This window comes from Cygnus atratus, chromosome 1 (assembly GCF_013377495.2).
Source record: "Cygnus atratus isolate AKBS03 ecotype Queensland, Australia chromosome 1, CAtr_DNAZoo_HiC_assembly, whole genome shotgun sequence".
Taxonomy (NCBI): Eukaryota; Metazoa; Chordata; class Aves; order Anseriformes; family Anatidae; genus Cygnus; species Cygnus atratus.
This window is the reverse complement of record NC_066362.1, coordinates 126815469-127921235: the sequence shown is the minus strand read 5'-3', so window position 1 is coordinate 127921235 and position 1105767 is coordinate 126815469. Positions and strand designations below refer to the sequence as shown.

Here is a 1105767-nt window from a genome sequence, read left to right as displayed (position 1 = left end):
GCTGCTGGGCTCTGCTCACAGAAGCCACCCCTGCAGCTGTCCTGCTACCAAAACCTTGCCACATAAACCCAATACAGAGGTAAATATAAAGCCTGATAGCCATAAGGTAAAATTTACAGGGATTGATGGAGTTATAAAGGAATGCCCTACAGCAAAAGTCACCTTATGGCTCGCAGGTGAAAAGAAATTGACCCATGCTAAAATGTTGGTCAGTGATGCTAATACCAATATTTTAGGGTTTGATATGTAGTGTGGCAGAACATGGGAACTGACTCCCTGATGGATCAGTCTGGTGTTTCATGGGATGAAGTGAATGGGAAATAACGTGGTTTGAAGAGGATAAACCTAAATCTATGATTTTTTTTAGAGATTTCTATACCTCTACTCCCATCAAAAATTACTAACGTAAAGCAGTACCCTGTGCTAGCAGCTTCTCATTTGAGCAGTGACAGGGTGGTACCAGACTTGGAAAAAAAAAAAAAAAAAAGGTATTATTGCTTGTGTACATTCCCTTTACAGTTATCCTGTTTGGCCAGTGAAAAAGCCAAATGGACAGTGGTGGCTTATGATTGATTACAGGTGATTGATTGTCAACAATGCACCATTTACTGCCACTATGCCAAATATTGTGGAATTGGTAACCCAAATTGAGAGAGCATCACATCCACGGGTGGCAGCTTTAGTTGTTACATACATGTTTTCCTTGATTCCTCTCCAGGAACGTGATAAGGCTCAATTCATTCTTGCTTGGAAAGGATACAGTATGCCTTCGAATAGGCTGCCTCAGGGATACAAATACTCCCCTACTATTGCTCACAATGCCTTGGCAAAGGGTTTAACAGAAAGCCCCACCCTGCCAGGCATCATAATATATTGATACATTGATGACATATTGATAGGGGAGAAAAAATGCAGAAGGAGTCAGACATGCAATGGAAGCTCTATGAGAAAAATTGATAGTTTGGGGATTAGACATTCCTCCGTCAAAATGTCAAGAGCTCAAGTTCTTGGGAGGCTGGTGGATTAAAGGAGCCATTTCTATTTCTCCAGCCACCATGAGGAAGATAGAGCATGGGCATGAAAATAGAGCATGAGTCCTTCTAGCACAAAGGAGTTACAGCAAGTTCGGGAGCTTTAGGTTACTGGCGTAAACTTATCACTGTTTTTGCTATCACTGTCTGTCCCTTATACAATGTCCTTAGAAAAGGGAAGTCATGGGTCTGGGATAAACAGCATGAGGATGCATCAGAGTTATTAATAAAAGAACCGAGTTTCTTTTCCTTTTATTCTGAAGTTCGTTTTCTTTTTATTTACTGAGGTTCTTTACTTTTCTTTACTGAGGTTCCTTTTCATTTTATTTCAACAGCTAGGTCTCTGACACCCAACCAACCCTATCCACACAGAATGCCATTCAGTGAGCATGGTTCCCGCTGTGATCTCTGGCAAAAGGGACCAGAAGAACTGGAGAGACTACTAGAGTCTAGCTCCCACTCTTTCAATGACACCGAAATGAGATATTCAGATCTTGAAAACGACTCCCTGTCCATAGTGTGAGTGGTGAAACAGGCAAAACAGATAAGAAGAGAACAGAGTGTGATTGTTTAGGGTCCTTGCCATCTCCTAGATGCAGTCCACAAGGGTACGGTACCACCTGCAGCACTACCCAGAAACACACAGTCTGTGCATGGTATGCCTGTCTGGAAGGTATCAGTGAAATTCTGCCTATGGCAGATGTTAAGGTATCTATGGTATCTAAGGTATCAATGTTAAGGTATCTAAATTGCAGAAAGACATCAACAGTACTTTCCTATTCCATACCCTGCCAAACAAGCCATCTGCCAGACAAGTGCTGAGACCTGTACCTGGAGAGGAGAAATCTCGTGTACTAGTAGATGCTGGAAGCCAGGTGGCTGGAAGTGATGTTTGCAGGAAAGGTACTGGGGATCCTGGTAGACCCCATCCCTGGGGTTGTTCAAGGCAAGGTTGGACGTGGTGCTTAGGGACATGGTTCAGTGGGTGATATTGGCAGTAGGGGGTTGGTAGGACCAGGTGATCTTGGAGGTCTTTTCCAACCTGAATGATTCTATGATTCTGTGTTAAAGTGATGAGAGGCTAGAACCTGAGCTGGAAAACATCACGTGGAGCATGTGGAACAAGGTAGATAAGGCTGTAATTTGCAAGGTCCTGCAGTTTTGCCACCTAACCTAACCCATAACAGTGGCTTAAAAGCAAGCTGGAGAGGGACTCTGTCAGGGAGTGAAGCAATGGAACAAGGAATAATGGCTTTGAACAAATGGAGGGGAGATTTCGATTAGATGTTATGTGAGGAGGAAATTGTTCACCCAGAGCACAAAGCACACATGGAAATTAGGGCTGAAGATGCACCTTGCTTCTGTTCGTTTGCGTAAATTAATTTTAATTACCTAAAAACCAGTGTTAACAATGAACCCAGGGCTCGGGATGGGAGGTGGAGGGCAGTCGCTGTGGCTGAGGGGCAGCCTTGCTCTCTGGCAGGCCAAATGGCCCGGCGGAGCCAGCCCCAGAAAAGGAGCTCTCAGCCCCCCAACCCTCCTCCTTCTTCCATGTGAGGGCATCTTCCAGGCCGCTCCCAACACAGCCACCTTTGGCCACGCGTGGGCCACTCCATCACAGAGGCTTGCTGAGGTCACAGTGGCCACCACTGCCGCGCCTTTGCTGCGGGCCCTATAAAACAGGAGCCCTGCAGCTGGCCCACCATTCGCTGAGCTGCTAGGCCCTCTGACAGCCAACTTGTGTGGCACGAAGGAGAGCCAAAGCAGCAAGGCGAGCAGCAGGCCTCCTCGGTGTGAGAGGACAGCGATGCAGTCCAAGGAAGCACCGAGAAGGAGTGCACCCAACAAGAAGGAGACGTGTCAAGGGCAGAGGGATAGCGCCTGCGGCACAAAAGACACCAGTGCCCAAGGGACCTCTGGCGCACAGCCCACAGACACTTACAGGCGGTACCACTGGCACCACAACGAAGCAGGGAACAGGCCGCCCCCTCAGCCATACGGTGACAGGGGGCCTGGGCCTTCCCAATACCGCAACGGTGGCGTGGGGTGAAGGCAGGAGCATCAGCCAGACAGCCGCGGGGAGGAGAGGCATGCCTATCATCCAGAATGCAGTGTGAGACCCAGCCGTGGCCGTAACCCAGGCGGCAGTGTCAAACCCATGCATGAAAATCACCCAGAGAGTGGCATGGGAACTCGGCGTGGGACTGGGCAACCCCCTGGCTCGGCACCCTGGCCGGAAAGCATTCCAGATGGAAGGCATCCCGTGTGGGCAGTCCCGGGCAAGGACTGGCTTGTCCTTCTGCCAAACACTGTGAAGCCCATGGAGATGGATGCACCAAAAGATGTGGAGGAACCAATGGAATTGGATCCACCTCGGCCAGACCAGACCCGCGACTACCCCGGCATGCCTCTGCTCCCTGCCATCAGAGCGCACCAACAGCGTCGTAGGAGTGCCCGGCAAGCTCCCTACTCGTCGCGCAGGCTCCATCCCCAGCATTAGCTTGGAGCCACCAAACACCACAGACATCCCGCATGGTCACCTGCAGGATGTCCGGGCAATAAAGAACCGTGTTGCCAATTCTCAGGGGTTGTGTGAGTGCTTCCTTCCCATCCCCCAGCCCTTGTGCAAGAGGTGGCATACCTTCTGCACAGAGCCTCGAGGAAGAGCACAAGAGAGGACCCAGCTTCCTTCGGGCTGCTGCGCTGGGGTGACAGGAGGAGTCCCCGAGGGCCACCATGCGCCTTTAACGTTTGTGAAAATAGACTGAGGGGTGACAATAGTAGTGTGTAAGCGATTACGGGTGGCTAATTTCTTATCTTAGGAGTGAGTTTCTATATCTGAGTAATCGGTAACAACAGACATGGAGAAGGCTGAGGTACTCGGTAACTGTTTTGCCTCCGTCTGCACTGGTAGATGGGCTTCCCAAGTCTTTCATTTCCCTGAACCCATAGATGAAGGCTGGGGAATCAAAGTCCCACCCACTGTCAGTAAAGAGCAGGTTCGAGACCACCTGATGAACCTAAACAGGTACAGGTCTATGGGACCTGATGACATGAATCCCAGGGTCCTGAGGGAACTGGCTGATGGAGTCGCCAAGCCTCTGTCCATCCTAGTTGAAAAGTCCTGGCATTTGGGCAATGTCCTTGGTGAGTGGAAAAATGGAAACATCATGCCCCTACTCTTCAACAATTAAAACAAAGAGTTGAACAAAGAGCACTACTTTTTTTGCCTCTGTGAATCTTCAACAAGTTTGATGCCCATTTTGTTTGCTTCTTCATGTCACGTATCTTTAGTCCTAATGCTGAGATAACAGGAAGAGAAACAGCACTGCCGTGGTGACGTAGCTTTGTCACTTTGCTCCATTGTTTCTTCTGGTGCTTACAGACACACATTTCCGTCCATAGCAATTCTGGTGTTTCTGTTACATGTGTTTACACCCTGTAATGGCAAACAGGTTTTTCCACTGTTCACTGTAAAGATACTCACTCAGTAACTCAGTACATCTCAGCATGTTAGAGTACTGAGAATCCTGGGGGAGTTTGAGGAAAGGTTGGACATGGTCCTTTGGGACATGGTTTAGTGGGTGACATTGGTGGTGGGGGGATGGTTGGACCGGATGATCTTGAAGATCTTTTCCATCCTTAACGATTCTATGGTTCTGTGAAACCTTGGTGCTGCATCCAAGTGTGTCTTACCTCAAAGGACATTTGAGCACATTTGACATTGATCATCACTGTACAATGAAGTCAAATGAAGGTCGTTTTCATGCCTAGACACTTTCCTTTGACCCAAGGTTACTGCTCCTGCTTTCCAATCTCTATTCCTCCTAATATCACAAAGAAGAAAGTGGGGGAATGTCTTGCATTCCTTGCCAGATACAAAGCTTCTATGAAGAAGCAATGCTTTGTTTATTTATTTATTTATTACTCTAACTGCAAGGGAAAAAAAAAAAAGACATTCAAGTACAAAGTCCTTTCAGCAGGTTACTTGGGGTGCAAAACCACTTTAACAATTATTAACACAAGTTTTCCAAACACTTATGTATGCCAAACTGTTTCTTCTTGCTGCATATATTCAGAGCTGCAGATGTACTATGTCAGGCCGTTTATAGAATAAAATCAACCTTTCTTTTTAACCTTTTTTCAAGTTGTACATTTTTAGTGTCTGTGAATAAATGTTGACATCAACCTTTTAAAATTTGTCTTTTATTATTTTCTCCTTTGATTAAGCACTTTAGGCTTTGACACTTTTTCAGTTATTACAGGTTATTGACAAGCTCGAAACAACATTTGTTATCACTGAGAATAAACAATATTCATTTCAAATTCCAGTGAATTGCAATCACAAGACTGAAATCATCAATATGAAAGAGATCTATCTCTAACAATAATCACTCTCTCTCTCTCTCTCTCCCTCTCTCTCTCTCTTTCTTTTTTCTTTCTTTTCTTTTCCCCTCAATTTCTTTCCCTGTTGGAAAATATTTTTCTTCTATCTGGAATATGGCAGTTGTCCTCCTGGCTTGAACCTGCCTAGTATAGCTCTGTCTCCAGTAAATGTATCTAGCCAAATAATGGAGGTCTGCATTGCCAAAGGGAATAGTTTTTCTTTTATGGCTCTTACAAGCGATTGGTTTATTTGATTAGGTTTATTAAAGTGGCTTGCAACCAGTTAACAGTCACTAAAATTATGTAGCACTTCAAAAATGTTGGTGCAGCAATTAATTTGGTGATCATCTGCAAAATTTAGCTCTGGATTTCTTCCATTTAGCCTTGCAAAATTATAGTTTAGGACTTGGATGCTAATTTCAGTAAAGTAAGAGCTGCAACAATATATATTGTTATTGACCAAATCTTTGTTGTTGTCCTTCTGCCAGAGGTGAATACAACCACACTTTCCACGTCCTTGAATCAGTAAAGGAAAATGGTCCTTCAGCCAGTTTGATGTGAAATCTAGTAGTCTAGTAACCAAACTTAAATCGCTGTGAGAAGCAGTTGATGCCAAGCTTTCAGATTGTGTATGGTATTGGCTTACGAACACTTAAACATTACTTGCAAGAGGCTTGGAAAAGATGAGTGGGGCTGGACAAAGAGGAGAGTAAGGAATGACATCATCTTAAATCACTGCAACTGTTTCTTAAATGAAAAAGCACAAAAGCCCTAGAATTCCAGTTTGCCATCACAGTAATTGTTGTACCCCTGCTTTTTGTTGTCCTTTACAAATCCCTTGGAAGAGCTAATGAGAGCATTCAGCATAAATTGGCTGCTTGCTCACATTTGTTCCAGAGAAATGGCAATCAGTCACTGCTGAGATGGTTTAAGAAAAGTTTTGGCTTTGCCACTGCATAAAAATACTTTTACTTTTTACTGCATAAAAGATACTATTCGATTTTTGCCTTGCAATGCAGCTTCCAAAATGCTGAATCACAAAATGTGTGTGAAAGAACGCAAGGGTAGAAGTTCACGGATCCCCAGATTTAACGGGTGCTATTTTTTCCACTATAAACTGTCAATTGTTCTCAATGAGAGGTAACAGAATGTGTAATGAATTGCAATAGACAAAATGCTAAGGACGTGAAACACCTTCACAGAAATGTAGATAGGAGCAAAAACATTCACCAGCAAAAAGGCACCAGACCAAAGAAATATGAGCCTGAGTAAAAGAAGAGGTGCCATACTTCCCGTGCAGCAGTATGTATGTACAGCATAAAATCCACAGACAAATCCGAGGAGGAAAACTTTTCCCCAAGAAACAGCAGTTATCTTCCACTGTATTTTTAGCATGGGAACATTGCCGGACAGCCTCACTCAGCAGCCTGCCCTAACAATCTGAAAGCCCAAGGAATGACTTTGCACTCGTGCTTGTACTAAGAAAGCTGCAGGAAGCTTTCCACCCTTGCTTAGCGCAGTCAGTGGCACTAAGAGCTGTATTTGTCGGCAGCTTTGCGTTGCTCTCCGTATCATGTCCAATATCCTTGCTCCTGAGGTTTCTGTTGGCAGCGCTGCCCATGCTAAAGCTGCAAACAACAGCGCAGCTGAATCACCATGAGCAAAATTCTGTGCTATGCACAAAGCTCAAGAGGACTCAAAATAGCAGTGATGCACTGCCATCAAATGTGTCTGAAAGTAAAAGAGAGATAATTAAAGCTGACCAAAAGCTGCCTTGTGTGAACAGCTATGCTTCTTGCTTATGGCTGGGATAGATAGTACAGGTCACTTTACAATACAATAGCTTTGTGTAAAAGGCTGCAGCTATTTGGAACACGCACAAGCACACACCTTCAAGGGTGGAAACAGGAAAAAATATTCAGTGAGAGACTTTTAGTGGTACTATTTTATATCCTCTCCCTAAGGGCTTCTAGTGACACGGGATTATTCTGAAATGATGTGTGGAAGAATGCCCTTTTCTGCACTAGTTTGTTCCTCTTTACTGATGGGTGCTACAACATTACAAGGCATCCATAATTCTGCAGTGGCTGTCGTCCACACGTGGAGTAATTGTGAAGACCTGTTCTGAGGATTCTCATCCTGATTTAATCCCGACCTGTTTGCAGGTTCCCAGGTCGGAAGGAGGTAGCTCGCTGTTACTTCCCAACGAGCTCCCCCAGACTCCCTATTTCGTTAATTCATAAATATCCTGATACACCTTTCCTCCTTACATCTCCCTCCCAGCAGACCCTCGCCAAAAGGCTGTTCCACTTCTGTTGGCAATTCAGGGCCGTTCTTTGCTGTGAGCCTTTTCCTATCTTTTCTCTCTGTAATTTATTAAATTCATCACCGACTGCCTGATTAAAACATCTGCCTGCTCCCTTATGCCTACCAGCAGTAACTTTTCTGTGCTGTATGAGCTTTAGGAGCCTGCCTGAGAGCTGTAATGTGTGCCTAGGTGCAAGCAGGCAGGCATTCTGGAGGAGAGCAGCAGGCTCTTATCTCACTTCAGATCACAGGATCACAGAATGGCTTGGGTTGGAAGGGGCCTCAAAGATCACCCAGTTCCAACCCCCCTGCCATGGGCAGGGATGCCACCCGTTAGATCAGGTTGCTCAGGGCAACCTCAGGATCTGGCCAGACCCTCGTCCTTCCTGGGCTATGTATAATATGCATAATCTGTTAATCTGTTCTTGTTAGCTGGCCATGGGGTGTTTGCAATCTACATACCCGCTGATGTCTTTTCTTTGGCTGCAGTGCTTTCCAGAGCATTCAGCCCAAGTGATTTTTGTATGGAAATGATCTAAAGGGCAATAATAAATAAAAAGTTGCAAAATGATACTGACACTGATATCCAGCTGTCATTATCTGGGGTCTCAGGTGGAATCTATTTTGCCTTCCTGCCAAAAACCTCTCACTGCCCTTGACAGGAGGCAATTTTATTTAATGAAGACACCCATACGTTGGGATAAAGGTGTCAAGTGAATTATTCATGAGCTCCTTTATCTTCAAAGCATTCCAGCTGCTTTATCTCACTGTAAAATTGTAAAAGAAAATTAAAGTTTTCTTGTTGGAGTGCAGCTGTTGCTTTGAAAAGCATCTGTTTACCAACTAAAATTGTGAGACAGTATCATCCTCAGCTTCTGCTGTCAGGCAGCAGAAGTACAAGACCAGCAGAACCGGGCAAACATACAGCAGAGGGAAACAAGCCTAACTGCTCATCAGTGCTGCGAGGAAATCTATATTCAGATATTTTTAGGTGCCTCATTTTCTGCAATTAATGTCTTGAGCAGTACTGAAAAAAATAAAGGAGTGGCTGAGCTTTTCCCCCCTCTTTATTCCCCTTTCTTTAACATATGGCTGTTCTTTGCTGTGAAGTATTTCATCACAGACCAGGACTGTCGTTAGCACAGTACGTTGACACGTATCTTTACTCACGAGGAACCCAATATAGTCAGCACGGCTATACACGAACACAACAGTCGTTGCATTTTATCTAATTTCAGAGCTGAGATGCACATGCACAGATTCAATTACAGAGGCTAATTCACTGCAGCAACTGTTGGCCTTATTACTACTTCTCTGGCTACACGGTTACTTGGATTTGCACAGATTAGCAAAAGGGCTGCAAAAGAAAAGGTTATGATTTTTTTCCTTGATGGTATTTTATTGCTGTTGAAGTAAAAATCAACTGTAGTGAGAAATATGGTTAAAAAATCCATATCTTTAGAAGTGGGAGCAGACTACATAGAAGCAGCTTGCTGAACTTATTATAGCACTCTAGAGGTTTGTCAGAGCAGGCACGCTGCGAGCTTTTGCCCTTTATTTCACCCACTATATCTTTTGACCTTGTGTAGGGAGCTCTGGTGCAAAGGACAAGTCACCGTGATTTAGTTTCACCTCTTCTATTTTGCAATCGTATCGCTAAGTATTTTCTCATAATCATTTAATCATAAAGAAAGCCTGTGCACATTTTTACAGAGGGGTTAATGTCACGTCAGCAATCAGAGTGCCACACTTCAGGGAGGCTCTTCAGAGACTGCATACACCGTACGCTTTACATCCCTGCAAGAGAAACTGGAGTTAATTGCTTGTGCTGCTAGTCCGCTCATTTACAGCTGTGGTACACATATCCAACCCTGCAACGCTCAGTGCTGAGTGAGTTTGGAAGAGAAATATCACAAACCACTCCCCCAGCTCTCCCTGACCTGCCCTAACTGCTTGGGCTCCACTCAAGCCAAACTCTGGCTTGTTCAGCCCCCCGTGCTACTCAACATCACCTCTTCCAAGGCTTGGAACTACACTACACAATATAATTATCTTGTTCACTGCTAGAAGGTGTCCTTATTCAGAAATTAGTAAGGTCGTGTCTCCCCAGTAGCAGATGATCTGCTAGGTTCCATCACTATTTAGCAAATATAGCTGAACTTTATAGAATTAATTTTTACCTTGCATTTATATTATGGCCTCTGTGCCCATAACAGGACAGAAATAACATCGTATAGGCCATCTTACTTGTGACATTTCCTAATTTTGTGGTGCTTTATTTTTTTATCTCAGTATTTATTTTTGTGTAGGACGTTTTGTCTAGAACAGTCCTAATACATGCCATCTATCCTCAGATACCATCTTCAGTTACCAAACCAAAGTAACATTTAAAAATGTGATTATAATCTTAAAGGCTCAAGCGTAGAGATAAGAACATACATAATCATAAAAAAATTACTCTCTTCAGTGCAGAAGTGGATTGCAATTATTCCTAATTAATTCTGGTGCTGCTGAGATCAGTATCTGGTTTAATATAGATGCCTTGCCAACTGGATGCTAATTTCTTCCTTCTGAGTGTGAAGTTTTTTCTCTCAGTTTTAATTTGACTGATAACATAAGATTTCCTATGGCAGCTACAGTGTTTTTTTACCCTTGTTACATCTGACACTAAATTTCACAGTTGATCAGGAGAAGCTACAAGCAAATGCTTCCTTCAAGTCTTCAGAACAGAAGGATGCTCTCAGCCACTGCTGGGAGGGCAGAGACAGACTAAGGCAATATTCACACTGGGGAAAGTTTGTGGTGTTCCCTCACCCCCCCTGTGGGCACCCAAACCTCCAGACGAGATAAGTGTGGGAAAACCACACTTCATAAACCCTGCTTCTCACAAAATTATTATTTTTAGTTAGGAATGCCAATAACCCAATTACTTTTCATCTGCATCTCTCTGTTGAGTTTTCTCAGAATAAGATATTAGGATTTTTCTGAATCTGTAGGATCATCAAGGATTACTAGAGCTGACTTTTAAAACAACCACAGAATATAGTCTGTCCTTCTTGAGAACATCAGCAGCTATGACATTTCTCATGTGGTTTTAGTTTGTAAGTACTCCAAGCAGCAGACTGCCTCTGAACATCTGTTCACTCAATGTCCCAGAGAGATTGGTTTTGAACTGCAGATTTCAAGCATCCCTCATATTACTATGCAAGACCATCACTGCTCCTCTTGCTGAGATGTTTTTACTGTGGATAACTTAGAAAAAATATATTGGTCTGAAAACTGATAAATTTTTTGAATTTTGAAGGATTTTGCAATACTCATACCCAGTCATCCAGCTTAGCTATTCCTTTTAGCTTTCTCTTTTCTTTTTATTTAATTTTCTTTCCATGGCATTTCCTGTAACTGGTCGAGCTCTTTGACTTTTTAGATGTTGATGGCTTTTCATTTAGGTCCCCGCTCAGGATTCACTCTGCCATTAAAGCTTCAATGACAATTTACTAGAGTAGAAAATTATACTCTAATGTTTGAGATTGGGCCTCATCTGGCACACTCATTTATTGCAAATCTTTACAGTGCTGTCTATCTTACAGTAAATTCATAGGCCATTATCTTGCACGTGCTCAGCTTTTCAACTGTGGGCAGCCCTGTGGAAATTCAGTATTCTTTCATGGATTTTAAAGTTAAGGAAGTACAAACAGATCTGGCCCTCAAGGTATGGAGTTCCCTGACTGTGTGTACATAGCAAGAATTGGCACTAGAAAGTAGTAAAATTACCCCCAAAGCTCAGTATACCCACATTCTGGTTTTGACTGTGGATCTTCATAATTTATAAACTTTTTCATATTGTTTTATCCCAATGTTACAAGTTAATTAATGTGACACAGATGGCATAAGCATTTCTAGGTATGAGCAAACTCTTCTGTAACTGTACTGGGATACAGACTTCAAAGAAAAATTACCTTGTATACACTGAATGATCAAAATGAAAAATTATCAACAAAGAAAAAAAGAAAAAAAAAGAAAGAAACCACCCCATAACTCTGAGCAAATCTTACTCCTCCAAATCAATTACTCTTTGAGCAAATACACTACAATCTTTAAATTATGAGTTCTTCCCTTAAACTAACCATAGTTTTAGAGAGGTCGAGGCTTGTTAAATGTATATTATTTAAACGATGTGGAAAGTACAATGATGTTCAAAAGTATGACTGCTCAGAAACGCTTGCTAGAAAAAGAGAGTGGATATTCACTATGAGCCCAGGGACCCTACTAATAAGGGCTTCAGGGCTTCACTTCTCAGCACTTCTACTTCAGAACGGTTCTTTTGTGGCTTCCTCAGACTCCTTTATGGTTCCTGCAAGTCTACTGGGCACGGACACTGCTTAACTGGTCCACATGTTAAAGCCAAACCACCAGACATCCCAAGGAGTTTTAATTTAAAATGTCAACGTTTTGTAAAACCTTCCATCTCTAGCTATGTGCAGAGCTCTTTTAGGGCAGAAGAGTCCCGAGTTTCACTGCAGTGCTCTTGCACAGGAACAGCGGGGCTTGCAATATCATTTACGAGTACAATTGGAGCATTGTTGTAGGAAATGTTTGTAAAACGTCTAGCTGACCAAGTGCAAGAGAGTAGCTACACATCCTGTGGCCGAGCTCCAATTGTTTTTTCTAATATTAGGGCCAGGAATGGCTGATTTACCACACCCCAACGAGCAAACAGGAAAGGCTGCATCCATCGCTTTGTTCTGCAGCCGTGCGTGATGAGGGGAGGCGCAGGATACGTCCCGGCGGCACAGCAGGCAGCCCCGCGCTGCGCAGTGCCCTGCTCCACCAGCGCACCTGAGCTTCCCAGCTCGCTGCAGCCCCAGGGCCGGCTAACCCAGGGGAACAGCAGTGAGCTTACACCCTGCCTGTGATTCTCTGCATAGGCATCTTTTGAGACAGAGCTTCTTTCTTTCTTCTTTTTGTCCGGCTGATCTCCACTGTGGCAGATCTGCTGCAGTTTAGAGCTGAATATTACGAGGTGGCATCAGCCATAGGCTCCAAAGGATACCCGCAGGCACTGGAGCAGGATTTCCTAGTCCAAGGGGCTGAATCCTCTGACAGAAGTGGAGTGAAGAGAGTCCTCTACAGCTACAAAGAGGGGGAAGAGGAAGGGAAATGACATGAAGGTTCACATGTAGCTTGCAGAGGGAGGTATACAGCAAGGGGAGATAGGGGTGACAGTGGTAAGTCACTGGAGAGGAGGATGAGGAAGGGATGATAGCAAAGGTCCCAGGTCACCCACAGCCAGGGCAGGGAACTGTGAGATCATTGAATCACAGAATCACTCAGGCTGGAAAAGACCTCTAAGATCATCTGGTCCAACGTGTAACCTAGTACTGACAAGTCCACCACTAAAGAATGATACTAAGTTCTACATCTACACATTTCCTGAAGACCTCAAGGGATGGTGACTCAACCACTTCCCTGGGCAGCCTGTCCCAATGCCCCACAACCCTTTCAGTAAAGAAACTTCTCCTAATATCCAACCTTAACCTCCCCAGGTGCAACTTGAGGCTGTTTCCCCTCATCTTATCACATGGTGTTTGGTAGAAAAGCCTGATCCCCACCTCACTACAACCTCTTTTAAGGTAATTGTAAAGTGAAATAAGGTCTCCCCTGAGCATTATTTTCTCCAAGCTCAACAACCCCAGCTCTTTCAGCCGCTACTCGTAAGACTTGTTCTCTAGACACTTCACCAGCTTCTCTGTCCTAGACCCTTCCCCAGATCGACCCTTTGTTTTCTAGACCCTTCACCAGATCAACAACCCAAAGGAGGCGGATGAAACAGGGTGGGGGCAGCTTGGGAGAAGCCCTTTCCTTCTTTTACTGGAGAGATGCTTCTAAACCTTGTCCCTTTTACTGTGCTGTTGACTATTCTCCCACCTAAAGTTCTCCTCGAGGGCGTTGTGCCCCCGTGCTTCTCCTGTGCAGTCCACTCCTGATGCATGGCCACACGACATAGTGCTGAGCAACACTGCAAATCCTGTGGCTGGCACCAACCCACTGGTGTGTCACCGTGGCCCGGCCCAGTGCTGTTCACAGGTGATGGTTTGGACTCCAGAAAAGCAACTTTGCCATCGTCCTTCACCTGAGCTTGTCAGCCTAGGCATGGGCAGCTGTACCACTCTGATTTGGGAGCTGGCTGCTGTCTGGGGTCTCTGAACTTGGCTGTATGGCAGAGCCTGGTTGTCTGCACAAAATTACTTCTGAGCCATGTAATCAGATTCTGCATTTCTACAACTCATTTCCTGTTAGTCGCTGTCATCACACCTCAGGTCACCCCAGAGTTCATGTCAGGAATAATCTGACCGCTAGTCCCTCACTGTGTTTATTTGCTCCCCATTACCCTTTCAGAGCATCTGAATGCCCTACAAACCTCGACTGTACCTCACAAGACTGCTGTAAGGCTAAAAAATAATTTCTTTGCACTACTAATGAAGAACGTTTGCAGGATTGTGTGGCAAAAATAACAAAGATAGGAAGGGTACCAGGTTTTTGTGAATCTCACTAAGATAAAATCCTTAGTCACAAGATTGTAATTTATCTTCCTTACCTGCACCTTCCCTCTTCACCATGAGGAGATTTAATATCTAACCTCTATACTGAATATCACCTGTCAACTGCCTGCAATTCTTACATCGGGGAAAAATGAAGAATACATATGAATTGTGAAGGAAATTGTAACAATATTTAGTCTTTGCTACTCAGTACTAGCAATGAGAACACAATTAAAAAATTAAAAAATAAGATTTTCTATAAAAACCAACACAGAGTTGGCTCAATGACATAAAATGTATGTACCTATGCACAGACTAGCCTATATTTTGAACCCAATCCTATTCCTATTTTAAATCCTGGCTTTAGATACCTGAATAGAAAATCTGTAAAGGATTTTCGGCACAAGGAATGTCAAGGAGTACCAGTCCTTTCTTTTCTCGTACCGCTGTAAATGAAGAATAATTTCAGCAAAGCTGTTGCAGCTGCAGCAAAGGTGAGTGAGGAAGCTGGCTGGCAGTACTCTGATGAGCTGACCAGCTAGCTGTGCTCCCTCCTGAAGTCTGGAAGCAGGGAACAAACCTTGAAGAGGGGTCTGGGAAGATCTTCTTGCCCTCCCTTGTGAGAGCCTTCAACGGGAGAACAGTCCATGGGGATGTGCTGCAAACTGCTTTGTGCTCCGCCTTCACTGTGGCCAGGGTCAAGCTCCCAGATCCATGTGGGATCTCCTGTGTGCAGCTCTGCAGCTCTGCCTTTTGCACGGGAGAGGGGCAATGATTTACCTCTGTGGTACCTTCCCCTACTTGCAGATTGCTGACCATGAACGGGCAGGAGATGAAAGCTGTTTGGGCTAGCAGGGGCTGTACGAGCCCAGCTGTGGTCTGTGCTGTCTATCCTGTGCTGCCTCTGTGCCTTTGTGGCTCTGACGGTCAGAGGCTGTCCCTGCTGCAGAAAATGACAAGAATTTCTCCTGTACTGCTGAGAAGCAATGCCAGATCCAAACTAAGGCAACTCGGGACTCTCAGGTTTCTTTCCTTCCAAAGCGATGTCCCAAGTACCTGTCTGGAGCTAGGCAGGGAGACGAGCTTCTCACACGATGTGGTAGCGGCTCTGCAACCAGGCTGCAGCTGGCGTGTCTCTAAGCAGTGCTGGCTGAGCTGTACCGAGGGCACTGAGCACTTACTTGGCCAGCCCTGCACCAGACACAGCCGCACGGCTCCTGGCACTGTCTGCAGGCAAACCCTGCCTTGCAGGCTGGGTTAGGAGAGGTAAAGAGGCCACGGTGCAGTGCTGCGAAGGAGGGAGCTGCAGCTGTGGCTGCTGGTGGCTGCGGGCCAGCTGCGCGTTTCTCTCTCTCTCTGCATGCGAGGTCTGGGAGCTAGAGTTTGCTATCACGTTGCAGGCTGGGTTTCAGTTACGGCAGCTTTTGCATAACAAGCGACGCAGTGAAAGTCCACCCTTTCTCAAGCTGGTGCTGGACAAAAAGATGTGTCATGTGCAGGTTGCAAGTGTTATGGCACGCTGCGTGTTCCTGCAGAAAATGCCTGTGATGGTACTGCAATTGCAATGACATTGCTGTAGCTGTATTTGGCCTGGGAAAATTAGTAGTAAATATAATTTATTGTTGCTGTTATCTCTGCTATCAGTGGTGATAGAAGAATCTGTAGCACTTTGCAGCTGTTTTGTTTGTGCTTTATATCAAGTTGATGAATTAACTAGAGGACAAGGCTGACTATTTTCTCTGTTAAAATGTAACCATGAAAATGGCATAAGGGCATCCTATTTTCCTAAAGGAAACTCGTTTAGGTCAAAACTGCATATGAAGCATGAGACCGCAGTAGCAGCATTGAAAGCCCTTTTTGGACATCAGGCTATCTCGTAACTGAACACTTCTTAGAGGCTTTTTTTCCAAGTCTTAATGCAAAGTTTTTGAGAGGCAAATTAGCTGAAAAACACACAGAAAAGTGAATGTGCTGTGTGTTTTTTTATTTAATTGTTACCTCTTCAATTGGAAAATACACATTTGCTTTGCATTAGTGGCTCCATTGCAATGAGTAATGTCTCTCTGCCTTTCTGTGGTGACTATGCACTTAGGAGCGTGGTTGCCAGTAGCAGTTCATTAGACTTAACAGGCGAGGGAATGTTAGCCACCTCACCAAGCACTAAGAAATTTTCTTTAATTATTATCTATGTTCTCGTTATCGCCCTTCTGCGTGACACACATTTCCCTCCTTGTCCATGAGAACGCAGTTAACTTTCAGGCTGTGCTGCAGGACCCCTCTTTTAACTCATGTCTGTGGGAGAAGACAGTCATGTGTCCTTACCAATCTATGTTTTTCTGCACGCGACTTCCAGGATCGTGCAGATCTTCCTCAAGCAGCATTTCTTGGCTCAGGATTTCAGGCGTGCTGATGATAAGATCTTTAGGAAGTGTTGTCCTGCTATGTGGTAAAGTTTAGTGTATTCTGGTTGAAACCAGATGCACTGATTGCTGCCGAAGGCTCCGTGAATTTCCTAAATTAAAGCACAAATGATAGAGGAACCACATTTTAGTATTCGGTGTGTTGAGTGACCTTTTCCATCTATGGAACATAAAAGGAAGTGGATAATCTTTCAAAATAAAATTAAAAATATAGCAAATGAGCACCTAAAATATTATGTTTTTCAGTTTTACGTGAAGCCAGTATTTTAAGAGAAAAAAACTACCAAGGACTTTGATGAAAATTAATGGAAATGAACCTGTAGTTTCCTGGAAAGTTACTTAAAAAGCAGTATACGTATACTATTTTTTGCCCTGATCTTATAAAGATTATGCATGGGCCTAGCCTTATGCCACTGAAGCTCATACTACATGTGTGTTTGTACAAATACTTTGTATGAAGACTATTCTAAACACAGCTAGTTGTGATATCATTGTAAGCTTTCAAAACTTTCTTGTAACTAAGAAACTGTACATACCAGTAAATCAAAACAATGTAAGTATTTATTATTTAGTGGAAAAAAAATAATGCCACTTACGTAAACCAGATAGAAATTTGATTTATCAATGTATGTTTTAAAGCTGTGTGTGGTCGTCTTTTCCTCTCTTCCTCCCTACCGAAATAATAAATATGGGGATATTTGTCAAATATTTTGACTTCAGTTGTTATTCTCTATTATGGATTCAGCTGTTTACAGAAAAAAAAAAAAAGAAAAGAAAAAAACCAACTGTCACAAACTGTATCTTCCACAGTCTGCTCAGAGGAGGCAGTTTTCACCTATGATGCCATCCGATTTTTGAAAACAATGAATAGGTCAGAGCTAGGAAATAGCCACTCTTTCTTAGGTGTTTTTCATGCACTAGAGGCATCAACAAGCTGGAAGACAAGGAACCAAATTTTGCAGCTCACTGAACATTTCTCCTGTTTTTCCTGGAGATGGAACATCTTCGTGCAAGCAGCAACGTGAATAATGAAGGACCTGTACTCTCAGCAAGAGTATTTGCACGCTAAATTGCTAGATGGATCTACGAGGTTGTCAACTGCATTCCAAGCATGCTTGATGCCCTGGGTATGAAACCTGTGCAACCAGCTACTTGTCACCAAAGCCTTTTCTCCTTTTCCAGAGAAAACAAATAAAAAATCCCTAACATGCTATTAGTAGCCGGGGGTGTGATTCACTCAGACTAGTTTGGGGGAATCTAGGTGACAGTTTTCCAGCCAAACATTTGCCTGTGTTTCTGAAGCTTCGCCCAGTGATACGCGGGGTGTTGTCACTGTCAACAGGACGCAGCTGTCAGCTGGGCCTCGTGCCTTTCGGGCCAGGGCAAGCTTAACACGGTCTGAACCCTATGATAATCGAAATAATGTACACGTTCTAGTGACTGGTCTTTGGGTTGTACTGCTCAAAAATAAAATAATAAAAAAATAATATAGATATATACATACATATATATATATTCCCAGGATCCCCTAAATACTACCATATTAGAAGGGATTTTTTACTTTTAATTACATATTACATGTTCTACTATATATGACTATCTATGCTGATGATTTCATTATGAAAAAAAAATTACCTATCATACATATTGGTACAATTCCTATTAGCAAATCTTTGGAAGGAACATTCCTTTTTTTTTTTTTTTTTCCAATAACACTTTCATCTCCCTCCCACACTTGATCAAGGAATTGTTTGTAGGACTGCTGCTGGCTGTTTTTAGAATAAGTCACTGCGTTGTTATTTGGGTGGGAGAGGCAGGGAGGAAAGGAGGACCACACACAGATCTAAAGCATACTTTGATAAGTCGGATTTCAATCCAGTTTACATTACTGCCATTATTTTTTTTTTCCAGCAAACAATAAATACTTACATTGTTTTGATTTACTGATAGGTAGAGGTTGTTAGTTGCAAGAAACATTTGTAGCCTATAATGACATCGCAACTTCCCTGTAAACAGGAAGGTTTAAACCATCTTCCTACGGTACTTGCACGGCTTCTGTTACCACTGGGTGCCTCTCAGCCTGAACTAATGTACCCTCACAAGAACTTTAGACATGCGATGTCTGTCAATACCAGCGTAGAGAGAGGAGGATGAGGCCACTATCGAAATGTTGTACCAGCAGACTACCACGTCCCACAGGCAAATACTTCCACTGCCATTACACATTGCACGCACTCAGCACACACGCATGGCTTCTCGGGGTGCCCCAGTTCTTGCAATCAGTGTCCAGCAGACCTGAAGGTGGGCTCAGTCCCACGGGATGCTCAGCTCGCACCTGGCACCAAGGGATGGCACCGTCCCCTCCGCTGTGTGCAGAGAGGAGCAGTGCTGGTTGCCCTGCCTCCTTCTTCAGCTCGCGGGGGTTTGGTCCTTTGGAGTCTCGGAGGTTATGGTAGCAGGGCAGGCTGGTTTTGTACACAGACTCTCTGTCTGTTTTGGTGAGAGTGGGTGACACGTAAAGAGTAATGTAAGTTGTGCAGGTCAAGAAAGAAGAGAAAATTGTCCAAAGGAAAAAAAAAATGGCTATAAGGCTGTGTTTGTGTTTGCAGCGTGGCTGGTAAGAGAAACTAGGGGGCAATGGGCATTTCCAGTATCTCCCTGCCATGCCCACTGTAGAAAAACTTAGAAAAACTGAGGCCAACACATCAACAAATGTCAAGTGGTGCCTGGTGGGGCATTGGAGAAGGGAGAATTTGTTAGGATAAGACATTAGCAGCACAAGTACTGAGCTGGTCAATTTTCAGCAAGCATCTTCAGTCACAGGAAAATGCAAAATTAGCAGAAGATGTTGACAGCTTTTTTTTTTTTTTTCCTGTCAGAATAACATCTCTCTTGTTCAAGTTCAGCTGTAAGACAGCTGTAGTTCCACAAGCTAATCTGAAGATATTATCCTATTTTCACAAGAGCCGTATAATTAAATATGCCTATGGTTAGGTAAAGATGACCCATGTCATCTCCATGGTGCAGGTACCTTTTCCTGACCAGTACCTTGTACCCGACTGAAGGCACAGAGAGGGTGAGCAACATCTTAGGGCTTTCCAGAACTGGGCAGTCCTGGTGCAGCTCACTCTGCTCTGCAGCGCCTTCTGGAGAGGACTCGTGTAATTTTTCTGAGTTTTCCAAGTCAGGCTTCAAGATTCACTTTCTGAGATACAACCACCCTCCTCCCAAACCGTATGTCTTACAATGACAAAATACCACGGCAATCCTCTGTCCCTAAAGGAACAAAGCTTTCTCCACCTATGGTCCCCTCACCCTCTATCTTTTATCAGGATCACCAGCTGTGTCCCCGCAGTAACTGCAAATCCCAGCCCGTGCGGCATTGTGAACAGTGAGAAGACCGGCACGTGTGTTCGTTCTGGATTAGAGGAATTAAAGGTTCCCCTGTTCTGTGTAGGGGAGAAGGAAGCACGGTTATATTCGTTGTGGAGAGGATAAAGTAATTTTGAAAGGAAACAGTAGTTCTTGTTTACGAAGACACTGGTGATGTGCTAGCAAGTCGGATTTTTTTTGGCTTTACAGACAAATTAATCGATAACAACTTTAACTGAAGTAACCCTAACCTAATATTTTCCAGTCATAACACTATATGATTTTTTTTAATTATAATTTTTTCAAGAATGAATAGTAACCGAGCACATAAAAACTAAAACGCGCTTATTTCCTAAACATTTTGTATTTCAGGAGCACATCTAACGACATTAGCCGCGTGTTGCCAACGGAAAAAGAGCGTGACTGGATACGGGTCCATCTGGTTTCTCGGGGGCCAGGCCTCTTGTCAGCACCAGAGCCTCCACGAAGAGAAATGCTCGCCCTTCGGCGGGTTGCTGGCACTCACGAAGGCAATCTTCAGTGAAAGCCATGGGTTGGTTACCTTATGCCTTGAACTACCTCATCTGCTGAAATGGCAGGAGAAGAGGCAAGCCTGACAAGCAACATAACCCCACAGGCAGCCTCTCTGCTGGGATTTTGTGACCTGCCGGGCTTTTAGGGAGGTGCTTCGCCTACAACAGAACCATTCATGGTGCTGCAGAGGAGCGGTTGGTCCAGTGTAGGAACCATGAAGATGATTAAGGGGCTGGAGCATCTGTCCTGTGAGGAAAGACTAAGCAAGCTGGGCCTGTGTAGCCTAGAGGAGATTGAGAGAGGATCTGATCGACCTCTATAAATACCTGAGGGGACAATGTAAAGTGGATGGGGCCAAACTCTTCTCAGTGGTGGCCAGCGATAGCACAAGGGGTAGCGGGTATAAATTGAACCACAGGAGGTTTCATCGCCATATGAGGAAGAACTTTACAGTTTGGGTGACAGAGCACTGGGGCAGGCTGCCCAAGAGGTTGTGGAGTTTCCTCTGGAGATACTCAAAACCTGCCTGGATGCGATTCCGTGTAACGTGCTCTGGGTGACCCTGCTTGAGCAGGGGGGTTGGACTAGGTGATCTCTGGAGGTCCCGCCCAACCTCAGCCAGCCTGTGATTCTGTGAGTAGTAAAGAGAAACCTCGTCTCTGTAAACGAGGGGCTCTTTGCCCTCGAAATTAAAGTGAAGAAAGGTAGATAGAGAACATAGTGGTGTTTATTTTCTCTTAGTCTCTCAGCAGTGGCTCACAGAGTCTCAGTTTTGAGAGCACCACAGCACTGCCCGGTGCCGGGTCGCCCACGCAGCCTTACTTCGGGCAGCGGGCGGTGCTCCCAGCGGCACCACCGCCGCCCCTCCGCCCGGCTGCTGGGGGCAACGACACCGCGTCCGGAGCCCTGCGGCAATCGTCGGAGCACACCCGCTGGCCGCGGGGGCTCCCCCGGCGGTGAGGCGAGGGCCGCACCTTCCCCGCCGCAGCACCGCCTCCCGCCCGCCGCCCCGCCTCCCCCGGCGGCTCGGGCCCCGCCGCCCCGCCGAGCGGCTCTGCCCGCGCCGCGCCGCCCCGACATGGAGCCGGGGCCGCCGGGGGGCCCCGCCGCCTCCGCCGCCGGGCTGCCGTTGAGCGAGAGCGAGCAGCAGCGCTACTCCGAGCTCTTCTCGCGCTGCTGCCCGCCCCCCGAGGCGGCCGCCGGGGGCAGCAGCGTGGGCGAGCTGTTCCGGGCCTCGCAGCTGCCCCCGGACACGCTGCACCAGGTGGGTCGGGTCGGGTCGGGTCGGGGGGCCCCGGGCGGCCGGGGGGCGAGCGGGGCACGGGGCGGCCCCCCAGGGCCAGGCGGCGGCACGGTGCGGAGCCCGGCGCTGCGGGAGGAGGGCACGGCGGCCGCCTGGCGGCTCCGGGGCTGCGGCTCCGGGTCGGTTTGCTTCATTTCGTTTTATTTCATTTCGTTTCGTTTCATTTTATTCTATTTTATTTTGTTTTATTGCTTTATTATTTTATTTTATTATTTATTATTTTTTCTTATCTTCAGTCAAGCTGTTGCTGCTGCAAATATCCACCTTTCTCTCCCCGCTGCCCAGGTGCGTGTGCGTTAGGGGTGGGCGCTGCACCCTTCGCCCCCAGCTTGAGTCCCAGGGGCACACGCAATTCTGTGCGCAGCCCCCCACGCCTGCATGCAGCCTCCCAGTTAGGGCAGCTCGGTAATGCCATTAGCTGCCTCCCAAGAGCCGCCCGGTATCAAAAGGACAGCAGCATCGGCGGGGCTGTGGATGGCACGCAGCGTGTGGAAGTCTTGCCCTCACTTTGATTTTCGAGGGGTGTTTCAGTGCAGCTGGACACCAAGCGACAGGGTCGCATCGGTACGCCCGTACTTGAATGCGTTCAGGTAGGAAGCGGGAGGCTCTCGCCCGGTGTGAGCAGCGGAGCCCCGGCAGCAATTCCCCACGGAGGTGATGGGGCTCCCACGAAACCCTCCCCAGCTGCGAGGAGCAGCCAGGGCCACTCTGTTCCCTGTTACCCCGAAGGAGTGAGCTTCTGCTTTTCCCCGCCTGCAGGTGGGTGATTTGACCCACAGATGGAAATTTTCAAGCAGAAAAAATCATGTCAAAGTGGCGCTGAAGTGTGGTTATAGCTGGCCTGAGGGAACAGGACTCCTCCTCCACTCTTTTTCCTGACTGTCAGGTCATCTCTCAACAACTTTATATTGTATAAATCCTTATTACCTAGGTGTTTCTGAATGAAAAAGGTGATATTTCAAGGATGCTTTTCCCCTGTTACTTGCACTGTTTACCAGACATGCAAACCGCAGCTGACCAGGCACCACGGTGCTTTGTTTGCAGTCACGCTGTGGCCTTCGACCTGCAGGGGAGTTCAGTGGGGAAGGCAAAGGTATTGCATAGATCCAGCACCAAGAGCAGGTCCTGGCAAAGAGGAAGAAGAAGGTATCTAATTTCAAATAACAATGTACTGAAGAAGCGTATTAAAGCCCTATTAGTAAATTTGTGTGACTTTGGTATTAGTCACTTCATTTTCCAAAGAGTTACAGAAAAAAAACTCTTAGTTTTACTATGTAGATCCTTATCCTATCATTTAAGTGAATTTGGTTGTCATATTATCACAGTCTGTTCTGGGGGTTTCTTTGGAGACTCTTTGGATTATAACGTGTGACTTAAGCCTGGAAATGTTTCAGTATTCTTTTTTTTTCTTCTTTTTTTAATATTTTAGATTATTTCCAGATATATTTATGATGTAAGGAGAATGTTACTGGGAAACTGGTAATTGGCTTCAGGAATCTTCAGGATAATAAGGCCTGTGGGATCTGGGGTTGTTTCTCTTCTTCCTTCCTGCCCTGCCCCTCTTGTTTATATGGCACTAATCACGGTGAAGCTGTGGTCTGTGGCTGGAGCTCCTATCCACCAAGCCCACTGCTGTCAGGTATTCTTACTAACGTTTACTGGAACTGAAGAAAAAAATGAATTGCCATAATGAAAAAAAAATGGAAGCGTGGATCTTCAGATATGGGCAAAAACACAACGTTGTTTTTTTCTGAGATATATGCTGATACTTTGTCTTTTGTTATCCTCCAAAAATGAAATTTCATAGTTTTTGGTTTTTTTTTAAAAAAGTACCATTCTAACAATTGTGGAAACAAGGCACAGCAGTTCATGGTAGCTGTTTTCTGCTAGTGCTGGGAACACCCGTTTTAGGCAGAGGCAACTCGTTTGGGTTAAGATAACATGTTTTCTTTGAAATGACTGTTGACCATGAAAGTTTTCTCAAAACAAAACATATCCTTTCAAAATCCCCATCTGTCACAATTAGTGCTTCGTAAGCTGGCATCTCTACAGAGCCATCAAGAAGTGGTCGTGCTGCGTGTTATCATGTCGGAAATGTGGAGATTTGGATTGGAAAATGGCTCTGGATTTCGAGTGAGCTGAGCCCGCACAGTGCAGAAGGTACTGAGCACTATTCCCCGGCCCTTACGTGGGCTACAGCAGGAGGTGGCCGTGGACCATTTTGTAAGCTATGCGTGACTTAAGCATTTTTTTCCTCAAGGTACTCATGAGGAGTGGTTTTACTGTCCGGGTGTGCTTCCAGAACTGGCATTTGGACGCACAGCAAAGTGCTGAACCTGTGCTGTTGCCTTCAAGGTTTTGTGCTTATGTAGTAAGTGGGATAAACCTGTGAGAAAAAGAGAGCCTTTCGTTACACAGTGTTTGATGGAGATTTCTTGTTGGTCGGGAGGATGCTCACAGGGGCTATGGGAAATCTCCTTCCACCTTCCCTGAATGCAGTGTCAGGGCTTGCAGTCCCAACAAAGGTCCTGTGAGTGCAGCGAGGCAGGAGCACTGCTGTTGAATATGGCAATTCCTGTGGGAAAAACAAGGACGTGTGCTCCCAGACAGCGAAGAGGCATGGTTTTGTTTGTTTGAAGGTTCATTGGCTCGATCCAGAAGGTAATTTAGATGAAATAGGCTAGGTAGCAGAGAGCAGGTAACTCAGAGTACATGCCAGAAGAGGAAATGCTGGTTTAAATAGGAAAAAATCCAAGAGCGGCCAGGTCAGAAGGAGCAGATGGTGTGCACCCAAGAGCCCTGAGTCTTGCTAAGAATGAAGTGCTTGAACACAGACTCATTAGACACAGACTCGTTAAAATCAGCTATTCTGCAGGACCATAGAGTACAGCAGAGACTGTAGCAATTTAACTTGCTTTAGAGAAGGGACCAAGGAGCGAACTCAGCAGGAGTTATTTCAGTTCTGGAAAAACGGTTGGAGTTATAACTGGAATTAAAAATGTAAGACGCTTGACAGGACTGGGAAGGGCACAGCAGGGACAGGGCAGTGTGATTTTTGTGGGCCGTGTAATTGTACAGACTCGCAGCTTGGCAGAGGCTGGCAGGGACCTCTGGAGGTCACTGGGTCCAGCCCCTTGCTCAGGCAGGGACACCCAGAGCAGGCTGTCCAGAACCACATCCATACCTCCCTGTGTACTGGAAGCCTTTGAGTGTGCTGAAAGGCAGCACCACGAAGGTTTTATTTAGACTTGCGCAGAGCCTGGGGCAAATCTTTCACCAGGGTCTTTTAAAATAACTCTGTGAAATGTGTACAGTCTCTTGCCTGAAAGATCCATGCTAGGATTGTTTATTTTTAATTTTTATGTCAGGGGAGGAAGGAACAACCTAGTCATGTGCCATGCTGTTACATAGGCTCAGAAATAGAGGAAACTGAATGGCATCAGCCACATATAAATTTAGTGTTGGTCCAGTTGGAAGGGATGTTCCCTATGTTTTGACTCATAATAAAAGGAAAAAGAACTGAATTTGTGCAAAGAAAAAACATGCATGAAAAATAAATGTTTGCACGATTGCATCTCAGGCAGGAGGCACCACTGATGACCACGAGGAGGTGACAGCAAGATTCGCATGCCTGCAAGGGAAAACTCTCTCTTGGGATAAGGGATAAGTCTCTCTGTACTTACCCCTGTGCCACAAGTGGCAGCAGTGGCCATTTTGCCTTGTCTCTTCTGGGGCAATCAGGCATGATCCAATTTTAAAGCTAGCTGTGGGTGAGGACAGCCTCTGCTTATTGACTCCGTGATCCCAAAGTACATTCGTTAAGTATGCCAAGTACCAATGGACTGATGTGTGCATGGATTTCAGATAAAAGAGCGCTTTATACAGTTATTACCCACTGGTCTGCAAAGAAGAGGTGCCTAGTGGTAATTTTGCAGTTTGCCAGTATTACTGTGGATCTCTGAAGATTTTGACTAAGAAAGGGAACAGGAGGATGGGGCTCAAGTTTTACACTGAACTCCTTATCTTTTAGATTAGTTTTTCACGTATTTAATTAATTCTCACTTGGTTGTGTGATGGTATCTTTAATTCCTGGTTTTACAAACCTTAATCTTACTTGCGGACTTGCAATATCAGCACAGAGATCCAATTTTATTAAGAAAATGCATTCTTTCCTCTACAAACGAACAGACTGAGTTATTTTGAGCTCCGAGGATGACAAGTACTAATTGTATGACTCTGGAGCTACACAGACACTGCATTTTTTTAGTTGGACCTCTCCTTCCAGTTCTGTGTGAATAGGGAATTCAGACCAGCAGTCTTGCTTTTCCTCTGCATGGTCCATGAGTTATTTTGGTGACTTGTCTCTATAGTTACACTGAATTGTTTAACCGTCCTGTTGTGTTCAAAAGCAGAAGTGTGAATAGATTAAAAAAAAAAAAAAGTTGCTAAGCTTCTATTTCATTGGAAAAGTGCCAGTAAAGGGTTGGCTTTTCTATCATTTATTTTTCATAAGCATAAATTACTACCTGCACGATAGCTGGGGCAGCGTTAGCTTAAAAACGGTTTTTCTAGGCGGAAAAGAATAAGAACTGATGGCAGTTAAAAGATGAGCTTTTTGAGTGAGGAAAGTCTGGAGTTATTGTTACTTCACAAAAGGTAAAATTCACTCTGTTGTGCCCCTGTACAGAATTTGGCATTAAGCTGTTCTCAGTGCTGGAAATACGATTGAGCTGAACGATGAACAGCAAGCACATCGAAGAAGTTGTGTTAGCTAGGAGGGCACATGGAGAAATTAAATCCAGCTGACATCTTTGAGTCAGGAAGAAACAAAAGGGAGGTACAATTTTGTGTAAGTGATAGAGCAAGAAAAGAAAACTGACATTTCAATATCAGTACTTCTGGCCACAATCCCCCAAACTGTCATTGCCTTTCTAGAGTCACAAGCAGACCTATAGTTATGTAAGAACATCCAAAATCCAGATGTAAAAAATGTAGTAGTAGTATTAAAAAAAAAATAAAATCTAAATTGTACCAAGGTAAAGGGCAAAATTTCACCTGAAGCAGTCTTAACAATATATTCCATTAAGAAACATTCAGAATTCCTGGTACATCTTTAAACTGTTGTTTGACAGTTGAAACTGTCACTTAGCAGTCACTGCTTACTGCTTAGTTTAGAGTGCCTTAGTGTTGAGATGCACAGTAAAAAAAATTGTGGATGCTGGTCCTTCTCAAGTGTGTTTCAAGTCACGCTGTAAAACCAGAGACTTCTGAACCTGCTCGGCATAGACTTCCCGCTGAGGGTCAGAAATAGCGTGGTCAAGACCTGTAGCCTTCATTAATTGACCTTCATTACAACTAAGTATGGATTCATTATTTTATTTTCCAGTATGATAATACTTTGCTCCGCCAGTGATTTAAAATAACTGTGCAAGAGGGATGGAGGAAAAAGGTCCATTGGAATAAAAATGAGTAACTTTCATTCTATATGAGAGAGAGCTGCAGAATAAAGTAATGATGATGATGATTTTTATTTTTTTTAAATGCGTGGTTTTGTCATGGTACTTGTGTAAGTGCAGTGGGTTCACTAAACAGTTGAATATAACCTCTTACTTTTGTGCATTTATCTGCAGCAACGTGCTGTCAGTATTCTGATGTTTGCATGTGGACTGACTTGATGTTCACAATCTGTGTTACAACGGAGATGTTATACAGATAACTCACCTGCTTCAGTGGGGAAATATAGTGCAGACACCCCCATAAAACAGGGTTGGTGTAAACTCAAAGCATGAATTTAGCTGAGCTGAAAAACTTAGCAAAGACTGATTCATGAATGACAGAGCAAGCATTTCTGTGACAAAAAAAAATCATGATAAATAACCTATTTAAATTTAAAATATGATGAATTGAGAAATATGTTTGATATAATATATGTAAAGCAAGTTTCTTTGATGTATTAACATCTGAACATACTGACAGTGTAGTAAAATAAAAAATTAATAAGCAAAACATGCTAGTTCAATTGTTTGTCCGCAGAAGTTGAGCGGATGAGCTAGTGGATAATTAACTACAAAAGGTTGCTGGAGTAGAAAACCAACCGTGGACAATACTAACCTCCTCTTCCTGAACAGAAGGAAGACGTTCTTTTTTTTTTTCCAGTGTATTTCAGCAACATTATTTAGTGACCACCGCATACAAGCTGCAAACTCTGTTGGGAAGAACTTGGTTGTTTTCATGCAGTTCAGATACGATAATGAGGTGGAAGCATGTGGGAGGATGAGATCCATTAGTGCTGTGATTTGTAGGACGCAGTGACCAGAAATAATCAGCTACAGCACTAACTGCAAATTACACTTAATTTATTCAGGAAAATATTTAAAACAGAAAACATGTTTTTGTAAACTTACAAGTGTTTGTAAACATAAGAAATGTATAGTTTTTCTAGCAGATGAAAATAGTCTGCTTATTCTTAAATGAATTCCAGTTTTCATTTAGATTTATCTTTGCGTAAATCACAGGTGGATTGTACCTACGCAGGTAGGTGTATCTCTTATCAAAGAACATAAAAAATCAAATTACTTGTGAAATAAAAATTAAGATGCATAGTAAGCTATGTAGCGGCTTAAATTTGATTAAATATACTACTTATTGATAAAAACAAAAATGTTATCATACATTAAAAACAAAAAAAATAATTATGCCCTAGTGTCCCCTTGCCTAGGCGAGGGCTGGCAGGTGCTGTGGGGATGGCAGCCATGTCTGAGCAAGCTGGCCCTGCATCGCACCTCGAACTGGATGCAGTGCCGTGCTAGCCTAAAACCACTCTGTAAACGGCATGATGTGCTTTAACTGAGGGGCAGGGAGTTAGAGTAGGTCAGTGGATGGCGTTAACAACTTTCTGAGTGCATCCAGCCAGGCAGGCCTGTTCGTGAGTGGGAGGAAGGCCCGAGGTTGACTTGGCGGTGGTGAGGCCCGCAGTTGGGCGTGAGGTCTCGCCAGCTGGATCGAGGCCTGCTTATACTACCCCAAGTTACACGCTGCTTGTTAAATGGTCTGTTGACCCTAGATGAGTCATTCAGTGGTCTTCCTAATGAATATAAATTACTCTGCACAGCTGCAAGAGTGCCTTGCATGGAGCAAGGTGGCTAGGGATTGCCTTTTAAAAAAGGGTCTTGAGAAGCTTCGAACAGCCTGGCTTCCAAAGCATGTTTTTAGCTGGTGTGTTCTTCTGCTCCTTTATTTTTCCTTCCAATGCCCTGAGCAGTCTCCCCCATCCAAAAAACCTGCAGATGGTTCTTCCAGTATCTCCTGTTTGTATCTGCATAGTCCTGTAATCTTCTTGTGCAACTCAGCCGGTCCTCTTCTGCACCAGGAGATGGCAAAGAACTAGTCTTTTGAGCAGGGTCGTACTTGAAATGCTGGATCCAGAACTTAAAATTCCCATTGGCATGGTGGCACTGAAAATTTAGAGTCTGCTAATGGGAAACACGTGGCTGAGCCTGAATTTAAGCTGTCTGTACATGGCCTGTAGTGTCTCCTTGCTCAGTACTTTATGAATCATGAAGCTGAGTTCTACCTTCAATAGCAAATGTCTGTAGTGTTGCTGTATTATTATTATTATAATAAATTTCAAGTGGTTTTGGCATCAGCCTTTCAGATTATTATTATTATTTTTCCCTCTTCTGAAAGCCTCTCTTTCCATACCAGGGAACATTAGATCAGCTTTGGCATAGGTAACGTCTTACATTTCATGCGTTCTTTACTTTCGGCATAGTTTACACAATGATGGCCTATGGAAAGCCAATATGATGCTCTTTCAGAATAAAACAATGTGTCTAGTCTTCTGCAAAACAAGATGAGAACTCTGGGCTAACAAATACATTCAGAATTATTTTGTTACCAACAGTAACAGCAGTGGAGCAGTAAAAGGTGAAGAACTTAGAAGTTTCAAAGGCCAAAAATAAAAGTAAATGGGGAGGGAGGCAAAAACAACTCAATAGTGTGATTTATGTATACATTTATTTTGCTTTCCCTCCTCTTGGAATAACTACTGCCCTTATAAGAACATCTTTCTGTTTTAATAGATGTAGGCTGCCTTTCCTTTACTATCTACGGGTAGAAATGCAAATACAAGCCATGATATTAAGTGTGCTATAAAATGCTCTCATACTGTGCATGAGCAGTGGAGATGATGTAATCTTTGACTCTGTGCAGTGTTCTTGCTATGGAGTCCTGTGTTCTTTAGCAGAATTGAGGATGAACACTTGGTTTAGACACAAACAAGTAAGTTCTTGCTGACTGAATGATGCATTTCAACACATGAAGTGCAAGCATGTTGTTTGAAATTATGATAATTTTAGGTTTTAGTTTAGTGATGTGGAAGAGAGAAATTTAAGCTGCTTTTCCAAGTGATGTGTTGATTCAAACTGTAGGTAAATAAGGTATAAGGTCAAGAAAGGGCAGGAAAGGTCATCTGAACGCACTATATGCAATGAAGTTATCAGCTGAAATGGTATGCCTTCAGTTAAGTCTTTTGACAACTTTTCAGTCATATAAAAACAATGCATACATTTCAATGAGAGAAGATTTTAATTTTTGTGGTATGGGTTAAGATAAATGCACAACTGAAGAGAGTAGTGTTTAGATATTTGCTGCGTTCCTTTAAAAAGTACCTGCTGTAAGCACTAGGGAAGTGAACGCAGGAAATGTGCCAAATGTGATAAAACGGGATTGGTGCAGGGAGCATCAAGATATATTCTAGCTGCCAGGCTAGAAAATCACATCACAGCAAATTCAGAAGAAAAAGGCTTACTCTAGGAAAAAAAAAAATGATTATGATGGGAGATCATAACGGGAGATAACAGGCTTTACGTGGTTTCTCTTTGTGTCAAAAATGCATCACAGAGTCTCTGTTTTCCTCTATATTAGTAGAGTCTCATTTTATCTGCGAAGTGGAATAAAACCCAGAGTTACATTTTCATGGAAAAAGACAGAATTTCTTCTTTCTGAAGCAAAGTTAAACGTGAGAAATGTTCACAAAAGGAGTTGATTTGGAAATGTTTAAAAACCTATAATTTACTGAACTAAATCAAAGCACATTGTTTTGAACTGCTTAGGTGTTAAAGCACTGTGGCATCTTAAATGGGTAAGTTTTGGGAAGAAAATCATTTACGTACATCATCTCTTGGTCCTTCCTGTTGGTTAGACTAGTTCTGCTGTTAGGTGGAGCTGCGGTGGTGACCAAGCAGCTCCTGGATGTGATCTGCTGAGGAACTGTGAGAGCAAGGGTGTGAACCGTCAAAACTACAGCTTCCACAAGATTCTGTGGTACTTTTATATTAATGCATCCTGGAACAAAATATTTCAAGCAGAAACTTGAAAAGCTCATTGGAATTTGAATGTTCTTTCAGGATGAAACTCAATATTTTGCAGTATTTTCAATTAGTAAAGTTCAAGATGACTAGATCTGGTGGTTGCCACCTATCTGGAGAGTATTTATCCATTTGTCATCACTACTTGAATATTAACTGTTGTGATTTTTAGCAACTTGAAGCACTTTTTACCACTGCCTTCAGAATGTCCCATCTCTCTTCTTGTTTTGCTGATACTGTTTTAATTATAAAGGGAGGAGGACTAGGAGGCACCAAATATCAGATCTTCAGTGCAGAGTTGTCCATAACTGATTCTCATTCTGAAAAGTGAGAAGCAAAAAGCTTAAGTTTCTGAAGAACAAGTTTTCTCTATTATTGCTGAAGTTTTGGAAGACCTAAATAATGGTAGCTGCTAGAAATGTTCTCCTTTTTAGCTGTGAGGATGTGTCGCATGTAGACAGTAATGTTCCTTGCTGTCTAATCTTCTCTTCTTTAAACTCTGAATTCAGCATTAATGGTAAAAAGGCATCCTGAAAATTCTTCTTCGGACACAAAATACACTAATTCCATTCTTAAACAGTGGAAGAAACAAAAACTGAATGCAAGGCATTTCCAGTGATAGTATTTTTCTCTAAATCATAGTGGCGTGGCTGCTCGGTTACTGGCCTGGTTCCTTTCTGGTGTGGTAACTGCAAGTCTGATGCCTTCGAACAGCTTTTTGTGCTGCTGATAGTTTGATCTCTTACGTTTTTGGTAGGAAGCTTAAAGAACAGGTAGACTGAAACTAGTTTCCCATTATAAGAAAGTAAGTGGAGACGTTGCCCAAGTACGAGAGTGCTAGGACGTGGAAGGACAGCAGTGAATCTCCTTCAAAGCTGCGGCTGTGAAAGAGGCTGGAGAGGAGGGAGGCTTGGAAGAATCAGCCAGGTGCACACTGAGGAATATCTGGTTTGGGAGGAGATCAGAAGGCAAAAATAAATAAATCCCAATTTCATTGTTAACTGCTGTTCTCTGTTGTTGAATAATGAAAGGCAGAGACCAGGAAGCTGCTTGTTTCTGGTTTTTATTAGATGCTGTAGATACCATGGTGATGAGCAGGTTATAAATATAAATGTTGGCTGCAGATAGAACATGAAACAGACTGGAACCTGGTGACCTTTAAAAAGGGGGTAACATAAGGTTTAAAATTATGCTGATGTCTGAAGCTTCCTATGGAGTCCTTGAGAATTGCCATAAAAAGCCTATCAGTAGTTTAAAAATAAAAAATAAAAGGCAAAAAAAAAAATCACACATCTGAAATCTTATCCTGTTTACGTTAATGCAATCTCATGCGATGGCACCAGAGTTAGAAACAAAGAGACCCTCAGCTTTCTGTTTTCCACACCCTGTGTGTTATACCACTGTAACAAAAAGCATGCTTGTATTTTTTTTTTTGCACTTGTAAACCTGCTGCTACCCATGCTTGAGTGGGGAATTTTTAAAAGAACAGCACTAAATTCTTATTTTGGAGATACGTTGTACTTGTAAAATAATACATCTGTGAAGTCATGCCTTTCCAAAAGTGTTTTGAGTGTTTTGAGAGGAAGGAACCTGAATGGGAGCCTGGATGTCACTCTTCCAGCACCTGGCACTGTGCAGTGCAACTGGTCAGGGCAAATATTGTCTCAGGACAAGAAGGAGCAGCACCAGGCAATACTGATGTCAGCAGGAAAATAATTCTTAATGTTATTTACATTGAGTTATCCGTCGCTTATTTTTCTTCTCTCTCTCTGTTCTCAGCTGTATTATGGTAATTATACCTTTTATTTGAACTAGTCTAAATCTGGACCCTCCTTGAGGAGGTTATTCTCCGAAGTTTTGTTTCTCTTTAGAAAATACTTATTAACTGTTTTTTTAAAGACTGCATTATTTACTGTATACATATTTGATTGCAGGGGATGTGTGTGAGGAAAGACTCTTAAGTTCAGTCTAGCAAGGCACTTTGTGTCAGTATAACCACTAAATTTAAGCCCTACGGCAAAACTGATACTGAAGGAGAGGTCTTAAAGTGAAAATCTCTTAGTAGGAGAAACATCCAAAAGAGCAAAAGTAGAGAGTAAGTGTGTTAAGCTCTATCTTTTCAATTTCCTATATAAAGTATTTGGCAGTGTTTAAGTGCAAATGTTAGTAACAACCAAATTAATACTGAGACAAATACAGCAATATTTGGGTCCTTCTAGTAACCTTCTAGCCACTGAAGTGTAAGGTAAGTTTCAAAATAGGAGAGTGTTTAACATATTTTACTGAGGAACAATGTGGCAAGGGCTGTAGATGTAAAATACTTTTAAAGTAATGTATTAGAAGTGCTATCTAGTTTTCCATGATCTGGATTGATCTGTATAGGGGTTCTAAACCGGGATATAGGAATTCTGGTGAAATATGGTGCTTTAAATAGTTGTAGGACCATCCTGTGGTCAAATTGGCTAAAACAGTGTTTCTACAGTTTCCACAGCACTTTCTAGTTGTGTGACATAATCAGTATGTGATTCTACAGAGCTCAGAGAAGCACTAAGTTTGTCTGAAGAAATTGTCATTTGAGCCAATGATAAATATTTGAATAATTTTGCTTTCTTTCCTGATGGCTGTTGCAAGACAACACTTCTTCCAAGCAACACTGTACAGCAATTTTCTTTTGTAGAAGAACACTAAGGCATTTCAAAAACAGGTCACTGTTGCTATAAAATGGGCAAGACAATAGTTTTATAATGAAAGAGCATACCAGAGTTGTGTAGTTCCAAGGAAAAGTAGTTTTGTATCATTAACTAATAATACACGTTATCATAGTGAACCACTTCCCCACATTAAAGCTTAATGGATTTTAATCTAAAATGACTTTTTCTTCCCATGAAATATGAAATATAAATTGTTTATTTTGGCTTGCTGATGATGTTTCTGTTCTGTTAGACACGTGCCTGTCTGTGCTGTTTATACCTTGTTATATTTCGCTCTGTTGACTTAGCCTTTCCTTGCGGTCCACCTGGGAGAATTGCTACAAGCATCGTACTGGAAGTATTCCTCTGCAGTAGGAATGCTCAGATCTTTTCTTCACGGCAAGAGTAGTTCGTTTATTACCAAGGTTGTGAGCAGAATATGAAAGTTATTTATATCCTTGTGTGTACACCCATCGGTCTCATTAGATACCAAGGTAGACTGTCAGCATTTCACATCTGTTTTTTAACTGCTTAAATGGCTGATGACGCATTTGAGTTTCTGAACGTGTAACATACACTGTGGGGAAAGCATCTTTCCTCTGGTTCTCCACAAGGATCTTGCTTAACATGCCACCCAGCTCTTTATGCAACACGGGGTTTCATCTGCTGCTGAGAGTGACCTACCAGCTAATGGTCTTTCTGTTACCGTTGTCGTTACCCACGGGCACGTCTTCCTGAAAGGTCTTGCCATTTCCTATGTAACTGCATGGTTTCAGCTCAAAAACGATCACAGAAATAACTTACAGTTTCCTTTATTGCTGCTTATTCCACTTCACCTTTCTTAATGTAATCTAAAATTTGCCAATTTCCCATGTCATGGGTTCGGGTTATTTTGCTGCTCATGGGAGACTTTTGCTTGGACCCGATCGATGTAGATATGAATAGTAGTTTGGGCATGAGCTAAAAGAAGGGTTGCAGAATAGCGATTTAAAAGCCGCCGTGCTGATGAGTAGAGAGGGGCAAAAGGGGATGGCAAGTCTCTCCGTGTCTGCTCGGGGATGCTATTTTGGTGCCTCTCTCTGCCCCTCCATCCCTCCCCGCGCCGCTCCACCTGTGCTGCTCTTTGTTCCCCTCCGCTCCAGCTGGCGACCTACAGGAGCCAAGAGGGCTGCTGCTTCAGCGCTTCTCTGCATCTGCCAGGAAATAAATAAAGAGCGGGAAGAGAAACGGAAGGGATGCGTTCTTGCTCTTTTTGTCGGCTCTGCTTAGGGCTTGTTTTAATTGTACGTCTTGCAAAAATGTATCACTGTGAGAAAATTTCCTTGGGACTGGAGCTGGATCCTGTCGCTGCCTTGGCTTCCTTAGTTTTTTGGCATTAAGAAAAATGCGAGGGCTTCAACAGTGATGCATTGAAGCTGGATTCTCGTTTTTACCACTGTTAAATACACCATTGCTACTGAGAGGTTTGATGCAGTCCCCTAAAGGCTTGCCAGGGGTTGTGCTTTGTTTGCATACACCCCTCAGTCAAGCAGCGCTCTGTAAGGTGTCCTACGTGTGCAGGTGGGCTGCCCAAATTTGATCTTGATGTTGTTTTGGGAGTTGTTTGCTTTCAGTTTTATAAATTCCCTCTAACTCTCTTTCTGGAAGCTGAATATTATGTGGTGTCACTATTCCTGCTCCTTTTGTGCCTATGTTTTCTCCTGGTGTTTCCAGCCTTCTGGAATCTGCCTGGGCATTGGAGAGAGTGCGCCCATTGCTTTCTTGTTGTACGTGGACTCGGGGTTCCCTGGTACCCCCAGTGATGTCTCATCCCGTGGCTGGGGTTCAGATGAACAGGGGGATTGTGTGAGACACAACAAGCAGGTGAACCTTTCACGTGTATGACATGCCATCTCAGCATGTCGCAATTAAAAGCTACTTCTGAATTAAATACCTAGATTCAACACCCTATGCTCTTTCCTGTTTTTTTGTTTTATTTTGTTTTGTTTTTTCCTCCCAAAGGAAACATTGATTTCTCCAGCCCTTTTTTCGGCACCCCTAGATCATTCATCAGCAACTTCTCTAGTGGTTTCCCTTCAGGAAGTTTCACTTCTTGTGGTGCAAGAGCTGACTTCATGGCACTATCTGCTGTGTAGGACAGGCTGGCTGCCTGAATTTCCTTGGCAGTGAGCTTGTCGTAATGCATAATATGTCTTGTCATGGGTATATCTCGTTATTTATTTCTATATGTCTTTCATTTTCCCTTAAGAGCATCAAGTCACCTTTTGAAAGCATTTACATTTTTTGATATATGTTTCATTTTTTTGTAATTATGTATAGAAATGAGTAATAGATTTTCTTTAACTTCCTACTATGTCTCTGCTGTCTGTTTTTTTCCTAACATATAAGGAAAGTTTGCCTTATTTTCCAGATTTCATTACAGAAATGTTTAGGTATAAGTGTTGCAGGGAAATGCTTCCTTGCAGAGAAAATATATAACTATTCCCAATGGAATTTAAAAATAACAAACAACTTACTAAATTTTGGAAAGGAATGTTTAACAAAATCTAATAATGAACCGAATTTTGCCTGACCATGTACGTTTTGACTTCGTAAATGTGTTTGAGGTTTTAAACTACACAAAATATTTGTGACGTGGTTTGTTTGAAGGACTGTTGGGAATTCAAGATAATTTCTGAAACAATATATTATCATTAATGTTCTATATGTTCTTGGGGTTTTGATGAATATTACTCAATATACATGCTTTTGCTTAAGATTAACAAGTCTTTACATTTTATGAAAAATCAAAGCAATGTGTTAGTCAACAACACCATAAGATCCATGTTGTTGGTCTCTTTGAAAGCTGTCATATATCCTGTGCTCAACCAGCTTGCCCAGCCTAGAGCGAGCTCCATGCATGCTCTGAAGGCACCGGTGCTGACCCTATCTTCCTTATTCCTCAGAACCACCTCTTGCTCAAGGGGGTAGTTCATGAAGGATTCATGAAGATGTTGATGTCCCTAAGAACAGATTAATTGCATCCAGACAGGCTTGAAGTTGTAGTTCCTACAGATGCATTGAGACAGTAGATTGTACGGTGCTTGGGAACATGGTTCAGTGGGGGACATTGGTAGTAGGGTGATGGTTGGACCAGATGGTATTGAAGGTCTTTTCTAACCTTAATGATTCTATGATTGCCTAGTGTGTTTGCCAGTATCTTTCTTTTTTTTTTTTTCTATTCTAGTTTTTAAAAACATCATTCCTAGTGCCATGACTTTGTCCTGTGGTCACAAACACTCTTTGCCCCTGAAACCAACCTTGGCCGAGGACCAGAAAAAATGGCATATTTATCAGAGGCCAGTTTTCAATTTTGTTGGAAATACTGGCACCGCCCTGTAATAACTAGACCTTTTCTGGTGGAATGAATTCACAGTAAATGTCCTGTTGAGTAGGAAATGTTTCTTATTCATTCCTTGAAAAATGAGCCATGGGGGCAAGCTAAGTTGGATGGTGGCCATTTTACACTCCTGTCAAAACTTACAGAAGACCAGCAACTAACCCGAAAACAATTTTATTGTAGAATGCTTAATAACAAGATTTAAAACACACACAAAAAAACAGAGTTTAACTTTTTTTATCATCTGTTTTGTTCCTCTGAGACTTTTATTCTTGAAGTTTCATTTGACTCCAACTTGTTCAATGTGTCTATTATTTTTATGTGATGTGCTCTCATCTGTAGGCTGTGTTGTAGATTTGGACTTAAGTGGAATGCAAATATCTTGCACAGGAATCCCAAGTCGAATCCTTCCCAAAGTTTTTGTAGAAAATCAATTTCCTGTGAGGAGTGTCAAGATTTTTTATGCTTAATACTCCACGGAAATGCCTCCAATTTTTTTTTTTTTTTACCAAGCTGTAAAAAATCCGGTATTGTTATGCAATACAAATTTTGTGCTTTTGATGTGCTGTAAATTCAATTACATACCTTGTTAAAATTTCTTATATAAAAGTGTGAGGACAAAAGTATTTGTATTCTTTCAGTTTGAGTTAATTCCTTTTGACATTGAAGTGTGGAGCCAAAAATTTTCAGTGTTGTGAGAATCATTATGAAGAAAGCAATTCTGAGGGATTTAAAAAATATGAGAGGCTATGGTATGGTGCCCAAATACTGTGATGTTAAAAAGAAAGGTACAAAATACAATATTCCATTGTAGACTAGTTTATTTGTATCCTTTTCACGTGACTTTGTGAACCAGAATTTTTCCATGTATCTGAATCTGGAAGCATGAAATGGGCAGGTCAACCAATAGGTTTCTATATGGGTGTGGCTATTTCAAGGAATTGCAGATTTTTTTTGGAAAAATCAATTTTTTTTTAATGGTTCCAAATGTGTCATATTGTTTTGGTGGCATTTTGCTTGCTTTTGCTTCTCAATGGAGCATTTGCAATTGTCACAATTTTTCCATGATCACTTGCCTAGGAAGATAGAAGTAAACAGTAGATTAATGTATTTCTCACCATTTAGGAAAAAAAGGTAGCACAGTTTGTCTTCATTTGTCAGAATTAAAATCATCCTGGTTTTGTGCATACCTCAAGATCTGCACACAGTCATACAATTCTTCAAAGTTGTACTTTGTCCATCAATAACAAATAATTTTTGTGTTAATAAGGTATGAACAGTGCACAGATTCAGAATCATTTGACACATCTATACTAAATGGAGTTTAGAAACTGTAATGAATTTATTCTTTCACTTGTACCTGTTGTCCTGCCATACAAGTTGAGAATAGAGTTTTTTTCATTTTTTTTTCCCCAAATACAACTTAACCAACCAGAAGCTTTTCAAGAATTTAGGAAACTTGTATTTTTATTGTGTCATACTCAGTGGCGTGTTTAATTTTCTTGTTTCTAGTTAAAGGGAAATTGTTTTAATTCAGAACTAACATAGTAGCAGAGATTATTTTTTAAAAAAACATTTACCTTAATACATAATTTCCTATAAATCTGGGAGTCAGATAAAAAGTTGTTTCAAAATGTGCACAGTGTTTTGTTTTCAGAAGAAAAAGTACTCATGAGGAAAAGTGTGGAGTTGTTTTCTGCTCAAAACAATTGTTTCCAGAGGCTGAAAATGGTTCATTTGTGTATTATATAATAATTTTCTTAGAAAGTGAGTGTGACTAAAAGCTGGGGGAGGAACTCCATTTTGCAGTACTCAGCAGTCAGCCCACCACTGTGGTGAGAAGTGTGGTACGGATGGATGGGCTTCTTTGGTTACATCAGGGATGGGTCATATAGGAGTGCAGGTGTAAAACTGGCATTTCTCGCCTGCCCCATGCAAGTTCCAGTAATTTGTAAGGCAACAAAGAAATGTCTTCCATCATGTCTTCTTCCCCTCATTCCTGCCCTTGGCCTACCCCCTAAAACCAGTGATGAAATGTAATCTAGATTTATTTTAAGTACTCACACATGTGGAGAAATCACTCCCGCTTCTTGACTGAAGACCCAGTTTCAACAGCAAAATAAAACTAAACCACAGTTGAGAGAATTCAAGTGAAGAAACGAAGCAATTTTGTTTTCAAGTTGTTTCTATATTTAAACTTACTTTCTGTAAGTGGATAGGAATAGTAATAACTGAAAGTTAACCTTCCAGTGCAAAATCAAGCTTAGGACATAGCAAGCTTGATTTTCTGTAATAACACTCTTGCCGTGCAGCAAAAGGCAGGTAGAGCAATGCTTACTAGGTAGCACCAGAGGGAATGGAAGTGTCAGAAACAGGACTTTCCACGCAATCTTGCTCCCCGTGCTTAACAAAGTAGCTGTTGTTAAGTCTGCTAAGCCAACAGATTCCTGTGCAAAAGCATTGAGGGAATTAAAAGCTTAATCAGCCCCTGTGCTCTCAGGAGTTCAAATGGTTTAGACATGGAAAATAGGGGAAAGAGTGTATATTTGTTAAGTACGAATGCCTTTGCTTATTCTCAGTCAGGCTCCAAACTAAGAAAGCAGTTAAGAAACTTAGGGGTTTCCAGCCCATGAGCATTCCTAGTGAATTCACATGGGGCTATTTCATGCGGATCTCAGAGAGAGAAATCCTTTGAATTGTACAGCTCTTATGTAAGAAAAGAATTTCCAGCTTGGCCATACGGAGTACGCTGTTACTAAAATATAAATTTATTAAGTCTTCTGTGGCTTCGCCTTTTTAAAGTTGCGACACTTTGGCCCACTTTTGTGAACATGTTTTGGGGCTTTAATTGCATGGTAAACCATTTGTTTCACACGATTCCTTTACATTTAGTGCAGAAATTTTGTACAAAGTGTAAGGCAGAGGCTTATGAGAAGGAAAAGAGGCTGCTGCCTGTAAGATGCGGATTGGCACACAACACGGGTTTTGATATCCAGCTTTCATTTGTTTTAAGCAACAATTCACCTGAGGGTTTCAGTCTTAAATGTAAAACTTACCAATATTAAATAACAGGAAAGAAACCAAAGCAATTAAAAGGAAAAAATGGTTGATAAATAGTTTATTTGCTGTCCTGGTGCATATGCTTAATTTTCAATGCTGAAAGAAAGAAATGCTAAAAATGAACAGATACTTGGAAAAGCTGCCTGCGATAAGCTTTTACAAATCCTTTTTATTGTAGTATGTAGTAATGTGTACAGATGTCTTTTTGTTTTTCTAGATTAATTCCAGAAAGTCCTGTGAAAGAGTCATAAGAGCCTCACAGCTGATGTTTTTTAATACCCTGGCTGCTGCAATGTTTCACCCTAATAACACAGGTCTATTAAAATAAGCATGCTGTTAGTGGTTGGATTAAGACCAAACAAACTAGAAACTCTGAGCAATTTAGCATTTCACATGTTTTGTGAACCACTTCTGCGTGCACAGCCACACCGAGAGCTGTGGAATGGGTGCCAGCATGGCCCTGGTTTGTCGCGTCCGTTTGTCTGTCCGTTGTGGGAGGTAGGTGGTGTGAGAAGTAGCCACACGTCCCCGGTGCATCCCCACGGAGTTCCTCTTGAAGGACGGGCAGGCTTGCAGATAAACACTGGCTCGTGCACCCTGTGTGAAATGGGACCTAGGTCACATACAGCAGTTCTCAGATCCCTAGAAAATGTGAATAGGGAACTGAAAGGCAGGGACTGAAGCCTTCATTTACTTAACATTTTGACATTTTTTGTGCTATTTGTGAATGCGTAGCGGGAGGAAGCGCAGGCGTAGGAATTATTTTTGAAAGGATTGCAATATTTTTGGAGAAATCAAGTCAAAATCTTTCCTAAAATTGGTGTTGGGGCAGAGGGAGAGGTTTCCACTACTTGAAGAAAATGGATAAGGTTTTATTGGATATTTTCTTTTTGCATTTCAGACGGTATTTCTCCTGCAGTGATCACTAGTGCCTTAGGAGCTCCAAAAATCACCATGTGATACCAGCCACAGATCACTCTCCACCTCAGCCATCTGTTCACAGCCAAATAAATCATCACTCTTTTCTCTACCCGATGTGTTAAATCATTCTTTATTCTACTTTGCGCCATCAGCATTTGCTGAAAGTTGTGGGGAGGACTTAGAGGTTAAATGGAGATTTGCATCTGGCCACTGGGCTGCTCCCCTCAGCTGTGTAAGGCTGCGCGGATCTGTGTGGGGACGGGCCACTGTGAGCGGGCTTGCACTATTTGGTCGAGGTCTTAGAAATCCAAAGCACTTTTTGGCGGTCTGTCTCACAAGTGCAAGTTGAGCTGTTGTTATCTTTATCCCAAGGTAGGAGAGGGGCTCAGCAGGGTGTCTACAGTGGTGACGTGTGGTGGATTGCGCAGCATCAGCAATGGAGAAGTCAGCTAGGCCCGGGGCAGCTCTTGGCTTTCCCGAGGGAGCCCGCCTCGGCTGCTCACACAAACTGCCACCATCCTGGTGGCTAGAAAATCCTTTTACAGAATCTCACTCCAGAGTTACCTCTCTCTCAGTGATTTATGCCTGTTTCAGTCGAGTGCAACACTCTTAATAATGTCTCAATTAATTTTAAATTGCACAAATCTTCTGGCTGCTACCAAGAAGGAAAGGCTTGGAAAACAAGCTTCATCAATTGCTCCCTCTGGGACTTCAGAATAGACATAATTTAAAGCACTCCATGTGACTTTTTTCCTCCTTTTTTAATGTACAGAAATTCATTTTTTGAGTGGTTTTGGATTTTGTAAAAAAAAGGTAGATTAGTTTTGCTAAATAGTTTTCTGAATCTGTTAACTCATGTTACTAAAATTTAATGTTGGATAATAATCTCTTAGTGTAATGCTATGAAGATTTTGCAAGAATGCTGTGATTCTTAAGTGGTGTATTGTTTGTTTTTGCATGTCACGATATTTGGATCCTACAGTTGCCCTAGGCCATTAAAGATGAGGGAGGAAAGTCAAGTGGAAATAAGCATAAAGGCGTTGTTGGGCTGATTGTTTAGGTGCTCATCTGTATTGTGCTGGCCAAAGTTGAAAATATCTGGTGCTAAAAGGTGGGTGATACAAGTTATATGTTACACATCTATGTGTAAGAAGTGCTTTATTCATATTTTTCTTTATTGGAACGAAGGCACGCTGAAGACAAACAGATACAGAGGGATTAACTTGCATTCTGTTTTGTAGGAATATCTTGCTGTGCACTGAATCGTACATGGGAGGGGACATCCTGTTTTGATCCCCGTGCCAGGTTTTCTACACAGAACCTCTAACCTGGGGCTGATGCTGGGGGAGCCAGCAGGAGCTGTGGCAGTGCAGGCAGGTTTTCGGGGGTAGCTGGAGCTAATGGTGGCAATGCAACTTATCTGCGGTGCGGCTGCGGAAAATTCAGATTTCGGTTCAGTTTCGGTTGGCCACCTCTGCTTATTTTTAAAGACCGCTTCCATTCCTTTGGCTAGTTGTTGAAGGATGCTCTCTTTCTGTTTTTAAAGGGCTTGTCCCGAGTGTGTTGGGAAAGAAAAGCAATCCCTTTTTTTTTTTTTTAAGAGCAGCATTGAGCAACGCTTGCTTTAACTCTGTTTAAAAGTAAAATAAAGGCAAAAGCAGCTAAATGTTGTAAGAAAAAATCACCACAAAACCAAGATAAAAACAAACAAAATATTTATACTGCTCTAGAACTCTGGATTTCACACCTGAAATATATATAATGGTTGTTGCTTCCTGTTTGAGGTGTTACTGGAGGAAACCTGAAGGATGGAGCAGCATACTGGAGCAGATGCAGCTGTATAGTCGGCAGCATTACTGCCACTTGTGGATGGAAAGAGCTCAGCCAAAATGGGGTAAAAATCTGGCAGTGGCAGAGGGAAGGGTTGTGAGTGCTGCCTCGGACAGTGGTGTGAATGCTGACTCCAAGCTTTGCCTGTGGCTTTTTCATTTCCCTGACCACCTCACTCGTCGAGGTAAAATCCTGTATGATAGATCTCAAACAGCAGAAGTTCATTTGTATGCAGAAACCTTCAAACCAAAATTTGTCTTCACAGACATTGTACTGTAACTAGCCTGACACTGAAATACAAAAATGTAAACTTTGGACATTTTTCTATAATCTTTCCAACTAACTTCAGTTGGTTCTGCTGTCACCTGCAAGTGGTGCTTCCCCCAGGAGTCCTGTGAGCTGAATTGTGGCCCGGTGAGGCTTGTATCCAAGTGGCTCGGCTAGGTGCAGAGGGAATGCCAAGTGCATTGCCTCATTATCACCTGAGATTAAGGACTGATTTACTTGTTATTCAGCTGAGAGGTGTGGCTGGGAGCACCAGGACGGTGGTGGGGCTGGAGGGTTGCATCCCATCAAGGAGTAGGAGTGCACTGGCTGAGAAGAAAAGGCCATTTGCTTTCCAAAATAAGTCGGGAAATGTTTTTGCCTGGATCTGTAAAGATAACGGTAATTGCCATGAGGTATGCTGTTGACTGCCCTTGGTATACTTTCAGCTGTGAAAAAAGCATCCAAATGGAACAGATCGTAAAGTTATTCTGGCACAGCATCTGAGAGCGGAACTCTTGAGATATTTCTTTGTTGTAGTTGCAAAGAAACATGGAAATAATAAGGCAGCTGTTGGGGGGGCAAGTGAAGCATACTGTGGTCCTGCCTGTGGACGGTTGTGTAGGTCTCTTGGTTGTGATAGCACACAAAAATTAAATTAGCTTTGTTTGCCTGGATTTGCCCGTAGTAACATGATGCCCTCTGACAGAGGGCCTTTAAATGTTGCCGCCAAATGAGAAAATAAAAGGGAGATCTAACAGAGGAGTTCCGTATACTGGGTGTCTTTGCCTTAGCTTTATCAATAGAGGTATCAAAGGACCTACGAGAGCAGTTAATGGGACTGGATGATCCTTATGGGTCCCTTCCAACTCAGGATATTTTATAATTCTATGATTAATTTTTGTACATCCAAAAAGATTACGTGCCTTCCTGCCCATTATCTTCACTTGATTTTTGGGATTTATCTAGGAAGTGTTTCCATTATTTTGCTCATGTGCTGGAAGAAGCTCAGAATTTGAGAGGATATTTTGGTGGTCTGTTCAGAAAATGTGAAATGTCTGCAGGAGGCATTTCCTTAGGCTCAGTTCAAAGCTTTTCAGTTTTTCAGCAGCTGCAAGTTACAGTTGTGCATTAGGTGAGCTTGGCTAGTTGCTTCACTGGTGGCAGGGAGGCATTTTCACAAACTGAGTGTTACTTACACTGAGGCTTTTTATGATGTTATTTCAACCTGAGAACAAAATGGAATTGCATTGCTAAGCTTTGCAGGGCAGCTTATTTACTGAAGTGTAAGCTGCAACAAAGAACTGATGTTAGATCCTTTGGAGAGGAAGGTAAATCCTGTCTAAAAACACGTTATGGTGAAACGGTAAAAATGAAGCGGATGTTTCTGTAATACACATTTGTATTGTATGACTAATACTCATGCATGTGACTGAATTTTGACTTCAGCAAACAAAATCACTTCAACCCAAATCAGTGGGGATTTTTTCTCTGAAAAAACAATCATTGACTTCTCAGTTTGTGGAGCGTTATTAAGAGACTGAAATTTGACAAAAGGTAGGATAAGGATTGTCTGTGCGAATAACACACTGCAAAGGTCAGTCAAATGTTTTTTTGTATAGTTGAGGAGTCTTGCATTACAAATGACTGTATGCTCCATTATCAAATTTCAGCAATTTCAATTTCTTTTATATGTTTTAATCCATATCTGAACTGCAGAAATGGAGAGACCACTCTTCCTGTATAAAAAAAGGTTGGACAGATTGCAGAAATTTTTCCTATTACATTTGGATTGTTAAGACCATGCTTCAAGTTAAATTCAGTTTCAGTTGTGTACATATATAGAGTGTTTTTGAGTTTTTTTTAGCCGTATTGAAATACATTGGAGTTCATAATAATTGCCATTCTAGATAATGAATTCAAGTTTTCAATGATTGCTATATTTTAAATCAGTGAAAATGTACTCTTAAGATGAAAATATGCTAATGAAAATGATGTTTATGCAAAAGTCTCTGCAGTGTTAACAACTTGGTTGATGAAGTGGTCAAAAATTATAAAAATTCAAGGAAATGCTACCTGTACCTAAAAACGTGTCCTTGTTAAAAATAATGTCCTTTAATGTTCATGTGATTGTCCTGTTTTTTCATTCCAAAAAGGCACCGTTGTAGCTCCTTTGCAAAACGTGGCAATTCTACTTGAGCTCAAGTGCAACTCTCCATTCACTCTCACCACTAGTAAGAATTGTATGCTATTTTCGGGTCAGCCTCCAGAAAATGAAAGTTTTACAAACTAATGCGTATTTCAGTTGGGCCAGTGCCAGTGCTGGCCCAAGTCCCGTGTGGGTAGTTACATCCTGCCTCCGTCAAGTTCCCTTGGTGCGTTTCGTTGCTCACGGGTACGGGGGTTATTACAATCACATCTCGGCTGAGTGAGCAAGAGTTGGAGGGTCTGAGCTCCACTCTCTTGTGTCCTGAGCCTTCTCGGGGTTATTTCTGTAGATAAGTTTTTGGAAGAGAAGAGGTGAGCAGGAAAATGAACAGAAGTCCTTGGAGTGACTAGTGCCTTATTTATAACGTATACAGTGTACGTTATTAAACATCTGCAGGATGGGATCCATGAAATTCATGTCTCACGTCCAGGAGAATGAAACATTCCTGGCAGTGACTTGTATCAGAAGAAATTTGGATAAGCTCTGTGGAAGCTTCCTGCAATCTACTTGTTTGGATGGGGTGGTGTGACAGCTCTCTACTTGTCATCATGCTTGGGATGTTACCCTTATTCCCTCATTTCCGCAGTAAGATTTGAAAAGCAGATAAAGCATCTGTAACCAAATTCTGCATACTCTGCAGATTTCCAGGGGATTTTGGGATTTAATAGTGATTTTAGCAAGGCTATGTGTACAGCATCTCAGGGAGTGGCTTGATGAATATGTGCATTTCCATAGCCAAATGCTGAGGAACAATTGCCTACAAAAAACGTGAAACAGTTCAGTGAGTAAGTGGAATCATACTTTAACAAAGATCCATACTGCTTTTTGGTATGCTTATGATAAGTTCTTAAATCCACAGTAACCAGTTTTCAGGCTCTTTATTTTTGTGTTCCAGTGTAATAAGCATTATTAAAATTTCACATATCCTATACAAATTTATTGGCACAAGCTGTATTTATTGACCTGGATCGATGCTTATATGAATTTGATACAAGCTAGTAAATATGAAGTACAGCTTCAACACTTCTAGATGGATGAATGCTGTTCTCAGATACAGTATTCATTTGCCAAATGGGAGGAAGAAAAATGCAAGGAGGTTTTGAAAAGTATTTGCTTCATCTCTTTCACCCCTGCAGGCTTTCTACACGCTCCTAGAGGCATGTGTTTAGTGAGGATGATGGTAGATTTTCCTTTCAAAGAGAAGACAGAATGAAGTATCAGCAAATAAGCATAGCAGCCTCTGACCTCATTCTGCTATTGTGAAAAGCATTTTGTTTACGTGGCATCCAGATTTCTCAGGAACGGTGATTCTTAAACTTCCCAGTAAGAGTGGCATCAGATGAAAGCTTTTTCTTTTTCCACATCACACACAGATAAAGCAAAAAGATTGATTAGTTTTTGTACATTAAAATCCAAAGGTTGAGCAGAGGAGACTGGATTTCGTTCAGGTGCAGATCTGTGCTTGTAAGTGTTAGGCTGCTTCAGCAGCCTTTATTCCCAGGCAGTTTTTCTAGCCAATGCTGAAGTCTTTTGATTAACAATGCTGACTCACATGTCCTGGTAGCTGCACAGCTCAAATCAATACTTTCTGTAACTTGCAGTGTGCTGGCATTGCCACTCCTGCTATTTGAAAAGAAGAATTGTGAGATTTGTGCTCTTCCATTTCTCCAGGTGTCTGTAGCTGATGTATGATACAAGATAGGGGATTCCATAGACCCTTGCATTGACCAAGTTAACATGAGACTTAGAGTACTTCGAAAATGTTTTTAGTGTTCACATGTGATGCTGTCTGTGGGTGCATGTGCGTGTGTGCACAAACGTGCACTGCGCCATAAACTTTGCAGTTCTTGGGGTCGGCGTCAGTTGTTCTGCCTGGGGCTGCCTGGCAAGTGCTTTGCCCGTCCTGAGGGAAGAGCTGGCCCTGCAGAAGCACCCAGGTGAAGCGGTGCGTGGAGCACTTGTGCGTGCAGATGCGTGTGCTTCTGCCTCGTGCCAGCATGGGGGGGTCTGGGGAAGCTCTGGTGGGGCTGTCGGCTCGTTGTACATAACAGATGTGGTTGCTTCCTGCTGCTTTTACAACTGTGGTAACTGCAGTGGCTAAGCTGTAGTAGCTTATCAGTAGCTTGCCTTACAACTTCAGCTTAAAGGACACTGTAATTTTAAACTAGGGTCACACAGAGCTTAAACAGTGAGATTTTGTAGTTAGGTCTTCAAAAGTGCCCTATGTATGTGTTATCTTGTGTGCCATAAAGTAAGCCATTTCCATCTCCTTTCATTTTAGGTGCCAGAACCCTGTTTGCTCAGAATAGCCAAATTTTGGTGAGCATCCCAGGTGCTGTTTAAGAGTCTAAACCAGCTAAAGCATCCATTTTTAAAAGACAAGTGTGGTTACAGAAGTACTGCGGAAGCAGAGGAGCAGGGCTAACAACCCAGTCCATGGCAGAGCCCCTTCCTCTGGGTGGCTGGAAGATGCTCAAGCATGTTTCTGCTGCCTTGCTGGGCAGCAGCCCTCCTGTGTCCACGACGTGCTGTTTCTTACTTCGCTTTAAATAATGAAGAGACACGTAGCCGTGGGCTCCAGGCAGTGGTACAGGTATTTGAACAATGATCCATTCAGAAAGAAATACCTGTTTAAGAATGCAGCAAGACCTGTCTGCGACCAGCAGATCAAAGAATCTGTAAACAGAAAATTAAAAAAAAAAAAAAAAAAAAAAAAGGAGCGAAGTGGGTCAGACACATGATACGATTTTGAGATAAGGTGTTGATAAGGTACTGCTGCAAATATTTGTCTTTGGAAGAGTTATCAGGGGGCAGCTGGTGTGGAGGGCTGAGCCTGGAGCTGCATCAGCACAGCTGGTCATCCTGTAGGCAAAGTGGTTGCTTATTTTCTTTTTCTTTCAGAGGACATGCGTTCAGCTTATACGCATTCCTCTCAGAGCAGCACTGCGCTCACAGGGGCTTTCTCCTTCCTGGGCTGGGTTTACCCACAAATGACAGGCGGTGAAGTGACCACGGCAGATTGTGACAAGGGAGCAGAACAGACAAGAACTGGGTGCCAGCAAGATACAGAGGATGACATAGCATTGTTAATGGTGAGGTAAAAAAGCAAAAATCCCAGCTTTACCTTTGCTGACAGGTGAAAGCCTTTCCCTTGATGCTGGAGGACGACCACTTCAGCCTGCCCACCTGCTCTAGGGTTACTGAATAGCTGTCACTGATTTTACCTCTTTCCCTACGTAGAGCAAACAAACTTCAGTTCTAGGCTCATGCTCAGTTCCTGAAGTTTAGCTCTTGCAATCTAAGTTAGACCTACCCAGGGTGTTTGAGAGGTCAGTGCTCTTGGAGGCTGTGGTGGAAACTTGTTTGGAGAGAACTGGGGAGGGCTGGAACAATGTCAGATTGTGCTGGGAAAAGCAGCTTCACGTGGGATGTCTTCAAGGAGCAATTACAAAAATAACACTCGCTGTCAGCCGATAGAGCAGAGCAGTGAGTGGATAGTAAATACAAAAATCCGCTTTTTGTTCCAGCGTTTCAAGATGTAAAGCCTTTCTAATAGTTCACATGGAGAACAGTAATTTAAAACAGCCAGTCTTCCAAACAGCTCAATAGCTGTGTCTTAAATTTTAATGTTGATAAGTCAGAGATTTTTTTATTTATTGTTATTTTAAAGAGAAGAGGGAAGAAATGTTATTTATTTTTACAACTGTAGAAGAACTTCTGGCCCATCAGAAGGGTGTGCAGGCGTATAGATCTCGATCTTTCTCCCCATCGTTCATGGTTGCGTGATAGGGAAGGTGGTGTGATTCGTGTACAGAACATGTGTTTTAAGGCTTTTTGCTGAAATGCCATTGAATATACAGGCATTGTTCCAGGACTGACTTAGAACGAGCACAAGGTTAGGCACTGTGGCTCTCCATCCTTCTCTGAGAAATGTTTTCATGTGCTGTGTGCAATGAGCTTTTTTTCTTGATTGGCAAGTGACCCGTGAATTTGTTCCATTTAAGCAGTTGCACCTTGCAGAAGTTTAAACTCAGTTTTAGTCCACTCAGCATCATGCTCTTGCCTCAAAAAGCATTTAATAGATCGGTCGTTGACTAATTCTGTTTATCACCCTGAGGTTAGATTTGGCAAGACACAGCAGTAACCCGCCACCATGAAAAAGCATTTCCAACATGTTCCGCATTAAACTTTTCTTCCATATTCAGCTGTCACTGGGGGATTGCAGTTTTCTGCTGAAGAATCTAAAAAAAAAAAAGGCAATGAAAAGTGACTGTCGATAGTTCTGTATTAAGATCCCATGCGGTATCAAGGTACGCAATTTATTTTGTTTTACATCTGTGTCTGTTTGGCAGTCTGTGAATAGAAAATCCCAGTTCTTTCCTTGCCCTCTCACTGAAAACAACGTAACCTAAACTGACAACAGGAGAGGATAAAAAGAATTTGTTTTTAAATATCAGTTGAAGGAAAGCAGTACTGATGTTTCCCTGTCTTACAGGGGATATTTTCATAAATCTTAGTTCCAAAGTACTCTGTTTTATTTCAGAGAGAGTCTAGTCTGCAAAAAATGCCATCTTGCATTGTCATGTACAGTGCCTTTAATTCAGGTGGATCTTGGAGAGTCTTAATAGCATATTGCACAAACTAGCTTAACTTCAGGAATGCATGTCACTAAATGTGATCTGCCCATCAAGAGACTATGTGCACTGACCCTGCAAAAGGTAAAGTCAGGAAAAAAAAAAAAACAAAAAAAAAACAGTATTCACTTTAAGCTGCTATGGGAATTTAAGCAGCATATTCTGAGGATTTAATTTTGGGTGAAGGCCACCTACCGCTGCTGCTGCTGCAGAGAGGCTGCTCCAGCCCGCAGCTCTAAGCAGGGTCCTCGTTTAGCTGGTGTGAGCTGCTGGCTGGAAGGGAGCGAGCATCCCTCTGCCTTAGCTGCCTGGGGACACTAATAAGAGCAAATGCCTGTACCTACAATTAATTTATGTGAATAGCTACAATTACTTGTGTCATAAATGGGGCTACTGTGGCAGCTTCCATCTGTTGCTCCAGGCCATTAGCAAGAGATCAGGGTTTAGTTGCAGAAATAACACAGAGGAGGTTGTGCCTACAAAACATTTTTCTCCTGTTACCACCAAAGAGTGAAATTACAAAGAGGCAATTTCAGGCAGATAGTTTGAAAAAACATGATATTTTTTACAGATGGTGTATCCTTGATAAAAATAATAATTATTATTTTTATTTTAAGTCTGCTTTATCAGAACGAAATGCCTCTGTATCAGGAGGGAGCAGATCATTTGCAACATCCAGCAGCCTTAATATTTCAAAGTACAGGAACACGGGTGCAGAAGTGAGTCTTAGCAGCTTCTTTTCGGGCAGCTCCCAGCATTGCTGATCCCCGCCCTGAAGCCCCGCTTGCTGCTCAGCGTTGCCTCTTGCTGGTAAGAGTGCCCCAGTAACTCATGGCAAGCTGATAGCATGGGTTTGGGTCCTGCTGCAGGATCCTGGCTCCCACCCGGATGTAAAATAAGCAGTAGGGCCAGCTACAGGGAGAAAATTAAAAAAAAAAAAAAAAAAAAATCAAGAGTGGCTTCAGGAAAAAAAAAATGCGTAGAGGAAAAGGAATGGCACATTCTGCTGGTTAACTGAAGCTGTTCTTGTCCAGAGAACCAACCTCCCTTTTCTTCAAGCAGTCAAAGAAAGCTGCTTGATGCATCTCGTGATCGAGGAATGAAGCCGTGCATCTCAGAAACTCTCAGGAAGAGAAGAAACCCAGAGCTCATTCAGCCACAGCAGAAGCCGCATCCAGAGATGCCTTTGCTTGAAGATAATTTTCTTTGATTATTAAGAATTGCCATTTCCCCCCCCAGCTGGGAGGCATTGCTGATCCGTGCTCATTCATAGGAAAACAACTTGGGGCTTTCCTCAGTGTCTGAGGGCAGCGGGGAGGGGCTTGGTCTGACTGTAGTGCCTGATGAAGTCTGCCTGTGATCGCCTCGGAGCTCCAGGCACGGCAGGGAATAGCGCCTGTGCTGCAAGCCTGCTGGCAGCTGCTGCTCGTGTAGCTGGTGTCTGAGCATGTAGAAGTGGAGCTGCGTGCTTCACGGAGGAGGTGGCCAAACTCTGGTCAAGGATGTGTGGTAACGGAGCTTCAGCACCAAGACTCTGTTAATTTTTCCCAAAGCGTGTTTTGCTGAAGTGATGGGATGGGGAATTTCCCGTTGCATTTATGTTCTGGTTACAGCAGTTGTCTGAGCTGTTTTAAGGACTAATTTTAAGTAGGATTTTCTATGAGTGCCGTAGCTTCTGCAGTGAAAACGTGAGATGAGATCACTTCACCTGCTGTTAGAATCAGATGTAGTATGAAAGCATACAAACCATTTTAGGATAGCACTGCTCCCCAGCAATGCTCCTAAAAATGGTAATAAATAACAACTTATCCCTGATGTTCTAAGGGGACTGTGATCAAACAGCAATATCCCGAATTGGAACAAATACTTTTACTAGATAACTTTAAATACAACACGCGTTTTGCGTTTGTAAGGACTTTTTGCTTTGCTTGTTTACACAGAGCTGCTTGCGTTCCCTGAAAAAGTGAAATGCGTTTTACCAGCAGCGCGTCTCTTCTCTCCTAGATTACGGAAGTTTGTGGAGCCAAGCGCGTGGGTTATTTTGGTCCTGCTCAATTTTACATTGCTTTGAAGTTAATTGCGGCAGCACAGTCGGGGTTCCCAGTACGGATTGAGAGCATTAAGAATGGTAAGTAGTAAATTTTGCTTGCAGCACTTTGCACTTGTTTTTTTTTGCTTTCTTTAATGCTTGCAAGCTCTCTGTGCTGGTAAACTTTCCTTCTAGCTCGTCTGTGAAACCACTGTATTTTGTGGAACAGAGGAAAAGCAGAAGGCAGTGTTACTTTCTGGAAGTAACTGGTAGAAAACTGCACGGAATGACACGTGGCAGAGCTGAGATTAGAATCGTAGAATCATAGAATATCCCAAGTTGGAAGGGACCCGCAAGGATCATCGAGTCCAGCTCCTACAGCCCCTCTCAAAAGGCATTGCCAAGCAGTGGCTGGTCAGTGGTGTGGATGCATCTCCCTGCCACCTTTGGCCTCTGATCTTGACGGCTGTCTGCTGCGGGGGCTGATAGCTGCTTGGGTGGAGGGGTGCTTTGGGAGCCATGCTAAAATAATGCTTCCTGTCATTAGATAGGGAAACGTATGGTAGGTGTAATTTAAAGCAGCTTTGTTCTCCACAAAGAATGACAATGATAGTAGACGTACAGAAAGAAGAAGCCTCATAGTTGGGGCACTGCTGCTGGCACAGCTTCAGCTCAGCTGCCCCTGCTGAGGGCAGTGAGTTGCAAAGGGTTTGCCCCTTCCTGGGTGAAAGCACCCACAGGTGAAAGCATCTGCAGCCCCATGTGTGCCAAGCCCCTCATCCCAGCTGTCAGTGAGGCGAAGGGGTCAGATCCTGGCATGGCGGGACCGGGGCTTAGACCACATCAGGGTTTGTCCATCTGTTTTCCTTGCAGATGGCTTGTCTGTGATGTCTTGCATTGCACATCTTTCTAAGGATGCCACTGTTAGTCTGAGAAAAATTAAGCTAAATTAGAAACCTGAACTGAAGTGAGATTTACTGTGTGCGTTTTACAAGGTACAGCAGCTGTGCATCATCCACCAGTCTGAGCAAGCAAGGGTCCTTGTATTGGTATCCTGCTTACTTACTCGGCCTGAAACACTTCCAGTGCTAATTACATCTTCCCTTGAAATATATTGATGCTTTCAGAGTGGGATGAGAAACATGCAGCAAATCTAAATTGATTTCTTTTTCTTCGTGGTAGCAGTTGTAGGTGTAAATGATTACAGAGGTGATGTACGGCTTAATTTTGAAGGCTACGCTCTGTTAATTCTATCTGTATTGATCTTTGGGGGTGACTATGTACAAAAACAGATAATGATTTATAATGAATATTCCCTCCCTCAAACTAGTCAAAATTGTCCTAAAGATACATTTGCTTAAAAGTATCCCTCTTCTGCTCTGCAAAGGAGAAGCAAAATGGGACCTTTTGACACAGCCGTCTCACCAGGCCCTGACACGGTCTCTGAGCCCTACCATTTATAACTTGCTCCTTGTATGATGGCAGCACTGAGAATACTGTCATCCTGACCTAATGAATTCATCAGTCCCACAGTTTCTATGAGAAGCTATTCTTTTTACTACAGGCAACGTTTTCAAGGCAGGAAATGAGTTTACTGCTTACTTTAATAATGTGCATAAGGCTTATTTCTTTCTCTATGCATTAAGAGATAATCTGTAAGGCTAGCAAATGTGGCTTTGTGTACCATTCACATCTTTATTAAGACCTAAAATAATTACAGGAGTTCCACATTTATAAATATTACAAAATATAAATAGTGCTCTTTCACAGATAAACTTCACTGGTTTTACAGTACGGTGCTGCTTCAAGGACTGTTAATGTTCTGAACTCCCAACTGAATTTTTCTCTCTTTTAATGAAGAATTGCCTCTGCCACGGTTCGTGGCGCTGAAAAATGACGGTGACGTACGCTATGGGACTCCAGCAGAGCTCCATGGAGTTAAGTTTCAGGTTCCACATGCAACTCTGGAAAAAAACTCCTACAAGAGAACAGATGAAGGGGACAAACAGGTAACAGCCCTGTCTCCTTCAGGCCAGTGTGTCATTGTGCTTTCTCCTTTTGGGTCCGGCCCTGGAAGTGATGACACTCACGTGAGCTTACGCAGTTTTGCAGCACAGTACTAAAGATGGGCTCCTTACGTGAAAAATAATCCCCATTGGGACTGTGCTCTTGTTTTGAAGATCTCATACCAGTCACATCCCTGAAGGGAATTTCTTTATATGAGCGTGTTTAAAACTCATCCCTGTAGTCTTCTGTGTAAGTTCGTGCAGTGTTGTAGTCCTCCCTAGTGCAGTGCTATGTCTTGGAGAGTACAAGGGGAGGGGGGGGCAAGTAGAAATCTGTCTGCTCAAGGGGGAATAAACAGGAAAGCGAGCGATTTCTCATGGCAAGCGTGATCATTAGTCGCTCCAGAAACACTTAGCTGGAGAAGAGGTGCTGAAAGGGGGAGAGCTGGTCATGAGCCACTGTTTCTGGGTGGGATAAGGCCACCGTGCTTCCCTCCTTACTAATCTCCCCCAGGGGCAGTCCAGAAGAAACCTCTTTTTCTCTTGTCCTCAGTGAAACACCGTCCCAGCTTCTCGTGCTCTCAACTGCTAGTGTAACAAGGTTGGCCAAGGGAGGTTTGTGTTCCTTGCATTTGGGAGAGTTGAGAGCACTCGTTCAAAGACATGCAACTTCACAGAGCGAGCAGTATTTGCATAATTTTCCCTAGGCATAATGCCTTCTCTTCGGGTGCTGCGTGGGGTCACACCGTGGGTGCCCCATGGCAGACGTGTCACCTCCTTGCACTGTTCACACACGTATGTGACACAGCGTGACAGTGTTGTGTCAGCCTGGGTGATGGCATTCCCAGCTGGAGGTTAACCAGCAGCAACAAGCTGCTGCAAGATGCACAGCTGATGTAGCAGGATGAGGAAGAGGAGCGTGTACGTCTCCTGCCTGCGTGCATTGACACTGAAGCAGAGCACTGCCCTCAAACCTCTGGCTCCATCTGGGTTGTCTTTGTTGTGTTGCATTTTCCTTTAATACAGTAAACTGCTTCAGGATCGCATCCTCTGAAACACTTTCTGTAAGTCAAGAGAGAGTGAGCGCTCTAGGATAGATACCCAGGAACGCCTACAAATCCACCAGATGCTTAAAATACCAATTCAGAGATTTATTTTATATTTTTGGTACGTGTTTTAGTACAAAGAATGCTCTCTCAGAAATAATGCCTTCAGATTAACTAAACGTGTTATGTAAATCCAAAGATACCCACTCACATTAAGCCTTCTGCACTCACTCCTTCAGGCATATTTGGAAGTAGGATATCTTAAGCTGTTTGTTGTAAAGCTTCACTATGCCATTACCATGCTTTATCCCTAGAAGGCTTAATACCAAATTCTGTCTTTACCCTCTTTTGTTTTTTTAATGAGAGTTTTCTCGGATATAGAGAGCCGGAGGGAATCGCAGTGTTTTCCTCTTCTTTGTCCATCAAGTTGCATGTGTTTGGATTGTGGTGCAGAATTACTTGGTTGTTTTGTTGTCATCTCAGAGTTCCTTTCTGCATTGATTTGTTTTTGAAACAGGAACCCAAGTCTCCACCGATGTCTCCAATCTGTTCACCTCCTGCTTCTCCGTCTACGTACCAGAGAATACCCTTAACTTACGGATATGGTAAATCAAGAAGTGGGCTGGAGCAGCAGCATGGAGGTAGGGTAAAAGTTGGAATGTGCACACTGTATTCAATTATGCTTTTTTCTCTCTTTTTTTTTTTTTTTTTGTAGAAGCATCAAAATTTCAAATGGAACTAACAATCAGCCCAGTGATTTTAAAATTTAATTATATCCGAGTTTTGGAAAATGATCCAATCATGTCATTTTATTTTGCCTAAAAGCTTTTCTTTGATTGTTCACTCCTGTCTTCCTGTTTGCTTTCTGGTAAATTAGTTAGATTTATGTGTCACTGCTCACAGATAAATGCTAATACCCAGTCTCTGACAAGACTACGTGCAGTGTATCTCAATGATTGAGAGTTTGTGAGTATTTTCAGAGCGTATGATGCTTTTGGTATAGTTAGAGGGGAAGAAAAACCCACTCCTGATTTCAGTAGCTGCTCTATTACTATTTGAATTTACAATGAACCTTCCTTTGCAGGAAAGGGTAATAATCTCTCCAGTTTCATAACGGAAATAACAATAGGACATGAATATAAAAACAGTCCCACAGTGTAACATAGACAAAACAGATAAAAATAAAGCACTACAATGATGCTGTGTCCTTGATCTTACTGCCTTTAAAGTAGGTGGCAAAATGTTCTTGTTTTAGTCAGAGGGTAGTGGGGCAGAAGCCAGTTTTTACAAAGGCTTGAGGAGCTCCTGTTAATAGTAGGGTGCCTGTGCTCTCCTAATTCTAACATCTGATGACCAAAGCAGTGAAGATAGCAGGCACTGGTATATAGCACTCCTCTGTCAAAGGGACCAGAAGGAGTGCTGCCAGTTAGTGTGTTTGTAGTGAGCAAGGAGTAGAGTGTTCTAGTCCTTTAGCAATTGTCTTCATTTACAAATGAGTGGAAAAAACAGAGCTAATATTTAGAAACTCATTACAGCCATGGTAAGAATGTGTTCAACACTATCAAATGGCCTTCACGTGAAAATCATATTAGTGCAGAGTTGCAGGCATTCATTTGTTGGTTAGCTAAACTACCATTCATTCAGAGACAGGATTTTTTTTCCCATCCCACTCTTAGCATAGCTGAGTGATGGCTGACTTCTGAAAAAAGCAATATTAGTGAGATTGTCTTCTGATATGACATGTTCTGCTCTAGTAAATAAGACCTGCAGCGGACAGCATACACCCTGAAGACCAGTGCACTAGGAATGAGGATGCCATTGGGAACAGCTGCCCATATTTACCTTTAGTGTGCTCTGCTGTTTTCTGGGATTTTTTTCAGGCTCTGTCAGTGACTTGCTTTTTTTGAGAGAGTAGGGATAGGGTGTCTCTGAATTTGCATGCGGTGGTAACTTCAGTGAAGTTTCTCATGGAATTGACAGCTGTGTAGTGCATAGACAGCAGCCTCCAATGCAGGCATCAACTTCTTATAAAATTAATCATGCAGCTGCTTGAGGTGGTAAAATCTTGGAGGTGTAGAACACTATTCTTACTTTGCAGAAAGCACTGGAAATTAAAATAAGGGCATAGAATTTTTCAGCTCAGACCCAGACTTCTTCTTTCCAGAAGAAGTTCTTCAGCCAAACGTGTTCTCAGTGGAAGTAACTGAATAACACATTATGACCTGTGCTGTACCAAGTGCCAGGCTAGATGACCTACTGATTCCTTCTGGCCTTTAACATTAAGAACCTTCCAGTTTCCTGATGAGTATGCAAAAGGCTAGGCTTGAAAACACCACCACTTGCGTATGTGTCTGAGGTGATAGCTTCACAGAACTCATCTTGCTAGACTTATTTTGTACTGAAAGCATGATTCTGAAACTGGGACAAAGTGTCTCTAAGGTCAGCCTTTTGCACTGCAACTATGGCTATATACCAGTGGATTTTACTGTTTTTCTTGATAATTTTTATGTTTTTCTTGCTAGCAAACACACAGCAGTGTGACCTTGCACTTTAATCTCCTCTTGAAGTGCTTCTGTATATTTTCCAACTTCCTTCCTGTGTTTTTTTTCTTTTTCTTCTGAAATTAGAACTTGTACAGGAATAAAAATAGATACCAGGATAAGACCACTTAGGAAAGCGAGGGCTTTCAGGATGTAATTTTTAAGGTCTTCCTGAGCTCAAAAATGCCTAGATTTCCTGGGTTGTCTTCTCATCAAGATTCCTTTAAATGCTGTCTATCTAATGCAGACTGTCTTTGTTGTGGTACATTTTAAATGTGCTGGCAGCAGAAGTTTTCACTCTGTAAAAGTTTGCAAGTGAGTTGCCTTTGTGTTTGCATACTTGACCTGTTTCTAAAACATTGTTCTTAAATGTGCCGTTATGTCACTGCTTACTATATTTACTGCAGTAGAATGCAAGTGACTTGACTTAACAATCACTCCTTCTTTTGCTACTTTTCTTTACTAACTTTACTCCAAATAATGAGGAGTGGTGAGTCACGTTTTTTGATTTTCAACAGAAATTAGGGAGGGGGAGGAGAAGAGTATATGGAAGATTAATATATAGAAGATTTGTGATTTACGGTTAGATAGCGTTGTCAAAGCATGTTTTTTTTACATCTCAGTTGAACTGTTTCTTGCTTCTTGTAATGCCTTCTGCTATATAAGGCTGTAAGTATATAAAATGTATAAAGATATAAATGGGCTACATAGATATTTCCACATTATGAACAATACTTTCTGTTATCTAATAATATATAATGACAATTCTAATCAGTAATGTCTGAAGAAGAATGATGTAACATGAAAGACAAGCGTGTGGCTGGAATTTTGTTGTTAAAGACAAAATCTACTTCGATACTATGATACTGTGGGGTCACTGATGCTTGACCTTGCAGTATTTAATTTTTTGCTTTAGCCTAGTAGAACCTTTTGGATTATTTTCTCATTTTTATACTTACTTTAAATGTCTGTAGCTCCTTATGAAGTCAGACACACTACTCACCAGCAAGATGGATCATCATCAGGGAATTATGGAGCCAAACCTGCACACGCATGTTCAACTCTTGGTCGGGTAATGAATTACATGTGTTTTTTTCTTCAGCAATGTTACTTCTAAAATTGTAGATAAATTAAAACAAAAAACAAACAAACAAAAAAGGCAAAAGAATTCTCCATGGTATTTTTAGACAAGAAACTGAAGTGTACCTTTTAGTATATGACAGATAAAAAAGCAAAGATGATAGGAAGAAGAAATTTAAATGGATAGTATAATTAAATTGCTGAAGTTAAGTAAAATGAGAAGCAGCAAATAGCACAGATAGGAAGACTGGACTGAGAATCTTCAGTTCAAAAGTTAAAAAAAAAAAAAAAAAATAAAAAATGTTGAGGTTATCCTAGCAAAAGTAAAACATTTTCATTTGAAATATATGAGGTTTCATTGAGGTTCTTGCTTGATTTAGAATGTCATCTGTAACACATACACGGAATTTATGGTCTAATATTTTGTGTATTACATTTTTTACCTCAGTTTATAAGATCGTGTCTCAAACAGAATAAATAAATTTCTGGCCATTTGTTTGCTTTTATGAGATGAGTCCTGTGTTCTCCTGCTGACTGTCAAAGCATATCTTTCTAGTGTTCCAGTATGCCTGCTGTGCATTTATTTTGCAAACAGGTAGTTTACCCTAAGGAGGGTCAGAGTTCTCCTAAGGGAGAGCTTTTCCTAAATAAATATGACTCAGGGGCTCCGTACTTTTTCCGTTATGCGCAGCATCCCACACCCGTATTAAAATGTCACCTGAGCCTCAGGAAAAGTTCTACAGATAATGTCACATAATTTGTGCTAACTTGAAATGAAATTGAGTGCATTCGTGCAGTACTTTGAAATGAAAATTAATTTACAACTTCACGATGTTGCCTGTTTCAGGGATCTTTTGATGTATTTCAGAACTGGTGTTTTGCTTTGATTCTTAAGAAATTGAGAGATGGATGTCAGAGAAAGGGTTTTGGAGTTGGCTGGAGCCTGGTTATTGTTTGTTCTTGCCCCCCTTCCTCTTTAAGAGTGCTGTCATCGAGGCCTAAAGCATCTTAAACACCAAGTTATTACAGTTTAACAAAGACACTAATTATATTGACAGACCTCTTCTAGGCACCACCACCAAGCTACCAAACGTAGCAGACTCCCTTAAACGAGTCATTCAGAAAAGCACATAAATAAATGAATAAAATGTCCTCCTCTAGAATATTCTTTTTCCCAAACTTTTTTTTTTTTTTTTTTTTTTTTTTTTTTTTTTTTACTGAAAATGTGGGAAGTGACAGCAAGTCAAGGAGATCCCTTGGGCCTTGCAAGTCTGTTTGAGCAAAAACGTGTGCTGAGTTGCTGAGTTACCTGGGTGAGCTACAGATCCAGAAGCAGTCTAGCTCCGTAGTTACAGCATCTCTCCTACTACGTAGTTCCTTAGCAAAGCTAAGTATGTCAGGCACCGTGTTGCATATATATAGCTGTAGGCCCTTTTTTTGGTCCCATTTTAGGTATACGGTTAGGTCAGCGTTCAAAATAAAGAGACAGTAATTGACATGGCCAATTCTGCTTCTCATCATTCTAAAAGATGAGTCTGCTACCAGAACAGCATGAATCTGGTCCGTTGAGGTTTCCAGAGTCCAGTCTGGCCCTTCTGGCTGGTGCCAGGGGCCCTCTTCTCAGTCTCTTTCAGTGGAGCGGGAGCAGCCAGATAGCAGTGCCCATTACTCAGATGACCCTTGGAGGATAACTGAGGAGCAGCGAGACTACTATGTCAACCAGTTCAGGTCCCTGCAGCCTGACCTGAACTCCTTTATTTCAGGTAATTTTTACCAAAAATGACCGTGTCAAGTAGAGGAATCAGGCTGAGAGACATAAAGTATTAAGTAGATAATTATTTTATTTTCCCTAGAGTGTATTTGTGAATGAGAGTTGATTGTGTTTTATTTTCGAAGGCAGGCAACTAAAAGAACAAACCAATTCTATGGGTATTATGTTTGTTTTTTTCCTAAATATGGACGTTAATTCTTTCAGAAGTGGTTCTGTTTTAAAAGCTGACCATTTGAAAATGCATCACACGTACTTCAATTTCGCAGATACGCTTTAATATTGCAGATCTTTTTCCCTTTCATGTCAGTCCCTGCAAGTTTACCCTGCCATCTGAGAATCAGGCCAAGTTTGTTTTTTTCCTCTCCCTCGTGCATCATGCTCAGAAATCCCAATGCTGCTTTTTGTTACACATCTGCAGTCCTGTTGTCCTCTTACACAGGTGTAATTGTTGGCAGTTAAAAAAAAAAAGGCAGCAGTAATAATGCAGATCAGGTTTTTGCCCTCGGTTAAGCTGACTGCAGAGCTTAGGGGAAAATGACATGAAAAATTGTGACCTCACACTAAAACAAAGTGGTTATCTATTTCCAGTACATGATTTGAAACTGCTGAGAGAACGAGCACTGCTTAGACTTGAGGCAACACTGAACTGGTCCTGATTTTGGGAAAATGCTTACTTGAAAGGAAAAGTGTTGCGGTTCAGTAAAAATTAAAATGAACTCTTATTCTAAGCGACTGTATTCGTAGATCAAACCTGCAGTGTGTATTGAGCTGAAAAAACCCTAGGCTTGGGCTTACTTTCCCAACAGAGAAGTGCAGCATCCGTGTGATGAAAGTTAAGCATGTGTTTAACTCTCCTGGGTGGTTAAACCTGAGTGTTTATGGCTTTGGGGGACTGAGATTTTGACCTCCAGGTGGTTAAAAGCAAATGCTGGAGAGCATACACATGGTGAAAGTGTTGTAAGAGCGTACTGAAATTGCATTTTCATTCTGAATGGGAGGATCAGGCTACCTGGGAGAGGCATCCCCACAGGTACTGACAGTCTGGCAAGGAAGAAGTCGCAGGGTTTACATTTTACCGAGTCCTGCTACATATTGCTGCTCTTCAGTAGCATCTGGGATTCAAGAGGCTCAGATGCAGCCAAAGGTTTAAAGGAATACCTGATGTTGACATAAATTAGTGCTTCAGCAGTTCGGTACCTCAGTTAAGTCTCTTTTGTATAATTTGCTTGAGAGAGGAAATGGTTCAACAACACTGTATTTCTTTACACCCCTATATAGGTCTGTGACTGTGTCTGTGTATATTCATATAGAGCCTTTCAGGGAGCTTTGCATTTTCCTTTATATTGTGTGAGACTCTCAGGCAGTCCTTGCACATCCAGAATTACTTTTTATGAATGATAAATTCGAGCTTCACACAACATCCTAAAATAATTAAACTGTACAAGTCCTTGCTGCAGGGTGATACAAGCGCTAGAAGTTTGTCCAGGCTTAGGAAGTTATTTAAGAAATCCATGATATGAAAATCCATCAGAAGTTACTGTATATTTCAATCCTACTGCTGGTCAGAGGCTGGGGGGATATTCTGGAGCTGCATTTTTATGTGGCTTTGTCACAGTCTCGTACTCCTCTCTTGGCATCTGACATAGGAGAGGACATGCTGCACTAGATGAATTTTGTACCTGTCCTTGTTACAGCCTTCCTCACGCACTGCAGTGGGCGATCTGACCTGAATGCACGAAGGAGAGAGGGGTGTCGACCTAGAATCTGTGTTACCTTACATTATGTAAAATATTGCCATACATTTTATAAGCCTATAACCTGGCAGGGCTTCCAGGACAAGGGGAACGTGTGCCGCCTCGGTAGCCTGTGTGGACAGGATGGTGAAATAGTGCGTTTGTTAGCTAGGAGAAGCATGACTCTGCCACACATGTGGCTTCTGGGTGAAGCAGAGCCATTTGTGTCCGTTATTTCATCACTGGTGTCATGGCAATGTGCTGGTTAGAATCACTTGTACTGAGGCCTGCTCTCCTTTATTTATTTTTCCCGTTCAGAGGGAATGGGGAAATGAGGTCAACAGCTCTGTCTGACTTTGTCACTTATTCACCAAGAGACAAATGGTCCAACAGCTCTATTAGGTTGCAGTTAATCTGAGCGTCTGTTGAACATAAAGTAACCAGCTGCTTCTGGTGAAGCAGCCCTGGCCAAATGTAAGTAATTGGAGATTTAATTTCAAACAGTTGATAAGGCACAGTTTCCCAACAGGTTCCGTGGCAAAGAATTTCTTCACAAAATCAAAGCTGCCCATCCCAGAGCTTTCTCACATCTGGTAAGTACTGTAATAGCGTTTGGGATGTGTATCCTGTTTTTCAAAAGATACCTAATTCAAGAGTTCTTGTTAAATTTTAAAAAGTGTCTTCAGTTGTAATTATTGCTCTTATCTCCAGAATCACTTTCAGGCCCAAGCAGCAGGGTGCTCATTGATCTTCCTGACACGCTTGTTTTCTGTAGAGATGTTCGCCTTCTCAGCAGGACGGGGAAGGTTTGAACAGCTACGTAACTGAGAGCTGTTCTTAAGTGTGTTGTAAGCAACATCATTAGCTCAACAAACCGACATTTTTCATGAAATGATGTGGAGGAAAAGCACATTTGAAGTGTTTTAGATGTGGTGTTGGCTTTATGTTTCTGGCTGTGTTTTGTCAGATGAGGCCTAATTAATACCTAATTTTTAGTAAGTGCAACTACATAATTCATCAGTGCTTTTCTAATGAACCAGTACACTTACTTTTAATGAACTTATTTAGAAATGATTGCAGATGGAACTGTACATGATAAAATTTGACAATAATTCTATTACATTTTCATAAACAACATGGTGCTTTGTAATTCAGCATCATCCTTCCATATAGATAGGAAAAGCAAACAGTTTAAAATGTTGATTAAAAATACTGATAGAGTTTTTACTTTTATATATGCTTTTATGAGGATAGATGTGAGGAAAAGCTTGCAAGAGCCTAAACATCTGTTGGGGTCAAAGAATATGTCTGGAATCTTTTCAAAGCGGATTGTCAGTCATGAAATAATAATAAAAAAAACCCAAACAAACAACTGAAGAAGCATTATACTGGGGGAAGTGAATATTGGAATTTAAATGAAAGATTATATACAAAGAATGGAGTAACCCGATATGTAACAAAACACTCTATTTGTGTTGCTGACATAAGTGGTTCTCTGCAAAAAAATAATCAAAGAAAAGTACTATTTTCTAGTAGATGATTATAATTTCGTAATGATAAAATTTATCAGGTCATGTCACTGTGTTAAACACATGAGATGTTTCAGACTTTGCCACTATAACCTCAACAGCTTGAAAAATGCTGATTACTTTCAAAGAGTAGGAAGTTACGTGTTTATTTATTTTAGTCACTGTGCTAATATAATAGTAAGGCAATAGTTATTTCTGGCAGAGGAGTTGATTTATAAAATTGAATTCTTGAGTATGAGTATCTGAAGTCCAGTTTTCTTGTTTGAGAAGAATGCGAGAATTAAAGAGACAACAGATTTAATTAACAAGCAGTCAACACTAACATTTGAACATGTCAAGAACATTAATTTACCTCTATTCTTGAGGCTAGTCAATGTTGCTAATTAAACATTTGCTGAAGTCCACTTTTAACTTTGTCTGCTTGAATTGGCTTAAGATCCTGCGTAGGTTAGCTAAAACTTCTTTCAACCATTGGAAAGTTAATTTCGTCCTTAGAAACATAGGGTATGTATTTCATGTTATAACATACACATAGCATTATATTGTATGGCAAGATGTATGACAAAAATACACCATTTTAAAAAAGAAAAGCTGCAAATCAGTATTAGAAAATTAGCTTCATTTTCCTCAAGACTCAAAAATAGACACTCCCATGTGGGTGGGAGTTGTAGTAGCTATGATCAAGTAGAAATAATAGAGGTGGTTGTCCTTTATCAAAATAGCTGTCCTCAAAAAGCTTCGTTTCTGTGTCTCCTGTGACTGCGTGAGCATGTTTCCCTGAGGCAGAGGCTGGGGAAATGTGCGGCTGTCGTCCCTGCAGGGAGCTGAGCGACGTGGATTGCGATGGGGCGCTGACGCTCCCTGAGTTTTGTGCTGCTTTCCACCTGGTGGTTGCGAGGAAGAACGGTTACCAGCTGCCCGAGACGCTGCCCGACACGCTGCTGCCAGATTACCTCCAAGCAGGTAATACCCCTGCTGCAGGCTGTGGTCTTGTGGCTGTCTCAGAAACTCAACATGCCTCTAAAACAGGCTTCGTTTTCCATGTCGCAGGTAGAGCTGAGTTCATTGCTTAATGGCTCCCCAGTTGCTTTTTAAAGCACAAGGTTTTAATTCTGTTTATGAGGCGATTGCTGAAGAGGGAATTCGTGAAAGCACAAAATGGAGATGCGAAATGTACCAGTTGTCTGCCTCTTAATGCCTGTCGCTCTGCTCCCGTGTGCTTCAGGTGCCATTACAGCTAAACTGGCAGATGATTACCTGTAGCAAGAGGTGTATGGCTTTTAACTCTTGGTGATTTTCCCTTATGTATCTGTCTTTAGAAGATGTGCTGGAAATAGTGCTGGACTGCTTTGGAACTTACTGTGCTAATATATGTGTTGGATGCAGTCACCGGTTGTACCAAAGGGTGACTTTTGTTGTAACTCATGTTATGTGAACCGCAGCTTCTGCTATAAATAATTTGCACTAATGACAGAGGGATTACAACGGTTTGTGTAGAACGAGGATAAATTAATCCAAAATACAACATACCTCAGTAAAAAAGTGCAGCGAGAGACATGCCCTTTCGTTTCTTCTCTTCAGTTATGTCTCTTATAATTATAAATGAACGTTGAAATATATACTGTTCCATCTGAAAAATGTGCATGACTTTCTAGGGCAAGGAGGATTAATCACAGATGATAATTATAGTGCTAAGGGATAATATTTAAGACCTAATAACATCTCCATTAAATTTGATGACATTGAATGTATTAAAAGGCAGGAAAAGAGCAAATCAAGCTGCAGTTAGGAAAATTAAATGTTCGCCCTGTATCAGATTTGTGAAATAATTTCTGATGGAGTCCATGTTCCTTCATATCCAAGGGGAGAAGCTTCTGTAAAACCTGCACCTTCAAGTCTTCATCACTTTTACTCTCTCTAATTATGACATTCTCATGTCATAATTACAGCTACCCTTTTCCCTCCAGGACCACCACTTTGCTTGCTAGCCTCACTCCTGATCTCATCATAAAATAGCTTGTAAGCTTCTTCATGCAGGTTCTTGTTGGCATGTCTTCACATTAAGCATTTTTGGGTAACCCTGCAATGGAAGTAACTATCTACGGTGGTATCAAATCATTACATCAGTGGAAGGAAGGTGGTAAGCTGTGGTTGTTCTCTGGGAGTCCTCTTTTCATAGAATCACAGAATTGTAGGGGTTGGAAGGGACCTCAGGAGATCATCAGGTCCAACCCCCCTGCCAAAGCAGGTTCCCTAGAGCAGGTTGCCCAGGGAGGCGTCCAGACGGGTCTTGAATATCTCCAGAGAGGGAGACTCCACAACCTCCCTGGGCAGCCTGTTCCAGTGCTCCATCACCCTCACCGTGAAGAATTTCTTTCGCGTGTTGGTGCGGAACTTCCTGTGCTCCATTTTGTGGCCATTGCCCCTTGTCCTGTCCCCACAAACCACTGAAAAAAGGTTGGCCATATCCCTTTTTCTGCCACACTTAAGATATTTATAAACATTGATGAGATCCCCTCTCAGTCTTCTTTTCTCAAGGCTGAACAGACCCAGGTCTGTCAGCCTTTCCTTTCCTTTTCCATAATTTATGCCTTTTAGCACTGAGCCCTTATCACTTCTGTAGATGATTATTGTTTCATGTGTTGGACACAACCAAGCATTTCAGACCGATTTATGTGAAAGAGTGGAAAGGACTATTTGTTCCAGGCACACTAAATACCACGGGTAATAAGCTAATGCTGTTAGTTTGAGGGTCTGAAAATGTCTCACAGTATTTTGCTGCCTATTCAGAAATCTTAAGACTTGCATAATAAAAAGTGCAACATCTCAACACATTGTAGCACAGTGAATCACAAGAAAGAATACAGACCTGTTTGTATCAACTTCTGAAATAAAAGCATCGATAAATAAGCAAGTCATCATATACTTACCTAAAATGTCAAAAGATATATTTGTTTGTTTGTTTTCATGTTTTCATAGTTTTTATTTCTCTGAAACTTAAATTTTAGTTGGCTGGTTAGAAACATGATAAAGATTTCTGGAAACTGTTTTTAATTAGGTTGTATGAAGTTCAGAATAAAACAGGCTGTTTCATTCCTGGTTTGATTGGAGCAAAATATTCACATCTGATAAGACTGTTAAAGCTTCAAATAAAGTGGCTTGGAGCATAAGACTTTAGAACAAATTAATCTTGCTAGTTTTATGGCTTGTTCTATAAACAAGTGCAAGGCTAAATTCTGTCCTGGCACAGCTCCACTGACAATTTGACCCACCACCTTCTTTTCTGAAAGTTTTTATTAAAACAAATTAAAGAAAATCCGTAAAACTATTTGCCCTGTATGTAACCCACTGTATTTTAAATTAAGACAGATTTGCAAGAGCTTAATTTGTTCGGCTGAACTAGATGCTACCCAGAGACTAGGAATTTGACCTGAGAACTGGTTATTCTGCCTTTCAATATATTGATCTTAAAGAAAAAGGGTTTTCCAGCTTTTTAAACAGATTCATGTGAGAATTAGTAGTCTTGTGGTGGTACCAGCGGAAGGAGTTGAGCCTACAGATTAGAAGTGTGGTTCTTGTGAATATCGCTGCGAAAAGTTGCAGGGTTGATTTTTTTTTTTTTTTTTTTTCCTGCTCTCAGTGCTGTTTAGCCAAGGAATACTGAAGATGATATATACTGCAGCAGTGACTGTCATTAGTACATTTGTACATAGTACAGTGTGCTTGCTTTTTACTGGCCTTCAATGTTAGCATGTAATGTAGATTCTACTATACTTTTCAGTATTTAAAATACCAAAAATTAGAGTTGAACGTTTGGTAAGTACCTTTAACCTTACTAAGAGAGCAGGATATAAACTATAAGGCCAACTAAGTTGATACCTTCTACAACAGAAATTATACTTGTTAACACTTTCAAGACATTGTGTTTTTCAGTATTCAAGATGGAAAGATTTTCTTCATACTTTTGTCATCTGTCGTTAATATATCAGTTCTGATGTGTAGAAATGAAGGGCAAAATGATGTCAGGTTTTTAAGAAGAGTGTATTAACCAAATACTTGTCATGGCTCTGGCTGATTTTTTTTTTCTTTCCTTCTTTTTCTGGGTTTTCCTTTCTCCTCTAGCTTCTTTGAAGCCTCTACGTGACTGCGCACTGTTTGATTCTTACTCTGAGTCATTGCCAGGCAGCCAACAGACTCGGGACTTCAGCCGTACGGAGGTGAGGTGTGAGGAAGGCAGCTACCTGCAGAGCACGGTGCAATAGGACAGCCTCACAGTTGCTGTGGTATGCATAGCATGTGTAGCAGCAGAGCTGTGAGTCTTCAAGAGGACTTCTAGAGTGTCTAAGTTTAGCGTTAAGCCATCTTACACTCCTCTCTCAGCCATTCCCTGCGTGTATGGAAAGGGCAGGCAGATTTTTTCGAAAGAGGTTCCCACAGAATGCAGTTTGCAGTAGTCATCAATGGACTTCAGCCTGTCTTGATGCTGGAGTCTGTGTGGGGAAATAAAGCTTCACTGTTGGTGTCCTGCCGGGCAGTATTTGGCCCTCCTGTGCTGGGATCCAGCAGTGCAGAGCAGAACCCATGATGGAGGGGGACTGTTCTGGCACAAGGGAAATGCTTAGGGGAGATTTCTCATGAGTCTGAACGGGTAAGAAATATTAGTTTTCAGGTGCAGACCTTGTTCTAGGTCTCCTGACAGCTTTTGAGTCTTTCTTCCATTTCCAGAGCTCCATTTACACACATGCAGATGAAAACTGTCTTGGCTTATCCTGGTTCCTTCCACCTTCCTTCTATGGGGACTGAAACTATCCCCAGTTTTATGCAGTGTGGACATGCATAGTTCAGGTCTAGGTGGTTCAGTCCCCATTTTCATGTCCAGCCTTCTAATAGCCTAAGGAACAAGCATCTAAGGGTGTAGGTAGCAATTGTAAGGAGCTGGAAAGGGTGTTTTGAGGGAGGAATGGGGAAAGATTCCTAGAGATCCATTGTAAACAGCATCACAATGGATGTCAGCCTTGTAATGAAAGACTACTGCAAGCAAAACTAAGTTTACGAGAAGAGTTTATTATTGAGGTTAAAAAGTGAGGCTTTAAAGATTCTGTATGTTGAGCTGTTGTGGTTTAGCCCGGCTGGCAGCCAAACACCACACAGCCGTTCGCTCACCCTCCCCCCTCCCTCTCCGGGATGGGGGAGAGAAACGGGAAAGTGAAGCCTGTGAGTTGAGATAAGGACAGTTTATTAAGACAGGGAAAATAATAACAATAATAATAATAATAATAATAATAATAGTAATAATGTGTACAAAGTGATGCACAATGCAATTGCTCACCACCCGTTGACCGATGCCCAGCCTATCCCCGAGCAGCCGGCCCCCCCACCCCGGCTAGCCACCCCTATATATTGTTCAGCATGACGTCAGATGGTATGGAATACCCCTTTGGCCAGTTTGGGTCAGCTGTCCTGGGTCTGTCCCCTCCCAGCTCCTGCTGCACCCCCAGCCTGCTCGCTAGCAGGACAGAGCGAGAAGCTGAAAGGTCCTTGGCTTGGTGTAAGCATTGCTCTACAACAATTAAAACATCAGCATGTTATCAGCGCTCTTCTCATCCTAATCCAAAACATAGCACCCTGCCAGCTACTAGGAGGAAAATTAACTCTGTCCTACCTGAAACCAGGACATGAGCTAACCATGGCCACTGAGTTGTGCATGGATATTGCAACTCTGAATATACACGCCAAGGGATTTAAGGGTTTAGCATTTAAGGCAGTGAATCAAGTGGCAGGCTGACTGCAAGAATGGGCTTTCAGCTCAGAATTGTTAAGGCTCTGAAAACTGCTGTGCATTGCTGTCGCAATTGAATACAAGGTCCTTCTGATGCTGCTGCCAAGTTTAAAAAAAAAAAAAAAAAAAGTTGTGGTGTGTCATGCCAGCTCAGCAAGGCGTTTCTCCAGTTATTTCATCCCTGTGCCTGGTTCTGGGGTGTTACCAGATCAGAACCCAGATCCCCTGTCAACAAATTTAACTTGTCTGATAGCACCGCCAGGCAGGCTCTCCTGAACTGCACTTCTAACGCATCTGACTGTTAGGTATGCTTGGTAATATTGCCGTCAGTGCTTTTAACATCCACTCTGTCTTCTGGAACTGTTAAAATACGCGTGGGTCTCCCCAGTGCGTTTGCTGATTATTGCTTTTATACGGCAGCTCAACTAAAGCACAGCAGTTGTATTTGATTTTGAAGGCAGTGCTATTATCCTGGTATTCTGTGGTCTAGGGTGTCCTCGTTCCAGTTAGGATGCTGGCTTCATAAAACATCACCCAGATACGCAAAGTAGTCTTTTGTTAGTGCAGAGTTGTGAGGAAGTTTGTTCTTCAGTAGCGCAACCCTTGGGACTGCGAGATTACAGTGTTCATGTGTGTATTTCAGAGAGCTCAGAAATCTTGCTTTCAGAGTCATCTTGTGTTTCTTAGTTATAAGATGTCATTTCAGTAACCTAACCAGTACAATTCCATGATCTTATTAAATGGCCACTTTTTAGGCTCTGCTTGTTTGTGGTCCTTGAATGTATGTGCAGAGTAAGGATAAATCTAATAGGAGATCATCTCCTAAGCAGTTAAATTTTATCTTTTTTTGCTTTTTAGATTTTTCTGCTGCAGTGGAGATGATAATAGTAGGAATATTATAGTAATAATTAAATATCTGCAGAGGGTATACAGCACAAAATATTAAACAACAACAACAACAAAACAAATCTTCCATTTTGCATTTAATTTTTCACTTGATTTCCAAAATTAAGGGCTTTCAAACCTCCTGTGCCTTATCTCTGCTCTCCCCTTCTTAAGACATTCTGTCCATAAATGCCAATAACTTGCAGATTACTGTGCTGCATTTACAGTCAGATAATGTTCTTTGGGGGAACAGCTGGGTGTTCTACTCTTTCTGTTCTGCAAAACCAATTTTTTTATGGGTAGGTTGAAAATAAAGAAGAAACTGTAACATGATTGCCTGTTGGCTGAGAATAGATAGTGTTACCAGAGGTATCACAATTGTTTGCCTGTCTTTGCTCCGTTTCTTCGCTGACTGGGACCTAGAGGTGTTAGGCAAAGCTCTCAATTAGTCTGTTGCAGGGCCTTGCTATTTTGGTCCTTTGTTATCCAAAATTAGTGGAGCACAAAATCTCATCTCAAACCTGAGTTGAGAATGATTTTGACTTGATTTTTGTTGCTGTTGTTCAGCTGATGTTTCTATAATCAGAATAAATGCTCTGAAAGAGTTTCATTTGGAAGGTCAGTGATTCACCTCCCATTCATCTCACTCTGTGGGAAGCGCAGTAATTCACTGTTGCAATTTAATTTGTAGCTTGGCTATTTGAGGAAATGCAGTTTAGATACCTGATCACTCCATTAGAAATACTGTATTATCAATGCAGTCGGTTATGCATTATCTCTGTGCCTTTGTGTCTTTCCATGTCTCATCAATTCAGACTGTTTAATTTAATTTCAGAAGACCATTTTTGCTGTGACGGCTGAACTACAGTACTACAGTACAATGGAGACAATTCCTGAATATATCTGTAAAGAAATTAATGGCAGGAGACAGGTCACCAAGTAGTAGGCTTTGTTAAACTTAAAAAACACACGAATACTGGTAATGGTATGCTCAAGAATGACAAGAGTGACTGCTTTTTGTTAACTAGAGTTTTGTCTTTTCATTTTTTTTCTCAAGTTTTTTGTCTCCCACTCTGATTCTGGTCTTTTTTTTTTCTTTTTTTGGCTCCTTCCCACAAGCCTTCTCACTGCCAAATGCTTAAAGATAAGACACAAGATTTCTCACTATATGCATAAAATGACTGTCTGGGGTTGCTCTAAACTCTCTCAGAAATGTCATACTCACAGTTCATTTAAATTTGTGAGTCATTCCATCGATTCAAGCATGCAGTGAATTAGGTCTTTAGTCTTGACACTCTTTTCTTAACAACTGATGAAACCAAGACAGAAAATAGCGTCACGTCTAATCTACTCTCATGGTATAGCAACACCAAGAGTTGCTATTTATTGTGTGCTTGAAACATAAATCCTTAATGTCAAAAGATGAGTCTGAATCATAATAGGATCCGGCAATTTTGAGACATTCAAATCTGAATTGCTTCTGTGCCTCTTCCTCCCAGCATTTTTTCTTTTTGTTTGATCAGCTTGAAGTAGTCTGTGGAGAGCCACCTGGTCCAGAACCCGTGGTTCTCTCAGATGCAGCAAGCTCTGTAGCTAAGCCAGTTGGTGACCTTTTTGTTTTCCTTCCCTGTAGCCTTGATTGTAATATATAGTGTCGTGGCTAACTAGGAATGTTAAGTATTTTGCTCAAACATTTTCATGGTCCAAAAGCTATGGGTCAAAAGCATTAGAGAATCCCCCGTGCAACTTTATGAAACAAATCTCATAGCCCTTTACTCTGGACTTGGCCCTGACCTGAGGTTTTTTGAAAATGTCTGGAAATTCTATGTTTCTGAACTTTTTTTTTTTTTGAAGGCCCATTGGAAAAAAACAAAACAAAACAAACCAGCATTGCTTAACATTTAGAGAAGCTTGAGGTTTCTGATGTTTGATTTATAGTTGTTTTGGCCACAGAATTGTTCTTACAGATAATGGTAGTAGAATTTGTTCCTGTTTCCTCCTTGGTAAGCTATGCAGCAGAGGTTACAAGAACCACAAATGCTTATATTATAAGTTGCTGCTGAAATAAAGAACAGTTAAGGAGTAAGACTGGTGCGAAGTTCCCCATTTTCCCATCAGAGGCCTGAATGGGACTGCTAATGAATGCTGACATGCTGATGAAGTTTTTTTTGCCATTTCTGTGAATGCATGCAGAAAAGAAGAGGGTAGTCCAAGTCAGCTACCTCACCCAGCAGACTTTAGATGCAGAACTACTGACAGTGCAGTACAGCTTGAGCTTTCACTGAAGAGAGTGTTCCCATGGAGGGAGGCTATTGTGTGAAGAGGCTGGAGAAGGTTTCTTCAACCCTAGTTACAGGTGTTATGCCCAGAGAAAAAAAACAACACAGAATGTCATTACTCTGTTTTGGGAAGTCTCTCTTTGCATATAGCCCTTAGATCTTTGTGATTCATTGTTGAATTGCTTCTTTAACTAATTTCAGGAGTGAAACTGGTGTACCTTTAAAAGCAGAGAGGTATAGTTGTCTTTTTAAAGCTCTTCTGTGCTTCTTTTTAAAGCTCTTCTGTGCTTCTTTATCGAATAAAGCAAGTCTTGGTACAGGAGAGAATATCACTTTTATTTGTGTAGGTCTGTGTTCTCAACTATTTGACTGTGGAAATGTGTGGGTCTGCTATGTCAATCACTATAATAATCAATCTTCTGTCTTTAAGAAGACATCAGCTGAAGAGGTGCCTGATAACTCTGCCCTGTTACAAGATACAAAGAAAGATGACAAACAAGGTATTCAAATAAATCATGTTTTTTTTCTTTTTAGCTTTTTTTTGGTGATAATTAGTAATTCCATATTTCATCTGATAGAAGAAACGGTATGTTTAATTTCTAAGCTAGCTGTATGTTGCTGTAGGTTTAAAGAGACAACTATTGACAGCAGCTGAGTTGAAGAAAAATATATGGATGGGTTTGCTTCAAAATTAGTTTTATCACATGTGGATGATATGAAATACACCTTCTAAAAGAGGCTTAGTCCAAAAGCAAGTAATATTTTTACTTCATATTTCAACAAAGTTTTAATTGTCATTATCAGGAATTTTGTAAGAATAAAAGCTAGGTTGTGCCAAATTTTGGATTTCCCTTTTTTCATCAAATAGCAACATTTCAAAACTAGTTTTTATTCCAAATTAAAAAAAAAAAAAGAAAAAAAAAAAGGAACCACCAACAACCCTATATTTTCTTGCAAAACAAGTTTTGGACAAACAGGACTGAAAATACTTGATTCATTTATGCCACTTGAAATAAGGGAACAGCAAGCCACGTGTAATTGAAGTGATCTTTTTGTTTTTGCACTCAGCAGCTACTAGGGCTCCCAGAATTAGCACTGGATCATAGCACGGTCATTGCCTTTTATATTCTCCTTTCACTGACCTTTCAGGTTCTCACTTGTTGTCCCTGTCCCTCAGCTGTGGGACTAAAACAGTTGCGGGTATTTTCTTGTCTGATTCCCAGAAATGTGGATTATACATTCATAAAATAATAATAATAATAATTAAAAAAGGGGGTTGGGATAGATCTTGACCTCCCCATCTGTCCCCATGATAAGGAGCTGTGAGACCTGGTAGTCCACATTCCTTCCAGTTACAGGTGTGACCAAGTTTGGCAGATTCCCAGTGTCCCTGGGTCAAAGAAAGGTTGTCAGAGTTGATGGGTGTTTGTAAGACGTTTGGGTAAGTCAGCGTATTCCACAAAAATCGTGTTTTGTTGATAAGATGTGTTTTGTTGTAAATCATAAAGTGTGAGAGCAGGACTTGAACCATGAAGGTTATTGCTTTCAAATGCCGAGGGAAGATTCACTTTTTACTTGAGGAATTTGTTTTCTTCCCTGTTTAGGTGAAGAACTCGTGCTTTGTTCTGGGTAGGTGACACGTTAAATCAGATGGGAAGCTGCTTTGGTGCATGCAGTCCTTCACGGCTGAGGATCTGCTGTATTTGTGACAGAGATTCCTGCCTTTTCAGCCAAAGAACAAATGCTCTCGTTCTACCACTTATTGCTATTCTGGCAAATGAAGAGCAGATTGCTGTCCTGGCTGAGAAGAAGTTCCCAGACATCAAGAATCTGTAGTTGAGGACTGTAGAAGCAAATTTCCCTGCATTTTCAAAATGATACAAGTAAATTAGCTTCACTCTGTGAGCTAGTGCTGTTAAGTGGGGGAGATAGTGCAAATAGAACTGAATCCAAGAACCAGACTTTTCCCACATATGTTTTATTTGATAAAGGCAGATGAAGATGAGAGATTTCATTCTGAGTGGTCATTTATTAGTGTATTACACTGCATTAAAAGATGCTACAAGGACGTCTTAAGAAAGTAATTAATAAATAATGCATAGACATGGATGGAAGGGGAGTAAGCACAAAGCATTGTGATTTCCTGAATTTTAACCCTGGCTCTATCAGTGCCATTTTACATCCCCTGGAGCAAGCTGGTGAGGCTTCAACTGCTAAAAGCTGTCGTCTCTATTTTGCCCTGGGTTTCGAGGTTTGTAAGTTCAGAGAGATGCGTCCCAGCTCTGCCAGGTTGTGCTTGCTGTGCAGGATTGTTGCGTTGCTGAAATACAGCTCCTTTCTTTTATGCATTCAAACCCCCAAATTCTCAAAATTAGGAATTATTTGGCAACTTGGGTATAGGCCTTTCTGTTCTTGACTTTTGTGCTCCTAAGAGTAGTTACTGCTTTTAGGTGTTTGGTGTTTTGAAGGTATTTTGCTACCATTGGCTTCTTTTCGTGTATGTTTGGCTTTATTAGACGTTACAACCGATTTTGTTTTAGATGTTGCTTTCTCAGAGCTGATGTCTACAGATATTACCTGCACATATTAAAAGAATTTTTTTGTTTGTTTTAATAAGCTCTTAAAGTAAGCACCGCTGTCAAGACAATACCAAAGGATTTTCAGCACTTGACTGTGAAAACAGGTAAGAAGAAAACAATTCACTTGTTACTGCCATTAGAATTTCAATCAAATGTTTCTATGTCACAGTGAACCTAAATTAGTGTATTTTGATATAATTTTTTGAGATCCTTTTGCTCTTGTAATATTATACTACTGAAATTAGCTTTTACCTCATAATGACTACAGCTTGCACAAGTAATCTTAGGTAGTACTTCAGGATGTCAAAAGGTTCTCTTGTTTTCTTTCCCTTGTTTTTACTGTATGCATGTTCTTTGTGTGTGGGAAATATTTATGACATAGCAGTTTGAAAGGACTGCGAATTTTGTTTTTCTGTGCTACAAATGAAATGTAATAGCATCTTGTTGATAAAAGGTCTTCTCCAGTATTAAACAAGTATGTAATATTTTGGGAACTGTTCTGAAGTGGCTTGTTACTTTGAAAAGAGATCAGCTTTTGCGCTTTCCATCAAGGAGTTTAAGGGTAGATAGCCTTTCGGAAACACGGATCTTGTGGCATATACAGCATTGACACATCCTTTTGATTCAAGGGTGTTTCTCTTGTGAAACCACCTATGGTTTTTCTTTCTTCAACTCCAACATACCCTCCTTGTTCCTATCATACTGGAAAAATGTATTTCTGGAATGTCATATGTGAAAATTACTTAGCTCTTCCAGAAACATTCCGTGTATTCAGTTCAGTTCATCAGGTCTCCCTGGCCCTCCTCTCTGTTAACCTCTTTCCTAAAGTGGTAAGAGTGTTGGCAAGGTCCCAGGGAAGCTAAAATCTGGACCTGCTTTCTTTTCTTTTGTGTAAATGTTTTTACTCATGAAGATATCCTTGATTAAGAAAACTGACCCCAAATGTCTGTCACAGCAGTTTTGCCTTATAGCTCGATTTATTCATGGCTGCTCAACAGCTGCATGCCTCATTTCCCAACCTTTTTTTTTTTTTCCTGGCTTCTTCCCAAACACTTGGCAGCTACCAGATGTCCTATCTTCAGCTCCTATTCTTGAACAACTGCTGCTTCTCCTACAGCCAGCAAGCCACACGCACTCTCAGACACACACTCGCCTCTAAAGGGGAAAGGGGGGCCAGTGACACTTTCAGTTCTGTTCTCCCCCATCTCTGCCCCCTACGTTTTGCCCAGGAGCACCCCAAACAGTTTTATTTTCACTTCAGTATTTCCATCTTAGGTATGCTTAGGGAAATATATAGTCACCTGCACATCACCTTTACCACTATTTTTGTTTTTCTCCATGTCCTTCATCTCCTTGTAAGGGAGCTCTTCTGGGTGCCAACGTGATCCTTTATCAATGCTGCTAGGCTTGCATACCAAGGGAAGCAGTGGCAGATTTCCACCCCATTGCCCTGACTCCTGTTGCTCTGGGAGTTTCACCTGTGCAGTCCTGCACATTAAGGATCTGATCAAGCACATTCTGAGGTTGCACAGTAAGACCGATGTTAAAAGTCAAAATATTTATCTATCCAGTGTGCTAGATAAAGCACAACAACCGAGTACTTATTTCAGAATCAGTCATCATTCTGAAATGTCATCATAATTATTAAACTTAAGGATGCAGATTCAGTTGGGATGAAGCAAGAGAAAATTTACATCCTTCGTTTGGGCTATTTATGTTAATTCAGGAAAGATGATACTGCTGCGGTTCATTAAGGAAAAGTTTTCTTTGCCATCAGACTAGAAATTTGAAGTCAGTAAAATCTTCACATACTCAACATCTCTGCAAATCTGTCTATCTTATTTAGGCTCCTAAGTGTAAGATCATTGTTGGCCTTAGACTTTTAAGGAATTAAGAGCCAAATTTGTGATCATTTAAATTTTACATTTCTGCATAGGCCACTAATAAGAGATAAAAGGTGAGTCACTACAGGTGATTTAAACTGGGGAATTTTTTTTTTTTCTTTTCCTTATCAGTGCAGCATGCTTGCACCTTTTAGAGCACAATTTTCTACTCAAGTTTACATCCTGTAAAGCAGGGAGGCACCCGTTGTGTATAGTCCATTAGGCTACAGCCAGAAGTTACGGAGTCATCATCCTTGGGAACGTTACAATGAACACGTACTGGGAGAGGGGGTGGGAGCAATTAAACACCTAAACTGGGAACCTTCACACTCTCCTGTGGTGTGAATGAATAAGTAAGTTCATCATCATATATGATTTTAATTGGTCCAGACGAGGCTGTTCAGTTCATCAGGCTTTGCCAGGAATAATACAAACTTCTAAATACTAACTATACTCAATTTACTCAACAGCTTTAATTCTTTATCAGTTTCATGTAACTTAAGCTTCTCTATTCATAGCAATAGAAATAGGGAAAACATGTGAACTGGCTAAATATTTTTGTATCATCTTGAATGCTTATGTTGTGCATATGTGTAAACCTCCACCTCGCACATGAACCATGCACAGAGTGCACCAAAATATCTGCACGCCGTACAGAAATGCTGCCACAATTCTTGTTTGCATGCCCTAGTAATGAACTACCTGTTTTATAATAGTATTATATTTCATTTTATTAAAGGTTCACACTAAGGCTAGGTCTGGGTATTGTGTAACTGTAGACTCAAATTTCCTGATTTTCAAAAGCTTAAAAGAAAATCCTTGGCAGTAATATTATATTGCCATATTTTTTTTTATTAGTAGTCATTTCAGGTCTCTCTCTTCCTTTTGTGTTTTCCTGTGTACCTCAACAAGATGTCCTCAGAGAGTTCTCATTCAGTTCAAAGAGTTCAATTTTACCTGTAGTTTTTTTGTTGTTGTTGTTTTTTGTTTTGTTTTTTAGAAGAAAGGCTTTCTAAAAGAAGTATGAACAGAATCACTGTCTCCCTAAAAAAAGAAAAACTTGATGGTTCTTAAGTATGGCTTAGCTTGGAGAGATTTTATACTTCCTGTTTCTAAATGACATTTATTTAATAATTGTGCATGTAATTTAATAATCAGCAATTCAGCATTGGAAAAATTGGGTCATATGGCTGTAGGGAAGCAGTTTCTAAAGTTGTGCTCTCTGGGAGTCTGACACAGGGAGGGGGATTATCACCACTGCATATTTTAATAGTAATTCCCTCTTTCTTCCTTAGTTGCTTTACTAAGTTTGTTGCACAGAACTCTGGAATGACTGTGGGCCAGTTTGCTGGTGACAATAATCTACTAGAACTTGGTTTATGAGTGTTTTTTGTTGGTTTTTCTTTTTTCTTTTTTTTTTTTTGCATCACTGTAGTACTGCATGACCCTGAAAGCATATTTCCTTTATGAAGGAATAGCGTGTGGCTCTAGACGTGTCATATGCTATTTCTTGCGTTCTGTATGTCTCAAGCCTCTTGTGTAGGGTCTATGCAGTGACACAATACAAGCCATTAAAACGTCAGTATTTGCCAGCTGCTACCACAGGTAGCTCCTGCTCTGTTTGGGGGAATCTGCTGTATTCTCATGTAGTGCTGTACAGCGACTTTGTGTGTGCATTGGGATCACTTATGCTGCTGCAATACTTTGAGGGTATCTCAGTGGGCTGAATTTGAAAGCAATCACAGAGATATATTTTGTCAAGGTTATTTTATGTTAGCGAGGAGAGTAACAGTTCTCTGGTGACCAGCGACAGGACCCGAGGGAACAGCACGAAGCTGCGACAGGGGCAGTTCAGGCTGGGTGTCAGGAAAAGGCTCTTCGCCAAGAGGGTGGTCAAGCACTGGAACAGGCTCCCCAGGGCAGTGGTCACAGCACCAAGCCTGACTCACTTCAAGAAGCATTCATTTGGACATTTTTTTTTTTTTTTGGTGGTCCTTTGGGGACCCAAGAGTTGGACTCGATGATGCTTGTGGGTCCCTTCCAACTCAGGATGTTCTACGGTTCTATGAACAGCCAAGTCTGTGTAAAGCAAGGAACAGCTTCGAGGAATAACCCAGAGAAGGTGATTCAGTACTGTTGTTTTCCTATCACATAAAACCCAGTGGAGGTGGCAGGGTATTCAGAATTCACCCGCATAAAGTAATCATTTTTTTACATTGATAGAAATGTTTTTGGCCAACACTTAGCCTGTAAAACTTTCTACCTTAAAATATCATTCCTCCCCAATGTCAAAGTAACCTCAACCTGATGTGTTAAAAATTTTTATGGGTGGCAAGAACATGGACTTTTACACTAGTTAGTTGAAGTATTTAGGAAGGACATAAACCTTTGTGCTTGGGGATGTAGGACAACAAATAGATGTTTGCACCAGGAGAAAGGTGTTTTCTATGGACAGCTTATGCTATTTCTGTGTTGCTTGCCAGCACTTCTTTGTCAAGACAGCATCAGACCTATTGCTTTCCCTGCTTTGTGTTAATCAAAGTAGAAGGTGAGGTTCTGACTATGCTTTCAAATTCTTAGGACGTTTACATACTACAGAAAGAAAGGGGAAGGAGAAGTGAAAACTAATCTCCATTGCTCATGTGGGATGAGCAAGCTCTCACATCCACATTTGCCACACTCCCAGTTTTAATAAACACTGATCCCACAGCTCTTATTTAGCATGATTTGTCTTAGCAGGTGATTTTTCTTCTCTCTTTCAGCTCCTCAGGAACCTAATGCACTTAAAGCCAGACCCAGATCCAGGTACCACTTTCATTTCTGTTTCGGGATAAGACGTACGTTCCTCTGATGTTAGACTTGATAACTGGTGTTGCAATGTTTTACTGGTGCCGTGCTGGAAGTACCGCTCGGATCTGAGAGATTTACCAGGCGGGATCTGTAAGCTCTGGATGCCCCAGGAACACTGCCTAGCACCCTGTGGTCTCGGGTCACAAGGCGCTGGCACTTCTCTCCATCTGCCCATCCCGGCTGCCTCCTCAGGGTGGTGTTGCTGTTGAAATCGGGGCAGTGGCTGTGTATGGAGGGAGATGCCTCACGCTCCCGCTGCAGCAGCAGCAGCTCAGCTCTCAGGTGTGGGTGAGTGCATCCTTTTGTCAGCGTGCGTGTGCGTGACTGTGGCTAGTTGGTTGTGGTGGAAGAGGCTTACGGACTCACACTGCTACGCGAGGGAAATGGCACCTGCTGAATTTGGGTATTTTAAAGAAGAGGGAGACCTGTGCAAGAAAATACTGTGTATAAAATAATTATGTATTGGTTTGGGTTCTTCTGTTGTACAGCCATATCATTCATTCACCTTAAAGCTTTTATTTTTTTTTTGAGCTGGTCAGGGGAGCTTGATTCCTTTTCTTAGGCAATGAGAGTATAGCAAGAGCTCCCTCCCTCTAAGCTTGTCAAAGGCTGCTAATGAGAGAGGATGAGCAATCCGCATAATGAATGAAGGTAGAAATCCTCTGTTCTTAGGACCCACATCCAGAAAGGCTGAACTGCCTTGTCTGTCATGTTTCTGCTGCTAGCCAAAGCTTTTTTGTCATCACACTGTTTTAAATTCTCTTGCTGTGTTACAGAATCGTGAAGTATGCAAAAAGTATGTAAAAATATTTTATGTAAGACACATACAAATATATTTTAAGCAAAAAAAAATGCATAAAATAGCAAGCATTGTTTAAACATTTGAAAAAAGTCACTTGAATGTGACTACCGTGTCACACATGACAGTCTCACATGTGACTATATCTCACTGCGTCAATGCAGAAGTTGGGGCTAAAGTTCCCTAGGCACATCCTTGCATCCAGACCTTCAGCCTGGCACAGCCCGGAGGGCTCTACAGCCTCAGGGCTGTCTGTCTTCATGCGTGCCTCACCACCAGAGGCTACGATTCGAGTCTCTTACAGCTCCCAGCTCAGGAGGCTGGCTCTCTAGCATGAGCTGTGCAGACTCTTAGCTGCTGACTCTTAGGTGCCCAGGTCTGCCTGTTGTAAGCAGTGATTCAGTGTCACAGAGCTCTGTGTTGGCACTGCTGCAGCAGGCATATTTTTATCTCGTAGCCACTGTCTTATTCTTTCTTTAAAAAAAAAAATGTATCAAACTGTTAGGTTGTGCAATTGTAAGGCAAGTAAAATATATACCACATATTATGGAAAATAAAAGTTTAAGAAAGTAAAAAAAAAAAAAAAGGCAAACAAAAAACATCAAAAAACATTTCCATTTATTTCAGAGGGGTTGGGTTAGGTCTTAAATGGTAGGGCCGTGGAATTCAAAGCTCTACCAAGACCGAAAAATTCAGCATCAGCCGAGGTTTTTGTGTCACATGTAAATTTTGAAGCAATTGCAGCTTTCACTCCTGTATTTATTAAAGTTTACATCAGAAATATAGGATCAGCATTGCCAAATGTCTGTCCCGCTAAATAGCTGTGTTCTAACAACAGCCTGCTTGGCAAGAAAAGACCCGTTTCCCATTAGTGGGAGTTATTTCTGTTCTCCTCGAATGTGTTTTTGGTCTTGCCTGTCATGCATAATGTATTACAGTAAGTATAACATCTCACGTTGTCAATGTTCATTTTGAACAAAGCTCTTGGTCTTGCAGAAAAAGCTGGTAACTGCAACAGCTGAAAAATATTGGACACTATTCAGCAAAATCAGAATTCTTAGCAAATGCGCTGCACTGGGATTAGCATGATATGGACTTACCTGGAGCGGCCTAGAAAGGTGTACTGACATATGTACTTGAGCAGTATGGGCTGCTTTGGATTCACTCCGTTTTTCTTGTTTTGTTTTTTTTTTTTGATTTTGGCGACAGTTTGCTCTGAAAAATTTACTCTGGTAGTTAGAATATTACAGTTTACAAAATGTGTACTTGCAAGAGGCAAGTTGAAGCTGTACCTCTATATACACTACCCTCAAGGTTGTGAAAGGCAAGCAACACAAGCTGTAAAGAGAATTATTTTTTACCCACGTTTATTCAAAATAGTTGCTGCAATTATCCTAGTGGCAGATAAAGTTACACGAGAAAAGCCTGAAACTGTGGTATAAAAGGCCTTAAAAAACATTAGCCTTGTAAGTGTGACCCGTTCATTTCCCCATATGCTTAGTTCCCTCTGTTGCCAAATAAATCTGCCTTGTTATAAGGGGAACTTTTAGTCAGTAGGGTGAGGGATTTCCACCATGAACTTGAGTTCTGGTCAGTGTATTTTTAGATACTATTCACTGTAGTTGTTTAAGATGAATTTCTGAAATAAAGTGTTTTCTGCTTTTATATCTTTTCTTCCTTAGGTCTTATTCTAGCACATCAATAGAAGATGCCATGAAAAAGGGAGAAGAGCCCCCTACTCCACCTCCAAGGCCACAGAAATCACATTCCAGAGCTTCCTCTTTGGATCTGAACAAAATATTTCAACAAAACACACAAGGTAAAGTTTGCTTTCTTTCCTTCTTTTGAGACCATTTTAGGTTAGTTGCATATTTGGCAAATCGATCTGTTTGCACGAATACTTGACAATATGTGCATATGCTTGTCTGTGCTATAGACAGTAATATACTGTGGAACAGAAGAAGTTGCACTTTATTGCATTACATCACCAGTGAGGAGAAAAATCACTCTGTTGCCATAATTAAGGTGATTATAATGTTTTCTGGCACGATAACAGGAAGCCTAACATATGGTAGTCTGTCATCGCTGACTGTTTATAACTAGTCTTGCTGTTTAAACAGTTCTCATCAGTAACTACAATACATTTGATTTTTATTACTATTTAATTTTTTGTAGTTCAGAAGCAGAAAGAAAACCCTGAATGCTTAAACTGGGAGAAAGTGTAATTTGTCGTGCGCAAACGTTTTCGATGTTAAAGTCTTCCATATGCATGGGGGCAATCAGAAACCATTCTTTGACTAAAAAGAAAGGGAAATTTCTTTTGACATGGGTACATGTTAAGGGGAGAGAAAGATACAGAATACTAGCTGGAGGGAAATGAAGGAAAACCATTCTCCAGTGCTTTAGTGTTGGAGCGTTGCTTTTGTGTTGCACAGCGAGTGGTGGAAAGAGGAGCTGTTTGTTCAGGATAGCAGGCACCCAGCATTGCTGTGCTCTGCCAGTGTCCTTGAACCAGGCCAGAGGTTTATGCAGCGCACACCAATCATCTGATTCAAGGACTAGGTTAAACATGGTCATGTTTATGCTTCAGAGGAACGCCAAGGTCTGACTGTGTCAAGGAATGTTTTAACTGGGTTCTCTTATGTGGTTGTTGGAGTTGAAAGAGTTTCACCTCTTGCTTTATAAGACATTCTTTTGTGCAAACACCAGGCAGAATTCAAGAGTCCTGTTATATGTGCTGAACCCTGAAACTCACTAGGAATAAACAAATTTTGTTTTTTCCTTACACAGAGAAGCAATTCTCAATCTTTGACTGTGGTTCCTGTGCAGGGATCTATTGCCCCCAATTTTGATTCCACCAACATCAAAAAGAAAACAAATAGAGCCAAGTACACATTTCCTAAGGCAGCAAATCTTCTCAGAATCCAGATAAAAAGCATAACTGGAAAGAAATAAACTTGGATTTAAGTTTCTCTTGGAACACGAATGAAAGGAGAATGTAAATTTTCTAAGAAATCATTCTGTGAATGAAAAGTAACATCTTGCTTTGAAATGGATCTTCTTGAAAGTCACCATTACTTTTGATGTAAAGTAAATTCTTCTGGGCAACTTAGCAAACTGAAAGTGTTATAAAATATGTGTGACAGAGAAAGGATAATTCATCGATACATTTTGTAGGACTTCATCACTGGAAATGGGACAAGTAATAGGGGATAGGCAATTGCTCATTTGGGAACCAGGAAAAGAGAAAAGAAAGTACTTTCATTACCCTAAAACTATTCATCATACTCAGTTCAAAATTACAGATATTCATAGCTGGAATGAGAATTGGCTCTAGGTTGACAAAACCTGAAATACTATGTGCTACCAAATTGCAGAAATGTGAAAGGTCTCCCAGAGGTTCAGCTTCCTTCTTTGCCTGCAGGGTGTTGGCCTACAATTTTCTTTCTCTTGAATGTGCCCTGGTGGAAATGCTAAATGTTTGGGGTGGCCTTCTTTCAGTCTCTTCTAATGGAGCTCTTCTGTTTTGTATCAAAAATGTAAATACTCATTGTGGAAGAATAAGGAGAAATTTGTAGCCTTAGAGGATTTAAGGAAGAATTTCTTAAACAATTTGTAGCCTTCCACTAATAAGGGTTCCAGTCCAAAGTCTGCATCATCAGAAGGAGGAGGAATTAAATCAAGCCATCCCAGCACCACCAGGTACCATGGTGCATTTACCTTGCTTTTGTTTCATTAAAAATGTCTGCATTGGAAGTGCTATTTTCAGGTCTTTATTCTACGAAGAAACGTGAGCATGCTCTTTTCCATCACTAAGCCCTGAATGTTTGTTATTATCAATAGGATGTTACAGAATAAGACTTTCTGCAGCTGCTTTATTTTCTTCTACTTCTCTTGTTTTCACCACCTCCTTTTTTTTTTTCATTCTTTCCCTATTGGACTTGCTTTTCATTAGAAGTTCCAGTCTTATCATTTTGTGTATTCAGATACCTTTGTCACCTAAAGACAGTTCTTCCTTGTGGGGTGGTCATTGTTTAATAACCAAATGCTCTAATGAGGTGCTATTTCTAAAAAGAGAGTTTGCAAGAGAGCAGAGAAATTGAGAGCTGTCACCTTAAACCAAAGAGCCCTGGAAAAGCAAGTGAGTGTGCATGCTCGTGTCAAGTAAATTGCTGACACTTGTATAATAACGAGCTGTATTCTTATTTCTGCTGACAGTATAAAGCATGAATTTAGAATAGTTTCCATCTGCAATCAGAAGATACAATTATATAGATCATGTGGTGGCAATGTACTATTTAGGTTTCTTGGTGATTGGGATAATATACCCTGGCATAAATATCAAACCTGATGAGTGTCTATCTGCAGGCTAGTTAATCACCTTCTTTCCTAATGTACTCTTGACTGATTTTTTGCTTTGTTTTCTATCTGCTTTCCTTCCTTCCTAGGTTTTAAAAAATAGTCTCATTGTTAAAGCTGGGCCACAAAAATTAGCAGCGGCCATCCCTTCTAGCACCTCTAGTACCACTGTGTTGCCTAGTGTCAGTACAGAAAAACAGACAGTACAATTAGCCATTTTAACAGCTTTCAGGGTACATCCTATGTGATTAGAATAATTCCATTCTGGTACACTGTTTTTTGTCCTATTAATTCTTGTTCAGAAATAATCACAATTGTGTGAGTTTGGTGAATAATCTGCTCTGGCAAGAGTGCTCAGTAGTATTAAGTTCTGCTTTCAGTTCCTCATTGGTCATGTTGATCTACAAGTATGATGTCTTTAATTGTAAAGTCATCAGTGGTTTGGAGCATTTTTGGGTGTATTTCATTTTTAAAGGGCAGAAGAAGAAAAATCTCTTTTCTTCAGGTAAATTCGGCCAATGACTGTGGCAGATCCCTGTTCTGTTTGTGTTTTGCTTGATTTACTGCATGTGCTATATCATGCTTGCCACCCATATTATGATAACCTAAAAAAGAACTAACTTTTCAAATTTCCCATAGTTATTGAACTGCTCTAGACAGGCATTTTAGTAGTATACACGAGAGTATTGTTATTCTATCTGTGTGTGTGGATGTGGGTGTGCAAAAAAGAAAAAGTGTGTGTGTGTGTATATATATATATATATATATGTATATATCTAATGCCTTCTATTTGTGTTCATTGAGGCCATAGGTCAAGATAACACTAATTTTGGAAGACAACGTATGCGTGGCAAGCTATAGGAGTGTATTTTATCATTTACTGAGGTGGTTTTTCTCAGTTGTGACCTGAAGAATAATTCCGCAGGTGATATGGCATAGTTGAGAAAACATGTATGGTAGAATGACCTTATTTTACATTAAAGAAACCTCAGGAAGTTCAACATTAGGGTTATTAATTACTGGCATCAGTGAAGCATCATGCCTATTGCCAACTGCTTTTTCTCCCCCAAACTGTCCTGGGATACCCCTGGTTTTTGCTTAGCTTTGAAAGATGATGCATGTTTTCTCAAGCCTTGCACAAACAAGTTGCCACAGTGAAAGTTTCATTGTCTTGAGGCAGACTATTTCTAAAACCCCACTAGTCCCTGGAGAGTTTTTCCCACAGTATCCATGAACGAGGCTGTTAGTGAATTTAACTAGGGGAAAATCACTGCATACCAGCCCATCCTGTGAGTGCATGAGAATTTCTGTTAAGACTCATTAAGAGAGGGAAATTTTCTGTTTTTTTTTTTTATGCTGTAGTCTCTGTGTTAGCATCTGACAAAAATTTAGCACAGCTAGATTCTCAGTATATTTCTTCTTGTTGAATATATGATCTCTGGCAGTTGTCCTATGTACACATGAAGAAAATATTTGGCTGGGTTTTATGCATTCCTGGAAAGACAACAGCAAGTTTTAAGTACAAAAAAAAAAGTCAGTTTAAATACGTGCGTGAACTGGTTTACATCTTCATTTCTCCTCTAGCCTGCTGTCTAGCCAGATACAAGCCGACAGCTCCTAGCGTGAGCACTGAGAGCCTGTGGCCGACAAAGCTTTTCTGCACTGTTCACAGACGTGTTTGCAGAATTAGCTCCTCTCGGGGCTCCTTGGGCTCCCTGCTGCCAGTCCCACCGATGGGGTGAGGGAGCAGGCACTGGGGGAGCCAGCATTGCTGCAGCATGGTGCCTGCGGGGTCTGCCACACAGCCACGCTTCGCCCTCTCCGGCAGCAGAAAGCCAGGGTCTGCCTCGGGGTATGAGGGGCTGGGGCAAGTCCCAGCTTTACGATTAAAACCAAAAAATGCACCCACTGTCTTCGGGCGTTTTGCTCAATTACATTTTCTGCCCATGACAACTACTAAAGAATTTAATTCTAGGCGGTGACAGCAGTCTGGGGCTTGTTAGGTTGATACTGATGCCTCTGAAATAGAATTAAATATATCAAGTGTAGAAGACATTTTATTTCCCACTTAGTTCCATTCCTGAATTTCATAACTTCTTTTAATTAACAGTTCTGTAGAACAAAAGATACGTGTTTGGAAAAGAGGATTTGCTTTGATGAAACAAAATAGTTGTCATAGGCAGCGTAGTTTCATGTTGATGTGGAAGCAGACTGAACGTCTCTGTAATTCTTCAAAACAGCCCTGTAACTATTTACAAATGAATTCTAGACTGAATCTTTTCAGCGCTCGTCTGCTTATGAACCTCATCTCCTGCTGAGGCTGCCCCTGCAGTGAGGAACACGTGCAGCACAGGCACCGTTTCATATGCGGGCGTGTAAGCAAACACTCGGTGTAACTTGGGTTCGCTCCACGGGGGATGTGGGTTTCAGCCTGTAACACAGGGCTAGTACATTTATTTCTTTCTCTCTCTCACCATGTGAGGTGTTAAGTACCACATGTACTTTGTAAAGAGGGAATACTCTAATGTATGAAAAAAAAAGTCCTTTTTTTGATACCTTTGAAGAGCAAGGGTCTTCTCTCTGATGCTTCCATTACTTCATCGAGTGCTCCTTATTTCATTCAACTAGCACAACCTTTCCTTGAATGTATGGCCTTGGGGTGTTTATTTGCCAAGTGTGGAGATTTCTGAAGAGCAGGAATCTGTTGAGATGTTTTTCATATTTGCCCAACCACAGACAACTTTTGTTTATTTCTGTATGGTTTTAGTCCAGGTATCAAATAAAATAGTTCTGTAATTGTGTAGGAGAGAGGATGTGGAGAACTGTAATGCTGCTGCACTGTTATATACATTTTTATGGAAACTGATCCAAATACTTACCCAAATACTGTTTTCAGCTGTTTGCAGCTACATCATATTTGTAGCTCAGGGAGCAAATGCAGGTGACTTTCTCTTTTGGGCACATGGAACTGGGTACTAAAACACCTGCCAAAGTTAACCTAGGTAGGTATGGTTATTGCATTATCTTCTGTATTATTTACGCTTATTGGTATTTTCTAAGAAATATATGTATGTGTTGAGGTTAGCTATCTGTAAGTCTTAGCTACCAAATACAAGCTTTTAAGGAATTACGGAGTCATGTTGTTTGTGTTACCATAAATACCAATTTCCCAATTAACTTCTTGGTTCAAAGTTGAAGTGACAAGAGGAATCTAGAATAATAATGCACTTTTTAATGCTGAATTTAAATCACAGTGAATTTCATTAAGTAATTATTTGTCATGAGTCCTTCCTCTCATCAAGCTTGTATTGCTCTCTATTTAGTAAAATCCAACTACTTTATTAAATAATAAATATAATAATAAATATAAATTATTTAAATATTAAATAATGAATAGGACAGAATTTTATTCATGCTGTGGCATTGTGCTATCTTGCATATTACTGTCTTGTGTTTGTTAATCAGTCCAAAAGATTAAATTAGGAAGGTGACAATTCTGGACGACCTTTATTTTAGCAGAGCAATAATGCCTACGATCATCTGCATAACGTTCCCTTTTGCTGAATATTGTTTGCACAGTATACAAGAGTTCTAATGTCAGCTTTATAGAGTTAAGAGTGCAGAGTCCAGTTAACATGTTCAGTTGTAAGGGTTGTAACAATTAAAATTTAAATTAAAAAAATGTCTTTTACACTTAAACCAAAGCATAGAGAAGCCAAAATTGAGCTGATAATCATAATACTTTTTCTCAGCCACTGAACCACTGCAAAGAAAATATTGTGAAATGCTTTCTTAACATAAATTTTGCCTTTTTTTTTAAAGCAGAGAATAGCTTTTTCATTCTGTCACTGAAGCTTCTGTTTCCTTGCAGTCTTGTTCCCTTTAAGAATATATGTGTCACTGAACTAAGCTTATTCTGAATAAAATATGAAAGCTGTCCTCTGATTTGCATGGGAGAGTTTTATGCCTTTCAGCCTTTTAGAATTTTTTATGAAGGATATATGTGTTTACAGCTATGTAGCTAATTTCTTTGTCCAGATGGACAAGGACATAATCAAGATTGAACGGGCTGAAGAAAATAGTGAGGACATAAATGGATGAATGGTTATTAAATGATAGGAATCTGATGGGGTAACTTATTTCAGCATCTCTAGGTATTTAAATTTCTACGTTTATCTCTAAGGGCTTAGTCCAGAGAGTACTTGTGTGCAAAATGGGGTAAATCTTGCTGGCCTTTCAAGTCTGTTTCTTGACAATTTGTGAAAATTGAACTTCTTCTACATGACATTCTCAATTTTTCTAATCGTAGCACTTGCATTGCTAGGATTGAGGAGTGGTTTGTGCTGTTTTTATTCTGTTGCAGGTTATCAAAAATGTGAAATATTTTTATCAAATTCTAATCCCCAAAACTCTTTTCTAGTGAAAGTTGCTAAAGTTGAAAAGTTCTTGACTGCCCTACCAGCCCCAGTGACCTTGGCTGACCTATTTTCATGGTCCTGTTTGGTGTACTATATCCCATGAAAAAAAAAAAAAGGTTAGTCCATCCTAGAAGAGCTGGAGGTCTAGGTTAAACAGTTTTGCAGGAAAGGATCTCTTGTTTCTCTTGTGGAAAAGGGGGGCAAGTTGCATCCCTTGCGAGGAAGACTGCAGATGCAGATACTGCCAAAAGTCTGGAGGGATGGGGATGGCGGGCAGCAGCCCATTGCTTTTCCCGGCTCCCATGCGCCAGAGTTGGTCTCTGTTGGACATGGTCACAGCCAGCAAGTGCAGGTGATGCCTCTCTGGGAGCACCCAGAAGTCCCACTGGTAACCCTCGGGGTGAGAAACTCAGTCAGCATGGATCTGTCAGAGCTCGGTGGAGGGACTCTGCCTCCCTGTGGGTGGAGAATGAAGCTAAACGTGACGGGAGAGAGCAAAATCACAAATAGTTCTGCTCGTGGAACGGGGGAGGGAGATGCAGTGTCCAGACAGAAACACACAGAAAAGGAAAGGGCAGAGAAAAGAGTAACCAGAAAGTGAAATGGTTTAGGGAAGATGAGGGACTGGAAGTTAAAAATACAGAGCTTGTGGATATATGACAAAACAGAAGACGGGACAGGTGTTTAAAAAAAAAAATCTGCTTTACAGTGAAAACATGCTAAATTGCATAGATTGGGCATTAAAGAAAAAAGGCATCACAAAAACAAACAAAAAACACAAAAATCAAAAACCTTTAGTGGTGTCTTTCTTGTTTAATGTGGAAGTGGCCATCAAACCTGTAAGGACACCAGTCTCCTACATGAAGTTGCACACCCGAGAGTCCATAGTGCAGGAGCAACAGTGCTTCATGGCTGGCTCTCTCTCTTTCTAATCACCTGGAAAGTACTTAGAAAGTTTTGCATGCAACTGAGGTACAAGTGATGTTCAGTGTGTTTAGCACGTGAAACAGCTGTAGCAGGAGCGTGTCTGTGACAGTATGTGTGGGGATCACTGGCTGTGGAAAACAAAGCTTTGTTGCTGAGCAGTTTCCCCAAACTAACTGATAAGAGAGGTTTTATCAGTCAAGCTGCATGCCCCATCTCCAATTCTGGCATTGGCGATGCTTTCTACAATCTTTCTACAAACATGATAACAAAATTACTATTAGGAATCTAATTTTTTTTTTTCATTGCTGTTACACTCTGAAGATACGTTAGTGAGAATTATTAAAACAGATGCCTGGACTAAAGAAGGTATTTTGCATCACTTTACTAGGATCCTTCACTAAATTTACATTCCTGGCTACAGCTCTAAGATATCTTCTTTTTCCCTGTATCAGCTTTCTAAAAGCATATTAGTGAGAATTAATAAATCAGAGCTGTTGAAGAAGTTATTTCACAATTGCAGTGCTGAAGTAAAGGAATGTAAATAAATGAAGGGTTGCAGAGAAGGATCCGAGTAGTCAAATTTCAGTGAACAAGAGGAAAGTTTATAAGACAGGTAAACAGGAATTGGATTTCAAGCATAGACACAGAACTTTCTTCTGTGACCTGCCTTTGGCAACAGAAAAGGAAAAAGTATCCCAAACAAACTAGCCTCAGAGTGGAAGGCCAAAATAGCCAGCTTCCCAAAGTACCTAAGGCACTCAAGCAACTGGTGAGAACCCTTTCTTTTTCAGTATAATACGAGTAATTCATGCTTTTGGCCTATGTTTTTGGAAGTGCTTCTATATTGCAGATCATGCTTCTTCACAAAATTAATTGGTCGTTCTTCTGTTAAACCGGATTTGGGAACTCAGCACTCTGAAGCAGCGTAAACTGGTGTTAACCTGTGATGCAGCCAATCTCTCTCCCTCAATCCAGCAACGGTAGTCATATTGTGGGCTGACCAGTAGCATCCACTTGAAAACTACGATTGGTCTTTTTCCACTACCATAGGTAACAAAAGTGCTGAGGATTTGTCTTGTCCACCAGGGAGGCTGGAGGCAGAGTGGCGTGGCTGGATAGGATGGCATGGCCTCTTCTTAGGATGTGGAATTACATCCTGATGTTTGCTTGAAAATGTTTATCTAGCTTCAGATTGGAAAACCTGCTTTTTTATCTAGTGTGGTGTCCTGCTAGTGCTATTAGACCTTCGCAATTGCCAAAATAGGGCAGGAAAATGGTCCTGGCAGCTTGCCGTGCTGATAGTCCACCATCAAGTGTAAACACACTAAGCAAAGAGCCGTGGTTATTGTCCGGAAAGCCTTATCGCTGCCTTTGTGGGAGTAGCTAGGGCATGAAAATGCTATCACTTTCAGTAGTACATGCGATGCAGACACTGGATGTACTTGGATCTATTTTACTGGTACCTGAACAGTCCTTCCACTGTGCTATCTTTAAGATTTGGTTTACGTTGCTCACTCTGGCGTGAATACCACCAAGCTGCACAGTAATGAGGCGACCTGTGCGAGAACCTGGACTGTGAATGCCCACCCTTCAGTGAGGAAAACCTGTGGGTATCTCTTGCTCCCTACACCACTGAGTGGTATGCTCACCCAGCACAATTCCCTGCTTTTCTGTCATTGCTTATTTTATTTGATGCGAGGAGGCGTTTCAAAAACCTGGTGAAATGGGGCTTGTGCATCTCGCTCACAGCTTCCAGGCCTTTTTGATCCCATCACCGCTGGTGGAATTGGCATGGGGAGCACAGCTTCTGTGGGGGCCCTGCTGCTTTCGGAGCAGCTGAAAGGAAGGATTACCACATTTTCCTGGTATAAGTTGTAGGGCAATACATAAGGACAGCAAGAAACCAAGCGTGGATAACTGTATGAAGGGAAATTACTCCGTCTTACCCTGTGATCCCTTTGTGCATGCCCACATCCCCCCCGTTCTCTCTGCTTTTGTGCAGGGTGTGAAGATGCCTTCAAAGAGCGATGGTGTGCAGCTTACCCAAACTCTGGGGCATGCACCTGAAAATATGACATCTGTCTGCTGCTCAATCCCAAGTCACTTTGCTTTCATTTCGGGAACAGACCTCCCCCTGTATTTATTTTTGCTTTCAAAGCTATTGTGGTACCATCACTAACAGCAAGAACCAATCTGTGCAGGGCGGTCTCCCAGGAGGGGAGGCATTATGAAGTAGCCTAATAGTACAAGTCACCTGCTGATAACACACAAAAATGTATGAGTGTCTCTGAACATTGCCCTTTTTTAGGGTAGTGATACTAGAGAAGGTTGAAGCCTGTACCGTCTGTCAGTAATTCTTTTTTTCATTGCCCTGTTGGGAAAAAGTGACTTTTTTTTTTTTTATAAGTTGTTATTAGTCCTCAAAAGTCAACCAACTTGATCTTGTCTAGCAGTTGTGCTCACGTAAGCATGATTTCCTTCTAACAACAGGCCAAAGATGTTCTGCAACAGCAGGAATTTCATGAATATTTCATGAGTAGCTTAAGTTAGAATTTGCAGGATTAAAAAGAGGAAACTGGGTCAAATGCTCGTGGTGTAAGCATCTAACTTCTTTAATGCTAAATTAATGTATGGCCTATTTTGAAAGCTGATGATTTTTTTTTTTAATTTGACCATCTTACAGAAAAAAATATTTTTCCCTTTGGAATTTTGTTGGGAACAAATCCCAGGAGTCTTTTGGGGCTTCATGGTGTGGGGCTTTGCAACCACATCAGGATGTGCTTTTCCAGCCAAACCAGCACCTTACTGCGTAAAGAATTCCCTGCTGCTTTTCTAGGTGTACCAGTGCGTTGGAAGAGCTGGGGAGCAGGACAGTAGGTGCCATATCTCTAGAGCAGTGCTCAAGTTTGAGCCATTTCTCAATGGGCACAGCTTCTGTAGTACTGCTTTTGAGGGCCTGCTGAAGCGTAAGCCAGCAAATACGAAAAGAAGGGCTCTGGAGGGGGCTGCGTATGTGCAGCAGGGCCAGAGCAGCGGCTGGTGTCGGTGCCTGGGGCTTTGCCTTTCAGACCCTCATGCTTGTGGCTGCAGCACACTCCATAGCATCATGCTTGGGCTCAGCAGGAGGTCTGCGTGGCTCGTGCTCCTGGCCTCAGCCACAACACTGAAGCTGCTGAGCGAGCAGAGATCATCTCCTTGCAGCAACAACCACTGGTGGTGGCAGGAAGGTGAGGTGCCCGCAGATACTTCCAGCGAGCATTGCAGCGAGGCTCCCCCAAGTTTTCCTGAAGATAAACATATCTCATTGAGTACATGTGCTTGTCTGCTGTTGAAGCGTGCAGCTGATTGACATACAGAGCACTTGTGTTTGAGTTAGATTGTGTTTTCAAATATTGTTATTAGCTGTAATTGCCAAAGCCAGTGCTCAGATAAATGAAATAACAATCTGAAGTTCCGTAGAAGAAGGGAAGCCTTCATAGTCCACTGTTCAATTCTGAAGATTAGTTGCATGGAAAAGATGGAGAATGTCGTGGAGAGGACATCGTGCTAGTATTGAAGTGACCTTATAAACGGAGCTAATTAACACAAGGGAGAGGATTGCAATCACTCAAATATTTTTTTTTTCAGATTTCTCATATGCCTGTAAGTATGTTAATGGCTCCCTTAACCTAGGTTGGGTTTTAATTGTCTGCTCTTTGGCACTGTCTGCAGTGATACTAGGCTTCATTCTGATTCAAGAGGTGATGATACAGAAGATGTAAAAAACAACATTATAAGCCTCTTTGGAGCTGTATATCTGTATAGTCAATACGACTGTTCTCAATAATTTCACCCACACATTTTTACTCTCATGTTGCTGACTTAATGGTTAATATTTTTTGTCTTTGAATTTTCAACCATGAAGAGATTTTTAGGCTTGGTGTATAAAATATGTAAATGGCTAAGCTGTAACAAGGCTCATAATGGTCTTTGTGGCTTTCTAAAATATGCATAGGAATAAAAAGTGTATAAATGTAATTGCTTAGCATTATTGTGGTAAAAGGCATTTCTAAGTTTAATATTGCATTTTTTGGGCTATACAAATAACCAACAGTGCAACTTGGACTATCTCATCTCTTTAGCAGTACAAGTGCTGAGCACTCAATGCGACAGGAACCTAGGAAGGGTAACCCACCTAAGGAGTCCTATCAGTCCTTGTTGATGTCTCCGTATTAGCCTTGCCCTCTTCTCTGCAGCTGCCTTTGGAAAACCTCATCTCTCCTGTAGTTGTGTCCCATGATTGGGTTTAGGTATTTTAAAGAAACAGAGAAGTACAGCAGCGGGACCTATGTGATTGTTACCCTCCCTTTATGCTAGCTCAAGATAAAAGATGAAGTTATGTTATGCTAAAGGGGCCTGAACTGACTATTAGGGTTTGTCTTCGTCCCCTTATTTCTCTTCTTCCCTCCAAAATACCACCAGTGAGTAGTAACATGCAGACACAACACATAAAGAAAGTGATTTCTTTGGTGTTTGTTTAGGCTTTTGTATTTCTAATACCAAGGCAGATTTTTTTCTTTACAGGCTGTGCTCTATTATGTAGTGTGTTGTATCTGGAGTGAACTGAGGACCACAAAAATGATCAGAGGGCTGGAACACCTCTCCTACAAAGAAAGGCTGAGAGCTGGGGTTGTTCAGCCTGGAGAAGAGAAGGCTCCAGGGAGACCTTATTTTGGCCTTCCAATAAGTAAAGGGGGGTTATAAGAAAGATGGGGAGAGACTTTTTAGTAGGGTCGGTAGTGATAGAACAAGGAGTAATGGCTGTAACCTTAAAAGAGAGTGGATTTACATTAGATTTAAGGAAGAAATTCTTTAATATGATGGTGGTGAGGCACTGGAAGAGGCTGCCCGGAGAAGCTGTGGATGCCCCGTCCCTGGAGGTGTTCAAGGCCAGGCTGGATGGGGCTTTGGGCAGCCTGGTCTGGTGGGAGGTGTCCCTGCCCAGGGCAGGGGCATTGGAACTGGGCGATCTTTAAGGACCCCGCCAGCCCAAACTGTTCTGCGATTCTATGATTTTAATATCTATATTAAATACTAAGCCCTACTTTCTTAAAAAAAGGCAATGATGTTAAGGAAAAAAGAACAAAGTACTAAGGATAAGTATATGCCCTTTCTGTTGTTAACTAGAATTGGATTGCTTTAGCTACAGCTTTTGTGGCTGACTGGCTTCCATCTCTGCTTTTTATCATAACATTGTGGTTTTTTACAGCAATTAAATCACTGCTCATTTTATGGAATGGTAAGCACTGGAGAAAGTTATTTCAAACAGAGTTTGCTCAATAAAGATCAAGTATGGTTTCTGTTATTAAAATGTTGAATACTGCCTCATCACAATGAATTATCATGGAAATAAAATCTGGTTTTATTTGTAATTAAGTGAATGTGTTTGTTTTTCTTTCTCCCTGTTCAGCTGTGAGGTCTGGCTGGCTGCCCCCACCGCCACCTGCACTGCCCCCTCGACCTTCTGTATCTCAGGTACGGGCAGAGTTTGAACATTTTGCTGTGCATTATTTGCTTAGTTGTGTTGCTGGCGTGGACATCATAGCCATTCTTACTTCCAAGTTAGTGCAACTCCACAGTTTGCTCTGCAGTTCTGTACATGTCCTTCATCGGTCTGTCAAGCCAGCGTGTTGTAGTGTCAAATTACAGGCTAATTAAATCTCTTTGTAGTGGAGCTGACATGCACCCACTAGACAAAGCTGTAAATTGAAAGCTAGTAAGGCTGGTCTACTAATAAGAGTTTGATGCCTGAAAGGCATGGGCTTGATACCTGCTATTTGCTTCTCAAACATCAAATGCTCGGAGGGCATCTGTTAAGGGAGCTATAGCATGTAAGAGCTTCACCCATGGGTCTGAAAAACAATGCTGAGAGGAATTCAGTCCCGTGCTAGTTATGTTATTAAGTTTGAAACCATTACTGGTGCATTTCTTTTGTTTTGCTTTCTAGGTGATTTTTGTTTGTATTTAGAGCATCAGACAATCACAGCCCAATGCAAATTGATGAACTTGTGCATGTCTGCATCCAGATACTGCTTCATATTTTAGGCAGTGTTATGTTGTTGGCTCTGTTAAGTCTTAGGCAGCAGTATGCTTCACATATTACTCCTTTAGGTGAGGTGTTTAATAGAAGACAGGGCCATGGCGGAGCTAACAGCCCATTACATGTAAAAACTTGGCAAGGCACTTTCTTTGGGCCAGAAACAGTCATCACATGAGTTTTGGAACTACTCACACGAGACTGCTGGTGAACACCTCCTGCTGCACTGTGCTTATGATGGAAATGATAAAGGCCTTGCTGCTACCCCCAGCTGTACCAGCAGCTCATTACTCTCTTCCTTGCCCTAGCCCCTTTTAGCTGAGCACAGCTAGTTTTTGCCTTGAGGACTGCAGGGCACTCTGGTTGGAACTTGCGTGCTTCCCCCAAGACAGTGTGGCATAGCCATACTGCTAATACGACGTGCTCCTCAGTGCACCCATCACATTTCTGCTTTGTCTGGTATTCCCTGGAGAGCATCCTGAACCAACTGCTTGTATCCTACACTGTGTCACCTGTGGTACAGGACCTTTCTCGATCCACTTCTCTCCAATACAAAAGTCTGGTTTCTGAATAAATAAACAAATAAATAGAGCAGTTTACATGTCTAGTCATTATTGAATATATAGCTGGTGCTTTGCTTACATGCATCGCTTACATTTACTCATTTCTGATGACTTAAAAAGGTACTTAATCAAATATCTCCTCAAAATATTCTTGTTTTGACCCAGCAAAACTATACATAAAGCCAGTTCTTGAAAATGTAATAAACTTCATGTTTGTTACATCCTGCTTTATTTATCTCTAAATGTTCCTTTCTGTGACAAAAGTAATAGAAAGTAGGAAAGTATGTGTGGTGGGGTCATAATTCAGTTTAGCTGACCCTTACAAATAGCATGTAAGCAATAGTAAGCATATGGATTACATTAGTCCAATGGGGCCCTTGGTTTAAAGAGCATGAAGTAGGAGGGAAGATCTGCTTTCAAAACAGAGGATCAAAATCTGAAGAAAAACCATGATGCTGAAATTACACATTCAGCTTTTCCTGTTTCTGAATTTACCAAACTCTTCTTGAATTTCTATTTTAACTTACTTTTCAACAGTGTTATTGAAAATCCTATTTTATTGCCTTAACATTTTGTTATATGCCTGCAGCTAGGTACTGCCAATGATAAATAAAGCTTGGAAATGAAGCAAGGCCCACATACTTCAGGGGCTGTGCACCATTTATTTATGTTTGTGGTGTGGTTGTTTTGGCTCAGGTTTGGAAATTAGTTGATGGAAGAGGAGAGGGAAACAATTTTTTCTGAGGACTACAGTTTTGTATGGATGGTTGAGGAGCAGCATGGACCTGTTGGCTCTTCAGAGCAAGATTAAAGGGCTCATGGGATGTGCAAGCCGAAGTGTATAAAAGAGAGGTACCAAGGGATAGGTAGTACATTTCAATGGAGCAGAAGACTTCCCGTGAGCTTAATCAATAGCAATAGAGAAATGGCGTCTTGACTTTGGTCAATGGTTGTTGTTTTTAGTAAAATTTGTTTCAACTTTTCAGAAGGCATTATTTTTCCTGTCAGACTCTCTGAGGTAATCAAGCTCAGCAAGTTACTGAAACACTGGTTAGTCACAGCGTGCCAAATGTCTCCAGTCATATCAAAACCTTCTTAAATTATGTCTGCATCCAGCTCTGCCTCCACAGCGCAGCCAGCTGAATAATGGGGGGGAAGGGCTGGATCACTGGGTGAGAGTAGCACAAGCAGAAGCTTAGAGATACTAGTGTTGTGGCATTGACTCTGTAGCTCAGTGGGTACACAAACTTACTGTGAGAGGCTCGGATCTTGTGATCCTGTGATAAATTGACCAGTTCACAGGGAAATAGCAGCGGGGCTGGCTTCGCTGGTCTGGGTTGCTGCTGCCAGCCCACACTGTTTCACACCTTTGCTAAGGTGTGAAACACCACAAACTATACCCAGGTTATCCTGAGACCTTTCACCAGACATTTCTTTAAGGGAGAGAGCTTTCCTCTGAAGTCCCTGAGGTGACTGCATAAGATTAATAAATAAAGATGGGTAAAAGACAAGTTTACGTAGTGTGGAGAGGTACTGCAACAGATCATTATACCTGATTTATGATCTTCTAATTCAAATTCCAACTCATATCTCTCTGCTCTGCAAGCTGTTTTGAATTGATGTTTCCAGTATGATGTTGTGAAATGTGGTATGAAATGCTTTATTAGAATCCTCGATTCATGTTGCTTTTCTATTGGGGGAAAAAAAATCAGGTTTTGCCTAAATTCTGTGAAGGACACTTGGAACGACCTTGTATGGAAGCAGGCTCATACAAAGGCTAGAGTTTTGTTTTGGTTAATACCTTATTCTGAAGTGTTTTCCTTTTACTACTGTGTATGTGCCTGTGTGTAACTTAACTGACACCTTCTGTAATCCCTAGTAGCACGTCTTACACTTAGCAAATCTGTAGTAGCTGCTTGGTTTTCAGAATAATTTTATTTGTATCAGTTTTCCTTCATCTTCAGATTATAAACAATATGCTGCAAGCTATTGAACAGCCTTTGAACACTGGCAATGTCCTATACCTACCTCTCTTGTTCACTTCCCATGGCATGCTATAGTTATGGCTTTTCTGGTCTTGTTTTTTTGAGGCACAAATTTTCAGGGGTTTTGGACTCTCCAGGTGATGGTATGTAAACCAGACAACCTACAGCTTGTTGAAATATCCTATATATATATATATATATTTTTTTTTTTTCCTGGGCTTGTAGGGGACTGGATTCAGTGGCCCCGGACTTGATCCTGTGTTCCTAACTTAATGGAACACAAGTCATCAATTAAACACAAGTCATCGAGGAGAAATGAAATAAGTGGTCCCAGAACTTTTGTGCTGATCCAGGGTGTACACAGAATATCAGTGTAACTTTTAGAGGTGCTAAGAATTGTGATAGGAAGCCAGCAGCACACATGGCTGATTTTCAGTGGCACAAATTTCAAACAGGAAATAACTTTGGGTGCTCATGAATAACATTCCTCTGGAGCTGAGCTGGAACCGAACATGTGTATGCACATCTCGTATAAGCCTCTATTATTATTTTTTTTCTAATGGAAAACAAAATAATACTTTTTACTGTTGGCTTTTAAGCCTACAGAAGCCATTTATTGCTGCTGCTTACTATGGAAGATTTAGTGACATATTTACGTTAATAGGAATTATGGATGAACACTGAAGAGCAAATATAGGTTTAGGATTTTTTCCAACATAGCTCACTATCTGCAACGTTGCCCAGTTAGATCAACACTCCTTTATTTGAGTTACTCTATTTCAGTACCTTCCTGTCCTTTAATGGGGTATCCTGCTTGTGCTATATAAGGGGATTTGAAAACAGCGGGACTGGAAGAAAACCCTGTATATCTTGGCTGAAAAATCTGATGTTCTTAGTCTTTTTTCACAGCGTCTAAATTTTAAGCCTGTTGGTTTTGTAAATTAGCGCTGATTTGTGCTGGATTTTTATTTCCTAGAGACCTTGGAACCTGTTTTCCCCACTGGTTCCATGCTGGTAGTTTTGATGGGCACTGAAAACAATTACAGACTAAGGCAAAGTGGTCAAGTGAAGTTGGAGTAGATAGGCAGTTGTTAGGATAGTCAAATTGAAGTATCCTGATCACTTTGCAGCTCTGAAGATTAAAATCTCCCTGTGTTATATGAGCTCAGAGTTAAGCTGTCAGTTTAGTGGCCATTGTTAGCATTAGTTATTATTTATTTGGTGAAATCACGGAAACAAAGTGCTGTGAGGGATGATAGGTGGGTCACCCTTCCCAGTTACAAGCACCTGGCTCTGTTGGAAAGCTGAGATAATATTCTTCTTAATATATCGAATGTTCCGCTCTCAAAGTGTTACTTGATACTTCATAATTCCTTGAAGCCCTTTGGCCATTCATCATCAAGACTCGCAAGTGAAAACTGGGACCCAGTTCAAGAAATGTGTCTGTAACAGCAAATTAAGCGTGCCCATGCTGATCTGCGGCACCGAGGCTGAGGGGTGGGGAGGGGAGAGGCTCCCATCCATCCTGCTGAGACTTCTCGTTCTCCTGCGTGCGATGGCCACGTGCCGGCTCCGTGCTGGGAGCTGGTCCTGAGATCTCCCCTCTGCCAAAGTCTAACTTTGCCTAATTAAAATTGGGAGTCCTGACAGGCTGATCTGGGTATATCCCCCTTGGGTCTTGAATTTTTTCCCCCCTCTTTGACTGGAACAACCCATATTGCTGGTTCCCAGGTTGCCTCGTATTGTCTTAGCTTTTTGTATGGCATCTGGGTAAAGCCTGAGTTGTATAGAGGATGAGAGAGGGTTTGGTGAGAGGGTTCAGGATTGTTTGGAGAAAATGTTCAGCCAACTGAAGTGCCTTCTTACTGCAAAATTATGTGAGGAATTTCAAGTGCTGGCAGGACACCTGGACCTTTATGGGAAGGAACTTTTTTGTTATAGAAGAAAGAAAGAAAAAAAGGATTTTGCTTTTGGCAGCCTGCAATTCATGTACATGATTGTATTCTCCCAGGCAACCATATTATATTAAACCAAAGGAATACTCTTTTAGCTTGCATTTACAACTGCTGTGCAAGAAAATGGTGGGGGGTTTTGATCATCTTTGCAGTTTTGGCCGCAGATTAACATATGTTGTATAATCGGTGCATTAGGTACTGAAGAAGCCTCTAAATAATAAAACTGAAAGTCTTCTGTAACATGAAAGACTTTGCCATCTGCCGCTTAATATAATACAAACGGATTATCCTCTTTTGTCGTGAAAATTATATATTAAGTCTGAAACGGCCAGACAAAGTAAATTATGGTTTAAGAAGTGGTTGAAACTAGCACAGTTAGAATTGAATTTGGGGAGTAGTTGATGGATGCCATAAAATCCTTTCTAAAGAGGTTTCTGGGAGAGCGGAAGTAGGGCAAGTATCTTAATTAAAACGTGTTGTAGTAATTTTTGAACGTGGATTCACATTTATTGTAAAAACAACAACAAAACAAGCCAAGAATCCAGTGCCTGTATCTGTAGTGGAAGGCACATACCTCCTTTCTAGCTTATGTTAATCTGGTTTTGTAGAAGTGGAGTATTAAAACAGATTGCTAATGCTTCCATCTGGGTCCTATTCTTTCCTTGCGAATGGGCTGAATGCTGCAGCAATTTGTTTGTATTTACTGCCTTTTTCCTAAACCTTATCGCCAGCCCTCAGATAGCTCAGGGAGAGAAAAAGCTTATCAAAACTTCAGAGCTGCACAGTGCTGAGGAAGCAGTCAGCACACTGAGACCCTGGCAGCTTGTTGCATTTGCATCCCTATGGGTTTTCTCTCTGTCTTATCGTTTTCAGTTTCTGTAACAAGCAATAAAAAGAATTGATGATTCAGTGTTGGGTAGACTAGACTCACAAAAACTGGAATTGAGACATCTTGACTTCTTCGGAATTGCCATTAAGCACAAAAATAAAAATGTTTAGAAAGAGGAAAAATACCTCTTAAATGAACTTACGTAGAGATGATAGAAGATTGCAGTGAGCGCATACTGAGCGTTAAACATATTTAGTATCCTACTTTTTTATACAGATAAGCTCTTCTCAATACTTTCTGCAAAGCTAAGTAGCGGCACTGTATAGGTAATTATTATGGGCTATTCCAATGAATGCACACTGATAATTTCATTTCTGTGAGTGGTGCTATTGACTACAATGGAACTATTTCCATGTGTAAAGTTAGCCTGGAGCATAAGCGTAGATGAGTCTGAATTGTGGGGAAGACTGAACATATACTTAACTCTTGCTAAAAGGCACTCAGGTAACAAAAATACGAAAGCTCCATGAAGACTTTCTATTCTGGGAGACCGGTTATGGATTGTCTTGAGAAGCGGGTATGAAGTCTACATATAACCCAGCCTTGTTAAGCAAAAGAAACGGAAATGTAAGCAAAAAACAGTTTTAAAATAATGCTTTCTCTTACAGTTATGAAAATCTTTCATCTGATGCTTTCAAAGCACTTAGTGCTTAAGTGAGCATTACATACTCTTTTAGAAAGGTCCTGTTAAGTATTGTCACATGGAGCAGTTAGAAGACTATGAATGGCTGCTCCAGGATCAGACCATGAGGTAGTGAACATTTGCAATTCCTAATACTCACCCTAATGATGAGGAGTTGTCCGTCCTAATGCTCAATATCGGTCATAGGCCATGGCTTGGTCTCTGGCTGAGGCCATTCTACAGAGACTTTGTTGACCATTTTAATCTTCTGCTAGAAAGAATGAGGAGGATAAGACTTAGAAAATGCAAGAATGGGGGAATATATGAGTGGGGGAAAAGGAGATACAACCTATTAATATCTGGATGTTGGTCTTTGCAAAGGGAAGCTCTTCAGGAGATTTGGAAGAAGACTCTGTGTTGCTCTTTTCTGTGATCACATACTCTTCTTCCCATAATCGAGATATTCTCAGGCCTGGTCTGGAAATTATCTTTTGCATTACTGGTATTGCACACGAGTGGGATTTTCTTTACCCAGCTGCTATAACCCTGGATGTGGACCCAGCCATATCAACACTTCCTATGTCAGCAGCTTGCTCCATTCTGTGGCCATGAGTGAGACACTTCCATCTGAGCACCTTCACCCTATTGTAACTGAATTTTCCCTTGGAAGACCATATTCCATAAGCAGTATAATCTCTCTGGGTAGACAAGACTTTAGAAACCTGAATTATTTAATGCACCGCTGAAGAATTTTAAACAATAATGTAACAGTGAGAAGTTTCCAAGACATGGAAAAACTTTAAGGCATTCATTACTGTGATGGAGGGAGGCAGTTTATTGCTGTGTTTCTGAATGAGAAATGAATTGCCCAAATACTATATTAAGCATGGTATAAAAACAGCAAAAAAATAAAGGGAACCCACCTTAATGGATCCTGATGGATCACCTTTTCCTTACACCCTACTATAAGAGCTCAGATTGGAGTATCTTGGAACCAGTCTCACTTGACCTGTCACCAGAAGGCTACAGAGACTGGCTTTCACCCTGTGTCCAAATCAGTGAAGGAGAGGAAATCTGTGAGGAATCCCTCGCCAAAACAAAAACCAGGAGTTAGATGCCATTGTCAGTGCCATGTTTTGTCCAAAATTGTTGGACTGTTTCCCTGCAGAGGACTAAGCTTCCTCCTTTGGAATATTCTCTGTCTTCTCTCAGTAGTCAGTGAGGCAGGAGTTAACACTCTGCAAGGAGAAAGTTCAGGCTCCCAAATCTTGTATTGCAGTTGGAAATCTCCCATGTCTGCTTGGAGGACTTTCTCCTTTAAAATGTGTGTGGGGAAGAACCAGCTTGCAAACATATTTGTAAAGCATCTCAAACCTCGCCTAGGGGACTTTGTTGGGTTGTTGAATCAGCAAACCTTCTTTGCATTGGTGCAAGTTGCAGTTACACAAAATATTTCTGCCTGGGTTAAGTGGTGTCAGTCTCTGAACAAAATCCACTGCAGCAGCATAATGATATTTTTTATGCTCAGACACTTGTGTCAGAGGCCCATCACTTTGAGGGCTGGGGACTTTTCCATAGGTGGGAGCTCAGCTCTGCCAGCCAGTCATTAATGTGTGGACCCAGCTTCTGCGTGACCAGCAAACGAGACGCTCCAAAGCACTGAGGCTTACCTTGCCCAGCACCTGCTGTCTGCACACCTCGCGGGGCAGGATCAGTCTGCAGGCTCTGAATAATATGGACAGCTATTTTTTGGTGTTCTCGAAGCCAAACACTCAGAAATGGCCTGTTCCACGTGCCACTAGGTGGCACTTGAGGGACGTGGCAGTCGCTTGGTTTTATTCATTATGCATGAGCTGCATCACCAGAACTAGTTCTTTTTTAAAATTTTTTGGTCAAATGTACTTATGTATTTATTTTTACCATCTGCCTTCTCCAGCCAGCCCCTGCCCTGCTGCCTGCTGAGCTTTGCACACCAGCCTGCGTGCAGTCCTCGTGCCAGCCCGGTGGTCCAGCCACTGCTCTGCAGACCAGGAGCTGCCAGAGCTGCTAGGCTGACAGCCACATCGCAGCACTCAGCTGCTGAAAAAAATATAGATGTTGTATCGTTGGGAACTGCCTTATCAAACAGCTGAAAATTTTGAAAACTTGCCCTTTTGGCATCAGTACTCCAATTTATATTTGCTCTCACCAGAACAAAAAGTTTACTCTTTTTTTCTCCTTTCAGCTTTCTGCAGGTTAAAATAATGTTCTCCTGCAGTGAGGCCAATTTTTAAAATCAGTTTTTCTGCAGCAGTTTTTGCTTTTTTTCACTTTTTTTTTTTCCCTCCAGGTCCTTTATCTTATTCTAACTTTAATTTTCATTCATATTTGCAATTGACATTGTAGAGTACATCTCTGTTTAGTTACTTCTACACTGCTTGAACAGTTGGTTTTTGAAAGCTGCATTTTATCTACACATGAAAGGAGACCAAACCTCTGTTATTTTTTTCCATGCTGTAGAATAAAGCGCTGTATTCTTGCTTCTGATGCAAGGTTTAATATAGACTCCAATAAGAGTGTGAGCACCAGAAGCTGCCTGTCTGGCCAGGTTAGGGGGATGTCTGGTGCCCCCAGTCCAAGGAAGGTCATTCAGAGCTGGTTCTCACATGTCCTTGTCATCGCACTGCGTTTTGCAGCAAAGCTATACCATGAGGGCTTCATAGTGTACATATTACACGGCTCTCTGAAAGACTGTGTTTACTCTTGCTGCCCCTAAATGAGTGATTTATCAAAGTGATGTGATTTGGGACCAAATTTATTGTGTGGCTCTGTTGGGTATTTGAGCTTTGCTATCCCCAAATCATTCATGAAAGCCCCATAGATCTTCCCCTGCTGCTGTTAACAGTGCTCAGACCCTTGATTTCTTTCAGATATATAAAAAGTGGTTGTACAAATCAGAGAGGTTATGGGCTATTCACATTACTGATAAAGAAATGCTATGTTACATTAAATGCATTTTTAAAGGTCTTTGATTTGTGTAGACAGAAAAAAAAAAGATTGCTTTTTCCATTTTACTCTCCTATTTGTACCAGAAATCAACAGATATAAAAGAAGCTCTTCAATCCGTGAAAAAAGGTTTGCAGAATTGAAATGTTAGTATCTAATAGCTATTTGAAATCCAAATACTTAAGATATTAATATTCAAATGCTACTGGAAAGTCACAGTGTGTTTATTTTTATTATACCATCAGATAACACTACAGATGTAGCACACTTGGAAGAGGGGGAGAGATCTTGTCAGCCAAGACACATTTTCCTCCTCTCCAGATGAATTTCACATGCATTTAAAAAAAAAAAAAAAAAAATCACAAATCTCACTCCTCTGTGTAAAAGTTCAACATTGTACAGTTGAAGAGGAGCAGTAACCTGACAGAACTGCTTTTCCCCTGCAGCCTTCTGTAGAGCTCTTACTGGTTTTGTTACAAAAGAAATGGAAGTGCTATGGGGGGGGGGGGGGGGGAAGTCCTTCCTTTTAAAATATACCAAGTTGTGTCCATTCTGTCATTTTTTAACCTGTGGTTAAGCCCTGTGAAACTTGTGACCACTCCACAACTTGATGTGTCTAGGCAGAAGCCTCCTGGCAAGAGCAAATTTGGTTCTTCAGTGTGTGACAGGTTATTATTTTGGCTAAAATCTTGGCCCCTTTAAAGTCTGAGGTTTGCCTTGAAATTTTTATTTTTAAACCCAAGCTTTCACCTGGGTAGAAGCGAGCCTTTTTTGAGGAGCGAGCAGGATGGCAGGCTGCCTGTCCTGCCTGGGGGCCGTTGTCAGCTTGGCTCCGACTTGACAGGAGCTGGGAAAGAGGAGAGGAGGCAGCCTGCGAGTGCCAAGTGCCCTCAGCCTCCCTGCTGCTGCCTGCTTTCCCCGTCTTCAAAAGGCAGCTGATGCTTTCTAGACAGAAAACAGCCGTGCCCTGCTTACACCGTGTTTGCTGTAGCATGCCCGGGGACAGGCAGCTCCGAACCCCGGTGCCCTCCCGTAGCAGATGTGCTGTGCCGCGTCCTGCTGGGGCAAATCAAAAGGTGCTGGAGGATCTCAGGACAAGATCCTCCAAGGCAAAGCCAAGGGTTAGCCCTCTCTGCTGATTTTCTCTTGTGTCAGATGTGCCAGGGGGAGGGTGTTGTGGTTTGCTGAAGTGTAGACCTGTGTTTTGAGTGTTCTGCTTGGTTTCTGTTCGAAACAGAAGGGGGAAAGAAGGGAAGAAGATTGTTTGGCTTCTTTTATGACCTGTATTTTGAGTACCTTTACTGGAATTTTTGGTATAATTCATACTTTCTCACTCCAGCCTTGCCAGCTTCAAAGACAGAGGCTTATTCCAATGAATTTTCATCAGTTTCAGGAGATGATAAGGTGACAGGGCGCAACCAAGGTCTTTCCAGTTTTATCCACCCCACCTTGCTTTTTTTCTTAGAGCGCTTAGGCCGTAAGGATAGCTCTAGAAGAAACTCTGGTTACCAGGTCGTTTATATTCGGAGACGTGATTCCTAACTTTTCACAGAAAAACTTTTCTCTTGTTTTCCTAGCACAATAAAATGCAAGAAAATAGTTTCATTAAAAGTCTCGAAAACACATCTGTCATCCATTCAGCTGTCATCCTAGACCTCTATTTCTCCTACTGTTGAATTGTTAAAGTAACCTTTCTTTTGTGTATAATGTTTCCTATCATTGATGTTATTGTATGTGACTGCTAGTCACTTTCTGGGTGTCGCAGTGACTGATTTGTTGTTACAGACAGAGCAGGTATCCGAGGTTGAATTACACCCTCAGATGAATAGACCCCCGTCACAGGCAGAAGAAAACAGCTCAGCAAAAAAGGTGAGACCTGCATATGTTGTGCCATTGTTGAGTGATTTGCCCTCATCAACAAATGTAGTTGTTTCAAGTTTTAAAGCAATTAAACCGGGGGTTAGAGTTACGTTTTTACACGTTTGCTTTCTCGGGAGGTCAAGACGCTAGAGAGAACTGGGATGGTGCGTGACATCAGCTCCAATAAATCATTAAGAAGGCTTTTAGTACACACACATCAATGCATGTGCTTTAAGAAAGGCAGCTTACCATTTGTTTCAAATCAACAGGGGCCTTAAGGGACACAAAAAAAGAGTTTGATTGTACTTGACCCCTGTCTCACTGTAATCCTTCCAAGTTGTGATGCGGTTCTTACTTCCAGTTATTAAGGGTTTGGTTTTGATGTAAACACACCTGTTTGCTATGAGGTCAGGATCTGCTTCTAAATGTACATAGAATGGGGGAGATTTGCTCAAAACATTTGCTTAAGATGTATGATTTCTGACTTCTTTCTGTGTGAACACATACTTTGTATGCAGCAATCACTGAAGGTGCAGTGGCACTCTTCACAGAGCCTGGCTTATGGATAGAGCGGCCCTGGCAATGTCTGTGAGTGTTTCCCTGCTCCATGGCAAGGTTGTTGGCACAGTGCTGACTCCCTTTTGAAGGGCTGGTGCAACAACAGCCAGCCAAAGAGGGGTCTGTTTTTAGGTATTGGGTATTTCTTCCAGTACTGTGCTTGAAATGGAAGAGGGATTACTCCTATGGATTTTGTAGTGTTTTGGCAGTTTAAGTTCAACTGGGATTGCGCATTTGGAATCCCACCAGTTTGTAGGTGTTGAATGCATACACAAGTACCTTACCTGCATTGTGAGTTTGCAGGGAGCTGTAGGCTTTCAGAACACAGTATTATCTGAGACCTATGCAGTGCTGATGTCCTGATTAAAAACAATTTAAAATATTAGAAGGTCTTTTAAAGTCATGGCAGAAGTGTTTTTAATGTCTAAACCCCTTGTCTCCTTATAATTCTAATTCCTCTAATAATTTTAATCCTTCTAATTCTAACCGTTGATGGTCTTCAGTTTTTTTCATACTGTGTCAGTCATAGTAGCCTCTTCTGCTGAGTCAGGCTGTTTACTACAGTTCTTTTTCTTACGATTGCTCGGTCATTAAATGCTTCCTTGTTTAATTTTTTTCTTGTTTTATTAACAGTTGGCCAAAATAGTGACCCAGTAGTACAAATAGTCTGACCCAGTAACATACACTCTGCAAGTGATAGTAAAATTTGATCTCCGGTCTTGACTGTGACACTAAATGTGTAACCTTTGTCATATCACTTCAGTGTTTCGAGTCTTAACTTTCCCATTCATGAAATGGGGCAGTAATAGTTCTGTCACTTGTAGAAGAGACCTAATAAAATGCACTGAAAGTCACGCATTTATATTTCAGTATTAAAACAGATATAAAACATTAAAACCACTTCACATTGCAAAAGGAAGGATGTCTTAATTTAAAAGAATGAAAACACTTCTTCATTAAAGGCATTAAGACTTTTTGTTTTACCTGCAGACCAGACTCTCTTTTCGACGTAACTTATCAAGAGAAATAACCAAACTTCTACACTTTCAACATGTTAATTTTGCATGGGTGATTTTAAACGTGTGTCTTTCTAAGCTTGTTTCTGTGTTGCTTCATGTTAGAGAGTAGGGGATGAGAAGAGAGGGGCTGTGTGCCAGGCGGGTAAGGGACTGAGGTAGAAGCTGTGATGCAAGTGATTGATCCTTACCAACTGTGATAATAATTAAAAATAAGTCTTACTGTGGTCCTAATGTTTCTGAGCCAACTGGGGGCTAGTACATCCGTTCATATTCCTTCCTCAAGTGCAGACCTATACAATCCAGTTCTGAGGAGCCTGTCATCCAGGTGAAGACAAAATGCTAACCTAATTGTTTCATTCGTTAAGGGGTTGTAGGAGTTATTGTTTCTTCGAACAAAGTCAAAAACCCGCGAGACTATTACCAAATTTAAATTAAGCCCTGTACCACTTTAAATTATGAAACCTTAGGCCAGATGTCAGCAATTTCTGTGTCACAAGCACTCCCCAGCCTAGTGACTGGACACATATGGCCTGACTTAACTTTGCTGTGCTTCTCCCTTGCAGGAGGTTGTTCTCGTTCAGCCGCCCTCCAAACCCGCCCGCAGGAAGCTTCGGACGGAGGCGCAGGGGCTGGAGACCCCCGAGCTTTCTCCCACTATAAACGTGACTTCTTCCTTGCCAGCAGTCAAGCCTCACCTCCCAGTCCAAAAGTAAACAACTTGTACCACGCGTGCCAAACTGCACCATGAAATCTGATGTGGCAGGGTTTGCTCTTTGCATAATTCTGTGCTTAATAGTTCTGGTTTTGGGAATACTTCACAAGATGCAGGTCTCTGAAATCTACATCTGTCCAGTCCAATGCAGGATAAGTTCATAGTGACGATAAGTCAGTAAACCTCTTGAAAAGGTACTGCTTTGTCCTGCCTCTGCACCTAGTAGACATGTCTGAAGAGCAAGCCTTGCTGTTCAATTAGCATCTCTATCACCACTCCTTTTAGCTCTGTGGGTGTGTGTTTTTGCACAAATCTTTGCACAAATCTTCTGGAATTTTGCTCATTCGTTTGGATAGATAGAACCAATTCAATGCCCAGGAAACTGAGTCATGAAATGCTTGATATTGGTCATACCCATGTGATATTTCTTCATCACAAGGAAGGTTAGGAATGAGCTTGCCACTGGTATAAGCCATAGACCACTTGTGACAATCCAATAATTGCCAAACCCAACATGTGTTGTTTGTTCTCATAAATACAGCTGTTGAAGCTGTCAGCATCAAAGACCTGTAGGATTTCGGTATATGTTTATTTAATAGCAGTGCTGAAGGGGCTGTACAAATAGTAAGTGAAGGTACTGGAAGCTCTTTTGGGTCTATACATCTCCCTCAGCCGAAACAATGTGCAAACATTATAGCCTGCCTTCACCCAAAGCCTTGCAAAGACATCTGGTTCAATCTGAAACAAAACCAAGATGCCCAAATCAGTTGGGCAGTTCTTGGCAAACTGTTTGTCAACAGACTGAATCTTGGCTGCATAAATGGAGATTAGAATAAATCATAAGACTCCTATGATGCCCTTAAAGTGCTATTTTATGCTTTGGGAGTGCATATTCCATAGTGGTTCAAAGAACAGATAATAGCATTTGTTAACATCTCAACTTAATCCTGTCTTGTCTGTATCTTTCCTGAAATGTTTAAATGACCATGGGGTTGTAATTCCTTGTTTGTTTGCTTTTTTTTTTCCCTGTAATTATTACTTTATAGTCTATGGAGTGTGGTTTGAAGCAAAAACTGACAGTTCACTGGAAGATAATAGCATAAAGACCAGACTATGTTGTGAAGCAGACTCTCGCAAAGATCAGTGTCGTCAGCTCTGTTAAGAGAAAGAGCTAATGGGGACTGTGTACCATTATGGACCTTATTTGAATAGGACATCTGGTTTAGGTTAAATTTGTCACTAAATAGCTTTTGATGCCTCACGTAAAACTTTAAAATAATGTATGTGAAAAAGGGCTTGGATATCCAGCCAGTATTTTCTATATTTTTTTCCTTTTATTCTCTCGCTACCTCTGTCTCTTAGAGCAGTTGGTCCTTATGTACTAAGTTGGCACTTTTTGTACCCATCTGCCTGACTGCAGTTTCCTCCACACCAATCACCATGGGCTGTGGAGTCATAATAATAAGAGATAAATCTTTTATTTAAGCAGCAAAAGAGATGAGGCAATTTCATAAGTCATTTGCCTGTTTGTGTTTGTGACATCAGGTGGTTTCAGTGAAAGTGACTGTTTTGAAAAAGAAAATTAATCTTTTTTTTTTTAAGTGAAGCAATATCAGAATCAGCAGTGCCTTGAAAAATCTGAGACAGCATTTTCATGCAGATGTCGTTTCTTTCTGAATAGAATGATTTTTATATTTTCTTTTAGCCACTCCTGAATTTTAAATTCTACAAGTGTCTGAAAACAGCTGAAGGACAGATACTGCAATAAGTACAGCTATGCAAGGATTATTCTTAAGCTGAATCCAACTGCAGTGATTTTAAAATCATTGAGACAGCCTAAAATGTTTCTGTCATTCAGATTAACAAGCATGGCCATTTTACTTTCAAATAGCCCACCTGATTCAGTCATCTTATTTTAGTGTTAGGTTTTTCCTTTCATAAATGTGTAGTTTGTACCTTGTCTTTGAAATGTAGTCCAGTGCGTATAGAGTATAGATGCACAAAATGGGTGGCTGGTCTTCTGGCATCAGCCACCATTGAGGCTCTTAATTGAAATGTTTTGTATTTATCTGTCTGGCAGACCGTCTTCCAAGCAGAAAAGGGCTATTCAGACTGCTATACGAAAAAACAAAGAAGCCAATGCTGTGCTCGCCAGGTTGAACAGTGAGCTCCAGCAGCAGCTGAAGGTAAGGAACACACTGAAAATCAGTGACAAAGCTCCCTGCAGTCAGTTTCTGGAAGAGAATAACTACACTGTATGTGTGGCTAGAATGAGAAAAGTTACAACCTGTGTGTGTACAGCTCCATTGGCAAGTCTGAAGGAGGAATCTTGTCTTTCTGAAAAGTTTGGGTAATCTGATGGTATCACCCGGTGCAGAAGAGCAACTCAAGGTGTAGCTTTCTTGTCTGCTGATCAGTTGTGCTACATAGCTGTCTTCTGGTGTACATGGACTGGCTAAGCCATGCTCTTTTTGTGAACATCTAATATTGATTTTTAGTGTTGTCTGTTGACTTGTCTTTAAACACGTTCTCAAGGAGCTACTTTCTTATAAATACCAGTTCTGTTTTTGTGTTGTCTCAGTTCAAAGATAGTACCAACTTCAGCTTTTCATCTGCTACAGCTTTTTCTTCCTAGCATATTATGAACACGCTTGTCTGAAAAGGGAGGTGAACCCTCAGTTGCACTTTTTCTCCAGTCAAGATGAAAGTCTGTTTATGTTCAACTTAATATATATTATTTTTTAACTAGCTTTCAGGGATCTCCGAAGAGTAATGCAGAGTGGATGCTCTGTTCTGAAATCATTGCAAAATATAGGACAGTGATTGGAATAAGCATGGAGATGAAAGCTTTTGATGACAGCACATTGCCATCATTAGTTAGTTCAGTGTAGCTATAGTCTGATTTTCTTCCATATGCTATCTTCAGTGTGCTTAATTTCCAGTCCCTTCACAAAATAGACCTCTGGTATTCCCTGCATTTTACCTGCAGGACCATGGAAAGATGGAGAGATTTAAGTTCATAGAAGAGCAGAAAACTGAACTTGTCCTTCAGGTCGTATTGCTGCCTGGAAACTTTCTGCTGAAGCAGGGCCTTGTTCTTACAGAAACCAGCAGACATTATGGGCATGTCTCAGGCTCCGTGAGCTTGCCCTGACACGGGGGGAGCACAGGGTGGAGGCCTGCCCGCTGCTGAGGGCACCGAAGGCTTGGGGAATCAGCCCAGCTCTTCGATGGGACATCAGCAGGAGCCAGGCCTCAGAGCAGGGGCAGCCTCAAGACCAGGAGAGGCTTTCCCCAAATCCCAGATCCCCAAAGCCGTTACAGTCAGTTTCTGCCCCAGGCTGATGTTCTCCCTGCCAGGGCTGCCAAAGAGGCAGACTGCAAAGCCCATTTCATCTCAGAGTGGCCAGATCTTGTACATTTGCAAATGAAAGAGTTTGGTTGTAGGAACCAAAAATTCTCAGAAAGTAGTTTTGAGGGAAATGCGATTTGAAAATAAACTGGTTAGTTTTCTTTGGTAAAAGTGCTGAATTCCAGCTGTTTCTCTGCATCCCAAGCCATTCCACTGGCTGATGTAGGACCGCTCCTCTCTGTGATTGCCTGAGCAAGTAGTTGAACCTCCATGTCGCCCTGCTACAGAGACTGCTGTGGGGGGTGGCTGTGTGGTAATGTTTCAGGACAGCAAGGAGAGTTACTGAAACAGCAGAGCCCCAAGCCCCTGGGCAGCTCAGCACCAGTGGTTTGCCCTTCAGTGGTGCAGTGTGGTGCGTGCAAGTGCCAAAAAAGTTAGGGCACATCTCTCTGCATCCTCCAGGAGGTCCACAAGGAGCGAATTGCCTTGGAAACGCAGCTGGAGCAGCTACGTCCCGTAACCGTCTTGTGACCCCCGGCGGGGCGTGCAGCAGCAGCAGAGCTCATGCATCAAGAGCCTTGCTACGACTGTGGCGCGGAGCAGCTGCGCAGAGCATCTGCCGAGGTGACTGCAGTGAGGTGACAGGCTTGTCGCGTCTCCTCTGCACCCTACCATGCCTGCTTGCCTTTGCAGATGAAGAAGGTACAGAAAGCAAATACCAAACTGTCGGATATTTCTGCCTGGGAGGGGGGTGTCTGCCCTCTTCCCTCCCTTTTCCCAGCCTGACATGTAAATGCGGTCTACCACTGAAATGAGTAACCTAAGAGTATTTTATTTATGTAAAAAATTCCCGATTTATACATATTCTTGCAACACTTCCTGGCCTGGTTCTTGAGAGGTACATCATTCCAGAAGTCTTGCTTAAATTTAAAACTCATCCTTTGAGATGGGTTCCTGGTTGATACCGATTCCTGTAAGATGGTAGAGACCTGTGGATTGAACGTACAAGAGGAGTAAAAGTCACCAGACATACAGTCTCTATCAGCAATCACGTGTAAGATAATTATTTTCTTAGCACTGTTTATTATTCAATCACGGATGTATTTTAATGTTAGAGAACTTGTATTTTATAAGTCACATATCATAAGAGAGAACAGTAAAAAATATTAAAATTGTATTATTTTGGAAATTACAAAAAAAATACTGTTTTTGAGCTATAACTCTTTCCTATCACCAATGTTTGATCACTTGCTTGCGATTGCCAGTGTCTCTGCATAACTTTTTTTTTTAAACCAACAGCATATTTCTAACAAGGTGTTAAAAATGCATTCCAGGCATTTTTGTAAAAGCCGTTCTAAGTATATTTATATTAGTCTGCTTTGTTGTCTTAATGGCTGCTGATTTGTGTTAAGGATGTGTACAAGAACTGTATTTCCAATAGAAGCAAGATAGCAAAACTGCTACATATGAAGTTATAAAACGTTTGAAGGAAATAATTGCCTTCTAAAGCATGCTTTCATTAAGGTTCCTTTGCACCTCACTGGAGATGACATTGATAGGATGAAGCTGCTAATGCTCATCTGTTTTTCCAAGTGAAGAAGCACAAATTATTATTATTATTATTTTTTTTTTTACCTGGGTCTGGTCCAAAGCCAACTGAACTCTGTGGGATTTTTTTCCGTGGAGGCAGTGGTCATTGGCTTCGGTCTCAGTTCTTGCAATGGAAGCTGTCTAAGCAACGTTGCTTTATTTCTTGGGCCAATACTGTTATGCTGGACAACCTCAGACATACTATCACCCCTGCTCCCTTCATGGGTATGATGGTTGCTTCACTGCTGGGAAAGTTCACCTACTTGTTATCCATCTTAAACATGATGCTGCATGTTTCGTATCCCATTGTATCCTGTTGCTCAATGACCTGAGTATACACCTTGCAAAAACTGTGCAGCAGGGTTTTTTGTTGTTGTTTTTTGATTATTTTTACCATTTTTTGTCTGATGCCTCCTCACAGTAGCTTTAGGACGTCTCTGGGGTAGAGAGGAAGGAGAAATAGGTTTAAAATAGCTAGTTGGCCTCCATTCAGGCTGTGTCATGGCATGGCTGCAGTGAGGTATCAGAGGACGTGGAAGCAGCCAAAAGTTTTGTTGGGAGATAAGTAAGAATGACATCAACAGGAATGTTTAAAGTGTTGAGGAAACGGGTTACTTTCGCTGAAAGGGATATGGATGTGGGATATGGATCCAGAGGTCTAAAGGTGAAAAGAAGCATTTGCAGAATTGTTAACAAAAATCTGTTTTTGTAATGCACTGCTTTCAATTCATCTAAATGTCGCTGTGTGAACGAGCAACAGCCATTTCTCTGGATTTGGAACTTTTTTTTGTGTGACTGTTGGCGTAGCTGGAGTCAGATGATCATTCTTCATCAATGACAAAATGTGAAAGCTGCAAACTTCCAGGAAGCTGCAGAAGAGCTACTGTCCTTGTGCTATCAGTGGTGCTGGTCAGAAGTTATCGTCATTTATTTCATATGTTCTTAACACTGAGTCGTTCCTGAGTTTTTAAGGATGTTAAGTGCTCTTTCTCTCTTTGCTTTTTAGTTCTTGCATTGTCATTTGGTTAATAAACATCTGCTACTCAATTGGAAATAATCATCTGGCACCTTTTGTTTTTTCTATGTGATTTTTAAGGAATGCTTTTCAATGATTACAAAGAAATATGCATGTTGTGATTTTAAGGCAGAGTGACTTTCTTATGTTTGATGGAAGACCACACTAGAGGAAGACCCTGTTTATTTCACTCAGGTTATTCATTGAATAGATGGCGTTCAAAGAAAGAGTGGAAAAGTCTGTTCTGTGTGTCCTTTTCAGATGTTTCCTTTTTAAGGTACAGGTGTTCGTTCAACCTAAAATACCTGGTTACCAACAAAGAAATGCTTAGTTGTTAGTCTACCACTGGAGTTAATAAATTTAAAATGTAACTATCACTGAGGTTGCACTTTGAGGGGTGTAATCAAATTCCATACTTAGCTTCAAGGCCTAGAAAGTGAGTTAATTTGTAATCTGTTTGGTGTATTATTGGCTATGATGATGATACTAAATCAAGACATTCAAGGAGAAGTGCTGTGTTATACATATCCTGCATGAAATTGTTCTTCTGTATGTCTCAGTACTTAAGCATTTGTGCATATCCCATCCAAAATGATAAAGTGTCTGCTCTTGGGAAGCGGTTACCATTTTGAGAAGGAGAGGAGAAAGCATAAGGAAGCTCTGTTTCTGGCAGATGCTCCATGTGGCCGTGTACATGGCTACTATTAACAGAGCTGACAGGTCAAAATTCACATCTAAATCCAGTATTTAGAGATTTTGTCCAAAAAAAAAAAAAATCATTGGGAAAAAAATGTGGGTACAGAGAAATCATCACTTCTTGATGATTCTTTTCACTCTTGAAGAGACTTTACTTTGTGGAACTTCAGATGGGAGCAACTAGGTTGCTTCTAGACCTGAGGCAGAACATCTGGCAGAAGGAGATTCCTCAAAGTTTAGGGCACTTTTGTGGGCTCAGGGAGACTGATCAACTTTAAGCCCCTGACGTGCCTGGCCCAGAACAGCAACTAAGACCTGGGAGCCCAACCAGGAAGCAAGAACAGTATCCCATGCACCAAGTCTTGCTTTCCTTGATTCACAGTTTCTGCAAGCATTTGTGCAGAGCAGAGCATCTCCAGCAAGGAATAGTAACTGGGGACAGAAGCTAGAACATGGCTTCCTCGTGTCTGAGAGGATGTGCTGACCGTGAGCCTGGTGTCCCTTTCTAAGTCTTCGCTTTCCTGCAGCTATTTGTTTGGACAATTAAACAGTTTTGTCCACAAGACAAGACTAGGCAGAGCAGGGTCTTAAGCAGGCCCTTGCTTACAGCCCAGATAAGGATTTTCCACGGTATGAGACTGTGTATGTATATGTGTGCACTCACATATCTTCCTTTTGGTCATGTATTTCTTTATAGATCTCTTCATGTTTGTTACATCTGATACCTTTCTATCAGAGATTTGTTTCAATATGTGGTAGTTCAGTGCTGAAAGAAGAAAAATGCCCAGCTAAGTGCAGTGAATGGTTGCCTTTGTAGATCAAGCCATCTTTACTTGAGCCTTTAAATATAAACAATAACCTAGTAAGTAAGTGAGGTGAGCAGTTTCTATTTGCTCAAACAAACGGCCTGTGAACAAACATTAATCCTTAACAATCAATGTCCTTCTCTGAGTTATTAAATTAATACTAGATGCAGAGGAAACGTTATCACCTCTTCCCAGAGAGTTTTCCATTCTCTCTTCCAGAGAGTTCTGCTGATTTGGCAGAAATGTGAATGATGTAGTGGATCCAGCCCTGTCGTTAAGTCAGCAAATACCCTTCTTAACTTATCAGATTGTCTCCAAAGTGTTCCTATGTACGAGGCAGTGGTTTTGCTGCTGGGAATTCTGCAGCCACACTGGGGAGAGGAACTCATTCAGCTTTCATCCAGGCATACACTGCTTGATGCTGTCAGGGCTAACCAGCCAGGGCAATGACGACTCGCGCCCTAAAATGGCCCCACCGGGATGGCTGGGGTCAGAATTCTTCACAGGAAGCATTTAGGATGGACATGATATGGAAACCACCTTTTGCTGGTACGTAGCTGCTTTCCTCCCACCTGGGCTTCCAGGACAGGAGAAAGACAGTTGAGAAGTTTCTAGCCAGGGGTTGAGGGGTGTCAGTTTTCCAGCACCATCAGCCCTTTGGCCCTCAGCGCGCACAGTCCTTGACAAGAAAATATGCGGTGTTACGAAAGTCAGACGGGAAAGAGGCCCTAGTGAAGACATATTTTATTGACTAAAGAGTAAAAGTATTTTTTCAGCAAACAAAAATCCAAATGATGTAGTACCTCTGAGAAGAAATGTATTTTGAAGCTTTTTCCAGTTATCTTCTTGATATAATGTGCTATGGACACACGCATTATGTTTTACTCTGTTATTGATTTTTTTGATGTAAAAATCGTATTGCGAGCATTATCATTGTTAATCTAAAAAAATACCCTGAGGCTATTATATATTTGAATTTTAACTTATAAAGTAGATAGCCAGATTTAAGCAATTTGTTTTCACAGCTGCAGAACATCCATGTGGTAAGCTGCAAAATGTATAGTGCTCTATACTATGCCCATCTAATTTTGGAAAATGTATGTGATATGGAACTGGGTGCTACATTAAAATAAAAACGTCCAATAACTTCAAATTCTCTCGCTTTTGTGGTTTTTATTTAGGATGTCGATTGTGCAGATCTGACAGGAGGATAGTAAGTGTGACTCACTATGGAAAAAATACGGGGTTGAGATGGCTGACCTTCAACTATGAAAGATGAAATCACTTAGGCTGGGATTGTGTGTACGTGAGAGAGAGACGAATAGAGACTTATTTAAAGTGAAATCACATTTCCGTAGGTTTCAGTTAAGTTAATACTTCATCTTTACTTTGTCAGGCCTCACTTTGTCGGAATTCAGGCTTAGCTCCACGATAAACCTGAAGAGGTACACCCTTCTCTAACCTAGATGGCATAAGCACAAAGGAAGAGTCCTTCCCATGGGCACCCCAAACCCTTGGCCTGGAGGTGCCCAAGCAGGAACAGTGAGAGGACCCAAGTTGTTGTCCACCAGCACCCCAGTGATCATTGTTTTCTGTCCCCGAGGCTGCCAGGTGGGTCCCAAGGGTGGCCCATCAACTACGAGAGCTGAAACTAAATCGGGAAAAGAAAAGCATTTGAAGAGCTGGCCTTTATGGGCAGGGAGCTGGAGGGGATCGTGCGTTTCTACTCTCTAACTAGCGTTATTTTCAAGAATTACGTCCCAGCTATCCAAAGAGCAGGGCTTTAAAAGAGGAAATAATTAGTGATAAATTAATTTTTACAGCATTAAGCCATGACAAGAGATGATTTATTGCCCTGGAAGTATGTCTCTAGTGCACGTGAGGCACAAGGCCAAGGCACTAAAAACTTGTAAATATCCTGTAGGGAGCTATTCAGCATTGGCAGCAGGATGGATTTAGATGGCTTTTCCATTCTTAATTTTTACAATTGTATGGTACTCTGGGGTGCCTTCATGCAATTCTAGGTTGACTCTTCATGTTTGGATTCATGTTTCCAATAATCTTAAAAAATGAAAGATGCATCTTCCTGCTCTAGAAAAATAATTCTTAGTGGAAATGGGAAAGAAAAGATATATAAGAAGCTCAAAGACCTTTTTTATCCTTTCACTGTTTTTAAGGCAACACTGCCTCACAAGTGTGCGTGATGAGACTATATGCTCACACGGATTCTGTGGCAAAACAGAATAAAGGAAAATTAACAAATGAACAGACCCCTTGGGTATCTGTAGCCCGTAGCTGGGTCAGAGCTCTTTCATCACTCCTCCTGTTTCACCTTCCCTGCCAGCCTCCCGGGCACCACATACCCTCAAACAAATGCACTCCGGAGCAGGAGGCCTTGGGTATGTGAGACCAGGTTGCAGTACGCTCGCGAGTCCCCGGTATTCCCACAGCACACACCATTTTGGGCACGTCTGGAAGCAGTGGCATTAGCTGAGTCCCAGCTGTGTTAATCCAGTAGATATTCTGGTAAGTGCCACATCTGTATTCCCAGTTAAATTCCAAATTGATTTACATTTATTGATTGGTAAATTAAGTAGCACAAGCTAGGAGGAATGTCTTATCAGAGGACATTTTGAGGATGCTTTATGCATCAGAAATGTGATGGGCTAGACAAGATCAAGGATAGATATTGCATCTGGCCCGTTTTTCATGGGAGTGAGGGAGGGGGTTCCTTAGACTGCTTCCACACATCACAGGAAATGTCGATTTGACTTCGTGTCCTTGGTTTGTGTAAAGAACTAGCTCATCACTGTGCTGTTTTTCAATGAAACATGCAAAAGAGAAAATGTGCAGGTAACTTCTCTCTGCCACAGGCCCTCCACCAGGACCTTGCCCCATGGAGAAGAGCAGTAGTGGAGCAGGGACAGCGCATCCAGCCCTGTGACGGCACAGCATGAAGGGTCTGGCAAGAAGAAAACAGGAAACGGAAGCAGTAGGCTCAGTCCCTGATACTGGTGGGAGCAGGGTGAAGGGAAAACATCACTTGGGAGCAGGTGAAATAATCGTGCTTCCGAGGTAGTGGAGAAGTCGCTGCTTCTCCACCACCTTGCTCCAGCCCCACACAGCAGAGTAACATACTTAAAAAGCTCTGCTGAGCACCTCACCATCAGGAGGCTTACGTGTAGGACTGCCACTTGATGTACAAGTCATTTTGTTCCAGGGTCACTTAAAGGATTAAGCAGTTCGTGCTGTCTGTCACAGAGTTAGGGTACATTTAGTCAGTGATAACGCCTTTGGCAGACTGATACAAAGCATGCATGAGCTGGGTAGACTGGGCAGAGCACAGACACAGGCTGCTTCTGCCCCAGCCCCCAGCCCAGGAGGCTCGGCCTGCTCTCCTTTAGCTGGGTTATGGCTTTGCTCTGGTTTGGTGATGCAGGGAGGTGGCCAAGGCTGCAGGTGGTGGAGCACAGGGCACTTCATGATGTGTCAGCAGGGTGCAGTTCATCCGGGTGTCTCGCTGTGGCCTGCCAGCTCTGCAGGCCATCTATTGAAACCCTCTGTGGAAACCTGCGCTCAGCGCGGGCTCTGAGCACAGAAACCCAGGGCTGCTTGACAGAATTTGGGAAAAGTTAGGGGAATAATATCTGAGAGTCACACCCATGCTAACACAGACCATGCAGAGCTGTTGCTCCAGATGTCACTGCGTGGGGCAGTGCCGAAAAGCGCTGGAGGAAAAGGGGAGGGCCCTGAGGCTGGCAGCAGCGTTTCAGGACGCAGATTCCTGGAGACTGCAGCTGTGGCTGACAGACCGGGATCTCTTATGGCATCCCTGGCACCTAAATGCACGATCTGCTGCAGGCAGGACGACATGGGCATCCCTTCTCACCGCAGCATTTCCATCTTCTCTAAATGGACACAGGGGTGTACCTGTGATACACTCTCAGCAGTAGAAGCTTCATGCAAACTTTATTTACATAATGTATTTTATTTTAAGTTTCTGCTTTGCTTTCCATTTGCCATTGATTATTCAATATGCATTTTTTATCACTTCCTGTGTTATTTTTCTCCAGTATAGACACAGGAATTCCCATCTGTTCTGTCTTTTTCCAGACGTTTCTTTGTCTCCGCTTATTTTTGCTGCCTGTCCCTGGAATTTTTTTCTCCTTCTTTATATTGTTTTTTTGAAATAGGGTAACCAAAACCGAAGCCAGTTCGTGGTTACCTCATCTCTAAAGCAGTGACTCTAAATTACTGCATCATGACACCCAGTTGTTTTTGCCTGTTTTGTTTAGTTTAGTTTTGTTTGTTTTTCCCTATCTGTCAGCCCTGCAAACATCAGCTGGCATCCTGGAGGGGCGGTATCATCACAGCGGATTGCGAATTTGTTAATAACACTGTACAATCCAGTAAACGGTGGTGTGAATCTCTGGCTTTCAATCTTCTCTCAATGCTTGCATTGAGCCTGAGGCACCATTTGAAAGTAATAACTATTTTTAAGCAATCAGACGTGTGTGTGAGGCTCCCTGTCCCATGGCAGGTATGCTCTGTAACCATGCATTTCTCAGTGAGCTGCATGGAAAAGTTTCTGCATGAGCTGGAAAGGAAACCTCAGGCCTTGGCGGACTGAGAGCCCATATCTTACTGAAAAGCAGTGCTAAAAAATGTGCGTCTTCAGACAGATAAAAATTGTCCTCTGACCTCATGTGCTTTGATTTCCGCTCGTTCAGATAACAGCATTGCCTGTGAGCATCTCCTGAGAGTGCAAATCCCAGCCTCCGGACCTGCTCTGCAGCTTATGGTAATGGTAACTCTGAGCCTGGGCTCAGGAAACTCGCAGGGAGAAGGACAATTTTTCATGTAATTTTACATCCTGAGGTGTTTCATTAGCAGTCTTAACTGTTTAGTCTCAAGAAGAAGAAGAAGCAGGATCAAAGGCAGGAGAGGAATGAGAGATCAAAATTAGTTCTAATCAAATGAATAAACATCTCAATTTTTATTTCCATTAAATAGGTGTATTTATTGCTCCTCTGAATTTTGCAAAGCCTCTTGAGACTTGCTCTCATTTTTGCACTCAGAAATCACTGCATATTTTGCCTTATGTAGCTGTCATTTATCATTAGGGAAGAAGTAACAATTCAGGCCTCGAATATAGCTTTTTTTTCTAAAAGAAATCAGGTTGATTGTTCATTGACCGCCATATAATCCTCTGATCTGTTAGACAGATACAAGTTATTTACGTCAATCCTCAACCTAGACGGATGTGTTAGTAGCTGTTATTTTTTTTGCCAATAGTTTTATTATGTATGTTTTAATACAATAGGAAGTGGGTGACAAACTGAGGAATGTGAATTTGCTCGCCATGTATGTAACTTTGCTGTAAGCCGTTGCTGAAGGTTTAAAGCAGTAATTCTGCAGGTCACACTGCAGTACTCAGGAAGACTGGTCTGTTTGCGTTGTGCAAGTTGAGTGAAACGTAAAAGTAAATTACATTTTAGAAGTTCTCTAGGGACCTAAGAAATTAGTAGGAAAAGCAACTTCATGTTAAAGGATTTGATTTTTACTTGCACTGTGTCATGTTGGGACAAGGTGTTAAAGCCTCAGTGATTCAAATTTATGAATCCAGCTTTCAAAATCACAAGGTGGGCTTCAAGAGTGAGAACTAAAAATGAAATGGGACGTTTGTTTAATGTGCCTTCTGGCTCCTGAATCTTTAATCCTTATCCAGGGCCCCTTTCTAATGCTTGACCACTGATTTTTCGTAATTAAATCGAAGCTTATTTTTATCTAGTCCAGCAGCTGGAGCTTTAAGGTATACAATCAATACTCTGAGAGAGCAGATAGGTAGCAGTGGAGCTCAGCTGCTGATACACGTGTAACAGCACTGCTGCAGCCCTACAGGGTTGTATCTCCTCTGTAAGTAATAGCCACACAGAAACCCTCAAGCAGCATCAGTATTATCCTTTTCATTCCCAAGAACAAATAAAACTTTCAGGGAATGCTTCATTATTTGGTATAATTTTTATTTATTCTCAATCAAAATATTCTAAGTATCCAAACCACTAATACTTATTCAAAACTTTGGTATCAAGCTCAGAGTGTGAAAGCTGTCAGAGCAGCATAGCTAGAAGAGGAGTTCCCATTGCTATAAGGAATAAGAGTGTTTCCAGCTTCTCCTCTAGACCTCCTTCCACAGGTTGAGGGTGTAGTAATTGTAACCTCCACAGACCTACCATAAAGGAGAAAATATACACAGGCTGTATTTTCCTCTGGTTCCAAAGCTTACTGTCTTTGTGAAGAGTGCCAGAGTGTTTCAGACTGTTAGGCAGGTGCCCAGTGCCAGGACAAGGGGCACTGGGCACAAACTGGAACACGTCAGGCAGCACTTCTGTGCTGTGCAGGTGGCAGAGCCCTGTCACAGGCTGCCCAGAGAGCTGTGGGGTCTCCTCCTTGGAGATCTCCAAAAGCCGCCTGGGCCTGGCCCTGGGCAGCCTGCTCTGGGTGTCCCTGCTTGGGCGGGGCTTGGAGCAGGTGAGCCCAGAGGGCCCTGCCAGCCTCAGCCACGCTGTGATTAGCACAAGGTCTAATCTATCTATTAGCACAAGGTCTTACTTATCTGAGTGTTTCTACAGGGAAACATTCATAAAACTGAATTCTTGTTTCTGTGTCCTGGAGATACTGGAGGACAGTGGTCTTTGTTCCGAAAGCACTCTGGGGGCAGACAAATCACAGCCTGTTTCTGACAAAGCCAGCCTGTTGCTTAAGCAATTTTTCCACCATCAAAAATCTCCCTCAGCCCAACAATGTTGGCCAGTACCACCAGCCTTCCTCAAAGTAAACAAGCCTGACCTCAGCACATAACCCACTTTCTTGAGTACTGTCATTTTAGAGAGGCTGAATTATTTAATCAGCAGTGACCTAATAACATGCATGTGGCAAGTGCATTAGGGCTCAGTGGACTAATGAAGTATGGACAGTCCTGGCTCAAAAGTCTGGGAGATGAATTGGGAAGCTAATACAGGATGAGCTAGTCAAAGAGATTATTTTCTCTCATGAACAATAGGGAGAGCAACACAAAGCTGTCTAAAATCCTGCCTTCCTAGAAATCTAGTCCTTTAAGCTTGTGAAATGGATTCTGTGGCCCTTCTTCTCTGTAACTGGCTGGGAAGGAGATTAGCAGACCTGGACTCGATCCAGGATTTCCATGAAGACAACTTTTAGGGAAGTGATTGTCCCCCTGCATTCTGCTCTGGTGAGGCTGCACCTTGAGTGTTGTGTTCAGCTTTGGGCCCCTCACTACATGAAGGACATTGAGGCCCTGGAGTGTGCCCAGAGCAGGGCTACGAAGCTGGTGAAGGGCCTGGAGCACAAGTCCTGTGAGGAGCGGCTGAGGGAACTGGGGTTGTTTAGGCTGGGGAAGAGGAGGCTCCGGGGAGACCTCATTGCTCTCTACAACTCCCTGAAAGGAAGGTGTGGGGAGCTGGGGGTCGGCCTCTTCTCACAGGTAACTAGTGATAGGACTAGAGGGAATGGCCTCAAGTTGCACCAGGGGAGGTTCAGGTTGGAAATGAGGAGACATTTCTTCACAGAAAGGGTTGTGAGGCATTGGAACAGGCTGCCCAGGGGAGTAGTTGAGTCACCATCCCTGGAGGTATTCAAAAGACATATAGATGTGGTGCTTAGGGACATGCTTTAGCGGTAGATTTGGCAATGCTAGGCTAATGGCTGGACTAGATGATCTTAGAGATCTTTTCCAGCCTAAATAATTCTATGGTTCTAACGGGAAAACCTTGCCTGCTGTGAGTGGGGGCAGGTGCTGCTCCTAACAAGGCAGCATCCTGCACAATGCATGATAGGGTAAGCCTATGACAGGTTTGTAAAAAAATGTATTAATGGAATGGGTTACAGTTGCATTAATAAAATATTATCCCGAGGAAATAATCTGATTAATTCTGAGAGCAAAAAGTGCTTGAGGCTGTCTTTACTGTCACGGCGTTTATTTGCCACTGATTTTGCAGACGACAGTCTGGCTCTCAGATGCCTGCCCCCAGAGAGGAAAGACTGTCCCAGCATCGGGACACCAGCCAAGTAAATCCATATTCAAACCTTTCTCTGCCACAGTCTTTTCTGTGGCCCCGGGAAGCTGTCAGAGGCGGGATTAATCTTGCTTAATTCCACCTAGGTAAGAGTTAAAGCTCCAATGTTGTCTGGGCTCCTTCTGCATTAAGGGGCAGAGATGAGCACTTCTGGAGGCCTGTTCCTGCTGTGCCACAGTGCTGGTGAGCTCAGTGCTGGGAGCAGGAGGCTCTTGGCACCTCTCTATGGTCCCAGTGGCACTTGTGCTTTAACCCAACTTGAGGCAGAGCTGCCAGACAGCTCAAAGAATGGAAATGCCTTGACACCAGCCTGGCAAAAGTTGGATCTTTTTAACCCAAAGCCATCCCTTCCTTTGCTTTGCTGTGAGGTCATTAGTGCTAGAGGCGGGGGGAATGGGAAAATCCCCATACACTGAATCACCAGCACATATTGGGAATGCCTGTGCCAAGCTCACTGCAGGTGAGGGATGCCACCGAAACCACCAACAGCAGCACCATCACCACCGGTTTGCAAATTCTGGCCCAGTGGCATCATCACCTCTGCATCTGGTGGAGGTGGGCACAGAAGAGGAATGCCCTGGCTGCAAGCTTTATGCATGAAACAAAATGCAGGTGGGTGCCTGATTACAGTACAGATGGTCTCTGCTGTACTGAATGCATGGTCTAACCCAGCCATTTGGGTGGAGCCACAGCTGCTCTTGCTCAGCACCCCAGCACCCTTCAGTTTTGAAAGGTACTATCAAAGGTAAGGGAAATGAGGAGGCTGTAAGGCTGCCACTATCCTATTCCACTTCTCTTCCCCAAAAAGAAGCTTGCAAACTTTCTAAGGTCATGGTATATGGTGCTCCAGCAGCAAACATAAGGAGAAGTTGCATCTGAGAACATGCTCATGTTTTGCAGTCATGTTGAGGGTTCAACTTGTCCAACATGATGGGGAGAGGAAGATCCACATGCACACACATGCTTCCACATGTACACTGCCTTCTTGCAACACTTTGTTGGGGCTCATTCTTATTCTAGCAAGTAAGCAAGGCTCTAAGCAAGGCTCTAAGCAAGGCTCTAGCATTAAGCATTTTAACCAACAGCCTTCACACAACAGAAACTACACACGCCCTGTTTAAAATCCCGTATTGGGGGTGTGGTTTGTGCTTACATGGCAAGGTTTTTGTAGCAGAGGGCTGCACGGGTGGCCTCTGTGAGCAGAGCCCAGCAGCTGCCCCGTGTCAGACCAGAGCCAGCTCCAGCCGGCTCCACAAGGGACCCGCTGCTGGCCAGAGTCGAGCCAGGGAGCAATGCTGGGTGGGCCTCTGGGAGAGCAGATTTAAGGAAAGGGAAAAAAAACTGCTGTGTGACAGCAGCTGGGAGAGTGAGGAGTGAAAACCAGCCCTGCAGACCCCCAGGTGAAGAAGGTCAGTGAAGAAGGAGGCCCTAGGTCAGAGCTGCAGCCCGTGGAGGAGCCCCCGGTGGAGCAGGTGGATGTGGCCTGGAGGAGGCTGCGGCCCATGGAGAGCCCCCGCAGGAGCAGGCCCCGGGCCGGAGCTGCAGCCCGTGGAGAGGAGCCCACGCAGGAGCAGGGGGTCTGCGGGGAGCTGCCGCCCGTGGGGGACCCGTGCTGGAGCAGTTTGCTCCTGGGGGATGGGTGGACCCTGTGGTATGGAGCCATGTGGGAGCAGTGCTTGAAGAGCTGCTGCCTGTGGGCAGCCCCCGCTGCTGGGAAGGATGGCATCCCGTGGGAGGGACCCCACGTGGAACAGGGGTAGAGAGTGACCGTGAGGGAGCGGCGGAGACGAAGTGCTAGACAGACTGACTGCAGCCCTCATTCCCTCATTCCCCTGCTGGGGGGAAGAAGGTAGAAGAGGGTGGATGGGGGGAAGGTGTTTTTAGTTTTCTTTTAGTTTCTCACTTCTCTAGCTTGTTAGTAATAGGCAATAAATTACATTAATCTGCCTATGCTGAGTCTGTTTTGCCCATGATGGTAATCGGTGAGTGATTTCCTTGGCTGTATCTCAACCCATGAGGTTTTTTTTTTTTCGTATTTTCTCCCCCAGTCCTTCTGAGGAGTGTCAGTGAGGGAGCAGCATGGTAGAGCCGAGCTGCCCATCGGTGTGAAACCACCACAGGCCATGCTGGCACAGGGCCACCCTGTCTGCATGCCCTAGGTTGGTGGGACACTGCGGTGTTTGGGAGGGGGCTGCCTCCCACCCTGCAGTGACGTCCCCAGCACGGCTCCAGCACACAAACCGAGGAGCCCATAGTGTCCCCTGTGCCAGATGCAACAGCCAAATACCTTCTTCTGCAAACAGCGTCATCAACTGCAACAGGCCCTAGCTGTGAAGGGAATTAAGGGTGCTTGGCTGCCTTAACACAGCGCACAACCCCCCACCCAGCCCTGCAGAGAGATTTACAGCAGCCCAGGGCACCAGGCCACCCATCACAGAGCAGCCCTCTCCCGATGCATTTCTGCAGAAGCAGAGTAATGTGGCGTGGTGTCACCACAGCACAGCACTGTGACTCACCGCCGCGGCGGCGGATCTGGTCCGCGTGTGCACTTAATCCAGCCCAGCCTGTTTCTCACATCGAGTTGTTTTGAGAGTTTGGGAAAGTTTGCTTTACTCTTGGTTTTTCCTTTTTGCACAGTTCATTCCATCTGGGCCTAAAAGGCAAAGCACTGAAATGTTGCAATAACAGCTGTGCTTGCAAGCTTTCTGTCCCAGCTGATAATTAAATGCAGAATATCTCAAGGAAAAATCATATCTGGAGAAGACAAGCCCAGCTGTTGAAAAAAAAAATGTATATATATACATATATATATATTGAAATGAACCTCAGAATCTGTCGGTATTTGTGCAAACCCAAGTCAGTTCTGCTCTTTTCAAGTTAAAGATCTAGCTGGGATGATGAAGGACACTGCCTATTGTTTAAACCTCCTGGTGCCTAACTCTTGCACGAACTCGTGCCTGAGTTTAAAAACTATTGGCAGCAAAACAGAGTGTCTGCAGCCACGGCTGTTGCTCCTAGCACCCATCGTTTGGAAAGACCAATTACTGATTCTAGACACTCAATTATAGATTACGCCTATCATGTATAAGTCTGTTATGCAGCATACAGGGCACTGGGAAAAATGTGAGCAGATCAGAGCAGCTGGATTGAACAACTGTATTTTTCTCCTGTTTGATTCTAAATTTTTTTTGTTTGTTTGTTTTAATTTGTCTATGGACTGCAATGCGAGGAGCAGCAATACCTTCTCACACTGAGTTTGGGTTTGTACAGTGCAGCCCTCCTGGGAGCACCAGTGAGGGACAGTTCATAGCAGTCACCTTATTTGGGTACATTTCCTCTGGAAAGTGCAGTTCTGATGGATCTGTGTCTCACTCTTGGTTTCCATTTTGCTGCTGGGTATAGCTCTGGAGATCCTCCAGGAGCCTGGGATGGCCTTGGACCGTGTCTCTTGCAAGACCACCTGGTTTTCTGTGGTGACACCTCTGCATTTCAGCTGAAAAAAAGTGACTTGGGTTTGGGGTGGGCAGCCTGGGGTCCAGGCAAGGTGTCAGGCTGACAGGGGGATGCAGAGCCCCCAGGGAGCCCCCTGGGCAGCACCAAGCACAGTGGGTCCAGACAGTGCTGCCACACAGAGGTTCTCCAGCTTCTCACCTGTAGGTGAAATGAGCACACCAAAGCATTTTCAGCAACAGGTCTTTCTCCTTTTTCAGCCTATAAAATCTTGATCTATTAATCTTTTCCTTCAGGTTTAAGAGTAAGGGATGGGAAAACGATGGTTTGAGGGGAGAAATGACAAGCACTTGTTCCCAGGGGTGGGGAAGGCCTTTTGAAAGGGAAGCTGCACATCAGTGCTTCACTGGAAGGTGCTGTGTTGTACACGTACATGTACACGTCCTGGAGAAGTACACTTTAAAAATCAATAAAAAGCTTCTTTAAAAACAAAAAGTTGTTGCAAACAGGGAAGGTGATGTGTAAACACACATGTAGTTCATGGCTATCTCATTCTTCACATATTTAGCCATTTACTTCAATATTAAAATCATAGAATCATAGCATCACAGAATGATTTGGGTTGGAAGGGAACTTAAAAATCACCCAGTTCCAACCCCCCTGCCATGGGTAGGGACACCTTCCACCAGACCAGGTTGCCCAAAACCCCCTTCAGCCTGGCCTTGAACACCTCCAGGGATGGGGCATCCACAGCTTCTCTGGGCAGCCTGTGCCAGTGCCTCACCACCCTCTGAGTAAAGAATTTCTTCCAAATATCTAATCTAAATCTACCCTCTTTCAGTTTAAAGCCATTCCCCCTTGTCCTATCACTGCACTCCCTGACCAAGAGTCCCTCCCCAGCTTTCCTGTAGCCCCCTTTAGGTACTGGAAGGCCACTGTAAGGTCTCCCTGCAGCTTTCTCTTCTCCAGGCTGAACAACCCCAACTCCCTTAGCCTGTCTTCACACGAGAGGTGCTCCAGATCCTTGATCATCCTCATGGCCCTCCTCTGGACTCATTCTAATACATCCATGTCCTTCTTGTGCTGGGGGCCCCAGAGCTGAATGCAGTGCTCCAGGTGGGGTCTCACAAAAGCAGAGCAGAGGGGGAGAATCACCTCCCTCGCCTTGCTGGCCATGATTCTTTTGATGCAGCCCAAGGTACAGCTGGCTTTCTGGGCAGCAAGCGCACATTGCCGGCTCATGTCGAGTTTCTCATCAATCAACACCCTCAGGTCCTTTTCATCAGCTGCTCACAATCTTTTCTCCACCCAGCCTGTATTTGTGGTTGGTATTGCCCTGACCCAGATGCACGACCTTGCACTTGGCCTTGTTGAACCTCATGAGGTTCGCATAGGTCCAGCTCTCAAACATGTCAAGGTCCCTCTGGATGGCATCCCTTCCCTCTTGCGTGTTGACCACACCACACAGCTTGGTGTCATCAGCAAACTTGCTGACGGTGCACTCGATCCCGTTTTTCCTGTCGCTGACAAAGATGTTAAACAGCACCAGTTGCAGTACCTGCAGTTCCCTGAGGAACACCACTCGTCACTGATCTCCACATGGACATTGACCCATTGACTGCAACTCTTTGAGTGCGACCATCCAGACAGTTCCTTACCCACTGAGTTGTCCATCTGTCAAATCCACATCTCTCCAGTTTAGAGACAAGGATATCATCGGGGACAGTGTCATACGCTTTGTACAAGTCCGGGTAGATGATGTCAGTTGTTCTTCCCCTATCTTTATAGGCATTAATGCTGTAACCCCATCACAGAAGGCCAGCAGATTTTTCAGGCACAATCTGCCCTTAGTGAAGCCACATTGGCTGTCACCAGTCACCTCCTTATTTACCAAGTGCCATAGCACAGTTTCCAGGAAGATCTGCTCCACAATCTTGCTGCGCACAGAGGTGAGACTGACTGGCCTGCAGTTCCCCAGGTCTCCCTTTTTTCCCTTTTTGAAAATGGGGGTTGTGTTTCCCCTTTTCCAGTCAGCAGGAACATCACTGGACTGCCATGACTTCTCAAATATGATGGAGAGAGGCTTAGCAACTACATCCACCAGTTCCGTCAGGACCCGTGGATGTATCTCATCAGGATACATCCTGCTCAGCACTAATTAGAAAAAGAAGTATCTGCCGTTTGTAGTTGTGAAAGGAATTTTAAAATATGTGGATCAAGTGCAAACTGCCACTGTATTTTCTTCAAAGGTCTACAGAAGTCTTTAAACCACAGTTTTGAGAGAGGCAATTAACTCCTTAACCTAAAGATGGGCATTGACACACAGTGTTGTTAATGGTTCCCTTGCTAATCACTTCTGTGGTCTTAATCAGCTGGCACACGCATTCCTCGACTCCAGAGGGCTTCTCAGACAGCCAAAAGTAATGACCCTCCTCTAACTCAACCCCTACAACACTTCCTTAATACTTTCCATGTTGCACATATTTTCTTAATATACAAAGCTGTAGTATATAGGATTTGTGGGGGCAGCATAAAATTAATATAAAAACAAATAACTCTGAATCTACCATGCTTATTTTATTACTTTGGTTTGTATTTTATATATTAAAATCCCCACACACACACCTTTTTTTTTTTTTTTTTAATGAGCTGGTTGACAAATTCCCAAGCTGTTATGTGGGAACTCTGCAGAACTTGAGGGATTTGATGGAAAACTTCCACCAAATTGTAGTTCTGGTGAATGACCCTCTCAAGATAGAGAGCCAAATTCCCTTTTCATTTATTAACTGTGGATGACAGGTGACTTTAGCAAGAACCTCAGAACATTACCACCTCCAATCACTTCATCTTCTCAGTGCGGCTCCAGGTGGTCAGGGGTCTCCAGACCTAAACTGGTCCCCCTCCCAGTACTTAGCTTCTGTCTGTCCTGGTTCCCATAAGGAAAAGAGGTCCCTGGGTGGCAGATGCTGTCCTGTATCAGAGTTACTGCTATGGGAGGTTTGATGTGAAAACACTTTCACTGCAGCTGGTGGATGTCTCCATTAGCCAGCCCTGCAGGGTTTGGGTGCTGAGACCGGAGGATGATTGGCATTTTGTGAGGTAAACACAGGGATTTAATCAAGAAGTAGCTGCTGTCACAAATGCTGGCCTAGCTTTCAGCACCAGTGGTGATGATTGGTGTGTAATGTCAGCTCAAGAGGAGAGGCCATAACTTTCTGGAGGAAAAAAAAGGCCAAACGGACATGAATGAGAAATGTTCTGCACACCGCTTAATCCTCCTTGATTTAGTGCTGACTGGGGGACTAGGAAAGCTACACTTTGTGTCTAAATTCAAATAAAAGATAATTGATGCTGTTTCTTCCAAAAATGCAAACCATGACTGTTTAAAAACATTAGAAAAATCCCCAGAAGATGAAACTACAGATAATTTCAAACTAAGATTTAAAGAAATAATAGATTCATTCAGTCTAGTTGTACCAGAAGTGGCCTATGACTTTAGCTCCTTCCATTTTGCCTGCTCAGTACAACGCACCTTAAGGAATTTGAATTTGAGAGGCCTGAAGCTTTGGAAATAAACGGTTTTTGGTTTGTCTACATGGACAGATATGGAGGGTGAAATCCAGGTTTTAGGCTCTTCAGCAGTTTTATGGCTATTCCCTTTCCCTCAGCCTATTGGCACATCCCCATCTCACTCTACTATATTCCCTCATCCCCTTGTTGCTATTTAGGTATCCCCAAAGGTCATGATTTTAAAAACCTGTCTTTTCCCCAGTCATACATATTTAAAGGATAGTCAGGTTTTGTTTGTCACTTATTCTTGATGCTCTTTTCTGGAGTTATTTTCATGTCCCCCAGTGGGCCACTGCCACTTCCCAGTTCACCTGTCCACTTCCTGCTGACCCTGATGGATTTTCTGTAACTACCTGAGTTGTATGTATATGGCACAGAGGATGACTCAAGATGCTTCATCCTTTTTCCTTATTAAAATTATAAATCCAATAAATCCATAGGGAGATTTTACATTTGAGATGGAACCTATTTTAACGGAAAACTTAGAAAGACTTGAAGACTATGAATTGTAGATGCTCAAAAAAAAAAAAGGATAAAAAAGAGAAAAAAAGAGAAAAACATAAAAAAGAGGAAAAAAGAAAAATGAAGAGAAAAGAGAAGAGAAGAGAAGAGAAGAGAAGAGAAGAGAAGAGAAGAGAAGAGAAGAGAAGAGAAGAGAAGAGAGGAGAGGAGAGGAGAGGAGAGGAGAGGAGAGGAGAGGAGAGGAGAGGAGAGGAGAAGAGGAGAGGAGAGGAGAGGAGAAGAGAAGAGAAGAGAAGAGAAGAGAAGAGAAGAGAAGAGAAGAGAAGAGAAGAGAAGAGAAGAGAAGAGAAGAGAAGAGAAGAGAAGAGAAGAGAAGAGAAGAGAAGAGAAGAGAAAAATATGAAAGGAAATTGGCAATGAATCTTAGTTGATGGCGTCCTGTCAATTACATCAGAACCAAGACTAAGAAGGAAAAGGTTTTCCGTAATCTAAGACAGCACTGGATCTGAATCCACAGACTCAGGTTTTGGCAGTGTTTGAAACGTCAGCCTGCATCCTGTTCCTTGTTTCATCTACACCCCTTACGTCCGTTTTGCACAGACAGAAACAAAGTTCACATCTGCATTCCCCAGCCTCCACTGTCTGCCTCGCAAACCTGCATGGCAAGTGGTGCCCCACAATGAACAAATGAGCCAGAACGTGCACATGCTTGGAGCCGAAGGCAGCTCCCGACCTCCAGAGCTTTCAAACTAGGGCTAACCATGCTGCATATCATGCTCTGACAGAGCTTGAGAGAGATGGTGTGAGTGGCTTGCTAGGAAGGCAGGTGTCACTGATGCTGTGTGGCTGTCTACTGAAGGCAGTCTCAGGAGCAGGGTGGTGCCTTCCCAGCCATGGGCTTGCTGTGTGTGTCACCAGCTTGGGGGCCTCTGACAGCAGGTGTCCTCTGCAGCCCTCTACATTGCTGTCTTTTCCTTTGACTGACTCTTTAATGCCCCCGATGAACACTGAAGTGTCTTGCTTGACTGTACTGTTTCTCATGGTTCTCATTCTTCCTTCCACTGAAGGCACCTTCCTCATGTTAGTCATATCCTGGAAATTGGAGGGGTATTTTGGGTGCTTGGGAGGCAAGGCTGAGCTGACATTTTCTAAATGTCTCCTTCAATAACTGCCTCTCCCATAGTAGGACTTCCTGCCCAAAAGATAAATGAGCCCTGAGATGGGATTACGGGACACAGGAACAAAAATAAGTATGCCAGCAGCCTCCATCTGCTTTAAAAACACACACACTTCTACAAATCTCCATCATCTCAGGGGTCTCCTAGCTTCTCTGACAACAAGTTCATGCTCTGAAACTAAGAAACTCTGCTCTATTGGGTAAATTTCCATGTTTTCAAGTGCAACTCTCTCAACCAAACCTTGGCAGAAGGTTTATATGTAATCTGCTATATATATTATATATATATGTATATATAAATATGTATATATATATATATACAAAATCTTCTCCTGAGATGTCTGTCATTGTAGTACCTGAATGTCCAGCAGTACTGCAGGTGATTTAAGCTGTATCCCATTGGATTTAACAGATGGGAAAGTGAGGCTCCTGCAGGCTGCAGCCAACCCTGCAGTCAGGTGCAGGTCAGCCCACAGTGGCTGCCAGCCCTGGCTGGGTACCCTCCTGGCACCCCTGTCCCATGGTGGGAGGCAGCCTGGGTGCCCTCAATGGGGACAGGTACCCAGGGCATCCATCGATGGGACAGGTGATGCAAGAGGTGGTTGGGTCAGAGGTTGGAGGTTCACTGGCCTCATCACCCTGTTGCTCTGGTTTTAGCTGGGCAAAATGCACTTGTGGTTTTGGAGGAAATGAGAGAAATTTATCACCCAGAAATGATCTTGGCTACATTATTTCTTGCTGGAAGAGGTCATTCGGCAAGATCAACATAGCCGACATAATTGGTTCCAATTTCTTTAAACATGCTGCCCTGTATAATGAGAATAATGGAGGCCTTTTGCTGCCAGGTTGTTGAGTCACAAATCTGAAAGAAAGAAACCCAAAATAAATAAATTACAGAGAGGTTTAAGCTGGCTACTTTGGACCCGTTTTTCAACAGGTCTTGCTGGAAGCATATTCAGTATTAAGATTCTGTGGGTATCCTCCATAATAGCGTTTGGCTCTCAAGTGGAGTTCAGTGTTCAAAGTTCAAGGAATAGCTTGGATTTGGGCTTATCCTTTGACATATTGTCAGCAATAGTTAATTTTCGCAACACCCGCAGCCTCTGCAGTTGTGTGAAGCACGCGAGCTCATACTGTCCTTAAATTGAACTGGCAGCTCTAGCAGCCCAGTGTTATTCACAGCGCCAGCTCAGATAAACCTCTCCAGCTTCCTTGCGGGCAGTCCCTCTTCCAAAAAGTGCAAACCTCTACAGTCTACACAAGAATGTGAGGCACAAACCACTACACTGTGACTTAAATAGGCCTCCCCCAGCCCTCTGCTTCTTCTCAGATCCTTTATCAGAGGACGAATGTGGGGTTGAACTGTCTTGGCCAAACAACTCAGTGGTGTTTGTTGAGTATTTGTTGAGAAAAACCTGACAGGTCTGTGAATATCCACAGAGATACTCAGATATGACCTTTCATGCGATTTCCATACGTTTGCAGAACCTTCCCCCGCAGCCCTCCTCCAGCCGCCAGTGGGGAACCTGCACTCGCCTCACTCATGCCAGTCCCCCAGTAGCTGGTTTGGGATCACACTCCTCTCCTGCCCCATGGCTGGGATTAGAAGACCCCTCTTGCTCCAGCAGGTGATGCTGGGAGCCCACTCGCTCCAGGAGCTTGGACAAAGCCATGCTCACACACACACAGGTCTCACCAGGAGCTGGCATGTAGGCCTCGCAGCACACATACACAAGGGAGGGAGAGTGCAACTACACAGAGAGAGAATTAAGAATAGATTTAGTAAGAAAAATAAGATTGCAGAGACTGCAGTGATCAAGTACAGGGGTCAGACAGACAAGCGTACTGACTGGGCCCTGGTTTACAGCTGACCAGCCCTTTTCTATGCTTTTCTACCTAGCCTGCCTCTTTGTTCTTCCTGCTCCACCTTCCCCATTACATTCTCTGCAGGCAAGAAGCTCTGAAGTTTCTGCACCTTCCCAGTCCCGGACACCTGGTCCACAGTCTCACCGTCTGCAAAGCCCAGGCTGATATTCTTGGAAGTGGCATCTGTAGCTTGCTAGCTCATCAGTTATTGTGACCGGGATAAGTTTGTTTCTTATCCTTGTCTCCGTGTTTGATTTGTCAAGTCTGTGCCTCAGCATTTTGCTTATGGCTCCCCCTTCTCTACTTCCTATCATCTTAAGGATGATGGGAAGAGGGAAGGACATAATTTGGGAGAGAGAAGGAGGATGCTTAGAAGGGTCACCAGGAGGAGAGCACTGGGGTGGCTCCTGGCCACTGTGCACAGGGACTCCCCGGGGGCTTGTTGGGTTTGTGAGCCAGCCCCCAGGGTGGTTTCTAAGGCTGGGATGAGGGCGCAGCCACTCTGGGGAGGGCCTTGGGCTGGGCACAGAGGTGCCCCAGCGAGGGCAAGTGCCCAGAGGCTTCAGGGATGTGGCAGGCACCTGTGGCCCCAGGAGACGCTGCTGCCCCACAGGGGATGGGGCCTGGGAGAGCGTACTGTGGTGCCACCTGCCTTCTCAGCACCCCTGCCCGGGGCAAAGCCCAGCCCAGGGCTGCTCATGGGGAGAGCTTTGCAGGATGGTCCCCACGCCACCTCTGGCCAGGGCTCACGGCCCTGTTGGACACCTGACAGCTGCGCACAAACACTTGCCTGGGATGACCTGTGGCCCTGTACGTGCAGCGCTCACAAACCCTGCCCTTGCTGCCTCCAAGCTCCATTGCCCCCTCTCCTACCTACCCTCGCGTCTCTCTGGCTCCTGTCCCTTCTCCCCCAGCCACAGTTCCCTCGCACCCAACCCTGCTGAGCCCCCTTCTCTCCCATCTCCTCCAGACCATGGCTATCGGTATAATTCACCTCCTGTCAGTGCTGGGCCTCCTTCAGCTCACTCTCAAGGTTAGGGACCAGCCCGACAAGGTCACCCAAGACCTCATTCAAGAATGAGAGAAGATGCTGAGGGAAGAGATGCCGTGGCTGCTGCAGGAGGTCGAAGAAGGAAGTGAGCTGGAGAGTGGGAACAGCACACTGTTCGTGTTCCTCGCTGTGTGCCACCACTGGCAGTTCTGGGCACTTGCTGAAGTGCTTCTGATACTGTTTGGGATGTACTGGCTGCCCAGGCAGAGAAAAGCTGACGCCAATGGAGACACTGACCCATGGAGCTCAAGCAGTGAGGATGGGGTTGTAGGAGAGGAAATGGAAGAGGATGATGAAGTTGAGGAAGAGTTGACTGTGGAAGAGGAGGAGTGGGAAGAAGTGCACCTCAACAACCAACATGATCTGGGTCTGCTTGTGGGCAGCTCAGGGAGTCTTTGCTGCCGAAGCTGTTTATGATGTGGAACATTATGGAAGAGATGGCAGGGGCAAACTGCATCAGCAAACTCCCTTCAGAGAACCACTTTCATGATGGAGCTGCAGGCAGAGATGGGGTTGGTTGCAACTCTGTTTGAGAACAACCTGTCTGTTTCACCCCTCAGTTACACCAATGCCAAATTTAATGGTTCTCCTCATGTGTCTTCACGCTTCCACTGAGGAATACCGACAAAGATTAGATGCATAGATGCGTAGGAATAGTCAAAATAGCTAAGGTTGTTTGTTACAAGATGTTTTCCATATAGATTAGTCACCTCAATAGAAATAGATTTGTAGTTTATAAGGACCACCTGGCAGCTGGGTTTCAGGACTCTAGCAAACCTGTGGAGAGTCTCACCCGATCCTTCTGAAGATGCTGCTCCCAGGAGTCCTGCAGCAGAGGCTCCCATTACCACCACTGCCATCAGGACAGGAACTGCCCGCGCTGCTAGGGGAGTGGATCCCCTCTAGGAGCATTAGTGTATAGAAAATGCCAATAAATATTTGATTGGTTGAACAAACACTGTCCCTGAGTGTCTTCTGAGTGTCTAGGAGAAACTTTGTTGGGGGACGCTAGCCTTTGGTTCCATCTCTTCTCTGTAATAAAGAGATGATCTCTGGGCTTGGTTGTATGTTAGCAGTGGTTACATTTCTGAGTAGTCATTTGACAACAGCAGGATTTCTGCAGCCTGCTGTTAGGTGAGGTAAGTGCAAAGCGCACCGCTGCCTCTTGCAGCCGCTGCTGCTCAGGAGTGCTGCTGCCCAGCTGCAGGGGCTCAGCGCAGTGCCTGGGGATCCGTGGTCTCTGCCCAAGCTCGGGACTGGGGCTGCAGCTTTCCCCTTACAGGTTCAAGCAGTAACAAAGCTGAGCACGTATCCCCAAGATGCACAAGACACACACAGGCAGAGACAGAATCACAGAATCACAGAATCGTCTAGGTTGGAAGAGACCTCCAAGATCACCTAGTCCAACCTCTGACCTAACACTAACAAGTCCTCCACTAAACCATATCACTAAGTTCAACATCTAAACGTCTCTTAAAGACCTCCAGGGATGGTGACTCAACCACTTCCCTGGGCAGTCCATTCCAATGCCTAACAACCCTTTCAGTAAAGAAGTTCTTCCTAATATCCAACCTAAACCTCCCCTGGCACAACTTTAGCCCATTCCCCCTCGTCCTGTCACCGGGCACGTGGGAGAACAGACCAACCCCCACCTCGCTACAGCCTCCTTTAAGGTACCTGTAGAGAGCAATAAGGTCGCCCCTGAGCCTCCTCTTCTCCAGGCTGAACAATCCCAGCTCCCTCAGCCGCTCCTCATAAGACTTGTTCTCCAGACCCCTCACCAGCTTCATCACCCTTCTCTGGACTTTCTCAAGCACCTCCATGTCCTTCTTGTAGCGAGGTGCCCAAAACTGAACACAGTACTCGAGGTGCGGCCTCACCAGAGCCGAGTACAGGGGGACAATCACCTCCCTAGACCTGCTGGCCACACTGCTTCTTATACAAGCCAGGATGCTGTTGGCCTTCTTGGCCACCTGAGCACACTGCTGGCTCATATTCAGCTGACTATCAACCAGTACTCCCAGGTCCTTCTCTGCCAGGCAGCTTTCCAACCACTCCTCTCCCAGCCTGTAGCTCTGCTTGGGGTCGTTGCGCCCCAGGTGCAGGACCTGGCACTTGGCCTTGTTGAACCTCATACAGTTGGCCTCAGCCCATCGGTCCAGCCTATCCAGATCCTCCTGCAGAGCCTTCCTACCCTTGAGCAGATCGACACACGCACCTAACTTGGTGTCATCTGCAAACTTACTGAGGGCGCACTCAATCCCCTCATCCAGATCATCGATAAAGATATTAAAGAGGACTGGCCCCAGTACTGAGCCCGACTGGCCTCCAACTGGATTTGGCTCCATTCACCACAACTCTTTGGGCCCGGCTATCCAGACAGTTTTTAACCCAACGAAGCGTACGCCAGTCCAAGCCACGAGCAGCCAGTTTCTTGAGGAGAATGTTGTGGGAAATGGTATCAAAAGCCTTACTGAAGTCAAGGTAGACCACATCCACAGCCTTTCCCTCATCCACCAAGTGTGTCACTTTGTCATAGAAGGAGATCAGGTTCGTCAAGCAGGACCTGCCTTTCATAAACCCATGCTGACTGGGCCTGATCGCCTGGTTGCCCTTCAAGTGCCGCGTGATGACACTCAAGATAATCTGCTCCATGAGCTTCCCTGGCACTGAGGTCAAACTAACAGGCCTATAGTTCCCCGGGTCTACCCTCCGGCCCTTCTCGTAGATGGGCGTCACGTTTGCTAGCCGCCAGTCGACTGGGACCTCCCCTGATAGCCAGGACTGCCAATAAATGATGGAAAGCGGCTTGGCCAGCTCCTCCGCCAGTTCTCTCAGTACCCTCGGGTGGATCCCATCCGGCCCCATTGACTTGCGTACATCCAAGTGCTGTAGCAGGTCGCCAACCATTTCCTCGTGGATAGTGAGGACCACATCCTGCTCCCCATCCCCTTCCACCAGCTCAGGGTACTGGGTATCCAGAGAACAACTGGTTTTGCCGCTAAAGACTGAGGCAAAGAAGGCATTAAGCACCTCAGCCTTTTCCTCATCTTTTGTAACTAAGTTTCCCCCCACATCCAGTAAAGGATGGAGATTCTCCTTAGTCCTCCTTTTTGTGTTGATGTATTTGTAAAAACATTTTCTGTTATCTTTAACAGCAGTAGCCAGATTGAGCTGCAGCCTTTCTAATTTTGTCCCTGCACAGCCTCGCAACATCCTTATAGTCCTCCTGAGTAGCCCGCCCTCTTCTCCAAAGATTATAAACCCTCCTTTTTCTCCTAAGCTCGAGCCACAACTCTCTGTTCAGCCAGGCCAGTCTTCTTCCGCACCGGCTCATCTTTGGGCACGTAGGGACAGACCGCTCCTGAGCCATTAAGATTTCCTTCTTGAAGAGTGCCCAGCCTTCCTGGACTGCTCTGCCCTTCAGAACCTCCTCCCAAGGGACTCTGCCAACCAGTGTCCTGAACAGCTCAAAGTCTGCCCTCCGTAAGTCCAAGACAGCGGTTTTACTGGTCCCCTTCCTGACTTCACCAAGAATAGAGAACTCTACCATTTCATGGTCACTCTGCCCAAGACAGCTCCCGACCACCACATCTCCCACCAGTCCGTCACTGTGAACAGAAGGTCTAGTGGGGCACCTCCCCGGTAGGCTCTCTAACCAGCTGCGTCAGGAAGCTATCTTCCACACTCTCCAGAAACTTCCTAGACTGCTTTCTGTGGGCTGTGTTGTGCTTCCAGGATATGTCCGGGAAGTTGAAGTCCCCCACAAGAACAAGCGCTGACGATTTCACAACTTCTGCCAGCTGCCTGTAGAAGGGCCCTAAGATGGCCGCTCACACAAGCTGTTCCAGCCCAGAGCTGCCTTCAAAAGGCCTCACATGAAGCACAGAGCTGAGACGATTTCTTCCACTCCAGCTGGTAGAGACAGACATTCACTGGTGCAGGCACACAGACAGAGCACTCTCGGGTTTCACAAACACACACAGATTCAGGATTTGCTCAAATACCAGCACAGCCCCCCTGTCCACCCAGCACCCCTGCCTGGATGCCAGGCCCCTTACCCACTTAACAGGTCTTCTGCTTGCTGGCTGGTCCAGCCTGGATTTTACTAGGGAATACACACACACACTCCACACTCACTAGGCTGGGGAAGTTACAAACACTCACTCCCCTCTGGCAGTAGTGCCAGGGCGGGAAGGGGGGAAAAAAACACATCCAGCCCATCTCTCTGCCATCATGGGTTAGTTTTCACTGCACGTCCTCCAGCAAACACAGCACGAGATGACCTAATTTAGATTCAAGGTGAAACTTTCCTGTCTGTACAAGAAAATTTTGCTGTTTTCACAGCAAAATGGCAATGCTGCCTTGCAGTGGAAACACAGATTGCACCCATGGCTGACAGCTCATGTGCTGCACAGCCATGGTCCACCTTTCCCAGTGCCAGCTCCAGCCCCAGGATCCCCTGCTGGCTGCTCTGAATGCCTTTGCCAGCTGCTCAGACTATTTCAGGTGAGGAAGCTTTAAGCAATAAAGCTTTGATTCCCGGTCCAGGAGTTCTCACAGCACTATGGATGGTGAAAGGGACAACAGACATCCCCCTAGGCCCAAACTGTGTCCACCACATGTCTCTGCTTCATCTTTGTGAAGTTTTTCATTTGGTGTGGGAGCAGAATTGGGTCCCTTGCTCTGTTTATTGCACAGCTGCACAAATGTGGGTTTAATTGACCCCACTGGCTTCAGCTGTGTGTTCATCTTCAGGTGCCAAAACCCAGTCTTGTAGCTGCTTCAGGGCACCTTCACTGGCCTCTGTGAGGTGCTGTGGGGACCTCATGCACTCACAATGAGTGGCACCCATGCTTTTACTGTAGGGGCACTTACTCTTTCCAAACATTTGAAGCCACAAGGAGTAGTATTTTGAGGTATGCACATACACCCTCAGTACCCCCAGCTGCCCCAAGTTCTTCCAGCCATGAAAGCTTCCTTACCCTTCTCATCATCCTCCTTGGACAGTAGGAACAGGGATGGAGCCTTGCCCTGCACTGCCCAGGAGAGCTCTGGGAATCAACCGCCCCTTCTCAGGCACTTTGGACCAGAAACAAGCAGGATCATGGCTGAGGATTAATCCCAGGAGGGGTGCAGGGAGCTGTGATCCCCTCCTGCAGCACCCCACGGGGAGCTCTCCCACAGCAGGCCACCACTGATAAGGAAAACTGGGGCACGCTCAAGTCAGAAAGCTGTTGCTGGGCTCAGACCAATGCATTGAGGGAAACAGCAAATGTTCCCAGACCACATAAATAAGCCATCACTGCGAGCAAAGACAACTGAAAAAACAGGCAGATTTTAAAAAATTGTCTAAAAATAGTGGAGCGAAGATTAGCAGCACAAGAATCAGCTCAGAAACATCAGGCCGCTCCTAGGCTTATTCCTGGAAGACAAATAAGAAGTTCTTAAAGGAGAACTGCAAAGATGCTGAAAATACATACAACCATCCCTACACATTTGTTGGGCCTGAAAAATGGGAAAGCGCTGCATTCACAGCGAGGCACAGTGGCTACCTGGGAAGTCTTAACGTTTTTAATGAATGCCATGAAGAATTTTATTATCATGGAAAGGAATATAATCACTTTCTCAATAAAAAATCTCCTTAGTCAGTAACTGCTGCCTAGCACGGAGAGGCAATTCAGCCTGCTTTATCTGTCATTACGCAAGACATATGGCAGGAACAAGAACAACCCCATATTGCCTTTCATATTAGGAAAGCGTTCCCACTAATAACAGGTTTGTCTTTGTAATGTGTGTGTAGGAATGAAATAATTTGAGCTATGTGGTTTTTATGAGACACTCTAGAGACAGCAGTCAGTAGAGATCTCTGACCAGCTCCTCCCCTTGCCTTCCTCAGGCCCAGCTTAGGAATTTCACAGCCATCCAGTTCATTCCTGTTGCATTTTCTCCTGCATTACCACCCCTGCTCCTCTTTTTGTTTTGAAAGCATCATTCATTAACTATTTAATACTTTATTAAACCAACCTGGCTCATGAATGCATATTTTCTTTCTCTTAGTTTTCCTTACTTTTTATAGTGTACATGTTAAAACTTGAATCCCTTGTTGTGGGAGTGTAGTACTAGTTTAATATCAATACTGTTGCAGGAGCTTGATAGCAGAGCAACCTTTTGTCTCCTGAGTAGTGAAGCTTCCAATCTGACCCCTCTCTTGAGGCTGCTGTCTGAGTCCTCTCGATGATGGTCTGAAGCACCATGTTTACCATGAGAGCCTTCAGAAGCTTTCCCCCTGCAGCTGCAGAAGTGACTCAGCTGCTCAGACACCATTGCCATCTGACCTCTCCCTGGTTGTTTGAGTCTTGGTTGATGGGTGAGCTGAATTAGCAGCTAGCTCTTCTCCATCACCGGGATGGCTCTGCCCTCCTCCAGATCCCCATCCACACCACAGGCTCCCCACCTCACTGACTCTCTAGGTGCCAGCTCTGGTTCTTGTCTGATTGCAAGATAAGCCAATTTGTCCCACTAAAACAGCGGAGCCATGAGTTATTAATTCCACTCTAGGTGTCTTGTGAAACTATACCCTCTAGCTAAAAGCACAGCTGAGCATTAAGCTATATCTGGGCACGGTTCTCACCATAACAAGAAGGACTATACAACCTTTCACTTCTTAAAATTGGAATGATAGATTCTGGAAGGTGTGGAAAAACATGTCAGCAGTGACTCTGAAACCATCTGCATTTGGACAGCTGCTAGACTGTGTGATCTCTAAGGACCAACTTCTGTGTCCTTTCTCAGTGGGGCTCACATTAGCATGCATTTCACTGGGAGAGCTTGGGCAGATACAGCAAAATTACCAGCCTCTTGCCACCCAACCACTTCTCCTGCTGGTTTGCTCTGTAGCTTCGGATAGCTCAGCGCCTTCAGGACTTCTGCATCCCCAGTGATGGATCTACAATCTCCTGTGCACGAGGATGCTCCACAAGATATTTTCTAAAGCAGGTTGGGCACAATGCAGATGGCGAATGTTTAAGAGGGAGATGTTCCAGTCCTTTCTCTTTTTGGGGTAGCTCCTGTTGTCTCTTAACACATCTTTAATTCCCAGGAGCAAAATGTCCTGAGCTCTAGGACCTACTAGTAAGACAGCATAGTAGATAAAAGGTCTTGGAAAGCCTAAGCAGTGGTCACAGGGCTAAGTATGTGGCTTGGAGTTTGTTCCTGGGAAGATACAGAACTACTTTTCTAAAGCACTTTAAAGATGAAGCACACTTTATCATGACGTATTCTCATTATATAATGAGCTGTTCCATCAACAAAGCAGCAATGACATCTGCCATAGATTGTTATCACTCTCCCCATGTCGGTATCAAAGAAGGGGGAGTCAGTTTAGAGAGCCCGTGCTGGGTGTGCTGCTCTGGCAGCACCACTGCCTTCCCTCACCATGCTGGGCAAGCCTCCCTGTGCCTCCGTGTCTGTGGGGACTGGAGTTACCTGCAGCTTGTCTGCATGGTGGCATGAGACAGGACTCATTAGTGTTCGCAAAGTACTCAGACACCTGGATGAAAGAGAGATATAAATGCTCAGCTTCTTTATTTGAAGACCCAGATCAAAGACCCAAGAGCAGCCTTGCTTTACCACTGTATGTACACCTGAAAGAAACATCCAAGTGGAGATCAAGTAGTAAAAACAATGACAGTAAAAACAATAATGAGTGCACGAAGAAAAAGTTCACAGCTGTTCAGCTGGAACACAATGAAACAAGGAAAAACAAAAAACAACCACTTTTTTTTTTTTTCGAGAGGTATTTTTTTTTCTCTGACACTCTTTACCCTTTTGTTGCAGATTTTTAAAACAAAACAAACACCCCCCAGGACATATAACTTAAAAAAAAAAGAAAAAAGAAAGAAACGAGGAAAGAGAAGAGATCTTTGTTCCTCTCTGTAATAACTGCAGCTTTAGGAGGAAGAAGGTTCTGCATAAGAAGTTAATGACTGAAAAATAAATTCCTGGTAGTTAAGGAAGGGGCCAAGCACAGATCTGTCTCTGCCTCTATCCTCTGCCAGTCTGACAGCCATCAGAGCTTGTTAGGCCTAAAGCCACCAATAAATTTTCCTGCTTCCCAGCAGCATACTGTAGTCTTCATGCCACAGTGTCTCAGGTAAGCTCTTTCACATGGTATTATGCACTTACTGACATGTTTTATATATCCCCTCTGGTTAGTATGCACACACATTCCTGCAAGGTTAAGAAAGGGCATTCAGCTACGGAGAAGGGAGAGGACTCAGAGCAACAGGACATGTTTATCCAGGGAGGGTGGCGAAGCAGTGCGAGCATCTCAGGGGAGAAGCGGGCACTGGGTGGGGGTCTGCACCCCAACTTCTGAACACAGGTGACCCTCCGTCTGGGCCTGGGATGCAGCCCAGTCATGGGGGAAGCCCTCGGTTTCCACATACAGCACCATCCGTCAGTGTGACACTGAGTGATCGAGTTTCGTCCCTTGTGAGGTACCTCAAGACAGATGTCATGAGCCACTGCCTGGGAACTGGCCACCTAAGGAGAGGGGAGCGGCGATGGGAGCTGCTAATCTTGTAGGATGGGAGCTGTAAATCAGAGCTGGGTGCCAGCAGAAGGGATTTTTCCCTTGGAGAAGCAGAGAGTTACCATCTTGTCTTGTAACCAAGCCTATTTCAGACTATTTCTGTGCTTACAGTGGAAATACCAAAAGGCTGTGACTGGGTGGGTTTGGGAAGATGTGTTAAAGAGCTGTGCAGGAGAGTGAGCCATAGAGGCAGACAGGTAAATAGAAGTGAAAGGCAGAGGTCACGAAATGTAATGGAATCACTCAGCAAATCTAGAAAACTTGTTTTGATTAAGTTTATAAGGAAAGACTTAAAGAAAGGGGAGGAAAAGAGACCACCAACATAGCAAACACAAGTTGAGTTAATGGAAAGAAATGAGGTTTTACCATTTTAGCAAACATTGGTGGGGATGGGATTGAAGAAACCCCCTGAATCCAAACTCCCCCCCCCCCATTAGGAAGCTGATCAAGCTCCAGATTTCCCTGCTGGCCTCAGCTCCTCTGAAGGGCCAACCCAAAACCCTGGAGATGAACACAGGGAACATGAGGAACATCAGGAGCAGATCCAGCTCTATGTGGCTTTGGCTTGTTTCCCAGCAGACACAGTAAAACGGAGGAGAAATCAAACCTATGGAGGCTGGAAAGGGTTGAGACACCAGTGGGGCTCCTCTCATCTAGCCGTAGCCGTCTCAAAGTGGCTGTCTGGGCTCTCTTTATTGTGTCTGGAGCCACAAATGCCTCCAAAGGCTGACTGACCCCAACATCTTGGGGTACATTTATGCTGTTGAATCACGTCCCTTCCCAATTTGCTGTTGGGCCCCAGTACATTCATCTCCCATACTGCCCATACAGTAATCCGTGATGGGACCCCTCTCTACAATGAGTTTCAAGAGGAATGCTGGCCACTGCTGACAGGACAGTTCACTTCAGCATCTGCAGAGACATTCCCATGACCCTGTCAGGGGTTAGGTGGCAGACCTAATACTCTCAAACACCTCCACACAGTCTCTAGGTTCACAGCACCTAGCCTTTGCATCCTGTCGTAAGAGCAATGTCACAATAGCTTGATATTTCTCCGTCCATGGAACAAAAAGGGGACCTCAGCCAAGTTGTCATGCATTGCCTGCTGCAGAGGTGGCCAAGCTGCTCCAAGGGTAACATGCCCTGCACGGTGTGAGTGACTGCATTGCTTGGCAGTCTGTAATAGCTTCTGCTGAATTATCCCTTTACATGACCATCCTTCCACTGACTATAGAGAGAGGATGGATGGCTCCCTCAGAGCAAACACCCTACCTGACGGTGAACGTTAGGTGGTACCACTAGTACCCAAAATGATGATGAGTCATCTATGGGCAGCCACACTGACACCATTGCAATGCTCCTTAATGGAGTAGTATTTCTGTGATTCTTAAAATAACTCTGCCTCTGAAACTAACATCACCTATAGGGTGTCTGGCCTTGGTATTGCAGTAAGTCTGGTGCTCCATCTGAGGAACATCTCTTGCAGAGGCACTAATACAGGCTGGAATTTCAGAACTTCCTGGAAGATGTGTGTTTTTTAAGAATTCAACCCAATAAAATCCTTTCACAAGCAATGGCATCAAAACAGAGTGATGAAGCAAAGGAAGTGCATGAAAAGAGGGCTGGCTAATCTGCCATTTCTCTAACTGAAAGGCTGCTGCTTTTTCGTGTGTGATGTTGAGATCCTACCAGACACTGATAAATTCCAAGTGACAGAAGGGGAAAATGTCCTCTAAGGGTTTCCTGTACCATACAAGACTAAATAGGCCATGTCTACAGGAGGGGAAGGGCATCCCTTGCAGTGAGCAGTGCTGTTCAATCACTGAGCACCCAAGCCTTATGATGTGTGGGGCACATCAAGGCTTGGGGAACTGCAATATTTCTAGGGGCATTCTTCATACTCACCTTACCTGGCCTTTCGAACAGAGCTCAGTGGAAAGTGTGCATAGCTTAATGAGAAAACTGTTGTGATGCGGAATAAATTCCAGACACACATATAAATCTCACCCCCTGTAAGCCTACCCCTGCTTGCTATTCCCCATCCTTCTGCTAAACCAGCTAAAATCAGAGAGATGCTATATTTCAGGAAAAAATAAGGTAGCATAATTATGTCTGTTACCATATGAAGCATGCTATTCAGGAAGTTACAGTGCAATAATTTACTGTAAAAACATGAGATACAAGTGCCCTCAATAATTATGTATATTACCTTATCCTAAACTAAATTTGTCAAGTGTGAGGTAGTTTCCACCTCCCCGCTTGAAGGTAAACTTCCTCATTTTAACTGTGGGGTAACAAGTTCCCCCCAAAGGCCATGGTTATGGTACCATTTTCCTTCTGCATAGCTCTGCTCATAGCTCTCATGCCAAGAGCTAAGGATGCTGCTGGTCCTGCTCCTTTCCTGGGAGAAAGAGAGACCAGTACCAGCAACAGGTTATTGGGGTCACAGTCATTTATAAAATCTATTTTCAGAGAAGACTGTTACTGAAAAAGTGCATGATATCTTGCTGAAACACAGTATTTTTTAGTTTTAAAAACTGTATTTTTCTTTGAAATGGTATTTTTCACATCTCCCTCCATGTTTATTTCCTTCTCAACTTATATCCCTTTCTAGTTGTGGTGCCTTTCACTTAGGAGCATGTTTCTAATAGTACACCATTTGTTCTTATGCTTGAGCAGACCCTGTGTAAATGTACCAAAAGAGCATACTGTCCATATGCAAGACCCGGAACAATGTCCTTTGGCTTTCAAGTCCTAGCAGCACTTGAACCAGCCTCTCCCATGCCCCCAAACCTCTGTTTTTCAGGGTATTTAGCCAGAGATAGAAGAGCCACATTTCTTCTTTTACATGCTTATTATTTTCCTTCAAGTGAATATGAATGAAAATGAAACAGATCTGATAAGCTCTCTGTGAGCAGGATACAGATAACCTCTGAATGAAAGAATGCTGATAAAAAATGGTATTTTAAGACAATAGCAATTTTTCTTTTATAGTATCAGATCTCCTTTTATGTGCTTTCCACCGACATTTAAGTAGATGAATTTTCCTAACATATTTTTTGCCAGAAAATAAATCTGTAAAATGAAAGTCATGTGAAAACACATCTGAGAGTGATCACCTGGTGAGTCTCACTGGCAAGGCTGGTGGGACAAGACTGAAACTTCTTTTATGGTCTTGGAATTGGTTGGTCTGAGAGAATAAATATGACTGATATGACCAATTATACAGATTGCATTTCAGGTAATAGCCAATTTGTAAATAGTCCCATAGTTCCTGTCTGACTCATGAATGAGAAAATAGTTGAACTGCAAAAAATAAAATTGTGGTTTTCCAGATTCTCTTCCCAGTTCTGTCTGACAGCTCAGAGAAGAAAGCGTTGGGCTCAATTGCAAATAGATGACACAGACTTCAAGTGCAGAGCTTCTGAGTGTGGCCTGGAGTGCTGATAACTGATTTTCATGGAGCAGTATTTTCACTGTTCAACAGTTTGATCTGTTATCCTTTTTGGACTGACCTCTCATTCTTTACATTTTCAGATAGTGTCTCTTAGTGAGGAATTCCTCACCCATGAATACAAAAATACAAAAATGTAAATGGCTACCAGATGAGGAGCAGATGAAGGGCTCCTGAGGATCTATTGCCAACTATTCTCATCTCTGTGATAGGGATCTAGTCAACATAAGCATGTAGCTTGCATCTACATTTTTGGCACCTAATGAAATAGTCTTCTTTAAAGTAACCACCTCATTTCCCTAGGGAGTCGTACATGCCTTTGAAGGCCTCCCAAGAAGATATGCTTTACAGAACAGAAGCACCTAGGTTTCTCTGTATCAGGTGAATAGGAAACTTTGCCTTTTAAGGTGGGAATCACCTATCTTACATTTACTCCTATAATGCATCAGCTTCTAGCCCAGCTAGATGAAAATGGCAATCTACAGACACTGAAAAGGGATGCGAAATTCCAAAGGACAATATTTATCTACTCTGTGAGACGCCTATTGGGCAGTGGCCAGACCATCTCTTGGACATGCCTCTCAGTCCACATTGACCAGGCAGCTCCTTTGGAAATGGCCTTAGAGGAGGCCAAAGCTGCAGGCAAAAGTCATGGATTTTCATCTATGAAGCCTGCAGCTCTCGCTAAGTGTTCATTGAAGTAATAGCATGTTTAAGATATTGCATGTATGTGCAGACATACAAAACTTTGTCGTATGCAACATTGGTTTTAAATATGTCAAAATTCAGCTGCTGAAAGGAACACACTAATACCATAATGCTCAAATGCAGTAGGATCTGTTTTTTTCTTTCACAGCCAAATACTCAAAATACTCAAAAGCGCTAATAGAAATAAGGGGGGATGGGCGGTGGTGTAAGCATTACTGTCTTTTATGCATATAGTTGTCTATTTAAATGCATATTTATATATTTATAGGACAAGGCACAGCAAAATATGCACAGATGCAGACACACACACACACACATTCATATTGCTGAAATTACATATTAAGTCTGGAGATTATACCAGAAATAGAACCCAGATCTCCTGATGCAAAATCTTTTGCTGTAACCACTAGAGAATAGGTCCCCCTAGCCTTAAAGGCTGTCAGATTAAAACGTAAGAGGAAAAGAATCAGAGGAACTTCAAATCAAAGCATGAAATTGAAAATCTGTCAAGATCCGTAAAAAGAAAATTCTCTCCAAAGGAAAATTCTGACACGATCACATTTTCTCATGAAATTGGAGCTGGAAACAAGGTCATTCTGGGAAAAAGAAAAAAAGAAAAAAAGAAAAAAAGAAAGAAAGAAAAAAAAAAGCACTCAGCATCAGCCACTTCAGTAAGAGAGTCTGAAGGGTTTTGACAAGTACTGTGTCTAAGCCAAAAAACCCCAGGGCTAGATCTTCTACAAAAATCAGAAAACTTAAAGGGACATTGTCAAAGTTGGTAGACCAAACATTTGAGCTACTTTAAACTCAGAGTAATATAGAAGGGTTCATACTTTTCTTTATTAAAAGGAACAGGCGAAAGGTATTTTTGAAGAGTATGGTGACAGAGTTTGCTTACTTATTTTTTAACTAAGGATAACAGGCTTTGCAACATTTTTTGCTGGATTTTAAAGCACACATTGTAGGTTGAAAGACTAATTTCTAATTAAAACTTATGCATTCTCTTTCCTTTGCTCATAAGAAGAAAGCTATGGATAAAATCCAGTGGAAAAAAGTGAGTTAAAATGGGACACAGAGAGGGGGTAGGGGAAAAATATGTTTATTTTTAAGTGCAGCATGGCATCATTCTGTTATAAAAATCTGGCACAAACTGATTTTCTGAAGTGCTGAGAACCTACAGCTCTTTTGAATTCAACAGGGGATCACAGCACTCAGCAGACTCCCTAGGAAATCAGGCCACATTACTTCAGCTTTCCAAAATTTAAGCCTGCGAAAATTACTTCACATGTCCTGTTTGGCATAGGTGGTTGTTCTAGCTGGAGTTAATGGGACACTTCATCGTTGTTCAGTTGGCATATGTGCAGAAGATTAGCAGCTAGGTACATACCTCAGATAGCACAGATGCAATCCATCTCACTGAAGGCCAATAAAGGCTGTAGCCTGAGCCAGTCACACCAGGCCCCAGTTAATGGAGGGTGCAGGTGCTGCTCAGGCACAGTTCATCCTTCCCAAACCCAGTACACAAACTAAAGCACGGCAGCATTCAGGAGCCTGTGTGTGCAGCACAAACAGCAGCGGGATGTTGCAGTGGCTGTTGCTGACTTGCATTAATATCACTCCGGCTTTTGATGCATTTGCTTCTGAGGCTCAGCAGTTCTGGGTGGAAAGAGAGGAGTGGTGGGAAGGGAGGGCAAAACAGGTTAGTATCTTGTGGCCAACCACAGCTGGTTTTCTGTGTTACTGGCCATGTCTGTTCACCAGGGCCAAGGGTCAACATCACATAAAGAACAGTCTGAGAGGTGGGTCTGTGGGAACCTCATGAGGTTCAAGGCCAAGTGCAAGGTCCTGCACCTGGGCCAGGGCAATCCCAAGCACAAATACAGGCTGGGTGGAGAATGGATTGAGAGCAGCCCTGATGCAAAGCACCTGGGGGTGGTGGTTGATGAGAAGCTCAACGTGAGCCAGCAATGTGTACTTGCAGCCCAGAAAGCCAACTGTATCCTGGGCTGCATCAAAAGCAGTGTGGCCAGCAGGGTGAGGGAGGTGATTCTCCCCCTCTGCTCTGCTTTTGTGAGACCCCACCTGGAGCACTGCGTGCAGCTCTGGGGCCCCCAGCACAAGAAGGATGTGGACCTGTTGGAGGGAGTCCAGAGGAGGGTCATGAGGATGATCAGAGGGCTCTGTCACCTTTTGTACAAAGACAGGCTGAGGGAGAGGCGAAGCCTTGTTCAGCCTGGAAAAGAGAAGGCTCCAGGAGGCCTTACAGTGGCCTTCCAGTACCTAAAGGGGGCTACAGGAAAGCTGGGGAGGGACTCTTGGTCAGGGACTGTAGTGATAGGACAAGGAGTAATGGCTTTAAACTGAAAGAGGGTAGGTTTAGATTAGATATTTGGAAGAAATTCTTCCCTCAGAGGGTGGTGAGGCACTGGGAGAGGTTGCCCAGAGAAGCTGTGGATGCCCCATCCCTGGAGGTGTTCAAGGCCAGGCTGGATGGGACTTTGGGCAGCCTGGTCTGGTGGGAGGTGTCCCTGCCCATGGCATGGGGGTTGGAATTAGATGAGCTTTAAGTTCCCTTCCAACCCAAACCATTCTGTGATCTAAAAGTGTGTGAGATGTTCAGTTCTGATATGAGATGTAAAGGTGGGCAGAAATGGATGCAGATTTAAACCTGGAGCGAAATGGGGACATATAGATTTCTATGGAGTTATAGCTAAGGACTTCAGGACATACACACTTTTTGAGGTGAGTATGTCCCTTTGATGGCTTGCTCCCCAGTCCCTGTAGGGAGAGATGTTCATTCTTAGGAATCAATCTGTATATAATAAAAAAAACACTGACCCCACTCCTTCAGGTACTGTGTTTCAGTGGGCTGCCTGGCTGGCCCATATCATTGTTTTTAATAACAGTAACGTGATAAGCAGCAGCTCAGGCAAGTGGTGTTCTGCTTGTGCATGAAGACATAAACTCTGACAGATCTGACATTTAATTGCATACATTGTGTAAAACTAGGAGACAGCACTAATCTCTCATAACTCTCCCCTTTTAAATTATGCATAAAGATCATGTTGTCTCTGCTCTAGGTTGTTTCCCCCTGAAGAAACTAATCTCATAGTGAGCTGCCCCCATTCAAAGGGACCCTCCAGCAAAACCCAGGGATGAGTCAGCTTTTCAGGCAGCAGAAACAACTTTGTTCCCTGCAAGTGGCTGAGGAAGTACTTAAACTTTCACTCAAAATTAGTGCAGCTTGGTTCTTTTTACACTCATTTTTTCCTACAGCTGATGAATCCTCACAATTGGCTTCATAATGTCATTTGGACTTTCACACTTCTGCAGTTCACTCTGGTTCAGCTCTGATTTCCAGTTGAGTCTGATGGTCTGTATCATCCTGTTTGCCATAGGGATTGGCAGTGTCCCAATGTCAGTGCAGGGGGTTTATCATTCATCTTACCGGAGCTTTCATTTTCTTACAGAAGAAAAATAGTTTGAAACAAACGAACAACACTCCCCTATGCAGGGACAGCAAGTCCCCAGTAGTCAGGGTTGGTAAATGTAGATAGGGAGGCAAGGTTTAGGTGAAGCTGAAGGGGATGATAGGAAGTGTTTTAATTTTTGCCAGGACATTCTTATTTCTTTACCTGCCAAAAGCAAAAGTGTGACACACAAAGCTATCTGTGATTGTCTAATCTGATTTGTTTTACTGTTGAGGTTTTAGCGGAGGGACCTGGGGAGAAGGAATGTGTCTCAGAAACTAATCCTTTTCTGAGGACTGAAAATACACCCTCAGGTTTTGTGTGGACGGTCACAAGAATAAGTTAATGAGGCCTTCATGGAGGTCAGCCCAAGTTCAGAACCTGTTTCAGTCTGTTCATTTGACATTGGGAAGGAGATGAACTTGGTGGTTTGGTGGAGTCGTCTGGAATATGCTGTGACTATGTCCTCAAGTATGGGGAGACTCTCAGGAGAGAGCTATTTCTGAGTTTAGTCACTTTCTCAGTTTCTCCTGTCCACACAGCTGCAGTCTGTCCCCAAACAGACTGTGCTCATTGAAAGCATCACTTACAAATGAGCATGCTAACATCCACTTAAATTATTATTCCCAGTTTTTAACTTTGAATAGCTGAACCTGGATTCCCTGTGTCTAAATCATGCTCCTCCTTCTCCCTAAGACAGTGCAGGAGCAGCTCCTTGGGTCTCTTTAATATTTCTGCTTGATGAGAATAACTTAGTTTCTTGCCAGATGCTGAAGATGCTACCATCATCCATTTCTACTCTATAACTGGAAGGCAAGCATACAGATCTCCTCCTTTTCAAAGCAATTGTTCATATTCTTTGTCCATCCACCTCTTGGTTGGATTTATATGGGGAAAAAAAAAAAAAAAAAGGTGATCCAGCTGTAACCAGTGTTGCTTGTTTTTCTAAAGAGCTTGGACCAAGGGATCTCTCATGCACATTTCACCTAATGGGTTTTTAACAGGTTGTTTGCAGGGAAAATTTATTTGCTCCATGAGTATTTGAGGGCCATGCTTGGTCAGTCCTAGTCCCTGCCATGAGTCTTCTTTCCCACCTGGGTGACCTCTGCATTTACAGATAACCATGATTTCCACCTTGAACAATTTTCTTTCCTCTGTGAAGAGTAAATGGTTTGCTATGGACCAAATTTTCCCAAGTATGATTCCATCTTTAGAGGCACTGATCAAGGCATAGCTCACAATCCACACAGCGTATCCCAAATACTTGTCTTTGTCATGAAAAATAGTGAAGAAAGACAGTAAGAGTATAGAGCTGTGCTTAAAGCCACAGGGGGTGCAAAGAAACCTGAATTTCCTAAAGCTGAACATGTTAGGATATACTTCAGTTATATGATGTCACACCTCAACAATATTTAGAGCAATCCTACCTATGGCCTTTAGTTCAGGTCCATTTCCAAAAGAAAGATGTAAAACAGGTAGCAAAGGCAGCACTTGAACTTCAGAAAGGCCTTGAATGAAGTTGACAGAGACAGCAAGAGGAAAATCATGTTAAACATTTGAGAATTAGTTAATGTAATACAAAACTGAATCTATTATTATTCCCCTCCTCATTTGTCATTGGAAAAATCTGCAGGAGAATGGGATCTCTGTCTCTTAGGTGACCCTTTACTGCCAGTGCAGAGCCACAATGCTCGGCGCCGTGTTTCTGCAGTGCTGTGAGCCCTATGGGACTCAGCTCGTGTTTTGACTCCAAGCTGATGGGAGAACAGTAGTGGCACTGTATGTGGTGTCATCTTCTCCTCTGTGAGCAGAAGAACCCTTTATGACATTATAATTATTTCTTAGTAATTAAGATCATACCCCAGACATGAGAGAGACACAGGGGAGAAGAGCAAACCTACCTTAGGAAGTTGGGTTTTAAAAAGCATTTTGGCTTCTGAAGAATTTAAGATTTTACTGTGGTGGTAGGGATCCCTGTCTAGGAAATTTAAATCTGCTGACAATAGCCCTGCATTTCTTTGCTCTCAGGGGAGGGACTGAGAAGCTGTTTATGGGCCTTATGTGATCTGTGAATTGTGATCTGATTGTAATCTATTTCTTTGAAGAATTACACCATAATCCACATGTTGGTCTTGACCTGGTAATCAATGTTCAGTCTTTAATCATTGGAGCTACTGATTGTGAGTGGGAGCAGAGCTTGCTGACATTTTTAGGCAAAATTTCTGTAGTAATAGATTTGCCAACATTAACTGGGTATGAATATCCTTTTTAAAACATTATGTACTAACAGAGAACACATTCAGAAACCACAAATCATTCTATGTTTTCCTGTTCTGAACCAAAATATGATAACATCTCTATAAACATTTGCTGGGGTAAAGGGAGATCTGGCCCTCAGCTCACCAGTAGGGTTCCTCCATCCAGAATCATAGCTTGGATCCTGTAGAGTGGGGATGTGAGATTAGGGATCGCAAAAAGAGCTTCAGCCTCCCACTGTGGTCAGCCAACAGAATTTGTCACCTGGTTTCATTTTCTGCCTGTCCAAAAAATGTCTTCAGGCATTCAGACTTGCAGACACAGAGGCTGTTGGCCTTGGAGCAGGTTCACTTATTTGGTACACAGCCTCCGTGGTGTGCCCGCACTTCATTTGTCTGCAGGAAAAACTGCAGTTCAGATATGAGGGTTACTGGGAGCCTCATTAGCGTCCCATAGGAAAATTGAGCTGGCTCAAAGGTGTATTTTTTGGCATTCTCTGCTACAATGTTGATCACAAGATAACATCCCACTTGGTGCCCTCATTTGCAAGTCAGAGCACTCCCAACAGGATGCAGATGGGTAGTTGGTTCTGCCGTGTGCTGGCCCACCACAACCCATAGTTGGGGTTGAGTAGCTCCCGCAGAACCACTTCCTAGATGCACGGAGGGAGGTGGTGTAGGCTGGAGAGAGCCCACAGAGTTTAGCTGCCAAGGCTTTTTACTTCTCTGTCCTTCAAACAATAATTGCAGTCATTGAGAACAAAGTAAAGGCTGTGTATGTCCCAAAATGTTAATGAATGTTAACACCATAAGCAGTCAAATGCTCCTTTCATGGGCTCCGGAAAAAAAAAAAAAAGTGAAAACACTTTAGATTTTTCATCTTAAATTGTCACAGATTGAGGCCAAAACTGTGCCATTTGTTTTTGTGTGGGTAGATTTCTGCAAATGTCAGGCAGTGAGGAGGTTTCTGCACAGATGTAGGGCTGAGCTGGATGAGACCACTCAAGAGATCCCAACCGCCAGTTCCACCGTAGGACCTCAAGCACAGGCTCTGTACAGGGAGCAGTTCCTTTAAGTTGAGGAGGTTGTTCACAGTACAGGAGTTCAAACATGGGTGTAAACCTCTGTGTGACCAGGTCTGAGGTTATTATCTGTGCAAATGTGGCTGGCACATTGTAACTAGCAACTGTTAAGGAAAGGGTTTGTAGGTACAATCACAGCCTTAGCACCGAGGATTACGCAAGAAAACAGAGACATTGGGGGAATTATTTTCCTTTTATTGTATTTCCCAGTGCAAGTATTATGAAAGGACTCCACATGCATTTTTTCATCGTTTTCCCACAGTCATTTAGAATAATCTCTTGGAAGCATCAAACCGAAACTTCATTCCTTCAGGAAAAAATTGCCCACTCATGCATTTGTTTTGTTATGTTCAGTTTTTCATGTGAGCTTAGGCAGTGCCACCAAATGGAATTCATATCTGACCTTGGGAAAGCCAGAGTTTATTTGGGGAAATTGCATACAAAGAGTTAAATGAGTTGCACTGAGCAGATACCGAAAACAGGCAGTGAGATGCTAAGTCTGGCAGTTACAGCAAGTCCTCTACATCAGACTAAAGCCTGCGAGATACGTTTTAAAATCGCCCAGGGGAAAAAAACAAAACGCATGCTCTTCTAATATGGGTCAGAAACACTAATTAGCTGGAATTGTTTCTCATGATCTGTAACTCAGCAGCTCTCCTTCAGCCTCCTTGTTAGAGAATCTGCATAAAAATAGCAACAAACAGCCTCAGAATCCTTCTGAACACACATTGGGCTTAAATTCATCTCCCATGGTGCTTCCCTGTGACAGCGGCGATGGCAGTGACGATTAGATAGGGCTGGCACTTCACACCGTGTGTCACTCCTCATTATCCGATGAGAGCCCCTGCGAGAGGCAGGTGCCGGGGAGCGGAAGATTAGGTGCGGTGCGTGTAATCAGGCTAAATCCTCCGCTACCTCTGCAGAGCGATAACAAAACGCAAGCGGCTCTCTCTCCTCCGCAAACCCTTCCCTGATTTCTCCAGGCTCATCAGCCTGCAGGTTTAATTGCCTCAGTCATGGCTACAAAACTGCATGGCAGAGACCAGCACTTCCAGGTTGAGGGTGGTTCTGGACTGCAGTCTTGTACTTCTTATGGTTTCTGTGCTCCAAGGAGCACATGCAGTCCTAATTACACATCTTTAAACCAACGCACAGAACTCTCCCTCCCTCCCTTCCATGCAGATGCTAAAGCTTTTCTTCCTCAGTTTCAGTAGATCCTCTTTAATTCCCTCTAATGGCTTTCACACTCACCACAAATAAGCAAGCGAATTTTGCAAGTGAATGCACATAATGAAAAAGCAAGGTGTAAGGCTCTGCAACACGAACTGGATTTTGACACTTGCTGCATTACTTTTTGTACTTCTTAGTGTGCCAGTCAACGTTTGACAGCATGGTTGTTAGAAATGGAGCTCCAGTAATGAGATCTGGTGGGCCTTGTGGAAAAAAGACAACCATTTTTTGGTGCCAATTATGAACGAGAACTACTTGGGCTTTCTGCACGCTTTCAGAGACAAATTGCTCCTCAGATCTGAAACAAGAGCGCTGGCTTGTTGGGAGAGAGCCAGGCCATGCTGGGTGAGAAACAGACACCTGGCTACATGAAGCGATTCATGCGCACTGGCCACAGGGAAGAAAATACATAGCTGGCTGTGTGGAGGAGCCAGCTAGGACTTACAGGCTTCCCAGGCTATCCCAGATAGGGGCTGTCTGGGATCAGCCCTTGTGCTGGAGATACACATGGGAAGCATTAAAGGAGGCAAAACGGGCAACTATGCACTACACATGAGAAATTATGGACCATGGAAAAGTGAAATGTTAAAAACAAATCTTTCCATGCTTGCCAGCAGTCAGTTTCCTGTTACAACTGGCAAAATGGCAGGCATGATGAATGGAAATGTCTGTATTTCTCTTGAGGGCTAGGACACTAATGAGAGGTAACAGCAGCAAAAAATCCTGTCTACTTAAGCAAATAGCCTGAGGATGGTGAGGGAGGACTGTGGTGGCATAAAGGAAAGGCAGAGGACAGTATTCTGATGGTGGCCACGGTCTACAATTGTGGGCACCCCTGCTCGGTCCTGCCAACAAGGTCACTTGGCACCTTCCCACACCACAGACCGTACAACTCAGTTGTGGTGGGATGAAGCACCTGTAGGGAAGACTCTTGCACTGCTGGAAGATGCACTCTAAGTTCCCTTTGACTTTTTTTGTGATACCAAGAGTATATCAGTAAGACTCATATTGTTACTGCTTGGATAGATGGATGTAAAATCAACCCCCCTTGAAATATAGGGATGCTTCTGTCACACGAGGAAGAACAAGCCAGGGAGTGGCCTATGAAGGAGGCCTGGGTTCCAGCCCAGGTTGCATCTCCCTTAAACTGCTTTAAAAGAGTAGCCTTGTGTTTTGCAGAGTCAACTACAGCTGCCTTCACTGTGTGCTGAGTCAGGCCTGTGTGGAGAAATAGCATTTTCCACCTTGGAGAGGTAAACGACTACATTCAGCACTGTGCTAGGCCTTGGGAGAAAGAAGGAGTTTTTATGCTACTCTGACTTGCCTCATGTCCAATCCTGTGGGCTCCAAGGAGCATCTCTCCCTCCCCAGCAGGAGTCTGTGGCGTTGCACTAGCTGGGAGGCAGGCACTATTTGGCAACTGTTGATGCAAATATTTCCCAGACCCTTTGGGAAAACATTTAGTCACACAAAAATCCCAGTTGGTTGCTTCATACTTAAACTGCTGCCCTGTGCAGCTGAAAAGTTAATTTGGGAAAAAAATGGCAGAATGACAGAGTAAGGAAAATATGGCTAAATGACCTTAATTTTATTTTTAACAATTGATGCCTCTGGTGGATGTAGCAATAGTGGACATACCCCTCATTTAGTACTCTACCATTTGATCTTTGTAGTCATGAAGCATGTGTTTCTGTGTACTGAACATCCGAACAGAAAACAACAACAACAACAACAACAAAAAAGTCCACTGCTGACTGTTTGCTGAGGAATGGGGCTTGAGCAGGAAGGATGCATCAAGAGAAAAGTATGTTTTTGTAGGTGGCAATTTCTCCTTCTTTGTTTTCTAGCATGTAAATAGTCATTTCTACCCTGTGCCTGTTTGCTTCTTTGCATGAAAATTGTAACCATGATGAGTATTTTTACTGTAGTGCTAATTGCAACTGTCCTACAAAAAGAATATTTGTTGTTTGGCATCTATTAAATTCCATTGGTTTTCCAGTTTTGCAACCTGACCCATAAGCTGAACACCGCTGAGCTCTGCTGAACCCCTGACAAGAACACGACCAATTATTGCGTCCTTCTCGGGGTGGGAATCTGCCTCTTCTGCGTGTGCAGCCACTGTGATACCAACATAACCTGAGCTATTGGAAACTACAGCCGGTAAGAAGAGCTACTTCTGCTGTTACTGATCAAGCTGAAACCTAACTGCTGACCCTGGGAGGTGTTATCGCTTCACTTTCCTGAAATGTCACATGCAAACAGGTAGGTTCTTCTGATGACCAGACAGGTAGTCTTGTCTATGAAGTACAGTTCACCATCGTTACAGAAAAGAAGAGTGGCAAAAGCAGGCCTACAGATGCTCCACTGTACAAATTATCATGTAAAACCTATTTTCTACTATTAGGGGATGTAAAACACAGATAATCACTACCTAGATTGTATTTCACTGCCACATCATGACCCTAAAGGTGAATGTTTTTCATGGACAAATAGTAGAGATGTTCAAAAGCCAGAGTACCAGAAAGGTAATGATAGTTTTGCCTACATAGGTTGCTAAATCTACTCTCCAGATCTTAAAAATACTGCAGACATATGTACATGTTTGGGCATTCACAACCTGAAATCTTTCTGCTGTTCTGGTGATTGTGTAGGCCCTCCACAAGGTTCTTGTGGGTAGAAAAAGCGTTCAAGTCTTGAGCACAAATCATGCTGTGTTCACATGAAAGTCACTTTTAGAAGCTGTATGGATACACAAAACCTCTTCCCACAAACAGATGTTTGGATCTTAGACAATGAGTTGTGGCTCAGCATTCATTCTCATTACATGAGCATGGAAATCCCAGAGAAACTGGGATCTGGCCACCCTCATTAGCATCCTGGCATGCCCGCTGGAAGCATAGTGCCTGTGAGTTTCTAGTGGCCTCTTAAATAGCTGCAGAAGATGAAAATGTAATATTACACATACAATAGGGCAGTGGAAAAAGTACACTTTACAGAAATTTTCTAAAAAGGTTCTCAAGACTTGTGTGTGAAGTGGTTACAAAAGTGTAACAACCATCAAGGCTACCACTTCTCAGGTAAGACAGTGTGGATTGGCTAAGTTCAGTATAGTGCTCTGCTTACCAGATAGGTAAAAGTTGCTGTTAGCACTAGCATACCATACAATAGGCTGTATGGTGCAGGCCTCACTTTATGTGCACAAAAACTGAAAGCCAGGTGAAGAACTGCAAGGCCTGACCAAGGAGATGCTCCTGATGTGCTTATCAGAGACAGCCCTACAGGTATTTGGCTGGCCCATGAATGGAGAGGATTTAGAAGTTAAAGTAAAGTTTAGTTCATCAGTCAAGCTGAGAACAGGCACGTATCTGTGCCTTTCTTTATTCTGTCCTTTATTTTAGAACAAACAAATACAGACAGGCTGTGTTCTTTGGAGGACTCTGACACAAGGACCACCTTCAAATCTTCCTTGCTGTCTGAGGGACAGGTAGGGAGGGAAGAGATGGACAACATGGCATTGGTGTATGAGTGAAAAATTAGCTGTGGAAATCACTGTCTTCAGGACTGATTTGAAGCACTGACTGGCTGTGCAAAATTATCGTGCTGCATAAGCTGATGACAGCGTTGATAAATCCAGCAAAGTGTCACCATGTGAAGGGAGAATTCAAACCTGACCCATGTGTTGCAGTGCTCTCTCTGTGTTACCCAGCTTCCCTTCACAGATGGCTGAGGGGGTTTCATAACCACCAGTTGTTTGTATATTTGGGGGTTTCTTGTAGTTGCTATGGTAATACTTTAAATTTGCATCCTGAAACTTACCTTGTTCTAACCTGCACATTGTCTAGACAGCCCTTGCTGCAGGAGAGAAATTATACGTGCTGTAGAAACTGCAGACTGGATGCCTGGCTTTTTTATAGAACCAGGCAAACAGAAAGTACTCGTCCTACTTTCTAGTCAGTAAGCTGAAATTCTTCATGTTTAATTATAAATCAAATAATTGACTACAAAGCTATTGTGGTATGGCCTTCCATGCTGTTGATGGTTTTAATTGCAAACTGTTACATGACGTGCTTCAGTAACAAAGGAAGAGCCCTAAAGTAGTGGAGAAAATGTCCTACTTTGCCTCTATTTTTACAGTCAGGATGAAGGAAACTTTCTGGCATGCCATTTCTCTCCATGATGGACATGAACAAAGGAGCTGGAGGCCACACAAGATGGCAGCCAGGACCAGGCCAGTGGTGCATTTGCACAATGTTCCTGGGGTCAGCCAGGAACTTGCTGCAGCCCATTTCTGCTGCCCCTTTTTCAGGGCCTTCAGAAGGTCACAATCCCCCTTTCTAATCCCCAGACTGCAGCTTGCGTGGCTCACCCTGGAGCTGGGGACGAGGCAGACCACAGTGTGTGCACTGAGGGCCTTCCTTATATGAGGCGGCACCCCTGACTGCTGGTCACGGAGGAGAGGGTGATGCTGAAGCTCCTAAACTCCTCAGTACCCATGGTGCCACTCATTGCATGAAGAGTCAGACATAGCAGGGGCTGTAAGGGGAATCTCCACAGGTGTCAGAGGCTCTCCTTCTCTCAGGTGCCAGGCCCAGGGCTGATACACTTTGACTCCTCTGGGAAAACTGGGCACCTGCTTCTGCTCCACCACACAATTGCCTCTTGTTCTCCCACTGTGCACCTCACTGAAGTGCAACATCTCCCCAGTAACCTTCTTGTAGATACTGGAACGTATCTCTGAAACCATCTTTTCTCTGGTCTGAACAAGTCCATGTTCCCCAGCAGCACGTTATGTGGCAAAAGCTCCAGCCAGGTGGCCCTCTGCTGAGCTTCAACCACCTCATTGATGAGTTTCCTGTATCAGGCCCCAACGCTAGACACACTACTTCAGATATTGTCTAATAGTGATGAGTAGGTGGAGATAATTACTTTTCTTGGTCTACTGGCTACATTCCTGTTGATACAGCTCAAAATGCTTTCTTCTTCCCAGATACTACTGGTCCAGGCATTTACTGTTCCCTGCGATTACTCCATGAGGTGAGGGCTGCCCTGAGTCCCACAGCCCTCTCTTTTTGGTGGAGGGCAGAGGCAAAGCCACAAAGGAGGGATCTATTTGCCATCTGCAGTTGTCGAATGGAGCCAGGCTACTCTCAGAGGAACACAGGGAAAGGAAAAGAGGCAATGGGCAGGGACTGCAGCAAGGAAAATTTTTATCAGTTACAAGGAAAAAATTATCACAAGGAGGGTGACTGAACACTGGAACAGGCTGCCCAGAGAAGTGGATTGTCTATCCTTGGATACACTTAAAACTGAACTCCTGAGGTCCCCTTTAACATGAAATTTTGGTAAATTTTATAACTGGAAAATTATTTGCAGAACAGAATATAGGTGTTTTCATTGAATTGTGTCTCTTCAGCAGTGAGAAAGGGGACCCTTGTGCAAAACTGTGCCAGGCAGCAGTGCCTCTGTCAGGTCCTCCAGTGGTCCTGGCTGCTCCTTTCCACTTATCCATCCATTTCTTTACCATCCCCACCAACAACCCACCAGGCTGCAAAAGATTATCTAGAAAAAGATATTGAGAAGGTGCTTGTGGTATCTTGAGAACGTGGAAATGAGAAAGATGAATGAGATTTTCCTTTAGCAGAGTAACCTGAAACAGGAACGATCTTTACCTGGGCTACAGCCAGGACCCTCCACATGCTTGGAGCAGGGTGAAAAAAGCTGAAAAGCAGGGTGAAAAAAGGGTCCTGAGCACTTTGGTGCCCAAAAAGGAGGAAGGGGAAGAGGTAGGGCAGTGCTGTCAAAAGTATCTCATAGGTAAAAGGCAGTGCTGGGGTAAATACCTGCTGAAAGTAAGGAGAGGTACACCTTCAATAGGCTGGGAGAAGCAGGTAGGGGAGTCCTAATCCTGTGTGTTGTGTGGCCAGAGCTGCTTAGGGACTTGCTAGTGGGAGAGAGAAGCTGCAAGTCTCTCCAAGTAAATTTTTTTTTCCCCTCTAGTGCCCAACTCTGCTCATCCCTGTGAATCTGTCCCTGCCTGGAAGACTGTCTCAGAAGCAGCTGTAAACTTAGTTGCTTCCTTCTCCTTAGAAAAGAAATATTGAAACCTACAGCCAAGATGGACTGAAAAATGCTCTCCCTTTCACCCACAGACAGGAAGATCTGGAGCCTTTGTTAAACACAGAGACTGAGCAGGGCCAATTACCTGCAGTGACAAACAGTGTTACAGTGAGTCTTCGGGCAGAATAAATATAAAATCGTCCAAGTCAGCTATGACATCTTTCAGGCATATTTAGTCATTGAAGCTGAATATCCCCAGCTGTGTTAAACTGTTAAGCTGTTGAGTTTCCGTTCGCAAGCCACTGACAAAAAGTAAACTGCAATAGTCTTGCTGTGCCTGCTCTTGCCTAGCGTTGCTGAGGGAAATGAAACTTAAAGCCAGGACTGATTCAAGTTTCTTGGAAAAACACCCATGTCCTTCATACCAGTGCTGTGTTCCAGTACCTTCCTGCTAGCGAAGTTTTTCTGTAGCAGCTTCCAGGGCGGTGAACCTGTGTGCTGAAATCCTTAAACAGGGACAAGTGAAAGTGTCACTTGGAGTCCCTCTTGAACCTTGCTCTGCTACATGCACTGATGTGGCTGTGTACAACTGATCACCTCCCTGCTCAGGGAACCTTTTTGGTCTTGCAGTGGCACCTCTCTTCCAGGATCCCAGCAGGGCTGCCCAGCTGCTGGGTGTGTGGCAGAGCTCCTGTCCCCCAGGGAAGGAGGGCAGTCATACTTTGGCCTTGTACAGCCACTGCTGGAGTGAGAGCCCTGCTTGGAGAAGTTGGTTCCAGCACAGCAGCGGATTTTTCTTTTCTGGACGTATTTCCCTGCAGCCCCAGGAGCAAACGATGCTGGCCGCTGTATTGTGTGAAGCACTGTTGCTGTGATCTGTATAAATAATTACAGAAACCTTTGTTTATTAATCTCTGATTAAAATCCTAAGTAATTTAGATACAAATTAACTGCTTCACTTATGATCCTGGCTAATGGCCAGGCTGGCCCTTAGTGTGTCAGAACTGGCTATTGTCCATGGCAGCTTTGTTGCTGTAGGGCCTCCAGTCCCCTGGCAAACCTTGCTGAAGACCCCTCAGCTGAATGCTCAACCTCCGCAAGGTGCAGAGACAGCCCGAGACAGCCAGGGGTAGGAGATGATGGCTCCCTGGCAGGGAGGGGCTGAGTGAAACCTCTCCCTGTTCAGGTGTGCACCAGGCACCCTCTGCCCCAACAAAATCCCCATGTGCAAGTGCTGAAGCCCACACGTTTTCAGCACGTGTATCTGAGAAGCTGCAGACCAGATTTCAAATGGCTGGTTATATATTTCCCTCTCCTTTCCAGGTCTGGTGACAGCTGGAAAGAGTTGATGCTGGAAAGTAAGGCAGACCTGTGATGGTTGTTGCCATGTTTCTGCACTGCCTGTAGAGCATCGCTCCTGCTGGCCCACTGCAACAACTCCATTTGTTATTCTGCTATTTGAAATAATGACTTTTGTAAAATTATCTTCAAATTCTTGATTTAGTAAATTATTTTCCTTTTTTTTTTTTTTCCAATGTGAAACAACCTTGTTTTTTTTTTTTTTTTTAATGTACATACATATACAAGCAAAAAAGCATTGAAAAGGCCATCTTTCCTGTTGTTGTTAAGGAGACTGTACCTTCCCTACACATCCCACCAGCAGCGTGATGTTTCTGCTGGTGTCCAGCCAACGAGCACCTGCAGACCGCTGAGGTTGTGTCCCGAGCAGTGCTCTCCCCCAGGGGTGCAGCAGCAGAGCCAAAAACGCTGTGCTGCTTGGATGGCAGGGCGAGCGCCGGCTTTGGAAGCCAAGTACTGTTTTTCGTTGCAGATTGCAATCTCTAACAGACTAATTCCTAATTAGTGACCTGTGGTACAGACATGGGAAGGCGCTGTAAGGAACAACCACTCCTGAGACCAGCAGTGCTGATGAAGCACGCTCCCCTGCAGACACCTGAGGTGCAAACCCTTCAGTGCCTAACGGGGACTTTGGACCTGGAGAAAGGGTCCATGCACCCAGTGACCTGCCTGTTCTTCCAAGGCTGGTCAGTAGCTCTAATAAAAGATGTTTGTCTCCCCACAAACTTCAAGCCCTTAAAGACAGAACAACAATCCTGTTAAGGGCTTGGTTGTTTTGCTATTTAGCGTAATAAGTATTTTAAAAAGCAAAACTTTCCTGAATTTTTTATGAAAATGTAATGGTGGGAAGTAGCGATCAGAAACACAGACTTCCACAAATCACACTGCAAAAATCGCATTAAGTCTTCTAATAAATGAGCTTGACTGTTCACAAATTCGTTCATACACTGGAGCGCTTTCCATGAAACCCCCCTGCTGGGCTCTTAAAAGCAAATTTACAGAATTTCTGAGTGTTTGGATTTGATCCAAATTGTGCTATTGAGATATAATGCTCCAAAAAAAAAAAATCCACTGCTATTTTATCTTACGCTGATAATATGATCTAATTTGATTGTTATTTTTTTCCCTTAATTGCATGAAGTGAATTAGCCTGGCTAAAAGGGAGTTGAAAGTAGATCATCGAAACCGACTAAAGCAGGTACCCCTTAAGAAAATAAGCTCTTAATTCCCTAGGCAATTCCAAAGCTGGGAAGGAAATACAGTAATACTTTGTGAGGGTTGAGCCTGTGAATAAAAACATGGCTTTTTTTTTTTTTTTTTTTCCCCTCTCACATGGGCACTGAACTGGGAAGTTCCTGCTTAAAATTGTGTCACCAAACCTGGGAGCAGTTTGGAAAGGCTATTTCCAGGGCTGAATTCCTTGATTCCCCACCCTTAGCCAAGGTCAGAGCCGTTCTTGGGAGCTACATGGCAGCTTGGAAATAATCAAGTTACGCTGAATAAATCTTTCAAAAATGCTTTATGTGGAAATATATGAGGAAAGGATACCTTCCTTTCTAAGATGTTTGCTTGTGTATTAAATACTTTCCACTGTCTCAGGAGAGCCCAGCAAGCGCACACAACCCAATGCATATAGTTTGTCAAAGCTTAATGAACTGTTTAGTGGATGTTCTTTGTGGCTTTGTGGGGATTAGGCTAGCAACCACACTTGTGCTTCAAGGTGAAATGAATCAGTCTCCACAGGCAACCTGACTTCCAGAGTGTTTTCATAGGAAAGTCTCTCTCAAAAATTTTTGTTCTCTTCTTTCACCTTCTTTCCGCTCACCCTCCTCTACCTTGTGCATATGTGCACTGTTGGCACAGCTATCCTTTTTTTTTTTTTCAAGGAGTTTCACAATGTAGAGAAGCAGGAGTGCACTTGGCAACAAAAATATTTCCTGTAGGGACCTCTCCTGTCCACCGGGCAGTCATTGCCCAGTGACAATGGTCCAGTGACCTCTGGTGTGCAACTCCCCTCCCCTCCAAAAAAAAAGAAAAAACAAAGAAAAACAAACAAATCCAGAAGAGATGATTTCCTGGGGGGGGAGGGAAGTGTCCTCTATGTGAAGGAAGGGAGCTCAAGCACAGAACACACATCTTGTAGAAATTATTCATTTTCCTCAGAGGTAGGGAGCTGCACTTCCACTGAAACTTTTGGAAGAAAACTCAGACTGTACGTGTACACAGAGATAAATCTTCTACCCTCTTCTATCCATTTGACAGCATCCATAGTGCAGCTTCACACACCCCATGCGCACCTTTGCTTTGGCTGCTGGAAAACTGGTCCGCGTGTGGATACACTTTCTGAAAATGTCCCACTGCTGTCTCCATTCCTTTCTCCAGTTGTCCTGTCTGTCACCAGAGCTGTGCTGGTGCTGGACACAAAGACGGCACCTTCAGGGAAAGGTCCTGAGTGCATCATCTCCTTGAAGCAGGACAGGTCTGAGATGGGTTAGGATTTTTATTTCTTTGTATGAATTTTCTTATGGCTTGTTTCTCTGGGCAGAAATGCATGGTATGGAGCAGCGCTGCAGTTGAGGGAGTGAAGTGCGGAGTGCGTGTTCTCCAGATGCTCCATTCTCTAACCAGAACAATGGGAGATTAAATGCTCTTGCTCTCCAAGACTGGGCTTGGTCAAATCCCTCTGGGTTAGCAGGAGAGGAGTGAAGACACGAGCATTTGTGATGCCAGGGTGGTTGAGTAGGTGTTTATGCAGAAGTGCTATGGCAATGAGTCCATTGGCATTTGAGTCCATGTGGCAACAGTTCCCCAGCAAGCTGCGTCTGGAAGGAACGGCAGGGCAAGGACCGACACAGTTTGTGGTGTCACCACCTGTCTTGTTGACCATCCCTTCTTTGTGCTGAGCCATCAGGTGACCATCTGTCTGTGGAGAGCAGTCTTCGTGTGCTGAGGCATGATGCTCAAAGAGAAAAAAAAGCAAGCACCTGTAGAGCTACATACTCCTCTGTACTGAAAGGAGCAGACACGGTATCATAATGCTTAAGAACCATATTTTACTGTGTTTATCTCAGAATGGTATTAGCCCAAGTGTGTGCTCATACCCTAGTAACAGAGAAGTAGCTTCTGCACTATTTGCAGCATAAGCTACATACCATAGAAGAAAGCTGCAGGGCATCTGGATAATCTTTTTATCTGCTCATACCTTCGGTACCCAACACGCCCGTTCCAAAACAGCTACCACCTCTGAAGCAGCAGGATGCTGTGGCATCCATAGCCTCTCCCTTCTGTTCCACTTGAAAGGGATTTTAGATGGGTGAGACCAAGGCACTCACTACAAATCACCTCTAGGGTTTCGTTGGCTACGGTATGGTTCTCTCCAATTCCCTCCCTTGTTGTTTCAAACGCCCTGTGATCTGTGTGGTCTGACCCAAACCTCCAAACCACAGGAACAAATTTGGGGGAGAGTACAAGTCCCTGGCTGTTCTGCATGTCTCCAGAATCTCCTTTTTGTGTACTTTTGTAATTATGATTCCGTGCTGTGCTCAAGTCTCACCCATTGTACTTCTCATCAATGTATGTAACCAAGTTTCCTGCTTTCCATTTCTTACAGCAATCATCTTTATTATTATTATTATTATTATTATTATTATTATTATTATTATTATTTAGTGAATGCTGATTATGCTCCAAGTTAGTCAAGGCAGAGATGCCTTTGAATTTGCTGAGATGTGTGACTCTGGATGCCCAAGAGGAACAAGCTCTTAAAAGTCTGAAAGGCTTCCAGTGCCCATCATGTTCTCAAAAAGCTGCAGGATTGCACCAAACTTTGAAGCATTGGGAATCATTAGTGACGGCCTTAAACTCCAGCATACGCACATGCCAAAGGCCCCTGGCTGTAATACATGCCACAGGATATATTACACTCCACACGCCATAAATCTTACAAACTGGGTTTTGAAATGACTGTGAAAGATAGTCTTGCCCAGCATTTCTCAGAGTCTCTCATCCATGCCTCTGCTCAGTCCCCTGGCAGGTTTTTTTGTTTTGTTTTGTTTTGTTTTTGCTTGTCAGGCAACTGTAGCTCCATCAGGGCAGCTCGTGTGATTCAGAGCACCTTGACAGATTCCTGCAGGTCTGATCCCTTCCCTGCCCAGGAGCAGGACCAGCTTGTACCAAAGCCATTCACAACAGATGTTTGCCTAAGCTGTTATTCAAAAACAAACAAAGAAACAAACCAAAAAAAAAAAAGGAGATATAACAGTTTCCCCAGCTGATCTATCTAGTGGTTAATCAACCTTACATTAGATTTTTTGTGTTTATCCTAAATCTCCTTTGCGACTATCTTAGCCCATTATTTCCCATCCTGTCATCAGTGAACATGGAGAACAGAATTATTCCCTCATATTTGCAGATAACTTTGATGTATTTAAATATTGTTATTGTCTCCCTTCAGTCTTGACTTCTCTAGACTAAACAACCCTATTTCCTTCAGTCTTACTTCATAAATCATGTTTTCTAGATCTCTGATTGGTTTTGCTACTTTGGAGAACTGGATTTGGGCCATCATTTTTTTTTTCTTCTTTTTCTTAAAAAAAAATAAATGTATGAAACTAAACAAAATATTCCAGCTGAGGCCTTAACAGCCCCAAGCAGACCTAAGGTGTGCCAAACAGCTTATAACTGGTGCTCCTGGTGCTGTACCCCGGTACGATGCTTGCAGTCCCAGCAGCAGCAGGACATTGTTGGCTTCTTGTGCCAAATGGGGTGACCCCCCGGCTCTCAGCACGAGGCACAGGTTGTGGTACATCATCTTCCAGCCCTGTGCTGATCTCTTGTCTCCTCTCCCATGCTGTTGCCTCTTGCCACAGGGGCTTGACTCTTTGAAGCAAGGACCAGCCTTCTGTTCTCTCCCTGGGCAGTGCCTGGCATGACGGAGTCTTGATCCGTGATTAAAGATCCTGAATGTAATGGCTAATAGAAATAATGCTGTCTCTACAGCCGAGACACTCCTGTTTGTGGCAAAATGGGAAAGGAGTGGGTTTTATGGGTGTGTTAAACTTTCCTTTTGTGGCTCTAAAAACTGTAATTGAAGGTGGCTTTTAAAAATGAGCTGCTATTTTGTTAGGAAAACACTCTTTTGCTGAGGAGAATGGTGCATTCTTCTCTGTAAAAATGTCACATTTTCACCTGGGGCATATTCATGGAAATTAAAACTTTGCTTCTTGTTGTAAATCTTTATAAATTTCCATAAATTTGCCGTAGGTGAAAATGTGACATTTTTACAGAAAAAGAATACTCCAGTTTTGCTGAGAAATGCAAAAAGGCCTTTCTTAAAAAATAGAAAAATAAAAAATAAGGCAATGGCAACCTTCCACTTCTGAAAATATCTATCCCTTTTATTGGAAAAGAAAAAAAAAAAAAAGAAATGAAGCTCAGCTCTTGCAGGGCTGTATTCCCCACCTTCTGATCTGCCTCTGTCACTAACCACTGTGCTCAAAGGTGCAGAGAGGAACTTTGCTGTGCGTTTAATTTAAAAATGCACTTCAGAAAAATGACTTCTTTTTGTGGTGCGAATGGGTAACTTTACCATTAAAGTGTCAGCTTTGCTGGCACTAATATTGTTATATATTCAACGATTGTCACAAACCAGCTACTGCAACCCTGGTTCTTTCAGCACTTCCACTAAAATTGCTTCAAGATATAATCATGAAAGAAGCCATCAAATAATGTCATTTTGTAATAAAAACAAAATAAAATAAGAGGGCAGTGCTTTCTGTTAGCTTTTTTTCCTGTTCAGTCATTGATTATTCAGCGTGTCCCAGACACAGTACAGTCAACTGAAACTTTGTTTACGAAGTGGAAAAAGGAGAAGGAGGGGACTTGCAGGCCTGGGTTGAATGGGCCTGGACATCACTTAGAGAGAACATAGTGTCCCTTGTCACACCATTTTTCATGCCTCCCTATGGCAAAGCAGAAGAATCACAGAATCACAGAATTGCAGGGGTTGGAAGGGACCTCAAGAGATCATCGGGTCCAACCCCCCTGCCAAAGCAGGTTCCCTAGAGCAGGTTGCCCAGGGAGGCGTCCAGACGGGTCTTGAATATCTCCAGAGAGGGAGACTCCACAACCTCCCTGGGCAGCCTGTTCCAGTGCTCCGTCACCCTCACCGCGAAGAAGTTCTTTCGTGTGTTGGTGTGGAACTTCCTGTGCTCCATTTTGTGGCCATTGCCCCTTGTCCTGTCCCCACAAACCACTGAAAAGAGGTTGGCCAAATCCCACTGTCTCCTACACTTAAGACATTTGTAAACATTGATAAGATTAAAAAAAGTGGAAAAAGCTTGCACTTGAACTTGCTGTCCTGTAGCTGGAGAGCTAGAGAACCAGAGGGAGGGTATTTGCTGTCTGAAGTCCAGCAGCTCGACTGTGAAGCTTCTGCTTGATGTATGTGCCTGTGACTTTAGCAGAAGTCGCTGTGTGCCTAAGCTCTTGTTATTGCCCGCTCAGTTGTAAGGAAATGAGAAATTGATGCTAATGCCAAAAAAGGGGTCACTGAAGTATAAAAAGGAAAAATCCCAGCCAGCAATCCACACTCCCCAGAAAACATGGCACCCTATGTTCCCAAACTGGCAAAGTCCAAAAAGCTTTATGAAAACTGGTATTTGATTTGGCAAGTAGGTTCACCCTTACTCAGTGCAAAGCCATAAAATGAATCAGTAAAAAAATACTCTTTTATAGCAGAGTTGTCTCCTCCCCCTAAGAGTTAATAGACAAATAAGCTCGATAATTACTGGTACTCTGCATAATAAGTGCTGGTATCTGTTCAGGGAAGAGCTCTGCCTCTAACCCTTCCTCCCTCATGCAACTCGCCCCCTATAGCATGGGTGTGAGCATGTGGGGTGTCTCCCATAGCCCATCTGCTGCCCAGCACATACGACCACTTCTGCAGGGGCCATGCCATGAGGCTGTGAAGCCAGTGGAGTCCAGTAGCCTGTGTGGCCCAGCACAGAAGGACTTGTGCTTGCAAACCGTGGTCACAGGATGGCCACAGGGAGTGGGGACCAGCAGTTTCCCTCCCTGCTCACATCACCCACCTCTGGTGCCAGGACTGAGACACGTGCTGGGTTAGCACTGACTCCGCTCCCCATGAAAATTTTCTGCACTCACTGCAGTGGTAGGGCAAGAAGAAAAGCTCAGCTCAGCCCTTTGCAGTTAAAGAGTTAGCTATACTTTGCATTGATTATTGGCAGGATTTTCGTGATGACCTTCCAAATCAAACTAAGATAAATCAATAGAATTTGGGTGCCAGAAGAAGGCAAACATTTTTGAGGACTTGGATATTAGTTTCTAAGCCAGCTACTGGTGTTGCACATTCACTGGTGGCTAAACAGAAACAGTAGGTCTGGAAACCCAGGAGAATGAAATATTTACAGCCCATAGCCATGGCGTCCCCATAGGAACCAAGGGAGCAGCAAAGACAAGTTTTCAGTGTTTTCAGCACTGTGCTGCGTTGCCATGCCTGGAGAACTAGCTGATAGGGTATAAAACCCTTCTCCGTGCTGCGTAGCCACCTTTCCTCCCCATGGCTTGAGGGGTTGCACCACCAGCCTGTTACGGATCTTGACTTTCCTAGTGTAGATGGATGAAGCCATGGAGAAAAATGCATTATTATTTTACTTACATAGTTTAAACTTCCCAGTACCAAATGCCCTAGGAGTCTTTGCAATTAATCTTACTACACAAGAACAGTGACCACCCAGCAGTGTTACAGATAAATCTGTTCGGCAGCGTGCACACTCAGCCTGCCAACAGTAGTAAATAAATGCTTGTAAGTGAACTCCAGCAGTAAATCAGAGATTAAAAAAAAAACAACAAAACTTTTCTGGAATATGTCCTCAACCCCTCCCCAAAATTACCTCTAATGAATGGCTTCCACCAGATACCACAGCAGCAGGTTCCAGGATCCCAGGATCCAATCCAGCCCTTGCCAATGAGGAGATCTTGCCTTGAGCTCCCTGAAGGACTTCCCCAGTCCCATGGAGAACAGCTCAAGGGCTTTCCTGGGTCCCCCAGTAGCTTCTTCATCCCTTTCTGCATAGGAGAAAGCCTTTTGATGTTGGTCTTGGCCTCAGCCATGAGCTGAGTTGGAAGTCTGGGTGGGATTCACTGTTATCACAGTGTTGCCTTTGGCAGTCCAACATTCCCTGCAAGGATTGATGTCTCTCCCTGATGATTTGGCATCAGATCCCTCATCTCAAGTGTCATTATGTTCATCTTCTTGGGGTAAATGGGCTCAGGTCCAGCAGTAAACATACAAAGTAAAACAAGAGGCATGCCGAACATTTTGTATTATCATAATTGTTTTAAAATAATTTATTTACCTGGAAAGGCTTAGCTCATACTCAGCATCTGGTTTTTGGTCAGCTCCTGCTTCTTTTTTTTTTTCTTTTTAAACCAGTGTTCCAGCTGAGTAGACAGAGGAACACACCAAGACCATACAAATTGCCAAAGGTCACACAGAAAATCTCTGGCTCACACAGGATTTATAGGGAGATTTGCCCTGGCTTCAGTCAGCAATTCATGTTGTCTCTGTTTGGGTTTGCTCTGACTCTAGGGGTTCCTGATTCAGCCTTGCCAGTTCATAAGACTTTCTCATGAGTCTATTAATATTTGTGGCCTCTCAGAAAGCCGACTAATTGTTCAAGAATTTCAGACTTGTATGAATTAAGCTTCTAGCTGTGGTGACAGCAGAGCAAAAATAACTTAGAACAAAAGAAGACTGCTGTATCTTCTCAAGGCCTAGAAACTGGAGTAAAGTTGCCTTTCTTTTAAAAACACATAATTTTCTAGCCTGATTCCTGAGCTTTGGAAGCCAGCTTTGTATTTTGTGACTGCTTGGAGCTCCCTTCCTGTCAAATTACTGATACTTCTAGACTTCCGTATATCTTTTATCCCAAGTGTTGTTTTAATCCTTTTCCCCCTCCCTTTGACATTCAATTCAAGAATGTTGCTCTACTTTTCTTTTTCAACTTCTGCTCAATCTTGGATTTTATTTCTGTAGATATATTTTTTTTTAAATAGGGAAAAGGGTGTTCTGTTTTGAGGTTTATCTAATTTTATTTCTACTCAAAGGGCTCCATATATCTCCTTCAATAACAGAATTCAGAAAACTCTTAGCCCCAGACCAAGATGTCACGATATTCAGACATCTTAGGTACTTGCTAATCCCTTGCCATATATGAGATATACAACTGCTCAAAACTTCTGAAAGTGAGAGAGTGAACACGATGCACAGGACCAGACTTCTGGATAATCTGGCAAGCCAGGCAGCTTCAGCTATCAGTACGATGGAGATCCCCATGGAAAGACATAAGTTTTTGACAAAGATAAGGGGATAGAGTTTAAATTGAATCTTACCAGGAACAGTTATTTCTGGTTTTAATCAGGGCTGCACTGAGTTAGATATAGATTTCAGCTCAGTGTCTATGCAAAATATACCGGCAGGCCTGAAACTGCCCATTTGCCCTGTGAAAATTGCATAATAACCTTCCATCCCCCTTCCTACATAGATGCAGATCTTAACATCCCTGCAGTGTTAACTGCCTAGTACAGCATGTAATTATATACAGAGAATTATCCCGACACTATGATTAGCCAAATGCATTCATATGCATGTGAATTACTCTTTGTGCTGACACGGTGAAAGGCTGGAGGCCGCATTTTTCTGGAGGGGATGGAGAGAAATGTGCTTGTGTGGTCCTCCAGGGGTGCCCTGCTAATGGGAAACGTACTTCTTGCATCTCATCTGCCTGCAGCAGGGAGAGCCTCTGGAGCTGGAGACGTGCTCTGGGTGTGAGCCCCCTGAGCACCACCAGCTCTCAGAGCTGTGCAGGCTGCATGCTATGCTGCTGTTAAGGAGGCGGTGAATTATTTTCTCTTCTTGTGCCCAGCAATCTCCCTGTGAGGGTCCTCAGGCCTGGCAATGGACAAAATTGATGCAAATGGGAGGGACTGAGCTTACCAAGTGTGCTCCGTGGGTGGCACATCAGCTGCTGAAGAGAGAAATGCCAGTGTGGAAAGTCCTGAAACTCACCTGATGCACCCATGAGGCTTCACTTGTGGCACAGGGGAAGGGTGCACTTCCTTGCCTCCCACAGCTTCAGCTTCCTACTTGTCCACTTAACCAGGATGGAAAGGGAGAGGCTTTCCAAATGCAATTTTATCCTCTTCCTGCTGCACAGCTCTTAAGGAGGAGTTGGCATGGAGAGCTGTGATGCCCAGGAGATGACACAGGCCAGTCCTTCTAATAGTCCATAGGACACTGGAAAAGGCAACTGCTTTCTACCAAGGGTCCAAAGCTGTTTTTCAGGGCTGGTGGCTGCTGCTTGTGTGACTTCTGTCTCCTTTTTAACTTGGTCACCATGGGGCCATGCAGCTCTGGTTGGATTTCTGCTAGGTGGCACATGCTAGGAAGGAGAGGTGAGCCTTGCAGGTCTGTTCTGGGGTCTTACTCACAAGGGAAATATAGGACATGCACCTATTTCAGAGCACGATGGTTGTCTCTCACTTGGTTTTTAAATCCTGGGGATGGTCATTAGGGGGGCATAATAAGTCTGAAGCTAAATGAAGTTGATACAGCTCAGTGCCACCATGAGCATGGAAAGCTGCAGTCGCGCTGCAGGGCTTTCTATGGCAGGAAGGATACTTCTGGGCATGCATCGGTGCTCATTCTGCAGGAGCTTTACAACTTCAGGTGGTTGAGTATGGGCAAGCCCGAGGAACCAAGCCTGCCTTCATTATAGTGGTGAAAGTCTGCAATAATTCTGAGTAAGCTGCACAGCTACTACAAATTTCCCCCATAAGTGTTTCTTCCTGGGTCGTTTCCTTTATGTGGTAGTGAGGCTAGGGGTTCACAGTTAACTGTTATTAAAATATTAAGTATAATTTTCTTCTATATTATCTCTCTGGAAAGAATGTGCAGGAGATGGCACGCCATGTGAAATGTAAATACAGGTATTCCAGGGCAAACAGCTTCTCTCAGAATATGGTGATCCCTGAATTATGTGCCTGGGGGTTATGTCTTTGATTTAAAAGCTTTTTCTTCTTTTATTATTTTTTTCCCCCTGGTCCAGCCTTGCTAATTAGCAGACTAATCACCGGCAGCCAGCTACTACAGGCTGGAGCAGAAAAGAGGAAGTTTTTAAGCTGCAGCCAGATCAGCCAGATCTGTGTAACTTTCTTGGTTTGGAAAAAATTCAGATGCAAGCAAAGGTGCTGAGCATACAAATGCTGATCCGTATCTATCGATGCAGGCACGTGAGAGAGCTTTGCAGCCAAATCAAACAAATGCTCGCAGAATGAAAGCATTCCTTGTGTGCCAGTTCCCTCACTGCGCTCTCATCCAGTTCTGGCCAAGGAGCCTCATCACAACACCAGCCACAAAGGACTGGGCATACCGGGGAGGCACCTCCATCAGTGATGCCAGCATGTGACCAGTGGTGTCCACAGCTGTGCGGGGTGGTGGGTGTCTCAAATTGCCTGGGGGTGCCACCACCGGTGCCACACGGGGTCTCCTGCTGGGCTGGCAGCCCTGCTTGCTGTGGAGTTGCTCCTGTGCTCTGCCATGGCACACCGTACCTACCTTGCTCTCTCCACCTTGCTTTTCTGCAGATGGTACTGGGGGAAGCCATGGGAGGGTATGCAGGGTAGGGAATTAATGTTTCCTTGCTTCACAGCTCTTGGCCAACCTTCCTGGCCACTTCTTCCTCACCTTCTGGATGCTTTCTGGCTCAGACAGGAGTTTCTTGATTCTTACTCCAAGGATAAATCATCCACAACTAAGTACAAGCGGTGTTAAAAGAACTGAGAAGCTATGGAGTGTTCTGGAAATATAGATGAATGTTTTCAGCATGAAAAGAAGTATATTAGTATTGTTTACACTATTAATACAGTCTTATGTCCTCTAAATTACTTTTTAAAGTGGTGTGGTTACTTCCCTAGGACTTTCCTATGTATGTGGTGAAAAACAGGTGATTTTGTTGAGTTAATTTAATGTTGGGTTTATCTGAGTTATATGCAAGGACATCACAACTACACTTGAAAATACCAGATGGGTTAGTGTTTTGCACTTGTAGCAACTTTTGATGAGTTGATATTTCCAAAAGAACAAGCTGTTCCACTTCATTTTTGTACATTAAACACTGAAAGGAAATGGGTGTCTCCAGTGTACCCTAGGTCCACCATACCAAGAGCTCCTCTTACAATGACAGTGAAAGAACAAGCACAATTCCACTCTTGCTTTCACCATGAACTCCCATGGGCTTCACTTTTGCAGGTAAAAATACTTTGAAGAGCATCCACTTTCCTATGGGCCCACTGTGGCAGAGGGAGATCAGCACACTCCTTCCTCTGGCCCTTGGAGAGGCCAAGGTAGAAGAGCAGCACGGAGACAGGCTCCTCACCCCACACCTGTCTGTCCCCTGGATGCCATAGGGTCACCTTCCACAAGATTAGGTTGCCCAATTCCCATCCAACCTGGCCTTGAACACCTCCAGGGATGGGGCATCCACAGCTTCTCTGGGCAACCTGTTCCAGTGCCTCACCACCCTCTGATGAAGAATTTCTTCTGAATATCTAATCTAAACCTACCCTCTTTCAGTTTAAAGCCATTATCACTTGTCCTATCACTACATCCCCTGACAAAGAGTCCCTCCCCGGCTTCCCTGTAGCCCCCTTTAGGTACTGGAAAGCCACTACAAGGTCTCCCTGGAGCCTTCTCTTCTTCAGGCTGAACAACCCCAACTTTCTCAGCCTGTCTTCACAGGAGAGGTGCTCCTGCACTCTGATCATCCTTGTGGCCCTCCTCTGGACACACTGTAATAGGTCCATGTCCTCCTTGTGCTGGGGATCCCAGAGCTGAACACAGTGCTCCAGGTGGGGTCTCTCAAGAAGGTTTATGAAGGCTCTTTTCCAGGAAAGACAGTGAGGCTTATAGCAGGAGTTTTGTTAGTAGCAGAAATTTGCTTGCTTTAGTGGCCCATCAGAGACAGCTTTTAAAGGAAAGTGGCACCCAGGAAACCACTGCAGATGTGAGCCAAGATACCAGAAGGAAGGTATTGCCTGCATGCCCTCTGAGCACCAGCCCTCCAGGAGTGATGTTTCTGTGCACATGAAGAAATTCTGCTTTAGTTTTGAGGAGATGACTCTCAAATCCTCAGAGGGTTGTACAGCATGGGATTGAATCCAGCATAAGAACTGAAGCCACATGTGAGAGAAAAATACAGTGAAACATGATGGAAGATCGTTTAGGAACCAATGAAGTCCTCAGCAAATCATCGAAAACACAAAATTCGCCTGAGTACTTTTCCTTGTGTCTGCTGCTGGTCTTCACCACAGTGCTGAGCTCTCACACCTCTGCCTGATTCCTATCCAGGAGTTTCAGTCTACCGGAAAAGAAGAGCTCCCTAATGCCCAGGATAGCATTTGAAAGTTGATTGCTTGCCATCCAAATGTAAAACAGCCACTAAGTCTCAGATCCTGAGTTTTCTATTAGCCTCTGGCCATTTTATTCCTTCCCTTAAAACAAACAGGCTGTGTCACTGACCTTAGTCAAACCCACACTGAAGCCTGATCTGACTTTATTTACACGTTAAGTAAAAATGATGGCATTCGTTCATAAGATTTCAACTGCATCTTTCATATCAGGAACAAGCATAATCACAACATCTACAACATCTTATAAATCAGTCTCCTCTCCAACAGTCTTTCCACCCTATTGCCATAGACAAATGGAGCAAATTCATGGACCGCAGTTATATAAACAAATGTTAAAGGTAGGAGGCTGGGTTGAGGGCATCCTAAATACATGAGCTGCAGATGCTGGGAGTGTGAAGGGAAAATGGGCAGGCCTGGATGCTCTTCTCGACTGGCACTTCCAAATGTTGAAGGCAACACTTGGACAGGTGAATGGCTGTGTGGGTCTGAACCCACTGGTCTTCACATACGCTCATTTCTTTGCTGCTGGGCTGTTGAAGGTGTAGCTAACAGACACGATGCAGCCCTGCGCAGATACCCAGACTGCCAGGTACGTGTCACTCATGTAGCCAAGACAGTATGTGCTCTGCTACCCGCATTATTTGCACAGGTGGAGTAGCATGCGATCATACACCTTCTGGTACCCAAGCTGGCTTCCACAGAAAGCAAAGATGAAAGCAGCCCTTCTACTGCTTAGCTGCAGCTCCACTTGCCCGCAGCACCCACTACCACAGCTGCCCAGCTCTCTGGGATACAATCTGTAGGTCAGCACAGCCCAGAAAAGCAGTGCAGAAGTGAGGTCTCCAGCTCTGCAGGCTAGGTAGTGTGTCAGGTCCCATGATAGACCCATGGCCCTAGAATAAACACATAACTTTTATTTTTCTGATTGGAGTGTGTAGGCAATAAACCTGCCACTTGGCCAAATGCCTGAAAGAGTCTGCCTATGCTCAAAAACAGGACAAAGCTTCAAAATGTAAAGGTGCTGCCCTGCAAAAACGCACTGCACTCATGGTCCTGTGTCTAACAGCACCCTGCTAGCTCCAATGCTCTTCCTAAGACATTGTTTCTTGAATTCCTCAGAGTCAGTTCTCAGACAAATCTTTCTGTGCCATGAGTCCATCTTCAGCAGCCCATGACTTACCTCTCCAACTAATCTGCCGTCCCACTGCTGGTAGGGCTTGCAAAAGCTACAAAAGATCTAGTCAGCCAAGGCAGACTCAGCTGCAGATAATCAACCCAATCCTGTTTAGCAGCAGGCTGGCACTGAGGAATGTGAGCACTTTCATGGCCCTGCTCCCCAGTGGGATTTGCTTTTCCCTGGAGATTTTGCCCCTGGCTGAAGCCCCACTTCCTCTTGCTATTCAGTTGCTCGAGCAGGCAAAAGAAGCCCCTGCCCACCTACCTAGAAGTTTCCCTCTGTGAACTGAGATTAAAGAAAACCCTCACTTTCCAATCCTTTCTGGCATAACCCAACACAGAGTGTGACCAAAGTTGGCAGGGTTCCCACTCCTGCAATTCAGTGATCGTTCAAGAATTAATTAGGCAATAAAGTAGAGGAGATTCAGCTCATTTGATCTAACAGTTTGCCAGGGAATGGTGGCTATGGCTTCATCTGATATACATACCATATAACTCAAATACTGATTCCATATAGTCTCCAAAAATACATTAAAACCAGCTGTGAAATACAGTGCTGCCATAAACTAAATTGAAGAGAAAAACTCTTTTGAAACTTTAGCCTTGAAAAGCATTAAGAGATCATCAGGTCTGCTTTAAATAAGACTATTTATGTGAACTGTCAGAAGTGTAAGCTGTATATAATCAGAAGTCAAGAAGCTAGGACATCAGAGAGACCTCTGAGCTGCCCGCATCTTGATGGGAACAGACACAGAGATGCCCACTGCCCAACTGCAGAATAAGCTCACCAGTAAAATTGTTAGGAAAGCAATTTTAAAAGAAGTTCAGTCGACTTGCTGGAGCAATTTCCCGATCCCACTGTAATAACTCCTTGCAAGGACAACACTGTTGCAGACTAAGGCTATTCAGAGATGTCTTTTCCAGTATAACAGGGTGAAAATTCTTCATGGTGAAAATTGTTGTTGCTCTGTTAACCACAGGAGCTAAAAGGCTCTTTGTCTTCCCCCAAGCAGATTCTCACAGATGCAGAAATTTCTACCCCTCGCTGCATCCCAAATTCTGAGTTATCCAGGAGCTGCTGCCTCTCCCGTCTGCTTCCATTTGACATTTCTAACAGGTAGCACTTCCCAAAGGTTGGTTTTATCACATTGTTCTTCTGGAGAGGACAACCGGACATCTTTCAATTGTTTTGCAAATCATACTTCTGTAAATAAATCAATAACCTTAAAAATTCCCCTGGAAAGTGGCAAGAGCTGGGCAGGCTGGAAACCAGTAAACAGAGATGCTGATCAGTGTTACACACCCCACCGCCACAGCAATTGACCTTAGTTGCAGTTCTTGAGCTCTGTCTTGGTGACAGTGGTGTGGCATATTTTATTATGTTTCGAAGGACTCCACAGTCTCAGGAATGCACTATGCACTCACAGAAGATGGGATTCTCCTTTAAGATGCATGAAGATGTTCAGTATAAACGATGGATAACTTCTTAGGGCTGAGCTGAATCAACAACATACGTTTATTATCTGGTTTATATTTCCATGTTGTTCAGCTTCTTTGTGAGACTACAGGGAAATGTTAACAAATTAATTGCATCCACTGCTAAAAGGGACTGTAAGAGCTGTTCTCAATCATCTGCTTTATACTGATAGTGTGTGTAGGAGGTTGTGTTTTTTACTGCCAGCTATCATTTGTACTACCATAGCACCTAAGAGCCTCAGAAGTGTAGTGAGCTCCATTGCAGAGATGCCATGAAGATGGAAAAAAACAGACCATCACAGTCTCAAAAACCCCTCTGAGGTGTTAATCCCTGAACTTAAAGTAAAAAACAATGTAACTCAGCCATTCTCACCTCTTTAAAACTTTCACCTTTTCTTTCTAGATGAAATTACAACTCAGAAACTTTTTGTTTCTCATCTTCTGTCCCTTTAAGTTTTATCTGCAAGACACTAGATAAAGTTAAGCCTAAAACTGAATATGTATCTTTTTACTTCAGCTCAAACCACATTGTTGGCATGATGGTGTTACCCTGATAGCATTGTGACATGGGGTACTTTGCATATATTGGGATCCCTACCCTGCTAATTAGCCATCAACTAGATAAGCTTCAAGGGGAGGATTTTTCCAAAGGGTCTGGAATGCAGGCAGCAGATAAAGAGATAATATCCTAGTGAGGTATAAAACAAACCAAATATGGTGTTCCAGACTATGATGCAGCTCTGTCAAATTGGAGCACACGATATAACCAGTATATTAAAAATGTAAATGTAGCAAATTGTTCAATTATCAGACAACCCTGCTGCAAAGGCCCTTCTCATTTTTCAGCTAGGTGGTGTGAGTGCAGTTTCCCCCTGTGGGTGCACAGGTTGCTGCTGTTAACAGGACTGAGTCAGTGCTCCATGCCTAGAGAGTGGTTTTCAACCTCATAATCCACAGACCCATGGAAGTCCTTAGGCTGCTTCCAGAGGCTCTGGGAAGAGGGTTATTAACAGGCTCCCACCAGCTCACCAGTGGTCCTCACATCGATTAGAAAATGTTTGGGGAGGCATGTTTCTTCACCTCTTCCCCTAAGCAAAATGAAGCCAAGCCTTCCTGTCCAAAGTATTGTTTCAGCTTCTGAAGATGGCTCAATGAAGTCAGCGTAAGAAGGCCCTGTATTTACCCAGGCAGACTGCTACCTGCCGTGAGGAGAGGCCCAGCTTTTCTCATTTCACCCTCCCTGGTAGAACATATTGTCAGGACTCAGTAATACAAACTCAAGTTTTCTGCATTTGCTGGCAATGGTTCATGGTTTCTTCTGCTCATTATTGCTTATAGCAGAAAGTGGAACATGAGGCAGTGATGTTGCCCCTTACAAGGGAAAAACTGAGAATCCAAAGTGATCTCATGACTCCAAACAGAATCAGATGATAAGCCTGGGAAGCTTACCCGGCTATAATGCTGCCTTGTACCAATCAACAGCTCAGGATTAGTAGGATTAAAGTAAATCTTGTTTCTGGCCTTCCATGTCTGAATTTCTGTTTGGCATGTGGTCAACAAAGCAACCGCCTTTTGCAAGGTAGTGTGACAAATTTATTTTTCCGTAAACATTATGGAAAAAAAAATGTTCTTGAAAAGTCTGTGAAGTGCTCTGTATTATCTGTGGAGATGGTACTAAAATTGGAGCAGAACACAGTGTTCAACTCTCATTTTATAACAGAGCACAACAGAAGCACATCGTGAAGTCACACACATCTGTTCAGGTGAGGAAGGAGAAGCATTTTCTTTTCTCTATCATATACATCTCCTCCTTACACCACACCCAAGTCCTCCAGATGAAATACTTTGTATTATTTTTAATGTTCCCTTTTATACCCTGAGTATGTAATCACAGGTGAGCATTGGCTGACACACTTCAATTGTTAGCCAGGTGCAATGGAGAAAGGAGGTTCAAGGACACGAAAGGATGCAGGTAACACAGAAGTGAAAGAACTGGTATTTTGCAGTTGCAAAGATGCTGAGATTGCAAGCTTTAAACAAAGCCTGAGGTTTGAGCATGAGCATGCTAAGGTTTTGAATGATCTTTGCCAGCAATTTTCCTCTTAAACAGAGACTCCATTTCTAAAAATGGCAGTTTAAAATCTGATTCTTCATTGTATTAACTTCTCAGAATGGGGTGACATTTCTGAAGGATCTCTCTGTTTTCCAGAAACTCTGATCTCTCTTGTGCTTGCGGCTAATAATTGGCTCCTGCTCGGGTACCAAAAGGAGGCATGCCCCATGTGTGGACATGTCCGAACCAGCGTGGTGCAAATGGCTGAGCTCAGTCCCAGCTCAGGAACAAATGAACTGCATTTCTCCTGCTCTCCAGGCTTCTGCTCTGCACCATGGGGCTGCTGACTTTGATAAATACTAATGGCTAAAAGATACACAAAACATTTGTAGTGGGGAGGAGATGCCAGATCTGCATTTTGGATGCAGACCTAATTTGGTAGGACTATTTGAAGCATCCAGTATCTAATACCTGAAACCAACAGACCTTTTAACCTCTTCTCAGTGAAGTTCACTCAGGAAAATTAACAGTGTTAGGGGTCTTTGACCAGTAAAAGGCTGAAGTCTGTAACCCCTAGAGGCAGGGATTAACATCTTCAGATTGGGAATTATGCCTTGAACACCTCCTAACTTCTTTGCTCAGTGCCGGGGGGAGGGGAAGCTACTTGCTCCCTGGTTTATGGCCTGAAAGTTTCTGGGTTAGAATGTTAGGCATTAAAAATGACAGAGCTCCACTGGCGTCACTCCGATTTACAAGAGTGAAGGATCTGCCCCAGCGTGTACGGTGATTTTCTTCAATTAAAACTATGTCTTTAAGAGTAGGTGCCTGTATGTAGGGTCTGCCTGTAACTGTCCCCTGTGGCCCCACAGCTGCTGCTGCTGCTGTCTTCTGGCAGCAAAGAGGAATAACAGCTTTTTTATCTGAACACCACCAGGTATAAAGATCACGCTGGCAACAAACAATGTATCGTGTAACAGCAGGGATCTTCTAAAGGAGTGTTTTCAGTTTTACAGGAGTTTTCAGTCCAGAATGGAAGCATTAGTGCAGGTCCAGTAAGAAATATGATACCAGGAGTGAATCACAGTAAACATCTTTTAAAGGGTGAAGCTCTGGGCTTAAGTGATCTTTGTGGAGATACAGGCCTACGTTAATGTTACCAAAGCAGAGTTAATGGGCCAGGCAGTCAGCTGGTGCAAAGGGAGCCCCACTCAGTAGAAAGGCAGGAGTTGCGATTTCATTTATTGCTCATCATTATTAAGTGACTCATCCACTAAGCCACCAGGGGCATGTCACTTTCCCTCCAGAGCTTGTGGCTGGCTACCAGCTACTAATGTCAAAGGATTAATAACAGGGATAATACAGGGACCTCAGAAAACCGTTGGGTACGGATTGGCCTGATGTCCCCAAAGCCATCAGGGCTGCACCGTGACACACGGGTGTGCACCCTGGAGTGGGCACTCACTTCTCACTGCACAGCTGCATTAGGCTCCTGCTTTTCTTAGGAAGGTGTTAAGCCCAGGAAGACTGGAGAACAAGGGGGCAGGTGCATGCATCGAAATGCACAGCCCATTTCCCAAAGCCTTCCCTTCTTCCCCTGGGACATCCTTTGGTGGAAGGACCTGGGACTTGTGGAGGCCTCGTCAAGCTTCACCCTGGGGTTCCTCTGCTTTTCCATTTCTACAAAAAGTGAAGGCCAAGTTTGGGTTGAAAAGGCTTAACAGCCATGAAAAGTGATACCCAGGGCTTACAGGTTTCTAAATGGCATCCTGCTGGAGGAAGGGACCATTAACCCTGCCTGCTAACTCCTTGGCCTGTGATCAGAGCACCTGGCCAAACCTGGGCTGAGCTTCCCCCTTCTTGTTTCACTTGTTTGTTATGCATATAGAGTGTTAATTGCCTGATAATTTACTTCCTATGGCCCACACACTTTGTCTTCTCACAGGATTCAGCTTTGACAGCTGACGTGAACCCCTCCGATCTAATTCCAGTACATTCACACGAGCTGTATGGATTATTCCCGGCATTTTTAGGATGTGTTTGAACTTCCATAGAAGAAAAATCAGAGGCTATTCTCCAACAGTGACCCCACTGGAGAGTAAGCCTTAACCTTTGTTCTCTCATCTAAGGTATTAAATTAATTATGGAGAGCAAGATAAGTAGCTCTCAAGAACAATTTGTGCTTTAGTAACTCATTTCATGTAACCTAAGACCTCATGCTTGATCAGTGATGTTGCAGTGAATTTTTAATGTGTTCTGCGCATGGATTTTTTCTGAATTGCCACTTCAGTTTGATTTTACTTTACAATGCTCAGTGTTGTATGCTTGTCAAGGCAGACTTTGCAGGAGTGGAATTCTGCGCCTAGTTTTGAAATGGAAACAATATTGTTGAGACATTTTGCCTGTGGTAAGATTTTCAGTATTGTGACAAATGTTGAGATAGTAACAAATGTAAGTAAAGCTGTAGGAACAAGGTTAAAACATGCTTTCTTTCCTCGTGCTGCTCCTTGCTCTTGATTGATTATCAAGGCTTTTTTTTTTTTTTTTCTTTTTTAGGAGTAAGGGATTAGATACAATTCCAAAAGCAGTATAGGTGCATATCTGAATATCCTGGGTCCTGCAGCACTCATCTGGACATCATTGTCCTGACACATCCTCCACGCAGCAACCTCATTGCAACATCATTGCCCGGGCCTGGATGGGAGCCCAGTGTGGTTAGCATGGACTATGCCATAAAGAACCAGAGGGAGTGCTCTTGGTTCTTATTCAGACACTCAGAACATTTTTATTTGCCTGTACAGGGTTGGCTGCTGCTAAGATAGGTGCAAAACAGTAAATATTCCTAATTAATCCATGGTAAAAAAATGCACACATCATGTGGAAACTGACATCAATAACAGATGCAATAGCAGCTATGGAGAAATCCACATAAACCTCTTAGCCGATACTTCAAATACAATGGTCAGGTACAAAGTTGTTGACCTCATTCTTACAGGTGGAGCATCCAACCAAACTGCCATCCCAGTTAATGGAAAGGAAGGTGTTTTCCTTTTAATCATAATGGGTAATGAATAGATGCTGTAGTGCCTTCAGAAACAGTTTTCACTCAGCAGAAATCATACATGATGATTCAGTATTCCCTCCTGTAAACTGGTTATCCTGCTCACTCTTCCTACCTAGCTAGATCGATTAAAGTCAGCAAGGTATTTTATAAGCACTGCGGCTTTTATAGTCTACTATGGCCACTCTTTTTTTCTGATGTTTCCCCCCATATACCTTATGCTCCCTCAAAAATTTTCTGGGGTCATTATTCATCTGCTATCCAGATGAGAAGAGCATGAGACTCCAGGAAGTTCACTCTAAACCCTAATATTGTTCCTCTAATACAGAAGATGGTGAGAATAGTGTGAGCATATCTTTCTGCAGAAGGGAGATATTGGGGCCCAGATTCATTCCACCTGACTCTTGATGTTGGTTTGTAACTGAAATGTCCAGGTTTGGAAGCCAGTGCCTATAAAAAACAGGGACAGATGCAGGGATTTTAGAGCATGGTTCAGGTTTTAGCAAGATGGTTAACTCATTGACCCTCAAAATTAAATAAAGATTACAGGGGTTGTATATACTTTGCTTGTTATTTGTAATCACCATTAAGAGCCTCACCTTTGGGTAGGAGTGCCCCCAGAGTACCCACCAACCTGTGCTTTTTTCTGCAGCCTCTCTCCCCAGTCCTTATCCCCACCTGCCCTGAAGGGCCTCTGCCCACAGGAAATAGTCTGTGTTGGGGGGTGATCCTGCAGTATGCCCATCATTTTATAATCACTTATGGGGAGACAAATCTGTGAAGGTGGAATGAGGACTAAAAGAAGTTACACGGCTCTGCTCAGATGCCTTGCACTCAAGATGTAGCCTTTATATTTCCAGAAATGTTTATTTGACTTACTAACTTCAGAGTTATTTTTCTTTGAACAATAAATATTCCATAACACCCAAAACGTTTTAAACCTCTCTTCTGGCAACAATTTAAACTTGCTGAGCTCTCTTGGTATCTGAATGGTATTATATTGGATTAAACCTTTCAGAGGTTCTTTTGACACATCTGCATAAATGTCAATAGAACTAGAGCAAGAAGGGACAAGAAGAGAAGCTTTTGAAAATCAAGATACTTGTGTAATGTCTTAAATGTGGACCTAGATGGCTTTTGTGCCTGCATTATTATTTATTTTTGATACATAGTTGTATAATGTTTGTGATGCTTGTTTCATAATGCTTCATTAATCATAGTTGATGCCATCAGCAAAACTCCACCTCCTGCTCAAGCTCCAGTAATGCTAGTTCAGAGAGCTTTAATTAAAAATATTTAATGGAAAATACCAAGCTGAAGCCAAACAGACTGTCTACCCTGGCCAAAATACTTACCTTGCCTGTTCACCTCTGCGTTTGCGGGTGGCTCTAATAACATTTGAAACTGTGTCAGGTTTTCTGATATTAGGCCTCATCACTGTATATTTGATGCTGTGTATGTGGAAAAAAACATAATTCAGAGAATTAACTTGTATTAAGGTAAGCTGCCTCTTACAAGCAAATGTGAGTGTCCATATATCGTACTCAAGATCTCAAAAACACTTTAAATTGCTTTCTTTGGGACAGTTGCAAAGTGCTCAGTAAAGGGGTATGTTTTACTCTGTCCGCATATGAGTTATGTCTCATAATGTACACAAACGTGGGTCTCTATCATTGATGGTAGGGTTCATGGACTAATGTCCCCTGGCCTCTTTCCTACAAACTGTGAACTTCAGTTGCGCCATGGTTTAAATTTCATAGAGCTGTATGCCTTTGCATTGAAATTGTAAGAAAAGTCAGTCTGAATATATCAGAAAAGCAATAGCAACAGAACAACTTTTTGGATGCTAGAAAACAGGAGTAAGTCTCCTGGAAGATTTTGCTGCTATTCCATCATCCCTTATTGATTCGGGTGCTCCTTTTCAGGTTGCTAACTACTAAGGGCATTTTATGTCCTGTTATTTGACTTCAAGCAATTGGTTGCCATGGAAACAGTAAGACACAGCTTTGGGCATCTTTGGGGCCAAATTCTAGGTGAAAGTCTCAGTGGGAAAATTGTCATTGTGAGATAGCTGGGTTTTAAATCAAAGCCAAAGGATCTCAGCTTAACAAAGGACTTGAAGTGAGATGTGACTGGTCTTGTCTCTCTTGATAACCAGGGACTTGTAACTAATGGAGGAACTGGGATTAGCCATGGAAAAGGCAGGGAAAAAAAAAAAAAAAAAAAAAAAAAAAGGGACCTTGTAAAGAAGACCTTAAAAGAGAGCGTATGTCAAAGCATCACCAAACTGATGTAAGCAGGAAAGTGGTGGGGAGCAAAGTTTGCACAGTTATGGTGCGCTGTTAGCACAGTTGTTATCTGTATGCAGATGTTGCATTGGCTTTTCTGGTTAGCGCCTCTGGTGTTACTGATAATAGCAGCAATAAAGGCTTTTTTTCTTTTTTTTTTTTTTCTTAAAATAAGAAATTACTTAACAGACTAGCTTTCTCAGTAAAGGAGATATACAGCTTTGCACAGGTTAGAGTGTCCTCTTTAAATGCTGCTACATTTCAGTGCATGTATGAGGAATCAGAGAGTTTACTCAGGCTGGCTTGAACAGATGGAACCTTAAGTCTAGTTGGGAGGTTTTTGAGCATTACCAAAACGCTTTTAATACCTCTCGTTTCTGCACCTGCAGGAAATACTGTGTCATCTGCCAAAACCCAAATTTCAAGGATTAGCTAATAACATTTTCTTTGAAAAAGAGAGCTGATTCTTAACCAGTATTGTGAGTCTTTGAAGTCTCTGTAATCTATTTTCACCATCCGCTTTTAATGAGCCTTTGAATGTTACTCTGCAATTTCTTTCTTCTTTTCTTTTTTTTTTTTTTTTAATTTGTTGGGGGAAGGGGATACACACTCACTTTTCTCCAAAGAATTTTAAAAATTCATTATTGCAAATAACTTTCACAGTGCCAGAAGACTAAGTTATGCAGTATCCTTTGAGTGCATATAGGGTAAATAAATCATAGCTTTGCTGGATTCTCCATCCTAGAAGTCAATGAGATGTAGAAGAAAATCCCAGTTAACTCATATCTGATTTGGGTCTCTTTTCTCACCATGTAGGACAGCTATCAGTGGTATTTCTTCCAGTTCTTCTTGAAATCCTATGCTCTGCACTACTCCGTATTCTTTAAGTAGTGACTACCAGTATGCCCATGCAGTAATGCAGAATGTTTTGTAAACATTCAAGTGTTTACAGAGTTAGCAAATCTAACCATAAACCAGTTAGTTTTGTAGCAGGTCAGGAGCTCAAAAGTGATTTTTGTTGTTGGCTTTTGCAGGGGCCTTTACCGCTAGCGAGCTCCCGGATCTCCACACCATGCTTCACCTCTGGCTGTGAGTGCAGACATATTTAGGCTTGTGTAACGTGAATGTCCACTGACCTTCCCTTGCGTGTCGGCTTGTGCAGTGGGTGTACTGGTGCTGGTGGACACCTCACCTCCACACCGTGGGAAGGCCTCTGTGTCTGATCCCTTCTGGCCTCCTCTGAGGTGCAGCTAGGGCAGCTCAGCAGGTGGAGGGGGAAGGATATGGTGGCTGGGGATTCGGCCTCTTGAACAAACTCTGCAGTCACACGCCGGGACGTGGGCCTGGCCCCGCAGTTGCTCCCGGACGGCTCGGCGTGGTTCTGCAGGCTGTTTTGACTGGCAGCCCAGGTCTCCCTCTCCGTTTGTGTGCGACCACAACCACAGGCTTGCTGTCGATGCCTCCAGACACGGGAGAGCAGGCCCCGGCCTGCGCGACTTCTTCGTTAGTGCTGCTCGAAGCCATAATTATATCATACAAGAGGGTTTTCCTCTTGCCAGCAGACAGAGTTAATGTACAAAATCTGAAGTAGTAATTTTAGGTATATTGCAGCTCAACTGTAAACAGGATAGGGCTGATTTTTTTTTTTCCTCTACACAAAGAACAGAGCCCATTAGGCAGAGTACGGAAGGAGTAGACATAAATGTGGGTAACTGTATAATAGCCCTGTTTATCCCTAAAATAAATGTAGACTTTAATGACATTCCATTATTTAACGTGTTTCTGTATCTCTCTCAAACCCAAAAATTATCTTTTCAGTTCCTCTACCATATTTTTCTCGTTTAAGAGCAGATGACTAATTATGCTTCTATAAACTTTGTTTGCCTTTGAAACGGTAATCACTTACTCTGTCAGACTTTTCCTATTATGGTGCATTTTTGGAGCACTTAAAGTATTACTTGTTAGCTAAACAAAACAGGGAGCTGATTTGACTGGCCATGACGAGACCGCAAGTTGTCTCAGACTAAGAAGGATTTATGTCAGAGGATGCTTCTTCAGGAAAGTCAGGCCAGTGCTGGGCACCGCCGTGTGTCAGAGCTGCTCAGCCTGCCGAAGAGCACAAACCATGAGCCCTGCTCTGCTGCAGGAGTTAAAACAGCATCGTTTGGGTTGCCTTCCCACTCTGCTGGTGGAGGGTTGGAAGGCCTGCCAAGCCACTGCACGTAAAGCTACTCTTTTTGCCTCCGTTGTGGACAAAGAGGTGGAAGAAGGAATTAGCCCACCTACTAAGCTATTATTTATCTTTTGTTATTTTGATTTCTTTCAGAATCAAAGAGTTACTCCTGGCAGACAAACTTTTATGCATAATGGAAATCATACAGATGGAAAGAGTACGTGCAGGGCAGCATGAGGTTTTGAATTTACTTGCCCCAGTGGTCTTCAAATCTGATCTGCTCCCCCCCCCCTTTTTTTTTTTTTTGACTCCTGGAATATCGACTTTCTGAAACATGGCTTGCAAACCCCAGGCCAGATCTTGAAACACCCCAGACAGGCTCTACAGCAGTAGTCTCTGAAGGTTAAGTGAGCTTGATCCACTCCCAGACGTCCTGTGCTGGAATCCAAACCAGAGAGAGCCCAGTGATGACCAGAGAGCTTTCCTAAAACCTCTGGATGATGGCTGACACAGGGCTTTGCAAGCAAACCTGTGACATGGACCTACCCGGCTCAAAAATGCAAAGCTAGCTTACTCATGCAGTGCAGCTACCCGAGCAGCACCCAGGGCTGGGTGAGATAACATCGTGCCACAACACAGAAAGAGGCAGGTGAGTCGAACACCCACCCCATCAACACTCAAGTTCTTCCCTCAGGGAGAAGCAGAGGGAAGCACAGAGGCACCAGCCTGACCTGGCCTTTCCCAGTGCAGCCTCCTCTTCACCTCCTCACCATGAGCATGAGGGGTGGATCTGGCCTTTTACTGGTCTGGTTTAGGTGACAAAAGCTGTGAGATGGTGGGTTTTTTGTTTGTTTGTTTGATTGGTTTGGTTTGTTTTCTTTCTTTTTTTTTTCTCTCTCTCTTTTTTTTTTTTTTCCTAAGGAAGAGTTTGAAACAAAGAGAGGGATAAACATCAGAGTACAGAAACTTGAAATTACTTCCACATTTAGACCACATGATAGAGAGCTAGAACACATTCAGCATGTAATCAGCATGTGCCAAATTATTTTGGGAAGTGTAAAAACGCGTGTTGTTAATATTGAGGAAATGATCATTGGTGGATGATGGGGTTTTCACCTTCTGTTCCCAATAAATCTTCCTTTTTCTACATCGGTGTTGCTCCTCTTGCTCTGATATAGGCAAAGTGTCAGCTGAGGTCAGCTGAGTCCTGAATCAAGATTGCAGACTGGACCTGATGTGCACAAACTGCCTGATGCCAGCAGGCGAAATTAAAGAGAACAGTGAAAATACCCACCATGTGCAGGTTAAACCCCCACTGCTAACAAATCAAGTGTAATTAAGGAGTCAGGGCAATGTAGAGGGTGGATGGATCTCACACTGCAAGGAAAACATCTTCTTTCTCCCTTATGCTTCCCTTCAGTGAATTATGTGTCTTTGTAACAAATACAGATTATTTTGTCTGCCTCTTTTCTTATCAGGGTTTCTTTAAGGCAGAACCATCTTTGTTACCTTTTTGTCATCCTGAATGCTCCCACTTGTTCCTATCGAGATCAAATTAACCACTCCCTCTGCATATCCCACAGTCAGGCTGAAGACAGAGGCAATTTTGCCCCACACTTCCCACAGCAGACCTGTCCTATATAAACTAGAGCCTGACATGAGTTTGAGAGCTTTGCCATCTGAAGACATACCTGCCAGCCATTTCCTAAAACATGGAGACACCACCCGTGTGTTAGAGCCCACCTTTCCTGAAGTCCAGCTCAGAGCAGAGGCTGCTGCCAAGGCACGGTCACTCTGCTGTGCTGTCCTCTCCTAAGGAGTCTAGGGCAAGCATCCCAAGTGTCCTGTGCACAGCTCTCCTTCTCTGAGCCAACAAACACAGAAGCAGTATTCTCTTGGATAACGGCGTGGATACTTACACTCATCATATTATAGTAGTTGGAACTGTTTAATGTTTTTTGGGGGACCCTGAAGTTTACCAGAAATTCACAGCCTCTTTTTGATTTCTTCTTGGATTTATTGCACATTCTTAACCATTATTATTTGTAAAGGCATAAATGATAATGGCATTTATTCAACTTTTTTTTTTTTTTTTTATTTTCTCCTTGATATCTCTCAGTGCTAGGAGCCAATACCCCTTTCCAAGATGTATGGATGTGAAACTAATATTGATATCACAGGAAACTGCAGCATTTGCTGTTCAGAGGGGTGTTCCATTGAGTTTTTTTCCTGACTCGCAATGCCAGGTAGTACTGATGGAAAGCACTCAGTAGATGTGCACTTAACATGAACTTGCTAGGGAGATAGGGAAGTTTCCTTATTAAAACAGACATTTCTTAGTAATAAAACTCAATTATCATGTCAGCCTTGACTTAAGGCACATTTTAAAGAAAGTATCAATTTAATAATCACTCTTCAGTTTGAAATGTCATCCCTACTCTGATTACAAGTAAACTCTGTAACAACTGTAATTAAGAGAGTTTGAAGAAAGGGAGTTAACTTTCAGGTTTTAATTGTTTTGCCTGCACAGCATGACTTGCAGCACCTTGTGGAGCCCAATTACTCATTTTGCTACAGGTACACACGCTCCTGCAGGCCCTGCATTTTTCCTACTTAAAACAGTGACTAAAGCGGTGGGGTCATAGTTTAAGAGTGAAGCGGTTTATGGTAATATAAATATTAACAAATACCAGAAAAAGCAGTAGCAAGATGAATTCAAAATGCAAGCTGGTGACAGACGTGTGTGGCTGGAGAAATCCAATGGGACAGGAAAGAGAGATTAACACCAAGAAACGCTCACTGTTCTCATGTCTGTACACCTCCTCGGGAAGAGGGAGGAAGGTCAGGAAACAGGTTTACTGAGATTCATGGAATTATTCTTCTCAAAGAGCAGTGAGAAGAAAGGGTGCCCAGGCCTGGTGGACAAGAGAAAATTCAGTGTCTGCACAGCATTAGTGTACTTGGGAGTATTGTGAGAGATCGTGGGGGCAAGGATGAACAGGGACTATTCCTACCTGCCCGCACCTGTTCATGTAGCAGCTCCTGGAAGAGGTTCATGGTCTCTCACCTACTGTGACAACACTTGTATAGTTGTTTGGGCCAATAAAGTCATATGGAAGTGGGAACTAGAAGTGAGGAGAAATGTGCCTTAGTACATCAGCGGTGTTGCCTTCAAAGGCCAGATGACATTGAAGGAGGAAATCACCTTGCTGTCCAGAACAGAAGAGTGTTTTGGCAAATGCAGTACATGCTGCTTGAAGCTGAGTTACCAGCATTTTGCCTGACTAAGCCATTCAAACCCAGCGAGCCTCTTCAGGAGAAGTATTTCGCAGCTAAAATCCTGTTTTGGACACGGTCTTAACATGTTTGTGCTGAAATGAACTGGCAGGGCTGTGAGTCCTAAATGAGCAGGTCCAGACTCACAGCAGACTGCCCTGACTGTGCTGCTTTCCTGGCTAATGGGCTTTTATTGTTAATGTGGCCTTGGTGTGATCAATGGACGTTGCTATCCCGTCTAAGAGAGTTTCTGAACGAGGATACTTCTTGCTAGCCTGAGTGGGTACGGGTTTGGTAATGTGCTGCCTGTGACATCTTTGCTGGGAATAAATATGTGGTACACTTAGGGGGCCTAGCATCGGCGATTACAGATGCCACATTATGGTCAAAAGGCCACAACTTCATTAATATGATGCCTAAAGGCATCCTCCTGACAGCCGTGGAAAGAGGAGGAAATGACAATAGCCTGGAGCACTCATCAGCCTCTCCTCCCTTTTTGGCACTGCAGAGCAAGGCGTACTGCAGCAGGCCAGAGCAATCCTGCCAAACTGGGCGAGATTGCCTAATCCCACCTCCCTGTCTCCTGCACTGCATCAGGGAACCACTGATTCTTTCCAACCTGTCAGTGGTCTCCTGCTCTCCATCTCCATCAGCACGACTATCCCATGGCTGGCGTCACTGTAAAATCACCTCAGCAAGGATGTCAGCAACAAATGAAAACTGGGGGGGGGGGGGGCGGTGAACATGGCTGTAGTATGGGGCTAGGGGCTGTGAAGTTGCACAGCAGCTGCTGTGTTTTATGACCAGGGGCCTGCCCACCACCAGCAGCACTGGTCAGAGGTCAAGGAGGAACTTTTCTTGTACCCTTTTCACCCGCTCTTCCACCCCCACAATGTATGTGTCTCTGAAGCAAACCACCACGCAATCTTTCCCTGCTATGAGTGAAGCCAATGCCATCCACAGCAGCATCCCAACCTAAATTCACTGCAACCAGGGCAGCGAATACTGCTCGCACGCATGCAGGAAAGTAGTTCAGTCCAACAGAAGGCTTTTCCTGCAATAAATAAAGAAATGAGGAACTGCCGCACAAACTTATCTTTGTTTATGGCTGGTACTCTTTCTGACACGTCTCGATCTCTGAGGTCTGCAAGTGTGTCTTAAAATCTACTGATGCAGAAGGTTGGCCCAGGTTGGCAGGTTCATAAATGAACGCTTCGGGGAATATTCCTGAAATTTAACTTCAGCCTAGGAAGCTCTGCTACCTGGGCTTCCCCTGCAGGCAGGGCAGCAGGACAGGCTCATCTGAGGAGACTTCAGAGCTGAGGTAAATGTTCAAAATCCATCATGGGGGAGTTTTCCCCTCTCCTTTGGCTACGGAGAGAGCCTCCAGAGACCCATCCCCTGAAGCTCAGTGTAGCCTTTGGGACTACTCCCCTCTATTCCTACCCCTATTATTGAGCAGACACACCAAGAGCACCTGCTGAATTTGGGGTTGTGCTACCTGGTATCACCGAAGGAAAAGATTTCATAGTGTGTGACTGGGGAGGGGCACTACCTGACACCACAACACCTGCAGTGGTAGACAGAAGCTGCGTTCCCGCCAAAGGAAACGAGGAGGCTAAGAGAGCTCTTGTCCCTCCCGAGCTAGCCAGATGACAGTAGCAACCAGGAGGCTGTAGCAAGGCACAGAAGTCCTGCCTCTTTCAGCTTCCACCTTTTACGAATGTCCCAATCCAGTGGCTCATTGGGATACCTGAGAGCAATGTGGGATAAGCGACTGACAGCCGCTTCCCTAAATGCCGGTTTTTATCCCCACCCGGTGAGGGCTATAATGCTGCTTCCAGGACCACTCCTGTGGTCCTTTTCTTGTGATCCCACACCACTTTGGGTGGCTGCTGCCCTTTCTGTAGCATTAAAACGTAGCCGCCCTCCTCCCTATCCCATTTATGAATCTCAAGTGAAATATGAAAACACCTTTCAGCGGATTATAACTGATGCACTACGACTCCCACAGGTGGGAAGAGCAGTACAGTCCGTGCTCCGTTACCAGGGATAAATGCCACAATCCCGGGGAAGAAACTCTAGGCACAGCGTCAGGGCACACGAACCGCCCTTATGCCCATGTCAGAAGCCAGCAGCGGGTCCAGCAAACTCGGTCGGCTCAGATTTGTCTCTGCAAGTGCGTGCTGCTGGGCTGGCGGTGACTGCAGCTCGGGCTGCTTGACCACAGGTAATTGCACGCCGGCTGCGCGTGGTCACGTAATGCGTCCTGCACCACGGTAAGGATTCAAGGGTGCAAGGGTGACAAGTCCGGGTCAAGCGGGCAACCTGACCCTTCCTGACCGTGGAGCGCGGCTGCTGTGGTTGTTCCCCTACGGCATCTTTTCCCGCAGCATCCCCTCTGCGCGTTTGCCACCTATCACGCAGGATTTGGTATCTCCGCATCACACGGCGATTTGACATCCCGCCCGCTCGCTGGGCACTTCTGGCTTTCGGCACCCCTCTCAAGCACCCCGGGGGGCTCCACCAGCACCCCCTCGCCCTCGGCGGGCGGCAGGGGGGTGCCTGCCGATCTCCCCCAGCCCGGGACCCCCCCGGCAGTGCTGCCTGGGGGGCAGCAGGCTGCCCGCACCTCCCAGCTCGGTCCCTCCAGCGCCTCCCCGCGGCCGGCGCGGCCCCCCCCGGCCCCGAGCCCGGCGCCGGCCCCCGCCCCGCCGCCTCCTCGCTCCTCCTCGCAGCCGCGGGATTCCTCCGGCTGCGTTTTTGGGGCCGCCCCTTCGCACCCGGCGGCGGAGCGGGACGGCGCGGCGCGGCGCGGCGCGGGACGGCGCTGCGGGAGAGCGGCGGCGGCGAAGCGGGGCGAGGCGGGGGGGGCTCTGCCCGGCTCCCCTTGGCGGCGGGTGCCCGGCGGCCGCCCGCAGCCCGGGAGCCCCGCGCGGGGCCGCGGCCAGGCGATGGGCGGCGGGCGCTGAGCGCACGGCGGGGCGCGGAGCGGGGCAGAGCGCGGCGGCGAGGAGGGCGGCGATCCCCGGCCGGGGCCGCTCGGCCATGCCCTTCGCCAAGAGGACGGTGGAGCCGCAGAGGCTGTGCCGGGCGGACGAGAGCCGGGGAGCCCCGGCGGAGCCCCGGGAGCCGGGGGCGGCGGGCGAGGAGGCGGCGGCGGCGGTGCTGATGGTGCTGGACCTGTGCGCCGTCAGCAACGTGGCCCTGTCGCGGATCCTCCGGCAGCTCTCCGACGTGGCCCGGCACGCCTGCACCCTCTTCCAGGAGGTCGAGGCTGACATCCAGGGCACCCACCGCCGCGTCCGGGCGCTGCACGGCCGCATCGCCGGCCTCCAGGGGGCCGTGCGCGGCCTCGACCCCAAGCAGGAGGCAGTGCGTAAGTAGCGCGGCTCGGCTCGGCTCGGCTCGGCTCGCAGGGAGCCCCGTGGAAAGGGGGCTGCCCGCCGGGGAGAGGCTCCCGTCGGCCGGGGAGGGGGCGCGGATGGGGCGCAGGCGGCCGGGGGGGGGGTCTGCTGCGCCCCCCTTTGCTGGCCGGACCCCCGTCCCCGAGGGGGATGCCTGCCCCTTCGGAGTGAGTCCGGCTTCCCGGTCGAAACCCTGAGGGCCGAAGCAGAAACGGCCACCCCGCTAAGCAGCAGTGACCAAAGCACCTCGCCTCTCTGCGGCTTGCCATGTAAAATAAGGAAGTTTGGTTAATGACTTCTGTCTGTTCAAAGAGTGGCCCTGAACAGCCGGAGAGGGAGGGAGGGGACGAGAAAGATGAGGGCGATCCGCCGCTTCTGTTATGAGCAAGGAGGGCTTGGATCCTGCTGCTTCTCCACCCGGGCTATAAAAGCGGTGACAGGCTGCGTAGTGCTAGCAGCTGCTGATTTCTGCTGAACATTGCTCGTGTTTACAGCAGCGTAATGGTTTTGTGCTCTCACTGACGCAGACGCTTCCCAAGCGCTTGCGAATGCCTGCTTTCCGTAGGTAGGGCTGTGTACTGGAGGTCCGGAGCGGCACAGATCGGTGCTGGTCCTGCCCTCCTAATATCTGGCTTTGAAAAAGCAATGGCTTCAAAGGGGATTTTGGCTCAGTTTTTTGCCTTCTGCTACTCCCCTCAACGTCCTACGTATCTCCGGTGGGTATAGGGAGGGGGGTTTACACCGGGGTAAGCGAGAGCGTGCCCTCTTCTAGGTGGTTTTAATGAACGTGCCATTTAAAAAATCGTGTTCTGTGTTTCCTCCCTACGGAGCGGTGTGGAAGAGAAGTAACTCTTCTAGGATCAGAGAAGCTGTACTGATTAACGAAACCGAGCCTTAAGTATTCGGAGCTGTTTAAACTAGATCCTTGGCAGCTGCGCGGTGACTTTGCTGATGATATGTTAACATACATCAACTACAGGTCAGCCCGATGGAGGCTTTCTGTGGTTTCAGGACTAGCGTGCAGTCAGAGGAGAGGGCTGGGCTGTGATTGGAAACTGCGGTGAGCAGGAGGGCTGGCCGGTGTGGTGAGGGAACTGTCTGAGGAAATGAAACTCCTCGTATCACATTCGCATCTGCAAGTCTTTGGAGCCGAGTAGCTGCGCGCACATACTAATGTAAGCGAGAGCAGAGCTTAGCCCGGCTAATCCATACAGCTATTTTTCTTTGTGGGTTGTGCAAGTGCGGCTTGTTTTCAGATCACGGTGCAAACCCGTGGTATTACAGCACAGCTATGTCATGCGCTTAATTGGAGAGCCTGGCTTTTCCCCTGTGATGATAAACGCAGAGTCCACGTCTCTGCTCATTTTCTGTTTTCCTTTAAATCCTTCACTTTTGGTCATGATCTCCCGCGGTCTGGCTGCTGCTTCTCCTCTCCCCTGCATGCAGCACAGTGTGCAGTGCAGTGCCGCTGCTCTTGCTGCAGATATCCCTCCGGCTGGCTAGCCAGGGGCTCCTGCACAGCGCTGCTGTGTGCCGCTGCCCATCCTCCCGTAGGTGTGCGTCCTGCCTCCAGCTGTACAGCTGCTCGCAGGCACATCGCCCGGTCCTTATCGCGCTGTGCTGCACGTGCTCGAAGCCTGACAAGTCTCCTCACCCACCCGGTGGGCACGGCTGCTCAACTTGCCACACGCTCCAGCTGCTTTTGTTCCCCACCCAGTGTTGGACCAAGACAGCTGCACTTGCATAGTGCTGCAGCTGAACATCGCAGCTGGGAACCTGGAGCTGAGCTGCACCGTGCTGCAAGTCTTCTCCTCGCATCCTCCAAATCCGTACACGTCCACAGCAGCTCCTCCGTTTGGCCTGCAGTCTGCTCTGCGCTCCCAAGGGCCCGACAGAGGTGCCTGGCAGGAAGCTGCCCATCCTTGCCGTGGCGTGTAACGAGAGCATGCTTTCTCCTTCCGAGGCTGACACCTCCTCCTTCATTGTTACTTTCAGCAAAACTATGCTAATGTTTGTTTTAAGCATGAAGTGCCTACACATTTCATTCCTGGCAGCATTTCACTCCAGTCACAGGACCCATTTGTTCTCTTCAAAGCAGCAGAGCAAGCTCAGGTCTGCCTTACCTTACCAGCCCCACACGAAGGCATGCTGACTTCCACATCCAGCAGCAAACGTGGGGACGGTGAGGTGGCTTCTGGGCTGCCTTTTGGTTGTCCAGTCTGAGTACCACATCTAAGACTAACTTGGAACCGACTGGAGATTTGGGCTCACACCACATGGAGCAAGGTTGTGGTAGGCACCCGTGTCCTGTCTGTAATGGTGCCACTGAACTTGCTGTGTATCATGAGCTTGGAGGTGCCGGTCTGCTCAGCGTATTTACTGAGGTGCTGCATATTGGCGTGTTAGAGTAACAGCAGCACGGCCCAAATGTACGTTTGTTAAGTTCTCGGTTACAAACTACTGGGCTATCTCGCCACAGTGAGACGTTCTTGGCGTTATAACGCCGACTGCAGCACAGTGATTTGAGAGTAATGCTACCAGACGTGCCCTAGATACTGAGCCGTGACATTTGAAGGCCTTTTTCTCCACGCCTCGTAAGCCAGCTGGATTCCAAGTTTCCCTTGTGATGAAGGGACAGTCTGGGGGAGGAAAAGGAAACGATGGGCCAGATCCATCTTGGCAGCTAATGGAGCCAGTGGTTACAGAGGGGATTCCTTAGCCCGATCCAGTCAGTGGCAGTAACAGACATGATACCAAGGGGAAGGAGGTCAGGAAAGGAGCTCTCTTGAAAATAGCATATTGTACAATTTCATGTAATAATGGCATATTTTACATCAGAAAGTACGTATTGTTGCATTCAAATAAAACACTGGTGTTGGGTCCAGGGAATATTAACAGAAAATTGAAATGAATTAATAACGGCGTTTTTCTCGTAATCTTCATCACCGTGGCTGTTGTTTTCCTGAGGACTTACCATTTTCAGCTTTGTTGCTATTGAAGTGGTAAAGATTTGCAAGACTGGGTATGCTTTGCTTTAAGAAAACTGCTTGAAGTGCTTTGCTGAGCTGCTGTTGGAGGGATTTACCTATGTGTTTACTCTTTTGGTTCTGGCACCGTTTGGAAAGTGTGATTGGACATCTTGTTAGGCACAATAAAAGGCAGATTCTGGGCAGTCACAAGCAGGTCATCTTCAAAAACTCCGGGTTCCTCGCCCCTGCCTTCCCAGATGCTGCTGGTCCTTTCGTCTTTCTTACAAGCCTCTGGCCAGCTAGCATCTTGCAAATATGAATCCTTTCCCACCCTCTGACTGGAAGAGAAACAAGGGTGAGAAATGTTTTCCTGCTCAGCTCCTGAACTAACTGCTTTGCCCTTCTGCCACTCTAAGTACTTTGCTGCTTTTCATCACGATCAGCTCCAGGGTCTGCTTCTAAAGCGGAACCATGTGGGAATAACATGACTGTTGTCAGTCTTGCTGTTGCTTCGAGTTTTCTTATTAACGGCAAGAGAAATGAGCAGTGTGATATTCGTTTCATAATCGTGGTAACGCAGAACCGTAGAAGTGCTGGATTCGTGTGTATACTTGGGACTGAGTGCCTCTGTCTGCACTTGTGAGAGATGATTCCTCCAGATCTGGCAGTCTGAGTGGAATAGAGTGCTTCTCAGAAGCTGATGATGTAAGCTATCTTGCTTTCTGAGTAATCGATAGTGACTGGGCAGCAGATTTTCAAGCCCTGGTTAACAAGATCGTGTTTGCACCCTGGCATCCCAGAGAATTCCATGCATTCCAGGCTTTTTTTCTGAAAGCATCAGTGTGTTATCAGAAGCAAATCTTTCTGAAGGCTGTATCCTTTCCAGCAATTGCCTGTTGTATCTTCATTGCACCACTTTTCCATTCCCGATTTTCCTATGTGCTCACATTTAGTAATACAGCTGTTTAGGAGTGTGGGCATCCCCTGTGTCCCTCAGAGGTCCCCACACATCTGCGGTGAGCTCCCCGATACTTTTCTCTTCTTTACAGCATTGCGATAAAAAGGACAGCTGTGAATTGGTTCTTTATCATTTTAGGCTCTGCATTAATTTATTCTATTTCATTGAAGTCAGTTTCTGGGAACAGCCTGCCTAGTTTCACTTTTGCTTTTGGTATGTTTCTTTGGGATTTTTAGATTGTTGTGATGGTGGTGGTGTTTGTTTGTTTATTTTATTTTTTACACACCCATATAATGCTCCTCTGTTTGGGTTTTGAGCACTGCAGGGAAATGTTTAATCAGTTGTAAGGTTCTGATTTGCTTTCTGCTGCAGTTCTACCATTTCTACAAAAAAATATGTTGGATCCAAAGCTCGGCAGATAATGCCTCTCCTCCTCCTTGGCTTAATGCACTGAAACCTCATTTGCTGCTGAACCTAGAAACCTGCACCCTGGTTCCATCATAAGGCCACCCCAGGCTAACTGCTGGTGGTCACACTTGCAGAGATCTTCAGGAGGGTGCACAAGACTTTAAGAGTAGGTGCCCCATTGAAAGAAAAAAGAAGCGAGTGAAGCTTGGGTAGGTACGTGCTGCACTTTATTCCAGCTTCGCAAAATCCCAGGGAATTCAAAGTGCAGTTTCCATTGTATGGATTTCCTATTGTGCTGAGGCACAACTGTAGACCCCCACAGGTTGGATACATTTACACAAAAGCGTCTCTGGTACTGCTGGAAACAAATGAGAACAGATTTCTAGTTTCCTTTAAGCCTGTATTGTAGTGCTTTATAGTGCATAAGTGTATCTCTGTGTAAGGGTTGCTACACTTTCAGAAGCATGCACTACTGTGGTTTGGGGACATGAAGCACGAGAATGTATTCACAGCTCTCTTTGTACATCGAAATCATATTCACTGGCAAATCTTCACTGGGTGCATAATAAAACTTCAGAAGAAAAACAGAATTGTACGATGGATGTAGTATCAATTGCCTTCAGCTTTGTGTCCTGCACCCATCCAAATGGAATGACACAGCCTCTTCGTTTGCCTTTTGAAATTGGAGGAGGGCTTTTTTCTTTTTTCTTTTCTTTTTTTTTGCACCAGGTGTGTTTTTTGTTTTGGGGATTTTTGTTGGTGCCTTTTTTTTTTTCTTTTTTCTTTTTTTAGGTTTTGTGCTTGCTGTCGCTTATTTGCTTGTTTTACAGAGCTCTACTGTCTGGTGCACTTGACTGTACTTTTCCCATTAATGCAAATAACCCGGGTTGTGGGTGTGGGAAAGTTGGATAATTTCCTGAGTGCTTGGCTTCTTCTAAATGCAGAGGGCTGGTGTCAAGTTAGCAGAGTCTGCAGGAGTGGGAGGCCAAACCATTGGTTTTCCTGTTTACCTTTTACTACTGTCAGAACAACAAAGAAATGTAGGAAGAAAAACCTGCTAACTTAAGCATCCCATTTGTACCTTGCCCATGACATTAGATAGAGCGCAGTTCAGTTGGGAAAAAGATTCCTTATCTTTGTTTACAGAGTAGTGATAGAAAACCTTTTACACAAGAGCACGTAAGGAGCCTGGGGTTGAGAGATTTTTCTCATCCATTTAGTACGTGATAGAACATAAGGGGAGGAAATTTGTCAGGTCTCTTTGGCAGAGACATAGTGCTTTCGAAGCTGTTGTCACCTTCAGTCACGTTGACTGGTGTAAAGCAGACTCTGGCATCTTTGCAGATAAAAGCAGAGTATAAAACCCTTTGTCCTCTTGAGGTCAGTGGGACCATCAGTGGAAAGGCTCCGAGAGCTCAGTGCTCAGGTAGACTCGCTAACCTTTATCTGGCACAACCTGGTAACAGATGAATAGCAGACGGCTGTGGTTTTCCTCTGAAGCCATTCCCTGTTAAACAGATGTAAATCTTCAGGAATTTTGCTGAATTGCATTTACTTGGTCTTCTGCTGGCGTGGTATAGAAGGCCTTTACCTTTCTGTAGTTCCTTTCCATCCCACAAACAAAACTTAAACTGATGTAAGAGATTTGAAATGTTTGAGGACTTCGTTGCTGGATGGAGAGCCTTCTGGACAAAAGACCTGATATCCAGTTATAGCCAAAGCTGGAATTCCACCTCACTGCAGCCATGTAGCTGCACAGTATCGTAGCCATTAATGGAACTTCCTTCTGGCTCATACTCACACACCAGACAAGGGTCTCTTGGGTGTTTATCAAAATCCTGGTGGAAATAACTTGACTCCTTTAAGACCAACGAGGTCTCATTTACCCAGGAGTAGGACTGCAGAGAAAATGGAACCAGGCCGGTAAGACGCTTGCACTTACTGTGGATCTGATGACATAGGACGAATACTTCCCACAGCCCCTATAAAACTCTCTGCGTCTGTTTCGGATCTTTTATAGTCTAATGTATATGGAGATGTGAGTGAGACGAGTGTTCCGGTGAAATCAGCAGAGGCGTTCCCACTTTCGGTTGGTTCCCCTGCTGATACGGAGGAGATCTGGAGATTAAGAAACAAGCAGGCTCTGATAACTTACTGAGGACATGGGAAGGTCATTCACCTCCTTATTCACATACATAAAAGGTGGTGGTTTCCCTTTATGACAGATGAAGGGCCTGGAGTGTTTCCAAAAACCCTATTGTGTAATTCTCAAATGTCCTTGGATTGAGGGAACGATTTGCAGGAAGCAAGTGTAAATACCTGGTATAACGGTGCCACTCAACTGCTCTTCTGCTTCAGCAGGGTAGCACCGGCTGTTGGAAGGGCCCCTAATCTGACACATTTCCTTCACACACGCCTAGGTGTATCGCACCCAAATCAGAGACCCACAAGGGAACTCCTGGAAGCAACGTTACGATGCCCAAAGTGGGGAAAAAAATACGACCAGCTCATGGGAATAATACACACACATTTTAAAAGCATCGCCGCGCAGCTGTGTGGTCTTCTGAATCAGAGAGCTGGGATTTTCAAAAGCTGCTCTTTCCAATCACTTGGCATCTCCATGTAATCGGAATCTGACATCAGACTCTCCACTGGAGCTACTCGAGCTATTAGGCTGTGAAGAGCAGAAGCTCTCTGTGTTACTGAGGGGGGGGGGGAAGGGAGAGAGTTTTTTCACTTCCTTTGATGTATTAGCATCAAGAGAGGGAGTCTTAGCTTCATTCCTAATTGCTTCTCGTCTTTGAATTTATATACCAATATGTAAGTAACTGCAAAGGGAGATAGCGGAATTTATAAAAAGTTCAAAAAGGCAAGGCTTAGAGCATGATTAAAATAAAAGATAGCGTACAGTGCGTGCTGTTTTCAGCTGAAGCATCTCCCCAGAATACTTTCCATTTCCATTTTCATTATATCTAACTGCTTCTAATGCACTGCTTAGTTTAACAACTGGCATGTTTTTAGGGTAGATTTTATACAAGATATACACCCACTGTGTTCTTAACTAGAGACTTTAAATTGCAGTATCTGTATTGGACAATCTTTTCTTATACCTTCTTGGCTGAAGGCAGGAAGAAAGCAATAGTGATGGGAACCTAATTAAGCCCATGGTTTAATTACACCAGGAGTTGTGTGCTTGAAATGCTGCTAGATTCAATGAGTGCTGCATGGCACTGCCATGCTAAGTCCCAGCAGAGAAAGGCTTTTTTTTATTATTATTATTTTTAATGGGATCACTGTAATTCTTACAAAGCCACTGTGGTTTTCCCTTTCTTTTCAGCCACGGAGGCGGTTGGACTTTGAGCTGTAGCCACTCGGGCTGAGTCCCTGAGAAAGTTCGGAGGAGCTGTCTTGCTAGCGTGTGCATGTGATTAAGGAGAATGAGCATGGGGCGGTGTGTTTGTGCTATAAATATGCATAGCTCGCTCGGGCCTCCGCAGCTTTTCCCCTGCCTTCTCAAAGTTTTTTTGTTAGCTTGCTGATGTTTGAAAAGACCTTTAAGCTGGCCTGGAGGGAGGGCACGTTGAGGGGAGAAGGTGCTGATCCTTCTCCTCGGAGCTGTGAATCAGGTCATCTTGGGGAATGAATTATGTGGGGTGCATTGAAAAATTCCTCTCTTGGCACAGGCTTTGGATTGCTTTGAAGGCAAAACTGGTTTCTCTATGGATGCTCTGTTTTGCCTGCGTGTTTTGGTTTTGTTTTCAAAAAAGCTACTACCGAGCATTGTTCTCTCCAATTTGTGACCGCCTTTGATTGCAGAAATGAGATCTTCCTGATGGTGATCAGGATAGGCAGCAGTAACTTGCTGTGATGCTAAGAGGCACACTTTTTGTAACATGGTACGCATTTCACTGTGGCTGGTATTTAGTGAGATATGATAAGGGATGAATTAATTTTAAGCGAAGTGAGAGACTAATTATGATTAAACACTTTCCATGCAAATCAAAATGGGTCCAAGGAGAAGGTACTGCCCAACTCCATTTCCCTCATTGAACCTGAAGTCTTGGTCTCCCCAGCAGATTGCATGAAGTCTTGCACACAGCACGTCAAAGCTGCATTTTTCCTGTAGGATGGATTATTCTGACAACACAGTTTTTAGCCTGGTTTCTTACTGAAACAAGAATTAAGGGATAGCACACTCCGTGAGTGTGTAACAGGGGAGGAGGTGGGCATACCTATGTATCTCACGGCAGCCATTCAGAAATTTTGTATCTGTTATTCAGCTACAAGCTCAGCTACATTGCCACGGGGTAGGAATCATACAAGGGGCTGCCAGGTAAAGGAGAGAACGGAAGTGCTGCTGCATTTGAAGGATGGGCTTGTTCTTTATTAGACACCTGAAAATCCACAGGGAAAGAGTCCACTATAAATGCTCCAACCCGAATTAAAAAAAAAAAAAAAAGTGCTCCAGTTGGAGCTCAAATTTTCTTCAATGTGAAAGTCAGTCCTCTGCACAACATAAAAGCTGGAGAAAACCAGGCTTCATTAGTTCCGCTGCTTGCAAAACTGCTTGTTCGTGTTCCTCTTTCCCCTCTAGAATTACTGATTATTTCTTTCCAATTTTAGTCTTTTTTTTTTTTTTTTCTTTAAGGGGGACACACACGACTTATGCCTTGAATGACTTTCCTTTTGGGCCATCCTATATTTTGCTCCTTTTTTTCATGATGGTTTCATTAAGGACGCACCTGTGCCTTCACTGTTTACCTCCGTCTTAACAGTAAAGACAACCCCCTCTCACTGTGAGAACGAGCAGTATTAATTTTTATGGCTGTGGTTTGTTCTCTATTGATTATCTTTAATGTGGTGCTGTCTTGTTCAGTTAATAAACTACTGATAATCTGCTAATATTTAATTAACCACCATCCCCCAAACATAACCTGCTTTTAATAGACATTATAAATGCATTCATTGTGGCTAGCACATTAAAATCACTGTTTTAAGTTCCTTTACTTTGAAATTGCACTCTAGCTGAAGTATATTCTGTGGCAATCATCTTGTCGTTACTCTGCTAATAGCCTAAAATAAGTATCACTACTTCATGATTTCAGCAATATTTTTTGGCCGCTGTTATAGCTCCCACAGGCTTGATGCAGCTTGGTGCCCAGGCAGAGGACAGATAAGCTGTGTTCTGGACAAAATCCTCTAATGGAGAACTAGTAGGCTCACCTGAAGATCTGCTGTTAGCTCTCCATCACTGTGAGGAAGCGGCAGCTCAGCTGGTGTGAATTGGTACCCAGAGCTTGTGAGCCATCCCTCTGGAGCAAGAGTGGCAAAGCAATGCTTGGCACGCGGATCGCAGAATCACAGAATGGCTTGGGCTGGCAAGGACCTTAAAGACCATCCAGTTCCAGCCCCCTGCCCTGGGCAGGGACACCTCCCACCAGACCAGGTTGCCCAAAGCCCCATCCAGCCTGGCCTTGAACACCTCCAGAGATGGGGCATCCACAACCTCTCTGGGCAGCCTCTCCCAGTGCCTCACCACTCTCTGAGTGGGGCTGGGCAGCTTGCGTGGGGCATGGGGCTACCCAGGCATCAAAATTTCTGCTGTCTGCCAGCTGTGCCACCCATCCCTGGGCAGCAAGTCGGCAGGGACACGGTAAGACAGCTGTACTGTACAGAGAGATGCGCAGTTGCCAGCCATGAGAGGAGAGTGAGACAGGCCAGGCATGTGAGTCTGTTTCTCAAAACTCTGAGCCCCCATCAGGCAACACTTATTTACTGTGCAGGTGGCAGAGCCCTGGCACAGGCTGCCCAGGGAGGCTGTGGGGTCTCCTCCATGGAGATCTCCAAAAGCCTCCTGGAGATGGTCCTGGGCAGCCTGCTCTGGGTGTCCCTGCTTGGGCAGGGCTTGGAGCAGGTGAGCCAAGAGGGCCCTGCCAGCCTCAGCCACGCTGTGAGTCTGTAACTGAGCTGCAGGACCTGTGCTCAGGGTCCCTGTTGATGCTTGGCTGCCTGTTTAAAGTATAGATACAACACAGGCTATTTACCCAGATTGCACTGTAGGCATTTTTAGGGCCCTCTGTGAATACATGCAAAATTTACAGGGCAACTCTGTATCAGATCCAATGATAAAATCATCTGCCTACAGGTACAGGGTGGAAATGAGCAGCAGCCCTGTTCGAGGAGTGTTGGGTCTGCAAGTGAGCAAATACATTACAGCTACCTTCCACATCTATAACGTGGCTATTCATTTGTGAAATTGTCCAAGTGGAACTTAACACAAATTATTAATGTAGATTAGAAGTATTTTTCATTTATCTGCTTGTTCCTAGGTGCTGTGCTGAAGAACCCATCAGAATGGCAATTCGTTAAAGGAAATGAGAGGGAAGTGCAAAATATTGCAGCTCAGAGAGATTATTTTTTTCCTTTCTGGAATTTGACTTGCTGATTGGCCGTAGGTCTGACCTGACAAGCAGCATCTTGGACTGAGACTAAAAGATTCTGTTGCCATAAAATGAACCAGTGTGCAGACCTTTCCTAACAATAGTTGCAACTGAAAAGGTTTGGACAGCATTTTCTTCCTCAAAATTCTGTGTGTCACTGGAAGAGAAACACTGTTTTAACTATCTGTATACACAGAGGTAAAGGAGGAAGATGAGTGGAAAATATGGGCAAGATAACATTGGTCACTGAGCTTAGAAAAGCTTAATAGAGGGGAGAAGAATTTTTACAGCTGTATCAGCAGTGATGTGCTGAAAACATGGGGAAAATATTCAGTATTATAGCCCTTATTACAAAGTTAATAGTCAAAGGTAACTGATGTGTCTCATTCTTTGCCTTTTTGACTTTGTGTCCAAAAGCAGCTTGTGGTGGAGGTCACTTTCTTCCCTTCCTGTCCCTCTCACACTGGAAGATTAATCTAGCCTTGAGAGGTTGTTGTGTTATTAATGCAAATTCTTCATCTGGATCTAATGGGTGATCCTGCCACAGAAATAGCGTACATCTTGCCTGGGGATGTGGGAATGATGCTGTTTTTTTGTTCTTATTATTCTGACTTGCAGAAGTGAAGCCTTTGCTTTCGAATCAATTGCCCCTGCTATATTACAGCGAGGATTGAAAAATGAAAATGTAGAAAACCTCAGCCTAGTTCATGAAATTAATTCTTCCAAGAGAACAGATGGGAAAGTGAAAAGTAAAGTGATGCAAGTCTACAGCGTAGTTTGCAGATTCACCGAAGGAATGTTGTATACTCATATTTACCGTTTCATAGAAATGTCTCCTCTGTTCCCTTTTGAGACAGTCCAACCTTGGGCCTGTTTAAATACATCTCTGTAGAAGTTGGCACATGCTGACCTTGTTTGCTGCAGTCTGTTCTTCTGCAGCTTCTTGATTCTAGTGGCATGAGCCAGATGGACAGATCCCTAGAGCTGAATGCTGGATAACATAATTAAATGCTCTAGTACTGGAGGCTGGAGCTGGCTGAGTCAAACTTTGGCCAACACTTCAATACTTCCTAGTCCAAGATGTATCTGCTGTGTCAAAGTAGCTTTTGTTTTTTCTTTCAGACCATAGTACTTGGGTATGAGGATGTTAAATTATATACCAAGAACATTTTCATCTGTGTGACACAGAGCTCTCTCTACTACTTTGTGTCCTGATGGCACCACAGGAACATTTTACAACCTTGTAGAGCTATGTGAAAGCCTACCTGAATTTTTTTTTCAAATCTGTCCAGACATTTTTCTGCTGCATTTTGGAGCTGTGTATGTCAGTTGTGTCACCTGAACCCCACTCCCTGGAAGCCCCATGCTTGTGCTCTCCTGCCCAAGCACCCTGTGGGCACCAGGATGTGACTCTGCAGGTCTCATTGTGAGGTTGGGGTCTGAGGAGCCTGATTTCATACTGATGGGGAGACCAGGTCAGAGGTCTGTCTGGTGTCCTGAACCCTTTTTCCTTCCTGCTTTCCTATGCCATTTATAGCAAGGGAAATGTCTCCCACCTCCCATTTCTTGACATGCCACTTCACAGCTTCGGGGGCGCTGAGCAGCTGGTGTTTCTTACTGGCTTCATCTTTGCAACCCAGCTGCTTTCTGAGGCAACAAGCTCCCCTGCACAATGTTCATGGGCAGCGGTGTTGCCCTACCTGGGTACAGTTCAGCCTCCAAAGGTGCTGTGCCAGCGAGGTTGCATGGGAGGCGAGTTGGCAGCAGGGCAGCGCGGGTGAGGAAGTTGTCTGCCCTCCTGAAAAGACCACTCACTGAAGCTGTGTTTGCAGGAGCTGCATGACACAACACGGGTTGTTTAAAATAGCTCGGATATTTCTGGCCTCTGCTTAGAACGGGTCTGAATCTGGAGATCACGCTCCTCTTGAAAAAGCTTCATCAGAAGGAGGTTGTTTGTCTGTTGGTCCCTAAGTACCCTCCTCGTCTGTTCCCTCAGTTTCTGTTGAAGAAACATTAAAGTTAGGGCAATAATTAATTTTTCCATGATGGTACTGTGGCTTGTGTTGTGTATTTGTAGCAGGGAGATAATTACCAAAAAAAAAAAAAAAAAGGAAGAAAGAAGGAGATTGTTAGAGCAGTTGCATGAACCCTAGAAGAGCCAGCTCAGGCGACCAGCGCCTCCCCTCTGCTTTTGCTGCCAGGGCAGTTTTCCATCACTCTAAACATTAGGCAATCCATCCCATTGTAAGGTGGGTTCGTCTCTTGCTCTTCAACAGAGAAAGTTTATAGATCTCATCCTTAGATGAGTTCCTTAACTTACGTTAAACACTGTAGGGTGAAGCGTGAGTACTGCCATGGGCTCTGTAGGCCTCAGTTCTTCAGCTCTGTGGCAGGCCCATCCCTTCTCCTCAGGGGTGATATCATGCAAGGAATGAGGATGAGTTGGGCTGGGCTTTCTGGTGGTGGTTGCTGTACAGGTACCCAGGCTCGCTTTGTCAACAGTGAGAAATTTGCGGGGCTGAGAATTTTCCACATCAAGAGTGCTTCGCTCCTTCATGGACAAACATTTCCAGCTGGTGATGCCATTCTACCTAGTGAAGGTAATACCTCTAGGTGGGGTATTCCATTCCTCCTTCAGTAAGCAGGATTTCTTGTTGCTGAGAGCCACATATTTTTCCTCTTGAGGATCAACCTGAAATTGGACTGAAGTTTTTGCAGTTACCAATCTTTCTTTTGAGGCTTGGATCATAGACAGTGAGCTTTCTTACGTTACAGACAGCATGTCCTGGTTAATTACAGTCATGTAAAGATGAGGTTGTACCGTGGGAATTGGTTTAATTAAAAAACGGTGCTGGGAAGTTTAGTAAATGTCTGATGTGTTCTATCTGGCTGCCGAGTGCTAACGCTGCAGTTCTCTTCAGGTGCGCTCTCAACTTCAGTCAGAAAGAGCCAACTGAGCTTGACATCTGCTCTAATGAAAGGGGAGGATGGATTTTCATTATCTGTCCAACCAGGCTGGTGTCTGGCACTGCACTTTTCACAGCTTGGGCTTGTGCGTGGGCTTTGGGAGAAGGTTTGTGCAGGTAGTAGTGTCAGAGGAAAACTCGCAGTGCGGTATCTAAGGCTTTCCCTGTGTAGTGGAAAAATCATCATCGTGCATGTGAAGTATGGACTTGGAAGAACTTTGTGTAGGTGATCTTATTTTGATTCTTCTCCCCCTAGACCCATTGCCTTCCCACTCACATATACTGAAGTCTGTCATCTATTAACTTGAGCCTTTCTAATAATCGCAGATAATATACAACAAAACCAATAATAAAGCGCATGCATATACAATTTCTCTGATCTGTAGGAGCCACAAGATCTCCTAGACATGCTTTTTGTTAATACTGGCTTGTGAGAGACCTAGCACTCCATGATGCCCATCTGTTAGCAGCATGTTTAAATGTGATTAATGTGAAAGTTGCAAGAATTGCAGATAGCTTTTGCTAGTCTACAACAGAGTCTGTCATTGCTAATATTTCACAGTATTAAGAGCTTAACATAGTAAATCTAATGTTATGGAGAGCTGTAGCTTTGCTTTGGTACCATCACCTTACTGCATTATTAAGCTAATTTTTCCTTTTCTTCTGTAGTTCATAAGCACAGTAGAGGCAGTGTAGGTACCATTCACCAGCAGAAGAATATTTAAATGATCATGTATCTATGAAGGCTCTCAAGAAAAAGATGCTACAGCATAAAAGGACTCAGGAACATTGAATTTGTCTGGGATTCCTGAGCAGTGCTGGCCAGGGTGGGTTGCATTAGGTGTCAGCTCTCCCCCAAAATCCTTGAAGAGGCTGGGGAAGTCACAAGCGACGTCTTGCCACGATAATTCTTTTCCATGACCAGGTAGAAATTAGAAATCATTTTGGCTTACCCAGCCATGACAGCAGGTGTGCCTCCCCAGTAGTGCTGATGGTGCTTAATCAGAACTGCTGTGTCTTTAACAGAGAGCGAGGGCAGGGTGAGCAGTGTTGTGGAAGGAGCCGGGACTGCCTGCTGGAGCAGGCTGACACTGCGGGAAACAAATAGGGGAGGACACAGGGAAGGAAAATTGCTTTCTTCATATAGCTGCTTGTGTTGGAAAGGATCAAAGAAACCATAATGAGTCAGTATCTTTCTTTCTTTCTTCCCCCCCCCCCTTTTTTTTTTAAAGAAAATTTCAGAAGAATGATTCAATTAAATAGTCGTTTACTCAAGATCTGCAGGTGGCTTGTAAAGTGTAATTAAATCCTCCTTACCTTTTAAACCCGGATCTACAGCTTTGTTCATTTTGGTGGGGGGGTGTGTGGAGTTCCCCATTCTTGGATTCACAGTGGGAGGCTGGTAGAGGGGAGGGCTTGTTATAAAACTAACCATTTTGTGACATGATTACAAGGTGCTTTTGGTTCCAGCAGGGACAGCAATAGTGCTTTGGTCCAGGCATTTCAAAACCGCTTTTAATCCGTAAGATCATCAGGCGCTGTAGGACAAATTGAGACCTGCCTTTTGCTGAAGCACCCCCTGACTCCATCACACACAGCTTCTTCGCAGCAGCCAAGCGGCTTGTCCACATCCAGTCATTGCAGAGACCCAAAATCAGATCAGATCAGATAGAGTGCTTTCAGAGGGGTAGTTCCAAAGTGTACAGTCCCAGAGATCAGACCGGACTGTACGGGATTTTCTAGTTCTTTTGTGTACCCCTCTATAATCCAGTCTTTGAAGCATTTATGAGCTCAAGGTGCCATGATTAGAAGCTTCAAGCACCATTCTTTTTCATTTAGCCTCTAAGAGGATAGGCACCAATTCCACTGCTCTGAGCTGTTATGAAGACTTGCAGAGAAGACAGACCCCATTTGCCTTTTGTAGGCTGTCAGTCAGACCAAGCTCAGTGAAGGGGCTTTCTCCCTTGCATGGTAACACACATCATTGAGAAGATGAAACCGTTCAGTTCTGGACCCTGAGGGCTGCTGTGGCACACCCTGGGCCTGTGGTTTTGAGTTCTGCTCCTGCCCTGTGCTGTGGGTTGGAGAGTGACATCCAGTGTCCTCACTCTCCTCAATGGGAGTTCATGTACCAAGGGCTTCAAGTAGTGAGCTGATATGAGGAGCATGCAGCAAGTTATCAGTCTGGGACCCTGCTTTGCTCTGCCCCCTCCCCTCAGCTCTTTGCAAGATTTGGCTGGTGCTCCACAAGAAATCCCAGCAGCTTCCAGGAAGGTATTTCAAAGCTTTGCAAAGCTGTGTGTGATAGTGTAAGATCTGTTTACAGGAGTCATTATGGATCACCCTGTACTTGTCTTGCTGGGGTATCCCTGGAAAAGGCTACTTTCACATGATTTGGGGGAATCTTGGAGACAAGGGAGAAAAGGAAAGGGGCATTCAGCTGCACCTTGAATGTTCACTTAGTTTTCAGCTCACTTTTTCAGCTGTGAACATGTCTCCACATTTTAGGAAAGATGATTCAGTAAACAAGTGCATGTGTGTTTGTCTTCAATGCCTGCCTACTCAGGCAAGGGAAGCACAATTTAGCTGCTAGTTAGTGCTGATGTATCAGAATTGGCAAACACTGAACACTCCTGCTACTGGATCTGCCCCAGTTGCTTGATGTGCAGCGATGAATGGATGAACATTCACCAATGCTGTTGCACAAACAACCAAGTTAATAAAAAGCAGCTGATTATGTCACTGCACACTGTAGAAACTCCAGAGCAGCACTGAGAGTATTTAAAAACAGATGTTCTTATCTGGGAGCTCTTAGAAAGGTAGAGCAATGATGTTTAAAGAAAAAGCAGCACACAACAAAACTCAGCAGAATAGGCACAAAACTACATCCATACCTTGTCCTGAAATGATTCAACGGGGAGGACTTTTGTAAGAATTTTTGTCTTGGAGCCTTAGCCTGGGTCTGAGTTTGAGAGTGAACTTAGCTTTGAATTGTGTCACTGATAATTGGAGCCGCGCTGGCATTCTCCAGCAAGAGAATTAACTCAGAGGGAAAAGCTTTTTTTTTTTTTTTTTTTTTTTTTTTTTTTTTTTTAAGGGGACACACTGGAAAGAAATAGCAGTTGGAAAGAGAATGCTCTGTGAAAACTGGAATTATACAAACCAGCTGTCTGGCCTCACATAAAATTATATCGGCCCTTTGTACCTCCGCGTAAGTGGTATTTAACCCTTGCTATCATTACTGCGTACCGCCGAGACGGATGAACTTCCTCAGCTGATGCCTGAGCGGGGCCTGGGAACAAAGCACAGGCTGACGAGATTGTAAGAGGACGCTGGGCTGTCAGCAAGGCCAACCGTTAGTTCATTATTCAGGCAGACAAAGCTTTGTGCCCTCATGAATCACTTCTGTGTTTTTTTCTTTCTTCCCCTCTCGGAGGTAGCTCACAAAAAGAAGCAGGCACGTAGAGCAGTCACAGAAAGCTGGGTTATTGTCTCCATTAACGTTTTTCTGCCCTCTGGAGGCAAAAGCTGTCCTGTTGCATATGGTCTGGGTTGCACCAAGGCTCCCTGCTCCCCAGGGGCTGGTGTGGGGCAGCGTGCGCGGCCTCCTCTGCACATCTCCCCGCACAGCCCCTCCAGTAGCTGTGAAATGCCTGGGAACGATGGGCAGTTTGGGACCCCCCCCAGCCTTCCTGTTGCTGAAGGGGGCATGAACACTTCCAGAGAGGTGTTCCAGGGCTATGGGGGCAGCCATGTGGTGATGCAAGGGGTTCTTGCTGTAGTGGTGGTGGGAGCAGCCCCCCGTCCGCTGCTGCTGCACGCCTCGGCTCTTGCAGTCTGAAGCAGCACAGGGCTCTGGGGGGATAAGGATAATTCTTCCTGTTCTTCTGTTGAAATGGGGAAGATGTACTCAGGGAAAATAGTTTTGATCAGAAAAGCCATGGCTGGTACCAGATGGCTCAAGCAAAAAGTGCAAGAAGTAGTGTAGTAGAAAGTAGTAACAACTGCCCACACATGAAGCTTTATCCCAGAGAAGGCAGGATTGGTTTCGACAGGTCCCCTGAATCATCAGCATTTCTAGCTCTTCTGTGTAGTTTTTTTCACTCCGTATGTTGTCATTGCACATGCTACTATTAATTGAGCTTGCTTTTTCTTTCCTTTTTTTTTTTTTAATTCTTTTTAAATTCTTGTCCTCAGTGACGAAATGTAGCCAGCAGCTCCACAGGTTACCTGTGTATTGCCTGGGAACTCTCTGGAATTGGTTTCATTTCTCTGAATACCCACTTGTTCTTGCATTACAAAGCTGGATAATTAAAGAATCCCAGAATTCTTTGTCTGTGCTATTCATTACTTTGTGTACCTCTTTCATGTGCCCTTATATCTAAATTAAACACATCAGACCTCTTCAGTCTCTCTCCATCTGTAGATCTTTTCATGCCACTAATTATTTTTATAAGCTGTTTCTGGGACTCCTCTTTTATTTCTCTGTATCTTTCACCACTCGAATGAGGCTGCAGGCAGCCGTCTCCTTATGTGCATGCATTCTCTGAGTGTGTTTCTCTTCAGTTTCTCTCTCTGCCCTCCCTGTTTCTCTGGGCTCAATGCTTCAGCCTTTCCTAATTGTGCCGTCTAATCCCGATGACTTCAGCCATTGTAAGTGAAGACTACAGAATCCTTCATTTATATGTATTAATCTGACAAATGACTAAAGCTAAAGGCTTGAGCATCTTGGTTAGCTGCCATCTTCATTTGCTAATCGTTAACACAGTTGAAAGACCTTCTTCTTTATTAAAACACAAAGTATGGTCTTTAAAGAACAGTGTTTTGCAAGACGAGAAAGCTGTGTTTGTTTTGAAAAGAAGATTTATTGGGATGATATAATTCAGCTTGCGCTATCTCACCTGTTTTTCCTCAGGGAGACCATCAATCTTTATTAACATTTCTTAATCAAAAGATAAAAATGATAGACAAATTCCAAAATGGGATGAAAATGCTAACAAGAGCTGAAAGAGCAATCCCTTCCTTTTAATACCTGCTGAAACTGAATTCAAAGAGGAGCTAGTTTGCCACAGATGTGTGGGATGAGAGCAGTTTTGTGGCTCCAGCTCTGTTTAACAGTAGAACGGACAGAAAGCACAGCAGTGCATGGGTCCCATCTGGAAGGATTTATCATCTGAACTCCTAATGCTAGGCTTGCAATCTTTTTGCAGTCACATGAAATAACTTTGGGTGATGTCCTGGGCCTGCCTGGGTCCAGTTTCTCTCCTTACTTTACCATTGCCTTCCCTGAGCAGTCTCTGCACAGCTGATGCTTTTCTTTTCCATCAGGCTCAAAAATTTTCTCTCAAAATGGGCTGATAGAAAAGCTGCCCAGTGCAGCTTTTAAACAGGGAGAAGAGAAGACCTTGAAATGCTTTCAAGGAAAAATGAAGCTTGCCAAGTGCTTGAGGGATGAAGGTTTCAGAGAGAAGCTGTTATGCAGACCCCCAGCTATTGTTGCGGGGACATTTGCTGAAGCAGCACCACTTGGGCCTGTAGTGTTGGAGTTTGCTCTTATTTCGAGAGAACACTCCAGCAGGAGTCATACACAAATGTTTAACGGCTCTCTGTGGCTACCTGAGATCTCTCCTCACCCCAGAAAACAGCCTGTGATACTTGCCCTCTGTGGGAGAAAAATACTTCCTCCGTGCATAAGTGAAGAAAAAGGTTGTTTTCAGTAGACCATGCACTCGTGCTTCCCTTTGTGTCTTACAGACAGTAAAGTGGCAAATGGGACTGAAAACAACAACAACAACAATAACAACAACAAAAGATTGTTTCAGAAATTCTTTTTTTCTTTTTCCATTTCCATAAAACATAGCCTTGTGATCCCAGCAAGACAGAGAGCTGGGGAGATAGGGAAGCGTTCACTTTGTCTGACTGCGGTCTTTAACAGAGTTTGATCAGTGCAATCTTAGTTGTGATGTCTAAAATCCATAGATATATATAGGCATGTTATGTGTCCATCCGTCCATAAGTTTAAAGTGTTATATCTTCAGTTAATAGACTTATTCACACATTTTAATTCCTCTTTAAAGATTCTTTGCAGCCATTGGTATTTTACTGCGTATGGAAAAAAAGGGCAAACCCCAAGCTTTTTCTCATTTTCAGATAAAGGGTAGTACTACTGTGATCCAGTGATTGATTTTCTTGCCTGTCTCACTAGCCATGAATCAGTCCACAGCTCTTCAGCACTGAACAACGCTGGGTCAGGGTTGAAACCGCGGACTGTGTCAGAGAATCAGGGCAGGAAAACACATTTTATGGTTTGTTTTTCCTGTTTGATCTAATGCAGTGCATTGCACATGTTGGAACTAAACAGAATAAGCTTTGTAACCTCTAGTGCATGGCATTAATTTATTTTGCAAATAGGCTTTGATTAACAAGGTATAGGTGCTGTTGACGTTTGGTCACTGGAAACAGTGATTTTTTTTTAAAATGCCTAGTAAATGGTAATGTGCAAGAGTACTTATTTTTAACACAGAAACTAGAAAGTTAATGCTCATAAAGCAAATGAGACCCTGAGCCCTGGAAGAGCCAACTTGTGTGGGGCAGTGGCAGCACACCTGGAATTTGTGCAGTGCAATGTAACTGTTCTCTGAGCAGAGCAGCAGACAGGCTTGGGCCACATCTTTCCTAGAGAAGCAGTTGTGGCTTGCTGGTTTGAGAGTAGCCACCTCCAAGGTAGTCAGAAATGACATTTCTTCCTAGGTTGAATCTCCCAAATGTCTTCTTGTGTTCATGACCACCCAGTATGCCTGGGAGTAAATGAAAAACACACATAGCCATATGCTTTAAGCTTGATTTTCTTCCTTTGCCATGTCTTTGTGGCAACGTTTTTAACTTTATTTACTAGTTTGCGTCTTTATCAAAGAGAAATCAGCTGTTTTTAGCAATAGAAATTTTGTTTCAGAGATGTTCACCAGTATTGCATTCTGGTCCAACACCAGGAGCTAGATTGTGGTGGTTTTTGTTTTGTGTGTGTGTGTGTACTGTTGTTGTTTTTTGTTTGTTTGTTTTTGTTTTTCCTGTGGGAAGTCACAAAATATTCCTGTTCTTCAGACGTGGATGTTGTCCCAGGGTAGTGGGTGAAGGAGGCTGTGTCCTGGGCCAGGCTTTGGTGCTGTGGATTCTCTTGCCCATGCAAAGCCCCTGTGAAATCGGAGGAGTTTCTGCTGACAGTTGGAGGGATCCTAAGGTGAGGAATGGGGCAAAGCACAGCAATCTGGATCAGCCTGTTCTTCTCTAGGCCTCTTACTCTGGGACGACAGAACCTCCAGTGCCTATGGGCCACTGTGATCACACAGAGCTGATGTATAACATGTTTCCCAGGAAAGAAACAACTGTAAATAAAATGTTCAAAGGGAAATAAGAGAAAGAGGGAGATTGGAATGGACACAGAAGTCTCAGAGAGGGCAGGTGCCTTGTTTTAAACAGGGGATGCACATTTTTACATAGAGCCCTTCTTTCAGAGAAGTCTTAAAATAGTGTTGGTCTTTACGCGGCACTACTTAAGGTTTAATTAGGTTCCCATTCTAGTCCCTGGGTCTGAAGGGAGATGGAAGGGGTATTCAAACTCTGAAGGATATGATTAGAAATTGGACTAGTCTGAGGAGGGAATAAAGTCTGCCTTCCTCTCTTTGTCTCTCTCTGGAGTACAACAGCTGGTTGGGGAAATTTACTTCTCATGATTGAGTGACCTGATTTTGTCTCCCACTTGCACACCACAGCCTCTTATAAGAAAACGGCTAGTCTTAAATTCATACATAATTGCACAGCAGGGAGGCAGAGTTTAAAAATGCAGATTCTTGGGTATTAAGCACCAGAAATCTGTTTTGAACCCTTGAACTCCCTTTGTTGTTTAAATGGCCACCTACAGAACCAGGCTGTGGAGAGCAGCAGAAACACAGTAGCTTCTTTTATGTGGAAAAAAGTATCTTCCCCCACCCCTCCTCTTTTCCCCTCCATTCTGAAATGAATGTATACTCTATCCTTATAGCAGAGGGCACTAATTATGGAACTTGACTATGTACGTCTAGGCTATACAAAAGCAGTAAATGAGGGTATATTCTGCTAATCAGTGCTACTGAACTTGGGCACAGTGTTATCTTTCTCTTCTTGAGAAACTGGGTTACTTGTTTCATCTTACTTATTTTCTTATGAGCTTGGTATGCACAAGCCTCCTCCTATCTGTATCAAAGGGCCTAATATTTACATCTTTACCCTCAGACGTTTGAAATACAAACTCTTGCTACAAATTCAGCAACTTAGCAGAACATGGAATATATGCACCCTACTGTTGCTGTCCTCTACATTAATTATATTAAGTGCTGTAAATGTAAATATGCTGTGAATATGGTTTTATGGAGCCTGCATTTGTATTTTATTATACTTCCCAAAGTCTTAATATAAAGGGCAATGTTTGACAAACATGCTGTGAGGAACCCACATGAATATCAGCAAGAAAATTAAAACAATGTGGGATAATTTATTTCATGCAAATGACTCCTAAACCTTCAGTTTTGCAATTTTGCATTTTTCATATTAAAAAATAATATATATATAACGATATAATATATATAGTTTATATGTATATAACCTAAGTTCAAACAAATCACCCTAACTGTGTGTTGAAAAACAAATTTTGTGGAATGGATGATTTTAAGATAAAAATGCTTTAACCCTTGAAGACGCTTGGCTTATTGTATACCTGTGCTTCAGAGTTATCTTCTTTTACTCCGCTTAAGCTATGGTAAGATAAAAACAAAAATACCCACACTGGGAGGTTTAACTATTTTGCTGTTGTGTTATTGTCCCCATGCTGATGCAGAACTGGGTAAAGTGGTATTCTAGCTCTGCTGGGGATTTCTTTAAGTGTGACCTGCCTTTTGAAACATTTGGGGATATACTGCAGGGTGAAAGTGTCTGTCTTGACTTGACAAGTAGACAAAAGTGATGTTAATGATGTTAACATGGCAACTTGTTACAGGACACAGTTATGAATTGCTGGTTTAGAGCCTGAATGGCCTGAACTGAGACCGTGTGTCCCACAGCAGAACAGCCACCAGCTGGGAGTCAGTCACCAGCATGTGTGGATTTCTCATTTTGATGAATGTTCATCCAGTTTAGGGTTAAGAATATCAAACTAACTGGTTCTGTAGTATTTCCCAGTACTGCTGGGTAATACCTTGTTACATCCTCCAAACTTATCGAAGGGACCATCTTACTTTTTACGCCAAGGGCAGTGCTGCTAGATGTGGAATTCCTAGCTCCAAAAGTCTGTGTCTTGGAGAAAGCCTGAATACTCTGGCTTTGGAAAGCATGGTTTGAGAGCACTGTGTGATTTCTGTCCAGCTTGGAGCAGGCTGGTACTTATCTTACATCAAGCTCCCACACTTGACTTCTGCTTGCTGCTTCCTAGCAGCCAGGCCCGTATTTCATATATATTTAAGTAGCATCCTGTGATTGACCATACTTACCAGGAGCAGCTGGGTCTGATGGAAGGGGATTGCTGTGATGCAGCTGGGGCTATGCCACATAAAAAGGAGACTTCTAGTGAGAGGTGGGTTTGCTCAGTGGCAGGCTGCCGAGTGACAGCTGAGGTTGGGGGTACTTCTCCCAACAAGTGACCTACTTTCTGAGGTGCATCTCCTTTTACGTGACTTGACCCAGGGCTTTCCCACACACTGGGAAGGAAGATGCTTGAGAGGTCCCCTATTGGGTGGGCATAGTGAACCAGTATAGCCAACCTACAGCCTGCAGCACAGTCCAAAATGTTTCTATGCCCATGATATGTCCTCCCATTGTGCTTTTTGTTTGTTTGGTTTTTTTTTGTTTATTTTTTGGTTTTAATATTTTTTCTTGTTTTCTTTTGCAAACAGAGAAATGTTTTTGTACCAACTCTGAAGCATTAAGAGAGATTGCTTTACAGCCAAAAAGAAACACGTGATCCTACTGATTACCTGTTCCATATTGAAATTAGAGTTTGTTTGTTTTCTGACCCTTTGTCACTGTATTATGCGCGTAAGAAGTGGACAGCCTAGGTGTTGGTTGTGGCCTCTGAAAGATGAGAATGAATTAAACATTGAAGCTAAGGGTACTCTATAAGGTCTTCATTGCTTTTAAGTGAAAGCTGTGCAAGAGCAAAATGCTGTACTTTCTGGTAAGTCTAGTATGCAAATGAAGCAAAAGCATTTTGTGCTCATCTAGTCTACTACAAGGTTGTTGTCCTTGAATGCAGCTAACAGTTATTTTATTAACCTTTTTGGCTTTGTGCTAGCATAGGCTGTTGAGAGATGTTGTTGTTAGCTATTTGGAAAAGAACACTGATGGAAGGGGACCTTGTAAAACGGTAGATGAACTGTCGCCCTTGGTTCATGGTTTGCTGACAGCATGTGGGCAGTGTTGCCAACTTCTGTGACTTTATTGACCATCTTTAGAGTGCCAAAAACTGGAGTCATATGTTCATTTGAGCATCAGCTCTCTCTGTTTAGAAAGAAGAAAGTTACTAGCCTGTTTAGTTGTAAACATTAGTATTTTGAACTCTAGAAGTTCACAGCCTGAAGTTAAATGAAAAGGACCAAACTACCATTAAAAAACAACACACACAGCCCTGATACTTGTATCTGATTGTTGTGTATGCAGACTTTGTTTTAGGAGCCAAGAACATTTGACTACTGATCTTTGAATACTTGGAGTTGGCATTAACGGACAGAGATTAGTGTATGCTCTCCCTTTTAAGGCGAACTTACTTGGAACTGATCTCAGCACCTTAAAATAAACCCAAAACATAAATAAATGCTAGGTTGTCTGTCTGGAGGACTTCCTGATAGGCATATCATTATGTTTTCTGCTAGTACAACAAAGAGGCAGTTTCCCATCCTACTCAAAGGGTTATTGCTGCTGCATTCATTGTGTGCTTCCACATTTTTTCTTTTTCTTTTCTATTTCGTCAGAGGGGATTTTGGTAGGTTTTGCTGTTTAATCTGGAAGCGGTACTGATGTCTGGCACTGATAGTACCTTCTATTATTGCAAAAAAAAAAAAAGTGAAAAATTTTAGAAGAGTAACAGTTAAAAATGGTTGAATTTTTATATTTTTCTTTCAAAATTGGACAATGCATATGAGACCACTTAGATATTTTTCTCATGACATTCCTCCTGCTAACTCGTTTTTTTTTTCTTTCTTTTGCAAAACACCCTTCCTTAAATCTTGTAAACTCATAAGCTGGTGAGTAGACTAACTTAAAATCACTCATCTTTTTGTGAGTTAGGGGCTGGTTTTCACAGATATAACTCTGCATGAAAACACAACTCATGTTGTTCAAGTCTCTATCTGAATGTATTTTAATAAGGGCATTGGAACACCACCATCACCAATACTGTTGTCTGTGTACAGACTAATATAATCGATGCCTTAAGGATTAGACTTGTAAATAGATATGTTTGGGTATGTCCTTAAATCTGTCTAGTTTTGTATAAACCATTTTCTTTGATTTAATGAATCTCAAGGCTTGTGAGCTTGGCTTCAGGCTTCAAAATACAAAAGGCTTTTTGCACAGTGGTTGATAGTAAAAGGACAATAACCATTTTGGATTCAGTTGTAGACCTCTGTTTCTTGGCATTAATAACATTAATTTTATTCTACTTTTGTGACACATGTGAAGTTAATCAAACAAAGTGTGTTTTGCACCCCCATCTCAAAATGAGGTTGCTAAAACGGGGTTTTGTTGAGTCTGACTGAAAACCCTTAAAACCAGTAGGAGGCCCACTGATGTCAAGAGTTGTTGGAACAGGATGAAAATGGAAGACAGAAACCTGAGGAGACATGAAGGGAAAGAGGCCCCACCAGCCCAGGCCCAGGCCCCCGCATCAGCCCCAGGGCCACCAGCCCCTGCCCCAGTGAAACTCCATCAGGGCCAGGCTCCAGCTCCCCACAGCCCTGCCCTGCCCTGCCATGGCCCCTGCCCTGCCAGGCCCACCCATGGGCCTATGCCTCGGCCCGGCCTCAGCCTGTCCCTGTCCTCAGGGAGGTGCTTGGAGCACCAGGGCTGCACCGTGCCTACAGCTGCCTGGCTCAGGGGATCTCGGTACCAGCTGCCCCAACACGTTAAAGGAGCACCGATTTGGGACTGTTAAAATTTGGGGTTGGTTTCACCTGACCTTGCAAGCAGGGAAGGCAGTATGCTGTTTCTTGCTGCAAAAGCAAGGGCCTTTTTTTTTTGTCTTTCCCAAACTGCTAACTGCAATTGTTTATATTTTACAATATTATTACTCCTGTTATGAGCTGCCTAAGGCAGCCACATCAAAGTACTGCAGAGCGTGTGTGGTGCCAGCTCAAATAATAGCAACAAACCCTGGTCTCTCAAACCTTGGTTTGATTTCATTGTTTAAATAGGAAATGAGCTAGTGTGATCCCTCTGTCTGCAAGGTTCTTTGACTACAGATCATTGTTCTGGCACTCAAATCCCTATTTTAATTAGAAAAGAAGGAAATACTTTGAGCGGATGCTTAGATAAAAGCTGTGAATGATATTTATCACTCTTAAGGAGTTTTCTTTCAATTTAAGACCTCACAGCAAAATCTGCTGTGAGGACTTTCTCTCTTTCACTTCTATTTCAAATGTTTGTGTCTCTTGTTGGCTCTAAGGCAGCTGAAGTGATTGCACTGTTGCCCCAGCGTCTGCCAAATGCCCTGGGTGAAGTTCTGGCCTCACAGATGTCTGCCTGTCCAGGGGAGCTTTGTCATCGATTTCGGCGAGGCCACAGTTTTGGGCGTTGTCTGCACAGACAGATTTAAGGAGTGGTCCCCCATGGGAGACTTTTATCATTGGGTGGCTTGGGTCTCTCATAACCAGCTTTGGATGTGGTGGGTGTAGAGCTGCCAATGGACGTCATCTTCTCTGTCCTGAGGCTCCTGCGGCCACCACTAACCAGGGTTGTGAGGAAAGATTTCAGTGCCTGCTGCCTCCACTGATGCATCCAAACTGAAGCAATTTGCTTAACACTTCCAATGGCAGGAGGTACCATATTTAGGTCCTGATGATATGTAAGCATGCTGATTTTGGAAGTATAGGTTTTGAAGTCTAATTCTTCATGAAGACTGTTTGTGCTTTGGCCTGGTTGCCACCACTGTCCAAAGTATGATTAACTTGAGGGCTGTGATTTGTGGCTTTTCTTTTCCTTATGTTTTTTTTTCTCAGTTCTGCCTTTTGAAAAGATAATGTTTGTTGTCCTATAGCTTGGTGGCTGGCAGCAGCCTTTAAAACGTGTGTACATGAAAAGGATAAGTATCCACCACAGTCTTCAATACCTTCCTTCCAGAGTCTCAGCCAGTTCCTGGTGGGAATCTGTCTCAGCACAAGTAGTCCCAGGACTACTGGGAGTGTGCGTTAAAATCATCCCCTTGATTGTTCTATTTTAGAAACTTACATTTCCACTGGGCAAAATGGATAATCTGTAAATGCACCAATTTTGTTACACCACTAATATGGAAGTCCATCACAGCTGACCTTCTCTTGAGTCAGGCTTCTTGTATTTGCATTTCAAGTATCTGAGTTTCAAAGCGAGGCTTATTTGTAGTCTCTATTATTAAGGACTGTGCTTGCATGGACCTTACCTCCTTCACTGGTTTCAATGTATTCTGCTAACTGTGCCTTCTTGCTTTGAAAGCTGTGAAGTCAGGACATTAAATAAGAGTAAACTTGAAAAAATAACTCCTGTATAAGTAAGAAAGCCCTCACATTTATGGATTTTTAGAATGTTCTTTCAGGCCAAACCACTAGAAGTAATCAAGCAGCTGTGCATGAATGTGTTAGAAAACTAACTGAAGATGATCTAGCTTCTTGTTAAGAGTTTTATCTATGTTGGTGAAAAATTATGTTTTCCACTTGGTCTCACACTATTCTTTAAAACTGAATGCTTGGCAAACTTCTTTGTATTGTAAAATGTTGTATAGCTTTCATTTTCATTATAAGTATGTACATGTTTAACTAAGGAAAATAAGTCAGAGAATGAAAAGATACAGGGTGAAGTTTTCTTCCTTCACGAACATCAGCATAGTCTGGAAGTGGTAATTTCACAAAGAACAGGAAGATGTGTAGTAAGTGGGGAAAAAGAATTGGGCAATTAGAAAGGAATATTTTATTACTGAAAACTCCATTATTTTTTGAGTTCCTATAAAAACATGAGATGTGAAGGATAGAAAACAAACAAAAAATTAATACATTTAGAGGTCACAATGACAAGTATATGAAAAATGGATCATGAGAACTAATTTTTTTTAATGTTATCTTATTATAAAATAATACTAATAAAATTATTTGCGGGGGGGGGGGAACATTGAACTTAGAGCAATGTAAAATCTGGACTGTTAAGCAGAACCCTGATGTGGCCAAGGAAAACAGAAGAATTGGGTACAGCAGAAAGATGTTAAGGACATAAAATCAAACTAGCAAGTAAGTTCACAACTAGATGAGGTGGGTCCTTGAGCAACTGGGGAACTCCTCACCTCAACTTTTTGAGATATTAAGATAAATGATAAATGGAATCAAAAGCACCTGTATCCACTAGTGGAAGGGAGGTCTATAGAGCAGTGTTAAATAAAGAGGAATTGCCTCTGGCCCAGGAGATCCCACAGGATATCCCACAGGATCACAGCATATTGCTCGAAGTGGCGTGCTCTGAAGAAAAGTTGTGTCATTTTCTTGTATGTTGCCTTGGCCAACTGCTGTTGCTGGTTTTTATATTTTTATAACTCAAACAGTTAATAGGAGGGCAGAAGATGACATGCAATGAACTATGCTTAATCACTTAGACCTCCAGTTTAACATTTTGTTTACCCAGCTCTTTTGGAGTTGAGAAGATCTTGGAGAATGTAATTTACTGAACTGTAATTAAGATCAGTTTTCTAGCCTTGCTTCTGAGTCTGGCCCAGAAGCTATAAACCTGTGGTTTCTAGGGGGTAGTGAAACCACAAAAAATGAGTGAGTGGTGCTAATAAAGAATAAATCAAAGTATTGACTTAGTTATAATAATTATTGCAATTGCTAGAATAAGGTAAATGCAGTGCCCAGCCAAACCTTGTGCTCCTGAAGTCGGTTTCATAGCTTTCACTGACTTTCACTTAATTTTCAGTAAAGCACATGACAGTATTCCTCAAAACTTGCATGGAACTAATTTTAATTTACCTGGGCTTATGCACTGCTTAGCTGATTGAATGAAATGGCAGCATTTCCTGACATTGAAGTCTTACTACAGTAGGGAATGTGCAGTTCACATTAAAGCATCCAGAGCCTACAGCTCTGTGTGTGTGTGTGTATGTGTATGCATGCACACATGCAGGCTGGGGACACTCACCCAGAGCTCCAAGCCAGGTTTGCAGCTGAAGCTTGCCCTTGATCAAGGGAGGAGGGTGATAAGGGGATACTTCATTGCAGCCTTTTAGTCCCTAAAGGAGGCCTACAAGAAAGCAGGAGAGGGACTCTTTGTCAGGGAGTGTAGGGATAGGACAAGTGATAATGGCTTTAAACTAAAAGAGGGTGAATTTAGTTTAGATATAAGGAAGAAATTCTTTACTCAGAGGGTGGTGAGGCACTGGCACAGGCTGCCCAGAGAAGCCATGGATGCCCCATCCCTGGAGGTGTTCAAGGCCAGGCTGGATGGGGCTTTGGGCAGCCTGGTCTGGTGGGAGGTGTCCCTGACCATGGCAGGGGGGTTGGAACCAGATGGTTTTTAAGGTCCCTTCCAACCCAAACCATTCTATGAAATTCCGTGGTATTCTTTTGTATCTCTTCTCATCTCTCCTTTCCAAGACTTCCTCACATTTGTTTTGTTTCAAAGCTAAATAACAAAAGGCTACGTCCTTCCTGGTAAAATGTCTTTCCCATTCTTCTGTTTATCCTTTCTTTATGTCTTACTGAGCATTTCCAGTGTTCGCTTACAGTGATGGCCTGGGAGTGTGATTAAATCATGATTTACTAAACCCTGCCAAACCTAAAGTAAAATATGTTTAACATACTCCAGCTGTTCATCATACATAATCCTTGATTTATTTTTATTTTTTTAAATATTGAGCTGGTGTCCTGTAAAAACACTCCTGGGAAAGCTGCTCATTTGCTCCTATGCCAGTGAGAGCCTCTTTACTTGCTCAAGAAGCAATATCTTACTCTTGATGCCTTGGTTCTGCTGGGTAACAAGCACCAGCCAGTAGTTTCCCAAAATACAGAGTGCTTCCAGGATGGAATGGCAAACTCGGTGTTGTTACATAGCAAAGCTCATGACAAGCACAGAATGAGACCTGTGATGCTATTGTGATGGTGTGCAGGCTGTCTGGCTCCAGAAACAGAGGACGGGAAAAGTGTTCATTAATTGCAGTGCATGTAGGTCACTTTATCATTCCTTAGAAGTTAGGAAATGCTTCTATTGAGACAAAGCATTAGATTTCTCTTCTGTTATTTTCCACCATCCTTTTCTGTATTTTGAGCCTGTGCTATTAGAATTTGAGTTGTGGGAGCTCCAGGTACATGCAAAAAGCCAGGCCTCTGTTTTTCATATTGACTTATTTGCTGCATTCCTTAGCTATGTGTCTGCCTGTGTGTTTCCCACATATGGAATGCCAGGTGATTGCTTCCTTGCTGCCCCCCAAAACTAGCCGTGCCCATCATGAAGACTGCAAGACAAGCAGGCAAACATCCATGCTTGTAGCATCAATCTGTCAGGTGGCTTTGGCAGAGGTACAAATTGCGATGGTGCGAATGAGGGGCTGCTGCAAGGTCTTTGCGGGATTTGGAGGCAGACCCTTTGGGTATTTGGACTTTGGACCAAGTTCTCCCTGAGTGATGGAGGATTTCATGGATTTCCTTAGGGGAGCCCTTCCTGAAGTTCTCCTCTCCATGATTCTCCTCCTGAGACTGTTGCTGCCAATAATTGTTAAAACCAAACTTCGGGCCCATTGGGTCTCTTGACAAAGACAGCACTAACTGAGCAATGAGGTAAGCAGGAATCCAAGAGGGGCTGAGCAGGAGGGAGCGTTATCCAGACTCTTTTCAAGGGTGTGCATGTTGCTGAAAGGTGATAGATAGCCTCTGTTCTGCCTTGACCATCGTGAAGTCCTGATTTTGTTTCTAAATGCAAGTTCCACAAAAATACAAACCTGGGTGAAGCCAGCCACATCTGTGAACAACATCTGAAGATGCTCTGTCTAGTTATTCGGGGTATATTTTTAAGAAATGAAGCTCATTTTAAAAATGTATGTTTAACATTTGGGAAGGGGTCCTATGTCATCTGAGTAAGATTTCCAATTGATCATAAGATAATAGAAATCCCAAACATTCAAACAGCACACCATCTACCACTGGAGCCTGTTTACATATACTCAAGTGCAGTATCTATCCAAGTGCTGCATAGAGATTTCTTTTTTTTTTTTTTTTTTTTAATTACTCAAAGCACGAATGATTAATTTGAGGGAGAATCTCTGCTGGAGTAAAATAAGGACCTGCTTTTTATCATCGTGTGCAGCTTTAATGGGAAGTGAAGTCTGGGATCTGAATTACTTGATGGTCAGCTAGACGGTTTTGCTTTCAACAGCTGAAGAACTTCAAGCAGAGCGAGGAGAGAAGAACACAAACCCGAGCACGGGATGCGAGCCTCTTGCCAGCTGACTTTAGTAAAAACAGCGAGTACCTCATGATGGAAACAACCTTCCTTAGCTCGCAAGTCAGGGGGCTGGTGACGTGCTTGTTCGGTGCAGGTTGGTGAGTGGGAACGTTTTCACTAGGTTAATCTGTGCTTAAGCTGTCTCCTAACCAGGTGGCACAAAAACAGAGCGTGCCTATGCAGGTTAGGAGTACGGTAGTGTCTTGGGGCTCTGGCGAGTGGGCTTTACTCCCTGGCAGAGGTTCACGGCGTCAGTGCTGTAGTGCCATTGGCTTCAGTAGGTCAGGAGCGTGAGTGGCCCCTCACTTGGCTGCTCACCACGGCCGTTGTGACTGCTTTTGCTATTAGAGTAGAAGAGCGATTTTTTTCCACGGTTACAGTACAGCTAGGCTTTAATGTTCTTGCTGATTACCACTGACCCAAAAAGTCTGCCTAGCATGCCTTTTATATGGAGTGTATGTCGGTGAAGCTTAAAGTCTCTTCTCCTCCCCTCGGCTTCACTCCGCAGTCATGTCTTTCAGACAGCTGAAATGCCACAGCTCATTCATCGGGCTTTGTAGCGAAATGCTTGATCTAATCATGTCTGAATATTTTAAAAGGTTTTCGATAAGGGAAGGCTAGAAGTGTGTTTTAAAAAGGTCTGCATCCCTGAAAAGTGTGTGTGTGTATAATTTAAAACTGCCAGCTCTACCCCAGATTTGTCCCTACCAAAATACTTCCCGTTTCTCATTGTAATCATAAATCCTGTCATAGAAGTCTTTATTTCTCTGTTGCCCTTTATAGTTTTATTTGTGTTTTTAAATGTGAGTTGCTGCATTTGAAAGCCTTGGTGACAAAGCCTGTACCAGTCAATGAAACAAACTGTTCTGCCATCCCTCCTGCAAATAATTTCCATTAGCTCATGTAATTCTGTACTATGGGGTGTGCTTTGTGTATCTGTCACAGTTATGCTGCAGCTAAACAAGTTCTGCAGTTTTCTCCGGAGGGCACTTTAAGTGGGGCTTCAAGCTGTCTCTGTCCCTCTGCATCGCGTATGTGAACTATGAAAGCAAAATGGCTTTTGCTGTATTAGTGGAATGCTTTCATGCGGTCCATTATTAAGCTAGACTTCCCCGGTATAAAATTCCTTATAGCAGGGTAATTCCTGAAAATAAACAGGGTAAGAAATCTTATACTCCAACTTATGCCACAGCTACTCAGCAAAACAGATGCTGTCTGAGATAAAGGTGGGCTTGAGTTGTTCTTGGTGCCTTTCCACTATTTACATACAGAGTACTTTGGTCTGTGGAAGTCACGTATGTAATGTCACAGCAACGGGAAAAAATCTTGGCAGCCACTACTGACCATCGAGTTCCATTCAACTGCACGTGCTATAATACACAACGAAACATTACTGCCCTAAATGAAAGGAGCTAGCTATTATTTGAGCCTAGTTGGCACATTAGGTTGATAGCAATGGGAGGGAAAAGGAGTGCAGTAGAAAGGGAAGTAGAAGAGTATGAAACCTGGGGTACCCATGAAGGGAGAAAAAGAGGTGGATCCCAGTGCAGGCATATAAACAGCACATAAACCTGCAGCTGGAGCTGGGCTCTGGGAGAAGTCTCGTGTGTGCAGGGAGCTGCTGTCCTTCAGGAGGACAGGACAGCTAGAGGCCTTTTGAAATGTGTTCAGTAAAAATTAATGTCCTTGACTTCACTGAGAAGGGCAATGATTACAGGTGTGAAGAGAGGGAGCTAGGACTCTGCACACATTCGTGTCTTGGAGAAAGTAGATGCTTTTTTCTTTTTTTACTGCTTTTTCTTGAGAAGGAATGTATGTCATTATTATCTTCTTGTTGCTCTCTAAAGCAGCTATTTATGAAAGGAATATACAGGCTTTTCTCAGAATTAATTTTAAGGGGAAAAAGCCAAATACTTCCTGTCAATAAAAATCTTCATTTAGAGAAAGAATACAAAAAAAACACCACCAAAATTAAATACCTAGACTGAAAAGCCCTCCTCAAATCTCTACACATACATTTTTTTCTATATTTTTATTCCCTGCTTAAGCAAATAGGACAGTCCAGGAGGTCTCGCTTTTTTATTATTATTATTATTTTATTTTGTTATTGCAAAGCATATTGTAATAGAGAGATTACTCCCTCTCTCCCTTCTCTCCCTCCCCCAGCTGCAGAGCCTCCCTTGAGAGATAACACCAGCCAGGGAGAGGAAGAAGGAAATACGAAGAGAGTATTTAATAGATCCCCAGCTTCTCATATGCAACGGAGGTGAGAAGAGCCAGCCTCACTGGGTCAACCTGAATCACTAGCACTATTAGTGAAAGCTATTGCAGAGCTTGCAGCAGTGTGGCAAGATGCCACCATCCCTGTTGAGAGGCAGGAGACCCGGATTATGGTCTGTGCCTGGCCAATAGCCTGCTCTGTGGTGGCAAGCAGGTTGGTTCACCTCTTTCTATTTCTGCTTTTCACTTAGATCATGAAACTCTTGGGGAAGGGATAGTCTTTTCATAGGTGTTGGCTAATACCTAGGCCAAAGGGACCCTGATGTTAGTGGATAGTTTGGGCACTTAATGTAGATGAAAACAGGGAAGCAGTGAAGGACATTTAAGCTGTTTATCCATCAAGGACGCACTTGTTTGAATCAATGCTGTACCTTTTCATCTTGACTAGGCACATTCATGTTTATAGCCAGAAATCAGAGCAGAAGGAGAGGAGGATTTTAGTAAATAATTTGTCGTGCATACTTGCTGTGGCCATGTTCTTAAAGGAAAGTGAAGGTGGAGGAAAAATGCATTCAGAATATTCAAAAGAGAATAGATGAACTTAAGATGTAAAATTTCTTTCTGTCTTCATGTTAGTAGAGCTGCTAAAACACACATGATGCTCATTTTCCTGAATGCTGGCTCTGCGCAACATTTTTTTCCCCACAAAATAATGATAATAGAGAGGAGGAAAAAAAAGGAATCTAATATGCCAGTTTTTGAGCAAAGTTATATATGAGCTGTCTGGCTTGTTACCTCTGCAGTTCTGTACATTCATCTGGCCTGGGATGTTTGTGTGTCCTCACCTGACCCCTTTCCAATGCAGGTATGAGTTAAAACAGTATATTCACAGGGCCTGACCCCTGTGACAGTAGGGATCTGTGTAGGAGCACTCTGCCCTCTCCTCGGGAACTTGGCTGAGTATTTGGCTGAGGCGTTCAGCTGGTGATGACCTCAGGCACATATACATATTGCATCTCTTCTTTGCATTGGTGGGGGAACCATAATGGAGATTTAGAGCAATCTCGCATGTTATGCAAAACCACCCTCCTGAAATAAAGGTAGCTGTGAAATTAATGTCTGCAGTTCAAAAACAGGGAAAGGAATGGGATCACCGGTGCTGAAAAAGGTTTTGAACTTTTTGTCCTGCATAATAAATAATCAAAAGCATCTTTGAAGAACCTGCTAAATATTTCTAAAGAGAATAAAGAAGGGATCTGAATCATGTTCAGCCCTCACCGGTCAGGGCTTGGTAGCCATGGATGTGACATGCTGAGAGAGGCAAATAGAAATGTGTGGGAGGGGCGTCAAAATCATCAGAACTCCCAGAGGGAATCAGAGCATCTCCAGATGACCTCACCCCGATGAACCTTAATACAGTTGAGCTTTAAATTGCCTTGCAGCTTCTCTCTTGGGAAAAAAAAAAAAAAAAAAAGTTAGATGAAATCATTTTGGATGGTTTCATTATTCAGCTCTGGTGGATAAACTTCCTCTGGGCTTAATTTGAAGTGCAGGTTTCTACTATATGTAAGTCAAGGCCCTGGCTAGCGCCTATTTCCCTTTAGTTGGCCTTAAGAATTAATCCCCTTTCCTGGCTGTCTAGTGTGCTCCTCTGAGTTACTTCTTTCATTTCAGCTTTTGTTGCCGTTGTTGTGTTTGATTTCCTGCCTTGCATGGAAGAGAAGCCAAACTTTTCCTCCTTATGTCTGTACGTCGAGTCGGTTGCTGTAGATCCTTCGGTACCTGTGTGTGTGCCTGCTCATGTTCACGTGTCCTTGGCTTCTCTCTCATTCGGTAATCTCACACGATCAGAGTCAGTGAAAGATGTTCCAGGATCTCACGTGTGAATAAGACATCTCTTTGATGCTTTCTGTACCCTGCGACTGAAGAAGATTGGTGGTAATGATGTTCACGTGGCCTTACCTTGAAAGATGAAGGATTCCTCTTCTGAGGAGCGTTGGAGATCCTTTGGCTGATGTGCTGCCTTTTAACGAGGGAGTGTTTGGAAAGCACCATCTGCGAGGACACATCAGCATGCAGCGTGTCCCACAGCTTGTGCACATATAAGTGTGTCATGCAATATGCAGGAAATGCGAAGTGCCAGACCAGTATAACTTGAGAGTTGTACTGGAAGGAGATTTCTGTGCTTTGCGCCGAGGATGCATGAATGAACTAATAAATAAGTAAATACATCTGAGGAAGGAGGAGAAGGAGGGGGAAAGTCCAGTTCACTGCTTCATAAACTTCAGTGCCATGTTAACCAGTTCTGCTCCTACATCAGACCTGCTATGCTATCACAGTGCTTTAATGTTTAATTCACTTTGATTTGGACTACAGAAATATCAAGTGTTTCTGCAGGCAAACCGAGGCATCTAAGGAGCCCTGTTGGGAATAAAACTCTAGAAAGACCTTCACAGAAATTAGAGAAGGGGCACGTTATTGGTTTTTATTCTAGTCCTGCAGTTCTGCTCTGTGGCTCTGTTTTTTCCCCTCTGTTTAAATGAGTATGCGGGGCAGATTGATTTTAATATTGTGTCCTCATTTCTGTGGGTGACCTGTGGAAGCTGTCTACAGAAAAACAAGCAAATGTTTAATTTTGTGAGGGGGAGGGGAGAGGACTCAGAGGCCCTGCTGCTGTAAGAGGACATAAGCCACTGCTGCAAAACAGACAAACTGAAATCTGTTTGTCAGGAGAAAGAGCCTTGATCAGCCCTTGCCTTCCTGCTGCCTTCAGACATCCATCCAGGTCATATACGTTTCCTAAGGAATCATTAGGAAAAAATAAACAACCACTAAGTCTTGTATTAATGTGCTGTCAAATAGGTGGCCAAATATGAATGAACCATGCAGCAGAGACAGTGCAGACTCCCTCCAGTGCTGCTTCAGGGAGGCTATTGATGAGTCCAGTCCTTTCTGCATCGCTGTGACAGTGTGAAGGGTCTGAGCATTGCCAGACAGAGATGTCAGGGAGCTCGGTGCAATTAGATGCTCTGCCTTCATCCTCTGCACTGTACGAATGCTCAGTTCCCTTCTGAGGGTATGGTGTGATTTGAGGGGTGAGGGCCAAAGCTGCCTCGGTGTCACCACCTCCCTTAGGGTTTCAGCTGGTGCTCTGTGTTGGACGGAAAAGCATATTTATGCATGTGTGTTACGGGTGTGCTGAGAAGACCATTTTGCAGCAGCCATTACAGCATGTCCAAGAGCTTCGTGTTGTGCTTCACCAAACTGGTTCAGCCCACACCTAGCTATTGGGCCACTGCAATGCTAGCAGGTGGCTGCAAGGGGAGGGGAAGGGCCAGCAGCCCTCCGTGAGCAAGGGCTAGAAGCAGAAGGCAGTGGTCCTTATGGCTGACACTTGCCCCTGTACCAGGGAGGGGAAGCCCATGCCCACTGCCTCCTCCTGGAGACTTCTTTCTGCTCCTGTTGGCTGTGGGATGCCCTGAGCAGCAGCTCTGGGTCTTGCACGCATCAGGGGGCATGATCGTCTGAAAATCCTCAGGCCGTGGAAGCTGGATCAGAAAATCCTGGTATGTAGGAAGTGAAATAGAGAACCAATAACAGTGAACAGAATTACTATAATTCACCCTACTTTTTTTCCAGACTCTGTACTCAGTTATCGTGGTGGTGCTGGCAGACTGAGGAAGTAGATGTGCAAATAGCTAACTTGTAATTTGCAAGTGCAATTAGCTGGTTTTGTGAGTTCAATCACAGTAATTGCAGGAGCCTAACTTATGTGCTTCAGTGTTTTTCATCTTCAGAGCAAAGACTAATTAAACATTAATAATAACATTAACAGCAAAATTAACATATATATATTTGAGACCATGAATTATTTGCTTTACTGCAAGTCACATAGGCGTGAGGGAGACAAAATGCATGTTGAACAGAAAGAAGCTCGCTGCATTTTTTTGACTGCCCCAACACAGCTGTTTCATCACGATGCTGGTGTTGTAGCTGTGGCAGCAGGCAGCTTGAGGCATGGCTGTGTGAGGATTAGGGCTCTTTGTAACGATATCTGGAGAGCGCGTGCTGTAAGATGGCACGTAATGCGGGAAGTCATTCTCGGATTCCTGGTACGTACAACCCTGCATAAATGCACGCAGCACTTTGCAAACAGTGGAGGAAATCTAGCCCTCTTTCAGCTGTTTTTACCAGGACCAGGACAGCAATTTGGCCATGGAATGGCACAAAGACGCTAGGCCAAATGTAGCAGATGTAGGGAGGCTTTGAGGGGAAAATAGGTTCTGTGGAGATTTGGGTCATTAGGTAAAAAGGAAACTGGAAGCTGTTCCAAGTGTAGTGGGTGGTATGGAGAAAAGGCACAGAGCTGGGAGTGGGAGCATACTACAGCTGTAATAACTGAACTCAAATGTCTATTTCTGTTCACAGGCACAGAAAGTTGCTGTTACATTTCTTATCTTGCCGTATGATAGATGCATGTAATGCAGTACGAGGATGTCGGCTGTTTCTGGATGTCCTCCTGCTCTTTGCTCACCTGCACCGCAGCTTTGTCATTCTGTCGTTGCTTTGAGCAGCACAAGGAATGGATGGCTGGCCAGGAACGACATCTTGTTTCCTTCAAACAAGTGAAGGCGAAACTTGCCTCACTCGTAGTGCTGGTGGTCTGTTAGCCCCTTATCTAAGCCAGACATAAACCAGCTGTTTATTACAAGCTTCCTTCCATTTTTTAAACCTGGAAATTTAGTTTTTTCTTCTGAGCAGTGGCCACCTTTGCAGCCTTCAGGTCCTCTGTCCTCTTTAATTAGCCCTTTCTGTTCATAGTCTGTCATTTTTTTAGTGTCTGCAAAACAAGTTAAAGTCAACATCAATCAGGACAAACTGTACCTGTCACTGGGGATTTCAAGAAGTACAAACGATCCATAGTTTTTATAATGACTAAAGAAAGAAGAAATAATAAAACTCTGAGTTTCAAATGTAAAATAAAACAGCAAAGGAAAGGGAAAGAGGCAGGGAAATAGAATTCCTTAATATCATGCTACCATGGTTGAAGAAGCCGTCATGACTCAATCACAGGCTGTGATGGCTGCTTTATCAGGCGTGAACCTCCATTTGTCCTCCTTGCCGTGAAAGTGTATGAAAAATGACTCCGTGTTACTCCTAGGTGGGCTGGTGTGCTACTGAGATCAAGCACCTCTGACATACCAAAGTGCAGGAGCTGTTCCCTGACTTGGGCTTTAATGAGTTGCCAGAAATACTTGTCCAGATCTTATAGCCCAGCAGTTTAGGTCACTGTTGGGTGTGAGGAAAGCAAGGTGGAGTATGGAGAGAGGGGTGGCGCAATGAGGCAACGTTGGGTGATAGATAGCTTACGTCTCACTTGTATTTGCTTAGCCTGGCAAAAACCCTGCTCCTAATGAAAAGCTCCTTGTGAGTATGTGTACCCGGTAGACCTTAGATAAGCCAAATTGGAGAGTAAAAGGAGAAAGAGGAAGCACTTTGCAGTTCCTGCAGAAGCAGGTAAGGAGACAAGGCTTGTACCAGAGGCATCACCTTTGAAAGCCTTTTGCTATCAGGGATTTTGTACTTGGTTTTTTGTAGTTAATTGACAGAATCTTGCTCCTTTGCTTGGAGAGAGAGGAAGTGGCCCCCACTAATTGAGCTAAAGGTGTTTTGTTTTCTTTTCTTTAAACAAGGATGGGGGGAGGTGGAAAGCAAGAGAGCCCCGTGGCTGTGAGCAAAACTTGGCTGAGACCTCCACATTTTGGACAGCTGGCTTCTCATGCAATTACAAGCGTTTTGATGATGGGTTTACAGTTCCTATGTAAGTAATCCTTAGCTCTTGTTTAACAAATTCTCCAGCTGAGCCAGCAATCTGATATTTGCTGGTAGCTTATGGGAGGCCTAGGGAAAAACAACAGCAAGAAGGGAGGGCATCTTTCCCACCTTCCCCCAGTTCTGCAGGCAGCAAAGCTTCTGAAAAGGGTAAGGAGGAAGGGAGACTTGTCTTGGCTTTCCCATACTGTGCAGCTTGTGGCATGTTGCTATTTTGCATGAGGATGACATGAAAAATTGCTTGAGGTTTTTCATAAAGAAAGAACCCAGAGGGTCAGTTAATAAACTAGGCCTAGAGACATGAGAGTACAGCAAAATGGGCCATAAAGCTGTATTTCTCCTTCCTATGTGACTGCTCTGCCTGTCCCTGAAGATAGTTGCGAGCTTGGCAGCAACACTTCCACCTCCTCTTTCTCCAACAATCTCACTGCAAGGCTGAGTGCCTGCAAAAAAAAAAAGTAGTAATGAAAAAAAAAAAAATCTGCTGAAAGAGTTCAGCAGGTAGAGCAGTGACCATTGCGAATCCTGCACCTGGCCAGTGTAGGAAGGATGCTGAAGTAACAGGTTTCAGGGAGAAGCACTTGAGGCCAAGCTCCTGTTAAATCACGGGAGTGATGATTTCACCCACACATCCTTCCATTCCCTCAGGTTAATAAGGCCAATTCTGCATTTCTAAAAAGTTGTTTTTAATATTTGATAACCTGTAATGCCTGCTGATCTAGCAGGTGACATTAATTGGGAAAGTTTTTTTTAGCTGCTTCCTGAGGTCAGGCATGTATTATAATCAGAAAGCTACAAAACCCTAAAAGAAAGGCATGGGACCTTCCTCTTGGCTCTCTAAAAGTTGTTAGAGCCAAAAAGGGCACACCCTGTTCCCAAAACTTTTGATGCATGCTTCTGCAACCTAAGAGTACAATGGTTTCTTTGAAAACGTAAAGGTTTATCTAGTCGGTGTGATGCCTTTGACACAGCAGAGCTGTTTCAGGTCTGTAGTTTCAATTTTCCCTCAAGAGACCATTTGTCTGAAATGTACTATCCTCCAAAGAGCACCAACTGCCTCACAGATACCAGATACGCCCATTACAGGAGAATGCGAAGTCTTTAATAACAATTTAAAAGCACAATAGTAGTCTCTCCTCACTTAATTCATTTAAATCTCTTCACACTTTCCCCTGCAAGCCTAGCTGCTCAAGAGCCCTACAATAAAGATAAATGTATTCAAAACATTTTTTGTTGTAAGTGCAATGCATTCTGATGATTTGTGGGAAATAATCCTGGCTGGGTGGGAGGTAGAGTGGATGCCCTGGGAGACCTCCTGCTTTTATAATCCTGTACACATCACACTGTGTTTTTGTAACCTCCAAGAACTCTCTTCCAAACTACTTGCTCCCAGACTAAGATTTGTTATGTATTTATGAAGGTGCTGGCATTTACCATTCCACATCTCTATTGGGGAATGCAACAGCTTCACCTTTTTGCTCCACATCTTCTCTTCTTACTTATGTTAAATGATTCGTTTTCTCCCAAAGTACTTTCTCGTTGACCCCTTGGCCCCTTATGCTGCCCACACTTTGATAGCAGTCTTGTTGATCAACTGACTGCCTGATCCCACAAGAACTTCTGCTGGGACCGTAGAGGTGGGGCTGACACATTGTCCAGGGAGCATCCCCTCCATACTGCTCATCAAAAATACGTTTAAAAGAAAAGTGGCATTTCTGGGAAGGAAACTTGCCTTTGCAAGTCTGTTTTGATGGGGAAAATTCACTGGACACTCCATTTCTTTCTCCCGTTGAGTAGAATAGACGAGAGAGAAAAATAACATCTTGTAGTGCAGTCCCTGTGATGTTACAGTGCTGGGCTGAACTTATGGGTGAGAGAAGTTTTCAGATTCATTTATTCAGCAGATTATGAGGAAGAAAGAGGTAATCCAGTAAAAGAAGACCTGGCCAGCTTTGAGGGGGTTTTGCTGCATTGTGCCATTGACATTGCAGATCACTGTCTGGGCTTGAGTATTGCTGCATTTCCTGAGTGTCTCCTTCAAGGTGAGGCATGGCTTATTCCCATTCTGAAATCTCATTTACCACTCCTTGGATTTAATCCTTTATGCCCAAAATCTAGAGAGAGTGTTTTGGGAAGAGGCTTCATCAATCCTCTGTCCTCCTCTCCAGGTGTGCAGCTGGAGAAAAGTCAGCTATATGTACAGGTGGGATATTTATTTTTTTCTCAGAGTGTAGCAGGTACGTGGAAATGAATCTAAGGGGAAGATTCCCCTTGTAGTATAACTGCTGTGAGGAGGAAGAGCATCTGAGGAAAAGCAAGTATGATGTCCACAAATGATCTGAAAAACAGAAAAAAGATTAGGAAACGAGAGAGCTGTCACTTTAAGCTTTTGTTTTCATTAAAAGGAATGTTCTGTAGGCCTTTTGGCTTGCTGCGGGGAAGAAACTAGTGAGTAAATATTGTTGGTACGGTTTAAAGAAGGAAACCAGACAATTCCTTTCTTTCTTATGAAGAGGAATTATTTGAAAAGGAAATTTCTCCCACAAAGTAGCTTGCTTTTAGAAGTTATATTATATGGCAGGGTAAAGCACAGATTTTCCAAAATATGAGTAATTTTAGTTTAATAAACAAGTAAATCATGCAATCTTAGAAAGCTCAGGCTGGAGGGGACCTCAAAGGATCATGCCTTCCATCTCCTTGCCCCGAGGTGGATCAACTGTACCAATGTCATTCCCAGAAGGTGTTCGTTTAACGTATGTTGAAAAGCCTCTAATATTGAAGACCTCATGGTCAGCTTGTTCCAGTGCTTTGCTATTTTCAACATTCGACAGTGTCTCCCAGTATCTAACTGAAATTCTCTTCTCTGTGAAGTAAGCCTGCTGCTTATTTTTCTGTTCATTGTCAACACAGAAAATGGACTTTTCTCTGCAAAGACTTAATATATTTGAATAATGTTGTCCCATGTTCCCTGTTTCTTTAGACTAAGCAATGCCAGTTCTTTCACTTCGTACTCTCAGGGCATTTTTTTAGGCATCCCATCTTCCTGATTTCTCTTCTTTGGACTGTTCACAGAGAATGTGTCATTTGGAGAGATCACTTATTTGAGAGTCTGTAAGCAGGGGTGATGGGCAGAGCATTGGCTCTTGCTGTTTCCCTCCATATCAGAGGGTTTCAATACTAAAACTGAAAATTGGTGCAGATTGCTCTGAAATGTCAAGCTGGCAATAAGTCCAGAGAAACAGGTTCATTATATTTGACTGTATTAATCTTCCTGAAGGGAGTTGTAACATCCAGATAGTCAAAACGTAGTGTTAAAACACTGTAAGATGATTTTAAAAAGCAACAAGTTGTAACATAATAAAGCATTTGGATTATTTTTTATTTTTTTTTTAATTTCTCTTTGAAATTTTGGCTTATCTCTAACTGCATCTCCACAATGATGAGGTTTGAATTTTTGATTCCTTTTTACCTTTTCTCTCACTAAAATGATAATTGTAGCTTCCACTCCACCTGGCTCCAGGAGCTTGGACTTCAAGCAAAGCACCGTATGCAGTTAATGAAGTTACTGGATGTGGTTACTGGCTATTCTTGGAGGGTGGCCACCCTGATTAGTAATGTGGTCTCTATCACTATTTTTTTTTTTTTTTTAATATTACAGATGTATTGGAAAAATAGTTTCTGATAAAAATCCTTCAGAAACAGGCTGTAGTCTGCTGGACGTTTTTTTCCTTGCCAGTAGCTAAAAGGCAGGGCGGAGTTAGCGCTGACTGCCAATATTTGGCCAGTTCACTTCAGCTTTTCTTTCTGTCCTTTGTGGAAAAGCTTAGGGGGTAACTACAGCTTGAGCAAAGATGTTGTTCTCCACCCATATTTGGAGGGTTGTGTTGCTGTCTGTACCAAGGACTATTTCATGACAGTGCCCTGCATTGATTTGTTGTTTTTGTTTTAAAGATTATATTCTGCAGAAAACCCCTCCATCCTACTGCTGCTTTTTCTGTCCCACCAGTTGCTTCAATCTCTACTTTTACTGCTGACATTTTATATTCTTCTTGGTTTTGCCTGCTCTAGCCAACCTGATCACTCTTGTAGTTTTGTTGTTCTTTTCCCCTGCCTGCCCTCCCCCTCACTTCTGTTTTCTGCCTGTGACTTATTACAGTTTCCAGCACAGTGGGACTGGAAAGGAAGATGGAAGGATTAATCAAGAGCATCTAAATTAAAAACTATAAAATGTAAGACCCAGACTGGATGGTTAGGATATATAACCTTGCTTTCCAAGTAGCTAGCGTCAGCTGCGAAGCCTCCAATGCAATGGATGGGTGGTCTTGTCTGGATAATGAGCAGAAAAATGTGTGATTTGTACGGATTCCCCACAGTCCCATCTGGCAGCTCCTTTCTGGCAGCATTGCCGGGGATGCCACGACTGAAATGGCACACTACTGTCTTCTCACCCTGTTAAAACGCTCCCTCCCATGCAGCTCCTGTGCCTGCTGGTGGCAAGTGTCTCAGGCACTGCTCTGGATGGAGGGTTTTGCTCTTATTTTATCAAATGCACCAACTTCTCTTTGGTCCAAACAGTGTGTGTTCACGTGTGTCCCCAGGTAAGCTGTCTGTTAAAGTGATGCTGAGAGACTGAGAGAAAAGAAGGGGAAGCTCTCTCTGCCCCTTGTTCTTAATGCTACCCATGTTGGCTCAGGGGGGTGGGAAATATGCCCGCTCAGCATGCAGGAAAGCAAACAGCATTGAATAAAAGCCACTGGGGCTGTTGTCTTCTTGTCCTGCTTCTGAGGATGGGGTGGAGGCTGTCAAAGTGAGGGCTCCCAGCTGCAGCTGCGCACAGGAGAGCGTTGTAAGGAGCTCCCAAGTTACACAGGGACTGCAGTACAGACAGGGGCCAATACAAAGGCTGAGACGGGCAAAATTTGGACAATACTGCTTGCAGGGTTTGTGTGTTTGTTTACAAAGTGCTTTTGCTATGTTGGTTTGAAAGCACTAGTCTTAAAATGGCATCTCTCTGGTGTGGATATTCTTGCACTGGTGCAAAGGTGTTTCCACTGCTACAGATACTTACAGCTCAAAGGACAAATAAGTTACCGTACTATGAAATAGTTTATACTAGTGTTACTATTAATATTTTAACTAGTGTTACTGCACCTGTGCTACCACTTTATTTTTGCAGGCATTATCATCCCACCCCAACTGTAGTCAAACCATTTGAGATACTTTGGGTAGAACAAGTCTCAAAGGAACTAAAACCCAGAGGGACTGGCTTAGCTTGAACCAGCAAGGTATTTAAACTAACCCAGCTGTTTTTTGCCTGGAGCAATTGAGAGAGCTGCTTTTTTTTTTTTTCTTTTCAGGATGGAGTAGGAAGAGGGAAGAAGAACTTCTAGTAACTGTAGTAGAGTGACAAGTGGCTGAAGGCAATGGGAGAAAGCCTCTCCCATGAGCAGATGTATCCATGGGAAGTTGGCTGTTCAAAGACTGAGCCATGTCAACAGACATTCAAATGTGTACCACGCATTTATAGCTTAGCTTTTCTCAAGAAAACTGCTGCAGCATTTGTTGGGGGTGTATTGCACTCTTTTGAGCAGGGCATGAGAAAACATCCCTCTACACCATTTGTGGCCCACTCTACAAAAGTGAATACCTCTCTTCTGAGTGTTATGCTATGACCTAAACATGTACATTGATAAATAAAAGTATGCATGAGTTCCTGTGAGCATTCAGGATTTTAATGCAGTGACCAGTGAATTGCAAATGCAAGTTCTACAGTATATTTGGATTTTTGTAATGAATAAGGTTAGAACTGATGAGATGCAGCTGAGGAGCAGGCTTGAAATTTATGCTTGCTGTTAGCTCATGCAAAAAAAAAAAAAAAATCCATCAGCTCTTCACCCTTTTATATTCCTTTGTGCATATTGGCCAGCATTCCTGCTTTATTTTTATTGCCCTGGTGCTGTTACAGGGTTAACTTCAGTATCAGTTTACCAGTGGGCCATTTCAGAAGCTTTAGTAACCCTGTGCTCAGAAATAGAGGAATTGTTCTTACAGTGTTGCTATTCACCAGATTATCAGTCTGCTCCTGTGTTGAGCTGGTTGGGAAATTACCTCTTTTGGAATGAGTCATACTTTTTATAAGAGCTTTGGAAAGCCGTGGATTTTTTTCTCCTTAGCAGAGAGGTGGGTGACATGGGACTTGTGTTGCACAAATGGGCGAAGATCTCTCTGACATACTGCCGGCAAACGTTGCCCTGTTTGTCTTCTGAAGGCTGACTTTTCTAAATCTGCACATTCACCTTTTGTGCTGTTATGGGCTCCTAGAGTAAGGCATTAGTGTTAATGTTTGACTTGGATCTGTGGGAACGAATATTTATTTCAGAAAGCAAATCAAAGAAGCCCACTCATGTCTATCCATCTTCCCTCAGCTGTGAAACTAATAGGCAGTATCCTGAAAGAAAAACAGTTCTTTGAATATTAAAACCTGCTCCATCTGACCTTTGAAAGGAAATAGCTAGGAGACCCAAAGCTTTTTAAAAGCAGCCATTTGTGGGACTTTTTTTTTTTTTTTTTTAAATGAAGATCTTTTGGATACTGGCGTAGTTTGGCAAAGTTAATGTTTGGTAGGTCGAGAAGCTGAGTGCTAACTGCTTCACCTTCTGACACGTATGGAGGAGGAGGTTTGAGATACAGACCTGCGGTCTGTAGAGCCTGCTGGAGCTACACTGCTTGTCTATACAGCCCAGCATTTAGCTGCATCAGGTATCAGTAGTGCCTACCTGCCACAAACCAAGTTTTGCAGCCTGCAAAACTGCCCGAAAAGGCTGGCCGAATACCGGCACAGTCAGCTTCATCTGAGCGCCCTGGTGCTGACTGGAGTAGTGCAGGGACACAAGCCTGGTCTGCACAAACCTTGCAGAGGCGTTGGTGTGACGGAGCAGAGCGCTGTGCACTGCGCCCCGAGGAGCGCGCGGGCGGCTTTCCTCAAAGGCTGCAGGTGTCGGGCTCGGCACCCATAGGTGCCACCCCAGGGGAGCAGCAGCAGTGCCAGGAGCTGTAAAACTACTATTGAGCTGTTCGAGGAAATGTAGGAGCCTGGTTTTCAGGGCGTTACATGTTCAGCTCTAACACCGAAGTGGCCCTGCTTCCCGTGGAGTGCTGTGGCCTTTACAATTTTTAAGCAGTTTGCATGCACGCCACATTTCTTCTCTGTCCTCCACAAATGCAGCCAGGGGGTAGGCATGTGGGCATATAAACACAGGGACACACGGGCACACACACACACTGCTCGGCACGAGTGCACTTCCTGGCCCCGGTTCTCTTCTTTAACTTTCCTGTGCACAGGAGATGCATTGCACTTGGTCCATCTGTAAAAGTTCAATTAGTTTTGTCATTGATCCCTGCATGGGATCGGGCCTGATTGGCTTCACGTCTGCTTCTGAGGATGCAGGAATATGAGCCAGCCTGGGAGCTAATCTGTAAATTTTGCACAAAGATAATTCAGTTTAATGAAATGCCATCTTAAAACCGCAGGTGGGAACACTGTTGAGGGGCTGCATCCTGCCTGAGCCAAGACAATTACGGTGCTTGGTGGGTCGAGGGCTTGGGTTTAGACCATCACCAGGAGGAAGCTTCGTTCAGCTCCCATTTGGACATAAAGCAAATCAGATTAGCTGTGGACAGCAGGGTTTCCTCATAAAATATTATGCTGGTTTATCTCAGTTGTGCAGTATCCTGGTGTGGAGAATATTTTGGTTTGGTTCAGGGGGTATTGCTTTCTTTTTCTCTTTTTTCTTTTTTTTCTTTTTTTTTTCTCCTTTTTCTTTATTTTCTCCCTTTTCCTTTCTTTTTTTTTTCTTTTTTTTCCCTCTTTTTTCTCTCTCTCTCTCTTTTTTTCTTCTCTTTTTTTGAATAGGTGTCAGTTGCTATCATTTTGGTTTGTGTTTCTGAATATCCTTTTAGTGTTCCCAGTTAGTCAGTGCCACTGAACCAGGACTGTAACAGTCTTGCTCCATTAGCTGTTACTGTTTGCTGAGGAGTTAATGTAAATGAGGGCAATCAGGAGGAGAAAAGCAAAGGGAATTATGCTGTTTCTCCTGTTACAGCTATGCCTGGCACTGCATGTTTTATTGTAAGTCCAGTACTAAAGGAGATTGATAATATAAGATGAAAGGTCTGTGTGATCTCATGGCTGGTAATAATGACTGAGGGACCACTTATTTCCTCCTCCTGCTTTCCCAGTTCCAGTCCCATTGTGAATTTTTTTCACTGCAGTGCATTAAAGCCCACAGGTCTGGGCTCCTTTACAAGGCTTTTTTTGTGGTGCAGTTTCGTCTGATTGAAACCACATTTTTGTAAGTGTCAAAACCAGTTGAGCAGTTAAAAAGAAATCATAATATCGATTGGATCATATTTCCTAAGTGGATGTCACCAGCTAATGCTTTTGTTATACCATTTAGCTACACAGGATTAAGCGAGTGTTTACTATTAAGCAGTTACATGTGGGTTCTATTAATTCATGTGCTCTGGCAGTGCTTTTGACTAATATCTTGTCAAATAGGTTAGCATTTCAAAATGTCTCTAAATCACTAAACTGCAGGGACCCTTCATTTTCAAAGCAGGAGCTAGTCCACTTAACGGTCCACAGGTTAAAGTAGTGATGACATCTGTGGGACTTTCTTTTGTTCTTTAAAAAAAAGCTTTGCAAAACAAAGTACTTGTTTTTTTCCTCATTAGGCTTCCTGCAGTGTGTGACAAGGAGCACACATGGTTCACAAAAAGAGCAAAAAGAGCTAAAGGTGAAAAAGATGGCTTTTGCATCTCCTGTTGTCTTCTGGCACACATCTCTGGGAGTGAAGTGCTTCCCTTCTTCCCAAACTTTTTTTCATTCCTTCTGGAACAGGCTCCTCGTCTTTTTGTCACTCTAAATAAGCACCATTTCACCTTTGATAGGTACTGGGTTGATCTCTGCTGTCGTGGCCTGTGATGAGCCTTTGTACTTGTTGCTCTCCCACCTCTTAAGCTCTGGGGCCTGTTTTGAAAGTACTCCCATCCTCTTTGGAGCCAGTTTTGTTGGGAGGGGGGAAGAGAGGAGATGCTGTGAGGTTTCAGAGCCACGAGGTTTGAAGGACACTTGTCACCTGCCCTATTCTCTCTCCTTGCTTTCCACTGGGCTGTTTTCACAAGGGTGCTTCCAGAGGCCTCTCTTCTTGCAGCTCTTGCAGCTCTTTCCAGTGGGAAGATGACACTTCTTTGGAGAAGCAAGAGCTCGGTAGGGGCAAGGAGCAGCTCAAGCACAGCTGTCTCACAGCCCTGGGACCTGGCACCTCCGCAAGGTCAGACTGATGCACCATCTCTGCCTCTGGGTTGATGCTGCTGCCAAAAACTGTGTGGCAGCAAAAGGGCGATCAAGACACCTCTTGGTAGGGGCTGGGAGGTGCCCCTAGAGTGGATTTGGGGATGAAACAACACTGTCTCAGGAAGAAACGCAGCAGGTGAAGGACTAAACAGTAAGGCACAGGTCACTACCTGCTTTCTCAATGTAATCTCAGCTGTAAAATCATAGCAGTTACTGTTTTAAAACATGATATGCTTTCACTGAGCCCTTCCCCAGGAACATCCATGATGAGTCCTGCTTTGGCAGTTGGTTATTGCAATTGTGTTCAATCTGTTATCAAATGAACAAACCAAATATCGTCCCCCTCTAACTGCTCCATCTCCCCGACACTGCTCCAGGGAGGAGCGCTGTCTTTGGTGTAGCCACTAAAGCCACTAGTATGTGGCAGATACAGCCCGAAAAACTGCAGTGAGAGTGTCCTGATCATGCTCTGGCCTTTTCTTATTTAGCCTGTTTTTTTGTTTTGGTTTGGTTTGTTTTTTTGTGGGTGTGACGTATGAGCATGCCTTGCAGAGCCAGGACGGGGCTCATTTTCTCCTCTTGGCTAGTACTTTAAAGCAAAGTTCACACTGGAAGAGCTGCTTTTGCCTCCTGCCCAGCTCTTCTTCAGAAGGGTGCTTTTCTTTTCCCTGTCTGAATGGGTTTTTGGTAAACATGTCATGTTGCAACAGAACAAGCCAATGAAAGTCAAAACTTCCTCTTTTCCAGTCTGTAAACATTTCCTGGAACAATATGCTCAGCTTTGAAATCCTTTCCAAAGAGTATCTTACGACCTCCCTCCCTCCCTCCCTCCCTCCCTCTTTCTATGAGTCACTCGATCAGAGAAGCATTCCCTTTTTGTCTGTTCAAGCCACTTCCAGGCAACCTTGTTAAAGCAGTAAGGATTTAGTGCAAGGAGAACCACTGCCAGGCTATAGCCATTCCCCCGGGACACGCAGCTGGTTAGCTGGAGCTGGTTAGCTGCAGCTTCTTGGGAGTCTGTGGGCTCCGGTCCCAGGCTGCAGTTTCTTGGAGCAGGAAATTTTTCTTGGACACCACGTGCTGGTCAGAAGGATAAAGTTCATGGGCATAATACAGTAGGCTGCACTTTTTTTTTTTATTGCATACTCCTTCTAAAACAAATAAGTTAGCTATTCGCTCCTTCTTCCCTGTTGGTAATCCATTACATATTAGACCTTACTTCATTGTGTAGCAGAAGTTAAAACTGAAAGGGAGCTTAGATAATAGGAGGGAAATAAGCAGTGGTTTAAGCTCTCCGCTCTTACTTGCTCAGAGTGCACTTGCTGGGTCTGTGGGTTAGCCCTGTGATGGGCTCATGTCAAAAGCAAGGACCCCAGGTGCATGGAGCAAGTGGGAAGGGTGCTGTGGAGTCACTGGCTCAGAAAACCAGAGTCCGTGGGGGTGGCGAGGCGGCACTGCTGCCATGGTGCATGGGGAGCGCATCCAGGAGGGCAGCCTGGCCACGTGCTCGCTGCACGGCTGTTGGAGACATTTCTCCTGGGCTCCCCAATGGCTGTGCCTGCCCATCATTTGTCAGGGCTGGCAGAGGGGTTCAAGTTCTCCAAGGTGTCCCTGAGCCCCAAGGTACCACAGGGCCAGTGTTGGGTCAGGAGAACAGTCTCAGGCAGCGGCCCTGGTGCTCAGTTAGGTTATGGGGATACATGCTAAACCTGCAGCTGTATTAAAGGCTGCCCTTTACTGTAAAGGAATTTGAGTTTAACTTTCCCAATTTAAGGAGGTGTTGGGTGGAAAAAGAGTTAAAGCAATTACGAAGCTGTACTCTTCCACCTTTTGGAGAAGAGATCTAAGAATCTGTTAGCAGCAGCTTTGTTAAGTTGTCTGTGTCTGCATGCAGTGCTTTATCCCTGAACTATCACCATCCATATTTATTCTTGCTTAATGAGAAAGGAAGCTACTTTTTTTCCTCTCTCTTTTCCTTCTCCTTGCAGTGACTTCAACCTGACATACCGTGTAGCAGAGATGGGTGTCAGCAGGATGTATTTCTGGGGGGGCTGTGCATCTCTGGAATTTATTTCCCTGGCTTGGTCTGAGCCCAGCTTTGTGGGTATGGTGCAGAAGACATCCGTTCAAGAGCACTGTGGCTGTGCTTCCCAGACCAATTAAGGGATAGAAAGGATCTCTTTTTTTTCAAGGTGGTTGACTGGAAGATTTCCTTTCTAATGATGATTTGAAGGCTCATGGGGTTTGGCTGTATGATTAATTATGCGTGAAGATGCCTAGAGCCTCCAAGAAGGATATGATTATTATTTATTAAAGTCAGAATACCAGTAAATATAATGAGGTGGAGCTTTAAATAAGGATAGAGGAAAAAAATGGATTTTTTTTTTTCTACAAGAACACAAGCAGTTTTGCACTGCTCTGGGACTGTGTGGATGAGGGAAAGTTGAAAGGACAATTGCTGGTACAGAGCAGGAGCCTGACTTCAGGAGCCCCAATTCTTCCTGGGCAAATGTTCATGTTTGTGCATCTCTCCCACATAGTTTCCTTGTTTCTGGTCCAATATAACTGAACACCTTTTCCTGAAAGCAGCAACCTGCAGAACACTGTGGTGCTTCCAAAAGCGTTCCGAGGACGTGGAGGAGCAAAATCAAAAGGGAGGTATGTTGAGTTATTCTAGGGAATTTTACTATCAACTTCAGCCTGAAAGGTGAAAAACAAAAATAAAAACCCCACACAACTCATCTCCTATTTTCAGTCTCTTTCTTGCCATATATAACAACTAAAATCACTCCTTCATTTTCATGTGAATAACGTAAGGGGTGTGACTGAATAGCAGCTTTGAGAAAGTAATAGCACTTTGTTCTGCTTGACTATCCATCTGATATGGACTTTGCCCTCTACAAGTGTGGCTGGAGTCTGTTCCAAGAACTATGGAGTCAGAGAAGGCTTGATGTAAAAACAAATACTTGAGTGCAGGAGAGGCAGCCTGGTTGTTGTAAATGGCTTTGCCTGCCAAAAAGCTGGTAATAGCATGTTGGCCAGGCATCTTTGCTTTCCTAATTGAAACCACAGGCTTTTGATTACAAACGTTAAGAATAACACTGCCTCATCTAATTTAAACCCCCTTCTAACTTCCACAGTGTGATCTCTTGCTGGAGTGCTTGCCAGTGCCGGCTTTCATCCCCATGCCCTCTTCTTTAATACTTTGGACCACTGCATCCTCTCATCAGCTCAGTTATTCCCAGCACCCAAGTTCTCTGTGGACTGACATCTAGAGAGAGTATGACATTCACGTGAGAGGTTTTGTGCAACTTCAGGTGTGGAAAGAAGTAGTTCACTGAAAAGAAATGAATAAGTAACTAATCTAGGATTGGTGCTGTTTGGCAGTTGATAGCCTATGGCACTCTTTTTTTTAGTTTTCAAACATTGATTGTGTCAACATCATCAGAGATGCACCAATATTGTCATGTTTTGGCATTTTTGACCAGATAAAGGAGCTGTGCCATAAGCACAAAAGGTTGGTGCTAGACCAGAAGGTGCAAACAGTGGTATTTTGAAATTGGAATTGGACTGCAGACTCAGAAAATCACTGAGAAATATGTGGAATATCCAGGCTTTGCACATAGCCTGTCCCAAGACACAGTGGACAGTGGACACAAGGGAAGTCCTTAATCATTTTATATTCAGGCCGTGTTGGTTTGGAATATTCTAAAGCATCTTTTCCATCAGAAAATGCCAACTCTAAATCAGATGAGTCAGTGAAACTGGGTTGGTTACAATGTGATTTTGACAGATACCAGGCAACTTCCTGAGAAAACTTTGTCTGCAGGGCAGTGTCTGAAACCTGCCTCATTCCCTGCCAGCTCCCTGCCTAGTCAGTGGGCTCATGAGAGCCAGGACCAGGGGAATCTCAGGAATCTCTGTGTCCTTGGTAGCCTGGTCTTGCTGGCACCTGAGCTGTGGCTGCAATGAGACCCAAGCGGTAATGTGCTCTCAAGCCTGAACACAGCCTAACTCCTCTAAAACTTTGCAGCTCCCCCTTCCTTGAGCACTGCGTGTCCTCCTGCTCCCATCTGCAAGGGCTCCAGGGACCTGCAGGAAGATTTTCGAGAAATGACAATGTTAAATAGGGGTACTTCATGCCTATGCCAAGCACGGACTTTGTAGACACACTCTTGTAGGTAGGAGTGGCAAATTGTTTACCTTGGACCTACAAGTCTATATCAACAGGTTTGCAGTAGATTGAAGAGAGAGCTTTTCATATTGATTAAAATCAATGGTCCCTTGTCACCTGTGGGCAGTAAGGTACCAGTGTATGCCATGCTCGCTCTCTTTCTTTGCAAGTGCTGTGAAATAATTTCAGTAGTATTTCCACTTAGTAGAACCAGCCTGTAGCTCCCAAATATCTTCAGTTGCAGAATGTGTGGGATTAATTTCATCTAAGATAGCAATGTGGTTAACATACATTCCCCCCCTCTCCCCTCCCCAATATACCCACCCCCACAAAAAACGAGCTGGCAGAGTAGCTAAGACAGTGCCTCTTTCAGATAATGTAGATGTTTCCGCCTTCCGCTGAGTTAGCTTTTAGCTTTACCAGTTCATTTTCCTAGGCTGTTTCATATCAGAGGCTCTGCTTCTCTGAGGCAGTAAATTTTAAAGAGGCAAAATGGGGAGGGTAGTAAAAATTTCAGATTCTGAGAGCCTTTTGGCTTTCACAGTGCTCTTTGGAAATCTATGATACCCTGAGATTAGGATGTGGAAGACACATTGCACTGCTTAGTTGAGCCAACACATGCTTAACTAGTTGTAAATTCAGTTTCTCAGTGAGTAGGAGTCCATCAGCAAGGTTAGCATCCAAGTTGTCCATCTGTGCTAACTTAAGTCAATCTCTGTTCCTCTACTTTCGTTTAATCGTGTGTTTGTCAGAAGAACCAAAAGCAGAATGTCTCTGCTTCAGCTAAACCAAGGGGAAGGAATAAAACCTCTTTTTGTTTCTCCAGAGACTTCCTTTCCCCATGGGAGTCTTGAAGTTATACCAATCAACATATTTGAACTGCTGGCAGCAACAGCTGGGAGAGATGGCGTGCCAACGTGGGACTTGACATACCACCACCTTTTCTGCCGTCAGAGCTAAAAAGCTCATTTTTAACACTTTGGAACAAATAATATGTTTAAATAGCCATTAATTTGTAGCTGACACCTTCTCTCAGTGCTTCTGAAAGCCTGTGTATTTCCTTTGCAGAGTGTCATGCTGCTTCTGTTTAGAAGCTAATAATACAATTTTCATAGTCATTACACAGGCTGTTTGGCTCTGAGGTTTCCTCAGAGTCTAAGTGGTGCCAGAGCTTCTTACTTGAAGCAACAGCAAACTTTAAATGAACAAAACTTGTTGGCCACTGTGGTGATGAGGGTTGGGATAGGGAAAGTACCCGTGTTGGGTTTACGTGGCAAGATTTTGGTAGCAGAAGGGCTGCTGAGTGGCCTCTGTGAGCAGAGCCCAGCATCTGCCCCATGTCAGATCAGAGCCAGCTCCAGCCAGCTCCAAAAGGGACCCAATGCTGGCCAGAGCCAAGCCAGGGTGACGCTGGGTGGGCCTCTGGGAGAGCAGAGTTAAGGAAGGGGAAAAAACTGCTGTGTGACAGCAGCTGGGGGAGCAAGGAGAGAGAAGCAGCCCTGCAGCCCCCCAGGTCAGTGCAGCAGGAGGGCAGGAGGTGCTCCAGGCAGGCAGCAGCAGTTCCCCTGCGGGCTGTGGAGGGGCCCCTGGTGGAGCAGGCTGTCCCCCTGCAGCCCATGGGTCCCACACGGAGCAGATCTCCACGCTGCAGCCCCCCCGTGGAGGAGCCCCCGGTGGAGCAGGTGGATGTGGCCTGGAGGAGGCTGCGGCCCATGGAGAGCCCCCGCAGGAGCAGGCCCCGGGCTGGAGCTGCAGCCCGTGGAGAGGAGCCCACACTTTGTGAGTGATCTCTCTGTCCTTATCTCAACCTTTGAGCCCTTTTTTTTAAATTTTCATAATACTTTCTCCCCCTTTCCGTTTGAGGAGGGTGAGTGCGAGAGTGGCCGTGGTGGAGTTTGGCTGCCCAGCAGGGTAAAATCACCAAAATACCTACGGAAGGGCTTGAGCTTCAATTAAATATTAAAATCTGAACAGCTCAGGGTTTGGTTAGAATGGAGCCTTCTAACTACCCTGCAAAATATTTGCAGACCAAGTTAATGGTGTACAGCATGTCATTTGACTCACTTTGAATCCAAAAAGATGCTTGAAGTTATGATACGCTACAAGCCTTTGTCCACTCATAACAATTCCCCTTGCCAAAGGTACAGGAAGGAGGATTAATTGAAGAGTGACTGGCCACCATTATTTTTATGATGTCTATTGTCTGACTGACATAGGAGATATGCCTTGAATCTCAAGAGCAATAAAAACCCAATGCAGATGCAAGGACAGAGAATAAATTCTTGCAAAGTTTGCATCCCTGTCTGGTGTAGGTTGGTGCCTGTCTAGTTTGGGAGAACATGAATGCCAGCCTCACTCATGTTCGGTTAGGGTTAAGCCTTCCTTCCCCATCATCTGCTACTAGAAAAAAAATGAGCAAGGTTGCAGAAGCACACTCTCAAAAGCTAGGAAATGCCCTTGTGTCTCTGCACTATAGCAAGCTTTAATTACCAGAATAGTGGTAATTATGGCATGGAAAATTTCAGCCCAAGCACTTCGAAGTTTGAACAGAAAGCCTTAATAAGCAACTGAAAAGCTACACTGAGAAGGGTTGCTTTCTACCTCTAATAACATGCTATCGGATCCCATATGCCATATCAGATCTTAACATATCTTTGGCTCCCTCTCCATACACTCACTAATTAACATAAATGTTCCCAATCCTGCTCTCTTGGTAGCCTGGTAAGTTTTGGGGGCAGTTGTGCAGCCTGGGCTGTGGCATGGCAAGGAAAGAATGTTTTTTATATGATTTTTTCATATCTGAGACTGTGGGCTTGAGGAAAGGGAGGCTGCTCCTCATGAAGCAATAACTGGTCCCTCATATTGCCTGGCAGGGCATGGCTAATTTGACTACAGAATACATATGTGAGTTTAAGCCCTGTCTTGCTGAAATTGTGATCAAGACTGATTGAGCTTTCATTACTGAAAAAACAATCAACCTGATGATAGTCCAAACCTGACTGCAGCCCCAAACTACATCTGACAAGGGGGTGAGACATCAAATGGGAGACTTATCTGTGGATTCTTACAAATATGTATGCCTGATGTTTGCAGTCTAAAGAACACTGCTGGTGCTGTGCTGTAAGGTACAAGAATCCACTTGTCCTTGAGGCCGTCCATGGAATTTTCTGGAATAATTGTCCATCACTTTTGCAGGTTTCAAAAGTTTCCAGCCCTTGTGGAGCCTGAAGGAAATCGAGCGACCGTGAGCCGATCCTGAGTGACTGTAGAGCAAATGCTGATGAGAGCGTTGGCAGCTTTTGCTGCTGCTATTTCTAATTCCGTGGGTGGCAGGGAAACAAGCAGGAATTAGGTCAATTTAGCTCCGTTGCTGCTTGAGAAAGCGAAGAGCAGCTGCTGAGACAACCATGGGAGCTATTCCCTCTCGGAGTGCGCAGAGAAGTGGAAGCTGGGGGATGGGTTAGGACAGTGAGTGGGGATGTGAGGAGCGGGGATCAGCTGCCGGAGTTGCCTGGACTAGGAGCAGGCATTGCCTCAGGTGGAGCAGGCGTGTGTTGGCTGTACGCTCATGTAAATAGGTCTAGGGATGAAGTAACAGCAACGTCTTGCATCCTGGGAATGGAAAAGGAGGAGATGTGTTTAGTTTTTTTGCCTGCAGCTGCCCTGAAAATGCTTCCTCTTCCTTTACCCTCTTCTGTTTGTATCTGCAGTTCTGAGACAGGTCTAAAATCTGTATTTAGGGGGAAATACAGATATTGTGGTTTGGTACTGGCTAGGTCTTTGGTAATGGAAAAGATACAGAGGAGATGATTTCTAGCTAGAGCCTGTGCAAAGCAACCAGGAGGACATATTCGCTGTAGGGCATTGCGTGGATGCTGTACTGCATAAGTGAGGGCAGCTCTTTGGGAAGATGTAGGTACCCTAAACAAAACACAGCTGCATGGGGGCAAACTGCATCATGGGCTGCAATTGCTTTCTGCTTAGAGGGACTTATATTCTTTTTTCTCCTTCATTCATCCAGATGAGTTCCTTGTGTCTACAAAACCATGCCTGCAGAACTGGCTGTATCAGCAGGATCGGTGGGCGAGGAGGAGAGAATATGGCAACACAGGGAGCCCGCGGGGCTGCCGAGCTCTGCTCCAAAACCACGAATGAAGAGGGAAAGACTGCCTGTAGTAAATATAAGATTTCCCTCACTTTCCCCCTTCAGATGTAGCATCTGAAAGAAAATCCTGTCTGGATCCCTGCAGAACAGCAAACACCCACTTCGATTTGCTGTCTCCGTGGTAGCTGGCAAGGCTCCAGCCAAGCCTCCACCATATGCACAGCCCCGGAGGTAGGCTCCTGTGCTCCTGCTAGTAGCAGTAGCACAAAAGAAAGGAAGAGAACTTGCTCTTCTGTTTCATAATCCATTGACTTCCAGATGTAGCAAACTGGTAAAACAAAACACTCACAAAAAGTCTGGGTTTACAGAAGGTGAAAATCTGCCACCAGGAATGGTAATGCTGTTTTAATTATGCCAGGGCTTGAATGAAGTCTGCATCCAGGCTTTCTGTGCCACGCTCCGCGGCGCTGTGCACGCCGGCATTATTCTCTTTGTGCGTCTTGCTGGTCCCACCAGCTGCCAGGCTGCAATAAAGTTATGTCTGAGTCACTGGTTCCCAAAAGGATGACAAGTAGGTTGTGTGTCGCTGAATAGGACGATGCTGATCCTGCCAGCTTGGGTCTGGACTCGGGCCATCACTGCGTGATAGATGCGAACAAATGCCGGTAGCTGTTTAAGCGAGCTGGCTGGCTGGAGAGGGACATGGGGACAGGATGGGAGAACGAGGCAAGCAGCCGAAAAGAGGGTTGGCATGCCAATGAAACGGTTACCAGCCGTGTTTTGGCTTCCAGTAAACAGATAGGATCACTGGAAAGGCACAATGGACCTTGCTTGCAGCTGGGCTGTGCGGGAGCAGGCAGGGGGATGCCGGTTTTGGAGGCAGGGCCATGGCTGGCAGGCTGGCAGCAGCTTGTGTGGGTGATTAATCTCCGTGAGCTTTGGTCCTGTCAATGTCCTCTTGTTTAGCCTCTGCTGTCCCAGAGCACTCGGTGCCTCTCTGAGTCACCAGGTTTGTTGCCGAAATATGGAGAAGGACATTCTTGAATCTTTGATGGTTCTCTTTTTTAGTTTGCTTAGACCAGTACAACACACTTCTGGTGTTACGGGGAAATATCTAGACATATTTGTAGCCAATGGGCCAGATACAGGCTTCCACGGAGGTGAGCCTGGGCCCATGTCCACTGCCCCCTGAGCATTAATTTGTCTAACCAGCTCTGCAGGTGCCCTCCAAAGCCCACTGCTGGCAGGCCAGGAAGCCTCAGCTTAGGTGGCCCCATGTGCATGGCAGCTCCCGGTGACTGTACCACGCATGTGGTGAGGGAATGCCTGCGGCCTGGCCACGGGTCTCGGCTTCTCACAGCCGGGTGGCCTGTGCTCTTGTGATGCCTTCTGACTCCCTCCCTAGCAGCTGATGCACCTCACCCTGGAGGAGGTCTGGGCTTCGCTCTTCCAGGTGAACTGGATAATCCCCACCTTGCAGACTGCTGAGCTCTCTGCCTCAAGGGAGGAAGGGAAGAAGAAATGTTCCCTTCTCTTGCTTACTAAGTCCCCATTTGTTTGCTGTTACCACCTAGGCTACGTGTGCACCGAAGTATAATAGGGGAGAGTCTCCTGACCTGATGCTGTGTCTTTTTCTCATGGGCTAAATTTGGTTGCACGATACAAATGAAGGTGATGTCTCTGGCTGTGACATGGCTGCTTTGGTCCAGCTTGCTTTTATATCAGAAATGCATTAAAACACACGGCAATGATTTGTGGCAAATATTTGCAGAATATTATTTGATAGTCAAGTTAGTCGGTCTGGAATAATTGTTGAATCTGATGAATATTTAATTCTTAAAAATGCCACAATTTGCATAAAATATTTGCTACAAATACATTACAAGCAGAACCCTAGCTTGTAGCTCTGCTTTGGATTTGGCAAAGAAAAGGTATTTTGGTTCCGCAGACAAAAGCTATAGAGTTCAGTCCTGGCTGGTTATTTGTAATGGTTGGCCTAGGTTATGGGAACTCGTTCATTTGCTGAGTGATAAAGGAGGTGAAAGACAAAGGTCACTCTATCTCTGGGATTAGTTGGATGAATTAAAGGGCATGTGGAAACACAGCTAATTAGGATAAGGGCCACACAAATGCTACCTTCTACTTGTATGCCTCAGCACTCTGATGCAGCTCCTGCACAAAGCAGGTAAGAGAAGTAAAAATGCCATGTCCAACAAGCCACTGTGGCTGAGCACCAGTGACCAAAGGGATACAAGTAAGTGTCTTGGGGTATCTGCCTGTAAGCTAATTTCAGAATTCTGCACTGCAAGAAACATCTTCATGTCCCCTGAAAGCTTTTCCTCATGTTTTTTTCCTGAAAGCAGCGTCCTTCTCTTGCTACCTGCAGTTATTAACTCCCGTCAAGTGCAGCTGGCTATGCAGGAAAAGCGAAGGTACCGCTGCAGTAGGTGTCAAGGTTAATTTATATACTGCAAAACTGGAAGCTCTTTTAAATACTGACTGACAGGCTTACCAGCTCGAATGAACTGGTTTGCTCCAGGAGTGCCGCCAGGCAGAGGCATCTCGTTTGAAGAGCACCAGGGTATATGCAGCGCCAAAATGAATGTGGGTGGCAGAGGTGAGAGGACAACTGGGGAACTGGGGAAATGTGAGCCAGGTGGCTGGTGCTAATGGAGGGGGTGAAGCCTGTCGCGGCCCCTTGCTCCTGCCATTCTCACCTGATGGATCTGTGCCAGATCCATCACTTCAGCATTTGCAGCGGTGGTAAAGAGCTGGATACTGCCTGACAGAAGCCCTTTTGGCACACCGTGTTAAAAATCGCTGGAAGCGCCAAGAGAAACACGAGTGATGTAGCACATTCACATTTGTAATTTGTCTGCATTTGAATGAAGTATTCAGGGGAGGAACCGGGTGTGTCAGCTCAGGGCTTAGACCAGCTTTTCCTGGGAAAGAATGCTGCTTACACAAAGTCTACATATACATGGTATGTATAGACATATGCACTGTATGGAGCAGAGGAAGACATTGCCATATGCCTGTATGCCATTTACCAGTGTGTAAAAGTATTTATTTTTGATTGAAAACAAAGCAAAATGAGGTTTGCTTCTGTGCTCTGGCTGCCATCAGGCCCTCCTCATCTGCCATAAGACAACAATGGGGAGCTGTTAAGCCGTATGGAAGCAGTTGGGGAACAGATGAGGACAAGCTGGAAAATCCCAGTTGCTTGTCAGGTGTTAAGGAATGTCTGAGTAAGGGGAAATTACAAGGGACTCCCATGCCCAAAGACATGTAAGCAGTAAAAGCAGATCTGGAAGTAGATTTGGTGTAGATGAATGGAGTTGGTAATAATCTTGCAGGAAAGTGTTCTGGTTAGTAGTCTGTTAGTAACGGGAAAGTCAGTGCTTTGTGGTGAGGGAGAGCTGGATTACAAGGTTGGAAACAGAGCCTTGGCAGGGTAAACAGCAGCAGAAGTAAATAATCTCAGAATCTCACATTCAGCGAAAATTATAGGCTGGAAGGGACTTCTGGAGGTCGTCTGGTCAAGCCTCCCAGAGGCTCACAACAGAGCCGATTTCAAAGTGCTTAGCTTAATAGTTCAAGATATTGAAAGCAACCCTGGAAATGATTTCCAGAGCACGCCATTTGAAGAGGCTACAACACAACCAAAATGTGGTGGCTAATGTTATGATCTAGAGTAAATCAGTGCCCTGCCAGTCATGATTTTTTCAGTATGGGACACCAGGTGAAGTGCTGATACTAGGTTTATACTTCTGGTGGAAATGAATTTTTCCCTTCTCAAATCACATGCACAGGCTCTTAAAAGCACCAGTGCTGCTCGTGCAGTGGAAACACAAGTCCTGTGGAGCTTCTTTTCCCAAGAAACTCTCTAGAGTTTCTCCAGGCACTCCCAAATGTGGAGCCGGATTCATTCCAGGTACATGTCAGTGTGGCTCCATTGACTTCTGTGGAACTGCTGCGGCATAAAATGAAGATGAATCAAGCTTGCAGTCTTCCTTTTGAAGTATGAATGTCAGTGCTAGCCTAGAGAAATACGGTTTTCAAGCTGATATGGTTTGACACCAAATTCTACAGCAAAGATGCTGGACAGACCGATGACTGAGTTAGCTCCCCGGGGACAGCAATGAGTGATGGGCAGGCACTTATTTTCTTGCATAGAGGCGTTCGCTGTTCAGGCTTAGCAACATCCAGAACTGACTGATCTTCATGAAGGGTTGCAGTTTGGGCCCTGTGCCACGGAAATCCCTCCCTTTACTCTCTGCATTACTCATCTTCCTGAGGGCCTTTTGCTCTCAGTTGCTGCTGCTGTTTCTGGAAAGCATCCTATTGCAGAGCCTGTGGAGAGCATGCACCTTCCATCATGCAATGAAAAAGGCCAATCACAAGTTCGGGTTGTCAAGTCCACAAGCAAAACAGTCTGAAAACAGAGAAGAACGATACCTTTCCTAAATCCTTTGAGCGTGGTAAGGATTTTGTATAAACTGAAACGGGTGCAGTATTCTCAGAAGGAAAAGCGATATTCTAACGTGAAAAATAACTCTGCTCTCCCCACTGAAAGCTCTGGGGTTGTGGGCCTTCAGGCACCTCATGTTAGGGCTGTTCATATCCATCTTGGGCCTTGGTCCCTGAAGAGGGAGGTCAGTGCTCTGGTCACCAAACCCTCCAGTCACTGCTTCAGGCTCCACTTCAGAAGAGTGGTGCTGGAGGAGGGCGTTCCCCGGTCTCATGTTCTCCACTTCTCAAAACCCAAGAATGCTGAAGCACGTTTTGTCTCATGGGAGCATTCAAAACAGAGCACCCTGCTGGGTATGCTGGGTGTAACGTGTGTGTGACATGGAGATGCGACACGTGGTACTAGGAGGGCAAGCAAAACTGTCATCTCGTTTCAGGCAAGACCCTGCTTAGCCTTCAAGTAATAAATTTCATCTACTACTGGCTATGATTTGATATGTATAAGCTGTAATAACATACTGCTCAAATTAATGAAGTCCTGCTTCCAGTACTCTGGGCTAACCATAGCTTAACTCTTAAGGGCTCTACTTTGGGCTTAACTATTTGATGGGGTTGTTACGTTTCAGATTATAAACAACAACAACAGCAACCTCGTAATCATGAAAAATAAAACCACCAAGTGTTACACAGTAAATTTTCATTATGGGTTCTGTAATACTTGGTAAACATTTGTTGGAAAAGCTCATAATTCAAGCCTTTTTTAACACAAGTAACAAACAAATTATAGTAATTTTCAAAAGCATCTAGAAACAACAATTGTGAGACTATCTGAAGCTAAACAAATCCTAATGAGATGCAGTGGTACCAATAGCAAGACAGACAGGAAATCTATACAGATAATTAAGAAATTATCCACGTGGGGAAAAGTTTAACTGTCTTTTACCTTCTCATCTGTGGAAGCCAATGCATGCAACTTGTTCTTCCTTCTCAAATCTTCCCCTCCTCCAATTATTTAACAATAACATAGGAATTGCGGCAGTGTTAAGAGCCATCTGGGAATATAGCCGCGGAATCCAAGGACTGGTTGGTGCACTATCTAGCTGACTCTTCTATTGGCAGAGCTAAAGTCCTAGTACAAAATACCAGCCCCAGGGGTAAACAAACTTAGAAAAAGACTTTAAGAACATTTTTTTTCAGAAATAATGCTGTGATACATACGATGGCTAAGAGAAGCAGAATAATAAGTGCCAGCAAACTCATGAGTCTTGTCCTGATTTGGTTTGCACTGTGCCTAGAATTGGTTTTACCCACTCTGTGCTTCCATTCTTTCCTGATAGTATGAAACCCAGTGATTTTGTTATACATGTTTCACACAGATAAGACATAATCAATAAAATCTTGGCTACAGCTACCTGTAAAATAGAGGGATCTTCTGGTATATAGAAAAAGGTAAGAAAGAAAGGTTAAATGCCCTCCTGCAAATGATATTCTCAGTGAGATGTAGTGATCCTTGAAAACATAAGTGAAATACTTAATGCACACATATGAGAGAGCTTCAGTTATTATGCAGAATGTAATGCTGCTTCAGTGAGGGCCCGTCATCCCTACAGTAAGTTTATTTGAAATAAAAATGACCCAAGATAATGAAGCAATTGAAGCCCAAGAGTTGTGTCTGGGCTGCTTAGGCTAGAGCAGTTTGGGGACTGAAGAGAAAACAAAGGAATTTCCTTAATATGGGTTTAAAAAGAAAGATGGAAAAGTTCTGTGGGAACGTCTGCCATAGTCCCTCCATCTGCCATGGTGGGACCTGATACTTTTCAGATGTACATCGTTCTGCTCCTCAGAGGAAGAAGGATCTGGTAGACTGAAACAGATCCTTACAAAAGATCAGCTTTAGCTAGTAAACTCTGCTTTTTCGCATGTCCCAAGAAAAATCAGTACATTTTCTTCTGAGGGAGTGAATCCTTGGGATTCCTCTTCTTTTTCTACTGTCCCACTTTTTCCCACCACCCTTCCCCCTGCCCCTCCAAAATCAGACACTAGAAGCTGAAAGTTGTCAGATATGTAAAGATAAACTATTTCATCATTGTGTTGGTGTTAGATTCCCTCCTCCCAGCACAGAAGGGAGATCGGAGCTGCACAGTGCAATGCATATTGCTGGGATTGCACAATGACCCTAAATTGCCATTCTAATGCAAATAAAATATATGAATGATGTCACCCCTGATGAATGTAAAACTGAGCCAAGCAAATATGGAAATGCCAATAAAATGCTAAATGCCTTTTTCTAGGATAATAAAGACTTGCAAATTTGCCTTCATTTTTAGGAAGTAAGAAGGAAAAAATGCAGTGATACAAGCATATTTTATCTGAAGTGGTTCTTTATCAAATGTAATTATGCTAAGATATATCCTTATACAGCCTCACTTCAGGAGATGGAAGGCCTTTCATTTGTCATTGAGAAGCCAAAAGTAAAGAAATCAGATGGCAGTATGAAGGAATGGATGAGGAGGGATCCTGCATGAGATTTCAGGGCTTGAGTCTTTCTCAGATTTGCGGTCAAGTTCTTTGTGAGCAGCTCCTCAGGTTTATCTGGATGCATTAGATTACTTTAACTGGGCATCTCTTCATAATAAATTATTCAAAACAGTGAGTTTGGTCACCTGTCAATGACCTAGAAACTTTCTGGGCCATCTCTTCTTTAAAGAAGACTCTTCAAAGACTTCTTTAAACTATGTTAGAATAGTTAGAATAGTGAAATGCTGCTTATGCTAGCTATGGACTGCTTTTTTTTCCAGGTCTTTCCATGGTTGCCTTGCCGTGTGGATCATTTAAGCTGGGTGAGAAAGTGTGATTGTGTTATGCAAGTTGCGTTATACAAGTACCTATCTTTTTCTGCATAAAGATGGAACGTAGTGGAGGAGGACTGCTGGGAGGGCCTCAGGTTATGCTTTTTGCTGAATAAATAATCTGGTAAATCTAACACACCTTTTTTCCAGACTTTGCTCTAAATGATATATTTTCTTTATAAGAGTCGAGGGATATTCAATGGCATTTATTTTGTATGTAAAGGATAGAGTGGGGACAGGAGGGACTTTCAGAATTCTGCAGGGCTAGACATTGAGGGCTGCATTTGTCACTGCAGTTTTTAGTGGGTCCTCAGGATGCCTCCTGCTGCCTTGCTCACCTGTAATTACCACCTCCTTAGTCCAGCCTGATTTTCCACAGTAAGTCTGCAAGAGGCTGTTCAGGTCATCTCAATGTCTTCAGGTCTGTGTCGTTCCTGACAGCTGTTTGTCAGCTTCCTAAAAACCTCTGCTGACAGTGACTGCACAGTTTGCCTAGGAAATATATTGCACTCCTCTCCTACTCTTACTGCTTTTTCCTCCTTACATCTAACCCAGATGTCTGCTGCTACAACTTAATTATTCCTTAATCGCTCCCATTACTTCTTGTCCAATCCTCTCTATTCTTGGAGGAAGGTCTCTTTCTCTTTGCAGTGATCTTTCACATACTCTTGGCTTAACATTGTGAAAGTTGCATGGGATATCCTAGCTAAATCCCCAACAAATCCTTCAGCAGCATGGGGAGACAGGGCGAGCTTAAGACTTCTGGGAGGACCCTTCTGACGATGCAGGGTGTGGAAGTCATCTCTAACCACTGTCAGACTCGACCTCTTCTCCGACTGCCAAAAAGAAACACATTTTGGATCAGATTGTCATCTTGCTTATTCCAGTTTTACGCTGTAAATAGCTCAGAGAAGTGACCCCTAATATGAAAGAAAGGGTTTAAGGTGGTGAAGCTCCTTGCTGCCTGCCACCCCAGAGAACGAGGCTGCTCCTGGGAAGTGTTTGCACGCCCGGCGTTAAGCAGTAACAGCAACACCCGTATCTCTGGCTTCGGCGTTGGTGGCAAAACACTCTACTCCCCTATCTTGTGGTTTTAAGTATGTCTGGAGTTCTGCCTTCCAAAGTTTTGTGTTACGCTGTGGCTTTCAAAGAGACAACGTCCTGAAGCAGATGAAACACAGGACCCCAAGATTCATTGCATGGCTCACTGCACTGTGAACGGGACCAGCATTAGACTGATCCAAAAGTGATGTGAGCTCAGGGGCCGTGGAAGGGGTGGGAGGAGCAGGGAGGAAGGTGGGAGTCTGGGGCTGGGAGAAAATGGGACGGTTAAGCATGAACCCAAAGCTGCCACCCTGCCCTGATTAATTTAACAATAATTAAAGACTTTCAGTGGAGACCAGCGCTCTGCTGGTTCCCAGCCAAGCTCAGAAGGATGAGTTGTGCAACGGTAACTGGGCCCTATTCATCACAGGCAACGCACACAGCAATTACCACTGCTGTCTATACACTGAAGCAGACTTTTTCATTAATTGATTTACTGGGACCTTTTATCCCCTTTCTCTTTTGTTTCCTCCTTTCGCCTCTGTGTTTTTGTTTGAAGCCCTGGCTCGTTCGGCCACAATGCACAGCGGTGCCTGGCCACAGGGGACGTGTCCTTGGGATGTAGGGTGGAGCTGCCTGGTTTTGAGACACTGCTCTGCCACTGTCCCACCCCTCCCAGGCTGTTTCCCAGGGTGCTGCCTGCCAGACGGTTTTTCTTCTGAAATCCACTGTAGTAAGCAAAATGGATCAGACATCTGCTCTTTCTCCCTCCCTCCCTTCCCCACACCTCTCCTTGCACTCCTCTGTTTTCAGCGGTGATGTCGTTTGCCTCTCATTTCACGCTGGATATGGAAGAGAAATCTCATTATTTCTGACTTAGGTATTCACATGTGTCTCTCTACAACATGTCGTGCCAGTTGCCTGCTTGTTACAACATCACAAGAAGAATTCAAAGTGATGATTTATCTGCTATTGGAAATGTCTCTGGGAATGAAAGGAGATATGTGAAGGAGGGGGAGAGGCAGAGAAGAGCACAGGGGAGGCAGCACAGGGCTGCAGCTCTACAGGGCAAGACTCTAGCCTTATCTTACTTTGCTTGCTTATTTGCTGCAGGACAGGCAAAATGATCAATGGGATGTGAAATAACCAAAGATGTAATGGGCAGGAAACTTTTATATCTGTGAAGGAAAACTGTGGGAGAAAGATGCTACTAAGTCTGTCTGGTAGATGTTGAACAAAAAGAAAAAAAAAATAAAGTTTGATACTTAATCCCAGTCTTTTGTTGAAGAGTGAACAGTAGTTATATTTGAGAGCTGAAAGGCTTCCAAACACAGAGAACACCCGCCCGCTCCTTGCACACTATATTGGAATCAGATGTCTCAGTTTGATCCTCTCTGTGTTTTTTGTTTCATGTGTCTGGCTCTGAGTATCCTTCATTGCAGGACTGGGGAGTTAATGACATCTCTAGCCATGCCCTTGGCATTTCTAGCTGCACCCACAGAAAAGCAAAAGGCAGTAAAATGCTGTGGTATCCGCAAACATTGGTACTTATTTTGTGTGAGCATACAGCAGTCCAAAGGAGGGATCCTGACTCCATCAAGCAGCAGCGCAGACCAGCTGAGGCTGGAGGGCACCTCTGGAGAGCGGCAGTGCAACCGCCCAGCTCAGAGCAGGGGCAGCTCCAGCAGGATGCTCAGGGCCGTGGCCAGCCAGCTTCTCCACATCTCCAGGGCTGGAGAGTCCGCAAGCTCTCCGGGCAACCTGTTCCAGTGCGTGACCACCCTCACAGTTAAAAGAGCTTTGTTTTTTTATGATTGAGTGGAATTTCTTTCAATTTTTGGAAATACAGCTTTCCTGGTCTTTTATATATAGGTTATCTGTCAGAATGTACGTCTTCTGTGGATAATACACATAAAGAGTCATATGGGTCTTAAGCCATTCCTGGATCTGAGTTAGTGCCTAGCAAAATGGTTAAACTACTTGCCTCAGTGCTTACAGGGATGTTGTGAAAACAAACTGATGTTTATGCAGTGCTTTGAAGGTTTAAAGTGTGCGTTATTTATTTACTGTTATCCTCAGGAAAGTGATTGATAGCTTCTACTTATGCTGGTATTGACATGAAACTGTGAACAATATGTATCAGGAGAATGTCAGTTTGTCTGCCAGTGGAAAAACCAAATGGAGAGGATCCTTTGAAATGATAAAGAAATGAGACAACAAAGCTATAGAGCAACCTTAAAAACATATTGCGGTGTTAAAATCTGTACTAAATGTGCATTACGTATTATCAGCAGCCTTGCACACTGATGAACAGGGTCCAAAATGTTCAGTTTTTAACACAGGGAGCATTTTTCATTTGGAAAGAAATTACGCTCAAAAAAAACCCCATTAGTATTTTTAAATTAATAGGAGACCGGTAGTAACTCTCTGTGACATCTACTTAATAAGCTGTTGAAGTGATTTACTGATCAATAAGCACTGACATTTCGAAAAAGGAAAGGCAAACTTTGGCACTTCTTCCTGCGCTCCCCCTGCCTCCTGGCTTTGTGAGAGATAAGGATGGCATCCGTGGGAACCTTGCTCTGCTGCGAGAGGAGATACTGCTGCCGCTAAAAAAAATAATAGTAATAATAAGTATTCTCTTCGGTGTTGATTGAACAAAGTGTTTAGACTCGAGTATGAAGGATAAGGCTACTCAAGTATGGGCTTATGCTTCGGTGCCTTGTATTGCAACTGCCTTGTTGCATTTTTGCCCCCCGACTCCTGTTGCTCTGGGATGCTGCAGCACAAGGATGCCTGAAGTAGCTGATTGTTTTGTGTAACTCAGTGGGAGGGAAGCCTGCAGGAACTGGCTTTGTCTTGCTCCAAGTGAATCCAGTTTTGCCTATTCCAAGTTATGCTTCTTCTGTAATCACTCTGAGGCAGGACATTTTCCTTTTTCATTGAATTCAAACACAGATCCTTAACAACGAGGAGGATTTTTTATTAAAAAACTGGGTCTATTTGCCTGAACCCAGTGAGAGAAAGTAAAACCTGAGGACAGTGTTAGCATTTAGCAGACCGGATCTCCAGTAGGAATAAATTGGTGTAACTTGACTAGTGTCAGTGAATTACGCTGATTTCCTCTGCCTTAGAACCTGAGCCCATTTCTTTGATGGATTGGCCTGTTTTAATGTCCTCAAATGGTTCTTACTTTATTATTAGCAGAAGATACTGTGGTGAGGATGAAACACTGCCATCAAATCTGCGTACAAAGTATTCTCGTCTCTGTGTTGGCACACACGCGGGGCTGGGCAGAGTGGTGGAGCAGGGCTGGCTGTACAGCTCAGAGAGCACAATTTTGCCAATTGGCTGTTCCCTACCTGTTAGATTCATAGCTAGAGATAACGAGTAAAGACCATTCTACTCTGGGGGCACCTTCAGAAATTACTATAAGGATTAAGAGTCCCGATCACAACATATTTCTTGGCATACCCTTCAAATTATGACAGTTACCTCTACCATGGATTACAGCAGCTAGTCCTAGCTCTTCCTGAGCTTCCAGCATTAAATGTAGGACGTGGGTTCCAACACTGAGGCAAATGTTATAAAGGATGTGCTGAAAATTGGTATTTGTAGGTCACTTTAGCCAGGCAAGCATTTCAAGAAGCCCATCAAAATGTTTCAGATACGTAGAGCTACTCTTGGGAGACCAGGTGAGGCTTGAAATGCATTTTGTAATTGGCTTTCCTTGTCAGGTTTGATTGCAGGAGGCTATGATGGGGCTGGATGAGATTTGACTGGGATTTCTAGTCTGCAGAAAATGTATCGGGCAGGTCACTGCGAGCCTTCCCCTTTCTGCTGGCCTCCTGTTCGGATGGCTGGAGTGACGTGCTGCAAACCGACAGCTCGGGGACGTGCAAGCAAAATGCTCTCTGGAGTGCAGCTGCTCCATTGGGCATTGCTAAGGTAAAGTTGGAATCTGCTATGATGCCACTGGCTCTCTGCGAAGCAGTGAAGGGGAATTAATGCTTGGATACTGATTCTGCAGCTCTTGAGAGGCACCCTGGCATAACACATGCACTGTTGGCTGCTAGAGAACCTCCATTTCGTCTTTGGCTCTTTCTTCCCTTTTTCTTCTTCACTTTTCTTTCTTCCCTGTTAAGCAAAGGAAAGCCTTTGGTCTGCATTTCAGAAATTGCTGCTTGTGCTACCGTTTTGGGGATGAAAAAGGGGTATATTTCTTCCTTTCCCTCTGCTTGAATCCTTTCCCATCTCCTATTAGGTAGTCATTGTCTTTCAGGATAAATGCTCTACTTTACTGTCACCTTTGGGTTAAAATGCTAGTCAGTGTAAATGTTACTCTTCTGTCTTTTTTAAAGCCAGGCTGTATACCTATATCCTACAAATCTTTATTTGTGTGCACGGCTGAGGGGAAGGAAATCCTTGATCTCAGAGGCATTAGTGTAGAACCTACAGGACCCTGGTAGCTGTGCCCTGTATTGCACATGGCTGTGTCTGAAACTACACTGACCTGACGGATGCTTCAGCCAGCACCGAGTGTTGCTTCTCTATCTTGGAATGACAAGCAAGGACACACGGATGCTGAAATTTAACTCTTAAAGCTAGGCTCTGCCCTGTTTGAAGCAATGATCCTTTTTTTTTTTTTTTTCTAATAAACCATGTCAGTATTTTTGTTTAACGGTGCTGTTTTCTTTTGCTATGTCTCCCATATCAGGAAAAAAAAAAAAAAAACGTTATGTTTAGTGTAGCAACCCTATACATGTGTGGAATGACATCTGGCACTTTGACTTCAGTCAATAACTCTTGCAGATCACAAGCAGCAACTGGTTTGTTTGTTTGACGTAATGGTGATGAGACTTATAGAACTTTTAGTCAATAAACAGCGGTCTGCAGAAACTCATCACTATATCCACGTTTCTTCCATGCTTCATTATTACCCTTCTAACACCTAGCAAGAAACTAGTGTACTCAAATCATCAGATTCTGGTTAGCAGTAAAGTTGGGGAAATGAGGGGAAATGGCGTATTTTAGCTAAAATGTTTATTTTTTTAAGAGAGTTAGTGTTCAGAAGGCATCACACAGACTTCAGATCCAAACTGAAATGCTTTAATTTGAGCTATTTATGATGAAACAAACTTTAAAAAAATAAAACAAACAAAAAACAAACAAGTAAACAGAAATCAGACACTCACTGCTCCCACTGAAGCAGAGAAGTTCCCCGTCAGCCCAGGAGCTGCAGGAGACCCAGGCCACTGCTTGAGGAGATTTGGATGTGTGTAACATCTGTCAGGAGATTACACTAAGCCATCTCTCTCATTAGAACTGCTGTACAGATAGCTTATAAAATTTAAATATCATTTTGGTCCACTCTTTGTTTCTTCTGCTGTGGCTCCACAGACTGACAGCCTTCAGAAAGCAGCAATCAAATATTTTTTTAGCCCCACATGCCTTTATTTTGGTTGATGACATATACCTGCTTTTATTTCAACCACTCCATTACAACAGGAGGAGCACATCAGCTTTTTAAGGTGATCCTAACTGAGAGTATCATTTCTTCATTTCGCAGAGCAGTTTCCTGCAGTCTGCAGTCTTATGAGGTACTTCCCAAATGATCCAGAGAAGGGCTTTGACCATTCTTGCTCTTTGAGTCTCGAAGGTTAAGATTAGCTAAGGTTAGAAAGCTAAGGTTAGATTCTTCTATTGCTTTGGGTGTTACTGTATCTTAGTCTTTCGGATGAGATGTCAATATGGACAGGTAACGAGTCTGGGAACATTTTTGTGGGCCAGTTGCAGGACCCTTTATGGCATGTGGGTACGGTGGAGATGGACTCCGGGGCTGGAAGGAACTGCCCTGGAAGATATCGGCAGTACCTGAGATAACCTCTAAGCCTCTCATCTAGCTTCCGAGGATGAAGGGATCCAATCTGCTTTCATTACATTTTTATTATAGTTGCAATATTGTCTTCCTGATGTTATTCTTTTTTTTTTTTTTTTTTTTTGGTCAGGAATAAACACTTGCTGTTTTCTTCTTCTGTGGGCATGCATTTATGATGGCTTAAGAATCTGATTCACTGCTTACTTTCATGCTGAACAGATTAAGTAAGGTATTTACCAAACCACAGGGTTCAGAAGGGAGGTCAGTGAAACCATTTGTGTATTGTCTTCGTGCACAGTCTTTTCTAGGTAGGTCTTTATATTGATCTCTTTTAGGCTTTGGCATTCACAGCGCTCTCTCTTATTTGTTTTACTTTTTAAAAACATAATGGCTATGAAATGAAGCAGAGTACCAATATCTGACAAACAAAGAAGATGGATTTGGGGGTTCTTTTCTTTTTTTTCTCCAGCACAGGTAATTGCATGCTCTTAAACTTTATCACTGTAGATGCAAAAGTCTCACCAGGAGATCAACCAGTGATGGAGTTTGAGGTGGCTTAACCAGACCAATCTGCAAATTATTCACTGTCCTGTTGCACTGTGTAAAGCTGCTAAATACCTGCAGAGCACATGAACATCACCAGCTTTACTCAGAGAGAGGAAACATGATGTTTAAGAACAAATAAAGTACCCTCTTTCTGCCGCCCCAGGAAACATACAGAATAAACAAAAGTCCTTGAGAACTGTACAAGTAACTTTTTTGGTAAAGTAAAATATGTATGGGGGTAGAGTGCAAGATGGTCATTTCATTCACTGTGTTCTACTGATGTTTGAACAGCACAATAACCCCTATCACACCAGCCTGCTAATACTCAGTGCTGGCCTCTGGGGAAGTCCCACTGTTCTCCACCTGGTAATTTCACTTTGCATCACCCCTTCTGCTCTGTGTCACTGCTCCCTAATGGCCAAGTCAGCTCCACTCCAACTAAGCTTTGAACTTTTGCATGGGATCTGCTTTTTGCAGTGAGCCAAAGTGAAGTCTCTGGGGAAGTTTCTGTTCTTCTGGTGTTGATGGATCTGCTGAAAATCAAACTGTTCCTCCAGGCATCTCTGCCTCTTCTGATTTGGTCAGGTGGGGTTATCTGTGTTTAGGGGGGAAAAAAAAGTATAAGTATTCCATACATTTACTAGATCAAGGTTCCTGCCTGTTACCTATTATTAAATATCATATGCATTAAAAAAAAAAAAGAGAGAGAGGGAGAAAGAAAGAAAACAAAAACCACTGCAAATGTCTTTATTGAAATAATACAATTAAGGTTGCAAAATTTATGTATGGGAAATGCCAGAGCTGAGCTTGTTCATGCAACCTTGCTTCAGCCAACTTGGACGTGCCCTATGCTGCAGTCTTCATCCATATGATCAGATGTGGCCCTCTTCAATGCAGGAGGATTAACATGGATAAAGGCCTTTTGTAGTGGATATCTGGGAGGAGAGAGCGAGAGTGTCATCAACCCACCCAGCTCTAGTTTAGGCAGCTGGAGAGGATGTCCTTCTGGGCTCCTTGTGCAGCCATCAGAAAGAGGTGAGTGCTTCTGGGAGGAGAGTCCCCCCCTCCCCAGAGTTAAGGCATTGGTGTTGGGAAGGCTGCTTTCCTCCCCTCAGTGCTCCCACTGTAAATAAAAGATCCCTTACTGTGTTTCTGCCCTCCTTTCTAATCCCACCTGGTGCTGCTTTTATGCCAGTGTCGAGTAAAGCCTGTGGAGAGCACCAGTGCCATGGCCCGCTGAGGAGGCCTCAAGAGCCTTGTGCGTCTCTGCTCGGCATGGCACGGATGAGTGGGCCGTGATGGCCGTGTTTTGACCCATTTCTCACAACTACCCCACTCCCTCCAAGCTTATCTCTCCCTGAAGACATGTGTCAGGGTGCCAGGAGTGTCCGTGGCTGCCCCTGCTACAGGTGTCAGGGCAGAGGGTGGGTGAAGGCCTCAGGGCTTCCTGCACTGGAGGGAGGAGACCAGAACATTGCAGGTGAGGCCAGCAAGTGTTGTGAGAAGGCACTTTACCGAGGAAAGCAAGCAGAAAGAAAAATCCCATCTCTTTTGCTTCTGGAGGTTCAAAATGAGAAGTTAAAGCTCTGAGGGAAGGTCCAGCCATGAGCCAAACCTCCACCCAAGATCCTAATGGCTTCTAAACGAGCCCAGGTTTCAAGAGAGCGTCAGACCTGAGCAGGGAGATGAAACATGAACATGGCTCTGTGTTAACCCTTCAGTGGTGGCCAGAGCAGGTACCTGGGTCTGGCCAAGTGGTGGATTTGCTCTGTAATTTGGGACAAGCTGGTTCACCTCTCTACACTTTCCCCCACCAGGCTCTGTTGTGCTCATTTATACAGTCCCAAGCCATATGGCCCTGAAGGGCTGGGAAAGCTGCTCCAGTGGTGTTTGTGCACTGCCTGCCCCACTGAGTGTCTGGTTAAACCAGTTGCCACCACTAACCAAACAGCAAACATAGGAACAAGTAAACCTGGTACAACTGTGGAGAGAGGAGGAGGGGGACATTGAGCCTTCCTTGCTCTCTAGAAATTCTTGTTTCAGCTCATCAAGCTTCCCTGTGAATGAATCTTAATGACAGCTGAACCTTTGCATGGGCTGTATGAGCTGTTACTTAACTTGGGACTCCCAGGTCAATTTGGGCTGCAGAATTGCACTCTTGTTTTCTGGGGAAAAAAAAAAAAAAAAAAAAAAGACTCCACAGATCTTTCGGTAGCAGTTTCTGGTCACCACTGGAGCACGAAGGGGCAAAATAACACAACAGAAATATACAGACAAAGACATCTAACAGTGAAGGCCTGAATTGTGTCTTACTGTTTCTTAACCATGTCCATGGTTTTAATGCAATTAGCGTAGTCTGAGGTAACATGAATTCATTCAGCTTCTTTGCCTTCAGGACTAAATTGGTTTCTCAGGGAGATCTGTAAAACCCTTCCCTAGCCCGTTACTCTGCAACATGATATGATGTGTGTAAAGGGGAGCACAGCAACTGAGCTTAAGAGTGTAGGCTCAGCTGCACAAAAATATCTGGATGTCCAAATCCCACTAATCAGGTGTTTAAGTACATTTGTTTTCTGGGCTGAGGTGATGTCATCTAGAGAGAGGGAATTAAACAAAGAAAGGTTCCATTTTTCCCCCTCAAAGGAATAAAAGCAGTCTCCATCAGGAAAATCAGAACATTTTTTTGGGTTTATTAAATCATGCTGCCTTTTCTGGTAATGGTTTATCTCCTCTGCCATGTCTTTCAGCCTGCTTTCTTTCAGACCAGGCTTTCCAGCCAGGCTGCATCTCCCTCAATGTATCACAGACTGTGGGGAATGGCATGATGCTGCCGTGTGGCCAGAGTTATGCAGCCTAGGCAAAGAGCTTGGGTCACAGAAAGAGACTGAGGGATTGGAATTTGGACCAACAATCATGGGCCATAGTGGTGGGAAGTAGGGATTAGACTGATTTAAAGCAAGAGTTGAGCCCAATGTCTTGTTGCAGAAAAGCTGAAACTTTATTTTGGATCAAAACATCAAAACAATATCTGTCAGTCTTTCCAAATCGAAAACTTCAATTTTTACCTCAGAACTGAATTGTTTCACTTTCTGGGTGCCACAATATCTTTCGTGGAATTCTATGAAAATTGAAAAATGTCAGCCAAAAGCAGACACATTAGGATAAAACTCTGTTTTCTATTTAAAAAGGCCTGAATAGGAGAACCATGTGGTTGTTTCTTGGCATCACAGCATTTGTACAGCAGCATTGGAATGTGCATTTTGTGTATGAATACAGAAATGTTCATTTTAAAAGGTTTCTTAAAACTATGTCTTGGGACATGCAGGAGAAGGGGACGTGCCGATGTTCTGTGAAATGCTAACTGTGAATATGGGGAGAGAATAGCTGCAGTTATGCTCTCATTGCGTGGGTGTTCATGCTCGCTTTACTGTTGTAGTAAAATTAAACACACCTTTTTGTTATTCACATTAAAAAATAGGGCAGAGATATTTTTCATGCACCCTTTTATGAGTGACATAGGTGCCGATTTGCTGCAACAGATCGTTTCCCTCGCAGTTCCTTTACTGACGCCCATCACTTATACCACCTGTGCCTTAGCTGCTGCACAAGACTTCTGCCTTGTTCCCTAGGGTAAAGGTGCCTGGTTCCTGGTCTGGGAGGCACAGCCCCAGCTGGGCCCTGGCAGCAGGCAGCATCCTCAGCCCCACTCATTCCTGCTCCCCATGTGAAGGGTGGGGTGGGGAGAGAGGATGTTGTGCCACAAAGGGCAGCCTGTGCTCCCTGCCTCGTACCCAGGGGGCTGGATGGGGCAAGGGGGAACGGCTTTACTTTGCCTGCTCCTGCCCTCACTTCCTCGCAAGGAAAACAATGGCTCCATGGCTCCAGCTTTCCTTTTCCCACACCTTTTCTTCCAGCCCTGAGCAGAGGAGTGGGGAAGGTGCATCGCTTTGTACTCCCTGGGCGGTCCAGCAGGCCCCTTGTCACACTCAAGCCACAAAGAAGCAGTGAAGGAAGTGGGAAAGAACAAGAACTTGAATGCTGTATTGTAGCAAATTCAGCTGAGCTTCTATCTTGGGCTATGTTTGTTTGTTTGTTTTGACTATTTATTTGTTTACTTTTATAAATCTTTTGCTCTCACTGCTGTCTTTGGCCTTCAGCCTGCAGATTCATTTACGCAAGAATAGATGCTTCTCTGTGCTTCGTTTTTATTTTCCTTCAAAGGAAGCCAGACCTTTTTATAGACGCTTACTGTAGGGAAGCAAAAGATTTGGTGCAGACAATTCATTTTGACCATAACTCTTCCCACCTTCTCAGAGCTCTGGTGTATGCCAGGGTGATATTAACTCACCCAACCTTTATTTCCTTTACAATAAAGCTGTAGAGGCTGCCTTGGAGGGAAGAAAAAAATCCTCCTGCAACCTGCTTCACTGGGCTGGGACTGGACGAAATGAAGATTGGTGGGAAAGGCCAGCCTCCTAGCATCCCAGCCTGATGCTGCCTTTCAGCCGGCTCCTTGCCTGTTCCTATTTCTATCCCAGCCACTCGGCTCCATGCGCCCTTGCCATGTGGAATAGATAATGTGTTTCTCTCTGGTTGTCATGCCAATAGGAAACAATAAACTTTGTTCCCCACTTCTTCAAAATAGATTCATAGTTTGGAACTATATATATGTATATGCATTTATATTTCTATATATTTGGAAACAAGCAGTTGTTACTGATTAAAATTGCTATGAGGACATTTACTGATTATTTTAGATCCCACCCTGAGCACCTGTCTCATAGCAATATTTACTACTCTGTTTCTGGCTTTCACGTGAGCTTGTTAAGAGTAGTCAGATGTATAATTGATGGTGACCCATCTGTATGGTTTTGGGCTTAATCTTTCGCATCTTGCTTTACAGTGTTTCTGTCAGTCCGTTGGTTATATATCCTTCATTCTGTTCAGTGGCCTAATCTGGAAAAAGGTTTCCAATTTCTCTTCCAAAATTACTTCTGGAATGGCAGAAAGAATGTTCACAAACTACAGCTAGTTGAGCAAGTAGTCATTGTGATTATCAAAATAATTTATCAGTGGAAAGTTGAAACAGGAAAACTGTAATTAATCTCCCAGTCCTTGCAGTCAAATGACATATCCTAAATAGATCTTGGACATGAAGAAAATTTGTTGCAAACTAAAAGAGAGAATGCAAAACACACATTTTTGCTGGAAAATGCTTACTCCAACAAACCGAGCGACACAGTTAAGCAGAAGAGTGTATGACACAGCACATCATTCTGTTTTGTTAGCAATTGTCTCTTGACCTGCATAGTGTCAGTTGTCTTCTGTAGGAAACAAAGTCTTTAATTTGATCATCCCAGTAATGTCACCCAGATGTGAACTTTCCAGAGAAAGAATGTATGGATTTGGAAGGGACTCGCCTACAGCTCTAAATGAAGATGGTCTTCGTGGAGGTTTCCATAGCGAGAGCCGGAGCATGCATGGAGGAGGCTGGCAGCGTTGGCAGCACACTCCAAAAGTCAAATGTTCCTTTTCTCCATAGATGGTCAAAACTCCATTTACACCTGCAGGGAACATGGTCTGACATTGCCCAGAATAGTGTTAACTGTTTTCACACCCTGCCTAATATTAGCTTTCCCCAGAGGTCTCTGTTCGCTGCCCCTGTTGGTGATGGCATGATGGCTAGATCTAGCTAAAGGTATTTTTTGGGGACCTGGGCGTGATTAGCAGGGAGAGGGAATCCTTTTCCCAAGGTCTGCAAGCAACAAAAGCTTGGTAGACTTTTCAAAGGGCAGTTGATAGGAATTATATGGCAGGTCTCCTGGAGAGAAAGCTGCAGACAGCATGTGGACAGCCAGTTGGGAAATGCAGCTCTGGTTGACATGCAGAAGGAGAACACTGACCAGCCTTTTGGACAGGTGGCTGTGGCAGTGTGGGGCTGAGGAGAGTCTTCAGTATGACTGTTTGGCAGATGCACCCTATGCTCTTTTATTGCAAAAAACAATTAGTAACATTAATTCTACTTTGTGTTTATGCACTTACCAGTTGCTTTAGAAGGTTTACATCTTCCCGAAGAGGGGATATCTGGTCCTGGTGTCTCTCTATGAAGCACACAAACTGCAGTCTCTTTAAAAAAGTTCATCTATCTCTGTCCTGTTTTTGGCAGAGAACTGGGTCACAGAAAATAAACACCTGTCTGAGGGGTGTTTGAAGGCAGTGTCATTGGCTAAGCTGTGTTTGAAAGAATAGTAATGCATTTTAAAATAAACCACTATTTTCTACCTTGTACCTTCTTCTAAGTGCTGGATGTGTTACTGTCATTGTAGGTAGGATGGGATACTCAGGTTTGACAGAACAGTTTCTTCATCTGCTTTATTCTTTCTCCTGTTGCAATGTCCATGTTGCTATTTATACTCTCCTAAACAGCACCACTATTTGTTTCTTGTTATACCATACTAAAATGAAATAAATACTAAGAACCAATGATTGTCACTTAAATGAGAAATCGGGGTGTCAGGTAATAGAAAAAATATCAGATGAGAAAACCTGTTTCAGTCTCAATATTGCATGTTTCTATAACTAGTAACAGATATAAAAATAAAGTCGTGAAAAAAATATTTCCACGGTGGTGGATTCTCTATTAGAAGCATGCCAACATTTTCCAAAACAGTCACCTAATTTCTGCATGCTATATCTCATCCACAATAATTGCTCAAAGCTAAACTGGTGAGTGTAAATTTCTAAACCAGGGAGCACTATTTTTTTTCTCTAACAAAATGGAAGCTAATTCTGGAGTGGCTATTTTAAAATAGAGGTGGAATTTAAACGGAGAGGGTTGAGATCCTTATTTACCCACTTTTAATTAACCTTATCTTGTCATGATTCTAGTCCAAATGACATCAACTAGCTGTCAGTATTGCAGGGAAGTTACTCTGGGCTGATGTCTAACACAGAGTTGATCAGAACCTGGCCTCAGGACATCATGAGCATGTGTTTTGCTAGAGTACACATGCCCAGCAACTCTTTCCTTTGTATTTCTAACCAAAATTGCAATAAGGCCAGGTGACCTGATGGCTGGTAGCTCCTGTCCTCTGCCCACCCCATGCTCTACTAACCTGAATACCCGCAGCTGCCCCTGGGGACCTGCACACCCCGCTGCAAGGGGACTTTGGATGCAACTGTGGCAGCCCGGTGTGGGTCCATACTTGGAGGGCTCCCTGTATGCAGTGCTGGGGAGGTCGCACCTTGAATATTGTGTTCAGTTCTGGGCTTCTGACTACAAGAAGGATATTGAGCTGCTTGAGTGTGTGCAGAGAAGAGCACTGAAGCTGGTGAAGGGACTAGAAAATGAGATACGAAGAGCAGCTGAGGGAACTGGGGTTGTTTAGTCTGGATAAGAGGAGGCTGAGGGGAGACCCCATCACTCTACAATCACCAGAAAGGAGGTTGCAGTGAGGAGGGTGTCAGTTTCTTTTCACAGGTGAGAAGTGAGAGGGCATAAGGAAACCACCTCAGGTTGTGCCAGGGAACGTTTAGCCTGGGTGTGACGAAGAATTTCCTCACAGGGTGGTCAAGCATTGGAAGGGGCTGCGCAGGGAAGTAGTGGAGCCCTTGTCCCCAGAGGTGGTTAACAGACATGTGGATGTGGCACTAGAGGGCCTGGTTTAGCGATGGGACTCTGTAAGATCTAGTTAATGGCTGGACTTGGTGATCTTGAAGGTCTTGTCTAACCTAAATTATTCTATGGTTCTATGACAGGATGCCAGCACAGCTGTACGAGGCCTGCAGTGCCCAGCTGCAGTCCTCTTGGCCTGCAGAGGAGGAGGCTTTCCACATGCGGGCATGGCTGGGAGGCAGAGGAAACATGGGAGGGTGTTTGGGGCAGGCAGCAGCAGCCAGAGGACAGGCAGCGCCTGTGTCCTCTGCATTTTTTGCCACCCATGTCCTGATCCTCTCTCTTCAGTTTAACACATGCAGAGGGCCTACTCCTTCACTTGAAGCCGAGGCAGCTTCTTCTGGCAGGATGTCTGGTGGGAGTTGTTTGCAATGTCCTCCTTACGGAGAGGAGCGAAAAGTGTGCTCCAGATAAGGCTGCCAGTGCACTGCTGCCCGTCCAGTGCCCACCTCTTCTTGCCGGGCCAGTCACGAGCAATAGCTTGCTTTTTCTGTCTCACTCCCTCTCTTGGGTGGCATTCAGAGAGCAAGCAGGACACCTTTGGTTCATATCAGGAAACCTGCCTCTTTCAGGGCAGATTTCAGGGCTTAAAAGACCGAGGCCCTGGGAAGTCTTCCCTGGAAAATGAGCCCACAGATGTCTCTGGTCACCTCATTTCTCCAGCACCTCAGTCAGGGTTTCAGGGGGGTCATGCAGCAGCAGCGGCAGGTTTCTCCTCTGCTTGAGGAGATCACTGCTGGTGGGACTCGGTAACATCCCTACAGCTCACTTCTGTCTTTGTTGTAGCCTGCAGCGGGGAGGTGTCTGGGAGAACTGTTCTCAATTTAAATGGTTTGGCCCAAACAAGCTGCAGGAGGGAACGATCCTATGGGGAGGTATTTCTTTTAACCATGGCTCCAGGGTGAGGGTGTGGCAGCAGCACAGGGAATTTTGCTGTACAGTGTATGGCAGTATGCATACTTTTAGGCACCCCAAAATGGCTTGGCATACCTGCTGTTTTAAAGTGTGTCTTAATCCCAACATTCTGCTTTCCACAAAAAAAAAAAAAAAAAAAAAAAAACTGAATCCCTCTCTTCTCTTGAAACAAATCCAGGTGTCTTTTGAGCTCATGTGCAATCTTTGTTTCAGCTGCCTCTCCTAGTAACTTGTTCCACATGTTTATTACCCTTCAGCTGAAGCAGTTCTGCCTGACAACTTCCCTGTTTACTCCCAGTTGTTTTATTTGAAATGTTTGCAGTCTGGTTCAACATTCCTTCCCTTCCTTCCCCCCTGCTCCTCCACCCTGCCTGGGGTAGAAGTTACCTTGATCACTCCCTTTCATGATCACGAAAATCCTCTGTTAGGTCACCTCAAAGTATTGTCTTTTCCAGTGAGAATAAGCATAACATGCTCTCAGTTCACCCACCTAATAACTTTGGGCTTGGTAAGAGCCAAGATCTGGTTTCACTTTTTGTTGCTCTGCTCTTGCACCCTCTGAGGCAATGATATTCTTGCTGTGATATGGCAACTAATACAGAGCATCTGTTAAGCCTCCATCTCCAGAACAAACCATTGATTTCTAGTTGTTATTGCTGTATCTCTACTAACACAAGCTTGTATCCCATTTCTCTCTTTTTTTTTTCTTCATTTTTTTCTGACATTCTGCCACATATTGGTGGCTTTAATTATCTTTTTCTTTTTCCACTACATTGCTTAAAATTCTTTGCCTCTACTATTTGTCTTGTCATTATTGTACTTAGCATATACAACTTTGCCTGAGTCCTTTCTTGGGGACTAATTTATTTTGCGCTTTTTGTATTGAACTACATTTGCTGAGTGAACCAAATTCTCCTACATTGACAGTGCTTAGGCCAGATTCATTTCCTAACGTGAGAGCTAGAACACTTTAGGAAAGTGTGTGAAGATATTCTTTTCAGTATCTCACTATTGACCTCAAAGTACAAGTACAAGCTCAGTGCTGTGAACCTAAAGGGACACTAAAGCCATTGCTCATAGCTGCTGTGACATAAGACCCCTCGTCAAAGGCAGTAAAGGTCATAAGGACATTTTTGTCTGAAAGATGCCAACATGGAAACAGTATTTGAGGGAAGTGGGATGGAAGAAGCATTGTAAATCTGACCCCTCCACTCAGTAATCCTTTTCCCTATATAAAGCGCCTGCCCAACAGCTGACTATCTCTTGCTCTGCAGCCACTGTTCTGTCCTTTTACTTTGTAATCCATAACTTTTTGTTTGTCTCCATTAGTCAGCTCAGAGGCTGGACCTTGTCAAAACTTTGTTTGAAAAATCTAATCTCAGTGTGCTGTACAGCATCTGTCATGTTTTTCTTATCTGCCACGGCAGTATTATCTTCAAAGATATCCAGCAGGTTAGTTAAGCATGACCTCCTGTGTCTAAATGTATGCTGGCTGTCCTTAATCAAACTGTCTTTCCAGGTGTTCCCATGTCACATCCCTTAAAGTTTTGCTGCGCCAGATGTTAATCCTACAACTCTATAATTTCCTGGTTTGGCTCTTGACCTGTTTCAGGGGGTGGGAAAAAGAAGTCAGAGTGCCACTTTTAGCTTTAAAAAAATTCTGCCAGGCTCACGGTACTTTAATATATCTTCCTTATCCTCTCTTTTATCACTGTTCTCGCTCAGTCCCATCAATGGGCGTTGACCACTAATGGGTACTTGGACCATGTTCACCTTCTCAAATTAGTTGGTATCTCAGAGGCATGACAAGTTTTTATAACTGAGAGGATACATTGGTGCTTTGCCAGAAAACCAAAAGCCACAAGTAATGTACTCAAAATGGAGCAATGCGGTAGCTGCCCTCATTCATTAAAGGGGGAAAAGCTTAAAGAAATGACTCAGACCTCCTGCACTAAGAGGCAGTGCCTTGGGTTTTCTTCAAAGAGATGTGTTGGTACATGGCTCATTTCTTTGAACTGCAGTAGTGATGATAGTAGGAACAGCGTTGTAGATCTTTGGTACCCTTTTTTTGGCCTTGGAGAAATGATCTCCAGTGCAGAGGCTGCACTTCTTCTTGAAGAAGGTAAATTGTCCTGTATGTAATGAGTCTTCCCTCTTCCATTTGCCAGATCCTACTCCAGAAAGTCATGTCATTTCTTACTCCTCTCCTCTTATGTGCTAAAAAACTATACTCCATGAAAGGTATTTTTTCCCTCTGGTTGAGTTTCAGACTAATGGGCTGTATGGAAGAACTGAACCAAAGATCAGCTGTATCCCCATGGGTCTCCATTCCCCTTTCTTAGTAAGTAAAAGATTCAAATTTCTCAGTTCATTTCTGTGGGTGAGACATCAGGGCCAAGAGAGATAACCAGTGTGAGTAGGTGTGGAGGGGCCTTGTTCTTCCTTGTGATTCTACAGAAACAAAGAATAGAAATGAAAGAATAAAGTGGCAGATACGGAACAGGATAGGATAGGATAGAATAGAATAGTTCAGTTGAAAGAGACCTACAAAGATGATCTCATTGATAACATGCATAATAAAACATGTAAGTAAAGACAAATGTTATTCTTCAGTCCACTGATTTACAAATTCATGGCTTTTTTTTTAACACTAAATTTAAATGGTCCAATTTTAGCTCCATTAGAAATAAAAGCATACTCCTTTGTTTCTGTGCTAAAAGACATACTCTCAAGGAGGTCATGATAACAATTATCTAAACTGTGTTCCCCACTTTTAAAAATACCCAGAGCAAAGATAGCATGCCTTTACAGATCAGAGTAACTGTTGTTACCTTTATGGATTGTCCTCGTTTGCTTTTTAATTAACCTTCATACCCTTAATATTGTTATAATTAAGGGGTATTCTTTAAGATCATGGATAAGCAGAGCACATGCTAATTTCAAGTAGTTCTTAGGCACTTAGCTGAATCAAGGCCGAACTGCAGATTCTTGTTTTTCAATCTGAGAGTGAGTATGATAAATATGATTTAATCTTTGTCTAACACAAGAACAAAAGGACATGGTTAACTTTAGTATATAAGTAGTGGGAGTTTTGCTGTTGATTTCACTGCATGAGCTGGGGCTACTCATAGCGTTTAAGGAAAAGCACATGTGTAGGCTTTGGGTGACCGTTGCTGTACATAGAATGAACCTGACTGTAAATAAACCAGGTCTCTCCTTCCTCCCCTTCATTCTTGCTTACTGCTGCTTCACTGCTGCTTCACTTAGAAAGCTGGTGCTCTGCCTAAAAGTTTTGGAGGACTCTGCCTCCAGGTCAGACTCCTCGAAGCCCAAGGGGAGGCTGACATTTCCAGGAGGTTCCCAAACCCCATTAACATTTTGTTCCCTCATTTCTGGGAAGTAATTGCAGAACTTTTGAGTTTCTTTTATTAAGCCCTTGCAGACCTTTTTCCCTCAGATTTTGCATTTCTTGTTTTCAAGTACTGATCTCCTTTACAGATATGCCAAAAAAAAAAAAAAAAAAAAAAAGCAGAAGCAGAAACATGAATATGCAACTGAGAAAACTGTTTCAACAAATATTATTAACACAAACCTGCATACCAGTCTGGTTTAGTTACTATAGCAGCAGCACTAGTGAGGTATGCTCTCAGGCTGTGAGACCATAAATCAAGTGCAAAACCCTTTAGTTTTGTCCGGCAGGATCTTGTCCTGTTCTTCAATCTCCCCCTACCTGGGCTTATTGTGTAGTTCTGGTTTAGATAATGGAACATCTGAAACATAATTTATAAGAGGAAATCACTTTCCTCTCCAGCCACAGGCTGGCACTGGCCAGACTAACCGCAGAAATTCCCAATTTGATGTTTCCATCGTCTAAGAAGACAGTTTCTATTGCGAGTTACTTTCGTTCTGGTTGCTTAATAGGTGTTAGTAAATGGGGATGCCTAAAAGCATCCAACTCATTCTTTTAAAAAATGAAAAGAATAAAAAATTATATTCAAAGTTTGTTTGAAAACAATCCAGAAGAGTTTGGATTGCCTTGTCACTATTAGGCAAATATCTGGGAGAACGGGCTGCTTAGTTTTGTTAGGGGAACAACTGCGGAGTGAAATGACTGGCAAGACACAAATAATTGGTTTGGCCAGTGGCCTGATTTGGCTGGTTGGTCAGCTTGTCTGCCTTTGTTTCTTTCTCCAACAAAAATAAATGAGCTTCCCAATTCATCTTTCATTTGCAGCAGAGCAAGTCTAGCCAGTCAGTTTTCTTCCTTGATTGATCAAAAGACCCAGAACAGAAATGCAACTAAAGCATGGACAGCATTTGAAGGAAAGCTGTCAAATTATTTTTATTAAATTGATTAATTGCAGGAAATTCCAGTTTCTGACTGACACACTATACCACAGATGCTCTGCAGAGAAAGGGATCATTACGCTCTTTCAAGAAACCTACCATGTGCTGGGTTTCTTAGGTCTTTTTTTTTTTTTTTTAAATTTTTCCTGAAATGTTGACCGACGCATCTGTAGTCTTTTTGCTTTGTCTTTCTTTTTACAGGAGGGAAAAATACAGGTGAGTAGAAATTTTTGTTAATGTAACTCTCAGACTTGTTTGGCTCACAGGTATTTTATCACAATAAAATGCCAGTGGAGTGAACCAAGTCCGTGCTGTCTTTTGCTAATGGGTATGCTATCTATGCTGGGGAGACTTGCACATCTAACTATACTTCCACTGAAGGCTAAGCATGACGAGAGGACAAACCATGAACTCGGTATACAAGAACACGCCACACAGAAAATAAGCATAATGAGCTGCAGAATAATGGAATAAAATCTGCTTTCTGAATCCCCGCCATCTTCATTTGCTTTGATTTTGGATAACTGTTGAGGAGTCAATAGAGATAAATGTGTTTTTTTTTCAGACTGGCTTCATCCTGTTAAAGCCACTGGACAAAGTAGTTGCTGGTGAATGGTTTTGTTTTCAATACAGAGCAGTGTAGTCTTCACACTAAATACAAGACTGCACTAGATAGGGTTTGTGAATTAACTTCATACTGCTCTTGTTCACTCTGTCTTGCTCTTGCCATCTCCATCCCCTTCCCCATCCCCATCCATAGCCTCCCTGTGTTCATTGCACTGCAGTGAAACTCTATTTTTAATGAGACTCCCTGGTTGTGCATTGCCTTGCCTGCTCCTGCAGTGGACAGAGTGAGTCAGAAACCAGCTCACAGCAGGTAGCAACTGGACAGTGAAATGAATGAAATGAATGAACTTTAATGAAAGTGAGATTTTTTTTTTTTTTTTCTGCAGAAATGGTTCACCTGGTTTCCATGTGTCCAAACAGCTGAAATTTCTGTGTGATCTCCTGCATCGCTTTCCCTGGGCAGTTTACAGATGGCTTATCTTCCCCTTTGCATCGGCTTTAATCCCCACTGCCTGTCTACTTTGTTTACTTCCACTGCACTGTATTGTTGTTTTACCTGCGTATGCTTAAAGCACTACCTGATTTATTTTTCCATAGGATCTCTTTTATGTCGTGGGTATTACTATGGATTCAAATGGACTTGCCTTCACATCCAAATGCATACTTCTTTCTGCATGCTTTCATATTTTAGGTAAATGCTCTACTTAAACATACAATTAGTTTAATCTTTTTAGCCTTGTAATCGTTCCCATCATCTGTGGTGAAAGTTATCTGTTACATGTGAGTTTGTGAGGAGGGTAGAAGTTTGTACTTCTCACTGTGTTTGTTGTCATTAGTGCCTCTGTGTACAGCTTGAGGTTTGTGTGGTGGGATGTACATCTGTGCATGTGAGATACTTGCATCACACGTGTTTATAATTACCTTGCAATACTTTCCTGTGTTTCTGCACCAGTGGAATAAATTGCATTTACTTTGCAGCTCTGACCTTCTCACCTGCACTCTGCTCACTATAATCTTACTCTGCAGGAATTGCTTTGAACACCTCAGTTCAATAATGCTGTTTTTATACAGCACACTATTTTCTCATAAAAATAACCTACTATAAAGATACTTTTCTTTTTTCCCTTCTACCATCTCTTGCAGCCTCCACTGAGTCACAGCAAGGAATGAATGTTATGCTGATCTAAAACTTAAGTGCTACAGGCTTAGGCCTGTATTTATTAAGAGCAGATTATCTCATGAATCAGCTAGACCAGAAGATGTTTCAGCTAAGTCCTTGAAAGCTTTCGTTTACAACTGGAAAGAATAATGAAATTTTGTCACACCTAAGAAAGAAAAGGATGATGTGGTTCAGGATGGAGGATAAAAATGATTTGTGCTACTAGAGAAAAGGAAACTAAGGTAAAGGACAAGGCAAAGTGGGAGGCAAGCTGATGAGCCAGGTTGTCTCTCTTCCTTTTTCTTCCTCTTGTTCATTCATTACCACAGGGACAATGGCAAAATTGCCGTTTAGGGCCGGACTCAAACTACCTCACTTATGTGAGCATCCCCATGAGAGGCACCTACAGCTTTTATTTTCTAGAACTTTATGTCTGTTTTTTTTTTTTTCTCCTAATTATCTGTTAGGAACCCAGTCCAAGAAGTTGGAGTACAATGTAATTGCATCCAGTAAAAGATAACTTGTGCAACAGTTACTTCAGATAACTTCTATTTTAATTTGGATGTTAAAACATTTGGTTACAAGCTCATGTTGGAATGGTGTGTGTAGATCTGTCACGTAGACATTAGCAGGAAACAGTGCACATCTTGACGTGCATTCCACTTTGAACACTTGCTGGTTTTCTATGATTGAGCTAAATACTATGGTGAGTTCAATTAAAGTCATACAATGTATGATATTTTAAAATGGTTATGACTGGCACGCACAGCAATGTTTTGTGAGCATATTTTTGAGTAGAGATAGCAGCTGACGGTGGCTGTTTTGGTGCAATAAAACAGGAAGCACTGGGCAGGAGGTCTCTCATCCTCCCTCCTCCCCTCAACACTGTGAATTTAGTTTGGTGGCGCAGGAACGCAGCAGTAAAGTCACAGGTTAGATCAAGTGTGTCAGGAGTCAGCCTCCTAGTGTCTTCATGGTTTCTTTTGTGCTCCCAAAAGGTTAAGACAACTCTTCCCAGAATGCACAGGCAGGAGTTGGAGTGTGGCTAGCTTTCCACAGTGATGGAGAACCATGGGATGTGCCCTGAGCAGACCTAGAGGGGCAGGAGACAAAGCTAAGAGGACACCATGTGTTTGTTTATGCCCAATCTGGGCGGACTTAGGTCCTCCTAACTTTTGTGCTAGTTCTGCACTAAGCTCTGAAACGTGATTTGACTGAGGGTAAGTCTGATTGCCCTGGCTTTGTAATTAAGACTTAGCCCATCCGCCTCTGCCTAAGAGTAACTGCATCAAAAGCACTGCAACCAATCTGCGCACAGGACTGTTTCCAGAGGAGTGATGTGGCTCTGCTGGTTCACATTTGTTCCAAAAACAGCACTGCGTTAACTTTGTACTGGCAGGCTTCATGCAGGATCAAGTGTCATCCGTCCTCCCGCAGCTGGCGGAAGGCCAGCATAAACTCCATATCATGTGCTCCAGCTAATTCATCTTAAATGTGATTATGTGCCCTGGGCTGATCCAGATCAAATGTGTACTGAGACCAAAGAGCCAGGATTAATGGTTGTGGAGACATGACCTGAATTCAGCCAAGGAGGAGAAAGCTGCGATAGCCTGGTGGCTCGCACCTCCCCTGGGCAGCACGGAGCTGCTCGGCCTTTGGTTCCTCAGGGAGCGGGGCCAGGAGAGGGAAAGGGCCGGACTCGCTGCTCATGGTGAAGGCTTTTCATGGTGATGTTGACATTTTGTTCCTCTCCAAAGACACCTGTGTTTATTCTCCTCCTTTGAAGTATTTAATTGCACACGTGAAGAGCGATAAGGGAATTGGGAGATCTCTCTGTAAAATACTGGCTTTTGTTTTGCTTTAGTCTCTCCAGATCTGATGAGTAAGTTAGGCCTTCCCGTTGCCAGGATAAGCCTGATGCTCTCTTAAATCCTTAACTTAGGAAGCTGTGGCCCAACAGAGCTTCCATGTGCTTCTCCCTTTGACGGGGGTGGCAGGTGGGGCTGCCGATGTGCTCCCAGCACATCTCCGTGCAGGAATGCAGAACGGTCTCCCTGAACCTCCCACCCACCACACCGCAGGCATCTCTGTCAGAAAGCCCTGGCAAAGCTGCTCTCTGTTCTCCGGCCTCATGGTTCACGTTTGTCACGGGCACTGGGGATGGATCAGTCTTTGGGCGGGGGGCTGTCAGGACACTGCTTCTCCTGACAGGCCACTGCCAGGAGGACAGGAGGAGGAGGATTTGTAGGTCTGATCCCCGTAACCTCAGGGACCTTTTGACTGCAGAGCCATTGCAAGACAGAAAGTTAACATCAGGTGTTCCCCAGGCGAAAGGAAAAGCTCTGGTGTTTTTGCTGGCTTTACAAAGACTACAATGATAGGAAGCGTGCAGCGATGATCTCCTATCACCTTACAATCCAAACACAACCACCCAGGCGTCAGTGTTGTAAACTGAAGCTCTGATGGTGGCTGAAGAGAGACCAAGGATGCTTGAGCTCAGCGTGGAAAACAGGAGGCAGATTTTCAGTGAGGTACCTGTTTCAGAAACATGGTGGTGTGCTTCACCAGCCTCTGAATCTCAGGCTCTCCACCAGCCTGACCCTTTTGCCAAGAGCCCCGTGCCACCTTTAACTCCTCCTCCTTTCTTGTGTCGAGCCATCTGCAGTAAAATCCATGCTCAGGCTCCCATCTTCTGTCCAGAACTGTCCCGCTCCCCTAAAACCTACCTCTATTCTTCCCCAGTGGTGGTTCTTTCTTCTCCTTCTCGATAACCACATTGCCATCCTCTTCACATGGCTCCTTGTGTTTCACCAGTGCATGTTCAAGCCCCCATGTCCCTGGTTTACACCTAAGGGCATGCTTCTCTTCCATGCTGTCCTCTGGTTCATTTGCTCCACCAGTGCTGGTCACCTTGCCTGGAGATTTTTCATTTTTTTCATCAAACGTACTTTAGATCTGAAATCTGCAGTTGTTGTGTAAGTAAAATCTTTTCCCGGCCTTTAAGACATTTCTTAACCGTGTTTTCCACATAGAATTACGTAGCTGAGAACCACTGGATAAGAAGAGTCAGCACTTTGTAATAATATTTCAAGTATACAAATTGGAAGCATTTGCTTGCATCTTTCGTACCGTACCTTTGCATATTACTTTGGCAGACAGTGATGAAATACTTAGATCATAAACTCCCCCAGGCAGAGAGCAGGTCCTCCTGTCTGCCTTGTACCTGGCACTGGTGCAGTTATCCCATCAGCTTCTTATGGTGGTAATTGGACCTGGAAGTGGAGGGATTTTTCCCATATAAAGTTTGTGAGGTTTTGATGAAGTATTTTCCCTAACACCTCAATATTTTGCTTCTGAAACACTGCCAGGATACTTCATGAGTTTTATAGCTGATACATGCTCCAGGCTTCCACTCTGGGCTTCAGCCTGGTCTAACCAATGTCTCCCTGTGGGAAGAGGACACAGTGCATCCTGGACAGGCACCTAATGTGGGGCTGTGAAGGGTGCAGGACATGGCCCTGGGGCAACAGCACGAGCAACACATGACAATAATTCCCCAGGTTCACTGCAGCATCATTTAACACCCACACTGTATGGGGTTTAGAGCACTGAGGTTTTGCAGTAGCAAAGAGAGGTTTGGTAGGAAGTACTCCTTCAGCAGAAACCCATTTTTTGCATAGCTGTTTTCCAGAGGAGAGATTTCTATCAGTCCTTGTAATAGTATAATAGCTGAACCCTGTGCTGCTGCTGTTTTAAACTTCCAGGATCTTTAGAGTCATGTTGAAGGCTGTACATACAGCTGTAAATGTTGAGGACTGCACATCTCTTACTGTACGCAGTGGGGGTGCAAGGGTATCTTCAGGGAAAGTGCATGAGGTCTGCTTCTGTTAATTAGAAACAAAAGCAAAGGAGGTTTGGAAATTCATTCCATCTTCATATTTCAAACCTGCTTTTACTGGGAAACACCGTCTCACAGTGTTGGAGGTTGCTGGCACAAACCACCTTCCTCTCCTTTCTCTAATGCTGACAGATGAGATACGGTTTCATTTCTGAAAAAAAATACTTAAAAAACACTGAAAATAACTGTGTATGCAACTGCCAGTGGGCAAATTTAAAGTAGTGGATTGCTCTTCAGTATTAATCATGTTAATTTATGGCTAAATGCGACTCATTTGATTACTTATGAAAATCAAAGCTGAGTGTTTTTCTACACTATATATAGGGAGAGGGCAATGTGTGTGTATGTGCGTGTGTGTTCATTATCAAAAGAGGGAGTGACTTCACCAATCACATTCCTTTGCTGCCTTTTATCCTTGCAACCTATGGAACAAGAATTAATACAAAATCATTTTTCGGTGCTTTTAAACTTTTTTAATTTATTATTATTCAGGAGTGCCTGTCCCAGCAGTTGGCTTCCTTTTTCCTGGGGATTTCTCAACCCAAGATGTCTGACAGGGCTTCAGGAGGTTTCACGTTCAGCATTTTGATGATTTCCCATGTTCCATTCTTTATTTTTGGAAATTATCACAAGAATAGCTTGAACCAGTTTGACCTGTTTGTGCATCTCATAGCACAATGGGGCTCTAATTGAGGCATCTCACATTACTGAATGGGTGCCATTATTATTTGAAAGCAAGTAGGTACCTATTAGGAATATTTATTCCCTGTCTTCTATCAAGAAAGCAATTTTCTAAAGAGAGTCATGTTTTTGTCTAATTTAGGGTATTGATTACCTACTGCTTTGAAATAAAAGGAGATTTATATGCTCTGCAGCTAGATAATCTGCACAGGACTGTAATGGGTGTAAGATTGAGCCCCTAGGCTGGGAGCCAAGAAGAGAGAGGATGTTTCACAGCTTGGCTCTACCTTTCTCACATGATTCATAGGATGCTATTTAAACCTCTTTGTACCTCTGCTCACTTCTCAATTTCACAAAACTCTCTTAAGGACTTGTAATCGTTGTAATTTTGGGGACGCTGAGCTCCCTGGCTCACAGGGTCTGCAGGAACATTGGCCATGATGTGTAGACAATGTGCAGAAGAGTAGCTCTTCTTCAATGCTGTCGGCCCCAGATACTCGTAATTCATGCCTACGTCACCTGAGCTTCATTTAACTTTTTTTTTTCTTTTATATGTTTTTAAAATTTTGAATAATTTTGAAATCTTTTGAGTCTTTTTATTGATCCACAGTGGAATTAGGTAGAAAAATTTTTACAAAACATGGAAATACAAGAGTAGTGGCAAAGGAACCTGCATGCTCCATAGCCACAGTCGTAGTTTCCTAAAGCTCCCATCAAGAGGAAAAGGAGTGTTTAATACAGGGACACATTTGGTGGAATGTGTAGGCAGCAAAATGAAAAAAAAGAAAGAGCAGTTTTAAAAAAAAAAAAGCGGGGGAGTGAATTTTCATGCTTTCAAACAGATGCAGAATAAAGGGCTTGAGAGGATGGTTGCTGAAGGATTTAAAATCCCTGTCACTGTGTCAGTAGGTGTGTTTTGCTCCACTTAGGCTGAGTGAGTCTGAAGGAAGTACTGAGTAATGTTTTCCTGGTAGTGGTATTTGCAGGGATGGAGGTGAAGGAGAATAGTCAAACAGGCTGTTCCTGAAGCTGCAATACCATGTTTTGTGTTGGCGTGAGCACAGACTGTGCGTTCTGCACTTCCCCCAAAATGCCTACTCGTTGCTTAAAGATCACCTATGCTGAAAAGACGAGTTCCCCAGCTCGTAGTAGGCACAGTCAAGATCTGGTCCTACCCCTTTTTGTTTGTGTGTTGTGCACCTCGGCTTTCCCTCAGTGGAGGACAGGAGCGCAGCCTTCCGGAGAGAGAGACCAAGTGGAGAAATGAGCAAATCACTCTCCAAGCAATGGGTGATGGACATAACCGGGGTGCAAAGGGGCATGAGAAGTAGAGAAGGGCACATTTCCTTCTGCTGTATGTTTTTGTAGCCCCGCTGACTTCAGCTGATCATTGGCACCCATCCGGGACGCAGGTGTGAGGTTTTGGGGTACCCCAGCACGAGGGCAAGGTCCCGCCCGAGGGGCTCCCCACAGCCTGGCCAGTTCGTTTTAGGAAATTGAGGTGGTTGCCTGGACATGTTGGTAACCCCCAGCTTGTTGCCTGCCCGCAGCTCACTGCTGCTGCTAGCGGTTTGGACATCACACGCTGCAAACCTGTGGCCAGCATCTTCTGTGTTACTTTTAGGGAAATCACCTCTGGGGGGTTATTGTGCCGGCATAAACCTGGTCGGGGTTCTGGGAGTGATGGGGCTTTAAAATGAGATAAATGAGGATGTCGCTTGAGTTCAGCCTTTTGCAGAGTTATCGGAGATTAATGATTTATTTCAAATTCCTGACATAGTTCTCACTCTCAGATGCTGGCTGGCTGCATGTGCTAATCCTCCTGGTGGTAAGAAAATCTGGAAAATAGAAATACTAAAGTTTGAAAAGGCAGAACATAAATGAAGGTCTCCTCAAAACAATTTTCCAAACTTCTTTTTTTTTTAATTGAGATTTTAAAATTACTCCCACCCCTGCTTGAAGTGGAAGTCATGGGTTTTGGGTTGCCTGGGGCAGTTAGTGCTGCACGGCCTATGTGTTTTGATATTTCCAACCATTACTTGCTATGTGTATGCATAAGTGTGTTAATTAGGTTATATTATGAGTGTATAGATACTACGCTATATTTATGGAGTACTAATCTAACAAACACTAATCCCCAGAACACAGGAATATAGGAAAAAGTGGTACATTTTTGTACCACTGGTAAGACTGATTGAAATGATCTGCCCCCAAAGCGATGATGGAGTTGGAACTTGAACTGTTATTATTATCATTCTTCAAAACCTCTCTCCAACTGGGATTTATCTTTCTCCTCTATGCCTCTTACAATGATCTGAAACTCCCATTTGTTTTAACTTCCTTGCTTTCCCTGTCTTCACGCGTCTCCCCTTGAAAGAGCTGTCATAATCTGTTGAGTGAAAACTCAATTTTGCATAATAATGCTTGCAGACGATTGTTCTTACAGGCTTTGTGACGGGTTTCTCAAAATGCTGGGGTAATTCTTGACTGGGTCGCTTAGGTTTCACGTTTGCTTTCCTGCTCGTCACTCAGGGAGTGCACATATGCACCTTTTTGCTTTTTTTCCCCAAATATTTCCAAAATAGTATGTGGCCCCTAGCCCGCAGCAAGGTGTCAGTGTGTTTGCACCCAGTGGAGCTGCAATTTGCACGATTTGTGTCACACCAGTGTTTTGTGATTAATAACCTGCAGTTGCTGCTGATTTGGGGATGTCTTTGGAGGGGATGGGATGGGTTGCTTGTCTTTGCCACTGCTGACAGTTTAGATGTTGCAAGGGTAGGTTTTTGCCAGTGGAAGTGTGTTGGTGGTTCGATGGTATTTGTTTGGGCCGTATCTCACCTGATCAGGGGTTAGTTTTCTGCATGAGCTGTCATACCCTTCAAATGGGGATTAGCCTCACAGGGGTAAGCCTCACAGCAATACTGGAGATGCTTAATGACTTTATGTTTGTACAGTGCATAGAGTAAAACAACATACAAAAGTGTTTTTTTTTCTCCAAATTTTACAGCTCTACCCTGAAATTCCCTGCTTAATGATTAGAGCAGCTCCTGCACAGTAGAAATGTTTCCTCTGCCACGGTTACAGCAGCTCAAGTGAGTTCATAATTCATAGAGCCACGACCCACACTGGACGTGCAAAAACAGAAACAGTCTGAGGATGAAAAAGCTTTTCATTTTTTAAAAATATGATTCAAACTGTGTTTTTGCTTAAAGGACATTTGCCCTTTTTACATCCAGTGCATTGATTATATATTTCTGAAGAGCAGCTCTACCCTTTCAGTTGGAATGACCTTTATTTTATATTTAAATGCAACAGCAAAACAAGAAGGAGAAAGGAGTGATGTGAATTCTTCTTCAGAGTTCGTTCGCTCGCTCTTCTTTTGCACACGAATGCAAAATGGCAGCTGCCATGGCAGCGCAGCCAAGAGTCCCAGGTTAAAAATGCCGTCCTTACACAAGAAGCCCTGGCAGCTCTAAGCCACAAAAACCCAGCGTCTGACAAATGGAAAGGGACAAAATCGGGTCGCGGAGGCAGCGCGTGGATTTTGCCCTTGCGTTGCATCTTTGATCAGTGGGTTTCGAGTCCTGGTACAGACATGGTCCTGCCTGCCCCGTGAAGTGGGAAGGGGCAGCGAGGAGCCTGGGGGCAAGGGGGACAGAGCAGCTGCCTTTTTGGGTGCAGCGCCTGCTTTAGGAGGAGATGTGAAGAAATTCGGGCCCTGCTCAAACAGCAGGTGGGATTTCTGTAGGCACAGGTAATTAACTGCTCTGGAATTAATGCTCCTCGGTGCTACAGAAAGCGCCCTAGGATTTTAATCGAGGCTATTAGTCAGCACGCTCGTAGAGCCACGCTCAGTTCTGCAGCCTGCCCCGTGTGGCAGTGGAAGTGGTTATGGTTATGAATTCATGGAGAGCCTGCATTTCTCTTCTACCGCACCTCCAAAAGCGTGGCTGAGGAGAAACACCTCATCCCTGCCAAGGGGTGGCCTGCAGGGACATCTCCCAAGCGGGAGCAGGGAGCCCGGGTGAGCACCACAACCTGTCCTGGGGCAGCCAAGCACCCTGCTTGTGCTCTGCCCCGTGAGAGCAGAGCCGTAGGGAGGGCACTCAGACACCCCGGCTGAATAAAGCCCGCGTGTAGCTGAGGAGGAGGAATGCAAAATGGCAAGCTAGCACGCTAGGAAGCCAGCAGGCAGCTCTGCCGAGGTCTTTTCATCTTCCTGCTGATTTATGTGGTGCGGAAAGGTAAAGCGTGTTTGCGTCTTTGCAGCGCCGCGTTCCCAGGCGCCCTCACGGTGGGCCTCTGCCTGCCCGAGGTCCCTGCTGCTGCCCTCCCCACTTGCTCCACTCACTTCAGGGGATTTCTGGGCTGTTTCTGCATGAATTCTGGTGGCTGGTGCAGTCCCGGCGCTGTAACCCTGGAGTCACAGCAATGGCCGTATTTTGCATTCCTAAATTAGGGCCAGCGATTCGCCGTTTCTGTTTTCTGCCATTTTACTATTCAGCCTGGAAGTGCTAGGACATCGCCCCAAATTAAATTCGGATACACGCACACACATGCATGCAGACACGTGTGTAGCTGTACATATGCACGCTGAATTTTACACCAGCTTCGCACTGTGCACCTGAGCCATCGGTGCCCTCCTGCTCTTTGATTCTTATCGATGGGCAGCTCAGAGCTGTGCAGCTTGGGGGCAGGAAGGCTTGCGCCTGCCAAAGGAGAGGGCCCAATTCAAAATGGAAGCACAGATCAACCCCGAGGTCTATTTTTCAAGCTTAGCAGGTTTCTTGAATGAGATACGGCGATGCCAGTTGCCGTTGCAGAGTATCTTTCATGTGCCCTTACAGAAATACCTGCCTCATCTGTATGACAGGGTGGGACAGCACCTGCAGGCTTTCCTGCCAGCCAAAGACTGGTGTCAGCCCTTGGGAAGTCAGTATACTGGCCAGGGCTGAATATCATTAAATGCCTTTACAGGAAAGTCACTTAATGCCTTTTGTCTCCGAAACTCCCATTAATCTCTGCTCAGATTCCCCCCATTCCTCCTGCCACACCTGGCTTTTAAAAGCAAAACACCCTTGGTCTCCGCTAAGCATAAAGGAAGAGACATGAAAGAGGAGCTATAATTGCTTTCCTAGGAGCGTTTCTTCTTCCCCGCCCCTCTTCCTGCTGTTTGGTCACCTTTATTTTTCCTCTTTCCCCGAGGTTTGATGTCTTTGCTCATCATTTCAGCTGTCAGCAGTACACAGCGAGCGTTTCGGAGCAGGGACGCTGGGCCTGGGTTTGATCTCATTTTCAGTGATATAAATGGAGCTACTCGGGTTCTGTTGGTGTAACTGGGAGCAGAAGCTGGCCCTCCTTTTAAGTATCAGGAAAATGCCACCCACCGGTGGCATTTTATAAGGGTTTTTTACTTTCCTGGAGAGAAAGAGCGAGCCCGGTGCATTTGCTGGTTAGCACGTGTACGTGCGTGCCTTTGTCTGCCCTCCTCGCCCTCGTTTTATTCCTCTCTACTGTGTGGCATTTGGTTTAGGATTAAGCATAATTTACCTCCACCACAGTGCAAACTAATTACCAGAAAAATCATTTTTTCTAATTCTCTTTCCTTCTTTCTTTTTTTTTTTTTTTTTCCTTTTTTTTCTCCCCGTTTTGCAATCCTTTCTCAAGGATGCAGTTCCCTGCCCAGAGGTCACCTTGTCCTGCAGGAGGAGCACTTGGGGGGCTGAAACCCACCCAAGGCAGCCGGCTGTGATCTGCGGGGCACCCTCGGTAGGTAATAGGGCCGGGGCAGCTCGATGCCAGCTCCCCTGGGCTTCCCCCGCTGCGGGGAGCGTGTCGAGGCGAGGGACCGCGCATTCCAGTGGCCGAAGGGCGCTGCGCCTGGATGCGCCTTGACAGCCTGATGGCTCCTGAGAAACCACGGCAAGGCAGCACGCATTAACAGCCCCGAGTGCGCCCTGGCTCCTGCTGGCAGCGGGTTCAGCCGCAGGTTTGGGGGAAGCAGCACAGAGGCTCAGAGCTGAGCTGGGCGCCGTCAGGGAGGCTGAGGAACAAGCATGGAGAAGGTGCGGTGATGTCGGACAAGGTGTGGGTCTCACTCGTCTCTGCTGCAGCTCTTGGGTCTCACTCATCTCTGCTGCCACTCATACAGCCGTACCACAAATGGATGCTACTTGAAGGTGGAAATGCCCAAAAAGGGAGGTCAGAGGCTGACACAAGGAAATCATTTCTGGCGACTGATTTTGAGGAGGGAGTGCTCCTTGTGCTGTTCTCAAAGGCTATTTACAAACAGAAGAAATGGCAAAAATAATGTTAAAATCCCTGCTGCTTTTTGCATTTCAAGCTTCAATTTGAGCGTGAAAGAGTGGGGCCAGTTCTGGTTCTTGACCTGTACGCGCTGTGCTTAATTCTCTGTGGCAACTATGATGGATGCAAACGCGCCGCAGCTAGCGTTAAATCACAGCTAACTGTGCAGCTGCATCAGCACTGAGCTAACTGCTTGCATATTTACCCACCTTGTCAAGCAGGCTGTGCTGCATGTGCTGAGCTCTGGGCTTTCTTGTCCGTGCTGCTAGCAAGCACCCGAGCCGCTGAGATGCCCCCGTGTGCCTGTGGCCACTTACACCACAGCGGTAGCAGCTACGCTCCCAGGTGCAGGCTCTAACACCATTATTCGCAGTCGGCTCAGGATGAGCCCCAGGGACGCTGCTGCCAAGGGAACTGGTTTTGCCCTTCCCGCCGCTGCGGCTGCACGTTCCTGCCCCTGTGCTGTAATTCGTTTTTGTTAGATTAGTTTCGGCCTGGATTAGTTCTCCAGGTTCAGTTTGCTGCAGAGCTGAGCAAATGCTTGTGCCAGCACAAGGCAGAGCGGGGATGGAGAGGGACAAAATGGTGCCTTCAGTGAGAAGCAGGGCCAGGGGAACGCAACCATGAATTTGTGGCATCTTGCTCTCACTTGCTTCTCCTTGTTTGATGAAGAGATACTGCTATTGTGTCTCCTTGTTTGCTTTTAATTTCCTTCCTTGGGCTGATTATAGAAACGAATGAATTGCAATAGGTACTGTCCCTATAGGCCAAGTTACCACTGGATCAGCCCAGCGGCTTTCTGTTGCAGCATTTTGCTTCGGGGGCTTGATATGAATCACAACCAAAAGGTTTCCCCACTTTGGCAGAGCACAACTCCAGCACTCCCCACGTGTACGTGCCGTCCGTTCCCATACGTGCACCCTCCTTGCTGAGCCTGGGACGCAGTGGCTGAACCCCAGCCCTCTGCCTCTGCCCAGGGCTTGGGGCTGGCGCAGAGCAGGAGTTTTATAACATCTTGGTGGCAGTCTGTGAGACTTGGAGCAGCCCTAGCTTGCATTTATTTCCAGCAGTGCTTTTGCCTTTCATTGCGGATGCTTGCAGGTGCTCTCTGCTGCGGAGGGCAGTCAGGCAGCGCAGCACGCCGCCCCTCGGCTTCAGGTTATGCAGCGCTTTGTCTGGGGGTTCCCGGGGGGGCTTTTGCCCATTTCCTCCACTGCAGAACAAACTGAGGATGGGTTTTATTTTTCTGAGCACATCAGGTCTTCCAGCTCAGCGTGATGTTCAGCATACTGTCAGCTACCTGGGGCTGCTTGTCAAGGAGGGGTGCGGAACAAGCCGAAAGGCTGCTCTAATTTTTGCGTTATCATTCCTGTTGCAAATGTCATTATTTAATTAGGCTGTGCTGTACTTCCAGAGGAAATATTTTGAAGGGAAAGCACGGGTGTTCCTGCATATCGTTGCCTTTATTACATCTGGGCTAGCCGAAAGCAACATGCAATAAAAAAGCAGGATCGGTGGCATGGGTCCAAAGAAAGAAATGGCTTCGACAACCTAAGCCTGGCTCCATATTTGGCTGTGATGTGGTGTTCCTCTCTGTGCAGCCCTGTCCATAAAAGGGGAGCTGACCAGTTGTTTTCCAAGGAAAAGCACAATCGCCCTTCCTATAATATATGGCCTAATCCCCGCAGGATCCGTATGAAGGCAAGTTTAGGGGTTTCTAATTCACTGAACGACTGAGGCCTTTGCAGCATCGCACAGATAGCTGCTGCTTTTCCTCCTTTTTTTTCCTAGCGGGGCTTTTGGCAGTATCAAGGAAAGGAACTTTAGCTCTACGTTATTTTTTTTTAAAATAAGCCATACTTGACTCCTCCCATTTTCCAGAGGAAAGTCCCAGCCACTTGACAGATTGCTGCGGTGTTGTGGAAAGGGCTGTCAAATAAATCCCCACGTTTCCTTCTGCTGCTGGTTCATGCACCAACTACTTTCATTTGTTTGTCTTGTGGCCTTTTGTATCCATCAGCAACTTCCTTTGCCAGAGCCTCGAAACTACGCACGTCTTGCTCTGGTGCTGCAGATAGGAAAGCCCAGCATGCTTTGCTGTGTTGGCTTTGCAGTGAAGATTTATTTATTTTACCTTTTAAAAGGTGACTCTAAAGTCAGTATTATTTAAATAATACTGTCTCTAGCTGTTGCCTGTTGCTTTTTTTTATTGCCAAACTGTTTTTCATGCATTTAAAAGGACTCGTGCTTGTTGGTAACAAGGATATGAAGTGCTTTGACATGAGAAGTACCTCCTGGAGAAAGGACCAGGCTGCTCCTGTTGGACTGTATTAAAATGAACTTTTAAGTTCATTACAGGGGGTAGATCTTGCAGGGAGATGTTACAATAACCAGAAGCCTGTCGTTGCAAACTTTTACGCAAGTAATACCTAATATTTACATAGATAAGATTTAATAACGATACTCGTGGTTGGCCAAGTCCTGCCATGCGTGCCCAGGCTACGTGCAATATCCACCTGGAGAACAACTGATTGCTTTCAGGGGAGCTGTTGCATTCGCTGCCCTTGCCAGGACTAATTACTCAAATAGGCCCTTGCAGATGTGGACCTGCTGTCCATCTGACCTGACTTGCAACACTTCCCTGTGGAGCCTGGATGAAGAAGAAGGGTGCCCTGAGCTCCACCGTTGGACTCCCCCTCAAACCACTGCTGGGGCAGAGATTCAGGTGTCTGGTGGACTGCTGAGAGACCTCCAACAAGCTGTTAACATTGAGTGGGGTGAATCTCCTTCTCCTCTACCTGCTTCCAAAAATAAATGTATGCAGCAGTCCTAGAAATTTACTTGTATGGACAGAAAAAGGGCTTTAAGCCTTGCAGGATGTTCCTTGTTCACAGCCACCTGTACAAAAACATCGTAAATTTTTAGTTTTCTAACTCTGCGTTTTTCCTAAATAGGAAAGCAATTGCCAGCTCTACTTTCTGGGAGACTCATTTGTATCTGGTAGTTTTTTGCTGAATCTCGTCCTACCTTCATAGACAATATGTTTTTGTTTCAAAGGTGCCTCAGCTTGAGTGTGAAGTCCTCATATGAAGATATTCTCCAGCAGTAACAACAGTTATTTTTGTGGAAATAAAAAGATGAAAATCCCCCTAAACAGATTTTTTTTTTCTGTTTAGCCAAACAAGTATAAAGGGAAATTAAGGGGGATCTAGGTGGCTGCTATTAGACCTCGTACCCTCTCATATATTTGTACCTTTCCAAATCTCTCTGTCCATTCTAGAGTATTGTGCCTGAGTAGAGTTAAGGTTATGGCTTTTTGTTTGCCTTTGGCTTTCTTTTCTTCTGTGTTGTAACCCAAACAATTTAACAGTCCACTTAAGAGCTCGGTTTGACCCCTTATCTCTTCCCAGGTTAGATGTCAGCCGTTTAGAGAGCCCCTGAGGAATCCACCTCTCTCCACGGCAGTCAGAGCAGGTACGAAGCAGGATGTCTGCTGCTCTGCATAGTCACACGTCACCAGGGCCCGCAGCACTTAACACTTAGGCTTCTTGCAGGGCAGGAGCTCCAACTTGCAAATGTTCAACAAAAGGAGAAGCAAAAGGCATTGCTTGGCAAGAGGGTGACAGTAGGCAACAGCTGTTGCTCCTGTGCGTGATACGGTGGGTGCCATAAAACCACAAGGTACTGGTGGACCATGCTCTGCTGCTTGGGGAAGGGAGAGGAGAGTCATTCAAAAGCAGACAAGCGCTGCGGCAAAAGCAGGCAATGGAAACTGGGGACAGGAATTGCTACCCAGACACTTGAGATACCGCAGGGTGCCCCGTGGACAGGCTGCCTTTTTTCAGGCTGAAAAACTGAAGAGCTGCATTGTGAGAGGCTGTGTTTTCCTCCCCCGCTGCTCACCCCGTTATCAGCAGCGATGTGCACATTTGAGAACTGCAGTAGTGTGGAAAGCTGTGACTCTGGCATCTCCAGCACACGTGTGCTTATGTGCCAGTGAAAACCTTCTACTCGAGTGTGTAGTAATTGGAATGATTTCTGCAGTGCTCTTAGTAAACACAGGCTGGAGAAGGTCACAGAAAGGACAATATCAAAAGCTTTGGTTGAGACTGTACTTTTATTTCTGTTTATAATGACAGACTTCTCCCCTCCCTCCTGTCTCCTTCTGTAGCACCTCCTCTCCTTCCCCAGTGTCACCCCTTGCCAATGTCTAACACACTTGAGGGATATAGATGTTAATGTAATGGCTTGGTTTTGTTTGTCCTGGCAGCCAGAGAGGAATTCCACGCTTGGTGGCATGTATTTCAGAGGCACTTAATAATCTTCAGTGCCTCACATTTTCAAGCAGGGCTGCTATGAACTGCAACAACAGCCTCTGTCCAGCGCAATACCTGCGCTGCTGAACCCAGGAGAGTTTCCCAGCATCCGCGTGTGGGTGCGTGCCACAGCCGTGTCCAAACTCCACGTTGGGGCATGACCAGAGCATGCACCGTCCTTTCCCACTCTCTGCTGTGCCAGGGATCCAGGGCACGCAGGCTGGGTGGGAGCCACAGATTGCTTCAGCAGATCTCACGCTTGTCCCCTGAGGCTTGCTTTGGCATGCCCTGCTGGGCAGCCTCAATGTGAGCACTGCAGCGCATAGGGAAGGTGATGCAGAGTGGATTTGTAATGCTATACGCATGGGAACGGTGCTTGAGTGTCAGCTTCACGCTGGGGTGTGGGGATAAAAGTCAGAGAAGAAGTAAGGGATGCTCCCATGAATGGCTGTTTATATCCTAAAGATAGTGCAGGATCTGGGAACAGCGTGCACCGGCTCGAGTGAGTAAGTGGTTTGGCTGTCAGATGAAGAGCTGGGTGAGATGCCAGCACACTGGTTATAACTGATGAAGGTAGGAACTGGGAGTTTGGAATGAGGTAGGGCAAAATCCCACAGTTAGATAAAAATGCTGTGCAACAGAGCAGCATAAATCATAATTGCTAGGAAAAGCCCTGTAGGTAAAGGATGTGGGCACAGTAAAAATGCTGCAGCAGCTAAAAAACACCGTAAGGAACAATGAGTTTGAAGCTGTGGTTTCTACAAATATTCAGTAAACCATGCAGAATGAATGCTGGGCATGACTGGCCAGCTGAATCTCAGGTATGATTAGTATGGAAGATGAGTGAGGATCTGCAGAAGGACATATGTACTGTGCTAACCTTATCTGCTGAGAGCATCTCTTAAATGAAATAGGTGGAAAAGATTTAGGAAATTATTTTTTTCAGGGGAAAGGTTAGAGAAAAAAAAGTCTCTCGTAGCATCCTGTACTTAACGTGTTTTTTTCTTCTGGAGTCTGAACTGCTGTTCTTAGGGTTTATGGTACTGGTAATATATACCACTGTCACATAAAGGGTTTTGAGTGCAACAGTATTTATTCCTTCTAAGAAGACAGTACTGAACTCGTAAGCTGTGTTTCTGCCTGCCATTAGACAGGCATTCTCTCAAAAGCATGCGCAAGGTTTCTGTGTATGTCTATTTTGTTATTTTCTGGTATAAGTAGTTCTGCATGCAGCACCATATACAAATGTATTATAATTAATTATTCAGACGCCACCACCAAGTGCTCAGAGCTTTATGGAAAAAAAAAGTCATGAGCACAAGGTCCTTGCTCTACAGATTTTCTGCACAGAAAAGGGAAGGGTGGACGGCAATGTGAAGGCCAGCTCTGATAATGTAGTCTCTAAATTTAGTGTTGGAAGGCTGCATCCTCCCTTTTAATATTTTTTGAACTTTGTGTTCTTCGGCTTGTCAAAAGAAAAATGGGATAAATGTTTATCTTCCACAAATGATCTCTGGTTAGGCTTATCTTGACTATAGACTGAAAATCAAAATATAAATCATGAGCCTTTCTTATGTAAATACGCATTGTTAACATTTGTCAGACATATAGAGAAAACATTCAAAGTCCTCTCTCATCTTTATGTGGGACGAAAACAAATCACATGGGTAAGTAATGCTGAAAGGGCTAATATTCTTTGAAGCCTTTGAGCAGCATTCATATCCAAAGAAACCTGAAGGTGAACTGTCTATAAAAATAAATAAGTAAAAATGCTAGGCATACTAATGACCCAAAGCTACCATTTTATAGGAAGCTTCATATTATGATGGCAAAATACTCCTGGCAAAAAAAGATGCCAAGCGCAGTGGGGAGTGGAATTGTGGGATTTCATTTTTCTGTTGTAAGGCATGGTGCTCTCCAAGGGAAAACAAACAGAAAATGGGAAAGTTTACATTGGCCGCATCAGGAGGAGGGCAGAGGAAACCAAAATTTGCTAACAGAGGAAATATTTCAAACTATGCTCTACCCGTGGAGGACTCAGAGATTCTTTTTTGAAAGCTGTCCTTTTGTAAATATGAGGTACTTGGAATTCTCATATATTTGAACCAGCTTTGAGACACTTTTGTGACTGTTGCACTTGTCTGAGAAAGCTTAGTGAGGGCTCATGGGGGCTTTTTATTATTTTTTTCTTCTAATTTTGAGATTACCTAGCTCTCAATCACAGCTTCATAAATGTGGATGAATAGTATCATCACAATCTCAATGACCATGGTGGGAGATGACAGGACCTAGCTAAGCCAAAAAAAAAATATTTATGAACTTGGCAGTCTTGACCCTTGTTTGTTTTGAATGTGTCTGGTTTAATGAATCTCCTCTTTCTTTCTTTCTCCTTCACAGTCCAGACTGGTGGCTACATTTTTTAAAGATGCTTGAATTTTCTTGTTTTTGATATATTACATGGTAAAGTGGATCCCTTGGCTCTTCAGAACTTCATTTATCTCATGCAATTGCCATCAATCTAAAAGTGCACATAGTGGAAAAATACATAGTGAAGCTCCCGCCATCAAGCTGTGCAGTCTGAAATGAGAAGTGAGATTGTGTCTCCAGGAGAAATGGGAGGAACCCCTGCAATAGCAGGGCTGGTGGGCTTTGGTGGCAGAGGCATCACTGGGTTATTCCCAGGTAATTGTGTCAGTGGTCATGGGAGATGTCACAGATCTGTTGGTGAAGTAGTTAGAGAATATTTCACACTCATGGGCTCTGGGTGGAAGTAAGTGGCTTTTGTAGGCCTGATAGGTTGGTTAAATGCCGGTAAAACATTTCTAGCTGTCGATGATCCTCAGGGTTTTTCTTCTTTCTCAGACCCATGGGTGGTCTGTGTCTCCAGCAAGCCTAGATGCTGTGGTGTGGTGTAGTTAGAAGGAAAACTGCAGGATAAAGCAGCTCTTCTCCTCAGTCCTCTGGCCAGGCTTCATCAGCACAGTGTGAGGAGAGGCCTGCCTGTGCACTGTGATCCTGAGCTGCTCTGTGTGCACCCACGGCCTTTGGTGCTGTAGCCTTTGGATATAGAAACACAGAATGGGTTGGGTTGGAAGGGACCTTACAGACCACCTAATTACAACCCCCCTGCACTGGGCAGGGACACCTCCCACCAGACCAGGCTGCCCAAAGCCCCATCCAGCCTGGCCTTGAGCACCTCCAGGGATGGGGCATCCACAGCTTCTCTGGGCAACCTGTTCCACACCCACAGTAAAGAATTTATTCCTTATATCTAATCTAAATCTACCCTCTTTTGTTTTAAAGCCATTATTCCTTGTCTTGTCCCTACACTCCCTGACCAAGAGTCCCTCCCCAGCTTTCTTGTAGGCCCCCTTTAGGTACTGTTAGGCCACTCTGGACTCACTCTAATACTTCCTTTCTGTGCTGGGGGACCCAGAGCTGAAAGCAGGACTACAGGTAGGGTTTCATGAGAGCATAGTAGAAGGGGAGAGTCACCTCCCTTGCCCTGCTGGCCATGCTGCTTTTGATGCAGCCCAGGGTATGTTGCTGCTCTTCAGGTTTTATGTCTCCCATACGTCCTGGGAGAAGGGGCAAGATTTGTACACAGCAGAGAGAAATGACTTACCCTGAGCCATGAAGGAAAGTTTTTTGGGGAGGATTTAGTCTAATGTTTCTCTCCATCAAAACATGTAGATGTCTATTATACATTTTTTTGTAAGGATAGGTGCTATTACCATCTCCACTGTGAACTAATATTTATCTTGGTTTTGCTGGAAATTCTTGTTTCTTACCGTAAGACCCATTTTTTCCTCAGTTTCCACTCCAGCTTCAGCAGCGAGGTGACTGTTACATAGCAGTACAAGTCTGGCACAGCAGGTGCTGTATAAGTAGGCCCCTTACACTTCCCACATCACAGTGGAAATTAACAAAACTTCCCAGTCAAGATAAAGAAAAGTCTAAGTGGGCACCTGTAATACAGAACAGGTCTTTCCTGTGTGTGTTTTCAGTGCTTTTCTCTTTCCTGCTCAAGTGAAAACCAGATCCCTTTGGGCAGTCAAAACCTTTAATCTCTCCCTTCACTATTTTTTCTCTTTTTATCCTTAAAAAAAGAACCATAGTCTGCAAACGAAACCCTCATCCTCCATCACGTTTTCATATTGATTAGGAGCAATGAAGGATGAGCATACTGAGGCTGTGTGGCTGTGCTTTTATCCATCATTGCAGAAAATGCAGGGATGCTGGTGCACGGAAAGGCTCTAGATGAGTTATTAACAGCTGGGGCTTAAGAGCACACAGCTCAGTGTGCAGGACACAGGGGTGCAAGCACGTGTAAAGATGCTTGTGGGAATTTTCCTGCTTGGAGATGACTCGGTACACTGGGAATGTAGCTCCTGGGTGGCATTAGGGCTGCGCCAGTATTGTTTGCTTATTTTTGAGCCGAGACAGCCCAGATGGGCTCCCGAGGAAGCCTCCTGATGAGTCCCCGTGTGCATCTGGAGGGCTGTTTGAATGCACGTTGGTGTTTCAATGCTTTTTTGACATGAGGTCGGCGTCGCTAAACGTGTCCCTGAGTGCAGGGTGGGGAGCTGGGGGGAAAATCCGCGTCGAGCTCCGTTTGCTGCTGGGCTGGTGTCAAGAGGATTTACCTAGCTCTGGGGCCTTTTGTGTGTGGATGGTGGCTGGCTTACGAGAGACAATGGCCGTGGTGGCACTGGAGCAGGAGCAGTGAGAGCATGGACACAGCGGCTGAATGGGCCCAGCCGCCGAGCAGATGGAGGGATCAGCCTGCCAAACAAAAGCAGAGCTGCAGGCAGCACATTGCTCAAAAGCAAGGGGCAGCACAGGGGCAGCTGAGGCGGCCGAGTCAGCAGGGCGCAGCGGACGGGACGGTCTGCCCAGAGAGGGGGCTGGGGCTGGCACTGCCCTCGTACCTGCTGGGCTGTGGGTTTAGTGGTGAGCTGAGTGGGTTTGCACTGGATAGTGGGGTGCCAGGGAGGTTATGAGGGCCTGTCCTTGCTGTTGGCACTGATGCGACTCCTGTGCCTTCTTGGGCATGCTTTGGCTTGCAAGGAATTGGGGGTTTTGTTCCAAGGGTAAAATTGTCTTTGTGAATGACCAGCGTTAGTTGGAGGAGGCATCTTTTCTCGTTCAAGTGGTTGGTGTCAGGCCAAGAGTGGGGTGCAAACCTGTGCCTCATGCAGGCAAACCCCACAGATTTGTGGCAGAGGCATGCCAGCAAGGGGCCACAGAAAGCCCTCACCACCAGCCCTGCTCTGCCAATGATCTTGGAAAGCTTCAGTTACCAGAGCCATCTGTCAGTCATCTTCCTTTACACCAGGTCCACAAGAAAAAATAAAGATAAAATAAAAATACTTTGCTCATAGCTATTGGGCAAGAGACAGGAGTAGAAACGGAGAGGGAAGATACTACTGCATATCCACCAAATGGTGCTGCTCTGCCCATGCCCTGCTCAGTTCCCTTATGTGTGTCTGAAGGTAATGTGGGAACCTGGAGAAGTTAATAAATGGGTGCTCCTAGGGGCTGGGTAAGGAAGGGCCCACTCTGTAGAAGTGTGTAGGTGGATGACTCCTGAGATCTACCCTAAAGCACTGGAGCCATCATGGTGGAGAAGATCCCTTGAAATGCCAGGCATTACAGAGACAGAACAAAGGCCAGTCCTGTCATATAATGCCTATAGATGATTTTCTCTAAATATAAAATAATGATCTTCTTTTACAGGCATTAGCTTTGCAAAATGTTTCTTGCAAATCAGATTATTCTGAAGTAGCCTTGATTTTAGAATACATTTTTTCATTTAATTGGTAGAGGAAGTTATTTTTCATAGAAACATAGAATCATTTAGGTTGGAAAAGACCTCCATTTTCATTTTTATGGTAAAATTTCCCAGAGCGAGTGACTACCAAGATGTCACCCACTGTGACGGGTGTTATTATCAGAGAACTACATTTTGTTTAAATGAAGGAATGACAGTGTGATGCAATACAGAAATGAATGCACATTTAAAACAAACATGCCTTCCAAACTTTGTCCTCTAATTAACCTGACAGGTAAGATTGATTTCTTTTAGAAGTTGTGAGATTTAGGGACTATTTAGATTGGCCAGCCTGCATTCTGCAGCTGTAGGCATTTGAGTGGCCATCCAAGGGTCACCCTGGCCCCTCTGGTACCCTGAAATCAGCCCATTCTTGCCTTGTCTCTTGGTGAGGCAGCACAGCTGCTCCCTTCAGGCTTGTAGTGAGCATGGCTGCCCACTTGGATCAGCAAAGTACCAAGCACAACCTGGGAGAGCCATGTTCTCCAGACAGCTTAGACTTCACAAACACACTTTTCCCTCTTGGAACAAGGTCCTTCTCTTTGAAGACACCAAGATACCTCCTTCTGCCCTGAGTGAAGGAATAAGTCCTGTGAGGCACCAGGGTATGAACTCTGCCAGTGGAAGGGCTGTCCAGTTTTAGCTAAAGATGGCTATAAGGGAAATAGCAGCTATATAGGAAAAAGTAAGGAAAGGGATCTTCTGAGTTGCTTTGAAGACTTTCCAGGACCTCACTGCTCTAAAACCTAGGGAGCTTCTAATTTCTGGCCTAAATTTATTTTGACCAGGTTATAACTGTTTATTCTTGAGCCAGCTTCAATAACCTGTCTTTGTCTTGGCTTTTATCTCCACAATGAATTTAGAGAAGGCATGTATATAATCCCTTGGCCTTCATTTTGCCAAACTAAGGCTGAAGTCTTCTCTCCTCCTGTAAAATAGATTCACAGATGCCCAGTTCCTAGTAGTTTTTCTGTTCCAGAGCTGAGCTAGAGAGCCTTCTTGGAAATGTTGTCCCAAAAGGGCTTGGTGATTTTGTAATGCTATGACCCTTCACATTTTGTCACTTCTACTAGGCTAACTGGGAAGGTGGAGTGTGCTTATAAATGTATGTATGAATATGCAGAGTTCATGCATGCGTGCTTATTTCTGATCTGATGTTTGGGAATTGTTATACATACCACATTTTGGTTCAGATAAGGCCTTACCTATATTCACTTGAACTGCTTGACTTATTTTTTACTCCTTACTATATGAAAGGACACAAATAACTTTGTAATATCACAGAGGGCCAAATCGAAATTACACATCACAGTTCAGTACAGAAAAGGCCCCAAATGCAGCTGTGAAAATCCCACTGATCTCCTGTTTTCATCTCATGCAGAGAAATAGTTGTTGAAGTAATTTTCCCCCTGTCAGAGAAGCAAGTGAAAGGAAATGTTTCCAGGAAAGTTGGTATTTCAGAGAGACAGGGTTTCAGAGGAATTAAAAAAGGTTAGTATTTTAAAGCAGCTGGTGTTGCCAACCAACAGGCTATTTTGCCATCTAGTCTTTCTAATTTTGATTGCGAAGAGTATTGCCAGCTTGAATGATGGGGCATATGGGACTGCAGGTTTTTTTTTGAGCAGTGATGAAAAATGAGAGTAAATAAAAGAAAAATATGTTCATGAGCAAAGGGTAGCAGCCACTGAAAATGCCCCTTTATTCCAACCTCGTCCTGGAAGGTTTGTGCATCCTAACTATCTGCAGTGCCTCAGTGCTTCTGCCATACAGCTTGGCATGGGAATCCGTTTGTTTTGGTTTCAGTGGGTATTAGGCATGCTTCGTCTTAATAGTCCCTCCATTTGGAAGCTGAAAATCATCTCACCAAGCTCCAAAAGCCATTTTCTTTCAAAGGTAGTCTCCAGGGCTACCTAATGTTATTTAGCATATAAAAATGCTGCATATTTTCTCTCTGTTTTTACAATATAATGGTTTAACTAGTGGCAAGAATGCTCAAGCCAGCCCATGGCACACTTTATTGTCCAAGAGAGAAACTGGAAATATTTATGCCAAAAGAACCGGATGCTGCTGTCTGCTTGTGTTCAGGAGCTGGGCTGGTGATGCTCCCACGGAGCAAGGGGTAACAATCGCATTTGAGGGTTGGGACAGCTTATAGAGGATCTCAAAATCTGCCTTTAGATGCAGAGTTAAGTCATCTTGTCTTTGAATAGGTGAAAAAGAGGTATTAGAGTCTTACAAAAACAAGAGTGCTAGAAGGTGGGATCCTCCATTATGGCTGATCAACGGTCAGTGGAAGAATATACAGTCCAAAAGTGGGTTTTGAGCTCCTGTTATGTACCTAAGCTTAGAGCCGACTGAAACCTAGGCTGTCTTTTGGCACGGATTAGGCGAGTCTCAGGTCTGCTCTGCCATTTGCTGGCTACCCACAAGTGCAAATGGTAGTCATGTCAAACAGAGGGAAACTGGCCAAGTGAAAGGATGTTTGGGCTGTGTGCCGTTTCCCCAAATATGTTTATGACAGCTTTGCACTGTCAGACTCTTGTTAGTGACTCTAGTCCCAAATCTTCTTATAAACAGAATGCTAGCTGTTTTGAGATAACTAATCTCAGCAGAAAGGCAAACTAGGGATACTTTCTAAAGTTGTGCATCATGGGGAAGATCTTTCTGCTTCTATGTGACAGAAGTTAAGACTTGTAACGTGGCCATATAGTTCCCCCTGACGATCACATCGAACAAAGCGCTCTCATAAGAGCCCTTTCTTCTTACCTTTGATATGACCCCAAGAGCTCTCCAGTCAGCTTTTGAGTCTCTCATGTTGCCAAGGGTTTTAATAGCTTCTAGATCTAGAAGAAGAATGAGGGCATCCCAGCTGATTGATACACCATGCTCATTTCAACAGAATATGCCAGGTCCCAAGAGTCGAAGGTGTTAACATGACCTTGATGCGGGGTCGTGTTTAATGGTCAAGTGAGATTTGAGAGCTTGAGCATAGGAAACTCTGCCTGCTTGGGCGTATAGCCAACAACTTCCATTAAAGTCTCTTACTTACAAAGACTTCAGATTATCACATAATATTCACTTTATAATACTGTGTTGTTAAAGATACGGATGAAAAGGCAGGGGAGCAGCTGAAAGCATCTGAAAGGTGTTGTATGGCCAGATCTCATTTTACTTTTGAACTGCATTCTGTTTTGCTTCAGCTACAAAGCTTTAAAAGGAAAACCCTATTTGAGAACTTTGAATTGGCATTAAATGTTGTATTAAAAACCATCTTGTTGGAAGGCAAAGTCATCCAAGATAAACTGGTGTAGTTGCTGCTGCTTTTTTGGTAACAATCTATTCTTGCTTGAAAGATAAAGAGGAGAAAAAAGGCAAATACAAATGATACAAAATGCTACTTCCATTTCTGTTGCTGAGCATTCTGGCAGCACAGGGAGAAGGCTGAGCATAGCCTTATCAGTCACTCCAAGACTTGGCAAATTAGGACCAGCATAAAGCTGTTTATGACTGCTTTTAGCTAGCTTTTCAGTTATGGGCTTACTGCAAAATTGCCAGAGAAATACTGTTGACAGCTGCCTGGGCTTCTTTAAACAAAGGGAGAAAAGGGAGTTAAGAAAACAACAAGCGATAGGACAAGAGGAAACAGCCTCAATTTGCACCAGGGGAGGTTTAGGTTGAATATTAGGAAAAAAATCTTCAATGAAAGGGTTGCGAAGCATTGGAACAGACTGCACAGGGAAGTGGTTGAGTCACCATCCCTGGAGGTATTCAAAATGTAGTAGATGTAGTGCTTAGAGACCTGGTTTAGCAGTAGACTTGACAGTGCTAGGTTAACAGTTGGACCTGATGATCTTAGAGGTCTTTTCCAACCTAAATGATTCTGTGGTTCTGTGATAAGAATTGGAAGAACCTTTCCTCTCATTTTTTATCAGGGCTAGGACCAGTATTTGTTGAGCAAATTTTGGTGGGCTGTTTTTTGACTCTGAGATCTTGCCTGCTACTGGAAGGGGGTTTCTCTGGATGGGTTCAGTCCCTTCATAGAAGCTGTAGCCAGGAGATAAATTTCAAGGTTTAATCCATTAAAAAGATGTCCATCTTGGAGGATCTTTCATTTTGTCAGTATGTTGTTGTATTGATACGACCTGTAATTTAAAGTTGGCAAATGAGACTTGCCTACCCATTCTCAGTTGAAATCGAGTGGATTTCCTGAGGGTGGATGAGAAGGAAGCTTGTTCCATGGAGCTCATTGTGCCAGGCTGCCACGTTGCAAAGGAAGCCTTTTTATAATCACTAGAAAAGCTTTTACCTCAGTTCCCCCTCCCCTGCTTTTCTTAAATCACTACTACTACGAGTCAATCACCCAAGATCCATCGTAATTACAGCCACAAGAATTTGACCTCACATCTATTTTAAATTCCTGTTGGTAGGGAGCTGTTTTCAGGCACTCTTTGGATCTCTTTCTCCTCAGAAACGGGCTTTTAGACTGTCATGTGTGAGAGGAAGAGAGATGAAGATGCACGCACCATTTAATTTGATGGAACCATAATTTGGCAAAGGAAGAGTGGATATGGGCATAAACTTTGCTTACACTCTTAAGAAAAATGAAAGAAAATAAAAATTCAAAATGTATGCCCGACGCTGCACCACAGTTTCACACCTGCACCATCTCATGTATTTCTGTATATGCATTTTCAGCCATAATGTGAATCTCACAACTTGTGTCTACCAAGTCAGTTTGAATTTTAAGTTTCATTTACATGGGCTTAAGGATAAAAATTACTGTCTATCTGTCTTCTTTATGTCTCTCTGTGCACACACATCAATGGTGAAATGGATTGCAGAAATTTATGAGCAAAAATCTCATGAAAACTGGAATGGGTTACGCAATAAACTTTTAACTGTATGAATAGAAGTTTATTGGTGCTTCATTGCATCTTTCAACACTGAATTTGAGATTATGAAGCATGAATAAAAATTGTAATTGTGAAGTTTCTAAACAACAGCCGTTGGAGGTTGGTACTGAGGCTTGAGAGAATAGCTATTTGATTTTGTCGTGAAATTGAATGAACCAGTCAGAAAAACCTAATGGGATGTATTCATTCAGGAATTAATTATTGATCACCAGAACAGACCAAAACATTCCCACGTATAAAGAGAGATTATTCAGTTTAATCTGATTGCCAGTGTACTGACTATCAAAAGAAGATGAAGCCAGACTCTTCTCATTGGTATCCAGAGACAGGACAAGCTGGGCATAGGCTGAAACAGCAACAAAAAAATCCTTTTGAATGTAAGAAAAAGCTTTTCTATGGTGTGATCAAACACTGGATCAGGTTGCCAAGAAAGGCTGTGTAGTCTCTATCCATGGAGATACTCAAATCCTGAGTGGACACGGCTCTGAGCAACTTGCCACAGCTGCCCCTGCTCTGATCGGGGTTGGACTGGACATTCTCCAGAGGTGCTCTCCAGCCTTAGCTGGTTTGCGACTCTGATCCAGAGAGCTTCTGTCCCCTGTGGCTGGCCAGTGCTGTACTGGAAATTCTTTCTTCTGAAGGACTACCTGAAAACCAGTTTTCTGGTCTATGTTTTAAAGTTAGACACCTAAATCTAAACTAGTTGTCTTGGCTTCTGTTATGATCAGTAGCTTTTCATGGAAGAGCCACCTCTCCTGTGTGCTATGTGTTTAAGGTGGATGAGATACGTTGTCTTATGAAGTCCTCTAGCTCAGACTTAGAGGTCCAGATTTTACACCCCCAAAGTTGGGTTATTCCTACCGCGAGTTTCTCTCAGTGGTTGCCCAACCGTAATGTATGCAAAATGAGCAAGCACTTGTGAAATACCAACCATAAATGCACTGTGCCTGACGCATTTTCTCCATGTTCAAAGCAGGAACAGTGACACTGAGCCAGGTTTGAAAAGCATCTCAAGGAACAGGAATGGAGGAGATTCCCTGGGGGACTCTGTGCCTCTGTCCAGAGTGGTTCAGAGCAGCAAGAGTAGGCATGTAAAGAAAAAAAAAACAAACTCAGTGCTGAGAACTTGGCCCTACATTGTGCATGTTGCAGAGGCTTACCACATCTAGCTGCATGGATTGAACACCCTTTAGTAGTTGGATCATACTAGGTGTGTTCCTGAAGCAAATCTTGCAGTTTAGTATTTTTCTGAAAGAAATCCAGTTTGTGTGCTCCCAAAGCCATCTGTGATGCGAAGCAAGGCATGGCAGGTGGGGAGAGGAGGGAGATTCACTTGTAAAGCACACTGGTGATCCAAACACAAAAATGCAGGTGCACCAAATGAATGCTAGAGATCATAATTTTTAAAAAACAGCAACAAAGTGCATTATTACATGGTTAACAAAGCTATCATAAGAAAGACGATAATAGAACAAGGGGTCTTTTTATCAATACATGGTTGATTCTGCCTAAAATATAATTTCAGAGGTACTGAAAATGTTCTAGAAAATTGATTAAGTTTGATGAGTATTTTTGACAGAAAGGAGGAGGATGTGGAGCTTTAACAAAGTCAAAACATTCCATTGAAGCATTTTTCTGAACATGGAAACATGTCATCTTCAGATTTTCTAAATGAAACTTTTCAACTTTTAATTCTGAAACAGTATGTTCATTTAAATACGATCTGAATTTTGAAAAATCATAGAAGAAGAAAGGCTTTAAACTGTGCTAAGTATACCAAAACAGAGGAAAGGGTTTGGTTTCAGTATACATCGATATAGACAACATCTTTTTGTGTTACATCCTTTTTTTTTTTTTTTTTTTTTTGTCTGGGGGTGGGTGAAGAGAAAGAAAATTGGATGAACAAAAGAGGTTCATGCCAAGAGTTTAGGTTGGTCAGTATCTCGGTAATATCCATACCACTCGACAATTGCTTGTGGTGCTTATTCAGTTCTGTAAAATGCAGCAGAGAGTTTTGTAGGCAAGAATATGGTTTCTCAAAGTAAATTCTATCAATTATTTTCTGTCTTCATTTCAGAGAAAAAAATAATAAATCAGGGGATATGATATAGGAAACTCTGCCTAGCTTTGTGGCGTGGATTTAGACCATATGCTTATGTAGGTAATTGTGGCTTCTCTGCTCTTGTACAGTAGGGTTTTCCAGGGATGTCACTGCATTTAGTTGTGCCCTGTGCGTTCTCATACCATGGTTTTTACAGTTGCTTTCTGGATGTTGTTTTTCTCTCAAGGAATAAGCTGCACTGGCAGCTACAGCTCAGCCACAGACCTCTCAACCTTGAAGTTAGTTCCACTTTCATGTTAAATACGATAAAGCTAATTCCAAGTGACTGCCTATAATAAAATAGGATCGTTTTCCTTCCATCCCTTTTGTAGGTGTTGCTATTAAGTTCTTCCTGGTTAAAAACTTCACCTGCGAACAAATCCACTCCCTTCATCAGTCTGCATGTTAAAGAATTTCTGTGGGGGGGAGCTTTTCTCTAGCTCAGGTGTGCCTTTAGGCTGTTTTTCCCTTCCCGTGTCCTGCCCCCTGCCCAAAAACGGGGTGTAAGAGTTCGGTTACCACCAATGCCATGCCATGAACCCACTGCGCTGCAAGGGACCCTCCCTTTGCAGCCCTTCCCTTTGCCTTTGCCCGTGATGGGACCCAGAGCACCCCATGGCACTAGGAAAGTGGCTGTAGGGTGCAGAGAGGAGCTCCTGGCAGTTACGTTCTTCCCGTGTAGTGACACGGGTAAATTCACACATTGGCGCAACTTCTCTTGGACACACGTAAGACTTTCAGAAACACACAGAAGAGGAGATTTCCCTAAAAATGACACCAAAATGTCAAAGAAATTCACACCTGCATTTTGCTTGTCCACTGCTCATCTCATGGATCACTCGGCTTATCCAGAAATGGAGAGCCTGGGTATCTCAGCGTGGCATGTTCTGTCCTGCCACGGAGGAGAAAATACCGCAATTCACCTTCTGCTTTAATATAGGTCATGCGTGTTGCAGCAGAGCAACTGAGCAAACGTGAGCTGAACGGGTTTGGGGATAGTCCTGAGAGAAATAACAAGCAGTTTGCTTTGTTTCTACCTCACTATCTTCCCCTTTTTTTCATTCTCCTCCTCCTTCCCTCCCCTATCCTCCTTCCCAAACCCAATGAGGTACAAAACAAATGCCACTGCTGTCAGAAATGTGCTGGTGCTGGCTCTGTTGTCTGTCAGCTCCTACTCACTTCAGAGCCTACAGAGTTTAGATACTTGCTGCACACACAAAGTTCAGGGGTTTTCATCTGTCAGACCATGGCTCTCTACAATGGTGCACTTCTTTGATGCTTGCATTCCTGTCCTTACCTATTTATGTACCTGATGTATGCACAGCTACTGGGGAGCTGGAGGGAGGAGATGCACTGGCCCGCTTTAGCTTGGCTATAAGTGAGACTGGATTTTTAAGACATTGAATACTTGGAGCATACCGTATCTGTCACTATTCATACGTGAGTGTGTGTTTGTGTGGGTCTAAGCATTTATTTTTTTGAGATTTTTGACAGGCATGGCCAGTCTTGCATCAAAGCAGAACCAGAATAGTGTCAGTACAGAGCTCTGAAAGCCTGGGGAGATAAAGCTACAGGGGAAGATCTCATTTACTGGTAGAAATCAAGGAGGAGATTGCCGTATTATTCATTTAGACAACATTATAGCCATGATTTTAGGGTCTTTACTACATATATGTGTTTAACGACTTAACAGTATGGATTCATTGTTGTTGAATGTGGGACTCCCAGGGCAGCTGACTGGGGAGCAAGACATTGGGATGACCTGGAGGAAAGCAGATAGATGAAACCCAAATCCCCCATTGGTGCTCTGTGGGAATTAGTCAAAATGTTCACAGTGAGTGAAACTGAGTCAGTAATTCCTTCCCCCTGTTCAGGAAAAGATGGAAGAACGGTGCCGTGATGGTGTGGTGCTCCTCAGCGCTCACTGTGAGGACCTGGGAGGAGGAGCCCTGGGCCGGTCTGTCACCAACTCTTATCTTCACAGCACACAGCTACTTCTCCCAGGAGAAGTGCAAGCCAGTCCTGATAAAGGGGAAAAACCCAGAAGTGAGCATCAAATGTCCTCTTTCATTTCAGCTGCTCTCCAGGTTGTCATGCACCAAATTGTCTGTTTATTTGCCCCTGGAGCATTTAGTTCCAGAGTATGTGATTACGTACTACTTTTTTGGCCCTGGTTGGAGACAGCGAGTGGGTGTGTTTGTTCTGGTAGCTTTAGGGTAAGAAATAGCAAAAGAGGTACCGTCTCCTCTGTTGTCGGGAGGAAGGTGAGCACTAATTCTGTTATTACAACAGACTCTGTTATGGGGTTGCTGACTCCATGCATGGGCATGCACAAGTACGGGGAAGAACAGGGAAAGGAGTAAAAGGAAACAGAAGAGAAGTGCTGAACACGTTTAAACGTTAATTTTCAAGGCAGTCTTCTTCATTTCACAGAGGATGTTGCCAGTTGCATGTTAAGGATAATTCACCCATAAAATGGAGCCCATCTCCGGGGTGGCATCTGGTAGTCATTTCTCAGCACACCACACCGGTTTTCATGTCATTATGTTCTGGGGGAGGGGAGGGGAGGGGAAATGGCTGCGAGCTTGGTGTTTAAAGCTCTGAGAAGCGTACGATCAGCACGAGAATAATCTTCTGGCATGCAGGTAATAGCAGATGTGACACCCGGTAATGCAGCTTGCTCCTGGAGTGCTCTGAGCCACGATGGAACAATTTTCTTTAAAAACATAAGACCATAATATTTCCGGATCCTTTGGAACCAGAGTCTAGGTGAGCAGCAAAGAGGAAAGCTTAATTTTCGTATTTGGCTAGGGTAGCGTTAGGTTCCTGGTAGCAGTTTCCTCACTCCTTACCTCGTGGCTTATTCCCATAGGATGACTTGAAAGGTATGCAGTGGGGAAGGTGCTCAGCCCCACACTAATAACCACAGATGAGCACAATCTATAAAATCAGGGGCGCAGTCATTTTCTTTTCCCTTCTCCTGCCTTCTCTTAGCCAAGCCTCAATCTTTCCAATTCTGTCAGTTGAGATCATATCATTTTTTCTGCTGACTGTCCCTAGAAAGGAGGGGAACTCTTTTCTCCACTTTCCCAGAAGGCAAAGGAGAAAGACAAGAAAATGGGAAAAATAAGGCTTCTACCCAGATTTGCCTGCAAGCCTCAAGCAGACTTATAAAAGAAAAAGTGCTTTCAAAGATGGAGGAGTCCCCAGGAGAGAAGCTGCTGGTGGCATGCAGAAGGGTTCAGGGGAGCCCAGGTGGAGAGCCCCAGGTGCCTGGGACCCCCAGCTACCCCAGTGGTGCTTTTGGTGGCAGGGCAAAAGCACCCCATGTTGCTGCCATGTTCACATGTTCCAGCTGACTGCAGCATGTGCCCTGAGGCCTAACATAGCTTCCCCTATGTTTTATGATCTCATCCGGGGAATGGTGAATGTTTTCTCTTGGGGTGGGTTGTTTTTTGGGGTTGGGTTGTTTTGTGTTTTTTTTTTATTATTTTTTTTTTAATTTTTTTTTTTTTTTTGTGACAACAGGACAGTTCCTGAGAGGATCAAATTAAGCAACATCACTAATGGCATTTTTGTTTCTTCTTTATTTTCGCTCATTCCCCATTTTCTCCATGTTTATGGATAGATTTTAAACACAATATTCAGTGTCACTGAAAGCAATTCCTGAGTGCTGGGAGAACCAGCACACCACAGGAACCTTCCTGCAATTTAGAAGAGGCTGGGGAAGAAGAGAGGAGAAGAGCAGCTGTTATCATAACTGAAATAGGCTTCAGGACACAGCTGACAACTTCTGTGGAAGAAAAAGGGCCATACACAGATAAGCTTCCATAATCATGAAGAAACTAAAAGGAAGAGGTCCTGAGTCCATAGGTGAAATTCAGGAGGATTGTATCATTGCCTGTTGGCTTATTTGTTTTAAGCAAGGTTGGGTTGAGAGGGAAAAATGTGCCACAGGAACATGCTTCGATTATTTTCCACCATGACCAGTTTGCAAGTTCTTGCATATTTTTCCTATATAAGAGGGGAAAAAATCTTCAGGAGTGAGCTAATGGATATAGGATCATCAAAATGGCTGGCTGTCGTTTCATGGCTCTGACTGTAGGGAATTTCTATACACCTGTGCTTGTCTGGGTATACTTGGTACCCAGCAAAATAAACCTCTTAGCCCTGCTTCATCAAGTTGCATGGGATCAGCCACAAACACAAAGTTAATTCCAATGAAATCAGTCAAACTACTAACGTACTTAAAGGTAGGCATACACTTAAATACCTTGTTGAACAAGGGCCAGACTGCCTACATGTAAGAACAGTCAATGGCTTTCATCTTTTGGCACAGAAAATATGTTGGGGGGGAAAAAAAAGTTTCCTCCATTTTTGGAGAGCAGGTAGGAAAAGCTTCTTCCCCCCCAGAATAAATATAATCTTACATCTTTAAAGGAAATTCGTATCCATATGCAAAATACAAGAGGAATAGCTGGAGGGCAGTAACTTCTTTGCTAGTATGGTCATATCTCTTAGAGCGATTCTGTAGTAGGGAGGTGGTTATCCAGGTGCAGAGTAAATTATAAACAAAGATAACAATTCTACAACTTTTGTTTTGGTGCTGTAAATATCGGGTTACATGTTGTGTCATAGATCAGTGAAAAGAAAGTTAGGGAGCAAAGCATTCCTGCTTTTTCAGCAGTAGTGAGAGGTCTTGTGTTTCACATGGAGGAGAGAAAGAGGCATGGTTAGGGGGTTGTTTTGTTTTTATTTTTAGGTGAAACTTGGCAACCCCAACCTAAAGAAACTTCTATGGCTTTCCACATCCAGTGGTGCACAGCAGATGAGACATGGTGTCCTAAGAATCTCCTCTGGGTCGGTGAAGCCACCTGAGCTGAGTTTGTGCCAAGGGGGTGTTCAGACTGTGAGCTTAGTACATCTTTAGCCCCATCTGTCTGTGGGTAGGATCTCATTTTTCTTTGTTAACTAATTTCATGATTCATCTAGAGAGCATTTACACTTCAGAGTCTTTACACTCTCTTTGTGTCCCATTCAAACTTTTCAGGAGCTTCCATCCCTTCCATTATTTCTGGATTTTGTACCAAAGTTGTGGCTTTCTCCCTGCCTGTTGTTTCTCAACTTCTCAACCCTCTTCAGCCCCATGGGGTTCACATCCAAACTATAGAATTCCTATAGAACTTTTCAACAAATCAAGACCCCTTTTATGATTGGTTTTGTTTCAATGTATGGTGATCTACCAGTGGGGTCACCTAGAGAGTGAATGTACCTTTTTATTTCAGTCTTCAGCTGTCTGTGAAAGAAGCACTTGCTTCTTGTTTGTATAATGTCTGAATTAAAGATGAAGTAGTGGAGGTTTTATTTGTTTGGTTTTGTTTTTTTAACTAAAGAGAAGATCACTTATTTTCACTCACTTTGGTCGAGCATTGCCTATGTTTCCTTCGTGACTAAAGATGAGTGACAGGGGACTTAGCAGCCAGAGAGGGAATGGGATCAGTTTGGTGGTCCCTGTAAAACCCCAGGTTTTTATAGTGGCGTAATTTACTGTGCCAGTGATTTAATGTGGAAAGTCTTTGGGATACAGTAGCCTCCATTTATGAAGTGGCTGCTCCTGTTTATGTTAACACATGTCAGACACATCATCATGAATGATAAAATGGTTCAGAGTCCCCTCTGAAGTGTAGGCTGCCCGCTTCTCATCCGGCACTGCAGAGGTGTCTGTAGCGGCTACCTTGCTATGACATGGCACAGTTGCTCGTCTGAGATTCCTCTTTTAAATATTAATTCTTCAGTCCTTCAGCTCGGACAACTTATTCCCCCACTCCCCCAACCCCACTGTGCTTCATGGAAGCCTTCAATGTACTGCATTGTTTTCTCCATGTATGGTCTGCTCGTGGTTATTTTCCTCCTCCACCTTCCCAAACAAATAAGCCTCAGATCCCTGAATGTATTGATTTAATGACGTGACTGAACAATGATATCACTAGTGATGTCACTGATACAGATAAATAAATGCATAAAGTATGTGCTTCTGGCCAATTCAAAGATTTGCCTTGAGGAGTATGCTGTGTTGGCACAACTAAAGCAGCATTGAACCTAAACAACCCAGTGATGGAGCTATGAGTTAATATGCATCTTGTTTAGTTTGCATTGAGCTTATTGAATTTGCTGTCTATTTTGTTCATCCATCCTGGAGAGAGGGTTCTTGCAAGCAGCCTCTTCCAACATGGTGTTACCAGGAGTTCCCTTACACCTTCTTCCTTCCCTCTTTTAAAACAAGGCATTATGTTTACTCTTTTCCAGCCTCTGGGCCTTCACCCATCTACAGATTCCCAGAGATGACCACTCACGAGCTTGTTAGTCACTGTTTCCATTACAGAAGTAACTTTGGGTGGATTTCCTCGCACCCACATGATTTAAGAGCATCTATCCGTTTAAGGACTTTCCCATCTGGTCCTTCCATGGCCCAAGCTGAGATCATTCCCCTTCCTAGGCACTGGTTGTTACAGCAACCTGCACTGCTGAAGGGATTGGTGCTGCGGTGTGTGCCCCGTTTCCCTTTTCTCAAGGTTGGCTTTTTCTTTGGAGGAGAAAGCGGACGGAGGACCGCTCACTTCTCACTAGCTGTGGTATGAGCTGCCCCACAGACTGTTTATTCAGGTGGTGCCGGCTTATCATTATCAGACCTCACACTCTAACAAGACTGCGTTTCTGCGCTTTGAATTAAAGGAGTGATGACACGACAGATTAGCTTTTTCCTACTTCTCCCCTTCCATGCACCTATGCTCTTTTCCACAACATCCCTCTAATAACAATAATAATAATAGCAGAAAACAAAGCAAATCCAAAGCCCATACAGGAAGCTGCTCAGAAGTAGCATTTGTGACTTGGTGTTATTTTTTGTGTTCTGCCTGCCAAAAGCAACAGGAGTCTGCCTCAGGGATGTGAAACCATCTCGGATTTATTAGAAATGAGTATTTTTCATGGCTCCTCCCTTTTCTTCCCCTACCATTTTGATGACCAGCCAGCCCACAAAAGCTTTCCTGTAAACTCCACTCTGAGGGAATAATGTGCAACAGCTTTGGTTTCACGTAGAAGGGCAAAGGGGTGCCTTGGAAACCACTGATTTGGGCTGATTGGCTTCTGGAGAAGGGCATTCATGAGTGCACACCCTAAGAGCAGATCAGGTCCTTTCTGTGGTGGTTATTTCCTAGCTGACTAAAATATGTACGTATGTATGTGTACATATGCGTGTATGTATGTGTGTGTGTCTGTCACTACCTCCTTAGTTCCTGGTACTCACAGTGACAGCCCCAGAGTAAATGGCTTGTAGAAAACCACAAAGTCCTTGTCCTGTGTGCTCCTTGTTCAGTTCATCAGGGGCATGGGTGTTTGAAGGAGTGCATCTGGCCAATGTGACAGCAAACACGGCCATGGCTTGGCACAAAACCATGAAAGCACAAAGCATTGGAGCTGCAGTAACATCTTTGGCCTACCTGCTTGGGTTTGGGGCTGAGGGCACAGCTGGCATGTGGGTCACTATCTGCCCTCCTCACGGACACACTGGGGTGCCATGGAGCAGGCTTCCTGGGATTGCTTCTGCTTGGCTCGTTCTGCCCCTGTTGTTGGACACCCCATGTGTACCAAAGGCACATCCTCCCACATCTGAAACTCCAGGTAGACAGGTTCAAAACATGCTATGAGATTTTTCCGCACTATTTGCAGCACCGTGCCTACTCTCCCTGCAGTTTTTTAAACACTGCAGGTGGGTTTCCTTCACCAATGGTGAAGCAAAGAGCATAATCTCATAGAAAGTGCATAGTGGATATCAACAGGCAAACTTGATTATTGCTGCAGCCTTTGATGGCCTTAGATGTTTCATGAAGGTCACGGTAGGAGTCAGGATTCTTGCTAGCAAATTGGTTGCATCACTTTTTCCAATACCAGACATTCATGGACCAGAAATCTGCCAAGGGTACTACGCTTTTTGTAACACACTTTGCATTCAGATTTCTTAGCTTTATGTGGTAAATGCTCTTCCAGACCAGTGCAACCAGAAAAGCTAAAAATGTTATGTTCTCTTTCAAATAAAGCACTGACTCTCACTTAATCACCTGGCTGTGGGAACTGCTGCTCTAAGAAATTCATCACAGATCAAGTAGGCATATGTTCACACTTACACCATGTATATCTAATAGCCAAGGCCCAGAGTATTTGGCACATGGATGTCCATTTATCATCATACATACAGCCAAACTAGCTGTTTGATACAAAAAATTAGTCTAACAACAGATCAAATGAAATCTTTAGGATACACATGGGCAGAGTCCTGGTCCTGGCCTCCTGCATTTTGCCACATTTGAAAGCAAAACTGCTGAGTGTTTTTATTTTGAATGAGTCTTATTTAGCCACAGTTCCTTCTGATGTGGTGGATATCAAAGAATTCTTTTAACTTTTTAAAAGAGAGCTATTGGAAAATATATCCCCTGGTGTCTAAAAAAATAGAAGCTAAATTGAAAAAAAAATAACCTGATGTATTATGAATTGTTCAGGCCAATCTTGTTAATGCTTAGGGTCTGATTTTTGAAATATAAAATGTCATTTTAAAAGTTATTAACAGAGCTCCCCTTCTACCTCATTAGGATGATTAGTGAAACTAACTTGACTTTAGAAACAGATGAGTTTCAGTGACTGAATTTATCCTAAGAGGAAGAAACAGTAGACCTCGCATGATTTATTAACGTGGTGGTCATCCTTTATCTAGAAAGAAAAGCAGTTGGCAAACTGCAAAAATGTGGTGTTTGCCCTTTGTCATTTATCTTTAAAATCACATTATTCTGAATAGTTTCATCTTCCCTGCTCTTCTTTTCATGCTGATGTGAAGGCAGTTGCTGCTCTCTAAACCCAGAAACACGCTGTGATGTTCTGAAAATTGAGAGTGGACTCAGACAGGGGTAGGTCTTTGTCAGCTCCCCTCAGGTGAGAATGGCAGTGGGGTGCAGCCAAAAGAGGGGCGTGCTTTTCAGAGGAGGCAGTCTCGTGTGCCCCCAGGACGTGGAAGTGTGGGGGATCAGTGCAGTGCTCCCAGACCAGCCAGCTTTTCTGAACTCTCATCACACACCGGTGGCCAGACACCTTCAGTGAGAGACAGCATGAGCTTCAGCTCAAGGTTTAGGAGGATACAAAGGTTAAGTGCTTATACAATTGGTTACAGATACTTGAAATGCAGTGTTTTAAATAAATGTGTGTGTGGTGATCAGCTTGAATGTAGAGATGACCTGTGCCATCTTGTCACTTTTTCAATGGGTAGATACTTTTGAGGAGCCATAGTCAGAACAGTTCGATGTTTTTGCAGTCTGTGCTGGTTGGAACTGTAAAAGAACCATTTTTTTGATTTTACAATTGGCATTATTGTTTGTTGCTGTTTTTTTTGTTGTTTTGTTTTGTTTTGTTTTGTTCCTACAAACGCTTTGTATAGATAGTACATCAGTGAATTGTTTCAACTCAGTAGTAATCGGTGCAGCAACACAAAACTAAACCTCTGAAAAGACAGAGTAGGAAAACATCTAGATGTGAACCTAAAATGCAGTATGTGGATTTATGTTAAAATGATGATGCAAGGTATAGGCGTGCAAGAAAGGGAGAGGAAGAGGTGGTGGTGTTTGAAATGTGTCGCACTCCAAATCTGAGACTTGATGGTGCAGATCTGAACCTTTTCGTTTGGGCCCACCCTGGCTGGGCCCACCCCACTTCAGTAATGGTGCTCTTGATTGCTCCATGTTACAGTCTTTGCTAATTAATCCTGTCTCAGAGATCTGGCTCCCTGGGCAAAGGAGAGCCTGGCTGTGGGTAGCAATAACATATGGTCTCCTTGTACAAAAGGAGACAATCCCTGGAGCTGGTGAGCAGACTGTTGTGGCTGTCTGGCTCTTGGAGGAGCTGCAGGCCTGTGTGGCCAGGTCCTCCCTGTGAGCTCCTGTCTTTGGTTACCCATGCACGAAGAAACAGGCCGGTAATGGGTACCAGATGGAGGGTTGTGCGTTTAAACAAAGACACATTCTGGACAATCAGAAACAACCGAGTGGCAGTTTATACATTAAACCCTGATTTAACGACAGGACTTGCTCACTGACCTAGAAGAAGCAGGGCAGCGGGGCCTTTGGGTACTCCTGACCTAATGATTCCCCCTTGTCCCTGTTTCTGCAGTGGGATGGGGGAGTACATATGGCAAGGGTATATGTAGGAGCCTCACAGTTTGCAGAGCGCCTTCCTTTCATGTGACCAAGATCATCTAGGTATAGAGCCAGGCCACCATGTTGGTGCCCTTGTCATGCTCTTGTGTGTGTTCCTCCTTAGGCTGTGAGAGGGAGTTTTGCAATGTTCGCTCCCACCAGTGGGTCTGTGTGACAGCGTGTAGGTGTGTGTTAAACCAAACCTTGGCAGCGTGCAAGTGGTTGCTATGGCTCCTGCCATAGTGGGTAGCGCGAGTTTGGTTACAGCTAGGCGTCGTTCGTCTGTATTTCTGTAAACGAAGTTGGCTGAACAAAGGGAAGATCTGTTCTGCGCTACTGGGTGAATGTCTGTTGAGTGCAAGAATGAAACTGTCATCATCCCTGCAAGCCATAACCCTCCTGTGTATACTGAGCATCTTGTTTGACTGCGTGTACTGATATGCTTTACAGTTTGACACGTTATGTAAGTAAAAAAAATCATCAAGAGAGTGATAAGTTCCTAAACTTTCTCTCTTAAAAGCGAAACAATAGCATTTAACCTTAACTCTGTCCATTTGGATTATGGTAAAATAAACTTCCTCACGTGTTATTCTCAAACAATATAATCTGTCAGCACATGTATCAGTCTGAAAAGATAGTTTATTATTTAAAAAGCCAGTTCTGTCAGTAGGAATGGAACATGCTCATCACTTTGCAGGAGTATGTCTTCTGCTTCCATGTGTGGAAGAAAGTTTTTATTCCTCCAAATGCCAAAAAAAAGGGCGTTACCGTTTCTGTAGGGGAAAGTCAAAGGTGAGAAGAGTGAACCTCCCTGGCATGATAAAGCTTGCTCAGCCCAAAGAGGAGCAAACAGCACTGGGCGGGAAACTTCCAGCTCCTCCACACTTCCCTTTCAGTGGAATGGCTCTCTCCAGACTAACAGCAAACAGGGGCATTTTGACCCTCCAATAGTTTGTCTTCTGTTTGTTTTTGCAGGCGTTGGCACGCAGAGGGTTTCGTACATACAGCTACGCAATGAAAGTGTTCTTACCACCGTGACCGTAACAGCAGCTCACAGTGATCTGTTTCTTCTACTCAACCTCACCCTCTTCAGTAATTTTTTTGCATTTGTGTCAGAGGAGAGACAAACAGGCTTCCTTGATGGTGCACACAATGGATGTTAACCTCTGTCTTGACTGTGTTAAGCACGGAGGTTTTTCCTTTTCCTCAGGGATTGCCAAGAAATGGAGGGAAAGGGTGCTCCTGCTGGAGCTGCAGTCCCAGAGCAGCTGGCATCTGCAGCTGCATAGCTCAGGCCAGAGGACAAGGAGAAGGCATTCCTATGAAGCCAGTCTTCTCCAAGGGAAGGAAGAGGAAAATCCCACTCAGTCTGTATCCGCTAACTGCATGGGGTGAGCTATAAATAGAGCATGGTGGTAATTAACAATGTGCTATTGTGTGCCAGGGACGGGCAAACCAGAGAAAATATACTGCTACAGTATTTTTCGTAGGATAGTGTTCTTGCAGCTGTGTGACTGAGCAAACGTGCTGCAGCTAATAGCACACTGCCACAGCGTGTCACCTAGGTGCCAGCATCCCCTGGCTGAGACCGTTCGGATGATGAAAAAAATGCATGTGTGGCTCTTTCCTCTGCCCCTTCCATCTGCATGCTTTTGTCAAGGCTACGTGCCACACAAGATCAAAAGCAAAAGTTCTGCAGTGTTTTGGAAGAGATGGAGGCTGTGATACTGATGGCCCAGCTGGAAGCAGGAAGCCTTGGTTTCCCCTTTCCTCAATAGTGGAAACCTTCACTTTTTTGCCTTCTCATGTGGCCTCCTGTCACCTTTTGTTTTGTTTTGTTTTGCCTGACAATTATTCTCCCACTTCAGTCACTCATCTGCAGCTACCTACTAATGAGCTAGAAATCCCATTTCTGGCATGGACTGACAGCCTCGTGAGCCCAACACTTTCAGTTGTGATACTATTGCAGATCTTGTGGTATTTGACAGATTTCTTAAAGCTCCAGCTGGTACATTTATGTGATAAGGTGAGACTTTCACCCTTCAGTGCAGAAATGTGGCCCAGATGTGTTGCCATTACGCATGCAAACGAGGCGAAGAACCTGTGGTGCTTCCTAATGGCAGGTTTTCCAGGACTTAGTTGTGCTGTTAGCAGGACTGCCACCCCTGTCTGCTGTTCCATTCGTCCTCTCTGAGTTGAAGATGGTCTCTCTAATGAGTGTGGATTTTGGGTGGGTTGCCCAATGTGATCACTGGCTTTGCATGTCTTGCAGCCATGGTAGCTGTTCTCAGTGAGCAATCTGACCTCCCCAGTGCTCAGCTGTCTGGGGGTCCAGAAGCCCACACACATTGCCCCGGTTGTCACCATCCACTGGCTTTTCAGTACACTTACAAGTCAGCTAATTTCATGCAGTCATGGTGTTGTTGCAATGCCAGGAGACCATTTTGTAGAGAGCCTGGAAATGAACTTGAAGTGAGCGTTTACAGCCAGTGATAGCGCTTGTAAAAGCCCCAGACCTCCCCCAGCCATTTCCTTTCCTTCTCTGAGGACTGGATAAAGTGCTGAGTTTAACACTTTCCTGAAGTGGGTGGTAATCCAAATGAAATTTTGCACGAAGCAGATAATAGCTTTGAGGGGTTGTTTCCTAACTAATCCGCTTCCCTTCCAGGAAACCCGTGCAATCCCGAAGCCGAAACGCGGGCTGAGAGCAGGCGCTGTGCTTTCCGTAGCTTCATGTTGGCACTGGCGGCAGAACACATCAAGCCTGTCCCCACCGAGGGAGGTCTGTCTGAAACAAAACAAAACAACTTCTCAGATTGCTTATGAATTAGGATCATGTGAAAGGAGGCAACATAATAGCAGGGTAGAACAACTTGTCAGCTCTGCAATTAACATCAATACATACTATTCAGCTCTCTTTAGAGACACACAAACACACTTCAAACAGCCATCTCGTTAGAAAAATCATGACTCCTATACATACAGAATGAAGATTTTAGTCTGTTGAATACCTCTCACTATTATTTCTAGTTTACAAAAACAAAAGTTTTAATTATGTTTCCAATAACAACAGCATTGTTAGCAGACAGATGCTTTTCCCTTAAAAAAGAAAAAAAGAGAAAAAAATTGAAGTTTTTTTTATGGAGCTTATCTGGAACAAAGGTACACTCAGTGAAGTTGGCATCGAAATATCAGGCTCTCTACAGGTCAGGGTGACACCGTGAAGCCTTTGAAGAACACTGCAAACTTATTATCCCAACCACGTGCTGTCCATTGCTGTTTCTCAGCATTACTCGGAATAACAGATTCACAGGGTCATTTGAAAGACAGAAATCTTATGCAGGCTGCCAGCGTACACCCATAGCAGTGCAGTAACCCAGGGCCAGGGCACAGACCCGATGACTTTCACATCATCACCCATGGTGTTACACTGTTGGTAGGCCCTCCAGGCCATGCAGGGGCAATGCCTGGGTGCCGTTCAGGTACTAATGTAGCCCAGGAGCCATTCCCAGCAGTCCAAATGGTCATCAGGAAATCCTGGAAAATGTCCACTGTATGCACAGAGAGAGATGCTGAGGTGGGTACCTGTGCCTCCACGTGCAGGACTTTTTCCACCTGGCTCTTCCAAATCTGCCAGTCTGCTCCGTCAGGATGCCAGTGCCAATGCTGATGGAGAGAGGGCCCCCAGGAGGGCAGCGCAAGCTCTGCTCCTGCTGATTTATCCCTGCTGGCAGCATGGTCACAGTTGCCACGTGTGAGGTACCGATATTCTGATTAAGAGAGTAGGCAAGAAGCAAACGAGCGTCCCCCTGCTCCCTCCTCCCCATCTCGCCAGCTTTTCATCTCTCAGGTTAGGGACAATCATGTCCTCTGGCAGTTCTTTGGGAGGCAGACCCGTCTCTGCTGCTGGCACTGCGAGGACTCCCCCAGGGCAGGAACACAGCCCTGAGCTCAGCCCATCATTCCCCAGGCAGGGGACACTTGCCCACGCTGGGGCCTGATTGCACACAGCAGGTCTTGGCTTGCAACATGAGACCGAAACTGGGCCTTGTACTGCAAATAGCTGAAGATCAGAGCATCTCCAGGGAAGGGCAGGAAGGACTGATGTGCCATGCAGCCAGCTAGAGCAGACGTGCACATGGCATGGGACCAGGTGCTGGGGAAAGGATGGCATTTGGTCCTTTTTCCTGTCCCTCTTCAGCTGGGCATCACCTGCTGTAAGCTCATCCTCTATCAGCGAGGCAGGTGTCCACCTGCAGGTAGCACACAGCTGGCTTCCCACCATGTGCCCCAGGACAGCTGTGTCCCCTGTCCTCTCCACCTCAATCCCACCCACTGCTGGTGGCCCTGTGACCCCAGGGGAACAGCGAGAAACCTGCCTGGTGCTGAGCAGCCCTCCGCTAGCTGTGGCTTTCAGTAGTTTCTGGCTGTAACATGCAGGCTGGCTTCACAGCAGTGCCCAGATGTCCTAATGTCATGGCACTGCAAGGTGGTGCTAGCCAAAAAAAAAAAAAAAAGCAACAACAAAATAAACCATGGCCATCTCAGTTCTTTTGGACAATTCTTTCGTGAGGCCACACAACACCGTGTTTGCTGCACTGGAGAAGAACAAGGTGGAGAAGTAGGACTGGGCAAATCCAAGGGGAAAGAAAAGGCACCTAGAAAAGGTAGAGCGTGCCAGCTATTTGCACTCACTCCGTTTCCTCTCAGTGTTTTGGCTCAGAAGCGCTTTTTTGCAGTTTTCTCGTCTCCTTTGGCTTTTGCATGGCAAAACTGTGAAAGAGTAATTTTTTAGTTTTGTTTTGTTTTTGTAAGCTCATTGTAGTTCAGCCAATTTTTTGCTTGTACTTTAGAGCACTCACAATTTGAGGATTTATCTACCTACCATTTTTGCAGTAGAAATGGTAGCTCTGCCGGTCTTTTCACATGAGCCTTTTTCCAGCCCTGGTTCATTTAGCCATTTACCAAATTTCTTCTATTTTGACAGTATCTTTCTAATGCTGTACAATCTGTGTCAAAATTGCAAGTACAGTGAGATCATCCCTTTCTGCTTCTTGCTGTGATGTCTTTTAACACTCAGCCTCCTTTTTCATGCTGCTATATCAAAATATTTACAACCCATCTTTTGCCATCATCAGGCTGTGTGTTTTTAAATTCAGTTTCAAAATTAAGGGCAGGGAAAATTATGATCATTTCCACATTAGTCACTCCATCCAGTTTCTTTGGAGTGATGAGTGAATCAACTCCCATTCTGACTTACTGTATGGGTAAATATATGTAATTTGAGCGAATTTGGGTTGCTTGATATAATTGTTTGCTGCTGTGCTGCAATGCAAAATGCGTGGCTCTGGGAGGAAGTGCTTGCAGCAGGCGCATGCTTCTTGCCTGTGGTCCCTGCCAGTTTCTATTTTGCAGTGCCAAGTTTGATGACAGCCTGCCTTAGGATGCAAACAGGCTTGGTAAAAGGACCTGTCAGACAGTTTCCAGCGCACCGTCTCTGCCTCGTGTGTGCTGGGAGGGCTGCGTGCTACAGACCAGATTTGCTTTTAATTCCCCAGTGCTGTTCACCGAGGCGCAGCTGGGTGAGACGAGGGGACACGTCAGCAGCAAATCCCACGTTTCACCACTGCGGAGGAAGGGATCCCCTTCTGCTTGGCAGCAGCATGGGTGCCAGCTGTCCTCGGTGCTGCTGCAATCGCGGCTGTGGGATACCCAGCGAGGGCGGTGCACGTGGCGGCACCCCGAGATGGGTATTTACACCGTGGCTGCTCAGAGCAGGCCTTTTTTGAGTCTTGGCATGAGTTAGAGCTTGTATGGCAACATGAGATGAGCTCGCTGGAGAAGATGGGAGAAAAAAGGAAATAAATGTCGCTGGGTGTTGCTGTGCTGTCAGGTTGGTTCACTCCCTGTTTTGCCCTGGGGCCCTGCTCCGCTCCTCACCCGCGCTGTAGGTAAAGGCCCATCAGAAACAAGCCAAGTGTTTCTCTTGGAAGGGAAATCTGGATGTGGGTTGCGCAGGACCCCACACTGAGAACCGTCCTGAACCGGTGCGCACCATTTGGCCCCGGCATAAGGAGTGATTTTGGCGTGGAGAATTGGTGGGACCTAACGTGCTGCCAATCACCAAGGCTTCTGCGCAAGGCCAGAGCGTACAGCAGCATCCCTGGGGACATTAAAAATCATGCGTGACGAGTCACAGTGAGTCTGCTGAAGCAACTGGTTCGTTATTCAGCCACCAGCACGGAAGCCGTGGCTGCTGCCCTGCTGGTACCTGCTCGTCTGCTTTCCCGTAGGAAGCATATTCCAGCAGGTGAGGATGCAATCAAACAAAACAAGATGACTCAGGCTCATTTTGTGTTTCTCTTTCAGGTAGACCAAGTGGCTGAAACCCTGCCAAAAGTAGCAGCCCTGTCTTTTGAAAGAGGCCGCAAAAGAGATGGACTTTAAGGCATAGCTTTCATATCTGAGGGCTTTTCTAATGACTTCTTAACTAATTGACTTGACTTTGGCAGGGAGACAGCCAGCGGCTGAAAAGGATTAAAACTGTTAGAAAAGAACAGCTTTGAAGTGGCTGAAACCCTATTAAAATTTGGATGGCAGATTTCTTACAAATGGTATTTCTTAACCGCTATGACTTGGTATGGTGAATTCTTCTGCAAAACTTTAAGGAAAAAAGGGAAAGTCTGCGTGGTGGAATGGACTCAGGTTGCTGCTGCCATTCAGTTACCTGATAGCTGTAAGGTACCTTGTATAACCCATGTATCCCACGGATTTTGTTTCCAGGAGAGGGTATTTTGTGTTAGGGGAATATTTTCCTTTTATCATAATTCTGATCTAACACAGTAAGCACCATGGTGGAGCTAAATGGAATATCTTTGTCCATGGGTAAATGAAGCTTGCTCTGAGAAACAATCTGCCATAGAAATTACTCCAATTAGGGCTTTCTGCGGGGAGCAAATGGTGATCCAGTTCTGTAAGGCTGAAAGCTAGATTGTCTCAGATGATAGTCATTTAAGTAGAGGTGATGGAAATTTTCCAAACGAATGTCTTCAACTTAGAATATGCTGATTTTTTCAGATGTGAAACATTTCAACTGAATTTCTGTCAATCACCCCCTTTCCCCCGTGCTCCAATGTGACCTCTCCTGTCAGGCAGGTTTCAAAACTTTCCTGCCAGCCAGATTTTCTCCGAAACCTTATAGGCTTTCTGCCAACTTACCTGCCCAGCAACTTAGACATCTGCCTGAAACACAGCATCAGGGTGGGAAGTGCAGAGACTTTTAGGGTCTGGAGCTGCTGGACAGCCCCACTGGATCCTCTGCCCAAGGAAATGCACCTCATCGTTTCCAGCCTCCCAAGCCAGCTGGCTCCTCTCGCATCTTTGCCATCCTTGTGGAGGGAGCCTTGCTGTCAGACCCAGACCTCCAACTAGGTCTCCAAGAGCTTTGAGGCTTTCTGCTTGGTTTGGGTCCCTCCCCAGTTCACAGTCTGCGAGTTCTGTGTCCACGGTCCTGGTTTCCACCATGGTGCTACCAGAGAGCTGTGACTCCTCAGGGTCCTTAGCTCTCAAGCAGTAATCTCGGCTGTTGATGGAAATCTGGAAAACACATTGTGTCCCAAGAATGAAATAATTCTGGATTTTAGTCTCCTGAAAATGTCTGTCATTTGTCTTTTTGTTCTAAATTAAAATGAAAAAAAAAAAAAAAGAAAAAAAAAAGCTTTCCGATGTCAGAAAGTGATCATGGAGAACAAATTTGTTTTCTTGTGTTGATCTGCTTTTAGCTCTGGGTTCAGCAAGTACGTGCAGGAGCATGGCGTTAAGCCTGTGAGTAGTTCTGCTGAGACAAGTCAGGGTACATCCACTACCTTAACACCAGGCTCGTGCTGCACACTGCCCTGAACTGGGCCTGTGGGAGCCAAGTGTGTTTTCTACAGATCATCGAGTAGGTCAGAGTTTCCTCCGGGGCATTTCAAACAAAAACCTGATGGCTAATGAAAGGCAAATTGTAGTACTCTAATTTACATGGGCACTCAGCTGCAGACCTCTGACACGGTGTTCAAGGAGATCATGGCTGGAACTACTTTTAATCAATCATAACTTTTTTGGCGTGGATCTGTAAGAGGAACAACTTAGTTAATTCAGTGCAAATGAGCTTTATAGCAACCAAGTAATGAGAATAGATGTTATATAGCTATTCTTTATATAGTTATTTAGCTGCTCATGTAAAAGCATTCTCGTACCTATGTAATGCACTAGACTCTTGTGTACAATCATAATTTCAGTCTACCAGAAAATGAGAGTGCTCTGGGCTGTGCTGAGTGTACCTCTCTATAAAATACATATATTTTACAGTGTGTATGCCATTCTACATCATAGTCATGGATTCTTACTCTAGAGCAAAAGTAGAAGTTGTTCCCATAAATAATATTGTTCTTGTGGTTTCTAATCTTCTTTCAAAACTCCGTGTGCTCCCATCGCAGAAGGAGCTTGTACAGAGCTCTGGAAGCCTCCATAGGGAAGCAGATACTGTAACTGCTTATGTATGTGTCTTATACACAGTAGGTAACTAATTTGGGAAAGAAAAAGAGAAAGTGAAGGAGGAAAAGTGGAAGGAAGGAAGGAAGGAAGGAAGGAAGGAAGGAAGGAAGGAAGGAAGGAAGGAAAAGGTGGTAAGCTTAAAAAAAGCAATAACGTGTGAAAATAAAGTGTGAATTTTTTTGCTGAAACTCAAAAACACAAAGATGTATCATAGCAGATGGGAAGCTCTTCCATTTCCCCATCATTTCCATGGGTGGATGGGACTGGTGCTGACCTGCAGATCCCCTGCCATTAATTAGCCCAGCTGTAAGGCATAAATGGCTTGTGTAGCCTTTCTGTCAGTATTTTTCCTAAGGTGGTTTGTAATCTTACTATGAATAATCTAGGTGACACGGTAGCAAATTTTCTCTTACCTTCCATGTGTTAACACCCTCTTGGCTTTGGTGGCAGTGCCATGAGAAGATCCTCCTCAGCGCTGGCAAAGCCATTCTTGGGTGGGTCAGACCACTCTGGTGCAAAAGCAGAGCTGCTGCCTTCCTTTATGTGGGCGAGGCAATATTCTGTTCAAACAGACAGGGAAAACTGTGCTGCTGCAGTCTTTTTCTTGTAAACCACTTCTCATGAAGAGACTCCAGGCTGAAGCACGCACAATATTGGTACCAATGAGGGCTCTTGACAGATTTGCCAGAGTTGTGCAGGCTCATGGTAATTACAGACACATCACTCAGTGTTCAGAACATCGTGCTAACCCTCAGCCCTGTGAGTCCACTTGATTTCAGGAAGTAAAACCCCATGAAAATGACTTTGAGGGTGTGTTCCAGGCATGAGGAGGGGTCCATGGTTTTCTGTGATTAATTGCATGTTTACAGCTTTGCTGAACAAAACCTGGCTTAACTTTGTGATACGAAATATGTCTACCGAAGAGAAGCATCCAATTAATATGGCCCAATTAAAACCTTAAAAGAAATAATCTTCAGTTAACAAACACCAGATGTACTTGTCAGGGTTATTTCACTGCTGTAATATTAATCATTTATAAGCTCTGTTCATTTGAGCACTTACTTGGTACAGAATACTATTGCAAGATTGTCTTTCTGAATATTATGCCAAAAATAACCACTTCCCTGATCCTGAAACTGTTAGAACATCAGATTTTAAAAGAGGGAGAGAGAGGCTGGGAAGCAAAGCATACTTGATTATTTTTTTAATACAAAATGGCCACTTAACCTATTACACAGATTGAATAAGAGACTTTTTACAGTTTAAAAAAAAAATTAGAAATGTTCATTCCATAGCATGTTACTGCTTTGTGGGGAAAATTAAGTTATTGTTCTGTTAGAGCAGCACATGTGTGACAAGTGTAGAACTGATCTGCCAACAGAGAGATGGAGGAATTTTCCACCAAAAATGTAGACCGTAGCCAAGAAGAATAAACTAAGGAACAAAAAAATCAGAGATTTGCTGTAGTCTTTTTGCGTCCTGGACATTCATGTTATGTGGGAACAGAGTTGCTGTTTTTCATTCCAGGACACCTCAGTCCTTGAGCTTCAAAAGGTACTGCTAGGCAGAGACTTGTTCATTCACCCCAGAGAGCCCAAAGCACAAAACCGGGCCTTCAGTCAGCTCCTGAACAGTTCTTCAGATCGCCCAGGTGGGCAGCAGATGCTATAGGGCTATAATTTCTTTCAGAGACTGAACATCCCCTTGCAGCAGGCCAGCATATTTTGATGGGATGTGGTTATGTGCCAACAAGGCTCTGAAATCCCCACGCTCAGTTGCCCCTATTGCTTTGTCCATGACTCCCCAGGTCTCCATGCTGCTGTGCTGGGGGACTTTGTGGACACTGCACATAGGAAAAGGAAAAAAAAAGGTCTTTTTTTTTTTTGCCTAGCTCAGTGTATTCGACATGGCCACATCAAAGAAAGGAGGGGTATGTGCAGGTGTGTATTTTATGTCCATATTGGATTTCTGCTTGGGAGCACACAGTATTAGTAGTTACTTTGCGTTGTAACAATGCTATATAGTAGGTACAGAACAGATCTATAGATATGCAGATCTGTGTTTTGGTTTGTGATCTGTTTTCCCACTTTTCAGCAAACATTATTGCTATTGCACTGGACAGCACTGGTAGGGAAATGGGTCGAGAATGATTAATCAAACGGGAGAGGAACCTTTAAAACATTGTGTTATGTATGTGGACTTGAATGCCTTCAAAACCACAACACGGGAGAGACAATCCTCATGGAAACAGAAGGGATTTGAAAAGACAAGCTTCTCTGGGGAGCAGGAAATTATGTGGAAAAAATGAAGATTCAGGCCTGAGTGAGGATGAGTAATTGTTTCTGGAGTGCCATTAAGAAATGAAATCTACAGGGCCTCTGTGGTCAGAGAAGACACATTCTTGTCTTTCCTTATCTTGTGCCGTGACAGCTAGACTGCACAAATCCAGAGCAGACCTCCTCAAGTACTGTCTCCTTGTACTTTTAGTTTGGGCTCCCCGCCATTTCTAACAGTTTCACTTAACCACTCAGCAGCCTGAAAGCTTCCTCAGAGATGACAAATAACAGATTATCTTACCTCCTTGGGAAGCTGTTGCAAGAATAACCAAAAAAATACATTATCTAGAGTGCGATGGGTTGTTTTTCCTGTGTACTGTCTGAGTTCCTGCCTGGTGATGCTGTCCCCTTATGAATAGGTCCTTCACCCTGCTTTGTCCCATTCCCTGCTGCTGCCACCTTGATGGAGCCCAGCCCCACAAGCTTGGGGGATGAGAGCAAGTTTTGCCAAGGCCAGGACAAAGATTTTTCTTCTGCAACAGTCAGGCAGTTGCTACCCTGATAAATGCAATGTGCTCTGCATCTTGTCCCTGAGACTGGAATTCTGCTTTTGCTGTCTTCCCAGCTCCAAAGGGTGTTTGTGAAGAAACCCCACGTTATGTGACCTTTTGAGAGACATAGAAAGGTGGGGAATACAGGCAGTAAATAAAAGTGTAACACAAATGGAGAGACATCATCCCCCCATTTTGCTTAGCGCTTTCAGAACACACGTGTTGTTTTCCTCATCTGCCTCCCTCTTTTACCCCTCTACTTGCCACAGTCTTTAGAGCACTATTTTACCCATAAGGACATGTGTCCTTTAAGGTGGGAATAAGTAGTTTTTTATTATTTTATGGTTTTAAATCATGACAGTGCCTGATGCAGCAGTGTCTTTTGGGACATGGATGCCGTAATCACTTAATTCTTTTTCCAAAGTCTAAAATGACATCATCTTTAAAGATTGGGAAACAGAAGGTGTGTCAGCCTTACGGGTTAACAGTGATCACCGGAGGATGGGGAACTAAGGGGCTGAGCTCAGAAGATAGGTATTCTCACGCAGCATCTCATCAGCAAGCCAAGCCTTCCTCCAGCCTAACGCAGTGAAAGTGCATCTTTCGAGGAGGCTAAAAATACCTTGGGTGACTCTTACTCTTGCATTAGGAGGTAACCACAATGCTGAAGTGTTGTGCTGAATCAAAGTTTTAGCATATCAAACAGTAGCCTGAATTTGGTAACTGGTTTCCCCCTTGGCAGAGATGAAGGTGTTGGAAACTTTTGTAATCTCAAAGAGTAAGTTGAGAGCAAAACCTGGTACAGAGTCCTGGAGAGAAATCAGAGCCTTGAAGCTGGTGGGTGGTTACTGAATGCAGGGGGATTCCTTGCTAGACACCCAGCATGCCCGCACCACAGCCCTTCCCCGCCCTTGTGTATTTTAAGTAATTTTCTAGTGTAAGTTTATGATAATTTAATTCGTTACATTATTAATTAATTGTAGCCTGTTATTTTAGATGACTGATGGACTACTGTAAGTTCAGAATGGAGAATTTTGTTGTTCTTTATTCTAAATGCTACTTTTTCAGAGAGTCATAGACAAATATATTTTTTCCTGATGTTCTCTCCCCTCTCATTTTTTAATATTCCTAATTGTTTTGCATTAAGTGATTTTTTAAATAAACAACAAATGGCAATGGTAGGAAGCTCTGCTGCGTGCATTATGGCACAGAGAGAAATGCGTTCCTTTTCTCCCTGAACTCACGCCAGCTTTAATGGGATTCATACATACACAGACAAGGGATTGGCAGAGGTGTGTGCAGGAGCTTTGCTGAATCTGTGGGAGTATTTGTGTATGTACTTGTGTGCAAAGGAGAGGGGATGTTGAAACCTGGGAACTGTATCATCCAACAGCTCTGTAGTGACAAGTATGGTCCTGATCTCACAATTTGTTCAACAGGCACTGTGGAATCCTGGTTTGGGATCCTGTGGGACCTCCAGCCTGGTGCAGTTTTGTTTTCTCTCTTTTCTAACAAGCTGTAACAAACCGCAGTTAGTGCTACCTGTGCTGTTTGTTTTCATATTCATTTTGAAGTGAGTGTAGTGTTAATACAGATTATCAAATCGACAGCCCAGAAGTTTAGGTCTTATGGTTTACTGACGTTACAGCATGGGCTGTGGCAGTACACACTGCCCCCTTGTTTTCGTGCTTAAATATTGTAAGCTCAGCTGGAGAAGCCACATTTAAAGTGCTGTCACGAGTCATGGGTTGACTGAAGGCATCGGGAGCCCTCCACGTATCTCAAAAGGCACCCGTACGGCCCTGCTCCTTTGCTGTGCCCACACATCTGTTGTGCTTGAGGTTGAGATGAACAGGGACTGCTTACATCTTGCGAAACAATTTTCTGCAGGCTTTCTCAGGTGCAAGCAGACACCTATTCTTTGGCTCATTTATAAATATTTCTTTTACAACTGTGTGGGATAGGAAGATATGTTTTGCAAAACGAAGATTATGAAGACTCACCAGGTGAAGAAGCTGAGACTTTTGACTTGCCGCTGTGATTATTGCCATGGCTAACTCTGCATTGGTTGCCACACTCTGCTTGCTCTTCTCCTCAGGGTCCTACCAGGACAGAATTGCTCAGGCCTACGAGTTATTAAGACCTATTGGAAAGTCTTATTTTGGGAGCTTATTTGGTTTAAAAGAGAGAAAATGCTTCTGCACCTAATGCTCTGTGAAAGCCAAGGTCAGGTGGTCTTACCTCAGTACCTTCTGGTTTCTTTTGTTACATCCTTGCTGTCTGAGAAACCATTAAGTCTCTTGATTTACATCGAAATCAGAATAAACCTATGTAACCAGTCCTTTAACAATCTCATTGTGAGAGTTTCCTTCCCTTTAGATGCCAGGAAAGATGTGGTGTCTCCATACTGCCTCTCTCTTTCCCCTCATGTACTTGTTCATTGTCTCTTCTCCACATGCCGTAACACTGCTGAGCATGGGTATTGCAAGAACGTGTTTCAGCAGTTCCCTGGAAACCTAAAGTGTGCCTTGCTAATCAAAGAACAACAGAAAAGTGACAGTCAGCTGAAGCCTCAGCAAGAATGTGAAGAATACGAGTAGGAAGTCAGCCGCGAAGCCATCTTGAACTCAAATCTTGATTTGTTTTTACTTTTCTGAGAGATAGCGTTTCCATAGTTTAGATGCTTTGGGTTATTACAGCAGGATCTGTACAGTTTAAGCAATAAGACAATGTTAAAAAAGAAACAAAACTACTGAAAGACCCAACTTCCAGTCTAGCCTTCTTAGTGTTAATAAGTTTTAACATTCTAGGGGGTAATGAAGAATGCACTCCTACTGATAGGCATTGTGTAGGAAGTTTCTGATATGATACCAGTGGAATAAAAACTTTTGGGAAAGTAAGAACAGTGACAGCGAGTAGTGTTGGTGATCTGCTTCCCTGCTGACAGCAGCTGACACCGGTGAGTTTTGAACATAGCAGAAATCACGAGACTGCATGTTTTCATGTGGTAGCTACAGCGAAGCCGGTGTTTAATCCACGTTCTGACATTACTTTGTCTGGTTTTAATCTGTAAGTTGTAGCCACTGTTTTGCTTTTTGTAGTCCCTATTTCTTTTCTTTCTTCCCAAAGTGAAAAGCTTTCCTGATTATTCCACAGTTGTAAAAACACATGCTAACTCCATAATGGTAAGCCTCTAATAATAATAAAATATATGTATTTTGTGGAGAAATAAAATTCAGAGATGAAGCCAATTTAAGTAGCAGAATGCTGTGTCTCGACTGTACCTCCAGTATCACTGGTTTGCATATCTGCAGGTAACAGATTTCTTTTTTACCCAATTATAAGCATAATTGTTTTGATCAGCAAAACAACTTTTACCTAAAACCAGAAAGGTAAAAATAAATCTTTTAACTGTGCACATTGTGAGTTATTCAAAAGACCTTTTAAAATAACTTTTTATCCCGCTGTATTGTGAGAATAATAGGAAAATGATTTATACATTTAGATTTTTTTTTAATCATTTCCTTTTTCCCCTTTTTAGTATCTCAACAGCACAGGGCTCCTTCCTGCTCACGTTTTTTTTTTTTTCGTTTGCTAAGATTGTGTTTGTTTTTGTTTTTTTTCCTTCACTCAGTAATGTAGTTTCTGAAGGTCTGTGTTGTTTCCATGTGCTCCTGAACTTGCAATTCATTTTCAGACAAATAGATCCAAAGGCACATAGAAATACTAGTCTTAAAAAACAAGGTTGAGTGTGCATTATATCAAAGAGTATCCTTAGAAAGAGTAGCCAGATTGTGAGGAAGGAAATACAGCTCTGCCCTTCCCCGGTCAGCTGTGGCCACCTCTCTTCATTTACTTTTCTCTTCCACATGTACCTCCTCGGTATTACACCTCAATATTCTGTAGCTGTGAGGGGTGAAGCTGGAAGCTGCTATCTTGGGAAATGCATGAGGCAAGCAGGACCTTGTGCTAACATGATCTATGGTAACACAGGTAAGTGTCACATTAGGTTTCAGACTTGAGGGGTACATTAAAAAAAAGCTGCCCAGAGAAGCTGTGGATGCCCCATCCCTGGAGGTGCTCAAGGCCAGGCTGGATGGGGCTTTGGGCAACCTGGTCTGGTGGGAGGTGTCCCTGCCCAGGGCAGGGGGGTTGGAATTAGATGGTCTGTAAGGTCCCTTCCAACCCAAACCATTCTGTGGTTCTATGAAAAGTGGATTTTCATAGCACCAATATTACTGACCCAGGAGAGCATGGCTGTATCAACTTGGTCCTTTTAAGTTCTCAGTTTTCTTTACCGTTTTAAGGTGTAGAAACATTATTTTCCTTGTTTGCTTTTAAACTGGTTTTGTGAGAAGGTTTGGATTTTATGGGGAGTTCTGTTTTTTTTTGTCACGATAGCATTGTGGCACAATAGCATCAGGGAGCCCTGGTCATTGCCTGGATAATAAATTTGAAACCATTTTTTGAAAGGAGGACCGGTATATCAAAATGATGGTAGGTTCTCCTGGATCACAGCACATTTCCCCAGAGGCAGGCATGCATCTGATCTGTTTTTCCATTCCTCTGTCAATCAGCAGCGGTGCTTTGTTGCACTGCACCACTAAACTTCTCCTGGCAGCAGACACAGATAGCTACAGATTTCCCTTGAAGTCTGTCCAAGCCCCCTTTGGAGCAGGCACTGAGAAGGCAGGCCTACGAACGACGTATGCTGGAAATCTCTGGATTCCTTGGAAATAGAGGAAGCCTGATGCATTCCTCCAGAATTTATTAACTTTTTCTACAGCTTCACATTTCTGTAGCGGCTTGGCACTTGTGGATTTCATATTGTTATCTTTATCGACTATGGAGAACCTTTCTAGTTTTGTGGTTAACATTAATAACAGAACATAAAAATATCTGCTTCATGTTTGCAGCCTGTGAGTAAATCAAGACAGCATCCGCAGACACTCACCCGCTCTGCCCCAGCGTGCTCGGCGCCTCTTTCCCTTTGCTCCCAGCCTGGCTCCAACACCTTGCTGCAGACAGATGCTTAACTGCATGCCTGACTCCAGCCCTCAGACCTTAAACGTTCACCACAGCTCTTGGCATTTTCTCATTTTCCTGTGAACAAAGCTCGTGCTTAGTTCATCTTCTCCCAGATGGGTGAGGACATGTGTCAGGATGGAACGGGCTTGCGGCATGCTCAGGGATATGGTGTAGTCCACCTGAGAGTGCCCAGGTTCGTGTACGCAGGGTGTTTGGAGACAAGTGACTTCCATCTGCTCTGCACTGAGGGGAGCTCCTCTCCTTCCCCTGCTCTGCAGCGGTGCTGAGCCTGGGCTCTTGCCACCTGGCTGGTGCTGTGCTGTGAAATGCAACCATTCTGGGACACATCTGCTCCCCATCAGTAGAAGGGGACACTGACCACAGAAGCAATCAGTTTATCAAGGAACGTATCTGGCCAAATCCTTGGAGTACAGATGATAAGAAAGTGCGTAACATATCTCTCCATTTTTCCATCTCTCTGTATTTCCCACCACAACTCTTCATCAGTTGGCATTTCCATGAATAGTACAAGAATTACAAAGGATGCTCTTTAGTTAAAAAAAAAAAAAAGAAAAAAAAGCACTCTTGCAATTGTTCAGCATAACTCAGATTTATGAAAATTATAATTATAGCATTAAATTCTGACGTTCTAGCTGTATATTAACTCTGCAGGGAAAATTGTTTCTGGACAACTCACAGGAAACACGCGAGACTCTTAATCTCCATTCATTCCAAACGATTGCAAATCTGTGCATGCATCCTATCCTGAACAGCCACTGGTTTCTGTTGTACTTGCTTGGAGCACCAACAGATCTTAATAGCACTGCTTTTTTTCCAGAAAGGGAAATAAAATGAAGTCAAATCTTTGCAAGAAGCTCATGGCAAGTTGGGATAAAGTCTCGTACATCCACAAACGATGTTTTGAACCTTGCATTGGAGCTGTCTGTCTTCCACTCTGGCTTTTGTGTACCCGTCCTCTCCCTGAAAGGCAGGGTGTTCATTTAATGGCCAAACAACAAGCTAAAGAGGGCACGGGGTTCCTTGATGCCTATGAGATAAATGGGAGGCAATATGCTTCAAGGGAGGTCCTGCAGTGATTTACAGTGGACAGCAATTGTTTATAGGCCAACATTAGCTTTCTACTTCTCCAATAAATGTGTCGGATTGGAATGCAAGTGTGCAGTCTCAGTGTCAGCTTTATGGCCCGAGAAGCGTATGCTATTGAAAGCACAACTGATTTCTCGGTCCACTTGTGCTGGTTGCATAACTTTCTTCTTGATCAATCTTTTTCTTTGATGATCCTGCTGAGGTTTGTTGTTTTTTTTTTCTGTGCTCTCAGTTCTGATGTCCATTTATTGGTGGTGCTCAGACCAGTGCGTTTGCGGCAGAGGGAAGTATTCATAAAAGGGCTGTACAACAGCTTTCATGTCTACAAGCACTTGTCAGGGATAGCCACAGCTTGGATCTTAAGTGGCGTGAGCATGTGCATGTGTTCATGTGCATACTATTGTTTGCTTAATCTGAGTAAGAAACTACCCCAAGTCTTTATGAAAATGTTTGCCTACCAGGCAGCATAGATCATGCTGATAGCCAGGCTCCTTGTTTTTCTACACTGCTCCTGAGAAGGAAATGAAACCCTTTAACTCGTTCAGCATTGTTCTTTTCTTAGTGGTCCAGCGGCCTGTGATGCTCCTTGTTAGTGTGATACTGCTTTTGGGTGGAGGATGTGAATTTGTTTTGTGTCCCTGTACTCTGGCAGTGGCTGGCGATGCTGAAGAGGCAGTACTCTTGAAGTGATGATTCCTCCCATGTTTGGTCACTTTACTATTGGATCCTCAGCTGTGTAAGGCTGGTATGAGTGGAGATGGGGTTTGTTGAGCTGGACCTGGAATGACAGAAGGTGCAAAGGGGTACAACAGGAACAAGAGCAAGATGGACATTTGTCAGAGAAGCAAAAGCTTTTTAGAAGTTCATCAGTGAAGTGAGAGCAAGGAGCATTATGAGGAGCCTGAGAACAAGAGCAGCAAAAGTCAGCTAATGCAAAATAAATGCATAAGAAAGTTTAACCAGCAAACAAAAGGGCTGTTAAGACATCGCAGATGTGACTGATATAAGGTCCTTGACTGTTCCCAGGAACAATGTTAGTTGTCTGGGCTGGCTCCTACATACTGGTAACCCCTCTACCTGCCTGTCCAAGCTCTGCCCACGTGTGGTCAGGAGGCCTGTCTTTATAGAGAGGTTGGGAACCTGATACAAAACCCTGCCGAAACACTTGAGTGCACACACAGCTCTCCCCTCTGAGAGCAGATAAGAGCGAGGATGAAGCACACATAGCAGATGGCAGGCACGTTGCGCAGTGCATTGCAGGGAGTTCAGATGTTCTGCTGGTGGGGTCGGGTTGGAAGTGGGGTAATGCAGCAAAGATGTGAAAGACAGGTGGTACTTTTGGTGATGGATGTTTGTCCTTCCTATGCCAGTCACAGCTCTGTATTTGACTGTCTTTAGGGTTTTGATATTTTAGGATGGAGAGGATTTCCTGTGGGGAGAAGGAGCAGATGAATTCGACAGCTGCTTGAACTGGAGCATGCATTAATTTTTAAAGTGTTTAATAATTTATTATTTTCAGTCTATTTAAAAGAAAATTGTGTGCTCACAGATACACTAAAGTAGTTGGGTTGATTGTAAATGGTGAATTAGCAGAATACAAAATCTAGTATCTCTCACTTCCTGAAACACGCTGATACCTGTGTCGTTGGAACTGAGGCTGGGAGAAGGGAAGGGAAAAAAAGATATTTAAAACATTTTACAACTTGTTAATGAGACAGGATTTCCAAGTGGGGAAATTGCACAGGGTATGGGAGAGGGAAAGCCAGATTCTTTTTTATATCACTTACCTGCTGACTACATTAAATTTTTTGTAAGAAGTTGTTACTAGGGACAGCACAGACTCTTTCATGTTCACACTATTGCCGTGTCTCCCCCTGCCTTCTCACACCCAAAGCGGTGTGTTCCCTCATACTTTCTGTTTGTCACAGTCCCAAAGGAGACCAGGTTTTCCCATCAGAAGAGACAAGGGAGTTCCCTATTACACGTACATCTTCACTCAGATCCTTCATCAAGAGGACAAGGTCCTTGCGTAGGCACAATTCATTCAGAAATAGCATTCTGAGTCCAGATTTTTTAAAAGTGCTTACTCTCATCCTTGCTGCAGATCAGCAATGACTTGAGCAGGATACTGCTTGTGGCAGGGAAACTGTGGTTACAGAAGATCTCTTGGAAGAGGACTAACAAGTGAACGAAACCCAGCGAGAGAGGAAGCATCTCCTTTCCTCATGAGAAAGTTTCTAGCTTTTGGTGTACACTTGCAAGTACTGGAATGCCCCGAGGACATGCAATATTGAGGAGTTAATGTGAAGTTGTATGGCTTAATAGCTGTTCGATTTTTCTAATGTGGCAATGTAAATAAATAAATAAATAAATGGGGATTATTATCTTGGTTGTGTAAATACATAGTTAGCTGTACTAAAAATGCACATTATCAGCCTCTTTGGAATCACTGCATTCTCTCATGTAAATATGTATTTAGGGCATTTTTAAAATGCAGGTTTTTGCCCTGATTATGTAAATGTGCTTGTACACTGAAAATGCCTATATCTTGTTCACCCCCCACCCCTTGGTTTTTCTTTTTTAGAATATGTAAGTGAATTTCATGCTTAAGAAAATGAGAAAGTACTAGCACAGAATGGCTAAGAATATTTAGGGCAGGTCCTACCCAGTGATTCTCAAAGAGCCTGTCAGTCCACCTAATACAGTTGTCTCCATATTCCAGTCCTTGTTTTTTGCTGAGCAAAGAGCCTGTTCATTAAGACTGTCAAAACTACCAGACTGGAAATTACTAGGCTGACATTTTGGGCACAATCGACACATGTTCTGTACCTCATGAACTGGAATACAAAGCTTTCTTTATAGAAATATAATGTTCTTCCAGTGACAGTGCAGACAGTAACTATAAATTTCACTCCTTTACATCATCAGAGTACTTGGATTCCTTTATCTTGTCTTGAATCCTATTAGTCCCTGTTCTTCAAAATTATCCTGAGTCTGTTCCTTCCACTGATTAATCATATCAGTCAAATTGCAAGAATGGAAGGAACCAGTTTTGACACATGGGTGAAAATCATTTAATTTGTTTTAGCTGTCTAAAAGTATCTAAGATGTCCTCTAGAGACAGTGGAGAAAGACAAGTACCTCTGAAAAGAGATCTGTCCTGTCCAAAAATAGGTGGGAGGAACTCTGCTGGGGATGTGCATGTCTCCCTTGATTATGGAAAGAACTTAGATCTAACTCACCGGCAGGTAAAATAAACCCCATCACTTCTGCTCACTCAGTTTTATGGTACCTGAACTTTGTGTAAGGGCGAGGATTCCTCATGGGTGCTACGTGAGGATTCCTTTGGTGGCACATCCAAAGGTCCAGGTCTTTTGATGACCCAGACTAAGAATGACATCAGGTTGTGGAGTGTCTCCCCGGGTGCTGGGATGCCACATACACTTGGGTTTCTTTCCTGCCCTTAAGTGAGAGAGACTTTGGTACAGCTCATCACCTCCATTTCATTGCTAACCAAATGACCCTCAAGGAAAAAAATGAGGCACTGCTCCCATTCATCCCGTAGTCTGCTCCGTGCTTCTGCATACTTCTTCAGTTGTACTTGGCCTTGTTGTTAATGTGCTGTCTCCCTTTTGAACATATGGGACTGTAGAGGGAGGGAAGAAATTTATGGATGGAAGAGAAAAAGCAGAATACAGGAAACTAAGAAAATGTTTATTAAAAAATGCAAGAACCATAAATTCTGTGTTGTTTTATTTTTTAAGAAAACCTACAATAATATGTTATTTAGAGATGGGCTTTGCTGGCATGTTTATTCATTGGGGTTTTCCATCATCATTTCCATGTGGTGCATTCTGATCACTCACAGTTTTGTGGGTTTCTGTCCAAGCCTTGAACAGCAAATGTTTAATCTAGGGAACTCCCCTCCTCTTCTCTCTTCTTCCCAATAGCATGGAGTGAATTACCATAGAAGAGATAAAAATTTTGCTAATGTGGTGAAGGGGGAGGAGGGACAGTTGACTGCATTTCAAGCCCTGCAGGCAGATCTTTAACTGGCGTAAATTGTCATAGCTTCAGTGACTTCAATAGAGCTCAACAACATCCAGTGGCTGAGCATCTATCCCCCGGTTTTGGCTTCTTCTGTTGAAGGCCTGCTGTGAAGCCCAAATTAACATCCGGATGAAAGAGAGATCAAGAGAGAAAGAACAAGAGCAATGCCACAAAACCTTTTTTTTTTTTTTTTTTTTTTTTTTGCCATTTTTAACTGAAGAGCATTGAATGTTCCTTCATCGTGGAACATTTAAGTTTTCATCACAGCTGTTGCCTCTGAGAGAAGCTATTCTGCAAAATGTGACGTACCCCATTCTGGGTGGCTAGTATTTCAACCACATGCACAGGCAAGTTTTTGTTTAAAATAAGAGAATGGTGGGTGACAAAGATGCTTCCTTATCATCTGTGTTGTTTCTGATAGGACACAGACTGGCAACTGTTCCCACAAAGCTGTGGCCCACTGTCTTTCATGAGCAAATTAACGCATATTCAAAAAAAACTAGAAATAAGAAAGCTGGGTGACTGATAGAAGCAGCTTTCTGTTGGCCTTGGTGGGCGTTGGATAAGGTTAGAAGAATCTTTGTCTAGGAAGAATATTCAGGGTGATGACTTCCTGCTTTGAAGGACATTGTGGTTTCCATGGGTGTAATACCATTCCATTTGATTCCATTTGAATATCAGTATCAACCCTTGAAAATATGCTCTTCAGACAGTGCACACCTCTGCTTTAATGCACTGATGGTCTTATTTCTGGTAGCTTGAGTTGAGATACCAGCTGGAAAATCAAGCCCAATTTGGTATTCAGTTGGATTTCTTAAGAAAATTTAAATCTAACTACCACAGATATTCTTTCTTATCTTGGAAAAAGCCTCCTCTTAAAACCCTTACTGCCCAAACCAGGGAGTGTAGTATCTAGACTGTTTGATACCTGCTGGTTACTCATTGGTAAACCTTGCAATTTGAAGGGGTATATAGTGTGGTAATTATCTATGTATCCATTTAGATTCCTTTTTGAAGCCCCTGTAGAATATTTCATCATGGGAACGTAGGAATCCTAAGCTAATTTATTTAGCAGGATCACTGCTGTAGTATTGTTGAAATGGACAGAAGACTTGGTAGACTGTCTTCAGCTTTATTCTTGTAAAGCCTAATTACATTGTAGATCTCAACATCCATAATTCTGGGTCGACAATAACAGTGGGTGCCCAAAATCTCTTAAAGTGGAGTTAATAGAGTATTTCTCCAACAGGAAAATGAAGTGTTTTAAGGAGGAGGGGTAATAAAACAAGCCAGAGAAGAGAAAATATGGTTAAAATGAGTTGGACAAGTCCATGTGTGTCAGTAGTCAATGCTCAGGTTCAAGAGACATCTTGATTATCCAAAACCACTTTTTCTTACTTGATGCCTTTATAAGGATGTTTGGTGCAGTTTATGGAAATTCAGGCTGCGAGCAAATTGCTTTGAAGACATTAATTGAATGGGTCTGCAAACATTTGCCTGGAGGGAACTGACTCTTATTATTAAAGATCGTCAAAGCAAATGCAATACAGCAGGCATCATCTCGCACCTTTGCTGAAGACCCGGTGGCATCAGCTTCAGGCTGGTCACAGCAAGGCGCTCAGATCACCCCTTAGCCCCAAGATTAACATAGCCTTATGGCCAGCCACATGATATGGTGTCGGTACAGCATTTACTTCACAACCGTAGCTTTTCTATTCCTAATCTAGATCATTTTTTATTCAGTCATTATCTGTTTTCAGTGAGACCTGAATGGTATAAGAGACCGTAGAGTTTCAATGTCTCAGTCTCGAACAGATTGATCTGTAAAAGTCCCTGCTCTTAGTCATGTATCTGAACATCACAAAAACCTCCTGTAACCGATGACAACATAGCTTTGAAAGTCAGTTGACGGTGCCAAGAGTATTGGCTCCATTAGGTTCAGTGGGACGTTGGTAGTGGCTTCCAGGATGGACAGGGAGGGGGAAAGGAATGTCAGGATTTTCCCGTTGCTTTTCTTGGGAGCATTGCCTACAAGTAGTGAATCAGATAATTTATGTTTCTGACCTCTCTGTGGCTCAAGTTTAAAGATTTTCTAGGGAAAGGAATATCACAGAGTGACTGGAATGATTCAAAATCAGGATTCTTAGTTTTTACTTAAAATTCTGCCTCTGACTCACTGCACCCTAGATAGCAACTATGAATGCTTCAATGCGGGCATCTGCAAAATGGGCATATAGCCAGTGTCAGAGAGGTAAGGGTGAGGCTTAGTGAACATCTGTAGAGCAATTTGAGATTGGAGAAATGTTTTACACAGGTGGACAATGTTGTGTTGTCCAGTTCTTGCATATACATCATCTGATATCAACAGGATTTGTCAAGGAATTGGGGACCTAGGTTTTGCTGTGTTGCCCTTCATCAAGGCTGCTTCATACTTTGTCTAACCCCAAGACAGGTGACTTAAAGTCCTCTGCCCGTGCTCATGGCTAGGATTGTGGGGACTAACTGCAGCTACTTCTCAGAAATCAGGAAAGCAGTGAGAAATGCAAGTTTTCTGCAGAAATTTGGAGAACATTGTGTTACCTCCACAATGTCTAGGTGACATTCACTTATCACCTGGATCTGGAAAGGTTTTTCTGTCATTGAGTATCCCTGGTGTAAATAGCTCTGTTGCAGGGAATGTTAGCTGAGTGTCAGATTAACTAAATTGATATGTCAGTGAGAATATCATGTCAGATAAACATGGTGAATCCTCATTCTAGCTGTTATCGCACACAGTATTCACGCTGATCTGGTTGGTAGGTGCTGATTGCCCATCTGTGTTACCTGCTGGAGAATTTTTTTTGGAATGATGCCACTGCATTAGAAGTAAAACCCAAAGATGTGGCTAATGGCTGCTAACAGGTGTCTGTAAAATCTAGGAACTGAGCCAGCCTTTATAAAATCTGATGCCAACCTAATTTGCACCAAACTGTTACAGAAATCCTTCCTTGGTCTTGAGCTAGATTATTTAACTTTTGGATTTAAGCATTGTTTTTATGTTCAGTCATTACTCAGTGATTTCAGCTGGAACTGAGGGAGAAATTCCTTACATCTATTTCAGAAATGTATTTCTCATTTGGGTAAAAGATAGTAGTCCTGGGACTGTACTAGAAAGAAGCAATTCTCATGAAACCCCCAAGGATATTCTGTGCTTGCGGGTGAAGGGGAGAATGCCAGAAGGCATTAAGCAACTGCCAGAAATTTCAAGAGCTGACAGAGACTTGAACAAGAGGAGAGCTTCAAAATATTTGATCTCATTTGGACAGACTCCAAATTGCAATGTTTACCTGAGCTGGTCCTCACCATTTTCCCTCATCCTTAATAGAAAATTACTTGTAAAAGCCAGTTTTATGGAAGAGTTTGTTATGAAAAATCTAGTTCTTTGTGGGCTCAGTTCCAGCCACAGTAAATGTAACCGGGGTCCCTCAGCCTGTCAGCTAGGTCCTTCCAAGTCATAGGAAATAACTAAGTGAATGAAAATCTGGGCTGCAAACTCACAAAGAATGAGTTTGCCCTTTAGTGAGATGGGAAATAAGCACATCATTGGAAGCTCTTTGAAAGCCACTTCTCTCCCACTCTAGTCAAATCATGAAAGCATTTTGAATATTGCACAAACTCAGTGAAAAAAAAAAATGAAAAAAAAAGTTTGCAGAAACTGCAGACACTTGGCTTTCTTTAGGTCTTAGAATGATTGACAAAGCCAATGTAATGTCTGCAGTGGGTATCTGACCAGGAATAACAAGTTTTTTACTTTCAAATTATAGCCGTGAGGGTGATCTCATGCTATAATAAGGCATGCAAAGATGCTGGGTCAGATTTTGCGGCTTCCAAAATGTAGAAATAAAGATGTGAACATGAAGGGCAATGTACTCCATTGGAATTTATATAACAGAAACAAAGACATGGTGCTTTGCCAGTGTCCTAAAACTGATCACATAGACACACGGCCTTTCATTATCTTAAATTCCATTTGAAATGTTTTGCTGATTGTTTCTTTTACTCTTTTGCCCCAGAAGATTAACTCGTGTTCATGGCCCTCAAAGATGATTTTGTAAAGCTGCTAATTGCAGAGCTGAGGAAAATGGGTCACGTGGTACACTTAGCCCTTCGCTAATTGATACACAACAGCACACGCTTGTGTCCGGCTGGCTGCAAATCCAGCTCTGGCTGGCGGAGCGCTAATGGCAGCACCTACTGTAATAAGCCGATATTAGGAAAGAAAGCGAAACAACCTGCTAAAATCCCAAATGGGTGATGAAAGTTCTACATCATCCAGACCTCTTCATGTAATTGTGTAATGGCACAGACTGGCACTCAGCCTGCCAGCCTCTATTTAATTAGTAAATAAAACACTCTGCGGGCCTTGGCTGTGTCATGACACACTTATAAATCCAGCTGAGAGTTCCTGACTGCATGCAATAAACCCAACCCAAACTTTGTGGCTGATGGTAAAAGTCATCACGTGGAAGCACGTGGTAAGATGTGCTTTTATTTATTCTTTTGTTTATAACACATGGTTTAGATACTATATCTGGTGCTTCTCCATGTATTTAAGTGTTTATTTTCAATGTATTGCTTTTGATCCATTTTGGAGCTTTTGATCCATTTGGAGCTTGTAAATGTCTTGTAATGTCCACATATCAGCGCGTGACTGATAAGGAGGTCTCCTCAGGCAGCTATGCTATCCTATAGGTTATGCAGTCCCCAAAAGAGAGCTTCTGCTGAAGGCTCTGTAAGGCTGCAGAGTGGTCATCTGAAATGCTTTTTATGATGAATTCTGACAAAAAGAGTTGGCTAGAGGATATTGCCAGCCCAGCACTTGTTACTGTAACTAGTCAAAATGATGGGTTTTCTGCAATGTTTAAGCCTTTTTGTCTTTAAAAAAAATTATTTGACCTCTGCAAAAATCCTATTTTGAGTTGAGAAGATATTTAGCCTCAAACAAGTTTACATCATATTCTCCTGAACCACAAGCAAAACTGTTTTGTTTTCCCTTCCTCAAATGCTGACCCTGAAAAAATACATCACCATTCTTTTTTGTGTGTGTTCTAATCAATCTGCCCTTTTCCCTCAGTGCCCTGCTGTGCATATACTAATACAATACCTCTTCCTGCCTCGCTGCCTGTAGCGCTAGTGATAGGAAAGGTTGGTGCGACCGTCCCTCCCAGCACGGCCCCGGGCAGCACGGGAGCTGGAGAGGCCTCTGCCCAGCTCTAGACAGGGAGCCGTCCCTCTTGCCGGTGGCTGCAATACTCGATTTTCTGCAGGAGAGGTCCCTGGGCACCATGTCTATGAAAATGGCATTTCTATGACCTGGGAGATGTTCCAATCAAAGCCTGATTTTGTCAGCTGTAGAAGCGCAGGCCTAGTGTTGCTCCTTGGACTAGTAGCATCCTTCCACATCAGTTATGATGAGTTAGATTACTCTGCCAGCCCCAGGAACCTTCAGACCGCTTCCATGAGGAGTTAACGGCATGTCCCTCTGATCCTGTGTGAAGATACATTTCAGATTTTATGGTATAGTTCGAAAGAATAGTTGCCACAGAATCACTAAAGGGTTGAGGTTGGCAGGAACCTTGAGAGGTCACCTGCTCCAATTCCCCTGCTCGGCAAGGGACACCTACAACAGCCTGGACTTCGGGTGAAGCACTGGGATTGCTGCCCAACAGTAGCCCAGCAGGCCATAAGCAAGAAGTCCCTAGAGAAAGTTAGAAGCTAGTTTCAGAGGCTGTACCTACACTAGCAAGTAGCCTGCTGCAAGAGGAAAGGAGCAGAAGGTGCTGAGGACTGATGTTCACACCACGTTTAGGAGTTCTTCTGCAGGCCAACTCTAGTCTGGTATCAGGTAGCTGAATGCCCATTAGGAGCTGGAGAACATTGGGTGAACTCTTGGACACGTCTTCCAATTTAATTTCAAGGGAAACAAGTATCTAATTCAAAATCTCCATGATGTAAACCAAAATCTGACAAGTGAGAATGATTTGTAAGTTTGCTTCCAAAGCTCACACTTGATGTGAGTTAAAACAATAATATACATGCACCCAGAGAAGGCAACATCCCTTTTGGAGGTATTAATGCTGGGAGACAAGGGCAGAGAGAGCAGTCACAGACATTGCCTGTGTTTTCCCTTCTGCAGATGATTACCTTTGCGGTTTTGTTTGTTTGTTAGGTTTGGTTTTGTTTTGTTTTGTTGCTGTTGTTTTTGGTTTTGTTGTCGTTTCTAAGAGGTTATATGCATCAGAAAGTGCAAAGGTCAAAATGCTGTTTGCTTGGGAGTTCTTAGGAGTCTTACCACTGCAAATTATATCTTTGTCACCACTGTAGAACAAGGAATTCTCAAGCTATAAAAATAGACACAATGAGTTAGTACAACAAGTATGAGTTGAGGCCATACACTTTGTAGCATGCTCCTTCAAATTCACCATTGTGGGGTACAGGACATAAGAACGTCGCTGTCAGGTAACTGCCACATGCTGTGCATTGTATATAACAGAAGAGGAAGGAAAAAGGGACAGGCACACCCTTTGTGACTTTCATCTCTTAAAAAATAATTTTCCTCACTCCTGTTAATAAAAGCTCAGAAGTCTGACGTTTGGATCTCCTTAGTATTGCAGGGTTGCAGACTTAATTTTGTTTATGAACTTTCATATGTGTATACCATATAGTACATATCCTTTCTATAAGATGTGTACTGTGTATATTCTTTGAGAGGCAGATAAATAGATAACAATATACTATAGAAAGGATTGATTCATTCTTAAGTGGTTAAGAGAAGCAAACTACCTCATCTTCCCTTTGCTGCCTGCGCTTGACAAAGCACTTACAAATTTTCTCTCGTCTCTCTAGCTTAGGTCCTTCTGTCTTCCAGTGCGTGACACGCAGTCCAGTTCATTGCTGCTTGTGACTGGCCAGAAGGAATTAGGGAAGGATCTTGTCCAAATGCAGATTTGAACCTGGATCTCCAGTCCTTCCAATGCTGAATCAATGCCCGCGTTCTTCTGGTAGGAAAAAATGGAGCTTTAGCTGGAGAGACCCCTTAATTGCTGATTTAGCTGGAAGTTGGTCTTCATTGCAGGGCTGCGAATGAGACAACAGCAGCATTTTTGCATTTGAGGCTGAACTGCCCCTAGACCAGGGAAAGCTCAGCTGGCTCCTCCATCCTGTGCTTGGTTCAGGCACTTGCTTACAGGTTAACTAGTTCTTCAGCTCTTCCCAGAGAGCTGGTGTACCATTCCTAATAATAATCTGGCACCTTTGGCGTAAGTGATTCCTCACTTGGGAGAAGTAGAAACCACAAAAGCAAGATCCCAGAGGAATAGAAGCAAGGAATAATAATGAACAATGAGGCTTGGACACAGATTGTTAGCACTGAGGCTTGTATTGATTTAATGTCTTTAATTTTTAATTTGGCAGTGATTGCACTAACGTGAGCTAAAATGGGAGGATGGGGGCAGACTGCAAAAGCAAGGAAAGCAGGAAGGCTGGGGCAGTGAAGTGAAAGTGCAGTCTGTGCTCCAGGAGCCTGTGAGAGCCTTCCTTTTGCTGCCACGAGGCAAGGATGTCAGCCACAGCATTTAGGGGCAATTCAGGAACAATGTCAAAGGTTGACACAACTTAAAGAGTCTCCTTTTTTTTTTTCTTTTTTGTGTGTGTGTGTGTGTGTTTGCTGTTTTTGTTTTTCAAGCTGTATTACATTATTACAAGACACAGTGGGAATATGCTTACTCAAGGGTTGCCACAGTGGTATTTTAACTTGCATGAAAAGAGCAGTCTCTTGACAGTTGAATCCCAATGGACAGCAAATTAACTGAAAGTTAATTAATAAAACCTGTACTTCACCATTCTCATGGCAAACTGCCATTTTAGAATAGTCGTTGGAGCTGTCTGTCATTGTTGGGTTTAATCTTTCTGAGCATACTGACTGCCTTGTGATGCTGAACGGCCTTTTTCCTCATGCTCTGAGTCCCTTGCAGAATATGAGCACATCTAATGAACGTCATGGATGTCTAATGTCAGGGCAGGCCTCTTCTGTGGGCTGATTTGACTATTGCCCCAGGCAGCAGCATTGAAGGGGCAGCCTACTTAGTTGTGAGAATATATTACTCTGCGTAGCACTTCTATCATAGAATAAAATTAAATTTAACCCAAGTCTATTTCTGCCCACCTGTAGATACTGTGTGGCACTAATGGACACTGACAACTAGCTGTGGCTTTTTGGCTTGGCCAGATGTATCATTCACAGGCCTGATTTTGTGCTGTGGAAGCCAGGATGAGTTGCACCATTGCTTTTGATGAGCAAAAGGCAGATCAATGACAAGTGAAAGTGCAACATTGGCTCTGAACAGCTCAGATGGTTTCTGTGTCACTGCTCCAGTCCAGTAGTATGCTGCCAGAATTGGTACGTTACTTCAAAACCCACCAGGGTAGTCGGGGTGTTTTAGGAAGAAATGCCCTCTCTGGGACTGGAGATAATCTTAACTAAAACAGAATCACTGCTGAATTACGGGGCTGATTGTCATACTTAGGCCACTGTATCTCATGATAGCATCACTAGAGTGACAAAAATGGAAGTGGAACAGGATTCAGCCCTATGCTGCTTGAAAGCAGTTTTGCAGTTTGCTCGTCAATCTGATGGTACAGCAGCCTGCATGTAGAGCACTCTGTTTTCTCCGGTACTTTCACGGAGCTGCACTAATTATGATGTGATCCTCTTGGGTGTGTATTAGCATTAATTAAGCAAGTGCAACTTTCACATGAATAATCTTCTGTCTTCAGCAGACCCTGAGCAGAATTATCAGGTAAATGGAAGGTAAAAAGCAAAGGAGAAATCAGGAAATATAAATCTTTTAGGATGGAGATGGTTGTTGACCCTGTTGTTTTCCTTGGTACTGTCAAGATAGGGGATGATAAACGATGAATTCATTTAATTTCATTTTTAGCATCAGATTCACATCTTTGCTTCAAAAACATTCAATCCTAGAAATAGTCAATTAGCCCTGCTGAAAAAGTACACTTCCAAGCAGATGTTCTTGGCAATAATGCTCATCTGCAAAACCTGATTGTTTGATCCCTGCTGGTGGGTGATGGTGGGGAGGAAAGAAGGATGTTGAAGGGTGAAGGAGATTGTGACATAAGGAGGACGTCGAGATATGCCGAGATGACCTCTTTAGTATTTCTCCCGAGTCTGTCCTCTTTTCTGTGCTTCTTCCCTTGTCCTGCTAATGTTATACCTAACAGTAAAGAGCCAGGATCATTTATCATGCCTGTCATGTGGTGGTTTCACAGGGCTGGAGGATCCTGCTGGTAACTCCATAGAAAATGCTGCCACTTTCTACTGCATTGCTTGCAAGTATCTAGGTCATCGCATCCGTGCAATAAACCTTGGTGGGATTGTTTCCAGGCATGGTGTAAAGCATGATTAGTATAGTCTTGGAGATCTCAGTATGTGCTTGGTACATCTGTTTATCTTGCCCAGTGGAGTCTGGGCTCAGATTCTGCCTTGGGGAAATTCCTTGACAACCTTGCCAGCTGGATGCATCACAGTTATCTTATCCTCAGCCTCAGGAAAATAAAAGCTTCTTGCTGGGCTAGTGGTGCCGTGGTTATGAGCAGGGCCTCTTCTCCTTTGTGTCATCGTTGAAGAGTATCAGTCTTGTCTTGACTTTTGACCCTTCCATTTGTGTAGCAAGCTGTGTACTATGTGCACTAAAAAGTGAGTTTTTTTTTGTTTCACCGAGGGTGTCTGTGCGTGCTGTACCCTAGCTTAGCCTATGCTGACCTTGCAATAACAGCATTTGAAGCATTGTTTGTACAACTTCCTTTCAGTTGCTCCTCAGAAATGCTGCCCGCATCTTGCAGTAGGGATGCAATAACCCATTAGGTGGTTCACATGGGCCATGAGACTAGGCTGACGTTGAGATTCAGCTTCAGCTTCTTCCATCCCTGATGGTGTAAACCCCTCTAAAATTCAGACTTCTGAATACTGACTGGTTGGGAACCCCCTGGATGCACATACTTTACTCTGCCATTGTTATCTTTTAAATTGATATCAAGTTGTGCTTTTACCAAGTGGGTGATAACATGTAAGAACAACCATTCCTTTAGGCTGTGTCACTTCTTCCATACTGAGAAACACCCCAAATCCTTCTCATTTTGTGTCGGACTTATTTTTTTTTTTCAGTTTTGCAATTTATTACTTTACCTTCCTTGTCCCATCGTTTCAGATCCTGTCAGTTAATTGCATATGTTGCCCATTTTAAAGGGTATTCTGTTATTTGAATGTGTTCTACTTGCAGAATGCAGCTTAATCAAATAAGAAGCATCGGGTGCATGAAAGCTTGTCCATTTTTTCTAACTCTAGTCTATGGGACTAATTAACATTGCTTGTTCAAGCTGCTCAGCAGCACAGGCAAAAATGATTTTTGCTGCTGCAAAAGTCAAGGCAAAAAGGGGGCCAAAGCCGGGTGAAGGGTTGAGATGGAGGGATCTGCAGATCTGCTACCCCCTGGAGCCTGGAGGGCCGGAAGCAGCAACTCTAACAGCAGATGCTTCCTTCTCCCTTCTTTGGAAGTACCTCACCTGTTTTCCCCTCTGAAGCAGCAGCCACCCTGCCTTGCCAGGGCTCTGGCATGAGCAAGGTCAGTAGAAGGACTGGGGCCATTTCACTGCTGCGAGCAGCATTTTGCCCTAGGAGACTGCCTGCTTTGCCATGATCCAGAGCCAGCCTTCATCTATGAAAAGAAATTTCTCCGTGCAAACCCTCCCTCTGTTGTATCTCAGCTACAGGAGTGAACTTAACCAACACCGAAGAGACTAGATGAGAGCAGGTGTCAACCACAACTGATCTAACAGAAGAGCAAGAAAATTGTAATCAGTACTTTAAGATCATTTGAGGAAAATTCTCTATGTAAGTAGTCATGCCAAAAAGCTGGCTGTTTTATCAGTGCCCCATGTCTTTGGATATATTCTGAAGACAGAGGGTTAATATTCTGGGCACAATATAAATCATAAAACAAGATAGTTTGTTATTTGTTCGGCTTTGCAGAGATTTTTGTCTGTAGCCAAAAGAAAATGAGGGGAGAGGGGATGAGGGGGTGTATTACATATGCTAGATGGCATGCATTCAGTGCTGTAATGACGTTTAACAACTCCTTGGCCTTGGAAAACAGCCTGAGGGATGCCATGTTTAACTTCTAGCTGAATTGCAACTTCCACATGAATAGAGTAGCTGTATCTTGACTACATTATTGATTTTCTCAGGATTACTCCAGTGAAGCAAGTGAGCAAACTTAGCTGTTGTATTAGATGCTCAGCAGCAGGCAGTATGGAATGCCAGTTTTTGAAGTAGTTTGTTTGTCCTAACATTTCCTGATATGCATTGAGACACAGAAGAAGCTATGGCAGTACAGGCTAAACCACTCAAGTCCTGAGCCCCAGACACTGGACAAATGTCTCAGGCCTTTGGGGTGGCATCTGGGGAGAGTAAGAATTAATCAGTGCTTTCCAGTACTGGCACAACCAACTGGTTGAAGAGACACACAGTAAAAATGCTTTCAACTTTTAACAGTGGAAGGTTCATCCTAGTTTGATACCTGAGCATTTTTATAGCACATTGAAGCAGTTGAAGCTAATTTTTAATGACAGGGCTTTTAGAGGCAGGTGAAAGATGCTCTGCACTTGGAAAACGGTATTACTGCCCTGATGCAGGTGCCTTGCTATGAACGTAGCCATATGTCTCATGGTGTGTCATGTGATTGAAGTTTGGCTCAAATCAGGAGGGCAGTTCATATGCTCTTTTATCTATTCCCAATGCCGTATTGCTGTCACTGACTTTTTAGAGTCATCTAACTTACCGAAATCTAGAGAAACCCAAAAGAGGCCCTGGGCAAGTGGGTGAAAACCAAACAAATCCTCATTTCCATACAGATCATGTGCCTGCAATGGTATCTTACCATCAATGTCTTCACAGGGTGTTTGGGAAACCTGCTTACAATGGTGCTTCATGTTTTGCTTTGTTTTTGTTTTTGTTTTTTTTTACAGTAATATTTTAGAGCTTTTTTTTTTCTCTTCTTTAGACACTGTAAGTAAAGTGAGAGACAAAAAAGCTCTATCTGCTGTAAACTGTGATCTAAAAACTGAGGGGGCTGCTGTGGATGGCTGTTGGCAGCATGCTATAAATGTCTTTTCTGTGCTGGAGCTATTCCAGGAGCGAGGGTGCTGTCTGTGCCATCCTGCCGTTAGCCAATACCTGCCACTGCTATGCGATAAAAAAAAATACAGGGGTATTAAAGGGGTAAAAATGGGGTTCAGGACATGAGAATTAGTAGGGAAAGCTACAGTATTTAAGAGCAATCATTTTTATTGGGGCTTGTTCCCAGTTGCCTCTGTTTTCACTTTAAAAAAAATGTACATGCCTACCTAAATGCAGATACTGAAATGAAGTCCTCGAATGTAGAGCCCCACGTTAACCATGCCTGTTTCTAAACACACAGCCCCTTACTTCTTTATGTTATCTTTAATCTGGGGCTTGTTGCCATATAGTTCTCCCCAAAATGATACTTCCTCTCTTCATCATGCTTTAGCAAGAAGTGATGTGTTTTGTTGATTACAATTATTGGGTTTGGTTCTCTTTTGGAGATCAAGCAAGAATTGATCTCTGCCCTGCCAGCTCTCCCAGGTAGCACCAGTCATTATGTTGGTCCCTTCTACTGTCCCCTTCATCTTTCACCCTCTGGCTTTTCTTTCCATTGCCTGGTCATGGTTTGATGTTTGGGTGGATTACCCTGTGTTTTGGGTATCTCACTACAAAAGAACACTTTGTGTAGGCCTAGAAATTTATTCACAAGTTGGTAAAATGGGGCTCTGCCAAGTCCAGGGTTGGATTTTCAAGCGCTTCTGCCCCAGATGAGATTCACAACTGCTTTTGTTATGAACATAAAATCATACAGTGCAAATTGCCTTCTTGCACGACTTCAGCATGCAGGTTAAGCAGCATGCTGTAGCACCAGTGAAACTACATACATTGTGAAAGGTTAAGAAACACAAAGAGAATTTCTTCTTGTTACAAAACCTGCTATTTACAATCATTGCATATGGATAGTATGCATATTATTCATCATTGCAGTCAAATCTGTTCACTGAGGAGAAAAGAGAGCATTCACGTTGAATATGTTTCTCTTTCTTTTCTCGGGTTATATTTTAGCCAGGCCTTACTGGACTCATTCAAATTATAAGTAGATCAAAAATAAGATGAGCAAGAGAATGGGATCTGTAACTGTAGGATGAAGCTGACCCATCCTCAGAAATTTCCTAATATATTTTTTTTTTTTTCCAATTTGAAAGTGCTGGTTTGTTAAAAAAAAAAGACCCCCTGAAATATGTTAATTGCAATTTAACTTTATTGTATTGAATTATTTCTAAAGTGTTCCAGTAAATTTTAAAAATGGCATTCTAAAGTTCATCTTATCAAATGGTTTAATTTTCCTGTTCAAAATAATTTTCCTTTCAACACAAGCATTTTTTTTATAAAATAAAATGATGTAAGATAATTCAAACTGAACAAAGCACTTCCACTTGTTGAAATAAGAAAAAAAAATTGTGATCAAACTGAAAGGAATTCTGTTTTATTTGATGGGAAATATAGTAATGACTGGGGGGGTTGCCCAGATATACAAAACATCCCAATTGGTCTCCAGTAGGTTTTTTGACTTTTAAGACTATTTGTTCCCCTAGAAAAAAAAAAAAAAAAAAGGAGCCTGCTCTCCCTGAGCTTGAAAATAGCAGTGTCATTGACAAAATCAAAATTGTGCAGGAGGAGATCAGCAGTGAAATGCATGCACGTGGATTTTTTTCTCAAGAAGCACAGGGCACGCCACATCGCTCAGTCACAGCAGGCAGAAGAAGTTTGGGATTCCTGTTGAGATCAAGGGAAGGAAAACTTGACACCGTCAGAAAGAGATTTCAGCCACTTTGAACCAGGCGTGGCCAGCACCCTGCAAGCGCCTGGCTGGAGGAGGGGGATGCAGCCCCATTGTCTTTTCCACCCCCTTTGAGACCCCTTAACACCAACCTGACATTTCCCATTGGATTGCTACTGGAACCAAAGCTTCTCTCTAGCTCTTTTTTATTTTATTTTTTAAATTTTTGCACTCTCCTCTCCAATTTGTTTTTCACTGATGCTGGCATTTTTTTTTATTATTTTTTTAAATAAATAAATAAATGTAGCAGCCCAACTTTTTCAGGCTCTTCCCTTCTCGTCTGTGTGCAGAGGACTGCAGATCTGTGTGCGATATAATGAAGGCCTGAGGGAGAATATTAGCACTTCTGAAAAGAGCTCAGGGAATTCTGGTTTTTGCTCTGACAACTGAAGGCAGAGGAGAGTTTCCCTTTCATGTTTGTTTTCAGTACATAAAATGATTGAAAGCAGTTTCCCAAAGAGGTGGATGGGGGGGGGGGGGAGTGCTAAAAATTTTTAGCATTTCTAATTTTCTGCCTTAATTTTGCTGTGGCTGCACTCTCGGATGAATTGGTTAATGCTACAGTGGGGCAGGCCTGGCCAGCGAGGAGCCAAAGACAGGGCCACACGTCTTGTGGGCACAAGTCCGTGCATTGCCAGAGAGACCACCACCACAGGGATGGGAGAGAGGCTGCTTCGGCCAGAAGAGCACAAATTCACCAACATGGAGAGGGCAGAGGCTAGCTGTAGGCCCCATGACACATCAAAGCTAGGCCCCTGTAACACGGGCACTTCTATAATGGCTGCACATCAAGTTCACCCCGTATTTTTTTATTTATCTAAGTGGTAATATTAGTGGATGGAAGGCAAGGCAGCTTTCTGCAGCACTGCTGCTCAGTTGGTAGCGGGAAGGCAACAAAAGCAAAACCTTGTGGGCTCCACAGAGCCTGTCCAGATGCCTGTTCTCATCTGTAATATATCTCAGGCAGAAAAACGGTGTACTTTCTTTTGCCCCTTAAGGTGGCCAGCTGTGCTCGCTGGATATTTTTTTGGGGGGAAATTCATGATTGGTGTTGTTAGGATGAGGTTAAGTGGATCCTGTGCTTTGGCCATGGTTGCTTGGGCCCTCCTGGCCTGGGCTTGGCAGCACTAGGTGTGCTGTAGGCATTTACTGCAGAGGGACTCAGACCCTCTGGCTCACCCCAGGCTTCAAATCCTAATCCAAACAACATCTAATCTCCTGGCCCAGGCCAAGAAATGCACTGACAAGTCCTTCAAGAAACTTTTGGATCAAGGTAGGACCCAGCACAGAGCCCCTCTAGGTAAATATGGACCATGCCTCGAGTTTTAGTCGGGGCAGCATGGGGCTGTGTGCCTGGTCCAGATGCAGAGAGGAGCCCAGTTTCCATCTGACACCTTCCTTGACACAAAATAATTAAGACGAGGTTGCCAAGAGACCGGTGCTGTGTACCTCCCTCTTGCTTTGAGCTCTGAATTGATCCACTCGTTTCGCCTGATGCTGATCTGAATGGTGGCAGCCTGAGACCATCTATAGAAAATCCATTCTGCCAGCCTGGAACAGGGAGTTCTTCCCTCTCACTGCCTTCTGCTTTATTGGGCTCTTGACGAGAGTGCCTTGGCCTGTGTGCAATAAGTAGATGCTGCCCTGCTTTATTCAATTCCACACGCACAACATGTGTGCATCTGTCGTGCCCTGAAAATTTGGTATGTAGCGTGGAAATGTGTGGTTGTGGCTGTTTGATAAAAGAGATGGCCGAAGTCACGGTTACTCTCACTTTTCATGTCAGATTACTTGTTGAATATTAATTCAGAAGCAAGAGCTTAGCGTACTGAAATGCCTCACTGCTTTTACTATGTTCTTAATGAAAAAGGAAGAAAGATCGCGTGCGTTGACATATATATGGCACGGAGAGGACTAACAGCAGCCAGTTAATAATCTTTGTCTCCCTTGCTGCTGGCACAGGTTTAGAACAAATGCACACAAAAATGTCCCAGGCACGTGTGCTCACAGATGTCTATGCATGCAGGCATGGTTTAGCATGAAGAATCACATAAATTAGCAGGATTATAATTACTCTTTTTAATCCCTTCACTTTGAACAAACAAGCTTTAATCAGCAGACAGGAAGCCCATTTAAAACTTGAAACGTAATCCAAGGTCAGAAGCTAAGGGTCACCACCCTTGACTGTGGACCAAACAACCAGGTGTGACTGAAAATTGTGGCAAAAAGGGGACTTTTCCCTGGGGTACCCCAACAGCTCTGAGGAACACCTCAGCTGAGTAGGGGTGGGGGATTCATCCTGGAGAGCCCTCAGGGCTGGGAGGGCAGCCACAAGTGGGGGCACATCAGCACCGTGCTCCTGAGGAGCAAGGCAGGCAGCCACAGAGAAGAGGGGTGGAAAGAGGGCAGGAAGCTAATGAAAACAATTCCCCTCTCCAGGGATAATTGGGGAGGGGTTAGAGGTAATTAGTTTGTATGGGTAACAGAGGTTAATAGGGTTCTTGTTTTGTTTTTTCTCTTCTTTTGATGGAGCGTGTCAGTTGTTTAAAGCTAACAAGCTGATGAGATAAAAAGCAAATTAAATATGTGATCCAGGTGTTGCCAAAAGTTGAGGCAGAAATGTTAAAAGGAAAAGTTTACAGAGCAGTATAGAAAAAAAAAATGAAAGTAAGGTTTGCATGTAAATACCAAACAAACCAAACAGCCAACCCATCCCAAGCCTTGCATTATTTGTGACTCAGGTATTTTACTGGACAAAAAAAAAAAAAAAAAATCAAGAGTGAAAAATGTAGTTATTAAGAAAAACCCTCTTTCTGTTGTAATGCATATCTTTTTATTGATTTACTCCAAAGTACTTCCATACAGCTTTCTGCCTCATCAATAGTTCCTCATCAATAAACAAGAGGAGACTGAGAGTGCAGTGGCTTGTTCCATGAATCACACAATAGCTTTCTCTACCTGGGCAGGGTAACCCACTCTCTGATGTCCCCAGACTCCTTAACATACCTTGAAGCTATATTTAAAAGTTTCTGACTTGTACCAGATCTTGAACAGGAGCCTTCCAGAACAAGGAGCCTTCCAGAAACACTGGGCAAGTGCTCAAGATCAAAGCTCTGCTCATGCACATGGCACCACAGTGATGTGGAAAATGACCAAAATTTCCTAAAAATGCTGTGTTCATTTAAAAATCAGTAGAAAAGGACAATATTCATAGCAAACTATTCCAGCAACTCTGTCTTACTGAATCTTGCATGTGTCCCCAGGTCATAGTGACACTAACTTTTCAGCTCCTCCTTTTCACCCTGCTATCTCTATTTATTTTTATATTTACTGACCCCTGTTTTAAGCTTCTTCAGTCATCAGCTGTTTAAACTGGAACTATAGATGTAAAGACGACCAACTTTCGAGACCTTCTCCTCACAGACTTTGCCTGGGAGCCGTGGTTCACCTTCCACTCCTAATGTTATGAGGTCAGTTTAGAAGGGAAATATCCACACTAGAAATGGGAAGGGAGTTTCCACACTGCCTGTGGAATAAATAGATGATAAGCCATCTTCCTTCCTAAGGGTTTGAGCCAGTTGCAAGAGCAGAAATTGCCCTTATGAAACATGTGATTCACTGCCCTACAACCAGTGGGAGAATTGCGCCCCAGGTGTTGGAGGGAAACACACCCAGGTGGCCAGGAGAGTAGCTTGCCTAATGAAGCTACCAGTGAATGGCACAAAGCTGTTTTATCCTCTGTATCATCGGGTTCTGAGTTATTTAAGTATGCCCTGTTGGACCCTGAAATAAGGGGGAGAGTGGCAGCCTGAGGGAACCAAAGTTACTGCAAGATATTCATGGGCATACAAAGGCGCTGAGAATTGTCAACAACACTGTGGGAAGGCTTGCTAGGAAAATAGCTCTTTTCTAAGCTACACACACTGCTGTGTGCTTCTAGTTCCAAAATATTTTGCAGACAAACTACTTGGATGATTTACAGGATTCATTACACTGGAGCTTAGCATAATCTGCTACCACTTTTACTGCTGCCTGGAATATAATTTGAAAATATCCCCACAAAAAAGCAAGGAGAAGAGTGTTAGCAAATAGAAGCGCAGCGGAGTATTAGTATTAGCATGGTCACTTCTGCTGCAGTCAGTCTGCACCTGTCTTTTGCCCTGTGTTCACAGAGGGGAGCAGACTGTCAGACATATTCCAGAACAGAAGTAACCCCGAGTTCATAATATCCACACATGGCTTAACCTTTGAAAATGCAGGACTGTATCTGCCATAAAGGGTAGAGGAGAGAAGGTGGAGAGATGATGGGTAATTTGTTGCCACCAACCATCTCTTACTTTTTGTGGATTATAGAGAAATTTCTGATACCAAATGAGCAGCAACACAGAAAATGGAGGGACCAAATGTGCTAAAATACATTGCTTTGCATGGGTAAAAAAAAATAAAATTCTGTTTAATAAATGTTTATGGAACTTGTCTTGGATGCTCTAAAAATAACCTTGCTGGAGCGAGTCTCTGAGCCCCTGCAGGAAGCCCTACACATTCCTAGCATAGAATAACAGCTTAATCCTGGTTTTCACAACAAAAAGAACAATTATTTTTAGTGCATTTAAAAATAGACTTCAGCTGCCCAGTGCCTCGTCGAAGCAAGACCTGGAAGATGTGTCATTTCATGAGAGTGTGGCACAAGTTGCCAGATGCTGAACGACCACAACATCTGACAATAATATGGTGGTTCAGATGTGTTAAGAGGTGTTATGATAAAGACTCCAGGCCAGGCTTGCAGGAAAAGGATAAGGGAAAAAAAAAAAAAAAAGGGGGGGGGGCCTGAGGAACATCCTGACAGCAGTGAAGGGTGAGACAGAGGAATGGGAGCAATGCTGAGCAGAACCTTCTTGTGGCTGAGACTCCAGGCTAATCATGTTCTACGAGACTGGAGAAGAGGAGGCTCAGGGGGGATCTTATCAATGTGTATAAATAGCTGAAGGGAGGGTGCAAAGAAGACAGAGCCAGGCTCCTTTCAGTGGTGCCCAGTGCCAGGACAAGAGGCAGTGGGCACGAACTGGAGAACAGGAGGCTCCCTCTGAGCACCAGACAGCACTTCTGTGCTGTGCAGGTGATGGAGTGCTGGCACAGGCTGCCCAGAGAGGCTGTGGGGTCTCCTCCTTGGAGGTCTTCAAAAGTCGCATGGACATGGGCCTGGGCCTGGGCCTGGGCCTGGGCAGCCTGCTCTGGGTGTCCCTGCTTGGGCAGGGCTTGGAGCAGGTGAGCCCAGAGGTGCCTGCCAGCCCCAGCCATGCTGTGATTCTGAGAAGACAAACGTTGCACAGCCAGCTGGAAAGTTATAAGGGGTGTAAGAGGCTCTGGTTATGCCATGGGAGAAGCACAGTTAAAACCTGGTCCCAGTGAAATCAAAAGCTAGTCTCTCACTGACTTAGCTCACCCGCAGTTCTGCCATCTGGACTGTGACTGACAGCACTGCCTCTTGTAGGTTTTAGATGGGCCTCGAAGCACACAGACTTCATAGGCATTCTTGCTGACCATTGAAACTTGGTAGATTTCCCATCTTTCCCTTCTATTTGCCAGTTCTTGAGCAGAACTGAGGATCCTAAAGTTTTTGTGAGGAATTAAGGAGCACTGGCAGCCTTCTGCTTGTAGTCATACTAAAACTCAGGCCAGAGCCTAGACTTACTGCTGAATGCCTGACAGATACAACACCAGGTCACCTGCAGGGACCCACCACAAAAGACTGGAGTTTTACTTCCACAAGTTTGTAGCCCAATAGAGTTTGTAGCCTCAGCACTTGCTCCTTCCCCTGGGGGTTTATCTCCTGTTATCACTCTATTTTAACTCTCACGCTTGGATTCCTAGCGCAGGCCAGTTATTTGGGCTCCCTCTGTGGGCAGTGAGAAGCACAGCATTTCCAGAGGGTGTCTGTTGCCTTTACGAGATACCAATTAGCCTAATACAAGCTTCTAAGCTGGCTTTGCTGATATAAAAAAAAAAAAATGCTGTGTAACTACAGTCCAACTCTTATGTAGGGTGAGCCGTGTCATATATTTGTAGCTAGCTGTTCCCAAATATAAGTATCTCCAAGTATGCTTTAGGCAGTTACCTCACTAATGTGTACTTCCTATGCACCATTTTGCTGATCTGCTCCAAAGGGTGCAGCTGGAAGATCTCTATTTGGCTGATATACCTCGAAAGTGATGGGATAGTGCTCATCTGTCAAACAAAACTGGGAGAGAGATGAGATGCTTATCTTTCACAGACAAAACACCTGGCTGTCTGGCTTTGTGAATGCTAATTTTGCAAGCTCAAAAAAAAAAAAAAAATTAATTAATTAAAAAAAAAAAAAACTAAAATAAAAGTATTTATAGCACATTTCCATCAGCTCGTATTTCTGTTATATAGATACAACCTAAAATCCATGGAAGAAGTGATGACAAATTACCTTCTTTTTCAATGGCTCTAAATATGTTTACTTAGTATTCACTTCTGGGCTTTTTGCTTCTTCCTTTATTCCTTTTTTTTTTTTTCCCCAAGCTTTTGTAGTCACATCATTCCAACTAGACTGGGTACATAAAATCCCCCTTAATAATCTAAGTTGTCAAAACTAAGAGCATTCTGTAAAATACCAGAAGAGCCTCAAATTGAATAATGATGAAAATATTTATTTAGGTTTATTTGGTCTGTTGTTGCAAACGTGCCTTGCATGTGACTCAGCAAATGTATTCTTTGTTTTTCTTTCCTTCTGTTTTTCTTGCAGTCCTTTTCTTGTACTCCCCCAAGAAGGCAGATTTTGATACAAAGTCCCTGAAAAGTATGGTGCCTTATAAAAAAACAGGATTTTCACTTACTGGCACACAACTCCAGGCTAGCTAGTGTGGGTAAACAGAGCTTCCTTTTCACAGGGAAGCAGGTCATATGGGGAATAAAACCACCACCTTTCAGAAATGGGACATTGTCCTATACCAATTCTTTCATATTTTTTCTGGTGTTCACTTAACATGTTAATTTGAATTAATAAGGGGTTTATAGTGGTTTTGTCAGTGCAGTTTCATAGTTGCTCACACCTTCAGATGCTCTGTGCACAGCCGCGGGCTCGGTCCGTCAGCGGTGTGATGGATGGGCACTGACCGTAACGTGGGATTGGTGCCACGCTCTCCAAACGCGGCTGTTTCCTTGCATCTTCCCAAAGTAGTGCATAAACAATTACCTCCAATGTTTGGAGCTACATATCAGATGTTCGTAGGTTTAAGAGCAGGCTGGAAGGAGGAGGGCTGGAGGAACATGCTGTGGTACTCTAACAAGCGTCATTGTCAAGCCCTTCAGCTTTGAAAGGGAACATTAAGGTATCATTTACTCTCTGCCCTGGCTTCCTATGGAGCACCGCTAATGAAAGACCTCTTTGTGCATGCAGTCACTAACTACAGAGACCAGTCAAAGCCTTTGTGGACATAGCCATAAAAAAGAGCCCGTAGGCCAGAGCCGATCCTACAATTAGCTCCTGTCTGTGTGAGTGGAAGCACCTGCTCTGGCAGTAGTGCCTTTCAAAAACAGAGACTTTTAAACCTCCATCCACTCCAAGGAGCCCTTTTTCCCTTGAACAACTTGCCTGTGTTGAGGCATGTGCACATGTTATACGCCAAGATCAGCGGAAAACACAAAGACAAAATTGCAATGGGGGCAGAGACAGGCACTGCATCTTCATGCAAGTGCCTACGCACTCACGGAGGGTGATGTTTTGCAGTGTGGCCATGCAGGCTGTGCAGATGTGAATGGCAGTCCTACAAATCTGCGGTCATACCACATGAGTTTTTAAACGTGTCCTATCCTTTTCCCTTCTGTGGTAACAGATTTGTTTGAAACATCGTTCTTCTTGTTGTCTCTCCGTGCTGTAACTGGAGCTGGAGCTGTTGAAACCACCACCGGCAGTTCGTGGCAGCGCATCAGGGCTGCACCTCTCAGGCACGCTTCTCTGCATGGGTCAGTCGCCTCATTTCAGAGCTGCATTTCCCTTGGGATCCCACGCAGAGAGCTCTGCAGCTCAAGGTGTAGAAGCGCATAGAAGTGCCTGGGCAGTGGAAGAGGACGTTCGTGGTCAGCCCTCCGTTATACACGCAGCTCAATACGCATGGCGAAATGGCTAAACAAATTCTTACAGATCATACTTGCATTAAATATGAGTAAAATACATGCATGAGCCCATTTTAAAATGTCCATGCAATACACAGAAAGGTGATTGAGGGGAAATGAGTGCAAATTTACAAATGTTGTAGACCTTTCAGCTGTAGACATCTACTTTGCTATAAATCTGTTTTCATGATGAATAAATCAGTATCACATCACACTTTGCTCATGTATCTGGGTTTGCTTCAATTGTTTCTACAGCATTCCATGGGTTTTCAGATGCTTCTTACTGAATAGCGAGCTGCACGTTTAAAAAAAAAAGTCATCCTGGTAGGAAAATCAAACTTGCCAAAAGATATCTCTTCTAAAAATCAGAATTAATTTTGAATGTGTTGTCAGCTTATGAGTTATTTTGCCTTAGACTGCCAGGAGAATTTAATTTTGCAGTTTCAAGTGAAATTCCTCTAATTGAATCTGGTGCGGGCCTTATCATCAGATCATGCCATTCATGGAAGAGATTTACCCATGTGTACGAGTAAAAGCTCTGCAAACGCTCCGGACAAGCTGAATTTCAAAGTCTACAGGTTTGAGGGCTCATAACCGCCTGGGATGGTATTCACTGTCAGAAATCTGCTCAGGTGAATGCAAGCTTCACAGACCCAGAGGTTCCCCTTTTCTGCTCCGTTCCCAGACCTGTCCAGCTGTGGGGTTTGGCCCCAGTGCCCCACTGCAGCGCCAGCAGCAAGGTGTCTGTCTGTTGAGTCCCCAAATCAGGTGTTACAGTATTAATGGAAAAAATCCTCCTCATTCCCTCAAAAGAAAATAGCAGAGGCTGATTTTTGCTTTTTATAATGATGGTGTTTCAAAATGGGCTGAAGGTGGTATAAAAACCACACACTTTACCACCTGTCATTGTGGTGATTAGTTCCCAATTAAAAACTTACACCATTCCTGCAAGGTGGTCTTTCGCCTCCAATAACACATCGGTGGTGGAAGTGAGGGAGGAAAGCAGGTGTTTATTGCGGTAGTTACCTGATGCAGATGTTTGCTCAGGTCCTGCAGAGCAGCGCGAACCAGAGGGCTGGCCGCCGAGTGCTGTCAGTCAGCAGGGAGGAACTCGGGTAGCTTAGAAATGGGCTAAGTTGGTGCACACCAGCACGGAAATTAACACTCCACGAAGCTTGAAAGGTTGGAAACAACCGAGCTATGCAGTAGATGGAATTTCAAACAGCCCCTTGGAGTTTGGGAATCTATATAATCAGCATCATGAAAGAGAAACAAATATGTGCACCTTTTAAAAATGCACGACAGTGCAGATCTCACCGTAAGCCACGTTATTCTGTATTTTCATAGTCTTATGGTTATTCTCCCTCTGCTAGTTCATGTTCTTCTAAATTGTACCAGTGTATTTTCCTGAGGGCAGGCTTTGGTCTCTTCCTGCTGGAAAGTCAGGGAAAGGGGGGTGGGGAAATACTCTTGGAAGGGACTGGGTTGCAAAGGTTGATTTTAAATGTCCTGAACTTTTTTTGCTCATGAAAGAATCTCCTTGTCGGACTCAGAGGATGCTTTAAGCCCTCTGTGCTCCTTGCCTTCTTCTCTGAGCTGCTGCACCGCTGACAGAGCAAACAGGTACACCTGAAAAAGGGTTCAGAGACAGCAGTCCTGGGTATTTTTGTTTTAAAGAAGTGACCAGGTTTTGTATTTTTCAGCCTAACTTCCTTAGTTAGACAACTGAGAGGCTTTCTGACCCTACTGCAGGTAGGATTTGAAAAACTTTGACTTTAAGAAAAAGCATTCTGTGCGATTTAAATACACGGAAACTTCCAAAGACGCTGAAGGTGTCCTGCCACTGCAGTGGGTGCTCTGACATGCTCTCTACAGAAAGACTGCATCACCTGCAGAGCCCTCCTAGTGCAAACCTGTGTATGTCTTGAGAATGGCATGATGTGTGCTAGTGGGATTGCCATTTCTAACAGCTAGGCAGCTTTGTCTGTGCACAACAACCCAGCCAGCTGGCTTTCCAGAGGGGCGAGCGGCCCACGCTGAGCACCAGACAGACACAGATGCACAGGTCATGAGCTGGCCGTTCTATTTCCCCATCCCCTCTGCAGTGTTTTGTCCAACCACAACTGTTTCAGCCCCTTCTCAACCACAACTCATTGATCTGCTAGAGAGAAGCAGAAAACATATCCAGAAATGAGCATGTCATCCGCTACTGTTTGGTGAAATGCATCCCTCTGTTCTAGAGGGAATTACAGCTTCCATCTGCTCCGTAATACGAAAAACATGGGCAGGCCCCTTTGTTGCAGAGCTGCCGTGTTATCAAGCTGCACAAACTCCTGGAGATTCGTGACTGTTGACATTTGATTTGAGGAAATCAGGCTGCCACTCTGCAATTACTTCATTAGGCCCACAAATAATCAGATGAAGGGTGGTCTGAGATCTGAAAAGCTGGGCTGTTGGGACTTTGAAATACATCCAATTCTTCACAATCTCTTTCAGCTCTGTTTAGGTTAAGTACAGCATGTGTTTGAAGTTAAAAAAACGTGGAGTTCCTGTGGGGAAGTGTTTTCAATGTGCATTCAGGTAGGACGCATGTTGTCCACATGGACAAAACGCTCCGTGTCCTTCATCTTGTGCATACGATGCCTGCTGGAAACCTGAGCGTGCATCTGCACAGAGCTAGGGAGGACATGTGCTGAGCAGGTCCCAGCTGGTTCATCTTTGTGGTGTCAGGCTTGCTTTGGTGGAGTGGAAATGTTCAGCTCCATGCTGCAGTGCAGTGTATGTGGGGCTTTGATGCTCCAGGAGCACCGGTGGGACCCAGCCCAGAGCTGCAGCAGGGCACTACAGAAGATAACCAGCATGGTGGGCTGCAGGCTGTCTGATGAGACCAGCCTTTTTTGGCACCATGAACCACTTTGTTGTGCACCCGGGTAGCTTTGGGGCCATACGCTCCTCCAGGAGAGACTTCACCTCAAGTCCCTGGGTGCCACCCAGCAGATGCTGCAGGCTGGCCAGCCTCCAGGTGCTTGAGGACTGTGCAACATTTGGTTCTCTCCCGTGACACCTCTGACACGGAAAGACTGGCAGAAGTGGCACTGGGACTACGAGCCGAAGGGCTTTGCTTGTTTTAGGGGAGAGAGGAGGGTGCTGAGGGGCTGAGCAGCCTGCCCACCCACCATGTGTTTCTGCACTGAACAGGAAGGACTGGGCGCCCAAACTGCTTCAAGATCCCAACCTAGACCTTATTTTGGTTGTGTGTTTTGGCCAACAGTGGGCTTGTCAGCTGCTTCAAATCTCTTGTCAGAGATTTGAAGGGAAGCTTTATGAGGGGCTGCTCCATGCCATACGCTCCCTCCATCCATGCACATCCGTCACTGTCACTCACACGTGCCCCTCTCTACCTCTGCCAAGTCATTTGTGGCATACATTGGTTTTCTGCTGTCTGGGGCTTTGAGGCAGGAGCACTGCGCAGCAAATAAAGGAATTAGTTCTAATAAGGAAAGCCACTGTTTGGCCTAATAGCTGTACAATTAGTAATACTAAGAAGCGGATGAGGGCAGGCTTCTTGTTTGGCTGTAATCTTTTGGCATATCGTGTTTTAATTACAGACCATTCTACCATCTAGAACATTAATCATCTCTTACCGTCACTCTTCTTCATTGTTTTGTCCAAAGGGAATGCGGTCCACCTTTCTTTGTAGTTTTTTTTTTTTTTTGGTAGCTTTTTTTTTTGGCTACAAACTGGCTACATTATTTTGAAATACACTGTACTCATTACGAGAGATTTTGCTTAAGTCAAACCCCAGTAACCAGAACTAAATTATTTGCTCTTAGTTCTATACATGAAAATGAATTATTTTATATATATATATATATATATATATTTAAAACTCATTTAATTTCTTTAGCTTTGTTTCACATTCTTTGCAGTTACTCATTTCATTACTCATGGACACAGCCAACCATAAACAGATAATTTTTAGAAAATATGTCAATGAAGTGATTTCTCTAGCAATCTGAGAAGGAAGAAAGATCGTTATTTTTGGTTTTGTTAATTAAGCACTTGCTAAGAGCTCAGTACCAAGAGGGGGACTGTGTAACTGGAGAGCAGATAGGAAGAGAAATGAAACTGGTTGAAATAAGATGAGACACAGCAAGTGAAATCTTGTCTGTGAAACCAGACTGAGTTTGACTGTGTTTTTTCTATCGCTGATGTTATATGATGTATATATTTTTTCCTGAACATTTAGATGAAATTCATCATACTGCAGTACACTTTGGAGAACACGGGTACCAAGAGTCTACAATCAAACTACATATATACATATAGATATATATATATGTATTAGATGTGGTTTTGCTTTTATACAACAAAAATCAGGACATAATCTTTGTGACTGTGTGAAGTTTTTTCCTGTGCTGACTTGAGCAAAGGCTTTTAAATCTCCGTGCCTTAATTTCCATGAAAGATCAATGAATAATGCCTGCTATTGGGACAAGCAGAGATATTACCATTTGTTTTGAGATCTTTAACTTAATTTTTCTGCAGGCAAAAAATAAATGATCTCTTTGTATTTGTGTTATTCTGTATCTGGTTGGTGTGTACGCAGATGGCAAAGTCTGCCACTTCAGCCTGGCTCTGCAACTTGCTTGGCTGGCTTACTTCACCTGGCATTTTCTTTTCTTTGATATTCTATTCTATTCTATTCTATTCTATTCTATTCTATTCTATTCTCTTTTTATTTATTATTAGGAAAGCTCCTTTTTCAAACAAATTCCTAGAATCTGCAGGTGACACTGTCTTGGGAAGGATCGGAAATGCTGGTGAGAACTTGGAGCAGCGATGAACAGGGAGGCAGGCAGGCCTTGCCAGTTCTGAAAAAAAAAAAAAAAAAAAAAAAAAAAGAGCAGAAAATAACAAAGTGAGATTTGACTTGTTAAAACACAAGTTTAAGCTCTAGGGAAAAACATGAAACGTGGTTTTGATGTTTTGAAGTGGAGCAGGGTTGTGCTGAAGGAGCATGTGGGAAGGTGGGCAGCACTTCACTGACTGCCTTCAAAGAAGGCTTAAAACATAAGGTGCTATGGGGAGGCTTCGGGTCCCTGTGAAGGAGGTGGTGATTCCTGTCTTCTGCATACTTGGTCTGTAACTGGAATTTGGGGATTGGTTCTGATAACTAGATTGCTGGAAAAGTAGAGGTAGTTTGGCTGGCGCTCAGAAAAGAACAGCAAATATGGAGCTGGAAGGGAGCTAGGCTGTCTGCTGTGCTTTGCAAGAATTAAACCTGGCTTGCTTGGCATTGCCACAGCTGAGGAGGAGATGCAATTGTCTGCACCTGCAGAGCATGTGAAGACCAAGACAGGAGAAGAATTACAATAGTAAGCAGTAACTCAGTAACTGGATGAATATTGGGAACAACATCTTGATTTTTTTTTTTTATCTGTGCACGAAGTTCTGAAAGGAATGGTGAAGATAGGATTGTTGGAGTAGTTCGGATCAAACTGAAGGAAACCCATGTGCATAGAGCCTCTTAGACCATCTCTTTTTTCCTCCACTGGGAATACAAGAGCAGGATCAATGGGCAGACCCCTGTGTGGGCACACGTACAGGAGTCACAGCTTGACCCATTTCTTCTGCTCTTTGTGGCAAAACCTCCTGTCACACCTGCCATAGCCTGCATGCTATTTATGGCCACGTTTTGGACAGCAGCAGTGTCCATGTGTACACAACTGCATTCATCGTGAAATTTGGGTGGAGGGTAGAAGCCAGCTGCCTGGGGCTAGGAGGTGGTGAGGCTGCACGGGGGCAGCAAGGCAAATGAGGGGGTAGGGGACACCTCTCTGGTGCCCAGCCTCTCGGTGGTGGCCATAAGTCCTGTTGCAGCAACCTTTCTGCTGAAATAGGTGCGTGGTTTGTGAGAGTTCACACTGGTTTGGGAGCTCTGCAAGGCAGCTGGAGCAAGTCATAGTGGTGGCCAGGCCCTGCTGGTTTTGCGTTCAAAACGGGTGACTTAGCAGGAAAGCTTGATGGCATGTTACGATGAGCCAAGGCATCCAGCCTTCCTCGACTCCTCTTCCTTTAGGCAGGCAGGCCAGATAACGTAACGGCAGAACTACAGGGACGCTATAAATACTCCAGACTTTTTGCTGTTTGTTTGTGTATCTGTCAGGTTATCACAACGCAAACACGGACAGCACTGTTGGGCAAAGAGCTAACGGAGAGAAGACAGAAAATCAGACATACAAATTATTTCAGATAACACAGGAGCAACTTCTGTAGTGGGAAGTACACTGTCTGTAGCCTTAGGCTTGCATTTCAGCATGCTTGGCGTATATAACCCATAATAACATATGTGGGATAACAGCGGTGATTTCTGGGGCCAGGAATAAATTTGGGATTAAAATGAGATAAGCATCCTAGGCCAAGTCAGTTGAGAAGCCTGTCTGTTTCTCTTTATAGCATGGGTATACCAGGCACTCTCCTCTGATCTCTTACAGTATCCCACCCTTAACTATTGGGAAGGGGCGTGCATGGCAGCAGCCCTCACGGTTGCTTCGTCTCTTCATTTGGAATAGGGCATGGGCTTGGTTTTTGGGATTTTTTTTTTCTTTTCTTTCTGGAAGCTGAGCTGGCAGCTTCTTTTAGCTTATGTTTATAGCACCCCAGTGTGCTATAGCTGATGAAATATAAATGACAGAGTTGATTCTGAGGGCTGTAAAATAGGTCTGGTGGTGGAAGCGGTGAGCTTACTTCTGCTTGGTGAAAAATTTGTTGCTTTTCTAAAGGGGTCACTATTTCAGTTCTGCTGTGAGTTTTCCTCACTTAATGGCACATAGTATTTTGCACATTTGCATGGCTTTCGAGGTAAGTGCAGGAACGTACTAGTGAAACAGTGCTCCTGGTTAATGCTTCTGGTGAACAGCACTGCCAACTTTGCTTGCTCAGGCTGTGGAGGCAAGCAAGGCAAAGGTCAGAGCCCACCAAACAGGGAGGGAAGCAAGGAGTTGCACAAACACAAGGACTTACAACCAAAAGGTCTGCTGCTTGTGATACGCCGATGGCTGCAGGGGAGGCAGGCGATCCTCCTGTCCCATCACACCAGCATCACAGCGATGCTGATATGAGCACAGGTCAGCAGCTGTCAAGGCAAAATCATATTTTTCTCAAGGCGAACTGTCATCAGAAGGGGAATGCTTCTCTTTACATCCAGTTTCAGTAGCTTAGCGTGGACTTTAATTTAAAGGGTGGATCGTATTTGAAGGATTTAGCAGCTTACACCAAACCCAGCATGGGTTAATTCCCTTTGCTGCTGATTGGAAAGCCCAAGTCAATCTTTTCCTGAGACACTTGCTATATTTAGTTGGGAAATGATAAAAAATGCTATTTGAAGTGCATTCAGCTTCTTCCCCTTTCCTCCCCCAACCCCTTTCCTCCAAAATAGACTGTGAAGTATAAATAATTTGTATATTTAACCTGAATATTCCTTGTCTACTCAGGTGTGCTCGCTTTCTGTCCCTACACAAAAATTCACTAAGTGGGTTGAAAGTTGTTATTTTATTTATGTGCAGTATAAATAAGTCACACTACATGAGATGATTTGTAGTTGGCTTGAGCATGCTTTATTTTTTGTCCTCTGCTTTCTTATCAAATGTACCTTTATCACTTGAACTATTCACCTTAAGTAGTGAATTCACTTTTTGATATCTGAAGGGAAACATTTCTCCCACTGGCAGTAAAAAACACTGGCTGCTATTGTGTGCCTGCAGTTTCTTGCTTTGCCTTTGTACTTGTTGAAATGTCTGCTTTCTGATCCAAAATATGGATATTAGATTACCATTTTTCTAGTAAAGGAAGGTTGTTTACTTAATTAAACACCAGGTAATGATGACGGAGGAGACTTTTAATTTCTTTCTCATCCATGGAAACTTTTGAACAAAGCAAAATGCCTCAGGTAGTAAGATTTTTTATTTTTATTTTTTTTCCTGTGGAACCAAAACACTTTCCCTTTAGTTTGCCTACAAAGTGATGGTATTGATTTGGAAATCACAAGAAAATCTTTTTTCCTTTCAAAAAACATCTTTTGCTGAAGGAAGTTTTCAACAGGCTCCCATAGGCGCAAACATCTTGCTCACCATCCCTTGAGGAAATCTATATAAAACCGAGGATTTATGACCTATGAAAATCTTTTAGGCCAGGTGTTTTTGATGGAAATCACAGGAGATAGATCGTGCGAGTTATTCAGTAAGGTTGGGTGGCAGGATGCCTGCATCAGAGCAGCGTAAGGAGGTTGTAAATCAGATGAGAGCTGGGCTGTGTGTCAGCAGCAAGTTAGCTCGTCCATGGGAGCCCCCACTCAAGGACCTCAGCTCGTGTAGCGTGGGAGCTTTTCAGTAAGCGTTACTTGGATGCCAAGCAGAGGTTAGTCACTTGAAAGGGAAAAACAGGCAAAACACCAATTTTCAGTTTCATTTTTTCTGCAAATTTGCCTCGCGAATTTATTTTTTATCTATTGTGATGAAAAGACAAAAAAAGTTAAAAGTTTCTGTACACACAGACAAGCACTGCCCAGCTGCTTGTTCTGTGGTGTTCAACTTACCTGTGGTAATTCATCTCTTGGAGAATGGAATGGATTTGGCAGGAAGAGAAGGAGGAACAGTGCTAGTGGTGTGGAAACAGACACTTCCCTACCTGGAGCCTGAATTGAGGATCTGAGGGCCTTCCCAACAGGGATCTCTGCCAGGAAACAAGAAAGAAGGCCTGAGGAGAAGACTCCAGCTAATTTCCAAGTCTGAGATTCATCTTGCCTAATAGCTGCTCCCTGAAAGTTAGTTCCCTGGCCTAGGGTGCTCCAAGCTCACCCCGGAGTCATTAGGGTAGGCTTTCAGACACCTGCTGCTAGGTAAGCTGAATTGCACACTATGGGACAAGGTTTTCAATGGGGTTTAGTCCTGTGGGGGCATATCAACCTCCTGGGAGTTCTCAGAAGTGCTGTAACCTGTCAGCTAGGTGCTACTGAAATCACGGGTAGATGAAAATCCACCCTTCCTTTGAGAACAATTTATGTATAGCACGTTTATGTGTTTGAGTTCCATAAAACATCCATCAGGGCCCCTCAGCATGTCAATTTGAAAATCTGCTCGTGATAAAATTTTGCAAGCATCAAATTCTGTACGACACATTACCTTCTATAGCGGCTCTTGTCCAGGGTGATCTGGACGAGATCTGCCTGGAACTGCTGCCTCTGAAATGCCACCACAGCAGAAGCAGCAGTGCAGGCGCTTAACATAGGTTCCAGGGCTCGCAGCAGATACCACGTTTTAGTTCAGCAACTTCAGCATAGTTTTGGTGTTGTTTTTTTCTTCCAATTAAAATGAGAAGGGTATGTACTTCTAAGGCAGTGTGACTTGAAGAAAAAGACCGGGAGTCATTTTGTGAGACGTGTCATCAAGATCTTTAATGACCACTACTGGTTGGGACATCAGCATTTACAGCACAGCGGTTGATTCCTCCACCGAAGAAAGACTGAATCCAAAATCATTAATTTAAATTCAATGTCCCTGTCACAACCAGTAACTTAAATTAGGTATCTGAGCACGTAGTGGCAGGCACAGAAATATATTCTCCTCCATAGCCAAGTCTGAGAAGGAGCTGAACATTCACAACTCCTATTGTAGAAAATGGAAGCTAAGAGGATTAACAGCACATACCATATGCTTGATATTTAGGGCAATTTCCAAAGTCATGAGGGTTACTGCCGACTGTTGGCCATCTTACTGAAGCAAGTAGGACTCATTTCATGTGTGTATGTATGTATGTCTATAGGCAGAAGAATCTGCTGCATAGTTAATCAGTGATCCTGCATGTGAACACATGCAGATGTGAGTATAGTATTTATAAATCCCTAATTTAGTCAAAACGGTGATTTCTGAAGAGGCAGCTGTGATCAGGATGTCTAGCAACACTTGATTCAACGCCCTCTGAGTATAAAAAAATGCCATTTTCTCTCACTTCAAATTTATTTGCACTTTATTGCACTTGGATTTTCATGTGCTGTTAAGGGAAAACTCTTTCTGCCTCTGCAGTTTCCTCCCCTGATTGTCTCTTAGTTCCCGTTGCCAGATTAGCACCTTTGTTCTGGAGACAGGTACTGGTGGTTAGCAGGAGGTTTCAGCTTTGCATTGCAGATGACACGGCTGCATAATCTCCTGGCTGAGCAGCACAGTGATATGCAGTCAGCTGGAGGAGAGCTGCAAGTTTGATATTTCTTACCTGCTTTCCAAATCTCCTTCCTGACTCTGAAGAGACGTAAAGGGCGTTAAAATAAAAAGGAAACAGTTTATTCCTTTTTTTTTTTTTTTTCCTCTCTGAGTGCTGCTAAGACTGCTGGTGAGCACTACCTGAGCAGCAGCTAGCAAGTTTCTGCAGGAGTGTGTTGATGGAGCAAGTAAGGAGCAGAGGCTCTGAATAAATCATTTATGTGTGCACTGCAGACTGCGCTTCAGGGATTGGCATTAACGGTGGCACACTCTCAGACAAACAGAGGAAAAGGCTTTCACCCAACTTTTTGCTGAAACCTCAGAGGAATAAAACAGGTCAGCGGTGAATATTAAATTAACTTCTGGCCATCATCCAAAGAGATTTGGCCTAGTTAGGAAACATCAAGACGGAAGAAAGCTTTGCTTCTTCACATCCTGATTTCTCCAGGGAGGAGAGAGAAGGAGATCTGTGCACAGCATTACAAAGGCAACCTGATTTTGTAAGTCAGCCCTCCTTTCATACGTACACACTGACAGCCCCATGCAAATCTGCATTACACATGCAGGTGCCTGTCTTGCAGTGCTGCAGCAATATTTAATCCACATGCATTTTTTAACTCTTAACGTGCATAGTCTGATAAATATGGCTAGATCAACAGGGTATCTATTCAGGTTTGCAAGATGCTAAGCAAGGTGTCTCTTGTGGATTCTCCCTCCTTGGAGGTCTTCAAAAGCCACCTGGACATGGTCCTGCCCTAGGTCTCCCTGCTTGAGCAGGGGAGGTTTGGACCAGATGACCCCTAGAGGTCCCTTCCAACCTCAGCTATGCTGTGATTCAGTGAAGAAGCGCCAGAGGTGGGGTGAGAGAAAGTATTCCCCATTGTTTTTATTCCAGCACAGCATCCAACTGAGCTCAGCCCCCTTGTGCACTTGCTCTGTGGTTAATACTGCAGGCATTTATTGGGATGGGCTGAAAATAAATAGGGAAAGAGCTTCAAGAATGCAGCATCCTTGTGGTTCAGTGGTCAAACGTGATTAAAAAGAGCTGGTCAGAAAATGTTGAGGAGTGGTTGGAGGTTTTGGGTTTAGTTTAGTTTAGTTTTGTTTTGTTTTGTTTGTCTTCCTGCAAAAGTCTTCAACACAAATGTAAAAGGAACAAAACAAACATTTTCTGACACAGATCCTGTGCTAAAATTCAGGAACACCACTGTGGGATCACATGGGAGTTTTATTTCTTGTGCTTTGAGAGTCTGCACCTGCCTGGGGACCAGACTCCATGCCTGGGGTACTTGTTGTGGGCACTTTGTGCACGTCCCCCCCACCTGACAGCAACATCCCAGCTCCCGGTGGGTGGTGGCACGCGTCCTGTTGTGACCACCGTGGCACCCCCACGTTCACGCTTCCCAGGTACCCAACCGTTCCAGTCTGGGAGGATTTTCTGCTGGAAGACAAAATGCCTTACACAACCTGTATTATTGAACTGAACACAGTATTTTCTCTCAGATTGCAATTGTGATTTTTTTTTATATTTTATTTTAATTAACCTTAAATGATTGCACAAGCTCACAGCTGGCTGCACCATGGGAAGGTTTCTCCAAGGAGGGCACAGATGTGCCGAAGCACACAGCTCTCCCTCTGGGGTGCTTGCAGGGGTCTTCATTTCATCCCCATCGGTCCCCTGTGGGTAACTTCATGAGGCGCTGATGGCCACAACAGGCAGACACAGGCATGTCCAGGGCTTTCAGGCTGCTGGTGACCTCGACCAGGTTTTGCCGGTGGGCTTCCTCCCTGAGGTTGAAGGGCAAGCTGTTGAGCCACCAAACCCACAGTTATTTTCCACATCTGGTTTGATTCTCTGCAGATAAACAGCAGCCTTGCCATTAACAACAAAAACTTAATTCACTGAGGTTTGTTCAAGCGCTGAGAGCAAAAATTTTTTCTATGCAGCTTGGGGTCATTTTAAGGGAAAAACAGGGCTGGAGGTATATCGACGCTTTAAAAATTATTACTTCCTAGAGAAAATAAAATGTAAAGAACCTTTTCCTTCCATTTGTGAGGTTATTTTTATGGAAAAAACACTGGCTTTGGAAGGAAATGTTGTTTTGTGCCTGACTTGGCATCAGAGCAGGAGATTGGAATAAATGTATGGATTAATGTACCTTTTTTACTTTTTAATGAAAATGATCATTTGTAAGTCATACCTCGATAAAAACCTCTAGAAATGTTCGGTCTGCTTTTCTGTCTGTTCCGTCTCTGTACTAGGGCTTACACACAAAGCGGGGGGGACAGAGCAGCCTGCGAGTACTGCAATTATTAGTATTTTCAGGAATGTCTGTGGCTGTGTAAGCCACTGAAGGGTGGAAGGCTGCAGCCCCTATGTAGGTCACGTTCTCCAAGGCTGCTGCCTCTGTCACAGCCAGACCTGCTAGTGGCTTGGGCTGTCTTAATACATCTAAGCGACCCTGCTCTGCTTCAGTTCCCGGTGCAGTCTTGAGATACGCCATTCAGCTTTTCTGGTAATCACTGAGGAGGGTACCCTGACTAGTGAGGCTGAACATTAGCCAGTGCCTTTCTGGTAGCCCAGAAGGAGAAAAAAATACCTTATTTTATGATCACTGTTGTTATTTTAATTTTTTTTGAAATCTCTCCTAATATCCTTTTTCCCCCTTTTTTTTTTTTTTTTTTTTGGGGGGGGGGAGAATCCATTTGTCATAATCCATAATCAATACTATTATCAATGATAATATCAGGTGAACCATAAGAGGCAGTTATGATGGTTTTTATTTTAAAAAATCTATTAAGAACAAATGCAGTCCATCAGAAAATGAAAAAAATAATCCTGCATGAGAATGTTGCTGCACATTGGTAATAAAATCGTAGGTGCCATTATGTGATGGAGCAGCCTATTGAACAGTGAGTGGGTTTGGGGCAGGACTGCTGTTCAGCTAAAACAGCTTTTTGCTGTTCCGAACAGAATCATCTCTGTGTATGGAGATCAGAAATTAAGAGGCTGAAAGTATTGGGGTGGTAATTGGTGAGAAATCTGAGGAAGTATGGAGAGACACCGGTCACGTCTCCCTCTTTGTTATGGTTTCTGTGCCCGGCATTGAAATGCCGGGCCTGGTGCTCAGGTCAGCAATGACAAACCGTGGCCAGCTTCTGACACCCTTGACTCGGCAGGTGCCTGCACTAACTGGGCACAGTCTGATGGACAGCAAGAAGCACAAAGTCACGGAATGGTTTGGACTGGAAGGGACCTTACAGACCATGTAACTCCAGCCCCCTGCCCTGGGCAGGGACACCTCCCACCAGACCAGGTTGCCCAAAGCCCCATCCAGCCTGGCCTTGAGCACCTCCAGGGATGGGGCATCCACAGCTTCTCTGGGCAGCCTGTGCCAGGGCCTCACCACCCTCTGAGTGAAGAATTTTTCTGAATATCTAATCCAAACCTACCTTTTTTAGTTTAAAGCCATTATCACTTGTCCTATCCCTACACTCCCTGACCAAGAGTCCCTCCCCACCTTTCCTGGAGCCCCCTTTAGGCACTGGAAGGCCGCTGCTAAGGTCTCCCCGGGGCCTTCTCTTGTCCAGGCTGAACAACCACAACTCCCTCTGCCTTTCCCCACAAGAGAGGTGATCCAGCCGTCTGATCATCCTCATGGCCCTCCTCCGGACTCATTCAAATATGTCCATGTCCTTCTTGTGCTGGGGGCCCCAGAGCTGGATGCAGTGCTCCAGGTGGGGTCTCACAGGAGTGGAGGGGGAGAATCACCTCCCTCAGCAAGGAGATGCTGACCACAAACCATGAGGAAGCGTCTGGTTTTAACCACATCTTTGTTTTATTGTTTTTGTTGCTGCTTGTTTGTTTTGTTTTGTGTTTTGTTTATTTTTGTTTTGTTTTGTTTCTCTTTTTTGCTAGCAAATTTTGCTAGCCTCGCTTTTTCTCCCTCTCTGGCCGGGCTCACTCCTGAACCACTCCCAGCCTGAACCACCTGCGCGCCCAGGGCGGGCTGTGGGGCAGCTCGCCTGCCTGCACCGAGGGAAGTTTCAGTGTTTGTCCTTACTTCTTTGCAAGCTGGCAAGCCTGCCCCTGCATATTTCATTTTTATCATCTTTTCCTTAGCGCACGGCCGGGACATTTTTCCGCAGAGGGTGCCCAGGAGCTTTGGGCCCAGCAGCAGGGCAGCGCACAGCCCTCACTTCCCCCAGCCAGGGGGTCCCTGTCCCTGGTGGCTGCTTCTCCCTTTTCCTTCTCTCCTTGCAGACCATCAGTGGGAGCAGGGGGGGCTCTGTTTTTTTTCGTTTGTGTGTTTGTTTTGCTGTTTGAGCGACAGCACTGGTATCACCTGATCGCTTCAGTGATAAAAATCTCCAGAGGAAGGCTGTAAAAACACTTTCTGATTTGTTCGCGGCTGCTACCATGGAGAAATAGCTCCATTTGTCTGCTAAAAGTGCAGACTGGGCAGGATTTTGTTTTGTTGTCAAGTGAAAGACAAAATTAAATAAATAAATGGATAAGGCCCCAGGCAACATGCAGATTCAGTCAAACATTTTTGCATCGGATGCATGATCAGTTTAATAAGGGAGATCCAGCTAAATGCTTGAAGGGAGGAAGATTGCAGGAGAGAGGGAGAGAGCGCGAGCAGCAGCGTGAGGCATGATTTGTTGAGCTAGGCAGTTCGCTCGTTCAGCAGTTTTCTCCGTAACTTGGAGGATCGGCGGGATAGGTTTTTGTTTTGTTGTTCAACCTCGTTAGTGTCAAATCTATTGATGCCTGGTAAAGATTACACTAATGTGGAAGCCTTTGGGGTTTCCCCGTGTGTGCGCGCACGCATGCATGTGTGAATGTATTACTGGGGAATGCTGATCCTAACAGGATTAAAGGGGAGGTCAATAATGTATCATTTAACACAGGGGCCAGAGTCGGTCATCTTAAAATATTGACAGTGGATGGCATCTGAGGGCAAAAATGTCAGCCATCCGAGTGTTAATGAGTTAATCATCTGCCCCCGTCCCTGTCCCCATGTCCACTCCTCTCCCCCCCTTTTGTTTTTTTATAGTCCTGGAAATAAGGCATGTGTCCTCTTGTATTCCACACAGCTCCACAGCCAGCTCTTTTCCTTGGCCTGGTGCTATTGCTATATAGTAACACCTCCCAGTGGCACTCTGAAATATTTCACTGAAGTCAATACAGAATTCCTCCTTGACGGGTTTATGAAACAGAGCGTGAATGAAGCCTTATAAAACATCGTTTTGTTTTATGAGTATGTTCTTTATAGAAATAGTCCCATTCCCCTGATCCCCCTGAACTTTGGGGCTCTCTATTAATTAATAGTTAAAAGCAAATAAGTCTTGGCATCATGGTACATTAAAAGTTCCTCAAATACAATTATGTCTTGTGGCTCCAGAAAGCAACTTACTGATCTGGATGTTGTTGTTGATGTTAATGGATTCATGTTGAGTCTGTGTATGTAACAGTGTGCAATGCCTGCTACCAACGTCCAGGGCCTCCACAGATCTGGAATATACAACCTAAAGATGTCTCACACTCTTAAATCAGGTAAAAACAGGATTTGCAGAGATTCAGACATGGTCTAGTTATGATGAATTACCAAGTTTCCCATCATCAGCGGAGCTGCCTCCCCATACCTCTGTATTCAGTGGTCCCCATCTAGCTCAGCTTAAAACTTTCCGGTTTTAATGTCTTTCCCTGAGTTATAAGTAACACTGCTTGCAGTGTGGATGAATGTGTGTATGGTAGTGCACATGTTGGAACATCTCTGCAGACATTACTTGCTAAGCCATTGCAAGCCAGTTGTGGATGTGCCCTTAACTAGAAACAGTCTGTGAAGCCACTTTTGTTTCATTTAATAGGGACTTCTTTGATTTAGCTGAGCCCAATTCTAAATCTTTGTGTATGTGCGAAACGTATTCTAGACTAAACAAAGGTGTGAGTTTAAAAAATAAACTGAAGGGATGCAGGCTCTGGGATGGGCAGGCAGGGCTATTTTTCTTGAGCAGTTCATTTCTGATGCAGCATGTATCGGACAGGTTCTGTCCTCCTGGGGAAGTGGGGTGAATAGAGTGAACGTAGCTGCACTCTAACGATAGCTGCTCTGGAACAGCTGTCTTAGTGGACTGTATTCCAAAATAAATAGGGATTTTGGAATTGATTAATACGGTGCTTCCTGGCTAAACCTACTTTTGTTATGGAATAGTGAGTCCTCCTGGGAAATTACACAAAATGGCCAGAGAGAAATACCGTGTGCTGGTCAAATCCCCTGTATTAAAAATGGCCTTTGAAATGAGTTTGCTCCAAACCAAGCAAGAACTGCATCTCAATTTACCATGAAGGGTTTGTACCATGACTACCTACAAATTAATAATAAGTCTTTCAGTTAATTGGATTTGTGGACCAACCCTTAATCATAACAAGAGAGACCTTACTCCTCCAGTGGTGGTGCTGAAGTCATCCCCATCGCAAAAACAGTGGGATCAGTCTGCAGTAAGATAAGATTCATAAGAGACATATCAGAATTTGAACAATGAAATTAGGGGGAAAGATAGGCAAAATATGAAACATGAGGCTGCAGGGTCCTCTGTCTGGCTCAAGCCAGCAAGTGCAAAGAAATTCAGACTTGCCGTCAGCTAATGCTCCAGCACAACCCTTTGACATGACTGTGTAATGCAGCAAATCTGTTTCTCATCATCTGACGCTCCACAGAGACCTCTCGCTATGCTTAACTGAGAGCTTTGAATGTCCTTGCTTTTGTTGGCTTGTTATGAAGTCCCTCAAAAACATGGTTGATCTAATATTTTGCTCTGCTGTTGCTAACTATCTGGGTTGCTGTTGGATAGCAGAGAGTCAGTAGCAGCTGGTGTAAGAGTGGATTTTGCATTAATTCCATCACGGTAGCAGGGCAGCAGTTGTGCAGCCCCTGACAGGGCATGGGCAGGACAAAGGGAGCTCCACTTTGCCCTGCTGTTGGGACCCAGAAGTGTTTTTTAATCTCTAGCAGTTCTTCACCACAATTATTCTCGGAATCTTTTAATCCAGGTGTGGCACAAGCTTCCTCCCCAAAAAGCAGGCGTGAGATGGAGGGGCTGTAGGAGTCACCCTGGCTTTGGGACAGGCTCTGACATGATTTCTCTACAGCACAGAAAGTGCTTTTTGAGTGCGTGGTAAATTAGTTACAGTTAATGCCCTGTCTGTGCTGTACTTTCCACAAATGGCCTCTGGCCACCAACAACCCCAGCTGCCAAAGTTTTTAATCCCCAGAAGACTCTCTGGCAATTTGGACTTGGGTGATTTAATATCTTTATCGATGATCTGGATGAGGGGATCGAGTGCGCCCTCAGTAAGTTTGCAGATGACACCAAGTTAGGTGCGTGTGTCGATCTGCTCGAGGGTAGGAAGGCTCTGCAGGAGGATCTGGATAGGCTGGACCGATGGGCTGAGGCCAACTGTATGAAGTTCAACAAGGCCAAGTGCCGGGTCCTGCACCTGGGGCGCAACAATCCCAAGCAGCGCTACAGGCTGGGAGAGGAGTGGTTGGAAAGCTGCCTGGCAGAGAAGGACCTGGGAGTACTGGTTGATAGTCAGCTGAATATGAGCCAGCAGTGTGCTCAGGTGGCCAAGAAGGCCAACAGCATCCTGGCTTGTATAAGAAGCAGTGTGGCCAGCAGGTCTAGGGAGGTGATTGTCCCCCTGTACTCGGCTCTGGTGAGGCCGCACCTCGAGTACTGTGTTCAGTTTTGGGCCCCTCGCTACAAGAAGGACATTGAGGTGCTCGAGCGAGTCCAGAGAAGGGCAATGAAGCTGGTGAGGGGTCTGGAGAACAAGTCTTATGAGGGGCTGCTGAGGGAGCTGGGGTTGTTCAGCCTGGAGAAGAGGAGGCTCAGGGGCGACCTTATTGCTCTCTATAGGTACCTTAAAAGAGGCTGTAGCAAGGTGGGGGTTGGTCTATTCTCCCACGTGCCCGGTGACAGGATGAGGGGGAAGGGGCTAAAGCTGCGCCAGGGGAGGTTTAGGTTGGATATTAGGAAAAACTTCTTTACTGAAAGGGTTGTTAGGCATTGGAATGGGCTGCCCAGGGAAGTGGTTGAGTCACCATCCCTGGAGGTCTTTAAGAGACGTTTGGATGTTGAGCTTAGTGATATGGTTTAGTGCAGGACTTGTTAGTGTTAGGTCAGAGGTTGGACTCGGTGATCTTGGAGGTCTCTTCCAACCTAGGTGATTCTGTGATTCTGTGATTAATTATGAAAGACGACAGTGCTTTAAAGACTACTGGGAATGGATGGAAACTGCTGAAGCAACAAGGACATGTTTTTTTGGGAGGGGGTTGTGTGCCCAGCACTGTAAAGACACACAGGGAAGACTTCACTGAGTGTGTTGCAGACTTTGGATGGAGAATGGGGTTTCTCTGATTGCTTTCCAGTCTAACCAAGGTGCAGTCACTTGCTGGAATAATAGATGTTATGATGGTTGCGGGCAGTACATTGTTACATGTGGCAGCAGCTGTTCCAAAAACATACCAAACAGGGAAAAAAATAGCTTTAAAAGCGTTCTTCCAAGGCATGAAGATTGTGGTGGGGTAGACTTAGAGCAGGCTTCTCAACCAAGCAAATATACAAGCAGCAGGAGCCATGATGGATCCCTAACCTATGGAGCTGTTCAAATATCAGAATACCTAATATGACTGAGGCTACGGCTACTTTTTCAAAATCAGTAATGGGGACATAAACCTAATCCATCCTCTTCTGGGCATCTGTCTTTCGGTGCAGTATAATAACTGGACCACGTTAAAGGGGTTGTGGTCGTTGGTCCCCTGTTCCCCCATCATCACAGGATGGCCAGATCCTGGCACGAGGGTTGTAGGGAGTGGCTGTGAGAGCCCCACCTCACAAAGCGGCAAAAGAGATCAGCACTTACATGGGGCATCACACTGAACTTGGGCAACATCTCCATGTGGTGACCCGTGACATTATATACTATATATATATATATATATATAAAAAATATATATATATATATACATATTGACATTATATGTCAACCCGTGACATTATATACACCAAGAGGCTGTAACATCACTGTACATTGCAAGTGCTGCAGAATGTCATGCATTGCGATGCAATCACCATACAGGATTTTCTAGCTTATGCCTCGCACATATAATGAAGCCTAATGCATGATTGCAGTGACAAATGCGAGAAATTGGCTGTTACATTGCATGAGGTGACAACAGCTTTTTGCGGCCAGTACAGGGGCTGCAGCACAGAGCCCAAAAACCTGGTATGAGTGGACTAGCTGGCTGGCATAACCTGACTGCACCCATGCATCCTGCTAGAGCATATTCAGCTTTAAACTCTTCACTTGGAGGAGAAACAAAAACAAAAACAAAAACAAAAGCAGACTATTGCAAGCAGAGGGGAATTAAAATACTCTTTTCCACAGTCATTTTTGTGGACAACCTGCTCTACATGTCCCTTTTTGTGGAGGAGGGTTGGACCAGATGACCTCCAAAGGACCTTTCCAACCTCAACCATCCTGTAATTGTGTGATCATTGTAGCTTATAGTTGACAATACAGGACACTAGGGTTCAGGAAAGGTGGGTAATTGGTGCACTAGCCTTGAAGCTGCACAGCATCTCTACAAGCTACATGAGGCATCTCTAGCAGACATGCAGAAAGCAGTACAGGATGCAGAATGGGTATCTAAATCCTTCCTGGCCTCCAGCTGCTGCCCCAGGGTCCTATTTTGTATCTACCAGCCCTGTACAGATGTGTGGGATACCCTAGGGTATCTCAAATGGTACCAGACACCTTGGCTTAAGCAACTGAATCCCACCCTATGTGCTTTGCTCAAGATCGTATATAAAGCCTCTGTGAGAGCTGGGACTCGAGCCCAAATCTCTTCATGTGCTATCCAGCATCTTGATCACTGGAACATGCCCTCTCTCAAGAATGAATGTATCCATATGGTGGTGATGGTTGAATTTATTTTTGCTTTTGTCATTTTGGAACAATTTAACTAGCCAAGGGTCATAACAGAAGTTTTACAGTGGATGGCAAATGCTTCTCCACACTGTACTTCACGTAGTGGAAAGGGGTGAAAGTCCTTTCCCTTCGGCTTACTGTACTTTCTGTGTTTTTATGTCAGTCTTTGATATTATTGCATCTTCTGTGCTGTTTTTTGGAGAGAAATGCACATGCTATTTTAATACCTGTGTGCCAAATCTTACCCAACTGTGCGTCTGCCTGGGGTTATTTGTTCTGCTGTTTGAGAAAATGTCTGTGAGAGCCTAGGGTGTGAAAATCCCACCAGACAGAATGAGAGGGAGAGAAACCCCCGACTGAAGGAAAATACACAGGGACATAGGGGTTAAGCCAGGAGCCTTGTGCATGACAGAGAGCCAAACAGAAGTGTCAAGGAGACAGCCCAAAAGTTCACCTGGCACAGAGGGTGCAGGAAGGTTTTCAAACCAGACTGCTAGTGCCGTGAACTCTGGGGTGAAAAAGGTTGCTTTGTTGCGTGTTGGGAGAAATACTTGATGGTGGGGAAAGCCTGGGGTCTCAGCTGCCAGCTGGAGAACTTACTGGGCTGCTAAGGGAAGCAAGAAAATTAGAGGCCTGGGATGGAGGGAGAGGAGTAAACTGAATTTGCAAGCATGAGATCAATAGTTTGTAATACCACTTTGGCCGAGGCTTGTATCAAATAAGAAACCTGCTGAAAGCAATTATCCCAGAAAAATGGAGCTGCTCAGATTTCTGCTTTATAAGTTTCTCCGCTGATTTAATCCTCTTCCCCATCCGTTCTGCGAGTGCCGTGTCCGGCCTAGGGAGGCCCCCTTCGTTCTGCTCCTTTGGGCAGCCGCCCGCTCCCTTCCAGAAGGGCTCCTCCGGTCCCAGCGGGTCCCCGGGGGCTGGGGGGCAGAGAAGTAGGTAGTTCAGAGGAGCGGTGGCTGCGTGTGAGAGCTAATGAGGGGAAATGAACTCGTTTGTGAGAGTTGTAAACTGGAGACCCTGCGGCAAGGGGCGGGGGGCCCAGCTGGCTGCAAGGCGGCCGTAGCTGGCTGGGCCAGGCCGTGCCGGTCCACAGGGGGCTGCCTCTGGAAGAGGGTCCAGGTGGTGATAAAAAGCAAAACCCAAACTCTGTGCCCTCTGCAAACGTCCCGGCTCAGGGCTGTGACGCTGGCAGCGTGCTCTGCATCCCAGCTCTTCTTCGTGCCCTGGCCTGGCTGAGCCCCTGGAGCCGGTCTCCTCAGGAAATTAATAAGCAAACATTAAGCAGTCAAAGACACGTATGACTAAACTGTAGTTTTGTTCCTGGTCTTCTTCTGAACTCCTCCTGTTACCCACCTTCTCTTTGATCCCTAAAAAGCCAGCAATGGCTTGAAGTAAACTGTAAGTTAGGGGCACAACTCTGCTTGACGTCTGGTTGGCAGTGGAAGCCAAGTGTCACTTGTAATTTTGCGTGGGTGCAGAACAAAGATGCCTGTGACCAATCTACTGCACCGTGAGCTGGGTTTGTTTGAACAGGAAGCTTTGGTGAGAAGTGTTTTTCGAAGGAATGGGGAAGCAGATTTTAACTGCTGTCGAAGAGAAATGATTTTGCCTTCTTTAATTCCCATTCCTGGTATCTTGTGTGTCTGCCTCACGGACGCTGTGCAGGAGCCTTGCACAGCAGATGCGGTAGGTGGCTGGAGCTCCGGACCAAGAGCTGGCTCAGCTCTGCGTGTATCCATCCCACAGCAGGTATTGACCCGTGTTAAGTCAACCAAAGCAGCATTTGCAAATGCAGGAAGGGCAGAAACAGAAAAGCAGCTAAGTTGTCTGCAGCCCTACTCATTTGCAAAAAGAGAAGCCTAACCAAATTTGTCTAACCAACTTCGATCACTGTTCCCAATATCAAATCAAAAGACATTAGGTCTGTATGAGCTAATACTCTCTTTGTAGCTTTTGGCGTTGTATTTTTTCAAGGGTGCAATGACCAAGGAAGGACTGTAATAAAATAAGTCCCAGATTTATTATGAATAGGAATTTAGCCAGGTCTCTTAGATCCTAATAGGGAGAAGCTATTTTCCTATCAAATAGCAATGTAGTTGAGTAAAGAATTGAAATAAATTGTTGGGATGACTTCCAGTTGCAAACTGTTGTGACTAAGTGATGGGGGTGGGTCACTTCTCCCCATTGGCCTGGGTTTTGACTTCACGTCAGGCAGTTCCGTATCTCCCGCCTGTCTCTTCCGCGCCATTTACTTTATGCACTCCATAAACATCCTCCCTTCCCTCCCCACAGCTTCCACCCTCCCTTGTAAATATTTGATCATAAAATCTCTCCGCCTTTCTGGTTCCTTGTGTTTGTCATGTGCTTTATTCTGGCTACTGCCTTTGGTAGCTGATCCATGACAAAGGAAAAGGGGCCAAGCAGACTATCAAGCTGTCATGTTCCGTACAAGGCATTACTTTTGCCTCATTCAAAATTAAATGACACTTGGGCTTTTCCTTTGGCCCATCAGCGTTTCCACAAAATTCAGAGCTGTCTAATGAAACTCATGGAAAATATTTGCACTCTGTCATTCCCTTGCATGTTGTCATGGTGTCACATGGCCCTCTGAAAACATTTTGTTTTTTGCTTTTTAAAGACTGATCCACAAAGAGGATTACCACCAGTGCTTACTGCACTGCTGTCACACCCATACACCTCAGCCACCAGTCTGCCCAAAGAGTGTTGCATCTTCCAGACAAAGCATTTTTAGCATACAGTCAAACATTCGATGTATCAGAAACTACATGAAGTAGGAGCCCCAACATCTTTGGCCTCCCAGGCCCTGCCTGGCAGCAGGCATGCCACCATGGAAAGAGCAAGTAAACAAGCAGCAGCTGACAGACTTTTGGGCCAGGTGGGTCATGGATGGATGCTGATGTTGATACCCAATGCCCCCCAGTGCCACCCTTAGTAGGCTTTGCCTGGGTGCCACTGGCTGCCAGCAGGACAGGATTTCACCACTGAACAGTGTCCATCTGGAGGTGACTGTGGTGGCCTCTCACTGAGAATGCTTTGCCACAGACTGTCTCCATTTCCCATGACATGTTCAACTTAAGTCACCTTGTCTGTAAAAGAAGCACCTGGCTTCTAAGCTATTTTTTGAGCTAAAAGCAGCAAGCGGTCAAAGCTTGATAGAAGAGACACCTTGTCCCCCAAAGACACATGCCCAGGTGCTTTCTTCCCCTTGCTTTCAGTCTGGAAGGCCAATTTCTATAATAGATGAATTTTCTCTCATTTCCAGCATTCAGCTGGAATTCCACTGCACATTGCTCCCCAGATGTAAAAAGCAAACAGAAGGATTAAGTGTTTTAAAATACGGGAAATCGAATTACGTAGGGCTGCATGCATTGCGGAGGTCCCTTTTACATCCCACACCGCCTCTGGCCTCCTCCACCTCCAAAATCTGCCTCTGAGCACACAGCCCACACCTGGGAACAGCCCCGCTACCTTTTTTCCAGCAACACAAGCATCATGGAGATATAGCTTTTAAAGAGACATAGCCAACTACGGTAGATTGAGAAATACAGGGTTACGCAGATCTTCTCCAGGCTGTTTTCCACCCTGACCATGGCCATGGCCACCTCCTGAGCTGCCCTCTGTAGCAAAGGGACAAACTGCAGGCAGATGTTGCTGACTCCTGCACTCACAGGCAGGTGTCCTCCTGATCATACCACCAAACAGCACGCCTAGCTCACAGACAGAGTCAGGGCAAATGGTTATCGGCCCCTCCTTAGCTGACCGATGAAGAAAACGGATGCAGAGGGATAAACACAACCTTCCCACGATCCTTTTACATTCGGAGCTTGTTGACAGGAATTGGGGTGGTTCTCTTGGGGCAACAGATGGCAAACTCACTGGGGGATAATTCCGCTTTGAGTCCTGTTTTTGTGGTCATTGCTTATAGAGGTCACTAATCCTGCATCTTGGCTTCTCCCTGGGGGTTACTAAATGCCTTGGTTTGAATTTTGGGAAATCGAGCACAGTATGTAAGAGTGGTGCGTGCTAAATGTGCTAACAGGAAAATTGCGTGTCACACTTTAATATGTATCACATCTCATGCTCTGACAAGACAGGCATGTAGATGATGAATGTAATTTGTCGGTAAAATTCAGCAGAAATATCTTCAGGGTTTAACTCAATATCAAAGCAGGAAGGCAGTGCTGAAAGCATGGTACTGAAATTCAGACTCCTCCATCCTTTTCAATCAAGCAATATTAATTATTAGATAAGTAATAGTGATTTGAACCAATGCAGTCAGTACGGAGAGACAGCTCCCTGGGTTGTGGTTGTGGTTTGTGGGTAGATCATTGCTCCAAAGCACACAACAAATAGTATGAGATATTGCAGTTCTGCCCTGTTTTAACGGGTCAGAACAGGGCAGTTCTCACTAGATGGTTTGCAGGCTTTTCAGAGATGCAAGTTGTGTTAGGACAATGACATGATTACTATTTTTGGCAGTAGGTTACTTGAGTGTGACTTGTATTTCCATTCATCTTAAACTTCCAGTCCTTCCAAGCTTATTAATCTGTGCTACAACAATTGTGTCTCTGACTGTTAGAAAAGCAAAGCCCTGGCTCGCTGAAGTAGAGAGTTGCCAGGCTTAAAGCAAAATATATTAAGTCAAACATCAATATTTATGACATAATCAGTAGTTCTCCTGATACAAACAAGAAGAAAATCTTGTGAAAAGAGACAGGGAAGGCTGGAAATGATAGTGAAAGCAATGGACATAATATAGTTGCAGCATAAAACTCATATAACTCAGGACTTGGTTCTTCTGTGAACTCTGGCACAGTCACCTACGGCTTCAGACAAACAAAGCCAGTGTATAAGTATGTGCTGGTGAGGGTGAATGAGAGGATCCCCTTCTGCAATCCTTATTTTCTAGCTGGTACCAAGTAGCATGGCAGCTGAGGCATTGCTGGATTACCCAGAAATGAATGAGCCACCTATCCAACGTACCTTTATTAGGGGGTTGTGGGTGAAAAGTACATTATGAACCCAAAACACTTATACCACCACGCTTCCTATAAAACACTGCCATTCTGCTCCTGGTGGTAAAAGACCAGGCAAATATATCCATCCTTTTACATATATAGCAACATCTATAATCATTGTAAGACTTGCAAGCCACATCATAATTCTCCCAAAGCAGGGGTTGTGCACCGTGCCACCCCAGGGCAGCAAGGAAACACAGCAGGATTTAGGGATTAGCAAACAGGTTAAACATTTACCTCGTTATTTGGGGAAAGACCAGAGATTCAGCTGAAAGTTTTATTTTTTGGTTGCATGGCAATCCAAGTTTCATTTCAGATCCTTACATTCTCGTTAATAAAAATAGAAAGGATCATCATGTTCTGGTAAGTAGGAAGTTTCGTTCCTTCTCATTACTTAAATCTGACACAAGATAGCACCAGTATCGGACACCAATGCAACACTCCTGTATTGCTCTCATGGGCAGAAGGTACAACGTTGCACCCTTTGAGGAGAGGAGAACTTGCATCCATGTCTCCTGTGCTCTAGGTTAGGTGTTATGGACCCTGTGCTCCTGCAGACCAGAGGAACACTGTTTTTGCTAGGTGAAGATGATATGAAAAATCTTGAATTTATGAAAAAAATAAATTTACTGAGTTGTTATCTCGAGTCAACCCAAATAATTTTATAATTTATGTCACTCAGCTGCCAAACAACAAGAACAGAAGTCCAAAAATGTCCATCTGGTTATTACTGAGACCTTAAAGTAGTGTAAAGTGGGAATTGTAATCCTGTTATCAGGGGAGGAAGAAGAGTGGAAACCTGCGTAATCTTCAAGTACCTCTATAACACGTAGCTGCTGCTGCTCAAGACATACCTGGGACCTGGCCTTTTCTAAACAGGGTGTGAGCAGGCATGGCTCTGGTGGCCTCTGCTGGGCGCTGGTGCCTGTCTCTGGCCAGGCAGCCCCCACAGAGAGAGGCAAGGCTCCTGCTCTCATGTTGATGTGTGTACATATACATGTATGTATGTATGTGTGTGCGCGTGTGACATTTGCAGTGCTACACGAGTGCTGCCTTGAAGTGCTTGCACGAGTCCCCCAGAATACACAGAGCAGACAAATTAAACCCAGAAACTGAGGGGGAGGAAAAGTATAACCCCGTGCCCTCCTGGTATTTACAAATATACTTCCAGTTTTAAAATTTATCTGCATTAGAAACAAGACAAACTGGCCAAAGGAGCAGTAAAGCAGTTTTAAAATCTCCTCATGTGGCTGTGGAAGCTTTTACCGTGTTAGCTCCAACCTGCATGGTTGCTACAGCTGCAGAAAACCCAATAATGGCAGTACAGAATGACAAGAAAGGTCCAAAGCAGACCAGTCTGCGCTCACTGCATGCAGGTTTCTCACTTTGCTTGCTTGCCAGAGACAGGATTCAGTTGCTTGTCCTGGTTTTTGGGCTGTGTGTTCTTTTGTCTAGGAATGAGTGATGTCTGGGGATGCTGCAAGATCCGATGGCCAATGCTGCAGGGTGGGTGCCTAGCCGGTGCCAAGGCACAGCTCCGGGAAGGAGGTTGCAGGGTGAGAAGAAGGGTGGGCAGCACAAGGGACAGCTGGGATGGTGTTTGCAAGGCTCACAGCTCTCATCCAGAAGCTGAGATACCATCGTGGTGCTTGTCTGCTATGACGTGCACACGTCCGGGCTGGTGGAGCAACAGTGCTCATCTTCTACCTGATGCGCCTTAATTCTGGTCTTAGAAGTTACAGTATATAGGACATATAATTGAACATAACAAAGGCTTGGCTTATGGCAAGCAGAGGAGCTGTGCTTTGTGAGGTGCTGTTCTGAAAGGGCCCTAAGTCAATGACGTTTTAGCCTTGAAAAATGATTATTTATGATGTTTGAGAAAAATGCATGCTATTTTATGCAGCCTTTTAAGGAATGGGGAAACACAATGTTTCAGATGATCAACGTGATGCTTTCTGGTTTTATTGTAATAATCAGTGAGGGTGAGAACAGGGGTCTGTGTCCACATCAACAGGAGCCGGGAGGTGCGAGACAGGCCCTCCTGTGACCTGCTCCCCCATTCCCTCGTGGGGCTGCAGTGGGTGGCTGTTGGTACAGAGCAGTGCCCTTGGTCCGACCATCAGGGTTGAGACGGGGACAGGCCAGTGACACAACTATCAGGCACACAAGTAAACGAAGCAGGAAATAGCTCTGCGAGGGCTATGCCCCTAAGGGTAGTAAAAGCTTTTAAAAAAAGGAATGTTAAAATCAACATTGGTCTCCACAAGGGGCCTGGCGTGAAGACTTTGAGATTGAAGTTAAGTGTGTGTCTGTCATTGAGGCCACTGCCTTCTGAGGAAATGAAATCCAGCAGTAGTGAATTAAATGCAGCAAAGGTGACACGACGGGCATGTCCAAGTTGTGACAGGTTTGGGTTGGACATGAGGAAGAATTTTTTCACAGAGAGGCTGATTAGGCATTGGGATGGACTGCCCAGGGAAGTGGTGGAGTCCCCATCCCTGGAGGTGTTCAAGAGACGTGTGGACATGGCACTAAGGGACATGTTTTAGAGATGAGACTTGGTAGCGTTAGGAGATGGTTGGACTTGATGACATTGCTGAGGACAGCCAGCTCTGCTGAACGGGGAGCAGCAGGCTGGAGTGGCCTGTTTGTGGAGTACCAGTCAAGTGGATCAGAAAGGAAAACAGGCAATGAAAAAATGGCATTGAGATTTCTTCTCAGAGGCGTGCCACACTATTCTGCCTCCTCATCTTGTCTCAGGTCATCAGGACTGGTACCGGGACTTACTTTCTTCTGTCTTTCCTTGAGAAGGTTAAATAGAGGGGTGGGAAGAATATTCATACTGCTTCTGCTTGAAAGCTAACTTTTATGTAGTCCAAGTCAGCTTTGAAATTTAAACCTCCCTGGGATAATGAAACAGGAGAGGCTGAGGTCCTATTTAGGCTGATATTATTTGGCTGAGGGCAGCCTTTACTCAAGAGTAATTTGGAAAAGTGACAGACAGCCATGACCTTGATTCACTTTGTAACAGTTTGGATTAAAATGAAAGAGTATTGAAATTTATATGTTTTAGAAAATTGCAGGGACGTCATTAAAGAAGAGGACTTTCAGTTCTTCCTTTCGGTGCGTTCTGTAATGTTAAAAATAGCGGGGGACTCAGATGTGTGACATTCATCTGCTAACTTCTTCAGGTCTGCTACCAAACTTGATTGCATTTAAAGACTGGTCAAAGAAGAAAAGTGGTCCGGGACTCTCAGCTCATCTCTGAATGATTCTTAAAATGGGAAACACCCATTTAAACGACATAATACATTTGCTAAACTGTGCTCGTGGGAGGCATAGTACTAGATTAAAGAGGCTATTGGAAATCCTGAATGAGGTGCATTTGCTAAGGCAAGTGGAGAATTCATACAACATGGAGCGTATTCTACCCTATTTACTTTGGAGAAACCCCAAGGTACACTGAAATGCATACATTAAGGCAATGCTGCTGTTTGGTGCTCATTTATTTGGGCACCGATCTTCAACTCGGTCACCCAAATACTTGAAAGAATCTGCATTTGCCAAGTGAAACTGTTCATTAATATTAATGTAATAGGAGAGGAAATGATGGGAGAGGTGGGCAAGCTCCAGTTTCTTCTGGCTGGAAGAATTTTTTCCTCTTTGATTGGGAGTTTTAGGAGCCCTCGCTTATTTATGTTGGGTTCCTTCCACCCCCAGTCCTGCACTTTGCTTGCCTGTTCCTTCTTAGGAGAATGGTTTTGTTTGCTTTCCTGCAAAAACATCTCACAGTCGGGAGCGAGCATGGATCTGGTTGGGTTCGAGAGCCATTGTAACCAACTGGCAGCTTGCTAATGCTCCTGGATGCAGGTTAAACCAATGCCATCACTCGGAAGAACCAAAGTGAAGTGAGAAGGGAGTGTTCAGAGGTTTCTTCGAGGAAAAGCAATATATGCATATATATGCATTTGAACTCTAGAGAGCTGGTAGGCGTGTGAGAAGCAGATCTTGGAAAAGAAAACGGAAACACTAAACAAATTGTCTCAGTAACCAAAGAAAACCAAAAATTAAAGACTGCCTGTGGACATGTCCATTTGTCTTTTACTCTCTGATTTGTCTTCTCAGAAGAGCCATCGAAGCCCCTTCCCTCCCCCAGGGCAAGGGACCACCACAGGGCCAGCTGGTTGTTTCCCTGTGGAAAGTGCAATAGCTGAATTTTACCTGGCTATCCTCAGTGAGGATGGCACTAATTTGGTTTTCTCCTTTATATTTTTTTTCCACTTGAAATTTGTAGGGACTTTATTATATAGAAAGTAATCAAATTATTCTGGCAATTATGTGGGCAGGGAGCTCAAAAACTGAGGGTTTGGGATGTGGGGGACAGACAGTGGGTTTGCCTTTTTCCTTAATAAGCTGAACTAACCACTTCCTTCATTTAGAAGGGAAATGCAGAGATGTATCTGGTGAATTGGCATTTTCTGCCTTTTTCTCTTTTGATCTAGTATATGATGTATAATCGATGTTACTCCAGAGATGTTATTGATGCTACTGTGTGTAAATAGCATCCCCCTTTGCTAATGACTGTGATATACCTATCAGAGCAGTAAGAAAACTGAGGTTTGATTAATGAGTGGTGGCAGAGGACTCGCTCTTCTGTGTTTATCTGAAGGTTCGTACCGGAGGAGCTTCAAAGATGGCCCCGCATCCCTGTTCACCGCAGCCATCCCGCCTGAATCTGGGGCTTTTCCCTGCCTGTGCCAGGGGCAGGCTGACCGAGCTGCCATTTGGGGAAGGGACCTGCAGGGCCATGCACTCACTAAAAGATGGAGAGGGAGATTCCCTCCCGTGGAAATCCTGTCCCAGGGCCACAACACTTGGTCTTTCCTGAGTATGTAACGTCCTTCTGTGCTGGATGAGAGAAGGTGTCAGTCAGGTTTCCAGCCGTGGCTTGGTGTTTGATACAAACGTCTTAGCCAGTCTGCAGGCAAAACACTTTGCTGAAGGAGAGAAGGGGAGGGAATTGTGAATAAACCCCATGGCAGTCCTTTAACTGACATCCTTGGACTTCCCGCTACCTCCCTGTCTCCGGCACAGGTTTTCTTTGGGACCTGGCGCACCGTCATTTTCCTAATTCAGAGGGCTGCCAGGGATTTCACTGCTGAAAGACTTCTGCAGTGCCTCCCAAGCAAGGCGTTCTGGCATGCAGGGCAGCACCACCGTACGCCACGTGCATTGCATACCGCTGCGCCTTTCGGGTGGGCTCGTGTGACTTCTGTAAAGCTTTCAGAGCTCTGCACCAAACACTCGCCTGTAACCAGCCTAGCAGTGAGGGTAGAGTTGCATGCAGCCTGTTGTGTGCACACGGCGTACGAATGAGAGTGTTTGCAGATGCAGCGGTATGCTGCTACCTGAGCGGCATTTGGTACCTCTGCAGCATTGCTGGTGTGGTAAGAGACCCGGAGATGCTTGCTGATACGGTAAGAGACACGGGGATGCAGGTATGCACCGCACCTGTCTCGGTGGGTGCACGGCGGGCACCCCGAGGCACACGCTGTGCGTACGCTACTGTAGGAAGGGAAAGTAGGGTGCTGGGGACCAGGCATCCCAGGCAGCTGTGCTCGGGGCCCTGTTTTTGGAGAGAAGTGGAGTTGTTGGCGTGTGATGATGTCACGCTCAGAGGGAGGGAAAAAAATAAAAAATAAATAAAAAATTTAAAAAAAAAAAGAGGAAGAAGGGAGAGATTGCGGTCCTGACGCCAGGAGGATGCAGCACACCGAAGAGGGGCATGGCAGGGATGCTGTGCACCTGGGGGGCTCCGGGGGGGCTCCCAGCCCGTCCCGCTGGGTCCCCCGGGGGAGGCGTCGAGGCTGGGGGGGGGGAGAGGGAGGCGGCAGCACCGGTGATGTCATGGTTAACCCCTTCCTCCCGGGGCCCTCCGTGAAGTTGGAGGAAAAACCCGCAGTCCCGGCATGGCTCTCGGCCCCGAGCGGAGGGAGGCCACGGCGGTAATGCGATTTCTTTCCTTCCGCAGGGCTGCTCCCGAGGAGCCGTGTTTCGGGGCGAGCCGAGGGCATCGCGCGTCGCCCTCCCCGCGGTGCGCTCCGAGGGGTCGACTCCGGCTTTTTCGCCACGGGTTTGCCAAACGCCTTGCCGGTTTGTTTGAAGTTTTCCCAGGGTAGTTTTGAGGGTTTGGGTTTTTTCTTTTTTTTTTTTTTTTTTTTTTTTTTTTTTTGTCCGTAGCGTGAATCCGTGTCGGTGAAGGAGAGAGTTTAGCATGCAGCATTTCTGCGACTCGCCGGGGAGGGAGATGCGGAGGTTGCCAAGCTGCCTGCACGGGCAGCACTGGACTTTTAATATCACAGGTGGAGGGATGGAGGGGGGCTCGGCTGGCATTTGTGCCGGTAGTGGATGCTATTTAATGCTGCTTGGAAGAGGCAAGCAGACTTCTGGTTAACTGTATAGGTAGAAATGCAGCCTGCCTTGGTGACAGCTTCTTCTCCTTTGATTGCCAGGTTTTTATTATGAGCGCTTTAATTCTAATGAAACTGGATGGAAAATGTCAACAGAAGATGTTCTGACTGTTAGAGGCAGCGTATGCATATAGATTTCTTAGCGGTGTGCGTTAACCACTCGTGTGCTGCACCCTCCATTGCACTTGCCCTGTTGCTGGCTTTGATAGAAATTGCTGGGCTGCCAGGCTGCTCCGTGGCCAGTCGGCAGCACACGGGCTTGTTCTGCTCACCAGCTCCTGGAATCAGCGGCAGCAGGCAAGCCATTTTCAGATAAATAAGGTTTTTAAGACAGGTCCTTCAAAGGTGAAGCGGCTTTGCTGAAATGGCAGACAGGGAAGAGCATCCCCAGTTTATATTTTCAAATGTTCCTCTGCTGGTGCCGCTGGCACAGCTTGGGTTTGTGCTTGCTGTTGTTGCCGCATGGTAAGAAGGCAGAGGTTGTAATGCCGAGAGTCCAGCTGGCTGTGGAAGTTGTGTAATATTCCTCTCCGAGCTCCCATTTGCCAGTAGTAAGACTTGCTTGTCTTCTCATCCAAGAGAACATGAGCAATATCTGAGGAGGCCAGACCTTAGTTTTGCTTACGAGGAACTTGGGACATGTATGTGATAACCACATACCTCCTGCTATAGCCTATCGTGGCAATGTGTGTTTAGAGCTGGGAAGTCTGGGCTTGAGAGTGCGTAGAAGAGAAATGGGAACATCATGATACCTACCAAATATGAAATGTTCCTTCAGGAGGTTCCTGCTGATGATAAAGGCTTGGGAAATCTGTTACTGCCCTTGAGAAAGCTCTCAGTGAAGACCATCTGGGAGGAATAAGGCATTCTTTTACCAGCTATCATGAAGATGCTGGCAGCTTTCAGAAGGTCATTTTTAACTCCTCCCCCTGCAACATGCCATGGTGCAGAGGGAAAGTAAATCTGGTAACCTTTCCCTTCTGCCAGTCCTCCCAACGTGGGCCTCAGTGTTGGAATATGCAACTCGGAGCCAAAAGCCAGGCTTTCAAAATGGCATGTTTGTATCGGTCTGGTTTTCATCCAGATAGATGCTTGCTTGTTGCTGATAGGGCTTATGTGGGGGCTGTGTGCCTGGCAGGTGGAGGGAATGGATAACAGGCAGTACCAAAGTAGTCACCATGGCATATGGAGGCTTTCCACTTCTCCACTGCTAGACTGTATCTGCTGCTGTGGGTAGGCAACTTTATTTTCCTTGGATTTCAGTGTGGCACCGTTCACCAGCAGGAAAATAATGCATTTTAAAAAGGTGAGCAAAGAACTGTGCACCTGGAATAAGCATCTCATCATCATCCTCCTTTGGAGGTTCACATATTCCCCCTGCCCCATGCCTGGAGTATGCCAGGGCACTAGTTCTGGCTTGGTTGTGTCAGCTCGGTTCATCTGAGGAGAGAAATTGCAAATTCATGGCACTGGAGATTGAATTCACTACCCAAAGAAGAGGGGAGCTGCATGTGACTGCAGCTGCTGAGCCCGCTTCTGCAGACTTCCCCCTTAGGAGCCAGCTGACTTTGCATTGCAGCAGGGAAGGTTAGGAAGACCTTTCCAAGTGCAAACAGAAATAAAGCACTGGGACAGGCAGCCTACAGAGCCTGTGGGATCTCTTTCTTTGAGGCTTTTAAAGAACAAGTAAGAATAAAGTTGGGGTGGTCTAGAAATGCTTGCTCCAATTTAGAGCACTTGGCCTTACACTTTGACCTTTTTAGGACAAGTTCAGTCACACGAGTCAAAATTCACTATAGGAAACTATTCACTTCTGTGTCTGGGGGTGGGCTCCTCATAGCACCTTAGCTGTGGTTCAGGGTTGAAAAGTGGACCGGACTGTTCTTTCGTGGTTCCTTCTTGCCCTCCATTTCTGCTGCAGTACAACACAACCCCAGTGAGGTCCTGCCACCAAGGGGATGAGTCTCCATGCCCATTCAGCTGTAGAAATCTCTACTGATACAGTCAGCAAAAGCATCACTGCCACATGAGTGGACTTGACTTTTAGGAAATGGGAGCCAGTGCACAAGCGTGACTGCAAAGGTTGTAGCATCCTTCTGAACTTTGGTGAACTTTGGGTCTTATAGCTGGCAGCCGTGCTTGCTTATGACAGACTCTGGTCAAAACCACACTTGGTTTGGAGTGGTTTCTTCGGAGAGCGTTGAGGCAGTGGAGCACGAAGGAAGAAAACTTCACTTGTGTGATGTAGTTGACCACTGCCCACGAGGAAGCACTTTTTTCCTCCTGTAACTCTGGCACAGTATGACTTCCTATCTCCAAGATAATCCTTCTGTATGCATACGTGATAGAATTTACTTACTGTGACAGTTGTTCTCATCTTGTATTGTCTTCCCAGGAGAGGACAGCATAAGCTCCATGGGAGTGAGTTCAAGGTTACGGGTGTGTCAGGTACGGCTGTGTTTTATGGGGCATGCAATGGTGATTGAAGCTATAAAAGTAGATAACAAAATGGACTGAGGCTTGGTACCAAAGCCACCACAGGAGGCGAGGAAGTCCGTTTCAAGGGATGGGATCACATTGTCCTAGGAAGGGATCCTTATCAGCACTGCAGAGAAAGTACAAGTAATTCACAGTCCTTGTGAGTATGTGTGGGGGAGGAGGAAAAGAAGAACCTCCCTGTTCCAAATTTAACAATGAGTTCAACTCTGTGCGTGTGACCAAGAAACACTAAGGTCAAGCGTCTAATTGCATTGATGCCATTGCCATCCAAGTAATTATCTTTTCCCCCCTGGCATTTCAATAGGGTAAAGCTGTAGTGGTTTCGGACTGCTGGAGTCTGCTAAGTCAGAAACTAGGTAACCTCGGTGGCTTGCCTACCAGGCTGTCTCTTCTCCTCTGGGCTCTGTTGGTAGAGCAGACAGTGGCTTTATTCCTCTGGGAGGTTTTTTTCTAGGCTACATGTTTGAGTTGGGAAAAATCCTTGTAATCGCCTCAGTTCTCGGAAGTAACAAGAGTGACTCCCCACACAGCAGCATGTCTTTGGTGATAATGCTTGAAGTGACGGCGATTTCCAACTGCATCCTCATATTGTATGTAGAGGTTGGTTCTGCATCTGCTGCAGATGGGAGTGGGATCAAGTACTGTACACTACTGTAACAGCACATAGTGAAGATGGGTGATTCTGGTCCGTTGTGATACACGCGTGAATCTTAATATCTTCAGTCATTTTGGGGAATAAAAGATGTTGGCACACCTAAGTGAAGGAACAGCTATTCTGTGCCCTGCAAAGTGTGCAGACATGAGGCGTTTAGCTGGTGGCAGCTTCTATGCGTAGGACTCCACCATCGCTGCTGGAAAACAGCCCCCCTTTCATTCAGCCTCCTAACAGCCACGCTCTCGATGCCAGATCTTATTGGAATGAATCAACCTCAGAGGCTGCTTTTGAGAGTGCTTTTAAAAGCTGTCAGTTAGGTTTGAGACGAACACGAGAACAATTTGCTGAAATCTGAAGCCATTTTGTGACCCTTGCATTTTGAGAACCCTCTGGAAATAACTGTAAAACACTGTGCTGTTTTCTGCCAGTGTTTGAAGGAGGAGAAGAAGCATTGGGAGAAAAGGCTGGTTCTGTACAATTTCCCCTTCTTTCAGGAAAGACCAGTGTTTTCCTCCAGGTTTACACAAGAGTGCTGCACATCGATCACCTTGTAATGATAATAGCAGACAATGTTCATAACAGCGATAATCTTCACATACAGCTGCAGATTTCTTTTTTTCCCCTGTTTAAAAACAAAGTTCATTTGATGGCATCAGGAGTCTGTTTTTTTCACGTCCCTGCCTGTTTCCCCTGGCATAACCTCACTGCTAGCTATCGGCACCAACTTTTGCTAAGAGGAAAGGTGATGCACCAATGTCAGAGTATGCAGATTCACATTTACCCATTGTACCTCAGCTCTTGTGTACCCGACAATGTTTTTTTTAACTATTTTTTATTTTTTATTTTTTTGCACTGCACAGGCAATCAAAATTTATCTTCCAAATTAAGACTGTAATTATATTTTGATAAAGATCTGGCAATTCAGTGAGAATGAAATTTTAAGGGTTGCCGGGATACAGATGACTCCGGGTTATGGGGAAGCGTTTGCATGTGGAATACTAATCAGCCAAGGTTGTTCGGCATCCTTATCTAGACTTTTCCAATAGTGTCTGATAACGCAGGCAATCAAGTGTTTGTTTCTTTGCTATTATTCTGGCAAAGCGATTAAAGATGCAGGCTGTCTTTTATGAATGAAAAGGTGTCGTGCTCGACATGGGCCGACACAGATATGTCCCTCTGCTCGACGTGCACAAACAGTGGGTGAATGGAGTGCTGGCCGTGCCCACGCTCCTGAGCCAGCCAAAACGAGCCTCGGCTTGCTTCTCTGAAGTGAGCTGGAGGATGTGTCAGGGATCAGTGTGGAACAGGCACAAGCACCAGAGCTCGTGGCCTGGCCGGATGGCTGCAGAGGGACCGGTACCGTAGAGCAGGAGGAGGTGGACATGTAGCTGCCAAAGGGAAGGGCACAGCTCGCGTGCAGGTGCTTCTTGTGCCGGCCCAGCAGCTCGGCCTCTGCGCTGCAGGCTGATCGTGGAAGAGCTGCAGCACTTTCTATCTTTAAGCCTCTGCATGTGACAGTAATTAGTTATTACTGAAAGTTATTGCTATTCAATACTGTGGCCTGCTGACAAGGTATGGTGTGCTGTCTGCTGTGGCAGCACTTGCAGGCCTCTGTGGTCCATCCCCAGCACTGTGGGCTCTCAGCAGCCCCGAGCACTGCCCCGATTCAGCTCAGCCACCCCCAGCAGTGAGGCTGGCTGTGTGGTGCACAGCATCTCCTTGCTTGGCCTCTGTGCCAGGCTGCCTGCTTCAAAAAGCACGTGCACGTGAAGGCATGCTGATAAGGGAAAGATGCATTTTCCCTTACACTTGGTCCGCCAGAGACATTCTCTCTCAGCACCACCCCACCAAGTCCTTTTTTTTCCAATGTCTAACTCCAAATGTTGAGTCAAGCCCACAATAATTGCTACACCCTATTCAGCAGTGTTTTAGAGACTTGACTGTAGCGCATGGTTGCTTTTTTACTACAGATCAGAACAATCCTGTGACTCTATGGCTTTTTCAATTAGCTGAGAAACAGTACATCATATAACAACAAAATAAGTGTTCTGGTGGGATGTCAGCTTCACCTGACATCCTAGTTCTTTCCCAGTGGCAGGGGGAGCAGGTGCAATCCGGGAGCCTGGGGTTAATAAGCATTTTGGGAAGGCATGGTCTGTTTTGAGGTGCCGCAGCTGTAATACAAGACAAAGAAGTGAACCCCTTCTGTAATACATTGGGAGGGCTTTAAACCATGAGGTGTGCACTGCTCAAATGGCAGTCTCCTGAAATTCAACCTGCGTATGCACTGCTGTGTTATCTTTCTCATCCTGTAAAAATGCATGGATATATGTCACTGGTCTCAGACAACTCCAAAGCTGCAGGGCTGTGCCCAAACCCAAATCTTACGATTTGCTGTAAGCTTTGAGACAGGCTGGAGAAGAGTGGTTTCTATCTCAATATATGACTGACTGCTCCACTTTGCTGTCTTGGCATCACTGGGTGCCTGTTTCATATGAGGCAAAATAAAAGAAGTAAATCTGTAAGTCATACATCACTACATAAATGTACCAAAAAGGGTTTAGCCAATTTGGATGCATTTCCCTATTCAGTGACTGACTGATGTGTCAGTCTGTTTTACTGCAGCTCCATGCCCTGAGCTCACATCACTTTTCCCACAATGCAGATTTTACATTTCATTCAGTTTTTCTTCTGCTTGTTCTGAAGTGCCTTTTCATCACACCTACATCTAGTTGGGAAAGCAAGTTGGGAAAGGAAAGGGAGTGAGAGCAAAGGAAGCTAGGCTTTTACTGCAACCTTAGCAGAAGCAGTGATGCATGCAGAAGCACAGTAGCTCTGCTATATCAACTAATACATTTGGAGGGACATAACAAAATCAGTAGAGGCTAGAGCATGGTAGCTGTTTTGTTCTTTGTGGTCTCTTTTTCTACATCAGGTGGCCATGCGATATCCTCTCAGCTGAACAATGAAGGAAGGAAATTGGTGTTTCCATGGCCAAGTCAGTTTGCAGGTCCCTGATGATTTCTGATGCCAGTATCACAGCGAAGTCTCTTCAGGATTCTTGGGAACTTTTTTGGAGGCAGACAGAGCCCCCACCTTCTGGCAGCTGCTGCTTAAACAGAGGCACTGTGCAGTTGGGGATACCTCCAAGAGATGCAATAAACTTTATTTATGCTATAAATTGTCATCTGTATGCTATCAGAGTAGGATTTGGTACACAAAACATCTCTAAAGACCTTATGACCTCTGGAAAAGGCCTTCAGCTGGGCATGAGAAGTATTTACTAAGTAGGTCAAGTGGGAAAAGATCAAGGGAGGAAATTTCAGGCAACAAGACTGGGGAGTAAAAGCTGTAGTGCAGCAGCATCCCACACTTTTAAATCCCTTTCATGTAGCCAGACCCTAAAAGGTTGTTTTTCCCTCACAAAGTCCAACTGAACGTATCTAAGCCCATTTTCTTCATTACCCATTTCTGCTTGTACAAAGGTATTGGACAAAGCTTTGAAAACTGTGTGATCTTTGACTGGTATAACTGTGCCAGCCAAAGCCCCTGATAACATTTGTCAGCATAACGCATCTTTTTGATGAATATGGGGGTGTGAGGAAATAGGCTTACTGCTAAAATGCAGTTATGTCTGTGTAGCCGCAGCCACTTTGCCAGCGTAATGTGTTGCAGAAAGGCAAAAGTAATTTTAACATATCAAAACCCAATGAACCTTCATAGTTTGAGAGCAGAAAATGACCCCAGATAACACAGCTGGAGTCAGCGAGATGCTGAATTATTGCCAGAAGTGGGTGAGCTCGCGTGTGCAGTACGCCGCCTGGTGCTCCCACACACAGCTCCTGCACGCAGTCAGCTGCCTGGCTTGGAGACTTGAGGAAAGCGGAGTTTAGACATAAAACCAGGAAAACTGGAAGACTGCTGGTACGAAATTTGGGATGAAACTCTTGTCGTCAGCAGCTATGACAGTGAAACCAGCTGCTGAGAGGCGCCGGGCTGCAGGGATCTTACACTCTTTGAGTCTCCACAAGGCACTGAAGGGGAAGCAATATGAGCATCTTCTAGCCACCCCTTTAATAAATAGTTCCCTTAGTTATCATGGATGTGGCCATAGATATCAATAGCCATAGAACTGGGTTTCTTAAAAGCTTTAAAATTACTCCACTGTCCTGTAAAAGTATCTGCAAAATAAATTGTTTTCTGGGTCACAATGAGAATCCTCAAAGTTTAGATATTTTCTCCTGACAGACTGAATGAAGATTTGCTGTAGCTGTTCCATCCCAGAAATAAGTCTAAACGTTTACACAAAGTAGGAAGGGTTGTACTAAATCTTGGCAGGCTGCTCTGTCCCTTGGAAAATGAAGAAGCATTGAAGTGTTTGTAAAACGTTAGCGATGAGCAAATATTACAATGAGGAAAGGAGTCAGAATGCTAATAGAAGACAAAAAAAAGAAAACCCAAATGAAAAACACTGAGATTAATCTCTCCCTGGCTGCCATTTTCATAGCTAAGTAGTAGCTGTACCTTTTAGAAATGTTTTCTTCTGTACTATTGCATAGAATCCCATCTTTTGGATAAAATCAAAGTGTGCTAAGAATGCCAATGCCTGAACCTCAGATGTAACTCTGTGTAACCGAGAGATCGCCAAGCAGTGACCTCACCCACACTAACTATGCTCAGATTTACTGCATCCCACAGGAAATCGATACTTGCTAATATGAACAAACATGAAGATGGAATTATCAAACTGCCAAGTCAGGGAAACAATCCTGATTTTCCAGAATTAGCTGCGATTTTAAGGGAGTAGTTAGAAGAACCTCGAGTGATACTAAACCTGGCAATTGATTAGTGAATTCATGCGTCTCCCTGTGCCGTGTGGGTTGGGGTTCTGGTAGAAATCAGCCAGAGAGCCAAGCTGGCTCTTGTCTCTTTACTGAACATGGCAGGTTAATTCTGAATAATGAACCACACGATATTTATCCAGGCCAGCATTTTGGAGCTGCTTGCAAATTTCAGAGGTTTGTTGTACTGTGGCATCCTGTGGGCTGTGGGTCCAGAACCACAGGACAGGGAACACACACCACAGCTTTTCTGTCAAGGTTGAAAAGTAGGAAAGCCTACTTTTATCTGGAGGAATATAACACAAAAAAAAAAAAAAAAGTGGTTTTGGAATAGCACATGAAATGAGGGGCCTATTATTGTGTAAGTACTGTGTGTGCTAAGTGAAAAGGGTGATTTTTGCCCTTAAGACACATAGCAGAAAGAACAGAGGCAAGGTTAGAAGGTCCCTGGGAGAAGAAGAAATGGCTGTGAAGGGCAGGAGGTGATATGCCCAGGGCCAGAGCTGGGATCTGCCTGCATATCCACCTAGAGGACCAACCTGCATCTCCAAACCACAGCAACCCAGGCCACCACCATTTGAAAATGCTGCCTCAGTTCTTTCCTTTTTGCTACATACCAATTCCCGTATTTTCTTCTTCTTTTCTCTCTCTCTCTTTTTTTTCTTTTTTTTTTTTTTTTTCGTTTTTAAGCTTAGTGGCACAGATAAGAGCTTGTTTTCATATTCTCTCTAACACCCTAACAATACTTGAGATGATACGTAGAAAATAAGCAGATGGCTGCAAACTGATCTGTATTTGTATATAAAATGTCTCTGACTTAACAAAAAATATACATATTATAAAAAAAAAGTTGGCTGGGGTGGCTCCCCCTGCTCTGTTGGCAGATGCTATGGGATTTGATGGGATGTGAAGGCTGATTGCCACCTCCCCCAGACAGCATCCTGCCGGATCAGGGCTGGGCTGTATCCGTGGGTGTCATCTGCCTTTTGCTGTTCACTGCATAGAGCATTTCAGCCTCTAGTGCAGTCTGGCACCTCTTCCAGCACTTCTTTTTTTAATGCCGCTTGGAAAACCCACACAAAAGGGAGAGCAGCAAAGAGGAGAAGGCAGTAAAGTGGGAGGGAGCCAGCTAGGGCCAGACCTGATGTCCTTGTGTAGCCACAGTGTCCAGAGGCTGAGAGAGGACAGGGAAAGGACAGCAAAATTTGACTCCTGGTCCAGCTTATCATCTCACATTTCTGAGCACGGTTGTCCCCTTCTTCATAAAAATGAGTTTATTTGTTCAGTCTCTTGGGCAATACTTCACATTTTGAGTGATCACTTGAGGTGATCCCGGTCTCCTGCAAAGGCAGCATCTCTGTTCTTCGTGCCTGGCAGTGCTGGGGCACCTCAGCTGAGCACAGTCCATCTTCCTGTAGTCCTTCCAGGGTGACCAGGGCAGGACAGGCTCCTCCAGAGGACTTTGCGGAGCTCTCTGTGTCTCATTCATACTCAAAATCAGAGAGGAGCCTATCTGCTAGTTATAGAAGTACTCCAGGGAGACGAACCTCCCAAGAGGAAAGTTACTTTTGTTATTACCTTCCATTGTCTGCTTCTTTCCGCTTGGAAGTGTTGTCAGCTCTGCTCCCTGTGAACAAATCTGCGTTTCCCAAGGGTGCTTTCTCCCATGATTCACCATTCCACTCCGCACGTGATACATTAAGGTCAAACTCTGTTTTCTACTTGATGACCCCATCTTTTACTTACACTTCCTGCATGATCCTTTTAATGACAATGCTCTTTTTCCCCTCTCCTTTTTGTCTTTCCTTTTTCCTTTCTGGAAAGTGTATCCTGGCTTAATTTCTCTTCCTGTGGCTTTTAAAGCGGATTATTTCCTGCAGTTTATTTTTATTTAATTTTCATCACTGCTTGCAATTTAGAGTTTGAAAGCTTCCTGTCCAGTGTTGCAGGCCAACGTCACTCCTCAGCAGTATTCCTGATAGTTACCTCTGGATATTGGCACCTGGCATTTTTGCACTGGTTCTGGCTGGCTGCAAGGAAACATCCCCATTTCATCACACTTTCTGTTTTTATGCTTCATGTACAGTACTCAGTATATAGTCATAATAACGTGTCTGACCACACATAAAAGGCTATCATTTCATATGTACGTTAAGCTAGCAACCCTTTGCCACTCTGTGGATTTGCTATGTTAAAGCCAGTGTGTTGAAAGCTGCCTTGCACTGAGCCCAACACACACACAAGCACAGATGAGTTAAAAATGTGCGAGAATTTGCTGTTTGCTGTTATGTCCTGACTGAAAGCTCTTGACAGAGAACAGTCCAGAGCCCTGCAGCATCTGACAAATGCTGGAGCTCTTCAGCAATTGTGGCTGCTAAAAATAAATAAATAAATAAATAAATAAATAACTCAGTTAGTTCTTCTGCATAAATATGTGGCTTAACAATATAAATGTGAGTGCAAACAATAGGATATGGTTTGGACTCATAAAGCCGTATTAGCCATAACAATAAGGGATAGTCTATGTTATAATCTTTATTAACACCTTATGACCCTTTACGAGAAGTAAATGTTTAAAAATTTGTTAGCTTGAATGTTTTCAAGCTGCATTTTCTGTGCTAGTTGCCATCGGCTGTGATGTCTCAATCCAAGCTAGGGGTTAGCTGGTTAGCATGAGCTGTAGAGGCTCTGTAGCTGGCATGGTAACACGTTTGCATCCTCTGCAGAGTCGTGCAAGGGGATGTGGCTAACAGTGCTCTCCAGTTGGTTAAGTATGCAAGCTAGCATTTACCATTTGGTGATTGTTTGCCATTTTAGGCATGCAAGGACCTGAAACGCAGTAGAAAAACAGTCCAACGCCTCAGAAAAATGTTAGTACCTAAGGTGAGCAAGCTGAGAACATATTATTCAAACAATAATAACAGTGGGAAAATAGCTTATCTTGACGTAAGCTATTTGCTTTGAAGTCTAGGTGTACAATGTCACTGACAAAAGGCTGCAAGACTTGTGTAGGATCTGGTGCCCCAGGGGCTAGTTCTGAGATATGTCCTTGCTGGTGCAGCATCCCCCAGGTGCAATGGACGAGCTGTGGACCCATTTTTCCTGATGTGCCTTTGGACTATGAGGTGCTGCTGCACACACTGGAGTTTGTGCAATCATGGTGTCCCATGGATTAAAGTAGGTTTCGCATAGGGAGCCAAGGGTTTGAGGAAGGGAAGGTTGTTGCGCTCTCCCCATCTTACAAGGCTAAAAAGATTCCATCTTGAATTTCTTCAGCTTTTTGGATAAAATCTATTTGTGTGAGAAAGCATCGAAGGGGAGAGAGGAAAATCTACATTTTCAGACAGCTCTCCTTCCCTGTATGAAACAACAAAGACTGCATTTAGTATTATTTCAACAACTAAAACTCTACAAGTTGGCTAGCCATGTTACTTCTTCCCAGCTGGCTGCTCAGAGTGGCTCTCTGAACCCTTATGGCCCTGCTTGCTGTAATGTTTTACAGAACTGTCCTGTCAGAGGTGGGACTGAAGAAGGATACTGCCAGACGGTGTTGAAATAAGACCTCCCCCTTGTCGCCCTGAGCTCCTTTGTGCTAGGTGCTCTGCACACCCAGTTCAAACTCTGTTGTACAAAACTGTACGCTCAAATAAATCACTTGTGGGGTTGAGGCTAAAAAGAACATCTGAGAGGGGTGGTTGATGAATGACTTAGGTATTCGCTGAGTTGGGGAAGCCTTTTGTTGGAAGGATGCAAGAAGAGCTACCTGGCGAACTAGTTGTATCTTCAGCTTCACCTCTGGGCTAGGCCAGCCTTGGGCCATCATCAGGGTGGCATAGGAATAACCCAGTGGTGCTGCATGCATGATTGTTGCCGCCTGGGACAAGACACAAGCTGCTTTTCTTTTACGGGGAAGAAGCTTCAGTGGTGCAGCCATGACCCCAGGAGCAATTAGAGGCCTGGGAGCGAGCCATGTGTCTCAGTGCCTCTGCAGGAAGGGAGTGATGGGGCTGCAGGAGCTGCACGAATGTTTCCCCAGGGGACAAAAAAAGAGTTGCCTTGGGTCCCTCTGAGGTGATTGACTTTCTATCTTTCCCTGGATGCCTGTGAGTAATTCAGAAGAGCATGTGTGGCAACAGTAGCCTGGTATTTACTAAATATCATTGGAAGAAACTGTTGCTACTTACCTCAACTTGCAGTTAAGCAGTGCTCAGGGCATCTAGCCAAGCACACTGAAAAAGACTGATGGGGAGGAAAAAGTGTGAAACATGAGCCACCGTTTCTGCTCTTAACACATGCCTTGTTGTTCCTGAATTTTGGGGGCTTCGTTTCTCAGCCTACGTGCATTGCGAGTGGAAGGGAAGAGGGGCCCTGCTTGTTCTTTTTGTGTGTGAACTCTTCAGTCTTGGTTTTTGCTCAGGAGTAGCTTCTGACCTTGGTTCCGTCTTCCCCCCTGATATTTGCTGAAGCTAAGGGGCTTAAATATGCCAATGAGGAAAGTGTCTCTCTCCTTCTCCCTCCCAGGGAAACCTTCGTCATGGGACTTTCCCTCCCACCTCCAACATGCACTCAGGTCCCCATCACCCAGAAACCACCCTGTTTTCTAACTCTTAATCTCTCTTAATCATAATCACCTTGCTAATGACAATTATCATTATTCACAAATAATAAAGGCAGTTCATTTTTTCTGGAGGACAGATAATGAATGTTGTAAGTTTACATATGATAAATGAGATCTCAGGAACCACTAAAAATAATAATGGGGAAAACATTCTTAGAAAAACATGCTCGTACTTTTACACTAGATACAAAATGTAACCCGTGTCTTTGGTTTGGTTTTGCTGTTCACATTTCATAGTGTTTTTCTTCTATAGAGTGTGTCTCGCCCTTCCAGACCAGTGACTTCATCATTACCTGTGGGAAGCCACATCAGGGACTAATAAGATTAAGCAGTGGGGCTACCGGGCTTTATTTCTTATAGGTTATCATCTTGAATGAAGCACAGGTCAGTAGTAAACAAAAATGCTGTCACCTGCTGATGGCCGTCTGATGCCCTGTGCAGAATAAGTCGATGCCCTCAATCTGCTGTCTATGAGACAGGCGTGTGTATCACTGCACCGTCGGTGCAACTGCTGCTAAATGACACTCCTGAGAGCTGGATGGGGAAGGCACGGAGATTGATGGAGACTCACAGCTTTGATGGAAGGCAGCAGATTATAAAGATTTCAAGGAAAACAGGAATATGTTTGCTGTACTTGGAATAAGTCATCTGAATCTTATCCTCCAACATGCCGAACACACGGTATTCTGTGCTGTCATCTTCCTCCGTGCTTTTTCAAGGCTCCTGGGGTTTTACAGCAGCATAGGTTCTTCGTGTTGTGGATGATGACGTGGAAATAGGTGCTATGATGTACAGGCCTCTGGTCTTGAAAACAGAATCCTTGGCATGAATGCAAAAGGCTTGCACTGGCCCACTTTAAGTATAAATATTCAGAGAAATATGCACGGGAATCGAATGTTTTGAGTAGGGGAATAGGCAAGATGCATTAAAACTACTGCTGAAACACTGACCTCTGACAGAAGTGTGTATGGAGTAGATAGAATAGTTCATGAAGAAATGGGCTGCTGGGGAACATGAGGATGTTTTTTCACAAGATCTTGAAGGTAAACATTCACCAAGGCAGGTAGAACAGTAAATGAATTTTGTAAAGCTTTGTTCTTGAGTGCTGGCATATGAAATCAGGGTGACGGATCTGAGAGCAACATCACAGTGAACAGCACACTTCTGTGTTTTAAAAGGGAGAGCGTGATGGTGACCTGTTGGAGCAACTAGGGCAAGCTTAATAGTGATTTGGGATGAGTCAGTACAGGAGAAAAATAGCAGAGCAGTAAGAGAGAATTGCAAAGGATGTATAGAAGTCTGCTTACTGCGTGCATTGTAGAGACCATGCACCGAACTGCTGGAGACAAGAGGCTTTATCTTGCTGCGTGTCATCGAGAGTGGGAGTAATGTGAGGGGTCAACTTGTGAAGAAAGCTGTGTTGACGAGTGCTGAAAGTACGTCAGATTAAGAGAAGTGCTTTCAGCTAATTAAGAATGTGAGACTGAAAGGGATCTTGAGACATTGATTTCAGTTACACGCCACGACATGTGTGTACATAAGCACACGTATATATGTACATGTGTTTGATGCCATATCATCCCTAGAACTAACGTGCCATCTCTACCATTAGGTCCAGTAGCCTTAAACTAGTTGGATTTGGGCGATTTTTTTCATTAACACTGTTTATGCCTTTGCTATTTTACTGGCTGATTGGCTTTTTTTTTTTTTTTTCTTGTGGAGCATGGTAGCAAATGAAAATGAATGTGGACTCATCCTGAAGAGCAGTTGACCTAACGTGACCCTTAAGCTTGCCAGGCAGGGCTCGGGTGTTGTCTGCCTGCCCTGCAGGCAACACCAATGCTGCCTGTGGTATCACTCCCACTCTTTGGTTGAACCACTGAGCTGGGGTGTGAGTCACTTCCCAGCTGGGTCGCAGTTTTGAAGAAGTAGAACTGAATTAAATGTTTACTTTAATGCATACAAGTGCACAACTGAAAAAACTTTTGTCTAGTCATAAGTATTTAGCTGTTCCGGGAGTAGAGCTGGACCGTGTTAGTAGTTTTGTTTCTCGCTTACTAACCTGCTTGCCCTGATGGGTTTCGTGCTATCTGTGGCAGAATGAGGACCTTAGAAACACCATGGCTATGCATACATTATTGAGCATTTTGGATGTTTATTAATAGATAAGTGTGTTGCACTCCCTCCAGTGCTTGCTGTCACCATGCATTAGACGGGCAGTGTGCCCAGGAGTATTTCTTCACTGCAGAGCTTGGTGTGATAGGAGTGGGGGCGTACGCACAATTGCACATATTCATAGAGATGTATAATAACTAGACATGTGCACCTAGAATAAAAATGCCATTCATCTCTCCAGTCTGGCTCATGGGTGAGAAGGGCAGCTCCATTAATGAAACCCCAACAAAAACCTTCTGTCTGTGACTATATTTGCCAGTATTTTGTAGCTGAGAGCATGAAGATCTTTCTTTCCCAGCCACTCTTGGAGGCAGGGGAAAACATAGGCTGGAGAACGGGAATAAAAGGAGAGGAAGAAATCACTGGCAAGAGAAGCTTCACAGGAATGAAGCGTTAAACATATAAAATGCTGTGCATTTCTGTGAGGTTACCGTCTATCCTGCAGTGACAGCTTTGAAATACTTTGAAATAACAAGTCCCAATCTGGCCACTGTAACTTATTTGACAGAGTTAGGGAAAGCAGTTAAAAATATGTTCAAACACCGCCAGCACTGATTGAAAGCAGCAAAGCCAAGAATGGGATTAGCATGTGGCACTCTTCACATAAGTGCATATTGCTTAACAGCATAATCTTCTTACGTGTATAAGAATCACAGACTTCCCAGCCCTCTTGAATTGTGTCTGGTTTTGTGCCAGTTAACTGGATACCAGGTAAATGCAAAATTCAAGGATCTGCACATGAAAATGGCATCCAAATTGTATGCTTTCCAATATTTTCATCTTTCCGGATAAGTGAGCGCTGAATACGGATGGGGTTTTGTCCACTTGTCCATTTTTTCTCTCCTGAATAGCTGTTATTTCCATATGTGTGGCATAACAGGAGGCAGAGAAGTGTCACAGGGATGCACTAAGAAACTGTGGTTGAAACATGCAATGTTTCACCGTACCGGCAAGAAGAAAAACAATACAAAGAGCATAAGATCACGGCCTTTCTCAACAGCTTCTGCTGTCAGTGAAGTTCTGCATTTTGCCTGAGTCTGAAAAATTTGCAAATTGTCCATCCGTGAGCATAGAACAGAATAATAACTGTGCTCTTGTCATGTAGCTAAGGGCTGAACTTGTGTTGTTGTGTCTCCCCTCCTGCTTTTCCAGAGGGTGGTTGCAGCCCGTGTAGGTGCAGCTGTGCCAGCTTTGATTTCTATGCGTGAGTGCCGGTGGTGGTGCAGATGTGGTGGTCCGGGCTCCACGTCCAGGCCAGCTTCCCCCATCACATCTCAGGGCTGGTGCTGCTGACGTTTGCTCCTCACACCCATCCTGAGCTGGAGACGCACAGGGCACAAAATTCTCTGAAACAGCAATAATAGGTCCTAGTGATGCATAAGGCCATTGCAAACCATGTTTTCCACTGTGGGATCCCACCGAGAAGTAACCAAGGAGCAGACCATCCAAAATGGGTGTCAGTCACCCCGTGACTGTGGGCACACCAGGAAAGCAGGAAAAAAAGACGTGACTGAGGTTGGGGGGATCCCACCCTGTCACTGAACAAACCCCAAAGTCACACAGGAGCAATGAGGAAAAGGAAGACAGGGATTTTGGCATGCAGTTTTCTGTTTCAGTGGGAGTTGGACTCTTGTCTCCTGTCAGAAGCATGGTTACAAAGCCTTGCCAAGGCCCAGGTGCTACCTGCCTCGGCTCTCTGGTGTCCTGGAGCAGCTGGCCCTCACACCAGCAGGCCCGGAGACAGAAGGATGGGGAAACATGGTGCCAGGGCGTCTGTCCCATTCCTGTCACCTGATGTCGCCCCCAGCACAGGGGCTTCAGAAGAGAAAGCCATCACTGTCAGGAATTGTCAGGCACTTGTCCCACCTCGGAGGAGCCCCAGGCTCTGGCCACTCAGGCTGCTGTCCCCACTGGGTAGGCCCAGACACCCCCTGTACCATCCCTGGAAGCAGCAGCCACAGAAGAAGCCGCTTTGAAAGTGCTGATCTTGCTGATACTACACAAAATGTGGGACATATACAGCAGAGTAGCGACAGTAGATTTTTACCAGCCATGTAGGCTTAAGCCCCCTAGATTTTACAGCAGAGACACAAGTGCTTAGGGGAAGCATACATTCGACACATGCAGGGCTATAAATAAAACTCACATCAGACTCAGCACTTGCCTCAATGAAACATTTATGCACTAATATGCACGATGGAGTTGGATGTGTTGCCAGATTAACTGGTATTTGAGGTGAACCGGTCTCGGTCAGAATTCATTTTCTTGCAATGCTTCGCACACAAACTTGGCAGACAGTAGCTCACCTGTGCAGCCTGTGTGGAAGAGGTCATGGTTTTGCCTTTCAGAACCAAGGTGCTTTAATAAGGATGTGGCAGCTGCTGGTTTGGCTTTGCGCGTGCAGGAGCTGGCGGCGTGGTAGCTCTTGGCGATCTGTCCCTGAGCACGTAGGCTCCGTCCTCACTCGCTGCTAAAACCCCCTCCAGGCTCTGCACTTTTTCACACCCCACACCAAATCGTGTTTTCGCTTTGAACCAGGAAGCATAGGACATCATCATTTTTCCCCCCCGACACCTAATGGCAACTATAACACAGAAAAAAAATAACAGAAAGTCAAGAAACAGAAGGAGCTGAGGAGGAAGGTGAGCATCTAGAGAAGCAGACGGAGCTGGGGGGGGAAACCCCTGGATCTATCAAATAAATAGAGCAGAAATCTTTCTTGCTTGGCCTTTGTGGTGTTATTATTAGAACAACCACGCTTGAGTGCACTAAAGCTGCGCAACCTTCAAGCATCCACATGCAGCTCTGCTACGGCAGGATCCTTTTGTGCTTTGTTAAAGGAGGAGAGAGAGTGAACGAGAGGACGTGACGATGGGAAGGGTCTATAAATGATAAATATGATCAACTTTGATAAAACAGCTATTTGTGAACCCTCAAAAATCTTCTCATGAGAGCAACCATTAGTGTACGTCTGTTTGACATTGGTTGTCAGGAAACCAGCCAACGTTAATGGATCCACAAAATGTAATGGAGAATCCATTTAAATGGTCTCTTGTCGTTTTGTCATCCCACAAGACAAAAAACAATTACTTCAGCTTGGGAATGAAATGAACATGATAGTTTATATGATTCACTTGTATGTTCTAAATTGATCGAAGCGCACACTAACAATACATTAACAATCTGTATCTGATGCCTGAAATGCCACTTTTCCTATACCTATGCAGGATTCTTTTCTCATTCACTTTGTTGTCCAGCCATTAATAATTTAAAGACCGTGGCTTTACAGTTTCTGTGCTGCTTTATTTACTATGCGTGTGATGATGATACTCAGGGGCTGGAGGCGCACCCAGGCAAAGCCTTGTTAAAACAGTCTGCAGTGTAAATCACCCAGTGAAGGGAAGCGCTGGCCGAAAGAGATACCTTGCCCCCATTTTACACAACGGAGGCAAGGGGAGTCTTACCAATTAACCCAGGCTCTCAGCAGAAGCATGTGGTGAAGCTTTGACGGAAGAGGTCCTCTGCATCTCAGCCCAGTGGTCTTTGAGTGCTGAATTGCACTGCCACAGGGCTGGCTTTTGTTGTTTTAGTGGGAGCAGGAGACTCAGCTCCATGCCCAGAGTGAGATGTTCGGTGGCCTGGAAGCTCACAACCCTGGTGGCTTCAGCCCCCAGTGCCCAGCTCCCAGGGCCTGCACCCAAAAATCGGTCTGGATGCCCTTGCAAGGAGCACAGGCCAAGCAACAGCCAGTGAGGGTGAAGTAGATGCTGGCGCCTCTTTTGGCAGGCAGTCACGTCTTCTGATCTTCCTCCGTCACTTATCGGAGGGCTTTTTCCTTCTCCTGCCCCTTTCCGGGACATGGTTCCAGAGCGTCGCTGCTCTGGGGCTGGGACGCATCTTCCAGCATCCAGCCTGATGGCATTTGAGGTAGGATTATATTTCTTTGTCCCTGGGCCAGCATTGTCCTCCGCCCTGCCCAGTGATTCTCCCTCCCTCTGAGCTTCTTCCGCTGCCCCACAGGCAGAGGACATTCATCCACTCACAGCTTTTTCTCCAGCTCTCTTAGTTTCTGTTCTGGAGTGCCTAGAAAATCCACTCCAGCTTTTCAATATTTTAAAGGGCTGTTTGGTTCAGTGCATATTGTGCAATATTTCTGCCTTCTTGGTGTCAGTAGGGCACATTCTCTGGCACAGTGAATCCGAGTTCCTGCAGGAAAAGAGGATGCACAGATGTGCAGTAACAGGGATGTGCGGTAACTGGGACCTTAGCACAGGGTGCTGTGAGCTGCTCAGTGCCCTATCATTTCAACATAAGCAATGTGTTTGCTTGTTATTTTCTTTCTGGTACAGTATTTTTCACAGCTCTGCCAGGTTTGCCTGCTCTCAGAGGCTTGTTGGATGGCCAAGAGGTCGTGCTGCTTTATCTGTGATAGCAGCATGTGTCTACCACAGCAAGTGCGGGGCGGGATGGTGTTAGCTTGGTTTCATTTTTAAGTCTCACACGAGGTATGTTAATCCAGCTCCTACTCATCTTACTCGTAAAGCACTGCTGCCAAAGCCAGAGGAGCTTTCTACAAGTTAAATATTGCAGTGAAATCTATTCTACTCTAATGAAATGTCTGAACAGCTCATAAGCAGGTAAAACTTTCCGCTCACTTATTTACCTCTGTCACAGACAACTACTAGAACTGCAGTCTAGACAGGCTGTTTCTGGGAGCAGGAAGGAACTGCTTGTGCCTGCCTTTTCATTAGCCCCCAGGGTGCAATCTGCGATCATGAATATCACATATCCTGAGCGACAGGAGGAATGGGTGGGGTACCATTGCTGTCTCTCACCAGTTCTTGTCCTGAGACAAGCTTCCCAAGGAGGCGATGCAGCTGCTAGAATGGGATCAGGCCAAGTCCCTTTGTGTCTTGGTGCCTTGTCTGTAAAATAGAAATTGTGCTTGCTTACCCTCAAGGGGTATGCTACAGCCACTACCCACTCCCACCATCCCCTTACCCATTTTTGTCTCACCTCGGTGCAATTCATTGCACCGACAGCATGACCAGTTGCACGGAGTGGCAGTGCAAATATGCTGGCAATTAAGTAATACCCCATCTGCAAAAATAAACTGCAAAGCAAAGAGAGGCTGCCTGCTGGGCTCCAAGTTTGGGATGGGGTCAGTGGTGCAAGCTGTTTTTTTCTCATCAGAGAAACCTATAAATTCTGTTAACATCCTGCACGTGGCAGCAAGGTTTCTGGGTTTCTCCCCTTGTGTGCTCCATCCTTCTCCTACTCTAGATTTTAGCATTTCCTGTTCCTTTCTCCATGCAAAATACTGGCATGCCTTCAGTCTGAGTGAATGCTGTTTTGCATTAATGAAAGCAACAAAACCAGAAAGAGCAAAGCATCTCCACCAGAGGTACTGCTGCGGACGTGCTGCTGGTGCCCCTTGGCCTCCCACTCAGGGCACGTCCCTTCTGTTTTTTTGTTGTGGCACGCCGAGGGCCATGCAACAGGGGCTGCATTTGCCAGGAACTGTAGAAACAGTGTAAGAGTAGGGCTCTGATGCAAAATATGTGTCATCTAAGTGGGCAACGGGGTGGCTGGAGAAGGGACTGGTGCACAGAGTCATACCACGGAGTTACAGATTGCTGGAAGAGGGCTCTTACCCTCTTACCCAAGGAGACTGCAGCTCCTTGGCTGGGCTGGGAACCCCCTGTAGATCCCTCCACCACCCTTCCTCCCCACTGCGGTGCCCTGTAAGCAAAGCTCCTTGGCCTTACAAGTGGAGGTCTCTCAGACCTGAAATGTTTCTTGCAACTTTCAGAGGCAGCCTTTGGAGTTTTCTCTGTAGGGGAACTGAAGTTTTCCTGTCCCTCAGAAGCCCGTGTCCATCACGGGAACCTTTTCTGAGACGTGACAGCTAGAGGTGCTCAGCAGGACGGGCAGTTAATCTTGGTCGGTACGGGCTGGGAGGCAGTGAGCCAGCAACCTGTGTCAGGACTTACCCGTGTGTAACGTGATGTAGTGGAAGAGCTACACCGTGTTGGCAAGGAGGGTGGGTAAATGGGGAATCTGGTCCTCTCGCTGCCGTTGTTCAAAATCTCACCATGGGAATGTTGCTTAGTTTCTTTGCATTTTCATTTTGTTGCCTATAAAATTATCAGCCCATTAGTCCATACGTTTAACACAGACAATATGTATGCTCGCGCCTGCCTGCCTCCTTTACTGGAGGTCTGTGATCTGGCAAAAAGGCATTATCTAAATGTTAAGTGGCACAATGTCATACAGCAACACGGTGAAGATAACGGTGGTTGTTACTTGGTGGGAGGAAAGCTGTTGTAACATCCTCAGTGCTCGTTCTTGGCACTGCTGTTCCAAGCGGGAGCCTTTCCTTTTCAGCTAGACCGACACACAAGATGCTCCGAGTCTTACCGAGGTTTCTCTTTGTTTTTTCTACAGCTGTCTCCAACCTGGATGCAGAGAGCAAACTGAGCGTCTATTACCGGGCACCTTGGCATCAGCAAAGAAACATTTTCCTCCCCTCCACCAGACCACCGTGTGTGGAGGAGCTGCACCACCACGCCAAGCAGCACCTGCGAGCCCCGCGCAGAGGTAGGTGCTGGCACGTCCCCGCCAGGCAGCGCTGGGGTGTTTTGGGCACAGCCACGGGGCTGCGGGCACCGCTCTCCCCGGGGAATTAGGGGCTCAGGCTGAGAAATGGGGATGAAGAAGAAGTTCTGGCAGTGCAGAAGGGTTGTGCCCTCTATGACTTGTTTATGGTTACTGGAGGAGATCTGGGATGGGCTTTTTACACGTCCATTTTACATTCTGGTTTTACATGTTCTTCTATTAAAATTGGTATGTCTGAATTGCAAGTATGAGTGAATCGGTGCACTGACCCCAAAAGGATGGAGGTACTGAGTGAATAAGGTCACATATCTCCCTCTCAATGCTAAACACATGTTAAACAGTGCCTCGACTCCAGGGCAGATAAGATTTAACTTCTCAAAGGGTAAACCTAGAGTCCAGTGGTATCAGAGAGAGCTAATAAGCTCCACAGAAGCTAAGCTGCCCACCTGGGGTCATAAGCAAGATATGGAGCTTTGAGGAGACCTGCGATCTTCTCAGGTGGCATCTGAGAGCCTGCAGAGAGAGAGAGGGATCCCTGCCATACAGGGAATTTACTAAGTGAATTCATTGAATGGTCCTACACTGCAGGGAAGGCAAAAGATGGAAAGAACAGGAAAATTCCCAACAGGAGGCAAGAAAAAGCAGGCAAACAATCCTGTCTTTCTTCTGTGCAATAGGAAGGATAAAATTCATGCAGGGCACTTTTAAAATGTTCAGCTGCAGCCTCCTGTGTTGGAAGTGTTCTGCACCAGCAGCTATCATTGCCTTGACCATTTATTGCTGTTATTGGGTTATAATAATAATTACTCGGATCTGTGGAGCATCTTTTAGCTGGATGCAACATTCCTATCAATTCCCACATGTGAACCTCTCTGCAGAGTTTATATCAGGCCCACACTGTGGGTGCAGGATGTCCTCAGAGCACTGCAAAGAGCAATAAGGCAGGATTGCAGTCGCAGTCGTGCTCAAGTAAAGCAGAAGTTGGCTTTTCTTTTCTCAGCAGCTTTGCCTTGCAGCCGTCCCAGCACCAGGCTGGTCTCTGCCTGCCATCTGGTGGGCAGCTCAAATCCTGACACCGGTGCGGAAGGCAGCTGGCAGAAATGCCTCATCGCTTTCAAGTATCACGGCTCACTTTGGGCAATTTCCCATCCTCCGTATTTAAAGGCAGCCGTGCAGGTTCAGCAGGCAGCTTGTCATGTGCTGCTTTTTTTAATTCTCTAAATAATTGTGTATATTGGAGTGAAATTGTAATCTGAAATTTACCCTAAACATGTTTATTGTCTCTCTCCCGTTTCTTCTATTAAAATTTCTTCATTATCTCTCTATTTAACCAGGGGTAATTCAAACTAAACATGAGATCAGGAAACAGCTATCCATACTAACAAACGTGGTTGGCTGGACCATAGCTCTGTGCATTAGGTGAATCCATCATCCCCTTCCAGCAGCACTCTGAGCAAACACTAATTACCCAACTGTCACCTAAAATTACAGATGGGAAATCCATGAGCTTTCCCCCATTCACATGGAAAGTTTCATAGACCTGGGACTGATGCTGGAAGAGGGCTGGGTATTGTCAGCCCACAGTGAAGGAAGACTCCTCTGGGTCAGGAGAAGAGCAATGGTGATTTTTCCAGGATGGGCTCCTCCGTGCTGGGACACAAAGCAGCTGCAACAATGACCTTCTCGATGTCAAGGCAGGGAAGGAAGTCCTGCCTGGGACTGTGTTTCCCTCATAAAGGTATATTTTGTAGGGGCAGAGTGCAGGTGTTCATGCATCTGAACTTTTCAAGGCAACAGGATCTACAGGTTCCCACTGGGAATCAGGTGCTGTGTCCCAGTCCCTTACAAGTTAGCTCCTTTGTCCCTTGGGATAAAGAGTTTGAAATCCCACTTGGGGTGAATTCAGCTTCAGTGAACATGCTCAGGTATGTTTTATAGGCATTGCTCTTGCAGGGCCTGGGAGTCCAGAAAGTGCTTCTCCTGTTCAGTGTCAGTAAGGATCATTGGTAGTGCTCGGTGGAGAAGAGAAGGAACTTCAGCTTTGGAGTCCACATCCTATTTGTAGCTCTGTTGCACCACTAGTAGAGACATTTCTTTGTTTTTAATGCTCTGAAAGACTCATGTCCTCTTTATTCTCCTCCAAAACAGAACATCGAAGCCGAGGTGATAACAGAGAGCAAAAAGCCCCAGGGCCCATCTCTGTGGTGGCTCCCCCCTTTCCTCCCTTCCCTGCAGTCTGCACTCAGAAGAGGCAAGCGATAAAGAACCGGCACTTCCTACCAGTAAGTCTTTCCTGCATGCTACAAGTACCCCATGTGAACACATCATTAGCATTGTGGGACCCTAGGTGTGACACTGCTTCACAAGTACCCCCCCCCCCCCGCCCCGAGCATGTACAGGGACAACACAACTCGCCTTGGCATCTCATCAGTAATACAGCTCAGGTAGCAGCTTCTAGCAGCCAGCCTCAGGGTGGAAGTTTCCACTATGAAACCTCTTATTTTTCACCCCCGGCTAGCACACGTACACACTTGTTCATATGCTTCTCCACAGTCCTTCACATTCTCTGCTCCTGCATTGGGCAGCACTTCCAGAACGCTCCTGTAATTTCAGTAAGTGCTGTAATTTCAGCCCTGAATTATCATTGCCAGGAGCCAAGAGCTCAAGGGCTTTGAGTACAGACTGGAGGCTTGCATGGGTGCAGAGAGGCTCAGCAGCACGTCTCCAGCTATCAGGAGCTGCAGTTTCCACTCACGTAGGACAATGGTACCTCTGTGGTCCTGGGTGCTTGACCCATAGGTGCCAGATTGGCTAAATTCTGCTCTGGGCTAAGAGCTATTGCATTCCTCAAACCAACTGAAACACCATAGGTCCGGCTTGGGTTTGACTTGTGATGCACATGCCCAATGCCAGCCCTCGGTGTAGGGATATATGGGCATGTGCAGGCACAGGGACATTGGCATCTTCAGAGATACTGCAGCCATGAGCACATTATAAATGTATAGCTATTGAATTGTCACCTACTGAACTTAAGATTCCAAGTCTGTTCACCCTAATCCATAACATTAACCACATAGAACTACTGTAACGGTAAATGAGTCACAATGTAAAGACCCTGCTCAGGAACTTAAACTTCAGTCCACAGAAAGAGCTTTGTTTCTCATTTGTGAGCACGAAATGCATGACAAGGTTTTGATTAGGTTGACCATTCTGGCTTTTTGGCTGCTTATCTGGATAATTTCAAGGAGAGCATCACCATCGCGTTAGGCTTTGAACTGGCTAGATTTTCAGGGCTTATGAATCAACTGAAAGGAGATATTCTGATGTTAAGGGACGGCATAGAAAAGCAAGGCATAAAGGAGAAACAGGCTTACCTTCTTCTTCTCTGTAAGTTGCCATCAAAGCTAGGGCTGTTGTAGGGTCACTGAAAGGTAAAGGAGAGGTGACCCCACATTACAGATCAGAACTGGTTACGGATAATAGTTTAGACAATATACCAAACATAAAGCTCTCTTAGTTAGTATCAGATGGGGAACAAGTCATATCTTATGAAATTGCATACTCAGTGTTGAAAGGCCTGAATCTTTGCTGTGCTTGGAACCAGTGCGTTTTAGACATTACTTCCATCTGTGCAACACAAAATAATAATAAATAGTGAGCAACCCTCTGAGTCCTGTATTAGATGGTAAAATTAAGTCATGCTGAATACAGATGTTTTGGCTTTATCAGCAAGTCCACCTTTTTCTTTTCAAGAAGGAAAATATTAAGCTTTGTGCCCACCCATGCTGGGCCTTTTTTTGGAAGCTGACCAGGATCAGTGGTCCCCTGAGGAGAAGCAAACGAGAGCAGCTTGGAGGTTGCAGTCCTATGGATTTCAAGGCATCTGGAAAGGCTCTGCTTTGGGAAGTGCAAATACTCCAAGGCCAGGGTACTTCGAAGTACCTTGACCCATTTCTTAGGGAACTCCTTGTCCACGGGGCAACCATAAATCGAGAGAACAATGCAAGATGACACAACACATGAATGCTCCGTCTGGGAGAAGGCTAATCCAAGATTTTTACAAGATACTGCAACAATGAATAACTAATTGATACTGTGCCAGCCTTCATGACTTAATGATATCATTACAAGAGATAGTTGAGAGTGCTGTTATTGGCTAGCTTGCTCTTTTTGGCATAAGCTTTTTGACATCTGCAGGTGCGTACATACTTCAGGGGTGGCTGGAATTGTTTGATACCTGATGCCAGTTGATTGTATCATCTGTTCATCGATGAACTAAAGATGTTAAGTCCCACAAGAGTTTTTATTCATGGCACAGCAGTCTATTCTGAATTCAGCTGTTGTGGTGCATGGGAAAGGTGCTGGTGAAAGTGATATTAAATGACAATAGAAGCCCTTTTCTGAGTTTCCTAGAAATTAGGAAAGTGTTCAACGAGAAGCTGGGAAATTTTTAAGTTATAGGATTGACTTTTCCAAATTGGGCATCTAAGTTAAACATGTGCATTGAGGCACTGAAATAAGTGACCACTGTGGAAACTGTGAGAATTATCCGTAGTGAAAGCTACCATAAAACAGATCACCAGTCTGAGACCAGCTGAGGCCTCCAGATTCCTACATTTTGGCTGCTGTTTTTATTGCTAGCAAGTATGAGCTTTCCCAAAGATCTTACATATTGTTTAGTAAAGCTAGAGAATATCAACCTCAACAGCTAAAGATTTACTTCTAAGCATGGCTGGCTGTTTTTGCAGGAAGAAAGGTGCCAAAGTCCCGTAAATTCCAAGGAAGACCAAAAGAATTAAAGTCCAAAGTGACTGATGCCAGTGAAAATGGGTCTGGAAGGCCATTTCGAACTGTTCCATCACAAGATCACGTTGTCATGGAGCAGCAGAGAACAAGAAGCAGCTGTGTCCTGGGATCTTTTGTGTCCTAGGATCTTTTGTGTCCCTGACAAGATATGTTTGAAGGTGGCTTTATTATAGTCTACTCTTGTTACAGGAGCTGCCCTGATTTGTCCACTTAGCCCAGAGGCCAGAATGGGATCCTTCAGGAAAGTGTATAAGAACAGGGCATGATTTATGCCATTTATTGTCCCATGATTTATTCTTCCAGTTTCATGCAGAAATGAATTACAGAGTTCCAGAGCTAGAGATCCAGTACAGAATAACACCCACTAAGGAATAAGTCTGCATTGATTTTGAGACTTGTTTAATCCCCTTTTTTAGCAAATTTACAAGATTCCTCAACAAGATTCCATGATAATGACTTTAACAATCTGTATGAAAATATATCTTTTGTTTGTTTCAGTCCTGATGCCTCATAATTTCATTGCACCCCTTCTAGTTTTTAGAATGTGAGAAATAGTGAGCACTGTTCCCTGTTCACTTTCTCCATGGTTTCCCCCCTCCCCCCATTTTTGCAGACATGATTTTACTTCCCTATCCATCCCAGACATTCATTTTTCAAGCTGAAAAACTCTAGCTTGCTTAGTCTCTCTCTACACAGAGGACGTATACAACCAAACATATTTATAAGCATCATTCATTCAGGCATTTTTGGCAATGAAGAAAACAAAAAATAATCTAAGGAAAGTACAAGGAAGGTACAGACTTGGGAAAATGAGGGAAATATTCTTTACACATGTTCCCATGACAACCCTGCCTGTAGCTCTGCTGAGTGTGAAGATGCTGTGTCATTCCAGCTGCATTTCAGACTTCTCTTTCATATTCTCCACATTTTTTTCTTTCTCTGTTTTCACTAAGTGCCTCCAGTGACGCTCTGAAATCTCAGTGTTCAAGTTCAGAGTGCAGGTGTCATGGGACCACGATTTCTCAAACCCCTCATGGTGCAGCTGGTATAATAAAATAAGGGAGATCGAGCAAGGAACCCATAATATTTGGAAATTCACACTCATGGTTGCACAGGGTGCAGTGTCAGTTTGCTCATAATTACAACCTGAGCAGAAATCTAAGGGACAGGAAGCAGGAGGTTGTTTTCCAGTCAGGCTTTGCCTCTCCCTGAGACCTCAGCTAGAACAAACATGAAAAGAAAATAATGGATCAGGTAACTTATTCTATGCCCCTGCCATTTCAAAAATACTCCCTGTGGTCTACCTTGGGGTGCTTTGCATAGCACACACCTAAGTTTTAAACAATTTTGTGCTGAAGCTCTACGAAGCCTCAATAAAAAAATGAGTTAAGGGCTAGACGGGAGTTGGGCTCTGTACTTTCTGTGTCCAAATCCTGCCTGTAGCTGTTAAAAATGAAAGCCAGCTGACATTATTCATCAGAATGAACTTGTACAGCACTATTTGTGCAGTAAGTGTAATACCTACTACCCTGTATCGTGGGATTATTGTTTGCACCTTCATCTGCTGGAATGCCATGTGTGGTATGACTTCTGTCAGAAAGCACATCTTTACCTTGTCAAAACATTGAACAGTACGTTAATCATTAAAGGACTGTCAGTACTTGAACAGATCACATTTGTGATGCTCCAAAATAAAATAAAACACCCACAAGCAGATAAAACAAAAATTTGTGGAGAATGAAACATATGGAAATATAAATATTGAGAGCAGCAGGTGAGCAGGGCTGTGCTTTGCTGCAGAAATAGCAGCCAGAAGTATTCCTATTTTCAGTGTCAGCTGACTGCATAAGAAAGATGCTGTATGGGTAGGAATGTTAATTTCTGATTAAGGAGTCAGCTGTGCTCTGAAAACACTGGAAAGCTGCTAACCTTTTATTAGTATTTCTTCTCCCTTTACCAGAGCTTTAATTTTTCCAACATGCAAATCCATACCATTTCCTTGAGCTCCTGTGAGTTAATGAAGCAGCAGGCTCTCCATTTTACAGGCAGAGGAGGAGAGAGTGGGAGGGAGCTTTCACCCAGGGCCACAGAAGGAGTCAGGAGCAGGCTCATGCAAACGTAGGACAAAACACCAGTTCTCGTTTGCTCTGCGTGTTGCCTTTCCAGTACATGAATGATTGCCTTCAAATGTCAGGTCGGGATGCACTGATAATGAGTACGTATGATTTATGAGCTCACTTAGCTTGAAAGCATCCTGCATATGTTCCCTTTGCTGCTGGAAACGGACCATACACAAAGCTTGCCGACGCTGAAGCAATATGCTAATGCACTGCCCACTTTATTCATAAGGTCATCCTGGGAAGGCAGTGTCTACCACCCAGTGCTATAGAAGCCTGAAGTCGTAAACAATATTGATCCCTTGTGCTTGTCGTTGGCTGTAACTTATATGCAGCAGGAGTAAGGGATAACCCGCTGGGGAGCAGAGCCGTGCTGCCGGCCACCTCCTGCCCTCACCCCGGCTTCGCTGCTGCTGCAGGGGTTGTGACTCGGCCACCAACATTTCCTGGGAGACAACGCATCGCCCACACGGTCAAACCAGTGCTGAGGGCATGGGGAAAGGATCAACTCAGCTGTGACTCCATTAGACAAACACGCTGAGGATAAATGTGTATAGCTCTTGACAAGGCTATCGCATTCTCAAAACAGCTTTAATTATTGGAACAGAAATAAGCTCTTTTTTCCTGGTGTTACGTTTTTCGCCTCACCGTTGCACAGTGCTCAATATGTCCTGTGCTCTAACTTTGAACTCCAAGTATCTCCCGTAACACTATGCTGTAAGGCAGGCAGGCTGGATACACGACCTAGTGCACACGATGCTTCTTGCACTAGTCTTCCCTTGTATCTTGAAGATCCTAAACTGTAGGCATCTCAAAGTGCACCTCAGAGCTTTGGACGATGTAGAACAGAAGGGGGGATTAAGTGGTAATTTTGTACTGTTACTGACCCACTCATTTCCTCCTCCTGATCCCAGTTCTGGGACAACAAATGGGATGGTCTCATAAATTGCCAGGCTGGCAAGTTCGTGACAGCCGATTTGCTTCTTTGTCACTGCTCTGATGGGGTTTAGGGTTCTCGTCAGCGGAAAGGATGATTGATGTGTCCTGACTTAGGTATCTGCAAGTAACGCTAGGCTCCTCTTAAAATCAATGGGGCGAGCGTTCAGGGGTGAGTCGCCTCATCCCGATTTAGGTACGGATGAAGGTTGAGCTGAATTTCTCTGTGGCAATCTCACCTTCTGCTTGCCTATAGGGAAGCCTAGCTGACAATCTCAGGCTTGGACATCCTCACTTTTTTTGTTGCAGTGCACAGAAACCAAAGACTTTCACACCGAAGAGATGCAGAGCACTGAGAAATCAGATCACGTGCATATGCAACCAAGATTTTTACTGCAGAGCAGATTCAAGAGCACAGTGACACCTCTGCAACTGCAGTTGATGGGATAGCTCAGAAAACAGAGAGGCTCACATTTGTCAGTGACTGCAGAATAAATCCCTATTCAAGCAATTACACACCAGTTTGGTTTCAAAGCAATCTTAGCCCATTAAAGAAAAATGCCTATTTAAAGTATTCTGGCTTTGTATTTAACAGATTGATTACCACCATTGCTATTTGCCAAGCACACCCACACAAAAGAAATTCACTTTGAAAACTGCCTAACTGCAGATTTACCCATCGGACCAGAACAGCCTTGGGTATATAATAATAATTTCTTGCTTAATTATGTGTTTACTCAAGACATTTAGAGATATTCTGGTCTTCTGAGTGAATGAGAACATTTGAGGGACAGCAGCTCGCTCCCTCCCCCAGCACAGAGGTATTGAAACGTTGGGGCTGCTGCTGTATCACAGCGTGCCCAGCTGCCCAGCGGTGGGCACCGTGCCGGATCCAGCAGTAGGCGACCTTGGGACCCCATGGTCAGGTCACAGTGGAAGGTCACACCACCATGACAGCAGGAGCTGAGATTTTTGCCATTTTAGGCCTACTCCTCTATGGCATTTCTCCCGTTTCCATGGCAGGGAGAAGAAAAGACAGTACTCAGTCAACCTTTGCCTTTCCCACCTTTCATTGTTCTTCCATGTTAAGTCCCCACCCTAGGAAGTCTGTCCTGCCGTGCTTAAGCAGAGACCTGAGACCTTGGCAAGTGAAGTGAAGTCTGTGGGTACGTGTAACTAATGGGTGTTTTCCTGGAGGAGTCAGGAAGGCAGAGGAGCACATGGGGAGATAGAAAAGCCCTGATCCAACAGGACAGGTTGATGGGTAGCCAGCCCTTGTTTGTGTCTGCTGTAGCCCGTAGCTACTTTCTCCAAGGCCAGAGTCGAGCTCACACTGTTTCTCCCTTGGAGGTTTGCCCTGAGGAGCTCATGGGACAAGAGGTCCCTCCTCATCCCCTTCTTGTGCACCAACTGGGACCCTCATGAGCTTTTGTGGAGCTTCCAAGATACGTAAAAGATTTTCATGTGCTGGACGCATCACCTCAGCAGTGTTGGTCGCCATCAATCTCAACCCTCTCCAAGGCACCTCAGACACCTTCCTTGGGGAAGCTGAATTTCGAAACCTGATCCTTTTAGCTGTGGTAAATTGGCACAAAGCAGGTGACTGGAAACTTGGCCAGAAGATCAAGGATGAAATGATCCTTGTGACTCCAAAGAGCAAAGTTAACCTGTTGACGTGTTCAGGATCTCTGCACCTTTTCTTACACAAACAGAGGTGTTCATCCCACCGTAAGGGCCTTTTCCCAGCTTAGGAGAACTGGTTTTGCACAGATCTGAATGGCCCGAAAGAAACGTTAACTAGGAACAGTCTTCTTTTGAATTTTATCCCTCTGCTCTCCAATAGGGCTCACGTGCAGCTTATTTGGAGGCTTCACTCAACTTCAGTCCTGCACATGGGACCAGGGTAAAGTGAGAGGTGTTGCATATCTCGCAAAAAGGTAGGACGAGACAGAGAATTCAGCCTTTGGAGCTTCAGCATAGCCTTTTTATTATTTTGAAAGGAGACCATACAATGCAAAGTCTCTCAGACTGACGTTTGTGTTTCATTCATCACAGCGGCGTTGATGATGTTTGGGTGGAACAATGTTCATAGGACCATTTGGCAGGTCTGCTAAGTAATGCCAGGGGAGATAGCACTTGCTAGAGCTTTCCAGCGTGGTGAACAGACCTTTTTTCTTTTATCTTTTTCATTTTATTTCCTGTTTCGAAAGAAGTCATCCTTCACTCATTTGTTTTGAAAACAGGACATTGCAACAAAGTAACCAGAATTTCCACCATTAAAGGACTTCAGAGCTGCAGGGATTCAGCAAGACTTAGGACATTCTGGGCATCTCTCTTTATCCTTTCAAGCATTATAAAAAGTGACAAAAATCCAATTGGCCACTGTCATCCTGACACAATGATTGCAGCCTTGGAAATGTAATGATAATGTCAGGAAACCTTGGCAATCAACCTATTTGATAAATCATCCTCAGGACCAGCATTATTTATTTCCATTGCCTATAAATACCTCAGGCAAAAAAGTCCTTATATTACGAAATAGATCGTTTATAATGTAATTGGATAAGCACCTTGCACTGCTCCAGCTTCAGGCAGTACACAGTTTGAGTTCCCCAAATCAATACAAGACATTCTTAGGACAATTTAACTATGTCCGTAAGAGATCGAACCAATTTCCCTACAATTTCGTCTGATCTGAGTAAGCAAAATCAGCACAGACTTCACATGGGTCCAAATAACTCCGTAGGCAAAGTTGAATGAGGTGGGGCTGCATTTGTGGAGTAGTCTGTTCTGGGAAACAGACTGATCGGTTGGAAATCGAGGTGGAAATCTCAGGTTGTTTTGCCTCTGACGCTCGTTTATCCAGACAGAAATAATGTGCTTTTGCCAACAACATTTTGTCTGTGTTTTTAATTTTAATTTATTTTTTTTTCTTTTCCACATTTCACATTTATAGTTTAACAGCACCCGTTCGCCCTCCCCAGTTGAGTGTTGCCACATGACCCCCTGGAGTAGAAAGGTACTGGAAAAACAAGCAATCCTCAGCTCACAGCCCTGTCTCACTCTTCTCCCTTCCAGATCCTAACCCTGCCTCTTGCTTGCTTTTCACTTGCTAACTTTACTGCCTCTTCTGTTTCCGATGTCAGTAGGGCACAATAATGACATCTTTTTCCCTCTTTCCCTCTTCACCTGGGATCAGTTTCAGGAGCTCATGGCCACAAGGCCACCTCCTTGATCCTATCACCCCCTTTAACGGCCTGGTCCAGGACCATAGAGGTAGTGACTGCTTTTCATTTTCTTGCAATGTTTTTGCCCAATGCTTTATTTTTCCAAACGGTAAGGAATCGTTTGGGCAATGCCAGGACAAACACGTGCATTTGGATGCTCGGCAATGCTGCAGTTTGCTGAGCAGGAGCTCTGGCAGCCGGAGCCCGCGGTGGGGTCACTTCACCCGCTTTGTCCCCTGCTCCATTGTTACCCTGGCAGGAGCCAGCAGCCAGTGCAGCCTCTGTGTGTCTGCCTGCGTGTGTGCAGGGTTTGGGGTTTTTTGTTTGTTTTTTTGTTGTTGTTGTTGTTTGTTTTTTGGTTTTTTTTTTGGTTTTTTTTTTTTGCATGCATGCATCAAACTTTTGGGGGGGGAAGTTACCTAGGAAACAAAGTCTTTTGTGCTTGAAGTTTATACGAGCTATTCACGTCTGCCGGGGATCGGCACAAAAGCCGCAGAGAGAAAGAAGGCTGCAATGTTTTGCTAAAACCCTACGTGGGAAAGCGGGGCTCCCCGCGGGCGGGAGGAGGAGGACGCGCGTCCCCCCGGCCCTGGGGTGCTGCGGGGGGTGACGGCGGCCAGGTAAGTGCGCGTCCTCCCGCACCTCAGCCAGCAGCGCGGCTTTCGGATCCAGAATGCTTTTGGGGCTGGGGCGTAAGCGCTGTCTGGAGCTGGAGGCGGCTCGTTCCCTGGGGACTTGTGCGAAGCCTGGGAGGAGGAATGGCAGAGCTACAAAGGCAGGCTGGCGAGAGCACGCCGCGCTAGACTGCAGCCGGCTGGACCCCGGCACGGAGGGGAGCGCGGTGTTTTGTCTCCGCCAAAAACTGGGGAAGAAAGCTTAAAGAGCAGTTATGAGGGAGAAGCCGGGTAGCTGGGCAGCTGGGAATCCGGGACTGGGGAGAAAGCCAGCCTGAGAGGTGCTGCTCTTCGTGTTTAAAGAGGAGACAGATTGACTTCCCGGGCTAGGGGAAGAGTTGTCACGGCTTGTGGAAGAATGTTCTGATGGAAAAAGGGGGGGAACAGGGCAGAAAAAGGTGAGTGTTTCTCCCCTCTGTTCCTTCCAAACAAAATGAGAAGTTTTTGCTTTTGTTTTTGTTTTTCAAACAAAGGGACTCCAAACCACGGGTCGGTAGCTGGTACCACATGAAAACATGCTTAATTTATTTCTCTGTTACTGGGTGGAATTATAACAGCTTTGCAGGACAGGGTGCTGCTGGGGGATTTGGTTTTTCTTCACAAAGAAAACAAAGCCTCTGTGTTGCTTCCACACAGTTTACTTTTCTCTCTGTTTCTTTATCTTCCGTATCTAGTGCTTCTCGTAGCATGCCGTAAAAATTTGCATGGTTTCTAAACAATACTTTGAATTTCTTCTGGTGGCGGCCGACCTTCCCTGTGGCCAACATCCTCCTGACCCTGGCACTGCTAACACCTGCCGCTTCCAACCACATAGCTGCCGGTTTTCTGCAACTTTTTTCTGGTCACGTCCCTAGTTTGTAAAAAATGAGATGCGAGTGACTTCCCGAAGTGCGGAGGGGTCTCGTTTAAAGCTTTAGGCCTTCTGCTGCCTGTTCTCGAACGAGTGTTTCCCTGGGGCCGGTGCTCCCTGCTAGCAGCAGACCGCTGTGCTCCAAAAGCTGCAGATGCAGAAGCGCGCCCCGGTGTCACGCCGATGGTAAGCGGGTACGTGCCGGAGGCAGCAGCGTGCAAACACGGGTGTGTGCCCCTTCCGACCGGGAGGGCGTCCTGCACTGCCCCGTGAAGGTGCTGCTCCGCTTCCCACACGGCGAGGTATTTGTCCCCTGCGACCGGTGCGTTACTGCTGCTGCACCGGGGAGCAGGCAGCGCTGTGTGACTTACCCAGAGCAGCTCGTCGTTGCTCCCTGTAACTGATTGCTGATCTGTCTGCCTGCTTTGTTCCTACAGCAGCCGCGCGTGCCCGAGTGGCAGACACTGATTCTGAATGTATTCGTTTGCAGTCCCATCCACCAGAGGACGAAGATACAGATGTCATGTTAGGGCAGAGGCCGAAAAATCCAATACATAATATCCCTTCTACACTGGATAAGCAAACCAATTGGAGTAAAGCACTACCTCTCCCAACTCCAGAGGAGAAAATGAAACAAGATGCCCAAGTGATTTCTTCTTGCATTATCCCCATCAATGTCACTGGTACAAATCTCTTCTATTTCTTTTTGTATTTATTGCATGGTTCGAGGGAGGTCAAGTGCTTACTTTGTTTAATTTGTTTGAAGTCACTGGGTTTTACAGTCTGCGGGCAAAGACCCTAGCCTGAGGATTTAGTTGCTGGAAGACAGTGGGCTAAATTCATCCCTCATGCGTGGCCACTGAAGTCAGTGACGCTGCATCTAGGATTAATTTGGCCCACATTTTTCGAGTCATGTTGTACAGTGTAACGTAACGCTGGCTCCCTGTATAAACAATGTACTTTTGTTGTGTATATAACCTACAGTCTGTATTCACAAAGACCTCAAATAGCTTTTCAAATGTAGCTGACTGAAATAATGCAGAAAGCCACCAGGATTAATCATATGATTATCATGTGTAGCAGGAGAAGAGAAACTAAAGAATGTAGGCTACTATTTGCAGTGCTTTAAACATGCAAGTCATGACTGTGTAGCATGCAAACCATCGCTCTGAGATCTCTTTACATGCAGCTACGCTGAAGGTATAGTAATGGCATTTTCATTTATTTATATAACATTTGGATGCATTTTACTAGATTTATTTGAACAAGAATTGTTTATGTAAGCATCAGCTTTATCAGTTATTGAATGTGATAGATGACTTGTTTCCAAAATCAAAAATCAGGTTGTTTTTCTCTTTCTCTCTTTCTCTTTCTCTCCTTCCAGAGGGCTATGGTAAACATAAGGTTTATCTGAGTTTTCCTCAATGATATTTTGCACCAAGGTTTGATTAATGTAAGAGCATAAAGGGGGATGATTTCCACGGCTATAGAGTTGAAAATAAATAGTCAGGGAAAAAGCAGGGAGCTCTCAGCTATCCACAGAGAAAATTCTGGTATTTAATTGTGTTTTTCCAGAAACCGGGGGGTTGGCGGGGAGGTCACGTCCCCTCATGTCACATCGCTCCTGCTTGTGTCCATCAGCAGTGCCCAGCCTTCCTGCAAGACAGGCTGCCAAGCTGCCTGCGGTGCCAGGGGAAGTCTGCACGCCCCCTGCCCCACTCTGCTCCCAGGAACTTGCTGCTGACTGTCTGAGGGGCTCGGGGCTTTGGGGCTCGCTGCAGCATCCCTTCTGCCCCACCATCCACCTGGGTCTGAAGGGGCTGTGTCTGGGTGCCCCCTGCTCCAGGCTGGACACTCCCAATGGAAGACCCCACAGAAAGACATGAATGGAGTGGCACGCTTCCACGAGGCATTAAGTGATGCTCTGCCCCCACAGCACATAGGACCTTAGTTGTGTAGGCTGCCCAGCACCAGTAATGTCACACAGTCCAGAGCAGAATTACAGCGTTAGGCCTGGGACCAATGTTAACTTTTCCAGTAATAGAAATTTTTGCCTAGACTCCACCTGCCATACACTGGAACCAAATTCCCACTGATCAGTTTTACAGATCAAGAATGGTATGTAATCTTCTGGATGTTTATGTGTATCATTCTCATTAGCACTAATGGGAATAATTTGTATGCGTCACGGGGAGGACATACCCTCTGCCACTTTCCTCTAGAGATGACCCGTGCATCTGGCACACGGAGCATGTTCAGATAACTCACAATTGCTGGAAACCCAGCAATGACTCGGATTGATTTTCGTTTCAAAGAGTTTGCTTTCATTTTTCTGTTTTGTTCTTTAAGCTTCTCCCAACCCTGAGAAATGTTCACTTTTTTAAAATGACTGTTGTTGGAGTTTACAGCACTTTCCTTCCATATTAAAGAAAGTTCTTCCTCTGCTTATTCCAGGGGCATTGGTGGTTACAGGACATCTGTCTGAAGCCTCTATTTCACTGTAGTAGATTTCAAGAAGAACTTTTACAAGAAAGTTACTTTTTAACGTTTTACATTGTTATGTAGTGTAATATGTATGTGTATGTCTGTGTATAATTATGTTTTATATAATTATACGCTATTAAAATAGTTTTTATCAGGATTTTTTTTTTAATTTTGTTTACTTTGGTTTGTTCGTTTTTCTTAAGATTACAAACCACTGTACCAATGATCCCAATGTTAGTGTTTTTATGGACCTGGCACATTTTTTCCGACCTGTCCCACGTCAGCTTTAGAGAGCAGAAGCATATAGCTCTGCAAGACCACAGCCGGTCTTTTGGTGGGCCTCCTCTTAATTTTAGATTGACCACAGTGTAAAAAACAAAGTCAAAGAGACTTCCCTGTGGCAATGACATGGAAACATAAAGAAAACAAGGAATTCTTGCTCGTTCTGCATGACCATGGTTATAAATAGATGTGCATGTGAACTTGGGCTCCTAAATCCAAATTTAGGACAGTGAATGTGTGAGCTGATTCCCAGAGCGGACTCCCGTGTGTCTTGATGCAAGCTGAGTGCTTGGGAAAATCAGGCCACGTGCTGGTGCGCAATACCTGCTGCCCATTTACTTCATCCTTGGCCACGTGTAATAGTCAAGGAAACTGCTCTCTAAACTTGCATGTGGACTTTGCCCCATTTTAGCTGTCTTATTCCTTTCTGAAATGGTAGCCCTTTTGGCATATTGGTCTCCTAAGAAGCCCCCAACTATTGTAATTCGGCATTAAAATTTAAATTGTTTTCTTATGCTTAGTTGCTTAAAGTAAGTCAGGCTGTAGCTGAAAAGATTACTCCTTGCAGACAAGTAACTGTCACTGTCCCTGTGACAGATGGATAAATAGTTATAAGAAAGATGCCCTGCTACCAAGAGCTCTCAACTCTATTTTCCTTCCTTGTTTTTTCTTTTCTTTTTCTTTCTTTCTTTATTATTTTTTTTCAATCCTTATGTTACTTTTGGCAGACCAGGCTGCTGAGGGGGAGCTGGAATTAAATGTAAAACTGTGATATACTGTAATATAATTCACATAAGAGCTATATAAGGGCTCCCTTATGTTTATTCACAGGCTTAATCCAAGCTCACATACCTCCACTGTGTTCCAGCCATGAAAATTTGTTTACTATTTCTAAAGGCTAATGAGACCTATTTATGGGTTGCAGGAGTTGGTTTTGACAGAGAGGCTAGTATACGCTGCTCTCTTGTTCATTCACAATCTGTACTACAGCGGAGACGAAAGTTGAGGAGGAGGAAAACCATCTCTGGCATCCCCAGAAGAGTGCAACAAGAAATAGGTGTAGTATAAATACAACTCTTCCATAGATAGCTTTCTAACCAACTTAAATTGCAGGGATATGAGCTGGTAGCTGGCCTTCCAAAGAAATGAATCCTTGAAAGCGTAACTGGTTGTGGAGTTTGGGAATGACGTGTTTTGTTTTTTTTGATTTACTGCAGTAAGCAAAGCTATATTACTCCATATGGCCCTGACTTAAGGGGGGCCTTACCGAGTAATATAGATGTACGTGTTCAGCTCTTATCGTGTAAATGTTAATCAGTTATTTTTTTCCATTTTATTTTTGTTATATTTGCGTGCATAAAAAGTAACTAGATTAAGTGAAAGTTTTTTCTTGTATGAAGGGATCTGAAGGTAAAGAAATGACAGATGTTGCTCAGCAAAGTGATGAGCTGTGACAACTCACTCAGATATCAGTTGGATATCCGCATTAGAGACAGCTGCTGGTACCCCACTGAAAGCTTCGCTAAACATTCCTTTTCTTTGTCATGCTTGTCCTCAATTCCTTCCTTGCATTCTTTATTACCAAGGATATTTGCTTGAAATCAAGTGGCTTGCCTTGCTTCTTTTGTGGGTAAATTAGGAGCAACTCTGTTGAGGGCAAATACAGTGTAAAATTGGTCTTAACCCGAAACTAAATGAACAGGATCATTATTTCTTAATGTTCATCTGCATCTGAAGATGACTCTGATATCTCGGTCAGTTGCTGTGAAATTTGATCGGAGGCAGAAGGAATGTGTTTATCATAGGGAATAAGCAACCAGAGAACCTATGAAACAAAGATCCTGTTACTGTGCAAATATTCTTGGTAGGAAAGAAGCAGATAATGGAAATTCTGAAAAGATATATAGTCAGAATAGAATTATTTTTAGAAGTTTACGGAGTGTTTTGTCAGGCAGACACTCCTGAAAACTGCCTGTAAACCATTGCAGGGCAGTGACAAAAACTGAAAAGTTAATATTCATCTTAATATTTACCACAGCAAGATCAGCTCTGCGTGAGATCGCATTTCAGAAACAGGAGAACTGAGATCACGTTGCAGGACTAGCAGAATTTCCCACCTCACTGGGATGAGGTTTGCCTTACGTACATTTTATAGCCGAGTTAGCTTTGGTACAAAACTCAGCAAGATTAAATGCAGATATGCTTCTTGGGTTTCTCCGCGGGTCGTCTCGTGTCGGGACGCGCGAAGCTGTCTCTCACCCAGCTTTACGTGTACCCTAGATTCGGACGAGTCGCCAGTGGCGAGGGAGCGCAGCGTGATTGTGCACGCCAACCCGGACTTCTCCAGCGCCGGCAGCCGGCGGTCAGGGACCAGGGACTCGGAGTGCCAGACAGAAGAAATCCTGATCGCGGCTCCCTCCCGGCGCCGCATCCGTGCGCAGAGGGGGCAGAGCGTGGTCGCCTCCCTCTCGCACTCCGCCGGCAACATTTTGGTGCTGGCGGACAACGGGGATGCCGTCTTCGCTGCCGCCGTCAGCAACCGCATCCGTTCGCGGAGCCTCCCTCGCGAGGGTGCAAGAGCCAGCGAGGGTGACCCGGCCGCCACCACCAAGAGTTCGGCGTATGACGCAGAGCACTTCCTAGCCAGCCAGGAGAGGCTCCCAAAAAAGGGGAAGGAGATCCTGAGCAAACAGGGTTCACAAGAGCACCAGCCCCTAGGTTTAACTTGCCCTCAGCACCTGCACAGCCCTGAGCACAGCATTGGCGAGAGAGGGAGGTCGCGACTGTCAAGGATGGCAGATTCGGGAAGCTGCGAGATTTCGTCCAACTCGGACACCTTTGGGAGCCCCATTCACTCCATCTCCACAGCAGGAGTCCTGCTCAGCAGCCACATGGACCAGAAGGATGACCACCAGTCCTCCAGCGGCAACTGGAGTGGGAGCAGCTCCACATGTCCCTCTCAGACGTCCGAGACCATTCCTCCTGCTGCCTCTCCGCCGCTGACGGGCTCCTCACACTGTGACTCCGAGCTGTCCCTCAACACCGCTCCCAATGCCAACGAAGACTCGAGTGTCTTCATCACAGAGCAGTTCAGTGACCACGTGGACAAGGTCAGAGGCCACAGGGCGAGCTCCTTCACCTCTACTGTGGCAGATTTACTTGATGACCCCAACAACAGCAACACGAGTGACAGCGAGTGGAACTACCTTCACCACCACCACGACGCCTCCTGTCGCCAGGACTTCAGCCCCGAGCGCCCCAAGGCCGACAGCCTGGGATGCCCGAGCTTCACGAGCATGGCCACGTACGACAGCTTCCTAGAGAAGACCCCCTCTGACAAGGCAGACACTAGCTCACACTTCTCCGTGGATACTGAAGGATACTATACCTCCATGCACTTTGACTGTGGTCTCAAGGGTAACAAGAGCTATATTTGCAACTATGCAGCCGCAGGCTCCGAGAGCGGACAGACGGCGAGCGTGACCTCCAGCCTGGCCGACTGCGCCTGGCAGGAGTGTGTGAACCACAGGAGGCAGGGACGGCAGAGCATCTCTCTGAAGAAACCAAAGGCAAAGCCAGCCCCACCAAAACGCAGCTCGTCTTTGAGGAAATCTGAGGGCAGCATGGATCTTCCCGAGAAGAAAGAACCAAAGATTAGCAGCGGGCAGCACGTGTCGCACACCGCCAGGGAAATGAAGCTGCCGCTTGAGTTTTCCAACACGCCTTCCATAGCGGAGGGCTCTAGCCTGCCACCCAAATCCGAGCTGCCCTGGGCGAGCCAGAGCGACGGCGGCCTGAAGGACGCTCAGTTCGACGTGGCCGACATGCCGTCCTTTAAAGACGAAGGTGCTGAACAACCTCACTATGCAGACCTCTGGCTCCTGAACGACTTGAAATCTAGTGATCCTTACAGGTCTTTATCTAATTCGAGCACTGCTACGGGTACCACGGTCATAGAGTGCATCAAGTCGCCAGAGAGTTCCGAGTCCCAGACGTCGCAGTCCGGGTCACGGGCCACCACCCCATCCCTCCCTTCTGTCGACAGCGAGTTTAAGCTGGCCTCGCCGGAGAAGCTGGCGGGACTGGCCTCACCCTCCAGCGGGTACTCGAGCCAGTCGGAAACACCAACCTCCTCCTTCCCGACCGCCTTCTTCTCTGGACCCTTGTCTCCGGGGGGCAGCAAGAGAAAGCCGAAAGTACCTGAGAGGAAGTCGTCGCTGCAACAGCCGCTCTCTAAAGACGGCACCATGTCTGCAAGCAAAGACCTCGAACTCCCGATTATACCTCCAACCCATCTCGACCTAAGTGCTCTTCACAGTGTCCTGAACAAACCGTTCGCTCACCGGCACCAGCTGCACGCCTTCAACCCCAGCAAGCAGAACACGGTGGGAGAAGCCCTCAGCCCCAGCCCGCCCTCTGCCCTCGCCATCACGCCCTCCGTCCTCAAGTCCGTGCACCTCAGGGCCGTCAACAGGCCTGAAGAAGCGAAGCAGAAGGGCAGCACTCCCGACCTGCTCTGTGTCCGAGAGACTGCTCTGGTGGCAAACGATGTTTCGCCGGGCAAAATGCGGCCGCTCCTAACCAAGAAGCCAGTATCACGGCAGTACTCCACTGAGGAGGCCATCATGTCGTACATCGACTCTTCCCTGGCAGAAACTGGCCCTGGAAAACTGCCCTTAGAAAAGAGCTCCTCCTTCAGCGGGCAGAGTAATTGTGAGCAAGAAACTCTAACTTCAGCAAGTGTGGCTCTGGTTGAAATCAAACCCATGAAGGACCAAGTGCCACTGGCTGCCGAGCGCTTGCCAGACAGCGCTCTAAATCAGTCTTGTGCTGTTCCTACAGAAGGGTTTCAGAAAGGCTCGGCCATGCCCACAGGTGATTACGAAGCGGAGAAAGCTAACCGGGGAGCAGAAGTAGATGGCTGCCCCAAGCGAGCGCAGGCTCAGCCGGAGCTCTCCGGTGGCGGTGGGCAGCAGCTGGAGCCTGGTACTGCGGCTGAAAGCCCCGCTCGGGCCCAGGGAGCAGATGTCAGTGATCAGCTTAAGCACCAACTCGATTTAAGCCACCATGTGCCTGGGAATATCAGCTTTGAATCAGAGACGGCAGCGGTAAACTCGCTCGGTGAAGCGAGTTGCAAGCAGGAGAACGAGATTGCATCAGATATTCCTACCAAAAGTGCCTCCGATGCCGGCAGGGCGGATGAGACAGCGGGTGGCACAGAAGAGCCGTCGCTGAAAGGTCAGTCGTGTCCTCTGTCTGCGCTGGGTGGGGTGTGACTGGCAGTGGGGTGACAAAACTGGGTGCCCTGAGGGCTGGAGGTGTTACTCGGCATGCCTCCGCAGGCCCTGGTGAGCCCTCCTGGTCTGGCAGCGGAGCAGCCACCCAGAGATGCTGTATGCTCTCTCAGAGGGGTGTATTTCTCTGATAAATGCTTCTTCCCTTGTGCTACGTGCCAGACAGAAACAGGAGAGGGAGAAGCACTGCCCCGCTGTGCAGGGGGCTGTACTGTCACCACTGCAGAGCTGGTGCCAGTGCCTGTACCACAAGCAGGAGATCCTGCTTTTGGGCCCTAGCAGTGCCCGCCGCATGGCTCCAACATGCAACGTGCATGGTAGTTAGAGGATAAAGTCTGTGTCACCAGCATTGGCTGTTGGCTCACACACCGAGCTCATGCCTTGCCTTAGCAGCGCTGCTTCAAAACATGGCGGGGGTCTGACTCTAACCATGGCTTCTGTCCTTATCTTAGAGTCTTCTCCAAGTGACGACTCCATCGTGTCCCCACTGAGTGAAGACTCTCAGGCTGAAGCTGAGGACGTTTTCATGTCTCCCAACAAACCTCGCACTACTGAGGACCTGTTTGCAGTCATTCACAGGTAATCTAACCTTCTTGTGGTTAGGCCTTGTCCCGCCCGCTGGCAGAGGTAGCTGGTGTGGTGCTATGGGTAAGGCGTGCACAAGTATCCCAGCCAGTGATGGTACTGGAAGTCCTGAAGTCCTGCTGGTGCCTGGCCTTGCAACTATAGGAATGAGCTAACACCATCCAGAGGTGGCTTTGGGAGGGGACGAGCTCAGGTGCAAACAGGGTGTGCGGATCTGCCCACATCTGTGCCTGTGCATATGCTTCTCAGCTGATCTCGTCTTTACCTAAATTGGTTGAGGCACTGAGGTTATTTTTTTCAGTAAGCTACATCTGCTATTTTTGAAGGCCCCCCGTGACTTCAGTCAGGTTTATTTCCCAGACTTCCAGGAAAACCTCTGGTAGGGCTGACAACTGCATAATGATTGGTGATTCTGTATGAAATTCTTCATCTCGATTTCCTCTGCCCTGAGACTACCTTCTTTAGTTTATTGCATTAGTTTTCTAAAAGACAGCTTCTAAAAAGTGCTTTTTTATGGTCTCACATTGTCACCTGACACTAGGGACAGGCAGACTCTTTTAGGGATCCTTTGCAGAATGAGGACTGTCCACAGGGTTGTGGTTATAATCAGAGCTTTATTTTCACATAAATTTTTGAGCAATTGCCACAGCTTATTGTTATCTACAGTTTCTAGCAGCAAGCATAGCTTACAGTTACATAGAATTCTAGTAAATAAAGTAGCTTTCTTATTATCTAGAATTTCTGATACTTAGACTTTTTAATCACATGGACCCTCTGCAGATCAGGTCAATTCTTCATAATCAGCACATGATACAATAGTCGTAATCTAGACTCAGACTTCACCTAAAAGATGAGTCACTGAGTCCTTAGAGGAAGCAGATGATGGTGGAGACATCCCTGGCCACCTGGGGACCATGCGTTTTGCTGTCCAGCAGCAGTCCTGGTGTAAGATTTGCTGCTGCTTGACCTTATAAGCAGTACTTCACATGCTGTTACACTTCCCTGTTCCATAACAAGTCACCGCATCCTGGCAACCCAGTGCCTGGGCTTTGATAATGCTGGTGGGCAAATATTCTTATCACAGTGGATAAGTAGGAGAGAGAAAGAGGGGGAGGGTGATACCTGACTAGCCTGCTTACATATTATGGGTGTTTGCCTTATATATATGCTTTACAAATAACATCAGGCTGTTCACTCTAAGAAACACGTCTCCAAAGAAAAGTCCCCACAGTGGTTTCTGGGTGTTCCCCCCCAGCTCCTTCTTAATGAGTGAGTTGTCACACTGAAGTGATGAGAAGGCATCTCTTCAAATTTAGTGTGTTTTCTATTCAGCTGAAATTTGCGATCACAGCTGAAATTACAGATTTCTGATATTAAATGGGTTTCGATGAGTATTTGGCTAACCTGGGACTCTGTAAGCATCATTGTCTTTATAAAGAGCTGTTTGTGCATGAATTGTTTTAGAAGAGGTGGGTAAGATTGAGAGGGATTAAGGAAGCTCCAGCTAGTTTAAAAGCATGGTGAATCCGTGAAACTCCATGCTAGTGTGAAGCGTTCTTCTACAAAGATAGCATATGAAAGAATGTTCCTCTGTATTTTTACAGATCGAAAAGGAAAGTTCTTGGGAGAAAGGACTCCGGAGACCTGTCTGTCAGGAACAGATTGAGAGCTTCCTCTGGGACAAGCAGCCAGCCGCCCGCCAGCAGTACGCTGCCCACCAGCAGCGCACCGCCCACCAGCAGCGCAGGTGCTCCCATAAGCAGCCAGAGGTCCCCCGGGCTTATATACAGGAATGCCAAGAAGTCCAACACATCTAACGAGGAGTTTAAACTACTGCTTCTTAAAAAGGGCAGTCGGTCTGATTCTAGCTACAGGATGTCCGCCACAGAAATTCTGAAGAGTCCAATTCTGCCCAAGTCACCCGGAGAGCTGACAGCGGATGCTCCCCAAAGCCTGGACGAGTCTCCCCCGGTGGCGAGTCCCGATGCGCTGTCCCCCTGCTCCCCGAGGGTCAATGCAGAAGGATTCTCCTCCAAGAGCCTTCCCATGTCGGCGTCTTCGCGAGTGGGGCGCTCCCGGGCGCCACCGGCAGCCAGCAGCAGCCGGTACAGCGTGCGCTGCAGGCTGTACAACACGCCCATGCAGGCCATCTCGGAGGGAGAGACCGAGAACTCGGATGGCAGCCCCCATGATGACCGGTCTTCTCAGAGCTCAACATAGGTTGCCAGGGACTGCGGACACCACGTGGGTTGTGTAAGGATGTGAATATAAGAGGCCAACGCTGTAGCAGTCAAAGAAATAATAATAATAATAATTGCAGGGCAATATCGATGCTTAAATGTGTTTGTGTTCGTCAGATGCTGGGGAAACAGGACTACAGCTGTAGCTATTTATTACTCTACATTTTATAAAAGTAGAAAGATATGCTACGTCTATTCTGTTTTCTTTTAGCTTCATTTCATTTATCCCACTCTCATTTCTGTTGTCACTGTAGATTTCAAGGCTATACACTTTTCGTAGAGTTCAAAGAGACTTTTTGTGTTGTTTTTTTTTTTTTTTTTTCCCAGAAGTTGCCCATCTAGAAACAAATCCCTCACTGTAGTGCTTCCCTAGGGAGAAAAATAAAAAAGCAAATGCTCTTGAGGATTGGTATTTTTCTACACTAAAATGAGCTGAAACAAAATTTAGAAGAAATTAACAAAACATATGTAAATACCATATTTTTGATAGAAATTTGTAAATAGAATTATCAAAAAGTGGACACGTGGCAAACAATTTACCGCATAACAACTTTGTTTATAGAAGACAAAAGAAGTCAAATGTAATAACTGTATTCTGTGAATACCATTTTCATATCAAACATAAATTCACATGGCCACCAACAACCACTTTCGGTGCCATATAAGCCTCAAAGACGACATTTAACAGTCGAAAGGAATTCTCCACCTTAGCTAACAAAACGTAAAGGCTGACTGAGATCGGATTAAAGCAACCATTTGTCTTTCTAACGTAGCTCCCAACAAGCTAACTGAAAAGTGCAGCTGTGAGTTTCACCGTGATAATCAGCTGGGAAGGCAGGCGTGCTTCTGACACAACTAAGTCATTTCTAATACGAAGCCCCAAATGGTCCCATCTGACAGTGTCCCCTGGGCCTTCGTGCTAACAGGGATTGCTTGGGCGAGAATAGACGTGAGGAAATAGTACTTCCTTTCGTATTCCTATTAGGCTATTGGGATACATAACACAGTCATAACCTGGTAACTATAATCTTTAAACATGATTAGTTTCTGGCTCTTAAGGGAAACAAATAAATTATAAGCATGCAACAAGCGCTTTCAATTTATCAGTAAATATCTGCGATGAGTTTTCAGTGAAGCTTTCTCTTTGTGCTGATGAGATTCATGCTACCTAAATATTTACAAAAATGACACTGTGAAAATGTAGCTGGGAAATAGGTATGTGTATGCATTATTTATATTCATTGCGAATCCGGGAAGGGGAAAGCTCTGGTTCATTGTGCCAGCCACATACAGTTTGGATTTCATCTGGGTTCACCAGAAACGTGCAACAGGGTGGGGGACTGGGATGGGGTGGGAGAGGAGACAAGTCAAAGCAACTGCTTTGATACAAACGAAGGCAGGGAAATAAAAGCTGAATTACTTGAAGTTACTTGAATTTTCTTGTCTTAAAACTGAAAGGACGTGTACTTTTAAACTTAACCCACAAGTTGCTTTATGCTTTTAATTTTTAAATGAAATAAACCAGTTGTTGGCCTGATTCTCCTTTGGGCCATCGTGGTTTCCAATGATGTAGCCTGACCATGCTACTCAGAGAACAAGGCCCTCTTTGTCCAAAATTTGTGCAGTTGGTGTTGCTTGCTATAGTATATGCTTTGGAGTAGAGGAATAGAGGAAAGGTTAGTGCAGAGAAAATATTACAAGAAGGAATTTGGTGTGCAGTAGGACAGGTTGAGTAGGATGGCAGAAAGAGCGTACTTAGGTACTAAAGAAATCAACTCAAAGCTGGCTTTAAGCATAAGTAAATAATAGGGAAGTGGGATGTGTGAAATGGGTTTTTCCTTTTTTTGTGTGTGTGTGTGTGCTTTTATTCATGTAATGCATAAAGCTGAGAGTTTTAAAAGAGGGCAGATTGTGTTTTTAAGAGGAAGGTTCAACCTAAAGCGGTTATGATTTTAAAGAGTTTGAGCAAGTCAGAATGGTTTAACAAATCCTGAATGTTATTTCCCATAAGGTTTGTGTCTCATTTTGTCTAGCGTTTACCACAAGAAATATATAATTCAGGGTATCCTACCGTCCTCCTGTGTAGTCTGGTTGTGTGCAGTATGCAAGATGGAATCACTATGCATGCAGTACGTGTGTTGGGAAGAGGCATGGTAAATCAGCTAAAGGGCTTCAAAACAGGGAAGTCTAAAGTAGTTTTTAAAAAGGTAGGTGGGGCAAGGTTTGGAAATTAAAGGCTAGTCACATTAGTAGCTTAGTTAAGAAAATAAGTCTAAACACAAGTGAAATGAATGAATGGGAATGTTTTAATAGGAATTGTATAGCATATAACAAAACACTTTCTGGAGAACATGAGTAAAGGAAGTTTAGGTATTGGGCAGAAACTCCTTAGTTTGTCATCGTAAGTCATTTTCCCTAAAATTTTATCAGTTCTTTTATAACATGTTTGCCCTTAAAGGTGTTCTATGTGCTTTAAAGAATCATTCAAAACTGTTAAGAGAATACAGATGAATTGACTTTGGTGATACCACTTTTTATTACCAGTCAACAATTTCATAGGTGCCATATATAAATATATATACACACTAAAATGTTTTTTGACTTGAATTGTGAGGCAATACTTCACATACAAAATGACCAGAGAACAATCACATTGAAATATAGTCTTATTTTGTGTAAAATCTATGAGAGGCTTTCTTCCTATTTTCTGTTCAGCGGATCGAAACACAAACAAAGCCACTGTAAATCCACTGTGAAGAAGAGAGTTCATAACAAATGTGGGAGGCAGAGGAAAGGAAATGGAGGGAGACCCCTTCGGTGTTGCAGGTGTGCCTCCGAGGCACCGGAGGACAAGCTGTAGAGCAAGGGGAACATCAGACATCTTGAAACAGGGTACAGTACGTGCCTAATGGCCACCAGTGAATCATCGTTTCAACCTGTTGTTCCGTTGTTTGCACTGATGTTCTGGAGATGATTTTGGAAGTTACACAGCTGTGTGTTTTGAAAAGTAACATTTTTTTCCCCTTTTTTTCTTTCCCTTTTTTTCATGGCAGCATAGAGAAGATGGAATAGTTGTAGCAAATAAAGCATATATTTGCTTTTGCCAAAGGTCAGTGATTGAGTGCATTTGCTGCAATGGTGGCAGATATAGAGAAATACTGTAGGTTATGACTTAAAGAATTAAAAAAAAAAAATTAAGAAGGTTACAGTGTAACTATTTTGGTACTAGCACCAGTTCATGCTGGCAGAAAAGACAATGGTTTATGGACTTGCATCCATTTTGTATTTTTGTAATATTTGTAAATATGAACTTTTTAAATTGTTGCAAAGATGGTTTCTTTTGTAAAATGTTTTCAAAGTTTACATTAAATCCAAGCCTTTGTATATTTTAGAGCTGTGCAACACTTTAAGTCTTGTATTTATTTTTAGTAAAAACGGTGACAGTTTCATTGTGAACCCCTCTCAAAAAATGTGTCGGAAAAGTTTGATTACCTAGAAAGTGTGTATAGAAACTGCAAATAAACGTGACTGCAATTAAATCACACCTTCTCTTTGCTTGTAATGAAATGTAAAGTCTGATCTACTGGACTACGAGTACAGTTTTTCCAAAAGTAAGTCTCAGTGCATCGCGCCTTTCAAACCACTTGATCTTGTTTTCCCTTCAATTTAAGATTTTGTACAAACCAAGTAAGGGAAAAATCTGTATCCAATCTAAACTGTCACTCGGTTTAAGTGGAATTTAGCCCCCAAGTACAGTTTTGTCAGAATATAAAGACTGCTGGATTTGCCCAAATTCTACAGAGGACAAAAGGTTAAGCAGGAAAGAAAGGAAGCAGAGATGAAAAATAATGGAAAGACTGCTACTTTATCTTTGGCTGGAAAACAAATTGCAACACGTAAGACCCAAGGCATAAAGCATCCAGTGACTGAACCTTATCACATAAAGCAAGTAGTGGCCAAAAGGCGGGTGATAAACTATGGACATAAAATAAAGTAGCATTTGCACTTCTAAGTTTAAGTCATTTTGGTTAGTGGGAGATAGAGAAGTCTGGACACGGACGCTAGGTGGGTTAAATGTTCTAAAACTGCATACCTGCAGGAAAAGGGGAAGAGAAGAAGCTTTTGTTTTCATCTGTCATTCTGCCAGTAGCTTTGCTACCCTGTACATAGGTACCTGAAAAGCGTACATGGACAAAAGTGGAAATATGGAAGTCTAGTGCCTTAGAGTGGAGAAATCAGCCTTGGAGAACGCAGCTGAGCTATTTGAAATCGTGCCTCGCAAAGATACGAAGATTTCCCCTATGGGTGTGGTACCAGAGTGGTCTCCAAGTGGGAATCAGCTTCTATAATATTTGTTTCAACCAGATGGTCAAGCAGTTAATGGCTATGTAGATCATTTGCTGATGTATATTATGCGCCTCTCCCAATCCAGAAGTACAGATAAGCAAGAACTGCAGGACGAGCTTAGCCCACAGAGGCAGGCACAATCTGGTTTTTATCTGCTCGCTGTACACTTGTGTATTTTCTTCATGCTCAGTGGAGAGAAAATTAAACATTAGACCTCATAAAATATACCCATTGCTTTTTTATATATACAAGCTGAAATCTTTGTAACTATTTACAACATATGTGAAGTCGGTGACTTTTTTTTAAGTCTTTGCAAAATCCAGGCTTCAGCATGTACCTTTGGGTACACGTACACAGCATACCACAGTCAAGCCCATCCAGTGGTAATATAAACCAGATACTACATGGAGCATCACTGCATATACAAGCTCTTCTCAGGTTGTGCCTTCCTGCTCGGCAAAGCATCCCAGCGTGCTGTGTGGGTGTCTGTGTGGAATGTACATAAACGTGCACGGTACGACTTACGAACGGGGGGTGCTTTCTGTTTGGAAGATAATACAGCACGTGGGTGTAAGAACTTAAGACGCTACAGTGAAAATTATGGTACCTTCTCCACAGAGTGGAATTCCAAAACACATATACGCACACACCACCACCAACAAATCTACCTATACGCTTCACCCACAGTGTTTTCAGACACTTGGCAATCAGCTCAAGCATGGTATCAAGCGGGGTCCTCCTTGAGCTAGAAAATGTGAGGCATGTTCTAATTTTCATCTCTTGCTGGAGCAGGTTTAAAAAGAGAAGCATTCACCTATCATAAAAATAAATCTTGCTTCAGAGAAGGGACTAAGGCAAGAACTCTGCAGGTACTGATGTTCCTGCTCTGGGGAGTATTTCTCGCTGTTATCTTCTGCTCTGCATAACACATACACATCTGAGAAAGCGAGTACTTCCCCAAGGATCTGGTCACTGGATTGCAGCCATCCATCTTCCAGATTTGCTTTTCCCTGCCGCTTGGCTCTTCATTATGCCTAGAACAGCGCTGTGTTTTGGGGAGGCCGCACAGGAGGAATGCTGCTGGCAGAGCCAAGCTGTTCTCTCAGGCTGTGCAGCACACAGGGCTGCATTCCCACCATCCACATGGCTTTCTGCCTGCTGCGCTGTTCCAGCACTGGGCAGCAACAGGCAGAACTGTTGTTTTAGTATCACAGTTTCAAATTCAGTCGGTGAGAGGGCCAGTCCCGTCAGCGAGGGACACTCCCATTATCAAATGTCTACGATGAGGCCTTTCGAAGAGGCTGTTGCGCAAAAGCAGGCTGACAGCCCCAGGGATACACCACAATGCATACCTGCACTGAGGGAATGTTAACACTGTGGGTGGAGACACCTGAAAACATGACAGCACTTTCTCAACTCGGCAGCCACCCACAGGAGAAGGAAAGGTGGTTCCTCCAAAGGTTTTGGAGCCTTTGTTTGAATGTGAGGGCTTTTAGGTGTTTAAATGAGGTTTTTAATATCAAAACATTTCCTGGATCTCAATCTTTAATCCTGGGTATGTCAGGCATCCCCAGCTTGTGGTGTTACACAGAGTTTGATAAGTTTCATCTTCAACTCTTGTGCTGTTGGCACTGTCACCTTTGGGAGCTGGAACCTATTCTCCACCTTAATACCCCTTCACAATGGTATGTGTTCCTGCAACAAACTCCTCTCCCAGGGAAGAGGGCATCTAAGTGCTGGCTGCAGCCCTAGCGCTGATTTCCATAAACCTATTTTTGGTTGTGTTAATTACATCTCCCTCCTTTTATTTCTCTACTTGGTGACAGAAGCATGTATTTACTGTTCTGATTCTGGGATTAAACTCAGGGTGAAAGGTTGCTGATCCTGCTTGTCCCACTTGTGTTTTTAACTAGTGGCTTCTAGGTATTCTCCTGAAACTTTTATAGTGCCCAACCTTATTGGTCATAAGAATTCTTCAGTGGTTCTCCTAAGTTCTTGAACGCAGGTTATCCAGCTCTGCTGACTGACGATGTCTTCAGTTACCTCAGTATGAATGGAAGAGGTTTCATATCACGTCATCTGGATATACTCCTGAAACAGAAAACAGAGGAAGTGTATTCATGATGAACCCACATCCTCCAACATAGGCTCAAGGTCAGGATAACAAAACAGGCAAGCAGCTAAAGACAATGTTTCCCACTCAATTCACCTGCATTGGCATTTAAACTTCCCGAGTCTGAAAATCAGAAAACCACTATGAATGTTAAAGCAATTTTATCCTACAAAAGGGATAGGCATTCTCAGTGAAGTTTTCTGTTTATTCAGAAGGTAAATTCAAAAGATGCACAAAACAGCAACGGTAGTGACAGTGCTAGGAATAAAAATAGTAGCTTTCATTCATTTTTACTCTGAATAGATAGCTACATATTTTTTATTCATTTTAACAGAACTTTATCCAGATAGTACATTACTATTCTTACTATTGTCATTTCACATTAAAGTTGCAAACCATAAACTATTCCTGTGAGGAAGCAACTGCTTCCACAGCTCCCTTTTTATTCAGTCATCTTCAGCCGGAGTGAGGGGAGAGGCAGGAACTGCTCCTCCAGCCCCAAGAGAATAACAACAAAGGCCAAGGAAATGCCATTTCTTGATCAACTCATAGGTCAGTTCAGACTGTTCATGTTAAGGCACTGCTCTCCATGCCTAGCAGCAACAGCGAGGTACTCATGAAGCAGGAAAACAGGCTTTCTTGGCAACAGCACATGAACAAATAAGAGATGTCTTGCCCTCTAATAATGGTTTTGCAATAGTTTTGATTTGGTGTTAGGCTGTTTCCATCTTATTTTATTACTCAAAATCATGCATTACAAAAAAAAAAAAAAAAAAAGGCAACAAAAAACCCACACACAAGACACCAATCATCCAATGAGTTTCCTGTGGAAATTCACACTACGGTTTTCACTGAGACTGAGAAAATTGCACAAGTAACATCACTGAACCCGTGGCTTGGTCACTTGGGTAACCAGTCACATTGAATCTAGGTCAGGTGGCTCGGATCTATTACAAGCCTCCAAAGCTGGAAAAAAGAAATCATCAGATAAAAACATCTCTGAGTAAATGACATTCAAAATCTGAAGGAATTCAGTTCCTGATCACTCAAGTTTATTTATACATTTAAAAGGCTGGCACAGAACTGTAATGTTATTACCAGTATTTAGTGTTCACTCTTTAACAGTAATGTTGTCCTTTTAAAAAGTACCTCCTTCAGGTGTTCTTTAAAAGCTTACTCAACAGCAGATGCACAACCCTTACATAATTTCGTCATTATGAGCAATGACAGCAAGTGGTTTTATTACCATTTAAGAATGTTAGAGCTTCAAAACTGGATTATCTGGAGTCTGTTCCTGGGCTTCACGCTTTCACTGTTTTCTTTTTTCTTTCTTTTCTGTAGATAATTTAAGGGCTGATCCAAAGCAACGTGAATGAAATATAGACCACACCCTCTAACTACTGATGCCAAACCATAATATCCTAATATTGCAAGCTGTTTCTATGCATTTCACTTTGCAAAGCCAGCTGAACCATCAAGCAAACCCTAAACATGTAAATTTAGGCTGTCATTTCTGGTACTTTTGTCAAATCAATGCACAAAACAAGTTCTGGGATCTATGAAGACCAACGTGTAACTGGAGTTAGTCCAGAGCTTCGCTTGTCATTTGAAATATCCAGCGATATAAAATACCACGTTTTAATGAAATGAAGGCCTTTCAGAAGCAGATAAAGTAGATAAGCTTAGAGTCATTGGATCCAATTAAATCAAAATATAAGTACCAGAAAAGATGGCCAAGAAATTAATTCCAGGAAAGTTTTTGTGAAAACTGATCCAAGAAAAACAAATGCCTTGTAGATCAGGTTTTCTCACTCCTTCCGAAAGTATGATTCCGCATTCAAATGTATTAACTATTAGCTGACTCCTTTCCTTATAACAGCCTCCTGCCTACCTCCACCTGTTCCATGTTTCTTTTCAAATCCATCATTTCTTCTACATCATTAGCAAGCCACTGAAACAATATTTATATTTGTGTATCAATGTGGAATGTCTACCACAATGGCAGACAGTGGAATGTCTACCACTTTTTATCTTCAAGACAAAGTCTTCTAAAATCACATGGTGTAACTCAGAAATGTTTGGCCTCTAGTGTATCAGATAATACTTTCTAATTAACTTCACTTCCTAAAGATTGGATTCATCTTACCCCTTCCTCAAGTATCTTTCTTGTTAGCTCCTCCAAATACCGTTGTCCCACAAGAGTACAGAAATCAGATATTTGTACAAACTTTTTCAGTCTGTTTCCTTTGAATGCCAACATTTCTTTATCCTTGTCCCGAGCACTTCCTTTCCATAGTTGGCAGTATGTGTCTCAGTTTCCTATTCAGCCTCTGTGGCCTTCCAGGATATACCTCTTCCCAAATCATTCTTTTCAGCGATTCCTTCCGTATACACATATAAATTGATGCCCTATCATTAAAAACAAAAACAAAAACAAACAACAAAACACCAGAAAAACAAACGAGGAAGATAAAAGCTTATCTTGAAAACAGCTGGACTCCCTATCACTTGGGCATTCTCCTGTCACCTCAAGCTTTCTGGGAAAACAAAGCTCTTGGCTTACTCAGTGCTCTTCCAGCCCTGTACTTTAATTGAAAAGCAGCAGTAAATCTGACGTGTTTTGGTGAAGAATCGCTTGCATAAGAAACTGGATGTACCACATTGATATGATTCAAGACGGGGCTTGTAGATGATGGTCTTCCACCTAACTATCAGAGTCAAAGAGAAAACAGGCTTTTAAATCCTAGGAAGGACCAGGAAGGAATAAAGGAAGCACTGACTAATCCTTCAGATTCTCTCAAAACACTTATGAGGAAATAAGGCAAAGTCTATAAATAGTCCTTTTATATGTACATACAAGTATGTACTTACACAATATGTACAATATGTACTTACACAAGTTTTCTCAGAGATAAGCAACTAACTGCATGCTATATCGCCATTCTACCTTTCTCACCAATATGGGTAACAATTTTTAAATCTTTTCTAGTTCTTTCTGCCCGGACTCTTTCAGATGTATGCTCTAAGCTTTAAAAACAGGATGTATGCTAGAGGAAAATACATCATGCCGGATCCAAAAGCCCAGGAGAGGCAAAGCTGATGTAGCTTCACACCCACGAGTTCAACCAGTAGCGAGGCTGAAGGCATATTCCCCTGACACGCACGCAGAGCACACACACACCACAAACGTAAGCATACATGCAGCCAGCCACACAGCACACAGACAAAAACAGCCCTCACCCAAATAGACGGCACCCATGAGAAGCACTTATCCTGCTTCTCTATGCCTGAGTAGGTCGGAGGTCCACTAGTGTATCCATATATATAAATATAAGCATGTGTACTGTGGGGATCCTTCCAGCAGCAGAGCTCACACCCGTCTGCCCCGTGGATCCCAGTCTCCCCAGTTGCTGTCACCCACACGTGTGCGTCCCCGAGGCCACAGCCTTACAGCAGCTGCTGTCACAGGCCTCCCACCCCCCAGTCCCCACGCAGAGCTGGCTGGTACTCCCCTGCTCCCCAAAAGCCAGCTCCCTGACATGGCGTCACCCTCGGAGACATCCCTGGCCCCCAGACCACTTTGCCTCCTGACAGGACAGTCCTGCCTGACCTTCACTGGTGCTCACAAACTCGTTCGTGCTTTCTCTTGATGCAGCACCACAGGCACAGGGGCCCCAGCCCATGGTGTGACTCCAGCGCCCACACCCCCACACAAACAAAAGGGAGTCCCCCCAGGGAAGAACAAGAAAGGAATACATGAAGATACACTTGTTCCTCCCCTGTTCACCTAAATCTCTCTCTTCCCTTGCTGTTGGTTCCTTCCCTAATGCTAAATTGTCTTGTGCAATCCCTCCTGTGTATCCCATAGCGTATCCCATACCCCTAGGCATCAACCCACTCAGTCCAAAGCTCCTCTGGTGGCGACTCATGGGGATGGGTTTCACACCTGGCTGCTGGGGCTAGGGCTCTGATGGGACAGCCCTGGAAGGGGCCCGAGCAGGGTGCTCCACCTACTCAGGTTCCCACCTACCCTTGTGCTCCTGTACTCCAATGTGCTGGTCCAAGCACTCAGGCAGAAAGGCTGTGACCCCTGCAGTGAGGCCGCACCTCGAGTGTTGTGTTCAGCTTTGGGCCTCTCACTACAAGAAGGACATCGAGGCCCTGGAGCGTGCCCAGAGCAGGGCTACAAAGTTGGTGAAGGGCCTGGAGCACAAGTCCTGTGAGGAGCGGCTGAGGGAACTGGGGTTGTTTAGGCTGGGGAAGAGGAGGCTCAGGGGAGACATCATTGCTCTCTACAGGTACCTGAAAGGAAGGTGTGGGGAGCTGGGGGTCGGCCTCTTCTCACATGTAACTAATGATAGGGCTAGAGGGAATGGCCTCAAGTTGCACCAGGGGAGGTTCAGGTTGGAAATGAGGAGACATTTCTTCTCAGAAAGAGTGGTCAAGCATTGGAATGGGTTGCCCAGGGAGGTGGTGGAGTCACCATCCCTGGGGGTGTTCAAGGCAAGGTTGGACGTGGTGCTTAGGGACATGGTTCAGTGGGTGACATTGGTGGTAGGGGGGTGGTTGGACCAGGTGAGCTTGGAGGTCTTTTCCAACCTTAATGATTCTATGATTCTATAAAATCCCACATCTCTGTGCCTGCTAGTGATGGTATTTAGAGACGCTATCCCCTTAAGTTCAACTTCAAACAACAAATTTTAAAAAAAAAAAAAAAGTGGTTGGCATACGGAGAAAAAAGTACAGAATCATTTATGTAAGAAGGTGAGGCTGAAATTTGTGCACTTCGTCCCTCCCACGGCACTCCCATCAGAAGTCACCTCACTTTATAAGTCACAACTCTCTCGCAAAACGAGGACAACCTCTCACATCCCTCTGTGACGGGATTTCCCCAGCTTGCGAGGGTCCAGCAGGCAAACAGTCGGTGCCACCCGGGGCAGGGGACCTTCCACGGGGCCCCCCCCGCACCCCGAGGGCCAACCCGGTCGCTGTGCCCCCCCGCAGGAGCTCCGGCAGCCCCAGCAGGTCGCTGAGGGAGGCCGAGGAGAGGCAGAAGGAGGCGGCGGCGCCGGCCCCGCCCGCCCTGCTCCCGTTTGCCGGGCGCGTCGCGCAGCCGCACTGCCCGCCGGCAGCCTCCGCCGCTCGCCTCGCACAAGCCGCTTCCGTTTCCAACGCCGCATTCCGGCCACACCTGCCCGTGCCCGTGCCCGAGCCCCGGCTCGCTCCGCCGCCCCAGCGAGGCTCCCCTCCCCGCCGCCATGTCGGGTAGGTGCGGGGACGGGTGAGGGGGCGGCCGCCATGAGGGAGGGAAGGGGGGCGGGGGGTGGGGTGGGGGTGCAGGCGCGAGCCGGCGGCGCGCGGGGAACGCTCCCTCAACGTTCGCAACGGCCCCAACGCTCTCCGCCGGGCCGGCCGGGCCACGCCCACCGCGCCAGCTCCTATTGGCCGGCGGCGGCGCGGCGGGGCGCGGCTATTGGCTCTCGCTGCTGCCCGTCGTCCGCGCGGCGTTGGCGGGGGTGGGGGGGCGGTGGCGGTGAGGGGGCTCGGACGCCCCTCAGGTGGCGGCGGGGCGACGTGACGGGAGGTCCCGCACTGCCTCAGCCCTCGGGGGGTCCCCAAGGCGCTGCCGCTGTGAAAAAGCAAAAATTAGTGTGGCAGTGCTGGAGTGACCCCCCGCCCCCCCCCCCACTGTGCCTTTGGAGGCAGAGTGTGTCATGCAAGTGTATGGGCCCCCTTTGGTTAGCGTTAAAGCAGGTGTCTGACCGCTGTGTGCTTCCCCGTGCCCTCCCGGGAAATAAAGCTTGTGCAGCCTCACGTCATTTTAAGCACCTGCAACTTGCTCAGAGCCATACCCACTCAGGAGGTTCCAGCTGCCCACTTTCCATGTGTGACTTGGCTCAGGGAGCTGTTATGGCTCTCTTTTTGGTTAACTTAGGCTTTGGTCAATGCACTCTGCAATTATACAAGTGTCGGCACGAAGTAAAGGGTGCTGTTTAGATGTAGGACAGTGAGGGGGCATGGCAGTCTGCTATACTGATTAGGCAAATACACAATGTCATGTGGTGGGTGTCAGTTCAGTCTGCTTTGTCCTCAGTTTTTTCAGTCTCCTGACTGGGTTTTGCTCTAACTCAGCAATCATAAACATAAAAACTCCTCTAAATACCTTGGCAGTGGGAAAGAAGTGCCATTAATAATATTCCTCAGTTAAACATACAGTATGAGATCAAATCTTACTCAACATCAGAGGCCTCTTTGTGAGGCCTGTTTTACCCTGAGTTTTGCTTACTAGCATCTTGGTAATCTGAATGTGAAACTTAAAGCCATGGGAAACCTGGCTTCATTATTCCTTTCACCCTAATAATTGGTTTGTGTTTGCTCAATATACGATTCCATTGTCTTAGCTTGTTGCAACTTTCAGTTGCACAAATTCTGGCTCTAGCATTTTAAGTTGTTTCAGTGTTCAGAGACTTGATGAGTATCTAGTATCTTTGGAAGTCTTCTGGTGTTTCTGATCAGCTGCTATAGGTCAGGAGCTATCCAGACTAAGGACAGAATTATCAAAAGTATATTGAATTCAAGGATGCAACCTAAGGTGGATGGTACCCAGTTTTCCTGAGTGCAGTATAAAGCATCTTTATAAAACTTACTTTGTCTTACGCATATCTCCTCGTGTTGCCAGTTGCAGCTGGAGGAATTGGGATCACGTTTGCAGAACACAGAGATGCATTTAAATAAATGCTTAGGAAATGAAGAATAAACGCTGGCATACTGTGAAAAGTATGATTTAGTTCTGGTGACTTTGCCAGTAGAAGCTTTGCTATAGAGGTTGGGATGTGATTCATTACTGCCCATTGCTTACAGCCTCCTCGGCCCTTGGGTCACCTACCTCTCTGTATGGTTTAATAACTCATGATTATGTACATTCCTGTTTCTGCAATAAATGAGAGCATTCAGCAAGTAACGTCTGACTCAGTACAAGCCCCTCCTTATCCCACAGGCATATGTGGTGTATTTAATTAGTAACGTGCTCGGGAAAGGAAAAGTAGTCTGTCAGCTTGTCTTCTGACTTCAGCTGATGTATCAGTTCTGGTTGCACTTCTGAGCTCACAGCTTTAAGTATAATAGTATGCAGAAATGTGATGAGAACTGTTTTGTCTGCAATGAGACAGTGTCAATATGCAAATGTTTACTTGAAGCCGGGATAACATGATGCTGCCACTGGAAGACATTATGGCACTGTTGTCCCCGTCCTGTCCCTTGTGTTAGCTCACTCTTTTTTGTATTGGCGTTAGCATTGTGCCACAGATAGGCAGGATCTAGATAGATGTGGTCCCAGGTAATGCTAGCAGGCTCTCCTTTTGTGACTTAGTTTAAATTTGGATAAGTTTCTTGGTATGTATCTTACTTTTCATTGAGTTAGCATTGCTTTGCTTTTACGTTGAGATGTAGTTTGTAGTGCTACAGAGTTTTGTTTCTTTGTGTTTTTTTTTTTCTTTCCTTTTTGTCTCCACCAGTTCACCTTGTCTGTTATGTCCCCGCTACCTGAGAGTTCCTCTCCCAGCCTTGCACTTGGGTTCCTATCAAGTGTTGTCTTCTGGACACAGAGGAGATTGTGGGGAAGGGATCACTTCCAGACAGTTTTGTTTGAGTGATCCCTGGCAGGCAGAAGAAATCATCCCAGGAGGAGTCTAATAGTATGTTCAAAATGCATTAGAGAATTTGGAAATCTTGCCGAATACGTATTAAGGTGGTGTTAAGTAGTCATCTGCATGCTTTGACTTCTCTTTTTTTTTGACCTAGTAGGTTCATTTTTTAGGATAGCAGAACGTATACCCCTAATTTAAGCTAACTGGTTCTCCTCAGTGAAGAATTCTTTTCAGAAGCATTCAGGGATTATAGTTTTTGAAGTAAGGAGTTGTACCATATGACTTTGACAACTTGAAATTTGTTTATCCTTCAGTTTCTTTTGAGAAATGGCTGGGCTGTATTTCCCTTTGGGATGCCCCCCACTCCCAAGTGTTCACAAAACATATTCATTCAGGAAAACTGGAAAATTTATCTCACATGTTTGAAGAAGCGAAATGGAGAGCTGTGAATGGAGCCTTATACTAAGAAAAAATAGGCCATGGAAACTTCTCAGTTTTGCGTGTGGGGTCAGCCTTTCAGTAGTAACTTCCAGAATAGTGTCTCTGCAGCAGTCTTACTTGAAAGCCTTCAAAAATTTTTTATTTTTTTTTTAAATCTTGATGTTTGTATCAACATCTTTTGATTTCTAAGTTCCTTTTTTTTTTTTTTAAATTATATTGCAGTTTGGTTCTGTTCATCTTTCATTCTTACTAGTTTCACATTTTTCTGTGTTCATCTCTTTACCCCAAAGCCTATACTACTGTGCTGTGATCTGGGGATAGGTAAAGGAGTGGTAGTTCAATATTCTGGCACCCACCTGACTGCTTATATGTTGATCAAATGACACACATTCTAAAGAAGATCAGATTTTCAAGCCATAATGATTTATAAACATACTTCTCTTCAGTCACTGGAAATAAAATCTTTCTGAGGCTTGATTTTTACTTTGCTGTGTAAAAGCAATAACTTAATGTGGTTATGTAACTTCTGATGCAGAGTTAGCCGCACAGTTGGACAGTCTCGCATATAAATCATTATGAAAGCCGGGCTCAAGTTCAGTATCTTTGACTTTCTGCAAAGACCTGCTTACCTGATGATTTTGTGCAGAAGCAAAGAAGAGCTCTTGTTAAAACAATGTTGGAAAAATCCTGAATAGTGAGCATAAGCCATTTTTCGGTTAAAAGGAGCACCTCCAGTCTCGGATTTCTAACTTCATCATTTCATAGCCCTGCTCTCCAGCTGCCTTCCTGCACAGCACGATTCTTGTGAGCATCTACCCTCTGATGTAGCATATCCTAGTGCCTGGCTGAAAATAACAACTCGTGTAACTCACAGCACTCATTGAGTCTGAGCAGGAAATTAGCTGGCTGATGTTTTCTAAATTTAGAATGATTGTCACTTCAGTTTTCAAACAGAAATTCAGAAGCCTCTTAAACATATAACTTGTTGCAATCATTGGACAAAACAGCCTGTTTAGTAGGTTTTATTATAGTGTGTAATTCACAGTAAAACCTTTATTTGAAATATATAAACCTAAATATTTTCTCGATCACACTTATTTTTAATTTCTAAGTTGCTTTAAAGACTCGCTGGAAACTTCTAAATACCTATGTCATGATATTTTGTGCCAGGGGAGCTAATTAGTGCAGGGAGGTTATTAACTCCCATTGCTCCAGGAAATGCAGTTGCATCTTCATTCAAGTCACAAGAAAAAAAAAGTGTCTTAATGGGTTCACTTTACTCTCCCTTTTCTAGGAGCACAAGTTAATTACAGAGTCTGGCAGTTTGTGGTTTCTACTTGAGAGAGATAGATGCATATTTCATATTGTTCAGTGCTATATCTATACCATTACCCAGTATTGCTAGCACTTCCTAGAAGCATCAGAAATACTCAGAATTGCTTACAGGAATGAGTTTCGGTTTCTTCAAGTTTACGAGTAAATAGCTGGAGTTCTTCTGTAACAAATTTTCAAAGGTATAAAGATTGTAGTTGGATGAATGGAGTTGTCTCCATGTGTAGGAATATGTGGCTACAGTAGTGACATTAAAAAGTTGATCTCCCTTGCCTGAATAAATTATGTATTGGACTACAAGATGAGATCTACTTCCCCTGCACCCTTTTTTAGTAGCTAGTATTAACTGACAAGTATTTTAGGCAGCATAAGTGAAATATTTCTGAGCACAGACACTCTCTTTGTGATGAACGTAGGCAATTTTCAGCGAAGACATTTAACTTTGGCCACTGACCTCAGAGACAAAGTAACTAGAAAGCCTTAGGGAGAAGGAAGAAGTGGTATGAAGCAGGTGGGTCTGTTTCTTGGAGCAGTTTTCTTTACTGTTACAGAGCTGAGGTGACCGGCCATGTTGGTAAATATTAATAGAAATGGGTTGTGTGTGCTAATTTCAGTATTACTTGACTGTCCAGGTAAGAGTGCCATTCTGAAGAGGAAGTAATTTCCCTTTGAGTGCTGAGCAGTAGGTGATGAAGTTAAAAGTCCTGGATATGAAGAGGATCCTGACCACTATCTTGGTGATTAAAAGTTTTGAGAGACTAGTGCTTTTTGTGTCATTGTTTCTACATCATTGTAGAAATGTAATAATTTTTTTTTGGAAGTGGGGTGTCTTCCGTTTCTGTGTCTTCATGTTTGGTTTATGTTCATCCTCTAGTCATCCTCTAGCTCTAAACTTCTGTAGCTGCAGATTTTGGAAACTTTGTTTGGAATTCACTATGCTGTGGAGATTCTGATTTTGAAGCTTGTTGAAGAAAGGCTGGTAGAGAGCATGGAAGACTGAGCTTTGATTTTTACTGTCAACCACGTCTAGTAACACTCCTGACATCTCATCATACTCTCCTTCCTCTAGTCCAGATGGACCTGCTTTGTCTTTGCTGTGTGCTGGTTCCTCGGCATTTTCCTTATTCTATACAGCAATATTAAACTGGCCAGGAACCATTCTCTGACTTTGAGCCAAAGCAGCATATCCCAGCTCATGTCTGTTCAACTAAGCTCCTTCTTGCAGGGCTACTGGATTTTCAGCCTCATTTATTACTATAAACGTAGCTGTTGGCTGTATGGTGACTGATGAGCGTCTCTGAATATACCCTTAACTGGGTGAAGTAGTGTTTCCTAATCTGATGACAGCCAAATCCAAACCCTTCTGTGTTGTTTCTTCTGGATTGGACAGGAGTAGTGGCCAGAGTGAAGACTCTCACCTGTAGATCCAGTTTGTTTGTCACCTGTTGGGCTCTTGAGAAATTGGAGCAGAGGGAAGGGAGCAGGATTGGGAGTGAATTCTTCGTACGAGAGTAAAGAAGCAGACCACTGTTAAACTCATACAGCCCTGGTTCATCCCCAGAGCTCATCCCATTTTGTACACTGAATAGGGCAGAGATCCTGTGGAAAAGATGACATACATGTCACTGTGTATGTGCTGGCTGAATTAAGTTGTATTTTCTAATTGAGTTTAGTGCCTCACAATATGATTCCTTACATTAATTTCTTTCATCAAGGATGAATTCCTCTCCCTTCCTTGCCCTTCTCCAAATGCCAGATCTAGCTGTAATAGTTAGTCTGACACCAGGACACTTTTTTTCTTGACCCTGATATAGTTAATTGGAAAAAAAAACACACAGTACTGGAGATTTCCCATTCAGTGTTTCTGCACAGCATCTCACTGAGAGCCATTGCTTGGGTTGATCTGAATACCAAATACGCAGTTAGGATTTGTAGACTGATTTGTTTTGAGTGTATTAAATATTTCATGTTTACGGAAGTAAAATTTCAAAAACAAATTATTATGTCTTGTTGGATGCTTGAATGGAAATGGTGGAGTTTTCAGGAGTGCTTGTTACTGACCTGGAACTATTCCTGTTGGAGCTGGGCGCTGCAGGCGGAGTTAGGTGCTGAATACTTTTAGGAGTCCTGCCAACTAAGCAAGAGGAAGACATTTCCCTTCTAGCGTGTGTTAAAACCTCAGTACACGTGTTTAAGTGACCTCATATTTAAATGTTAAAGTGAAACCGTTCTAAGATTCGCCTGTGGTAGAATTGAGATAATGCTAGGCATGATAAGAGTATTACAGTTTTCATCTGATATGCAGAATAGTGTCTAGTCTTAACCTGCTTCTCTTTCTGCTTACAATAATAGATTATGACTCCATGAACGTTGAGGATGATGTTGAAGCAGTGATTATTGACAATTCTGAAACAGAAGATGGAGAAAATGGACTGTCCACACAAAGCTGCGTGTCGATGGAACAAAACTCTGAAGTAAACAGTAACGTTCACCATGTGGCTCAACTCGCGTATGGTAATTGCACTTCATTTTCTTTGGTGATCTCATAGTTAATGGCTAATTTTAATGCTGTATGTTCAGTGCTTCTGTCTTTAATGCTTTCTGTGTTACCCATCTTTAAAGCATATTATATTCCAAAGCTATAGGATTGTTTGTATAGGTTGTCTGCGTAGCATAAGGGAGGCTGAGGAGTTCGGCAGCTGGATCCTAGCACAGTCTGCAGGGGTTGCACAGTCCGTGGCCAAACAGTCCACAACTCCCTCACCGGCCCTCACATAAGGGAGGAGCACCAATAACACCAAAGAGTTGAAGCTGCCAACAACAAAGACCAGCAGGAGGAAGAGGCTTCCCCCGAAGACTGAGGTGGCCTTACAGAGCCACCTCACCCCTCCACGGACAAGAAGCATGGCCAGCAGTTCAAGGGAGGTGATTCTCTCCCTCTGCTCTGCTCTCGTGAGACCTCACCTGGAGCACTGCATCCAGCTCTGGGGCCCCCAGCACAAGAAGGACATGGATGTATTAGAACGAGTCCAGAGGAGGGCCACGAGGATGATCAGAGGGCTGGAGCACCTCTCCTATGGGGACAGGCTGAAGGAGTTGGGGTTGTGCAGCCTGGAGGAGAGAAGGCTCCAGGGAGACCTTACAGTGGCCTTTCAGTACCTAAAAGGGACTACAGGAAAGCTGGGGAGGGACTCTTTTGTCAGGGAGTTTAGGGATAGGACAAGGAATAATGGCTTTAAACTAAAAGAGGATAGATTTAGATTAGATATTTGGAAGAACTTCTTTACTCAGAGGGTGGTGGGGCCCTGGCACAGGCTGCCCAGAGAAGCTGTGGATGCCCCATCCCTGGAGGTGTTCACGGCCAGGCTGGATGGGGCCTTGGGCAGCCTGGTCTGGTGGGAGGTGTCCCTGCCCAGGGCAGGGGGTTGGAATTAGATGATCCTTAGGGTTCTTTCCAAACCAGGCCATTCTATGATTTAAAAATAGATGCCTTTTTAATTATTAATTTAGAGGTCTTTACTAATAGTGAACCCACTGAAATAATACTATGTTTAAAATAAAGGCTTCTCGTGTATACCTAGGAGCTAATTAGATAATTATTAGCAAGCAATTTGGAAAGCAAGTCATGGAAAAAAACTAATCCAAAAGATGAAGTTTCTAGATCAACTGTCAAGTGGAACACTGCTGATACTAATGTGTAATGAATGGTAGTAAGATGGTTGTTTAGGGTGGTAAACTATTAGCTCTAAGTAGCCTTCAGTGATTCTTTAATTCATTGTCTTTATTTTAGCATCTAAGATCCAGAGGCTTTCAGAAATCTTACTCAGTTTTCCATTGGCCCAGGCAAAACTCAATCATAGCTGTGAACAGCATTTTTTAAGTCCAGTAGCACTGTTGCTAAGTTAGCAAAGGAAATGTCTGTAGTTAAGTGAAGGTATTTACTACCTTTTTTTCAGCTAGTTGGCTTAATAGAGGTTCTTATCAGTATTTCTCTTCACCAAAGTCCCACACATCTTAGTTTCCCATTGTTGTTAGGTGCTACTGAAAAGCTCTAATTTCCTTGGTCTTCTACTTGACAGCAGAGTGTGCTGTAAATTTCTGTACATTTATACTTAAGAACACGTTTGGGGGAAGAAGGAAGGTTATTTACTCTGTTTTTTTTTTTTTCTTCTCTGTTTTGAAAATAAATAAAAAATCCTGCCCAGGAAACTATCACAGGCAGTTGCTGACCTTGTTTCAGGAAATGAATAACTATTTCATTATCAGCAAAGGAATCATGATGAGTGGGGATGATTGTTTTTAAAAGGTAAAAGGCGTTTTTGTAATCCTCAGGATTAGAGCTTCTGTTGTTGTAGATTGCTAGTGTTAAGTATTATCTAGTTAAAATAGGGTATAGTGGCATGTATGGCCAAAACACGACCTAAGTACCTTAACTGTTGAACTTAACCCTTTGAACTAAAATTTTCTCTATTCTTATTCAACCACCACCTTAAGTTGGTATCTTTTAGAGCAGTGCCTTTTCACCAGATCTGGTTCTGTCTGTCCAAAACTTTTCTCTTACTTTTTTGTCTCCGATCTTCTCACCTGCAGAAACTTAGCTGGCAAAGCAAGCTCAACATCATTGAGATACAGATCTAGGTCTTTATTCCTCCCAGCTTGCTTCCACAGCAGTACTATTATGCTTTTTACTTATCTACTTATGTCCACAGACTTGGTATCACTTTGGCTTTTTTTTTTTTTTTAAGGTTGTCATATTCTTAAATCTATATTTGGGGAGTTAATTGGGAAGCTGGTTAGTTTAACACACGTGTAATGAGTTTTAAATGTAATTAAACCAGTTACCTACTGTTTCTCCAGGTGAAGTGGCATTCTCCTTTGGCAGCAGAAAGTATCTGGAGTTTGAGGGAGTACATTGTGCTAGAGCATTTATCCTGCTGCCCTGCACCGCTGCTTCCAACAGATTGTCTTGCCTGTGTTGGTGTTTGTCCCACAGAGTGCTGCCACATCCCAGGCTCTCAGCTTTGGGGGTGATTAGTTCTAGGAGATGGATGCTAGCTTGGCCTGCATGGCAGGGCAGAGAGGCAGGGTGATTTGGGCAAGGAAGCATACTTTGGAGCTGAGTGGGAGAGTAGGTAGGTCTTAATTGAAGATATAAATATTAAGCAATTACATATTTTTTTATTATTCAGTTACTGTCTGTGGTTACAAAATGATGCTAACTACAGTAGTCTAGCTACCACAGATCTTGTCTATGCAGTATATGCCAGCTTTGTTACATTTGTCTGGGCCCTTCATGCAAAGATTTTTTTTTAAGTTAATGATACTGAACATATTATCACTTTTTCTACCCTGGCCCTTCCACCTCTAGTCCGTAAAACCCAAGCAGTTGTCTTTGCTTTTCGGTATTTCTCCTTCCTCGCCCCTGGCCCATGCGGATTGTTTTTCTCCCCCTTCACAGCTGAGGTGTTAGTTCTTCCTTCCAGTCAGGCTGTAAAATTAATTCTGTTTTTCAAAAGTAGTGAGAAGTAGCCTGGTAACTTTTCTCATGCAGCCCCTTATCCCTGGGAGGAACTTACTGTAAGTATCAACAGAACGAACACCCTACCATACTTTTTCGGTTTGCCCTAAGCTCCAAAACGCTACTTCACAGCAGGTAGAAAGGCAGAGGCTTCTTATGCCAGCTGAGGTTTTTTTCTCTTTATTTCTTCAAAACCTACCAAGGTCTTGCATAGCTTCTCCAGCTTTTCTCGGCTTTCAATGTCCTCTTTTCTACAAGTGCTAGCTGTATAGTGCTTGGCTCTGCCTTTATCTAACATACACAGAAATCAAGGGGAAATCGTTTCCTCTTAAGAGTGTTGCCTAGCTCTTTCCTGAAAGTTTGAGGTAGAAACCTGTAAACGATGGACAGGGGGATTTTTGCAATATGAAATGTGGAAATTATTTAATATCCTTCAAAAGGTAGGTCTGGCAATTGTGTGGGATTGAAAAGAATTAGGAGGAAAGAGTGGCAAACTGGTTGGTGGGCTGGTTATTTTATTTGTTTTGTTTTCAGGGGCTGTTATATTCTAGTGTGGTGGTAAAATCATTACTTCTTACGATTTGAGAGGTCTGGCTAAGAAGTTAATCCCAGCTAAAAGAACATTCCTTTCGATGGAAAGCTAGCGGGCTGCAGTTGGTTCCCACCCCCACTTCTGTGCGAAGTCCTGCCACTAGGCAGGCTCCACCAAGAGCCACCTCTCCCTGGTGACAATTGCTAACAATTGATAGCGTGGTTATCAGGCTGCTGAAGGAGTCCATCTCTCCCAGGCGTGGGCGTTGGGCTAGTTAGCACATAAGTGATTGTCTGGAGTCCTCCTCTTGGGCGAGGCGTGGACATCCAGGGATGGGCAGCTGGCTTCCTTAACACTGCAGTGACTCTCTTCCTCACCTCTTTTGGTGGGTCTCTGCAATTTCTTGGCAGAGAACAGGGCAGCAGAAGAGAGGGGAATGCTGTCCAAATGTCCTCTCACGGTGAGCCTCCTTAGAGCTTGCTGCTCTCTGACCCGGCTTAACTTGTTCTTTTGTTACTACGTGCTTGGAGCCTCGATATTCTCTGACCGTAGAGTAAACTGTGTTGTAGGCTGTACTAAACTGCCACGGTTGTTTGTGCTTTTAAAGAGTGGCAATGGTCTATTCTCCAGCTATATATGGTCTATAACTCCAGTAACTGGAATAATAAGCATTTAATAACATTCTAGTAAACAAATTTCAAATAACCAAGCAGTTTGAAAGTGGTGGTTGTTCTGTTTGTTTTTTCTAAAAAGTGGCTGTACATGTTTTTATAGTCCAATGTTTAAATCAATGGGAGAAACCCACTGATGTGCTTTGCTTTCTCTTCACCTTTCAGGAAGCGAAGGCTTATCAGTCCTGACTGAAGGAGTGCCATCACAAATGAGCCATTCTGCAAGCATGCAGAGAGGAAATGGTCACACGCCTGAAAAAATGGATTTTGTGTTTTTGCATAATAAAAGAAAACGGCTTGCCCCCACTCTAGTGGGACAGAGTGTGGTATGTGTAGCCAAACAGTAGCCCCTTGTTTTGAGGACAGTTTCAATGTCATTGGAAACGCCATTTTTCCTTCACTTTTCTATGCTCATTTGATGATATTTTGATGAAGTGTGGGTAGGATATATCCACAGTGTGTCTGGGAGCTTCTAGCATGGGTAAAACCTTATGCTGGGTATTGTACTTATGTATAGTAACAAGTAGTCTACACAAGAGAGCAACTTACTTTCCATGTACATGCTCTTATTTTGCAGTAAAATATTTGTGCAGTTTAGGATTAAATAGAGTTGGAACATAATGTTGAATAAGGGTTTGCACTCATGACCTGATGACAGGTTCTGATCAAAGACAGATTACATACGTTTTTATCTTGAGGCAGGTCTGAAACTTCGTTCTTGTTACCATACAGAGGATAACTCCTTAAATTTTAGGAGTTGGGTTGTCTAATGATTAACAGTGCACCTTCTCTTATAATTCTACCTCTTGTAAAGAATATAATTCCCTCTTTCACAGTTAGCCCCAAATAAATATGTCTTAAAGTTTTTTTTTCTTTATTTCTTTTTGGTGGCTTTTTTGTTGTTTGTTTTTGTTTTGTAAAAACAAAGCCTCCAGATCTATCCTGTATGGTGGACAGGAACTACTTCTATCCACTGAAGTAAAAACATTAATGTTGTCCAGGTGGTGGCACTGTTGATTTCCATCTAAAAGGACTTTTCATGCAACTCCTTTCAAGCAAGAAAATTAATTTTATTAGCTGGTGGATAGACATTTTTACAGCATTTTGGTGCAGAGTTATAACCATTGAAATAAATCAATTAGAGGAAAAAAAAAAGATTTATTTAAATTAGTGTAAAAATGTGTGTGGAGTCTCATAATTACATAAGCCTGGTTATACAGGATATGACTGTAGTTATATATTAGTAAAGTTACAATAGTAGTTATTACCTATGTAGCTGCATGAGAAAGTTCTGGCCTTAGTATAACCAAATAACAATACATATCTTTAATAGAAATTTGGAAGAGGTTTATTTTAAACACGAATACAATACCGTAAAACCAAAGATGAGGTGAGTATTCATATGACCTAACTGCAGGCACATAAATGAGATGCCTTTGTTAAATCTCACTTCCTTGGGCCCTTTTGTAGCCAGGGAGGGAATATAGCAACAACTGAAAGTGTCTAAGTAAGATTCCTGACAGGTTCTCTCTGTTGTTTATATGCAGAATTCTTTCATTTTTCAGAACATTACAAGTTCTTTATGTTATTTCCCAGATGAGAACCAGGGAAGGAGAGTATGAAGACAGTGACAGTGTCATTTATGAGTATGAACCAGATTATGAATGTGTAAGTTCACTTTCTTTTGTTAATGACTTGTAAGTACTGCTTTGGGGTTGTATATTTTGGCATAGACTAAAATGATGTTTGAAGTTGGGATTTGTTTCGTTAACGTTTTATCATAAGACTGTGTGTGTATCGCTCGCTTACACTTTTTTTTTTTTTAATATTATTTTAATGAAAAAGGGGAGTATTGTATCCGAAGCTTCCTACATTGGAGATCAGCAGAAAACTCTTATGGAGGTCCTCAGTTATTGCCAGGTATTTTTTTTCTCCTTCCCTTCCATGGCATTGAAACAATTTTAGGTAAACTTCAGGAAGATTTGAAATCTATATTTGATAAGCTAGAACTTCAGCCTTTCCAGTTGTTCACTGGCTGGCTTTCACTTAATTGCTGTATTTTCAGTGAAAATATAATCTTTCTTTGTACTCTGAACTTCTCACACCATAGCTGGCATGAATACTTCAAATCTTAAGCTTTAATACAAAAGTCATTTATTGTGAGGGGCTTTATAGTAATTGGAAAGATCTGACTGTCATACATACCCAGCCTTTGAAAGTCCCCGAGGCTTGTCAAAAATCTGCCAAAATGCTGCTAGTGTTGTTTTGGTGAGTTCTTTCCTTTTGACTTCTGAAGTCTGGCCTCCAGTTAGGCTGTGTGACACTGTTCACCACCCTCTGGTCCTGGCTGTTCAGCCGGTTCCAATCTATCTTGCTGCTCATCCAGCCCATACATCAACAGCTCGTGTATGAGACTCTTATGGTTGACAGTGTCAAAGGCCTTGCTGAAGACGAGGTAGACAATATCTGCTGCCCTCCCCTCATCCATCAGGCTGCTCATTTCATCACAGAAGCTTATCAGGTTGGTCAAGCTTGACTTCCCCATGGTGAAACAATGCTGACTGCTTTTAATTATTTTCTTGTCCTTTGTGTGCCTGGAAATGGTTTCCAGCCTTAGCTGCTCCATCACCTTCCCAGGGACTGAGGTGGGGTTGACTAGCCTGTAGTTCCTGGGGTCCTTTTTCTTACCCTTCTTGAAGACAGGAGTGACATTTACTTTCATCCAGTCATTTAGCACTTCTCCAAATTGTCACGATCGATTTAAAATTATCAAGAGTGGTCTTGCAGTGACGTCTGCCAGCTCCCTCAGCATGGATACATTCCATCAGGGCCTATGGACTTATGAATGTCCAATTTGCTTAAGTGTTCCCTGGCCTCATCCTCTTCCACCAAGGACACACCTTCCTTGCTCCAGTCTTTACCTCCAGTCTCTGGGATTCCTGAAGGCCTGTCTTGCTAGTAAAGACTGAGGCAAGGAAGGCATTCAGTGCTTCAGTCTTTTCCCTGTCCCACTATCTCATTCAGCAACGGACCCACATTTTCCCTAGACTTCCCTTTGTTACCCACGTCCTTCTAGAAGCACTTCTTGTTGTCTTTGATGACATCCTTGGCTGGATTGAATTCCATTTGGGAATTTAACTTTACAGACAGTATTGTTCTAAATATGTTTCCATTAGTGATATAAAAATCAATATTTCAGTGACTGCCTATGAGCCTTTCACCTCTGTACCTGGGAGCTTATTGTGACTTAAAATAGTATATACCTAGCTTCCTTTACTGGTTGTCAGTAGCTTTTCAATGTAAAGTGAAATGTACCAAATAATAGATGAAATGAAAACATTACACAAGCAGGAAGAACAACATGTAAATGCCAGCCATGTTAAAATAGCAGGAGTGGGCTTCTCTGAGAATTCTTTTTGCCATGATATTTACTATTGTTATTTGCATTCATGTTTAATGTGCTTAAAGAAGGTATTTATTATTTACTGATCTTGCCCAATGTTAGGGAGGGAATTTTGCCTTTAGTGGAATTTACTCGATTTCTTCAGATTTAAGTTGGGTTCTTGCGAAACAATGCTGTACATTTTAACCTGTACATTTGTTATCAGGCCATGTATGATGCCATTCAGAAACTGGATAAAAAGCTTGACCTACTACATCGAAAGGTTTCAGAAATGCAGCATACTCGTGTGAGGCCACTGTTGCTCAAACCTGTGAGTTTTAAAGAACTTGAGAACTTCATTTTTTTTTAATTTTCTCATTTCTTCTGATGTTTATTTAGAATTAAAAACCTCTCCTTTCACGAAGAGTAAAAATAGTAGCAAACTAATCGATTGCATTTCAATTAAATTGTTCTAGATTTCTTATTATATGACAGCTTCAGTCTCCTGCGTTGTTATTGACTAGTGGTCACAGAATTGCCAGTGGCCCTCATCAAATTCAGGATCCCGTAATAGGTGCTGTAAAAATCTGTTCTTGTTGGAAGGAGTGGGAAGGAATTGTGTAGGTTACATATTATTTGGTTATATTTTTGTTACTGTTTTACCAGGTGTGGTGTACTATCTCATTGGTTTCAAGAGTTAGAAGAGAGCTTATGCATCACAGAACCAACACATGCTGATTCTATTAGCAAGTTGATTTTTAGACCTTAGTGGTGTGTTGTCCTCTCCATTATTGCAGTACAGAATTGTATTTTTCTAATAAAATAACTTTCTTCAAAATTTTTAAGAGGGCACAATGCTGAGTACGTGATCTATTTTGTTTTTACATGGTTAATCTGCTGTTTAAACTAAAGAGACAGAATATTTGTATTTTAAGTACAAACGCTCTTTAAAGGAAAAACATTACAGGTGATTTTTGAAGGTCACAAAATCTGTAACGACCTTTCGTTGTCAACAATACTACAAAGCTTTTAGTGTGGCAGAGGTGATTCTGTTGTCAAGAGACGTCAAGACATCAGTAAAGCCATTTGCATTGAGTAAAACGTATGCGAGTAAACATGATGACACTTTCATGCATGTCAGTTATGAAATGGATGTTATATTTTATATGGCAGTACTTTCTTGTCCTGACAACTTGTCCTGACGGCTTGTACTGTCCAATTAACCAAAAATACAAGATTTGGGGAACAAATTGGTGTCGTTAGCAGTACTTGGACCACACGACCTCTGCTTTCTTAGCTGTCCCTTTGATCAGGTGGCAAGGCAGCTACTTTAATGTTCAAATTAAAAATAACCTGCACAGTTTTTTTAAAGAAAACTTTTATCATTATATGGTGTAAGACAGAAGCCAGCAAATGTATGCTGCCAACCATTTTCTCAGGTTCTGCTTGCATTTCTCTTTGAAACCATCAGGAATGCTGTGAATTTTTAAAACTGTGCTATTGTTATATCTGTAATGGGCTAAGGATATAAATAAGGAGAGGTTTCTGGTGAAGATACTTTTTTTTTTAATGAAATCAACTCAAATACTCAGAGAAATGAACAAACATTTAGGTAAGCCTTTCTTGAGGTTATAGATTTTTAAAGGTTGCAAGGGTGGAATATGATCAGACCTCTGTTTTTAAACAACAAAACAAAAACATATCAGCTACATTGGGTAACTCCTGATCAGTGAATTTCAAACTAGCATATATGTTTTAGGGTGCATATGTTTCTTAACAAAAGACTCCAAAAGATGGAAAGCATAGCCCATCTCTTAGTTTGTCCTTTTTAGTCACTTTGGAGTCTGCCATTATGGGCAAGATCTGGATGTTTAGTGCTTTCAGCCAGCAAATAAAGAATGAAGAGGGAGCCAGGAGAGAAGGTGAATCGGTTTTGTTTTTCCTTTATTAAAAGGAAACTAATATAGCAGTGGACAGCCCTTGAAAATTCAGCAGTCTGGGTCAATGGTTCAAAAACTCTTAATTTTATTTTGCCCATTATTATTTTTTTCCCACTAAAAATGAGCTTTCACAAAGGTGCCTTTCTCATTATATATTCTCTGTCTTTTTAGAAAGTTAAAAAAAAAAAAAAAAAAAAAAGCCAGCACTGCAGGTAGAGAAAACTTGAGAAGCACTCAAGCTGACCAGATAAACTCTTACTGTCTGAACTACAAGTGAGAATAAAAGAAAGAAGAAGAATAGACAGTGAGGCGTGAAGTGTATTGGAGTATTGTCTCCAGTGTGAGCCCCCCAGTACCATAGGGATGTGGACATAGTAAGAGTTCAACACAGGGCCATGAAAGTGGTTAAGGGACTGGAGCATCTCTCCAGTGAGGAGATGCTGAGAGAGCTGAGACTCTTCAGCCTGGAGAAGAGCAGGCTCAGGGAGGGTCTTATACTTTATTCAGGTGTATAAAAACCTGAAGGGACACGTGCAAAGAAGATGGAGCCAGGCTCCTTTCAGTGGTGCCCAGTGCCAGGACAAGGGGCACTGGGCACAAACTGGAGCCCAGAAGGCTCCCTCTGAGCACCAGGCAGCCCTTCTGTGCTGTGCGGGTGAGGAGCCCTGGCACAGGCTGCCCAGGGAGGCTGTGGGGTCTCCTCCTTGGAGATCTCCAAAAGCCGCCTGGGCCTGGCCCTGGGCAGCCTGCTCTGGGTGTCCCTGCTTGGGCAGGGCTTGGAGCAGGTGAGCCCAGAGGGCCCTGCCAGCCTCAGCCACGCTGTGAGCCTGTGAAGTCTATTGCCAATAGCATAAATACTAAAAAGTAGTCTTCCTGATTTTCGAAAGATCAGCTATATCTAATTTAACCATTTAATTGTTTTCTGAATCACATTTACAGAAACCAGTTGGATTTACATACAGAAGTTCCAGTCATTTGCCCCAAGGAAGAATAAGAGTACAAAAATCCATGGAAAGGGAATCAAGTCTTCAGTTCTCTTCACCAGGCCAGGGAATGCATAACCCAGTCATAAGGGTCGCTTTACAAAATGGCCATGTTCAGGTCAATTCCACAATAAAAAGTGTTCAACAGACTGTTCAGCTTGAACCGCAGCAGCCTGTTCTTAGGCAGAGCCCTCCACTCCCCACCATAGTTTCTACACATTCATTGCATTCACCATTCACAACAGCTAACAGCATCCCTGACCTTCCTCCACAATCAAATCTTTCAGCCAGTGTTGTGGAAAGTACTGTCAACAGTGCACCTTCCTCAGTGGCATCCTCAGTGATGCCAGCACCATCTGAGACCAGCCTGGGAAATAAAGCTGTGGTGGTGAACTACAGAAATGCATCTGGGAGTGTGAACATCAGTAAGGAACTGCCATCTTCTTCGGTCTCCATCCATCCAAGCTTTGGTGAGTTCCTTTGCAATAAACACACAGACATATAGGCTAAAAAATTGCTCTTAGTGTAGAAAATTATGCCTAAAGAAATCTCTTTATCATCATTTAACAAAAGTAAGGGAACAGAACTGGCTGCCTTTCCAAACATGCTTATTATAGAATAGTGTTTAAATCCCTTGAAAAGAAGGTCGTAGGAGTGTTTAATATGCTGGGGATCAGTTAAAAACCTCTGCACAGTGTATATACGGTTGTATAGACTAAGAAAAGCCTTTGATTTACGGTACATGCTTTGGGTTATTTTAAGACTAAGACCTTTTATTCTCTCTTAGGACTCTTGATGTAAACTATTTTTGACCTGCGTGTTATAAGTAATACATTCATACTGTGCATATTTTTTAAAAGACAAGAAATTGCAAGTAAAGTTGAAGCATGTGCCTGCATAGGTGTTGAGTATTTAGGAAACAACTTACCTGATTTGTGTGAAGAAAATACCTGTTTTGTTCTTGTGGAAAGTTTTGTGAAAAATCCTTTCTGTCCTCAAATGCTCCAGTGTTTGGTTTCTTCCAAAATACTGTATTCCACAGAAAATGAAGAGTGCTGTACATCGTTGTGATATAAAAAGCAAGCATGTATCAAATAGCACCAGTTTTTTTTTTTAATAATGTATTTCTTTGTAAATGCTCTGAGTAATGTGGAAGTCTGGGCTATGAGGTTTTGGTTGCTTTTGGTGTAAAATACAAGTTCATACAGCTGAAGAGCTACATGAGTAGTAGGTGAAATACCCAGATACCTGTCTGCGAATTTGTAAGCAATGTATGATTTAGCAGCAGTGTGTATGGTTGTGCCATTATTCATGGGTCGTCTTGAAAACATATAGTATCTGTACGTGTGCAAAAATAGACTTGTACAAACATTTTAACCTCTTATGTGTTTAATATGTTTTCTTGGGTGTTATTATTTCAGTTAGTTGTGTTAGTGTTAATGTGAAATTAAGACAGTTCTGTTAACAACTTAAAGCTGTGGCTTTATTTCTGTAAGAGTAAAGATAAGTAATATGTAGGAGAATTAGTTTTAGTGGAGAGCATATACAGAGGCTGGCGTAGAGGTTAAGAAACCGTTTGAAACACTGTTTCTTTTTAATGACTCTCTTGATTTTTATTTTTTTATAATTTATTATATTTTATTTTCTCTTTGAATGTTTTTGTTTTACAAAAGAGTATGTTGGTGACCCGGTGAGAAATGTGAAAGTTCTTGGAAACTATTTGATGAAAGCTCGGCAAAAGACTAAACCAAAGTACGCAGCTCGCTACTTAGTTCGGGTCTTGTTCCCCAAGGAGACCTTATTGTGTAGCATTATGGGAGTGAGTGCACGGGGGCGCAGAACATTGGATCCCAACAAAATTGCTGCAATAAGAGGTATACAACTTCTGAAAATGCACAGGTTTACTTCCTTCTTCAGTACTTGTCAGAGATTTTACCATATAGGTGTCCTTTTCTCTATGGTAATGATCATTATTGTCAAGCAACTGCTAAACGCAGTTGTGGATGTGCTCTGCTCTGCTGTGTCTTTTGGTTTTTGAAGTTCCTGCTTTGTGATTCTCAATGTCCATTTTTGGTCAAAATGGATAAAACAGCTCTGCTTTCTCGTAGTTCCATTTAGTTCTTGTTCATGAGTTATGCTACGTGCTTCTAAATTTTTCATTACTACTTACTTTATGTGTATGTTATGGGTTTTGTAGGTTTTTTTGTTGTTGTTTTTTTTTATGGCCGTTGTACACTCAGGACAAATGTTACCTGATGATTCTTATTCTTAAACACTCTTCTTTCTCTTAATTTCACTTTTCTTGCTTGTTTGAGAAATGGTGAACATGAGGAGGGCTTTTATTATTTTTTTTTCATGTTGTCAAGCTTTTTACCCCAAATCCTGTGGCACATATGTATGAACCTATGCATCTCCTCCTTCCTTTTTAAAGGCTGGGAGATTGCATGAACTGTATAAAGTTGTTGCAGCATCAGAATTACTCAGTCTTTTTTTTTAAGTTGGTATCTTAAGTTACATCTTTCCCTTAATTCTACCAGAAATTGCTTAATAAAAGCATTACTGTCAACACATTAAAAAGATATCTTAATGTTAATTTCATAGTGCTGCTTACCTTCAAAACTTGAGTTTACCATCTCTTTCATAAAAGCTAGAAATATGAAGTTCCTAAAAAGATCAAGCATTTCTTAGCCTTCTCTCCTTTCTAAATTAGAATACTTTTAATTACTGCTTTCTTGTCATGAAGCTTAAACAATTTTCTACATTTTATATGCAGAGTTTCTTGCAACTAACTTTCCAAACTATGATTTGAGTGAATATGGAAAAGACTGGAAAACCTGTATCACAAATGTCAATGCTATGATCCGCTGTTTACGCTCTGAAACAAAAATAAACCCAGTAAGTTGTCTCAAGGTGGTAAGTTATTAAGTACAAAATTTGTGTTTTCTTGTCAAATTAATTATTTGAACTCTAGTCATACGGTGCACTAATTGGAAATTCCATGGGTTCTGTCTTTGCCTTGCTCAGCATGGGTCTGCTGACTGCAGCACCGGTTCCATATGGGGAGTACTGGCAGCATAGTCCTTTTCCTTCCTCTATCTCTTCCAGCTCCCATGGCCAGCGTTCAGTTAATAAGATACATGTAGACATAAGATGCTAAAAGGAAAGTTCTGTAAGTCATAGAATCACAGAATGGTTTGGGCTGGAAGGGACCTTAAGGATCATCTAATTCCACCGCCCCTGCCCTGGGCAGGGACACCTCCCACCAGACCAGGCTGCCCAAAGCCCCATCCAGCCTGGCCTTGAACACCTCCAGGGATGGGGCATCCACAGCTTCTCTGGGCAACCTCTCCCAGTGCCTCACCACCCTCACAGTGAAGAATTTCTTCCTTATATCCAATCTAAACCTACCCTCTTTTAGTGTAAGGCCATTCCCCCTTGTCCTATCCCTACACTCCCTGACCAAGAGTCCCTCCCCAGCTTTCCTGTAGCCCCCTTTAGGTACTGGAAGGCCGCTGTAAGGTCTCCCTGGAGCCTTCTCTTTTCCAGGCTGAACAACCCCAGCTCCTTTAGCCCAGGAGTAGCATGAGATCTGGTTGAGAGCTTGAACATGTAGCTGCTAGCACTGTTTCACAGCCTTTCCATCAGATATATCCAGTTATGCATTTCGACTTTATATTTACTGAAGCATCTCTCCCAAAACACCTGTAACTCCATTCACCTCTGCTTCTACAAACCTTTGTGCCAAGCCATGAATATGTAGTATCTGTTTCACCTGTAGCTGTGATGATGAAGATTCAGGAATAACTACATTGTAAATACATGGAATCTAATTTATACTAGATGGGAAACGAACTGGAACACTAATTAGAAAACAGGTAGGCTTTTTCTGGTGCACATCTGAACCTCATTTACTTGTTTCAGGAGATAGCTGACGGGAAAGAAAAATTAGCCGACACTCCAGATACATCTCTTTGTGTAGATTTAAATTGTAATGAAGATAATGAAGGGAGTTCTCAAAACCCTCAGAAAATCACCATTTCCACAACTGACAGTCTGCAGAACTCAGGATGGGAAAAGTTTCCAGAACCTTTTCACACACCTTCAGTCAAGAAACTGCAGTCTTTGGAACCCATGGGTAAACTGAGAAATTGTCATCCTCTGGATTTATGCATGTTACGTTTTAAATGGTCAATGAAAAGCAGAAGGTGCTACTATAGGTGACATTGTGAAGTAAAGGGATTTGCTGAACTATGTGACTCTTCTCTTAGCCTCTTGGTGTGTAAGTCTTCTTGGGAGCAAACAAGAACACGATCTGGCTAACAGAATGTTTGCATCTACCAGTTTCCCGTGTTATGGGAAATAACACTATGTCCACTATAAGACTGGAAAGTTCAGTTGTAAGATAGTCTGCTCAGCCTTTCACTTTTCCAGGAATTGCTTCACACTTGTCCCTTTTTTGCAATATTTTTTGGATAGATACTCTAATTTAATGGAGTGAGCTCGTTCAGAATATCTACGAAATGATATTGTAATTTCAGAAGAAAAACACATCCTTCTGTAAAACTGACAATTTAAGAAAAAAATAAATCTTAAGGTAGCCTTTGCACTTAAAAAAAAAAAAAAAAAAGACAACATATAAATGCATCAGCTGGAAAGTTCATGTTCAGCATATGATGCCTGTAGAGAGCTTCAAGGAAAATGAACTGTTAGTTGCATTTGTATTATTTGATTAGAATCACTTTGGGGCTCTAGCAGATCTGCTCCTGCACCCATGATCTGTTACTACTATTCTGACCCCCAGAGAACTGCGTGGTTGGCAGTGGAGTCATGCTGAAGTAGTTGTAAAAATATTCACTGTTTTCAGTTTCCGCTTAAGGGACCTAAGCACCATTGTAATAGCGGAACTTTTATTTATTTGTGTAATTGGAATAGCATCTTCTTTACACAGGAGAGGAAAACCATTTAGAAAGCGATCATTAATGAAGGCTACATTGCTAGCATTGCTGAAAGCATATCAGAAGTGCTATTACACTGTTGTAAAACAGGCAGGTTTTTTGGCTACTGGAACATCTGTCTACAATCTGTTATATTTTAGAATTAGCTGTAGTGTTGCAGTTTTGCTCCGGTCTCTCCAACCAAGTACAGTAGTTTCAGGGGAGAATATTTTGTGTTGTAGCTTCAGTGTAATACATCCATTTTACAGGATAGTTGGTATGGAATAAGTAAAATACTTCTCTCCATGACTTTTTTTCCAGAACTACTTGGAAGTCCATGGCGCAACGTCCAGCTGCCTTTCTCGGTCATTTATGTGGCTAAGGGGAAGTCGCGGCCGGAGTTGTCAGCTCGCTACCTGATCCGTCATCTGTTCACTGAAGACGTGCTGGTGAAAAGCAACGTATACGGTAATCTTGAACGTGGCATGAGTCCACTGGACTGTAACAGGATTAATGCTCTCAGAGGTAAGAAAGAAAACCTTTGTTCAAATGATAACGGGGGAAATTAAAAAGACCGATTGACTCTGTCTTAAGAACAAACCATGCAGCTTCAGGAATTGTTCTGTGAACCTGTTTTGACAAATACTAGTACAAGTAGTGGAAAAAGTTGAGAGAAAGTAGTTAAAGTCTATTCAAACATGTTAAGGAAGTCTCCAGATCACAAACCTTGTTCTTATGGGGGAACTCAGTTTCCTTGATCCTACTTGAAAGGGTGACACAGTGGGAGATGCAAGCAGCCCCCAAGGGTTCTGAAGGGTGTCAGAGGTAATTTCTTCATACAAGTGCTGGATAGGCTAAGCAGAAGTAATACACAGCAGGTTCTGATGCTCTTCACTAACAAGGTTGGGTGTGATAATCAGTGGCAGTGTTGCCTGTAGAAACTGTGAAATAATGGACCTCAGGATCCTGAGGAGAGTTGGAAAGGTTTGAGAGCAGACCCTGTAGCTTAGGAGAGCAGGCTTTGGCTTATTTGGGAAACTCATAGGTGGGAGCTTGTGGGCCACCAAAAGGGACAGTGGAGTAGAACTCTTGTCCAGGGAGGAAACTGGGCTTATTTAGTCTGGAAAAAAGAAGGCTCCAAGGGACAGCAGTCTGCCAGAACGAGTTTACTGAGAAGAGAGCCAAGCTCTTTGCAGCATTGAATGTGGGAGGATGAGAGGCCACAGGCATAAACGGAAACGAGAGATTCAGACTGGATATGAGCAGAAGCATTTTGCCCATGAGGACAGTCAAGCACTGGAGCAGGTTGCTCTGTGAAAGTTGTTTTATCTCTGTCCTTTTTCCATGCCTCAATGGACAAATCCCTGAGCAATGCTGCCTGACCTCAGAGCTGGCCCTGCTTTGGGCAGGAGGTTGGAATAGAGGCCTCCCGAGGTTCCTCAGCCTGAGTGATCAGAAAGGAACAGATTCAAGAACCTCACCCTTCTAAGGGCTCAGAGGTCAGCTGTCCCTACTCTCTTAACAGGCTCCATTGAGGGAAAAGGTCTCAGCAAATTATTTAGTGGTTTAGAAATTACAGGTAGGATAGGGACTGCTGCCAAGTGAACAGGCAGCATTTTGAACTTGACCGGTTTGAGCTATTTGGATAACGGTTCTTTGTCGAAGTGTGTCTTTTCAAATAATGTAGAACAACCTATTCCTTTGTATGGATTTGGACAGTTTTGCCATCTCTTCAGCTTACATGAATCCAGGATGTCTTCAGGAGATTAGTATTGTTTATTCTGTTTGCAAATCCTATCCCAGAAGCCAAGAGGGGTTATGTTGTGGTTGGAATGGTAGCAGGTGTTTTGCCTTCTGCATTGTTCTCAGTTCAGCTTTAAGACTTCTGGAACAGAACCACAGCGTGGCTGAGGCTGGTAGGAACCTCCCCTGCCCAAGCAGGGACACCCAGAGCAGGCTGCCCAGGCAGCTTTTGGAGATCTCCAAAGTGGGAAACTCCACAGCCTCTCTGGGCAGCAATGATCCATGCTCCTTCCTGAGAAGGGAGCCTTCTGTTTGCTTCACTTGGTCCCTCCTGCAAGGCTGGATAAAGCAAGCAGAACTGTGACAGTGGCGGTGGAGTTAGAAAAACAATTAAACAGCAAGTGAGGAGAAGTGTGAAGCAGGTTGTAGCTGGAAAGGGTGCGTATGGTTTATTACACAGAAGAAAAGTTGGCATTATCTGTTAAGAATTTAGCATGGCCAGCATAAACAGCAGCATTGGGTGGAAGATCATCAGATTTTTGTTTGCTCTTTGCTCTGTGGCTGTTAGTAGGCGTGCAGTAAGTTCACCTCTGAGATTACAGCAATATTGCTAAATAAAATGGTATTGGGACTTGCACACTCTGGGATGATGTTTGGGCATGGCTTGAGGGACAGTACAGCAGAAACCATTCCCAGTATGGCAAGACTATACGCAAAAGTAATTTTTCCCAAACTGTTTTTTCTTCCACCACTAGCCTGAGAAAGCTTGCCACTTTAAGCATCTCCACACACTCCCATAGTATGCGCTTTTTGTGTCATGTTGTTTTGATTTTAAGCATTCAGAAGATATATTAAGGGTGTCTTAATGCTGCAGGCACACCAGATGGGCTCCACAGCAGATGCAAGGCAAAGTTCTCTGCTCTGTGCTTGCAGCCAGGCCATGTCACTTGGCTTTCGGGCCAGAGGGCAGTCCGTGGCCCAGTTTTCTTTAACGTTCTAACATAGCCTGATGGGATGGTCACATCATCTCCATGAATGCAACCCTGCAGGGCAGGAAGGGGACCAGCTTAGCTTTGCTATATTCTCAACAATTAAGACTTCTCTGTGAAAGAAAAGGCATTATTAAAAAGCTGATTTGTGGGGCATGTACAAAGGCCTGGTAGCAGGAATTTGTGTTCCGTGCTGTAGCTCTGAGGCCAGACACGCTGTCAGGGATGGAGGTGAAGGGACCCTGGCTGTTGCCTCAGCCAACAGCTGGTGTATCCTTTGGCAGTATATCTCAGGAGTATTCTCCTTTTTTCTTTCGTTCCTCCTTTATTTTTTTTCCAAGCCACTCAGAGTAGAATAAACTGCTAGAGCGCAGGTTTCTCCCTCTGCTCGTCTTTCTTTCGGCCCATGTTTTCCTGGCAAATTAGGTCTTCAGGTGGGGAACTATAGGCTAAGCAAAGCATCAGCTGCAAACGGTATTAGGCTTTTACTTGGTAGGATAAGGATATGTGAGAGCAACAGAACAAAACTGAAATAGTATCAGCTAGCTGTACCTTTCATTCTACTAAGGTAAATCTAAACATCAATCAGAGAATTAGACAAAGTATTGCTTTTGATTTGAAATTGCAGTTGAGAATTCCTTTTTGGTACCTGTTTAAAGATCTTAGGGGCTTGCTGAGAGAAAACCTAATTCAGCTAAGCTCGGAAGAGCACTCATCAGTAATAAAAACTAACAAAAGCAGTCTGTTCTTAAAACCACTCATTTTGCGTGTTGGAAGGGCAGAAAGGTGCAGCAGTCTTACCTTATTTATCCCCTTCCTATCTAAGTCAAGTATTTGTTTACTGTACTGCAACAAGATCAGTAAGGAACAACCTCTTGCTATTTTTCTGTCACCATTGTTTCTCTACAGCTGTGTTGTGTTAAACTGCTGTGTTTCGGTTTAGTGAATTTAGGTTGCAAAAGACCTTCAAGATCATCAAGTTTGATCTGATCTACCCTTCAACTCCCACATTTCAAAAAGATGGAGCTAAGACAGCTCTGAACCCATCCACCAGAAACAGGAGGATGCTTATAGTTCTTGTACATAGTTGTCAAAGATCCTCTGGAGGAGGGCTTAGTCTCGCCAAATGCTGGACTTTCTGAAATGGAGGCTGAGACTTATTTGCTTCAGCAGCAGAAGCTGAAGTTATTTAGCACTTTAAGGGGTCAAGCCCACATAAATGGTTACTCACTTTCTTTGCATGTTTCGTTTTAATGCTTAGACCTTTTGTCATTCTTAAGTATCTCAAACAAATGGGAAAAATATCTGCCTTGTAATTTTGCTCTGCAAGCCTCATGCCTATGGTGTCTTGTTTTGGTAGCATGCGCTTGTTTTGACTGAATTACATCCGAAAATAAAATTGCATAAATAATCGATAATTCACTCGTGTTTATTTTTAGACTTTCTTCAAGAGAACTACCCATCATTTGATCTAAAGGAAACTGGATATGATTGGAAGGCATGCGTGGCTGCCATAAACAGCACAATCCGCAGTCTCAGACACGACCATAAAAAGGCTACAGCTGGAATCAACCGGAGAATCTTGGCAAGGCCACCATCAAGTGAAAAGAGTCCCCCACAGAGTCCTACTTCTGTAAAGCCATGTGGAAGTGACACTATCAATCTTGCAGACTGAAGATCTCTTAGCAGCCGACTCAAATCTTCATTTAGCAGGTTCTGATAAATCCCATGTCGGCAGCAGCACTGAATATCATATTTCATGAGACCAAAGTTGGCAGTAGACTTAGGAACCCCAAGTCTTTGTAGAAGTAGCATTTGTGCTCCTCAGAAATGAATTCCACCATTTCCTGTAGCGGTTGTAATGTGCTGTCCCCTGAAAGCACTTTCTTTTCATGATTAAATGACAATGAAAGATTAATTTGATTACAAAAGATGGATTGCACATCAAGGCAGCAGAAGCAGATAGAGAAATGTGGAGAGGAAAGAATGGTCCTCTGTGGAGGAAGATTCATAGTCAGCTAAACTGTCTCCTTTTGTGTGAGGAGGGAAATTTGCTTTGACAGTTGGATATATTATGCAAAAATACCTAATGCAGAAAGGAAAACACATCTTTATTGCATCTAGCTCATTTATCTCTCTCCTTTTCCTCTTCCTATAGCAGCAGTCTTTGTTACAGGTTAAGGAAAGAGACAGACAACACTGTAAGTACCGTTGGTAACTTTTTCTTCATTCTGATTTAGCTCTACAAAAAAAAAGCATCCAGAACAAACAGCCCAACACTCGATTCTGTTTTTTCATGATGAAAATTGAAGAAAGCACTTCTTCAGGGAAGTAGTGGTTCAGTGGCACGTCTCATCCTGTCTGATGTCCCCATGGTGCAAATGGGCTGCAGCTTTCATCTAGACATCTAGAGGATTTGGATCCTGATTCAGATTTAAGAAAGAGTAATTTATAGCAGCTTTATAGCAGTGATGGTCCTTCAGTTAAGACTGTAAGGACACGTGCTGCATGCTGTTTGTTTGCAGCCAGAGATGACCAACATCAGTGGTACACCTTTCTCAAACTCACAATCATAGCTTTTAATATTCAGGCCTGTGGCTCCTGGTCTACAAAGCTAGGCATATTTGCTTTGCTGTCTGGTTAGGCTGCTGTTCTGAAGACTTGTCGTCCTGTCCTTGTTAACTTAACTCTGAAAGATGTGCAGTGATTATTCCTGCCCTTGCTTGCACAAAACTAAGATTTATTAGTGGACTGAATTATTAAGATAATAATAATAAAAATCTCATTTTGAAAATTACTGGGGTGTGGGAATCCTAAAAATACATAAATAGATGACTACATATATATCCAATTTTACATCTCAGTTTGATTTGTAAGTTGAAATTCAGCAGCAGTAACTGCACAGAAGGTAATGACTGTTTTCTTCTTTTTTTCAAATGAGCAAGTATTTGGTATGTGGTGGGTATATTCAGTATTCAGAATGTGGTGGGTTATCACTGGCTGGCTGCCGGGTGCCTGCCAAGCTGCTCTTTCACTCCCCATCCTCAACAGGACAGGGAGGGAAAATAAAATGAAGGGTCAAGGTAAGGTCAGGGAGATCACTCACCGTCATGAGCAAAGCAGACTTGATTTGGGAAGACTATTTTAATTTATTGCCAATTAAAAATAGAGTAGGATAGTGAGAAACCAAGACAAAACTGAAGCCATCTTTCTCCTTCCTCCTCTTCTCCCTTCTTCAAAGGCTCAGCTTAAGTCTTTGTTTTTCTACCTCCTCCACTCGAGCAGTGCAGGGGAACGGGCAATGGGGGCTGTGGTCAGTCCCTGAGGCTTCGTCTCCGCCGCTCCTTCACGGTCACTCCCTGCCCCTGCTCCACGTGGGGTCCCTCCCACGGGATGCCGTCCTCCACAAACTGCTCCAGCGTGGGTCCCCTATGGGCCACAGCTTCCTTCAGACCACATCCACCTGCTCCACTGTGGGCTTCTCCACGGGCTGCGTTATGGATAGTTGTGCTAGCACCTGGAGAGCACCTCCTCTCCTTTCTTCTTCTCTGACCATGTTATCTGCAGGGTTGCTTCTCTCACATTTCTCGTTCCTCTCTCTTACAGCTTCCACACAGCATTTTTTACTTTTTTTTTTTTTTTTTAATCACGTTATCACAGCCTTAGCTCTGGCCAGCAGTGGGTCCTTTTTGGAGCCAGCTGGAGCTGGCTCTGTCTGACATGAGGGCAGCTCCTTGTCTCTGCTCACAGAGGCCACCCCTGCGGCCACCATGCTACCAAAACCTTGTCACAGAAACCCGAAACAATGCCTTTCCATTACTTGTCTTTTCAGCTTTAGTTACACAGCCCTCTCACACTGGATAACTGCTGCATAAATTTGCCTTGCCATCTGCATAATCTCTGAGCTAAGTCTCACACATCCAACTTTTTCGTAGAAAATAGCTCCTCAGAAAGCTGACACAAGGAACCAGTTTCACCTCTGAAACTTTGGCTTCCAAATTTATGCCTGTGTACATAGCAGAGCAAGATTTAACTAGATCTGTCCTCTCCAAGGCAAAGGTTCCATGTGTTTTGTTGTTTTTTGTTAGCAAGAGGATAAAATAGGATACTGGTTCTCATTTTGCCTTCTATTCATAACAAACAGGCAGTTTATATTATATTATACAGTATAGAATCAGCTTTTATTGCAAGTTAGGATATGCAATGGCCTTATCAAATATGAAATTAGTACATTTCCATTGCCAGCTCCTTGCAGACATCTTTTGTAGGACTTACGAAATAGGCTGAATTTATCTCTTTTTTTTTTTTTTTTTAAATAGAGACATTGTACTGCTGTTTGTCAGTAACATAAGAACTTTGGTAACAAATTCTGCTGTTACTGTTATATACAATCTTTCTTGTAAATGCCAAGAATTTTATATTGCGTGTAGATATTACTAGTTCCAAACCTCAGAAAAAAATACAAAAATGCTTATATTTTTTCAGTAGTTATATGAAACTTTTTCACTGTCATTCACAGATTTTAATGGTAGAATGATATATTTATTGAACGACCTGTCTGGCACTGAAATCTGTTAGTGTGGTGCATTCCTCTAGCTTCCATATTGAAAGAGAGTTGAATAATTGAATAAAAGTAGAAATAGTTTTCTTGTTTCTGTTAGAAATGTATCAAATTTTGCTAACTTTTATATAATAAAATTACAGTATTTTGCTCTTCGGAAAAGTATTTTACAAATAAAACTAGCTTATAGCTCCTTGACTAAATATGTGTCTGTTAACTATTTCTTGCATCGTGGCTCTACAGTTTAGGTACAATTTCATCTGAAAAGATTCTTTTTATCTCCTTTCAAGAACCAGAGCTTTGAGAAGATCTGATTGAGGTGAGATGACTTCAAAATTTAGACTGCTTTAACTGATTGAGTAAACCAAAGAAAGCTCTTTTGGACTTGTCAGTTACAGCTTTGTGTAAGCTATGTGAAACAGCATTCCACAGAAGAGTGGGAGTTGGGTAAAATTGTTAAGAAATTCCTTTAAACTAGTGCATTTTTAGTAAATTAGGCCATACTCGCAGTGGAATCAGTTTCTGTATTACTCTCTTTTTCAAGGAATAAAATGGCAGGAAGGTAATCTGCTTCCTTGAAAGACTGAAAATTCACCTTCTGTCCTCTGTCTTTTTACAGTAGAGCTGTACTCTCCTGTACAAGTTTCCATTCTCTACACAGCAGAGCTGGGCCACTCCATTCACACATGATTCAAGTCTTGGGGTTTGAGACAATACTTCAGATAGTTCATCTGGTACTTCTGGCACCCGACTGGACAGCTCTCTAATCTGCTACTGTTTTTTGTCTAGGATGCGTCCGTGTGGGAGACGGGGCCAGGCTGGAGACTGTGACCGGGTCTCCCAGTCGGCAAGGGGAGCCAAGGGCTGGGCTCTCAGGAGCTCTGGGGTTAATGTGGTGGGGGGGATAGGCTGCTCAGGGCATCTAAATCCGCCGGGTGCCATTTGCAGCATGTGTGGAAATTGTCTCTCTCATAGACATGTTCAGCTTCAACAGTTTCAACTCGTCCCTTTGAACAATATGAATACAACTATTTTCTTCAAGCATTTATTTGGATGTTTAATGGGAGTGCTCACAAGATTTTAGAATATGATGTGGAATGGATTAAATATCTGTGCAGTTCTTTGCTTCTGCCTTGTCTATAGCTATAGCAACACAATTATTTTGTAGTTCTTGTGCAATCACTGGTTTCTTCTGTTCAAGACAAGGTACAGTAGTGTCTGCGTGAAGCGAGATGGGAGCTGCTGACTTTAAATGCCACCCGAACTGTGTAGGTATTTAGCGCTGATTTATTTTTATTTTACTTTATTTTTTTTCTGAACAGTGAGGTGACATCAATTATACTAATCCACAAAAACAACTTCTGCACTGGAAAGAGACTGTCTCGCTCCTGGGTAGTTTGAAGGGCTCTAGCACCACCTACCGAGGGCTGAAAGTTTTCTAAAGAACAGAAAACCTCCCCGACTGAAAGAAATGTTATTAACTGTTCTGAAAGAGAGCGGCTCTGATAAATTGATTTCGGTGCTGTTGCTGAACAATTAATGTTTCACTTTCAGCTGAGCTTCATTTTTTAAATCTAAATCTTGTCATTTTAAAATGATCAAATTAGATCATTTGCTTGTTCAGTGACACACGTTTTTTTAGTTAAAGATTTACAGATGCTATTAGACGTGGCACATGGGGCATCTGTTCACATACAGTGTTGTGTGAGCAGTAAAATGCAGGGGGTGATGGAACACCAGCATCAGCATCCTCTGATTCCTTAGCATTTAGTCTGCTAGCATGAACTTTCCAAGGGTGACATCTCCTTTGAAAGCCCCCATCAAGGAAGAGACTTCCAGTGGCATCAGCAGACAGGCAATTGTGTGAGGCTCTGGGAGTTCCCAAAGCTGGGCGAGGGACCACAGTTTGGCCAGGACATGTCTTTCTACTTGTAGCGTCAGGTTTCAGAAGGCAAAGTAATGATATTGTTGGCTAGAAGACTGTAAAAATATCATTGTGTGCTTAGCTTGAGATAGGAAGGGCTGCATTGCCATGACAGAGAAACAAACCAGTCCAAATGGAGGGGATTGTCAGGTGTGTGAGGTGGCTTCATCCTGAAGTACTTTGACAGGTGAAACTTGCTGAAACAACAGGCATTCCAGCTTTGGGAAGGCTCCAGACTGATGTGGCACTGAAAGCTTACTGAGAAGTGCCGAAAAGATTTGGGAAAAGGAACGGACCTAATCGGATGTGAAATTCTGAAAAACCATCTCAGTTTGGGAGCAAAGGTTGCTAACCAAAGGATGTTGTATATCTTTTGTATTGAATGCTCTCAGTTTGTTTCTATACTGCGTGGACTAGTACAGAAGAAGATGCCCAGTATTTTCTGCCTACTGCCTCCCAGTATACAGAAGGAAGTCCGTGCTTTTAGGTGGTCCAGGCCAGAATGCCCTGGCTGCAGTAAAATGGCTTGTTCAGAGTATGTGCTTCTTACGCCAGTAAATGCCTGCTAATGTCACACATTTAAACTGAGTCTAGGCAATGCTGAGTGTAGGAATCTAGATTGCTGTCTTATTCAAGTTGCTCTCTAAGGTTCTGACTCTGAAGGCTATTTGGGGGTTCGGCAACAGGACCACAGAATATCATCATCTACTCAGACCCCTGGTAGCCAGCAGAGCTTCCTACCTGCTTGGTTGTGTGAAACACCCACTCTGTACAACATTACATGACTTCCCTTCTTCTCTTCTTTTACACAGCCCATGTTTTCCCTTACTTGTGTGAACCATGAAGGCTGATGAAGAAAGGCAAGCCTGTTTCATTTAGCTTCAGTTGTCTTTCTGAGGTCTAAATCACCACTGGACAGTGCTCAGGGGTCTTGCAAATTGAAAAAGGTAGCGGAACATTTGCTCAGACCAGTCTCTCGGAATTGAGAAGAATCTGAATGATGTTGCTGTTTAAAAATGGTAACAACAAAAGCAAGGAGGTGTTTTACTCCTTCCACGAATGGTTTAGGAGCTGGATTTTGGGAGCAGTTTTTGTATCATATCCTGCTGTGGTTCTTGGAGCTCAGAGTATCAGTCTCTGCTCAGATTTGGCAATAAATATGCTGAAAAGAGACTGGTGTAGTTTTCTGATCCACAAGATAATTCCTTTCCCTTACTGGTTACACAGGCAGGAAATTTCAGAAGGAAAGGGAAAGCTATTTAAATTGACACAGAAAAAAGCCTAAATTTATATTTGAAGTTCTTGACTGTTGCATGCTACTGGTTTAGTGACTACAGGAAAGGAGTGAGTGGAGCAGTCAGGTGCTTGTGACATGAAAAAGAAGTATTTAGGCACATTTTTTTCCCCCTAATTGTCACAGAAAGGTGAAAACACTGATAATAATAATACGTTACTGCTGTGACGTTTTCTGTTTAAATGTTTCTATAGAAAATTTATTGACTGAGAAAAGTAAGAAAAATACAAAGAAGGTGTCTTTATTTAATCACAAAACAATAACAAAAAAAACTACAACATCCTGCCCCTTCCTCTAGGAGATCAAAGATAGTTTTATAGTGTAGCTGTTTTCCCTTTTTGCCACTGCTCTGAAGGAAGTGTTAGTTTTCCACTTTATGATCGTGACCTTCTTGGAAATAAATGCAATCGTTTAAAGCAGCAGCCCATTAAAATCTGTTTGTTTTCCACACTACAGAACTTTCCTTAAATTCCAGTGAGATAGTTTTCCATAAAACGTTATTTCCATCCTCCCATGTATTTAGTTTATAAGTGAGGATTATTTTTCTGCTGTGTGATCTCATGGAGGTGCTGTTTGAGCACATTTTGTCTTTTTTTTTTTTTTTTTTTTTAAAGGATGTAGCTCTACAGAGCTATGCTTTCAGTGTTAGCTGGGAGCAGAGACAAACAAAAGCAAATATATGTAAAATTATTACTTCTCTCTCTTTAGCAAGAAAGATAATTTTACATGGAGATCTTACTATTGATTGTAATTCCCTTTTCCTTTTTATAACTGTAGCAACAGTAGCAGATACCTTTCCTATAACAAGTCAGTAAGGACTGCATATTCTTTATAAAAGGAAAAACAAGCAAACAAAAGAGCCCCAACACAGCGAAACCTTTTGTACTTTTGTGGCTTTTCCCAATTTCATTTTTAACTCCGCAGCTGTCTTAAGAAAGCCTTTACTCAGAAACCACCAGCCAAAAACTAGTTTCGCTTAGTCTGGAAGCAAATCTGTTCAAGCTTTTGCTTGGCTGTGAATTTATTAACCTGGTAACTAAGCCTGTGGCCTAGTTCTGCAAACAGCATCCAAGTGTGTAACTTTTCCATCCTATTTATGACTACTCAAAGTAGGAAAGATTAACATATGGAAACACAGCTGAAGTATCAGGGTCTATGTTAGCAAATTCAAGCTTCACTCAAAAAAAAAAAATAATACTTCATCAAATGCTCACAGGGAACACATAGAGGGAATGGGTGTTGTGGGCCCTCAGACAAGCTGACAAATTCAGCCATCCCACCCGCCCCTGGGCGTTACTGGCCCCATGGCACCGGTGTGTGTAATTTACCCACTCCAGTTCGTAATTTGGCATGGGACCTTGTCCTGCACAGAAAAGTGAGTTTGCTCAAGTGCCCTGGACTCCGAACACCAAAGGTCAAGATGTGTGCCCAAATGTAAAGGCAGAAAGACTCAGAGGAGTGATAATGCCTTATATGCTGCCACAAATACCTGCTTACAGAATCTAAGAAAATGAACACAATAATAATCAGTAAATCCTAACTGCTTTGTAAAATGCTGAAACATAATCATCAGTGCTTTGGACTACAAAGATGTTTCTTGTGTCTGTCTTAACTTCTCCAAAGAAAATCCATGCAATTGAATGACAGGGAAATAACACTAACCATAAACAAAAGATACATAAACATTTGCAGAGTGGTGGGATGCTGAAACCATGACGAGAAAGCTTTCTGGGACAGTTTATTTTTGTTTCTATTTTCAACATTTAGAGCAAAGGGGGCTCCTGTGTATGAAGCCCTTCAGCACTACAGTAATTATGTAAATTCTGGCCTTTATTTGAAGGCCCGACTCAAAACCAAATAAAACCAAAGGGAATATCTGCAGACCTTTTGGGAGGTAGGTAAGATTGTTTGATGCTTAGCTACATTTTTCATTTTGTTTGGATAATAAGTGATTTTTATTTATTTATTTATTTATTTTAAGATAGAACTATTTTGATATAGCTTTTGTAATGAATGTGAGGTCTTCTGCCAGGGGAACAAATGCAAATGCATCTCGTCCCCAGCTGCAGATCGGTTGAAATGTGGAGTCCCTAACCCCTACTTGCACACTTTGAACACTTTTTTTTTTTCCCCTTTCTGCTGACAGCCTTTTAGCAGCATCCCCTCAGGAGGCTTATATTAGAAAGTGTAATATATCTTCTGTTTGGTGAATTCTAGGATGTTTAAAGAAAAAGTGCTGAAAGAAGCAGATTGCTGCTGTACACCTTGTCCTGAATCAATTTCCGAGCCCTATGTGCCTTTTTACTAGTGAAGCCCTGCCTGTCCCTATATCAGCATTGAGTTAAGTGTCCTCTGAGCTAGAACATAGACATTTCCTTTATTTTCCTAGTGCCTCTTTGCCTTTTCCTCTGTCTGCTTCCCCCTTTTCTGCCTCCACCCTGTAGCCATGACCCACTGTACTCTGTCCCCACTTTCTCCCAGAACAAACCCACCCAAATCAGCTCCAGCTTGAGTGGTTTCCCTCTGGGACATCAGCCTGATTTACCTCCTTCCCAGCTTTACAGCATACCTGGCTAGATAAAAACACTTTGTTTTTTGAACACGGAGAGATTTTTTTGTCTTTATATGCTTTATGCTAACTCAGGAAGGTCAGCTGGGAGAGCTTTTTAAGCAAATACAGCTTAGTGCATAGTGACTTAGTAATTTGTATTGTCTGGTATCTCCTGACTTGCATCAGAAATGAAAGAACAATAGCAGAGTCTTCAATTCCCTATGGGATGTTGTGGGCTTGTTTTTTTTTTTTTTTTTTCAAAAAAAGAAACATTTGTTGGTAATCTGAATGTCTTAGGAAGTTACACTGAGATCATACATTTTAGCTGAGCTTTTGTAGGCCTTCTAACTGGAGGAAATGCACCAAAAAGAACAGTTCTGTGCAAAGAGAGCAGCCCTTTTATGTCTGCAAAAGGCATTGCATTTTGCATGTGCTCTCGTGTTCTGAAGTGCATTGGGAATGTAACTGAAAATATACTGCAAAGGACTGTGTAGAAGGATACAACCTCCAAGCTCAAATCAGCTACGTAAGAGAGTTTTCTATAAGAGAGAAAATTTTATGAAGGGGAGAATAAAATACCTCCAAGCCTCTCTCTTGAAGGCAACACGAATGTTACACTACATTTGATTTTTCTATGTCTTAGCCATCTCTTCCACTAAAAAGAAAAATTGATCTAAACCTTTTCTGCAGCTAAAAACATAGTGTTTCAGACATTTGTAATAGGTACCTTCCTCACTTTAGCTTTCTTGTAGCCAAAATCTGTATCCTGATGTACTGTAGAAGGGAATTAATTTCCTTACCTTTTTTTTTTTTTTTTTTTTTTTTTACTTTTTCCTTCCTATATTTGTATGACATTTCCTGTGAGATTGTGAATCCTCTTATCTGTGTGCACCATAAAACAAATATTGGAACTGTAGGTCATTTGAAAGAAAGCCTTTTGAAGAAAGTGCTTTAATTAACATTTACTTTTATTTGCGGAGGAACCTTGAAGATCCTTTATATCCGAATATAGGTCATGGCTCACAAAGAATACCAACGATGTACTGTAAACTATGCTATTGATAAATTAGTGTCAGACTCCCAGGCATATTAAATCTGCACAATTGTGAAGCACTAATTATTTCTATTAATATCTATTACGGTAATGCATACTGACTATAACGGAGGTCTGAGCCTGCTGAGGGAGGTGAGGGACATGCAGCAGAGCCGGTCCTTGCCAGCCAGCACTCACCCCCTGAGTAGGTAAGCAGTGGGCAACAGGACGCATCACTTTCCTGCTCATAGAGGGGGGAGCTGAGGCACAAGCGCCGTGCCTTGCCCTAGGTCACTCGGGAAGCCTGTTGCAAGGCTTGGCGTGGAAACCCCACAGTCTTCATGCCCTGTACTGGTAGGAAAACAGTGTCTTGGTTGCTTTTACGGTGTTGAGAATGGGCAGGTCCTCAGCACGCTTGCTCCTACACATGGAGTTTGGAGCACCAGGGAATCCAGGCAGGAGGGAGCCCAAGATCCCTCCCTCCTCACCCGCACAGCACAGAGGCTGTGGAGGGGCTTTTAAGTGCTTGCATTGAAGACCTGAATCTTATGGGGATTTCCTTCCTCAGGTGTTGGAGATTGGAAGGGTAAAAGTAATGGAAATCTGCTAAAGACTGAAAATAATAGAATTCCTCGTATTCTCACCGTCTTCTGTAACTCCCTGGAGCACATGAATTCATTGGCAAGATAAGCCAGATACTTTATCCACTTGGCCACACAGTCTTGGTTTGTATCCAGGGGACTTTACAGGTGTAAAATTAACCACAGGAGAGCGCTTCTATTGTTCACTGACTGCAGTGCAAACATATGGAGAATTACAAGTGAAAAATAATTAGAACAATATTTGGGTACATGCCTGTTCTCTCATTTTATATGTACAACACATGTAAATCAGTCTTTCTTTTGTTTAAATATCTTAATAAGGAAAAGTGAAACTTCCTTCTTTAAAACATAGTTATCTCAGTGAAATGTTACCTTTTGGAGATAATTTGCCTTTGAGGAGAGAACAGCTGTGTTCAGAAATGCACACAAAAAGAAAGATTTTATTACTTGGCATGAACTGGAAAATACCTTGGATTGATCCTGTGAAAATACTGTGGCAGACTTCTCTAACTTGGCTCACGGCGACTTTCAATAGCATACCTCTTAGAAAAATAATCTGCATTCGACTGATACTAAAAGGTCATGGTCCATCAGCTACACTAAAATGTTTCTAAACCTGCCCCAATACATGCCTATCCAATGAACCAGGGAGACTCCTCCTGAGATTTTCTTCTATCTGGTGCAGAAAATGTATTTTAAAGTTTACCTAGATACACGATTATTCAGCAGATTGGAGAGGTTCCAGATTAAGCATGTTTTTTTTTTTTCCTAGTTAAAAAAAAAATCTGCCTAATTATATCTTCTTCCTCATGAGACAGGAACAGCTGCAAAGGTGCCATTCTGATTTCTCTGATAAATAGCCTGCATTTCATTTACTTATTAAGACCATTTAGTACTCCTGAAAGGTACCAATCTGAGAGCTGTAGAGCACCCAGTTTTTATTATTACTTTTTTTTAGTGGCCAGAACAAGTATGTCACAGGCAGCTGAGTTATTAGTTTCCCCACTGTGCCTGCCAATCTCAAAGAAGAGCAGAGGGATCCACTCAAATCTCCCCCTCATGTGCGAAGGGAGGCAGACTGACTGAAACTCGTGTAGGATCACAGGGGGAAAGAAATGAGGAGTAAAAGGGACAGCAATATGGGGAGAGAGAGGGGAGGAGTTGAATGGACGAAGAGATAAAGCGAAGCGTGAACGTGAAAGGCAAGGATGCTCATCCAAACAGGGAGAGGACCACACAGCAGCTAGATGTCTACCTCGAGCTGGCAGATCTATTCCCCTCAGGCACTAATCTGTTGTCTCAGTTTTCCCCCCAGATATTTCTTCCCCACCTGAAAAACCATGCTTTCCTTTCTGACAGCGTTGTGGTTTTGATTGAGGATCTAGAATATCATGCTGCTGTTAAGATAGATTAATACACATATATAGCACAGTATTTGTCTGCATAATGACTGTGTATTTCTGCCCCAGAGTTTGCCATCATAAATTAAAGTGCAACTGCTCCAAACTATTAGTAACCCACTATTGGCAGTTGCCTGGGGGACCGTTTCATGGCAATTTACATGTGCAAATATGGTATGTGTTATGTTCTAGTATTTCCTATTTTTTCTAAAGCAGCAAACAAAAAGACACTCACAATACAAACCACTGCCTGGTTATAAATATGAAATCCATTAGGTCAATTAGTAGCAGAAGAAGGAACATTTGGGTCCATATTTGGGGTCATTATCAAATCTGCTTCTAATGCTGATGCAGTCAGCTTAATGCAATGCCTCTCCCCCAGTCTTTGTGCATGTGCATGTGCGTATGCACACAGGCACAGAAAAAATGTAGATCAAATTGGCATGTGAAAATACGACCAGGTGAGCACTTCAGTAGCATGCAGGCACAGAAAAACAGGCACATGTGAAACTTCATGTAAAAAAAAAAAAAAAGAAAAGAAAAGAAAAAAAAGAAAAAACATCTTTTAAATGCTAGATTTGGAGACTGGCCTCCCCAAACTATTCCCTTGGCCTGACTCCCTATGGTGAACATCAGTAGGAGCAGGTTTCCAACCCAGCTGCAGCTGAATGTAGGTTTGTAGCAGCTGACAGCTCTCCCTGTAGCCTGGATTTAATTTGCAGCCCCTGTGGTGGCAGGGGATGGTGCTGGCTTGTGGGAGCAAAAACCCAGGGAGGGATCTTGCTGGTAGGGTTACCATCACACTGCAGGTGATGTGCAGGTCCACATCCAGCTGTGTGTGCATCACTGACAGCAGAAACCTGGCGCTAAACTCTCTCCTTGTCAGCTGATGTAGCTTGATGTATCAAGCCTGGTCATTTGGCTTTTACTCAGTCAGGGGATGAAAGCCCCTTCTCCCTGGCTCCTCAGCTTGGATGGGGACATGGATCCCCAGGTCTCTCCCTGTGACACCTTCCTCTGTTTCAGGCAACTTCTGGAGGGAACCCTTCGCCTGGCCACCGCCGGTTGCTTCGTTTTCCTCTTCCATTGTCTGCAGCAGGGGGAGATGGCAAAGTGTCTTAGAAACAGCAGTGCTAGAGATGATCTCAGAGCGCCGGCTGTGAGTGGAAAAAAGGCATCAGCAGGCAGTCAGATGAGGAGGAGGAAGAGAAGGAGGAGGGCTGGGCAGCCCTGGGGCATGAGCAGAGCATCAGGCTGCGCAGGCAAGTCCTGTGCCATCCCTTCTGGCCTGAAGGGCCTGTGCAAAGTTCAAGGGCTCTCCACAATGAAGCAGCTGGGCAACACCTGCAGGCGGTTTACTTAAGTCCTTACTGGCTTATTTTGGGAATCTGACTGGGTGCCAGGATGGTGGCTTCTGAGGAAGTAAATACTTAAAGACAAAATACTCAAGTGTTTTGCCTAAGCTGTGTGCGCTGGCAGGGGGACCAAATAAAACAAAGCAACGTGTGTGTCTGTTCAACAAGAGCCCATCCAGACGAGATGGGAAGGTGGAGCTGAGAGAAAAATCCTGAAGCTGGGGTGGAGGAGGCAGGGCGCCAGCGGGGCAGCTCTGCCTGGGCCTGCTGCCACCTCCATGGCCGCAGCCCAGGCCTGCGCGAGCTCAGGAGCCCAGGCTGGCCAGGCATTGCGTTGGCTCAGGGGTCCACTGCCCCACAGCATGTGGTCCTGGTGCTTTTTGACCAGAAAGGGCTGTCACGCACAAATATCAGGCACCTGCTTTCCACAAAACCCAGCTGGTGATTTGAGTGGATGGAGAAAAGGGGGGTGGTTGAGACCACCCTGAGAGTGTGCGCTGGTGGTAGCAGAGCAGCCACCCCGGTCACTACCGAGGAACAGGGAGGTGCTGGGACCAATGACAGGGCTGCAGCTGCCAGGTAACACCAGCCAAGATTAAAGCTGAAGGACCTGAATCATGGAATCATAGAATCATTAAGGTTGGAAAAGACCTCCAAGCTCACCTGGTCCAACCATCGCCCTACCACCAATGTCACCCACTGAACCATGTCCCTAAGCACCACGTCCAACCTTGCCTTGAACACCCCCAGGGACGGTGACTCCACCACCTCCCTGGGCAACCCATTCCAATGCTTGACCACTCTTTCTGAGAAGAAATGTCTCCTCATTTCCAACCTGAACCTCCCCTGGTGCAACTTGAGGCCATTCCCTCTAGCCCTATCATTAGTTATCTGTGAGAAGAGGCCGACCCCCAGCTCCCCACACCTTCCTTTCAGATAGTTGTAGAGAGCAATGATGTCTCCCCTGAGCCTCCTCTTCCCCAGCCTAAACAACCCCAGTTCCCTCAGCCGCTCCTCACAGGACTTGTGCTCCAGGCCCTTCACCAGCTTCGTAGCCCTGCTCTGGGCACGCTCCAGGGCCTCGATGTCCTTGTAGTGAGGGACACAAAGCTGAACGCAGTACTCGAATGTAAGAATGCATGGAGCCGTGTAATGGCTTTCTGCTTCCTCTTCCTCCATTATGGGCTCTCGGCTCAGAAGCAGCTACTGCAAAGGACCTGGCCTGCAGCAAAGCATCCCTGCTGGGGAAGGACAAGCTACCAAGGGATGGACAGGGAGTGCCACTGCGGCCAGCCTGCAGCACAAGGCAGCAGCTGGTTAAGATGATCCTGCCAGCTGAAAGTCTGCCTTGCCCAGTAGCCCATTTGCTGGCAAAAGAAAGTCCAGCCCTTCTAGCCATGATCTGAGAGGGAATGATACAGACAGTGGAAAGAAGCTATGTGGAGTCAGACCAGGTGTTGTTGCATCGGCTGCTGAAGAGCTCTTAGCATCAAGGCACCTATAAACATGGGATGAAAGAAATTTGGAGGAGCCACTGCCTGCCTCCCAGCTCCACAGCCTCTGGGAAAAAAACAAACAAACAAACAAAAAAGGCAGGAATGAAATGGTTATATCCAGGCAGATTTACACAAGCTTTGCTTGTTATGCTTTTCCTGGACTTTATGAAACCCAAACAAGCAAAAGCTCCCCATGGTGGTGCTGTCACATACCAAACGCCCCCTCCTGCATTTCATGGCTGTGTGAATCCTGTTTTCATTCGTAGCACTACAGTAGAATAAAGAGTCCAAAGTAAGACCAGGATGCCACTGTGTTCATCATAGTTATACATGCAGAGCGAGCTAATTAGGTGCTATAATATACAGCATATATTTTGGTCCTGTTTGAAAGTGCTGCCAGTCTAACCAGATCAGACAGACAAAATGTTGTGTGAGGGAGTGGGATTTACAGGCAGAGCAAGCAACAGGAAGGAACATATTCCTTTTGAACATTCCTTTTAAAGAAGGCTGGGGAGGGGAGAATGGTAGTTAAGTGAACTTGTGCTTTGAAAACAAAAAATATTTGCCAAAATTAAGCCCCCCTTGACCTCTTGGGGTGAGAAATACTGCAACTGCTTGAGCCTGTGTGGGACTGGAGCGAGGCTCTGCACCTCGTGCTGAGCCAGGGTCTTACAGATCCTGGGACTGCTGCCATCACCCATAAAAGCAGTCATGCAGAAGGCAGCTATCTTCTCATCTGAGATTTAAATCCCTTGTCTTTGGGGCCCAAAGCCCAATGGCAGCAGATAGGGCTTTCTGCCTGAAGACCTTTATCCTGATAACCCACCAAGTCACGACATCTGCTGGATGGGGGGACATGCTTAGCTCAGCTGGGTAGCAGCAGTGCAGGGATGTGACCACAGCTGCATGGGAGAGATGAATTCCCAGTGCAGCCCTGGCACCTCTGGTACCAACACAGCTTCGTAGCACAGCAGCTATTGCAGTGACCTTCCCCTTCTCATGCCATGTTTATAAATGTTGCCATCCAGGGCTGTGATGGAGGGGGGGTGTTGCTTAGCACTGTTTAAATCCCAGGATGGCTGCAACGAATTCCTGCCTGCAGCAAGCTTTGCACTCTGCCTGCTCTTCCTGGGAGCTGCGCTGCCCGTGCCTGACTCAGGCTGACAGATCCCCCACTCCTCCATCCCCTGGAAGCAGGGGCAGAGCCAGGAGCTGCTGCACGCTTCCTCCCTCCTCCTAGAGCCTGGTGATTGCACCCACAGTGCTTCCCTGCTTGGCCCTGTACCAGCTGCGTGTCCATGAAGGGATGCCATTAAGCTCTGACCTATTCCTGTATCATCCTGAGGTCTGGGGGTAGGAAGGGCTTCCTCTTCCTCTCCTGCTGACCCTCAAATTGCTGCCTTTTCATGACACTGCCAGCATCTATTTATTTGAAGCAGAGGTAGGAGGTTCCCCTTTCCCACTTGTTTGTTGCTAAGCCTTTTGCACTTTCATTTCAGCCGAGAGGACAAGACTGCTAAAGCATTCTCTCATCTGCTATGCCTCTCTTCAGCAATGTTATTTGCACATAAAATATATTCTGTTAAAAATGAAAGGTCAAATCAGGAAAGAATGCAGGCTGTTAAATGCGAGGTGTGAGTGTGAGAGCCTTGCTACCCATCCCCTCCTCGAGCTGGGATGCGTGTGGCAGCACCTCCTGAGGTGCAGCTCTCCCTCCAGGCCCACCAGCCACCCCTTCTTCCCTACTGCAAGTGGTATCACCTGGGAATGTCACAGCACCAGGAACACAAGCCCTGTGGCATGGGAAGGTTGTGTTATTCCCCTCGCACACAGGGGCAGAGCAATTTATCAGAATATGTTTCATCGTCTTTCTTTTTCTGTTACCGAGCCCCATTAATGTAACCACCAAAGAACAACTGCTAGCACTTCAGGGAGCTCCTGTACTAATTATTCACTCAGTCTTCAAGGAATTTGAATGGCTTTTTCTGATGTCATCATTAGTACTTGTATGTGTGTGGGGCTTGGGAAAAAGACAGTGACACCAGCACTGGGGGTAGGAAGCATGACAGTAGCAAGGCCAGTACCTGATGTGTTTGTTGCCAGCAAACACAGTTTAGATAAGGCCAGTGATTCAAGATGTCCAGTCCCTTTCAGGCACATCCATCAGACCTGATCCCAGGCCTTTGGAACAAATGGGAGAATTTCCTCCAGCCCACCTGGTTTGGGCTTTCAGGGGGCAAAATGCCAGGGTGGGCAGCTCCCCCCTGCTCAGTTCCTATGAAAGCCTGCACTGCTGAAATCATGAGTGTTACTTGCTTGGGTGCCTCCATGGGACCTGAGTTCTTTGAGAAAAGTCTTCTACAGACTGTAAGTGCCACGCACTTGAAAATGTGGCCCCTCAGTGCTGGTTGGGTAAATCACCTGCGATGTGCTTGAATTGGATGCAGAGCACAGTCACCTTTCTTGATCTAAGGAGGGTTTTCCTAAAGCTTAATCTTGAAATCTGAGGTTATGAGCTTGCTTCAGCCACCCATGCACTCTGCAACAGTCAGCAAAATATGTTCAGACTTAATGTCAACAGCTCTTGGCATAACACTCCTTTGCAGCAAAGCTGAGCAATGGGAAGAAGAGGCAAAATCTGCTCAGTTGTGATGACTCGTGTCCTGTCCTTTAGCAGTTCAGCAGAGCACAAAATACCTCTCTCTTCAATGAGAGAAGGGGGCAATGAAGCAGTTGCAGGAGCAGGAAACCAAGCTGGAATGGGGACTTCAGATCAGATGTTAGAGCACTTTGCAAATAAACCAATGCACTAGTAAGTCATTCCCACCCTCTGCCCCTCAAATCTCACTTGACTTAAAACTGAAGCCACATTTCTCCCTTCTGAAATTAGTACATTTTTACCTGGGCAAGAGTTCAGATCCTGATTCCGTAATGCTTTCCTCAGAATGTGGAAATGTATTTCTCAGTTGCACCAGCCCAAGTCATGCTGCTATTGGTGCTGCAACATTAATAAAGTGCTCCTCAGTATGAACAAATCTCCTGTGTTTTGGATACTAGGAAAAAAAAATGCTGACAGATGGTAGCTTTTATGAGAGAAACGAGGAGAGTAGAAAGCGCTTACAATGACGATGTCCTTCTGAGACCTAACTGTGTGCAGAAATGTATGCAGAAGACCTGCTGCGTCCCCTACGGGCTGACACTTGGACCCGCTGTCAGTGACACCAAATGCCTCTTCCAAGTCACCATAGTTAGTGACTACAACATCCTAATTTAGTTGTTCTTGGTCTGTATAAACTCAGTTTTTCCATCACACTTGCAATGAGTTGGCATGCCTTGCCTTTTTCCTCCATCTTAAGACAAGACAATGAAGCCACAGAGCATTCAATAGTGGTTATTTTTCTGTGGGGAGACATTGTTTCCTGAGGAAACAGTGCTTTGTTTGGGAGTAGCTTTATTAAACAAGAGGAGTATGTGGGGATTAACCCCACCTCTTACCATTTCTTGGGGCATGGTACCCAGGGTCACGCAATGGGAAAGTGGAGGTAGGATCTCTTTTCACCTAAGACGTGCATAAAAAAACTCCCATCCCCTTCCCAAAATACTGTATCAGGCAAAAGGTGTATGTAGTTCACAACTTAAACTTATACAGTGGCCAGAAGCAGAACATAGAAAAAGAGTATGCCAAAACTAACTAACTAAATAAAATAACAAATGCTAATGCAGTGTGTCCCTTGTCTTGGTATAGCTTTTCAGTCTCCACCAAGCAGTCATTGCAAAACTTCCCAAGCCAGAGGTTGTATTTGAGATTTAGTTTAATAGACTACCAACAGACTGTACCCCAGGAACTTTTCTAATCCTTTTTTTCAGTTGCTTTGAGCCATTTGTGGCAATGAGTTTCACAGCTGTAATTATGCAGTATGAAACCAGCTTCTCTATGTTGGTTTTCAAATCGGCTGCCTGATTATTTCAAGGGGTGAAACTCCTAACTCCTATGGCAAGAGCAGAAAATTGCTCCCTGCCCATCTTCCCCATGCCATCTGTGGTTATATAGCTCTCAGGCTATATACATTGCCTCCATCTCTGTTACTGCTGTAAGGGAACTGAAGGGTTGCCTTCTCTGTAGTCCTTCTTCATGAGTAAGAGGTCCCGTGCATTTGATCACCCTCTTCATCATTTTCTCTGTCTTCTGTAATTCCCCTCTACCCCTTTTGGAAAAGACTGACCATACAATAACCAAGATGTGTGTGCTCCGTTGATTTCTACAGTGGCATCGCTTACTTATTTTCCCCATAACATGTGTGGCACAATACGCAAATTATTCCACCCTACCTTAGCAATGTGTATTTCTCGGGCTGACGAAAGCTAATCTTCTGATGTAAGTGGGTAGGTAGTCTGGTCCCCAGTGCTCATTCACCCACTGGAGTCGTTCATGAAGTGGTCCTGGAAGAAGAAGTTGCAAGTTCATAATGTAGGCACGTCCTCCCTGGAAACTTGATTCGTTCTGTTAAATCACTGAGTAGGTGATCATATGGAAGCGATTCCATGTGCTACAATTCAGACTGGCTTCAAAAGCATCATTAAAAATTAGTGAAATGGGTTTGTTCTCCAGCCACAGCCCAGAGAATCTCCAGGATTTACACAGTGTTTGCAAAAGCTAAAAACCTCTGAGCTTTCTCAGGAAGGTGCTTGAAATTTCCTGAAGAATTTTAATTTTTTTCTGTTAATAAATTTAGCCTAGATCCAGCTCGGTAAAACATTAAGCATTAAACATCTGCTTAACATGAAGAACTAGTAAGAATGCTAAAAATGTGTAATCCCATTCCTATTTAGGTCTTTATTCATTGTGGCAATTAAATATGTGCATTAGTGCTCTGCTGCATCAGGAGCTAAGTACCTGCACACAATTAAACATTGTGCTGAACTGAGTCCCAAAGCCAACATTGCTGTACAGGATTTTAACCTATATTTCTGTCTACTGTGCACTTCACTTTAATGCAGGGAATATTTATTACTTTAACAGATATTCTACCTTGAAGAGGAATTTACTCTAAAATGTATGTCACAGAGTGCTGTTTTAATGATTCCAACTTGCAGAAGTATTTTGTGATAGGAATAATTTATCTCTTGATTAACTACTTCAAGGCAATTCTAGGCAGTAGCATGTTTGCAGGTTTGGCATCAAAACATTCTAGGGTTATTTATACAACAAAGTAATTCAGAGTTTCATATTGTTTTACATACATATATGTGCAATTTACTATAAAGAATATCTTAAAAAAGGATGGAAGCAGTTTTAAAACTCATCTAATCCAATCCATTGCGCTTGGAGCTATACGACTGTACAACCATGAAGATCTGCAACAATGCAAAGGCTTCAAGAGATGACACAAACACTGCTGTTCACATTGGTGCCTCCAGCTATCCCTGGTTTCTTTTGGTTTTGCATTGTGATCTTATTTAACCAAGAATGCTTCTTTCAGCAGCGGCATCTGCAGCATATTGAATATTGGAGCATACTGTGATCCATTCTGCTTTCATCCAGTTGAACTGCTGGAGTGACTAAGACGCAAAGAAGTCCCAGGACTTGCCCACGGCCACACAGTGAGTCAGTGGCCCAGCTGTTTTCAGAAAGAGAATAATTTTCCTGTCTCTTTGCTTTAACAACTTTACTGCATGGCATCCTTCATACACATTATACTATTTCTTTTTTCCAGAACAGACTAGAATGGGTCTTCATGGATACCACTTTCACTTCCAGTCACATACTTGGATGGAAAAAATCTTCTCTGCGAATTACCAATGCTATCTTTTCTTCTTGATCTATGAAGTCAGTGGAAAGAATAGGCTAAACAAGTGAATTTTCTTTGTCACTATCAAAAATATCCAAATCACTGTCAGCATTGACTCTTATTCAGCTCCATGTTCTTTCTCACTTTGCAGATCTGATGTTACCCTCTTCAGAATCTATCTGTCCCCAGGACCTGCCATTTTTTCAGATCAACCTTTAGTTTCACTAAATAATTGCAAGGCATCTGCCCATGCTTTGTCATTACCTCGTAATTTACTTCTAAAACTTTTTGCCTCTGATTTTGCTCAATTTCTTGTATGATTTTTAGTTTACCATTATTATTTCTAAGTGGAAACCAGAATGTCATTAAACTTGTGGATGTTGTGCTTTTTTCTTTTAAATTCAATTTTTTTAATGCATCCAGAATTCCACAGAGGCTATAGACTCATACCAATGCATGGCAGTGTCCTCCTTGCATGGCAAGTGCATGGTTGTCACCTAAGAAATATAGCAGCAGGACTACAAAATTCCATGCACTGGCATGCCAAAGTGTTCGTATTTAACCCAATTACCTGACTATGCCTCAGGAGACCTGAGGGTGACCACAAACATAGTAGCTGCAAATCTGCTTTTTTTCTTTTTTTTCCCCCAAAGTTCACTGGCTTCTTAGGACATATATATATATCTACATATATATATTTTCTCTCATCTTTCCTGGGTAGATTTTGACAGAATTCATCAAATACCATCAGGAGTTGGGTTCAGCTGCAGGATCTGTATATGGACTTGTGCTCTGACCCATCTTGGGTTGCTCCTTCACAGGACCACACCTCTTCCAGTAAGTGACCAGGTTGTCTTTGCTCTGTCCTTGGTTGTATTTACTCACTGACTTATCCCGTCTGTCCCAAAGACAGTAGGAAACAGATGACATTTAAATTCAAATTTTCACTTGAAGGCTCCAGCAAAGAGGTATTAAGTTATTCTGAGCTGCTCAGCCATTGCTGTTTTGGGTTACTGTGTGTGAGCCCTGTTAATACTAGTAGTGTTGCTTGCCACACAAGCCGGCAGAAATTGACTCACACAATGTGCTTTGTCTCACATGGTATTCCACATTTCTAGGCTCTCACTGGCTTCCCTGGGAATATATGAATAAACCCAATAAAAAGAAATTATACTCCTTTTTACTCCCACTCTGTTCACCAGATGTGCAAGCTCACCCTGGGCTTTGGTTGCCAGCCTGGCTCCCTTTTTTGTTTTACTGACTCACCCTCATAGTGCAGGTCCCCTCAGGGACAGATCCTGAGCTTGCTTACAGCCCTACAGGCCATGTAGGTTGCCTTCAGCTGATGCTCCACTCTCCACGATGGGCAGGTGTGGAGCTGGGGACACGGCCCTGCTCGTGGGACTCAGTCTGCAGGCCCACCGGCGATGCATAGCGTGGACCAGAGCTGGTCACCTTCCCTGACGGCTGGCAGCACTTGGCGTAGCTAGCAGAAATTAGCACCACTGAGATCATATACATTTTCATTAATCATTGTGAGCCTTAAATAAAAGCAGCGCTGCTGGCAGCTCTGATTAAGAGCTTTCCATTGATCATAAAAGCTGAAAGCTAAAATGAATTGTTTAATGTTGAAGGATTGCGATAACAGCCAAATAATTTGATTTATCACAAAATCGAGACATAAGAAGAAAGAAAATATTTCAAAATAAAAATGCTACGCTCTTTGTGGCAGACCCTGAGCTAATTTGAGGCAGGCCAGGAAAACACCCCAGCTCCCATGGCCAAGTCTGCACGGCAGCACAGGGTTGTCACAGCCCCTAAAACCTGGGTGCTGGCGCTGTGACACAGCTCGTGATGGGCACCTCAGCCAGCACTAATGTGCAGCAAGGAGGCTTGAGATACCTTACCTCTGTGCAATAATTTCATTCCTCTGTGTGTGTGTATGCTTTCAGATGCCTCCACTATAATATATATATGTATTTATTTATACAAAGCAAGAAAATGAATAGAAATATCATATACTGTGAGTGCAATTCACCCCATCTGGCTACTTTAGCCCTCTGAAAGCAGAGCACGCAGGGCAGTTATTTATATTTTATAGCCTCTAGTGTTACTGGAAGGAGAGAAAGCAGCTCCTTAGTGATTACCTACTTGAGGGCATCTGAATCACCTTCTGTAGATGCCTGTCTCTGTCCTCTGTCTAGGGAGGGAACCTAGGCTCTTAGGTTACACTGGACATGTAGTTTTTCGATTAAGCTAGACATGGATACTCCTGCGTGTACGCACAGGATGACAGGAGGTGTGAACAAGTAACACAATATCTTGTCTTTAGACCCTGCTGAGCCCCCAGAACTTGTTCACAAGAAGTAATCTGCCATTGTGGTGTGTACTGAGGGCTCCCGCAGAGTTTACCTCCCCAGGAACAAAATGCGCTTGCAAATACCTTACCAGACTCTTGCTAATGAATAAAAGCAGAGCCTCTCTTCTGATCCCTATTCTATGTTCATGCTCCTCAGCAATGTGATTTTCTTTCAGGATGTTGGACTCCTTGGAAGGGTTCTGGCCATTCATCATCAGTCCTGCAGTTTCTGGGAATAAGGGAATAGGGAAGAGGTGGACGAATCATCTGGAAGAAACGAGACATAATCCAAACTTCTCTATGACTACTTAGCTACCAAAATGGCTGCTCTGGCTCTGTTCACAGCTACGCAGCTGTCAGGTTGCTCTGCTCCAGCCAAAGCTTACTCTGTGGCCAGCCAACTACAGGCTGGGCTGTGGAGCTCTACAAGGACTTAAGACAGACCTTGCCTATGAACTGTGTGGGCTGTGCAGAAAGGACTGAGAGAAGCACAAAGAATAGCCTGCTCCTTTACTCACACGTCAAAAGACAATACTGGCCTCTGGGTGAGTATCTGGAAGTGTGTCGTCTAAATGTATGAACCAAGCATGGGGAAGTGTGACATGATCAAGAGATGTCTGTCCACCAGAACATGGCCTAGAATACAGGAAACTCACCTGCTGCATGTGTGTTAGTAGCATATCACCCTAACCTTCTTTCATTTTCAATTGTGCATGTGTACACGTGTATCTGTCTGCCTGTGAACACACATCTCAAGAAAGAGTGCATATACTACTGAAGTCTGCCACCCAAGTCATCCTCCCAGTCTCCACCTTGTTCATTCAGGACTTGTCTTGCTTCGCTTCCCATTTCAATGGCTGCACTCATTTTGGTTTCTCCATATGCATGAGCATGTAGAGATGCCAGATAGCATCAAAGATCCCCACAATAATTTCCTCCTGGAAATCTGCCAGCAAAGAATAGGGTGGACAACAGCTCTTACAATGCTGCAGTGGGATCAGTCTGTTAGTTTCTTTGTTTTCAAAGTGTAAATGAGCATGGTTCCTGTCCCTCTTTGCAGGAGGAGGAATGTGCTTGGGTCTCTTACATTGCTGGTTGCTGTGTATCAGAGCTGAAGCTTTTCCTTTAGGTTACTATTTCCCAAATGCTGTCCCTTTAAACTTTCTGGCACCAAATCACTTTTATGCCTTTGTTCACCTTGCCCGATAGATATTGACTCTTACAACATAACTATGGTTACAGCTTCTCTTTTGTTTATGGCTTTTTAGATGTTTTAGCAGGGCTGAGTCACAGGCAAATGAGCATGGGGGAAATTCCTGCTTAGAGCTAGTGACCTTGGTTGGTGTCTGTGCCTCCTCAGAGCAGCTCACCATGGATGAAGTTGCATTTGTCAATAACATAAGTAGATATTAAAACACAAAGGGACAGTTCCTTCCCCACTGTTGTTTTCTCTTCATTTCTTTGTTTGTTTTGAAGTTTGTTCTGAATTCTAACACGATATGCCCATGTGGATAGGGACATTAAAAGCAGTATCTGCTTGATGCATTCCCAATAAACAGCGGATGCCACTAATAGAGTCCCTAGCACGTTTTTGGAAAAGGAATATAGGTGGCATATGGCACAGAAGAATAATTTCATAGTAATAAGCAAAAGCCGGTTATTAGTGAGACACTTCTTTGCAGCTAATGGTGTTATAGATAATGAGGGTGGTGAGGGGGAATCTGTTCTGAGTGCTGGGAAACATCCGACTGCTACGCTCAGCAGTAACAGCGCCATCCTTAAGAAGCCATTGATCCCATGATAGACTTTGGGGGAAGGTGTCACAGCACTCAAACACGAGCTGCAGCACAGCTTTGGGACTGGGCTGTGCTGCAGTTGGCAGAGGAGCTTGCTGGCAGCTTTACAGTGAAGTTATGCCAACCTGAGCGGCAGTACAGCAAACCCCGCAAGCCGATAGCAGCCATCCGCACATGTTCATGAGCAGCAAATGTTTGGGCTTCTGCAGAGAGCAGTGATAACTTGTTACAAGAGGCTGAATTATTTTCGGGTTGTTTTGGGAGAGGGTTTTTGGTTTATTAAAAAGCAGTACCTGAAGAATTTTTTTATAGCCATTTGAAGAATATTAGCAATGATATGAGTGTTCATGATTTATTTTCCTCCATGGACAACTTTGCAAGTGTATTGCACTTTCAGCTTGCAGATAGGTCTTCCGTTCTGCATATCCCCTGATGAGAACCCTGCTTACTTTGTCAGAAAAGGAAAAAGATGGGAGAGAGGAGAGAAAGGAAGGAAGAGGCAGAGAAAGAGAGAGGGAGAGAGGGAGAGAGGGAGAAAGAGAGAGAGAGAAAGAGAGAGAGAGAGAGAAAGAAAGAAAGAAAAAAAAAAGAGAAAAAGAAAGAAAGAAAGAAAGAAAGAAAGAAAGAAAGAAAGAACAAGACAAAGAAAAAGGAGAGACAAAGAAATGAAAAAGAATGAGAGGGATGAGAGAGGCAAAGGAAGGAAGGAAGGAAGGAAGGAAGGAAGGAAGGAAGGAAGGAAGGAAGGAAGGAAGGAAGGGGAACACAATAAAATGTGGACCAAGTCAAAGAATCTGTAAAAACCCTACTGGTTGTGACCTAGATGGTAAGGAAGCAAAGGACTGGCACTTGAGGATACGTTGACACTGATCTATCATTCTGCAGATGATAGCCAATCTTCTCAAAAGTTACTAATGACATTGTGTGCCTCTGTTTCTAGCAACTCATGATCCAGACTTGCAGAGCGCTCTGTGCCTGGGGTTTGCCAAAGAGCCGCAGCTGTGCAGGTGTCCCTCCCACAGCCATTGCTTGTCTATGGACAGCCTCAGTCCCCAGAGAGGAGGGATGACGGACCTCCTCAGCAGCTGAGGGTGGTTTAATGCTTCCTGAGATTACTCACTAAGCAGCTGCTGGCCTGAACCTCTGCTGCTGGTCACACACAGGTAGAGGCCTGGCATGGCATAGGAATTTTTACATTGCTTAATACCTTTCTGCATGACCCTCAGATTACCGAGGGGCACACGAAACGATTACCAATAACGTTAATAACAACAAGAGCAGCCATCCCCCAGCAAATTGCAGCATTGCCCAGGTATTTCTGCAGAAAGCTGTTTCCAGCTGCAGGGGTGAGGGTAGCCACAGCCTCCCCAAACACACACACACTGCCCCTTGCTGCCTGTGCCACGTGCCTTTCCAGGTCTGCCAGCAGGCCCTGCTCGTGCTGGATGGCCAAAATGTGGAAGATTTAGCTCTCCCCTTCCAGAAAGTGCAGGCCAGCCAGCAAGCGTGCGTAAACACCTCTCAGAAAACCCACCCCGTGGAAGTGCTCCATCTTGCCGTGATCAATGAGCTGCAATGTGGTCAAAAGGTGAGGAGGCCCAGCCATAGCCATAGCTCGTGCATCTCAGCAAAATGGGTGGTAAAGCCCGAGAAATACACTTCTTTTTTCATTCTGTTCTTATATTTATTCTTGCTTTTGGGCCTCCCCGCCCCGTGCTAGGGCGGGGAGCCTGTGTCTGAGTGTCTCTGTGCTGGAAGGGCTGTGCTTAGACAGGGCCGGGCCGAGCAACAGGGCTTAACGGGGCAAAGGAGGGCAAACTTGAAGATGAATTGTTTCAGTGAATTCTGTACTTTTCCGAGAGTGATGTCAGGCTGCCTTTTCTGCTGAATTGTAGTAAAAATAAATACAGCTAGAATGTGTGGGCATGGTTTGGAAAAGGATTAAGGGGAAGTTTTAACATTGGTTTCAGTGAAGTGGAAATGATTTCTGATAGCCAGCTGGAACCTGGTAGAGGCACTAGGCCTAAGCTGAGAGCTCGTGCAGCTGGGGTTTCATAATACAAAATTCCTAGTCCTTTATTTATTACTTCAGAGCCAGATCCTAAAATCTTATTTATATGATTAGTCCCTCCGGGCCATATCCTTATTTCTCTTATACCAGGCTGACTCAGGAACAGAAGAGGGGATGCCTATGAGGCAAAGCCTCCTCATTAAAAGGTCCCTCCAGAATGGAAAAAATAAAACCCAGCTGTAGTAATGTCCTCCAGCCTGCAGCTAGGAGTCATGGACCAACACAGAAATAAGCTACACACCAGGCATCTCTCCTCAGCAGAACTACTACGGCCCTCCAGAGCCCTCCATTAGCTCCTTCTTCAAATGAGGGTTCAATTTAAATACCTGGTACTAATCATCCAGGTCATTAATTTTTTGGGTCCAGTTTACCTCAAAACCTGCTCCCCCTCTACACTAAGCAACACAGCAGTCATTACTAGGGAAACATTTGGCACCAAGATGTTTTGAGCACTTCAGACTGTCCCCCGCCCCCCAGAATACCCGTAATAAGGATGGGCAGGGCAGTGTGTCGCATAGTGTGGGCTCAGCTGCTTCACTGCAGACAGAGTCAACCTGGAGCAGTGTGGGCAGAAGATGCAGCATCATGTTTGGCCTGGAGACCATGGACCCTTAGCAGTGAGGTGCCACCTTTATCATGAGGGTATTTATCAGGATGCACCAGATAGGACTCAGAGCATGGAGACCCTGCCAAGTGCAGGATGATGGGCAGAGAGTAGGGAGGCACATCCACACCATACAGAGGTGTCTGAAGTCATGGAGACCTGAACTAGTCCATCCATACGGTGACAGGTTTGCCAGCTCAGATCCAGGTCCTGTCTAGGCCACTGAGCCCACAAGTCAGGGTTTATTAACTTGGGAGCAGTGGGAAGGCCAGTCCTCCAAGCTTGTTTCTGGAGCTAGGGAAGTTCCTCTTAGCCAGCATTAGTGCCCCTATATGCACCCCTCTTGTATAGATATAATCCTGTGCTTCTATCCCACAATTTTGTGTTACGTTTGGGGCTCCTTGCACCTGGTGGAGTAGACTCTGCCATATTTTGACTCCTGTGCCAGCGACTTTATCATCAGCTTCCTGCAGTAACAGCTGGAGAATGAAAAAGAGGAGGAGAAAATGCAGGAGGAGGATGAGGAGGAAGGAAGTGGCCAAGGTCTCAAGCACACAACACGAGCTGCTAGGACTCAGATGAAATTGGCCTGCTTTCTCATCTGTGTGCATGCTGTACTAATATCCCCAACAAATCAGAAGATGGGAAAAGATTCTGGGGCAAGAGCCTGCATAATCAATACAGCAGGGGCACGTCTTGCACTTACTTGGGGAAAAGAGACTCCCCAAATCAAGGCAGAAATTCCCTAGCAGAAACATTATGCTGGGGGGAATCCATCAGTTACTCCTGTTAGCACCTGCAAACCTACTTTCTAACAAAGCAGCATTCTCTCACTCCATGGAAATGCACTGCACGTCCCGCCAGGCTAATTAAATAGCAGCTCCTCCCTTAGGAACACGGGCACTGCAGCGGGCGGGCGTGAGCTCAGCCTCTGCGCTCAAAGGGCGACCATTCCCAGGTTGCTTCCCAAGGGGGAAATAAAAACTTCCAGCAACAGAGATCAGCTCCCTGATGCCAGGGCTTGGCTTGCTGTGCAAAGCAAGTCCCCATCCGCCCGCTGAGGCTTCACGGGGGCGAGGGAGCTCTGCTGGCTCCTTGGCTTGGCTTCCCAGGGCCCTGCCTAATTGACAGCCAAGGTACACCTAACACCTAGTGCTGCAGAGCACTTGTGTTTGTCAACCTGGAGGGCTTTGTACAAGATCCTGTAAAACACAGGCGAAGCATATCCAGCGCAGCATGGCTTGGTGTGCAACGGTGATGTTGTCTGCACCTGGACACCTCTGGGACCTGTTAACATTACCGAGGGGGGGATAAAAAGCACTTTGTTTCTTGACTACATTTTTGAAAACTGAGAGGACTGCTCAGGGATTTCTGAAGCTTGAGTTGATTAGCAGTTAATGATGTGTGTCCTGAAGAAAAAGTAAGATTAAATATTGTGCTCGTTTTGGAGCAGGGCATTTTAAGATTGAGATTTACAGCTACTTTGTTGGTATTTCGTGAAGTGCTTAGGTCTGCTCAACTCTTGGTTACACAGCCGCTCAGTATTTTGAACACTCGCTTTATACAGATATAACTTAAACAACCGATGATGTATTAAGGTGTGTAAGTGTGTCTGTTATAACTGCACGTTAACTTTCAGGGAATGCTATTGGAAAACTGACAACCAATGGGACAGCAGTCACTTCTTCAGCAGGCAGGAGATGCGTGCTCAAGAGCATCCCTGGGCCATCCCCATCACAGCACTGACTTCCCTGCAGTTTGCACATCGCCCCTTTCTGGGAAATGTGCTGTGCCAAAGCTTGTCCTGCTCGTTGCCTCAGCGCTCACCAGCCTCTCTTGACACCTCTCAGCCTTTAGGATGCAGTGCAGCTTTCCTGAGAGAAAATGAAACTCTTACTATTTACCTATTTTGATGCCTTCCTTCCTGAAGACCTGCTTCTGTCACGTTGCCTCCAGGAAATCCAATCCATACATTAATTGATTTAAAAGAAAGGAGAAGGAGGAGGTGGTGTTTCCTAATCTGCTAGGAGAGAAACCTATTGTGCCTTTTCTCCCATTCTAGGGGTTTGTCTCCATAACAAGATGAAGGTGTGCTTATAAAAACGTACAAGAGCAGCAAAGATGTGGTGGGACAGGCTTACAGCGTCACTGACAGGTCTCTGGAGGGCAATTGGGTTGCTGAGCAGTTCCGATTCCCATACACCATCCTTTCACTCCTCTTGTTACCCAGGCTAAGTAGATTCAATGAAGCATACATATGCCCCGTCATGCTACATTCATGCCTGTATTTTGCTGCAGAAGCATACTACAAGAACAACACCTGGCACATCACGTTTAGCAAATGGTGACAGTACAATTCATAATTCGCTATTTTTTTTCTTCACTGACTATTAGAACAGCAGTACCATGTGTTCAAAAGAGTAATTATTTACCAACATATAAAATGTATCCAGACAGGCTAAGCTGGACAAAAGCTTCTTGTCCTCTGTGGCTATTAAGAGTTTCCAATTAATTAAGTACTTGACTGATAAATGCATACAGACATATTTGAATAGGTGTCTCTTTAAAAGCAACCCTACTACCCGATGGAACCCCTAGGGAAATAATTTATAGTGCAAGTCTGTGGTGTGCTTTACAATATGCAAAATGTTTATATCACAGGCTAAAATAAAGCTAAAGCTAGAACTAGCTGAAAGAAACAAAGCAAAAAATCCTCAAAAGTTCTAACTCAGCTCACACAAAGTCTTTAGTCTTTAATACATATGAATTGTTAAAACTTGTGTTGCCAATTTCTTACACAGACACAGAAAGCAGAGTAACTGGAGTTGCTCTGTATATGTTCTCTGCTACTACTATTACTGCTGATAGGGAGTTCACACAGATTTTGTTACCAAGATAGCTGTGAAAACCTTCCGACTTTCTCTGCCCCTCTCTCACTTTCCAAATGCTAAGCTGAATTTCCGGGTTGGGAGAAGTGCTATGGTTCACATTAGGTTGGTTCTGCTTCCCGGCCTGGCTGAGCCCGCCCTGTGTGGCCAGGAGGATTAGCAGAAGTCAGTTTAAGTAATTTTTAGAGGAAATAGGATGCACTATTAAGTGAGCCTTCTGAGGCAGTTTAGCAGAAGCACAGCAGTGCTGCTGACAGGGATAACAGCCCTGCTAAAAGGTATGCCACATCTTCCAAACATGTTCGAAATACTGATGCATGCATCTCTTCTTCTTCAATTGGCAAACACCGATGGAAACCTTTAAAATAATATTTTATTTTCACTAACATCCCGTTGAAGGAAATGTGACTTAATCGAGAGTTATCTGCTAATTTGGGGGAGAAAGGTTGTTTTAATGCATTGTAAAATGATCATTTATACTGTACTTTAGTATTGGTTTTCTATAAAAGCCTAAAGGTCATGTTCCTACTTACTGTAGAACTGTCTGGTGTATATCCAGATTCACAAATAGCTAAAGAATAAAAATTCCTTCTTTGGCAGCAGGAACAAAGTATCTTAAGCAAAATCATGTGTTTGAATCTACATCCAGACATGGGTCTTACTAGTACAGGTCTGGAAATTTCTCCTGCAGTCAGATATATGTTGCAAGTCCTGTGTTTTAAAGAGAACATTGAGCTTAATTTGAATTGCTTTGTCCATGCAGCAAGATTTATAGATAGTCACAAACATGACCCTTGCATCTTTCTGACAGTAAAGTTTGAATCTATAACAATGAACTCATGGTTAATTTGATCTGGCTTTTTTGAAGCCCTTTTCTTTAAGCAGAGCTTTCTGCCTCTAGAGCTGGAGATGGGACACTTCTTCAAACATCAAACTCTTGTCATGTCTGAGCTTGAAAAGCATTTCAAATGCAAAAGAAAGTGGAATCATTTCAAATTTTATCACGAACTCCCTTCTTTCTGGGTTAAAAAATGGTTCACAACCTACTACTGACTTCCTGTGAACATGTTTATTGGCTGAAAGTTTAACCCAGTATTTTGATGGAATATCAAAACTGGGGGGTTCTTGTACCTGATCACTCTTTGTGTTGCACAAATTTCATGGGTCATATGGTAAGATATATTTTTTTTCTGATTGGATGAATAAAACATCTTATATAAGAAAAAAAACACAAACACCACTACTGAATGAGGTGCTTCTGGCACAAACAGTTGGAGGACTACTCATTCATTCTTAAAATTCATGCCACTTTCCCACACAAGAGTTGTCACATACTTGGCAGTGGTCCAAGTCCTCGTAAATAACATAAAACATAATCTAGGAATAGAAAGAACCGAACACAGGTCTTTTAGCTGCAAAACCTCTACAGATCAAATTCTGAAAAAAAAAAAAAAATTCAGCTTTTTCTGTTAACAGTATTTGCTGTAAAACAAAACCTACTTACACAGATGGCTTTATGTTAGTATTTCTGGGATTTTTTTTAACCCTTAACGCTGCATTTTCTCTTCTTTTGTAGGCTTGAGTCAGACCATCAGTGTTACGTTCATAGAGCTGTTTGTGTTCTAATTAAGCAATAAGGAGCAGGGCCTGTTCTGGGGATTAGGAGTGACTTGGAGTGTTGATGCAAAGCTGAGAGCCATTAGCAACACCTGGCTATTAATTCCCCAGGAGATGCTAGTGCCAAACTCATCATGGCTATTTCTAACGGTCCTTGCTGTTTTGTGTGTGTGTGGTTTTTTGTTTTTTTTTTAGTGGTGAAAAATGTATTTTTTACTTTTGCAAAGTACCAGGGGGCAGGCGAGATTTCTGTGGTTCATCATCTAGGAGTTGATAGGAATAAAAGGAGTATGGATGGTGTCTATCGCGCTATAGACACTGGTGTCTGTCACAAAATATTTTCCTATTTACCAGCCCACACATATAGCTCCACAACAAGTAAATATTCAAAACACAAATCAGGCGGAAGAGGTGGGGTATGTATTCAGAGCTACCAATTTCCAATAAACCAGATTTCATTAGACGAACCGAGCTGACTTCCAAAAGAGCTGTAAAAGGAACTACACTCGCTGCGTATCCATTTTTAAACCACTCCCACCGCTGTTGCTTGATAACCATATAGAATATTGATATGAGAAGCTTATCCAATTAACGTATTTATGCTTTACTCGGCTGAGAGGGAATGGGGCCTATACCCATCTAGGCACTTTTGCATTCCTGCTGGAAATATATTAACCATTCCTATCCCTCCCCCTCTCTTTCCTCCATGCTATTACAGCATCTTCATCCAACACAGCCTTGCATTGCTTCTGGGAGAACACTTTCACTACGTTCTTACAGGATATTAATGGACATTCATGTATAGTATTGCCATATGAATGTTTCAATGACCTAGATAGATGTCCATAATTTTCTTTGTGTGTAATGGGCATGAGTGTTTAATTATGACAAGCTGTGACTTTTGTAGTTTATCTCAGCCCCCCAGGGAGCCCTTGAAAATGAAATTTCCTATTCCCTGGTATGCAGGGAGTACAATTTTACAATAACCCTATACTAGGATACCATAATCCATGTTGCTTCACTGTTTTTCCTCCACTTAGTGTTTACAGAGAAGCACAGACACTGAAGCTGAAGTTTGTGTGAGAAAGTGGGTTTGTACAGAAAGCAGAAGGTTACAAATGAAAAGAAAGATTTAATGAGAAATGGGCTGCAAGACAGCAATCAGGACAATTTTTTTGCAAGTCACTTAAATTACTGGCCACACATTAATTCTGAGGTTAATTTCTTTGGTTAAACTAATCACTATTAATCAACAAAGCTGTTAATCAAATTGCTGAGAACCCAGGACCGAGTAAATTGGACAATCAGATAATTTCTTGGGCTGACCAAAGATGCAGAAAAGTTTGCATTTCCCTCAGGAAGACGAGCAAAGGGTTAACTAACTGGCATGTTGTGTCCAACTGCAACAGCATTAAACCCTGCTATGCTTTAGTTTTTTAGAAGTCTTTTTACCCATCTCCTGCTTTTCTTCCAAATGTGTGCTTTTGCCCTGCAATTGCACCCTCTCTCTTTCACATGTACACATACAGGCAAGGATGGAAAAGGCTTGCAATGGAGAGATTTCAAGTGGAAGATTGATGGCCAGCAATTGTGAGGCCAAATCACTCTCTATACTTGCTTTGCACTACATGATTTCCTGCTGTTGTTTCTAGTTACAGTAGATAATAAAAACTGTTACAAAACCCTCTTAACAAGAAAACAAAACACAGATGGCATGTTGAATGTAAAGCATCTGGGGATGGCAATCAACTGTGGCCTCAAAAGCTATTTTGTTCCATCCCAGTTTTCTTGAGAAGTGGGAAAGGGACGGCAGGAAATGCTGTGCAAGTTGCTGGAGGAGTGAGCTCTGCCAGCTACCAAGAAACTAAGCGTATGCTGGGAAGTGGCTGGATCTTCGAGGGGACAGTGGCTTTCAGGAATGCTTAGGGCTAATGCACAGTGTTATTATCCTCTTATCTCTTGAGGCCCTGGCTGGGAGAGTCATCTCTAAGACGTTCGTTCCTTAGATTGATAGCCAACTATTTGCGAACCTGCATGGATACTTCTAAAAGAAAGAAAATGTGGTTATTATGTGTGCTATAAATTCTGAAAATGGAATAATAGTCAAAGCTTAAAGAACAGATGAAACCTTAAAGAAAACTTTTAAAAGCATGCCGTTGAGAAATATATACATGCCTTGCTTCATATTTTAAGTCTTTCTCCTGCTTTGTTCTTTGGTAATACAGATAGTGAACCAAATCTGGAAATCAATTACATGGTGTATGTTTGGCATAACTTCACTGACCCCTTTTGTGTTGGCTAGCCTGCCTTTACAGCCCAGTGCCGCAGAGATCAGCCGGGTTCAGCTTCAATACAAAGGTCCCTGTAATGAATGCATTCATCTGCTCCCATGGGCCAGCCTCAGAGAATACTACCTGCTTGGGGAATATTACCCATTTGCTTGTGAGAACACGAAAACAGATAATCACAGATAACAAAACGGCTATACCCTCATCTTTGTTGGCAAGTGAAAAGCAATGGAGCGTATCTTGGAGGAGATTTACACAGAGATGTTCTGGTCTTATTCCCTGGCGTAAGCTGAGGCGGGTGGCTCAGGCTGCTACAATTTATGCTGGCTGCCGAGGCCTCCTTTTTCTAGCTGACATGAATCTCACCGAGCAAGAGAGCAGCTTCTACATTTGCTGCGTGTGGTGTCTTCAGGCCTTCAGTGTCTGGAGAGAAACAATTTACGGACAATAGGTGTCAGCGTCTGCATTTGGCCATGGATTTAGGTGACTGTTCCTCTCTGGGGGCTGCGTGTATAGACCTCGGGTGGTCCAGAGTCTATTCAGCAATCGCAATGTGAAGCAGAGTGGTCTGAAATCTGTGGGATGAACAACAGGCTTGACATTATGTATTTCTTTGTTCCCGCTGACAGAGGCTATTCCTCTCTCACCAGACATGCCCTGAATGCACCGCCACATCTAGGAGTGGCTGGCCGTGCTGCAGGGGACAACCTGATGACAAACAGGCTGTATGCAAATCACAAGGGTGGCTTTGAAGCTGGCATGGATTTTTCTTGACTAGTTTGCATATGAAAAATTCATGGCATGTATATGGCAATGCCCTGGGCTTAGCAGAAGAGTGAGTGAGTTTTACATTCTGCTGTGGACAACTGAAGCTTAACTGACTATGTGCATGTGGAATAGCATCAGCCTAGAGTTCACAAAAATGTTGGCAGCACAGTTATTTTGAAGATGGGGGTGTTAGCTTAATCGTCCATTTTACTTTCTGTGTTGTTTGTTACTCACCATTTCCCAGTGACTCAAAAATATTGGAGCTCAGCATAGCTGCTCTGGCTGTGGCTCATGTTTTACGCCCTGTTGTTTGAGCATCACGGTTATTTTCTTGAAATAAAACAAAGGATTTGAGTACTGAAGGCACTCATCATTGTTTGGTTGCACTTACCTGAAGGTGGTGCCCATTATCAAAATTGTCAATGATAGTGGCATTTCTGACAGTCACAACAGCCTCTGGTTCAGACAGTGGCCAAGCATAGGTGTCATCTGGCAGAGAGGACTTCTGAAGGACTATGTGAAAGGTCCTTACAACAGAAGTTGAGCAGTGCAATGAACTCCAGCAGGAGCCTCTGACTGCTGTTAACCATGTCTTGCATAACCCTGTTTCACTGAAGGAGCTAACCCAGATGGCCAGGTGGACTGTGGTTGAGAAAATTTGCTCCTGTTGGTTTGTGGCAGGGCTTGTACCCAATGGCAGCAATTTGAACGCTGTCTGGGACCTCTCAAAAATTGGTGATCAGCAGAAAAATGGCCTCAGGGCATTTGGTGAGGACTGTGACACATGTCCAGCACAGTTCATTAGTACCTCCCAGCCTCCCTGCTGAGATAAGGATCTCCTAAGAGATGATGCTTGCTGCCTTTCTGGGCCCCTGTATGAACTGGAAGTGTGAGGATGTGCTTTGCTGCTGACCAGTCCCTGGCATTAAGGTACAGGAGCAGCAGTTTGGCAGTCCCACAGTGATGCTGTGGAGAGGCACAGATGCGAGCTTGGGGCAGCAGACAGCAGAGTGACAAGAGTTTGGCCCATTTGTCCTCTGCAGACTCTGAATTTCCCTATGAGACATCACATGCTACGCACAGGGGCTGCTACAAGAGCAGTCATCTCCTGCAATAATGGTGGTTATAACATCCTGGGAATGCCAAACTATGGACAAGCCTCAGGACAGCCCCTCTGTGATGTCCCAGCATGTCCCATAGAGTGCATGTTGTCAGAAATGCCTTATTGTGGCTATTGGTCGACAAAATATTTCCTAGCCTGGAATCACACAAGTAAGCCCATGTGAACATGCAGGAGTTCTTACGGCATATGTGGGCATGGAAAAAGGTTAGTGAAGGCTTCATCTCACATGGAGCTGTGGGAGGTGAGATGAACACAGATCCACTGGTAATAAGCTAGGAAAGAGGTTCCAGTCTTTCTTCAGCAGGGTAAGCTTGGGTAAGAAACGGTCATCACAGTGTCCAGAGCCTGTCCACACAGTCATCGGGTGAGTGTCTTGTACAGGCCTTTCTTCTGAAGTGCAGGGCCTATAGGCACTGCTGCAATGCACAGAGCAGCCAGCCCTGGGACACGTGGCCAGTCTGCTCTTACACCTTTGCTGTGAAGTTTCTGTGTGCTTGTTCACATCAGCTACATGAGGTTGCACAGGTGTTGAGGTGTATCTGCTGTCAGACCTGCTGCATGCAGGTGGAAGGCCTTTACAAGATGGAGGTCCAAGGACCGGGCCCTCCAGGCACAGCCCTCTTACATGCCATGTCACGAGTGTGGCAGGGCTTCCTCACCAGTGGACAAGGCCAAAAAATCTTGGAGCTTATCAATGAAGATGGGAGGTGATCTCAGGAGCTGCTCCCAGGCACCAGTGCAGATGTCTGCAGACATCTCACCTCACCCACATGGAGGACAAGGGTTGAACCTGAGTCTCACTTATGCTGTTGCCTAACCCTAACCTTGGAGGTTCATTTTCTTTTCCTCCTCTGTCTATAATTCTGGACCTCTGGCACTGCCACCTCAACTCTGATGAACGTTTCAGCTACCTCTTCATTGAAGCCATATGTACAGTTTGTACCGCTCTGGTTTGCTTGGAAAGGTGGAGGTTGTTGGCAAATTCAGATACATTACTAGGGCACGTGAACCTGTGGCATTCATTCTTCCAGTCAGTATCTGAAAGTCACGCCACCTCTCCAAAGGCAGGTATTACTTTCTTCTCCTCATCCTCATTTGCTTCTGCAGGCTGCCGACCACCTGGCCTGGTCGAGGGAACTGCATGGTGCCATTAGACGCATCGCCAGCTTTTCTCTCTTATATAGTGATCTCATGGGCCCAGATCATAAAATTATAGTACTTACATGAAAAATACAAACATTGGCATGACGACAAAGTACTACATTTAGTACTGTAGACTATATGTAAGTAAACAATAACAGACCTAGAGCTTTGCAGTGTATATTTTCAGCACTCTGTCCACAAAATCAGAGATGGCAGATGGCTGGCCTCTCAGCAGGATAAGAATCAGGATTATTTGGATACCTGAGCTGTTCTTTGACATGTATTCAGTTCTGTTTATTGCTAATTTTGATAGCTTTTTAAACCTGGGGTATTTTATTTTCTTTTATGTGAATACAGGGTTCAGTCTTGACTTTGCTTTTAAAAGCTTCACATGCGTGTGCATGTGTATATTTGTGTTTGACGAGGATAACAGCATAGGCTAAGGAAGAAAATGATAGTGTGTGAACATGCATCGCCCTCCTGGCAGGGAAACAACTCGCCCCTGAGGGTCATGTCAGCCTTAGGCATTTAAAGGGTGAGATACCTGGAAATTTTGCCCCAGGTGCAGGCAGGGAAGCAGAGAGCTGAGGGCTGGCAGCACTACGCAGACCTGTCTGCTGCAGCGGGGGAGCACGTGTGGGGGCTCCCCCCTCCTCCATTTCAGGCTGTGACTGCAGCTGTAAGGAGTTATCAGCCAAACATCCTGAATATTTCATTGGGGACTACATTTTACTTAATTGAGCGGAAAATAAAAATGACATGCTCATGGAGGGTTAATATCAGTGCAGAGATGGGGAGACACGTGCTTCTTAAAAAATAAAAGCCAGCAGTCCCACTGCTACATCCAGTACTAAGTGTAAAATATTGGCATGCATTGCAATGACTGGGGCTAGACATAACTTTGAAGGTCTGTCTGATTCCCTTATAAAGTATTTAAGCCAATTCCGGCTTGAAGCTAATTCCTTTTCCCTTAATAGCTGCTCAGATAGTAGGAAGAAGGAAAAAATAAAAAATAAAAAATAAATAAAAAACACAGCACAGCTGTTTGTGTGGTAGAGATGCATGATCTTCTCCCCAGGAGATGACTGGACTCAGAGTCTGATGTGCCTCACTAACATGGGTATAGTGGCATTTGGATAGCAAAGTTGTAGGACCTATTTGGCAGTAAGACTGCACACTGCTTCACAGAATCACACAATAGCTGAGGTTGGGTGGCACCTCTGAGGATTGTCTAGTCCAACCCTCTTATTCAGATGGCTTTTTTGATACTAGGTGTGTATTTCTCATCCAGCAGGGCTGTAAGCTCTAGCAATACACGAGGTCAGAAGGAGAAAAGAAAGACAACTCCCTCTGATTTGCAAAATACATTAATTTTTCTCTCTTTCTACCAGAAGAATGAGAAGCAGACAGAGACCACTTTGTAATCTGAAAAACTTATTATGTGCCAAAGATTCCTTTAAGGATGAAAATTTAGCCAGTCCTTAAAATATTGTAAACTGTACATATTCCTAGCAAACTGTGTGCAGCAAATTATATTCAGTGAATGAAAGAGCAGAGCAGCACAGCACTGAAGACAGGGGGCAGAGCTGGCTCTGTGCTCGAGAATCTTTTGTACAGACACTGCCTCTTTTTTTTCAATTCTTCCCTGGATAATAATGTCCTACATAAGTGGCTCCTTAAGGTGCTGCTACAGTTATTCTCAAGTAATAACCAGGCATTGTATGTGATCTGTCTGAGAGCCGGCATTAAGGAAAGACCACCCTGGCCATTGGTGGTGTGGCTCTGCAAGGAGGCTGAATTAGCATTGCTGGGCGCTCAGAGTGCTTGAATACTCTGATCGCTGTCATCTTAAACTAAACGTGCCGGCACGTTTGAGCTGTGTTAATGGGGCTCTGGATTTTTTACATTTCATCTACCTTATCTGTTTAAATGTAAAATATACCTTTCATCACACCCCTGTGCACTCAGACTGCTGTGATCCATTTTCCACTCTGTGCACCCAGATGGCTTTTACAGGTGAGATTTCTCCCACTGATTTTTTTTCAGTACAGAAACGTCGCTGTTTACTTTAGGCAGTAAGAGCGCTTAGCTGGGATATTATTTTCTGCTGCAAGTTTTACTTTCCTAACCAAGGCCGAGTGACTTTCACAGACATCCTCAGCTGCTGAATCATGGCTCAGCAGCTTGGCGGCTGCCTCAGTCCTGACAAAATTTGCAGCCTGCTGCGGCTGCTCACGGAGACCTCACGGTCCTCGGGGACACCTGCAGAGCCCAGTCCTCTCCCTGTCTAAAGCATCACAGCTGGTGAGGGATAACCTCTCTCGGTGCTCAGCTCAGTCTCCTCTCCACATATCCCCAGCATTAAAGGGCCCACTGGCTGCTACCCAGCCATGTCTGAGCATCGAAGCCTGTGGGGCTTGGGGATGTGGGAAGCGTGGCAGCTCTGCCTCCCTGTAAGATGGCCCATCATCCGAAACCCAGTGGGGAGCACATCTGAGGACAGGGTGTTTGTTCTGGTTGAGTCCTTGTGTTCCATTAAGTAGTTACTGAAATGTGTGGAGCGTTCAGCTTTTTTTTGTATTGCACTCCGTAGCTGTATTAATAAAAGGTATTTACCCTTCATTATTTTCATTCTCCAGGGAGTTACTGAAGACAGGATATAATTAATCCAGATGCTCATACGAATCCAGGGAGGTTGTGTGCAACAACCACTGTCTTTACTAAAGGTAATTGCACACATTCACCACAGTCCAACCTCTGTGGCATTTTAAGAGGAGCATGTCTAATTCATGAAAGGGAAGAATTGGTTATTATCTGTATTATCTGTAGCACTCTGGCTTAATTAAGAGTGTTAAAGAAAGATAAAAGGTAGGAGAGAAATGCAGGAAGATGAAATGATTTGCCCAAGGTCACAGAATGGAGATTAGCACCTGGGTCTTTATAGTCCCTGTCTAGTGCCCAGCCCATTAGATCAGATGACCTCCCAAATCACCCTTCCCAAAGATCAAATACCTTGAATGTCCATGTAAGCCTCTCAAGGAGAAAAGCAAAAATGGCTCAATGTAGTCCGATAAAATTATATCAATGCGCAAAACATCACTGGAATTCATTAAAAAGAATTTTTATTGAGAAGCAATGTTAAAAAGGAAACATTTATGCTTTAAAGCAGTCAAGGCAATGAAAGCTTCCACCTTGCTTCGATTTGGCGCTCATATTTTTGTAAAACTAATCAATTAGATCATGCTCTTAATTTAGAGTACTGATGCTTTCAGCTACAGTTCTGAGTTAGGAACAGGCTTTCTAAGAGTCACAGCTTCTGAAATAAAAATAATTGGTTTCTGAGGAATATAAAATGCTAAGGAAGTAACCACTTGCCAACCTATTCATCTGGGAGCAGTTTAAGGAGCAACTTTTTATCTCTGGGCATCTGCAAGATAAAAAAAGATAAAGTTCATTAGCAGACAACAAGGTTACAGCTAAAAGGAAAAAAGCAAACTTCTTGGGTGTTTCAGCAAGGACGGCAGTATGAACGTGATCCCATCGGAGCAGCTCTTGTTCAAACAAGTCCCTTGGCTGTGTGTTCTGCCCTGCTCAACCCCAGTCCTCCAGGAGGCCCCTGCCCACTGAAGCAGTCAGCAGCTCTGCCTCTTCTCCACACCATTAGTAACCCTGGGTGCTGAGGTGTTGCTGGAGAGATGAGACCCAGGTCTGCGGCCAGCTCCTGTGCTGCTCTGAGAAAACATGATGAAGGGAGCAGGTGAGGGATGGAGCGCTGGTCCTGATGGCAATCTCAACATGGGCAATAACCTCTAAAAGCTATAAAAAAAACAAACAAACAAAAAAAAAACAAGCACTTATTTGCCAAATTCAAAAGGCAACAGCTAAAATTGTATCTGCATTAAGAGCAAAGTGCTCTCAAGCACTTCCAAGGAAATCCAGATGGCGATTTTCCAACAGAGAGGTTTTTCTTAGAAAATGTTGCTTTGCTGAAACAAAAGGTCTGGAGGTGAAATCTGGCATTTCTGGGATGGAATTTCTGGCCAAAACCATGGAGGGGCTCAAGAATAGCCAAAAGGCCCATTAGGGCAGTAGTCTGCAAGACTAGTCATTTCTAGCTGGTATGATGGCGCAAGCCACAGGGACAGCTGTACCACAGCCAACCTAACCTGGCTAATCCACAGAGTACCTTTAGAAACAGTAGGTGTGATTTGGTTTGAAATTGCCACATAAATCTATGTGAGATGGATTTTTAAGCTCTCATTTGTAATCGGTGATGATCTGGGGCTTGGTTCAGTTGGCTAACCATAGTGGCTGAAGCCATGTGCAATATCAGAGATTGTCTGAGACCTCCACACAAGACTGGCAGATGTGTTGTGACCCATGTCCTTCTGGGCCATCAGCCTGGGGCAGCTAGGCTGCCTCTATGGCATCTCAGCTGATAATAAACACGTTGAGATAAAAGAGTGGAGCCTCTTGCTGACTTCTGGACACCTTGATGAGGACACTTGAAGTCAGATCTCCCAGGTTTGACAGGCAGCCGTGGCACACCTTCATCTCAAAAGTCATCTCGTCAGGTGTGCCTCTCCTAGCAAGCCCCTCTGCCCACCACAGCCAGCAGCCTCGGTGCAGCTCTCTGTTGACAGAGCTGTAAAACCACATTCTGCCAGGCTTCTGGGGCTCTCCACCCCGCGTTTGTGGCCTTTGTTTCCAGCCTCTTGTCTCAGCCAAGAGAAGCGAGGCCCTGAGCTTTGGGCTTCCTTACCCCCAGCATAACCTGCAGTCTCACGTCTTTGCACCGGCAGGCTCTCTGGAGAGGGAAGTCACCTCTACACTCAGGAGGTACCGGCCTGAACCCACCAGCCACTTCTGCAGTGCATAGCTCTCTGGTGTCTCCAGCCTGAGGTGCCACGTGCCACCTCAGAGGTTAGTCCCCCTGGGGCCCACATCGAGCCTTTGGAGTCAGTAGAAAGGATCCATCAAAATTCATCAGGCTGTGGAATTCCATTGGGTTTCTAACTGACAGAAATCACACAGGACAAGATTCACGTTGCCTGATTTTAGCGGGTGTCTAGTGTAGTGTAAGTGACTGTCAAGGCACTTTGTGCCATTTGTGGAGGTAAGTGCCTCCAGGGGTTAAATCATAATGTTTCTCTCTCCCTTACAATATTTTTATGCTTAAATGGCTATCTATTTCAGGGGAGGAGGAAGAAGGCAGGCGATGGGAAAGTTCATTTGAAACAGACGTCTCATATCTAATGGGCTGGGTAAGCTAATTCCTTGCTCTGCTATAGCACGGAGCCTGTGGCTTTTCCATCTAATGCCTCACCGCCGCAATGCAAGCAAAGGCTGCCCTCGAGCCTGCTAAAGCCAAATGGCTCGGCAACACTGAACAGCCCTCACTTCACAACCCTTATTTTGTGTGATCTGGATGTGATCCTCATTAAACTTACAGCTAGCCTGACTTTAATAGGAGTCAGATTCAAGTCCTACAGCACTGCAGTACAAAACTGTAGTTCAGAGCTTACCTCTGTTTTTGAGTTCTTGGTGAAAGTCCTCTCCCTAAAAGAGTGGATTTTAAAATACAAAAGAAAGAAAGAAAAATTTGAAATTAAATGGGTCAAGTTGAACTCTCTGGGGATCACACTGACCTTGAGAAGGTGACAAAGGAATTACACATTTCCTTACACATTTTCTTGTTTGAAAGACTTGTTTTGCCACTTCTGCTCTTCCTATTATATATAAACCAAATTCCTGATGTTCATAGGGGTTCCAGTCTCAGATCCACATGCACCCAATTTTTGACACTCTCATAAGGTCTAAGGTTTCCTAACTCAACAGAAACTGGCCTATCTAAGCCTGCAGGATCTCCGCAGGAATCAGTTTTTAAACCTCTCTCTTAAAGAAAAATACACCTGAGTCAAGACATTGTAAATGATTAGAAATGGTGGTAAGTACACAATACAGAAATATTGATCTTGCTTTTCCCCAGACATGCTTGTGTGATTCTTTGCCAAAGGGTCATTGTATTCCCATGTCTCCAGATTAAGTTTCTTTTGCTTTTCTATTTCCAGCATTAATTTCTTAAAGGCATTTGAAATGGGATTTGAAGTTGGTCTGACAAGACTGTTGAATGTTTGTTCTTTGCAGGGCCCTGTAATATCATGAAGTACCTCACACGTCTAGATACCGGACAGTAAGCAGCTAATGGCATTCATCAGCCACAAATGAAGTACCAGACTCTTCCTGCAAGGGGTAGGGAGAGTAAAAGATCCTCAAGGGAAAATTTTCAGAGCTACTGAATGGGCAGCCAGACGTGCACCAACCACAAAGGAAAAAATGGAGCTACATGTTTCTTCCAGCCCTCATGTGTTTGTCTCAGACCAGGGAGATGATGGCTGATGTCTCCGCTGGTTCCTCAGTCCTCACCTTTCTGTTGGCATGGAGTGAGGTTTGCGTGCTGGATTGTGCCACCTGCCTCTGAAGGAAAACGCCAGAGAGTCTCCCATCCAAAATAGCCAAGAGCCTCAGTGTGGGAACATCTAGCTTGTGTGTAGGAAAACAGTGCTGAGATCCCCAGTCTTGCTGATCTGGAACAAGAGCTTAATAAATCCAGCTGTTCATCATCATTCATGAATGCCCTTAAAGCCAACACAGAGCTCTTCTCTGGAGCACTTGACCTAGCTTATGCCATTCCTGGACTGCCGCTAGAATGGAAGCTGATGGAATGAGGATGAAAGGCTCCAAAGTGAACACCCACCCAGTGGCCTTATGTGGCTGGGTGGCAGGCAGGGTGGATGTGCAACAGCTATGATAGGCCTGAATTTTATAGTTTTGCATGTATTTCTACATGCTATACTCATGAGCACTAGGGATACTAGGGAGATACGGGCTAAACGGTGCTCTTGAAAATGGGTTACATATCTGGCTACCAAACTTAGTTTAAATCAACAGAGAGCATTGAAGCAAGACAATGAAAATACCACAGCTGCTGGAGAGACCTGCAGTTTCTGTATGAAATGAAAACAAAATTCTTGGTAAGTGATCTGTACGTTAAGTGATACTGTTGTGGAAAACAAACAAACAAACAAAAACCCCATAACTCTTTATCTGTGACAATCCTTGTGCTGTAGGCTGTTAATATGTGAAAACAGGCCATTTTACCTTGCCTCAGCTGGGCCACTGTCGAAGGAAGGAAGGAGGGAAGGAAGGAGGGAAGGAAGGAGGGAAGGAAGGAATTGAGCTGGTTTGTTCCTTGAAAGGAAATACTGAAGGGAAGATAGGAATCTCCAGAGCGTCTTAAAATGTGTATAAACTTGCTACAGGTAGGATGTTGCTCATTTTTTCATCATGACCAAAGGCAAGACAAGAAATTATCAGTTTAAATTGCACCATGAGAGATTTAGGTTAAATGTAACGATTGTTAAGAATTGGCATGGGCTGCTGAGACTGACTGTGGAGATTTTTAGGGCTACACAAGACAAACATCTATCAGTAATGTAAGTATGTGCACTGCTGCCTGAGGACAGGAGGATGGATTAAAATTACCTGACCTCTTGAGGTTTAAACTAAGCCTACATTTATATGAGTCTACAAAATCAAAAGCAGGCAGTTTCCAAAGGAGATGTCATCTCGAACCAGCATCTCTGAGGATGCCTGCTATTCTACTGTTGCTATTGGTTGGTCATATTTTAGGCTAATTAGTTGCATCTGCAATTGTTTACACAAACTAAGCAGACATACAAAGCAGCACGTGACAGGGATTTTTTTCAGTGTAGTCTTTGTTTTAAGCCAATCAATTCATTTGGCATCTAATCTCTGTTCCCCTTCTTTCCTGGGATTAGTTTAAATATTTGAACATGTTAATAAAGAATCTGAAATAAAAGCTAGAACAGACATTTTGTTATAAATCTCTTTGTTTTGCACAAATGTACTTTGACATTTTGTCAGTTATTAAACAGCTTTTCCCAGGCACTTTATCTACCGCAGAAAAAATTACACAGAAGTGTGGAAGCCCATTGAATTCCAGGATAAAAGTCCTGCCTCAGAATGGATCTCGGAATTTTATTTCAGAAAAATGTGTTTGTTTTTTTCTTTTCTTGAACAATAAAACTTGATTATTTTGTAGCCCTTGGGTGTGCAGGGGATTTTTGCAGAAGACTGTGCAGAAATCTTTACAGAGGATACAATTTTTTAACAATTTATTTTTGTTTAATTTTTGAAGGAGTGGGTTTCTCAGGTTCAAGAGCTCTGCAGCTCAGATAATGAAAAGTAATTAAATCATAACCTGTGATTTGATAACCGTAACATTATAATCTCTAGGAAATACAAAAATGCATTTGATATGTGTTCTCACATGACTGTTCCTGGAGTGTTACTGATCCACGAACAGCATTCTTGCTAAAAAAAAAAAAAGAAATCCACAACCCCTGTGAGATGCAATGGGATATTATTGGCATTAAATTCACTGGAAAATATAGAATAATAGAATGATTGAATACTTTCTTCTGGAATTGAAGGTGCCATTTGCAAAACCAGCAGCATTTTCAGTAAGCGCTGGTCCACCAAGTGCAAAGTGTTCCACTCTCATCAGTGCCTCAGTTCCCTAGGCACCACGTGCGTACGTATCAGACCATCACGACCACAAGCACACACGAGCATTTGAAGTTCAGACACCGCTCACCCCACCCTGCTGGTAGGGCCTTTCATTTAAAGCCCTCTGAGCTCCCTCTGTCTCTTGTTGCAGCAGTGCCGAGTGCGGTCGCAGCTGAGGGCAGCCAGGCGTGGGAGCACGCACCTCAGTGCCTGCATGGGAATGTGGTGTGACCCTGGCACCCAGCCCCAGAAAGGAGCCCTTGGCCACGTGCCATGCCTGCCAGCCCCACGTGAATACTCTGGACACCCCAGGGAGTCCCCAGGGGCATGAGGTGTCCCAGTTGGGACACTAGCTTGTAATCTGGAGAGGTATTCAGCTGAGCTGCCTGCTTTGGCACATTGCTCCCTACCCTCCACTGACTGGCTCTCCACGGATGAAAATGGGATTTTAGGCACCCAGCTCCAGCACGGACACCTACTATCAGAAACCTTAATCTGGACCTGAATCCCAGTAGTGCCTCTGAAATTCCTCTGTTCCTGTGCAAGTGCTCACAGATAATCCCTATCGCTGCTGAGATCACTCCAGCAACTCCTTTGCGTGCTTCCAGCAGCACTTGTCAGACCCTGCCGTTCTGCTGACTCCAGGACATCTAAGGGATCTGAATATTCTTCAGCATTTTTTAAAATAAAGGTAGAAATTGCTTTGCTGATTTTCTTCCGAAGAATCAGGAGCCTGGTTGCAACCAGCACACAAGTAACAAAAGGAAGCCTTTTGAAATGAAAATTAAAACAAAGAGGGTTACATATGCACAGCTTTTTTCAGATTAATTCTAGCTAAGCTTCCAGGATGCCTTTCCACAATCCTCCAGCCATTTGTTTTTGCTTCCTAAAAAGATCTGTGTTGTTATTCTTCATTATTCAGCAGCCGCTGTGTTCCAGCACAGAATGGCTGTACTTCAGGTTTTGGCAGGGCCAGCCCCTTTGCTACACTTCATGCTGTTTGTGAAACGCTTTGGGAAACTTTCCACTGAAAAGCATTGTCAGAACGCGAGCCTATTATTCTTGCAGCGGGGAATAACAGGTTCGGCTGTCGGCTCGCTGTGTGAGCAGGTGCCAAAATCCTGCTGGGAAATGCTGATGGAGCTTGCTGGCTGGCTGCAGCAGCCAGGAGGTGCAGGGGGCTCTGCCCACAGGCTGCTGCACCGAGCTGCCTCCTCTCCACAGCGGGGTCGGGCACGTCTCGCCCTGCGAGTGGGAAGGTCAGCAAGCCTGAGACTGATGCCCAGCACCCAGGAACGTGGATGAATTTTGGCCTTCCCCCACGCTTTGGAGCTCAGCTTCGAAGCAAGCTGCGCGAGCCATCTGCTTGCTGCCTGCCGCAGCGCAGAGCGGTGCTTCCCTCGCCTCCACCTCTGCTTAATTGTTTGTGGCGTGCTGAGCTCATCCCGCTGCTCTGCGGGCGTGCAGGGACCTGGGGCCAGAGTGGAAAACTGGGTCGGGTGCTGCTGTGCTGGATCAGCTGGCAGACTGGTGCCTCACCACAGGGCCGGTGGCCGCTTCTGGTGGGGCACGCAGAGTGCTGCCTGGGGAGCCGGGCTCTAACAGCTGGGAGCTCGAGTGCAGCAGGCCTTGATGGGTCACAACGGCCTCCGCAAGGCAAATGTGAAGAAGGAAGGGTGACGTTGGAGCACAGCGAGGGGCGCAACCAAACTGTTCCTGGGTATGTGGAGAAAACAAGGCTTGATGCAGGAGCTCAGTGCCTGGGCCCATGGCCTGAGACAGCTGAGGTGGGGGGATGCAGAGAGCAGGGGTGGCTGGGTTGGGGTTTCTGTCCTGCCTGGGGAGGCCAAGACTGCTTCTGCCTCTCCATTTTTGTGCTTTAAGAGCCTCTGTTCTCTCCTCGTTTCCTGTGGACAGCCCCACATGGGGAGGCCATAGCCCCAGCTTGGCTCTCAAAGCCATGCTGTACCCTCTCCTTCTCTCACTGGGCTGTGGGGGCTCCTGGCTGGGACCATCCCCTGGGGACCAGCAGCCCCCCCCAGCTGCAGACACACTGTTCAGGGTGGGTAGCGATGCCACCAAAACCACCTGGGCCCCGTGGAGGTGACCTGGGGGCTCACACATTTGGTCACACTTGGCAGCAGGCCTGCAAACGCCACCATTGCCCCAGTCTGCTGTGAAATGCTGCCAGCACCTCTCCTAAGGAGTGGGGAAGGCAGAGGCCAGGTGATGTTTCCTCCTCCCACCTCATTTAATGGCCAGCAAAGCTGCTGGCTTGCTCCTGGGCCGTGCTACCCCTGCCTGTCTCCGGCAGGACATCCTGGGGAGATAGCAGGGTGGGCAGGAGGCAATGCATGGACAGCAAAGAAGAGGCAACAGCAGTGTCAGTGCGGTGCATTCTGCCACGAGCAATCACATCCTGGATTATTAGTCAGTGTTACAAGTGCTTTAACAAGGAATGCAAAAAGAAGGGAAAAAAATTATAAAAAAAAAAAAAGAAAGAAAAGAAAAAAAGATGTAGAGAGCAGTTTAAGGGATCTCCTTTAGTGTGATACCTGTGGACTCACGGCACTCTTTCCAAGGTAGGCTATTCTGGTATTAAAAAAACCCTTTCATCTTAGCAGGAAGGTTGTTATCCATCTCTCAATTCATTAATAACAGAGACTCTGCATTACCAACGTTAATGTAACCAGCCAGAAGTAAGCCTAGCAAAGGTAATAGGTATTCATTGGCCAGAGAGAGAAAATCCCACAAAATCTTTTTTCCTTATGTTAGTTGGGTCTTGATGTTTTTCAAAGGAAATACAGAATCACCCAGTAATGCCCCCAGCATGCCTCGTCTGTGCCTCAGCCACTCTCTTGCTTTTCAAGTCTCCTTCACCCGGTGGCTCACTCTCCTCTCGCCCTCCCACCCATTTGGTCACACAGATGGAGGAGCCGGCAACATTTCCACATCCTTGGCCATTTCACTTTGAGCAGCCATTTCCTCGTTTTTCTTCATGAGGAAGCACTTTCCCTGCTCTGTGCTTCCATTAAGAAAATGTACAAGCCTAATAGTTACTAAAAAGAAAGTGACTAAAGCTATTCTAATGTTTTTATGGACTCATTAAAGGTCTTACTAATTTTTCCCCGTATTGGAAAAAATCTAATTTTTTACTCGTGACATAATCAGGAGTGGCACCCAGGTTTTCAGGGGTGAAGCGTTAGCCCGTTAACCTCTCGTTCCGCTTAGAGCAATCACTCCCGTGAACTTGCTGAACTGCAAATCAACCTGGGGCTTTTAGAGGGGGCCCGTCTCCTCCCAAGGGCCGCTTTATTTCCCCTTGCACGCTGCTCACCGTGCTCACTCTATATGTGCTCTTTGCAGCCGACCTCAGACCGAGGGGCTGTGTAAGGACCCGGGCTAAGGATGCTTTCGTAAGGATGCCCTGCTGCCGGTCCCCACCCTGAGATGGCCCCGAGCCCCCCACATCTCCCACCCGAGGATGACGCGTGCTGAGCAAACTTTTAATTGCTTCGGTTACAACAGCCAGCAGCTAAAGTAAAGCCATAAAACTGCAAAAGCATAAAAGCAAGAATGCGGTGAGTGATTGATGGCATGCCGTATCTGCTCTCCACTTGCCAGAGATCCCGTGCGAGCAGGCGATATTTAGTGACACGGTAGCGGTGTGAATGTTAAGTGTGGTTATTGCACAAAGGACCCAAATTCTCCTGACAGCCAGGCATGAGTTATTTCAGAAACGTGTGGCATGTCTGTCTAATCGTGATGCATCTCTTAGCAATGATACTTCATAAATCTTCGGTTTGTAAATTCACTTCCAGTGGAGGAGAGAGGTGTCAGTCTATAATCTGTTGTCATGGAAATAGTTGGGAAGTTCGATGTGCAAAGGAAGGTAACTGGGATGGGAAATTACAAGAGCGTGCCTCTCGATTCTGCCTCGTGAGTTCTTCTGATCTGGAAATAAAGGCAGAGGCTACACTGAAGCCTAAGGCAAGTGCATTTACTTTCTGGACAGATGCATTTCCCTAGCTGGGGAAACCACATCTAACCTCACCCAAGGCATCCCAGCGAATCAGCGGCACGGCAGCACTGCGCCTGGATGTCATCTCTCAGCTGCTGATCATTACAGGCTTGTGCATTTTGTCCTGGGAATAAAATGGAGCCTGTACAGAATCCCACAAGGTGGAAAGTGAGACAAGGACAAGCAAAGATAAAATGAAGAATGGACATCAGAGGAGGTGAGCGCAGAGAAGTATATTCCACTTACACTATTATGGAGGCTTTTAATTTCCTGAGACTTTATTTGGGACAGGCAGGGACATGAGTAGAAGGCAATTGCATTGCCAGGCCTCTTATCAACCTTGAATTTCCTTGGCCTTACCTGAACAGATTATTTTTTCAATGGTTCAGTATCTAAATTACAAAATGGAAAAAAAAAATCACGCTTTGCTTCAGAATAATGTATGTTGTGTTGTTTCAGTATCTCTTGATTCAGGTGAATTTTAGAATGAAAACATCCTCTCAAAAGAATGAGCTGAAACAATTTATTGTTAAGCTGTCAAAACAAAATATCAGGAAAAAAAATATCAAGAAGCTTCTCACTCCTCCATTTTTCTCCATTTCTCCATTTAATCTAACTTTCTGCAGGGTGCTGGGGCCTCCTTGGGGGTGCTGGGGCTGAGTGCTGAGGCTACCAGGGGGCTGTCAGCACTGGCCCCCAGGGTGTTGGTGGGGCTGTTTCAGCGACCCTGCCTGAAAACAGAGCAACTTCTCGTGTTTTATTCCTGCTGGAAGAGGCGGTTTTATTTTCACTCTACTTTTCAAAGAAATGGACAGATCTGGACCAGCTGCTTTTGGGAAGGGTTTCTGGGACCCTGCACAAGCCAACAGGGGGGCTGCAGAAGATCTTGGACCCCGTTTTTGGGTACGGGGCTGAGGATGCCGGGCCAAGGGCAAACCTCTGCTTCTGAAATAGCGGGGAATTCTTTGTTGGGTTTTTCTGGCCGCAGAAAGTTTTAAGAAATACTGCCTGTGCTTCTTTCAGCTGGAGCACTTCCTGTAAAGGAGACACCTTCGTTTTGGCAATATTAATTTTTTTTTTTGAGCTGGTTACTCACAAATCAGGGACTGTGGGGAAAGCAGCTGGAGACCTGAACCACAGCTCCAGAAGGCTTCATCTTCAGGTTTCTCTCTTCCTTCGGGAGTTGCGGGCACAAGTTCGGAGGAAGAAAATGGCATTTGGGCCCTTCCTTGCAAGACGGGCAAATTCCCGCTGGTTTCTAGCCACAAGCTGAGACTGCCAGCCCCAGCACAGCCCTACAGCCCCTCCGGATAAGCCTGCCAGCGATGTGCAGGGTCACCCACGTCCCCTCGCCCCTCCGCCTCCCCACAGAGCCTGGGTGCTGACCCAGTCCTGGGCAGCACAGCTTCCCCCAGTATGGGAGCTTCTGTTATGCCCTTCCACGTTTCCACAGAAAGCTTTTGCCACGGAAATTCGCCGCAGTTCCTTTTCAGTCAAACCTTTTGTACAAGGCTTAAATAATTAATATATAGTTCTCATCAACACTTCTTTTTCACACGCTGCTTTTTTTTTTTTTTCCCTACACAGTCACTGCCATGCCATAATCAAATAACAGCCTAACTGATTGCACTCCCTCCCTCGGTGATTTATGTCTACAAGCAAATAAGGAAAGAGAATCGCTCTTGAAAAGCTGTCCTTGAAGTTCTGTTCTACAATAGTTTTCTTTTTCTTTCTCTCTTTTTTTTTTTTAGCTGGGATCAGAAAAACATAAATTGAAGTATATCTTCAAAGTGCTCTGGGGGTTGTTTGCCACATGACTCATATTGACTTTAATGGGAGTCACATGCTAGGCTCCCATGCAACACTTTGAAATGTTTAAAGTGCCACTGCTCAGCGGAAGAGTCCCGAATGAAGGGCCGCTCTTGTTTTGCCACAGCAGAGCTGGGAGCACCAAGAGGTGTGGGCACAGGCTGAGGAAAGGTCCAGGACTGAGATACGTGCATCCCCCACCACGACAAAATGCAATGGCCTTCCCTCTGTTTTGGGGGATTACACGCGCTTTGCTGATATTTCACACCAAAGCTCATTGCAGAGCCTCAAAATCATTGCTGTTAACTTGGCACCCTAAGATATTCCCAGACCTGTCTTTGGGAAAGAAGGGAGCAAGCACACAGAAAATTCCCCCACAAAGAAAAAAAGGAGTCGCCCTCCCAGATGCAAGCCTGGTTTTCTGTTTTGAGGAAGGAAACAGCAAAATCCCCTCCACTTCCCAACCCTCCACCCCTGAAACAGGTTGTGTGTCAGCCTGATGTCAGGTCAAATGGCTGAACATGATTTAGAGGGATAAAAACCATGTTAAAGCAAACTAAGAGCAGATTGTTCCCGGTGCACACATGGCTAATCCTTGCCGGAGACCAGGCAGCCTGGGCACCGCAGATACGAGAAGCTCCCCGGGTTTCTTTGAAGTACGGGCAAGTATATTAAAGTGGGAGGAAAGCACCGGCTCCTTCAGGTGGTGATTTGTGTTTATTGACTGTGATTTTTATGAGTTGGGGAAAGAGGTAGAGACACCGGAGTATGGTAGTTGAAATGTATGGGGCTGCTGTAAGAGACCGTTTCACCATCAAGGGATGGTGACAAAGCCCTTTCAGAGGAGTGTTTTTCAGCCTTTCCCAGCGCTGCTGCATAAAGAGTCCCAGCGCTAATGCTACCTTTAATGGTGCAAGTGTGAAGCTGTGAATCATCTGCACAATGGTTATAAACAGCAAGACGTCCTCAGCCACTCAGAGCCAGGACCTCACGGCATTTTAAAACACTGGCTCCAAAAAGCCTTCCGGTGCTGCTGGCAGGACGATGGAGCTGCGTGGTGGGATCAGGGACCTGCATGGTGCGACAAGGAAGGTGCAGGGCCAGCTGCTGCCGCTTGCTGTAGCTCCTGTCCCTCAGTTTGGTACCTGGGGCACTTGCCTCCCTGCAGTTAGGGAGGGAAGCAGAGGCCCTACCAAATCACAGATGGCCAATGGCTTCTGCCTGCTGCTGTCAGACCATGTTTGTGTGTGAGTTACGCATGCCTTGAGGCAGTAAAGGAAGAACATGGGATGTAAATCCCACAGCCAGTGACTTCAGTTGGGGTCTTCAGTGGTTCCAGTGCTTCTCCACTTATGCAGGGAGAAGCTGCTGGACCTGCAACGCACCCTCAGCATGAAGGTGACATCAGTTCCACAGGCTTTTTCCCTGAATAAGGCTGGTTTTCCACCTGGAAATGTGGTGTCAGTAGAATTGAGGACTCTGGGACTCCATCTTGTTTCCCAGAAAAGCTTTATTCTCATTTTGGCACCCACTGCCCATCTCCTACTAAAGTGAGCGTGTGAGCAAGGTGATGCCACGGGACAGGGATGGATGGGTGGAAGCAGCCCCAGTGCTGCAGGGCCACGGGAATCCTCACCACTCCTCCCTCTTAATGCCAAGGGACACCAGCACCTCTGCCCTGAAAAGTCAGAGAGCATCCCTTTGAAATCCCTTTCTTGCGCTGCATGCCTGCAATAAGGCAAATACAGGGCTTGAGCAGTGCACCGGGTCTTGGAGTGCCAAGGTGAGAGGGGTGGGGGGTTCCCTCTGCACAAGGACCCACAGGGTGCCGAGGCAGCATGCTGAAGCTAGGCAGGGTACCCGATGCTTTTCCTCCATATAACAACACAAATTACAGCAATTCTTGAATTTTTCATTGCTTACTGGTAGGCCAATAAGCCCTTTGCTGCAGCAGAAGCCCAGACAGAGCGTGAGGAGTTTCAGTCCTGTAGCTGAGCCTCCTGAAGGTACAGCCCAATATGGGCAGCATTTGTTTGTACGCCTGTTTTTTAATTTCTTCCTTCACATAATTTGCTGGGAAATAGTCTGCCTGACCTTGACAGCTGGCTGAAAAATTTTATTGCATGGTTTCTTGGCACATCGTGCAGATTTCATCTAAGGCAGAATGTTTCATAGGAAACATTGACTCTTTCTACCAATTTTTTTGACAGGGAAATGTTAAGACACTATGTTTTGAAAAACTGTGACCATTTGTGGTCAATGGTCAGTCTTTAAGCCATTCTAAAGCCTCTCACTTCAAGGTGATTATTTTTACAAGGGACTTTTTTTGATCGCACTCCGTTCACTACAAAGAGTACTACAAGCTGTACGATCACACTACAAAGTGATTTTTTATACTAAAATATGCAAAATACTTCAATAGTCAAAACAAAATCATCAGTGGTCTCCAAGGAAAATGGTTTGAATGTTTCAAGAAAATGTATAGGCGATTTCCAAATTTGATCTGTTTATTATGCTTTGAAATTATAACGTTATTGTGTCAAAATTTTGCTCAAATAAGAAATTTCAGTATAACAGCTCAATGAGGTCAAACAAAAATGCGGCACTGCCAGATAGTGGGGACCTTCTCTTTGCTTATTTATGTTCTTCACGGTCGTTTTATGGTGCTTGGTCTCAGGGCATCCAGCTTATCACTGCCTATGTGTGAGAAGAGTATGGGCATGGCTGGTAATGTACATTATCTCGACAGACACAGAGCCACATTTAGGAAATGAGAGTTTGTGAAAGGGACCTTGGCTCTGCAAAGAGAAGCACAGGCACCCTGCACTGCTCATTTTGTAGAATAATTGGAATAAGTAACCGTATTGAGTAAGACAGTGAAAGTGAGTAACAGTGCCATCAGTAGATAGATAAGTATTAATGGAGGGCCTGCTTCCTGGCCAAGGTAACGAGGTTGTCCCCTTCTCAGAGGGGTCTAACCAGTGGGTTACAAAGTCCTTAGCTTTCTGGATTAATGAATGTGGATGTCACCAACGAAAATGACTGTATCATGAAAGGCTGAGCTCACCCTGGAGCACCCAGAGGCCCCATGGTTGGGTCGTGGTCCTAGACACTGGGCTGCATCCTCTCAGTCAGAAGAAGGGTAGAAAGCTGCATTTCTGACATATATTGGTGGTGGCTTCCTGAAATTTTGCAGGCAGTTGGTGAATCCAGCCCTTCATCTCCTTGGATTTTGTGGCAGGGGCCAAAATCACAATGTTGTATTTTAGGCTGGTTGACCAAAATGAAAAGCTGCCTTTTCTTGTCTTTGCTTTGGTGAGGCAAAACAAGTAAAAATTATTTTAGGTTGATCTGACCCTACTTTTAGATTCTTCTTCGGGTCACCTCATGGACCACAAGGCAGTTACTCATACAGCACTTCCCTAAGCACCAAGCGTTCAGCAACATCCTGCCCTTTAAAGATGCTGCCTTTCTGCTCCCACTGAAAGTCTGCTTCGCTGTCCCAATATGAGCAGGAATCTATCATCTCCAAGCCTGCATCTTGATGACCGGTTAGTTCATTAACACTGAATAACTAGGAAAAGAAGTCATTACTCTTCTGTTGGTCGTACATAGTATCCTCCAAGGAGGTTTTTATGTGTGAGAGAAGACGTTCATTGGCTTAGTTGGGATGTTTATGACTGTCCCTTGAAAATAATAAAGCCATCAGTCAAGATGGAAAGGGGTAAGGGAGAAGGAAGAGCCAAATCACCGTAAGAGAATTTATGTGTAGATAGTTGTATATAGGTTTTCTTTTATTTTTTAAATGTTGATTGGAGAACGAAGCCCAGTAAGATATACAGCTCCGTAGCTGTACACATGTGCTGCTATAATGCAGCCATTCATTCAGAAAGGCTGGCAATGGTTAGGGTGGCAGATTTATTGTGTGTACCGCAGGTTAAGGATCATAGGTCATTTTGCAAATATCCTTTTCAGGTGTCTGTAAATTCCTGTAAAAACACATACAAAGTACAAGAACACTCAGAAGAGTTATTTTTTTATTACCTTCCTGACTCAGAGCCCAAATGAAAACAAGATAACCGTGTCCTTACTGGGAATACTGGGAGCAAGCTAACCTCCCCGGGCAGGAGCCCTCTGCTAGCCCAGGCAGCTGCGACACCTGGAGTTATCTCTTCCCAGCACTTGGGCCTCTATTTCACTTCACAAAATGCCGCGTCAGATCATAAACTTCCTCGCGGTTGAGCAAAGTCTGCTTTTAGCTCCTGTTCAGAAGATGAATCTCCACCGAGGGGTAGCATAACCAAGCTGGCCACCTTTTAAAAGGCTGCCCTGACCCCACTTCCCACTCATGCAGGGCTTAATGAGAGGCTTAACTGTATCCTGCCTTAATTTTAAATGATTTATTATCGCTTATGCAGATGATCAGACAGCAGCTAAAGTGGGGTCGCGGATGCGATTTCACCAGCCCTCCAATTCCACCAGCTTAGGACCAAAGCTGCTGCAAGAAGCCATGTGCTACCACCTCTGTCCCCAAGGAGGCAAAGCCTCGGTGCCACACTGGTTTTACGGGCTGCCCAGAGGTCCATGAAGAAGGATTAAATCTCCCCCAACCCCTCAGCCCACCATCCAGCCAAAGCACAATTCCCACCACAGTTCCCTTGGCAATTCCCAGTGGGATTCTCGCTGTGGTTCCCACCGCAACTCCTTGCAGCACCTCCGGGCTTGCCCTGGTGGCTTGTCACCAAGCACAGGGCTTATCTCAGCTTCCTGGCACCAACCAGTCCTGAGAAATGAAAGGGACCCGAATGACTTTTTTTTTTTTTTTTTTTTTTTTAACATAAGATTTGGCAGACGAGCTGGCCGGGGGCATTACTGGCATAACATGAGTGATAGTTTCTGACAGAAGGAGGTCACACAGCCCATTTCAGCCCGTCCACCTACGTGGGGGGAAGAAACATGACGAGGCAGGAACACTAAGTTCTTGTCTAAGTTTTCTGACCGTTCACTGTGCTACTGTAGATGCTTTGGCAGCCTTTCGAGCTTCATTGCATGTTAATTAGTGTAGCCGGTTAAGACGTTTTTTAACCAAAAAAAAAAAAAAAGAGAATTCTGCTGACAAGGTGCCTCAGCTCCCTTCCAATATGGTTTTTGGCTGTAATTGTGGAAAGTTTCCTTTTTCTGTGAAAACAATGTTGCCTTAACAGTTTAGTTGAACTGGCTGGTGTGGCTCTGCATTCCCCAAGAACAATGGTTTTGGTCAATTAGTTGCTTTGGCAATCAGTTTGATGAATTAATTCACATACTGAAAAACAGTCAGGTCTCTCTTGAGCACTTTAGAGACAGGTGATGCATTCTGAAAATTAGTGATTTTGTTTCTTAGCCATTCTTTTTAATTAGTCTAAATGGCATTTTTTTTTCCCTGGATGTTTGTATCTTAACTAGAGTTCATCAAACTCCATGATAAAGCCTTGCCAGACCAGAGGGAGGTATTTGTTTTATCCTGATGAAGTAGCTTCCAAGGTGCTATCAGGAGGTGTATTTGTACCCACAGGCTGCAGACTTCTCTGCACTGACACTGGTGATTTGGAAAATAACGTATGACTTAAATGCTCCTTTGCTAAGGTGAAGAGCTGCGGACATGACCCAGGGCTCATTATTCAGAGCATGCATGAAGAGAGATGGAGACCCTTAGCATGACAAAGGTGCTGTAGACATTTTTCATAATACTTCATCTACTTTTAGAGGGTTAAAAACTAATAGAAAAGCCTTCCCTCATGTCTCAGGTGCTGCTGTTTGGGATGCAGGAAAGGCTGTGCACATCCCACCTTCCTTCTGCCCCCATCCCTGAGCACCCCATGCTTGGGCAACAGAGGGAGGCAGCAAAGCAGCAGTTCCATACCACGGTCTTTTTGCTGTACTGCAAAGAAAGTTTTGAGTTTTTGTGGCGGCATTTGGTCTTAGCATTAATGGCAGTACAATTCAGAAGAGAGGAAAAAACATGTTGGTAGAGAGACCCACTTCAAGCCTCATCATTTAATACTTCATTTTCCAGTGTACTGGTAATGCTAGCATTGGAGTTACTACACTCCATTCAAAATGAATCTTTATTTTTTAAAGGAAAATCCCTGCCAAGCCCAAGTTTTGAGACATGAAACTTTGTAGCTGTTCCCACTTCTACCACAGTTGGAGGAGCATGCTACAAGGAAGATTTTGAAAGGACCTGCCCTGAGGTTCGGTTCCCGAAGTCTCACTGTGATTCAAAAATCTCCAGGCTCTTTTAGAAATCACCCTTTATTTGCTGTCCCAGTTTCTTCACTCAAGCAAAAACGTGTTTCATTCACTTCTTTGCAACAGCTCCGTGTTTAATTTGGCAAAGAGGAAAGCACGGCCCGGTTCCACTTGTCCACAAGTGATGCAGCAGTTTTTCAGCATTTGTGCCGAGCTGTGTCCTTGAATTCACTTTGTCTGATCAGCAGCCATTTCTCAGCCCGACTGTACTCCTGGCACAGCCGAGCCAGGCTGGGAATGAGCAAAGCCAATGGAAGATCATGTCTCTATCGAGCAAAATGTCTGGTCCCCTAGCTACAGGCAGGGATGTGCCAGGAACCCCAGCTCAAGTGGGAACTCTGTGCGAGGCAGTGAGGTCACCGTGACCTTCAGAAAGATTACTTCATGCATTTTTATTTCAGTAGGTGTCAACAACCGTGCTGAGATTGCTTGCGTTGTGCCACAGCCCACAAAGGGTAAGAGAAATTAGACATTTTGCACAGGCTGGGGTTTTCAATGGAAAAGTCCTGCTCGCTTTTTATTTGCTTGGCCTATTACAAGCCTGCTTTTGCTTTCATATTTATGGTCCTGTAATGAACCTCCATCTACAACCTAGCAAGACTGCTCCTTCTCTGCTACCTCTTGTATTTTGTCCAGCATGAACTGAGGCCCCCCAGGCACACGCAGCAGCCCCACCAGCCCCCAGCTTTGCCCCCGTGCTGGATGCAGCAGCCCCGGCCGAGCAGCCCAGCCGAGCATCTCCTTCCCCACTGCCCTCTGGTCGGTGGATGAGCTGCCCTGCTCTCATCTGCCCCCTTGGATCCCGAGCATTGCTGTGCAGTGGCAGCACAGGGTGACAGTGCACAAGCGCAGTCGAAGTATTTTGATGTGAAATGTAGTGCATACTCCAAAATGGATTTCTAGGAATAGCACCCGGAATGCTTCAAACAAAATCGCACGAGTCATGGTTTCTTTTGTGTCTGCGCTGTTGCATATTCATACAGCGGAATATTTCTGGCACGGGCTTTGGGGGAAAATGAATTTCAAAAACTTGCCTGAGGAGAAGTGAAAAATGAATCTCACATTTTCAGGAATGATAATTCACACTGGAATATCAATGTGGCAGGAATCAGGGGATCAGAAACAAATCTCCTATGATCTCTGCCTGGTCACAACCAGCTTGCAGCTCTTAAACACTGAACACCTGCAGAACAGTGTTTGGAATCAATCAAGCTGCTGAATTTAAGATTTGCGATATAATTCAGGCAATCGAGTATATCTGAAGGAACTGCAGTCCACTCTCTCAGTATCCACAGGTAGTAACAGAACACTCAATCCATCAGACAAATTATTCATTGTCAGGCAGCCACTCTCTTCAAATCCAAAGGGTCTGTTTTGGCTGGAAATGGTTCTCTCTGATTGCCTCCTCTCCCAATGGGTGTCTGGATTTATCCACTGCAGAATTTTTTTTTTTTTTTTTTTTTTACAATACTAAACACACATTCATTCCTCTGTATCTCCTGACTGACTTTTGGTACTAGAAATTAAATTGGGGTCATCGCGTGCAGATGCTCACGAAGCAAACTTGTACCCTCAGGCTGTAAAAAAAAAAAAAAAAAAAAAAAAAGAATGACAGCCTAAATTCAAGCCATTTGATACACAGCAGAGAGATGGATCCAGGCATCGAAGCTAGAATGGGGCATTTCCCAGCCCCGCCGTCACTGTCACAAATTGAACCTGCAGTTATTGAAAACTGGCTGGTCTATGAAATAGACCCTTGTATCAGCCCAATTTTTTGTAGTTTATGGAGCTCGGTCCCAGTTTTAGTAAGGTGCAATTTGACTCCTTTAGAGGCAAGATTGTCTGGGCAGTCAGTGCTGGGGAGTTCAAAGGCTCTGTGTTTCTGGCCAGGGATGGTGGAAAAAAAAGTAAAGAATTCAGTATTTCCACTCATCTGCTGAGAAATCAGAAGGACTTTGGCCAACACAATCTGTGTATCAGTAATATCTTTGAGAGAAAATATACATAATGTTTTCCTCTCCTTACTGTCCCTCCATCAGCCTTAAAAGACCAAAATAAAGCTGCTGCTTTGCAAAACTGCAAGCAGAGAATTGCCTGCAAGAACAGCATCTGACACAGGGAGGCTGGAGCCAGTGGAGGTTAGGGCAGGCTCAGGACAAGTGCCGTGTCCCGAGGACACGCCAATACATTGCGCCTCAGGTTTTCTTGCTTCTCTCTTTCTGCAAAAGCTGTTTGCTGTGTTTCTGAAGTGACTGTTTCTGAAGTGCTTTTTACTCAGCTGGGATAACGGTGCCCCTTTTGATACAGGCAGCTCAGATAATGTTCTGCATTGCATACCAGGCCCATTCACAGGGAAGGAAAATGTCTCTTTAATATTTTTTTTTCTGTTCCTTTTACCCCAGTTCTATGCAGTTGGTGCACAAGACTGATGTGTACTTGAAAAACAAACAAACAAAACAAACAAACAAAAAACCTCCAGTCCAAGTACCCCCTATATTCCTTTCCAATTCCTTATACTGAGACAATTAAAATAAAATTTGATTCCTTTTCCTAAAATTAACCCCAGTGACTCTTTTCCTCTTCTCATGGACTTCCCAGTTGCTAGTAGCTGTCTACCAGTCTCCCCATACATCTGTCCCATAGCTCTTTCATCCCTTGGCCTGGCCTTCCTCATGACCTTCTTGCCCAAGACATGCACCTGGGCAAAAGTTGAAGCTCTGCCCATCTGTGGGTGATGGTGATGATGATACACGGTAATACAATGAGCCAAAGCCCCCCCTGCCTCCTAATGGCTGCTCCAGAGCATATTGCCCTGTGCTGCCTTCCTTTGTTCAGTCTTAACTCGGAAAACTGGTTTTGTTGCCCCTTGCAATTTCTCAAGCTTTTGGCCAGGCTTTGTCATTGCAACTAGTGCCAGTGTCAGCCACGAGACTGGTTCCTGTGCCATCCCCATGCTCAAAGGGAGGAAGGGAAAGAGAGGAGCCGTGCAGAGACGGACTCGAATGTCCAGGCTGCACCATGGGGGAGAGCCAGCTCTGTCCAGCCTGGCCAGAAGGTCACTGCACAGCCTGTGCTCTTCTGGTCCTACCCCTTCCCTAAATGTCCCGTCTTGACAACACCTGGCCTATCGCCGTGCACGTGCCAAAGAAAGCAAAGAAAACCCTGGAGCTCTCTCTGCCTCATGGCCTTCCTGCAGCCATCAATGGCTGCTGTGTTCGTAGGGTCAGTCACACCTGGAGGTGTCGGAGGGAAAACATCCCACCTGAGGGGTCACTGTTCCTCCTGAGTGCTCCTGGCGTGTTCCTCAGCTGGAGGGGGATGCAGTGCCTCAGTGCTCTTTAGCAGTACATTTTATGATCCCCATGTTCCCAACTCCACTCATTCTCCACCCATGGCTTGCCCACCTGAAGCATGGCTGATATGCTGGTAAGCTAACGACAAGGCACACAAAGCAATAAACCCTCTGCCAAATGGCCAGCACAGGCACAGAGGAAGAAGGGTAAGAGACTGGATGCTGTTGTGGAAGAGTGAGAACAACCCAAGGGAGGTCAGGTGAAGGGGATAGGGCTGGGATGTTGGACATGCTGCTCTTCATCCTTTGCACATCCATCTGTCAGGAATATACCTCCAGTGGGAAGATGTTTTGTTTTGTTTTTTTGGAGATCCAGACCCTCCTCCCGGGTCATTGAGATCTGCAGTGCTTTCCTTGCTCTCCTTGGGCTTTAAGGGCTAGCTGGAAGCATCTTCATTGGCCTGCAGTCCAGATACCCCAGAGGGGAAATGTGCAAGTGACACCATGAGAAGAAACAAAAAATGCACTCCTTAAAACCTCAGGAACAGAAGCAGGGAAATGAGTGAACACACACATACACAGAACTTGCCAACAAAGCAGGGGTTGGTCCTCGCCACCTCCATCACTCCAAATGTTCCCCTTTGAAATTACATCCTTGTTCCCTTCACCCAACAGCAGTCTGATTTCTATGACACTAGCACTGTATTGCTTTACATTTAGGACACTGAGGTCACGGAAAGTGCTTTGTACCATGAAGAAGTTACTTCCACTTGACTGAAAGCTTTCTGCAACTGCATATTGCATTCAGTGTTTGTGGCTGCTGATCCATTATTTGTAACAGGCACAAATCCCATGCTTTGCTTTTTGTCTGGCTGAAGATTTAACCTCATTTCATCTAAAGAAAATGCGACAGTATGAAAGACTTCCAACCATTCTCTCATTTTTTATTATTATTGCTGTTATTATTGTTCTTGTTTGTTGCTGTCTGCTTGCTGTAGCTGTGACATGCAAAGCTTGTGCAGCTCACCCTGCTCAGCATGACAGAGTTATTTTCGCAGTGATGCCGTGGGAGGGGGAAGCATCTATTCTGTCTATTCTGTTTCGTTAAGAGGCAGAGCGCTTTATGACTTCTTCAGTCCAGCAGCAACAATGTGGTGCCAGGTGCTGTAGCTTATTCCCCTCTCTTCCCTTTGCCTGAAGAAGCAAAATAGCTCAGATCTGCAAAAGTCACAGGTAGGACATTAATCAAAACCCCAGCAGGGATCCAAAAGTAGTTCCTGAAGCAGGAAACTGTTAAAACAGTACACACAATCACAATTTTACCTATGTGCTCAGTAAACCTACCTATGGATGAGAACTTGAGAAAGAGGAGAAAAGCAGTATGCAATCAAACCCAATGTTAACAGCAATGGTCTGTAATCATGTATGTTCACTTGTGTTCAGTTCCTGTCTCTTTCTCTGCAAAGGCTAGGTACTAAGTGAATGAAAAATATTGCTTATATTATATGTTAATGCATATATATATGTGTAGACGTGCATTTAATTGTGCTGTGTGTATGCCCATACACAAAGCAGAGATCCTTTACAAACATGTCTTTTCTAGACGACTAAATACATTGGTGTGAGATGAAATATTTCCTTTAAACGATCATAAAATGTGTCCCTAAAATGTCACCACTTATTTTATTTTCCCAGCTTGCCCCACAGTTCACTTTAGACTGAAACTAATTTAAATTACTTTGTAGCTCCGAGCAATAAAAGGAATTTAGTAATTTGCAGTTCATTTGCCCTTGCTATTCTTGGAAACAGTGTCTGAGGTTGTCCAATTCTTTGCATTAGGAAATGTGCAGAGCCCAAGTAGCAGTCATGTCATGCCTGGCAGATTTTGCCAAGGAAACTATTGGTTTTTGCAGCTTTGAAATTCTGGGATAATTGACATGTGCTCCATTCCCACAGAATAGCTGCGATCCTCATCACTGCCCGGCTGTGGATGAGTTTAGTGAACATTGTATTTCCCGAGTGGTGGTGAAGCTAACTTAATTAGGGAAGTGCCTTTATCCCGCCCTGGACAAAGGCTGCCCTTGATGGAGCACTGCTGAGAAAACAGCTCTGAGGCAAGGGGGCTACGAATTGGATTTTGCAGAGGTGTCATCTCCTCCTTGGCCTGGAGCTTCTGGAATCAAATGGCGGGGATGACGTCCTGCAGGGAAAAAAAAAAAAAAAAAAAAAAAAAGGATAAAAGCATGAAATTTCTAACAAGAGAGGAGAAAGCTTTGGCTTAGAAATCCAACTTCAGTGCTGATGGAAGGGAGGAGATAAAAGTGTCGTATAAATGAGATCTGAACACTGATGGCTGCACACAAACAACTGGTATTGTACATAGAGCAGCAACAGAGAGAAAGCCTTTCTCTCGATATATTAGCTACTTCTGCGTGTGCCATGGGGTTCTTCTTGTCATTTCTCGTGATTATTCATTCTAAAAGCATGGGAGGGAAATGTGTACACACACAACACTATGATACTGGGGTTTGTTTCTAAATCAGAGGTCTCTTACTTAGGCTGGCTTTGTACTCTCTCAAGGTTCCCAAAATTTATCAGGAAATAAAAGCCTAATTCTGACAGCATCCACAAAATAAGTAAATGGGTTTTTTTTTCCCTTTTGCCTGAAACATATTCCAGTGTATTGTTCTCAAGTCTTAATTCTCAAGCAAAGCGCTGAGCATGCTCATCTTTCCCTTCTGTGCCAAGTTCAGGATTGAAGGATGGAGCCTGCTGACGGTGGAGATGCAGAGCACTTTGGATGTCTCATCCACACCATTACTCACAGTGACAAACACCCCAGAGCCCTCTCTGATTTCTCATTGTGAAGGGAAACCAGTTTCTCCATGGGTATTTTCATCTGTGCTTTCAATTAAATCCTTAATCTGACAGCTCTCTGTGTCCTACAGTAATGATAATCTGTGCATTAGGATTTCTGAGGGTAAGGCTTAGTCTTCTAAATCAAACATTCCCGTATCATGATAACCACACACTCAGAGAAAGGTAGGGAGCAGGAAGGAGGGAGGAAAAACATCTGTGGAATGATGTTATCTGCCAGCTTGAAGATGTTTTTCTGGAGAAAGAGGTCTACAGTAATGAAGTGCATTGCAACTTTTGCTTTTAAGATGATTGTTGGAGTAAGTAAAACCTCTGTTCTTCCTGATTTTTTTCTGGCTTGTTCTGATTTCACTCTCAAGAGCTCCCACAGGACTGGTAGTCTCTGCGCTGCTCACCAGCAGCAGTTCCTGAGTGTAAGGGATGTTCCTCAACTTACTGAAAACCATAAATTTATGCCTTCCCATGTTATAATGGTAATGGGGGGACAGAATTTCAAATAAATAAGAAATGGCCTGTGTGGATTGTTTTAATGTATTTTTCTCCTAAACAGCCCAGCAGCAACATATGGCTCTCAGTAAGACCCTGCTATTACCTGCTACAGCTTGGCAGCTGGGTTGAATGAGACAAGAAGGTCAAGAGCCTTGCAAAGCGCACAGCTTGTCAGCGTCTCAGTTTGGGGCAGAATAGACAAACTTTGGGCCCAGTTCCCTTCCTGTATTGCTCTTGGCTTCCAGGGCTTAGCCCGTGGGATGGATCCCAGCTACAGAAACTACAAACAAGATCTTGCCATGGATAGATGAAGGCTTCAGACACCAAACCTAGTAATGAGCACTGCTGTTTTCTTAATAAGCAATAAATGTACCAGCCCATGACAAGTCTGTGATAAGGATTTCGTGGGATGTTTTCCAGTTATGTGGGAAGTAAGGTTTGAAGGAACTGATAAATAATCCATTCCAACTCTCTGTATGTTGGCAGCTACTGCATCTCCAAAATTTACATCAAATCTGAAGATTCTGGTATGGGCAAAGACCCAGACCTGAGGAGCAAAACCTGCATCACCAGCAAAGGGCACCCACCGCTGATTTACCTCGAGTCCCCACAGTGGGACAGGCCAGCCTGGGTGCCATGCACCCCCTGTGGTGCTCCCAGGTCCACCAGCCTTAGGCTGTGGCTTCGGATGAGGGCCTGGTTCTCATGTCAGTCTGCTCCTGTTACACTTATTTAGTTCCTCCTGCATCTGTGAAGAAGTTCCTCCTCAGCCAGTTGTGTTTGGAGGCCTGGGCACAGACATAGTTACCTCAGTCAAGTGATGCTGGGTTAGAAATCTGAGAGGAAACCATGTGCTAGGGATGTGCTCTGAAAATAAAAGGAATGGTATCACAGCTGAGGGGGGGCATTTCTGTTATTATCTGACTCTTGTGCCTTCACACAATCACAGAATGGTTTGGGTTGGAAGGGACCTTAAAGATCACCCAGTTCCAACCCCCTGCCCTGGCCAGGGACACCTCCCACCAGACCAGGTTGCCCAAAGCCCCATCCAGCCTGGCCTTGAACACCTCCAGGGATGGGGCATCCACAGCTTCTCTGGGCAGCCTGTGCCAGGGCCTCACCACCCTCTGAGGGAAGAATTTCTTCTGAATATCTAGTCCAAACCTACCCTTTTTAGTTTAAAGCCATTCCCCCTTGTCCTATCCCTACACTCCCTAACCAAGAGTCCCTCCCCAGCTTTCCTGTAGGCCCCCTTTTGGCACTGGAAGGCCACTATTGGGTCTCCTCGAAGCCTTCTCCTGCAGGCTGAACAACCTCAACTCCCTCCGATCATCCTCATGGCCCTCCTCTGGACTTGTTCTAATACTTCCATGTCCTTCTTTTGCTGGAGGCCCCAGAGCTGGATGCAGTGCTCCAGGTGGGGTCTCACTAGAGCAGTGGAATTCACGCAAATGGACGAGTTAAACAAGTACCGCGTGGGGTCATCTACTGAGATTACAGCCCAGCTTATTCTAGTAACATGCTTTGGCAGATGGGTATCTGATCTTTATCTATGTGGTTTCTATTTGCATGGCAAAGTATCTTCCCAAGTGTGTTTTACTCAGTCCTGACACATCCTTTGACAGTAGATTTACTTTGTAGTGAAGTTCCTCTTTGCTGTCCAGTGCACATCCAGCTCATTGATTCCCACCAGAAGCAAAATGCTGAGCACCTGTTGAAAAGTTAGTGCCTAAAGCTCAGCAGGTATCAGAGATCCAAGGGGAGATCCAAGAGAAGCTGGGCAGAGACAGTAGCATGGGTGAGGGAAGAGGGGCCTGCAATGCTGACCCACCCAAGCTGCATTCCTCCCCTGGTGCACTCTGTGCAGCCTCATGGGAACAGCACTTTAAAGATTATTTTCCCCTTATGCAGATGGGGAATGGCGCAAGTGCTCCACCCTCTTCAGGCAAGTGCTGGCAGGAGCCTTCTCTGCATTTCTGATGAGTTGTGGGGCTCCTCACCCTGAAGGTCCTGGAGTTTTGCTGAGGCCAGCAGGCACACACGCTCTCACGTGTCCATGTGTTGCATTTTAAAATGTGAAGAGCACACAGTGAACAGTATACCTTGTGTTTTGAAGTGGGAATGGTGGCAGGAAATTTATCTGTTGCATTAATTCAACACCAATACAGTGATGGTGCCTAGGAGAGGAGGGTAAGATGGGGTTCGGTTTCTGATGTCCAGAAATTGTTTGCAGTGCGGGTGGCTCCAGGTGAGCCTGTTTAAGCTCCCACAGCAGCCAGCATACATCTAGCAAATACACCTGTGGGGCCCAGGGGGGTACTCAGCTGCTAAAATAGATGTAGGTGTTTCTGCACAAGTCTCTGGGGTCTGCAATGGCCTGTTGCTATCTACAAGCACCTGTAATGGTTGGAGGAGCAGCAAGCCATCCCACCAGGTGCACGCAGGCACTGTGGTCCCCAGGCTCTGTGGCATAGCTGCCAGCCCTACAGAGCATCTCTGACAGCTCTAGGGCCTGTGGGGCAGCCTCTGCCCCACACCCTGCATCCCATCTCTGGTGCCTGGTATGCACCCTGGGAATATGGTCTCAGACACCACGTTGGATTCTAAGGAGTGGGATTTCACGAGTCTATCAAGCTTCAGTTCACAGACTGCTGTCTGACCTCTATAAACAGCATTTCTGTGTCTGCATATTATAACCTACGCAAAAAATATTCACAAGGCCTTCCCTCACCAGTGGTTTCCTTGCTCAGCAGTCTGCGCTGCAGCCCAGAGACCAAGTGCTGCAATACTGTGGCTTCCGCTCACGCACTGGGGCTTCTCCTCTGCTGCTACCTGCAATATAGCAAATTTATTCTAAATTGTTAATAAAGCATTACCACGGAAAAAGCAAATCCGTTTGCTGCTTGTGCAATTTCTGCATCTACCTCAGCTGGGGAAACAAGGATAGGTGAGGGCTGCTTGTTTTTCCTGCCCTAATTAACTTCCAGATTTTAATGAAATAGTGTTTGAGCTCAGCCAGTGCAAGGTTATGAGGATTAAAAGACTTAGAAGACATTTGTGGTCTCGGTTGTTGGTGCTGTTTTATTTATTTATTTATTTGTTTAAGCTTGTTTTAATATCACTTCAGATAAAGACTGTGCTTAGGCTCTTTTTTGGCTGAGAAAGGGTGGGGAAATTGTGCTGCCTCCAGTTAAATTCACATACACTTTCTCTTTCTTGTGGTTTCCCCCTGCACCATGCTGAAATGCAGCGTTTTGTTACCTATTAAAGTGTCACTCTCAGCGATATTGTGCGGCTATTAAATTCTGCCAGATCATCTTTTGTGCACGAGAGGATGTTGACAGAGCCGCAGCCCCATCTTTCAGCTATTATCTGGTATTCAATGTCCTCCAATTAGTATGCACAATAAATCTAGTCCAAGGCCCCCCACTGCTTTATGTCATTTCTGTATTAACCTCACTGCTTCCCAATGTGTTCCTATTATTAAGCCATTTAAAGGCTTTCCTTCATTCAGTTACCAGCACTATGTCTCATTTTCCTCCTTTCATATATTTGCATACATTTCCAAGGGTTCACTTGACATGACTTCAGTTGTTGTTGTTTTTTTAATTAAAGATTATTTCCAATATACTTTCTTTACTCCATCCGTCTTATGTGTCTTATCCTCCTTATCTCTATGAGATTATAATGACTGGGTTGAGAACAGATTGATTATCGCTTCCTGTGTTCAAAAAGCCAATCATTTAAGGCTGCCTTGGTAATTTCCAGGCTAAAATTGAGTTTTGAGACACTTTTGGTCAATGAAAAATGTAAAATTGTTAATGCATTGCATTATGTGATCCCATCTGCAGTTCTTATGCTGTGAGAGGCTTTAGAGCCAGGAGCGTGCTCCCCTTGCTGTACAGCTTCAAAGGCAGGTGGGTTTTAGCTGGGTGGGAAAGTCAGAGGCAGGGCATAGAGAAGTGGAGATGGAGCAAAGGATTTCAGGACAAGGAAGGCTGAAAATCATTTGTTTAACTATATCTGTAAATGTCGTATTTTAGAAAACCACTCATGAATATATCAGAGGTTAACAGAAGGCAAGAAGGATGGAGCCAGTCTCTTTTCAGTGGTGCCCGGTGCCAGGACAAGAGGTAGTGGGCACAAACTGGAACACATCAGGCAGCACTTCTGTGCTGTGCGGGTGGCAGAGCCCTGGCACAGGCTGCCCAGAGAGCTGTGGGGTCTCCTCCTTGGAGATCTTCAAAAGCCACCTGGGCCTGGGCAGCCTGCTCTGGGTTTCCCTGCTTGGGCAGGGCTTGGAGCTGGTGAGCCCAGAGGGCCCTTCCTACCTTAGCTACCCTCTGGCTGTGTGATTTTGTGATCTCAAAAGCTCTGCTTGTGGGTCAGAGGGAACATCCTCTTGTCCCCTCCCTGCTTAGCTATCTTTCTGTGAGGCTATACACCCTTTCAAAATATTATACATTTAACAAAAGCTGAGAATAACCACAAAAAGTGAGAAATAATAGGAAAATGAATGCTGCAGCAAATTTTACAATGAGTTCTGAGCACACAAATGCAAAAACACTCAAAAACTTTAAACTAAGAGAAACTCCAAGGAAAGGTATATAACATATAAATTATGTATCTGCTTCTTGTTTTATAATTTCTGACAGAGGAACCAGGAATATTTAGAGAATTCTCCACCTGTTTCTTTGCAGGGTAGGCTGGGTACTACCCCACTGCTCTATATCTAGAATTTCAAACCACTGCATTAAGCTGTCTGGAGCTCAGTAAATACCTTTTGTTCCCCTAATCAGTAAAACACTGATTTTAGTACTGAATAAACTATTCCTAGGGTAGGGAAAGCAATGCAAAACCAGAAGAAAGCCTTTTATGTGGATTTCTACATCCTAATCTGGACCCTGACTTCATAGTCAAGGTTGAATTCCTGTATCAGGGCTGGATTATTGTATTGGAAGTACAAAGGTGCAGAGTGGTGGGCCTGGCTCTGTTTGTCCTCCCGGTTTTCAAGCATGGTAATGGTTTGTTTTAGATTTGAAATGTCTGATGCTGGTTTTCAAAGCCTCTCCTCCATCCTAGCGGTGTCTGGGGCTACCAAGGGTGGCCAGGGTGGCAGGGCTGGGAGGCGCTCCCCTTCACCACCCCAAATGGAGCACCTCGGTTGGGGATCTTACCTTCATAATAACTGTTAGGAAATGTGAAGGGCAATACTGGAATGCTGCATGTCTCTTCAGCCCCCTCCTTGTGCATGGGGCTGTGCTCACAGACTCCTCTCCAAAGCTTCAGCTTTGTTAGGCTGGCCACCCTGCACATCCACAAGAAATGGAAATGAAATAAACCTTGGTTTCCTGGTGGCTTTCCTGGCCTGGTAATCGGAGGAGCGACACAGAAGCTCATAAATCTGCGGCTGCATTGCCAACTGGAACAAAAGCTATCTCGGCTTCGGGGAGCCAAGGAGGTGCGCTGCATCAGCCGACTGTCAGTGGAAATAATCTGCTGCTCAGGGCAGACCTCATCGCTGGTTCCTCCCCATCTGCCTGCCTGCAGCACGAGCCGTGCTCTGCAGCTATTAACTGGCAATTTGGACGAGCGCAAGTGGGCAAGGTCTGACGTGACAGAGGAGAAAAAAGGAGGGAATAGACCATTGTCAGGGATTTAAGCAGCTCTCCGTTTGGAAGTCTTGCCACTTCCAAGGGGCTCCAGCCACCCTGGCTGGCTGGGCAGCTGTGCTGCAGCCGTGTTTCTGCAGAGCAGGTCCCTCTCTCTCTTCTCCAAAAGGCTGGCTGCCATGTCCTGCATGGCCCCCAGGGCATCGCTGTGCTCCATGAGCAGGGGGAGAGCAAGATTTCCCTTCCCCGACAGGTTGTGCTCCTTTTTTTTTTTCTTCTAGAAGATTAAAATAAAATAGCATTTCCACCGGTTGTGGTAATCTGTTTGAGAAGCAGATGTTTCTCAAAGGAGATGGAAGCAGCTTAATCATATCTGATGGGCTGATTCCTAATTCTTTGGCCAAGAGATGAAATTATCTTCATGTAACTTTGAGGGGGACGTGGTATTTGTCTTGATGGGCAGTCAGTGCTCTGCAGTAAGCCTCTGAGCAGGGCTGAGTCTTTGGGAGAATTTATATCCCCCAAGGGACAATGCCTCTGGTTTATCTACTTAAAAAAAAAAAAAAAAAAAAAAAAAGTCATTTCACAGAATTAATTGATTATGGAAATTGTTGAAAGTATTGCAGATATTAGGTTTGGTGACCAATGGGAGCTTACTGCGAATATTGCATGTCAACTTTTGTGACCTGCTTTTCTTCATTTTGCTGCTGGCTTCAAAGAGCATTTGACCAATGTTGAGATGTGATAAAAGCGATATGTTACAATCTCATTACAATAAAAATACATTTAAGGCTTACATTTTTACAAATAAATAAATAAATAATAATAATAATCCTATATGTATATGGAAATTCCAGTTATCTCAGAAAACCATTTTGGGGATTTATATGTTATGAATTTATTGTCCTTTTGCAGAAGCTGTGTGCGTTGCCTCCATCAAACACTGCAAGACTTGTTCTCAGCATCTCATTCTGGCAGCATAAATCCCTGTCTCTTTGGGCTGAATCCCATTTGATCCCTCCCTGTCGGACACGTGAAGTGGAACGATCTTTATTATGAAGCAGAACTTGAATAAAGTGAGAGCATTTCTTGTTTTGTAACCAACTTAAGTAGGGATGTGGGAAAACCAGATCCTGTGAAAGAGAATGTGCACCCGCCAGGCACAGCCGGGTGATGGCTCCTCTTCACACCTGGGTTTCTCCCAGCACTGTCTGAATTATCCTAGTGAAGGTGATGGAGCTGCCCACTGGCTCACCGCTGGAGTCTGCCTGGGAGCTGCTCTGAACCAGCACAACCTTTATTAATCCCTGGAAAGTAATTAGCACAGCTGGCAACTGGCTGTGCTGGAGCCCCATCCCCACTGTTCCACCACACATGAGAGCATCTCAGGTGTGGACCATATGATTAACAGCAGCTAGAGATGGCCAACAATCTTATCATTTGTGATAGAAAAGAAAATAAATCCACCTTTTCTGCCACTTTTCTGCCCTGATCCTCTGCACCCCCTGTCCACACCGGCTGCACGGCTGGAAGGCCCTCCTGTAGCCCACCATTTCAGCCACACATAGGCACCAAAGCAAGGACCGCTGTCCAAAATGATGCACTCCTCAGGGCTGAGCAAGCTGTCTGCTCTGAACTCAGCTGGGCAAGACAGAAACCTTCCTCTGTCCTTTTGTGTCTGAGACAACGGTGCCAAATCCCACAGGGGACTAAAAAAATCTTTCTTTCCTCACATGCACGGTATATTGCTTTGGCTCGAACTTTCCTCATTGAAACGCATCCCGGTATGCACATTAAAAGGAAAGGAAAAAAAAGCCCCATGCAAAATACCCTCCTGCACACACAGTCTTTCCCCGGAGAGCAGATGAGAGAAAGAGCAAACCAGATGTGACAGATGTTAGTCACGTCGCTGTGTGCACCGCTGGCAGGCTCGCAGGAGCTGTGCTGAAATGGCAGCCGGGGAGCCCACACCATATCACGGCATTAATAGGTTCTGATTCCAGGCAAAGCCACAAATGAAAATTGTTAGTTTATATGCAAGTTGTGATTGTTTTTTCCTTTTGCTGCTAGTGTCAAGGGAAATTGATTTTACAGATTATTAAGATCCTATTTATTTGCAGAAAGCCTATTTTTAAATAGCAATTAGTCATTTTATTGAGCAATCTGTGGCCATTTATATTTTTCTTGTTTGCGCTGTGCAATGTAGGACTTGCGTTTCACAATTCTCTAACTTGCAGGATATTCTGTGTGAGGGTGCATTTTGGTTTCTGCTGCTGTGTCAGGCTAATGCCACTGTTGCCATGGCGATGGCGATGTTTGAGTCTGCTTTGTCACCTTTGTCCTGCTATTTTTTTTACGCGCACGTTCGAGCTGCAGAGGCCTGAAAAGCAGGCAGAGGGTTTGCGGCGAGAGCTCAGCCCCGTCCCTTGTTCATTTATTTATTTATAATGTATAATAAAGCAGTATGGCAATTTCATAGATGAATAAAGTCAAAAGCCAGCAGAGCTCATCCGATCTTCCCGAAGCCAACCTCCCATATAAATGCCACCTAGTTATCCCTGCACAGCAGTCCATAAATCCTGGCTGCTAAATACCAAAAGGCATCCCATCTTAGTCAGAAACCACCAGAAACTATCAACGTCCTGTGCAGACTAATACAAGGTTTCAGAAAAGCTTCATGCTTTAGGAAAGCCTGACATATTTTTGTTTGAAATGACCTGCCTCCAGCTTCCAGTCTGCATCCCCTGGGCCCTGCAGCCCTGAGCCCTCCACCTCCCCATCACGCTGCCATCCCTCTCCGTCACTGCCGGGGGCTCTCAGGGGCCTGCAGCCCCTTTTCAAGGTGACTGCGTTTCCTGACCTGTCCCCTTGTCTCTACGTATTGCTCTCGGGAGCACTGAGCTCGCCTGAGTGCAGCTTCCTGTGAGGCCCAGAGAGCCTTTCAGCTTTATTTACCCTTCTGCCTTTCTTTGGATGGACGGCATGTTTTATCAGCGGTAATTTCACATTGGTTTCCACATCACTAATGAGTGTGTGTGTACCTAAGAAGCACCAACAGCACCCCCCGCACCTGATGGGATGTCTGTCTTTTCCCCATCTTGTCGCTCTGCAATGGCATTTTCTGTGTTGTAAAGTGTGTCAGACACAAAGCCAGGCAGCCTCCTCAGCCAGCTCTGTTAGGATTCCTGGGTTTCAGCTATTTTAAAACATTGATCTCTGGAGGAGTCACTGTACACTGGCCTTGACTGCCGGGGATGGAAAACACGTACTTCATCATTCCCAGCTTGGGCTTAGCACTGGTAAATCAGGCCTGAATTCTTGTATGGTTTCTATAGGAAAACTGGGGGAAATGCTTGCAGTTCACAGGGTGGCTCAGCTGTCCCGGGGGCCTGGTGCACGAACACCTCCCTGCCCTGGGGCCTTTTTATCGGGGTGCCAGCAGCAGCAAAGGGAGCACCCAGCCTTTGCTGACGGAGTGTAGTGCATCCTCCACAGGCCTGCCAAAAAACCTCCTGAACCTGCATGCTGGAAAACAACAAACAAAATCTCCCCCTCCTGCTTGTGCACCACAGCTCCTCCGGCCACGTTGTGAGGGAAGGAGCAACCCTGCTTCTGGGTGCAGGCCGAGGAGGGGCCGTGAGGGGTTTTGGCAGAGCTGCAGTTAGCCTGGAGCTCCCTGCTCCCCCTGCAGCTCCCTGCCTCTGTCAGTGTAAGGGGAGACACTTTGGGGCAGACCGTCAGCACGCAGGACATCCCACCCGCACCTATGGACCCGTGGTGCCGAGCCTATTTTGAAAATGTTTATCATTCCAGAGATCTTCACTTTAGGCAGATTGAACAAAATGGCAATTAGCCTGGAGGTGTCCAGGGGCCATCGTCTCTCTCTCATGTGCACGTGATGTGACAGAAGTGTTTTGGAAAGCAAAAAAGCGGTATTCCTCTCCCTCACTATCTCCGGGCAGCGCGGCTACGGCGACCTTTGATGTTGGCTACGTACACAACGGCGGCTCTGCTGGCACTCAGTTTTATAGCACCAATACAATATTAACTGCAGTAATTCAAGATAACCTGTAAAGATATCTTGTGCAACTGTTTAAGTCCAGAGATACAGTTTCAGCCGCTGTCTGACACCTTGTCCTAATGGGATCAAGGCCACGGTCTGCAGTCCTCCCTGCCTCTTCCTAAAATGCAGTTGGCAGTTTTTAAGCAGTGTTTGTTCCTCGAGGAGCTATAAAATCACCTTTTAAGATGGGGAAGGACACAAATCATCATGGAGTTCTGGTTGCCAGTACATTCTGTATTTTTAAAGCCTTCCAGAAATCCTAAGAGTTGAAGGAAAGCTATGGTTTCACCAGCAGTGGCCCCTGCTTTTTCAAGAAAATAGAAACCAGAGAATGATGAAAAATAAAAACCGTCACTCTAAACCATTAATGATATCACTGCACAAATGCCAAATACATCAACTGTGTTTTGTCTTTGCTGTCATTTCTGGATAAGTGCCAGGATCTTGAATATCCAAGCTATTAACGCAGCTACAGCTTTGTTGGGCACAGGCCTGCCTATATCTGAAAGTGAACAGCACAATGATAATAATAATAATAAAAGAGATCTCTTAAAACACACCAGAGAGGCTTTCCCCCAGCCCGGCTGCAGCTGCTGCAGGAGCGTTAGGGGAGGACTTGCTTCTCGGCGCTTTGCTCAGTGCGCAGGGCGCAGTTTGCAGCCCCACGGGGACAGCTGGTACACGGGTGCCTCGTGGGGACATGGGGACAGGAGGAGGTGGTGGGGACAGCCGCTGGCATCCCAGGGCAGAGCTGGCAGCGGGTTGTGCAGGCAGGGAGCTGCAGGGTGCTTCTCCCCAGTGGGTTTGCTTTGGCTGGAGGAGCACACTCCATGGCTTCGACGCAGTGTCCTGTTCTGCAGGCTGCCTTTGTGCTGGTTTTCTAGCTCCAAAAATGGGAAAGTCACACGTTTGTTATTTATTTCAGCTATTCCCCCCTTACAAATGAAATGAAAAAAGGTTGACAGTATTATTTCACCCTAGTTGCTTCCTTAACTTTGAAGTCATCCCCGCCGCGGCTCTTTTGGCCTGCAGTGGTCGGCAGCACGCAGAACAGCTACCTGACGGCAGCCAGGATGTTTCTCCTGGAGGTTAGATGTGGTGCTGTATGCTTCCCTCTGCTTTTTGTCGGTGGCATTTTATTTTATTTTTTTCAGAAGGGTAGGGATTCTTTTGCTCCTTTCTCTTCTCCTCCTCCAAAGATCGGCTGCAACTTGACCTCCTGATTGTTCATCCCCGGCGCTCTCAGGAAGGCTCTGAGTGGTAAATGAGGTTCCAAATGCAGGAAGAGATTACTGTATTTTTCTTTTCCTTTTTAAAACCTTGAATAGATGAAAATAGATGGTAATCAACAAACCTGTGGCTAGAGGAAAAATCCCTTTAACTCACATTTTACTTCAATTACATTCAGGACAAAGAAACACATTGCACCATGTGCATGAATAGATGCTTTATTATTCAAAACAAGCTTCAAAGAGCATTACGTCCCCTATAGAAAATATGCAATCAGTATTTAATTCAATGGTAGGATGCAAATTTAAATTCCCATAAGGGGAAGACTGTTAATGCCATTTAAATTGGTTGTAAATTACAGATAATACGCTTGAGACCCGAATACAGATTAGCATAGTGTTGCTTTATGAATCCAGCCCTACTTTGAACTTATTGTGTATTTATCTATGGACAATAAGACAATGAAGGCTTGTTTACACCTATATTTTATTATTTGTCTCAACACATAGGCAGGAAAAAGATCTTGTTTTTAAAATATATAAGACATTAGCTCCTGTTTGATGGGGATTGGTTGTGTGGAGATGATCGGTTGCAACCGTATCCGTTCTCCTTGTTGCCTCCTCCAGCGTTACGTGTTTCTACAGCTTTCAAATCACACAGAAATTAGCCTGGAGGAACCACCATTTCCCTATTTTATTGGCAGCTGAAGGAAAACCCTGGCAGCCTGGTGTACCCCACCAGTCGGTGTGCGTGTGGGACACCCGTCCCTTGCAGGACTCAGGGCTGCCGCTGTCTGTGCTGTGCTCAGTACCCTGGGTGTTCAGCTGAGGCCACTCGGACCCATGGCCACAGCTGTGAAGTGAGGAGCCCGGGCATGACGAGAACATTTAGGGGATTTTTTCAGCGCAAACAAAGCGCTGTGGCTACAACCTTTGCTCACCAGAATAATCATTAGAAATAAGTGATGCGCTTTAAGGCTAGGGTGTTTAAAATGAGCTGCGTGTATCACACCATGCCACATCTGTTTGCTGTTACTTTCTGCGGTGTGTTTCTTACCCATTCTTCTATTGCATTTATGTAAGACAATAACTTGTAGAACTGAGAATTTTTATTTTGTAGAAAGCAACTAACCAGTCATTGGAGAAGCAGCCTTGCAAACCACTGAATGAGCTTTTCTGGTATGGGTGTCATTAAGGTCACGCTAGCAACCTTTTCCCGGGCTGCATCTTGAGAAATTTTCAAGCATGGTTCTGCACATTCTGCAGGTCCAGCGCACATTTTTTACATCCCCATGTGCACAGGAATTACATCAGCATATTACAAATGGAGTAACAATATTTTGTGTGGCGATAGCAACACACTTGGTGGTGAATTTCTTTCAAGATGGTACTGCTTACCTAACGAGAGTCATAGAAACATGGCCATCAATTTCAAACACCATTTTACAGAGTGGCTTTTACTGTGAATGTCCATGTGGATGGATGGGTGGGTGAGAGGGTGGAGGGCCAGAACCCACCCCTTTTTATTATTTCTAATACTTTCAGCCTCATCATGGCCAATGGCCAATACAGGCTGCCCCCGGTGAGTCTGGATTTTGGCCCCTGGTCCTGGCACTGCATTGCCAGGAGCACACTTCATCTCTATTCTGGATGTGCCCATGGCTTCCAAGCACCGACCTCATTATGTTCTTCTGCCATCCTGAGGAGCTCACTGCCATCGGAAAGCTCTTTTTAAACGGGGTGTAAAGGTTCTTACCAGGCCTTGCCTTAGGCTTCTTGTACCTACACTAGCCAGCTCCCACAGCCCGTGCTGGGAAAGTACATTCCCACACCTTCCCGAGTCCTCCTGGCCCCAAAGCTGGATGTAGTGTTACAGTAATGCCCTCACAGGAAGGCAGTTTCACTCTATGCAAGGATGATACCATTTCTCTATTTCTGCTTACTTAAATGCTCTTGAAACCTGTTCATTCCTCTGGCTGAATCATTACACTGGAAGCAACATATTCAGTAATTTATTTCAAATGACTTCCAGGCCCATTTTAGCATCACCAATTTCCAGAGCACAGCCCCCTCCCCCCCACCTTACACTCCTGATCTGCTCCATTTATTTCTAAATTCATAATTGCACCTACGCAATATGAAAATGCATGTGGTTTACGTCAGCCCTCTTCACCAGAGATGCAGGGCTTTCTCTCCAGGTTAGAAGAATGGTATTAAGCAGCACTCGATCACACATAGACTCCCACAGGACTCCACTACAACCACTCTGTAGGGGATTGCCCTTCCCAGCTTCCAATATTTTTCCATCTGTCGGTTAACTAGTTTATCATTCTTTGAATGGGAGCTGCACTGGTTTTGTTTAGTGCTCTTTTTTTTCTCAAAACACAAAATATCAGGTACTTGATGACAATAGTTTTCTGCATCCTACAAACTTGTGATTCCTTGAAAAACATCCTATCATCAAGCAGATTTGACAAAACCTGTTTTCCATAAAGTGCTGTTGATTGTCATTATTTTATGCTCTCGTCTTTTAATTTTTTGCTGATTGCGTCCCCTATCAGCCTTTCCCATGACTATGCCTGGGATCAATGCCAAGATAACTGGCTTAGTGTCTCCTGCGTCATTCCATTGGCTTTCTGAAATATTGGCCCAACATTTGCTTTTAGGGCTCTCCTGCTCTTCTTCTCATTTGTTTTTTATTCCTCTCTCCCACTCCCATTTTTTAGGATTTTCCCAGAGCTTAAAGACATTTCAGAGGACTCCTCTGCTGGTTCTTATGTTACTCTTGGGTACAAGGTACTTAGGCCGACAGATTTAAAATAGTTGCAGTTTATGAGTAACCATAAGCTAGGATTTCAGGTCCATATGTAGAGGAAAAGCATGATCTTCCTGCTGAAGTTCAGACATGGATCTAGGTTTTGTCTGGGTTCTTCCAACACTTTTTTTTGCGTGAATGAGCACAAAACATTTACATTCAGTGGGCCAGCTCAGCCTTTACTTCATCCTTTTCCCAGTGATTTGCACCAGTTCAACATGGGCACAAACACATTACCAAATCAGTCTGACATTTATTACTGCACTATCAGCACTGCCAACTCAAATCTGATTGTCCTCTGATAGAAGTAATTTGGTTTTGAAATGGTCATCAGTAGCATTATAAGTGGGTCCTGGATTTTAGGATGCAAGTTTTGAAGTTTCCTGCTATCACTAAATACCAAATTTCCTAGGCTCCTCTGTAGAATGAATAAGCTAAACTAAAACCCTTTAATTAATGAGGAACGGCTATGTGTTTTCATATCAATCCCCCCACCGTGGTCAGTAGTCAGTGTCACTCCAAGGAGACAGACAGTAGAGTCACTTCCAACATCTGCTTGACGTTTACCCGGGGGGCTTGATCCTGCTCTGAAGATCTCATTGATTTCCATTGTAGGAGATAGCCAGCACTTCATAGCCTCGTGTTCCCAGGAGTATCTTTGCCCAAAATTTGGTAAGTGGAATATAGTAATTACTTAACTGTCTCTAATTAAAGCCACTTGGAAGCTAGGCTAATAGACATGCGTGCTGCTGCCATGGATAGCTCACAGACGTGACAGCGACGTGTCTCCCTCTGTCCTTCACCCCACACCACGGCCCCTCTCACCTCCTTTCATCGTGTGTAATTAGAGGAACTTCCTCCTTTGCCTTGTCGGCTGCAGATACCAATTTGCAACCTCCATTTAAGCAATGATTAAATGTCTTCAGAGCGAATGCAGGGCATGCCTCCAGCCAGTGCTGCCACCCCGTCCTTCTCATACTATGCAGAAGGTGCACGTCCCCATCTCCTCACTTATTTCCCTATGTCCATAGCTTTGGAGCGGGGCAGAGCACCCTGTAGCAAGGGCAGGCATTGAAGCAAATCCCATAGCTGCAGCAGAATGGGGCCACGCAGGCCAGAGAAGGGTTAAATCACAGCTGAAATCCTCCCTGGATGCTCTGTCTGGTAGCCTGTTTCACCATGCACAGGGCTGCCTAGCGTTTATGACTTTGAACAGAAAGCCAAGTTTGCTCTTTGAGTTTCTGTATGAAATAGTGTGATAACATATCAAGCGGCTAATGTCAAGAGACTTTGGGCTATATTCATAAATGCTTCAGTGAATCGGTAAAGACAAAATAAATTATTGCTTCAGAAGTTTCTTCATTCACCTGCTCCAGGCAAATGGGAAAAGGACAATCAATATTTCTTTTTGAAATGCCAGAAATCCTACACATATGAAATTTCTTGACAGTCCCTACATTTGCACTGGGATTTTATGAGGTTGCATCAGTTGACCTTCCCCCTTTCAGAGTTCATGCAAGCTGAAAAAAAGGAATTGTAATAAATATAGCCACAGATGGATTTAAGCACAATACCACAAACCAAGGCATATTCAGTAATCCAGAAAATGGGCCGTGTTCTAAAGGGAGTTCATTCTGAATTCCCAGTAAAGAAATTGATAACATTTCCCTTTGAAATGGAAATGAAGTGGAGTTCAGCGGGACAAAGTTTTGCTCGGTAAAAACCTCTGATTCTGAGCCAGCACTTCAACAAAGCTTCATAGATGAGAGAACAGGAAGCTTTTGTTTGTTTGTTTGTTTTCTATGGAGAGCAGCAATTTAAGGAAGAAGGAGGGAAGGAGGTGGTGGTGGTACATCCCCAGCTACCAAGCCAGCCATCATTCCTTCAAAGAGCTGCATCTCATAGCTGGCGGCATGGCCAGTCTTCATATAACAGCATGGACTTGTGTCTTCAGTGGCTTTTAGCTCTTGAAGCCATCAACCTTCTTTCTTTCTGTCTTTGCCTTTTTCCTGGCAAGCCTGTTTTCCCCTCAGCCACTTCCACACATCCCTCCGTGCATGGGAAAAACATTCAGGTTTCGCAAAGCACCCGTCTTTCCCTTTCCTTTACATTTCCCTTGAAAACATTCCTTAGCCATGATACCTACAAATCTCTCCCATCTGGGGCTAGTTAGGCAAATTCACACTGCAACTTCTGCTGTTCTGCAAGCCCTCTTCTATTTATTGTTCCCCCACTTTCTCAGCCCAATTCTGAGCCAATTCTGCTCAGCTTTTGCACCCTGCTGATGTGGATTTCATGGCAAGGGGCTCTCCATTTCACAGCTCACCTGCAAGATGCCCTGCACAGGTGCCTTAGCTGTCAGGTCACCCGGCTGGAGTCACCAAGAAAGGGCTGGCTGGGATTTTGCACACTATCTTCCTCTTCCACTCCAGTTATGGAAACAGAGCCCTGCTGCCTGCAAGCTGCAGGTGCCAGTGTGCTGTGCAGCAACACACTCGCTTTCTGAAGGCAAGCTCTCAGCAACCAAACAGTTAAATAGTCAGCTTCTTGCTAAGTTCAGTCACTCTTACACCACTCACAAACACTGCTTTGTGCCTTGAGCATTATTTGCACAACGCTAGATGCTTCATGGAAAAGCTAAAATTCAGGCAATAAAGCAAGCCCAATTTGTTTCTCGGGCATTTCAGACATCATTCTGATGTAGACACAACTCCTGCAGCCTACCCCTATTTCAAGGAAAATCTATAGGTCAAAACACTTTCAGGTGTCTTTGACAGAAATACTGTGTGTCAGTAAATAAATCCTAGTTTATGAAACCGGCTCGTCAGTACGAAGAACAGGGAAGCCATTTTCCCACCCTGTCTCATCCCTGTCCCTAAATACACAACATGCACCACATATGTGGAGGTGAGACCTATGTGATAAATTGCAGAGCAATGTGCTAAATGAATTTGTATTGCACCCCCAAGAGCCTCCCCTGCCCTCTGACTTCTCCTCCATCTCTCAGGATTTACTCTAACATTCCTCTGAACAGCCACCATTTAAAAACAGAAAAATAACCCGGAAAGCCCACCATCACCAAAAAAATCCCCAGCCACCTGGACGAGGATTTTTTTCCTTCTTCCAGACATGACAATTTCCACAGAACACGACCTGGCCGGGTGATAGGAGGAGCAAGATGTAGTCCTGGGACAGTAAGCAGTTTCTCTGTACCTAGCAACACCATGCCCCTAAGGCTTTCATCCTGCAGCCGGGCACAGGCACACGGACTGGGTGCAGAGTCCTCCCCGTTCGACGTGGCAGCCTGTCACCACAAGCATGGCGCAGGATGGGAAAGCAGAGAGTCAGACTGGGCAGGGTTCAGATTTAATCTTTGCAGAGATGGAAATGAGAGGGTCCTGTCCCTGGGCAAGAGAGCTTTCCTGTCTCCTAGTGACACTCGTTTTAGATCTGGAAGAGCTCCCGGAAAGGATTTAAGTATGAGACCTTTGTTTTTGAAAATACAGTTTTGGCTCATTTCAGAGGAGTTTTATGGTTTTCTGTGGGCATGGACAACTGGATTCATGACAAGTCCTTTTGTATCCTTTAGCAGCAAAAGGACACAGAAGCCATCATAATGTTTCTAAAAGTTTCCTAGCCCACATTTGCTCATTTTTCCCTAATATGTTCAATCTATGCAGCATCACCGTCATCTGGCATATACACATTTTATTTACATTAACGTAGCACAACCCATGTAATTTACTTGGACGAAGTCAAATTGATTCAATTTTGTGCTCTCGATTCTATTGCTAAGAGCTAATTTCCTTTACTTCATGCATTCGGGCCCGGTGCTCCCAGGATCAGAAAGTCTCAGAGGCCATGATGTACCATTTAGTGATGACCATGAAGAATTAGGTAGTAGTGAATTTGTAGCAATATATATAAATATCATACCATTTAAGCATGAACCATTATTAATTCAAAGAACCAGCAGTGAACTGTAATGTGAATCATGTGTTCTCAAACCTGCTGCAGCTTACATCATCCATTACTAGTGACCGTGCACATCAGCTGTTGTCAATTATTTCTATCCGCATTGCACATAACCCTAGTCCAGAAGGGCTTTCAACCATCACAGTGGAGGGATGCCATGTAATTTGACAGATAGTACAATTAGATGCTCAGAGTCCTGCAAGCAGCAGCTTGGAGCCCTCAGTGCTGGTGGCAGCGTGATGATGTCCATGACCTGAAGTCATGGAGGCTGGGGGAGATGCAGAAGTGTGGCTGGCCTCTGCTGGGCTTATGCCTGAATGTGTATTTTGTGTTGTCCTCACTGGTACGGACCAAAGAGGACTGGATCCATGTGATTTCCTTAGTGCTGGGGACTTTTTTGTCCTTGGAGAATGGTTGAGATTTACTTCAAACATCTTTAATAAAAGAAAATGATGATAAACCATTCTCCAGGCAAGAGTTGTAAATACCACTGTGTATATTGGCTTTTAAAATAGAGACACTAGCCAGAATATCTCAGACTGTGCAATTTAGTGTCTTTTATCATTTCATCTTCCAGTTATGGGAGGAAAAGAAGTGATGTCTGGAAGATAAATTTTACATGAGGAAGAAAACCCCATGTTTCTAATATATTTAATATTTGAATGGTGTAATAGAAAGGCCAGTCTTAATATTTTTCCAAAAGGGGACTTAAAAACACAGAACCTCCTGCTTGTTGTTTGGTCTAGCACACCTGTTTTTTTTTTTTTGTTTTGTTTTTTGTTTTTTTTAAACATATAAGATTTCATGAGATTCAAATCTTTCCCTTCTTCAACATCAGAGAGATCAAAATTGTCATAGTCTAATAATCCCAGTATTTTTTCATGATACACTGGCTGGTAACAACGGGTTAAGCTGTGGGCTATTAAACATAAACTACAGTAATGCCTAATTCACAGCTGAATGGAGGATGCAGACTCTACAAGTTTCCGAGTTTAAATTATAACAATAATTTTGACGGGTCTTCAAGATCTTGTACTGAAACAGATGTTCATACTTTACTTCCATGTGTAGCATAGCTATTGAGCAAAATTGAATGGCAGAGCAGATGCAGTCGATATGTGATGTATGTGATTTGGTGACCTTGTAGAAGCAAGGAGGAAATCAGACTTCACAACTGGTTGTGGTCTGTTTGCTGTTTGTGGAAGGTTCAGACCAAGAGGTGAAGAAAATTGGGAGGTGTCATGGTTCTGGCTGGGATAGAGTTAATTTTCTTCACAGAGGCTTGTATGATGCAGTGTTTTGGATTTTTGATGAAAATAGTGTTGATAACACACGGATGTTTTAGTTATTGCAGAGCAGCGCTTGCACAGAGCCAAGGACTTTCCTTGTGCTGCCCTGCCAGCGAAGAGGCTGGGGGTGCACCAGGAGCTGGGAGGGGACACAGCCAGGACAGCTGGCCCCCAGACTGGCCAGAGGGATGTCCCATACCTCATGGCACCATGCTCAGCAATAAAACTGGAGGGAAAGAAAGAGGAAGGAGGGAACATTTGGAGTGATGGCGTTTGTTTTCCAAAGAAAATGTTATGCAGGACGATCCCTGCTCTCCTGGAAGTGACTGAACACCTGCATGCTGATGGGAAGGAGTGAATGAATTCCCTCTTTTGCTTTGCTGGTGCACACATGGCTTTCGCTTTACCTAGCAAACTGTCCTTGTCTCACTCCATGATTTCTCACACTTTTATGTTTCTGATTCTCGCCCTCATCCCACCTGGGGACAGTGAGCAAGCGGCCATGTGGGGCTGAGCTGCCTGCCAGTTTAAACCACCACAGTCCTTTTTGGTGCCCAACATGGGGCACAAAGGGATGAGATGATGACAGATTTGACTGGAGTGTGGAGTGTGCTAGACCAAATTTATAGATGCTATAGCTGTTTAGCTGCTAATTGGCAGGCTCCTGTGCTTGTCACAAGGCTTGCTTACCTTACTGTATGTTGGAGTCATGTGATGGTTAATGGCTGCTTTTGCTTTTGCCATTTACTCTGCTCCTTATCATCTCGCTTTGCTATGCCTGGGAACATTTTGATAACAGCTATGGCCATGAGCCTGGAGCCTGGGCTGGCCGACGGCCAGGGCATCACTGCTGTTCCTGTGCTGCTGTATTGGACAGCCTGGAACTCCAGGCTGAACGCCAGTCAGAGGGACTCTGACCTGTGGATGGGCCCACATGGGAGCATGTATACCCTGCAGCATCTCTAGCCATGGATAAGGCCACTCCAGAGCAAGTGCACCATGAAGCATCTGTGGCCACAGAGAAGTCCATGCTACAGGACGTACAACTTGCTGTGTCCATGGATAAGGCCATGCCAGAATACCTCAGTGTCTGTAGCCATGGATAAGACCATGACACAGCACGTGTCTGAAGGGACCTCTAAAGGGGCTGTGGCCAATGGAAAAGGCCATTCCAGAGAAGGTACACCTCAAAGTAACTGTGGCTGTGGGTAAGTCCATGCCACAAAAGGTATACCTCTGAAGAGGCTGTGGCCCGGTAAGTCCACACCAGAACAGGTAGACCTCAAAGTGTCTGTGGCCATGGATAAGTCCATGAAACAGTAGGTAGACCTCTGAAGAGGGTGTAGCTCATGGTTAAGTCCATGCTGGAGCAGGTACACCTCCAAGGGACTGTGGTCCATGGAGAAGCTCAGGCTGCAGCAGGGGCAAGGGGAGGAATTCATTTCAATGTTAAACCGTGGCCTGGTCCAAAAGGATAAGGAGTGGAGATTGTAATGAATATGCCTTTAAACTGTTGTAACCCATGATCTGAGTTGCATTTCATAGGAAGTCCTATAGCAGGAACCACTCAGACCAACAGAGGATGAGCCTTACTAGAAGCAGTGCAAGTTCAGGAGTGACCTGAGCTGAGCTGAGCTGGCTTTGGTGTCCAGTAACTCCACACAACACACCGCCTCTCCTGTCCTGAGCAACCACCATAACACATAGAAGCTGTGGTCCAGAGACTGAGGGAATGATATCTGTGTATTAATCAAAGGATGGTGACTAATGAGGAGGTATTGGAAAGCATGGAACCTGAGCATGACATACGTGGTATGGAATAAGGGATGGATATTGCCTTGGTTTTGGCTGGAATACAGTTAATTTTCTTCATAGAGGCTTGTTTGATGTAACAGGAGATTAGACGGCAAGCAGGATAGGATGAATGAAAGAAATGTCATCTCTGCCATGCAATCTGTGTGCAAAGTGCAACTCTCAAAATGGAAACCTGCTTTTCACATGACATGTAGAAAAACAAGGAGTACAGAAGCTCTGCACTTTTCTTTCACCTAATTAAAACACGGAAATAAGCCAGCCTTAGCAAAAAAAATAGTGCGTGGCTAATTAGCCCTCACTTAGAGACAGGAAAAATTGTCACAGGGCTGGCGAACTCAGCCCCACCTGTGTGTCCTCAGGAGGCCAAGGTGTGTGGAGGCTTGGAGGGGTGAGGTAAGGCCAACCAGCAGGACGCAGGTGGTACGTGCACTGGGATGGCCAGAAATGGATGCTGCTGAGGCACTGAAATATCCTTCACTTTATGAAATACACTTCATAGCATTTGAGTGCATAAATCATCATCCCAGGAGCAATTTGTCCCTCAGATCTGCCACATAAATCATGGCGAAGTGGCAGGAGTGGGGTGTTTACTTGGCTGTGGAGCATGAAGGGGACTCAGGCCTTTAGGCCTCACAGCACTTCAGGCCAAACCCCTTTCCTTCCACCATCCTCCTGTTTAAGTGCCAGCGCCGCAGGCAGCGACTTCCTTGGCTCCCAGTCTTCTTTTTTTTTTGTAGGACCATACTCGTCCTGACTAGTCCTCTGCTGTCACTTGCCCTCCCTCTTGACCTGGTCTTGGCCTGCTGGGCCATACCTGCCCCATTAGGAGTTCTTCAATCCCATCAGAGATGCCACTTGTCCATATGGTGCAGGTGGCCCCAAAGTGCTCCAGTTCCTCATCCCTGCATCCCACCCATGGAGGTGCCTTGAAGACCTCATGGTCGAGCACTGCAGCCCAACCAGCTTGCAGTTCGAAGGGGAGCTCAGTCCTGCCAATGGAAATACGCTTTTCTGAAGATTAGTGCAAACGTTTGAATAACAGTATGGGTCAGGAATTGACAGCTTCTCCCAATGGTTTGTGTGTTTTCTGACCCCACAGCATCACTTCTGGCTACAGAGCAACCAATACAGATTGTGCTTCTGGAGCACAGGTTTACCCAAAATCAGTTTTCTGACAAAAAAGCGCTCTCCTGCAACATCATCAACATGGATTTCATGACCACACAACAGAGACAGCTGAAAAAAAAAAAAAAAAAAAAAAAAAAAAAACATCCTATAAGGTCAAACACGTTATAGGCCTCAGCAGGGTTCATTTTCCTCCACATATCTTCCAAAATAATGTTGATTGATGGCTGACAAAGCATCTCTCCCTCTCCATCTGTACCCACATTTGTGGAGGCAGGGGTCCTTGCTCACAGAGCCATTTTGGGGTCTACATGTGGCAATGCATGTGGTTTAGTCAGCCATCCTCAACACAGGTGTAAAAATCCTGATTTAAGCCTAACTATGGCAAAGTAATTATTTCTGAGCCATGATGGCAGGCAGTCCCAATTATCTCTAAATAGGATATGAGGAGTGTGGGGGGAGAAAACTTTCTGTCAGGAGAATCTAAGCTAGAAGATGCTGAGGAAACCCCAGACACCAGCAAAATAAATAGGAGGCTTTCAGGGTGGGGAATTAGGTCGTGTTATTGCTCTTCAGTTTCCAGTAAGCCCGAGTCCCATGAAGAAGACAGGCAGAGGATGTTTCTTTTTGTGCTGTGCCGTGGTGGAAAGGGCCTCACCACAGCCCCTACCTCCTCTTGATGGATCAATTCTCCCAGAGGCGGCTCTGATGCTGTTGGCAGCACCCTTGCCCTGGTGGCTGCACCCACAAATGTCGGTGCCCAGCAGGGGAGCCTGAGCACCACATTTTAGTGCTTGCCAGCCACTGAGCTGGCAGCCTTTCCTTTGCATTGCCAAAGGAGATCCTGCTCGATCCCTGCCTTGTTTACTCGGCCGGCATTTAGTGTTTTTGGGCTTCCTCCCCATCAGCAGGCGGTGCTGCCAGGCAGCTGCATCTGCAAGAGCTATATGTAAAGATATTCAATGGGATTTCAGACTCATTAATAATGTTTTACAGTGTTATCTCAAAAAATATTTACAGCTTTCCTTAAACGTTACAACTAACTTTCTGATTTTAATATACATTTGTCCCTTGGGTTTTTCACCCATTAAGATAGATTAAGTGACTATTCTAATGTACAATAGCAGATTTTGCCCTGTGGTTTAGCGGCTGGCTGTGGTTGACTGATACCCAGCCCTCTGAATCCCTGCTGAGCATCTAAGCTCTATGAGCTGCAGTGAATGCATTTAATCTACATAAAAAGAACACAAATTGCATGTTAGCCTTTTTGAGCCTAGTAATCAGTTTTACAGTTTGCTCGGTACGTTTCTCCACAGTCCTGGTGGCTCCAAGGAGGTTCCAAGGATTCTTCGTCTTTTTTTTCCCCCCACCTCACGTGAAAGAAAAGTGTTTGCATTTTGATTGTGCTTATTCCATGACCCCCATAATTTAACCATTGTTCATATTTAGTGCCTACTGGAGTCCTGCGGGGCAGCTGATAACAATAATTTGTAATAAAGCGTACGCAAGCTTGATTTTTTTTGTTCTTGTTTTCCCTAATAATGCAAAATTAAATTTGTTAATTAAAACAGATGAAATCAAATAGGATTCTGGGGCTGCAAAAATACACAGATTATCCTGGCCTCGCATTTAGGATGATTATATCATTTGGCATGTATATAGTGCTTCAAAGCAGCATAGCAGTTAATCCTTACCCTACCACCCCTCTGAAGTGTGCTGCTATTCCTCAATTTGCAGCTGAGGATGCCCAAGCAAAGAGGTTAACGCCAGAATTATCCAAAGCCTGCACAGGCACAAGTGGCTCGCTGCAGGCTCCCACAGTAGTGGGATCTTCAAAAACTGGGAGATTATGGCAGAAGGCTGGGGGGGTGTCCTGAGCCTTGGCAGGGCAGAGGATTTGCGGGTGCAGAGCCAAAGTGGGGTGCAGGGCTTGGTTGGCATGCTCAGAGCCAGAGGCACTTGGTGCGTCTTGTCATGGCAGCAGCACACATAGACGAGGTGCAAATTAAATCACACATCTGCCAGCTGTTGCCCTGCTTAGCATGTGGATGAGAAGCTCGTCCCAAAATTACTGTAATCCTGAATGCATGCGTGCTCTTTAGAACTCGGGAAAAAAACAAAGCCAAACTAAAGAGTAGAGGAAAAAAAAAACATTAAAAATTCCATTTCGACCAAGCAGGTCTCTGGTAGAACGCAGTTTCAGCTAAATATTTTGTGGGGTAATGTTGATATCAGTGTTGGCAGATGAGAAAGTATTTTAACCTTCCATCTCAGCTCGATTCCAGCTCTGGTCATTTGGACATTTTTGTGTTGCTGTTCTCATACACAAATGTACTTTGGTGTGCAAGTGAAAACAAAAAGGAAATTAAACACACCAAAACATGATGTCTTGGCAGCTCTAAAATTTATTTTGGAGGAGAGTTTCCTTTTCTGGGGCACTGCAGCACGCTGGGCTCTGTGCTTGCACATAGTGACGCTTCTCCCCCCACTCCCCCCACCCAGTGCTGCAGAGTCTCAAACTGCACAGCCCTGGTTCCTGACCAGATCTGGTGGAGATAACATGTGAGACTGCGGGCGTGCACAGGCTGGGGTTTACATTGGCTGTGGCCAGCTTTCTCGGCATGACTCACTCGCTGTAAAAGTCCCTTTCCGCGCTGCGCCAGCGGAGCTGCAGCATCAGCTGCAGGAAGAAGCAAGCAGCGAGCAGGCTGTGAGCTGTCAGAGCCCACACCGTGGTAAGCGGCCAGCCCAGACAATAAGGCTCACGTTTATCCTGTTATCGGGGAATAAAAGGTGAGCCTGAAACTGTACCTCTATAGCTAACCTGCAGCGAAGGCCCAGCAGCAGGGTGCCAGCCCTGAAAAGAGGGAGTTTGGCCACTTCAGCTGGAGATGCAAGCTGGTGATGTGTGACACTGCCCTCCCAAAGGGACCAGGCTGCCCGTTGCTGATGTACAGCATCCTACCCAGCGGGGCCGAGATGTGGGGCATCTTGCTTAAGGGGACGGCCATCAAGCAGCCCACGATGCAAGTTTGGGAGGAACACCATGAGGGGTTAGAAGAGGAAGGCTGCTGATAGCAAACAAAGCTGGTGAGGCTAGGCATGTCTCAGACATACCGGGAAGTGGCTCATGGCCTATGCCAGCCATAAAAGAAAAGGTTGTTAGGATCTTCTTCAAATTCTCCCCCAAAATACTTACCTCCATGAGACAATAAATTCTGCCAGCTCCCAACAGTGAATGATGCAGGAAGCCATGAGGATGCTGAAAACAGATTACATCTTTTTTCCTTAAGAAAATCTTCAGGACATCTGGTGGACAACTATAAAATTTTCCTATTTTACGTTTTTATTACAGTTTGAGACTGTTAAGCTAAGCATCCCGTGCTTTAAAAAGAGCAAACTTCATGCCCAAAGTATATGGAAAATGAGAAGATCTACCAAGAAGTGTAGCTCTGTTTTGGTTAGTTGTCACTTGTAACTCAGTATGTTATAAATAATGGAAGAGGGAACACTGAAACACGAGCTCCAACAATTTTCACCAAGAATCCAACAAAGGAACAGACTATCGGTGTTGACAAGAATTGTTTGGTGGAGAATGATATTGCATATTGCTGAGCCTGTGAACATCAGCTTTACATAAACTCCTTCCATATGAGACGTTAATCAGGAAGGAGAGCTGAAGAATCTGAAAACAATCAACATTTCTCATTTCCAACCCCCAGTGTTTAGTATGGGGATTTTGTGGTATTCCTGTGTGTGGAAACGCAGGGATAGTCCGGGGTAGGCATGGACTCATCAGAAGTGGAGGAAACTTCTGAGAAAATAAACGTTGTAAACAGTCCCTGAGCTGAGAAACGTGCCCCACTGAGGCTGAACCAGCTGAAAGGGTTTGCTCGGGGTAGGAACAGTGAAATAAATGCCTGAGCTAGAGCAAACCTGACCTGAATGATCCCAGGACAGGTATTTCAGTGATAGAAATTAATAAAAGAAGGACTAGAAAGTGCCAGTGCATTTACCCTTGGAGGTTTAAAAGCATAAACACATGGGGGAAGCCAGCAGCAAAAAAGGCAGAGCTGCAGATGTATTCATGTAGTTGAGATAAACAGGGATTGCTACAGTTTCTACAAATTAACTTTTTGTAATAACTGAAAGCATTCACAGAGTTAATGTAATAGCTATAAGCAAAACATGTATAAAAATACTCACATGACTATATTTCATAGGCATATAAGTATATATGAAAACATGTAAGTATGGTTTGCATACTTTTTGGACCAGAATTTGGAATGGAAGAGTAAGTTTCCAAAAAGTAAGCAATTACATGTGGCAGTTTCTAAGCAAGAGTTCAGGTTTGCATTTTGAAATGACACTTTCATTTTCATAAATGCAAAATGTATTTTGGAAAAAAAAAAAAAAAGAAATAAGGACTGGGGGCGGGTTGCCCTATTTACCTTTGTATAGAGATCTAGTGGCGGAATACGGTTTGATTGAAAAATATATGCTGTTCCCAAGGGAACTGCCGCTTGAAAGGACTCACTAGCAGTGATTAGGCTGATCACAGAGCAAATGATCATTTGCTCTCAGCTTATGCTGGTATAAAGCCAGAGAAAGTCAACTGGCTTGAAGAACCTGCGCTATGGTCACTCTGCAAGCGTCTCCTCCTTGGGTAAAAAGGACCCAAACCAAATCTCTGCGACCAGAGCATCGTCTTCAGCTCAAAGCAGCACCTGGTGGAACATGGGGCCCCTCGCCTGGAGGGGTTCCCCTGGGGCAGGAGGGGATGCACTGCCACGGGGACGTAGGTCCTCAGGAGGAATCATGCTGCTTGTTTCCAAGTGGGAATGCTTGCCGGGGAGAGGGATGCTCATGGAGGCCACTGGGACAACTAGGAGCCTGCAGAGATGCCGATGGTTTGTTTTCAAAGCCAAGCGCTGACTGCTCCCCGCGGGGGATGTCAGGAGGCATCTAGAAGCAGGGCTGCAGGTTGGTGGGGCAACTCTGGGGTGAGGACCAGCAGCACAAACATGCCAGCCGCAGTGCTCAGTGCAAAGAGGCCAGCTCAGCTGCTGCCTCGTGAGGAGCTCCTGCCGTTCCCACTCACACCAGCCTGATTCCTCATGCTGCGAGGGGCTTCCCCCGCCGCTTGCCCCCAGTCCTCCCCCCGGGGCTGGGTCTGCCCTCTGCTTGCAGCTCTAGGAGAGGGTCAGACCTTCAGCACGCACAATTAGAGAACACACCGCTACGAGCGGCGCTCCAGATTATCTATACATTTTTAATGTCCATTTTTTCCCTTCTCTAAATGCTCTCGGGGGACATTTGTGTATGTGTGTCTGTTTTTTTAACTACATTTTTTTTTCCTGAGAAATGGATCTGAAAGATTAATGCAACGCCAAGCGATTTCTTTCACTTAAACAAAGTCACTCATATAAACTTTCACTCCCCACCTACTCTGGAGGAGTGAGTATTTATACATTGAATTCTCCAGGAATACCATGACTCCAGCGTGCCTACTGCTCACCAGAAATACAAATGCAGCACATATTCTTTCAAATAACACCGTGTATTTGCAGCTTTAAGGTACTTGAAGCTAGAACAATCCCAGAATTGGTGTGTTTAATCCCCCAAGTAAGCACAGCCACAGCCACTTAGGAGAGATGCATGTGTCTGTGCTCTGCACGATGAGGCTTGGGAGCAGAAGGAGAAGAGAAAACCCCACAGTAGCTGCCCAGCTTCCATCTCCCACTCCTGGGGCTGTCACCATGTACCTCCAGGGCTGTCACCACGTACCTCCCACCACGGTCTTTCTGATCGTGCACGGCCACAAAGATGTGCCACGTGCCTCCGACGCAGGTCTTGGCAATTTTGCTGCATACCACCTACTTTCTCCTCCCAGAAGTCTAAACTAAGTTTTCCTTTCCTTGACCCTTGGCCAACACTCACTGTCCTACCATAAATAATCCCCACCTTTGTTTAAACTGTTAAACTGTAGGTATTTATTGCCTGTCATCGTATTCACCCAGACTTTTCCTCTCACTGCTAAATATGCTGGTGATCTGCAGTCCCTCTTCACCAGTCTTGCCCTCCTGTCCGTCCTTCCTCCTACCCATCCCTCCCAACCTGGCCCCACAGGCAGGGCACAGGCAATGCTCATCCCACCCCAGGTGTAGGCTACAATGTCCCCTACAAGGCTGTCTTTGGGGAACAAAGAAGAGAATTGAATGAATTCTCTCCTTGACTGCTTTTGAGCGGGTTTGTTTCGATGGCTTGGTTGATTTTTTGGGTCTGCTTGCAGCGAATGGACCGGCAAAGGAGAAACCACGAAGGGTGTCTGAAGAAGCAGTGCGTGGTTCGGCCAATTTGCAGGGAAGTCAACCCTGTCCCTCGAAGGACGGAGAAGGACAGGCGCTGCAGCGGGCAGGCTCACAGAGACCACCGGATTGTCACCATTTTCACTTGATGAGGAGCAACTGATCCCAGGCAGCCCTGCTCCCAAACAATGCTATTATACCCAGGCTGCAGGACAGTCAAATTTCATTATCCTTTCTGCAAAACATATGGAGGAAACAAAATATTGGAGGATACTCCAGTGACAGCTAATGACATTACTGAAATTACTATAAATATCATCTTTAATCTAATCAAAAACAGTATATCAAAGGCATTAAAGCTGCAGATGCTTACTGTGCCAGGGGGGAGCCAAATGAAGCCTTACAGATGTGTCATACTGTGAAGTTATATTTGCATAATAGAAAATGAATGCTGGTTGCATCTCGGGTTTCTGCTGCTTTTTAAACGGGGGGGGGGGATGTGGACATTACATTTAACGAAGATCTTTTTAGGTAGCCTAAGGTTCAGGCAGACAAAGACAAACAAAAATATAAATCAGCTGCAGGCCTGACAAAAAAATAAATAAATCCCAATGAATGGACACTTTATCCCTTGCTAATTATTACCTGGACTGCTCTATCATGTATTTAATTAGCATCATTTCTCTTGAAAGCACATTTTGCTGAACTTATGCTGACTGTGGGGTGAGAACCACCAAAGTAACATCAATCAGTTAATTAACTGGTTAGCACGTTTCTTTCTTTCTTAATTCCTGATGTTGATTTTCAGTTAGCTGCTTTTAGGGTCTGAATTTTCAGGAGTTTTTTCTCTGGGCAACCGGAGGGAGTGATGTGTGAGAGGGGCCCTATCGACATGACCTTTGTGATATTATTTTGTGATCAGAGAGAGAGGATGCTTCTGTGTCCTTGCGGGGTCTCTAGCACCGCGACGAACACTTCTGGGAAATAAGATAACAGGTGTACTTTTATTAAATGCAGACAGAATCCTGCTTACTGCTGGAAAAATGAACGGGGACAGCTCGCCTCCCACTGCTGTGCTCAGATTTCCCCTGCGGTGCTGAAAGATGCTCCTGGATTTTGGCACAGCGTTACTTCCTGAGCCTGGATATTTCCAAAATGGAAGAGCTACAACAACTTCAGGCTTCTGGGATCTTGTACCATGACACATTGACCAACCTAGCTGACCTTACTGGAGGTTGCTGCCTCTTCCTCTGCTTGGCCACCCCTGCTCAGCACTGCCTCCCTCCAAAGAGTGCATAAACCTTGGCCATGTCCTTGATGGAGCCACTCTGGCTTTGGTCTTGCTCCAAGGTCCTCTTTGGTGGGATGAGAATAGCACTTGTTTCTGGTAAAGCATCCTCAGTTGGAACACTAGTAAGGGCGTAAAGGATCAGCCAAGTGTCCCCCAGCCACCCCATGCAGCTAGGCTAGGTGGAAGGTATGGAAGTACACATGGGTACAGCAGCTGTGTGCCTTGTCTCACACCAGTCAGCTTTCTGGAAGGATTTAGGGTTGTCCTAAACAGCCAATGCTGGGAATATGTGTTGTCACAGTTAAGGCAGAGAAGGGTGAAACGCTCCCAGTAGCTCAGTGGAGGGGCAGGGGTCACCCCAGTCACAGCACTGCACTGGGAAGGACAGCAGAGCTCTGTCTTCGTCTGGTGGCTGAGGCAGGGTTTCACTAGAGTGCACATGGGATTTTACCTGGCACGGGGCCCACATGTGGTCCCTACTGGAGAAAATGGATTTTGCCCTAAAAGATTATCTGCCTGGATTTATTTATGCTGTGATTTGCATGAAGATATTCATTTTAAAATTAGTCCCCCGAAAGCACCAGAAAAAGAAAGAGGATGACTGGAAAAAGGATTTCTGTTCAGCCATAATTTAAAGTGGAAAATAATGTTTGTACTGCTGCATGCCAAATATATTAGAAGGATTTGAGATCACAGTGCAGAGTAGGTTAATGGTGGTTTCATAATCTAATCTGCTGTTGAATTCTGATTTTAGCAACCATCTCCCCTCCCCTGGCTTAGAAGGTCTTTGCATTTCCCTAAACTCCAGCAGATCCAGGGAGCTCAGAATTGAGAGCTCGGTGGTTTCGGCTCGCTGTGCTGCTAAGCGTTGAGGCTTAAGCGCAGCGAACAATTTCTGCTGCAATTACCCCCAAAACTCTCCAGATCTTCAGGGCAGCAACCAAACCCCTCACAGGGCTTTGCACCCCAGCCCCTGGGCTGCTGCCTGCAAGCTGCCATGTGTGCTGCTGCTTCTGTCCTGCCTCCCACCAGCAGCACCTACCCTCTTCCCACATGTCTCCCCTGGGCACGCCAGCGATGGCACCTTGAAGCACAGCTCCTTTTCTCCACCTTCAGTAGTGTCATAACACAAAAAAGACAAGTCCTAGAAATGTGTGCCAAATTGCATGGCTCTCCGGAGCATCCCCTTCTCCCTGGGGCATGGGGTGGGAGCAGGCAGGGGGCTCTCGGTGCCCGCTTGCCCAGGGAGAACAGCAAGCAGAGAGGGTGATGTGCTAGTGGGGACCTCAGAGGGCCACGGGCCACCCAAACCCTCAGTGAGTCAGCCCAGCCCGGCATCAAGGCCTGCAAGCTGGTTTTCCTGCACGTCTCAAGGGGAAGCTGAGCACGCCGAGCTCCCCTTTGAGCCAAGCTGTTGTGTGCTGTATTGGGTTTTTCCAGCTGCGTCAAAGGACGCGAGTGACTGTGCCTTTCAAAGGATGCTTTTAACTCCTCTTGACCGAGAACACTGACAGGCACAACGTGGATTCAGTACTTCGATGTTTGTGGGGCAAGACTGGGGAAAGCAGAGGGCAATGTCCAACTGCTGGGAGGGAATATTTAGGGAAGATGGAGAAGCAGAAGCAGCCAGCAACTGGTACGCCTAACCTACAAATGTCAGCAGCGTTACAGAGCGAGGCGGGCTAAAAATAACCTCCAATTGTCTCCCAGCTATTCCAGCAGCAGCACAGTGAAAGCGCAAGGGCTTGAGAAAAATCACCAGCGGGGGGAAGAAGGATTCTGCATGTGGCTTTTTTTAAAGGCCTCCACTTTCAGAAATTTCCGATTAAAATGGGAAGCAAATGCCAGGCTCTCCGAGGTTTACATGCAAGTTAGGCTTGTTTAATTGTATTCACCCTATTTATTTTACCTCTGAAAGGCAGCGCAGGCTGGATTCCAGCTACTGCCTGGCATGCTGGAAGTGTAAAACATGGATATCTCTGCAGAATTGCATGAGAATATACTCCCCGGTTCAGGCTTTCTAGACTCAATACTTTAGATAAGAGTACTGAATACCCCTCCCTATAATTTGCATGCTTTCTTTTTGAGTAGTCTCCCAGCTCATTTACACCCTACAAACTATTCCTTTCGCTTTTCAGTGATCACTGAAACTCAGTCTATGGCAGCATTATATTAATCCATAATAATATTTCAGAATCATTTTTAAAGCACGATCCAGAAATCTGAACATGCTTTCATTATCTCCCCCTGTCTGAAGCCCTTGCTCTACAGAAGGTGCATAAAGGCTCCAGATGCAGTACGAGCCAGAATAATGCCATCGCTGCTCCATCCCTATGCGCTGACATTTGGTATGGCAAACCAGCCAAGCCAAAAGGAGAGGACCTGGCACACACAACATTTCGAACAAACTAGTAAAAATGCTTTTGAAAGACATGAAAACCAAATACCTCTCCAATAATATACAGGATTGATGCTTACCTACAAATGTTCCTGAGATGGAACATGCTGCTGGAGAATAGGATAGCTATTTTTTTCCATCACTACTGCAGAATTATCTGGTTTAAGGTCTTAATCCCACCTGGGAATAATGACACTAATGGTTCCCTCCCCTCTGGAATGGGAGATTTTCCAAAAGCTGAAGTTTTAAACAATTAAGCCTGGGAAGCATCATTTCTGGACCTACAACATTACTCCTCCACTTTGTTATATTCCCCTTTTCTACTCTGTGAGTGGGAAAAAAAAAAAAAACACCAGTGGGGTTCATGACATATACTTGCAACTTCTCTGGACCCCAGGGGTATATGCATTTCCACAGCAAAAGCAGAGCAAGAAGGGCCAAGTGTGCCTGCAGCCTGGGAGCTGCTGCTGCTGGTGCTGCTGCTCAGGAAAGGTCAGCTGGAGATGTGCAGGAGCATGCGATGGTGTGGAGGTGCCACGGGGGGATGCTGCACTGCAGGTGGGATGGTGGCAGGGGCTGGTGTCCCTCCAGGGCCAGTTCCTCAGCTGGTGTGGAGTCGTGATAGCTGCAATGAGCTTGCACCGGTGGAGATACCAGTCTCTGTCCCTCTAACACCACCTGGGCAGGTCAGGTAAGGAGGATGTGAATGACAATAAGAGGCACATAAGGGTCTCTTCCTCATGGGGAGGTGCTGGTAGGTACCTTCATAAATTTATCTTTACCAGGATTGTATCACATTTTAATGCACCACAGCAGCACGCTTAACGCATCCAAGTCTGGCAATGCAAGGACGATGCAGAATGGGTGGCAATAAATCACACATACGGGCACACTGGACAGAAGCGTCACGGAGCGCTACGAAGCTGTTAATCAGGTGTTTGAATCCCTCCTGGATTCACTGGGATCAGCCTCAAGATGGGCTCACACCATGGGAGCACAGCTAGACTTCAGCAGACCACCCGCTTTGGGCTTCAACCATTTAACAATTCTGTCTTGCAGGAGCTCCATATGTGGCTCGAACACACCAGATGGCCCCAAGTATACAGAGTCCTGAATGCTCCAGCACCTCTCCCACCCCGCGAAGCCACTGAACAACAGGCATGTAGTAAACACAGGACTGAATCCCCTCAGACACGAGCTAGTTATGGCAACGTTGAGTGCTCTCAGTTCAAGAGATCGGTCCTCCAGCTTGTGTGGCAAATGGATTTGTTTTATTCACTTACGCCCACTTCCCCAGTTCATTTAAATTACACCTCCCTGGGAACGCTGATGGCAGGAGGCTTCGGTGACCGAGAGCCAGAGCTGTTTGTATTTATATCATTGGTCTGAATCCAACAGAGACTGATAGGGAAAGAAAATATTAGCCATCTGCCCAACGCTTGATAGCCTTTCCAGCAGTAAAGCCAAGAATGGATTAGAGATGGAGGCTGTCTGAATCTGCCTTGCTAGGGCCAGCTTTCCAGTTTGGAGAGGGGCGGCCTTGCTGAAAGGAGCCGTCGGCCTCTTGCCACCCTTAGTACCCGCTGTCAGGGAGCTCCGGCACTGCCCCTTGACAGCTTTCACCAGCACCAACTTGTTACAAACATTGAAGGAAAAATACCGAAGAGGGGGAAATGTCTGTGTATGATCTACTGCTCTTTCTCGCGATGCATCACACTGTTTATGACCTGGCAGATGCCATGCAATGTCCAGCTTACAGAGGCACAGTTGGAAGGTAGGCCTTGCCTGTTACTATATTACTGTAATGTTCTTCCTTGCCAAAACAGAGGCCTGTATTTTAATACTTCCTACTAGCAATTGCATTTTACCGCATACTAAAATCCCTCAGCTGTAAAGATAATACTTGGCACAGTTTATAGCCTTGGAGGTGTGGGTAGTTCACACACTCAATCTGTCAGCTCCAGCAGCGGAGGCACAGGAGGCAGAAGGCTGCTGCCTCTGTTCGCATGGCATTGCTTCCCTTCGAGGCCTCAGATACAGCTGCCTCACTGGCTGGGACCCTTCTGGGGATAACCAGCTACCTTCGAGTCGGCTGCCAGGGATGAGAGACCAGTGGGGCCACATCTCACCACTTAAAACCTCTCCCCTTGGTCTAAGTATAATGCCTCAAGCCTGATGCAGAGGGTGGGCATGTCTGAGAACGGAGAGGTGCTCTGCACCCTCTGGAAGGTGCTGGGCTCACAGCAGAACCCAGCAGAGGGGCTGGATGAGGAGAAGATGGTGTTCCCGCACCTGGATGGATGGCATGGCCCACCTCCTTGGCTTGGCTGGAGACCACACTGCTCACCTGGGAAGCTGCAGGAGCTAGGGGAAGGGCAGCATGACCTGTATGGGCCGGGGGTTGGTCCCTTTTCTCCCTTGACATATATCCATGCCTACATGTGTGCTGGGACAAGTCCAGCCCTTTGCAACCTGCAGATAAAGTGTATGGAAGGAGATGTGGAACCAACCGGCTGTTTGACGGCACTTGCAAGCAAAGCAAATGGTAGCGGCTGTCGGGTGGCAATGTGTCCGTCTCTGCTCGGCCAAGCTGCTGTCCCACAGCAAGCAACATCCTCTGCTTTTTTCATGCCGTTCTCGTGGCACGGCATTCGTGCTGCCTTGCTTCCATTGTGTGTCCCCGAGTGAAAGGAGACAAACACACAAACGATGGACTTGCATCGTACCAGCTACCCTTTATCATGCACAGCAGCAATAAATGCATGGAGAATTAACATGCCTCAGGACAATTTGGGCGCTGTGCAAAGGTCACTCTCTTCAGACCCTAATTGCTCAGCAAAAGTGACATTTAAATTGTATATCATTAAAATCAAAACAAATTTATTTACCCCCCTCCCTTTATTGGGATCATTTTTGCATACATCACACATTTGATATATTGCATGTTATTGAGGTCAGAATGTGTTTGCATCATAAAATGATGTCGTGTGGAATCACGATGACATGGGGTACCAGGCGCCGAGTATTACTCAGTTACTGGCTCCCTGAGCTTTGTAGGATGGTATGGTGGCTGATGTAGGAAGGACGGGTAATACTGCAAGTAAAGGGGGCAAATAATACGGTGAACTCTTCTGCACAGTAAAAAGTACGTATATATAGCAACATGTATGTGCATCTGAGTCAATTCAGAACCATTTCTTCAGTGCTAGCATTGACATACATGTGTGTATTTGTATATATCTATATATCTTCCTTTCTGGCTGAGAAGACAGCATTCAAGGCAAAATCTTCCATGCGTTAAAAATAACATTATTTTCTAGGAACCGGATAGGCTGCTCATTTAACACGTCTAATGGGCATTTTCTCTCTTGCCTGCCATTAGACTTCAAACACTGCATTTTAGCTTCATCAGCCGTAAAACTACCCTCACCATGACAGTTGTTATCAGAGCACCTCCATGTTGCCATTTGCTGTAATACGACTAGTTGAAGGCAGACAAGCTAAAAGCAAGTTTAAATGACAGAATTATCTCAGGTATCCTCAGTGTTCTCTGTTTCACTTATGTGCTTTCATTTCTCTTGTTCACCTAGTTTTTACTTACCTTTCTAATGTACTTCAGGACACTTGGAGTTGTGTACCATATAAGAGAGGCTGAAGGAGATCGAGCCTGTCTTCCTAACTGAAGATGAAACAAATCCGACCACGTGCTTCTCCAAGTGTTTAGCCCCCTTCTTCTACACAGAGGCTGTGGAGGACCAAGGAATTGTATGCTCTCCTAAAGCATGCGGAAAATGTTTATTTGCTGTTTTACAAGGCCTGAACCAAAGCCTACTGGCCTCTTTCCAGTCCATTGAATTTTTTTCTTTCTTTTTCTTTCTTTTTTTTTCTTTCTTTTTTTTTTTTTTTAATTATTATTAAAGCTGGGAGAATGCTTTTGGTGAATAATGAATTTGTCAAAAAATGCAGTGTTGAAGAAGCAACTTGCAGAATTGAGTCAAATGTGGTAAACAGATTTAGCTGGGGAAAAAAGAAAACATTCATAAAAACTGAGACACTGTTTTTCTTTGGAAATGATATATTTGTTTCACATGTGATATCTTTTTAACAGCTACAAAAAGGGGTCTAGATTGGTTAGACTCTGTAGTCAAATCTCTTATTTATTTATTTATTTATTTATTTATTTAATTTCAGACCGGCCACTAAACCAGTGCACTATATATGAGTTTCTTACTGCTTTCCAACCCATCTTCTCTGTTCATATCACTTTTGCTTGCTTCTGGCTGTCTGTCTTCATAATTTTCAGTGCTCCGCCCCAGCACTTACTCAGCTGAACAGACTATAAACTACTAATCTCCAAATTTATTGCAAGCAAAAGATGCCACGATTGGCTGGCAGCAACCCCGTACATTGTAGGTTATGCAAAATATCCCATGACAGTTGTTAGCAAACACTGGTGGGTTGCTGTGCTTTCATATATTGATCTGAAAACTCACTATAGGGAAGACTAGAGGTAAAATCTGTAACCTGTGGGAGATTTGCCAACAGGCCAAAGTATTGGTTCCTCTTCCCCATGTATAGGGAACCATGAAGAAACAAAATGGACTATGGTGTATCATCAATAATGGACCCTTCAAAGCGTAACCCTCCAATCCTTCAATGTTGCCACCCGCTAAACCTCCAGTACAGTGCTCCATGCCTCTGTGGTTGATCGGGATTCCCTCTGATGAAAGCAACTCAGGTCAGCGAGGGCTGCATTTTCCCTGCAGCAAGCAAGCCTTGGAGCTGCCTGCCTGGGTGGTTTCAACTGACTGCAGCTGGCTTCTCCTCTGGCGGCTTGCTCTCCACCAGGTTGCTGCTGGAAAGCCTGTTGGGTCTGTTTGACCTACTTGCCTCCTGCCTAGTGCCCTTCTGAGCTGCCTCATTTCCTCCCTGCAAGTGTCACAGAGGCAGCCTGAAACCTATCCATTGTGCTTCCGAGGACTTCCCACCTATTTTATCTATCATTAAAACTTAATGCAGACTTCCTTTCAGAAATAAAATAAAATAATAGGGACAGAACACTCCTTTTCCTTTAATGATGCTGTCTGATTTTACCAACCATGCCCAGACACTTGGTTTCACAGCTATGAATCAGGAACTCAAATGCCCATACCAAACATGCATGGGAGTTTCCCTGGAACATTGCTCTTTCTTCCTTTCTTTCTTCTTCTTTTTTTTTCCTGCACAGCAGGAGTGAATAGCATAATAGTGGATATTGGAAATAAACTCTTGAGCAGTGGAAGGGCCATCGTTAGCACTGACAAAAGCAGCTTTTGAGGCTGAGCCAAGATCAAATAAATGAGAACTGGTAGGAGAAGCTGTCGTGTTTATGAACAGTTTATGAATGTGAGGTTCAAGTTACCACTTTTTTTGAATCAATTAACTTTTGTGATCCTTTGTATAGATGGGCCCAAGCTGAGGGTTTCCCTTTGAGTTAAGCAGAGATACCTTTGTCCTGAATTGTTAATTAATTCTCATTGGGTAGAGCAAGAGGCTTCCCCTAATTTAATTCCGAACCGTTTAATTGCAGTCCTCACTGCCATTCCCCCCCCCTCTTTCAAAGGACTTCTACGCTCTGACTTTGACTTCCCCACTGAAAGCACCTGACGTGCCAAACCCACCCCAGGAGGACAGGGACACACTTATCTGAAAACACGGCAGGAAAGATCTGGACTGCTCTTTTCAAAGGGAGATTTGTCATGACATACCTGCCTCCAGAGCCAAAATGCGCACTGACCACAAGGACCCTACTTTCACCTTCATCGATGGAAGAATTTAATTAATCTTTCCATATTGGCAGCTGAACAATATTTCCTGAAGAGAAAAATAAACGTTAATTTCCAGAGGTAATTAGCAGGCAGTGAATGAGACTAAAGGGCTTTCATCAAAATTACCAATCAGCTCAAATTTGAAGAGATTCTCTCCTCCTCATTGCTTCTTCATCTCATTCAGCCAGTCCTGCTGAATTAGTGCCTAATAGAGTCTCAGACATATTCATATCCTGTCAAATTCCCATCCTCCCAAGGAACTGTCCCTTTCAAATGGTAATACAGAGGGCGGATGATGCGCTCTCGTTGCTATTTTGGATTTAGCAGCTGGCTGCTTGCTCCAGTGGTAGCTGTGGAAACTTAAATACGGGATGTGCGTGTGGATACGTGTATGTGTAAACACCTACTCTTCTGCAAATTATACCCTGTATCTCAAATGGCATTCTCTTAATAGCTCCTTGCAAGCTAATTCACTTTTTATAGACCACCCCGGCTGCAGGAGGAGAAAGCGCAACAGCTTTACAACAGCCAGGGGCAGCTTCTCAGCCCGGGGCTCCGTTTGGCAGCTCTTCTCTCAAACAAGTTCCTGCTCAGCAGATGACCATGGCTATCATCCATCCTGGAGCGCTGGTGGCCCTCACCAAGATGAGTTTAGGGAAGGCTCTCTTCAGGCCATCCTCCCCTTAGCCAGCTGCAGCACAGCTCTGGAGGGTTACTCATTACTGCATGGATGGCTCCAGATCTTCCCAACGCAGCTCAACACACATCCAGCGGGGTGCCTCGGGGTGGCTGGTCTCGGGATGGGTCTCCATGGAGAGAAAGTGCAAGTCCTCCCATGTCAACGCAACATAAATGGTTACCTCCTTCTGCTTTGTTAAATAAGTTGGGCCTGTGCCAATGAACCATGGGGCTTGTAGGGAGATTTCCACCACCTTCAGCTGGCCCTGGCCCTATCATCTGGAAATCCTGGGGGATCCCGTAGGGACAACAAGCAAGGAGAATTTTTATTGAAATCTTTCTGTGTTCCTTACCAGGGCCCGTCTGGAGACAGCACTAGGTGGGCACTGAGCATGACCTCTGTTAACAATATACACTACATGAAAGCTAATAATTCTGGCTAAAGCATATTCAAAATTGGATGCTGGAAGCAAAACTAATGCATTATTCACTGCTTGTTGGGAATACAAGAACACAGAGATAGACATCTGAGCCTTGGGCCTTTTCTGAGATGTACTGTACGCTGGCTTAGCGTGCTTATGGCATTACAGTGACTCTCACCGCTATAGATTTTTCATTACTAATATTATTTAAAATCTTACCCTGTGATCAAATAAAAACAAAAATGTATGCGTATTCAACTTTGCTTTCAAACTGTATACAGTGATGAGAGAGGTTTTGAATGCTGTATTCATTTCCTTGTTGTAAAATGTGCCTTTCCTCTACCTTTAAATTAAATCAGACAAATATTTGGTGAAAGCCATTGGGTGAAAAAGTGCAGAAATTAACGATTTCTTGGTAGGTAACAGAAGACAATCCTGAACAGAATCGTCAGACCACCTTCAACACAAAATGCAGACCCTGCTAACATAGTGCGTCTCAAACACAAAGACTACAAAAGAAGGACAAAAACCATGTTATTTTTACTTGCTCAAGATACGTGAATAAAACTCTTTGTTAGAGCACTTCAGCAGTCATTGCAACAGCAGCACTGTAGAAAACTGGATTGGGATTCACCTAATTGTACGTAGACCACCTGCACTATTGATACCTGACTCTGAACTAACCACCCTCTGGCCATTTTGTGGTCAACAGAGAAACACAGACACCTGGGGGAGTGATTTATCTCTTCCTAAAGTAGATGTCTAAGAAAGGTCAAATGAATTGCATCCTAAAAGTGCCTATTTCTCTCCACTGACCATAAAGGTTGAAAAGAGTGGCTAGCTCAGATGGAAATTAATACGTTGTAGGCATGAAAGCCTGTGGGTTGGTGAGGAGGTGGGGGATGTTAAAGTGCACCCCTATAGCCCTGTTGGCCAGCAAAAAAGTCTGCAGAGACCTCATCCTCCTCTTCCCGAGAGACAGACTTCCAGGTTTTTCATCAGATGAGAATTTTTTTGGCTGAGGTGTTTTGCTGTACATTAGCTCAGATGGTACCATATACCCAGACCTGCCCCATGGTATCATGTAGGACAAACAGGCAAACTTATTTTGCAGTTGCCAGTACAGAGAAGAACGTCGCACAGTTTGGGGCACCAGCAGTTCCAGCAAACAAGCTGGACTTACAGCACTGGTTGCAGAAGCAGCTTGGCTGGATCCCAGTGATAGTTTTACAAGGTATGTCTTGTCATCGGTGATAGTTTTACAAGGTATGTCTTGTCAAAACGGTTTTGAGGCCAAGAACTGATCCTAGCTGGTCTTGAAGTGAGACTGCACACTGGCTTCAGTAGCAAATCTTTTATGGGGCAAATTCTCTTTATGATTTTACCAGCATCTCTTGGGGGATTGATATAGGACCCACCTTTCCCCGGCTGGAAAATGGATCAAACTATAAAAGTAGCATAATTATGTATTACTTCTACCCAAAATTCTCACTTGTCATTATGTTCTCTGCGGTGTATCCCTTTAAAAAGCCACAGACTTACCTGTGATATCCTTGATCAGCAATAATTGCTTGATCCTGAAGCAATAATTGCTTTCAGGATAATCAAATTACAGTATGATTTCTAATGAACACTCATACATTTAATTGAAAGGAGAAATAATTGCGAGGAGCATTACCTGAAGTTGCTGTGCTTGATTTCAATATTATTGAGTTTATATTTTTCTTTGTTTGATCCCCATAAACAATGGTTAAGAAGCCAGCACTTCAGTTTCAGATGACCTCAGAAAAAGTCAATTTGTAAGAGTAAAAGCAAAAGCAAAATACTTTCAGATCCATTATCATGTGCTCTTGTTATAAAGTAATCAAAAAAATACAGCTATGTCAGGCTGACAATCACTCTCATAGTAGGTACTACGGTCACATTACAAGCAACAAAGCTGAGCTTGGTGATTTGTTATAATGTCACTAAAACCTCTTGATATATTTAGCAAGTGGTAATGGTAAAGGTTATAATTCCTTTGAGGGGCAATAGTGATGAAATAAACCACGGGGGTCAAGTGGATTATGACCTCATGAAAACTCAAATAATGGAGATGGAGCTTTATAAACTTCCTTATAATAGATAATGCCTTAAACAATTCTGAAGCTGCTCAGTGCTCAATTCAGACTTGCCACAGGCTTCCTACTGTCTATATATTATTAGAGGAAAACTGAAAATTACTTCTGTCAGTACAAACCTTCCTTGCAGCTGCTCTGAATTCCCATTTCGTGTATGACAAGCACCCTTGCAGTGCTCTGGAAGTTCACAACAGACAGTGCAGATGCGCCGGTCTACCAGTTCTCCCTACCTTCCATTTACAGCGTGGGTGCTCATACCGAATTTGTGAATCCAATTTTAAGCTTGCAATGCATCCTGGACTGTTACTTTAATAACCACACCTGGCAGCATTTATTTTGCTACTGCACAGCATTGTCATGGGATCAAAGCATTGCTACGAGATGGAGAAATAGGGGAAGATGAATGGTACAGCTGACTGTTTTACATGCTTCGCAAAAGGAAACAGTGATAGCCCATTGGTACGCTTATTAGCACAGGCAATACATAAAGTTCATGCCAAGTCACTCTATATTTCTCTTAACCACCTGACTTTGCAAGGAAGCTCACACCGAGGTTCACGAGTGCCCCTTGCCAGAGCTCCTGCTGAGATTCAGTACAGCAGGTGGAGGAACCTGACAGGCAAACGGTGACTCTCCTTATGTAGCTGAGTATGTTTTACTGCCTGAACGCTGTGAAAACAGCAAAGGGGATCATTCCCCTAGAGAATTACGTCCGGGGTCCCTTGACTAAGTCATGCACATGCGGTTTGGGCTCCTTCATCAGCCTACCCGTATGCCAACCTACCTTGTCAGAGCAACATCTTCTCTGGAGAAATTGCACAGGTAAAGCAGACATGTTGAGTTGTACCTGTTGAGATTTATACGCAAATTAATAAAAAAATGCTTTCTTGGAAGCAGAGGGAAGCATTTGAGGCTGTGCTATCTCAACTTGAAAGGCAGGGCAGAAGAGGGGGAGACAGGAAGCTGGCACAGTGCTTACCCGCTTGTGTAGCAGCATCGGTGTTGGCAGGCCTGTGAGAGCATCAGTCCGAGACGTGAACGGGGCAATCAGCCAGCACCGACAGAGGCATTTTTGATTGATTTTAAATTAAGGTCACTGTCCCCAGGCCACAGCTAGATTTGATTATTTCTGTCACGTTTTGGAAGGGTGAGAGAAACTTGTCTGCAGCCATCTCTTTGGTGACTTGATGTATAATGATGGTTTTTCCACTAAGTTTTCACGCATCCAACTTCCACAGCGTGCCGTGCATTGGTGCAGCGCTGCCACTCTCCCGCTGAGATGAGTCTCCTACGAGAGCTGGATTATGGGCAACAGGTTTACACTATGAGGAGCTTATGGCTTCAGCACCAACAGCACCTCTTCACTCTTCCTCAGGAGTGTGAGACAACAGACCTGTGATTTTGTACCTGTCTGTGTTCTGTTCTGTGGGTGATGCTGTGCATAATGATGGTGTTTAACCATCAGGAAGCTTCCAGCTTCCTTCCCAGGTCTTGATGGAAAGGCTGTACCTAATCCGGGCACTGTGTGATAGCTGACAAGCCCCAGACACTTACTGCTCTGCTCTTCCAAACAAGAACCCCTCTGAAATGCAGCTGCTTAACACTGGTTTTATTATTCAGCCCATGGGGTTGTGATCAGTTTTGGGCCCCTCGCTACAAGAAGGACATCGAGGTGCTCGAGCGAGTCCAGAGAAGGGGGACAAAGCTGGTGAGGGGTCTGGAGAACAAGGCTTACGAGGAGCGGCTGAGGGAGCTGGGGTTGTTCAGCCTGGAGAAGAGGAGGCTCGGGGGTGACCTTATCGCTCTCTACAGGTACCTTAAAGGAGGCTGTAGCAAGGTGGGGGTTGGTCTATTCTCCCACGTGCCTGGTGACAGGACGAGGGGGAAGGGGCTAAAGTTACGCCGGGGAGGTTTAGGTTGGATATTAGGAAGAACTTCTTTACTGAAAGGGTTGTTAGGCATTGGAATGGGCTGCCCAGGGAAGTGGTTGAGTCACCATCCCTGGAGGTCTTTAAGAGACGTTTAGATGTAGAGCTTAGTGATATGGTTTAGTGGAGGACTTGTTAGTGTTAGGTCAGAGGTTGGACTCGGTGATCTTGGAGGTCTCTTCCAACCTAGACGATTCTGTGATTTTGCAAGCACCACGTCCAGCCTCTCCTTGGACACCCCCAGGGACGGTGACGCCACCACCTCCCTGGGCAACGCGTCCCAGTGCCTGACCGCCCTGTCCGACCAGAAACGTCCCCCGGTTACCCCGGGCGCCATGCCGCGGGGCGTTGCGCCTCCTCAGACCAAGCAGCGGACCCGCGCTGTCAGACCCGCCTTCCCCTCCCCGCTCCCCCTCAGCGGCTAGCCCCGCCCCACCCGCGCGGAGCCCCGCCCACCCCCCGCGGAGCCCCGCCCACTCTGCCTTTAGCCCCGCCCCCCCGCGGCCGGCCCCGCCCCGCCCCTCCCCGCCCGGCCCGCGGGGGAGCGTGTCGGGACGCGGTGCCGGCGGCCGGGCCGGGCCGGGCCGGGCCGGGCGGGGCGGGCGGAGGCGGAGGCGGAGGCGGGCGGCGGCTGCGCCCTGGCCGCGGCGGCACCAGCGGGGCCGCGGGGCGCGGAGCCCGGCCGGGGGCTCCCGCAGCCTGCAGCGGCGGCCGGAGGTAGGTGCGGGGCGGCGGCGGCGGCGGGGCGGGCGGCGGCGCGGGCGCTCCGGGGGTCCCGCTCCCCGTCGTCCCCCCGCTTTGTGGCGCCCCCGGGAGCGGCGGGCGGCGGCTCCGGGCCGCGAGCATTGTTCCCGGCGGCGCCGCGGCTTTGTGCCGGGCTGCGGGGCGTCCCGGCCGGCGGTGACAGCGGGGGGCGAGCCCCCGGGGCCGGGCAGAGCCCCGCGGAGCGGTGCGCGGCGCCCGGCGGCGGGGCCGTGCCGGGGAGGAGCGGGCAGGGCTCGCCCCCGGGTCCCGCAGGTATTTTCCGTCTCAGCTCTACGAGCAAACGTTGTTATTGCATTATTATTATTATCGTTATTTTTTTTTTTTTCTCCGCGGGGACCTTCCACGTCGTTTATCGCTGGCAAATGGACTGAGCATTTGGAGCGAAGGGTTCCTCGCGAATGCGCCGCTGATCGGAGTGTCCTGGGCACGCCGTTAGCATCGGGTGGAAAATCAGCGCGATCCCTTTTTTTTTTTTTGCCTTTTTTTTTCCTCTTTTTTTTTTTTTTTTTTTTTTTTTTTTCCCTCCCCGTATGTAGATTTGGAAAAGCCTTCCCTGCCTGCCGCGACTCCGCCGGCGGCCCTGATCAATCCGCTATAAGGTACAGCGCCCGCTGCCCTGCGCAGCCCTGCGCTGCCCCATCTACGCACCCTCGCTCCGCTGTCCTTGGGGCCGCCGAGCTCTTTGGTGGCGTTTCCGCGACCAGCTCCGGCAGCCGGACTCTGGTCGAGCCGCTAAAATCCCCTTCACCTTGAGATACGGCTTTGGAGAGGGGACGACCGCTCGCATCGACTCGAGGGCGATGCTGGGCTTCTGCCCCCACCGAAACCCCAGAGGGGCTCCAGCAGCGAGAGCTGCCCGGGGCTGGCCAGGAGCTGCAGCGGGGGTGGCTTTGGCAGGGTGCCGGTGGCTTCCCACCGCAGGTACGAGCGGTGGGTCGCCTTATGGAGCAGGTAGCACCGGGCACCCCGCCGCTTCAGCGGCTGTGGAAACTCGCAGCCGAGCTGAGCAGAGCAGAGCTGAGCCTGCAGCAGCGCGAATTGCAGGGGAAAAAAAATGCACCCGCCCGTAACAAAGGCGGTTGGCTGCTCTCCTGCTTGAGGAACTCATTTCTCGAAAAAAATCCAGCTTCTGGTTCTGCTTCTGCTGCGGATTGGCAGCCGGGCTTAGGGAAAGCTTTAAAGTTGCCCTGCCTCCTCTCCCCTCCTCTCTGCCCGTGGCCCACGGGGGGCTCGGCTCACCTGGGGGGCACAGCTGGAAGCTGCCTGAGCTGGTGGCAACCAGTGTCAGCAGCCCTTGACCCTGTCCCTCTCCTAACCCAGCTGTCCTGAGCTGCTAATGCCATCACTTTGCCACCCTCGTGTCAGTGAGGATGGGCTGAGTGCCACCGGCTCTCCGGGACGGGGTCGGTCCATCGCCTGAGGTTTGGAGCATCCCCAGCGTGCCAGAGGCCTGGCATGATTTGGAAATGCAGATCGTGGCTAGAGGGTGAATCCTAGCAGTGCCACAGGGAAGTGGCCAGAAAATGGCACCTCGGGCGGCGCTGCGCAGCCAGCTGTGTGCGAGTCGACAGCGAGTCGAGGTGGGAGGGTGCAGCTCCCTTGGCGTAACAACAGGATTCTTATTTTAGCGTGGAAGACGGCCAAAGATAAGGAGTGGTTGTCATCCGGCTGCTCGGAGGACTTGCAACAAAAAAATAAGGCTTTGTAGAAATAGAAATGTTTTCGTGTAGGTAGTTTAAAAAAAGAAGAAACAACAAAAAACAGATAACCTTGCGAGTGATGGACTCGCCACATCAAGCTGGCAGTACAAGATTTCTCCCATAAAAACCAGGATGATTCTAATTAAGCCCAGACCCCCTCAAGTGACACATGGCTTTATTTATTTCAGATGTTTCTAGGTCCTAGAGATGGGGCCAAATGTGAAGAGTTTGATGTGGCAGAGAGTTTAACCCCAATTACTTCTACATAAATCACGTGATTGTTACGGTAGCCAAGTACACGTGATGGGTGCCCCAGAGCTACCGAGTCAAAAAAAGGTATATACCTACTTAAAAATTGCCATTTAAAAGCCTTTACTACAGTAATCACCTTTGCTACACCTGAGCCTACTCGTTTGCTGTGGCAGCCCTGCTTGGTCCTTCGAGAGCCTCTGAGGCTGGCGGGTGGGCTGGATCTCCGCGGGCAGGAGGATGCGCGTGCCCGCCGGCCTGCGTGCACCACAGGCAGCTGAAATGGTGGCTTTGCAGAGCCGGCAGCCAGGGAAAGGGAAGCAAAATGGGAGCTGACAAACGTTCTCCTTGCAAAACTGGGGTGGATAAATGATTTATGGGAGTGCTCGCTTTTTTTATTTTGAGCGGAAGGAGTCGGGTGAGGATGCGTGGTGCCAGCCATGAATTGCTTTGTTTTGAGGTCGGGCTGTGCTGGGTCACGCCTCCAGAAACGGCATCTACAGAGTAACAGTACAGCAAATATTTTGTAGCCTTGCTTAGACTCCATATACTATCTTTTGTTTTCCTTTTGTTCAAAGCCCTTCTTGTTAGTTGTCCCAGAAGACTCCAGATTTCCAAAAGGAGGCAGCTTTATGAGAAGTCCTAGGCTACAAAGGAGCATCGCTAACCTTTCTCAGGTCTCAGGAATTTCCATTCCTGATTTTTTCCAGTGTTGTCCATCCTTCCCAGGGCACTAAACAACTCAGTATCTTGGCTGCTTTGCAGAGGAGACGCTTCGTCAAGTGATGTAGTGCTGCCCGTTAGCTGTGGCTTTCTCTGTTTTATAAGTAGATCTATCCAGGCTGTCCTGTAATGTACAGCAGCCACGTAGTGAGGCTGTAGTATGGGCTGGGTGAGTTTACGGGATTGCATCCGTGGGATTTGGTGATATGGGAGGAGAAAGGTGGGAGCAGTGGAAGGCAGACCAGTGCATGGACAAGTGGCTTGGGGATGCTCTGCTGCTCCACGTTCAAGGGCTGGCACCGAGTGCAAGTAGCTGGAGCCTGCTATTTCTGCGATGTTTTTGTTGGGTGGTTAATAGGGTACATAGATGTTTGAAAATGCTTCTCTGAGGCTTTGCATTTACGGTTGAGTGCTCTCAAGAGGCAACCCAAGAGCCTGGAACAGGCCTCTTGTCCTTTTCACCCTCCAGAGAATGGTGCCTGTTGGCTTTGAGAAGGAGATTTTGGGATTTTACTCCCGCCTCTCTCACAGCAAGGTCAAAGATCTCAAACAAGTCCTCCCAGGACTGACCACGTCCATGGCTTCTCCTCCAAGTCTGGAGTAGGGCATTACTGAACTGAGGCAGTGTCGCAGAAGTGCTTCAATTTGTCATGTCCTTATTATCTTGCTATTACCTCTGAGCTGGCACTTGGGGGTGAACCCTAACGGGCCGAAGAGGAGAAGGAAGTTCACCTCTCCACCTCTCTGAGCCTTGGTGCGGCTGCTGAGGGCAGGCACCCCCTGGACATCCGAGGGTGTAGCTCCCCATTCAGGTAGTGCAGGCTGGCTTTGGAGAGCACTCTCTCCTCCAACACCTGTGTTTGCTTCAACCTTTTCATTATGTTTCTGCCTTTATTGTGACATGGAAACAAAGAGGCCGGAGAAACGCGGTGGCTACCAGGAGGGCCAGGAGAACAATGGCTCTCACGTGCTCTGGCAGACTGTTCCTCACAGCAAAGCCAGGTTATTTGGAGGAGTGCAGGTCTTGCATTCCAGCGAAAAATAATTCATTAACGGCCAGAGAATAATCACTTCGCTCCAAAAAGGCGCTCCAGCTGCATTGCACCAACTGTTCTTTTTCAGCCTCTGAATCCGTAATGACAGTAGTAGCTAATTTCTCTTTTCTGTGTTTTTCTAACTGCAGTGTCCTATTTTCTCCGAGTTTATTGAGAAAATAATAGAAGTCATTACATAGCTACTTGTCACCTTTCAGAGAAGAAAACTTCTCCCTGGTTGAATGGCCAAGTTAGTTATTTGGTGACTGACTGGAACAATAGCAACTTTTTGTAGCTCATCAGTTATTCATCTATGCTTAGTGAATAAACTAATTAGCTAGAGGAGCATTACTTAACGTACAGTCCGTGAATATCAGAAGATGGTGAATAAAACAGTTGCAAACAGTATAACAATTGCACGTGTGAATTCTGTTGCATGCCAGCAGAAAAGACAGAATGCAGGGTCAGGAGTGACAAAGTGAGAGATGTGTATTCATTATAAATTTTTTTTAATGTTTGATCACCTTTGAAAGCTTAAGTGACAATACTGCATGAAATGGGCCTTGTTTTCCTTTTTTTTTTTTTTAAAAAAAAAAAAAAAAAGAATTAGGTTGTACTTTGGTTGAAGGAAAGATACCGAGGAGTGTTGAACTGAATAGTGCAAAAGGTCAATGAGAATAGAAATATGGAAAGCTAAGTAAAATGTATTTTTGTGTATGCATGATGCACATCTTTCTGGTGGCTGGTGATGGATCACTTGCTGCAGAGCTGGATTCGCACAAGGCCACTGCAATGCAAACAGGAAGGGCAACACGTTGTTTTTTTTAATCAGGATTTTCCTAACCAAGCAGTCAGGCATCACCAGCAGAATAATAGATGTCCTCATCTCTGGCCTTGGTGGTGGGGCTGGAGATGGGAAGGCAGCTGTGTCCTGCAGCGAGGTGGGAAGAGGACTGCTGCCCTGCGGTGAGTCAGGCCTCACCTGGGCTGGGCCTTGCTCTCCGGGCTGCGGGACACTGAGGGAATGCCAGGAGCCAGTAGGAACTTATGTACAAAATACACCTTATTGGGTTTTGGTTTTGTTGTTTTAAATCTTGTGTACTTTTCAGGGAAGAAGAAGAGAATTACCATGCCTTGTTTGGAAGAATCTTGTTACTGTCTTGTGCAACTCTCTTTGGGGTCCTCAAAGAAAGTTATGGCAGGGACCAAGTCCTGTTTAAGATGCCTGACTTTTGGGGGGAGAACTTTCCAGAAGTCCCACTGGAAAGCAGTTGGATCACAGGGCTCCACGAGAAAGATTAACGTGGGTCTGCAGCCCTGGAGGGTCTTCTAGTGGGACAGCAAAGGCTACTCTCTACCTAGGGTAGAGCACGTGGTGCATAGATGCGTGTACATGGGCACATAGTTCCACACAAACTCATGTTAGCCTGTCCTAGAAGGACCAAAGGCAAAGAAGATCCTTGCTGTTGTAGCCTTGAGGTGCTGTTAACTCATCTCCAGTCTCTGGAGGCGGTGTGGATGGTGTTATCTTTCTCCGTTTTGGTACGGGAGGACCTCTGTGGTGAGGGTGGATTCACAAGGCTTCTGTCACAGGAGAAAATGGGTTCCTTGTTAACAGCTCCCCTGCACTGGGTGTGCAGGGTGCATTGGAAGGTGGTGTTCTGTGATGGGGCTGGTGGTGCCAAGCTCAGTATCTCATATCTCACCCAGGCATTTTACCTAAGCAGCTGTTCAGATTAATGAAGACTGCTTGGCCAAGCTCCAGTTGCGCTGGAGCTGAAGTGATGCTGGTAGGTGGAAGAAAGCGGTGGTGAGGAGTTGCATCCCCGCTCACTGAGGGAACACATCAGCCTTTGGTTTGGGTTTGCCATGTAGATCCTTAATTTATCTTTTTCAGATGCTCAATTAGCAGCTGTGGGTCCTTCCCATATGTGTCTAGCTGTGAAGCCATCGCTTGCGTTTTAGGATACGTTCTGGCTGTCACCGTAACTTCCTGTCTTCTAAAGCGGATCATTAAAATTGATGGCCCTAAGCGCTGTTAAATGTCACAGAAAAGAAAGTGAAAGCAGAGCACGGCTGCGTGCCACGATCTTCACATTCATAGCGTGCAACCACAGAGCCGACAACGTCCTGGAGCGACTTAGCACGGCCTCCCAGCCCCCATCCAAAAGGCAGCTGACCCCAAAACAGTTCAGTCAGAAGCCCAGGTGAATGTCTTTGATCAGGAACAGGCTCCCGGACATCTTAGCCATGCTGTGGTTGCTGGAGAGGCTGGTCAACACTCCTGCTTCCTGTTTGCTTTCTGGTGGAACTGAAGAGCTCTTGGCTTTGAAGCACAAAGGTCCAAATAGTTTAGGACCCGGTGCTTCTGAAACTGCTTTTCTTGGGGAGAGGTGCCATTGAACTTTGAGGAGCTGAGGTTCTAAAGTGAGCGGCCTCTCCTTTTTGAAAAGGAAGGGGGTGTTTCTATTAGAGTTTCCTGTTTGTAACTTTGGTTACAGAATACGAAGTGGTCAGAGGTGGGAGAGCTACTGTGTAGGTCAGCGTTATCTTTTTGTCTTTTCATATTTGTGTATGTGGTGCACGTATATGGATTATTTTCATATTTATATTATTTAAGCATTTTGATTTGTGCAGCCAAATTTTGCAGTTCTATTTAAGGCTGCTGTTTTAAGGAAGTCTAAGTAAGGTTTCCTGTCAGGAGTGGCTTAGATATAGCTGATCCTGCTGTGGCGCAGAAGGATGGCTCAGCCAACTTCTCAAGGTCCTTTTTGGGTCCTTTTCTATGGTTCTAGGCAGTTATCAAACAAAAAAGAAATTCACAGTAAGTTGTGCCAGTTATGCTGACATGATTTTGCTATAGCATTTAACATGGATACTTGTTTGCAAAGGAAATAATAGCTAATTGTGGCATAGTTACTGCTGCTGACTTTGACAAATGTTTCTTAAAATTACAGAGGAAAACAACTGATGTTACATTTTTAGACTAACATCATGATATGGCCATGATTAATTTTTCCAGGAGCTGTGTGGTTTTTATATCTGCTTAAGTGTATTAACATTTTAAAAGGTCAAAGGTAAGCTTTAAAATGGATGCCAAATTAAGATGGATGGCAGGAAAATGACATTTAGTTCTTGTTGCTGCATATTGTTTGAATTTGACCAAAGGCAAAAACAAAACAAAGAACAACCCTCCCCCCATCCATCCATCCAGATGGACAGACAGACACCCACCACCTGACTTCCCAGCATACCTGCCCCTGGAAAGCCTTATTGGTGTAGGCAAATCCTTACCCTGACAAAATCAGTAGTTGAATGTCTTCATTTCCAGAGAGTTGAAGTACCCCTGTGCAAAGTCTCTCATTTAACTAAAGTGAGTGGGCTCTAAATAAATCTAGCTGAAATATTTATATTGGGAAAATACAGCTCATGTGAACCATAACCATGCTATCGTTTCCTGCCCTTGCTGTGTTTGAGATGACAGTTTCACCAGGGAAGGGACTGTGCCTTCATGTGTATCCATGCAGCTCCTGGCACATGGAGTCCTTCCAAAAACAAAAACCAGATTACAGTGGGAATGGCTTTCAGTGGGACCCACAAGAGGGCACAGCTGACAGCAGGGCACAAGAGGAGCTGCTCTCCAAACACACCGGTGCTCAGCAGCCTTGATTTTTGGAGAAAAAACTTGATGGAAGGACAGGATCTGATTCATGTCCATCACTTCCACTCTTGTCCTGAAATTAGGATTAGGACCTAGGCTGCAATGCACTGTGTCTTGGGAATTACAACCACCCTGAGGGACCCAGTGCCTGTTTTTGTTATTCCCCAAGGCACGTTCACTCCCATCACTACGTGGCACTTGCTAGCCCAAGGTTATCAGAGTGGAGAAAAGGAAAAAAGGAAACCAAAATGTCTTCCCATCATTCTTCCCGCTGGTGCTGGTGGTTCGTCAGCCAGGCAGCAGCCACGGCGAGTGCTGCCTCAGCCCTGCATGCTGTCCTGGAGAGATGTGGCTGAGGTTAGGCGAAGGAATGGTCAAATCCCCTTCCCACTCCCCTTTTTTTTTTTACCCTCCCAATAATAGTAAGTATTCCTAAGCATCTGTTTCAGGGTGCTGAAAATGTTTGTCCAAGGTTCTGGCCCAAAAAAATAAGTAAAAAGGGGAAAAAATGTAAAATGTTCCAAGTGCTTTGTTCCAGTGTGAAAATGTATTTTCATTTCAGGCTGAATTGATTCCTTCAAGGCCTTGCTACCCTCTGAGTGGAGCAAACAAAACACTTCTATTTTTTCATTTTACCAAGAAAAAAAAAAATAGTTCTTCGATTGCTCAACTCAAACATTTCTTTTTTTTTTTTTTTTTTTCCTCAGCCAGCCTGGCCACCGTAGCAAACAATTTCATTATTTGCATAGCTCTAATTGCAGTGATTAAACAAACACAGCAAATGCTGACCCTTCACAGAGCCTCATCACAACCCCACGGCCGACTTAGCCTGTATTTTTTCATCAGAGAGGGAGACTGGAATGGTTTTGTGTTAGACTGAAAAGAAATTACCAACATTTTTTTTTTTAATCCAAACTGTTACACTGTCGGTTTAGAGCAAGAATAATTTCACTCAATCTCTTGCTAGCAGATTCAGGGGTATCACCACAGCGTGAACCTGATACAGTTTAAAAGAAATCAGGTTTCAAATATCTTGTTCGTGTGTTACTCCCGAGTTGCAGCCTTTGCTGCTGCTATTAGAATAACGCGTGGGATTGATATTCTGCTAGCAATACTGATGTTAACGTGAAGCACTCAGAAACAAACATATCCACTTTTATTTTTCATTGTGAAGATGTCAGGTGCCCTAATACAGGGCTAAGTAAAATCTTATCTGGCTGCAGTTCCATCAAATAGGAGCAAACAAATTTTTGGACATTTTTTAATGACATTTATTTATAGCAGGTAGAGCACAGGCGGCTGCTATTTCTCAGCATGCTGGAAGAATGTTCTCCAGATGGTGCTTACTGTTTATGCTTTTATTCAGTTCACTTGAACACAGCAGCACTCTACACAAAACATGGAAAATTGGAAAATAAAAACAATTATTTTTTTACAAAGTGCCATGTTATTTGCTGAAATGTCTTATTTGACCGATGAGAGATGCTTCAGGGCAGCACGGGGGATCACGCCTTTCACACAAACACTCACCCACATCGCCAAATGGGTAACAGGCTAGAGGGGGAGCCGCTGTTCTCCCCCAAAAGGTGGGTTCTGGCATGGCCCTGTATTTGTGCCTGTTCTGCCTCCCCTTCCCATGGGGAGGTGAGTAAATTTAGGAAAGGGGTTGTCGCCGCGCTGCTGTGGTTGTGTTTTCTCAGCCCAGGGTGGGAGAAAGGTGAGATGAAGCCGTCTCTGAGCCCTGGTTGTGCCATCATTTCCATCGGCTTCCAATCTCTGCAAAAAAAATAAAGTAATAAGGCCTTTGCTGGTCCATATGAAAGCAATAACAAAACTCAGAACTGACATCTGAAAGGACCAGCCTGGTCCATGCTTTCTGCTTGTTACCGTGGTGAAAGCGTATATCCACATACCATCCCGTGGTGGGCATGCTCTTGTGGTCTGTGTTACATGGCTCCTACAGGGCTGCTTGCACTGAACATTTTTTAGACTGGAAGTTGTAAATAAAAGAACCTGGAATCTTTTTTTTTTTTCCTTAATAATACTTGGAATGGTTTTCAATGTCTTACAAAAAAAAATGCTCAAAGTGACTTCCAACAAGCAAGAGAAAAAAAAAAAAAAGCCTGCCATCAACTATTTCTGGCTTCTGTTAACAAACAGAACAAAAACCCAACAACAGTCTCATAGCACTTCAGGACTGTTTTTCAACTAGCGACAACCCTATCCTGTTTAAACTTTCAATTTGGACACAATTATTATTTCTTTGTAAATACACGCCTTCAGTTTCCTTCAAAATACAGTTTGAAGCCAGCAATACTTTTAGTAAAATTGGACTTCAAGAAATGAATGTATAAGCTGTTGTTCAACCGGTTTTCAGGATTTCTTAGCTTAATGGTGGGGCAGTGCTGCACGGTACTTCGATTTCTCTCTTGCCTGTTACCCAAGAGACAGCCCTTTTCCAACCCGAATTCTTGCTACATCAGCTACATGCTGTTTATCTTCCCTTGCTCCCTTGGCAGTTATTATTTCTTAATGTGTTAATTGTAGTTCCTGGACCCCAGTGTGTGAGCATGTGTAATGCTCGCTGTAATGATGTGGACGCGTTCTGTAGTTCCTGGAATTGCAGAGAGAAAACGTTATATACGTCCTGGGCACAGGGCATCCAGTAAGGGAAACCAATTACAAGAATTCAAACAGCATAAAAGGAATAAAATGGGTAATTGGGAGGAGTACGCGTTGGGTCTTTTTTTTTTTTGCTTATTCAATTATGATTCTTCCTAGTGCTCTCGCTTTGTGTGATATATTTTTTTTTTAATTAAAACTTGAATTATGTCACTTGCTTTCCACCTTTTAACAATATTTCACTGTAAATTCATTCCTAATAGCAAGTAGTCAGGGGTAAGGAATGGCTTTGCTGAACGATGGGGACTGTTAATTATTAAAAAGAAACCTACGGATTTAAAACAAATTAGAACTCATTAAACCTAGGTCTGCTTCCACACAGACCAGCTGACATGAAAAAGCACATCCACGGGCATGGAAAATCTCCCTTTTTAGCTGACGCATCCCTCATAGAGGTGCGCCTGTGCTGGCAGGGGGTCTGTTTGCTATTTTGGCTCATGTCAGAGATCCCGATCTCTGACCTCAGTTCACAACCTATGGCTCTCCTGCATCGTTCCCATTTTCCTTCCAGCTCTCATGTTAGGCTCAGGGCCACCCAAGGCCATGCACAGAGCAGCCCCACCTTGCTCCTGGAGGTGCTACTGGCCACCAGCAGCTGCAGCCCCCTGGGCTGGCTGTGTGGGTGACCTGGGCCCTGAGCGGTCTGGGTTGGACTGGCTGCTCTGGGTTTAGCAAAAGGGGGAAACACAGGAAAGCTCCATTTCTCTTTCTTTCATTCTTTTGGAGAGGAGGGAGATGTTTGACTTCTACCATGGGGCACTCTTGCCATGACCATGCCAACAGAGTTTGTAGGCTATATCTACTTATTCATGTTTAGACAGGTTGGGGTGGGGTGGGTTGGATTGGGTTGGATTGTTCTGTTTTGGTTTTTGTTTGCTGTCCAAATTTGGCTGTGACCCTTCAGTTGTTTGTTCTTAGAGGCTTTCTGTGAGACCTTATAGAAAATCCCATGGGTTGAGTTCGTTGTTGGACACCATGTACATGTGTAACTACATAATGTTTTAACCTAATTTTCTGATTTTTTTTTAGAGGGAATGGGTGAGTGTGTCCACAGGAAAATTCTAGTAAGGAGAGCAAAAGGTGGCCTGTGACGAGCGTTTGGGAATTTAATTTTACATTCATGGGCATATGGAGTTTGCACCCCAGGATTTGCTGTCTTGCTGAGACATCCCCCAGCTTGTCTCTAGTGTTACTGGGAGTGACACACTCACATCGGGAGAAGCAGCACCCATCCTGCTGGCTAGAAATCAGCAATAACATTTTGACATCTGCGCAACAGTTTAAAATGAATTATTCAGCACATAGATCGTGCTGTTGGAGCAGCCAGCACATCTCTGCCCATTTACTACTGTCAGTCCTTGGTGGAGATATCACTGGTGCCAGTGGGAAGGGAGCACATGGGCTGGGGGTAGATTTTGGCCCATAGCCTGGAACAGCATTTGACAGCACCCCTGCAGAATATGATAGGAATAATCTGCTTCACCACCGGCAAAGACCCAGAGACAATGCCGGTCTGCTGCTTCTCTTGGAGTATTTTAAATAAGTGATGGAAAAAAAGGCCTTAAAAATTAAATCTTTAGTAGTTTGGGCTGCTCATGTTATGCTTTAGAGGGTGAAACCTGTGCGTAAATGTGGTGAAATTAGTGCCTTTCATGTGCCTCTCCAGAAACACCGAGCATCTCGTGCCCGCGGGGAGCAGGCCCAGAGCATGGCCCAGCAGCAGGCCCGGGCCGGCCCCCTGCTTCTCCCCAGTCAGAGGGCTGGGTTGAAGTGCTAATTCCTCTCAGCAAAGAAAATTCATGAGATTCACAGTGTAACAGCATCTCATTTGGAAAAACGATTCAAACTGCTATGAGAACACGCTTTGGGGAACTGCAGGTGGGGGGGCTGGGAGCAAGCACAGATCAGCTGAACAACAGCAGAGACCAGGGCTGCTCAAGGCAGGCGTTCAGGAGAAGAGGTGGGCATTTAGCTTGGATTTAGCTTCCTAATTCAGCACAGTCCTCTGAATTAAAGCAGTGTGTGTGTTGTGAGAGCCTGTCATCTGTTATTTCACACGATGCCTGTTCCCTGTAGCTGCATTTTAAATATAAATGCAGAACGCAGGATGGAAGCGTTCATTGCTGTGGGTTATTGGCGTTTCATCGCCTTCCCTTAAGAACTATGCTATAGCTGCCCACTGATCATTTATTCAGTAGGCAAAAATTTGGGAGCAGTGTGCAGCAAAATCATCTGCCTGTCATTGTCTATGTTCTTGTCCTTGTCTGTTGCCCATGTGCGGGTGGCAGAGCCCTGGCACAGGCTGCCCAGAGAGGCTGTGGGGTCTCGTCCTTGGAGACCTTCAAAAGCCGCCTGGGCCTGGGCCTGTGCAGCCTGCTCTGGGTGTCCCTGCTTGGGCAGGGCTTGGAGCAGGTGAGCCCAGAGGTCCCTGCCAGCCTCAGCCACGCTGTGAGCCTGTAATTCTTCAACAGGCTGACTAAAAGAACAGCTTTCCACAGTTTCTACTGTATCTTCTGTACATATGTAACAAATAATACCCTCCTGTGTAAGTAGCTGTACTTGGAAAGGAAAGACATACGTACTATCCAGGTGACTATAAAACAAATGGCTAGCGTGCATTAAAGTTCTTGTGGAGGAAGGCGTATCTATTGAGAAAAGACACTTAAGCACCTAATGAAAGTTAAGCAGATCCTTATGTCTACTGAAGTCAGTAGCATTTAAGCACTACTGTATCTTTCATGAAATAGGGACATATGTACTGATAGCAGCACAATAGCTGTAAGGCTGGAGCTAAAGGTTTTTGAATCCCTGTGTGTGTGTGTAGCTTTACTCTCAGCATCCCTGAGGGCTCTGCAGTTAACTGGCAGAAATTAAATCATGATAAATACCTTGCAGCTCTTGATACCCTGGTGCAGGTCTTCGGCTGGAGGTGGGGCGATGCATACCCATCTGCTATTTGGCACTAGTAGTCCTGCAGCCAGTGTTTCCAGAGGTGCGAGCTGGTGCTTGGTCATGCAGCCAGCACGTGGGTACGTGTGTGCCGTATTTCTGTAGTCTGTGCTAGCTTTTTGTGCATCTGCCATCACCAAAGTGCCTGCACCTTCTTGCCATCTTTGATCTACTCACCGTCACTGCGCTCCCTGGAGGCAGAGGAATATTATCCCCCCTTGGCAGAGAGCAAGAAGAGGCACAGAGAGATGTCAGGTCGGATTTTAAAAGTTATTTTCACATCCAGATACGTGGAGACACCTCGGGGGGGATTTTTCCAGACCTTGTGTCTGTGTATTACAGGCCATGTCTGCCTACGAACCCGGCTTGCTCGACCTTACGTGGGAGGTTCGTGGCGGGGGACGTGAAGGTGCATTTCCCCGCTTGAGAAACCTACCTGGCTACTGTGTGGGAGGAGGTGAGGGACAAGGGACGTGCAGAGGACCGAAAGAAAAGGCACGAGGGTAAACAGCCAAAGTAATGTATGTATGAGGGCGAGGAGCGCTGCGTGCTTTTGTCGCCACTCCATTGGAAGGATGTGTGCAGCCTGTGAGTATCCATTAATTAGTGATGCGGTTGCTCCGTGCTGGTGTCAACAAAACCTTAATAGTACATGATACCAGTCTGTGATTACTTCCTTTTTTTCACATCCCCTCGTGAAGATGCGTGTCTCTCAGTGAGTGCAGTTGTGCCCTGCGTACAATGTATGTCACTGTGGCTGATTATGTAGGAAAGGGACTGTAAAATTGTTCAGCAGCTAGTTACCTCCCATGTTGTTTTTCCTTATAAAAGTATCTTAGATATGCAGTACTTTCTTGCACACACAAAATAATCAACACTTTTCTTTCTTTTGGAGAAACATGCTAATTCTTAAAATGGCTCCTGCCCAGGCATTGCTGGCTACACTTAGTGCCTGCAGTGCGATGGGTTAGCAACAACAACAGCAAAGGCTCTCCTTCATTTCCTTTATATGCACATCGTGCAGCTTTTCAAACAGTGCATCAAACAACACCGACTGGAAATTTCCAGGCCCATTTCCTGTCTGGTGCATGCTCATAAAGCAGGATTGTCTGTACAGTACGTAGCTGCAGTACTGCAGAAAGTCAATAAAGAGCTGACCACCTCACCTCTATCAAAAGCAGTTGAGAAACCCTGCCTCATCTGCCTTATTAAAACCACACTTGACTCCTGCAGAGAGACATAGCTGGAAACCTGGAAGAGAAGGAATAAAAGGAGGCTGAGCTTGCAGTGAGTATTCTCCATCTAGGTCCTGCAGTAAGGTTAAAGAGTGTTTATTGTAAAATGAACCAAAAAGGCAGATTCATTAAAATGTTGCATAAATGTGGGCATTTTGCTGGAACTTCTGACTCTCCCACATACGGTATGACACAGAGATAAGACGATTCGTTATTGCAGCAATGAGTAGATTTAAATAGCTCCCTAATGGATTTGTATTTTCAATTTAGGGATGTATATGCATATATACGTGCACGTGTGTATGTACTTATTATTTGTAAGAAAGGGCATGTTGTAGAAATAGATATGAGAGGTAGGATTTATGCTGCAAAACGTATTTTAGTGTGCTTGAAAGGCTGCTTATTTTTTTATTCCTTATATAAGAGTAATCGATTGAATGTTTGCCAAGCTTTCAGTAGGATCCATCAGGAGACCCCACCCCCACCTTCTCAGGGCCTGCTAGCTTTTTCTCACCTTAAAATGAAAAAAAGAAAGAACTTTAACAGAAAGATCATTGCTTTAGCTTAATATTGTAAGATTTCAGAGATTGAATTTTCTGATAGTAATGAAATGAACCCTGAGTTGTGCCATGAATTTGATTGCAGCTAATTTGATTTTTCAGATGCTCAACAAAGCTAGCCCATTAGCTTTAGCCTCACATACTTTGGATTTGTACAAAGCGGTATTTATATATATATATGTATATATAATATGAAAATCTCTCTGGTAACTCAGTTGTTTGTAACAATTAGTGTCAGTAAGTAGTTACTAACTATAGCGCTGTTGTAAGCAGTATCCGGTGCGTTGCTGACCATTAATCGTGCTGTGTTTATTGCTTTCGTAGCACAGGGTTGGTTTGTCTTTTCACAAGGAAAAACAGTGCTGAACATTTCAGCAAAGAGACATACACAAGCTCTGTCCTGCAGCTTTTTCCAGTTCAGATCTTAATGAGACCAGTCATATGAATAGGAGCGACTCGTGTCAGAAAGGATTTTTTGGCCGAAATTCACAATTTCTATTTATTTGATGTGCCTCCGCAGGCTGCAGAGTGAAGTGCTCCTGTTGTCAGTGTTTGCCAAGAGGGAATAATCACGGGGTGGGGCATCCCCCAAGACGGTCCCAGTGTCTTGCCTTTTCTCTTTACACTGTTTACTCTTGTTCAGCAGTTAATAAGGTGATGGAAGATAGCCTTTTATATGTATATATATAATATATAAGCAACTTCAGATAAGAAAGTATTTGGTGATGTCAGAAAACTAATGGCATAAGGCCACAGATAACCAGGAATAGCGTTGAAGAGTTGATCGTGTCGGGGGGAAACAGAAGGAGGGTTCTGCAGCTGGGGGAGATTGGTCACTGTGGGAAAAATTAAGGAGGATGCTGTTTACAGGACGGGGGATTAAGAGGAACCAGGGAGGGAGGAGGTGAGCCGCGGGGCCACGCAAGTTGGGAGCGATGCCGAAAGTTTTCCAGGCGATGGCCAAAAGTTGAGCTGCAGAGGAGACAACTGCCATGAGCTGCTCATCGCCCAGGGAGCTGCAAAAGGTGATCCTTGATGCAAAAGGGGCTGCACTGCCACTACCTTGGGATAATTTGGAGGCGTCATGTCTGACATTTCTCAGGCAGTGCTAGCTAGAAAGGAAACAATTTTACACATCAGCAATTTCTTATGATTAATAATATTATCCTGCCTTAATTGAAAAATGGGCTGGGGCCCTTATGAAAAAAATTAAGCTGCAGGAATTAGTATCTAACCTCTTTATGATGAATGTATATTTTTACACGCTGCATATTACTGTCTGTGCTTTTAGAAATAATGCAGTGTATTGTAATAAAAAATCGTCCTGTGTTGTTTGTAGTTGCGTGGCACCGTGCTGTCTGGCTGACTTGACTTTAAGAGCCCAAATGCTCGGGTAGAGTCAGTGTGAGGATGCCGAAATCCTTTTAGAGGGAATTTATGTACAAATAGGAGAGTGATGTGCAGGCTCCGGGCTTTGCTATCAGTTGTTATTGCTGAGAGATATTCACAGGCAGCTAATGCCAGACATAGCATTAGCGATAGTCAGCGTCAGTGCCTTTGTGGAAAGTCGGTAATAAAATAAGAGAGGGCTCCTGTTTGCGTGATTTTTAAACATCAGTGAATCATTTTACACAGCAAGTCAATTGCTGCTGGGATGAGTTTGTGCAAGGGTCTTTGTGAACCACTTTCTCTACCTAAACAAAGCTGGAGAGGGAGCAAAAAAGCTGCTGCCGAAGGAGGGGAGGTCTGCTGTGCCCGGCGAGGAGCTTCAGCCGCCTTCTCCTCGGAGGACCACAGCTTCAGCAGCCCCCGGGGAGAGCGGCTCTGAAAGCACAGAAATGTGCGAGACGCAAGCGTAGCACCTCGAAGTGCAGACGCCCTAATCCCCCCACCCAGAGCTTGTAGATACTCCCATTAGCTTCAGTGCTGCCAACCCAAACACTGGAGCGTAATGAGTCAAATCTCCCTGGAAACCGTGCGGTGAAGAACCTGTGCGTCTGGAGTCACTGGTGCTGCTGTGTGTCTCCGGCAGACAGGCGCGAGAAGCTCTCCTCCTCCTCCACCTCCTCCTCCTCCTTCACGTCCTCCTCTTCCTCCTCCCTCTCCTCCTCCTCCTCCTCCTCCTCCTCCTCCCTGGGGGAGCTGCGATGGCCGCGCTGCGCAGGGAGAGCTGTAAGGAGGAGGAAAGGCCGGGCTGGGAGCGAGGTGGAGGATCGGCGGGTGCAGGATGCTCGCCTGAGGACTCAGCCAGGATCAAAGGTCTGTTTGGCTACCTTCTCCTTTGTGTTTCGGCCAGTGTCCCTGTTAACACAGACAATGGGGAAGTCTGTGTTAAAGTGCTTCCTTCCATCCCTCCGTCCTTCTCCCCCCTCCCGCCCCCGTGTTCTTCGTCCCTGGAGGAAACGCTCATCTCTGCCAAGATCCTGCCTCGCAAAAGTAAACAACGTGAAATTACAATAAAATGTTGTGATTTGCTGGGCCTGACGCTCGGGAGCTGCACAACAGAGAATTATAAAAAGGATCGTCTATAGATAGCCTCCGTGAGAGAGAAAATGTCTTTCATCTTGAGCGGGTTTCAGAACCGAGCACGAGGACAGGGTGGAAGAAGAAGAAGGGATTTCTTCCCCAAACCGTAAGGTCCTTAGGAGGTTTACAGTGCAGCATCTGTCGACGGCTCGCTGACACATCGGTGGTTGGCCGTCGCACAGTACTGCCAATATATGGGGCTCTGCCCTTGTGTGCCCATACGTGCTGTCGTTGCTTGATGTTTTAGGACCCGATAGTGCGCTGCAAGCCCCCCCAGATGAATAACATGAGCTGAAACTTGTTTCCTCCAGGGTTCTTCCAAATAGTTCAAACTGCAGCAACCCTAAATGGAGGTGTAATCCCCGGGAGATGAGCTGCCTTGGACGCTTGCCAGTTTAGCAGGCTGGGTAATCTGCACTGTCATCAAGATTTGCGGATTAGCTTTAGTGAAGCTAGTTGGCTTTGACATTTCATTAGGGAAGTTTTCGGTAGTTTTTCATCCCTGGTCTTTCTGCTGTAAAATATAGATGATGTAGTTTTGTTATCCTTACACCTTTTAACATTTGTGCAAGTCGATACCGGGACTGCAAACATCTCTTATCCACTGAGGATTTTTTAAATCATTGCTTGTTTAGGAAAGGCTAACTGGGTCAAAGGCTAATTTTGTAAAGGATCTGCTTTCCCCAGTGCTAACCAATAAATTTTCATCTGGGTAATGTAAGTTACCAAAATGTTACCTCCCAAAGAAGGGATAAAAGCAAACGCTACTTATCCTATAGCCTGCAAGTATTTCGAAAAGTGAACCAGAGTATCAGTAAAATGGCCACTCATCAAGGTCTCACAAGAACCTTAGAGGACATTTATTTAAAAATCAAAATGCTAAGTTTAGAGGAAAGAACTGTGCGTGTGAGAAGGCCGCATGTAGCAGTGACAGCGTTGTAAATTGTCTGGAGGGTTCAAGGGACCGGGGAAGGACGCTGTGTCCTGAAGTCACTTGTTCCCAGCAGAGACGTCTCCGCTGATAAGAGCCAGTTGTTGTTTGCGATGACAATGATCGAGGAGGACAAGGTAAAGGCTCACCCCGTGAGCTCCTGCAGCGTTTTTCAGAAACCAGGATGTAGCCTGCCTTATTTATCATAGCTAGAAGCGTGCCAAGGTTTTTTGCCTGCTGTAGAGCATGGGTGCTTGTCCTTGGAGCTTCTTTTGCAATCTCCCTAATGCCTTCCCAACCTGTTCTCCACAAATGCACCCACGGGTGTGATACTTTTGGGGAAGCCAGGAGGGGTTCATCACACCAGGCCTGCGAGGGGTCAGCAGGGACAGCAGGCTCCACCTTGCAGCAGGGGTCTGGGAGGAGGAGAGAGGTCCTTGTCCTTTGGCCATGCTGCCTTCTCGTTTCTGCCTTGCTCCCCTTTGCTGGTACCGGCTGGCATCCCGTGCCTTCCTGCCTGCCTGTGCTTCTGTTGCAAAGCCTCTGAAGCTGTGAGTGAAAAGTAAAATTCAGGTAAAAAATTATTTACCTTGCTCTACTCAGACTAAAAAATACAAGTAGAGTTTACATAAATGTTGGACAGAATTTTTTAGAGCTCCAGCAATTATCCATCATTTATGTCATGGTAAACTGAATGTGAAGAGACCTTTGTAGATCTGGAATAACAAGTAGTTGAATTGAACCGCTGCAGAGTATTTCTGTGAGAATTTATTTTAGTGAGAGGGGCACGTACAATCAGCAGAAATGCATCCTACATAAAGGGCTAAACACCTTGCAAATGTAGAGGTCTTGATTTGGGATAAAGCAGCATTTCCTGCAATGTGCATTCCTGCAGTCCAAAAGATGGAGAAAGAGAGTATAAGTGTGCGTGTGTGTGTGCACGTGCAGGTACATACTGTTCCTGTTGAAGGCAAACATCAATTTTGATGATCTGAATATTGATATAGCAGTTTAGAAATAGTCTGTCCAGGGAAGGTGTTTGCACTGTTGTATTTACCAGCCCAATGAAATCAGACAACCTTTCAATCCATAAATCACAGTACAGTATTTGCCAATCCAATTTCTACGGTTGCACTGAGCAAGCAACGCTATCCAAAGAACGTTATTTAATCAAAGTAATAAAACCGAAAAACTGTATTGATTCTCCTTTGGGTTTTTCAGGTTCTTGTTAATTTTGGCCTTAGAATATATGTTGATGTTTTTCAGCTTCCATTTTAGTTAGTTACTTTATTTCTAAGATTGGAGGCTTTTTGCTAAATCATGGTAACCCTTTGCTGTAAAGCTTGGGACGTTCTCCTTGGTGTTTACAGGTTGAGTGTAACACACCTTTTCTAACCATTTTTGCTGTTTTGCTGATTTGAGAATTTGAGAATTTGAAGCACAAAGTGGGTTTACGCAGGCCACATGAATTTCTGGCTTCAAGGCAACGATATGAAATTTTGAATGGCTTAGTAAAGTAGAAAAGTAAAAACCATGCATTTAAAGTTGGTTTTCAGTCATCTCAAGGTAGTTTATGGTGTAAGAACGACTCCAGTGCAATATTCTCTTCTTCCAGTAGACAAAATCCAAGGGGATTTTATGTGGGAGTGACTACAGACAGAAAGTAGCGTATTTTTTTCAGGAGCCTTAAACATTGCCTTTGATATATTTTCAGTCAGTGCAACCTCGTCTCCTGTTATTTTAGCTGACAACAGTGCCCTGGGACTCCAGTTAGACGCTTGCTGCCACTGTCCGACCACTTCCTTCAGACCTTCACACCCAGACCTTGGGGAGCCCAAGGAGGGCTGTGGAAGAGCGCGTGGGTCTGCCCGAGGAAGCCTTTTTGCCTGACCTGCCTTTTTTGTAGTGTGGCCAAGACGCCACAATTCTTCTCCAACTTTCAAAGTTATGGTAATTCATCACTTCCTCAGTTGTGGCCAGAGGTATTTTTCATCCGTCTTCGGCAGCTGTTGGAGAAAGACAGTAGACATCTCACAGTGAGGCTTGGTTCTGCAAGCTAAGGGCGTTGCATCAATCAGTGGCCCTTTATTTTCACTCCCTTTGTATCTTCCCCAGTAAACTCAAATTTCCATCCCCTCTGTTTCAGGTGTTCTTTACAGCTTCGTGCATCTTATCCCTTGTGTCAGCAGCTCTAGTTTTTTTTTTCCTCAGTTCCCCTCTTCATCTTCCCTACAGCAGTCACACTTTTTTTTTTTTGGACATTTTCCTGCCCAGAGGTCCCTGTGTAGGGCCCCGCACCATCTCACTCTTTGCAGCAGGCACCGTGTGTCCCCAGAGCTGGGTCCTCCTGGTCTCACTGTTGGTGGCAGGTCTCCATGTGCTCCCACTTCCTTCCACTGCAGCCACTCCTGGGGATAAATCATGAGGAACATCAACGGAGTGGTCTCTCCTGGGAGGATGTGCGAAGGATGAGATGAGTGGTGGTGTTTGGTGACTGCTATCAAGTGGTCCTTTGATCTGGAGACAACCCAGAGGTCCTTGCAGTTCTGCGATGCAGATGTCAGGAGCTCTTCATCTTATCCCCCTTCCCTCTCTTTCTGCCCCTTGCTTCAGTTTTTTGGGACGTGCTTCTGACCCCGTGGGCCAGGTGTCCTGGCTGCTCACTGAGGTAGCTGCGCTCCTGGAGTCCATCCAGTACGCCTCTCCGAAGCTGTTCCGCAGAAGTCCCACCACATTGAAGGCAGAGCTTCACAGCCTGTGGGGCCTAATATTAGGGCTAAATGCATTTTTCCCTCAGGATCAGCAGCAGACTTCTGAGGTGGTTGAGGAGAAGAAACTGGTCACGCTTACCTGCAAGAATCCCAAACCTGTATGCAATCCTTTTTTCCAGCCATATTTGCAAGGAAAGGGGTGCAAGTGATTTCAAATCATCTGAAGGATGATGTGGCAACCTGACCTTGTAAATGTGCTGAAAAACGGTTGTGTGCAGACACTTGTGCTCGCTGGTCAGCATGGTTGTCATCCCTGGCTTAAAAACAGCTCTTGTTTTTTCTTTGTTTTACCCCCCAAATTTACTCCCCGACGGAAGCTGTGCCTGTCGCATGTTTAAAACAGATTTTCTTCACTGTGCGTATGGAGGAAGGTAGAGGAAGTGATAAATCTCTAAAACCAGTGTGATAAAACAAATCATCTCTAAGGGCCAGACACTGAGCCTTTCCCTCACTCAGTGCCTTGGTCTGTGGCTGCCCCACCGACGGTAAGGTGACCACTGCTTCAGCGGGACGAAAGTGCCAGAAGATGGCTCTCGTCATCGGGCAGGGATGCCAGGGAGTGAAGCTGTACGTCACCAAATCCAGCGAGTGACTGGGGTGCCATCTGCCAGCGACAAATAGATTTGGGGAACTGGAGGAAGAAAATCCACCGTGGTTGGAAGAAAATAAATAACAACTTTGGGGGGGTTGAGAATTTATGGCTTTTCTTCCCGCTAATGATCTGAAGAAAATCCATCATCCTTCCTCCCCGGTTTTGACACGGGAAATACTTTGTAGTTAGTTATTTCCTGCACTCCCTGTTAGCATCAGATCGATAACAGGGTCAAACTACCAACTACACGCTCGCCCCTTTCTTTCCCCGTGCTGCTGCTGCTTGGAGCTGGGGAGCAGCTGGCTGCAGATCTCAGCGGTGCGGCTTCTGCAGCCTCATGTGTCCGTGACGCCGATGCCCTGCGAACTGCGGGACAGCGGTTCAGTTTCTCTCCTAGAAGCTCTGGGCCACCTCTGGGCAGGCACCGAAGGGCTCCAGCGGAGGCTGGAGAAGAAACAGCGGATGCTTTCTGCTTGCCATCGTCCCCCCGCTGCCGCAGACCATCTGCGAATCTCCGAGGCGTGCTCGTCTCCTGAGTCACATCCGTGTCACCCACCGGGCAGCGTGGTGCTGGGGGAGGTTGTTCTCGCATCACAGGGATATTTTTGGGCTTTCTTCTCATTGTGACCTTTCAGCCTCCTACCACATTTCCTGTGAGAATGGGAGCTTGTCCTTTCCTAAACAACGTCTTGGTTTCTTCGGGCATTTTCCAAGACAATATGCATGAAAGGCAAGCTAGGACTGCTGGAAAAACTGTTAGGTGCCTCTCCTGTCTTCTGAACATTACCTGCTTGAATATTTCTGTCCTGATAGACGGGTTTGAGAGTAGACATCAAAACAGGTTTCCTTCTCCCCCACCTTCTGTCATGACCACTGCATGGCCAAGAAATGCCACCTCTCCAGCAGTCGGGCACGCGGGCAGCCCTGCTCCCTGAATGGCAAGTGGACCACCAGCAACCACGTTCTTGATTTTAAACGATGCCATTGAAGAAAATTTCATCCTAATGTTCTAATGCTCTCAGTTCTTTTTTCTATACCTGAAATTGCCAATTAAACAAAATCATTTCTGGTGAGCCAAAAAAAAAAAAAAGTCCTAGCCCCTTTTGAATTAAATTGTAAGCAGGTCTGTTTTCCTCTTGGCTCGGTCAAAAGACTTTTATTTGATAATGTTCAGATTTTTACCCACCAAACACCATAATTCTTTTGGTTTTAATTAAAGATTTTTTTTCCTTTGCACTAGACTGATGCTAAACTGGATTCACTAAATCTTCTTATGCTGTAAGTAGCAGTGACCCAGATAAACACATTTAAAAATTCAACTACTGCAACTACACTGTGTTGCCTTTGTAATATGCAGCGAGAGAAATCTAAAATAATTCTATAAATTTACAAGGGCAGCATGCAGCTTCAAATCATTAAAAGTAGATTCATAGACTAATTTAATTCTTCTAAATTACATGCACAAATCTGCAGGAAAAAAAAAAAGCGTTACTTGGTTTGGAGTCAGATGCTTGAAAGTTACAAAGAGGCCCGTGAAAAAATTACTTTTTCCTTCTGCATCCGTCCTTTTGCAGCGTAACAGAGGCCTTTTGGAAAAGAGGGGCTCGTGTATTTATGAATAGATCCTACTGCAGCCACACAGAGCCATGAACACAGGTAACCACAAAGAGGCTGCATTGCTTTGCTTCTCAGCGCCCAAGCTCGCAGCGCTGGTGGTGTTTTGGTGTCAGGGCTGGATCCAGCCCAGCCAAGCTCACCGCCCGCCCAAAGGCATGGCCTGGGGGAGACGCCATTGACAGACATGGATCAAGACATGGATGTGAAGACATCTTCATTGACTGTATCGAGATGAGGACATCAAGACTCCTCCATTGAATGGATCAAGACATGGACATCAAGACTCCTCCATTGAATGGATCAAGACATGGACATCAAGACTCCTCCATTGACTGTATCGAGACATGGACATCAAGACTTCTCCATTGAATGAATCAAGACATGGACATCAAGACTCCTCCATTGACTGTATCGAGACATGGACATCAAGACTTCTCCATTGAATGAATCAAGACATGGACATCAAGACTCCTCCATTGACTGTATCGAGACATGGACATCAAGACTTCTCCATTGAATGAATCAAGACATGGACATCAAGACTCCTCCATTGACTGTATCGAGACATGGACGTCAAGACTTCTCCATTGAATGGATCAAGACATGGACATCAAGACTCCTCCATTGACTGTATCGAGACATGGACGTCAAGACTTCTCCATTGAATGGATCAAGACATGGACATTGCCAAAGCGCCTTGTTTGCCTAGGTTTAAGCAAACCCTTTCCAAGGCCCCAAAAATTGTGGTTCAACAGTGAGTGACAGGATGCTACGGTGGTTTCAGATGTTAATTTTGTGTGTTTTCTGCCAGATCAGGGGATGGAGGCAGCGTTGGGACAGCCGCCGGTGCCATGGCCTGCCAGCTGGCCACTCAATCCCTGCTGGTCCCCGGGTGCTGGCGGGGAGGGCTGGGGGGCGTCTCGCACCCTATAACTTGCCCAAACGCGGACGTTCACATTTCTTTTGTTTTTGTGAATTTTTAGACCACAGAGTCAGCTGTGTTTACACATGGAAGAAATATATGCTATCGGGGACAATCGGATAATAAACAGCCTTTAATTAGCACAAAAGATGCAATACGACCTAATCCCTCAGTGCCTGTTTAGACAGCCAAACCTAAACAGCAGGGTCCGTCGCCCCACCACACTGCTCTGGGGAGGCCGGGGGGAACCCCAGGCTGCTGCTGCCATCCCAGTACCCACAGCTGGGTGATGGTGAGGGGCTCAACCCAGACCAGGGACCGCATCCTGATCCGGGGATGGTTTGCAGTGGATGAAGATGCTGCCCCCTGTATTCAGTGGGTGCTCAATGGCTTGGGTTTTGAGCAGTTTTTTCTTTTTTTTTGGATTCCTCATAGGTAGATCCAGGCTGTTGAAAGCTGCAAATACAGAAAGGAAGCCAGGGAAAGGAACTTATAACTAACTGCTATAGTTGTTGGTACAAAAGTTCAGCTTTAATCACTACAAGGACAGGTAGGCTTTACTGGATGTACATCCCACTGGTTGACTTCTCTGGAGATTTCCCCCCACATTTAATTAATTTTTGGTAGCAGCATGCTCCCTTGCTTCCTCTGGTTAGCATTAAGTGATAAAACTGCAAATGTCAAATGAATCATCAGTAGCACCCATTGATTTTCCAAGCTTAATCCCAGCACAGAAGACCCTGGGGTGGCAGCGGTACCCCTCGCTGGCAGCTGCCACCCAGACAGGCTTCAGTGGGGCTGACTAGCCCCACAGCCACCCCCAGCACGCCAGACCCAGGGAGACACAATGAGCTAGGGCATGGTTTGGCCATGGAAACTCTTATTTTGTGTGTGGTTTGCTTGGCATCCCCAGAGGAAGAGCCCATGAGGATCTGTTCCTCTGCAGCACAGCATCGCCTCAGCAGGCACCAAGGTGGCCTGCAGGATGAAGACTGACAGCAAAACAATTTGCTCCAGAGCTGCACCAGTGTGCTGAGCCATCCCTGTCCCTCTGGGCGTCTTTCTGTGCTGCCTGCTGAGGCTGAGCAGCACGGCTGAACGCCAAACCTCCCAGCCAGGCTATCAGAGTGGTCCGGCGACGTTCCCAGAGGACTTACAGTCGATGATGATGGATTGCACTGATCCATTAATGCAGCGGTCTCATCTGGGAAAGATGTAATTGCCACTCCATGTCCCACCGTTTCTGTAAGTTTTTCAGCACATGTAATAGCGCACGCCGCGATGAGAAGGGCTGGTGACGAATGCTGCAGTAAATATGTCAGGGGCTCCGCGCCCCATGGCAGCACGCTCCCATCCTGCTGCCAGCCAGCCGTCAGTGAGGTGGGGAAGCGATAATCACAAAATCTGGTGTGACGTTCATTGTGATGGATGCGTTCTCCAAAGGTTTGATGGAAAAGCATGGGCAGTACCGATCTTGTTTCCTCTTGCAATGGACATCTGCAAAATAGGTTTGCGTTGGCTGGTTCCTGGTGTCAGGGAAATAATATTTACTTTTAGACCTCGATGGGAAGGGATGAAGAGGAAATCTGGGGGAGCACAGCTGCAAGGAGCAGCAAGCGGGGCGTGCACCTCCCTGGAGCCATGCTGCTGTAGTCCAGCCAGTGGAAACCTGCTGAAAATCAGTGAGGTCTTCTCATTGCACACATCCACGGAGCAGGGTGGCATCCCATGCTGGTGTTGTCTTGCATTCAGAGGGCTGGCATCTCACGCATGATGGCAGGACCGAGGGAACGGGTCATCTCTGCCTCTCCACATCAGACCAGGAAAGGCTCAGTGCAGCCACCGGGGTGAAAGGCAGCGTGTAAACGGGTGTGAAAGGGAGAGGGAACAATGCCTTTTTCCTCACATCGCAGGAATCCTATGTTTTTCTGTCTTTTAAACAAAATGCCCGTGGCTGCTCACAAATTCTTGCAAGGATGAAAATAAGGGGCTGTTTTTTCTTGAAAGTTTTTCCAAACGCGTAGTTTTAGATGGGGTGGCACAAGAACAGGGCGAGTTTGAAATCTGACGTGGGTGTGCTTTCTGCTTGAGGATCAGTGCCAGCATGATGCTGATGAAATGCTGGGGTTGGTGAAGGGGTCGGTTTGCTCCCCAAACAGCACCGTGGTACTCATGCACCTTGGCACCTGACCATGCCCCTGAGTGAGACCCTGTCCCACAGGAGGAGAGAAGCTGGTGGCTCCATGGTGGATTCCCTGTGCTAGGTCTTCTCATTTTGGGCCTGGATTCAGGTGCTGGTTTTTGACATGCAGGGCTTCGAGGCTGTGCTGCTTATGCTTTCCTGTAGAGCATGACAATATCTGTGTTGCTGATACCCATCAAAGCCACAGGTGGGAATAGGGGGTTGCCATTTTGTGGTAGCTGGGTGGCATGAGTGCCTGTACGTAGCCATGGGCACCTTCTTACCTGTGGTCTTAGGCAGGAACATTTGTACGTCACCAGTAAGGGTCAGCATGCTGTGGAGGGTTCGATTTTTACTTGGTGCTGCTTTTCTTCTGATTCTTTGTTTATTGAAGGCAGGCTGTGTGTTGGGGCAGTGAGAGGTCATGTGAAAGTCTGGCTTTTGGTTGATGTGAGTTTCCCAAGTGTCGGGATTAGCAGTTCCAACACCCACGATGTCAAACTGTAGTCACAAACTGACTTCTGTACATTCATCCCTGTGGCCTCGAGAAAGTCCAGAGAGGGCCAGGCACGTGGAGGTGCTGGGGTGGATGGGGTGCCCGTGGTGCTGCTGGCACCTCCCTTCCTTCTGAGCTGCTGGACCCGTGGAGGGTTGCTCTGGTGGGCATCGCTGGTCAGGAGGCACCTGAAGATGTTGAAACATCGTGGTGCAGTGGGGCCAGGGTTGTGTGTTTCACCTGCAGAAGAACCATAGCAGCTTAAAAATGGATTTTGATTTGATCTGGTTGGCTGAGACAGGGTGACTGGTGCATGTGGGAGTCCCCATCACATGTAGCCAGGAGTGATACGGTCACCTCAGCCAGAAGGGAGAGGCAACGGGGGCAGCCTTCGCCACGCCAGTTCTTGCTGCGGTAATGGGAAAGATCAAGTGAATGCAAGAAAAACATCTGAGCCTGGGATCGGGGAACTGCGTCAGGACAGAACAGCGAGCCGAGGGTTTCTGAGTGGGGAACAATCCTCTGCCGAGGAGCTAATGAGGCTTTGAAGTTGTTTAACTGACATCAAACTCTGAAATCCTTTGCAAGAACTGCAATGCTTTGAGGACTGTTTAATAAAGCTCTTAACTGGGAAAGGAGCAAATATTTTATCAGGCTGAGTGCTTTTTGTTGCGGGTTTGGGGGGAAGCGGGACGGGCAATTACATTTAATTGGTATCCTTCCCCTCCTGTTATCATTGGGGTATCGATTGCTGGGAAAACAGAATGCATGTTTTCTAAAATTTACTGTAAAGTAACGGCTCTCTTGTTTGTTTTGTTTAGCTCTGTGCTCTCAAAACAGCTCATTTTTCTTTGCTTTGCTGGCAAATACAATGTTTTGATTGAAAACGATACCAAATAATCAGTTAAAGGGGATATTTAATGTCAGGAAAAATTGTTTAAAATATTTTTTCCCATAGGAAAATCATGCAGTTCGCTTTTCAAGCCTAAGAAGCCTCTTAAAGCCAGCACGAGCCTCCATTCTCCCTGCGGCCTCGCTCCAAAAGCAAACACGTGGGCGCAGCGCGTGTGTAGGCACCGTGTGGGCCAAGGTATGGTGAACCTCAGGAGTTCCGGTGCAAGCGCTGTCCCATCCAGTTTATCACTTTTAATTTACAATTTTTGAGGCTGCTGCCATCTCGCCACCCCTGCAGGGTGCTGGGGGAGCAGCCAAAGGTGCGCGATGGGGCCAGGAGGCTGGGGGGAAGCAAGGCAGGACTTCCTGGCAGCAAGCATCCCCTGGGAGCACGCATCCGTCCTGTCTGGCTCCCAGGGCGCTGGCAGCGTGTGGGGCACCGAGGCGCCCACCCCAGCGCGGCGCCGCAGCCACTGATGTCCTGGACCCTGGGGAATGCGTGGCGGCGGCGTGGAAGGGGAGCTGTGGCAAAGGGATGCTCCCGCAGCCCTTCTCTGGACAGAAATGGGGACCGTGGAAGCCGCAAGAGCCTGCGAGGTCGAAGGGATGTCACCGGCCTCGGCAGCACGTGACTCAGCAGTAATTACAGCTGGCAAATTTATATTTGTCCTTCGTGTGTCAGGTTTAATGCATCAGATCGCCGTGCGCTGTCTGAGGGTGGGTTGGGCTTGCTGCAGGCTAAGCAGGCTGCTGCTGTCAGGGCGTTTCTGTAGTACGCTAAGGGGGGGGCGAAATAAACCACATCTGGAAAGGTTTTCTTCTCAGAAACTTGGTGCAAGGTCCTTCCCACCACGACAGCCTAGAGGTAGAAGGGATGTGCACTGCAATGTGCGGTGGATGTGAGAGACATGAGCAGCTGGGAATAGCAAGATCAATCTCAAATAATTTCAGAAGGGTCGTGCTTTCAAAGAGCCGGTCTGTACCCAGTCCTATACACTGTGTCACTGGTGGTCATGCTGAGAGTGGGAGGCCTTCAGCAGAGAGTTACACGTGGTTATCAGAATATCCTGCGTGGAGCAGGGGGAGGGAAAATGCACCTGGCAGTGCAGCAGTGCGCCATCTCCATTACGCTTTGGACACGCCACAGTTTTGGCTGTGCAGGGAGTTTTTTTGCAAGGCCTTTCAGTTGGGTGTAAAAATTCACTACAGGTTGAAGTTTGTCAGGCCAACGCTCTGTTCATCCCCCAGCACTTACTGTCTGTCTCGTGTATGTTGCCCTTGGGAGTGAAGGCACCAGTTTCAGGTCTGTGACAGGATTTTTTTTTTTAAATCGGCCTGATTTGTTTTAAAATGAGCAGAAAGTGAGTTCTCTCCTCCCCAGAACAGATTGTGAACTACGGGCTGTTGACAACAGCAGTGCAGTTGGCAAATCTATTACCCTCACCCAGCTCATGCGCAGGCCCGCTCGGTATTTCTCAGCTGAACTCCTTAAAAGACTGAGGCATGATCAGGCAGTCAAAGCGCTGCCTCGCAGAGCGATCACGCTTCATGCCTAAGTGGTGCATGGCCTTGTCGCGGCGCCATCCATTACAGGCCATTTTGTGCTGCCGTAATGATTTGCTTTCCCTCCGGCTCCCCCAGGGCTGAGCAGCCTGGATGGGAGCCGTGACACAAACAGGCTTGTGTCCTGGAGGGATCCATCACGCAGCGGTGGCGCTGGGGAAATAAAAGAGTACCTGTTGCAGTAGCCGCCTCGCATCCTTCTTGCTCCTCGCGCGTCTCCTGGCGTTGTCTGATGAGATGCTTTTATTTCACCTGCCCCTCGACAGCGCCCAGCTCACTGCCCGCCACAAGAAGTAAGGGGCCAGCACAGAGGCACGGGGAGCAAAGGCTGCGGGCATCATGCATCGAGCCCCTTTCTGGAGGTGACAGGGCTGTGTTTGGGGTCTGTCTGTCAGCTGGCAGGAGGACGAAGGGCCGGTTGCCTTAACAGACACCCTGCGGGGGTCTCCTCCTCTCCGAGGGGGTCACCACCAGCCTTCCCAGTGCCTCTGCACCCAGCCAACACGGCAACTCCAGCAGTGAAAGGTGGGGATGTGTTAGCGTGCTGTCGGCTGCGTTGACAACAATGGGAAGCCTTTGCTCCTGTAGGGAGGGCTGCAGTGATACAAAACAAAAGTCACGGGATGCAAGATGATTTATAGGTCCTTGCTCTGTCAGTACGTGCCCTGGTTGCCCCCTTGCTTATTTACCACAGACAGATGCAGCGAGATGGGATGGGCTTTGGCTGCTGAGGACAGGCAGGTCCAGCTTGAGGTCCTTATACAATCCAATTCTCACCCACAAACGCTAAAAACAAGCGGGCTGCGTGCATGGTCTGAGGGTGCACCAGGGCACATGGTGGCGGGGTGGCAGGGGACTGGGGCTCTCAGGAGCTGGTGCTGTGCTCCTGAAGGTCAACATTGAGGACAGGGCTTCTGGCAGGAAGATCAATGGCAGCAAGCAGTGAATTTTGGCAAAGTATTGAAGTCCAAATCTGGCCATACGTTTCTCCCCAGGCTGTTCCATTAGGTCAAGAAATCGAACCGGGCTACGTTGGAGCACCAGGACCATTGCATGAGTTGCATCTGCAGAGGCAGTGTGGAGTGCTGCGGTCCCACACAACAGCCCTGAGAAAAGTTTGCGGCACGGCCATCAGCAGGGGATAAAAAAAACATGCCAGAGTTATCGCCGCCCTTTTAATGGCATTTCTGTATAGCTAACATATCATTTCCTGTAGAGTTACACACATCATTGCCTAGTGCCATGAACTTAACTCTTATCAGCACCCCGGTGGGAAAACCCCAGATATTTACAATAGCTTTCTTTTCAGAGTTGCAAGCTTATTTTCAATTAAAACAAACAGCAAATTAAATATTAAATAGATAAGTAGGGAAAGGAAAATTAATTGATTTTCCGACACTGCGGTGGGGTAGACAGAGGAAACTTAAGGCAATTTCACTGACTTGTATTACCTCCCTTTGCATTTATTAGGTACATGAAACTAAGTTCTAAAAACTGGGTAACTCTTAATGTTTCACGCGCGGCGAAGCAGCAGTCGTCAAAGAAAAAAGCAGCACATGTTTCAGGTTGGTTTATATTAAAGGGGAAATGTGGTACAGCTCTCTCTGTTAATACCAAGGTTGGAAAACGCAGTTCAGTTAGAGTCCTTTCCACGCCGGCGTGTGTTTTTGTACCCTGTGCTCGCTGCGCATCGCGTAACAAGGGAGTCAGGGAGCCACAGGACAGCTCACTGGGCAGCTTCAAACTGTCTCTCGGCCCCACAGCTCCAATGTTGTTGGAGAACAACATTTGGCCATGCCTTAAAGTTAAAAAAAAAAAAAAAAAAGGCAACAAGGGAAAGCAGGCATCTCTTCAAGGTGTCTGATGGTGATAGATGAGCTCTTCTTTCCCTCATCTAGATATTTCCTCTGCCCTGTCGCTTTTTAAAGCAGCAATGGGGGATTTTATTATGTTTTATACTTTCATCCTCTGCGGTTATCTGTCTCTCTCTCCGTGGGTCTGTACAGCATGCTAATCCCTCAAGGCTCTTACACAGCATAATTTTCATCTTAATTTTTCTATTTCTCAATGTTAAACGGCTTTGCCAGGGGAGTAGAAGGTCATTTCCTGTCCCCACCAGATCATTCGTTTTCTGTGAAAACACAGAGATCTCATGCTTTGCAAACAAACAGAAAAAATCAGAAATAGCCAGTGTAATTTGCAAAACACTCGTCCGTGCTGCAGAATCGAGAGGACCAGTGGTGCTACTGTAAGTTGCAGAGGCTGCAGGGTTTGTGAATGGTTCTTTTGAAGAAAGAGGTTGTAGCAGAAGTATGAAATGGCTTTTTAATTCATTAACAAAACCAACAGTGTTTATTTCTTCAACTTGAATCTGGTGAGCACTCTCCTCATTGTCTTTATTTTTAGAAACGTTAGCTCTTTATTTTTCCAAACAAGACCGGCATGATTTTTTTTTTTTTTGGTACCACTACTTGTCACTTTCTGAATAAGTGATTTTATTTTTCTACTGCCTTTCTGTGCTTGGGAATCTCTGCCTGCCTGCAGTCTGTTTCAGCCAACGCTGAAAAAGGAAACAAACAAAAAACCTCAGCCCTGTACTTGTGAATATTTTCTTCAGAACATTTCATGAGATGAGAAAAATCATGAATTATTCTCCCTAAGCCAGCAGCAGCAGGGGAAAATGAATGACTCATCTGTTTACTTTTAAAAATCCTTTTTAAAAAATCAGATGTGCCTGATGATAAATTATCAGAATTTTGCTCAACCAGCCCCGGCTATTAACTCCCGACATTGCTGGAGTCTCGCGCTCGCCGTGGCATCGTGCTGCCAAGCCCAGGGATTTACAAGTCTCGGGAGAGACGCTGAGATTTCCTGCTCCCCTGCCTTGGCCATGCTTTAGCCTTTGTTCGTGGGCTTGGTTTTTTTGTCTGTCCCCGTTTCGCTTGCAGGTTCTGGTGCCGCTCCTGCAGCCATCTACATGAGTGAGTAATTTATGTGAGTAGCAGAGCCAGTGGAGCTATTCGGGTGTATTCGGACAGGGATATATCCCAAGGCCCGGGCTCCTCACACCCATTTCAGTGTCCTGCTGCCTTCCGTCTCGTCTCGCCCGAGCCGGGGCTGAGCCAGTGCGGTGGTGACAGCGTGCAGTTCGCTCTTGGGTAGCAGGATGCAATTGCGTGCAGGTGAAAAATGTAAATTTGGGGTGCTTTTGGTGCTTCCCCATGGTAACAGAGTTAAAAATGGACAAGTTTCCATGGTGATTATTACCGCAGGATGCGCTGCTCACTTCAGGAGTGGCACAGGCGGCGTGGCGGTCCTCCAGGCAAAGTCTGCAGGCGTAAATTATTTACCCTTCTAAATAAATGAATGCACAGCATCATTATTATTTTTTTTTTTTTTTGGAGTGGGGGGCAGGGTGTTCATCTTTGTAGGAAATAAGCTGCAAATTTCACTGCCATCACAAATAGGAACAATCTCTGCCCTTTTTTTCCATTGACATTTGCTTGGTTTAGATGAAAGCGTGGGCTGGCAAAGTAGATTTGAAGTCGTTTTGATTTTTATTCCCGGTGTCTTTTATTGAACTAGGCGTCTGGTTCGAGCGACTGCCCGCATTGAGCGGGGCAGGTGCTGGGTTTTGGCTGGGTTTTGCTCTGGGCTTCTTCCCATCGGGGGGAGCGCAGCCGGGCTGCTTCGTGACCCGTCGGAGGTGCCACACCGATGGCCTGACCCATGCTGGTGAATCCCTGCAGGACAAACAAGGACCCTCTGCCCACGGCGGAACATTTCGGAGCTGTGTATTTTTAGAAATGTTTGTTTTTGTGCTTTTGCTGAGTTAAAGCAGTGCGCTGTCTCTGGGCTCTGCCGTACGCTGTCATTACGTGAAGCTTTGTTTAAAACTGTAAAAACGCAGCGCCTGAGCCCTTGGGTTAGCCTGCCTGCAGGAGGGGTGGTGTCTTGACTGCAGTCAGCCCTGGAGTCCTTTTAAATTATCTGTGTTTACGGCTAAATATAAGTTCCTCAAAACTCTTTGTACAGCACTCAGGGATGTCTGTATACACAGCATCTATGTATATATTACTGTAGTGCATTGTGGAGCCGTTACCCTGAAGCGTGGAAACGTTTAACGGCCTTCCTTTGGCGACAGGGTCTTTCAAGGCAGTCGCAAATATTATGTTAAGGAGGAGATTTATGCAGTGCCTAAACCATGTTTCTGCCTCACAGGCCAAGCTATGTCGGTGCCGGTGCCCCTGGCAGCCCCGAGGCACGGTGGGTCCCGCTGACGGCGATGTGAGCGCGGCGCCTGCGGAGCCCCGAAGCCCTGCGACATGGAGGAGCTGTACAAGGAGACCCCGAACCTGCCCATGGACGTCACCAGCCCGCCGGCGGCCATGGCCAACAACAAGCTGGAGAACGGGGTGGCCCAGCTGATCACGGCCGAGGCCTGGAACATCAACTCGGCCGACCTGATGAAGAAGGCCCTGTCCCCGCTGGTGACCGTCCCCGCGCCCTCCATCCTGACACCGCCGGCCGAGTCGCAGAGCGGGGTGGCGCTGAAGGTGGCGGCCACCGTGCTGCAGCCCATCTGCCTGGGGGACAGCCCCGTCGTCCTGCCCATCCACCTGCAGGTGGCCGGCAGCGCCGCCCCGCAGATGCCGGCCGGCAACGCCACCCCCTACGTCATGACCACGCAGGGCCCCGTCCCGCTGCCCGTCCTCCTGGAGCAGCACGTCTTCCAGCACCTCAACTCGCCCCTGGTGCTGCCCCCCGGTGCCGCCTGCCCCGCCAGCCCCCTGCACGGCGGCCTCTTCCCGGGCTCCTCGGCCCCTGTCGGCCAGCCCCAGCTCCTGGACCCCAAGCCCGCTGGCCCAGGCCAGGAGCCCGTGCTGCCGCCCGTCTTTCAGACGCCGGGCTTCGCCGCCGTCCTGCAGGACCTCTTCCCCTCGGGGCAGGGCGCCCTGGGCTCGGCCCCCTGCCAGCCACCCCCTGACTACACCGCCCTCCCGCCCCAGGCCTTCAGCTCGCCCCTGTCCCCGCTGGTGCCCCCCGCCACGCTGCTGGTGCCCTACCCCGTCATCGTGCCCCTGCCCGTGCCCGTGCCCATCCCCATCCCCGTCCCTATCCCTGTGCCCCACGGCACCGAGTCCAAGGTGGCCCCCGACCCGCCCAAGCCCCCGCTCTTCACCCCGCAGCCCTGCAAGGGCACCCAGACCCCCCTGGAGAAGGAGGAGACGAAGCCCTTCGACCTCGTCCACCAGCGGGACTTCTCCCAGCTGAGCCGCCACACCGTCATCAAGATGGGCAGCGAGAACGAGGCGCTGGACCTCTCCATGAAAGGGCCGCCCGCGCCACGTGCCGGCGAGGCCGCGCCGCCACCACCGTCCCCCGAGGACGGGGCGCTGGACCTGTCCCTCGCCTCCTGCCGCAAGCCGGGGGGGCCCCAAGGGGAGGCGGCCGGCACCAGCCCCACAGCCGAGGGCAGCCCCCCGGCCCTGCCGGCCGCCCCCTTCACCCCCTCCAAAGCGCCGGAGGCCGCGGGCAAGGCGGAGGTGAGGGCGGCGGGGCCCGGGCCGGGCGAGCTCCTGCGGCCGCCGCAGAAGTGGCTGGTGGAGCCGGCGGGGCGAGCGGCCTGCGAGCCCAAGGCCGGCGGCAACAACATCGAGATCGTCAGCACCTCGCAGACAGCCAAAGTCATCGTCTCCGTCAAGGACGCCGTGCCCACCATCTTCTGCGGCAAGATCAAGGGCCTGTCGGGAGTGTCCACCAAAAACTTTTCCTTCAAAAGGGACATGCCCCAGGACTCGGTGCTGCAGTGCTACGACGTGAAGAGCCAGCCCGAGCCCCGGGACAACGCCGAGGCGCTTAGGAAACCTGTAAAGAACAGGAGCGTAAAGCTAAAGAAAATGAACTCGCCCGAAATACACATTCTTCCAATCAAGAAGCAACGGCTCGCTGCCTTTTTTCCGAGAAAGTAAATTATGGGTTTTTAGAATTTTAAGATTATTATGGAAAAAAAATAATAAAAAAGATGCACTTGGTTTTAAACTCATTTAAAACTTTAAACTATCTTTGTAAGTTATTTTTGGGGGAAGGGGGAGAGGAGCAGATGTAGAGTCCCTATAAGCTGGGTTTCTTTCCTTTTTTTTTTTTGTTATTGAATTTTGACTTTTCATGGGAAACTGAATAAAAAGCAACCTATTTTTCAAGCAGATTGCACATTTTGCAGCTTTAATGGAGTAACGGATGAGTCAGAGGGGTAAGAGCTATTTTCACTGCCATAAAGTGCTTTGATGATGTAATTCTTCATAACGGTTAGAATGGAAATTTCAAAATAAATGTTTGTACGTGCTGATCGGCTGCGCTATCTCTGTCATTTCTGAAGTGCTTTCGCCACGCGGAAGAGGTCTGGCAAAAGTCTGTAAACCGTAAAGCACTGCAGCTCACTTGTGATGGCCCTAAAATGTTAACATCGCCAGGCTACGAAAAATTATCTTGTCCCAGGGCACGGTCGGAGAGCGCTTCTGAGCAGCCAGTGACGGTGCGCCCGGACGAGCTTCGGAAAAGCCAGAGCGAGGGTTAGCGCGCGGAACAGCCCAGCGCAGGCCAAACGCCAGCTTCAGCGCCAGAGATGCAGCTTTAAAATGCTAAGTAACACTAGCAGTTATGTAAAAGAGAAAATCCTAAAATTTGGGGGAATTTGGTTGCCGCGGGGGGAAGGGTGGTGGTAAGGAAAAGTCACATAATTTTTCCCAGCCTGACTATAGATACATGGAGAAGTTGTTTATTGTTAGTTTTACAATTTTCTTTGATGGCTGAAGTCAATGCACATCCAAGAGCAGACTATGTAACTTTATTACCTGACAGTGTACAAGCCACCCACGTCAATGGAGAAATGTGAATGTACAATTCAAATAAACGTTCTGGTAGGTGACGGTTTTGCACTTTGTGTGTGGAAATCAGCTGGAGACGCCTTCTTGTACGTTGGCTGTTAAATTCAGGTGGCTCACGTCTAGAAACCCATCCCCAGGGAAGAAGGGCTGCGAGAGCAGGAGATCAATTCTGGGGGGGGGGGGGGGGACACTGCCCGTGCGTGGCTATACCTGGTGGGTAGAAAAACTCTTCATTATTATTTCAAATGCCATGGTCCCAGAACAGTGTTGTCTAAGCAAAAGGAGCAGTTGTAAACCCATCATCTGGGCAACGCAGCACACTAAGCGTGCCTTCCCTCACCCCTCAGCAGCCGAACTACTTCCAAGCCCCCTCCTGAGCAGCTTTGGGAAGGCCGTTGCAGTAGTTCTTGCAATAAGTTGGCCAAAGCAGCAGCTTCTGGCTTAGAAATCCCGTCCTCAGGCGCTGGCGTCATCCCAAAATCTGTTGAAACTTGTGAGGAAGGTGCCAATTCACTATCCAAAAAACGCCCCCGGCTTCGGAAGTCAGGAAGGGCATTCTGCTGCTCTCTTTCTGGGCTGAGGTATTGCAGCCCTCTTGCTTAATATGAAAAATCAGGAATTTTCACATGGCAGGGATGCTACACAGCATCAAACTCTGTCATACTCTCGCTTTTTAAATATTTTTAAAGCCTTTGTTTTTCCCCAAAGCTGGCAGAACCGGAGACGTTCAGAAGAGCTTAAAGCGCTGATGGATTCATTAATGTTTTGTCATCTGACAGCAGTTTTTTAAATAATTTCATTCTTAATTGAAAATGCTCTGCTACTTTGTTTTGTTCCTTCCAAGAAACTGCGCTGATGAAATGTGTCACTTCATGGCTGCTGCAGTGCGGAGGCTGAGGATTTCTAAATCCCTTGGGACGGCCATCCCCGCTGTCCCTGCCCCGCTGCCTCCGCGGGGCCGGGCTCAGGGCATCGAGATCTTCTGATAGTGGATTTTTTTTTCCAGGGCTATGCCAGGGCAGCGCCCGTCAGCGATGCTGGCTGCAGGTGCTGAGGCTTTTTGCCACAGGGGGCCTGGAGACTCCCCACTGGAAAGGTGCCCGCCGACCGGGCTGGGCTCATCCATCCACGCAGGTACCATTCGCCTCCCACCATCACTCGCGTGTGAAGCACGAGTCCTACATCCCCTCAGCACGGGGGAGAGGCAGCCACAGAACGAGGCACTTAATGACACCAAGATCGAGCACCTCCACCTCCTCCTCCTCCTCCTCGCTGCTAGCAGCGATTACAGGTTTTGTGTATCAGGCCATTAGTTTCCTCCACGGCTACACTTCAACTGCTTCTGAAACTTCTGCATGAGGAGAAGGCTGGGGAGCTGCGCTTGTGATATATGGAGCCTCCGTTTCTGGTGGCTGTTAATGGAGACGTTAATGCCTCGCGTGACGTGGAAGGGAAAGTCATTAAGCTGTAATGGCAGGAGGAGGATGTTTTACAACGATGGGTGTATGCCAGGTAGAGAGAGAGGAGCAGCACAGCCCCTCAAGGGCAACCTGTGCTGGCTCCAAGCTTCCTTTGACTGGGGCTTTGCGTGTGGGTTTTATTAGGGATGAGGGAAGAGGGGTGGGTTCCCTTCCCATCCATTTGCTCTCAGGTGAAGGAAGGTGAAGGAACCCAAAGATGCCTAATTTGAGGAGGAAGCTGCCAGCTGCACAGAACGCACCCCCGGGACACACAGCATCAGCAGCAGGAGGGAAGGCGAGCACGGGGTGCAGCAAGCACAGCACTTTCTTGGGCTGAAGGCAGCTGAGACACAAGAGCAGGGGGAGAGGCTGAACATCACGTCACACGCACAACACGGCACGCATAAACCACACGCCAGATAAACCACACTGTCCTGCACATCCCTGCAGAGGTTTGACCCGCAGGAGATCACCGAATTCATTCAATCCTTGCACACTTGAAGCTCAAATGGGAAACTTGACGGGCGCAGAGGTGGCTGCTGAGCACCCACGGGAGCGCTTCGGGCAGGCCGTGCCCCTCCGCTCGCGCAGAGGCACCTCAGGACAGCGATCTGACAACACGCCACTCGCTAGCAGCCCTGACCAAGAATCTCAGACAATGAAAATAGCATAAATCAACATTACACAATATCCTGGTACCAGATGTTTTGGTTTCTCTCTGTGCTCAAGTTTATAAAAACATGCTGAAGTGCTCGGGCAAAGGCCTTCTTGTCAGCTGGCTGGGATGGGGTCCTGTCTTCCTGCCTCCAGCCAGCCTGCCACCACTACAGTAGTGATGTGAATTTGTGAAATTTGCTTTTTTACTCACCTTTCACTTCTTTCAGTGGTTCCCCCCGTGCTTATTGAAAGTTTCATTTCTCCTAGACGATGCCACAAACTTGCTAATGCTGAAGTTTGCTGAATTCAGAGTACCCTGCGGCTGTCCTACGCACACAAACAAATCCCCTAATTCCAGTGCAGAAAACATGTTTTTCCACAGTTGTTAAAATCCTGGTATCCCACCCCTGCTAGGAAAATCCATTCTGTTGTTGAACCATCTGAAACATTTCTACACGTTTGGGGAGAAAAATTACTAACCACTAAAATATTTAGCACTGTTTCGTGGCCATATCCCCCAAGCTCTCCTGTAATAACAGCGTAAGATCTCAGTACTGAAATTACTGGGGTACTTTCAAACAAAGTGGGGAGAATTAAAAGCAAATGGCAGGATACGGGCTAATAGAGTGTTTAGAAGGGAGCTCTGCTTCCCAGGTAAAGCACTAGCTTTCACCGTAAAGAAGTCCATGTTTGCAGGAAGCACTGGTAATGCAAACCGCATCCCCGTCAGCCTGTGCCCGGCCCCCCCTTGGCTCCTGGGATTACTAATGTTCCCCAGCCCACAGCTGTCTGAGAACGGCTACATTTTCTGCATTGTTTTAATATCATCCTTCCCACCACATCCTCCTTGCCAGCGTTCCCATCCTTCTCTGCTTAAGAACCGGGGATGATGGGCAACGTTTTGTCCAAGTCTGGCACCTCACGGACCAAAGCTACCAAAGGGTGCGTCACTGCGACACGGAACAAGGAGCTCCCTCCCGCTGGATCTTAGGTACTGCGAGAAAATCCCTAGAAGTGCAAAGAAAGCCCTAGAAGTCCCATCAGTAGGCACGGGAAAGCATTTAATGGTGGGAGCTGCTGCTACAGAAGTCATTTCCCGTCTGTTGAGACCTGATCAAAGGGAAAAGAATGAAACGCCACCTGCACTCCAAGTTGTAAAGGTATCGAGTGGATTTTTCATCCTTTAAGTGAAGGATTCAAAGTAAGTACCTTGAAAGCTTGGTCCACTTCTTGGAGACATGAGAGTGTCCTTGGAGACCTGCACGGCTCAGCCACGAAGGCACGAAGCTGCCCCACTGGATGGCAAAGCCTGATGAAAGGCTGCTGTCTGCCTTTCACCACCTGGAGCACTGTCACGCATCTCTCGCTTAAAGCGTGCAACAAAGAGGATCTAGGGGCAGAAATATTCTCAGTGCATTGAATTTTGGGGGCAGATACTCTGGCCCATCTGGACTCTTGAGTAAGACCCCTTGTGCGGCAGACCATGGTACTTTGCCAGACGCCTGTGGTTTAGTGAAATGTGCCCCTTCTGAATGCCAGGTAGGTCTTTCCGAAGGGTTCGAGTAAGGGATTGTTCCATTTTACTGAAAACAAACAGCACTTTCGATGGGAAACTAGTTCGCATGCTGGAGTTAAGCAGGATGGGCACTGGGGCTCCCGTGATAGATACCAGGAATCGTGTCAATAAAACCCAGGGAGTCAGGAGAGCTACTGATCTCGTAAAGCAGATGTTGGTGTCTGGTCAGATCACTCCTACCCTGAACGCAGTCAACTAGACCTATGTGGACTACAGTGAGAGACAGTCTAGACATAATTAGGATATGAAGACATGAAGTTACATGAAATTAAACCCCATCCTGTACTCCTCTGCAGGTGTGACTTGAAAAGAAATCACATCAAGAGCAAATTTGTAGCAGCGGCTCATTCAATTAGGAAGAAGCAATGAAAGGACAGAAAGAGAGGAAGCCCCACGAATTGCGTAGGGAATGCCAAGGACTCGGCCCATGTTTTCAGATGAAATCTTCTCAAGAAATCTTTGGCATGTGATGTTACTGACAGGCCCGTGGGTTTTCCTTTAATCAAACACCACAGCACTCATGCTAAAGAGACAAATTATGATTTGCAACCGGTGAACAGCAAAACAAAGGGAGAAAACTGTCCATTTTGACACAAGATAAAATATTTCATACCCCTTCCATGGCTCAAAATGTTAACCTCTAACTCTCCTCCTTGAAATCCCAGGTCAAGTAGTCAAAAGACATTAGCTATGACTCAGCAATCAGTGCATCCAAATCTGAAACATGGTAAGCCAGTACCTCCACCTGGTTTCCTCCTTTTCCTCCAATTTTCCATTACTTCATTCTTCATATATTTTCCTTCCCATGTTTATTGCACACAATCCGTATCACTCATCCCAGCCTTCCATTTCTGTTTTCTTTCAAAACATTTAAACTTTCCCCAACCTGTTCATTTCCCGTAGCCAAACACAAACCCAAAGACAGTTTACAATTAATACACTACGATGAACGCAAAGATATATGGAAGTAATACGTTCCCTTTGGCTGAGCTGAGCACTCCTTGCTCTGGTCCCTTGCAAATATACAGAGAACACAAAGCAGCATTAAGTTAAAACAAACCAAGACAAAAAACCCACACCCACAAAAAAGCCACCACTGCCCACTGAGCCTGATTAGCAAAAGTTGTCATCTCAGGCGCAGCCCCAATACTATTTCGGTGAGTTGCTTAGGTGGTCCAAAGGCATCTCTGGGTTTGCAGTGGTGAAACAGAAGCAAAACAGATCCCCCATGGAGAAGGGAAAGCAGCTCTCTGTAGAGCAAGCAAGGGAGGGCAAGGACGGAGTGCTCCTCCTGTGAATCAGAGTCTACGCAGGACACAAAACTGGCAGCACGCGAGACTGAAGATCTTGCCTAGCCTGCGGCATGGGCACCAGAACAAGAGAAGAGTCAACTGAGTCCAAATTTAAGCTAGCTGTTGCAGCATGATGGATATGATTTAGTTCTGTGCTCCCCTTACCCCAGTTTCACGTGAATTGGATCTCCAAGGAGGCCTCCGTATTTCTTCTAGGCCTAGGAGATCCAAGTAGCCTCCTTGGGACATGCACCTCAAAGCAATGACCTATCAAGTAGCTCACCCCTAAAGCACAAGCATAAACCAAAGCTAGACTAGAACTGAGAATTTATTTAATTTTGCTCTCCCCACTACTGTGTTCATGCAAGCACATGCAATTAAAAGACAGCCTGACAAATGGAAAGCACTTTGCAGACCACACCTTGAGCAACACTGCCTCGGGTGAGAGGCCTCTGCTTCTAACAGAGCACCATCAGCATTCCCAGGCAAGGAAAGAAATCAGTAGCAACAGTACATTACGCTGGGATTATGCAGTCAAGATGCAGAGCCCTTTCCTTATTTTTCAAAACATGCAGGAGCAAGAAGCACACGCAAAGACCCTTCCCTCAAAATAAAGGCTCTCCGGTAAGAGGAAGACCTGCTTGGCTGCACTGGTTTGTGGAGATGGTAGTTGAGGGAAGAATTGTTCAGACCTGTCTGAAAACTCCACTCAGATCTCAACAGCGTTAATCGCTTGGAGGAACAGAGCACTTGCCATAACTAACGGGAAAAAAATCCACATGAGAAAATGAGAAATCTAGTAAAATCCCAGCCTTTTGCACCTGAAAAACAGACTGAGGTGCACCACCATTCACTGAGGTTTTCCCAGTGCCTTGCCAATCTGCCTCAGCTTCCACCTGGGAGGGTAGATGAGTCTTTGTCTTTCCCATTCTTGACCTCACTGCTGAGACTGCCAGCACAGGGTAATGGCAATTATCATGGTGGTTTTGTGGTGTATTCATTTCCTTCCAGCTGTCATAACTAGAAAGGAATCACTGGCAGGAGTGTGTTTCTGCCAGCTTCAAGCTGTACATCTGTTCACATTTGTCTGTTCACACAACACGGGATGCGAGCTCCCTTTCCTCCTGCACTGGCATCTGTTTGCTCACACGATTTGTCCTGGAAGGGCTTTGATTTCGGAGGCTGAAAAGTGAATCTCGGTGGATGAAAATGTCTTCACGTATTTTAACAAGAAAAGAGGTGCCGGTGTGCAGCCTTCACTATCAGCACTAAACAGTTCCATGGCAGATAATGAAAGCTGAAATAAAACTAGCAGCAGTCCATAAAGCTAAGGGGAGAAGCAGTTCAGGAAGGACTCCTTAGATTGTACAGCAGGGCTGGGAGATTCCGAAGCTGGTGGGAGCTAATTCTGATTCAGATGGGACAAATTACAGCTAATCAAAATGATCTGCTAGGACAAGGATGGATGATTCATGTAAGTGAGGGAGTTAAAAGCCTATTGGACCACTGTAATGGCATACTTTAAGCATATACAGGTCTCCCATCATCTCCACAGCCACAGCAGTAAGAATTTATTTAGGGCAAACAGTCAGAGGAGAATCTTTTAAAATATATGTGTTTGCTGTTTTAAAATTAAGAATCTCTGGGGTTTCCACTGTAAAAATGAATAAATAAATCACGACATAAAATGTCTCAAAGTTGCTGACTCAAAACACAGTGAGCTTACAACAGACTTCAGATTTTAAGATAAAGCCTCAAAATGGCTCTGCGTGATCTTAGAAACAACAGGAACACAGACGGTTTGGGAACAGGATCCCACGATCTATGGACTAGTCAGTAAGCTTTACGGAGCAAAAGATTACAATCAAGGCTTGAGAAAAAAGCAGCAACCATTTCACCAGAGAAATGGATGTGAATCAGTTTCTGCCTCCCTGCATCACTTAGGCAATTCCAAGCAAGCACTTTTTACTCACTCCAATAGTTTTACATGCAATAAAAAAAGGAAGGAGGAATATATGACCTCTGAAATTGATCTCAAGGGGTCTTTTTTCCTTTTTTTTTTTTTTTTTTTTCAAACCAAGCCAGCCTCTCTCTATATAGCTTCAATTCAGCTTAAGCAGCAATAGAAACACAAAGATGCCTGTAACTTTTAGACCAGGTTCACACATCTAATGTTGGAACTAAACATTCATTTAACTTTATTATGCGAACAGCTAATCAATCAAAGAAAAAAAAATACTGCTATCCACTTCTAAAATCCGTTTTAGTCACATGACACTGCATTAAAACAGACTGCACTCCTCAACTCCTACTTAGAACAGAGCAGATAGGGGACAGACCTAGAAACACTTTCTTCACTTTGCTTTCTCTACAACTTTCTACACAATTGTTACCTCCAGTTACTATTTGAAGTCTACAGGAGAACAAGCTTTAAAAATCATACAGTTTTAGAGCAACTGGCATAAAAGTCACTTAAGTGGTGTAGACAAAAAATGGGAAGATTTTCCATCCTTTCAGCCAACACTTACAATGCAACGTTGCTGTCTTTCATTGTCATTCCTGCAACAGTCCTACAACATGTACACAGCTACAACAAACTTGTCAGAAGTGCTGTAGCGTCAACCGTGATGTGCAATCGCCCCGCCATGCAGTGTTCTTCAATTTCCATATTGCATGAGTCTTCTGCAACAAGGGCTGTGAGAGCTGCCAGCCCTCCTGGAGCAGCTGCGTTTTAATTTTACGTAGAAGAGATCTTACCGTGCACTGATGAGTCACAGCACTGCCTCGCGAGAGACTACAAGATACAGAACCAGATAAGCAGATGAATCCCTGTTGATAGAAAAGCAACTCAGAAGAACAAAGACAATACACCATGTTGTCTTTTATACTGAATATGCACCAAAAAGATAATTCGCTATCTTTTGGGAGAACAGATGCAAAACGCCTCTGGACTGTTGTTATTTCAAAGTTCCATAACTTGCCTGTGAAGTATCTAAGGTTACCATTAATCCAATTAACATTACTTCTCAAACGCAGGCAGATCACTGCAGAGAGGCATCAAAACAACAGACTTCTCTAAAATATTAACAGTAAAACCTAAAGTATATGAAGTTTAAACCTACTGGTATTAACTGCTTTTAAAAAAATAGTTCAGGTCTTCATCTGAACGCAGGACAAACTCACTTTTTAGGAGTCTCTTCCCCTTAGTGATTTCTATGAGAATTCTGTAAACTCTAAGCAGCAATACACTATATTCAAAACTAAATAGTTGAATATATTCCTGAATAGTTATTTTGAAAGCACAGACCAACCCAAATTCAAATATTAATTGCTTCAGACAAACTATGTTGGAACAATTTTATCCTTCTGATTAAAGCTTCCTCACATCAGATGTTGTCACAAACTGCCAGGTACGTCAGCTACCCTTGCCTACGCAGATGGTGCTTACACATAAAACAAAACAGACAACAATGAACAAACTATTTTATTGCTGTTTATAGATAAGAACATCCCATTGAAAATAAAGAATGAAAAATATATTCTGCTGCAACATTCTGAACGCATGAATCTCACACTGTAGCGCATGGTGAAATCCTGGTACTGTAACTTCACAGTAATCCCTATGCACCTGGGTGCACACAAAGCCTCGAACAAATATTTATACCCATCATAGTACCATGTACAAAAAGTTCATTCCATAAAAGCCAAACAGAAATTTTAAACATCTTTGTTTCTCCTATGCCAATGGCAATTTAAAAAATTAGAGCTGTTTTCAGTTAAATTGTATGAGCAGTACTTCTTTTAAGCTAAAGAACTCTGAAATTCAGCATAAGAAAGCATTGAAGAAGTAAGGTTTGAACACTATACTCAACACGTGGAGCATTATGTTTTCCTCACAGTGTAACTGTAACTTTCATATGGTTTTACCAATAATCAAGTCAATATTTTCCGAACACAAAGAGAAAATATGCTCTTTCTCCAATCAATGCTCTGACCTTTTCTTACTATAAAGAGCGTGCTTGTATTATTCATCTAAGCATACATGCACCACAAAAGATATGCAAAACAAATCAACAGAGATAACCTTTAGTGTCAAATGTCTAATGATGGAATAATAAAAACAATCCTCGAAGCCCAAATGATTGCTAAATTAAAATTGCATTGCAGTCACTTAAACTAACAAAATTCTCGGACACTTGTAAGCTACAAAAAATGTTATTTTGCAGCAGTATCTCTGCTGAAACCTGAGGAGTATCAGAGTATTGGTACAACAAGGCATTTTCAGAAAAAGGATTCGTAAAAAATACATTTTTACTATATAGTTTCATATAAAAAGGCAATAAGAAATATAATAAAACCTACCAATTTAGGACTACATCTTCCTTAGCAAATAGTTTTCATCACTTGCACTATTACATACAGTACATTCAGTTTCCTACACAGAAAGTACATTTTCTTATCCCTGATGTACATTACAATTGGCAGTGACAACAAACTGGTTCATTATCACCACTGGTTCTTGTAGCTTACACAAACAGCACCAATTTTACCCTAAACAGGCTTATCAATTACATAGTAGCACTTCCTGAAAGGAAGTATAAGCCCAAAACATCAGAACCAAACAAGTGTTTTCAGAAATACACCAGAATACATGGCTCAGAGTTAAGTGATGAATAACCAGGAGTATTGCATAGTACAGGGATTTTGCCTGTAGGAGTAAATCCACCCTTTGATTGTTTGTCACCTTCTGACTCCAAGAATGGACAACAAATTAAACAGGTGCTAATGAATACGAAAGTAGTACATGACCAAAATTACTGGTAAAAAACAAACAAGAAATTGTACAGTTCTCTCTGGCACAGTGCAAAGTACATATTAAAGACTGAACACATATGTACAGTGTGTACGTGTATTTTCATATATATATATATAGTATGCATTTCCCTGACACATACACATGTATATATAAAAGCATGAACGCACGTATCCATGCTGAACTTAGCAAAAAGATGGAATGTTTATAACGTGGATGCATTGTTCCAGTCAAATCTGTCGGTCCCCGAACTGGCTGTTTATACAGCCAATATGATCTTCCATAAAACAGAACTAATATCACCGGCATAAATTGACAATACACCGTACATTTGTCCTTGTAACTTTCCAAAGGACTGATAATCACACTTTATAAAAGCTTATATTTGTATTAAACCCTCTTCTACACAACGCTTCCCTCCCCACACTTCCCTCCCCCCCCGAACTGTTCATATGGCTATTCCCTTTATGGAAATCTATGAAGAAAAACCTAGCTGAGTATGACTCTGCTGGAGGACCAGACACAGTATTTACTCCTGAGATGAGACCTTCTCTTTTACATTTTCCTCGCAATGCGAAAGTTTACAGCCACCCCTGTAAAAATTATTAACACCTGATGCTGTTTTTGTTTTTTCCTTTGGGATTCAGCTGTTTTGGTTCCGAATACAAATGCACTGGGGCCGAAGTCTGCAACAGAGGATAAATGTGCTTTTCAGCACTGTTACCCAACCTGCTCCCCAGCCAGCGTGACCAACAGTCCAGTCCTTCCCTGCAAACTTTTTGAAACAGTTCACAAAATACTAGTATGTAATACAGATTTTCTTCTTCCCCTCTTTATCCTAGACGTGTTTTTCACATTTTGAGAGAACCTTCAAAAAATACAGATGATTTATGCAACAAAACACTTTTAAATAAAGGTGATGGCTGTTAACCTGAGAGCTTAGTGTGATATGAACGCACACTTTGTGGTATCCCCATTGGCTAGTACTTTCCTTGTTTAAGTCTTTCAATGTGGTAGCACAACTTTAGGGCAGGCCCCAGCTTCAGTCCCATATATTTCATTATCATATCACTTCTCAGTAACAGTAGTGCCTTCCCATCAATTTCCTGCAGAAGGAAGAGAACAAACACAACAATACACAACTGCTTTAACAATCTGCATGGTAACACTGAAAAGTACATTGCATTTGTTTATACTTTAGTAAAAATGTATCTACCATTCATAAGGCAGTAACTTAGTGCAGTACTTTGATAATTACACATGGCCACTGAAGGGAAATTTATTTCAGTATTTTTACTGTAAGATTAATGTATGTGAGATGCTAAACAAAATTACAGTAAGTAAAAAAACGACCAAACAGCCTTCAAAATTAGGTACCCGCTGGGAGAAAGAAGAAAAAAAAAAAAAGAATGGGTCAAGGAAAGAAAAAAAGCTGCAAAGGAAAGTCTGTGCAGTTGGAGATTAAATGATCCGAGCACTGAGGCCTTGCACTGAACCTTGAACACAGCTGTGGGAGGGTTCTGGCGTGTGCATGCAAATAGTCACGCAGAGGAAGGGGTTACAAACCATCTGAATCTGTGAAATAAGACAGATCTACATCCAGGTTAAAGCAGACAGATTGTTAGGATCAAGACCGAGGACAACTTAGGCAGATTGCAACTGCCTGGTTGAGAAGCTGCTGAAATATAGCAGTCCCAAGCTCTTAGTAGCATTACATACCGTAGACAGGCAATTAGTTCCCTAAAACACCATAAAGAAAACCACTCTGTCTTATTTTTTTTTAAACATAAACCCAACAAAGCAACTGACATTTGGTCTTGCTATACAACTAAGAATAACTAACACATAACACAGGAAGTTCTGTAAAAAGTTACTTTGAATTTTCCTTTCAATTCAGCTTAATGTGAAATTTATCTGTTAGTAAGAGCCAGTGCAGAACAAGGGTGAAATACCACTAAAGAGAAAGCCAACCTCTTTTTGGAGGGCCACATATAAAATGAAATAATAAAGCAGCCCTTTGCTGAGCTACCTGCCATAAAAAAGCACAATGAGGAGGAAAAGGGGAGACCAAAAGCAACATAAACCAACGCTTAAGAGTTTCTCTCTCTAAATACAACATCTTGTTAGATCCTAGGAAACTCTATGCATTGCTAGCAAAACAGACAAATTAAACATTTCAATTCAACCTCTGAATTTTAGTATTAATGACCAAGTGCAAAGGTAACCAGGTAAAGCTCCTCTACTTTGGGATAATCCGTCTACAAAACAGACCGTCTTAGAGAGGTGTCACCTATGTAAGCCCCATACTGTACGTGAGAATGTCATCTTCTCCAGAGGTACCAGGGGTGAGAGGGCACCTTGGATGCTGGCCGTTAGAAGTTAGGAGTTCCAGTATCATGCTGCTTTGCATGAGCTGGAAAGCAATGGGTATTTGCTTATGTCTAGCAGGGCCGGAACACAGAGAAAACATACTGCAGGAGGAGTTTCAGGCAGAAAAACATTTTTTCAGCCTCCTTCTATTATACAAGTGAGTAGAGTCTGTTCTACCTTCACTTGCAAATACAGTGACAGAAAAGAAAGCTGTATTCTAAGAGATCAATGTGATACACAAAATCTACTAGAACAGAATGGATATGCATCATACATGTCTCCTAAAGAGTTCTGCATGTGGAGCTAGAGCCTGCGGATCAGCTTCTTTCACAAAACGCATTACTTCCTCTATTGACCAGGTGGAAGGATCCTTATTCAACATTCTTGAAGGTTCCCTCTTTAGCGAATTCAGGTCCGGTCCAGTTGTGGAACTTGCAGCTTTCAGGATAAAAATATTGTGAAAGGAGGAAGTATCACTAGTCTTTACAGGGATAACACATTTAATTTTACATAAGACATTCTTACTATTAACAACAGGCTTTTATTATTCATTCTTTGCCATATATTAAGATGAAGGACGTTTTATTTTCCTCCAAGTAATACTGTACTGTTCCATTTGTCTTTAAATACCTTATACAACTGCAGATATTTACAGCAGCGTAAACATTAGCAGTATGACATACCTAGAGGGATTACTTTTACTCCTATTTGGTTCCTGGGTCCTAAGATGCTGGTATTTGGGAATGTGGCAAACACAAGTTGAACTGTGCAGACAGAGGGACAGGAGGAAACCCCATCCCCGTATTTCAGCAATACGGTAATGGCTGATAAGTTGCATGCAAGTGAGTTACATGCAACTAGAACTGCCCAGTCTAGTTAGAGGAAAGTGCAGCAGGCAAGACCCCTCTGGCTTGCACCACCGTATTAGTTCTAATAGACTTAAGTTCTGCATTTGAAGTTACGTTAACAAGCCTGACATGCTTGGCAACAGCACATCTCAATCCATGTGCAACCTATTTTCTATGGCAAAGAACTTCCTTATTCATAACTCACGGACTTTGTATGTTAATAAAAGCTGTTATATGCTTTGGAAAGCCTAGGCATAGAGCATACCTTCAATCCTCCTCTGTATTCGATTCCTACTGACTTCATAGAAACTGCTGTTCCCAGCAGAGCTCAAGGAGAGCCGGCGCAGGACAGGGGCTGAATTTGAGGTAGCAGTTACTGGCTGAAAGGAATTTCTGTAATATGCTGTGCTCCCTGAAGAACGATATTCAGTGGAATTTCGACAGGTCGGGCTTGAAGGATTTACTGAATTAAGTGCAGAATCCATAGAGTCCTCAGAAAAGCGATGTTCTTTGGAAGTGCTGTTTTCTTCTATAGGTAATGTTTCCGCTACAGGAAAAACAACAACACATCGATCTGTTCAAAATGGACTCTGTAACTGTGTTATTTAAATCCTTGCTATGTTCTCCTGAAGATAACTATAGGTTCCAAGCCTGACAATGAATCTCCTGTGAGGTAAGCACTACTGCAGAACAGTTGCCCTTTTCCTCAAGTTATCACTGGGCTCTTACTATATAAAATAAATAAATAAATAAAGATCTAACATGTACAGTTTGAGACAGTATTCCATAAATCATTTCACATATATTTGTTAAATATTACGAACAGGGCAGGGACATAAGGATTGTTTTTTAATTTTAAATTGTCTGATGTTAGTATTAATGCATACGCAATCTCAGCAAGCATTTTCATGATCTTTTTTTTAATATAAACAAAAACTCTCATGTTAACTAACAATTGTTTAATTTGTTCTAAACAGTAGAGGGAATCACTGACTTCATGAACAAGTGGACGATTATCATCTGTAGATCCCAACATGTCCAGAGACACTGGCCATCGCTAAAAATTGAACAAATTACACGCAAAGCTACAGAAGGCAGTGAATCCCAGATACATGCACACTAACACAATACACCCTGACCACAATGCTGTATCTATGTGTAGTTAAAGACCAGTGAGCACACCACTCCATTCTCTAGCCCTCATATGACTCATCTCCATTTGCACCAGGCCAACATTTAGCCTGAGAAAGAAGTTGGAAGCATGATGTAAAAATCTGTATGAAACAAATGCTGCTTTGGCAGGAGAGCTAAGAGCTGGAAAATATAGCTAACAGGTTCACAGAAGTGTAAACCCCACACTACCATCTTGAAAATTACTCTTAGCAAAGTTATAAAACATATGCTAGTGAAGTAGCATATTCTTCGGGATAACTGGTATAATCTGCGAAAACAAGTTCCTAAAATATACTTCTTATTACTCTTCTTATATGGCAACTTTCAACCATTTGTTGGGAATATACCAGAATTAAAACTAAAGGAAGAGCATTTTTCTTAAACAAACAAGAAAGAAAAATCAACCAACCAAACCAAACCAAAATAAAAACCAAACAAAAACCAACAACACCAGACTGAGCTTCTCGAGCATGTTTAACTTGCTCCATGAGGCCTTAGGTTCTCTCCTGAAACCTGCTTAAAAGTGAAGTTTAGTGAAGAACATTAAGTGTATTTTGCAGTAATGGTCTTCACGCAACATAATCCCAAAGGGGGGCAAGGACAATTAGAGAATCAGCTCCCTGCTTAGAGAATTCAGCAAAGCAAGATCTACAAGATGATGTAACATCTTTCACTAAACTTGATAGTTGTGGCATAAAGAAGCCTCTAAGTACACAAGCCCCAAAACCACCACTGCAAACTTTATAGTTTGTTAGATCTGTATCAAAAAAGCACAGCAGCGGATACCGAGGTTTTCAAAGAAAACAAACCCCTTTACATTTGTCAGCTTGAAGTAGCTGCAGCAACTTGCCAAAATGAAACCAAAAGCCATCTTTCTATACAATTTCCAAGAGAATAACAGATGCAGTCAATGATAAGCACTACAAAACTAAAGGAAACCAAGAGAACATTAGATCAGTAGAGAACGAGAACACTAACAGGAATCTCAGTCAAAGACCAAAAGGCAGAGTTGGTATTTCAATTAGCTACAGCAAAGCAACACGAAGGTGTCTAAGGTTCAACTGAACACACAGATACAGATTTCAGAAGTCTTCAAAGGTATGATGAAATAAGGAGGCAATGGAGTATTTAAGCATGTATCAGCCAACTCCATGCAATGTCCTAAGCAGGAACACTTTTATGGTAATCAAGCAGAGGTCCCAAATATGGGATTTAAATAATTGCTTCAAGCAATCCTTTCTGTGATTTCTGAAGACACAGATTTTAAAAACTGACTGTATTACAAAATGATTTAATTGTATTTACTCCAATTATATGCCAGACTTCACTCTGATGCTACATATCCTAAAGTAAACAATCGTAAATAGGGATGGCAAAGATCGACTCTGCTTTCTTTCCCAAGATACTAGCATTTGACTTTATCTTAATGTAAACCCTCAGTCTCACACACAAGGTGGGAATGCTGGCATATTGCAGGGGGCGATCATCTTGTACAGCAGGTGTTTGTGCCTGGCAGCTACACCATCCAATCCACTTCCTTTCCATCCATCCAGCTTCTCTACAAACAAAACCCAACTGCAGTCTTGTTGAAGAAGTGGTCAACTGGTTTGACAGCTGATTCAGAATTGATGTCTGACAAACAGAGCCTTGCCAATAATGGAGCAATGAATGACGCTTTTCCTACCTCAACATTTTGACCAGATGTGTTTAACAATGGTATGGAAAGCAAACAGTTCTTTTTTTCCTGTTTCATGGGAGGTTCCACTGCAGAATGCCTGATCTGTGGACAAATTAATAAAAAGCTAATAAAAGGCCTTATGGCCTTATGTTTCAATTGTAAGGATGACAATAGAGTGTTTAGGACTGAAGGCCTTAGCAGGAATTGGACGTTTTGTTTTCTTGAAGCTCCTCTGGGAATAAGAAGTCAGTTGTTCTGCCATACATAACTGCATGATGTAATTGGCTGCAGTGCTAAGAACACTCTGTTTTCAAGGGGAGGGAGGCCGAGTTATTTCTCTTTCCTCTCTCTTATCTTTCAAAACTTTAAGAAGAAACTGTTAGTGAGCAGAAAAGACAGCAAAATCTGCAAAACATATCCCTGAGCAGATCAGAAGGAAAACGAGCTGTTTGAAAGACCCTTTCCCACAATTATTCCATTTTGCGTTCAAATGATATTTCAAAACAACTCTTTCAAGACGACTATGTCTCAATAGAGCCAGAACTTTTCAGGGGCAGATCTTTCTTGCTAACCAACCCATGACTGACCGCTATGAAATTACCTCCAGATTTTCAGCAGAGGACATTGCCCTAATGGGAAACACACAACACTAGAGAATACTTTGCCTCTTGAAACACACAGAGTACAAACTCAAACTTCTGAAACCATGGCAAAACTTTCTTTATTTTTGTTTTCAACCCAGGTAACTGCACTTTGTAATGAATTACTGATTTTAGAATGCATTTTAAGGAATATACTGACTTCATCTATAAAAGGGATCCAGTATTAAACTACTCAACAAGGCATAAAAAGCAGTATGTGCATGCTGGCTTTCTTTGAGGGAGATTTCTTACAAGAGAATACAGCTCTAAGTCAAATGCTTGTTTTGTCCAATTAAAACAACTCTATTTCAGTAGAATTAAATGCTCTACACTTCTTCCTGAAGTTACCTACAAGAAATACCTGATTTAATTGCATAGATATTGTACAACTAACCCAGTATTTCTTTAGGAAAGATACAGTTCTGCATTGACTGTTAATTTCTGTATTGTTGCTGTTACTGTACATTTATATAAAATATTTGAAATGGCAACTTATTAAACTATCACTTTGAACATTTTAATTTGATATCCTTTTCTGCTTTAACTGTAGTCCTATGACTTTCTAATCCGCACATAAAAAGAGACCCTTCTGCCCACGCTGAGGCTAATAACTACAAAATGACCCCAGAACCTCAAAAAAAAAAAAAAAAGGGAATATGAAGAAGTAAAGAGCTAGTCTCTTATCTCGCTTCAAAAAAGCCTTTGGCAATATTATCCAAATATACTGCAGCAACAGAAAGTATGTATCAGATGGGATGAGTCACATCAACAAGTTACCATGGCTTAACTAGTGAAGTAGCAAAAGCAGAATAAAACTACTCTTTCACAGATCTCTCACTGAGGTTTAAACCAGCATGCTTTACTTCACATCCGAGGCAGACTAAGAGCGGGTGCATGCTCAGTTACTGCAGCTCGGTTGTGGGGCAGGCAAAGGCACTATTTGTCCTGGAGCCAGAGCAGCCTAACAGCTAGCTGCCACGGAGAGGCTGTTCTGCTCCCCTTGCCATGGCTGCATTTTATCCAACTCTTCCCTGTGCTCATCTGAGTCCACACTGAGTCCGTCCTGAGAAGTAAACTGCACAGACTTGGCTTCAACAAAATGTTTTCTGTGCTTTGGGTCACAGGCTCAGCTTGCCACCCAGTCAGGGAGATGTGGGACCTGCTACAAGGACAAGGAGGTGAAGAAAGCAGGATCAGCACAGCTTTCAGTGGCAGCTAGCCATAACTGGAGCTTAATCATATCATCAAAATGCACCCTTACTCACCTGTTGGCTCGAGCCCAGAGTTATTAGAGTTGCTTCTAATTTATCTCCTAATGCATTTCAAGGCAATCGGTTTTCTACTAAATAGCCATACATGAAGCAGGAGGCTTCATACATCACCTATTTGCCTGAGTGACTTCATGAAAAATGCAAGCACGTTCAAGAGAAGGACTTCTTGAACTTGCAGTAGATCTTCCACACGCACAAAATCTGTGCCACTGATCAATAATTAACACACTCCTGCCCTGGCCTGTCAAGGGCTACAGACAAACTAGATACATATGCTGTACTCAGTCTTTTTTGACTGGAAGTAGTGAAATCACAAGTGACCCTCATATATAACACCAATACAACTTAATTACCTTCAGATGGATGAGCATCACTCCTGGGAAGTTTAGGGGAAAGGGGAGCAGTATATGGTGGAGAGTCCTGAGAGTATCGTTTTGCACTTCTGTTTTCAGGTATTTCTTCTTTTGCTGTGAAGAGGAAAGTCACCACCTATTTATTCTCGCATAAAACGCTCACAGGGAAAGTAAAAGGACAAAAGCAAAAACATACATCAGTCATTCACCAGGTTACAGATCAGTTTCCTATGTCACACAAACTCAGTCATTTCAATACAAACCTTCAAAGATGAAGTAACAGCTTAGTTTATATTGTCATCATCCAAACTACCTTGACCTTGGCTACTTTTCTGACAAGTGTTAAAACAAATGACTTTCATCTGACAGACTGAAACAAATACAATTTCTCCATTGGAAAAAAAAAAAAGAAGAAGAAGAAGAAGAAGATTTTATTTTCTAAAGCAGCTCCTAGAAGTCAGACTTGGCTACCAGACAGCTGTGAGGAAGCTTCATACCCAACATGAATCTTCTGAAATTGCACTGATGTCAAAGTTTTCTCAGTTACAGCTCCTGATAACCCTCGGGCTGGGATTTGTAATACCAGGCACTGCAAACCACCTGATGGGAGATCTTGTGCAAGTCGTTTCCCTCTCTCTCTACACTTCTGGTGTAGCAGACAAAGATACTGGCCTCATATAAAATATCACAAGCAGCCACCTGCAAAACCCACCTTCTCTACTAGAAGACTAGACTGTATGTTGAGGAATTTAAAATTTTGGAGCTGCCACTGAGCAAGATGAATGAAGAGGGAAGAAAAGACTTCTTACTGTTGTGGGATGAGCTGAACTGTATCACCTGTCAGAGCAAGCCCCTTCTTATAAGACAGCGAGTGTCTTTCTATAAGTTTATTTTATGATTCAAACATAAATTGAACAGATGAAATGTGAAGTTTTGAGCTTGTTCTTTTAGTAGCAACCCAGTGATACATACAACATACATATGTTTCCTGGTTTGACTGCAAGGAAGAATTTGCTGAACGAAATGATTTCTGCACATGTGGTGTGAGCTATCTCAACCTGTCAAAGCACTTGCACTCTGGAACAAATTCACTAAAAACTGAACAGTACTCATTTCAACCAATTCAAGTTATAGCAAGGCAGATTAAAAAGTTAAATTTCACGAAGTCACCACACTTCTCAAAAACAACAGTACTTGAAAATAAGATCTGCTTAATAGTACCTGGTTTGTTCCTATCATATTCCGTAGGGCTATGTGCACATCCCATGTAAGGGCTGAAGGGCTGGCTACTGAAAAGATTATCACACTGCAGACTGTGGCAGAGTTTTTCCAAGAAACGTAGGACAAACGATGCACTGTTTACAGAAGGAAGATTGATGGCATGCTTCTCCCCATCAAAGGAAGCTGTGAATAAGAAGATGATGTCAAACATCCCCCAAGCATCATGAAGTATAATAAAACACCGTCAAGTAAAGGAGAAGACTTTTAGCTTTGATTTAAACAATGCAAGACATGAGAGGAGTAAACAATCATTCTGATATTTAACAAATTTATCTCCAAAGGACTGATTCTACCTTCTGTTGGATCCATGCCACTTTAAATTTGCTCTATGGGAACTTACTTTAATAAAATAACTCTGAATTCAGCATAACAAAACTTTCAAGTCGTCCCTCATCATCGAAACCTTACGGGTAACTTCTACCGTCTGCTTTACAAAGCAGTAACCTCTGCACCACCTATTTGCAGGAGAAAACATAGAAAAGACCCATTGCAGTACTTGCTGGGAAAAAAAAAAATCAGGAAGCAAGAGAGCTTAATTTTTTTTCCCTTTTTTTTTTTTTTTTTTTTAACGTTTCTAACCAAACTGAGCTTACTTGGGGTATTATGCTGGCATCCATTGCCACTGAAATTCTGACTGCAGAAACTGTTTTGCCATTTGATGTTTTACCATTGGAGAAATCTATCCTGCTGTCAACGCTGCAGCCGTCAAGCTCCCATTTATTTCAACAGGAGCAAGGTGGCGGAGACACCACAACAACAGACTCAAAATGAGCAATTACAAGGAGATTGGACATGTGCCAACGTCTTTTATTTGTTGACCTCCCTCCTTGTCCCCCAAACATTCAGACTGATGTTGTTAATGATATTTGCCTCCTTTGTGACAGTTGGTAAGATTCTGAAAGGACTGAATATTGCAAGCATTACTGGTACATAGATAAATGATTACCATTACATTAGCTGAATCCTTTAGTTATTTCTGATTAGACAGACATTACAAGAAAACAGGAACAGACTTGTAACTTATGCTTAGGGTTGCAAAGAAGTAGCATAGACACCAGGTTTATGTATCAATTTGTCTTCTTGGGTTTTCAGCCTATCAAGCAGCTTTCTGTTTTTAGCATGAGTTTCCAAATGACAAGCAGAGCTTTAAGGGATCACGTTTTGTTGGTGGCAGATGTATTTTCAAAAAAGAACCAAAAAAAAAAGAAAAACAACACAGAAATGACAAGAAAGTCTTTATATAGAGATCTGAAGCAAGGAACATTTCCATGCTGTGTTACAAAAGAGGCAGATAACATACGGAAAAACAAAGAAAACGCCCAAGCTTTAGCATATTTTAGGCTTCCTTAGGAAATCACAAGTGTGACTTACACTGCTAACGTAAGCAAGCTTATGATTAGAGTTAATGGGAGTACACGGGCAAGCATCAACAATAATGTGCTACCTCTTGTCTGCTTTCACGACAGTGACCCAACGCAAGTGCCTAAAATTTAAGTCAGTACCACAGGGACGAACTCCGGACCCACAGCTTTCTGTAGCCCGTTCATTTTTTCCAGACTCCAATGCTCAAATGAAATCCTAATGACTCACATGTGGCTCAGACACAAGGTCCTCTACCTCCTGTTTGGGGAAGGGATCTCTGATGGCATATTTCTGCTTGCAGCTCAACCAGTTTGGAGAGCAAATGGGCTGTGAGACCTAGCACAGGCTGCTCTCCTGGTATTTACTGCAAGGTAGTACCGTCAGCTACAACCAAAATTTAAAACACTTTATAATAGCCTTACAGGTAGTCTTATATGGCCTTGGGGAAATTACTTGTTCTCCACATCTTAATCTCTCATTTTGAAAAGAAGCATTGAAAAGAACAATATTATCTTTGAGCTGTCAAGAGGATAAAGCAAGAAACATCTGAAGCCATCTGACTGCCCCAACAAGACATACCACGGGAAAAATCCACAAATAAGGATTCAGTCAGTGCAAACACAGCTCCCTCCTAGTCTAAACCCTGGGGGCAACCACAGGAACTCCAAGCAAAGGAGAGGGATCCATATCCACAGGCACAACTGTCCGCTCTGCTTGGGGACAGCATATGCTTCTTACTTCCTAGATAAATGCAAGGGCTGAAAATAAAAAGGAGTACTTCCGAGGTGCAATAACCTCGGCATTTAATGACAAGTAAACAGGGAATGGAGCTTGTTTGTGCAATCCCAGCCCATGGGATGAAAAGTCATTCTCATTTCTTTACTTTCCATTGCGTAGGCATGTTTTAAACAGAAAGCCAGGAGAAAGGCTGAGAGCTAAGCTATCAGACAAATGTGTTTGTCTGATAGTGAAGAAAATCACCCAAGAGACTGATTTAATTCTCTGCTTGAGAAGATTTATCTGAAACTCAGACTGTTTCATCCACCAAATGCCACAGTCTCTGAGCTACAAGGGGAAAAAAAAAGAGGCTGACACTACCACCATGAGTGGGCTTGTTAATCAAGCCTCTAATTTCCTTTCAGTTGCATTTGCCTGAATTGAAACCTTATGCATCAAGCTAAAATAAAATGGTTTGTGTTTCTGTTTTGAGTAAGAAAAGAGGAAAAAAATCTAAATTCAACTCCATTCAAAACAATTATTTTCTCTGGCAGCTGAACCAAAAGAACCCACTAATTATTCACACATATTCTAGAAAGATTATTTTATTCATGTCCCAGCATACAGTTTCCTCCTATGGCAGATACAATACTTGCCATTAAAGTTTCGTGAGTCCACAGATTTAGATTTCTTTGCTTACTCTCTTATGCAACAAATTATTTTTCTTGCTAGTCTTAAAAAAAAAAGAAAAAAGAAAAAAGCCTACACCAAAAACACTTTCAAACAAAAATCTACAAGAAAACACTCACAATTTCATTCTCCAATTCCTCATTTTATTCTACCACATATTTTCTGTTCTTCCTTCATGCTCACAAGCACCGTCAGTTGTAATGTGCTACATTAACCTAAGTCACATTTTGTGCTTCTCAAAATGTATCACACAAAAATTTCTGATAAAACGACACGGAGTTTTAAGTGTTTGTTCACCCAGCTTCTCAGAGACCTGCCTGACAAACTGATGGGAAGACAAGCTCAAGAACACAAGAAACTCATTGGGGTCTTGTGGCTCTGTAACAACTGAGTGAGCTGCAGGACAGTGCTTCAGGAGCAATCGACAGCCAGGTCCCTCAACTTCAGGGCTACTGAGCAGGCTTCTCTGAATCCAGGCCTTGGTAGCGAAGCCTGGTGTACAACAGCAATTCCTTCTCCTACAGAATTTCCTACAGAAACAATAAGAACTAGATAGAATTTTCAAATTTTTAATCTACTCTGTAAAGCAATTATTTGCAACTATTCCATCATAGTCCTTCTTGATGAAGGATCACAAGCAGACTACTGGCAAAGCACATCTCCGTGTATTTTGTTCAAGGAAAAATTGGATCTGAATTGGGTACAGCAAGGTATTAGTAATACACTAAACTTTCATATAGCCTGCAAAAATAAAGTAATACAGGTTTCAAAACCCCACTTACACAGTGCCATTAAACTTTTACTACACAGCAGAGAAGAAGCACCCATTTTGTGAACAAACTCAAGGGGATACATAGGCAAGGACTACTGAAGATCTGCTATATGCAGGTCAGGGTACTATGTTTTAAATATTGTTAGACGGCAACATCTTTTATGAGGATTTAATTAAACCGGTATTCCACTAATCATCTTTCACATCTGGTGTTAATGTAAGGAGATTAAAGTAATGCAAAGTCTTTTTACTACCAGTGATGGAATTATGAATTGATGTGCTAACTGCTATGCAGAATATTTCCTAGCCTAGAAAGAAAAAAATGTCAAGCAGCAGCTATTCAGTATGAGATATACGGATAATTTATCTGTAGACCTGCCATTAATATGTAGCAGAGATAAACCTATTCCTTAATAGAGGACACAGGTGTATGAACACTGACCTGAGAGACTGGGGGACGGGGGAAGGGAAGAAGCAGCAAATTTAACATGTGGAAACACTTGTCTGGAAGCTAAACAGATTAGTTGGAAACTTTTCACCCACTTGCTTAAGGCATTAAGAACACAAATACTATGTATGGATAAGATTATGCGAATGACTTGAATTAATAAATCCGATATTTCCCTTGCACTGCGCTTACTTGACACATGTTTGGCTGAAGCTGTTAAATGAGGTGCACCAGCTCTACTTATTATAAGAACCTAACTGTACAGCGTACATGGAATTTAAGTTCCCTATTGCTGAATTCTAATTTAAGAATTGTTCAGAACATCCTCGGCCCACGCTGAGATAAATCACACTCCACCAGTACTCTCTTAATAACAGAGTTCCCAAGTATATACTCTTGACTGTGCTTGTGTGTTACAAAAATGATACAAACTCACTGCAGTTACTTCAGTTCTTTTGCCCTGCCTCAGGTTCACAATTGTTGTGAAGAAACAAAAATAAAACATCTTCACATACCAGTTATCATTTCCCCTCCGTGATGGCCAGATTTCAGAAATCCAAAGACAGTTTTGGATTGGTAGGCACAATCCACACAAGCCTGTACAGCCTGCTGAAGTACCACATTGACAGGACCTGGCCCAAAGTGATCCGGAAGCTGCTGAACTTTCTTCTTATCCAGGTGAGGCCCAGAATTTCCATGCTTGTTGACATAAACACACACTGAAAAAGAACGAGCCATATTAACTATAGAGTACTTCTGCTTTAATCACAGCTGGTGCGCACAAAAGAATAGAGACACGTTTCACACGCCTGAACTGCAAGCTGTTTCTTCAGTTTGAGTCTTGATGACAAGATGTACCGTTCAGCCCAAAGTGGAACACACATACCATCATGCATGCATACTTCCTGAGCATGCAGAAAGTTCTCTCTGCATTCTGTTAAGGTTCTCCCGTCTCAGTCCCATATCCACTTCCCTCTGATCTCTACAGCCCTTCTCTACCCTGCTAAGGAAACAATGCCATCACAATCTGTGCTCTTCTTTTGACTCATCTCTATTCACACCCCAGACCCAATAAAGTAAAAACTACTGGCAGGTGCTCTGAACTACCAAAAATTCAATTCTAAAAAGCTGGTCTTACCAAATTACTTCCCTATCTTTTCTCATATCACAAACCAAACCCTATGGCATACGCCTGCCACAGATGCCCGTTCAGAAGCACCCACACAGCATTGCCACGTGCATGTATAATGGTCAGCATCCCCATCCTCAGTAGCCCCAAACCACTCATGTATGATTTCCACACTACAGCTTGGCCTTCTCTGCTAAATAAAATGAACACACTTCTCTGAAAACTGTGCAAGGTGGTTTTAAAGCTTATCACAGAAGCAAACCGGACTTTCGAAAATGCTTTTTACAGAGACTATGAAACACTGTCTTTAAAAAAGAACAACAAGGTAAAAAGATAAGGGGAAAAGACATAACTGAAGGTTTTCTTTCTTCTTCTTCTTCTTCTTTTTGGCCTTGACTATTACGTGGCCAGGATGCACCCCAGGCATTATTATAGCTTAAAGACAAAATGTCCTTCTATAGTGATTAAGCAGACAATCTAAGCATTCTGTTACACAAAAGACTGCCATATTCTCTCAACTGTAGTGCTATTTGGGCTTAGTTAAAAACATTTCACTTTTAAAAATGAAACATTTCTATGAAGTGTTTCAATGATCTTATATCTTCATGCATATCAGCTTACTCTCCAATGTCTGCATATTGGAGGAAGCATCTTCATATGGATAAAAATGATACAAATCAGTAAAAAGAGTTTTCGTGACATCTTCTCTCTGGTCTCAGTAACAACTGAATCCTGAAAGGTTTATTTTCCTAGGAAACACATAGGTATTTTCCCCTCATCCATCACTGAAGTTGGGATTGAGAAGGGCCTGACAACTTCTATTGTAAAAACAGTTTTTAAATGTCAAAAGTACCCCCAAACAAAATTATCATAATTTATGGAATTTTTAGAAAGTTCTGAAATTTCAGTTGACTACATACAAATTGCTTCATTACAGGGTTACAAGTTCCTCAATGAGTTCGCTCATTAAGTAGCTTATTTTTGTTTTGCCAACCCTGTTTAAGATACTTTTCATTGCTCTTAAGTTTGCTTGTTTTGGGAGGAGGGACGTATTCCCCCTGATTGCCTCAACTTAGTTTTAATGGAGTTGCTTTTTTAGTGTAAGGCTACAGAGAGACAAAATCTCACTTTTGTTTTATTAAAGTCAAGTGTGCATGGTACTTGAGTATCATATGGGTTTTTTAACTACATCTGCTCCCTTTTCATATATTGAGGAGTGGGACAGACATGAAAGAACCATACAGTTGTCTCTTTCAGACAGAAACAAACTAGTCTAGTTTGTACTAGTCTAGCACAAGCAAGGTCTAGTAGATCTATCAAAAGTCTCTCTGTTCCACCACTTCTTGCTGTAACGCAGGCATTTAAATACTAGTTGTGCAAAGCAACCTACAAATACCTTAAAAAAAAAGTAGGCAAGTAATTATTTGCTGTAATAAGTTTACGGTGTATTTTCCATAAAATGACGTAACTATTTTTCTTGAAATGGAAGCCATTTCACACTAAAGATGTCATTCATTTTTACTTTTACCTGTGGATATAACTGCTGCAGTTGCACCAGATAAACTAAGTCCATCTTTAAGTAACTGTGTAGTGCCACTGTCCCCATCAGGAGAAGAAAGAGGAGAAGGTGGTGCAGAAGACAGTTGTTCTGGGAAGATTTTTTTCTGTTTCAAGAAAAAAAACAGTCAAAATGTTTCATGTTTTTTAAGTAGTATACTAATTCTTTCTGCTATCAGTTATCATACTACTAGGAGCGTGTGTAGTTCCTTATTACAAAAGTACCACACACTGCAAAGACGACAAAATCCAGGAAAGGAAGCCCAGAAACTGCTCATTTGCATTTACAGCTACTCGAGTAAAGTAGTGGAAGACAATTGGCTTAAAAAGAAACCCACCTCTATCTGAGAAGGAGCAGAAAAACAATGAGTTTTTAAATATCCATTCATGACCCTTCTACATTTTAGGAATCACAGAAGAGGTGTTTTGGATTACTTTCCTGGCCATATTCTTCCAATCATCTGGGTTTATCATAACTCCAATAAATTAATTGGGCCATGTATATATTCACATATAAATCCTGATTCAAATTTAGCTGTCAGCTTTACAGTGCATCTACATTTTCCTTCAGCTTGTTTCAAATGGGCTGAAATTCTCCAGTAATCACTTTCAGGAATTGGTGTTTTACGCAAGATATCAAATAAACCAGTAGTTATAATCCAGTCACATGGGTTGCCAAAACATTCTTCTTTTCCCAAGCCAAACTTATTTGCAGCCTATCATATGACAGACAACCAGAGCTCTCTTTCCAAAGACTTGGAAATTGGTCAGTATGCCTTACCTTCCAACTGAGGAAAAGAAAATGGTGTTGTAATTTGTTTTTGGACTGGGCTTCAGAAAACAGACATACATAAGAAAGGCACTTCTAACATGCTCTGACGTGTTATGAAAATACACGGAAATAACAGAAGGAATTAACTGGAAAAAATTTCTTCACCTCTTCCTTCACCATTTATTCTTGCATGAGAACAGATTATGTCATCATTTTCTTACCTACCAAAAAGAACAGGAATGGAAGAGGTTACCCGAGGTCTTGACACTGCTGAAGGCAGCAGAGACCTGGCTACTCTGGATTGACTCTGGTGGTCTGACATTGTTCTATAGTTAAGAGAAAAATCAGTCAATTCCCTAAGAGAAGCTTCCATTTATCAGTATCCACTCTTACAAGCAATATATTTACTAAATAATACATTAAAAATCACGCAGTAAGCAATCAAAACACATACCTTCCTAAGAGCAATAGTGCTTAACCTCCGCAGAACACCTACAAAGAATAAACTGATTTCCTTCTAAAATCCACAGCACATTAAAGAAAATTTCTGTGCTCATTACAGATCAGAGAAAATATGTTTGGCTGTAGAAACTACTTGACAACATGGTACTGGAGTGAATCACCATGAACACAAGAGAGAGATTGCCAAGGTTTGGCGCTGCATTGCGAGTGAGTGGCTCAGGTCAAACACTGAACCAAACATTGATGTATTACTTGTCAGAAACTGCCTACGCATCTTAACACCGGGAAGCAGAAAGGTCTCTCATCCTTAACACTGAGAATCTCCTCCTTAACACAGAGAACAAAAATGCAGTTAGGAAGTCTGAGCTTTTGATCTGAAGCCTGACATTCCTGAAGCCTCTCCGGAGAAGGGACTCGCCAGGGGACCAGCTGGCTGTTGTCATACTGCAAAATACCAGTGGTCGAGTTGAGAGGGAAGTGGAGGGAGGCAACGGGAGCTATGTGGCATGAAAACAAAATGCAAACACCAAACTGTAAGTCAGAAGAACTACCTACCATCCACACAAACACGTAAGTGTGGTGAGGCTACTCAGCGACTTCTTACCTTGTCCTCCAGAATAAGGAAAGGACATGTTTTGGAAATACAGCATATTATGCTTGCTCAACTGAGGTTCTCATTTTGCAACCCTAAACTGAGGAGCAGCAAACTGATGTCCAAGAGCCACCTTGTTTCAGGAGGCAGGCCATGGTCCCAGCAGAGCCCAGAACATCTGCCTGGTCCAAGTTTCAATACTTGGCCCTGCACACCATCCAGCATCCACTGACTGCACAGATCTGATGTGGATGCTGCTCTTGTGGGGTCAAATATAGGGCTGTGATCCATACTCAGACCAAGGCACCTCCTTGAGAAGTACATGTTAATCAGTGAGTCTGGAAGGAATGCTTGGCATTGTTCTGCAAAGTGTACTTTAAAAAGTGATGGAAGAGATGCAAAAAGATTTCTTCTTCATTGTGACAGAATAAAAAAAAAACCATACAGTGCACGCTGGGGGTTGGGAATGGAAAACCCAACATGCATGTCATCCTCATGGAGAAGCTTAGAAAACATTTAAATAAAGGAGAAAATGACAAGACAGCTTAATATTCCTAGCTGTATAATAAAAATTAATACCTGCACAATGATAAACATAGCAGCATAACAAGCTTAAAAAGGCAGAGTCCCAGACTGCCTCTTCAGTGTAAGAGTTAAGAAGTCAAACAAATCTACAGTTCATCAGGCATAGACCAATCTCCCTAAACACACAGCCAGCTCACATCTGGAACACAACTGCAAAGTCTGAAAAATGGGTGGTTTTTTTTTGTATCTGTCTTAAAAAAACCAACTGCATTCAAATCTCTAGGCACATTATCACTTACATTTGTGTACGTATTGTGAAGTATGTAAGCTCTATGGCCCTCCATGTCAAATACACCCCACAGATACAGAACTCCCACAAAGGGATTCCCCCTCTTCACCCATACAATAACAGGTCGCTCCAAAGACTGCACATGTGTGTAACGTCTTGGCAATCCTACCATGTACTTTAGCAATAAAAACTTTCCATGGCTTCTCAAAAGGAGCTCGTTTTTAAAGTTTTTAATGCAAAAGTTACTATAGTAATATACCGAGTTAGATGGATAGCTCCAGCTCAGATCCTACAAACCTTAACTCTCAGTTCCCTGGTCCCACAGAGGACATCAGAAGTGCACAGCAGTGCCTCAGATTGGCTGCCTCAGCCCAAGGAGTGCCAGCAGTAACCCCCATCCCCATGCAAATCCCGAGAACTTCACACAGAGCAGGCGCCAAGCACAGTGCTCCACACAGACACTTCCCATCACCCAGCCCAGAAAGCCTCTCCTAAAGGTGAGATGACTCCAACTATTCTCTATTTCTTTTTCATGACAGCCAGAGGAGCACAAAACTCTTACACAGATGTGCACATCCCGCTCCACCTGAGTACCTCCTTAAGATACAAAATGTGTTCAGTGATTCTCCTTCCAGAGACCTCCAATCTCCCCTCAGATTTACAGGGAACACCCTACCCACCAGCTCAGTCTGTATGGGTGGGCACAGCTTTCTTCTCTTCAACCTCTGCCTCTGGGCAGTTTCATAAACCAAGCAAGAGAGAAAGCTAGAGACCACCCGCACCAGCTTGGATGCCTGACTGGGAGAGGAAGGCAGCAGAGAGACCACTCAGGGTTCATTTTCCAGTCCTTGGAATCATTCCTTACCCTGCTGCCATCATTTCAACGAAGTGACTGACTCCAGTTTTGTGCTAGCATCTTTTAGGTGTGCTTCAATAAAGGTATTTCACTGACACTTTACACTGACCAGCACTGATGGGATAGGTCCCACTTGTGCCATTACCCCATCCCTTCACATGCACCACCTGCAATTCTTCCTATACGCCCACAGTGACCCAGGCTGAAGGGGAAAAAAAAAAAAAGGAAAACAACAACAACAAAAAAGCAAAACTTCCACTTTTTGAAAGCTGTGGGTGGATGGGGGTGAGAAAACCAAACAAAAAGCAATGCCTCCCACCCCCCATTTGTGCTAATGCAAAGCAGGGAGCAGCAGGGTGGCAGAAACAAACTGTCTGGGGAAAGATATTGCAGGACTGCTGCTTCAGAGCCTAGCCTCCTTGACACCCTGCCGTGACTGAACAAGCCTCAGGAAACAGATTGCGCTTCCACAGCAGCTCAGGACTTGTCTAAATATGCCCGGCTGTGATCCTGCCCTTCCTCACAGTAGCAGCAGCATTCATGCTTCTCTGGGGGGGGGGGGATCAGATAAAGATGGAAGTAAAAGGGAGAGGTGTGTGGCCAGCTGAACCAGCCCACCCTGGGATCATTCGCCTGCCAGTGCTGGTGGAGGAGAACGGGGTGACAGCAGGGCCAACCTGATCGCAGCTGGTGGTGCCCGAGCATCATCCAGTCCTCGGACTCAGCTCTGAGGTGAAAAAGGCACCACATCTTTCAGGCTCACAGCTGGGGAAACACTGCCTGGAAAGAAGCTTCACGGTCCATGCAGGATCTCCAGGACAAGGGGGTAGCCAAGAGATTAATGTGGCAAATCCAGCTGTACGCTTAAGATGCCTACATTTTGCACCAAAACCCTCAATGTTCCTAACCCTCTGTTGCTAAACATGAGTCAAAAAAGTAAGCAAACTATGTATATGATTCAGTAACAAAATAACCCAGACTAAAAAGCCTAAAGGCTTCCCTGGCTCTTGGAATGTTCCTGGAAACGGCTATTCCAGAACAGTATTTTTCAACACCAACAACTCACCCATAAATTAATCTAAACCAGTACTCCTCTTCTAGAATAAAATAATCCACAGAAGCTTATCCCAAGATAATCCGGAATAGTTATTCTAGATCGTTTCTTGGAATCAACTTCTGAAGACAGTTAAAGCCCTGAAGGCTGAAGAAAAGCCAGAAAATGAAATTAAAAAAAAAAAAATCTCACTACAAAATTTTGCAATATAAAGTAAAATAGTAGATAAGGACTAACCTTTTTTCCAGGTTTTAAACTTTTTTTCCTTGTTTTAAGATTCTCAGTATGAGAGGTGCTTTTGGTCAGGGGAATATTTTTAGGAGACCTGCCCTTCTTGGGAACTGCAGACTGTCCAGGGGGTTTGCCCCGACCTGGTTTCCTGCCTCGCTGCGCTGGTACTGGAGCAGATTTCTGTGGAGACTGCATTGAACGCCGGGTCACTTTGGAAGGGGAAGATTGGATTTTTGCACTGCTCTTTGTAATGGAAACTGAGGAAAAACAAAAACAAAAGGGAAGGGGGGGAAAACCTCAAAATGAATGATGGAAAGCAACTTTTCTAATAAAGGCTTAAAAAAAAGTGTAGTGCACAATTTACATTGTAAAATAAATATACGTGGATATTTCGAACTCAAGCAGTTGGCATGGAACTATTTACCTTCTTTAAAGCCAAAGAGAAAACTCTTATACCCATTAATTTAGAGGGACTTTCCTAAGGAAAAAAAAACATTCAAATAAAAATAAAAAAGTATTAATCCACTCACCTTATAAACGCTTTCCATAATTTTCATTATAACAAGATCGAGTGCCATTCATCAAGAAGGCCTTCAAAATGCTTCTCAAGTTATACAGCCCATAATACATCCACTCTCCTCTCAGAGCACTTTCCACAATTACAAGACATGCCAACTACTTCTAGGAAGCTACAAAGCAATTTGGAGCAGTGAAGAAACCATCCAATTGAAGAGGAGAAACTGGTGATAGGCAAAGTACCACGAATAAACATTTTTCTGAAACGCCAGTTTAGAAAGTTAAGTTCACATAATTGTACCCAGCTTTTTCTACCGGGAGCCATCCAGACTTCAATTTTTATTTAGAAGTAGGACTTCCAAAATTAAAACATAAAATAACATCCATATTCGTTCATAACACTGAAGTGGTTCTCTTGAATCTCCCACTGCAGTACAAAATGGATCCAGTATGAATATGATGTGACTGCATTATAATTTGATGTGAAGCTGCAAGCTGTAATCAGATTTCTTTGAGCTAAACTTGCTAGTTAGCAATCATTTCCACCCGTCTCACCTCTCTGAAGTCCTAATGATGATTTTATTGTAACAATTCTCTTAGCAACAGACTGATTAAAACACCAGGAGGATGTCAGACAGAACCTAAGTGCATGGACACAGCATCAAGGAGATGCCCTGCACCATGCTACCTGCGGCCAGCACAAAGCAATGACAGAGCCCAGGAAGAACTACATGCTGTTTCTTGGACTGGTTGCTGGCAGACAGATGCAGAAGCTGAAAGGGAGAGGTAAGCAGAGGATGAAAATGGGAAATTTTGTGACGGCAAACCACCCTTGTTGCAGGAGGTGTGGGAAAAGAACGAGAACACACAGCATCTTTGAAAGCATTTCATGTCTTTATACCAAGATCATCTGGATTTCTAGCATGATACTGTCTTTACCACAGCCTTTTGTGGCTCGCTGATGCAGGAAAAGCTCTCCATGATCCACCCTAACTGTGAACACTGTGAGCTTCGTGTGACATAACTTAGAAGTATTACAAGTTAGGGTTCAAGTGGGCTTTGACTGTGTCAGCGACCAGTACCTGATGCAAAGGACTACTGCAGACTAAAACTGGAACACATGCAGCTTCTAAAGAGGTGTGTTGTTTTTTTTTGATTTTGGTGAATTTGTAATATTTCTCCCCCTAGACTATCGAGACTTTCTGGTAAGCAAATAAAACTCAGATATATTTGAAAAGAGATCTTGTGAATATATTTGGAGATTAAGCATCAGTTTTAACATCTAGCTACACAAGTGACAGTCACCTAAACAGCTCAGTACCTAGCTTTACAACTGTTACTTTAACTCTGAATTTTTATTTACCTGTTACAAAGTTTCTGCAATATAAAATGTCACGGTAAGATGAATTACACGCTGCAAGCAGACTCCTTATAAAATACAAGTTCTACTGACACACATTTCTAAAGCTGTAGGAGCATTTACATACATCGTGATTTGTCTGATTCAGACAAACTAATCTAATATTCCTGAATGGCAGTTCAGAAGAAATTCCTTCATTACGGCTGGTTGCAATCCTAAAACATTAAATACACACATTATATCCCTAGGCACCTGAGAAGGACCACCTTCTCGACGTGGAAAGTAATCACTTTCTGGTATTTATCTATACCAAAACTTACTTTCATATGCAATGACAGCTTAAAATAAACCAAAGAGAATTTTAACCACCTCCTGGCAACCCATTAGTCTCATGTATCTGAATTGCTGAGTGACAACTTGCATGGAGCAGTATTTCTGGAAAAGCAGACAAATATCAACTATATGCTGTACTAGACGGTACTACACGTTATGTCCTATGTTAGGCTTACATGACTGTAAAATGCAGCTATTTTTATTCAGTCATGCCACGCAATTAGGTGTTTAACAAAACGACCATAAACTTGTAAGTAAACATCGGTTTACAAATTCTTTGTGCCTCTGCTGAAATCTAGCAAACGCCTCTCTATTCTCCCATGGTAAATAAAGCCGATGTTAAAGACAGAGCTAACTGCAATGGCAACAGGTTCTACGAGCACAGGTATGAGTTTCGATCCGCTGGGCAATCCCTACTCCTCTCCAGAAGGATATTTACAGACAAAGAGCAACAATGCAAAGAGTTTAACCGCTGCAGGCAGCCCTCCTGAAACACACACAGCAAGGATTCTTAGCACAGCATCTTCCTACCTGCACACGCCAGAGGACCAAATATTAGCAGCATTAACCATTAATGGGGGGGTCAGGTCCCATTTGATATTTTGTCTTCTGACTAAGGCTGAAGCCGCTTTTTTCACTACGCGGGGACTACAACAAAGCCCACGCTGCCTGGGCAGCCTCCCTGAGATAGCAGCAAATAAGGAGGCAGCTATTTGCATTTGTTGATTTAAGGGAGGGGGGGGGGGGCAGCGGGAGACTGCTAAAGTAATTCACATATTGTCTGCAGGCCGTATTGACAGTGATCATCAGTCACCTGCTCATACTTCCTTCACCCCGGCCTTCAGAGGGAGACCAAAGGTTACGCTGGGTCAGAGAATCTGGAGGGAAATTAAAAGACATGCAAAACCTAGCTGGCAACCCACTGCCTCTGCAGACAAAGTTATCCCCACTAGACCACATGTTCCAAAAACTAAGACGTTTTAATAGTCTCATGAGGACTTGTTAAAATATATCGATGAAAAGAATAGAGAGAAAAAATGCCAAGCTCTGCTTGCAATTACTGCAGTATTTAGCTGGGATATTTACAACAGGAAAAAAAAAAAAAAAAAGCACATTTGCCTTTTCAGGATACTGCTTTGCATCACAATGGCCTTCTCATTTGCACAAACAAAATAAAGCATTTGTTTCATGCTGCTCTTCTACAAAAATATCGACTGCTCAAGTTTCAGGAGCTTGATGCGCTGCGTGGCATTCTTTCCCAAGTCTCTTATTTAGATCCAAAAAACTGTACTGCTGTCCTCAATGACGGGAGACCGGAGAGCAGCCTACATAAACATGCTTTTCCATAGTAATGTTAGCGACTAAAGGGAGTTTTCAAAGGCCACCGAGTTCTAGTTACTCTATCAAGCTAGCAAAGGCCATAGATGACTATGTTCATGCAACACACCAAGAGCTTTCATACTTCTAATGACTGCTTGTTCAAACCATTTTTTTTCCCCAAAATATCCCTCTTGTGAGAATACAGCACCTATGAACTTTGTATCCAGCACATTTAAGAGAAATGCACAAGCCAAATGTCCTGGAACCCACTCCGTAAAGATGCATTACCACCATTCGGTCTTCATCCGTGCAAGCAGATCCACTGGAGTCAACTGAGCTTATTTACATGAGAAGGATATTAAAGATTAGACGTCAGATGAGGGCCAAATGGCACATGAAGGAATGCAAAATTTAACCCCGTAACATTATCCCCAAGATCTCTTGCTAGAATAAGTCAGATACTTAAAGACAACTGAAATCTGAAGCTACTGAAAAGCTCCAGCACTTGGGAAGGGGATGGGACAGATGACAGCTCAGAAGCCTGAATTCTCATGCAATTCTAATTATTAAAATTCCCTCAAATAATCCATAGCAATGGTTTCACTCTACCTCTTTAGCTAAAGCCAAGGAAAAAAAGCTTCCGCTTTGTAATATTTAAACATTTTAAGTCTACCATTCAGTCAGTGTCGCAGAACAGCAACTACCAGAAAAGACAAGAAAGACGAAGTGAGATCGCGTGAAGCAAGGTACAGGCCCTTTTTGCCATGCACTCTGTGAACACAGCATTGCTACCTCGGGTGAACGTGCCAATTAGGACAGTAAAAACAGTAACTCAGTGCTTAAACCAGCATTTCTGTCAAGACAGAAATTATTCTGTTTGTACTGCAGTACTGTTGGTATGTCCCCACTGAGAAAGAAGCTGAATGCTGTTCTGAGAATATAAAAGCCCGGCCCTTCTCTCATCTACCAGATACAAAATAAAAATTAAAAAATGAGGCAAAGAGACTGAGCAACTTACCCTAAATCCATGTGAGAATTCCACGGTGAAAGTAATGGAAATTCACTTCTTAAATTCAAGCCCAGGGTTTTAACTATAAAATTAACCTTCTTTCGTACATTAAGTATTTATTGTGATAGTTTTGACAAACTGGGAAAGGAAGCGGAAAAGATTAGCAAGTTTTCAAAATAGCTTACTGCCATAGCTTTGTTAATAGGAGTTTGTCACAGGAAGCGTGGCAAAGCCTACCTCTACACAGCAGGTACAAGTTTTAGCATCCTGGTTCTTGATGCTGTTACTTATTCTGCCCAGTTTTTGTCATTACTGCTCCCCAGATAGCATCACCAAGATGAAAGGTGGGCCCCAAATGAGACAAAATGCCACAAGCTTCAGGGGAAGCAAAAAAGAAATGCAGAGCGCGGTTATTGATTTGTCATGACTTGTTAGGTTTCAGTGCAGGATCTGAACGAGAGCACTGGTATTCTTAACATAGCTTACGTGTACTAACACAGCATTTTGAAACAATTCACTCAGTCCCATCCACCAGTTGGACAACACAACCACTGATGACATCAATAACCAGAAGACCTCTATAAGAGGTCTTGACGTGTGCTGCAAGACAAGCAAGCAGGGCAGAAGACTGGCCTGGCTGAACAGGGAACTCTTGGAAGTAGGGCAGAGAAAGGCAATACATGACCTCTCGAAGCAAGACCTGGCTTCAGAGGGAGAATACAGAGCTGCAGTCCACATCTGCCGGGAGAAAACAAGAAAAGCCAAAGCTCAACTTGAGTCAACACTGGCCAGTGTGGTGTTAAGACAACAAAAAAGGGTTTTTCAAGTATACCAACAGCAGGAGGAGGTCAAAGGAAAACACGAGACCAACACTTGAAGCAGACAGTCACCTAACAAATAAGGGTAAGGAAAAGGCAGAGGTATTTTTGTCCTTTTTCTTGCCTCAGCATTTAACAGTAACAACAGATCTTGGGCTGCCTGGTCCTCAGAGTTGTAGGACCATGACTGTGGGAACAATGGCTTTCCATTTGTGGTCACCGAAACCGTAAGGGAACAGTTGTATCAGCTCCATGTTCTTAAGTCCATGGGGTGAGATGGGATTCACCCCAGGGTGCTGAAGGAGTTAGTGGATGCTACAGCTGGACCCCTCTCAACAATTCAGCAAAGGTCGTGGGAGTCTGGAGAGGTCTCTGCTGACTGGAAGCTAGCCAACATTATACCCATCTACAAAAAGGGCATGGGAGAGGGCCCAGGGAACTACAGACCTGTTAGTCTAACCTCAGTCCCTAGAAAACTTATGCAGAAAGCTGTCCTGGGGGACACAGAAAGGCACTTAAAGAACAAAGCTATTATCAGGCACAGTCAACATGGGTTCGCCATGGGAAAGTCCTGCCTTGGTCACTTGATCTCCTTCTGTGATAAGGTCACCCACTCGGTGGATGAGGGGAAGGCAGCAGACATAATCCTTCTGGATTTTAGTAAGGCCTTTGGTCCTGTCCATCACAGCATCCTTCTGAGCAAAGCGTCCAACTGTGAGATGAACAGGGACACACTATGCTGGGTGATGAACTGGCTCGATGGAAGAGCTCGAAGGGCCACAGTGAATGGGGCTATGTCTGGCTGGTGGTTGGGCACTAGTGGCATTCCCCAGGGCTCTGTCCTAGGGCCAGTCCTGTTCGACATTTTTATCAGTTATCTGGATGCAGGAGTGCAGTGCATCTTCAGCAAGTTTGCTGATGACTGTAAACTGGGAGGTGCTGCTGACCCCCTGGAACTCCACAGCACAGAAAGGCTGCTGAGGTCCCTGAAAGCGCCCAGAGGAGGCCAGCACAGCTGGCGGCAGGGCTGGAAGGCATGTGCTGTGAGGGGAGGCTGAGGACACTTGGGCTGCCCAGCCTGGAGGAGAGGAGGCCCAGAGGCGACCTCGCTGCTCTCCGCAGCCTCCTGAGGAGGGGAAGCGCAGGGGGAGGCGCCGGCCTCCGCTCCTGGGACCCGATGGCAGGGCACGGGCACGGCACAGAGCTGCGCCGGGGAGTTCAGGCTGGGCATCAGGAAACGTTTCTTTGCCGTGAGGGTGGTCACACACCGCAACAGGCTTTCTGGGGAGGTGGGTGCTGCCCCGTGCCCGTCAGTGCTCAAGGGGCATTTGGGCAATGCCCTCCGTGATGTGCCCTAACTGCTGGTTGGCCCTGACGTGCTCAGGCAGACGGATTAAAAGGTCTCTGAAAGCCCCTTCCAAACGAATTATTCTATTCTATTCTAAGAGCAAATAAAAAAATATATTTTCCATTTAACAAACAAAAATACATGTGCTTGGAGCACTTAAGAGTTTAAAAGGAAATTACAATTACCTTAAATAAGCATGGTAAGATAGTAAAGAAATCAGGCTTACAAATAAGGCCACAGCTTTGGGAAAGGCAAAACCTTTATTCCTTCCTAAGCGATTTCTGCCCTGTAGTGGCACCAATCAGACCTTGCTGCAAGATGCCAAGAAACATTAATACCAAATAAAAAAGTCTTAACATGTGAGAGAATGTGGCAAATCAGATTTTAGCCTGAAGCACTGAGGAGTTTTCATGTACAATTCCGAAGACAGCATAAATCTGCTTACTGTGTGTGCCTAACTACTGTGACCTGTTCATGAAAAGAAGCTGGCTGCACTGAAAGCAAAATGAAATCTCTGGCAGGATGGAATTGCACAATTTCAGCATGTTTCTTTCTTTAACGAAACTTAAGATTTACTGTGCTTATCAGATATTTTTTTTGCTACTTTAAACAATGCAGACTTTTCATAGATCTTACTGTAGCTCTCTCTAAAGCAGTTTCAATGCTTCTTTTGTTTTGTCTGCAAACACTGTAGAGTAGTACTGAAGTTTACAATGATGTTGCACATTTGTGTACAACTGCTGAAAATACAGTAATTCGGACATCATTTCATTATCAACAACAGAGAAGTGCATTTTTGGTAGCTAGCTTAAAAATCTGTACAAAGTACTGAGATCATGTCTGAAAATTAAGTAAAACTAACTAAGAAATCATCAAACAGACAAGATATATTTTAATCTCTAGGGCCTGTCCTACTCTTATCACTGCAGACAGCTTTTAGAAGGAAACCACATCATCACAGGCTGATTAGCACAGTGAAAGAAGAGCACTCTGGCAATAAATGCACGGAACTGGGAGAAAAGCAATGAGGTGACACATGGTGTGGAGGGGGAAAGAGGAGGAAAGGAAGGGGTCTAATGATAAAAGCTACACTGTTTCACTATTTTTATTTAGATTAGTGCATCATCTTCTCTTGTTCACCAGGACTCTTTCCTGTAGAGTGCAGAGATCAGTTCCTCCTTCACGACTTGTCGCATCACCTCGATCTGCCAGAGATCAAACTTCAAAAGACTGTGGTGGAGCAGAAATCAGGGATCTACAAGAACTGCTCCCTCTCCAGATGCAGTTCACATCTAACAGACAGATATACCTTTGCAATGAAATCAATCTTTGCAGGTGAAACTACTTATGTCCCACATGACTTGTCCCCACTTGTTCGTTTCTTCACTCTTATGGAAGAGGTTTTGCTTATATTATAAATAACAAGATGGGTTACCTAAACAACTGCCATTTACATGGAATGGCTAAATAGTAAAACGAATTTTCACAGAAACAGCAAACCAAAATTGCTCCAACAATCTCCAGTCATCTGCCTTCTATTTCAATCATAAGCCTCGGATACAAGCAGTTACAGTGCAATACAAAAATATTCTTAGGCATAGTAACAGCTCTCTGTTATCCAACTGAGTAAAATAAATATCAAAATGTACAGCAGTTAAATAGAAAAGCATAATATGTCCAGCCCAGAAAAAGAGTTGATAGAAAAACATCCAAAAGATATCAAAGTTTAAAAAGCCTTTTTAAAACGTATCAAAGGCAGAAGTTATATGGACCCAAGAGATGATCAAATTTCAGAACAAGCAATCACAGACAGCAATATTAAAGCAACAAGATTAAATGTTCTCTTTGCATTCATATTCCCTCCAAGGAAGCTCACATTAGTTCCCATATCAGAACCCCTCTTCACAGGGATTTCAAACAAGTTCACGACATGAAGTACCAGTAGCAGAGGTCAGAAATCAGAGACAAAACAAACAGTAGTGGGTTGGCAGGACAGAAAGCCCTTAGGATTATTAAGGAAGAAAGATGAAACGTCCAAGCTACTGATGGTGCTGTGCAAGTTTGTCCCTAAAATTGCTTCAAATCCAAAGACTTAAGCTACCTGAAATGTTAAAACGATGCTAACACTCCAGCCAGGAAGGCATGGACAGGACACCTGATGTGGGTACTGGGCAAGTTGCTAAAAACTATTGTTTTAGCCATAGAACAGAGGCAGTGAACACAAAGATAAATACAATGTGTTGGGGGAGAACCAAACATAGCTTTTGTAGAGAAAACGTCACGTCTCACAAACCCATCGTAACTTCTTTTTAAGGAGTCAGCACACAAGCAGACGATTGAAAGTCAGCAGATGCAGTCTGTGAACTTGCATTTGACAAGACTTCACATTGCAGACTTTTAAAAAAAAAAAGAACAACAACAAAAAAAGCTTTAAGAACCCTTAAGTAACAGTGGATATGAGAGAAGGTCCTTATGATCCTTCTAAAGAAATTGTTGGAAAATACCAAGCAGTGTCCAGGAATAAATGGACATTTCCACAGTCAAGAGGACTCTAGAGAAATCCTGATGAGATCTCTGCTTGGACTTGTGCTATTTGATCCGTTTATGATCAAGAACAAAGCATGAGATGGCAACAAATGCTAAACAATTATTTGAGTCAGTAAAGAAAGATATTGCAAACTGAGCAGTTGCTCAGCAGGTGAGGAAATAAAAGATGAAATTCAGAGTCAAGCAATTCAAAATGATCCAGCTTCTGTGACCAATGAAGCATTACAAAAGGGTCATCTTGGAATTAAATATTTCCATGACAGTATTAATCCATTGCTCAGCAGCAGTCCAAGATCCCAAATACAAATTTATGAATAAGAGGAATAGAAAACAAAAGAGAAACCAGAACAATGCCACGAAGTCTTAGACACCTTGTACATTTCTGGTTCCAGAGGCTCAAAAATGACAGAGCTCAAATGGAAACTGTACAGAATAACAAAGGTGATCAGTGGAATAATTTAATTCTGTGATCAATTCAGATCACATAACAAGGTAAAACAGAACAGGATTTTATAAGTTTCTAATAAGGATAGTTGTGGGAAAATAGAAAAACCATGGTGGATATGAAGAAAGCTGTTAGGGAATGGCTATTTACTGACTCTTTCTGTACAAGAACTGGAAGCCTAGGAAGCTGTTTCAGTCCAAGAGAACTAGATGGCAAAAAATTAAACTACCAGCAAGGAAAAAGGTATCTCCTCTTCCACAGAACTCCCTGCTACAGGATGCTTTAGGAGATAATAGTTCACGTCTCCAAAACATAATTGAACAGACACAACCAAACTCTTCCAGGAGGCACTCAGCATAAATTCTCTGGGGCTTGGGCAGTGCTGGGCTGTAGACTGCCAGATACTAGGAACACATCTGCAAACCTCTCTCCTGCGCGCATTTGCTTTTCTTCAGACATCTGCTTTCAGCCACTGTTGGAAAAAGCCTGCTAGAGCAGGTCCTTCACATTCATCCAGCACAGATATTATCATGCCAACTTTTTTTCACCAGCCATAGTTCACGCTGATGTTCCTGTGTGACGAGTCATCTGTAAAAGCACTTAAGTGCCCACGAGACTCAGAGAAAACAAGCTACTGCATCCTTAAAATATTAACCCTGGGCCAGCAGGTCAACCCAACATCAAGCACTGCTTTCATACCACATATTATGTAAATTACTGCTATCCTAGATATTTCTAAGAAATCCAGCTACAAAATTAGCTAAGTACAGCTTCTGCTAGTATAAACATTAAACAACTACATTTCATCCCACTAAGCACATGCCTTGCCACCCAGCCAGGTCCAACCAAGCTGAAAGGGACCAAAGACAAAGCATCAGCAAGAAGATTAAGGACTGAACATTAGAAAGTTGTTTTGGACAACTGTTTGTACCTACCTTCGTCATTTTATCTTCTATTGATCATGTCTTAGCTCTTGAGCTTATCTTTCTAAAACCAGTGCGAGTTACAGAATGCAAGGCTGAAGAGACCACATATCCTGTTTTGAATAAATTCACCAATATCTAAGAAGGCTCTGTTCAAACTGTTCTTAAAAACAACCCATGACAGAGGTCCTACATTCTCTCCGGGCATCCTAAATGGCTAAGAGAGTAAACAGCTGCAATAAAATGTTCTGTAATTTTCAGATCATCTCCCTTACTGCAGTTTCTCTCTTGCTAAGTGCTAAATCAGACCCTAAAAATGTAAGTCTCATGGCAGGAAATTGTTGTCTTAGGTAGGGATGAAACCTAAAGCATCATTTATCATTTACATACTTAGATTACAGGATATTGTTTTTGCTTGGTGACTAAAATTTGTTTTGTTTTCAGTCCTTCACTAGTGATTTACCACGTTTAAATGCTTTCAGGAAAAAAGTAGTTACAAAAAAACCTGGAATATTTCGCATAATACCAACTCTGAAATCTAAGCCACGCTCAGTCAATTTTTTTCACTCTCTACTGTGGCAATTCAAGACAGAAATACTGAACTAACCTGCAGGAAAAAAGTCTGGGCTAGAACGATACCATAATATTTCATGTGAATTCCTACAATATATTATCTGTCATACTTTCTTCCATAACAGGAGTAGTCAATGTTAATGTGACTTAATGAAGAATCCTGACAACATTATCAAATTTCTGAATTGAAATGACTTGATTACACTCTCCTTGAAGCTATTATTTACATTTTAATAAAGGACTATCATTACAGTACTTTAATGGCTCAAAAGCAATCAAATAACAGTGAAATACCTAACCTGAGAGCAAAAAATATTTCATCTAGCTACGTAAACTTGACAAATGCACGTCTGAAAAACAAGCATATGAAGAAAAATTTGGAGAAGAAACTCTTCCTGCTCTGAATGGGGAAAAAAAGGACCACACAAAGTTTTAATAAAACTGCAGTTAACCTTGGACACACTTTTAGAATTGCAAACAACAAAATCCTTAGCCTTCACCTTCCTGCTCCCCACTTCTATCATGTCTCTAAAATTCTCCAGTTTTGACTGAACTTCTGCAAGAACCTTGCCTTGGGTTTTATCAATGCTTGAAGTGTCACTGTTTTTCATAAAAAGGGAATAGAATCCAGAAAGTTACATGGCTAGGTAATTTCAGCCTCCACCAAATTTGAACACACTCAGGAAGTGTGTTTATTTTAATACCCAAACAACTGGAATATTTAATCAAATTTACTAACTAATTGTTATACAACTCTTTGATCCCTATCAAACACTAATCGGTCAAGAAGAATGTTGTACATGTTATCTCAAAACACTGCTGGGTTTCCAGCACTGAAACTGGAATAGACTAAACAATTTCATAACACTTCTTTCCAAAAGATACAACTGGAGTCAGCAAACTAAACAGTCATAAAAGTATCTTCTAAAAAATTTACATCACTTATTTACACAGTCCCTTTCCTATAAAGCCATTTTATTTCTCCATAGTTGACATAATTAACTTACCATAATAACACACCTCATTCAGGACTTCTCAAGAAAAAGTCAACCTTCTGAAGAAGCTGAGCCGTGCACTTTACAGATTGGGAACACAGACACATCAGGCCATAGTCAGTTTGGGACCCACTACATCATTTTGATCGAATGTAGGCTGTCCTCAACTCACTTTCCCCTGCCTTCTCACTGCAGATTTGTACCTGCACATCTTGGATCTGTCTGTACAGCTCCACACACCATTGCTCCCTCGCTTAAATCTGCTGCTACGGACTAAACTAGATTAGTTACTGTGACCCAGTAACTGCGGACAGTATTACAGAGAGGCAGGTGAGGACAAGGACACAGAGGAATCAAATTGCTGAGAAAGGGACTCTGAACTGATCTCAGCTAGATCTTCCATATGGTTCTTGACCAGTTGGCAAGGGACTGAGAAAAATAACAGGGAGGGATAAAGCAGGGGGAATGACTGATTTCTTCCCTTCTTGGTTCTATTCCTTTGGTACCTCCTGTGGGAGCTCTGTGATACCAGTTTGCTTGTTCCTCACCTAGCACCAGCTATGAAAGTGCTCACCATTAGAACAGCTCACTCTGGTCAACAGTATTGAAGTGTTTAACTAAAATATGGCTCCCCTCTTAAAAAACCTCTCTTTCATTCAAATCGGAAGAGAGCGACGGTAGAGGAGCCCAAATAGTTTGGCAGAAAAACCTTGCATTACAGAAATGTGACAGAGTAGGAGAGGGATTACATTCAGGATATTTCTCTTTATTCAATTTCTGACTTTCTAGGGTAGGCGGCTGTAGATTATAAAACGAGGTGGCCATTACTTAAGAGAACTCCATAACCATTAAGTACAAATATCCATAAAGGTACAAGGATGATAAAGCATTCAGAATAGGCAGCTTCGAGACAGATTTTTGTGAGTGTGAAGCAAAAACCTCCAAAATATATAGTTTAAACCTTCAATCTTCGCAGAAGCAAAGTTGCCGTAATATTCTTTTCTTTAAAAGACTATTTTACTTTATTTTCTTAGCAATCAGCTTAATGTAAAGTACTGTTGCAGAGAATATATTGGTATCGTCAAACAGGAGCATTTGTCTATAATACAAACAGCAAAACTAGTTTAGGTCCAAGACTTTTCACAAGCACACAAAAATTCAAGATTATCAAAAGCCCTTCAACAGTAGAATATTAAATAAAATGTTCCCAGAATTACTACAAACAGACAAACCTGTTTCCCAGAAACTATCCTATTAGCTTTAAAATACATCAAGAAAATTCAACAATATTTCATCCTCATCAACTGCTCGCAAATCAAGTATCCAGTCTTATCTGCATACAGCCAGCTGGTTTTTAAAATTCTGCTGTAATTGAGGGGAAAAACAATTAAGCAATATTATTAGTCATCTTACCATTGTTCCCTGGTGGTTGTAATGCATCTCCTGTCAAGCTACACCATCCAACTGGGAAAATATCTCGAGAATCACATCTGCACCAATAGTCAAATGCTCCTCTCCAGCCATCAAATGTAACAAAAACTTCATCTCCTTTCACATCTCCAATGGTTGCTGGGCAAATCAAGTATGGGTTCTTTCTATCTATAGCTTCAAGTTTCATTCCAACTTTAAAGCAGTTTGTCACAGGTTTCAGTGGTTCCTACAGAAACAAGATTGGTAGAATATTTGTGTTTGTATGACCCCTTAAAAATAAAAAACAGAAAACCTCTGTTTTTCTTCAACATTCTTATTTCTTATACTCACTACTCTCAAGAAGTTATAATAGACGTTCAAAGTAACTTACTGATGCTTCACATTTGCTTTTTCTCTTCTGTGTTATAAAAATCTAGATTCTATTCCCACAAACACAGTTGGGATAATTAGCAAAATGCCCCATGACAGCAAGGCTGTGCTGAAAGTATTTACATAAGCAATAGGTTGCACCCAATACATTATGCCTCGACAGCAAGACAGCAAAGACACTACCATGAAATCATTACATGCTAATAAGGAAGAGGAGGTTTTCAGGGAATGGGTATTTCTGGGGACTGATAACTGTCTGGTAAAAGCTTCACCTCTCAATTAGTCCATGAAAAATTCATTAGCACTGGACATTATTTATAGGTCTCTGTTAACTAAGCCTGCCTTAGACCAATTCCAAATGGACAAAAGAGAAACAGAATTAAAGTCAACGTGACCAGCAAAAGCATACCCTCACTGCCGAGCTTGTGACCCAAGGGAACCCAAATTACCACCTCAGCCTTAGGAACCTCATTCTCCAAAAATGATCTCAGACATACTGATAGGCCAGCACAGGAAGTATGATTCATCACACCCCCGAAAATTACAATAAGTTAATGTGTAACCAATGTGGCTGCAGGCCTGAAACCAACTCCTTGATTTACTGACATACTTCTAAATGTCATTCTCAGTACCAGAAATGAAGACATTCAATGTGACAGCATCACAACAAAATCACTTTAATATTACTATTGTTTTCATAAATTATTTTTCATGTTCCACAGTAGTTTACTCAAGTTATGTTCAAGAACTAGCAGTTTTTTCTACCATCAACTACATTCTGATTACATATTAAATGATGAGTAACGTGCCCAGTGAAAACATTTAACAGAACCTTTCTAAGCATTACTTTTTTCTGATGGTTCTTGTTCTCCACTAAAAAAAATTTTTCACTCCTGGGCACAATCACTATGTGAACGTGATGCTGTTAAGAAATGTGAGACGATGCATCCCATCTTAAATCCATGACACAGAAAACGAGCTAAAACAATTTTTCTGAACAACACAACATACTTTAGAAGTCTCAACTCAGGAAAAGAGATGCCATCCAACGGGCAGATCACTTCCTGTCTGGTTTCGTACCTTGCCAATCCACTTCAAAGTAGTTCTAAATAATATTCTGGCCTTCCTGTGCTGCATACAACAGGCACTATTTTGGCATCCCCGCTAAATAAATGCAACCATGGACCAATTGATGGAAACTTGTTTACCAGCGGCCCTTTTCCTCTTACCTTCTTGAAGAACGCTGCGGGTGCCATTTCAGCTCCATTTAGAGTTCTTAAGAGAAACATCGGCCAAGAAGATGCATTCATCTGGAATCCTAAGTAACAAATAAATTACTCGTATATAATATCCCTACCTTCAGTTTGTAAAATACAATGGGAAGAAAAGGATATAAAATTGGCTTTATTAATGCCTAATTCCCTGTGTTTCGGACTCGGCCAAAATGAAAGTAATCAAGAAGGAACAGACAGGGCAGGTGTTGGTGTAGAAAGCTGCACAATACATTGCCATTTTCAGCACTTGTTAATTTGTGACTTTACAATTAAATGTGTAAGACCTACCAACATGCACGTTCTAGCACAGGAGATTACCAGGTCATCCCACATAGTCCCTGGCTCAGTGGAACCTCCTCGGTACAGAAATATACCTGGCTTACTTTTCAGGGCCACTTCTCACTCTCAACTTCCTCAGATCCAGCTTCTTTCATTTACTGAAGAGAGACACTCTAATTTTTGAAGCTGTTTTAATTCTTTCACCAGACCACAGACAAGAAAAAGACCGCTTAAGTTTCTCCTCTTCCACCCGCAAAATAAATAAATAGAAATTCTTCAACGAAGAACACATAACAGGGAAGAACAAACATATAATGACTCTAATAAAAGCATGTATCATATTGAAAAACAAACTGGAAGATATTTCTACTTCAATATCCTTCATTAAACAAGTGAATAAAAAGCACAAACAGTAATCAAATTTGTTCAGCTGAACTACCTTATTCAAGGAGAACAAAGGTTTAGCTGAAAACACTCTCGTTCCTGAGAACCTTCCCTCAGAATCTACTTTCTGGTTAAAGAAACAAAACGAAAAATATCCCCGTTGCTTTCTGTGTTTTCCAAATGAATGCTTCAAAGTAATGAGTAAGGTAACAAACGCAGTGGACAGTTTTTCTACATCTTTAGTATCCTGCGTATCTGGCACATTTTTACAGGAAAATTGCAGTGATAAAAAATAGTGAGAATTGGACATTTCTCCACAAAGCAAACATTACCAAAATCTGCCAGGAACTGATGAGCTTCCTCACAACCAAATCTTGAAGATTCTGTTGGAAAAAATGTCCCTAGAAAGGTGGAATGTATTTGAATTCTTCATCAGTTAAATCATTACATCACCTAAATTGGACTGCATGGATTATATGGTTTAACAGTTCTTGAACTTGCAGCTTTAAGCTATTTTCAGTTGAATAAACAGTTTACATGTTGGAACTACCTATGCAACACCTAAATTAATACAAAGCTCACACTTGAGAAATGGCTTCATAATTTGACGACTGCTGAGCTGATTATCGCTCCTGGTTTGATACCAGAGTCTTTATGCAATCTAAACACGTGTGATTACTGAAATGCAGTATTCCTAACCAGCTAGCACAGAAAAGATACATACACAAAGACAGAGGAACTACAACTAAACAACAGTTTCAATTAACTTCACTTGGCCTGTAAGTTGTCCTGGTAAAAAACATACAAAATGTTATCTTCATCGTAATTGGTTGAGAACATTAAGCTCTCAATACCATAAAAGCTCCCCTTTGAAAAACAGAAGCTGGAAGAAGAACGCTTTCCCACCCTAATCATTTTCTCAAAAACCTTAGGTAACATGTATAATTAAACCTATGTAAAAATCAGGTAGGAGGGGCTATTTTAACTTGTGATTATGAGATAAACAGAACATTAGTATCCAGAAGGTTCCCTACTACTCAGGGAAAAAAAATAAAAAAAAAAATCAGTTGCTTAAATGTTTAACAGGAGGTAATTATACACCCAATTAGCTCCCAGCTTTGCCCAGGAACAGGATGCTGTAAAGCTGCCAAGAAGGCTTTTCCAAAAATTTATCTAGGTATGCCAGAATGCTTGATTGCTGGAATTCAGCCTATCTCTGAAAGAATCTAAGACAGGAGGGACAAAATAATGGCACTCGCATTCTTTTCTGAATAACCGTAATTGTTCTGAAGGCAGATAAGCCTACATTTCTAGATGCAGGGAAACATCTGCTTATTTGGAGCTGCACTACAAGCAGCCTGACCGAACAGGAGTAAGAAAGAGTATCCAGAGAAAGGCATCAATCCTTTCTACTGATGATCACGGAAAGTTTCTCTTTGTAATGAATTGATTGTCCCCATTATACATAACCCAGAGTTGTTTTATTCATCAGGCTAGTTTAGAAACACGTTTAAAAAAAAGCACTGTGATCCTAGACTAAAGCCGTATTTTTATTGCCATACATACACGTAAGAACAGACATACTCTTCTCTATTACTACCCTCGTTCATACTGGTATGACTGTACTCATTCTACAAGGTTGTACCAAGAACTTCAGAGAGGCTAAACTGAGTTACTTCTCAAAAAAAAAAAAAAAAATATTCCCCCCCAATCTCAAAAATTTCCAGTGTTTTCATTCAAAATCTCTACATCCACAGGAAACAAGGAAAAAATAAACCCTTTGGGGTTCAGACTCTATCTATCTATCTCAGCTAATACTTTTGCAGACTGGCTCCCAAGCTGCATTGCTTTCCTTGTGTTTCTAAAGCAGCACAACAGCACAAAAATCTACCCTGTTAATCTACGTGAAGCATCTTAATGGTTACGTGAACTGCTGCTATATCTGTTTGCCTGTTTACGAGCAAATCAAGTTTCACACTGTAATGAAATTACACCTTCTGCTATTTCTAGCAGAAGACCCAAAAGCTGTTAACAAATACGGTTGACCGGTTTCTTCAGAGGCCACTAAGAGAAAGCATACCAACCTTCTTCACTGCACCTCTGCCTTGTCACATGTCACAGTTAGAAGACACCAAAGCCAGAATCATAAGACAGGAAGACAACAGTAACCAATTCTTGGCTACAGTTCATTTTTTACATTAAGAACATTATTTCTTGCATCTTATAAACATTACAAGAGATAACAGAATAAAAGAAGTGTTGCTGTTGTGTTTTGGTTTGGTTTTGTGGGGAGGGAATTTAAAGAAATGTCGGCTATTATTTTTCCATCTTTTCAAAAGCTGAACTATTTTCAGACCAACATGAAAAATCACTTTCTTTAAAGACTTCCACACCTAGAATTTTTGGATATAACAAATAGGGTACAAGAATGTAGATCTAGATATACAGATTAATCACAGCAGAGAAAAGCGATACCACAATTACATGACCCACAGTAGTTAATCAGTTAACTCTGAGTATTCATTTTATAGCAAGGAATTCCTTCGTACAGTTCCACGTTTAATAAACTTTCACAGTAAGTTTTGACTAAGCCAAGACCATTTCTCAGTCTGGGAAGACACATAACGCTGTGGTTGGTCCATGTTGCTCATGGAAGGCAAAAGAAATTCTGCGGACTACTTCTAAGCCCAGGATTGCTGCATCCTGTGCATTGAATGTTTGTCATGCTCACAAACTACTCATGACAAACTGATCCAACCCATGTGGTCAATTTGAGCAGCTGAGAATTGCATGCAATAAGCTCGTAGCTTGCTAGAGCTCTGGAGTGCCTTTTTCCTGCCTCTGAGCAGAATGCTGCAATACTGCAGCATTAACCAACCCAGTCCCACCTTTCCCAGATCACAATTTGCTCAGACTGCTTGAGAAAACATTCCGGTTGTCCTGAACTGTATGCACCTTCTGCAGCCCAACTGAGCACTTCACACTGTGGTTAAACGCGAGCGCCTTCTAGTGGGCCACTCTGGTTTCCTGAAGAGGAAGACAGGAGTCAGCCTTCTCCAGGACTCTCAGTTCTTACGAAGGTCTACTAAAAGGAGCACGGACAACACCTAGAAAGAAAACGCCACATCCATACGTACTCACAAGGTAGGGTGTGTGCCAGGAAACATTTTTAGAATGGCCACATGACTGTATATCTCATTATTACAAATGCTGTCAGACACTGCTATATAACACTAAGGGCCTCTGCTAAAAACAAAAAGCAAACAACAAAAAAAAAGAAACACAGCAATTATTCTGCTCATTCTTATGTCAAAAGAATCCAAAAAGAAGAAAAACCTACATTTCACTTACCCTGAATTAATTTGCTCACCTCTCCTTTCCAGTTAAATAATGGTTTGATGAAATGTTAGTACCACTGAATTTGCCCAGAAAAAAAGGTAAAATCAACTACATAAAAGCATTACTCCACACATGTGGGTTCAGAAGCTTTGTTTCTTACCAAGCGGAGGCTGGAGCATGCCCCCTTTCTTTTCGCAGGTCCCAATGGGCTGTATGTCCGAGGAATCCACAAGCCTCCAGAAATCATTTTTGTTGTCACTTCCATCAAGCCGCAACCTTAGCCTGGCACCAGTGATTCCAATTACCGTGGCTATACAAACCGAGGTAACATTGCGAGGATCGTGGGCTTCCAGTTTCATACCGACTTTGAAATCATTCGTAGGTGGACTTCTGGACTACAGTAAGAGATAAAAGACATTTTTTTTATTTTCTTTAGCATTGCTAGATTTACTAGGTAAGTTCAATACACAGCTTTCATTCATACAAACATATCAGATAACTGATAAATATCAAGAAGCTTTTCAACTTTCAGCATTTAGCAGCAAATCAGAGAAGAAGCGTGGATAACCTCCCAACAGCACCACCTCAGATACTTGATGTTTCTGCTTCATAAACATGTCTGACTTTTAAAAACATCAGCACAGCCAGAAAGGGTAACAAGGGAATCCTGTTAAAAATAGGTATACAAAGATGGAGGATTAATACTTGAAGTGAATGGAAAACAAGGACCTCAAGAAACATGACAATCAACTCTTTTTAAAAAGCAGAACAAAAACCTACAAACAAGAATAACTATTTCTTTTGAATTGAAAACTAGTAATTCTCATTTCAGTAGTGTTTTGGAAATTCAAACAAAATTTGGACCCTACAGCACTAGACACTACAAAAACTTAAGTCAAGAGAGTTTCTGCATCAAAAAGAACGTATAATGCAAAGAAAGAAGACAGAAAAATGAATTAATGTTAACTGCAGTTTACAGAAAAAGGAAACAGACAGTCCTAGGCACAGAAAACTTCTGTGCTGAGATACGAACTGCAGCTTGTGCTTATTCACAGAGAACTGAATACATTCATACAAACACACAATGAAATGCCAATTTAATTAGCAGACGAGATTTTTGGGAAAAGATAATGGCACGGGGAAAAGAAATGTGATGAATGCAACTTGGTCTTTGAGCTGATCTTTATGTCACAGCTAAAGGTTAAAAAGAGAAGGAGAGTATTTTTTACTGAGCTGTTACCAGGAAAAGAGAAAAGCTCACGTAACAATACAGTTCTGCCAGAGACTGACTGGATCACAGTCTGATTACTTGCCTACTGGAGTAATGTAGGCAGTAAGATCATCTAATGATGATCAAAAACTTGTATCAACGCTAACTGGGATTGAATGATTCACCTAGTCTTGGAGAAAGATTACTCCAAATCTCACTGTTCTCTTTAGATATCTCTTCCCTTCCAGCCCGAACTTATTCATGGTAACTTTAGCCAATATTATGTTTTACCTTAAATTCTCTCTGCATCTTTGAACCTAATAACAAAATCTACGGTGTATTTCCAGAGGGCAACCTGATCATTTCGCAGTAATCTTTCATCAAGTTAAGCAAGCCAAGCACTGAGGTTTATTGTAGGAGAGGATGACTACTCCCCTGTCATCCTGGAAGACCTTTTCTGCACCTCCTCCAGGACAAAGCTGCCTCTGGACACAGACACCAAGAGCCACAGGCAGCCTTCCACATGCCATTTTAACCCAGTAACTATCCAATACAGACTAACACAACCTGAATCCTAACATGGGAGGCAGGTAGCAGGACCACAAACATGGGCATTCACGCTCACCAGATTTCTATGCTCCTTCCCCTGCCCGTCTGGTTGGGATCCACAGTAAGCATGCAGGGTGCACCTGTATGCCTGGGCTGAAGAAACTTGCTACCTGAACAAGTGTTAGCGATATTTTGTCTCCACCACATTCAATTTTTTAAAACATATCTTGCTCTACCTTTGCCATGCTGTGCAGGCGCAGTGTTCCAAACAGACCCTGATCAACAGGAGGAGCCCTGGAGGAGCCAGAGCCCCCCCAAAAAAAAACCAACACCAAAAGACAAGCAATATTCAGTGAGAGTTGAGGGTAGCATCTGCCAATGCTGCATTTAGCCAGCAGGCTGTCTGAAAGGGGAGCCTGAGCATATTAAATTTAAAGGGCAATTCAATTTCAGGATATTGCTTGTCAAGCTGTTATTTTCTACAACCATGAAAGGCAACCGAGATTGAAAATTTAGAGACTTCGTTTATTTGTTTGTAGGAAAGGTGAGCTTGTTTAAATGGTAACAATGCAAGACACTGCACTAAAAAGGTGACTCCTCCATACCAGTTCCTTACAGCAAAATAATAAAACCAGCTAGATTAAGAGCCTTGATTTAACCTCTGTTCAAACCACCAGGAGCTGAGCTTTTATATTTTAAATTGTCAACTGCTTGAAAAAGAAGTTACAGGGTGAGAGAAAAGGATGTGGAATGCTTCAAAATTGTAGGTACTAATTAAAAACAACCGAGAGCAACAGATAAAATACATTCGGAATTAAGATAAAGGCTCTAATCAATTCCCATTAGCTGTCTATGTCTGTATCTTAATTTATGGTAGATACTTTAATCTACTGCTCCCCAGGTCATTTTTAATTACTACAAAATTTAAACTTTGTAAAATTCCCACAAGTCACAATTTTTGGATATAATTGTCAAATTAAACTTCCCTCTGCTTGCTTTTTGGCTGGCCAAAACAGCGTCTTTCTTTCATTACGCAGAGTGAAAATGACATGTACAATTCATGGGTAACCCAATACAAGTCAAATTAGTCCTACACAAAGCTCAAGCGCTTTAGTTTCTAAAATATGCAAACATTAATTAGTGAGAGGAGCTAGCACTGCAATAATTAACATTGCATATCACTTTCTACTTAAAGGTCAACCTCTAGAAGAAACAGAAAGTCTGCATATGTAAATTGTTTTGAAATTTGTTAAGCACAGACATTAAAGCTCTTCTTTCCAACCCACACACTGCTTAAGCAATCCAAGTCACTCAGATTTATGTGTCTCACTTAGTGCACATTACTTAAACACCTTCATTTAAGATGTTATTCTGCTGTTCAGTTCAGACCTCTTGAGCATTAGCAGCAAAGAGAAAGATGCAACAAAAACAAAGAAAGGCTCCTGAACAGTTTTCTGCCATAGCTACACATCCCAAGGGCATATGCTCTGGTCATGACGGTCCATGGTCTGTGAATACGGCACTCACTCAGAACAACCCAGGGACACGCTGCTGTTCTCTGCCTCTACCGAGGCAGGGCTTGGGGTCTCTGCCTTTAGCTGGTATCCACTATGAAAAACACATACTGTAGAATAAATTTCTGAAGATAATAAATTTTAGGTGCTCCAGCCAATAAGAGCTATGGACACTGCTATTCTTAGCCCTCTCTCACTGAAAGCAGTATGAGAGGGGTATTTATCCTCATCTCCTGAAGGGAAAGCTGGGATTCAAGATCTAGTATGAGGAAACACTATCACCTGCTCTCCCCTCTCCCTATTCTCTGTTCCTCCAAGCAACTTGACATACACTGTGTGATCTTCCTCTCCTCCTCTGATTATTCGTTCACGTCGCTTTTTGTTTGGTCCCCATTGGAGGCCAGTTATCACAGACTGCCAGCGAACCCTAGAAGATACCTTTCTGAACAGACCCAATCCAGCAAAGTACACATGCCCAGCTTGTCACACCTATTACAGTTCTACCAACCTGAACTTCCCGATCCCCTCAGCATCTATCTGCCCAATACAGCGAAGGCATACACACTGAAACTCTTCCTACGTAATTCTCTGCAGCTAGCTCAGACGCTCCTCAACTTGGGAACATAGTGGACCACAGCTCCCCCTACAGAGAGAAAAATCCCAGCAGAGGTTGACAGTCTCCAGAAGGCTAAACAGCTGAAGGTCATGAGCTGTAGTGGGTTTACATGGCAAGGTTCTGATAGCGGGGGCTGCAGGGGTGGCTTCTGTGAGAAGAGCCCACCAGTTGCCCCATGTCAGATACGGGCCAGCTCCAGCTGGCTCCAAAGGAACCCAATGCTGCTCAGAGCTGAACCAATAAGTGATGTTGTTTGCACCTCTGGGAGAGTAGATTTAAGGAAGGGGAAAATAAACTCCTGCGCAACAGCAGCTGGGAGAGTGAGGAGTGAGAAGCAGCCCTACAGCCCCCAAGGTCAGTGCAGCAGGAGGGCAGGAGACGCTCCAGGCACAGAGCAGAAGTTCCCCTGTGGGCTGTGGAGAGGCCCCTGGTGGAGCAGGCTGTCCCCTTGCAGCCCCTGGGTCCCACATGGAGCAGATCTCCACGCTGCAGCCCATGGAGGAGCCCCCGGTGGAGCAGGTGGATGTGGCCTGGAGGAGGCTGCGGCCCATGGAGAGCCCCCACAGGAGCAGGCCCCGGGCCAGAGCTGCAGCCCGTGGAGAGGAGCCCACGCAGGAGCAGGGGGTCTGGGGGGAGCTGCCGCCCACCCGTGGGGGACCCGTGCTGGAGCAGTTTGCTCCTGGGGGATGGATGGAGCCTGTGGTACGGAGCCATGTGGGAGCAGTGCTTGAAGAGCTGCTGCCTGTGGGCAGCCCCCGCAGGCTCAGTTCGGGAAGGACGGTGTCCCGTGGGAGGGACCCCACGGGGAGCAGGGGCAGAGAGGGACCGAGAAGGAGCAGCGGAGACGAAGCGTCAGGGACTGACCGCAGCCCCCATTCCCCGTTCCCCTGCGCCGCTCAGGGGGAGGAGATAGGAGAGGGTGGATGGGGGAAAGGTGTTTTTAGTTTGTTTCTCGCTTCTCTAGCTTGTTAGTAATAGGCAATAAATTTCCCTAATCTCCCTATACCAAGTCTGTTTTGCCTGTCACAATAATTTGAGTGATCTCCCTGTCCATATCTCAACCCTTGAGCCCTTTCCATCATATTTTCTCTCCCTTTCCCTTTGAGGAGGGGGAGTGAGAGAGTGGTTGTGGTGGAGCTCAGCTGCCCAGCTGGGTAAAACCACCACATTAGCTCACACAAGACGGTAGATTTAAACTGCATCTGCAAATAGATACAAAACCATAGGACAAGGGGCAAATCAAACTCGCAACGCACAATGTGAACAGCACCCTAAACACCCTTTGTACACTCTCCTTACAACCTCTTACTGAGTGACGTACAATACTGAATTCTGATAACCTGAGACTGTAGTTAACGCTTGCATACACTTCAGTAAACTTGATCTTTTAAATTCCTATCTTTGATATGTTTAACCTTAGCCACTCTCCATATTTTGCCTAGCAGAAGTACCACTTCAGCAACCATAACTCTACACTGAGTTCAGGGGCAAATAGTTTTCTTCATTATAAGTCTAGTATTACCTTTGTATTCCATCATAGAATCACAGAATGGTTTGGGCTTGAAGGGTCCTTAAATATTGCCCAGTTCCAACCCCCCTGCCCTGGGCAGGGACACCTCCCACCAGACCAGGTTGCCCAAAGCCCCATCCAGCCTGGCCTTGAACACCTCCAGGGATGGGGCATCCACAGCTTCTCTTGGAAACCTGTGCCAGGGCCTCACCATCCACTGAGTAAAGAATTTCTTCCTTAAATCTATCCACTTTCAGTTTAGAACCATTGCCCCTTCTCCTGTCATTATAGACCCTGGTAAAAAGTCTTTCCCCATGATTTTTTTTTAATTGTATTTTTTAAAGTCCATTATCTATTACACCCTGCTCTGAAAGAGCCAAAATGTAACATATTTGAGAGATCCAGAAAAGAACTGGTGAATAAGTTCTCCTGCACATGCAAACATGTATTTTGTACATCTTGTAGCTTTTCAGAACTGAAAGGACTCTTACAGAAATGGGGCTGGAGAAAGACTCCTGTGATTATCAGCCAAATGTTAATTCTCACAGTAAACCTCTAAGATTACTGGAAAAAATAGAAGATATTTTTGAACTCTGATAAGACTATCTGTTTTCATTAACTAGTCTTCTTTTGAAGAAAAAGAGTCCAAAGCTACAACTTTAATGAAACCCTCAAAGTTTGGCTTAAGGCAGAAACCAAGAATGGAAAATCTCAGCCTCTGGCTTCTGCCAAAACTGTAAGCTACTGATAAACAGAGATCAAAAGAAGTCAAACAGAAAGTTTGCAAGCAGTCCTAACATAAAAGTTGCTTCATCATCACCCTGTAACATGGAGGCACACACACACACTTGCAAAATAGTATTTGGCATACCTGTCTGAAGCAATGTAGAGGGGCAGCTACTGATTCAGTCTCTTTCAGATAGTCATCCCAATTAAACTGTTCTGGAAGACATAAGATAAAAAAGACCATAAAGACAGTTTTTAAAGGGAACAGAAATTAAGAGAGAGGTTGGGGAAAGAGAGGGCAAAAAAACTACCCATCCAACTATCTCGTAGAATATATTTTTTTCCAAGAACAGGATTACAATAAAATGCAAACTCCACCTTTGCAAAATACACAGCTTGAAATAGCTTTCTGTAAATCCATCAGCGGAAATCACACAATTGGCAGATACCAATATAAACTTCCCACAAGTTCTTCTTTTTGTGGTCCACGCATAAAGACACAAGTAGGGATATCTAGACTTAATTCTCCACACAAAGATCTCCCAAGCATCCCTGTGCAAATCACATCAGTGGTTCCACATCTCGGTTCCCCTAACAAGCGCATGGGAACAGCAGCACTGGTATGATAACTCCAGAGGAGTGCTGAAATAATACATGGAAAAAAAACACAGACATTTTGTGTCTGATGAAGCGTATGTTGAGAACCACTATCCCCAGTCCAATAGATCAAAAGGATTAGCTCAGCCTTCCAACTGCATCTTTGTGTCTTTTCGTCTGAACTCACATAAAGGTCTATCTTTGTAAGGTAAATACTATTGTAATGTTCAGCAACAGAATCACCATATTTTTTCCAGTGTTAATATTGGCATTGCTTATGTACACAGCTGAGTGTATCCTGCATTTGATTTAATCAGTGTTACCATTTTTTGAACAAATGGAACAGCATGAAGCACTAACATCAAAGATATAAGCAAGCATTAAATCAATATAAAGCACAAGAGAAAAACTACCATGCCACAGCTAACATTTTTGTCCTTAAATCACCTAGGTGAGCTTTTTTGTTTATTTTTCTTGTTCAGGCAGCTGGCATCTTTCTGATCTTCTTGAAGAGCACATCATCACTTAACCCCAAAACAGTGCAATGATGCCACCCAGTGGCTCAAGCAGCAGTCACTTCACAAAGCATAATCCGTAGCGGCAATGGAGAAATGCATCATGTTTATCAGTAAAAACACTACTGGGCACAGCTAAACACATTCCTGCAATTTTCAGAAACAAAGAAACGATCAGAAAATGTCAGTGTTTTCAGTCACTTGCACACTGCTTCTCTGAAGGATGTTTGCCGGTTTGAACCTAGTGTTTGCCTGCGATAGTACAGCACTTAGTGAGGCACTTATATAAGGCAAGCATTTCTCTTCTCAAGCAGAAGAGAAACACCCCCCCGGGCTGCTAAGATCCTCATTTTTTGTCACAACAGACTCAAAAGGGTATGAATGATTTCTCTGTGACACCGCAGAGGGCATGCAGTTGCTAACTGTATAACAAGTCAATAACATTTCGAGAGCTGTTAATTTGGCAGACTGGAATGTATACGGGCTGGTAACAACGACGTTTTGAGAGGACACCTTTCAAGAGGAGAAACCCCATTCACCCCCTCTGAAAACATTACATCCATATGCCTGAATTTCCCAAATTATCTCAGTTGTTATATCAGGACTTGAAATCCTAGGTATTAGAACCATTTTCATCAAGCACAAATGATCTGAAGTTTACACTAGAACCACTCCACTTGTGAAGATATGCTGTAGTAAATTAAAGGTCTCAGGGATGGCACTAATTATCATTTAATTACTGCAATCACAGAAAAGGGAGATGAAAGTATGTTGGTAACATATAAGATGCATGTCTAGGAAGACAACCACATGGGAAAAAATCTCTACCAAAAAGGCTTCCCTGTATCCAACGTGCACAGGTAAAGAAACAGTTATTTTCTACATCTTTCTAACTCTAAAGCCCCTGGAAACATACAACTTCTGACAAATGAAGAAAATTTAAGAAAATGAGCTCCCAATAAATGATTTAACATGCATTCTATTCTCCCTCCCACTCAAACCTGCAGGCTGAATTAAACAGCATAAGAAAAACCTATTATGCAACAAGCACAACTCTACCGACCCATCAGCAAAGAGAAAATTAGAAAAAGGAATTTTTATGCTGAAGAACAAATAAGCATATAGTGGGAACAGGGAAAACAAAACAAACAAAAAAAATCATAGAAGGTAATTAGGACACTTGGTAAAAAAAAAAAAAGTTTGTAGCCAGCACAGGAATGCAATTCTACAACAGTGGCCCAAGACAATCAGCGTGGCCCAAGAGCCTGATTAATGAAAAAATGAAGGAAATAGGCTTATGCCATTGTTGCTTGCAATAGCACAGGCTTACAGTCAATGCCCCATGGGTCAACAGCGCTTGCTGCTCTTTCCAATCCTGCATCAATATCCTGCCTCTTTTTGACCACCTCTGCCCATCACAGAATAACTTCAGCTAGAAGGGACCCCAGGAGGCCATTAGTTTGGCTGCTCAAAGCAGGTCCTATCACAGCAAGGCTGCTGAGTTTTGAGGATCTCTGTGGGTAATCTCTAAACCCCAATTCCTGGGTTTCATCACCCTCTGTGTGAATGTTTTTTTCCTCACATGAAACAGGAACATCTCACATCCCAACAAGCAAGGACAAGACATCCTTCCACTGCACCTTGGAGGTGCATCCATCTTGGTCTTCTCCACAGCCACCTGTCAGGCAATTCAAGACAGCACGATGATCTCCCATCAGCTGCTGCTTCTTTCAGCTAAGGAAATCATTCTTCTGGTTTTGTTACCAGTTTTCTGCTTACCTCTTTTGCCCCAGCACGTTCTTGCTTTTGGTGGCCTGCCAGCTGACTTGCTCTGGTTCTTTGCCTCAGCCTTTAGCGGCAAGACCAGTTGTTCTCTAGATACCCAGTACCCTGAGCTGGTGGAATGGGATGGGGAGCAGGATGTGGCCCTCACAATCCACGAGGAAATGGTTGGCGACCTGCTACAGCACTTGGATGTACGCAAGTCAATGGGGCCAGATGGGATCCACCCGAGGGTACTGAGAGAACTGGTGGAGGAGCTGGCCAAGCCGCTTTCCATCATTTATCAGCAGTCCTGGCTATCAGGGGAGGTCCCAGTCGACTGGCAGCTAGCAAACATGATGCCCATCTACAAGAAGGGCTGGAAGGTAGACCTGGGAAAGCATAGGCCTGTTAGTTTGACCTCAGTGCCAGGGAAGCTCATGGAGCAGATTATCTTCAGTGTCATCACGTGGCACTTGCAGGGCAACCAGGCGATCAGGCCCAGTCAGCATGGGTTCATGAAAGGCAGGTCCTGCTTGACGAACCTGATCTCCTTCTATGACAAAGTGACGCACTTGGTGGATGAGGGGAAGGCTGTGGATGTGATCTACCTTGACTTCAGTAAGGCTTTTGACACCGTTTCCCACAGCGTTCTCCTCAAGAAACTGGCTGCTCGTGGCTTGGACTGGTGTACGCTTCGTTGGGTTAAAAACTGGCTGGATGGTCGGGCCCAGAGAGTTGTGGTGAATGGAGCCAAATCCAGTTGGAGGCTGGTTACTAGTGGAGTCCCCCAGGGCTCAGTGCTGGGGCCAGTTCTCTTTAATATCTTTATCGATGACCTGGATGAGGGGATCGAGTGCACCCTCAGTAAGTTTGCAGATGACACCAAGTTAGGTGCGTGTGTCGATCTGCTCGAGGGAAGGAAGGCTCTGCAGGAGGATCTTGATAGGCTGGACCGATGGGCTGAGGCCAACTCTATGAAGTTCAACAAGGCCAAGCACCGGGTCCTGCACCTGGGGCGCAACAACCCCAAGCAGCGCTACAGGCTGGGAGATGAGTGGTTGGAAAGCTGCCTGGCAGAGAAGGACCTGGGAGTACTGGTTGATAGGCAGCTGAATATGAGCCAGCAGTGTGCTCAGGTGGCCAAGAAGGCCAACAGCATCCTGGCCTGTATAAGAAGCAGTGTGGCCAGCAGGTCTAGGGAAGTGATTGTCCCCCTGTACTCAGCTCTGGTGAGGCCGCACCTCGAGTACTGTGTTCAGTTTTGGGCCCCTCGCTACAAGAAGCACAGCGAGGTGCTCAAGCGAGTCCAGAGAAGGGCGACCAAACTGGTGAGGGGTCTGGAGAACAAGGCTTATGAGGAGCGGCTGAGGGAGCTGGGGTTGTTCAGCCTGGAGAAGAGGAGGCTTGGGGGCGACCTTATCGCTCTCTACAGGTACCTTAAAGGAGGCTGTAGCGAGGTGGGGGTTGGTCTATTCTCCCACGTGCCTGGTGACAGGACGAGGGGGAATGGGCTAAAGTTGCGCCGGGGAGGTTTAGGTTGGATATTAGGAAAAACTTCTTTACTGAAAGGGTTGTTAGGCATTGGAATGGGCTGCCCAGGGAAGTGGTTGAGTCACCATCCCTGGAGGTCTTTAAGAGACGTTTAGATGTAGAGCTTAGTGATATGGTTTAGTGGAGGACTTGTTAGTGTTAGGTCAGAGGTTGGACTCGGTGATCTTGGAGGTCTCTTCCAACCTAGACGATTCTGTGATTCTGTCACTGTCTTCTTCATACTGGGGAGCTCAAAACTGAGCACAGTACTCCAGGCACAGTGTCACAAACACCAAGAAGAAGGAGCAAACCCCTTCTCTCGCCTGCTGGCTACATCTTTGCTAATTTGACCGGGCATGCAGTTGACGTTTGTCACCACAAGAGCACACTGCTGCCTCGCAGGCCATTTTGGCAGAGCTCCTTTTGAACCAGCCAGCCTCCAGCCTGTGTGGCCTTAGCCAGCCCCAGGTGCAGGTGTCTCATTGCAGGAGTTTTACAGGGTTCCCATCAGCCCAACCTGTAGTTCCCTAAGTACTCCCTTCTTGACCCCAGGCATGTGGTTTGCCTTTTTCCAGTCATCATCAAACTTCCCCGATCACTGTGGCCCCTCCAAAATGAGAGGGAAGCCCCACATCAGACAACTCCCTCAGCACCCCCACAGGCACCCCATCTGGTCCCACGGACAAGTGGACGTCCAGTTCATTGGAGTGCTCCCTATCTCTATCGTCCTCTTCCATACACAATGCTTCAGTTTAGTTCCAATCCAAGCTTTACAAATTCTAAATTGAAGATTTAAACTACGATTCAAGTGTAGCTTGTAACAGGTAGAGTTTACAGTTCTGGTTTATTTTGTTTAATACAATATTACCACAGTCTAAATTCTGTTTATACAGATGGAGCATCTTGTGCCTTCTCATCTCATCCCAAGGATCCCTTCGCATACGTCTGAGACTTTTGACACAGGGATATCTCTTTTCTAGTCTTCATCCTACCACCTCTCTTTGCCAAAGATGATGTTTCCTTTTAATTTTTGTTTACATACTCCCGCAAACACAGTAGGTAAAGTATAAGCTATTTCATATCCTCCTTTTATTCCTTCTAACCTTCCGCATGTTGGGATCATCCAGCTAGAATTTTTCTACTCCTGCCTTTCCCTACCTTATTTTTTTTTCAGCTGTTCTTCTCACACTTCTGTTTCCCATCCTCTCCAACTTTTCCTATCGCACATCCTCCTGAAAATTCTGGAGATTTGCTGGATTGTAGCCCAAAGCATTGTAAAGCATCTTTCTTCAACCAATGACCAAAATAGGTTCTTTCTTCTTCCTGGCCACCAACAAGCAACAACACAGGACAAACATTTTCATTTAATCTACCAAAAATCAGATATCTTGCATGATGTTGAGCAAGTCACTCCTCTCTAGGTGTTTGACAGGGCTGAGTCTAGATTTCGTGAGTAAATTCAGTGCTCAGAAAGTTGATGAACAGCATAGCCCCCAGTGAAAGAACACTCACGACAGAATAAAACCTGCTTGCTTAGCACTATTCCTACACAAAGCATTTTCAACATGCTGTTCTCTCCTGCAGAAGAAGGCAAGAAGTTTTATAATGACTCACGAAATATGGTTATCTTAGTCACATATGAACAGCACTTTGCTGGTGGTGGCTGTCTTATGGGGCTCCATCTGTCATGTCAGACAACCTTATTTTAAAACACAGACATGCTGAGTCCAGTCTGACTGGAGCTACTCTTACACTACTGTAGAGGGGAAACGAGACATGCTTTGAGACATGCAAAGAAGTGCATTTGTTACAGAGAAGAACACTACCACCAATAGGATCCCAAGAAATGGAAGAAAGAAGTCTGACAAATGTAACTGCACAAAGCTGTACTATGGCTGGCAGTACCAGGATATCACATCCATATGCAGGAAGTCGTCACTGCAACCACCCTTTTGCTGCATTAGTCCATCAATGTGTTCAATGATTAAACAACAGTAACTCACTCCTCGGGTTGTATGCCGGAAAGCCTCTGAACCAGGCCATTTACTGGGAGTCAGAGGGTATAGAAATGTAAGCTGAGTGAGAGTTTAAGTAATCCAATGATATTTTATCAAGAACTAAGGATTCCCAAAAATATTTTCTACTTCAGTCAACACTACTTGTGACAATTCTTGCGGCCCCAAATTCAAGCAACTACCACAAATATATGAAGAGCATATAGGGATGCTGCTGCCCTCTTACTGCACCTCACAAAGGTGCAACTGCCCGCAGACCCACATACATCCCAGCAATCCCACATATACAATGCCCCATGGCACCTGCTGAGGATACACCAGAAGTTGTCTAAATTTGACAAGAAGCTGGATCTTTTTTGGCAAGTGTGAAGTTTTCCACAGTTTGTTATCGATACACAATTGATTTGAAAACATTTTTTTTTTAATAAAATTAGAATCCAGTTAGCAACACCGAAAAGCCACCAGCAAAGCACCAGCAAATACATTAAGGAAAGTAAAGGTAACTGGGGTAGAAGAGGCATTAAATGGAGAAATACATGATTAGAACAACAGACAGATCAGTAAATGATCTAAAAAATTAGTGTTTACAGAGAGTTTTTGATTATAGTTATAACAAGTACTTTTCTTAGCTAATAAAACTATCAGACTCAAGTCAAGCAGTTTCAACCATCATTTGCTACACCAAAACAAGCTTTGCTAAGTTACACAAAAGCAATGGTATGTTTTTAACTACTCATCAGTAATAGTCAAAGACATTAGAGGAGAAAAAAAAAAGCCTCAAGAGACATTGCAATCCAAATGCATACGTTTCCTTTCAGTATACCTTAACTAATAACCTGACAGCTGCGATACCTACCACTGTTTAAAGACGGGTTGTTTGCCTGCTGATTCTTGCCATCTTTCTCTTTTTTAATATTCTTTGAATCTAAAAGAGAAGATTCCATTACATAATAAATGTAATATTCCCATCATAATGATGTCCAGCATAACACAGAATGCTTTCAAACAGTACAGAATGTGTTGTTCCAAAGACTTTCTTTCATCTATTTCAGTGCATAATCAAAAGGTAATTTATATTACAAATTTAGTCACTGTACTATTTTTCTTTTTCAAAATATATTGCAAAGTACAGCATGAAAAAGCAAAGCTTAATTACATTATATTACATTATCAAAATATATCTAGTTGTAGAAAATGTAGTACTAGCTCCACAAAAAGCAATCCTACTTTTTTTTTTTTTAAACAGCTTTACTCAATCTACACAATTTGAGATCCTCAAAACTCCTGGGTACCTTTTAAATCTTGTTCAGACCACTGCAAACTAAGAAACAAGAAAATAATAAAACCTAACAGTGTATATCTGAGCTGAAGATTTAATTCTATATTCCTTTTTTTTGAATACTCGAATCTGCCTCACTGGGGCAGGGACTGATGGCCCCAAGGCTGATGTGGGGGCTTGGGCCTGGACAGGGTAGAGGAAAGGTCCTAGGGGAGGCTGGTCAGGACCTTTAAAGCCTATTAGTGCCGAGACACCTTCCACATATAAGATAACCCAGACCCCAGAGTCGTAGAAAACAAAGAGAATTTCAGTGACTTGAGAGAGGCTACATAGGAGTAAACTGGCAACTATATAAATGCTCAAAATGTGCTGCAAATATACCACCTGCTTCTCCCAAGGCACATCTGGAATACCCTAGATCCTTTGAACTACGGGGAAAAAATGCAAAAATGCTATGTTTACTCCTTTACTTAGTCTTCTTTCTTGACTTGCATGCTCTTTGTTTTAAAAGTTTGCCTTCAGACATTGAAAGCACTTGACAGTTGTCCAAGGAAAAATCCCTGTTGGGGTCAACTTCAGATGGTCCTGCTGCAATACTTCTGGGTGGTGCCCACAAAGCTCTAAGCCAGGTCCTTGCTCAGGAGTAGGGCTTTAGCCTGCACAAGTGGACACCCTACACCTTGACAACTATCAGCGAGAACTGAAGAAGGGGTAGCACTAAAACTACACCAGTGACAATGACAAGACACAAGGACAACAGTCACTGTCTCCTCCCTACAGTTCAAAATATATTCCATTCAGCCTCTTTGGGATTGAACTGAATCCAGCCAGTGCTCTACTGGGTGGTGACAATCACTAGAAAAACCTTTCCCTATGTTCTACAAGCTTGGTTACTGAGGCTTTCAAAAAAATAAAAATAAAATGAAACGGTCATGGGACTGTCACATGATAGCTTGCAGAACAGAAGACTTCCCTATCCACTTATTTCTGAAGAGGAAATCCAACGGAGTCCCACATAGGAGGCTTATTGAAGAACAGAACTAATAACTGCTTCCTGCGAATACCCAAAGCTTGAAAGGACAGCCATGAAAGAACATCGACCCAACAGTGCCAGATTTCAAACGAGATGACAGCCTTTCATGATAAGAGAAATCAAGAACAGGTGAAAGAATGTGAAAACCCATGGCCTGCACACCAGATGAATTTTTGCTGACATCTCCCACCCAAATTATTTGTTTCCTGTATCAGGTTTAATGCCTATTCCACAAATACTATAGCAAATAAAAATGCTGAAATGGAATACGCTCAGTGACACATTTTACTTATAATCATCAATTAGAAAACTATGAGAACAAGAAGAGATGAAGACGTTAATGAAAAGAAATAGAAATTCCTTAAGATACCTCTTTCATTTGAGCTGGAGGCATCTTAATTGATAATAAACTCAAACACTACCATTTATTTTTGATGGGCAGAAAGCTATTCTTTAAAATGCTCAAGCAAAACACACCCACCACATGCAGAAGCATCCAAGAAATAAGTCTGAATAAACTAAGATTGCTTTTAAAGCCCCCCCGCCCCGAGCTTTTACGCATGCCATATTTCAATGTTGGGAAGACCACTACAAAGCTAGAGTGTTTTGTCTGAACAGATGAAAAGCCATTAACTGTAAGAATTACTGTCCTGTTTTCCCCTGAGATACCCTGAATCTACTACCACCTCCCACCACTCAGAAAGGTTTCCCTCAGTCTGCACTTCACAAAGGCTATGATACTTTGGTGCAGCGCGCCTCTTCCAATGTCATTAGTCAGGGTGGATAAGAATTTATGGTTTATTTTTAGAAGAAACATTAAGGAAAATAAGATTTATTAAAATCTGAATTTATAAATCAAAGTGCCTTTAAGTGTGCCAGTTTACATACGATATTTTGATAGCCTATACTCTGGTAAATTTAATTCCAAAAGATCACTGAAAACAAAATTAAGAAATGGAAGAGTATTATGTCAAATAATTGGACTGAGAAATATGACTCCCTCAGCAAATGACACTCAGTTTGGTCAAACTTTGACGTCTAATCTCAAAAATGAGGTCATGAATAGCTCTGCAGGTACAAACAGTATTTTCCCTTCATCTCCCTCAGCTAGCAACTCAATGATTTATTTTCCTCAAAGCTGAAAAGTGGACTTGGAAATGGGAACTTTTTTTGTATGTTAGAGATAGAAGAGATTTACTAATTCTAGAGGCTTGAAGTTCATCAGGACAAAAACAAGTCAGTTGAATTCATTATCTTTCTCTGTTCATAAAGTTCATTTATAAAGACACAAGCTTGAATTTACTTCCCAATGCAAAACACAGTATGTTTTAGATCATTTTGTCAAACCACAAAAAAATGAAATGATACTACTGTGGATCTAACTACATGCTATTCAGTTCTCAAAAAAAAAAAAAAGGCAAAGAAAGAATTGGATCCTATTTTCAAAGAAAGTGTTAAAAATACAGTAACATACCTAAGTATACATTTAAGAGCTTTTACATTCACTGTGTAAATACGTATATAGGTAGCCTATAATGCATACCGGCTAAATATCTACTTTCAAAATCCTGTAAAAGAATGTTTTCTTCTAGGTAGCTAGATTAGAATACAGCATATATTAAAATTAACATAGCGGCATATTCTATTCACAAAATAGCAGTTTTTCGACAGCACACCCCATAAACTAAAGCAGTAGATACAAAAGAAGATTAGAATAGATTATTTAACATAGTGTTTTCTCCTTACTGATTCAAAACTCCATGTGTTTATATTACTTCACCCTATCTGTAACCACAGAATTCTTCTGCTGATAAGATTACTCAAGAGACGACAGGCAAGAGTAACCACATCTATCATGCAAGAAATTAGAGACAAGGAAGAAACGAGACAAAGCTATCTTTACAGTCTCATTAATTTAAAAAAAAAAAAAAAGGCACCTTTAGAATATAATAAGGTCTGGTAAAGATGATCCTAGTGACCAATTTATATTTCCTCTTATAAACCCCCATGTTGAACTACAGCTTGTTCTCTGAGACACTTAACAAATCCCCAACATTTCTTTCTGGGATGACTTAATCCTTCAGGAAACAAGATGACTTCTTTGCCTGTATACTGGCAAGTATCATCTCTTTTGACAGTATTAGTTTTTAGAGAGGTGTGTTACATGAGAAGTCATGCATTTGTCATCTTTTAAGACTTCCTATTTGCTTGCTGTCCAGTGTGGGAAAAAAAAGTTCACAGTCATGCCTTCGAGATCTGTGCAGCTACTTCTTAGCCATCTTAAAGTCTTCAACTCCAGTTTGTGTTCAAAACTTGGCAGGAGACCACTTTTCTCAAAGAAATCCTTTGTCTCTTCCAGACAGACACGAAACACTTCTGGGTGACAGAAACATTTGCTCTTCCCATGCCATGCAGTTACTTACCCTCATATGAAGTTTGCTAAGACGAGCCCAAGACTTACCATAGGTCAGGAAGGGGCTGCCTTTGCTCCCTAGCGCACAGAGTTGTGAGCACATTTTAGCTACCCTTCACCAAACTTCAGCGCATGCAGCTGAGTATACCAAGACAGAGTGAATCTATGTCTCCTTCCCTTTCTTTCTCTGCTTCCCAGTGGGATTCTTATCTGCCCAGAACAGAGTGCTTCTTTCAGTATATCTAGACAACAGCCATGCAGAAAAACTACAAGAGAAGGGGGTAGACTTCCTCCATAAACTCTTGGTTCAACAATTAAATAGATGACTGCTGCCATTCCAGAAAATCTATTATAAAGACAATTATTTACCAAGGGAGCACTCAAGCACATAAAGCAGCTTGGGCTGAAGGTGGAAAGCTCAAGAAAAACACAAAAGTATTAGTAATCTTTTAGGAGGGAAGCCTACTCATCTGAAAGGTTTAAAAAGCAGCAGAAACCTGGTTTGAAAGAGTGGGTCTTTCTCGCTTTACATTCTCTTTGTTCCACCAACCCAAACACGCTTGTTATTTCTTCAGTCTCACTCTTTCTTTTAGCACTTAATTCGCAATTATCTTCTGCAGACATGACACAGTAGGTATCACACCTTTGTACTACACTGTGCATTTGTGGACAAATTTCTTTAAAAAGTGTACATTTTTATCTTCAAGTGCTTGTAGAAGACAGCTGCTAATACTATTTATTGCAGTAAACTTTTATTCCTTGCACTACTCAGTTATCCTCCAGATAAATTATGTGCAGTTACAAAACAAAGCACTACATTTCATTTAATACCACATCTAGACACATTGTTCAATGTTAGAGTAGTATAATGACTTCGAGGCTGTCACAGGACAAAATTGCTTTGGCTGAACTTGTATAGAACTCCAGGCTAAGCTGAATTTAGCACACTTACTCTAAAACAATGTAAACTTTGTACTTACCTGTGTTCAGTATGTATCATAACTTCTCTTCCTGAATTTCACAGTATCCTAATTGTTAAGTAATACACCACCACCACAGAAGAGACAGTTTAACAGGTTCCCTATTTTCTTTCCTCTTGGATAAAAGCTATCAGGCCTCACCTTTAGCTGCTGTTCTCCCCATGGTAACACTTCTGTGATCTCTCTCACAATAAAAAGGCTGAAGTTGAAAGACCAGTTAATTCTTCCTTTCAGCACAACAGTTTCCTGTGGAGTAATAATACAACAAGTTAGGGGGGGGTTGTTGGGGTTTGGGCTTTCTTGTTTTGGAAAAGGAGGATTTTTTTTTTTTTTTGTATTGTTGTACACTTATCTTGCTGGTAAAAAGTTGCAAGCTTTTAACAAGCTATTTGTAGAAGAGCAGCATGTAAACAATGGATATGTCAAAGTAGCAAGGGTACAGAAGAACCCAAACTTTTATTTCGTTGGTTTAGACAGTTTGTGGTATAATGATTTGCATTTTCAGTGAATTTCTAACTCAAAGAAAGATATAAAACATGTTTTTTCCTGTTTTCCCCAACAAACACTACTGAAAAATGAAGGAAAAACTCATGGATCACACGCTCCTCCTGGCTTACACACACAGAGTTTATCTTCCACCACATAACTTTAAACATCTCTGGATAAAATGCTCTTTCGGAACCACACTGGCAAGGCGAACAGAACACTGATGTAAGAAATCTACACAAAGGCACAACTGCTCACTGCTACCACTGCCCGTTACCGCTTACGGCAGAGGAGGCAGAACCCACCACGGGAATGCTAACTGCAGATAACTAGAAGTGACCCACGCTCTCGCAGGTTTTAGAAACAACTTAGTTAAACCATTGTAACACAGCAAAAACAATTTTTGTGCGCGTGCTACTGTGATTTTCTACTCCAGCGTCAATTCTTTGGAATTTCGACTGCACTCAAAACAAGTGAAACTCACTTGAGGCTTTTTACCCCTAAAGCAACAAAACAGGCAAGTTTATGATCCTTTCCCATTCACTATTCAAGTAATAATGCATAAAAATACATTCAAATTTCTGAATTATCTTCTTTGATCATTTCCTTTCAAGGAAATCCCATGATATTAAAGTTAACATCATTAACAGTTCAAAATTTATTTTTTTTTTAATTTAAATGTATGGACACTTTTTCAAAGACAAATTTTGCCAAAAGTAACGTTTTTGGAACCTGTATCTTTCCAATGCTATAAAAAGGAATGGTAGTTGAAAAGCAAGGTAGCTATTTGGAGTTTCTTGAACCTTACACTCACATGCTAAAAATTTACACATAGATATTGCATGTAACAAGAGGTGTGTCATACAGGCAAGTATTTTCCTGAAATTGTGACATTTAGTGAAATTTAGAGGAAATTGTACACCACGGTGGTAGACTGCATGACGAAAACTTTATACAGTGCTAGTCCCATGGCTAAAACAAACTAAATATGGTTTTAAAAAGGCCAGTGACTGAAGAATGCGTTTTGTGCATGTCTGCAGCGCGTGGACATGCTGGATAGTTATTACAAAAAACCTAAGTGACTGAGACTTGAAAGCAGTTATAAATAAAACTGGATACTGACATAAAATAAGCAGGTTTTGCTACACAATAGCATTCACAGCATAAGTGATCATCAGGATTAAGAAGAGAAAACCTTTTAAGCCATCAAATAAATTTGAAATACGTGATACTTTCGTAGACTCCCCCCAAAATTCAAAGCTTTTCCGCTGCAAGTAATAAATTGTGAAAGGTGATGCAGAGTCAAAGTAACTGTTTTACAGATTACTTTAAAACAGTGCATGGTTTTTATCTTTTTGTTCCAAGCACCAGATTGCACTTGGTGCAGTAATAAAGATTCCAACCCTGCAGTGATAGTCATCAAGTTTAGCACAACCGGAGCGTCTGTCAGGACATAAAAAGGATTCCAGCGTTTCATTAGCCTCTGCTCCACCAGATAGGCGGTTTTACAGCGTGCCCACTGGCCTGTTAAAAATATAAGACAAGGGAAAGCTCTGAGCGCGCTCTCTGAAACAGAGCGAACCGCTGAGCAGGAATACAATATACTGCTGTTTGGAAGAGGTGCTACTTAAAACCCGGTCACACTTACAGTACTCAGTGTACTCAGTCTCTATTAAATTAGCTGGTAGATAGCAACATTTGTCACAGTAGACATTCAAAAACAGTGTTTCTGGGCCTCTAACAACCGCTACATGATGCTGGATGACAGCAAAATGAAAACCAGTTACCTCCAGAAGACAGGGCAGGCCCAGGAACAGCTTTCCACCACCACCACCTTGCATGAGGGGCGAGCGAGGCCAGTCATGTCGCCTGGTACCTGAGGCACCTCTCACCATGGCCTCACCATCCCCAGCAGAAACAGCCAGCTAGGCCGGGGGAGAAACCTCCAGGTGCTTTTCGGCAAAATCTCACAGAGAGGATGGAGCTCGAGGCATTCTTGCATGTGCAACAGGGTGAAACAGCAGAGCGAGCAATACAGAAAGTTAAGGTTAAGAAATTAATCTAGAAGCTTAAAGAAACACAGGCAAAAATAAATAAATAAAACAAGGCCAGGAATATGCAAACAAACATAGAAATGTACTGGCAAGTCTGAAGTGTAATGGAGTGAGCATGCACAAAGCAAGAGAATGAAAACCAAAGCTTCAAAAACCAAGCTAACCATAGTGACTGACAGTCATATACAGAAAATGGCCAAAACCCACCAATTTAGGAATGGAAGTACAGAATCTATACCAGAGACCAATGAAAAACTACTTGCTGTACATTAAAAAAGCAGAAAAATGCAGGAACCTAAGGAACTGTATGATCTGTACGGTCCCTCCCAACCCAAACCATTCTGTGACAACATTAAATTCATCATTGGAATATATTCTATTTAAAGCAACAGGGAGGATTTCCACACTCATCAACTGTATTATTTACATAATTTACTTCTCAATTCATCCTGTAAACTGAGTTTCATTCCTTCTCTGATTAGCTTCCCTTGCATCAGCTACTTTAAATTAAAAATAAATAAATAAATAGACAGACAGACAGAAAGCATTCATCTGCCTTTAATTCCTTACTGAAGTTTTTATGGTTAATGCCCAAATCACTCCTGCTAGCCACCTCCCACTGTGTAAGTCTTTTGTCAGAAGGACATATATTATTAGACAAGCCTAAACCTTCACCCTTGATGCGTCGCTACTACATAGTACCAGGTGTCAGCAAACAGGATGGAAAGCATGTTTCCTGTCTAACATTGCTCTTCTAATTTTGAAAGAATTACTCAAAGGACACGTGTTGCTGCAATTCAAAGAAGGTGGTATTTTACAGAAAACGTCAGTCATTTGCTCCTTTCTCTCAACCACATCTCCATTATACTTCGCACTGTAAGCCTGGCATTCAAGCAAGCTGAATGTCCTGGAAAAAAAAGCATGCATATTTAGGGCTTCATGGTGCAAGTTCATCTTGACAGCATGCCTGGTCATAAAAACACACGGCACGGGATTATGGTGATAAGTGTAACGCTCAAAAGAAGCCTGAGCACCCAGCAGATCACGGGCTTAGGACCACCAAAAGCATTACAGTTTCCCTGTCAATGACTCCGTACCTCAGACTCTGAGGGAAGATAGAGCTGGCAATTTCAGAGCTGTCTGTCCCGACCCCTGGTGGCCCACCGGAGGGACAGAGGGCACAGAAGTGCAGGCGGTCGTCTTCCAGGCTCCATGTGAACAGTGTGCTTCGCCACCAGCACACCAGTGCCGCCGCCGTCAGAAGGCCCAGCTGTGGGGCTGGCACCACCACCCTGGCCTCTGCCACCATCCTCACTCCCTGTGTCCTTTCACAGTCCCCTGTGTCTCTTGATAGCCCCCTGCATCCCTTCACAGCCCCCGGCCCACCCCACAGCCCTGCCCTCACACAGGGCAGCCCATACCTGAGGCACCAACTCCTCTGACAGGAGAGCGCGGTCCACCGCAGTGACTGCTCCTGAGAGGGAAGTGCTGTTTTTTAACCTGCTCGTCTATTCGCCTGTCATCTTTTACATAAAAATACTACTTCACAATCTTTGCACAAGCCCTTAAGGTGCTGAAAAAGGGCAAATACACAGAATAAGGCTAAGAAGAGTACTCCTGTAACATCCGATACTTCCAAGTGCCCTTGAAAATTTCCTTCCAGGTAAGTCACCCGGTGCATAGCCTCACATATACTTCAGGACATAACAGCATATATCTCTGTATTTCTGCAACAGGAATCATCCCTAAACTAATCTTCTAGAGCACACTGTGGCACCATTATAGAAAAGTAAGATCTCACAGGCTAGGAGAAAAAAAAACCTACTTATCCCTGCACAAATACACCATAAGATGCGACACAAGCTTCATAGTCATAAAATCAGTATTATTTAGCATTACACATTTATGAGTTCAAAATAAAAAAAAAAAAAAAAAACACACTGAAAATGAGGTTTTCCTTCATTTATGCATACATAACCAGCTAGTGTTCTAACTAGAAACTTGATCTGAGTTAAAATCCCTTTGAGTTCAAATTCTCTGTACATAAATAAATACATAAATAAATAAATAGAAGTGAGAATCATTCCAGGAAAGGAAATGAAACTTCCATATTTTCATATGGCAGAACTTCTAACAACCTGAGAGATCAGAACACCTCTCTAGTAGATAAAAGCAGAGCTAGAGGAGAGAGAGGCTCTTGGAGAATTTATGGGCTTTCAGAAGAGCAAATGTTAGCTAGCCATATGTATTATTATAAAAACTAAGGCTGAGTATTTCTTAAGCTGTTAAAAGACAAGAGTAGGTAATTACGGCTTTCCAAATATCATTTTATAACAGCGTTTGCCTTAACATCAAGAAGAAACTTTCTGCACTTGCAAAATTCCTCAGAAAGTCCCCAGCAGTGCACTGCTCACTATTTATGAAGTGATTAGCATAAACAAACTTTTAAGCTGTCAGCAGTAAAACACCATTTGTAAATGTTCTGCCCTCCTTCCAGGTAAGTTTACGATCTGCTTTAGGATATGAGCAACTGTAATTACAGTGAATCGTACATTTCAAGACTACAAAATCATAAGCTCTCAATCTGCACTGTGTATATTATTCAGTACAGAGCAAGGCATTGTGTGTTTTAAAAACAAACATTAACAAGGTTTAGACCACAGATTTGTCCCGAAAATTCCTGAAGCAAAAAAATAAATACTTATAAATGAGAACAGCTGAAAAATTAGGTCTCAGAATTAAATAACATAGCTACTATCAACTGAAAACAGAAACATCTCACTTCATACACTCAACAGTTACTATTTGGACAGTAATTTTAAAAATTAAAGTTCAGAGCTGCTCTATAGCTACCAGTGGAAAATAAAAATAGCTTCTCCCCTCTACACATCCCCCCCCCCATCCTGCTTTAAAAGTTGGAAGATATGGGGTTGTAAAAACCTGAAAAAGGAAATGGTATGTGTGAAGTCAGCAGTTCAGCAAAGAGGCTGACTGGCCATTAACAGCTTTAAATATTCTTAAAACGCCAGCCTTCCCACATGAAAGGGTATTTTAACATTATATTCAAATAAATCAAAAATACAGTTCGCAGCACTTACATTTCTATCTTAAGTAAAACTGTCAGTTTTAGCAGTTTTCTAGTGCATATTTGCAGTAGCATAAGAGCTCGACAAATCGTTCAAACATTTTGGTGAATTCAACTCACCAGAACCTCTGTGCTGTTTTTCTGCTTCCCCTCTTCAAACCTGGAATAGTGTTCCTGCAAGCATTCATCATCATCATTCAACCTGGCTTTGTTCAAATGCCTAGCTCAAATTTTTTTCACGAAGCAAACTAATTAAATTATGCACAAAAAAAATTAATAAATATATATATATACACACACATGATGTATATATACACATCATCTTGCATGATGAAGACTGACTAAGAGCTAAATACCTGCATGAAATTCCCTGTACACCCAGATGCACCTCCTGTGCCTTCAGCTCAGCCTCCCCTGACACAGCAGAGAGCTCTCTATTTGTTCTGTGAGGCACCAAGCATACTTTTAGCACAGTGCAAATACAGCAGGTAAGGGAGAAAAGAAATTGCTACTGCAAACATAGTAAGAGATGCCCGGAGTCTAGGATGGAATGGGATGCCAGAGATCCCAACAGGGCTTTTCTGCACTCATCTCTGACAGACAGCAAGCAATACCAGCGGTTTTAAAAGCAGCAGTAAGACAGAGTGTGTGTACTCAGGGGAAACGGGGAGAAAGACAAGCAGAGGAGGGCTGGTGGAAAAGGGTTTTACAACCTCGTAGATAACTCAGGCTTCCTCCCATCTACATTGCCACCAAGAGCTGAAGGGACCAATCAAGCTCAGCTCAGAGAGGATCCAAGAGCCCCATGCACATATCATGGAGCTGGGAAATCCATCACGATTTCACACGATCATCTTTTTTCTGCTGCAGAAATCTGTGAAAGTACGCAATTTCTTTTCCAGTGGAGGCACGGAGAACAACCTTGTGATATTTCTGTATAGATCAGTCTTGCGAGCACCCCACACATTAGCTTATTTCAAAGCATGATGTTTGACTCTCCTTGCTCATACTCAAAGCCAGCAGCAACATACTCCTGCTGCCATCTTCTTCCAGTGCTTAAGGCACCCTCCCCTCGCTTGAGGACCCAAACAAACCAAAGGCCTCACCAGGCAGGGGTACCTGTGCTGCTGGTACTGAGGGCTCTGCTGCTTCCCCAGCTTCTTATTCCTCTAAGAAAAAAAAAAAATCCTTCTGTAACCCATCCCACCAAATAAATCATCCTGCAGGCAGATGCCACCAAAAACACATGTCCATCTATTCAGACGAACATTCATGAGTCCTGTTCGGTGCCGCCAGGCATTCCCGTGGCACACGCCGTGCTGATGGGTCCACAGAGAACAGCCTGCTCCTAAGTATTCATACGACAGGACAGCTGCAAATACTCAGCTGTAGCATTTGCTGCACTCTTTGAAAACAGAAGGCAGAAGCCCAGCGCATCGGAAACATCCAAAGCAAGCCCGTGTCTCTCTTTCCAAACTTCCTAGGACAACTTTCCACTTCTGAAATAAACAGGGTGAAACGGGGCATGATGTGGTGGGGCCACGTCTTCCCCAGCACGCCTGGGGAGCTGTGTCCCTGTTGGATGCCAGCCCCAGGACAGGGGCAGGGACAGAGCAGCCCCTTTCTGCTTCGCACGCTGCGATCCCTGGCCCCTTCCCCACCCTCAGCTTACCCTGCTGGGCACCTGAGGGCATTCAGGCAAGAACTCAAGCAGAAGAAAACAAAAATACACACAAGACACACAGTTTTCCCACTAATTATAACGCTGTTCGTTTCATGATTAGAAGCAGTACATACCTTCAGGCCTTTCCAGAAAACCACTGTCTGCCTCTTCAGTGCACTCCAGCGCAGGGCACGCGTACAGGGTTTAGCATTAGAAGTGCCATCGTGCACGCCCCAGACCTTTTAGTCTGAGCCCCGATAGATGGCAGCGACAAGTTCCGCCAAATTTAGCAGCTCTGATACCCTTTCACATTCCTCCACGTACAAGACTCGTTTTTACGAACTGCTCTTTCCAAATGGGCTTTTAGGAGCGCCCCAGGAGTTGCGCTGGCGGCACTGACCTCCTCTGCCTTAATCTCCGGCAGATTCCATACAGTACATAAATAACGGCGCGTGCTTCGCTTTATGTATGCACCTCATTAAAACGGTGCTACTCTCTTGCACGTTTTATAAACTTCAGATGCTCCCTGAGCTAATGCACGCTAGAGATGATGAAAGGCTCAGCCTCGGCTTTGCCCTGCGCTAAAAGGGCTATCGTATTACCTTGAGAAGACAACAAACTGAGATTTCCATCAAAGAAGTTCAACCCTTTCATGAAAGGCCTAGATTTCTTTGCTGTCTTAAGTGGAATTTGACCTGATTTGTGAAGCCGAAGGCCTAGAACCAAATGATTCAAAGGAGGACACCTACCTTTAATGTAATGACTTGCTTGGTTTTAGATGACGACATGCTAAATGGGGAGCCGCACAGATAATACATCACCTACAGGGAAAAAATAACACTCCAAAAACACTGCTCACACTTGAGCTGCACACAACGTTATTCTAACAAATCACAAAGAAAAAGCACTTTAAGATTAGTTTGGACATAAGATATCTAGAAAGCATCTTCCCTGTGAGGCAGAGAGGCTATTGCCTACTAAAACAAGTGGAAGAGCACTAAAATTTTGTTAAAGGTTTGAGGATTTCAGAAATACTTCCATCTTAATGGCTCTGCCAGTAATTCAGAAAAGCAGGAAGAATGCGCGTGGAAAAACACACTCAGCACACATTTAGTGGTGCACCAATCTGGATCCAAAACAATCAAATACTACCCATGCAGCAGTCACCTTTGTTAAAGCCAAGAACTATGAACCAGTTCTCAATCTGCAGTGCTGAAACGAGACAGACAAAACTCACCAGCACCAACAAAGAACTGTATATTTCTTCACACCATTCATATTTCAGATAATACTGGATTTTTTTTTGTCCTGTTCCAAGGACACAGAAACTAAAGCTGCAAGTTCCTGTGACAGCAATCCGGCAAGGAGGTAGGAGACAGCATATCCCCTCTGCTGCAAATGACCTGGCTGCTCCGTATCCATTGCGTACAAGAGAAAGCATCAGAGCAAGCCCATCAAGCAGAGATAAGGAGCCTTGTAAAGATAGCTGCTGATTTCTGAACAGCTGTGTTGCAGCTCCTGACTTTCCTCCAGATCTATCTCCTCACTGACCAAGCAGAAAGGCTGACAAGGAAGAGACACGAGTACATCTGAGGGTACTCGTACTACCACCGCTAGTGCCCTGGTTACTCTACTTGTAAATGTGCTAAAAGCAACAGGGCAGCGTGCCCCCCACCGCCAGCAGCTGTGCCACGAGTCCTTGCCCCAGCAGCAGCGGGTACACAGCCCCCTTTACCCGTCTTGCAGGACTAGAGATACGCTTAAAGAAGATTGCAGACGTGGGACGCCAGCTTCAGGCAGCGCAAGGTGGCTCACCAAGCCGGCCTGGCACGACGCTGCTGCTCCACGGCCACTGCCACCCAGGCAGGTCAGGTTGGCCAGCCGCAGCACGCAGTACGCTTGTACAAAAGATGGGACTGGCACAGGAACATATCCTTAAAAGAAGCTAGGGCTCCTCCGGGGACTTAACCAAAACTTTTTAGGGTCTTCATCCACAGCAAATGGATCGTCTTTCCACATAGCGCAGGTGAAGCTGTTTGCATGCACACGCTGCCTGTATCTCACCATTATCAGCCATCACTGTAACTTGACCGCATATAACTAATAAAAAAACATAAAAATAAACTTGACTGCATATAACTAATGTTAAAGCTGCCTACCATTACATCAAGACATCACCAAATTAGAGAAGACTTGGAACTTGAAAGAAATCCTACAAATTGTATCAGTAAAACACTGCCCTATACCAAAAACACATCATAGCAAAAAAGAAAGCATTCACCAAATCACATTAGAACAAGTATTCTAGGATTTCAAATTACACTGAGCCAAACTCTAAGTATTTGCAAAAATACCAGGGCTATGACATGCAACGCAAACACCTGTAACATTCAAGCACAAACAATTTTACCTTTAACATTTCTGTTGCTCCACATTTAAAAACAGCTCTATTAAGCCCCAACAGCTCCATACATGGTTTCCAATGTCCTAGAGGAATCGGAGTCCTGAGCCACTGACGTTGCATGTCTTACATTTTAGAGAACACTAACAGCATAGCCCTCAACATTTAAGATTTTAATCTCTGGAAGAAGCAATCAGCACTAAGATTGGGTGCCTAAGGCTACTTCTGTCAAATGGGAGTAAACAGAACTTTAAAGCCCCAGCAGATGCAGAGGTCAAGAAGTTGGTTAACAGCCTCCCTTGTGCGGACCCTTTGAAGCACTGTCCCAGTCCCTACCTGTAATTTGCTTTATATTTACACTCAGAAAACATTATAGCACACTGCATTATTTTCAAAGATTATCTGAAAATATACAAGAAAAACTGTGTATTTTACCCATTCCTGCTTGAGGCAGAGGTAGCCAGACGAATAAGAAGGTCGGCGGCAGTGTCCTGGACAGTTAACGACAAATGGCATTTCCTGTTGGCAACACTCCTTAATATCAAGCGATAATTACCAAGGACTCCATTCCTCCCCGCACACCCACTCCATCACATATGGACCGCAACAGATAAAGGGAGCAAGCACGGCTCACTCACAGCTCGCAGTCCCATTTCAGTACTAAGAAAACAATGAGACACAATTGTGAGAAAAGGACGCCCAACGTAGGTGGCGACTTCTGCCCTTTGCACATTTCCTTCACCCTTTTGTACGTCCCCTCAAGTCCAGCAGAGTCGTTTTACACACTCAACTTTTAGGCAGACTTCGGAACGAATGCATTCTCTGTACCATCAATTTCACACTAATGAAAACAAAATTATATTCGGTTGTGTAACACAAGCCCTCCCCAACACCTCTTTTGAACTCAGGCAGCTACCACAGAAAACAACGCCTTTACCTTATCAGAGTGCTGCACCGCATGCAGCAAGGACAGCACCAGCAGCCACCGCCGCCAAAAAAGAGAAAGGAGAAAGAAAAAAAGGCGTCTGCACATTCAAAGTAGCAATGTACAAAGTCTGAGGAAACATATTTTATAGGACTGTTACTGCTCCTTCCCTGAACCAAGATCCTACACCAAGATCAACACCTACCGTATGACCCAATTTTAAGAACAACCTAATCGGAGCCGGTCACGTTTGTGTATCTACACGGCTTTTAATTGCTGTGCAAGCAGTTAATAACATGAAACCAGAAGCGAGCATTTCTATTACCAGAATCTGAACAGAATTATGAACAGATTATGAAATACTTACTACCAACTAACCTGAAAGATACTACAACCATGCTGCTGCGCTACTTGCGACAATTAGAGAACTAGAACAACAACTCTGTCACAAGAGTCTCAAACAAAATCAGAAAGCATTACTTTAATACTTAAAGCTAGAACTTGTTAAAAGTTAACAGCCCTTCTAGTACTTCTACATCTAAATTTCAGTTTCACCGTACGCTCTTCCTGCTTGCATTACTGTGAAAACTCCCATAAATAAAGTACTGAAGTGTCTTTAACTTGGTTATTCTTTACATCAATTCAAGTTGCATCACCCATAAATAGTACTTACATTTTATTACACCCTAAGGGAGAAAACCGGCTCCCCCTGCCCCGACCAGGCGGCCTGGCTGTAGGCGCAGCTCCTGCCGCCGCGCTGCCAGAGCCCCCTCGAGTCTCCTGTGGGGTGCTGTGCTCTGAGCAGCAGTTGACGGGACAGCCCCAGCGCGTTCACTCTCCTATTTATTACCTGATGTTAATATGACAGCTTAAAACACAGCTAACACGGTAAATGCCTTCCTGCTGCTGCTCTTCCCACCCGCACAAGCACTGTGGTGGTTTCCGACACCGGGCGACTGTCCCACAGACAGCTTTTCTGTGCCATCTCCAAGGTGTGAGGCGCAGCAGGAGAGCTTTAAAAACCCAGAGATTTTAAGGCTGCTCTTCCTTGAATCATAAATCACAGAACATCCCAAGTTGGAAGGGACCCACAAGGATCATCGAGCCCAACTCCTACAAAAATGGCACAAACTTGCACCGAGGTGCTGTTCGCAAGCCAGGTGAAGAACGCCCCAAAAAATTACCACCAGATGAACGAGGCACTTTTTAAGGTCAGCTCACCAGACCCGGAGGAGCTGCGAGCCAGAGGCGATTTCAGGTTCAGAGCCCAGACCCGGAGGAGCTGCCAGCCACAGGCGAGGCGTGCAGCAGGAGAACCCACCAGCCGCCAGCACCTCTCCGTCCCGCCGCCCGGTGACTTCTCCCTGTCTTCTGCAGGCTAACGGGACAGCCAGAAACCAGCCTCGGGGCAAGCCCTGGGGCTCACACCGCGACAACGAGCTCCTCGGGGGCATGCAAAGCCCCCCCGAGCGCCCCGCCGACCCCCCGAGGGTCCCCGAGCGCGGCACCTCGCCGGGCAGCACGCTGCCCTCGCAGCTGGCGGCGGCGGGGAGCACCAGCACCAGCAGCACCACGAGGCCGCCCCCCGCCGCCACCGCGCCCGAGCCCCCCACGCTCCGCTCCGCGGAGGGCTCGGGGCCGCCTCCCGGGGCCCGGCCGCCGCCACTCACCGGGGCCGCGGGGCCGGGGGGGCAGCGGCGCCGCCGCCTCCCTCAAGCGGCTCCCGCCGCCGCCGGCCGCCTCACGCCGCCGCCATGTTGCGGGGGCATCGCGCATGCCCGCCAGCGGCACCGGGGGCGAGGGCCGGCCGCCGCCGCCCCCTTTCCGCCCGCAGCCGGGGGCCGGGGCTCCGGTCCTTCGCCCGGGAGGCCTCGCAGCAGGGAGGTCGCCTCCCGGGGGCCGTCCGGGGTGCGGCTGGCAGCCGACAGGCGCTGCGCCATCGGCGCTGCCCGCCCGCGCCGGGTGCCTTGCGCCTGACACCCAGCGGCGGCACCCCGGGGGGCTGCCGGAGACCCCGTCCTGAAGCAGCGGGCTGCAGGGTGCTCGCTTGCCCGGGTTATTTTTGGGGGGGGGTCGTTCCCGTTTGAGCTGCGGGTGTTTCGGTGCAGACCCCTGGAGGTGTGCGGGCAGGGGTATGACAAACGTCTCTTAACGGCGACGCAAGTTTGGGGCTTGCTTTCCGTGCCGGGGTGTTATCTTTGCTGCTCGGATCACGCGAAAGCCACATCTTAAATCCAAAACCAAACTAGGGTCTGAGAGAGAGATGCCATGAGGTTTCCTAATAATAATAATAAATAAATCCAAATCTATACCAAAGAACCCTCAAACCCTCCTGTAAAAAAGTCAAATTCATCCATCCAACACAAGTATCACGCACACATCACACGTTGCTACTGCTAACTCATTTTAACCACTCTTGGAAGCAGCAAATGTTTCAGAAACAAGGAAAACGAGCCCTTGCATTAAATTTTAATGTTTAGCATTTAGACAATGTGACAGAAATGAGAAAAATTATGCTAACACAAATGTCTAAAAATATGCAAAAGAAAGACAAAGGAATACTAAAATATGGTTACAGAAAAATCTTTGTAGCCAAGTGTGGCATGCTCATAGCCAACGTGGATTGATGATGCTTAATTTGAAATGTTTTTTCCCCCTTCTCTCATACTAAACTTTTGCAGAAAAACAAAAAATCACCTTCATTCTAGAGCTGGATACAGAAATGTGCCACATGCCCTGGAAAAAGTCCTTGGGAGAGATGTAAGAAACGAAAGCATGTTTTTAAGATACCCTTTAAACCCAAGCTGGTACTTGATACAGCATCAGAAGGATTCAGTGGTGACCACACCAATGGTTTCCAGAGCTCTCGCTGCCATGGCTGTCCACCATGAGCTGGTGCAGTCCTCTGCCTGCCTGCTCATCGTGTGCCCCAGAAGCTGAGGAAATCACGAAGTCTAACCAGCATTAATATTGCTTTTTAGACCCCTGGTGTTGGGAACTTGGGAATAAACAACAGACATAAGAATAAATGTCTGCAAGATGACAGAGCAGAATAAAATAAAACTTTTAAAGCTCCCTTGTCATCTAGGAGCCAAATTGTGTCCATAACACCTTCACAAGCGTCCCTCACCTACTAGCTACAGCTGATGCAAAACAAAGAATTTCCATACAGGATTATTAGAAAAGGAATGTTGCCTGCTTCCATTTTCCAGCAGTATGATGAGCTTGTTTCCTGATGACTCACCCATCATCTTGCATTTCCCTTTATAGGTATTAAACTGAATTATTTGGGTCACAAAGAGAGAAAAAAATTAAGTCCTCAGTGTTCTTTACAAAGAGAGATGGAATATGTGTATATATATATATGCATGCATGCATATTTTATATATACGTACATATGCACATATACATGTACATGTGGCTTCACAGGTTTTTGCAGGGAGATTCCATGATTTTAGAAATAAGCAATGACATCAGAATAGAAATGTTTCATGGAGGTAGATCCAAGTGAACACCTACAACAGTTCAACATGATGTTCTGGAAGGTTGATGCAGATAAAAAAGTTGTTTAAGAGAGCTGGCAATTCCTCACAGAAACAACATTAAGTGTGTAAGTAAGAGAACCATCAGTCCACACAGAAAAGATAAAGGCATAGTGCAAGACCAGCCTGGCTGTCATGGGCAGTTTCAGAAGCTCAGGCAGGAGTGAAGCATGCAGAAAAGAGAAGCTTTGTTGGGTTGCTCTGGAGAGCTACAACAGTAGCCCAGTCATGCAGGGGTGAAATCAGAAGGCAAAAAAATGAGATGCAATTGATAAGGGGCATCAGGAGTAACACAAAATCATTCCAAGCACATCACCAGGAATTGAAAAGATTGAGCAAACGATTACTCCAGTGTCAAGCAGAACTGGAAAGTTTTTTGACAGATGACAGCAAGAAAGCCAAGCTTCTTAGTATTTTTGCACCTATTATTGATTTTTTTAGAAATATAAGTCATTATTGATTCCTCAGAAGACAGCTGGATTTCAGACTTGACTACCAAGTGAGAAATTATTCAGACAAAATTAGCTGCTTTCCAATCAGCTGTACTGAAAGAACCAACTGATGAAATCTCTGAAACTGTCGCTGAGAATTTATAGTGGAACAGATATTTAGAGGACAGAAAAGGACAAGCATAGCGTTGAAAGGAAAGGAGGAGATAAAAGTTGTATACCAATCTGTTTAAATTCAGTGTCCAGAAAAGATACTGGAGGAAATAAACAGGCTATTTTTAAGCACCTATAAAGCAACAAGTTACAGACAACACAGCTTTTTCAACGACAAAAGACATCAAACATCTGATAACTCTTGCAACAAAGCAAGAGGAATTCTCAGTGGCAGAAAAACATTGGATGTCACATTGGATGTCGCTTTAGTAAGATTTCCGACATGGTTTCTTATGATATTCTTTAAGCAAACAAGGCATACAATGTAGGTTGGAGATATTTAGGGAGTGGTTACGAGTGGCTCACTGTCAAATTGGAAGGATGTTGATGAACTCAGCAATGGTTTAGAAAACGTGTTTACCTAACCACGGATTATACCGAATCGGGAGACTTTATTGTGCTGCAGGACAGCTGTGGGATTTAGGGGGATTTTCACACACTGACGAAAGAGTCTGTAAAAAGGACAGTACTATGCAACAGGGATAAGTGCATGGTACTGGGCTGAGGAATATAGGATCAGCTGCAGATTCTCTGCAGGAAAAAAAAAAAAAAGCTGCAATTGTGTGCAAATGAAAAGAAAAAAACAATCTGTGGTTATATGAATCACAGTCTGTACACAAGGTGCCAGTGTCAGAGTGCTACAGTGAGAATGTCAAACCACATGCAAGGATGTGAAAACTGAAGCACAGACTCCGTGTGAAACAGCCGGCTTTACACAGCCCTAGAAAGGCTCAGCAGCAGTGGTCTGTCAGGCTTTGGTAACTGTGTAGACCTGAAGAGAGCAGAAAAGACCAATCTGAATGACCAGATATGTGCTATATACTAAGGTATGTGCTACAAGAGAGATTAGGAGACAAGGCTTTAAAATAGCAAGGGAAGGAAGAAGGCAGGCTGGGGGGCTGCACAGCCCCAGACACCCCCGGGTGTCCCCCGGGGTCCCTGCCAGCAGCAAGCTTCTCAGCCTGGCAGCTTTCCTGGTGGCCATCAGGAGGATCTGCTTCCTCGGGGAAGTGGCTTCATTGCTCCAGCAACCATGCGTGTGCCAAAATAGTTTTAAGGGGAATTATAAACTGCCTTCGTGCTTTCAGAGTCCTCCCTCCTTCAAGCTGTCACAGTGTGGTTCTCCCGTGTAACTGAGTATATTACAGGTGTATGAGAAGCTGCACAGTTTCGCTCCCTAAAGAGAGCGCATTGAGACATAAACAGGTCTGACTTCCACTCTTTGTTATGTGAATTCAGTAGAAATTGTAGATGTTTTTTGTGAAGGCAAGGTGGCACTTTGTTCTTTCCTGAGAATGAATTTTACCTTTTTCTGAACAGTCTGAGAAGTCCTTCAAAGGTGACAATGACATATTCTTTTAATAACATCTTTTTTCATTTTTTTCTGTTCTGCTTGCTTGTAGGAAATGCCATCACCTCCTTCACAATTTTTAAACTGTGTAGATTAAGAACAGGAATAATTACAGATGACAAGTGTAAAGAACACTCACTGCAACTATAATAAGTAAAAAAATATATTAAAAAATCAAGCCTTCTAAAGCAATTTAGATGTTTAGCTTAGGTGTTTAGATATGCATGCCAGAACTGCAACACTGAAAGAAAAGTTGTGTTATATTCATTTGCATGGCAAACCTGAAAATAACTTTTCTGAGATACAGAAAGCTGTCAGAAATAAGTGAGAACAAGATCTTGGCCATAATGCTTTTCAAAATATTTTACTGTATTCATTAGAAATTGATTTCTAGGGGAGGGGATAAGCAGTAAGGAACCAATTTCAGATAGGATAGACTTAAGCTAGGAGTAACCTTCTGCCATCGAACAAATAGTGATTAAAATTGCTCCATCAAAGGAAAACAAATTTGCTTTCTTTGGTTTCTTATTACTTCAGGTGCATGCTTCCCACACAGTGACAAGCAAAAAAACAACAACAACAAACAAACCAAACAACCAAACAAAAAAACACTCCCAAAATACCGGGGACAAAAACCTGTAATAGATTTGTAGTACCAAAAAAGGTCAAATTTGAGGTGATGAGGGGCTCTTCTGACATCTGTCAAGTCCTCTGAAGCTTCAAGCTGTCTCTTAGTGAAATAAATAATACATAGGGCTAGACAGAAAATTGGTTTTTCTTCCAGAAGAATTTTCCATGTTTCAAGTAGTTTTTCTGTCCTGATTGACACTGAAAAATCAAAATCCCCACTGGGTCCATAAGCTGACCAAGTAAAACTGTTTCAGTAAATGGAAATGGTTTCTTTCAATGGTTCTAAGTGCCCTTATCTGACCCTCTCTTTAATGTTTTTACATAAATTACATTTGAATTGAAGTGTTGTGAATCAGAGTTCCCAAAGTTTTCAGAACTTCTAATTCAGAATGTCCTATTCTGAGAAATAAAATATCCAACCATTGTTGTTGTTTGTTTGTTTGTTTGGATCTAAGAACAACAGCAAAATCATCCCTTTACTGCAGGCAATTTCAGTGTACAAATGTTGCAGGAAGCTTTCCAATTAGTCTGAAACTCATGAATAAAATGGGAGAAGGCATTTTACAGAACAGATGTAAACATGGAGTTTGAAACAAAGCAGTAGCACCAAAAAGCAAAACTTTTATGTCTGAGTCATAATCTGGAGAGATCAGTGGTTTGTATTAGGGAGCCAAATGCAAATGCTGCAATACACATCCTAAGTCACCAGCCCTTATGCATCAATGGATATTTTAGCAATGTGCTTGACCCAAATTCAGATTTATTTTATGATAGTTGAAACCTATGGTTGGTTATCCTCATTCAGCTGAGGCGCTGCACATCACCACATGGCAGGTGGCATCCCGTGCCCCTGTTTTCTCTTATGGCAGTGGCTTTCTCCACGTGCTGGGGTCAGCATCTCTTCAGTGGCTACCGTGAGCTTCTTTGAGCAGAATATTGTGGGGCATTTGAGAGGCTGAGTTACCACAGAGACCAGCGTTGGGTTTGGCTGCAGGGTCCCTGGTTTGCCATCAGGAGGGCCAGGCCTCTGAAGGCTGCTGTGCATAGGGCTGTGAGGGAACAACCACTGACTGGTGCTCTGTAGGAACACCCCAGACTCTGGAGGGCATTGGAGCTGGGTTGCTATGTGTTTCAATAAGCACACTGAGTCCCAAACAACTGCTAATAACGCCATTGAGACACTCTCAAAGGCTTGGCTGAAAACCGCGCACACTTTAGAACAATGCATCAGGCCAGGTACGATCCAAGAGTCCACCGCAGGCACGAATACTATGACAAATGCCATTCTCCGCGTGAGCAGCGCCTATTGACGTGTCAAAGCAATGAAACCTGAGATGCTAAAGCGGTTAATCCTGTTTAGTGCCACCGTCAAGTTAGAGATCTGTCAGCATTGTGTTTTACCTCGATGACAGAGGCAGCTTGCTTGCAGCTATCTGCTGGTGAGTTCACAAAGGCAAGTGCCTTCTGCTTCCCTGAAAGACTATTCTTTGTAAATAAGATAGCTTATATCAACCACAGAAAGTGATGCTTCATTTACTCGGTTTCTCAACCATTTGTTTATTTACACGCTGAGTTTATTCAGCTTCATTAGGAACAGACACATACCCGGTGGCAGCGTGTGGCCTGCTCGGCTTCTGCAGCCCAAGCCCCCCAAGTGCCAGGTGCAGCCTTCCTATCAGCAGCCAGAAGTGAGGGTTATTTTCCCCAAAGCAACTGTTTGCATTAATAATGGACAACCGCGGATCTGTAATACATAGAGGTAATGGGCTTTCCTTTCACAGAATCACAGAATTATTCAGGTTGGAGAAGACCTCTAAGATCATCTAGTCCAACCTTTAACCTAGTACTGACAAGTCCACCACTAAACCATGCTATGAAGTTCTACATCTACACGTTTCTTGAAGACCTCCTGGGGTGGTGACTCAACCACTTCCCTGGACAGCCTAAGAGATTGCAGAAAATGCATCTCTTGAAGCATTTGCATTTGGCTCCGTAATGCAAACCACGGATCTGTAGCATTATGACCTGGCCTAAGAGGAAGAGGTGCTGAAACAGGATAAAGCAAAGGACTAGTTCTCACGGCTAAATGATACGCTCAGAGAGTTTTGAAAGAAATGGTGGAACTGCTGAAGTAAGATACACTCACTCTTAGGCAAAACAAAGAGATCCTTCTCAGGAACTTCTTTGCAAAATCATTCTCCACCTAAGGTATTTTCTCCAAATGTTTCCCAAAAAATAGTCAAATAAGCCAGTGGTTCCTAAGGCAAATTCTGCTAGACTTTGCAAGTGTCTACATAGGTAAAAGGATCATGACCAAAAATGCCTATAAGCAACATTGAAAACAACGCTGAAAGTATACAAGCACAATATAAATCAGAGGTATATATCCTATTTTGTTTAGTTTTATTCTCTCCATCTCAAAACAGTGCAAATGAAATTATTTCAAAGACAGATGATGAAATATATACATCCTCTAGAGACTCTCATACAAGGCAAGACCCTATACATGGGACTGTTTAATATAGAAATGAATGAGGGACGATGCATAAATAACAAAACAAACAAACAAAAAACAACAACAACAAAAATAAACCCCTCACAAGAAAACATAGATAATGTAATTCATATTGGCTTTTATTCTAAGCATAAGATCATACACTGAATTTGAATAGCAAGAAATTTGAAAAACTGAAATAGAATAAACCACTTACCACAACATAACATTGCTATCAAAAGTTAAGAGGACATCATAAAGGAATAGACCCATTGAGGTTAAAATAGGCCTGGCCATCTTATGACGATAATAACAGAGATAATTTTAAATAGTGAGCATCCCTTCAGGTTTTTCTTTTGAAGCTGAGTGCTGCTAAAAGGAAGAAAGAAAATTCTTTTTTTTTTGCCTGCAACAATTGCTTGTACTTTTTTTGCAATCAGTTGGGTTATCATTGTCAGAGAAAAGTCATGGGACTGCATCAACCTCTGATCTTATAAAGCACAAAAATTCCTTTGTTCCTGAAGATGAAAAACTGTCATGACCAAAAATACCAGCTGAACAAGAGGCAGGGAAGGAGAGTCATATTTCTAATGGAAACACCAGGGATGTAAAGAAAATGAGTTGTATGAGAAGTAAAAGATCAAATATCTGAATTATCTGAACTTAGCATTTTTATTCCTAGCTGTTCTTTTTTGTGAGTTTAAGTTCTTACACGCTTGGTATTAATAGCTTCATCTTTATTCTTCCACTGTCTATGTCTTTAATCTTGTGCTAGGTCTTTCTTCTTGCTCAGTTTCGTGTGAAGTTATTATCAAAATAGCTTCACAAATTAAGCTTTATTGGAAAAATTCTCATGCTTTCAAAGCAAAAGAGGCCATGAACACAGAGACTGAGCCAAACCCTTCTCAAATGAAGCCCGCTGCACTGGCACTGTGTTGTTATTGCCCAGAAGTTCATGTTCCCATCACAAGCGGAGCATTTCTGTACATGCAGTGAGGATCCTGAGCTCCTCTGCTGAGTTTTGTGGTTGGGGAGGAAAACTCTTTACATCAGGATAGTGCTGCTGCCTGGGACAGCAGCAGTGCTATGTATTAGATCTATGTATATACTCCATAATATATATATATATTTATATGTAAAGCATATCTAGAATTGGCAGAAGTTGGGAGAGATCAGAGCTGGGAATGTCTGGGAGGTAAGGGACTGCCTACTGATCAGTGCTCCCCTCTAGAGATGCAAGCTCCAGCTGAGTTTTGGGCCCACTGGACCCATACACATTTCTTTGTGTATGGGAGAGGATTTTTACCTATTATCTGTTTAAAGGACCCCAACCTCTTAAAAGGAATGTGAAGTATGAGCCCCTTAGCAGCAAGCTGGTCAGAAATGTGTCGGTCTCATCAGTCTTGCCAGCCATCTGCTTGAGACTGTCTTAGCTGGAGCTGAGCGTGTCTGAGCACAGCTTGGACATTTTTTGTGCTAGGAACTGTCTAATCCCGCCAAGAGGCAATGTGCTGAAGGGGTTCCCGCTTAATGAAGTGGAAGGTGTGATCCTATACCTGATATAGGACCTTTCCTACCTCTGTGGAACACATGGAGTTAATTTCTGAAAGTCTTCTTTCTCAGATTAGAGGTGCCAGAAGCTAAGGAAAGAAAAATGATTTACCTTCAGATAGTTCAGCTGACCTTACACATTTATCACTTTACAGGATTTCATTTTTCAATGGAGCCTATTGTTTCAACACCATTACCTCCACTTTTAACAGACAATTACAGGGCATTTATTTATATACCAGAGACACATTGCTTGGATTTTTACATTCTTTTCACCTGAAATAGTTCTGTCACAAAACAGTTGTTTGTCTCAAGCAAATATTTTTTCTTTCAAAGTTGTACTTAGGAGTACTCAAATGTCTTTTTATTTGCACAATACAAAGATCTTTTCTACAAACTGTGACAAGTGAAGAACAAGTTGTGCTAACACACTGACAAGACATGGATGACTTAGATAATGCCATACCATTGCACAGACAGACTTTGTTTGAGTATTTTTTTTCTCTCTTAGGCTAAAAATTAGCTTTCTACCAGACTGCTCTTGTGAACAAATACCAAACTACTAACGTACTACTTACATCTACTTTGTCGTAATTAAAAATAAATAAATAAATAAATAAATAAATCAGTTATTTTAGATTTCCAAAAGATTTTCCAAAACTCTCCGTTCCTCCTCATCCCCCCTGCCATCCGCCCTGTGGCAAACACCTGAATGTGTATGGTCACCTAAATCATTTGAAGATAAACCCATTTTCCCCCCTCATTTAGAAACTGGCAAGTTTCCATGTATTTCCTTCTCTTCTCCTTGTTTGTGTTCACAATGAACCATCGCAGTTCATGGCACCGCTGCTGTATTCATGCCCTCTGCCACTCTTTTAGGCATGGCCAGCTAGGCGTGGTGATGCTCTGAGCAGACATGCCACAGCAGCAACTGAGTTACTGTACATTCTTAATTCATAATGTCCAGTTGGAAGCTGTCCCTTAAATACATGTATAAAATCGAAGACGCAATGGCAGTGCAGGTAAGCCCATAGAAATCATGTGGGCTGTGATCAATTTTTCTCAGGGACCTGAGCCCACGTTGTGGGATGTTTTATGCTTCCAGATGGAAAGAGCCTACCATAGCTGTGATTTATCTAGTTGAATTTTGTACTCTGATCCAATGCAGTTACCTAAAGGAGGCATGTTGAAGGGCCAAGAAAGAGCTGTAGCACCCAAGTAGTGCATTTAGGGTCATGGGATGGGAAAAACATTATACCATGCATTGTCCCAATCCAAATGTCACTACTCTATCCAGTCTTGATCACAGGAAATTACTTTTGAAAATAGAAGAAATTCTCCAGGAGCGTTTTCATTACCTAAGAAACTGCAAACTTGTTTTATTTTAATATACATAGTCAGGAACCTTTATTTTCAATGTTTCTTGATGTTAACTCTGCAATAAAACATCCTTTACAAAGAGGTGCCCTATAATTCTTATCTGAGCCAAGTTTAATAAACTGATGTCCAAAAGATGCCCAGGGCATTTGGAGAAATGACTTCTGCAAAGAGATAACACAAAGAAGTGACAGTGTTTCTCTTCTTTTTGTTATAATTGAACTCCTGTACATCCCTTTAATGAAATCAAAGACCCTTTTGTGCACATTTGCAGTGCTTCAGTAGTTTAAGGTAGCAATGATCTAGAAATAATACAGCAGGAGCATGTTAAAAAATCCAGAAAGCTACAGTAGGTATGCAGGAAATGGGAAGGCATGCACTTAACCTTAAGGCTAAGCTACAGGCTCTTGTGAGATAGCGCGTGTTCCAGCAGAAGGAAAAAGCAGCAGACTGAATGGAAGAAAAAGGAGCTGCTGTTTTCATTTCATAGCTTTGGAAAGCCACCAATCTAGCCTTGCACATCTTAAAACAAAACAAAACAAAAAACACAACACCAAGGTTAACTGGGATTGTGCTGAAAATCAGCTCCTGAATCTGATCAAACAAGGTGAATATATTCCAGCAAAGATACATTAACAGGGAGAACAATATGATACAGCCCCAAATAGTTTTCTCTCCCTTGTGAATCAGGGCCATGGTAACATGGCCTCCAATAACACTGAATTTGAACCACATTGCTCTGAAGAACTTCCATGTAATATCAGCCCTGACATGCACAATGTTACAGGTCATGATGACCCCACCTTCAGTCTACCATCAGTCTAAGTATATGCAAACCCATAAAAAGATAGATTTCTACATGTATTATTTTTTTATATCTATCTATCATGTGCCAGAGTTTCTTTTACTGTCCCTTAGTTCTATAGGAGCATTCCAGTCACCATGACCAGAGTCTCAGCAGAAGACCATATCTATGTTTGGCTCTGTGCTTCAGTGGTGGTGCCATTTCTGAAGCTACTGTTAAGCAGCTGGGCTTCTTGCAACTCAGAGCATCATGCCCAGCATATTCAAAGAAGCCTGAAAACCCCAGACAAAGATATACATATTTAGACTTATTAATGTTGTATATAGTCCACAATGGAAACGAGTGACGAGTGGTTTTCCTCAGGAGTTTTTGTTGGTGACACGGACAGTGGGATTGAGTGCACCCTCAGCAAGTTGACCAATGACACCAAGCTGAGCAGTGCAGGTGACACACTGGATTGAAGAGACCTTGACAGGCTTGAGAGGTGGGTCTGTGTGAACCTCATGAGGTTCAACAAGGCCAAGTGCAAGGAACTGCACCTGGGTCAGGGCAAACTCAAACATGAATTTTGCCAGGTGATGAGTGGATTGAGAGCAGCCCTAACAAGAAGGACTTGGGGATGTTGGTGGATAAAAAACTGAGCATGAGCCAGAAATGTGAGCTTGCAGCCCAGAAAGCCAATTGTATCCTGGGCTGCATCAAAAGCAGCGTGGCTAGCAGGTCAAGGGAGGTGATTGTCCCCTCTGTTCCACTCTTCTGAGACCCCACCTGGAGCACTGTGTTCAGTTCCAGGGCCCTCAGCAGAAGAAGGAGATGGAAGCATTAGAACAAGTCCAGAGGAGGGCCGCAAGGATGATCAGAGGGCTGGAGCACCTCTTGTACAAAGACAGGCTCAGGGAGTTGGGGTTGTTCAGCCTGGTAAAGAGAAGGCTCCAGAGAGATCTTACAGTGGCCTTCCAGTGCCTAAAGGGGGCTACAGGAAAGCTGGGGAAGGACTTTTGGTCAAGGAGTGTGGGGTAGGACAAGGGGAAATGGCTTTAAACTAAAAGAGAGGAGATTTAAATTAAATATGACGAAAAAAGTCTTCACTGTGAGGGTGGTGAGGCACTGGGAGAGGTTGCCCAGAGAAGCTGTGGATGCCCCATCCCTGGAGGTGTTCAAGGCCAGGCTGGATGGGGCTTTGGGCAACCTGGTCTGGTGGGAGGTGTCCCAGCCCAGGGCAGGGGTGTTGGAACTAGGGGATCTTTAAGGTAATTTCCAACCCAATCTGTTCTTTGATTCTATGTTTCTATGAATCTTAACAATGGCTTAAAATCCAACATTATGCAGATTTAACGGGACATTTATTACTACATGGCGACTCACTTCTATGTGTTCAGCACCTCCTACAAACTTTCTTCTCTCCATTCCCATGTTACAGAATAAAAATATTTAAAATAAAAACATTAAAATATTTAAATAAAATATTTAACATTTTAACATATACTTGATTGGGCTACTTTAGTTCTCACAGGGGTCAAAAATCAGAAAATGCTTTAAAAATGAACTTAAAACACTTCCATTTTGGATAAAATTTCTTTGAAGGCTTAAACTATTTTTCCACATCATTGCAAAAATTTGTTGGAATACAAGAAGCTAATGTGAAATGAGTGTCCCACTGAAATTGTGGTTACAATTATTAAAAGTAAGACATGAAAGAGAGCCTCAGAAACATCAATCAGTACAAGATATTGAAGTCAAACAGCAAGAAATCTTCATGTTATAATGTCAGGAAAAAAATAGCAAGCATAAAATGAAAATTTCTTCATATTGGGTATGCTCAACAGAAAAAAAGAAGAAAAAAAATGCCCTAGAACTGTAATAATAATAATGACAGTAATAACACCAGGAACGTACGGTGCTGGAAAGGGATTAACCAAGATATATCATTATCTAGAAACATTCTAACCTCATCAAAACTGCCAGGAACAAAGATTGTAATTTGAACAATTGTAGCACAACTCTGGCAGTAATTTTTCCTTTTTATTTTTTTAGGCAAAGAACAATAACTGTGAGAATCAAACAAGCCATGTTTTAGAGACCAGTTCTGCATAAAGGTCAGAAATATCTATAGCCACTGCCTTTAGGCACGGGTGCAAAAGTCCCAAATGCAAGGCAACGTATAGTGCAGAATCCTGTTGAGCAAGTCCTCAAGAAATAGGTTTCATACATGGCTTTGGCCAAATGTTTTGCAGCTGTACACACTAAGGCAGACTGAAGCTGGATCTTCCACTAAATGAGGATGCAGTAGAAGTAATGTGAATCAGGCTGTGTTTGCAAGGTTACTTGGTATTCTCAGTGTGCTGTATGCAGTGAATCAGCAAAACAGTGGAAACCTAGAAAACCTAGGAGTATGCATATGACACTGGCATGAGGTAACCATGAAATAAATAAGGTGCAATTTATGCAAACTGCTTAGCTAAAAGCTTTGTCCAACACATGGCTTACCATGAGAAGGGCACAACCAACAGTGACTCTCAAGATTTTTGGCCCAGTATTAAACACGACCGCATATGAAGAAAAATGAAACAAAGGGAGGTTAGCTGTAGAAAAATAGCCTGATTCAACAACATTTCTGTTTTCCTGCTGTCAAGGACAAGATGGCTCAGAAACGTTCATCTACCAGCATCACTCTGGCATTTCTCCCAGAACTTTCAGGGTCCGCTTGGCAGAAAATACGTAGCTGAATATTTTTAGTGTTCTCAAGATCTCTTATCCCGTGCTTCACAGTCATCTTCTCAGAAACTTTGCTTAGGCTCAAGGTGTGCAACCATTCACAGCTTCCATATTTCAGCTTCCTCAGTGATAAGAAGGAATCACTGACCGCCTCTGGAGCTACTGCTTCACACTGCAGGCTAAGCTCAGGGATAGATAGCCTGAATCATGCATGTGTGGGTGCAAAGAGGAAGGGACACATGTCAACCCAGAGGCAGCAATCCCTATCACCTGGCTTTGAAAAGCAATTCTAGAGAGGATCACGATCAATAGAGAGCACTACCAAGAACACAGAGACCTTGAAGTACCAGGCCATGATCAGCAGTATCAAAATCAATTGTATACGTAAATGAATCTGATCTTAAAGACCCTCTAACATCTTACTGATCTTAGAGCAACACACAGACGGTACTCAGGACCGGCGTGATCTTGGATCTGTGGCCAGATTTTAAGTGAGCTTAAAATATACACCAGCTATAGCAAGTGCCTAAGGAAAGAAGAAGCCATCCACTCCCCAGTTCCTCGCCACTCTCACGTGGAGAGGGAAAGAGAGTTGGTGAGGACCCTGCATTTTTCAGAAAAGTTGGCACAAGGTCATTGCATTTTTCAGAAGAGGTGGCACTCTTCCTTCTGTGAGGGAGGTGTGACAGCAGGCATCAGCCTCAGCTCTACTGCCTTGTTTTACGGGCACAGTGACAACAGGTAAGGGTTGGAATTACAAGGTATCTATGCTAGGAAACATCCCTAGGAAATATCCCTATGGTAGATATGCTAGGGAATATCCCAAACATCTTCATCAGAGATCAAAAGAAACCCAGGAAAAGGAAGAAGTTTGTTGTGACTTTGGACTTCTCACAATAATCAGGTAAATCAGTGCATGTTCAGCTCCATGCTGTGGTGCCCTCATGTTTGTTTCCTCCTGCACTAATCATAAAGCCAGCTCACGTATCTGCATATTGCACTGCAGTCACCTCGGTATCCAGTCCTAACACTCTTTTGTCAGTGCAGCTCTTTCCATTGACTTCAACAAGTTTTGGCAGAATACTGGCTCAATATCCTCCCATCCTAGAGCTAGAAATATGTGGCTCATAAGATATTAAACATGAAATGTTCTTCCCTTTCGTTCTTTTCCCCTTTGTTTTAAATATTTTAGTTCACTGAAATAGAATGGAAAATTTCAAGCTGGAGCGAGTTCTCAGAATATATCAAGCAGTCAGAGAGTTAAGGGCCAGAATTTAAGTTTTGTGAAGAAAAACTCTAAAAATTCTATTACTTCTAACACAAGCAATAGAAAATGTACTTATGTGAACAGTTACTTTAAAATGCCTCTGCAGTTCTTAGAGTCCAAGCCTTAAATCATGAGTAGGTTTGCTCATAGTGACTGGAATTTGAAATGATCTCAAAAGTAAAGGAAGAGGGCTTACTCTAGTTTCAGTAAGACCTCTAAAAAGAAGGACAAACAGAATGAACAAGGGGACGCTGGTAAAAATTTGGAGTACCCAAAACTGTGAAGGTAGCTATAATTGTTTAGAAGATTCAGGCCATGCGTAACATAAATGTGTACAGTTTATGTAGTTAGCCATTACCAGTTAGATATAACTTATTTTGTCCTTGTGCATCTTCTGTCTAACCAAGAGATTGCCTGATCAGGTAATTAACACATCTCCGTGCTTCCTAACTAGGTGCTCTTTCTACTGCTTTGGTGTCCTTTGAGCTGAAGACAAAACACATGTAAGGAAACTCTAACGCCTTTCCTCCGTAACTCTCCCTGATACCCCAGGGATACTGCCGAAGCACAGACTGTGCCACAGGCTCCTCATTTAGAGTTGCTGCCCACCCTTGCAGGGCAGCTCGCTCCCCATCCCACGGGTACTGACACCGTGTGCCAAGCACCAGCCCAAGCCCCAAGCTTTTCAGGCTTGGCCATGTGAGCCGTGGTGGCACAGCAAGGAGGCAGTGCCCAGTGGTGCGGGCCCAGAAATGTGCTTGGAGCAGGAGATAGGCCTGAAAACAACCTCACTTTAGCTCTGCCCATCAGCCCGTACATCACTTTATATTTCCTTGTTCAGTCCTCTCTTCTGTTTGAGCTTTCTGCACTATTCATCCTGATTCCGATCCTTTTTGTGATGCTTGTTTGCACAATGTCCTGTTTGCTCTGTCACACAAAATCTCTTCCTCTGCTGCTCTCCTCCCCTGAGGATATCTTCATCCTCTTCACATGGAAGGGGGAACCCCGTTCTGGCTCAGAGGCTGTGCATCCTGCACAGCAGGGTTGGGCCCAGCACATGTGGAGATCTGCACTGGGATCCTCCTCCTCAGGAACAAAACTTGGCTGTTGGATCAGGCCTTCTCCCCACACACACCTCAGCCAAGGCTTATAAAATGGCACTTTTGCATCCTCCCGATACGTCTCTGAATGCCAATGCCATCATGTTTCCATTTAGCCTGCTTAGGGAATGAATTAAGATGCTCAACTTTTAAATCCTCTTTCTCAAAACTAGCGATAGCTGTAGCACAGAAAGTCCTCATCTGATTCTTGGGGCATGCGTCAGGCCATCACAATATGGACACTGCTTGGGGCACATCCAGCTTAGCTCCAGAATGCACCTACAGGAAAGTCAAGTGGCTTCCTTCTCAGAAGATGTTCATATGCTAGATGGTGTCGATTTTGAAGTGAGTTTACTGCCTTTGTGCCCTCCCCCAATTAAACCATACAGATGAAAAAAAAAATGGTAACAGAAAGAAAACACAAAGTTGTGTCTTTGAAGAGGAAACAGAGCAGAGAGGAACCTAGATGTGATGTTATAAGAAAGTCAGTGGCTTCCATACAGATCGTGCTTAACCACCAATTTCAAAACTGAAAAACTTTGCATACCTCAACACTAGGTAAATGATAGGACAGTGCAGCTCTTTTTATACCAGTTTGGGAGTTCTGACCATTAGGAGAACGGCCACCAAACCATGTTATTGTTCAACATGCACACGTTGTTTGACGAGTTGTTGGGTCATTATATAAAAGGTATAGTCCACAAGCCACATATCAGCCACGGTTAATTCATATGACAGGATTTATTTCCACATTTCACTGTTCAGACTGTTACAGAGGGTTTGCATGTTTTTTATTTTTTTCTTCACACCTTTCCACCTCCTCACTGCCAATTTAGGAGCTGTTAGTCTCAGTTCATAGTAATTGTGAGAAAATAAAATTCCATCTGTTTCTGTCAGGCAAAGGAAAGATAGGAAAAGGAATGAGAGAATCAACAGAAAATTCCACTTGCTAGACATCCTTTGCTGCTAGCTATTACTTTCCTAAGAGATCCCTTGCTCAGTTATATTGCACAAAGTACCTAGCACTTAGCATATGCACAATATTTTAATTTATATATGTCCTCAAATTCAGCACTTCCAAGAATATAGCACCAAGCACTATTCTTCCACTGTTCATCTAAATCCATAAATATGACTCCCATGTGGAAGCAGTGCCGTATAGAACTATTTAACTAATTAACGGACCAAAGCCCATTTTTCTCTCATTGGATTTTCAGCTACAGGCATATTTTTAATAGGAATGTGTAGGAACTCATGCCAGAATTGTTGAGCGTAGTAGCAAAATTCAGGCTTCTGTCTTTGCAATCTGTCTTTCCAATAGCTTTGGAATGGCTTAAAGGTGAACAAATAATGAGAAAGAGAGACAGGGAGAGAGGGAAAGAGACACACAGCTCAGACAGAAGCTGAGATAGATTTAGGCTAAAAAAGCCATTAGGAGTTAAATGATCTGCAAAGAGGAAAGCCTTGAAATTAAATTTCACTAGATATCAAATAGGAGATATAAGAGTGGTATGTTAGGAGAGGCTCCTTTCATGAAAATGCAAATAGCAGCAAGCTGTTTTAATTATAGGCTGTAAGTGTTGCATTCTGGGAGGCTAGAAAAAAAAATGCAGAAGAGAGCAGAACCATAAAACATTCCCATCAGTATTTTCAGGTCTTTTTCAAATCCATTCTCAGTTTAGCAACATTTTGCAGCCCCATTGCACTTTTTTCTAGCCCACTGCTAGCCTTGGATGTGTATGTGCTGACAGGATTTTTCCTGCTTGGAGCTGTCCCTGGAAGGGTGGGGGTCTCACAGCTAGAGAGGCAGGATGACATTTAGTTCAGAGCCGGGGGGAGAGCAGTCATGAGCCTCCGTTCCTGTCACGATGCAGGGACCTGTCCCCACTGCTGCCAGTGGCAGGAAGGTTAGAGCCCATAATCTGCTCCCCTGAAAGAAGGAGATGAAAGCATCCAGGTGAAGCAGTTGCAGACCACAAACCTTCACCAGCAAACGAGGCAGACTCTCCACTACAAACGGCTCTTGGTAACACAAGCAAGTCATTGGGCAATAAAAACCTGGGTTCAGTTTTATTTCTGGCATAAAACAATGCTTGCTGGCAAGAAGAGAGCATGAAGAGAACACGTTATCAAACAAGCTCTTCATAAGTGTGATAGAAATACAAGCAGTTCATCTGAATAGCAGAGAGACAATTGCCCTTGTCCTTCTCGTCTCTTCCCACCAGCAGAGGCAGTCAGGTCACGGCCAGCTCTACTTGAACACCTTGTGCATTTGCAAGCCTCCAGATACCAGCCTCTCCCCTCCTTCAGAGAGGAAAATCCCTTCACTTCCATTTTCAAATGGAGAACAAACTAAAACTAATACACAGTCTTTCAGGAATTGAATATCTGCATGCAAAACAAGTATCAGGCTGCATTAGTTGAGCATGCATTTGTTTAAAGTCTGGAAACATTTTGACGAGGGGTGCTGAGTAACAATCACATAATAACAGCCCTGTGGTGTTGAAAGGGAAAAAGATGAAACCCCTCTGCATTCAAAAACGCATTCAAGCTTCGATGATTGCATTGTGGTTGAGGCCAGCACTGCTTTCCTGAAGGTTTTTTTGCTTTCCTTCAGTAGATGTCACTACAGTACAGGATAATGCTGTGCTGCATGCTAGTTCTAGCACAGTTTGGGGGAAAAGGATAATATTAGCCTCACTAGGGAGTGGTCCACCACGGAGTACTGAAGCATTATGCCTTCACATTTTCAGCAGCACTGAGTATCAGCCCTCACATCCAATTTTTTTCTTATGCCTTTGTTACTTGATTGGGACCAAACACAAGAAACTATTTGCAGTTGAAATCGCATCAGGGAAGCTAATCTGGGACAACCATTATTCTGAACCAGAACCAGCTTGCACGCAGTTCATTCATTTTGCTTCTGTGGACTCAAATAACTACCTTCCTTCTGATGCAGCCTCCCCTCAAGTCCTTAATCCTATGCATACATTATTCTCATTCATTATTCTAATCAAGAACTCTTCTCTCTGTGTTTTTGGCTCTGACGTGAAAGCAAAATGTCTACCAGGTTAGCTTTTCATTTAATGTATTTTGCTTTTAAGATGGCTTGGCTGCTCATATAGTAAAACAAAATATTGGTTTTAAGCAGAGTACAGGGGGGTTGCTTAAAACAAGAAATCTTCAGATGTTGGCCAACAATGAAAATATTTGAAAGTGAAATATTTACGGGGTTGAAAATTTCCATTTAAAAGATATTCCTGGAAAAGCCTGTATGTCAGACATGGAAGGGCTGAAGCCTGAAAGTGAAAATAACAGTATGTGTGTGAGAAGAACCCTGGGAAATCGAGGAGGGTTTTACGAGAGGACAACCATGCCTTCAGCAAGCCCGCATGCTGTGAAAGAGACACGGCTGCTAGCAGAGGCATCAGAACGCGCTCAGGAGGCCCAAACCCCTCCTCTCGCTCACTCCTAGAAATCAAACCAGAACCACATCTCTCCCCATTTCCCCCAGCTGAACAATCAAGCCCCAAAATAGAAAGGGGAAGGCTTATTTTGGAAGCAGGCCGCGTAGCCCCAGGCTCTGGCGCAGTGGTAATGACAGAGATGGGGCTCACCAGCACTCAGGCTGGGATCGGCAGTAGAAGGCCTGCAGCTGTGGCACCCCAGCTGCTGCCTTATCATGAGGAGCAGGAGGTGCAGTCAAGCGAGACAGATTCCCTCCCAAAGCTTTGCCCCGCATGTATCCCACCTGGGGAAGCTTCCTTCCAAAATCTGGGAATATGTTTATGCAGCACTCTCTGCAGATATACATCCAAACCCCAGGTGACACCAGCATGGAGAAGAGGCAACTTTGTCTTGGTCATTTGTGTTTCATTGGAGTTCAAATCCACGTTAAGCATTGGTACGTACTTCAGCCAACCATAACTGCCTGGTGTGGTGAAACAGCGAGATTAGATTTGGTTAAGGAATGACACTGTTAACAGCTATGCCTTCTCTCAGCTAAATCAATCACCTACCACTTTATTAAACATGATTTCTTTCAGCCTCTCCGACTGCCTAATGAGCACCCTTAGCAGGAGAGAGTAGGAATCAGTAGTTCATTTCCCTCCGCCCTCCCCAGAGGAAAGCCCACACATCGAAGCAACTATTTGCAGATGATCTTTGGAAAGAAACAAAGAAAAATGTTTTGAGGGGCTATGCTTTAAAGCCACTTTCTACTGAGATGGCTAGACAGAATTTAGGACTATTATTTTTACCATCCAAGTTGGAAGATTTTGTCTTGCCTTCTGCTACGTCTTCCTTTCTTGTTCCTTCTACCTGTGACTTGTTTCGCAGCTTCAAGTTTCACACCCACACCCTTCTTTCCTCCCACTCTCTTTGTCTCTGTAAAAAAACCCCTGTCATCCATGACTTCTTCATATGTCATTGCCTTCAGCCTCACCAAGGCCTGGATCCTTTTCTCTCTCTTCTCTCTCTCTCACAGGTTTCTCTTTTCCAAGCGTTTCTCCCCTCAGCATCATTTCATGGAGGTCACATTGGACTTTTGCTCTCTCCCTGCCTGTGCTCCTCCCTAGCTAAACTGTCTTTCTCCATTTTTAGCAGCATTAAATACGACCCTTTTCTTCTTCCCCCTATCATTTTCCTGCTGCCTGCTCTCCATGCAGCAGTTCTCTTTGGTCTTGTTCTTTGATTTCAGCTCAAGACACTCTTGTTTTCACCATATCCCACATTAAGTCTGTGCTGATCCATCCGATCCCTTTGCCGAATAGCTCCAAGTCTCCCTTCTGCATTCAGGCTGCATTCCTCCTTCGGCTCACCCTATGCCAAAGCTTACTGTCTTGCATTGATTTCGTCAGCCATTTTCTCAGATCTCTGTTGCTATGTTCCTCCCTTTTAAACAGCAATCATGTATCTTTCAGCTTCATACTTAATGGTCTTCATCTCCCTTGTCCCTTGTCACTCAGTCTTTTGACAACTTCCAGGTCATAAGTATTTATTGGTGTTTGTCACTCCTCTCTTTTTCCGCATTTCTTCTTTTCCTTCTCCTTCTGCCTCAAGGACTGATGTTCATTTTCAGCCTTCCTTACTCTTCACCCTTTCTTTTTGCCTCTCTCTCACTCCAAAACAGCTAGTTCTGAGACAAGCTGTCCTTCCCCACTACACATTTTTTATCCATGTTCAGTTCTTCCAGTTTCCTAATTAAGTAATTCTCATTCTCCAGTTTGAGAACATCTGTCATCTCAAGTAGATTTTTTTCTGCCCTGAATCATCCTCCCTCTTATCCTGCTCCTGCATCTTCTTTGCTCTCCTCATTGGGATCTCAACCAATGTTGTCTTCTTTGTGAAGACATCTGCTTTCCTTCACTTCCCTTTCTGTATCTCCCTTCCTTCTGCCATGCCACGTATTAAGAATTTCTCTTTTCCAGCTCCTCTGTTTGCCTCAGTTCTTCCATCCTGAACACACTGCTCTTCACTCCTCCTTCAGTTCTCACGCTCCCACAAAAACATTTTTTTTTCTGATCCCCTTTTCTCACCAGCTATGGACTGCTCTGCTCCTCTTTTTCATATCCAAGCTAATTAAACACACATCTCCTCCACTTTCAACCAGGAACCTCTGTAAACTAGCTTTTCCCCTTAGACAAGACATAATCTGCTCTTACCTGTGTCTCTCCTCAGTTTTGAATGGAACCAAAGTTCAAAAACAGTAATCCAGCATTGAAACCTTGTATTCATTGGGTTTCTGTGACTGTCTTTTCTTTGCTTTCCCCCTGTGCATCTGTCCATTACCACTGCAGGCCACTTGGAGCTCTTTCAAGACCCACCTCCAGCATTTATGATGACTTACCACTAAGATGATTTAGTTATTATTTTGAATATTCATCTCTTCACTCCAGATCTGCCTGTTTTTATTCAAAGGAATGTCTCAGAAAAAAATGGCTCAGATTTGCTCTTCCTGGACATCACTCCAAGAACAGTATGTTTAAAACAACACCTTCGGTTGCATCTCCTTTGCAGTCACAGTGACAAATCATATCTAGCCTGCCACTTATCTGCACCTTCCACCTCCTTCTTTTTTCTCATAACCAAACTATGCCATAATCCTAACAAGGCTAACATTTCTAGTAGAAGGCTTTTTGCATTCATCTACATACCAAAAACTCACCCAAATTTTCATTATGCCGAACACTGATTGCTGCAGCATTTGTTTCCTTACCCTTGCCATGCACTGCCATAATAATGATGCATTATCATTCAGGGAGACCCCAAGGTCTAAATTGTCCTCTCTTACAACCCTTTCTTTGGTCTCTGTCTTCATAGCATCAGTGTATGTGAATGGACTTCATTTTCAAATCCATTCATGTTCTATCCCCACCATATCATCTCCCAGGCTCTTGCATCCAGCCTACCCAGGATGATACTTTCCATCTGACCGATAAAATTTCACATAGGTACATCCATGTTATCTCCCATACTTCACCCAAGTGCTTTTGCTGAGTTTCTCAGAAAGATCAAGAAAACCACTTCAGTTTTTTTTTTTTTTTTTTTTCCTTAAAAATCTCTATTTGAAATTCACCTCTGCCACCATGCCACAGATTTAGATAAGTTTAGTGAGTGAACTAACTCATCCTTTTCTGGTACTCTGTCACCTCTTACCTCTTGAAGTACAAGGCTTTGTGGGCCAGCATTATCTTCTTATTTTGGGTTTCCATGACACCCAGTCCACAAAGGAGTCAGGCCAGAAGTAGGGCTCTTAGGTACAACAGTGATGGTAACACATACTACAATAGGTGGAAATTGCAACATCTCAGCAGTGTTGATATTGTTCTGCAACCATCTATCACTGCTACATTTAAATTCATATTTCAGAACATTTTCTTCTGTATGTCAGGCTATGAAAAAATACACATTTTTAAATATATAAATAAATATACATATATAATATATAAAAATATAAAAATATATAAATATATTAAAATAGATATAAAATTTATATAAAATTTATTTATATTTATATAAAATTTATATAAATATAAATATAAATATATAAAAATATTATATAAATATATGATATATATATAAATAAAATACACAAAAATACACAATGCATTAAAAGCTAGTTATATCTTTGATTTCATTGAAGATTACATTTAACAGGACAATATCAGCCTAGGTGCAATGTTTCATATATTATTTTTTCATACAAAAAGTGTTAGGATTCTGTTTATAAATGCTGTCTGTAGCAGCATGGGCTCTCCATCAGGCTTGACTTAGGAAGATAGTAAATTCTAATTCTGCTGGAGAGGAAGGATGATTCTTCTTTCCTATGGAAACCTATTCTCATAGAAAACAGGTTATAAGAGCCACAAGTGGGGGATACTGCTTGTATAGGTGAATATGACTCACTGAAACCAGTAAGATAGTCACAAAGTAATGTTTAAATGCAACCAAGAGAGGAAGAATGAGGGAGAAGTAAGACAGAGAAGGAAAATAGAGTATTTAAGTTTAAAGAGAGAAGGTCATGCTTTGGGAAACAGTTTATGGAGAGTTCAGAGAGCTCTGAAAACAAAAGTGATTTTAAGAAAACAATCACTGGAAAATAAGAAAATATGGAAAATATGTGATCTAGCCTACTGTTTTCATCCTGACACCATTGCTAGGGACACCTGGGCATGATGGGGGGAAAGGGGTGAAATAAGATGTGATCTGTGGGACTGTAACGATGTGTGTCTGTGCCATTATTTGGAGGTGAATCAAGGACTGCAACATTGATGGGTCTAGACATACAGGAATTGCCTTCAGCACTGAAGGTGCAGACCTCTACAACAGAAAGCTGCCTTGTAGTCATGCCATCTTCCCCCTTTCTTGCTCCAACCAAATGCTGATATAAAACCATGCATTATGTTCAGGGAGGAAACACCTCGTGGGCAAAGCTACCTTCGTGCACACTGTAGGTGCCTATTACACACGGTAAGATATATTAGGGTGAATGAAATCCATTAACCATAACTGGTCGTTATTATGGAAATAAAGATGTATGGTTCTTTGAAATGTCAGATTGTCTAAATTACAGTAGGCTGGAAAGAAATATTATTTAACTTTGCTCTGTGTACTATTTTCTTGTCATTGAGAACTTATAAAAACACATTGACTTCAGACTCATAAAAGAACAACAAAAGTGTCTGATAAGAGTCACCTTATTTCATCAGCAAATACAATGCAAATGATGGTTTGCGCACATGGGTGGTTTTCATCAGGTATCAGCACTGTCATAAACACAATAAATTACAGTAAAAAGTGGACCGAGTTCAGAGTATCCAAACAAATTAAATGTCAACAGCTCATTTATTCCTCTTTGCTTCTGCAAGTCAAAACAGTCACATCCTGATCTTGTGGGTTATAATTAGGTTGAGTCCCAGCTCTGCAAAAGCAGAATGCGTATCTTGCGATCTACCCACATATGTTTAGGAAGCCAGAAGAAAGGGCAGTGGTAATGCATAAGAGGAGTATACAGCAGGTGGCTAAGCACTGTAAACCTATTTATAAACTAAGAGGCAGATTAGGTAAGTTCTAGATCACTGGTACTTTTCATAGCCTTAACAAGCCTTGTTGAACAAGACACTAAAACTATTTCTTACAGACTGGCACCATTGCTTATGTGACTTTCCCCCTACCAAAGGGCTCTGTTGGGTTTGGAAGTGCTGGGCGGGGCAGCCAGCAATTCTGCCACAGGGCTGCCCAGAAAACCCACATCCCTGCTGAATCCCCACAAACACATATAGCAGGCAGATCCTGGGGAACATCCCACTTGCCAGGTCGTTGGAGGAAGGTTGCAGCACCCACCAAACGGAGGAGGAAAAAATTAGTTTGCAGCACTTGCGTGGAAACGATTGCACGGAGGAAAAAAGCCATAACTCTTTGATCATGAGCCCAGTGTTCAAAATGAAATGATCCCATTCAAGAGCAACACTTGCAAATTACACATTTTAAAATACACATTTCAAGAAAAGCTTTGTGAAAGGATGTCAGTGCAGTTACAGCAAACTCTACCACCTGAGAATTGTGACTGTCAGCCTTTATTGCACATATTAAATATGCAATGCTGCATAGGAAATTTGTGGCAAAACACTCTTTAAATTACTGGTTGCTCAACTGAGAGCATAGCTCCTGGGAAAGCAACAGCCAGTTTGTAGAGAGTAATAATAAAAGCAGCATCACTCCCTTTTGTTGCATTGTTTTCTCTCAAGACCCTAGGAAAGAAACAATATCTATTCACTTCTTCATGGTTTCTGTTTCTTCTGTATGTAATGAAATGTCACTGCAAGCAAGAATAATGAATAATCTGCTCCTATCTGTGTGCCAATTTCTCCACTTTTTAGCTAGGCAAAACTCCCATTGATTTTTGTCTGTTTAAAGGCTCTTCTAAAATGCTCTGCTCCTCTCTTGCTCCATGCATTTATGTTTATACCTGTCGGGGCTGTATCTGCTGCCCACTTGATATCCTCATGCCTCTCCCCATATGCCCATCGATGCTTGCATCCATCACCTGGCTGTGAGTGCCAGTGGCGTGGCAGGGATGCAGCGGGTGAGCAGCCCTTTGCTGCCGAGGCTGCGTTATGTTGTTTAGCCATTGATCCCGTACGCCTGCAGCTGGTGCAGTGACCCGTGCGGGCTCCTAGAGGAGGCACGTGCCGGGCCTGGCACTTCGTGCCGTTTCCAGCAGAACGGATCAGACCGCTCCGATCTGCGCGGGATGGCCAACCGAACACGGAGCCAGCTAGTGCCTGCGGGACCAAGAAAGGAAGCCAAGGTAATCTGGCTGCCTTCTTCATGCATTTGTCTCTGGCCTTGATCACTCCACGCCCCACTCTGGAGTCCCTGAAAAAACAACACTTAGGTGGTCCAAACTTGGGCATTTTCCCCTCGTTTTTATGGGAAAAATGCCTAAAAACGGCATCTTATTATGAATGACACCCGCTTCTTATTTGTATTCAGAGTCACAAATGCTTATTTTATCCGGTAAACCATATTTTTTCTTATTTTAGTGACTTGGTGGAGTCTAGCCTAGCTTCTCACAAGAAAACCTCCATTATAGACCATGACACGTATCAGAAGAGAGGGGCTTGACCTCCACACCCATGCCTGATTTGCAAGGGTTCACCTTAGTAAATTCCACCTTTTTAGCTGTGTGAAATGAGCCTCAAGCTTTTGGAGGCAGCAAAGAAAGAGCTGTTGTGCTCTGACATTTCTGTCACAACCACAAGACGAGGGAGAACAATATTATTATGAATATTGAAGAAACCCAGAAGACAAGTGGGCTATGATATCTGATTTCCGGCATGTAAAATTACGGACTGCTGTCCTTATCAAAGCAAAGCTCAAGATGAACGTTTCTTATAAAGCGTTCTATCCTCTCTGTCACGTAGCGTATTGTGAGAAACATCCAAACCAAGGCAGATCTCGGTAAAAATAGTAACTACAACATGTCAGTGTGTGAAAATGGTTACTTGCGAGAAGCACTGTAGGAAAAGAAAATTGTTTTTGTGGAGTTTTAACAAAAAATCCATGGTGCTCGGCTCAGACTTTGCCACAGCCATGTTCCTGTCTCTGCGTTCTCACAGGAATTCGACATGCACCACGTCGCTTACAATCTGGCCTCACATTAAAATGACAAGACACACTGATAGAAAGAAAAAAAAAAAAGATGTTTTAATTGCTAGCATATGTTACCGGAAATTCAGTTAGTTATTTTTACGCGTTAAGTCATTTATCTTTGTTTGTAACCGGTAGCACCACTGCCTTCCGTCCTGGAACCAGCACAGGCAGAGGAGAATAATTAAAGACCACAAAAGCCGTTGGCGATACATGGAGTGCCAACACTGGTAGCACACTTATTACAATTTAGACAGCAGCATTATATCTTTATTTAAATTCACTTCAAGTTATCCTTATGGCTAAGGATGCTGGGATCACTCCTGCCCCTGCCCCTGCCACCAGCCCTGTTCCCAGCCCTAGCCCTGTCCCTGTCCCTTGTCCCTTGTCCCTTGTCCCTTGTCCCTTGTCTCTTGTCCCTGTCTCTTGTCCCTGTCCCTTGCCCTCTGTCCCCTGCCCTCTGTCCCCTGTCCCCTGTCCCCGGCCCCGACCCCGGCCCGGCCCCGCGGCCGTTGCTCGGCAGCCGCCAGCCAACGGAGCCTGCCGGGAAGGCTGAGGGGAGAGGCGGTGGCAGCGGTGGCAGGATGACGGCTAGCCTCCATTGGTGGAAACGAGCGAGGGCGGGGCTTGGGACCGGCTCTCCGCCTCGCTATTGGTGGAGAGAGGCGTCAGTTCGGGCGCAGGGGCGGGGCGGGGGGGCTAGCGGCTTGCGTTGAGAGGCGCTGCGCGGCGCGGCGGGGCGGGGGAGCGCGGTCAGGGGGCGGCGGCGGTGGAGCGGGTGCGAGGGGAGCGGCGGAGCCGCGGAGCCGGCGCCGATCCGGAGCGGAACCGGAGCAGATCCGGAGCGAGGTAAGGGCTCGGGTGGGGGAGCGGGCTGTCGGCTCCCAGCCTCGGCAGCCGCCGGGTGCCGGGGTAACGGCGCTCCCCGCTGCCTTTCGCCGTCGCCGGGGGCGTTGGGGTGTTTTTTCCCCCAAAATTTCGCCGTGAGGGTGTTGAACGTAACGCCCCGCCCGTTAAATGTAGCCTAAACGCCCCAGACAGCGCAGGCTGAGAGGCTGGGCTGCCTTTGTGCGTGCGCTGCCTTCACAGCGGGGAGCTGCGGTAAGGAGAGGAGGTTAAAAAAAAAAAAGGCTTTTTTTTTTTTTTAATAAAATATACCTGCCCGGAGTAGAAGCACGAAGCGCCATTTTAATAGGTGGACCGAGCGTCGGAGGTGTATCGCCTTCTGCCATCGCGCCCACGCAGCCGGGGGCAGCGTTTGGGAAATGCCTGGGCTGGCACAATTTGGGGATGGGGGAGATCCCCCCCTTAACTGGGGTGCCTCTGGGCAGGTGTGGGGCAGGGGGCACCTCTGGGAGCCCCCCTCCGAACTCCCCTCCGGGGAACGGCCTTCTTGGTCAGGATTTACCCCAAAATGCAGCATTAACTCAGAATTGTCGTGGGGTCGTGGCGATGTTCTGGTGCCTTTGGGTTTTTCTGAGATGCAGGGGAACCGCATTGCATGTGAGGGTGGGGGAAAGACCACGGAGAAAGGGGGAGCGTAAAAGCAGCAGCGATCGCTTGCTGCAAGATGCAAGTGCTACACCAGTGTCTTGCACCTAGGGCTGCTTGGATTCGTTGCTGCCAGTGCCTGGACCTGCAGCTGAAAGCAGCCGGCATCATTTAAAAACACACACGTTAAAAATATATATTACATCTCACTTCCACGTATTACATCTGATTGCAACATTATTTGAATGTCAACAACTTCGGCAAATCTGATATACAATGTTGCTTGATGTTAGGTATTTTTATTGTTTCAGCATCCAAAATCAAATCTAAAACTATAACTTTGTTTTCATTCATTCCTTTTGTCTCGCTTTGCAATCAGAGTTTTAGTGAACCTGTTAGCATTGTAGGTGTTACGTTCTGCCTCGTTTCTTAAAACTTGAGGTGTTTAAACAAAGAAATTGCAGTTCTGTTTTAACGCTCTTCATGGATCCTTCTAGTTTAGCTCAAAAATGATGAGGAGAAAATGCCCTCTGAGGTTCAGATATTGAAATGTTTATTGTAGCTCTGTGCTCTTAACAAAGCCCTTGAGAATATCAATTTCATAAGTCTTTTTCTGTAGTGAAATAGCCACAGGAAAACATTAAAAAAATGCATGGTCGCTGTGAAGAAAACGTCTTTATAAAAAGAGGTTTGGGTTAGCCTGTTGGAAACTGTTATTGGAGAGCTGGTCCAGTTAGCTGTAGTACTAGTGTGGTTTGACACTGGCAGTGGCTATTTCTGTTGTGTGGAGCAGGGCTCTGTGAGTGGGAGGTGAGCTGAGGCTGCAAGAACAAGGTGGAATAAGAGAATAATTTCTATATGTAGAAAGCTCTCTTTCCTATATGAAAAACCAGTTCTCTTCTATTATAAAAATAGCTACTTATAATGCTGCCTATATATGGACGCTCTCGAAAACCATGCGCATATAAGCGTTAGCATGCTCTCTGGAGCACACAGTGCTCACCAGTAGACATCTGGAATTACAAAACAGCGGTTTTCCTAGCTATTACTTAAATTCTGGACAAGGTATGAGCTCGTATTTATGAGATTTTTTTGGAGCATACATGCTTAATCTGAGCAGAGCATAAGCGTGGATCTGCTCTGAAAATGGCTTGGTGTGAAAGGTAAGTGAAGGCACTGTGAGCTGTGTGCTCATCATGTGAATGGAACAAGAATGGCGTGCATTTGACGTAACTTATTTTTGAGAATTTTAGAGAATATTAGCACTGCTTTCAAGAGCTAAGCCTTACAGCTCTAGGCTTTTATCTTAATTTCCGTGTCAGGAGATCAAGGCGAGAGAATGGTCAGTGATGTGCTATAGCTAAAGAATGTATGTGATATAATGAGGAACAGAGTTCATTTCCTGTTTCTGAGTTTGGTATTCTGTCTAGAAGGCCACTTTTTGTGCTCTCCCACCTCTGTTTGTTTCACCAGACAATTCAAGAGTTGTACCTTAGTGTCTTGGTGCAAAGGGATTTGTTTGTGGATAGTAATAACAGCTTTCTGCATCAGAAGCAGGAAGAATTAATTTCACGCTATAAATTAAAATGAGTATTAAAACAATACATAATGACTTTCTCTGTGTACTTATTAGAACATCAGCCCTCTTGCTGAGTCTGCCTAGTTTAATAATACTAAATATCGATGAAGGAAAAATGTTGAACTTGTGAATGTTCACAATGCTAGTGTGTCCACCTTTTAAACCTAAGCTTTTTTATTGTTGTTTAGAACATGACAATCTCAGTATATTTCTCTATCACTGTGCTAAATAAGATATTGAAATAATTCCTAATTATCTTGAAAGCACCCCGAGGGGCCAAAATAAATTTAAAAGGTTCTGCGTGCCTTAAACTTTGCTGCTGTAGGAACACTGTGTCTGCTCACAGCTGCCCACGTTTTCTTTTTTCCTCCCTTCTCTGAGGCAACCATGAGAACCTTGTAGGAATAAGCTAGCCTGCCGAGAGCTGCCATGCCTGTGTCCCTGGGTTATTTTCAGCAAGAATAACCACCTGAATGCATGGGTTTTCATGTTAGAGTTGTGCTCTACCAAGGGTTGGTACCTAAGTTATGTCTAGGTGCAGTGGAGTTGAAAATAATCTATTGCGTTGGACTTTTATTCCTCTTAAAATGCGGAAAATGTGTATGAAATAAACAGTTACAGTTAATACGTGATGACTTTCTATAATGCTTGACTGTGATACTGGAGTGTTTAGGTCTCTAGAAGCTTTTAATTCTAGCTTTAGTGCAATGAGATTTATTTTTCTGTCATTATTTCAGAAGAGATGTCGGTGTTCTAGCTTGCCTTCAGACTTGTCCTTCAAATCTGAGCAGGTCGAGCCTTCTTGTGTTGGAATTGCCCCTTAACGTCTTGAAACTTAACCCTTTAGCCGATATCTTTTAAATAATAGCATAGCTTAATTTAACATTGACATTTATTTTGGAAGAAGAAAGGTGGCACTCATGAGAAATGGTTGCCTGGCAATATTTAAAAATAAAAATAAAGCCCCCCACCAAATTTAGCCTCTGAAAAAACAAAGTGCGAATCAATTCTTAGCTGAATCACAATTATGCCAGCCACACAGAGCTCCATTATGCTGCTGAATTGTATCACTGCCCCTGTTAATCTTTTCTTACAGATGACTATGGAAATACAGCTGTTAATGGTAACACTGCTTCATTCAACTGAAGGAAGGGGAGGATGTGGCTCAGTAGAATCAAATATTTATTCAACTATTCAGTGTACAAAAAAAAATAAATCTTGGAGCTTGAATAGGAAAACAACCCCCCAGCCTTTTCTTCGTGGTTAGGTGTCAACATTGAAAAGTCCTACTGTGTTGTAGGAATTGTACGTTCTTAGAGAATTCGGAGAAATGGTTAACACTTAAAGTTTTTTTTTTGTTATTATTTTTATATTTTTTTATAGTGGAAGGTTCTTATTTAGCTTAGTTTGTTAGAGCTATGCTTTGTTTGCTCTTGCCATCTAACAGTCATTTAAAAAGCCCTTGTATTTGAGGCAGGAACCCGTGGCTCTCAAGTTCTTGGAAGTTGGCTTTGCGATGTTGATATGGGTTCATTTATTTTTATTTGGTTCCCATGGGGCTGATAATTTTGTAGGGGTACCTATCAGGCACCGAATCACCTGCGGTGCACCAGCTTTACGTTGAGCTTGGTGCTCATGAAGAGAGCAGCTGCTCGGCTGTGCAGTTGCTTGTGCAGGAGCCGGGGGCAGCTGCTGGAAGGCGCCTCAGCCTCCTCCATCCTCGAGCTCGGGGGTGACTTCGTGAGCTGGCTGCTGGCAACTGGAACGTCGGCTTGCTTATTTATCTTTCAAGCACAGAAATTTGGGAATGAACTTGAAACCTGAGGGAACGCATCTGTGTTTATAAGCTCCCTGCCTAGTGCTACGTTTCCTAATCTTAAAAAGGTCCTTTTATTTTCTGGAGGAGATCCACATCTCACGAGCTCTCTGTATTTGCCTACGTGTGCGTCAGCACCGTGCTGGTGTTGGAATAGCAGAAGGTCCAGCGTGCCCTGAGCGTTGCAGGCTCGCCGTGCCTGCTGTGCAGGGCTCTCTTTTTCTCCTCTCCTTTTCATCTGGACAATGCTTCCAAGACAGTGGTGAAGAGGGGGCTGCGCTCTGATGTGAGCCCTGTAGTGGATAAGCTTGCTGAAGGACGTTGGATATTACTCTGTGCTGGCTTTTACAACAAACTTCACTATCTGGTGAGAGTGTCTTGCATCCTGTAGCATATCGTGTTAATCGCAAGTTCATCGGAGCAGTTTTCCATGAGTAAATGTAATGTAGTTTGATTGTTCCGCAGCTTTTGAGATGCTGATGGTTTTTTGTTGTTGTTCTTTTTTCTATATATTATGTTTTGGCTATTATCTGAAATAGTAGTGAACCAAACAGCGTGGAAGGTAGGCATGTGTCACAGTCAGATCTTCTGTTCTTGTCAGAGCTCGTACACTTGTCCTCAATTTCTGCCAATGTGCTGCGTTCAGTAAAACTTTTCAGTAGCTGAAAACAAATTGCAGGAAAACTTTCCTCTTCTCTTTTTTATTTTGCACACTTGGCAGCATTTTGTTTACTCCCTGGAGTCACTTAAGCCCTCTCTACAAATATTTGTGCGCATGTCATAAGTTAAACATATGTTCAACTTCAGCTGTATTGCTTATGGAGAAGTGTATGCGGGTTTGGGGCCCGTCAGACTTGGGTTTTTATGTGACTCAAGCCAGAAGTGAAGAGATCCTGGACCTGTCAAAACATACAGCATCTCATATGTGAAAATGTTTTTAATCTCACATCTTAACTGATATGTCAAATTCATATTGTTCAGACCAGTTGATAGACATACTGGCAGCTCTTAAGTATTTTCTGTGTTGTTAGAGTATACTTTGCAGCTAAAAAGTAGGGGATGGGTACAGATTTATGGTGACTTAGAGTTTGCTTTTCATGTTAGGTACTAATAGAAATAATTTAATAAAAAAAATGTATAAAATTCCTCATCCAAAAGTTAAAGCTGTTCATTAATGAAAGAGTAAGCAGTTGTCCTAGCAGCGACGATAGATGTTAATATTTCACTTGTGAATCTCAGAGTGTGGACTTTTCTTAGCGATATCCTTTGTGATTGCCGGGTGGACGTTGACTGAAGCGAGGTTATATATTAGTAAGTATAGAGTAAAACCTTCCCTGACCTTTTTGCTGCTGTTTTTAATCTGATTGCGTGGGGTATCTTGAAGTCATAATTGACATCAAGATGGAAGAGGCCTATTTCATGTTTTTTAGTTGTTCAGCAAGCGGAATTCTTGGTGGCTTACTGTTATTTTGGCAGTGCCTTGTGCGTTACAAGGCAGCTCTCCTGTAAAACCTCCTTAATTGCACGTGCACGCAGAATCCAAGCTCTGTTTGGAAGGGAGCTCGGGAGGCTGTCTGGCTAGGCCTTCTGCTCAAAGCAGTGTTTTCGTAAATACATATATATATTCCTGAAATATCAGTAGGGAGAAGTTGTGTAAAATGTAAATTTTCTTCTCCCTTCACAACACCTTCTTCACTATGCTCTACTTGCTTTAATGACACTGCTGCATTAGCTTCCTTTGAGCACTTGGGAGGAGAGTTCCAGCCGAAAAGAAGCAAATGTGTTGGGTGCAAGAAGGTTTTTCTTTTTTTCTTTTCAACTCAGATTCCCTCCCTTCTTTTCCTTTTCTGCTGTTAATCTGCAGCATGAACAATGTTGTCATCTGCTTGTTTGCTTAACCTTGGCAAAAATGTTTCCAGTCTTCCTTGGCAGAAAAGGATAGAGTTCCAGTATCCCCAAATCCAGCCAAGTTTACGTAGTATGTTGTTGTCTACCTTTAAAAACAAAAACAACAAAACAACCAAACGAACCAAAAAAAAATCCACCTTCACCTTACCTAATCCTTGTATGAAAACACCTACACGGAGTCTATACTCGCTTCAGAAGTTTCGTGCCTTAAAAGCTTGAGCCTACCTTATGGACCTCTTCACACATTCCCGATCCATCTGTTTATCTAGCACAGCTTCTTCTCCATCTCTTCACACAGTCTTAGGCTGTTGAAATGCAAGCCGCCTTTGCAGTTCCTTTAATTGGTAGTAGGCTTTCTTTACTTTCCTACCTCTTTCCATATTTTGTAAAACATAGGATTTTGGGGTGTTTTTTTTTCTTTTCTCCTTTTTGTTGGCATTATTATTACAGAGGATTTTAAAAATTATATGTCATTATAATGTTTTTAAGCAACCATTATTTTTCTACTTAACTGTGCAATCTTGTTTGGGTGCAGCTTGTGTTTCGAGACAGTTATTTATGGAGCACGGTAGCGGTGCGTCGTGATGCACAGTCAGTGCTGTGTTGATCCGGTAAGTCTATAGGCTAAAGCTACCACTTTATGCAGTGTAACCTCTTATAAAACAGAAAACCTTGACGCGGGGAGTGGCTAGGGCTGACGGCGTGCTTTGTGGAACAGGTGGGACTTGGAAGTCTTAATTTAGTTTGAGGGAAGGGTGTTTATGCGGTCGCTCCATCTGTCCATCCATCTGTCCACTAGCTTGTCCTCCCACCCCGCCCGTAACTTCTGAGCCACTTGGTCAATTTTTAGTCAGCTTTGGGCGAGGGGCGGTGTTCTCCTACTCTGATGCAGCCATCCAGGCCTTATGGAAACAAGCAGATGGTAAGAGAAGGGAGACTGGGCAAGAAATGGACATTTTCGTTTCTGCGTGTCTGTGGTCAGACTCTACCGATGCATACTCACGTTACTTGCCAAGCTGCTGGGCAAAGCAAAGGTAATATGGAAAGCAGGAGAGATGTGAAGCTGATGTGACAGGTTATTTCGTTGTATCTATGTGGAGGATATCACGGGGGTAATTTGGGGATGTTATTCTAGGAAGCAAGGAAGGCTGTGCTCGCGGGTGGACATGGGACCCAGAGTTGTGGAGGGCCTGTTTGATGCTGCCTGACATAGGTTATGCAGAGGGAGACCTTAAGTGTTTAAGGAGTTTCTCGTCTTTTAAAGGAATTGTGGGGAGGCTGCTCAGTTAAAACCCAACACGAAGAACAGGAAAAAGGAGAGAACTGTAGGCAGAACGTCATCTGATGTACGTGGGTAAGAGGTGTGTATTCTACAAAACCGGGAGCAGAAACGTGAGCTGGATGCAGGAAGAAGAGTGGCAGCCAACCAAGAGGAACTTCAGACTTGGAACCTCGTATATAGAATGGTGTGTGTGTGTGTAACAGAGGTCCTATAGCACAACAAAATGAATTGAAATCACAGAAATATTTCCTGAAAAACTTGGAGAGCTGAAATGTCTTGTATGCTTCAGGATTTCAAGAATTCTTTGACTTCTACACAACAAATTGGTTGCTTGACTTGCTTTAGAAACTATTTATAGGTGTGTTATAAATTAAAAACAAATTTCAGTGTGAAGGTGCCAGCGTGGGATGCCCACAGCAGTAAGAAGAAAACAGTATTCTCAGAAGGTGAACCTTGACTCTGCTTTTCCTAACCAAATAGCTGTTCCTGTCATTTGGAGATCTTTAAATACTTCAATAAATGCTGTGCATATTGATGTTTAATTGTCTAAAACTTTGCGAATGAACAGCGTATTTGAAAAACATGGCCTTACTTCTGTCAGCATCATTGTTTTTTAGTTGCTTCTGCTGACTCAAATTGTGACTCAGAAAAAAACCACACGTATACTTGCAGTTGATTTGTTTGAAACTTAGGATTGTTTTAGCTATAAGTCTGGGGACTGAGATTTATTTTTTTTCTCATGGGGTAAATCAAACTTTTTTTTTCTTCCCTTGCTGGGTAAGTCAAACTTGTCTATACAAGTAACAACAACATACAGCGACTAAAATTGTGTTGCAAATGTGTATGGATGAGGGGAGATAGGAAGGTTTTTGTATTAAGGCCAAAGCCTACTCGGCTTTGATCATACAAAGAACTGAACAACCCTGGGAGGCCAGGAAGCCTGTCCTGTATTTTTCCACACCAGTAAAATGGGTGACCTTTTGTGTGACTGTTCCAGTTATATTCACTTAAAATAACGTTTGAGCTATTGTTGGCTGTTCCACTGAAAATGAAATGGCAGATCAAGCTTGTTAGCTTGCTCTTCTTCAAAGAAATTGACAATGAAGAAATGTGCTGTCCTTTCAAATAATTAGACTGCGTAAAGCTTTAATGCTAGTGAAGAAAGGTTGTTCAACTATAGAAAACGTGAATAAATTATTTTACTCTAGTGAACTTTATTTTCTCCCTTTAACATCAACAGTTACTTAATTTTTTTAAGTACTAGTTCTTACAAGCACTGTAATATCTCAGATTTTTAAAGAATTATGAAAACAGTAGTTGCAGTTCTCACTTTGTTACTGTCAAACTTTTCATGGATTTACCTTATGGTGCTTAGGATTTAGTACAACTTATTGCTCAATTCCTGAATTTTGCTTATTGGTTTTATTTGTGATTTCTTTTTACTTTTTGAAGTGCGGTGGTAGTTACAAAAGAAGAGTCGCTGCCAAAATGTGAACTTCCCTGTTCTGTGCACCTTTCCCGTCCAATAAATATACATAGCACCAGATTTGTGGAATGACTTAATAAAATATTCAAAGGCAATGGTGCAGGTCATAGAATGCATGAAAATAAGAATATGGGTTTGTACTGTAAAATCTTTGGGGTAGGGGCTGTATGATGGGATCCCAATCCTACTTAGTGCCTATGGAAGTTGCTGCAGATATAATTGTGCAGTGAGTGCTGTACAAAGAAATGGCTACTGGTTTCCTCTGCGTATTGCAAATGTGAGTAATTGAAAAGCAAATGCGGTGTTTTTCCTATCCTTAAAGCTCTGTTTGAATGCAGTACTGTGAATTAGGTAGCAGAAGTAGGGATGAAAGCGGGATGGTTTCTCTGGGTACACGTACAAGTTTCTAGTCTGCTCTGGAGCCCCGATGTGGGAGAGCTGGGCACTGTGTGTTACGGAGGAGCGTGTGCTTTCTGCTGGGTTACATGGCCAGGAAGGGTCGAGCACGAGGCTGTGGTGGAAGGCTGCCCCTGTGCACGGGGCTCCTGCTAGCACTCAGCCTTCCTGCCAGGGACAGAATTGCCCGGGCTCGCTGCGCACCACCCCTGGAAGTAGGCATGGGGCAGCAGGAGCTGCCCTAATGCTTGAGGGGATGCATCGCAACAGAGGTTTGAACCGGGGAGCTGCAGGTTGAGCTTAGTGCTCAGTGTGGGGTTTGACAGCTCTGCATCTCGCGTGTACATATTTGGGTGATGTTAATTTATGGGCTCTTTTAATCCTTTCACGGCTCATTCGTATCTCTCATGATGAAAATCCAGTCCACCTGTGAAGCTGAAGTAATTGGATTTTATTTGAGGTGAAATGATAGATGAAGATGAAAATGGACCTCTAGAATCAATTACTTTTCCGAGAAGGACGGTGAATTTTCCCCAACTGTCTTTTCCTTGTCTGATAGTCTTCACCATTTTATTGGGAACTGCAGGACAGATTAAAAGAAATTGGAGTCTTTCATATTCATTTCATATGGCAGACTGGTGGTAAAGGTTCTCTGCCGAAAACCAGAAATAAACTTGAACGCGATGTGAATTGCTTAATGTCTGCCAGTGCCTGGTAGTTATACAGAACAGATTTTCATCATGATACTACAGCAGAAGTGGCATTACAATATGCTTTAATTTAGAGTTTAAATCCAGCAGCAAAATGTCAGAAGCTGAGATTTATTCTGACATATAATATCAGTTGCACAAAAATGCTTTTGTCTGGTTGTATTTTGCAAGTGAAAGTGGAAATATATTACTGTGAGCGTGGTGTGTGGTCATGTCTAGATTCTGTGGGGCTAGTGGTAGAACAGCAAATGATGCAGGACAAATAAGTATCCGTAGGCTAGAGAAATTCCCCTAAGGCTTGCTTTAAAAAGCAATATAAGAGTACAAAAATATAAAAATACACGGCTAATGTACCAGGGCTTTAAATATAAATCAAACCTTTTTTTTTTTTTTAAATAAAAATAGATTTAAAGTTACATAAAGCCTTTTTTCATACTGCACTGAATCTAGTTTGGCTGTTAAGCAGCTCTTAGGGAGGTCTTGCTGCTGTATCCAGTACTAGTGCATGCCACTGATTCTCATATGGACCAGCTCTACGGTCATTTATGGTCCTGCAGGTGGGACTGACAGTGGTGATGTATTGATGCTCTTATTATTATTATTACAACGAGTATACCTTGTATATATGCCTTTTATTTTTGCTACTTAAGAAACAGAGATGATAATATTGTGCAAACAGCTTATTTTCTCCCAGTTGTGGTTTTTTTTTTTTTTTTTTTTTTTTTTTTTAGGAAATTGGAAGCACTCATACAAAAGCCACAGCTTATATTGAAGTTTCTGTCCTTTAAACGTGCCTCCAAAATACATGAAATGAAGAGGAATGATCCAAATGGTGTGTAGAATACTGCAACATGAAGGGGAACCTTTTAAAATCGCTTTCAAGGAAGTCTTCTTCTGGAATATGATCATACCAGATTACTTTTTCAAATAATTTCTTCAGCTTTGATAAGTCATCTTACCTTTTATCTAATTAAATGAAGTACTTACTCTTTTCAGGCATTGTTCCTTAACAATACAAAGCAAAATAATATATGTTGGGCTTGTCAGTTTTATACTTGTTATAAAGCATCTTAATGAGTTATAATAATTCCACCTGAGAAAAATAATACTGCTGTTTAATTAATAGCAAAAACAAATAATTGGGAAAGGAGAGACATAGTTAAATTACTCTTTTAAAAAAAAGTCTAAAGCAGGTGTGGAGCAATTGCACTGCAGTAACTGAGAAGTGTCTCCTTGAAGGAGAAACACAAAATACATTTACAAATTGACTTTGAGGAAAGCTGTCAGTAGCGGCGTGAGAATCCTGTGCCTGTGCTAGTGATGCGGGGTACAGCTGTGATTGCAGTGTTTAAAAAAAAAAAAAAAAAAAAAAAAAGTGGAATATAAACCAGGATATCAGCTGGACTAAATTCCAGATGAATAATAGTTATGAATCTGAGAAAATCAAAATCTCTTGCTTTCCTATTCCTTTCGGTAGAAGCTGCAAACTTCCTGAACCGTCTGAACTCACAGTGTGGTTTTCACGTTTGCTTGCCTCTGTTCTGCTGTGGTCAGGGTGGTGCCTTTGTTCTTCATATACCGCTGTTCATACACTGCTGTTTATACCCTTTTAAGATAGAGGCATGGCCAGCGTTTTCTTTGACACTTATTTGTAATGATTAGTTTAGTTGAAGATGTAATCGTTCGACAAGTCCCTTTGCAAAACAAACAGATGGGATTTCCTCGCCTCTCAATATACGGCAGTGCTGCAAGCTATCCCTGCGTTGTGCTCCTTGGTGATGAGGCACAACTTAGTTGAGCTGGAAGATGCTAACAGCACAAGTCCTTCATCTATTCTACTTAAGAAACCTGGAAATAAAGCTTAAGGAGAAATAAGTTTTGCTGGCGGGTGAGAAGGCATTTTAGGTAGATTTTGCAGCTTTGTCAATGGCCTGAGCTGGGATGCTCTGGGGACCCCCAGGAGAGTCACTGTGTCTGTCTCTGTGCATCGGAAGTTGTTTGGAGCTGCCTTTGTTTTTTTAATTAAATTACAATTTCTTGACTCAGAGCATTTGAGACTACTGAATAGGAACCAACACAAAAGGCTCCCTAGGTTGTAGGCTACGGTTAAGATGGAGTACTGAAGTAAACTGGGATCACTTTTCAATGTTAATTGCCATTTCTCCTTAGAAGTTGCAGTCATTTATCCTTTGCTGTGTTTTGTCCACTTATATTTAAAAGATGAAAGCTTAGGATGGTTCTTCTGGGTTTTTGCTTGTGATTAGTGACAAGTGACTTGTTTTTTGTATTAGAAATACAAACAGTTCAGTTGTTTTGCAATTTTGCTTCACTGTTCCAGTTGCACAGAATCTTGCAGGGTCTCGTTTCTTGTTGGAAAATACTGCTCAAATTTCGAATGGCAAACTCTTAATAATGTGTATTAATGAAGATTGCTGTTTTATGCTGCAACTTGCTTTGAACGAGTGTCCTTATTTGTAGGACTGTAGGATTTGTAGGTATGTCTTTTGGTGAACCTCCAGAATGTCTGATAAAAATCTGTTGTAGAAATGTTTTTTTTCTGTGTGACTGTTCTCCTTCAGGATTGCTGTTGTACGGGGCAGTTGTTGAACGGTGCAAATTTGGGAAGTGCATGGGGATTGCTTTACCTATTAATAATAATTATTTTAATGTGAGAATGAAGGTTGGTTACTGGCTGCATTGTTTTTTTTTATTAGGGTTTTTAGATGCTTTTCTATAGCTTAAACATTGACTTCTAGAAATGGTCAGGGGTGGAATGCTGCTTTTCTTTTTTTTTTGTAAGACTTTATCCTTGATACTGATGAATATTAACCAAAGAGCTTTGAGTTCTTTTCTAACAGCTGTATTTGCAGTGGGCATTTAATAAGTGACTGTAGTAAACATTAGGAGTTGGATCTCCTGGCTCTTTTGTACCCAAATTCACTGTGTGCAGAGAGATGAGGTGGTTTATCATCTAACCTCTCCCAGTTCGCTAGAGAGAGCAACAACCCCAGCACCACACTGAAATACAATTGGAGTCATAAATCCAGATAGCGCTCAAAAGTTTACATGTTCATCTGGTGGGTAGCTTACCGTATTTTCATGTTCTGAAAACAGAAGTATTTCTCGTGTCACTAAACAGCATGGTCGGAGGTACTTGTCCTTGTCCTATGGGAAGCGAGGTGTTAGTTGGGGGGTATCTGAGCACCTGGAAAGCTGAGCTGTCCTCTCCATCGTGTCTTCAGGAGGAAGGGGAAAACAAGTCGGTTATCTAGCATGAGTTGTTCTACTGCATGATGCGTTTTTTGTCATACATTTAACAGTTTTGTTCTAATTAGGATACAAAAAACCTCTGATCTTTATAATGTTTTTCTTCTGAAGGCTGAAGGTCTGATAGTAACTAAGTCATACTTACACAAACTTTACCTTTCAAGCTTTGTAGTTCGGTTATACTCCTGCACATGAGGAAGTCAGAAAGTATCTCTCTATTATAAAATATGCAGGTGGTGTATGGTTGGATTTAAGCAATAATTAACTAATGAGGTGATAGAATGTGGAAGTACAAGAGGGGAATCATTGCTTATGAGAATGGAGGTGGAGGGGGAGAGGTAGTATTTTTTTTCCCTGTAATACAGCTGTAAAAGTATCTTACAAATACTATAATCAGGAACAGCAGGCTAATTTTCTTTTCCGACAGTGGGAAATAACTCTAAGTGAGATCTGCATTTACGCCGCATTTTACAGACAGCTTCATCTCCTGTTCTTGAATTTTCCAGTGTGGGTTATTCTGTTCCTTAGGCTTCTACGGTTCTGCACTTTTTTGTGTGACTTCTGCAAATGTCAATTAGGGAAGGAAAAAAAGAAGTCTTGGTTGGAAAAAACCCTGGTGAAATATCAAGCTCAACACTTCTGTGTTTATTTTAGCAATAAAATTTAAAAACTTCACTCAGATGCCAGATGTGCACTGTGTCAACTTGGAATAGATAAAACTGTCACTCTGTGCTGTACATACATTCATTCAGTGGGGCAAAAAAACAACATGTGTAAACTTGACTTAATCCGTTTTTCTGTGAAGTTGAATGCCTGCCTTTGTTAAATAAATTGCACTGAATTTTGTAATGCCTAGTATCAGATTAGATGATTACTTTCTGACAAATAGTCCACTTGTGATACAGAAATACTCTGTGTTTTATAAATGTAAGGTGATCTTGAGGGAAGAAGACTTTTGTATGACGTGTAAGATTTTCATCTTTGTTTTTTTCTTACATCGCCAAATTTTTTCTCCCCAAATGTGCTTTTGAACCTCTTCAGTTGTAGTATTAAGAAAGATCATTGCCGTAAGTTTCAGAAGATGCTATGCTTTTATCAGTTGATTTAAAAAAAAAAAAAAAATAGACTGAAACTAATGAGCCACTTGTCTTTTTTCTCCTGCTGCTTTTGCGACAGTTACCTTCAGGTGATATTTGCAATACACAGTGAAATTGTAGAGAATAAAAATCTCTAGCCTTGCTTTTTTGTTTGGCTTGAAGATGTGGCTGTGATAGTTTATCCTTAATGGCTACAGTAATAAATTGCGGTACTGAACTAGAACTGTTCCCCAAAGGCTTATTTACTGCCAGGTGTCCAAGAAAACACAGGGTGGTGCAAGGCTTTGAGAAAGTAAGTCATACTTTCTGCACATGAAGTCTATCTGAAGTGAACTTGAAAAGCTGATCCTTGCTTCAGATGGGACAATTATGCATTGATCGGGTACTTTGAGAGTGTGCAAGAACTCGCTCGCCTCCAGATGACTGATATGTATATGTAAAATCAATGCTATTTTAATAGGCTCTGTTAGTGGCTATTAGATGTAGCAGAGTCTGCTTTGTTAGCCACCTCTTAAATATAGAAGTTCTGTTCTGCTGAATTTACCTTTTGCTAATATCAAAATACATTGTGGTCTTATGAAGCTACTAATCAGCAGCCTTTAACACTTTAATTCTTTTTTTTATGAAGCTGTGTTTCCTAATTGGAACTCATACACACGTATATGAGTTCTCTGTATATTCCTGTCTGTTATATGCCTGAGAATAAAAATTCAGCTACTATTTATAGGGTTGGCTTTACAGCATGAGATCACGTGGCAGTGTCTTCAGCATTAGTCTTTTATCAGTGTTTTTCTACAACTAGATCTGCATAATATTTGTTCTATAAATATGGCAGATACAAGATATAGTAAATAAAATATACACGTTTTTTAGGATCGGCTCTTTTCACGAGGTGTGGATAAGTTATTTGGTGGTGAATATTGGTTTCTGTTGTAAATGTAATGTCTGTGCTAATGGATGCAAATACACTGAAGGATCAGCGTAACAGTAGTTTGTTGCAAAGAGCCAAAAAGGGTTACTGTTGTTTGGATAGTGCAAATCTGCAAAAATTAAAGAGGCTAAAGGATTCTTTAAAGACTTAAGCAGATTAGAGATGTTCAGTTTGATTTACAAGACTTAAATGAGAGTATCTCAATATTGAAACTGTTGAATTTTAGAACAATAAGGGAAAGAAAGGGAATTCTTTTTTGTAAATTTGTTTCATGTAGAAAAAGCCTGTGCAACAATTGTGCTGTTTTCCATTTCCTTTCCCCCCTGCTTGCTCGGCTCCCCTTTTGGACTAAAAGTCCTAATTCAGCGCTGTAGCTGAATTGTTCCACTTAACAGCACTGACTATGGTAAAATGTGAATAATCGCTCATGACTACGTGCAGTCAGAAGAACACGGATAAACTGTGGCTGTAGCTATAATTTAATCACTTTGGAAATTTCTAGGTTCCTATGTTCCTTCAGACAGCACTTGAGACAATTTTCAGTGTTCAAGAAAAGCAACCTGAAACTGGGTTGCTCTGGAGCACCCTAATTGTGCTCAGCTTCACATGAGCTTCTGTAGGTGAAGAACCCTATAACCCTTTGCTGGCTCCTCGAGGATCTGAGCCTTTTCTCCTGACGTTTGAGCATCACTCAGCTTTGTGGCCTCTTATTAATGAATGCAGAATTTTTAGGAAAAAACAAAACAAAAACACGTATAGTTGAGTCATTGCTTTGTCTTTTTGCGTTAACAGTTGCAACTGTTGGTTAGCTAAGGAAGATTCGTTTTTAGCTTGTTCTGTTCCCTAAAGCTGTACTCATTTTACCACAAGCGAAGACCAATAGCATGCAAGTCCTGGAGTAACTACTGTAATCAACTGCTTTAGTCTGCTACAAGCCAATTTATAAAATTTCATTCAGCAACTTTGTGTTGAAAGGATGATAACCTGAATTTTGAGAGAAACTGATCTTTAATCTGCATTTGATAAATAATCCTTGAATTAAATTGCCCTTCTTACCACTGTCTTGCTGTCAAATGATGGCCTTTTCAGCTTATGGGCTGTGTTGGGAAATAGCTTTGATTTCTTCACAATGCACAAAACAGGACTGTGCTGAAATCTAGATAGGAGGCAGAGGTTATTTGACTTGAGCACGAGGAGGACGATAGGAGGTTTGGGGGTGTCTGTGTGGGGCAGGGTCTTTGGGAGAGTATTCAGAGGAATTGTCTTCACGTGCTTGTGCCACTCTTGTGCTATGCTGTGTTCTCTTTTGGCTGCTGTCAGAAATCAGATACTGAATTTAGTAGACCAACAATTTCAGTGTTGTAGGAAGACGGGGTTTTTAAAGGTCCCATGGCTTAGGCACGTGGTAATACTTTGTACAGACTTGTGCGACGTCACCGGTTCCACAAATCTTTGAATTAACTATGGTCAGCAGATCTTACCAGTGTTAAGGATCCACTTTTGTTTTAAAAAAACAAACAAAACTAGGAGCATCTGAAGATGCATAGAGAGGTCCCAGTAGCATTCACTCCTTGTTGTAGAGGAGCAGATCGTATGGTTCCTATGGATCCTATAGATCCTATGGGAGAAGTGCGTGTTGCTTTTTTTGAAGATGCTGCCTGTTTTCTGTGTATCTGGAGATGCCTGGCGAAGGAGGGAGTTGTGAAAGATACTGAGAATTTGGGTACCTGGACGTGTTGATTGACTCTCAGGTCTCTAGTTTGGTTCTGTATTTAGCAGATACTTTTTTTTTAGGGTTACAAATAGGATTTTTATTCTCCTCACTTAAAGTCTAAATTTGTAGTAACGAGGAATGTTATAACCAAGTCAAAAAGTTAAGATGATTCTCAAGGAAGGTGGGAGGACCAGAACTAGAAGCAGATATAGGAGGAAAAATAACCTTATCCTTCCTTGCCCATAAAATGTAGAGTAGGCAATAAATCGGTGTTTACTTTGTCTTCATGTAGATGTTTTGGAAGTACCAGTTTTACCATTGCTCGAGCTGCAAGTCCTATGTCTGGCTGTTCATTCTGTGAATCCCTGGTGAATCAGAGTTTTGCTTTAACAGGGAAGGTCTGGCTGTTCGTGTCCCTCTTCCAAGTATATAAATACTGAGTGAGGTGGCAAGATGTCATCCATTTTCTAATGGTGAGAAGTACCGTATCTACCTTCAAAAATTCCTCAAGCAATTCTAGGTAAGGAATTTGCTAACTGAAGTTGTCTAGTTAATTTTTTTATACATACTGTAATAACTGCATTACATGATGTAGATCTTCAGTATTAATGTGGAAGAAGCTGTGTGCATTAAAATTGCTTCGTTAATAGTCCTTTCATCAGCATTTAGAGGATGTCATAAGTGGATCGTATTTTATTGTGAACAGGATGGAGGAATTTGAGGCTACTGAAACTTTAGGAACCTGAGAAAGAGAGATCCTCTCTCAATCCATTCCAATGGGTTAAAGTCACGGTGATGAGAGCCGTAAGCAGGTCAGAGGTGATAGTTTCAGTGCCACTTGTGTTCAAACTATTCACCTGGGAGAGCGATGACAAATAGTGAGCACCTCTCCTGGTTTATAATGTTTTATTTGATGTAGTATTAAATGTTGTAATAGGTGCATGATATCTATACCCGAATATGGCTACTTCAGCTTTTTCTTCCCCTTGTGCCCTTCTGTGAGGAAGCTGTGTTGAATGATCTTTGATAAGCTGTGGTGATTTGGTGGCCTTTGAACTGTGTGGCGGCAGTGTAATCATAAATAGCAAATAGCGTGGGGATCAGTTTCAAAACACGGTTAAGAAATGTAACTGTTTTTCTGGAGCTTTGTCTTTGAGTGCCAGACCATCCCTGTGGGCTGAAATGAGAGAGAGATGTTAGGTATGGGAGCTTTTACGCTAGGAGTTTTCTCTAGACTCCCAGCATACTCAGTGTGGGAAGTAGGAGGGAGACAAGAAGCCAGTCGTCCGTTCTTGGTTACAGGAGGCTATCCTTTCTAATGCAGTCATCTGTAATGTAGTCAGCACTGCTACACTGCAGAAGAATCATAAATATACTCGGAGCCGGGCAAGCAATGAAAAGGCGAAAACCTGATGTTTCTTTGGGAATGAAAATAAATATTCTGATCCCTTCCAGTAACTTCTCATTGAAATCTTCTCTCTTTTTCAGTGTTTAAAATAGTAAACTCTAACAAATTTTCTGCATCTCCACAACAAATTAAAAACCTAAAATCCTGAGAGGAACATGAAACGTTGAGGCATTTTCATACGTTTAGTTCAGTTTCGTCAACGTCTGATGTGTAGATCCGAGGGTTTTTACAGCACAGTAGTCTGACTTCTGTTCCACAGTGTTTTGTCATTGCTTTTTAGACTTGACAGTATTCTCTTTGTAATGCAAAGTAGAGAACTTGAACAGCTAATAAGTCATCTGCTATTTTAAAAAAAAAAAAAAGTCACAAAGAAGGGCTAATAGGCTGGTGAGGCAAACCCTGGTAACCTAGAATGTCCTGAGCAGTCATTTTGGGCTTCAGCATCTTCAAAGAATGTTAAAGTATATCTTGTATCTCCATCTTATTTTCACAGTCAAGACAGCATAGCTCCTGTTGTTTCTTCCAGCATAGGAAGCTAGCCCAGTGAAATCATTCCATTCCAGGGGGTCTCTAAGAGGGATCATTAAGTAAAAAAAACTTATTACCTTTGTCTTAGCATTTTGGCCATGGAACTTAATTTCAAGACAAAAGTTGTAATTGCTGTTGCATCCCTGAAATTCACAGCCATTTGTGAATGTTTGCCAAAATAACTTTCTGTTGTGGTATGGGCAGCAGTATCAACTGCACTACATTATGCAACATAACAAATTGGCTTCTTTAATATAGATGACGTGGGGAATAAAGAAGCAAAGCTATTTGTTGTGGTTTTTGTTCTTTTTGTGTTTTTGTTTTATCTTTTTTCCTTTAGAAGAAGATAAAAAGAAATCCTCTGAAAATTCAGAAGACTGTTTTATGTTGAAAGATCAGCGAGTTGACCTTCAGCAGAGACAAGATGAGCAATACTGTGTTTAAGAGCTCTCTTGGTTTAGGCATGTTGGGACACTGGGTAACAATGATTAAAGAACTAATAGCTGCCTCAAAGAAGTATGAGAACATTGAAGTAGGAGTTAAGCGTGGACCAAGACACTGTAGAGAGGGGTAACGTGAACGTGTGGAGTTTTGCACTTCTTCTGTCCAATTTGAGAAATGCTTTCCTGTTTTCCGAGTAATACCATATACCATAGTCTTAAGAGAACTCCAAAAGTGTTGCAGTTGTCTTAGAGGCTGGAAGGCACCTGTGGAAATCCAAGACCTCCTGCTCAAGCCAGGTCACCTAGATCAGGTTGCCCAGGACCATGTCCAGCTGGGTTTTGAGTATCTCCAACCACAGGCAGTCCACAGCCTCTCTGGGCAACCTGCTCCAGTGGTCAGCCATCCTCACAGCGTTTCCTTAAGCTCATACTGAGCCTCCTGTGCTTCACTTGATGTCTGTTGCTTCTTGTCCTTTCAGCGGGCACCTCCAAGAGTATGGCTTCTTCTTCTTTAAATCCTCCCATAGATACTTAGGAACGAAGGTAAGATCTCCCTCTGGTCACCTGGCCAGACTCCTTCGCACCTGATGTAGGTGTGGAGAGTGGCAGTGCTTGTTGATGCATGAGACCAATCTGAGAACTAGCATTCCTCGAGTACCAACAGAACAATGCAGCAGGATACCTGTTGCAACTATACAAGCCCTCACCTTGAGATAGTGCAATTCATACTGACTCTTAGGAGTTTTGATTTAAAACTTTGACTTTTGTGGTTCTTCTAGGACCAATTTTGTGTTTTTTTTTTTTTTTTTTTTTAAATTTCAATATTGTGTTTATGGATCTTTACTAAGAAGACGTTTTCAAAAGTGAAAGTTCAAGATTCATTTAATCCTATCTGCGAAAATAGCATACGAATACTTCATAAAATCCCATAACCTGTCATCAAATGACCTTGAAAAGTTATCTGCATCTAAATGTCACTGAACCAGTTGTTACACTTCATTTGGTTTTTAAATTTGAAGGGAAAAAAGCTTCTGATCTTCAGCTTGAGGTGCACCCTGTTTATTTCGCTTGTATTCTGGAAGTGCTATGAGTGACTAAGGAGAATGTCTGAGCATTTTTTCCTCAGCTGTCAGTGGTTCACAGATGTTGCTTATGCAGTTACAAACAGTGTTGCTCAGCAGCTTATAATCTGATCACAAGGCACTACCGTATTCTTTCCAGTCTCACAAATACATGTTCAACCTGCAGCTGGTTAATTATCTCTTAAGCAGTTCCTCTGTAATTCAGTGGTAAACTCTGCTTATTTTCTGTCTGTGGGTTAAGCTTCTGAATTAACAAAATGACAAGAGGAGCATCACAATCTTATCGATGTGGTGACAATGATGAGAGCAAATGGGTTATCTTATGGCAGCATGCTCCCCAGTCTGTATTTTTAATATCGGAGGTGTGAGTTTTCCAGAGATTCTCACCATGAACAGGCAACGTTTTTGGGGGGGGAGATTACCATGGTGATCAAGTAGGTTGTGGAGCACAGTGAAGAAATACCTTTTTCCAGTTTATGAGCTGAGGAGAAAAGGAGGTTCTGGGAACCCCCACAAAGAGCAACTGACATCATGTACTTGGACTTGTGCAAAGCATTTGATACTGTGCCACATGGCAACCTTGTCTCCAAATTGGAAAGACACAGCTGTGATGATTGGACCTCTCGATGGGTCAGGAATTGGCTGGATGGTTGCACTCAAGGAGTTGCGGTCAACGACTCAGTGTCCAGGTGGAGATCAGTAATGAGCGGTGGCTCTCAGGGACCGGAACTATTTAACATCTTTGTTGGTGGCATGGACAGTGAGATCGAGTGCACCCTCAGCAAGTTTGCCGATGGCACCAGGCTGTGTGGTGCAGCTGGCATGCTGGAGGGAAGGGATGCCATCCAGAGAGACCTTGAGAGGCGGGCCTGTGTGAACCCCCTGAGGTTCAACAAGGCCAAGTGCAAGGCCCTGCTTTTGGTCCAGGGCAATCCCAAGCACAAATACAGGCTGAGTGGAGAATGGATTGAGAGCAGCCCTGAGGAGAAGGACCCTGGGAGATGTTGGTTGATGAGAAGCTCGACATGAGCCGGCAATGTGTACTTGCAGCCCAGAAAGCCAACCATATCCTCGGCTGCATCAAAAACAGCGTGGCCAGCAGGGTGAGGGAGGTGATGCTCTCATGAGACCCCACCTGGAGCCCTGTGTTCATCTCTGGGGTCCCCAGCACAAGAAGGACATGGATGTATTTGAATGAGTCCAGAGGAGGGCCCTGAAGATGATCAGTGGTCTGGAGCACCTTTCCTATGAGGGAGTTGGGGTTGTTCAGCCTGGCGAAGAGAAGGCTCCAGGGAGACCTTGTAGTGGCCTTCCAGTACCTAAAGGGGGCTACAGGAAAGCTGGGGAGGGACTCTTGGTCAGGGAGTGCAGTGATAGGACAAGGGGGAATGGCTTTAAACTAAAAGAGGGTAGGTTTAGATTAGATATAAGGAAGAAATTCTTCACTCAGAGGGTGGTGAGGCACTGAGAGAGGTTTCCAAGAGAAGCTGTGGATGCCCCATCCCTGGAGGTGTTCAAGGCCAGGCTGGATGGGGCTTTGGGCAACCTGGTCTGGTGGGAGATGTCCCTGCCCATGGTGTGGATGGGTTAGAACTAGGTGATCTTTAAGGTCCCTTCCAACCCAAACCATTTTGTGATCATCAAGTCCAACCATTAACTTAGCGCTGCCAAGTCTACCACTAAACCATGTTCATAAGCACCACATCTACATGATTTCTGTTAGTGTCTTGTCTTTTATCACAACAGTTTCCATCCATGGCTGGAATTCTAAACTTTCTAACCAAGTCCTGTTTTTTTATATACATATGCTAGTTAGCCTTCTCAGCCATTTTTCCTGTCCCTCCTAAATGCACACAGGCCATGTAGCACGAATGTAACATGAGAAAATTTCTTCACATTCAGCTGTATATTTTCCAGTGTTCTCCTCCCATTGCTACAGCAATTTGTCCAAGGACTTTTATGCTGCTATTGCAATTCACATGTTGCTAGGGAGGCTGACTTGCAAAGCACTGTTTGTAAATACAACCTGCAATGTATTTGCAGAAATCACTGTTGGTATGGTATAGTATGGATTAAAACAATGCTCTGTTTATCAGTTGTTGATGTTGATGGAGAAATAAGTAATTCTTAGTACACAACATGGCATTATGAATCTATTCAAATGTCTGTCTATTCTTGCGGTGTTCTGCTTTGTAATCCTAAAGCAGGGGTTAAAGCTGTATGAAACAGGATCATAGGGAGGGGGATTTAATACCATGTAAGTCCTTAGTACACATAGAAGCAATGAGTTAGACCTATGTGAGTCTGTGTTAGAGTTGCTGTGGGGGATGCAGTTTTTGTGAAACACATGGTATAAAACAGTGTTTGTATTGAACTGCTGTGTGATAAAGTCTGTTGTTGCTGCTCTCTACAGGCAGGCCTAGCACCTATGTTAAAAACAAGCCTCAGGATTTCGGTGAAATTTGGGTTCATGGAAAATGGTATTGCTACTAATTAATTGGTGTAAATCATCAAATGTCTTTTTCTTTTCTCTAAGGCTTCCACTTCTTAGCTTCAGTTTAACTAAGCTGCACAACAGGTTCCGTGGTCTATATTTAAACAACATTTAACTGCTAAGTGTGCTGCTCCCAAATACCATTCTTTAATCAGTTGTATTATTTCCTATTCACAAGAACACAAAGGTAGTTCCAAAATTGAATCTGGTAACTTTGTTTAAAATTACAAGTAGAAATTCTGAGTTTTATTAGGAAGATGTGTTGGCACAATTAAGCATTTCTTTGTAAGTTGTTCGTTTGCTGTTCATCGTGCTGTAATGATATTATGGTATGGTCCCTTCTGACCACATGGATATAGTGACAGATATTAAGTCTTTATAGAAATAATATGGTAAATGAACACTGAACCAAATTTTCTTGGCAAATATGTAAATCCAATTATCGATATTAATCTGCAATGTTAATCCAAGAAGCAGAATTTGCTAATTTTTCCATGGTGTTGAAATGGCAAAATAGCATCACCCAGATATGAGTTTTGAAGGTGCTGGAAAGAGCATGGCAGAGTCTCCAGTTAGAACAAAACAACACTGAACAAATACTTTAAGTATTTCTTCTCAGGCTGCGGAGTTCATTATTCTTCCTGTAATGGAAAAAATCATTTGCGTCAGCCCTTTCAGAAATAATAAACCCAAATAATAAGCTGTGATAAAAATTGATAAAACGGCTAGGGGTTTGAGGGCTTTTTATCCCAGTTATTCTAGAAAATGCCACTTCTACTAATGAGACTTGTACTCTCTCTCTCTAGGTAATCCTGCAAATGTCCTCCTGAGTAAGCAACTGGCAGTGTTCAATTTAAATTACATCCGCAGCTGTTTTAAGTCTGTATCAGTTTGCTGATCTAAGTTTGTGGTTTAAAAAAAAAGATACCCATGCAATGCCTAATGAATTGCATGCAGTACTTCAGAAGGGAGCGGTTCCCCCGCCCCCATGTGTGATCTGAACCACTTTCCCTGGATAATTGCCTTCCCTTCTGTAGCCATTGCATGTGCATGTTGAAGACCTATCATCTTCCCTTTTTTTTTCTGCTGTATTGAGCTCTTGGTTTGTTACTGTGCTTGATTTCAGCCTTTCCTGATTTCACCAGCAGCACCTCATCATTTCTGGCTGTAGGTCTCTCTCTTGATGGGGTCAAGCAGAGGCCTAGGGTAGCCATGCTGTTGCATGAACTGCTCTCTTCATATTAACTCTCTTGTTGTGTTTTGCTGACAAACTTCTGAAGCAGCAGTATCATGCAGGAAAGAAATGCAGTGGGTAACTGATACAGGCTTCCTGATAGGGTCTTAAACTTCAGGCAGAACAGAAGGCAGTTTAAAGAACTGAGAAAACAAAACCCCCACACAACAAAACAAACACATGCTGGTTCAAAGTTTGCACAAAGGTGTTTTTTTGTTTTTGTTCTTTAGCCCAGTGGCTACTCTGTTTATGATTTGCAGTTCTTAGGATGGCTTTTACTTTAAACTTCAAAGTATATACATTTAAAGCATTCTGGTGTTAGCGTAGTGGCAAATAAAACTCACACTGTCAGAGAAGAGGCCTCACCAGTTCCAAACTATACGTTATCCTACATCCATCCTTTTTGCTTCGTCTTGGGTCTCTGCTCTATGTGGAGTAACCCCTTCGCCAGTATTGTGGTTGTCAGCGTGAAACTTGTAAATTTGATAAACTGGATTCTGTAATACTAACCATAGCCTATTACATACAGATTTGGAGATAAAATGTGAGATACATTAGCTTAGAATATTAGAGGTTCCCATACATATCCACTCATATTGTTTAAGAAGAAAGTTGTGTTTTTTTTCCAAATGCAAAAAAAGACACTGAAGCTTCAAGTCTTACTTTTGGTTTTATTTTTTTTTAAGTAGACAAATCTGGAGCTACCATCTACAATTAAGGTTCCCAATGCTTCCCCTTTAAGACCCATTTTTTAAATTGTTTGTAACTTTTGCCAAATGTGTTTGGGCTGAATTTTTTTTTTCCTCCACCCTTCCTGGATGACTGCCTCAGTCTGATTATTTTATGGATTTGCATGTGGTTTAGTTCTAGCTCTTTTATTTTATTCAAGCCCTTACAGTTAATTGAGAAAGAGAGAAGCTACTTCAGAAGAAAAAATTAAAAGGTTTCTTTTAAACATCTTCAGCACTTTTACAATATTGAATAAGGAGTGGAAGGCTCACCTTCTCATGGTTATGTATTTGGTGAAGTTTTCAGAAATACGGTAAAAACTTGGCCAAGCTTCATACGGTTCTCGGAAGAAAAAAGAAAACCCACCCACCTGCTTGACACGCTTACTGCTGCTTGGAATTCAGCAGCTTACTGGATCCAAGCTTGAGCAGAGCTGGAGGAGAGTAGGAAACTCATCTGATTTGATGTGGAGACAGCTTAAAGTGTAGGATGGCTGTGTGAGGAAGGGAGGAGAAGAAATTTGATGACAAAATGGACAGATTATTAAGGATAGTGCAGAAGAGAACAAAGTTGGGAGACAAGGGTAGTAATTGGAGCCTGCTGGAATTTGGGGTTTGGCTGGGGGAGGCTGAGCAGCCTCCCTTCTGTGAAGTCTGGCAAGTGGCAGGGTTCGTCTTAACCATCTCTACTGCTGTTTCTTCTCAGGATCACACCGTGGCTGAGGCTGGCAGGGCCCTTTGGAGGTCACCTGCTCCAAGCCCTGCCCAAGCAGGGACACCCAGAGCAGGCTGCCCAGGGCAAGGCCCAGGCAGCTTTTGGAGATCTCCAAGGAGGAGACCCCACAGCTCTCTGGGCAGCCTGTGCCAGGGCTCCGTCACCCGCACAGCACAGAATTGCTGCCTGGTGTGTTCCAGTTTGTGTCCACTGCTTCTTGTCCTGGCACTGGGCACCACTGAAAAAGTTCACATTTCAGTGGGAGCAGTAGTTGCTTGGATACATGTCTGGTACAATCTGAGATTCTGGCTAGCTTTTGAACCGTACATGAGCATCATGTGAAATGATTAAATCTGCTCTTCAAGTTTCTGCACAGAGTCTGGAGAGCCTACATGAAAGTATGAACGTGTGTGGTTAGACAAATTGTTTTAAAAAAAAAAAAACAGAGTAGCTAAATAGAGTACTTGGTTAAGAAATGAGAAAATCAAGGTGTCTGTTTTCTTAATCTGTGGTTGTCTTTGTTTGCTTTTCAATAATTGTATGATCACATACCTGCATTGAGCAGGAATTCATAAAAAAAAAAAAATGGATAACTGCTTATTAAGTGAGCATTGTGCAGAGTGAGCAAAACAGTAAAGAAAAAGGTATTTACAGTATTAAAACACTCATAGGAGAGCCAAGTTCTGCGCTTTCTTATGGGCTCTGAGTGTCTCAATGACTGTATGGTATGAGCACTTGGTACTGTGCTCTGATTTTGTGTCACATGCAGAAGGGTGGGTGCTCCCATTTCACCAGACTGAAGTAAGCACAAAGTTCAAAATGCCTTTTGGTGTTGAGTATCTTATTTTAAATATCTTAGTTTTTAGTATTTAGTTGAATACCTTAGTACTTTTACTCTTCTTGAAATCCCTTGCAGCCATGTATGCTCTATGTGCTTGGAAAAACCTGCTTAAGCTATCAAAATTGGAACCCGTGGAAGAATGACAGAAGAATTTTTCCATGCTGTACAGATTTATTTCTTTATGTAACACTAGTTTTATGGAGCTTCAGTGCAGTCCATTTGGAAATAATTAAATTTATTGACTTGTTTGTCATGCACTAGAACTTCTTGAACTTAATTCCAGAAACTTCCAGGCCGTGTAACTGGCTTCTTTGTGCTGACTATCTTTGTTCATTAGAGGAGATGGCTAATTAGTGGGAGGGTGAAGATAATCTAATTTTTCTTAGTTGAATTTCAGGAAATTTGGCTGCTCTTTAATAGCTTGTTTGTATTGGGATATCTAAAAAACAGGTTTTTAAATAACTCGTCATGGATGGAAAAAAGATAAGCTTTGACTTTTTTTTTAAACTGTGTAGACTTTTTAAGAAAACAAAGTGTACCTATCTTTGCAGGGTGATTCACAATGCTTCAGTGTATTTATATCCTCAAGCAAGCTTTTAATACTGAACTCAACATAAGAATATTCTACCTCATGTATGAGAGTACTGCTCTCCCTTACTTTTGGAAGGAGGGAGGAATACAGACTCTTCATGATAGCCTACCAATCAGCATCCCAGTATACCTATACAAAAGTGTATGTCCAAAATGTAGCTTTTTGCTTGCTCCAGTCACCTTACCATTGTACCTTAATAATCTATGTTTGGTATCCATAGGTGTTTAAACAGTATAGGTTAATGATTTACCCAGATTTAAGTATGTTCTGCGGCCAGCACATTTGTAGTGGTTAAAATTAAGTTTACTCCTTTAAAAAAGTACTTACCGCTTTCTCAGTCTTTGTTCAACTGGAACATAACCATTCCATTTAAACTTTTTTTTTTTTTAATGGCAAGGTTGTATGACTCTCAGTGTTGCAGTTGCCATGCTACTGCTCTGGTAATGACGTGGTGGAGCGTTAGAGTCGCTTCCAGTAGAGGCAGAGTTGCAAGACAATCGTGAAAGACAAGACAATTGTTGCAAGACAGTCGTGAATAAAAATTGGTGATGTTGAAATATTAAATGTTGACCTGACCTGGGTTAAGAGGATGTGTGTTTGAATCCACGTGTTCTGGGTGGCTTGATCTGTGGCTTGTCTTTGCCATGAGGATGAGACCGTCATCCATCACGAGAAAGTAGCAGCCGGGCTCTGTGAAAGCTTTGGTCTGTTGGCCCAGGAAGTCCTTGCATGAAGGAGAGTTACTGATCTGGCACTCCGGGGTATGGGCAGCAGAGCTATTCCTGGGTATCCTCTTCTGCAATGCCAGCCTAAAGGGGGGCCACGACGTTGGGGGCAGAAGGGAACCTGCTCCCTATCTTAATAGTGTGAAATCATACAGATTTAAAAACAAAACAAAACAAAAACAAAAAAACACAAACAAAACACCAAAACCTACAAAACCAACAAAAACTATAGCAGCCTTATGGCAAAACAGGCCTTCATCTTTAAAAATTGGATACTAATAAGTTTGGGGATCTCTTCCATCATTGAGGAAAAGTACAGTAATTTACTTCTATTACACTAATCTGTACTATCTTACACTAATTTACTTCTATAAATTAATATATATGTATAAAAACTGTAAATGAGATGTGATGGAATTAAGGATTTGTAGTCACCTATGGATACTTGGTTTTGCTGACAATTTGGTAGGGACCATTAGTAGCTAGATTTGAGCATCTGACCACATCCTAAAACACTCTGATTGCCTCCTTAATATTTGCAGACACTTATTTTTACTAGGTTTGGTTTTTAGTTTGGTTTTAGTTTGGTTTTTAGTTTTGTTTTTTAGTTCTTTTTTAGCCTTCTGTAAACCTATAAACTCACACAAAAATGCCTAGCATACTATACAGGTTTCTATAACACATATGTAAGGAAAAACAAATGCCTTCTCAAACACTGTAAAATAATATTAAGATGTTTTAGTCTTTCAAATACATGCAAGGCTTACCAATGAGGTGTAGGCCAACTTTTGTTACCTTCTCATTGAGCGGTCAGACCCCTGTGAGCACAGCTTTTACAAACCAACAAACTCAGTTTTCTTTGTTGGTAAGATTCATAAATTTTTCTTAGATATCCTTCTTTGAATCAGGATAAGAGCTTTTTAGATGGAGATTTTTTTTTTTTCCTGTAAAGGACAGATAATTTAGTCCTATGGGTTACTTTCGATGTTACATAGAGGCTTTCGTATAATAAACCTGGAAATACTTTAACCGGATAGTATGTTAGGGAGAGGAAATCACAAAGGTGAGGACGTTAAAATAAATTGCATCACATTTATGCAAAGAATACTTAGACACCTACCTGAAGAATCTATGTTAACTAGGAATTAGTGCTAATTAATTCTAATAAACAAACTTGGAGATATCCTTGAAATGACTGGAGAAATAATGTGTGGATTTGAATAAAAATGTATAAATTGAAATCTGAGGGGACTAACCAGTAGAGGCTATGTTCTTTTCAGTATTTTCTCATTAAAATTATTGGAGTACTTAAAAATCAGGCGGCCTTGGAATGCTTCTTGCATAGATGACATCAACGAGGGTGTACTGAAGTCCAGATGGGATCTGTGCTTTTTTGCATGACCTATATTGGCCTGACAGCCATTACAGCAATCCAAGGCTGGTTATCTGTTGCTGTTGTTTCATGTATGATGAGGTTTTGGGGAGATTTGATTGAAGTGATAATAGATACTCAAAAATAAATCAGGGCATGTGTTTGCGTATGGCAGTCTTTCCCTTCTGCATTTTAATTCAGCATTGATTTTTCAGGAAGATTTTTCCTTTTCAAAAGGTGCGCTGCATACCAGTGTGTTTATTGCATACTTCTTTCCACATACAGTTGTTAATGGTTTTAACAACACTGTCAAACCTTTTGTAATAGAGATAAATGTTAAGTGCACAAAATCAATATCAGTGAAGCACCTCAATATGAAATGCTTTCTATTACAAGAAAAATAAAATCTGTTGTAGTATTGTATGACTAATACCTAAAAACAAATACCACATGTCTTGCAAAATTTCATTTGTTCTCTTAAAAGAATCTTTGTCAATGCCTTTTGCTTACGGTACCAACTGAATTTGGTTGACTGTATTTACTCTTTACAGTCACTGTTTGAGCTATGGATGAAGTTATTTTACAGCACAATTCTTAGCAGTTCTTTTAAGTAGATAAAAATATTTTTACCTTAATTGGTTTAAGTTTTTCTGGTGTGAACAATGTGGAAATACCAATAGATGATATTTCTTAAGCCCTAAAGGCTTTATGAAATCTTGACTGCAGAATTTCCAGCAGTCCGTATCTGTTGTGACTTACTCAGAAAGATTGAGCCGAGACTTGTGTGGAAAACTTGCTAGCGATGGGGGGTATTCTATCAATCTCATTTGGCTCTGTTTGATTATTCAACCTGTCTGGGCTCTAGTGTCTCCTTCTGCAATGTGTTTATGTATGGAACTCATTTAAACAGGAGAAACCGAGTAAGCAGAGGGCTTTTCAAAATGGTGATTTGGTGGGGGGATTGACAAGCGCCTTTGCTTTCTGCATTCTGGCTGGCAGACTTCGAAGGTTTCCCACTCTATCTGTGAAGTCTTAGCTGAGTGCAAAGAGGAAGGTAATAAGCCAATATGACACCGAAGGAAATAGATGGGATTCCATTTAGTTCCTTGCAGAGAAGGAAACCTTTATTTTCCTTTAGAGACTTTTCAAGAGTAATTGAGTACCCTTAGAGAAGATTTTAAAAGGAGGAGATGGAGTGAAACTTAACAGTAGTTTGTCAGACTTTGATTTACTTGGCATAGGCATTTTGTGATAGGTTGGTGTTATATTGGGAGATGAGTTCCAACAATAAAAAAAAAAAAGCAAAAACCAACAAAACAACAACAACAAAAAACAGAAACCCAAACTTTGGGTGTTGATTGAGGTTTTTACTAAATGTAAATATGTGAGTACAAGAGCGTTCAATACAGAGTCTCCCTTGAGACTTGAATAATTATCTGCTTATCCTTGCACTGTTAAATTTGTGGATGTTCTTTGGGTTTTGCGTGGATTTTTTTGTTGTTGTCATTAGCACCAAATGAGCTAAATCTGTACGGGATTCTTCTTTTGTGTCAGATTCTAGTCAGAGCACTTTGTGGTGGCATCATTCTGTCTTGTCTTGTCTTACTAGAAACACTCCACAATCCTCACAAGGATCATGAACGACGCCCTGAGCAACCTAGTCAAATGTCTTTGTGCTTTGAGCAAGAATGGACCAGACGTCTACTCTGGTCCCTTCCAACCTGAGTTATTCTGCAATCCTAGTCTGGTGCATTTTGGTCTTAATAGCTTTCTTTGCTTCTCATTTCTGGAAGCCAGTTTTGTGTGTGTCCATCCATCAGTGTCCCAGCTGGTTGTGGTTATTGGTATGTCACACATGTTCTTGAAGACAAATTCTTCTTTACAGTTTTTCTTTTGTTATTTTCCATATAACTATATACACTATATAATCTGTATATATGCCTAAATGTGTGTACGTGTATATGTGTGTGTGCATATGCATATATAAAAGACAAGTTGTGTGTTCCTGGGTGCTAATGCTTGGTTGATGTATCTAGAGCTTCTTAGATTTTTTAGTTCTGCTGTTCTGCTGTTTGACAACTTACGTGGTGTCAGGAGTTTACTACATGAAAGCTGATACTTGCAGCTTCAACTATAGGTGGTTAGGAAATTGGTGAGTGCTTCTACCATGAAGTAAATTAGATGGTATAAAGATGACAATTTTCAATTAAGGTAGCATGTTTGGGTGTAGCTGGCTTACACATGCCAAATAACCTATGAGTGTTGAAAAGTGTTCTGCTCCACATTACTCGTCAAAAGAAGTCAAGCCTTTGGCAAACATTGATTCCTTCCTTCCAGATGTAAAAAGTCTTATTCGAGTTGTCTACCATTTTTCAGGCCAGGCTAGCCATTGCAGCTGAGCATTGTGGTTGTGTGTGAGCACAGGTGCTTGCTTTACTCCTCATGAAGATGCTCCTTGCAAACTGATGGTTCTCTGGGGCAGTCTTTCTTGTATGTACACGAGCATAGAACCAGAAAGATGCTCCTGGTTTGCTGTGGCAAAGATGTGCATTGCCATATTGCTGCAATGACAATTATTACTGATTGTGCCCTAGTGATGTGGTTAGATTATACAGCATCTCTGAAGGGGCTATAATCTTACAATATATAATCTTATAGCCCCTTCAGAGATGCTGTATAAAACTCTACTGCTGTGATCTGCCTGCTGTCACGCATGGTGAGGATGGACGTGGATACACCCCGTGCTACCTGTGGAGCACCTCAGTGGGGCAGAGGTGCCATGCTTGTGCCCATGATGTCCAAAGGGCTACCTACACTAACGCTGAAGTAACTGAGTAACTGCCTTTACACAACAGTGCCTCAGTACTGCTTAGCTTTAAAGGAAAAGAAACAAAAATGAAACCAAAAAGTAAACAAACTGGCTCCCCACCTCACACCACCCAAAACCCGTGTTTCTATCTCACATCTTAAAGGACTTGTTTGGGGAGATGTTAAGATTTAAACTGGTGAGGGGTTTGGAGCACAAGTCTTATGAGGAGCGCCTGAGGGAGCTGGGATTGTTTACGCTGCAGAAGAGGAGGCTCAGGGGAGACCTCATTGCTCTCTGCAACTTCCTGAAGGGAGGTTGTGATGAGGAGGGGGTCAGTCTCTTTTCTCTCAGATAACTAATGATAGGACTCAAGGAAATGGCCAAAAGTTGCACCTGAGGAGATTTAGATTAGATATCAGGAAAAACTTTTTCTTTCAAAGAGTGGTCAGGCACTGGAACAGCCTGCCCAGGGAGGTGGTGGAGTCACCATCCCTCACGGTGTTCAAGAAGCACTTGGACAAGGTTTTACAAGATATGATTTAGTAGCTTAGTGGGTAGTGTTGGTGATAGGAGGACGGTTGGACTAGATGATCTTGTAGGTCATTTCCAACCTTGTGTTTCTGTGATTGTATGGCTCCCCTGAGCAAGGTTTCTGAAGGAGGTTTTCCACGCTGCAGCAAATCTTTTTGATAATGGGTCAGATCTCTGGTAGGGTGCCGGGACTGAGACCCCGGTGTCCAGGGAGAAAGGCGGTGGAGAGGACTGGAGCCTTGTGCTCCTCTGTCCTTCACTCTGAGGGTGACCTGGGCTGCCCCGGCCTTGCCCTCGCCTTCAGCCCACAATGAGTGGTGTGAGGCCGTGGCTTTGCATGGTGGGCTTCCCCAAGGTATCCTTACCATGAGGAATAGTGTTGTTGCTAAGCAGATCAGTCTCTTGAGAGCAGCAGGTTTTCTGTAAAGTATTCTTCAGACCTTTAAATATCATGTCAGTGCTTGAGGGGGGGGAATCTTTGTTTTAGGTTAGCATAAATCTACTGTCACACACCTTATTTTTAACCAATTAGGTTTAGAAATGATCAGGCTTCATCTATTAAAAGCGTGTTTTCCTTTCAAATTCCAGCTGATATGCTCTGTGTTCAAATAGTTTACATAAGCTAAGCTGGATAAATTTAAATCGGGTGAAGGACTACCAAAAGGACGCCAATTAAATTAGCTCTGGCTTTTTGTATGAATTATATTTGCCTAATGGGCACTTGACAGTTCTATTACTAAAATAAGTGTTGTGTTATGTGTATAATTTTTGTCTCAAATTCTTGAACTTTGAAAGTTGAAGAGTTTGCCGCTCTAATTGGATGCTTGAGACAGAATTAAATACTATTTCTCTCCTGTTAAAAAATTGTTTTACTAAACATTCATTTCAGTATATTTGAGGAAGTAAACAACAATTTACAAACAGTTTGAAGAGAGCTTGCCTGTGTGTAGTGTGTCTGGAGAAGGGATTTCCCATGTCTTCTGCAGAAGATAGAGATGCAAGCTGTATTTGATGGCATCATGCATTTAGAAAGTGATGAACAAATATGAGGAATCTTTCACTGATGCTCCTGAAACTAAGTATTGCAAGGTCCCACTGCTTCAGGTTTTGGGGTATAAATATTTGTCTTCCTAAGTATAAATATTTGTCTTCCTATAATGACATTTAACGTTTCCTATTACTAATAAAACTATATACTGGACATGAATTAACATCCCCTTTTTTAGGAGAAGTCCATCAGGACTTCTTGCTGTAGACTTGCAATAGTTGCTTCTGCTTGCAGTATGAATATCTATCAGTCTTGGATTTGATAGATTCACTAACCTTTTTCTTGTGTGATGCATGTGTTAATGTATGCTAAGGGAGTCTTTCAGAGTGCCTGAAACGAGCCATGTTTCATGCTCTATTTCTAGTGGTACTTAGCTGCTGCTCGCTTATAGGCTGGCTTAGAAATAAGATCACTGCATTGTACCGCCATTGGAGCTAAGAGTACAAAGTTATTTTATTTATGCTCTCATTTGGCGAAGAAACAAGTCTCTAATAGTTGGGAAGTGTGCTGATGGTTTTCTGTCTCCTCCCCCCCTCCCAGTTTAACTTCAAGAGCTATAATGTGTTTCTGAAGGGACTGGAGATCTTGGGGTTGGAACAAATTCAAATACTTTAAGAAGTTCTAAAGGAAGAAGAAGACAGGAGAAGGCTTGCTTTTATATGAGTAAAGGAAAAGGGATGATACCTCCTCCTCACGCCCCCAGACAAGATGAGAGTGGTATTAGATTTTGCATCTGAAAAGTCAGTTTTTAATTGCAAATTAATTAAAACGGCAGGGTAACCTGTTTTCACATCTCAGGGCATTAATGGCAGACTTCATATGTTGAGAAATTGCCTTCTCTAGTGCTGGAGACACTTGACTTTTCTTTATGATTGTCTTCATTAAAATGAATGTTGTTCTCCAATATGCTGTACAGATTTTTTGCCTGCTACTTGGGTTCCAGTAGACAGTAGCGTACCGCACACTTACATCAACATTTGTTAAATGCTTGGTTCCTTCAGTCCAAAGTATTGCTGTATTGTTGTTGCTTTATTTACAAGTGTTTTGTAGACAACTGCTCCTGAGAAGTGTATATACATCACTCCTCCAGTCCTCAGTCTGTTGGGTTTTGTTTCAGTGTTTTTTTTTTTTTTTCCTGTGCTGAAAAAGTATCACTTGTTACTCTAATGATTTAGCCTTTTTTAGCAGATGTTCCAACCGTGGAGGAAGATGTCCATCAGACTTTTCCTTCATTCAGCTTCGTTTCAGTGTAAGTTCAACTTGTGAACTTCCATTGAAAATAAGAAATAATGATCTTTTCCTTCCTTGGGCAAATTGGAATCTGCTTGAAAGGGTTGAAAAGGGAACAAGAAGTTTTGATTTGAGGAGGCCTAGATATTCGTTTCTAGAAGGTGGAGAGAATCTAGAAGGTGAAGTAATCCAATTTATTCATGTCAGTTTTCAATGAAGAAAATGGAATTGATCATTTAGCTGAAGTTCTACAGTTCTGAAGTTTTAATGAACATTTCTCTGTGTGTGTATATGTACAGATTAAAAACAAAAACCAGCAAAAAATGATTTAACTTTGTATCTCTGTGCAGCTACTTATGGGCATATATGTGAGGGGTTTTGGCCATTGATTTGCATGCAAACCAGTTATGAAATCTGACAGTCGTATTTCTAGGAACAAACAGGCCAAACTGTTGTTTTGTCAAGCTGAACTAAGCATAATCGTGTTTTCAATCAAGAAAGTGCCCCGACATAAATATAAGGCGTTCTTGTAGAGGGGCGGGAGCTGGGGGGCTTTAAATGAGGGGCTAAAGGAAACGAAGCAGTAATGTATTTAGAATGGACCGTTGTTTGGACTTGAAGATCCATGATGGCGAGAGATGTTATATTTTCTTAATGAATTTCTTGAATAAGTCTAATACATTGCACACTCCCCACAAGGAGAGCAGTGACAGTCTTCAAAAGTTAAACTGTTAATTAGTTGATCACTTTTATTCCCTCTTTTTTTCCTCTCTGTGAATCAGTATATTGGACTATTTCATCCTCTTATTTGTGAATTAATTTGTGAATTAACTGTTAGTTTGCTTCCAGATGGAGTCATTTTAAGGTGTTGTAAATTCTTCTGTGAGCAGGGTGAGCGAGTGACACTGATCGGGTAACACTTGAATAAAAATTTTGAAATTTTCTGAAGTATGAAAAATGTCTTTACTCTTTATACTTTACTGCAGACTGTCTTTCTGGAGGGGAAAAAAGAGAAAAGAATAATATGTATCCATAAGGTGGGCAATAACAAATTTTATGTACAATCTACATTACAGGCAGCTCGTTAAATTTATTCTTGTAAAACAATAAGAAAGCATGCAGGAAATATAGCCTATTTTTTACTATTATTCAGTGCTAACAATGGAGAAGAGAGGGTGGCTTCTAAAGTTGGGTACTTAATGCAAATTCATTCTCTTGCATAAGCTGCAGAGCAATAGAACATAACACTGTCATTAAAACTGACTCATAGCGTTCAACAGAAGGTGTGTTTGAAGCTTTAAAAGTGCTGAGAGAATTATTGTAGTCTAGTAAATACCTTGCAGTGGAAAAAATACTTCAGCTACAGTATGTTGCAAAACACTTGTGCAAATTCTTGAGTGTATTTTGCCTTTGTAAAGAATCTGAGCACGTGAACAGAGAAATGGAGTTGTTCTAAACTACCAAGTGTTTTCAAAAAATGAAGGCGAATGGAGCATAAAACGCATTTGACATCCATGTTTGAAATTCTAGTTCACGTATGGAGGCTCTTGCGTTGCTCGATCATCTTTTAGTTCATTCGTGTGTATGGGGCTGTCTCTTAGACATGACACAAATCCCTGTCTAGCAGTAGGTGTTCAGCTCTCTAAGTTGCTGTTTGATGGGGTTGGTTGGTTTGTTTAGAGATGCAAGTAGATGGGAATAGGAAATGAGCTTCTAGCACTGCAAGAAGCATAGATGTTAAACTTGCATTTCAGTTGGGTTAGTATGTGGTCTTAGCCACAAAGTGGTGCAATCCAAACAACATCACAGTTGCTTCTGACTTCAGGCTGAGTAAATATCACAGCCCCCATTCTACCTCGGGTAACACAGGAAATGGGAGATTGCTCTTCCACCATGAGAGAGGGACAAAGAGAAACAGGAGATTGTGCCTGCCTCACGTTGGACGAGCAAAGAGGATGTTAGTTTTAAACATGCCGTGTAATTTCCTTCCACTGTCATCTTGTCCGTTGTTCTCCTTCTTGGTGGGCAGTGGTTTCTTGGGCTCTGTGCATTAGGTCAGCACTGTGATGCTCTGTGATTACTGCCTGTAATGAGATACCTCGATACGCTACCAGTCAGTTTTAGCTTCCTGATGACCAACGCTCAGGCCTGTGTTATAGCCATTATTATGTGTGAGGCTTTGTACAGCCTGCTGCTAACTTTAGGAAAGAAACAGCTGTTGCGTCTTTGAGATTTCAGCTGTGGATTTTGTGAGCCCTCTGCCAGGGAAGCTCCTAGCAGCTCCCTGCGCTGTGTCGGACTGAGCTTGGGAAGCTCTTCCTAATCCTCTGAAAGGCATGATTTGCCCTGTATTATCTCCAGCCGCGCTTTACTTAAGTTTCTTTGACTTGCCTTTCCTTTTATAAGAAATAAATAAGAGCAATTTGCTGGGAGTAGGCTTTTGTGTCCAAATCCCCCAAATGACTTCTGTATCTCCCTTGATGCCACAAGACTATTTGTACAAGAACTAGGTACACTAGAAACATGAAAGTCAGTTATGCAAATAATGACTTTGGACGCTGCAAGTCTGCATTTTCCTGTAAGCTAATCATGTAAATTTCATCTCACGATGAACTTGTTGCTCATGCCTGAAGCATCTTCTCCTTAGATTTTTGTTTTCCTCTTTTCATTTGTTCAAGAACTTCCCCATATGCCAGCCGTTCCTTGACTTCTTCCGTGGCGCTCTGGAGTAGTTTCCCTTCCCTTCCTCCCTCACCCACCCTTCTTGCCCTTTGCCACAGGCATTGTTCCCTCTTTTTTTCCCTCCCCCATAATTAAATGTAGAAGGCTCAAAGAGAAGTGCATCGAGGATGCAGATCAGCATTACAAGCTTTTTTTTTTTTGTTTCCTTTCCTTTGGTAGGCCTGCCAACATTGTTTACTGTTTAGATGAAGCTCCCTTTTCTCAAGACCTGTTTTTCAGGTCCTCTTTTGGGTCACTTGCATATCCAGACCTGCTTTTGCTATCGTGGAAATCTCCAGTGTAAGAAGCCATCAGCATGGCAGAGAGAAGTTCGGTTTGTGCCTGTGAAGCAGTCTGCTTGGGAGAAAGGCCGGGCACCTGCCGCTTCCTGACTGCATGTAAATATTTTTTCTATTGATGCTTAATCTTCTAATCTGAATGATTCTTCACTTCAGGTTATAGTGACTACCTTGTAAATAGTCTTTTCCTTCCTTTTTTTTTTTTTTTTTTTTCAAGTGAGGTAGCTTATGACTCAATAAAAAGTTCCTGCACTTTGTTGAGAGACATTTTTGCCAGAATAATAGCTGCGGTTGTGGCATTCTTAGATTGGGCTTTTATTTTAAATACTAAACTTCTGACAGAAATACTCATTAAGCAAGTTGGTTGGAGATTATACATATATATATATATATATATATATATATATATATATAAAAATATATATGTTTTGCCGGTATATATATATGTTGGTGGGTGGGGGTAGAGAGCAAGTACAAGCAACGTTTGTGTTCAGAAAGTCTGTTTGAACGTTCATGCTTTTAATTATCAGGATAGTTAAAAGAATAAAAAGATACTTAAAGTCTTGGATAACATAATCTATTAAATGGAAATCAATGTGCTGAAGTTGAAAGTTTCAGAGAAGCTATTACATGATTTTATTTTTTAAGTCATTATGGAGGCTGGCATCAAAACAGTGTTGTTTATTAAGAAAATAAATAAATTACCACATCCTGTTTCTAAAGAGGAATCCAATTGCCTCCTAGTGTGTTTGAAGATTTTTCCTGAGTCATCTGGTGAGATTTCATTCATCTCAGGACTTGCATTTTCCCACAGCAGCTCTGCTCTGTTCATCCAAAGAAGCAGCACAGGGGTAGGGTTTCAAAGATGGCATACTTATAACTTATTTCATAACAACACCCGGAGGCCTTCAGTGTAGCAAAAAAAGGTTTCCTTATCAGAGCTTAATATCTAATTAAAGACAAGATCTAAGAATTCATCCAAGAGTTGAAAGAAACAGGAGGGAAAAGGCAAACGTTTTAATGCAAAGATTTGTAATCAGATTTTCATAATAGGGGTTTTGGAGTCCTTTAAGTTTGAGAAATAAAGTAATAATCAGAATCTCATCTGTGCTAGTGTGGAATTAGAGGCAACAAGTTTAGAAATGGCAAATTATTTTCCCCTGTAGCTTAAGTACCCAGGAGGGATGTATGTGGAGAAGTATTCTGTAAATTTTAGTTGTTTTGTCAAATGCTCTTCTTAAAGGAGCAAACCTCTCCAGTACTTCAAGCTCGCTTGCTGGGTTTGCATTCAGCCTTGCTGTGATCCACCTGGGTAAATTGTGTAGGAGAGCAGATGGTCAACCTTTTATAATTATGTTACTGGCTCCTCAGTTCCCTTTTGTCTTTACTGAATGTAGTTCTTCCCCTATTTACACATAGGAGAGCTGCCCCACACACTGTAACCTACTCATCCAAGCATGTGTCCTCCAGCCTGGAGTTCACTTGCACCATCTCAATTTGAAGCACGAGGATGGCTCAATTTATTTTATTTTTATTAATTTATTTTATTGAATTTCTAGTTACAATCACTCTAAGGTCTTAATGCAGCCTGAACCACTTTGGAAAGCAGTCTCTTGACTTGGGTTTCACTTAATTGATTTACTCATCTGTGTACATTAAACAGGCTTTTTTTCAACTCAAAGGAGTAGCACAAAACTCACTTTTCTTTTAAAACTGTGGTCTATGTTCAGTTACTCTGATAATAGATGTCATAATAAAAATTCTCTAATGTTAAACACATTCAAATCTTTTCAGTATTAATTGTACTGTTACCTCTGAAATCGGCAAAGTCAGAGCAAATCTCTTGTAAGTAGCTACTAATTCAGTATGTTTGGAAGGCAACATCTTCAAATTCAGTGGGATTTCATACAGGGATGTTTCTGTAGGCTTTGGTTTGTTGTGTTTTTTCCTTTCTGAAACAACTTGTTTTGAGGTTGATCTAGTAAGAGATTTCTTCTAATTGAAAAAGCAAACAACCCAAACCAACAAGCAGTGGCTTTACAGTTTGCCCACTGTGCGGCTTAATCGTGCCTAAGGACTTTTCTGAAATGGAATCTATAGTGAAAAGCCTTTGGGTTGTTTCTTTAAATATTTCGTGCTCATGTGCTTACATACTAATGTGACTTTAGTCACGAAATGACCTGTGTGTAGGTGTTAGGACAGTTAGGTATTGTATGGCTTCTTTTTGTTCTTTTATGGAAAACTTTTGATGGCATTCTTTGCAAGGTTAATTTTTGTAAAATATGGCTCAGTATTATTTAAATAAAATGCCTCTGACTTGCATGGAAAACACATTAAGAAGAAATGATAAATGATTTTACAGTAATTAGAGCATAAATCTGTTCTTTAGCCTGTATAGTACTTTAATATTAAATTAATAAGAAACTTTTGGGGGCTTCCTCCATCTTTTTTTTTCCTTCTATATTTTTGGTATATCCTTTAAAAGGAAAAAGTGATTTTTTTTAGGGTTTTTCTTTTTACTTCAGATAGTGAACCAGTAATCTGTATTTAATGATATGTTTGAAAATTACAAGGAAGTGCAGTCATTGTGGTTATTTTGATCTGCATTAGAATACCCACAGAATTTAGTTTCAGCATTCATTTGGTATTTATAAGTATTTTACATTCACCTTTATTTTTCTGTTCTCTTCTGAGAAAACTCCATCCCAGCCAAAACCAGCACAGAGAGGAACATCTGATTTTCGGAATGGGAATGGGAATTATTTTTAGAACAATGAATACAAAACTGGGCTGCCAGAAGGGAGATGCTGGTAAGATTGAAAGGATTTGCGTATTGCGTTAGGAAACAGACTTTAAATCACCAGCATGCTTTCTGTGTAATGTCAGAAAGTTTTGGTGGCCAGTCCAGTGAGGAATGCAGTGGGGGCTTATTTTGAGTGGCCTGCTTTTCCACGTGCGTTGTTTTTGTCTGATGAATGAGTGACTGCTGCCACTGGAGAGAGGAGGAGCCCAGCAGTGTGTTTTTTAATAGCAGGCTGCCAGAGAGCCGGGGGACGGTAGGACAGGGTGGAGGAGCTCGAGAGGCCCTTTCTTCCCCACAATACGATGTTGAACTCATACGCGGTCAGTTCTTCAGTGGAGCGACTGCCCAGTGCTTCTAACATCTTCCCTTACAGACGCTGCATTGTACTTTTCTTGGGCAGAGCTCCCTTTGCTCAAGTTTGTGTCTGAATGTGTTCAACTTTTTATTTCGTTTTGTGGTAACGGAGGAAGATTTTTATGCTCAACACTTTTTCTTCTAAGCGTGAACTTCAAACACAAATGTGGGAATAGAGTCACAAAGTGAGTCCTAATATGTAACTCTTTGAAAAGTGTAGCTTTTTTGGTAATTATTACAGATGAAAAAGCTGTGCCAGTAATATTACTTTATAGCCTGGGGATTTAAAGTCCGTGGCAGATCGTCAAAGGTAATATGGAGCTGAATAGTAAGCAACGTGACAAACGAGTGTAGGATATTACTGGAGACTGGTGCTCTGAGAGGAGAGAAGGAAAGATTAAAATAAAACAACCAACTTCTAATGAGAACAGTGCAAACGCTGTGGCAGTCTATAAAAAAAAAAAGTTCTTCCACAGGAACATATTTCATCATATTTCATTATGAGACGAGACCTTTTATGTTAATGAATAAATAAATTCATTGACCCCCTTTGCCTAACTGTTGGACACTTCCATTTGAAGCGAATGAGTAAGTGTCAGGCTCCTTGGGCCAGATGAAACTGCAGAGGCTTCGGATTTAAGAGCTTGCTGATGAGTGGTATCTCCTGAACACTGGTTGTTTTATTCAGAGCTGCTGCAGGTAAGGTGAAGAATGCCCAGCATGCGTAAGGACAAGCATAAAGTGCGTAAGAAGCTGTCACACCCACAATAGACATATTTGTTGAGGCTCTTACGAGAAGGGAAGACTAAAATGGAAGCAAAATTGTCTTTCCTGTCCTTCTGTTATGACTCATGGGAGCTGCTTTTGTGCTCAATACTCTTATAATCTGCTTATTTGTCACCATGGTCTTAGAAGCATCCTGCTCAGCACCCACTCTTCTTGAGTTGGCCACAGCTGTTAGAGCAGCTCATAAATCCCGCGTTCTAACTCTCACAAGTGGATTCAGCTCATATATTCAGATGAGCTGAACTTGTTTTTGAATCTGTACTTGCATGCACAAGGAATAGCAGTCAGAACACAATAAAACAATCGTATTTAGTATCCTTGTCTCCAACCTCATTTTTCTTTTAGGGATTTATCCAAACTGTTATCTCTAACAGTTTGGAGCTGGTTCAACACTTTTCCTAGTGTGGTGCTTGCTTTGGGATGATAGCTATGTTCAGGTTCTTTTTATTTTTTTATTTTTTTCACCAGTCTCCTGCCATGGAGGTGAAGTGTTTGCTTTTTCAGCCAGTGATGTGAAGATGACATCCCTTGATGTGTAACACATCCAGATGAGTTGGCAGTTTTCTCTGTATCAACAACATCGCCACCAACAACAGAGAAGTCAAGTTGTAATGATGATGTTAGCAATGTTAATAAAAGCTTGCTGGAGCGGAACTTTAAAAACCTCTGAGCTGGTGCAAGCAACTTTGGTGTTTTGCTTTTATATAATTTGTTCACCTTGACAGTTCTCTTAATTTTGTATTTATTTTTGCCAGCTGTGCTTAATTTTTTTACAAGCAGAGGAGGCTAGATTAAAGCTTAGAGCATTAAAAATGGCCAACTTGTTTAATTATAGGATCTTGTTGCTTTTAATCTTCAGCTCTTTATTTTTTAAACTTTCACGTTGTATCTTTTTTCCATGTTATGAAAACTGATGGCTCTTCCTCCTGTACCTTGTCCTATTAGGTCTATTGTACCTTCATGAAATGGAAAAGTGGTAGCCTTTTTCTTCCAAATGGAGGAGTTAGACTAGCAACACTGCACTAACAGTATGCCCATATTTCTTTCTATCTCCATTCTTGAAATCAGAATATTACTACCAGCTTCCTACTTAAAACTGTTCAAATGCTGAATTTATTCTTTGTAATTTGTAGCAGATGTCAGTACTCCTGACACATTCTTCTGGATCAATAAATTCAGAAAAGTTTCCCCATCTATTTTCATATCATATACATTGAATATTCTGCTATTAACACCTTGATAAGATGCTTGTAACTTAAATTATGCTTTTCCTGGAAAATCCTGAGAAATAAAACTACACCTATAATGGGGAGGAGAAGGAAGAGCTGGCGTTAGTAATGATACATCATGACTAATAGAGGCAGGTAATGCTTCCTTTCCTGTGTGCACCCTTTCTGACAGAAGACATGCCAGGGTCTGGATGAATGTGTAACCATCAGAGACAGATACTTACATGGTGTAAGTTGTTTTAAAATGGTTTGACCCCCCTGTTTTGCTAGTGAACAGATGAAAATGTTCCTAGAAACGTTTGCTCTCTAGAAAGTCTCAGCTCTATCTTCTCAGTGGGTAAAAATAATGGGTAAACAAATTTAGTTTTTGCTTTTAGGAAAGCAAGAAAGGTGTTTGCTTACTGGCAAGAAGCTTGTTTAAAAGCTAATGGATGGCTTTGAACTCGATTAGAAGTGTGCAACTGACTTCAGCTTGGTGAAAGTTGCACTCTCTGTCTAGATACAGGAAATTGAGAATATTTTAAAATCTAAACATATATATCTTGAAAATAGCTTTATTTCTCACAGATTTTGTGAAGACAGGTGTCTACCTTAGCTGTTTTTGTAAATCTCAGTAACCATCTTGGATTACTAAGATGTTTGAAATGTTTTTTTTTCTTCAAGCTACTGATGATTATGAAATAAAGAATAATATCTTTATTTAGAATTGAGGCCCTGAGGTGGATGGTTAAATGGGATATTTTTGGATGATTCTCTGGAGTTCTTAATGGTCATGAAGAGAGAGTGTATTGGGGAAGAGCTATTTTTTTTTCCATGGCTTTAATTTAAATCTGCGTTATGTAAAACTAGTTGGTGCTTATTCATTTCATGGTGTTTCATTTTGCTGGCTTGGCTGTAGGTTTTGTAGAATGCCGTGATAGCACTGAGACCATCTTGGAGACATTTTGGTATAGTTCAGGAGTCGGTGGTGTGCTGTGAATTAGGTCGCCTCAGGAAGGGGTGCAAGGAGAATGAGCTCTGCTTCTCCAGCGCCGGAGAGAGGAAGAACAGCCTCATTTCTTGGGCTGTGAGGCTTGTAATGTAGCCAGCAGGAGACTTCCTAAAACAGACCTGTGCGCTGCTCTGTGCGAAGAATGAAGCTGTGGTTGCTATTAATAAGGTTTTCCTTGCTATTTCCAGTGTTCAGCTGCTTGAAAGAATCCAGTCTGTTTTCACTAAGCTACAGAATGAAGTGACTCTTGCTGTGGAAAAAAAAATTTGAAATTACTATTTTGGTTAAAACTTAATTTCTATTTTTTTATTTTTGAGAGAGTAACTAATAATAAGACTCCTGGCAAGGTTCATGGAGTTTGGGTTCATATTACCAGATTCCCTGCAATAGTGAGGTTTTTGTTTTTTTTAAGAAGTCTTAACAAGGCCAGTGCCTTTCAGAAAGCAGAATGATCCCAGAAAGTTCAATGGGTACTGTCATGGAGCAAGTATTTTTAGCAGCAGGCAGAGGCTGAAATATTCATAGCAGTTATTTTTGGTCTTTCAGGAGCTTTTGGTGGCAAAGATCTCAACCAAGTGTACACCTCCTGTTGTGAGGTAGCTGGGGTTGTTCCTCTGAGAGAGAATGAGGAGAGCGTTACGAGTGGCTCTCCTCTGGCCTGGTTATGGGACAAAGCCGAGCTTCATGTATGTGATACACAAATAAGACCTGCTTTCCATGCCTCTCAATTACACTTAATTACACTTGAGCAGTGGAGTAGGAAGGGATGAGATGGGCCCAGCCAGCCTGGATTCACTGCTGTTGTGGGAGGGACGAGTTTGAGCTAGCACATGGCTTGAGCTGTGACACCGAGCCGGGGCACAAAGTACCTGGCTGTGGATCCTTGTTGCTGCCATGTGCCATTTCACTTCTCTTCATCAGCGGCCCGGCTCACTTCAGGATGAGCTTTCCACAAAGTGCTCTCAGAAGGGGAATGCGTGGCGGTGAGACTGGGAGTAGTGCAGAAGAGGCAGGCTGCTCAAGTGGGGTTTTCTTTTGGGAGTTCCCCAGTACGGGCATTTATATCAGCTGTCTCTCATGGTGCAGTTTGGGCGGAATCTGAGAAACCGGTTTGTGTGCTTCCTTGGGACGGTCAAAGTGCATCACTGCTGGTGTGTGGACATAGATAAGTGCGTTGACAGACTCTTACCTTTCAGGAATGGTAGGAATGCGGCCCTAGATGACATGCATCCAGGAGCAATGGTGTAAGGAGCCAGCTGCCTTCCTGCTGCTCCAAATTCCCCCTGAAAGAAAAGGGAAACTGTGTGACTGGAAGAGGAATTAGTGGCAGGAGAGGGAGGCATGCAGCACTGAATTGCGGAGTGAAAGGGTAGCTGCTCGCAAATCTAGCCTTTATTCCCAATAAAAATACCCAAAAGATCCATACTGAAGACACTTGAAGAAATCTTCTTATGTAAATAAATGTGGATCGCTAGTTAGAGGCTCAGGTAGTTTAAAGTCATTTATGAGAATTTCAGAAATTAGCAATGTGGGAAGAGGAACATGCATCGAAAGAGAAGAGGGTATTTTATAAACCAGGCAAGTTTAGAAAAAAAAAATGATTAATTAAAACAGTAAATTAATCACTGAAATAATCCATTAAGGACTGGGTAACTCTTACAAACAGCCAGCCATCCCTTTTGATTTAGAAGTCATTGCTTTATTTACAAAGTTTGTTGCCAAAATACTGGGTTGGTTAGCTCTGAAGTTGCTTTTGAAATAGTAACAACAACAACAAAATACCTTCCTTTGTCTTGCTGGGGTAAGACAAATCATTGATCTCTTTCAACTCTTGCATTGTCCTTTTTTATTATACTTGACTGGGTCAACACAAGGCTTTTGGCCAGCACCCACAGCTTACTGTAAAATAACAATGAGACTTCATCTTCGTGTAAGCCAAACCCAATGTCATTAGCCCGTGCTTGCTCATTTTACCTAATTAACTTATGTGTATTCACTTCTATCCTGCTATCTTGTTCCTTATGAGTAGTCCTGTTCTCAGATCACTGAAGTGTAGAAATCCCATATTTCCATTTCACAGTGAAACTATTAGCTTTTTTTCCCCCCTATTTTAGAATGTGGGATGTATGCCTTAAGATTAGGCGCAAAAAAGCAGTTTGAATCAGCAAAACCAAACCTGTATGTTTCATTTATTAAAACTTCTAAGATTATACAGGGGATATGATAGGACTCTAAAATGAAGAGACAGAAAATACTTTGTTGATTTCCCTGTATGTAGTTGCTTGATCTAACATCTGGCTTCTTACATGTTTGAAAAACACCGGGGGGAGGGAGGGAATGTGTGGAAAAAATTATTTGCTTTTTATTACACCTCCATTAAATAAGTCGATAGAGGAAATAATTTTCTAAAACTGATTGCTAGTCAGTCTAGCAAATAATTTCCTTGAAATTTTTTAAGCAATCAAAGGAAATAATAGCAGGATGCTTCCTGTTGTTTAGTGTCCTTTGTGCCTTATCCTTTTTGCTATTACAGAGGACAAATAATAAAGTGATTAAAACCAACTTGTTTTTGTACCTATCTGTCAATGTAAAATGAAGTGAGAACATAAGTAATTAATAGTGTATTTTTTGTTCATTGAGGTAGTTCCTATCAACATTTTGGCTTGCTTCTGTCTTGTAGAAACAAATTTTATGTAAGTTATTATTTTAATAGTCATAGTATGGGATTACAGAGCTAGCCGTTCTCAGCAGCGTGTATCATGGATTGAATGTGTAACTTCTATTGACTGTGAAAAGTGGAAGTAAACTGTCTGCTACCATTAATGTTGGACAATATTGTTTTGATATATATAAATCACTGCTATATTTTACTGAAATAAAACAAGGTACTTAGTATACTATTTCCTCTTTTTTCCCCCCCAGGAAGCTACTGACTGCCTAGAAATTAGGAAAGCGCGTAAGAAGTCCAGTTGATCAAGGTGGATTTTTTTTCCAAGAGTCTTTTCACAGTTGCCTTTTACAAGATATTTGGACGCTCCCCATTGTGCCATGTTTTGTGGCTCTTACTGTAAGAAGAATTCGTCTTGATGAAGATTCCTAACATTGGTAATGTGATGAATAAATTTGAGATCCTTGGGGTTGTAGGTGAAGGTAAGTAGTATCTTTATAAAAATTCTAATTTGTTTTTTACTGAGATAGGATTTAGTCCTTTTAATGGTAAGAAGTTTTCATTTGCAAAATATTACTTTTATGCAAATCTTAAGAAATATCAGTTTATTCTATACAGCTCCTTCTAATTTCCATCTCAGATTGAAGGAAAAGTTTGGAAGATGGAAAAAAAAAAGGGGGGGAGAAATGGGACAGTTTTGTTTAAGTTTATTGTATTAATCTCTTAAATGATACTGGATAGATGCAAATTATCCAACTTCTCTTAGTATATTTAAAAAAATAATTTCAGTGTTTTAAAACCCATTTACTTTGAAGTCTTTTTAATTTTCAGTGCACAAAAATTTGGTAAGGTGCAAGTTTAGGATGATACTGGGAACAGTATTATTTCTGCATTCTAGAGATGACTGAAGACTTGTATCTTGCTGCTTTTTTCTGATTTGATTCCTATTTTCTTTGTTTTAGGAGCCTATGGCGTTGTACTTAAATGCAGACACAAGGTAAGTAAATTGCTTTAAGTCAGAGATAAATGTTGGTGTTTGGGTGAAACAATGACTTCTCATGAGAACTGAGGTGTTGCTCTGTATTAGATATATTGCAGTTGGGCAGGACTTTCGCAGTCAGTTATTCAGATTTTTAATTGCAGTACTGTCAGAGGAAACAGCTATATATAGTACCAGAACCCATTTTTTTAGCATTTAATATTTGCCTGAAATCTGTGAAGTATCAGTAATGTTTCACTAATCTCAACTAAGAAAGTTTTCTTAAAAATAAAATTGGAGTGCAGTTTACTCTGTCTCAATTTGAATATTGAATTAATTTTCCAATACTGCCATATGAGCATGCACTCCTCTTGGGGAGGAGGGGGATCCACATGGCATTTCCACAGCTGTTGCTGGACAATTAAAACGCAGTAAGAAAGCACTGACTTCTATGCTTGTTGAATTCAATCTGGAAGAAAATGAAGTGGTTTTTTTTGTTCCTTTGATTTAAAGGAGGGGGTAGGGTGGAACGTTTTTCAGACAAAAGGGAATTCTGGCAAATTATCTATGCTATCATAACTGTTGTGTAAGTTGGATATATCTGTACTTCCTGCTCATCAGCAAGGAACTAGTTTGCTGTCTTTGGAACTGTCGTGTAGTCATAATAAAATACCTTTTACTTCCCTAAAGCAAAACATTCCAGAATCATAGAATGATTCATTTTGTAACGACCCAAGAATACATAAAAGGCTTTTTTTAATGTAGTTCGTACCTTGTTCTAGAAAACGTTAACACTGCAGAGGACCTACATTCCTGCAGTGGCTTTTATCACGTAAACAAGTCCTTTTACACAGGAAATGTAGTTATATTTGGAGTGGCTTACATTGTTGTATTGAGAATTCAGAGCTGGGGCCTTGCTATGCAACAAGGTTTACCTACACTTTTAGAACAATTTTTAGAAAGTATTTTTTTTAATCTTCTGAGATTTTTAGAATACCACATGGTAAGATAATCATCTCTTATCTTCAGTAAAACCAAAGTAGAGCTTTGTGGTTACATTCTTACCTAGTGTATATTAACAGTGGCAATAAAAAATAAAAAAATACCTGATTAAAAAGAGTGGTAAATGTTATTCTGAGTTTTGGATGTGGATACCTTGTAGTATGCCAGGTGACCAGAGAGGAATGGTTTTCCTTTAGCAGTGGGAGGTGCTTCTTCATACAGTCAGTGAAAAGACACTGAATTTCATCAAAGGATCTCATTTTTTGGATAGTTGTTGCACCATTTTTTCTGCAACTTCAAACTTAATTGAAACAACATTGGAGTTCTAAAACAGACTGGTATTTATTAAAATTTCTAGCAAGTGTGTTTGCTAAGGATTTCCAATATTTTAAGCTCACTGAATTATGATTTTCACTTACTTAAGTTCCCCTCCAGTCTCTAAAAGCAGATGAGTCTACGGGCTATCTGTTTTACTGAAAAAGAATATCAGAAAATTAAGCTTGGATATGTATCTCTTTCCCCTGGACTTACTCTGGCTGCTTGTCATCTTAACTTTTTCCTTTTATACCTTTGCAAATATTGAGAAGGACTTGTCCTGAGCTATTTTGCAAGGTACAGCACAAATACAAGTTCTGCTTGCTGCATTAAGAAAAATTGCTCGCATATAAAAGAAGAAAAACGTATTGCAAGATGATATATGTAATTGTTCTCCTTAATCAAGAACTGTTTTCATATACAAGTAGGAAAATTATGTTAAAAAATATGTAAGCATTCACGTTCCTGTGCAGCCTTAACAGAATTACCTGCAAATGCAAGGGTATGTTTTGTTTTATTTTTACTGTTTGGCTGTTGATCCACTTTGCTTAAAAATACTGTTCTTTTTTAAGTGGTTCTTCCCTGTGATCTGTCTGCAGGTAGCACAGTTAATTTTGAGTGCGCTACATAGCCTTTTCAGTGCCGCATAAGAAACCCACACTGGAACATCATCTAGTTTTTGTGCTTTCTGGATTTCTTTTTTTTTTTTTTAAGCTGTATTGTGTGTATGAGGCCATTCTTGGTCATGTTCCCTCAGCATATACTGCTTTTCTTTTTGTACCAAACTAACAATGTTTAAGAATTTGAATGCTGAAGTATTTATATTCATCTTTTACAAACAGTGGTAATATGCAAGAAGCAGATTCTCAGCGACTTGAAGTCAACTCATTTCCATTGTATTGGTGAGAGGGTAAAATTTGCATGAAATGAGGAGCTGGTCTTTAATTGCATCAATTTTGCAACATAATACAGTAGTGCTTCAATAAATATGTAGCTTTTTGTACCAGTACATTTCAGTGGCATTAATAAATGGATATAAGTTGAAGGGAATGGACTAAGGAACAAATACCTTGTCGTCATTATATGACTTTTTCCTTGATAAAGGAACATTATCAGGAAAGCTAGAGTAGCTCCTCTAGAACTGACTATGCTTACATTATTATATAGCATATTTTTATTACAGATTCTTGATTGCTACTTGTGCGTAGTGGTTATTTTTTTCTGACATTAGGCTAATACAAATAATGCTAATGCTAGGATAAAGCAGATCTGATGTTCTGAGAAGCTTTTTTATGAGAAGACATTTCATAAAGAAATACACTGAAATATATTTGAAAACACTGGAAATGCATTTTATTTTTACAAAAAAATAGTAAAATAGTCTGTCTTGGCTAATTTACTGTAAGGCTAAGATGTCTTTTCTGAAAAGAAAAGCAATTTGAACAGTTCAGCAGTGTCAGAGATCATGGCTAAGGAAAAGAGTCGTTGTTCATGTTTAAGTTTGGTTGGTATTTGTCCTTTAAATAAAACCACCATTCCCTTTTCACTATACGGTGTAAACTTGCAGCTTCATGTGGGGTTATCCTTAATAACACTCCGCCCACCCCAATAATCCTTACTAGGGACTTAAGCACAAGCGTTAGGAGAAGTCTGACATCAGTATACGGAGCTAATAGAACAACGCTCTGGCTTAAAATCAATAAAATGATGGGATGGTGCTGTAGGAAAGCTATAGGGTATCCAAAGATGAACACACTAAGAAATGAAGCTGAGGGGGAGGTTAGCTTAGATGTAGTTGTGAAAGGGGAATGTATAAATACACCAGGAGATAATAAACTGTGTATGTAGGAGAGAAAGTTGAAAATTGTAGCTGTAAGTAGGAGGAGTTTGTAGAAATGGGGTTAATACATCCTTGGACAACTGAGAAGAGTAGATGGATATGGTGTCCAGGTAGACAAGGTGATAACATTGGCCTTCATTAGTGAGACATTTTGCCATGGGGTAAGGCTGGAGAGGAAGGAGGATTCAAACTTCTGTGGTCAATTCATAGATATTAATATGGTGTGTTTAGTTTGCAAGTATTGATTCTAATTTCTGCTTTAGCTCCCTTCTGCAGAATGTGCATAATGGTTTGTTTTACCTAACCAGCGTTTTATCGGTGTTCACTTGAATTTTCACCCAGATGCAGTTCTGCAATAAATATGGTCATTTTGTTTTCAGAGCCACGACTTCATTACTGTCCAGTAAATAAGGAATAGACTGCATCTTAAGAAACAAGCACAAAACACCTAGATCCCTAAAATTGATCGCTCTAAATAAGGCAGGAGAAAAACACTGAAAACATGCCTAGGGGAGTTTGCCTCCCCCAAACCAGTGTGCTCTGGGGACAAGGCAGGAGGTCAGCTGGGTATGCAGGAAGGGATGTGGTAACGTGAATTCTCTAAAAGCCTGCTAGAATTTTATCGAGTCTCCCAGCCTTGTTCATTCTCTTGCTATGTACTGTGTGTTACCAGAGTCTTTGGAGCCTGAGGGGATGCAGTTTAATGATTTAGAAATGTAATGTCAGCTCTTCTTGCATGTACATCTCCTGCCTGGTATGATGTTTTTCTGGTCTTTCATTTTAGAAGCATATCTGGTTTTGGTTGTTGTTGTATTTGAGATATTTTTATACCTTCTTCTTTAAGGTAAACATCATTGAATTGCCTTATTAAAAACAAGTGAAAAGAAACCTTAGTTTATAGAATCACTTGGCTACTTCAGTGCATCAAAGAATAATGATGAATAACCTTTTTAGTAGGTTTAATACATACAGGCATTTTCATCTTTACCTGATCTTTAATTTTGTCCTGTTTGAGCCCTCACTAATACTGTCATTGTCTTCAGACAAATTTTGTGTGTCTCTCAGAATATCTGAAAAATATTTACATAGCTTTTTAAGAAAACTGCAGCCTAGTCATCCAAAAATATAATGGTTATGTTTATGTGACATAATCACTAAATTTCACTTGAGTACATCAGCTTTCTCCATGTCTTTTATCACTACTGAACAGTAGGGTCGCAGTTTCCTTGGTTTTCCCTTTGCTTTACCTATTAAAACCCTTTACTGTGCCATCTGCATTTACGGATTTTCAACTGGTCTGAGCTTTCACTTTTGAAATGCAGCCCAGGCATGCTGCAGGAAAGTTTCTTTGTTCCTCCAGGTAGCTCATCTCCGCTTCCACGTTGTGTGCACTACTTTTTTGTGTTGGAGCTCAGCCAGGAATTCCCTGTATACCAGTGCTGGCCAACTCGAGACAATTTTCCTAGTGTTTTGTATGTTGGAGTGGGCTTTTCCTGTGCTTTGAGGAAGTCTTCCTTGAAGAACAGCCAGCTCTCCTAGACTCCTTTACTGTTTAAGGCTGTCTAAGTAGATCCTTGAATAAGGATAAATCTTTTTCATCTTGAATAAGGGTAAAACCTTTTGAAGGTCCAAGGTTGTAATTCTACCATTTTTCTTGTTCAGTTCTTCCAGCATCTTGAATTCCCCTATATCATGGCACTTGACATCAGGGACGCTGTTCCGTTGTAATCCCAGTGAGAAAGGCACTCATGCTCTGTATAGTATCATTTAAAATGTTATTTATTAAAGCTAACCCTGCAAAGAAAGGGAGAATAATACAGGTAATCTTACATCCCATTAGATACTGGGAACCTGGAGTTGTGCAGCATCAAAGGGGCCTCCAATCAGTCTGCAGCATGCTGTGCAGACTGTGCCCGTAGAAGGGGTTATGCCATTGTCATAATTTGAGCTACCACAGGACTTCCTTACAAGAAAACAACTCTATTAATAATTTCTGCCGTCAAACAGAATGGATGTTTGTGCGAGAGCTTCTTGCTGTGCTTCTAGGTAAAGGCAAGGGCATGCAAGTGTCATAATCACAAGTACAGAGTCAGAGCTGCCCGCAGGCACCTTTTGTACGAGGAGCTGGCTGAGTTTATCCCGTGGCCAAGGGATTTATGCAGAACACCACAGACCTGGAGGCCAAGCTGTACCTGCAGCATAGCTCGGCACAGGCCTTCAGGTCTGTGTTGTTTTGCATAAATCTTGTTAGCTGTGATACAGATCACTAACTCCTTGATGTACAGTGGTCTTCTGTTCAGGATGGCTGCACGTTGTCACTGCCTCTGAGGCTGTGTACCTCAGAAACTTTCACGTTTCTGTTGGCTCGTTGATGAGTTATCAAGAAACTGCTTTCTGCATCTTCCAAAAATCTCCTTATAGCCATCCTGCATTGCCCTTTCAGCAGATGTTGGAGTGCTCAAAGCCCCCCGTTAAAACTAGAATTTCTTGTAAGGCTTCTCTTTAAAAAGCTTTTACCTATTTTGCTTTCTTGAACAGGTGTTTTGAAGCAGATGTCCACCGTAATGCCACTTGTGCTGTTCTGTCCTCTAACCCTCAGGCAAAACTCTTGGCTTTCTTGTTACACATTTCAAAGCAAATGTCCTTGCCTTCAAGCCTCTCATCTGCAAGAGTCTCCTTGCTTTCTTAGCTTGTCTTCCTGAAATATTCTGTACATCTATTCATGGCACCATGTGGCTATCCCACCACATTATGTGTAACCCTAATGGGTGATCTCACTGGGGTAACAGTTCTAGGATAACAGTGCACAGATGCAGAAATAAGAGTTGACTCCCTGTTCCTCTTGTTTCCTTTGACACTTGCATTTGTGTATAGGTACCTGAGGTCTGGTCTGGTCATGTTGCTTTCACAGAGGGAAAGAGAGAGCTCCATGCTCGTAGGAAATTTGGGGTGTATCTGGTATTTATCATAAGCATCAAATTCTGAATTTGACTGGTAGGTGTTAGAATCCCGTCTTAAACTCATGTCTGCTGATGTTATTGATGTTCTCACTGCCGACCCTTCTTCTCATGATGACAAGTTTTCCTTTAGTGACAGAATTAAAAAGTGTTCATAGAAGTTGCGTTTATCTTCAGTGTGTTGACACTACTGAAAGTCTTGCTTTGGATCTGGCTTGCAAGGCTCCTGTAGCTCTCCAGCATGTGCTAAGCCAAGTACTTGGGCTGAATAATAGTCTTCATTAGGGTTTATTGTCAACATTATTTTTTTGGTATTATCTTCTGTACAACTCTGTCTTTTAATTTGGTTTACTGTTTTGACAGTATTTCCTGTTTGGATTATTGAGAAATTAAATAATGAGTAAAAGAAAAATCTACGCTCCCCAAATGAGCGCAAATTAATGATGTCTGCATTTCTTTTTTCCCCTTAATGTTATAATCCTGTGTGTGAGGGAGGTATTAGGAGGTTTCAGCTACTCAGCTAGAGAAGAAACTAGTATTGTCTGGTATTTGAACCCCAGAAGATTAGCTGTCCTGATTTAAAAGCTTCTGGTTGTTGGTGTTCTTATTTTACTACACTTCTGTAATACTGTGATAATTCTAAAGGACTGTACCCTTGTTCAGAAATTGTATCTAGCCAGCAGAAGATGCTTAAGTTCACACCACTCCAATGCTTAGCTATGGAAAAGTTGCTTACAAATCAAGAACAAAAAGCAATATATATAGTTCTGGGAAGTAGGTCTTGTCAGGTGAACCAGATTTCTTCATTCAAATTGTGTAGAGTTGAAGGAAGCTACGTACGTATGTGACAGTTTACTTAGAAGTGAGAACTGCACAAGATTCTAATAAAATTTTCTGTATAGTTCTAGGTTTTTAAGGCTGTGTGGATTTAAGAACTGGCTGATTGACAGTTGTTTTAACGTCTCTTAGTAGGGAGCTAAGGAGAGGCATTTTTTTCATCTGTTCTTGATAGAGGACGACTGTAGGTACCATATGGCTATTCAACATTTTAATGAATAATCTGTAGGTAAATGTGAAATTACTATTGTTAAAAGTTATAGAAAACACACTGAAGTGGTAAGTAATAAAAGATAACCTTGAAAAGCATTGTGTGGTGAGTGACTCCATGCAAAGCATGTTTTAAATATTCTTTTCTTATACAATTGACTTTCAAGATTAGGATTTTTCAGTGAAATCTGAATTATGTGAGAAGCATTTTGAAGCAATCAGTTTTACTGTTTCAGAGTAAAGCTGGAAGCTGATTAATACACAGGTTTTTCTTGTTTATTACCCTGATATACCTAAGAATAATCATTTTGGGTTGGATGAGTTTAGCTTAGCTCAGCATCTTAAAAAGTGGCTTTGTTGGAGGTAAACAACAGATACTGAAGGGAAGGATGTAAGAACAGGACATGCATGTTGTGATAATCCCTACGGTATTCACAGCCTCTAATTGCTACAGTGCTACTGGGAAGTAATTATCATCAGAATATTCTAGCACAGATTATGCCAGCAGTGTTTTTTTTTTTTTTTTTTTTAACTTTGTGATGCTTAAAGCAACCCATCCTTTGTCATCTACTTGTCCATGTATAGCGTTTGAAGTGTTAACTGGTATTTCTGTATAGTGTATAAAGTATTTTGTCCTTACACGCTTTTTTACATGCCATCAATTTACAGTTGGCTATCCTTCTCTTAAAAACAGGTAAAAAGTACTCTGCCAAATCCTACTGATTTATATGTAAAATGGCAACAGTAACGGTGAAAGAATGTGATATCTTGCTGTTGCCTCTGTTTCATCCTCAAAAATTTTGCTCATCTTTGATTTTAATTACAAGTAAAATCAAAGGCAGCGTTGCTGATGTTTCCCTACTGATCAAATGTGGTTTGGCTCTGTGGAAAGGTGGTTGTTTTTAATCATGGTCGAGGGCAAACCTCTGTACAGTGTACCATTTTCTTTCAGTAATGGTAGCGTGCATATGGAGGATTGTTGCACTTAATGTTGTTCCTTAGGCTAAAGCACAACTCCCTGATGCTTTTTGTGCTGAAACTTGTGTGAAATACATACAGTGAAATTATGTCAAGCTTTTGAAGTAAATAGTGTATGCCAGTAGTAAATGTTTGTAATAGAGTTGAAGTCTGTTGTTTTGAGTTTTATGCAAAGAAAATACAGCTCTTAGGCAAGCTGTAGTGCTGCAACTCTTATCACTCTGATAACCGCTTGCTTCAACTTCACCATTAGGCAATGAATAACCTCCAGAATTACTTACAGAGTTGTTTTGAAATACTAGGTATGTAGTATTTCTTTTGAAAACTTTCCATGGCATTTGAGTGCAGCAGTGAGAGGTGAATTTGATAAGCGCTAATTCACTTCAGTAACCACTTTTCTGTACCTGTAGATAAATGGTATGTGATAAACTCTAACTTTTTGCTGTGCAGGGTAGGTGCTAATGTGGTATTGAAAGTTTCTAAAGCTTTCATTTTTTCGTTGTTGCATTGTCTATACCTGAACCCGAGCTTTTTCCATAGTCCTTCTCAGTTCCCTGTGGCGGGGCAAAACAATCAAATTAGCATTATATTGTAAATTTTAAATGCTGATATCAGTGAAAACCTGTTTTTTTTTTTTTTTTTTTTCTTTAATTGCATGGAAAATTCACATATGTACCGTTACTGCTTCAAACATCAGATAGTTGTCAGGAATAGAGGATAAAAATCAAATTGCTGAGATTCCCGGTTTGAAAAGACAGCTGGTTATCTGCCAGGCATGGAAATAAATGCCCTAGTGGCACTAGTGGAAAACAGGTGCCTTAGTGGTACTGCTGTGCATTTGCCAGTCTGTCTGTAGTCATTTCAATGGGGCGGTGCTGCGATCACGTCTGCAGTTGTTTTTTTCCCCCCTCTGAGTCTTTTATGACAGGGTACCAGGCAGCTGTGCAAAAGGGCCCTTGTATGATACTCCATTCCTTTGCCTCCACCTTGGTGCTTGTCATGTTAATGAATGCTGCTCAGATGTTCGGCAGTAGGCAGTATTCAAAATTGGCATTCCCTCTTTTTTTCCTCCCCAAAGCCTAATTTAGAAATGGGAGGTGTGGGAGAAAGATGAGAGCTTTCGGAGAAGAGAAACTAATTCGGTGTAGGAGGAGATATTAAGATTCTTGTTTTCAGGAGTGTTGAATTCAAAGCAGTACAGTGTGAGGGTGGTGTTAGCAGTGCCACAAATCGGGATGGCTTAAGTGGGACATTGTAACGTTGGGTAATGGCATTCCTACAGTGCAAAGCTGAGTGTGGAGAGACCTGATGCTGCAGATCTTCCAAACAAGAAGGGGGAGCAGGAGTAAACGTAATAATCTAACACTTTGTCCTTCAGTTACCTGCATTGTTGCAATATGAGTGGCATATAAGCCAAAGCTAAAAAGAGCAAGAGCAGTACATCTTGCCTTGGGAAGGATATGTGAAGTGTGTTGCTGCTGGCTCTTGACTTAAGTCAAAGATAAGTAATTTGTTACATTGAGAGGGAGATCAGTGTTTTTACTCACACTTCTAGCTTCTTTGTCACATTAACGGTTGTAGATTAACCTGACATCTGTGATGCTTTTTCTTTTATTTCTTAGAGGAACGGCATGTCTTTCTGATGGACTTGTACATAATGGGCTGCATGAATTCCTGCTATGGGTACTGTTTTTTTAAATGAAAGAGTATCGCTTATTATCGCAGATAACACTTTTTCTTGGAAGATCGCCAGTAAATAGATAAGCTCCTTAGTAGTAGCTGCATACTTCCATCTGCAAATGGGTTACATGTCATCACACCTGGATTAATACAGGAATCATATTCAGACATGCAGCAGCGTGTTGTGTGGCTGCCCCTAATGGTTTTAATTGCAAACAGCTTGTAGTTCTGTATCTCATTCTAATGCACGTGTCAGTGAAAACTTAAGTATGTGTCATGAACGTACAAAGCAAAACTATCCATGCAAATTTTTCAGCTTTTTGCAAGAAAGAATATATTACACTGGAAAAATTAAAGTTATGAACCTGACTGCAGTATTTCTTAAAAGCTGTATAAGAAGAAATGAGGATTTAAGGATTTAAGACCTGATGTAGGGACTTGGATCATTAGGAAACTGTTGATGCAGGCTAGGTAATTTATAGATAATGAAAATTAATGTATAGGAGAAGCAGCAACATATGGCTAATTACAGAACTACATCTGTAGTATGAAGTTGCTTGAATATTGGATTACAGTTCAGTCTTGTCATCAAATTGCAAAGTATTGTGTAGCATAAATGATGCAAAGAAGCGGAATTCTTAAATTTTAGGTTAGTTGTTAGGTTAGGTTAGTTGTTTTTTGAAGGATTCTTATGGACTTCTTAAACTTCTGTAGGACATATGAGCAGCTCTAAGAAAGCTAGGTTAATCACTGATCTGTAGACACTCTGTATTTAAATAAAGGCCAATAAAAGCACAATTCAGTTTTTGAGAAGTTCAGTATTAAATGTACTATGGTGAAGGCGGATGGATCTGGATCATCTGGCTGGTTTTCAAAATTATTCGTAGAAACCAAGTTGACCTAAAACATCACCACACAAGATAAGTGTCTTGGATGTACCAATTACATTAACTTATTTCCTTAATTGTTTTTGTGAATTTAAAGCCTTTTTCCAGGACTCCTAGTCCAAAAAAAAAAAAGGAACATTTGACAGTGAAGGTAAAACATTGACAGAAATAGCAGAAGCTTGCCCAGTATTTCACTTTATTTAGAAACTATAGGCTTTTCTGGGCACAGTTATTTTTCATCAAAAAGGATTGCAGTACGTTTTTAAATAGTAAATTGTCCTTCTGAATGTCCTGGTTAAAGTTATTTTACATAATTACTCAGTTTTCTGTGACTCCTAATTGGTGGAATGCCCTTTAAAAAATATAGGGAACTGTTCTTTTTTTGAGTAGAAATTGTTGGTTTTATTTTTGACTAGAAATACTCCTTTTAAGGTATAGCAGTATTTATTTCTCACTCAAAAACCGGATAACAATAAATGGTGAAAAAAGGATAGTATTTTCGGTTCATAACATTACAACTGTTTCAAATGTTTATGTGTAGGTAAAAATACCTGCAAAAGAACTTAATAATTGCACTTACCCTGTATGATGTTGGATCTCAGCTAAAGGCTTAAGCGATTAGACAAGCCTGGCATCGGAGTATGATGATGAAGGCATTTTGGATACAGCGGGTGGCCAGTCTGTGCTCTAGAGCAGAGGCCATGCTGTTGAGACTGCAGAGTGCTCAGTGTTTCTGTCTGGAAGGACCTAGCAGGTTTCCTTCAGCTCACAGCAGTTGTTACAGGTTTGTACAGAACTGCAAGCATTCTTTACGCTACTTGTCAGTACAGATAGCAGAAAGTAATATATGTAGATTATAAGAATACAACTGTCTAGAACACATTCTTTTGATTTGTTGTATTTAGCTGCACCTGGGCAATAAAGGTCAATTCATCTGCTCCTTACTTTTGATAAAGAAATCCAATTTTATGTTAGCATTCCTTATTCTAAAGGGTATATAATTAGGCTTCTTTTAGTTTAATTGGAGGGGGGACACAACATATGACAACTCTTGGATTTACAAAGTCTCTGTATTTTTATTATATTATCCCTGAATTACTTTTAGCTTGTATTGCTAGGTGAGACCATTCTTCACACAAGTTCATCTGAAATCCTACCACCCTACAACATAATGGCTTAACTTTGCCCTTTATGAAAAATCAGCCACTTTTTGGAATGCTATGTCCAGGTTTCAAGATGCACAGCAAAGTGAGGTATTTGTTTTTGAGTAGCTCAGGTAGCTTTTTACTGGAAGCAGATACCAACACTGCTCTTTGTTTTAAACTTGTTCGTACCTTAAAAACTGATAAAGCATCTTCCATTTCGTCCTCAATGTGAATATTAATTTGTGTAAAGTACTGCAGCATACAGATATTAGTGTAGCAAAACTAAGTGCGTATTTGACAGAAGAGGAAGGCAGTGGGAATAATTGTTCCCACTGCCACTTGTTCTTTCATGGATGTCACTCACTCATACCCCCATTATACAAGTAGAGAGGTGTGTTCCCAAGGGATTTGGGCAGTATCTCTGGTGTGCAGTATGGAGGGTGAGGGTTGCTAGCAGTCAAGTCACCGCTGCATTCCCGGAGCTCCTCTTGATGTTGATGACCAGCTAGTTCTTACATCTTTTGTACATGTTGTACTTGGAAGTTGCTCCTTGTTGTGGACTGGTCCTTAGCCTCACTCTTGCCTGTTTTGGCTGCCATAAATATTTAGTCAGTTAACCTGTTTTCTCTTGTTTGGAGTGCATTTAAAATAGATGTCTGTAACATTTCCCTTTCAGTCCAAGGAGAAAAGGGCAAGTTTATGCTGTAAGCTGCAACCTAGTTGCCATCCTCCTGTTGTTGCCTGCAGGGTCTGCTTGCAATCAACTGTGCTGCAGCCTTCTGGGCTTGGCATAATGCCTTCCTCAATTTTATGGTTGGAGCACCATCCCGGGAACAGTTTTCCTCAGCAATAAAAAATTAGTTTTGTGCAATTTCTTGTGCGTGCTGCTCTCTGCACATGTTCATGCTCTCACAATGCCATCCCCAACATCCTATTCATACATTCTGATCTGCTGCATGTCTGCAGCAGAAACAAAGTGCATGAATGTTTGTTCTCTGAAAAGTTTTGTGTTCTGTTTCCAGTTCTCAGCATAGCCTTGTGTTGCTTTATTGACCAACTAAGTATCAGTTGATCATAGCAGGAGTTGCACTCCAATCATTGTGGGTCCCTTCCAACTCGGGATATTCTATGATTCTATGATCATAAAATGCTTTGAGAGAGAAAGCTTTGTTTTAGTGCTGTCTTATCTAGTAATTTTCCAGTCCACAGATGGTCTTTATAACATTAAGATGCATTATAAAGCATATTATTTCATACATACCTAATAACAGAACGTTGTCACCAATTCCAGTGTACTGAAAATTCGTTGTAAAGCTGTTTTCTTAAACTTTGGTAGCACAAGGTTACTGTCATAATTTTCCCTTTGTAAAGAGACTTTTTTTTTGATTGCAAGGTTTTCAAGTATAACAGGAGTAGGTGTCATAATTGTAATCACGTGCAGAGATGTAGAAAGATGAAATTCTATAGGATCAAAAAAGAACTTGGTTGACTGGTTATACACCTACCTCCTTTTCTGACAGTATACATCTTGACCAGGAGGAAAGCTATCTTCTTGAAATCAATTAACATTTCCAACAGAGAAGGAGTAGTGCCATGTTTATGCACAGAAATATGTTGCAGGCAATGCCATCTGTGGAGTAAAACTGACTAGCTACTTCTACAGGATCAAATTTCCTGTGACTGTGTTAAAAATTCATCTGGGTGTTGTGTACCTTTTTTTTTTTTTTTTTTTTTTTTCCCCCTCAAAGCATCAGCTAGCTAAGAATGATGTTAAGGAATGTATACAAGATAGTATCTGGTGGAATTGCAGCCTGGGTTCTGAACCTGCTCTATCTCTGTAAGTCTTTCATGCTTCCAATGCTATGTTGCTGTAGCGAGGAGGAATCCAAACTAAGTAGGGAGCTAAGAAGAATCAGCAGGAACTTCACCAGTGACTTTTAGGAAGGCTTAAGGGAGGCCAAACAAAATCTGTTCCGCAAACACTAGCAGACTTAAAAATAAATAAATAATAATAATAAAAAAAATCTTGGGCATCTTTCTGTTCAGAAATTCTGGGATGTAGCCCTTTCCTCCTCCATATCCTTCATGCAGGTTCCTCAGATGACCAGATCTCCCAGGTGAATTCAGTATCAGAGAAGCAAATCAAGGGAGACCAGCCTGTCTATAGTATTTCTTACATTCTGTTCATCACAGATGTCAGTGAAATTGACAGTTTTTCCATTTATATTGCTTGAAGATTCTTTTGTTGCTTAACCAACATCCCTTTGATTTCACAGGTGTACATGTACAGAGCCATACAGAAGTGCGTATGTAAGCACACGTGCACATTTTTTAGTTAATGAGCTACGTCAAGAGGTTTCTTCTGCTCTGTTTTGGAAACCAATGCTAGCCCATTCCTTCTGATGCCTCAGCAGAATTTTACATGCACTAGTTAGCACACAGTTAATGCTGATCCTTTTTTATTCTCATGAGGGTGAGCAGAGGTGGATGCTTGTGCCTCAGTATGAAGTACAAATGACAATGATTCTGTTTTATTGAAGTTTTCAGCAAGAGCATACAAGTGTCAACTCAAAATATGAAGAAAATACTTCACAACTGAAGTTTTCTGATTATATTTTCTCAAATATCACTCGTGTCTACATCCTAAGGTCATGTTTCAGGAAAGTGCTGAAAAATTACCCTCACTGCCAGAGCATCATGTGCTTTTTCCCTAAACATGTTTGTTTGAAGGAAGGCATTTTTTTTAGCAGTTCTGAGCTAGAAGAAAAAGTGAAAATGAGGTACGTGTATAATTTTGAATTATTTAAATTCTTTGATAGCTCTGTTTCTACAGTAAACAATAAGATCCAGAATTTTTCAATGAGAGAGAATGCCTTCTTCTGAGATTGACTGGGATATGATCTTGCATATAATAAATCTGTAAAGGCAAATGTAGAGGAATAATTAGGTCCATGGATCTTTTGCGGTTGGATTTTTTTTTTTTTTCCCCTCTTGATTTTTGGTATAGGGTAGGTTACCAGTTAACAAGTTTGCAAGAGCTTTTTCTTTTTTGAGGAGATGGCAATAGCTGTCTATTCACGCCATACTACCTGAATGAAATCTATGTGAAGAGGCTTTTTTGGTTTTGATGATTTTAATTGGTTCTAAAGTAATTAATGGATTTGCTTGATAACATTCTTATATAATACTTATACCCAGAGCTTTGGATATTTAATCTTATAATGTAACGTAGTTTTAAAAAATAGAAACTAAAAATCAGACATCTGGAATTGTGTTGTGATGAAACCAAGTCAGAGGTAATACAAGCATGAACACCAGTCAAGAAACTACTGTTAGAGCTGTTGTTCATGCTCTACATCAGCAGAATGATTGCTGCTACATCAGTTTAGAAAGGACAGAAGGCAACCTTTATCTGAAGAAGCTTTGTCATATATATCTACAACTAGCTTAGCCTAATGCAGTGCAGCTTCAAGCTTATTTGTACAGCTTTAGTTAGCTTTTTTTTTTTAATAATCTTAAATGTTCTGTTTCTCCCTAGTCAGATATGAAGTAACAGTATTGTTTTTAAATATTAACAAGTAATTTTACAAAGTGAAAGGTTTGAATTCCATGGGGAGTAAAAGTTTCCAAAGTTTCTCCAACTGTTACTTGTTCTTCCGTGTCCATTTAGATCAATCTTACAGTGCCTTGGCATTCAGAGAAATACAGCTCTAGGACATCAATATGTAACATACATTCTGAATCCCATTTTTTTTTTATGACAACCTTTCACATAAATCTTTGAAGTCTTATTCAAGGGTCTTAACCTGTAACATCCTCCTGGAATCGTAATGTAAGAAAAGTAGTTGCTTCCAATGGGGCTGCCTTTGCCTGTTATTTAAAGCTTTATTGATCTCAGGTAATACCTTCTATTACACTGGGAAAAGGAAATAGAAAGCTTCTAGAGGAGATATTTATAGCTTTATGCATATACTCATTGGAGAACGTGTGCTGTATTGTCCAATATGCAAGTTAAAGATGATGGGTGAGCTTCAGAAATTCTGGTCTTGCTGCTAGCTGTGCCAGATTGCCTTGTGGGATGTGAGAATTGATGCTGTATGGTTGCATTGGCAATGGAGATGTTCTTACTTCGGTAGCACAGTTGGGAATACTTTATTTGTATTTCTAGCTTGTGTATCGTAAATACAATCCAGTGGTCTGTGGTGTGTAGCAGTGAAACCCAAAGACTCCTGATACAGAGGAGGTAATATATCTGAGGTTAATCACTTTATTTCTAAATGTACTGTAAAAATATGTGTGTTTGAACATGTGTGGAAAAAATAAAGCATCCAGAGACAGAAGGGTTGCAAAGTCAAGTAGCTTGGGTGGAATTAATCTCACCCACTGTTTCAGTGCGTAGGTCTTACATAAACGAGGGAGATCAGTTATGTAAATTGAGACTCCAACCCCCAAAAAGCAATTCATACCATCTGGGTAAAATTGGAAACCTTTTGGCCGAATCTTCTCTCCTTCCCGTGCTTTCACTAGCTGTGGGGAAAGCCTTGATAGCACATATTGGGTACATAACTCTTAGCAAGATAGACTGTACTTTGGAAATGTTTGAGGTTTGCTGTAGATGTATTGGGTCTTTTTAAACACAGAGCATACTTGTTCTCCGTTTAAATTTAGCTTTGGAGATTGCGTTTTCTATTTTGGACCTGAAGAAGGGCTTCAGTTTCTTTTGCGTGTATACCAGTAGTTCTAATAAAAGAACGTTACCTTTTCCCCTCAAATACTGCCTTGCTTATATATGCTGTGATAAACTTTTTTGCACATAATTTTCCAGACTTCTCAAATACAAAATTCATCATAGAACACCATATGGATACCCACGCAATTGTCACACAGCTGTCAGCTTCTAGTATTTGATATGGTGTAGCTGGTAGCCTGTTGCCTTCATCCTTTGCACATATCAGGACTCTGTGGAATGAGACTCATCTGTGGTTTCAGTGGGTTTGTAGCTATTTCTGAATTCTCACCATTCCTTTGCTTTCAGTAAAGGTGGATTCCAGTAACATTGTAGATGTTCACAGATTTATTATCTTATTTTTATACTAATTTCTGAGTCCCATTTCCTTTTCTCAGTTCTGTCTTCTAATCTGTTTTCAGTCTGCATTTTTCTGCCTGCTCTTCCTAGACTATTTAGTTGCTGTATTCCCTGGCTGTCAGATCTTCATTCTGCATTTTCTTTTACCCTCCTCTCTCCACCTGTTATTTCCACATTTGGGGATGTTGTGGTTTAACCACAGCAGGCAGCTAAGCACTGAGCCATTTCTTCACTTATCCCTAGTGGGGAGAGAATAGGAAAAAAGGTAAAACTCATGGGATGAGAAAGACAGTTTAATAGGACAGAAAAAGAGAGGAAAATTATATATACAAAACAAGTGGTGCACAATGCAATTGCTCACCACCTGCCAACTGATGCCCAGTCTGTCCCTGAGCAGCAGCCTGGCCAACCCCCCCAGTTTTATTGCTGAGCAAGCATGACACCATATGGTTTGGGATATCCCTTCAGTCATTGGGGTCAGCTGTCCTGGATGTGTCCCCTCCCAGCTCCTGGTGCAACCCCAGCCTCCTTGCTGGCAGGGCAGCACAAGAAGCTGAAAAGTACTTGCCTTACAGTAAGCTCTGCTCTGCAACAGCTAAAACATCAGTCTGTTATCAGCATTATTCTCATCCTAAATCCAAAGCACAGCACCATACCAGCCGCTACTAAGAAGACAATTATCTCAGCTGAAACCAAGACAGACATAATAAAGATGGTGAGACCTTCCCCTTTTGCCAAGTGTTATTCTTTTGTCATATTTGGGCAACCTTTCACAGTGAACATGTCTGCATGATACCTTTTTTCCTGGCTCAAAAGTGTACGTGTGTATGTGTGTGCGACATCTAAGAGATGTGTGTTAGATAGTCTTACTGGTAGGGGGTAACCTTTGTAAGAATAGATTTTAAACAAACAAAACAAAAACTTTTTAAATGTTCCTGGAGCTGGTGTGATGTTTAAACTTCTCTTTTCCTTTTTGAGATAAAAAAAGAAAAATATAGAGATAAGTCCTTGGACTCTGCAGAAACAGCCTGAAGTGAATCCACAAACTTCTTTTCTCAATTAAGCTCCAAAATTGGAATCTTAGATGTGCAGCACAGAGGTTGAAATGCTATTTTTATGAAGAAGTTTGAGTAACTGCAGTTTTTTCCTCATATATTTAGTAGTGACAGAAGTCTTCCTTGGATGCAGACTCCTTTATTTCCTCATGTACATTTAAATTACCATACACCTTGTTCAGAGGCAGCTCTGCGGTTCCTCCAGCCTCTGCAACAGTGATCAGTAAAACCAGAACGCGTAACAAGTTTGAGGTATGAATCTTGCCTGCTGTCCTTTTTTAAGAAATTTGGATTGAATTTGAATCCTAGATACTGTTCTGTAAAGAAGAGACTCTCTCAAAGGAATGCAGTTTTAAACGCTTGGCAGAGCAAAATGGCAATATTGTTAAGAGACAAGAATTTCTCCCTTATTGGCCAAAGAATGTGCAGTCTGGCTGATCCTGGAGAAGAAAAGCCTTTCTTTCTGTACAAACTTGAGTGTAAACACTTTGAGAAGAAATGAAGATGTCCGTTTAAACTGATTTCAGTATGTAGACTGGAAATTTAAAAAAATAAAATTAGCTAAATTAAAAGGGAAATAGGAAAGAACATTGATTTTGGATTTATTGGTAACATCCATCAGGCTCATAGAGAGAGTCAGAAGTGAGGAGGAATGATCAATGAAATATCAGGAAAAATAATCCTACTTTATTATGTTATTAAAACTAATTAAAAAATCAGGACAAGAGTATAGTACCAATTTGCACCTATAGAACTTGCTCTGTTATAAGACTGCCCTAGAACTTGGCTTTGATAAGAGCATAGTGTTGTCAGCAAATGTGTCTCATGATTTGTTGGGGCAGGGAAAGAGAGCAAAAAGATAGCTTTTTCTAAATGCCACAGTATTCTTAGGGAAAAAAAAAAAAAACACACACACTATAGTTGTATAGAGAAAGAAGTAGTCAAAGAACTGAGGCTAGAAATATAGGTGGCATTTCTCGCTCAAATTTATCATCCCTTTCCTAGGGAACAACACAAGAGGTATATTTAAAAAAAAAAAAAAAAAAAAACCACCAACAAATGAACAAAAAAAACCACCTCCGTGCCTGTATGGAGGTCTTTTCTGGATAGGGATGACAATGTGGTTGAGCACTTGTGGGTGAGAATTAGAGGAGAGACCAGATAGTGTGACATTATATTGGGACTTTGGTATAGACCACTTGATGGGTGCAAAGAAGTTGGCAAAGCCTTTTTTAAGCAGCTTGAGGTAGTTTCTGAATCACAGACCCTGGTTTTCATGGGGGGAACTTTTAACTTCTCTGGCATCTACTGGGAGGACAACATGGTGGGATATAAGTGGTCCAAGAAAGTTTTGGAGGGTGTTTGATGATGCCTTGATGTAGGTGCTGGAATGAGCCAGCCAGGGTATTATAATTTTCTGTAATGACCACGAGATAGTGGAACTCAACCTCATGAGTGAAGCGAGGCAGAAGGTAACAGAGTACAGACCTTGAACAGAGTATGCAAGAAACTGGTAGGTGGGGAGCTTGTGGAAGGCAGCTTAAAAGGCAAGGGAAAGCTGGCAGTCCTTTAACAACATCCTCTGAGCATAAGAACAGTCCATCCTGGTGCTTAGGAAAATAGGTAGACTGATCAGAAGGCTGACTTGGCTAAGCAGGGAGTTCATGACGGAGCTCCAGTAGAGGGGAAAAAAAAAAGTATACAGGAGGTGGAACCAAGAATAGGCTGAAAAGGAGGAATTTAGCAACATTGATTGGTGCATCTGGGTGGTGTCGGGAAAGCCAGAGCTCAGCTGAAGCTGGGATCTGCAAGGGCAGCAAGAAGAACATCGGTTGCTATGTTGGCAGAGCAAGGAAAGTATGGCCCCATTACGAAGTGGGGCTGGCAATTCAGTGACAGCAGACCCAGGTAAGTCTGAGGTGCTTGGTGCCAACTTTGCCTCTATGCTTAGTAAAAGGGTTGAGGAAGGAGATGAATTATCAGCAGTGGGTGAGGACTGAGTCAGGAATTACTTGAGATAAACCATACAGTTTCGTGGGGCCAGATGGGCAGCATCTGAAGGTGCTGAGTCCTTGCAGCAGGGCATCTCTTGATTCTTTGAAAGGCTGTGCGGTTTGAGAGAGGTGTCTGATGAAAGGAGAAACTTTATTTTAATTATTATTTTAACAGTATTCCAACTGATTTTACTCATGACTAGAAAATCCAAATGCAATTTCCATGCATTTCACAGTGTGGTTTAACCCAGCAGGCAGCTAAACACCACCGAGCAGTCTGCTCCCTCCCTCCCCAGTAGGATGAGGGGAGGGAATTGAAAAATGTAAAATGTGAGAACTCGTGGGTTGTGATAAAGACAGTTTAATGGGAAAGAAGGGGGGGGGGGGTGGAGAAAAAAGTGGTGCCAACACAATTGCTCACCACCAGCCAAATGATGCCTAGCCAGTCCCCAAGTAATTGCAGCTCACCCCTAGACAACTCCTCCCAGTTCTATAGCTGAGCATGACACCCTGTGCTATGGGACATCCCTTTGGCAAGTTTGGGTCAGCTGTCCTGGCTGTGTCCCCTCCCAGCTTCTTTTGCATCCCAGCCTGCTTGCTTGCAAGGCAGTGTGAGAAGCTGAAACATCCTTGGCTTAGTGTAAGCACTGCTCCGCAGCAGCTAAAACATTGGTGTGTTATCACCACTACGTGCATTACAAATCCAAAACATAGCACCATACCAGCTACTTTGAAAAAAGCTGGCTACCAGCCACAACCAGGACACCGTGCATACTTAAGATGAATATGGGACTTCATTTTCTTTTTGTATGCTCCCACAGGTAGTAGATGTGGAAACTTGACATGATTAAGACAGAAATTCAGGTATGCATGTGTGCACCAGTACAAGTGTCTAACTCCCGCTGTAGCAAATGGATATCTCATCAAGGAATAAAGAGTTCAATTCGTGCTACTAGGGGAGATGAAAGGTATACCCAGATACCTAGGAAATCTTAAATGCTTATGTTTAGGGTTACAGGATCTTGTCTGGAGTGACTGTTCAGCTCTGCTGATTCTAGTAGAAGTTTGTACACCTAGCTCGCATGCACATATCTGAATTCAGATGTCTTAATCTGAAACTGGATTCTGCCTGAACAGTTTCAGCCTAAGAAACCTGCTTGACAAGTCTGTCTTGGTTCACAGTAGGTGTATTTTTTACAGGTTAAAAGAAAAATGCCTGTCCAACTGTTGATAAGAATAGCCTTAATGTCTGGCCAAATACTTAAAATGTGAAAGTGCCAGATAAAAAATGTTTGGCAGAAGAAAATAGGCTGTATCACTTGCACAAGTAAAGATCTCAGAATTAAAGCTTGAACTGTGCTAAGTAAACCTCAGAAGTTTAGCCAATCACACTGTTTTGATGCTCAAAGTTGAAAAAATAAAACTAAAGAGTCAGATAAGACTTCAATATTGATGTTTGTTTCAAAAAACTTTCCAATAAGTTTACCTACTCTTGAGTTATCAGGTGCTCAAGAAAGGTTAGGCACAGTACTAAAAACAAAGAATTAAGAAAATAGTGTAATTACATCCATCCTGCTGGTCTCTGCGTGTATGGCAGCATAAAGAAAACCGTAAGGAGAGTACAGCTTGTTTTCCTGTTGTTTTTTTTCTCCTACGTCATCAAGTATTAAGATGACGTTATAAAAAGTAATTAAATACACTTGTAGTTACCCAATGCAGTGTTATGCTATTTATAAATAGCTTTATTTTTATTACCCATTTTTTTCACAATTTCCAGACTTATCAGGAAAAAAAATCAAGTAGAACTGGAAGAAGATTGGGATTTGAAACTTAAATGACTACTGATTTTTCAGTATCAGAGAAACTTTACAACTACTTACTGAATTTGGGTTCTGTTTTACATCTACGGTTGGGATTAAACAATGCTGTCAAATTGTAAAATTATAGGGATTAGTGCTTCTGTAGTGCTACAGTAGGACAAAATGAAGCCCAGATTATTTTGAAACAAAAACTACTGCAAAGTTTACCATGAAAAGAAAAAATAGCTGCATTTATAGTATTTAAAAGCTGCTTTTTTCTTCCAGATCCTTTTCATTATACTGTTGTACAGATTCTTTGGGAATACATACTTATTTTCTTGCTTGGAGAAATGTGAATAAATATGAAAACCATTTGGAAGAATAAGAGTTTCAGTGCTAACCACTATCATCAGCATAGTAGTTAGCAGAAAACACTTCCTTCAATGTTCTTTTCAGGGTAATATTTGAGGGCTGTAGGACTGCTTAAATTTTAACATGATAACCTCAGGTTCAAGAAACTGCTAATTCCCGCTGGTTATGAAAACCCAGCATTCAGCATAATGCAGAACAAGAACGCAGGGAGAATTTGCACAGGGCTGACATCAGTCGAGAGAGCGCTCGGCCCCCCAGGCTTCCCTTGGAGTCTGGGGAAGGGGGGCCCGTCGTTTCTGCACCATGTCTTTAGTCCTGCTCTCTGTGCACCTCTCCTGATCTTAGATGAAAGCTGGAGGGACTAGGCTGCAAGCCTGAGATTAGTCTTTGTAACTTGGTGGGAAGCAGAGGGGGGAAAAAAGCATGAATTGGTAGCTTTCAAGTTGTTGAAGAATATCAAATGTGTACGTTGTAATGCGCCTGGCTCAGGATTCAGGTGTGCCTCCTACTAAGTGCTCAAAGCAGAGTCAGCTACAGCAGGCTGCTCGTGATCCCACCGGGGTGGATTCTGAGGATATTTGGAGTATATCAAGCGTATTTGAAATGTCTCTAGGGATGGGGATGTTGGGGATGGATGAAGGTGCCTTCCAGCCCCACCTCCCTGCGGGCCTATGGCCGTGCTGCGCTCTAGAGAGCCTCTGCCCCCACCAGAGGTGGGCCCCTTCATCCCCCTCCAGCCTGCTGGTGCCAGCTCTCCCTGCAGGCCCCACTGTGTGAGCCTGTGGATACAGGGGGGCCGCTCCTTCGGCGTACACATTCCTCTTACGCTTGGGTGAAAAATGATGGCAGTTCATGATTCTCTTAAGTGCAATGCAGGCGTTTACTCATGGCATTTACTCGTTCAAACTGACAACACAGTTGTTTTAAGTGCTTATGAAAAACATAGATAAAGAAATCAAAAGAAACTGTTTCAATCTGCTTGCATTTAAAAGTCTCTTTCCATCGTTGTACACACTTAAAGTTTGCTGACAAACCGCTACCTAAAGGTTTCAGCCTTTCTTTTTATGCTTCCTCCCTCAGTAGAATAGCTGAGCTTTTATACCTGGTCCTACTTCGAAATTTTCTAGTGGGTCCAAACTGGTTTAAGCGTTCCCGGCTCCTCATCTTGTTCTTCTTTATCTGGGGGATGGTGTGGCCATCTTCTTTAAAATGGCCATGTTAAGTATATAAATCCTTGTTTTATTAAAAGCCTTCTCCTGCACTTAGATGGTTAGCGAATAACACTTCGCTTTCATGAGACGTAAAATGGATTTGTGCTGATTCATTCTAGATGCTTCTTTTCAAGTAAACTCTCACATGTACGTGTTGGAGAAATTCTAATCAATTTTCCAGTAAGTAAAGGCATTCTGAAAGCTCAGACGTACTGTTCTTCATTATTTACCAGGGGATCTGTTTCTTCCTTAAAAAAGAAAAAAAAAAAAAAAAAAAAAGACTTTTTGGATTAGGAAGTAATTTCCTGAAAGTCCTTCAATGCTAAGAGTGATATTTCATAGATAAACTTTTTTTTTTTCTGGTTGCTTTTTAAACTGAAAAATAGGAGAATCACATTTTTTCAAGTGAGAAATGTAAGATAAAAACTGAGAAACACTTTTCAAGAGAAATTCCCAAAGTCTTTTAGGTATCCAAGAATACATAGCACTGTCATTGTACTTAAAAGTGCCTTTTTTTTTGTTGTTGTTGAAAAAAGAAATTGAATTTATTATTTTGCACGTCTCTTTAATTTACAAAGAATATTCTAAGATAGTCACCAAGATTTTAAAAGTAATATCTGCAAAATTGCCAGCACCTGATATTAGAAGTCTCGAGAAGACATGATGCTGTCTTCTGCTCTGATAGTACTGTCTAGAGGTAGCAGTGTTTTAAGGCAGAATGCAAATGGAGTCAGAGCAGTGTCTGGAAGCTGTCCTCAGGACCTAATTTAGGTGCAGTCAGTGGTGCCTGTTACATCTCAAAGCTTGCATTATGGGTAGCTTGGCAAAAGCTTAAAAATGTAATGACAAATGTGACATTTATGATAAATCAATCAGTACTGATTAAGATGCTAATATTTTGTGTACTGGTTTGGAGAATAACTTGAAAAAATGATTTTGCTGGTTTTTTGAAGCTTCATTTTAAGCAACTCTTTAAAAAAATAAACACATTATTCTCTCGTATGATGGGCTTCTGTTTGCCTCTCTGGTGATTATTTAGTATGCTGTGGTTTTCACTGAAATCAAGATTATTGAAAGTTCTATCCTAAGCACTTAAATGTTGAACATTATCATGCTTATGCAAGTTAAAGAAAACTGGTACTACTTTGTTCAGAAAAGGCATTGGCTGTGGAATGCATTTGGCTGGTTTTTTTTTTTTTTTTCCCCCTTTCCTGGACATTCATTGAAGTCTCAAACATTGAATCAGTGAGTAAGTTTTTCTACCTAGACAGTACGTTGACTGAATATGAGAATTTTCCATGCCAAGAGCTGGATACTGAGCTATTGTCTAAGGAGGGTATGCACAAGCAGGCTGAATGTTGTATTAACTGCACTCTTCTGTCCGTGCTTCAAAAAAGCCTTGAAAAAAGGGGGAAAAAAAACACTTTTGAAAAGCAAAAAAGGTATTTTTAGAGAATTACAGTTTTCCTTTGGAGAATTGCAACTTGGCATATTTTTGAGGAGCAGAGAGCCATATCCATAAAAGAGATGAGATTTCCAATGTAAAGGGTTAATTTCCAAAGTATTAGTTTGATCTGTAAAGATCAGATTCCTACAGAAGCCTGAGTTTTCACAGTTGAATTCCCTCATTGCTCAAAGTTCTGCTTTTCTCTATATGCCTGATTCTGTTGGTCTTCTCAGGGGTTAGCAATGTGGCATCTGTTTGCTTTGTCGCTAGTGTCTGTCACTTGCTTGAAACTTCACGTAGGGCCTGTACCATTTGACAGCTCCATCATGTGTCTCCTAATCCAGTAAGCATATTCTTACCACCATACTATATACCTGCAGAATCGTTCCATATACAAAACGTATTATGTTTTTTCAATCTCATTCTTAGTTTGTGTAAGTGACAATATGTACAATTGTGGATCAACAACTATGCATTAGTTTGTTGCATAGTCTACATATGTTGCTTATATGCAGTATCATACAATGTATGGAGATTGAGTTCTTACTGCTTTCCTCCCCCCAGGAGGGATATTGCATGTGTAGCTGACAAAGCTCACAATTTTTGAAACTGTCTTTTTAAAACCTGAATTTCTCTGTAAAATTCTGTTGAAATTTGACGTCCAGTTCAGAATTACTTGTGGTGATGGTAAATGGAGAAACAGGCAAACAGGATGTTTCAGATGCATTCTTCCTTTGGAAATTAGTTTAAACTGATCAGTGAGGAGCTACTATTGTTTATATTACCTCATATAAATTATTTAATTGGTTTAGAGCACTCAACCAGGAAATGGGAAACCTGCACTGAGCTTCAATTCTCTGTTCTGCCTGACAGTACTCCCAAACCCTGCTATTTTGGAGGCGTTTCAAGTCTTGGGGACGTAAAAGAAGTTTTGACAAGCAGGTGCATCACATTAAAAACAAAAACAACAACAACAATGTACAGTAATCAGATGGTCCATTTTAACTTTGTCATGACTGCTTCATCAGTAACTGATTCCTAGAGAATACCATTTAGATATGATGGGTTCTCCAAGAATCCTAGACAAGAATGTCCCAGCTTAAGAAGGAACAGGATGTTACTAGTGTAGCTCCTCAAAGTGCCTATTATCTAGTCTCATTTTGTTCTTATTTCACTTCAAGTTACTTAAATGTAATACTCTTTTTTTTTCTGGTTGTTTTTTAAGATAGGATATTTAATTTACAGGAAATCCAATGCAAAAGGAATTAATGTTATATATAAATTCTTGATTACTTCATTATGACAATATTAATTAGTTGTATGGAATAATACAATTGTTAAGGCTTTTCAAATGAAAATTTCTTCAACATTTTAGTATTTTGAACTATCTGGATGACTTTTTTTCCAAATATGTTGCTAATGTGTCCAAAGTAATCATATTCACTATATATGTCAGGGTCAGCAGAATAGTGGCACAGAACCACATGGACTATATTTTTTTGAATGGTGCAGAACTATTGTCTGTGTGAGGCAACAACTTCTAATTCCTACATTTCTTTCAGTTGACTTAGCCATTACTTTGAGAATGAAAATACAGCATTTTAATGGCTGCCAAAACATCTACAAATTTTTATTTTCCTTCAAGTGAAATAGCAATACAATGGTAGTGGATGAATTCAGCTCATCTGCAAGGTGGTGTATGCACACTGTCTAAACATCTTACAGTCAGTAGAGTCTTTTGAGGGCAATTACAGTGCTCCTTTTCTGAACAGCCTTTCAGAGGCTTAATTAGCCAAAGTACCTAACGTTAGATACCAGAATTCAAATGAGTTAAATACGCTCACCCTCTTAGCAGTGTTCTTTCATAGTGCTCCTAACTACTACTGTTATTATTATAGTTGGAGTTAATAAATATAACAATACTGTAACTTTGTAGTTACAATAGTCCATTCAGTTTAGTTTAGACGATTTGGTTTGTAAGCTTCCTGAAGCAAAAATGTATGGGAACAGCATTTGACGTAAAAGCTATAGACAAGCCTTTCAGAATCATTCCAAACCTGAAATGCATATTACTGCCTCAGTTCTGACGTCCATTTCTTTTCTGTTCTGTAAGTTGGTTGAGCGATGTGTAGTTCTTGGACCTTTGTAGTATCTCAGCTGAATTTCTGTAATGGCCTTCGGATTAGACCAGCGTGTATGAAAGAGATTTTGGTAGCAAAAGAGCAATGCATGTCTTCTCTAAGAGCTAGTAGCATCTGCTGAACTAACCTTCTTCAATGTGAAGTACATGTAGTTTGGTCACTTAAATCAATACACAACACAGTACTTCCCAGTTTTTCTGATAGATGTTACGAGTGATGGTCAAAGGATCATTTTCTCAACGTGCAAATTATGCATACATATTATAACCTTATGTTTGTTTGGGACAAACCACAGAGTTCTCTGCCTGGTAAAGTTTACTCTATTTTTTAATACTTTCCGACCATCAGCTAAAATATGAATATGGAACCTTACTGTTTTGGGGTTTTTGTTTGTTTATTTAAATTTGCAGTACTATTGATTTTCATCTAGAGACTCTGTTCAGTATCTACAATAGTCTTTCCAGGTGTTTTTATTTTAAATGGCATCAGGTGTTTTACAGGTTCATATGTTGCGACAATTTGAAGTTAAAAATGGAATAGATGTTTGTGTTGTTCACTAACCAGTTATGCACATGTCATCAGATGTTCTAGAAGGGCTTAACTTTTTCATTGCTGTTCTCCAATACAGCCTCTGTATGCTTTTAATAGTGGGATATTGTTATATTTTTGAAAACTGTGAAGTTTGGAAAAGGTGTGTAAGGTAGATCTAGCTTCTCAAGTAACTCTGGTAGCCTACTGCCTACCTGCTCACATCCCCATATGCTGTGGCCTTAAAGCTTCTTCCCCATCATCTTACTTAAAATTTGGGTGCTGCACCATCATATGAACAGATGTAATCATTTGGCCAGATGCAGTAATCATTTGGCCAGATGCAGTCATGTTCACATGAGAAGAGAAGTGTCCCTGTTGAAGAGAAAAATGTGACCTATGATGATAACGTTTGGTGAGAACAGAGAATTACTAGAGGACAATATTTTTTTTTTCAAAGTATGGAGAATTTATCTTCCCAAAATCACATTCTCTGCAGATACATGAAATTTGGAACCCAAAAGCTTTTGGCATCCTTATATTGGATTCAGGTTACTTCAGGTCTCGTTGTAAGCCTTAGTCATGTCCTCATATATTATTTTCATTTCGGTTCACAAGGACAAGCACACACACTCATACTTTGGTCAGATAAAAGATTGTTTGACTTTCAGAATAATTAAGCAGCAAGAATCCCAGGAAGAACCACTGAAAATGTAATTGATATCTGGTACAAGGTATTTAAAGATTAATTTTGGATATTTGACTTTATTTTTCATGCTGGGGTACCTAATTGTGATGTCTGCGTACATGCATTTTTGTATTGCATTTAGCCTGATCGCTGAGATATTTACTGAGTTTTTAATCATTTTGGTTGGCATTGTCAAATTTCTCTGGATGCTTTTTTATTCTTTTTTCCTCTGATGCTTGGGGAGCAGGATGAAACCAACAGGAAAAAAAAATATAACAAATCTTGCTCATTTCACTTTGTTCACTTTTGCTTTACAGGAGACACATGAAATTGTGGCAATCAAGAAATTCAAAGACAGTGAAGGTAACCTATTCTGCTGTGTAATCTTTCATGTCAATAATACCCTGTTAATCTCTCTCCAGTTCAAATAAGAAGTCTAATATAGCAAGACATGATTTAAAATGATCATGACTTATTAGCTCCGTGACTATTCAAGGCACTTGATCCTTTATACCTGCCATGGGACTGTATTATACACTCAAACTAGAGAACTTTGAGCAACCTGATCTGGTGGGAGGTGTCCCTGCCAAAAGCAGGGGGTTGCAATTAGATGGTCTTTAAGGTCCCTTCCAACCCAAACCATTCTTTGATTCTAACTATCTTTCTTTCTTTCTATCTTTCTTTGGTGCATCTGTCTTAATATTGCTCAGATTGTGGTGCTACACCTGGCAGTATGACCTGTAGAGAGTAGGGGTGATCAGAAAATCAGTAGCAGTATGACCTTGGAGAGTAGGGGTGATCAGAAAATGGCGAAAACTTGCCTTGTAGCACTGGCTTGTGGAGTCTTTGAACTTTATCAACCCTCATTCAGGGAGGGGATCTTAAACATTAGGGGGACTTGAAGGGATAAGCAGAGGAGATGGAGAGGTGACTTAGAAGCACTGTGGTGCATGGAGGAGCTGGGGAGCTCTAAGGGGCCCATGGGAGCTGGGTGAGGAGGCAGCAGTTCTGCTCTGCTCTCCTCTTCATTCTCCATGGGGGAACTTGCTCCTTGTCCCCTTTCACAGCGGCCTCTGTGTACTCTGCAGTGTTGCTGAGTTTGCTGAGAAGGAGAAAGAGCTGACTCCTGCAAGGCTTACTGTTGCTGGCAAAGTGGATGGCAGAAGGGAGGACACATGGGCATTACTGCCAGTGCTGCACACACCTGTTCCTCACCCAGGACTAGTAAAACCAGAGATCTGCACAAAACAAGGCTGGCTTTTTGGCCTGCACATGTTCACAACGGTGAAGCCCAGTATGCTGTCATAGGCAAAACTGGTGATCAGCTGCTGAGAGCAGCTGTCTACCTTGCACACATCAAAAGTTAGCCCTAATCCCTCATGGCCTAGCACAAACAGAAGGAGAAGCTGAGTGTGAAGTAATAAAAGGAGTAATCCCAGTCACAGGTGATGTAGCTATAATCAGCCGTGCACCAAGGCTTTAGCTGAAAGCTCAACAGTCTAATAATGTAGTTTAAAGAAATAGCAGCCATTTTATTTTAGCAAACTTCCATTTTTTGGTATTGTTATGGAATTGTGGATGGCCATGGAGGTGTGGTTGGTTACAAGGACTGTAATTTTCAAAGTCAGTTAGACACAGCAAATTCAGATTTGTATCTGTCATTTCCTGCAGTACAAACTCTCACAGTGTGGGTAATTTTGCCAGATGCTTGAAGGGTGTAGCTGATGAATCTTCTGCTATTCAGAAATCGGTTTTAAATCCCCGTTAAAGAATGTAGATCATTTAATTGTGGTGGCCATCTTGACCAGGTCATGAGATTACTTCAGAATCACATTTTGTACTTCGTGTCAACTGTTGAGTACACATCAAAGACAATGAATCTCAGTATTAAGCCCCAAGCAGGATTATGATGTTAGACAGTACACCAAAAAAACAAAAACAAAAAATGCATCCTTGCCATTAGTTTTGTCTTTCCATGAGAATTACGTAATATCAGTTTACATGACTGATGACTGCTTTTCAGAGTTGTAGCTAGTTGTTTACAAGTTTCTGGAAATACGACAGAAGTTCTTTTGATAGATTTGATTCAGGCCATTTCACATCTGTCTTTTTAATATGGTGGTTCATTACAAATCTGAATGTACTGTAATTGTTTCTATTGCCATCTTTGTTTCACTGAATTTTTGCTGTTTGACATGTGCATGCTAAATGAGCTGGAAAGAGTGTGTCTAGTTTTAGAAGAAATTATGTAATCGGGCTGACGCAAGCCAACACTGAGCACTCAGTTTCAAAATGAAATGATTTAGATGGGTTTAAATTATATATATTTTTAATCAAAACATTTGTGGTGATAATATTTTCCTCTCTTCTCATGCTATTCTTGAATTTTTTTCTGTCTTCTGATGATGATTGTGTGCATTCACACGACCTGTGCTTTTTTCTCTCTGCTACAGACCTGTTTTTGCTTTTTGCTTGCTTGGAAAAGCAGTTTCTCCTCCTTTTCTCTTATTTCTGTGTCTTTGTGGTACATGACCTGCCAGTGGGATTTAGTTTTGATTTCATGCAGTCATATACCATTAAATATTCCTCTGTTGTGGATAACAGTACTAAGAGATTAAGAATCTGTCTTCTACATGTGCATGGGCAAATTCGCTGAATTAATAGATTCTAATATACTTCATTTTATTTGATGGTTCATTGGTACTATCCTCTGGAACCCAGCCAGTTCAGAGTCACTAAACTCAGTAAAGTGCTTATTCGTCAATAAGCACTCTACAAAGCTTTAGTAAAACACTGTTGTTTTTTTTAAACAACTTTCAGACAACTAAACTGTCAAAACGATAGTTGAGTACCTTGACTTAGAATCACAGATTCAAGGCTTCATTTAATCAGTATTTGCTTTTCTGCCCTCTGTGGCCACTACATTGATCTGCTTTTCTGAATTTCATTTAAAAGCCTTATGTGGAAACTTAAAGGATTTATCAATCTGTGCTTCTGCCTTAATTTGTCATGTTTTTTTGAGAATAAAATTACTTTAGAATCAAATAGATCTTTGTTGTTCAAAAACCGAAAATGTTTGCATTCTAGTGTTTCTGGTGAGAACGTAACTGTCAGTGTTTTGTGCATGCAATAATTATATGTGAGGTGGAGGATGTCTGTACAGATACATGCATATTTTTGGAAGTAGATTAGTGGTCTTCATAATGAAAAAATAAAAATGCAAATTATTGCTTCTTATGAAGCATCTTTCCTGCCACTGGAAGCCACGATGATAATGAAGGGAAGACTGTGAAGGTTACCTAATGAGAGCAGAGCCATCAGCTACCTCTCTTCCAGTGCAGAAACCAGCCAGGCAGCAGAGAGAGCCCACAGTGGAAAATAAGCCTTTTTCTCTGTAGTATCCAGAAACAGAGATTTTAATCAGGGATTCAACATAAAGATTGATAACACTTCTTACTGATTTTTTTAATAATTTTTACTCTGTCACTTTTACTTCTGCACTCTAGAAAATGAAGAAGTCAAAGAAACCACTTTACGAGAGCTTAAAATGCTTCGCACTTTGAAACAGGAGAACATAGTGGAGCTGAAGGAAGCCTTCAGAAGAAGAGGAAAATTATACCTAGTATTTGAATATGTGGAAAAAGTGAGTTGAGTTTATACTATCCTTGCCACACTTAAATCATCAGCTTAATGGAAAAGTCTTTAAAATTATTTACACATTTAAAAATGAAACCATTATAATCTATGAAGAGGAACAGCAGAAAAGCTGTAATACAATCTGAATTGTATTCACCTTTACTGTGATAAAAATGGCACTGATAACTTTATTATTGTTTTTACATCATGTGTTGGTCTTTTTTTTTAAAAAAAAAAAAAAAAAACAGTTCTTCCATACATGAACAAACATGTTCAAATTTTGTACACTGGAATACATGTAATTTGAAGAAAATTTTCCATCCAAATACTTCATTTTTAATTGTAAAGTAGATTAGCTACCATATGTTATGTGTGTAATGAATTTTTGACATATTCTTTCAGAACAAGATCATAGATTTTTGACCTTAGAATCTGTTGCAGCTTTCTCGATCCCTGCCTGATAAAAATAGGATTTTTGTTTGTATGTTTCTCCATCAAGTCCACTATCAACAGTTGCTTAGAGGTATTTGGCAAAGATCACTGTCATTATTTCCAATCCTGACCTCATTTGAAACAATTCCAAAACTTTCTTAGATTGGCCTACTATTGCCAAACATCCTGCCCTGTTTCTAGGGAGAAACAACCTAGAAGAGATTGGTTCTCCATTATTTTTTGCAACCTCTGCGATGACGGTAGACCTTACCTCTGTATCCCAACCATTTAGCATTTCTTCATGGAAATAATCAGATGGTATTTGGATACAGTAAAACTAAATGCAAGCTTAAATATATATATATATATATATATATATATATATATATGTAGCTTTCATGAGATACTGTTCCCTTGATTGAAATTTTCATTTAATGAAAATTTCCTACCAGTCCCTGCCAATGTGATGTTGCAGTACAGCTAGGTGCTAGTCCTTTTCAGTCAGTTCTCTCCTGTGTAAAGGTGCCCCTCCCTAAATACTGTCTCGTCTACCTCAGTTTACAATTTACTATGTGGTATAACTTCATTGCATAATGTGAGGTGACCTATTTTAGGCCACGGCTTGGCAGAAGTCATTTTTGTTTTTCACCAGGTTAGCAGCTCCTAATGTGGTGGATCTTAGCTGTAATGTCTGAAGCTTGACTTTTTTCACCCATATTCCTTGTGATTGTTCTAGATTTGTGTAATGTCTTTGATCACACACCAAGCAGAACATATATTTAATTTTTTATTATAGTTGAATTAGCTAAGCTCACCCTAGTAGTGGGTTGGAAGACCAGCATCAATAAAAGACATTTAATTTCTCTAACAAGAGCATATTTCAAAAAACATTAAAGATAGACATTATGTGTCTAATGCCATTTTTGTTCTAAAATTGTTTCTATACGAATGACCATCTTTACTTCCAGTTAAACTTCACTTTCCATGACTGTTTCACGTTTTCAGATGTGTTGAGTAGTTTCCACTGGTTCTTATAGATGTCTATAACACCAATCTAAAGACCAGGATGATTTCTGTATTTTCAAGTGAGAAAGAGTAGAAGGAATTAAATAAAACATGGTACAATACGCTAATATTTGTTTTAACTGGTGATGAACAGCATGTGTTCTTTAGGGAATCTTAGCACTGCAATACTCAAATCCAGATTACTTAAATTCACATTTAGTGTAATCTTCTTTATCCATTACCCTTAGTTAATGTCTTCATACAGGATTATGTCTTGCAGTGTTGATGTTACTGTTTTCATTCATACTTGTAACACTGACATTTTGACATAACTTGTCCAGAGCTATAGACCTCTGTGTGGACAAGAATCTGACAAATTAATATGGCTCCTTAACAGAAAATTCCTTTTCTGAGCTCTGAAGTGTTGCACTCAGCACATAAGTTTCAATATTTTTTCACAGACTGTAAAATTCAGAAATGTTTTCAAATATTAATAAAGTCTCCCACTTGTTTTCTATTTGTGTTTATTAAAATATATTACAAGGGAAACCTCACATTTTCTTATACAGCTAAAGAAAATGTTTATCAAAGTTAAGGTAAACTTATTTTAATTGAAAAATCTGTACAAATGCTCAAATTCATAATAAAATGAGTTGTGTAATGTAGCCAAAATGCTTATTTCCATTTCAGTTTTCATTAAATAATAGTCTATTCTGTCCTCAAGTGGGGTGCTGATGCCCATTATTCATTCAACTAAGATTTAGAGTACAAATTCCATTGTATGTCTAATTGTACAAAATTGGAGACATTTGCTAATATAATGGAAATCTGAATGTCATTTTTCAAAGAGGAAACTTACTATTATAAACAGTTTAATTTTGCATTGGTATATCTGTGAAATAGTTAATATGGGCATAGTTACTGTAGTGCAAAGATGTCTAGGGTCAATATAGCTGATAAATAACTATAGGATATTTTATAGGTTACTGTTTATGCCCCTGTGAGGCATTTTTGTGTTATCTCATTCGCATTAGCGATATTGTGTTGCTTTAGGTTGCTTTTATCTGCCCATTCACATACAGACATGGTTTGTGATTAATCATAGTTCTGCTATGTGAAAGCCATAGAACTAGCTTATTAATTTAAAAAAAAAAAGTATGTTAAAGTGTAGTAGGATATTTAGAAAATGCTCTGTTTTACTAATTTTTCATACAGCCACAGCGACTTGGTATTTCTATTTAAGCAACTTTCTGTATGTAAATGACTATTTAGAAGCTTTAGGATAATTGGTTTGATGACAGCTTTTTAAAGACTTGTGGTACATTCGTGGTTCACCTTTAAGGTTTATTGTCTTCACAAATGCTTTCTCTAGAATGAAAACAGCTTATCTATGCTTATCATTAGAATACACTCCCTGAGTGTTAAACTATTATTTTTTTCATAGTCAGAGTCAGTGGTGTATGTTGTTTTCAGAAGGCTGAAAATGAGTTGTGTTCTAGCTACTACAATATAACTTTTCGACATAATGTCTTTTAAACATTTAGAATATGCTTGAATTGCTAGAAGAAATGCCAAATGGAGTTCCACCAGAAAAAGTGAAAAGCTATATCTACCAGCTAATTAAAGCAATTCATTGGTGTCATAAGAATGATATTGTTCATAGAGGTAAGTGTGTAGCTCTCCACGTGGAAATAAGCCCCTGATTGAAATTTACGTTGTACCAAGAAAGAGATTATAGGTTGAAGTAATATGCATTTAACATAAACATAAGCAATTGCTTTATGTCAACAACAGAGAGAAAATCTCTGAATTTGGCTGAGTCTTAAGCCTGCCACCTGACTTCATATTGCTTTAAAACTAAGTTCATCTACATAAAAGCTTGCTGTCCAGTATCTTTGGTGTATGAGTAAAGGTTATATTAAATGCACAATGAAGTAAAACTGAAGTACAAACATTGCCAAAGGAAAAGGAATTTTTAAACATTTCCTGGCACTCAGTCATTTCACTTCTGAATCTGATAATAGAATAGTAGTAGAAAATTAACCCAGAACTTAAAGCTTAGTCCCCTGTGCTTTACTTCTGCTTAAGGCAGTTCCTCCCAGCTCCTATGACTTAGGCTATATATATATTTACTTTCTCTCCTAAACTTCAAGCACTTGCAGTCCATATTTTGATGTGTGACAATGTCTAGCTTTACGTAGTTTATTTAATTCGTGTTTTGCTTTGTGGCTTTGAAAGAAGAACTTTTCTTTCTAATTAATGTTTCCAACAAATTACAGTTCTCATACAATCTCATAACAACTCATGCAAAGAGTTCTCAAAAAACTCTTGTATTTGAGACAGATCAAAATGTAGGCAAAAGTCTGAAATATTTTGTAAAATACAGTTTGAACAAGTATAACATACACAGATACTACAATATGTAGATAGGAATAAGGAACAGCCTTAAAACTAGAGAACACACTTTTTCTAAAGAAATGGTAAGAAGTGCTCAATAACGGTATCATAACTGAAAATGTTGAGCACGACACACAACAGCTTACTGATTAACCGGGTAATTCAATGACATTTTTGGTACTATTTCACAATATGCAATATTCTACATGATATTTTGCTCTCCAGGAATATCTGTAAGCAGCTTTTACCTTCCAGTGTTTTGTTGGGAAACACTTTAAGAGACTTCACGTCAGAAAGTTATTTCAGCATGTTCACAGATAGAATTGCTTTAGCTTGTAATGCTTTGTTTATAATTGCAAGAATATCTCAAAATACATTATTATTAAATAATATTGTTGGCAAAGTTCAAAATTAGGAGAAATTAACAGCTGTCTTTTCTTTTTTTCTTTGTTATCTGATGCTCTAGATATCAAACCAGAGAATCTCTTAATAAGTCACAATGATGTTCTGAAGTTGTGTGACTTTGGTAAGTTCAATAGAGAGATTTCTTCTTACCTTTTTAAGGAAAATCTCTTGCAGTGGATTTTTTTGCCTTACTATTTAAAACCCTTCTAGTGGTCATTACTTACTCAGATTTGTGGCTGTTACTTAAATTTGAAAGATCTATGGGCTTAATTTGCATACTTTGGAAACACTGTTACCGTATCAGTGGAAATTCTGCAGTTGTCTCTGCCTGTATTTGATAGGGTTTTTACTAGCACTAGTACGGGCACTCAAGAAAGAACAGCACAGATGATAAACTGATTAGAAGGCTAGCAAAGCTATAGATTCATCTGGCCTGCATATTAAAAGAAAAGATGGTTCTTGTTTTTTAAAGGCAAAATATATTTTTATATACTTTTTAAACCATTGGCTTTCATGGCCTGTTAGGTGTATAGTTACAGATCAGTTTTTATACTTGTATTAATCAAAGAATCATATATCAACATATGATTAATGGCTGAAGGATAGAGTCAGAGTGGTACAGGCACTGTTAACTTTCATATTTCCTGACTTATCAATACCTGTTTAATGTCAGCTTTAAGTCTTTGAAGAATCAGCACCCAAGTACAAGACAAACTTTGCCCATGTGAGTAATCCCCAGAAGACAGCAGGGTGGCATATACGCTGTTCCAACAATCTCTATTTTTATTCTAAATGCTACATAAACACAGAATAAAATATTGTTCCCTCTAAAAAGCTTACAGTTTGGCTTGGTGAAATAAAATTCAATTCCATGCTGCTACCCAAGGGTACTTTTCATGAGAGCACTTTGAAAGCTGTCATTTCAAACCTCTGCAATTTTGAATGAAAAGAGGAACCACTGAAAAAAAATAAATAAATTGCAGTAGGTTTTTAGGAACACAGAAAAAGCATTTGTCTTTTGCAGTGCTGATTATTTCTTTCAATCCTAAGGGTATTTTTGCCTAAGCGTTCAGCACCAGCAAGTGTTCCAGGAAAAGCTTTAGAATATTTGGTCCATGTGAGTTCTTTGAACTGAGGGCATCTGACAGCACGCAGTGGTGCTGTTGGCAGTGCCTGCGGTGCCTTGGCCCTCTTTCTGGCCAGGGACCTACTGCCTGCCCCTATGCGGCCACCCTCTCCTGACAGCTTAGGCCCTTAGAGTCCCCCAGGGCTGCCGGTGCTGTGGTGGGCGGCAGGGGCCAGCAGTGTGCCCGTTGCCCCCCAGGCTTCAGCTCTGGGTGGGTCGGGGACCCATTTGCTGCCTCACACACAACTCCGCAAACAGTCAGCAGACAGCGCCTGCCTCTTGACCAGTGTGTGCTCCAGTCAGGACTAACGGTGTCGTCAGCAGGAGCAGCCCGTGGTGGTGCTCCTGTCCTCCCTCCATCTTTGTCCTCCAGAGAGCGAGGTTCACCACTAGAGCTGGCCATCAGCTCTACCAGTGCCATCAGCTAAGCGCTCTTTGTGCACCAGAACGTGTGTCAGCAGCCTTTGTGCTTTGCACTGAAGGAAAGTAGAAAGCCAAACAAGCTGTACAATCATGTTTTGGACAGCAGTTTTCTCACCAGATAGAGAAAATGAGAGTTCTGTCAGTGGAGATGTTCTGCATTGTCCATAGGCTTGCTCATGTCATACCCTTGAGGCAGATTCTCCTTCTGCTGTTGGAAAAGAAATGCAACCCAGAAGTCCTTCTGGTGCTCAGCAGAGCCTTGAGGAAGAAAATTGGAAGAACTTCTGTTGTTATTGTTCACATGGATTAGTCTGAATTTGCTTATACTTTTGGAGTCAATTTCAAATTCCAAGCAATACTTACAATTTGGGATCAATTTTAATTTTTTAGCCATGTTGCTAATTGACGTTCCTGTTAGTAGCTTAAGTTATTACTGTAAAAATAATCCGTCAGAGATATTAACCACAAGAGAGTTTCTTGCACATGTACAGATTGGGATATAAGAATGTGCCCTATAACATGATTTAACATATGTTAACTGCCTACCTAACTTCATTTCTTGGAACACAACTACTTGTCAAGTACAGTGCCACATTCCTCATGTGACAGCAACAAATGCAAGTAAAAGGTCTGTGCATCAATCCCAACGCAGACATTGCAGTAATTGGGTGTTCTGGAATAGCCCAGTGGACAAAACACTTTGAGTAGAAAAAAAAAAAAACACAATTTTTTAACGAGATAGTTCTTCATAATCCTTGTGCCATGTTCTGTACATACCGTACCAGAAAAAATGGGGTTGAATGTGGTGCTTGCCTGGACACATGTTGTGTGGGTGTCATTTCTGCCAATAGAAATGGGAAAGATAACAGCTCAAAATGCCGATTACAGCAGATGCATCTGACTTGTTAGAAATTGGTAGGCATTCTGTTTAGTATGCTTGCTGTTTCAACACCAGGGCTTCAGAATTACTTGTTTTAAAAATCTCTTGATTTCTGTATGATACATGAGCACAGAAATCATGAAACAGGGCTGGAAAAGACCTCAAGAAATTCTCTAGTTCTTCCACCTACTCAAAGAAATGATTAAGCCTGTTTGTGTCATTCCTGACAGGTTTTGCTTAGCTTATTCTTGACGATCTCAGTAATGCATGTTCCTTAGTGTTCCTAGGCACCTATTTAAGTCCTTGCATGTCATTAGGAGGTTGGACTTAGATAATCTTTGAAGGTCCCTTCCAACTGAATTATTCTATTCCTTTAATGTTAGAATTCTTTACTTTAATTTACATGTGCCTTACTTCTCTGTAAGAAACTGCCAATCTTCTGAACTCCTTTTTCCCTCACACCTTTTACCTTGACATCTACCCTCCTCTCCTATGAGTTGTTTAAAGTCCTTTCTTGAAATCTCGTTTTTATTTTTGTTGTTTGCCTTCCTTGCATTGGGATACAAGCTCTGTTGCTTTCATAGTTGCTCTCACCCAAATCACTTTCCATGTTCATGTTCTAATCTGTTTCTTCTTGCTGTTTAGAATTTGGTCTAGTCTTCTGCCTAATTACCTTCTCTTATGTTGTGTCAAAAATTGTACCCAATACCTCAGCACAGTTTGGAGGTAGGGTCAGTAAGCTAGCTCTGCCACAACAGAAAAGTAGCAGTTGTTCTGTTAGAAAGGTTTTATGCTTTCTTGAACTATCAATTTTGTCCATCATCTTTCAGCATGGTAACATAGTCAGAGCAGCAGTGTATCCATAAAGTGGTTTCTTACACACCTGACAATATATAGATGCCACTGAAGATGACACTGACTTGTTGATGCTCTGGTGCACCTGGGCTGGTGGGCTGGTGCTGTACACTACTACATGGGCTGCTGCGATGTGATCATTTGTATCATGTGGCCCCTTTATTTTTCTCCCCTCATTCAGGCTGGGGCTTCCCAGTTTTGGCTGTCCCATTTCTTCAGGATGGCTCTTGGTTATTTTCCCTCTTGTGTTTAAAAGCACAAATGAAAGATTTTTCACTGACCAGATTAATCAGATGGGTCATGTAATTTGGAACAGAAACAGGGCTGCCTAAGCAGTTCTAAATATAGCAATGTTTAGAAATTTACCCAAAAGTTAAGTTAGTTTTAGGTAATTAAAAAATCCTTTCAAGTTTTATTCTAGCAGCATCAGTAACGATCAGCAGAACTGTGGGAACATGTGAGAATTATTTTTATTTTGGGATGACTTTGAAATATCTTTTCCTCATTGTACATGCCTTTCCATTTACTAACTTTTGAAGGGAGAGGTATCTTAGAATTAACAGCTGTGACCTATGTCAAAAACAAATACGTTGTTTTCTCTAACCGCTAGTCCAATAATAGTCTTTGCACCCAAACCTTTACTCCAATTTGGAGTAAATTAGTGTAACCATAGGGAGCAGTGGGGCTGGAGTCCTTCACTAATGCTGCCAAGTGAGATACACTTTCAGAATACTAAAAGTAAATCAATAAATAAATGACAGCCTTACAAGCATAGTTGTGTGGGAAAATCGCTTTTGGCAGCTTCTGCATAAGAACTCAGGAATAAAGAAAAATGACTTGCGTTTAAGTAGCACTTACTGATTCTGAAAATGAAATTATGCTTTATACCTCTGCAAGACTTTGTACTTTTTATTCTTTCTTCATCGCTCATGCAATAATGGAAGGACTCCTAGTGGTTTCACTGAAGTGAGTTTTCGACCAAGTTTTAGTGCTACATCTTAGTAAGGAAGCATTTTGAAAATGTTGCTTCTGTATTTCAGTCCCAAAAGTTTGTTCCAGTTTGAGGTCAATTTCAACAGCAGAGACTTGCTGTTGAGATCTGTCTGAACTCTTACCTTATTATTAATTACTTGTTGGAAAAACAGTAAGATGCTTGATACTTTACCAAAAACAGTGCTATCAGCTGCCCTAGAGTACTTCTACATGAAGAATCTAGTAACGTCGTTACTGTGCTGCTCAGCTCACTTTTTATAAATGGAGGAGAACGAAAACAAAATTCAACTTATTCCTACATCTGGATTTTTCAGTATATGCACTCTTCTCACTGTTGATCTTGTTAATTGTTATACCTTAAGACAGAAGTTGAGTTTTGATACAATTGCAAATAAGTTGACAGTTTTTTGATTCTTAATAAAATGATGTGGAGGAGGAAGTTAATTTGGACTTGGTTTCTGATCCTAATCCACTGAGAGCCTTGTTATCAATATAATGCTAAAGCAGATGGGAAGCTCACACTTGTGGAGTGACGTAAATGCAGAAATAACGTCGTTTTGCTGATCTTTGGTAGAGTCCTGCCTTTTGTAGTTTGGGAGAGATTGCCCCATTTTTTGCCAAGAATAACATAGCTGCTTGACCACATGAGAAAATGGAATGCAGTGAGACTGTAGTAGTTAAGATCAATGACTAACGTGTCTACTTGTCACGCATATGGTAAGTTTCTATTATTATGAATCCTCTTCTGCAAACAGAATTTCACAGTGAAATTTAGTGGCTCAATAACATGCATGGCATACTGACAAGTAACTTTTACCAGTCTGTTCCATTATGGTGAAGTACCAAACATAATGGCAAAACGCTATAGATTTCTGAGGACAGTACACAAATAAAGTAGTCATTAAAGCAGACATTCTGACTTTCAGTGTTGTATCAATAAAAGGTTGTGTTTCAGTAGATGAGCAGTCTCTGGAGACATTCCGCGCTAAACAATTTACTTCTGTTTAAATAGATGTGACCTCTTACCTCCAAAATCATTGGGGATATGCATATTTACTTAAAATAGAATACAATCTTTTACACTTGTTTCGACAGGCTTTGCTCGTAACCTCTCTGAAGGAAGCAATGCTAACTATACAGAATACGTGGCTACCAGATGGTACCGCTCACCTGAACTGTTGCTTGGGTAAGTACAGTTTGTAGAGCAACCATGATAAATCTTGGCTGATTCTTTGCATTTTATCAAGCACCTTTTATAAAATTTGCCAGTGGAGAACTGTAGTTGATTTAAAGGGAAGATTTCTAAAGACTTCAACAAGCATAAATGAAAATGTGGGTTGGCATGAGTCATTGACATGTTCACCTGTCTTGAACTGAATAGTATTTAACTGACTAAAAGATGAAGCTGAATTGTCACAAACCTACTTCAGATGCTCCTCCCCGACGTTCCTTTCAAAAGATGTTTCTATGGTAGTCTTGTATTCTGAAGTGTTCGTTTTGTTAGCCTCATGTTGGACATTGCATAGTATTGGCAGCGCAGCTTTCACCATGTTACACTCCTAGTTCTCTTTATCCTTTAGGTCAAAACTATGGTTTGGCTCTCATTCCCAGTTGCTCTTTACCAGCACTGCTGAAATGGTAAGAGGAAGGGTACTAGCTTCTTAACTTTTTATAAGTACCACCTCTTAAGAGCACGGGAACGGGCAATTTGAAAGTTTTCAAAGTGAAGCAGGCAAAGTAGAGGGCTGGCCTGGATGAGCAGGGATCATCTTCTAGAGTTTAGGTGAAAAAGGAAAATGTATGGATGCTGGAAACAAGGTCTGGTGACATGGGATGACTACAAAGGTGCCGTTTCCTGTTGTAGGGACATAAGTCGTGGCCAGAGCTCAATTAAAATTGATGCTGGCCAAGGGCTGTGGGGGCCAATAAAAAGGGCTTTTTTTAAAATACATTAGCAACAAAAGGAGGACCAGAGAGAACACTGGTCTGTTACTTGATGAGGATGTTCACCTCACAAATAGGACTGTAGATGAAGCAGAGACATTTAATACCTTCTTCTCCTCTGTCTTTAACACTAGTGATGGGCCCTGGGACTCCCAGAGCCCTGAGTTGGAGGACCATGACTGCAGGAACAATAAACTCCCAGCCAACTCCAAACTTGTGCAGGATTTGTTGCTTCAGCTGGATGCACAAAAGTCAATGGGGCCTGATGGGATTCATACCAGGGTACTTAGAGAGCTAGTTGATGTCACCATGAGACCTCTCTCAATTATTTTTCAGTGGTTTTGGGAATCTGGGGAGGTCCCAGTCAACTGGAAGCTGGCAAATGTTGTCCCAGTTTTCAAGAAGGGCAAGAAAGAAGACCCTGGTAATTATAGGCCTGTCAGTCTCACTTCAGTGCCTGGTAAAATTATGGAGAAGATTTTTCTGGGAGTTTTTGAAAAACACTTGAAAGATAATGCAGTCATTGGTCATAGCCAACACAGAGGGGAAAGTCCTGTTTAACATAATTTCCTTTTATGACAAGATTACCTGCCTAGCTGACCAAGGGAAACCAGTTGATGGAATCTTTTTGGATTTCAGCAAAGCCTTCTGTACTGCTGCTTGCAGTATCCCTTACAAAATGTCCAACATGCAGCTAGAAAAATACATAATGCAGTGTGTGAACAACTGGCTGACAGGCTAGGCTGGGGGGTTATAGTGAATACGGTTACATTAGGCTGGCAGTCAGTCACTAGTGGGGTTCCGCAGGGCTTCATTTCAGAGACATTTCTCTTGAATGTTTTTCCAAATGATCTGTATTCAGGACTCAAATGCATACTAAGTAAGTTTGCAGATTACACAAAAATAAGAGGAGCTGTTGACTCTCTCGAGAGTAGAGAGGCCTTGCAGAGAGATCTTGACAGACTAGAGGGCTGGGCAATCACCAGCCACATGGAATCTAATGAGCAAGTGCTTGAGTCTGCATCTGGGACGGGACAACCCTGTCTGTACGGACGGACTGGGGAACAAGAGGCTGGGGAGCGGCCCTGTGAAATGGGAGACAGGGGTTCTGGTTGACAGCAAGTTAAATATGAACCAACAGTGTGCCCTGGGAGCCAGAAGGGCCAACCATACCCTGGGGACATCAGGGACAGCACTGCTAGCCCATCAAGGGAAGGGGATTGTCCCGCTCTGCTCTGCTGGTGTGGCTGCACCTCAAGTACCGTGTGCAGTTTTGGGCACCACAATATAAGAAAGACATTAAACTATCAAAGTGTGCCCAAAGGAGGGACACAAAGATGGTGAAGGGTCTAGAGGGGAAGATATATGAGGAGCAGCTCAAGTCACTTGGTTGTCATCCTGGTGTTGGATGTGAAGGCTTCCCACCCGCGGCGTGACTCAGCAGATGAGCGCAGAGGCTTTCCAGCCATCCTCACCCAGCCGTCTGCTTCCCCTGAGCTCTCCTTCCACATATCCCCCTCCCACGGAAGCCACGTCAACCCCAGGGCTCAGCCAGCTGGGGCATGGCCCGCAGGCTTCTTCCCTTTCCAAAGAAACTCCCAGGAGAGGATTCATCTGCCCTGGGCATGGGTCAGCATTTCAGGTTTTCCACACCATCCCTCAGTTTTGTCAAGATTTTTCTGTCTGCCACAGTATAAAAAGGACATAAAACTATTAGAGAGCATACAAAGGAGGGCTGCAAAGATGGTGAAGGGTCTAGAGGGGAGGACGTATGAGGAGCGGCTGAGGTCCCTTGGTTTGTTCAGCTGAGAGCAGAGTAGGCCTCATGGCGGCCTGCAGCTCCCTCACGAGGAGAGTGGAGGGGCAGGCGCTGAGCTCTGCTCTCTGGCGACAGCCACAGGACCCGAGGGAACGGCATGGAGCTGGGACAGGGGAGGGTCAGGCTGGGTGTTAGGGAAAGGTTTTGCACCCAGAGGGTGGTCGGGCACTGGGACAGGCTCCCCAGGGCAGTGGTCATGGCACTGAGCCTGCTGGAGTTCAAGGAGTGTTTGGATAATGCCCTCAGATACAGGGTTTGATAAAAAAAAATCAATTCTTTTTTGTGATGCTGTGGGGATCCAGGAGTTGGACTCGATGATGCTTGTGGGTCTCTTCCATCTCAGGATGTTCTGTGATTCTGTGATTTTATAACTGGTCGGGAAGAGTTTGAGGAAGGAGACTACATGAATCATTTTATTAAAGCATTGAGAAGTTAGTTTCATGTTGTTTGTGAAAGCAGTAGTTGCATGAGTAGCCTTATCTGGGCAGTTTAATTTCACTCTTTTATTAATCTGTAAAATTAACATTTTACTACTTCACAATGTTGAACAGATTTTCAGGTATTGCATGAACAAATTCACAGGACCTAAAAGGGCAAAAGTAGTTGGAAATGTATTTCTTGTGGTTTTTCCATTGCTATCAAGTTTACAGTGTGTTTTTCCATACTGCATGAACACTCTGATAAAATGCAATTCCTGAATGTATAACATACACATATAGGGATATTCTAGAAGTAAGGAATTGGCAGCCACAGGAGCAAACAAAGTACTGGTCACTTATATTCTTTAACCAAAACGTTGCATGCTGCTGAGAAACAGATCTTTCTTGGAACCTTTAGTTAGCACTGAACCAAAGAATAGACATTTCTTGAATATGTAAAGCATTGGATAATAAATATTCTTTCAATAAAGTCATACCAGTATTCCCAGAGCTGTGCTAAGCTTAATCAAATCGGTATGCAGTTGTGTTGTTATATGCAGAATAGTATGTTAAAGTTGCCATTAAAAACCTCAAAGCTCAGGTTTTCATATTTTGGAGAAGACAGATATAACTGAACTTCCAGCAAAGTGTGTGTGTGTACATGTGCACATATGACATACACATTCTCACAACTTGGAAAGAAAGCATCAATCATGCCCTTTTCACTTTTACAGCATTTCACACTTTGTCTATAGTCGTAATTAAGATTTAAGAGGAAAGACATGAAAAACTTGACAGACATGGTATTAGTATGACCTGCAGTTTTCAAAACTATTTGATTAACAAAGGAAATTTATCAGGAATCATGTCTGTATGTAATTGGCTAAACTTGATTGGCTTGTAGAGGAAGGGGATGGGGGTATGTGTATTTAGTTCATATGACCTCAACTTTGCTGGCGTATGTTTTTAATGCCAAGTTTTTCTGGCCTAACATGATGTCTTTTTCCTGGCAATCTTGTTCTTGTTTTGCAATCATCTTATCCATCCTCCCACCCCCTGCATTTTACCAAATCTTTATAAACATCTAATACTGGAAAGTCTTCCCAGGATTATTAAATATTTATATTTTACCAAATTTATTTTTACTTTTTCAAGTTTTAATGTGTCCCAGAGAGGTTTATCTTTTGTTATAAAGTTCAAGTACTTAAATTTCCCGAGGAAAGAAAATGCTGCCTAGTTACTCACAGAACATCCAAAATCTACTCACTTTGAAGAGCCTCAGGTAACTGTTAGTGGAGGGCTCTGTACTCCTTGATGACAAAACATTGCTAAAAGCTAGTGGATTTTAGCATACCATATTTCTAGATGATAATAAGTTTTGGAGAGTCTAAGTTGTGCCGCAGTAGACTACAGTACTCCTGATTAGTAGTTTCATACAGGAGTTACTTCATTTATCCAGCCACTTCATTCTTGCATTGCTCGCCTGTTGTGATCTGGAAGACTGATTCTGCCAGTCTTACTCTGCTGCTTCCATAAGAAATGAGTGTTTTCTGTTCGACTGCAGAGCAAATAATGGAAACTTCCTAAACTGTGATTCAGGTTACTGCATTTGTGTTAGCATGGAAAGGTAATTGTCCCCGTCTCAAAGGAGTTTTAGCCCATTTCTCAGTTGTAACCCTAGCTGATTCTCCAAGGCCCTGGTCTACAGCAGCATAGCTTTTTCCAACTTCACGTCTCACGGTGGAGAAGCGTGCCTTTTAAAGGGTTACAAATTTAAAAAGTGCTTGTTTTTCTGTTGTAAAAAGGTCAGGTTTTTTAGTTAGACTCTCACAAACTGGTTTGCTAACAGATCCTCAGTTTGTCAGTCGTCATTTCATTGTCAGTGGTCTATTCCGATGGGGGCAAACTTTGAATTTGTGACGATTCCATTTGTCTGGGTACTGCAGTGTCTCATGTCAGATTCTGAAAGGCAAACAGTTCTTGAAATGTTGGTGTCCCTTTTCAGCCTTCCTGGCTACCTTTAACTCCTGCAGTACGCATCTCAGTGGGCCTGTGATTTCACCTAGGCTATTGTCCAGCTAGAAAAGCTCTCTTGCCTTAACCTAACTAAATTATCTCAAGGGTTACAGCGTTCTCTGATCAAGTGCCCTCCCCATAAAGTGAAGTAACTAATCATGAGTGGTTGCAAGCAGGGAAAAGTCAGAGTTTTTTTCTTTAATCTAAGGGTACGCTCTCCGTAAACACCTTTATCCATCAGCATAAGGAAGGAATAAAGGGAATAGATTTAGGATAGGATTTATCAGCTGCAACTCCAGAAATAGGCAAGCCGGCTGTAACTTGAAAATATCCTGAAACAGAGGTTGAGTTGTTGGATTGCAAGTTTCAGAAAGAAGAGAATCAATGAAGTATGTTTTCAGTTTAGTGTTTCTTCCTGTCTTTATTCTTGCTTATTCTTTTTATATGCTTTTTCTTTGACCTGCGAGGAATTCCCCCCCCTCATTCTGCCCAAAACCTTGACATCCAAAATAAATTCTTGGAATAAGTTGAGTGTTTACAAAACAGTTTAAATCCATCAAGCAAGAACTTGGGCATACAGAAAATGAGGTGCTTCAGAGCACTAAAAGCCAAAAGCATGTAACGCATTAGCTGTTGCGTGATTGAGATGGGCTGCTAAAGAAGCTGACCAAGGAACAGAACCTTAGAGGGAGAATCAGAAACCGTCCAAAAGGATTCTGCTTCTTCAGCATTCATTGCCTTTAGACTTCAGGTTGCAATAGTCCCCCACCCTCTCCTCCTCATACAAACATCCATTTTCTGTATTATGATTTTCTGCCCTATGTATCTCAAAACCATCCACAAGTCTATCATTTTTCTTGACCATAATATCCTTATTGCCTGTTCTTCCCTTAAATACCCTTGTATGTAGTCTCAAGAAAAGCTGCTCTAGCCCTTTCTAGTGTAATACGCACACCATTGAGCATTGTTTCCAGCAAACTCCCTCCACCTCTTCATTGCTGACCTAGCTTCTTTTGTCAGTAACACTTTAAAATACAGGTGGGTGCCATCCAACCACCACACAACGTTGCCTGCATACAGAGACTGCCCCTCTGAATTTCTCTCCAAAGCCCCACCCGTGTGTTTGCTTCAGGAAATACTTATTTCATGATGCTTTCATTTTGTCCTCATCTGTGGTTTTCAACTGTTGAGTAGTTTCAGGAATTGCTTCAGGGGCATTCTGTTTTCTCTCTAGTTAAAATTTCACTGTATGAAGGCTGAAACAAAGATTGCTTATTGTTTCTGTCCTCTCAGTGACCAGATCCAGTGTGTCTATCAACCTGCTAAGCACAACAGAAAAAGCAATTTCTGTAATGCAGAAATACTGTACAGTCATTAACCTCTGGATAAAAGGGAAGTTAGTGCTAGTTTAACTTTGGTAACAGCATCTTGGTCAAAAAGATTATTCTTGTAAGCTTTTTATTTTTTACAAAGGTAACCAAACCCCTGGGGGTCCTTGAAAATTCCTGTCCTGTCTTTTGACATCAATATGTCAAGCAATCCAGTGTGGAAACGGAGGACTTGGTATATGAGATCACTTCTTTAATGTTAAAGTTTATTTTTCTGAGCTGTAAGGAAGCAAGGCATGGAAAATACGGCCAGTAAACTAAGACAGCTTAGTAAGAGGATGGTGCCGGTAGGTGAAAAACATTGTACTTTAACTTTACAGAGCCCCATATGGAAAGGCTGTGGATATGTGGTCTGTGGGCTGTATCCTGGGCGAGCTGAGTGACGGACAACCCTTGTTCCCTGGGGAGAGCGAGATTGACCAGCTCTTTACCATTCAGAAGGTGCTAGGCCCACTGCCAGCCGAGCAGATGAAGCTCTTCTACAGCAACCCACGCTTCCATGGCTTGCGGGTAAGAGAAAGCTTTGTTCTTTTTTTTGCTTTTAATTTACTCACATGGTATTTACACTATTGTCATTGTTGCTGTAAAGGTTCTTTTCATTTAGAGTGTGTGTTGTGTTATCAGCTACATGTGTTTCTGTGGAAGTATAGGATATTTAGATCATAAGGCATTCATAATTCAAAGTCAAATTCCAGTTATACCAGTATTGAGTTGGACAACTAAGTTCATTTTACTATTAAAAGCTGATTTAAAAAAAATAAATAAAAATCTGTTTATTTGACTTTTTTGTCTTGAAAGTTAGTATTGATACTAACTTAGCATTATAGTGCAAGCTGTGCATTATGAAGTTTAGTGGCATGGCTGTCTGTTCAGGATGTGGACAAGTTGTGACTGTTTTCTTAAAGCTACTATGATGGCAAAATTTGGGTCATGGATACTGCTGTGATGATAGAAGAGCTTTTTACTTGTATTTCTGGAGATTTGATATAAGCCACATGAGTCAGAAAGCTTGTTGTTCCCCTTTCAGGGGCTTGCCAATGCCATGTATTGACAAAGACAATAGAATAGAGAATCTGCTCAAGTTGGAACACACAATGCGGCAAAATCCCAGATGAAATATATGATAAATAGCTGTTATCTTTAATAGCACCTGGTCAGTGGTCGTGCTTGCTTTTTCTTGTAATTCAGTTTTTTGGTTTTTGTTGTCGTCGTTGTTTCCAGTAGTGAACGTTGCTTAGGTGAATTTATGATCTTGATGAATGGTACGAAATTGTTAATATAAAATCCTATAAAAAGACATACTAAGGTTTTAGGAGACCTGATCTGTGCTAAAGACTGAAGATTTGTGTTTTACTCTGTCAAAGAGAAAACGGTGAATGAGAAAAGCAAAGAGGGACACCTAACTGTCTTAAAATGTGCTCAAGTTTTATATAAATTAGGCTTAGCTGATAATGATAGGAAGAGTAGTAGTTGGCTTAAGGTGTAAGGTTAATTATTTTAGCTAGAAGGGTAGCAAAATTTCCAAGAATTTTTGATGAAGCTTGCAGACCCTCTGTCAGAAGTTTTTAAAGAACAATTAGACAAGCATTTCTTGCAAGGTCCTATATGTATTTGATGCTGTTTAGAGCAGGGCTGGACAGGATTTCCTATTTAAAAATATTATACCCCTTATCAGGAAAGCTTTAAAAACTGTAAGCAAAATAAATAACTCTCTCTTAAATACTGTTTTACAACAATTATAGTTGTGTAGTGTAATCTTATTTGGATAAATGCTTTGCAGTGTCTTAGGATGAAAATGAAGTATCTTTTGTTTTGTAGCTTTAAAATACAGTGATTCAAGAACACAGCATGGACCTAATGTAATTAGCACAGGGTTGAGAGTAATGAGTCCCTGTTCTCATCCTGGATCAATGGTTTATTGCTCGGCCTCAGCCGTGTTGCTGCCTGTTTATCCTCATCTCTGAAGTCACACTATTGATAACAACAGTGACATATGCCTTCTAATAGAAAATAGTTGTAGAATACTGAAGTGAAGCCTGAAAAATGGCTTAAACATGAAAAATACTACAAAAATGTTGGTTTGGAATATGATATCCAGTAGTTAAGGGGGAAAAATTATTCCTTGCTGTAAGACAACATTAAAAGTACAGATTTTTTTTTTTTAATAGTAATGCTTAATAGTGGAAGATTTTCTGTTACATAGCAGACAGAAGATATGCTGTGCTCATGCAAATTGTTGTGCCGTGATTATGCAAATTGTTATTTACAAGCTGGATTTTGGCACTGGCTGTTCACAAGTTAGAAACTAGCCCTTGAAGTAGAAATGTTTATCCATATGATTATCGCTAGGCTTTGTGAATCTCTACTGTAAGTACTACCCCATTGTAGCACACAATTAAAAAAAAAATCTAATTCAAACATTACAGCAACACACGTGCATTTATACAGATGCACATTTGCATACTTCATGTTTTCTTCCTACTTGTTTCCTCCGTACATAGACACACACACACACACACACACACAGAGTTTTCGTCAGTCCTGAAGATTAGAAAGTACTTAGTGATCTCTCTTCTGTCCTTTTGAGAAAGCAAACATCCATGGTATGTTGAAGACCCAAGGCAATACAGGATCAGAAAGTACTAATAGGTTCGTTCCTTTATGGAAACGTGAATGCTAATGTAGGGCTTTAATATTATTCTACAGATTAATTATAAATAACCTGGAGAATCTGAGCAAACACAGTGAATAGCAATTGCATATTACAGCTTTGCATTTCTTGGCACGTTTTCATGTTTCCGTCATCATTCCAGATGTAAAATCTGATTTAGAATGGTCATTCTACATGAAGACAAGAATATTTTGTCCTCTTGGATGGACTGAAGAGCTTGATAAGAAAGGTGAAGTGTGTTTGTTTAGGAGAATATTCTACTTAAAACAAGTTAGTGTCTGCTGAAAATCTGTTTGCTTTGTGTAAACAGTAGTAGAAGTATGAAAGGCTTGGTCCATCTAGGGTGCTATCTAAGATCAACATCGACTTGGACTTAAATAAATAAATAAATCCTTAGTCATTAGAAAACCACTTTAAAAGAAAGCAAAGTAAAAAGAAAAATACAGAGACTATTTAGGAACAAACACATTCAAATAATGTTCTTTCATTTTCCTTCAAAGCTCACATAATGTGATTTATGAAAAGTAATGCCAGTACAAACAATGGATTGCACTTCAGAGTGGTCTAACACTTACACGCATGCAGTTCATGTGCAATCCATTCTGCTTCCATATACATACTTTTTTTGAAATGGAGGTTTGTACTGATGGATTACTCTTGAAAGCATAATTTGGAGGTAGCATTTACTCTGAGGGAAGGTATGCATGTAAATGTGTGCACCTAACTGTAACAACCTCTAGATGTAAGAGTTTAAAAATGCACAAGTGAAAGTAAAGATATAAAAGTATTTAAGACTTCTTGCTTGTTGGCAGTTCAGACCAAACATTTAGTTTGCGTATGTGCTTATACTATAGAAAACATGATCGTTTATTTTCATATCTGTTGGGTTGTTTCGTTGTTGTCTTAATCACTGACATGAATTTTGTTGTTACCTTATATTTTCAGTGGTGTTAAGTATAACTAAGTATTTTATGTGGGTGTGTTTTATGTATGGCTTGAGCCCATTGGGACATATAGTGACAGCTTTTTATGCATCAGGTATGTGATTGCCAGAAGACAAGAACAGTGCATGTTCCCTGTTGTCAGTATTCTTGCTTTGATGTGTTAACTTAAGAGGACTATTTAGAAAACACACAGTTAAGATGCAGATGGGATCAAGCCAGGCTGCAACTGAAGCATATGCATACTATTAGGCAAATGCCACAACTCTGGGAACTGCTAACAAAGTATCTGGATCTCAGCTGCTTTGTTTTGGATAAACTGTGATTAATGCCAATCAGCTGGCTGGCTGTTGTTTTGTTTCATTTCATTTTTCCAGAGGCTTCTCTGGCATTCAAACGTGCAGTTTACTCTAAAATTCAGCATAAGTTGGATCCATAAGGATTTTTTAATGCCTATCTTGGAAATCGAGCCTTAATTTCTAATTCTGAAAACACTGGAATATATGTGTTTAGCATTTAAATTTGAAGTTACTTCACGGAAAGGAGTTTACCTATTTGGTTGGTGTCAGTTCAGTGCATGCCATAGTCTGGAATTGGATCTCTGGTGTCTGTTTCTTTTCAACTCATTGTACTTGACATTATGTTATAGCACACAAATATTGAGCAGATTTTCTTCCATTTGATTAAAAAGAAGAAAAGATTGTTTTTATTTCATTTGACTAGTGCCTTGTTTACAAGGCAAACAAACAACCAAAAAACACAAACAAACAATTCTGTGGGTTTTCTTTTTCTTCCCTAAATCTTTCCTGCCTGTCTTGTTGTTCTTTCCAGACAGTTAGGACTAGTTTCAAATACTGTCTTCATCTAGTTTTGTCGAGACTGTAGTTGACAAAAGATGCCCTCCAGCAGTGTGTACTACTTCTCATGATGTTGCCGTTTTTTACTGCAGCATGATCATCCTGAACCTTAAACTTCTGCATAGTTGCCGTTCTGTTTTTGTGATGTTTTCCACTTAAAAAGCATTATGGAATTGTCTCTTAATCTTTGATACTTAATTAGTACTCTATTTGTGCAAAAATATTTTTTTCTCGAACCTATTTTAAATTATTTGGGAGGGGGATATTACTTATGTTATTTCTGAATCTATTTTAAACCACCCACCTCATGTCAATCATAGTGCCACGAGCACATTTATAGATCTACGTTGATGACTTCTTGTTTGAGAGTGGTTTCTTGACTGCCCTACTAATCAAGAATACTTTCCTTGGTTGACTAGATGCATATTGTACAGGTAGTTATTTGTTTCATTGTAATGTTTTGTAATGTTTCAGAAACTGGTAACTTCTTCAATGCATATGGTTTCCATTAAGTTACGTCTTTATTCGCTGAGTAGTTTTTTTTTTTCAAATAATGTGTTCATGTATACCTTGTTTACATTCTCAGTATATTTATGCTGTATTACTTTTACAGTTTCCTGCAGTCAATCATCCACAGTCTTTAGAGAGAAGATACTTGGGAATTTTAAGTGGTGTATTGCTTGATCTTATGAAGGTAGGCAAATGTATTTATTTTCTGTCTGTAATATATAGGCAAATATGTTAGTGTGAATTTTTAGCTTTGTTTCCTATAGAGTACATCTTAAAAATACTTGTGAACTTCCTTTTGAGATATTTTGATATCACCATGGTTTATAGGGAGGCTTGATATTTCTTAGGAATCAGGAAAATATCCTCTGCAAATGCCAGGAGAGTCTGTTCAAATTTGATTGATTTGATAAGCAATATATATTCCAGACAAAAGAACCACCATCATTTGTGGCAATGTGCATTCACGGTGACAACTATTCAGATGCACAGGTTACGTTAGTAATGATGATGGGTGAGTTTTCAACCTGTAATAAATTTAGATAAATCCACAGTGAAAGAGGATTAGGCTAACCCGAGTTGTTGTTCATTTGTTAAGGGATAAGCATGAGGACGTGGACAGTTGTTAAAGACAAACTCGATGCATGGTAAACTTTTGTTTTTTAACCTGTCAGAGGCCTTAATTTGCTTGCTGTCACTCACATCTACACAGCATGTGTGTTAAGTTGCTCTTCAGTCCTGTTTTGGAACAACTCAGCTCCCCATGGCTCAACTAGGATACAGTTTCTTGCTGGCTATCAGGGGAAGCTGGTTCTCCTCAAAATCTCAAAGTGGCCAAACATTGTAAAACATTCTGCTACACATTTCTGCCATATTTCTGGGTACGCAGCACATACCCACATTCTTGTACTGCAAAAACTTCACAATGGTAAGCTGCAGTACAACCCTCCCATTATTTCAGTCACAGTAAGCTGAAAGAAAGAGCCATAGTGACAAAAATTAAGTGTAGAATCAGTCTTCTGTTTTCTAGTTCACATAAACCTTTTTTTTTTTTCCTGGTATCATATTAGCTGTAACTCAAGCTGTAGTAGCATATATCACAGAACAACAAATTCAAAATGATTCTTCAGACTATTGTTGCACATGCTGGAGGTTGCTTTTATTTTAATTTTATCCTATTTTTATATGTTATATTCCAATGTCTTTTGGGTTCTTTTGATAAAAGTTGCAAAATGAGGTATTGAATTTTAAGGAAGCATAGAATTACAAGGAATTCCATTCCATTTTTATTTAAGTAATTCCTTTCAACTTTCCTGTCCACGTTTCTCTGTACAATGTGAGAAAGGTCAGGGATCTTACAGAGGTGCTATTTCGTGTTTAACCCACATTACTTAGTTCAGAAGCTGGAGCATTGTTAAAGAATGAGCAAAAGGCTACAACAAGAGAACTGAAGAAACCTGTGGTTAAGTTGCATTCTGTAAATGCTCTACATATTTTCCTGTATACCTGTCTCTTCTCCAGACATTGGGCAGTCTGGCACATGTCCACAGTTGGTGTGTTCCTCATTATCTGCATTCCCAGGGACCTCAGGTCTGATTGCTAGATTACAGAATAACCCACACTCCAAATTATGTCAGCTAAAGCTGACATATGTATCTCTATTTAGAGAACATTTCTGGACTAGATGAATGAAGAGTCATCCATTTGATGCTGTTGCTTTGCTGTTTCTCTCCTCCCCTCTCCTTCACAAATCATGGTGTTCTGCAAGCACAGGTTTGGGAATTGGAAGCTGGTTTTGTATATGATGACTTGGGCAAAAAAAGAAGTTGAATTATCTTGTGCTTCTTCATATCATCTGTCATTCAGTTGTCTCCCTCATTCATCAGCAGACTTTTTTTTTTTCCTGAATTTCCATTTGCTGCTAGAATCCTGTAAAATCAAGAGATTCTACTTGATGTTTCTTACTTGATTTATCTGTAGCTAGACTTTGGCATTCCTAATGTCATCCTCCGTGCCAAAGCAGTGCTTTTGTATTCCTCCTTTGTATCCTGTCCTTGACCTTATACTTACATATGCTTATTTTGCATTTCTGTTCTTCAAGCAGCTCCCCATTTAGCCAAGCTGACCTTGTGTGAAATTTTGTGGTCTTCCACATAATGAGATGCTTTGTTCCTGCACTCTCAGGAAGTTTTCTTTGAAAATCAAGTGGCTCTCCAGGACGCCTTTCTTCTGATAGCAGTTTTTCAGGTTATTCTGCCCAGGAATCCCCTACAGAAGCTGAAGTCTGTGATCCTTTACTTGCATCCTAACCATAAACATCTCAGGGTTGCTACATCTCAGACTATCTTCTGTGACCAGTACTTTACCATTACTGAACAGCAGGTCAGCTAAAGTGGAGTCCAACCCCTGGTTGTTTTGCCTCTCTAGCAGCTGAATTAGGAAATTGCCACCAACATAGTTAGAAATCTCCTGGACCATCTACACAGGCTGCATGTCTGGGTAGTTGAAGTGTGCCATGAGGATGAGGACCTGTAATCAGTAGACTTCTGCTTGTTGTTGTAGGAAGAGTCATCCTCTTAGATGTGTGGTTGGTAGCACACCCCCACCATAACATCACAAATGTTGGATTTCCCCTCTAATCCTGACCCAGAGGCACATTGGATACACCTTCCTTTTCATGCTGTCACTTCGTACAGTTTAGGAACTTGTTTATATGGAGCTCTCCTCCACCTCCTTGGTTCTGAAGCCAGCCATACCCACCAGTGACCATGCCCCTGCCATCGGCCCTGTCCCTGTGACTTCTCTGTGATTCCAGTCAGGTTCACAGCCTTATGATTGCCCATGGACTTCCAGTTCTCCTTGCTTGTGGTCCAGCCTTTGCCAGAGGCAAACAGCCTCTCTTCAGACAAGGAATGTAGAAGTCACGTTTGTGTGGGCCGTTTGTATCACTGCAGTGATAAGCACCAGAAATAAAGGAGGGAAAGAAAAAATTAATCATGCAGTACAAAGCTTGGCGCCTGAGAAAAGCAGATGCTGCATAGTGTATGACTGAACTACACTGAAACGCTGAACAGTTGCTTTGTTTTTTGAGCATTTTCCATTTCAAAGGGCAGGGATCCTGTGAAGGGAAAACTATTGTGTGGTCAAGTGGCTGAGTACTATGTTAATGTGTATACAGATATGCATTTCACAGAATCACCTAGGTTGGAAGAGACCTCCAAGGTCACCGAGTCCAACCTCTGACCTAACACTAACAAGTCCTCCACTAAACCATATCACTAAGCTCTACATCTAAACGTCTTTTAAAGACCTCCAGGGATGGTGACTCAACCACTTCCCTGGGCAGCCCGTTCCAATGCCTAACAACCCTTTCAGTAAAGAAGTTTTTCCTAATATCCAACCTAAACCTCCCCGGCGCAACTTTAGCCCATTCCCCCTCGTCCTGTCACCAGGCACGTGGAAGAATAGACCAACCCCCACCTCGCTACAGCCTCCTTTAAGGTACCTGTAGAGAGCGATAAGGTCGCCCCTGAGCCTCCTCTTCTCCAGGCTGAACAACCCCAGCTCCCTCAGCCGCTCCTCGTAAGACTTGTTCTCCAGACCCCTCACCAGCTTTGTCCCCCTTCTCTGGACTCGCTTGAGCACCTCGCTGTGCTTCTTGTAGCGAGGGGCCCAAAACTGAACACAGTACTCGAGGTGCGGCCTCACCAGAGCTGAGTACAGGGGGACAATCACTTCCCTAGACCTGCTGGCCACGCTGCTTCTTATACAAGCCAGGATGCTGTTGGCCTTCTTGGCCACCTGAGCACACTGCTGGCTCATATTTAGCCATATCTGTGCATGCTTGTGCATGTATACACATACAGTTGTTCTCTAGTCAACCTATATAACCCTTAAAAAATACCAATTCTTTTTAATAGCAGTTCAAACTTTTTATCCTTGCTGACAGTCATGCATGTTCAAGTATTCCAAGATATGTTACATATGGCCCTATTCCTGCAAGGAACCTTTCAAAGTTATCAAAATAATCAACCAGCTGGTTTTTGATTTTGTTGATTAAATGTTCTCTACATGTCAGAAAGTCTCTTTGTTCAGAAACACAGCAGATCTAACAGAATTCTAAGGCAAATGTTATTCTGAGTACATTGTAAGCAGTTTAAATGATTCTTTAAAAATGTGCGGGGGCTTGAACCTTTACTGAAGTAAAAAAAAACAAAATACTCATATTTGTATATTTTAAAAAATGCTTACTTTAAAGGAGTTTTTTATATCTATAAGACGGTTCCTGTATGCTTGTTCTGTTTGTTTGTAAAGCCTGTTTCATTGTAGCATTATATTACTGGTAAATTGAATATTTTTTATTCTAAACAACAATGGTGTAAAGCATATCCTGAACAGTATGATTAAAATCCATGTATTTTGAACATCTGTAGGCATTAATAGATAAAACATACATATTTTTACATTTACCTATTTTTGTATTAAACATTTTAAGCACAAATGTGAAAGTTTATAAGTATGCTTATGTATATTCATTATGTACATATGTACATATATTATGCACATATAGAATATATATAGCATATATATACTTCATAGTAAGCAAGTCCAATGCCTTCCATCCCTTAAGCAGAGCATAATATTTTTGAAACTGTTCGTTTTGTATCATATGTATTTCAATTTAATTAATGTATTCTGGCATTTGCATCTAATCACAGATACTCTGGAGATAAAAAAAAAAAAAAAAAAAAAACTATCACAGTGTTGTTCTTTATTTTGTTATGTTTTGCTGATACAAATACAGATACTAATACAAACTTTGGGATTTGTTTTCCAAAGAACTTACTGAAGTTAGATCCAGCAGACAGATACTTGACAGAACAATGTTTGAACCATCCTTCGTTTCAAACACAAAGACTCTTGGATCGCTGTGGAAGCTCGCCTTCACGGTCAGCTAAGAGAAAACCTTACCACGTAGACAGCAACACGTTATCTAACAGGTAAATGTAGTCATGTGACCCTCATCACTGGTATTTTCTATGCCAATGAATAAGTTGCTATCATGCTTATATGGAATATCATCTTCGAGAGGCTAGTTGTTTGACAGTTTAGGCACATTGTGATTATATACTGCTCCATGTTGCTTCACTGAATAAAGAAGGTAGACAGAGTTTTATTGTATTACAGCTATTCAAGCTGAATATTTTGGTTAACTTTTTGCATCAGGCTTAATGCTTCTTGGAAAACAACAACAACAAAACACATTGCAACCTTTTCGGATTCTGTGGTTTGGAGGTGGTCCTGAAATTCCAAAGGAATGCTTTTCTATTTGGAATGCTGCCATTACTGTACCTGTGGAAATCTCTCCACGGTTTTGATATTTGAAGTTCAAAATTCACCAAAAAAGAAATATGTTTATATTCCTCATTTTAAGATTTGGGACAATGATGTTTACAACCTGTACTTTTTCTGAAATGAATACCAAAAAACTTTAGCTGCTCTTATACATATTTAGGATAGAAGTTGTACCATTAGAGCTGTGGCATCAAAAAAGAAAAGGTAGGTCCATGGGCAACTTTATGTAATAAAAAGGCTTACCTACCTGCTTAATTTAAAATTACTAGGTTCCTTATACCTCTAAGTTTTAAATCTCTGTGTACTTCTAACTAAAAAAAAATAAATAAATAGCCTGGCATTAAATTTACTTAATTTCTAGAAACTGTAATAGAGTATATAATTAGATGACTGAAAATGGGTAGCACAAAAACCTTAAGCATAAAAATACCTAACATTATCCAATTGTAATTACTAACAAGATCAACAAAAGTACAAACTCATCTGTACAGTCAGCTCTCAGTTCATCCCTGTTATCTCTCAGTAATATGTGAGTTAGATCATGGTAGAATTGATACATAAATATGTACATTCCCTCAGTTCTAAGCCAGCCTAGGTCCATCAATGTTAACAAGCATAGCCACAGCACTGCTCAGTCATGGCTGCACTGTTTGCAGGGCCACCAGAGGTCCAGAAGCAGAACTGTTTTTTTGCTGTAAAACCTGAGTTCTGCAAAAGTCAGGGTTCCAGTGGTAGACTGGGTTTGGGGTTTTGGTGTTACAGGGCTTGCTTGGCTGCATAGACCTGAGGCTCAATCCATCTGGATGTCTTTACCAGCACAATATCCTCTGTTCTCCCTGCTGCATCCACCCACCTTGGACATACATTGTGTAGCCTGGAGCACTGATTGTATAGGACTTTTTGGCATGCTCACATGCTTGATTGTTCCACTTTAACTCTGATATGCCAGATGTGTTTAAGACTCTATTTTCAGTGAATATACAGCTGATTTTCATAATGCACTGCTTATAGTAGTGATTACACACGTATTAAATCCAGTACACGTCTGAGTAATATCTTTTCTTTTTTTTGTTAGCAAAATCCTTTAATCAAAACTGTTTTTGTCTGTTAGGATATAACCAGTAAAAAACAACAATGTACTAACATTTGTGAATTTGTTACTCTAGTGGAGCTTCTGATGCCTACTTCACGGTTGTTCAATTTGCTGCAGATAAATTTTACAGTTTTAAATGGTAGCTCCCTTCTGAAATGATTATGATTTTGTTGAAGTTATTAATATATGAACATGTAGTCTGGTATATTAACGTTTCTTTATGCATTTTAATGTAGAAATCAAGCCAGCAAAAGTTCTGCTTTGCAGTCACACCACAGATCAAACAGCAAGGACATACAGACACTAGGGGTTGGCGGCCCAAGAGAAGAGGGTCTTCCAGCAAATGAAAGCTTTTTAAATGGAAACCTTTCTGGAGCTGCACATAGCCCAATGCATACAAAGAAGTCAAGCAACCAGCCTGGATCTGGTAACAAAGATCTAGCCAATAATAACATGCCACATCTTCTTAGCCCAAAGGAAACAAAGGCCAAAACAGAATTTGATTTTAACGTGGACCCCAAAAGTTCTGATGGTCCAGGCACAAAGTACATGAAGTCTAACACCAGATCTCAGCAGAACCGGCACTCGTTTATGGAAACTTCTCAAAGCAAAACTGGGACACTGCAACCCGGTGATAAGCATAGTCGCCACAGCTACATTGATACTATTCCACAGTCTTCTAAGAGTCCTTCATATCGGACAAAGTCAAAGAGCCACGGGGTTCTGACAGACTCAAAATCCGTGGGCAACCTGTCTGAGGCCAGGGCTCAGGCTGCAGAACCAAACAGCAGTCGCTATTTTCCATCCAGCTGCATGGACTTGAATTCTCCCACCAGTCCGACCGCTCCCCGACACGGTGATAACAGAACTTTGCTCAGCCCATCTGCTAGGAATAACCGCAGCGAGGGTACCCTGGACACCCGAAGACCATCGACCAGGCACTCCAAAACAATGGAGGAGTTAAAACTGCCAGATCACATGGATGGAAGCCATTCCCACTCACTGTCTGCTCCACATGAATCTTTTTCCTATGGTCTAGGTTATACCAGTCCTTTTTCTTCGCAGCAGCGCCCTCATAGACACTCGATGTATGTGAGCCGGGACAGAGTGAGGTCAAAGGGCTCAGAGGGTGGCTTAAACATAGGGCAAGGGATGGCAGCCAGAGCAAACAGCCTGCAACTGTTATCTCCACAGGTGCAGCATAAGTCACTCACAAGGTCTGTTGGCTCCTCACGAGAAGACTGTACAGAAGATACTAATAGGGTTAGTTCAAAATACCACCTGTTATGGAAGACTTACCTTCCTCGTCTTATTTTGTGTGGGAACAGTGTCCTGCTTTCTCTCTTCTATTTATTTGTTTCCATAGTTAGTTATTCATTCGTGGTGTTGTAAGACAAAGAATGTTAGGTGTTGGTTTTTTTTAAAGAAGGTTAAATATTTGGAGTGCAAAATGAGAGACCACGTTAATTGGACTGTGAATACTATTCTTTTAAGGTACTGAAATGTGAGAACAGAGAAACTGTGAAGTTAAAATTTAATTAGTTCATAGTCTGTTACATTCTCTGTCATTTTTATTGTATTATTTTTGCTTAATTAACCTTCCCATTTTTGTTTTTATTTAGCTTTTCTTCTATGTCTTTCTGTTGTGAATTCTAATCTTAATTTTTGAAGTGAGCTTTTTCACTTGCTTAATAGCATGGTGTTATTGATGAAATGGCGTAATGTACTAGAGGGATATCAAAACCTGCAGTATTTCTCCTGATTAATATGATAAATAACTGGGGTAGGCTAGAGATTTGATGTTGGAGAAGCCACCAGTAAATTGGAGTAAATTGACTTCTTAGCAGCGATATAATGATTACTGTCAATAGTTACCTTACCATGTTATATTATTTCATTAGTGTAGAGGAAGGGCCAGTTCTGGTGTTGATTTACTTTCCTTATATAATACTTATGAATTATTTAATGTCTTACACAAGATGACTGTCCCTAGATCCTTAAATTGCTATTACCATTGACCCAACATTGAAGCAAAATGGTGTGAGGTACATAGAATGACTATTTGTTTTTTAATACACATATGTGTAATAAAGTGACTTAAAAGGAGAGAAATTCTTGTTCAGATTTGTCAACAAATTGAAGGAAGTCAAAGAGCTACAAATATTATTGAAGGTCTAAAAATATGCTTTACTGTAAGAGACTAAACAAACCTCTGCCTACTTAGTTTATGTAAGAAATATGCGTAGTGGACTTAATGTAGTCTGCAAGTAGCACAGCACATAAAAAGTTTTCATGTACTGGGTGGCTCTTCAGTAAGAAAAAAAACATAAAACATTTTTCCTTTTAGTATTTATTTATTTAAAAGCACATTAAATAATTATAACATAATTATAATACATTATTTTTGTACTTAACCACATCTTCTCCATTCAGGATTATGCGTATTCATTATAAGCAGAGAAAAAAAATCTCATAAGAATAGGAGAAATACAATCTAATTTAAAGAACAATAGCTACTTAGAAAGGATTACAGCTCCATTTCAAAATGAGATTTTATTTTTTCTTTGTGGAGTCATTTTGTTCTCTCTCCTATTTCAGTTATAAGTTAAATGTTACTTATTCTTCAAGATGTTACTGTAGGAGGGCAGTAAAACCAATAGTTGACTTTTTGATAAAAGCTCATGCTGCCTTGTATTCTTCAGAGTATCAGAATCTTTTTCTGAAATATGTAGTGGATATTAATTGATAAATAATTTTAATTTTATTTCATATTACCAGATCATTCTTTGTCTTTTGACAGCTGGCTGACAAACTTTTATTTTGATTAGAAAAATCGATGTACATCCTAATGCTTATGGTTTTGTTCATTTTGGTTTACTTTGCAATGCCTAATCATTTGTAAAGAATTCACCTTTATCTTTTATGGTCAGTGTTTGTAATCTGAAGCTTTTAATTCATTGTTTTAAATTGGTATTTCAACCAGCAGGAGTCTGAAAGGAAAAATATTCTTCTGAAATGTATGGCAAGTCTATAAATTCACACCTATATTTTTTCATTTTCACTAGTTTGAATATTAAATTAACAATATTCATATGCCTTATGAAGGAATTTACACAAAAGTCATTCTTTGAGTCTTTTTTTTTTTTTGGTCACATTCTGTATTACAAATGAGAAAATTTCACTTTCTTCAGCCTTAATGAACTTTAAAATTCAGGAATAATATAAATGCTCTCAAAGAACCTTTATTATTTTCCTATTAAATTTTTCCATTCAGTTCTTCTGGTTCTCTCTACTACTGTTCTCTCTCTCTGTGCTCACATTTTGTGACATTTCTTCACTTCCCTGTTCCTAGTTTCTCTTAGCCACCACTAGGTCATTTTAAAGAAAAACATCCTTTGTTTGCTCAGTTTTAAATCTTCCTTTAAAAAAGGAAAAGAAACAAAAAACAAACAAACAAACAAACAAAAACGACTTGCCTTCAGTGTTAGGTTGGGTGCTTTTCAAGTCTTAGTTACAACACTGTTAATTTAAGGGTTCTTTTATTTTTAAGTTAAGTGTACACAAAAGGAGGTAAGGAAAAGAAATCAAGTACAAGTTGCTATTACTGTCTCATATTTATAACTTAACTGCTGCAAAACAAGACATATCTTACACAAGCAGTAACTTAATCAAACGTATCAACCTCTTGCAAATTTTAAAGAACCAATCTGTGATTTTAAAGCATTGCTTTAGTTGGATTTCTCATCTTGACAAAGTTTCAAGCGTTTTTTTGTCTTTGGCAGTGAGACCAGATCTTCATTAATGAAAGGCAAAATTGATTTTGCAAATCACTCATACTGAATTGAAATTCCAATTTTTAATTCTGGTTTGTTGTCTTTTTAAAGTCTCATCCTTCTCATTCTAGATTTAAATTCATACAGGGGTCTCAGTACAGTTTCCTGTGGGGTCTTAGAACGTTGAATTTTATCTGGTCGCTGCTGCAGAAAGAATTGCAGCATTTGGTTTATTTAAGAGTCATGTTAAGTTATATTTGGTTGCAAATTCCATACATATGAATATTTCTGAGGGTGTACTTAAATTTTTATTAAAGTACCTTCCAGGAAGCATTTTCTTCAGGAAAACAGTCTAAATTAGAGATGATTAAACTCTTTTTGCTAGGTCTGACTTACCTATTTAGTTTATAAATCTCTTAGTTCCGGGACTACCTCTTATTTTGTGTACAGTAGACTTTGTGACTGTTGGTACCTCTAGGTACTACCGTATATCATCTGATAAGAGAGAGTGCTTTGGTGTTGCAATAATCACAAATTATATGCATGTCCTGTTTACTTTTTAAAATTTGCCATTAGCAGAGTGACCAGATTCCATCAGAAACAAATTTAACAAGACCTCCAGTAAAAGATTCCTCCAGAGATGTTACAGCTGCATTTCATTCACGACGAAAATCTGAGGTCCGCATCATGCTGAAGTATTTAAAATTACAATTAAGAGGCAAAATTTGTTAATGCCATTTTTGTCATTTTGGAAAAATTGAACAAACAGCTAAAACAAATAATTACTGATTACGGGGTCTGTGATTTGAGGCTGGCAGTAATTAATGACATGAAAGGGAAATTGTGTGTAGTGAAGTTGAGAGTTTATTGCTTACTATGTTGGTTAAAACCACTTTCGTTTTAAATAGTTGACTGTTCTTTTGTTTAGGGTGGAGCATATCATGATCCACACACAGAAGATGGAGCATCTACTAAAGAAAATAGAATTCTGTATAATGACCCTGTTCCAAGAAGAGTTGGCAGCTTTTACAGAGGTAATTTTGTGGTGCATCTTTAAAATTTAAACAAGAATTTTAACATGGAATATAAATGAGGTAGTGAAAAAGCATACAGGGAACTAATGTGAACAACTAAAAAAAATTGGAAAAAGAATGTTTACCACATTTTCAGATACTAGGTTGACCTGCTAAGTTGTATGTAGTAACTATATTTGTATTCTACTTTTGCAAAAAGTATTTTTGCATATTTGCAAATGATAACTTATATTGAATGAAAAACAATCATCAGTGTAGTTCCTTACAAGTAAAAGGACATTTATATAATCCCAGGAATGTGCGCGTGTGTGTATGTATATATATATGTGCGTGTGTGTATATATATATACATATATATATGTATGTGTGTGCATATGCTTATATATGTATACACAAATAGATACTGTTTTAGTATGGTACAGAAAACATGGTGATTTGTGAGCAGATGTCTCATGGCTAAACCTGGGTAATCCTTTTGAAAAGGACAAGGATGATAAGCTAATTACTGTTCCACAGGTGCTAGGAAGCTTGTGGGGTTCCCCTGAACCTTAAGAAGTCACAATCAGCTAAAATTTGATTATGAGTCACCTAATAACCTTAAGTAGAGTCACCAATCTCCCTCTGATCCTCTTCAGGTTGATCAGTTGGCTGATGACCTGATTTAGACATGTTCAAATCTGTCATCCCTTGCAGGTGTCCCATTGCAATATACAAGCTTTAACGTTGCGCTGAAGTTTTAATTGTTGGAGCAATGCTGTTGAGTTTAAAGTTTTACAGTGTAACAGAGAATCCTTGAAGAATCCTTAATGCTGAATTGCTTTTATTAATCTTTAAAACACTCTTAAAACTGGGCACTGTGAAAGAGAGGCACCAGGGAAGAATGACCTTCCGTTAACTCGTGTGCTAATGAAACTATAGGTCTGGGGTTGTATTCAGTACTTTATTATAAAGTAGAGGTTTCTTCCTCTTTAACTACGTCTGTGAAACAACTTCATTTTAGTTCAAAGACTTAATACCACTTTTACAATGAAATAATTATATTCAAGTAATACATTAATAATAGTGTATGTAAAAGCTATTGAAAGAAAAAGTTGCCATGAAAAAGCAAATTCAGATATATATTCAGTTCTTAAGTATTGACTTCACACAGACGTTATTGGCATGTGCTTTTGTACTATAGCTTGAAAAAACTTTTCCAATTCAATTTTGATTGATAGTCTAGTGTGATCCTGAAATAATGCTGCAGCAAGTGTCTGATGAATTTTTAATCCAGTGCATATATTTCTGGCGATATTCGTACTTCTGATAACATTTTGTATTTAGGTATGTAGAACCTATTTTTGAAAATACGGTATGATTCTTTTGAAAACATATTGTATCTGATTTTGATCCTTTTATTTTTAACGAGTAATCCCTTACTCTTAGTTACATTAAAACACAAAGTAATTTTTTTCAGGGTGGGTATTAACCTTATTTTTTTTTTTTTTTTTTTTTTTTTTAAGTCCGGAGTGAAGATGAATTGTAAACTGTATTATTTCATGTCTGTAATAACAATATTCCAACCTTATATTCTGTTTCCTATTTTTAACTATCAGTCGCACTTGTGGGCCCTTATAGATAGAGGTGTTCTCAATATCCACGTTCTCAATATCCAACAGCATCTTACCCCAGTTCTGATGATGCCATCATTTTACAATATTATCTTGCAAGTATTAGAAAGCAAGTGCTTACCAAGCTGTACAAAAGCACAAACTACTTTTTTTTTTTTTTTGGTCATACAACTGTCTCTTCATTCTTTGGTTTCTATAAAAGAGGTATAGAGGAAGCAGACAACTCAAAAGATGTGATTTTTGGCAGAGCTCAGTATACAGTGTTTGCTATTTCTCTGTTCAGTTCCATCTCCACGTCCAGAGAGTACATACATAGAAAACAATGTGTCAAACAGAGCCTCTGTATTACCAGCAGACAGCAGCACGGTGGCAAACCACTCAAAGAGACAAACCACCTTTGATACCTGGTGAGTTGTTATTTATACAGATGTGTAGAGAATGGCAGGAAAAAAAGGGGGGGATTTAAGAGAAGAAGAAAAAAATTTTTTGCAAAATTTGCTATTATCTGTACATGCTTAATTGCTTCCTCTGACTATATTGACATAGCATTGCATGTTTGCAGTCCCCTTTTGAGCAACAAGAAGTACTTCATCACACCATCACATTGATTGCATTAAAAATTGTACACTTTTGTCCGGTCTTCCCTGATTCTTTTTTCTACTGTCAGTCTTTGGTTAAAGATGATAGAAAGTGCTTGTGTGCATATAGCAAGCCCATAGCTTCATTTGTGGATTCCAGAAGCATGAATTGTCAGAAAAATGTAAAAAGTTATCAAAATGCATGTTTCCATATATAAAATATGACTGTATTAATGAAGAATATAATATTCACCCTACAATGGGGACTGCTGCTCTGTTTGCTTACGCACCACAGAAGGAATTGAGTACATTCTATGGGAAAATGGACGAAGCAACATCTTAGTGGTGTATATTGATTTTAAAGGGTTTTAAAAAACATCGCATGACTCCATATAGAACATAGAATAATTAACTATAATTACGCTAGTAGAATGACAACATATGTGTAGCTTTGCAGGACTTAAAGTAAATATCTTAATTTTGTTGCTGTGAGAGCTGTACAGCTCTAAAATACTCTTAATGTTCTACTTTGATCACAATAAAGCACAGTGAATAAAAATAAGCAAATGGAGTTTCAAAGGATTGTTGGGAGGAATGGACTTGTATGCATTCTCATGATTCAACTGTACTTCGTACCACTATCTGAAACACTGCTCTCTGAAAGTGATAAAACTATGCTATTTAAAGAACTATTTCAGTGGTTTGTTGACATAATGTAATTTCATATGAACAACCTATGAATTACCTGCTTAAAAAAGAAATGGAAAGGGGGAGGGACACAAACAACTGGTTATTTCAGCTTTTGTTCAGGTTATATACCCAAGTCAGCAACAGAAGATGTTTACTCCAGAACACTTGTCTCCTGCTCTGATACACTAGAGTCTGCTTCCTGTCCTTCAGTAGCTCCGCCTACATCAGTTTAGTGGATGCTAGTTTTGGGAATCTCGTCACTTATGTAAAAAGGTGGTACTTATGTTGTAATTTGTGGCTAAAGAAGGTCTTTGTTTCCACTGTTGAACCTTGTTACATCTTTTGTTGTCCTTCATATCTGAATCTTTTTATCTGGCATATAACGTAAGCTAACTGGAATCTTGTTTTGCTTTATATATCATTTGGCAATATATTACCTTTTATAATGTGGTTAATACAAAGGAATATGTAATGTTATTTTAACTCTGAACAGAAATAATAGTATATGTTGTTAGAGCTGGTTGGGAATTTTTTGGCAAAGTATTTTTTTTTCCTTACAATGCTAAATTACTAAAACCAAAACTTTTCAAAGGAACAGACTAATATCTACTCACCTTTTATTGGAACGATTCTTCAGCTCCAGGATGGAATTCACAGTCAGAACTAGAGAGATACTCAAAATAACAAATATTTGGGGGTCAGCATTATATTTTTTCATACAAGGAACTCAAGTGCACAGCCTTTGTTCTTCGTTATTTAAACCAGAGACTTGAACAGAGATCTTAGATCTAATAAGTGAAAGACTTGAACCAGAGGTTAGAGGTTATTTCGGAGCACATTCTCTGTTTTTACCCTCAATATATTCTCTCGAAGCTGTTTTATCTTGTTGAAATAATGAAAGGACCACAAGAGATGCTGAGTACAGCCTACTGAATAAGGCTCTAGATTAACTTTGAGACAGTTAGATTTAAGTCTTTGCTCCACTTACTATACTCAAATATTTCCATAAAGTGGAGCAGCTCCTTTGAGAGAAAAACCCACAGAAGAATAAGCATTTTGTCTTGTAAAATTGAAAGAATGGCAGTGCCCTCCACATCAAATTACCTGCTATTTTGGCATGCATTCCTCTTTCTCTTTGCTTTTCCAAGTCCCTATTTTCCTGAAATGTTTCCTGCCCAGCTCTACATGTTACTCTGTGCAAGTTGTCCTGGCAATGGTCTAATGTTGTTGCAAAATTGTTCTGTGCCATAAATGCAGATTCCTGAGTGATGCAGAGTCTGTTCCTCTACTTATTTTTCTGTATAGAAGTTGTGTAAATGCTTATGAAAATGTTGAAAGCTCTAATGGAATGTGATTCTGCTTACATCATCAATTTTATGATGAAATAAATATTTGATGTCTGATGGACATACGTAACTGGTACATGACAATTCATCTCAAATTATGAGTGACATGTATTCCACCTGGACTTGCCACTACTGTAAAATATGGCTTCTCTCATACTATTGCTCTGTGTTGCCTTTCTTCTGTCAAAGATTTTGTGAATGTTTGCTAGACTGAATTGTCACAAATGTTCCCTTGTCTTTGTGTGCATTTCTTCACTCTGTCCTCACTGTCCTGCCTCTTTAAAATAAAGATGTTATAAACTCAACTTTTGTTATCAGGTTTTACTATTAAATTACTAGATCATTTCTGAACTTCAGATGATTTGAAAAAGGCAAATTTTCATCCTTCTAGAAAATCTTTGAGTTTAATTTCCTGTGAGTGACCTTGAACTTGCTCAAATTTCCATCTTTAGATACAAGAATTTTATTCTCTCACAACTTTTGTCTAAACCTGGGCAAAATTAGTAGGTAGTATGCAAGATACTTAAACCTTGTTCTGCCAATGTACCAAAATGCTGACCTGAGTTACCCTTTGGATTGCATTATTACAGTTCTAAGTATCTCCTTGGAATAAACTCCAACATGCAGAACTTCATCTTCCATCACATTGGAAGTGCTTCTTGCGTTGGTTGCTTACAAGATATGTGGGGAATTTTGGAAAGCTTGGACCATTTAAGTCCATTAAAATGTATTCATTCTATGACAGCTACCATATGTTATACTTTCCTGAAAAAAATAAGGGGAGATACATACAATATTATTTTATATATAAATATATAAACACACACTCTGTGACTCAAGAACAACAACAAAAAAAAAAACAACACAACACAAACCACCCTACTCTTAGGAGTGTCTGAGGCTTACTGTTTTATCTATCTGCTGTTAGTTTTTAGGACTCTAAAACGATACGGTATGCTATGAACATGACCCGACTGGCTTTAATTTTGCTGTTTCAATGTCAGTGTGACAATGCAGTCACACTGTAGTCCGTGGAACAAGAAGGTTGCCAATACCTGAACAAGGTAGTTGAAAGCTTGTTCAGTTGTCTGCAGCCCAACTATTCCTGCATTACAAATACGCTCCAGTTCATTTACAGATTTTTAGATTTTTTTCTAAAAATACCAATATTCGAAATTTGTAGTTTGCAAGCTTAAAAAATCAGCTGTGTGTTGCACTGGTTGAGGCTTTAGGAGTCTGCTCCACATAGCCTGAAGATGTTCACCTTCCTAGTGGTATTGCTCTCCCTTTGACGTTTCCTACCCAAGACTCTTGCATATGCATTATCATCTCCTACGTTTGCTTTTTTCATCTGTATGGCTGCATCTGAGCCTCCCTGCCAATGCATGTAGGCTCTCTTCTAGTAAACAGTGAGTGCCTCTTCCCTGGCCCTTCCCCAGTCGTCAGTAGTTTTTTTTGTACTAAAATTTGGTAGTGAAATATAATGTTATTTGCAAGGAATCCTTACGAAATTTGTAGTCATCAATATTCGGTCCAAGAAATAAGCCTAGGAAAGTACAAGTTCATGAAGCCAACTAGTTCCAAATATTTGTTGTTTACTAATGTTGAATTATACTGGGGAGGGGAGGTGTAAAATGTTTGTGTGTATATATACATATATATGCACACACACATACAAGTATGTATACGTTTTTTTTTAGTAAAGCTGTAGCCTTAAGTGATCTAGTGGTTATAGAGGCTTCTGTGTGGTATTCTATATATAAGATGGTAGATGTGGGTTTTGTTCCAGTTAATAAATCCTACTTTTTCACATGAAAAAAGATTTTCAGCTCTTAGCAATGTTCTGATTTGATCTCTTGATTTTTCAGCTTTCAGTGCCAGGCTGTTACACCTAGAAGTTTTTACTAAGGGCTTCAACTTGGAGGATTGATATTTTTATCTTAGGTAAACCATGTATTTGAGGTGCTTCACTGGTTTCAGACATTTTCTTGCCATTGTTTATGGTAACTGTATAACTGCCAAGGTGGTTGGATTTTTTTAATGTTCATTAATATTTTGAAGAAAACTTCAGATATTTCAGTAACTTCTCCTTTAGGCCAAAATCTTACTTACGTAATTGTGAGCTGTGCTGTAAAGGGAGTAAGTAGTATGGTGGCAGCTAAAGAGGATTTCTAACCAGGCTATCCCCTGAAATTAGGGGTACTGAAGAGTAGTAACTGAAGACCACAAGAAATTTCCAAAAAAGGAGCCATGTGCAGTATGAATGCATCTGTGGCAGCATGAATGCAGCATACTTCCTACTACTTTTTTTTTTTAAAGTAAATGCTGAAGCACAGCAGTTTGTTTGCCTCCATAAATACATGCAGCTACACATTGATGTATCTGCATGTGGTTGGATACCTTTCCTCCCCGGGGGCAATAAATGCTAGTGATAGTCAAAGCATTTCTTTAGTTTCTGTGTCTTTTTCCAAATGTCTCTGACCAGAATAACCAATATGATCTATATCATGTGTCCTAAGCATGCAAAAGGCACAAAAAAAGGATAAAAGTAATGGAGGAGAGGAAATTCTGCCTTTAGTTTCTGATTGATGGTGAGTTCTGTCAGTGGGGGCTCTTCTCTAGGGCTAGTCTTACTTCCTGGTGAAAGACACACAGGCTCTGGTGTAACTGCTTGCTTTCAAAAGCTGAAGCTTTATGCAAAATACCAGGACTTGGCCGTTAAATTGTAAGAATTGCCGTATGACTATACCATACAGATTTTTTCTGATAATCCTCATTTATTCCTGTACTGTCCATTGTCTGAAAACCATCTTTCAGGATGCCTAAAATATCCCGGTGTTTCATCTCGGCGATCAAAATGTTCTGCTCTATTTTTACTCAGCACAAAATCCTGGTGTTGAAACTTCCTGCTATAATGCTATATATGTTCACTCTCTTCACATAATGAGCATGTGTTTTGAAGCAGTTGCTTTTCAAGGTCAGTGCTTTTTCAGAGAACTGTACTGCAATGTGAGTCATAGGAGTTAATGACATAAACCCGTCCATGTAAAACCACTGGCTTTTGGGTAGGCAGCAATTGGAATTGAGCAGAGTTCTCAGCCCCTTACTTTTTTTTTTCTTCTGGTCATTAGAGCTATAAAGAGGAAAATATAGAACAGAATTTCACTTCTGGCCTGTCCACTCACCTGCTGTGGGGAGCAGTTTTCTTGTCCAGGTTCACTGGGATGAAGAAAAGAATTACACTTGAGTGAATCTGTCTAAAAGTGTGCAAAAATTGTCCCAAGTTTTATTCTAAAGAGTAAGTTCGCGTTTTAAAAATACAGCGTCTCCATTGAGGATTCAGTGTTGGAGCAGAAAAGCCAGAGCGAGACGTTGACAAATTTTAAAGGACGGTGCAGACAAACCATGCTGGCACTTTATGATCTGATCTGAGTCTAGTTCTTCAATAGGCAGCATAGTGTCTGGGTTGGTAATTCGCACTGAGGCCATGTTTTGGGGGTATGTTTGCAGATGAGAATGTGCAGTGGCTCCTCTGGGGAGAGGTTTGGGAGATTCTCAGCCCCTTTCACATGACTTTGAGAGTGCAAGCGGGATACTTGTTGTGCATGCTTTTCTCCAAGCTTTCTAACAAATTATGGAAGATGAAACTCCTAAAAATAATTCAGTAAATAATTCAGGAGTTGTTTTGTCTGTGTGAAGTCGCTCTTGTGAGTTGACAGAATATGTAAAGCTGTCAGTAATGTTTACTTTTGGGCTCTCCTGTGATGCTTTAAGTGAATAATACAAGACTTACTGCTGTTATGCAATGGTACTAAATCCAAGGACATGCCATGAGCAGGAATCTTTAGCAGTCCCGTATGTTTAAAATATGTGGTAGGAATTTAATATTTATACTAAACTAGAGATTTTTCCTGTATCTACTTTCAGATTTCAAATTTTCATATTGTCTATATCATTGAACATCTGAGTGTGTTTTCTGGATCTAGATTTAAGTTGAAAAAAATCTAACTTAGGAAAATTCCCACCATCTCCTCTGCCTATAAATTTTTCGTTCTCTGCACATTTCTCTTACTCAGTTATTATACTTTGTTACAGTGTTTAAATACTACATGCATTTAGTTAGAACCAGGTAGCATTCAGAGTTTGAGATGGTTTTGGGCAGAAATGGAGGAACTGACCAAACCCCATTTCAGAGTGAAGATACTCATTAATAAGGGGGACAACTGTCGTCATTCCCACCTCAATAATGTGTTTCACATTTGCTTGGAAAAAAATGTCAGCTTGGCATGTAGTAGCAGCTGAATCACCAGTTTACAGCATAGCATTTTAAGCCAGATTTAGAACCCGAAGATAACTATAGCAGGCAGCGAAGTGTTGCTACATTACAGTTGCTCCAAGAAAAACAGCTTCTCTTTGTCATCCAGAGCCCTTGGAACTGTGGCTGTCCCTCAGGTTTTCCAGCAAGACAATAGAATAATTTCATTTTTATTTTCATACAAATTAAGGCTAAAAAAAGGGCAATTAGATGATCCAGTATGACTTCACATATGTTAGTTGCCAGTAATTGTCATCCATTTTCTGGGGTTGAAGCCCAGCAGTGTATCTGGCAGAAGCGTATGCAGTCCTGATTTGAAATGTCAAAGATGGCAAATCCACTCCTTCACTAAGGAGTTTCTTCTGGTGGTTAATGATCCTCATTGTTAAAATCAGTGCCCTATTTCTAATAAGACTTCTCTGGCCTAATCATCTACCTACTTGTTCTTGTTATGTCTTTGCCCTCTGCTTTAAAGGTCTGTAATTTCTTCCTGGATAAGTACCTGTGTGCCACAATCAGGGAAACTCTAAATGTTGGGGTTGCCTTGGCTGTGTTTTTAACATTGTAGAGAGGTTGAAATCTCTGAGTCTTTTAGTGTAGGCCATTCTTTTTATCTCCGTGAAACTTCCCTTCAGCATTTCCAATTTTCAAAATAGCTTAAAGGGCACTAGAACTGCATACAGCTGTGTCTCACTGATGTCCTGCGTAAGCCATCTTTTTGCTCTTTATCAGTACTTTACATCCTTAGTTTACTGTGTACACTTAAAGTAACGTGTTGGTTATCAGCTGTAGTTAATTCTGCTGTAAACAAGATATGAGGGGGAAACAAATAAAATTCAGTCTTCAGGGAAGTCAACTGTTCCACTTTCGGGTCATCTTCTTTTGCCAGCACTGTCTCGCGCATGCATAACAAACTAACTGAAGTTTTTAAGTTGAAATGGATCCCCAGCCTCCCTGATGATAAATTTGGAACCATGTCAGCAAAGGTCAGGAGTGTCAATTGAAATTGGTTCTGTCTGGCGAACTTTGCAACTCCCGGCTCTCCGGCAAGCAATGGATAAACTGGACCAGTGCTTTTGTACCTCCTCACCAGTTGTATGTTCTCTCAGATACAATTTTCATTCTTCTAAAAAAACTTGTGTGTGAATATTTTGGTTTGAGTATTAAATTCTGGCTTAAAAAAAACATGCATGCTTACCTTTTCCCTAAGTAACTACTCACTGGTTTGACTAATCATTTTACCCTAACACTTTGTTCCTCCTATCCCATTTAATAAGACTATCTGTTATTTGTATAGTAACCATTGAACCAATGAATGTTTAAACATTAAGAATCTTTTTTCTTCAATCAATAATTTTCATTCTTTGGCATAAGGTCTCATTATTTCACAGAATTTGCATCATATCAAAATAAAATCTATCTTACAATACCTTATCTCATGTTTAGGAAAAGTCCTGAAAATCTTAGCAGTCACTCTGAACAGCTCAAGGAGAAAGAAAAGCAAGGGTTTTTCAGGGCAATAAAAAAGAAAAAGAAGAAATCTCAAACTGTAAGTATGCAGTTATTTCTAAAAGAAAATACGTTTATCAGTTTTGAATGGTACTATTTTAAAATGCTAGACTAGTACAGTATATTTATATTATTTGTGATCATACCTGCATGTATCTATTTGTTCTTTTTCTGTTTTCACTATATGACAGTCAGATACACTTTCTGTGTCTTCGTTTGCATTAAGATACTTCAACATCCCGTTTAAATGCAAGTTTTAAGCAGATGTTGTGGCAAATCCTTTTGCAGTATATGTTGATACCGTTCAAAAAGTAGCAGTTGCATTATTGTGTGTCCTCAGAGCTTGAATAATTTCAGATACCCATTAGGAGGAGATCAAACTGCTATAAAGGAGAATTCTTTAAGAACTTTTTCATGGCAGTGTCTTGATGACAGCTTCCAACTTCTTGCCGTACCCTGTGACTGGAATAAGGATGATGTGCCTTAGCCATTCTCAATGTTTTATTTTTTGTTGGGGGAAGAGGTTGCGTCTTTTATTGTATTGTGTATGCCTTTGCTATCTTTTCTGTATTTCTGCATTTACATCTAGGTTTTGGGAGAGAAAAATAACTATATTTTATCAGAGGGCAGTGGCATATTAGCATTTCACAAAGTTTTACAATGAAAGTCCCTGTAAGAACTGGGAAAACCTAAACATCATCTCATCTCAATCTTGGATGACAGTTCTGGAAACAGTAAAATACTTAAAATTACATTTGCATATCTGTTTTACAAAATTTTAAAACTGCAGGTACTTTATCTAAAATTATGGCTAGTAAAAATGTGCTCTTGTAATTCTCATCCAGGCCACCAGAAGACGGGCTTTTTATTAGTATAGTAGTATGTTACTAAAATTCATGTGCAAAATAGTGTCAAAAATAAACCTTTGTCTCTTTATGTTACTGGTTCTTTCCAGTGTGCTTCATTCTTACATTTCACTTTTCTGTGTAACAAGGTCTGGGTAGTAAAATGAAGAATTCTACCCAACTTTTTTTTTTTTATGATATCTTTTTCACTAAAATGTAACTTTATTAACTTGTTAATAATAGTTCCTTTTTTGATTTTGGTGTCATGTCAGATGTTCTCAGTGTACAAAAAAAAAAAAGATAAATTTCAGACTTGACTTGGAATTTGAAAATCAAACTGTTTTATCTAGTAGTGGGATCATCATCTCCAACAGTAGTGTATGCTGCCCTTTTCAGAGTAGCTTGCTTGAATTCCCCACGTTTCAGGTTTGGTTTTGTTTAAGAACTCAGTGCCATTGAAAAATTAGGTTGTAGTATTTCTGTAAGTGAAATTGCAGTTATGGTTTTGAAGGTTCTTGAAATGGAGTAAATTGTGCTCACTCATCATAGTTAAATAGGCTTCAGAAGAAGTTAACAGTACTGCAGGGCAAAGGGGAGTAACTAAATCAAAATATCTTCTGTCATAGAGTGAGGCGGCATGACTGGGTGTTGTTGGAGGGCTGATCTGTTGAAAACTGGGGGAGAGGAGTGTTTGTCTGCTTTTTTTGTTGTTTGTTTAATTTTCTTTGAACTGCATGGAACGTGCATGCGTGTGTTAACTAGCACACAAAAATGCACAGTGTCTTCTTTCTAGCTAGGTTTTAGGGCAGTGGCTCCTACCTCTCCTTCTGAACTTGTTCACCTCGATACCTGTTCTGAACTAAATATCTAGATTAAAACGCTGGGATTTTTTGATATCAAAATGTCCATGAAAGGATAAGCACGCCTAATTGGTTTAGGTAGCATACTGGAGCCATTGGTTTCGGTGATGCATTTTCCAAAAAAAGATGTTTTATTTGCACTGTTTCAGATTTCAGCCATTCAGACATGGTGGCAGGGAACATATTAAAAGTCCAGCTGATAGATGAGGTATCAACTACTTCCAGATTAAACTACGTGAAGAAATTAGAGACTGAGTTGAGTTGTGTTGCAATGAAAAATCCAGCACTTTCCCAACCATCAAGCACCTTGCTCTGTAGATACTGAAGACATCACTGATTACAAGCCAGGACAGATTTACGCGTACTCCTTACTCCTTTTCATACGTAAGGAGAGGGAGAGAGTGTTTGCATAACGAAAAATGCATTGGCTAGTTACACCTAGTATTTCACAGGAAGATGCATAAAATTCCTGAAATGCAATAGTGATGAAACTCTTGCATCCTCATCTACAAGCTTGCTGACATCAACTTCATTCAACCAGAGACTGAAAAACCTCTTTTCGTTTCTACTTGTAGTTGTTTGACAGGACAGTATCTAGGGACAGACTGCACACCAATGTGTGTGCAAGTGTTTGCTTCAAACACTGTTCTTTGTTCTTTGTCTGTTAGTTGAGGAAGTCTACCTAACGAATATTGGAATGTTCATTAAGATCTTCCTCCACGAATGTAAATTATTACCTGAAAATTATTTAGCTCCAAGTTTGACTTCAGTAGCAAAAGCTTTTAACAGCACTGTAGTAATAGCTCTTCAACTACAGCAATAATGTACTCATATTAAAAATCTTAACATATACCTTGTGACTATCCAAATTTTTTTCTGAGGCTTAAAATTCTTAAAGTCCTAGATGTGTGTAATTCTAGCTATGTACTCTGATACAAGCTTTCTGCAGCAAATAACAAACTAGACACAGAGAACAGTCATATTGAGAAGCATGTAATAGTACACAATAGTACACATTGTTAAGAGGGTAATAATATCACATCCATTGCTTACTACTTACATCCACTGTTATTTGGCAAGTTTCTTGTTGCTGGTGATCATTGTAAGAGTCATAAAAGATGACTTAAATTGGACTAAAGATATCTTCTTAATAATGTCATTCTCAAAATCTCCAGTAGCGCAGAACTGATACCAGTTTCTGATACTTCCTCGTGCAGAGGATTATTCTCTCTAGAGTTCTCCAGGTGTAGTTCTTTATGGGATAACAATCACTACTGTCTGCTATGGGAATTCTTTGCAATATTGTTTTTGAAGAGCTGTTTTTATCTATTCTCCTTTTTATCTCGTTTTGGAATCTTTTAGTAATGCAGCAAAAGGTTTTGAGGATTGCTAGAATCACATTTTTTTCTGCAATCTGTCACTAAGCGTTTTGGTATCCATGAGGGCTTTGTACAGTGTCAATGTCCACTATCTTCAGAGGAGCCTGAGTTTTGCAGATTGTGGCACATATTGCAAGCTATGGATCTGAAGAGATTATGTACTTTGGAAAAAACAGTTGCAAGTGACCCTTTCTCCTACTGATGCTTTGATTCCTTTTTAATTTACTGAACTTCAAACAGGAAATTCTTCTGACCATATTGTTTCTAAGCAGGCTGTGCTAATTAATGACGTTGTCTTTTGTAGCTTGGATGGAATCTAGAAGCTGGGAAAGTTGTTTGAAGACCATCTCTTCTGGTGGTGCGCCCATCGTTATATTTAGTCATACAACCGTTATAGTATAAAGCTTTCTTTTGGTAGGCAAATGGCACAGCAAGTGTCTTGGGCTTGTTTGCACCTGAGAGGAGGAGAAATCATCTTGTTCATAATTTTAATACTTAACAGTTCTGTTTGTTGTTTGTGCATCCATTGGTATGCTCTTTGATTGTCTTACAGAAATAAAAATATAACAGCCAGTGCCCTTGCAGTTGTACGTGAAGTTGTTAAAGGCATATTTTTGTCAGAACTGAAATCATTCATCTTGGAGCCCTAGCTCTTTTTAAAAGCTAAAAATAAAATACTTTTCTTTCTTCCAGAGGTAACTATCAACTGCTCATTCTAAAACCGATTGCTGCTATTACTAGTGTATCTTTGATATTTTATTTATATAAAAATAAGAAATGCCATAACATTTTAGATCATTATCGTAAGTAACAAACACTTGCCAAAATTACAAGATTTGATCCAAAGCTCAGTAAAGTCAACAAGACCTACCTGCAGTTTTCAAAAGACTTTGTACTGTACATTCCTAATGGGAGATAAGAATAGGTGATCTCTTTTTCTGTAAGAATAATGATCTCTTTTTCCATGCTGTATATGCATTGAGTTCCTTGAATTTGTTCCATACACTTTCTTCATTCAATCACTATTATATTTTCCTGAAGCAGATTATAGGATTGATACCATGTACTGTTGGAACTACAAAAATATAATCATGAGTTAATATAGTAAGGACAGATCTCCTGAATTGATATACTATGCATTTAGATTTTGTATCTTATATTACAGACAAACTCAACCAACGGGGAGAATCCAAGCATCAAGAAATCCCTCTTCCCTCTTTTTAATTCAAAGAATAATTTAAAGCATAGTTCTTCTTTGAAAAAGCTTCCTGTAGTCACTCTACCCATGGTATTAATTTTTAAGTACAGTAGCTCTGTAAAACGCTCCAGTAAACTTACTTTACTGACTACAGCAGCATGTGTTTTATTTTCATGGGATCACTTTCTCTTCATGCCAGTTAAGTATCTTGGGCCAGTTCAATAAATTCAAGTAAAGTTGGTGGTTCCGTTGAAGTAGATTATGTCTTTAAAAAAAAAAAAAGTTTTTTGACCATTTGTTATACTGAAAATGTAATATACACAGCTCCAGAGAGAAGGAGCCCTGGGACTAGGGCTAAAGGAGGAAAATAGTTGTGAAATTGCCGATGTTTAAATTTTCTCATTCTGTTTCAATCAGGAAAAAAAAAATTAAGCTGGTTTGTTTTATAGCTATATTGGAGATACATTCTGTGTGCTAACTGCTCCTTTATATATAAAATTAATTAGATATTAATGATGGATTCTCTGAAAAATAAACTTAACTCATGTTTCTAATATATTTTTGTTTGTGCTGATTGTTCATGATAAAAGGCAGCTTGCATTAAAAATAGGTTAAATTTAATTGTTCTTTTTTGCTTAAAATTCCTGAAATAAAAGTCTCTATAAGCTTTACATTGTCTTTCTGCCATAAAATTTTATGAATTTACCTCTTGTTTTTTAGTGGTGTTGAATTTTTTTATTTTTTAATTTGGTTTGGGTTATTTGTGGAGGAGCAGGAAGATGAGGAAAAGAAAATCTCTTTCTTTGTGATGGCAAAATCGGCCAGATGTGAGCTTAGAGATGATTTCGATCTGCTTCAATTAGGAACAAATTTATAGAACTGATCCTTGGTCTTAACTGCAGTATGGAATGCTTTTTAAATGAAGATGACACTCAACAATTTTTTGTTGTGTTTTTTTTTCTTTTTTTTTTTCTTGGAAGCCTTGTTTAATTGCTCTCTCTTACAGCAAATAACACTAACAGCATGTGAATGCTTCAAGGGCTAAGGGTATAGCAACTCTGCATGACCTCCGCAGCCACTTACTATGGGGAAAAATAATGAAAGGACATTGCAATTCTGCTGCAGTATTGGGCTTCACTTGCGTTGTGTAATTAACTTGGGAAAATGATTTATAGCTATTCTTAAGAAATGTATTAATAGCCCAGTATTTAATGTTTTGTTGCAGATGCCTAGCACTGATGGTCAGGATCTCTTGGCATTACAGAAAGCCATTCATTCTACTAATCACCAGAGCAGCAGGCAGAAGGATTGGCATCCTGAGAAGATGACAGAAATCCAGCCTCATGTAAGTAGCTTTATCAGTTCCCTGTATTTTAACATCACGAAGGTGTCTTGACAAGTTTTTCTCCGGTAAATAGAAAAATTGCATTTGACGTTATTTCCCATCCTCCCCAGTCCCTCCTCATTGAATGTAAAAAATCATGTATCTGCATTGCTGCATAATTCTTTGAAAATCTAGACACGAATGACAGGGAAAGGAGGTGAGACTGTATGTCCTTGTGTCAGTCGCTGAGCCTTTAGAAATGGTGGTTATGTGTTTGTTTTGGAGACAAACAACATTTCAGTGCACAGCCGCAGTAGGCACTGCAGCGCTGTGGCAGTGCCCTCAAGTGAGGGCCTACTGCTGTGTGGCTGTGCCTCAGCTGGCACAGGCTGCTGGTTATGCAGGCTGGCTCGTTGGAGCATCGCACTGCGTGAATGCAACTTTATGTTCTCCAGTTCTAAAACCAGCCTGGGGGACAGGGATTGGGAGACAGCTTCTGGGCCATGCTCTTGCCATTACAACATTGAAAACTGAAGAGGAGGGTTTGTTGCAGCTGCTGTGTTTGAGGAAGCGAGTTGTTCTGTGAGCTGTGGAATTTAATGGAGCTGTTATCCTACCAATTTGCTTACCCCAGCTCTTGCTACTCATTTCAGTAACCCCTTGTGTCTCTTCTCCTTTGGCCTGCTTTACCAGCTAAAGAAGCTGTGAGGGGCAAGAGCTGCTTACCACCCTGCTGCAGGCAAACAAAATACCAAACTGCTGAGCTCTGCCAGCCTTTATTTCAGTGCAGGTAGTTACTCAAGGTTCTCTCTAACCCCCAGTTGACATTCAGCAAATTTTTAGGTACTTCATATTTCTGATATCTGCACTTCATGAAATGTGGCTGAGGTTCTAAAGTTAATAGCAGGAGTACTGACAGATGGAGAGCTAGTGCAATTGTCTGTGCCTCTGTTTTCATAGGACATAAGGTTAAAATAACCGACGGGAACAAAAGCTTTTTTTCTGAGCTAGCCATTCCATCTTTTCAGGTAGCTGATGGATTTGAATGATAATGAGAAATCATTTTTCTCAGGTGTGTAGTCATAGCTTGGAAGGAAATATTCCAAGTGAGTACATACTAAAAGTGAAGAAGTCCTGCAAAGTTCAAGATGTTCAGTTTAGGATATGACAGTTTTGTTATAGGAAGTCTGATATGATACAATAGCAACGAGAGCAGAAGGTCAAGTCCTTTCCCCATGTCTTTTAGAGCCAGCCATTAAAATCTCTTCGCAAGCTGTTACACCTCTCCTCTTCAAACCATCCTGTCCCTGCCGAGCCTCGCTTCCAGCCCCTACCAAGCCAGCCGGCCAAAGCTGCTTTTTCTGAAGTGCGAATTCACCCCATGAGTCAAAGCTCCAGCAGCGGCAGCAGCAACGCGCGGCAAGAGCCGCAGGCAAAGGCCAGGCCAACGCTGCAGATCCCGAGCCAGCTGGAGCCCACCTGGCACGTCTCCCCCGTCAACAGGAGCGCGAGCGACGGGCCTCCCTACTCTGACCAGCCGCCCTCCAAGAGTGGGCAGAACGGGCACGCGTATAACCGAACAAACCGGTCACGGATGCCAAATCTGAACGACCTGAAAGAGACAGCCTTGTAATTGCACTCCAGGCAGTAGGCCAGCTCGCACAGAGGTCAGCGTAGGGGAGTGGTGGTGGTTCTGGTGATGGTAAGACTGTATTTTCAGCTTTATAAAGGTGTGCAATATGTACATGTGGAGCTATGTTGTTTGGCACCACAGCGAGAGTCAGGGATTATACAGTAAACCAAGTCGAATTATGAATTACTAGTCATCAGAAATGTCACTGGACGATAGGCAGAGTGTGCCATTCAGGGAGAAAAATGTATTGCCATTTTCTCTCATTTACATTCCAGCTTAGAGCACATCTCTGTCAGAAAGCTGGGAGACTTCTGGTATGTATTGGCACTTACAAGGGTGAAAACATTCATGTCTAGACCTATGCCCTTACTACATTTTTTGCTGCCTAGTTAAAACAGTGGGGTTTATGTGATAAAAGTGTATCCCCGTTAAGGGTTTAAAGTTAAATTGTATGTCTTAAATTTGTTTTTTAAACTTCCATATTTGATAGGATTTGTAATATTTATTTATGATGACCTAATATCGTACTGTTATAATCATATCTTTTATGTTATAATGTAAAGTTATTTTGAGCTGTTTGAAACATTGTGAAGCAGTGCAACAGCTACAGTAGTTTCTATAAAAAACTAATAGTAACATTTATATATTGCATCAGGAGTATTTTATTCTATATATAAATATATATATATAAATGGAAAATAACTGTCTGTTTTTTAAATATACTCATTTAAAAGAAAAGTATTGTTATGACACTATCTGCCATATTTTTATACATTTGTGATATAAAGTGCAGTATTATACTTCTAATAAAAGGAAGTTGAATGTGGATATAAATGTGACTGTAACAGTATGAATCTTGCTCAGCTATGAGAGCCCAATATTATAGGAATTACTGATAACAAACAAAAGACAACATTCAATTCCAAGCTTTATTATGGGCTATTTTGTTGGAAGTATTGGTTAAATGTAAGAGACTGCAGAACTGTACAGTAATCTAAATGTGGTATGGTCTCCCCTGCGTCCTTAGATTTCCTAATAATAATCATAGGATTTCTGCATCTACATAGAGAGATTAGAGCCCCAGAACCATTTTTTTTTCCTCTAAAGAGATAAAGTGCCCCATGACTACAAGCTAAAGCAGGTGCTCTTCCACTTAATAGTAGGGGTGAAAACCAAAGAAACATAGCATGAATTGCAAGTGAAATGCCAAACTTTGACACTTAATGCATAGCATGGCACTGCAGATCATGGTGTAAGCTTTTATGCATATGTGTATTTTACATCTTGTTTTAGCAATCTATTAAGATAAACACTGTATTTAAATTAAAAGTACTCTTGCACTTTTTCTTATATTTCAGGATGTATTTAAAACTACAAATCTGATATTTGGATATTGAGGGAGAAGGTTGCCGTGCAGCTTAATTTCTCCTTAGATCTTACTGTCCCAATATTCCCATACACAGTTCAGTGACCAGTCTCAGCAAAATACTAGATCTTGGGTTCCAGTCTCCTGTACAACATTGTTAAAACTGCCTTTACGTTGGTGAATGTCAAGTATAGCAAATATATAACCTGATTCCTCTGTTGCTACCAGTAAAATAAATGGAAGGTGAGTTGGTAGGAGTCAAAAGAGTTATGCCAGTCTAAACTTTGTGCAATAAGAGGAGAGTCAGGCCTGTAGTGTCAGAACAATACAATCTTTCCTTTTCAAACACGTTCATTCAACTCCCTCGTTACTCTGCAGCATAGTTCATTTTCTATATGGTGTCGTCAGAAGACACTTGTACCTGCAAATATGTTGTCTGTTCCGAGAAGAGATTAACCTGAATGTAAAATTGATGACTTAGCCATAGATATAGTTAACAGAAGTAGCCAGACAGTAAGAGCTGAACTTCCTACTTTGAAAACAATGCAAACTGGACGTGACGTTCGGTACCTCTTGAATCATACCAAAGTTCTAACAATGACACATTTGGCACAAACACTTTGAAAATCTTTGTCAAGTACAATATGAAAGGACGTTACAGCAGGTTTGTCCAGGGCAAAAATTAAGCCTGGTAAATTTGAAAAACTATAAAATAAAAATTCTTTGTCAATTGCCTGCAAGAAATGTGCGTATAATTTTCTATAGATATATATGGTTTATAGTATATTTATATATGCTATAACATATAGAGTATTTATATAGCATATATAAATACAGTAGACATGAAAGGATATTCAGTTTTTGATAAGTTCAGTGGGCATCCAGGAAGGATATTGTGATTTTTACTAGTTCTTACTATCAGAGTTTAGCAGTATATTTTAAAAGTCTCTCTTCGATTCACCAGTTCATCACAACTAGACTACTCCCGTTCTCTGCTTTGAAATGGGTTGATGCCACTGAAATCCCTCACAAAAGCATTGCCTGGGAGTGGGGCTCTAAGCAGTACTATGTGAATGTCTCCGAGTGAGCATTCAGACTAGACTCTTCTGTACTTTATGGATATATTTCCTTTTGCCTCTACAAGATTTGTATCTTGATAGTAAGAGCTTCCTGCTGGAGATGATGCTACTGGGCTATATGTGGCTATTCTGGTTTCTAGCAAGGAAAAATGTTTCCCAAGGTTTTTGTTTGTTTGTTTGTTTCCCTCAGTATGCATTAAGTTAAATCAGGGTAATCTCTGACTGTACATATAGCTATTTAAAGTAGTTAGCAAAGCTTCAAGAGTGACCTAAGGAATGTTCAAGTATTTATTTGGTGGCCCGTATTTACAGAAAGTTGTTTCCACTTCATACTGCATTTTCATCTCAACTTCAACGAACAGTAACAGATTTAAGTTGAATACTAAATTGTGTTGAATGTATGTAGTATTTTCTTCCTTCTGTTAGAAAGAACTTCCAGCAGCTCAGACAGCTGGTGCTGGGATAGATTGTGTATTTTTAACCTGGTCTAACTTCCGAATATTTAAAACATTGCTAATGTAATTTTGCTGAGGCTTCCAAAGGAGTCTTATTATATGGCAGAGATTTGCTGTCTCAATAAAGGAGAAGATAATTACAGAGCAAACAATTTTCTAAGTGTGAGCTTTCCTCTTCACTGGTCTTTGAGTCTCGTGCTACATGTTCTATAGATTTACTTACTATAAAGTATCTTATTTAAACAGCATTTTATTCTTTGGCAAGCTGCTTTGCCTTATTATGGCATCATTAATGATGTGAAAAGTAAAGAAACTAAGTTTCAGAAATCGATTAGTCATTTTGCAGAACTCAAGCTGCCTAAACCTGTAGATATGTTTTTACTATAGCTCTTGAGCTCTTGTTAATTGACAAAGAAGCACCTTAAGCTCATCTTAATTGAAACTGTGTGAAGCTATGTGGTTAAGCTGTCCTTTTAAACTGCCATGAAAATGCATTAACCTGAAACAACACGTGGGTTTTTTTACCAGACCTGACCACAGAGAACAGTCCCTTAGGGCTATTTAACATGTTTTGCTCTGTTATCGCAGTCCAAGATCCCTTGTTCCTCCGAGAGGTCGCCAGCACTGAGCACCAGGACAAGTTCTTGGCAGGAAGTCAGCGGTTCCAGGTTCGATCCAGTCTTTCTAAAAAGTTCCCCATCCCACAGGGCTTGGGACTTGTACCAAGCTTTCATTTCTGATACCAAGTCAGACCCACCTCAATGTACCCATATATGTACAGATAGTTGCTCTCTTAGATCAATATGAAAGCAGGCCTCAAACTTCCAAACTTAACACACACCCTCAGATCATCTTCAGGCTTGTCGCCTTTCTCTCTGCTGGACCAGCTTGTTTGGGGAGCAGAGCTGGAGTGATTCTTCAAGCAGCAGTGTCCTGCGATAGGCTTGTGGACGCCGCTGGTCATTGCAGTTGGGTCTTCTGAAGGATGAATGTTCATAATATAAAAAGCCATGTACCAACCTTTGATTTTTCTTCAAAAGCCTCTATAACTTAGCTGAGTAGACTACCGTGTTCACCCAGAAAAAGCTATGTGTTTTTAACAGTTCAGTGCTGTAATTCCTTGCAGCAAAGGGAACTCTGAAAGCAGTGCTGTCATCTATTTAGCTAAGACAAAAAACAGCTGCTTTCGAGGGGAGCCATGAGCTAGAAGTGTTCGGGGTTTTTATTCTTTTGTTGTTGTTGTTGTCTTAAAACAATTTGGTAGCAAGACATGCTTCAGAAATACCTACATGTAATTAATTCTGTATATGCTGAACACTGTCAGAGACTGGGAGAATATTTGAATCTCAGTCACACAAAGAGTATTAAAAGGATAGCCATATATAATATACTGCAAAATGTGGGGTGGCAATGAATGTTTCTTTTTTCCATTCCAGCTAGCATGAACAATACATTTATTAGTGGGATTTTATCCTCAGTCACACATCTGGGCTGTTCATGTACGTAGGCCCACCATTTGGAATAGCATAGGAGTGTCACAGAAGATGCTTGGAAAGGTGAAGTGCCCTATTAAATCATTTTAAATGACCTTTAAATCAGGACACTGTATAAGAACGGGTGCCTTTCCCCAAACAGTTCTCTCTAATGGTGTCGTGATATTAACCATTCATTAGCTGGGTTTGTAGTGAATGAGGAGAAAAGCCATTTAACTTTCTGGCCTTTGTTAAAAAGGGAGCAATTTGAGTAAACCCTTTTAATATAACACAGCTTGGAAGTTCTAGATGTCGGCTCCTTTCTCAGAGTCAAACAGCACCAGTGCGTCATTGCTTCGGGCTCATCAGGCTACTGAATGCTTGTAGACATTGCTTGGTTCAGATGTTGTAATGAAACTGAAGATCCCCCACTCTGCAATCGTGAAGCAAAGTTCATGATAGTTAAGCAAAGCAAATTTTACAGGAGATCCTCTTCATCTGAAGAGAAAACCTGTTGTAGATAGCCTGTTGTCTCAGCAGTCTTTCTTAATAGCTACTGCGTGAGGCAGGATAGATTAGGTTTGAAGTTCACTTGCTCTAAGTTGTGCTCGGATGCTTATTTGTTACCAGGAATATCATTGCATACAGTCAACTGATTGGAGCAAAAGGTGACTTTTTTTCCAAACTAACTGGAAGATGCACAGAAAGTGAGAGGATGAGCCCTCCATACTTTAATGCTGTTGTTCCAGCAGCTCAGATTGCTTCTCAGGCTCTTTTGGAATATAACCCAAAATATGTCGCCAGGTAAATGTGTCTCTTAAAACGTGGCTCAAGGGTCTGAACTTGGAATTTATGACTAAGGCTAAGAGTGACTCTACACATCTCTTGTCTTCTCTACCAGTCAATCTACCTCCTCTCTCTTGCAGAATGTGGTCGAGGTTTGGTTTGTTTGTTCCGAGTTTATTATTGACTCCAAATTTTGAACAGATGTATAAAAAGATTCTTCCTCTAGGCACTGTTAGCAGCCAAGTAATAAAATTTTGATGGGCCTTCATCTGATACACTTCTAAAACCTCCAAGCCATCTTAGCTCTCCTTCTAGAATCCTAACGCCATCCTTTGCACTGCTTTGCAGTCTTCCCTTGCTCTTCCCCATGTGGTTCTCGAATAATGCAGTTGCCTTGTTCTTTGTTCTTTCTCTAGTGCAGATTATCAGGGAGTTAGAGGCCTTATCTACTACTCCACCCTATTTGCTGTTTTATTCAAACAGCTATCCTTAGACTTGCTCAGGAGTTTCTTCATTTTTATTTTTCATTTCATCTGGGTGAGATACCGTACCTCATCGTGCCCCCACCAAAACACACTGCCTACCCGGCTTTCTGTTCCACCAGGTCTCTGTTTTACAGGGCATTGCTTCTCTGGGTCCATTGCGAGAAATGCAAGGTGGCATCTTAACTGTACAGGCGTATAAATGCTTTGTGAAGTAACTGCTTTCGTAGAGCTTTCCATTAGCAAAGTTAAAGCATGTTCATAGCGCAAGATGGAAGATGTTATTCAAGTTTCCTATAGCATATGAACCTCTTGGTGTAAACTCTTGACTTGTAAATCCAATGGCAGAGCTTTTAACTGTTTAGTAAGGCAAAACTCTAGGTGTAGCTAACTGTCTCGGCTTTCCTTTTCTTCTTACTTTTTTTTTTTTTTGGCTAGTGCACATCTTAGACTCATACTACTGAAGGATATGTGTAATCTAAAGGAGTAACATCTATATGCATTTGGTTTATATGGAACAATAAGCTAAAATTTTCCATGAAACCATAATTTGTTGGAAATTCTATGCAGGCATTTTTAAATCTGGTTAATCTGTTAAGGACTTCCAGGACTGCTTAGATCTCCACTGTGAAAATCTTGAACTCTGAATTTATTTAATTGGGGAGAAAGAAGGAAGAACTAGGTTAAGAAAAAATGGGATCTTTTTTCACAATCTGCCAATACAGACTATTCGAAAAATACCAGACTGGGGAGGTTGCTTTCAAAAATTCCAAATTTATGGATAAGATTCCCCAATGTTTTTAACAACTATTAGAAATCTAAAGCGCACAAACTTTTAAATCTGTCATGCTTTCTGTTGTGGAAGGAACGTGGTGTGGTGTTAATCCTTTTAATCCTGGAATACAAATTGATTTTAAAATGTGTTGAATATTTAAGGATGACTTCATGCAAGTTAATAAACCATTTGTAAAGTGTTTGTATACAACCCTTTGTATCATGTTGTTGGTACACCTTACCAAATTTTTTTTGGGCATGTATTCCATTCTTAACTTCTGTACAATTTCTATCGTTGCTGTAAATATTCTAAAAGAGAAAAAAAGAAAAACTGTGGTAACCTTAATTATCAGCATGGAAATGGTTAATTTTTACTGAGCACAATGTATTTTTGAATGGGCCTTCCAAAATATGTCTTTAATAAAAATGCAGATTTTGCACTAGAACACTGGCATGGCTCGGTGGCTCGTCGTGTTCCTGCCGCGCTCCCTGCACAGCGCCTCCCGGTGCATCCATCCATCGGCCGGGAGCAGAGGAGCAGGGCAGGGCAGGCGGGCAGCAGAGCTCCCGTGCCCAGCACCTTACTGCTAGGCCCTGACGCTCCCGGTCTGAGAAGCTGGCACGTGTCTGGCTGCATAACGCATTGCTCCCGCGCATAAACTGAGGCTCTGCTGGGGAACTACCTGGGTGTCAGCGATACTGGGGGGTTCCCCTTTAATGGGTTCCCCTTTAGCATGTCCTGGTCATGACTTTTTTATCACTTTGTACAGCTTCAAAAAACTTTAAATATTTCTCCATCAATCCCTCATTCTTCAGGGTAATTGGAAACAAGCTGAGGAGCAGGGAGTGTTTTAAAGCTCCCAGCCAGAAACCTAGTTGAAATCCTGTTTTCCTGGGACATGGCTCTGCCCTTAGCACCCCTCTCTGCTCTGACTCTTCTAACCATCTCATGGTAATGAACGCAGGCTCTCGGTGCCCTTGGGTGCACTACCTGCAGGGCTCCAGAGGACAGAGCGGCCACCTCCTTGAAGAAGGCCTGGTCAGGCACCTCACCGTGGCAGCCACAGTATGTTCCACGTTGGTCTCCCTTGGGACAGAGAGCAGACTGGGTGTGGGTATCTCCCTCTCTGATGGCCATTAAGGGGTAATTTCTGCAGGAATGCATTAAGAAAGAGGGCCTACTCTTTTAGGAGCTGTACAGCTGGAGTGGAGGGACAGAGCTTGTCTCTTATCACGTAACTTGGATTGGGCAAGCTTGACTACTCAGCACAGTTTCCTCACATCTCTCTGTAAGCACTCCAGTCTAAAAATTCATGTCATGAAGCTAAAAAGAGCTCTTATTCCTACTTCCTATTTCAAAACTGTTGTGTTTTACAAGTTGCAAAGCCATACATCAGTCTCCCTACCTTTGCAGGTAAACTCCTGCAGGATTTCTCACTCCTAGAAGATTGCCTTTTCATCACTGCTTTGCGTCATTTCTGGCTGTCACAGTTGCTCCTCTGGTTAACGGTGATTGGAGGCATCTGTGCCCAAAATTAAAATGACATTGCTATGCTAGGAAAAGTTCGACTTTATGAGGAAAATCTTTGCATTTGTGTAATTGTGTTTTGGCTGCTTCTATCATGCTTTAATAATGCCCTCAGTCACACTCATACTTCAATATGCTGTGTTTATGCAGAGGTGGAAGTCAAGTGCACTTCTAAAAGCGTTTTAGGACCACTTAATTAATTAAGGCTCTCAGCACCCCTCTTTTTAGATAAGAGGCAGAGGTTAAGTGAATTTCCAGAGGTCAATTAGGAAGCGAGCGGCATAGCTCGGATGAGAAGAGAAACGCCTGCTTTAGCGGGCACCATTTTGATGTTGCAGATAAAAGCCAGCAGCAGGTCCCTTTCCCGTCCAGGCTGAGAGGTGAAGTGCAGGCAAAGGACAGGGGGAGGCAGGACACAAATGAGCTGTGAAATTCAGTGTGTGCCTGTTAGTTCCACCTTATTTATCGCCGTACATTTCAGTCTGGAAAAAGGGTCTGCTGTCCTGTTTGAAACTGGGAGACTGGAAGAGTGATAGCACAGGTCCTTTCTACCTGCACAGTCTTTCCTTCCTCTGAGGCTTTATTATATCCTAATATAGGCTCAGTCATGTGGTGGCAAATATATTAGCATGGTGTCTTGGTATATAAGGGCATGCGCTTCTGCTGACCTTCCCTGCAGAGCTTGCCTGGACTGCTATGCTAGCATTAATGGAGAGCCCCATGGATTTACTGATTTCTTATTAAGAAAATGTGCCCCTCAACCTATTTGTGGATAGGCAAAACTCATTTTGGGGGAGGACAGGGGGAGAAGCATGAGTGATATGGTGACACAATAATAATCATCATTTCAGCAGGTGGGGATTGGTCTTTCCTACATCTCCGTAGACTTCATACTATTGGTATAGTAGACGAGTTTTCAGACTTGCCAGAACAGCCTATTTTTCTGACAGTTATTATTTGGCTTTATATGGGGGGGGGGGGGGGGGGGGGAGGGCAGGAAATCATGACAGAAACATCCACCCTGTGAATGAATAAAATGTGATGAATTTCACAGACATCCAAAGGCTTTTCTGATCTTTTTGGTCGTTATCTCTTTAGTTTTAGTCACATCTCATCTTTTGCCCCACACAGCAGCCATGCAACTCTCTGCCCATAGAGATCAGAAGAGGTCACAAGAGGCAGATCACCTGCAATGAACCACTCCAATTTTGCTGGTGCATGCCCCACAAAACAAACAAACAAACAAAAAAGCCTTCTACAGTAGGGTTTAGCTTTATTGCCAGGCATGGCCTAAAGCAATGCTTTATTCAAGAAAGCCCTTCCACTCGCAGGGCGGGCGTTTACACTGCAGGACCGTCGCTGCAGGACACATCACCAGCGAGATGGGGTGGCCGTACAGGCGGACACCTCCTCATTTCTGTCCCAGAGGACCACGCGGGGCTGGCGGGGCCTCAGCCACACTTGCCCAGGCACTCGAGGAGCTCCATGCGGATGGCGATGCGCACGTGCCAGCCCAGCGGGATGAGGCGGATGTAGCGGGCCACGATGGGCGGCCGCAGCAGGTTCTGCACTGAGGATGACCGGTCTGAGTTGCCATAGAAAACCTGGCAAGAGAGGCACGGGCAGGCGGTTCAGTGTGACGCTCACTGTCACCGTAGCAGGGGGATGGCCACAGGGATGGAGCCCTGCATGCCATGGGGTAAGCCCCGAGCCCCATCCACCCTGCTTCTCCCACAGCATCCCTGTCTTGAGGTGCTTTCCCCCAAGGCCCAACACTTTCATGCCACCAAGTGGCCCACCACCACTGCGAGTGGCCGACGCGCAAAGTCCACCCACCCGGTTGTTCCCGGTCTGGTCCTTGTAGTAAACCCAGTTGAGATTCTCGTCGGTGCGGTACTGCACACTGTACTTGGTCATCCACTCGTCGGCGTCGCAGCGCCCTTGCGTGAGGATCCCCGAGATCACCTTCACCTCCTTCAGGTCAATCTGCAGCCACTGCCCGTTGTCCTGGTACTTGGAGAGCCAGGCACACCTGGGGGGACACCGCCGGCCCTGCTGCACCCTGCTCCGCCACCCGGGCCACCCTGCCTGCCCCATGCTGCCTGGGGGCCGGCCCCCCGTGCCCACCCACGGGACCCCCATGTGCACAGGGAGGTATTTTCAGACTCACCCGAAGCCTTGGCCGTTGAGGCGGGCCTTGTTGGCTGTCCATGAGGAGTACCAGCCCGTGTACTGCTCGGGGTTGGAGCAGCTGATCTGGTCGGGGGTGACAGCGCCGGACTCAAAGCCCAGAGGCTTGTGGTAGGGGCACTCTGCAGAGCAAGGGAGAAAACATGCTACCATCGGGGACTGAGCTGCTCTGCCTCCTGGTTGTGTTTGCCTGGCTCTTTTGTCAACACCCTCTGTGGTTTCTTTGGACCCTCCCCTCTCTGGCCAGGATGGAGGGGATGTTCTTAAACCTGGACAACAACCCCTATGGAATTTTCTGCCCAGGGGACACAATGGCTTAATATCTCACTCCTCTTGCATGCAGTCATTAAAATGCCTAAGTCTGTACTGCTTGCAGCATTTTCGGGGGAAGGTTTTATTCAGATGTTGTGATCTCCCAATTTCCTTCTTCCTGCAAGCAGGCACAAGCAGATCCAGGATGGATCCGTGGTCCTTGATCCTGCCTCCAGGCTATTCACCTCTGCCTGGTCCTTTAGAAATGTCTGGCATGGCTTTTCTTGCTGAGCTTCAGTTCCTCCATTCATTGTCTTGATATACAGCTGTGCCTACACAGCAAAATTGCTGAGCCTGCTCCAATCATCCCTCCACAAGCATCCTCAGATCTCCTGCATTTTCTCTTATGGGGATTATCTTTGTATTTGGAGGTGGTCTGGCCTTATGGAAAATGTGCAGGTAGTTCGGTGTCAGTGAGGTGTAATGCCTGGCCCTGCTGAAGGCTCAGGGACCTCCTTGTGAGTTTTTGCCTTCAGATCTTCAGGCTACCAAGCCCAGCTCCATAGGGGAGCAGGGACACACTCATTGCATGTGTGGTGCCCTCATGCCATATCAGCATGGCTCATTTCAAGGGGAATAAAAGAGCAAGTGAAGCTCTGTGCAGCTTTGCTCATGGGTGGGTCATTTTCAAGCCTTGGCCATGGCTGACAGAGTGGTATAATGCCTCTTGGTTACAAAATGAGCAGGGTGTCAGAGCACACCCAGGGCACAGTGTGACCACTGCCTCCTCCAGCCACTGCCCCTTGGTTGGCACAATGCCCAAGCATGCCAGCAGGACGGTCGAAGTCTCATCAGCAATTTCCACCAGGCCAGTATCTTGCATGTCAATATCTCATTAACATATTTTGTTCACTTGGTCCCTCATTAATGTATTTTCCCCCAAAAACCACACAGCTGCTGTCCCGCCTTCCTCCAGGCATGGAAACACCAAGTCCATTAACAACGGCCAGTACCAGCTGCTTGAAACCTCTGCACCCACAGCACACACTTCGCATTTATATGACGTTAAAGAAAGAATCAGAAGGAAACAGATTAGCTTTCACCTTTCTGAAGGGCTGAATGTGATGTGGTGGCAGGAGTAAAACCATGCTGTGGATTTATAGCCACCTGCCTTCTTGGGGACAGTTAATCATGCCCCCACCAGCTTTTCCACCACATTAAATGAAGTTCAGTAAATAGAAGTATAGAATCACAGGATGGTTTAGGTTGGAAGAGACCTTTAAAGATCATGTAGTTCAACCCCCCCATCATGCCCAAAACCCCATCCAGCCTGGCCTTGAACACCTCCAGGGATGGGGCATCCACAGCTTCTCTTGGAAACCTCTCCCAGTGCCTCACCACTCTCTGAGTGAAGAATTTCTTCCTTATATCTAATCTAAACCTGCCCTCTTTTAGTTTAAAGCCATTACTCCTTGTCCTATCACTACACGCCCTGACAAAGAGTCCCTCCCCAGCTTTCCTGTAGCCCCCTTTAGGTGCTGTTAGGCTGCCATAAGGCCTCCCTGGAGCCTTCTCTTCTCCAGGATGAACAACCCCAACTCCCTCAGCCTGTGCCCATAGAAGAGGTGCTCCAGCCCCTTGATCATCCTCGTGGCCTTCTTCTGGACCCATGCCAACAGGCCCATGTCCTTGTTTGTGCTGGGGGCCCTGGAACTGGTTAAGTTTCTCTGTGTAAGAAACTGCTTGTAGAGAGCAGCTGAGGTGGCCCCACATGTTTACTACTTGGCAGGCTTATCTCAAAGGCAGCGTGGTTTTACTTTTAGCAACACTAATCCACAGATCACACAACCGCAATGCAATTAGCAGGTCACCTTCTGGTGCACAGTGCCATGCTGCACACAGAGACCCCCAAGCAGATGCTTGGTGCCCGCCCAGCCAAACCACCTACACCACATAATGCCTTTATTGCTGACCTGAAGGAAACTCATCGAGTGGCTGTGAGGCCATGCAGAGAGAGCACTGCTACCACGCCAGCACAGCTGATCTGTAAACCCTCCCCAGACAGCATGGTCACAGGCAAGGAGTTGTGCAACATGCATTACCCAGGAAATAGACCTTCCTTATGCAAGGAGGAAGCCTTCTATTCAGCTACAAGATGATAACTTGTGAGAGCAGTCCCTCACACCCAACCTGGCCAGGAGGTCTGGAGCCACTCTTTTCACATACATGTCCCTTCCCTCAACTGAAGCTGGATCAAACAGAGCCAAGTCTGCCGCCTACCCCTCCTTGGTGCAAGTGACAGCAGTGCAGTACCATGTTTTTGCAAGGCTTTAGACTGAGAACTGCATGCCATTAAGGTAAAAAAAAAAAAAAAAAAGCACTATTAAACAGCAAGAGTCTGCAATGTAAGAACAGGCTGGCATCCCAGAAGTAAGCACTGGTAGGGAACCACCACAAGAAGGACTTCTGAATGGGTTATCCAGCGCCACCTGCAACTCAGCATTTCCACAAGGCTTTGCAGTGCTTTGAATGTGTTGATGCTATCATTTACGCATGACACCAGGACTGCAGGAAGCAGGGGGATCCTATGTGGTTATCTGGAGTGTGTGGTAACCTGTATTTCTCCAAAATATGCTTACACACAGCTCCATGCAAAGGGATACGGTTATACGTGTAGTATATGGAAATGCAAGGGATACCTTCTGAATGGAGTGAAACTCAGAAAAGGACAGAAGGGCCGCAGGTACCTACCCACCACTTGTGGGCTTCGTGAAGATGCAGTGACAAAGATGGTTGGCAAGATGGCTGCTCCCTTCTGGCAGGAGGGATGGAGGGGAAAGGGGACATCATGCATGGTCAGGGGACAGCGTGGTGGAGGGTACATGGTCCTGCACAAGGCCAACACAGACCCGCAGAATCATGGAATATCCTGAGTTGGAAGAGACCCACAAGGATCATCGAGTCCAACTCCTGGATCCCCACAGCACCACCCAAAAATCAGACCATGTGTCTGAGAGCGCTGTCCAAACAATCCTTGAACTCCAGCAGGCTCGGTACCATGACCACATCCCTGGTGCCTGACCACCCTCTGGGTGCAGAACCTTTCCCCAACACCCAGCCTGACCCTTCCCGTCCCAGCTCCATGCCGTTCCCTCGGGTCCTGTTGCTGTCCCCAGAGAGCAGAGCTCAGCGCCTGCCCCTCCGCTCTCCTTGTGAGGGAGCTGCAGGCCGCCATGAGGCCTCCCCTCAGCCTCCTCTGCTTGGGGCTGGACAAACCAAGGGACCTCAGCTGCTTCTCATACGTCTTGCCCTCTAGACCCTTCACCATCTTTGTTGCCCTCCTTTGTATGCTCTCTAATAGTTTTATGTCCTTTTTATACTGTGGCAGACAGAAAAATCTTGACAAAACTGAGGGATGGTGTGGAAAACCTGAAATGCTGACCCATGCCCAGGGCAGATGAATCCTCTCCTGGGAGTTTCTTTGAACAGGGAAGAAGCCTGCGGGCCATGCCCCAGCTGGCTGAGCCCTGGGGTTGACGTGGCTTCTGTGGGAGTGGGATACGTGGAGGGAGAGAGAGCTCAGGGGAAGCAGACGGCTGGGTGAGGATGGCTGGAAAGCCTCTGCGCTCATCCGCTGAGTCACGCCGCGGGTGGGAAGCCTTCACATCCAACACCAGCGTGGGATAGGAACACCTGTTTTTTTCCCCCTCTCATTTCTGCAAGCTCTGCCGGCGATGTCATCTCTTCCGTCTCTTGCAAATGCATGTTTTTATTTGCTTTCCAGCCCGTCTTGGCTCCACTCAGAGTGCTTCCAGGGTAACCCACCCACCCTCGTCTTCTGGCAGAGCAGCAAGGCCAGACACTGGGTGCCGGGGTGGCCGGTCCCCACATCTCCCCTGGGGAACCAGGGGCAGCAAAACACACCTCCAGCCATGGCACGGCCTCCTGCAGGAGCTGGGAAGAGGTAGTTGCTTGTGGGCATAAGGCAGATACCTCTTTCGGTGGCACCTGGACAGAGCTGTGAATCCCTCTGGGCATCGATGTGACACAGGTGTAGACGGGAGGGTGGTTCTGTGGGTCATATGAGCTAAATCCAAAGACCAGTCTGGCACCAATAAAGCCTTTCTGGGGTAACACCTCAGAGAAAATGAGGAGCAGTTGTAGAGGAAAGAGCATGAACAGAAATCAAGGAAGTTGGGTCACTGAGGAGCTGGGCAGGGACAGCCCGGAGAAAACTGAAACATAATTATGGCCACCTATTGCTTAAAAAGATGTTGCAAAGAAAGGATAAGCCATTTTCTTTGACCCCTGGGGAGAGAAGAAGAAGTCATAGGCCAAACTGCAGCATGAGGAAGTCAACCCACGTGGTACAAGTTTCCTAAAGCAAATTCTGCACATCCATTAGCTTCCCTGGGCAGTCTGCTGGAGCACCAGTGCTGGGGGCTACAGGGACAGCAGGTACCCTCTCCAGGCCTGGGCTGCTGCTGCCCCTCCGCTGGCTCATGGTCACCCTGCACCTCCCATGGGCACAGCTCCACCAGCCCCACTGGCAGCTGGGTTTGGAGCAAGCACTGCTGTAACGTCCTCGTTACAACATAAGATGAAATGGAGGAAGCTGCTGAAGACCATAACGCAACAATTGTTGAAAGAGAGAGAGCCCATTACCTGGCATGCACTCTAAGCTGTTAGTCCTGCTGGACCACACCAAGTTAGGACCTCCTTGGCAATCGCATTTGCAAGCCTTGCTGTGCCACAGCTCCAGTCTCTCATCCTAAAGGGAAAGTAAAAAAATAAATAAATAATTAAACAATCATCAATAATGACACAAAGCTAAAAACGAGTCCAGAAGTGAGCTTAGTCACCTGTATGGTCACGTAGGGTGACATCCACAGAGAAATAAAAGGTGTCTGCATCTAAATTTTGCAACCTACTTGGCTGCTGCTGAACCACAGTGTCACCACAGACTTCAGGGCCCCCAAACCATGCCACCGAGCAAGTGCCAGCGGCCACCTCCCAGCTGGGTGCCCCCAAAAGGACACTGCAAGAGTGGCAGTGGAAGGTTGTTGCAGAGTGAGCCAGAGGAGACCCTGGCACCATATACCTTCTGGGGGTCAGATTTTACTCGCTGATGCCAACAGCTGCTCTTAAATGCTGCCTGTGAAACTCGGGTGACCTTCATGGGTACAAACCCAGATTCACTCTTTCATTGCGTGAAGAAGGCATAGGAAGAATTTCAAAATACAAAGATTTGAAAATTGCCTCCGCTAAGGGGACCAGCGCCCTGAACCTGCTAACAAACCCACAGCAGATGTGGTCCCACACCCACCCTGCGTTACTCTACCTGGCCCCTGGAGGTGCTGAGCACTTGCTGCTTCTCCTACCACCTGTGGGAGCCGAGCCAGCCGTGAGGACTTACCTCGCTGGGGGAGAGGGCCAGCACAGCTGGGGCAGGAGGCATGGAGGGAAGAAGAGAGAGAGTTCAGACATGAAGATGCTGCCCGCGAACATCAGGAAATGCAAGGAGTATTACTCCTGAACTGGGTACAAATAAAGGGAGAAAGGACTGATGAATCTAATGCCTCTCCCCAGGCTGATTGCCAGGGGAAAGCAAGAGGACATGGGTATCAACATGGGCAGGAACAGGACACTGTATGCCGATGTCATTGCTACTTCCCAATGGGTTTTCCTTTTGATGGCTTTGATGTCTCCTCTTTCTGATCAGACATGCCTGAAACATCCTGAGGAGAAATCCACATTAGCTTCAGACTCTGCTTTCCAGCTATTCCTCCTTTCCATCTTCCTGCCCTAAAGTTTTTATTTCCCGTTTTGCCCATGGAACTTGTGAGCTGACGAAGGGTGAAATCCCAGCCTGCAGCCACTGCCAGTCACTGGTGGCTTCGGAGGGGACATGACTTCCCTAGAGGAGGCTGTCATGAGAGCCCTCCCTCTGAACTGAGATGGAGGAAAACAAAATGTAAATAGGTCTTCCCAAGCAGTCTTACATGCAAGACTCCTTTTTGTTCTTTTTTTGGTTGGTTGGTTGTTTTTTTTTGAGGGGGAGAGGGGGGTGGGAGGTGCAGTGGCTGTAGAGGAAGAGCTGCTATTTTTGCAACACCTGACCTGTTTTTATCTTCTGCCCGTCCCTGAGCAATGGCTTTTTTTATACAAACCCTTTCCTTGCTGAAAGGGCTCTCCCACTTCCCCATGAAGTCCAAAGCTGACTATTTTAATAGCATTTGGGCTGGCAGAATAGTGTCCAGACAGCTATGAAAATCATTTTTAGAAGCTCCTGTGACTGCTGATACTTCATCAATACAAGTCAGATGTCAGCCCTCACGTTTCCAATACCCACGGTGAACTTCCAAGCCACTAAGAACCAAGCTATGGAGCAGGTAAGATCTTGCATACAGAAACCATGAGAATACAGCAATCTCCAAACAGAGGTTTTGTGAATAGGAAAAGAGGATCTTTTTATCAAATGAATTAGGCTCTGAATTATTCACTGAAATCTAGTTATGATTTATTCATTCACACACTGTTACTTTGCTGAGCCTAGGAAGGTCCAACTAATGCTGGTAATTTACATCTTGCATTTATACAGCAAGTTTCGTCTCAAAAGACTCACAAATGCTGTGCAATTATAATCAACTGAAATATAAACTGTATACAAAGCTCTGTTTGTTACTGAAATGCAACGGCTCCTAGGGTTTGATAGTGAGCTCGAATGTATCAAGAGCCTGAAAGAAGAGCTTATAAAGGAACAAAATGGTAAAGAAATACATAAAAACATTTTTAAATACAGAGATGGTTGCCTTTGCTTCAGTTTCCTAGGACCGTTAAGCAGACCTCCAAATGTCCCACCTGGGCAGTGTGGCCTGAGAGGCCCTGGTGTTGGGAGAGGAAAGCAGAGGGAGCGATGCCCTTGCCTGCAGTTGGCTGGAAAAAGTAGTAATTGATATATTGGTGTGTTTACAGCTGTGATGGGCCCTGTCCTACAAAGGAAATGAAGAGGAAAGCTAGCTGCCAATAGTCTAAAATGTGATGGCCAGCGTGCTTTTTTAGTGAGCGTGTTTGCCTTCAAGGAAGGTTACAAAGATAATTGGTAATTGTAGGTCGGACAGAACAAATTGCTGCAATTCGTGGAAGAGTCTAAGTCCTGCACGGCCGCCGCAGGCTGTTGTTTTAAAAGCACAGGATTGAAAAAAAAAAAAAAGAAAAAAGAAAGAAAGAAACATTAAAAAGGAAAGAGCCCTATTTACAGCCCCTGAAGTGCCCCAAGACATTTGGCAAACCATCAGTTCAGTGAAATAAAACATTATTTGTGCGCGTTCATGAGAGAGAGGGAGATACAGCTTGCCCCTTTCCTGTCCCTCCATCCCACGTGCCGTGAGACACATCCAACACACGGCTGGCCCCAAATGCTGCCGCACAGCACAGCACGTGGGGACTGGGGCTCAGTTAAGCACCTGTGCATGGATTTGGGTGCCCATCCTGGTGGACAGGATGTCTTTTCTCTGCTTCTCCCCTTCCCTCCTCTTTCTAGCAGTGCAATGTCTGGTTTAAGCCCAGATTGCAATGCTCTTCAGGGCAGGATCCCGGTGATGGCTCAGTGACCACCACAGGAGTTTCCCCAGTGAGGTTTGTGTGAGTCCTGCAATTTGCAAAGGCCAAGGTGCTTGTCTGAATGCCGGGGGTCATTGTGTGGCTGCAAACAATGAGCAGGGATTCACATCAAGTCCAGAATGGGCAGCAGGAGCGCAACAGGCTGCCATGCAATGAAGCACTGTCATTTTAGTGACAGGAACAGAAAAGTGCAGGTCTCAGAAAATCTCTGGTCATGGAGAATGTGACTAAACACAAGATAGAAAGGAGGAAGGTAAGTGTGGCCAGAAGTAACACGGGTAAAGGCTGAGCACATCTCAAGAAGGTCACCTCTGGGAAATCGTGTTGAACATCCTGACCATATTGCCACAACAGCAAGCGGTCCTTTCTAGAGTGGCTAGAATTAATGGCAGATGTACAAGGATCAGAAAGCATGTCGTAACATAAAATGGAGAATTAAAATAAAGCATAGAGCAAACATCGGTCACTCGATTTACCGGAGTAAGTCGGTAAGTTGCCTGCTCATTGCAGGCACAGTATGTGGAAAATGTTAATAACTGTTTATTGACTTGACAATTTAGGTGGCCTAGATCTTCATCTGGAAAATAACGTTACCTCTCGTTTGTGCAAGCAGCGTCTCCACTGAACAGGGCTCAGAGAGATGAGCAAAACCATTTTCTCCCTGCTTCTCCTAGTGGAGAGCACAGCCTGCACGGTGCAGCACGTTCCCTGCGTGGCTGCTCCTGCGCAGCTGCTCACCTCCTTCCCTCCTGCACGTGAGGGACATTGTACAGGGGGAAGGAAAGCATTTTAAAACATGGAGAGATGTGACTGTGGCCCCAGAAAAGCTGTCTCAGGAATAAAAGAGGAGAATGGAATGAATAGCACTGGCTTTATCACGTTTCTGGAAAGGTGCTGCTCTCTCTTGAGCACTACAACACAAGAGCCGCAGCAAGCAGTTAGGTAAGGCAACACAGAGGGCCAAGAGCAAAGAGCACCTTTATCTCCAAAGAGTGGGAAGCCTCCTCCTACGGGGGCAAATGCAGCCAGGAAAGGGCCATGATGAGCCCTTGGTGGGGGCACACTTTTCACCAGTACTACACCTTTCCGCCTGCAAAGCAGCCACGAAGCCGCACGGCATTTTGCACCCAAAGGGTCCCAAGCCCTCCGAAAAAAGAGGTGAGTTATCTTCACCTGCAGGCAGGAGCCACCCTGGAGTCTTCAGATCTGCCTCCAGCACAAGATTTGGGGTGCCACACAGGCATCATGAAACCGGGACACTCATCCAGGGGCTCCCACATGCTCAGCCTGCTTCCCCTGGTTGCTGCTCAGCGCTAGAGCCAGCGACCGCAGGCAAGAGGCACCGCAGCGCCAGCACTGCTGCAGAGGGGAGAGGGGCTCATCCGTCGCGCTCAGCTCCTCCCTCGTGCTTTAATGCTGTTACCTTTTTCCTCATGTATTTTGTTGCTCTGTTTTTTTTTCCTGTTTTCACTTGTATTTAATTTTCTTTATTTAAATGTCGTTTTAATTTGGTTTCCATTTTTGTTCATTTGTATCATGTTTCATTTAATATGTTCTGGTATTTCTCTCAAAGTTATAAAAACCTTATATAAATAAGGACAAGTATACCTATTTAATTCATAGTCATTTTGCTTTTACACCTGCTGTCTCCACAGTGTTTCTACAAATCTTTTATGTTGTGAAAATATTTGAAAAAAAAAAAATCAGAAAAAAAATCAACCTTTTCCTCTCTTCTTCTTTCAAGCAGGGCAATTATCTTTTTCCCAAAGTGTTCCTTTGAAAATTTTTGGCCTTTCCTGATCTTATTGACGTGTTTGTTCCTTCTCACTTGGCTATGCAGAGCATTGCCTGCATAGTAATTTTAGTAATTTTGCTGGATGTATCAGCTGTGCCAAAGGGTGGCACTAAAGATGTTATTTAGTGCGATCCGAAGGCGGGTTTGGGCTTTTGGTTTTTGGTTTTGATTTTCCAAAGCTGTGAAAAATATAAAGGGGTGAAAAAAAAAATGCACCCTTTCTAACTGTTGAGATGTGCCTATTCCCCGACATGTGATGAGCTGGGATGGAGCGACGTGGCACCAGCACGTCACATTCAACATGCCCCAACCGTGTTTGTGTTACCCCTGACTTGGGGTGCTACGGATGGGGCTGGCAGCTTCTGGGGTGCTGGTGCAGGATCCTGCTGCTGCTGCTGCTGCTGCTGCTGCTGTTTCGGCAGGGTCCCCAGCAAGTGGGAGCCCAGCCAAAGCGCGGGGGCCGGGGTGCTCCTCTAAGCCACTGGCTCTGCTGGAGAAAATCGCTAAGGAGCTTATGGTGGCATCGGGGCAGGTGGCTCGGGGCTGACCCCCCAGCACCTTCTCCATAGTGAGAGAGGAGGGGGCCAGAGGAGGGCCTGGGCAAAGGGTCGCTGCCCGCCGATCATGTGGAAGGGGCTGCTTGGGCCGTGGAGCACAGGAAAATATGAAAACAACACAGTAGATTAAAAAAAGCAGTAAACTAGGGAGGAAAAAAAAATACCAAAATAGTGATGCCTGGAAAGTGATCCTGCAAGTGATTTTTCACTGCAGGCTCTCTGAAAATATCCTGATGTGTGGGTGTCTATTAAAAGCAAGCTGTGCCTGGGCTTCGGAGCAAGGTACAAGCTCGTTCCAAGGGCTAATTGCAGTAATGCGCCCATCGGGAAAAAGTGCTGGAGTCAGGGTAACAACCCCCTTCCAAGAAGCTCAGGTACCAGTAACATTTCTATGTGAAATGAAGGACAGCTGAGAAATCTGGTACGAGGGCAGTGAACAACTATTTGCTAGAAGATGAAAAGGAAGACCCGTCAATTGGAGCAGGCTACATCTGAGCATACCGGGATGAAATGGAGGTACGGCTACTTGAGGAACGCTTTCCTGCCCATTGCGTTTGGTAGACCAAAATAAGTGATGGAAATAGAGGAGGACTTTAAAAATTAGACAAGGGGAAACACTGAGAATTCAACATCTATGGGTGATACATCTGTCCCACACTGACACATCATATTCCAGCTACATGTTTATGTTTGTAGATACTGCACAGCACCCAGCGAGAGCAACCTCATCCTTAAGACTTCAGAGCCTTCCTGTCAGCTTTGAATAAGTCAGAAGTTCAAACGCAATACAAAAATGATCTCCTCATTCCAAATTTGGGTTAATTAAAACAGAAGGAGACCATCACCCTGAAATTTCTGTCTTCTAGCTCCCACTTAACTATCATCGCTACTTTTCTGAAAAGTAACTTTGAGAAAGCCCCAAGATTGATAAACACTTTTCCCATTTACTTTTTAACTTCTGATTGGTTTTTATTCTTAAAGAGCCTTTGAAATTCTTTTCCAGGACAAAATACCTGAAAGAGCCTTTAAGAAAAAGCAGATCTCTATCAGCAATGTCTTACTGCTAAAGAAAATGATCGAGTTTTGATTAATCAAGAGTTTTGATTAATGAAGGACCAGTCTTTCATATGTTACTGTACCTCATTTTTCAAATCAGCATTATTATTTACTCACTGGCTCAGCTGCACTACAATTTTCTGTGCAAATTCATATTTTGACAAATTACATGGCAATTTTTTTACTCTGCAATTACTTTGTAAGACAGAGTTGTACTACTGAATATTCATAGAGCTGTAAGAACGCTGCTCACTCATGTACATAAATTACGCATCTCCTCCACAATTTTTCCTTTCCCTGAATTATTATTATGCTTCCATGAGAGTGCAGAGAGGAGCTCACCCTGTACCCCACAGCCCCCAACAGCACAAAGAGGAGTGGATGAAACAAGGAATACAAAGAGGGACATCAGAAAGCACCTCTCGGGAGGCAACGTGCATACCTTTGTACCAGAAAAGAAGAGACAGCAGGACGCTTCCCATCTTGAGCTCCATCTTTTCCTTCCTCTTTCAGGAATAGCTTCTTAGCCGGCTGCTCAGCTTTCTGGGAAGGAATGAGATTAACTTAAGCATTGCCTAAGCACCTTACGCTCCTCCATTCTCAGGATTTTATCAAGTAGCATCAAGCCAACCACACAATTATTACTGTCAAGCTGCATCCTAGAGGATGTGCCATGGGTAAACGGTAAAAAGTACTGAGGTACTGGCACTGTGAGTGTGAATCCAGCTGTGTATTTAGACATGTCCACATAAACAAGGATATGCCTACCTAGAAACCATATATACCCCCCATACAAACGCAGAGGACGTGTCTAATGCTTATAAAATATAGTCTATTATATGTAGTGAATATTGTCTGTTTTGTGCAATATGCATTAACTATCTTCCACGCCAACTATTTACCTCTACACCATCAATGCCTGTCCTAATAATTGCTGCATGTAGGAATCTGCCCTGGCCTTACTGCTCTTTCAGTCACCTAATTGCAAGGGGCTGAAAACTACAATTACTAGATCAAACAGAAATAGCACACTTTGGTTGTTTACTTGCAGAGATGTAAAAATCTGAAATAAAAAAACTAAACCTCCCTTTGCTAACAGTTCTACCTATCGTATTCTCTCGTTACTTGGTGCTGTCAACCCAGCATCAAAAACAGTTATAAATTTGGTTTAGAAGTGACTGAAAGACTCAAGGCTACCACAGATTGCTAGCGATTCCAGCAGATCTTGCACCCGTTCCTCCAATCTCTGTTAATTATGTGCAATTAGCGGTGAATTTTTAAAGGGGGCTTTTGAGAGCGATTGCTTCAGAAGCAGTTTCCTCTGTTTCAAAAGATGCCCGACTGCATGCGCAGGGAGTAGGTTATCACTGCATAACTCACGTGGGCTGTGGGTGCATTAAGCTTGGTCTGTGTTCAGTCTTCTGGTCTATGGCCATTCAAAAAACGTGGAAAAAACAAAGATGCTGATTTTTTGGAAAGAGTTCCCTGTGGCAGGATTCATCTCACCTACCTTTGGATGCCTACAAACCATGAAAGTCCTGTCCATGGGATGTCAGACCCAGCATTCCTCTGCAGTGGTGGGACAGGGGCTGCGTCCCTAGTCCCGATGCATCCCAGCCTCAGCAGGGTGTGTGGCATGGAGAGGTTGAGCCTCCTGCCAAGTGTGGGGGGGGGTCACTGCTTTGGGCCCCAAACACCAGGGCATGTCAATGCATCCATAGACACACAGTAGAGATGAGGTGAGGCCTGCAGTTATCTACACTCAGTGTTAATTACACCCTTTTTTAGGTCACCCATCCCAAGGAAGGCCAGTCCTCCTCTTGATGTCTTCTCAGCCCTCCACCTCCATCAGTTGCAGAGATGGACCTGGTCCCACCTTCACATCTACCTCGGTGGGCTGATACAAGGCTGTCCCGATCTTCCTCATGTTCCGTTCTGCATCCTCCCGTTGTGCAACCTCCCATAAATAAACCTCTTTTAGCAGGTCGGTCCTGAAGCATCCCACTCCTTGCTGGTACCCCACGCTGTAGAGCTCCACATGTGATGGGGCACAGCGGGGCAAGCAAGCAGGTGGCTTACCGCCGGACACCAGAAAGGGGATCATTTTCCTCAGGACAGGGCAGCTCCTGATTTTTTCCTCAGAGGCCTCACACTCATTCACAGCACCCCTCACAGGACAGCAGGAGCCATCAGAAGGTCCTGCCATAGGTCTTAGTTTTGTGTGAGAAATACAATAGCTCAGGGATGGTGTTCAGAAATAGCACAGTTATTATCAAAGAGCATTTCATTCAAAGGGATGTCCTCAAAGCTGGCAGATCCCCGGTTATAAAATTCCTTCCCCACAGAAAAAAAGAAAGGCAGCCTTTGTACAAAAATATGTCTGTGGCATTACAAAATATGAAATTGTTTCACGTGAAGAGTCAGAGAGACTTAAAACTGAAGTTTCTGTACTCCAGACCCTCTGTGTCTATTGCTGTTGATAGTGCTTCATTTTAATAACTGTAAATGGCAAAACCATGCTGCCACTGCAGACAGCATTGCTAAATGAATCACGTAGTTAATTCCTAGCAGCCAGACAAATATTTCCAGGTATAAAAGACAGAAAACATTTTAAAGCCAGTGCACAATACAGCACCACAAAAGGCTATATTTGTCATTTATTTATTTAAAAAAAAATAGCCTGGCATTGGTTATGATTATGGAACATAATTGTGCCTGGTACAAACAGCCCAGAGTAGGACAATCTCATTACATCCATGCTTCTAAGTAAAACAGTCAGGTCCACCCTTTCGACACATCTTCTCCAGGTCTAGCTCATGTCCTGTTGACCCTAAGAGATTTTGTATGTTTTTATGGCCCTTAGATATTTTTTCCTGCTTTCTTCCCTCAGACTGTTGGAAATAACACAAAGACCACCCTGCACCATCAGGATGTTTTTATTGCACAAAGCTGTGAGTATGGCTTGCATTTCCAGGGGTACATAATGGTGTGAAGCCCAGGCAGAAGGGGGAATCAAGCAGAGTGGAGATTGTTTGACTCAGTGACTGGGGATGTTTCCTGGAATGCATCCCTCTCCAGATGGGTGGAGGCACTATCCAGAGAGTGGCTAGTTGGCCTGCACCACAATTTTACCAGGAGCTTGCTAAAAATTAGACAGCATGGATGGCTGGAGGCCATTGGTTAACAAATGCAACCACAGCTCCACACCATTTGAGGAGCCCCATGCCAGCTTCTTAATGCAGACTTGCACTTTCTGCTAGAAGCTTTGTTTTAATGAGAAATTAATCTGCTTCTGGGCACAGCAGAGCAGTGTCTCCAGGAGCTCTCCAAAGGCACCAGCAGGTGCAGAGCCTTCCTGGCACTGGACTGCACCTGCAGCAGTGCCCTCGGGGGAGAGGCAGGAGACGAAGGTGCCTGTATGCAAGGGAAGCACAGCTCCACACGGTGATTTTGTGTTTCTCCCAAAGTCAGAGTGCCAGACAGTGAAATGAGAGCAACATGCACGAGTTCGTATGTCTGGAATCCAAGCACAGGTGCCACACGATTTCATAGTGCTAATGTGTGACTGGAGCACTTTGGTCTTAGCACAGTTAGGGAATGTACAAAATACAAATTTATACGTGTACGTGTGAATGACAGGCATCGCTCAGAAGCAGGATACAGATGTGCTGAGAGAGTGAAACTGCCAATGGTTTTGGAGCTTGAGTCAAAGCTTCAGGAGCTGTATTCCCTTGATGTATGGAGCAATGGTGATCTACACACACTGAAGATCTGTCTCTTGAAATAAAATAGTAGCTTAAGTCCTCTTCTGGAGAAAAACAAACAAACAAACAAATGAAAAGCAACAACAACAACAACAACAAACAAAACAAAACAACAAAAAAACCTTTCTCCTCAATGCAACAAAACAGATGCAGCTAGTTACTTGGTGCTGGCCAGCAGGATCTGGCACAGTCCCCTGTGACACTGGGACTGTCATTAGCAGGGTGAGCATCATGGGATCACCACCCCAATTAGACGGGACATACCTTCACTGAAGTCTTGCATACACTATATTGGAGAAGTCTAGGTGTAGCTGACTCATATTTGGACCTGGAAACAACCCTGCCATGACAGGCGTTTTACCCTTGAAGCAGGACTTAGCATGGAAGTCTCATCTCCAGCTGGGGTCTCCTCACTTCAGTGTGCTGGAGCAAAGGGATCCTCTTGCTCCTGCACAGACATCTTTTCCCCAGGCCCCAAGGAGGCACCCAGGGGTTACCATTTTCTAAAAGCTTATATGTGCAAAATGAGATGGCATGCAGTTAAGTTGCTGTGACGCAGGGTGAGAAAACAAGGTATGAGGAGCAAATGAGGAAACTGCGTTTAGTCTGGAGAAGAGGAAACTGAGGGGAGACCCCATCACTCTCTACAACCACCAGAAAGGAAGTTGCAGCGAGGAGGGTATCAGTCGCTTTTCTCAGGTGACAAGTGATAGGGCACAAGGAAATGCCCTCAAGTTGTGCCAGGGGAGGTTTAGGCTGGGTATGAGGAAGAATTTCCTCACAGTGGTCAAGCATTGGAAGGGGCTGCGCAGGGAAGTGGTGGAGCCCTTGTCCCCAGAGGTGCTTAAGAGACAGGTGGACGTGGCACTAAGCAACAGGGTTTAGTGGTGGACTTGGTAGAGTTAGGTGATGGTTGGACTTGGTAATCTAAAGGGTCTTTTCCAACCTAAATGATTATATGATTCTGAGTTAATCAGCTCCCAGTTAATAGAAGCGATGCTAGTCTCAGTACTGGGGAATGCACGCAGGGAGTTAACCGCACACAGGGAGGCAGGCCGCTGCATGGTGTGAGAAACACTCCGTAGCCAATAACTTAGGCTCAGGCGAGGATCTCAGTGAAGTAGTAATTTATTCGCGATTGCAATGGCGGGCGCCCCACAAGCAGGAGAGCGCACCTACTAGTTCCAAAACACAGTTTATATACTTTTTGATGACAGGACCCTCCCCTGTTTCCCCACTGGAGTGGGTAATCCAGGTTCACAATCTATCTGATGCTTCACAGACAATGCCTGGCCTTCAGTTGCCGGCCTGTTTTTGAGGTGGTAATGGTTTCTCCCCTTATCTGGCTTGACTTAACATAGTGATTTTCACCTGGTTGCTCTAAGGAGTCTGGTTGTCTGCATTTACGAGGTCACCTGCTGAGCTTTCTTATCACTGTAAGCATATCTCAATACCACATTCCTTCCTTCTAAACAATGTAACACTGCAAAAACAACATTTCTATTCCCACAATGGGTGTCAGCGGGGACCACAAAATGGCTCCGGGGCACTACGGCAGGCTCAGCCAGCAGATGTAAAACCTACAACTCCTGCCCTGCCAGGCAGAGGGGTGGAGGGAGCTTTGGTGTCCCAGGGGGCAGCAGCCAGGAGAAGCCACATCTCGCTGGCTTTCTCTGCGTTTTTTTTTGTTGTTGTTTTTTTTGGGGGGGGGGGGGGTGCAAGACCTGCAGCTACACTGTCTAAAATTGTTTGGACTCTTACAAAAATATGCTATTGCACAGGGCCTGCGGCAGATGTAGGGCTGTCTCTCAATGAGCCCATGCCCCTCTCTTGCTGAGGGGAGACGTGTGTCCTGTGGGGACAGGCTCTCCTGATTGAGTGGCCTTTCTGCTCCCCTCTCCATGCACCGCTTCTCCACCCCACGCAGGGCTTGCTCGTTTTAGACGGGTTTACCCGATTGCCCATTTTCACAGAGAAAAAAAAGAACAAACCGGCATTCATTGCCGTCAAGGTAACGATAATGTTGAGTGTGGGGCACGGAAAGAAAAGTGAACACCGCTGGTTCCACTGGGGCTCGAACCCAGGACCTTCTGCGTGTAAAGCAGACGTGATAACCACTACACTATGGAACCGCCACGCACGCCTTTTTCCCCGGCGCTCCTCCTATCATCGAGGCACACGCGCGCCTCCTTCCCCGCCCCCGCTTCCCCCCCCTCCGCTTCCCTCCCAGGCGGCGACAGGCGGGGCCGTTGGGCGGCTTGTGAGGGAGGGCGGGGCAGCGCAGCGCAGCCCCCGCCGCCGTTTCTTTAATATATTTTTAATTTTTTTTCCATTTTTATGTGTTTAATTGCCAGTTAATTAAAAAATTGATTAAAACAATTTAATCACAACGCGTTTTCTGGTCTTCAGATAGCTACAGAGCAGCAGCGAAGGGGGTAAATCGCTTTTAATGGCTCTCACGCCGTGAGGGAACCCCCGGTGAAGTCTTCTCTTCGCCTGTGGGCAAGCCCAGGGTGTGCGGCCGAGGAACGCAGGTAACGAGCCTGACACTGCCTCACAGCCTCACGCTGCATGCCTTGGGCACTGAGAGCACTCCCTCCCTGTGCACGCCTGCGGGACATTTTGCTTTCGGCCTGTGCAGTCACAGCATCGCTGCCATCTCACCCCCTTGGCAAAAGGCTGGCAGGCCTCCCTGCGCATCCCGCTGCTCCTTTGGTTTGCTCGGCTGCTCTCTCCTTGCAGATCAGCAGAGAGCAGAGGGCATCATAAAATCATATCAAGCTGGCACGGTGCATTTCGGTGCCCCGCAGGTCGGCCAAACGGTGGCAAAGGCGGACTGAGCTCGGTGAGAGATGCACGAACACCCCCGCTGCTTCTGGGGAGCCTGGCTGCGTGGATTCCTTGTAAATCAGTCACGGGAAAGTGCTCTGCTGCTTGCTGTGGGGTGCTTCAGCTCGCTTTTCAGTGGGGGAGGAAGGTGTAGATGATTCTCTTGCTGCAGAAGACAGCGTTTTAAATAGCGTACTGAGAGGGAAGGCAGAATCTGAAGTTTGTCAGTGGCGGTAATGCCCTTGAAGCTGTTGCATGGTGCCCGACGGATCCACCAAAGTATGATTTATCCCCTCATATGCAGCGTGGTACATACTAATGTGTGTTCTGAAAACAAGGCCGTTTGCCCTCAAAAACCCAGCTGGAGAACATCGAGGCTTTTTCTTTACAAACCAGGCAGAGGGGCTGACGTGGGTCCAGCACCCCAGCCCTGCCTCAGGAGTGCCTCATGCCTCCCTGTCCGGGCCCTGCTCTCCTCCCCCTGTAACGCTGCAGTGCCACGCGAGCACTCCTTGCTGTGCAGTTCAGTCTGTGGGGATTGTGCGTGACACTCCTTTGCAACCATTTATTTTTTTTTAGGGGAAAGATATATATATTACGTGTTGATGCAGCACAAGAAGGCCTAAGTGCTTGTTTCTGCTAAAGAGAAGCTGTTGGAGCTGCTCATGCAATTCGCTTAAACCCACCCACACACCCAGGGATGTCCAAGATTGCTTGGGTTGTGGTTTGCTGATAGACCTGCTGCAGGAGATGGCGCTTGGTCAGGGTGCAGAGCGGCACAGCTGTCCCTGAGGGTCCAGTCAGGCAGGTATTCATGCATTCCAGGGCTTCCTTGGCATTTGTCACACCACACTGAATTCAATGATTGCCTTAAACATAACATCTGTTATGTTTTACCTGGGGTTTTGCGCCACTCCAATTACTGCAGTCCTCGCTGTACCAAATCCTCACGTCCCAGAGGGAGTGAGTGACTTGTAGAGGTACAAAAGAGGGCTTCTTTTCCATGTTTACAGGACTGTGGTTAAAAATTGCAATGAGAAATTATTATTTGGCATATGCAAGGTAAATGCATTAATTTTCAGAAGCATGTGGTGCCTGTAAGCAAAACAATGTATTGTTTGTAGCTAAATAACATAGTTTCCATGACTCTTGAAATTATTAATATTTTGCTGAAGCAGCAGGTTATATACGGTTGCAATTTTTATTTTTTATTTTTATAAAATTTTATTTTTTATTTTTTTTGCCTTTTTTGTCATTAGAAGCAGTTTCACAGCAGTAACATGAAAACAGAGGTGAAGAACATGATATTTCTAGACTTTTCTGACCATCTACCATGTATGCGATGGCTGCACTTACCAGCTGGTAGGCCCCAGTCTTAAAACAAACAAACAAACAACACATAAAATAAAACCCTTTTACATAGCAGTCATTAGTGTGTGAGTCCAACAGCTCTGTGGGCCCTCCTGACCTGGAGAGCCTGACTTAACCTCGAGGGGCCCAAAGCTTGAGGCTTCAGGACGTAGGTTTTGCACTGTCTGTGCAGTGTGCACCAGACTAGCAACATGCAGATCCAGCTTTCATTAGGCAATTCTTATGCCCGTTTATTTTTCCCATTTATGCCCATTTATTTTATTTTTTTTGGTGAAATCTGAGTGGTGTAGACAGCTGTCATCTCTATAGGCTCCAAGGGGAGGCTGAGAGTAGCTTGTGGAGGAATAAAGTTGTTGAAATTATGCCATTGGGCGTTGCTTTCCAGAATAATCTGCATTCAGCTAACAATTTGGGGGAAAAAATGTGGGTTTTTTTTTGTGTGTGTGTGTGTTTGTTCATTATTATTATTATTTTGTTCTCATTTTTACAGAGGGTATCCTGGTGCTTTCATAATGTTCCTGTCTAGTTTCTTGCCCTTCAGCAGTTTGGAGGCCCTACAGTTGCATTTCTTAGCCCATGTTTCTGGTTTTGTGTGCTTTTTGCCAAGGATGATAATTTTGGTGTCTTATATCTGTCATCTTTGCACCTCAGAAATGTACATTGCAGGGGGAGATGTATTTTCCTGTTCACCCAAATTAACCTCCTTGGGCTGAATTGTGAGAACAGATTTCTGTCATCTCACTAAGACGCAGCTTAATATGGAAAAGCCAGATAAAATTATTCAGTATATTTGTTTCTCCTTTATCTCTTCTGTTCCTTCTTTCCTTCTGTTTGCGACCACGTGTCCAGATCTCTCAGTCGGGGACTTGTTCCCTGGCCAGTACTTTAAAATACCTTGTTGGATCACATAAAAATACTTTCCTGAGCTTAACAGGAACAACAGCGCAGAAGGAGCACGTTCACTCCAACTATCTTCTTCTCCCAGTCTTTTTGAAACATACTGGCTGCATCGCTTTGTAGTGGGTGTCTCTGAGAAAGAAGCCTGAAGCAGATCTTGAATTATGCATGTGGAATGCCTGCATGGAGGCTGGCTCAGGAGGTTGATTTCCAAAGCATTTGGAAAACAGAACGCATGCAGTTACTTCAAGGACTGCTTGTAAAGGGGTCTCCCGCTTTTTGCACTAGCAACGTTACTTTATTTTTTTCCTGTGCTAGACTGCTCAACAAAATATTATCAGCGTGTTGTTGCCTGCTGTCTGTTGCAGCTGTTGATGCTTGCTAAAATCCTCTTCAGCATCTTAAATGTGCGCATGATACGTGGCTGCTGAGCAAAAAAGCTCAGCACGTGTGTGACGTGTTGGTGGGACTGGTGTGTTCCCTTTGCCCCGTGTAGAAAGGAGGATGGTCTTGTTAGCTCCAGCCTTCGTCCTTGGACTTGAACGGGAAAGGCTAATTTGGAAGGCACATTTGTTTGTGTTTCCTCAAGTTGCACATTACTGTGATCCCCGTACGTAACTGGAGAGGTGCCTCGGTCCAGCAAGACTGACTCTTTATCAGGTGGCTTGGTCACATCAGACCACTGAGACAAGGGACGAGCAAATTCCATGAATACCAAGAGAAAACACGCAGGAGAGACTTTGTCCTACGGAATCTAACAGATAAAGGTTTGATTCCTCTCCCACTCATCTTGGATGAAGCATTTTCTGATGGATTTCTTGGCTACTGGAACAAACCTCATAGCCTCTCATTAGCAGAAATCTTGCTAAATGCCAGTATAGATGAATTTATCAGATACGGTAAACGTTTTATAAATGACATGTATCCCCAGAGTGCAGAGGAAAGAGGTTATGATGTATTTTTGCTTGCATGCATTTTGGCAGAACAGTGTGATCATACATAACTGATTAGCTACTGTAACTCTGATCAAGGCAAGTGCATCCTGCCAGAAAAGCAGACATCAATGCTCTTCTGGGTCATGCGGAATTATGGAGCCTGGTACGTATTTTCTTTGCTGTCTCACTTCACAGAAAAGGAATAGCTTTGAAAGTGGAAGCTTGTGTCTGGGACTGCAGAACCTCAAAGACTAGCTCAGTCAATCAAAGCAGTGCATTCACGCGGTGCCTTCAACTTTGCTGGTTTGGCAGTTTTAATATCTTTTACATGTTAAAAAATGTGTCCATTCTGTCACAGTGAGGGAACGCCTCTGTCTGTCCCACAAGATGATTTCATCCCTCTGTCCAAGTGCCTTCACAGTGGTAGTTGATGTCTTCAGAACTGCCACCAGACCGATGGCAAAAATTTCCTGAAAATCTCATGTTATAGCATTGTTAGGCCTTTGGGGCAAGCAGTGAAGATCTTGATCTGATGGTCTCTGTTCTCACAAATGTTTTGCTCCCCATCCCACCTATTTCCCTGGGGGAGCAGGACCTGGCCTTGGGGAACTCCATCGCAGGGAGAGGCTGCAGAGGAAGGGGCACTGTGATCCCCATCCTTTTGGCACTTCCTCCCACCACCGTGTGCATTGTAACCCGTGTTCCTTTTTGGACCCAGAACCCCTGCGGTAAGCCCACAGGAGTGGCTGCTGTGCTCTGCTTATCACTGCAGACCGAGGGTAAGGGTGGCGTTTAGGGCAACTGATGCTGAGGAGTGTACCGCCCAGGAGTATACTGGTGGTACCACAATACATATGTCTGCTGATACCTAATATTTTTGAGTTGTTTGGCAGTGTATGTGTTCAAATTTGTGGTGTCCCCGTGCTGCTCGTGCAAGAAGTGGCAGATTCTTCCACCAGCACTTGGACTTGGTGGCTTTGCCCTTTGTGGGCACCCGTGAAGGGACTGAGAGCCCACACTCAGCGAGGCAAGGAGGCAGGTCAGAGGTGTGGGCCCTTTGGCCAGGGATCAGGGTTTGATTTCAAATCATGCAGCAGCACGGCTTCCTGACCGCACAGGGCAGCCACGCTCACCAAACTTCTTGGCTTGTCCCATCCCTTTCCAGCAAAGGGAACGGACAAGCTGAGTCAAGAACTGAGACCCCCGAACCCCAGTCACAACCTTATGGGGAAAACATGTGCACGGAGAGCACCCAAATCACTAATGTATGGACACAGTGCCTCATGGCAGCTTCAGCTGGCAGCATTTCTTTCCTTAGGAGCTTTCATAATCATGCCAGTCACATCAGGTAACCAAATACCCAGGCAGTTGGTACGTCTTTTTTTTTTTTTTTTCCCTGTGTAGTACTAGATCTGCTAAAATGCAAATCATTGCCTCATCCTGGCAGAAAGGCCATTCCTCTTGAGAGAGGCCATGTGACTTGAGATGTGAAGCCAATAACTTCAGCCCATCCCTGTCTCTGCCTGAGATTCAGGAGGCATGGTGACAAAACAGGTCTCCAACAGCAAACAGCGCAGCTGGAGGGCTGCAGCCATCAGCTTTCACGTCGGGCTGGACGATGAAAATGTCTTTTTCCCCTGACTGCTTCTGAGGAGCAGGGCTCAAGAAATTTCCTCTCGTGAAGCTGAATAAACAGGTGGGAAGCCAGTGCGTTGCCAGCTTCAGAGCCCCTGGGAGAACCGGAGTACCTGTTCTGCTGAGCTGCACCCCTTGTTATGTAGTTCTGGTTCCAAAAAGGGACGGCTTTGTCTGTAAAAGGAAGCTTCTAAGGGTACTCATGGAAAAAAAATCTCTGTACTGCTGAAGAAGAAATAAAAAACAGGTAAATTCTTTGCGTCAGGTATATATCTTTTTTCTTAGCTCATTTTTAAGGAGCAAATTGCCTACATCCTATGTCTATGCAGTGAGTGACAGAGCTGTGTGGTACTATTTATAATTCTGCCCTGAGAAAAAGCAGTGTGCTGCAAACTATGAAGTTTGACCTGGACTGAATCAGTTATCCAGAACTTCTGAGTATTGATGAGATCAAATAGCTCTGAGGCTACCATATTTCATGTAGTTTTTGCTTTAGGGAAAAAAAATGATGATAATCTTGAACCTTGTTCTGATGCTTAACATAAACTTCATTAAAACCAATATAAATTGCATCTGAAGCATGAATTTCATTTGTAAATTGGCTCAAATTTCAACACATTTATTCTGGAGCTTTGCTTTTTAGCCTATTTCCCCTTTCAAGTAAGGAGAATGGATGTCATGGGATGTCGTCAAACTCCTGCTCGTTATCCGCCCGACAGCCGTGATTCAGATTTCCCACTTCCTCTAGGATAATAAGCTACAACTGTTGTTGAATTTTATGCTCCTGTTGGGTCTCCATTCAATATAAATAATTTCACATTGGGATTTTGAGTTTTCTCCTTGCTTCCTATAAGATTCTTCATCTAGAGGCATTTAATGTTTCTGAAAAGTGAAATGGTAGCTTCTTTTATACTTAAAGGTGATCTACACCCTATTTTTGTGCTTGTATTTGCTTAACGCCCCCCCTCCCCCAGTCTTTCTGTGCAAAACTATGAGGCTGCTTGCTTTGTTTATTTTCTACACAAAACCTGCAAATGTTTTGTGTAAATGTATCACCCTTTTGATTGTAGATTACGTGAAATGACTTCCTCCCATCATTTTCCTGCAGATTCTCTTTGGACTTGAATGCAGTTCCTGAACTGAGTGATTGTCTGAACAATCTCTGCATGTTCACACCTTGTGGATCGTGCTGTTACTTTTGCAGTGCATTTTGGGGCTCAGGAATATGAGTCCACCTTAATGAGCTGGTATGTCTTCATCCTGTTCTCTTTCAGTGAGGCTTTGCTGTTTTTCCAGTGTTGCTGCATCCATTCTGTATTGATTCCTGGCCCAAACATTAAGATCTATCAACAGCCATTGCCAGAAGTGATTCCAGCAGCTCTGTAGAGAGCTTAGCTTTGCTTCTCCGAGCAGGCTGAAGAATTTTTTTTCTGCTATGTGTTTGAAACAAATATGTTGAAACAAAAAGCCTTTCTCCTTTCTTTCTCTCACCTAATAGGAACGTCAGTTTTTCCCATGGATATAAAATAACAGAGAGCTAAACACATACAGTTTTGCTAATGTTTGATCTTACTGAGTCACCCCTTGGTTGGCCAAACTCAGTGCTGATTTACAAACTGACTGCTCTGGTGGTCCACAGCCAGGTTCTTTTTCACTGCATTAGTTGACTGTGGTGGCTTCATCCCACTTTCTGCAGAGTGAGTCTTTTAGCTAATGAATCTAAATCATTTCTAGATCCTTCACCTTGGCAATCCCAACTCTGGCAGTAAACCAGTTCTGAGGAGCTATCCTTCTAAGGGTACTGACCTGGATGTTGTGATTTTGTGCCTGGGGTTCTCTTTTCTAGGTTATTTTGCTCTTTCCTCCTTCATTCCCTCAGTAATGCACAGAAGAAAATCCATCATAAACCCATCTTTTATATTTCTCAGTACTCTGCAGTTCTCATTTCCAATGGAAAGCATCTCTAAGTGAAGCCTGTGAGTCACAGAAAATTAAAACGTTCGTAGCGAGAAGACATCAAAACAAAGCCCCTGGCATTGGAAGCATCCATCCGTCCGCCTGATCTTTATGGGGAAAACTGTCCCTATCTCACCACCTCTGCACCCATATGTACCTTGTAATGCATGTTATGGGAGCAGATGATAACTGCCTGTTAACAAGTATGGTTGAGAAACAGACAGTAGGGTAAGGAGGCACGTCGCTGGAGATAGCTATTGAAACAACTTGCAGGGCATGTAGCATAGCTATGGAAATTTCATCCAAATCAAAATAAAAGGAGGAACCTTTTGTTCTATGTTTATCAAAGGTAAGAAGTAAATGGAATAAAGAGTCGGAAGTTAAAGCCTAGTGGCTCTCATTCGTATGCCTTCTATATCCACAAGCTTGACCTAGACCTAGCTCACACTTGTCTGTAGTAGTGTGGCTTATCTAAATTTAAAAGGTGCACTAGGCTTGAAGGGACGGCTCTCTGCCCGAAGGACCTGCAGCCTGATTTCATTAAAAGTCAGCTATAAATCTTTACGAGATTTCCATTATTTTTGAGGCAGCCTGGTCTTTACGTGACTGATAAGCTGAAGGCATGATTGATTTTGGGCAGCACCTATTACATCCGTATCAAATGCTGCCGGTTCGTCGTCTCCATAAATCAGGCTCTTGGCAGCTCAGGATCTGACAGCCAGGTTTCTGAATGCTTGCTGCAGTTCAACCTTCAGTGACTCCCACCCCGAAGAAGAGCAGGATGTGCCCCTCCTGCCTAGCCTGCTGCATGTCTGTTGGCGTGGTTGGAGCGACGTTTTATTTTGCTTCAGTGGATGGGCTATGTATTCATTGCCTGTCCGATCACAAATTTGCCTTTTTGCTGAACTGAGGGAAATGTAGCAATTTCTTGGAGTTATATCTAAAAATGGGATGGATCACTGGCTTGTAGGTACTGAATTATTGTCTGCTCTTTAGTGAACACGACAGACTCTCTTAAAGGTGAATTATACAGTATCCAGAATGCTAACACAGCATTATGTCCCAAATTCTTATCCAGCTACCTTCTGTCACTGAAGCCTTTTCTGATACCTTGAGATAAAGCCCAACTTTCCATTTCACCTGGAAACACTTTGAGGAATTTTGTAATGGCAGATGATTGTTCACCAGCCACCACTGCATTGCATTGTAAATATTTTCATAGATATCACTCTAACATTTTAAACACTTGTTTTTGAACCTTCTTACCCATGGAAGGCCTTTGTGGTCTTTGCCTGGTATTTTAATACGTGTTTGCCCAGGAAGGCAGGGTTTGGCACGGAGCAGGAGCTACCTTGCACTGATGTACCTGAGGGAAAAGAAGGGGGACTTCTTCCTCTGGAGGTGCTTGGTTAGGAGCAAAGAGGAGCTTTTGCCTGGAGGAGACACTGGCTCTTTCCACAGTGGGTTGTTCCGATTGTTCATGGTCCTTTAGTCTGACCAGAAGAGCAGAAAGTGAATTCGCTGAGCCCGGGTGGAGGCTGTGCTGGAGGCTTCAATAGGTGAGGCTGTGCTGGGGTCTGGAGATGTGGGCTGGCTGCCAGGGCAGCTCTGTAGCCACCTGAGAAGCCATCAGGAAACAAGGCAGTAGGTTGAACATTGGCTATGTCCGCTTTAGGATACAGACGTTTGGGACCAAAGATGATGATTCCCCAAGCTTTGAGTGCATGGCTTCATTTACTGCTATTAGCATAAAATTTCTGTTCCTGTCTCTCTTCATTATTCCTTCACTCAAAATGATGCTCGAAGTCAAAGAATTTAGAGGTAGGAGGAGGGAAGTGTGGGGATGACTGGCAGAGAAGCCCAAGTGTTTGCAAGTAGGGTGCCATGGTCCTTCAGATGGCCTCGCTTGCCTGGGTCAGCAGGGCACTGATGGTTCTGTTTGGGGCTCACGTTCCCCGGTTGCTCAGGACGCGCTGCCCTGCCCCTGAGCTCAGGTGATCTTGCTGGAGCAAGGCTGAAATCGTAAGCTCTGGGTTGGTCTTGGTCTTCAGATCGCAGCTCAAGTCGTGACTGGCTGGTTTGAGATGGTCTAGTGAAGACTCCTCTTTCTCTGAAGAGGGCATGTGAGGAGGTGGTATTCAGGGCAGTAGCAATGGTCTGGAGAGAAAAGTCGAGCCATTGGCAGTATCAGTGCTGTATTTGGTGCTGTCAAAATCATTGCTTGGCTCAAAATTAATACAACAGCACTTTGGATTTCAGTTTTCCTTCAGAGGGAAGAAAAGCAGAGTCCATAAACCCCAAAACCTAAAGTTCTTCTTTCCTGAAATAAATATTGACTTAGAAGGTGGCAGACATCACAAAATGTAGTTTATTTATTGAAATCAGGGGTCTTTTTAGAACGTTTCTGTAGAGATGCAACAGAAAATTTGAAGTTTTATTTAAATGAAATCTGATTATGAAGCAATTTGCTATGCCACTGTTTCTCCTTGTAAAGTGGTTGGTGGTTATCATTTTATTGCATATAAATCTGTGGTGGGGATTTCTGTTCATCTAGAATCTATGAGAAAACTTTCTTCTGTCTGTAAACAAACTGATAAACAGCATTAGGACACTGAGGGATAAAGGGATAAATGGGATGCTAAGGTACCTTTTCAAATCAGTAGAGTGTTAGGAGTGCTGGGGTTTGTTCTTTTTTATGTTTTTTGGTTTTTTTTCTTGTTTGTAGTAACATCAGATGTAATTTCAAGTCCTTAATATTCCGCAGCTCCAATTTTCAAATCACAAGAATAAAAAGCAACACGCCTGTCTAGTTACTTGTCTGTAGTAGTGAGGCTTTAAATAACTATGCTTCGGACTAAGAAATCACCAGTGCACATTAACATTTCAACTAACATGTTGGGAGCAAACTGTATTCATCTCTGAGTTCATCAGAGATGAGTCTTGAGTGCAAGTTGATGGTGATCAGATCTGGGAAAAAAAAAATGGTTTAAAAAAAAAAATGGTTTATTAGTTTGGTTTTTATGGGATGTGCTGTGAAGTCATTAGTGATGAGCTGTAGGTACTTTACATTCTGTGTTGTCAAGCCCTTTTTTTTTCCTCTCCTTCCCTCCCCTTCTCTTAGCAGTGACAAGAGGAGCACAGGAGCCCTCCTCGTGGCTGAAGGACCAACATGAGCGATGCATGTAACGCTAACAGCGAGAGACACATGCTTCCTACCAGCGGTCATTAAAACCGGGCAATGGAGCACATCGTCACAGACATGGGGTGCAACGCTTCCATAGATGACAGAGCTGAAAGCAAGTCAGAAAAAGGTGAGCGCTCCCATCATCTCCACATCAGAGGTGTTCTCTCCATACCACTGGAAGAGGATGACATGATAATATTTCCCCCTAGTCCTGTTGTCAAATGTTTGTTCAGAGAAAATTATTTCCCCCCAAATTTTCTTTATTTAAAGGGGTGCATAGTTTTCAGATGCTGGCTGAGGTCAGGAGGCAACTGCAGAGCACCTATAGCATCTACGCATTGGGGTGGAAAAGATTGTTACAGAACAGAAGTTAAATTTCAGGCACGTGCTCGCTCACTCTGGCACTCACAAAGCATATAGGGTATGGGACTGAGGGGGGCTTTTTGTGGCTTTTCACAACATGGGGTTCCTGGGTAAACTGCTCCCATTTCCCTGCTGCTGGGTGACCCTGATAGTGAAACAAATGCAATGAAATAGAGCTACTACAATGAATCCCCAAACGGACCTTATGCCATGTTAAGTCTGGCCTGAAATTCTTCCTGATAGCCGTTGAGGCTGTTGGTGGGAAGTCCCCATAATACATGAATAAACATTCAATTTAAAAATTGATGTATTGGCCCCCTGCTTTTCAACGCAGCACACCTGGACTTTGCACAGGCAAGAGGGGCACGGGGTTGTCTCAGAGACCCTTGTTCTGACCCTTTGTATTCTTTTTCAAGGTTTGATGTTAAAACATTTACAGGTCTGCTGGGAGCTGCGGTACATGGCACCATGCATTGTCTTAGATTATTACACCAAACAGCACTGGTTGAAAAGGAAGGCACTGTTGGGCTGGAGTCCTAGACCCGTCCATAAAGGAAGGATGGGGTCCTACCTTTTCGGTTTTGCATGCCATGAACATATGTGCTTTGTAAGGCCACAGAAACAGGTTACTTGGGAATATTTCTGAGGGTGCAAAAACTCAGAGAGGCCATGAGGAGCTGAACTCCTTTCTCAGCCTACAACCAACACTACATGTTGGTGTGGAGCCAGGCTCTGCAATCACAAAGCTGGCTTATAACTCTGTGTGTTTGTTTCATAATGTCTTGCCCTCTCCCATTGCTGGGTGGTAGTCTTTTTGCTCTTCAGCAGTAGTCAAATTATGCAAAACCATCATTATATCTGCAGTCTGAGGCTGTACATCCTTCTAATGCATTAATAACATAAATTTAATGGCTACTTGGTGGTGTAGAGATCTTCTGCAACTGGTGATTTATTTTGCAGATGCAGTTTAGCCTAGTGTGAAAATCATGTTCAGTTTTAGTCCTGAGAATAACAATGCTGTAATAAGTACAATTTAAAAAATGAGAGGAAATATTGTTAGATTTGCAACATTAACCATATTTGTCAATATTCATCTTAAGTGCCCAGGGCCCAACCGTTAAGCAACCCAGAGGGGCTTTAATGGGGGGTTTCACGGTTCTGATGCTGGAAATCAGTTTCTGTGCTGGTGGCTCAGCTCTGTCCCCTTAGGTACTCGTCTAAACAGAAAAGATGACAGCCTTACTGTCAGGTCTGGGGTGGGGGGAATTCCAGAAAGGACAGAAAACAAGAGAGATCCCAGAGCTTATGCAGGGTAGGGAGTGTGCTCCTAATCATATAAGGATTGCACTTCATTCAAGCGGGAGGATTTTTCTGGGAGGGATAAGATGTCTGTAGGATGGGAGTCCTTGCTGATTTCGGCCTTGTCTGCACTAGAAAACTTTAGCAATTTAACTGTGCCACATAGTTGTTAATGGTAAAATAAGCAAACAACATGCTATTATGGCACCTGTAAAGATTTTTATTTAAAAAAATCTATAGTGTTATACATATTAATAGAGTCACATCTCCACAGAGGTTATTCTTTACTTGTATAAATGTCAGTTTAAGAAAAAGAATCATTCCCATTCAGAGGGTGCCACTCATCCTAGTCTTATCATCCCTGGTATGTGCGATCAGCTGAAATAATTGACAATTATAAACGGTTGTTCCTCTAGTGCAGAGCTTTTCTTTGCATGTATTTGCAGGGAAAAAAAAAAAAAGCACTAGTCTGGATTGTTGGCTATTATTCATTGCTTTGGTTTGGTTTTAGTATCAGCTGTTCATTTTAGCAACTGTAGTAAAATACCAGCGTATTAGTGTTAGGATGTAAGTGTTGTTTTTAGTTTCCTCTTCTTTCTCTTTCACGAAGTTGCAGTGCTGTGCAGCGATGGTTGTATCAAACCCTGGAGTTCTGGAGAACATCTTGGTTTTGTTCCCCTGTTTCTCCTGATCATGTCTGCTCAGAAATGAGCAGTGGTTCCTGCTAGCGTCAGGAGCTCAGAAAAATGTATTCCTTTGGTCCTTGTTCCTTCGATAGCATCGTCCTGCAGCTGCTTTGACTTGTTCCCCCAAGATCAGAAACATAAAGACTTTGTGTATGTGTGTCTTATGCTGAGCTGTTAAGGGTGAGTAGCCCTGAAGCTCCTTGAAAAGAGGTATTAGCTGCAGGCTGGAGGCAAAGGCTGTTTGTAAACAATACTGTGTACATCAATATATGTGCACAATACTGTTTGTAAACATTTTGTCCCAAGATTTGTATTTTGCTGGCTTGCTGATATAGCTGGGCAGGCAAAAACTTTCTATTAAGTGAGGTTCTTACAAACTTTGTCATTACACGAAGCTCATGTTACAGCTTGCAAAGTCTGAAGCTTTTTACTGCAGCTTGGTAAAGAAATACATTTCTTTAGTAGGCAAAATTGATCTTTCTTTCTTTCCTCACCTTCTCAAAACCCGCATACTGCCCATCAGCTGAACATGGCAGACTTCTTAGATGCGTACTATCTTCAGGAGAAAGAAATGGGGAAGGTTTCTAATAATATAGACTTGAGCAAGTCAGCTGGTTTGGAATCTGTCCCTCAAGACAGAAACAATTGATGCATCATGTATGCATTATCAAAAAACATTTTTTCAGTCTTATTTTTACAGACCTCCATCTTAATTCTGACTGTGCACAATGGACTGCATTTGTCATCTGTCTGCAAAGTTCTGCAAAGGTAATGCGTGTTTTCATTGATGATTGCACTGATCCATTGCCTTCTCTTTTGACAGCAATTAAAGCTGCTGTTCTCATCCAGAAATGGTACCGCTCTACAAGGGCCCGGCTAGAGATCAGTCGCCGCTATTCTCTGACTATCTTTCAGTCAATCGAATATGCTGATGAGCAAGATCAAGCACAGGTTTGTAATCTTCAGTTCTTCCTGTAAAAGCAGCTGTGTTATTCCCAGAGCACAAACAAAATGGATAGGAGACTGTTTCTCCCTACAAAGCTGTGTCCTGAATAATAAAACCACTTCCCTGCCTCACACGTGAACTAGTTAAGTCGTGTGTGTGTGTGTGTGTGTCAGCAAGGCAAGACATGTGCAACAGAGAAATAGAGATATCAATATCTCAGCACATCAGCCCAGGCTTCCTTCAGGGTCAGTACTGGGTATTAGGAGCTTCTAAGGCTTTGTGTTCAATCTAGCATCAGTCTAACGTGAGTTGGGTGAATAGTGGCTGTTTCCTTCTATTGACTGTAAAGGAAGTCTAGGCAAATATTCTGGATGATGGGCAAGATGAATTACACCCCAAAAAATCAGCAACATTGATGTAGTCCTGGAATTTTGTGTGTCTTCAAATAATGTCAACCTGCTGCTGTAGAGGTGATGCTATGGGAACATACAGTAGTGTCACAGATCCCTCTACATGGAAAACTGCTAATATATGACTAAGGAAAGAGAATGTTAATGCTTGTTGGATCCCCTGAACTGATCAGTATGTTTGTTCTTTTCTTTTCCTTATTCAGCTAGCCAGCTTTTTCACATTCATGCTGGAGCGCTATGCAGGTAAGGATAAAAGTCAAAGTAAAATGGAGATTCTGTTTGAAAACCTTATGTGAGAGAAGTGAATTTTCTATGTAATGTTTACAGCCTGTGGCACATGCTGGGATGAGATTTGCTTTCCCAAATATTGCTCTAAGATTTTGGTCCTGTTAAGTATTGACTCCACTCAATATCTGTGCAGTGAGTCAAGATGTCAGACAGGAATGGATCCCCGTTGTCCTTTATAAGAACACTCAGAGGTGCTCAGAGTGCTTTCTTACATGTCACTGCCACTGAGCTGTTCTCATAGTAGTCTTACTGTCCAATTTGCACAGTTTTCTATGCATGTTTTTCTTAGACTATGAGACATGATTATGCAGAAAAAGTGTGACTAGTTGGTTTAGGGGAGGTGTAATCAAACAAAGAGGTGGTTTTGTTCTTCCTTTTCCTTTATTTTTTTTCCTAAAGTAGTTTTGGACCACTTTTAAACTTAATTTATTCTAGATTTTGCTACAAAATGTGCCAGTATGTGAATGATTAAAAATGAAATAAATTCAAACTGCTGGGGATGAATGTTTATCTGAGCTTTAACTGAGATGGTTACTAACCTTTAATTTCTGAAGTGTTTGGGGATGCTTGGGCAAAACTTACTTTTAAGTCAAGCTTGACAGAAGGACAGATTGAAAGTGACTTCCTAAAGCCAGAAAACGAACACCAACTTCCTGAACAAATTGAGAAAAGATCTAATCTCAGCCCTATTAAAAAGGAGGCTGCCCCCTTCCTATTCAATTACAAGCAAATATACTTTCTTCTTCATCTGGTCCAGCCACAGAATACACCAATTAAAATTTGCACAAGACACTTTGATAGCAGGCTAAAACCATCACCAAAACCGTAAGTGGTTCAGTGTTCTAATGACAACCATTAGAAATTGTAGTCTTTCTCTCTTAAATACTTAAGAGTGCCTCTCTGTGCTCTGCAGAGAAAGAAATTGTATTTGAGCCTTGCTGCAAAGCCAAGACAGATGATACAGTTGTCCTTCCTTTGTTTTTTTTTTTCCATTATCGTCTTACTCTGCAAAAAGTCATTTAACTTCCTGGAAAGGAAGTGGCAAATTTAAAGAAAATAAAACACTGCTCCCTTCATCTACTTCTGTATGCTGATGGTGACCTCAGTTCAGCGAGGAAGAAAATTCTAGTGCTAGGTCTGGGATTTGGTACAATAGTGTTAATCTCTACTTTCATTATCATATTAAAAGGGAATTTTACAACTGCTTGTCGTAGATATGATTTATCCACCTTTTTAACCATGCCTATTGACAGAAGGAATTAACACAACTGAGGTGCCTCCAGCGACTTGCTTGGGCACAGGACGTGACTGTACAGAGCGCCCTGCCTCATATGCTGTCCGTTGCTGTCACCGCACGGGTGACCTGTTCCTTGGTCTTGCAGATATTAGCAATCATATAGGTGGTTAAGGCTGACACACATGATAAAGAATGTATTTTATGGTAAAGCTCCTCTTTGTCTTGCTTGCTTAAAATTTACATCTGTCAGGACTGAATTTGTTAAGGCTTGGTATCTGCTCCAAATACTTTATTTTGGTCTTGTTTTGTTTTGTTTTGTTTTGTTCTCCCTTTCTAATAAGCACCCTGTGTTACAGATACCAGAACCAAAAACGATACAGAACGATTGTGTAAGATACATGTTTAATACAGAGGCAGTCCAGGGTCTTCTGCACAAAGGATTTTTCTGACGTCTTGAATGAGAAATTGCATATTGAACTTGTGTTGCCTGGTTTGTGGTTAAGTTTGTCCAACAGCTGGCCGTGTGCATTCCTTACTTCAAGCTCTTGCTTGCCTGCGCCGCTGAGTGACCTTTGCAGTACTTGTGCCTACGCCAGTGATTTAAGCAAAATCTGTGCCAAATAGAGAGATTCCTTAATGAACTGCTTCCATTTCTGCTGGATCACGGTCTTAAGATGGGAGCCACTGTGAGTGTAAACATAATAAGCAGAAAGCTTTCAAATTAGCTTTGCCATTCCCAAGCATTTTCTAAAACCCACAATTCTCTGATTTTTTTATTTTTTTTTTCATCGGTGTCTGGTCGCTTAAATTAGGGTGATAGCACATTGTTCAAAAGCCTTCTCCAAGAACATAGCAAATAATATTCTTACAAGAGCATGGGTTGCCTGTTCTTCTCTGTATGTGACGATGAGAAAGCTACCTGAAGATTTTGTGATCCTTGTTTTTCATTACATTATAAACCCCTCAGGACTCCTCTATTCATCTGGGAATCTGCTTGTTCAGAATGTGTTTTTTCAGAGAAAGAAAGCAGTCACCGTGTCATTAACAAGGTAGTGCTTTTGATGTGATTGTTTGTGTTATACCCTGAAGCTCTTTTCATCCTCTCAACCTGCTTAAGATGTCAGTGCAGTTGGAGTTGCAATTGGGATATTACGTAGCTGTGTGTTGTTCTTGTTCTGCTGGCGATTAAAGGCTATTTCCCAAGGGTTGGCAGGAAGTAAGAATTAAAATGTTTTCCATCCTACACTTCTCTCCATCCATTAAAACCAAAAAAATCTGTGTACCTACTCAGCCTTTCAGTTGAGAGATCTCCAGTCAGACGAACAAAAGTGCTTTTCCAGCAAAAGGTGACCCATTTACTCACTCTTTTGTGTGCACACCAAGGGTGAGAAGGCTGCAAACGTGTTCTGGGCAAAGTGGTGGGACTCGGAGTCCAAGGCACTCCTGTCTGTGCCTCTCAGGGTCCCTGGGCCACCTCCCAGAGCCTTCCTTCGAAAAGGAACTAAGTCTTGCTCTCTGCAGCTTCGCACCCCACCACACCTTCCTTACAGCACTGACATCCTTCCGAAGCTTTTTGCACGGAGTGATTCTTGCAGTGGGGAATAAGCCACAGCCTGCAGCTTGCTGCACCAGGACCAGTGTGAAGGAACAGATGTTTGGGGCACAAAGGAAATCCTCATCCTCTTCTTGGACTCCTGGTCCGTCTGCCATTAACTTTGTGTCTTGTGCATCAGTGCCTGGAGGATGTCAGAGCACTCCTTGGGAGCTGGAGGTGCTCTCTGGGCTTTTGTGTTTGTTTAATATGGAGTATGGCCACTGGCAGCCCTGTGGGGTCTGCAAGTAGGGGCCAGCACACGCTAATCCCCAGGCTGCATTAGGACATCCATTACTGGAAGAAGTGCTGACTGCTCCCGGATGAGACATCCTGTGCAGGAAGGAGCCTTAAAATCAAGCTGAAAGACTGCCCGAGGAGATGTAAGAGCACTCTAAGGCTAATGACCACGGCCAGCTTTTGATTCTTCATCCAGAGGCAGAAAACAGGGTGTGCTTTGCAGAGTTGTGCCCTGCGGGGAAGGAGATTGGGTTTCCCAGCCTGGACACCTGCCAGAAGGGAGCAGAGGCGGTGAGGAAGGCAGGTCTGTGCTCAGAGGGGAAGGCAGGGTCGCCTGCTGCGAGCAGGACGGGGGGGACAGAGGGGGAGCAGGTGTGGGCGGGTGCCTGTGCGGCTGGAAACACTGAGAAGACTGCTGACACTGGAGGAGTCACAAGAGGAGAGCCTCTGGCCAGCACTTGGTGGGAACTCCGAACCCTGCACACCTCGTCCTTTCCTGCAGCCTGCATCCATCTGCATGGCTGCACACAGAGGGTGCTGATCAGCTCGCAGCAGAGCAGCTGATAAGAAACAGTTCTGTTTTTAAACCCTTTTTAAATCCTTTATAAAAGGATGCTTTTTATCTGCTTATTTCTTTAACATGAATTTTATGCAGGTAAAAGACAAGCTGGCCTTTATGAATCTCATAATTTATGAGGCCACGTGCAGGTTTTGGCTGCTGTGTGTTTTGAGTCACAGCCACAGGTATTCCTTCAGCAACAAATAATGTATCTTCATTTCCAGTTGCAGGGTTACAAAAACCTTACCGTCAGCCCAGCAAAAAGTGTTTCCAACAATCACCTCACGCAAGCAGCTCTGCAACAGCAACCTGCAGATCACTGTCCTTTAGGGCTCTGAGTGTCTCCGTTAGAATAAGAGATGATAAAGACAGTCTGCAAGGAGCAAACAGTGCAATCAGTTGTTCACTCAGTTGTATATCAAGGGTATGCAAGAAAATATTGGATTGAAGCAATTAGCAATGCTCCTGCTTTCTCCATCTTCAGGAAAATGAGAAGAAGCTGGCTTTGCTTACTTTCTGCCTTCCAGTGGTTTTATGGCAGCCACCCAAGAGCTGGCATTGTCTCCTCATATCAGAAGGGCGTGCTATGCAGTCAGCTGTGAAGGAACACTGCTTGGCTGCTGGCTTTTTTAATACTCAGTGAGCTGCTGGTATTTAGCCTATTTTTTTAATGTAAAAAACAAAAGCAACACAAGCACCTCTTTAAATCTGGTATTAACCGTGTAATCTTGAACTGTAAGCAGGTGACAGTCCCTGGATGATCGGGCACGACTTTTGAATCTCCTTGCCGTGTGGGGGAAGGAGAAAGCCTGTGACAGACTGAGTTCTTGTTACCTAAGAGATCACGTTGCTCCACAGCATCAGTGCAAAGTATTTTGCATCCTGACCAGAGATGCTGGTTGTTGGGACGGTGGCTTTGCCTGGTTTTGTTTGGTTGTGTTTGTTTCTGGTTTTATTTAGTATTGTGGGTCAGTCTGGGGAAACCCGGAGCTGCTCCACTGTACAAGGTAGGAGCTGGCTGCTCCAATACTGCGGCAAGGAGAGCATCAGAAACATTCACTGGTTCTGGTCACTCTGTTACAGCCCCATGTGAGACTGCTGGAGTTTCCACATTCCTGTTTTTCTTCCCTCTTGTTGCAGTTGCTGACACTTCCATCAGCCCCTGTGTTTCTCACAAGGCTGACTCATATCTAACTGAATATGAAAATATCGAGGTTCCAGACTCCTACTGCGGACCACGACTCTCGTTTCCTCTTACTCTTGCAGATGCCAATGCTCTTCTTCATGCTTTCAAGGATGGACAGGTACATTGCAACTAGGTTTTGTTCATTTGTTTTACTTGTTTTACCTCTCTGTCAGGTTGAAACCCCACAGTCAGTTGAATATAAGGCTAAACTGGTGCTCAAAGAGATATTTCTGCCTTCCTTTCCATCCCACTGCTCTTTCCTGCTAACCCTCAGTGGTCACACAGGTATGTGGTGAGCTGTCCTAGGAATCCAGTCGGTTTGGGAGCTAACCCAACAAAACCCAAAGCACCGCTTCTCAGTTCCCAGGTTTGATTCATTTTTCCCCCCATGCTTTAAAGGTGAATTCAGTTGCAGGGATTAAGCACGTCATTCCAGTGTGCAAGACCCCACTGCAATGGGGAGAGTGAATATAAAGTGTGGCCAACGTGCTAGCACAGATCTCATGAGCTCTGGCTGCCACTGCTTTACTTGGCAGGGCTTGGCTTGAACTCATGATCATTTGTGCTTAACAATATACTGTATATAAGGGATAACTTTGGGGTTATATAAGGGGTCTACCATTGCGTTTAATTTACTGAATAATGTTTTGTTTCCTCCCCTAATTTTTTGTGGAGGCTGATCTTAAAAGTAGCACAATATAAAGCTCATGATAAATGAGCCCACCCAGAATTCACCTTGCTGTGGTTGGCATTTTAGTAAGGGAATTATTATATGCAATTGGCCTTTTTTGTTTGTTTTAAAAACATTAATCTTGAAGAGTTAGTTTGTAGTTCATCCATCTGTGTTTGAATTAAATGTCTTAAAAATCACTGACTGTCCAAATTATCGTAAGAAGCATTAGCAGGGAAGACCAGAAGAGCACTTTTACAGGAGCTACATCCCTTCTGAAAGGAGCAATCTTTGAAGGCTTAATGTTCCATTCTCATAACATCTTCACAATGAGCATTAACAAGGCAACCCTTGCTGGAGTTTCCTCTCCTTGGTATTTGTGCAGTTTGCTGAAATACCATTTATGGCCTTTGTTTTTGGTTTGTTTTCTTTTTACAGTATATCCTGTTTTTTTTTTTTTTAGTTACTTTGAACAGATGACCTTAAGCAATGATTCTGAGTGCTGTATTACCCACTCTCTTACCATTTCTGTAGATGGGAAGAGTAGAAATGGTACACTAGAAATAAAATGGGAAAATACGAACAGCAAGCTCACTAAGCAAGTGCAAAGCTACCAACACTCCTAATTTCCAGTACTAAACCATGCAGCCTTAACCATATTTAAGGAAGATCTGTAGTATAAATAATCTGATAGAGCTTCCTTGGCAATATGTGTGTAGCGCTAATAAAGCAGACAGACTTTACTGCTCCTCCTAAAAAGTCTTCCTTTTCTCCCTGTTTTTTTTTTTCTTTCCATAGCTGCTTCATGCCCACTATGTACTGCAGCTGCTATGTGAAACCAGGAGGGTTCTCAAGGAGAAGCCAAATATCAACCTTGTTTCGGTTTCCTACTCCAAGGAGATAACCGTCTGTGGTAAGATGCCAAGGAAGATAACTGCTTTGGGCATTTATTATTTTTTTTAATAAATGCATAAATGGGAGCAAACCAAAAAAAAAATGTTCCTGAGTCGCACCGAGTGTATTTTTAAAAAGTCCCTCTCCTCCTCTTTCCTTTTCTTGTTAAAAGTTTCTGAATGAGTCAGTATTAGTTCAGTTAATACTTCAGTGCAGCTTAAATATTCCTGCACTTCCAGCTCTAAAGTGCCGCTAAGTACTATGATCACTGGCTGCAATTCTCAGTGCTTGCTCCTCTTACTGAGAAAAAGACTTTACCACAATAGTTTACTCACTGATGATTTTAATGAGGGTGTAATAGGAGTGGCAAATAAGACCTTTCATAGACAGCATGACTATCAAGAACAAATTGAAATGTATAATAAACCCTCATTTCTAAAGGGACCCAAGAGGATGCATCAATCTTTATGCAACGAACAAATTAGTTGCACAGAACGATATGTCACAAGGTGAAGAATTAAGAGCTCATTGCACGTCTATTTTATTATGTTTTTGTAAATTATGAGCAAAGGGATGCAGTATGCTGCCATGGCACAGGAAGCAGTAGCTGCAGAACAGAAGAGCAGTGGTGGCATTAGCTCTGACAGCCATGTCTGCGCTGTGTGTAATTGTAACGCAGTGTAGGGAAGGGCACTGCGACACGTGTGAAACAACTGACGTTTTTAAGATGTGGTTGTGCACCAACTTCAATTACCAGGAAAGGGCTTGTTTAAATAATGTTCTGTACAAACAATAATTTGTTAACCAACCAAATAAAATATCTCTCCAAACTGAGGAAGCATGGATTCATGCTTGCTCACTACAGTACATTCGTGTGAATCAAAACATCCCTCCTGTTGTTTGTAGCTCATTTGTGCTGTGCAAGCGGCATCTGAAGGGCTCCCCTTCCTGCCATTGACACTAACAGCTTTTGCAACCAGATAGATCCTCTGCAGAATATGGAATGGAGGCACATTTTTAAACCTAATAGGTCCAAAATTCTTGATGCCCTTAAAATAAGCTGTCCCTCCTTCTATTTCCTTCTAATTTCAAACAATGCAGATTGAATACTCATGTGAAGTATTTGTGTCCACACGTGTTTAAAATCTATCGCAGCCCAAAGGAGTCCTTAGAGTGACTCCAGCAGGCTCGTCATCAACCAAAAGTTGCACAGAAGACATATGGACATGGTTAGAAATGTCCCTTCTGTCTTTTCATAGAATCATAAAGGTTGGAAAAGACCTCCAAGATCATCTGGTCCAACCATCCCCCTACCACCAATAAAATTATTAAACCCATTAAATCATTTTCTTAATCATTGGTGGAGAAAGCCTGTCCTCAGGCGATTCTGTGGCTTCAGGGCGGTGAGCCACAGGTGTGGGGAGGTGACAGCGCAGGGGGGTGAGGTCCTCCTGCCTGTTCCAAAATAAACCTCAGGAAGGGACAACTCTGCTGTTCCTGTGGCTTTTGCACCGAGGTGTACAGGCATTGCCACTCCCCCCATCAGTAGTAATCAAAACCTGGCTCTGAACCAGACAGATGCTTGATTGTGCTTCATATAGTAGACTACTTGGTAAATTCAAATCTGTTAGTATTTAGAAGTCTATCAATCATATTTCTGAAATACTAATCTGTTTTCCAGGTTGATAATGTGTTTGCTCATCTTACTTCCATTTCCCTGAGCGAACCTTTACCTGTGTGACAGGTCTGATCTTCAGATCCAGCTGCAAGGACAGAAACATTATGCAAAACAATTGTGTACTCTTTAAGTGTTTTATTGCCTGGTTTTACTAGGCAGCTTCAGCATGTACGTTAACATGAAGCTGATATAATCCTAATACAAGGCAAATTATTAAGGAAAATGCAAATTACTAAAGAAGACATGGGGAAAAACTTCTTAGGACTAGTTTATATAATTCCAGTTTTATAATTCCATGTATTTGGTAACAGAGGACATATATGTTTTTGTTTCCTGTAGGAGACTTGCATGGAAATCTGGATGATCTTTTTTTGATATTTTATAAGGTAAGTGGGCAACCTGTGATATATCATTTTGACTTTTTGTTATTAAGAATGTATATTAGTCTGATAGTTTTTATCACTGTTAGAACTGTAAATGTGTGTGCACATACCACACACATAAACCCTAGAACAACTTGGATGGTGCCTTTGTCATAGCTTTTCCTTCTCCTCCTGAGGAAGAGAGGAGATGCGGAAGATTTGTCTTCTAAATGTCAAGCTGGAGCATGAACTTAAAAGGTTCTTTGCAATGTCTTCCACATCCAGCCCACATTTTCTATTCCATGCTGACTGAGGTCTAAAATCCAGAACTAACAATTCCTGATGTGACACTACACTGCAGATAGTTTCAGTCCTCAAGCAGAAAATGCAGAGGCTTTCTTTGGCCCTCCCATTGATGCCCATAAGGTGTTTTTCATTATTGTTTGTTTACAGGAAACAAAAAAGGGTGCTATCTTTTTAAAAGCTTTTGAAACCTTGGAAGCAACCATATAGTCTGCACAAAATGGAAATACCTTGGATGTCCTTGCCATATCCATAGACAGCTGCTCACTTTTCAAGTTAAAAAGCGTAACTCTCTTTTACTGAGGTGAAAACAAAAAGAGCCCCAGGCTATCTTTTTCACCATTGTATATTTAACCGAAGGTGCAGTTTTCCTATGTTTAGTTTCCCATTTATCTTTGGCATGAATCACCACCTTTCATTTAGCAGATAGTCTCTCCGATTTGAGTTTTCCGGAGGAAAGTGTATGTCTGATCCTTACACATTCTTCGGCCCTGAATGGAGACTGAAATGAGCTAAACCAGGTGTTTCAATGATGTAATTCCCCTCTGCTTCCAACGTTGTTACACTTTATCTGACATGGCTGGATGGAAACTTGGTGGTTTTGTCCAAGTGCGTACCTGAAGCCTGCTGAAGCATAATCAGGCCTCTGCGGGCCTCTGCTTTTCTTATTAACTGATTACATGTAGCCAGTCCTCGACTTGTAGTCTTTTAGCTGTTATTTTAATTATGCAATCTTCCTTTTTGGAACAGGATATTGAAACAGAATCAGAGTATGATTCAGGTTGGTTTCATATACCAGACCTGTGAGGGGAAAAATAGCTGTTCTGGAGATAACTGCTGCAGCTATCTCCGAATAATTAAGAAAAACATGTGAGTGAGGACTAAGTGCTGATTGTAGTGACTTCAGAGCCAGCCCCCCAGCTGTGGGCAGCAGTGCTCATACTTCCGGTTGCTGTTTGGCTTCAGGGTCCCTCCTTACAGCAGACTCTGTGCAGTGGGCAGATGTTTCGTCCTCATTTCCAAGCAGCTGAGGAAGTGGAGGGCGCGTGGTGGAGTCACAGTGCTGGGACAAGCCCCCAAACCTCAGGCATGGTAGGTCAAAGCACAGCCAGCAGAGCTGTGGCTCTTCAGCACGGTGCTGGGCACAACAGCACGTGTAACGCTGAGACCCAACGAGGGTGATGCTCAGAGAATCACTTTTTTTCTCAGTAGCCAATTTGTAAAGTCCATTCGGTCACTGCATTAATCTCCGTCAAATTACAGCATTTCCTGGAATTCCTTGAAACACTTGCATTTTAAAATATGTATTGCTAGGTTAGATTGTTAAATGGCTGCTACGGGTAGGAATAGCCCGGAGCTGCAGAGAATGCGAACAACAAACGGAAGTTAATTAATCACTAACCCAGCCGATACAGGAATGATGCCCAGCAGCAAGCTGCTAATCATTAGAGGGCCTTGTTCACCTCTTTGACATGTTGGGGCTACAACAGCCTTTCATTTGCTGTTGCTCTTATTAGTCGTAACCGTGGAAAAGGAAATAAAATCTTTGCATGAGCGTGGAACAGAACTACAATGCCTCATGGAAACTAGAAGTTAAACTCTCCTTTAAAAGTATGAGCTGTGGGTAAACCTTTGCAAGAGAGGCAGGGCAGAGGCTGGAGAGCATGTCAACACGTCTGTCCTTCCATGAGGACGGCGGCTGCAGCGTGGCTCTGTGCACGCCGACCATCTGCTGGGCAGTCTCCTGCCCGTGGGCTTTAAAGCAAAGCTTTGATTAATCCATCTCCTGGTCTGACACAGCCTCACTCAGGAAGCGGGGTGTGTTGCAGTGCTGCCCAGCCTCCTCAGAGTGGCTTCTGCAGTTGTCATATGGTTTTGTAGATGTTCTGTTGATCGTTCTTGTGCACACCATTTGTGATAGCAGAGGTTTCCTTTTCCTGGCAAGCGAAGAATGAAATGATATTTCCAGTACTTGTGACTGGAAATGATGAAGCTACATGTAGCTGCTGCTATGCTTTCTGTAAGCTGATGGCACCCGTTGATGTGCTGATAACTAATCTAAGAGCACGTACCAGCAATTCACAGTAGTAGCTTCTGATGTCACCATTCACAATAAAGCATTGCTCTGTATCTTCAGAAGAAAAAAAATAAAGATAAAAACTACCTGTACATGCAGTCTTCCAGGTGCACAAGCTTCCTGGTATATCTTTAACAGCACCCCTGGCAAAGTGCAAGTATGAGTATAAGTCAAGTAATGCTTTCAGGATTAAAGCAATTGGAAAAAAAAGGTTCTTCACATCTCTGTATTAAGATTTGGACTGCAGTATTTCTTAGGCGTTCTGGAAGCATAGACTGCAAACAATGTAAATATCTGAAATCCAGTTTCTTCTGTGGAAGGAAATGTAAGGACCTTCAGACTTGTGTCAGAAGATAACTTCTGGAGTTCTTGTCATCCATTCAAAATGAGTGATTCCCTTCTATTTGCAAGTGCACAACTTCCCAGCAGCAGTTGCATTAACAGAAAAGTATATTTTACTACAAGAATAATGTTCCTATTGGTCCCTTTCAATTTAATTTAATAGGTAGAGGAATGGATTAGAGACAGCATCATAAGAACCGTTAGAGAGGTCATCTCTTCTCTGATGGTTCATACAAGATGTCCGATTTGGAGATTTCTGTTCTAAGCAATGGAAATAAATGCTGTGTTTCTGAGTTCTGTATTATGCTTTTTTTTTTTTCTTCCAGGTTTTATAGCCAGGAGTTCTCATTAGAAATGATATTTCCTTTATTACAGTAGCGTAACAGTCTCCAAATGTCCTTGTTTTTGTTTCTTTCTGCAGAATGGTCTACCTTCAGAAAAAAAACCTTATGTCTTTAATGGTGATTTTGTTGACAGAGGGCGAAATTCTATGGAAATACTTATAATCCTGTTTGCATTTCTTCTTATCTACCCCAATGATGTACACTTGAATAGAGGAAACCATGAAGACTACGTCATAAACTTGAGGTAGGTTTTAGGGTGTGGAAGGGAGGGGGTATCTGATCATTCATTGGAAATGGTGGAGCTTTTGAATGCCACTGTGCCAACATCTGATCTCTAAAACAGAAGTAATGTTTTATTGGGTATGCAGGTGGAGCTTTGCATCTTCAAGATGTGTTGGGGGGAGCAAAGTACACCCTCATTACACACAGACACTCGAACAGAAGTGCTTGTCTCTGACATAATCACAGCCCATTGAAGTCAGAGGGTTCATTGGAGCTGCCTGAGTACCAGAGCAGGGGATGGATGGAAGGACTATATTTTAGTTAAATCATGGGCTTTTTCCCCAGCATAGCAACAGACTTAAGTGTGCAGTATGATGGAACCAGGAAACCAGGAGCTGAGATGTCACTTAACTTCAGACTAAGACGTCATTTCCCAAAAAAGGGGGGGGGGGAGGGAGATGGACATGATAGATGGTGGTGTCCATGGAGGTTTTGAGGGAATTTTTATACAACATTGGTTAGGTTCCTTTGAAAATTCTCTCTAATATCTAAAAGGTAAAATTGTTACGCTATTACGTTTAGATGGGAAATAGGCTGCTTAAAAATTATTTGTCTGGACGCTGTTTCTGATCCCTTATATGCACAAGAAATCAATTTAACTCAATTATTGAGATAGAAGAATGCACTTTTTAAACTGAGGTGAGACATAAATGACAGGAGGAAAAGAGGGTTGGAAAATTCCTGGCAATCACGGTAGTGCAGAAAAATGTGCAGAAAGGGCACGTAAAAACACAGTTCATTATGTTGTTCTATTTTCAGATATGGCTTCAGCAATGAAGTTTTGAACAAGTATAAGGTATGATTCTTCCTAGTTTCCCTGTATTTTCTTTGAGTCTTGCACACGTAAAATGAAAAATGTCTGAACAAAGAAACTTCAAACCAGTTTATATAGGTATAGTGCAAAATGAGTTTAGTAATGTAGTTAAAATTATTTTGAATTTTCAGTGGCATAACTGACAAAACAATTCAAAGTGGTAACATCTTGTGCTCAGCGATCTGTGGGATGAAATAAATAACATTGGTGAGGCCACTCAGCAGCACACAGAGAGGTAAATGAAGTGCTGGAGAGACTTTTGAATGGCTCTTAGAGTAAATTTCAGGTCATATTTGTCGGTGTTGCAATTTGGGGTGTCCCCTGGGTGGAACTGTTCATACAGACAGTTGCAGACACCTCAGCAAAATCTTGAATTTAGAAGCAACAGAATCTGCCTGAAAGGATCTAATCCAAGAGTACACTTTGCAGGTCCACGGGAAGGTAATTTTGTATCTTCTGCAAGATGTCTTCAGCTGGCTCCCCCTTGCCACTATAATTAATAAAAAAGTACTTATCGTACACGGAGGAATTTCAAACACCACAGATTTGGATTTCCTGAATTTACTTGAGAGAAATAAGGTAAGAGAGCGTATTCATGTGGGGGTACTCTTATTTTTTAAAAAATAATTTAGCAGTACAAATGCTAAGATCAAGTTGTTTGCATGAGGAAAGGAAATGGCTACTTTATAAGGCGAGTAAGGAAAGAAAGGTCTTGTTTTTCTTCAAAATCAATCTTTAGAAGGGGAGGTTTCAGTAGGTGTTGGGAACCAATTGTTTGGCTGCTGTAAAATGACACAGGTCTTTTGACTTTAAAATAGTTGAAAACACTTTAGATACTCCTTCCTGCGGTGATGACACATTGTTTAGAAAGTACTTTTCATACTTTCTGGCTACTTCAGAAATCAATCTAACCACATCTTTTTAGCACCACCTGTTGCCCCGGGGCTGGGCTGCTGCCATCTGCTCTGTGTGGGACGCTCACTTTGCAGTGCTCCGGTGGCAGCACATGTGGGAGAGTCCCTCCAGCAGGAGCAAACCTTGGGACCTGGCCTTGAGAAAGCAGAAACTACTGCTTTTCATAAATTTAGACAACAGAGGCATCCATATTTTTTTTCTAGAATGGTGAGCAAGTACATCTTTTTCAAATCAGTGGAAAATGGTGTGGGATTTGGTCTGGAAGATTTATACCACTAGAGATGCCTGCTTGTAAGCTGGGTGCCTAGGCTCCTTACACTCGGTGGAGATCCAGGAGATCTGGTGGAGATCCAGGTCTTACCACTGCTCAGGTGTAGGTGTCTGGTGCTGTTCCTGGAAGCACTGCCAAAGCCTGGGGGGATTCCCAGTGGCCTCTGGCTGCCTCTGCAGAAAGGCAGGTCTTCCTCACAGGTCTCCTCTGCTGCTCTCCTCCAGGTCTGGTTCGTGTCTGTGCACCTGGTGCTAATTCACAGACATGGCAGAGCACCCCAGATGGCACAAGACACCAGTGTTTAAGCAGCTGAAATGTGTTCCTTGTCACTTGTGGCTGCGCAATCCAGAGCTGCTGCTCTCACCCTCGTGATTTCTAGCACAGAAAGAAATGTTTTACCGATCAGCCAGGTGCAGCTCAGTTTGTTTCTCAAGGATGTTAAAAAGGGCGATGAATACGCCTGGTTATCTGCGCCCAGGCCCTGCTGACTGAACCAGTGCACTCCAAAATTGGGTGTCTAACTCTGGGTACAGGTGTCTCAGCCGTGAGCCAAGTCCTTCCCACGCTTTCCCCGAGGCAGGGCTGGGCGTGTTACCGATGCACTGCCTACCCGTGAGCTGCACAATTAGCAGGTCAAAGTGGCTGCCTCGGGAGAGCGTCGGTAACGAGCCGTGCCTGGGCCACAGCTCAGGGCACAGTCACTCAGGGCCGACTGATGTCTTTTAATTGGTACAGCTGGCAACTGACAGGTCTTCAGACACCAGTCAGTGCGCCGGGGAATCATTTTTTGCATCATTTTCTGTGTTAAATAGTTGCACTTTTTTGCTTGTGGTCTGAAAATGAGATGGTATGAGAAAATATCCAAAGAGAAGAAAAGATACTCCCTGGGGGAGTCCGCATGAATGGGCATTCATGGAGCCACAGCACATGACTGCAAAAAAGCAGATGTCTGCACATACTGGGGGAGGTTAAATTTATTTAACAGTGAAGGGACTGAAGTAATACCTTATGAACTTTATGGTTATCCTCCTGATAACCATATGGTCATCCTCCATTGACTTCAGCCAAATTAACCTAGCAGCATGCTATTGTATGAGAGCAGTAGTGAGTGCGGTTTGACCTCAGTATAATATACCTGTGTATTTTCAGTCTCCAGTGAAGCTGGGCACTTAAGTATCTGCCCTGAGCCCAAGTGCTGTCCTGGCTGTCCAGGTGAGACCTGGTGACTGAGCGTGGCTTGGAATGAGTGATGGCTTGTGACAGGAACATGAGAGCACTCCTGAAGAGGTGCCTGACAGATGTGAAGCACGATGTCTGCAGGTGAAAACACCTGCAGCTTCCACCAAACATGAGAGTTCAGGACATCACAAGACTTCAAGACTTTTATGGGAAGGGGGAATGGATGTGCCTTTCAGCTGGCATCTCTGTATCATTATGTTCTGCTAACTCTTCCAGTATTCTATGGGGTTTTATTGTTTGATCGGTTTTGTTTTTTATTTTCAAGTTGAAATCTTTGATGCGGCCACCAAAGCCAGAGGCAGACAGAGAGGAGCAAGCAAAGGAGGGAACTCCAGCAGCCAGACCCAGCACATGTGCTGCTAATGAGCATGTCACAAGGAAAACACGCGGCGTCTCGTCATCGGGCTCCACTGAGCTTTCCCGTCCAAATTCACAGTCAGGGCCCACCCTGAAGGAGTGGAAACAAGTAGGTGAAACCAAAGACAGATACAGAGACCCCTGCACAGCAGTGGTAGGGGCTCTGTTTAGAGGGCACGTCTGCATCCGAGGGGTCTGTGTCTGAACAACACATCATTCTGGGGAGTATACTAGTCAGCTACACATTATTTAGATGCTTTTCGTACACCTGGTAAAAAAAGGCTTGTGATCTTAAGCCTCGGAAGGAGGATTTACACAGTGTTTTCTGTTCTTAGCTGTTAGGAGGAGGAAACTGCTCTGTATGAGATGTGTTTGCATGCCCTCATGTGGTTACATCTGTTCGTACATACGTGGTTGTCAGTTTAAACAGGTCAGGCTTGGCAATCAATTGTGATTTCACGCACCTTTTTTGGCTGTGGTTTTGGCAGCTGAATGCTGATAGTGTCCAAAAAAACCCAGCTCCTGAGACCTAAAGGTTGATTACTCAGAGCAGGAAATTTTTGTCCTCTGGTCGTTAGCTTCCCCTTGAATATTAGAGGCAATACGGAGCGCATGCCATGCTGTAATTTAATAAATTGTGACAATTTGGAAAGCTTAATTTGCACAGCAATTTACAAGCTCAAAATTGAGTTGGGTGTATGTTTATTTTTCTGATCTTCCCTTCAGACAGCTGCTTTAAGGAGTAGACAGCTTTGCTTTGCCTCTAGAAATAGAGCAAATCTCTCTCAGAAAATGTAATTTCCCAAGATCTGAGCTGGAAACTAACGTAAAGTGCTGTAGTAACCCCCCCAAATCTAACACTCCCCAACAAATGGAAGTAGAATGTTTTTGCATAAACCTTTTCTAGTGAGGCTTGAACAGACACATTTTGCCCCATGTTTGGTGCTGACTAGAATTAGCACGTTTAAGCCTTGAGAATTCATCCACTGATGTCTCGATCCTGCTAAAATGCTGATAGGTAAAATCTTGTTTTGAAACATGAGCTAACCAAAGGCAATAAAGCCAAAGGCAACTCCTGCCATGTTTAGAGCAGGGACTCTCAAGCTTAGTTTAGGTAAAACCACTGACACAGGTGGCTGTCAGGTCTGCGCTGAGAAGCAGGAAATGCCTCTCACATGCATAGGCAGCTTTTGCTCTCTTCGCCCATGCACCGTTCCTGATGCACCTACCAGAGTCTGGAAACTTCAGCTGTGAAAGGAGGTACATTGCTGAAAAGATGTTTCGTCTGAAAAAGATAAGGCAAACTGTTTGTAAGAAAAGTAGAACAGAGGTCCCAGCCCAAAGGAGTGCACTATTGAAAGGAAAGAAGAAAATAGGAGGCCTGTTTGGGACCTTGTTAGCTCAGGTGTGTTTTCTCCCTGTACTGTGGGGGCTTTTGCTGTGGTCCCTAGTTGAGGCGTACGTAGCCTGTCAGTCCTTGCCTACTATCAGTCCTCACTTGTGTTTGCTCTTTCCAGGTCCTGGACATTCTCTGGAGTGATCCAAGAAAGCAAAATGGCTGCGTTCCAAACAAGCGCCGAGGAGGAGGTTGTTACTTTGGCCCTGATACCACTGCCAGGCTGCTTGAAAGGTATAATCTGAAGATGTTGATCAGGTCTCATGAATTTAAGCGGGAAGGCTACGAGCTCACTCATGGCGGGAAGGTAAGGTGCTGCCATGTAAAGCAGAGATCTCCTGTGAATTTCACAGGCACATCCACAGATTTGTCTGCAAAGTTAATTAAGAAAATGAGTGACTTCTTTAAAATGGGTTCGGGGGAATTATGTGCTAAATAAGTAGATGTTAGAACAAATTACGGAGTTCTGACAAACACAGAAGTCTCCACAGCTTCAGGGAGTGGGGACTAGCTCATTACTCATCTGAAAACAAATGAACATCAACAAAATCCCTTAGGACAGTTATGTGTAAGTACAGCGTAAGAGATGCTCGTAGGCTTTTGAAGCCTTTTAACTCATTTCTCTTCTGCCATTGCTCGCTGACATGCTGTATCAAGATGCCAGCAAGAATCCTGAAAACCAGCTCTATCTTAGAAAGACGTTTCTGCTACAGTGTGCTATCACACTGCCCTCTAAACTGTGACGGGCCAAAAACGCAAGCCTGGAGCTCTGACTTGAAAAGTGCAAGCAGTTTGGTGAATGACATCGTCACTGGTTTCTGGTTTTACATGTTGACACTTCATTTTGTAACCTGCAGGTTTTTCTAAGATCAGTTTTAGGAATCAGTGTCAAGAAGAGTTGTTCTAGCCAACCCGCTTTCTTTTTTTCCTATGATCAGGTTATCACTATATTTTCTGCCTCTAACTATTATGAAGAGGGAAGCAACCGGGGAGCATACATCCGACTGAATCCGGATCTGATTCCTCATTTTGTACAGTATCAAGTGCGTGAGTGCACAGACAAGCAGAACTACTGGGAGAGGTAAAGATGCGTCGTCATGTGTGCAGTGTGAGCACCTGCTGCAAATCTGTAGCTTCATTTTACTTGGACAGGCATCTATTTTCCTCGTTTTTCTATTTTCCCATTTAAATATTAGTACAGAAGACAAAAATGTATTTTAAGTGCTCTGACTTAGTTTCCTGAGAAATTCCCAAAGGTAATTAAGAGCTTAGAACAGACGATTGTCAGGGACTCCTAAAGAGCCTATGCCTGTCTGTCAGGTCTGCTTTAAGGCTGCAGTGTTAATCTAGAAAAATCCTGTTATGAATGGAGTCCAAAAAGTTTATCGTTACAGCTTTGCCATGCCTAGCACTGTGGTCAGATTTACTAAAGCAAAGCAGCTTAGAATTACCTGCATAAACTTGATTATCTCTTAACTTCAGCTTATTCTTCTGGGGCTTTGTTTTGTTTTTCCCCAGTGTTGCCTTTTAGGATGACCCTGATGACACTGCACATTAAAGAACAGAAGAATTTGATAATGAATGTTGAAAAGCATAAATTGCTGGAGGATTAAAATCCTTTAATGATCGGCTTTGCATTTTTTTTTTTCATCCTAGGGTGAGAACGATTGAACGTTCTGCCTTGCAAACCTTACGAGAGAAGATTTTTGCTCACAGGTCTACACTCACTGAGGCTTTCGCAAAGTATGACTGCAACAACACAGGTAATGCTACCTCTTATGTGTGCATGGGGGCCTGCTGGCCTAAGGCTGGAGGGAGGCTGGGGCTGGTTGGTGACACACTCTCATTCCTCCCAGGAGAAGATGTGTGTTAGTGGATGCTTATCCCTAGAAAGCAACTTGGAGGATGGGGTGGGAGGTTTAAGTATGAAGAAGGAAAGAATTAGAACACCTGAGCAAATAAAGAAGCTCTCTGGGCAGAGAGTTTGGGCGGGGAAATCTGACTCCAGAAGCTCAAAGGTCAACACCTTCACTCAGGAGAGTATTCGGAAGATGTCAGCCAGGGAACTGGGGTCTCAGAGGAGGGAGAACTGGTCTCCTGAGTCTGGGAGCTATTTGAGTAGGGTAGCTAGGCCACTAGTGGACACGCAGTCATGCATCAGCTGAAGAAAAGTCAGTAATAAATTGCTACATTAACCTTTTATGTAGGAGCAAGGCATTGATGACTTCTGGCACAAATACAGCTTTTCCTCATGATGGCTTCTCACCTGACTAGGTTGTCATCTGTGGCCCTAAGGTGTTGGTGCTGCTTCTCTGGCTGCCAGCCGATCAACATATTTCTGTCTTGTTGATGTTTCAGTCACATATGTCTCTCTCTGTAGGTGCAACTCAGCTCAAATCTGAAGTACTCTTCATAGAATAATGTTTTTCTCAAGAAGTTTAAAAACATGCTGATTGAATCACAAAATTGTTGCTGTTGGAAGGGACCTGTGGAAATGTTTAGTCTGACTTTGCTGCTCATTGTTAAGAATATTTTTATTCCCCAGCATTAGGAGAAAATGTTTGTGTTTTGTGACTTGTTAAACAAAGTCAGAAGGCATGCTGGTGTCTGATTTATGCTGCATCATGTACCAAATGTAACCATGAACCAACCCCTTCCGGCAGGCAAGATTTCTGTCAGTGACTGGGCAGCAGCAATGGAGTCTGTCCTCTGCCTCGAACTGCCCTGGAGGACGCTGCAGCTCCATTTAGTCAAGACAGATCCAGATGGAAAAGTTGACTACATGTCATGTTTTCACAATATGGAAATAGCTCAATCTACAGAAGAGGTAAGGAGGAAAACGCCTCGTTGCAAATCTTAGAGGAACAGCTTTTTGCAATTTGAGGCACAAGACAGTGGTTTGGCCAATCCCATAGACATCTACATCTGAACTAGTTACCTAGCTTCCTTTTATAGTCATTGGAGGGAAATAAGTACTTCTAGGGCACGAATCATCATTCCCTGCTAAGGTAGATTCTGAAAATAGGTTGGATGAATCACACGCTAGAACTGCTTCCTGCTTTCTGGTGACTCTCAAGGGCATTTAGATAAGGTAGCTGAGGAGACATGCAATGAATCCCAGAGCAGCTTTGCAAATGTGCACAGAACCAATTCTGGCACCTGTAGGATGAAGTCACAGTTGGAGATGGGCTGGAGATGTTTGACCACCTGTAGCTGAGGTCTCTTCTACAGAGTCCAGTTGTTACTGGGCGACTGCATAGTGGTTTGGTTCTTAGCTCTCGCCACCATTTTTCTAACATTGAACGTTTCATGTGAGTGCATGACATCGAGCATTTTCCCTAAATCATCAGTATCTCCACAAATAATTACTGAAGGTAGGAGGTGTGAAGGGCTCCTTCACAGGACCCCCTCACCCAGAAGTGACAGGTTTCAGCTGATTCAGGGCAAGACAAAATATCATCTCTTGGAACTCAAGCATAAGGATTTTTTCCTAGTATTTGACAAGTTAAACTGGGAAAATAGATTTGTATAGTACATATTCTGTTGGCTAAACTAATTCAAACCCAAGGTCTGAATTGTTTCCTGTGTATGATTTCAAAACCAGGTTCAGCCAGCTTTGGTTGAAACGCTGTGCAAATACAGAAAAGATCTGGAGATAATCTTTAACATCATGGACGAAGATCAGTCAGGTAAGTCTCTAACTTCACAGCACCAGCCCTAGGAAGCCTATACTACTTATCTTTCTCCACAGTTTCCTCCTTAAGGCTTCTATATATAGAGGAACCAGGGGTGATGTCATTTTTCCACTTTAGTGAAGACTAATTTCAGCAGTCAGGCTGTACCCATATAAGGGACAGTGCACAAAGCCTAATTCAAGAAAAAAATCTCACATACTCAATTTCCAGTACTGGTGTCACTTCTGGGGGCTTTTTCTCCCTTCTCTCACTCAGTATTTACTGCTTTCTTAATTCTGCTCTTGAAAGCGCTAGCTCATTGCCTGCAGTAAAAATGTACTTCAGTCATGAAATCACAAAAAATCATGCAAGCCAGGGTAGGCAGGTAACTGTCTTGCAATAAAAGCATGTGCATGCATGTACGTAGGAAGGGGAAACAGCATTATAAGAAGCAGTCTGCCATCTGTCTTCTTTAGGTTTGATTTCTTTTGATGAGTTCCGCAAGACCTGGAGAATCTTCAGTTCTCACCTGGGAATTGACGCGTACGATGCATCCATTGACAAGCTAGCCCAGAGCATAGACTACAACAAAGACGACTACATTGACTTCAGCGAATTTTTAGAGGCCTTTCATGTGGTTCACAACCGAGACAAGAAGCCAACCTAATGAAAAGGCAGAACTTCTTGCGGGTTGTCATGGAAGTTCACCTTCCTGTCATGAGTCACAAGCAGCCTGGGAACCCGATTTCCACACTGACAACCAATAAATGGTAATAAGCGTTGTGGTCACCGTGTAAGCCTGTTTAGTCCCTTCTGGATGATGTATACCTGCTAGTAATGAGACCAGAAGAGATGAAAAACCACCATATACAGTATTACTGTGTCACTGCCACATCGGTACCTTACAATTTATCTTCACTCTTGGTTTCATCTCCTCCACCAATTTTATCTGTGAATATTACCAAGGTAGCACCTACAACCTCACGGGAGGAGAAACTTTGGTACATTTCTCTCAGCAGCCCTTAGAGACCGCTGAGAAACAGTATTAATGACCACAAGGAATATATCTGTCACTCCTTGGGGATATAACAGGAACAGCAGAGGCTTTCTGTGGACTGACTATCCAGCCCAGGCGAGTTAAAAAAGAAAAAAAGGGAAAAAAACATCATATCATTAAAATAGGAAAATAGGTAGTTCTGCATTTAATCTTGCTCTTTGCATGATGCAATAAAATTAAAACATTCCAGGTCACTATGTATCCTCTTTGAAGTTTACAGACCCAACTTAAAGGGTCTTATCTGAAAGGCGTTTACACTTGCATTAGATTTGTTCTTGCCACCGGCTACTTTTGCCTACAGTTGTTGGGGTTGGGGGCCAAGAAACAGTCATAACCTGTCACTTTAATGCTGGCTAAATCCACAGCATGTTAATGTAACATACAATAGATCCTAAAATAAAGCTTTAGCTTTCACAGTAATATGTGTGCGGTGTTTTTCTGCGTTGGTAGCCTACACATACTAGAGTACAACACTTTTGTCTGAAGTCAAACTGTATTTCTCTAAAACCAGGAGATGAGTAAGAACACAAAAGTAACAAAGTTTGATACTACTGAACCCAAATAATCTTGCATACAGTTGAGCATAAATTCTTAATCAAGTAAACGGATAAATTCTGCAATTGACTCTATGAAAAGCAGCAAGATGGAAGAGCCCAGTGTCCCATGTCTCCCCCTGTATTCCCCTGCTCCAAGCCTGTGAGCCAATATTCCCATTCCTGCAGCTCGCTCCTGGACCTGACCCACTTGCATATTACACTCTGAAAGCAACACACTGATATAAAGTGCAGGCAGATCAGGAACTTTTTAAAAAAGACATTACCTTAATTCATCCTTATTAAATACAATGTATACAGAGTGCTTTCTGGGTAGTAAACAGTTCCAGCCTAACCAGTCTTTAAAATTTAATATTGAACCATGAGGTAAGTAGGTAGTTTTTAATTTAATAACAGTTTTGAAAATGCAAAGGAAAAAAAAAAAGCTATAGCACCCTTTCTAATAATTTATCCTTACAGAATACAATAGCAGTCCAAGTTTAATACAGTGCCATCATTTCTAAATCTTATTTTTAATTGATGAAATATGAAATACTTTTCCAGAAGTATTTTATAAATTTACAGATGAGTGAATAAACATGTACATACTTATTTCTATTCGCTGGAGTGGGGGGGGGTTCTCTAACAGAAAAACAAAAAGTACAGTAAAATTTTAATGGCATTGGTAACGTTAAATGTGTATTTATAGAATGTGACAGTACAGATCTGGAGCCCTCCTTTGCCACCCCCAAGAAGACAGGACAAAACAAGGGTGTGTAACAACGTGGGAGCTCAGACACATTGCCAAAACCCTGCAGCTTAGATATGCCCCTCTCACAACGTGTTCCTGAAGCCACTCTAGCGTTAAGCTGAAGGATTAAGTTGAAGGACGCTTGCCTTGATGAGAAGGGACGCCAACAGTAAGGTCGCAATGCAGCACTTCACTTAGCATACATTGAAAAGAGGCTCCTAGGGAGGCAGCGCTGCAGCCTGTGAGCAGCTGAGTCATTGAGCCAAAAGAGAAGCCTGCCCCTCAGCTGCTACAGGCAGACAGGAGCCCCCTCAACTCTGACAGAAGGAGGGGACATGGGAGGAGGGACTAACTGCAGGGCATGTGATGCCAGGGATAAAAGCCACTGGAGACTAGAACTGGAGCGGGAGACAGCCCAGCTACTTGTGTTAAACTCATTGTTTGAGCTGAAGCTCTCCCGTAACTCTCATCCCTATACAGATAGATAGATACAGATATATTTATTCCACTATGTTATGCAGGGGCTATTTAATGTCACAGCTGTGAGTGGTCCTGTGAGCAGGGACTGAATCAGGCCGTGGCGGAGTGCCCAAACTGGCCCTACAGGTGCCATCAGCCTTCAGGCCAAGCACCTGATGTGGGGCTTGGATTGTCCCCAGGCCCCTGCTTCACCCACACAGGGCGTCTTCCTACAGGCCATGGAAAGCAACCGACCCTTTTAGGGCTCCTTCCCCGAGCAAGGGGACCATGGCTAGCACCACAGAAGAGGCCTGCGCTGAGCCAGCCCCCTCCAGCCCTGTTGTCTGCCTGCTTCCACAGGACCAGGGCTGCTGCTTCCGTCCCCACGGCTGCAAACTGCTCGTGAGCAGCGCCGGACAGAGCGGAAAGACCAGGTCCCAGGTGGATCTGTTTTCCCGAAAGCCCTTGTTTCTGAAGCACATGGTGTGTCTGTGTACCTTTGCCTTCTGAAATGAGTGTGCAGGCAGTTGAGGATGGCCACATCCTCCTCTTCTGACTCCCCCGGGAAGCCAGACAGCCGAGCTGCTCCAATTAGCTGCAAAGCTGTCACGGGTTTTACCTGGGAGCACACCCTCACCACCATCAGAGCCGGCTCAATTTTGTAACAGCTTAATAACACATAGGTGGATCCTCTGCAAAGTGTGTGTGTGTGTAGGGGGGGTCTGAACAAAAGCTTATTTCCTTAATGAGTTTTGCATTAACTGTGATTCTCCAGTTGTAATAATCCTTCTGTCCGAGTAGTAGCTCAGCAGAAAGTTGCAGCTGTGCATGACCTGGAAGTAAAATGAGTTTCCCCTCCAATGACATTGTGCTTCAGCATCCCACTTCTCAGTACCACTTATATCAACTCTTCAAATCACCAAATAAATACTCTTCCAGTGCGTACACTCCATGACTCCATGTGGTAATTGATCACAGTGATTATAAATGTGTGGTAATTGAGGTCATACTGTGAATTTTAAATCAAAGACACTTGCTTAAAAGAAAAAAAAAAGAGTTAAGGGGTATCTGTTTTGCTCTAGGCTCTGAACCATTGCTTCAGAGACTTGGTGTGCTCATGCTCTTGGACTGTTATATTTACATGTTTAAACCAAAGGATTTGTTTACTGAGAAACACGCTAGGTGATCTCTCACAATGCATACAAAAATGGGGGAAAAGCATAACAAAAGAAAAAAACAAAAACAGGTACCATGCCAATAAAATGACTTCCACAGCCAGGTGTGTGCTAGTCATACCTGAACCGTACCTTTACACTAATCCCTCCACAGGTCCACAGTGCCCATGGTGGTTAACGCAGCCCTTGCCTCTCAGAGCATCCAGCGAGCAGCTCCTGGGCCCTCACACTGCCAAATTCTCCTAAATCTGAATCACCTCCTGAGGCCTCCCACACTCATTGCTCTCTTGAGCAAGTGCCCAGATGTTGCAGTAGCAGCAGCACCTCCATGGTAGCTGTGCCACCTGAAGCTTGCCTTCCCTGGACCATGGGTGCTGGCAACCAGCAAGCGAGACGGGCTTATTTCCCCTCTTTTCATCAAGGTATTTCAGATGACTGCATAAAACCACAGCAAATCGCAGCTGGTGCCTGGGGTGAAGAAAGGTTTTCCATGCCAGAAGCAGCCTACCTCTGTTTTCAGATGAAGTGGCCACAGAGCTGTTTCCCTGCATGACACGCACTTACTCTCTCTCCTTAAAGCAGCTCAAAGCAGCCACTGAAACTCATTTTCAGTGGACAGTCTCATGGCACAGGCACAAACCTGGGAGCTGTCTGGAAGGAGACTACCAGGGAGCCCATCCCTAACCACGACTGACAAATGCGCCTTTAAAGAAAAAAAAATAATCACAAAAGGAAAAAAAAAGGAGGAAAAAAAAAAGAGAGAAAAACATCAAAGCCTTCTATAAACTCACCCTGCGCTGGAAGGGTGGCAATTATGCCATTCTCAACTCCGAGGCTATTTGCAAAGGAAAGGATCAGGAGACTTGGGAAGGGTGCTCGGGTGGCTGAGGTTTATCTTTCTCCGTTCAGAGAAAAGGATTACAGGCATAAAACTGTCTGTCACCTTGGAGAAGCTGGAGTCTTGAGATTTTCGTGCGAGGCCCTGGGGATGCCGGGAAGGAAGCCACTTTGTTCAGATTAAAGAGAGAGGCAGCTTCCTGAGCAAGGCTATCATCTCAAATTAGTGGATATTGTAAGACATTTGTCTCTACTGCACTAGCCCTGCACTAACTAGGTGCAAACGAGATGAGAATCAGGGTAAACGTGTATTAAAAATACCACCTGGTTACCTCCAGTTATTCCTATTCCTCTAATTTACATTTCCCTGGATGTTTCACACTGCATTAGTGATTCACAACGACGACATACATTTACAGAGTGCAGGGAAAAATTAATGAATTCCATCACTTCCCTTGTTTGGGAGACTTTATGCCTGAGATAGAGCTCCCTCATTTTATTATGCCTTTTGATCTCCACAGAGTAATCTGTTTTCCCCTTGGCAGAGCTGTATAATTCTTGCTAATTTAATATGAATTACATTTATGCACTTTGGGCAGAATGAGCTTCATTATTTGTTATTTCTCACGCCCTCCCTTAAAAGTAGGCCCCATTCCACCTACCTGTCCCCCGCAGGCAGGCATGCACATAACATGATGACTCGCGTAAAGTGCTGAGGTAGTGTATGGCACACACACATGCAGCAACTAAACAAGAGGTTCAAGGCAGCGAAACGGGGAGAAAAAGCTTCCTAGCCTTTTCTCCCTCATGAGACACTGCTTATTGCATCACACAGCCTGTGCTAGGCAGGAAATCCTGTAAATAAATAATTATGGCTTTTGTTAGGTATGTCATAGTCCCATAGGCCCCGCTTGGAGCACTGTCGTAAAAAAAGTGGCAAATTCCTGTGGCTATGTCTTTCTCCAAGATACCACCAGTAGCTCCAAATGATTTCTGAAAAGACACACACAAAAAAAAGAAGTAGGGAACGTTAGGCATTTATCCTTATGTATTGGGGAAAAAAACCAAAAAGGTCTCATGATGATTTTACATTTGTGCTGAATGCTGAAGGCAAAGCCTCCGTTCCCTCATTAAAACCCTTACTGGGATTGTTACAGGATATACATGACTTAGTCGGATTGGCCTAAGTAAACAAAGAACATCTAGCTTCACAAATTTTGTCCTTTTTTTAAATACTTAAATATTGATGATTTTAACGCTTCACACTCTGCTTTCACAATACTGTTCTATAATTTGGTAGAGCTGCATGCAACTAGCCTGGACGTGAACTTGGTCTCTGTCTTACTGTCTGGCATGTACACAGTGTGGTCTCTGAGCTGTTCTGTTTCTGGCAGCTGTACCCGCACAGCTTTTCCTGACTTTCTGCTGATAGAGGACTGAATTCTTCTTCTCAGAGTGGCTTGTGCAGTGCTTTGATAAAGCCAAAGTTCTCTTCAATCTGCCCACTTATTTCAGAGCTTGTTAGCAGCTATGATTTTGTCCCCACTAAATCTCCCACAATTCTTAAATTAGTTTTCCAAATATATTTCCAGAAGACAGTGAGGTGATTTGGTTTTCCTTCATAGGGGCATAAGGAAAAAATCATATTCTCCACACACCAGAGAAGGATCAGGGGTAGATTTCAAACGGAAAGGCTTCCCACCACTGCCCCTTGGACGCACTCACCAGTTCCTGCAGAAAGAGGTCGTTGGCCATGTGCACTATTCGATCCACGTGGATGATTCCCCCGATGCTGTTCACCTCGATGTCAGACAGGAAGGTAAGGACGAGAATAGCTTCCACCAGGAGCTGCCGGTACTCGGGCTGGGGTACGTGGTTCAGCACCGACTCCACGTGCACAGCAAACTTGATTTCGCACGGGGTCATCTGGCGAGTGAGAGTGGAAATGGAAATTAAAAACCGACAAATCCAAAAGACCAGTTCCCCACACATCCCTCAGGCACTTAAACATACGCTCCTCTCTTCACGTGGGGGCAGCCTGACTGAGGTGAACGAGACATCTGTACGGCCTTAGAACCGACAGAAAGTTTTTGTGTCGCTAGGCCCTGATCCTGCACACAGTTATGCAACTTCCAGAGAACTGCTCCAGCCCTGCAACCCATCACACACACATTTTACTTGCACACAGGACTGCAGATACTTAGCTTGCAAATTAACTCCCTGCTTCTAATGTGCCAGTCTCCGGCATTCTGCCTTCCGAGTACCCTGCCGGCATTGCAGGTTAGTCGCAAAACTGAAATGACTGTACAGATTTAAAAATAGCCACCTGCTTAGCGTGAATGCGCTTTCACACAAGCAAATACCTATATTGTTTGTAGAGCAGCCTAATTCTCACTGGCAGAGCTGTATGGATGTCATGTGAAATGCTGACACCCTAGGAGGTTTGTGCTTATTTAGTTTGATTCCTTTAAACAGCAAAATTAGATACTGTCTAGGTCTGACAGGCTAAAAATATAAACTTATTTATCTACACAATAGGAATAAATAAAGCTCTCCATTCTGCAAAAGAAGGTTTAAATTTGGCAGAAAATTCCAGCTCTTCTCTTCAGCTGTTACCACCACCCCTCAGAAAAGAAGAAAGCCAGAGACAAATCAGGTGCAACCTGACATGAAAAAAGTCTCAGGCATGCAAGTATCTCTCTTCTGCTGAGAGACCTCTGTTCACAAGAGTTGTTTTGTTTCACATTTGTGAATTTAAAACTTGCCAGAGTGCCTAAAGGCAGAGTGGCAGTCCAATGGAGGAAAAAGAAAAGTATAAAGAAAGGTTAAGGTTATGGATTTAACGAGTGAAAGCTTTGGTGAGAAACAATCATCCTCAACTGGTGTTTACTCTTGAGGCTGTGATGCCAAAATACACTGGCTGCAGTGGCAGCATTTGAAAAAAATGGGGGGGGGAACAAGCAATGTGTCTACTTTATTCCAACAAGGCTGAGCTTTTTTGTTACTCTGCCTGAATGACTGTAACCAGCCACCTCCTTTTCAAGCAGTGCTCTGTGGGTGCAGCAAACTACTGCCATGGAAGCCTACAGAAAGCAGGAGCAGCAAAGGGGCAAACCTAACACAAAACCCACCCACTCCCAGGCCTGGCTGGCAGAAAAACTCATCTGCACAGCGCCGGTGAAGCTGGAAGGGGTGGTGGAGGGAAGATCCAGACCTCAGCTCCCTCCTGGGGTAGCAGCCACTTCTGTTTTTAAAAAAGGTCCTGCAGCATTGGCCCTGCTCTGCCTCTTACACTGTGAAACCAAATGTTCAGTCATATGGCTAGAAAATCCTCGGCGTTTTACTGTACCTCTCTGGTGGTTGAAGAAGGAAGGACGTAACCATCAATGGACAAACCATGACACTGAAACAAAAAACATTTTGACAGTGAACAGAAATTATAGTTCTTGCAAGTAAATCTGAGTGAACTCTGATCCAAGCCAATATGTAAAACCTTTCAGTTAAACAAACAAAAACACCAAAAAACCGCCACCAAATCTACCACAAAAAAGAAAACCTGTTAAAAATATTATTTCACCTTTACTCAAGAGGTTATTATGTAGCCTGCCAAATGCTAGAAATAACCTTACGTGACACTTGCATAGTGTCCTGTATTCCATTTTAGCTATTGAATGGGAGGAAAGAACTTGGAGAGCCACTACAGGAAGGGGCAGACAAAGGACCAAACCAAATCAATGAGAAACTTCTGTGGAAAGGATGTAGAAATAAAAGCTAATGCAAGAACACGACAACAAACCATGAAAATGAGAACCTTTATTTCCCATTTTCACTAAAACAACATTTAGTTAAGTGTTGCAAAACCAGGGCACCTCAACTCAAGCATGTCAGCATGTTATGGTGCTTGGAAACGGGCCACAACCAGTGGTGGAGAGGTGGTGTTAGAAATACCAAGTGGTATAAAAGAGAAGGGTGACAAAACATAAATGGTGAGAAGGCAGGCTAAGGAATGACACATCTGGGTACCTGAGGTTATAAAAAATAAAAAATAAAAAAAAGGGCACATCGAGAAGAGTGCTTTTGTGAACAGTTCATAGTGTAAGAAATATTTAAATAACTTTAAATAAGCATAATTAATTTTAATAGCCAGAAAACCATTAAATACCCCCAGCTACTACAGTAAGTCAGGACAGAAGTGATGTTCACTGTTGAACGTATGTTGAACATACTAGAAGATTCCACCAGTAAATCTAGTGGTCTTATATGACTCATCTTGGCTGATACCAGCTTCAGAATAACTGATTTTAGGACAACCAAGAGTGCTCTAAGCTGGTGATGCACATCTTTGCAAGGGTGTAGGCTTGAACAGCTCAGTTTTGCAAGCTGCCAAATGCTGTCTGTCATCCAGCAAAGGAGAACAGGTGCATCACTTTGAAGTAAACAGAAATTCTGAATTCCCCTCTTTTCCTTCCTGGAGATCTGTTTCAGTATATTTCCATACCCCTGATCTCCAAGTTGCTACACAAGCACAATAAACAAAAGCCATCAAGAATGGCATGCAGCTCGGAAGAGCCAGCAAGAGATCTCAAGACATTCTGGAAGACTGAAGTTTCGACCCTCATTCCCTGCAGCCTTTTTCAGCTGGAGCACATGAAGTGCACTGCATTACAGTGCCCCGCAGCGGCAGTGACCACAACTTGCATAAGGCCAGGAACGGTGCACAACAGTGGTGAAACAGAATTGTTCAGCCAAAATGCATCACCGGTGTTTTCAGAGAAAAACGCACTTTCAGACTGACGTGTGGAGTTGCATTAATGGAGCCTTTATATGTTTGAGAGACATGTTCCTACTAACAACTCTAGTTTCCACTGGTCTTCCAGCTGAAGACCAACTTTAACCAGCAACACAATACCTCTGAAGCACCACCTTCCCATGTTCCTATACATATTTTTTGTTTCCTGCCTTCCATAGTTGTCAACCTACCTTCTGAAGGATCTTCCACACTTTCTCATAGAAGCCAACAGGAACTCTGTTAATGGCACCATCAAGCCTCCTCCTGCGCAGCCACTGCCCTTTGCGGTCCCCCCAACTGATGTCTCTGTCGGAGCCAGTAGAAGAAGTGCTGGTGGGAGATGGTGGAGTGCTGCCCCTCTGTCAGAAACATTAAAGGTTTTGTTAGTTTCCTTCTACCATCAGAAGTGCTTCTGCTTGTGAACACATTGTTCTGTTAAAAAGCTAGATGAGGACCAGGAAAAAAAAAAAAAAACCACAGGCCAGGACATCATACAAGGTGCTGGAGCAGGACTGATCCCTCTCTCTACCTTTCATAACAAGCTTCAGTTCTCCAGCACTTCAGTCGTTTCTCAACAAAATAAGCAAGCAGTTCAACAAGGGATAAGTCAGTAAACTTCACTGCTTGGTTCAATACAAGGCACGACTGCTTTGACAAGTACAAGCTGGCTGGCAGGGCAGTGTTACTGCTCCACCAGATAGTGGAATTTACTGGCTGGTCTGATTTGGACTTCAGGCTCAGGGATGTGAGGGAATCAATGGGCCCATGATTCCAGCAAGCGAGGTCCTCCATGCAAATAGCTCCATTAATGTATGTTGATTAAAAACTGACTTTATGTGGTCATTTAGTTACCACGCCCACCTCTCTGTAAGTAGCCACCTTGTTTCCTTTATTGGTAAAATAATAGAACAATACTGACAAACTTGGAGACTAAATTAGGCAGCAAATCTTCTTCCAAGTTGTGGCACTATCAGCACATTCTCACTGTCACTTCCACACCAGGGTATGTGCAGTCTGCCTAGTCCTTGCACTTCCAGACACTGTGTTATTCTGTAGCCTCGTTCCTTTTTGCGCACCCATTACTTTCAGCCCACAGAGGACTTCACTGACAGCCCGTTCTCAAATCCCATCCTCTCTTGAGTAAGGAACTGCCTAAACAAAGTACTGGGGAAAATGCGAAATACGACCAAAAACTGCACGTTTGCAAAGGAGAGGCTCAGTGACCCCACACAGCCAAGCTCTGCAAAAAGAAAATGAAAACAAAGTCCATTTTCACTCCTGTTGGTGTCAGTGAGACACGAGTGGTGTTCCACTGATGGTCTGATGCACCCTATTCCTTTACTGCATGCTGACTCAGATAGTCAGAATTTCCTCCACACTGTTCAGCAGAGCGAGGGGATGCAGGAGGGTCAGTGCCAAAGCAGAGAAATCCATCTGCACACAGCAATTACTCTGGCTACTCAGGTGGCTCAGAGAGGCAAGGATCTCCTTCAACAGTTCTGTGCATTTGAGTCAAACACGGTTCAATTCCGCCTTTCTGCACTGGGATGTGGGAAGAGTGAGGCAGCAGCAACCTGAGAGTTGTCAGGCCAGGCCACAGGGCTAGGGGAATGTGCACCTGGGGGTGCTCTGTAATTGTGTATTTAGGGCACCTGAGTGGTGTGCCAGTGACAGCAAGTCTCCAGGCACAGAGATCCTCTCATCACAGCTGCCAGTTCAAGGTGCAGGCATAGCTGCAAGCCTTCTGTCTCCTGATGACAGATTCGGAGCCTCAGACTTTAAACTGCTGAGGTTTCTGCTGGTAAAATATTTAAACAATTATCTCTTTTCTTAACAGTGAGAGTTGAAGAAGGGCTACAATTCTCTGCCTTGAAAGAATATGACAGCCCGAGGAGACACCCAGGCCTGTAAAACCCCTGCCTCAGCAATCTGAAGCAGTACTGGTTTCATTACTGTCCAGAGACTGCCAGGAAAAATGGTACATTACATTACTTTTAAATACTGATGACACCTGTAATATAATCAAGTAACTAAATCTGCCACAGTGCTTTATCTGCTATGACTACTTAACCTTCAGAAGAACTAAGTGGATCTAAATGAGACTATTAAAAGATTACTGATGAGAACGGGCTCCCAGTGAAGATGAGCTAAATGAAGAGGTAGGGTTTTACAACAAGCTTTCACACAGAAGAAGCTGCAGGTGTTCAGAGCCGAGATTCCTGCACACGCATACACACAGAGCTGCAGGCAGTGTTTTACCGTGGAAGCGAACATGCTGCTTGACATGGAGTGGCCCTCATGAAAGAACTACAAAACAAAAACAGACACCAGCAGGTCAGACAGACGGCCACGACAGAACAGGACGCAAACAAGGTTAAGTAACCCATCTGTGCAAAGACGAGGAGCATGGAATAAGCTCAGGTACTCAGGGGAAAACCATGGCAGACTCTGGCTCCTGCAGCACTGCACTTCAGCTGACTTTGGGACAGCCACGTCCGATGGCCAGGGTCACCACGGCACGACAAACACAAACCACCTCAGTTAAGGAGCATGCTGATGTTTTTCTGCAATTCAGGGTCAGAAAAAAAAACAAAACAAAACAAACAAAAAAAAACAAGCTCCCCACTTCCATTCTCCCCTCGTTACGTCAGCTTCTTCTCTTTGCAGTGGAAGGCCATCGTGCTGCAGAAAGCCCGCAGGATGCCAGCAGGGTCGGCAGTGCTGAGCAAACAGCTGCAAAGCAAAGCTTTCACAGAACCACGGATGCACCCCTTTTCACACTGAGCACTTTTCTGTAGCTGTCCCCTCCCAAGCCATGCCCTTTAATTAGTGTTAATGGTTCAGACCTAGGCAAAGTCTTGGTTTTCAGACTCCAGAAACATCTGCAGTAAACAAGAGAGCTGCAGCTGCTCAGCACACAAGCTCTGGTGTAAAGAAATGTTGGTGCAAGTATTACAAGTGTCCTTCCTGACACAAAGCTGTGTCCTCACCCCCAACCCAGTATGACATAAAATCGGAATTTGGCAAGTTATTTAGAGAGTGCAGTGAGAGCAGGCAGGAAGCACCATGAATGGATGGGTGGGGGGAATAAAAGTAAGAACAGCCAATTCCTCATCTGTGCAAAAAGTGTTTCCATCTAATGCAAAAGCAATGCAAGGAAATACCTTTTCAACCTTAACAAACTGCACAGGGATTCAGCTCAGGCCCACCTGTGTATTTAAAATAAAATAATGCTGCCGCCTAGTGCCCAGTCCCCCTTCCTTCTGGGAAAGGCTCTCAAGTCAGACATCCGCGGTCGGCTGTAAGACCAACAGCCACGCTCAAACTGAGTTACTAAGGTCACTTTGGAGCCTGCATTAAGCACCCAGCAGCATTTTCATAGACACAACTGTACCAACGGTGGGGACAAGGCAAGCTCGGCCACAGTAACACCAAGGCACCAGCATGGCTCAAACACAGCGACCAGATCTCACGAGGCACAAACCGCACGTTTCGCAGGCACCGTTGCTTCTCTGATTGATTGTATAACAAAAACAATTATTAACTGATCTTTATGTCAGCATCAAATGCCTTATGTCGAGCTCATACAGAAATTCCACTCCTCTCCAAAAGCTTAACAAGCAAACTTGTTTCATACAATCAAGGTGAATACCACATACTTCCTTAGAAACTTAGAGATAGCCTCAGAGTAAATGCAAGACTTGCTTATTAAGCTCTCAGCAGAGAGGGTAATTTTGAAATGTTTCTTACATGAAATACTTCATTCTCATAAATGCCTTTTATCTGACCACTATCTTCCTGTTTATCTACAGCAAAATAAAATTACTAATAGAAACACAAAAAAGAGAAATCAAAAACACTTGTAGTAAAACCATCAGTCACATGAATTCAGAACACTTTGTGTGTGTTTTCTATCACATCTCTTCATATGTTCAGTTGCTGTGCTATTTAAAATATATATATATATATATATATATATATATATATATTCTAGCAGTAGTCATTCTCAATTCCTGAAGAAACAAAACAGGAAAAAAACAAACCAAGATTTCTCTTCCAAGTGTATCTTTTTTCCCAAAGGCACATAGACCATATTAGAAACCTGTGCAGAGTACAAGAATGACAACTGCATGAAAGCTTTGTACATCTGACTTTGCCTTAGCTAAAAAATTATAAAAATGCTGTTTTAAGGTTGATGCCATAAATGCATTACAGTTTGCTCAAGTTCTTCCATATCCAGCATGTGAAAAAGAACAAAAAAGGAACTACAGTTTGGGAGGAAACATCCCCTTCGTGCTTTCTATCAGCTTTAAATCAAAGGATGTTTGGAAACTTCTGTGATTTACCATGAGCTTATTCAGCATTAAAAACAGCCTCCCGAAATGCATACACAAAAATCTGACTTAACACATCTCCAAAACAGCTGCATTTTCTGATGAGCACTGACAGAAAACCCTCACCTGCTTCATCTCGCTCTTTAATTTAGTAATACCACTTCTTCCTGTTTTGGTTGCTCCAGAATGCCCCATTTCATGAATAGAAATTGCAGGGCTAGATGAAGAGGAATCCATAGGTCGCACTAGAAGAAGCAAATGGACATTTAAAAAATTATACAGGTCGGAAAACATACGGAATTGTATCTAGAAGAGGCAGATAAAAGCATGTCCTTTCACAAGCATACAATGCTCTTTTTGACAGCATCCTTTCAAATCACATCAATAGTTCAAGCCTGATTGCATCAAGCCAGGGTGTAGATCCACAGTTGGATACTGGGGCCTGATCTTCCAAGACACTGAACAATCACAGCATCAAAAGACAAGGGAGTTGCAATGAGTCTGTGAGGGCTTACGAATGAACCTGGAAACCTGCTGAAGGGCCAGCTGGGAATTCTGAGGATCACAGACACTCCTTCAAGGCAGGCTGGATACGCCCTTTTTATGGTCTTTGTTCTGGTCACATAAAATTTCTTCATTTTTAAAGTTTGCCTGATACAATCTTGATACAAAAGTGCAGGATAGTTTCCATCATGTGTGTTTTTTTTTTTATCCCTCCGCAGCTAATGTACACAAGTACTGGCAATCTATGTTTAATACATTACCGGTACTTCTGTTTTACATGCATTGAGAGTACAATCCTGCTTATATGATGATCTAACTCTATATTTACAGTACTCACTTAACATATGGACAACTTACAGCTTCTTTCCACACCAAACTCTTTTCCACTGAGAATATGATGTAGGAGATTTTTCATATCAAAGGGGCTTAGATTCATCAAACTCTCTGAAGCTTCTTCACCTAGTTTAAAAACAACCATCAACAAACATCACTATAAGCTGGTTTACAAATTGTTTTCCTAACCGAACTGCTGGCTGGCTGGAGTTCCACCACATTTATTTTTGTAGCTAATGCTTCCTTTAAAAAAAGATTAATATGTTGTCATTTCAAAGAAAATACATTTCAAGACTAAACAACAAACGCTGCATGGAGATGACTCTGTTTGCATTACTGAACAGCCTGTGCAGGCTGTGTGAAATCTCACTGAAGCTGATGATGAGAAAGCAGTTGCTCCTTCACAGAGCAAGATTGCTTGAAAAATCACTACAGCCATCTCCCAAAAGCAGATCACATAGATCTAAATTACAGAGCCAGAGTTATTCTGTAAAGAACAGCATGCAAATGGAAGGCTTGTGTTTTATTTGATTAAAGGATTGTGCTTGTAAGTGAGAGAGAAAAAGCACATACATACACATGAGCGCATATGTACACGCAGACAAGTCTCTCAAAGGAGAGCATGGAAATGGCGGCAATGAAGCTGAGAGCAGTGTGCAAAGAAATAACTAAAGGAGCACTGGAAAAAGAGGCTTTGAAGTATGAATGAAGCAGCTTCTGGTTCTCAGCTTCAGCTTTGGGGGAAATACGGTTTTCTGTGCACTCCTCATAGAGAAACAGGATTATCCCAGAAAATTACTTAGCTACATTTATCAACTTCTCCTAAGAGACAAACCTGCCGCTTCCTCAAAGGCAGGTATCCACCTAATTTTCATAGAAACATAGAATCATTTAGGTTGGAAAAGACCTCTAAAATCATCTGGTCCAACCTTTTGTCAAAGAGAGCAGCAGTGTCCAAAGCGGGGACCCTTTAAAATATGATTCATGAAGTTTTCCCCTTTGAGGTGTACTAGTACATTAGAAACAGTGATGAGCTAAGCCACAAAAATATGGTCCAGACCATGCCCCTAAATGTCAGCATTTGAGAATGTATTTTCATCACACTAATTTGACCACTTCTGATGATGGTTTCTTCTTGACTTTTGACCCCTTTGAACTCCTCTGATGTGGAAAAATCTTCAATGTTTTTTCAGATATTTCATCAGTCATTCTTCATTCAGAAGATCCTAATCCAGGGTCCTAATCCTCATTGCAATTAATAGCATTGAGTCCCTAAATACACACGCGTACAATTTGATGATCAGCACCTCAAACACTTAGTGAAAGTCAGGGGACTTAAGTACTTACTGCCTACTTCAGACTGACAACGTAGGGGGAGAGGAGAGGCAGGAATCTTTCATTAAGTGAAAAAGGGAAGTTATTTTCACAGTTATTAATTGTACATATTGAATGAAGAATTTAACACGTAAATGAAAAAACAATGACTACGGTGAAGCAGAAATAATGCCATAAGTATCTCCTATGATAAAATTACACTTACCTGAGCACTTCAGACTCCGAGCCAGCTCAGTGGCCATCACCTGAATTATCAGACCGATGCGGAGCCTGAGCATCTCCATGAAAAGACTAGGCTGTGATCGAACGTACATTGCCAAGTACATAATTATTTCCTGTAAGGACAGATCCATAAAGGCACCTATTCAAAGTGGGTCATCTTAGGTTTCCCAGTCACAGCAGGAACACTGGCATCACACTGGGCACAGCTTAAAGAACCCTTTTCTTCCCCATGTTGCTTACCTGTGTCAGGACAGCAATACTGATGTCTTGGCCACTGGCTTCATAAATAAGATCTGTGAGCTCCTCAGGTGGCAGGGGGCTGTAAGAAGGCAAACCACAGTTAGCAGTTAGCTCAGGCACTTGCTGTTGACTTCTTGAACGTGTACAGGAACCAAGTCACCCAGAAACATCTTTGCACTACAAGCTTTTCTGTCTTGGTGGCTGCAATCCTTTCTAAGGTTGAGCAACAACTTTTAAAACAAGATGATAGTAGCAGAATGGTACCAGCAAGATGCAGAAAGGCAGGCTGCTTCTACTGAGACTGAGCTCCAACTTACGTGGTAATGATTTTCTCGCGGGGTTCTGGTGGCAGGCCCACAGTAAGTTGCTTGTGGTGTGACAGGAGGTCTGTGCATGCCTATCATGATGTGACAGAAAACAAGAGACCTTTCTCTGAGTCATGCAAAAGCGATACAGCTTTTAATTCCAGAAAATTAAGCGTTTCTTTAGCAATTTTAAGTGCATTTCTATTAACTACCAGATGTGCAGATCCAGCAGAATGCTGTTAAGCAGTTGCCAAACATTCCCTGATATCAGCAGGGCTATGAGTCTACCTAGGATGAAAGCTCACACTGAAATCAGCAGCATAATGTTTATGTACTCCATTGGGGCTGGAAGATCAATAAAGGACTTTACCATAAGATAAACATTTGATTTTTATTTAAGACAAAAAATATATATATCAATGGAAAGCTTGGAAGTATTAGCTAAAAAAATGTATCCTGTATACTAGTATCTCTCTTTAAAATAAAATAAATAATAAAAAAATTACATTGCATTCCCAAATTATGTACCCTGAAATAGGTGCTTCCTCCAGTACCAGTGTTTTACTCTTCTATATGTACTTTCTACAAAAGAGGGTGTTTAATTTACCTGTTTTAGCATCCTCAAACACAGACCTCACTGACCTACGTTCCTCTGATTTCTTTAGGAGTCTATCCCTCACCGTGGAACAAAACCACTACTACAAATCACCTCTACTCTCATCCTCCCCAGTTCTTTGCCAACATCTTTGAAATTTAACATACATAGCCATGTCTGTATTGCTCATCCATAATGTCTTGAGGATAGAAAAGGTACTTAGTGAAGTACCATGCAGGATGACTATCAAAAATTGCTCCCTGCAAATATGACCATCAGTAGAACAGGTCATTCTAGGCGTTACTATCAAAGCTTTGAAAATGGCCAGGAACTAGAGAAAGAGTTATTTGGAAAAATGCAGTGCTACGTACAAACTGCTGTACTTAAAACAGCAGAGAGGAAATGTTTTTGTAATGTTCAAAATGAAATCTGTGCCCTTAAAATGGATCTTCCTTGCTAATCTTGAGTAGTCCCAGATATCCTAATGCCTCTGTACACCTGCAGCCACTCACACTACAGACTGCCTGCCCAACGGGACAGGAATTGCCTGATCATGTTTATGCATAATCTCTAGCACCATAACACACTGGTGCTCCAAAAGTGTTTATGCTACGACAATAGCAACAAGCGATTGCCAGCGACCACTACAACTTTCAAAGCACATAATTAAGCTTCTCAGACAAACAGAGATTAAACAAAGCCTTCACAATCATTTGCAGTTTGACAATCTCAATCCATTCTAACACTAGCACAGTTCTGAAAGGTAAAGATGCTGCAGTAGGATTTTAGATCAGAAAAACAACCGACGTTTACTGAAAATTGCTGCAATAGGTATGTTGTGAAGACCAGAAGAAGGCAAGCACAAGCCCCACAGGCACTTGTGCCACACATTGGTAGCCTTATCTCTGTTTCCAGGCAGGAAACTGAACCAGCACTATTTGTATTTCATACCTCTGCCAGGACTTCCACTCGCTTTTTAAGTATACCAGAAATATAACGGATTAATCCCCACTCCTGATTGAGGCCTGCCTTTCTGTAAAGCTCGTTGAGCAGGCAATGAACAGTGACGCCATATTGTCCGTTCAGCTCTGTATCCCAGTCAGGGCCTCTGCCAGAAAACAGAAGATAATTTTCATTAGAGAAAAAAACAAGCAGATTTCTAAGGGCTCCTCTATGAAGGACAGAGAGAGAAAACAGGAAACTCACAATACTGCATCGCTTAATCTTACCACACAACAAGCAGCCTGATTTTGATTGAATTGCTCATTTTGGTGACAGACTTAAGTACACGGGACATGGGGGCCCTTCACCAGAGATCTGGTGACATCTTGTGACAGCAACTCTCATATTAACTAGAACACTTACTTAGCCATAAGACCGTGACCCATAGAATTTCCCATCAGACTTCAAACTGAACATGCACGCAGACAGTTTGCTAGAGGAAAGCTCCATATGTTGCTCTTTAAGAGCAAAATTCAGCACTTTCTTCAGTACTGCTGAAGACTGCACCCATTTTTTCACACACTTCAGGGACCTCTGAGTTTTTGTGCCCCGCATCTTTCGTATCTACTAATTAGATTTCCACACTGCTTATGCCATTACTGATAAATCAAAGGAGAATTCTGGTCTTCTGGTTTTGAAATTCACTGCATTATGGAAAAAAAAAAAAGGCACTTCTTGTTGACAATGTTTTGAAGCACCACAGAATGACCTTTCAGCTCCTGTTAGAGGGACAGAGTTCACCAGAGCCCAAGAGAGATATCAGTGGTTAAACAAATCTAGAACAGGAAATTAAACGTGTTTTACGTAGTTAAACAAAAAAAATGGTAGTTTTTCAGGATCTCCTTTAATCTTTAAGAGAGGCTGCTAAACATTTTGCTTAGGAAAACAAGATCAAAGAAGAGGCCCTCACAGGAGAAAGACTAAAATAAACAAAAACGCAATCTCTGTAACACTACGGAAGACCATCTGTGATCAATAAATTTGCACCCTTAAGCTATCTTTCTGCCAGATTCTAGCTGTATTCCCCGCATAGAAAAAAAAAAAAAAGCCCAGTAAGAATATGACTCTGTTGGTCTGTATTTGCATTTTGTTCTCATCAAACCTATGTAATGAGCAGCTGTTTACTAACCCCAGTAGCTTGGGTTAAACCGTTCCCAGAAACACTTTGAAGAGCACTGAGCTTTAGCCAATGATGTACTTAAGCACGCAAGGATTAGAGGAAAAAATAGCGACTACTCATTAAAGCTGCATCTGTGCTTTAGTTAGAAAATGACAAGATTAAGTATCCCTCCACTTCCCTCCTTGTGTATAAGGATCACACCAAATCTTTGTGAACTTTATTAAGTGCCACAAATACAGCAAGGGGTGTTCTTATTCATGTAAAGGATTTATACGTTTCACTGGAGTGCTTGAGAGCCTGTATGTATGTGCAATTGTGTGCCGATCAACTTTGAAATTTGCACAACCATTTTTTTTATTTATGCAAATTATTTATGTAGTCAAGATAACTGAAAATATTCCTGTTAAAGCAAAAAGCGTTTTAACCTGTCCCCTCCAAACACAACCCTGAATACTGGCAAGCTTTTGCACAAGAATAATCAAATACTGGGGCCTTGGTCAACCTGATGGTCACCTGTGGGTGGTATCCCTGCCCATGGCAGGGGGGTTGGAACTTAAAGAGTTCTTTAAGATCTCTTTCAACCCAAGCCATTCTATAATTCTATGAAATAGCTGCGACAAACTTAAAGAAGCTGAAGTTTATATTTGGATAACTCACTTGACTATATGCAAGATATATAAGATATCTGCTTGATCATGGAGCGTTGGGCATTCGTTCAGGTGCTCAACAAGTTTCCTGCAATCCAAATCACCATGAGCATCTTTAGGTAAGTTCAAAATGTTTTCAGAGTCCTAATAACAAAGAAGGATGAAAATCAAGTAAGAGACATTGAAAAAAGTAGCAGATCAAATTCAAACTGTAGTTTTCCATTAAAGAACACAACAAACATGCAACACAACTCTGCACTTGAAATATAGACATATCATGTAGTTCTTGTCAGATTACTGCAGGCATGAAAAGGAGGCTGATCCCCAGAAACACAACACCCAGAATGGAACTTTTGTCTCTAGTTTTGGTTGACTCAACAAGAAAAGCCATTTTTTGGACAAAACAAACAAATACTTCATAAAAGAAAGAAACAAAATTATTTGCATGCTTTTCCTGTCTTTTTCTTGTCATATACTGCTACTTGCAAAGACACAGAAGCAGAATGATACTACTTTTATTTTTGGTTGAAATCATTTAAAGTTCTGTCTCTAATCAGTATATATGTGGTGCTTTAGGAATGCAGATGTTGCCGTCATAAATTTTCCAAGCTTTTGAAACTAGCATGTTAACTAGTCAGATGATGCAATACAGCAGTGAGTTCTTAGATGAAGAGAAGTTTCATTTAACAAGCTATCAGCAGTATGTATGGCCCTAAAATACCATTTCCACAGACACAGCCTATAGAGCAGAGTCCTTCAGCAGGCTGGATACAACCTCACGTAACTGCTTTCAGCCCCTGGTCACATACTAGGCGAGAACAAACGCCCAGCACAAACCCATCCTTCACGGCTTCCAGTGGTATTTGACTGGTGCCTTAGGACATCAGGGGTTGGAATTAGGTGATCTTTAAGGTCCCTTCCAACCCAAACCATTCTATGATTCTACGATCTGTCCTTTCACATACTATCCTCCTGAACAGAAACCCCTATAAGTGCCATTTCTTGAAGAATAATTCTAAAGGCTATGAATATCCTAATTTTCCCTTTGTGAGTTCAGCTAGGACCAAAGACGATGATATAAGCCTTAGCCATTAAAAACGAGCACTTATTATATTATTTTGTTTTGCACACACTATTAAAAAATTCCATGCGATAATGTCTATTTAACAAAAAACAAAAACAAACAAGCAAACAAAAAAATCCCAGCAAAAACACCACCACCACAAAGCAAACAAACAAACCAACAAACTGATGGAGTTAACTTTTCATTGCCCCAGACAGAATGGGTTGGCTGTCAAGGTAACAAAAATGACAACTAGCATATGGCTTGGCTAGTAGTGACAGGGAAGGTCACAGTATTAAGTGTTAAAAACACAAACAGCATAAAAAAATCCCACAGTTTACCTTTCTGTCAAAGGAAAGGGGAGTATCAACAAGATTCAGAGACTTCCGGTGCGTGTTCAGAACTTTAGTCGGAAGAGACATGGAAACAGCTGGAAAGCAAAGCCAACAACAACAACAACAATTAAAAATCGCCCATTTCAGTAACACGAAAAGTAAAAACACCTACATAAAGTAATTGTACTAGGAAAAAACAACAGAAACAAAAATGCTTGAAGGTTTATTAATATACACTAAAGTTAACGGAAGCCTTGCCTTAACCCTGGTTAGGGCAAGGCTTCCCTTAACCAGGGCATTGGACACTACGTACCTACATGTAAAACACTGTATGCTGGAATCCACTTACAAATTCAGTCAAGGAATTATTTGAGTGAAAGTCCTCTCATCAGTCTATCAGTAATGTAACCTTATTAGGAATACTGTCTTCCCTCTCTACACGATATATTCTTACAGATGTAGAGAGTACATCTGTATACTTACGTTTTCTGCCACTGAAACATTTCATTTCACCACAGCTTCACTAAAATAAGAATGTGTGTTTTATCTGTCTTTGTACAATGGCAAAAAAATAAGAGAATTCACTGACTTGGGTTCTAAAATTCTATCCAATCAACTAGTTTTCATAACATTAACTTTGAATCACTGCAAGTTATTTATACACACGCCATGGCATGGGATACTGTGGGAACACTACACAGCAACAACTTCAGACTCATTTTCATTTCTTGATAACTACAATACAACTTGTGTCACTAGCTTTTTCCGAATAGCAGAATTTGGAAACACTTGAGTTTACCCCTTTTAGCACCCAAAACCAGTATTAGGGAGAAATACCTGGAATCTCCAAGCCCTTTGCCTTGGCCATTATTGACAGTATCTCCTGTGTGGAATGGTTTGCACTGAACACGGGTGGTTGATTAGCAGTCTTGGAAGTTGGAGGCAGGTATGACTTCAGTGCTGTACTCTGCAGGATATCATTTATATACTGATCCAGCTCATCCTGGCTTTCTAGTGAGACATACATAAAAGAAAAGGAGCATTAAATATAAGAAAACATATACATTATCAGTGCTTTCTTTTTCATTACACACCATTCTATTCTTGTTTATACAGAAAGGCATGCAAAAATGTAAGAATATCATAAGCAAGAGACTCTTAAGCTGAAAAAAATTGAAAGAAAATAAAAATTAAACAGTTTTTGATACTTTTTAAACAGTTAAATTTCAAATTGTCTTTCCCTTTGAAAAGGATCAGAATGGTTTTTCTCTTGCTGGTAGTCCAAAGATCAGCTCTTCCATACAAACCCATATGACTCCTCACACTCTCTACCTCCCTCTAGCATCTTTCACACAAACCCAATGTGCTGATTCCTCAGACCCGGTTTTACCACAGCAGTTACCAGTCAATGCCACACCAAGAACATGGGAAGAATATACACAAACTCCTTCTCCAAACTAAGTCATGCACGTACTGTTCTCAGATTGAAGCATGAGAAACCTGAATGACTACCAACTGTGCACAAATTAGATTCTGCATAGTAGGGCAAACCCAGGCTCTAACTGACAGAACATTATAGAGGAAAAGAAAAAAAAAGTGAGAAAACTACTACCTTTTTCACAGAAATCTGCTGGATAGCCTCCATATTCACTGTCAGGGCTACAACGGCCTTCATTAGGGTCATCAAACAGTTTTACATCACAGTCTGGATCCAGAAAGCTCAGATGCGTGTGAAAAGAGGTGGTAAGAAATTCTGATAGCTTGCCTATCTTCACCCTGCAAACAGGAAAGCATGCCAGAGGGAGCTAACAGACATCATTTTGATACTGGTTAATGCTCACTGAGCTTTCAACAACTCCAAAATCTATAAGACTTAGCTGTCAAATCCACCTTTGGTAAGTATGAAGAAGTAAATAACCAATATGGAGAAAAACAAGTACAAAATATCAGTTGCGGATCCAGCTGGGTACTGCTCTATCTACTAATTGCACTTAACTGTGCCATGGTAACACTCACAGGTCTAACCCAACGCCAAATTATGCAAGGTGCTGTATGTATATATGAGGAGAGGTCCCAAAGAAAGATCTAAACTCCGAGAACCATGCAAGACATAATCAGTCTGAGAAGTCCCCAATGACAGCAGTATCTTTTCACAGAACTGCAGTGCTGCTAGAATAACAGAAAGCACATCTGATTGTCAAAGAAAGACACTGACTGAGGGAGGGCAAGCATAATGACAATAGGGAGATGCTGTGCCATCATATTAAATCACTTTTATAGGTAGATAAGTGGAATACACAATCTTACAAATCGTAATTCGTATTTAAAACAGGTCCAATAATTTTGAAAGATAATTACTTCTTAAAAACGAAAGCCCAGCCAAGACCAAGGTTTTGTATTTCCAAATTTTTAGAATAGAATAGTTTCAGTTGGAAGGGACCTACAAAGATCATCAAATCCAACTGTCAACACTACTTCGGGGCTGATCCAAAGTTAAAATATATCATTAAGAACGTTATCCAAATGACTTTTAGACATGGACATGCATGGGGCACCAATCACCTCTCTAGGAAGCCTGTTCTAGTGTCTAACTACCTTCTTGATAAGAGGTTTTGTTTTTTTTTGAAACTCACCTCATGCAGCTTCAAGCCATTTCCATGCACCCTGTTACTAGATACCAGAAAAAAAAAGACAACCACCTCCCACTCCATTTCCCCTCCTCAGGAAGCTGCAGAGGGCAATGAGGTCACTTCTTGGCCTCCTCTTTCCCAAGCTCGATAAACCCAGTGTCCTCAGCCTCTCCTCACAGGACATGCCTTCAAGCCCTTTTACCAGCTTTGGTGCCCTCCTCTGGATGCTTTCAAGGACCTTAACATCCTTTTTTTGTTGTGGAACAGAACTGCACAGAGTATTCAAGGTGAGGCAACACTAAATACAGCAGGAGAATCACCATTTTTGACCAGCTGGCTGTGCTGTGTTTAACACACCCCAAAATGGAGTTTGGCTTCTTAGCTACCAGGGCACACTGCTGGCTCATGCTGAGCCTGCTGTTGACCAGCACCCCCAGGTCCCTTTCTGCTGAACTGCTCCAAAGCCACTCAACTCCCCATGTGTACTTAGGTCCAGTATTACTCTGTCCCAACTGCAGAATCCGTCATTCTTTCTTGTTACATTTCATGCTGGAGCACTGGGACATCGTCAACAATCTAGATCCCTCTGCAAGGCCTCCTATCCCTCCAGTGGGTCAGCAGCACCTCCCTCCACAGTCATCAGCAAACTTGCTGAGGATGCACTCCACTCCTGCATCCAGATAACTGACAAAAATGTTGAACAGGACTGGCCCTAGAACAGAGCCCTGGGGAACATAACTAGTGACCAGCCACCAGCCAGATGTAGGTCCATTCACTATGGCCCTTCAAGCTCTGTTGAGCCAGTTCATCAGTGTAGCATGAACCTCTTCACCTCACAACTGCGGACTTTGTCCAAAAGGATACTGTGAGGGACAGCACCAGAAATCTTGCTAAAATCCAGAAAAACTACATCCACCACCTTCCCCTCATCCACTAAGCAGATGATCTGATTATAGAAGGATATGGAGTTAGTGAGACAGGACTTTCATTTTGTGAACCCTTGTTGGCTGGGCCCGATGACTGTGTTATCATTTCAGTGCCTTTCTGTGGCACCCAGCATAATCTTCTCCATAAGTTTTCCAGGTACTCAAGTTGAACTAACAGGTCTGTAATTTCCAGAGTCTTCTCTCATGCCATTCTTGTAAAATGGGATAGTGTTGGCTAGTTTTCAGTCAGCGGGGACCTCCCCAGATTCTCCAGACCTTCTGTAGGTAACTGAGAGGGGTCCTGCTATAACATGGGAGAGGTGTTGGAACTAGATGATCTTTGAGGTCCCTTCCAACCCAAGTCATTCTATGATTCTATGAACATCCACTAGCTCCCTCAGTACTCTGGGATGAGTCCCATCAGACCCAGTAGACTTATAAACATTCAACTGATGCAAACAGTTCCTTACAATTTCAGTATTAACAAATGGGAAGTTGCTGCTCCCCCAGCCATGGTCCTCCACTTGAAGACAGGGCAACCCAAGGCCTATCATAAACATTAAAGACTGAGGCAAAAAAAAGGCATTAAATGCCTCTGCCTTTAATCAGCTATCAATGGCAGTGAGAGATGGTGCACCTCTTGGGAAATGGATTTTTCCTACTGCATTTGAGGTCCAGCTACCATCTGACCCCCACATAACCATTAACGCTGCTCTCTGTCTCGAGTTCCAGCACGAGATCTATGCAATATCACAGGTTCAAACCTGAGGCTTGTATATGATTTAATTAAAAATTCACAGAGAGAATCATTTGGTGGTTATGGCAGTACCTTGCACCTCCAAAATAACCATCCTCTAATTTTCGTATGGTGGCAAGAACCGCTGGATGAATGTCAGTACCATCGTCAACTGAAAAAGAACAATAGAAGAGTTTGAAGCTTACCAACACATTCTTAAATTATCATGTACAAGTGGATTACCGGCTGTTCTCTACAAAGTAAACTAAATTTAAAACAGAACCCACGAGTGCTATCAATACCAGATTATTAAAAAAAATAATCAAAACAATCAAAACAATCCCAAGCCCCTCCACCCATGACAAGTTCCAACAGGCCTTCTATAGAATTTCTTTGGACAGAAATAGTATGGAGATGGTGAGGAGATGCAAGGATATTAAGGAGTAAAAGAAAAATATTACACATCATCCAAGTTCAGCATAGACTTGAGAAAGTTAAACCATACTTTTGATGTTAAAACTCAGATGTTGAAACAGTCATACCATCTGTCTCTGCTCAAACCTACCCGCATCCTACTCCCCCACAATAATTATTCTGCTTGCAATTGAGAAAATCAACTTTACCAAGCATCGTGTGGGTGATGGGAAATGTCAGGGTTGGTCTCCCTGTCATCCTCCAACAAGAAGTGAGGTAAGCCAGCTCTGTCTTGAGCATCTCCACAATCATCTGATTGTCTAGAGCCAGATAGAAGTGATGCTGGTCAGTAAACTAGAGAACAGAGAAATTTGGTATATAAGTACTTGTCAGTGCTCTCCTCTATTTTTTTTCCCAATGAAAAAAAAATGATTTTTTTGGTTGAATTAACCAAACAAGGCATGCTATTGGGAAAAAAAAAAAAAGACCCATGCTTGTGCAGAACATGCTTTTTCTTACATTTACAGGTTGACAGTGAAAAAAGGAAGCCATACAAATAAAAACTAGATGATGACCCCCATGAAGTAGAACTCTCCCAGTGATGAATTACAGTAACCTATGATATGCAAGATCAAAGTAGCATAAATGTGGGAGAAAATACAGCAGCAGCAATACAAACAATAAACAGGCTTAAGTGCATGCTGGGGACTGGAAACTAGTAACCCTATATCTCTTGGGAACAATCTAAAACACAAGCAGAATAGGAACAGCTCACAGTTACTGTGGAAAAAAAAGGTATATTAAATGTACAGTGGTAAAGGGTGGTGTTCTCTCTATAAAGGAAGGCCAAGAACCACAGTAAGAGACTATTATGGCTACATCTTAAGCTGGAAAAACAGTGAAAAGTATGTCAAATCAGCCACAACAAAAGCTAAAAGCACACAAGCATTAGGGAGGGGTTGAAAAGGGAAAAGGCTGGGATGTAAAATAAACATCAATTAGTAAGACACATAATGGACAAGGAGAAAACCTTCTGGAAACACATCAAAGGTAATAGGAAAACACAGAAACTGTGGACCTGTTAATGAACAGAGGAAGAGGATAGGAAGAGAGGACACAGACAAGCTGAAGCATTCAGTGCCACCTTTACTGACAGATGACCTGTAATACTACTTTGAAAAGAGAGACAGGAGTTCAGCCTGAGCTTGGGAAGAAAAGGTTAAAGAGCATATAAATTCGAGCTGGCAAAGACATTGTGTCTTTAGAAAGGAAGGGCCAGAATAATGTAGACCAGACAACCCCATTTCAGTGCCTGAAGTCAATTTGAGAGTGCGAAGAGAATTACAAAATGATAAAGCGAGATGGCCAAATGGTCGTATCAAAAAATAATCTCTGCAAATCAGTCTAATTTCCTTCTTTGGGAGCAACTAGATGGTACACACAAAGAAGTGGCAGACAAATCTTGACGTTTGCAAAGCCTTTCACACTAGCAAGCTGAAGAAAAAACATTTGAAAAGGTCGAACCACTTCAAAATTGCGTTCAAACAGTAGTTATAAACCATTTTCTTGAACTGAGAGGGTATCTAACTGGGGTCAGCCTTTGTCCCATCTCTAAACAATGTTTTCATTAGAGAACTGGATGAAATACAAACTATGAAACCACAAAAGCTGTGGACATTACTCAAGATCAACAAAGACGAGTTAATCGCTAACCACAGGAAGGTGAAATTAAACATAAATTCCACTCCATCAGAAACAGGGGTGGGGGGAATGTTTGCCTAAGAAGTACAACGGAAAATGTTATAGAGGTTTGTCAAATAAGGAAAGTGTGTTGCTGATGCAAAGATAAATGCCATTTTGGAAAATATTAGTAGGTATGTCCGTACTTGACACATGCCAAGGTTTCAGCTGGAATACAGGGTCCTATATATATAGCAAGATGTGGACAAAGAGATATTTAAATAGTAGTCACAACTCTGAGGAATTTTTCCCTAATTTGAAAAAGTGGATATTGGTGTGGTGGAACAACACGACATAATAACCAATCTTCTCATGCACGAAATATGTTGTATAAAGCCTGTTGTGATCAATTGACCTGGGCAAGAATAGAAACGGATCCACACTACTTGCAGTAAAACTGATGAAGTTTGGTCATTAAGCAGCACTACAGAAGCCATCTGTGGAATCCACTGAATCTATTCCACTGGAATTTAAAGATTTTAAAAATCAAACATATTTAGGAGGGTGTGAGCATTCTTCATCCTGCTCCAGTTGCACGTTTGGTGTAGATGACCCCTGGAACTTCTAGTACAAACGGTTACAATAAGGCTACAAGAAGTGTGTAGTACTTCTTTAAGTGTACAAAAAAACACAACAACAAACAATTAATTGTAGGAGGATCCAAACTTCTACCTACATTGAAAAAGCCACTAAACAGAAAACAAAGATAGAACATCGTTTTCTCAGCACTTTCTACAATGAAAAGATTATGACTTAGTGTCTTGGGGGTTATAGTATTTGGCACACTTAAGTGAAACTACATTTTCCATTTAAGAAATCAGAAGAAAGAAAATATTAATGGATCTATTTTTGAATAAATTATTTAATTAGCTAGAATGTTGGTTCAGTCAGCGGTCGGTAACAACATTGCACTATTGATTTGCTGTGGCCTTCTGAGCCAAAAGCCAAAGAAGCCAGACTCTGTATGACGGAAGAGACATTTATCAGTATGCCTACTACCTTGATCATCCAACGATCCTAAAAACCCCACAAAGCAAAGTATGTCTGCTTTATTAGCCCTGCTCTGTCTAAAGTGGAGTGACAGCACATGAAAGCAAAGTTCTTCATTAATGATTAGCCATTAAGTACACAGGGATTCCCCTGCCAGCTTTACGTGCTCACCTGAGGGGTAAAGGCAAAAATTTGATTTCTTATCACGTACAGCTTGGAGGTACCCAGCACTCCAATGTGTCGATGTGGACGTCCACTTAATTTCATGTTCTCATTCCTACCTGTAAAGAAAAGAGGAAAAAAAGTCACCTAACACTTCCTCTTTGGTTTCCCATAACAACCATTTTAGGCCAAGAGATCTACTTCATTCGTATCAGCAGGGCAAAAGATAGATAAGAGTGAGATGCTACAAACTAGTGTGTTTTGTATCAATATAAATCAAATTTTAAATCAATATAATAGCTAGGGTTCTTCAATGGCCTGATTCAAAATCAAGATTTTGGCTTCACCAACCATGGAATTAGGTCTTTCATTTGTATTCATTGCTCAGCCCACAAAATTTCACCACCAAGAACAAGAGGTATGCCCTTTCAAAAAACAGGCCATCAACATGTAACAGAAATTTCAGTGCCTTTCACTGTAGAACCTTAAAAGTTCTTGACCTTAAAAGGCTAAAGCACACCTCAATACAGAGAGGGATTTTCTTTTCATGGGGGTAATAAAACCCAATTTTCTCAGTGGGGCTTATTAGCTGACATTCTGCACTGCACCCTTTACTCCAGCACCCAGGAACTGACTTGAATCCGTCTGACACGGAGAATAAGCCAAACAACTATGTGCCTGAAAAGAAATCCCTGTGAACATTACTAAAAAAGTCACGGTTAAAAACAGTACACCAATGTGTCAAAGCAGCCTACTCACCCCCCACTAGTGAAAGAAAGCTATTTCAAACTATTACAAAATAACTGCAAACTTCAGCAAAGCCTTGCAAATGTTTCATTTGTTAGAAGTTCTTTGTAATAAAAAGACAAATTCTTTAAAAAAAATCAGCATATGGAATTTTCCTTCTTCACATAAAGGGCACAATTTCTAAGATTTATTTGAAGGCTGTTACTTTGGATGTTTCAAAGCTTCCAAAAAACTTCCTATTAAAAACAAACAAACAAAAAAAACCATAACAATGAAGAACAAACAAAAACATGAACAGTCTCATGCTCTTCTTCCACATTATCCATTAACCATATTGCCATGGGAACACGCTCCAGATAGACAGAGAAGCATGGTATAGCTCCTCTTATCCATGCTGTAAAACAAATCTACCAACGTTGATCCACCTCATCAATTTTACTTTGTAGTAACATCCATAGTTTTGAGTCATGAATTTTTGGCATGCTTGAAGTTGTAAAAGTAAGTTCAATTAGGAATACATGTAATAAATTTTCACCAAGACCCCTTTCATTCCAGCAAGGATTATAAGAAGAGCCAGTGGTGGTTGAAGGCTTATCAACAAAGAGTCAGTGCTTGCCTAACCCTTTCACAACTGGGCACAGAGAAACTTGTATTTTGGCCATTTTTCTAATGAGGCAGTTTTTTTTCCCTATTGGAGACCCTTATTTAAGACAAAAGTTGTAATCTTGATAACCTTCCTTACACAAGGAAGGTGGTTGATGTTGATAACCTTCCTTACACAAGGAAGGTGTGGGAAGGTGGGAGGTTATTTGTGGTTTTGGGGTTTTGTTTTTTGCTTTTTTGTTTGTTAGTTTTGGTTTTTAAAGTCAAATAAATTGAGACAGTAGGAAGGAAAAAAAAAAAAACACTAAAAATACGTTGTACAGCAATAGAGAGAGGCTTCCACCTACCCAACTTGGTGTAGAGATTACTCAGGATGCGAGCTGGCTGCACTCTCAGTGGATGGATATCAGCAATGCTCTGAACATTGATTCCATGGTCTTGCAATAGATTCTTAATTTGATTAGATTCTGCCAGAATAGTTACTGCATAACAGAAAACAGAAACACTAGTAAGAACCAAAGTTCTTCTCTTTTTTAACTGGCTGCCTTTATTGTCACCTCTCAGCTACTGTGTAATTGACTAAAAATGCACAAAGACCTTACTTCTTTCTTAATTTATGACTCCATGAGATCTAAGGGGATTTGAGAGATCTTTAGGTTCTCTGCTCCTCAGGACATCTTGTCTTTCTTTTCTACTCTGGATCGTAAAGTAATTCAAATTGGAAGGGACCTCACAAGGCCTCTACTCCAACCTTGTGCTCAAAGCAGGGCCAGCTATGAGGTTAGACCAGCTTGCTTGGGGCTTTATCATTTTCTTCTGATCTTTTTCAGTACCGCAAGTTTGGACTGTGCAGTCTCTTTCAGGAGACAGGGCTTTGCTCCTGCAAGTAGTTTTTCCCCTGATTTTGAAAATATTTGTTGTTTTAGTATAGCACATCATATCAGCATAGTCAGGTCAATGGCAAACAGGTGCTGTTATCTGTATAGCAGTAAATGTTACAGCGGCTGTAAAATGGCAGAGGTAGAAAAAAGAAAAAAAGCCCAAATTGGAGGAATTTACAATCCAGGGTCTGATTCTACCTCTTGTCCTGCATGAGTTTTTGCCCATGCCAACTGGGTTATTGGTTTGGGGCTAATGACTCAGTATTCTTCTTTGCATTATAAATAGTTGTCAAAGAATGCTAAAAGTAAGAGTGCATTTATATTTCTGTGAGAAATCAAGCACTTCAGAGTAAAAAGCACCACTGCTGTGATACACCAAGAGGGGGTAAACAAGCACCTGTCCAGGTCAAAATACCACCGATGAAGACTGCTTCTGCTAAATGTGCCATTCTGGAAAAGCAACCAGGCCAGACCCTGGAAAAGGCTTTATCCCTGATCAGTTGGTGTTCGCCCTCCACTTAATTACTGGGTTTGGCTGTTCCTGAACTGATGAATGAAGCTACTCCCTGAAGCAGACAAAAGGCAGCTCTACGTCTGGCTGCTTTCTGCTCTCTAGCTTGCTCCTCACCTCCAGGAACAGAGATCCACTCCACTCATTGCTCTTCTGCTTCCCCTGAAAAGGGGCTGCACAAAAACCTGACTGAACTGACCGGTCTCCTGTAAGTCCTGCTCTTTTCTGCTAGTATCTGACATGACCTTTCTTTTCAATTTAAGATTGAGTCTGCCACTCTCCAGTCCCCATTCTTAACATTTTAACAAGTATTTTTTAAGAGGTTTGTTAAAACTGATCTTCTCTTATGGAAAAAAGCAGCCAGAGAAACAACCCTCTTCTCATTCTCACAGTATCACCAAAGCATCCATGCACCATGCGAAAACCCACATCATTTTAAAACACATCTTTCTTCATTCCCATGCATACGGACTTCACTGTCACATACTCCAATTTACCCAGAATGTTTCAAAAAAAAATCCCTGACCTTGTACCACAACATCAGGTTTAAAGCCAGTGGAAAATCTTCTGTTTAAGGGATCAATTTCACCTGCAGCCAGAAATCCCTAGAATAAATACAAAAGAAAGAAAAAAGAAAGGACACTAAAAAAATTAATAAAAGGCTCTTGATGACATCTACAAGCTATCTTAACCAATTTTCATTTTTAATGGGAAAGTGGGACTTAAAGTCTGGTTTCCCCATCCCATCCCCTAAGTAGTATATTCAATAAAAACAGTCGCTGCAACATTTTTCAGAACAACAAGAAAATGGTTATGACTGACACAATCTGCATATCCTTATTTCCTATTTTAGAGCTGCAGCAAGTGAAGCAATTTGGCCAGGTCAGTGATTTTTCTGCAGCTCTGCAGAGATATTCAGTTGTTCCTTTAACAAGCCCATGACCAATACTGGACAATTCTACAGGCATTTTATGCCACGGAATAAGGCACAACCCTCTGGAGCTGAAACAGTGCAGAATCTTAGCTCTGAAGCAGCCAAGTCAGCTTGGACTTCATATTTCTCTAGCCTAACCATATATCCAGTCCATCTGGCAACTTACTCAGCTTGATAAGAAACAGACAATTTAGTATCTACCAATATATATATTAAAAAAAATAAAAAAAATAAAAAAGCTCCTGAAAGCTCAGAGTCATCCCCTCATCATCCGTGTGCATATTCTGGAAAATAGTGTCCCCTGCCTGACAATCAAATTTTACTTAAAGCCTAACCCAACTCAAAGCAAAATGAAATACAAACTCACCTACTATACAAGAAATAATTACCTCTGCTAATAAGCAGCTAAGGACGTACATTGACTGGCCCCAAAGGTGAGGCAGCTTTCCCATCGGGGCACGATCCACTGAGTGAGGATTTTCATACTCCTCGTCCACCTGACAACAAAAGCACAAACAAGAAAATTACCTTAAAGTTCTGAAGAACAATCAATAACACGGATTTGAAAATACAAAGTCTATCATCTAACCACTCTAATCTGTTATTATTATTATTACTGACATCTCTTGATTTTACTTTTGAGACTGCATGCTCTCTAAGAAAAGAACTATGCTTCCTTAATGTAGACCACCCCGATCTTCAAAGCTGGAGCTTGAATGGGGACTCTGCATGCAACTAGAGCTTTGGTGTTAGCACCTCCCCTTTCTTCTCAGCATCCCTTCGCTGCCTTCCCTCTGGCAGCTTGTAGGGAATTGTGTCTGCTTTCCAGCTCCTTGGACAATGACGCCTGAACTTCACTGATGACCATCTAGCTTCCTGAAAGTTCACATGAAGGTGCTTTCCAAAAATGAAGGCTATTCCACATTTCTTGAGTTAGCAAGAATGTTCAATGGAAAAATGAAGACATTCAGGAAAAACAAACAAACCAAAAAACAAACAAACAAAAAAAACAAACAAGACCCTGCAACAACAACTACAACAAACTGACTTGATTTTGCAGCATACAGATCTTTTGAGGGAAGGGGATAAAACCTCCTGGATAACATCTTTATCCATCTTCAAGCCATTTAAAAACATATAAATAGCAGGCAAAAACTACCCCATTTATTTGTCGTGTTCATCACATCATCATCACATCAAAATTCACAAGAAGACTGAACTCTTACACGCTTGTTCCCACTAGGCAGATAACTCAGAGCTTCAGCCTCAGATGTCTGAGCAAAACATCAGCCTTTGACATTCCTTCCCTTAACTCAGACCAAGCCAGAAGGCTCCACACCCTTAGTGCGTGAGGGCTGAGAAGTCTGGAGTGGGAGGAGAAGTGGGCAGGGAGAGATACAAAAGCAAATACCATGGAAGAGCACACAATGTTGTCTGAATTTCTGTCACAATGGGAGAAACAGGTAAAACAGTGAAAGCAAAAATGGGAAAAAGAAAAACAAAAAACAAACTCATAAAAAAAAAATCTAACAAATCCCAATTCATCTGAAACCTGCATTTATCTTAAATGCAAGCTCTAGAAGAAAAAGAGCACAAACCATTGACAGAATAGGCAGGCAGGAGAGTCTATGTTTACTTCTTCTTTGAGCTTCAGTTTGTAAATCAGCAACAGCGCTTCTTAAATATGTCTTGTTATAAGAACTTAAAAAAATTTTAGATCTGCTCTAGAACTTCCCTAGGCACTCAAGATTCCCAGCTCCAAGATTCGATCATCTGGAAGCCTAAAGTTTACCATTTCTTGGCAAGAGCCATGAGAGGTCTGTTAGTTTTTAATAACGCATAGTGGTCTTTTTTTTTTTTTTTTTTTGCATTGCTAGTGTTGATTTATCAACTAGAGGAAAATTATAGAACTGACACTGATTTTGGTATCTATACTTCAAATACAGAAGTGGATGCTTCAGTTTCACGATACCTTTTCTGGAGGGACTGCATACAGTTCAGGCATTAGAACTATTCCATTCTTTTCTCTAATAAGTATTCCTTCCAAAGCCTCTCTGTACTCTTCTACCTGGAAATATTTATAGAAGGGAGAATTGACAATACATTCAGCAAAACAGAAACAGTAAAAGTTAAAATTTCAGTAATTTTCTGTTGAAAATTAGTAATAAATAAAGAAGGGTGGTGGTAGGGTGGATCACGACTTGCTGATGGAAGAAAAGGCTTCAAATTCTCAGATATTGTTCCAGCATCTCAATATTATCAGCCTCCAAAACATGAGCACACATCTTTAACCAGCAACAAACTAATGAAGCACTAAACATACTACAACTGAGAAGTTACTGGAACAAATTCTGCATGCAATTTGATGATGATGATGCAGTGACATGGAAGACGTCAGGACGGACAATATCCATGAGGAGTGTAAGGTGTGTGAATTGTTAGCTTTCTACCAAGCACATTTGTCTATGATTTTCTGAATCCTGCTTTACAGGATTGGGAATTCAGTTTCTCTTAAAAATTCACCCTGGGGAAAAATTAAAATAGATGTAAACTGATTAAAAATACCTAAGTTAACCAAATGGAAAATCCTCTTGTTCTTGTGTTGCTAGACAACATATTACGAACAGGAATACCAGGCTGATACAGAATGAAAAACATTCAGTATTCTTTTTGCCAGATTCCTTATTTTGACCCATTTCTTAACGATCGCATTCCAAGCTTTTACTTACAGGGAAGCTGTCTTCCAGCACTACCAGAACTTGATTTTGAAGTCCTATTTCTGCTATACTTTTCTGAAGAAGTAGCTACAGTCTACAGCACAAGTTAAGGTACCCACATGTTCTGTCATGGTACACTAGTATTTTCAGTACTCTATCCACTCTTTCTGAGTCCTCAGGATGCTTATTTTCCTAACAAGTGCTGCCACTGCAACTACATGTTTCCCACAGTAACTGGAAGACTAGACACTTACCTGAGTGTCTCAAGTCTCTCACACAGCTACGTTTAAACTGTGGGAACTGAGGGCAATTGTCCATTCTGAGCACACCCTAGCACAGACCATCTGCATACCATAAAGATAATCAGGTACAGACTGCCCTAGATCACCTAACTAAATTCTGGATACTGCTTTCTGAAGAGATAGTTTATTGCCTTGACTAAAGTTTCAGTAAACTCTGACTTTTCTCCTCATGAAACAATGCCTTATCTATCCCCACCAGACTACTACTGCTTTGTTCAACAAAGCAACTCATATTTCTCGTAAATATCTCACTTGATTTATCACATCTGGTACAGAACGGTTTTTTGGTCTGAAATTGCCTCCTTTGTTTCTGATGGTATTTTATTTTTAAGGGATTATATTTAGCAATCTCCAGTCCCTCTGCATACTGGGCAATTTTAGATCACATGTATTCATTACTTCCTTCTGCACCAATCTGCAGAACTCTTGGTGTGAACACACTTAGTCCTTGTTACTTGCTGCTCTTTAAGTTATTTAGCTCCCATGACCACTGAATGCTTGACACAGCAAAGGCATGAAATAACTTAGGGAATCAGCAATTAGCTTATGAAATCAGTGAAAATGAAATGGCTCCTCATAAGGGTCTAATCCACCCCAAATCTCCCTGAATGTATGAAAGTGAATTCTTGTGAATCCCAGTAAATTCCCAGTAGTGTTTGATGCCAACAGAGCATCAAAATTGCACGAGATTCAAATAGTAACACCCATCACACCACAGCCCCAGAGCAGCATGCAAGACCAGAGGCTGCATGTCCTCACCCAGCTACTGATATCTGCAGTACGTGATTCATCTACACAAATACATAATTTGTCTACACCAATATTGCACACGGTGAAGGATCTGCCTTCTGCTGGGTTCTACTACAGGAACGGTCATTGGGACTTCCATGGAGACAACTGATAAGCAAAATAAACATAGAGCAAAGCTACAAAATACTTCTTTGCATTTCTAGTCAAAGGCATTTCCTTTTTCCTCACCTGAATTTTGTCCTCATTAAATACTCCATCAATTAGGAAGTACGTCCAGAACACCGGCCACTCACATTCAATATTCTCAAACAGCTTGAGCTCAGCAGGATCGTAGTGCAGCCTGCTTGGATCCTGGAAATTCAATCATGTTCATTTAGTCACAGTGCTAAATTAGTCACTCAAACTCCATACATAATGGAAGCCTATTTTATACAAGTAATTAAAACCAAGAAACCAATAAAAACACAGGAACCAGTTTCCACGCAGCCTCTTGATTTCTTTCTCACATTCAGTCCCAGGCTCATTTAATCTGTTTCCAGACAAATCAACCCTTCCCAGACTTAGAATCTAGGTGTCACCCAATAATTTGTCTCTGCCCTCGTTCAAAGACACCCCAGGGCACCTCAAACACATTGCTTCCCCTTAGGCACCATAAGCATGTCACTCCTTGTAGAATGATGAATTAACTTCTCTCAGTAATAAGTGGTTTTCAGACCATTAGTCTCCTTCAGACATGAGTCATTCCCAGGGCGGATGCCTGGATTACTACCAAAGATGTCACCACTAAGATGTCTTAACAATGATGCAGAACTTCACCCTTCATGTACACGAGACAAAAAAATTGTCCATAAACAAGAGATAATGTTCTTCCTAATGTCTACTGAAAATACACATCAGAAATACCTCTCTGGGTGTCTTGTAGCCATCCCGGAGAAAACGACAGCAGCCATAGCGGCCCTATAAAAACAGACAAAATTACAGAAAACTTCTCATACCATTCTTCCTCATAGACTGACATCTGTGTATAAGCAGTGTGTTTTCAATGCCACTTAGGGGTTTTCCTCCCTCTGTTCCATGCACAGACCCACCAAGTCTGGCAATCTGTTTAATTAGGATTTTCAGTTAAGAAAGGAAGTTCTGCTTCTCTTTCTCTCTGAAAAATAAAAATAAAGGAAATCCTTACCTGCAGTTTGGATATGATTTCGCTCTTGGTTACATTAACAAGGTTTATATCCTCCACTGCAAAAGCCGGGTAAGAAATAATAGAGAGAAGGCCAGCATCTATCTCCTTTGACGTGGATGCCCTCGGCAACATGGAGTAAAGTATAGACTGAGCAAAACAGGAACAAAGAGAGGGATGTAAAATAATTTGTCTTGTTCAAAAGACTACGTAAAATGCAAATGGAACATACTATTTGCAAACTGAGAAAGAATTCACTGCATAATTATTTTAGCTGAGTTAATAGGAGAACACACTTTCATGTGATCTACTATAAACAGGGTGAACAGTGCAGTCTGAAGTCATCCTCATTAAGTTTTCAGCTCAGTTAATCAACATTAAATTTAAGAATAAAAGGGAAGGGGAAAGGGACCAGGGTTTTCTCCTAGCAAAGGAAAGAGAACTAGTTTTTACCTGACAATGTTCGACTTCGTCAGGAAGAACATGAATCACTGATTTGTGCCCTCCGTGAGCTCCAAAAAGATCTAGTTCATCTATTGCTTCCAAAGCAGCCTTCAAAACAAACAAACAAACACACACACCCCCAAAGAAAAACAAACATTAAATAACTTTTAAGTCAAGTATACACCCTAGCACCTGTACTTTTCTTCAGAATGAGATTAGGTTAGAGAGGTTTGATCCACAGACATGTTTTCAACTTCAATGGGAAGCACCAAAGTATTTTAGAAAAAATAAATATTTTTGCCTTTCCACTGGAAGGATACAGGACTGATGTGCTGGTGACCCTTCTCACAATTAAAATGCAATGCAAAGCAATGGGGAGCGCTGCTTCTGTTGAGATAACACCTAAACAGTATTTAGTAATAAACGTTTCTGTCCCACAGCCCAAAATAACTCCTCCATTTAGTAGCCTTTCAATCCTCCTTCCTGCAGGGCTATTCACAGAGAAAGGCTTGCTCAACATGCCCAGGACCATCGGAGGCCGGTTCCTGGAGAAGAGAGCATTGCTATCTACCTCTCTTACTGATACCAGCACTTCCCGAGGGTAAGAGAGACGAGATGTCTGCTCTCTGCACTCCTACTGGCCAACCAGACACATCATGCCCTGTTTTGGCAGGTGAATCAGCACATCTTGTACCTCTCAGCCATAATGCGTATGCCTAGGGAAGACATTAGCAGCCCAACCACTTTGAGCATCTCTACTTTAACCTAGAAGGCTACAAAACCCTGGCTTTGCTGATGTGGGGTTTGTGGTGCTACCCAGGGACTGGGGCAGGAAGAGAGCAAGGACTGGGCTACCAGAGCCAGCTTAGCAGAGCTTCCCCCTGAAACTCCAGTTCGCAGGGCTGTGGCCACACTGAGTGCTGCTCCGTGTCCATTTGTATCCTGCAGCTTCACCCTAATGCAAATCCCTGACCAAGGGAGTAGAGCAGAGAGCAGCTTGCCTGATCTCTGCTGAGAGGCAACACAAACATCAGTTCCCTGGCTCTACAAAGGCTCTCTCTCTAGCAGACCAATAGAGCTAACAGTGTTTCTGCTATGTTTCTGCTAACCATGTCTGCTAACATGTTTCTGCTAACAGTGGTAGATTTCATTGCGGAATTTACAACCAGGACCACAAGCAGCCTTAATGGTGAACACAAGACCCTTGGATCCATTCAAGGAAACACATTCCCTGCTGTACGGCTGCCATGGATTGTGACAAAACAGGTACAAGAGACAAGCGTTAAGGGGGAGAAATCCCAAAGCATATTAAAAAAACAGGATCAACCTCTGCAGCAGGGTCGTCAGACCACAGCAACCCCCACCAGACTGTTCAAGACAAAAACCTCACACTGAGGCACCCCCACTGAAGCTGCCTTGTCACTCTTTGACTCAACCGCAGCCAACACCAGCGGCTTCTCCCTCTTGCAGCCAGCCACGCAAGATCTTGGTTACTGATAAATCATGCTGAAATGCAACTGCACCTTTGATGTTACTAATACTTGGTTTGTGTCAGTCCCCCAGACACTATGTAAAAAGAGAGTTGGAAACTACACTATACATTTATGGCCTTTAGAGCTTCATTTAATATCTCTGTGACCTTGCAATACAGAGGAACCAGAAATACTTGCTTTCTTTTATATAGATCTTTACGCATTTTTCTGCCTATTTTAGTTGTGAATAATTTCTGTGACTGACATCCTGCTGTTTTCCAGAATTTACATCTGACTCAACCTTAACATGAAAACATCCTGTATAATACTGATGGTAGATAATTAAGAAGGAGGGATAAAAAAAAAAAAAAAAAAAGAGGCCACTTCATAAGACTGCACCTCGCTGAACCTATCAGATTCATGCCTCAATGACCCTGCTAGATATTTTGCAGTCCTTGGAACAACTGTATTAAGGTCCTTCAATGCTAGCCATTATCACAAGGATTTGGCACTGAATACTCAACTCACACCCAAACAAAAATTCTTATACAATCAGTTAACAGCTGCAGGGGCCAAGAAGGCTATGCAAAGGAAGCTATCGGGTTCACTAGAGCCATTTAGAGTAACAGAACAGCCAAGAAGGAGGAGTCAGGAAGACGTTCTCACTTTGGCCATCCCTACGGAGCTTGCGTTCAGTTCAGGGATGCCCTGGTTTGTCTTATCACCACGTTCCCAAATGCCATAATCCTGCAAGAATAACATAAAAAAAAAATTGGCATGGTTACCTAGAAAACTATTTCCCTCCCTTGCCTCCACATGCACAGCCCCACCACAAAACCAGACCCTTGTATGAAACTTGTCTATTGGCCTTAAAAAATAAAATAACAAAAAATTCCCCAAGTCTCTGAAGAGCTTCCCCTCATGTTTAAAGAGCAGTACAAAGAGATATATCCCAGCAGGATGAGGTCTATAATCATGAACCACTTTCTGCACTGAACACACAAAGCCCTTTATCCTGCATGCTTCTCCCTCTACCTCTTCAACTTCATTACTTTCCAAAAACATGTTTGATAACGCTTTGCTCTTTTTAGAAAGGCCCGTAAGATGAGACATCGAGTTATTATTTATTATCAATAAAGATCTAAATAATAATTTAAGAAAATCTATTATGATGATAGAACAAATATACCTCACCCAGGCAGCAGTAAATCCCTCCACAGCCCTCCCACCACCTCCAAAGGTGCTGCTCACAAGGTAAAGTACTGACAGATTCTGACATCCTCTCATGGAAAACAAAGTCCATGTTTTCACTCACCATCAATAAATAATTTCCCACCCATATCTGAGCAGTGTTCAGATGTTTAACACTTAAATAAGTACTTACAGCAACTTTGTAGGCAGCTTCTATGTAAAAAACAAGATTCTGAATAAAAGCAACTTCATCAAGGGTGAAGATGATACGTAATCCTGATTAGAAGAGGGGAAGAAAGTAATTACACATATTAAAACAGAAATATTTACTCTTCAATGAGTTTCAAGCTTTTGCCTATTTGCTACAAAATACTGTCCACAAAAACCAATGGAAAGACTCACACTGATTTCAAAAGAAGCAGCAGCAAGCCTCAATATTTCCTGCTGATAAACTATTTCAAATGCCACCAATACACATCACCCGTTTCAAAGACCAGCCAAAAAACCACCCTCAGCAGGAGAGTGGCATTCATCCCCAGAGGGTACAGAGCAGAGAAGCCTGGGCCAGCTCTGGCTCTCAAGAACCGCGTGGCGCAACTCCAGCAGCAGCCCCACCCCACCATCTGCTTCTCGCTCTGCCAGGAGATCACCAGGATAAGAGCCTTATCCTCTCAGGAAGAGTACACATGAGAAGAGCACAAAGTAAAACAGCGCCAGCAAGAAAAGGAACACAGATAGGCCTAGTGGCACCTGACTCAATGTGGTCACTCTCGGAAGAAACCTGTTTGTTCATCAGCACAACCCATGTAGTCTTCAAACACAGCTCTTCTCTGATGTGACTCTGTGTAGCTTGTGTATTTGTATGCCAACAAACTTTTGAGGGAATGGACGCTGCCTGGGCAGTTACTGTGTGTATGTCCCGATTTCACATCCACATCTCTTCCACAGAAACATTATTTTCTGAGTAATAACTACGCAAAGATCTTTGAAGCTAGTTACAACTCTTTTCCATTTAAATGAAAGCTAGAATACAAAGACTGCAACAATAGCCAAGGCTAACATAACTTCTGCTTACCTGATGCAGTCATCTGTGCCAAGAAGAGCAGGTAAAGCGAAGTTGCATCTACTTGCAGATGTCCCCACTGGTCATCTCCAACCACCGTGGCACAAGTAGCTGAGTTATACTTGGCGTGCAGGCAGTCTTTGGTACTCTGCGTGCATTTGAACTTCTCTACCTTATCTACCTGAAAAACACCAGAGATTTTGAATATGAATAACGTTATCAAGACTTGGAGAAGAAATTCTCCAAGTAACTTCAAAACAAGCACCTTGTCTTAGGCAAGGTGAAACACAAGGTCCTAATTTTTGTTACCTCAGTTTGATAACAAACTGAGGTAACAGAGAGAGAGTGCTTTAACTTCAGACTCTAGCTAAATCCATGTCCGTTTGGGAAAAAGTAAATTTAAACCACCTTGTTGAAGTTCAAATCTCTGTTACGGGTATGCATGTTTGTGAAAATCAGTTTGCAAAGGCAAAACTGATTTGGTACAAGCCTGATCTCAAAAAGGTTCAAGTAGGATTAGTTTTGCTCAAAGAAACTACAGAACTTTAAAAAGACTTCCCATACCACCTTGTACAAGCGCACAAACACACAATCATTCTGCAGAAAAAAAAAACACACAAGGAGTATCTGCTTCAAATGAAATGCTTTGTATTTACAACACATACTAGTTCAACTCATACCTACGCCAAAAATTTTTCAATCCCCACTGGCAACAAACACACGAGTGGAAGTCAATCAAACCATTCACTGCTACTTGCCTGCAAGTCCGTGGTACTACGCTACTGCCAGATGGACGCTTTCCATACAGTAATGGCTTGGAGAGCTAAGGCTCTTCATTCTGGGCACACACATTTTCCAGAATACTTTCCTTCTCTCCCTCCACCTACAGCCCTGCATCTCACCTTGCTGCTACCCGCAGTAGATGTTGCTGGGTTATAACATACCTGTCTCATCATGCACTGCAAGAGCCCCCGCATCAGCTTCACAACGTTCTGCAGGAACAAAGCAAACCAGTGACACTTGTGCATCGCCAGCCTTATCAGATGTTACAAACATTCAAAAGTCACAAAGTTCACACTCCCTGCTAATGTCCTCCCAAAGACAGGAAATTGTATTTGACTCAAATGCTTTAAATGCCTTTTTTTTTTTTTCTTTCTTAATTTGGTTGATCCCTATCTAGGAGAATAAATCTTTTCCCACGGGTCCTCTCTAAATAGTGTAGCAACCCTCTGTGGTCTTTCTATCTGGCTAAGGAAGAGTAACGTCACATGTTGTAAGAACAGTAATAATGGTTTGTAGAGCACCAGATCCAGGTGCTCCAACTGCAAGGCATTGACACAGTAACCTGTGGAGTCTCTTCATCTCTTTATACAGCACAACAGCAAGCAGATGACTAATGTAAAGAAAGGGACTTTAGTGTGCATAAAGAGAAGTACAAGATCTAGTCTGAAATGAAGAAATCAAACCCATTTTTTTAATCCAGAAAATTATTAAGGCCTCAGAAGATGATCAGGCAAACTGAGCCAAGGTTGCTGTGTCACCACAGACCACCCTGGTTTGAGAAGTACAAATCTGCATAAAATTTATGCCTTCAAAACTACATCAGGACACTGAAACTAACACTCCCTCCCCTACCATTTAACCCACCTCTACTCTCTCTCTTCTGATACCCACTTTCCCATCTGTGGACTAAAACTAACTGTGTGAGCTACCTCCCCTTCCAGTTCCCTCCCAGTCTGGAGATCTGTGCCTTTGTTTCTGACCAAACATGTCTATACACCATGTATGACCTTCATGAGACTACACACATGCACATTTCAAAGACAGCTACTTTAAAGGGCATGTTTCTCCTTAAGGGAGAGGACAGTCTAGCAGATAAAATGATATCCTAGGATTCAAGCAACCTAAACTTGATTTTCTGCTCCAAAATATACCTCATGAGGGATCTCAAGGTTTAATCAAAGAGGCTTGTCAATCTGGGTATAACATCTCTCGGAAGCCTAGTTTTCAACAATCTGCCACGCACTGGAAGTTTGACTCCTACCAGTTTGTGTTTTGTTTATATTTTAATTCAGATGTTAGCCTGTCTGTTGTTCAGTTCTCCAAATCTTACTTCCTGGTAGGCAGCTGAAAATACAGGCCACCTTGTGGCACACAGATACTACTGCCAAGGGAACAAAACACATATTCCATGCTGGGAAAACTGTGCCAGATCCTAGACATAGCAGCAATGCAAGCACACCATTCACAACCACCACCCTAGGAAACAAGAAAACAAACAAAAACAAAACAACAGCATAGCTGGTTTATGCCAAAAACTTTGACGTACCTGCTCAAGCTCGTAGGCTTTGGCCTTATCCTCGTCCCGGTCTGCATTCTTTCGGTAAGCCATCCCGAGCCCCCACACCGCCAGAATGCTGTAGACATTGTCCCGTACCCAAGCATCCTTATGGTCTGTACCAGCTGAAAGCAGCCCTGTTACTGGATTCTAAGCAGAGTAGAAAGAGTACAGAACAAACATCATTACCTGAAATCCCATCTGTTAATATGAACTGATTCTTTCCTTATCAAAAGAGAAAGAAACAGAAACAAAAGAGAGAGCAAGGATGATTTCACACTGGTTGCACACTGTGGCTGTCACAGTTTTACAATAAAAGAGAGGCCCAGTCCTTTCCCAAACTTGCACAAGTGAAACACAAAATTTCTTTCAACACTTCAGGATGTAATTTACAACACCTAGCTGGGCACCCTCATCCACCCAGGATGATTAGCTAAGTCACTAGGTGAAATCTGAAATACACTGAGGAAATATGAACTTAAATTTTGCATATTTGGAAGGAAAACAGGGTACTGAGTTAACACTAGAAACTAAGTTTGGGATCTGTTCTTGCCTGTGGCATGACCTCAGTCTGTGGTGTGACCTCGAGGAAGTTAAAGAAATACCACTTCCCTTCTAGGAGGTAAAAAAAAGTATTTGTTTATTTAGCTACATGGTTTATGAAAGCTAAAACATGAATGCATGCAAAGTCTTTTTATACCCTCCAATGTATAGAATGGCAAATTCTGACGGTGCTTAATACCAGCGCTGCCTGAACACCAGCACACCGACCGAGCAGTCTCTTGCGTTCCAAACACTCCATTAAATTTTTCATTTAATCACTGATTCCCACCACTTCATTACCATTAATTTTTAAGACTCTGTTTGTCAGCTGTGAGTTCAAACAGAGTGGCTGGGATGGACGTAAGATCAATTGCTGCTAGTGAGATATCTGACTGCTGGCGTATCGGACACGTTTTCCTCACAGCGAAACGCCCGTGCCCACACTGCGCCTTGTCCCAGCCGTGCCGCTGGGAGCACGGGCTCAGTGCCCGCCGTCACAGCACACCAGCTCGCGTGCCAGATCTACACGTCTGGCACGCTCATGGATGCAAGGTACAAGGTCAGTCACGTATCGAGCCTATGCGACCTCAGTAGCATCTTAAACCCGTGGCGGGGGGGTTGGAAGCAGATGGTCTCTGAGGTGCCTTCCAACCCGAGCCAGTCCGTTTCTAAACGCCTCCTGCTCGTGGCCAAGCAGGTGGCTCAGGCTTGCCCTGGCTCGCTGCTCAAGCCTAGAAACCCATCTCGCAGCATCTCTCTAGGCCCTCCTGAGCTGCCTGCCTTGCTGCGACCCGGCGGCTCGCTCTGCACGCCCGAACCAGAACCGATCCGCGTCACGCATCGAGGCAGCCCAAGGTCACCCCCCGCCTCCCCTTAAGCGACTGCGGAGCCCCCCCAGCGGCTCCCCCCCGGCTCGGCACGGCTCGGCTCGGCTCGAATCCCCCGGCCGCGGCTCTGCCCTCACCTGGTGGCAGAGGATGGTCCGCTGGACCAGGCGGGCGTAGCCGTCCAGGCGCACCCCCGAGTTGCTGCGGCTCCTCATGGCCGCTCCCGGCCGCCCTCAACCCTCAGCCGCCGGCCGCGCTCGGCGCGGCGGCAGAAGGAGATGGCGGCGGCCGCGGGCGGGGCCCGGAGCCACCTCCCCTCGGCGCCCGGGGCGGGGGCAGCGCCGAGGCCCAGAGGGGCGGCACGGCTCTACCTGACCATGGAAATAGTCCTGACGGGAGAGCTGCTGGCTCTCTTGTGGCTCTCAGACAGCATTTGTGTACGAACTGCACAGCAGGAGCGAGGCAGGGCTCTCCTCACAAGTTCGTTAACTCCCTCAGTCACAGCCGTGCGGCTGTAGTTCAGTGAAGGTTTCACAATCCCAGAAGAGCAGCCAGTTCTTTCTCCCATAAATCTGCACGTTTACCGCTTCAGGGCATCACTTTTTACCATAGAAGTCAACAAAGATTGCAGACACTCAGGGAACAGGTTTGCTCTCCGAGATGGTGCCAGCTGCACACCGTGTGCTGCTGTTTACCTAAGCCTAAGCTCCAAATCTCTTGACACACGTCCTGGGCTTAGCTCCGCAGCCACAAGTTGATGCACAGTCTTCCACTCCGCTTTCTCCCAGAAAAGGGGTTGCAGCTTTCAGCAGGCTCTGAGCTGCCATGGCTACGCCGCTAGCAACGCACAAAGGAACAAGTGCCAAGAGGACATGTAGTCTGTAGGCCATCATATGGCTTAGTTGCAAAGCTTTAAGTGAACTACTGGGACCTGGAAGCCACAGAGCTGTGTTAATCACAGCATGCCAACTTGTTTAATTGCATGCGTTTTTTGCCTTTTTTTTTTTCCCCAAAATTAAAAACAAATGAAGACTCCAAGCAGTGACAGTGGATATCCTTTTTAGTATGGAATTTAATCACTGAAGCCAAACTCAGCTATGTGCTTTTGCTCACAACATTCTGATGGAAGACTTTCAGCAGACTTGAGGACAAGCATTGAGCAGACAGACACATCAGACCTTTTCTCTGCTATAAACAGATCTGCCAGAACCATGAAACATGAAATATGATGTAGGAAAAAAAAATAAATGCAAGGGCACGGTCAGCATTTTCTCCAGCTCATGTCAGACACAGACACAGACACAGATTTCTAGGTTGGAAGAGACCTCAAGATCATCGAGTCCAACCTCCGACCTAACACTAAGTACTCCACTAAACCATATCGCTAAGCTCTACATCTAAACGTCTTTTAAAGACCTCCAGGGATGGTGACTCCACCACCTCCCTGGGCAGCCCGTTCCAATGCTTAATAACCCTTTCGGTAAAGAAGTACTTCCTAACATCCAACCTAAAACTCCCCTGTCGCAACTTTCGCCCATTCCCCCTCGTCCTGTCACCAGGCACGTGGGAGAACAGACCAACCCCCACCTCACTACAGCCTCCTTTAAGGTAACTGTAGAGAGCGATAAAGTCGCCCCTGAGCCTCCTCTTCTCCAGGCTGAACAAGCCCAGCTCCCTCAGCCGCTCCTCGTAAGACTTGTTCTCCAGACCCCTCACCAGCTTGGTCGCCCTTCTCTGGACTCGCTCGAGCACGTCCATGTCCTTCCTGTAGCGAGGGGCCCAAAACTGAACACAGTACTCGAGGTGCGGCCTCACCAGAGCCGAGTACAGGGGGACAATCACTTCCCTAGACCTGCTGGCCACACTGCTTCTTATACAGGCCAGGATGCTGTTGGCCTTCTTGGCCACCTGAGCACACTGCTGGCTCATATTCAGCCGACTATCAACCAATACTCCCAGGTCCTTCTCGGCCAGGCAGCTTTCCAACCACTCATCTCACTCATATCTGAAGAATTGTAACACAATCCCATATAACGATACATTTATCTAAAAGACAAAGTTTATGTATTTTATGTGTTTACTTGCTGTAAATTTATTATTTTTTACGGTTGAAAATATAAATACAAGAACATTAAATAAATTTACAAGAAACAGTGCAAAGGCAATTCACCAATAGTTAAAGCATTCACAGAAATGCATTCCAGCTACTAGCATTCCAGTACCGTCTTTTATTAACATGCAGTTAAAACCTCGTGGATAAATACAACAAATACTTTAAGTTCGCACTTCAAAAGCATATTCAGAGTAGTCTCAGACACAGGTGACCAAAAGAACCCAGGCATTGCATATAGGACCACAAAAGGGTTTGAGTAATGAAGAGGTTCAATTGCTGGACTACAAGAGAGACCCAGAAAGGAGGTGTTTAACTGATGCATTTGGTTGAGAAGAGCATTTCCAGGGCTCCCTACTGAGTCCTCTGGGAAAGCAAAGTACTCTTTCCCCTGCAGCGTATGCCTGCCTCAAAAAATTCCCCTTCCAGGGTCCATCAGTCTGCAGTGTGGCACTAAATTTGTTCTAGCTCTTGCTCTGGCAGCATCCAACCTTTCTCCGAGAACGCACGGAGCAGAAGAAATGGCCACAGCTGCACACCTGTGTAAGAAGTAGGCACAACCAGGGCTCCCGCTAATTTCTCTTCAAAAATCTTCACGATGTTGGATGGGTTCTATTTTCGTTCAGCTGTTTCACACGAAGAGCCCAAATCCATGTTTTCCAGACAAATAACACAAAGAAAATGAAACTTTGCTTCATGAATTACTGAGCTAGGGCCTCAGGATTTGGTTTGCCAAAAAAGGAACAAAGTACAAACAGAAATACATTGTAACTGCTCAAGAGCTGCCCCTTAAAAACAGCCACACAACAAAATGAACAATTTACTGGACTACTAAATACAGCAGCTAGCATTTATTTTCTGTATTTATTTTTTTAATTCAAAAAATAACACTTTGCTACTTTATCGTTGCAGATGAGAAATGCCAGTGTGTTTAATCTCTGGAACCCACACTCAAGATAAAATATTGACCCTGCTGAAATCAATGGCAAAAGCTTCCATTGACTTACTCAAGCCACTAAGATAACTTAGCTGTATTTAATAACCTACTGGCTACTTTACTTATCAATCCCTCATTCTTGGCACTCTCCTTTGAAGACACCCAGTTTCTTACTGCTCTCTGTTGTAATAAGAGGTCGCTAAAGGTTAAAGACCAATAGTGTTTGTATTTACAGTCCTGTATCTGGTGAATGTATTTAAACCACTGTAAGTGATTTCACTTACTGAACAAATTAGCTTCTGTATCATTCTATGTTAAAGTAAATTATTTCAATTAAAGACAAATGCAAAGTACAATAAAAGTACAATAAAAATTAAAACAAAACAGCAATTTTTTTTCTATACAAAGGAATATTTAAATTTACAAGAAATAAATACAAAAGTATCACTAAGATGCTTACAGGCAGACATTTTCCTGCTTATGTACAGCGCTATAGCCTGCAACTACAACATACAAAAAGTTGAAGACAGTATAGCTAACATTTTTAAAGATATCATTTGTATGCAGAAGTTGTATTTTCCTACATTTATACAATACTACTATGCATTATAATTATATCCAGATAAACTTAGATGTAATGAAAAAAGCTCTACACAAAACTTTCCTTTAAATGTAAAAATCCTCAAAAAACCTCTAATGAAGAATCAAAATGGGAACATACCAGCTGTAATTCAACATCTGAAATACCTCGTCAAAACAGTAGCTCCCTCCCCACTTCTTTTTTTTTTTTTTTTAATTAGTAATTGTCCTTGTCAATACATTACATGCTGCCTTGAAGTTTCAGTACCATATATTAAATAAAATCAGTTTTTGGTCTTCTCACATTATGTAAAAACTGTTGAAGTAAATCTCTACTTCACACTGTAAAACAATGTTCTGTTTAAAAGGAAATCACATTTTCTCAATGAAAGTTAGGCTTCCCCTCTTTGAAGTCCTTCTGAGTGAGATACGGCTATTTTGGCTGCCTGTATCATCCTTTTCTTGGAATACAAGTTGTTTGCCTGAAAAGTCATGAAGACACACATCACCGTTCTGTACGCTGAAAGAAACACCATTCTTCTCAGTGGAAATATGGCCTGTAGAAACAAAAAAAATGCATTCCCTATCAGAAAAGTAGGAATTACATATTTTCAATAGTGAAAGTCACAATTCTGAGAACATAGACTTTGACTTCGAATAAATATCACTAGATAATATGCAAAATAATTCTAATTCTAGTTTTGCATTAACTAGTTAAAAAAAGGTTTCTTAGTTTTGCTATGTATATGAAACAAGAAACTGTTGGACTAAACATGATATTTTTTTTCCTTTGAAGCGCACTCATCTTGCAACATTTATTTCTGGAGAACAATCGGAATATGGCCTAGCTCCAAATATTTTTCTAAGCCATATTTAGATTGAGAATCTTAAACATTTGGGTAACCCTACAGTGAACATGTGTCATACCACTGCTGATTGCTGCCTACTAATGCAATGGAACACCAGCTCCACAAATGCTTGATTCTCTGGATAGAATCTCCTATGTCTAGATAATTTTGCTGTGAATTAGGATTTTTTATTGTATTTGTGCAAACACTTCCAGTTGGATTTTATTCTTTTTTATTATTATTATTTTTTCAGAAAGCATGTGAATTTAAAGGATGCGCCACGATCCTGATACCGTATGTATCAGAGGAGTAGGACTAAATTGTAAGGAATGTCAGGACAGGAAAACCCCCAAACAGAACTGGTATTTCTTCTGGGAGACAATCATTTTGTTCAACATGAAAAGTAAGTTCACAAACACCGATGCAAAACTGTCGTTTACACCAGAAAGAGCGAAATAATAATAAAAAATGTTTAATAAAAACACAAAACATCAGATTTTGCTATTTGCGTTAATATAACACTTCACAAACAAACATCATCAGAACTGGCTAACGTTAAATCTACTGAAAAGACACAACAATCAGTGCAGAAACTGCTTGCCACTTATGGTTTTGAGAACAGCAAAAGTACTGGTGAGAAACACTGAGACAGTGAAAGACGAGTCTGTTACAGGGATCAAGATCTGATCTCTAGTATACCTGGCTTCAGTTCATCAAATACCTCCAGTATCCTGGAGCAGAATCCTGCTATGGCTCTGCCTTGGACTTGGGCTTGCTGCCTTGGGCTTCTGAACAACCCTCGCAGAAGCAAGTGCTGGGCCTGTGCAGGGCCACATCACCCTGTGCAGGGCCACATTACAGGATGGCTTTTAACTAGTTCTTGTTGAGGTCTCCAGGGGGAGAAGTATGTGGTGACATTCTTCCCCTGCACTTAACCCTTCCTGCAGAAAGGATTCAGCTGCTTGAGTGACTGGCCTGAACTGCTCTTCTCTCTTCTGCTTTAGCCAGGGCCCCCAGGCACACAGCTTTAGTATCGCTCTACCCAAATAGTTCCTCTACAGCATAAGCATTCACTTCAGGCAAACTGCATACCTTTCAGCAGTTAGCCTACTCACTCAAGCACTCAAGCATATGTCAGTGTATCAGCTGCATCAAAGTCTCATTTCTAAACTTTTCTTTGGAATGAGACAGCATTTTTAAAATAAGATGTGAACATGTGTAGGTTTCTAGTTAATAAATCTTCCTAGCAGTTTAAAAATGTAATGCATATACAACTAAATCTAAACATTTCAAAATGAGAGTTTAAGGAGGTGAGCTTATAATGATGGCTGTCAAATAAAAATTACAAATTCCTTGCCAAACTACTGAGGTGCCACTGGACCTGCAAAAAGGAAACAACATCTCAACAGATTATACAAATCCTCTTAAATATAAAGTTGATGTTTAATGATTAATTTAAAAGGTCATCAAGCACTAAAACATACACAAAAGTAAAGAGGGTAATATGAGCAGAAGAGCTTTCTTAATCAACTCAAATCAGATAAAGACTGAAATGGCAGAAAATAACCACAATTGCTGACATTGTAATTGTGCATAAATACAGGTTTAGCCCCCTGCCTGACTGCCACTGATTTATTTTAGAAGCAGTGTTCTAAGCAGCTACGCGCTGATGTTAGTGCAAAATCTGAGGAGAAAAGGCTATTCAATGAACAAATTCAGAAAGGTTGTTTCTGTTCCTCAGAGAAGCAATCTGCAGGTTCAGTCATGTGATACCTATCGGGAGTTTCCCAAACATGCAAATCTGTAATAGAAAAACAGAAAACGAGGAAATATTAATATGTGATGAAAAGATGAAGTTACATAATCCCACAGGCAAGCAAAACCACATTCTGCATAGACAACCCAAATATACCATGGCAAGTCATTCAATCCTGCATCTGGATTAGCATTTCTGTGGAAGTAGCAGGGCCAAAACCATTAAGTGTTCATAACTTAGTATATTTATGACATAGGTCTCAATTTCCAGAATTGCTATTTTTGTTGTTGTTTTTTTTTTTGAGCTCATTTTTAACAATAAAAGTATTACAATATTATTTTGCAGTTCTAGCTGTGAGAGCAGGAAAATCAGGTACAGCAGATTTTTCAGAAGGTTCTGTGTTCCTACCCAGCACTGGTCAACTACCTTCTGGAGGCATTTGTCTAGCTCTTCTGAGACACAATTGCCCCATATTTAGAAGATTAAGTGTAAGGAATTGTCTCAAAGAGCTTTGCCAGGAAGATGAACTTAAATTTAGACTCTTTTTGTAGAAGTCCTACAGACGACCCAGAAGAGTCAATCAAACCATACAGGCAAGGTTTCATAAAATCCTTCTGATATAAATGGAGGATGTGGTACAGGGTTCACAGCATTCGAAACATACAGTAAAGTGGAAGAGGAGAGGAGATGGGTCATCTGAGACATCTATGTTTACAGGTGTATACAAAGTTATAACAAAATTCTTTCAGCTGCTTTGTCTGAGATACTTATGGCTCAGGCCATGCAGATTCTTACACTGGAAAGATTAATCAAGTAAATAAACTAGGACAGAACAGAAGCATGTCACATAAAATTGGCATCCCTCAATGATTTAGACCATCAACTTTGCACCTTGTTCTAAAATACTACCCAAATCAACAGCAACTTGTTATGGAAAGCCACAACAGAACCACTTAGTTGCTATAAAACCCAAGTTCTATAAAATATTTATGTTATCTTTCTTTCTGTTGAGAAAAGTAGCCAAAATGCATTTGTAGTTGTGTATAAGCACATCAAATGTTGCAGGGGCAGATATCATTCATCAGAGTAACTAACGTAGCTAGACAAAATGCTACAAGATGTGTAGGCTTTTGCACCTGAAAATCTCTCTCGTTTTGAAAGATACTACTTTTAACTAAAAATATTGCCTTGCTTTGTATTTGATGACAGTGAGAGTTACTGGATTCTTCTCTCTCAACTGGCCTGTTACACGGAAAGTATGTTAATTATTGCATTGTGTGGTATCCAAACAGAGGTTTTACAAAGGGATGGCAAAAACAAAGGAACTAATTTTACAGACTCAACATGGAAAGCTATTGAGAGCATGTCCAAATGACACTTGCTGAAGTCTTCTGATTTCTTTACAATATGCAGCTCACACATCCAAATGCACAGTGTAACACATTAATGGGGAAGCATATATGAATTCCATAGCTTTTACTCTGTACATCTGAGAGATTATAGTGTTTTTCAGTTGACTATCTGCTTTCTTCTGACAGCATGTGCCAGGAAATGAGGACAACCTAACCTTTGTGAGCATATTCTACAACTTCATACTAAACAATCTAGCTGATAGCATGACTTCTTAGCTCAACTCTTGATCAGTTGGGAAAAATACCTTAGGCACACAAATAATTTTACTTCAGAACAACTGTTTCCTGCAACAAAGGTATATTTCCGTCAGCAAAAAATATCCTTAGCACAGTGAATATAAAGAGCTATGGAGCAATTCGGCTTCAATACTTACTCTGTAGCCATGAGTGAGGCACCCCTCTCAACAGTGCTCTCTTCACTGAGGTGGTTTTACAGGTTACATTCTCCATTTCTCCTCCTCTCGTAAGCAGCTTCCATGTGAGTGTTCCATTAATGTTAGCAGGAGTTCTTCATATTATCTCCTACATCCTTTCTTTCATATTCTCAAAACATCTTCATGGGGTATCCTACATTTCTTTCTTCTTCAGTCTATGTTTATTTTTATAAGTTTTAAAATATGAACTGTTTTTAAACATTCTTGAAGCTTATTTTCATATCTTCAAGTGACAAGAAAGGTGTTAACAGCAGCTTCGGGTAAATAACAGCTTTGTAAGGAATATTACCTACCGTTTCATACATAAATCAATAGTTCCTACTGAGTAGGATAAATTGGTATTGTAAAACTTTGTGTACAGTCCCCTAAAATAGATGTGTGGTATTATTTGTGAGGATATCGGGAAATATTCCGACCCTGTATTTATAAATAATAATTGGTCAGCAATTCATTTTAAGTCAGTATGAAAGAGTATAGCACTGTATGATACATACCATTTCCATTTGTGTGCACTGAATAATCATTATTCATCAGCAAAGTTGTAGAATTAGTGGAGTTACTGTTTGATTGTAAGGAATTGGAAGAACTGGATACACCTTGATTTACAGTCTGCTTCTTCAAACCATTAGTAGCAGTTCTACTCCAGTCTACAACAGATACATGTTACAGAAAATTGTGCAACTCAGACAAGCAAAACATAAAAATATAGTTAATAATGCAACTAAATTAACATAAAAAACAAGGCTTTTCCCACTCTCCTCACAGTATTCTAAACAGATTAATATTCTCCAACAAATGTCATGTTTCTTGATGTTTACAATTTTTGTATGTAGTTCCTTTTTCCTCTTTGGCCCTTTTTAATACAACTGTCTTAGTTTTATGACTGCAGACAGATCAGAATTTTCCAGCAACTAAAGTACAGTTGATCATCTAAGTTGAAGCGTATAAACAGTATATATATAGCTTTATGAGAAGTTAACCACTGAATAACAAATAACATAAACCTATTTCTAGATTTTTTGGTTTAAAGTATGTTTCACCTTGCTTTCGTTGAAGTACTTAACAAAACTACATTTGATATAGAAGCTAGAACCAATCTTACAGGTTCCTAATGATGATCAAGTCTTCTGCAAAGACATGCCCATACACTGCAATGGAAGAGATCAACTGCAGTTAACACCTTAATGCGACAGCATGCAAGAACTGCATCGATTGCCACCTTTAAAGAGCATAATTTCAGAGGTTTTAGCATATTACAAAATACTAGGAACTTAACACTGAGTATAAGTATTAAGAAGTAAAAAAAAAAAAAAAAAAAAAGTTTCCATATTTACCAGAGTTTTCAGCCAGCCTGAATTTCCCACAACAAAGGTATCTTCTCCACTGTTTACGGACATTTTCCTTTGTTACACAATAGAAGATAAAAATGAAGAATCCTGCAAAGCAATGATTGACTTTTACAACTTCTTAATAAACAATGTTTTGTTTTTCCTTCATTTGTTTTTAATTTCTAATCAAAAGGGATGACACCTTTCTTTGGTGAAAAAGTTGAGAACTCTGAATGCTAGAGAATACTTTTCCACTGAACATAGATGAAAGGAATCACACACACAAATGCATGAAGAACAAATATAACCAAATCCACAAAGTTCAAGAAGTTTCTACTTTCAAATAGGACGGGAAAAATTCTGTGGATTCTGAAATTTACTTAGCACTTTTGGAAAAGAATTCAAAGCAATGTCAATCCAAAGCAATGTATCAGGGCACGATACAACACTGTCAGGCTACACAGCTCTCAACAAATGGCATGACATTGCCACAGCTTTTATTAGCAGATGACCTGTTACCACCAACTGTAATAGAACCAGTAATGAAAAAAAAAAATTTTAATTCTTGTATTCCTAGCTCCTGAAGCACCATTACTGAACTTTCCACAGATTCAAGGAGCTATTAATTGGACACAAAATCATTGTTATGTCATTTAGAGCATCATACAAAGAAAATAACTCATATCTAAAATATTAACAAATGGTACCCCCTTCACCACAACTTTAAAGCCTAATATTTTTGAGAAGGGATAGGGCTCATCCCTATGTCTTGCCAGCTTTGCCCTACAGACATTACCTGCTTCACATTCACTTCTACTGACACACAATGGTATGTAACTCTCCCTGCTTATAAAAGCCCGCCCTCCCACTTTAAGGAAAAGTGGCACTTGGTCTTTGCAGTTTTCCAGCTGCAACGTATCCTTGAGAACATCAGTGATAGGTTTAGAATGAATGGAAAAGAACAAGAAGGAAAACTAAATGTTCAGGCTGGCACAGACTCACAAGTATGTTATGTTCACTCTACTTTTAAGGTCAGTTAAACACGTAAATTCCTACTAGGAGAGATTACTTACATCTTTGGTAGCTTAAATAACTTCCTAACTTTGGCTTTCAGGATGAATATTTGAATGTAACTACATGTTGCTCTACTCATGGTTCTAATACCACTTTCAAATTCAGTTTTGAAGCACTGGCATAAGCTTAAAGTCAACACAATTTATGCATCCTATATTACTTTTAATTTCAGGATTTGTCCAGCATCTAAGTTAAAGCTGAGCAGAAGTGGAACTTAGCCTCACATAACAGAGTTCTTTTACCACACAGAATCTACAGTCCTGAGTTGGTTTTACACACTTCCATGTGAGACCTGTGAGGATAAGGGTTCATCCCCCCTGTTAACCAAATAATAAGGTACTCAAAAAATCAAGAAACTGATGGGAGCAGCCATAAAGGCAACCCGACTATGAGAAAAATACTGACAGAAAATGTCTGCTAAAATATCGACAGATGTCTGCCAGCCTGAGAACTACTAGCTTGAGAACTAGACCTGTGAACCAGAAGCATCCTTGAGAAGTGCAGCTGACCTCTTTGAAGGGCAGCTGAGTACCTAAGAACCAGAGACATCCTGCAGATATTAATAATAACAGCAAAACCAAGGAACTGTAACTGCAAATTATCTGGAAAGGGTGAAAAATGCTCTGGAACGAAGGTAAAACACCCTGAGAAGGTTGGAATCAGTAACTGCTACTGGCTGTTTTAGTCAAAAGAAGTCAAGTAGTCTGGGAAAAGTAAAATTGTGTCTGGAAGAATAGAAGCTGAATGAAATTAGCATCATCTATTGGCTGCTCTAACTGGTGGTGTCCTACACTCTCTTATGTCTCTGTGATATAAAAATGACTTGTTTTCCATGCGAAATGGAATTTCTCTCTCCGAGAACTTCCTGTGCACAGACTTTTCCTGCAAGATTTACTTTCTGGGGACACCTGGCTGACTCCAAACTCCATGATGAAGATCATCTTCAAAGTGAAACTCTGTCTGTTGTCACTTCTGGGATCAGTCCTGCATCTGGGATCAGTTAGATGAGCACTTGGTACAGGTAACGTTTTGAATATATATGTGTATATATATGTATGCATGCGTATATGGAACTAATTGTGAGCATATTCACTACTTTACTAGTGCTAAGTTTGTAGTAGCCTGTAGTAACCTCTCTTTTGATACACTTGCTGCTGCTATTGATTGCAGCTATATATATATATATATATATATATATATATACTGCTTTTCTGTAATAGCTTGATATATACTTACTTCATTAATCATAGCTACACTTGCTATTACACTTGCTAGAGGTGATTTACGTTAATCTGTATTAAAGTAAACAAATGTATGAAATAAAGCCTTTGTGTCCTTGTGTACTATGGAATCCTGCAAATCCACTGTCACGATCTCTATGCACCCACAGGCCAGGGAACCATTTAAGCTGTGTCCCATACTAAATAGGGGAGTGGTATATACACTGAATTGCAATTTTAATTGCTTTAGCCTCTCTGGAAAATTATTCAGCTAGTCACCTAAAATGCCATTTAAGCAGAAGTTTGTATTCAAAGTGCAACAGGACAATTCAGGTACATCCAGATAACCGTAGGCAACTACGGTACCTCATGTTTATATGAAAGCTTTTGAAGCTTCTGAAGTCTGCTTTTGGATATATCCAGTAGCATCCTGGCCTCTGCAAAGCTGCATGCCTTCTATGTACTAAAGGCTATGCTCAGGAGTTGGACCACTAACTTTACATGTTGCAGCCTTGCCTGTCTCAATGGCCCTTTGATGAATGTCACCCCTCACTCCTCTGGCTTAGAGGTAAGCAGAGAAATAACGCAGTTTTCACTACATTAATTGCATTATTATGTGAGCACTTACAGTAACTGAGTATTTACAAGTAATCTATTGACTAGAGAAAGACAGTCACTTCCAGTGGTGTCTGGTTTGCATACATTTAAATTCTAATATTTATAGGTATAAATATGGTATACATATAATTAGTAGATAGCTTTTCTGCACCTTATGGTAACATAACAGTAACATAAGATTAGAGTAAAGCAGTATCATATCAAATTTAAGTAACATCTTAAAGAATGTATCAAAATTACATTTTTGTTGCTGAATCAAGAAAGTGCCATTTTCAAATGTTTTGTTCATTATAGCATAAGCAGTGGGCTGACACACAAAATATGAACTTACCTTGCAACGTGTTAAAAATGGTAAAGAGGTAAGTAAACACATCATTTACTGTGAAGAAAGCAAATCCCCAAGTAATTCCCAACAAGAACGTGAGGCCAGCAACACTCCTGAGGTCTTGAATACTTGTTTTTCTTTGAGCACCAAGTTGTTTTTTCTTTTTAATGCGACAGAGCTGAATCAGCACAACAATGAACATGCTGATATTGATCAGGAATATCACACAAAAGTATCCCACAGCAGTAATATAGAAGGCAATTCTATTTTTAATCCAGCAGCTAGAACACAAAAATAAAGTTTGTCAGCTACTATCAGAAAAAGACATTAAGTAAAATAAGTATGAGATATAGCCATACTTTGTTGTAAATACAAACCATTTTTGTCTCTTTTTTAAAAACTTGTATGTTTTTGCCAAAGGTTAAGAGCATTCACGTAGGCAGATACTACAAAGCACACAAAATGCTGTAGAGCCATACCATTTCAAAACTCTCTCATTGCTTCCTTCCCTCCCCCACCTGTACTTTGAAGAAAAGCAATTTGGTAGGACCTTCACCCCCCAAAAAAAAGTGCCTCCTTGCAACTTACAATTCATCAGGTCTTGTTTTTGAAATCTTTCCAGTGGATATAAATCCATAATTATCTGGTGATACTGCCAACACAATGGCAACAACTACTGCTGGTAACCCTAGAAGATTATGAGAAAACACGTAAATGGAAATCTTGACAAAGACAGTACTATGATAATTTGAAATTACTATATTTATCAGTGAAATCTAGATTCTGAAATTTGCCTGTTGAATTATGTTGACGACTAGCTGTCTGAAAAAAAATAATAAAAACTGGGGCATTCAAACAAGAGCACAACTTGGAAAGAAACCAGAGTTCTCCTCAGATAACTCCAAATCTTTCTCAAGTAGGCAACAAATAGTATCACGTCAAACTGATTTAAGACATCAAATACAGCATACACAATTTTCATTCTTACACCTGTTCAAAGAAAACGATCATATTGATTTTAGTGCCTTCACTTGTGTTTACTCAAGTGGCCAGAGAGAATAATGAGGACTAGAATCTCTCTGTCCTTTAACCAGTTATATCTATTTCTACACTTTTTGTTATAAACAGTGCTATTCCAGGAATGTAATGTCTATATTTAATGGCATTTATTTTCAAAACAGAACTGATGCTATCTGTCTGGTAAATGGAAATGGAAGTAAGCACATTAAAAATTGGTTCTATTATACTTGCACAAGGAAAATCCATTATCCATTTGCATTGAGGCAGCCTAAGTTTTGCACTTTGCGATCTGAAAAAATCTGCACTTAGGGAGAAGTTCACTATCTCAAATGTGAATATGAATTTGGAATTCATACAATCTGATTTACTGATAATGAATACTTCATCACTGACAGGTCATAGCATTTAACGACTGCTTCATTTGCACTTCTGAACTGTGTCACAGTCACTGAAATACTTGGTAAGATGATGTATCTATTTAGCATCCAAAAAAAAAAATTAAATACATACATACCCCAACCAACAATGCAAAATTTAAGAATGTACTTCCGCACGTAGGTATTAAAGACTTTCACAAGGGCAAGATACATGTGGAAAGCTTCTAGGCCCATCCAGGTGAAGGAAACCAAGAGGAAATAGTGGAGAAATACAGCAATTGCAATGCATAGGCCTTGTGTATCATACAACGCAATCCATGAGTCAAGGAGGAAAGCTAGGTTGAGTAGAAGTAATGCAGCACATAGCTGGATTAAGATTTTGGAGGGGTAGTCTCTCCGGATTTTCCTAAAAAGCAAAATTAGTGAGATGACATCAATAGTCCCTGGATCCCTGGCTTACTTTCTCTCTTGTATTTGTCAGTGCACAAATGCGAAAATGTATTTTTATATTTTCATTCATATATAATGATTCTTATATTGTATTTATACATGGGACAGTGTTTTATAAAACATTTCCAAATTAATGGTCTGTATGCATAAAGTTTGTTATATTAAGATTACATAAATATGAACAACAGCTTGGATTCCTAGGTATCAGTACCATAATTTTTTTACATTTTACATCATTTTACATGTTGGGCTTCTCCTTTTTGGAGTACTTCCAAAAAACAAAATGTGAGTGTTCTTTAATGCTAGTCTAGATTAGGCTTTCTACTGGGCTCCTATATCTGTGATAGAGCCAAATAATTCTTTAATGATAGGATAGAGTAAACGGGTGACAAATCATTTCTGGAAGGATTTCCAAAACATACTGTAGAGGATTTAATAGTTAAGCCTCAATCATCTTAAGAAAATGTTCAAAAAAAAAAAAAAGTTAGCATGCCATAGTTGCATTTCATTAGAGAATACAAATGATTTCAAAATGCTATCATTCAGAAATGCTCTCTGTATGTTCTATCTTAAACACATTCCTTCACTCTTCTTCTATGATAATATACTGTAAAACACTTTAAAGTGTTACTTCATCACTTCTTACTGCATAAAGCCTCACGATTAATTCACCTAAGATTAACCCTTGAGCAAGACTGAATCAACCCCTTCCAAATTTGTACATTATTAACTGAGACAGAATCTATAACTACTGGAAAGGAGTTTGCAGTGGAGAATAAAAGCTATCATCATTGAAGAATAATGCAGCTTTGTTGAACAGGTACTTACTCGAAGGCTATGTAGGTCACAAGAGTGATAGAAAGAAAAATTGCAGAGAGGCCACAGCCTATATAGGATATAAAAGTCTGTACCAATTCTTGTGTGGGACTTAAAGGAGTATTTCCATACAAGTTCTAAAATGGAAACAAACAGAAGTTAATGTCAGAGAGCATGCTTATTAAATAAAAAACCGCATAACAACAAAAAGAAATACCTTCCCTCCTGCATTAAAAAATACATTTTTTTAATAAAAAGAACTTGTTAAAGGTTAATGAAAAACAGAAATGCCAATCTAATTGAGAAATCCCATCTGATTAAAACACCGTTTTAAATTTGATTTATACTAATTTCCCTTTTCTACAGAAAAAACAACTGCCTAAATATATAAGGTGTGGTTTAATAAGCAGTTAAGCGATTTTGACTTCAATGGAACTCATGGGCCCCAGTTCAACAAGCAGCTTAAGTACATCACTAATTTTATTGCTCTACATACTAACACTGAAGTGAATAGAACCTGATTAGTATTTAATAGATCGTATGTGCTCACTGAATCCTCATTTACTGAATATGACACATGCTTTAACATTTTCTTGAATCAGGGTAAGACTATAATTTTTGAAATACTTACCATCAAAACTGCAAAGCTTGTGAGGTGGTTGCATGAACAAACTGTTTCATTTACTCTACTTTCTTTAACAATGCAACCTTCATACGACCAGCCTCCATGTCCACCTGTTAAAGAAAAGAGCTTTGTTACTCGTTAAAGCATGTCTTTATATTATTAACATGAGTTAGCATACCTAAAACAACATGATTATCTTGGGTGATATCAAGTACTCACCATTTTTATTAAAGTCCCAAAAAACACATCTAACTGTTGAATTATCCTGTTTGGGAGTTTAAAAAAAAAAAAAAGAATAAAAAGATGTTTTACTAAACCGTGAGTTAATGATAAATATATATTTCTTTTACTTAAATGCAAAATGAATTTAAGTGTCAATGTCATTGCAGTATCTCCCTAGCAACCCCCACTGTCAGGCTTTTATCTAAAAGGTTTATGCTTTGGAGAATAAAACAGAAGCATAGGTAGGAAGGATAAAACTTCATGGATGAGTGATACAGCAAAATGACATCAAATCATTAGAGAATAAAAATTAATACCAATGATAAATAAGCAAAGATGAGTGATTTTGAAGGTCTAGTTAGAAATGAATTGTGCACACTATTAAAGCAGAACCAACTGATCTGTATTTTTGGTACAGTATTTCTTCTACAACAACTCCAGTGGAGGCAACAAAACTACACTTTGTCTGCCAAAACATAAATCCTACCTGATTAGGTCTGATATTCTGTAAAGTGACAGTAACATTTGCCTTTAAGTTTTTAATTGTGAGGTTAGCAACACTTGATGATATAACATTGCTGATTAAAGACGCGTTCTTCAAGGACGGATCCTGGAATGACAAAAAGTAATCAGATTTTAAAATCAAAGAAAACGATGCAGAGTACAGCACACACAAGTTCAGGTATTATGTGGAGTGAGTATCCAACAAAAACAATTACTTTTTAAATCGGGAAGTTTTAAAATGTGTTTTATGGGAAAAAAGTCCGCATTTGATTTTGCTCTAGTCTTGAGTTTAAAACCCTTATGAACAAAGAACGGATTAAAAAGATACCTGGAACACAGCAGTCTTTTTAAAGAAATTGAATATAATTCTAGAAGCCAAGCCCAGCTCTTCGAGAGGTAAATTTGTCAGCAATGATGAAGGAAGTGTAATTGATCCAAGATTATTTAAGTCTTGAAGTGCATTAATGCCGAGAGAGATCTGAAAAATAAATGCACAGATTATACTTGATTTCTGTCACTACAGAAAAAAAAAATTATACCTTATTTTCAGTTTAGAACTTTGAAATACGTATCTAAGGACTGCCAGGAACTCATTCCTGTTCTCTCATTCCTCTCATGTGCCAAGGAACAAATAGCATCTGCAGGCCTGAAAATAGTGCAACTTATTTCAGCTCTGCCTATCATTGAAAATACTCTGTCTTTAGCCATTTTTGTACAGGGGCAGAACATCACTGTGGTGGGTAATATTGATTTGAAAACAATGATAAGCAACAGTCTGGCTAGGTCTATGTAACTGTGTAGGGTGATTAACTTTTCGCAGCACAGAAACCTGCAAAACAAAGAATTTTTATACCCCATGTGAAAAAAGTATATAATTTGTAGATGATTTACTAAGAAATTTAGGTTTTTATACTCATGGTACCCACCTATTTCTACATTAAACATGCCCTGACCATTTTTAATTCCTTGGCTAATTTCAACTAAACTCGAAAGAAGAAAGGCAGATAAAACAGATTTTTAAGCTGTGGCTGCCAAAAAGAAAAGAATCTTACTATTCCTTGAGGTAAGCCTTACTTCTCCATTCGTTTCTGGAATTCCTGATTGATCTATCACCATATGTAGAGCTCAAGAATGACCCCAGAAGGTACTGCCTCTTGCCCAACCAGAAGGCCTAGCAAAAGTAGGCCAGAGACATGGGAGAAGCAAGCAATAGGAAAGAAATGAGAGTATCAGGCAGCAAAGAGTCGTAGTGGACATGGAAGGGTGGTACCATAAAGGGACTACGGCAGCTGACAGGGTTACAAGGTAGGGAGAGTAAAATGTCTGGAATCTAAATGAAGAATCAGGATAATGAACGCAAAGGCTGTAGGAAAAGTATAGGAGAACTAAGGGTCCTGAAGTGGGAGAAGCGGGATTTTTGTGCCAGTGCAGGAGCAAAGAACACAGGCAGACTTCACTAGTGCCTCTGCTCAGGGATTATAATTGCAATTAAGATTTAACCTTTTAAAAATGAATCCAGAAAACTCTAAGTTTTTAAGTACCTTGTTAAGTGGAACCTAGGGCTATAAAACCTCGATTCGTGTTCATCTGCTAGAAATGGCAAAAATAATCTGGATAAACTACAATTCAGATATCTCAAGAGCTAAATGATCTAGCATGGTAAAAGAATATCTGAACTTTCACCCAGTTTTCTGTACTGCATTTATATGACGAAGAGCTTTGTTTACTACAAAAACTCTAATTTTTTCTTGAAAAAATCTCTTAAGTTAAATTTGTGTTTCTTGTAGCACATTAGTCATCTTACATAGAAATATCTCAGAGTTCACAGGAGATGTGAAACAGTAGCAGAACTGAAGAGATAAATTATCTGTGTTTTCAAAGAATGTTTGTAACAGAAACAACAATGTGAACACTCCTCAGTGACCTACCAATATGGTTTAACTCTTCTGTTTAGACCAGTGGTTTCCAAACTTTTGACCGCACACCCGTTAGTAAAATTTTTTTGAGTATCCACTCCAAAATATATGTTTTTATTTATACATTACATACATGTGCTACTCCACTAATTTATTATGTGCATTGTAAAACATACACAAAAATAGAAATCAAAAAGGGATGAGATAAAGATTAAATAATAATTATTTATATATATATATGTTTCATTTATTAATGGTAGAAAAATATTTTCTTCCTGCTCCACAATGGATTCTGTGCACCCCTGCAGCACCCACATCCCACTTTGGAGACCACTGGTTCAGACAGCCACCAGTGAAATCCCAAATCAATTCCACAAAAGCATTCCCATTGCTCTGTTTTGAACTAGATGATACTTGTTGATGATTCTCTGTATTTCATTGCCAGTGCCATCAGATTTCCAGAAGATCATTACTTAGCAATTACCTGTTTTTCAGCACTACCACCTCCAAGAGTCATCTTAGACTCATGCACTACATATTGCTAGGAAAACAGAAAACAACTCAAATGTTACAATTTCGTATAATTTTCAGTTTTCCAGTATCACAGAACAGTTCCAGTACTACTAATGGTTCATGCTAGCTTAATCTGTCTCCTTCTCCAAGAGGACAGAGTGTGCCGGGATCTGTCCAGAACTTTCCATCTCTTCTCACTTAAGCCTCCATGAACTGGTGGTATTGTCCAAATTAGAATTTCCTCAACCGGGAGGGAAGGTTTTGAGTGAGACAAACTGGATCCAAACTTTCTAAGCACTTTTTTCTTGGCAAGACCAACTAGTCATGAGTGACAAATATAAGAATGTTATTATACAAGCAACATAATAGTTCTTTCCTGGCACCTGCAGTTTCCTGCAATTAATTTCCTTCTAACATACGAAGCCATCTGGCAACACTCCTTGACAAATTTCAGCACCGTCAGGGTGGGTAATTAAGTGACTCATGATTCAGGGTTCTTGAGGCAAAATTATTCAGCCAAGCAGTCTATCCATTGTAGTGTTCTGGCTGTACCCTGTAACAGCTTATTAGTTGAATGCCAGTTTCTGCTTACTGTGTCCCTTATTTACTTCATAACGGAAAACAAAAGGAAAAACTCTGGAAGACTTCAAAAAGCAAAGTCTTTTTCTCTGAAAATAACATGAACAAAAGATCCTGAAAAAATATGTTTTACATACAAACATTAAAACAAATATTTTAAACTTTAACATTTAAAAATTCATAAAATTTAGAATTATCAGTGTTCTACCTGGAGATCGGATGAGTCCTGGACAGCAAAAGACATTTGGTTGGAGCGGATGCTATTGGTTTTGACAACTGCCAGAGCCAAGGATGGGGAGGAAAAATCAGCAGACGTTGTTGAAAAGTTCAGTTTTAAGCCCATATAATCCACCAGTTTTATAATTCTGTTAAGGAAAAGAGATACTCAGTACTACCAAGCACATACCCTTAAAGTTCTCAGGCAAGCTGTGGCTGTGGAGCAGCAATCCATCCAAGCACAGTAAAAAATATGGCTTACTCTGCTCACTTACTGTGGTTTCAACACAAAAAGATACACTGTTTTCCATGGCATTATATTACAGTAGAGCGAGTAACACTATACTACTACTCCCTTTCCATGTAAGTACACTAAAGAACAAGTAACATTCTTTTGGACTATGATTCTGAAAAAATGAAACTTGCTAAAGGTAATTTACCAAGACAGTCAATACAACATACCTTTAATCTATTGCCAGAATGACCTACCTGTTAGAAATTTGGGATGATAATGGTTGAGAAGCAGTCAGGACTTTGCTAACCTCACTAACCATCCTTTCTACGTAATTTGGCTCTACTTTTCCAGCTGCTAGATCACCTTCTATTTTGGACACGATTTGCTCAGGTGTGGTGATATTGATGGCAGTATATATGGAAGTTGTGTATGTAGTAGCTGACAGTATCTTTCCTGTGACAAAAGAAGAGTTGTGAATTTGTAAGTATTGTGCTCAACAAATCAAGTAAGCCCTGAGAACCAGAAAAATTACACAGTTCTCTTGAATGAAAAACCTTACCACAAGTGTAAGGTTTATCAGCACGTTACATGAAAGAGAATGATTTTTTCTCCCTATTAGATACTTTGCAGATAGCAATATTTTAAGTCTTCAGAAAATATAGAGCAAGGTTTCAAAGGGCCACTGTTGACTCCACTTTTTTTGATTATAAAGGTCCTCTCATGAGACTATTAGTGATGTTTAATAACTTATTATTTTGGATTTTTTGGCACTGGATGCCTGAAAGTAGAATAAAATCAGGATAAAACCAGCAATTTGAGAAGAAGCTTGGGAAGATGCATAAAATCTTCATAGGAAAATACATAGTCATTAAAAATATTCCTAATCAATTAGAATATTTTAAGGAAAATCAAACTTTGATTTTCAGTATTTTAAATACTGATTTGGCAAAATCAAGTTACCTAACTGTCTCTGTGACTTTATTTTTTTCTACTAAATATAACTGTTGGGAGCTTAGCACACAGTACTTAACTACCACAGTTACCAAAAAATTATATAGTGAGGTACCACTTGTCATGGCCAGAGGCATCAGAACATGTTCTAAAATGAGTATACAGCTTTTGAAAGTTGTGTCAGGCTTGTCACAGTAATTGGAAGGTGATAGCTCAGATACATAACTAAAATCTAGTTAATAGATTTTAAAAGCAAATTCAGTACATGGCATTCAAGTTAAAAATATATATTTTATCTGTCATATTTACCTGTGCTTCCATTAGGCAGGCTACCATGGCCATCAGCAGTAGAATGAGGATGAGAAGCTGAGACAGAATGTTTGCCAGGACTAACAGTAGGGGCCAAAGTTATTGTAAAAGGAGTAAAAAGAAGAGTAGGTGCTGAAGTAATGTTTTTGTCACCAGTAATAGGTTGGGTTGAATCTGTAGCAGGAGGAATTTGTGCAACAGATTTGGTGGTAGTCTCAGTAGGTGGAATTGCTATAGGAGGTCTGGGAGGAAGCTTAGAAGAGGAAACTGCAGTAGGTTTAGTGAAACCTACAGCAGGAGAAATAATTGTGATAGGCTTGCTAAGGTATGTAGCATCAGATTTAATTGAGAGAGCAACATTAGCGATAGATTTTGTTGCAGTTGTGGAAGACAGAGCTGTAGTGATAGATTTATTAGAAGTTATAGAAGGAAAAGTTGGCCCAGTAGGTTGAGCAAGGGACTCAGAAGTGGAAAGAGTAGTGGTATCAGTGGTAGAAGACGAAGAAGCTGCAGTAGTAGATGTGGCAGAAGTCTCAGATAGAGGAGATGTGGAGAGAGTTCCCAACAAAGAAATTCCCGGGAATGGTGGGATCAGTGGTCTAACTGTGGGGCTTTGTTTTACAGAAAGCACAGTGGGGGAAAGAAAAGCATTAGATTTGAAGGAAGAGACTGCAGTCTTTTTAGGGGGAGAAGAAGAACGAAAGAAAGGAACCCATATGGGATGAGGCGGCACTTCTATAGTACTGTAAGAAAAAAAAAAGCACAGAAATGCATGTTAAATGTAACATTATTTATATTTTAAAGAAAATGAGTTAGAAAAATCTGTATGAATGATATGGACATACTATTAATAGTGCATATTTTAAAATTTATCAGATCAGGTGTCCCATGCTCTACTGACAAATACTAATTCTGTAGCATTTTGAGGGTTCATGCATTCTATTTTGCTGTAGTTGTTAACTAGCAAATCCATAAATACTACCACCCCATTTGTTGTCTGCTTTGGAGGTTACCTGACTCTGAACACAAAAGCTACCTGCGTCAGGGAGGAAAAAAAAAAAAAAAGGAAAAAGAAAGAAAGAAAGGGAGTGGTAGGGAGGAAAGGGAAAGGAGCTATACAGGAAGATGTCTGTCAGTTTGTGTTTATGGAGTCCTTCCTAGCTATTCTACAGCACCGTGGAAGTTCACTCTACTTATGTGTTACAAAGATTAAGAAATAAGCATGTCAACCTTTTTGTATTTATACTTACTACATTTTTAATTCTTCAGCAGTCAAGGAACAATACTTCAGTGATGAGCAGCAGCACTGTTCTGAGATGACAAAGAAGCATTAACCTAGTTTGTCCTGAAGCATAAAAATTGCTAATACCTTTAAGTAAGGTATTCAAATAAGTGTATGCTTTACTTTTTTTTTCTTCTTTTTTTTTTTTTAACAATAGTGCATCTCGTATAATTGGTTTTGATTTTCTTCTGAAACAACATTTGCAAAACTGATCTTGATATGTCAAAATAAATACCCCCACATTTTTGCTCAGTGCCCAAGAAGCACAGACTTCTCTTTTTAGTATGGTAAACAAACTAGAATGCAAAGGTACATGCTTTTAAACAAAGAGACAAATGGCATGAGCCACCACTCCATACTATCACAATATCACTAAGAAAACTTGACTACATTATAAACTTGTCAATTCAGGCCACCATTTCAGAAACACATTTGTGTACTCAAGCTATGTTTCAACTCATCCTTTCAAAATCTGCTCTATTGATGTACGCAGCAATTTTAAACAACATTTTTTTAAACACATACTTATCTCCCTCTCCCCACCCAAAAATCAGAAAGGCTGCATTTTTGGTGCATGTATATTGTTCAACAAAAATGTGTTTTTATTTAAAATTAAGTAAGACTTCTCTTTTATCTACTTGGAGGCCACCTGTAAAAACATGACATCTATAAAAACATCTGAAAGGGTAACTGTGATGAGACTATTTAAAGCACAACTTACCAATTTTGCTTACTTCTGCTCTGTCTCTTAAACTGCTTATATTCTCTTTCTTAGCCAGCTTTATTATGAAATTGCAGTGTATACTATAATGAGAAGAAAAAGTCTTAGACTCAAGAAACAGATATGCCTTGTCTTTACAATGCATGAAATTAATGACAAATACTAAGTCAGAGAAAGCACTTTTTTCCTAGGCTTTTTCAAACGTAAGAATATTTCCAATGTATGTAAAACACTACATCAAGCTAAAAAGAAGAATAATATATCAGTTTGTGGCAGCTTATTTTCTGTTTTCTCTGCAGACACTGTTGATTCTTAAATGGGATCCTCCCTAACCAATGCTAGCCTTTAAACAGTTGGTAATTTTGTAAAGGTAATAACAATCTCCATTTTTACTGTAGAGAAACCCCAGAGAGGAACAAGCAAGTATCCTGGATCGCTATGTTAGTGTATACAAAATCTCCATCACCCTGGGGAAAAATCTAGTGTTCTCTCTCACGACTTTAGAGGGAGCTTAAATGACTCACTTAAACACAGAACTATGCTTTTTACAATTATGTTCGATGACATGAAACCCTGTCTAAACTAGCAAACACACAGTCAGTATTCTTCATATTCAGCAAACTCAAACACATAGGTGAATGAAAAGACAACATATAAAAGAAAACGTGAAACTTCTCTCCAGCTCACAAGAATGAAGAGTACCCTAACTACTGCCAATAGATGACATGAAGGTGTGATCTGACTTTCTGTCCATTATTATTGGGGGGGTTGGGACTTTTGCTTCATCCTAAACCAGGAAGATAAACCCCAAAACTCAAGTATCTGGGGAAATGAAGTTCCAGATTCTGTTTTAGAATATAGTGTTTCCATCTTATCTGTTTAAAGCGCCATCAGTTTTTAGCTGTGCATAGCAATTAAGTTGAGAGACATAATCTACATTTCAGGGTTTACAGGATCACCTGCTGTGGAGCAGCCTTGCCATTCTGGTACTCCATGGCTTCCTGACTCTAAACTAGTTTACCTTCTCAGGCTTTCCCTATCCTGAGTATGGTTTCCCAACCTGAAGCACCTAAGCAATCACCTCAGAAACACTGCACAGCAGAATTGCATTCACAAGCTCTGGAAGTTTGGTGATCCCAAATCTCACAGCCTTAGTGGCTAAGCTGCTGTGTGACTCTGCTAATATGATGATGCAGAAGAACTATGGCAGGCAAGACCATGCTTCACCAGACTAATTAAATGAGTTTGGTTAAAAAAAAAAAAAAAACACATAAAATAAATCACTAATGCTAGGAGACTAACAGGATCAGAATTTCTTTCCTCGTTAGCCTGCATGTATTTCTCCAGCCTGTTTCTCAGACTTAACTTCCTTGACAGCTTTTCTCCTGTTACATAGCCATTCATATATATATGAGACAATATATGAGCTCTTAAATATAAAACTTTAAAAAATTAACAACAAACCTCTGGTTTTCTGCACTGCATTCCATAACAGAGGACTGTAACAACAAGGGAAAAAAGAATAAAATTGTTTTGTCAGGAGAAAGCAGGACTTATACTTAGGTAATGACATCATCAGAAATAAGACAAAAAAAGTTTTCTAAACAGTAACAATTAGTCATCTTACCTCACTTACTTCTTGCAAGGTTTTGTTGAACTCTGAAATTCTTTAAAATAAAAAGTGACAATCATGGAGGATTTCTAATTATGTTTCTAAAGACAATTATAGCAGTATTATGAAAAGAAAAAGCAATTGCCAAGGAAAAAAAATCCAGTTGATTGCTGATTTTTTAAAACTACACCAGTTCTAATATTGCAAAAACCCTTTTCAAAGGATTGAACGTGTCAATAGTTGCCTTTTATTAGTCACTTGACAAACTAAGTTTAAACCTCTGTCATCACATGTTGTAACAACAATCCACTTATTTAAAGCTTACTTAAAAGAGCAAAAGATAAATCTTAATGTTGTCTTTTGGCAAGCAAGCATTAGGAACAGAATTCTAAACTCATACTCAAAGCCACAAAAGGAAAATGAGTAAGAGATACATATTTCTTCAAAAACAAGACCTGCTGGCCAACTGTTTGTTTTTGATTTTCAGAGGGAGGTTGGGAATAGCAGTAAACACAGACATTCAAACCTCTCTGGAGAGCAGTATGAATATGAAACGTGCTAGAAAGAGAAAGGTAAGCAGACCTATGGCTGGGGACACAACCTAGGCAAAAGCTTTGATGCTTCTGGAAAGAGGAAAGAGCACATCTCAGAAAGATTGTGAAGGAAGAAGTTATACAAAACTAAAAATACAGATATGACTCCATGAATCAATAAAACCTACAGCCATGAAAGTTCACTTAGTAATTTCCTAAGAGACAGACCAAATCCCTGAAACTATGACAGACATTTATCCATGAAGAGCAAAAGCCAAACTGGCATTCTCAACAATCCATAGTTCACATCCTCAAATATTATTGTCATTACTATTATTAAGATCATCAGCATATAAACAACAAGGCACTCAGGCCTTGTTAAACCCCAAGGAAACTGAAGGACCTAAAATGAAATCAGCAAGTGTACCATTTGTTAAAACAAACTCCAGTGGTAACTAGAACAAAACTAAGACTACTCTAACCAATATGAACTTCATGTTTAAGAAAAACAGTTCACAATTCCTGAAATTTTTTAATTCTGAAGTGCAGAAATAATGCAAAGTGGAGACTCTGCTAAACGCATGAAAGGGTTGCTTGCTTCATCTTTTTCAAATACTGCAAATATTTCAATCCTTATTCAAAATTACTTACCTCAGTTCTTGTAGGGCTGCTGTTGAAATTGGAATTAAGTTTGCAACTTGATTGTTGATGGTTACATTATTAATCTGTTAGAAACAAAGATTCCACTGCTAAATAAAACAAGTGATTTTTAGCATTAAAAGAAACTTAGGTTTATTTCACACATTTTAACAGTCTGAAATTCCAAAGATAAGCAGCATGCTTTCTCATGAATACACTTCAACAGATATTTATGATAACTTTGTTGTCACAACTGAAGGAATTGGCTTATCCAGGACAGACCTAACAACATGATCTGACTTGTGAAAAATATAGGAAACATGATAGTGATTTCACACTGTCTTATGCTGGAAAAATAGGAAACTGGCTCAATCTGCAACAGAGATCTTAAGCCAGACATGGAAAAAAACTTTCTAACTGCAATGATAGCACAGCAATGGAACAAACTACACAACTGACATAAATAATAGAATCCTGGGAGTTAGAAGTCAAGAACTGAGGTGAAACACATAGTATGAGTGATCTAAATATATCTGATCTAGCCTCAGGGCTGAGGGTTATACTAAGGTTTTTCTAAAGGTCCTTTACAGACCTGCATTCTTATGCTCTGGTTTCCACCATTACCTGTTATTTTTACATTTCAAGCAGCGAGTATCTTGATGAAAACATCATCTGACATATATGGTACTTTACACCACCATAGAAATATTCTGCTAAAAAGTGAGACAGTTTCAAGAGACAAGAAACCTATTTTTTCTAATAGCTGTGAGCATAAAGTTAATACAGCAGGATGGTTTCAGGAGGCATTATTACCATGGAAATGCAACACAGTGCAGAGGTGGCTCTTGCTTTTGGGATACTCAGGCCTACCCCTGCCCAAAGTCAGTGCTCAGTGTGCTCCTGCGCAGTAGCTCTCTGTGGCGATTTTGCTGACTACCCTCAGGCTTGCAGAGGTCAGTATGCGAAATCTCAGACTGAGCGTAGACAGGGATGGGTAGAAGAAAGGTACAAGGACCACTAACAAGCTAATGTCCTTTTCTCTTCTTGTCTCTTCTTTTCTTCAGTTTTCCATTTACAACTAAATATTCTTATCCTGCTGCACAGAATGATGCCCCGTTTAGGAGAGTCTCAACATAGATTATTCTCAGGATGCAATGCAACCTAATTTGTGCCCAAACTGCTAGCACTTTGATGCCAGCCTCCTCAAGTGTCTACATTCATCTCCAAAGGAAGATTATGTATGCCTAAAATTTAGACTCATAATTAGGCAGTTCATACTTCTCTCTGCAGACTTTCCAGGGTTACCTTCCCCTTTTCAGTGGCTATACAGAGAATAATGGCCCTTGTCATAGGAACTTCACTTAGTTGGACTTCTAAAATTTAGCCACACAGCAGTTATTTAGGAGAGAGAGAAGATCCATCTCCTGCAAATATTAACTAGCACTGCAAACTGTACTTGAAGTAAAATAAAAGCATAATAAAACCATAAGAATCATGTTAGGGTATCAGCATTTTAAGTGTAGACAAAGAAACTGATTTCAACCTTCCTTACAACAAAGTTTTTAAAAGAGAGAACACTTACTATTTCTACATTCAGTGATGTGTTACTTTCTTCTCTCGCCTGAAGTTTTACCTTGCCCACATAGAACACTAAAACCAAAAGGCAAAAAAGTTGAACAAAATCAAAACTTAACATGATGCAACTTTACTTGATGTAACATAATTTGAGAATTAAAAAAAAAAACCAGTCTTTTGTTAAAATGCAAATTTTTGTTAAAATGCAAGAACACTTAAACTAGTTTCTCTGATCATTCACTATTTTTGCAACTGTTTTTCCATCTCTTCAATTACAGTTTCTACAAATGAATTAGCCTTATAGTTTCATTGTTTTCCGCATATTCATTTTTGCAGGCTATCTCTAAATTCTTCCTAGTTCTTTTTTTTTTTTCCTATACAACTCCAAATCCCGTTATGAGCATAAAATGTGAATACATTTTATACACACAGAATTACACTCAACATTGTATATACTAATAGCATACTATTCCCTTCTTTTCTCAGGTCTGTAATTCTATATATTTTGATAAGAAACCAAAGATCAAAAATCTTATAGACTGAACAGTACTTTTAAATTAAAAGGCACATTTTATATCAATTTTTAAAACGCTACACACAAACTCTCAAATTAGCAAGAAAATTTAATAGAGAGCTAGCTTTTATATAGTAACTAAAGGTTGCCTCATTACTCAGAATAGAAAATAGCTGAACATGACTTTTATAAGAAGAGTGGAAAAAGCAAATCACTGACCTGAAAAATTGCAGACAGATGATATGTTGCATAAAATGGTTTCTCCTGCTATATTTTTTTGGGAAAAAAAAAAGTCTAGTGAGTAAAAGAGTTGAACTTAAACCCAGTACTGGCAAACACACATACTTACAATCATTTCCTTGTTTAAATGTAAAGGTCTCAACATTTCATATACTGCCTAGGCTTTGCTTCTCTAAGTGAAGTCTCTCATTATCTAAGACCTGGTGTTCAAAATGAGACAGACTGGCTTTGATTAGTTGATTTTGAATAATTTTCTGTACGAGTTTCCACAGAAGATCTACACACAAGTGGTATGTGCTTTTTCTAAAAGCCAGCTTGGTGGAAAGCAACGTAGCATTTAGCCACATTAGAATATAGTTGTGCCTAAGACAATATGTAACATACTTAAATAAGTTGTTAATACATAGGTAAGACTGTGCTCTAGTGGCAATACACATCTGCTTTTTAGTAATTGTGTTGGGTGGCTATTTTCTAAACTTAATATTAGCAACTAACTCTAATGAATACAACTGAGACAGTCAAGTCCTGAACTCTCACTGCAACTTTCTAGGTGCAAGCAAGTTCTGATGTAAAGGGCTCTTTGTTGAGATTATCAAAAATAAGCTGACATTTGTAAAAACCACTGAGACAGTAAACTCTTCCTATACAATCAAGATAAAATAGAAATCAGCAGAAGTCCCTCAAATATTAGAGTATTCAAATGTTACATAGCACATTATCTGTTTCTGAGGATCCTAATACAGCTAATTATGATAGCATGAAACTAAAACTATTCCACCTGATAGAATTCAAACTACAATGCTAGAAAACGTATTCTCTCATCTAGTAGAACATGCCTTTAGTTAGTTACAATAAGCCTCTGGCTACTACAGCATTTTTTAACACTATGTATACTGCAAAGAAATAACACTGATCCAAATCAAGCGTACTGCGAACAAACAGATGGCTCTGTTGTATAAAACCAAAGTAAAGGACCAGAAAGGTATCTGCATCCAAGACAAACTCCTGCACCTGTTCACAGAAACAACGTGGCAGCTTAATTTCATTTCCTTAAACAGATGACTTAATTATGTTGAGGAACAGCAAAATGGTTCAAAATAAGCACCATAGTTTGGAATGAGAATATAGATCGGCCTCCGTTAACAGAAAAAAAATGCTGTTTTCTCTGTTGTTATCATTACCTAGTACCAAATAAGACGGGAAATTTTTCTTTCCTTTCTTTTTTAACTTTTTCTGTGGCCCAAACATTTGCCTGCTATAGCCTGATATTTCTTCAATTTTATCACCATCAACAAACAGCCATCAGGTGGTATGGACTGCAAGCTGCTGGCAATATTCAAAATATTAGAAAAAAATTATTAGCAATACATATTTGCCTTCACGTTTGTGTTGTCAGTTGTCAGTAAACTAGTAATGAAAATTGTATCAGCACTTTTATTTAAAAAAATCCCTACAGAAATAAAACATTCATAAATGACTAAATTTGTCCAAATTAATTACACAAAGAAGAATAATATTTATAAAAACCCAACACACAAACAGGAGCACCACAAAAATAAACAGTAAGGTCAGCCTGTTTATGTTTACATAGCACCTCCTAATCTTGCTCAGGATCTCGACAAGTCAACAAAATGCACAAAATCAAATACGCTACGTGAGGATAAAAAGCTGATCAGAAGTGACTACAGCTTCCAGTCCTCAATGATCATCAGATGATAACGGTTGCAAATTTCTTGCAGGTCACATTCACACAGTCAAATTATACTAGCCAGTATGGCTCCATGTCAATTATTCTACCACCTACTCTGATTCAGTGCAAACATATTTTAGTTAGTCTACGAGACTCCTATACAGAAAATAATAAAAAAAAAAACACAACTCAGCCTACTCCTATAGACTGGATCTGCCCTGAGAACATCATGCCTGGGTTCAGTCTGCTTCAATCTACTTAAAAGCACGAGAATTTAATTTTTCTCACAGTAAACATGGTTTCTGAGACTGCTTCTTTGTGCCGCTTGACACTCTGCTGCTCTGACTTACAAGATAAGCAAACCTTTCCATATGTGGCTGTCTAGGCAAGCACAAGCAATTCTAAGAAGGATAAAAGAGTATCAGCGGATCATTGGTGATCTACGAATCCTACCTGGTGTTGCGGTGGAGTAATAGTCAGTGATGTTAAGAGTTTCTGTTCAAAAGAAAAAATAAAATAAATGTTTTAAAATTAAGTTTTCACATTTTAATTTAAAAAGACCATGAAATATGGATCATAAAAAGAAGATTCCCAATTTCCACTTTAGACTCTGTCTTCCCAGAAGTGTAAATACATGACCTTTTGTAAGGGAATTAAGTTACTTTCTGCGTGGGAAAGGAAAAAGCACTGTTCTGAGTAAGATCCACCCAATCAAATATTTATATCCACCTCTGAGCCAGTTACTCTAGCCTCTCTGTTATTCCGTTGAAAAGGAGCTGCTTTTAAGGCATGATTCCCATTTGACCTACATGGGTACTTCAGTGTAAAATGAGTCACAGTATAAAAATGTCTCTTTCTCCCCATCAGCTATGAAGAATAGCAGGACATCTAGCTCAGATACAGACGTGCAGGCATCTGTACTGACACGGGATGAATCTACTCCTTCTCTTCAAATGTACACATCAGGAAAAAAGGTGTAGACTGTTGAAGGAGACGTTACTGATCCTATTTGGCAACTCACCGCAAGAACATATATCATATGTCAGTGTCTTTACGGAATGCTGTATAGATTCAAGTTTTGCAAAAGATTTTAAATACTATCACAAAATATAGAAAACATTCTATCTATGTATATATACCAAAAACCTCCATACTTGCTAGAAGTAAATATGCCCAGTTTGGGCTTCGGTAAGCAATGCAACATTTCACCTAAAAAAAGAAAGGCTAACAGCTTACTGTTAGTATAATGCACTTCAAAACCCTATTACCCGTGGAGACTTAAAATAGAGATTGGAGACAAATACAGTTTAAATATAATGTAAGAAAAGAATTTGAACTAAACAAAAACCAATTAAAAAAAAAAAGAATAGCAAACTTTTATGAATGCAACACACGTTCCGTTTCAGATACAACTACCCTCACGCTAATTCTCACCTGCAGTTTTTGCAGTATCATCTGAAGGCATCTCTGAAGGAGAAAAATTAGTAACGGTAAAAACAATAAAAATAAAAATCTAAAAATCTAAAAAAATCTAAATCTAATAAAATCTAAATCTAAAAAATCCTAAATCTAAATCTAACTAAATCAGAATAAGAGAAACATTAATAAAATCTTGCCTGATGGACTAATAGGATAGGTGATAAAAGTAACAATAGAGGATTCTGGAACAAAAAAGATAAAAGAAACAGAAAAGGTATTAATGTAATCTTTTATTTCTGTGAATTTTAGAGAAAGAAGATTAAGCATGCAACACTTCCATCAGGAACTGAATTTTAATGATCAAAGTTCAATTTGGGAACAACTTTAGAGCTCATTAAGAACTTTAATTCAAAAATCTGAGTAGGTATCTGAATACGAAAAGCTGGTAATCGAGTTCCTTCAGATAATTTCCTTTTATTGGTCTAATTCTTTTGTAAGAGGTTGATGAACTTCCCCTATTCAACTGCTCAGCCCCAAGGCCCTTTTTGTGCATTAACTAACACCACTCACAAGCAGAGATGACACACTTGGCTTGGCAAACTGCTTCTCCAAAAAAGCTATTTTTGCCAGAAACTGTATATAAATACAATGGGGGGAGGGGAATGAAGGAGAGGGGAGGAAAGTTTAATGGTTGCTCAGAAAATAAGTGGTGAGTAAGCACATTTTAAGTGTAAGCACAGCAATGTGAAGTAGTTTGAGGACCACTTTGCATCACTCCAATATGACAACTTAGCGACTTTTTAAAAACAGGTCAGAGCAGCTTCATAACAGCAAAACATTATGCTTTCAAAATTTCACTGCTGAAAGCATCACTGACATCACTAAAATCAGTATCTTAAATATAATTAAAAAACAAGTTGGCTATTCTGCATAAAGATGCTGCACATTAAGAGAAAAAGCAATCTAATTGGGAAGGGAGCTTTTCTTTTTATTTATTTCCACCAAATTACCCATTTAGAACCTTTTCAGAAGTGCCTTCTTAATTCCATACCCAAAATAAAGCTAAGTATATTTTGTTTTTAACTAACAGTCCTGAAGACAACTGATTTTCTACAGCAACTTAAAAGCCGCCAAAATATGAGAAATCTGAGTGAAAGCTGAATGCTGACTTCATCTGCATTATTTCGCTTGGTACAACAAATATTGAATTGTCTGCAGTTGTTAAAGATGAACCATTCCCAGAGAATGACTGTATCTGTAAAAGAACAAAAGTGTGTGTGTTCTTGTGTCTGTGTTACTTCTTTTCTCTGGAGCACAGTATGTCAGCATACATTAACCAAGAAGGCAATTGACTCTTCCCATGTGTATACAGCCTTTGTTTTTTCCACATTTTTTTCTATTAAAAATGCTGTGATAGATGTTCATCACCTCTGGTTCTGCAAGTTAAATGTCATACACACATCGAGGCCCTGGGCAACCTGCTCTAGTGGGTGGCATCCCTGCCCATGGCACAGGGTTGGAACTAGATGATCTTTGAAGTCCCTTCCAACCCAAACCATTCTGTGATTCTGTGATCTACTATGGTGGGAGGAGATATATGGGAGCTGGACTTCCTACAGTGTTCCCCCTCCGCAAACTGTTCACTGTTCAGGTTACTGGACAAAAGGTTCCTGATCAAGCAATTTGCACCTACATCATCCTCAGTCATCACTGACAAAATCCATGAATGATCCTATAAGTTACGCTATTTCAGTAAAAGTCAAATGAAGAAAATGAAGGGGAAAAAAAAACACTAAATGTTGGAATTCATTTACACTACAATTCTTCTGCATTACCTCACATAAAAGCAGGAAGAGCTTCATCTAATGGGAAATAACAGACACTGTAGTAGAGGAAGAGATTTATCTAATGGGAAATAACAGACACTGTAGTATAGTAAAGTCTTGATTTTCTTACCAGAAATGGTTGTTGCAGCTGATGCTCCTGAATTTGCAACTTTTGTTTAAGATGTAAAAAAAAAAAGGAAGAAAACAGAAAGAATATAGATTAGTAAATGATGTTTCAGATACACACACAACCACGCTCAGCAGCCTTTCCACGTATTATCAAAGTTAACTGCATTCACCAAAAGAGGGCGACACCTGCTTATCAAAAGAACATTTCCAGATTTGGAAAAAACAGACATAAAAATCTGATTAAATAACCTTACAAGTTTTATGAATTTAACTAGAATTCAAATAAATATTATTTATTTCCAGTAAATATTGGACAGTTTGCATTGTATAATGTTAAGAAAACAAAGATCTTTGTCCCAAGATACATGAAAATTGACAGCCTGAAAGCCACAGGCCTACCCTGAGTGTCTTGCCAATTCTGGAAATGAGAATCAAATGTATACAACAAGATCGCTGGACCTGGCTTATGAATAACTCTTCTCAGACTCTGCATAATAACACTGAGACTTGCCATTTAAATTTTATCCCATACATACCCATTCTCTTTTCTATCCAGCAACAAGCAGCATTACAAAAAAATAATTCTTTTCAAGTTTGAACCTCTGATCTTGATAGGAGCCAGCCAACTATTTATATAGCAAACACTAGCTACCAAATCTTTGATGTTGTTACAGTGAGCATTCGGATCAAAAAGAAATCAGGTAATTTGATATCTGGTTCACACAGCAACTTCAAAGCTCTTTCATTCACTGAATGATTTTTGAGGGTGCCATGGGGAAGTAAAATCACAGTTGTCACAGAAATATAATGTAAAGAGCAGCTGGCAGCAAATAGAATCACAGCATGCTTTGGGTTGGTAGGGACCTTAAAGATATCTAATTCCACCCCCCAACAGGAAACACTATTAAAAAAAATTGTACTTAAGATATTTCAACATGTTCTCCACAAACTCAAAAGCTATCCTATAAAGTTACTAACAAAACACAAATTATACTGTGAAACAAATACTGTTGTGGTAGAAAAGTAAGATACTAAAGGCCTCTGTGGAAAATCAGATTTTTTTTGGTTAAACATAATAAACACAGAGCTTCTGAAATGCTAATCCCTCACATGATTCCTTGCTTAGACTATTTCGTTTGCCTTACTAAAAACTAGTAACAGCTTCTTTCCAAAGAATAAACCTAAATATAATCTCTGCAATGGAAGGAGAATCAGAGTCATCTCAGTGACTTTTCTTGGAAAAATTACTGAAGCTATTTGCACCATGAAATACAAAATAAACAAAGAGAATGGTCTGGATAATTAATTTGCAAATATTTACGTATTCTTAATTATCTCCATGAATTAAAAAGTAACAGCAGCAGCAATTTTCCTACACACTTTCTAAAATGCTAGAACAATGAGAAAAAAATGACACAGAACTTTCATATACCTGTTATCTGTTTTCTTTCAGGCAACATAATAGCAGTTCCAATTAAAAAGGAAAAAGGTTTATAGGAGCAGAAGTTTTTATATATATTTATACACACATACAGACACAGATTTTTTAACACAACCATTTTAGATATGCTATTATGCTTGGGGTTCTTTTACAATAACTTTTTATTACTTTTTGTTTTGTGCTGTCAAAATGTTCATTGCTGTGAAAATAAATTGCTTGGAAAGTATTTGAAGTTTGTTACAGTAGAACTGAAAAGATGAGTTTGGATTTGTGCAAACAGCTTTACTGGACAGGCCAGTATTTCACCTGCCTTCAGTCAGTGTGACTAATCCTGCTGGTTTTATTTTTACAAACCAATACTCACCTGCAGGTCTGGTGGTTTCTTCTGTATCTGACAAAAGAATAAAAAGAATAGCAACAATTAGGTCATAGATCTAAGACTAGAGGATTTTGTAACAGAAAACAAAATTAAATAAAAAATACGTCCCTCCTCAAAAAAATCAACACAAACCCACAAAGTAATAAAAGGTAACAGAAGAAACCCAACATAGTCAAAACAAAGCAGAACACATTTAGCATATTAATTCTTCCTAAGAATTTCAGGGCCAGGCGTTCAAATTATGGTTTAGTCTTAATAAACCAGAACAGTGTACTAAGAACTTCAGAAAACCAAAAATTAGAAGAAATGACAGACGTTTACACTCATCACCAATGCGTGAAACTCACCTAGAGCACTTACTGTCAGTCAGTGAAGCCTTGAGACTATCATTCATTCACTAACCATTGCTACCTATTTTGGGAGGACTGAATGTAATCTTCCTATTTCCCAGTATGACCCCCCGTTTTCTAATGGGACACAACACCTATCTTCATGCAGGTAAAAAGAACTATTGAGATGGGATTTTCTCTTCCAGTCAGAGGTCAGAAACTCTACCTGACTTTTCTCTTTGTTTCCTTAGAGATCTTTCCCTAAACCTACCTTAATCTCATCAAGTAAACAGTCACTAACAAAATCATAAGAGACTATTTTTACTTAGTTAAGGAGGTCTTTGAGCTGCAGCAGGAGAATTAAAATCCCTCAACTGCCCCTGCCACTCTGTTTGGCAGACAGAAATTCCCTGCTCTAACAGAAGAAAGTGCTGAGGACAATGTCTCAGGACAGATCATGTGCTCATCCTGCTCTCATCAGGCTTAGTCCCCCCTGAAATGGCCACTTCTAAATGGCAAAGAAAGATAGGAGTGAAAATACCATGTTTTCCTTCTACACTACTCATCTATTTCCTAGTTCATTCTTACCTCAGGGATACCTTTTTCTCGCCTTTTGGAACTTGCTAACTTCCTGTCATTAAACAAAGCCTCTCACTTCAAGCTGAGAGGTTCACAAAACTATTTTGCATCCATTGGGAAATTTGTGGAGTCCGTTTTAAAGGTTGGAAGGTGAACTATTTTTTTTTTTAGTTCATCTCTTTTGTGCTTATGGAAGGCACAGATTAGTCTGTGAACTTTCCCACTGCCCCTCCACTTCTAATGTCTTCAGAAATCCTTTCAGCACATTTGCTTGAGTGAAGATGAAGTAGACCAAATGTCTGCAACCAAAAGTGTAACAGGTACACACAACTGTGCTTTCACACACACATTTTTTTGTAAAATGTGGGGAAATGAAATGCAGATCGGTTATTCACAAAACGAAATTTTCCTAATGCAGGGAGAAGCAGAGAAATAAAGCAAATAAAGCAGGGGTGGGAGAGGTGAGTAAGACAGGGATGCTTTAGTCCATACTTACTTATAAAATACACGTAATGTACTTTGAAAGCACACCTGCATCTTGATATGCATCTACATCTTGTAGATGCTCACACACCCAAGAGCTACACCACTAAGAACATCTATACAATAAGCAGGTAGACCATGCTGCCAGAGCTGAAGAGGCTCAGATGAACCTCTCCTGCATGACATCCTTATCTATAAAATGGAGAGATGTAGATTTGATGGATGGACCACTCAGAGGATAAGGAATTGGCTGCATGGTCGCATTCAAAGAATTGCTGTCAACGGCTCCATGTCCATGACCAGTGATGACGAGTGGTGTCCCACAAGGTACTCCGTTGGGACTGGCCCTATTTAGCATCTGTATCAGGAACACAGACAGGGGGTTTGAGCATACCCTTGCTGAGTTTGCAGATGACACCCAGCTGAACAGGGCAGGTGATGTGCTGGAGGGAAGGGATGCCATCCACAGGGACCCTGACAGGCTTGAGAGCTGGGCCTCTGCTAACCTCATGAGGTTCAACAAGGCCAAGTGCAACGTCCTAGACCTGGGCTGGGGCAATCTCAAACATGAATACGGGCTGGGAGGAGAATGGATGGAGAGCAGCCCTGAGGAGGAGGACTTCTGGGGTTTGGTGGACGAAATACTGAATATGAGCCATCAATGTGCGCTTGCAGCCCAGGCTAATGAACCCACCTCTTGAAGTATGAAGCATCTGACAGGACACCACAGTGTTTCTGCCCACTAAAAAAAAATAATCTACCCAGGAAATCTGACCTTAAGGTCACTCTCAGATACTTTTGAGCAGTTAGTGCAGATATACTCACTGTAGACACACTGCTTTTCCCATCTTCTATATCCCTTCAACCCATTTTGTGAATTTTGAGAGCACAAGTAGTATCCTGAGGTAGGTAAGAAACCTTGCCCAATGACACGTTTAGTACTGTAGGTTAGTCAGTAAGAAGATAGCAAATTCTAAGAACACCAAAAGCTTGTAGTCATAAATTCAGCAGTACGGGGAACAAAACAAGCTAAAGACAAGCCATGAATCTGGAGCCAGCAAACACAGCAAGTGATGGTGGCATACATAGCTGTGGAGCACTTTTTCCTGGATCAGATATCTGATCATGACTTTCTTACATCACAGCATTCACATGCTTATTGTTGTTAGAAATTATCTGTAAGAAAGAGACTTTTCACTGACCAAGGTGCAGCAGTAAGTTCACTAACCAAGTATTTGACCAGAATCACCTTTGCATACAGAAAGGTGGGAGGAGAGGCTGTCATACATGATTCAGTTCCACTTACATTTGTCAACCCTCCTCCTCTGTTGTATTGAAGAGCTAGAAAAGAATGTGAATACAGTGTATTTGGAGAAGGATTAAAGTCCAATCCAAAATATCCCTACAGTTGGCACGCAGAAAGGAAAGTAAAATAATCAAAGGTGTGCTAGCCACAAGCACACAGAACATTAATTTTCCTTGGGTTCTATGGATAAGAGCAAGAAAATCTTTACGCATGCGAGACCTGTTTTTATTTGCCTTGTGCATTTTTATGTGCAACACTGTTTATCTGCAGCAGAATAGTCTCTCTCGCACAAGAAGGGGGTGTTTCCCAAGGAAAAGGCAACTCCATTCAATGAGATAAGCACCGGTTTCTGTTCCTAACACGCATCATTAGAAGTGAAAGCAGCAAATCCCCCACCATCTTCACACCACTTAGCACTGTTCTAACATAAATAGCTGGCTAAGTCAAGATTTGTGAATCATGTCTATGTAGGCAGAGGAAACTGCTCCAGTGGTATGAAACCAGTTTAGCAACTCTTGCCATTGCTCCATACCACAGCTGTAAAAAGCTTACCCGGGAACCAGTGTTCTTTGCACGGTAACAACCTTCATTTCCCATAATTACTTCTTTAAGACAATGGGAATCAGCATAGCCTTAGCAGCTCCGGTCTGTTAGGACACTAAATGCATCAATAACAGGACTTAAGGCTAGGTCCACAAACCAACATAGCTCTGACAGCACCCAACCTGTGAGCATTAGGACCTCTGAACTTCATCTCTAAGTTAGGCATTGTAGACATCCCCAGGAGAGAGGCATTTCAGGGCAATGTTCACAACAGCCTGTAACCTGTAGTCCTTTTTGGAGATGGAGTGTCTACCTTTGGGTTACAGGCCCCAACTCTAGTTTATATATATATAACCATATATACATATATATACAGCATTCCTTAGCACGAGAGATCATAACTATCACTATACCGGCTCCTTTAGGATGGGACAGTCTCTGCATGTCCCCCTGAACTTTTTGCCAAACAATGCAAAATTCAAAAATGAATTCAGCTAAAGGGAAAGAAAGAGAGAAGAAGGCTTTGTAAACAGCGGTCAAGATGAGAAAGGTAAGATTTGGGTTCTGGTCCCTGCACCAAAGGCATGGTCACTCACAGCATGCTGTTTTTTCAGTAACTACTAGAAACAGGGTACAGACAAAGCCCTTAAAGCATGATCAGTGTAAAATCATCCACCTACAACAGGGAGAATGAAAAACATCCTTTTCTTCTCCCTGCATTAACCTATCCTATGGTCAGTACATTCCTCCTTTAAATTTTTGGAAAGGCAACACCTTCTCTGATTCACCTGTCTTCAGGCAGCCCCCTCTGCCAGGAGGAGCTCAGTTTTTTCCAGGGTAGAGGAGTGAGAAGCAGCTAGAACCTGGCTGCAGATAACATCCTGCGAGTACTAACCTACTGGCGGCTGCTTCTTGCTCACCTACCTCAGGGAAATGGTGTTGCTGCTGACTAATATTGTTGTACCTGACACTTCATGGTCTCCATTAAACTTTTGCAGAAACCACTCTCTGAGCAAACCTGAGACAGCAACTTGAGAGTTTTCGTAGGAGAAGGAGAAGAGAATCTGAACTGTCATGAACCAGAGCCTGCACCTGGACACTCACTGTGTCCTGTCTGCGCTGCACAGAAGGTAGGGGACAGAAGAGCACGAGGGGTCTACGCCTCTCAGGAAACCTGGTAAGAGAATGTAAGAGACTCTTCTTTCCCATCAGGTCCAGACGTGAAATAGGCACTGAACCCTTCCTCAGCAGCAACAGACCTGGATATCTGTAGAAGCACAGATCGTATCACTGGCAGAAACACGTACATCTACGGACTTCAGTGTTCTGGGGCCTAGATGGCAGGTTTATGAAATAAAGTACCTAGAATTTTACTTGGATTAAATGAAAAGCATGCCAAAAATGAGAACAGCTTATACCATCTCCCAGGACTATTATTCCAAGCCAAAGGCATGTCAGATCTCACAAGGAGATCACGAGCAGAATGTGAATGGAAAGGCACCATGGGGCACCTTGATGGCTAAGCAGTAACGTCTCCCCAGGCTGACACCACAGAATGGCATTAGATGACCAAGACTATGTGTTGCTGAGACGATCAGTTTTGACTTACAAATACACACAAAGATACCAGGAATTAGTAAAAATTAGATTCTCGAAACAAGAAGTGGTATCAAACTTAGTGCTCAAAGTTTTTCCACTGCAAGATTCCATTGATTCAGGCAGGGAAAATGATTTGCATTGCAAATTCTGATCAGAAATGGGAAAGCCAAAATTAAAGTTTTGGTTTTGAACGGATATATCGGATCCCCTTCTGGCTCAAAAAAAAAAAAGTAATTTAAGACATTGTACAAGGAAAAGTGAATTCAGTGCTGGATTTTTAATCCTTTCCAAACCCTCTTCTAAACATTCTCATAGGCAACAGCTCTCAGTACGTACGGCATTAGTCACCAGCACCGTGCAGCAATTACCCTCCATTTGTATTCAGTGTTACTAAGATACAGCGGTGTGGAAATGCCCCTCGTGAACTTGCTCAAGAACAAAACTGAGAAGTTTGACCAGCAAAACGTCAAAGTGCTGATGTTCTACAATCCATCTATTTACCCATTTACCCATCTATGTGCACCCAGAGTAGTACACACCATTCTCATCTTCAAATTAAATCCCTGCTTTCTATTAAGAAATTGGGTCCCATTAACATTTGATGAACTCTGCCAAATGAATCATCCTATTGTGCAAGGCATCAGTAACAGTAGCATGTAAAAATCTTCCCCAGTCATTCCACTGTAGATGTATTGACCCCTATTGACTTTCTGTGCAAAGTAGATTTTGAGACACGCTTATAGGATAAAACTAAAGGCGATCTTAATTCCACATGCTATGCCTCTCATGAGGTAAGGTCTCTCTGACTCTCAGAGGTGGCAGTATGGAAGAAATGATGGGTTATCACTGCTGGTCAGACAGAAGTGAAGGAAACAGTGAAAGTGCTTGTTCTCACTGTCACTTTGGCCAGTTCATTTTAAGAAACCTTAACAGAAAATTTAGGTGTGCTATTTTTAACTCAGCTTTGATGCTAAACAAGTTATTTTGGAAATTTGCTTACCAATACAGGTTTTATCAAGCTCTGTTTGTTTAAAGATGTACATTAGAGGCTGAGGTGAATCAAGTCACCTCTTCCCTTGTAGGCTGATTTCCAAAAAAATATTTCTTTGGTACCGCAGAAGACGGAGCCAGTGAAAACAAAGAAAGGGAAGGTCAAACATGCATTCTGTTAATAGGTACAGAGTAGAGCTGTATGTGACTCATCAAACAGGCACTCCAGAGTTATGTATTTTTCCCCGTCACATCTATTTACTTCCTTCAAGAGCTTCTAGAGATTTCTATAGCACTGTGTCCTTACAGTTCTAAAAAGAAAATGGTACTGGGGCAAATAATTTCTTTTTTTAACCTCCAGCTTTCATAACCCACTCAGTAAACACAGCAATACAGCCCGAAGTTTGATACCCAACAGGCTGCAATGCAGACTGGACAAGCGGCAGCTACGTTTCAACCTTCTGCCTGAGCAGGTAAAGCCCAGGGACTCCAGCCTGGCTTCCTGGAAAGTTGATTCTGTCATCAGAAACATAAACAGTTCACGAAATCTTTAAAAGGGATTACATGAGCCTAAGTCACACCTCCTATTGCTCATGCCTCCAAACCAGAGCTGTAGCTCACGCTGAAATTTTCCTCACCCTTGAGCATTCAAGGGCAGAAGAGTCACATGGGGCTCTGGCGACTTCCCATCAATATTACTTTGTTCCCACAAGCCTGGAAACCTCCTCCAGCAACATCAGTAACAGGTTCATCCATATGGGGAGTAAAAAGGACACATGGAAAAAAAGGAACACCACCTTAATCTTGAAGGTTGGGTAGGGCAGTTTAGAAAAATTAAAATGTCGCAATCCAACATTGAATTGTATTTATGCAAAAAATGCAACCAAAGGCAATAGACCTTGGAATCCTGTTAAATATTAGGGCACCGATCCCACAAATGAGGTGACAGCTTCACCTCCAGTGACGCTACTTTTAATTACGCCCCAAGTCACGTATCTCATTTATTCCTTGAAGTCTGTAAAAGATACCCTGCCATCTCTGTGCTCCTTGCATAAATACACAGTGTAACAGTTTGGATATTTATATTTGGGTTAAGAATGTTACTGTTTAATATGTAACTGAAATGATTAATGTTTAAACAGTAAATTTCTGCCAGTTGTCAAGTTACTACTAAAGGTGACTTGCAAATATCCCATGCAAAAAATGACAGCAACAATTGTTGCTCACAAATGACGAAAATTTCTTTGCAAGCATTTAGCGTTTTAAACTCACCCATTTTCCTGTCATCCTAAATCACCCAGAGCTTTATATTTCTTAATACCCTTTTTTTCTTGGATTATGGAAAGACTCTAGTGTTATCACTCACGTTGTCCACATTAAGGTCTGTAGCTAAACAGGTATTATTAATCAAGTAATAAGATAAATTCTTTTCCAAATTTGGCATGTGGAACAGTGAGCACCTCCCTCTTTGGCCCTCCATGAAGTACTTACACCTGCTCAGCTTGCAAAGGTCAAACACCAAGCAGAAGTGACCCCTCTTGGTCTTAGGACTTCTGGAAGAAGCAAGAGTTGCACCTTTAACTCCAACCTAAGAGTTTTCTATTGCGGGCTCCATTAACGTGACTGGCCCTCATCACAAACCGGGAAGCAGTCAGGTATGTCCTTTCTTGCATGTAAAATGCATGGCTACTGCAAAGGTAATCCGTCCACTTTTGGAAAGCAAGGTACTTTGCTAAAGTTCAGCATGTCTTTTGAGCGTTAATCATGTGTGTAAATCTTACCAGAATCAGGACTCTGGTCATTCTAAGACCTAACATGGATAAGAAGAAGCTAGGCAAATTCTTGGTACTCTGAATAATCATTATAAAAATACATAAGACCGAAAGAAAAAGGTATACAGAGTCAACAAAAGGAAAGGCAGAAAAAAGGAGGTAAAGAAACATAAGCTAGCAACATGACATTAGGTAAATCTAAACTTATTAATGGAGTGAGTCAGTGCTTATGAGACACCAAGTAGATAATGGCTCACACTGCACCAAGACCTTGAGAAATCACAGAAATCATGGTAACCCTTGACATGGTCACATTGACAACTGTTGCTTTATGTAGGCACAAAAAGCCCACTGGATCATGACAAAATTCTGAAACTTGTCCTCTGGCACAATTATAACTGCAATCAATCACTTCCTTTTCACCTCGTCTGTCTACACAGGAAGCACAGCCCTTGCCAGTTATGTTCCTTGCAGCTGCAAAATTAGATCTTCCAGAAGACTTACTATTCTTAGTCCTGCTGTTTTAACAACAGCAGACAAGTCCCACAAACCAGATAATTTTTACACAGGAAGACCGAAGAACTTTTAGAAAGAAATCCAATTGTAAGGATTGGACCTACTAGGGCCATCAATTCAAGTTGCCTTACACTATTATAGACTCCTCCTGTCAATATTTCTTTTTTGTTTAACCGTTGTACTGAAATTTACTAAGTATGTGCCTTTCACAGGCTGACTTTTTCTTGAGGGAGGGGAGGCAATTGGCAAAAATGCATCTATTCCTGACAACAGGCAAATACACTGTTAAAAGTTCACTGGATTTTTTTTTTATTTGAAAAGCTGTTATTCTTCCAAGTTACCTAGAGGAGATAAGTTAAATTTGGCAGCAGAGATTGCCTCCTGTACTGAAACAGACCTCTGCCAGCAGAATTGAAGTTCAGTTTGGCTAGGCAACAAGAGCTTTGGAAACCTTACGCAGTCACTAGAGAGCTCCAGCAGTTAGACAAAGGATTCCACAACCCCAGAAATTACTTACTCTAAAATCACTAAGCATTTGTGGCTGGGGCTGGATGTTGCCTAACCTAGATGTCCTGAGATGGTCAAGGATATTCTGCATTCGGGGCAGAATGTGCTAGAACCGGAATCAAGAAGTTTGCCCTTTCTGTGCCTCAGTGAAAAGTAACCAGACGCACCACTCTGACCAGGATTTAGTCTGCTATCTGGAAGGATCTCTCTCAGACCTTCCTTGTGCCAGCCTTTTTGTCAGGTAGCCAGAACGTTCTCCCTCTCAGTCCTAGGACTGCATTTCTTCAAACACAATAATATGAGAGCAAAAGACAGATATCCTTTCTTCAGTTCCTCTCTCAAATCACATAAACCAACAGAGAAGATGTGCAGAAATCCAGCGGAAGCATTTCATTCATTATGTGACCCGATGTTAAAGGCATCCACTGCGGGGCCTGGTTTGTCTGAGGGTTTACTTTCTCTCCCAGAAAAAGAAATCTGCACATCCTATTTTAAAGCCCTTCCTGCAATTGAAATATACCCAGTCAGGGAGTGATTTTAATATTACATAGTTAAATAGTATTTGCTGGTTTTCACAAGATGGGTAGGTACAGTTTTTAAGGACAGAGATGATGAAGACTAAAACTGGTGCCACAGTCTGACTGAAGCACCTATGCTATGTAAGAGTTTTAGGAATCAAGTGAGCTAATCACATTTAAAACTCTGAAGGTCTTGGGGGTAATACCATTTACTGTAGTTGATAAATGGGATCCTACCCAAATTTGATTTAAGTTTGTCTTTTATATCAGTAGAAAGGATAGCAAAAGCTAGAAAGAAGATTATTCTATTGCTTTTACTCCATTTCAAGTCTATTAAAACTCAATTTCTCTGACAGTAAAATTTTGTTTTGTTTTAAAGGTTTTCATGGTTCTTTTTCAGGCCAGAGAGGAATTTTGAGAATGTTATGAGAAACCATATGATAACCATATGAGAAACCATTTTAATAAAGGAAGAAATTACTGATACAGAAACAAGTAGAAATCGGAGCCTCCAGTAACCTTTAAAGATGTAGACCATACCATGTGCCAATGAAAAAGTGAAAATTTGCACTCGTTGAAGTCCTCACCCTGCAAATGTGCAAAATGAGGACAAGCAATGCTTCCCCTCTGTATTTATTCCCAGAACAGAAGGTGTATAAATGAATTAAGATGACATCGACAGAAAGCCCTAATACTCCACGGAGTTTCAGTTGGATGCATCCTGCTCTCATTGCCATTACATGGATAGCAGACAGACACAAAAGTTGGAGGAAGTTGAAAGTCTTCAAAAAGCATGGCAGCAACCCTCTAAATCTGTACGAAAGCTGTCGAGAGCTGCAGATCCCCACATGATTTTTTTAAGCATTTAGTTAGAAATTACCAGTGGACAAAGACTTTGCAAAACATGGAATAGAAATGTTAGAAACACTGAGATCAACTTTTCACAAAAACTATTTTCAAAACAGGCGTGTGATGGTACTTACCACATGGCAAAGAGTTATCCTCTTCTACTGTCTTATTATAGACCCAATCCTCCTTTCTCCAGCGCACAACACTACCATCTCTGCAGTCCTTGGCAAGTTTTATATTTGCTTTATCCCACATTCTGAACATGTACAGCTCCCCAGCCATACCCAGGTTAGGTGACGTCGCTGTACCTGGCAGCCTTGCACAGCCAAGTAAAAACTGCCCTTTTCCAGGGAGATACATTTTTCCAGGTAGTTTTTTGTTTCCTTTTTTTGTTCCATTTATGAATAACTTCACCTCCTCGTCTTCACTTTTCCACTGGGTACATATTTGATGCCAGGTATTTTCATGGAGCACTGCTGTCATATTTATTTGATTTCCAAACAACCATATCCCCAATTTACCATTATCTCCGGTAAGTCCAAGATCGTACTTATTTGCAGAGAGATTGCTGTTAGGTGTTTCTTGATTGTACACATATGCTGTCCAGGGACTACTCAAGGAATTTAGCTTGAGGTGCACACAGACAGTGAATTCTTTCAAGGAAAGCAGAGAAATTCTTGGTGACATAATCCAAGGATCTTCACATTCGGTCTTAAAGACTGCTTTGTATCGTCCTAGGAAATCCTCGTGATCTAAATAAAGAAAAGGTGATTTGTAAAATTACTTCTTTTTCAAAAGGATCTTCTATATGAATGTTATTCAACCATGTAGTACCTTTCCTAGGTATTTACCTAAGAGTTTTCAAATCACATATTATCAAACAACTTCATATCCTTCTTGTAAGTTATTTTTTGGCAGTAGGGAAGCAACAAATTTGGAGGCAGCTAATCAATCCTAGCTGCTCAAGAAGGCTTTGAGATAAAACTCATGCACAAGATGAAGTACGATCATGTAGCTCCCTAACAAGGCACTCAAAATACAAGCAGGAGGCAAAGACAGAATCACGTTCTGGTTCCTATTGCCAAGACCACACAGGTATTTTGCATTTAATAGACACTGGATAAAATATAGACACAGAGCTAGAAGAAGGGACTATAAGCCTTACTGCCTTCTCGTCTCCCAGACTTGCATGCTGCTTTTCTGAAAAATGTTGTGCTCCTTCATGCTTTAAAAACAAACAAACAAACAAAAACCACCCTGAGATATTGGCACAGCTTCAGCAGGAAAGGTAGAAAATAGCCATACTCTAGAAGAGAATGAGCTTGGGTAAATTTCAGGAAATGTGGTTTGGAGTCACTGCTTTATTTTAAATTTAATCCCATCCAGCCCCCATTCCCAGTTCTCTAACAGAGCATTTACTTGCAGAGACATCCAGCCTAAGAATCCCACATCTGCTTAGGCAGAGATGGCAACCTGGAGTTTAACCGTGAAAATACACAGAATTTTAGGTGCAGAATTTACTGGTGAAAGAATAGAATTAGAATTTACAGAATTTACTGCTGAAAGCAAAGTGTCAGGCTATGTCAACACTGGTAAAACAAGCAGTGCCGTGGAATACCTGAACTTCTAGAACCTGATCTTAATTGTTAAGCTCTTGTTGATGCCTCGTTTCCTCCTTTGTCCCACTACAGGTAAGTACAGGCTTTTGTGGCTGTAGATGTAAGCTCTCTGGAGTGGGGACTGACTCTTCATTTTTGAAAAAATGCACATTCCAGCTATACAATCATTATCATGATTGCTTGCTTTATTGTGCACCCATCAGCAATAAAATGAATCCAAACAAAAAAACCCTCCCGTGGGACGTTTGGAATTATGGGAAAACGGAACAGCGTGGCAGATGCTCAAGCGGTATAAAAGAATGCATTACTGATAGCTTTAGGAAGGCATTCATTTATCAATATACGCAGAGCTTTTATGTACCCTCCAGAAAAGGTATGTGAGTAATCATGAGTGGTCAGGCTTGGATAGCAGAGTAAGCTCGGTCAATATACAAACAAAGTTTTTTTCATTAGCTCCCCTGTGAAAAGACAAACCTTGAGGCAATTGGGATCCAGGCTTTCTTTTCAAGGAGTGTCCCATTCATAGTCCTAGCTAGCTGTCAGGGTCACTGCCTGCTCTTCTCTGATCATCTCAGCCCACCAGCTTTCCTCAGGCCAATTCTGAATCGGGAATTTGCTCAAATTTTGTCCCTCGACCCTGGGGCTGTCAAACTTCTTTTTCAATAGCAATCAAAAACAGGAAAATGTTCCTAATAGTGGCAAGTCCAGCTTGATAGATACAAGCTACCAGAAAAAGTTTGAAACACAATATTTATTGATCCATTTTCATGGAAAGTCACTGATAACTGCTCTTGTGGCATACTAGAGCTCGGAGATTCCCTTTGTGACGTTAATTAGCAGAAGCTTGTAGGCATCTTTCACAACCCTGAATCATTCCTAAAGTTCAGCATACGTCATGGTAGTGCCATGCAAGGCTAGAGACCAAGCGGACCTGAAGAACCCTGAGGTTTCAGGCCAAATTAGGTGAAATTCCTAATTAGTGGAGAGTGGATTTTTAATGGTGAGATTATACTTAGCATTGTTCTACACATCCTGGCAATGGATAAGTGAAACACACTTGTTCTAACAGCAAGCAATAGAACTACTTACCCCCTCCACCACACCCTAAAGCATGAATTCACTCATTCACTTTGGCCATTTGTCAGAGTGCATCAGGCAAAATCTGGTATGCTCAGCAAAGAACAGTTCAGCATGGAAAACTGGTTTTTAAAATGTGACTTAAAAGCTGGGATGAGGGAGATTGGGTGGGGAAAAGTGTCCCAGAAGTAGAGTTTTCTGGATACAGACTCAAACGTACCCTTTTTAGTAAAAGGCTGACTGCAATTAAAATCAATCTTTTACTTTCCAGTTTGGACAGATCATGATGAAACTGACTATATAAAGGAAGCAGAGACCTAGATGCACAGTCATATGCTAACACTTGTGACACAGGCCCCCTAAAGAAAAATACTTGCTTAACTTTTTCACTTTTAAGTAGGAATTACACTGGAGGCTTTGAAAGATTTTATGTAGCTGCTGTTCCTCATAGCGCGTATGTCAGCAATTTATTTGCATGAATCAAATGCCCTCCAAAATTCCTGTAAGCAATATTGAGTATACAAAGATGGCCAAAGAGACAGGTGAAGGAAGTCTCCTGACACAGCTTCAAAACATGAAGTCACTGTTAACAATCCAGGATCTATCTTTCAAAAATTGTAAGTCCATTTCTGAGCAGAAATGCTAATCAAAACTTGAGATATCAACAGCAGACCTGATTTTGGAAGTGAACAAATTCTGAGAGAGGCTTGATTTCATGTTAGGCATTAAATCAGGGTTTAAGTGAAAACAGTGAATTAATTACAGGGCTGCAAAATCATAGTACATTCTTTACAGGTGCTTGCACTATGAAGTTGTCAAGGGAGCCAAAGTGCAAGCCAGACATATGCAAGCAGTTTGGAGAAACGTGAGGCTTCAAAGAGGATGTGAACTTGCAGGTGACAGCATCTTTAGTGCAGGTAACCAACAGAAATGGAGCAAAATGAGATCAATCCTGCTGATGATTCTCCTACACTGCTTTGTGTCATTCAGGAAGACCGTGGTCAATCAGTACGCAAGGCCTGATGAATTAGTTTAAATGAACAAAAGAGTTTACTTAGAGAGGTCTACCTTTCACTATTTAAAGCATTTAAGAAACTGGGATGTCTGGACCACCTTGTCCCAAACAGTTTGTAAAAAAAAAAAGTGCCAAGAAGTGGTGCCAAAGCTAGAGAACTGATACTAATCTTGTTTGAATTGTTAGAGGAAAGGCTTGAAAAACTTCGTGTGGACAGTCTATCCAAAGAACGCTGAAAAAGCACGTAAAAAATCATAACCACAATCAGCAAATGCATTTCAGTGGTCCAAGTGGAACACACAGCACAGCACTAAATTAGTTAGAAATTAATTATCAAGATCATCTTAGCTAGGTCTGTTAGATATGTGGGTGGATGCAATACAAGAAGGAGATAACATTACTTCAAAGCCCTGGAAGTTCTGTTAATGATCGTTTATTTTCTCTGGTACTTTTGGGCTGTGGCCTACCCTTGACCCACAAAGCGAGGAGCTGGAATTGGCTGTCCTTTGCCAGGGACGTTCTGAGCTTACAATTAGTTCCTGTGGGTCCAGACAATACAAATCATGTTCGGAAACCCGCCCGTCGAATGTACCTTTATCACCACTGTGCAGAAAACATCGCATGGGAGAAAGAACGTTCCAAACATCTCCAGATTAAGAAAAATAAGCACAAACCACCGGATGGAGTCAAGGAAACTCCATCCAGTAGGAACTGGGGTCTGACATTTCATTGGCATTTGCTGTACTTACACACTTAACCTCTTTCAGAAACGCAAATTGTTGCATTTCACCTCTAACAGGTTGTAATAACTTCTATCTCTAGAAGAGATGGTCAACCGTAGGTAATAAGAGTTAGATCTGTAGGATTCTTTCAGTACATTAACAACTATTTTTATAGGTTTTTATATAACTATTTTTTAATGTAAGGAAAACAACTGTTTTCCTTACATTACTAATAGCTACTATACGAGTATAATTGAGCATTAGTTCAGTTGCGTCTTCCCTTCAATCTAAACAGCCATGTGCTTATGCAAATGCATAATCTGGCTTTTAACCAGTAACAATATCCATTAATTTCTGTACATGTGTTTGCCACCTGTAACACATTTGGATTGTTACAGTCCATTAAAATGACATCATAAAGATCCTGATGTATTCCATCTAGAGCTGATAACTGTTCTTAATAATAAGTTTAAAACTAAATTTTCTACATATGGGTCATTTGATTCTGCTAAACATCTTGGAAATCCAAAGCTAACATCTGTTTCCTCAAAACAAATTTTGTCCCTCCTTTTCATTCACAGTTGTATATAGTTGTATATATGGGGATAAACTACGTCATATTATCCAGTGTCCTATACATCAGAAAGAACACAGGCAGTTCTTCCCTCTTCATATTTCCTGGAGAACACAAACGTACTTTGTCACCTCAGTTGAGAAAAGAACTGAATAAAGATGCAGCTGACAATGATAACAGCCTAAAAACAAAACAAAACAACAAACAAAAAAAAGAGTATGGAACCATAAATAAACCCTTGTATCAGTTTAGGTCTTCTTGAAGGATTACTGTCTGGCAAGTCATGCCCAGGTGAAAGACAAATTCCCTCTTTGCTTGCTTCCTCAGAGCTAGTGGTTGAACTGCTAGAAACTCTGACCTTCTAGTGTACGATAACATGCACAACACAGGAGGCAGCTCTAAAACTAACCGTTAAGTAAGCGACAAAAATCTCCTCTAATTTTGTAATATTCCATGCCCAACACTAGCACGATTAATGCATTAAACACTATCAATGCAAGAAGTTTTACAAATGACATGCACTGTTTTCTGTATCAGTTGAGGTCCAGAGTAGTGAGACTTGCACCTGCCAGCCTAAAGAACAACAATAAACAGAACACAGATTTGCTGCTTCTACTGTACCTCATACACAAACATCACCATACCAGTTATTCAATTTCTACTAGAAATGACAAGAAGTATTTATTTTTCATTTACTGTTATATAAAAAGCATACACGGTCAAATTTGAATACATCATTTCTGTTACATGTTTTGGACCTTGTTATCTTTTCCATAGCCATATTCAGATCCACTGCCAGAAACAATGAGGGAGCTTTTTCATGTTCATATCTGTACTATGTACAGTGAATCTAAAAGGATCTTGACATGTTCGTGAAAGAGAAGTATAAAAGATTTAAGAGAGGCTCTGTAATGGTAACAATTCCATTTCAAAAAATTGCAGGAAAGTAATTTGTCTTGTTATCATGTATTGTATTTATATTCTTTCCTCATCCATAGACCAAAATAAGTTACTACTGATGAATTTTTGTGAAAACATATACTGTGAACTTAGGGTTTGCATATCCAAAGTGAGCACTGTTTTAGTTCTTGTTTATGACAATTATTCCCTTTGATTTCAACAGAGCAGAAACTTGCCTGTTCTGAATATATCCAAAAGTCCCACTCACCAAGACTAACATTGCTCATTTGGAATACCAACACTAGATGGATCAGGAAAAATGCGTCTTACCTTTGCCTGCTGTAGCCAGGAACAAATGAAGTAAAAGGACTGCTAGAGCAATCCTGAATCTCAATAAAATGTGCTGTATTCTGCCAACACAGCAGTGCTGTTTTCCCCAGGCAACCATTCTAGAAGGAAAAATAAATAAATAAATAAATAAATAAAGCGTAGTGACTACAAAAAACATAGGTGTGCAAGCATGATGAATGATTCCTGGTTTTCAACCCAGGAGTGCAATCTTTTCAACACTGTTATACTATTGGGCATATATTACACACAAATTCACAAACACTCTGTAGAGTACTGGCAAGTCACCAAGAATGAAATAGCTGCTTGCTGGAGGAAAAAAAAAAAAACAAAATAAAACACTCAAGCTCTAATTCTCTGAAGAATAACAAATACATCAGATCACAACTATGAGTCCTTCCACGAGTAAAGCTTTCAACATTTGAAAAGCAAACAAACAAAAAACACAAACAAAACAAACCAAAACAAACACCGAAGAAATAGGCCGAGGAGCTTTTCCAAAAGCTTTGTTAATCTCAAAAAGTATATGGAAAGCACGTCTTTGGTTCCCCACCCACAGGTTCTATTATCTGACACTTTAATAGCAAAAGTGTGAATCCCTAAGGAATACACAAGAGTTTGATTCCCCATCCTCATCTCAATGTAAAAAGTTACTGCAAAGCTCAAAAAAATTAAAAATGTCACAAGTCACTGTGTGCGGAGAGTTCCTGGAGTGTATCATCAAAACCCGATTCCTCCACATCTCTTCCAAGTGATGGCTGCCTCAGGTGAGCAGTGGGACATGGTGCTGAACCTGCCTCCTACTATAAGATACAACACTACAAAATGATACATTTTTAATCAGATCCTTGCAAAAAAGGTACATTTTCTGGATATTTTGCATGCTGAAAGAACCGTTAAGTGAAACATTCATGTGGTTTTTGAATGCATTAGCTCTTTAATGAAGAATTTTAGAGATTCATAGTACAAGTGATGCAATAGTTGATTCCTAAGATAAATGCAAGGCAGTAAACTTTACATATTTATTATATATCTTTGATGTATCAGCTTTATGGAAGATCAGAGCGTTCTGCATGACACCAGAAGTTTAATTTGGCCATCGCGAGTTTAGTGGATTTATGAGTGTATTGATTAGCACTGAACAAAGTTTGCAGTCATACTACCTGTAAGCTTTACTGCACTTTTGTACATGCTACATCAGGCTTCAATAGGTTTCCTTCTTTTTGGGAACCGTAAACTGTGAATTCCTTCAGGTGTTGTAAATTCATGCTAAGGTTGGAGCTAAAATGATTTTTTTGCAAGCTTTCAAATGAATGTAAATATTTATTAGCCTAAAATGGTTACTATGGGCTGAACACTCCAAGTAAAGTGCCTTGGGAATAAACTGAGAAATAAATGAGTGAGTGAAATTACTAGGTAATCAACACTTTGGAAATTGATTAAAATTACATGCAAATAAATTACACAAATATAACAGCGTAGCACAGAAAACAAAGTAAAGGCTTTATAAAAATTAGAAGTGTGCAACATTATTGCCAGCCAGTGTTTCCAGCGGTTACAAAGTATGTGATATTTCTAGCAGAAAAATAAGATCATACTGATTGGATTGAAGCAGACTGATCTAGATGGTGACCATAATGTTTCCATTTTGCAGATACTGGATGCCACACTTAAAACTGAAATACTCTAAGGAAATAAGTCAAATTGTGGCAATACCATGAATGACATTTGCATGGGTGCTGCAGATGTTAATAAGCAGGAAGAAAGGCTCTTGATAAAAGGAAAACAAAGATCAAGCATACTAAAACTGAGAGAAAACACGTGGTATGCTAAAATAATGGACACAGCTAATGTACACAATCCTATGCAGGAATGGACCAAACCAGACAAAAACAAACAAACAAGAAAAACAAGAAACTTCAGAGGCCAACTGGCTTTCTAAAGATTCTCAGGGAACATATCCTATCAGGCATTTCCCAAACCAGTCTTCAACTTGTCCTGAACACCTAAATATCATCTATTAATAAAGCTCTTCTGTCCCATTCGCATTGCAATTCTTCATTTCTCAGTAGTAGAAACAAGGGACACTAGAATTGGTGTTTAGTTTGTTGTCCTACCATATCATCATGAACAGATAGTTACCGAGGTAAAGAAGAGATTTCCCCGTAAAGTGAAGGGATAGATGGGCAGCTTGGCTTTGCTTGGAAGTGACCTAATTTGAGATGAGAATGGGAAGTGGGAGTAAACAGAGAAAGCACACACAGCTTTTGGTTGCGCGTTTCTTTTAACACTCATAAATTGTATCGTAGGTGGACCATCCTTGAAGTTGTCAGTCAAAAACACTTGAAACCTACAAATGTTAAAGCATGGCATTTTTTATTATCAGGTTTTAAGGATAATTAGCGTAATTCTGCTACTTAATTTACTGACTGCAGAGCCCAAAAATACTCAGCGTATAATAGTCAGCACCTACGAGTTTAGTCATTGGCGCTGGTAAGTACCGAAGCAAAGCTCTTGCCCCGTGTCCCACATAATCCTGATTCAGAATGCCACTACAGTCTCTGCACCTCTTTTCTTCCTCAAGCCTCAGGTCTGCAAAGAGATGTACATGAAATTAGATGACTAGGACAAAGGTTTACTCCCACGCCATCAAGCATGCCCTCTGTTTGGTCTGGCAGACCTCCTTAGACAATCCCATTAGTGCCTCACCCACTACATAGGACAACTGCATTCTAACCATCCAAATTTGAGGGTAGGAGCCAAGAAATCTCTTCTTCTAATTCCAGATCTGCCCTGAGTGCTCTGTAGCCCTTAGGAGTTTGAACAGACCTTACTCTAACTCAGGCATCCCACAGTGAACTTTGCTAATATTTGTCCAGTGATTAAATGAAAGGATGTAATAAATACTTTCCGCACATTTAGATTTTTATCCCCCTTGTTGGGTTTATTTTTTCTGGACACTGTTCTCACTTCCTGAGATGGGCCTGGCAAAGATAAATGAGGACACAGGCACAGCTTCTTGTTGACAGAATACAGATATATCAAGAATTCTGAAGCTATTCAAAGTTATGAATGCAAATTAATGTTCTCAGGGAAAGCTATAAAAGCCAGATAGGAGCAAAATGAATAAATATGTAAAGAGAAATCCTGACATGGTCACCGCTTGGTTGACTTTTTGCAAGACCTTCAGCATTTGTGCTAGCTCATTATTCCCACTGTCTAATGAAAATTACTACAAAAAAAGTTAGGAAATGACATTAGCGCTTCTTTCTTCTTTGCAACAGTCTTGTTCACGCACTACCAAAGAAAAAGATCCTACTAGCTTTGAGATTTTTTTTTTAAAGCAAGATGTGAAATACGATTTCACCACATCTATTGAAATGAAGATCATGCAATACATTCAAAAATGCTTGGACATCATGTTTCTATTAAACCTATTTGCATCCCCTCTTTGTACAGGGATTCTAAAGATCTTCTCTTACTAATTCTAAAAAGTATTTTCATTGTAAATATACATTTGTGAATACTATAGACAGGTGTAAGTAAAATCTTTCATTCATTCGTATAACCAAACAATTTCATTGTTCATTACAATAGATTGATAGAGTATGACTCAGTAAGCCCAGCATGAATCTGCCTAGTTTTTGCAGCAGGAAGAAAAATTTTCACTTGGAAATCAAGCAAATCTAATCAAGTGCAACAGCTCCTGGGTGTAACTACTGAACCACCCACATGTGGGAAAGAATTCTACACACAGACCACAGGTAAAAATGTTGTCATAACCTTCTGGTTGTCATTACTTTCTCACTTGCTATTCTCAAACAACAACTAAGCAACTTTTATTTACAAGGAGCTAACTGCCTGAAGTAGAAGAGAATATTCAATGACTTGCAGAAATTCAGAAAGCAGGAAATAAGAACTGAGGCATAAATCTGTTCTATCCTGTTTCCTCTCCATTAAAAGTTCTGTATTTTGACCAGCGACAGGCTTGTAGCCTTGGTACCCAGGTTTCAGACTACTTATCATAGCTTGTCATTAATTTGAAAGTGACACCAGAATTGGAGGAACTTTCCTAAAAATAAATGAATAAACACACTTTGAAAAATTAGAGGGTTGTTTTGCATGTTGTGTTACAAGTTGCAGTTCTGCATTAACATCACATTCTCCAGAACTTAAAGAGGTTACTGGAAACAGCCAGCAAGATGTCTACAGAGGAGTCTGTATTCTTACCATTCCTGTTAGCTGCCTTATGCCATGCTATTTTATTAGTTTTCTGATGGAATTGTCCTTCAACATGATGGGAGTTTTGCCTGCCTAAGAAGCACAGTTTCTGCAGGAGATGCTACTGAAATCTAACAGACTGAGCAGGACAAACACTGTGTCAGGGAGCCTGCTGCAGAAGGACAGGTAAAATGGGGCCATGAAGGTCAGTAAGCTAAGGGCAACTTAACTTAAACTAAGAGCAGGCAAAGAAAATTGCTAAAACCAAGACCCATAAGGCATTACACTGCTGTACCCAGCTTTGTACCTCTGAAAGGTAGGCAGCATTACTTGTAGTTGATGTTTTTCAAGCACTTCAGCTCACCAGTCAGTCACAGGCACGCACCTCGAAGAGGGCTCAGAGGTGCCCCAGGAAAGCAGGCGAGTACTGCGAGCCCAGTGGGAAGGCAGAGGAGATGGGGGCCGAGCCTCTGCAACCAGCCTCCAGGGTGGCTGCCTGGCGCAGCTCCACTCAGCGTGCAGCAGGAGAAACTTGGGCTCCTTTCCAAGTGACCTGTCGGGATACCCAGCCTTCCTTCAGCCACTTCTTGCCTTGTGTTAGGTTTTCAGTAGGCTTAAAGCCATGAAAATACAGCCGCCTGTGCCGTACTGTACTTCGTTAAACCAGCTTTTGAAAACGACATTCACATTTTACACTGCTTGATGAATATATCTATTTACTGGGAGTCGTTAAAATGTAATAAACTGTTAGTTCTCTCGTGCTGAGCTTTAGCCAGAGCAGGTTCTCACAGCCAATGCATAAACTGTTGGTAACAGAAACTCATGTTGGAAATTATAGCCCAAAGCAATCAGTCATTTACTTCAGACTAGGCTGCCTACCTCAGGCTGTTTTGTTCAAATCACACTTATTTCATCCATAGTCACTGGGGCCCAATTTGCCTACTTTCATAGATACCCCCTATTAAGATCTTGGATTTTAAAAAAATGAATTTACCAAATAGAAATTTCTGTTGAGGAGGAGGCTGAGAGAATTGAGGTTGTTCAGCCTGGAGAAGAGAAGGCTCTGGGAAGGCCTTACAGTGGCCTTCCAGTACCTAAAAGGGGTTACAGGAAAGCTGGGGAGGGACTCTTGGTCAGGGAGTGGAGTGATAGGACAAGGAGTAATGGCTTTAAATTACAGAGGGCAGGTTTATATTAGTTATAAGAAATTCTTCACTCAGAGGGTGGTGAGGCCCTGGCACAGGCTGCCCAGAGAAGCTGTGGATGCCCCATCCCTGGAAGTGCTCAAGGCCAGGCTGGATGGGGCCTTGGGCAGCCTGGTCTGGTGGGAGGTGTCCCTGCCCAGGGCAGGGGAGTTGGAATTAGATGGTCTTTAAGGTCCCTTCCAACCCAAACCATTCTGTGATACACTAATAATCAATGTTAATAGTCTGCCTGTTGTTTTGACAGTCTGCATTATTCAAATCTTTACCAGGTGATAAAAGGCAGAAAAGAGCCAAAGAAACATCATAGTACCCAGGTCTGAGAACTTCTTAGTGCCTTTAATTACTTTCAGAAACAGAAGACTACAGACTTCTTCCATCAACCCCTTATACTTTCCAGACTGGAACCAAAATGTAGTAAAGTTTCTATGTTATTTTTGAATTTTGGCAGAAGCAAGTTAGATGTAATAGGGAGGACACTATGTTGGAAAGTCTTATGTCACTGTGAATTTTGGCACATATAGCATCCACCAACTTAAGAGCAGAAGTAGCACCATTGATTTAAAAACGTAGTTCCAGGTGTTTTTTTTTTTTTTTTTTTTTAATGCATTTTTCCAGAAGACAGTAATAGGATTATTACTGTCTGACAATAGTTTGTTTTTCATTGATTCTCTTCAGTATTTACCAAAGGCTATAAAATCAGGCATATTGTGTTCTATGAAATCCAATCGCTTTGTTCAGAACATCAGCTTTTTCTAAAACTGCAATGGTAATGAGAAGAGACAGCTCAAGGAATCTCCAAACAAGTCCTCATGACACAAATCTTTAGTACTTTCAAATGTATTTAATCTTTTACTTTTTCATAAGTTGGCTTACAGAGTTGGCAAACTGTTTGGTTACACACTCTGGTCCTCTGTAAAACTTGTAACTCATTATTTCACTTCTTAACAGAAATACATGGGAGGAAAAACTCTTGGAGAAATCCATTCTTTTATTTAGTCTTTGCACTACTGCAGGATATTGGTATTAGAAAGATTTTATTTATTTATTTTACAAATACAAAGCTGTGTAAGCCAAAGTCTGCCCCCAGTTACACTCAGAGTTCTCCCCTTATACTTGTGTAAAAGTGTAAGCTTAATCATTACATTTTGTATAAGTGGATTCATGAGTGTAACACCCTATGGATGGCTCTCCATGATGGCACTCAGTGCCATAAAGCATTTTAGGTCCTTAATTGTCTCTTACATTAACTTGCCTCATCGTATATAGCGCAAAAATGGATCAGGGGACAACTTCAAGCAACTGCGTTGCTCTCTCTTACCCAGTGTGGCAATGTTTCATTCCCTCATATCCTGCAGATATGCAAGAGGCCTCTTTCTAGCTCGTATAAAAGTTCTGCACTCTCCAGGAAATCCTCTTCTACATTGTGTACTCCCTCAAGAGAACAGCATTATCCATGCAGTCTATTAAACCTACTAGAGCAAACGAAAAAGCCCTTCAGTGACAATACCTAAGCAGGTTTCTACTTCAAAGAGTTTACAAAGTACGGATGAAGTATGACAAGCAGAGATGTAATAAAGTAGTTAATTTGTCACAGGTCTGGTTACTTCAACTACAGGCGAGTTAAGTTTACATTTGCATTAGTAATACATTGCAGTATGGAGTACAGTATATAGGTTTCGCGGGAAAAAAAAAAGTGTTCTGCAGAGTAAAAGACTGAAAGTACAACAAAGCAGGCTAGAAAAGTTGTAAAAAAATTACAAGGCTATGTTTAAATTGGCACACAGAAAAAGATCAAAGGAATGCTAGAGATATACCTTGAGCCACACAGGTAAAAGGGATGAGGAAGAGTGTACAAAGATCTTGGCACTGAAAACAAGACAAATATAGTTTTGCAAAACCTTCATATTCAGTAACAGGACTTGAATTTGATGGAAGGAAAAGAGGGAAGGACAAAGACTTTTCTAAAGCCGGAATATTCAAGCCACTGAACAAAGCAAGCAGACCGTAAGGAGTTAAGTGAGGGCCAGGGATGACAGGAAGATGACTCTTCAGCTCATGCTTTCAACTTTCCTACTCTTAGAAAATGAAACCTGAAAGTTTCTTTCAAGTAACTGTAAGTGGGGGAAAAGAAATGAAACAGTTGTTTCTGCTGAGTTTACACACTTTCCTTCCTTACTCTCCTTGCCATGTTCTACCGGCCTGCACAACAGCATCACCCCTCAAAAAAAGTCCAATAAAGAAATGAGATTGTGATTTCATCCTGAACTTTACTTTATCGACTTAACAGGCCTCTTGGATCATGCCATTGGAGCTGTTAAAATCTCTTTGGAAGCTAAGGAGCACAATACTTGGTGAAGGGTTTTTGTTCTTTTTTTGTTTGTTTTATTCTGTTTTGTGTGGTTGTTTGTTATTTTCTTTTATGCTTTTATTTTTCTTAAAATAAATAACCATTCTCAGCCTGTTTTAATCAACAGCTCAATGGCCAAAATGCATTGTTTGTACCAAAGACAAAGCTCAACGTTTCTTAAAGATGGATGCACTGAAGCAAGTATCTTCCAGAGCCCTACTACAACTCTGCTTAGGACTATGGCATCAGTACCCTGTGCAGCGCAAGGAACTTTGGCACCTCTTTCTTCACGTGGGGTAAATATTTTGGGGTCCTCTATCAAGAGAGTCTATGAAATGGGGTTAAGCCAGAACACCTTAGGCTCCTCCTTAGGGTACCATGTAAGTCTACAGAGCTCAGAGCCCTGTGATGGTTCCCTTCGGGAACGAAAGGGAGGCAAAGTTCAGACTGGAGCCCAGGTTAGGCCAATAAAGCTGATACAAGTCAGCCAATACTAATCAACTCCTGAAGACTTGAAAGCAGTCGGACAACAGAAGTTGTTGATTTCAAAGAGACTTCAAAATGATTTAAACCAGCACCATTTCTGTCTTCAGCCCCCACTTACATACCAGCTTCGAAAATTTACTTTTGTACACTCCACATGGCTTCTTTCACCGTCACCACTTCTATAAAAATGCGATTAGCCTTCTTACAAATAAACCACCCTAACCACAATGCTGACTTGCTGAAACACAGATAAGAAAAAAAATGCAATTTTAAATTCAAGTTATATGAGTACTTGTACTATGCTATGAATAAGTAATGAAGGAACAAAGTCCCCTAGACTTCAAAACTTGATGTATTGTAGTGTATTATCAGAAACCCATTCAGTCAACTTATATCCATATAATTAATTTGGTGCAAAAGAAACAAAGATATTCAAAGTCTGGTGGGGAAGTCAAAAATTAAATGTGGAACTTGGCAACTTTCATAATCAGGCATGCCCAGAAGTCTAATAAATCCAGACAACCACAGTGATTTATTCTCTAAAAGTATAAAAGAGATTTTTAAGAGAACACCTAAAAGACTAAAACATCAGGAAAAAGATGTTGGGTTTTGTAACACGTGCACAATAACGTTTCTATAATCAGAACACCTACACTGCTCATTTTCTCACTACTTGTACTGTTTCTGAACGTGTCTTATCTTGTCAAATGTGACAGCTTCTGGCAAACCTACTGATGTATCTTCTGACCTTAAATCTTCAATGACTCTTTTAAGGAATGCCATAAATGAGAACATATACAATGCTTCCGTTGCGAGTGGCTGTTCTCTTTTGGCAACTAAGGCGTCAACAGACATACTCATGCAAACTTCAGAAAACAGAAATAATGTGATAAATTCTAATAATTTTCTCTAAATTCTATGGAGTGAAAAAGTATTTTAAGTAGATTAGAGAACTTCATAAGCTATTTCTTTTCCATACATTGTCTCATCTAGTATAAATGACTTTCTACATTTTTCTGTTAAAACGAATAAAAATATGTAAATTGTGTCCCAAACTAGTTTTTTTTTTTTTTTTTCTCTGTGATATATTGAGAACACTATTTCAACAGTCTGCAGAAGGGAACCTAGAATGGAAGAACAAGAACCACTGCGTTAATAAGGCACTAGCTGAAAAACAGCTGCTACATCAAACAGCAAACTGATTTCTAGGCTCCACCACCCACGGATAAGAGGAAAACAGAAAAGGCTGAGGCTGGAACTTAAGCTACCACATACACTTGCAAAATCTTGTGTTAGTTCCACTACATGTTACCTGAAATGAAACTGTCCTGAGGCTGATGTAAGTAACACTCAGAGCTTGCACACCTGTGGCATATACACCGTGTTCAAGTCACAGCTGGAGACAAATCCATGTAACTCACGCAGGGAGGAGGCTGAGATCCCTTTTTTTGGGTCTTTGACTTAATGGCAACTACAAAGGGTTCTTTATCCACCCTGAACAACAATAAATTTCAAAGATATTTTGGCACAAAAGGAATGCAAGACTCCTAAGCAAGTGATTCCTACTAATTACCATATAATTTATATAAGTCTGTCTTTTCACACAGCAAATATAGAGCTGCTTTAAGGAAAGAGCTCCTTTCCAAACTGCAGTTCCACCTGGAACGTATCACTGGAAAGAATAAGACCTGCATAGTCATGAGCACCTATCTGATAAACCTGAAATGTTTCACTTCGCTCTGTTCTTGTTCACAAGATGAGCAGCACCCACCAATGTTCTGCAACAAATTACTATTCTCTAAATCAACATGAGCCAGCAGTGTGCCTGGGCAGCCAGAGGGCAAACCACATTTTGGGGTGCATTACACACAGCACAGCCAGCTGGTCGAAAGAGGTGATTCTCCTGCTGTATTCAGTGTTGGTGAGGCCTCACCCTGAGTACTGTGTGCAGTTCTGGGCTCCACAGCACAGAAAGGCTGCTGAGGTCCCTGAAAGCGCCCAGAGGAGGCCAGCACAGCTGGCGGCAGGGCTGGAAGGCATGTGCTGTGAGGGGAGGCTGAGGACACTTGGGCTGCCCAGCCTGGAGGAGAGGAGGCCCAGAGGCGACCTCGCTGCTCTCCGCAGCCTCCTGAGGAGGGGAAGCGCAGGGGGAGGCGCCGGCCTCCGCTCCTGGGACCCGATGGCAGGGCACGGGCACGGCACAGAGCTGCGCCGGGGAGTTCAGGCTGGGCATCAGGAAACGTTTCTTTGCCGTGAGGGTGGTCACACACCGCAACAGGCTTCCTGGGGAGGTGGGTGCTGCCCCGTGCCCATCAGTGCTCAAGGGGCATTTGGGCAATGTCCTCCGTGATGTGCCCTAACTTTTGGTCAGCCCTGAAGTGATCAGACTAGTTGATTTCAGAAGGTCCCTTCCAACAGAACTATCCTAAAACAAATAAATCCACACATCTGAGAAAACAGCAAAGCTTTTAATTGCACCTAGCCATAACAAAACTACTGGACTTACCATTTATCAGAAAGCTCACAGCTCAGGCCAAATATAGCATGCCCTATTCATTCCAATTCTTCAGCTGAAGTCATTGAGACTAATTCTATCATCTATCCTGATTTTGGCCTTCAATTAACTAATCTAGTATTCCATTGAAAATATAAAATTCAAAACTCATACATAGCAATTGGTTTTAAAGTCATGCTCTGTTTGTCAAGGGCACTGATCATATTACATATTTAGAACTAAAAACTGTCAAAATTTAACAACAGTTATTCTCTCATGGAGTCCAAATCTTTCCTGAATCCACCAATACTCTACCGTTATTAGTGGATGACCTGACTAAAAGTATTCACTGCCCTAACTGTATAAACTGAACAATTAACTTGAGAATTGGAATTTAGTCCTTTATTTCTCTCCAACTGGCTCTAATTACAGACAATTTCTGTTGATATATTAGGAATACAGGTTTAACATTAAATTTGGATGGCACTGAAGAGAAGAAAAATCTTGCTCACAACTGCCATCTGACCTGTGGAATTACCTTAAGATATTAAAGTAAAACTAAGATACTACTAGCATTAGCTTGCTTGATTTTTAACTGCCACTGTAGAAATAATACTACTAACTTGTAGTGTAAGTTGAAAATTTCAGTGGCACTAATTCATGTCTGAGCAGAAACCCTTTACACCCAATTTCTGTCCTGCATCTTCTTTCAAAGCATTTCACATTTGAGTTTGTTTTTATTGACAAGTTATGCATGCTTCCTCAGTGAAGACAAGCACTCAGAGAACGTCCTAAGCAGAGAGATGTTTGCTGTTCTTTAGTTTAATTCAACAAACACATTTCCAGGTCACCCCCCAGAGGACCAAATCCTGCTCATTCCACTCATGTGAACATTTACAGAAGTATACTTTCCATCTTTAGGAAGAAATGGCTGAAATAAATTGAAATAAATAAATTGAAAAGCTTAAGAACAGGAAGATCAACTTGAGCAGCTGTCTTGTAATGATGATGTACACTGTTAGCCTATGCCAGCAAAAGGATGAAACGTACTTTGAGTAGAGACGTGCAATGCCAACAATCCGCACAAGTGACAGAGCTAAAGACCCACGTAATTTGCCTTGGGGCTGAATAACACTTAAACCTGCATGCCAAAGGTTGTAAACTCTCCTCTGGCCCGCGTGGAAGCTCATTCTACCATGTCTTCAGCATGACTATTACTGATCCCACGTAAGTCCAAACGAGCCCAGGCTTGCTCAGTCACACTTTTGATTTGCTGGACGGGCATGCCATCAGAGGGCTAGTGAATTAGTTTACAAACACTTCTTCAGCACCTGCAGGTAAATCAATGAAAAGCAATCAGGCGGTAAAAGCAGCAGCGTTCGGTGCTGTTATAAATACTGCCCATGAGTGACAAAACCTTTATGTTCGCAAAGCAAAGCGAAAACCGACGCAGCCAGGAAAGGACGCTACCAGCGCACTGATCATTCCTCACTCAGTCAGTCTAAATGGGCAAAAATAGACCTAAAAAAGGGCTGTTGTGCGCAACAGGTGCCTCTGAAAGCGCGACCCAGCCTAGAAACGCAGCCCCTTAGGGGGGTCTTTACCACAAACCACACTCAAACCCTACCGAGGTGCCAGCCCAAATGACCGGCTTTGGGGCTCACGCGAATGCATCGCTGGTCTCCATCTCCACCAATCTCTTCGGTGCATTAAATTTTGGGCTGGGGAGCAGGCGGGAGCCATCCTGCCACCACCTGCTAACCCTAACCCTCCCTGCACCCTCACGGCCCCAACGGCTCCCAACGTTCCCCAAACGTTCCCAATGGCCCCAACGTTCCCCAAATGTCCCCCAACGTTTCCCAAATGGCCCCCAACGATCCCCAAATGGCCCCAACTCGTCTCCCCTCAGGGCGGCGCGACCCCCACCCTCGCAGCCGCCGCTCTGCCGGTCCCGCCTCGCCCCGAGCAGCCGAGCCGAGCCGAGCCGAGCTCACCTGGCCCCGGGCGACCGCCCGTCCCGTCCCGTGTCGTGTCGTGTCGTCCTGTGGTGTGGTGTCCCGTCTTCTGGTGCCCCGTCCTGTGGCGTCCTGTCCTGTGGTGTCCTGTTCTGTGGTGTCCCGTCCCGTCCCGTCCCGCCGCGCAGCGCCGCCGCCCTGCCCGCTCGGCTCCCGGCGCTAGAGGCGCCGCGGCCGGCCCCGGCAGCTTGGGGCAGCCGCTGGACGCGGCGTGGGGGCGGAGGCAGGCGAGGGAGGTGCTGAGAGAGGCCGGGAGGGAGCCGGGGAGCCCGGCACGGCACGGCACGGCACGGCACGTAGCTTAGGGGAGGTGGCGGGGACACGCCGCGGCTCCACAGCGAGCCCCGTGAGGGGAGGACATAGATTGCCCCTCAGGTTAAACTGCGCCAAGTTCCCCGGTGGGCAGCGGCGTTAACTGTGGCGCTCCTCTTCCCTCTTCTTATTTTTGGGGTGAAGCACATGGTGAAAAGGCAGTATTCGCAGTGACTTTTTTTTTTTTTTTTTTTTTCCGACCCCTCTCACTGTAAAACTGTGCTTTCTTAAGAAGAAATTTCATGTTGCTTGAGTTCATGCCCATTGCCTCTAGTCCTGGCAGTGGGCACCACAGAGAAAAGCCTGGCTCACACTGCACGTTTTTAGGGAAAGGCTGGAGCTTTAGGCAACAACAAGTTCTTATTCAGTGTTACGGAGGAAAAGAAAGGGACAACATCTACAAACTCCATGGACAGCAGATGTTCCCGAGGATGCAGGGTGTGATAAGTCCATGTGAGGAGCAGGATTTCATAGAGACGTACATGCAAAATAGAGCTGGGGTTAGATGAAGAGGCATGTTTCATTTTGCTTGGATCTGGGGCGTTCTTCGGATGCTTTGGAGTCGGTTTCTAATGGAATTCAAGCCTGGTGCTTTGGTGGTTCTTCAAAAAGGAAAAAACAGAGGCATTTGCTTTCTGTACCTTGGTTAGTGGGATCCTTGCATGTTTAAGTACCACAGATCGTGTTTTCCTCTCTTCCTAGCTCATACCACCTGTGAGAATTATGGCTCCCTCCCTTCTGACCTGGGTGTCCGAAGTCAATAGGGAAGAGAAGAAAATTGTCCTGAAATTACTGCTAGGGGTGTGATGTATGATGATACTGTTTGTTGGTAGAAAGTAGAACCTAGTGGTTCTACATCAGTGCTCTTTTGACACATCCACAAACAGTGTGCTTTGCAAATGTGGTTTAGCAGTGTTTCAACAGAAAGGCTGGAAGGTTGAATGAGCTTGGAAACTGAAGCCCAACTTACCCCTGGGCACGTTATATGTTGTCAGTGCAGGTTTAGTAAGCTTACTGTATTGCTTATTGTGTGAATAACTACCAGTGTACAGATAAATGGCAGTCTGGCTCTGCCCATCCAACCCCCCTGACAAACAACATGATATTTTGGGTAAAATTCAACCAGCTGATGAATTTTCAGGCACTGAAAGGTAAGTGCAGGCAGAAGAATTGCCTCAAAATACCTTCTCTCCACTCAGATCAAGCTCATTTACTAGGAGAAAATACTGTGTGACTTATAAAAGACAAAAACTCTACTTAATTTGTATCTGAAATTGCTTATTTAAACTGCGTATTACATAAAACTGGGTAATGTCCAGTAACATACAGGAAAAAAAAAATTGATTTGTAATGATCTAGGACCCAGGACTATGTAAAGAACTTAATTCCCCAAATGCATTTTTATAGCTGTGCTTAACTGAAGAAGTCCCTGAAATCGATGAGCATTCACTTAGATGCCAGTACTCCAGCCCTACAGTTCTAGGACAACGTTGGGTGCCTCACTTACAAGCTGAAGACAAACTCCTATGCACTTCCCAAGAAAATGTAGACTACAGCAGGTCCAAGGCACAAACATGGATAACTAAAGTATAAAGAACTTTTCAGTCCCGTTAGTTTTTTCATGTTTTTGAGAGAACACCAAAAAAAAAAAAGGATCTCTTAATTCAGATTGCTCAATGCCTCCTTTATTGTAGGCTTGTGCAACACTGAACACTGGCTTACTAGGAACAGCAAGTGACATACGCAGGTTTGAGACAATGATACTCCCTTGGAGGGAAGCAAGCAAATCTTTTCTCCCCAGGCAAAATGATCATACTACTTACATCCTGAGTAAAGTTCCTGGAGCTGGGAGACTCTCCTGAAATTTACTCATCAAAAGGGGACTAACTTGAAAATGAGGGTAAGGATACAATGAACTGGTGTTGAGATGAGTTTGTCTATGTATCGTTGTTTGGCCACTTAAAGAAACAGTGGATTTCAAGGGTTTGACAAGTCAGGCACTTTATTTTCACCTCTGGTTAAGAGGATTAAATGTAGAAACCTCAACAGTGACTCCAACAAAGTTAAGTGGCTAAATTCCCAATAACTTCAGCATGACCAGAATCTCATATTATGCCTTCTAATTGGTTTGGCATGTATTTTAAAAAAAAATCTCTCTCTCTCTATTTATGTGTGTGTATATGTTTCCTAGTGACATAAGACATTACTGTAACACATCCTATTGCAGCATTGGTTTCATGTTTATAATTTATGTATCCAAATGGGACTTGTTCTAGCCATGTAATTCAGCTCAGGCAGTAGAAAAAAAAAAAAAACACAAATAATTGACAAGGGGAAGGGGAGAGGAGAGGTGGTGGGAGAGGTGAGCTCTGCTTCCCTTTTCATTTTTGCTGTGAATGTGGGATGCTGTTCACAGAGGTGCTTGAAGGGACAGAGTTCTCGTGTGCGTGCTTCTCCCTACTCCTTTCCCATTCCTATTGTGCAGGATTGGAGGTTGTTTTACCCTGTGAGACGTGCATGGTCAACCCCAGGAAATTCAAGTAGATTAAAAAAAAAAAAAAGAAGAAGAAAAAAGAAAAAAAGAACTAAGCATATAATTAGGGAAATGACTGTTTCAATGAATCACATTGAGGTAACACTCTTTATGTCAAATCTACTCAATTTAAAAGCAAAACAAAAAGACCTCCTGATAATTTCCACGGCTCTGGATTTTGTCTTTTTGCATTTTTTTCTTCTTTGACACATTAAAGGTTTGTATGAACACAGACTGTTCAGATGTACAAATAAACAGTTGAAATGGCTTGACTTCTCTGTTTAATGTATAAATGCAGCAAAAAAAATCACTCATATTTTGTTCTATAATCTTATGTACTAGTTTTAGCAGTCCCATAAGCTGTAGAATATTAGGTAAAAACTAGGTGTTTTTTAAACTGATGGTGATGCTGAAGATTAAGTACAATCATCTACAAACCTTTCAGTCCATTTTCTGCTTTCAGCATTGCAAAGATAAAAACCAGTGAGCAATTTTAGGATAATGAAATGATATGGACTACCTGTGATGCTAAAAGGAGTTAAACATATCAAGGGAGGAGGATCTTAAGTCTAATCTTAAAACTACACATATTTAGCACAAAGTTGAGAGCTTGTTTTATGAAAAAGAGGCTGCCTCTGTTCAAAATTTGTGCCTGGCCAACAAATGCGTATCTCACAAAAGAGTCTTTAGACTAGATAAACCTATCTAACATTCTAATAGAATAACTACTTATTAATATTCTTTTGTCAGAAAGTAGCGTATAGGCGTGGATACATTGAGCACAGTGTTTGCTGAATGTTAACTGAACCAATATGTAAAAGAAATCTCTTAGATATGTAATCATTAAATAAGGAGGTTTAGTCTATCCAGCTGTGTGATTTTACACATGTTGTCAAATACAAAGTACAACACCCAGGGTAAGGTTTTCTTTTGACCGCTGCAGTTTCTTAATAAAAAACTTAAAAAAAAACACACAATATGTAATGTCTCCTTTTCTGAAGGTCCAGGAAAGATATTAAATTAAGAATAATTGTAACTCTGTAGTTAACATCTAAGCCTCAACTCACCAAAAAAATCTGCATTTCACTAAAGAAAACATGTTTAGAGAGCTGTGTCTTGTAACATTACTGAAAAGAAATAAGCTTTATATTCACCATGATATTTGGCCTGACTGAATTTCAACATTTCAGGCCCTCCTGCTAGTGCCACGCAGCCATCTCCTATCTGACTGCATTCCAGCACAGTGTCCCGATTACATTTAGACTTCAGGTGTGACAAAAGGTGGAAGGCAATTTGCTAGGTATCAAGGTCAAAATAAAAGAGAAAACTTCAATGCTGCATTGTTCAGCAAAATTTCACGTTACACATTCAAAGAGGGAGTGGCTGTATGTAGCAGCAGTGTGACCATCCTGCTCTGCTGGGCGATCAGCCCTTTGATACTTCACCCTCTGCATATGTTTTCATGCAACACTCCATTTTGTGGATTTGAAAGCCCTCATTGTTCCCTGCTAGAGTTAAAAGTGAATGGAGCACAAACTGAAAAGCAAGAAATTCCATTTAAACATATGAAAAAAAAATGCTTGTGGCGAGGGTTATCAAACTATAGCAGGTTGTCCAGAGAGGTTGTGGAGTCTCCATCCTCAGAGACAACTCAGAAGCCCCCAGGACACAGTTCTGGGCGACCTGCTGCAGCAGCTTCTGAATGATCCCCAGAGGTGTCCTCCAGCCACCGCCGGTCTGTGGCTCTGGGGAAAGAGCAGCTGGTAACACTCTGCTTTCCCTCGGTATAAAAACACACTTCGGGCCAAGTGAAGGACAATGATCCTCAAACTGTAAAAAACGCGATGGTGATGGAAGGCTCACATACCCCAAAGCCCAGACTGAGGTGCTAATTAATATTATGGGAAAGGACAAAAAGGAGTTGCCAAGGAAAGCAATTCTGAAGAGAATACTTGGAAAGGACTGAGACCTTTCAATTCGCTATTTATGGCACTCACTCTCTTTAAATTTTACCATTTTTATTTCCATTAAACAAACGTTTTAAAGGAGTTGTAGCTTGCCCATAAAAAATCAGTCTGTGGATCTTGGCAGGCAAGTTCTCATTCTGGGAACATTTCACATATTCCTGTTTCTTTTTTTAAAACTTAATTTAAAAAAAAAAAAAAGAAAAAAAAAAAGCTGTATTAAACTCTGAAAGTTTACACTGGCTGCAGTGATTCCAAATTAATTGCTCTTGTGTAGCAAGACTTTCATCGTACCGTGAGGTGTTAAAATAAAAGCAAGGAGGTAACTATACCCTTATTGATTCCCAGGGCTATATAACTTGTAAAGCAACAGAGAAGGACTTTTTTTTTTTTTTTTTTGTCAGGGAACACTTTTCCAATCTGCAGTGCAGATCTGTTAGGTACTGGTAAAAGGATTTTAGCTTTCGTGCCAAATCCTTTCCTCCCTGACAACACTAGTTTTTCCTTTCTTGAGAGGAAAACTTACACTTGTCCTGTCTAAACGCTGTTTTTGACTTTGCTATATCCTCTAAAGTATTTGCAAATTAGCTGTAAAATCATAGAGGTAGACGGTGGCAGGCAGAGTAAAATGTGAGATGCCGTCATGTCACCAAGGAAGGGAACCTGCTTTTGATGTACAAAAGGAAAGGAGATTTTTTCCACCCAGTTTAACACTGTAATTTATTCCTCTGGTTTGCAGTGTTGAACTATATTCATACTTTGCAGCAAGTGATCAAATTGGGCAGTGGGGGGAGGCCCTGGCAAACTGCTACAATACTTTTGGAAGACCCTTCTGCCCTACTTTCAATTCCCATGATTTAACGCCAATGACCATATTCTATTTCAAACTTGTTCACTCTTCAATCTTTTAGTAGTTTGGAGGCGAGGAAAGTTGTTCCTAAAAGATCAGATAATCCACGCTGCCTCTGATTTTACACCAGCATAAATCTGTTTCATAAAGTTTCTTTTTAATCATATTAGAACTTTTGGGAGGAAAACCAGAGTATGAAAAAATTTCAGCTCAGAACATGGAGAGCCTTTCCTCTGTGGACCTGTCCGGGGTGCAGAAGCATATATATGGATGTCACAAGCTCCACTGGTAATACTGGCATTCTGTGGGAGAATAAGGGAAAGGAGAAATCTAGCTTTCTGAAGAGTTTAATGCATGTGGACTTCAAAATAAGTAATTTCTGAGGTGGAATTTCAAACGTTATTCAAGCGACGGCTTCTGGGACAGGCTGTGCATAGCTAGACAATCACCTGCAGGTCAACTACATTGCAACAACGCCTACACCTGGTTGGAAGCAGATGCTATGCATGGTAGGAGCCATCACGCAGAGGTAAGATGTGGCGATCTTTGACTGGGATGCACTGAAATCACTACTGGATTGGCTGATGACTGATGGAAAAGGGCAATGAAATGGCAGACATCCATATTGTTCACCTATAGAACAGAGGTAATATTTTGACCTTTTTCAGTATACATCAGTTGTTTTATAATAAACACCTTTTTATTTAGCCTTTTAAAATGTTAATAATGATAACAGTATGTCATTCTTGGTGGTGCCAGAAAGCTCTTTGGCTAAGTGAACCACAGTTTTAATAAACCTCAGCACTGCCATTAGTTGTAATTTGACTGACATTCTGAATGCTCTATGCAGAAAATCCACTTCTTGTTTCTACCTAGGTCAAATAATTTGCAATATTAAATATTAAACAGCCCACAATACTGGTGGATTGAGATAAAAAAAGAAGCACATAAAGCCTCAAGTGCCAGGAAATTAACGTTTTCTTTTCCCTTATGTGCCTGTCTCCTCAAATAGTTTGAAAGTCTTCTTAAAAGTTCTAGATCTTTCATGAAACTTAATTTTATTTAAAAAATAGTTTTTCCATCTGAAATGACTCCACTGAATAACGCGTTTTTATAATAGAAGCTACTACATTTTGTGTTTTGGATGAAGAAGTTTCTTTTAATTTGAAGAGTTACATTGGCTGTGGAGCTTTTCTGAACTGAATCCCTTAACAATTATTTTTTGTCTTGACTTTCCTTTTTCCAGACTCCTTTGTTACTTGCCCTGTTTTTCAGATGTTACACATATTCATCTAGACCAGAGCCTCCATGGGATAAGCAGAGTGAAACTCCATGGAGCTTAAGGTAGAAAAACCTTTTAAAGAAAACTGTCAGTCTGATTCTAGACTCTTGTATCTTTTCTACATTTTTTTTTAACTCTTGAAACCTTACTTACTCCTATTGCTTGCTTACATTACTTACTATTTCATTCTTAACCACTTTTTCCCTCTTCTTCCCTGTACTATTTTGCTGTTGTGGTGCTTGTACCTTGCTAGGCAGCTGAACTCCACCACAACCGCTCTCTCACTCCCCCTTCTCAGATGAGGAGGGGAAGAAGAAAAGGAAAGAAACAACTCATGGGTTGAGATAAGGATAATTTAATTAAAGGAAAAAAAATCATTAAGGAAAAATTATTATTAATCAAATAATTTAACTAAAGGGCAAAAAGGGAAAGGGGAAAAGGGAAAACAACAACAAACAACAACAAAATAACAACAAAAGGCTGTGTGTGGAAGTGCAGAGTAAAGAAATTACTCTCTACTTCCCACCAACGAGCGATGTTTCACCTCATCCTTGAAGTTCTCTTCTAGCTCCAAGTGCAGAGCACAGCACTGTAGGGGCTGCTGCAGGGACAGTTAACTCCATCCCAGCCAGACCCAGTACAGCTGTTCAGCTAACTGCAATAATTTGGCCAGCTGTGGAAGCTACATGATTATACTCTTCTAAATCCAGCTTTGCACCAATAGTATTCACCTTAATACTGAATTTTATCCACATGAGAATTATTGCACTGATATCAAATGGGCATTTTACTGACTATACAGGTCCTTACTCTTGTATCTCTTATAATTTGGGGAACGCTTTTCTTGTCTTTCGCAGCATCTTTAAACTCTTAAGAAAATTCTCCTTGAAGTAAGCAGTTGGATACATATATTCATATTATGAATAACATGATATTGCTGTATTGCTTTATGCTAAAGAGGAACTTCAGTCTTTCAGATTAGGTTAGCTTTATTTTACGAGTAGAGAGAACAGAAAGATACTCAGGAGGAAGCAGTGTTTGTATCTTACAGTCCACCTTGTAGTAGTGGCAAAAAAAAAATTGTGGACAAACTGTTATTATTGTCTCTTCATGTAAACTTACTGGAAGGTACAGATTTAGAGAAAACAAAGTCAGAACTTTTCATAACTTTATGCAACCCCAAATTCTGCTCCAAATTTCTTGAAGTTTGCGTTGTTTCAAAACTCTGCTTACATTTCTGTGCTTTACATCAAGTTCTTGCTCAGCCTGGTAGCTTTGAGATCAGGCAAACTGAAACACTGGAGAAGAACAATAGCACTGGACTTGCAATGCAGAATAATAAAATTGAAACTGTCAGAACCGATATGTCATTACATGATATGTTAACTCTCTCCAGTCTATTTTATTTTGCCAAGGTTCCTTCTTTATAGTCCCTCTTCTTTTTTTCCTGTGAATTATCTTTTATCACCTTCAAACCTCTCTGACACAAATTTGGATGTCACATGATTTTCTGAAATACATTACCCCCAAGATTAAATTAATATTTATCAAGGTCCTGAGTATTTATATTGTTTTAAATAACCAGATCTTAAATACAAGCAAATATATTTCAAGTATAATTTATTCGTGTTCAAAAGGCCAGGAAAATGCTTACACAGAGTTTGTGGAGTTAAATGTCTGTTTTGAGACCTCAGGTATTATTTAAGAGATTACTAGGTCTCGTGCAATATGGGTGAAATTCATTGTTTGTATTTGCTTTTTGGATGTAGAACTGGACCTAGTCCTGTCTTTTGGAAAGGAGGTACATTTGTTGCTCAGGATAGTCTTTGAATACCTTGCGTACTTTTCAGGTTCAGTGGCATCACAGTCTGATTTTGAAGCTAAGATACATGGCAAAACTGAAGAACTACATGGTTCTCCTTCATGAACAAATGAGATTTCTGCAGAAAAAAAATAAAAACCTTATACATGATTTTATTTTTATTATCTTCTCTGTATAAAAGGTCCAGTGGTGGTCCCTTGGACACTCAAACAGAGTTTTAAGTAGACATTTCTTCATGCCAATTTGTATTAATCTCTTTGTTTTGCTAAAGAACCACGAAGGTCTTAAGAGGAGTTTTGTTTAGTTTTTCTCCTTATTTGGAAATGTCCATTCAAATGTGAATGTGCCTGGAGAGATTGAGCTAGGTTTGCAGGTCAGCAAAATATCCATGGCTATGTCCACAAAGACAAAAAAAAAATAATTAAAAGGGATAAAATACCACTGTGTTCCATGTCTGGAAATAATATTGCCAACCAAAGCTGATGAACACCTGAGATCATCTTGTCAGCTGACACCTGAAGCATGCTTCAGTTAGATAGCTCTGCTGAGCTTGACATAAGTAAGGATAGTTGCTTGGAGCAGATCAGACTGGATGTTACAACAGCCTTCCTGTTTTCCAAGAATACTGTGGAAAAAATAGAATAATATAATGCAAAACTACATCAGAACATTACTTTGTACTCAGACAGTAGGAGCTAAGATTTGTTTTCAGTAATTGTGTTTCATTTTACATTCCTAGTTTTTCTTAAATTCATTGCACACAGATTCATATATGTTCTCTAGGGATCATAGACGACATTTTACACAATCTAACATTGTCAGAAGTTTCCCACTAGCAATATAAGTGTTAACCTGGTACCTTCCAGTAACTTCAGGAAAATCATCTTTGCAAAGTCTTCTGGCAATGCAGTCTTGGGCACCATGCATCTTTTTTATCTGCTAAGTTTTTATTTAGCCACATATTAGTTGTGGTTTCTTTGCTTGCTGGTAAGTACATTCTTCATTTTATTCAATGGTTTAGTACATTAAAATGTTGTCTCACAGATATATTTATTTCAAAATAATTAATCATACTGCACTAATGCTTGGCTCTTAAAAACATTAACTGGATGAGATCTTCAAAAATTTGTCTTCAAGGTTAGTCTTTCATGGCATTAAAATAATAGAAGCTGAGTATTTTATTCAAATGTATGACGTTTGGTAGGTAATTTCTGTGGTCTCTATGTTCCAAAGAATGTATTGGGCGTAGTAAGTATAAGAATGATTAATGTCACCAAGGCCAACAAGCCAGAGATCACAGTGAGCATCTGGCATGTGTTCCTCTCTGTCATATCTGCACAATTCTTGAGTTCCGTATTTTGTAGCATTGAGAAGTGACTGTGGTCCAAGCTGCAAAAATACATAAGCAGTGGCAGCATACTGTAAAAGGGAAGAGATATTGCTGCTCAAAAAAAGTAACAGAAACTGTTATAGAGCATGTGGCGGGTTGACCTGGGCCAGCTGCCAGGCACTCACCCAGCCGCTCTCTCACTCTCCTTCCTCAACAGGATGAGGGAGAAAATAAGGTGAAAAGGCTTGTGGGTTGAGAAAAAGACAGGCAGATCAGTAACAGACTCGACTCAGGCAAAATTAATTTATGGTTGGATGGTGAGAAACGTAACAAAAATACCTTAAAACATCTTTCCCAAACCCCGTCTTCCCCAGGCTCAGCTTCACTCCTTCATTCCCGACTCCTCCATTCCTGACTCCTCGATCTCCTCTGCCACAAGCAGTGAAGGGGATGGGGAGTGGGGGTTGTGGTGAGTTCATGACAGTTCTTTGCTGTTCCATCCTCCCCAAACGCTTCCCCTGTTCCAGCATGGGCTGCGGTCCTTCAGGAACTGCTCCAGCAAGGGACTTCTCCACAGGCTGGAAGTCCTTCAGAATAAACCTGATCAAGTGTGGGTCCCCCACAGGCCACAGTTCTTGTCAAGAGAAACCTGCTACAGTATGGTCTCTCCAAGGGCTGTCATGCCTTCAGGAAATAGCCACCTCCAAATCCACCTCCATGGGCTGCAGTGTGGGCATCTGCTCCACCATGGTCTTCGTGGGCTGTGGGGCAACTTCTGCTTCACCATCTGAAGCACATCCTCCCCCCTCCTTCTTCTCTGAACTTTCTGTTTGCAGGGTTGCTGTTTCTCACACAGCTTTGCCTCACTTACACTGCCATGTGGCATTTTGCCCTCTAAATACGTTATCGCAGAGGTGGCACCAGGGTGGCTGCTGGACACAGCCGTGCCCTGCGGCAGGGCCGCCGGAGCTGGCTGGAACCGGCTGTGTCCTTCAAGGCAGCCTGGGCCTCTCCTGACAGAGGCCCCCTGCAGCCCCTGCTGCCAAAACCTTGTTGTGTCAACCCAAAGCACTGCGTTCAAGTTCAGTGTTCTGCTTTTGGAACTCCATGGCTTACATCAGTTTTTAAAACGGCTCCGAATGAGAGAGGGCTGACCCCTGGACATCTCTCAGTGAGAGACGGGTACCTGGGGGTACAGAGTATCACCCTAATGCCACAAGATGTTTCTGAAACCCCAGATTTATTATGATTCACGTGGCAGTTGGACACTGTTATGACAATAAAATTCTACCATAGACTAATGAAGTATTTTCACAAATTACCTAAGTTAGAAAGCATGATTTGCACATCCTAAGTTGATCATTTTGCCAAGAAAACATTTCAAAGTCCAATAACTGCATTTTGCATGGAAAAAAAAGGCCCTTTGTTTTTCCTGAAGCCTGAAAAAAAGCCTGTTTTTCTGCAAATCTATTAAAAATGTGCTTCCCTCAATTTAGTCTACGATCTCCCGTTCCATTTCATTTAGGTTTGTTAACACTTCAGATTTCTTTTTTTGTGTACTGGCTATCTAACATTCCATTAAAACTATAACTCTAGTTTAAAAGACGCGGCTATTAAAATATAAAGATTTTATCGGATTAAGGATAATGTAGATTCTTAGGCCTGGTAACTCATCTAATCCGGGAAACAGACGTTTCAGATTTGTCTTCAAGCTATTGTTATGTGAACAGAGGGACAAAAAGAGACTTTATAGTTTAAGCGTTCCTGCATAATTAGGATTTATTCTCACAGTTGATAGCTGGAAACCAAAAATCATGAAAGTACTTATCTCAAGGTACAATAAACCTAGCAACGGGAAGTAATTTACTGGAAAAAAAAAAAAAAAAAACGGAACTTGCATCCTGGATTCTTCCTCTGAATTGTTTTCCAATATTATAGCACTTAACTCTCCACATGTAATACATGATTTATATAATGCATAACATGTAATTAGTATATGACCATATAATAATACGTCTCTGTCAGCCTGCAGTATATACTCTTAATACCTGATTCTCCTCTCAGTTTGCATTTGTAAAACTGTAAATTTAACCTGAGTTGCAAGTGTGTACTACTCCTTGTGGGAGGTATATACAGTATTTAATATCTGTGTCAATTTATGCTTATCTTTTAGGTATGCGTGTATGTGAAGAGTAAAATAGAATCAGCAACACAATTAAAAGATCTGATGTTACTTTAATTATTTGGCATTATAAAATCAAAAATTCATCAACTTTTTCTGAAATGTAAAAACAAAGTATTCAGCAAACTTGAATCGAGAAATGCCCTTGAGTGTTCTCAGCAAGTAGTTTATCTGAAAACATTTACTTTGGTATGAAAAATACTATTTTAATTTGCTTTTGAGTTAGAAAATGATTTCAGCTTAATCTGCTCTTCACCTTAGTTAGGTGCCATGACTTCTGACTGGCTCCTGTTGAGAGAAGAAGAAGAGGCATTTCCTGGAGGCACATAAATATCTCTTTGATGCACATAATTGTCATTAATTTTGTGAGAGACTGAAGAACAATGTATTTGCAAGCAAATGGGTGGAACTGGGACAGGAATAAAGATGACCCAGTTTCTTTCTAGTGACTAGCTATAGTGACTAGCTATGGTGAGCATATCTTGCTGTAATTCCAAGAGAAGGAGAAAGAATCACTTTGCAGTTCCAGCAGGTTCTGACAAGACCTTGTAAGAGACATGAGAGAGCACAAACTGTAAACGAGAAGTTACCTGAGCTAGTTGGTGTATGTGCACTAAAGAGATCTGAGCTAAAGAGATCAGTAAAGAGATCAGTATGTACAAGGCCTTGTTTCTACCTGATAGCATCAAAGAGTGAGCTGATTTCAATTTCGAAGCAGAAAATGAAGGAAAGTGCCCTGATCTAAAATCATCAGAGAAAGCAGGGGAAGAATGATTCTCACTTTGCAGACAATGAAGTGCAAGGAAGCATGATTTGCTCATGGTCTTACAGGAAATGTGTGGGAGAACAGGAGGGATTATTTGTCCCTCCTGACTCCCAGCCCTGCATCTGGGCGTAAGAACATTCTTCTTCAGTTATGGTATGTATTCCTGAGTGAAACAAGTAAGATTTCTCCAAAGAAATACTTATTTACTCTTCATTGATTAAAAATCTGCCACCACTCTATGCCAAAACTTGACGTATATCTTATTAGAAGCTTGACAGCCTTAACCAATCCCTGAATATTCCTCCCTGTCACTGAATTATTTAAGCAGTAATGAAAAAGAGAGGCTGGGAGCTAATACTATTACTTTCAGCTACAACTTTGACCAAGAGTGACAGATAATGACATTTTTGCAGATGAATAAACGAAAATTAACAGAGATACAGCTGTGAGGATTAAATAATCTATAGTCTTAATTGGATGGAGAAAACGCTCAAGAAACGTGGTGGGAACATATAATAAGCATCTTGCAGAATGATTGTCAAAGATTAACCATGTTTTTAATTACAAAGCCTGGCAATTCATCCAGGTTTAGCTTAATAATAAGTTTGATGTTTCACTTCAGATATATTACAGAATTATGTGGGTTATCCCATGTAAACAAGTTAGGTACCTCTGTCTCCCACAGGAGCAATCAGTAAGTATAAAGGATGAGGAAGTCCTCACAAAGTTTTCCATAGGGAAAGAAAGCTATGAAAGGCCATTACAATTACAGACTGTATAGAAAGCCTCTGTGGATAAATTCATTAAGAAAGGCAAACATTAATTCCCCAGGCATACCCACACCCTATTCATGGATTTTCAGGCTGGTTGCATTTGCTGCAGAGTGTAGGATCAAGAGACCTGATGATACCCCTTGAATCATAATTCTTTGTGAAAGGATGCTAGCCGTTTGTGTGTGTGTGTGGTTATCACAAACTACGGGATTTTCAGATGTGAAATTGCATTTTGAATTGTACTAATGCTATTGTTCCATAACAAATAACTGTGAAATGGCTAAATACACCTGAGCTTTCTCACCAACAGAGATTAAGAAGAAGGTGATTATCAAGAAACTCAATCCCTATATATGTGTGAAGCAAAAGTCAATGCCTGTTGCCCTGGTTTCATGACAAGGTAAGCCATTACACCACCTCCTCTGCTCTTCTCCCTTTGCCCTTCTCCACGGGTCGTTCTCCCCTTTTCACATCATGTGCTGCTTTGCACCAGCAGAGCTGTTCGTGTGCCCACTTGGTGAACCAGGGTTGCTCACAAAGGTAGTGTTAACCTCGGTTCGTGCCTCAGCCCAGGTGGTGAGGAACCACACAGGATGCTTCGCGTGAAGAGAGCAGGACAGCTCATGGCAGGAGCAGGAGCCAGAAAGGGTGGGGGTGCGGCAGGGCTGCTCCTTCCAGTGGCAGTCTGGGCCTGAAGTGCTCATGGGACTGCTGTGTCAGTTAATGCAGTCATTTCCTGTTCTAAATTTAGTTCAAAGTGGTAATGCCAGATATTGCTGTGTGGTAACTGCTAGTGAATTCCTCCCTTTTGAAATAATGAGCACCAAATGTGCAGCTAGTGAGACATTTGTTGCTATATATTCAAATTATGTTGAAGGATCGGTCACAGAAGCAGGTATGTTCTTACTAAGCCCATGACATTTCTTTTCATTTCATTTTTGATCATGAAACTGTGTTACGTCTTTCTCAGCGTGTGGTGGTTATGTCTCAATATTTAGTAATTGCGCTTTTTGTATGGAGATTCACTTTAGAAGGAACATGATGTCACCTTAAAAGAGTTGTACAAATAAACCCCTGCATTCTGTTGATGTATGTGTGAGTGGTTGGAAGGTGGCTGAATTCCTAGTCTCATCTGTGTGCCATAAATATACATCCCAAAGAAACAGTGCCTAACTTGCAAACCCTGTAAAGCACTCCTGGGTGCAGAGAAACCTTGCGATCTGCATGGGAGGAGAAATCAGGCAGAACCTGATGCCAAAATAGAACTAGTTCACTGATTTCTGGACATCCAAAAAACAGAACAACACTATTTTTGATTGTGTGAGATACTGTGCTCTAGTTCACAGGTGGCGGAAAAAAAAGAAGTGGAAAGAGAAAATGCGTATTGTTCCAGACTTCCTGTCTCAAGACATCTGGGCCCTTATTATGATTGCTTAAGTCAGTGGTTCCCAAAATGAGGTTACAAATCAGTGAAGGTTTACCAGGACATTGTAGGAAGTTAGAAAAAAATATGTATATTTAGGTTAATAGATTTAATAGTCTATATTAGATTATTAAATTAAAATATTTGTGATAAAAGCACATGGAGGTTAATCATAATCTGAGCCTGTCTTCCAGTTTGTGGACACAGACATACGAGAATGCTTACAGGAGCCAGTGGTTTCTTAGGGAGCTATTGAAAATCTTTCAGTTAATTCACAGTAAAATCACTTCACTATATATAAATGATACGGTATCCACTTCAGGGTTGTTTTTCTTTTTTCCTCTTCTTTAAGTGCCAGAATGACGGAGGGATGACTGAGACCCTTCTGATCCTTCAGCAGATACAGACTTCAGGAGCTCATCATCTGTGGGGATGACCTGAGTCCTGCTAATGCTGGTCTGTACCCAAAGAACTCTGCCCTACTGTATTTGGGCAGATTGTAATTCTGTCTGGATTTCCTTGTTGCTGAACTAAGAAGTGGTTGGTTGGGAATCTTGTGTAAAGCCTGTTTTTATCTATTTGAATCATCGCATGTTCCTGGAAAGGTAAAGAACAACCTTAGTAATGTATTTTTTCATGTATGGCCCTAGCCACACAGTATGTACACACAAAATCAAAAGCAGAAAGGATTAAAGACAAGGAGCCATTGGGAAAACAGGTTAGAGCAGATCAGAGGCAAGGAGGCTACCTGAGATAAGTAGGCTCCAGGGAAAACTTACCCTTCGCTCCCACGTTCACAGTCCACAATGTGCTGAATCTTGTGTGGGGAGAGACGATACTGCGACCTGCAGCTGTTCAAGCAGAAATGCAGTACTGGGAGGCCAGTTAGTCCTCACCAAGAAGAGTTACGTTTCCCAACTGAGGTAGTCAGCGTATGGATTGATGCCAGATGCCGGAAGACAGCAAGGTCCTACATCTGCAAGCAGATGAAAAAGGTGCGTCCTGAGGCATAATCATACTCAAGAAGTTAAGACCATGGCCTAGTGTAGCAAGCCTGAACGCTTGGTCCAACAGGTACCAGGACTAGGATAGATCTCAGTTACTAAAGTTTAAAAAAAAAGGTGTATGAAACTTCAGCATGGAGGTGTGCAAATAGCTAGAAATCCTACGCAAATGATCTATAGACAGTATCAAATGCCCTAGTTTTCTATTAAATAATAATATCTTCATGTTTTGATGACCTTCCTGTCTCCCAAATTAAGAGTTTTTAACAAGTGAATTTTGCAAGCTTTCTTTTCAATAACTGATGACAATTCCAAGGGGTATTGTGAAACTTACTTGGGATCTGAATAAAATACAAAATAGTTTATTTCCAGTGTATTCCAATTATGACATCTTCTTGGCTCAGTGGTATCTAATAGTGCCAAGATAACTTCTAACATTTTTTAAATAATTGGCTGATTTCACAATAGTATCTAAAGTCATCTGATTTTTCTTGGACAACTGCCCGTGATTTTTCTACTGACAGAATAATGACCTAACTGCACGTGTAACGTATGTTGCCTGCTTAGAAATTGTATTGAATGCCTTGCTGAAACCCACCATCTTGAATTAGTTACGGACTTGTTGGAAACTGGGGAAATTGTCTTACATACAGGATAGGTTTCCTCCCATCAGCAGAGTTCCTTTCTCCAGCAATGATAGATCTTCAGGTATTTCTATGATTATTTGTGCATACTAGTCAAGCAGGAGCACCGTCAATCTGATCCAAAGATTAAGCAGAACTGATTTTCAACCTCAGAGCCACAAGAAGGTTAAACAAGTCAAGTTCTTTAGGCATTTTCACTTGGTAAACAAGTAATTCTAGCTTCTAAATGAAACAGGCAAGGTAACTGCTGTGGTAATTTTTACAGAGGTGAGTGCCATACTCTGCTGCATACTGTCAGCTCTGCAGGCCCTGGTGTTAGGCGTATAAACAAAGATGAAATGCCTCTGAAATGCCAAGTGCCTGCTCTTGTCATTGACCAACTCACATGCAAAAAAGAGGCTGTTTTGACATCTAAATCCAGATATGGATGCCCAAATCTATTCTATCATAGGAAGTTAATTGAAAATTCTGGCCACAGTCTGCAAAGCACTTTCTGCTTGTTTGTAATTTTAGGATTTTCAGGACTTTAGGGCTGAAAGGGTTTAAACTATCCAGCCCAAAGAAGAACATTTTGGTTCCATTAACTTATCAGACACAGTTTAAAGGGAGATAAATCATGTGAGCTAGCTGAACATTGTTTAAAGCAGGCAATAAGTAGTGATGAAACCACTAGATATATTAAAGGCTTCTAATTAATTTGGACTACATTAAGAAAATCTTAAATTTTAAGCATAGTCTTCATTTTAACTTGGTTTGCTAATTCAAAGAATTCATCTAATGATTAAGAGGTTTAAAAGTCTTATTAGGCGTGTTAATTGTATTTCACTTTTTATCTAAATGCACTTTAACAAAACCGAACAATAAAAAACCCACCAACCACCGGAAAGGAAATGTTCCATAGAAAACTTGCAGTAGTTCCTCTTCTGTGTGCCATCAGCAGTTCCGTCTGACTGCTGGGGTCAGCATTGAGGGAAGCATTTAGGAACACGGGGTGATTTTGCAGAGTTTTATATGCTGTCTTATCTTCCTCTAGTCTAGAGATCATCATCACTGTCTGTAATTTACATTTTGGTCAACTGAGAGCATTGTATAATTATTTTAGAAACATTACATGTACAGCTTCTTTGTTGATTGCTGCCAAAGTTCCCAAGAACATGCAGGGAGGAAAATCACTTCATGCCTTTTTGTGATCACATCGGTGAAGTGTCAGGGAAAGTGATTATATGATTTGAAAGTTCAAAAATCCATTTGATTTAAGAAAGGGCTTAGCATGCTGCAGCTTTCTACTAAATAAAATGGTGACTGCTAAAATACTTTGCACTTTCATCAATGTCTTTCTAGCTGTTTATTTTCTAGCAAGTTACCAGCAATGTCCATTATGTACAGTAAAAATTTTGTAAAAATAATTTTCCATTTCTAAAACCAAACACATCAGTTTTGAAACATGATTAGGTTACAGAAGTAAAGCATCCCATAACTACTGAAGAAAATATTTTCGGAGACTCTGTGGTGTTTCTGGTTACATCAGGATATGTAAATAAAAGCACTGAGCCAATATCAAAATATTGAAACAAGAATATTGCCATATGAAGGAAAAACTATTACATGAGATCACAGACACTGTAATTATCAAATCATATTTACAAGCTGAATGTGCCAACTTCGGTTCTTGTTTCTCTGAAGCTATTAAAATTTCTGCGTCACATGCACAGCTGCAGAACTCCAGCCCCTCATTGATTTCGGGAGAGGGAGATTTCAGCCTCTGCACTTAACTGGATGTTTTACTCCAGAACTTCTGAAAATAAACACATAGTCAAAGTTCAGCTTTAATAATCTCAACACATCCACTTCTTTTGGAAAGGTATACGCAGGAGAAACAGTGTAAGAGCCTAGTCTCTGACATTTTTAGTGGTGGTATGTCAGCCTTTCCATTCTAAAGCCTTACTTTGAGGTGTTTATTAATAAATTGTAATGTTTGGCAGAGAAGCTTTTAACACTGAGGAGATTTTCTTTTTCTTTTTCTTTTTTTTTTTTCCCTAAATAAATAAATATTAAGCTAATACAACCATTCATCATTGCAGGACACAGACAAAGAAATTAAGTCTGTGGTTCCTATCCGCTCCAAGCTGATCGCCTAAAAAAAAAAAAAAAAGTAGTTTTAACATGTTTTAAATCTCTCTGGCCTTTCATGTGCGCTAAGATATTTAAGAGTTCGAGAAAATGGAAGAGCCCAATGACAAGACTGAAAGCTAATCGCTTTCGTAATAAGAAGTGATTCCATTCATTTGTAATGAATTAAATTGTAATGATAATATAAAATCATTAATATGTTCAACGCACATTCGCTCTTCAGAGTGAAGCAGCACCTGGAGGGTGGCCCAGAGCCCGCCTGTGCTGTCTGGGTTAGGAACATGTTTTCTTGAGCCCTGGGAGCCGCCACGGCCTCTGGGATGCATTAGGGAGTGGCGTAGCGGCGGCCCCACAGCTGCATCTCGTCCCGTTTTCCTTGGACCGCTCCGCTGCCTTCGCAAGAGCCAGCTGAGGGTGGGGTGTCCCAGGCGCTTCAAACCCTGGCCTGCCCCCGTGCTCTCCCAGCCAGAGCAGGGCTTTTCAACACCTACTTAGTGTCAGCGTGAGCTCTCCCGGGCGGGCCAGCCGAGAGGATGCCGCACACTCGCCTCTGGCTCCGGGCTCTGCTTCTGCTGCGGGGTGGCTCAGAAGGATGCTCCAGCCACCACCTGCTAGCCGGACCCGCTCACCGGCCAGCCCCTAAAAAATACGTCTGTAGGTGTTGGAGGAGCGGCTCGATGCCGTCAGCCACACACTACATGGCTGCTGCTGCTGCCGACAGCGATGTTTTGGTAGGAATTCACAGCTGGGGCGAAGGGGGAAGGAGGGAACGTCCCTGTCAGCCACAGCATGACCTCCAACCAGCCCCATGAGCGAGGAGGCTCAGCACAGGGTTTTTCTCATCCAGCCTTTCCTAGCCTCACGCAGAAGGCCTCAGGGAAGGAATGCACTGCAGTTTTGTCTGGATTTACCACAACAATCAGTTTTTGAAAAGCCGCTGAAATGGGTGTGTAAAAAAGCATCAACAGTGGACGTCAGGCTGAAGGATTCTAGACACTAGACTTTTTTTTTCCAGATATTTTTAATGGTGACAGAGGGAAAGCCACTGACCTATTTTTGCTCTCTACCTGGTCACACAAATGTGGAGCACTGTGGCCCACGCAAGCATTGTACAAGCAGGTCCTTCCGATGTTTCCTCAAGAGTGCAAGTGAAAGTGACAATTCAGGAAGAAATAGTGTAGGAAACCCAGTCCTCCAGCCTGAAAGTACCCCTAGCCTATGACATGTTTATTCTGTTGTCATATATTCAACTAGCAATTTGAAAGAAAGTAATTACCTCGTCTCCATGTTTTTAGACCAACACAAGGAAACGAAAAGACAACGCACTCTAAAGAAGTCGGGGATACACAAAACTTTATCAGGCTGGCTCCAGGAGAACCCAGAGACCTTACAGGCTTCTGTATACTTTAGGACCGGCCAATTTATTTTCCAAACATCTCTAGAAAGGGGGGGAATCATTTCACCTTGGGCAGGCTACCCAGTGTAATATATACATATACAGGTTTGTGCTATCGATGGTGTTATCATACAGCCTTAGCTTATATCTGTTCTCTCTCCTGGCCTTTCTTCACCACATTTGCTTACCTTTAATGCTTTCTTATCTGAAGTTATAGCTCAGTTGTTCCCCTGGGGCAGTGCTCATTCACCAGACAGTATTGCTAACTCCCATTAAGTACTATTTAAAGTCAAGGTAGGCGGCCATCAGCTGATACTTGAGCTGATGCTTGAACAAGGGATGTTGCTTAGCCCAGCACATTTTCGGTGGGTCACCTGCGCTGCTGGTCAGATCAGGCTGCAGCTCTCTCCCTGCCAGGCTTGCTCACACTCCCACTAAGCTAATTCAAGTGAATTGAGATAACTGCTGGACACGCAGAATACTTCTGCTGTTGTCAGATCCAGCTATGAGGTTAGTGTGCTTTTGAGGCAGGGTTTGTCGCAAAAAGATCTTCTTCCTACCTGTGAATAATTCACAAGTTCATCGCGATCACTGTAAACATATTTTGCTATCCCTAAGGTTGTGCCAAAGAGCTTAAGAAATACATTTCATTTCTTTCTTCTTTTTTTTTTTTCCAGAGTATTTTTTTTTGACTATTCACTGTTAATGGTATGTGATTAGTCACTATGTCTAAAACCTTTTTTCTAGTTGACTGCCCAGATGCCTGAGAGCTTTAAAACAGGAGAAGGAATGATGATTATCAAATCCTGAATAATTGAATAATTGACAAAATTTGTGTTCTTGGAAGAGTTTCTTGTTGCTGCTAGTGTACCTTAGAACATGTACTCTGTAAAACAAGACACCTGCTCATGCACCAGAACATATCTGAAGTTATATACCACTGATAAAGAAGTTTAAGTTACAGCTGAAGTTACTTAAATTAATATTTTTATCATTTTACTTTAGGTTAAAAAATAATTAAAAAATTGTTTTATAACACACCAATACCAATGCTCCTTGTCTTTCCATCAGAATGTGCACAGCCAGTTTGGGTGTTCCCAATTTCGACTCAATGGCTTGCTCATGTTGATTACATAATGACACATATTTCCAGAGCTATGGTTGGGTGCAGGTGCTAAGATCAAGTTCTTGGTGTTTTGATTCTCAGGAGGATCCTCAGAAAATGGAGCATCTGGGGTTACATTTATAATTATAAATCATGCAATGAGATCATCATAAGTCTCTTTGTTTTCATAATAACAGCACGTAACATTTTAAAGCAAGTAGATTGTATACTTGAAAATTCATTTAACAGGAAACATTCCAACATAAAATGTCCTAAATGTTTTTAAAACACTGCTTTTTTGTATACTTGGAGGTTGTTTTACAGTCATTTCTCCTCTTCTTTTTTTTTTTTTATAGGCAACTCCTTAATGAATTATTTCCAACACTTTCCAAAGAAAGTATATGAACTGAATTGCAAACAAAGGCAATACCTAAACTATGCACTAATGGAAAAATCTTTGTTTAATAAGTGAAATTAAAGCATGAAAAATCTGTAGCCACTTTACTATTCTCTAAAAAAACTACAATTTTTATTGGCATTACTACCTTTTTTTTCTTATTAAGGAAATGGGAGTTTGTACACAGTACTGTTTGCTCTACATGATACAACTGGAAATAATAAGCTAGTGGCTAAATATTTACTTATTACATTCTTCCCCTAAATGCTATTCACCAAGTCATGTGACTTGCAGTTTTACATAGGAAGATGATCAATGATTAACTACAGGTTATCAAATTCCCTGGATAATACCACAGAGATTTCTGCAAAAAGGGTTATATTTATTAGAGACGGGTACACACACAAAGATTATTTCCTCTTTTTTTTAGGTGAATTCCTTCTGGGTCCAACATACTGTTTTCTTCCATATTTTTTCTTCTCTACAGCATTTAGTACATACAGAAAACTGATGGTCTGTGTGACAGAATATCTAAATCACTCACAAAATCTTATTTAAAGTAAAAATACTTTCTCACAAAACCTGAATATTTCCAGTCTAGATAATTGTTTAGGCTTTCAGCATCCTGAAAAATTTCTAATTTCCTTAAGGATGGCAAGTGTTTTCCACAAGATGCTTTGTTCATCCATCAGTTTTTCTGTGAAAAAAAAAAAAAAAAAAAAAAAAGAAAGCAACCAAACAAAAGCTTTCATGAACATTTCAGGCCCTGGAGGGTAAGAACAGCTGATAAAGGGAAAGGTGTGCCTCTCTGCCTGACTCACCTCCAGCACGCAGGGACTCCTGTGTGTTCAGTCATGGCCACCTCGATCGTGTTCCTGTATGTGAAGACGGTTCTGCCCCGAGCTGCACCAGTCCTGCTGGGAGGCACGGTGGTGGTGAGGGCAACTGGAAACAGCAATGTGTCTTGGGGAAATGTTGAGGGAACGTTGGTGCAGATGAGTGACGGAGCCGCTCAGAACTGAGGAGGGATTTGCTCCTCTGTCACACGCTGGCTCCTCTGTGCCACTCCATCGGGTGGAAATACTGAATATGCTCCGCATCATGGGGCAGGGGAAAGGCCTCCCCTGAGGTAGGAAGGGAATATATAGGATTAGCCTCACCTCAAATTTTCCCTCTACTCAGCATTGGTGAGACCAAACCTGGAGTACTGTGTCCAGTTATGTGCCACCAGAACAAAAGGAGACTTGGGCACACTAGAAAGAGTACAATGTAGGGCCACCAAGATGTTCAAGGGACTGGGGCACCTCTGTGAGGAGAGGCAGAGAGAGCTGGGACTGCTCAGCCTGGAGAAGAGAAGGCTCAGGGGGAATGTCGTTAATGTCTATGAATACCTGAAGGGAGAGTGCAAAGAGGACAGAGCCAGGCTCTTTTCAGTGGTGCCCAGTGCCAGGACAAGCAGCAATGGGCACAAACTGGAGCCCAGGAGGCTCCCTCTGAGCACCAGGCAGCACTTCTATGCTGGGCGGGTGATGGAGCCCTGGCACAGGCTGCCCAGAGGGATTATGGAGTCCCTGCCCTTAGAGATCTCCAAAAGCCACCTGCACGTGGGCCTGGGCAGCCTGCTTTGGGTATACCCCCTTGAGCAGGGAAGTTGGACCAGGTGACCTGAAGAGCTCCCTGCAATCTCAACCATTATGTGATAAATAATGGCAGCCCACAGAGCATGATGAAGAGCTCAGCGTATCCTTCCTTGTACACATCCTCTTGAGAAGTTCATTTGCCATTAAGTATGTGCAGGACCAACAGTTGCACTGTGCATCTATTAGTTATCCATTCACTGTGTCAGGTACTTCATTGACCAATTTTCTCTAGTAATCTAGGAGAAAATTATCATATTTTTATTTATTTATTTTTGATGTAGTTATCTGTGGGAAAGTCAAAACTTTGATTTACTTCATTTCCTGGTCAGGGTGCATGCTTCACTCACTGATATATGTATAACTCTAAACCGCTATACCACTCCATGTACTTCATGGAATATTTTGTCTGAAGCCCAGTTAACCTCTTATTCACATAATTTCATCCTCATTTAAAAGTCAGGGCAAAAGATACAGTGGCAGGAACACATTTACACTTATACGAAGTGAAAATAAAAAACATTTCATATACCACTATAGATGCACACACATTTTAACATACCATGCTAAACTACCTCTAATCTTATTCCTAAAGAGATCACTCCACATCTGCTGTCATCACAGCAGTCTCTGTGCCACAACTGCAAATGAACTAGAGACGACAAAGGTGAGGCTGAAGCAAGTATATTGCTTCCTCAGTGATTTCTACATTGTATATTCTGTCATGTCATTTCCAGGAGAGAAAGAATACTAAAAATACCTGGAATTAAAAATAATAAGTGATAAATATAAAAGCAAATTATTTTAGAGGCCGCAGGAAGAAAACAGGAAGTCACAAAATGTCATGTAGAATTCTAGATATTTACAGAGTTAATGGACTTAAAAGATAGTACATTGTTTCCACACCACTGCTAGCGTGGAGTATTTCTTACACTACATTCTCCAATACTTTAATCCACTACTATATTAATATTTTCTATTTATGCTTATTTTTGTTAAGTGCATTATATTGATTTTGCATTTCAGCACTCCACAAAGACTCCTACCATCATTAGGGTATAAAATAAGCATGCAAGAAAACAAAGGAACATAATCCTGAGTTGAGAAGTTGCAAACTAAAGACATAATATTAATATATTAGGCACTCTATGACTTTATGTGCATGAGCAATCCCCCTGAATTTAATAAGAATCTTGGTATTTGAAATCATTTTAGCATATATAAACATTTTAAACACTCTTTTAGATTCTTTACTATATGTCTAGACTTTCTTATTCAGCAACATCCTAATATGGGACACATATATAGGCAAACAGTCAAGAAATGCTGTTTTAAGATAACCTCAATGCTGCATTATAAAGTTAAAAAAAAAAAAAGGAAAGGAAAGAAAAGAAAAGAAATTTCTCTCTCCCATACAGAAAGATATTTATCCTTGAGGTTATTGAAGCAGGGTCAGGCAACATGGAAGGAATACAGGGACACTGTTCGTGTTTGTAGGGAGAAAATTAGTGTGGCCAAAGCCCAATTACAGTTGAAGCTGGCCAGGTCTGTGGGAGACAATAAAAAGTTTTTTTTAGATATGTGAACAGAAAAAGGAGGACCAAAGAAAACATAGGTCCACTACTTGATGGGGAAGGTCACCTCACAGACAAGGACATAGGCAAAGCAGAGATGTTTAATGCCTTCTTTGCATCCATCTTCAACGCTGATGATGGGCTTCGGGACCCAGGGTGCCCTGAGCTGGAGGACCATGACGGTGGGAATGACAAACTCCCAACCTACCCTGAACACGTGCGGGATTTGCTGCTCCACCTGGATCCATACAAGTCCATGGGTCTGGGTGGGATTCATCCCGGGGTGCTTAAATAGCTGGCTGACGTCATCACGGGACCTCTCTCAATTATTTTTTAATGGTCTTGGGAATCTGGAGAGGTCCCAGTAGACTGGAAGCTGGCAAACGTTGTACCAATTTTCAACAAAGGCAAGAAAGAAGACCCTAGCAATTACAGGTCTGTCAGTCTCACGTCAGTGCCTGGTAAAATTACGGAGAAGATTATCCTTGAAGTTATTGAAGCGCACCTGGGGGACAATGCAGTCATTGATCCCAGCCAACATGGGTTCACAAGGGGTAGGTCCTGTTTAACAAATTTCCTTTTATGATAAGATCACCCATCTAGTCGATCAAGGGAAACCATCTGATGTGATCTTTTTGGACTTCAGCAAAGCTTTTGACACAGTTTCCCATAGGATCCTACTGGACAAAATGTCCAGCGTACAGCTAAACAAAAACATCATACAATGGGTGAGCAATTGGCTGTCAGGCAGGGCTCAAAGGGTTGTGGTAAATGGGGCCACATCAGGCTGGCAGATGGTCACTAGTGGGGTCCCCCAAGGCTCCATTTTAGGGCCAGTCCTCTTCAATGTTTTTATAAACGATTTGGATGTAGGACTAGAAGGTGTTTTGAGCAAATTTGCCGACGACATCAAACTTGGAGGAGTTGTGGACTCGGATGAGGGTGGAAAAGCCTTGCAGAGAGATCTGGACAGACTGGAGAGCTGGGCGATCACCAACTGCATGAAGTTTAACAAGAGCAAGTGCCGGGTCCTGCACCTGGGACGGGGCAACCCTGGCTATACGTACAGACTGGGCAATGAGAAGCTGGAGAGCAGCCCCGCAGAGAGGGATCTGGGGGTTGTGGTTGACAGCAAGTTGAATATGAGCCCGCAGTGCGCCCTGGCAGCCAGGAGGGCCAACCATATCCTGGGGTGCATCAGGCATGGCATCACTAGTTGGTCGAGGGAAGTGATTGTCCTGCTCTACTCTGCGCTGGTGCGGCCTCACCTCGAGTACTGTGTGCAGTTCTGGGCACCACAGTACAAAAAGGACGTGAAACTGTTGGAGAGTGTCCAGGGGAGGGCTACGAAGATGGTGAAGGGCCTAGAGGGGAAGACATATGAGGAACAGCTGAGGTCACTTGGCCTGTTCAGCCTGGAAAAGAGGAGGCTGAGGGGAGACATCACGGTCTACAGCTTCCTCACGAGAGGGAGTGGAAGGAAAGGCACCAATCTATTCTCTTTCGTCACCAGTGATAGCACCCACAGGAATGGTGTCAAGCTGAGGCAGGGGAAGTTTAGGCTAGACATCAGGAAGAGGTTCTTCACCGAGAGGGTTGTTGTGCACTGGAACAGGCTCCCCAGGGGAGTAGTCACTGCACCAAGCCTGTTGGAGTATAAGAAGCATTTGGACTGTGCACTTGGTCACATGGTCTAAAATTTTGGGTAGACCTGTGTTGTGCCAGGAGTTGGACTTGATGATCCTTATGGGTCCCTTCCAACTCAGGATATTCTATGATTCTATGAGTTCTTCTAGCACAAAGGAGTTACAGCAAGTTCCAGGAGCTTTAAGTTACTGGTGTAAACATATCTCTGTTTTTCCTCTCATTGTCTGTCCCTTATACAATCTGCTTAGAAAAGGGAAATCATGGGACTGGGATAAACAGCACAAGGATGCATTAGAGTTATTAATAAAGGAACTGACGTTATTTCAACAGCTAGGTCTCTGACACCCAACCAAACCTATCCACGTAGACTGTGATTCAGTGAGCATGGTTCCCATTGTGATCTCTGGCAAAAGGGACCAGAAGAACTGGAGAGACTACTAGAGTCTAGCTCCCACTCTACTCTTTCAATGACACTGAAATGAGATATTCAGAGCTTGAAAATGACTCGCTGTCCATAGTGTGAGTGGTGAAGCAAGCAAAACAGATAAGAAGAGAATAGAGTGCAATTGTTTAGGGTCCTTGCCATCTCCTAGATGCAGTCCACAAGGGTACGGTACCACCCACAGCCTTACCCAGAAACACACAGTCTGTACATGATATGCCTATCTGGAAGGTATCAGTGAAATTCTGCCAATTACAGAAGGCAGTGTTAAGGTACCCAAATTGCAGAAAAACATAAACTGTTTTACTATTCCAAACCCTGCCAAACAAGCCATCTCCGATGATGATGATGCCTCCGAGGAGGCATCTCCTCTGAGAAAAGGCAGTGACCTTAAGGGGGTGCGGTTCACCAATGCATCTGTCTTTGTGATTTTCATGCCATATGCATTATAGCTTACTTTCTTGTTGACTCTGTTTACCATGTAGGTTAGGTGGGCCCAGAGCAGAAAGGAAAACTTAGTATTACAATACCATGAATGTAGTGGTGACTGTCAGCTATGTCTCTCTTCCATTTCTGTTGAAGCCCTGTCACAATCTGACTTCACACATGCTTAGTTAAGTTTAAGTTTGCACGGAGCTTTCCCCATGCAGGTTTGTTCCACTAATGAAGAGAGGGATTTGCTTTTCTCAAAACTGAGTACTATAATTCTCCTGGCAGGACTACACACAGCAAGGTCTGACAAAGGGCATGGGAGAGGAGGAAGATGCAGAGCTGGTCCAGACATCCAAATGTACATAGCCTGTGTGACCTTGAGTCACAAAGCTAGCCCTAGTCTTATCTAGCAAGGAATTAGCTATCCTTATTACCATTTTTGGAGGCAAGAATGTTTTGTACTTCTGGAGATCAAATTCTCAAAGAATTCTTAAATTAATTCTTCAAAATATGTCTTTAAGACTGATGATACCTGCCTTCATGTTCATGTATCTTATAGAATAACAGTAAAATGTTAGAAGCCCATTTAAGACATCTTCCTGTACTTAAGAGACAGCTTTAAAGCATGTTAAGTAATTCATGTGTTTTGCAGTGACTCTTCAGCAATAATAAATTTTGATCATGATGGAAATTAAATAATCTCAGTATGGCAGGCTGGAGAAATGAGCTGACAGGAACATCGTGCAGTTCCACAAAAGCAAGTGCTGAGACCTGTACCTGGAGAGGAGAAATCTCGTGTACTGGTAGATGCTGGAAGCCAGATGGCTGGAAGTGATGTTTGCAGAAAAGGTACTGGGGATCCTGGTAGACACCGTCCCTGGGGTTGTTCAGGGAAAGGTTGGACGTGGTGCTTAGGGACATGGTTCAGTGGGTGATATTGGCAGTAGGGGGATGGTTGGACAAGATGATCTTGGAGGTCTTTTCCAACCTGAATGATTCTGTGATTCTGTGTTACACTCATGAGAGGCTAGAGCCTGAGCTGTAAAACGTCACATGGAACAAGGTAGATAAGGTTGCAATTTGCAAGGTCCTGCAGTTTTGCCACCTAACCTAACCCATAACAGTGGCCTAAAAGAAAGCTGGAGAGGGACTCTGTCAGGAAGTATAGCAATGGAACAAGGAATAATGGCTTTGAACAAATGGAGGGGAGCTTTAGATTAGATGTGATGTGAGGAAGAAATTGTTCACTCAGAGCACAAAGCGCACATGGGAATTAGGGCTGAAGATGCATCTTGCTTCTATTCTTTTCCATAAATTAATTTTAATTACTTAAAAAACAGTTTTAAAAATAAACCCAGGGCACAGGATGGGAGGTGGAGGGCAGTCCCTGTGGCTGAGGGGCAGCCTCTCTGGTAAGCCAAATGGCCCAGGGGAGACAGCCCGAGAAAAGGGGCTCTCAGCCCCCCAACCCTCCTCCTCCTTCCACGTGAGGGCATCTTCCAGGCCGCCCCCAACACAGCTGCCTTTGGCCACACATGGGCCACTCCATCACAGAGGCTTGCTGAGGTCACAGTGGCCACCACTGCCGCACCTTTGCTGTGGGCCCTATAAAACAGGACCCCTGCAGCTGGCCCACCATTCGCTGAGCTGCTAGGCCCTCTGACAGCCAACTTGTGTGGCACGAAGGAGAGCCAAAGCAGCAAGGCGAGCAGCAGGCCTCCTTGGTGTGAGGACAGCGATGCAGTCCAAGGAAGCACCGAGAAGGAGTGCACCCAACAAGAAGGAGACGTGTCAAGGGCAGAGGGATAGCGCCTGCGGCACAAAAGACACCAGTGCCCAAGGGACCTCTGGCGCACAGCCCACAGACACTTACAGGCGGTACCACTGGCACCGCAACGACGCAGGGAACAGGCCGCCCCCTCAGCCGTACAGTGACAGGGGGCCTGGGCCTTCCCAATGCCGCAACGGTGGCGTGGGGCGAAGGCAGGAGCGTCAGCTGGACAGCCGCGGGGAGGAGAGGCGTGCCTATCGTCCAGAATGCAGCGTGGCACCCAGCCATGGCCGTAAACCATACGGCAGCGTCGAACCCATGCATGAAAATCAACCGGAGAGTGGCATGGGACCTCGGCGTGGGACTGGGCGACCCCCTGGCTCGGCACCCCGGCCGGAAAGCATTCCAGATGGAAGGCATCCTGTGTGGGCAGTCCCGGGCAAGGACTGGCTTGTCCTTCTGCCAAACACTGTGGAGCCCGTGGAGATGGATGCACCAAAAGATGTGGAGGAACCAATGGAATTGGATCCACCTCGGCCAGACCAGACCCACGACTACCCCGGCATGCCTCTGCTCCCTGCCATCAGAGCGCACCAACAGCATCGTAGGAGTGCCCAGCGAGCTCCCTACTCGTCGCGCAGGCTCCATCCCCAGCACTAGCTTGGAGCCACCAAACACCACAGACATCCCGCAGGCTCACCTGCAGGATGTCCCGGCAATAAAGAACCGTGTTGCCAATTCTCAGGCGTTGTGAGAGTGCTTCCTTCCCATCCCCCAGCCCTTGTGCGAGAGGTGGCATCCCTTCTGCACAGAGCCTCGAGGAAGAGCACAAGAGAGGACCCAGCTTCCTTCGGGCTGCTGCGCTGGGGTGACAGGAGGAGTCCCCGAGGGCCACCATGCGCCTTTAACATTTGTGAAAATAGACTGAGGGGTGAAAATAGTAGTGTGTAAGTGATTATGGGTGGCTAATTTCTTATCTTAGGGGTGAGTTTCTATATCTGAGTAATTGGTAACGACAGACATGGAGAAGGCTGAGGTACTCGGCAACTGCTTTGCCTCTCTCTGCGCTGGTGGACGGGCTTCCCAAGTCTTTCATTTCCCTGAACCCATAGATGGAGGCTGGGGGATCAAAGTCCCACCCACTGTAAGTGAAGAGCGGGTTCAAGACCACCTGATGAATCTAAACAGGTACAAGTCTATGGGACCTTGTGCTAGCAAGAAGCTAGCACAAAATCTGCACATTCCTTGACTAATGTTTACATCTTTACTTAAGTGGAGCATAAAATTTGTGGATTTTTGTTTCTAAGGCAAACCAAATGTAATCCTTTCACTTTTCTTTTTCATCAATATGTAATGATAGTGCACAGATAAATCTGATCTCTAAGCTATGTGTTCTCACTATCCGATTGTGTGTTTTGGTAGAAAACCACTCAAACTTCCATCTATGTCACTCGGGGTACTACAGGCACTCAATATTTTTGCAAGAAGGTAAGTATGTTGCTTACTGCAAGATTCAAACACACAAACAAAAAACCGCAAACAAAAACCCTGCTTTTTACTTAGTACATCCAAAAGGCTTCACCTATTCTAGATAATACTGCAGATAATACTATATGAGCCCATGTTGTTTACTTGTTATTTTTTGTTTACAGCTATATGTGGTAGAATAAGAGTTATGAATTGCAGTTTTACATGTAAGCAGAAGAAAGATAAAAATCTTTTGTTTGAACCTTATCTGACATGGAAAAAAATTCTTTCACAGTCAGATTTTGAATTAAAAGAGGAGGACCCAAATGTTTTGTTTCCTTTGGCAGCAGAGATTTACAGACTAGGTTTTGTGGGATGATGGAGGTGCTGCCCCACCAGCTGCCTGCAGAAGTAGCCAGCCAACAACAATGGGCATTGGGGCCCGCATGGTCATAAGCCTTACAAATATTGGGCTGTGTTGTTATTGCTAAGACACTGGGTCACAGCTTCTCTGTCTAAATGGCATCATAGGTTATTTGGCCGAGGAAAGCACGCACTTGAACCAAGAGTGATGTCTGCTCTGGCCCAGCTGTATGAAAACATGACGGAGATCAACTTATACTCCTCCGTGTCTTCCATCCCTCGCTCATGCATGTTTCCTTCATTCATGAAAACTGAAGGGGCACTGATGCTGAAAGTGAATTATATTTCTGTTACAGTATAGATCATCTCATTGTGATGGATTCTGAGATTGCACAAAATCAATATCTATGGTCTTCTGTGAGGTATCTGCATTTTCTGGTTATGAAATAACTGCCATGGATTTACTAGTATGCTCCAGCTGTAACACCTGATTTTCTCTTACCAGTAGTTCTTCCATGATGTTTCTAGTGTAATTATCAAGACTAATAAAAGTATCTACTCTATGTGACGTTTTTAATGGTTACATCAGATGATTCTTAAAGTAGGTTACAGACAATTTAGGAACAATCGTTTGTGTGTGTAGGAGGCTATGGCATGTAGATCTACACCTGCTGGTAAAATAAGATGCTAGCTGGCTGCAGTATCCATCGTAGTGGTCTGATTTTATAGTGCAGTTTTAGGTCATCCTTGCATCAGTGTCAATGAACACTGCTGGTATTTTCATTAGGGGCACAGATAAATAGTACACTTTACCTTTAATGGTACACTTTACCTTTAATGCAAATAATATTCATTTGAAAAACGTACTATTTTAATTAAAAAACAACATGATTATGCTGTTCTATTACGTTGTAATTACTAAAGTTTTCGTTTCAATTCACATTAAATCTATACCTCTTTTATTTTGACTAAAAGCATCAGGGTCACAACCTCACAGTGACTAGCTCAATGTCTGAGCTGTTTTCCTGCAACACCTAACTTAGTACAACTTGTACAACTTACTGAAGCTGATGACAGCTTCATCAGTTTATGTAGCCAGTGACGAATAGGATTGGCACTTTGCTGGAGTTTGTTTAATCTATACTTTTCACAGGCTTTCTAGCTTCCTCAAGCATAAAAGTGGATTTTCCTTAGTTCTTCCACAGCTGTGCAAAGAATTAAGCCCCACAGATATCGCTGACAGAGTTTATGCCCCCCCATGGTGAAAAAGAGGCTCAGTCTATCAGAAAGGTGGCTTTCACTTCGGTGTTCCTTTTGTAACCGCCCGGAGGAGAGACACAAGGCTGCAGGACAAGCAGGCACTGTGCTGATCCGGGCAAGAAGTGCACATCTGAATGACTCTCTGGGTAAAGCTTACAGTTGGAAAGATCAGGCCATCCTCTGATGATGAGCAATTGTCCCTGGCATATGAATCTGTTGTACAAGCCAACAGTGAAGTCTTGTAGGCTTACATGTCTGCTGAAAAACTAAAAGTTATTTGGGGATGGAGCAGAGGAGGACTGGTTCTAGAGTTAAGTTCAAGAGTTAAGGAGTCCTCATGTCTTCATTTTTTCCCTATTTCTGCAGTCCCACCCCTAAATACAGTGAAAGGGATATCCAATCTCTTGGGTGGACTTCCCTTCTCCTGTGGTCTGTGTTTCTGGAGAATTCTCCAGTGTTCAGCAAAGTTATGTGTATTTGCAGCTCACAGGTGCATGTCCTTGCAGTGAGGTTATATTGGTGCATTGATACCTCTTCTTGGGAACTGGAACATAAAGATGTCTGCTGTTTGCTGTCTTTTCTACATAGTCCTAAACACAGAAACATAGTGTGTGTAATGATTTGTGAAAGGGTCAGATTGTTTTTGTTCTTATGTTATTAAGTTTGTAAAACTGGACTAAGAAAGCAACACCAACCAAAACAGAACAGTAACATTTACAAGGCAACTGGGAACACCTAATAAATACTAATAAGCTGGTGGACACATACAGAGTGTCAGAAATACACAGTGTACCATTTGGCCAGTAGCAACTGCTATTTAGTTTTAGAGATAGCACCTTTAAATCAATAGCTCCTTTTTAATATTTAATGTCCTCAAACCATTAGCTTGTTCTTGTGTCCCTTTTTTCATTGCTAATCAAAGCTATTGGCAATGACCTTGACATTTTTTCTAGGTTTTTAGTGGCTCAGATTTCACTTATATTAGCTATCACAGGAAGAGCTTTTTGTTGATTTAAAATTTACCTGCATTTTAAGAACTTTCACTGCACTTTGTTATTTCACCAAAAGCAATTCTGTGGTTCCCTATATGAAATATAAAGTCTAAATTAAAATGGTCTAGACTTTCTATTTTTGCTCTATGTAGTAGCCAGCTACAATCAAAGTGACTTCTTTTATACCTAATTATGTTATGCCTGCAGGATAACAAAGAAAAGAATTTCAATTTTCCATTGTAATTATCCAGAGAATTTATTGTCAGTTTGGGTTCCCAGAATGGCTTTGTAGCTTGTTTGAAAGGGCTTTTGGGACATTTTCTTATTTCAGGATTATTGTGTAATTGTGGTAGAAGGTACTCAAATTCAATGAATCTTCTGTGTTTTAACTGTGGAACATACTTTTACCTTAGTAAGTTCTTACTTTCAGTGACAGAGTTACTACATCTCAAGCACTTACCTGTGTATCGAGTACAGCATACGATAATATTCTCTATGACAAAGAAAAGCACACAGCATCTCATTATTTAAATTAAACAGGTAAGAATAAGGAGCAAAGTTCCAGAAACGAAAGCACACAGCAGTTAAATAAGCATCAATCCAACACTGGTTTTCCACACAGAGTGCTTTCCTGCTAATGGTATTTTAGCAATTATCTTATCAGTTGCTTCTAGCCGAATAGTGATTTACATAATTCTGCTTGTGTATTTAGACTAGTGTTAGACTGTATCCGTTGAAATGAACATAGCAGTTGTATTAAATAATTCATTTACTTTTCAATGAGTCACAGGAAATACTTAAACCAGTTTACTTTGTACTAGTAAAAGCATTGTACTAAAAGTTACAAAATAAGTAGGATCCAATCCAAAGCTTGTTGAAATCATTCATATCTTTCCACTAACTGCAATTGGCTGCTTATATAAATGTACAGTATTTAAAGAACAGTGATGGTTTCTCCTTCTTTAATTTCTCCCACCTGCAGTAACTCCTGCCGTTTCTCAGTATGTACCTTTCACTGCAGTTTATCACACAATCATAGGACCATGGAATATCCCGGGTTGGAAGGGACCCACATAAATCATCTGGTCCAACTCCTAGCTCCACACAGGACCACCCAAAAATCACACTATGTGTCTGAGAGCATTGCCCAAACACTTCTTGAAGTCCATCAGGCTCGGTGCCATGAACACTGCCCTGGGGAGCCTGTCCCAGTGCCCAACCACCCTGTCAGTGAAGAACATTTTCCTAACACCCAGCCTGACCCGCCCCTGACACAGGGGAGTTACTCAGATTCCTACACAGAGCCACACTGAGAGCTTGGGTAAGTGTGTTGTTAACCCTCCTCTGTGCTCCAGGCTGCATCTGTGCAAGTGAACTCCAGAGGGGTCTTTCAAAGTAAGCTTGGCTGGAGGCAAACTTGACAGATTTCCTAGAGTCATACGGTGCTTTGGCTAGGCGCTGGACAGACCAGAGGGAAACGTAGGTGCTATTTGCTTAGAGCAGAGTTGCACATATTCTATAGGAAGGCGTCTGAGAAGGATGGAGGTTGAACTCCAAGGTCATGACTTTGTCCTGCAAACCACTGCTTATAGGAGCCAACCTTGCATACGTGACTCCACTGATAGAGGCACATTAATCGCCCAGCAACATACTGAGCATTGTTAGCAACACACCTTGCAGACCAGAGCCAAAGACAAAGCAACCCATAACAGTAAATGAAAAAGTTGACACGGAAGCAGCTGTGGAGAAAATTCTAGCATACACTGGAATAAAAATTAATTATATGCATGTGAACAATCCTTTTTCATATAGAGATCTCAAGACATTTCCCACATACGGACAAATATTTTCTCGCTCTGTGGGCAGGTGGGAAAATTAACTGCAAAACTCTTAATGACTTCCCACAAGTGACAGCGAAGATGAGTGGTAGGTCTAAACAAAATTATGTTGAACTATCCTTTGAGGAATCCTTACTGCAAAATTAATGTCATTCATTTCTGTTATTTCTTCTGTTACAGCTCTTTTTTCAGAAATACACTTACCACTTCACACTGATGAACACCAACAAACATAGCTTCCCTGAAATTACTTATACAAGAAAATAACAATACAAAAACTGTGTATTACTGTCCTTTAACAAGAAGGTTTCTGTGCCCCCAGGAGTCTAGATTTGTATCTCTTTGTGCAACAGGAAGCTTCTTCTGTTATGCTATACATGAATTTCAGGAAAACTTGCGAGATTCAGATGTATGTTCTAGAATTAGGGGTACTCTACAAATGCTGTCTAATGAATCCTGTGGGTTCATTACCACCACAAAGAACTTGTCAGCCTCAAATTATTCAGTTCTTTTTTGGTTTGACATTTTACTTTGATGGCTTTGTCCCTGATTAAGCGGACTCTTGAACAGCAATCACAGCTGTTAAAATATTAAACCATCAAATTAACATCACTATCAGAACATTAAAATTACTAAGAAATTTCAAGGATTTATTATATGACTCAAATGCCCTGCATGTCAGAACGGCCTGACTTTTGGAAGTGCTTGAACACTTGATGAATTTCTTGAACATCAGGCCTTGTTTAGATCTCTCACTCTTAAAATAAGGTACTACAAATTGCAACTTGGACTTGAAAATATTAGCTCATCTTTGTAGACACACAGCTCAATGGCTTAGTTAAGTGCAAACAAAGCTTCTTTGCTGTTGACTTGAAGTGTACTTGACCGTATGCTGTAGGCTCAATTTCAGCTGTTTATTGGCATGCTAATGAAATATAAAAGAGAAAATGCCTTTGTACAGTCTGTTGCTGGTGTTGCAATTGTTTAGTAATTTTCAAAAAGCCAGAATATAGAGACAATGGTGACACTGGGCCAAGCCTGAAAAAATCAGACCTGTTCTTAGATATGTAAATTCATTTATATTCTTAGAGCCAATGCACATTATTCTCCAATTCTTCTGGAATGAGTTATTTGCTTTTGCAGTGTGGTTTTTAGTTAGGACTTCCATGTCCAAGTAATGAGGCATTTAGGTTACAATTTATATTAATATTCATTTTATAACAGAGTAAGTAATAGATTCAACAGTCATACATTCTAGATTGTTAAAGCACCATACCAGAGAATATATAAACCTGAGGGTTATATACCATGGTAATAAGCAACATGTTTATCTGTTGAACACTTAATAACATGTTGTCATAAATCTCTAATATTTTAGAGATTTATTAATTTTATATTCACAAACCTTGTACAGAAAGTGGGACTAGGTTCACACTGAAGGAACAACAAAACAAAAAGTGCTTCTAAAATATTCATGTTCTCGTGCATCAGTGTCTTCAGAAGGTGTCAAGGGATACACGCTTCTGGGTCAATTTTAGGGGTGCACTAGAACAGCAGTCCCCGAGCACCCCATGCTACGGAGTACACAAGGGACTGGAGCAGGACAGAGCACTAAGATAAGTCAAGCAGCATAGGTTGGGATGGGAGAAAAAGCATCTTTTGCCAAGTGCTCCCACAAGTCCAACTGTGAATCACAGTAACAACCAAGCTCAGACATCCAAATGGCAACTCAACTTCTCAGTGTTTTGCTGAACAGCAGAGGTCAACAGGCTCATCCTAATGCAACTTTATTTCTGAGAAAAGAGCCATCAAGGAGCAGAAAGGACATGCTATTGATACTACTGAATTGCCTCATGCTCCTGGGATGCTTCACTCTAAGTGCAGGCCAGTCCTAAGGAAGAGGCCAAACACAGAAATGTTAATGCTTTTAATTAAAAAATGGCAGCAGAATTGAGTTTATACTGTTATTTATAAACTGAATTTATTCTGTTGAATTCCAGAACTAGCATGCACCCTTCTGATGGCACCAGTGGACTTTTATTTTGACTCTTGAAGTCATCTTTTACTTCAGATATGCTGATGGAGAGGAACACAGTATTTCTGACAATTCTTATTAAGAAATCCTGCATCTGAGCTACCTCAGATTTTAGATACACTGGATCCAGACCAGGATCCTTTAGCTTGAACTCATCTCTGTTACTAATTAAATACTCAGGGGAATATTGAAGGAGCAAGTATTAAGGTTGCATTGAGTACAACAGATTATGGTAGTCTGTACAACCTTTACCCGGCTTCCTGGAGGAAGGTGTTGCGATAACGTATTTAACTACATGCTCTCAGCCTTCTAAAAATAGGTCTCCTATGTAAAATTTTCTTGCATTTATCACTGTGAGCACTTCACGAATGCAAATCTGTTTTAAAAATGTCCCTTTGTGGTAAGTAGGTCACTTTAGGTTTATATAGATGAGTGCTCAGAAAACTCAGTTCATTCATTCAAGAGTGGTTCAAGTTGGTATAACAATCAACAACTGGTATAATAATCAACAAGTATTGGTATGCAACACATTCAACCTGCAGCCGTAGCAGAGAAGTCATGACATACACTTTTTTGGGTGCCAGAGTGACATTATGGGCCAACATCTATATGCAGATATATATTCCAATATACGTTCAGCCCATTGTAGCACGGGAAGGGTTGGGTCACTGGCTTTTTCAGCACCACACATGAACTCTGTGTAGGCACATGAAGTTTATGTGGATTTAGGAGTGATGGACCAAGTATCTGGAAAAGAGATCTGCTCTGGGGGTATTAGACACCAAGGAAAACATTTGATTTCAAGTGATTCCAAGGCTCAGGAAATCACTTGAGGTGCAAATGAAGGTGAGCTGAGTACTGGAGGTAGGAGAGAAAATAGCTTGCCATGTTGTTATTCTTCAAAACAGTCTGCTTCTGGCTCCTGCTGGAGATAGAAAACTGAGCCATGTGGCCCATGGACTGAACCAGGATTGCCACATATGGGAGCTGCCTTCAGCATGAAGCACATTGTCTCCTGTAATTCCCTGCCTCAAAGCATACTCTCCTCCACATCAAAGCTCACCTGTTTTACTGCCATTGGGAAATGTGTGGAGGGATAAATAAATAGTGCCTAGTGCCTGGCCAGGTGCAGCTATTGCAATCCACGGGTTAGAAGGGTTACAAGAGCAAGAGGAGCACTCAGGCATTAAGGGGGAGACCCCTTTGCCTCCAGGAAGAGTGGCATCGTGAGACAGCAGCTGTTTGCCTGCCTATGGTCTCCTGCATGTCAGACTGAGAAGATGCTGAAGACAAGGATGATGGAAAAGCATTCTGCATCTTTGGCAGCTTGAATACAGGTATGCAATGCCTTGTCTGTGCATTAACTATCAGACCATTGGCAAGCCAGAAATGTTCCCAGAAAGGAGAGGGATCTGAGTGCCTACCTGAGGCCCTCCCTCACCACAAGTGCCGAGGCGTGAGCTGCTAGATTAGTTCAGCCATCCCATACTTCAAACAGATGAAGTGAACTCTTTCTCTCTTCCCTTCCTTTGTCTTTCGTAAACCTTTTAAGTGGCATTGCCTGCTCCGATTCTGTGAATGAATGCTTTTGTTTGCATCTTTGGTTAACTTGGCGTGCATTAAGAGTGATTTCAAGATGACTGAATAACAACAAAGCATTCCCCACCCAAATACACAGTGAAAATATAAACCACAGTGCCTTAACAGCGCCACGATATACACGTCCTGCGTATCAAAAGATTACAGCATGTTCTTTGTAGGGGCCTGGACAGGAAGAAATGCCCAGTGGTCATTAGACAATGAGGAAGGCTTTCTGCCAGGCAGCAAGGTGGTGGGAGCCGTGACTGATTCCAGAGAGCAAATAAGTGATTTCTTCTGAGACGGGGTTTGGGCTTGTTCCTAGTTAACTGAAACAAGGACTTATCCTTGACATCAGCAATAGAAGTTACAGTGTTATAGTGTTAAATACCTTGTTTTGTGTGGGGTGATTTTTTTCTTTGTTTGTTTGTTGTTTGTTTTGTTTTGTTTTTATTTGTTTATTACAAATTAGAGAACGGGGGGGACATGGCAGAAGTGTTTTTGATGGCTGGGATGCAATTTCATATTGATTTTAGAAAAAAATCAGCTTAGAAGCCACTGATTGTAGAAAAAGAAAAAAAAAAAAGCCTTTCTCTGGAGAAGGGCTATTTTGCCTGTTTCTGTTTGCATTTGAAGTTCAGTGTATACATTGGTGTTTTGATCTTCCAGGGAAAACTTCAAGAAATGCAAAATTATGTTAATTTGTCATTCTTAGGATCAGGCAGGTGGAGAAAGGTTATTTGCAGATCAGCCCTGTTCTGGGAAAAATAGGGGTCCTCTTGAAGCCTAAATACAATGACCTGTGCATAGACAACTGGAAAAGATGACAGAGACATGGAAGCTAGTAGAAATGAAAAGGCAGACTGAGGGGCTGCACGGAACTGGAGTAAGGGAGACTTCATGGCCATGGTGTCCAAGTGTAGTGACCGAGGGACCAGAAGGTGATTTGACTTTGAAAGACTCCTCCTCTAGGCTTCTGTAAGGAAGGATTGTGTTAAGAGTATCTTGCCATCTTTGAAAGCTGACTGAAGAGCATAAAGTAAACAAAAGACCACTGGATGTCTGCTTTACTAATCAAGCTGGAGAGTGACGTGCTGTCTGTTTCCAACAGCCTCATCAAGGGTGAGCTTCACATTAGCCAGCCTAGAGAAGCTTTGTTTAAAAGATTTTGAATGTGGACTTTCAAGGGCAGAAAGACTCTGATTCCTCATGTCAAGAGAGGACATAATTTTTGAACAATAGTTGACTCTCACTAGACAGATGCATTCTGTTCCTTTCCCTTGGCTCACAGTCTCTTTAATTAGCTAGTTCCAGTCTTCTTATTCCCTTTCTCATCCACAATTTTTTTTTCACATCCCGATCTCCTATTGTACAGCTTTGTCCTCCTAAAACTGTTTTTGACCTAATTTGTTATTTCACCCTTCTGTTCCACCATCCTGATCTGTTTTCTATCCCTTCTCATTCAAACCCCTTTTTTCTATATCCTGGAAAACTCAGAGTATAAAGGGAGGCAGATTCCCTGCCCTCAGATCCAGCAGACAGCTACACCTGAGCAGCTTGGGAAAATCTGTCAGGGTATAACCACATTTGTTAACCTGCATCAATGGTACACACACAACCCAAGCAGCACTTTTAATAGCTGCAGGAAGGTGGACCTTGCCCAACAAGAGTGCCATCTTTGGAGAGTTCAGCAGCTAAAAATTGCATTTAGATTCCACTAAGCTTGTGCGGTTTCTAATTTTCCTCCTCCTTCTCCTCCTTTTTTTTTTTGTTTTTGTTTTTTAAATAAGAGCATATTTAGGTAGATGTTAATGGGAACATCCAAACTTGTGCCCCCATCACATAAGCTGTCCTCTGCCAAATTTGAAGTTCCTGGTCCAAATCAGGAGGACCATGGAGAATTTAAAAGGAAAAGGTTTCAAGAATTTCTTAACAAAGGCAAAGCATCTTTTAAATTTAAAAAAAGCATCTTCTTTTAAATTTATTCATGGATATGGTTGAACTGCTGGAAAACCTGCATTAGATTAACCACAGACTTCAAAAAATTTACCCCAACTGTTTTACTTTTGGCAGTATCAAATTTATGACCATAAATAGGTCTCATGAAGCTATCTTCACCAGGATTGCAGACCTCAGCTCTGTCTAGAATATGCTTGGATGTTTTATATTACCTCTGATTTTTTATATTACTTCAGCCACAGACCTGCAGCAAGAGATTTCACAGTGCTATGCCCCAGTGTTCTCACTCTGTGAAAAACAACAGAATAGCACTTAGTTGCCTCATCTGATTGCTGAGATGAGCAGTCTGAGACCCTTAAAAGAAGGATGTCACAAAAGCTCTACTGTACTGGTAATATTATTGTTGATGTTGAAAAATCGCTTGGATACTACAGCAATGGGCTCTACAGAACGTGCTGCATGAAAGAGAGAAACTAAATATTTGCACATGCTGGAAAGAAAGTGAGTCATCAGTAGAGTGGGAAAGTTAATCAGGACTTAACAATGAGCAACATTGTGATGGGTCTTGCTTCGTCCATGGGATTCACCAGAACTTTCTCCAAAAATAAAGTTTTATGGAATGGATTCAACTAGAAATTCTTTTGCACAGAAGTGCAAAAAGAGATGGTTTTAAAATTATATTTATTTTAAACCTAGGGTATATGCAAAGGACTAGCAGGAAACAACTTCTCATTCACTCCTGAGACCTCTCTTGGCTGCATATACGTTATGGAGGGAGGTTAACTGGCTAAAAAGTCTCTTGGGCCATGTATTAACTCCTGCCTGGAAAAACAGTGCTGCCCAGACAAAAGGAAAGAAGGCAGTGAATGGAATCAGGGAGTGACAAGCCAGGAGGAATATTTTTAAACCATCCCCAAAGTTTAGAACAGTTGAACAACTCACTTTTCCCATTTGTCTTGGTTATTCAGATAGTCATTTTGATACCCTGCCACATTACGCATACGAGGTAGTAAAATGAATACATCCTGTTCAAAAAATAAAGCAATCAGTCACACAGTTGAATCTCTAAAAAACAAGCAAAGAGCATTGTTCACAAATAAGACAGCGTCAGAAATTATGCAGCCTTCTATATCAATAGCATTCTGGAAGAAGTCCAGACCTGTCAACACCGTAACATGTAATATGATTTAATAACTATACCAAGAAGTTTTGGTCCAACCCATTTTTAATGAAGACAGAAAACTGTTGGTGTTCCCACGCAGAATATAGAATGTTCAGCCTGAATGTGATTTTATCCTAAAAGCATGAATTGTTATTGTGAAATCCATTAGCAAATGTTTGCTAAAGAGGAAGAACCTTGTTAAAGTGTTTTTTTTACTGTGTATTCACTGAGAAATTCTGTACCATCATTTCAAAATAGATATGCCATAGCTGAAATACTTGATAAAAAGTAGCAAATCCAAATTAAGAAATGCTTTTATAGGCTACCCAATTATTTAACTAACAACCTATGAAAGACTTGAATGCTAAATCAAGCATCACCCTTGCTATCCAAGAGTGTTTCCTCAAACAGATCTTTGCATATTCTGGTGAAAGTGTTCAAACAGGTTTCTTGGAACATTAGAAAGTTGAATAAGATCCTATTCACTGCTGAAATGCAGTGAGCATCACAGGCTAGCTTGAGTTGCTCTGGCTTGTGTTTGAAACCAGAGTGACTGCAAGCCAGCTCCAATATCTGGAAGACCCCAGAAGGAAAGTCTAGCATCCATACAACTCAACCCTTGCTTCACTTACTCAAGCTGAATTGCCTTGAAGCTATTAATTGTGCACTTTCAAATTTCTTGAGTTATTATTGGTTTGGAGATGGAGTTTATTAATTACAGGGTCTGTCTGCTTGTTTGGGATGCAATCCTTAGTTTTATAATTTTAATGCTCCAATGCACTTTAAAGTTTCTCCTCTCTCACTTTTCCAATATACAGGGAATTAATTATTTGTTTGGATACCTAATTCACAAAATATTTAAAGCAAAAAAATTCTCAAGTTCACACAATCGAGAGCAACAAACAGAAATATTCCAATATTAAGTATTCTCAGAAGGTTTTCAGAAGTCTTACATGCCGCTGTATAAAAAACTCTGTGGTTAATATGAATTTTCCAAACAGTTTCTTAATGCAAACTGATATATCTGCTGTAAATTTTGGTACGGTGCTTGTTATAAACTTTGAAGAACTGTTTTCAGTGAAATGTACTATATATGCATATAGTTTAATTCAGCAAAGTATGTTGGTAGGCATAAAAGAGCATAAAAAGAAGACTCAAGTCTCCCTAAGAGGAGTCTGGACTTTGATTAGTTAGCTAGAAGTGTTGCTGTTTTGTTTTGTTTTGTTTTTTTATGATTATTTCAGCATATGAGCACTTGCTCATTTCAGGCCTTGTACAAAATCCCCACCACAGCAACTAGAGCGAAATCTCCCATTAAGCAATTGTTCTGCAGAGAAAGGTGAAGTCTAAAAAAGGTACATCATTATAGCAATACAAAATTGTATTGTACCATTTATGCAAAAGGTGATTGAATTGAAGTTGGAGAGGTAACTTTTTGTCTGGTAGTGCCTGGAACACTTGGCTGAAAGCTGCAAGTTCATTTAACTTGTTTTAAATGTGGTAACATAAATAAATAAATAAACAAAAGAGCGAGAGAGGAAAAAATATTGAAAACTGGATGTTGTGATGTCATAGAGCCACACAGGTTGCTAAACTGCATCACCAATAAAGTTTGTGCCTTCAGATCTACAGCAGAGATTTTGATTTCCAGAACAAACAAAATAGCAGGCAACAATAAAAGGCTGTTACCTTCCCTCTGGGGTGATCACTGGAAAGAGGTGATCTTCAGTCCTGAGAAGACTTGCTCGGTCATCCTGTTAGGATGCATTTGAAGCTCCACACATATAGTGTGTGTGGATGGAGTATGTTCAGTGCAGACCATGCTCTTGAAGAATATACCTATCATGCTCCTACATTTCCATTGAGGATCCAGGAACTGTTGCCACTGTGTCAGAGTGGTGTGGATTGCCCTGGGGAAAATGAGACACCCTGAAGCAATGACCCCACTTGTAATATTCTCACATCCTCAAAACAAAGCATATGAATAAACCCTTCTGTTTGTTGGGAAGTTCTGGGCAAAGCAATGTATTCTTTTGACATCAATTCTCAGGTTTCACCTGAAATTCAGCCATTTCACCTGAAAATTTCTCCACAAAGTTCAACTTGAGGAAAAGGCCTACCATGAAAAATTCCATTTCAGCTTCTCAAAGAAAGAGGTTATGTAAGAAACTGACAGCAGGAAAAAAATGAAAAATGAAAACACTGGGAAATACCAAGTCACCTTAGCTACAATCCTACATATGTCTTCACCTAAACTGTGTAAACAAAAGCTTGCTCTTTCTTATGGCTTCCATTTCCTTATTCAAAATGTGTTAATTTCCTATTATGTCCAACTATATATCATGCTTGGGCCAAGTTCTTTCTGCAGCTTAATAAAAGGGAAGGAAAAGAAAAGAGGGAAGGGAAGGGAAGGGAAGGGAAGGGAAGGGAAGGGAAGGGAAGGGAAGGGAAGGGAAGGGAAGGGAAGGGAAGGGAAGGGAAGGGAAGGGAAGGGAAGGGAAGGGAAGGGAAGGGAAGGGAAGGGAAGGGAAGGGAAGGGAAGGGTATAAGACTGGATATAAGGAAGACATTTTTTACTGTGAGGGTGGTGAGGCACTGGGAGAGGCTGCCAAGAGAAGCTGTGGATGCCCCATCCCTGGAAGTGCTCAAGGCCAGGCTGGATGGGGCTTTGGGCAACCTGGTCTGGTGGGAGGTGTCCCTGCCCAGGGCAGGGGGGTTGGAACCAGGTGGTCTTTAAGGTCCCTTCCAGCCCAAACCATTCTGTGATTCTGTGATTTAAATTTTATATCTAAAGAAAGTAATTTAAAAGGTCCCAAAGCAATATTAACTGTATACATCATATCTTTCTAGAAGATGCTATTATACAGCATCCCTTACACAACAAAAAGACTAGGAATGAAATGCAACTGAAGTCTGCAAAATTAAGCTCGTGTATAAATGCTTGCTGCACAGAAGTCCAGAACTGTGACCAGCTTTTGTGCAAGGCAGAAGGTACAGGAAGTATGTACCTTGAACCCATATACAAGAAAGCACAGTCTAGCCAAAATTAAAATCTTAGTGTAACTGGAAGGGAAGACAGGGTTAGGAGAGTAAATACAATACTGGAATTACAGTATTTCAAAACTCTGGGATCCAAATCTTTACAAATAAAATCACTGAGGGATTTATTTATTTGTTTGTTTATGTATTTGCATTTTATGTGATTGTCTTATTGCACATCTTTGTATTTCTGTGTGCCAAGTATGTGGCAGAACATTGTGGTGAGACAGCTTAAACTTCAATGAAAATGTAGCCTTGACTTGCTGATAAAAACAGAAGTATTTCAAGGCAAGTTTTTGAGAGAGAAGCCATGTCTTTCATGAGAGCAATGGAAATACTTGGGGAAAGATACATGCTTTTTGCCACACCAGCCTTTCTCTCAGTCTGAAAGAGCAAGTACCTTCAAGGTTTGGCACAAGTTTGACCTGTTAAAGAAGTGGCTGGTGCCTGTGGAGCTGGCTCTCCAGCTCCTTTTTTTAGCCAAAAAAAAGGGATTATATGGTCCTTAGCCTCAGCAATACACCCAAGTCCCTCGAACAATTCATACCAGAGAATACACAGTGCAATTGCTCTCCTCTGATACACATACTGGCATTTTAATACCTTGAAAGGGAGGCTCAGGTGTAGTCCCACAGCTGACACTGGAATAGAGGGGTTTTTTTGTGGATCTGGCATGACTTCAGATCCACCACATGGGAAATACTCTTGGGCCAGCACACAAAGGTGTTCATTAACACAGCTAGAAGCAGGTACTTCTTGTCTCTGAAATAAGGGACGGTTAACTGTGGTAGAATTGAACAGAATTATAATTATAAAATAAGTATGTATCTTGAGTTAAAACATTTACTGGCAAGCAGAGTTTTGATTATAAATTCCCAGGCCTGCCGTATTAAGCTATTTTGTAAGTCTCCCTTTCTGTGACAATCCTGTTTCATCTTGCCAGTTTTTACCTCTTCTCCGTCAAATTAAAGGGAAGACTGCAGACTGCTCTGTTTCTTCAGTTTTGTTTACTTTGTTGAGAACTTGGCTGTTGCTTGCCAATCAGACAATTGTGATCTCCCTCATACTAATTGCTTCAGCAAAAGGCCACTAACTTGCAATAGCCTCTCTCCAAGTCTTTTCCAGACCACATCACATGTGATAACAAGGGGTGGGGTTCCACCGGCCCCTGCTAGAAATCTTAGCACATGCCCTGCAGCAAGCCTGGAATTGATTTTTTCAGTCTCTCACAATTTGTACTTTTAATGTTATTTAAATGTTATTGAGGGTTGATTTTTTCTCACCCTGAAGCCAAGTGATGCACACCCTTCTCAATGAGTAGCATATGCCTGCCAACTTTTGGAATTATACAACTTCAGCCTTACCCCTGTTCTGATTTGGTTTGATTTACGTTGTTTGGAACCAAGGATTGTTTTGTTTTGTTTTAAGCACTATGTTCGGGTGTCTCTTACCCTAATCAAAACCAGAGCAGCAAAAATTATTTGCTCAAGCTTCTAAATGAAAAGTACACCACAGACAATTTTTGGTGTTAAGTTCTTCTTGTCACTTCAGCTCTAAGAGTGGACATGAGAGTCTTGTTACAGTGTAAATCAAGTCCGATAAACCTCTTGCAAACAGCTCAAATGCAGACCAGGAGAGATGGAGCCTGCACCAGAGGCTGCAGAGGGAGACCATCGATGTCCCAGTGGCACACTGGCCCCAGCACTTACCCAGACTGTTTCAGTGCCATTCCCAGGAGCTATGTGTATGTTCTGCTTGTGACTTGTGCTCAAAGCCTCCTTTCCCTGTGCTGTATGCAGTTCTTGGCCATGTGAGGGGTTCTGATGTACGGCTGAGAAGGGTCAGATGCTTCTGATGAGCTTCATCTCTTCCATCGCTTACTCTCCTCTGCAACAGCAGATGCACTCTGGTCATCTCTGGAGGTCTACTTTGCACGTCTTCCTGCCAACTTTGATGCAATTTAATTTCTTACAGTAGAAGAAAAAGGAAAGGAAAGGAAAGGAAAGGAAAGGAAAGGAAAGGAAAGGAAAGGAAAGGAAAGGAAAGGAAAGGAAAGGAAAGGAAAGGAAAGGAAAGGAAAGGAAAGGAAAGGAGAAAAGAAATCACAATAAAGAAAAACAGAAGGGCGGGTGTGAACTTGCAGTTCCATGAGAATCCCAGTTAAATTTGTTGCTATTAATAGGCTTTGAACTGGGACAGGAACATGAACAGCCAAATTATTTTGCACAGTGCGGCTTTAAGGAGAGGTTAGTATTGCAATGACATTAGTGGGTGTAGGGAAGAAATACGAGATCTGGAAAATAAGGGTGACACTGTTCCAAGTTGTTTGTGCCACCAGCTGTTTTATTTTGCCCAAGGAACTCTCCAAATATCTCACCCTTGGCTAGTAAAAGCAGCTGCTGAAAAAATGCTAGCAGAGATACAGGGAACAATGACCTACAGATTTTTGGCACAGTGGCCAACGGACAGCATCCTGGGGGGTGCTTTCTGCCTAGGTTTGTGAAGTTCATCACTATAGAAATTATGCTTGTTGGTATCTGGTGAAGAGGGACAGCTCTGGTAAGGGAACAGATAGTATTCAGCTATTTATGGTATGCTTCCCAGTGAGAGAACACAGGGAACTAAGAGGAGAGCAATAAAGTATGAAAAGAATTAAATATCATGGGGGAAGCAACTTTTTCAGCATATAAGGAAAGAGTAAGAAAAAAAAAAGAAAAAGCTCAGGTTCTCAACACAACAGGTATGCCTTTATGTTGTTTTTCATCAAAATGTGATATAAAATTCAAAAAGAAACACCAAACAGATTTAGCAATGGCAAAATCAGATTTTTCATCTGAAGATATAACTACTATTTTGCTTCTCTGTCGGAGGCAGTGTTACATTTCCATTTGGATCTTCTGAGAATATGGTTGAATGAGACAGATATCCAATTTCTGCTACTGATTCTTTTCAGCCTGTTTCAGGCATTTGTAGATGCAAAACTCAGATAGCCTAAAGCTGTATTCAGGATTTATGGTGCAGAAATAACTGAGAGGCTAAGAGGACTTAATATCTGGCAACCCAGATATTAAAAAGGAATGTTTTAGACCATTTGTATTTGGAATGTGCCCACAGGCCAATATTCAGTAACATGGTCAAAAAACACTGACAAAATCTTTTTGCTGGTGGTGTAAAAGAAGAAAGCTTGTGAAATATTTGGAAAGTATCCTTTTAAACAGGCACAGAACTGGCAACGAAACAACAGCTCTTCTTTGCTGGCATCCTCATTCCACTGCTAAGCACAGCCTTGTCTGTTACTCCTTCATGGAAATTAAATTACACACTACAGGAGCATTTGTATCCTCAGGCTAGGACTACTGCAGACATCTCAGTATCTCAGTAAATACACTCTTCTAGAACTCCTATCTTGTAGGTGTTCTGGGGCACAATGCCAACAAGACAACTGAAAAATTTTGTAATGGTTCCAAAATGCTGATTTCTGTCTTTTTTTAGTTAGTATGACAAATGCACAAGCTAGACAATGTTATATGATTGCATGCATGTCTTTTCTATGCCAGTGTCATAAGCACTTTTGTTAGTATCCTTAGTCAGAATTTTCCTCTCCACAAATGAGTTCTCCTTTGATTCACAAGTTACAAACAGCAGGGCTGAAAGGGACTTAAAGAAATTACCTGGTGTATTTTGGTCCATAGTAATATCAAATGCACCTAAATAATTCTAAATGCATTCTTGTGTCACATCCACTGAAGAGCTTCATGGTATCTATGCACAATATTACAGCTCTTCAGGATTCTTACTATTAGAAAGATTTTCCATGTCCAGCTTACACTTCCCTTTCTGCAAGTCTGTTTCTCTTACACGGAAGAAATGTGTAGAAGATGCTATGTCATTTTTCTTTTATCTTGTGTCTCCCCTGACATTCCCTCTTTAAAGTGAACCTTTTTCTCTTTTGCTAGGCTCTTAGATTTCATCTAATCCATCCCCTGACCCAACAAAGGCTTTTCCATATTCAAGCCATTTCTGTTTATTGGATCAGTGTTTGTCTGCACTCTTAATAATACAGATTTAATGATCAGTGTAGTCATAGTTGTGCAATTCTTGATTCATGTCCAATCTTTACCCAGAAATTTCTCCTCTGACTTACTCAACATACAATAAACACTTCCTAAATCTATAGTGGACTATCTCTGTTCATGTGTTTCTCAGTTTGTTTCACATTAGGAGGTGTGAAGTCCCCATATTGCCAAATAAAACAGAACAGGAGGTGCCAGTCACTGCTAATGTAATTTATATATACTTCTAACGTGCTTATGAGTGTAGTATTTTATCTAGGGTCCACTTTAGAAGCGATGGAAATTGTATTTCCCTCTCTATCACAGAGCTCTGTGATGTTGTGCAATGGTAATTAAGACAAAGTGGGTTTCATGTTTAGTGGTACAGAAGCAATTGGAGTGCTTTTGAATACACTACACAAATAAATTTGTTTTAACTTGTGATGATGTAAAAAGCATGAGAGATGTGTGACATGGATATTATGCTTCTTTAGGATGATCTATGGAGTTGACAGATGGCTTTGCCATTCTTCTAACATGCAGTCTTAAAACACAGAGACACACAATATTTCAGACATAAACACCACCTAGCGGCCTCCAGTGCCTTTCTGGTGTCTGCAGATGCTGCATGCATGCCTGGTCACGGAGCTGGGAACAGCCTTTCTCTTGGCTCCCATCAGGGTCATGTGCGTATGTCCATCCCTGGGCTGTTATACCAGCAAAACAGGCAGTCCTCCACTGCACCAGGGTTGTGTCTCACAAGATCAAGCCTACTGCTGTTCCCCAGAGGCAACATGCTCTGTGGCTGTTTAGCCCCTGCAGTTAGTGCTCAAGGCTTTGGTGCTTTTGTTTTGAGGCACCCTAAATGGCCAAATTGCCAACTCATGGTCCTTCACATACGCCAGTCTCAGTAACTTTGCTTTAAGAGTGCTAAAGGCACCTAGTTCATTGCACTCCTTTGTATGATAGTGGTGTCTACTTTGATATGAGTTATATAGATAACCTACATCTCCCGTAGCTGTTTTTAGAACACCTTTCCTATGAGAAAACCTGTTTCCATCTTCACAGGTATCTTTCTGAGGAAAAATGCAGAATGCAATATATTAATGCATTATTAAGCAATAATCCTCTTGCAAGTTAACACTTCTTTTAATGAGAAAACCTGTGGGAAGTCCAAAAGAATTTTCATTTTCTGTGAAGATAATTAATATGGAATAATGACATGGACATACACTATCCTGTGGTAAGCAGTTGTAATAAAATAAACTAAGAATTGTTAACATTGAGTCATCTACAGTAATAAAACATAAAATAATACAGGCTAGAGAGGGAAAAGACCTATTAAGTCATCCACTCCATCTCCTGCCAAGACAGGCTTTTTTTCTGCCATATATTATTAAGTGCTTTGTCCAGTCTAGTTTTAAATTATTCAAGCAATTTGATTTCTACTATTTCCTTTGGGACACCAGTCCACAATTCAATTCAGAGTTACGTTTATTTATTCCTTGCTCTTCATATAAAACTTTCTTTGCTTACCTTCACTACTTTAAAAACTACTTACCAATTTTATTATTTTCTCTCTCTCTCTCTCTCTCTTTTTTTTCTTTTTTAATTATGCTTGCTGCTTGGATATGGGATGTAAAATGGGGGATGGAGAGGACCTCAAGAAATTTAAGGTCCGCTCAAGAAACTCCATGGTGTTTCAGAACATCACTGGGCCCTGTGAGCTGGTGCACAGGGTACCACAAGAGGAAAAATACAAGTACTAAATGTGCAGGACAGTAGGAAACATAAGCAGATGATTACAGGGAGTGATTAAATGGCATGTGTGCGGCAGAAAAAGATAAATAGAAAGAACTCCCTAGTCCCAGTTATTAAGCTGTGCCTCGTTAAGTGTTTCAGCATGCTCGTCCTGGCTGTACGCTCCGGTACACTTTACAAGAAGTTTTCAAGTACTGGGCGTTTAAAAATTAACTGGTGCAGCCTGTGCTGCACGTTCATGATCCAGAGCCCTTGAAGCAGGCAGAAAAATCCCCACCAATTTCACAGGGCTTTGAAGCCAGCCCTGAGCACACAGAGACAGTAGTTAATTTTCCACTTAGAAGAAGACGCCTTGCAAGCAGGGCGGCCTGGTGGCAAGGCCAGTGAAGGGCTGGGGAGGGAATGGCTGCTGGGGGGTGCGGAGCCTGAGCGCAGTCACATCACACAAAATGGCAGCCAGCCAGCGCGGCGTCCACTCTGCAGCCCTGCCTCAGGCCGGCACCTGCTTCTTGTGAGCTAGGTTAAGTCAATGCAGAAGGACATGGAAAAAATAATCTACCCTTCCTTTGAGTGAGTGTGAGTATTCAGTCCTGGGAAAAGCAGCAACTGCAAAATGATCCCTCGGGAAACATCTTTTGCTTAGCAATGTAAGGTAAACATAGTATAGGGACAGCTGAAACTACTCTGAATCCTAAGAAATACATTAAAGGGTAAAATGTCCATGGTTTTGGAGTAAAACAGACATAGCGTGGCAGAAGACTGCCATTTTCCCTATAGCCACAAACGAAAATGAAGATCCCCTTTGAGCACTCCTACAGAAAACTCCAGGAATAGGTGGCAGCCAACAGCAGCAGCTCTTTTGTTTAGGGCTCCTTTTCCTGTCTTCTCACAGAGATGAAGGGATGGCCCAGTGCATGGTGGAAATGAAGTAAAACTCTTGCTCCTTGAGCAATGCAGAGGATGAAGCAGCGAGGTGGAGGCGCAGCGAGCCATCACCTAACATGGCTGCCAGCCCAGGGCCTGCCTTGCTCAGCAGCTCCTGCTTGGTACAAGCTGGGGGAGGCTGCCTGATTGCTGTAAGACCCCAGCCTCTGTCCCCTGCCTCTACAGGAGCAAGGCAGCAAGGATTCCTTCCACACTGGCCCATCTGGGGCTCTTTTCCCACATTGCCACAGCTCCTCCCTGTCCCCACAGCCCCACGGTGGCCACTCTCCAGCTTGGCAGCCCCACAGAGACACACGCTGTCATCTCCAAGGCACTGGTTAGAGACACACCAAGGCCGTGGAGTAACACCCGAGCATCACCCTACAGGCATCAGATTGGAACTCCATCTTCAGAAAGGATTCCTTGTGAACTAATCCAGTTCCCTTTGCACAGTAATATGTCTACCTCAGAGCCTGGGCACACACATTTTGAGACTAAAAGTGTTTTGTAAGCCATTTCCTTTCATTATTAATCGCTTTCTGTTTTAAGAAGGTAATTTGCATTACGTTGCGCTCTCTCTAATGTCTGATTGTACTCCTTATACTAGTTTTAGAAGAAGAAACATTACAAATAACAACATATAAAAAATAAAAATTCATATTATAAAATATAAAGATGTGAAGTATTTCACCAGGTATCTTCAGAATATTGGTATGTGCTACAAGTTTCCAGTTTCTGGGAAAACAGGTATTTCCAAGGAAATGATTTATTTTTCTGAGCAAATTAGTCAAAATTGTCGTTTTTACTTAATATATTCTTATTTTAACTATATGAACTGTAATTAGCATTATCTATCTGTATCTCTGTAATTCAGTATGAGATTCCCCAAGAACGACCACCATTTCTGACAGGCCACTGAAATAGTTGTATTTCAGCAATCCACCTTGGGATTCTGATGAGTAAGATTTACCTGAACAAGTTTTTGCCTATTCCAGCACCTGAACTGAACAGCTATCAACACCTGAGAGTGTTGTAACTATAATCAGTACTTCCTTTCCTGGCAACGGATAGATTTAAACTCTATTTATGTGAAAAACACACAGAATATTATGAGCTCATGGGGGAAAAAAAGCTTTGGTAAACTAAGAATGGGACTTGGAAATCAGAACTAAGTAGGGTGTCCACGTATTGCATATAAATTATTAACAAGCAATTTCAAAGTAGTCCCTTCAAAATAGCTCAAGAAGGGCTGACCCCGTCCTGGGAGAGGAGGCTGGGCCACGGCAGTCTGGCCTAACTTTGTTCTTTCTACAGGTCTAAGACGTACAAGTTGACTGCAGAAAAATGTTAAAGCAAGTGAGAGAGTTTCCACACCATGGAGAGTGGTTGATGGGTCACAGCAAAAGGAATAGAATATGTTGCAAAAACTCTTTATTTTGACTCATTAAACATCTCTACTCAATGTGTTTTTCAAATGTGAAATATGTTTCACCATTCCATTATGAGAATTATGTGAAATGTATTCTTGGATTGGTTAGTGACTCTACATTGCTGACAGGCTATCAATAAGTATTTTTGTTTGTTTGTTTGTTTAAAAAATGAAAAGTAGGCATCCCTTAGGTGATACAAAAGCCATTTTCAGCTACCAGTTGAAAAAAAAGGTTATATTCGAAGTACTGTATGCAAAAAGAAATAAAGAGAACTTTTACTTTCCAAATAGTCAAGATGTTCAATGAGCATGTCTTTTCTATTTGGATAAATATTTACAATTGTTGTCATTAAAGTAAAGACTTACCTCACAGTGTCATCTTTATGACACCATGGCAGCTCTGTAGCAGCTTCACTTTCCTGTACTATACAAACCTGGGAAGTAGTTGCTTGTTTATGATGTTATCCTACACTTGAAGTTAGGTTATCAGTTGAAGAATAATGTTTTAATTTTTTGTTGTTTGTTATATTAATATTAGAACTGCAAAAACTGAAAATACATATTTTGTTTTGAATTTGGTTACTAATTCTTCAGCTTAACAATTTTCTTAGACTCCTTCTTCTGGATACACTGCCCTAGTTAGATGGACCAACATGCAGACCATCAGCCAGATCCTTTCTAAGAGGGAAGACACTTGCATTCTCATCGACTTGTTGGGAACAAAAAGTGAGGAAAACAACTGCTCACCCTTGACTAGAGTCTCCCATGATGCTGAATTACACGTTGCTGATGGAACCAACAGTGCTTTATTGTGGAATAACATTTAATATAGCAGTTACAAAATCCAGTTCTGAGATTGAAGGAAGTGAAGGTATGCAAATAACTTGGCCCATTACTTCATGGTATCACTGTGCATCATTGCACACTCTTTGGGACCGAAGGGTAATGTCTTACACTGTGCCACAATGTATGGAGCAAAAACATGTAAACTAGCTCCCAGCAGTTTTACTATAGCCATGTGGCATCATACTCTCCAGAAAGCACTGTAGCTTGCAACACTGCCCTAGCTAAATTAGCCCCACTTCTCAGCAAAGTTAATTAACCTGAGTACAGTCCGCAATGACAAAATACTGCCTCCAGTCCTGAATCTGGTTGGGTTGCTGCTAGCCTGAGGAATGTCCAATGTCTTTGCACTGTTATATAGTTTATATGGACCTGTAAGTAGATGCTTTTAAATGCTGTCATGTTAAATGATTTCAACCCTGTGTGAGTGTCACTTAGCCAGAGGGCTGGGAGATGGAGTAGAGAGGCTCCCATCAGGCTGGGGGACATATGTAGGCTGGGACACCAGATGAAGGCAAGTATTTGCTGTGATGTATATAGTCATAAAAGAAATAATGTTTGCTTGTTTGATCGTTTGTTTGTTTGTTTCTGCAGATGGACTGCTTTTTACTCAGTCAAATGTCCCTGCACAGAGTAAAACTAACTCTCATTTGTTGGCCAATTCCCCTCTCTCCCACAGCATTGCACTGATAGCAGGGGACATTTACCTGTTTTATGGTAGTTTCAATGGGAACTGCTGTCTGATCAAGAGTGCCTGGCCACCAGATGGGAATGGAGTGCTGCCCTCAGACAAACACGTCTTTCCCCTCTGTTAGTCCTCCTCTGCAGGGAAGCTGCCCCAGAGCATGCAGAAGAAATGCTCTAAGCAAGACAAACATGGGTCACTGTCTTCCTGTGGATCATACCTTTGTTTATTTCAGAGCCATACTCACCTGCTAAGTTATGCAGATGTAAAAACACAGTTAAAGAAAAAAATATGTATGGTGCCCCTGGAAGAGAGATTTAAATATTTATTTAAAAATAAATACCATCTCAGAACATGAACTGGTAGATTCCATTTAAAAAAGAGCATTTTCAGTAACAGGAAAGCTTCCAATTAAATTTAACTCCAGTCTCTTTTATTTATTAAACATCATGTTCAGTGATTCTACAGGAATGATTTACATCCTAAAATACCTTACTCTCCTTTAGCCTTCATTGTAGTTAAATCTGTAGACATCACATATTGCTATAGCAACAGTTTGCTTTCAGAAAAAACAAAATTTGTGAGTGAATATTTCACTTCCCTACAGAATTAAAGAGTTGGTAAAGACTAAAACAGAAAAGTCTGAAATCACAACTTTGGGAATATAGACGAATGAGGTAGTACAAACTTCTTATTCCAGGGAGTTGCTAACTTTCACATTTATTTAATATCTGAAAGCCCAACACTTGGCATCCTTTTATTTGAACGTTTTGGATTTTAAAATAACATAAGAGAGTAGTTGGAAGAGAAGAAAAGTAAATGATCACTGTGATGGAATTTGCTGTTTATAGAAAAATACTTGCCTAAACTACCTGAACAAGCAACTTGGCAGTACTGCTATGCAACTATGACTACTAAATAAAGAATTCATTTATGAATAATATGTTTGAGAAACTGAGGGGATCATTAAAGTCAATAGATGATGTGAGAGAAACTATAATAATAAATTCCAGTGGCTTATACAAGAATAGACAACCTGAAACATAATTCATGCATATAAAAAGTTTCACATATCACTTATGGAAGGCTGGTGGGAGTCATGCACATAAAATGCATACCACAGAGTCAAATACCTCAGTCTCATGCACCTTTCTCACCCAGCAAATATACATACTGTCTCTGTTTCCCATATTTACAGATTATATTTTTCAATTACAAATGTCTGGTTTGTAAACTGAGCATGGCATTAATGTTAGAAAACTGGAATATTTATGTATTTATAAAATTTATAGAAAAAAATTTTCAGAGCATTGATAAACATGGAATAAAGCACATTTTGGAACTTGACTATACAACACCTTGTCATTGGTTTTAAAAAGCCAGAAATAAAAAAAATTGCATTAGTTTAGAGGAAATGTAGACTATGACTGCCAGAACTTCTGCTGAGAATGAGACACAAGAGAAAGTAATTCAGCACATTCGTACAGAAGGATGCCAGCACAGTATTTTCACAGACCCCTGTCAGAAGGAACAGTTAGTGCTAGCTGCAATTTCATTTAGAAGCACCACAGTAATAATTGCTCATTGCTGCAATATTAAAACATCCACAACTGTTTTAGGAAGAAAACAAACAAACAAAACATAGCTAAAACCTCAGATTTCTGTGTGTACATATATATGTCCATGTATATTTATGTTCAGTTTCACATGAGCAAAGACATTGTGAATAGCTTCTAGTATGTTAAAAAAAGGGCAGAATCAGGCAAAGTTGCTGAGGATACTAATGCATATTTAACACCAAATTACAGAATGACACCATGAAAGCATGTGCTGGCGCTTGTGCAAAACTAGAAATGAAAATCAAAGCGGTGAATGGCTCTGACAGGGTGTACTTCATACCATTTGTCTAGTGAGCCGTAAAGCACCAATTTTCTATCAGTTTCATGTTTGATTTACAATCCAGACACTTGTAATTGAAAAAAACAAACAAAACAACAACAACAACAAACCACAGAGACAGTCCTCTGTATTATCTGGGGGAAGATGTGGAGTAAATGTGGAGTAAGGTTTGTGCTATTTGCTGGATTCTTCATTGTATAGCAATGTAGGAAAAGAGACAGGATGCCACTTAGACCAGTATCTGTCAAGAAACTGGATCAGTCAATAGAAAATAGTATTTTTAGTACTCTTTAAGTTTCATATATTAGAGTGAAGAATCTAAACTGAAATATTTCTTTCAATCCTATATGTGCTTCTCATTTCCCAGAATAACCCCGGAAATAGATAGTGAACTTGTTTCTTGCAGAGTAAGCTGGACTGTCAGAAGAATCATCTCTTGGATATCCTCAGTATTACAGCAGGGAGTTGCCTTGGGAACTTAAATTCAAAAGCAGAGAGAAAAGGTCCTAAAACATTACTTAAGACCTGTAGGAAATGTTAACAGCTTTAGCTGACTTCACTACATATTTAACACAAACTTATTTGTCCCTTAACTGTACTAAATCTTTTAATAGAACTTTTTCAGGATTAGAGCAGTCCAGGAAAATTCCAGACTTCACTTTGGAAAAGAAAGCCAAGAACAAAAACAATCTGTAAAACAGAAGTATGTTAGTAGGTAAAACCTGAAGCATTCAGATGCTAGGGAGAATTGGACTGATTTTTCTCAGAGAATGGGGCAAAGGACAGCTATACACAGGTACCTCTGGCCAGCATTTATCTGAAGATTATAGTGGCTATTTTCAGTGTTTAGGTTTGTCTACTTTTTCATCTGAGCACCATCCAAGAATGATGCAAAGGCCATACTGCTTTTCTAGAGCACTAAAATGTTGAATAAGAGTACAGTTAACTTGTTCTAGCTATTAATTATGCGAAGTATTACACACCTATATTTTTGCTTTAAATTTTTATCTTTTTATTGGGTAGATGGAGAGACTTACTATTGTTCAAAGAATAAAATAGTTTACTCAAACTTGTTTTTAAGTATCAAAACTTTTCTTTCAAGTCCCGTAAGAGTCTTCACTTCCACAGTCGATTTTACATGAAAACTCCTCCATGGAGGTAGTTGCTCTTGTAATCACCCAGGTAAATATGTTTACAAAGATAGATGTATTTATTGGTTACCATTATGACAATAATACCTCCAGTTCACTAGGTTATCACAGAATCATCAAGGTTGGAAAAGATCTCCAAGATCACCTGGTCCAACCACCTCCCTACCACCAATGTCACCCACTAAACCAGGTCCCCAAGCACCACGTCCAACCTTTCCTTGAACACCCCCAGGGACGGTGACTCCACCACCTCCCTGGGCAACCCGTTCCAATGCCTGACTGCTCTTTCTGAGAAGAAATTTCTCCTAATTTCCAACCTAAACCTCCCCTGGCGCAACTTGAGGCCATTCCCTCTAGTCCTATTACTAGTTACCTGTGAGGAGAGGCCGACCCCCAGCTCCCCACACCTTCCTTTCAGGTAGCTGTAGCGAGCCATATGGCCTCCCCTGAGCCTCCTCTTCTCCATTATACTTTGCCTTCCTGAGCCTGCAGACATCTTGAAGCTATTCCTCTGAAAAATGTACCAATACTACAAAGACAACCACAAGAGAAGTAGCGAATGTAAGCTTTTATCATGTTATTATCTGTTATTATCTCTTCAAAATTTACCACAGCATTTCCATTACATCAGTTTTCAACATTGGCGCAAGAATCAGGGAGGAACTGTGATAAATAAATTTAAATTAATTGGTTATGAAAACGTTCAGGTGTCTCATTTTCTTTTGCATTGTTATCCTCATTTCAAGTATTTAAAAAATGTTTGTGTGGCACATATATTTACACATGCATGTGTTTTGAGAATTTATATGGAAATCTGCGTCTTTGATAAAGACTTTGGGTACTGTTTACCCCAGTATACACAGGCATTGTGAACATTGCTGTATTTAGTTGCATTTGTAAATTAGTTCGTGGCTTTGGTTTTGGATTACATGCATTCTGCAGTTTGCTTGCACTACACTGTAGGCTCTAACTTCAAAATAGTCCTGAAAAAAACAGATCATTTTAAGCCCCGTGCTCCAGGCTGTCAAACAGCCTCCCAGCCACTACTGAGTGTCTTTGCTAGTAAGGCCAGGGAAACATTTTTCGAAATCCAGGTCATGCTGGAATTTTTATCTTTTTTGAGCAAAGTATTCCTAGCTTTCAGAACAAAATGCACTTTTAACTTTTTAATAATACAGCCTATATAAACTAGGTATCTTTCTCTAAGCTCTCCACCTCTGTTTAACTCTTTTCTTCTAAGTTTCTTTTCATTAGTTATATATTGCTCTTTTAGCTTATGTTCTCTTACATCCAAAGATCTGGACAATAAAACTCTGGTATTCAGTCTTCTAAATTCCTTCTCCTTCTGGTTTTGACTACATTCTTTTGTCTGCTGGAAAAGACAGAAATAAGTGCAACTCCAAAGCCAAGCAACTTTTATTTTTCCTTCCATGTCGTCAGATTTTAAGATACATAATCAATCAGCGGAGGAAGGTGTAGCACTTAGAATAATAGGTTAGATGCAGCTGGCCATAGTGCAAGCATAGGAAGGTATGGGGTGGAAGCAACAGGATGTTGCCAAAAAACCCATCAGCCTTTAGGCACAGAGCCCAGCAGTGACACAGCAGACGTTGGAGCCTTCTATAAAGCAATGTGGGATATTCCAAGCTGGGATGGAGAAAGACAGTGAAAGGAAAGAGATGAAGCAGGTGGCTTCACTCGAGAAAGAAAGGAAGGGATGGCAATAGCATTTTGTTGTTGTTGTTTGTCCTTAATTTTAATTAAGCTGTTCTTCCAAAACACTTCCTACACAGCCCCAGGGAGGACAGTCTAGTCAGTCTGAACCAACAGTGAATATTTTAATGAAGATATTTATTAGACACAGACCAGTTTCACTCAGATCAGTCTTCGTAAGTATGGAAACTTTTCAAACCTCTTAGATCTTCTGACATTTCCCTTTTCCATCTCACACTCTGCTGGACTTCCTCACTCTGTCAGATCCCTCCCTCCTGTTCTGTCTGATGTATACTGTTATCTTCTGTTCCTCTTTTCTCCTGACTTCTTCTTATGACAATCTTCTGACATTTCTGGCTTTCCTTTACTAATCTCAGAACCTTTTTGTAGAAGGCACCAAAATGTAAGTAACTTGGAAGATGTAGGAGAAGAGAAATCAAGACCTAAGCTTGAGAAGAGAGCTGTCAGTGCCTCCTCCCATTAATTCTTGACACGATACGGTGTTTTGTCTGGTGGTTTGGTAGTAACTGAAACAAGATTTTTACTGTACTGGTCCTTTCTGGCCCTAGAATCCATGCATCCCTGATCTTGCTTGGATTACATTTCCCACAAAGAGATACCCCAAATTTTTGCTTATCCCTTTTTCTGCTCTTGTTGAGAGAGAGGGCTTTCTTTCTCCTCTTCTCACAATAGTGCAGGAATTCCATAGTACGATCTAACTGATTTGGTATGGGTTTTTTTTCTTCTTCTTCTTTTTTTTTTTCCCATTTGCAATAATCCTAGAGATTTAACATTCATGGTTTAATTTCAAGCCCACAACATTAAATTGGCTTGAATATTAGGCAGGGAGAGTCTGCCCAACTGTAAATACATGTGAAATGCTTACACTTATTCCATTACAGCACGCATTGGTTATTGCATTAAATCCTTAATAAAGCTACATTAAAAGGCTAGTAAGAGTGAGACAGAAACTTCCCACAGAAGGGAAATATTGAGCAAGTATTTCTGCTGTGTCTTTAATTCCTTTTGTCTAGACATCACAACAGCCTTTAGGCTTATCCTGCCAATGTTAATGAAGTCCCTTGAGGGTACGCAGTAAATTAACTAATATAGCAATAAAAGTAATAGGATGAGAATTACCTAACTATAATAATAATAGTACAGCTTATATTAACGAAATATGTCCACACACCTGCATACAAATACCTGTACTTACAGGCATATATATGTATAAGCTCCATCTCCCTCAGCATAGAGCAGGTAACAGCCCAGCATCCTTGCAGCCACTGAACCACAGTTTACGCCCATCATGTTATGACTGAACTGTGTCTGCAGAGCCAAACATAACCAAGCTCAAAACTGAGTAAGGGACTTGAGAAACATTTTCTCTCTTTAAAGTGAGAAATTTCCACTTTCTCATAGTTTACATCCCACACTATGCCTCTTTTGAAATTGTTAAATGTTAGAAAATAAAAGCAATAATCAACATTGTTATGGTCTTCATTTTTGGTGAGTTTCAGGCAGTTTGTACCTCTCTCTTAAAACAATGTAATGTTATATTTCTCATACCTTATTTTTCAAACACCTCCAATTGAATGTTATAGGTGATTTCAGGATTGTACTGATGTTGGCACTGAATGAGCATTCTCCACACCTTCCTCACTGAGCATTATCCACACCAAGCCTTCACCTACCTCTCCAAAAGCCAGTGGCATTTCACCAAGATTAACTGTGGTCCAGTTTGTCATTAGGGACAACTGGAAGGGTTGACCCTCCTTTTAGAAGGGTACAAAACAAGAAAGTTTTAAAGTTTTAATCATGCATGCTGTCGTTAAACTGCTCTGACCAGTCCTGAAAGAGGTTTTTTTTTTAATTTTTTTTTCTGTTTGTTGGTCCTTGTCACCACAGCAACTAACTGGTTCTACATGAAGTTACAAGGCAAGCCAGCAAGGCTGTAATGGAATACATTCCTTAGCTGAGTCAACGCCTGTGCTGAGGAGGAAGCACGCTGTTTTGGAAATAGGCTCTAAAATGGTGTGTGCTGCTCAGAGACTGGAAATAAGAAATTGTCTGGAATCAGGTTTCTCCCTCCTCCATGCATTTTTAATTATAAGTACTTCAGTTATGCTCTGTTTGTGGTGGAGCAGTAGTCCTGCTCTTCCAATGTGGCTGCAGCAGTGGAAATGAGGGAGCTGACACTGCCTTGTGCTGTGCAGAAAAGAAACAGAGATCTCAACCAGCCCAGCGCAGGCTGGCAATTATTTCCTCTCAGAGCCTTCGGTGCAGTGGTTTTCACACTGTGTCCCGCAGGCCCCTGGGGATTTGTTGACTGCTTCTGAAAGGTCTTCAAGTGGGACATTAAAAACCAAGCTCAGTGGCACTATAATTTAAATTCAGTATCCAGGGATCTGTATCTCCCTTGGGAAACTATTGAAGATCAACAATGCCAAAATAGTTAAAATTAATTTATATTATATGCACAGTGGAGTGATACACACTGTGTGAAGTGAGCCTCATTCTGCCTTCATGAAACCAGCATCACTCTGGAGAAACTCTGACTGCACTGGGACTTATACGGGTGAAGATGTGGAAGGTAGATACTTCTTCCTGGTCAAACTGATCTAGCTCATGTTGTATGAAAAAAAACTTTAGACATTGATTAGTAAAGGATCAAATATATTTTGTCAAGGTATTGGGGGGGGGGGTTATGACACATTTTTAAGTCATTATAGAGGCAAATTTGAGGAAAAGGAAAATTAAATTGTATTCCAAACAGCAATTCACAGTAATGGTTTAAATTAAGTAAATTATTAACACAGTGCATTTAATAAGATGCATTTGAAGTTACCAGTCTGTGGAAGCAGCTGCATGAATTTTAGCTTTATATTTTAAAGCAACACTGCATTGCCTGAGTCTGTAAATCAGCAACCAGAGGAAACCTTAGGGTAGATTATTTTTGCACCAGTGTAATTTTCTGTGCAGTCAGAGCTACTTTGGACGAATTTGCTGAAAGCAGAATGAGAGCTCACTTCGCATTGCAGATGTTATGTCATCTCATTTAAAAATAAAGCTACAACTCCAGCCACAGACTGGTAACCCCAAATGTAACGTCAAATTTATCTTAATAAAGCCAACACATTGATAACATTCAGAATTTTAATAACAACATTGTCTTGGAATTGCTGTTTGGGATATGATTTAATGTTACTTTCCCTCCAAATTTAATTTAAGACATTTATCATGAATGTCTTAAAAATGAGCCATAATTTCCTCAAAATAAAACCAGATGATAAAATACATTTGCTTCCTTAACAGTCAAACTTAGGGATGGTTTAATGAAAGGCGTATGCAAGATATCAGAGTTAGAAATAAATGGGTCAATTTGTTCTCAGCTTAAAGTAACTGATTGATCTCATTTTCTGACCAAAAAAAAAAAAAGTACTTTTTCACATATGACTCTATATATCTTGACAGCTGGGCCACCTATTTTTATCCCATCTCTAATGGGCAAATTGCAACCACAGTAATCTCATGAGCGTTTCCAAGTGGCCTTGCAGGGGCCACCCTAACAAACTGTGATTCATTGACACTGTCAAGTAGAATGCTTCCTCAGAAAAGGAAATAAAATAATGGCTTTGTCTTTCCCGTTGCAACATACGGAGACAATATGCAAGGGTAAAAAGGAGAAGAAGATAAATTGCAATTTATTTCTCTCACTTCAATAAATGTTAATAATGTTACTGAAATCTGCAAGGATGTCCACATGAACTACAGAATTTGGCCAATTAAATCTTGCAGGTGTATAGATTGTAAAGCCATTACACCATCAGCCTGATTTCTTGTATAATGTCATCCAAGGAATGCAACTCATATATTGAGTCTAATAGCTTGTGTTTGGCTCTGGAAAGCATTTTGGGGAGTTTCAGTTGAGGATGGAGAACCCCATGCTTCTCTCAGTGTAATTATTTGTGTGTAATTTGTATTTGTGTGTGATTATTGACACTATTAAACTTATGTGCTTTTTCTTTAGTGGAATAATATAGCTCAAATTTTCTAGCCATTGGTTCTTGAAGAACTGCCAAATATCAGATATTCACACAGTTCTCCTCAAAGTAAGCTGAAGTGGTGCTTGATGCTCAAGTCCATTCTGTACCAGTGTCTTAATTTTCAGCTAGAAAAGGCAGGATGTTCCCTGCCAAAATGGCAGTTAGCTTTTCTGTATATTAGTTGTGACCTGAAAGGAAGCAGTAAATCACAACTAAATGTCTCCTCTCTGGTGGTACATAACTTTTTTTTCCAGATAAGAAGGCCAAAGTTCAGGAATTCCTTGGAGACTGTTATTTTGTGCTAATTCACATAAGTAGAAGAAGCAGGACTTCTCGTAGGTGTTGATAAAATCCATCCTGTTGCAAATTAGACCATATGGCACACGAAAGCTCCCTCCAATCCAATTTGTAAATGAAACAATGAAGGGGATTGAAACAATTTAGGATTTCCTTTCATCCTGCCTCTCTCCTCCCCCGCAACTGTGCAATCACTTAAACATATGCTTGAATTTACTAAAATGAGCAGAACCATAATGGGTCTGTTCCTGGTTGTAATGTTAAGCTTCTGCAAAAGTGCTTGCAGGACTGGGGCTAATTTGGCAGTCAAGCCAGAGAACTTCACTCTGATTTCCATTATACTTATTATCTACCAGAGCCTGGAAATGTAAAGATTTTTAGAAGCAGTGTAATCTTCAGTTAAAAAAGTGCTGGTGGTGCAGCTTTGTCAGCTTGGGAATCTATTAATCACACATATCCCTCTCTCTTGTTTATTAGCCCTCCATGACTGGAATGACTTTATTTTGCAGAGTACCAGCTGAAGAAACCAAGTCCAGACTCCAAAAAGCAGAGTTACTATACTCACAGTGATGTGACTTATTTCAGAGAGGGAAATCAGCATGTTGTAAAAGGTACTCCAAGAATCTCTCTATTGCAATGTGGAAAACAAAAGTAACAGCTGAGAGGCAAGTATAGACTCTTGCCCTTGACTACACAGAGAAGAGATGGTTTGAGAAGCAATGTACCAAAGTCCAAGGAACAAGGATACCTTAGCATAGTCTTTTCAGAGATCTCTTTTCCATTGTTGACTGGAGATGGAGGATATCTGCAGTAATATCTGTAATAATAGTAAAGAAATAACAAGATTTCTGTATGTCTAGCAACTAAACCAAACTCCTGCCAAACTCCTGCGTGAGTTTCAGCCTAGATAGAATTTGACAGAGTCAGAAGCTGACAAGATGGTAAAATTCCCCTTCTTTTTTAGTATGCTTTAAAAAATCTACTAAAGGTATCTGTTTCATTTCAGTACTGTCCAGAACAAAACAACAACCAAAAAAAAGACTCTGAAATCCATTAAAAGGCTACCGTAGGTTTTGCTTGTTTAACAGGAGCTATGAAAAAGGAAATGAAAATGCTACTTCAGGAGCAAGTAAAAGATGGTCACGACAGAATTCCCAGATTCTTTTTGAGCTTCTATTTCTCATTAAATGAAAAATAAATAAATAAATGTTGAAAACAGAATCTGTAATATCTGATATTTTAATGAATACTAATGCACCAATGAAACCTACCTACTAACCTTTCTTTGCTCTGAACTTGCCTCTAATTGTAGATGCGTTGCAAGTGTGCATTGCTTTGAAGTTGTAACACTGACGCCGAGGTATTTGTTTTCATGGTTGATAGGGCCCTTTAACATTTTCTGTTTTATTCTGTGTAGTACAAACCAATGTTTAACTCCTATCTTTCTTTTCTATCATGATCTTGTTACATGTGGTTCATCTCACCTACATACACCTGTTTCAAATTAGGTACTTATTCTAAAACAGTCTCTTCCAGAGTATCATTTATTTTATCGGTGATAAATGTTTTAGGGTAAAGCCAACCATTCTGTAGATTTGTTTACCTCTCTTCAGTGACTAAAAAGTCTAATGAGGTCAGACAGCACGTCTCACTTCTAGATACATGAAACGAAGTTAGATGACCCCATCATTTTCAGCTAATCCTGTGAATCCTTTCGCTTGACCTCATAGTTCTGACAATCCCCATGACTTTTGTTTCTAATGTTACATTGTCCTCCTTAAATAATTTTGAATTCTTTTTTATATTTCAGCCCCAATTAAGTGCTATCTTCACTATGAACTTTTGCATGAAATTACAGGCTTTAGTAATCCAGTGGATGGCTATTGTCACAGAATGGCCTCCAAGAGAAAACCTGTCACTGCTCAGCCACATTTTGCAAACCTGTTCTCTACATGCCGTTGCTCTGACAGGTGGACACTCTGTGCAGGTGGGACCCTGTTCTTGCCTCCTTTTTCTGTTTTTGTGCATATTGGACTCTTGTCTGAGAAAGTCTGTATGCAAAGAGCGGAAAGTTCTCATCATTTAATTAAGAGCATAACTAATGACATCTTCAGACTTTTTTTCCCAAAGGGCAATCTATGCTGTTTGTGTACAGTTTTATGTATGCACATATGCACACACAAATACAGCACAGCTGCTACACAAAATTCCCAAGCTAGCTCAAACAGTGCAAAATAGCAAGATGATAGAGAACTGTGTTAGAACGTCTGAATTTCTTCTGGTACACAGATCACTCGATTTACATACTTCATTGTAAAGAGTATCTCTATATGATACTGTATTGCTGTGACAAAAGAAGATATATTTTTTAAAAATCTATTCAAAATGTCTATTATTCTGATTTATCATTAATTGAGCTCCATTTGGGGGAGTAACATAAAGCAGGCGTTACTTGTATACAATTCCCAGGACTTATTCCCACCAGCAAAAGTCCACAAATCACTTCCCTGACATGAGCAAAGTTCAACTGATGGGAAAAAGAACATCAAAAAAGGGCAGAAAACTCACGATCAATTTTCATTATGTTACAACTATGTCAACACTGTCTGAAATAAATGGATTCAGGTCTGCTGTTTTTACTTACTTGAGTGGCCATTTCTTATAGGACTAATCAAATTAATATTATTACATCCTTAAATACAAAAGAACTATTTCCACAAGGCTTATTACACAATAATGGATTTCTGGAACAAGCATGGATATTTTTATATTGCATTTATAATGATACCAAATTTCAGTTTGACAACATCAAGTGTCATCTGTTAAGAACCTAACCACCTGACTGCCTAGAGATTTTTCAAGAACCCATTAGGGCAAGCAGATCCATGGCTTTTCTTGTTTATAAGCATCCCATTGACAACAATGTAGGTTTGTACACGCAAGAAGAGGACTCAGTCCTTTGTTTTCACAATGAATGAATGTTGTAACAATGGCTTGAGAAGATCACAGAATCACAGAATCACAGAATCGTCTAGGTTGGAAGAGACCTCCAAGATCATCTAGTCCAACCTCTGACCTAACACTAACAAGACCTCCACTAAACCATATCACTAAGCTCAACATCCAAACGTCTCTTAAAGACCTCCAGGGACGGTGACTCAACCACTTCCCTGAGCAGTCCATTCCAATGCCTAACAACCCTTTCAGTAAAGAAGTTCTTCCTAATATCCAACCCAAACCTCCCCTGGTGCAACTTTAGCCCATTCCCCCTCGTCCTGTCACCAGGCACGTGGGAGAATAGACCAACCCCCACCTTGCTACAGCCTCCTTTAAGGTACCTATAGAGAGCGATAAGGTCGCCCCTGAGCCTCCTCTTCTCCAGGCTAAACAACCCCAACTCCCTCAGCCGCTCCTCATAAGACTTGTTCTCCAGACCCCACACGAGCTTCGTTGCCCTTCTCTGGACTTTCTCGAGCACCTCCATATCCTTCTTGTAGCAAGGGGCTCAAAACTGAACACAGTACTCGAGGTGCGGCCTCACCAGAGCCGAGTACAGGGGGACAATCACCTCCCTAGACCTACTGGCCACACTGCTTCTTATACAAGCCAGGATGCTGTTGGCTTTCTTGGCCACCTGAGCACACTGCTGGCTCATATTCAGCTGCCTATCAACCATTATTCCCAGGTCCTTCTCGGCCAGGCAGCTTTCCAACCACTCATCTCCCAGCCTGTAGCTCTGCTTGGGGTTGTTGCGCCCCAGGTGCAGGACCTGGCACTTGGCCTTGTTGAACTTCATACAGTTGACCTCAGCCCATCGGTCCAGCCTATCAAGATCCTCCTGCAGAGCCTTCCTTCCCTCGAGCAGATCGACACACGCACCTAACTTGGTGTCATCTGCAAACTTACTGAGGGCGCACTCAATCCCCTCATCCAGGTCACCGATAAAGATATTAAAGAGGACCGGCCCCAGCACTGAGCCCTGGGGGACTCCACTAGTAACCAGCCTCCAACTGGATTTGGCTCCATTCACCGCAACTCTTTGGGCCCGGCCATCCAGCCAGTTTTTAACCCAACGAAGCATACACCAGTCCAAGCCACGAGCAGCCAGTTTCTTGAGGAGAATGTTGTGGGAAATGGTGTCAAAAGCCTTACTGAAGTCAAGGTAGATCACATCCACAGCCTTCCCCTCATCCACCAAGTGCGTCACTTGGTCATAGAAGATCAGGTTTGTCAAGGAAGACCTACCTTTCATAAACCCATGCTGACTGGGCCTGATCGCCTCGTTGCCCTGCAAGTGCCGTGTGACGACATTCAAGATAATCTGCTCCATGAGCTTCCCTGGCACTGAGGTCAAACTAACAGGCCTATAGTTCCCCGGGTCTACCCTCCAGCCCTTCTTGTAGATGGGCGTCACATTTGCTAGCCGCCAGTCGACTGGGACCTCTCCTGATAGCCAGGACTGCCAATAAATGATGGAAAGCGGCTTGGCCAGCTCCTCCGCCAGTTCGCTCAGTACCCTTGGGTGGATCCCATCCGGCCCCATTGACTTGCGTACATCCAAGTGCTGTAGCAGGTCGCCAACCATTTCCTCGTGGATAGTGAGGGCCACATCCTGTTCCCCATCCCCTTCCACCAGCTCAGGGTACCGGGTATCCAGAGAACAACTGGTCTTGCCGCTAAAGACTGGGGCAAAAAAGGCATTGAGTACCTCAGCCTTTTCCTCATCTTTTGTAACTAAGTTTCCCCCCGCATCCAGTAAAGGATGGAGATTCTCCTTAGTCCTCCTTTTTGTGTTGATGTATTTGTAAAAACTTTTTTTGTTATCTTTAACGACAGTAGCCAGATTGAGCTCCAGATGAGCTTTGGCCTTTCTAATTTTGTCCCTCACAGCCTCGCAACATCCTTATAGTCCTCCTGAGTAGCCCGCCCTCTTTTCCAAAGATTATAAACCCTCCTTTTTCTCCTAAGCTCGAGCCACAACTCTCTGTTCAGCCAGGCCGGTCTAGTTCCGCGCCGGCTCGTCTTTGGGCACGTGGGGACAGACCGCTCCTGAGCCATTACGATTTCCTTCTTGAAGAGTGCCCAGCCTTCCTGGACTCCTCTGCCCTTCAGAACCTCCTCCCAAGGGACTCTGCCAACCAGTGTCCTGAACAGCTCAAAGTCAGCCCTCCGGAAGTCCAAGACAGCGGTTTTACTGGTCCCCTTCCTGACTTCACCAAGAATAGAGAACTGAACCACTTTGTGGTCACTCTGCCCAAGACAGCTCTCGACCACCACATCTCCCATCAGTCCGTCACTGTTTGTGAACAGAAGGTCTAGCGGGGCACCTCCCCTGGTAGGCTCTCTAACCAGCTGCGTCAGGAAGCTATCTTCCACGCTCTCCAGAAACCTCCTAGACTGCTTTCTCTGGGCTGTGTTGTGCTTCCAGGATATGTCTGGGAAGTTGAAGTCCCTCACGAGAACAAGCGCTGACGATTTCGCGGCTTCTGCCAGCTGCCTGTAGAACTCCTCATCTGTCTCCTCATCCTGGTTCGGTGGTCTATAACAGACCCCCACCAGGATGCTTGCCTTGTTGGCCTTCCCTCTGATCCTAACCCATAGAGACTCAACCTTATCATTCCCAGCCTCAAGTTCCTCAACATCAAAACACTCTCTAATATAGAGAGCCACACCACCACCCCTTCTGTGCTGCCTGTCCCTTCTGAAGAGCCTATATCCAGACATTGCAGCACTCCAGTCATGAGAGTGGTCCCACCACGTTTCCGTGATGGCAACCAAGTCATAGCCTTCCTGCTGCACGATGGCTTCCAGCTCCTCTTGTTTGTTACCCATGCTGTGTGCATTAGTGTAGATGCACTTCAGTTGGGCCATTGCCTTCTTCCCCGGCTTTGCCATTGTTTCCCCTGGTACAGCTCCAACAAGCCTAATTTCAGCCCCATCCCCCTTCTTTCGTAGTTTAAAGATGTATTGTCAGAAACTCCAATTTTGATGCCAGGGTTCCTTCTGTTTGGATTTTTCATATACTCAACATATTCTTAGATTTGTCACCTGGTATTACAAACACTGACAAGTACCGGTGACTTCCCTCATGCTGAATGACAGTCTTGTTAACAAAAATCTCTTATTTTGCAAAAAGTGCTCTTCCACTCAGTTTTTCAACTATGGAAGGGACAATGGCCTTGAAAGGCAGAGGCTTGGTAAGAAATCCTACCACAGAGTAACAGTCTATATCAGAGAAGGCAGCTGGCAGCTTGGGGGATGACTTCACTTAGCCTCTTAACAGGTCAGACTTCCTACTGTGACTGCATATGCTTGGTCCTTTTCTTCGATGAGCAACAAGTGAATTGAGAGGGCAACTCAAATGGACAGCAGATTTGTCCCAAACTGACATCTGTCCCACTAACCTGTTCCGTAGCCCTGATCTAAGTGGTAATGAGTCTCTCAGAGGGCAATATTGTCTCACCCTGGCTTTCATGGGGCTGACACTTTATTTAAAAAGAAAAAAAAAAAAGAGCCTTTAATATAAAATGCTATAGTAATAGGCTCAAGTGCTCCTTTCAGTGTCATTGCGGGGCTCACATTAACTCTAACAAATTAACATGAGAATTAATTACACTTATAAGGACAGCACTGCAGCCTCAGGGTCCAATATTTAGGTTGATCCAAGGCATTCCGTTCTCTGCAAAATGTTTCAGTCTTCCTCACAATATGCCTTTTGCAGCCATGGTCTATTGCTACAGGGGCATGGCCGAATCAAAACCACACGCGAGGGGAGAAATGAAGAAGTTATTCCTATGCACTGTCCAGGAAAAACCAATTTAGAGGCAAATTGTTGGCTATTTTATTCCATTCCCTTCCTGGAATAACTGAATGTCCTTTGATGTACAGCTAATGAGCAACCTTCAGACTACACGAGTTTTCATAAAAAAAATCAGCTATGTGTAGGCCAAGATCAACACCAGGTTAAGACAAAACAGAATGAAAATCAACTGAATCAACACCCTGCAGCACCACCACTTTATATTTCCACGTTTTCTGCTATAAAAGTATGGCAAGAAGTGTGCAGGATGAATGAGGAAGCTCTTCAGCTGACCAAATCTATGTGTCCAGA

General features: G+C 42.9%; 10 protein-coding genes, 1 long non-coding RNA gene and 1 other non-coding gene across 30 annotated transcripts; 7 read left to right on the top strand and 5 right to left on the bottom strand.

Annotated features, from left to right (window-relative positions):
- Window positions 1-21609: 21609 nt before the first annotated feature.
- REPS2 (RALBP1 associated Eps domain containing 2) lies at window positions 21610-116685 on the top strand. Of its 3 annotated transcripts, none has more exons than XM_035542124.2 (18): window positions 21610-21856; window positions 52255-52378; window positions 54140-54288; window positions 55849-55972; window positions 58846-58943; window positions 60576-60714; window positions 62985-63048; window positions 64805-64947; window positions 68107-68201; window positions 73358-73427; window positions 75545-75610; window positions 80152-80194; window positions 82721-82857; window positions 96192-96256; window positions 107603-107686; window positions 109818-109963; window positions 112047-112152; window positions 113781-116252. In XM_035542124.2, exons 1-18 carry the CDS (start codon window positions 21671-21673, stop codon window positions 113847-113849), a joined length of 1908 nt encoding a protein of 635 aa, XP_035398017.1. In that variant the 5' UTR covers window positions 21610-21670; the 3' UTR covers window positions 113850-116252. The 3 variants fall into 3 exon arrangements, with proteins under 3 accessions (XP_035398017.1, XP_035398016.1, XP_035398015.1); XM_035542123.1 differs by having other exon boundaries at window positions 21655-21856; window positions 60561-60714; window positions 73361-73427; window positions 113781-116685; XM_035542122.1 differs by having other exon boundaries at window positions 21660-21856; window positions 60561-60714; window positions 113781-116685.
- Window positions 116686-197339: 80654 nt separating this feature from the next.
- NHS (NHS actin remodeling regulator) lies at window positions 197340-443353 on the top strand. Of its 2 annotated transcripts, XM_035542106.2 has the most exons (9): window positions 197340-197678; window positions 419274-419426; window positions 421593-421726; window positions 430260-430322; window positions 432545-432737; window positions 435746-435877; window positions 437101-440058; window positions 440567-440693; window positions 442304-443353. In XM_035542106.2, exons 1-9 carry the CDS (start codon window positions 197348-197350, stop codon window positions 442917-442919), a joined length of 4707 nt encoding a protein of 1568 aa, XP_035397999.1. In that variant the 5' UTR covers window positions 197340-197347; the 3' UTR covers window positions 442920-443353. The 2 variants fall into 2 exon arrangements, with proteins under 2 accessions (XP_035397999.1, XP_035398000.1); XM_035542107.2 differs by lacking the exon at window positions 430260-430322.
- Window positions 443354-454507: 11154 nt separating this feature from the next.
- On the top strand, window positions 454508-901185 carry BEND2 (BEN domain containing 2). 3 transcript variants are annotated; one of them, XM_050716193.1, is made up of 13 exons: window positions 454523-454664; window positions 461171-461332; window positions 465705-465865; window positions 467136-467207; window positions 467385-467459; window positions 469148-469252; window positions 471801-472314; window positions 473518-473718; window positions 474618-474739; window positions 475766-475979; window positions 477100-477303; window positions 480950-481223; window positions 481751-484271. In XM_050716193.1, the coding sequence occupies exons 1-12, from the start codon at window positions 454658-454660 to the stop codon at window positions 481183-481185; spliced, it is 2073 nt and encodes a 690-aa protein (XP_050572150.1). In that variant the 5' UTR covers window positions 454523-454657; the 3' UTR covers window positions 481186-481223; window positions 481751-484271. The 3 variants fall into 3 exon arrangements, 2 of the variants coding, with proteins under 2 accessions (XP_035398189.1, XP_050572150.1); XR_007709226.1 differs by adding an exon at window positions 901175-901185 and having other exon boundaries at window positions 454539-454664; window positions 480950-483296; XM_035542296.1 differs by having other exon boundaries at window positions 454508-454664; window positions 480950-484271.
- Window positions 589029-624813, top strand: RAI2 (retinoic acid induced 2). 4 transcript variants are annotated; one of them, XM_035542261.2, is made up of 2 exons: window positions 589029-589132; window positions 622689-624813. In XM_035542261.2, exon 2 carries the CDS (start codon window positions 622793-622795, stop codon window positions 624437-624439), a length of 1647 nt encoding a protein of 548 aa, XP_035398154.1. In that variant the 5' UTR covers window positions 589029-589132; window positions 622689-622792; the 3' UTR covers window positions 624440-624813. The 4 variants fall into 4 exon arrangements, with proteins under 4 accessions (XP_035398154.1, XP_035398155.1, XP_035398157.1 ...); XM_035542262.2 differs by lacking the exon at window positions 589029-589132 and adding an exon at window positions 606007-606232; XM_035542264.2 differs by lacking the exon at window positions 589029-589132 and adding an exon at window positions 617029-617100.
- SCML2 (Scm polycomb group protein like 2) lies at window positions 635777-706112 on the bottom strand. The gene is made up of 15 exons (XM_035542214.2): window positions 706022-706112; window positions 693879-693983; window positions 688889-688957; window positions 681757-681827; window positions 675647-675881; window positions 671440-671528; window positions 669824-670067; window positions 656230-656480; window positions 651414-651549; window positions 649272-649475; window positions 644708-644890; window positions 643487-643600; window positions 638636-638917; window positions 637797-637960; window positions 635777-636258 (listed from the first exon to the last, which is right to left on the bottom strand). The coding sequence occupies exons 2-15, from the start codon at window positions 693898-693900 to the stop codon at window positions 636133-636135; spliced, it is 2190 nt and encodes a 729-aa protein (XP_035398107.1). The 5' UTR covers window positions 693901-693983; window positions 706022-706112; the 3' UTR covers window positions 635777-636132.
- On the top strand, window positions 733240-864138 carry CDKL5 (cyclin dependent kinase like 5). 2 transcript variants are annotated; one of them, XM_035542237.2, is made up of 19 exons: window positions 733240-733347; window positions 780061-780288; window positions 780769-780803; window positions 809275-809320; window positions 812464-812600; window positions 815575-815695; window positions 816894-816953; window positions 822205-822295; window positions 829016-829205; window positions 833778-833858; window positions 838511-838671; window positions 840356-841382; window positions 844469-844570; window positions 844821-844926; window positions 846820-846943; window positions 854912-855014; window positions 859224-859346; window positions 860482-860601; window positions 861827-864138. In XM_035542237.2, exons 2-19 carry the CDS (start codon window positions 780225-780227, stop codon window positions 862211-862213), a joined length of 3078 nt encoding a protein of 1025 aa, XP_035398130.1. In that variant the 5' UTR covers window positions 733240-733347; window positions 780061-780224; the 3' UTR covers window positions 862214-864138. The 2 variants fall into 2 exon arrangements, with proteins under 2 accessions (XP_035398130.1, XP_035398131.1); XM_035542238.2 differs by lacking the exon at window positions 859224-859346.
- On the bottom strand, window positions 871555-884122 carry RS1 (retinoschisin 1). Its single transcript, XM_035542287.2, has 6 exons — window positions 884071-884122; window positions 878014-878039; window positions 877263-877368; window positions 872326-872467; window positions 871992-872187; window positions 871555-871759 (listed from the first exon to the last, which is right to left on the bottom strand). Exons 1-6 carry the CDS (start codon window positions 884120-884122, stop codon window positions 871607-871609), a joined length of 675 nt encoding a protein of 224 aa, XP_035398180.1. The 3' UTR covers window positions 871555-871606.
- TRNAV-UAC (transfer RNA valine (anticodon UAC)) lies at window positions 889452-889524 on the bottom strand. The gene has a single exon. It is a non-coding gene; the product is annotated as a tRNA-Val (tRNA).
- Window positions 889621-926095, top strand: PPEF1 (protein phosphatase with EF-hand domain 1). Of its 4 annotated transcripts, XM_035542128.2 has the most exons (18): window positions 889638-889926; window positions 896168-896306; window positions 900137-900326; window positions 903371-903498; window positions 904107-904146; window positions 908959-909122; window positions 910473-910587; window positions 912586-912632; window positions 915752-915918; window positions 916716-916752; window positions 917200-917349; window positions 919461-919661; window positions 921070-921255; window positions 921887-922029; window positions 922605-922711; window positions 923612-923775; window positions 924553-924637; window positions 925099-926095. In XM_035542128.2, the coding sequence occupies exons 3-18, from the start codon at window positions 900254-900256 to the stop codon at window positions 925287-925289; spliced, it is 1998 nt and encodes a 665-aa protein (XP_035398021.1). In that variant the 5' UTR covers window positions 889638-889926; window positions 896168-896306; window positions 900137-900253; the 3' UTR covers window positions 925290-926095. The 4 variants fall into 4 exon arrangements, with proteins under 4 accessions (XP_035398020.1, XP_035398021.1, XP_035398023.1 ...); XM_035542127.2 differs by lacking the exon at window positions 896168-896306 and having other exon boundaries at window positions 889621-889926; XM_035542129.2 differs by lacking the exons at window positions 889638-889926; window positions 896168-896306 and adding an exon at window positions 889947-890237.
- Window positions 926096-926163: 68 nt separating this feature from the next.
- On the bottom strand, window positions 926164-970677 carry PHKA2 (phosphorylase kinase regulatory subunit alpha 2). Of its 2 annotated transcripts, XM_035542125.2 has the most exons (32): window positions 970497-970671; window positions 968981-969139; window positions 967596-967643; window positions 966664-966832; window positions 965782-965864; window positions 965064-965144; window positions 962935-963033; window positions 962485-962631; window positions 962205-962258; window positions 961530-961652; window positions 959505-959600; window positions 957922-958029; window positions 957125-957203; window positions 955554-955688; window positions 953866-953975; window positions 951174-951318; window positions 950644-950722; window positions 947871-948034; window positions 947096-947269; window positions 946265-946353; window positions 944871-945004; window positions 943043-943199; window positions 941509-941588; window positions 941192-941270; window positions 940935-941064; window positions 939419-939520; window positions 938684-938802; window positions 936483-936530; window positions 934415-934582; window positions 932784-932837; window positions 931160-931360; window positions 926164-930427 (listed from the first exon to the last, which is right to left on the bottom strand). In XM_035542125.2, the coding sequence occupies exons 1-32, from the start codon at window positions 970572-970574 to the stop codon at window positions 930254-930256; spliced, it is 3666 nt and encodes a 1221-aa protein (XP_035398018.1). In that variant the 5' UTR covers window positions 970575-970671; the 3' UTR covers window positions 926164-930253. The 2 variants fall into 2 exon arrangements, with proteins under 2 accessions (XP_035398018.1, XP_035398019.1); XM_035542126.2 differs by lacking the exon at window positions 936483-936530 and having other exon boundaries at window positions 970497-970677.
- A 1728-nt stretch (window positions 970678-972405) lies between these two features.
- ADGRG2 (adhesion G protein-coupled receptor G2) lies at window positions 972406-1034958 on the bottom strand. Of its 6 annotated transcripts, none has more exons than XM_050716161.1 (28): window positions 1034727-1034949; window positions 1021962-1022080; window positions 1015859-1016476; window positions 1005719-1005745; window positions 1003915-1003953; window positions 1001974-1002006; window positions 1000993-1001034; window positions 998829-998873; window positions 998103-998170; window positions 996533-996606; window positions 995364-995403; window positions 995201-995235; window positions 993737-993819; window positions 992984-993044; window positions 991734-992476; window positions 990728-990926; window positions 990231-990387; window positions 987343-987492; window positions 986998-987120; window positions 986508-986553; window positions 986295-986398; window positions 985676-985800; window positions 984535-984803; window positions 983589-983688; window positions 983007-983281; window positions 979770-979871; window positions 978930-979082; window positions 972437-974542 (listed from the first exon to the last, which is right to left on the bottom strand). In XM_050716161.1, exons 2-28 carry the CDS (start codon window positions 1022077-1022079, stop codon window positions 974358-974360), a joined length of 4014 nt encoding a protein of 1337 aa, XP_050572118.1. In that variant the 5' UTR covers window position 1022080; window positions 1034727-1034949; the 3' UTR covers window positions 972437-974357. The 6 variants fall into 6 exon arrangements, with proteins under 6 accessions (XP_035398029.1, XP_050572118.1, XP_035398028.1 ...); XM_035542135.2 differs by having other exon boundaries at window positions 998829-998876; window positions 1034727-1034947; XM_035542134.2 differs by lacking the exon at window positions 1001974-1002006 and adding an exon at window positions 1033783-1034063 and having other exon boundaries at window positions 998829-998876; window positions 1034727-1034913.
- A 14422-nt stretch (window positions 1034959-1049380) lies between these two features.
- On the top strand, window positions 1049381-1056701 carry LOC118245698 (uncharacterized). Its single transcript, XR_004777941.1, has 3 exons — window positions 1049381-1049456; window positions 1050337-1050440; window positions 1056620-1056701. It is a non-coding gene; the product is annotated as an uncharacterized LOC118245698 (long non-coding RNA).
- Window positions 1056702-1105767: the final 49066 nt, after the last annotated feature.

Excerpts from the sequence above, each read along its gene's own strand:
- REPS2 (XM_035542122.1), top strand. The coding sequence starts at position 21,671 with ATGGAGCCGGGGCCGCCGGGGGGCCCCGCCGCCTCCGCCGCCGGGCTG. Across the intron at positions 21,857-52,254 it reads CCCCGGACACGCTGCACCAG|ATTACGGAAGTTTGTGGAGC; the intron begins GTGGGTCGGGTC and ends CTTCTCTCCTAG. Across the intron at positions 64,948-68,106 it reads GCCAGATTACCTCCAAGCAG|CTTCTTTGAAGCCTCTACGT; the intron begins GTAATACCCCTG and ends TTTCTCCTCTAG.
- NHS (XM_035542106.2), top strand. The coding sequence starts at position 197,348 with ATGCCCTTCGCCAAGAGGACGGTGGAGCCGCAGAGGCTGTGCCGGGCG. Across the intron at positions 430,323-432,544 it reads TGACCCCCTGGAGTAGAAAG|TCCCATCCACCAGAGGACGA; the intron begins GTACTGGAAAAA and ends ATTCGTTTGCAG. Across the intron at positions 440,059-440,566 it reads AGAAGAGCCGTCGCTGAAAG|AGTCTTCTCCAAGTGACGAC; the intron begins GTCAGTCGTGTC and ends TCCTTATCTTAG.
- BEND2 (XM_035542296.1), top strand. Across the intron at positions 472,315-473,517 it reads CTCCATCCATCCAAGCTTTG|AGTATGTTGGTGACCCGGTG; the intron begins GTGAGTTCCTTT and ends GTTTTACAAAAG. Across the intron at positions 475,980-477,099 it reads GCAGTCTTTGGAACCCATGG|AACTACTTGGAAGTCCATGG; the intron begins GTAAACTGAGAA and ends CTTTTTTTCCAG.
- RAI2 (XM_035542261.2), top strand. The coding sequence starts at position 622,793 with ATGGAGGAGCTGTACAAGGAGACCCCGAACCTGCCCATGGACGTCACC.
- SCML2 (XM_035542214.2), bottom strand. The coding sequence starts at position 693,900 with ATGGGGAGAACAGCAGCTAAAG. Across the intron at positions 688,958-693,878 it reads GGGGAGAACAGCAGCTAAAG|ATTCAAAGAATATTAAAAAA; the intron begins GTGAGGCCTGAT and ends CTTCTCTTTTAG. Across the intron at positions 643,601-644,707 it reads ATATGATAGGAACAAACCAG|CAAAAGAAGAAATACCTGAA; the intron begins GTACTATTAAGC and ends TCCTCTTCACAG.
- CDKL5 (XM_035542237.2), top strand. The coding sequence starts at position 780,225 with ATGAAGATTCCTAACATTGGTAATGTGATGAATAAATTTGAGATCCTT. Across the intron at positions 812,601-815,574 it reads TATTTGAATATGTGGAAAAA|AATATGCTTGAATTGCTAGA; the intron begins GTGAGTTGAGTT and ends TTAAACATTTAG. Across the intron at positions 846,944-854,911 it reads CAAACCACCTTTGATACCTG|GAAAAGTCCTGAAAATCTTA; the intron begins GTGAGTTGTTAT and ends TCTCATGTTTAG.
- RS1 (XM_035542287.2), bottom strand. The coding sequence starts at position 884,122 with ATGGAGCTCAAGATGGGAAGCGTCCTGCTGTCTCTTCTTTTCTGGTAC. Across the intron at positions 872,468-877,262 it reads CAGCTTAGAGTGCATGCCAG|AGTGCCCCTACCACAAGCCT; the intron begins GTAATGGGCTCT and ends CTTGCTCTGCAG. Across the intron at positions 871,760-871,991 it reads ACCAGACCGGGAACAACCGG|GTTTTCTATGGCAACTCAGA; the intron begins GTGGGTGGACTT and ends CTCTCTTGCCAG.
- PPEF1 (XM_035542127.2), top strand. The coding sequence starts at position 900,254 with ATGGAGCACATCGTCACAGACATGGGGTGCAACGCTTCCATAGATGAC. Across the intron at positions 903,499-904,106 it reads ATGAGCAAGATCAAGCACAG|CTAGCCAGCTTTTTCACATT; the intron begins GTTTGTAATCTT and ends TTCCTTATTCAG. Across the intron at positions 917,350-919,460 it reads ATTTACTTGAGAGAAATAAG|TTGAAATCTTTGATGCGGCC; the intron begins GTAAGAGAGCGT and ends TTTATTTTCAAG.
- PHKA2 (XM_035542125.2), bottom strand. The coding sequence starts at position 970,574 with ATGAGGAGCCGCAGCAACTCGGGGGTGCGCCTGGACGGCTACGCCCGC. Across the intron at positions 966,833-967,595 it reads TGCAGTGCATGATGAGACAG|GTAGATAAGGTAGAGAAGTT; the intron begins GTATGTTATAAC and ends GGTGTTTTTCAG. Across the intron at positions 962,259-962,484 it reads AAATCATATCCAAACTGCAG|GGCCGCTATGGCTGCTGTCG; the intron begins GTAAGGATTTCC and ends CTGTTTTTATAG.
- ADGRG2 (XM_035542134.2), bottom strand. The coding sequence starts at position 1,033,922 with ATGAGCTTCCACGCGGGCCAGAGGAGAGTTTACAACCTTTGGCATGCA. Across the intron at positions 1,005,746-1,015,858 it reads GGATAACTCTTTGCCATGTG|ATACAGAAGAAACCACCAGA; the intron begins GTAAGTACCATC and ends TTCTTTTGTCAG. Across the intron at positions 979,083-979,769 it reads CAGGCTGGCTGAAAACTCTG|ACTGGAGTAGAACTGCTACT; the intron begins GTAAATATGGAA and ends TATCTGTTGTAG.